The sequence below is a fragment of the Odontesthes bonariensis genome, chromosome 8 (genome assembly GCF_027942865.1).
Source record: "Odontesthes bonariensis isolate fOdoBon6 chromosome 8, fOdoBon6.hap1, whole genome shotgun sequence".
In the NCBI taxonomy this organism is placed as follows: Eukaryota; Metazoa; Chordata; class Actinopteri; order Atheriniformes; family Atherinopsidae; genus Odontesthes; species Odontesthes bonariensis.
The window spans coordinates 12,488,382-13,421,938 of NC_134513.1; the positions used below are offsets into that span (position 1 = coordinate 12,488,382).

At 40.1% G+C, this 933,557-nt stretch overlaps 18 protein-coding genes and 2 long non-coding RNA genes across 65 annotated transcripts; 10 read left to right on the top strand and 10 right to left on the bottom strand.

Moving 5' to 3' along the window:
- Window positions 1–24,811: 24,811 nt before the first annotated feature.
- Window positions 24,812–240,285, top strand: plxna4 (plexin A4). Its single transcript, XM_075471754.1, has 32 exons — window positions 24,812–25,274; window positions 46,507–47,855; window positions 59,255–59,437; window positions 147,581–147,709; window positions 160,886–160,986; window positions 176,642–176,765; window positions 180,191–180,344; window positions 183,030–183,129; window positions 183,486–183,600; window positions 191,320–191,520; window positions 192,289–192,385; window positions 193,880–194,070; window positions 197,738–197,889; window positions 198,984–199,107; window positions 201,312–201,448; window positions 201,717–201,884; window positions 202,172–202,265; window positions 203,778–204,017; window positions 204,169–204,315; window positions 205,004–205,238; window positions 205,417–205,559; window positions 207,738–208,006; window positions 213,569–213,635; window positions 214,300–214,446; window positions 216,778–216,937; window positions 220,529–220,632; window positions 223,256–223,355; window positions 225,711–225,901; window positions 229,311–229,480; window positions 232,913–233,125; window positions 234,872–235,022; window positions 236,763–240,285. Exons 2-32 carry the CDS (start codon window positions 46,611–46,613, stop codon window positions 236,856–236,858), a joined length of 5,748 nt encoding a protein of 1,915 aa, XP_075327869.1. The 5' UTR covers window positions 24,812–25,274; window positions 46,507–46,610; the 3' UTR covers window positions 236,859–240,285.
- Window positions 240,286–365,074: 124,789 nt separating this feature from the next.
- On the top strand, window positions 365,075–379,760 carry nrf1 (nuclear respiratory factor 1). 3 transcript variants are annotated; one of them, XM_075471755.1, is made up of 12 exons: window positions 365,075–365,164; window positions 367,156–367,264; window positions 367,481–367,625; window positions 368,116–368,230; window positions 368,364–368,490; window positions 369,172–369,312; window positions 371,625–371,783; window positions 372,080–372,295; window positions 372,373–372,471; window positions 372,679–372,836; window positions 374,467–374,588; window positions 377,814–379,760. In XM_075471755.1, exons 2-12 carry the CDS (start codon window positions 367,190–367,192, stop codon window positions 377,972–377,974), a joined length of 1,518 nt encoding a protein of 505 aa, XP_075327870.1. In that variant the 5' UTR covers window positions 365,075–365,164; window positions 367,156–367,189; the 3' UTR covers window positions 377,975–379,760. The 3 variants fall into 3 exon arrangements, with proteins under 3 accessions (XP_075327870.1, XP_075327872.1, XP_075327871.1); XM_075471757.1 differs by having other exon boundaries at window positions 372,373–372,456; XM_075471756.1 differs by having other exon boundaries at window positions 365,085–365,164; window positions 367,153–367,264.
- A 19,488-nt stretch (window positions 379,761–399,248) lies between these two features.
- ube2h (ubiquitin-conjugating enzyme E2H (UBC8 homolog, yeast)) lies at window positions 399,249–415,241 on the bottom strand. Its single transcript, XM_075472513.1, has 7 exons — window positions 414,965–415,241; window positions 403,927–404,003; window positions 402,827–402,901; window positions 402,668–402,707; window positions 401,046–401,098; window positions 399,996–400,124; window positions 399,249–399,897 (listed from the first exon to the last, which is right to left on the bottom strand). The coding sequence occupies exons 1-7, from the start codon at window positions 415,015–415,017 to the stop codon at window positions 399,773–399,775; spliced, it is 552 nt and encodes a 183-aa protein (XP_075328628.1). The 5' UTR covers window positions 415,018–415,241; the 3' UTR covers window positions 399,249–399,772.
- Window positions 415,242–416,318: 1,077 nt separating this feature from the next.
- Window positions 416,319–420,976, bottom strand: zc3hc1 (zinc finger, C3HC-type containing 1). 2 transcript variants are annotated; one of them, XM_075472515.1, is made up of 10 exons: window positions 420,820–420,976; window positions 420,226–420,328; window positions 419,873–420,023; window positions 419,672–419,755; window positions 419,433–419,560; window positions 419,109–419,248; window positions 418,727–418,997; window positions 417,968–418,168; window positions 417,285–417,497; window positions 416,319–417,201 (listed from the first exon to the last, which is right to left on the bottom strand). In XM_075472515.1, exons 1-10 carry the CDS (start codon window positions 420,951–420,953, stop codon window positions 417,127–417,129), a joined length of 1,500 nt encoding a protein of 499 aa, XP_075328630.1. In that variant the 5' UTR covers window positions 420,954–420,976; the 3' UTR covers window positions 416,319–417,126. The 2 variants fall into 2 exon arrangements, with proteins under 2 accessions (XP_075328630.1, XP_075328629.1); XM_075472514.1 differs by having other exon boundaries at window positions 420,799–420,976.
- Window positions 420,977–422,822: 1,846 nt separating this feature from the next.
- On the top strand, window positions 422,823–429,675 carry klhdc10 (kelch domain containing 10). Its single transcript, XM_075471758.1, has 9 exons — window positions 422,823–423,056; window positions 424,503–424,724; window positions 424,867–425,021; window positions 425,223–425,371; window positions 425,479–425,563; window positions 425,904–425,970; window positions 426,051–426,098; window positions 426,223–426,362; window positions 428,282–429,675. Exons 1-9 carry the CDS (start codon window positions 422,966–422,968, stop codon window positions 428,489–428,491), a joined length of 1,167 nt encoding a protein of 388 aa, XP_075327873.1. The 5' UTR covers window positions 422,823–422,965; the 3' UTR covers window positions 428,492–429,675.
- A 945-nt stretch (window positions 429,676–430,620) lies between these two features.
- Window positions 430,621–437,353, bottom strand: cax1 (cation/H+ exchanger protein 1). The gene is made up of 20 exons (XM_075472606.1): window positions 437,290–437,353; window positions 436,188–436,364; window positions 435,899–436,029; window positions 435,331–435,439; window positions 435,081–435,197; window positions 434,929–434,990; window positions 434,637–434,816; window positions 434,371–434,556; window positions 434,090–434,189; window positions 433,861–434,002; window positions 433,562–433,745; window positions 433,372–433,471; window positions 433,150–433,268; window positions 432,835–432,872; window positions 432,480–432,730; window positions 431,843–431,976; window positions 431,647–431,741; window positions 431,380–431,458; window positions 430,944–431,052; window positions 430,621–430,770 (listed from the first exon to the last, which is right to left on the bottom strand). Exons 1-20 carry the CDS (start codon window positions 437,351–437,353, stop codon window positions 430,697–430,699), a joined length of 2,451 nt encoding a protein of 816 aa, XP_075328721.1. The 3' UTR covers window positions 430,621–430,696.
- Window positions 437,354–437,743: 390 nt separating this feature from the next.
- smo (smoothened, frizzled class receptor) lies at window positions 437,744–447,354 on the bottom strand. The gene is made up of 12 exons (XM_075471759.1): window positions 446,541–447,354; window positions 444,611–444,810; window positions 444,106–444,315; window positions 443,643–443,815; window positions 443,326–443,545; window positions 443,086–443,209; window positions 442,842–442,934; window positions 442,322–442,430; window positions 441,642–441,827; window positions 441,219–441,367; window positions 440,539–440,673; window positions 437,744–440,229 (listed from the first exon to the last, which is right to left on the bottom strand). The coding sequence occupies exons 1-12, from the start codon at window positions 446,800–446,802 to the stop codon at window positions 439,607–439,609; spliced, it is 2,484 nt and encodes an 827-aa protein (XP_075327874.1). The 5' UTR covers window positions 446,803–447,354; the 3' UTR covers window positions 437,744–439,606.
- Window positions 447,355–448,399: 1,045 nt separating this feature from the next.
- Window positions 448,400–455,077, bottom strand: tspan33a (tetraspanin 33a). Of its 2 annotated transcripts, XM_075472516.1 has the most exons (9): window positions 455,004–455,072; window positions 454,761–454,881; window positions 453,024–453,081; window positions 452,341–452,468; window positions 452,000–452,074; window positions 451,078–451,173; window positions 450,828–450,956; window positions 450,574–450,735; window positions 448,400–450,453 (listed from the first exon to the last, which is right to left on the bottom strand). In XM_075472516.1, exons 2-9 carry the CDS (start codon window positions 454,860–454,862, stop codon window positions 450,352–450,354), a joined length of 852 nt encoding a protein of 283 aa, XP_075328631.1. In that variant the 5' UTR covers window positions 454,863–454,881; window positions 455,004–455,072; the 3' UTR covers window positions 448,400–450,351. The 2 variants fall into 2 exon arrangements, with proteins under 2 accessions (XP_075328631.1, XP_075328632.1); XM_075472517.1 differs by having other exon boundaries at window positions 452,000–452,038; window positions 454,761–455,077.
- Window positions 455,078–455,856: 779 nt separating this feature from the next.
- LOC142385801 (uncharacterized) lies at window positions 455,857–462,004 on the top strand. Its single transcript, XM_075472518.1, has 8 exons — window positions 455,857–455,937; window positions 456,168–456,370; window positions 456,935–457,045; window positions 457,212–457,307; window positions 457,600–457,710; window positions 459,211–459,328; window positions 459,445–459,657; window positions 460,673–462,004. The coding sequence occupies exons 1-8, from the start codon at window positions 455,910–455,912 to the stop codon at window positions 461,695–461,697; spliced, it is 1,905 nt and encodes a 634-aa protein (XP_075328633.1). The 5' UTR covers window positions 455,857–455,909; the 3' UTR covers window positions 461,698–462,004.
- Window positions 462,005–466,333: 4,329 nt separating this feature from the next.
- Window positions 466,334–668,916, bottom strand: cacna1c (calcium channel, voltage-dependent, L type, alpha 1C subunit). 24 transcript variants are annotated; one of them, XM_075471764.1, is made up of 55 exons: window positions 667,636–667,723; window positions 656,152–656,521; window positions 601,969–602,398; window positions 596,377–596,482; window positions 543,339–543,478; window positions 536,775–536,914; window positions 535,480–535,632; window positions 533,325–533,524; window positions 531,762–531,865; window positions 526,294–526,381; window positions 525,642–525,726; window positions 517,440–517,530; window positions 513,848–513,874; window positions 511,945–512,105; window positions 511,738–511,811; window positions 510,747–510,898; window positions 510,349–510,550; window positions 510,016–510,136; window positions 509,769–509,883; window positions 508,951–509,068; window positions 508,756–508,825; window positions 508,403–508,535; window positions 508,110–508,239; window positions 506,553–506,612; window positions 506,025–506,131; window positions 504,716–504,748; window positions 503,223–503,310; window positions 503,017–503,124; window positions 502,876–502,928; window positions 502,646–502,792; window positions 502,298–502,499; window positions 501,664–501,822; window positions 501,410–501,520; window positions 498,713–498,796; window positions 497,762–497,845; window positions 490,618–490,809; window positions 488,238–488,375; window positions 485,730–485,795; window positions 485,283–485,374; window positions 483,750–483,912; window positions 483,382–483,509; window positions 483,196–483,292; window positions 482,653–482,755; window positions 482,343–482,444; window positions 482,061–482,188; window positions 481,730–481,870; window positions 480,511–480,875; window positions 480,246–480,269; window positions 478,222–478,350; window positions 477,995–478,122; window positions 477,792–477,889; window positions 477,603–477,702; window positions 477,309–477,417; window positions 477,038–477,194; window positions 466,334–476,893 (listed from the first exon to the last, which is right to left on the bottom strand). In XM_075471764.1, the coding sequence occupies exons 2-55, from the start codon at window positions 656,207–656,209 to the stop codon at window positions 476,399–476,401; spliced, it is 7,089 nt and encodes a 2,362-aa protein (XP_075327879.1). In that variant the 5' UTR covers window positions 656,210–656,521; window positions 667,636–667,723; the 3' UTR covers window positions 466,334–476,398. The 24 variants fall into 24 exon arrangements, with proteins under 24 accessions (XP_075327879.1, XP_075327885.1, XP_075327884.1 ...); XM_075471770.1 differs by lacking the exon at window positions 656,152–656,521 and having other exon boundaries at window positions 490,726–490,809; window positions 667,636–668,916; XM_075471769.1 differs by lacking the exon at window positions 656,152–656,521 and having other exon boundaries at window positions 490,714–490,809; window positions 667,636–668,916.
- On the top strand, window positions 662,977–677,255 carry dcp1b (decapping mRNA 1B). The gene is made up of 11 exons (XM_075471786.1): window positions 662,977–663,378; window positions 664,253–664,293; window positions 664,682–664,809; window positions 671,505–671,571; window positions 671,904–672,078; window positions 672,337–672,435; window positions 672,731–673,511; window positions 673,607–673,657; window positions 674,778–675,007; window positions 675,094–675,306; window positions 675,497–677,255. Exons 1-11 carry the CDS (start codon window positions 663,226–663,228, stop codon window positions 675,572–675,574), a joined length of 2,016 nt encoding a protein of 671 aa, XP_075327901.1. The 5' UTR covers window positions 662,977–663,225; the 3' UTR covers window positions 675,575–677,255.
- Window positions 677,256–678,333: 1,078 nt separating this feature from the next.
- On the top strand, window positions 678,334–766,031 carry cacna2d4a (calcium channel, voltage-dependent, alpha 2/delta subunit 4a). Of its 2 annotated transcripts, XM_075471787.1 has the most exons (40): window positions 678,334–678,841; window positions 682,428–682,624; window positions 687,649–687,730; window positions 691,220–691,336; window positions 691,441–691,500; window positions 691,595–691,757; window positions 691,848–691,979; window positions 692,397–692,457; window positions 694,262–694,412; window positions 695,143–695,217; window positions 697,914–698,003; window positions 698,174–698,287; window positions 698,421–698,499; window positions 699,406–699,539; window positions 700,858–700,935; window positions 701,121–701,201; window positions 701,912–701,986; window positions 702,096–702,182; window positions 702,297–702,368; window positions 702,466–702,527; window positions 702,787–702,854; window positions 702,939–702,984; window positions 703,108–703,205; window positions 703,311–703,404; window positions 703,564–703,656; window positions 704,599–704,726; window positions 707,127–707,195; window positions 753,085–753,146; window positions 757,906–757,920; window positions 758,436–758,480; window positions 758,761–758,823; window positions 759,878–759,948; window positions 760,796–760,871; window positions 760,999–761,051; window positions 761,844–761,899; window positions 762,400–762,420; window positions 762,887–763,007; window positions 763,522–763,642; window positions 764,005–764,082; window positions 764,247–766,031. In XM_075471787.1, the coding sequence occupies exons 2-40, from the start codon at window positions 682,449–682,451 to the stop codon at window positions 764,337–764,339; spliced, it is 3,360 nt and encodes a 1,119-aa protein (XP_075327902.1). In that variant the 5' UTR covers window positions 678,334–678,841; window positions 682,428–682,448; the 3' UTR covers window positions 764,340–766,031. The 2 variants fall into 2 exon arrangements, with proteins under 2 accessions (XP_075327902.1, XP_075327903.1); XM_075471788.1 differs by lacking the exon at window positions 762,400–762,420 and having other exon boundaries at window positions 678,335–678,841; window positions 764,247–766,030.
- Window positions 712,549–738,040, bottom strand: lrtm2a (leucine rich repeat transmembrane protein 2a). The gene is made up of 7 exons (XM_075471789.1): window positions 737,126–738,040; window positions 730,943–731,122; window positions 719,534–719,763; window positions 719,088–719,213; window positions 718,557–718,645; window positions 717,881–718,038; window positions 712,549–716,721 (listed from the first exon to the last, which is right to left on the bottom strand). Exons 2-7 carry the CDS (start codon window positions 731,016–731,018, stop codon window positions 716,171–716,173), a joined length of 1,230 nt encoding a protein of 409 aa, XP_075327904.1. The 5' UTR covers window positions 731,019–731,122; window positions 737,126–738,040; the 3' UTR covers window positions 712,549–716,170.
- Window positions 766,032–767,838: 1,807 nt separating the features above from the next.
- On the top strand, window positions 767,839–783,853 carry cpsf6 (cleavage and polyadenylation specific factor 6). 4 transcript variants are annotated; one of them, XM_075471790.1, is made up of 11 exons: window positions 767,839–767,927; window positions 771,713–771,922; window positions 772,031–772,134; window positions 772,434–772,585; window positions 772,761–772,934; window positions 773,820–773,927; window positions 774,816–775,314; window positions 775,426–775,541; window positions 775,645–775,798; window positions 775,949–776,147; window positions 781,242–783,853. In XM_075471790.1, the coding sequence occupies exons 1-10, from the start codon at window positions 767,868–767,870 to the stop codon at window positions 776,133–776,135; spliced, it is 1,764 nt and encodes a 587-aa protein (XP_075327905.1). In that variant the 5' UTR covers window positions 767,839–767,867; the 3' UTR covers window positions 776,136–776,147; window positions 781,242–783,853. The 4 variants fall into 4 exon arrangements, with proteins under 4 accessions (XP_075327905.1, XP_075327906.1, XP_075327907.1 ...); XM_075471791.1 differs by having other exon boundaries at window positions 772,434–772,579; XM_075471792.1 differs by lacking the exon at window positions 773,820–773,927.
- Window positions 783,854–786,551: 2,698 nt separating this feature from the next.
- yeats4 (YEATS domain containing 4) lies at window positions 786,552–790,043 on the top strand. The gene is made up of 7 exons (XM_075471794.1): window positions 786,552–786,919; window positions 787,119–787,238; window positions 788,202–788,268; window positions 788,400–788,494; window positions 788,772–788,861; window positions 789,090–789,177; window positions 789,325–790,043. The coding sequence occupies exons 1-7, from the start codon at window positions 786,869–786,871 to the stop codon at window positions 789,492–789,494; spliced, it is 681 nt and encodes a 226-aa protein (XP_075327909.1). The 5' UTR covers window positions 786,552–786,868; the 3' UTR covers window positions 789,495–790,043.
- Window positions 790,044–797,164: 7,121 nt separating this feature from the next.
- napepld (N-acyl phosphatidylethanolamine phospholipase D) lies at window positions 797,165–808,488 on the top strand. Of its 2 annotated transcripts, none has more exons than XM_075471795.1 (10): window positions 797,165–797,384; window positions 799,624–799,705; window positions 801,063–801,167; window positions 803,120–803,260; window positions 803,796–804,020; window positions 804,115–804,218; window positions 804,291–804,456; window positions 804,582–804,730; window positions 806,152–806,266; window positions 808,103–808,488. In XM_075471795.1, exons 1-10 carry the CDS (start codon window positions 797,281–797,283, stop codon window positions 808,232–808,234), a joined length of 1,323 nt encoding a protein of 440 aa, XP_075327910.1. In that variant the 5' UTR covers window positions 797,165–797,280; the 3' UTR covers window positions 808,235–808,488. The 2 variants fall into 2 exon arrangements, with proteins under 2 accessions (XP_075327910.1, XP_075327911.1); XM_075471796.1 differs by lacking the exon at window positions 797,165–797,384 and adding an exon at window positions 797,492–797,943.
- Window positions 804,514–809,016, bottom strand: LOC142385343 (uncharacterized). The gene is made up of 6 exons (XR_012770161.1): window positions 808,652–809,016; window positions 808,083–808,270; window positions 807,173–807,223; window positions 806,599–806,725; window positions 806,128–806,273; window positions 804,514–804,708 (listed from the first exon to the last, which is right to left on the bottom strand). It is a non-coding gene; the product is annotated as an uncharacterized LOC142385343 (long non-coding RNA).
- A 3,258-nt stretch (window positions 809,017–812,274) lies between these two features.
- On the bottom strand, window positions 812,275–832,433 carry LOC142385344 (proline-rich protein 5-like). 5 transcript variants are annotated; one of them, XM_075471802.1, is made up of 10 exons: window positions 832,191–832,433; window positions 825,770–825,852; window positions 823,414–823,596; window positions 821,504–821,584; window positions 820,743–820,849; window positions 818,425–818,516; window positions 818,190–818,330; window positions 814,519–814,663; window positions 814,086–814,382; window positions 812,275–813,916 (listed from the first exon to the last, which is right to left on the bottom strand). In XM_075471802.1, the coding sequence occupies exons 2-10, from the start codon at window positions 825,793–825,795 to the stop codon at window positions 813,609–813,611; spliced, it is 1,380 nt and encodes a 459-aa protein (XP_075327917.1). In that variant the 5' UTR covers window positions 825,796–825,852; window positions 832,191–832,433; the 3' UTR covers window positions 812,275–813,608. The 5 variants fall into 5 exon arrangements, with proteins under 5 accessions (XP_075327917.1, XP_075327915.1, XP_075327913.1 ...); XM_075471800.1 differs by lacking the exon at window positions 832,191–832,433 and adding an exon at window positions 831,243–831,390; XM_075471798.1 differs by lacking the exon at window positions 832,191–832,433 and adding an exon at window positions 828,811–829,067.
- Window positions 828,907–833,294, top strand: LOC142385345 (uncharacterized). Of its 3 annotated transcripts, none has more exons than XR_012770164.1 (3): window positions 828,907–829,135; window positions 832,212–832,310; window positions 832,902–833,294. It is a non-coding gene; the product is annotated as an uncharacterized LOC142385345 (long non-coding RNA). The 3 variants fall into 3 exon arrangements; XR_012770162.1 differs by having other exon boundaries at window positions 828,910–829,109; XR_012770163.1 differs by having other exon boundaries at window positions 828,910–829,097.
- A 4,489-nt stretch (window positions 833,295–837,783) lies between these two features.
- Window positions 837,784–922,502, bottom strand: wnk1b (WNK lysine deficient protein kinase 1b). Of its 8 annotated transcripts, XM_075471803.1 has the most exons (38): window positions 921,887–922,502; window positions 917,534–919,205; window positions 883,939–884,111; window positions 879,393–879,613; window positions 878,313–878,470; window positions 874,029–874,117; window positions 873,088–873,227; window positions 872,872–872,951; window positions 872,525–872,734; window positions 872,089–872,158; window positions 871,444–871,637; window positions 863,937–864,017; window positions 863,599–863,673; window positions 862,843–862,920; window positions 860,719–860,985; window positions 859,738–859,808; window positions 859,459–859,615; window positions 859,215–859,331; window positions 857,412–857,522; window positions 857,182–857,233; window positions 856,906–857,046; window positions 855,301–856,195; window positions 854,604–854,932; window positions 854,445–854,506; window positions 854,024–854,080; window positions 852,888–852,971; window positions 852,741–852,777; window positions 852,571–852,653; window positions 852,202–852,486; window positions 851,814–852,085; window positions 851,442–851,517; window positions 851,224–851,350; window positions 850,475–850,672; window positions 849,977–850,048; window positions 846,332–846,373; window positions 844,215–844,387; window positions 843,148–843,210; window positions 837,784–842,689 (listed from the first exon to the last, which is right to left on the bottom strand). In XM_075471803.1, exons 2-38 carry the CDS (start codon window positions 918,509–918,511, stop codon window positions 842,264–842,266), a joined length of 6,744 nt encoding a protein of 2,247 aa, XP_075327918.1. In that variant the 5' UTR covers window positions 918,512–919,205; window positions 921,887–922,502; the 3' UTR covers window positions 837,784–842,263. The 8 variants fall into 8 exon arrangements, with proteins under 8 accessions (XP_075327918.1, XP_075327921.1, XP_075327920.1 ...); XM_075471806.1 differs by lacking the exon at window positions 862,843–862,920; XM_075471805.1 differs by lacking the exon at window positions 846,332–846,373.
- Window positions 922,503–933,557: the final 11,055 nt, after the last annotated feature.

The following is a 933,557-nucleotide window of genomic DNA, read 5'->3' on the forward strand; positions in this document are numbered from 1 at the left end:
TGATGGCTCAACAGACATTCAAGCAAATATTAAGCTGTGGGTCAACATTTATGAGCCAATCATTTTCATTTTTGACCCCTCAAAAAACCCAAATAGATCGGTTTGTGCACCTCATTCTCTTTTTAAAAATATCCAGTTCAGAGATATAACCAAAACATAAATATTGACACTCATGTCAGAACTGAAAATAGCACACCAGTTGAGGTACACCTTTTCTGTCATGTTTATACATTTTAAGCTTGTCATGTACAATTATTACTCACTACTACATGATAATTAGGATCAAATTAGCACACAATTTGTCATGGTCCTATAATGTTACTTTTTAAACAAAGAAACTACTTAAATACACCACTGTACAATACGTTGTTCACCAATGGGCTTAATCAAGATGTCTTGAAGCAATACTTACATATGAAGGTTGGATAACTCCCCACATGTCAAAGAATGACAGAAGTAAGTGGCTATTAAACCTGTTACATGGCCCTGCATAAGCCTATCCCTCCATGACCTGTGCGAAGCCAGTTTAGACTAATCCCCACAACTGTATGAAAATGTTTTCTTACCCCTTCAGAGGAGGATTTAAATTACTTTATGCTTACAACTTGTGCTGTAGCTTGTCTGCGATGTGGTGTGCAGCTGGTGCCTGGAGCATTCATTTTATCCTCAAGCCCTAATCACTTGGTTGACTGGGGCCCATTAATAAATAGCATGCACACATCGTCCCCTCTGATGAGAGATACACATGCGTTCACTGAAATGTACTTTCTAGTTGCCTTCCCATCATCATGTGAGATGCTTCACAACATAAACTCATGAGGTGGAGGTTAAACGCACACACCTGTTTGTTTGTGCGAAAACAAGCGCAGACTGAGAGGGACTACTGGGACACACAAAGTTATTTATTATTTACAACGTGGCTAAAGCTCTTGCACATGCACACATTCACATAACAAACAGAGGGCTGGAGGGTAAATACAAATATTACACATCAAAAACATACACACACACACACACACGCACACACCGAAGCATGCTTTACGCTTTACACCTCATTGTCCCATTAGTGTAACATGCCTCAAGGCACTCACAGTACAGACACACTGTCTGACATGATTATCTCCATCTGATGCCTGTGACTGGGTTATATTGGGATGGGTGGCGTCACCACTAACCTAAACACACAAACATCTGTACAACCCAAGGGACACTAATACATAGTCAACTCTGATATTGCAGTTTGGCATCGAACCTATGTGTTGTATTGATTTATGTGTGCATGCATACATGTGTGCCCATTAGCAGTGGCGGCATACGTTTTCAGCATTGCTTCTCATCTCCTCTGTTGAACTGCCGTCGTCAGAAGATGCACTGGGCCATGACTTATTTTCTCTCATGTTTGATGAACACTGACATTATCAGTGCCAAACTACCCAGTGCTCACACTATAGTCCAACCCAGATATTAATATAATTAAACTTTGCAACAGCATATTCACGCTGCTATGTAAAAGCAGCTACATGCACTGTAGTTTAGAAACTTGGTAAGATTTTGGCAGAGGAATTATACTAAGTAAGAGAGGGCAGAGTCAGAGACTGATCAGGTAAATTTCATCATTTTGGTTTACTCCATTAGTGCACCATTAGTTTCAGAATTATTAAGAAAAATGCCTACTATTTTACCCCCCCCCCCCCCCCACACACACACACACACACACACACACACACACACATTGTTTCCCCAACAGCTGTCCACTCTGAGTTGCTCTTCAGTGAAGAGATGAGTCCTGAGTGTCGACTAATCAAAGACCCTTTCATAGTCAGAGACTGATGGCTTCATTAGGACTGCTAATGTTAATCATACTTAAATATTCATAAGAAGAAATTCTTTTGTTTAGCCTTGACCTTTCTCTGGAGCTCATTAACATGGTTGTTGTTGCTGCTGGTGTTGCGATGTTTCTCTTAAACATGGCTGCAATGCTCGCCCCAGGGCCAGTATTGATTTTGATGGAGCAGACATAGTTCTGTGTTAACGCTTTGTTTGAAAGACATTGGTTCATCATGGTGAATTTAACCCCTGATGGGTGGGTGTGTTTGTGTGTGTGTCCTAGCAGCCTGGGGGAAATGAATGATGGGCAATATCATCATTGAGGGGAGCTTATTGTGTTTAAGTCTTATTGAACATTATGAAGCCAGATTAAAAAAAAGATGTTTCTCAGCTGAGGTCAGCTCAGCACCTTCAATTGAGTAAACCGAATTGTTATTTCCAATACACACACAAAGGTCTGGCCATCATGTTGTGAACTAAATTGTGCCCAACTCTTACTCACACATAGCCAGAGGCAAAAGGTTTTGGTAGCTACTGGATGACATAGTACTTGTAGCACTGGTGGGTTAATTGTGGAGGCACATAGGATAATAGCCTCTCCTTTTGTCCAGAGGCACAACAGTACTGTCTGCGGCATCGGGAGCAGCACACATGCAGCTCTTGTTACTTGTGTTCAGCAACATCAAATGAATTAAGCAGTGCAAGACACCATAAAGTTAAACTAATGACATGTGCTTTGGGGTAATAAACATCTTCTGGTCTTGGGGAAATTATTGTGGTGTGGTGTTTTAATGAAAACCATTAATCATTCATTGTTATTCTCTCAGTTGAGAATTTTGGAAGAGTGAGTCCCTACACAAACTTCCTGTATTCCACTTAAATTACCATATATTCTCTCCAACCCCAAGTTTTACAGCATCAGTACAAAGCCCAAGGCACTTTACTATTTTCACCAGATTTGATTATTATTATCATTTAGAAAAACAACCTCTTATCCACGTCATATAATATATATGTGGATGCAATAACAAAAAAAAAGTAGGTTTACAGAACTTTGGTGGATAATGGAGCAGTATTTTTTCTGCCATTTGTGTTAACTTTAACTAAGAATTTAAAAAAAATAACCAACATTTATCACATATGGGGAAAATGATGACGAGAAGGCAGACTCAAAAATGAGGCAGAAGGTTGAGGGAAAACTGAACTTGATTTACTTACAAACTGTAACAAAAAGCACTGATAAGCCAGAATACCGAAAACCTGAACCGGTAAAACAGGGTATCAGGGTAAAATAACAGGGTAAACAAGATTAAGTAACAGCGAGGATCTGACAAGGACTGAGGAAATACCCAAGAGGAAATATACTGAAGGAAACTAATGAGGAAGTGACTGCAACTGTGATTGATTGAATGGAAGACAGGTGTGGAAATGGAGTTGAGAACCAAATGGGGACACTGACGATACCAAGAGTAATGACCAGATCTTAACACAGGACTGAATCCATTGATAAAGTAAGCAAACTAAGCACATAGAACCAAAAAACTAAAATGATTAAACCTTGAAAAGACCAGAAACTCAAAGGACAGGAAAAACAGAACGTGACAATATTAACTAGTTTCAATTCTTTGTGTTTGTTCATTTTAGAGCTTTTAAAGTTTTGAACACTTTAAAGAACACTTTAACCTGTTGCGGACTCGTCTTAAAAACAAACTCACATTTCCCATAAATCTCCTTACAGTACCTCACAAACAATTAGATTGATTTGAATGACTCAAAAAAGCCATTTAGGAAAGCACACACCTTTCACTACCGTACAGTTAAGGGTGAATGTCAGACAAAAAAGCTTGATATTATGTTTTAGAATAATCCATAAATCTATGAGGCAGGAGTGTGCCAAGACGCAGGTCTGACAAAGGCCACAAGAACATTTATGCTTCATTTGATGTGTTCGAAAGAACAAATAGTAGTCGTTTGGAACCAACAGCAATTTTCTCCAAAGATTTGATTATCCTAACAAACTAAGTCATTATAGATGAAAAGAAATGCTCAGACAGGTCACCCAAAGCCCAGTAGTTACTATGAATGAGATCTAGACTAAACATGCAGACGTATGAGAATCTTAGTAAAAAATGTGTGAAGCACTCCGCCAATCAGGCTTTCATAGAGTTGTCAAACAGAAGCTCTTCCTCACTAAAAGCACTTGACAGTCTGCTGGCAGTTTGCCAAAAGGTGCCTGAACGACTCTCAGGCCATGAGGAGTAAAATCCTCTGATTGAAACATCCATATTAATTCAAAGTGATGTATTTTACAGAAAGCAGGCACAGAACATGACCTCATTAAAAGGTATATTACAGTCAAACATGGTAATGGGAGCATCATTCTGTAGGGGAAGTTTTCTGTGACTGGGTGTCTAGACCAGTCGGGGTAAAGAAAAAAATGGATGCAGGAATTCTGATAGAAAGGGTTCTCCAGTGGGTCACATTAAATCAAGAAGACCACTTTGATCATAACTCCAAAAAAAAGCCAGCAGTGGCTTCAGGGAAACCCAGCTGGAGTCTGGACCTGGAGTATCTCCAGAGAGACCTGGAAAGGGCTGTTTGCTCATGCTCCCCATCTGATCTGGGGAACATTTCCGCCAGGTAGAACGAGATAAACTTATCTGCAGCTGTAGGTTGGGGGGAGCACAGTCGTATGCCAGGTGGAGCTTTGATGGTTCATTTCCTGGCTTGACCACATGTCAAAGTGTCCTTGGATAAAGCTCTGCACCGCATGTGTCCATCCGTGTATGAATATGCGTTGTAGAGAAAAAGCTCTGCATAGTCTGTAACGCTGTGTTGACTAGTAAGAGTCGTATGAGTGTGTGTGTGTGTGTGTGTGTGTGTGTGTGCGTGTGTGTGTGTGTGTGTGTGTGTGTGTGTCTGAATGGGTGAATGTGGCTAGTTGTATTAAAGTGCTTTTAATGGTCAGAGAGACTAGAAAGGCGCCATATATTTAGAGTCCATTTACCATTTACAAATAGACCGAATCAGATTTAAGATGATTCTGAAACAAAATATGGATAACCTGAAAGGGACTGACAACCTGCTTACACATTCAGATGAAATCGTTATGACAACACCTTTCTGCATTGTATGTAACATATCACACGCTCAAGAAAATAATGAATAGCACTGCTTGAATACAAATGTGTATTTTTTTTTTATTATACTTGGTAAAGATGAGTTGTTTTGAGATCTCAACATTCTTATAAGGGCTGTTGATAAGTCCTGGTAAATGTGTAAATCTTTGTGCACATTTGTCTCTTCATTGAATGTGCTTGGGAGAGTTTATTACAAAGGGAATGAGGGAAGAAATTCATTTTATTCATGTGAGTACTCTCCTCAAAAAAACAAGCAGTGGATATGAGAAAATCTTAATTGTTCAGTATGCATGTTACTAGTTTCTTTGTGAAATTGAAAAAAGAGAATTATTGATTAACCATGCTTCCATATTGAAAGCAGTCATAGTCTTGCAGCTCTTTAATCGCTAAATTCTGGTTGGGAAGTGAACGTAAGCATTTAACCACCTACGTGTTTCACAATCAGACGGATGAATAAAATATTTGAATTTCAAGTGCATAGATTTGGAATTTAAATTAAGTGGAGATGTGGGAGGGCAAAACAAAGCCAAAAAGCACCAGGGATGGCTCATGGCAACGCTTACTGCCCATCCTCATGCTTAATTCCACCGAGGAAGGTGGAATGAAAATTTGCTCAGTGTATTGAGGTGTGTCCATCTTCAAGAGGATGAGCATGTGCAAACATTTTGTCAATTTCAACTTGTCATTTTGATGTCTAAGTCAATGCTTCAGAAGTATGTGAGGGACCGTTTTTCTACACAATTCAGCACGAGTTCCATCTGTAAAGGCCTGAACCCACATCCAGTCTTTGATCACATCAGACCACAGCTCTATTCTGTGTTTCCCACAGAGAAAAAAAAGACATGAAGCACTTTTGCAATCTAAAGCAATGCAAATATACTTCATAAGCTATTTAACATTGCCATTGATAAAAGAAGTGAGCTGACAACTGTACACTTTAAAAGATGCTGATAAGCAATGCTAGCAGAGGATAAAAATATTATAGCTCTGACTCTGATCTACATTTCTGCCCTTAAAATCATCGGATATAAAAAAAAACATGAAAGAGAAAGACTGCAATGAGGCCAGCAAGGAAAAAAAGAGGAGCTAACTGAACTCCAACTTTATTTCAAGGTGAGCAAAATTTATGTATTGTTGTAATGTTATCTGTAACATTATTAATAACAAATACAAGAGGTATCATCACTTACTCGAGCGGAATGTGGGAGAGGTCCTATATGCTGCAGTATCTGCATTACTTAACAGTGAGACCACGACAAGTAACAGTGTTTTTTCCTGAAGATTTATAGCTGACAGGTGACCTTTTCTTGAAACAGACTTAGTAAAATATGGAAACAAAACAGCTGAAGAAGTAAGTGAAGAAACCAAATTTGCAAAGTATAATAATTCAAATCATAAATTTATCTGGGACAGGAGTCGTGGTGGAAATATTTCTGAGTGAAGCTTTAAATGCTTCGAGCACTGGGAAGTGACTATGGCAGGTGAATATTTACACACATATATACACACACACACACACACAAGTGATTTGTTAGGTCTTTAATAAGGGGCATAGCCCAGTGGGAGCCCTCCTTGCTTTTACACCACCAATAAACCAGCTCACATCCAAACGCAAATTAATTATGGGCATGCATTTTGATAATTTTACTATCAGGGGATATGGCATCATACTTTACCCTCTCTCTTAAATTTGCTTACTGCATGCATATCTTCTTGCACCAAGTACTGCAGGATATAGAAATGTCCTGGTTTACATAGTATTATCTTCTCATTTATCCCTTTTGCACCAGCAGGTAAACAGGTGTTGAGTAGGACACCTCTTCATCCACTATGATATGACACATATGTGGTCAAACTCCTCTCTTTGAATAGTAGCCCATATTTTACCATATGAAATGCAGGGTGTGTAGGGTAGTACCACAGAAATTAAGACAAGCTTGATCACAGGTGAGCTTTGGTCCTCATGATTGCAAAAGCAGGTGTTTGAAAAACCATTTCATCTCTGGGAAGCCCAGTCCCTCCTTACTTGTCTCTGTTTTTATGTCTTTTCCCTTTTTTCTTCAAACCAAACTCTCACATTTTTCTTCCATCTTTTATCATGTCCATACGGGCAAGATTAACATTTCCTAAAGCAGCCACTTGTGAAGGTACATGAAGGTAAAGGAGAGGTAGATTTATTGCTTCTACAATTGAGCGGCAGACCTTGAAGCTCCTCATATAGGCTGTAGGTGTGTGTGGCTGCGGTTTTCTATGTGGTGAAGCATCGAAGAGACAGTTTCTGCCTCACTGACTCTCTGTAGCCAGAATTGGCTCTATACAGATGTTTCAGGCCACAGGATTATTGTGAGTTCAGGAGAGTGCATCTCTTCTCTGTCAGAATAGGCTAACTTTTTGCAACTTCTTTTGTTTTTTTTGTGTGTGGTTGAGGGTAGATGCTATGCTCTTAACGCTTTATTTTCCAAGAAAATGATAATTGCAGAGCTGTCACGAGAAAAATAAGGAAAGTTTCTCTCCTGAAAAGAACCCTCTTCAATGACACCGATTGATGGCAGTGGATCTCAGAAGTCCAGTGTACACGAATCCTTTGAATACCCGGCTGGGATTCAACTGTCTGGCTACTGTATAAACTATGAATTTATCTTTAAACTTCCAGCTGTGGTGTTTTTTATGGGCTGTCCATGTAGAAATTCATGCAGGCTATTAAAACTATATCATACTGAAAATATCAATACGATACATTCCATTTATATTTTTGATTTATGCTCAATTATAAAATTCCTCTTTAAAACCCTCAAAAAACCTGTTGATAGGAGGCAGCAAATAACTGTAACCATTCCAGATCTTTTTGTTTCAATCTAATGATTTAAATTATCTTTCTGTCGCACAATTCTTTACTTAAAAAAGCTGGTTAGCCCACCTTGGTACAGACTGCAATAAGGGAAAATTGTTTGCCTGTCTTTGAGCATCTTCAGTGCTCATTAATTTGCATGTTATATTTTGCTAGTTTGATTGGTACAAAACTGTAGGGTGAAAACAGCATGGGAATTTATGTATAGGATTAACTGATGTCAGGAAGCCTGGCAACATCACTGCAGCAGCATGACTCCGGGCAGGTTCTGTGCCAAGCCAAGATACAGTCTGGCTTTTGAAATCATAGCATGTTCTTTTTGCATGTTTTCACACTTCTCTCGTTCTTTGAAATTAAACAGAATATATCACAAGTGGGGAAATGACGGTCAAAAAACATTTTCCTATGAAAAGCTATATGAACTGCTGATAAACCAGCCTAATATTAGATATGATACATTCTTTTTCTAAATATTTTAAGCAAGATAAGTACACAGTTTTTGCTTTGTACAAGTTCAAATTGGGGAAAAAATGAGACCCATATAAAAGTGTAAGGGCTATGACTTGTTTACAGTCCATACAAGGACAAAATTCAAATCTAAAAGCTTTACAAAGGCTTTTGTTTATGAAGAGTCCTCAAACCTCATACCTACAATCAGCAGTTCCTGGCTCTATCAAAGAAGCAGTCTTACAGTCTGAGAATCAGAATAAATGATACCCACAACGCAGCATAGAATTTTTGAGAAGTTTCTCTCTTACTTCATGATGTTATAAGAAATGGAAAAAGAAAGAGAGAAGAGTAAACTGACATGTCCAGAAGACAAAGATAACTGCTCACAGGATTGCTAGAAAGGGAAATGAAAACCCTTTGGCTGGAAAAATTGCCTCTGGAGTAGTAGTGCATTATACTACTGGAAAGCCTAATCTGCACAAGTATGACCCCCCACTTAGGAATCCTCACCCTAAAAGTCAACAGCAGAGGTTACAAATAAGCGTTTAAACAAGCTTGAGGCATTTTGAATACAAGTGCTGTGGACTGGTGAGATAAAAAAAAGAGGAAAAGTACTGCAATGAGCAAAGGCATGTTCAGAGTGATAAGGATTCTCTCTTGTAATGAAAAGAACACCTCTCCAATGATTAAGTATGGGGGGTAGGTCGATCGTGCTTTGGGGTTGTTCTGGAGTCAGGAGTACTGGAAATATCTTACCTGCAGAGGGAAGAATAGATTCATTCCAAACCACCAAGAACCAAAAATGCTTGCTTTTCGATGGCCTTACTGAGGGGTGTTACTTAGTAGTATCCAGAATGGGTGTAAATCCTGACCTCATCAAGTCATCATCGATTCTGAAAACCTGATGTATGAAGATCAGGGTTTAAAAGAAAGCTTTGAGGTACAGATGTAACTCAGCAGGCTGAATGGCCGTCTTTCAGTCGGAAGGTTGCTGTTTCAAACGCCAACTTTCCCATCTTAAATGCTGAAGTATCCTTTGAACCTCACTTTGACCCCCAACATGTTCACCACCTGTACTCCGCTTTGTATAAAAGCATCTGATGAATTAATGAAACAAGCATTTGTGTTAATGCTGTCTTAAACTGCATTTGTGTGGCTTTGCAGGGTCCTTTCGGAAAGTTTAGTATCTTGGTTGGTGACGGATGGAAAGCTTGAAAAGAAAAGCAAGGGATGGAGAGAGTGAAAGGTGAGACAGATGAGAAAGATTAGGGATTGATTGTCAATTGCTGTGGAGTTGGGAAAGATGGAGGAACACAGTCTATTTTGCTGGTTTTTTTCTCTCACTGTGGCTCATCGACTGAGGAGATTGGTAGAGAAGGAGAGCTGCACAATGCCATCTCTCCTTCATTTACCCTCTCTCTATCGCTGTCACTAGTGTGTTAGGATTTCATTTAACTTCTGTTTAGCAACGCTTAATTAAGAATGAAAGTTAGATCAAACAAAACAACCGAAGGCCAGAAGGAGGATGAAAGTACAGAGGGAAGGAAAGAATAAATCAGAGAAAATAGGGAAATCACACTCATGCGTTTACTTTATCGACGCAGAACAAATCTGCATGAGGAAAAGATCTTGCAGTTTCCTATTCCCAAATCAAACAAGCATTCATTAAAACTTCGCTTTTGCTCGTCATCTCACAAATAACTTCCACAAATTAATTTCATGGAAACGCACATTTCACCCCAAGACAGTAGCCAAACATAATCTTATGGTTCATTTCCATTCAAATAACACAAATCTTATCAGTGATCACAACAAATTTATTCCACAGTTTTTTCCGTCCATCAGTATTTGTCAGTCTGAGCGTGCGCGTGTGTGTGTGTGTGTGTTTAACATGTGTGCACATGTCAATAAAAGTCTAGACTCAATTATTCCATTAAGGAGACAGTGCACAGCAGTATGCAGTGACTAAAACAGCGGCCTCTCACATACAGGTCTTCTTTAAGCACTGCGCAGTCAATAAGCCATTTCCTGGTAAGAAGGAGAGTGTGTTCCTATGTGTGAGTACACGGTTGTGTGTACAGCTGTGTCTTTCTGAACAATGGGTGTTCCTATTCTTCGGTTGAATCTGTGCCTTTTCCCAAGGCTTGTCATCTTTAACTGTGGAGAACATAAATCCATGTCAGCCTTTGTAAGTTTTGTGTGTGGGTCTTTGTGTGGAAGTCAGTGTGACTGTGTGTGGTTTGAAGTGTATGAGAGAATGTGAGTGAGAGGCAAAAAGAAAAAAAAAAAACCCAACACAGACTTGTTTTTCGTAACTGTGAGTTGGACGTGTATGTTTCTCCAGACACACTCCCTCACAAACACATGCACACGTCCCAGTGTGTGACTGGCATGCTGAGTGCAGACTGCAGCACAGTGTCCAGCTCTCCTTGTTCTTGTATTGGAGGACTACACACGTAATGAGTTGTCCTGGGACTTCAGACTGTTTAACAAACGCACGCACACAGAAATGCACATACACATGCATTTTTGTAACTCTATTCTTGTGAGGACTCCCAATGACATTCTGTTCTGTAGAAACATATTCAATTCTTGTCTAATCTTATGTCAATTAACCTTTACCCCACCACGACCTACACATAATCAAACAAGAACACTAAATTCAAGTGTTAACAGCTGTACTTTTGTAGTATTTTAGTTTAGAATTCACCTGTAATTCAAGATCATTTTAATGATTAAAAGTTAATCTGACTTCCATAAATAAGAACAAAAAGAGTCAAATTTCATCACGATAAATGATGATATCTGATTTGTTTATGAGTTGCAGCTGTCCCTCATGCGTGATATCAAGTTAAGCTGTAGAGAAGTACATTTTTTACTCTCTTCAGCTAAAAGACGATGCCCTAAACATTTCAAGTCATCAATTTCCAGTCGATGGGACCAAATTAACCAAACATCAAGTGCTTCTGCTCTCCACTCACCCCAACTGGTGGAGGCAGATGGCTGCCCACCCTGAGCCTCATTCTGCCGGCTGTCCCCAATAGCTTGCTCAATGGGAAATTGTTGGGTTTCCCAACTACATAAGATGTTTCTCCGTGAGGTGCCTGGAGAATAATTAATTTGTTGTCATTTTGTGTTATGTATTACTAAAACTTGAAAATTCATAATGTAAGCTAGATAGTTCCGCCTCATTAGGGAGGGATGTTGAATACCACAAGACGTACGGCAACTTTGAATAGGTGCACACATTTATTAAAGATAACATTTCCCAACCTTTATGATTTAGGAATCAGTTAAAGGAGCAATATTTACAATATGTGAACTTGTGCCCTAATTGCCACTTTGTGGAACAGCTACTCAGACCTTGGCTGATAGATGTTGCTCTGAGCAAATGCACTCATACACTCACATAAAAACACACAGAGAGCACTGCTTAGGGTTAACACATCATGTTTTAAAAGCTAAATGGAAGCACGAAAGAGCACAAAAAGCCGCAGCTCTTGTGTGTTTTTCCTTATCGTGCAAACACACACAGGCACACACGTTTTGAATGTTCAAATCCAAATGACATCAGTATTTCCTTGAACTTCTCAAAACTGAGAACACACCTACTCACTTCCTATAAAAGAGCTGCTGTTGAGGCGGGCTTCCTTCTTAAACAGAAGCACAAGGTGGCCCCCACGAGGGACATACTCTGAAAGATGATGTTTTTCTGATCAAACAAAAGTACTATCCACACCTTGCAAAGCCAACAACTGATGTTGATATTGTAAATTAAAGTAAAAAACAAAAAATAATAATCTGTGAGTGTTCTTAAAGGCGGGGTAGGGGATCTTTTTCTGGAACATTTTTTTAACATATTGCTTGAAATACTCTTCACACCCCCATTGCAACCAATTAATTAAAAGTTTTGACACAAATATGAAATTTTTTAGTGGCCTCTAGAACGTACAATCTAGGAAAAACAGTATCCAATCATTGGGAACGGACCGTTCCCAATGATTGGATACTGATGCCGTCTATCAAACTGCAATCTGCTCCTCCCTCCCCCTCCTTCCCCCTGTGCGCGTACCCTGCTCCGTGAACGAATTACGCGTCCAGAAGCTTGGCAGGAAGCTAAACTAGAGCAGGCTTGGCTAGCACCTAGCATTATTAAACGTATAGTTAGCATATACTAAATACTAAATACTAAATACTAAATACGGCAACGATCGATGCTTTCTGTCAGAACAGCGCTCGTGCACCTTCGTGCGCGTTCATGTACTCTAGAGGCGTGCCTTCGGGGGGAAAGTGAAGAAAAGGGTTGGGACTTTTTACCTGTGTATTTTCAAAATGCAGCTTCGCTGGACTCAAAATCCAGGATCTCCCACCCTACCTTTAATATCCACCTTTCTACACAAATGTTAAAGGTTGTTAAAGAGGAAGCGAGTGCTTTCTGTCATTTGCAACCACTGCAGTTTGTGTGAAAGGAACACGATCGTCAGTCACATTTTCTTGAATTTAAGAGCCTTAATAAACTCATACATATGTTACATAAAAAATGTTTTAAATGCTGATATGTTTAGAAAGATTCACCAGCCGCGACACTAATAAGTCAATACACCAAAAATCATATAAAAAAATAGCAATGTTTTATACACTTGATGAGGATAACTCATAGGGGAAGTTACAAAAGGGGGTTTGCACGTATCATCTCCCACAAAAATGTAATCCGGTGACATAGTTTGTTTTTGCACCGGCTATGCACACAGGTTGGTTAAGCTTCATCTGCAAGTTAACAGGGTGCGGACAGACTTCAGTGTCGCAGACATTACTTCAAATAAGCATGGCAGAGGGGGATATTATGTCAAAGCACAAGTTTTATAAGAAAGGTGAGCATTTGCTAATGACGACTTTAGAATATAGCTCATTTCAGTCACGCTCTGGCACTCTAAACTGAACTGCATGTTAAGCTGCTGTCAGGTAACTTTGTATACTCTTAACAAAAGTATGACAAATTGGGTAAAACACACTTCATGCATACTTCAGACCATGCATAATGTTTCAGAGCAAGTCATGTCTGAAAGGGGTAAATGAAAAATAAGGCGAGACAGACCTTAATAGGAAAAAAAACAGCCAGTTTCACAGAGTATTTCTTACCAGCTTTGTTGTTTACACACAGGCATGCACCTGCATTAATATGAATGATTCACCATTTGCAAACTGCATTGAAAGATAAGGTGAGGGTGTCAGCGTGTGCTGCCATGGCTTGTAGATACAGTACAGAAGAGAGAGAGGTCACCATTGTCCAATATCACTTCAATATCAAATTCTGAAAATTGTGTACAAGCTGTGCCATTAAAAATTGAAAGCCAAAAATGCTTTTGATGACAGTCCTCCTTGGAATGGAAGATACCGGTGCACAAATTTCTGACGTGTTGTTCCATCATTCTTCAGACATGAGACATGACATGACAATTGATTTTAGTTGGTATTTGCTCAAGGAGTTGTTTTACTTTAAAACACCCAAAGGGTGTTCTGTTGGATTCAAATCAGGTAACAAACTTCATCTGGTTCTGAAGACTGGAAGCGTCTTTTAGCCAGTGTTTTGGTATAGCCTCAGACACAGTTGCACTCTACAAATGTAATCTCTGCAGCATATGCTTAACACGTGTAGCCCTAGATCGTCACACTGCGTCACTGACTGTCCTAGCCAAGTTAATGCTAAACATTCTTAACCCATCATGACTGAAACTCATGAATGCCCTCCCAATAATCATTCGAATGCCTTTCACGGTTTTGAAGTTTTGAGAAGTTTTGATCTCACAGATTTGTGCCAAAGAGCCACTTGTGACCTTTTTTTCAATCTTGCATATCCATTATAGATGATCACATTATGCGATGCCATTTGAGCTATCTTAGAACAAAACCTCATCTATCCATTGATGAATCCTCTGTCAATTCTGATGCAGTTGTCCATTTTTTGGCACCACATTTTCAAGGCAATTTTAGGAGAGAAGACAACTGCAGCTCGGATTTCTGATAGCTTGGCTCATTCTAGTATACCTCCTGATTACTGCTGCAGCTGTGTATCCTTTTTGATTTTTGGGAAGTCTCATCATTTGTTTTTACAGTTCCTCTATGACCCTTTTCCACGTGGAGCCATAATACAGAACTGTAGATAGTCAAAAGATTCAAAACAGCGGATGTTCCGGTGTTTACAGGTCATTTTATAACCATATTAATGCAACTAAGTAAAAGTGTTGAGAGGAAACATTCCTCTAGTCAACTTAGAAATAATGCGCTTGTTGAGAGGTGATACATTTAAATCTTTTGACATGTAAGTGCTACTACACAGAGGTGTACTCAATTTGCAGACAGTAAATAAAGAAATATCTGACCTGTGTAGAGGGATTAATCACTCTTTCTAAAGTGTACATGCAAATTATTTATGGCTCTGTTAGATTTTTTAATTCATTCTCTTGCTGTCATGTAAAATGTCATGTGGCTGCATGTAAAACACTTAGCAACTTGTACACAGGAATGTATGGATCCCAGCTTTGCAGAAAGTAAATATGTGTACAATATAAAGGAGGAAGACAGAAAGTGGGAGAGAACGCTCACACCATTTCTCCACTTTCAATCAATAACCTAGTGATTCTAATAGACATTGATTGCATCTGAATCCCCGATCCCAAGTCGCAAATGTGATTATAAAATGGCCAGTCTTGACACTTTATTGAAAACAATGAGCCTGGAAGGAGAAACGGGAGGAGGGAGGGAATGGGAGTGACTGGCTTGGAAAGATGGATTAATCTTCTGCTTGTCAACTTGCTGAAGCCTCCTCCTTTATCCACTTTGTCCTTTGTGTGTTTTGTGTGCGTACTAGTGTTTATGTGCAAGCAAGTCTGCACATTGTTTGCAAGATATCAAGAATGGTGTGTGCTCTTTGGGGTGCTGAACTATTGAAAGAGCACCAGTATTGAACAGTTACCATGATTTCAACAACAGCTTGGTTGTGTTATGAACTCCTTGCTTTCTCATCACTTGCTTGTGATGAACCAGCATTTTTTGACGCCATCTTCAAAACTAAGGTTTCACAGGTTGTTTACAAAATTAGTTTGGATAACAACAGTAACAATACAGATGGGTCCATCAGTGTTTTGATTGTGACAGACCTTCCATGATTGTTCCTCTGTTCATCACCACAATGAGGTTTAGATAAAGCAATTAAGACGTTTTAGAAGAGCAGACTTTAATTCATGGGGTTTGACCATGTAGGAATTGACATAATGTTTTCATTTTCACAGATTCAAAGTCAATTAGACAATTGAATGATAAGCAGCTACATGGCAAAGTGTGGCTTGTTTCCTTGCTTATTAACTACATTTTATGGAGAGTACAGGTCAGAAGTTGTCGGAGGTCCTATTCTGAAGAGTTTGGTGTGAAAATCTGCTATTCTTGTAATTCTACTGCTGTCGTAACAGATGCAAATACACCTTTCATAGCATAAAAAAACCCAACTGTAGTTAAAATATAGCTTTTATGCGCTGTCAACCCCCCTATTAAAATATCCGTCAATCATTTTCAGAGTGATCATTTGTGCCATGGAATCAGCTCCAGCAGATGTTATGAGAATGGGTGAGTGGATAACATGAGTGGGAGGTGAGCTGATGGCTGCTCTGTGATGACTGCATACGGTGGCGAACAAAAAGAACACTCCTCACATTTGCAAAAAGAAACCTTGAGGTTAGCCAGTTTGCACTAACAGGTATTACACGTGCATACATGCTCAGGAAACAGTGTTTTAGCATTATGTTGGATTTTAGCTGTGCTTGCATGCAACCAGGCCTCATTACTGACTTTCCCTGTCGCAGAAGATATCTGCTGTATATGCAACTGTTCTCCATTGTGAACCCACAGCATTTCCATTGGGAAAATTCAGTTTGTGTGTGTTTTGGCTGTGTGTACTTATATGTGTGCCTTTTTTTCTTTTCTTTTTTTTAATAGAAAGACAGTATAATCAGATGCCCATGATTTAAATGCGGTGTGTTTTTCATAGTCGTAGCAGGTTTTTCATCTTAGTTTACATAATTTCTTCTGCATTGAATTGGTGATGAAACTGGCGATGACATGTCTCTAGACTGAAACGTTAGTTCTACCTTTTTCTGCTGCTTCTGTTCTCTATTTGCAACTTAATTTATTTTCTTTAAAAAAAGGGTTCTTTGAGCCCCAGCTTTTATTGATAGAAAATTCAATTGCTTTATTGCTATTCACCAATGGTTTAGGCACTGTTTGAGCAGTTTGTTCCCACAACAATGTCATTGTGGAATGATCAGAATAGATCTTTCTCCTGACTTTAATACGGTCATAAAATATTGTTGTACATATAGTAGACTGTTATTGGTTTGTAAGCTACATGCTTTTCTTGCCTTTATCTACTTATATTTTCTGGAAACATCATAGGCAAAGCAGTATGGGATTATAAAGTATTACTACATCTACTGTATGAAGGATTATCAAAGGCAGGGTGGGCCCAGGACAAACATATTAACAAGGATTTCTTCAGTGACTGTGACTGCATGTGTAAACAACAAACGTTCCATCTTGAGTATCCACTGAAAGTTTTAAATGAAAAGGATGTCATAAATACTGTCTAACAAACAGGCCTGCTTATGTTTTCCATTGCATTTTTCAATGTGCACTCGTTCAGCTATTATAAATCACAGCGCTGCGATGTGCTTTGTCTGCATAGCACATCTGTGCTCTTATTATTCAGTGCTGACAGAATCTAGAAATATGATGCTCTGGTCTTCTTCATTCATATATGTGTGGCTTAGGTGCAAAATATTGTCAAATGCTGTAAATGTAATGCTTTTGTTTACATGCCAGCAGTCTGTTCTGTCTTTTAATGTGGAGCAGCGCCTTTGTTAAAACCTCCATGAAAAATGAACATTATCATGTCTGTCACTCATTGCTTTTGGTAACACATACAGCACTTTCTTGCAGAGTGGAATAACACAAGGAGTTTATGGCACAGAGTCACACAGGCATAATTACGCCGTTTAATGCTCTTCATACTGATTTGGAAGATAATGATCAATTTAAAATGTAAATGTACTTCCCCCTGTTCACTTAATTAACACTGAAAATAACATTTGTATGTAATGTATTGTTTTGTCTTCCCATTCCTCCCCCCTCTTTTTGTTAATGGATTTCTTCCCGTTTTGTCATCTAAAGACTCAATCACGAATAAATGCCAAGGACATAATGTATAGAATTGTAGGAATATGTATTTCCAATTTTGTTTAGTGCGGGTCTGCTCAATGTACATTACGGTGCAACAAAGTTAACAGTATTAGGTGTATATATTTTTATTCATCAGGGTGTGCCATGGATGAGGTATCCTTTCACACCCAAATTCATTTTGAATTTGAATTATCCTCAGCAAGAACAGTGGGAAATTACAACAGAAGCCCCCCCACAGAGCCCTGATGTCGACATGATCAAGTCATCCAGCATTATATGAAGAGACAGTAGGTATTGAGACAGAACAATGATGAGAGTTCCAGGATGCTCAAAACAAGCTATCCTCCAATTATATTAAAAAACTGTTTGTAAGTACACCTTTGAGAATAGGTTGTGTTTTAAAGGGAAATAAGGGTCATGCCAAACTAATAAAAAGATTTAAGCATGACAATTTTTTAAAAGTATTCTCACTTTGCTTTGATTGCCCAAAACGGCACAATGACCAAAAAAACAAAAAAGTGTGGTTCAAGACCTTTTGAGGCACACAACAAAGTATGGTGGACGCTCAGGCTTACAGAAACTGAGAAATGGATAGGTTGGTTATTCTGTCTTTGAAAATTAAACATACTGTTTTCATACTGGGGAAGATTAACACTTGTCTATGTATGGAAAATTGATTTCACTTTGAACGCCAAAATGGCTTTTTGAAGATGGTTTGGCTGCAGGTCACGGGGCCCCAGATTATTAATTTACAAGCATGTACGCATCCTTAAAACAGTTTGCCAAGGATATCAGAACAAACAACCATTCAAGACTAGATGTGATGATTTTGACCTAGAAAAAGTCCCTTTTGACAGGGGATGTGCACATAAGCAAAGAAACAAAAACAAATACATTTTGCCAGTGGGTTCAATCCAAGGGGAAGAACAGTCTAGGTTTGTGGTAATGTGTAAAATGGAACAGTGCCAGATGATACTGGTCTGAAAGCTCCTGGTCAACATCCTAGAAGATAGAGCCAACGAATTATCCACAAACCACAGCAATGGATTCCCAGAATTGTTATGTGTTTGTGTGTGTGCTTGCTTCTGTGTTACAGTGATGATAGAAGATTGAAATACAATTACTTTCTCACACTGGACAGTCTGGATTGGTCTTTTTTTATGTACCATGCTTTGTTAAAGACATATAAACATTCATCCTTTCAATGGCTGCAAAAGGGAATTGGAGCCATGACCCATCAAGCCAACAGTATCCTATGCGGTGGCTTTGGGTCTCCGTAGCTTAGTATTGCCTGTAGCTGAAGCGGTTTGTCCAACACAGAGGCTGCCTGGCCCTTTGAGCATGCTGAATCTGCATTGGAGGCCTGTCAACAAAAGGATTTCAAACATTTTGTCTTTTTTTTTGCAAGGTTCTCAAAGGTCTGCAAGGTTTCCAAAGAACAAGGCAAAGTAATGTAAACTGACAGGGCTGGATTGGATCCATTACCACACATCTTTTAAATTACAGCAGGATTTTTAACAAGTGAAAACAATAATAATTTAGTCATTTTGTCCAACCGGAGTGATATCTTGGTTTGTGTAGCCAGCAGTAACTCAGACTAATTCCCTGTCTGTGTTAAAATGTGTCCCCAGTTCTGTTTATTACCTTTATGGACAGAATGTCTTGCTGTGCCAAGGGGCCGAGGGTTTTCAGCTTCAGAGTACATATTTGTTTTTGGCAGCTAATGCAATCATTTTGGCTTCACTAGGCAGGTACTGGGCAGTTGGCATCCAGAATAAGAGGTAGCACCACCTAGTCTGCGGTCATGGTCCTCAGACAGATACGGTTGAGTTTCCAACTCCGGGTTACGAGTGATTCACTGCCTCAAGTGGAGGAAGTTATTTACTACTAGACATATGTTCCAACCCCCAGCTGTTGTCATGAGCTGTGGGTAATGACCGAAATCACAAATACATGTTCAAGCAAAAGAAATTAGCGTACTCTGATGACAGGTTGATTTCTCCTTTAAGGATAGAGTGAGGAGCTCAGTTATCTGGGAACGGATTAGAGTAGAGACATTGCTCTTCCGCATCAAAAGGAGTCAGTTGAGGTATTGTTGGTTGAGAGTGGCTTCCGGACATCTGCCAGGGGAGGTGTTTCGGGCATTGCTCTCCAGGAGGAGACCTCAGGGCAAACTAACAAGCTGCTTTGGAGGCTATACCTCTTTCCTGGCTTTACTGGCTTGTCAGAAGAAGAGTTAGAGGGAAATGGTTGGAGAGAGGAAGGTCTAGGGATCTTTGCTCAGATTGCTGTTCCTGTAATCCTATCCTGGATAAATAGTTGATGATTATGGAATGGATGCATAGATGAATGACTGCTTTGAAAACAAGTCTTATTTAGATGTACAATCATGTGAAAATTGGTTTTAGAATGCTGAGAGTTTTTTCCTCTGCTTTCTGCAGTTGCAGAGTATATCTATATAAAAATACCAGCAACCTTGCATGAGATTAGAACGTCCATATAACTTCCACAAGTTTATTTTGGCAAACAACTTTCTGTATAATTTGCAGTGGTGTAAAAGGCTATTTGGTGATTAGTGTTAGCAGAAAAAGCAAGAGGTCCCTGTGAGCCGTACCCCATTTCATTGCTTTATCCATGCTTGCTGGGGTGTTTTGCCCTTAGTCTCCAACTCCCTGACCATCTGCAGGCTCTATCCCAATAGAAGAGTTTAATTCAGGGGGGACAGGCAGCGGCACGGTCAGGGTGGCTTTGTTTGGATCTCCATGGACATGAGAAATAGCTGGCAAAACATTGATTCACCTGGCCTTGGCCTTGAGTGTGAACAGACAAATGCACACAGACACACAGACACATGGCTATATGGACAAACAGACAGGCAGCTGCTAACTTGATGGGGAGGCTGATAATACATGGATGAATAAACATTGAAACGACATCATTGAATAAAAACTGCAACACAGAAGTGCACACATTTACACAGAAAGCAGTAAGCCATCAATATGCAAACTAACTAATTATATGACTGAGTGACATATACAACACACCCGTCCATCCCCTCCTACGCACTTGCTCATACGCACACACTCACACACATACTAGACATACAGAAATGTCAGCTTCAATATAATTTACTATCCAGTAACTCATAACGCAGACAGAAAATTGAAAACCTATTTACAATCCTAATCAATGGGATATGAGTGTCATTCACTGCATCCATACAGCACATAAAACTTCATTAGCTCAGCGGCACACTAATAGATTTTCTACAAAATTGAGATATTGTTGGTGAGTGTTTTGGTGTGATTTGAACCAGAAAGAGAGAAAGTGTCTGACAAAGTACAAAGAAGGGACAGACCCACTTATGAAGATTGACACGATGAGTGTGGCATCACCATTGGCAGCTCATAAATATAATAATCCCTGGCATACCAATGAAAATTTAGCACATACATTTGTAGGGTTATACTGAAACTGATGAATCACTGTTTTGTTGGTGAGACAGAGTGTAAGTGTAGAGGAGGGGAAAGGGGGATACCCACGGGAACAGTGTACCACTGTGGGGTGATCGCTGTATCCCCACCGGCCACATACAGCTGAGTTTAAAGGGGCTCAATGAGTTGATTCAAAGAACACAGGGATGCAATACAGACCTATATGTAGGCACATACATGCACAGATTCACAGTTCTAAGCAAGATAAGGAGAGCCACTGAAATAACACAGTGCCAGCTGGCAACAGGAGACACACGTAAACACACACTCGCACCTCTCTCCAACCCTTTTGACTGCATTAAAAAGGGTTCATCAAATCTACCCATGTTGCCTCCATAACTCTTCATCTCATTTGGAAGACAAATGGGAAGTCAGATTGGTCAGTGGATTTTAATAAAGAGCCACGCAATAAACTAGCGTAGCCCTCTCCTCATCTGAACTTGCAGATGCAGGCTACAAAATCTAACCTTTACATGTGAGGCAAAGGTTAGATTTTAGGATCATTGTTGAAAACGATTTGCAAAGGAAAGAAACACTGTTTCGACAACTAATCTTTAAGTTGGCTACTGTCACACAAATCTGCTGCTTAAGATTTACTGGCACCAATCTCATTTTTTCACATTTAGAATGCACAATTGTCAATGACATATGTTTCTTTAACTTGTATGTTCTGTTCAGTCAATCTGTCTGGCGTATGTTGACGTAAATACACTATCACGTTATAAAAAAACACTATAAGCTTTCAGGACAAATCTTTTTGTCCTTGGAATTGGTTAATATATGTTCATGCAGAACAAAGATAGGACGTTACTCTTGTAATGGAAAATAATCATAGAGTTCAATTATAATTTAATCTAAGCATGTTTGATGTAAACATAGACCAACAGCCTTAGGTCATGCATTCTTGACCCTTCATGGAATGACTATTGTCATTGTAGATTGCAGCACCATTGATTTGCTGTGCTTTGAAAGTTATCTGATTAAAGAGAAGCGCAGACTGTTGATTTAACTCCATGCTTTTATTGAATGATTAAATGAACACAATAGTGTGGTTGTTATCTATGCATTTCATCCTTTAGATGACTTCTGATGCCCTCAAAATCTGACACAAAGACCAGAGTGTAATAAATGAACATAGAGTTGACACATATTTAAATCAATGACTGGTCAAAGAGCACAACAGCTATAGTTGATTTATTGTGTCAACTGATTAAAAAAGGGGTCAGTTTTTCTTGGAGGGGACACTGGATGGTCTCCTGGACTCAATACCCTAAATGCTCACTTTCATGCATTTGTATACCAAAAGCAAGTTTAATCCTGTACTTGGACTGATTTCCAAATAGGTACAATGCTTTACTTAAAAATCAAGAGAACATTAAAAACCTCCAGTATATTTCTGGTTACCAAGGATCTCGGTTACAAATATTTTACTCTGGCTACAACCCCACAGGACTTGATCTTAAGCTTGAAATACAAGAGACCCCAAATTTCTGACAAATACGTATTCTGTACCAGGCTTCATATGGAGTATGTCTGAAGTCATCGCAGCTTCGATAAAAGCCTCGTGAGCACAAGTGATACTTTTAAATGATAGCGATTTGAAGATAAAATATTCCAGTTATCCCAGTTTAGCCTGTTTGTTTGGACAAAACGTTCTCCGCTGAATCGGTGACCTTTGTGTAAGCACACGTTATATTTTTATGTGTGCGTTACTTCCGAGAGTGGTGAGCCACGAGCTCGACGCGCGCAGGTGGGCGAGGTCATTAATTAGGACGCTACCTGTATGTTTACAAGCATTAAGTCGCTAAAACCATGACTTTTATTTTGCATTACCGTCTTAATTAGTATTTACATCAGCGCTATAATGTATTCGAACGACAGAGTTGGTGTATATAAAAGAAAGTTGAGGAAGATATTCGAGGTAAGTGAGTTTTTCGTGCGAATGAGGGTTTTCAGAAGCTCTGCATATTGCCTTTCACATTAAGCAAAACCAGCGACATTTTATTCACAGCTTGCTGATTCAAAATACATAAACCACGTTGGATTTGGAGCGTTTCCTTTTTTTCCCCTTTGGTGGAGATTCCACGTAGCATTTGAAAGAAATGTTTGAAGTTGAGCGTTTTGATTCGTATCCGTAGCTGCTGGACCGTGACCTTGTAATAGTGCCAGACCAGGCGCCCTGTTCAGTTTAATTTGGACTTTGCAGGTCATGTTGCGGTTGTGTTCTCGCAGATTTAATACTACTACACGAATAACCTACTTTCCGAGGCAGTGCATCATTGTCTGGTTGGACTTTGCTGTGGGATTTGTGTTGTATTGGTGGCATGTCATGGTTCAGATAGCTGTCTTATTTAAAGAAAACAAAATCAAACAGCTCTGCAGAGAAAGTGCAGCACACTGCCTTTTTTTTTTTTTTTTTTAGCATGCGTGGAATAGTCGGTGGATGTTTGTTTGGCCTGTAGGTGGGGCTCTGATGCAGTGTTTCAAAGAGACAGGCCCCTCTGGAAGTGAGAGCAGGGAGGGGGGTGTTAAGGAGGCGAGGATATTGCAGCAGGCACGACACTTTTCTAAAAGACCACAAAACGCATACTACATGAATATTGATTAAACAGTCAGAGGGTGGTTACTGGAGTCCATGTACTCATTCATTTCTTCTGTTAACTGTCTTCAATGAGACCCTTATCAAAACCTCTACTCTCACTTTAATTCACTGACCACATTTAAAATACTTACAGACAGACATTGCTCGTTTTGGAGGAACATGGAATAAAGGAACATCAAAATGTCTCAGCAGGGTTATTGTGCCGTATTTATTAGTCAGCGTCGGCGGATTAGATGTGAATTGTCTTAACATGGACATAATAAAGCTATTTTATAACAATATGCTAATGAATATTCCTGAACCCCCACACAGCTAATTTTGTTAAAGGAATTATTACATAATTAGGCTTTTAGAATATTAATTCCTGAAAATACAGGGGGGTTTACACTCCTAAGGCATTTTAAAATATCATCAGTGAAAATAAGCAGTGAAATATCCGGTTTTAATCTCCTGCAGCTATGCAAGGGTCGTAATTATGTTTCCGTATTGCCTAATCTCTATCTTTAAGTGATCCTGCGATTAGGTATTTAAATCCGATGATCTGATCATTTCACCCCGGTATTGTATTGCATTTGTATAAATTCCCCTTTTGGCATTGCCAAATCCCGTCCTCAACGGAATGAATGCATTACATAAACCTTCTCTTGGCTGCAGGACCCATACCTCACTGCATGAACCTTCAATTAACTAGGCTTAAGCTTTAATCCCATATTCTATTGCATTCTTTTTTCCTTGGGTGAAAAATACATTTTTTTAAATCGAATAACTCAAACTTCTGAAGTGTTGTTGTCGATCTGCAAAGTTGCTCAAAGGTGCTTGACACTGAAAGGTCACCAGTAGAATTATTTCACTTCAGACTGCACCTTGTCGCTGGCCTTAAAGGAAATGATAGGCCTATGCCATAAACACGACCATGGTAGTCTTATAAATACAGATTTGAGATGGACTGTTCATTAATGCCCCCTAAGCTTCTTTAACGTAGTTGCCAGGGACTTAAAAATAGCCCAAACGAAATCCCCCACCCCCCGCGATCCGAGATGTTGCTGAGGGCGAGTCAGAAACGGTGAAAACAATCGTTTTTGTTTGCTTTTTTCCAACGGGTGAAGCTCCATCTTCTCAGTCCCTCCTGGCCCGAAGATCCACTGTGAAGCTGCAAACTCCAAGGCTGCCTTCCTCTCCACCTCCCTGAGTCCCTCCTGCGCTCCCTCCCTCTCTTTCGCACTACGCTGCAGCAGCCTCAGCACCTCAGTTGAGTAGGAGCACCGCACAGAGTCACATCTAGACACACACGCTGTCTACACGCACGCACACACACACACACAGGCGCAGCCTCCTGCAGTATCCCATACGGCGCAGCGGCTTTTCCAGCGGCATACCAAGTGCGTCCTCGCCGGGAGATGGGCGGTGCGACTCCCGGTTCTCAGTGCACTCAGAGCGGCTTAGTAGAGTCTTACTGATCGGGGATGCTGCTGGAAGTCTCCTGCTATTTCATTTTCCGGTGCAGGAATCGCCTTTTGCCTGCATCTCTACCGGGGATTTAAAGTGGACAAAACGCTTGATCAGGATATATTATTATTCTGAACATTTCTCATTTTGGGGGGAGTGAAAGGAGTTGGGATTGCTTTGGACGTGCCTCGTATCCGCAGTGTCGATGCGGCTGTGAGTGATATCTGCATAGATTACAGGTAAGGAAACAGGTTTGTCTCCGCGTTAGTTACCACAGCCAGGGTTGCTTTTCAGTATATGTTTGTGCCATTATAGTCGGGTTTGGGGTGTGAGGTTGCCACTGCACCAGCCAGGTGACAAGAGGCGTGTTGCACCTGTTCTAGCTGCGCCATGACCGCTCTGCTCAGGCGATCGGGCGGGTCTTATTCCGAACCGATCCATTTGGATCTTAATCTTTAAGATTTACAGAAAGCCTCAATCATCTGTCATTTCGCCCAGGACAGGACCATAGGCTGACTGGATCCCCTTAGTTTCCCGCGGTGTATGCCCTTCAACCCCATGTGAGCCAGAGGGCTGCCAGCCCAGATTGTGCTCGTTTTTCTTGCAGCATTAAACTCTTAGAGTGAAAAACCCTAAACGATTTGTGAGGTCTGATATACGCGGTGTCAAAAACTGGTGCACAGGCTTCTCATTTAGTCGCGTGTAGACTCTCTGACTTTAGTTTGGATTTCGAGGTTTTGCTCTAAGTTCAGGAAATGGACAAATCGTCTGACATCCACGTTTTTTGTTCAGGGTTGCCAGTTTGAACTGGGCTGCGACATATTACGATTACAAGGTTTATGAAGACATCACAGTGGTGAATACTTTGCAGTTCTTTATAAAAGTTCTTCCACCAGTGCCATTTTGCAACATTTTCTGCATAATGAACCATGGTGGTCACAATTTATACAACTTGCAACTATTCATGCGTGACAGTGCGAACTTTCTGAACAGTTTTTTTTTTCCCAGTGGAATAAACCATAGGCTTGATGTATGTTTTTTTTTCCTCGATTTTCTGCTGTCTGGCTGCAAAATATCTTGCTTTTGTCGAGCTTCAATACAGTTTTAGAATTCAAAATGTAGCCGTGCATGGACCAAAATTTGATAGTAGCTGTGTCAGCTTACCAGTAAAAGTCCTGCTCTTTGATGCAATATGAACCTTGGAACATTTCTCCCTGTGCGGGTCCCTGATCGCCGGGGTAGTCTTGTTTGAAGCTTTTGAACTAGACCGATGTGGCTTACACTGGGCTCCTCAGGCAACGCGTCACATCAGAGATGGTCTATTCAGGTGACAAAACTCCTGAAATATCGTTTCACGATCCGTGTTGTCTACCAAGTTTGTCAGTTTATCTTGATTTCAGGACAAAACCGACATTTTAAAGATAATATCTTAAGAGATAGATTTACAACATGTTTTCATAGAGGCAGATTATAACTTACTATAAAACTAATATTTAAATTTTGGTTTCAGAATGTTTATTGACCTTGATGAAAATAGATTTAAACACTGCTCTCAAGATTTCATGCTTCCGAAATGCAATTGATGGGTTTATTTATTGAGGCAGCTTAGAAGCATGTGATTGACAAAATCCTTTTAGATCACATTTCCTTTTTGAGTTGTGCCACATAGAATATGTCAAGTGAGGGGATGATGATTTTTTTCAATACTTGAAAGTCTGAAAAGCTCCCTTAAAATGCTGAATTTCATTTTGTGATTCTGTCAGTATCTACTTTTGTCTGTATTATACTTAAACACAAGGTTGACAATTCTGAGTGTAGCTTGGGGTCATTTTCTGGCAAGTGTCAACTGTACTTAAATGGTAAGGTTTGTCGGAGCTTTGCTGTTTAGACACACTGCATATCCAGCCATGTACCCCTATAATCTGATGTATGTCTTTGACTCCAAATGTGGCTTTTACAACCCCACCCCTCCAAATCTTGCTCTTGCTCGGCCCATCTCTGTTCCCTCCCACCCTTGTTTGCACCTCATGCACAGAAAGCAGCTGCTACAGCCAATGCAAAATGCAGATCCCCACTACAGCAGTGGCACAGAGCACTCTGAGCCCCTCTACCGGCTTCTCATCCCTCTATCCACCTGCACTTCACATTCAATGCATCAATTCAGTGTTGCCATTCCAGTACCTGTTTTATTTAATCAATTACATCACTTAAAGGATGCTTCTTTTTTTTTTTTTTTTAGAATTCACTGATATTTTATAAGATCAAAAATATATATCACAAGTTGGCATTTTAATGATTCACCAGGACGCAAATCAACAGTTTTAATACAGCCTCTGCGAGGCATGGATGGAGGGATAAGGCTATTTTCTGGGAAATCCATAAGGGGCAGTGTGGTTCACAGACTTGTGCAGTGGATAGTTTGATCCCATGTGATAGGTATTATTGACACAGTAAATTATTGAATTATTCTATTAAAATTTTTTGACTACACTGTGTGGTCTGGGAACGATGCGACTAGATTTTAAGCATTTTACAAAAAGAGAAACTGCATTGGTACCCATAACATTTTTTTAATGAGCAACTGATAGAAATTTAACAACAAATAGTGGTCAAGAATTTGCAGTTGAACAGCAAAAACCACACCACAAAACTTAATTAATGATCCAGTATTTGCTGTTTAACTGCTTGTGATAGTTGACCCTGTCTTGGCTCGGATCTGTACATTAGTGTCACTGTACCTGTGCGATTGTGGCTGGCCGACAAGCTCTTTCTTTTGTATTATATTAAGGTATTTCAACTAATTTCTGAGTGTTCCAATTGGGCATCAAACTGTGTGTGTTCGGCTGTTGCCAAGATCTCAAGGGGAAAAATATTTAGTCCCTGTCTGTGTCGACTGATAATCCTATCTCATCTATGTTTTGCCTCCTCGTCTTTTCACCACATTCCAGCTCAGTTCTAAACTCTTGAAGGCTGTAAGAGCACTTGGCACGACTTATTTTCCCTCCCTCCCTCCCCTGGGCTGTCCATCAAGTCCTGTCTATAGGAATTAGAACAGCAGCCTTTATCGGCCTGTAAGCACCTCACATTGACATACAACCCCCGGTCTGTCGGCCAATGTTACGGCTACAAGGCTGGAGTTTGGACCCGCAGTGCACGGCCTTGTCAATATTATGACTTGCTAATGGATAAACTCTCACACCAACCTTGGCAGCGAAGACATTCATTGCATTTTAGGGGTGGTGCCCCTGCAAGAATAAGCACCACAGAAAATCTTTGCAATGTGTTCATGTCAAGGGGGGAAACTGTTAATGAATATGAATGGGAAGTCTTACACAGATTCTCCAGTGATATAAATGCCTAGTGGTCGTGTAGGCAAGACCCAGCGGAAGTGTGTTGTGTGTGTGGGTGTGAATGATGCATCTGTGAATGGCTGGTGAGGCCCTGTATGAATACTCTGGTCACAGAGACGTATCGTCATGTCAGACTGAATGATGTGTCTGTGATTTAGACCTGAATGGAGCTCTCTGTTTGTTCTCATTCTTTCTGTTACTCCCCCTCACTCATTCACTTGCACACACTTGCACCCCTCTGGGCTGTGACAGGACTACCAGACACAGGCCAGCGTCCAGTGAGGTACCCTCCTCTCTCACGCCACCATATATTGTAGCAGAGACTGCAAATGTATTTCTGTATCCCTAAGTGGTCTTCTTTAACATATTTTGAAAAGAAAGAGACAGAATGAGCACAGAGATATCAGACTGGAGGTGGAACTTATGGGGTGCAGATAATTTTTCTGTTCGAGCTGCAACAATTGATTGACAGCCGAAATGTTAAGATTGTGTACGTTAGGAGAGTGATGCTTTTTTGTTTACGTTAAAGGAAGTTAATTCTGATAAAACATTTAAATAATCCTATTGACTTTAGAGTCTGCATACATAGAAGCGAGAATATATTTTAGTTACTGGTTAAAGATAGGATATTTCTGACTGACGACTTGATGGTTTTTATCAAAATTCAAATCTTAGGTGGAGAATTTCATGCTGTATCAGGGATTAATTGCTTACAAGTATGTAATTAACCCTTTTGTAATGCACCACAGAGTTTCATATTGATGCTATGACAGCAGGGATCTGATGTGAGGATCTCCAAACAATAGGTGTTGTGAATTCTGTGAAGAGAAATCAATACACGTCACAGCGCCCGATTTAATGAGAACCTTTGTTCTTCTATGAATGGTTAAGTCGGCATATGTTTTAAATTTACAGGTAAAATATATATCAGTGTATATACAGTATGTGTGCACATATATTCTGATTTTCAGAACTTTTGTTTTCACCCTGGCTGCAGTCCAATTAAGCTGTCACATGACTCTACGAGGGATACATGTACATGCAGCTATATCACAGTCATACCACTTTTATTTTCTCACTTCTCTCATGCTTTCTCTCATCTCATTACTTAGTCCTTCTCTCTTACAGTTTCTGCCTCCAGCGCTCTCTTCTCATATCGTTCTGCCTCACTCTAAGCTGCCAAGCATATAACTTTATCAGTGTGTTTGTGTATGGTTCCAGTCAAAAAGGAAAAAAGAAAAACCCATCTTGTTGTGACATTGGAATGACCTACAAGGAAGGATTTAAAGGAAGAAGGCAATGTTGTAGATGGGAAGCAGGGAGATGTGGGAAGTCACCAGCATATCTGTGTGTTTGTCTGACTGCTCTTTTTGATAAGACGATATTTAAGTGTTTCTCCCAGGTCTCTTATGATTCATAGGGAGATGTGAGTCTGATATATAAACAGCTCTCTTTGATGCAGCGGCATATGACATGCTGTGGCATATTGGGTCTTGTGTTTGTGTGTGCCAAGCCAAGCATGACAAGCAGTAAATTAGTTTTGTTTCAGATGCATGAAATGATTAGAAAATTGCAGTCTTTGGGCTTTGCACTGAGTCCACACGAGGATAAGGAACCTAATTCTGTTTTCATCCTGCCTCCAGCAAAGAGGCATTGACATGCTCGCTTTAACACATGCATTTGTACTTGCGGGTTCTTTTGGTTCGACAAAACCTCAGTGCTCTCAGTTTTATCATGTAATTCACAACCATCATAAAAACTGTTGTCACACACTTCATCTTACAGGGACTGTTTAAAGTAATACTATGTAACATTTCTACCTTAAAATAACAGCTTGAAAAAATTTGTGCAGCTAGAATGAGTTTTAATATGACGATTGGCCTGTCTCCTATGCCCTTCGGGGGTCTGAGTTGGAATAACTGCGCTATGTAACTTTGCTGGAGCGGCCCGGGAGCTGAGCGGAAGTACTTCGACTTGCTTTCTGGCACACCTACCGCAAAAACAAATGGACCCCTCTCACGCTCCCAGGTACATTTGATTACTCTTACCTTCTCAGTTGACATAGCTTGCACCTTCTGACTCCTCGCCGGTTCGTCAACAAACGTGAAAGCGAAAGGGTGTTGTATTTACGACAGTGTAACCGTACATTACCTCCAAGCCTGTACGGGGAGCTCCATAATGGGCTTTTTGAGAAGTTACATTGTATTGCTTTAAGGATAACCTTCTTTTAATCCTAAGACTTTTTTTTTTTTCAATACACCATTGTTTCACTAAGATTTCTCTCTTTAAGTGAGCAGGCAGGGTCATACTTCATGTTGAATGCTGCTTTAGTATGCAGCTCTTGTTAAGTTTGAGAATCCACAGGTTGACCACTTGAGCAACAGACCTTGTAGTGCTCTGAACGTACTGGCAAAAGTTGTTGGTAGTGTTTGCTCTCAACACTCATCGGCCCTTCCATCTCTTCTGGAACATGGCTTGTTTTAGCTGGGGATTGACCTTAATAGTTGCCATTCCTCAGAAAAGTTGAACTTGCATCAGCTTGAAAAGAGAATCGCAGCTTGTGATTCTAGGTGCTAAAAGAGGCCAGTTACTTCTTTTCGGTTGTTAGCTTTCAAATTGTTGTTTCTGAGTAGCTTATATGAAAACAAAACTTGCATTGCTCTTATGTTTTTGGTCAGCGCAAGGAAAGAACTGCAAGTTTTGTAATGAAAACTTGACTTATCAATACCCAAATAGTCATGCAGAAGAAAGGACATTATTTCAGTCTACATCTTAATGAATTGTAGTGTTGCTATGATTGACAGTTTTTTATTTGACATATACTGAGGATTTTATTACCATGGTATATTTGTACTTAAAGTTGTTTCTTAGCAAGAGGGGTCCTCTTTTGGATCACTAGAGGATTTAAAGTTATGTCTCATCATTTTCTTCTCTCCTCTACAGACTCTCTCTTGTACCCTCTCACCTCCTTTCTGCTCCAAGTGTCAGTGAGTCAGTGAGCATCAGTATGCAGTTTTACCGCAGTAATTGTGAAACAGCGGGTTTGGGGAGACTCCCTCCTGCTCTCTAGCCAGAAGATATTGGGGTGAGGGGAGAATCTGCTTTACTTTGCTACTCTCACTCTCACTCTCCTGTCTCCTCCCTCTCTTCAGGACATATCATAGTCCAGTAGGATAATGTTGGGGATGTTACAGAGAGAATTAACTAGGCTTACACGGGGTGTTTGTGTTATACTTCTCTCTCTGTGAAACTCCCTTTTGAGTTTGAGTTTGAGGGATTTTGCCTTTCTTAAGTGTATTTTTTGTCTTCGTCTGTTGATGGGATTTGAAATGGCAAATGCAGTGATTGACTCTTTGCCAAACTCAAACTCTGGCTAACTGCTGCAGAAAAAAATTCTGCTCTCTTTTACTAAAACCTTGAATGTCTTATTCAGTTTAGTTTCTGACTTTAATTGGATTGATTCCTGGCTTAAACTTTGTGTGAGAGTAGTGTCCATCCCTGAACCTGAGAGTTTTGTCTCATATCAGAGTGAAAACCAAACCGGAACTCTGTGACTCATCTGACTCGCTGATCTGTAAAGCTCTGCATTGTTGCTGTGTTGATGGGCAGGACTGATCATTTTAACTGTACACTGAAAACTTACTGCGTGCTGCTTCTCAAACTTGCAGACGTTTGAATACACCAGTGTAGGGACTTCCTATTCAATCTTTCTACTATAACGCCACATTTTTATCCTTGCCTATACTGACACATCTGAGTTCCATGATTTGTCAACTCAGGATTTCCACTTTCACTGTTGTTGCTGCTGTGCTTCCTATGGAAGATAGTAGGAGGCACTAAAGAAGTGTGAATGGATGAGACTGTATTGAACAGCAACAGGGAATTTAACATTCACCATCAACATCTTCATCTGAAGAAGGGGGATGCTTATTTAAAACTAGAAAGTGATACTAGAAAGTGTTTATGGATCGCCCTTTTCACACCATTGTAAGCTGCCGTATTTCAGCTTTCCAAGGAAGAATGCTCAATTTCTTTCAGAAATGGGAAAGTTAAGAGGCAGGGAATTGTTTTAAGCACACATTGACATGATTTTGTGTATTTCTGTCACTTTTTAGAACTTTGTTTCACAACTTCTTTTGTTTTCTTCATTGCTTCAATCTTCTGATGTTAGAATAGAAAAGGACAGGTTAATTACTTTGTATTTCATCAAGCCCCTCTCATTTTGTCCCCCGTTGACTCACCCAAAAGCCTTTTTTTTTTTTTTTTTTTTTTTTTTTTGGTCTGATCCTACAAACACAACTGTGGAGAATGTGCAGGGTTTTCATCCTTCCTTCCAACACTTGCATTCTTTTTGTCCATCCATTTTGCATTGTCATGGCAGTCCATCCAGCTGAGCTTTGACTGAGTTTTTCTGGGCCCACCGGCAAATCTGGCAACCAAATAGTTATGCAGTGTGTGTCTGTGACCATGTATAAGTCGGTGTGTAAAAGGTTTTTCTACATGTTTCTTCAAGTATGAAAATGGCCATGACTCAAAGTGGAGAGACGAAAGCAAGGCAGGAAGACAGAGAGACGGGGATAAAATACTGGTTGATAATTTGAATCCTCTTGCTTTTCACTTTGAATGATAGCTTGCTAGAATTATTATCTGATGTGTTTATGCCACAGGCTTAGTTTGGAGTTAAAAGGAGAGGGGAGGTTTGTGGGGAGGTAAGTGCTGGGGAAGCAGATGCTGTAGAAAGGCATGTAATAGAGTGTAAACCTGCCTGAACTCAGTTTACCCATCACACAGTTGGTGACCTGTCTCTCACACATGACTCAGCTGAATAATGTTTTGCTTTTTATTTAAAGTGCACATTGTTTTACTTAATGTGAAGTGTGTGATCGGATTATTAAACAATTTAGATATTCTTTTATCCATCCTTTGAAGTCGTAGTGAAAACATTCAATAATGAGCTTCTATGACATTATTACTGCTATTATTATGAAAATGGATTATTGTAGAGCATAGATTTTATATTCACTCTTAAGTGCTTGAAGTTTTATAAATTGATCTTTGCGGCTGTATTTTTGCTTGTGTAACTGAACAGGCCAGCCAAGGTATACCCACCTCCGTGTAGTTCACATTTACTTTCAAACAAAAGCAACAAATTATGATCGATATTATCAAATGACCATCCTGGGGGAATTTAAAGACCCATACTGACATCAATAAGTGTGTTTAACAGTCAAATAAGTCTGTACTCGACGAGTCAATGTTTCTGCCTCGTTAAACTCCACCAACATCAAATTTCAGTTGTTTACTTTAAAAAAAATAAATAAAAATATTTAGATGGAAAAGCAAGCTGAAATACTACTAAATAGAAAGGTTGGCAACGCAATTGTTCCTGAAGTGGGAACCTAATTTATAGTTGGCAGCTTTTATTTATTTATTTTTTCCCAATAACTCAGATTAAATAACCTGGAAACGAGTGCGTAAGTTGCATTTCTGCGCTGGGCCAACATTCATGGAGATGGTTAAAGTGCAACTCTCATTGAAGAGGACTCGCACGACCTAAATGTGTTTAGTTGTTTTTTAATATAATTATTTTTCAAAAGAAAAACACGACCCTTCAAAATAAAAAATGTTTTAGTACAGCAGAGACAATATATTATACATAATCTTGCAGACTACTTTTTCTTTTTTTTTTTTAAGCCATATCTTAAACAGACTTATGAACTCGTAATAATCCACTTTCTGGAATTTTAATTTTAATTTTTTTAGGAACATTATGCGTTATGTTTGCAGATCATGCTGCTCTAATTTTTTTTACTGTATAAGGGCATAGCCTATGTTGACCTTCTACCTTACGCTCTTTAATTAGCAGTATTTGAGCTTTAACTGACCTCTTAGACTTGAACCGTTGCAGAGTGGGAGAAATATATAGTTACAGTCTGGTTGTGTTCAACATTTAAAACTTTATTTTCATATGTTCCTGCAACACTGAAAGTTTGTGTGTTTAGTTTGAATTCATCTCAATGAACACGCTAATGCTGCATAAATTACTCCAACACTGTGGCATTTAACCTGTTAATTAAATATGAACATTGTCAACATTTTCCTAGCCAGCCCAGAGGAGGCTGTGTGGTATAATTATTGGCAATTACTGACAATTATTACCTATTGTGCCTTCATGCCAACATTACCGTAGTTTAAGTATTTAGATGCATGTTTTCATTATCTTCATTACAATGTCAAAGAATGACACAAAAAGATGATGAATGTGTTTGCTTGTGTGCACAGTTTCATTTTTAGAAATGATTTGAATAACAGGTGAACATTTTGAGTTTGTTGAGCACCGTAAATATCAAGTTATTTAATCATCGTCATTTCTTAGGATAATGCATTTCTCATTTTGAGCTTGACCTTTTAGGGAAATTGCACATCCACTTCTCTACTTCTGCTCATTTATCAGCCCTGTCCAGTTGAAGCTCGACAGCACCCTTTGCAGAATGTGTTTAGAACTAGAATATCTCAAAAGCTGGAAGAACAGTTTTGACACATTTCGTCAAACTGCAAATTTTATCAGACCATTACAGAAGGGCTTGCAAGTCTCTTCAGGTGTAGATGTTCTGTCTTCACAAGTAAGTCCCACATTCTCCACCTCTTCCACATGGCATGTACTCATGTAATTTGACCTGGATAGGCATGACAGCGAGATGAAAAAAGTACGACATGCTTTTTTTTCCCACAGAATGGAATTGGAAATTGGCAATGTCTTTTCTTTTCTCATAGTGACAAACGCAAAGTCAAGATCAAAACAGCATGAAAGGTACATTTGATATAACCATATGCTTGTACATATGCATCTGCCTTCCTTACTTGACTTTAGGTCTTCTCCATCTATGAGATGTGACGCTGTTAAAGTATGCTCCAAACTACAGGCTGTAGTTTGTGTTTCTTTTGTTTTGGAAAGAATTACTCTTGGTCGCTGTCTTTTTTATGTACTGAGAGCAGATTAACAGAAATGTACGATTAGTTAAGCTTGATTTCAGGTTTTTTTTTGGTTTGTTTTTTATCAATGAAAAGCACAATTGGGATTTTTTTTTTTTTTTTTCTCTTGGTTGAGTGGACTAATGGAGTGAGATGTGACTTCCAGAAATGTTTGGGGAAGAGGTATCCCCATAAAACCAATACGATTCACCTCAGGTCAGACAGCAGACCTTGTTCCAGCTCTGCAAAGTAAATCAGCGAGCTGAGATCTTAAAGATTTGTCTTCTGTGGATTATAAGGGAGAGCGGTAATCCACTCACTTCAAGCGAACCAAATATACTGCCCTGACGAGGCTCACAGATGTGTATGGTGATCCACGTCTGTGTGTGTGTGTGTGGGTGTTGGGCTGAGTGTGTGATGGAATGATTAAAATGACTGTTTTTGTCCACCAGCTCATTCCTTGTCCTTACTTACCTCGGCACAGCACTCATGCACCGATTGGATTTCACTTACACACTTGATTTCTGAAAACCTGAAAGAAGAATTAAAAAAAAAAAACAATTGTGCAATGGTAGAAACCGATTATGGAATCAGAGACGAATTAAAGCAGCAGTTTATCGTTTTATAATCACCAAAAGCCTTCCAAGTTATCAAGCTTTCACGTCTAAGCGGTTAATCTTGGAGATCAAGACTGTTTTAAATCTGTTCTTCAATAGACAGTAAGAAGGGAAAACCAGCAGCCAGATTGTTTAACCCATTAAAGGAGAACTGCGGTATTTTCAACATTAAGCCTCTTTTATGAGTCGTCAGCAATGTTTTAGAACCCCCCCTCACCGCTTTTTTGATGTTTACTGCTGTCTCCGGTAGTTGCCTAATTTTGATTCATCTCAACCTGCTTCAGAACGGCAAGTCATGCGCATGTCCAAAAAGGTCCGTAAAAGCACCATAAACGTCCGTTTTCAAAATCCATCAACTCACCGGAGTGGTTACTGGTGTGCACTGGTAATCCATATCAAATTTCGTTGCGAAAAGTTGCTTCTGTCGTGTTTTATTTGACATTTTGTACTGGATGTTTGTTGATATTACTCCGCCACAGCTAAGAAAATAGTGCGAGCATGAACGAGCTGCCAAATAAAACACAACAAATGAAGTATCTCAGCGCTGGACTCGGTATGACAGAACTCTCGCAGGAAATCCATCAGACAGAAATATTTTAATATTTGAAGATCACAATAATCTTCCAATTTAGAACTACAATAAAATAAAAAAAGAACACAAATAAAATACACTTCAATTGGATACTTTTTAAATTTATTTTCCCAAGCCATGCGGAGCTGCAGCATAAGGATGAAAGAGCCGCATGCGGCTCCGAAGCTGCGGCTTGCCGACCCCTGATGTAGCAGAAAGGTGTGATTCTTACAAACTCAGTGTACCGAGTATATAACGTAAACTCACATTGAAGTAGTGCAGCAGGTCTCTGCAGGTGAGTTTTACTCCTCCAATTTCTTTTCCCACCAGATTTTCAGGTGACAGAAGTGCTGGGATGAGGTTAACCAGCACTTTCTTGAACTCCACATCAATATCTTGGACAACGCACATATCAAAAAATGTCACCGCTTAAACAAGGTTTTTAATGCTTCAACAAATGCTGCTGGAAGCCTGTTTGAAATCAGCATTAGGCTGATATGCCAGGTTTCTTAGTGACAGCAGTTTGCAAGTGTTTTGGGCAGATTATGTGGAATAACAGCCATGTTTTCTACATTCAGGAAAAAAGACGTGTACGCTTACCCGGCTTTAAAGGTAGAATAACGCAACAATGCCCCCGGCTTTAAAGGTAGAAATGCGGCAATGCTTTCCCAGCTTAAATGGGTTAAAACAAGAGAGGGACATCAGACAACCTGAAATATGGATTGATGTTTGAAATAAATGAAAAACTGTCATGATGACACATTGGAGCCTGAGCAGGTCTGATCCTGTACAGCAATTTAGTCAGAAAAAGTGATTTAGCCTGTGGTTTGCTTAAGGAGTTACTTTGGCATGTCATTATGCTTTTTAATCTCCTGGTGCCTCACAAGTTGTTGCCTGTTTTTGCAGTGTTTTGATATTTGACAGTAAAGTGATTTCTTTTATTTTTGCAAACGTTAGTGTAAATTCAGTAAGATTCAGGCGATGGACATGTAACATTTCATATACATATGCTCTTTAGTATTGTGAAAGAAAGTTGGTTAAACAATAGAAACATCTGTTGTGCAAGACCATGACCCTAGTGCTGTGGCTTTAGTCATTTCTGCCTGCTTTGTTCTTCCTGTGTGAACACATTTAAGTCTTACCAGACAGATTTGTTTTTCTTGTCTCCCTTTTCATTATGCTGATGTATTCAAATCATATGTTGACAGTTTGTGTGCACTTTCCCTTTAGGCTCCAGTTGTCCCTAGACTTGTCTCAACCTGGATCACAACTCCTCCGCACTATCTCCCCTTCAGGGTTTGTCCACGTGTTGAGACTTTTTCACAGCTGACTTTTTAGCATGCTTTAACAGGAAATATGGAGGTGTGTTATCCATATTGCCTTCACCTAAATCGTGTGTCCCATTCTCATGACCTTTCCAATATTCAGGCTCAAGCACAGAAAAAAAGCTTGCTCAAACACAAACTGCACAGTTATCAAAAGAGTCACAGTTCTGGCTGCTTTTTGTGGCTTATCATCAGCAATATTATGTTGATTCTTAATTTATTACCTGTGCCACTGGCATACTTAGGTTATTCCTAAGTGAGAAAGACAGGGAAAGGGATAATGGAAGAGTGAGAACTTGCTATTTTGAAAGGCTTGAAGATGTTACCTTACTTGGAGGTCAAGTCCTCTAAAGACTCGGTACGATTTGACCAAAGATGATTAAAATCGCAGAGGTGACGCCATGCCAATGTACGTGCATAGGTGAAACAAAACTTTGGCTTTTTTCTCACTGCAGATCATTATTGTCAAATCTGCAACAGATTCTGAATGAATTTAGGCAGCACAGAGATCCTGTCTTCAAAGTAATGGCAAAGCTGTGCCAATCTATTTAACTAAAACAGACACGCAGCTCACAACACTGAAGTGTCTTGTAACAGTGTACACTTGCACTACAGGAAAAAGATCTATTCTTTCAAGCAAACTACCACCAATAATTAATTAGTTTGTCTAGAGGAAAAGAGGATAATGAAAACCAGAGATGAGAGGGAGAGGGAGAGGGAGACAAAGGACAACTAAAGAGAGAGTGGGACAGAAATTTCACTTATGAAATAACAGAGCAGAAATGGTACTGGGAGGAACAGATGGGTAGAGAAAGGGGAATAAGAACATGCAGAGAGTCAAGGTAGTGCCAGTGAGCAGCCAATAGGAGCGGGAGCTTGTCTACATGGCCCTACATTCCTGTGTTCTCAGTAGCGTAGGGAATAAGGGATTTTTTTTGGGAGAGGGGAATTGTGAGCAAAATGGAAAAAGACAGAAACAGCTAGAGGCTCTGTTCTTTGAAAGTGTCTCTCTGACAATGCCAAGCAACACCATTTAAGAAGAATTCTCAGCTGCATTGATTGAAATTACAGCAAAATATATCCATTTGATTCTCCACAAGCTTTATATGGCACAACATGGCTATAGCTAGGGAATAGTTTGAACGATAATCAAAAAGATTTCCAACTCAAAATATGCCATGCTGATTTTTTTTTTTTTTTGTTAGATAATGGGAGATATATCAATGCTCTGTGTAACTTCTTACCTCCTGATTTGAATTTTTAAGCTTTGCAAAACACTCTGAAATTGGTTACAAATTGCTTTTCAAAATATGTTAAAAATTGAAGCAGCGTGTTGCTGTAATAATCATCTACAATTGTTTAACCTTTTGGATACAAATCTTTCATTCTATACAAATGAGGGTCTTGAGTCATAATTTTCTCAACATGATTTTTCTGATTACATTTGGTTATCCTCACTGATTGCCTCTTGCATCTTAGTAGGGACTTTGGCATCCTAATTCAATTCAGAGATTCATTGAGTTCATCCTATAAATGGCCCTCTGGTCACTGCTCTGTGTCAAATCGAGAGAGCTCTTCCATTCAGGTGGTCAACCACAGTCTAACCCAATCTGAGCGAGGTGCTGATGGCAATCCTTCAGCAGTCCTAATGACTTTAGAGCCTCGTGATCTGCAGTGATGATAACGCATCACCAATCGCTGGCTGCATCAGCACCCACTGCACAATGTCCTCCCCCGAATGACTGGGAGTGTACTTTATCAGTATTTGTATTTGAGTGACCTTATTTTGGAACGAAAGACTCTTTGAGTGCAATGCTAATAGTGACATTGGAACTAAAGTCAGCCAGAAATATTGATATGGTGGAAACATTATTTAGGACCCTGTGTGTTTATGTGTGTATTAAGAAGAATTAGTGTTTCAATTCTTTACTGCTGAGAAGAATTTGTAAGTCTCAGATATGACAGAGGAAAAGGGAACAAGAGGGAAAAAATGAAAGAGATTGAGTAAGAGGAGTTGGGCAGATGTCAATTTATTTTTTTTTTTTCCTAGAATCCTGAGTGATTCCTCAGTTGGATTTTTGCCTGGACCTTATATTTGAAATGCTCTTACTCACTCTAGGAGAGTGAGAATGAGACAGGCAGCCATCTAGCAAGATTGCAAGAAAGTTTGTGACACAAATTGTGTACTTGACACAGTTACACTGGATCAGTGATTGACTTTGCTTGGCTTAATTTCCCATGGCTTTTTTTCTATTATCCAATAACTTCGACAAATTTGTGGATGCTTTTTTTTTTTTTTTTACTTAAAGGCGGGGTAGGGGATCTTTTTCTGGAACATTTTTTTACATATTGCTTGAAATACTCTTCACACCCCCATTGCAACCAATTAATTAAAAGTTTTGACACAAATATGAAAAGTTTTAGTGGCCTCTAGAACGTACAATCTAGGAAAAACAGTATCCAATCATTGTGAACGGACCGTTCACAATGATTGGATACTGATGCCGTCTATCAAACTGCAATCTGCTCCTCCCTCCCCCTCCTTCTCCCTGTGCGCGTACCCTGCTCCGTGAATGAACAGAAGCTTGGCAGGAAGCTAAACTAGAGCCAACTTGGCTAGCACCTAGCATTATTAAACGTATAGTTAGCATATACTAAATACGGCAACGATCGATGCTTGCTGTCAGAACAGCGCTCGTGCACCTTTGTGCTCGTGCGCGTTCATGTACTCTAGAGGCGTGCCTTCGGGGGAAAAGTGAAGAAAAGGGTTGGGACTTTTTACCGGTGTATTTTCAAAATGCAGCTTCGCTGGACTCAAAATCCAGGATCTCCTACCCTACCTTTAAGATATACATAAAGTCAATAGCCATAACTTTTGTCTAAGGTGATAGCCTTCCTACTGCTAAACCCTGCCGCTTGTGTCTGGCAGGGCACCAGGCCAAGCTAAAGGCACTGCTTTTGAACCTGGTACCAAAGCACTCTTTTTCAGAAAAGAATGAAAATTATGTACAATTCACATGCCTTTGCAGTCACCTTTGTATTTAGTTTTTTTTTCTAAATAACAAAAATTATTTTTCTTACTTTCTCACACACACAAAAGAAAGAAAACATTTTAACACTGCTGCATTGCAGGTGCTATGATTGACCACCCTTACAAAATATCATCTCTTGGTTTTTAACAGTGTTGAAAATGCTGCGTAATCATTTAATCTGAATACATGGTTTTATTGGGAAGCTATTTTTTTTCAACTGTAATTAGAAATATTGGTCTTGAAGCATTTTCTTTGGTCTAACCAAGTTTTGTATGTGAAGTCCAGTCTTGGTTGGCTCATGCCGACAGGCATGACTTTTCCCTAATTCTTCATTTAATTTGTTGTGCAGCTGTCTTGAACTGCAAAATCTGTCTGGTGTAAACTCGTAAACAGACTGAACGATGGGAGATGATTACCCTTGAAAATTGCTTTGGAAAAAAAGAAAGAAAATCTTGTTTTAGCAATTTATTGAAAATGATTTTCTGTGCCTTGGTGTACTTGGAAACACTGTTGATTGCTACATGTGTAGTAAGAATATGAGTCTCTCAGTTAGTGTTCTTGCATTCAGATGGCATGTACCCAGTTGACAGTACAATCTGAAGACTTTTGCTGAATTATCAGCTCTGCAGTGGATTAGACCTCCTAACCCTGATCTTGACAGGGTATCTGATGACAGTAATCCATGCTGCTAATCCATGTCTTGATGTAAACACCAAAACACCCTGCCTTCTATCCTCTGTGTCCCCCACTGCTGCCTTCCTAAGAGAAATGGGGATGCCATCTGTTTTGTCAATCAGCAGGGGTCAGCTTAGTGTGATGGGCACATTGGACTTGCTCACTCCTTTATCATTACTTTGTTTTTTTTTATTATGTGTAAATGAAAAGGCTGCAGAACCATTAATTATTATACATTGTAATTAAATCTTGATGTGATTAATAACATTGATGTGTTTTGCTAATGATTATCGTTTCTCTGAACAGGGCTTTAGTAACCCAACAAATGCAAAAGTAAAATGATATGTTAAAGGGCAGATGTGCTGTAACAAAACCTTGTTTCCTGAAACTTAAACAACTGTCTGCTTGATGGGAAAATAATTGCTGGATTCATGTTGGATGTAGATGCTCATATTTACCTTTTTTTAAATTTAATTAAAAAATGTTTTATCTCTTTTTATCTCGTGTACATTCATGCTTGTGGTAGAAAAATATAGGGTCTCTGTTCTCCTGCTGTTCTATGTGTCTGCAATGCAGAGTGGTGCTTATTTCTCTGCTCGCTCAGCATGGATGCGGGATGGGCTGAGTTTTTTTGGGTGGGAGGGACATGGGAGCTCCACTCCAATCAATACATCCCCTAAGCTAGGACATACATTTCTGATTTCAAATTTTTTTTCCCTTCTTAGACTTTGAGTCACTTTCTCAAATGTTGGATGGGTTATTACTACCTCTGCAACAACTGGCAGTGGCATCTCTTCCACCAACACTACCACTGCTTCCACTCATTTTGCCATATGTCCACACTGAAGCACAGAGAGTCTTATAATGAAAACCAGGGATGCTTCTGCCACAGCATCACCAGTTGGCTGACAAACAGTGGGTCAGATGTAATTGAGATAACAAGAAAATGGCAGCTGTATAGTTGACTAGTAGCCTGAGGCAATGCTCATATGGGTCTTGAACAACAACAGCAGTCCAATATCTTTAACCCTTGCCAGTTAAAGTTTCATCAGCCAGAAAGATGCACACCAATAATACACAGCATGAATGAGCACAACAGGCCAGGGCAGTGGTTGACAATTCCCAGTTGCGCTAAAGCTGCAAAATGGTGGAAAGGACTGTGCATCTCTTAAGAAAATAAATAATAAAGCAAGCAAACATTTATAGAACATCAGGCGCACCTTTAGTGCGATTTTGTTAGCTGAATTGAACAGATTTTTTTTTTTTTTTTATCACAAACCAAATTGGCAACGAGTTCTCCTGCTGAATGGATTGTGTAGGTTGTTTGCTCATACTATATATGGGAGGAGACTCACTCACCTCCTTTGAATTTATGAAAGATTACCCCCAAAATAAGCTTTTTTTTCTTTCTTTTGATAATTAAGAATTATGTGTAACTACTCCGCTTCCTCCGTTTTTTAAATTTTTTTTTTTTTTTTTTTTTTGAGACATTTTTTTGACATTTTTGTACTGTAAGAAGTTAAGCTGTTTAAGTCTGTGGGGGCTTCTCAGTTTCCAAGTAATTTATTCAATATAAATGCCTCCCTTGTATACGACGATGAGGAGGAGATTACTTTGTTGTTTCTTATTCTGTCTCGTCTAAACTCTCCAATAGTTTTGCTGTGTCAAAATGCTTTCTCTGATGCGAGGAATCATTTGAAAAATGAACAAAAAACTTTTTTTGGGGGGGTTGTGGGGGCACACGTTCCTGTCTATTTCAGCCATGACTGTGCCTAACACATGATGGACACTCTTCAGGAAACTAAACAGTCTCTTCTCCTCCTGCTCTGGTCTCCTTGGTAAACTCCCTCCCATGAAAACAAGATAACAAAATTAATTTGTGAAGTCACTCATACATGAATTTAAATGATGATTAAATCTTCCATTTAGCTTGTTTAACGCTCATCACGTGATTCCCTTGGCTGGCTACTGACATATTTTAAGTACACAAAAACAAACTGGGAAAGATGACAAATCTCAATTATTTTACAAAGACTCAGTTCAAATTCAATTTTGAGTGCCACAGATGAAGATAATGCACACAAATGCATGCAGACAATCTCTCTTGTTCTTCCCCACAGCTTTTGTACTGGAAGTGTGCGATGGGGTATGGTGCTAATCATAATTCATTAATTCTGTTTAACGTCCTTGGGGCTGAAAATATGTGATGTCAGTATGTGTGCTACTTTCCCGATATCTTAAGCGTAGTGTGTGTAGCAGCCAGCTCCGAGTGACCAGCTGCCCACTTGAGTCACATTACATCATTCTCTTCTTTTGCACACAGTTTGCTATACTTACAAGCAAGAACAGTTGATTATTTTTAGTTATTCAGAGTCATTCTATTGTTCTCAAATTATTGGACTATAATTGGATAATATGCACTTCCTTTTAAACATGAGAACTTTGTTTTATATCTTTATTACCAGAGTGTTGCACCTGATTTTGATATGCATGTTGAGAAGGCGATTGAAAATTCAGACAGTATTGGCTCATAATATTACAGATGAACTATGTGTTAAAATACAAGTCCCACTTAATATATATGTGTGTCTGTGTATCCTCAGAACTAGAGACAACATTAATTCACAGAGCTTGATTATCAGGCAAAGAAAAAACAGCAGCTAAATGAGCTTGTCCTCCCGTAAGTGAGTATAATTGCATTTCAGCAACAAATTCATATGGTAAACACACTGCCATTGCAAGGCATCGCTGATGAAGATGCTTTATTTTTTATTTTCTTTCCCTTTTTGGGCATTTGTGGTTTGTGTTTTTGCCACAGTAAAGTTCTGATTTATTTCTCAAGAGAATCCACTGTGAGGTTTTCTCCCCCTTTTTTAATATTATTATTGTTTTGTTTAGTTTTTGAATGTCAGCTCAGTTTTAATGTGGTTGCATTCATACTCATGAGGATTGGTGGGTACGAAGGTGAAATAACAGCCTCTCCTTATATTTCTCACTTTGTGTTGCGCTTTATTCCCTCCAAGTCTTCTTTTGACTTCTCGCCTTCCTCTCTGTCTCTTTTCATATTTATAACTGATGAATAAAGTTGTCTGGGAATTGTAGAGAAACACTTTGTTATGGCTGCCACCCTCAGGTAAATTACAAGTCTGAGCTGCAGTGCTCTCCCCAGTGTGAAATTAAGATTTAGCTTTAGCCCTTTTTACTTTTGTTAGAACATTATGGGCTCACTGCAACTGTCATCGCACCTCAAGTAGCAACAGCCTCAACAAGCTCCTCTTTCTAAACCTCTCTCACTCTGTCTTGTAGTCTCTTTTACACTTACTTTTTATCAGTGGGTAATCACAATATTAGAAACTGTTCAGTGGCTTTATCCTGCATTAAAACACCAATTTGATCAGTCTGCTCATGTTAATTTTATGATGTATATATTTTTATGTTGTTGTTTTAAACACTGCACTTTTGTTTTTCATTTTACATCTCATATGCGTTTCCTACTTCCTGCAGGGTTATTTCATGATACCCTGCAGCCTTAGGCATTTGTCATCGCTATGCTAATGATGGCTGCAGACATATCTGAACACATAGTCAACTATTTCTGCATCAGTTTCTATCACTCTCATCTGCTTTGGACCTCTTATCATGTGTTGAGTGGCTGCCTCGTCTGTTCTTCTCTGTGTGCCTACCAGATGATGGAGGGTAAATCGGGAAGATTGCTGTGAGGTTTTGTTTCACACTACCATACATTGTGATTGCTTAAAAGTGATGATGGGATCTTTGGCTAGATAATGTAAGGTTGCACCATCATTCATGTGTTAAAGCGTCCCTAGTGATCATAGAGTTAAGACATTTTTAGAGAAACTAATTCATTTTAGAGATGGTGGAATTATGGTTGGAATGTCATGCTAAAATTGATTAAGTAAAAATGGTGTGGGAGTCTGTCCTCTGTCAGTGAAGACTGGATTTAGCAATGAACATAACTAAATTATTGTTCAGTAGAACTGAGTGAGAGTGAAGATTTCTGTCTTCACTCTTTAAATAATTTCACTAAAATCTATATGCACAGTATGGTTAGTTTGTATCACAATGATACTTTGCAGCAAATGTTGATATATTTCATTTGTAGCCCTTTCATGTTGTAGTCATATGTTATCCATAACTGTATATATAATGCTGAGACTGTCCAAAGGACCACAGAAGAGCTTATTTTTTGCAACCACTAGCAGTTCCTCCCTAATTGTTCCTCTTCGGCTCATAAGCGTCCTTCTTTTGGTGTATGGATATGTGGGTGTGTACTTATTTTAAAGAGAGAAAGATGGTCTCTTTCTTTCTGCAAGCAGTGTCAGCAGGTGAGCCACCCTATTGGGAGTGAAAAGAGGAATCGCTAAAGCATGCAAATTGCTATACTGAGGGGAGAATCAATTAGGTGCATAGAGGCTGGAGCAGAAAGGCAAAGAGATGGAGGGGGGCAGGGGTCCATGCAAAGAGGTGGTGCAGAGCCATGCTGATTGAGACAATGCAGCACTCCTCCTTCCCCGGTCCTGTTTCTCAATAACTGATCTTACTACTTCTTTTCAAAGTGCTGCTGTCCCTCAACCTAATTTCTTTTTATTCTTATTATTCATTAAAAATGTTTAGTTTTTTTTTTTTATTTAGCCCATTTCTTCTCCAAATATAGATTGCTCTGTAGTCTCTAATGTGTGGCCTCTTCACCTGTATAACTCATTAAGTTGTTATAATATGTGCTAGATAAAATTACAACACGAATCGCATATTTTTTTATTTTATCCATAGCGTGTGTATTTTTCATATACATATGTACATACATTGTCAGGAGTACCCAGTTAAACTTGCACTGAAAGCAGTATTTTGTTGGTTATATTTGGATTCATGTTGCTGTTCTGATTTATTTATTTTTTCTTCTCTCCATAGGTACATGATGTCCTCCATCTCGAGAGAGGCGTAAACTTACCAGGCCAGCAGTACTGGACTGTGCCTCTGTCCCTCTCCTCACCAGTCCAACCATCAGCACAGCCATGACATCCATCACAAGGATACGGACCTATGTTTTTGTATGCTGCTTCCTGTCTAGTTTGGTGCTTCCTGTGACATCACAAACAGTGGTGCAAACCCCACAGGCTCAAAGTGCTGACTCCCAAGTGATCACAGCGTTGCTCCAGGAGGAGGAGTATGAATCATTTCATGCTGAGAACCCTGAGTGGACATTTAACCACCTAGCTGTGGATTATCGCAATGGCAATGTTTATTTGGGAGCTGTAAATCGCATATACAAACTATCTCCTGCCTTGGAGGTCCATAAGTTCCATGAGACTGGTCCAGATGATGACAACCGCAAGTGCTACCCACCGCGTATTGTCCAGCCTTGCAGTGAGCCACTGACACTCACCAACAATGTCAATAAGATGCTTTTGATGGACTATAAGGAAAACCGGTTGCTGGCTTGCGGCAGCCTCTACCAGGGTATCTGTAAACTCCTTCGTCTAGATGACCTCTTCAAACTAGGAGAGCCCTTCCACAAGAAAGAGCACTACCTCTCTGGTGTAAATGAGAGTGGCTCTGTGTTTGGTGTCATTGTTTCTTATGGCAATGCTTCCCCAGACATGCTATTTGTAGCCACAGCAGTTGATGGCAAACCAGAATACTTCCCTACCATCTCAAGCCGAAAGCTGGCCAGAAACTCTGAGGAGGACGGGATGTTTGCCTATGTCTTCCATGACGAGTTTGTGGCCTCTATGATTAAGATCCCCTCGGATACCTTCACTGTCATCCCAGACTTTGACATATACTATATTTATGGGTTTGCCAGTGGGAACTTTGTCTACTTTCTGACATTACAGCCAGAAATGGGAGGGGGACCGACCACTGGATCCTCTTCTGCTGGTCGGGAACAGGTGTACACTTCCAAAATAGTCCGCCTCTGCAAGGCAGATACTGCATTCAACTCTTATGTTGAGGTGCCTATTGGTTGCATTAGTGGCAATGTGGAGTACCGATTACTGGAGGCAGCCTACTTGTCAAAAGCTGGTGCTATTTTGGCTCGCTCGCTAGACGTGGCACCTGATGATGATGTGCTGTTTGCCGTCTTCTCAAAAGGCCAGAAAAGACGTCCACGACAGGCCTCCCAGGACTCTGCACTGTGCGTTTTCTCTCTGCGAAAGATCAATGAGAAAATCAAGGACAGGCTGCAGTCCTGCTACAAGGGAGAGGGCACATTGGACCTGGCCTGGCTGAAAGTGAAAGACATTCCCTGCAGCAGTGCGGTGAGTGCTTCTACAGCACACAATATTTCTAACTTTGTCTGCTGCACCAGTTTTAATGACACTATTAGGACAGTGCAAAAACAGTAAAGATTTTTGAGAAAATCAAAGATTACAGATGATACAGTAATGTAGGATGTTACATAGTTGTTTTGGCGTTCTTAATTCTTTCACATATTCTGTGACAGCACAAGAGCAAACTATGTACTGCATCATACACCAAGACATCCATGGCTGTAGTTACACATAAAACTGCAGCTTTGGACATTTCTGCCAAATGTAGAATTGACAAGACTGTATTAAGAAAAAAGAATTACTTGTGATTTATTTCTCAATAATTTCTAATTGGTTATTACAGGTGTGTAATTCTGGAGGAAATTAGTTTTGACTCTCTCTTATGTTACTGTAATGAGCTTGAGTGCACTGCAGGGGAGATTCACCAACTGTGTTCTAGGGTGGGTTCATGCACCACTCCATCATGCTGAGATGTTAACCATCCACTGCCTCTTTTACTCCGCTCATCCTTTAAACAATGCCGCTAAACACACAGCCAAATTACCATAATTCTATTCTCCATAATAGCATTACAAATTCAGTGATTCAATACATTTGATTTCTCAGTTTTTGCGCATAAAAAACAAGGTTAAATTGGATGTTATGTGTTTAGGCAGCATTTCCAAGCAACACAAACTATGTTTTTATTTTTTATTTTTTTATTTTTGTCTCTTCATTTAATTTACATCATGAATAAAAGCTGCAAAGTTTAGGTAAAAAAAAAGTACTTTGATCACAATGCATTTGTTAGTTATCATATTTATCTTCTGGACAAGCATGGCTCAAAATACACTCAATGAAATTGAGGTTAAAGGCTGAAGGTCAATAAAAATTGGGTTATTGCAACTGCAGGGTTTAATATTTTTGCTTTTTTGGGAGATAACTACATAACTTGCTGATAGCATAAATGAGTACACAAACTTAAAATATATATAAAAATGGTTAATAAAAAAAAAAATATATGATTATTATAACAGTGGTACTTTGTGTTCCCTCTTGACCTCTCATCCTTAATATCAGAATCTAAACAAAATAACTAATACATCTAGCCTGCAAATAAATCCAACAAGAAAGGGATGACTTCAATATATTTCTGGTACATAGATAGTATCCTATTGCTGCTCAGACCATGTTGTTCTGAACTTTGTCAAGCACTATGTGGAGACATTGTGAAGTTGACCCTGCTTGTGTTTGGTTGTGGAATCACTGTGTTTATCTATTATTCTGCCAGCACACGTGCCAGGATGCCATTGTCTGCTGCTTGAGGGCTTGATAAATCATGCCTGGGGTGGAACTGTCGTTGGGGAAAGGAAGTGTGAGGGAGCACGCAGGGGTTAGCACTGAGGAATGATGCCGTTTCAGCATGCGCCACTGCCGCGCATAAATTAGACCCTGCTGAACAAGTGACGCTAGACCCTGCAGGAGATAAATGAGTACTGACACACATACGCACAGATGTGTCACCACACTTGTATGGCTACTGCAGAAGTGGACATCATACAAGTGGCAATACGGAAGATGTTTCATAATTTAATTTAGTAGTTTACTCGAACCTATATCTGATGGCTTTGACGATCATAAATAGCCATATCTAAAGGCATTTGCTGAACATACAGATAAATCATATTTACAATGTGTTCTGTGTTAAACTAAAGAGTTGTTAGCAAAAATAACTCTCCTTTCATATTCTTGTGATTGATAGTATAATTCGCAAGTATCATATTACATGTATTTTCTGAGCTTGCAGCTCTCGCAAAAGAAAAATGAATGACTGAATGCATAAAAAGAAGGCACAGTAACTAAAGGCCCAATCTTCCTCAAGCTGGTGTAAAAAGTGAGGGGGAAAAAAAAGACCATTAATGTAACCCCCCCGATAGTGGGCTGCATGTGACAGTATTGTTTGTTAATTCCAGAAGGAGCTAAGATGAGAAGGAAACTTGTTTTAAAGACATACCTCTTTATCTTACCCTCTTCACTGCTCTGTATACTTTTCTCTCTCACCATGTTCCCAATTCCTCACTTTGTCTTGCACCTTTTTTTTTTCTCAGCCTTATAGACAACGACATATTTCAAACATGTTTTTCATCTAATTAGGAAGAGATGAACAGCCCCCCCATTATACATTTTTTGTATAAATTAAACACATTCAGACTCTATGGTAATAGTGTGTTATGGTTCCAGCTGTTGTGCATCTTTTCTTGGAGTGAAAATGGTTGTCTCCCACTACAGTACACTTAGCAACCTTGTAGGTTGGGTTAATTGGTTGGAATTATCTACTTGTCAATTCAACAAATGATGTCAATGTATTTGCAGTGCATCTTGCTGCTTTATTGCCTCCAAATGAATACACAAGTGGGAATAACACATGCTTAAGAGCTGCTTACCTGTACAATCACACATTGAGCGCGAGACTCTCACAATTGACATTTTTCACAAACTTCAATTTTCAGTTCAATATTAATTCACAGTGTCATACTCTGTGCATGGACAGAGAAACTATGGGGGCTGGCATGGTACTGCCACTCACCCATTACAATTTTTAAAAAATTCCTAGTCACACATGATTTAAATGGCACCCTTCATATGTATCATGTACCCAGATCAATTCTCAAGGAACCCAACAAAAAAAACAGCCAAGAATGGATTCTACTGATAGTCATCTATTGGCTTAACCCTGAGACCTTTTTGTAAAATTTTGAATAATTTCAAAATATAATGGAATATATGATGATTTTCCTTTTCTGTTGAGTTTAGTTTTGTGATACATATCATGAATTTAAAACTGCTTTGTAAATTATACTGTTGTTGGTCTGTATCATATGACTTGCCATTTGACTTCAAAACCAAAACTTTTTAAATGGAACATTTATTTTACGAGATGCCAGCAGTCTCAAGATATAAATAATGGAATTATCTACGTAAGTGTTTGCAAGGACACAAGGACACAGGTTTTGTTTGGACCGTATAAAAACACTTGCTCCCGCCAGACCTTTGATGCCTTACACCATCTTTAAGAGGCTTTCAGTCGTAGTGGGACAAGGAGGGGGAAAAAAGAAGGGATGTACAGCAGAAAGGATGAGAGGGTAGATGAAAGGAAAGAGTGCGTGAAAAAGGGGAGGGGGGCTCGTTCCCCCAAATGGCCATGCTTGGTTGAGCCACATAATGCGTGCTCAACAGTATAAGTCTGCAAAGGGCCTGCATCCATAGATCATTGTGAAGTGGCATGTGACCTATAAAAAAAGAAAAAAAAAAACGCTGCCTGTTTCTTCCATGTTTACTGTGTCAGCAGAAAAAAAAACCAACAGAAGAACAAAACAGCAGTTTTGCAATAAATTTACTCACTTCTGTCCTCTTATCCTTGATTCACTGCTTACATCATATGGCACTCTCTCCGTCTTTCTCTTAACAATCGTATAAAATGCTTGCTGCCACCCTCACTTCTTCTCACTCTCTTTCACCAATCCCCTTTATACCGCCTGTAAGCACAGAGTAACCCCCCCCCCCCCCCCCCCCCCCCCCAACACGCACACACACAAAAGAGAGACAAGAAAATTACAAGGTCGCTTGCAAGTCTCTGACAGGCTGCGACCATCCCCTCATTCCCTCTGCTAATGATCATTAATTACATGTCATTAACTGACATGCCACGGGCTATTCTTTCACATTTTTTATGTGCTATCGACTTCACATTCTGAATTCACTTCAATTAATTAGATTATTCTACTCGGCCGATGCCGTTTCTTTCATTCTTTTTCTTGATTGCTCTTGCAGTCCCAGCACACGTGCTCATCCCTCCCTTGTTTCCATCCCTCCCTTGTTTCTTTCCACACTTGAAAGGAACTCTTCCACTAACACATTCTGTGTTCTCCCTTTGCTCACTTTTCATGTTATCGACTTGTTCTTTTTTTTTCAGTTTTGTGCTGTGTTTGACGAACCTTTCAATAATTTTTACCTGTGCTGGTCATCTCTATCCCATCTTTCCCTGATTGTGAGGCCTAATCAGTGACTTGTTGTGGCTGCTGCTGCTGATGATGAGTCAGTCTAGGCCACATCCTCAGGAAGGGAAAGGCTAGCGGATTCATTAAGAGCCTCCAGACTATCCCCCTCTCCACCCTCCCCACTGCACCCCACTCCATCCACATATCCGCTACCGTGCTTGCTCGCTGGCACGCTAATTAAATCTCCATACATGATACCACTTGCTAAAGGTCAGAATCCATCACAATATCATTATTCTGTGATTAAACAAGTGTCTCCTGCTTCTTTCATCATATTCCATACTGCTTGGTCTCTGAAGTCTTCACATTCAGTCAGTTATTTTCCCTGTTGATTTTATTTATTAACTTGTTATGTGTCACAATTTGGTATTGTTTCGCGGTCATGGTTTGTTATGTTTTCTGTACAGCAGAACAAAGCAAAGCCCACTTGACTTTTCTTTAAAATGATGGAAAAATATAATTGGTTATAAATCTGTCAGTGAGAAGACTCTGAGCTATTTACTGTCAAGCGTGAAATAGAGTAAATGGAATTTTAAAAAAGTTGAGCAGACCAGTCCACATATTTATAGGTTGATGTATAATTAAATCGAGCGGTGCAATTTCAGCTTTAAAAATGCACAATGTAAATTTACCTTTTTTTTCTGTTAGTCACCATTCAACATTCACAGCCATTGTGAAAAAAGATGATTCATTGAAATAGCTGCCGAACAAAGCAGCACGTACGCTCCGCTTGGAATCCATTTGGCAGTCTCTCAGTTGCCCCACACAATTTAAGCGGCAAATTTTGCACGCATAGAATTTAAACTTAAAAAGGAAACTAAATAATAAATATTACACATTTCTAGAGCGTGTTAAAGGTTTTGGACAACAGATGATAAACTACTAAAATGTGAGTGGGAAACTTAGCTTGTGCTCTATTTTGAATGAATTTATCAATGAAAATGTTACACTGAACCTTGCTGACTGAGCAGCTTGAGTTAAATGCATGCTCTGTTACATATTATCTAGTTTTTAAAAAGTGGACTGTTAGCTGGAAAAGGAGTAATTTTGCAAAATAGACCATTTACTGGTTAAAATTACCAGGCTTTATCAAATCCAGCAACCCACTGTACAACTTCTAGTTGAATCTTCCATTGAGAATGCTCCATCTAACTTCAGTATGTCCTGACAAATCATATTTCAGCTCTTACTTTGACTTCCCTTTTTCTCCACCGCTTGAACTTCCCTCTTGGCTCTGGCATATTTCAGTCTCCTCTGACTCTGCTGTAGTTCTGTTTCAGTTTCCCTCAAACGTTATCATGCTGTTTTGTTAGTTCATGATTTGAATGATTTTTCTTTCCTCTCCCCCAACAAATATTTATTATCTGTTGTATCTGCTCAGCTAATCGCTGGCAGGTGGAAGCATTCACAAACATGAATTTACAAAATATCATCAAAGCCTGCTTCATCATATTGAAACCTGCCAACAGAACATGCAAGCATAAGTAAATCAACTTTGTTTAACACCCTAAAAAGTGTGTTCAGCCTAATTAACATCTATCCACACCAATGCATGTACACATTTGTAACATGTTCAAGCTGTGTGTAAATATTAGTCTGCACAAACTCTCACTGTCATTTCCAATTTTGCATTCAATATCTGTACCCATCTGCCAAGAGTGATGCCAAATCTTCCATTAGATGACTTCACTGTCGGGCACAGAGACGTTTGTGTACCCATTTCTATAGATACATTTTCTTATCTCAGTCATAATCATTGTGACTGGTTTTCAGAACAGTCCCCAGGGCAGCATACATTGGAGATCTCATACAGATATCTTGTACTCCACATTGACACTTTTACATTTAGACTGAATTTTGAGCATGATTCGGTTGATAATGAAAACTAAATCTTTTGTTTTCAGAGCTGGAAGGAGCACAGAATCTCAGCCATCAGAAACTGATTCACATAATTCCATCTTTTATATTGTAAATTTGATTTTGAGAAGAAAAATTGAATTTTTAACTTTAGCCTATTATTTTTTTTTTTTTCCAAAACAAGCTGTGTTTCTCTAGGAATGCCCTGTTTATGCTCCTGTCTCATCAAATTAAAGTTCGGTGGATCGTTGTAGTGTGCTGTTAGATCTGGTGAGGTGTTACGGTGTAGGCTGTAAGGCATAACTGTTGGTTAAATGTTCTCTCTTTGTCATCTCTTTTAATCTATTATAAGACTACACTTATATTTAAACTGATATATATCAAATGTTGATACATTCTTTTTTTTCTTAGCTGAGTTTGTCAGCGAATAACAAAAGAATTAAAAAGTGAAACAAGTCATCAAGGGCAATCACAGATTACCATTGATCATCAGCAAACTTAAGCAGTAATTCTGTGACTTTTACTGTCAGAAGGTGTATACAAAAGTTTTACACTGCAAATTTAAGGCTGTTTATATGTTCACTGAAGTATCCTTTGACTTTGCTCTCAGCCTCTGTGGGTGGCTGTGTTTTTCAACAAATGGACAGTTGTCTAAAAAGCTAGACATGATGCTCCATGCTCCAGAGATGATGCTTAGTATTGATCCAATGCTGATTGGTTTAAAATTTGCTTGAGCTGGCTAGAGCTTGGACAGGATGCCAACAAACGATTTCATTAACTTAACACTTAGTTCCACTCCATGACAAAAATCTTTGTCCACTTCCTCCTTTTCCACAGCAGAGCTAAACTAATGAAACGGCTAATAACAGCCACAATGCAACAAAGACCAGTACATGTAGACCTTTGTTTATAGGCCCCAACGGAGAACATATAGGGATCTATGTTCAGCTCTTCAGAATGACTTTGTTTTGAAATACTAATTGATCAGGTTGATGCTGATGTTGGATGACATTTTACAAAATCTTACAGGCCTACAGTGACAGCTCATGCTTTAAAACACCAGTTCAGTAAAAGTGGATCAAAAAACATGAGGACATCTCCACATTTTACGTGAATTCTTCAGTCATTGTTGAGGTTCCTCTATTGTAATTAAAGTCTCGATTAAAAACTAAAGCAATAGTCTGTACTACAAATGGTTCCTTTAAAAGCTAAGTGCTAACTTATTAGAGTTACTCAGCTTACAGTCATTGTCGACTAAATACTGTTTTGGTAATCTTGACATGTTGCCAGTTATGAATAGAAAGTAATAAATACTGTTTGTGTTACTTCACAATGACATTCACAAGGCAAAATTTAATGTTGACATGAATTCTTAAAATGGATATGGCAAACCCTCTTAGTCATGACAGAATTCTCCAGTGCCTCCAATCATCCTGGCAGGTTAGTCATTTTGCTCAGCAGGACAAGACTAAATACTGGATTTCCCAAGTGGCTAACTGCACAAAGAGCTTATATGCTAATACACTTTTAGGATTGGAATCCACTCTCTCTTTGTAGTAGGTTTCCCACATAATCATAAGTAAATATACACTATAGTGACCTGATATCTAATCAACAAATAATGAATAATGAATTGTCATAATAAAGATCTAATGTGCTGTGTTGGCATCATGAAAGGGATTGGTAAAGCAAGCCATTGAAGGTACCGCAGGGAGTATATTTAATGGAATAAACAGGGGTTGTTATATATTTTTGGAGACACACTTCACTTCATGTCATTGCTCAACTGCTTGTGTCTGTGGTCTAACGTGCCCTTAAGTTTGTGAATTTGGAGCCAATGGAAGGGACCTTTACTGCACAAGTCCAGATTAGGCCATACATCAGAGAACGTTAGGGAGCAGATCTCTTTCAGTCCCCCACTAATCGCATTGAGCAACTCTAGCTTTAGTTTGCCCAGTGCCCCCTCTCTTTTTCCTTAGTCTGTATCTGCTGATCCCTCTGCACGGTCCAGAAGAGAGCTTTCTTTGTGCTGGTGCTGGCAGGCAGACACAAGCAGAGAGATGGATACAGCTGAGAGTGACCTGATTCTGCCTCAGTGTCTGGCCTCTGCCCAGATACAGAGATTCTTCTCTCTTGTCTCTCTTTAGGGTGGAGCCCTCCACATATCTCCTGTGTTCTACACTATAGAGCACTAACCTGTTAGACTTGAACAAATGAAAACTATCAAACAAACTCTGAATTTAAGAAAAATGGTTGAGAGAAAAAGCAAAGCAAATGTTCATCTTCAAAGTTTGAAAAATGCATTAATCATGGGGTCTGGGGGATGGAAAAGGGACAGAAAAAGCATGCTAAAAAACCACGGAGGCAGAAAGAGCACCTACGTATTCTGAGATGTAGAGATCTAGAGATGTCTTTGGCATCTCAACAATAAATGTCATGTTTTGATGGTTGCATAATGAAAAATATGCCTGCTTCCTGAAAAGTACATTTCATTAGATTGCAGAGCAGACTACAGGGATGATTGTGATTGGCAACCGGTAGAAATAATATTTCATTTGTCAGTGAAAAGAGACTAGAAAAAGCACAAACACCTTTTCACAAATAAAACTTCATTCTTCACTTAAATAGATGCAAAAAAATTGAACTGGAAAAAAAAACACTTGTTTTTTTGGAAACACCATTAATCTTTGGAGAAATGGCTGTGTCTTTACTATCTTTTAAGGAAACATTCAATCATTTAAGATCCAAATACTGCAAAGTACTTAATTTTGCTTCTGATAGACCCTGTTAACCTTTGAACCCAAGCATGATGAGTATTCTCAGTAACTGATGGTGACATGAAGAGGGTGTTTTCCTTCTGTCACATAAACAAGGGACAATATTGAATAGATGGTACTGGTTGCTGTAGTCGTCCGTGGTTGAGGGAGCAACCTTAGATCTCATCGGCGAGCCATTAATCTAGCAGCGGACTTTCCACATGACTTGGAGGACAGAGAGCATGTTCCTGACAGTAGCTCATTCTGAAAAGGTTATTGGGGAAAGGGAAGTCTGGAACTGAAGGACTAGTCGCACTTTACTATTTTTGTGGTCCTCGGATGGTAATCTGTGTTTGCTGTCTTCTCAGGATCTCAGTCAATATTGGTTTTGATCTTTTTTCTCCTTTCCATTAACCATTCAACCATTTGACATGATCATGACCCAAATTTAAGTAGCCTCTATCGATCATTCGCGCCACTCCACATGACCTCACGCTGTAGCCTCAAGCTCATGTCCTAGCCATGCTCCATTTGTGTAATGAAAGCAGACCACATATTTCCTCTTTGTCCTGGTCTGAGGGCTCTGATGATGATGGCTCTTTGTGATGGGTTGAGTAGAGACTATACACTTGCATGATTTATCAAGAGCATGAAGGGTACACTTCCTGGAAGAAAAATGGAAAACAAGACGTATACAAAAAGGGATGTTCTGTCCTTCCCAGAATATTCCATTTCTGATATTTTGAAACAACAAGCCAGATGTAGATCTGAAATGTTTTTTCATTTAAGCTATTTTTAGTGCATCTTCCTTTTATTTACCCATCATATTCTTGTTGTTGTGAATAATTATCTTCGTGGCAGATTACTTTGTTTTGTTTTATTTAATTGCTGTGATTAAAGGGATAATCCGGAGTAAAATGCACTTTAGATCAATTTACGGGATGTTGGGAGTACATACGTTGAGTTGACATCAAAATCATGTCATTCGGATGTGTTTTGAGAATTTCGATTTGACCGTTTTTAGCCAAAAGTCGTTAGCCTGGAGGTGAGAGGGGCATATGATGTCACCGCTACAAAACGCTATTTTTATACCTCTTCTACAGCTCCAAACAACATAACACTTACGTGGTAGTGAGTAGAGGGTCCCTAAAGCCGAAGTGTCACGAGGTCTTCATGTGGTCGGATATTGAGTCCAGAATGAATTAATCAAGCCAGTACCTTTCCGGAAATGTGTCTGCTGCAGCTGAAGACCGTGGTGAAGTTGGTTTGATATTGAATATTCGACAGATATTCACAATAAGGAAATAAGGTGTCTTTTTTTTCCAATACCTCCCAAGCCTTGTGACCTAGTGACTTGGGTGGTATTGGAAAAAAAAGACACCTTATTTCCTTATTGTGAATATCTGTCGAATATCCACTATCAAACCAACTTCACCACGGTCTTCAGCGGCAGCTGCAGCAGCAACATTTCCGGAAAGGTACTGGCTTGATTAAATTCATTCTGGACTCTATATCCGATCACATGAAGACCTCGGGACACTTCGGTTTGGCTTTAGGGACCCTCTACTCACTACCACGTAAGTGTTATGTTGTTTGGAGCTGTAGAAGAGGTTTAAAAATAGCGTTTTGTAGCGGTGACTTTAACCTGCACCTGTCCAGTTAGAAGTATTTGGCAGCTGAAGTGCTTTGTAGAGACCTTATTTGAACATTCCAATCAATCCTTTTGGGAATTTCTTTCAATCACAACCAGACAGTATGGTGTGGATTTCATAACTTATTGCCTTCATTGCAAAAATTTGTGATGGTTTCAAATGCTTTTTAAAGAATGTGAAGGTATTGCCATCTGACAGGACATTTCTCCTCGCAGCAACCCACTAGATTCGTACGCTATAAATCAAGCTGTACCTGCTTCAGTCCTAAACTGTTTCAAATCCACGTGCTGAATAATGACCAATCCCCAGCACCATTATTCTCATATCAAAACCCATAAGTCATTCTTCCCACTCTCACCGGTGAAAATGTACCCTCTGACAAGATTAAGCAAATTCATGCAAACTCAAAATTTTGTGATCAAAAGCATGAAGCACAACTATCCGTATATAATTATGAAATAATGGCACCATGTCACACTGAAAGCATAACACATAATACAGCATATGACAGCATAATTCCGTTGATGGTGTAATTCCATTTAGAGATGTCTTTCTCGCTGCTGTCATTCAGTTTTTATGTGCATTTAAAATGCTTTGTGGTGATTTGCCCTACAGCCCTGTAATAATGCAGCACTTCTTTTTTTTTTTATTTCCCTGAATTCACTTTGAATCATATTGAATATTTTGCTGCACAAGCATTTCTGCACTTTCTGTTTCATTGGGTGGAAGGTGAGGAATTGTGCCTGGCAGAGCAGCCTATCGCGTTATTAAAGGACTAGTGCCTGACTGCAGTCTTCTTCCATCTTCATTTCTTTTTGACTTGTTCTATCTTGCATAAGGAACCTTCACATTAACTTTCAGTCAAATTTTATCTATTGAGTTATACTGATTCAGTTTGATCTCACTCTTTGCTTTTTTGATGTCTGATGTAGATTTACCAGGAAAAACATGCAGGACACTTTACCACTCCCAGCTTTTCTACCAAAACAGTGGCCATAACCTTAAATATTTTCAGCCTTCTATGCATGATGTAAACTGATTCTCACTGAGTCTGTGTTTTTTGTCTTTCTTTTTCTCCACCAAAGCTCCTGACCATCGATGATGACTTTTGTGGTCTCGACATGAATGCACCATTGGGTGTTTCTGAGATGGTGCATGGCAAACCTCTCTTTTCCGATGCTGTTGACAAAATGACCTCCGTCATTGCCTATGTCTACAAGAATCACTCATTGGTCTTCGTGGGTACAAAAAGTGGACGCGTCAAGAAGGTAAGGCGGAGAAATGTTGGGTGTAATGGATCAGGGATAGTTGAATTGATGGAAACAGAGATTTGGTTTCTCTCTGTTAGTGTGGAGTAAGGGCGGGGAATTGGGACTGCTGAATTGCTGGATGGATAGTAGTAAGGCAGATTGACTTTCACGCAAATCGGCTGAGTTTGCAGTATTTTCAGCAGGAAGGTGCATGCGTGTGTGCATGACAGAGAGGAAGACTGAATGGTGGAAGTGTGTATCCTTTACTATGGAGAGAAATTGTGTATGTGTTTTGGGGAGAGGGGATTAAGAGAGCCCCTTAGGAGGTTTTATTCCTACAGCCGAGCCTATCTGATATCTTCCAACATCCTCCACATCCACTCCTCATATATCATACATGTACTCGTGTAGACCCAGTATCAGGAGCATCCTCTGTACTTTTCCTTCATTTTGGACTTGAATAAAATCCAGAGCCCAGGGGGCAGATTATAGCTCACATCAGCATGTTGCAGAACTTGCTAGACCGCACAGATCAGCATGTTGCAGAATCGATTAGACAAAGTTTCTCATCTCTTTGTTGAGGCAACTTAGGAGATCAGAATAAGAGGTCATTTATTAAGTAATTTATGTAACTGCATAATGTCTCTGCCTAACTACAATAAACTACATGAGTCACATTTTTCACATTTGTGTGGTAGTTTGAAAATATGTTCAATGATCTTGGGAAACAAGAAAGATTGCTTTGAGGTCCCTGCAAACAAAATATTTTTTCAGCCGGGTTGAGTTACCCATTGCATTTTTGAACACCTTTGACCAAACTATCGCTCCGTTGAAACACATCACACTCTGTGCTAGCAGAGCCCCTGGCTAAGCAAGACTTGTCCCCTCAGATTTATGCAGTACTGGATAAGCTGGGTTTTGGAGTGTAGTAGCTTTCCCCTTAGACTTCCTTCATGCCCCTGTGCCCTTGTGCGTGGCAGCCCTTTTCAGAGCTAATGGGATGATGCACTGCTGCTAGGTGTGATGGAATGTGGCAGCCCCTGTACTTTTACCTTGCTTTCTCGCAGATATTTGCGCACACATACTGTTGGGCCATGACTGAGACTAATTCAGGGTGCGGCTTGGCCAGAGAGCTTCACAGGCACAGAAAACACAAACTAATACAGCATATAGAATAGAAGGGATGAGGCGAAGTAACTGAGGGAAGGAGAGTAAGCCCCTGGGGGGGTCTGCTGCAGAGATATGGCAGGTATTGTTAGAAATAAGAAAAACCGAGTCTAGAAATTGTAATTGAGGCCAGAACAAGCAGCTGCATTCACAGGCACTCAGAAGTGTTGCTTTTTACTTTATTATTGGCCCCATTACTTTGTTTGTTTATGTTGTTTTTGTTTCACGCAGGAAAAAGAAATGGTTGAGGCTGCAATTTTCCCAGTGGTAACAAACATTTAGGCAGATGTTTCAGAGGGGAGTCATGCAGTCATGTATAATACCTACTGTCACCTGTAATGATGAGTGAGTTATCATTTGGAAATTCAGTGAATTTTAGAATTGAAAATAAAAGGACATTTCTGGAAATGGTTTCAGCTGTTAACCAGGACACTTTTCTTTTTTTTTTTTTAGTTATCTTTGTGCTTCTTTGCTGCCCTTTGGCTTTTCTACCTTGAAAAACATTGACTTGCTGAATATAACTAGCTTTTTTATTTTTGAAATGTGAGTTAAATAATTTTCATCCGTTTATTTTCTTACTATCCAGTGTTGACTTGATGTAATGATTGAGGACAGGTATGAAAACATCAATTTCATCATCAGAAATGGGATGTGTTTTTCTTGGTTTTCTTTTTGTCAGTTTGGAGGCTTTGTTCTTTATTAACATGATGGCCTTCAGCTGCCGCTAGCAGAGACATTTTATATTGTGTGCACAAAAACAGCATGTGAAACTGATTCCAGTTAATTTACTGCTGACTTCTGATATTGTTTTCATTCTCATGTAAGAATTCTGCCATAAACCATGTTTATGTATGTTAAAGACAAAAAGGTTACATCATATTTGTTGATGTCATTCTGTAAAATGGACATTATCTGAAAACCTGTACCCCAGTTTTCTATAATGCCAGTTTTATTTCTTTAAAACTTGTCTATAAGTTTTGAGTAGTCTTAAAAGTAATTCTTGGATTTTTACGTTTGATTAACTAGACATTTAGAAAACATTAATCTACAATGAATCAATGGGAAAAAATTAATTGGATGATTTACATTGGCCGGTGCCAGCGTCCTGCTTGTTGGGTTTTCTATTGTTCTCATTCAAACTCGAGAGAAATGAAAATCAGATATATATTCAGGCAAAAAACCCTTACAGACACTTACACAAAGGCGATCAATATTATGTGTCAACACAGGCGTGCACACACACGGTACCATTACAATCCCATCCTACCCTCCCATGTACATACTTCCCCTCCCCTGTCATTAAGTGTATACCATTAGATGACATCACAGGCAATAAAAGACAACAACAAGACAATAAAAAGTCTGAGCTGAAGTCCACCTCCTTCATCTGTGACTTTATAACCCCTCGGCTAATGGATGTTGATTTATACACATTCCTCCACCTTTGTTGTTCCATCTCTCAATCCCCTCCTTTTTCCGTCTCTCAGATCTTCCCTCACGCAGTTCGTTTTTCAGTGTTATTTATGATCTTGTGACAAACATATCACCCTGAATAAATATAAGCATAACAGTAAAAGAGAGTGGATGGCGTTTAATGGAGTCCTGTTTGGGTGAGCTAAATGTTAGTATTTACAGGCTCACGTTTATGACATCAGGAAGTTGTGCTGGTCAGGAAGCTGAGTGAATTAAATTCAATTTGCTTGTAAAACTGTGCAATATAATGGGGGTTAGAGTAAAATTTCTCAATTGCATTGTGAAGCCTGTGGAGCAGGGAACATATATGGCTGTACCACATCTAAACTAATAGCATATTGTATTTTAAAACTCTTTAAGCCATCTGTAAATATCACAATGCATATTAAAACTCGACCCTTTCCTTAACTTTATTTTGTTCTGGACATCAGTTGTAGATATACTGGTCATTTTATGCCATTTCCATTGAATATCAGTGCGTAATGTGTGCCCATGAAAGGGGATAAATGGAGATGGTGTAGAAGTAGTGGAATGATTATCCTGCAAACATCTGAGAAGAGAGTATAAGGAAACTTGAACTAGAGAGATGGAAAAAATTTAACCAATCTGTAACTTTATTCCTTTTACAGTTGTTTTGATAAGTGAAAACCAGCCAAAATATCTAATTTTGCTCTGATGGTGTTCCAGTTTTAAGTTCATCCTCACAAATATAATCGCGCATGACTCAAAACTCCTTAAACGACATTCGCAGAAATCCACACTTTCCTTACATCTATCATGATTCTGAGATGATCTTCCAAATATTCTCCTGTTGGCATCAAACAGGCAGTATTCTTAAATCAGTTGGATTCTGTAAATGCTGATATCTACAGCCATGCTTGGTCTTTCCTGCCTCATACCATGAATAAACTAGAACTATCGCATCTAGCTCTGTTGACTTAAAATAACATCTTGTTGTTGTACTCTTTTACACCTTCCCATCTCTTCTTTTTATTTTTTTGCCTGCCTTTCTCCACCTCTGTTTGCCCTCTCCTCATAATATTCCTCTTCCATTTCCCTTCATCTCACTCCCCTCCCTCTGTCTCTCTGTCCATGGCTGAGTGGAGTTGCTGTGAGAGCTCTTTGATGGCTACCTCCTGCCTCTGGAAGTGAATGGACCATATGGCTTCTGTCAGCCTGTCTGTCGGTCAGTTTTTGTGTTCGTTGATCTGTGATGAAGATGTGAGGGGATGAAGATGTGATGAAGATAAAAGGCTGTGGCAGGGTAAGGTTTAAACCCATTTATTGCAGGTCAATAAACAGCAGCAGGTCAAGGGGAAATACTTAACCCGTGTAGGCTTTGTTTTAGTTTATGGTCATCTGGTCATACAACACATGTGCATAAGAGATAGATGTTGATGTGTCGACAAATGCACGATACTCATTCACTGCAAACAGTTGCATGTATTATGAGATAAGTGCACATATATGCCCCAATAAACACTTAGACCTTTACTGCAGTCTGTAAACATACTACTGGATGGAGGCCTGCCAGTTATCTGCATGGGGTTGTGGCTTGAAAGGTAGACTGGGGGACAAGAGGTAGGTGTGGAAGGAAGAAGTGGAGAGAAAAAAAGAGAAAAGATGAGATTGAGAACCGCCTGCTGAGGTGCTAATGCATCTCCCCTCTGTCCATCCCAATGGGGGAGCATTGGCGCTCAATACAATGAGCATCTAACCTTGAACTTGACATCAACAGTTGCACATAAAAGGTAGGACAAGTCAGGACATGCAAAGCTAGAGAGGTTGGAAAAGCTAAGTGTGTTTGTGTCCTAGGTACCACCAATTTACACTTTAGAATGTAGAAAATTTAGACATGTGCATGGTTGTTGGAGTAATGGTGTTGAGGGGGTAAAAAGATTAAAAAAATGTCCTTTTCCATGAAGGATTTGTCAGTATTTGGCCAAAAGCAAAGAGCATGGTGTTTGGTAATTTGTTCACCTTTTAACCACTACTGCAGAAGCTGTCCCAGTCAAAGTGAGGAGGGAAGAAAAGGAGGCAAACATACAAAGTGGGAAAACAAGTTGAAGGAAAAATGAAAGAAAATGAAAACAGATCGTAGAATATTATGGAGGGAAGGCAAGTAAATAGTTTATAAAGCTATAGCTTGCTGAAGAATGAGATGTGTTACGTGGAGACAAATGGAGCTCGGTCATTTAAGGCTGTCAGGAGAGATGGGATGAGTGAGAAATGGGTCAATTCTAACACTGAACTGTTAATGTTTGTTCCTGACAATGGAAAGGTCAAATTCTCACTTCTAACTCAACCCCTGTCAATTTCTGTTTCATTCTCTGTACAGCTTACATTGACTTGACTATCTCATTAGCCCTCTCTCCAGCTATACCAATCACTTTTCCCTTCACCATCCATCTGTGGCATCCCCTGTTTATTGAATGAGCAGGTTGTCTTTTTACCGGCTTCTCTGTCAGCACAATGGATTATGTATAGATGGATGTTTGCAGATGTGAGAGCTTTTGCTTGAGGTAGTTATTGCTTTGGACCTGTCCCATATGTTTTGTGAGCTTTTGTCCTTGTTTTTGGTGTGTGTGTGTGTGTGTGTGTGTGTGTGTGTGTGTGTGTGTGTGTGCTCATCTGTATGTGTGTACGATGGGTTGGTTAACCCCAGATGCATATTATTGAAATGGGCTGAGCTGAGTCGTAGTCAGTGGAGCAGAGGATTAACTGCTTAAAGCTAATGATGAAATATGCTTTAGGATGAGCAGGAATCGTGCGCATGTGTGTGGACAGTGGTTTATGATTTTAGTTTGCCTCCCACTCTTATTATGCCATAAACGCAATGCTGCTCAAGTGAGGTGCACACAGTTGTGCTTTCACACTGCTATTATCACCCTGGCCAGTAGCCATTACAACTCGACCCAGTTGTCCATTCATTCCTTGCCAGTGGTCTAAAAACCATTGCAGTATTGCACCACTATTCCCAGAATGTCAATGTTCCCCTACTGTTCAGTATTTGTCAGCAGTCTTGCTAGTTGCCTTGGCATTTTGTGTGTGTTGCTGCTCCCACACCAGTTAGTGCAGCTTGAGTTGCCATGGTAGCACAGGCGGCTCCACATGCACTGGGAAGAATGTATAGGGAAGACCCACACATGCAAATATCTGAGTATATTATGATACATTCAGTTCCAGCTCTGCAGAGATGGTGCAGATATTATGTGGATACAATGAACTGAGTGAATATTTGGATCTAATGAAAGTGGGCTTGAACTCAGTGACAGGTGCTGTCCACCTCGCAGCTATAAGCCTGAATGAACACATAATATTAGTGTGGGTGTTTTTGTCTTGCTGCATTAACTGCTGTCTGTAACCACAGCTTTGCTCTGCTGTTTGTTGTAGAGATAGAAAGGGATGTCAAGGAGAATCGGTCTACATCAGTCTATGTGAACCCCACAGCAGCCCCTACCACCCTAGTTCACCTTGTGCTTCTTTTGCTTCTTTTCTCAGCCCTGCTGTTGCAACATTGTTCCCAGCCAATTGTTTCTCCATGCATCACACTCTGCTGGAAAGTGCTTGAAGCAGAAAGTTTGCTAAGGCCTCCTGCCAAGTTGCCATTTCTTCCCTTGATTGAGAAACTTAGTTGATGGTCAATTCTGTGTTGAAAACCATCAGGGCTAATGAGAAGTGAAGGCCATTAGTTGTCTGGGAAGAAGATCAGAAGGTTGTGATTGCCTTGCGTGCCACAACAGATAACCTCATTCAATTGACTTGCGTGACCATTCTCCCTGCTGCTAAATAGGCAAGAGGCAGAGATGCTTTTGTATTCACTTAGGCAGTCTAAGCCTCCATTTGGGAGGGATATTGGGTAGAGTTGGAAAGAGGAAGGGTAACAATCAAATTATTCACCAGATTCTCCCAAATTTTGGTGGTTTGAGGCTGAAACTGAGATGAAGAGATATGAAATGAATGGTTAAACGGAACTGAAAGAGTTGAGGGCAGGGGCACAGTGGAGAACTGAAAGTTTAGCATGTGGTAATGGAGTATAGGGAAGGATGCGTGCACAGAGAAAATGTAGCCATAATCGACCAGTAGGGGGCAAGAAATGAAAGAGTAAAGGGACATAAAAAAAGACTTGGGCAGAAACAGAAAGCAAGTAGCCACTCTGGGTTGATGGAGCATGTCCTCTCGACCATCAGAGAATTTCCCTTTGCTCATGCACAAGTGAGCCAGGTGTTAAGTTTATAAAACATGAGGAAAGGAACCTCACCTCTGATTCAAACAGAGTATCCCATGGTGCTCAGAATAGTCAAGAGCAGACAGTCAGCCTGACTCAAGAGATTCAGTGTCCTCATATAGTGGATGACATTGTTTGTGCTTTCAGCATGCTTGGCTGTCAACCTTCACAGCCAAGTATTTAATAGTATGCAGAAATAGCTCTTCAAGTGTAAAGGCCAATCTAGTGTGTATTTATAGATGGCATTGCTGTAACATGGCCTTATCCCGTTTCCAAACTTTCTTTTTAATTTGCGAGTTGTTAAGGGCTGAGCGGGGTTTAGCACACCTGCTTATGCTGACATACTTATACATAAACATACAAATGCACACCAACCACAGTGACTGACTGCTTCGCTGAGGTTGATACTCGCCAAGTTTGCACAAACATACATATGCACGCTAACTCAGAACCAATCAAAGGCTTTATGCGCCTGCATCGCTTCTGTGCTTGTGAACATTAAGCTAGAAGTGGTCCATGTGGTGTTCAAGAGTGTTTATTTTTTATCAGACTCGATGATTAATCAGAACAGCTTTTAACTAGCTTGAAATGTTAGCTGAATGTTTCACTTGGACGATATTTGAACCTTCATCTGAAACGGAATTAATTCCGAAACGCACTCTTGTAGAAATTTGTTATCTTTTTTTTATCTACAAAGATTTTTTCCTTTGACAGGAAGCCAGAAGATAGTGGGTGGAGAGTTACAAATAAGAAGGCTAAGAAGTGAAAAATAGAGAAACAAGAATAAAAAATGAAAGCTGAAAAGAAAGAAAATATCAAGGAAAAGGTAAAGGTGATGAAATAGTTAGATGTTCATTTCACTCTCATGAGTCTGTGCCAACTGAGAAGAGTACCAGTATGTGGCAGTATCTTGAGCTGTGAGTGATTTGAGTGGCTATTTGCCACAGTGTGTATGTGGATTTAAGAGGCTTTAGCCAGCTGAGAAGTTGAGGAGTCAAAATGGCAAACTTCATTCTAATCTTTGTGTTTTCTGTCAGTTTGAACTTTAGCTGACTTTTTGTGCGGCGGACTCAGGGTTAAGATGAGGTTAGCTGCTGAGAAAGAATCTTTGCTAAAAGTCTAAGCTTTGATTGCTTGTATGATTTGGCCCTGTTGTTCTTTTCAGTAGATTGCTCACCGTGTATTTGAGCAGAAAATATTAAACTCTGTAGACCCTGGACAATGACTTCAAATTATCACTATGAATTGTTTTTGTTTATTGGTATGTGTGGGTTTGTCACTATTGAAATATGACATAAGCATAACTTTAAAGCTCCTATGCTGTCCTTTCAAATTATCTTGTAAACTACTGATAAGCTGATAATGGTACATTTTGGGTGCTGATGAATTGATTGCTAAGCCATTTCAGTCTCTATACATTGATTGTACCATTAATGTGAGCAAATTCCTGCTAAACATTCAATCTAAACCACAGTGAGCCAAGTTTAAAATTGTGAATTGGCTTTGAGAAGTTGTTGAATGACTCATTTCTCAGTTTATCTTTTGGATAACCATGCAGCTTCATCTTATGAATCTCTGTGAGGAATGCCAGGACAATTGTTTCAGTGCCAAACTTTGAGAGAATGCCAATTAAACTAAGTCTGTCAAAGAAAGATTGGAAGGAATTGGCATATTTGTCCCTCTACAATGCAGAATATCATAGAAAGATTGAAGGAATCTGGAGGAATTTCAATGCATAAAGGGCAAAGGCGTGAGCTGGAAATCTGGGATCCCCTGAGAATCTCTGATTCCTGAGACTACAAAAAAAAACTGTCATTCATCTGCGGCCGATAAAGCCAGATGGGCAAGGGATTACTGTGGGAAACCTTTGTCAGGCACTACTGTAGACAAATGCCTTGTGTAAAAAGAACACTTTTGTCAGTCCTGTCCAGTGGCTGTGTTGACTTCTCTGGGCTTTGAAGCATTTGGGATGGACCATCACTCCAAATGAGTGTCATGATCAGATGGATCAGAGTTCATGTTCTTTTTTTATAGAGAGAGACGCTGTGTGCTCCGGAACAATTGAGAAAGGAACCATTGAGACTGTTTTCAGCAACTAGTCCAAAAGCCAGGATCTGTCATGGTATTGGGTTGTATCTGAACCCATGGTAAAACTATTATTTAATGTATAATTATTTAATATATTTTTATGTTTTCCACATGGTCCCAGCTTTTTCTGATTTTGCCGTTGGAGTATCAAAACTGTCTCTGAGCTCCATTCTCTTTTGCTCATGTATTCCGAATTGGTAACCGCAGAGAAACACTCAAACTTAGCTGTGTCTGATAGGCATACAGACACACCTACGCAAGTCAATAATGGCTGAATAGAAATTCCATCCGTTGCTGGTCCTGAAGGAAGAAACAACTGATTTTTCGTGGCAATGCAAGAATGACTTGATTTAGCATTAAAAAAATAAATGAATAAATAAAAACATTTGTATAGCAGATTGTGAAGCAATATGGTCTTTGATTACTAAATGGCAATCCCTAAGAATGGTTTGTATTGATATAAGCAGTATTGAGAACGTACAGTGGCGGCACTGCAACCAAATTAATTTAACTAATAATTGTTGTTTTGTGTTTTTGTATTTGCGTGCTAAATCACTGCATAGTGATGGTTAATTTATCCTCCAGCAGTAGGAAATCAATATCGTGTCTAGCCACTAGTTACATAGTTGGTTTCTCTATAGCCTAGTGGATGGATGGATGAATGGATGGATAGCAATAATCCTGCTGGGGCTTGAGTGTACTTTCCTACCTGCACCTCGCTTAAGAGAAATTTTAGATTGTTGGGGACAATATAGGCATTTAAACCATACCAAAGAATACGGTCAAAAAAAAATGATTGCACTGAGCTCCCCCTATGTTTTGTATTTTGATATAAGAGAGCTATGCTCTTTTCATCAAACTGGGATTTTTCCTTTTTTTTCCCAAACCCATTTTAACACAGCCTGGCAACATTTTAGTATATAATGAACTGTCTGAAACTCATGGATAAATGACTAGTTTAAACACATCAATTTTCTTTCCATTTCATGTCAGTGATATTTTATTATGGGAAGCACTCATATTTCTAAAGTAACACTTTAGATATTCACAGAAGCTGAAAGTCCTCTCAGTCTTTACCTCTGTTTGCCTGAAACCTCCATCTGTTTATTGTGACATCCCTCCCTCTGAGTGATTTATGTCTGAGTCTCTGCAGCTATAGAGGACACACCACTGCAGGTGAGCCCTCTTCTGCCTCTCCTTCTCCCTCTGCTTCCTTTCCTGTATGCCAGCAACCAATCAGTACACACCATTGGTCTCCTGGGATCACCAGTGCCCCCATGCACCTTTCCTATTCCTCTACCTATCCTCACTCTTTCTTTCCTTGTGTCTATCTCTTTCTGTCTTTCTCTGTGGGGAATAGTTCATCTCACAACTGGGTCATTCTCTTTCCTCCCTGCAGTAAATGCCGGCAGCCAGTCAGGAAGGCAGGGCTCGGTTAGGCTGCTCTTCATAGCTTAGCTTAACTGCAAGGGAGACTTTTGAGACTGCAGATAGAAAAATGCACAGTTGAGGGTGTTATGTGTTTGATTGTGTGGGTGTATTCTGTTGAGATTCAGGTAGACAGAGGTCCAAGAGGTTTGTGTAAAACTAGATCCATGCATGATGGAACATTTCTTTCTGATGGCTTTGTGTAAATGCTGGTTTATTTTGTGTTTGAGAGCTTCCATTCATCACTGCATATGTTAAGTCACATGCCAACATCAGCCTCCTCTCACAGCACCTGCTTGTTTGTTTTGGTTTGTTTGCACATTAGTTTTTCTCAGCTTCTTCTCCTCCTACTTGTCTCACAGGCGCGCGCACACATACACCCAATAATGTAGCTGCAGTGGTGTTGATGAGTTGTAATTTAGATTATGTCTCAACTATTAAGCAGATGCCATTGTAAATGTTCTTAAAATGATCCCTAGATATGTCTGTTTGACATCAAGGCATTGAAGTGCACCTCAAGTACCAAAGCTGCTTCATGTTGAAATAAATGATTGAGAGTAACTGAATGAGATGGACTGGTGGGAGAAATGTGAAAAAAGATGGCAAAAGTACAGAAAGACAAATTAATGAGTAATCCCTATCCTCAGTTTTCCATTTTTTTTTCTCTTACCTTATCTCCCTGTGCTTTCTTTCCTCATCCTCAAAACAGACCCGAACAAGGCGATTTTTCTTATTTTTAATTTCTTTAATTTTTTTCCATCTACACCAGCCCTCCCACAACTTATGGGCATTTTTTTCATGGGCTACCTGCTGAAAGAACTAGTATTTAATGTATGCATTTTAGCTGTTCACACCTTGTTATGTTGACTGTAAAAGAATAAACTGCTATTTTGCAAACGAGTCTACATTCAAAAACTCACAATGATAAGATGATAACATCTTTTGAGAAATTTTAATAAGACTAAAAAAGTCAGATATTGAAATCTCTTTCATGCAAGTGTTCCTAACACTTTGTGAAAGTCCTTGGCAGCAGTTATTGCTTTGAGTTTTATTTGGCAAGTCTGTACATGCTTTGCAATGCTGGATTTTGGGCAGGTTAGCCCATTCCTCTTGACAGATCCCATCAAGTTGTGTCAGATTGGATAAGAAGTGTCTGTGGACTGCCTTCTTGAGATTTCTCCTCTTATGTTGATGACTGAGGTTTAGGAAAGCCAGTAGTCAATAGAAAATGCTGTTGGATTTTCAGAATTTTTAATCACTAAAGAAATAATAAATCAAATGAATGAATTTGCAAATGTTCCAAATTTTATTTCCAAATTAACTGTAAAAGCTGAATTAATTAATAAAAACATATTAAACACACAATGTCAACCTTTGTGACTGTTGTGTGAGGAGAATTTCTGCAACAGCTGCAGATATCTCATTTCATAAATGGAAACAACTGCATTTTATCCCCTCCTATGAGAGAAGGCTCTCATCTATTTTGCCCAAATTCATTCATTCTTGTAATGCAAGAGATCCTTGCACACTATTCTACTTCGCTATCAGCCACAGTAGGTTATGTTTAGGAATTTGCGTTTGCATATTTCAAAAAGTAGTTGGGCATAAAACATACATGGCTACAAATGGAAAAGAAATATGTAGCTATGGTTCAAGTCATGTGACCACATCGATGAAACAGAGCAATCTCTCTCTTTTTCAGCCTTTATTGGGACACTGCTGTTTTTCTGTCGACAGATGTCGGCGTAAGGTTTTCAGGAATACTTTGTGTTCCTCCTCACATACCAGGCCAGTGGATGATGGGTGTATGCGTACAGGCATGCTTTAATGTGTCATTGGGTCGATAGTACCTGCCTAAATCCTCCAAAAAAAAAAAGTCAGTTCCAAGGATATTTTTATCCTTTTCTCCTTGTCCTTGATTCCTGACACTTGAACACCCTGGGAAATTTGACTTCCAAGGACACTGTGATGTACACATCACCTCAACGCTTATTTCCTTTTTTTTCACTCCGTTTTCATTGTTGACTAAAACCCAATGCAGCATTTCATCTACTACACTTCTCTCTGGAGATGGAGACTGAGTCTTTGCTCCCCGTATGTAATCAACCTCTCCCATTTCATTAAAGTTAAGCCCTTAGCACAGAGACGAGGGAAAAAAAATCTTAGTCCACAAATGTGCTGAATATCAATTAGAGAAAGTGTTTGGGTATAAGGAGAATATGCAGCAAGGGTGAGAAGAGTAAACGGGCACACAGGAGAAAAAGATGTCAAGATTGTAGCGAAAACTCACTTAAAAAATTATCTAACAAAATAGGGAGAAGGGACAAAATGAAGATGTTGAGACAACATCATTAAATCTTATTTTTACATCCCACCCATCATTTTAGCTTTATTTTTTAGTGAATATGTGTCCTTGTTTGGCTAACAAAGCGGTGAGAGATCCAAGCAGGCACGTGGCTGTGTCTGTTCCATCTGGTTTGGCTCACCAGTTCTCTTCGTTAGACCATTATTGCCATTTAGTCTCAGCTGCCTGCTCCTACAACTGGCAAACTGACCAAACCACTGTCCTTCTGCTACCACCATCATAGTTTGACCCTCATCTGTAGTAGCAGTGTAACCGTCAGCTCCAAGTTCAGTCCTATAAGCTTTGCAGCCACATAAAAGTGCTTTCACAGTCATTTATATCTTTTTAAATTTAGCATCTTTCATTATATTGCATCATTAGCAACTGTTACATGAGCTTTTAAAGGTGGATGCTTGTTTGGCTCTATTTATGCTCACAAGTACCTTGTGTTGTGATGCAGTGCCCTACAGTTGAGGTTTTAATTCCCAGCCGGTTTAGCACACTACAGATGTAACTGTGTGCGTAAGAATGTGTTGGCAGGCACCCCGTTTCACACGGCGTGGGCTACAGACTTGGCCGACGAAGACACACCAAGGGAGACGCGTGCCGAAATAAAAACGTCAGCAACGCTCACTTGGATTCAGAGAGATGCAGAAACAGGACAACAGGGAGGCAGCGATGGATGCCAAGTACAGAGAATGAGCTCCTCCTCCTCTTTTTATCTCGCAGTTTTGATTATGATTGGCTACTGTGTCTCACAACCATCAAATGCTCAAGAGTAAGCGCCAACGGCACAGTTCTTTGCTTTCCCTCCCTGTGTTATAGCTAATTGTTCTGGAAGGTTTACGATTCTTTGCTCCAACTTTGCTTTAGCTCATCAGTCTAGTTTGCAGTTGCTGGACAAGGTAATGAATTCTGATTGGCTAACATTGAAAGTCAAAAAATGCATTTGTTTCCAGTTTAGGAACAATGTAATTTTTTTGCTGTGGAGGGATGGTTGATCTGTGTCTTTTGGGCGATATATAAAAATTAACAAACTAAACAAATTAGAGGGGATGAAGGGGGGCTTCTAATCTCCTGGGAAATTGTAATTTCTGCGTTATTAGTCCTTGAAGTCTGTGATGGACTGGCAACCTGTCCAGGGTGTATCCTGAAACTCTGAATTAGATTAGGGGGGTGTAGAAAATGGATGAATGGATAGTCCCTGAAGTATTAAAAAAAACAAATGCTAAAACACCCCAGAGCTCTGACTTACAAAATTATCCTTTTGTGCTTAGGAATATAATAGATCATTTATTTTCTCCTTTGTACTATGCTTTAGTTCCTTAATTGAATCTTGATGGCAATGATTTCCTTTACTTTCCTTCTTCAGAAACAAAGTAAATGCACATTGTGTTTGTCCTGTGATTGCCTAGGGTTTATGTTTATATTTTTTTAAGAACTTTTACACATAAAAAGTGAATATTTTAATGCGTCTTACAATACATTTGTCATCATTGAAACATGTAAAGATGCTGAATGATCTTGCTAAAATGTTGTAAGCTATGAGAAGATTTGTGTAAGAGCGGTTCTGGTTTTAGTTTTAGTTGCATTATCATGATAAAGTCTGGTAACCATTACCTAGAAATGTACAGATCTTCAGTAAATCACAACTTACTCCTGCATAAACACTTGGGGTGTGTTCTTGTGCACATACTCGCCACACTCAAACACTTAACTTCTTTGTGTTAAATGACCACTAATTCTCTGTATCGGGGGATTATGCATAATTGATTTATGGATGAATAGTGAAATTGCTCATCGGTAGAAAGAAAAGGCATTTTGTCTTCAGGCTGGAGTGTGCTGCAGCATTCACTGTTTATAGAGGAGATACTTCTGCTGATGGCTATGTGTGCAGTCTGGCCTAATGCAGTCTAATTCAGTAAGTATACAGTATGTGCAAAACTCTGATAAATGGCAGTATCAGTTAGATTATTTTTTTTTTTTTTTTTTTTTTTTTTTTTTTTAGACAATGGGATGTTTCACTGTTAGAAGCTGTTGTGTCCTCCTCGTTGTTGGCAAGCAGGCTCATGGCTAAGCAAAGAGAATACAATAACCAGCCTCAACATGAACACCACCTGACTAATATCGTGAGCTTAAGTTTCTTCTTTTGCCAGTGAAACAGCTGACATGTTCGGGCATCAGTAAGACTTCTTAAAGTGTCTTACTGTATGAAGAACCAAGATCCTTTGAATCCTAAAAGTAGTAGGTTTTGGAGAACAAGTTGATGTCTTGAACTCAGCAGCGCGATGTTTGCAGCGCGTTTTTTTCTTGCATGTGTTTTGAAGTTTGCAGCGTTTCTCTCTTGCATGTGTTTTGGGGTTTGCGGCGCGTGTGCTCCGGTCGTTTTTGTGATTGCCGCATTTTTCTCTTGCAGCGTTTTACCTTTGGATTTGTTTCGCCGTTTGCAGCGCGTTTGCACGTGTCGGCCACCGTACTCTATTGCATATTTTCATTTGTAACTGTGTGTGTGTGTGTGTGTGTGTGTATGTGTGTGTGTTGTCATCAGAAATGTAAGCCACCTCTGGACACTCACTCATTGATAGTGATTCACTGTGGTTGGGTAGAGTAGTACAAGCATCTGTATCTACATTACAACTGATACAGCATATCCATTTCACAAGAGTTTGATGGTTTCCCTTGGCCCCCTGTTAATAAACGGCTGCTTTCTAAAAGTGGAGGCATTCCTCCTCTCATGTTTCCTGAACAGTGATAGCATATCTAGACCACTCCTGTTATGACGCTGTGTTGCTAGGCAACTATTTAGCTACTATTATGGGATTTGATGTGAACATGGACAATTTGGCCTTCTGTTTAGGACACCATATGCATATTAAATACATAAAATGTATTTTCATGTTTCAAATGAGAGGATTCTTCTGCTGTGGAGATAAACAACAAATGTATGTCAGTCACAGCACATTTCAGTTTCAGCATATGCAGAAATCTACACCACTGCTACTGTATGTATCCAGTATCTTTCACTTTCCTATCAATACACATACAGATACAAACACACTTAATATCTGTGTTTTTCTCAGTCTCGTTCAGCTGGTTCTCGGGTCAGTCTTTAACCTTCTCAGCCTATCAATTAAAAGTAGCTCTATTCAAGCTAATCTAACACACTTTTCTGCACTACATGCACATAGATGCCATAAATGCACACACACCAACATTTTACCATCAAGGTGGGTACACTACATGTCAATGTCAGCAGTGTGGGTTCAGCATTGGACTAGAAAAATAGACGATTGATGCCAGTTGGTGGCAAATTTGCATGCCAATAGGACTGTGAATAGGCACTGATGTCGTGATGGGATAATTTCTCCCTGCTGTGGGGTAAAAACTGTACAAGATTTTCCTCATGGCCTCCGCGTTTTTACATTCTCTGCTAGATCAGTTGCATGACTAAGTGTTTAACAGGCATTTGTTCATTAGAAAAGAGAAGTTGGATAGTTGTTGGCCAGTGACTGAAGTTGTATTGTTTTGATAAATCAGTGAAATTTATTTTACAATATATGCATTTTTTTTAAACTGCTCTAAACAACTTCCAACTGAATAAATTCCAAACTAGAAAACCGCAGTTCCCAAAAGTGTTGGCTGAGGCTGCACATTTTCTTCGACTACAAGCGTAAACTAGTTGCAGTGAAAGCTGTAAGCCATTAATCATATGCTGTCATGCAAAACGGACTTATTTCATATGACATGGATATGTCTATGGGTGTGTGTAAACGAGCGTGTGCTTGCTTGTGAATAGGGGGAATCAAATACAGTAAGGGAAGTGCTTTTACAGAAAGTGAACACTCATAAAGACGATGGAAGAGCCTTTGTAGATGGATATTTTTTTATGTAAATAAGAGTATTTGTGCATGTTGTAAGGGCTTGTGTCTAGTTGATGAATGATCCCACTGGCTTAAAGGAAAATGTCTAAAAAACAAAACAAAAAACTAAAAGAAAAAAAAACCCAGGTAACCCTCAACCAAGTCCTTTCTCACAAATCTCTTCTTTGTTTGGGCTGTTTTAGGTCAAATGTTTGTTGGCAAACATATAAATGACTTCAGTTTCCTTTGGTTTGGAATAGTTAAAAAGAGAGTAACCTTTAGGTGATGCAAAGAACATAGTTAGTTAGTTAGTCAGTCAGTTAGTCAGTTAATCCTTTGTCAGGGGTCTTTCTGGTTGGGTCAGTCTGTATAAGAATGCAAAAGGGAGAGAACAACCCTTCAAGTGAGAGGACTGTGCAAATGATATTCAAATTATTTTTATATAAACATGAGTAAAGAGTGACATTTTAGGTATGTAAAATAATTTGTATTTAGGTTGGGGAAAAAACTTTCAAAATTCTCTTCTTGGTACAAGAGGTGAATAAATTTGTGTTAATTTGGGTTGAAGAGAAAAAGAAAGATGAATCTAAAAAAAAAACAACTGAAATTTATGCCTCGTGGAAACCTGATAATACTTAGGTCATAGGATAGGTCATATCACATTTACATTTTAGAGTCAGCTTTGAGCGAATTTTGCAGTTATGGAGCAATATCTCATTTCTGTGGGCAATAACAAAGCATTTAGAGTTTACCACAGCTCTGGCTGTTTCTTGTGACTTCTACTTCATGGGAGTGTAGGCTAATCTCTAGTCTTTTGCAAAACTAATGGAAAAACGGTGACGCATTAAGAGTCGATGTGAAATCATAAAGCCACAGCCAGGTTAAAGACCATTTAGTGTTGAATTGTAGAGAAATGCTGGGAATTTTCAAAAACTCTCCATTTTAATTATTCCAGTGAGAAATGCTTGTAAAATATGTTGCTCCATATATTTGGCAACCCTGTGATGTATGGTTCTGTTCTGTAGTACCTGCTAGTTTTCACTATTGTAGATATTTTTCTTTTACCCTCAGATCTCAGCCAGCGACCCACACATACATTACACAGACACTACACTAACACCTCCCAGCTCCCGTTCTTTGTATCATGGCGTCTCACCCCTGTTTTTGCCAGTTACCTCACACTGTGCCAACTAACAACCTCCCTCTGTACACACAGACTAACTCACATGAAGCAGGCAACTGTGTCCCCCTTAAACCAGCTGAGATAAAAAGGCGCTGGATCACACAACTGCTAAACTTTGATCAATCTGGCAACAAGTGTAAATAGTATCATTAATAGGGATTTAGCAGGGGGCTGCTGTCTGCGATTAGACATATGCAAACATGCAGATATGCTTCTTTCAGTTCCTAGCTTTTTAAACGCTGCTTCTTTTGTGCATGTGAACACAGACCGTTCATTTTTCTGTTTCCGGAGATGAGCTGCAGCATGCGGCCAGTGTACCAATGGGGCTTTTAATTGGGGTGTAATCTGAAAAGTGTAATTTGCCTGGAGTGGATAGAGAGAGATCTGACAGCAAGCGTAGAGGGAAGGTAACAAGAAGAGGATTACTGTGAGGAAAAGTGGGATGGAGGAAGAAATCTAGTGGGTGAGCAAAAGAAATAAGATGAGAGCATGACGGCAGAACCAGGAAAGAAAAAGAAAAATATTACAAAATTTGCATTGAGTGACAGAAATTATTATGGGAAAATGAGAATGAGAGACAGACAAAAAAGGTTAAAAAAAACTGTGAGCTTCATATATTTTTGGGTATTTGGTCATGTGTTTTTCTTGCTCAGATTAAACCCCTTTGCTACATTAGATCTGGTTCTAAATGAGTCTCAGCTCAATTCAAATCCACAAATGAGTGTCTTTCTCTCCCTAAACTCCTTAGATTTCTATTGCCAAAACCTGATTACATCGCTTTTATAACCCACAAAACCCACTGGTGCTGTAGCTTTCCAGTTGCAAGCCTCTTATCTATCAAACAGACTAATGACTTTGAAGCTGACCACCACCAAAGCCAAGGTAGTGAGAGAGAGAGGGTTCTGCCTATATTGCACTGGCTGGTTGACATCTCTTCAGAAATAAGAGTGATCAGGGAGATAAAATAGAGTAACTGTGATTTTCCACCAGGAGTGAGGTCTGTCATTTAAAAAAATCTTTTCTGCCAATTCCTTTGCCCTTTGCCCTGTCACTAATGCTGTTTTGTGACCACCATATTTTTTGTTCTTGTTTAATTGAATTTCAGGGCCTATTGTTTACTTTTCTATTGAAGCACTTAGATTGTGATAGCATTAAGTTATTTGTGGTTTTGAGTTATTCAGTCATCAATTTGCCTGGCACTAGCTATAGATCATACTGGGAAACATAAAAAGGCAAAGATCAGCGACTCACTCCACTCTTCTTTAATAACATTATCTTTATTCATTTGGCTTATTCTCTGTGTTAAGATCAATTATAATGAGCATGTGTTTATCCAGCCAAGGTCATGTAGTATCGGTCTATTGTTGAGCTTTTCAAAAATGGTTCTGACCTCAACCCTCACCCTAACCTTCCGAACCTGACCCCTGACCTGTGACCCTGTGTTTGGATACATCATTGTGTGTGTCAAAAGAACATTACAAGAAGACTGATCAGTGGAGTGCAGCTGTTGATGCTTTTTTTTATTGCTTATTTAGGCTATTTTTTCTACTCCTCTCTTTACACCACCTTTGGCTCCCTCTTTTCATAAAATCAAATAAGTCTTGAGTTGGGATTTTGCTTTTTGGATAGCTGGATCCTCCTCCACTTTCAATTATTTATGCTGAACTCCATGCTCCTCGCAGCTGTGGAAGCTAGAATACACACACACACACACACACACACACACACACACACACACAGAGATTCCTGCAAGCAGCTCTGTAAATACATGTGCCATGTGCTGGCAGTGATATTTTTGGGGCTTTGTTTTGGGAGGGGAAGCTGGCAGCTTCAGTATAGACAGTTCAATACATCAGTGAAAGGCTATTATTAGAGATGAAGGAAAAGGGACTTCCACTTCTCCTTCCTTTCCTTGCTTTTATAACAGTTGTGATATAATTTCCTAGACTTAATCCTGCTCTCATATCTTCACAATTCCTATTCCCCCCTCTGTTTGAAGCTCTACTGTATATGTATGTATGCCTCACTTTTGTTTTCTTTCCATATCTCATCAAGGAAAACACCTCCTTTGTTCCATGCTATCCACAATTTTTACTCATTTGTTTTTCCTGCACAACCTATTCATCTCCACACTCTTTACAGCTCGCATTGTACAACTTGATGTCTTGCTTTGTGCAGCTTGATTGTCCCTCCCATCCATTTTGACATCATACATGTTTTCACTCAGTGCTTTTGCAAAATTTGAAATTCAGGCATCAGCTCACCAACTTTTACTGATAAGGAATGTGAAGCAAAACACTCTAGTGCATGTAGATTTAGCCGCCTTAAAGAAATTCAGCATCATATGCTATTTTATGACTTGTCAACAACTGATAATTTCATGCATCTGCATTTGTTCCACTTCTGTCAGTTCAGTGCTTATTTTCAAATCCTGCCAATGGGCTGGCATATGCGTTGTTTAGGCGTTAAGGTACAAAATACTAAGAGCTCTTTTGTCACCTTAGAAGTGGAAGATAGTGGGAAGAAAAGCATGTGTAAGGAGTTGAGATGAGCAAATAAGACAGAGGGAGGACAACAGGAAGAGAATGGAGAGGAAAAACTGCCCGAAAAGATTGAAGGAAGTGATGAGAATGGAGTGGATAAAGGATGCATGATAGTGTGATAGAAATCTTCAGAGGACTTCTGATGTGAGTCATCCAGCCGGTGAGTGATGGGTCACCATGGACACGGCCACTGACCCTGCACAGATGCCCAGTCGATTGATCTCATTAAAGCGAAACCTCCGTTTCTTTTACTTTCTTTGTAGTTGCTTTCCTGTCTGACTGTATTAATCTTGATGAGATCAACAGCTTTGAATCTCTCTTTGGCCCTCTCTTTTGTATGTGCCGTCTGTCTGTAAGCACCAATTTTGGTCTAGCTGCATGGCTCTCTGCCCTTCCGTTTTAGCTTTTTTTTTTTTTTTTTTTTGTCCTTTTAATGGCTGGCTGTTTGTGGTTTGTAGTTAAGTGCCACAAATGGCAAGCAAGCAAACCCTGATTAGATGCATTATGAGAACATAATACGATGGGATAATTTAATACAAATGTGACTGAAAAACCTCTTTCCCTCTGTTCAAAACCATGACAGTCAGACTGTTTTCATGTCCAATGTCTTGTTGCCTTTTTTTGTCAGGTTTTTCCAAACACTTTCCCTTTATTTTCTCATTTCTTTTCTACATCTTACTCAGTACATTTGTTGTATTTGTTTCTTGTTAGATTAAGGTTATCAACAAATGTATTCAGGTTTAGATGTATATGTGCTTGTCCACAGAAGAGAAGTGCTGTCTGATTACTCAGCAGCGAGATAATTTGCAATTAGCCTCCTTTGTGCTAATACAAAAGGTTATCAGCCATGTGCAAAAACACGCACACACTTTTACTCACGCATATACACGAGCGTCCTCTTTTAAAGTCATTTAAGTTATTTCTGTGTAAAGTGTCCTCATTGGCAGAGCCTTGCCATTCTATGCTGAGACTTGATTAGAGGTGGATTCAATGCTCTGAACTGCTGTTTTCCAATTAGCATGATGGATGTGGACCATTTTGAATGTACAACCCTCCTCTTGTCACCCCCCCCCCCCCCCCCCCCCCCCAACTCTACCCACCTAATATATTTTTCTCTCTCAAACAGTTTTTTTGGATGACACTAGTAAAAGCAAAACAACATATTTTGACAGGCGTCTTTCCATTGGAGAGCATTTTAACTGTGGCTGTTGCTGGCCAGTGGGACTTATTAATTGGATGCATGCCTCTTTCAGGATTATGCTTACCTCAGTTTCATGTAACCTAGTGTGATGATTTTGAGTTCTTAGTTTCTGGTGTCACTATTAACAATTAAAAATTATTTAAGTTATTGTTCATTCTTATGTATTTATTTGATCATTTGACCTGAAGTTCCTAATGTAATGTAATATCTAAATGTGTATTAATGTGTACATTTTACCCTTAATTTTATGTGGAAATATTTTTGAATGGGTTAAATTCAATTAATCTGATCTGATAATGTATACCTGCATTCCTTCTCAAATGTGCAGCAGACATGTAGTTACACATGTAGTTGTTTGCTTCTAAAGATTTATAGACTTGAATGATTTCACCTCTGTAATCTGTATCAAAGTCTAGTATTGCCCCCCCCGGAACCCCAAACTATCAGTCCAGCTCACATTCAGATCTACACATCCCATCATTTAAAATCAGAGTTACTCAGAGCTCTATGTACAAGCAATTTCATACATTTTTGATCTGCAGCTTCAACAAGCTCCTTCTCTCTCCATGCTGGCTTGCAATAAATTCAGATGATTTCCCGTGTCATTAAATGCTGAATTTGACTTGCAAATGGCCTCCTTTTGCTATCTTTGAAGGAAAGATGAATGCACTGTAGACACACACACATTCGTATATCCAGAAGTACAGAGGCAGACAGACAGCGCTTGGCTCATGTTTAATTAAACGATTTGTCTGTGTGTGAGAGTAATGGGCTCAGTACAGTGTAATCGCGACATGGAGTTTTGTCAGTAAACTTTTTCTTTCACTACTTCATATCCTGTGGCCCTATAGGGGGCAGTACACATTAGTGGCATCTTTTGTCCTATGCCAGCATGACCAAGGTAAACATCCTCTTGGATTATCTCTTTCATTCTTGATCTCACTTTCTTCATCCTTTCACCCCCTCTCTCATCTTCTTTCAGACTCAATCCATCTTGATTCTGTCTCTTTCTTCCATCTCAGAGATGAAAGCCTCCCCATGGCTCCTTTCACTCCTACTGAAGCGGCCCAAATGAGGTAGCTTATCTGATGACTCCCTCTCCTTCTTTCGAGAGACACGATACACACACACAAACACACATCCATACGATACACTCACTTGTATGGCCAACTATTTCTGCACATGTACATGTGCACTATAAAAACATATGCAAAAATGCATAATAAGCAACCGCCTCAAAGACGCATACGGTGTGCCTGGAGGCATAGCAGGCCTGATGGGAGATCTGGGGCTCTGGCATTCTGTTATGCAGTGCCTGGTGTCGGGTCCCCAAGGGTGATGGGTTGACTGTGATGTTAGGTTATTGGGCTCTGCACAGCAATGTCTTTTGGTCTGCTCTGTTGGGGGGCATGAGGGAGGGCATGCATATGACGTTTTTTATTAAACCGTAATCCCAGCAGCTGTTGTTCAGCCAAGCACCACCCCCCACCCCACCCCAATTCCAATTCTTTTTTTTTTTTTTTTTTTTCTTTTCTTTCTTTTATAAGGCATTAAGTCTGTTTTCAGTATCTGAGTGCAGTTCACAGCAACCATATCCACTGGAGACCCCTTTTCAAGTACTCCTGCTAACATTAGATTCCGATGCAACGCATTTACATTAGCAAATTTGTTTACGAGGAAATGTAATGCTCTCAGGAACAGGATTTTATTCAGCATTCAAGAATTGGTAAATACATGCCTGCTGAGTGTAAACTGCTACCACAAAATATTTATCAGAACAAATCTCCAAAAAAATAATTGTATTTAATTTATTCCTATTCCTAGAAACTATACTATGTTAAAAAGAGACGCGGAAAGCTCGATTAAGATTAAGAAAGGGAGCTCATGGTTATCTACTTACACACATATGACACTGGATGTGTTTGCTATTCAAACAGGAAAAAAAATAAAAAATAAAACCAAGTGGAGTCAGTTAGGGATGAAACTTAATCCACAAAAATATTTTAAGTAATATCATGCTTTAAATCTATAAAATTTCCTCTTGTGTGCTGAGTGAAGCTAAATTTCCACAAGCAGCTGTTTAGATTTTTCACCGTTGCTATTCAGATATTGTGATTTTAATAGCTGACAGACACAGTGAGTTCTGATGATTGAGGCAGCCATACTGTGGTAGAGTTGGAGATCAGTGTGGATTAAAGCAACTGTGTGCGTCTGTGGTGCTGAGGCATCACACACATTTTAATTTCAAGGTGGATTGGTTTTCAAAGCATGTTGGGTAGGATGCAACCCACTGACCTTGATGTACAGTGTTTGAGAAAAAAATTCCACAAAGTAATTCAGATGTTGACCATTATCTTCCCAAATATTTAGCAACAAAAGCAGTAAGATTAAATATACATAATAGAACAAAATGAGTTGATCTGTTTCTTTGAGGCTTCCAAGGAAGAAGGGGTTGAGTTAGTAACTCGTAAAAGTCACCTTGGCAACGGTTTTAATTCAAGCCTTCATGAGTAAATCTCTGCAGGCCTTGCACGCCTGGATTTGGGCATTTCATCCCTTTTTTCCCTGGCATGTATGGACAGGTTTTGCCATTGTTTGCAAATGGCCATCTTCAGTGCTTTTTATGCTTTGGGTTACTGTTGTACTTAGTTGAGCTGTTTTTCCCAATCTCAGGTTGTTACACTTTGCAGCAGGTAGAATATCACTGTATTTGGCTGCAGATTAGCACATCCATAGCTTGATTGCTTCCACCACTTTTTACTTTGGGATCAGTTTTAGTCGGATAATAAGTAGCACATGTGCCTTTTACTCAGAGTGGCTTATCTCTAGTTTCTCTTCAATAAAAGCTCATAGAGTGCTACTAAGATGGCAGTCCTTTTGGCAAGTTCCACACATCTGCAGATGACTTCTAAAGCTCCACTGGGCCCCTTCTTGTGCTTTTACTCAATCTGGTCAGACTGCAAACTCCAGCAGAGTCTGTGGTTTTAAAAGTCTTCCATTCTTCAATTAATGAGTTAAGTGTGTCTATGAGAGCACTCAAAGCTTCAGGATTTTTTTTAACCTTGATTTATTTCCTACCACATCTTTATTGTGCAGGTCTACTCAGTATCCTTAGTACTAAATGGCTTGGTTGGTCTTTACATGCAACGTGAGTTATGGCGTATACAGGTGTATACATTTTTACCAGTCTGTTCAATTTGCCACAGGTAGACTCCAGTTACGTTCTAGAACCTTTTTTGTAGGATTATTAAACAGGAAGCATCAAAACTAAATTTGGAGTCTTACTCCAGATTTAATACAGTTTGCAAAACAGTGCAGGGACTTGAATCCTTACTTTAGCATCTGCATGTCAGGACTCGCTACTCTCAGATAGTACATGACAGCCTAGGGGCAGCAATTATTCAATAGAGACATTATGTCTATGCTGTATATGTGTTACAGATCCCTTTAATGTTCCATAAGACTAATGAGTCAGAGTGCAAAGGATAAAAGTGCAGCTGTACTCTGGCACCTGCACTCCTCTCACACTTGCAAGCACACACGACCCCTCTACCTGCATCTGGCTACTGATTGAGCTGTTCCCCACCCAGGAGACCCACTCAATGAGGGACACGTGCGTCTGCCTCCCTAATTACCCCCACCCCTACCTACACCAGCTTGCCAAGTGTTCACCCCCTTCTCCTTTTCTGCTCTCTAACAAGAAGGGGATACTGTAGTTTCATCTGCCTCCATAAATCAACCCATACTCTTACGTCCCTATGTTATCCTCCCTCCCTTCCTGGTCTCTGTCTGTCACCCAGGACATGCTGTCCCATCCCAACTTTCTCCCCCAGGCCTCTACCCTCTCCCCTGGGTATCATGGGGAGGAAGGGCCCTGGCTTTGTCTTCCTGTCTAGACCCTGACATCAACCACAAGGGAAGAGAACTTAATGATGGGTTCAGCAAATCTGCTTACTTTGCTCTAACCCACATGGGTGCACATATGACAGTACACACACAATCACACATACACATGTCCTTACCCATCATTATTTCTCTACTTTCCTTTCATCTTTCTGTCTCATTTCTTTTAGTGGCAGCAATGACAAAAGTGGAGTCTGTTCACCAGTTGTCATACATTTAAGTCTAATACTCAAACCAATAAACTACACTGTTCACTCTTTATCATCATCTGTCATTTTAATATATCAAAGGTTTAATTTTTTTTCCAAAAAAAGATTACAATTTTCATGCATCGTGAAAAAAAGTGAGCCTAAACTTTTAATTACAGTCTTTGTTGGGTGTGATGGCTTATTTTATTGCTGCTTACATCATTTGAAACTATTCATTACATTTTAACTCTATTCACAGCAAAAATTGTTGTAGTTTTCTCCTTAGTGGAGAAAGGAAAACACAGAAACTTGAATTAACACAGGAATAATAAAAGCAAACAATTTAAAATTCATTGCAGTACACTACTCTAATCCTCCTGCATGTTTGTGGTGTTTAAGACGACTGAGCTTAGAAGAAAAATAACAAACTTGTAATTAAAACAATATTGACTCGATGTTTCTCTTGCATGCAAAATTAAATCCTTAAGTCACTGACATAATGACCTTAATTGGAAGTATGTACAAGATTTAAACTCCAAACTTTAAGTAAATTAACACTTCACTTGGGGTAATTTCACCTCAACATGACCTACAACAGTTTACTCAGATGCTGAACAACTTTTCTGCTTGATTTGTACGTCCCATTACTGCAAATGACTGTGCACCAGTCTAGTTCTTTGCATTTTGTCCAGCACTCAAATGGATTGAAAAGCGTTAGAGAACAGAAAATTTCACTAGTATCAATGTAAATGTAAATCAATCCTTTTAAGCCATATGTCTATTGAGATGAAATGTCCAACTTATATCAAAATGCACAAGTTTGCTTTTTGTTGGAAAATGGCTTTCTCAAACGGAGTTTTTATTGTAAGCATCAGTGAGAAATCAGCCATACTTGCTGAATACTTTATTCATGATGGTCCAGACAAGAGATGGACATTGGCCTTTTCTCCAGCTTGTTTGTTTGGCTTTACATTTGTATGAGCAGTCAGTCCAATGATGGGGTTGGTGGTGGTTAATGATAAACTGAAAATGACTGACTTTGTGTATATACGGGGTCTGAATGTCTTGTAAGATTTGTAGTTGACAGAAGGTTCAGATCGCCTGTCAGATTTAACATACTTCTTCATGTCGGAAGCTACATTTTCACATTTGGGTTTTCAGGTCTTTGGTCTTCAGGTATTCTTCAGTCCTTCAATATTCTTGATCACATTGTTGACTGTAGTCACTTTTTTATTTTATTTTATTTTTTTTAAAGTTTATTAATTGGTTTAAGTGGTTAGTTTATTAATTGTATTAATGTGTGTGTCTAATTCTCTCCCCGGCTATTGTTCTTTCAATTGGAAGTCTAATCAGCACTGACTCCTAACACAAATATTACTGTGACTGCTCAGTTGATAGGGCTTAGCCAGGATCTCTATCTCTTCGACCTAATGAGCAATGCAATGCTGGACAACCAATGACAGTCAAATCTCTGTTTCTGTTTACACTGGAAGTTGTAAGTTATTGCCTACTCTACAGTAAACTCTCTACAGTCGGAGTGCAGCTTTACCCTATTTGCGTCAGCATGGCTGAAGAGAAATCTATCTTTGGGCTTTGTTGTGACATATTGACATAATAAGGTACTTGAATCCAAAAAAGGCGTGGTGGAGTGGTCCAGCATTATGAAAACAACTGTTGTTTTGTGAGTTTGTTGAATGATATAAGGCAGGGCTAGTTGCCTGAATATAATTAAATACAGATTCTTAGGAAATTGGGGAACATTTACTGGAAGTGCATTGTGTGTTGAATTTGCTGGGGTAAGTGTTTTATAGTTGAATTCCTCTATGTTTTGCAATGTCATGACAACTGTTTCAAAGTGGTCCGTGGTTTGTTTATGTCCTGTCTTCAGAAACGTGTTTGTGTGTATTTAGAGGACAAGCCAGATTTTGACTGAAAGTAATCATTTCTTATGCTGTTAGTGAGCTTATTGAGTATTAGGAGGCAGCTTCGGTTTTAGACTGTCCTGAAAAAGCTACGTTTAATGAGGCTGTTTAGATTAGTTATTTGGCTTTTAGTTTAATAGTCTTCTCTTTACCTCAACACAATGTGTTGCATAAATATAAAAAAAGATCCATTTTCAGTAATTATAGAGAAATCATTTCAAGTATATTTCTTGTGCTTGAACGAGGTTCAATACAAAGATGCAATGCAGAGAAAATGAAATGAAAAGATGGCTCTAGTTATGTGTATCTGTGTGTGAATTAGATTAATTTCAACAGTCTGGTCTTTGTCTAGTTTCAGATGTAGCATCTGGATTTTGAAACACACATTTCTAATGGATAAACAATTCCTCTTTTATTTATGCTGACAATAACAAATCCAATTGTAGAACATTGTGTTCCAGTAAATGTCTCTCTGCACTATAATTCATATCTGTTTTAAGATTTGATTTCATTTAGCCTACAATGTAGATTTCTCTGGATGCAGCTTTTTACAACCTTTATTTATAGCATACTGTACACCACAGTATGCAGTGAATATGTTTATTCATGTAAATTGCAGATTATTAATGACTACTAACTGTAAACCAAAGCTGAGTTGACCTTTTACCAATAATTCTGTCTGTAACGATCGTATCAGCAATCTGGATGGACCATAAAACTACACAACTATACGCATCTAGCCATGAAGTTGAGACTTTTATTTATCATTACAGCAAATTCATCATCCCTATCTCACTCTTTGTGTAGTTCTTAGTGGACATATATGTTCTAAGATGACCAACATAAACAATTAAACATCACATTAGATTCATATCCAGTTTGGATTCTTTGATGATTTGTGATTTCTTGGTTTTCTGTGCATCAATCACTGCGTACTCTGAGTGTTTGCATGTATGTTCTTATATGAATACAGTATACCAACCATAATGACAGTTTTAATCATTTGGCACACAGACACATGTGCACTTCCTTCCACGCTTCAGGGAGCATGTCACTTGGTTTGACCTGTGGAGTTTTGGCACCAGATGTCTCCAGCTGGCGCTACCGGAGACATATGCTACATTTCTGTCCTTGTGTGTGTGCGTGTGTATACCTTGGTGCTTTTGATGAGCACCAGTGTTTGCTTTTGCTTTATTGCTTTGTCTTTTTCATTTCCAGTCTTGGTTGCTTTCCCTCCCTCTTTTTTTCCATTACAGTGTTGTCTGTCATACTGTCTCCAACATATCTGCAGGTATTTTTGTAAATAAGCAATGCCTCTCTGCATTTATGTATCACGACCAGTGCTATTGTTGTGTTAAGAAAATTATTTGGCCCAACTCCCAGCAGCTTTGTGCTGTAACTCATACCTAAGGGAAATATAAAAAGCTTTGTATATTATCCACTTATATGAACGTTTGTGTGCACCTTGCTGTTTTTATCATACATAGTGAAAGATCCACATAAATACTTGAAAACACATGGGCATAAGAACAGTGTCACACAGGGAGATGGATTGAAACTGCTTACACTATAGTAGATCTTTTTAGTTTGTCGTCCTCTCCTTCATCATTTATGAGGCCATTTATTCTTCAGCATGCACAAGGATGTTCCTTTATTTTGTTGTTCTGAATAATTCAGGAGCTTGTTGTGATGGATGTCCATGATGATAGGGGATAGTAGCACATGTGTGTGAGCTTGTACATGCATACACATAAACATGCTGGCGAGAATCCCTGTTGTGATCTTAGGGGATTCTTCTTCCATTGTTTATCGCTGTGCATATGTCCCACGGTAGAGGATGAGTCATAAACTTGTCTGATCATGTACTGTTTTGGAGCAGCAACCCTCCCCAACAATCTCAACATCCAGTATTCCATGCTGGCAACTGAGGAGTTTGTGTACATCCTCATGCTATATGTGCTTGTGCAGTAGTTGTTGGCGAGGCTGTGGACCCCCCCATGTGCCAGAACTACCACAACTGCTGTTACAGTTACTACAGCTGCTTTAAAAACTGCAGCCCGTGACCTGGCCTGTTGGTTGCCCATGTTACTGAGTCGATGTCTTTCATGAAGCACGTTTGAGGAATTTTGCTCAATGGAAACATGCATCATGCAACATGAAACATGATCATCTTGAAAAATAGCATAACCAAATCTTTTGATTGACAAAATGAAAAAAGCATTTTCATTGTGCCCATGTGCATTTACTGTAGGGGTAATAACTGCTGTCTAGCCTGCTTTACCTGACATCAACTATAGATCATCAATGACTGTGGAAATGTGCCTGTTTTCTTCAGGCAGTCATCTTAATGTTTCATTGCACCTGCACTAAACAAAATTTCCAGCATCACCTCCTTGTCCAATGCAGATTGATGATTTATCACTGAATTATCTCTTATATCCAATCCTCCAGAGCCATGATTGCTTCCCTTTAGCCCAATGTTACCTCGTTATCTTTCAGTTTAGGTGTTAGTGACGGTTCACGTTTGGCTCCTCTGGATGTAAATCCCTTTTCCCTCAGCCAGTTTTTCACAGTTTAGTTTTACAATGACTCGTATTTCTGGCCATTTGTTTTTAATTTATTTAGTTAAGCATATTATTTTGAGTTTTCTGTCCTGAAGCAGAGATGTCTTCCTCGGTTAAACTGAGTTTTCCTTTGACGATTTTCACATTTTGTTTGTACTTGCTCCAAATTTCAGATACAGTTGACAGGGAACAACTAACATAATTTGCCATATATTTTAATTTACATTCTTGAAGGAGTTTTATAATCCTTCCCATTGTTTTCACCGACAGCTCTCTTGCTGAGGCCATGTTTCCTACTGATCAGATGCAACAGTTTAAATTAGAGTTATAGTAGTTTCAACACAACTACTACAATCACTACTAAGTACAATTACTAATACTACAATAACGAATAACAGTGCCGCACGAACAACTACTACCACTAGTATACCAACTACTGCTACTGCACTAATTTTTACAACTTTAGCTACCATTACAAGTTCTACTATGATTGCTGCTCCCCTCCATGAATAAATCAACCTATCTTGGTCCAAGAAATCAAGGTGCCTTGTCACATGAATTGTGAAACATTGCAGATAGACTCACAAACAAAAATAAATACTCATGAATCCTTTCGTCTTCTGAATATACATTCAAGAATGGCCAAATGTAAATGCACTCTTAAGCTTTATTTAAAGGACTTTAGCAAAACCAGATAAATTGGTTTTATAACCCACTCCTGCATTTTGAATGCAGGTATGACTGTGGCTTTTCTCCATCTCCTTCCCTCAAACACATTTTCATCTGATGGAAAGTTTTACCCTCTCCTGTGGTCTCAACCGCCATCTCCTATCTGACAAACAGAGATTTTTTTTTTTCTTTTTTTCCCCCACTGTGTTGCAGTTTGTGACATCATGCTGCCTTTTGCCGCTTTCCCCTGCCATTAGAACTGATTTGTTTGTTTTTGTGGCATTGCTGGAGATGAAACCTCAGAAAGTAGAGAAACAGCAGGCATGTGCATATTTGTGTGTTCATATGTTTATCTCTTTGCAAGCCAAAAAGCATGAGCTGCAAAAAAGAAAAAAGGAAAATGAGATGTATGATGTGTGGTGTCGCCTTTCTAATTTTTGACTGCAAGTAATGGTAGCTGGCTGATATTTGAACTCGCAGGCATTATCTTGCACCGGTACACATTTGAGGTACGCGAGCCCACATATAAATGCTAAAACTCAAATCTCATATCACACATGCCCATAAACATCTAATCTACATTTATTGAGGTTTGTGTTCACCCTTTTACAAAATTTCATTCTCCTCTAGCTTATATATGACTAAATTTAAAAGATGTTTTAGTGTAGTATCATTAATAATGTAACACATTCATGGACATACAAGGAGTAGAAAAGCACTGATGATCACCTCCCAGTCCTTATGTATCATTAATAAGTGGAGAGACATCTGAATTTTAAAGTCAGTCTTTGACCAAAATAGTCACTATTGCAATGGTGTCTCGTTTGTTGTTGCAACAAATTTTAGAACTTGTTAAATTATGATAGAAGAGGTTATACTTATTCAGGCATGTGTGGACATTGTATTAACGGAGAAAGAAGTTTTGATTTTCCTTAAAATATACTAATATAATGAACCTTCTTAAGTCCACAGTTATCACAAGAACTGTGTATCCTTTGACAACAAAAACTTGGATCCAAAAATGTGATAATGACTTAATTATACATTGCAGGCTGACTTTGAGACATAATTGAGATTTTTTTTAGACCTAGTCCTCACTAGCAACTCGTTACCCGTGGTGCTCTGTTCCATTCTCAGTTAAAGGTTGTGGTACAGTCTTCTCTATTTTTGAATAGTTTAAACAGCTAGGCTCCCTGGAGATCAATTAGTACTTTATAGAAAAGAGAAGAGAACAGGGAATTTGCCTGTCTTAGTGGTTCATGTTCAGATGTACCACTGCCAACATTTCCTTAATTAAGCCAAAAATATCTTGAAAAATTTCACAACTAAAAACATTTTTGTTTGGGTTTTTGTTGGTTCAAAAGTTAGTTCTGAATGTTTATGTAACACTGTAAGAGAGTAAATGAGTTTCTGTATTCAGCTATGTTGTAGTAAATCAATTCAGTGAATGAGCAAGGCTCCACAAGTGTAAAAATAAACTATTTGGTTGGGCTTTGGTGCACATTGCAACAGGAGCTGAAAACAGCTTGGTTTGACTGACTGAGTTCGTATTTCATCGTAGTTGAAATACTGTGCTATATCCACTTGCTGTATTTGGTCACAGTAAAATGCTGAAAACTAAGGGTTACGTGTCGAATTGTAGTAGCTTATTTAGCTCCTTTTTTTTCTTGCCAATACATTAATTTTCTTAAATCTAAAAAAAAAAAGTTTCTTAAAATTTTAAGGAAATGACTAAGTGTATGCTTTATTTCAATGCATAAATTCACACTGCAATCACACTCTATTGAGTAGAATTTGGTTCTCTCTGTTATAACAAAATATAGTGTGCATAGGCCATTTGTAAGTATTTCACAAGAAGGTTGTTTGTAATGACAGAAGAAGCTGTAAATATCCCCTCAGCTAGTTCAGCACCATGGACAGAGGCCAGGAAAGCCCCTGTCAAACTGGCACCAACAGTACCATGGCCAGTGGTTTTGACTCTTGTCGCATGAGATGGGGTCACATTATGTGCATATTGAACAAATTTACTTCATGGAAATACTCATACCAGCTGTGGCTTTTTCTTTTTTCTTGTGCTCATCTAATGATCCAGCTGCAAGTCTTGTTTAGTCTGTCGAAATAAATAAAATGCTCACAGTCCCCATAGCTCTGAAAACTTAATTGAATTTGCCAGAGTTATTGCCCAAAAGGTTTAATTTTTATTGCAGCAGTGACTGTTTACTCTTGTTACATTCCTCATGGGCTACTATAAGCTCTTTAATGCCTTGAATTTATTGCAGAAAGTGCTCTGCTAGTGCTGCAACAGTTCTATCAAGGATCACTGAATGCTGTAGCACTGCATTGGTAATGGCTGCTGTAGAATGGACACCACATCACATGGATATAAACACATAACCCATGATAGTTTAGCTTCATGTGGTCTTCAAATGGATGAGATGAAGGGAGAGAAACAACAAATTTTGTGAGGAAAATGAGTTAAAAGAATAATTGTCACAGCAAGTCACCAAATTCCTAAATATGGCAAAGTAAAGCTTTACGTCTGTCCTGGTCTCTTATGCATTGCCTTCTTATTGGTAACCCTTGCTGCCCCCTAACCTTGTGTATGTACAACAACACGTAAATCTTTGTATTGGAGCCTGTTCAACAGATTAGTCCTAAGAACTGATTTCATATGCCTTTACTTTGTAACTTATTGCATTTTAACTATTCAAACTGAGGGGATTTCGTGCCCCCCACTTACTCTACAATGCTATATATATATATATATATATATATATATATATATATATATATATATATTACACGGTGCTTTAGTATTTTGAGACAGTCAGCTGTGACTATTCATCATTCACATATTTTCACTGGTACTCACTTCTAGTGGAAAAAAAAACTTTGCCTATTTGTAAAGTGTGTGATTTAATGTGCAAAAATGCTAATTTTAATTACCTGTCATTTGGAATAGCACTGTGCAAGCATGCATATCATATTTACCGAATTAACTGTATCTGTGACAACTGCACACAGAATATCTCTAGAGAGGCAGCATACACCTGCTTTTTTCCCTCATTAACTCCATGCTGAACGCTATTTTTCATCACTGCTGTTTTGGCTTAGCAAGCCACATGTGTCCAGAGATGGACCAGGAGGTAAATTCTGATCCCAGCAGGTTCGTTGACCCTGCTTCCACAGACACGAGTACATTGCTCACCCACTGCTTCACCTCTGACACAAACACCTGGGAAAAAGATGGTGAACATGTGAACCTTGGAAAGCTTGGGAACCATGGCTTCTTAATTTTCATGTATGTATGAGAACAATATCATTTCTGTTTTCTACTATCAGTATTTTGACATACCCTACAATTCACCCTGCTCTTTCTCTTCCAAGCTCTGTATTTTCCATGGAGTAAACACACTGGTGTTTTCAAAGATGGTATACCCAAATACGAGTCTGAAATGAGTCCTCGAGTTTGAGTTCATCAGAAGATATGCAATTCATTTCCCTGTCTCAAGCTTGATGGGAAATTATTTGTGTTCACTGAACAAGTACACTGGCTAGAAAGATCAGATATGCATTTTCATTGTACTTAAAAGGAATGTAATATTCCTTTCATAAAGGAGTGGTATTATTAAAACATGAAGAGATTGAGTAACCTTGAGACTCTGACTCCAACACTTCATGCTCTCTTCACCGTTGCCATGGCAATGCTGCAGCAGCTCCTTGCAGCGTATGACTGTTTTTTCAGAAGCTCGGCACAGTTTCATTCCAGTGGGTTTTGTTTTTTTCCTCAAACTTTCCACCTGTACGGAGATGATCCAACCGTTTGTGCAGCCAGTACAGAGAGATGCAGAACTATAAACATTTGTTCACATGGATACCATAAGGCTGTCTGTTGTTGGTGTAACTGTGAAGCAACCCCTCTCACTTAGTTAGCAGTGAGCCACGTAGTCATTGTTGTAATTGGGAACATCATTTTAAGTTTTAGTGACACATATGTCATCTATTACTGCATTCCATTGGATATTTTGTGCATTAGTGGCTTAAGAGTCCAACTCTGTTCTCACAGTATGTTTTTAATCCAGCCTCCAGAGGTTGGACAAAAAAAACTACTGATCTTTATATTGTGCCAAAAGTGCTGGGTCCTCGGCAATGAAAATATAAACAATTGAAGAGGAACTATGTCTGTGTAGAAACACTAAAACAAGATCTCACAAAGCTCAGGACCAAAGGTGAAAGTGACGTGGACTATTGAAACACGATGTGTTGAGAAATTAGCTACAGCTACTGAATGGACTGCAGAGCTAAACTACACATTTTGCCAAACCAGTATCTAAAAAATCAAAAAGTTAATTGAAAGCCGAATGCAGCTGGATCCCATGGAGGGGGTGGCATTGCCAGACCTTTTCTTTCCCTCACCACTGTTGAAAAACACATAAATGGGATAAAGGTTGCAAGAAGTAGAGAACGGACCAGTTGTAGGAATCATCCTTCATTTGTTTTATGCAAATTTATTTATGGAGGATTCCCATAGAAGCCTTTAAATCCACTTGCCTAACCCCAACTGTTAAACAATGGAGGATGATCTGCAATGGTTTGGACTGCTATCTCATGTAATCCTCTTGGTCCTGTAATGACACTGCACACAGGGGTTACTTTTAGGGGTATTTGTCAATTTTGGGTGAGTAGCTATTTCCGAATAGTTTTTTCTATAAGACAATGTGGCGATTCACATCACAAAAATGATGTGGATCACTTGGATTGTCCCCAGGTGTGCTACAATCTGGCAAAGGTTCTGCTTGAGGAATTCATTAAATATCCCTTTAACTGCTGTCCAAAACATGTATGACCCTGACCCATGACCAACTGAAGTAGATATTTGTCAAATTAAGTCTATCCAACATAACTCGGAGAACTTAATTTAAGTCATTTAATTCCTGATGCTATATTGACTGCAATACATTTTTACCAGTGTCTTCTAAATAGCCATTTCTTCCTCTTAGGCTCTCTATATGACATGACGTGTGTTGTGGCTATTAGTCTGCCTTCACATCTGACCTACTCCATGTTAGCAATATTCAGGAGGAATGACAACACCTGTCAGTGAGCAGAGGAAAGGAGGCACCATTTGACTTTAGAACAGCTGTGCCATTCTTGACTATGTACACACTCTCCAAAAACATTGTGAATACATTTTTTTATAGGCTAATATATGGTATGGGTCTGTAATGGAGAGGGGGGGAGGGGGGGAAAGCTCTCGTGATTATTTATACAATAGTATAAACTCACCAACCTTAGTTTTCACTCTCACTTCTCTCACATTTTGTTATTGGCAAACCTCAGGAGATTGTATGTTCTTGGGTTCAGCAACTTAGGCTAGTGTCTAACCACTCTCTACATGAAGCCAGCAGCTCTCACTGTGTTTCTCTGCTGCAGTTATAGCTAAGCCTCAACCCTGGGGAGCCTCTTCCTGAGCTACCTGAAAAACAACAGCGAAGGAAACATTTGGACACAACATAAGCAGCAGCCACTATGGATTTATATTTCCCTTACTCTCTTCTCTGCTACTGCTAATTCCCAGTTCTGCTGTTCCACCTCTTTTTTTTTTTTTTTTCATTATTCATGTGAAATTCCTATTTCTGAGCTTAGCATGTTACCTGTTTTACTTGCTTTCTAATCCTTTCTTCACTCCATCCTTTTCTATATATCTGCCCTTCCATTTCCCCCCTCCCCCTTACCTCTGCTTACACCCCCTCTTATCCCCCCACCCTTCTGTTTCCTGCTGTACACCAGCCAAGCTCTCACTCTCCACTACATATCTTTACCCAGGCAGCGCTGCCAACAATTAGAACACATTACTGCCAAATAGTGCCACCTGCGGCCCCCTGAACGGCTGAGGAAGAGGAGAGGAGGGGACGGCACAGTGCCAGTGGAGGTGGGGTGGGTGTGTGGGTGTTTACGTGGCGGGGAGGTGGAGTGCTTTACAGCTTTCTGGATACCGCCACAAAGCACAGTGTTTAATTACCAATAAGTACCGGTTTAATCAGGGACCTGAATACTGCCGGATGGACAGACTGCAACTGTCGTTTTCTTTATGGGGGGTTTGGGCATAGAGGAATGGTAACTGTGTGCGTTTATGTGTAAGAGCAGAGCTTTAGTTTAAGTTGTTTTGTTGTGGAAGAATGAATTGCAAGCTTGAATAGATTATGTATTATTACATTATACATTAGGAGGTTCATTATTTTCTTTTATCATTATTTGATGGTTGTGGTAAAGAAAAGGTGTGTGTGTGTGCACACACGTCTTGACACCTGCATTTTCTCCAAGCACTGGCTCAAGCAATGATGAATTGAATGTGGTGTGTGTGGCTTGAATGAAAGCAGTTTTTTTTTTTTTTTTCTGGTCTTGTGGAGAAAACGAGGAGGTGTCTGTGAAGAGATTTAGCCCAGAGCCAAAACCAATTCACAACCACTCCACACTGGAGAGGGGCTTTATCCCCCTAACCTGCCCTCGAGATGACAGGCTTGAGTCTCCTGCACTCACAAATATACACAAACACCTATGATAGACACACATAGCAGAGACAGAGTTGTATGCTGCGTCTTGTTGTTCTTGTATGAAATATAAAAAGCTCAGACAGAGGCATGCTATGTGCCAAGTTAGTGTTGGAGTTGTAGTGTTTTTCTGCGCAGGCTGAAGCCAGCGGCCAGATGAGAATGTAATCCTCCATTGTGTTTTAAATGGATCAACGTGAGAGCTTAGTGAAGGCTGGGGACATGGCAAGGATATGCATACGCATTTTTTGTACAGTATTTGCTCTTAGGCCTGTCTTTCTTGTATATGTCGTCTGTTTCACCTTTGCTTTGTGTGTATTATCTTGTGGTAAGATGACACACTTGATTTTCCTCCCTGAAGTGCTGTGTGTGTGTTTGTGTTGGGACCATGTGCATCCCAGCTGTAACGCACACATTGCCCTCCCCAATGAATAAATGATGTTGTGTCATACTGCTGTGACCCACCTCCCCTTGCAAACGCACTCCCCTTAACCCTACACATACACAGCACTGCACACATGCTGCACAGATGAGACACACACACACACTATAGTGTAGAACTTTGACCCTGGTCATTGAAGAACAGATGCTTTGAGGTGCTCTGCTGCAGTCGGTGACAGGCAGTTTTCATTCACCCTCACTTACATTTAACTATACTCTTTCCATTCTCCTGGTCCTCTCTCTCCTTAGCCATTCCCTCCCTTCTCACTTAAAGGCTTCTCTTGAGTCTCAATGAGTAATTGCTCAGGGCTTCAGAGAGAAGAAGGGATGGAAAAAAAGAGGGTGTATGAGAACATGAGAAACAGAGCAGGAGTGAAGGGAGGATGGAAGGAGTAGAATTGAATGTACACGTGTCCTAATTTTTGTGTGCGTGTGTGAGTTTGTGCACCTTAGAGGGTATTTGTGCATATGGGTGGGTGTGAGGAGGGAGATTGTGTGTGTGAAGCACAAGGGGATCATTGATTTGCTGAAAGTGCAGTGTGTGTGCTGAATTAGAGGAGCAGGCACAGGGCTTTGAGCTTGTAAAACACTCCTGCAGTTATAGCTTTTAGCGCTCTGTGTCTGTCTCTCACTCACACAAGCACATAAAGACGCACACTTATACACACAAATCTATATTTGGGTGTTACTTACACTATCCAGACTGAGTGAAAGTGCATTTATTTATGCCTTCTCTGTGAACTGAAAACTGTCAGCAAGTTTATCTGGACTAAGCAAACCTGGCTGAGGAAAATGGATGCAGGATGGTATTATTACTCTTTCTATATAAAACTAATTAATCAGAAAATGACTGATGCTTTTGCGTTGCACATTTTTTGTTGCACATCTACTAACACAGTAAGAGTTTGATGAATTAGTTATCAGCTTTCTTAAGTTTTTGTTTTTCTTGTAAAAGCTACAAAGCTAAAAACATTCAGCATGAAAACATGGCAGTTTTCAAAAAGATGTTTTTGAAATTTAAAAGCTAACTCTGCAAATCATCATGGAAGAAATTATAAATAGTCTAGACATTACAATTCACTGTTTCATGATTCATGACTGACTGATTGAATAAATTAACTTCCTCCTTCATCATTGAGCCCTCAGACCAGGCATATTACCAGTGGGAGAATGAACAGAGCAATGTAACACCTAATGGGCACAATCTGTCCAACATGCATGTGCAATCAATATTGATTCTCTTATCTGAGGCCAAAACTCCATCCAGTTGCTCAGCCATTCAGTCATTTCACCTGCTTCAGCCTGATTGCAAGTTTGACATGCAAGATTAAAGTGGGGACAAGATATAGAAAAGCAGTCTGAGCTTATCTGTGGTTGTAGCATAGTTCAGGCCTTTGACAGCAAAAGCAGGAATTATGAGGATAAAAGTGTTGATTTTCAAAAATGATTTTGTTGGACTTTCTTGTGCAAAAATGTCAGTGACAACAATCAAAACCACATAATGATGCATATAACAACTGAAAACCTAATGTCAAAAATTCTTCCATGAACTTTTTCAAATGTTAAGAGTTCAGGTCCTAATGTTGCAACTAAATAGTTGTGCAAGTTACCAGCTGAGACTGAAATGCACAGAAAATAAGTTTGTCTTTGTGCCTTCCCTTTGGGTTGAATTGTCGAGTTGAGTATGCTGCACTTAATGTGATAATCCACTTAAACAAAATAAAACCCATATCGCCATAAATCAAGAAACGATTTTATCCTTGTTAATATTCTATAATTAGAGAATCAAATGAGTTGACCACTTTGTATAAAGTGGTTTCTTGTGATGAATATTAAAATACAATTGCTAACAGTTGTTAGATTATCGCAACACTAATAGAATTTAAAAAAAAACTTAAACGGAAAAAAAACACTATACTGACCACAATAAATGTGTGGGGAATAAAAAAAAAAAAGAAAGAATACTGGAAACGGGAATGAGGCTTTTATATTCCACACCAACCCATCTGCTGTTGACCATTAACATAATGAACTAGTGCCCATCTCCATACAAATTACTGCTTAAAGCCTTAAGAGCGCCTGGCAGTCCTAATGTAGTGTCTCCAAACTTTCCACAGATGACGTATTGATTGTGCCAATCAATGGACCTAAAAAGCCATAAGTGCATCTGGTAACCATAATGGCGGCACTTAAGAGAAGAATGCACGAGTGTGATATTCACTAAGCGTTATTGTCTGATCAGTGATGGAGGAGGGTGAGGTGGACAGAGGAATGCAGTTCAGGAGAAGATAAAGCAGCAAAAAACGGAATCAGAAGGGTTTGTCACTCAGAAAAATTAGTGAAGGACACATGGGTGGAAGTCACTATTGAAACGAAAATACAAGACAACCAGGAGATGACATTTTGAAAAAATAAATTACAAATATGTTGAAAACTAGTGATTTGAAATCCCTCTGACTTCCTCTTCTACTCATTTGGCACTGCACACATTGCTGATCATGAACTGCATTTTAAGTGCAGTGGTTTCAGCTGTTCCTGCCTTTTATTTCAGCTTTTTTGTATGCCAGTGATTAATGTGCTGGTAAGCAGGGGGTCCTCTCTTCCATCAGCTGTGACTGTCCACCCTCTCTCTGTCCATCCATCTATCCCACCCTCTGCCCATTCTTTGCTCCACATTTGCCGTTAGATGGTGATTTGTATCAGCTATGCTCTGATACAGAGACCCAGTTTTGAATATGAAGAATTGCGGATACTGCACATTAAGGGTGAAAAGCATTGATCCTTTCCTTTTTCTTGGAGTGGAGGAGAAATTAATAAGGAAGTAGGAAGTAAGCTCAAAAATCTATAAAGTGAATTTGGATGCAAAACAGAAGAGATTTACCAAAAATTGTTGGGGGAAATTAAATTTTACATCCTGCTGGCAAACTTCCCCAAAGTATATCTATCTTTTGTCTGCTCTACATCCAATCTTCGCTCAGTTTGTTCAGCTACACTTTCCATTCCTGTAACACCCCACCTGCTCCTCAGCAGCTGGTCACACAACAGACCATCTGGGGTCATCAAACATTCATCCACCCAATATCAACTTCTTTATTTTCCTTCTACCTTCCCAACCCCTTATTTCCCCCAATTTTCATTTCAAATAGCCTTCCCAAATGACCAAATATTTGTATGTAAGAAACCTTATAACAAATAAATGGGACAAAGATGTAACATCAAAGGTATTTCCTTGGCATGCATTTTCTTTTTCAGTGTATGGTAGGTAAGTGCAGCTCCTGATGGAGTGACTAAAATATAGGCTTTGTACGATTGTCATGGGATTTTAACTCACAATACCAAACAGGTTGGATCTGCAGATACATCTTTCCAAAGGGTTTAGACTTTAGGACTGATTTATTTGTATGGAAGCATATGTCTGTCTGTGAAGAAGCTAAATAAAAGGGGTAAAGAAGATGAAAGCAGAAACGGTAAAAGAGTATTAAAGGAGAGGTAGAAAGCCCTCAGACATAATCCTGCAAAGATGGTCTCACTTTGCTTTTAGATATCTACCACCTTGGAAAGCCCGGAGGGCCTTCTGTGGCACATTCCCAGCCCATATACTCATGCATGTTTTAGAGGGGCTCACCTCGAGGGAGGGGGTTGGGGTATTGACCGGTCGAGGGTACACAACAACTCCAATGAAGTGCAGGATGGAATAAGAGCCTCAGAGAGTATCCCAAAGGAAAACTGCCTAACTAGCACCCGTCATACTTCATTCTCCCTATTCCCATCTCTTCACATACAAACTCTCAAGACTCCAGTACTTGAGGAAGAGGGGCTTAGTGTGGCAAACTGCTTGCCCTTTGAAAGTAGCTGTGTTAGAACTAGTCAGCCCTTTTGACATATTAATAGAAATAATAAAACTTTAAAAGGAATAATGTGAAATGGCAAACATTTTTTCTTTTTTGACTTGCATGATTCTTGATCTGTACACAGTTAGGACAATTGGCACACTGCCCCAATTGTGTGACATGCAGAGACTCATGGACTTAAGTGCATTTTGACTGATGATTCCAACTAATAACTAGACTAGCATATGTCTAAGAATGGGGCGCTATTGATTCCCAAAGCCACCTACCCTCCCCTTGCACACACTTAAGCTTGTGTTGAGACAATATGGATGACCTAAACACAAGAGGGAGATGACAAGAGATCGGGTAACACATTTTAGAAGCCCTTCTGTCAGAATTCATTACATTATGTGCATTGCAGTCTTCCAACACATAATCCATCAGGAAAATGAAAGTATACTGCAGTTCTGTTGCAACTTGTCTTTTTTTTTTTTTTTTTTTTAATCGAATCATGAAAGCATAATATTTTTTTCTGTTTTGCCTATATTTGTCATTTTGATAAATATTTTTGGTCTTTTCCACCTTGTTAGCAGCCAGTATTTAAACATCCACCTTTTTTGCAACATGTATGAGATCAATTTCTTATCATTTACTTCAAGTTATCTCTTTACCCACTAAGCAACACAAGTTGTTTAAGAAATTCCTCGGAATCAATTTGGCTTCAAGCTGATAAGCTTGGAATGATTTAGTTTATCCCTGAGCCTACTGTTAAACAATATCCACAAATTGACACAAACGTCCTATAAACATTCTCCTCTTTCAGTGTCCAAAAATCGCCCCAATTTTGCTGCTTTCATTATTAAGTTCTTGTCAATGATGTCCTGAGGCCAAGTTTTTTTCTCCTGACCCCAGTGATAGCTAAGTGGTCTAGACACATTCAGCTGGATGACACTGTATCGCTCTGACAGGTCAGGGGTTAAAGACTATGCAGAAGAGAGGATAATTGCCCCGAGTGTCACCCCTGAGGCTAAGTCTTACATGCATATGGCCTAACACCCACACACACATGCATAGACCCTTGCTTTATATATATGCATGACTTGTCGCTACCATTATCCAAACAATGGAGTATGCCAGCTGAATAATTGAGTGATTGCACTGGTCTAGGGTATATCATGGTCATGTATGCTTCCATGGACGTCAGCTGTTATATTATACAGATGTCTTCATTACCTTCAAACAAGCTTCAACCTTGGTGATGGGATGGTCGAGACCTGTTTTGATTAATGTAAATGGTAGATCTATTTGTTTGTTTTATTACATTGCTGTTTGATACGGTGGGTTGATATGGTGATAACGCAGTATTATAGTACAGCAGTTAACTGTGTGAGTCTCTTGATGAAAGCAGTGCCAGTAAATATTTAAGAGGGTCAAGAGCTGCTGTCGCCCCTGGCAGAATGGTCTGGGGAATATGGTGTGTCTTCTCATGTGGTATTTGTGCTTGTTTGTGTTATATATGGTAACCCAAGCTTACAGTTTTGACATCCCTTCTTGTGTGCATGTTGGCAAAATCATACACACACTGGTGACATCTGACCTCAATTTAGCACCAGAGGTTGCCTGAGGGAAGGTGGTGAGCTGAACAGGGGCAGACAGACTTGAATAGTACTAACTGGACATTGGTCGCTATTGATGGCAAACAAAGAGCTCCGTCTCTTTTTTGCATCTTTTATCTTGCTCATCATCAACTTAACCAAAGTGTCTGCTTGTCATCAAAGTTTTTTTTTTTTCCTTCCTCAGTCAGTTCTAGAAGTAATTAATACTCTGACTTTCTGTCTTCTTTACTCTGTCCTCTTTATGCATTCTTTTACACTCTGACTGAGATGGTGATAATAAGAGAATGGCTCCACTTTGGTACAAATGTAAGGTCAAGCACACTGCGTGCTATATATTTGATGGTGTTGCACTGGAAGTAAACAGTCAGGTGGAATTTTACCTAACTACACTTTGGCAGGGCTATTCCAGAGATGATTATCAAAAGTTATTGGCGAAGGCCATTAGAAGTCAAAACTTTGTATATCATACAATGAGGTATGCACACAAAGAAACCCATTGCTCACACCAACACATCAAACACAACAGACACATAATAAGGAAGACAGAACCAAGAGCAGATGTGCAAGCATTTAATTAGGACGGACTGCAGCTGTTACTGTTTATTACCTCGACATTGTGTAGATATAAATGTCTCAAATACACAAACACAGGTCACCTATTTGTTTGAGGTGACTTCCCAAGGGAACAGTCTTGGTGTGTATTTGTTTTGTGCTTATGTGTAAGTGTCTTGCCAAACACTACCATCTTCGGCTCTGTGCAGGGTCTACCACCTCTTTATAAAACCACTTTCCTCAATTTACCAGCAGAAGCTTCGTTCCCTCATCTTCCTTGTGCACAATTTTTTGTTCACTGTTTAATTTCTGCAGCTTTGTGTTGCCATCTCTCATTTGCTTTTCTCCATTTTATTTAATTTCTATTCTGCAATACATTTTCTGTATTCCTGGTTCTCATCTCTTTGTCTTTAGGTGACAGCATCCTTATTTGCTATTAATGCCACTGTGTTCTGTCTGCTCTCTGTTGGAGTCACACTCACAATTGCCCAACTGGGATGCTACCTAGCTTTTCGCAAATTCAAGTAGCCTAACACTTGCAATGATTTAACATTACTAGCATGTTGAACTATCAGACTATGCACTCATAAGCATTACACCACAACCAAAATGGTACCTTTTGACTATCAAAAGCATAAGAGTATTACCTTCTACAGCTCACCATGAAAGTAACAATAGAAAATTGGCAAATTGTTTGCTATTTGGCTCCTCCCACAGTTGTGGAATGTAACTGCCATAAATACAAATCTCCTTGTGAGCCCAGCACATATAAAGCCATGCACAGGAAGGAGTTGACATGGATAAGAGGCCATCAAAGGCATGTGGTGCTAGAAAACAAAGTCCTAAACTACAGTATCTCAGCCCAGTTCTATGGTAGTTTCTGGCCAGGGAATGTTAAAAACAAAGGTTAATGTACATTAAAAAAAAGTCAGTAGGACGTAGTTTTAAGGTTCACAAACTTGCTTTAGCATCTTCGTTTTTCATTATGTACTCAATATACATGCATTTTAACATTGAAATATGTTTCTTGTTGTTAATCTGGACATTGCACTTGTTTGGGGTCACTGGTAATTAGAACAAGACACACTTCCCTTTTGCCTTTATATGCTCTATTCTTTCTTCTATACAGCCACACAGATATATGAACCTCCCCAGTCCACCATAATATCCTCCTCCCCATTTACACTTTGTATTAGGAACTAGGCTAGCATGATTAATGTTCATGAGATGATCCATTGCTATTCTCCATTCTAGTGGGTTCCATAGGGAATCCTCTGCTCTCTGTCTCACATAGGTCGACTAGCTACCTAACAGCCTTCTACATACTGAGTGGTTACTGTGATGAATGATTAACATGCAGCCTTGCTAAATGATTGTCAATAGATCATTTATTCCATAACTAGAGGGGGAGAGCTATCAGAAGCCACTGTGGGTAGAGAAAGAAAGTGTCCTGCTGCCATATCTGTTCCTGTTTCTCCCAGTCTCATTCCCTGCAGTGGTTCTTCTTTCTTACCCTCCCAAAGTCCAGTGATTGACTGTCCAGCTGATATAGCTCTATTTTATTCCCTTTTGTGTTTTTGTTAATTCATCTAAGCTCCTACAGATCTCCTCATTAGCCTATGTGTGTTCAGTCTGTCTTCTCAGTGCTCACAGTTAGATTGTTGTCAATTCTACTGGCTAATGCATCCTCTCGGTTGTGGTTCTGTATGCAGTCAACCTTAGATCCCCTTTGTTCATTATCCAAACTCTTCTGTATTCCCTGTTCAGCATATCTAAGCGTTTCCTGGCATCTCGGTCATGTTGCAATGTCGGTTACTGAGGCAGTACTTTGGCCTTGGCAAGACAGACATATAAGCCCCACATCAAACAGCTCTCTCATTGGGAACTTTCCATTGGTCATCAACTGTCGTTTCTGCATCTCTCAGCACCTTTTGCATTTCCTCCTCATCTCTCTACTTCTACCTTTCTATTTTTCCTTTCCCCGTAGAGATGGCCATAAAAGACGATCTCATTTCCCCAGCTATTTCCCAGAGAAACCTAAATGAAAAGATACTACCAACCTTTCTCTCTGCTGCCACACCACTCACCATAAATGCTGACGGGAGACTCCAGTAGCATCTCTGACCTTTTACACAGCTCTCACAATGCACTCACACTCCTCATTGCTATTACTGGCTGTGCCTTTGAATCAGCAGAGTCTGGGATGGTGTGGAGGAATTTAATGACACATGGTGTCGCTTCAATTTTAGCGCTCCCTGGCTAGGCTGCCAGGTGCACCATTTGTCCTTTATTCGAAGGAGAAAGTGGGGCTTAAGTATCCCTTAAACCAGTCTGACTGCAAGACAGTGAGGAAAGATTTTTTTTCTTGTCTTACTGATAAATTAACCCCATATCCACCAAATCCCACCCTTAAAATCCACTGTAAAGCCACTTATATAGCCCCCATGACCCTCCTGTCTCCTTTTATGCCATTCTCATAAGCTGTCCGTATTTCATGAAGACTGGGTTGTCCTTTAATCATGTCCCATGACCCTACTGTATGTATTCCATAGATGGCTGTTAGGGATCTGAGAGACAGTGGCCTTAAATATCCTTTATGGAAATACTGCTCAGCCTCCTCTCAGACCTTATACACAGATTCTTCTTAGGCCCCTCCCTTAATGATCAATAAATAATGAAGTGAGATGGAGAGAGTGTGCAGCTACATGCAAAGAGAGCCTGTGGGATCTGTCAATGGCTGGAGACATAAGAGGCCGAAAAAGAAATCCGCATTGGCTGAGAGATATAACATCAGAATGATTTCGATAAGTAAAGTGAATTACCACAATAACTATGCACCTATAAATGAGTCACTTACCATATTTGGACAATAACACTGTAGAAGAGGCTGTCTGATGCAAGATAGTCCTATAAAACTGGGACATGTCAAAATATCCGCTAATTAGTCCTCTGACGTTCAAAGATTGGCAAAGACCATCAGAAAGAGGCTGTGGTGTTCATTTGTTCACTCACCCACTATTTTGCTTTTGTAACATAAATGACACACTAGGAGACAGGGGCAGCCAGCTGCTGATGGATTTAGGACATGACTTGAAACCACCAGTGCTGCATCATTTTGTACCAAATGTTCAGTTACCTGTCGCACACGTGTACCAGTAGGATAGGTACACTTAGCAACTTTCTGCTGTACATTAACTCAGATTCTATTTTTGGTTGAAAACATGTTATAACTGACTGACTGACTTAAACCCACATCTTTTTTTTTTGGTTGTGCTGTATCAATCTAAACAATCAAGGTGAGCAGCTGTAACTATATAGTAGTAATAGTTTGATTTAACGTGTATAAATATTTTCTGTCTTCCAGTAGAAAACTGGATGTTATGGCTTCTAATTTGCCTACAACACCCTTTTACTCAGGCATGCTGCTGTTTCTGTCAATTATAACCAATTGACAGGTAATTACAGGCATATTAAGAGCAGTCATTAGTTGCTGTGAAATAATGTTGTGATTTCTGCAGGTAATTAGTTTGAGCCACAGTCAAGTGTGTGAAAGCAGTGAGCAGACAAAAACAAGAAGTGCTTAAGCCCCCTCTTTTGATCCCTGACGTATGTGACATACAGGACTGGTACACTTAGAGGCTTTTTCAGGCATGTTCGCACTCATATGCATAAACACAAACAATAGTATTTTTAAAAAATCAGGGACATTCTGGATCTATTTCTTTGCTGTCCTTCATTTTTTTTTAATGTACTGTGGAAGGATGATGACATAAGTTCCTCCCAGCAGAATGGACCTGCTCCTATTGTGAGCAGGGTCTTGACCTACTGTGCTACTATCACTATGGATGTAGGTCATGCATAGAAGGGTGATGTTCCTCTTCCTCAGTTGTATTACACTCTCTTTAAAACAGGTCTTATCTGGAGTAACTGTTAGTTCTCACTAATCAGTTGATATCATGGAACACCCTTTGGTGCCTGAGAGAACAGGCAATTGATGTGTTGTTTTAGCAGGAGAAGTCTGCCCTTTTTCTGGTCACAGCCACAGGACAATCAATAATATCCTTGTATTTGTGATCACCTCAGCACTGGAAAAATCAGATTATTTATAGTTAAATGTTATGGATGTTGTTTGTGTGGATTTATCCATATTTGATATTTATAATTCCACTCTGCAACTTTTCCTAAAAATCTAAAAACAAAAAAGAAAACTCTGTCCTCAGGCTGATTGGATCTAAATATAAGTCAGCAGCCCCACAAATTACATTTAGCACACAAACTTGGCTACAAACAGGGAGACTTACTGCTTCCTGTCAGCCACAGACAAAGGGCTATTTAGACAGGCTGACTGTTATTTACATTTCACCTCTGTTCAGCTTTTCTGTTCTTTAAACACCATGCCAAACACACTAGCAGCCAGTTACTGGATGCAGAAGACAGACAAACTCAGTCTCAGAGAGCTTAAAAAGTTGTTCCTAGTAACTCAGCTTCAACCTGTAGAGGGAACTATTGCTATTTATCAGCTCTCCCCGATACTAAGACTGTTTACTATAAGTTGATATGAGAAACACACTGCTTCGAGCTGTGTTTTGGCTTCAGACATGGCTTTTTATCCCTAATCCCTTCAAAGCTCTTTGCTTAAAATTTCTGTCTTAGGACTCCATGGGGCAGACTGCATTGTAACTTGTTATGCACTTAGCAAGAGCTTGGGAACCTAAGGACATTTAATGGCATGTTAGTTTTTAGAGACCAACACTCATCCTCTGTGTATTGATAGGAAGCACCATGTCAACGGAGTGGTTCAGCTTGCATGGCACTGCATTGACTGATTTCTCAAAGAAACTATCTAAGCAAAAATAGCTCTTTTTTTTTTTTTTTATCAAAGTCACAACATCACAGAAACAAACATCCCTTAAAGGTAGTCTCACCCTTACATAATAAAATGTTGTGCCTGTATAATGTCACACAGAACACTGCACACAGCAATTCCTGACCACTTAAGGCCCTATTATGGCTGACAGTGATTAATAAAACCACTGTTGGTACATAAATGAAAATGGTAGGTGAATGTAAACCAAAGACCAAAGAGACCAAGAGAGCAGGAGAAATCTGGAGCTTCTAGATAAAAAATCCCAGTCTACCTTCCACTAATTATCCTCGTAGTCAGTCCCCAAACCATTCCATCACAGATAAGCCTCAGGAGACAAAGCTCCAGCAAAAAGTATGAATATTTATATTGGTGTGTGTGTGTGTGTGTGTGTGTGTGTGTTGTTTAATTACGAGTGAGATGCATACTTGTGTGTCTATACATATGGTGTATGTGTACAGCGGACTATTGTGCTGTTTGTCCAGTGGCTTGTCAGCAGGGAGTGAAGGAGAATGGAAAGAAAGGCTGTGCCAGCAGGCAGCGTTATTCCCTGCAGGGAATTCTGATTAATGAATCACATCTTTCTAACCTAAGACTGATACTGTGCTGCTGCACTTTCACAGCGCTGCAGAGCGCCAGTCCACCTTGTGCCAGCCTGTTTCAGTGGCACAACATGGGCACAAGATGTGGTTGCTGTCCCTGCTAACAGGGCTTGAGAGTTAGCGCAGTTTAGATTTGTGTTATAGACCAAAACTGCTTGACGAATTCAATAATTTAGTTTCAAAACAAAGAACCGGTTGTTCAATTTTTTTTACATTATTGATTATTATGAGGTATAACTTGGCAGTTAATTTTTTTTTAATTGATTTGTTTAGCCAATTTGATCAATTATGCCTAAAATAAGTTCTTATTCATTGTTACTTTAGGCTCAAATGATGTTTCATTAATGTTTTGTTTTTTTCTTTTTTCTCCTTGCATATTTTCCTGATGCCTCTCCTCTGTGCATCTTTGAAATGGCATAATGTTAACCGATCAAAACACCCATACAATGTCACTATATCTGGACAGACATTTACATGGTGTCACAAATCTTAATCAAACACATTTTATATGACAACAGATGATCAGGACAGTCTGGTTGTTTTCATTTTTTTAAGAGGTGTGATATGTAAACATATTTAAAACTGCATGACCATCTTTGGGCCATTGCCCCTGGCCAGAGATTCTTAATCAATTTGTAGCAGGCACCACACTGCTAGCTTGGCATCCATTGTGAGTTACACAGAACAAGCATAAAACATCTTTATTCAATGCTTGTCATGTCAGTCCCTTATTTATTTAGTTTTTCTCACTCACATGCTGCGTATTATGCAGTTACTCTGGGTTCTGCTTTTTGACTAATTAGTTTTTCATTAGCTCAATAAAACTACTGGGCAAACACAAACCTGAATCTTGGTAAACAGTCCAGAAACTGTGTGTTTGGTCTGGGATGATGTTAGATTGTCCCCCAGAGGGACTGGTCCCCAATGATAACACTAAGTCAACCTGTACTTCATGCATGTACTTTACACAGTCTCACCTTGATAGAAGTATAGCTTGAGGCATATATTGCCGTGCATTGTCAGCAGTATTTACTACCACTCATTAGGTCCACTGAGGCTCCTGTAATGGCTGAGGCTTTCAGTGGTAGCATTACTTTATCTTTGTGAATGCATGTACGCAAGGCAGGACTTAATCTTTTATATTTCTAGATTTTGTCCTGAGAAAATCTACCGATATATCATGTTGATCTTTGTGCAGTAAATTAGTAGATGCGTGATGGTTTAAGATAGTCAGCATTTGTGTGAGCAGAATGGTATTTGATGCACAAAGAACTCTAAAAAAGAAAGTCCACTGCACAACTCATCTCCTCATCTTGCTTTCCTCTCTAAGGCAAAGAGACATTGTTTTACACAAGACAGTAAAACTACATCTCTCACATCAGAAAGCCATCTTGAAGCTTCATTCATATTGAATAACTCAGTACTGATGGCTGTTGTTTGATTTACAAAGTTGATTTAACCTATCAGTCTTTTGTTGACACTTTCCTCCTAAATATCACACAGTCTCACATGCCAGTCCATGATGCTGTCTGCTCAGTATATATGCAAGAAAAACAGAAGAAAGCACTTTTGAAGAGGGCACTTTTGTGGTGCTTTGCAACTTGAACGTGCTCACAGTTTATGTCATCCTTTGAATATTTTGATATTTTTTTAGTAGTGCCTCACTATCCAATAATGTTAGTCGCAACTGTTGCCTGTGGTCAACTGTCTTTACAGTTGTTCTGCAAGAATAACTTTACTGAAAATGCAATGATACCCTCTTATTTTAATTGGGTATTTTTTTAGCTTTCCTGTCTGTAGAGTTGATATGACTTAGCTCGTCAATATGCATACCAGTAACCTCCAGTAAAGCTTTCTTATGTTCCCTTCTCAAAGTAGAGGTGGCTTTCAATCAGAAAGGGATGTCCAGTTAGATAAGACAATGTTGTACCTCAAGGTTGAAGTTTTTCTTGTTTTATTTTTTCTTTTCCTTTTGTTTCCTACTCTTAGGATATTTTCTCATTGTGAGAAAAGTTAAGATCACAGAACCTTCCGGTTGCTTGGAAGTTAGCTTGTAGCCTTTACCTTTATCATGCTCAGCAGATGTAGCCTTTCTACTCTGACAGTTTGGACTCATTGTGTTCAGCAGTAATGAAGGACAAGAGGAAAAAGTCTATTAATACTTTTAAATGTATGATTTACTCCTTAATCTACTCCTTTAATCTATTTACATTTCCAATGCCACTAAATTTGCAGATATGTGCAGATATGCTCTGATAAAAGAGCCTCCAATGAAAATCTTTTGGAAAAAATAGAGCACAACATTTGTTTTGTTGCTTCTCATGGCATACATCAGTAAAATAGACTACAATTATCCAATATTCATGGCATTCATTTGAGAAAAAAATGTATAAATTGTTGGTAGACATATCATGTTACCATCAAGCATACTTATGAATAATAATGGAAAACTTCCTTTTGTGCTTATTTGAAGTAATATATTTAAAATATTTTGTATCTGCTGTTGGTATGTAACCAGTACGCCTACTTATTTTACTGGACATGCTGTAAATTGTCTTTCTGTGTTTATGTACACTAGAACGGTTTTATTTTTTATTTTTTTTACCTCCACAATGTTGATTTTTTTGATGCAGATATAGGCAGAGAGCTATGTCCATCACTTCAGGTATTAACATGCCATCCTCAGCTGTCCTTGCTGTTATCAAGATTTTAAGTGGAAGCTTTTTGACCTTTATAGCCAGTGATTTTCCTCCCCCATCACAAAGGAGGCTGTTAAGCTCTTAACAGGACTTCTTACCTTGATTTTTCAATGGCTGTCTCTGGGTGAGAAACTCTACCACAAGATGAAAAGCATTTATTTCATCAGGTGATGTCAGAGGCCTGTGATGGTGTAGAGTGTCTGTCTACTCACTATACTCTTACATTTTTTTTTAATTTTTTGTTGACATATTACTGGCTGGCATATATTTTTTCACGAGTTCCACATACTCAGTCATGTGTATCTATAAAATCCTCCATCCTGACTACTTTTTCTGTCCGACTCGAGCTCTCTAGTGTAGCTCTCTAGTTCATGCTGAGCTCTCTTTAACTAGTGGCAACACCTGTCTCACCCTCACCCCAACTGAAGAAACTCTGTCACTCCATGTCCCATCTAGTGTACGCTGTCATCCTCCCACTCAGTTTAATTGCTCATATGATAGTGTAATGCATGCTAATTTAGGCAGACGAGATGTGTGGCGGAGGAAAGGCCACATGTCCCAGCATGGTGTCATGTGCTGGTGTGATCACTCCTTACTTGGTGGAGAGGCAGTGGAACAGCAGGCTGGACAGCTGAATGGGGGGGTGAAAAGGAAGATTGGTGATTATAGGAAGGGATGAAATAAGGAGCAGAAAGATCCATGAAATTGGAAGTACTCTCTAGTAGTTCTTTGAAAATTTAATGGAAAAAAATTGGCTAAACTTCTGGTATTTTAAAAATACTTCTTTATTTAGTTACAGAAAAGACACCTGGTTTAATTAGAAGTAGAAGTTAACGTGTAGATTTTAGATATTTGTTTTTATGATGATCATGATTTATCTTGTCAATAAACCAGTCAGAGGATAAAGAATAGAACATATTACACAAATATGTGTCCAGTAACACCACACAGTCACAATTATTAGATATGCTGTTGAGAAGTTTTGACAGATTTATTCTGTCAGCTTCTCCGTATTGTCTGGATTTGCTGTGTAGCAGTCATATTGTAAACACCCAGCTGGATGTTTCTCATGACACAGCAGCAGCCCATCTGGCCGATTGTAATTCATTGAGGATGCTCGTGACTCGCTACTTATCTTTCTTTACTGTAACATTATCCTGACTTACAAGATATGACAACTTGAGGTCATACACTTAGATGTACACACATGCCTGTGCACGCTGTCTCCATAAAGTAAATCTACCTGGAAAGAGAAGACGGGTTTATTGATTTTTAGGTCATTAGCAGCTTTACAACAATCACTTTTCACTTAAAATGATAAATCAAGCTTGTACAGTTACTGAAGTTGACTTGCTCGTATGGCGTTTATGTAACTGTGACTTTGGTTCATTTCTAAACTGTTAAGTTTGTGATCATCGGTGGTAACCATCTCAGTTTAGGAGAGGACGACCAAGCTGAGGTGGAAATAAATTGATTGAACAGATTCCACTACAGTGTTCTGCCCCAGCCATGTGGATTTTGACTGCAAAGCCATTATTATTACTGTCATTATCATTGAAACCATGGTGAGCTGCCGGTCTTGCAGCTACCTTAGTAATACATTAAAATGCAAATCTCATCAAGTATTCAGCAGCCCACCCTTCTTTTTTCCATATTTCTTTTCTGTTTTCATTCATTTCTCTGTCGGTCTTTCTCATTTCTTGCTTTCTTCCCACTTGCTTCAATAAGGGAACAACCTTTGCTTATTGGGGGAAAACAGGAGTACATAAATCATGTATAATCTTTCTCTGCAAATTTTTTTTTTTCTCTGGTTCTCCTTGCTTTTGAAATAGTCTTTGCCAATCTTTGTGTCTTGAGTATTTTCTCCTGTTTTCCCTCCTCTTCTTTAACATTAGTTACTTTTAAAATCTTTACTTTGCTTGTCTTCACACTTTATGCCAGTTTGAACCTTCTCTGAACTCCCACAATATCCTAATCTACCAGGATTTCTGTGCAACATCTTTAATGGTGCATCTCCCAGTCCATTTAGCCTCTTGCCTTTTAAAATATGTATGGCTGCCATTGCTCCCACTAGATTTCAGTGGACAAAGCTAATCTAAATGTGGCTTAAATTATGTACAGTGAAAACCAGCATACTTCTTGCTTGCAAACCAGATTTTGGATATTATTTCCATGGCAATTTGCTTCCAGTTGAGGAAATTTGCCTCTTTCTATTATTGTCTGATACCATTTGGGTGTGATACTGTGCTTGCCTGCAAAGTAAGTGTTTGCCCTTTGGCAACATGGCTCTAACATTTTCAAACCATCTTCAGCAGTGAAAGGCTTGAAAGAAGATGTGCATGACAGAAAAACCCACCCTGAACACAGTGTAAAAGCTCTAATCTGCTTTTATTGCCCCCTGTTTAGAAATTAGACATTAATAGTGGATAAATGTCCACTATAAATGCCTAAAAGACATTTGTAGTGGTTCATTTTTGTGATGCTTTTTATTTGGAAATAAAATTTGTCAAGCTCATTTGTTTAAAACTTGGATTATTGCCAGATGCTGTGATCCCCACTGTTTTCAATATATCGGTATTGCTACTTATTCAAATCTTTGCTTTTACAGAAATTATTTTCCACTGCTATTACTGATGGCTGCAGCTAAGAACACAAACCCAAGTTGTAATTAATCTGAATCACATTTCAAATTTACATATTCATTTACATTTTACTTCACTTTAATGTGTACCATAATTGTCCATGTTTTACCTTTTTTTTAATAAGTGATTGCTGAGACATTTTTGGGTGCACTCACTTTTATTTTCTGTCCAAATAGTGTTTAAACAGAGTAAATGGCTTTGTAATCTTATATCCTATAAATGTGGCCATGTGTCCAAATCACAGCAGTTCTTCTTATTGGTAAAATATTACCATCACTGATAAAATTATGACCAAGAACTACAAGAAAAGTCACAAGTTGGAATAAGCCAGGATTTCCCCGTGGTTCCTTTTTACCAACATGCTTGATTTTTTTTTTTTTTCATACTCCTTGAAAAAAAATCTGGTGAAACCAATCTGAGCTGTGTTTGCACACTGAGCTAATTTTTTCCCTCTTTTCTAGCCCACTGAACTCTTCTTGTTCACCCAATTAAAATGATGATGATTAAAATGCACAGCAGCTGCCACAGGAATCTATAATTCGTTTGAAAGACCACTTTTAAAAACCCTTCTTTGAACTACTCCGCTATATAAACTGGAAAGTTGCAATGCTCTAAGCTTTTATAAAACTTGATCGAACAGGAATTAGTGGAGCAATCTCCTTCTTTCCCTTCTGTTCCTTGTATTTGATTTGTTAAGACTTACTCTGCTTCTCATGAATATTCAGTATTGCCGTTGGTCTCCTTTTGTTTTCAAGCCCTGTCTTTATTTAGTTGTCCTTCTCTAAGCAATAGCCATTTTTCCACCCACACAAAGAAACAGATATACAGAAACATGCTTTCCACACACACAGGCGCTGTCCCGCTCTCTCACTCAATAGTGGTTGGAAAGCCAACCTGCTACTCGCTTCATTCATGAATATTCATCCACACCTGCTTCCGGCAAGAAAGTTTTAAACTGGTTTTATTACTGCTTAGACAGAAGTTAGAATCCAGGCTCTTTTGTGTCTGTGTAAATGCATGTGTGTGTCTGTGCTTTTTTTTTTTTTTTTTTGTTATCTAATTAGGACCTTTTAAAGTCACTGACTGTTGGATCCAGTGGTCCTTAACGGGCCAAAGTTTGGTTCCCTGTCTTCCTTTGTTCATATATCAAATTCTTCTTGTGCACTGAAGTGCTTTCTTTTACCACATCTTAATGTACTAACAATTTTCTTTGATATTTTGACTTTGTGTTAAAATCATGCATTTATTATCTTGGTGGGAGCTCACATAACACATTGCCAAAAATTTACCAAATGCTTAACATACCAATTTTTACCTGCTAACAGCAGAGCCATTATTCAAATCAGACATTTCTTGCCAGCTTTGGGCTGTAAGAAGCATTGGTGGTATATGTGATGCCTTGTGTACAACACTCACTGATCTGTACCTCAAGGACAGTCTGTGATGACATCTTACAGACGGCAGCAGTGATGCAACATCAGTGGAGGGTTTGGAAATCACTGTAGCCTAGAGAGAGGAAGGTTGAGGGGATTACAGACTGGTAGGAAGGATTTTACAGATTGACAGTGTTGCCTCAGGCTGTTGGGGTATGTGTACATGTACATGGATGCTGGCATTTATGCTAGAGTCTGCTAGAGATTGTTGTGCCACAACATACACAGATTAAGTTTACAGCGTATTTGAGGGTGTTTGGCTTAGTTCCACTTGTTTCTCTTGATTTTTTTTCAGTTCATTCTCTTCCCATAGCTTTTCTAGCTTTAGTTTTCATTTTTCTTCATCCTTCCCTTCACTCTTATCACAGCTTTACCTAATACCTCTCTGTCTGTCCTTTATATCAGTTGTAGTACTTCCTCTCTCCATTCCTCAGAAGACTATCAGTCCTGACTGGCTTTGCTGGGAGAGTTTAGAGAATAAGGGAACACAACACTCACTTATTAATGATGGGAGTTATTGGCCTGCTCCAGTCACACAAAAACAATATCTCCATCTTTTCTATCCCTTCCTCCTCTTCACACGTAAACAGTCACACAAACTATCTACTATACTACTAAGCTGTGTATTGGGGAGTGAGCAGAGGGGAACATACATGCTCATTAAAGAGAGAAGTCATTGCCCCCGTCCACTCGCACAAAGAAAATGCTGAGAACTTCTCTCGACTGAGTTCCAGAACTGGAGAGGAAAAAGAAAGAGAAACGAGTGAGGAAAGAGTGATAGAGCTGCATGAGCAGAAGATCATACGAGTTGATCTTGTTTAGCTCTTTGGATGACAGTACTGTCGGCTTTTCCTGCTTCCCAGTCATCTGTAGAAAGGTGGGTGTATGGTGTTGTGTGTATGCATTAGTCCAGTGTGAGGATGGGAAGATAAAAGATACACAGGAGCCTTTGATGCCTTTTCTAAAAGACCATTTCAGTTAAAGACCAAACCAAATAGCACTTTTTAACAATGCTTATTTACACATCAGAGCATCATAACATATACTGACTTCAAACATGGCAGCCTGCTTGGACAAGTAGATGATTGAATATCCTGTCTATTATTTTGCTGTATGAAGAGTTCTTTTTACAAAATTGGATCAAATGGAAGACTTTCTTTTTTTAATAAATCCTGCAAATATATAAATAAGTGGAATGGAATCAAGAAAGTCTGTTGCTGGATGAATCCTGAATTAGACATTAAAGCAACAAGCCAGCATGTAATTAAATAATGTTGTACTGAAAATACTGAAAAAAAAAAAAAAACTGAAAATAACATTTTACTTTGATTAATTTAACTACCTTGAAAGTACAAAAACACTCAATATGACTGATATTCAATTCACTAGTCTAAAATGTTAATATTTTAGCCTGCGCCTGTACTATAGTACTTACACTTATTATATTTTACTATAGTACACTTGGCTTTTATGTAAATATCCCCATCCCTCTGGGTGTTCCAATGTGTGGTTCATCTTAAATCACTGAGCAGTTATGATCTCATTTTGACTCGTCAGCAATGATCTCATTATTGAGCACTCATGAAAATAAATCGATAAACTTATAAATTGAGGCAGAGCTGTAGCAGTGTCACTGGGTTCTGAAGGAATGTTGATTGATAGCGTGATAAGTGTTGCTCACTTATTTACTCAATCTAAGATCATCGGCTGATATTTCCTCCCATGCTAAAAACATTTAAATGCACAAGTTGCAAACATTTAGTGGGAAAAAGGCTAAACATGTATTGTTTGACTATTGTACTGTTTCTTTATCCCTTTTCTTCTGTGATCCTCTTCCTCCATTTATATTACACTTTGATTGTGGCCATTGGGATATAGTTGATACAAGTCCTGAGATATCTTGACTTTTCTCATGCTCTCATTCTTACACTAGAAAACCAACATGGCGGCCAATTACATTGCAAGACAATGTTCGCCATAAATCATCCATTGCACTGTCAGACACATAGGGACTGATACTAGCTTCTATTTCTCCTGCTTTCCCTCTCTTTTGTTCTGTCCTTTTTTCTATTTATGAACTCGGAGAATCATATCTTGCATTGCAGTCATGCTTAGCCAAATTCAATCTGTATATCTATCTATGTTTCTTTTTTTTTTCTTTTCTCCATTTGTCTTTTAGATTACTTGGACTTAATTTTAATTTGATTTGTTTTCTTACTTTTTCTGCTTGCTTTCTTTACATCAAGGTTGTCATTTGTTTTTATCTTTCACTTTGTTAGAAAATGTTTTTGATGAATCTCTATGAAAAGCCAATCATTTGATTCATTCTTTTCAACACTGTAGGTTTTGATGTATTTTAATTTTATCAGATGTTGTTTGTACGTTAATAGATTTCTGTCCTTCTGACAGCATTTGTTCTGTCCTCTTCTTTTTTCCCTTTTCTATTGTTTCTCTTACCACTTTGATGGTGGAGGAGCTCCCTCTCTGGAATTGTCTTTCTATTTTCTTTTTCCTTGCTCTCTTTATATTTGGCTGGTTTTCTCTCCTCCTGTTTGCACGTCTGGGAGCAGAGCAGAGAGTGGTCGTCAGGGAGGAAAGGTTTTGATGGGGAGAATGTGAGAAAGATGAGAGTGGCAGTGTTGGGTCAGAGGCAAACTTTAAAGTGGAAAAAATAGATTAATTGATATGGGATTTTGTTCTGTGCCACATAACTCTATAAAGCATCTGTTTTAAGTGTTATAAGTCTACCTTTTTTAGATTTTAATGTGGTGTATTGTGCCTATACTACGTCATGTGTCTTTGTGTGTGACTATTACAGATTTGAATGGAGACTCTTGCTGTGAATATGAGAGCCTTGAGTATTAATGACTGAAAGTTGGAATTAACCACAAAAAGACAAGGAGTTGCTTGTAAATATTCTTTTGTCTGCTCATTTGTGGATTTAACTGTCTGTATGCTTGGAGATATTGATGTGTACTTAGGCCCAATATGAGTGGTGTGGTATGTGTGTGTCACAAGAGTGCCACAGGTCAGTATTCATGATCAGAGTTGTAGTTGTGCCCCATGTGGTTTTGAGTGACTGTATTTATTTTATATTTCTCACATGGTAGATGCTCATTGGACCACATCAAAATGATAATGCACTGATGGGTGTCATTGCATTAGCATGTGAAAATTAATTTCCTTTTCAAAGGTGTGGATACACACAGATCTTATCTCCTATTCCTACACACTGCTTTGCTCAAGGATGTTTCGGGCACCAGTGGCAACACTTGGTCTACCGGCAGACATACACACAAGTAACCACTATATTCAAAGATAATTTGTCCATGCCCAAACCATTTTGTATTTTCAAGTTGAATTTTTAAAAAAAAAAAGTTGCAGCCACATACTGTGGCATGTGTCAGAGTCACATCCTTTGGAAGTTAAAAGAATTACACACAGAGATTTTCACATTATTTACCACCTACTCATATTAAATTTGTTTTTACAGATTCTCTCATCAGCTCATCTCCACATGACGTGCAGGAGTGTCAGGATTTTTATTTCAGTTTAATTTATTACTGGCGCATCTCAGTAGCAACAAGTATTGTTGGCCTTGAGCAATGTTGCAGGAACACTGACGGAGAGTTTTGGTGTATTGCAGTGGTATCAGTGAAGCCTCCCTCTGGCTGGGTGTTAATTAAAGTAACACATGGCAACCTTGAGAGAGGCCTGATAACATTCAGCAATGCCATTTTTATGACTTTTCTAAGCCTCTGGAACTCACATTGCAGTGGGCGCATGTTAATCTTTATATAAACACTTTCCAGACATGTAAACCCACATGTGCTGATTCAACTCACTACATCGTAATTAGTCTTCCCTGTTTGTTTTATTTCCACTGTTCATTTACGCACTAATGGATTCTGTTAATGAATGGTTCTTGCTCCACAACAGCCCTCCATCTCTCCACCTCTGCTTCCATATCTCCATCCAAGCTCTTTATTATGTTTACACAGAGATGGTCATAAAAAGCTTTTCCAATGCATTTATTCTGATCAGCTTGTTCATTATTAAATTTCACAACACTGTAAAATCAACACTGAAGAGGACAAATGTGGGATTTCAGTAGTTTTGTGTGTTCATTAAGGAGTTTTGCTGTGTGATAAACATGATTTAAAAAATCAATCTTTATGTCTGCACCTTTTCCCTCACTGTTTTTTGTATTTTTCCCTACAAGTTTGGATTAACTCTGGGTAAGACAAACCAGATTTGGACATGTAAAGTTCCTCAGTATTGTCCTGGTCATTAACACCTTTTTGGAGTTGAAGAGGGTTATAAAAGAAAATGTAATCAAATGTAAAAACTGTTTGTAATCCACAGCCACTGTAATTGACTCAATGCTAGTTTGACTTCTTGATAAATTTAATTCCCTTGATGAATAAAGGTGTGAGAAAATAGGCATGTGAAGAACAATGACACTTTAGAAGTGACAGTTCAAACTAAAATTCAGTGAGACTAAAGATGGTGCAAATGAATCCAGGCTTAAAGGAATTGAGGGAAATGTGTTCCGTTACTCATTATAGCTCTAAACTTTAAGGTGGCAGTTGGGAAAATGACTTTTTAAGACTCCTTAAATTCAGCCAAGACACTAGATGAAAACCTACTGGAGAATACTTTATGGAGTACGTTCAAGAGTTCAAACTTTTCTTGTCTTTGGGATGTTTATATGAATTACTTCCACATCAGTTTTTTTTTTTCCATTGTTCGATTACAAGCATTGATCTATGATAAAGACCATATAGATGAGATATGGTTTATTCACCCTTTAATTCATCCAAATTGTAAAAGACTTATACCAAGTGGGACTTTTATTTGACTGAATGTGTAAATCTTCCATCTCATCCAATGTATCTCTAATAATAACGCTGGTGTTAACTTAATCTTCTATGTTTAATTAAGTGACAGCAAATGCTACTGTAGAGAGAGCGTCTATTGGGTCTATTGAAATTTCAATTTCCATATCACAATAATAGTAGTGATAGTACTATAGGCTGATTCCCAGATACGTTTCAACCTAAAAAGTCTGTGATGGATGGAATATGGAATGTTTTTATTAAACACACTATCAGACAGTCAACTTACCTTTAAAGCCATAGGGATAAAGAGCCAAGATAGGTTTTTGGCAAGGATATAAACATGTGACCTTCAGGAAGATGAATCCCAGTGTAATAATACCTATCTGAACCATCATGATATTGTCTTTGTCAAAAACAGGATGCTGGTAATTGGGTTATGTTGTCTTTCAAAGAGAATGTGAGCCTCAGTAATGATGGGGGGAGCAGGCTGCCTGTGTTGTCAGAATGTGATTGGGTGTGTGTTGATGCAAGGCATTTGAGGATGTCCCTGAATCTGATCACATCTGGAGTTTCTGTGATTTCTGTTTGCCATCCAATACTTTAAATCTGATCCAGCATCAGCTGGTTAGATCACTCGGCTCACAATCATTGGGCAGCGTAAATAGTGAAGATGAAAGCATTGGAACGTTCTTTGTCTGTCGGTATCTGTACACAGTTGCAAAACGTGCATGGATGTTGCATCTATATGTGCCTGATAAGAATCTATATACTCTGACAACCAATATAAATCCTTTTATGAGCATCTTTATCAGTCTGATGGGAGTCTTGGCACTCTGGCCCTGCATGGGCCAGATTGTTTCATCAGTGTGACAGCTCTGCCTTTTCTTTTGACACCAACAGTGAGATTTAGATAGACTATATTACTCTTCACTGCATTTGAAGTCACACAAGCTTCTCGTATCATAAGAGTAAGTTGGGGGTTATAATAACCAGTTTATATGTTGTGTCTGTAACAAAACTCCATGTAGCAAATATAGTTTAAAAATATAAGCAACTTTATAGTGTGATGCCAATGATCATGTTTTTATATCCTTGATTAATAAGGAAATAGCTTCTGTGTGTTTCTGGCCTGATGTCACTCTTAGTGAGTCACTCGACTGTATCAGTGCAAGCAAAAGATCTTGTTAAACCCACTGATTAATAGGGGAAAGAAAAAAAAAAAAAAAACTGGTATGCTGGTAATTTGTTTCCGTTGTTAGGCATTGAGATATCCTACTGTCATCATCTTTTTTTGAGGAGAAGTGAGTGGTTAATTTTCAGTTCGCACGCCATTCTAAATACCACATGCTCTAAATGAAACTTGCTTGGGGGGATGAACATGAGAGATCCAACAATCATTGTTATGTCTGGTGCATATTTCTTTCAGACGTGTGAGATTTATACATGTATAAAGTGAACTCCAACTTTGAACCATGGAATGAAAGCTTGCGTCTTTTTTGTAAGCTTTCTACTTCTGATTGATGTGACCCTGTTAAAAAAAAAATAAATGAAGCAGAGTCAGTTCTTTCTTTTATATTTCCAGCAAAGTGCAGATGTCGCTGACAGAAATGCTTCATTCTTTTGGAGTAACCTGAAGTGACATTTTAATAATTACAATTCTCTTTCTTCACTGTAGACGAAATCACTGTTATTACCAATTCATTAGAGAAGAAGGGAGGGTGTGTGAGGAATTGAAGACAGGAGGATTAGAATGATGAGGACCAAGGTGAAAAGAAGAGAAAGCGAAAGAAAGATTGGAAGGACAAACGTTGAATGTAAAAGGGGCTCAAAAGAAAGAAAGCAGGAGATGACATGATAATGAAGCGTGAAGAATGGAGATGAAAAAAGAGTACAAGAAGGACACCGCAGTGTTTATGCTTAAGGACAAATATGCTTAAAGAAAGGAAGTTAGGGTTAACTCTCGTCTAAATGTCTCCTACTAAATTCCCTTGTGTTTTTTTGCTGTTCATATTGGACCGCAGGTGGACTCTTCCCTCCCCCTCTTCTTCTTTTTTTTTTCCTCTCCAGTCCTCACCATGTCGCACCAGTCCTTGTTGCCATAGTAACATAGGGTGGAACTAAAAGAGAGAGAAAAGGAAAGGGGGTCCAGAGGGATCTGCTCTTCCGTTTCTGTAATCTACAGGGAAGGAGGTGTCCCCCTCAGGTCCACCTCAGTGGAAAAATAGATTCAATAGATAAGTTTTCTTTCAGCAAGCACATACTTTGGACGCACATGTTGCCATTTATCTGCTTGGCTTGGGTTTTTGCATTTTCATCCTGCATTTGATAGGCACAATTGTACTTGCTTCACGGTGAAGGTTAGCATGCATGCATCAGAGGAATCAGGAGTGCACATGTATAGACCAACAGAAATGTCAGGGTCAGCATTAAAGTTATTGCTTTTGACTGCAATCAGTTATGTATTTCTAAGCTTCCAACATGGTAGTATGTGCAGTCTGTGTTGGTGTGATGCATTGGACTGTTGGCTGCTATTTGGTTGTGCTGTCAGTAATATGCAGCAAAGCCTGAAATATGGGCAGCTCTTGTTAGGCTGTTATTGGTCCTTTAGCTTTACTCTGCCACAATTATGACATAAGTAATTGTGGACAAAGAACTTAACTTAAATGTAAAAAATTTTGGAAATTGTCCATTGGAACCATTGATTATACGTCTTTCATCTTCAGTTTCTATGCCTCCTCCTTCATGGTGAACTCTTCTGTAGTTGTTACTTTACTTGTTCAGGCCAACCTTTGCACCACACATACTGTAGAAAAACTGACTGTAGCCATCACTTGTTAGATGGGAGACTTATTCATTCATGCCTTTAAGTGTGATACCTCTGACTGCCACAAAAGACATTGTTGGCTCCAATATACTCCCATTCAAAAAGCAAGTCAGTCAATTTTTCTATTCATTGCAGTCATTGGTAGTAGTTAAACTCTTGATCAGTGTGCTGGTGGTTCTTCTGAAATTAATTCCATTATCTTTTAGATATTCTTCCTCAAAGATACTTTTGTCCAATAATAAGGATAATTCTACAGCCCCACCTTGTCACATTGGCTCCATCCATCATGTGTCTACAGTCTATTCTGTACACCAAACACTGCACTGCACCAATTGCTATTGGCTTGTCTCCAGTGCCTTAGTGCTGGTTGAACTCCCATAGTCATTTTTTCCATGTAGGCTGTGTGCTACAAAAACTAACAAGAATGTAGAGCCATAATTGGGAACAATAATTATGTAGTAGGTATGTTTCTATCACTGTTTTGGTAATAGACATTGAATAATATACACTATACGGTAAAACTTCACCTTTGTGGTCGCAGATGGTCTATCTTATCTTTAGTTTAACACCTGACATTTTAGCACATGTATTTTGTGTTTCAGAGCCAGTTTGTTGCATGGGTATCTGTATATACCTCTTTACTGCCCAGTGCCCATAAAACTTTACTCTTCAAACCTCAAGAGCTTTCAAAGTTACTCTTATTGTATCACTAATATATGTCTTTACCTACAAGCTTTCAGAAGATAAGTTTTTTTTAATGATACCAAGCAACAAAGGAAACTGTATTTTAGACACAGTTTGAAGAGGTGTGTATGCACACCTGCTAGTGGAAACATAATATGGAAACTTTATATGGATATGCACACACACAACAGCCAAATTCAGTCTACTAAACATCTCATTACGAACTCCCCTGCTTACAAAAAGCAAGCAAAGTGACAGCCTACTTTGCTTATTCAGCAGCAGAGCCTGACTTCTGAGACTAACATTAGAGTATGATTAAAACACTTTATTGAACTGTTTTGAATAGCTGCCTGGCCTTGTTTATGAACAGATACTCATTCCGTTGAGCAGTCTAAGGAGACTTCCTTGGATCAAGGTAAAATAGGAAATATGAGAAGTGTATGTTCCTCACCTGGTGCAACACATCCCTTAGCCTTACTTTTATTTGTAGTTTTTATAAAGATTTTTTTTTTTTTAATTAGCTTTTGACATTAAATGTGTTTAGCTTCTCAGAAAACACTAAGTGCTGGAATTATGACCATGATATGACATTATGTCAGTTATGTAGTGTATTTTGCTTGTGGGAAAGTTGCATATGATAGCTGTTATTTATTTTACAAACATACCATAGATGTGTGAGCTGTAACAAAGCAAACAAAGCTTTTGTTTGAGCTCATGGATGTTGGAACTCATTAGTGAGTCCTCTGTCCAAAAGCAAATTTTCAAATATGTCATCACATTCTTGCCCAAGCTAATGCTTCTCTGTGATCAGGCTCATGGTAAATAACACACTAATTACAGCACAGAAGTATATGTCTGTGTAAATGTCGAAGGAAGGCAGACAAATGTATATGAATCTACACACACACACACACAGATTGAATGAGAATTAACCCTGTGAAGTGAGGGGATAATTCCATGGTAATTAGTGTTCCGTATAATCAGTTTTTATTTTCCTGTGTTGTTGTTAGGTGCAACAGACAAAACAAAAGAAGGCTTGCGTGCATTTTTCCCTCACTCGCCCTCTAATTACAAACATATCCAATTAATTACACACAAGTCCCACTTTCATCGGTGTACACGAAGTGAGAGGACAAGATGAGAATGGGGAGCAGTCGGGCAGGAGCAATGACACACTAATACACAAAGAAAAAATAATAATTAGTCACTCACTGGCATATGTATGTGTATGCACATCTGAGCCATAAAGCGTCTGCTTTTGACAAACAAGTTGGCCATTTGTGATTCGGCTGATAATTTGGGCACTGACTGAAAGTTGTGTGGGGATTTGTTCTTGTATGTCATGTTGTGCACGTCCCTCTGTGCATTCTGTGGAAGAAAGGTGAATGTTTATTTGATTTTGGGTGTGTGTTGAGAGACCCATTGCTTGTGTCCTATTCGTAGGGGGATTAATGCACACCTACTGTTTTGAAATCAAACAACTTGGCGGGAGTATCTGTCAAGCAGACTTGTTAACATTTTATTTCACATTGCCCTTCTACCTGGAGTTATTTGTTTTATAAATGGAAGGATATACATTAAGCTGTAAAGATGAATCTCAAGGAGGAACATAATTTACATTTAAGCAATGATGTACGTCTGGAATATATTAATGTTAACAAATGGTTTTAGCTGTTAGAGTATTGGATGTGATACAAATGGGCAAGTGAAAAGGCCAAGGGGTCTGGCATACTGGCAAAAAAATATGACATTTTCAGTACATTATAGTTAACTATATCCTGAGCAGGTCTTTAAGATTATGAGCAAATCTTTCCTCCTGTTGTTTTTATTTTTTCACTTACTGCCATCTGCTCTCTTAAAAATAGTACTCCGTTATGTGCATACAGTTCCTGGTTCTCAAGTATATGTTGGCTTCGGTTCTTCATCGTTCAGTTAAATCTCTTCATTCTTCTGCATTGCACTCTGTGACTCTGTGTCCCTCCCCATCTCTCTCTCTCTCCCTCTCTCTCCTTATCAGGCATTAGCCCTATTTCTTTACTGGAAAAAGTAAAGGCCTTTTGGCTTTGTGTTTATACACAATGCAGACAGAAGAGTGCAGGGGAGGAGGTACACTGAGAGAAATGTAAGAGAATGCTAGCTATTTTCTTGTCTGCCAGTGTCCCATTGGGGAGGCAGTCCAGGTAAAGCAGAGGCATTTGTTTTTATTTAGTGCCTGTAGCTGACTGTGATGTTGCCTGACCTGAAACTATTAGGTCTGAGCACAGAGGAACAGTCTTGCTGAGAAGAGAAGAAGGGAATAAAGGTGAGCAGAATAAAGGTGAAGGTCTGACAGAGGACAGCTGACAAAGGTTGACACAATGTGAAAGAAGGTTCCTTGGATGCTGACTGGAAATTAGAGTAGTGCATTCAGCATGGTATATGTCTACGGAGAGGCTTGGTTCACTGGCATGGGTGCTTTCTGTCAACCAAGGTCATTCATTTTATGCGTGAGAAAGAGAGAGACAAATAGACAAAGCCCAAGTCAAGCTCCAGTGACAGTAATGATTGTGTTCTCTCCTATAACCTCCAGGTCATAGGACCGAGCTGAGCTCCACTCCAAAGGCATTTCTGCCCTCAGGGCCGAGTGTCTTTAGCCATGAAATGGTTCTCAGTCTCATCCTCTCAATGCCAAACCACCGTGAAGCGAAATTCATGAACTTCCTGTATCAATGACTCCTCTTCATGGACTTCTCCATTATAACTCATTCAATAGCATGGCTGCGTGCATTCACATCAGAAGCATTCTTTTGCTTTTTTTTTTATTTTTTATGAAACCGTGGATCTGACACACACAAATCATCAGTTCTGTGTTATTTGTGTTTTTCCCCAAGGTTGATTAGCCATGCATTCCATCAGACTGTGTGCATGCATGCACATCAGTGTGGAAACCCAAAGAGCCATTGTAGTCTTATTTGAGTTCTGACCACCCTTCTGACCCCCTGTGATGATTGTCAGGTTCTTTGTCCAGTTGAGAGGGCTCACGCAGATGCCCTGCTGAGACAGCCGTTTTGTTTTGCTGGGGGTTTTGTGTATTCTTATTTTTCTTTCTTTTTTTTTTTTTCCATCCCCAAGTCTGTTTTCAAAATTTTGTTGATCTTATTGAATGAGAGCTCAGACAATCACACGTTCACACTTGAGACATAGACACTAACATACCTTTGATCTTTACATACTGCACTTGAGTCCTCAGCCCGTTTGCTGTCCCCTCTGTCCATTCCTGTCAAGCCCTGTGGCAGCGCTGTAGTATTTTCCATTCTCTTACTTCAGTGACAGCAGCTTTGTCTTAGTTTAAAGCCTCCAAAAGACGTCTGCGTTGTGTAACCCCCGGTGGCTTTCCAAGTGCATATCAGAGCCAGCTCAGTATTAAATACAGTGGTGCACACATATTCTGCTGATTTCCATTTCTTTCGTAAACTTTTTTGTGGAAGTTGGGTGACTGGATCCACTACACAATGCAACAATAACTTAGAAATATCATGGAAGAATTTGTGTTTATATTTTCAAGACAGTCCGCTGCTTCTAATCTTCGTACATGTGAACATCGCTGAATTCACTGCACAAACATTAACTTACTTAAACATTGTTCTTGTAAGATGATGCTGCTGTTATGAAAACAGGATATTATTAGAGCAGAGCGACAATCTGGAAATTTTTTAATCAACTGCGAGTTGACACTTCCTCTTTGTGGACCGATTTTCAATCACAGTTTCTGATGTGTTTAGCCATCTGACAAAAGTAACACAAAAATATGTAAATGAGACCAGGTTTACTGGGAATTTGGCCGTATTGATAAGCAATAATAATATTTTTTTTAGTGACATGTATGTGCTTAACCTGATCTTGGTCATTATTGTAGATAATCCTGGGAATTAAAATTGAAGCATTACCACTTTTTTTCTCCTTTGCTTAGCTGACCTTTATCCATTTCTGGATTCATTGAATGGGAAATTGTGCAGTTTTTGCCTGGTGGTAGTAATAATATTCATATTGGCAGGTAATTACTGTTCCTTCAATTGAGAGTTAATCCACATATGCCCTCTATGTGTTATCAGGGTGCATACCAGAGGGGCTTTGGAGGTAGGTCCATAGAAAGACCTAAATTGCTCTTTTATTCTGGGAAAAGACACACTTGGAGCTTTGTGTGTACACGCTCCTATACGACACCCACATATTCCTGTTTCTGTCTGTTTCTCTCTCATTCACCTTTTCTCATTCCCCACTCATCAGTGCCATATCTCACTCAATTTCTCCATACAATGGCCATGCTGTATCACAACTGTCCCTGAACCCCTGCAGCCATAGTCTGTCCCAAGGCCCAGACTATGACACAGTTGGCCGGGGCAGAAGAAAGACCCTGTACCCCTGCCTCATTAAAATGGTAAAGAGCTGGAGCAGGACAGGGAAGTTAATCCCTCTTCCAGTCCCTTCCTAGAGCCCTCATCCCCTGGTTTAAGAACCATGGGCACATAGACATGTTTAATATTACTAGAAACTAAGTGGTTTGGACTGGGCTTGCTAAGATACACAGCTCATGTGAGATTGGAATGATAGGGCTCAAATGGGACAGTTTAAGGGGTGGCAGTTAAGAAAAGAATTTGGACAGGCTGAGTGTGCATACGGTTGGATGGGGGATGTGGGATTCAAGTTTTTTCAAGTATAGATACTTAAGCAATGTATTATTGTAAAATGAAGAGTGATTGTAGATTTATGTATGTATACACAAATAAATATGCTAAATATTAAATAAATATAATATTCCATGGCTGTATTTAAAGTGTCTGCTTTACAAGTGCATACACTGTACAGTTGTACATACAGTCACCATGCTAACTTGAATATGAAATGGCTAGTTTGATATTACTTACTGAACCATATTAATTTATATGGTTGTCACCATTTAGAAAATTGTATTCCAAACATTTTGATCTTATCAGTGGATGATTAAAACCCGCTCTGTCTACAAATAAGTGTAACACGGCTCTGCCACTGCTGCCCTGTATCATTGTCGCAGAACATTTCCCTTGCAGTGCTTGCAAAACAGGCTGAAAACAGGGAAATGCTAATTTCCCTAAAGACTGATTTTACGCAGGCTTGTTGAGTGAGGTGACAATAATCCCTTTTCACTATAACCACACAATGACTGCTTGCAAAAAAAAAAGCTATACCATAGTGTATTTTTTGGTCTTAATTGCATTTATTGATTGTGCTTCAAACACTACAATGTCAGCAACTTGTAATGCAACTGATTAAATACACAATCGGTGCTACATGTATTGTAGGAGCTTTACCATTTAAGCAGAGTTAGTTCAGTAACTCTAACACACCCATTAAAAACAAAAAAAGGAGTTGAATAAAAAAAACGTGGTTGAAGTTGGTTAGTGTGCTTACTCAGCTAGTCTGCCTGAAGACCTCTGCAGCAGATAATATTCTGCGTCCACCTCAGAAAGAAAAGAGAAGAAAGAGGAAGGAGGAAAGGTTGAGTTGACATATCTGTCTGTGTCCAAAGTTAAAGCCTTGAGGCAACACTTCCCTCTAGACTGCAATTAACCCATTCTGGAGTTTGGAAGGAAGGAGGGGAACATTCGGCTGATTTTCTTAGGAGACCATGACAACGGTATTTTGTATTATGTTAATGTGTTGCAGTAAAGTAACATTTCATGCACATGTAGTATTGCTCAAGCATTTGTGTTGAACCCCTCTGAATAAAAATGCTTTCAGTGGTCTATATTGATACCCTGAGACTCCTCGTAAGTCATTCTGCTCAGGACAGTTCTTTGCTCTTTAATACTTAATTCTAGATGACACTTTCTGAAAATTTACATAGCCCTGCCTTCCCAATTTGCACAATATTGTGGATTTCTTGCCATAATTACTTACTCGGCTGATCACAGCAGCTTCACATCAACTCTTTGTGAACAATGAGCTTTCCACAGAGCCAGACGAATTAGCTGTTTTGTGGAAAACTTTGGTGATAAACAGGGTAAGGCTCGGTTCTTGTTTTTCTGTTTTGTTTATGAAAGTGCATGCAGGATTCTGTTGTTGTAAAGGGCCATTTGCTAGACTGTTGATGAATTGATTAACTTAGTTTTGTTTTTTATATCTGCCTTAGGTGATCTCTATCTTCACACAATGGGTGTGGATCGAGAAAATGATAACTAATTCAGGGCAATAAGAACTGCACACCGTTGGCTTTAATTAGAAGAATTATTATGACATACATATTAATGTTTTCCTTAGATACAATATCCATTTTCTGTGGGATTGATAGGGTCTGCCAAACACTAAGGAGGCAAAATATTTTTATTTTTCATAAATGACTACTTAAATTTCCTTGCCAAATTATTTGTTTCCCCGTTTATATGGGGATTGTAGTGGAAAGAAGTGATTTATTTTTTCCTCTTGGTCTGCATATGAAAACATTTATAGTTTGGAGGTGGAAGGGATGTGAGTTTTTATTGTTGCTTTCTTTATTGAGGACTTTTATGAAGGACTTTTTTTTTTTTTTCTTCCTGTCACTTCTGTCCCACGTTTGACTGACATAAAGCACTCTTCTGTACCATAGAGTGGTGTTGTATTTTAAATGCCTCACATTCACGCTCTCAAGTGCACCTATACACACACACACACACACACACACACAGCTTTTTGTCAGCTGGCAGTTAGCCAAAGCCACAGACATACGGCTGTGACAGTCGATGACGGCAGTAAGATTAAAGGGTGCGGGAGTTGTGAGTGGGGCCAGAAGACTGTCGGGTCCATAAATATCACATGCAGGGATGCCCCTAATAGTTTAGAGTACTGTATCATCACTCTGTCCCATCGTAGGCGATAGACACAGTACAATGAGATTTCTAGTGACAATGTGATATTGTGTCTGAAGGAGACTGCAGAGTTATGCTGAAGGAAAAGGAGTTAAAAAATCTCACACGTACTGCATAATACAAAAGTCCTTTTACAAAACTGCCCAAGAGGAACGGAGTGGATGAATATATTATTTTCATTCTTACTGTGTAAAAGACACATACAGTGGTGTAAATGTAGTCGTCTTGGCAACCAAACCTCGCACATGTTGGTCTTGACTATGAAGGGGCTCATGGAGCTAGAGTTTGATACTCACCCACTGACACAGTCCCTCCCCATTCCCTCAGCAACACACTCAAACATGCATGTACAAAAACGCGTACAGTAAATGCACAAATATACACACAGAGAAGCAGAGCAGTAAACAGCTAGAGGGCCTTCTGTAATTAAACCTTTACCTCTGTTTGTAAGCTGTCAGTGCATCTATGTGGGCAGAAGCACACACACATGCACATACCCACACTAGGGCACATTTTTGTTGGATTTGCAACATTGTGCAACTAATGTGTTCTTTCTCTCAAGGCTGAGTAGATTTCAGAGTGTTTTGTTGAAATCAGTGTTGCCGGTCTTGACTTAGTTACACCATAAATACATAACCAGGTTTATTATGCTGTAAGAGCTGTTGAGCATTCTGAGCCAGAGCAAGGAATGAATCGTGGATTTGTTGGTCTCCTTGGTGGAGAAGAGTGAGCGCTTCAGTGTAAAAAGTTTTTGTTTCTTGTCATGTCCTCCTCGCTTTTGTCTTTGACCCTTTTGAGAAGCCTTTTGATATTTTTTTTAAATCTAGTGCTGAGCATTTCTTCATGGTTTTCTTGTACTGTGTTGTATGATTGCAATTTTGTATGCATCGTTTTCTGTGTGTATCTTGAGTGTATAATTCTTGCATGTTTCTTGAGCCAGTGTGTGTCCATGCAAACATATTTATGTGTCCCCAGTGAGGTGTGCTCTCAGTTCTGAGTGGGCGTTTCACAGACAGCCAAGAGACCAACAGGGAAATTTCCCATCAGCCCATTGCAGTGCAGGTTAACCACTAAAGGCTGTGAAATCCATAGCCGCAACACAGAAAAGCCCTCTGTCTGTGTCTCTCTGTCCCTGTTTCTACTAGCATCCTCTACAATTCTCTATTTTTCTATCACCCTCAACCTCTCTTCTATTCTCTCTCTGTCTCCCCAGATGAATCAGAGCAGAGATGAAAAGCTTTCAGGAATGCTGGCAGACAGACAGTGCTTTACAGTAATCTAACCTGTGGAAGATGAAAGCCAGCTGGGATGCTGGGAATAGAGGAAGGGGAGGGGAAAGGTGAGGGAACAGAATGACAGGATAGAGTTTTGGGGAAGAAAAGAGAAGGTATAGACGAGCATTAAAAAAGCAAAACAGAGATGGATATTGGGTTTTTGGAAGGAGTTGGCCCAGAGATATCAAGATTCTTATTTTGTTGGATGGCAAAATGGTAAATTGTTTTGTATTGTCGGAGGATTAGAGGCTCAAAAGTGGTGTAGATTAAACCTGCCTAGAAGTGGAGCAAACTACTTAGGGAAAAATGAAGCAATGGGATTACAAGTGTTGCATTAATCTTGGTGTGTATATATTTTCTTATTGCCAGACAGCCCTGAAAATATATTTGGCTTCACCTTGAAGGATTAATTCTCATTTTGACAGTTTGGTTTGACAATTTTTGTTGCCAGTCCTAACAACTGTGTTGCCATTGTACATAACATGTTTATTTCCAATAATACTTTTGCAACTTTAAATTTTTTCCTGAACTCTTGGTAATTATTGCAACATTTAACTTTTTGTGATTTTCGACTTTGAAGAATCTGGATCTTCATTTTAGCAAGACTTGGAAGAATAAAGTTTTATCAAAGCCAAAAGAAATAATGTGCTAAACTTGAACTGATGTTCCAATGACACCAGAATCTGTTATCTTGGGTCTCCATTGTTTTTTAGTAAGAATAGCTTGAGACACATTTTGATGAAGTATTCTTTACTGAGTAGATAAACAACTTTTTACTTCTACCAAAGAGGTCCTGTGATAAGCATGGTTTGCATGATGTTCGTAAGATTAGTCAAAAAGTTATGGATGGATTTGCAGGGAAGTTTTGACATGTGGAGAGAAACATGTCCTAAATCAGGAGTGATTAACTTTGGATGTCAGTCAACATCTGCATCATGTTTTCCAATTCAGACCTGCTGTGGGCTCTGGTTCGATTTTAATACTTTGGATAAATAGAAACATATTTCAAATCACAAAGATATTTTTTCCAAGTGTTTGCATAAACAGTTACTGTCCCATTATATTGATATTCACATTGATTCAGTGCCAGTTCTTTATCCCGGTTCATCACACTCCACCATGTAATGTCTGTTTTTATCAAACTACAAGTTAAACTTTGTAAATGTCTTTTAAGCCTTTTTCTAACTCTTATCTGGTCATTTTGCTGTCTACACACAATTGGCTTTGTCGACTGTACCAAAACAGTTTTTGTGCCTGGTCCAGGGGCGGGCCGACCGGGCAGGCGCCCGGGGCGGCATCGCGGGGGGGGGGGGGCGGCATCGCGGGAGGGTGAGGAGAGAAAAAGAGAAAAAAAAAAAAAGAAAAAAAAGAAAATTGTCCAAAAAAAAAAAAACGAGGGTGGGGTGGGGGGTATTTGTGGTTACGTTTCGGCTACAGAGGTGGGGGGTACAAAAAAAAAAAAATAAATAAAATGAGGGTGAGGGCGGGGGGGCGCCAGCACCAGGTTTCGCCCGGGGCGTAAATCAGTGTCGGACCGCCACTGGCCTGATCGAACATCAAGTTGCACAAAACAAAATAAAGTCTCACAGGACACAGAAGTGGAGGAACTAAGTTTAAAAACTATCTTAGACAGGAACCAACTCATGGTCTCAAAAAAGACCCATAGCTTATTCCACTGCCTCGCTCATTTGAGGCTTTGATGGTCCTTCCTATTAAACATTTATTCTCAGCATTAAACTATTTGTTGTTAAAATACTCGAACTTCATGCTCTGTTAAAAACAAACAAATCAGACTTTAGTGAATGGAATCTGAGTTCTAATGACAGTTGTTTTATCTAATTCTGTTATTACACTAGTTACATCACACTATAACTAAACAGAGGAGCTTTTGATTCAATTTTACTTCTTAATTTGCAATGCTGCTGTTTGTATTTTAACAAAACACATTTTTTTCAACTTAGAACATGTTTTGTTTCTCCTGTCTGTGTGTATGGCTTTCAGAGGAACGGTGACAGACAATGTAAAATGAAATGAAAACAGACCATGAAAATTGGATGTTACAATGGAATTGTAATTACTGTAAGTCATTGTCATTTTGGAGAGGTTGACACATGGTGTAATTGTAGGTGTCATACAGATGACAGAAGCCCAACACAAAACTGTGGAGTTAAAATTTCAGATCTTCCTCAGTGGAACAAACTCAATTGTAACACTGCTCACTGAACACTGAAGTAGTATCAAGTGTAGCACTGTTGTCCCTTGGAATTGTTTTGGCATTTCGAAGGGGCAGCTCCTCTTGCGTGTGTGTGTGTGTGTGTTCTTTGAATCATAATGTACGTGTGGGAGACCTGTCTCTGCTGTGACAATTCCTGCCTCATGCACCTTGTACTTCCTGTGCAGCATGAGAGAAGCGCACCACACCGAATCGCTTCTCCACCTAATTGAAATTTTGAGGTATAAGAGGATTTCTGTGCAATGCAAGCTGACAGGCCCCATTCACCAAATATCCTCTTACATTCCTCTCTCACGCAGTCTCTTCCTGAGGAAGAATTAACTTTTATCTGTCGCCAAGTTTTAGTGCAGCTTACACCCTTCTTTATCTGACATTCTTCAAGTGATGTGTCTCAGTTCTTCTCAGTCTATTCTTTTTATTTTATTATCTGTTATTCAGGCTTGCACTGCTGACACGGCATGCAGTTTTATCTGTTTTCTCATACATTGGTATACATCGTAAAAGGGCACAAAAAGGAGATGGGGAAGTTGATTTGGAAAACAGTGGAAGGTGGAGACTGAAGAGAAAGATGCAAAGTAAAACCTAATGAGTGCAGACCAGACAAGGAAAAATAAAGGAACTAAGCCAAAGAGTGGCTGTGGTTGTTGGAAGCATTCATGATGACTGTAATATCAGCCAAGCCAAATTATCCACAAACTATAAATCTGCCTTCTGAAATTGTGAAACTTTACTCTGACAGATTGTTTTTTTTATATTGGAGAGATTGTTTCCTGGAATTACTTTCCTGATTATATATTCGACCAGCTTTGGATTTCACAGATATTTTTATCAAATTCACATAGATTAAATCCAAAGTACAGATTTTTCCTAATCTACCAAATTACTTCTATTGTGTTAACCTACCCACAAGGAGCACTGCAGACTGTGATTTGGTGTGGTCCACTGCAAATGTTTGCGTTCATTATGTTTCACATTACACTAGCTAATGTGTTTTTCTGTTGTGTTTGTCTCTGTAATTACCCTTAGACTCACACATACACATGCTTACAAGTGCAAACATAGTTGTAAAGGTATAATTTTAATTTAAAAATGCTTGCTTGCTCTTTTATCTGTTCCCTTGTCTTTGTGATTAGATAACCAACCATCCTGAAACAATACACTCATTTATTTATTGGGGGAAGTTATTTGACTCCCACTGTGAAGCCTCTATTATTATGCTGAATACACTGCTTTTTTGTTATCACATAATGTATGGGCGTGAAACGCTAATGTGCTCCCCTGATAAATCAGATCTAATTTTAGAAAAACACCAGCAGAGCTAGAGTAAGAGAGTTATAAAGCTGGGATGTTTTCATTTTCACGAGAGAGGGAACATGTTGGAAAATAATTATGAAAATAAGGTTTTTTGATTGAGTGCATGACCATGTCAACAATCATTTTCTTTTACTTTGTGATTCCTTGACAGCAAAATATATGTAATATATTGTTTAGGTTATATTAGAAAACTCAAACCAATTTCCGTTCGGCTGAATAATATGCGCCACTTGCAGTTACACATCTTGTGTTCTTCTGATAAGCCCCAAAAACCTTTTTCCTATATTAAAGTTAAAGCAGGGTTGTAGCTCCATGATATATTTCTGCTTTGTCGCATATAATTCAGGGTGAGGTATTGTGCCACACATGGGGAGACATAGAAATGAAATTGTGTTATGTGTTCTGATAAATGTGTTAGCCTCTGGTGGATGTTTGGAGTGAAAATGAGATGGGGAGAGGAGAAAAATAAAACAAGTGACTTAAGGGAACTGGTCTGTTTCTTTTAGTACATACAGTGCTTATGATCTTCCCTCTGACCCATCTCTTTTGTGTACCCTCTTGTATGGCACACATATACTCCAGTGATTATCAATCTGAATAATGAGAACTTTCATGCTGGGTTGTTTGCATTTTCAAGCTTGCAACAAATTTATTGAAAATGATAAAAAAATTGCTACCTTCTAGCGTCCTTTACTCTGGTGCCAAAATGACTGTTTAAGAGCAGATATTTTAGTCTGACTTGCAGACACTTGGGTTGTGTTTGGTTTTAGATGGATTAACATTTGTTTTGAGGCTCTTATTGTGCTTTCAGTAATGTCATGAGCTGATCTCAACTTGTGTAGTCAAGTCACCTGTATTCATATAGCACATTTAATGTAGATGTGTAGATGAATGTTTTCTTCACCTCGTACACTGTTCCAGTTGCAACAGTTTTCTTCACCTCATCGGCCTTCCCTCTGCTGTGCTGGTGTGGTTCTGTTGGAAGGTATACCACCCCTGGTGGTAAGGTCTTAATGATTAAATAACCGGGAACAAAATAAAATGTATTGGCTATTTTAAATTTGCAAAATTGCGATGATGTAGGTAGGCTCACTTACTGCCCATGGTGGATACGGAAAACAAGACATCAACCACTCGAGCTTCAAGAAGTGCATCCAAGCCATCTTCAGTGGTCTTTAGTGTTCTTGCTTTCTCATTCTGACCATCCTTCCTCCCCTGTTTCCATTATTATTGCAGTTGGTGAATCAACACATGCCTCAAGGGTTTAGTGCAGTGTTTTTCCTTGCTTCCCCAGTTCTCCTTGTTTTTCATTTTCTCGCTCTATGCCTCTCTGTCCCCCTCTCTCTGCTTGACCAGCAACGCAATTTTTCACTTCACTGGGAAAACAGGTATACTGGAGGGAGTGTGCCGGCCTGTTTAATAAAGGAATAAAGGCATAGAGGAGAGATGAGAAAGAAAAAAGGAAGCGCCCTTGGGGCTGAAAACAAGGGAACATGCACACTGACAAATGCACACATACACACAAACTCAGTTGTGCAGACAATAAGGAGGGAACACAGAAATTTGCACCTGCTTATCTCTGAGGAATTGGTTCTGATGTCCTTCCCTATTTAATTAGAAACTTTGGTAGGAACCTCATAAATCACCAACATAAAAGTGAAGGGTAGGCAATGAATGTTTCCTATACAAGTGCCAGTGCACAAATACACATACACACGCAAAGCTGCGCAGGTCTGAATCATAAGCCCATTGATAATTTATGAATTCATGAATATGTGTGGTCTACAGCAGCAGTCAGTGATCCAAAGATTTAAAATATGCCTATGTACTACTCTGATTCTTGTCAGTGATCACAGCACCTATAATTTCTCTGAGGGAAAAGAATATGTTCACATTTTTCAAGACGATTTAAAATTCCTGTCCAAGATCCTATTACTTGACTCAGTGATTACACCTGACCCAAAACAGAGAATGTGTTGTGTTTAGAAATGGAACACCAAAGTGCGGAAAGGTCATGGTGCATTTGTCATTGTGTGTGTGCATGGGACTGTTCACATATTTAGTGTCTTAAACTTGGGTGTGTGTGTGTGCATGTGTGTAAGAGTATGTCTGTGTCTCCAGAGTTATTCTGATGGCAGTGTTTGGTAACGGGATACAGGGGGATGTCTGCTCTCAGACAGAGTCTGGCTCTCAGCTCCCCATCTATTATTCACACACCTGCACCGACTCTCAGATACACACACACACACTTGCTGCTTCTGTCACATCTTTACTACGATTTATTTTCCACATTTGTCAGTCTATTAAAATTACAGGATTTTTTTAGTTTTAGTTTTTTTTAATTATTATTATTTTATTCAGTATTTTGCTTGAAGTAGTGTAAATACATGTTTTTACCTTGTTTTCATCTTCATTTCCCAGGAAACTTCTGTCTTGAAGTCGATAAACTGTTTGCTTGGTAGACAAGCTGAAATGATGACACAATGACCAAAGAAAAGATGAACAATAAAAAGAAAGAGATAACTGCTGAAACAAAGCATAGTTTGGTAAAAGAACAAGAAGAATTCTCAGTCATCCCATTACCACAGTTAAAGTTGATCAGAGCCTGTCATTAGGCTGTTATCAGGCCCAGACATCATTTAGAGGACATTGCCCCTCTCCACCACCCAGTCAATGCTGCTGATTGACTTTTATGGAAGCAGAGTATGGTCCAATCAAACTGCCTTGCATAGAGATGGATAAAGGTCACATATAGGGTATTTGTTGGTGATCCCATGAATGCTGATCAAAGTCTTTCATCGGACCATATCTGAAGAGCTCATATTCATCTGAGGTCCCTGTAGAGAACTACATACTTGTCATATATAAGGTTGATCTAAAGTTTTTCCAGCAAACAGATCCTCAACTTTTCCTCAATGGTTAGATAAATTGGTGATTGACATTTATAAAGATATTTATGGTGGTTTTGCTAGTGTGTAAAAAAATAATAAATAAATTAATAAAAACATTTATTTAAAGCAGTAAAGACCCTACTGACTTTAACAAGACCCCCAAACACTACAACAATATAGCTGGAACAAAACAGTTGTCAGTGGTTGATATCTTCAGACAGTGGTGACTGTGGGAAATGATGTGGACTGGAACATGTCTGACCTGTGCAGACTTCACTTTGAAATTGAGGACGAATAAGATCTGCTGCTAACGTCTTCAGATGCTCTGTAGAGTTCATGCCTCTGTAGGTTGAAGCTGTTTTAGCACAGCAGTATATAAGCCAGCTTGGTCATAAAATTTTGGCTCATCAGTTTGTGTTGTTGTAAAACAATCAAGTGAAATCTTTAGCCTTGTAGAATAGACAATCAAGTATAAGTCTTTCAAATTTGTTTCCTCAACCTCCTCTTTCTCTGTGCTGCTGTGACTTAAAAGCTATCTGCTTCCTGCACTGCCCTATGTCCAACGTCCTGGGTCGTGCAGTTCTTAAAGGGGTGGAAGATGCACCCAAAATACAGGCCCTGCATTTCTGGAAAAAGCTGGCACATTGTGTCAAATGAAAATGCAAACAGAATTAGGTGACTTTCGACTTACCTCGTTTACATGTCCTTCCTTGATATAGCATTTCATCATTTATATTCTTAAGACATTTGCTAGAATCAAATTCAAGTGTTTCTCTATCCAACACTTAACTATTGCAAGATTGACATGAACTGACTCCTCAGCTCTGACATAGTGCCCTGCTTTGTCACCTAAAAAACTTGATTTGATAGTCTGATTTGGTGCCCTCATTGCTCTGGAGAGCATGTGGACTTTATTAATATTGTAGCTCCCAAGACCTTTTTGCTCTCACATAGTGGCCTCTGGTCACAAAATATAATGGGTTGTACTGTCACTAGGTTGCACCACTAATAGAGACACAGGTGCTAATATCCCCTTCAAATTATCCTGTAGCCTCTGTCGGGTCCTTAAGGCCCAGCCAGTGGCTGCAACAACGGCTAAAGAAACAGCAGTTTTTTATCAATTCAGAATGTGAGGTAACAAAGGAAAAACAGTAGAGAAAATAATTGGATAGATTAATGTGTGTGTAGATTTTTCTCAGTAAACCAAGGTATTTTTCTGCACTACCTAGTCTGTCAGGAAATCTCTCCCCGTTTCCTCAAATGCTGTCCTGTAACTCTAATGAGTAACAGTAACAGAAGAATGGACCAACACATTTTAGGAAAATGGCAAAACTAAAAAAATCAATGGACTAAAATAGGAAGCAAGACAAAAAGAAAAGGGAGAAATGGAACACATCTGATTAAGCATTTTTGTGACATTTGCACAGAGGAAGCTAATTATTTTGCCTCTCATACCCACTTCCACAAAGGGAGCACAAGAGCATTTTCTATATATTCAGAAAAAAAAATGGGCAATATTGGTATACTACTGGCTTTTACAAGGACAAATGAGAAGCAGAAAAAACTCTATGAAGCTGCTAAAGTCTTTTTGCATCTGACCACAACGAGTATGAAGCATTTTTAGTCTTCAAATGTGGAGACTGAAAACTTGTCAAAAGGTTCAGGCTCAACATACAAAATACACTGTTCAAGTTGCAACAGAAGAGTCTGCAGCCAACATAACAAGAGGGAGCAAGGGAAATTTCAGAACAGAAGAAAAACGGTGTAAATAAGAGAAGTTGAGTGGGTTGTTACCGGTCAAGAGGTCGCAAATGTTCTCCAGACTGAACTGGCCACAGGCCTGCAGCTATTTTTAGACAACTCTAAAAAGGAGACGGAGAAAGTGAGATGGAGAAGGTGAGAAAGGGAAAAAGAGCGGAGGCCCTATTTGAGGAGGGAAATGAGTAACAAAAGCTGAGCTGTGAGCCCCCTGCTTGGTCACAGTTCTCTAAGGCAGCTCAGCAGTGAAGGCAATGATAACAGGGAGACCTGTCACTCACCCTTGGAAGCTATAGGGGAGATTGAAGGAGGAGAGGGGAGCGGGAGGAGAAATGAGCAAGGAAGCCTCCAGACACTTGTCCCCTTTCATGCTCAACACCATCATCCCTCACAATAACATTCTTGTCCTTCTCTTCTTGCTTTTTTTTTGCTTATCTCTCAGCAGGGGGATAAGATTTGATTAGTAGGCTACTTGGACCTGCAGGCTAACAGGTACCACACCTTTAATGCCACAACGGCCAGCCACTGAGTCGAGAGTCCTCCTGCAGCTCTGTCTGCCATAGTGTATAACTCTGCTCCTTGGTTCCTTTATATAGCTTATGCTATTAAGAAAATGGATCTTAAAAGTCTCATTGGAATGATCAGATACCAAGTTTCTGCAAGTTGATGCAATTGGATCAGTAGGGCCTAATTAAGATGTAAACAATCCGGAATAAAAGTTTGGAGTAATGTAATTCAGTCAATTAATCTGCTTTTTACTATTATACAACTTTTCTCACAGCAGTGAATCATTTCACTCCCCTATTCCTGAACCAAGTTGCCAAAAAATACAGAAGATTAACCTCATAAAACTAAACCTAACAGGCGGCCCATTGTGGTCATAGCTTCAACGCTGACAATGCAAATCTCTGTCGTAACTTACCTGCTAACAATGACATTTGCTTGATTTGCACCAACAAAGCACCTTCCCTCATAGTGTGCGCATCAGGAGAAAGACGTTAATTAAAACCCTGCTGTGTTGCAGATATGCCTAATTGCAAACATAAAGCACAGAATAGTAAATTAAAGCATAGAATGAGTTCAGTTCCACTCTGTGGGTTTTTTTTGCATACTCATCCCTCCTGTAGAGAGATGAGTTGAGTCAAAAGGAAATAAGGAAGGAAAGAAGAGGGATCTTAAAAGTGTCTTTAATGAGCAGAATGAATATTTTACTTCCATGAAGGAAAGCATTAAAGCACTGACTCAGTGTTGTTTCTTTTGAATAACTGCAAGATGTCTCCATTAGAGCTTGTCGTTAAATGTAAAATACTATGCCAAAAGACATTGGAGGTGGCGACATACCATGGAACTGGTCATTCATGTGTCTCGTATAGTACTTGTTTTAGAAATTGTGCAAATTAAGTGCCTTCTTCATGGCAAGTTCTCTATGTCCCAGAATAAAATCTAAAAGTCTTTTGATTATGTGGTTGGCAATAAATAGCAGATCATATGCGATTGGTTATTCCAATAATGCAAGAAGACCAGTCTGGCATCCAACAATTATGTGCCACATCCTCGTTAATACCTTCGGATTAATGTCAAATCATCCACACTCCTACGCTAGTCTTGCACCAGTCCGTCTTGCCTAAAGCTATATATTGAGGCTCTGATTGTGGAGGTGGAGGGTTTATTCTGGCTTTAATTGACACTGGGAGATGAAGCTTTTTTTGCTTTCTAGACCCTTTCTCTTCTCTGTCTGCCATATGTTCTAGTGAGCTGGAAAGATTTGGGCCATCAGACAGCCACCATTGTATCGCTGTCTATACAATGTGTGGAGAGACAAATTACCATTATTTAGTTATGATACGTTGTTTCTTTTCTACCTTACAGCAAATGTTCCTCTGTGTTGTCTCTGTTTGGTTGGCTGTGTCTCTTTCTTGGGTTATAACGAATGTCTTGCTTTGCCTGGTTGAATAGCTAGTACTCGGCTGTGGCTCAAAGAGGGTGGAAACCTGAGCAGAGTGTGGCAGATTGGGTTACAATGTCTTTGGCATGCCGCTATGAATTTCCCTGTCTAAAATGTTTGATATCTTTAACAAGATTAAAGAACACCTCAAGACACCTTAATGAGCAGGCTTTGCTTTGACTTTCTTATGGTCTTGATTTTGATCAAGTTAAAGTTTTTGAACCAACACTTGACATTTATCATTTTGCATCATCATGATCAGAGATGCTTGTCTCTAAAAACTTTACATTGGCAACAAGTTCAAAGTAAAGTCAAATGATTGTTGTATAAAAAGTTATTCTCACTGATTTTTTTTTTTTTGGCATAATTTCAGTTGTCTAATATACCTTGCTGAAATGAAATGCCCCCCATTTAAATAAATGCAGCCAAATTGTCTGAAATTTACTTTCACTGTTTTGTAAATCAGGATTTTGCGCAGCAGGAATGGTTAGTTATAGTTGAACTGAAAGTTATTTCAGTTCCTGATCTTACCAGTAAAGTTGATTGTTAATGCCTTATTTTCTATCACTGGCTTGTCCAACAGAAAGAGGCTCATGGCTCTTCTTAGCTACAGCCACTTGTTGGCACAAATATTGAATTTGCCTGTGAGCTAATTTGAGAGGATTAGTGGAATTTCTCCCGCAAATATTGTGAAAATTTACGTTTCCCAGCATGCTCCATGGCTTTGGATGACATTCTGCTCCAGCCCACTCACCTCACTGTGGTTTCATGGCCCATGTCACACCATAGCGATGCTTTAGTCAGCATCTTATTTTGGCTTCCCCAACCCGCATTTTGGTCATGGCGTGTGTTCCAGCTACAGTGCATTAGTGTGTGTGCCATGCTTAACAGACTGCAACTCTGTGTGACAAGCTTTCCTTGCTGCTTCAAAATCCATGCCATGGCAGGCAAGGACAGAGTTCTGCAATGTCTTTCACCATCCTCACTCATTGACCCAAAGGTTTCTCCCCCTCTGTTAGTTTATCAGAATGTTCAATATAGGTTTTCAACAGGTTTGTTGGCTCCCTCCCACAATCAAGACATGTATTTCATGTTAACTGATGAGTCTACTTTCCCCATAGATGTGAGTGTGGGTGTTTCTGTTTCTCTCTTTCAACCATGTTATCAATTGGCTCAGGGCCCCACTCCCTATTGACTCTCTAAGTGGGTATATCCGTTTATTCAGAGGGTTTAGTTCTTGCTCTGTACATTTTCTACTGAGCAGTGATCATTTGTACTGACACTACTACAGCAGTACTTTTGTCTCATGAGGACCTCCTCAACTTATCCTTAAAATGGATACGATCCGATTCACCAGTTGATTTTAAGTAGTTTCTACATAATGGCTCTCTAGTTCACAGAGCTTATCCTAAATCAATACTAGTTCTCCACTGTGTACGCAGGCACTGAATATCAAAAGGTATTTTTTAAAAGAAGAGGGTTCCAGTGGGGCAACAGTAAGGCGTGTGTTGATTCAACAGATTCAACTTGACAAAACAAGTAACCTTTGTGTTAATATAGTATTAAATCATTTACTTTAAAATTAGGATATTCTTTCTTCTGTGTGCAACTGATTTTGTTGTACAAGTTAAAGCAAACAGTTTAAGCACAGTTATTAGTTTTTCTGGGTTTTTTTTGTTTGTTTTGTTTTTTTGCAGCCTCATATGTATGATGACATGTTTGACTACTACTACAGTTTTACATCCAGCAAAGTGGATTGCATGTGGAATCAAAGGAAGTGCAATGCATTTCATTAGATTTTGTGGTGTATAGTGCCAATTTGAACAAACTAAGTGAGGATAGTCCTGTGGTTTTCACACCGGAATAGTCTGTATCACACCTTCTGCGAGCCGTTAGCCCCATGGAGAGAGGAAGGGTCACTCTGGGAACAATATTTTTCATTGATATATTCCCATGAACCCCATATGCATGGTGTTTGTTCATTTCTGTATTCTAATTCTGTATTTAAATTTATAATTGTATCTGCAGGCACTAGATACATGAAATATTTCTGTTCCATCAGCACTGCACTGAGATTGTCTTTTATATTAAGTTCCAAGAAACGTAGTTATTCACTGATATTTGAAAGCCTGAATAGTTTTAAAAACATTAAGAAACAGATTAGATGATATTTTCACAAAATGAATCATAATTGCAGGTTAAAATCACTGAGAAATATGCTTTTACTGTTTTTTTTTTTTTTATCTTATTGTAGAACCCATTGTTTTTGGCCTCTGTATTTAGAAGCAACACTTGTAGTTACCCATATTTACCACTGGGGGGATGCAGTTCATGGCCAAATCAGTCATTTTGGGGAGGGCATTGCTCAGTATGAACTGTGATGTTGTGTGAATTTCCTGTATTGATACATTTGAATACAGATTTGAATCAAGGAAATATTTGTTGAACTGTGTTCTGAGTCAAAGATGTCCATGCCATTAACTAACTCATTACCATAGGAGTATGTCCAGAAAGGCTGGCTGTGTGTGTGAGTTTGTGTGTGCATTTGTGAAAGAGACAATGACTTGCCAGTGATTCTATAAGAGCGAATGCACGTGTGAACACACTTTTTTTTTTTTTTTGTTCATTTAAATGTGGGCTCTGTGCATGTCTCACCTACTCTCTACTCTGAGGCTAAATTAAGTCTGTCTGGCACTGAATGTCTATTGTGTAGTGCTAATGTGATACCACAGATTAGCATTGTAATCCATTTAGCATAGAGCAGCTAATCCACTTTATTACTGTTGAAAATGAATCAGATAATATAAGCTAGCACCAGTGTAGTTGCCTTAATGATTTTAGGCTGATGAAAAATTACTTTAAGACATTGATAAATGCAGTCTGATGACAAGTCTAGGATTAGTATTAATTTTTGCATCACGGTGAGACTAAAAGTGTCACTTGAGTCCAGCCTTTGGTGAGAAGTTTTTATTATTCTGCTTTTGTAGTAATGTAAATTTCACAAATTTTGCTTTTGCTTTAGACTATTTTTTCAGGGTGGCAGGGGTATACATATATATAGCGGAAAATTGATATTAACCTAATGTTTACCATTTTTTCGCAAATAAGGCCAGCTGTTCTCTCTTGTGTGTTCCCCTCCAGTCCCAGTGTGATTTTGACCAGCCAGCATTGCATGCTTGTGGACATGGTGTGTGCTCCCTGGTGGCTCATTTGTTGTGTTGGTGGTCAGATCGAGGGATAATATAGAGGAGCTTCTCCTTGAAGCCTGTCTGCTCCCTGGTGACTGTGGATCTGTCCCAACACAATAAAACTCTATAATCAGCCACTGTTATTTAGACTGTCAGCTCTTAAACTGTTCTCTGCAATTGACTCCACACCTTGTATCATCTTACCCCCAGTGCATATGAGACACATTTTTCCATGAATGTACATACACCCATGCAGTGTAGTGTTTGACATATGAAGTACACTCAGCACCTAACATGAACCCACTCAATAGGGCAGATTAGATAACTTCACCTGCTGAATCTGGCCCCGGATCGTGTGAAAGTTTCTTTCTTCTTACCTCCTTCTCTTCTTTCTCTTTCCTATTTCCCTTCTGTTCTTTTATTTGCAACTGACCCCAGATCATACAATAGCTCCCAGTGGAAGTGTGTCTGACTTTGATAAAAGAGAACTCAGGGTTCTTTGAGATCAAGGTCACTACACAAGCCAAGCAGGAGGCAGAGCAAGAGAAAGAATGACTGAGAAAGAGACAAGGAGGGAAACTAGGGTGAAATAAGGGTGAAAGACTGTGCCTGTTTAAAGAAATGTGATGTTGTGAAACTGAATATCAGAGGGAACAGCAGGGAAGAGCATTATCCAAACTGCTCCCTGTATAGTTGGGTTTCCTCTGTTTGCTATATAATGGTTGATTGTCCAAGCAAAGACAAAGAAAAGGGCCTCTGTGACAGTGTGACAGTTTTTTTTGTAGGATACAGTAAAGGTGGAATCAAAAGACCTTTTATCTTAATATAGATAGAATGTATATTATGTTTCAGAGAGTGAACATTTATCATTATAGTTTGAAGATGTAAAAAAAAAAGAGCTTTAAACAATATAGAGTATTAAATCATCACCCACATGCATACAATAGCTAACTATTCTGCACTGATTTGACCATTTTAATTTGACCATTCATTCTGACTGAAATAAATGTAATTTCCCTCAGTTATTTTTCATCCATTCCCCTAAAAGAGACAAACTGCTCTGTTATCAGCCCTTCTTTTCCCAACTCAGGTTTGTGACCTCAAAGACACTTTGGTTTACAGAGCACCAACAGGTTTTTTTTTTAAATGATTAATATTTTTATGAAATGCTGTCAGAGGGAACACAGAGTCCGTTGTCTTAAGTTTACTATAATTAATCATGAAATGACTCACCTGTCTGCTCTACCATCTGCTCCATGTCCAATTATCTCCTGCTTGTGCCTGTTACCTGTGAATACTTAAGTGCTGATGAGCGCAAAGAACTACCAAGAGTCATCGCAACTTTAACAAGAATTGCTTCACACCTGTCTACAAATCCACAAAGATGTGTGTGTGAACATTCATTCTACTGAGTTTTCAAAGTTGCCAGGTTGGGAATGTGTCAGAATTACACTTCTGGGAAATTAGAGCCTCAGGACCAGATTTAGTAAGGAACATATCCCGAGTGTATGTGTGCGTGTGTTTGTGTATGTGAGAGACCATATAAGCAGATGTTCTGGTAAAACACAAACCCCTTCCATCACATCACCAAGTTTGCATTGGGCCAATTCTATGCACTTTCTACTGAGTAAACTCACTTAGGGACCCATAGACCACACTTCTTGCTTTAATCACTCCAGAATGGCTCAAACATTGATGAGAAATATGTGCTTCACAGGAGCAGCATGTACTGGGCTAATAACGTACAGAGGTACTTTTGAGTGATTCCTAAGTTCTGATTTTCACACACTGTTGTCACCCATGCCACCCATTTCTGTCTACCCTCAACAGGTTCATTTTTAAGGAAGCAATAGTTTTTCCCCCTCACTTTTCATCTCTTTGGCTTTTCTTTGTTCCATTGCTGAAATAATGTCTGAAGTGCGTTTTGCAGTAACTTGTAACTGAGTGACAAATATATCTTCATCTCAGTCCCACTGAAAGCAAACTGTGTTAGTGTCATTGGCTGTGTTTTCTGTGTTTTCTTAGTGACCTCAAGGGAATTGAGATAATCATATGATCTTCGTTGATTTTGAAAACCCGAAAAGATGCAAAAAAAATGACTTAACCTCTCAATAGATGTAAATTGTCTGATGTTGATTATTATAGTGGCATTTTCACTTGCTGTCTTTGCTAAATCCCTAAATTTTAATTAAGTTGTGAACCATTTGTACTATTTGATGATTCAGTTTACCAAACAGAGCCTTCATTAATGTACTTCATTTAAGGATGAGATTTTTATTATTGTTTTACTTGTTCAGCAGTGTTGGCACAAAAGTGATTACAAATCATCATCTTTTTTTGTATGTGCTTGCTTTCTAGATTCGGGTAGACGGCTCTTCACGTGCTCTTCCGTATGAGACTGTCCAAGCTGTGGAGAATGGACCCATCTTGAGAGACATGGCTTTCTCATCTGACCACCACTACCTCTATGTCATGTCTGAGACCCAGGTCAGACACTCATGCAAACACATCTAATGGCCTCTCCGCTGACTCAATACCATACCAACTGGCATTTATCAATTTCTTATGTCACAAAGTACAATAACCTTTGGTGTAGCATTGTGGATTTCATTGCAGCTCAGCTTATAGAAACAGACTGAGGCTAGAGCTGGAGTGAATAGATGTGTTGAATTATAGGGAGAGAAAATGGTGGTCTTTGTCGACTGATGTGTGCACGCAAGTGTGTATATATGTGCAGATTTACACTATCTCCTTCATACCTGTGATGACATGGAATGTGGAGCAAAATAGCAGCACCCTGTGTAATGGACATAGACATAGTCTGGGAACACTGCCATTAGAGGCAAAACCTCTGCAAAATGGCACCACAGAAAGTCACATGAATACACGCTCCGGTAAATTACTGTTAGATTTTCACTTTCCCCTTTATATTCCACATAAAGACACTGAGCCACAAGCACAGCTTCATATACACATGTGCAGAAGCTGGTAATTTATGTGGGCGAATGATGAATTATATGTTGAGCCAAACATGTTTTGTCATTTTCAGACTATGACAGTGTTTCAAATACTCTGACCACTGAACATTAATCATGGGAAGTTGTGGACATCGAGGAATGACAGTTTAGTCCTTTTTGCATTGAAACTTTCAAATAATTCCCTGCCAAAACTATTCCAGAGGAAAATCTGTCCTAAAAATTAAGTCATCATCACAGAAATAGAAAACGAGTTAGAAGATTAAACGGTACAAGAAGTGGTCTGACACTCAGCTAAAAGAGCCAGTTCTACTTTATAAAACTATTGATTTCAAATAAGACTTTCGAAGTTAAAATCCGTTTCAAGTTATTACACAAGTATTAATTTACTTAAAGAATTATTTCAAACTGCAGAGTTTTTCCCCTGTCTTGTGCATTCTGATGCAGCACTAGGCAGGTTGTATCTTTAGAAGGCGGTGCTAGTTTTAATTACTTTATAGTAGGAATACACAATGTGAAATTAGATGAGCTATTGGGTTTTTTTTAACCTTTGAGGATTTATATGAAAGAATTTGTGAGGTTCAATTGAAAAATATCTTGGGAGGAAATACCATTCTAACAATTAAGTACTCAAGTGCAAGTACTTCAGAATTGTACTTGAGTGCACTAGTACTTCAGGTATATCTCAGCTCTGTAGCATCAGAGTGTAAGAAGTCAAATCATGTCTGCCAAAATGCTACAGGGAATCTCTGTGTTTACTGATAGTTATTAATGATGCTGTTTAGACAGTCTGAGTATAGATGGTATGCTTTTTTTTTTTTGTAGGTGTGTGTGTGTGTGTGCCTATTTTTTCCATCAAGTCTTTATTTCCTTCCACCCGTAATCACAAAGGGTCACTGCTGTTTTGCTGACAACATCAGCTTAGTTACCTGTGTACATTGTCTGCAGCTTCCTGAGAATTATAGACCTTTCTGGCACCAGAAAAGTGTCACTATTTCCTAATGTACCGTGTTCCCTTAGGTTGGTTGTGAGTAATAGTGTGTGCATTTTAAGTCCCCAGATTGTTGTCATAACACTTAGCACACTTAGCATTAACACTTATAACTCATTAAATATCAAACAGTGAGTTGAGGATGGCCTTTCAGATGCAGCTCTCATTGAGTCCGCTGAGGTCTCGGTCAGTTTGCAGGCTGAGTGGGAAAGAATAAGAATATTTAAGATGCTGTTTGTCAAGGCATCCAATTACTAAACTTCTGAGCAAATCTTTTTAAACCGTAATGGGAGAATTTTCTCTTTTCTCCCTCTGTTTTGGATTGTTGCGACTATAATTGGGCGGATAAAAGATGTTAAAGAATAACAAATTAATTGTTGGGAATACTTTACCCTACGTTAGATTTCTGTATTTGTCGCCATTATTGCCAAACATACAAATTTAGCATTTTTTAATTTGCATGGCAATCACGTTGCATATATTCTAATAAAAGAACCAAGTTAACTTTTTTTGTGTGTGAGCATGTGTGAGACCTTTAATAGTAATTAGTCTATTAGCCCAGTTACAACAATGACCTACACTAACTGTTGAGGGGAAACACTTAGGAATTGCCATAAACACAAATATAGAAAACAGTTAATGAATCCCCAAAACACACAACAATTAAAGTCTGTGCACACACAGTTTTAATCAGTATCAAGGGGTTTATAGAGCAAGATGAGAGTGAATGAGTAAAACTAGTGTCTTTCTTTCACTTATTCACTAAAATGTTTTGGGTTTGATGTTTCAAAGTTTCTCTTGGGATGAATAAGTTAACTGTCTATCTATCTGTCAATCTGAACAAAACTTTCTTGCTAGTTCTGTCAGGATGTGTGGGTGAGTAGGATCCAAAAGCGACAGGAAACTCCTCGTTGTGGAAAAGGAATGTATTTTATTGATAATAATCCAAGGGAAAGGAAGCAAACACACACCGAACTGAAGCACAGACATACAATAATCCGACCGGGAACAAGGGACAGAACTGAACTTAAATACACACGAGGGTAATCAAGGGAACTCAAAACACCTGGGGCAAATTAACCAGGGAAAACCAAAAACACAGGAGAGAAGAAGGTGACCAAAACACAGATCATGACAGTACCCCCCCCTTTAAGGGCGGATCCCAGACGCCCTTTAGTCCATAAAACACAAAAACAAACCGACCCAACCTGGGTGGGCGGTGGGGGCCTCGGAGGGAGGGCAAGCAACAACACAAAAGTCCAAAACAGAGTCCAAGAGACAAAACCCCAACCCACAGAAGGTGGGTGGAAACTAGAAGGCCGACAAAAGCTCTGGAGGGCGGCCGGGAGGCCGACGGAACCCACGAAGGCGGCCGGGACGAAACTCTGGAGGGCGGCCGGGAGGCCGACGGAACCCACGAAGGCGGCCGGGACGAAACTCTGGAGGGCGGCCGGGAGGCCGACGGAACCCACGAAGGCGGCCGGGACGAAACTCTGGAGGGCGGCCGGGAGGCCGACGGAACCCACGAAGGCGGCCGGGACGAAACTCTGGAAGGCGGCCGGGAGGCCGACGGAACCCACGAAGGCGGCCGGGACGAAACTCTGGAAGGCGGCCGGGAGGCCGACGGAACCCACGAAGGCGGCCGGGAGGCCGAAGGAACCCACGAAGGCGGCCGGGAGGCCGAAGGAACCCACGAAGGCGGCCGGGAGGCCGAAGGAACCCACGAAGGCGGCCGGGAGGCCGAAGGAACCCACGAAGACGACCGGGACGAAACTCTGGAAGGCGGCCGGGAGGCCGACAGAACCCACGAAGCTGTGGCGACGGCATGGAAGCCCTGGAGCGAGGCGAAGCCAGCGGCGTGGAAGCCCTGGAGCGAGGCGAAGCCAGCGGCGTGGAAGCCCTGGAGCGAGGCGAAGCCAGCGGCGTGGAAGCCCTGGAGCGAGGCGAAGCCAGCGGCGTGGAAGCCCTGGAGCGAGGCGAAGCCAGCGGCGTGGAAGCCCTGGAGCGAGGCGAAGCCAGCGGCGTGGAAGCGCTGGGAACCGGCTGGACCAGCGGCGTGGAAGCGCTGGGAACCTGGACCAGCGGCGTGGAAGCGCTGGGAACCGGCTGGGCCAGCGGCGTGGAAGCGCTGGGAACAGGCGGAAGCTCTGGAGACTGAGGCTCCTCCAGGAGCTGCAGGAGGAACCCCAGCAGGAAGGCAGACAGGCCGAGCAGTTCCTGCGGCTTCCCTGAGCTCACCTCGAGCTCAGGTGCAGCCTGATAACGAGGAGCTGGAGCCGGTGCAGTCAGGCGGGGCTCTGGTGCTCGGGGCTGACGAGGAGCGGGCTCTGGTGCTCGGGGCTGACGAGGAGCGGGCTCTGGTGCTCGGGGCTGACGAGGAGCGGGCTCAGGTGCTCGGAGCTGACGAGGAGCGGGCTCAGGTGCTCGGAGCTGACGAGGAGCGGGCTCAGGTGCTCGGAGCTGACGAGGAGCGGGCTCAGGTGCTCGGAGCTGACGAGGAGCGGGCTCAGGGGTCTTCAGACGGCGCGGAGCGGGCTCTGGGGTCTTCAGACGGCGCGGGGCTGTGGCGGCGGTGGCATGGACCCCCTGGCGAGGAGCACGGGAACCTCCCCGGGAACAGTGGGGAGCGCTCACCCGAGGACTCACATGATGACCTTCCCGGAGACTGTGGGAGGCGTCACCCCGCCGGGGGTATGCCGGGGCCTGGACGTGGTGACCCTCCCGGGGAAACTGGGAGGCGGCACCCACGGTAGATGCCCCTGATGAGCACCCACGAGACCGGCGTCCTCCTCGTCCCGAGGACGGCCGGTTCTGAGGAGGTGGACAGTCCCAATATCGCCGGGGGCCGCACCCGGGAGGTGCGATCGCCAGTCGGGTGCCCCAGAAAGGTGAGCGCTGCGCTGCCTCCTTCTCCATGCGACGCTCGTACCTCATAGCCTCCCGACGAAAGTACTCAAAAAGAGTAATGTGTCCTGGTCCTGCTGCTGGATCCATCTTTTGGTCGGATTATTCTGTCAGGATGTGTGGGTGAGTAGGATCCAAAAGCGACAGGAAACTCCTCGTTGTGGAAAAGGAATGTATTTTATTGATAATAATCCAAGGGAAAGGAAGCAAACACACACCGAACTGAAGCACAGACATACAATAATCCGACCGGGAACAAGGGACAGAACTGAACTTAAATACACACGAGGGTAATCAAGGGAACTCAAAACACCTGGGGCAAATTAACCAGGGAAAACCAAAAACACAGGAGAGAAGAAGGTGACCAAAACACAGATCATGACAAGTTCTTTATAAGAGTTAAACATTAGATATATTTAACTAATTAAGATTTGGTCTTTTCGACTCACATGTTTGATTCATTGCTTTACATTAGTGTGTCTTGGAGTCAGTGAGATTAGTCTGTTATTTATAATTCTTCTTTATTCAAACAGTTAAAACATGCTGCCGTACCATCAATTATCACATGCATTTGTCTGTCAAATGGAACTTCGTCTTTTTTAAGTGTCTAATCACTGCAGGAGCTTTTTAATTATTTCATCTGGAATGTAGACACGTAGCAACAGTGTTCTGAAACTTCTTTTTTATAGGTTTCTTGCAGAAAGTTGGCTCCGCTTTAAACTTGGATGATAAATTGTTCCCTGTCATACTGTTGCCTCAAGTTAAAATAAGTTTTATTAAAGATCTGAGATTGATCTAGAAATGCAAAGAAAGAATAAATATGTACTAATATAGAAAAAGACATTGCTATTATTCCAACTCAGAAACAACCTGCTGTGGCTACAATAATTGCAGTTTAATAAACAAAGAAATGACCCACATAAAATTTTCCCTTTATGCCTTTTATAATTTATTTTGTTCTGATACAGCTCTGCTTCTAATCAGTATCTTATGAATGCCATCTTGAATTTCCTGTACTCGCTTTTTGTTAAGTGATTGCGGAGTTCAAAGGGTATGTGGTAGTCATCTTAGCAAGCAGTTGTAATGAGTGGAGCACTGCTTGCCGGATCATTGCCCTAGTTCAGAATGACTTCCAGCACACACATGCACATTCCCAATTCCCAGCAGCGGAGAATGCTATTAAAGCAGCCTGAGTTGGTCGATAGCAAAAGGCCACTTGCTGTTTCTGAGGCCTGAGACCCAGACACTCACAGAGAGAGTGTGATATTTGGAACGAGGGAGAAATACAGATGGGGTCAGAAAGAGGGAATCAAGGGTGGCCACAACAGGAGGCTAAGAACACAGTTGTTCAATACAGCTCCTCAGATGCTGCTCTTAGCCTTGAAATACTCCCCTTGAGCTTGGCAATACTGGATCCTTGCTGGTGTGTCTATTACTAAACAGTGAAGTTTAGCCATTGATGTTGAAGCAGAGAAGATTGCTCTTCATGGGTGCTGATGTATGATTTAGTACTGCATGTTGTCATCCATTCATTTATTTTCTTTCCTCGCTTTATCCTGTTCTGAGTTAGGAGTTGAGGGTTGCTGGAGCCCATGCCACCGAGTGAGAGGCAGGGTATCGCATATAAAGGTTGCAGGCTGTGAGGTTCTGCTAGAGATGAAGCTGAACTGAGTGAAGTCGAAAGAAGCCTTCTAGATTTAGAAATCAGTCTCTTGCAACATACCTGCAGTAAATGTTAAAGCTGGTCAAATCTGAGGAACAACTTCTCTTGGGCATCATAATTCTGTCACAAAATTCTGCCTTTTTGATAGCTATGATTATACTCGTAGTCATCAAGTTCACATTTTAAAGTCTGAATTGCAAAAAAGGAAGTAAGTACATATGATCATTTAGACTGTGTCAGGTGTCACATTTGTGTTATTTGTATACTCTGCTAAATAAAAAAGATAAATAAAATAAAGTGTGGAAGGACCAATGGAACACTTTAGCTGAGTAGTTTAAACACTGTAAAGCTTCAGGGATACTGTGTGACGGCCACATACACTGCTTGTGTGTGTCAGATTACACACTCTTCAGAGAAGAAAGCAAATCAAACATTAACACAAACACACATTCCCTTGTTGTATTGACTGTAAAAATAAATTTCCATCACATTCACTATCTTTTGTTGCTTCATTATTACTTCCACCTTGCTTGTCCTCCTTTCTCCTTTCTTTCTTCCATCCCACGAGTGCCATCTTTTTGTGTGGTTTATTTTTCTTGAAGTTGAGTTTCAACCCCTTTTTCTACTCTAAGAGGATTTGTGAAGCAAATCATGATACATCCTTTTGTGTTTTCTTCGTTTTCTTCATCTCCTTGCTCTCTATCTTTACTCCATTTCTAACCCTTTCTGAATATCCTTTGTCATCTTCTACAATATGCCATCCCCCAATGCTCCCTTCTTTCTTTTTTTTCCCCATGTTCCTCTACATAGTGATCTGTCATTCCTGCCTTCTCATTAATCCAGTGATTGGCTGTTCTCTAATGAGATATTTCTCTACTTCTCTGATTCATGCACACACACAGAGGTCATCCTATTAGTGGATTAATATGAGCTAGTACGGTTGTCCACCACTGTGTTACTGTTCTGTTAACACAGGCTCTTCTGTCAACAGCATTTGGAAAGAAGGTTTGAGTTGTGTCAGTGGATGTTGGGAATCATTTCATCATCTGTAAAAGCAGTAAGGATAAAAATCACATAACGGCATTTTAGTAGATTCATCACCTTCAAGAAGATTTGAATAGTTAGATTTGTAGTTTGAATTACAAATGGAACCGTTTTAATGATTCATTGGTCATCCATTTTCCAAGATTTTCCAAGAATATAAAACGCATCGACATCAAACAGCTATAAGGCTACAGTATTAGCACCTTTAACACAGCCTTGACACATTTTTCAATGATTATTTGAAGCGCTTAAGAGGTTAAAGCGTAGAGCTCAATGAAAATGTTACTAGACACTGAGCTATATAGTTTTATTGGCCTTGCAAGCTGTCCAATACTAGGTGTTGGAACACATTTTACACAGCTATTTGAGTAGCATTTTGACAGAAGGAAAAAAAACAGCATCTGTTTGAACTCAATCAGGCGAAAGCAATTTAATATGATTTTCACTGGTGAGCGTATTCCTTAGAAGCTGAATGTGAAGCTTGACATGTGTTTTCAAGATATTTTGGAACTGTGCCCCAATCCATCTTTTAGTGTTCACAAAGCCCCACCATTGCCCTTGAGCAACCCAGCAAGCCCATGAACTTAAACTGTCAGCCCCTATTCAGCCAGTCAATGGTTAGATTTTATCCAGCATGTTTCAACATTGCTTCAATACTAAGGTAATTGTTTTGATTCATATCAAGACTTTACATTCAGCACATAAACTGTCGTTGCAAAGTGCTGCGACTGGCATATTCATTGTGCTAAATTATTTATATTCATTGTAGCAAATGCAGATCTGTAAGTGTAACTTTGAAAATGTGTACTACAGAGGTGTGAGATAACCCCCCCCCCCACACACACACACACACACAAACCAAGATCACTGGTATCGTATAATTTCAGGAATCCTTTTGCCACATCCTTCAGTCTGGCTTCCTCACCCTCTAGTGTGGCTGTGAGTTATGAAGGTGTCCGATGTGCACATTATGTTGTGTAGCAGATTAGCTGCAGGCTTGTCTAACCAGGTCTGATATGCTACATAAGTGGAGCAAGATGAGTTTGGTGTTGGCTTTATACAAAGTTGATTTGGAAGCTTTACATTTCTTTCCCTCTTCCCCCCTTACTCTTGTTGTCTTTTAGTATACATATTTGTCAGTCTGTTTTCTCAGTCTTATGTTACCACCTTACCTGTAAGCCCATTATTCTTTGCAGCAAATACATGGTGTATAATATGCCATTCTTGTCAATCAACTCTCAGCATCTTTTGGCAATATCGGGCTACTAGTCCAAGCGGTGCTCCCACTCTGTGTGATACAGGCCTTATTTTTACCAAACTGTGCCCCTGAGCAAGATGATGCAGGCTGTGCAGAATTAGACACTGTGTGTCCACACTTTGTGTGCCAGCAGGAGATCTTCAAAATCATGTGCTCAGCATGGCTCTTGCACTGAGGACTGACATTATAATAGGACTAAATTAGCATGATGCTAGGGCAAGTTCTAATATACAATGAGTGGCAGGCTTCAGCTTTTGGTTGCTTTTTTTGGTAAGCACAGACATATCAATCACATTATAAAAAATATAACAGGGGACGCTTTAAATTTATATCTGTGAGCTGTCCCAAGCATGTTTACCTGTATTTTTTTGTATTTTGGTATGCAAGGCTTACTCTTATTGGAATGAAACGATAAGTGAAAATTATTGATTATTTCCAAGTCATTTGTCTTGCACTGACAATTCTGACAGTGGAATGGATGGCTCCGTCATTTAACCTCTAAAACGTCAAATGAAAACGATATTGCACTTGCAGCCTCTGGCCCGCTCTGTTAACCAAGTTTATGCTGTAATACTGTCAGTTGGTGGTTGACTGATTGAGCGGTGCGTCAGCTGTGACGAAGCATTGAGTGGTTGATGTGTCCCTCGCTTCATTTGACTTCCACGTCAATCTCTCCTCCATCAAAGTGGAGAGCAGAGAGGTGGGACACCGGACAAAAAAGAAGGAGAGAGGCATTCACTTGATTAAAGAATAAAATGACAGAATGAATTGATGTTCTGGTTTAGAATGAGACAAGAATTTGAGAGGTGATGCTGAAAAGAAACAGGCTGTTGTTTATCACTTATAATAGATAAACATTGACAGTAACCTGGTGAGGGAAACTGCGTTTACTCGTACTCGAGTACTGAAAAGCAGAATGTTTAAGCATTGTAAAAATGAAGGTTACTAGAGACTTGCTAATGATTGTGGCTGATTTATTTATTTATTTTTTCGCAGTTGTAACTCAATGAGCTAATGCTATTACATGTACAGCATATTTAACTTCCCATAGGTTTGTTAAAAAGGGGCCGTGTAGCTCTATATTACTTACATTTATCCAACTTTTTTTCTCACTAATTCTTGCTTCCTGGCCAATAGTTAAGCTAGATTGCCAACATTGTGCTGAACTAATGAACAAACTCACACCAGGGAAGGAGAGAAAAGAAGAAGTTAGCCTTGGGGTAGAAGAGAAAAGATAAGAAGAGTTCAGTCTGCCCCACAGGCTATAAATCAGGATTGGACTATCGCTATAATTCCCCACTCTCTGCATTTGGAGTGGTTACGTTTGGCTGCAGGTGGGATCTCTGTTTAATTACAAGCGGAGGGAGGCAGGAGAAGAGTAGGATAAAGAGAGGAATAGAGATGAGGTAGAGGAATTAGTTGATAATAAGTCTGTGCCGATTTAATAAATGATCACTTTCCCTATGTAGGTTAACTTGAATGCCCCAGGCATTATGTGAGGATAGGAAAGACGGATAGACGAGGACAGAGAAAAGGAAACAAAGTCGGTCTTTATCATATCCTTTGATAAAGTTCTGAAATGGATATTTCAATACGCTAACTCTTCCTCCATTCATCTGCCATGCACACATATATGCTAATGGTATATGTAATTTTATTCCATTGTGTTGCCACAGCAAATGATCGAGCGTGTCTTCATCTTTCTTCCCACACATTAAGGCATCAAGTACCTCTGTGATTTCTGCTTCTTTTAAAAGCACGATTATATTCAGCAGCCTACATCTCTACCTATTGTGAAAGGTGGGAAAGTGCTGGGTGTAATGGCTGTCATTTACTCACCTGAAACAGGGGGGAATTATAAATGTCATGCACCCCATCCTTTGTATTTATCCCTGCTGATATGATAGTGCAGTCATATTGAAGAGACAGTGAACCGTAATGGTCTCCTTGCTGGCAAAGCCAAAGAAGAAGATAGCATGAAATGAATTTGATATCGAGATGACGGGGACAAGAGGTGCATCGGGTCGTTTAGCCACCAAATCCCTCAATTTTGTGATAAAAGAGGAGACAAAAGTGTTGCCTGCTAAAGTGTGTGTGTGTGTGTGTGTGTGTGTGTGCTGGATAAAACCAAACCACTAGAGAGATGATGAATGTATGATCTTACACACCTCAGAGCATCTGAGTGACAGAGACAGACGGACAGAAACACAGGCCAAATGAATGATATCGGGATCTGTCCTCTGGAAGAGATGACTCCTATTGGCACTCTGCCGGGCCCTGAATGTGGTGTGTTTGTCTTTGCTTGTGTGTGTTTTATCTGTTGGAACAACTGTCTCCATCCTTCCATCTACAATGTAATTCTGTGTTTGTGTATATGTGTACATTTATAAGTTGTGAATAGTGGTTGTGTCAGTACGTTTGTCATTGAAGTGTTGAATTATAAAGCATACAGATATGGCGGCATCATTTGTTACAGTTATGTCTGGGTTCTTAGCTTTTATGGCAAATGAGGTGACGAACCACTCGAAACGGTAACATGACTGTAGATGACATATAGGCACACAAGCACATATATAGTGAAATTATAGTTTTATACACTCATGATAAGGCTTGGGAAGCTGAAATCCCTCCATAGGCCATCATAATAGCCTTTTTCTTTCTGTGCCTAAGAGGTTAATTAGCTGGCAGTGGTGGATGTTAGGAGGAGGAACAGGCCCGAGGGAAACTGACAGAAAGCAAGGAAATCTTTCTTGTGAGATTTGTTGTGCAATGTGGATCAGTGTTGAGTTTGATCATGTGCACACAGCATTGCTCCACAATCTCCCTGATTCCATCTCAAACTCATTCCCTTTATCTACCTAATGCAAATATGCCTCTACACAGTACGGAGGGCAAAACATACTAGCTATTTTTTCCCAACGCACACACAAAAGCTTAACACACAGATGCACCTGCATTGTCTCTAATCTGTAATAGAATGCACGATTCCTCTCGACTTTGACAAGCAGATACGCCTCCTCTAAATTCATTCAGCTGTGTGTGAATCTGTCGTGTGTGTGTGTGTGTGTGTGTGTGTGTGTGTACACGAGGATGCTATTTATAGTGCCTGCTGAGGTACACAGAAGATGCAGGGATCTCACCAGTTAAGAGGAGGACTGATGTTGTGGTGTGTTTTCAATGTTCCTACAATACATGAAATATGTATGTCTGTGTTTCAGGTACGCATACGTGCTCTTGTGTTGAAATATAACTTCTGCCATGAGAATGTGCAAAACTGACTTAATGTGTTGTTATTTGAAAGAGACGCTATCAGGCAGAAATGTGCTGTGCGAGTCCAACAGAGAGAACCGCTGTTGGTGCCAGGCTGGGCTTTAGAGATACCAGCAGGCAATGGCATATGTGATCTATTGTTATGTTCTGTCATGCCCTACACCGCATGTCTTAATTATGGTCTTTTATATGCTCAAATATGGAATTTAGTGATTGAAATGTGCTGTAAAAACATGTATTACTGCTTAACATTTATCAAAAGAATACAAAATTATTAGATCCTTAAAACCTATTGTAGTTGGTGCACTGACACCAAGAAATGATATGCTGAATTATATCAGTGCCCTTTGGACAGACAGTGGCCGTAGCAGGGCACTAAATCCATGTTTTCTGGGAAGTCCTGTATTAATCTTTTTGCTTTGCTGTACAGTACTAGGTTTTGTTTTCTTGTACAGGTATTATGTGCATGTTATGCACTGTGCCATGCACATTTATAAAGACAATGATAAAAATATTGTTTCACATATCCTCATCTATAGCTAAATTTACTAAATCCAAGTTTCCAGTATGAAGCATGCAGAAAGAAAACCCCTTATTTTTGTCTTACCCTGATCATATCAACCTCACTCCGATGATGTCATCTCTCTATGCTGGCTGTCAGCGAGTAACATGAGTGACAGCGGTCATTCACCAATGACGGCTCATTAATCAAAAGTGCCAGCAGCACTTATTATTGTGCCATGCTGTTACCATGGTGACGGGTAGAGGGACAGCTGAGATCCACCTCACTTTCGCCCCTTGCGCTTGGTCATTTAAGGCCCACACCAATCAATGCCAGTCAATGCCAGTTTGAATTGGCAGGGCTATATATCATCATAGATGGACTGTTTGTCCCTGGTGGCCAAGTTCCCTCTGGAAGCATCTGGATTGGAGAAAGATAAAAAACTTTTGAGCAGTAACATTTTCATAAAAACCTGCCATGATACGAATTGATTTGCATATAATTGTAGTCGGGTTGGTCTGTTTTTGCATGTAATGTGGAAATGGCTTTAATTAGTGTTTAAAACCAAAACATTACATTTTTGTTGCAGAAGTTGTGTACTGGTGTTTGTCAACTGTTATCCAAAGATTCTCACTTTCATCACAGATTTATTTCAGAAATTGATACACTTGGCTGAACATTATGCTTGCACACTTTTAAATTGTGGAAAGTTTTGGAAACGATCGTATGACTGAACCAGTGCATTGTGAAGCCATCTCATTTATTTTAGTTAATCCTTTTTCTGTCACAGTTTTTACTTTTAAAATAGCACACACACCTGAATTAAGCAGGCTATTGGTACACTGCATGAAGATTTCTGCCAAGACATATGAGCACTATATTCCTTTCATATTTTGGGGCTTTGTTTCTAAAATTTCTTAAATTGTGCTTTCTCTCTGTGTCTGGGCTTTTTTAAAGATAATATTTTCTCATCTTCACACCATCCATAAACCTGCTAAAAGTAAACTATAAATTACTCTCCACTGTGATTTAACCTTATTTTATATATGTCTGCAGCTGTCAAGGGTGCCAGTGGAGGCCTGTGGACAGTACTCAACATGCAGTGAATGTCTTGGGTCAGGAGATCCTCACTGTGGCTGGTGTGTCCTGCATAACATGTAAGTACTACTACAGCTGTCTATACTTTTGATGGATATGGATACTATATTTTCTCCAGTCTTCTCATTTATTAACCAACTCTTTGTAACATGCATACATTTTAGGGCGTGTTGTGTTTGAGTTTTTAGCCTCCCCTACCTCTATGACACTTGGGCACATGCCCAGCACACCATCCCCTGCAGCTTTTAAGCATTCAGGGACACCTCTATTGCCAACCAAGGCCAAATCTCGGATTGCTTTCCCGGGGCTTGGCCTTGTGCCAGCATCCCCCCAAAATCCATTGCCAAACCAAATCAATGACATTGTTTACCAACTCTAAAACAACAGCCCAGTGAGAGTGCGGACAATGGTGGGCACTGCCAAGGTTCTGATGGACACTTCTCCAGCTATCAGGAACTGAAAAGGGGAGAGTGATAGCTTCTGATCTCAATCACAATAGACTCACTTGGCCCCACTAACCTGTTTTTGTTCCTATTTTTTTCCTTGTTGCTATATTTTTCGGGTCTGTATCGCTCTGTCATTTTCTCCTTGAAATGCACAAGCACGCACACCTAGATGCTTGTAAATTTACAATCACCCAAGATGCTGTCAAACCCATCTCCTTTAAGATTGGAGAGGGAGACTTTCCTTGCTGGGGACAGGGAGTTTTCCCACTTCACTGTAAATTGAAAATTGGTTTCTTGTGTTGGTGCAAGCTCTAGGATGGTTTGTGTGTGTTACTTCGTTCATTTAGCACCTTTGTCCCTGCTGACACAGGAAGGAAATGGTTAGGGCAGAGAAGCAGTGTGAGGGTGACAGGAACATACTGAAAGCCAGAGACGAAGTAGGATGGACAAGGAAAAAGACAGTGAAAGATGGAAAGAATTATAGATGAATTGGACAATGACATGGGGAAAGAGTTAGGGAGTAGACTACAATAGAATAAATGGTAGTGAAAATATATCAGGATGTATGTATTCAGGGATGTGGGAGAAAGAAAGAGCAAAAGAGACTCAAAAGGACAGACGACTGAAAAGGACCACAGTGAAGAAAAATGGCAAGAATGGAAAAAAAGATTAACGTGTAGGGGATGAATGTGGTAGAAACTATGATGGTTTATAGGTCACTAGTTTGAGGTTACAAGTAATGTCCAACAAAAACACTCGTGCACAAATGCATATTTTATTACTCCAGAAGTTTCATCACAACTTCTTGAATCAACTCCCTCTGCAAACAGTTGACTGGACCAGAGATTATTAAGCAATATAGTTCTAGCAGATTATAAACTGAGCAGCAATTTAAACTGAGAATATTTCTTGTGTAGTTGAATATCAAACAATAAAGGAACTCCCATCAACGAGTAGCCTTTTTGTTGAAATTTGGACTTTGCTGCACTCGAAATGTAAAGCAGATCTTAAACTTGTGCCACTATATATGATTATGATATAAATGTGGGTGCGTGTGTTTTCTTCATGTGTGTCTGTGTGTGTAAACCTATTATCGCTCTCGACATCCTCACAGTCAGGGCAAATGGGTGGCCACAGATTGGCCTGTCACACTTAGCCTGATGGGACTGGCTCCCCACCGCTCCCCTCTGTCTAACACACACATACTCACAAGGGCAACTCCCACACAAGCCCTCTTTGCTGTAGAGTTAGTGACAAGTCACCAAAACAAGAACAGAGCCCTGAGAGATGGGGAGAAAATAGCCAAAATGCCACTTTAGTCGATCTCAGTTGTCGAGATGTTTGACCATCTCAAGGGCAGGAAAAACGATTCCAAGTGTGCAAGTGAGGTTGTGAATGATATGCATGTGTGTGTGAACCTGCACATCAGTAATCACACATCCTGGCAGTTGGATACCCTTCTAGCATAGGGACACACAAGCATATGTAAAATACACAACCAGGAGAGGTTGATCGACCCTCGGTTTACTTCTCTATTAGTCCCTCCTCCTTAGTGCTTTCAAACCTCCAGCTTGTGAATTCTTAAGAGGGTGTTGGTGTAACTGAAAACTCCCTGAGCTCCACCACAGGGCAGACAGAACTCGGTGCCCCTGCTAAAATCACTTCTGTTTACCAGCTCACTGTCACACTTAGGGCGTATTCAAACCTACCTCGTTTGGTCCGGACCAAACGGACCAGATTTTCGTTGGTTCGGACCTTTTGGGATGGTCTGAATACAAACCACCGAACTCTGGTCCGGACCAAACAAGCGGACTGAGAAACGAGCTGAAAGGTCGGACTCGGTCCGGATCAAACGAACCCTGGTGCGGATCTTTTGGAGGTGTGAAAGCAGACCGGACCTAATCCCAGACTTTTTGCTTTTTTGTACCTCGGGAGCATCCGTCGTTTGTCTGCTGCTAGGTAACAGAGCGTCGTTCTTCTAATTACTAGACCGGCTGTGGTAAAGCGAACGAAAGACCGAATCAGCGTTCTCCTCCGTAGCCGCCTTGCCCTTTGTCCTCGTTGTTGATAAATTACTTGTACAGCAGCATAGTAATTACACAGTTGTGAAAATAGCAAAACGTTGAAAAAACATATAGTTTTGATTATATTACAAGCAATAACGGCACGGAAAGCGCCCATGAATACATTCACTTTTGAACTTAGCACTTTGTGTTGCGCGTGTCGATTCTGACCAATAGCCGAACGACTTCAGGGCGCGTGGCTTTGTTGACATATTTTGGTCCGTTTACTGAAATTTACAGTCTGAAAGCAAACCGCACCAAAATGAAAAAAAAAGGTTCGGACCAAAGCAAGTGAACTATCGGACTTTCCTGGTGTGAATACGCCCTTAGTTCTACTACTCAGTTATTCTTTGGTGTCTCTGACATTCATATTATTTACTTGATTTTTAATACAATAATGATTCACAAACTACAGGTAAAGCACAAAATTCTTTCTTGCTTCCCTCTGGATCCATGATTGTCCAGGAGTCTTGCACAGTCATAGCTTAAATTGATTATGTTGACATTTTAATATAGAGCCAAAGTAAAAACCAATGAATGAGCTCCCCAATTGAATTAGAGCAATATGATGCTGTAACTCTACGGGGGCAGTCAGTAGTGTTGTGGAATAAAGAAACAACCTACAATTATATTGTCAATTATAATGGAAGTGTTTTTGTGCATTCAAAGCTATCTTGTGGAATGCTTTTCCTGGCCGAGCTAATGCCAAAAGCTTTAACAATCCATCTTTAATAACATACAGCGAAATAACAAAAACACTAATAACTCACATTTTACCACGCATGCTCACTTTGTGCTGGAAGGGAGAGCAGTGTGAGGAAGGACAGCAAGCAGTTCCTCTACAAAAGTGTTCCTCCAGATAGTTTGTTGTTCCAATCAACCTTGAAATCACCTCACTGCTCTGAGAAAAAAACAGAATTGCATGTCCTCTCTCTCTCTCTCTCTCACACACACACACACACACACACACACACACTCCCTCCTTTCTCTATCAGCATTGCCTTTATTTACTCTATAGATCGGTGAGAGGAGCTGTTAGAGAGAACACCAAGGGAAGAGGAGAAAGGCAATCAATATTACAGGAGAGGAAATCAACAGGAGTGGATGGTGCACCTGTTTGTGCGTTTATGTGTGTCTCTGTTTCTCTAATGGCAGTCACATTGTCCTTGACAAACACTGACCATTTATTTCAAGGCTTTCGATGTCTTTGGTTATCACACACGTGAGTTTGAATGTGTGGATGGCATTTTGTGAAGGCATATGCTTGCATTTATCCTATCAACTATAAATCCTCTGTGTATATTTCTGAACTGTCTTGGAGGAAATGCACCAGATTTTCTGCTCCTGCAGTGAGCCCTGACACCATTTATGTAAACCTGGAGGCTTAGCCGTCATCTAAACTGTCTTGGCCTGCTCGTGCTGTCATCTGCTGAGATGCACAATTTATGCTAATGTCTATCTTCCTTGGCAGGTGAAAAGGAAACTTTTGACTCATATCAGCTCTTCCCTTTTTATCATTCCCTTTCTTTTCACTCTTTTACCACTGTCATTGGATGCCACACTCTGTCAATTGCAGGAAAGCCACAAAGACTTTTACTAAAGATTACCTAAATACCAAAGAAATTTGTTGTTGGTATTTGCATGAGTATGTGTATCGTTGTGATCATAGATGCATACATATTTTCTCATGCATATATCTTCTGTATTCTGGTATGATGTCCTTGCTGTGTTATAAATCACTGAAATGAATGAAAATAGTTTGGTGGTCAAAGAATATTTTATTAAGTCACTCTTATATGAATGTTAAAATCTCATCCAATGAAACCCCAGGGTTAGGTTTATGTTTACAGTATGAGGTTGGTCTGATATGGCGCGTTACTTTTTCCGTGACTTCACCCCCTCCAAGTAAGGCAGAGGCACTCCTGCAGAGAGCCAATATACCAGAAATGCTCCAGCCATGTTGTGGATATGTTACCTCCCGTAATGCCAGTCTGTCAGCTGTCATTTTTGCAAGTGGTTAACTAGGCTGTCATAACGCCTGTAGTGCATGACAACCAGACAGATTGAAGACCATATTTGGAGAAGTACTTTTTTTCTCAAAATGATTGTCATCAAATTTGGCATGGATGTTGAGAATATCTCACATTAGTCTGTGATATCTGTGTCAGTTTGGAACAAGTGGTGCTAATGTTTCCTATCTTCACATTCACAATTGGTTTGACATATCTCAATCTCTGCTTCTGGCTGGAGTAGTTACACTTTCTCACTTTTTGTCCCTTTTTCATTTTTATTATTTTGTCTTACCATTTCCCTTCTTTACTATCAGTCAAATCACACTGCATCTCCAGCAGGCTTATTATACACCATTATATTTTACACAATTTTTTTGTTTGTTCACATATGTCTGCATTATCTATGCATCCAATAGTTCAGCCTTCATTTTCATTTATACTTAGGTTTATATCAGTTTAAGTGCCTAGTTTGGTGCACTTTATACTAATTTACATTTTTGATTCTGCATTTGTATCCTAAGTGGACATAACTAGTATATTTGGTATTCAGAGACTCATCTGCCCATAAACAGTAACACTCTTCCACTCCTTCTAACTCCTTTTCTCTCTCCTCCAAACACTCATAAGTATCGATCCTTCCTCCCTAAAGTAGAATAGGAACAGTAAAGTCATCTGTGCCACTGGCTTCTGGGAAATACCTTCTCTTACTTCCCTGGTTAAAGTGTCGATGCGATCAATAGCCCTATAGTTAAACTGTGCTCAGTGGGGACATTCTAATGAATCATTGGACATACGTGATGTCCTAGACTTTTTTTCTTTATCATTCAGATGGAGCATAAAAGATGCAGAGCAGAACACAATTAGTTGTAGAATATACTTCATTATGTAAAGTATACAAAATTATATAGTTAAAATGGCTGAAATGATGACCATCATCTTAGAAGTCTCACATGTTTGAATCTGTATTTTAGTTGTTACATTTCACAAGTCAACTACTTGCAAATTCGTTTGGAGTACTAATGCGTTTCATAGGAATAAACATAAGTCTAAATGCCTTCATGAAATTGTTTGCAATTGTATGCTTGTTGCATACCTTATCATGCCTTAGGAATTCTTTTTAAACTTATGTACAAGCTTGTTATGATAATAAAAATAGTCCCAGAAGTCAGGAAAACACACAAAATGGCTGAAACATGCAAGTCATGCTGCAAGCTTCTTGTCCTCTTAAGCCTTTGTATTCTCCAGACATCTGAATTGCTGTCAAACAAATAACCTTTTCAGAGGGAAAAGCTAATTGGCAGATCCGTTCCTCCATCCTACCTCCCTCCCTCTCACATTAATTCTGCACCACTGCTACCTGTCGCTGTGTTCACAGCCAACCATTCCCTCAGTATGCTCATTACTGTGGTACGCTGAGCTGATGCTAATTAAACTGCAGTGCCATAATTAGTGTGCAGCTAAGAACTTGTTGTATTTGCTTGCAGTGAGCAATAGTCTCCCCTTGGAAACAGCCTTAAATGCTTTGATATAATGTTGTCGGGGAAAGATGTTGTGTTCACAAAAAAAAAAAAAAAAAAAAATTCCCGAGATTAGGAGGCATCAGTTCTAACGGATCAGGCACCTTTAAGTAAAAGGTGGACAGCTACGCTTCGTCCTGTTTAGCTTTCTAAGTCTAAATATACACTCACCATTTTTTTTTTTTTTTTTTTTTTTTACATTTTATCAATTACTGGCAGCTTACTGAGGGAAAGGTTATTTCTATAAAATTATCTTCTGAACAGCTTGACGACATTAGCATATCCAGTCATTAAAAGGGTCCCAATGAAGAGATTGAGCTGGCAAGTCAAAGGCTTTTTATTGTTTTTGCATCTTAATTTCACGTCTGTATCAACTCTAATAAGTGCACTTCAACCCCTCTTGAGACGCATTTTACAGATAAAATGCTCATCCCTTTTTTGGAAGAGTCAAAGACATGGCTTTCCACATTATTCCTGACCAATGCAATTTTAGAGCAACCACAACCGCAAATCACGACCACTTTATAGTCCGCAAAAGCAGCATAGAAATTGTTGCAACCTGGTTCACACCCTTCTCAGCGCAATTTTGAATATTCCTAAAAGTGGCCAAACCAGAGTTCAATTTATTCAAACTTGTTGCTTTGATCTTGAGATTCTTGGATCCATGACACTGCTCTGATGTCCATGCCCAGGGGAGGATGGCCGTCCCCTGTGTACAGGTGACTGGTTTCACCCCTTACCATCACCCTCCACCTCCTGGTGGGTCCTAGGGAAGGTTGAAGGAAGGGAACAAGGCCAAGAAGTGACAGGGGCATCAGGACGGAACAGAGGGCTGTGCATCCTAGTCCTCTCTCGGCTGTCACCATCATAGTGTGAAAAGAGACACACACACACCAATATACCGCACCCCAATACACATCCACAAGCATATACACAACAGATGCACAGCCACTTTTAAGTCAGAACCATTGCTCACTGTCACCTGTTGTCACTCCAGCACATAAGAAGGCACAGGCACTGGATAATGGAGGCGCATGCACACACACACGCAGGGAGGCAGTTGTCTTGCTTTTGTCCAGCAGAGTGTGAAACGGACTGAGAGGAGACAGACGATGAATGAGAGATGTAGTGACAGTCAAAGAAGGTGAAGAAATATAGGGATGTATTTCAAATGAAAGAGGTGAGCGTGAGCAGAGAGAAAGAGAGGCTATATAATTCACAGCAAAAGAGATGGGGAGGATTAGAAATCCTCTGCTGAAGAGCATGAATTAATCTCCTGGAGATACTCCAGTTGAGGATGGGAGAGTAAAGACTTGCACTCACACATATATGGCTCATCTCGACTTTGACAGAGAGCTTCTCTGTGAAAAGGTAATCATGCAAGTTGCCTTGCATGTGCCATTACATAGATGTTGCTATGGCAACAGTGACATAGTAGCTACATAATGATCATATTGTATAATCCAACACTAATCCCTATTGATGTTTCAGTGTTAATTTCTGATAGTATTGTCATTGAGATTACTGTCATTTGGCAAGCGGCATCAGTGTGGTAATATTATCTTATCAAAAGCTTGAGAGTTGACATAAAACTGTATTTAGATATGTAATGAGTTAATTTCAAAACTGTTCTTTAGTCTTTAGCTTGCCCTGGACTTAAGCATCAGTATGACAGCTGAACAGGGTGGAGTCTTAAAGAATGTTTATTTTATTGAAATTCTTTTCCAAAACATTTATCCTGTCAACTCCACAGTGTCCCTCAACCAAATTGTACTTTGCTATTTTCACACTTTCATTATAGCAATAGAAAAAGATTATTTGGCAATACAGACAATGTACCCTGTATTCACCCAAACACATATACCGCAGAGATCTCTATGTGTCCCTTTTTTCAGACCCAGAAAATGATTAAGTAGTTTCAATGTGTCTCCTCTCTGAGTTAGAAGCTACCTCGTGGCTGTGAATAAACATACCTTAAATGGATATTGACTGTCTGGATCAATACTATCATATGATGCTGTCTACATTGTACACATGCGGGATCATAACACAATATAAAGAGGAGTGCACTTTTGAAAGCCGATTAGGAAAACATCCCTGTGCTCTCACTTTCAGGTTCCATTCTGAAATTAGCAAATACTTCATTTGCTAACACTCAACCTGTACTCATCTCAGGGTGTCAAATATGCTGCTTTGTCAGGAACCATTGCTGTTTCAGAGAGGTGCACATTTCTTTTGAAGTTTACAGCAATATTATACATTGAGAGCAAACATGGTGACTGACATAATTTGAGTGTTTACTGAGGGACAGATGACAAACTCTCATTTCACAGACTACAAATAGAAGTTTTAGTTGAGCAAAAGATGGTGGTTTGGTTTAAAATATGCTGCTTTACAACAAATAGCATATGAAGTACATATTCACCTGGTGCCTTGACTACCGATATTTAAATTTTCCACATCCTGTTTGTTTTAAAATTGTTCCGTAACACTTCAAAGAATTCATAAAAGTTCATGTCTTTTCATCAACCCCCCCTCCACACATACGCACACACACTAACCAAATATACTTTTATGCCAGACAGATAAAGCAGTTTAATATAGAAAATGACATTTTCAGGAGCAGCAGTGGCACCATACTTTCTAGATAAACAGCCTAATAAGCCCACCACACTGTGCCACCATTGGATACTTTTGCCAAGGGACTTTTTTGTGTTGGTGTGTGAGTGTCTGAGAGCTAGAAGTAAATGAAATGATGGCCAGGATTTTGAGGGCTGCTAAAATTGTATGGTACTAAACGTCATACTGGAGAAAAACAGCTTCAACCTGACGCCCAGAGGCCCATGCTGATGTTAACAATCACCAACTAGCTCTACTGAAACACAATTGTGTGTATGCAGGAGTAAAATATAAAGGATTTGTGTTGAAAATGGTAAATCTTATAGACTTCATTTTAATCAAAGAGTTATGTAACATCTATAAAATCAGGCTCTCTGTCTGCCTCGTTTTTCTGTGTATAATGAGAACCAGTTTTATCGCCGATTACTTTGCAAACCAGCAACAGTAGTGTTGCTGTATGTTTTTGTTTTTTTTGCTCAGTAGGTGTTCTTGCATTGGTGATATGCAAAGGAGGATACATTAGCTCAGAGATTTCTAGACTTGGGGGCAGCCATTCTGCAATTTCTGCGCCTTCAGGTGTGGCCTTAAGAGAGACAGATTTTCTGTGTGTGAGGGTTCCTTTACGTGTGTTTGTGTGTGTCCACACAAAGTGGAGTAACAGGGTCATGGCCAGTGGGCCAGGTAATGACTCTCCCACCAGTTCCTTCATGCAAATTTCTGCACTGCAGACCACCACTTTTAATGATAGCATGAGGCACACTAACGCCTGTGTGTGTTTGGTTTTTTTTGTGTGTTGGACTGCATTAATGTGTGTTTGATCGTGTGCATGGGTGAGAGATGTGGCCAGCCTGAATGCCTATATGTTATATGACTGAAGCTGTGTGACAGCTCCTACTTCACAGTAACTACAGGCTAAGGCCATTAGTATGTATAGGATTCCATGCAGTGTGTGATGATGCATGGGCTATGGTAATTGGGTTTCAGCAGGACCAGAGAGTGCCTATTTATTGTGCATTGATTTACTACAAATGCTGTAAAAATACAAACCCCATGTGTAATATGCAACTGATACTTTAAAAGGTCATATACTTTCATGGAGGGGATTTGATTTTGTTCCCCATGTATTTGTGTCATTGTTGTGTTTATTGTTTAGACACAAATATTCCCATTGGCTACTTGTAGACTGTCTGATTCTGTCAAATGTATGTGTTAATGTACATGTGTGAATGCATTTTGCTTACATTAGTATTTGATCGAGCTGAGGATGGCTGGACCGCAGCTTTGCAACAATTTAATAGCTTCCATTTCCCAGCCGGTTTGACCTGCCAAGCCTTACATTAGATATGCATTACACCTGAAGTCTCACATGGCCACATACAGCTCAACCCTCTGTTTCGTGTAATCTTTTCCTCTGCTCCCCTGAAACCTGCAACATGTGCCCCATGTATACTCCATTATATTTGAGGAACAACAGTGGAGTTTGTCCCCTCATCCCTCCTAAATATCAAATAATAATATGCATTTGATTCTGATATCGGTTATTATGGAGTGGAGAACTTCATAGCTTTCATGTTTGTTTCCTTTGTTATTCTTGTGTCTCTGTCTGTCTGACTAAACAAAGCATAAAATTACAATCCATGACCTATTATGCAGTTCACATCTCAAGCCCAAACTATGAATTAAATTGTCAGTAATGTTCTTGGTTAAAGTTAAAGGTACCTTTTGTAATCATATATATAAAGATGGACCTCAAAGTAAATTAGACCTTTTTCAATTCATCACGCAATGGATATTTAGATATTTGGATATTTTATTGGTCTCTGCACATACTGCACTGATTGGGTCATTTTGTCAATTCAATGATAAAAAAGAGCTTAATGATAAATATTTTGATCAAAATGTACTATTCACACAACCCTGTCGTTTTGAGTGGCCATGACAACCTCATCAGCAAAAACTGCCAAGACTAGAAATCCTTTTCTGCCGTCTCTTTATTCCTCTCTAATTGTGTCACCTTATCAAAGACTGGGAGAAACAAGAGTGCAGATTAGTTTTCATTCAAAGCCCATCTAATCCTTTCAGCTCACTCTCTCACAATGTGTCATTGCCAGTCAGTCAATCAGCTCTGCACAACAGCACTGTTTACCAACAAAACAAAGAATTGGTGGATGTCAAATTCTGTGAGGAAGAAAAAAGAGCCAGAGTAATCTTTTTTTTATGTCTCGTATTTGCAGTGTAGATTGTTTTGATCTGCGGGTTTTGCTAAACACTCTAATAGCATTACAAATAATGCATCTTCTCACCCTTAAGGCGAGTGTGGATAGTAATTGAAAACAATTATCCAGTGCTTTGCCCTGAAAAAATGCCCACCTCTTACATCTCTTTAAACCTTGTTTTTCCATATCTTCAACATCATTTCACCATCGCTCCAAGTCTGCTATAGCAGCTTCATAGTGGCATAAACACAAACTAGATCAATATGTGCAGCTGTCCTACACAATGATTAGAGATTCAATCAGGATGCAACACCACTACTTCAAGAAAAGTGCAGACATGGCATCTCAGAAGGGTTTGCTGATGTCCTTGAATAAAAAGAATGCAATTAAACTATGAAGGACATTTGTATGGACTTTATGCTAGATTATGTATGTGAAAGGGGGCAAAAACTTCCAGATAGGAGTCAACCTTTTCATAAATTTGAACTGGAACTTCAAATGGCATCAGTCATCTCCCCTCTCAATTTTAAAGAGTGTGTGTTGTTGGGTGTCATTGCATTGTTCTGTGAATGGCGTGTTTCTTCCTCTTTACTCTGTTTCATTGCAGGGGTCTCGCTTAAATGAATAATAAAACCCTAAACAGCAATGCCATTCCTCATCCAGATAGGATAATGTAGAGATGAAGAGAAGATTCGCTCCTCTGCTGAGTCACAGTCTCTGTATAGTTTAAAAGGTTTATCATTTTACTTTTTGCCTTTTCATCCTGCGCAGTGAGTTTTTGACCTTCTGCCTCTGTGAAGGAGATGAAAGCTACTGCACTTGCAGGAAAAGCTGAAGTAGAAATACAACTACCTGTGGTGTTCCACAACTAAGAAAGCCTATTTCACTGATTTGGAAGGGAGGCCTACTGCTAATAGGTTTTCATGAGTTGATTTACAAGCTGTATTTTTATTTCTCTTAAACTATACATTGATGCAGCACTTTTTAACACTTTTTAAGACCCCTCCTATCAAGCCCAGTTTATTGTGATGAGTCAGCTGATCAATGCAAAATGGCAGAGTGCAAGGCATTTCCTCATTCTTAATTCTAAGAGTGCCAAAGTGTCCATTGGATAGGTCTTACAAAAATGTGTTTCACATTCAGTGAAAGAAAAAAGTCTGGACTCAAAACAAGGCATTTTAGTCAGCTCAGGTTACTTAAAAAACCTTGAGCAATGTAACTTTGCAGACCTTTTACATGCCCAAAAACATATGGAACATAAAGTAGGAAAGGAAAACCCTCAAAGCATACAATGTCTTGTTTGATAATCGCTTTCAAAAAAGGACAAAGAGGATGAATAAGTTGAGTCACCTTATTCAGCTCAGATTTATCTCGAATAGCAGCACCACAGTCCGGGTGAAACACAGTTTTGCTCTGTTCACCCATGTTTAACCTTTGTGAAAAATAAAAATGTAAATTTGTTACAGAAACTTTTGCCGTGGACGACTGTTAATATGGCAAGTAAAGCTCAAGAACTATCTTCATTTCTTGCAGAGGTGCTAATGGTTCGTACAAATTAACTGAAGAAAGTGGAGCAGAGCTTATACCAGATGTGATACCATTAACTTTGGCTCACAATGGGACGTCTCTCAAGAGATCTCCATCATCAACAAAGCTCACTCATGTATTGGCAATAAAACTTGTATGACATTTTGCAGTTGGTAAAATATAACAAAAAGTTTTAAGAAATAAAAAAAAAACTCATTCATTCATTTGCCACTGGGAATCTTGGATATTTTGGAAAATTAGAATTAGACACTCAGTGGAACATAAGAACTTCTGTCTGTTCCTTTAGCAAATGATCTCCTTTGTTGTATTTAAGTTAGGATGTTTATTTTTCAAGAAAATGGTCATGTTTACTGCACATCTGGATACGAAAAAAAACTATTTTCAAAGCAGAGTGATTCAAGGATTTATTAAGCACTCTGTCATTGAGTCGTCAAACACAGGATATATTAAGAAACTTCCCCCATTCCACTAATACTGCCTCAATATGTCTTGTTGTCTTGTAGCTGTTTTAAGATGCTTTACTAGAAATGTCTACAGATGATAAAACTTATGGCCTGCAAATCTTGGCAAAAATAATTATCTCATAAATACAGTACAATGTAAATCACACACATGAAACCTGCTTTAGGAAAATTATTTGCTGCTGTATTGACATTAACAAGTCTTTGCAGCTTACATTAAACAGTTGTGCTCTGGCATCATTCTTCTGTTCCTTGTTATTTACAGTTACAAGTATCTCACAAAGATGATGTCATAAACCTGGTTCATATGCAGCTCAGCAAGACACAACAGGCATTTATCAGCCCTGAGCACATTCCTCATGAATCAAAATACTGTGTGGGAAATCTGTAGGTTTTCCCAGTCACACTTGCTGATGTGGAAGCTTGAGACACAAGCCATTGTATAAGAAACAATTTTTAAATCACAATTATATATAAGCTTCAATAATACTGTAGCATTGATGCGGCACGAGCATGATACCTTTAGAGAAAGGTATAATTTTGATGTAGCTAAGTAGCGCTGAAAATCACACAAGCAGCAAAATACAGTACAAAACTGGAACATGGAAAACAACCAGTGAAATGGAATACACATATCAATTCCTTGGGGTCAACAAAGACCTTTGTGTTTAGGGAAATTTGTTATTAAATGAATGAGGACTTTTCCTTGAAATGTCTCTGCCTTTGCACATTTTTATGTCTCATGTGACAGGGCAGCTGCATGTCTTAATCCTTTATTATGGCTCGGTTATTCATTTGCTGTTATCAGTGTCTATTATTCTGCTCCTTGTATTTTCATTTATTTATTTATTTGTGTTCATTTGTCTTGATACCCACTCTTATCACCTCAACATTTCAACATTCCTCAGAAAGCATTTAACACCATTGCATATTTACTGTGTGGATTAGTTATTAGCCTCCGTACAGATATGTATATATATATATATATTTTTTTTTATTATTATTTATGAATAGTAATGAATTAAGCTATTCGGTGATAATTCACTGAGACAGTGCCAATTCACACTTTCAATACAGTTTGTCATTTTGTTGTAAGATTTTAGTCTTTTTCATTCAACACTGACCAAATGCCAGTTTCACAGTGAATTAGCTCAAGTTATGGTACTAGTCGCTACCAATCCTTTTAACCAAATTTTGAGCATCTCCATTGTAATTAATTGTTCCATCACCAGTTGGCATTCTACCTCCTCTACCACTTTCTACTTAATAGATTCTTAACAGCTTTATTTTTTTCTCAAAATGCTCAGAAAAGAATGAAAATAGTTCCGTGTTATTGTGTCTGAGAATCTCAAACACACTCAGTCTTCAATATGTGTAAACATCAGACCTGTGAGTGTTGAAGGAGTCAAAATTGTTCATTATAGGCACATAATGAGTGGAAGAAAGTGTGTATTTGTGGATCTTCTATGTGGATTGTTTGCCCAGGGGCTATGTAAATGATGTGGTCTTATTAGATCAATGCGAGAAAAGAAGGCAGAGACACCAGTGATAGAAAGCACAAAAGAACCTGAAGCGATTAAAGCCTACTCAAAACGGCTTAGCAGGGAAAGCTTCACAAAAAGCCAACAATGGCTGCGTTTCTTTAAGTCTTGCCTCTCTTTTGCTTTTTTTTTTCTACTTTCTCTCCTGCGCTCTTTACTCTTCTTCCTGTTCTCTCGAAGAGATTATTTATTTTAGTTTTCTTTATGCCTGTCTTCTTTGTGGCATGTTAGGCTGCTTAACTTGACAATACTCACAATACTCACGTCAGGTCACTCTCCCCCGGTCCCTGAGTCTCTCTAATTCAGGAGAAAAAGCTTCTTTCTGCTAAAGGTATTACAGTATCTCAGACGTCAACTCATTCAATCTGACCTCTTCCTTTCTTTTCAATATTTTATTTCTCTAAAGGAGTTTTAGGGCACTCTGTAGATTTGCCAGGTTATTAATTGCTCTGCAAGTTTTTCACTAAACCAATAGGGGATTATAGTTGAATAAGTTTATGAAGGGATTGGATGTGAACAGGATGGTGTGCTTGCATGTGTGTGAGAAGAAGACATTTTTGAGTTTATATCACAAATCAGGCTGATTTAGTTCTCACTAAACATACATATTTCAACAGTATAAAACTACATCAGCCTATCCTCCTGGAATATTTGATGCAGACATTTACAACTAGGAGAGTTTGGATGGGAATGAATGGCAGCTCCCATAATTCCATTCTGAAACACTTTCAGATATGGGGACCTGCAGTCTGTCAAGGGATAGCATTTGGAACAGGAGTCACTAAATTTCTCCTACAGCACAATGGCTTGGACTCTTCTACTCCCCACGCCACTGTAATAGACTGGATTAGACCACCTGGGCTGGTATTAAGAGAGGGAGTAATCTACCCCCCACCCCCAATGCCAGCATCCACATTTCCACCTGCTTTTGGCATAACCTGTGAATGCCAGTCATTAAGATGGCTGCACAAAGACTAGGCCTCCCCCTTTTCCCAGTGGGTTGGCTTCACTTCCACAAATAAAGCAACCATTGTTTTAAATGCAACTGCTCCCACTCCTGTTGTGACTGGGGCTCTATTCATTGACCACTGTAGCTGATACACTGCCAGAAAAGAAATATGATAAATGGCTCTAATGCCACCTGTTTGAGAAGGTTGGGACATTCTCTTTTTTCCCCTGAGGCAACAGGTGGAAAGAAGTAAGCCCTTATCAGCTTACGATATGAATGCACTCGTGTATATTTGTCATCCACGAGTAATACCTTCTCAAATGTTGTTTTTTTTTCTTTCAGGTGTGCCAGAAAAGAGAAATGTGAGCGCTCATCAGAACCCAGGCGCTTCGCTTCAGACATCAAGCAGTGTGTGCGACTGAGTGTCCACCCAAACAACATATCAGTGTCACAGTTCAGTGTCACGGTGAGTGGATAAAAACAAATATATTATACAGACTGAAAGAAAAACTAGATCAAAGGCACAGTGTTTGCTCTGTAATGAATTTCCCATGACATGATTAGATGTTCACTCAATTTTTTTGCGCTGCTTCTCCTTTCCAATATTTTTGAACAAATGCCGTTTGTCATTAAGTGATGATGTTTCCTTCTTGCACCACTTGAAATATAAAATGTCGTTAAACTTTAATTGGCAGTACTTTGTTGTATTTTTCTTTCAAGTGGAGACCCTACTAGAAAGCAAGCAAGAATTTGTTTGCCACATTTCAGTCAATAGTGAGGGTAGCTGAAGATGTTGCAAGTGAGAAAATCTTGTCTGGCAGTTTGACAATATCACACTCTCAAGCATAATTTGTAATACGATGTAATTATGCTCTAAGTACTAAAAAATAGATTGTGTTAACTCTCTAATCCTGCTTTGTATAATTTTACTGCCTGCCAACATGCATCCTTCAAATCCTGACCTTACAACTTCCAATGTAGACTTGTGAAATACTCTCCAAACAAATGTCAGCAATCATTAACAGCAAACTGTTTTGCTATGCTGTGCTTATTTCAAGCGTTGGCAGCTAAATTCAGCACTTTCGCCCCTTGGACATTTAACTCTGAAACAGCTGCTAGATGTAGAGGGTCTGAATTTTTATTTTTATTTTTTTGAGCGTATTGATTCGTGCACAAGAAGCTGTGATCTTTTGAAAAAAAGCGTTTCTGCAGGAACAGGTAACTAAGTATCTTAGTATACATTCAGATGCACGATAAACATGTGTCACCCCTCTCAAGATTTTAATTAAATACGTTTTCCATTAGAACAATCGGCCTCAGTCGTTTCTGATTAGCAGTTTGTGTCCGAGCTTTCTATTAACTCTCTGACTGGAAAAGATTTTGAATCTCATAGACTTCAAAAGGTGCATGAATGTCTTAGGCAGCATAACAATTCTCCTCCTTTTTTTTTCTCAGAGGGTCACACACAAGCTGCTGAATATCAGAGATGTACCTGTGTATCATTCTAATGATATTCATGGGTGTATATGTGTGATGTTGCTTAGTGTTTAACCTTTCGGCACACATTTGCCATCCGGCTGAATGCTGGGAGTTCAGTCAGATAGGCAGGAGCCACCCCTTGACCTTTGTGTTATTAAATATTTGTTTAGAAAGATATGCCACAGAGATTTAAAGAAAAACAAGGACACGTCACGACTGAAGTTTGTGAAAATCTATTATTGTTTTTAACATAATTAGCTACATAAGCTCTGAATGAAAACAAAATTGGATTATAATTGGTCATCTGAGATGTTTTTTAATTTATTTTTATATACGTGGAAATACAATATTTCAGTGTAAAGAAGAAAGACATTATGAGTAATGCTATTTATTGGCTTTTTTTCTTTCTTTCGTTTCCTGCAATTTTTTCACCATGGCGACATTAACAGCATTGCATATTGTCAGTAACAGACATGGTGTTTTACAAACAACGGGCGTATGTTTGTGTGGTGGATGTTTTTATTATTTTGTGGCGAGGCTTTTATCCATGACTACTCTAAATCTAATTGGGAAAACTCTTGATCTGGCTGCATTTCCTCCTTAAAAAGGAAACTACATAAAAGCAAGAGATGAAGGTGAGAGGTAGACTGTATGAAATGGAGCCAAGGCATCCACTATCCATTTGATGGGGGATGTTGTGTAGCTGTTCACTCCGCCGCCTCTTTCATTTCATTAAATAGCAATATAAAAACCGTGCAGGTCAGCCTTTCTCCGCCGCTGAGGCAGCTTTTAGCGTCACATCACAAGTGTAGCACTGACTACACCTCAAATCAATGCTTAGACCAAGGCCCCTTTTCAGACACCATTTTCCATCAATATGCTTATTTTGGTCTTGACCCTACTCCACCTTCCTCCACAACCCCTCTTCATTTATTCAAGGACAGTTTCTTTAACTCTTACTTCACCTGATGTGCTGGGAGAGCTTACATAGCATTTTTTATTTAGAAATTTATTTCCATAAAAAGTTTTGTATACCTGCACCATTGTTTTCAATACTTACGTAACTTAAGTAACACTTAAGGCTGCAGAGAGGAGTGTTGAAATGCACTTCTAAACTTTTGGAAGTTTCTCAGACAGAAATGAGAACTTCTGATCATCACCTACAGAAAATGCTTTGTAATGCTGTTCATAATCTTCAGAAATATGAATCAAATACATTTTTACTGTGAACAGTAGCAATAATGATTTTCCAAAGTGCTCCCACATGTCTTCATTCTTAGTGTAGATATTAGACCTCCTCCAAAAGTTCTGCTTTGAAATGAGGTTGGGGACCAATATCTTTACATTTTCACAAATCCATGTCCACGTTTGCATTACTGACGCTATCCATCTGAGCCGCGTGGAACTTATATTTGTAGGTGTGCAGAGTTTCCTCCATTTCGAAAAGAAATGAGCAACGTATTGAGGGGAAAGTTGTTGAACCTGGACTGATGCAGATTCAGTTTTGGAAGGTTTTATAATGCACTTTCCCTGAAGTGTAGTTTGTTTCAAACGGCACTCAATGTGGCAGACCCTCTGCAGGTATAGAACAGAGTGGAAGGTAGTATGGGTCAGTTTGGAATTGGCCTTTACTCCCTGCAATTGATATTAATTTTTCTTGCTCCACCTCCATTAACAATCATCCATCCATTCTACTTTGAGTTTTGTGCTTGTGTGATTTCTTTGCTTTTTATCCCAAATGCCTTAATTTCCTTACAGGGCTTTAAAACATTAAGAAGGAATCTGAAATCTGTATAGATGCCACAAGGCATTATGGGAGGTAGCTTGTGGCAATACCATGGCCTTTTAAGATGGCACTGTAAACAACTTAAGGTCAGCCTTACCCTTTATCCAGTAGAGTGTGCTGATGTACGATAGATGGACAAGATTTTCGTCCAAAATCCCTCAGTGGCTGCCCTGTCCACTGACCACTATACAAATGGCTTTTTACTTTGCATGGAACTTGCAACTGTTCCTTGAAAATGTCTTACAGTCATATTTAGGAACATACTGGCTCTAAAAGTCATCTGAGGAGTGACTGAAATGTGTGTCGGTACTACCACAACCAGATCCTTAACCATATCTAACTTGTTTATCTCAACTCTGGGGAGGGTATGCTTGCACTTCAAACTTCATAAAAGTTTAATCATTAGTATTTTGATCTTTTTTATTTTTATCTTTGAAGATATCCATGTGAAGCCTTTGAAACTTTAATGAACCCCCCTATAAATTGATCTATAGATCACTTACATTAGCTCAATTGTTTATGTTTTACGATGTTGCTTGCATCAGTTGGTGTTAAGTGGATAATATCACGCATTTTGATGAAGGGTTGTCACACAATTCTCCTTCTTTTTGTTTTCCTTTTTACAGTTGGTGTTGGAAGCGCATAATGTCCCAGAACTTTCAGCAGGTGTCAACTGTACCTTTGAGGACCTGACTGAGATGAACGGTTTGGTGGATGGAAACCGGATCAAGTGCTCCTCCCCAGCTGAGAAGGAAATGCCCCGCATTATTGTTGACAAAGGTAGTTACCTTAAAAGCAATTAACTGGTGTCCGCCTCCCAACTTTGTCAATTGATTTCACTCTTGCATCATGAACATGTTTATGAATAAAAGCTTGTGATAAGGAGTAAATGTACAAACACCTAAAATGGCAATTCCATTATCAGCTAGTCCTTAGCAACAGAGAACTTGTTGAATACAAACACATTTGTCAGCAAGCACACATTAATCTTGATTATTTTTTTTCCTCCTTCATTCAGATGCTTGCTAGTCTTTGGATAAGAAGTGTTCCTTGAGTTCTTGTTTTGTCGTTGCCATCAGCAATTCAACAGGGCTTGGAGCAATGCCTAAGGACATGTTTAGTAATTGAATGAACATTACTTCTTAAGGCTGAGTTATACTTCTTTTAACTGCCCTTGCGCTTGCGTCTTGCGCGTATGTTAATGGCTCGAGACGTTTATACTTCATTTTGCTTTGTCGGCGCTTGCGTGTGCTGCGTGGCGATTCACCGCCAGGACAGTAGGTGGAGTAGCGGGTTTTTTCAATGACAAGCCTACTATGATGAAAGGAAATTCACCGCCAGGACCTCTTCGAGTGGATTCATGCTTCTTCTTCTTGTAAATAGCCGGTATTTTGTCAGATTTTCAACACCTTGGGGGTCTAAACGACTACTTTCTCGCCTGAAAATGTTTCAAATGTTGCTAAAGTTATATATTTACAGAGTTTATAGCTTAAGGGAAATCAGCTTTTCAGGCTGGCTGATTTGGGCTCGGACAGGAGTGAAGTGCACTGTGTGTAAACGCTCTGCATACTGTCAGATCGATGAGTATGCCGTTTTCAAGTAGTAGGCGGTTTCGACCACAGCCAGTGGCTTGGGCTTGCATCTTGCGTAAAGTTTAGAAAATTGAGGTGACACACGCAAGCACGCAAGGGGGGGCTTGCAACCGCGCAAGGGCTTGCGTTGCGTCTTGCGTTACCGACTATAAACCAGGCTTTAGTCTGCTTTGGGATTTATTTTCCTTCCACCCCCAAATGGATGTGATCCAAAGGGAGTTATAGGACCCCAGTTAACCACAGTACAAAAGGGAGAATCTAGCTGTACAACATCATTTTTAGAACAGCATTTCAATTAATACTAACCCCAGAGATCAGAAACCTCACAGACGGTGTCACCATTCTGACTATGCTCATATATGTGATAAGAAAAGTAGAAAAGAAAATCTTGGAGTTGGCTTTGCTGGACTAATTGAACAAAGCTGCCATCTCGCAATATCTTTCCATGGACCCCTAAACCATATGTGTGCTCATGCTGAGATAATTAAAATGTCTTCTTTCAATTGCATAAGAATAAAACAATGGGAAATCTATTTACTCAAAGTTTACATGCAGCAGAATGCTCAGTGATGGGTTCCTAAATTACAACAGATGTTAAAAAAATGTTACGTAAACATTGTTTGAATAATGATTTTAAAAACAAAGGAAGTATGAAAATACCTACCTTTATTACCTTTAGTGCTGGTTAGACCTTTCAAGTCTCAATTGTACACAGATATTCCCATTTTCCTTCATGCAGTGTACCCATAAGAACAGCAAACTGAACTACAGCAAACTAACCCATCACCATTACTATATGAGGTAATTCACAGACAAGGCAGTGCTAATGTACAGATGTATATCTGACAGGGAGACTGAGTGCGCTTTGGCTAATTATAAACATTTGTTCAATGTTTGCCATGTCAGCCACATGTACAGCTGGTAATGCCTCAGTTATGCAAACATACATGTGTAAATATGTTCACCGAAACACACATGAGGCTTAAAGCCTTTCTACCAACCTTTTGCTTTCCCCACCCACAAAAAATGTTTCACATATTTTTAACCTTTCATCTTCCATGTTTTCTAGCGCTCATTTGTCCAAGCTCGGTTGAAAGAGAGGAAAGGGGGAGCAGCAGATGGAGGGAAGAGTAAGGGAGGGATGGATAGTGTTAGCAGGCTTCAAGGTAACATTTAGGTGGCCTAATTAGAACAGATCCGTTGTCAGCGGTGCTTTACTGTGATTGATGAATGATTCCTTCTTTGTTTGTGAGATGGAGAGAGGCACAGGGGAGAAGGAGTCATAGTATGGAAGGAAGTGAAGAGACTTGTGTTCAGAGATAGTGTGAATGAGAGGGAGAGGTACAGAGGTAGTGTACAGAGAGAGCAGTTAGATGTGTGGATGTGCTGTTGAATTAAACATGAACTCGTTCATTAGTGCCAGACAAAGGGACACACCAAATACAGATGAGCCACAAGCTCATACACATAAAAACCCACGTGGTTTATGTTTCATCCTCTTCTCCTTTTACCTTGTCATGGATACTCTCAAAGACATTTCAGGGGGGATATTATCCATCCCAAGGGAAATCTGTGTGCACCAATTTTTGTTTCTTGTATGACCGGAATAAGAACTTAACCCAACAAAATCCTTTCTATAGTCCTCTACCCTCCCTTTTAAGATTCTGCCTTTACCAGTGCAACAAGCTGATCACTTGTGGCTTTATGATGGTTTTTTTCTTTATTGGAAAATCTAATGTTTGTAGAACATCTTAAAGGATGTCTGAGCAAATGATTAAAAGGCTAAAAGAAATGTATTCATCGACAAAAGTTGAATCTTGCGTACCTTTTAGCATTAAAGTATGAACTTTGGCTACATTTTCTTTTTCTCCAGGTGACCACCAGATCGTGCAGCTCTATCTCAAGTCCAAGGAGACAGGCCTGGCATTTGCAAATACCAGTTTTGTTTTCTACAACTGTAGCGTGCATAAGTCGTGAGTCCATATCTACTAATAGTTTTCAAATATACTTCAAGTATACAGCAATGTTTCATTTATTTTTTTATTTGCCAGTTTCTAAGAGCCAGAAGAAAAAAATCTCCACATAGGTCAATGCATGCAACATTTATAGTCAGGTTGTCTCTCTCTGTCTTATTTAAAATTGGAACTCGCCTACAGAAACCTTGTTATAATTCCAAACCCTTCAAATTGATGAAAGAGCTGACATTGAATCTTAAGATGATGAAATTGTATTGTATACATAAGTAAGTGGACATACTGAGCCTTGGTCTTGTTTTGCATGTGCCGCAGTTTAATAGTAATTCAAACGCCTGTCTTCCCTTGACTTTTAGGTGTCTGTCATGTGTGAGTAGCCCCTACCAGTGCCACTGGTGTAAATACAGACATGACTGTACCCATGACCCTCGCACATGTTCCTTCCAGGAGGGGAGAGTAAAGAAACCGGAGGTGAGTCACAAACAAGGGATTGGGTTACAATCATTTTTTGGTTTGTTAGTTGTGTTTTAAACTTCTGCAGACATCAATTCCCATTGCAGACCAGGGTGGCACTAAGAAGTCATGCCAGAGTGAAACAAGTTCCTAGAACATGGCAGGATTTGTTGAATTGTTTTGTACCTGAATTGATGTTGATCTGTTGTCAAGAGGCTCAAATTTTTACGCAGCATCTCTCAAACTCTACCCCATTAGGGCGATGTTCACAAATCCTCATAGTTTTTAGTGCAGTCCAACTCCAGCCAGTCTATTTTTGTTTTGAGCCAACCAAGTTATGATACATAGTAAAATAAATTGAGGGGAAATGTTTGGTTATGTAGGGCTAATAGCTTTCATTGGAGATTTCATATGCAAAAAGAGTTATTAAAAGGATTGAGACACCTTTCAGCAGTTGTGCTTCCATCTGGCTTGAGTCTCTTGGCGTGTCTCGCTCTTGACTGCACATCAAAGGGCAATGGAAGCTCATAAAACTGAGTCATTTCCACATGCCCATCCCTATTCCCTGCGACAGCTTAGTCTTTGTGAATTATCAATAATATTGGCAGCCACTTCTATTCCCGTCGAAGCAGAGCCCACTGTAATTGGTCTGCTCTGCTGCAGAGGACAGACACTTGCTGGACGGGATACATTCAGTGAATGGCCTCCAACCCAACCACTCCCCAACATATGAGAAGGTTTCACTGATTAAGTCACTGCAGTAGCCTTCAGGGAAAAGCAAGGAAGTCAAAGAAGGTAGGGGTATGTGCCTGTGATTTGGGCCTGTGGAAACGATAGGACTGATTATCTGCAATTCTACCATGTATTTTTGCATATGTACAGTATGTGTCTCTGTGGTTATCTGCAGTATTTGCCTGTACGCTGTCATTTCAGTGCGGCTTTCAGGGGGAGGGTTTTACAGGGAGTTTGTGGCCTGTTAATCCTAGCCTGAGGTGAGCTATGATGAAGATCACTAGTGCTTATGTCTGGGTTGGCAGACGCCGCACAACGGGAAGGGACAAGCTTAGCCAGATTGCTTCCTTTGATGAGCAGTCTGCTCCCAATTGTGTTATTCCACCCATTTTCCCCCCAAGCCATTCAACCTGCACAGACAATATTATTTTCTTTTTTCGCCATTTCCATTATCCTTTTAAACCGTCTCCTTAGTTTGGCCCAAACATGAGTCTTTGCAGGTTTACTTTTCCAATTAGCCCATGAGCTGGTGGTCAATATTGACTCAGTGTAATAATGTGTGAATTCTCTCCTATTGTGTTGCTTACTAAAAGAAAACCATAAATAAAGCAAGTGGGATTTAGTATTAGCACATTAATGATGTTCCTTTTTTTGACATGTTGTTTCAGAAAAAGCAGGTGCTACGCAGGCTTAATGACTTGTAATTTGCTTTTAATTAACCCCTTAAATCCCAGGTCATGTATTTGCTGCCAGATTTTGGGATGCTGTTTTGAATTAATAGTTGAGACCCACAAATGCAAGCTTAAGAACGAATGCACACACCATCCAGAGAATCATTCCCAAATTTCACAAAAGGTGAATTTTGTGTACTATTACAATTAAGGGATTTCAGGCAGTGATCTCAATAATCCTTTAACTCTGTTAATTATTGAGGCCAGCAAAATCTCCCAACTGGTTGAGCTCATAGTTAGTATGCATTGCAGGGTGCAGTTAAAGTCAGGCCTAGGCATACAGTTTATGCCTTTTTATCCATGCCAGCAATGATATGGGCACAAGGATCAGACATTTGCCTGTTGGCACATTAATCAAGGCCATGTCCCTGTTTGACCTCCATACATCTCAAGGATTTAGATTTTCTGTCTCACGAACAAAGATGGTGCACACAGCAGCATCTATTTAGTTATGCTGAAGAGAGAGCAAATAGTTATTCTTCACCACTGACATTTTTTGTGATTTGAATTTGTTGTGCTGGTTTATGCGATGGACAGTGCTTGTTTTCCTGCATATTAAACTGTTTTTCAGACTTTATTCCCCTCTTTAAAGCAAGCACTATCATCTAACCATAAGAAAAGGATGAAACTGGGGACACTTCCTGCTCTCTTTGTCTGATGAAAACCACAGGAGAATATTTTCCTTTCTTCTTCTCCTGTCTGCAACACAGCATGTTCATATCCTGAGCTGCTGCCAAACCTTTCCCTCATATATTCAGCTGGTAGGGAGATACAAACATAGAAATATTAATGTCAACTGCAATACTATCACGATCTTATCGCTCATACTGCATTTTTGTATCCTTGTATTATTTATTCGACTGCACTATGGTGATCAATCTTGAGGAGTTTATTTACCAGGAATTTATTGACCAAGTGATCAGGATAATTTTATTAAAGAAGTAAAATGCCAGCAGTAATGGCTGTTAACTGCCAATATTGGACAGGAATGGTGGAGAGAGGTGCTCTGGTTCCATTCATAGACAAATCGATGTCATGCATTGGCACTAAATGTTGAGGAGTCAAGTGCATTTCTATTTCAGAATAGAAGATAAGTTAAATTAAACTAAGTTGGTAGGAAATTGCCAACACTTTCAATTGCTCAAATCTGAAAAACAAACAGTGATTTAAAAGGGTTGACGGAGCAAGAAGTAAAGAGATACGTGACATGCAGGCAAAGTCAAATTTATTTAGAAACGGCAAACAGGGAAGTTATCCACACTCCTAACTTCAAAGGTTATGAACTAACTCCTGCTCTTACTATAGTTGTTCTTTCACTTGTTTCTGTTTCTGCCTAAACAGTTCACATTTCAACTGATTATTAAAGACTTTTCACCGTTGCACCAGTGCTGAGCTCTAAATCCTAGCACTTGATTCATAAAATAGTATTGTAACAAAATTGTAATGTTCCCTTAAGAGCAAAGCAAAGCTGCAGCAGGAAATTTGAGGTGAGGAATTAATAGTAGGGGGAAAAAAAACAGGGAGGAGAAGCAGCAGGGAGAGTGAATGGGTGAAAAGAAAACAGGAGTGTCTTTGCCCTAAGCTCTGTTGGATGTGACAGAACAGAGACTGGGAAGCTTTAGGTAAGCACAGGGTGTGTGAGGGTTTGAGGGTATAAAAAACTTAAGATTCTCTTCATCTTCACACCTTACAGTGCTATAATTATGGGTCTTTCTCTCTCACCATCACCCTCCCTCTTTTGCTTCAAACTATGCCAAGGGCTTTTACATTCACAGTTCCCATTTAGCTTCCTACTCTCTGTCACTTTTCCCATCTCCACCCTTCACACCTCCCACCAGCCTCTAATTATCAGATCTAAGTAGGTCCCCAAGAAGAAAAGGAGTCATGAAAGAGAGGAGAGGAGACGGAATCAGTGAGAGGGTTGACGAGAGAAATGAGAAGGGTCAGTGAACTACGTGGATGGGACGAACCACTCAAACTTCTTTTGGGGAGACGTAAATGAAGAGAAAAACAACAGGCAGAGAACAAGGATGAAGGATAATTATAGAGAAAAAAAGAATGGTGCCAACTTTCTTTTTCAAAAGTCATGGCTTGTACTGTGGTTAAGGGTCATGCTATTTACAGGTACTTTTCTCTTTCTAGCCTGTCAGTGGTAAGTCCTTGATTACAACACTGTCACTGAGGCTCACAGCTATACATTCACAAAGTAGATGAACAGTTTAAGTATGTTTCCCTAACGTCAAGGTAGTAGTCTTTGATCAGCATAGGTACAAGGAGAGAAGATACTGATCTCCTGTATACCATTTTTTTTATATCTGCTTAATCCAATTCAGGGTTGCAGTGTAAGTTAACGTCTGAAAATATTAAATAATACTCTTCTTGGATCCTGAAGTTCAAGCAAAGTTTTTCAATCCAGGATTTATATTTTTGCCATCTCAAGACAGAATTAGGAGAGATTTACCCTTCCGGGAGGCTAACATCTACTATGTTTTCTCCTAATCCTACTGAATATGTTCCTTTAATGGACAATTACTGTTTTCTGAGCAAACAAATCAAAATGCATCAGGATTTTTCGTATCTCCAACTTTAAGTAGGTTCTTTCTTAGCCTGATGGCTAGCATGTCTGGTTGCAAGCAGATAACCAATTCAGTTCCTTAGTACCCTTTAGACTTTAATTCCACTTTGCTTTAGCATTGCTGTTAGCCTAACCATTAAATTATATTGAATTTCTCAGTCTGGAACAAGTTTCAATTATTAGACCTTAACTATCACCAAATTTATTAAATAAATTAATAAATAAATAATAAATAAATAGAATTGTACAATTTTAATCTGGAACAACTTTCAGCTGTTCAATTTTCGACTGAAATGACGCTGACTTTCACCAAACTGTTATCGGTGAGTTGATGAACGTATTTTATGGCAGAAATACGGTCCAGGTTTAAAAAAAATAAATACATACAAAAATAAATAAATTCTCATTTTAAAACTCTCTTAAAAGGCTTCATGGTCATTAATGCAACACCCATGATACAATTTTGAGGGACTTTTTTCGATGGCTTTCCTCCTGCGCCACACCTAATCACCAGTTTTCTTGGACTGAAGTAGTTGCCCATGGATGCAAAATACACTCATGTGGGAGTGCCTCTCCAACTGCTACACAGCCCTGTCTGATGGATTTCTGGTCCAATCTGCTGGTACTACTGCAGTTCCCTCCCATTCTGCATCAGACCCTTTTCAGAAAAGTGTGAAGGCGGACGCTGCTATTTCTCCTGCAGTGGTGACTACCCCTGCCTGGGTGGCTCAGTCTTGCCTCAAAATTTGATCAATAGACTGAGGATCATCCATTAGGATAAGGTTGCTGAATGAGAAGCAAAGAGGATATGCTCAGATGCTCTGGCTGTCTTTGTGTGGAATCACTAGATAATCTCTCTCTGAGGTTTGACACTGGATTTGCAAAGAGGTTTGGCCAATGGGACAATCACATCCTTGGCTTGCAAAATTAGCAAACACTGCAGTCACAGACAGTTCTTTAGGATTGTCTGTTTTTTTTTTTTTTTCCCAATACCACCACCCACCTATTTCATTCTCTGGTTACTCTGGCTAGGCTTCCAAGACTGCTTAGCTCACTCCCATCATCCGTTAATACATGGGGACTAATGACTCAAGCCACCAGGAATGGGAGCTGTTAAAGGAAGACTTCAAGAACCTTAGCAACTTTGTATAAACCTGTGGCAATTCTAGTTTTCGTCTCTGGTTCAATTACCATGCATTCTTTTCACCTTAGCCTATGTTAGTGTGTTGTTATTTGTGCAACATAAGCGCCTTTTATTGGTCCTCTGTTGGCTCATAGGCTTCTAATAGGCAAGGAAAGTGTGCTTGCTGTGCATCCATTGGTAAATGTGTGTATGTGTGTTGTAGGTATTCTGTGTGTTGTCGGTAGCTGTTAAAATTTGCCTTTTGATGTTTTCCATCACTGGACATGTGTCGGCAGGACAGATGATGCAACAGGTGCTGTCTGGTTATGATTTTCACTTTCAACTCTAATGGAATTCCAAGGTTTTAGTTTGTTTTTTGTATGTGTGTGTGTGTGTGTGTGTGTGTGGGTGTGTGACTGCAGAAGAGTAACCTGCAGTGTCTGGGATTTGTTTCCTTCTTTTTTTTTTTGTTTGAATTGCAACAAATTGCACAAGCTTATATGGTAGAGTGAACAGTAAAATATTGCAAAGCAAAGTAACTGATCACTTAATTTGTGAAACTAAGCGCTATGTTACTTAAAAATGTAATCTGAGTATTCTAAAGCATTACTTTGAAACACCTGTCACCTGAGCTTTGTGCCCTGTGGTTTGTGTCACCGTGTTAAGTTGTACTCCATTGCTTTCCATGCGTTCATTTCCACAAACCAGATCAGATTTATTTTCCTTATTGTTAACGTGTATTAAGAGATAGAGAGATGCGATTAAAAATGGATTGCATCTCTCTTTGCTCTCCCACACATTTTCATTCTCCAAATATGACCCGTCGTTCTTCGGAAAATGAGATTTGGAAAAGCAAACGCACATGCACCACCACCTTCCTCTCCACCACCATAGAACTCACTCTGTCTGTGTGTCATTTATCTATAATGACTTTCTGAATAGTGTCACAGTGCGTTCCCCTCTCGCTCACCTCGTAACTATCCAGTCAGTCACTCATTCAGCCTAACCCAATCAAGTGGCTTTTAATGAACTTCAAACAAGTGTTATCACCCAGTACAACGCATGCAGTGCTTCACTAGCCCCCCACCACCACTTCACACACACACACAGCTCCATCTGTGAGGGGGCTCACCTTATCTGCTCTCCTTCTTTTCACCCTCATTCCTCCTCTCTCTTTGACATGCTAAAGCGTCTCCTGTCACATATGCTTAATTTTGTTTCTGCCTCCCTCATTTGCTCTGTTCTTTGGTTCTTCCTCTCTCTCTCATTTAGTCTATTTTGCTGTCTCTCTTTATATAAAACTCTTTGGCAAAAACATGAGAAATTTTGCCAAGAGCTCAGGGAAGTGCAGTTTTCTGTTTACTATCTTTACCTGCTTTACACTCCAACTTCCCTTCCCTTCCCTCCCCTCCCTTCCCCTCCCCTCACCGTTCACATATGCTGTCAGTCAATATCCTTTTTCTCTTCCCATAGCTTTTCGTGTCACTTGTCCTCTCTGGTCACTTCTCTTTGTTTGTTGTTTTATCTCTTCTGTCCATCTCTTCCCCTCTCCTCACTTGTTCTTCTCTTTCTTCTCATCATCTTTCAGACAAGTCATAGGTGCTCTATATTTAACCAGCTCACATCTGAACTGATTGGCTGTTAATTTTAGACCATCAATTGCTCAGTGATTTCAGGCTCCCTCTTACTCCCCCTCTTCCGTTCATTCTGAATCACACATTTACCACACAGGCGGAAAAAAATATATTTTGGGACAGCAAGGCATAATTTCTACCTAGGCATCTTAAATTTCGGCATACAATACCTTGTGTCTATAAACCCTCAATTTGATTAATGACCCCACTTCTCTATATAAATATATTTTTCTTTTAAAGTTAAAGATGATATATTATCGCAGTGCAAGTTTTTAGGTTCATTATATAATTCTCACTTCCTGAGAATGACAGAAGGATACCTTTTAAGCTGGCCTTTCACTCATTGAATCTGAACAGGTCCTGGGACTGTAACCAAGATGTACAGCTCAACAGAAGTCAACAGGAAATGGCATGAATTTAAGCACCAAATGCTGAAAATGGTGCAAAGTGATGTGGCAACTTCACTCAATTTGATTCATTTTGTGAAGTACTGTTGACTTAGTCTGTTAACTGATGAGGTCAATTATCAGAGAGTTGACATCTGTGTGATTTATATTGTGCGACTGTCAGGTTTTATTGATTTCACTCTTGCAAGGATCAATCATGCAACATGTCTTGAAAGAGATGCAGCTAAATTTGCTTTATCACTTTAGTTGGCAACAACTTGCATTGTTTCAAAATGATGTTGTCAATCATGAGGCTTTTTTAACTGGAGCCTGAATTGTCTTTCTGTGTTCTTCACATTTTAAATTGAACATCGATTTTATCTTTGGAACATAAGGCCTATCTAAATTAGATAACTAATATAGTTGATGTCCTGAGTCTGTACTTTAAGTAACCATTAACCTTCAAATAACACTGATGTGAAGAATAGATTTAGTAACATTAATCTATGAGTTATGCATTTGAAACGCTGACCCACCTTTCTTGTGTATATTTCAGGGGTGCCCCCAGTTGCTGCCTGCAGAAAGGATACTGGTGCCAGTCAATGTAGTGAAGCCTATCACCCTGCGGGCCAAGAACCTCCCCCAGCCCCAGTCTGGACAGCGGGGATATGAGTGTCTGCTAACTATCCAAGGAAATGAGCACAGAGTTCCTGCCCTGCGCTTCAACAGCTCTTCAGTGCAGTGTCAAAACACATCGGTGAGAAGTGTGTCTTTAAAAATGTCAGCTGTTGTTATGCATCATCATCGCTCAACACCCACCTACACAAACACAGTATCTATAAAGATGCCCCATTTCTATAAACTGTCTGATAAAAGTGATTGCAGATTACCCTCTCATGTACATACAGCAACATGCACACACACTGATTCAAGCTCAGGGACTTTTGGTCTTCCAGCTGTACAGGAGGTAGATGAGATAAGAACCTTACTTTGTCTCTACTACACAGACATCCCTCCGATGATGCTCCATTCACTGACTGAATAATACGTTGACAGCAAGCATAAAAAAGGCTTTATGCTGGTCTTGATGCTAATCATCTGTTGATAGAATAACATCCCATCTCCCTGTCTATCTTCATCAAACTAAATATGTGTGTTTGTATCTACTTGTCAAGATGTCTTTGGCATTTGTGTTTGCGTGTAATCACAGTACATTCCAAATATTGTACTTTGATTGAGCTGTGAAGGAGGGAAACTGTAATTTAGTGGAAAATTATGATTTTAGCACCAACCCTCCATGCTGCTAGTGTTACAGAACTAAATTGAAAATAATCTAATCTTTTAACACTCTCTGGTGTGTATAGTGTGTGTGTTTTATTTTCTGTGGGTTTTCAGTGGGTAAAGTCACCTGTTGATAAGCACTGTGATACCAGAGGCTTTTGGATGTGGAGATAACAGACAGACTTTCCTTCTCTCCTATTCTCTGCCCTGTCCCTCTTTCCTTATCCGGTTGCCATGGTGATAGTATTTCTATGATGGGATGGAGATGAGCAGTCTTCCCGTCGAGCTGACCGTCATCTGGAATGGAGATTTCAGCATCGATAACCCCGCCCACAACAAAGGTGAGCATTTGAACAGGCAAAAGCATTTGTATACTCAGGTGTATAGTCACACACACATAATTATACACATCTGTGAATCCATTCACCCACACTTTTTCCATGTTGTCTCTTACAAACTCTTAAACACACAGCAAAGCTACTTCCTCCCCATTGTTGCCCTTGGAGCCTGTCTCCATGGCAACAGTGGGTGGTGTGCTGAGGTGAAGTATCCATTCCCTGATGTTGCCATGTAGAGCAATTAACTTTAACACATCCTCTCTTTGCTTTTTTGGGTGTCTCTGTTTTTCATCTGTCTGTCCTGTATCACAGTTCCAACTTCTCTTTTCCAAATTTTCTTTCCATCTCTAGAATATCATTTCCTTTCCTTTTTGTCTCTTAATTTTTCTGTCAACATCTCACTGGGAGTTTGGCAATTGATCTGTCTTTTCTTTCTTTCTTTTGCTTTATTTATTTGCTCTACTGGCATACATTTCATAAAATAAAGATTGGCAAAGATAAATAACATGGTGTATTGATAAATAACCAATGTAAAATTTAGTCTTTTAAATAAAGATGAGTCTGGGCTAGCCATATTACAACATTATCCCTGTCTATATTTTGGAAAACAAAGAGGTAGACTATAAATTGCATTTCTCTGCCTGCATTTGTTTTCCTTTTTTTATATTCACATCATGATTTACTAATAGTATCTGTGGAATGACAGTTCAGCCCTGAAATGTTAAGCATTCAACTGCTGAGATTGATTTAGTTTGGCCAGTGGTGATGGACCACAGTAATTTATACCAGAAAAGGAAAAACAGCCGCATGCTGGGAGTTCTAGTTTTCTGACAGTAAACCAACTCATTTTCACCAAAGGCAGTGGAGTCGGGCTTATGAAACATATTGTTCAAATGTGGAATAAATGCCAAAATGGCACTGTGTTGAAAGGCAAAGTTTGTGAAGTGTTTGAGGTTGTTTACACGAGTGTCTGATTCAAACACTGTCTACAAAACATATCCTTAAGCATAAGTGTAGAATCAAAGAAGCAACAAAAGTAACACAGGGAACGAGATGCTTGAAGTAGAGAACATTCCTCAAACCTCCTCCTACCTTTGTTTGCCTGCGGAAGAAGCAGCTCCTTGGGTATTTTTTGATGGACAGATCACACATGCATCTAATGGCAATTAAAAAGAAAATGGCTGGTCTGTTACCATGGAGATGATGTGAAATGTGCGGTGGATGAGAAAGGTGGGAGGCAGCATAGTAGGAATCTCACTAAGCTAGAATGGAAGGGAGCAAGAGACTATGGAGATGATAGATGTAGTGATAATGAAATTTTTGTTAGTGGTTAGTTTATACAACATTCAGTTGTTGAGCCAAATTTTTCCAAAAGATTTCTGCATTTGCCATTCTGCCAGAAATTATCAAAAGGTTGTGCCCTTTTCCCATCTTTCCTCCCTTCCCACTCATTTTCTTGACCTTCTTCTCACTGCTTCTTTCCTCCTTCCTGCACAGTCCATCTTTACAAGTGCGACGCTCAGCGTGGAAGCTGCGGTTTGTGTCTGAAGGCAGATCCACTGTTTGGGTGTGTTTGGTGCAAAGGGGAGAACCGCTGCACCCTCAAGCAACACTGCCCCCACCCTGAGAACCAGTGGCTAGAGCACAATGGTATCAACAGCAAGTGCACCCACCCACGGATCACACAGGTGAGGGACACAAACACACCAGGGGTTACATGCATCAGTACCACATGTGTCCACACATATAATACACATGGACCAAGCGATTCCAGTAACAATGGATGTGCTTTTTTTCCCTCAAAGCCAACACTTACACACTATAATTATAGAGCACTGATGGGAGCATACTTATCTGTGAGACAGTGCGGCAGCTGATGATTTTAACATAATGGCAGAGGATGTGAGTCACCATCACCTATTCACTCCGTTGAATAAATTCTAATTTTTTACACCTTTTTATCGTGCAGCAACATAAAATGATAACAGCATAGATTTATTTCACTCTTACTTTAAATGTGAACACGCAAGACTCATAGAGTCATAACATATGTAAGACCAAGAGAGAGACACATTATTCTTACACTTGCAAGTTATCAATCAACTGCACAGATGCTCATAAAAACCCCCACTTAACCTAGCGTGCTCCTGAAAACACCACGTGGGGTAAATGGACTTGACCTGTTCAAGACATATAAAAAGGGCAATAGCGGATGTGATAGGGGTCAGTGAGATGAAAGATACAAGGACCCAAAGGAAAAATGGATGGAAAGCCCAGATGACAGGAGAGGAGGATGGGCTGGGCTTACATATAGGACGGATGGTGATGGATGGGTGGACTGAGCCCGCAAGCAGACACACAGACCCCTCTTAACCCTCTTTTCATTTTTTCTTACAGTGATGGAGATAAGGTCCAATCAGCATTTTTTTTTTAGATTTAATCTATCTATTGTTCTGATCCATCTATTCTACCTATCTAATCTGCCTGCATCTAGAGCAAATGGTGACTGATTTGGGATGAACACATCAAGCTTTGGATAAACAAAATAAATGAATCAGTAGAGGGAATTTCCTTCGCTGCCCTCAAATGACAGGCATGAACTGCAAACCTTACATTGTCCACCAAGAAAGTTTTATTTTGTCTCATCTGTGCACAAAAGATTTGTCCAAAAGCCTTTTGGGCAAGAATATTCTTATTAGAGAGCAATGGCTTTCTTCTTGCAGCTATATCACACACAACATTGTTGTTCATCGTTGTCCTGATGGTGGACTCATTGATATTACTCATAAAGTCAGAGAGACCTTCAGCCCTTAAGAGGTTACCCCAGGATCCCTTGTGAACTTGCAGAATATTACATACATTGCTCTTGGAGGGATCTTTGCTGTTCAGCTACTTATGTTAACAGTAAAAAATGGCATTGAATTTCCTCCATATGTACACAGATTGATTGTGAATTGGTGGAATCAAAACACTTCAGAGATTATTCTGTAATCTTGCTAAAATTTATGAGCAGCAACGACTCTTTCTAAGATCCTCATAAACCTCTTTGTACGACCATATAGTTCCACAAATATGTGTTATAAGAATGAGCCTTGACAGATCCACTTTCTTTCAATAAAACAGGGTACCCACTGATTTTCATCATATTGTTTCTAATCACTAGACTTTAATTTTATCGTTAAATCAACCGTTCATCTTTGAAGTTCTACTTTGGCTTCTCACAGATGGGTATATTGGATTATATTTTCTCTATAGATCATTCACCAGTGAAGTATATTTTTTTCCTAATTCATTTAGTTAGGATTGCAAGGTTAGGTACTTTTTTGAAAATCTCATTTTCTATGTAAGATTTATGGCACAATTCGGAAGGGCTCACTAACCTTTTAGCACCACTGTAGACATCTCCAAATCAGGATAGTTAATTACTTGATCTTCTCCTCTTTGCTGATAAATCACTAGTTATTCTTATTCAGGCAAAATTTATTAAACTCTTAAGGAAGATGAGGAAAAGATGGGAATACTTTGTCCATCTTTTTACTCAATAAAAAGTATGGGTCACTCAGTTGCGGTTCATCATTCCTCCTCTTTAGTGGATTTATTCTGGGAGATGGGTCTGTATTTCTTCTTACATCCCTGAGGCTGCAGTCGGAACATATTGCAGCCTTCTCACGTCCCCCATAAAAACTGTCAGTGGTGAGGAGTTAGGACTTTCCCAAGACAACCCGGACTCTAATGCATTCTAATACGCTTCATTATAATGACATCTCCCATCAACAATATGAGCAAGAGAGACTTGCATAGAAAGATGAAAAGAGAAAGGGAGAAATGGGGAAGAAGTGATTAAGTGTTTGCCTCTACCCGACGATCAATTATCTTGTCAAAAAGTCACAAATCTAATCAACGCCTCATTTTGTCCCTCCCTCTCTTTAACGTCCTTTTGCTGCTTTTTTCTCCATCACTATTTCTTTTAAGTCATTCCTCCTCGTGAAATACCGTATTTTCTAATAAATGGAGAGCCAAGAGGCATTGTGTGCAATCTTTTATAATTGCATGTATTATGGCCCTTTTCCCAAAAGGCTCTTTTTTTCATTAAGATATCAGCAGGGAGCCTTATTAATCAGAGACACTGAACCATATGATAACGATATCTCCCACATGGCAGTCTTAGGACTTGTGTTGTGCATGACCTGACTTGAGCTTGCTTCTTTGATTTGATTTGTCGTATTTTTTTATTTTTATTTCAAGCTAAGCTATTTCAATTTGTTTAATTCCAACCCTCTGGGGAAAAAAATGAAATTGTCAAATTAAAATCCTTTGATGTTCTTGTGGCAGTAATGTATGGAATCTCTTCCTACAATATACAACAGCTCTAAAGCATAAGATAAAGCCACACTCAGTCACTCAGCTACTCTACCTGTCAGGCAAAAACCATGGGGGTTCACACTGTCATCTATACAATAAGCTGAGAACCAATGAGAGTTGCCATTAAAGCTGGCTCTTGCCTGCACCCTGGAGGACTACTACTTGGCAAAGACAAATAAGGACAGACTATTGTGTCTGCTTGTAACATCAATCTATTTGGACAGGCCTGATGATGTATACGTACACAAACTCATTGGCCTAGAGGTAACTCTGTGACAAAAGTGTTGATGGATGTTGCAGCCACCTTATCAGCAATGAGAGATGCTACTGATAAATCAGAAAGACACTGATTATTGCAAAGATGTCACCCAATGTCAGGATTTAAGTTGATCTTATTTAATAGATTTTGTAGATTTTGTTGAAGACAAACTGCGAAATGACAGACCACTGACCCTGAGTCTTGTCACTGGAGCTGTTACTTTGTTGTCTATCTGAAGTGGACAACCACAAACATATATCCCCAGGAAGCTTGACAAAACATAAACCTAATTAATAGGTGTTATTCTTCACCTTCTTGCTCACTTCAGGTATCCATACCATATTTCTTTTGAATTGGGCCTTTTATTAAAGAGTGACTCCATGAACCAGAGCGGTAAGGTTTTAGTTTGACTACTAACACACTATTTCCATTTGAAAAGTTCTTACTTTGTCTAGATACGCTTCAGTATAAGTATACTCGCTTTATTCATTACTAATTTGCCCTTACTTAAAAAAAAGTCTTGATCTGAATGAAAGAGATACCAAACATAAGAGATATGTTATGATAATTAATTGAGAGACCTCTAATTGCAGTCATAAACTTTGACTGTGTAGTGCTGTCAGCAGTATAAAACTTTACTTCTATGCTTGCCCTTAAAAAAAAAAAAAACAACATCACAATTTAAAAAAAAATCATCTTTTTGAAATCATCAGTCAAAATTTGCATCTCAACAGATCACCCCTCTCCGGGGCCCCAGGGAGGGCGGCACACTTGTGACTATTCGTGGTGAGAACCTGGGATTGGACTTCAGAGAGATTCAGGGTAATGTCAAAGTGGCTGAAGTGGACTGCACCCCCATACGTGAGGGCTACATTCCTGCTGAACAGTAAGTCACATTTTACATTATTGATTGATTGATTTATAGAGCATTGGCAACAAAAGAAATGACATTCTCATGCAGTCATACCTTCCTGCCGAGTATTTTGTAATGCTGTATATATACCAATAACTACAGGTGTCAACAATCTCTGGTGCAGAATAAATTACAATTTTGTCAACAAAATGTATACCTTATATTGCAAAGTACCCTTTTAAGTTGTACTATAAAAAGAGAGATCCAACAGCACAAATAACAAAGCTGGCTTATGAATCCAACACAGCTTTTGTCATAATCACACTTACAGAACTATACCACAGCTGAACATTGCCAGGGATCAAAACATAGATGCATCACTCTTTTACATGCTACTAACTTAAAAGTACCATGAAAATTCAGTCTTAAAGCTGATCATGTGTGTTTATAGGTGTGTATGTGTGTGTAAGACAGCAAGAACTAATTTCAACTTGGCCTAATCTTTAGACGAGATGAAATTTGAATGAAAACTGAAGTGGCAGCAGTACACATAAAGTACATGAGACTTGTCCAGTAGATGTGCTGTGGTGTGTAGTTTATGCCTTTATATTTATTAGTGGCATATACACAAGGAGCTGCACACCCACCAGTAATCATTTTAGAAAGTTCTGGAGGTTAGATTTAGTTGACATTTGAGTTTAATCCAGAGGTTGGGCTTCTTACAGGTACCGTCTGTCAAATTAGTTTAAAGTTGGCTTATCAACTCACCCAGTGCCTCTGCTCAGAAAGAAAGTTGTGTGCCAGCACTTTCTAAGCAAATGCTGACCCAGCAGAAGCAGTAGCTGCATTTGAGGTCATATGTAAAAGGATAGACTTTCCTTCTTCTCCTAGAAGTTGGCTGTGTGTTGTAGGTGAATCTACTTCCAAATAATGCATTTTTTTACTTGAGTTTTAATGTAGATTTAGGTCATTTAGTGGCAGACTGGTTTTTGATAATTTTTTGTAGTTTGCGTGACATATCTAGCACATGATTGTGTCTGTGCATCCATTTGCATGTTGCGTTTTTCTTTCTTATATATTTTATTCAATTATGCCAATGTTTTTTTTTTTTTGCTTTTATTCTCCAGAATTGTGTGTGAAATGGGTAGAGCAGAGATGAGCCAATACACTGGGAATGTCCAGGTCTGTGTAGGGGTTGGACCATGCAGACCTGAATTTATGGCAAAATCATCTAAGCTCTACTACTTTGTGGTAAGTGTCTATTTTTAGTTCCTCGTTTTTATAATCATAAAGTGTTTTTGAACTTTAGAAAAATGTGTTTGAATGTGTAAAACACTTTAAATATTGAATTATTGCAAATAGCATTTTGCCTCCTTGAGCAGAGAGGCAAGCAGCTTGCATATGTCGTTTACTTCATTTTAGCACCTAACTGGTAGCTGGTCTGTATTCTCCCTTACTGTGTTGATATGTCTTTTATTTGGTCTTGTTCCCGCTTGGCAGCATTTCTCCCACGTGCATGTGAATGCTGAGACATGACTGGCAGTCACTAATGAGCACGGGCTGAGAAACAAACACTGATGGTTAAAAAACGTTTTCTGACATGAACTAATAAAAACATTACACACTTGCTGTGTTTTTGCAACACTCACTCATATAATCCACTCACACTTTAGTACACAAAAATAGATTTTCAGTTGTTTGCCTATATGTGCTAATTTTATTATGTGGTATAATTCTTACTGTTATCCATTATTGGATGCTGACTAAAATATATTTCTAAGTGGGATCCCAGCACAGAACTATGTGATATTTCGTTTAGATATCAACCACAGCAGGTTGGAGATGAAATTATCGGAAATTACTTAAAGTGATACTCCGGAGTAGATTCAACCTGGGGTCATTTGAACCGTGATATCCAGCCAAGTAGCCCACCCGCAGTTTTTTCGATATTGGCTGAACATCAGCTGAGTTACTGAGTTATCCCGAATAGCTTCGTACAAGGGTTAATGGATCCTGGTCCGTATCTCCAAAATTACCACACTAAAATCACATGCCATGACACCAAACTTCGACAGTAGTACAAATATGGTCTGTACTCACCAAACGATGCATTTGGAAGTTTGAAAATAGTCCAGGAGTTTATTATTGTCAACACAAGCCTAATAGCTTCTCTGCAGCTAAAGCTGCGTCGACGTCACTTCAGGGAGCTGGGAGCTTCAAAATAAGATGAGGGTTGATCTACTACTGTAGACAACAAAGCAAGGCTGCTCAATTTCTTCATTGATAAAATAACTTCACAACTCTACAACATAAAAATTCATAAAAAAAAAACATGTAGAATATAGCATATACTTTGTTGTCTACAGTAGTAGATCAACCCTCATCTTACTTTGAAGCTCCCAGCTCCCTGAAGTGACGTCGACGCAGCTTTAGCTATTAGGCTTGTGTTGATAATAATAAACTCCTGGACTATTTTCAAACTTCCAAATGCATCGTTTTGTGAGTACAGACCATATTTGTACTACTGTCGAAGTTTGGTGTCATGGCATGTAATTTTAGTGTGGTAATTTTGGAGATACGGACCAGGATCCATTAACCCTTGTACGAAGCTATTCGGGATAACTCAGTAACTCAGCTGATGTTCAGCCAAGATCGAAAAAACTGCGGGTGGGCTACTTGGCTGGATATCACAGTTCAAATGACCCCAGGTTGAATCTACTCCGGAGTATCACTTTAAAGCAGCTGTGTCTCTTTAATTTGAAATTTTCCACCCTAGTATAGAGTATTTCATATAGGAGAAGAATCAGTTCATATCAGTTGGAATAGATTTATTCAACATTGTTTATTATGACACGAAGTACTTGTTCTAGTGGCAAGAATAAATTACTACGGTGTAGTTGCAAATTTAACATTTATGTGATCCGTTTCTGCTTAGATAAATTATAACAGATTAATGAGGTTTTTCTGTGACAGCTTTTTGCTAATTCCCAGCCGCCTTTTTTTCTCGAGTTTTATCTCAGCAATTTTTCCCAAAAACTGTGAATATGGCATAACTGTGATTCTCAGTTATTGATAAACCTTTACACTGGAAAAATGCCCCTCCAAAAATAAGTAAAAAAAACAACATATACAAGATGTTTTGCTTGAAATAAGACGACTTAACAAGCTTTTCAAGATGTATTGTCTTAAAACAAGTCCCTATATCTTGCCGGAATGGCACTTGTTAGGCAATTGTGTCTTATATTAAGTGTAATGAGATATTTTGACAAGAAATGAGACAATGATACTTGGTGTAAGATTTAGATTTTTTACAGTGTACCCTGCACATTTAAGTCAGCACATAGTCTCTTGATAATTTATTATCATTTATTTTTAGCTATAAAATTTCCCCTTTATGCACCTGATCGCACCTTTTGATTGATTTTTAACACACAACTCTCCACCTTTTTCCCCAGATCCCACGGATTACGAGCCTCAAACCAAGCCGAGGGCCAGTCTCTGGGGGAACCATTGTCAACATCACCGGCAGCCACTTTGATGCTGGGAGCAACGTGTCAGTCATGTTTAAGGACCAGCCATGCACTTATCTGAGGTTAGTGTGAACAAGCCAGGGCTGACACTGCCGATCACACTTAAAGAGTCAATTAAAAGCTCCATCAAATTCGGTGTGTGTCAAACTACAGGCAGTTTACCTCTAACAGCTCCCACGTAAACAGTGATGATATGTATTTGTGCTATTCTTAAGATCTAACTTATTTACTGTACAATATCTGTCCTTTGTCTGTTTGGGGTGTGTGGGAGAAAGCCAATCTGACATTGCAGTTTCATGTAAGTAATGCTCCATCCTATCATGACTTTAGGAGGGGTGGCCTGTGGCTAACTTGTCGAACCCATACTTCCCTGCATGGCTATGGAAACGTGTCTGTGTCTGTGAGCATAGATAAGGCCCAGCTACAGAAAGACCTGCAGTTTGAATATGTGGAGGATCCCACCATCACCAAGATAGAGCCAGAGTGGAGCATATACAGGTATGTCAGAGGCTGCATTCTCTAATTTGGCAAAATATTTGATTTCCCAGGTAATATATTAATTATCTGAATGAAAACATCTCAGCAAAATAGGTTTTCAGGGAAGAATAAACATGTGTAAAATTAATTGGTCGCCAAAATTTGAAATGTAACCATTTCTCCAACTCAGTGTCATATAAAACATATTAAATCTCTGCTACATTTACATGAGTAATTCTGTTTACCACATCTGACAAACAATATGAACTATCCTTTTCCCTTTGATATAAGTTGTGTTTTTCTTTCAGTGGACATACTCCAGTGATAGTGACAGGAACTAACTTGGACATCATTCAGACCCCGCTCGTCAGAGCAAAATACAACAGCCACGAAACACTCAATGTAAGAGACTGCACAGCACAAATAATGTGGTTATTAAACCAGCTGCCCTTTCATTGATCTTGGTATATTTGAGTTCAGATTTATTTAGATGGGGTTGGACTTTTTTTTAAAACACACTGCATATAAGTGGGCAGCATGCTGGTACACCGGTTAACATGGTTGCCTTACAGCAAGAAAGGCCCTAGTTTAATTATGTAATGAACTGGCAAAAAGAAGGTGGATGTGTATACGATTCCAAGGAAATTTCTTCTTTTATACTTTTTTTAATATCGTGTTATTTTTGAGTAAGATTATCATAATGAACTATCTGCACATAAACTGCTTAGTCTCAAACCTCTCTTGGCAACTAGACTTCCCATAGTGTAAATGTTAAAGATGTTCTTTTTCTGAATGGAAATCCACTGCAGGGGAGAGTAGAGCAAATGTCATCATGGTCCGTTTGAACATGAACCTTCGGCCCGTCTAGCATCTGTGCTCACATGTGCCAGTGCTGTGCATTATGTCTCAAACGATATAGGATGTACAACTTTTCACTCTCTCACTCTGCCACAGCTCAGATCTAAATGAGCAGAAATCAGAAACTGAAAGACATTCAAAATATTTTAAATGGCGTTTGTCCACAGACAGGAGTTTTTCTTTCTCTTTTTTCCAGTAACCTTCCTGTACCTGACAAGTACCATTTCATGATACATGTCAGCAATGTACCGAAGACCATGCAGGATTTGTCAAGTCTGATGTTCAAGGAGCCAATTAGAGTGACAGGCAGTAGTTTGAATGACTGCATGGCAGAGGTTACTGTGGAAATGCGAGATGTCTGTGAGGAAGACCTGTGCTTCTGGTTGATTTGTCAGTGTCCTGACAGGCGAGGAGGAATGGAGATGTTTGGCGGATATTGGGGGCTATGGGACATTACAGTGATGGATCAATTTGTCATTGCTTATAAAACTAACTTTAAGTTAGCACAAAAATAAATAAATAATATGAATTGCATCGCATGTCGAATGAGAGACCACACCAAAGATGAATGAAGAGATATGAGACATTGTAATTGAGTTTGAGAAGTGGTACAAAGATGAGTGAGAGAATGAGAATGTGATGGAAGATAAGATCACAGGGAGGAATAACTGGATGGGATAAAGAAGTGAGAAGAGGCTGAGGGGGTCTTTGTGGAGGGTAATGGAGGAAGGGTAAGACCCAATTATCACTCCTGAACCTCCACACATGAAAGCCTGATTGCAGTGAGACTGTACATGCTCTCTAACTGCACCTTATTTCATGCCCCTCTTTGAGGAAGAAGATCCAAAAAAATCTTCTTAACACCTTTTGGAATCAAGTTTGAATTGTCTTTCAAGTGGGATTTAGAGAAATGCACATCTGCAACTTATAAGACTGACACTGATAACTGATAATACGATCCCTGAAAAGATATGATCAATGTGTAATTATATAAATTTGAATCTTTTGCATATAAACAAACCTAACTACTTCTTTCTCTGTTTTTGTGTCCTCAAGCTGTGTGAGGTGCTAAGCCCCACATCCATGCTGTGCCAGGCCCCAGAACTGGCCATCAGCTTGGCCAGGCAGCAAGAAGTACCTGAAAGACCGGATGAGTTTGGCTTTAAATTGGATGATGTGCAATCTCTGATGGCACTCAACAATACCAACTTTATCTACTACCCCAACCCTGAATTTGAACCACTCAGTGCCTCTGGGGTCCTGGAGCTTAAGCCTGGATCCCCCATTATACTGAAAGTAGGCAGATTTATTATTATTATTATTGTTATTATATTACATTATTTAAAAATGTAAGACCTTTGCCTTTTACATGTTTATAGGGAAATCTTTAAATGTAATTTACCTTTTTTTTTTTTAATTAACAATTGCTGATTATGTGCTTTTGCAGGGGAGAAACTTCCTTCCTCCAACTAATAGTGGGAATGGAAAGCTGAACTACACAGTCCTGATTGGTGACAAGCCTTGCATGTTAACGGTGTCAGAGACGCAGCTTCTCTGTGAATCACCTAACCTAACTGGTCGACACAAGGTCCTGGTGAGTGACACAGCAAAAACACAAAGAGAGATAAACAGTTGAGTGAACAGATGTAGGCTGTAGAGGAGAAAGAAGAAACCAACAAATCAATTGACAGTTTGAGGGATGGACATTCCTCATGTTGCCTTCCATCCATCCCTTTGTCCACTCTCATACATACTGCGGTTCTAATCCAATCAGCCCTGTGGTTCCTCTTAGTGCCCACAAGCAGACAAAAGACAAACAAATAACCCTTCAATAAAAAGAATTACAGGCCAAGCAAACTCAATAAAGATTCCATTTGTGGTTTTAAGGAGTACTTTGAACAAAATGTTTCCTGATGTAACCACCTGAACCCAGCATCACAGAAAGATAGGAACGTGTTACAGTCAAACATTTAGTATATGCACAAACAAAAGCAAATCAATATGTCTGTCTGTGTTTAGCTTGATGATACAGACAGAAATGCTCTACAGAACCAAAAGTGATTCAAAGAGGAAATGTTTCACCTTACACACCAAACTTGAATATGAGTTTGATTATTTCTCCATCTTAACGGGTCAAATATTGAAAGTGTAACTCTTCTCTGCTCAAACTCTTTTATGTTTTTCTTTTTTTTTTTACCAAACATGCAACCCTAATTTGTGTATTTATGAACACCACCCACATAGTTATTATACTCTGCCTGTGTGTCTGTCTTTGTCACAAGGCTCGTGTTGGCGGTATCGAGTTTTCCCCAGGTGTGGTCCACATCACATCTGACAGCCCGCTCAGCAGCACCGCAATCATTGGCATTGCTGCAGCTGGCGCCTTGCTCATCCTTTTCATTGTGGTGGTGCTCATTGCCTATAAGCGCAAGTCTCGTGAGAGTGACCTGACTCTGAAGAGACTGCAGATGCAGATGGATAACCTTGAGTCACGTGTGGCCCTGGAGTGCAAAGAGGGTAAGCAGTATGAAGGAGTGTATTAATTAATTTTAAAACATAAAATGTATTGACTTAGTTTTAAGCAAACAAAGCAATTAGGGAGATCTTGTATTTATTCACAATTGAATGTTAGATTTTTCAGAATAACTTGAGAGTAAGGGCAGGCATAAACACACAAATGTTTGTGGATTTTCAGCTTTTGCAGAGCTGCAGACAGACATCCATGAGCTGACCAGTGATCTGGATGGTGCAGGCATACCATTTCTGGATTACAGAACCTACACTATGAGGGTCCTCTTTCCAGGCATTGAGGAACATCCTGTTCTGAGAGATCTTGAGGTATGGCTGTGCATTGCGCAGACATTCAAAGACAATATTACTAAGAACGTAGTCTATTTAGTAAGTTTCTTACGGTTGTTTAACATAAAATTAACTTTAAACTTATGAAAACAGACTATATGATATATCAATTATACCAGTGACAGGTTTTCCTCATCCTTTCATCATCTGAAAATTGTATGTGGCAACGTAGAGTCCACTTAAATTCTTTAAAAAGTGCTGCCCTAACAGGTTCTTGCCAATTTTCCTTTCAATTAAGTGTCCCACACATAACTCACAAATGTGTGTGACTATTTTTCAGTCCCCATCAAATACCAGTTGCAGTGCAATTAGCCTTCTTGGAAATGAAAGCAAAATGAGAAAGCAAATTAACAATGTGGTGGGTCGCAGTAGGTGAAATTGACGCCAATGTTGTTTGTTGTTGCTGTCTGGTAAACAAAAGCCCTCTGACAGCTGACAACAACACTTTTTCAAAAACTAACTAGGCAGACCTTAAATCAGGAGTGACCTCTCATTAATAATTCTTAATGATATGAGACGCTATGTCGTTTTCTCACTCCACCTCAAAAACAAATTAGGAGTCAATCACAGGGAGAAAAGCAAAAGGATAAAAAAAAAATCAAGTCATTTATCCCCAGTGGTGACATTGATAGACAACCATAATTGAGCAGGTCATCTTGTTCCATTAAAAGAATGATGGACCTTCATTTCACTGCCTTCAGGGTTAGACTCTACATCCCTGATGAGAATTTCCCAGTAATAAGCGATATTAATTATGTTTTAATTGGTATAAATATCAAACTATATGAAGAGTATGATGTGGAAAAGGAGCCTAATAGGAAAAGCAGTAGACCTGTCTTAGGCTGTTGATGGCTGCTTAATTGTTATTGATGTGTTGGGTAATTTAAAGTCAAAGCCTTGATGGTATGCTGGAGATAGAAATGGCGCAGGTGGTAGGAAGCATATCTAGCATTAACTAAGTTTTCTCAGGACTAAAAAATTTAAAAACACTTCCAGTGCTCAGATAAAATATAAAATACATGTAGAAGTTTTTATCAAGCTGGATTCTTGACATTTAATGTGTTCCTTGTAATTGCTAAGGTTTATTCATAGCAGTCTAACAGTTTCACTTAACACCCACATCCCACTTTTTTTTTTGCTTTTGAATTTTTTGAATTTTTTTTTTCCAACTACATTGCATGCTACACTCTTGATCTTTCTGGAATTAATTTGGTCTCAGCAGTTTAGTCATTATTTACTGTTCCACTTGTCAACACAAATATTGCAGTGTTACCATGGAGATGATGTAAAGGTCATTAAATGTTGCTTTTTATGTATTTTCTCTTTGAAACTCTGAGATGTGTTAAATGTTTGTTAGATTCTGTTAAAAGTATTCGGTTGGCCTATGATCATAAAATGGTCACAGCACATTAGGGCTAATTCAAAAGAAGGCTGATGCAATGAAATTCCACACAGTACACAGTTTTCATGTATACCTGCACTCACACTGCAATGAATACTGTGTGTGCCCAAAAAGTTCTAGCCCTCAGAAATATGGGAACGCACAAACACGTTTTGTCAAGCAGTATGAAATTAGACTTGCAACTGAACAATAGCTCCCGGCAGATTACAACTACCTCAAGGAACGGTAAAAAGATAGAGCATATGTGGGCTGACAGCTGCATTGGGTGCAAAGAGATGCTGTCTTACCGCTAGTGCTCTTGACAGATAAAAAAAAATAATCTCCTTAGGTGCTATTTAGAAAGAAACTGAGAAGACAAGCATGTGCAGTCAGTTACAAGTATAAATAGTGCAGGGATGATATGGGCTCAGCTGAAGAGAATTCACAGCTCTGCTCTCCCTTTCAAGTTGCATTGATATGGAACACATTGCCATTGAAATAATAAACATTCTCTAAAGAGGCCTGGTGTTTTCTAGGCTTTACTCTCAACTTTCAGAGAAACCTGACAAAAGCAGGGAAATATTAAACTTCTCTTTTCCCCAGATTGTTCTATTTGTTTTATTCTTTTTATTTTATTGTATCTAATATCGCATTCAAATGAATTGGTAACCAATTAAGTCTTATGTATCTTCACCTTGAATATGCCACTTGGAATCAGTACTTTTTGCTTTTGCCTCGTTATTTCTAATGTTTCATTTCTCTTTTTCTCCTCACAGGTGCCAGGCTACCGCCAGGAGCAAGTGGAAAAAGGGTTGAAGCTCTTTGGTCAGCTCATTAACAACAAAATCTTCCTGCTGTGTTTTATTCGCACTCTGGAGGCCCAGCGTGGCTTCTCCATGAGGGACCGTGGCAATGTGGCCTCACTGATCATGACAGTACTGCAGAGCAAATTGGAGTATGCCACTGATGTCCTGAAGCACCTGCTGTCTGACCTCATAGACCGCAATCTTGAGAGCAAAAACCACCCCAAACTGCTGCTTCGCAGGTAATTAACAGACTGACAAAAGGTTTAACTTTACTCGCAACATTGCTTAACAGGTGGCCCTAAGTACCATAGCCGACAGCAGCCATTTTCTACATTGTTCCTTAGCTTTTTGTGTCGACCGCTGCACACATTCAGTGACTGTAAACTTAGTTTTGAACTCTTTCCGGTAAGGTATGTAGATAAAAGGTTTCTACTGGTTATACTCCATCCATCCATCCATCCATCCATCCATCCATCCATTATCTTCCGCTGGTCCGGGGATTGGGTCGCGAGGGTAGCAGCTTGAGCAAAGAGACCCAGACGTCCCTGTCCCCGGCCACTTCCTCCAGCTCTTCTGGGGGGACCCCGAGGCGTTCCCAGGCCAGCCGAGAAACATAGTCTCTCCAACGTGTCCTGGGTCTTCCCCGGGGCCTCCTCCCAGTGGGACGGGCCCGGAACACCTCACCAGGGAGGCGTCCAGGAGGCATCCTAACCAGATGCCCGAGCCACCTCATCTGACTCCTCTCGATGCGGAGGAGCAGCGGTTCTACTCCGAGCCCCTCCCGGATGACCGAGCTTCTTACCCTATCTCTAAGAGAGAGCCCAGACACTCTGCGGAGGAAACTCATTTCGGCCGCTTGTATTCGCGATCTCGTTCTTTCGGTCACTACCCACAGCTCGTGACCATAGGTGAGGGTAGGAACATAGATTGACCGGTAAATCGAGAGCTTCGCCTTCTGGCTCAGCTCCTTCTTCACCACGACGGGCCGGTGCAGAGCCCGCATCACTGCAGACGCCGCACCGATCCGTCTATCAATCTCCTGCTCCATTCGTCCCTCACTCGTGAACAAGACCCCGAGATACTTGAACTCCTCCACTTGGGGAAGGATCTCATTCCCGACCCGGAGAGGGCATTCCACCCTTTTCCGGCTGAGGACCATGGTCTCAGATTTGGAGGTGCTGATTCTCATCCCAGCCGCTTTACACTCAGCTGCGAACCGCTCCAGTAAGAGCTGAAGGTCACGGCCCGACGACGCCAACAGAACCACATCGTCCGCAAAAAGCAGAGACCCGATTCTGAGGTCGCCAAACCGGACCCCCTCAACGCCCTGGCTGCGCCTAGAAATTATACTCTCTCAACTATAAACGGTTGCATATGCTTGTCATTGTTCCCTTTCTGTGACATGCTTGGATTAACTCCTGTGACCTTGAATTGCAGACTCTGTCGCAGAAACACCAGAGCTCATTGCCATGCACATCATTAGCAAAATAATTATGATTAATTAGCAGTGAATCAAATTTCAAATAGCTCAAGAGGAAAGAAATACTCATTTATGAAAAAGGGGAGAAAGAGACTGTGATAAGGTTGCTCTCTGGCACAATCACAATCCTCTCTGGATTTTTGTATTCAAAGCTTGAATGGCATGCACTTGAACACAGCACTGTTTGTGATTATGCTTCCTGCCTGCGGTGTTTGGTAAATGTGATGATTATGGTTACTTGAGTAAACTAGCGTCTTCACAGCTCTTGTGTGCATGCATACTTATATACACATAGTATTAAATGTTTTTGTGCTTGGGGGTTGTCAGTCAAGTCTTGACACCCCCAGATCAGATGATTTGACAGGCGTGTGATAAATTAAGTTGTCCATCTTATTTCAATTCAAATTCTGACTCTCCCTCTGGCTAAAAACACTCTTGCTGTCTGCCAGTAAAGACTAACACATAAACACAACAGGGGTATGCAGACAGGGATTAAATTAATGCTGTTCATTGTACCGTCCAGAAGACAGTGGGCATATTCTTTTTATGAAAGCCTATTTAGACTCTGCTTGTTGATGCAGAGAGATATTATTGCTGTCTGGGCAGGAGGCTTGATTAATTGCAGTCAGAGCTCACAGAGTATGGTGTAGCCACTAAACAACGGAGTAACTGCGGATTTTGGCAGTAGATACAACACAAGAAATGGCACATACGGGGAGAGGTGGTCAAGGACAATGGAGACACTTAAAGCTGTGTCATCCAGTGAGGAAAGCAGACTGCTGAGGCATGGAGGCAAGTTGTGAGATCAGCTCTTTAATCACTTTGTTTCCGAGTCACAAGAGCCTTGTACCGTCTGTGCTATTCCTGCAGATCTAGTTAATTAATCTCATATCCTGATTTAATTTGAGTTATGACTGACCAGTTACATGCAATTACTAAAGAACACCCTTACTCTTTGTTAACAAGAGAGCAAAAAAGGAAAACCTGTGGAAAATGCCAGTACATGCAGGCAGCACTGGAGGAGGAGCACATGTTTACAACACGTCCAGACCCAGTTTGATTTCCCATTTGTCATACACATGACTGGGATGGCCACTGATCAGACTGTCCTCATCTCATTTTTCCTCTACAGATTTGCTTGTTAGTTCTTCAACAACCCAGCATGCATTTCAGATGTGATGTGGCAAGCTGTGCCACCCTGCAATGTGGGCTGACTGGTGTGTCCTTGGTTAGCAGCTGAAAGTAGTCCAAATGCATAGGCACAAAGCTTGGAAGATAAATCTAGGAAGAAGAAACCTCTTGTCTTTTTTCCATCTTTTTAATATGTTCCATTTCTTTCCTCGTCTTTTTTTTTTAGTTTGCTCATTTTGCATGTTTTTCTCCCTCACTGTCTGCCTCTGACTGCTTGTTCTACACTGCTCTATCATTCTCTCAAAAGCTTGTCGCTTTTGTAACGTCACTATCTTTATCTCTCTCTTCCTATCCTATACTCACTCCCCCAATCTATATACCCTGCTCTTCTTCCCCCTCCCCTGTTTCTTGATTGCTAAATCAATGTTTAAAGTGCGTGAGCAGGTTGTCTCTGGCACAGCATCTGAGCACGGCTACCCACTGCCTCCTCTTCCAAGAAATCTGTGTGTGTACTTGTGTGGTTATTTCCTCTCCACACACAAACACACATCCTTCCATCTGTCCCATCTCAACCTGTGCTGAAGTACAACCACCAGGCAAGCTAACTAACGAGAGCCTTCCACAACCATCTGTCGCATTCCTTGCTGCATACTTCTTCTTGAACTCCTCTCTTTGCTTCATCCTCCATCTCTCAATTGCCTCCCCACGCCACCATACCTCATCATACAGACTAAAACAGCCTCCCTGTGGCCCTAAGTTTTGTTTTGCAGCAGTTTACACATCAAAATAATAGTTGATTCAGGTCAAAAGATGAGCTTGAAAAAAAAACTTTGGCAACATTGCTTTGGCTCCAGCACAGAGACCCTATCAGCACACAGGTGGACATGACCCCTTGTACAACTGTAAGGATAATCGCTATTGAAAGAAATTACTTTTTTCGTGTGTTAGGAAAAAATAGATGTCTGTGCATGTGCATCAACAAGTCAGTGACAGCAGCAAGCCGTCACTGTGAGACAATATGACATATATGGTGATCTATCTCCCTCAGCTGCAGAGTGGCAAATGGAAATAGTTGGATTTCAAGCTGAGCTCGTTTGACATGTTACTGAAACCAGACAAGATTCTCCTGAAACGTCTTGCCAGAAAGGGATCTTTAACTCTTTATTTTTTATATTTTTGAGAATATGTTAGAACTTTTCATAATTTGCATTTATAAATGTATCTGCTAAATATCAATTAAAGGCTGTTAGATTTGTTTAAGTTTTGCAGAAGAGAACTTTGATGGCTTTATTGCTTAGATAGTGATCATTAAAATTCACAGTTGACATTTCTTAGATATAGAGAAAAATATAGTTGATCCTAGCAGGTACAAATACTTTGGATTTGGATTACCATCCCTCTTACTTTGCCTCAGTAAAGGGGAACTAAATACTCCCAGAGTCCCACTGCTCTAGATCATTCCCAGCACCCACAGCCCTTCTGACTGACTGCCAAGTGGGCAAGTTTGACCATGCCAACAAGCCACGGCACATTTCATATGATTAACACAAACTTAGGTGTTTTCAATATCAGCTGCAGAGAGCTTTGGAGAAGATTGTTTGAATGTTAGAGCAGCTCCGTCACGCCGTCGATTTTATCAATGTTCTCTACAGAGTGTGCCATGAGTGAGAATGGGCATAAGCAAAATTGTAGTACTGTGCCAAGGCTTTTAGTACTACAGGGTTGGCACCCGTTATCAGGCGGATGTCCGCACGTGAGCGCACACACACAATAAACACAAGTCAGCACACATGATAATTTCTGAATACATACGCAGTGGGATTAATTTGTGCTTTTTTCATGCTAGCCTTAAAACAACCTTACACACACAAAAAAACACTATCTATTGGAAGTGAGTATCAAAGGAAGTTGGAGAAGAAGAAAGGGAAAGACTGGACTCAGCCAAACCATTTATACTTTGTTCTTTTCTTTTCTCTTTTCACTGCTCCCTAACTTCCTTCCTTCCCAATGCACCTCCTTCTTTTCACTGTTCCTTTTATCCCTTTGATAGATGGACTGTATTTGGGAGAAAAAGAGAGGATTTGGAAGGGTGTGTGTGATTACAGGATTCAGAATAGGGCAGCCAAAGGAAGGGAGGGAGGAAGACAGCAAGGACACATGAAAGAAAAGATGAAAAGTGACCTTGTTGACCCTTGGATCTGTGGACGGAGGAAGGGCAGGGAAGGCGGCAAAATAAAAGCACGGGCACAGCGAGGGGCAGGAAGTTAATCCCCTCCAGGTGTTGTGCCAATGCTGACAGGGGGTACCAGACTAGCCCACTGGCACATCATGCTCTCCCGCATGCCTCAGTGTGGAGCCTCTTTAAGAGGCTGTCTGAATAGTGGGGGGAGGGAGGGCTGCAGGTGGCAGCCGAAACACCAGGGACAAAATCTACACACACATAAGTGAGTACAATGGCCACTAATCCTGAAATATTTATGTCTACGGTAGATTCTCATTGAAAAGAGAGGCAGGGATGTGTGTTTATAATTACTCGCACACCCCTGCTGCCGGCCAAGAAGGTTGCTGTCAAAGGATATCCGATCCTAGGCTCTCCCTCAAGTCCCTCGCCACCACGACTGTTATTATGTATGCATATTAGTCATTCACACGGGATCACTCACACTGTTGGCCCAGGTCAACACATACACACACATACAGAAACACACCATTTTGCCACACCAGTGGAGCATGGATGCCAGGCGGAGAAGGAGAGGGAGATGTATTCATTCACTTTCTATTGTGGACAGATCGAGTGTTAGTCCAGTGAATAGGCGAGGGAGGGCTTCATAATGAGGCTAGTGTTATTACAGAGCTGCTCCAGCCCCTAACGACATCAATCCACTGGGATCAAATAAAGGCTTTTAATTGCTTAGCCTCATATTAAAATCCCCGCCGCGGTAGACAAACTGCCCTTGGCGTGCCTGAGCATAAAACCTAGCTGAAAGATTGTCTGAAAGGCCATCATGTAGCATGTGCAAAGGCTCTCTCAGTTCATGTCTTTGCCGTAATGTTTGTGTAGCAAAGGCCTATTCATTAGAAGCTGCCATCTTTTTTAACAGAATATTTGACAACGATGTTGAATAGTTATGATGGAAATAAGAGCACGGGGATCAAATGTTCATTATGTGCTTTGTATCTCTGTTTGCAGGACTGAGTCTGTAGCAGAGAAAATGCTGACCAACTGGTTTACATTCCTCCTCTACAAGTTTCTGAAGGTACTGTAACTTTTTTTGCGCTCAACTGTTTTTTTTGGGGGGTGGGGGCGACCACAAGTACCTTAACCTTAAACCTTACAGAAACCTGTCCACAGTTTTTTCACTGACAGCTATCAATATCTTTCTTTTTTTTTTTTTGTTAAATGTTGCAATTTGGGATAGAATACCATGTTTTGCACTGTAAAAGGATGATTGTCAGCCAAGAGCATTGATAAGGAACAGTACATTAGAAGTATAAGCCACTGAGTTACGAAAATATCACAACGGTTCAGTTTTTTTCCTCCATCCTTTTACTACGGTTGATAGAATAACATTCAAACTATGATAAAAGGTCTATTGTTTCTGAAAGATGAACAGCAGTCTTTTATTATGGAAGATTGTGTGCCTTCAAAAGTCTCTCTTTTAAATAATTTATCAGTGTATATCCATAAAGCCCAAAACTCCACCTTTATAGGTACAAAGTTACAACAATGTTCCTTAATTTAAAGAAACGGTACTCTTTTGAACTTGTTTCAGTTTTACTCAGCAACATTGGAAGCAGAAAAAAAAGGAAAAAAAAACAACTGCAGTATTTTTTTATATTTTCCTCAGACATGTAAACTTTGTGGCCTAAAAGTTATACTTTCGCCTTTCCAAACTTTTTTCTCTCCAAACCTCTTTGCAGGAGTGTGCAGGCGAGCCCCTCTTCTCCCTCTTCTGTGCCATAAAGCAGCAGATGGAGAAAGGCCCCATTGACTCCATCACAGGAGAGGCTCGCTACTCGCTCAGTGAGGATAAGCTCATCAGACAACAGATTGACTACAAGACCCTGGTAAGGGGCTCATCTGCCCTAGGGTACCAAGGCTAAAGGGAGAAGCTTAGTATGCTTTAAGAGGATGGACAAGAGGAGAAAACGGGGTGGTCATGGGTGGTTGGTTATGAGATGTTCAGAGGCACAGAAAGTTGTTGTTGTCACGCTTGACATGCAGGGGGGCACAGAAGTCGTGACCTGACTTCTTATTGAGACTGAAGCTGTCAGGTAAAAAGTAGGGCTTTTATGCATCTCAGTGTCTGCATTTACAGAAATTATAAAGTTCTCTCCTTCTGCAGCATCTTACTCGGTGCCTAAATCTTTCTTGGCAGGGGACTTTCAGATAACATTTGGCATTACTCTCTGTCTTTACTTGTGTCAGATCAGTTTTTAATCAACATTTTGGAAGTACAGATTTACATATTCTCAAGATCCATAGTGAATTGCTATAAAGGTTTGAAATTACCCTGGAAATTAGCTTCATATTGCTTTATAAGAGTTATCAATCATCTTTTTAATACCCCATGTTACATGGTTTCAAAATTGTGTTGAACTGTTTGTGAAGAAGAAGAAAATTCAAGACTTTTTGTATAATCTTCACATACATTTTTAAGACCTTTTCTTTTTTCTAAAGCACATGTAGTTCAGGTATTTCCACCAACAACCAATGGCAGTACTGATAAGCAGATTGATATGTTGACAATATTATATATTTGCTTCTTAATTGTTCATTTCTTTAGATAGCACAGTAAGCCTCTTTAAAGCGCCATTTCCAAAATGAATGATCTCTTCTTTTGCAGTAATTATCTGATCCTTTGGCAAGCTCAAAATTATTGGCAATCTAATGAGTACCAATCCACAATGCAGTCAACATTAAAATGCACAGACTTGTTGTCCACTTAAACATGCATTACATTACATTACATTACATTACGGTCATTTTGCAGACGCTTTTAACCAAAGCGACTTACAATAAGTGCGTTCAACATCGGTAGGCAAAAGGACTTCAGGTCACAAGAAATCATAAGTGCATTTCGTTCCAAAACCAAACAGCTAAGTGCAAAACTAGTGCTAGAGTAAGTGCGATAAGTTAGGTACCTCAGCCTCTCACCAACTGCACACCAGTCACAGTGGGGTGGGGATGCAAACCCTGGTTCGGGTAGGGGAAGAAATAAAAGAGGTAAGAAAAGCAGGAATGGGATTCAAACCCTGGTTCGGGTAGGGGGTAATGAAAATATAGAGGGTGCCAGTGGTGGAGGAAACAATAAGTGCGTAAGGAACTAGGTGATGTCCTAAGAGGGCGGATCAGGGTAGTGTTTCCTGAAGAGATGGGTTTTCAGCCTGCGGCGAAAAAAGTTGCAGTAGTCCAGGCGGGAGATGACAAGAGCCTGGATGAGCACCTGTGCTGCCTTGTCGGTGAGGAAGGGGCGAATCCTCCGGATGTTGTAGAGGAGGAATCGGCAGGAACGGGTCACTGATGCGATGTTTGGCGAGAACGACAGTTGGTCGTCCAGGGTCACACCCAGATTCCTCGCGGTCCGGGTTGATGTCACCACGGAGTCATCCATGGTGATGGCCAGATCTCGGAATGGGCAGCCCTTCCCCGGGAGAAACACCAGCTCAGTCTTGTCCAGGTTGAGCTTAAGGTGGTGCATCGACATCCATCCCGAGATGTCTGCCAGGCATGCAGCAATGCGTGCTTCCACTTGGGTGTCAGAAGGGGGAAAAGACAGAATCAGCTGGGTGTCGTCTGCATAGCAGTGGTAGGAAAAGTTATGGGAGTGGATGACAGAACCAAGAGAGGATGTGTAGAGGGAGAAAAGAAGAGGACCCAGGACCGAACCTTGGGGAACCCCAGTGGTGAGCCTACGTGGCTTCGAGACAGACCCTCTCAGTGTGACCTGGTAGGAGCGATCTGTCAGGTAGGATGAGAACATGGAGAGTGCAGAGCCAGAAACCCCCATTCCCTCCAGGGTAGAGAGAAGGATGTCGTGGTTCACTGTGTCAAATGCTGCAGACAGGTCCAGGAGAATCAGGACAGAGGAGAGAGAGTTGGCTCGAGCAGTTTGGAGTGACTCAGTTACTGCTAGGAGGGCCGTCTCAGTTGAGTGGCCCACCTTGAACCCGTACTGGTAGGGATCCAAGAGGTTGTTCTGGTGGAGGTAAGAGGACAGTTGTTTAAAGATGCATTATATGGCCTACCTTCCATCGTTTGCAAAAGGTTAGCTCAGCCAAATGGTTACATAATTTTTTTTGTCATATCTATATCTTATAATAAAAAGTCAGTCCTTTGGATCAAGTTTGACTGCCTGCTCTTTTCCTGCCTCACTTCTCTGCATCTTTCTGCTGTAGGTGGTGAACTGCATACATCCAGAGAATGAGAAAAGCCCAGAGATCCAGGTTAAGGTGTTGAACTGTGATACAATCAGCCAAGTGAAGGAGAAGATATTGGATGCCATCTACAAGAACGTCCCACATTCACATCGCCTAAAAGCTTCTGATATGGACTTAGGTAAGAATCTCTGTTTTAATATGTAAAAATAATTGGCTGTTGGGGGCTTTTACCACTGTTAGTATATTCCTGGTTGTAACAAGATAAAATATGGAAAATATGTCAATTCAGGGTTGCAGTTCAGGCGTCTAGTTTCCACATGTTCATGTATTCACTGTGTACAGCTTGTTAAGCCTTCTCTATCCGTGCAGAGTTATATCCTAGAGGGACTTGACAAAAAAAAAAACTTTGATTTTTAGAAAGGCAACCCCATTCCACCAGCCCATTTAAAAAAATTACAAATCTTTTTAGATATGTAGAACTCTTTCTTTTCAACCTCAAGAGACTTGACTTCCTGGCTCTGTCGGCTCAGATGTCTGAGATTGGTCTCTGGCCTGCCCAAACGTTTCATCGATCAATTCTTTTGTTGACTGGTGTCTGAGCCAGATGATTGATCAGCTAATCAATTGAGACACTCAATGATCTTTTCCTACAAAATTGTCCATTCTTTTCTTTCTTCCCTCCCTACATTGCGCAAAAAAATTCTTAATAATCTAATGTAGTTATTACTTTAACTGGCTACTGTCACGAAAAAGGTGTTCAAAGACAATCTCAACAAGACATCCACTGAGCAGTTTTGGTCCATCTTGTGTAGTTATACAGTACATGTGGACATAATATTATTATCCCCGACTGTTGGCCTGACAATACCTACAGGCTGTCTCCTCGCTGTGCTTTTTATGGTTTAATATTGCCACATGGATTTTTTTTTCCAGCCCCCCTGTTGTGTGTTCGTAATAGCATATTTACATCCAACCCCAGATCTAAGATGGGCTGAGTGCATACCATGGGGATTCTGTCTATGAGATAGCTAAGTGAAAAGATTGGTTTAGCCTTTTGACGACACTCCTGGATGAAATTGTTTTATGGCCCCCTTTGGGCAGCATGTGTTGTTCTGTTATTGTTTTATTCCTAAAGGGAATTGGAAATTGAAGCTACCTAGCCACCCTCTCTGAGCGTGATTGTTGCTATTAGAGACAGAATGAGTTAAAACAAGCTCTTAAGAGAACATGTGTTTGGATTGTTTATTTGCAGTATGTATCCAGCTTGCTTCACAGATTAGTGGAAAGTTCTCTCAATCATGAGTCCATTAATACTGGGAATACACTCTTGTAGATTTATTTCTTTACTTTTTGGCTAATCTTTACTTTACTTTGTCTTGTGCTCTTTGATGGTGGTAACTATTTTGTGGAAATTGGCTATTCATTTGACTGTTGACTTGTTAAAGTAGTACCAGTGGCTCTCTTGATTTCTGACACACACCCACACACAGATACAGACTGATTGCAGTGGCTGATAAAAATAATGGGATTGTGACAGGCCTGGCCTGAGACAAATTGGACAGGAGTGTTGCTATCATGGGTATAGTTTTTAATTTCACTATGTGGCAAATCAGTCTTCCTCTGGGTACTAGTGAAGATGGGGCCTAAGAACAGTGAAGCAAGGTTCTTTGTTCGTCTTTGTGTCATCGTGCTATGCATCTCTGTGGAGTACAACAGTCACCTTCAGCCTTTAGCATAAGCTTCAATTCAGTCGTACACAGCTCTTATTTCCTTGGCTGCATTTGAGTCCATAGAGTCATTTCAGACTAACAGTCTTTTCCTCTGCTCAGTCTGATAATAAACCATCATATTTGGGAACTGGGGGGGATCTCTTGCTTTGGTTTCACCCAAAGTTTATGCTTTGATCTCGTAATTTCTTTCTTACGTTTTTCTCTGCATCTTTTCGTTTGTTTACCGAGGATGGACTGGTGCTCATTTGCATCTTTATGGGAAGATGTAGTATATGGACAAAAACAACAGGAGAATCTTTATTTCCTGCCGAGTTTCAGATGCGAACACAATTCTGATGGATCCTCCAAAGACAGGCCTCATCATGCACCACAGTGATAGCTGCTTTGTTTTCCTGTTTGTGATCAGAATGATGACAGAAGCCAAACCATTGGGAAGCTTGGCAAGGAGTACAGACACAATAACATAGTCATAAAACCTATGATTTATGAAAATGAATAGAGGAATCATGTGAATGTTTGTTTCCAAGATGGCTTTCCGTTTTTCACTTAAAATAATTTTGCAGGGTATATTTTGAGATATTTCTATCAAAGCTGTTGCTTTGTTTCATGCTGAGCCAGCACAGACATGGAAGGCCAGTTGTATATATAATGTTATTGTAAATCTTATCTTTCTGTTTTAATGAAAGACATGTGCATTGAAAATTACTTGAACTAATTGTTGAAAGCCATGGTAATTAGGTGACCCACACACCAATGCTAAATTTCTATCCAATTTTTTAAATATTATAGTTTATTTGAATACTACTTATTCTTTTACAAAAAAAATGAATATATAAATAAATCCCAGTCAATGGTAAGAGCAGTGATACAAAGGGCTTAAAGCTGTAAATGTAGGTTGGAAAGTCAAGAGCAAGGACCAATAGTGCCTTCAGAGAGAAGAACATATAGGCTGGGGCTCCAGATGAAAAAGAAGATTTACAAACCATAGGCATGCTACTATTATCACAACTATTGAATACACTGTTTAGAAATGGAAAAAAGGAAAGCTTCATTCTAAAATGAGTAGTGTGTGACGAATTCAATTCAATTGTTAGTCCTAAATCTGTTGGTGTCCTTCTCTGTACTCTTTTTGATTCTGATTGTTCTGAAGAAAGCAAAAAAAAAAAAAAAACTCAAAAGGATGAAGATGGAATAAGGCAAGGCAAGTTTATTTGTAGAGCACAATTCATACACAAGGCAATTCAAACTGCTTTTGAATGACTTGAAAAGAAAAAAAGAAACACTTCTGAGTTTTTGAAAGTCTTCATGTTGTCTGGTGAGAGATATAAATTAAAGTTTTTATATTTCAAAATTAATCCCTAAAAAAAACTTGATTTCTGCATGTACAGCCAATGTCTATTATGTAACAAGGCCTATGTTCAATCTAAAGGCGATTCAGAATTGTTTCTCATATCGTTCCAACATGACATTCCTTCCAGCTTTGACTGTACTGAATACTCTCAGGAAAGGGTCAGCAAACAGTTAATTTGGGCCTCTATCGAAGGACAGTTTTTCTCCTCTAACAGCAGCAAAATTCAGCTCGGTACTCACTCGTGTTTAAAGTAACACAAAAGACCCTTTGAAGTCCATTTTTAAGCAGCCAGAGCATCCATGTTGACTTTCATTTGTAAAAATCAATATCTTAATTTCATTTCAAACCACCTGACGTGGTTTAGACATTCAGACTCCAAATATCAGATACATTTTTACCAACAACTAGTTTGTTGTTTCTCCCAGTAATGCAACATTTAAGAAATTTCCAAAACCGGTCAGGTCTGACATCAGGACAGCTACCAAAATCCTCTCCTTCTTGTCCCAAAGGAATGATACAACTCCAAATATTATGGGAGGATTTGAAGATATCTTGACAGATGCATTAAGAGGGGATTAAAGCCAAATCTCCCCAGCAGACAAAACAAACAACACAAATGCAAAACTGTGAGTGAAGGGATGCTGCATGAATACGGTTGATTAATTAATTTTTAACCTTTTAATTGCAGAGTGGCGGCAGGGTCGAGGACAGCGCATGATCCTGCAGGATGAGGATGTTACCACAAAGATTGAAGGTGACTGGAAGAGGCTTAACATGCTGGCCCACTATCAGGTAACGATTAATGATGTTTCAATGGGGCCATTTGCACAGCACAGTCTGTGCTGTGCATGTTGTAGACTATTAACTAAAACTGACATTTCTGAAGTTGTCAAAACACAAAGGGTAGTGATGCTTTGACAGATCTCATATTTTAAGAAAGGTATAAAATGTAAATAAGGAAAACGTAGTTAAGGAAAACTGTGCTAAAAAGCTTTTCTGATAAGACTTTGATACCAAGCACAACTGCCTGGTATTTGGCATTGTAATGTATTCATCTTATTTATATAAATCTGTACCTTCTTTACAACCTAATATGTAGTCTATGAAGGATTCATATTTCCTCTTAGACATATTTCATAATGGACATTCCTCTAGATGTATTGTGACTTAACGTTTTGCAGACAATGACGTAATTCTCACAGATCACCACAAGTCAGCCAGAGGGAAATGATACGGTGTGAGGTTGGGAAGTAACACTTTAAAGGGAGTGGACTCAAAGTAAAATCTAATGTGTTGCCTAAATGTCTTCTTCTTTCGGAAACTAATTAGTCTTGGCATTGACACGCATTAGTGATCAAACGTATATGAGGTTACATTTATAAGCATATATGTAGATTTGTTAGCACAAATAAAACAAATGACATATCACTTATAAGAAAAAAAAAAGCACAAAATACCCAGATATTTTACTCATGGAACCAATATGTTTGTGCAGGTGTTTTGTGCCACATAAGGAATGACTGTCCATGCAGTCTAAAAAAAAAAAAAAAACCTGTTCCCACAATCTGGTGTTAATAATTGCAGCAACTTAGCAAGTAGTGACTGTCCCTTCCAAATCAGGGTGAATGGTGCCTAAATTCAGGCTACGGCTACACGAAAACGAAACGAGTTTTTTTTTGAAAACGGGTACGAAAATTCTTGCGACCACACAGCAACGCGCTGCTGTAAAGACTCAGGTCCAGACGAAAACGGATGAAAACGGATGAAAACGATGAAACGATGCAGTACACACGCCACACTGTGAGACAATAGAGAAGTGTTAAAATTGGCTCACAGCGTCAACGTTTTAGCTGTAACAATGGAAACGAAACGAGGCCGTTTTCAAACTTTCCCACTCTGGAACCCGTTCTCAAAAACTATCGTTTTGGGGTAGTGGGAACGCCGGCTCCGTGTGGCCGCGACAGCGAAACGATAAGAAAAAGTATCGTTTACAGTGAAAAACGTTTTCGTGTAGCCGCAGCCTAAATGTCAGCAACACAGAGTGTCAACAGCCTGCGAGTATAAGGAGTGGGTGGAATAGATTGGGAGCTGATTTGAATCAGAGATAAGATAATGAAGACAGAGGGTAATTCATTTTTTCCAGGCAGGGGGAAAAGGCCACCTCATCTTTGATGGACAAAAAAACACTCCTATCCACTCAGAAATTGTCAGGTGGATAAGCAAGGAGTAGCAAAGGGAGAGGGCACGACAAACTCATTTAAGTTTCATCCAAGGGTATCTGTTGTTCCACACTATTAGTATTCATGACTATCCTCTGAAATGTTACAGTGAAAGGGTTAAAGCTCTAAACATTCACAAATTAAACTAGTCCACTGATTGATATAACAACATAACCACAATCAAAAAAAAGAAAAGAAAAAACACATTTTCCATGTCTGATCTTTGCAGTCCTATTGTTATAGCACATTTTTATCCTCCTCTTTTTTTTCTGGAAATGGTGGTCTGTTTTCTGTCTTTATTTTTCAAATATTGTTTCCTGAAATGCCACTCCTCCTTTTCACATTTCATTATGTCCCACTGCTTCGTTTTCTATCGATTCAGTATGTAAGAGCAGGGATCAGGGAGAATACTTAAGGGTTTTCGAGAGTTGTTTTGCTCCCCACAAAGGAATAACAAGATCTGCCCTGTGGGCCTCCTGTTTACAATGATATAAGCATATTATGCATAAGGAGCAGATTGAGAGATGGGGTGAAATAATGACACAATCTTAATAATGCCTCAGCTCACAAATGCACACATAAATGCAGACTTAAGCCTGCTGGTCCCTTCCACCCACACAACTGATAAAGATCACTTCAATTAACCCTCCAGTAAAACCTGATTATGCAAAAACGAGGTACCCTATGTGTGTGTGTGACTGGAAAAGACTCCATCCCAGCTGCATTAATTGAATCCAGTTTGGCAGACTGGGAAGGTGGCGTGCACGACTGACTCATTCATTTATTTACACATAGACTAACACAGACCCACATGCTCCTTGCTACTTCACATCTTCATACACACACCCTCAAACTCACAACCTGAGAGGAAAGAGGTTATTAAATATAGACTGTGGGACGTCACAATTTTTTTTGTTTGTGAGGGGACGTTCGTACAAAGCTCTGCTTTCACACTGCCCGTCATTCATCGTATGTGTTGTATGTGGGCTGAAGAGAGCGCATAGGTAATGACACATTCGTTGTTTATTCACACAAAACCAGAATCAGTGGAAGGAGGTATAGAAAATTACACCCATACAATGATAGATTTTTTTCATATTGTGCTGTGCTACAGATCTGCAAAAATGAAAAAAAAAAAAAAAAAGTAACTGCATTCTGAAGAGTCATTTCACAGTATCTTTGTGTCTGTTTTTCAGGTACCTGATAATGCAGTGATGGCCCTGGTTCCCAAGCAAGTTACAGCCTACAATTCAGTAAACAATTCGACCGTATCTCGAACTTCTGCAAGTAAATATGGTAAGCAGTCATGTTTTTGCACATCTTTATATTTCATGGGTATCTGTGTCAGAGAGCCACTGAGCACGTTTACATAAAAACAACCAAATTACAGTGTTTGTCAGACCAAAACCAGACAAGCAAAATACTTTTAAACATGTTAGCCTGACCAAAATCATATGAAAATGAAGCTCTAAAAGTCAGACAAACCCACGCCCAGATAATTCAGTTTAGAGTCTAATTATTCTCGTGTACATGCTCAACTTTACCAAAATAGGTTTGGAAGCTCTGCACACGCTCCACAGTTCCCACGCCGAGCCTTTGACATGGAAATAAAAGATTACACAAACACTGAAAAAGAAACTGTCTGAGGACATTGTAACTGTTTGTGACATTAAACCTTTCTGAAGTCCGTTTAGAATCTCAATCAATAAGAAAGAAGCAGAACATTTCAACATTAAATTTGGACCTGTGTGACATTTGAGTCAGTAGTGTTCGCCCTTTTATTACTCTGGCTTTAGTCATCCAGCTAATAGGTCATGCTCATATGACTCAAAATGATAATTATAAGCAGAAATAAACTTAAGAAATCATCTGTGTCAGTCAGACAAAGATAAATGTCAAATGTATGCACCTAAAATCTTATCTTGTAATAGACAAACAGAACACAAATCTAGCAGCAATGGAAGCTTGCTTTTGGACCCTGCGTGTCAACAACATCAGACCTGAAAATACAAGGTACAAATTAGAGTAGTTGAAAGGATTTTTAAAATATAAAGAGACCAAACAGATTCTTCTCTCAGTTGTTAAGGCCTCTTGAAACTCACATAAGTCTCTTCTCATCCTTTCCATGTGCCAGTGTTGTTTTCTTCCTGTTGGTCTGCTCTGTGTCTCCTTGAACCTGCAAAACCATCAAGTTAGATCCTGATCAAAGGGCTAGCCTCAATGGTCACAAACACTTCAGACACTTCAAATGAGGTACCAAATTATTAGCATTGCCTCATCTCCATATGGTCTCGCCTCATCTCTAAGGCACCAAATTAGACCAGATAGGACAAGGTGAGTGGTGCAACATAGGAAGGAGGGAGGGAGGAGGCCAATAATATGTCCCTCCAGTATATTTTTATGGGACTGACTTCAGTTATAAATGTAATGCCCTTCACGACTTGAGTGGTACTTGAGTGACTTTGAACCCCACCCCACCCCCGGGTACAATAGCCAGATTGAGACAAGGCTGATTCTGATACATCTGGGAGGGGTGAAGCTGAAGATAAAGTTGTGGAAAAAGTTTGGTTTCAAACAAACCCTGTGTAACACGTTGAGACGGAAAAATGAAAATCTTTGCATTTGATGTAGAATGTAATGTTTCATCAGAAATCGCAAGAAAAAAAAAAAGTGTTTGTGGGGCTGGCTCAAAATAGAATCCAAGCAAAAATCTCTCCTGTGTCTCCTGAGCTCTGCATCACCCTCAGCTGCATGAGTTCCTGAATAAATAACACAAAATGAACACACTTTTATGCATTTACAAGGGCTAACCAAACATACCATTACAACCACTATCACACTTTGTTCTGTGTCCCCACAAAGAGGGGCTACCAAATTTACCAGGTAAAGTTTAGGTGGCTAGTTGTTCTCATAACAAAGCAACAGTTAAATAATGCTCACTGGAGTGCTCCATAGGAGAGACCAACATTTTCATTTGATCATACTGTGATCACATTTGAGCAGTCGATACACACCCACACTCCCTCTGTATCTCATGTCTCCAGCTGTCTTTTTTTTTTTTTCCTCTCTCCTCTCTCCTCTTCCCGACCTCAGTACACTCTTCCCACTTTTCTCTCTGGACAGATTGATTTCTGTCACCATGAAAATCACTTTTTTTTCCCACTCCTCTCCTCAAACCGCACCCACTGATCAATTTTTTCACACTGTGTAAACATTCATTGAGCCGTGTGTTTGGAAATGTCATCACTACTCCGGCCACTGGGTGGGCCATACATATTTCATCTCGTCTGACACCTGTTCGATTTTGTGTCAGCTGGCAATATCTTGTCGTGTCAGTTGGAGAAGAACCAATGAAAAATTAACCATGCAGACTTTCTGAAAGTTTCATGTACAATCTTCCAGATCTGTTCATTTGAAGCCTTGAGCTAAGAGAACAATTTTGTTCTTGACATGCAGGTTAAGGTGGCCTCGTTGGTTGTGCCTTTTTGCATTGTGTGTGATTGTCAAAATGCAAGGAAAATCACTATTTGTACAGTGCATAGCATCTACAAAAGTATAAATACAAATTTAAAAAAAGAGGGTGAACTAATTCTTAAAGAAAGCAACAATTACATCAGCACTATGTAAAGTAAAGCATGTTGTTCTTCACAGAGAATATGATAAAGTACACTGGAAGCCCAGACAGCCTACGCTCCCGCACTCCGATGATCACTCCTGACTTGGAGAGCGGTGTGAAGGTCTGGCACTTGGTTAAGAACCATGAACACGGAGACCAAAAGGAAGGTGACCGAGGCAGCAAGATGGTCTCTGAGATCTACCTGACACGACTTCTGGCTACCAAGGTGAGCAATCTAATTTTTTTTAAATATTTTTGTACCTATTCATCACCCAGACAGTTTCTTATTCTAAATATAGATTTGTGATATTGTGCCAAGCATAATATTTTTCAGAAAAAAACAGCAGATTTAGCTCCAGTATGTCTTGAAGCAGTTCAGCAGGTGAAAGGGTCACTGTGACCTTCATCCTGTGTTATGAGTCAGAAAATGCCCCGTTTATTTAAATATTCATGATTACTTTGGATGAGTCATCTCGGTGGAAAAGATTATTCAAATGTATTCCTTTATCCCCTTAGGTGAGAAAGGGAAAATAGATATTTCTGTTTGTTTTCTTTTTTCATTACTGTTTCATTGATGCAGCAGCATATCAAAAAGCCTAAAGAAGAAAAGAGCCATGAAGCTAGTGAAGGTTATGAAAGAAAAAAAAATATGGCAAAAATGAAACTGGCAATAAAATGAGACTCTTTGAATGTGCCCTGCGACAATGGTCTAATACATGGGGAAAAATGCGTGTTAATTTGGTTCGGTGGGAAATGGGACTTTGATCCAAAAGCTGAATGTAAATTCACAATCCTCTCCTAAAGTACCTTGTCCCCTGTTTTTTTTTCTTCATTAAGACTGACAGTTTTGCTTTTGACCCATTCTCTCCCTTTGTTTATCAGCTCTGTAGTTTATATGCAGGTGGAAAAATTGAATGCATTGTGCTGACAAGGAGACCACATGAAACTTGTTTAACACAAACAACTTTAATCAGTGATAAATGCATTTGTAAGTGAGTTTCCTTCTTCTAAATATAATAGACTATGTACACCCATGCAGGTGTTGCTGAACAAATTTTTCTTAAATTACAGCCAAATATCAATCTATTCAAACTAAAAACACACAATAACATCTTATTTTTATCATCCATACTGAATAATTTTAAAAGTTTATATAAAAAACTTCAATAGAATTTTAAGTCGTTTATTTTTGAGAAGTATTTTTAAGTGTTGCATATTAAAGCGCCTGGGAAGGCATTAGATAGAATGTGAGGTGAGGTTTAAAGCAAATTTTAAAAAAAAGGAACTAAAAGATTTCTGCTCATGATCTATCATACACAAATCATAGTGAATGGTTTAATCTACAAAAGGAAGCTGCAACAGCAGCCCATCGTTCATCGTCAATAGCTTGTAGCATTCCAACAGTGAAGCTCAGTGTATGGGGAGGAGCAGTCTAAAATTCCTCCTAAATGTTGTGCAGGTCTGACCTACAGCTAACAGGAATGGTTGTTTGAGGTTTGGCCAGTTATTGAATCCTAGACTCATCTTAGTTTTTACCAGAAATGTGAATTGATTAATAACTGTGTAAATTAAACTTTTTTTTTCTCAAGGATTATAATTGTTGGTGTGTTTAGCTTCAGTGCATTAAGTTCTAAAGAAGTCCAGAACCCAAACCATATTATAGTAAAAATGTGCTTGTTTGTGTTATTCATAAACATGCAAGCAGCATTTAAACGCTGTAGCTGACCAAGGTGGTGCCGTTTTCATTCATTTCAAATATTTTCAGGTGGGTTATATTATCATTGTGTTATCAAACCTGCACTGAAGTAACTATAGCTCTAGATAAATGCAGTGCAGTACATTACACAATATTTACCATTGAAATATAGCAGAATCAAAGTAGAAAGTAACATAAAATTCAGATATTAAGTTTATGTATAATACTTGTGTAAAGTAACTTTAAACCACTTCCTGCCTGGGGTAAATTTAACGACAGTGCAGATCAGCTGTCTGAATTGGCAAAATCAATTAACAGGCTAGGAGAGAGGTGTAACAGTGACTGTTACACGAGACATAATAAGTAGCATATGACAGAAACTAAAACAAACTGGTGATTGCAAAATAGAAGGAACAGAGGGAGAATGGAACAGCTGTCACCATGACACATAGTCCTCCACACACCTTCACACATGCAGTCATATCGCCTCGCAGGCTCCATGAGTCACTCTGTCCCGCGCCACAGTACAGGAAGGTGGCGTTTGACTGCTGACAGATCATCGTCTTCCCAAATGGATTGTTTCTGTAAAATAACCAGTTTATCTTGGCTGGCCATCTCTCTTGGTGAGAAATGATTAGGCAGACAGGCAGTGTAATTGACTGCATTTGGCTTTCACCTTGCCAATAAGTACCTATTTGTAGCAGTGTAGCTTACGGTTCTCATATTTAGCTCCATGAATGACGCTTTGAGTGTGGGTACAGGGTGTGTTTGGATGTGTGACGTGATGCAGAGAAGGCTTGCATTTTCTTCCTTGACTTTTACACTTACACTACAGAGTTTGTGTGTCTCTACTACCCTCCCAAAGATCAGATTTCTTGCTTCCTTTGTATTTCATAGTGATGCAGACAACATCCAGATGACACATTGTGTTGAGTGTCGTCTAATGATGGGGTGGCTGGTTGTGGGGGGGTTGTGTTGGCAGTTTTTCGCTTCACCAGGGAACAAGAGAACCCAGTGATGACTGTTGATAGTGGTGCACCCCTTGAGATAGAGGATGTCGTAAAATGCCACAGGCTCAGACCACGCATTAGGTATTCCCTTGCCAGCTAATGCACACCGTCAATCGGAAGCACGATGCCTTGATAAAGATATATGATCACATATTCACAGAAAAATGATAAGTTGTCGGGATTGCAGGTAACATTAAAATTATAGCTGTGGTTGTCAGACTAACAGGATTCCCTCCTACCTCTCTCTTCTACCTCTCTGGACTCTGTGATTCGGTCACCTGCTCCACCCAAATTGGATTTTTATTCGCCAGTGCCTGTACACACCTCATCTGCCACACTCAATGGCCTCTTTTTCTGATAGGAAACCTCTCTCGTTTCATTTCCACCCCTCGCTCTCGCTTTCTCCCGTGCATCCCATCAACTCGTTCTTTACAAGAGGATTAGATTATTTCACTCTGTGTCTCTCCTCTCTCTTCTCCTCCTCCTCCTTAAAGTCACCAACATTAAATCAAATTAGGGTCAATGGTGCAGTGTGGGAGCTAATCCGGCAGCACAAAGAGGCTTAGGAGATGCGCCTCCTGTTCCCAGATATTATTAAAAGTCAGCTGTGAAATAACAATTTCCTCCATCAAAGCTGCAAGCAGATTTAGGGGCCAGGACTGTGAGATAGGCATTAGACACATAAACATCGAAGCGAGGGGACGAAATGAAATAGACTGCACAACTCATAAAATCACACAGAAAAAAATATTCCATTTTTATGGCAATCTTTCTGTCATAGTCATGTGTCACAAAATGTATCAGACACTGGAAATCTCTTTCACTCGCACTGTGTCGTGATCAATATCGATATGGTACCAATTTAACATGCTGAAACTGTGGATGAGCCAGACTTCAGCTTTTATACCCATCTTCTTTTTGCTCAACAGGGTACATTACAGAAGTTTGTGGACGACCTGTTTGAGACCATCTTCAGCACAGCCCATCGAGGCAGCGCTCTACCACTAGCCATCAAATACATGTTCGACTTCCTGGACGAGCAGGCCGACAAACACAACATCCACGATCCACATGTGCGACACACATGGAAGAGCAACTGGTGAGTTTAAATGCAGTAGAATTGAGCGCACTCATTTATGACGGTCATGAATACTGCAGACAGTCACTCTGATATTTATGATTACTTATTTGTACCCCAGTGTGGCTGCTTTCATCAATTCCAACACAACCATTACATATTGGCACATTTAACATGGCATTGCCCTGTCTTGCCAAGTTTCACCACACACCTCCTCCCTTCCTAATATCCATTAACCACAGGGGTGTGTAATCTTCATTAAAGCCAACCACAAGGGGCTAATCCAATTGGCTGCCAAGACTCTCCATTTATTATCACGAGTAACTGGGCCAAAAAAAAAAGCCTGTCACTGTGGAAATCTCCATAGTGACAAATGTGCACTCCCAGGTGCACAAGTACACTTCTAAATTAATATCCCCAATTTAGATCGTATTGACCTGTGTGAGCGCACCTTATCAAGCTAGTTGAGGTTAAATAACCAACAGTGAACTAGAATGGGGAGAAAAGACAAATGAAAAGGTGGAGAAGAGGAAGTGAACACCATGGGAGTTAAATGCACGTTAATGTCTCGTTAGCCTTCTAGCCTCTGCCAAGATCCCAGTATGCATCAGTCAGTACCAGACTCAAGAGAACCAAAGAAACGGTGGGAAAATTGTGTATTTAAGGATGAATAGAGATGGAGAAAGAAATATTTGCTTTATGTTGTAATTTTGGTAGTTCTTATTTTTGCATTATGTTAAGTGTTTTCTGACAGCAAAACAGGTTGTGGTTACATTACTGTTTAATGGGCTATCACTATAGAGCTGCAAATGAAAATCAATTTATCATAACATACCCTGACAAAAAGCCACTTAGATTGGACACAGTTTGCACTAATGCCACAACAGCTATCCTCTCAGTGTGGGATGGGCATCAGCCTGCATCTTTTGCACTTCTCACTGTGCGTGCATATGCATAACCTTAAGTCATTTGAAAAGACTGCAATCTTGGCAGCAACAAAATCCCTCATTTTGTCTTAAGGTGGAGAATAATAACACCAGTGGCCCTTCCAAGTTGAGCCCCTATTCCATTAAGCTCACTAGTCCCATTATCACCATACACACCATGAACTATCAAAAGCAGTGAGAGCCCCCTCTCCCCTGAGGTCCCCTTCCATCAGTATCTGATATAAGCCTCACGTTAGATTATCCATCCGCTGTAGTTTACTACTTATAATTTACTTTTGAAAAGAAGTTTTGAATACCATCATTTAAAGTGAACCTTCTGTGCATCCAAAAATTCTAAAATCTAAACTCGACAAAAAAATGTTATGAACTTGTTCATAATACGAAAGAAATTTTTCATCGACATATATAAATATATATATAGGCAAAAGACTAAATTTGTTTTTGCTACATTGAAATCAGTTTTTAATTGCCAGTTGTTTCTGCATTGTGTACATACATGAGTCGCTGGCTCTCTGTGCATCTCCAGATGGTCTCCTTTGGATTAATGGCAGCATGTCTGCGCCTGCTCTCATCCTGCTCTTCTGTGTTTGCGTGTCTGTCAGCATGATGTGTGTTGGGATGGGAAAATTTTAATTACTGTGTAAAACTGGCAGATGCATGCAGATCATCACCTATCCTCAAGCCTACTGCAGTCCTACCCTCCTCAGACCATAAACTACCCCATTAGGACAGACACACAGTTTACTGTGTGTACTAGTAAATTACTTTAATGTGCCGTTCACATGAATTATTGCATTTTTGCTTACCGAGGGTCCCTGCTGAAATAAAAATCCCACCAAGGCATGTTTAGAAACTAGAGCATTCAAACCTTTGGTCATTGTATGAGTTGCAATGCCTCCAAACGCTATAAATCATAACATCTGCAGCCCACTTGCTGCCAGTTAATCGATACAATATCCATCTGTGTCTATGCATTTTATTTATATATATATATATATTTTTTTTATTTTTTTATTTATCCATTTTTTCTTTTAGTGCGGCTTTTAAACAAACAGTATTTAGAAAACAGAGCTGCTTAAATGTTGCTTATATTTACAAATGGTTTATTTTAGCAGTGGGTATATTTTCAGCTTTTATACCTATATCACTCACTTTCTTTTATTAGTTTAAATTGGCTGCACTTTGTAGTTATGAATGAATGAGTCTTTTAAAACAAGTTTCTTTTTTATTTCTCGGCCAGCATATCTAGAATAAGATGGATGCCCTTGATCTCAGTATCTGATACTTAACCTAATCCTTGATCAAAAGGCCTAATCTCAGCAATCATTCATATTCTTAAAACTACTCAGCATGAAATAACAGCTGCATCTTTATGCTTCGCCTAATTTTCAAAACAATTTTAAAAATTGTAAGGGAAACCGGCATCTTTAACCCCACTGAAAAAGTAGATAGCCAACAATCAAGGCAGCACAGCAGTGGTGTTAATATCCCTTTGATCCCTGCACCTAATCCGACTAGATTCCTGGCTTGGATTAATATTGAAGTAATAATGCAGTTTTTCTTTCTCAAGTCCAAATCCTCTTTTGTTAGATTGTACATTGAAATTGCTTTGTGGGTGGTTGTGTTAGAATGAATGTGTGGTGGGGAAGCACCGTTGGCATTTTAAATTACTGCATTTAGTTTTTTTCCCCCTCATTCTTTGATATTGTGTCATACACTAAAACAGTTGTCGGCGAGAATGCAGTGTCTTTTCTGATTGATTTTTGCCACATCAGCCAAGCATATGGTCCAGAGAACAGTAAAGATGCATTGATCCAAGTAAAATTCAGCTCTTTCTTAATACCACCTGAGCCCCTTTCACTGCAGCACACAGATAAAACTGGCCCTATATCTATTCATTTTGGCAGAAACAAGCCCAGCAAATAAACAGACTTGTATATTTTTATTATTCTGGACAGGCACAAAATAGGGCCCACTTGCACAAACAAGACAATATGAACTGTGTCACTGTGCAGCCCCCCGCGAGATCCACTGGACACTGTTCGAAAAAAATGAGCCAGCCACCACCTGGTTTTAAAGATAAAGGCTTTATTGAATTGAGCACACAACAGCAGCAGCAAGGCCGATGTACTAGCTTTCCAACGTGAATGAATCCTTGTCCCCCTATTGCAAATAATATGCTCATGCCTATTGACTGTAGCAAATTTGAAAATGCCATTTAGAGACTTAATCTCAGTTCAACTGGACACATAGTATTGTTTTCCTTCACACTCTTTAATCCTGTGTTTGAATGTTTAGCTGAGCAATAATCGGTGATTAACAGGTCTCGTAGACAACATAATTTCCAAGTTGCACTAAAAGTTCAGTTATGGTAAGAAGAGGAGCATCAGACATTACTTTAAAATTCAGGAAAGCTATGCGACTATAGATTGGCTGCAACATACTGAATAACTTGTGAATGGTTCAACACTAAACTATTTTGTTCTCCTTTTCCCACTTTCTGTAGCCTACCTCTGCGTTTCTGGGTGAATGTGATCAAGAATCCCCAATTTGTGTTTGATATCCACAAGAGCAGCATCACGGATGCTTGTTTGTCTGTGGTGGCCCAGACCTTTATGGACTCCTGCTCCACCTCAGAACATCGCCTTGGGAAAGATTCACCCTCCAACAAGCTGCTTTACGCCAAGGACATCCCTAGCTACAAGAGCTGGGTGGAGAGGTGAGATGTTTATGGACACCTGTGTATACATGCCAATTACTAAATGGGTGAAGAGGGAGAGAACCACATTAGCTGTCTCAGGCCAACGAATGCCATATGACTGACTGTAGCACTGAGAAACCCCATCCAAATTACAACACAGTGGGGATGGATAGCATGAGAACATTTGCTAGAATACAAGTTGTTGTATTTTTTCCTGTCAGAAAGGGAATCAAAAAGGTCCTGAATAAAAGATGGGGGTACTGTGACGTGGTTCACAGTATATGTTTGTAGTTTCATCATGAGAATGTAGAAGTATGTGCAGAACCAAGTGAGAAGCTTTAGATTTCCCATAAACACAATTAGTTGGTAGGGTCCACTGCTGATTAATATATGGATATGATTGTATGCTAAGCACAAAAATTATACAGAACATAAATATGCCTTTTTTCCACCGTTTTTTTAGGTTATGCATATCACCTCCTCATTTACGCATGTGGAGGGTCGCAGGATGCTACAGTTAATCAAGACACTGCGACCTAACATATTCAGGAGGCTAATTGAGATCCGCATCTTGTTCAGTGGTAATTTGTAACGGACGAAACAGTTTTCATTTCACTGCATCTCAAATAAGTTAAGAACTATGTACAGAGTGTATATTCAGTTCATTTAATGAGAACTGTGCAGTTGGGCAAAGGTTGCAATATGCCATAGAGCTGTGAGGGGAAACTGACTATTAAGCTACTGACATCTCAAATTTGATGTGGAAGGCTGAATGTCTCCAGTCAAAAACAAATTTATTTACAGAAAACCCTCTTGGGGACTTTTCAGGGAGTGAGGGAAAGACTGTTAAGTAGATGTATAAAGTACATTGGGCCTACTATCGCAAAGTTTAAAAAACTTGATTATTCTCCCGTGTATGTATACCATGCTGAGTTTTTGTGGTGTGAAAATTAGGCCCTATTCTGACTAGATGTTAACTCCCCTGATTCTCCCAACTCAGAGTGCTCTGACAACTGTTTACTGCAAGAAGAACACAGACTATATTTTACACGACAAAAACTAAATATCCCTTTTATGTTAATCTTCTGGAAAGCCAACTAGAACATGCATCATTGGCTGTAGGTTATACCATTTAACTTCTTCAAAAAATGTAAAGAAAATATATTTGCAGGAGACAAATCTGTTTAAAAAAAATAGCTACAACAAGCACATCTGGTCTTTACACTAACAATCTCCTGCAAGGGAGCTCCCCATTACTTCCTCCTAGCACAGAGCAGGTGTTGATGTGGGAATGACCTCTGTGAGCAACACCCACCTGCTTTTTCCTTTGCTCTGAACAGTTGTTTTCTGGCAAATGCTTTCTCTCTCAAACACACTCCAGACCTATCCTCAAGTGGCTGCAGGAATTTAATGTTAATAAGCAGCTTAAATTAACATAGTTGATATGGGAAACACAGCTGTTGCTGACAGTGACTGATTGCTTTTACCTAAATACAGCATGTCTGCTGTGATGTTCCAAGTTGAATTCAAAGGCCTCTCTGAATCTATGATGACTCCATTTCAGTCACTTTACCGTGAAATTTGTGGATTCTGTGCTGCATAAGTTAAATATCATCAAAGAGCTCCAGGCTCCATTTACTATACACTAAAGCACAGCACTGGGAGTATTTGATTTACCCAACAGTCCAACAATATTTCTTGCAGTACACACATTTCAAACAAGTGGGTTTTTTCTAATGCATTCCTCCTCTTGTCTGTCAACAGGTACTACTCAGACATAAATAAGATGCCAGCAATCAGTGACCAGGACATGAATGCCTACTTGGCAGAACAGTCACGGATGCACATGAATGAGTTCAACACCATGAGCTCTCTGAGTGAAATTTACTCCTATGTAGGAAAATACACTGAGGAGGTATGTAAAACTTTTATATACATTACTAAACAGAGTTATCGCTGATCAACATTCTTCAATTTGAATAAAAACAGAATGCAATAATTTGCAAATGTCAAACCATTGCATTTGATTTTCCCTTACATAGTGTCACAAATTAATATAACATTTTAAGTGGAATTTTGGAATATCTAATTTTGTTCCCTGTGAGGGCAAAAAGCATTTTAGGAATGCCATCAATAGAAATTGCATATAAAATAATCACTGATGTACGGTGGCCCTGAAGTGCAAAACACAACAACATTAACCAAAACGGAAAAGGTAGGTACCCTCGGGCGAAATAAATCGTCGCTGATTGGACTGGTGGTGGTCTGAGCTTTAAACCGGAAAGACTATGGTTTACATGTTTTCAAAATAAAAGCGCTGCTAGTGACAACGTACACGCTGCGTTTTTGATTTGCCGTTGTGTTTTCTCTTTTGGGCCACCGTACTGATGGCATTAAAGGTTTTAAAACTTTGTAGCTTGCTCCACATTCATCAATCCAGTATCTTCAGCTTATCTGAGGTCAGGTCGCAGAGGGATATACCCTAAAAGTCTCCACAGGGAAGTGACCAGGATGCATCAGTTGACTCTTTTGATGCAGAGGCGCCGCAGCTCTACTTCGAGCTCCCTTCCTTATCTCTAAAGGAAACTCATTATAGCCACTTGTTTTCGTGACCGTAAGTGAAATTTAGAACAAAGATGGACCAGTAAATCATAAGCTTTGCCGCTCAGCTCTCGCTACTGCTGATGAAGCCCCAATCTGTCTGTCCATCGCTCGTGAATGAGATCCTGAGACTCATCCTCGACCCAGGGTGAAGATCTGTTCTACAACCTGGGCAAAAATCACACTGCTCCTCCTGAATCTAAGACTGCTTTCCAACAAGCTGGAATAAACTTAACTAGGGAGTTTGAATAGCATGCTTAAAAAATGGAACTACCACCACGGTCTGCTACTCTACAGGTGTTGTCCCAGACCTCCATGCAACACTGAGGAGCCGTGACAGTCCCACGTTATCCAAACCTTACTGTAAGGAAGCTTTTTAACTACCTCAGCAATCTCTGCCTCCTCAATGGAGGACATGCTGGGTAGATTAAAGAGATTCTAAACCTGTTCTTTCCACCACTCAAGTATATTCTCAGTTTGGGTCAGCAGTTCCCTACTCAGGCCAAGGGAAACGCTTTAGCTTACCAAGTCTGGCTGGCACATCTCACCACCAGATGTTGATCAGTTGACAGCTCTGCCTCTCTCTTCACCAAAATATAAGGCCACAGGTCTGGTTATACAACTACAAAATTGGTCATTGATCTTTGGCCTTAGGTGGTCTGGTACCAAGTACATTTATGTACCACCTTATGCTCTGACATTTCTCTATTCCAGGGCAAGGTGACTTTAGTTGTCTGGGGCCATTCCTTCAAAATCTTTGCTGCTCTACAAACAATCCCAGCTCGTGTTGTGTATTTGTTTGCAGTGGAGAAACAAGTATGAAAGGAGTTAATTTTGAAAGATGAGAGGTTTTCATAGCCTTTCAGTCTTACTCGAAGGGGGGTTTTGGTGCTCAAAAGATAACTGGAATATTTAACTGTTTAAGTAAATATGCAATAAAAATATCTTATGGTCTTTGATTGGTAATCATCCTACACCTACAAGATTTGAAAATACTGAATGCTTTCAGTAATGGGGCTGTGCATCTGTATTTACCTCTCTTTCCTGCTGGCAGATTGTGTGTTCACTGGAGCAGGACGATGCAGCGAGAAAACAGAGGCTGGCTTTCAAGCTGGAGCAGGTGGTGGCCTTCATGAGTCTGGAGAGCTGAGGACCGCACTTCCCAGGGTGCACTGGGAAGAGACCCTGTCAGAAACCGAGCCGTGCCTGAGCGAAGACCTGTCCCCATATTTTTCATCATGCAACTTCCTCCCTCCGCTTTTCAGAGATGACTTATTCCTCAACCTTTTTTCTGCTTCCTCCCCAAGAGATATTTTGTGTTCCTCATCCACTCTGCTGCATAGACTAGTTTACCTGAATATTTGTGAGGGGTGGTCAGCAGCTGAGGTCAGTGTCTCCCACAGTGCAATGTGGGGCATCCTTCAGCTTCACCACAGGGGGAACACCAAGGGGTGATTGCTTGAAAGCTAGCCATATTGGCATACTTAAGTCCCCCTGCTGGAAGAAAAGGGGGGAAAAAAAAACCTTTTTATGTTGCCTTCAGAATTTACAATGATTCTTTGAAAACCACAATGTTGGTTCCATTTGTCGAACTTTTCAAAATAGGATAGTTAAGATAAAAACATCTCCAGAGTTGAGTTTGTCATAGTTCTATATTCGGCATACAAGATCAAGTGGAAACATCAAAAGTGATGACTGCAAGCCAAATGAACATCTCTGGAGAAATTAATGCAAGGATGGTTTGCCAAGTTTACACTGTACCTTCAAGCAAAGTATACATATCCGTGAAATCTGGGTGGAGTCCAGGCAAACCTAGAATGTTCTTGTACTCTTTCAATGTAGCTGGAGATGTATTTAAGACTGATGGGGGTAGGGAAGGATTATTGCTCCTCTGAACTTTTCCTTATGAAACATGACAGACAATAAAACTTTACAAAGCAGAGCATCCTCAGCATTTAGCCTGCTGCAACCTTCACAATTTTACCTACCCAGCGCACATTCAAGAAAATGCTCATGATTTCTGCTTCCATTTGGCTTATACGACTACTGCAAAATTAAACTATTAGATTAAACCCTGGAGCCTCACCAAAGTAGGGTCCTCTGTTTAAGAATTTAAAAAAAAAAAAAAGCACACAACCTACTCTGGAAGACAGCCTTTAGACTGCAAACCCAAACATCAGGGGCAGTTTAACCCAATCTTGTGTCGCCACTGCGACGGTCTATCAAAGCACACACATGCACAGATATCTGCGCCAACCCAGGAGGAGGTAAAGGGAGAAGCTGACTGAGACGCACTGGGTAAGAAACTGCTGTATCAGTAAAAAATAAGAATGATTCAATACAGTGCAGCCAGATATGGCTGACTGCTACCTAAAGGGGCTCCATTGTCGGTGAAAGTAGCACCTCTTCCCAGGATCATCATATTTAAAGACTTTTGTGTGGATAAATCAAATGAGATGGACTTAGTTGGTCAGCCAAAAACCAAAGGAGCTTGAAATTTTCAAAAACGGTCAAAATGTATTTATAAAGTGCCACTGAGGAACTGACATAAAGAAAAAAGAAAAAAAAAAGGACTACGTATAAAACAACCACTGCTAATACAAAAAATATTGTGACTGGAACTTTAAGAAGCTTGTGTGATTTTTTTCTGACCTCAGTGTGTCGAGGTGAGAGGCTCTGTGGGGCGACGTGATCTGATCCTTCTTTCTCTTTTCATCGTCCCGGGTCTCTCTGGCTCTCGGCACACCATCCACCCTTTTGTCCGGCTCCTTACTTACCAGTTTCTTATCTGTTTTGCACAAGCGTTGGAGATGGTAGCTAGTTGCATACGGCAAAACCCCAACTCTTGAGTGTGTAACTGTGGAGGCGCTCTTGTCTGTATTAGTGTAGTTGTCCTCAGTGGCGGCCTTCTCCAAGCCTCAAAGAAAAAAAAAAAACAAAGCAGAGCAACAAGTGAGCATCATGGATGTTAACATTGGTCAAGACTTGTTGGATGTGAACCCTAACCATGGGAGAAAGCGACTGAAAGAGATAATGGAGACGCCCTCCGTTCCTTTTGACCTCTGCCCTTTCTTTTGCCTTGACAACGTGCCCCATGTGGTGATGTGAATGTGTGAAGACCGCCCTAGGTCCACCTTGGGTCCTTTATTGGCTTTTTAAGCGCATGTAAAACGTAAACAATTTAAGAAACTTAATAAAAAAAAAAAAAGTGAAAAACAAGAAAATTAAGCCTTGCAATGATGATGTGGATGTGTTCTTTTATCTTTTTTTGCTTGGAAGAATTAAGGAAAAAGTGGATCGTTCAAGTAAGAAAAACTATAGCTTTCGTTTAAGGTGGAACCTTTATCCAGTTGAGCCCCTGCAAAATCTCATTCACACAGTTTTGTGAAGTGGTAGATGCTAAATAAAACAGTTATTATATACCTTTGCATGTTGACCTATTTGGATAGTATGAAATGGAACTGCCTTGCTCAAAGATATTTATATAGTTCTACAATTACTAGGAACTTCTACTTCATTTACAGAACCATGTCCTCCATAACAGGCCATCAGTGTTTGGTAGCAGCCGTGCCTCCCCTGTGGTTTTAGTTTTGGGAGACAACTCAAGTCTCATTGTTTTTGCTGCTATTACATCTTGTTTTGAGAGTTGAGAAGACCGCTTCTCCCGTCTATCAGCTAAGCCCATGATGAATGTCTTGAAATAAAGGATGGGTATTAGTTAATACCAGATGCTGGTTTCATCTCTGGAAAAGTATCAACATTGTGTGTCAAAAAATATCTGCCCTTTTAACTGTCAAACAAGTATGTACACCTGTAAGCAACTACATGTTCATTCAATTTATCCAGATAAACTAACAGGAGAGGCATATTAGACTTGTGTTTATAGATAATTTCGCCAAGGGAGATTTTCTTAGCCCTTGTATCAAATGTGTGTGAGATATCCGAGTCATTATTCATCAATTACCTTTTCCTCCTAAAGAGGACTCATGTCTGTTGTTGCAACTTGGAGGAGCACATTTACAAAGTGTCTTCAACATTTTATGTGATAAATCTATTTCTGGAAAATGACAATATTGGGTATTTTTTAAATTAAAGAACAGAACTAAAACAACTTGTCAACAAAGCCTCTGCCCTTCATGTAGCCAGCATATACTGTGTAAAGATACCCGATGTTAAGAAATGTCACAAGCTGAGAGTACTCAGCAGTCATTGTGAATCTGTTCCCCGATGCAACATCCTGTCTTTCATTTCTCCCTGGCCCGGCCCGTCCCCTGCAACAGAGGTTGTCTGCTTGTAGCAACCTACTGTTGTAATGAGTACAGATAAAGTTTCCACCTTCAAACGTTTTGTAGGAACTTAAAATGTCCTCCTAGCTCAGTGTTATAGCAGGTGTTACGCAAACACGCTAGAAAAGACTTTTACTATATCATATTTGAAAGATAAAGAATATGCTATCGAGGGATAAAAACAAAACCTGGGGGATATAAGGCGAGCTTCTCTAACTTTGTTATAATTAATTGTATACCTGTGTATGTAAATATAATGCATTCCTATTTTGCAGTCAAGAACAAAATACTATTTGTAATATAGAATAAACTTTATTATGAAACCAGTTTGTATGATTGACTTTGATCTTTGTGTCAGTTTGTTGAAGGTTAATTGACCAGAGCTGTATATGAATTATACATATCTGACTATCAAAATTTAATTGCAATCTGAAATACTCCGGTACTCTGGGATACTTGTGGTAATTAATATTTAAGGATGCAGTCAACCTACAGGACCCCCATTACAAGCAAGCTCACAATTTATGGAAATCATCAAAATCAATACTTAGGGTGGTAGTTGTTCCTAAACAGCTGCTACAAAACTGAGACTTGTCAAGCAGTCCCAAGTCAGCCACAGTCACAACATCAGTGTAGATTTGTCCTGCATTACAAAGGCTCTAAATTGCATGGCATCTATGCCAACTTATACATGATATAAACAACATCACAAAATGAAGCAATACCCATTCTTTACATACAAACTTTGTTTCCTCTCCATCCTTATGACACATACTTCATCAACCGGACTCAGGTTTCTCAGAGTCTGGTGCCAGATATGGCAACAAAGAATTCTTTGTACGCTTGGATTTCTCATTATCGTTGTTGTTGTTGCTGATGATTGCAAGGGTGCCAGGATACACCGTGTATAGGACCCGACTGTGTGCAGTAGCAGGACAAAACGTATGCAAAGAAGTAACTGATCTTTAGAAAGGAGATCATTTTTAGACTTGGTAAACTTCCACATTACTATGCTTTTATACAGTTCACTTGACAGCCTAATTTTCCACAGTAAAACTTTAGAAGATAAAGAAACCAAGGTTTGGAAGTAGTTATTGTGCCCTAATGCAGACACCAATTAGCTCAGATGGTAATCTCCAAAAAAACATAAATTAGCATCCAGAAATCTTTGAGTAATCCAGCATTCTTAAGAGCAGAGATCTAGCTCAAAGCAATGATATAAAGTTCAGTCAAAACCATTACCATCATAGTGGTTGACAGTAGTCTACCAACCCAATCACAAAGCTATCTTACACTGGGAGGATAAAAGCAAACACTAGCCCACTATAAACTGAAAGAACAAAAGTGGGCCCACAGATTACCTTCAATCGAACAATCGTCAGTTTGTGAGCATATAGTAGCAGCAGATTTGAGACCATTTATAATCAGCCAGGTGTTCACACAAGTAGTTGTGCCAATCTACCTCTACCTTATAAGCAGAAAGAAACTAACCGAATTCAGCAGACCTGACAGTGCATCAAACATTTTCATCTACTCCTATCCATGTTCCAAGTTGAGTAAGGCAGGCTCACCAGGTCTGGATCTCTCATTGTGCTCAGCCTATAACTACTGCAAGGGATGCATATTCTGTTTAGCCATTAATCTGAAATGAAGCTCCATGGGCTACAACCATTGTCAATTGCTCTTTTAATGAGGTGTTTCTTGGCATGATGGAACCCAGGTCATTATCATTATCAGACAAAATAATTGGGAAACTACTGCACTGGTAACGATTAGCTTAACTTGTGAGATTCTTCTGCTTGAGGCCATTCAGGAAATCCTTGCCACTAAATCCACATTGGTCTACAGAGCTTAGCTGTAAACTGCTCTGAACACAACTGGTTTTCCTCTCAAATCTGCATTATTCAATGTCATACATCAAAGGCAGTTAAAATACACACTTTGATGTACTAATTTTCATTTGGCTCACCAGCTTTATCTCACAAAACACAACCCCACAAACAAGTCTTCACAACCTTTTTTGCATGATAAGCATACACAATCATTTCCTTGGTACAACAAGCATATCTTGAAAACACCTTCCTGTAGACACACAGGACAGAAAAAAAGTCAGAGCTAAACCACAAAGAAAAGAAGAGTGACAAATGAGGAAATGGAAAGTTTTGTGTAGCACAGGAGGGCAGGGGAGGTGTGAGGTGCAGAAAACAGAGTGACAACTTGGTGGATGGGTATATATAGACAGGAGACTGCGGCACTTCAGTAGACTGAGTGGCTTGAAGGAAACGAGAGATTGAATTGCCCCAGTGTCACCCTCCATATACCAACCAGTGAACTGGGAGTAATGGGTGAGAAATAGGAGGAAAGGTGGAGGGACACAGAAAGAGAGAGATCGGGAGAGGATGGGGGCCTGCCGAGTGTTACCCTAATTTTCTGACTAGTGAGCTGGGAATAATGGAGGGAGGTGAGAGGCACGTCTGAGGGGTGATGGGTTGAGAGAGGTTGGATGGAGGTAGTGGAGGGGGCAGGATGATCGAGAGCCGGCTATGATTGCTTTGCACCAGGGATGGCTTTCCACACTCCCATGATCACTGCAGCCCTTTAACCCCAAATCCCCACCATACCATCAAATCCAGACACTGCTGTGATGTGGCCATGGAGAGAAGAATAAAGATTTGAAGGTTTGTCCACATGGAGTTGGACAGATGGAGAAAAGGGGGGGAGGGGCAGTTTAGTGTTGTTGAGGCAATCAGTATTAGAAGGACATGTGGGGTTATGGAACCAGATGATCAATAACGCTGAACCTGGTGCTTTGGGGACATGAACCCATATTCATCTGCCTGCCATCACCTCAGCTTAAAAGACTTATCTTAAAGACAAGAAACTATTACATTTAATGTCAACACAGCAATTCAGAAGATAAATATCACTCTGCTAGCTGCTATGTCAAAGTTCTCTTACAAAGAAAAACACACCCAAGAAAAAAAAAAATAATAATGTGAAAACGAGAGCCAAACAAATTTCAAGAGCCACACTGTAAACATTATGGCATGCAGACATATGGGCACCGCAAAAGAAAATTCCATGTCCATCATTTACAATGATTGCACTTATCGTTATCTTGGGGTTTAAAAACACATCATGCTTATTAATGGCATGGCTTGGTTAATGGCACCAGCCTGTCAGAGGCTTGTGATGAATCTTTGCTTTTGCTTTTCAAAAGGGGAGGAGGGGATTTATCTGACACTCAGAGGTGTCAAACTGTTAAAAGGTGCAAAGAGCTTCAATCTTTTTTTATAATCTCACTCTCGTTTGCTCTTTTCATTTTCCTAAAGGTTACAAACCCTTAAAAGTTCACTCATCTAACACAGTTTTTCTAAAGACTTTGTAACTGACAGTGAGCTGCTCAACTGAAAAGGAAAAACATGACATATAGGTCAACATATACAGACCCATATCTACCATTTTTGCGGTGTTTTAATCATATCAAAGCTCAGGTATGTTTTACAAAACACATTTTTTAAGAATTAGCTGCTGTAGGCTGTTTCTCAAAGATGTTGAACCGTAACCCCGCATGTTGATAGTGGGTTAGTTGCTATTCTGTGCCCACAAGAGGACGATTTTTGCAAAATAACAATTAAAAAAAAAATGACTTGAGGAGAAGCTTTCTGGCAACAACAGCAAGAGCGGATTATGCCATAATAGATCCTTCCCTGCCAAAAGACTGTATTAAAACATCTTTGTTTTCGTTTTTTTAAATTTTGGAATAACTTTCCTCATGTGGCTCCTGTCCGCTGACTACCATACTGGCAGGATGGATGGATTGATGGCAGGGATTGCAGCCTGGACACTCGTTGACGGGTCTAATTTCAGCAGTGGACTCTGATATTGACAACTGCAGACAAGCAGATGGGAGCAATTTCCGATATTAGTGCATTTTCCTCCGTCTGCTCTATCTTTATAAACATTTGTGCTGCTGGTGGCAGGAGGGATAGAGCAGGAATTAAATCAGACGGACTATATAATGTCCAGAAAAACACCAAAACGCTCCAGATGGAGAACGAAGATACAAATCTGTCAAATGATTCAGAACTTAAAACTGAAACTTAAAGTAATCTGGTAAGTCATATTAGATGAAACACTGAGCATGCTTTGTAGTTATTATTCAGGACATGGGAATGATTCCCCTGTTAACTGCATGGCAAGTTACATGGTCACACTGCTTATAATAATAATGAGTCATATTGACATAGAATTTGGTTTAAAATGTTGATTGTTGCTACACCAACAGACTAGCTCCTGGATATATCAGCAGCACAGTTAAGGCTGCGGCTACACGAAAACGTTTTTCACTGTAAACGATACTTTTTCTTATCGTTTCGCTGTCGCGGCCACACGGAGCCGGCGTTCCCACTACCCCAAAACGATAGTTTTTGAGAACGGGTTCCAGAGTGAGAAGATTTGAAAACGAGGTCATTTCGTTTCCATTGTTACAGCAAAAACGTTTTTGCGTCAGTCAAACGTTGACGCTGTGAGACTTTTCTATTGTCTCACAGCGTGGCGTGACACAGTGGCGTGTGTACTTCATCGTTTTCATCAGTTTTCATCCGTTTTCGTCTGGACCTGAGTCTTTACAGCAGCGTTGCCATGTGGTCGCAAGAATTTTCGTACCCGTTCAAAAAAAAAAAAAACTCGTTTCGTTTTCGTGTAGCCGTAGAGTCAAGATACATCCACTTATGCTAAACGTCGCTACCAATGTCAAACAACTGCGCCTCTTCTCACACACAACACAAAAACACACACACACATACATTAAGTCTCTCCTTTATGGTCTCCACAAATCTGTTCTCCCATTTCAGCTCCTGATCAATAACAACCATGCAGTTCCTTCTAAACTGCACATTTGCTCCCCAGGCTCCAGTGCCATACGCTCCCACCGAAACAGGAATTACCAAAGCTGCATGAGCCTACACAACACAGTAAATTGATTATCTGGTTGAGCAGAACATTTAATTCATTTTTACTTTATTGTCCGCTTACATGTCCGAAATGTTCCTTGTGTTGATAATGGATTATAGGTGTGCAACAGATGGGTACAATTCCAAGAATCCCTCTGCTGCATTAAGATAGAAATATGTATCAGCTGCAACACAGACAGGCACTCATATGCTCTTCCTCATGTTTCATATCCAAACCACTACAAAACATTCGTTAGCCATGAACTACATAGCTACATTCAAGACAATATCGCCAAAAAAAAATATTTTAAGAGCATTTGTGGACAATAATTACTTTCAGAAAGTGTACATTTTACAGCAGGTATTAAGTGAAACTGAAATCAGTACACTTTTTATTTTCTGTAGTTCTTTTGTCCATGATAACAGACTTAGACCTCAGTGAGGCGCATTCAGTTTTACACTTATTTCTGGTGAGTGATTGTAGTTGATCTTTGCTGGAGGGGTTGTGTTACTACAATTCAGTTTAAAATACTTCTATGATGTACTATTGGATTCAATTCAGGACATGTACATGACCATCTTTTGCAGATTGACAACATTTATACAAGGCATTCACCGTACCATCCACAAATGTCACATTTTGTACTCATGCAGCCACATATCATCACTCTACCACATATGTGCTTTACTGGCAGGACTGTGGAGGCCCAGGCCAGGTTTATACATAATGTAATGGACCAATCTGAGCTAAACAAATTCGTCTTTGGCAGAGTTCAGAATGTCCACTCGTTCCTTCGCTCACTATACAGTGCTGACTACATAGAGGACTCAATAGTGGATAGGGCTAGACAGCTGCTGATGGATTATGAACATTACTTGAATTCAGTGCCGCTTCCAAATTATGTGCCGTTTATTCAGTTACATGTCACAGAAACAAACACCAGCAGCACAAAAACACATTACACCAGATCCAATAGACAGCACAAGGTGTTGTTTTGGAGAAACAACGTGTTACAATTCCCATCTCCCTACAAATCACTGACGTAAAACTGTATGACACCAACAAACTATACACTTCTGGGATTTCTTAATTGCACTGTATTAACCCAAGCACTGACAAAATAATAGTAATAATTATTATTATCACCATTATTATTATTATTTATATTAGTATGATAATTACTACCTTTATTTAAGAAGTAATATGTCTCATTGAGATTATTGGCCTCTTTTACAAGAGCATTCTGGCCAAGACAGTAGCATCAGCACAGTTACAACATGCATACAGACATTTGACAAAAACAGAAGAATGATATCAAGTTTACATAAAATTAAGAGTATGATGAGAGTGCCCTAAAATAAAAAATAATAAAATCACGGAATGAAAAAATATCAAATATGACACCTAAACATGTTTTACCAATAATTTGGCAGGTTTTGCTTGTACAGCAGCTGTACACTGCTTTTGGTGTACCACGTGACAAGTTTGCAGTGCACATTTTTTTCAATGAAAAGTTTCAGTTGAAATTTCAAACAGCACAACAAGGTAGGACCGCATAGTGAGCTGGTGGACAATTCGAACAGCATTGGTCTCGAGTGACAACAAAATCTGCAGTGGCTTTATGAAGTTTCAGGCAAAGACGATCTTGATTCTAATACCTGTTTATTCATGTGTAGCCAAACTGAATTCTGGATTTATTTCTTCAATTTGCCAGCTACATTGGCTGCATAGCCAACTGAAAATCAAAGCGTTCTTGATTCTATTTCCAGAATCACACTTTGAGTTAGTTCTGTATCAGTGATCGTGACTATATTCACTTTTGGGTCTTTTGTTTGTTTTTTCTTTTTTTGTCATGGAGTGAAAAGTTTTGATTGTTCCTAAAGGAAAAACTCTTGTTTTGAACTTTCATGATATTTCATAACATTCCAAATAGTCTCCAGGTAATATTACTCTGTACTCTGTATTAGACTTTAATGCAGTGTACAGTCCAAAGAAACAAAAAGATGAGCACACCGTGTGCTGGAATACTTGTAAGACAGAATAGTAGAAATAAACAAGAAGTAAATAAATTGACTGTACAGTAATACCAAGTCAAACATTTTCATGATCATATGTAAAACAAATAATCCTTTATTGTGAAAATAATTATTGTTTCCTGGCGGGGCAGCAGACAAAGGACAACCCTCTATCATAGTCAGCCACCTGTGGGCTGTTATTCTCGTCTGGAGTCACATTGCCACCATGTTTAGCCCGTCTACAATGGACAGGAGCCCATCAGTTGGACTCCTGTGAAAGGCCTGCTCTCTATGAGCCGAATGCTGCATGATACACAAAGAGGAATCCCACCAGGCACACTCACAGAAGATTAACACAAACACTCCCCTCCAAAATGACACACCATAAGTGAACAAAGCCGCACACGTTTTCACAGCTACCGCAGCAACAACATTATGAATATGAATAACCCTCTGGCCCAGATTTCATCAGGCTTTGCCATTTTATGCCACGCTCAAGCCCTCAAGATGTCAACATTGACACAGAAGGGCAAACTGAGAAAAAAATCTAACAATACAATGTGGGCCAGCAATTGGCTATTGGCACTTGTCCTATCACTGCCCCGATGCACTTCATTCCATACTGTCAGGAAAGTCAAGAAATAGTAATATGACCTGCACTAGTTGTATATGTGGTGAACTAAATGTTCCATCTGATGAAAAGCAGTGGTGCTTTAAACATCACATCCTTGGTACAATAAGTGAAAATTGGAGCCCTACAGTGTGTTTTTTTTTTTTTTTACCGTTTTCTCATTATCAGCCCTGCACCTGCCCTTTCCTGGCTTGTTTGTGTGTCCACAATCTCAGCTTGTCCTCAAAGTTTGCTATTCATCTGGTTGAGTTGTGTAAAGACTTGTGACGACAGCTTGGTGAGAGTGTGCAGATTGTGGAGGGGTGGAAATGATGGCAGGAAGATCGTCCTCTAATCCAATTCAGCGGCAACCATTTGAATAATTGATGAGGGGACATAAATTGGTCCATTCCAGATGTCCCCTGCTCCTTTAATCAATACTGATTCCCTTAATCAATGGTTGGCTGCCCAGCCCATGGCTTAGGCTGTTCTTCCCCCTACAGTGCCATGCTGCTGCCAGAGCTTCCCACAGACCAAGTCACAGGTGGTTGGCTGTAAAGTGGCTGTTTGCAGTGATAGACTCTAGGTAATTGAGGCTCTAACACAGTGGGGCTGGGGTGGTGAGAGCAGCAGTGGGGACTGCAGAATGGCCTTTGCACGTGGCTTCCTTTGGGAAATGACAGCAGACTAATTCAGTAATATTAATTTTGTAGAGAATTACTTGATTAGAAGACGGAAGAACGTGGAAAAACAGTAGGTTGGTCGCTAGCTAGAGAGAAAGTCTTTGAGATGTGGAGAAGGGCATGAAAAGACTCGTGTTTGTTTACCCGAACCTTCTCATTTACATACTAATACTCTGCAAGCATTAAGTCAGACAAATACTGAGGGCACACTCTCAGGCAGGTAATGGAGGGCAGAAGGAACTGTGTGCCAGGATGCCAGGACAGATTGGAGGCATAGCATTGTGTGACAGCTGGGTGGCACAGCTGGGGCAGGCAGATAACCCTCTGTCTGTATGAACTGACAAAACATCCCTCCTCAGAAGACTGAATACAACTTCACCTGAATCTGCTCATTTTTTTTCTTCGTCCCGCTGCACCCGTTGCTCTTTTTGTTCCTCTAAACACCTCCCTCTTTTCAAGCCACTTCTCATTTCATCCTTTCATTATCCATGTCCCTGTTACATCCCTCATCCTTTCAATATCTTCTTCACACATGTCTTTCATCCAAATGCAGCCTGCGGCTGACAGGACAGCATCAGCATGCACCTGGCCAGAGTCCTGCAGCTGTCAGCAGGACGTTATGGCGATCTTTCAATGTGTAATCACTTTTGGGCCAAAACAACTCAGTGGGCTGAAAGTACAAGAGGTGAATTTGTATGTACGAGAGCCATGACATGCTTGGAAAATATTTCAGCATGCTTTTTGAGATATCATTACTGTGGCTTTCACAAATAAAGTCCCATCATACTCGAATTCAGTCTGTGCAGCAGCTGTTGAAGTGTGGTAAACATTGTCTTGACTAATTCCTTTCCTCTGGCTTTATGTGAAATGAATGCACATTTGATTGTATGCATGACGGTTTGAGACAGAAGATGGATGACAGTGTGCACATGTGTAGCATACAGCATATGTAGAGAAAATAGTAATAGTTACTAATAAACTTTCTAGAAGTTCCCTGGCAGCATCCTCTGAAGGAGGTGCTGCTATAATCGATTTACACAGCAATCACAAATCTGCACACAGCAACCTTCAACAAGTCCTTGAGCACAATTCTCTCTCTGTTGATCACAAGCCATCAGCAGAGAGCAATTAATGAACTGAATGTTTGTGTGTGCAATCAAAGTCACATCAACAGCAATAGTTTTGCGGCAGCAGATAAGGTTACATTTGTGTTTGACAGACTGAAAAACAGCTGCATTGTCTCAATGTCATTACCACCAAACTTTCTAATATTCAAAAAGCTGGAACTTAGTTTATAAAAGGAAGGCGAAGCAATGAAAACTGTATGAACCACCAACTGCAAAAAACTCACAGCAAACCCCATTATTTGTGACTGCCATGGAAAATCTGTCAACTTCGTGCTGGTATTTCCCTCCATTTTTCTGTGCAACAAACATCTCTTTAATTCTGGCATTTATTTTTCTGGCTACCCAGAAGAAACAAAAACTCAACTGGATGAAGGTTTCACTGTATTCTGTCAGGGAGGAGTTGTTGCAGAGAAATCCACTTGTTGAGAGGTGTTAGCTCACTGTCAATATCCATCCGTTTACCTTGCTGCCAAAATGGTGGTGGTGTTCTCCCCAAAATCCTTTAAAAACTAATGTAAGGAATAAATGGTTCACACTGGGCACTCTGGCTATTTTATACTCTATGACTAAAGGTTACCGCTTTCATGAAAAAAAAAAAAAAAAAAAAAAAACAGAAAACACACAACATCTATTCATAACAAAATAATGCTTATTGACCATTTCTTTCACAATTTTAATCAGTACACAGAAGGGAGAGTTGGTGGAAGGATGCGGTTTTGGGACTATCTGCTAATCCAGTCATGTTTCTCAATTCTGGTCCTCAAGTACCACTGCCCTGCATGTTTTCGATGTTTCCCTCCTCCAGCACACCTGATTCAAATGATCAACTCAGTGCAGTGGCCTGATCAGGAGCCATTCATTTGAATCAGCTGTGCTGGAGGAGGGAAACATCGAAAACATGCAGGGCAGTGGTACTTGAGGACCGGAATTGAGAAACACTGTGCTAATCGATCTTCTTGACGCAGGTGCTGACAACCTGTCATTGAGTGGTCGCAGTTAAAAATCCAACAGCTCATCACAGGGCTGTATGTGACAGATGTGGTGTTGGTTTTGACTTGTAATGGGCCCTTGGGTCACACAGCAGCCAGCAGAGTGTCATTTAGGCACCCAGAGGTCACAATCTAGTCAACCAAACACACACAACCTTGGTGGTAACCAGGGACATCATTGTCAGTGGGCAAGGAAGAGGTGTGTAGGATGTGTGTGCACACTATGGCAGTGTGCAGATGCAGGGGGCCGTTTTTAAGAAAAGAATAGATTGACAGAGCAGTGTGGGAAATGCACTTTTCAAATGTGTGGGTGTGAAATCGAGCATCTAGAAAATATTTTTTTTTTAATTTCATGATACATAAAAAGTATTCTCTGAAATGGCATGGTTTTAAGCTACAAACTCCCCAAAAAGTTAATAACACCCAGTTGTGATTAATTCTCATCTCAGAATCATCAAATTAAATATACAATACAATGTACACATAATAAGAATAATGCATGTGTATTATGTACACTGATGAGAGGAAGCCATCAAACAACAAGACTTCTGAGAGTAAGATTTGTATTTGCACACCTACAGATGGCAGATAACTGATTTCGTAGCATTTGACTATGTGTCATTACAGTCAAACACTATCAGAGGAACAGATGTCTTTCATATAGATTTTCCCTTCTCAACCTGTTCAACATCAAGCGCACTGGGAAACCTTATAGAGGTCATTGCCACCCAAGCATTTTGCTTCAATCAAACCAATCAAATCAAATACATGTAAATGCACAACAAGCCATTACCAAATATTATATAAACGAGGATTAAATAATCAAGGCCACAATGGGTTTACTGAGATTCTCCCCTGCCATACATTGACATCTCTCTTAAGGTTTATAGTAAACTGACAGCCGAAGAATCTGACAATGGTAGGCCAGTGACTTGAAATGCTCATTTAACTCACAGCACTGCCACAGTAATTGGAAGGGCTCTTGTCTAAAAATCAAACATGCAACCATTCAAATTAAACGGGGTAACTGTGTAACCTCTGCAAAGATTTGGAATTGTCCAAAATGAAATAATGCAATGTTCAATGATTACACACAAATGGCAAGGGAAGTTTCATCGCTGCTGACCTAAAAGTACGTATGAATAGAACCATTTTAATGTCTGAACAGTCCGAATTGATTTGCAGAAGCGCAAAGGATAACCATTTCATCATCAAATATCAACACAAAACATGTAAATTCTAATGTATCTAAAAGAGAAGAGGGGTTGTAAAAAGGATAAAGATAACTGACAGAGGATTGCATCTGACCTTCAAGGTAAAGCTGAACAGCTCAAAGTAAAGTGGTGCACAGTGATTGACAGCATCTGAATGTCACATCTGTGGACAACAGAAGCGCTGATACAGTAAAGAGCAACACATCACTTGCACAAAACCTTGTATTAAATGTGTACTGGAAAATTTCAAACTGCACTATACAACAACAGGTTCTTTTTCTATTTTCTGCTACAAGTACAGACTGAAAAGCAGGATTTCACCCACAATCAAGCAACACGATCAGGCACCAAATCTGAATTCTGTCAAGCAATTTGAATCAAATGAATAATGTCTAAAAAAAAACTTAACTTTATTAAAGAGAAAAACAACTCACAGTGACAACCATTATGAGAACTACACTGGTGAAGAACACTAGCAAGTTTTCAATAAATGACTGATAACTGCTATCAGAATTGTATGATAGTGGCTTAAACAATGTGGTAGTGCACTCTCTGTTTCACTGGGAACATCCGGCTGCTTAAGTAGATCCAGACAGACTGTTGCAGACTATATCACTGATCCCAACTGAGTGCCACAAAGTGATATGTGATCTATCCGCTCTATGCCAGAAAGCAAGTTTGACACCTTCTCCCTCTGCACTTCAAAAACACATCAATCAAGTCAGTCAAAAATGCCAGAGACCTTCTTCTTGTCATCGTGGGCTACTTTGCAATGATTGATGGTCTGATGGTTGTCTCCCCCCATCCCTACCCACTGTCCCCTGCCCCTCCCTTACCAATGCATCAATTTTAAAACCATGTGAAAAATAACCAATTATAATTAAATATATTTAAAAAAAATTATTCACAATATCCTCCAGTAATTTAGATAAACAATTTTGTCTCACTAAAAGGATGGAGCAAAGCAGAAACAGAGGACAACAGAGAGGGGGAGAGGGAGATGTGCCAGCATTGCTTTTTATATAAACATTTACAGCTTTGAGGCTGTGAGAAATTTGTATGAGGGTGTGTTTTTGTGGTGAGCTGAAGATATTTTGCATATGCATGTAGAAGGCTGCAGTGGCCTCTATAGGTAGTCTGCATATACAAAAGACATATTAAACTACATTCTCTTGGAAAAGCAGTTATAGGGGAAGATTCAGGTTGCCAGATTGAATATACATACATACATCTGTATAGAAACACCAAAACTGGCTGTAATACTGAGACCCGTGAGGATTCTCTTTGCTCGCCCTTTTTTTATTATCCCTCATTTATTTGTCTTTCACAAACTCTATTCAACTCTCATCCTCCATCTGCCACATCACTTGTTTCCTCCCATCTTTTTTTCTTTCCTCCTCTTCATGTCTCCTGCTAACATGATTTGTCAGTTTCGCTCAGTATTCAAATGTATCCTCTCTCCAGTTTCTTTTTTTTTTGTTACACAGTGTTCCCCTCCATGCATCGCTCCTTAATGCTCCTCTGCTCCTTCCCTCCCTCCTTCATTCCCTCGCTCCGAAGTGTCAAACAGCTTCAAGAAATGAGCTGTGGAGATGATAAGAGAGATTGTAATCCTAATGGTGTGACATGAAGCATTGTCTCAGCCCCGTTTGATAAATGAATTTCATCAAGCACTTACTCAGTGGTGAACCATGCTAATTAGGCTCGGCAACAAAAACAAAGATGTCTACCACTAATTGAGGTGAGGTCAGAGGGATTTAGGGGAGTGTGGACATGACTATGTTGGCATATGTCAGAGAGGGAAAGCTCCAACTCATCCGTCTGTGGGATGCTTGGGTGTGTGTGTGTGTGTGTGTGTTTACATTAGTGCACAGTGGGAATTGACTTGATACTCCCATTGGGGAGCTGGTAATGGCGGCCTTTCCTTTGAGCAGTGACTTTGCAGCTGGAGACAGAATGTAAATGGATGACCTTGTTTCCCATGTGCAATGAGATTTGTCCCCTCCACTGCAGTACTGTTACCATTCCATTTTTGCCATTATAATTCTAGTGGGGATCTGTGTGAGGTCAACGTGAAAATTGAAAAAGCAAGGGCAAGGCACTCACTTCATACTCAAATTACATAAACTCCCCAACACATTGATTTAATCTACAATTGAAATGGATCTGTGGAGAAACAGAGGGCTGTACAGTTCAGTTTCTTAAATAAACATTATTGACATGTTTAGAACCAATCCAAGCGACCCCTGCAGTTTAGCCTCCCATCATTGATATTTTTGGCGTGTTTACAACAACTGAATAGCGGTGCATCTGTCATTCCCAGGATATCCATATGTTCAGAATTGATTTGCAAATAAGAGAAATGCCTTTAGACAGCTAAATGTTCTCAGGTCATGAGGGATATTAGGGAAAGAAGTAGAAAGAGTGTTAGAGTAATAAAGGGAGAGTAATGGGGAAAAGGCTTTTCAACTGAAATCATTATACATTAAAGATATTCTGAAGCACAGGAAATGTTATGACAAGCATTTAAAATAATAACTTGCTTCTTCTAGTCAGAAAAAAGGCTTTTAATTCACTGCAGAAGCACTTTTTTGTTATATTCAACACAGTCCCAACAAAAAATGGGACAATCTTGAATTCAAAACATGAATCCCTCATGAGAATAAAAACAGGACAACAATTAACAGGCATCTTGTAGACTAACAAGCATATTTTTTATCTGATACTGGTTTATACAGTGTTTATTCATGGAATGGTTTATGCTGGAATTTTTTAGAAATTTCTTGAGTTAGTCTCTTAATGGTTCTATGGTTGCATGTATGCTGGCAAACCACTGGGTTTCTTTTAAATAAAGGAAATCATTAAGGATACAGTATAACAAAAAATTAGTGCCAATCTGACTTGTAACCATACAGCTTCCTGTGTGCATTTCCAGCCATTATAGTAGATATTTATAGACTTTACACAGGTACACATTTCATTACAAGTTAAATACTGAATAAAGATTTGTTCATCTAGTTACAGCTCTCACAAACATTTACTAATAATTCAAAAACAAATAGATCTCACAAATTTTCATTTGAATTAAAACTGCTATTGAACTGAATAAGGTTGCTACTCACCACAGCATGATATGATTAACTGAAATCAACTGCTGACGGTAGATGAGTCCAGGGCTCTAAATTAACTTTTTTGATCACCAGCCAATGTGGCTACTGGCTAGTAAGTTTCTGAAGTTACCAGCCAATCAGAATTTCCACTAGCCACATATTTTTCCGTGCAAAAAAGACAGATGAGAGCCACTGAATTCATTTGATCAATTTATTAACTAAAGCTTTAAATTCATTTTACAGTGAAATTGGGAATGTATATCCAATTAAAATAATTACAATAATTAAACTTATGAACATACAAAACTTATTCTAACATTTCATTACTCCTCAACCCTCACATACTACTCAGGGTCACATTTTTTGTACATAAAAAAATAACTTTAAAACTGATTTATATTCATGTGAACCCTGAATCTACAAAAATGAAAATATTTAACAACTTTCTAACCATGTTTTAGTGCAGATAATGCACAAAATTAAACACAAAACTATGTGCAGAGACTAATTATGAGGGGGATACTGTGAAATGCTTAAACATCGTCCGAGCTCTCTGAACTGTCTTCGGACCCATCTAAATCAGTTCCATTTTTCCCTGTTCTCACAAAGTGTGGCCGGCGTGTTTCGCGAGGTTCAATATCATCCCCTCCTTTGGCAGGCATATCTGGCCGGCTTACCCAACCATCGCCACATTTTGTTAGTGTTTGCGTCTGTATTTGTATCGGCGTCTATCGTGTTTCCAAACCAAGAGTGACCCACGCCCACTCCCCTAGTACTGCAGCCTCGGCTGATGCGTTCCCATAGAAACTGCGCTCGCGCGTCCCGCGCATAGACTGTATATAATAATTTCACGTCCCGCGAAATAGATGGTAAAGTTCCTCATTTATTATCGGCCAAGCCGGCTAGTGAGTTTTTTTTAATACACGCCAAAAATAACTTTCACCCGCATTTGGCGGGTTGGCGGGTGTTAATTTAGAGCCCTGGATGAGTCATATTTAAAAAAAAAAAAAAACATTATTATTTTACAGGTTGAATGATCAGATTGTTTCATCAGTTTTCTCACACCAATTTTTATATAGCCCATATCACTGGCAGAGGACCAGTCACTGTAGGTAACGTCAAGCATTCTATTCAATTCTCTCCAATTTAAAAAGAAAAACATTTAAAAACACTTAATCTTTTGAAAGTCAGTCTTTAGCCCTATTCGGACGGGACTAGTTTAATGGGGGGACCTGGGGTAAAGTAATAATAACCGGGAAATCTAGTCCCGTCCGAACACGCCATGTCAGTAAAGATAGCGGAGTATGTCGGTAAACTTTGCCGAGAATTCTACCTCCTGTGAAACGGTCCGGAGTATCTACCATAGGTAATACTAATCCCGTGCGAATGCGACCTTCGGTAATAAGTACGGAATATGTCGTCACATCCTTTTAAAGAGAGAAACAATTAGGTGTGTCTGTTTGCAAACATGGAGGTTCTGGATGAAGCGCTGCTTGCAAGCACGCATGGTCGGCGCCATGTCTGTTTACAGATGGGGTTTACGGAAGTGAAATGAAGACGTGCATAGCATCCAGGATGTGACGGTTGTGCGTAACCAACAACTCCTCCCATGTTAGATGAATATTACAGGGATTTCTTGTCCCGTCCGAATTGGTCATTTCTTCTCCCTGGCGTCGTCTGGTTAAAGCTGCCGTCGGCAGGTTTTCAAAATTCCGAGTCTAAAGTCGGAAAATTCGAACTGATACAACTTTCAGGTCCCTCCCCCAACCTCTAATAAGCTCCGAATCGCCCCCCAAACCCCTCCCCCTCTGTGGACGAGGTTGTGCACGTGAGTTCACACCAGTGTGAGTGCACACAAGCTGGGGCAGACTCACGCTCAGCAGCGTGTGCACAAGCGGTGATTGACAGGTAGGATTCCTCCACCCTAACTTGATTGGTTAAAAACAGCCGGGAGCGCTGCTTTTTGTAAGCATGATTACAGGCTTCAGAGGGAGCTACAGATTTCGTTATTTTTCCTAAACAGCCTATTTAATATTCTACTTCCAGAATCCCATGACAGTTCAAGCTAATATGACTAAAAAAAAGTTGCCGACCGCAGCTTTAACCAACATTACCATACGTCCCCCCATTGAACTAGTCCCGTCCGAATAGGGCTTTACTTCCCCACAAACAACTTCGCCACAGCAGACCTTCTGCTTCAATTTCTCCCTAAACCTTGCACCCACTTCAGTCACACCAACCATCTTCATGTCCTCTTTCACAACATTCATGAATCTTTTCTGTGGTCTTCATCTTTTCCTCCTGCCTGACAGATCCACCTTCAACATCCTTTGTCAAAATATATGCACTATCCCTCCTCTGCATATGTCCAAACCATCTTAGCCTTGCCTCTCTTACTTTGTTCGACCTCAGCTTTTCCACAGACATAATCATTTCTAATCCTGTCCATTCTGGTCACTAAATAAAAATCTTAGCATCTTCAGCTCTGCTCCTCTAGCTCTTTTTCCTGTCTTTTAGTTGGTGCCACCTTACCATTGTCTTGTAAACCCTCCCTTTCGCTTTTGTTGCTATCCATCTGTCACAGGTCACATCTTAGACTCATCTCCACCTACTCCACCCTGCCTGCACTCTTTTTTTTTTTTTTTACCTTATTTGCACACTGTATATTGCTTTGGATGGCTGATCTTAGTTTTAACTCATTCACTCTCCCTACTTCTACTCATTGCATCTCTACCTTACCACCGGCCTCACTCTCATTTACACACATGTATTCTTTATTTCTTGCCTTTATAGACTTTCAATGCTATTTTATCCAGTGCACACCTCCACCTCTCCAGGCTCTCTTCCACTTGCCTCCTACTCTCTCTACATATCACAATATCATCTGCGAACAACATAGTCCATGGAGCCTCCGGTCTGACCATATCCGTCTATCACCATCGCAAACAAAAGGGAGCCCAGAGCCAATTCCTGATGTAATCCCACCCCCACCTTGAACCCATCTGTCAATCTAACAGCACATCTCACTGTCGCACATGTCCTGCACCAACATACTTCTTTGCCACTCCTGACTTCCTCATACAATACCACACTTCCTCTCTTGGTAACCAATTGTATGCTTTCTACAAATACAGAATTTCTTCTCATAGCAAACATCACATCTGCAGTACTCTTTCTGGGCACAAAACCAAACTGTTGCTTACTGATTGTCAACTCTCTTCTTAATCTAGCTTCAACCATTCACCCCCATATCTTCAGCACCAGTACACTTGTCATTATGAAAGGTGTCGAAAAAGGTTTGCCAACGGCAGCCAAGGCAGAGTTTTGACATATATATCTTTCTTTATGCTCTGTCTCATAAAACCCTGAGTCAAGTGTTGGTTTGATAACTCATTTTTACCGGGGCAAAGGTGTAAATTTATGTAAGTGGAGGAAGTAATGGTCATTAAAACTCAACTGGGAGTGCTCATGCATATCTAAGTGCGTTAGATTAATGGTTGGTCAGCAGAGAGTTAAGTGTGTCAATGACTGAACCTTCTTTTGTGACCTTATTAACCCTCTAATTAGCTAATAGGTGGTAAGGTTTTTCTATGACTTAATGTCACTGTATAAATGTTTGCAATGCGTGCACACAATGATTCAGTAGTGACCTGTAAAATTTATGGACGTTTGACAAAGAAAAAAGAGAATGTGTTTGGTTTGCTGATGCAGTAATACACCAGCTATCATATGACAAAGATTAAACTGAAGCACTGATGTGGTTTCTTTTTTCTTTTCATAAATGTTATTCTATTTTAAGCTGTTCATAAAATTATTGTATTTTTCATCAAGACAGGTTTTAAGGAAAATACTAATCTGATCTGGCGGACTAGTACTACCATCAATAATGACTATTAAGAAAATCTTGCATTAACTCTAGCTTCTCATGTTTTTATAAAATTCATTGGTTCTACCATCAGTAACACTCATATCCACAAAGAGGGCATTTAACTCTGATTTATCTGCCACAGTAATAATATTAAAATGATCCTGATATAAATTTATTCCAAGCAAGTGAGAGCAAACACTTTCAGGTCTCAAATTTTGAGCTTAATGAGTTACAGTTACAGTAGACATTACTTAACTATACACCTTAAATAATTTAACCCATGCATGACAGTTTTTGAAATATTAACCCATTCCCACGATAAGGCTTTGGTTATGACTTTTTCTCAACCAAACAGCCACAGGCTCGTCTCAAAAAGACAGTGCTATATCCTAGTAGTCCCACTCGGACATACTTTTCTTTGTACTTCCATGACAATTTTGTTAATTTACCATAAAATGTGACTTAATTTTGGCAAATTTCTGGTAACCTTTCCCACAGCAGTACAGTGAGAGCCAAAGAGAAAGCAAAGATAAATCTAGTTTTAATACACGGGCTTGGTGAGGAGAGTATGCAGTCCATGGGAGCACTGGACACACCTTTCCATATGTCAAGACATCCAAGACCGTCTGTTCATGTGACTGGCTGGCTGGCTTCTGTGTTGCAACATGTCTATAAAGGCAACCAGGCCAGCTCTTTCTTTCTATTCGCCAAAGTAAATTACCAGGCTTAGAGTTTGCGTGTTGTAGATTGAGCTGGAGAGGACAAGATTGGTCTGTCTGTGTGCATGAGCATCCAAGTACAATATCTCTCACATCTCAAATCTCCTCCTAATCTTGTTATAATTGGCTGGTGAGCCTTTCTGCTCTCGTCCAGCGTAATACCTCTTCTACCAGCTGACCTGGCTATTTTACATTCACCTCCACAACAATGAAAAATTTCACAATTATCAGAACAGATAGAACCTTGCACTTTCTGTACAAGTAACCGAGCTTGTGTAATCCTTAGAAAGAGGATAGAAAGACCATTGATTTCTGGGAGGACATAAAGCAGTTAAATTCAATAACAGCGTAGATCCTAAATTAACAAATAGGATATATAGAATATAAAACATGTTAAGAGTGTTAATCATCAGATTTGTGTTAAAATTCTACAAAAAACACAAATGTGTCTTATGTTATACATTATATATGGTTGTTACTAGCCTGGGAATTCCCATGCTACTTTGCGCTATTTCATTCACACTGCAAAGGCAGCCTGGAAACCACCAATACTGGGGGGGGGGGGGGGGGGGGGGGGGGGTTGTAGCGAGACGATGACGACATCTATGCGCGACACCGAAGCTTGTAGAGTGTTAATCCAGCATGGTAGCGGAGACAAAACGTTACCGTTCGATGCAGCCTTAGAAAGTGTTTTAAGTAGCTTAGAACGCAAGTTTACTTTTAAAAAAGAGCAACGTTTGGCGTTGAAAGATTTCATTGCCTTCTTCCTTGTCGAATTTCTGTCGCTCTACATACGTCATCTGGTATAAGTGATACAATTGGCTATGAATCGCGCGCAAATCAGCATGGGTAGAACCAGACGCCATTTGATAGACATTGCCCAATAAACGGCTCTAGGCATTCGTAAACCACGCCTCAAATACGAGAAAATGCACACCTAGTTCCCAGACCACCATCTCATCGAGATGTGGATGCGTCAGCCAGGCTAGGTTGTTACCAGAATTAAATCCAAATTTGCTGAGAAGCTTTCAGTGTCTGTGGTCCAGATCTCTGGAACAAACTACCTGTGGATATGAGGTCCATAACAACTGTCTCTACTCTGAAAGCTAAACTCAATACATTCCTCGTCTCAAAAGCCAAAAATTAATATCAGTGTGCGATTGTGTTGATATGAACTTGTACTGTATTTTCCTAAATAATTTTGTTATGTGTCATTCACTTGTTGGTTCCAGTATTTGTGTGGTTCTCTCATACTTTGCACATTGAGTTTACAGGTCATTAAATGTGCTCTATAAATGAAATTCCCATTTTTTTTTTTTTTAAAGAAACGTCTGGACATCAAATAGTTGTAATTTCTTCAATTTGGATATAAAAACACTAATTACAAGTTTTTGCTTCTGGTAAATGGCATAACAGTGTCAATGTTCAAATCTTCTTGATAGTGTGTGAAAACTCGGTTTGTGTGCATTTCACTGTGAGTTTTTGAGGGAAAAAACTTAATAAAAATGTTTGGGGACAGGGAGGAGGCACCTGACAGCCTGTAGAATAGAGATAATTGGGTATTGAGATTATTACAAGCTGCTTTTGTTGCTATGATGACAGACTTCATGTAAACATTAAATAATCCAGATTTCTTATAGAAAAAGTAGCAGACTGTAAAGACAAAAAGACAGAAATCCACCATTCAAACTAACAATACATGCAAAGTGAAAACAATTACATTCACACATTGCTTCCTGTGACCAGGTAGAGACTCTAAACTTGCGGAGACTGTGTTATTCCAAAGAGATTATAAAGTACATGGATGGCGCAGGTCCTGCCAGGACCCATGGCATCTAAATTCAGTGAAGTCTGGAGCATCTGTGCAATGCTCAGCAGGGCCTCAAGATGTGTGTATCATGAAAATAATGTAAAAATGGGAAACAATGAAACGGAGCAGATTATGCTCTTTCACCAGACTCATCAAAATTCTGCTCCCACTGGACACGTGCAGGCATTGGTGAAGGTGCTACTTTTAAATGGTAACCTTGTTTTAGGGTGCCAGAAAACATTTAATTCAAACACCACTAGGATAAACCGTATTCTTTTCAGGAAAATACTACTGTGTTTTTAACACCAAAATGAAAGTCATTCCCCCTGCAGTCTGTTAGAACACAAAAATCTCAACCCCTATTTAACCAAAGAAGGGAGAGGCTTATTCTATATGATCTCCAAAAATCTTGGATTTTTCTAAAGTTTAATGTATCAACGCTATCATTGTGATGTTTTCTAAATAATTGTCTTCTCAAATGTTGTAAAGTTTGTCAACCAAGTGGCATGTAAAAGTTTACGTACACCAACTAAAAATGACCTTTTCTGTCATTTCTAGATTTAGATTTATTTGCACAAATATAACAAACAAACAGCTAAAATACAGCAAACCAGATGTGCAGGTGAGATTAAAAAACCCCAGAGAGGTTTATAAGTATATCTCACCTCATAGAAACAAAGAATTACAAGCCACAACAATAAACAAGACAAAACAAGCTATCTTAAAAGGCATAAAATCAAGAAAAAAAATACAATATAGAACAGAGCTAAATTTAAAAGTGAGTATATGTTAGTGTGATGCATGCTTATGTGTACGTGTGTGTGTGCATGTGTGTGCATGCATACGTGCGTGTGCATGAAGGTGTCTAGCAAACATGAAAATATGCAACTGTAGGCTACACGCATTCCAAGGCATACTTCAGTTCAGTCAAGTCCTTATAGTGAAGGGAGAATAGAACGTTTTTAGTCAGGTAAGAGTTCTTTTCATCAGATAGGACCGAAGCCTTTGTTTGAAATTCTGTAAAGAGCTGGACTGGAATGCAATTTGAATATGACTGTTCCAAAGCTGGGCTCCTTTATATTGAATAGACAACTGACAAAGCCTGGTATGAAACATTGGAAGGTGTAAATCTTTGGCCCGTCTAGTATTAAGCCCTATGCGGACGGGACTAGTTCAATGGGGGGACGTATGGTAATGTTGGTTAACCAGACGACGCCAGGGAGAAGAAATGATTAATTCGGACGGGACAAGAAATCCCTGTAATATTCATCTAACATGGGAGGAGTTTTCTTGAATATAAAGCATTCTGCTCCAAAATTATTGTATACAAACGCAGAAGACTTTTTTGTTTGTTTACCTGAATGATAAGTATTATTAAAACGTATTGTACAGTATAACAGAAGATTTATTCATTTTTGACCTTAATGTAAAGTACTGTTCGCCAAAAGATTTGCTCAGGATACTTATTTTACCTGAATGTAAAGTATAGTTTAAAAAAAGGATTGCACAACGAAACTTAAGTGTCATTTTCTATTTTACACCTAATTGTTTCTCTCTTTAAAAGGATGTGACGATATATTCCGTACTTATTACTGAAGGTCGCATTTGCACGGGATTAGTATTACCTATGGTAGATACTCCGGACCGTTTCACAGGAGGTAGAATTCTCGGCAAAGTTTACCGACATACTCCGCTATCTTTACTGACATGGCGCGTTCGGACAGGACTAGATTTCCCGGTTATTATTACTTTACCCCAGGTCCCCCCATTAAAATAGTCCCGTCCGAATAGGGCTTTATATTTATGAACATCACTATTAATAAAAAAAAAATCTTTACAAGGCATGTAAAATGATACAGGCATATAAATAATTTTATAGATAAAAATACAAGTTTGATATATATCTATTTTAAAAATTGATAAAACATTGAGCTGATTAAAGAGAGGGGCAGAGGGTTCTGTTTGGTTGCTATTGGTAGCAATTCTACAGAATTTGTTTTGCAAGATATAGAGCTTATGTAGGCGCGTGGGATAGGTAGCTCCCCAGATGACATTACAATATATGAGGTAAGGATAAATTAGGCATTAATAAAGGGTTCGTAGGCACTTCTGATGAACCAAACTTTTAATGATACCAATAGATCTTGACATTTTAATTACAGACAGACTGGATGTGAGTCTTCCAACTTAAGGTTTCATCGATTAGAATTCCAAGGAAATGTGTAGATGAGACCTGAGAGATGGGATTATTTCCAATGGAGAGACAGGAGTTGGATTTGCAGTATTTTTTGTTCTTTGAAGAAAATACAATGAAATTAGATTTTTTGAAGTTTAGAGATAATTTGTTTGATTGAAACCCTTTGAAAATTTTTTTCTAAGTCAGACTTTGCTTTGGCCATCAGTACAGAAAAATCAGAATGTAAAAAAACTAAACTGGTATCATCAGCAAAAAGTATAGGGAATATGGAGGATAACGCTGCGGTCAGGTCGTTGATGTAAATAAGGAATAAGAGTGGTCCTAAAATAGATCCCTGAGGGACCCCACATGTTATAGTCGTCCTGTCAGATGTCGATCCATTAATATTAACAAATTGTTGTCGATTACGAATATAATTGTAAAACCGTTTGTAGCCATAGTGTAACAATTTTGATAATAAAATATTATGATTAACAGTGTCAAAGGCCTTGGATAAATCAAGAAAAACTCCCAAAGCATATTCGTTGTTATCTAACGCAGTGTGGATTTTGTCAACTCGTTGGAGCACAGCCATTTCTGTTGAATAATTTTTCCTGAATCCATACTGATGTTCATAAGACACTGTACTGATCTCCAAAATAGCATTAAAAAACAAACAAAAAAAATCAACAACATTCTTTTCAACCATTTAAGCAAGATTAGTTGTACATGTAAAATTTTAGGCAAGACAAGGAATTTGAACTCAGATCATTTTACCAAAGACTCAGACTAGGGCTGCACGATTATGGAAAAAAATCATAATCACGATTATTTGGATCATAATTGAAATCACGATTATTAATCACGATTATGGAACAATGATAAACAACTGAATTTTATTGCACTTCTTTCCAAAAAAAATAAATAAATAAATTTCAGTGCAGAATGTAATTTAAAATCGACATTGTTTGTACAGCGCAGGTAATGCCACCTTGGAGAAGTAATTTCTGGACGGGATCTCGTATCTTTTGTCCAGCGTTTTGATCATTTGTTTGAATGCCACATTGTCAACGGTGTCTATTGGAGCCATGGCTTTGGCTAAATAAATTGCGATTTCTTTTGTTATTTCCACGTGTCTTTGTGATGTTGGCGCATATGGTGTTGCACGGTGCCATTTATGGTTGTCTGCATCTGGGCAGTGGCATGGGGACGGGGCATTTGTGAAACTTTGCTTTTCATGCATTCGTTGTATTTTTCAACATGGTTCTTCTTTAAATGGTTATACAGATTAGTTGTGTTGCCTTGCGGTGCCGACACAACTTTTCCACCGTCTTTGCACAACACCTGCTTTTGTTGGACATCGCTAGCCCTGAATCCGAAGTAGCTCCACACAGCCGAAATTGAGGCTCTTCGAGGGACGAGCTCGTCCTTCTCACCAGAGAGACCGGCTGTGGGCTTACCTTCTGCCGCAGCTTCAGCTTGACTCTCGGTCATTTGAATCATCCTCACCACCAGTTTTGTCTTCCTTTATATCACTACTACTCTGCTCTCACCACTTGAACTTGACACTACTGCTGGCTGCACTAGTGAGGAGCTGCGCGCTTAACTTGCTTGTGGATCAGTAAGGCGGCGTAACGAATAGGTCCCTGGTTGTTGGCGGACTACTGGTTAAATGCTTGCATGCTAGAGTATAATGCAACTGAACCCGCATTAAGAAAATAAATGTAAAAAAAAACGCGATTTTCATAATCGCCGAGGCCAAAATCGCGATTTTGATTAAAATTCGATTAATTGTGCAGCCCTAACTCAGACCTTCATCAGCTTGTTATGGCTAAGGTTTGTTCACCAACATTGTTAGGAAAGGCGAGGTGATGCAGACTTCAAAGCTAAACAAAGGCCACGACAACTCAGAAGTCCAAAGTGCTGTTTTCTTGATTCTTGAAGACATTTCGCATCTCATCGGAAAGGCTTCTTCAGTTAGCCTGGCGACGCCATCCTACGTACTTCCGCCCAAAGATTTTGGCTCAGCACATAGTCTGGCCAAATCCCCCTACCTCGGTTCGCTCAGTGTTTTGCCAATCAGCAAACAGTTGCGAGTGGTGACGCAGAACTCACGCGCGGAATCCATTGTAGTCCATATGATTGTAGTTCAACTGCAGCGGAAATAAACATGGCGACGGAAGAACGCTAGAAGCTATCCATGAAGTTGTCTCAACTCTGGAGAGCATTACACAATTAAAACAAGAGCAAGAGGAATGCCTCGTCAATTTTGTTAGTGGCAAGGATGTCGTAGCTCTCCTTCCAACTGGCTTTGGGAAAAGTTTGATTTATCAAATGGTACCGGTATAATGAAAGCGGATGTGGGAAGCGTGATTCGCGAGCTAGAGCCTCGCGAGAGTAAGCATGAACCTCGGCGCATAACCTACGTCCTTTCTAAACATTACTGATTGGTTAAGGGAACTCCAATGAATTTAAGTTGCTGAGTAAGGTCCCACCCTCCATGGAAACGGATTCCTCTTGGGTTTTCCCAGACTGTTTGACGGAGTCAACAGTCGGCTTTCGCCCAGGCTATTCTTCAGTTGTTGGGACATTCAAACTGGGAGTCATTTCTCTTGTCCAAACAACAGCCTGTCAGTCTGAAACTTCCATCAGTCAGAACTGAAAAGCTTTGTGGATGAGAGGTGTAACATCTTCAAGGACCAGAGCAAAAGGCCAATTGCCCTGATATGGGGGTGAATTATCATCTTTAATTAAAAATTTATTTTTCCATATATATTTTCACAAAGGCAGGGACTATATGAGTGTGAGGGCAGAGTTTTTAGAGAGAGCAGTACAATATCTTAGCATGAAAACAAACGATCCTGTTCTCAAAATAAACTCGACAAAATAAACTCTTGAATAAAGGCAGTAAAACATCCCCATACACTTGAACCGGTCATCTGAGAATCTATGACAGGAACACAAAAAGATATGGAAAAAGCCGTTTGCTCAGCTCATAAATCAGCATTTTAACACAACGATGGAGACCAAGAAAGCTTTACCACAATCGTGATTTTATGATAATTCAGAGGAAAATAAAAATTCTTGTTTGACTGTGGCAATCCTTTTCAGACAGCAATGTCAAAGATGTATTTAGAGAATAAAGAGCAGAATTTCATGAAAATCCAACCTTTTCAACACTTTATCACAGAATTTGTGTTGCAGCCACTGCCATTTCACTGGTACAAGGATTGAAGTATTCAATCAAATAAAATCAAATTCTCAAAGAAAACTTTAAACCACAAGAAAAATAAATATATCAAAAAACAAGAGCTCGTTTTCCACAATAGGCAACTATCTTAAACATACTTAAGTGGCGGTATGTTGCTAAGTACTGGCTATTCCATTTCAAAACTGTGAAAGATGGAAATAAATAGAATTTTTTTTTCAAAATTAAAAATGGGCTAAATATTATTCATTCATTCTCCAAACCCACCTCACCCTATTCATTTTTACAAGGGGCTGCACTGTCCAAATGTACTGACCAGTATCCAGGTAAAGTATGAGGTAAAAGTTCATATATTAAGTGACTTTACATAAAATGAGGTTGTATGTTGTTGTTTATAATTGCCCATGTTTAAAGTCCCAACTCAGTTTTATTTAAGAACTAAGCCTTTGGCACTATTCAGAAAGACAGCAGATGGCAGAGTAGCAATTCATTTTCCTTGAGTGGTGACTGTTTGTTTCAAGAAAACTACATTTTATATCCATTCTTTTCACAATGCATTTCTGCATGGCTCTCACATATCTTACTCAAATGTATGCATCCATGTTTCTTTATAGCCTATTAAATGGCACTGTATATACACAATACTTTATAGACGTCCCTTTCTAAGCCTGTGCATGTGGGTAATGGCATGCAGAATCATTCTCCATGTGTACCCTCCATCTGTTACCTGCTGAATCCCAGAGACTGGAGGCTGGGATCCACGCTTTCCATGCCTTCTGTGGGATTGGTGGGAGAAGTGATGAGTGCTGGGTCAAAAACCATGTCACGCTAATGGACATGGAACCCATGACTGGGGTTCTGTGTCATTTTTTTTCATGTATGGATGGATGAATGAACGCATTCATAAATTGAGGCACTGTTATTGTCAGCATGTTTCTCAAAATAGCCTCCAGAATTTTACTGACAGACAGATGGACTAAGTGACACAGACTGACGCTTTCCTCAACCGAAGCAGAGGTCATTTACTGGGACTGTGATCCACAACAGCAGTCATTACTGCAGGAACTGTGATTCCTAATTCTGACATGCCATAATGTCCAGGCTGTGTCAATAAGACAGAATGACCCGTTTCAGTGGTCATTACATGGAAGCAATCGGGTCAGTGGCTTTGGGAACAAATGGAGGTAAACTGAGGGACTCTGAGGGACAGATGGCATCAGGCATATTGTTAAAGTCAGTAATTAGAGGACAGTGTCCATTCCATCAAGCAGTTTGCCAATTGAAAAATGCGTATATCTGCACATTGTCCTGTACTTTTGTATTGCTTTGTGTGACTGACAATATTCATAGCTTTAGCTGCCAATTACATTGAGTTATAACAAAAGATAGATGGGGTCAGCCACCAGCTGTGGAAAGCAGCTGAGTGCTTTTACTAAAGTACTCTACTCAATTACAGCTCTTTTATTTTATTTTTTTACATATATTTGACAGTGATTCACATTTAGCAACTCCAGATTTAAACTATAATAAGCATTACTAAGCAGCAGCGTGTGAAATAAAATCAACAAAATTTACAGGCTAATTTGTCAGTATGATTTTTTTTTTTGTCCCATTTTTTCTTTTTCCTTTTTTTGGTCAACCACTAACATGTAAATTAACACCTTAAATGAAAGGCATGTTGCTGTGGGGAAAAAAGCCATGCTTTATCCTTTCTTTTCCCCCCACTTGACGAAGGCTTATATCTAACCGCTCAGAGTTAAGGTTATTAAAAAGCACAACTGCAGTCACTGAGTCAGTGATTCATTAAAAATTTAGCATCATATGACAAAAGCAACAAAATTTGAGAAGATAACATTTTCAAAGTATGGCATAAATAGAACAAAGGCTTGTTAATGATGGTATGTAGTTCATGGTAAGGTGGTTAGATTCCCAGCTTCTCCAGTTCACATGGCAAATTGGCCTTGCCCAAAATACTGAATCCCACATTGCTCCCGATATCCCGCATGGTGAAAACTGACACAAAGGTCTCTTGACAAAATGTGTGAAGAGCTGGGAATGACAATGTGTTGGTTCATATACGTACGAGTGTGTGAATGATGAGAATGAGAGAAACTCAACATGTATAGACTAAGAAGTCTGAAAGTGTGCAAATAACTCAATGTGACTTGTACTGTAAAGCACTTTGAGTGGTTGCCAAGACTAGATACAATCTTTTTACAATTGAATTTTTCATTTCACCTGTTAGCAGTGGTAAGAGCTTTGAACCATTCCTGTGCTTTCCATTCTTTAAGAGTAAAAGAGTGGCAGCCAGCTCGTTTTCTCTCGATGCTTTCGTCATCTCAGGAAATTACTTTTGTGTAATTTTGTTGAAACTTGCATAAACATGTTTTGTTACAAAGAATGAAGGTAACAATACGCAATATTTCTGCTATTTGTTATTTTAAGGCTCGAACCGTCTACAACTTTAAAATTCTGCTTACATTCTAATGCATCATTAAAAATATGAGAACAAATTCAAAAGATGGTGGTTGCTCTGCCTGTCTGCTTACTTTATTCCCATATCCTGTTGAATATGCTGCACAGGACAATTACTCATACAGGTAGATGAGTTCAAGTTAAGACTTTTACTTGTAATTGTACTGTAATAGCATTTCTCTTTGGTAGTATTTCTACTTTAGAATAAGAATATTATTTCCAACTTCGCAGACTATTCAACATTCATAGCAACTTCTAAAGGGACTAATCCCATAAAATAGAACTGGGGTGCCTGAAGTCTGGTTCATACAAAGAAACACTCCGTCAGAGCTGCATGACTCTCCATCTGTTCCTCAGATCCTTTGCTCAATTGTGTCAGTGGTGCTAAGAATTTGATTGGAACCTTTTAGCATCCTGGTTTTTCCATGTTTATTCCAGCTGTTCAAATCTGAAATGCATCTGGCCTTTGTATGTTTAAACAAGGAGTGTCTACGTATACAAGTGTCAATGACAACTTGTGTGCATACGTCCTCCTCTGTGGGTGTGTGTATACTGCAGGACGGAGAACTGACTGAGACTAGGTGCAGTGAGCAGAGAAAAGCGAGCCGAGTAGTGGAGCACATAGCTGAATGTACTTAAGATAGTAGTTAAGAAATGGACTGAGAAATAACTCATTATCACCCATCAAGATTTTTTTTTAATTCTGAAAAAAGGTAACATTGGGGCCAGAGCAGTATGCAAGTTAAAAACAAACTCTGCAGATAGTAAAAATGATGCTGGAGATGCTTGAAGGTGAGCTCATGGAGAGAATAAAGCACCACGGAAGGAATGCTGAAGCACTAACACTGTAAAAGTTCAAAAGCTGAGTAATAGCATTAAATGGTTTGATTGCAACAATCAATGGAAGGAAACACTTGACAGTCCATTAAAAACAAGCACACTTGTTGCAGTCTTTTTATGCCGCATTTGTAAAAGTGTAGATGCACCACTGAAGTTGGTTATAAGTACAGTTTGCATAAACATGAGCAAAAAGAATGGTGATTATGCAGAGACTGCAGTGGCTTAGGCCTCTACTATTGTTCAGTTTTTCTGGGCTTTTTCCCAGTACAGTATATTGATGTCAAGTGTATTCTTATATTCTGATTTACTCAGCATGGGCTGATGATCTATATTACAACTTTGCAACTTTCCATAATACTTATCAACATTTCATTAACCTACAGAGTACATATTGCAGCTTAAAGTTACTGATCAATGTAACTGGCAAATCCATGCCTATTTGCCAGAATAACCTTACATTTTTTCTCATATGCCAAATAGGCTTTATCAGGTCATGAAACCCAATTAAAATAACACATTCAAATCAACACGTCTCCAGGGAAAAGCCAGGCAAGTTCATCAACAAATTATTCAACCAAAATAACTTTTTTTTTTTTCCCCCCAATTTCACCAGCATATTCTATTAACAGATAGAATTTTAAATTTCCCCCATGGTCTGTCTTGATATTTCATGACAATACATCATGTGGTTTTATAGCAGCCTCCAATACTGAATTAAATTCTCATTTATGATAGCTCACCATATCATCATTCTCAAGAGAAATGTACCACTTTCTCTTACTTTTCAAGATCACAAACATATAATTAATTCCATTATCCTGTTAGGCTCTTGTTCTTCTCTTTAATTAATGACATATCTCAGGCTCCATGAAAACAGAGGCTTCTTCTGATGTCAAGTAACCCTCACAGTTACGACAAGCCCGGCAGACACACTAACAGCAAAACCTCACCGGATGAAATTACACGATAACATAATTGACAACTGATTTCACTTTGCATGCCTATAATTTAATTGTTTCTGGATGGTGGTTTGCTTTGGTTCCATCTCGTCTAATGAGATGTACACAAAGAGCGATTAGAATCGCCTGCTGTACAACCTCCACAGCTTATGAATTCAAAACATCTCATCTAATTGCTCACATTGAGTTGAGCTGAAACTTCTGATGCCAGTCTTTAATGCAACACAGGGCCCGCTGAAAAGACTAGCATGTTTCTTGACCTTCAGTCCTGCATTGAGTGTTTAACCCTTGCCTGCTTCGTCTCCAGTGCAAAAATATCACTACCTAAAACTTAACATTGCGTCTCAAACACAATCTCAAAACATTTCATAAAGAAATAAAAATCCTAAAAGTCACTGCACTCAAAGACAAGTAGCCCCCTTACACATTGATATATTCATTAACACTGGCCTTCTTCTACTAAAGATGGTAATTAAAGGCTCTTAGAGGAGTGGTTCAGGGTAATCTGGGGCCATTTAAAAGCCTTAATGTCCAGCACTGTGGGCTTTAATTGGTACTGTGCCATTTATATGATTAACAGCCTACCAGGGTCTGCCACCTAAACACACTCTTTACTCTTGGTACTTCATCAGTATAGAGTTTACTATAACTATAATGAAAAGACAATGTGTTGCTACAATAGCCTCATTAATTTCCAGAAACCATCATTGCGCTGATCCTTTTCACTTATTATCAATCAATTTCATTGCCATCTCACCTTAAAGGCATGGAAGTAATGTACTGTTTTATGGTGATGTGTGTTTGTTTACAATCCTGTCGGTGGACAGAAGGAATCACTTGGGACTGCCATTAGGCTTATAAAGCGATGTGGAACGGTGTTTTGAGGGAAATTAAAGAGACGGCGTCCAATAGAAAATGTTAATGGGTGTCATAAGAGGGGCAAACACGGTTTCATCCTTTGTCTCACTATAATGGGTGTAAAGAGTATATCAACCAGAATGACTGTTCACCATAAGCTATTCTTATTGATATCATTCAAATGAAACAAATATTATAAATTAGTTAAGAAACTGAGTAATTAACCAACTGTGAGTGAAAGAAAGACGTACAGTAAGCGAAACATGAAATTCTGTCATCATGAAGGGTCAATGATAAAACGTTTTTCCAGAGATATTGATGTTATTGCTTGGCCATTTAATGGCTGCAGATTGTGAAGTTGTTCAGGTACCCAACTTAGTCATGTTAAACAGAATATGAACACTCTTTCAATTCTAAGTCTGTTTTAAAAAAAAAAAAATTCCAAGACAGAAAAGGACATTAGCTAGTCTTAAAATGAGGTAAAAACAATATCTACGGGTGACATATTACATTGTGTCATCATATATTTAACAAGAACTAAGCAGCAGCAGTGTAAGAAACATAGTAAACGCTTGCTGTTTTCATACAAATTAATAGGGTTAGTAGCAGCCCAATGCTGCAAATCAAACAAACTTGATTTACTAATCATCAGAGCATGAGCACCTCTATAAGAGCAGAAATGTTGTTAGTTTTATGCTCTGGAGCATTCAGGTATGTGCCAACACATTACCAAGGACATGTATGTATTATGTTCGGGCTCTAATAAAATAATCCAATGTGAATCCAACCCTGTAGGATCCCCTCACGTCCCAACCAACTGCAGGAAAAAAGAAAAAAGAAACAGATGAACAGACTGACAAGACGACTTCCAACCAACAGCCAGGATGCACAATCTGCACCTGCACAAAAAGACATAACTTGCCAGTGCAGAAAGGAACGAAGTGCAAAGTCAAACAGACCCGGTCCTTCTTGATTCAGGATTATCAATTTGTATACAGTTTACCTTCTCCATTTGGACGTAAACGCATTGCTCGTTTTGGAGAAGTGACAACTGTTTCCAAACTATTTGGAATCTATCATTATCATAACCCTAAACCAAGGTAAACGGTGATCTAAAGGTATCTCTAAACCCAGCAACACAGCTTAGAATGTTCCTGCAGTGCTCTGGTTTGTTCAGACAGACAAAATCAATGTGGCAATTTTTGCCAATAATGCACAGCTCCATATTTGGCAAAAACCAAACACACCTCATACCAAATGTTAAGCACGGTGGAGAACTTGGGCTTGTTTAGCAGCTACAGCACCTTTGCAATCACTGAGTTACCCACAAACTCTTCTGCATACTAGAGTATTCTAGAGTGAAACGTGAGGCCATCTCTCCGACGGCTAAAGCTTGGCCAAAAATGTGTCATGCAATAGGACAGAGGTCTTCAACAGGGGGTCCGCGACCCCCAGGGGGTCTGCGGAGGTACTGCAGGGGGGGTCGCGAAATCTTTGGTTGATTAGACGATTTAAAAAAAAAAAAAAAAAAACCATTTAATTTTTTATTTTATTTTTTTTTTTCTCCAAACAGTTTTTTCTCACAAATTGTGTGCAAACATGTGCCATCCACAGATGGTTTGAGGATTCATTGTCCCATCTACATGCAAACACTCTGGAGTCTAAATCCCGCCAGCGGGATTGTTTTTACACATCTCCAAAGACACATCTGTAACTCTGTGAGTTTTTGTCATTGAAACATATAAGTGACACCATTAAAAACCTTGAAACTTCTAGTTTTCAAATATATATATATATATTAAAATAAATTATATAGGTGGCCCTTTTTAAAGAGAGTGAACAGAAATCTTTGGATTTTCTGTAGTCTCAGACTGCAGAAGCTTCCTCGGCCACACCTATCGCTATTCACATGTAAAGTACCAGGTGATTGAGTGGCTATTCACAGGTGAGAACACGCCCCATTCAGCCAGCATGTGGGGGACGGCAGCAATGTCCTGCCAGTGACAGACAATTATCACATGGAGAGTGACAGGGGGGTGGGGGGGAATCAGGGGTGTTACACGCCCATCTAATTTGTATTCAACTCTCAGAGACACTGCCTGGAGTCAGAATTACTTTTTTACAGTTTGTGTGAAAACAAAAAAACATTTCTGACTGCACTTTTTACTTTTATGCAGCCAACACTTTTGTTTACAAGGTTCAACCTTCAAAAGTCTTGGCTAGATATATTTATAGTGTGTTTTCTTGCACTGTTTGAAGACCTCTAAAACTTGTTTTTTTGTACAGTTGTGTTTACCCTCAATTTAAATAAAACTTGTTTGTATTACATTCACTTCACTCTCATATTGTTTTTTGTTAGGCTTTTCAGAATACAACCATATGTGTCACTTTTGCATAGATGTTTACAGTTAGTTGAAATACTTGAAAATGTCAAGGTGGTGACAACTGCCTCAAAGTCTCTGAAAAGGCCTTAGACTCCAGGGGGTTAAAGTTAAAATCTGTGTATTATTTGAATAGCTCAGTGTTGTATGCAAGATGTTTGTTTATAAAAGGCAGTGGCACGGCCACCCTGTACCTTGCACATGTTTAAAATAAAAACATGAATATATTAACCTGTGTATTATTTGAATAGCTTAGTATTGAATGTACAATAACAGAGGACCTATGTTTATACACGGCACTAGGCCCCGTTAAATATAAAACACAATTGTATGCCATATAAATAGTAGGGGGTCCCTGCTCCAACTCTCCATCAGTTTGGGGGTCCCTGGCCTGTAAAACGTTGAAGACCCCTGCAATAGGACAATGATCCCCAAGTACAGACATATACCCAATTTAAATGCTGTGGCATGACCTTAACAGAGATGTGAATAAACAAATGTCCACAAACCTCAATGAATTGAAGCAAAATTATTAAGAGGAGTGGAACAAAATTCCTCCACAATAATGTGAAAAATAATGTAATACAGAATATGATTTATGTGATTGCTGATGTGATGTGATAAAGACCAAATGGTTACTTATTACGTGCTGCTACATAATAACTTTATTGCAGGACACATACTTTCTTTATTATCTGCACATTATAATACAGAATAATCATAGTTCTGAAGTCTTTATGAACTGTATCCAGCAGTGGATGGTGGGGTTCTCAGCCCATCCATGTCCGCTTACTCGACCATCTTTGGGTGTTTCTCCATTATGCCCCAATGCAAAGCTCTACAGAAGGAAATCAACTTCAATCAGTCACACTTTACTGCTGCCCTGAGGCAGAGAGTCTACACTTCTCAGTTTTGATGAGCAACGACACAGCTTCGTGATTTTGGAGTAAAAAAGCCAAGTTCTGGGGCCTTGTAATGTGCCATGCTGTCACATTTCCATCAAACATGAACAAGTTCATCCTCATTCATAAAGGAATATACTGATCAAATTGTTTTTTTTTTTTCTTTGAATCATAAATTAGCTGATTTTTCAGGCTGTTGCCCTCACAATATTTCTTAAGCTCAGTTGCTATTTTTTATATAGTGAATCTTTTTCATGTATACGTCATTGTACACGAGGTTTGTGTGAGTTTAAGATGTAGAAAATGTTACATTCTATTTGCTGCAACTACAGCTGAGGCCTTGTTTATCAAACCTTTCCTTATCCCATTATGTTAACACACATGAACAGTCAACAACCACCAGATCTTAATGAATTCACCCACATAATTTACTGGGTTTAATGATCTGGAACTGAAGCGCCTACACGAGCAACCTGGACCGTCCCACTTAGAAAAGCAATTACAAAGAGTTGGATGTACCTCATTTTCTATATCCTCCTTTCTTTAAACATCACCATGGATGGATGAAGTCTACCATACTGACAGGCTACACAAGAAATAAGCATCCAGACAGAACAATGCCGTGCGACAACTTGCAGGAACAGAGACAGTTTAACTGTTCACAGTGGAGCTGTGAACACCCTTTCATGTGACCACTCTACCATGAAGCCATGCTTGATAGAACTGTGCACCAATGATTTTCCTTTTCCCCATCACCACAAATGAAGTCTCAATCTTGCTCATAGTGATCACTGTCTTGTCCGTTACTTGTCTGGTCATGGTACTCCATCCCGGATTACAGAGTTTGGCTTCGATGCCAGATCCAGGAAGACTTTCCTAGGTTTATTGTGTCCAATCAATTAAATTAGGCAAAATGTGCAAGTTGCAGGAGCATTTCAAGAACACTGAGGAAAACTAGCATGTGCCACAGTGAGTGCCACAACAGAGGGTGTGAATTTGATAATGTCCAACAACTTGCTTTTGTATAGTCATGGTAGCATATTTTGTGCAAAATGATTGAATTCATTTCAGATTATTCATAAACAAAACAAGATGTTAAAACTTTAAAGGGTTATGAAATCTTTCTGTCTACACTGTACACTATGTGCTTCCTTGAGGCCAGTTGAAAGCTTGTAAAATATTTCCAAAGCAAGTTTTACTTTACTTTCATGGTGTATTACTGCATTTCTTTGGAGTTTTACCTCAAACAACATTGGCAAGAATGAGTATCATACTATCTATGTACACATGGGATTAACAAAAAAAGTTTGGAACGTTTGTTAAACTGCTTAAAATAGTCCAAAACTACACCACAAATGGAGAATTATTAGATCTTTTTTTCCCCAAAGTTAACTGAGCATAAGTAGTTGTTTCTGCGGGGTATTGTTCGTTATGGTAAGGTGCAAGATTATCTTATTGTAAATTGGAAGTCAATCCTCAAAAAGGTAGCATAACACACACTGACAATTCCATATACAGAACTGTCTTCTAGATGTTGATATTGTAGTGAATATGACAGAAGAAATGTCTGGATGTGATCAGTTGAGGTAACAGTAGCAGCACAGGATAAAGAAAAAACAGACAAAAATAGGCAAGAATAGCTATGAAACAGGTAAGAAAAAAATATGAGACTTCACTGGGGGAAGAAATAGAGGAGTTAGCAGGTGAAGAAAACGAGCAGAGACAGAAGATGAGAAGAAAAAGAAGAAGCATAAAGTGAGGAGGGAAGCCGCAGGGATGTGCGGGAAAAAACAAGAAATGGGGAGAAGGGAGCTGCTCATAATGGATTGATTCGCACATTTCTTTTAGGGCTTGTTCTTCTTGTCTTCTTCCAGATGAATGGTAATTGCCTCGACGCCTTTAATCATGTGTTGAATTGGCAAAAAAAAGGAGGAAAGCGCTTCTACAGCGATTGAGAATCGATCGCTCTGGGAGTCAACCTATTGCTACTTAGTTTTATCCCCCATCTAACAAGTGCACACTCTCAGCGGCCAACACACACATTTTGTTTGAGTATCTCATTTGTAACAAAAACATGTACCGAGTAATGTGTGCACATCCATGTCAGGGCAAATGACAGAAATAATAATTACAGTGATGGCTGGGTGAAGAAGAGGACAAAGAAATAGGTAAAGAGGGGAGGACTGAAGAAAAATGTAGGTGGCGAGTGTTGATCGCAGGCTCCCATTTTGGCCTCAGTGTCAGCTGTGGCAGCAGACTGAGAGAAGGGATGATTGTTTCATCAAACGTGTGATTACCAATGCCTCCCTTCCTTCCCATGAACAAAGTATATGAACCTTTTACCACCTGTCATTCATTTAACTTAGTTAGAAGTCTGACTGACTACATCCCAAACTTTTATCCTGCTTGTGAATACACATAAGAAAGCGTGTGGAAGAAAAACAAACAATCCCAGAGAATTTATGGGGGGCAGTCAAACCCCTACAGTGTTTGCAGACCTCACTGTGTTCTTTTCTTGAGATGCAGCAAAAATGCCAAATGATCACTTAAATGTCAAGTAGGACTGCAGCTAACAATGTTTGGGGGATTTTTAATTTTTTTTCCCCGTTTAGCTGATTAAAAACTGCTTAATTTACTAACAAATTATTCCCATGTCTTCCAGGAATCCCAGAACCTCTACTGGGCCTACTCGATTATCGCTAAAAATCATAACGGTAACTATTGGTCAATAATATGTTCCACAAGTTTCTTGTGTTTACCTTAAATGTTTATTTAACACGATTAATTTCAGAACAACAATAACTTGTTTTTTAAACTAATTTGGTCTTTTTTACTTTTAAAAGGAAAAAACTCAACAGTAAAGAACCAACAAAAACTGTTTAAAAAAAAAAAAAAAGATGGTGGGCAACACAGCTGTTTTCAGGAGTTCTATAAACAGACTATGGAGTGTTTGTGATCATAAAGCCTGTTTTTCAAACTTGTTGTGCAGACGGGAGGCCTGGACTGAAGCTATGGGGAAATACCCTTTGCGATCCTGGGACCAAGGGTACACTTTTATGTAAGTTTCCATAACTTATGACTGTTATTTCCTATAAACAGCTTGCTGACAAACTCTCTCTGTCCATCATGTTGACTCGAGCTGAACTAAACACCCAAACAACTGAGCAAAGTTAGTTTGGGATTTAGTAGCATAAAGTGTGCCACTGCCAGAGAAAAAAAACAGGAGTGTTGTTGTGAGATGGAATGCAGCACAATAATTGTTTTATACAGAATATCTTGTCTTTATTATCATTAAAGGCACTAAATTGTAAGTGAAAATTCAAATTCAATTAACCGCCGAGACCCATGCATAATCAAGCTGTCTACAACTTCTAAATGTGATCAAAAGCGGAAGCTTTGCTATGTAATCCATTTGCATTTGCTTGCCTATATGAGTCTTACTTAACTTAACACAGCGTCCGTCTTAAGATGATGACAAAATTATGACATCCAGGCAAGGTTCCAACCAACTATCGGACATAACTCACTGTAATAAATACAAACACCCAAGTCTCCTAATTCTAAGGTTGGAGAGCCCTAAGATTTTATTAATCAATTCAGTTTATTTATATTAGATGTTCATGCATGACAGTTGTGCTGCTGCAGTAGACCACCAAAAAGAAAGAGCAGTGTAAAAGCAAAACACGGGGTAAGAATAAAAATCCGATTGAATTTTACTGCTGCAGTGAGCTCAGAGAAAAAAAACTACTGAACTGGTAGGTAATAACTAATTAACTCTATTGTTTAGTCATGTTGCTTTAGTTGGCAAAGTTATTGATGTGTCGGTAAAGTTATTGATGTGTCGGGCTATTCTCATGAAAATAATACAATCATTTCTTCCTTGACTCTGCGTAGGTTGTAAGTAGGAGGGGGTTAAAGCAATGGTTAATTCCTATAATAAAACTAATCAAGCTGCTTTATATTTCCCCACACATTTACACAAGTGCTCTGTAACATGGAAAACCACAACATTACAACAGCATATCCTTCATCAGAGGTTCATATGCAAGTTATGTCCTCATCATTATCGTCTCTGCCTCATAGATGAAGCCTCAGTCACCTCAGTCCTATTTTAGACTTTTATGCAAATAAGTTCTCACATAAAAATGTTTGGTCAGCTTTTGCAAGTTTCAAACAAAAGTTTTGTAAGTTTATAGCCTTTCAAAAGGTTATCCGGTATCTTTAATACATGACATTGTAATGCATACAACGGCAATTACGCTGGGTAGACCCCTCAGCTAAATTAGTCTCTCCAAATGTTTAAACCAAGTCTACACTTATGTATAAAGCAAATGCCTTGTATTTCTAAAACTGTACAAGTTTAATCACAGCAAAATAATTGAGACAGTTTATTGCTTTGTTGATAGTTTGTCTGCACAGGTTCAGTTTGCCAAATTGTACATGGGGAGAAAATATACTTCATGGCCACTGATTGACTGCGTTGCTGGCAGCCTGAATGTAAATCTTTTCTGGTGAAGTTAAAAAAAGAAAAGCAGCATAAAGTCAATGTGTGAACCTCTCATACTCTGGCCTTTAAAGGTCACTTCCAGAGTGATGGAAGGGTTTTCTTATTAGAGCGATGCGCAAACATCATGATGCGCAAACATCCCAGTGCTTTGATTTTCATCTGTTGGGATATTTCCTACAAGTGCATTGTGCTTTATTGATAAAGCCTGACTTTAGCTTGCATTTTAATTTGCTGAGAATCATTCTGCTTTTGTTTACCATGTGGCCTTTAAGGAAATGCAAGAAAGAGGTTTTCGCACTGCAGCTTAAAAGTCTGTCATATGTCTGCGATTTACGACAGTACCTCAGAATCATAGAAATGTCAATTGAATTTTGTTACTTTCATTAAAAGGAGAAATAAAGGCTTGGGTCACCAGATACCACAATACCTACTGAACAGGCTAAGAGAATAAGACTTGCATAAAAAATGTTTATGGTCTGGTAGTATTCTATGACCATCATCAGTTTGTCATTCACAATGATGGACTAGCAAACTTTTGGAAACCAACTTGTCTTTTGAATGTATTGTAGATTTTTCTTCTTTTTATTTAAAAACAGAGTCTTTTTAATTTTGCTTGGAAAAATATAAATAAAACTGTAAAATGCAGATTGCTTGACAATTAGCACTTAACTATAAGTTTCTCTAAATAATTTCACATTTTGCAGTAAAATAACTATACTATATATTTACTAGAAGGTAGCCATGGCAAGCATCATGCTCTCCAAGCAGACATTAATCTCTTCCTATCTGCTGAGGATATTGGAGCACTTTGATATTTCCACCCATTTTCTAAACCTGTTGACTTTAATTAGCCTTTGCAATTAGGTGCCCCTCCACAGCTGCAGCCCCTTACAGTGGAGGTTGAGTGGTTAGATGATGGGATTGAAGGGGAATGGCTTCTCAGCTGGGGGTTGGGGGCGGTTGATGTGGTAGGTCAGTTCATTCATTTAAACCACATTAGTCTCTGCTGTTGATTTGGGGTGTCAGCACCTCTGCCACACTATCACCATGTTGTTACCCGCACTAAAGAAGGGATCTAAAAGGGGGGGAGGGGGTCCATGTATGACCAAATAGAGACTGATGGACAAGGTGTGACACTGAGGCCCAGCCACTTAACAGGCTCTAATGGTTATACCAGATTACCTGTCGACGCCAGCCAATTGCCATCCAAATCACAATTTCAAATTGATAGCACCAGCAGTGCCACAGAAAAATAGCTCAGATCAGACCGCTTTCAACCTCAAATCTGATGATCTCCCTCCTCCATTAGAAATGCCATTTTCCCACCTGTGCATTTCAAATTGGGTTTGGGCATGCTTTATATTCCACTGCTCTGATACCTATGGGCTGAGTGTGGGTGCTGTGTCACATTATTCACCATTAAGTATAGAATATTAGAATCTGTCTCTCGTCCCAACTTCATTTTGCCACACGGAAAGACAGCAGGTCATAAATCTCGATGCAGGGCATCATTAATTTATCACATCTCAGAGACAAAACAAGAGCGAGACGCCTGCATTCTGCACAAAGTTGGAAAGAAAGCAGCACCTCAGAACTGGAAGATGGGATGTTTTTTCAAGCTGGGAGATAAGTGCATTTACCCAACCGTTTCCACTGTCAGCTAGTTGTGCTGTGACGCAATATAACAACTGTGAAATCAACTTTCAGACTATATGAGCCTTGAAGCATTTTTTAGGTCCCCCTTTCTTCAGATACCACACCTAAAATTGTTTTTTTTCATTTAATTTTTCTCCAACACTTCACAAATCATTTCCTGAAAGGTAATCGCTTGTCTAAAATGCTTTAGGTTGTTATCAGCGTGGGTTGAATGACAAAAAAGTTCAACCTGAATAACAAGGTTTCTTAAAGTTATGGGTATTTTCCTTTAATAATTGCTCTGAACTGCTAACAAGTACACAAGTCTGATTTGGCTCAACACTTCAAAGTTAAAAGGAAGGAAATCAACAGGTGCTCAACAGCGTGTCATAAAAGCCACTTAAGGACAACATAATTGAACATAAAATAGTGGTTCAGAGCTCATTCGTGCAGAGATGAGTTTTATAAGAAGTATGATAAGACTAAATTGTTGACTAACTTTGCTTTAGTCAAGCTCAGTGTCCAGTTGTTCCAAGTAACAAAAGCACTGGGTTTTAAATTATGGTTTGGAACCTAGCCAGGGACACACTGTGCAAAATGATGATTATTAACAACGCAGCATCAGGTGTTACCTGCAGCTCAGTCTAAAAACAGAGGGAATACAATTAAATCTCTGTTACCACAGAAAAACAAAAGCAGAGGGAACTTTGAACCACACAAAACCATTTCTGTTTTTCCATCAATTCAAATATTGTATAACATTGAGCACAAATTTTTATTACCGTTAAGTGTATGACGCTATGAACACCTGTTCATAGTTGATACTATGAACAGGTGGGACTTAGTAAGATGGCATGATTTCCAAAATCAGTAAGGTAATAATCTGATAATTTTAAAGCCACATATAAGGAGAAAAATGGAAAATCTGAAGGGTCAGATTTAGTAATGTCTCAGCATGTTAATACTTTTTTACAGCCAGCTAAAGTCGATCAGATATTGTTTTGGGGATTTTTGCCAGTTTTGACTCAAAGTCAGGGGAATACAAAATAAAATATATTTATATATGATTTACAGCATATGTCTGGGTATCTGAAGTCAAAATCGCCTCTGTACTCTGAAAGTACTCAGCCAATCAAATATGCAGGAGAACAGTATGCGAAAACTCCCAGATCTGAATAGAAATATCCAGCTTCCTCTTCTCCACGCATTTTCAAATCACTCTGCTCCCACTGTAGCTCAGAAATGGGAAGTTCAAATTCTTGCCGTTGCTTGCGTTTAACAGTTCAATCTAATCTAAAGCCAATAGATCACTTACATTATTAAAGAAATTAGCTAATATTGCTCTATCTTGTTTGATGTTTTATATCCAGACTAGGAAATTTGACTTCGAAATTCTTCGAAGTTCTTTAATTTTCTTCTCAGTTAGAAGCTGAAAACTCTGACTTGCAATCTGTCACTGAATGCTCCGCCCTTCACCATCAGCACAACAGGCCTGTTAAAGCCTTATAAAGGCTTAATAGCTGCTAAAACTAAAAAAAGAAAGAAATGTTTTTGAAAAAAAGATTTTTTTAAAATCTAAAAACAAGGGAACTGACTGACAGTTTAGCCCCAGGACTTATAGACTGTATTTGACAGAGGCATTCGGATAGCCATAATAGCCGCATTCGGGACAGAGCAGTTCTAAGAACGGTCCACCTCAAATTTCGTTCTAATAGCTGCCCTTCCCCAGTGGAACTGTTTCAGTTTGCATTCGCATTCGTTTCTTTACTTTTCTTCTTTTTTTTACACAGCAACAGCAAAAAAGTTGATCAAAGCAAAAACACTATTACAATTGAAAAAAAGAAGTTTGGCCTTCAAGAGAAATATGTGGTTGAGCATTGTGTAATTCAAGAGGTAAAGTCTTTAGCCACCCCTAACTAATAACAACTAAAATCACAAACACATGAAACATAATGCTATGCTCAGCGCAACAGCAGGGTGCCTGCTTGCATGTCATTGCTAGCTCTGGTGAGAGCTTTAATTAAACTTCACCAGTTCAGACAGTTTGCAGCATGAAGCCTAATAAACTGGAGTGTCAATCTCAAACTCATTTACGGGCGAGATGCTGAATCTGTGATCACGTTAATCAATGGTACCGAGCCTGGATAGAAACATGACACTGTGATGGGTTCTCTCTCCAATCTGATGAAGTTAGACGTGTTTGTTATGGAGTAAATGGGATCAGGTAAAGAGTGATTAGTACAGTACTTTGCTCTCTGTGATGGATTGGCGATCCGTCCAGGGTGTACCCTTCCTCTCGCCCAATGGAACCTGGGATAGACCACAGCCCCAACGCAACCCTGAAATGGATTAAGTGGGTAAAGAAAATAGATGGGTGGATGGATAGATAGATAGTACTTTCCTCAACCTATAATCAAGGTTTGGACTTGAGCAAGCCATTGAAAAACCGCTCCAATAGAAAAATTAAAACCAAATGAAACACTTACAACTTGAATAATCTCATTGCATTTACAATGTTATAATTTTATGAAGCTTTTTAAAAGTATAAATTTATTTCATGATGCTGTATAACAATTTTTATACAGTTTTAAAAGTGTTGACACCACAGATCTTACATTTATCTTTCATGATTATTGATCAAAGTGACAAGAATGTTCAAAAGAACAAGTCTTTTCTGCAGAAAAATGTCTATTAAACACCAATATGTTGACCTTGTGGTGCATATCTCCTCCTAGGACAGGTGTGTGAACCGTGATTAAAAAGAATTAGCGTCATGTCATCATTTTATAAACCAGTACATTTATTTTCTTCTTTTTTTAAAATATTAGTTAACATAATGGAGAAGTCAGCCATTCATAATAAAAGCTGGAAGTTTAAACTCTGTTTTATGTTTCTTTTTTTCCATAGGCTGAGAAATAAAAGGGTTAAGATGCAAATGTTAGCTTCAGACAGTTAAGAAACTGTTGGTTGTCAAAGGTTTTGGGAGTATAAAGGATCTTGGTGATTGCTTTGTTAACAATTTGGAGTAGCAAGAAATTTAGCAGGAAGTACAGCCAGTTTCGTCTTCACTGCAGGTACGTGTTTCAACGTGCTTTGGCTTCTACAATGTTCCAGCAAGGGAGCCAAAAATGGTTTGTTCAAAATGAGAGGTTAGCAAAATAAAACTCAAGTACTTTGAGTACACCACAAATGTCTTGACTCGCATCCTCAGCCAGCATCCAGGGTTGAAAGAAGTAACTAAGATGTCCAGCTACAGAGGAATTCCGTACCGAATTATCCCACACAGCAGAAAGGCAGAAAAAAATTACATCCATCGCCTCTTTGTTTTCAAGATTGAACCTGTAGAATGGAGTTGACAACTAAAGCTTAGATTTTCAATACAGCCAAATTGAGCCAACGTTTGTAATACTGTTTTAACAGAGAAAGCTTATCTCAACTGTATAAATGTACAAACGCTGAAGGAAGCCTTGGTTTGAAGTGTTGATTTTATTGCAAAAGAAGAAAACCTGGACATCCATGATGCTGCCTTGTAGTTTTTAAGAAGTGTTTAAGTGCACGCTTGACCTGTTTTTTTTATACACCTTACATAATAATATAGTTTTAGAAATTACATTTTAAGGCAATGAGCCTCGTTTATAAATGATTTGGGTTTTTTCTTCTGTAGTAAGAGGAGTGTGGCAGCACTGATGTTAAATGGATATTTAACATATTTCTCAATCAATTTCACAAGTTTTTTTCTTTTCAGAATGGAATAATCTCATTGCAGTTTTCCAACAGCGTTTGTATTGTAATTAGTTAACTTTTTTCAACCTTCTTTTAGCTTCAACTTAACATAAAACCACATATTACACTTTTGTCATTTCTACTTTAATTCCACAACACGGACTTTTTAACTAATTGTACTGCAATTAAAAACTCTTAAAAACTCAACTGAGAATCAAATTTGCATCAAAAGCATGTCACGTGTTCACATTCACAACTGCAAGGAAAATCCATACGCTTTAGTCGTCTTTTTAAAATAAACCCATTAGTCTAAAAAGCTTTTATCCAACTGTAAGCAAAGATTGTTAATAGGTATCTAGCTTTTCAATAATTATGAACAGAACATCTTTTAATGAGGATGAAATCCATGATTACTGTCCATCAAATATTTCCATTCAATCAACCTTTACATGTATTTGCAACATCTATAAATTATAGAACTTTAGAGAATTACTGTGTGGCACAGTAGCTGCAGTGCTGCATGTAGCTCTGCTATGCTTAGTTTATGTAGTTGGTATCAGGGTAATTAAAAGTCATGAATCTGGGTGAAAATTGCATCCGAGTTAGAGTTAGAGTTAATTTATTTACCATCTTGGAAATGATGAACTTTAGAACTTACCTTTTATACACTTGTCTTCTTAATCATCTTCACAGGGTCAACACCTCACTTCTCTCACTAACTCAGCGAGGAGACGTACAGAGCGCTTTTTCTACTTAAATGGCACAAGTTCTACGATACCATTTTATTGAGAATTCATATACAATATGAACAACCGGTTTCAAATATTTCATGATGGTATGTTAGAGGAATCGTCTGTGCCGTCTTTTCATTCTTTAAGATATTGTCAGTGTAGTGTGAAGATATAAAGCATTATAAATTCTAAAGTTATAAACTATTCTGTCGACTACTTTTAAACCCTGTTATACAATGTCATGAATGAGTGATATAAAATCTATGTGTTTTATATCTTAATAAATACCTTATGTCATGGCTTTGCTTATTATGAATTATAGAAGTGACTTTCATAGTTGTTTTCATGAATTTTGAATTTATTAAATCCAGTCATTGTTGCCTTATTCAAAATTGAACTAACATGCATTATTCCCTCTAACTGTAATAGTGTGCCCTGCACAGTAAAGCCTTAAAATTTGTACCATGACTACATTTTCCAAACTAATGTTCCTTTGTCTTCCTTTTGTTGTCACCACTTGATGTTCACCTGCAGATATTGCTACATGACAATATAAAAATGTTACACACTAAACTTCTAAGTAGGTGGAGGTATGATGAGTAAGCATTAATCTACTTACTCTCGAGCAAGAAAGCACAGGGATCGAGACCCATCTGGTGCAACAGTCCACAACACACAGTTCTTTCCAATTCTCCACTCATCATTTTTCACTTTCCTACATTTGTCACTTGCAAGAGCCTACATTCAGAAAATGTTAGGTACAGATATTATAAATCATATGGTTAGGGTTGCCAAAATATACAGTATACGGTTAGTGCTGACTTGTTTCATATTCATAGACTGCAATTACACTCATATCACATGGATGCTCCCTACAAAAAAACTACAGCCTGCAAATGCGTTGCCAGGTCATGATTTTCAGTGACACTATATATGGATAAAGGTGGCAATTCCACTTTTTCTTGTGAGACTGAGCTGAGTCACAGATGCAATTTGGGGAAAAGTGATTTAGAGAATAATGCTCTCCCCCTGCTTATCATCTTGAAGAGCACTTCAATAACACAACGAGTCATGACTCTAAATGTTTTGAGAAGCAAAAAGCAGAAGAGATCTCACAGAGAGAGCAGCAGAAGAATCAGACTACAGAGAAGTATTGGTCCTGGCAACAGCATAATTCTGAAAGCTGGGCAAATTTGCAAAGAATAAATAAATAAATAAGCAGTTTGTAAAATTGAAAATTATAACGGATAAAAAAAAAATAATAATTAAGATTTCAACTGAAAATGTCCACGAAGCTTCTTGAGTTGTTGTGCAGATAGAAATAGTGCAGGTTGTGTATGAAAGGCTTGCTGAATTATTGGCTTGTATGCAGGTGTGAATTGGTGAATTTCGATCAGCACGCCATTATCCTACACTTCACTGTCAATCATGCGTTTCCTTTTCTCTCCATTTTCCTTCCATTATCTTTACTTTCTACTCCATAATCCAGAATTAATTCTGTCTAGGACTTTGACTGTTCTCATATTTGTGTTTCTACCTTTTTACTAAAAGCCTGTCACTAGGGATGGGTGACAGATTGATGAGTAGTTCCAATTAAATGCTCTTCTAATGAATTTATGTATTTATTTCTACCACAGTCTTGAAATTTCATGTTGGCACACTATAGACTTCAAGTGTTGGCACACTTGAAGTCATGTATTTTCTATAATTGGCTGGCTCTCACATTGCCACATCTGCCATAAAGAGACAGTGCAACTTAACAGACTGTAGGTGTGGGAGTGCCGCTTCCCACACACACTCGTCCCGCTTTAGGGTTCAAGCCAGTACCAGTTAAACATCAGCTGCCCAAGCCTTCACTGCGGCCATAGCAGCCCGCTGTAAACCAGGCCAGATGGCATCATCCACGAGGGAACACATGGCACCTCATGACAGGGCCCTCCAAACGTCACCATTCTCTCTGAACTATGGAGTCACGTGAAATATGGAGAGCTCTCCTTTCAAATTAACACTTCACTGTTCTTAATGAGATAGAACGTCTGTGGAGGCTGTGGTCGTCAATGCCACTGACATTCTGAGATGTCATTGTTGCATATTTTTTGCCATCTCTATTGCATTTTGAAGCTTTATCAGTGACACGCAGGCTTCGTCTGTGCTGTGAGGGCACATTGTGATGCTATCAAAGGGCGTGTTAACTGCTGTGTTAAGCCTTAATGAAGAATAGATTATGACTTTAGAATGCAAAGCACATCCCATCCCCAGGCTGAGGGGAGGCCCGTAATAGGCCGATAAGGGCTTTTTTTGCTGATCTCATATAAACATGGTTAGTCCTTAGGGGGTTATTTTGGCCTGGTTCAATGTTTATAATGTCATTCATCACTGAGACAAGTTCAGTTGCTGACTGGGTGTCACAAGCAATTATACGCATTTAAGCAGGTGTGCGTGCACATACAGTACATTTGTGCACAAATGATAAATTCCCTTGTTCGAAACTGATGCATCTTGACCTTTGATCCTTCAGTCTTGGGTCTACTCATTCTTAAGATAAGCATGCTTGCATTCAAGTCTTCCCTTTGTCCCCTAATTGACTCTCCAAAGTCCCCCTGACCTAGATTTTACACTTGACACCTTTCAACATGCTCTTCCAACAAATTAAAGCAGCAGCCTGTTTAGACAGTCTCACATCCCAAGAGAAACAATTTTTTAAACCTGTACTCAAACATCATTGATTTTTAAATCAGAGCTTTAGGCCTCCAGAATTAAAACAATAACCAAACAGGCACTTATTCCTAATGTATAAATGGGGCACGAATAGATCCATCCTCCTCAGTTCTGGCATCATAATTGGTCATTTCATCTCTTCGGGCTTTGACTTACAAATACTATCAATATCACTTCAAAGTACTTCAAACAAACTTGCAACACCATTTCTTTTCCACCACTTTCTTCTTTGGCAATAAAGACCAAACAAAAATAAAGCCCATCCAAAAGTTATTTCCTCTCATCAGGGCCCATCATCATTCCAGCCAGTGTTTTCAGCTTTGAAACACAGAAATTTACTCTGCACCTTGACAGAGGTCCTCCAATTTGACAGGGACTGTGTGCTTCAGTCCAGAAACATACACACATTCTGCTTGTGAATGATGACATAGATCAAAAGCTGTCCATCACTCACTAATGATCATGATGGAGCATTAGTTGGAAGGTATGCCATCTTATGGGGAGAGATAAAATAGAGACAGAGTGGGAGAGATAGTCAGAGACTTAGTGAGTGTGTAAAGAGAACATGATATATGAGATGGCGTGGAGTGTTGCACCTTTCATCATCTCCTCCATAAAGTCTAGCCAGTCATGAAATGAGGATGTTAAAATCCTACAGCAAACACAACCATCAAACTGTACAGCTAGCTGCCAGACAGCTGGGGGTGACTGCAATTCTGTTTGGTCGTCAACTCATACAAGTTACAAATTCAAATATGTATTAAAGGTGGGGTAGGGGATCTTTTTCAGGAACATTTTTTTACATATTGCTTGAAATACTCTTCACACCCCCATTGCAACCAATTAATTAAAAGTTTTGACACAAATATGAAAAGTTTTAGTGCCCTCTAGAACGTACAATCTAGGAAAAACAGTATCCAATCATTGTGAACGGACCGTTCACAATGATTGGATTCTGATGCGTCTATCAAACTGCAATCTGCTCCTCCCTCCCCCTCCTTCCCCCTGTGCGCGTACCCTGCTCCGTAAACGAATTACGCCTCCAGAAGCTTGGCAGGAAGCTAAACTAGAGCCAGCTTGGCTAGCACCTAGCATTATTAAACATAAAGTTATCATATACCAAATACTAAATACGGCAACGATCGATCCTTGCTGTCAGAACAGCGCTCGTGCACCTTCGTGCTCGTGCACGTTCATGTACTCTAGAGGCGTGCCTTCGGGGGGAAAGTGAAGAAAAGGGTTGGGACTTTTTACCTGTGTATTTTCAAAATGCAGCTTCGCTGGACTCAAAATCCAGGATCTCCTACCCTACCTTTAGAGGACGACAACGAAAAGGTTATTAGAAAAAAAGAGGGGGCATCAGAAAAGAATGATTACCCAGTCCAATTTAGGTTGTATTTGCAATCCTTTTTTTTTTTGGAGGTATCTGCAACAAAATGTTGTCTTTTCAAAAATGTAAATTTATTTTAAGGACAAACCAATCCATATCTTTTCTTATTTAAAGTATTTATCCTTTCTTCATCATGGAGGAAGTGGTGCCATAAGTACAACGTAAGTAGCACATATATTCAAAAAGCCAAAGTAAACACAAAAAGAAGGGATACTCCTTAAAAAAAAAAAAAAAAAAAAGGGGTTGATTCAAGCAATTCTGTGGGTACGCACAACCCAAATGTGTCTCAAATTGAATGAGTAACCTGAATGAGCAATCTTGTTTCTGACACTCCAAATGTGATTTATCTTTGCAATTTTGACGTTTAAAGAAAGTTGAAAGCAAAAGGTCAGTATTGTGATATGTGACTATGGTGCATCTGCATATGATCGTAGGTTCAGAGGGATTTATGAAGACTGTAAACCCACAGATGCTTGCCGATGCCTCTGCCACAACTCCACACACACACACACACACACACACACACACACACACACGCACGCACACACAAACACTCCCTGCTACTCTGCCTCCCTTAGTTTACTGCATTGCGCCAGCAGTGTCTAGCACACAGGCAGTAAGAGACAAAGGAAAGACAGCGAAAAAAGGAATATCATCAAATCTACAAGGGGAGACAGCACATTAGAGAGCAAAACATTCGCTCGTAGTCCATGGCTATGGACTTTCTCCTTCCTCTACATTGATTCTACAGATACATTTTTTTAATACAGCCTCATCAATAGCACTGGTGGTCTGACAAATGCATTTTTCAAACACTTGGCAGTCAATAGTCATTTAGTCTGTATTTTTGTCCCTTGAGTAAAGGGCCTCGATCAATTGAGGTGATGAAAATTCAAATAAATCAGAAAACAGGAATGAAGCAGAGCTCTCTGCTGTATCCAGCATAACTCAGTGCAAGCTGCTGTGTGGAAAACCAATATGTACTCCCATCTTTTTCAATGTGAGCTCAGTTAGAGCTGTGTGTGGAGGAGCAACAACTTGCTAGCTATGACACTGTTGACTCTCCAATGCTATAACAGACTATTACTGACACACAGTTTTCTTTGTTAAGAACATGACAATGTGACCAAATGTGGTGCTAAGATGATGGCGAGACTACTATGGAGCTGCTGAGCAACTGACAGGTGCAAACTGATAAAAAGTGCAAAAGCTCATCTTTTTACCATGGCACACAGTCGGAAAACATATAAAACAGAATATCTGTAAAGTTTTAACAGAGGCAGTAATGTCACTTCCTGTCATTACAACGAGGAAAAAAAAAATTGAGCCTGGTGCGATTTTTTTTTTTTTCAACACTGTTGCTTTGAAGGCACAGTAATAAATGGGGGGTGACTGAATAAATACATTTCTCCGTGCATTTTATCCATGTTCAGTTAATCGATTAATCATTTAATCTATGAACTCATTCTAAGGGACGACAGTTTATTAAAACCTTATTACACACACACACACACACACACACACACACAGAGAGAGAGAAAAGAAAAATAATTCTGTCCAAAAAGCTGTCAGCCTTGAAGAAACGCTATCATCTAAAACAGACTTAAATGGATCTGGATCTTAAATTGCCGCTTTTTGACCATCTTTTTAGTGATGTGTTGGTGTTGAGAAGAGGTGGCTCAACTTGCAAAGCTTCAGAGAATAAGTTTGTTTCCACGGGCCAGAGAGAAACTACCTCAACTCGTGGGAATAACAGTTTTATTCATTTAGCAACAGTTCAAAGTAAAAACTGATACTCAGGGCATGTAGAAAAAACCCAAAGTTCTCTAGAAACAAGCACTTTTCACTGGTGGACCACACCACAGGACCAATTTATTAAGTCAATGCATGCAACCAAGCCAACGCAGTGCTTTGTTTTGCTTGAACTACCCTGCCTCTAGTCTATTCTAAACTTCTGGCAGGGACCACAGTGCAAGGAGAAAGTTATTCTGTCCGTATTTGCTAACGGCCTTTGCACACTAAACTGGCATTTTTAAAAGGCGAGTACAAATGGGGTACATAAAAGCGATATGTTTAAGCCTTTCTGCTGATATCAGAACAATGAATTGCATTTAGAAACCAATTTTCAAATGTTCTGATATGACCTCAATTATGAGTGGAACTTTGAGGTTCCAGCTCTAAAAATTCTGCATTGGAACTGCCTTAGAGCACATCCTCGTCCACCATACTGCCACCATTTAAACTCAAACTGCAGGACGATTAGAACCCAAGGAGACCTAATTACAGCCAGGACCAAGACTTCAGCTTTTTCTAATGGAGCAGCAGAGCACATCCCCAGGGCAAAATCTTCTTGCCAGTTAATTATGCCATTATTCTATTATTCTTCAGTGACAGAAGGGGCTTGAAGCTAACTTGACCTCAAGGAACTCAGGGAGTGAAAAGGAGAGATACTCTGTAGAACTATGCAGCCCTGGGTGACTCCAACCCAGGCTCTTACCAATAAACAGTGAGGAAATTGATTAATGAGATGCCAACCCTGGTCCAAATTAAGCAAGTATGCCGTCTACTGTAATCTACCCTCCTTGCTCTTGCCTAATAATTTTAGTTGCTTGCAGATGACAGCAGATGCTGATTGTGAATATATGAATGGAGCTGGGAAGATTGTTGAAAGGGTTAGGAAAGGTTTTTTAGGTAAGCTAAGTGCGGCTCTGTAGTGGAGCTGTACAATAAGTCTGACACGTCATCATTAATCATGAACAGATTAAGATTTTATTCATGAAAAGGAGTGATCAACTGCTTGTCTACTGGATGTATTCAGAGTTTACCAATTTAAATACAATCTCAAAACACCCATGACCAAGACATTATGGAATAAAATAAAATAAATAAAAATCACTACACCAAAGACACCAATGACAATTTAGGATGAATCGCACATCGTCTCCCATCTTCCTACTCCCAGAGAGAGTGGTGTCAATCAAAGGCTATAATGGACTTCTAATGAACTCCATATCCCGTGCCAGTACATTTAGACTGCATTATTGCTTCCTGACCTATGACCTCCCTGTGGAGTAGAGCTGAAAGTGCTTCTGTCTGCGGAGATCAGTTATTATATAGATTCACAAAGATTCCCCAGCATGGCGCCGGAGAAGTGGATAGTATGTACATCATGGACTGTGTGTGAATGACCAATACATCCTCCAAACCCTGCCTTTGACTTCTGGGCTTACCCTCAAAAGTGACTTAGCAGCCTCTATAAGGACCTCATTCATAGCTGAATGAAACATTTTTGATATGCTGCCAGAGTTTAGTGGAAAGTGGTAATAGATGTGCCCCCGGGCCTTGGAATAGCAGGGGAGAAGGGAAAGGATATGTCAAATAAGAGAGCAAACGTCAGGGAGTGGATACTCACTGCTTTTCTCACACCGTCTATATCCATTTCTTTCTTCCTTTTTCTCACTTCCAAAATACTCCAGAGAGGAACCAACTCTCCCTCTTAAATTCTGGTGTTAAAGCATGGCGAACTGCCTTGACAAATTTCCTCATCAAACCTCTAGAAACACTCCATCAAAGGAAATCCTGTCTCCACATTACTCACTATTAACAAATGATGTGTCTGGGATTGCACCATGACCAGAGAAAAATTGTAAAGGAGGGGTGAGGATTGGAAGGCAGAGTTCAACTAATTACCTGATGATGGAATTTTAGTGTCTCCTTCATTATAAAGCAGCTTCTAAGTGTTATTGATCTTAGGAGGAGTGTCTCAGAGCTTTGTGGCATTAGAGGGCCCAACTGCTCTGAGGCCATGTATTATTCAGCAGGCATTCTGAGACGAAGCCTCGCCAGGGCCTGCCAATTCCTCTCAGGTGGCCTGGGAGTTGCTGTAACTCTCCACACACCCTGCTCTGCCTCATCATACACACAATCATATAAATTCCTCTTGTGAGAGTATTAATATTAACATGTGTATGAGTGTGTGTGCACACACAAACAGAAAAAGAAAAAAGTCGACTATTTTCACCTAGATAACAGGCAACTGATTTTTGTATTGCTCTCTGATTGATCTTATACTCCACAGAGGGGTTAATCCATAATGAACTGATTGATACCCTTGTCTCCTTTTATTCCCAACAAGTCATTTATGTACATCACCATTTCCTTGAAAAGACACTGAAGACACAATCTGAGAGTAGAGATCTTTAAGGGATGCATATGGAAAGGAGAAATAAAGTAAGACACAAAGATGAGGGAAAAAAAGTGCTCCTCATTGAAAAAAAAAAATCATCTTTGAGCCTAAAGAAACTGAACAACAAAAGTTATTTAGTTTTTCTACATAGTGCTTGCATTTGGCATTTTACATATATGACGACTGAAATGTTTACTTCCCTTTTCCTTTAATTAGTGTGTAGTCTGAGAGACTCGTCAGCACGTCCTTTTGGGTGAAAGCTTGAACATTTGTGTTCAATCTAAATCATTCCCTGGTGAACACACGACTAGCAGATGAGTATATAACAGAAGAAGATCGCATCCATATGTTCATTTATCATCATTAGCGTTGGCTTCTGGTAAGGTGGGCTTAGTCTCATATAATGTATCTTTGTTTTCACTGATTGCAATTATCAAGGAGATCAATGGATGTTATCAATACCTTACAGCAATTAACATTTAATATCCTTCCACAGCCACTTGCTCCATTAATGGTTGATTGATTATGCAAGGCCTGGGAGCCCTGCGGCTGGGTATGGCATGGATCTATTCTGTCTGTCTGTCTGTCAAAGTAAAGGCTGGCTGCTCTGTTGTAGAACCTCTGACTCCAACTAATACCTTATCGATATGAGGTTAACCCAACTAGAGCAAGAAAGATCTCGAGAATCAGGAAATTATTTTGTTTGCGAGTTGTTGGTTGTTCTCAGGTCACTGTTGTTACTTATTCTCTCCTGTGCCCATTTGAATGTTTGCACAGAATGTTTTGCTTGCATTTCACCCTCATATCTGCTACCACTGCAAACACCCTCCCATCCAACCCTGCAATTCTTCATAATCTAATCAGCAATGATGTATTTTCAGAGCAAGAAGGCACTGCTTTCCATTTCAATCAAATTCAGTCCTTTCAAAAGAACCCATAATGCAATTGCTCCCTACAAAATTTAGGCCCAATTTAAGCCCTACAGACTGGAGATGACTGATAAACACTCCACGTCACTCTCTTCCTTGTGGCTTTACTTCACTGCAGTGCATCATCATAAATAAGCTCTCTTTCTGGGTGAAGAAGAGGCAAACTTTAAATTGGCTGACGGTACGGGTTCAGAAAGAGGAACCCTGACAGGTAGAACATTTAAAGAAATGTAATTGGAAGATACAACAAGTCTCAGTTGGGTGGACAGGTCTCAGGCACAGCCTCTCCATTACCAAGTAAGGAGGATAGTGAAGCAGAGAGGGATCGGGTAGGGGGAGTGGGAGACTAGGAAGGTTTCGCTTAATAAACACTTTGTTTTCTGCTGACGATCAGAGGGGCAGGGTGAGGGATACTTGAGGGATCGATAGACTGATTTGTTCTGGGCTCTCCATGTTCATCAGACCCATACTTCTCCCTTTAGCAGAGGATAGAGGGACTAAAAGAAAGAGGGTGAGAAGAACATCCAAAAAGTCCAAACATCAGACAGACAAATAATGATGGGATGGAGTGGGGAGGGAAAGCAACTTCCAAAAAAGAAACAGGAAAGGATATTGATAGGCTAAGGGTTAAATACAAAGATTAAAGACAGGAGAGATGATCTCTAGATGAGCTCTTGAATCACTAGCTCAAGAACCAAACCAAATACATTTCTCTATCCACTGCAGACTAAACAGAAACACACACCTCACCCATGCATACTTCTGTCAACGTTTTTCCATAAAAACAACAGTTTTGTCTAGAAATTCTTTTTTTGTTTTCTTAAAAAAGCCATATTTTCCACTCCTTGCTTATCTCACTCTCAGGGCAACTTTATTCAAGAAGAGATGATGAGCAGAGGAGGGAAATGGTTCGATAATAGCATAGCAATTTTGTGTCTTCTCCACAAAAGCCTAAGTGGCCCGGGTGCATAATGGCAGCAAGCAATTGTATCTACAAAGATTTCTATTGCCATTATAGCATTGTTCACCGATGTACGATTTGTGTCAGTCAAAAAGCTATAGCACCGCAAATTACTGTCTGTGCTTTCGAGGTTCTCTTGGCAACATCTCTTGGCAACAGAAGAGAAGGATTATTGCTTTACAGTACATGTAGATCCTATTTAATCAATGACTGCACTACTCATAATTTTTCATCTCTTGCCAATTAGATTTCTTGAGAGAGATCATTTCAAAGGTTGTGATCCAACAGGAAATTGCACCCATCTTTTTTCTGTGCGATTATAATTCATGGAAAAAACGGACAATAATGACCCTTGGCTCTGATAGGAGCTTTATACAAGATAGGAGAAAAAGATGGCATGAAACTGGTGTTGAATCATGCCTCATAATGAGGATCCAAATCAACTTAACATCACCATAAAGCTTGTAAAAATCATCAAGGAAACAGTCAAGGGGTATAGTACTTATTGTGCTTTTTCATATAACCAATGCGTTTCCTGCCAAACACAATAATGAAGATGATGACTGAGCTGAACTATATTAACTATAACCAAAATTAACAATATCTAATCCTTGCAGGGGATGTCAATATCAGGGGCTATGGCACAATACATGTACGAAGAAAAAAAGCAGAAGGAAGTCTTTCAAAAGTTTGTTATTAAAGCAGTCACTTTTTCTTTTCCACCTGCATGTTTCATTAATTCCCTGGAGCTTTTCTCCACAACGTGAGCAGCAAAAAATAAATATGATAATAGTAAAAGTACACAAAAGGCAAATCTACCCACATAAATGAGGAACACAGCCAGGGGTAAGTAGATAAGAAGCAGCAAATAAATGAAAAGTGTGAAGGTGTAAATGGTCCACAGACTGCAGGTATAAATATGTATTATGAACCCTGCTCCGCTGGTGCATTGCTGTGGGCTTCTATTCTTCCTCAGCCATGAATGCTGTGTTTTAACCAATCAAATTTGCCCGTGGGCAGGTCGTTTTTGATGCAGGGGAGCACAGTAATCTAAGCCAATCCGTTTCTGTGACTGCTGGGGCTTCTGGGTCAGTGATGAGGCGAGTAGTATGAGGAGCATTGTGCTAGGCAACTGCAGTCATAGCCTGTGGCTACAAATATGCAGTAAATCCCCCAAAACTCCGGTTTCTGTTTACTTCAAAGTTTTACCTGATAATAACACAACAAATCTTTTCAAAACATCTCATAGTAAATGATTCTGAACTTTTGTTTAAATTTTCATTTTATGCCATCCGACATTTGGGAATTAATTAAGAGCAACAGGAACAGCAAAAAGTAATGCATATCTTAACTATCATGTCTGCAGATGTGAAGTAGGGTTTTCACAGAGGAAACTTGTATTTTCTTGTACTTGCATTCATTCCCTTTAACCAGGTTTTCACTACAGCATTTTAAGCCCAATTTTAGCTTTATACAGTTTATAACAGTGAAATGTGAAGTGGGGGTTGTGGCAAAGGGCAGGGTACCAAAACAACCTAAAACAAATGTCATTAACAAGACTCTGAATGAGTTATTTTATCAAAGAAATTATTTACCAAATATCAAGTGATACTTGGGGCTCTGTCAGCAGTAATGAGGGTGCTGTGCCAGTCGGATGTTGAGCTGAGAGGCAAAGTTTTCAACGTCCATCTTTGCTCCAATTCAACGGTGGTCATGAGACTGGGGTAGTGATCAAAAGAATGAGATCTACATTTTATTGATATTTACATTTTATAATTTACCATTCTTATAATTTACCAACCAATGCCAGTCACATTATAGAACAGTTCTGAGATTTATCTCCAAAGTTTAAAACTATATAATGGTGTTCATAATATACATATAACACAGACATCTTTAACAATCTACTGCCTTTTGAAAGGATGGTGACAGTGTTAAATAAGTTTATATTCTAGTTGGGTGGCACTGAAAATGCCATGTCACAACCAAACTTGGTCAAATTTATGTGGCGGCATTCCTGTATTTAGGAGATGTGTCCACAGAAGCCACTGTAATCACGAACGTCACAATCTCACATTTCCTCCAAAAGTCTAAGAAAATCAAAACAACTGTGTACTATTTTGTGTACTTTTTTTCTATGTAGTTTTTTTAGACAATTTGCATATAATTAGCCAACTTAAAACACCATTTATTTCTCCAACATGCCCTGCATTTCCTTCTCTATTAATTCATCAAGGATGCCTGTGTTGAAGTTGTTCTAATTATTCTATAATTAGCACTTGATCAAATAATATAACCTGTACTAAAAGCTCCTTAACACAAACCTATCATAGCATTACTGGCAGTGTTTTAACACTGTATAACTCAAGTACAGATTCAAAAGCAGCCAAAGGCTATAAATGGATCTTGTTTGAGGCAGACATTCTATGCTAGTAGTAGAATAAAACCTGACATCTTTCACCTTCACTCATCTATCATCCAACACCTGAATGTATGAATGGATCACTGTAGGGCTGTCAATTGTCAATGTCAAGAAAACAAACCCAGCAAATATGGGATTTCTTCCAAACTTAGTTTTTGAAGGGTACACCAACAGTATGATTTACTTTAAATCATCTAATATTAAAAAGTATTTTACATTTTTTATACCGAGTCATGATAAACTAGGTAACTTTCTTTAGTTTTCTGGCAGGTGTTGGATATATCTGGCTGTACTCAAACAACTCGCAGTGATGGTCCAAACTGAGTAAGCTGACTCACCAGTTTTATTCTAATAGAGTTTTCAGATTTAAATGCTGTAATGACTTGGCAGTGTTTCATGCTACAGCTGTTATGGGGCCTTAATCTAGTTGTGCAACTTCATTTAACAGTGAACATATGGAATCAGAGGGGGCTAACAGTTGTTTTTCACAGGACAAATGCAAACTTTTAATGAAATGTTACTTGCTGCCATTATAAACATTCTCAACTTCTATCTACAAACAAAATGTTGTGCGATGTGAAACAGACCAACACTGTACTATCAAATCAAGACAAATTTGCTACAAATGAAGCAATAGATAAAGAAATGTCTAGATTAACTACTCTTCCTTTAACAGGAAAAACTAGCCATTGTCCTTAAATAGAATCACAGGGTATGAAATATAAATGTATTTGGCCTGACATGACCATTTGTATCTGTGTCTCAAGTAGAAGAGCAGTTAAAAAAAAAACCTCCACAGGGAAGTACGATATCTAACACAATCTTCATGTCTAACAAAAGGAAAAGGGGGCTTAATCTTGTCAAACATGGCACAAAGCAATCAGAATGGCTGATCTTCGATGAGGGAGATGGATTATAATCAAATATAAGCTCACAGTCTGGCTATCATCCTGTGGAATTAGATGTGGCATATCCACAGACCGCAGGAGTGTAATGAAGGAAAAGCACTGATATGAAAAGGGTTTTGGTGGATTTTTCTTCTCTTTTTATGACTGCTTTTGTGTGTTATTCCCTAATTCTCTTCACCGAAGGAATTAGAGAACATCTGGGGATTCCAAGTTCCAGTGATATTAATCTGACTCACACAAACACACACTAATGTAGTCTACCAATAATGAGAGTTCAGTGAAATGCTTTAGCCACACTTAGGATAAATGTGCAGCAGTAGATCAGTCAATAGTCACACAGCAGGTAGTTTGAGTTCAACAACTTGATAAGGTGTGTTGCATTATTTATGGGCATCTGTAGAAGCCATTCATTAACACCTTCCAATAACCCGACACAAACTGATGGATAGTTATCTTGTTAGGGAAGAAAAAAATTCAATGGGCACATTACACAATTTTAATGGATGGTTAGATAATGCTGAGCACTTGACTTGCAAGCTAGAATCTCCCTAATTAACATCAATACATGTCTGATGTGGACTCAGACAAGGGAAATGTTTGGGGTGGTGCACTCTGGGAGGATGGAGGGGTGGGATTTTATGTAAGAATCAATACCAAACAAAAATATTAAAGACTGTAATCACTGCATAAAATAATGAAAGTGTTTGACTTGAAAAAAAAAAAAAAGAAATCAACAACAACAACTTAATTTTGAGTTAAATGATGAATCAGTAATAGCAGCAGTCATTGCTTAGGATTTCTATAACTGTGTGAACCACCTACATGTACAATTTGTGCCCTTATGTATATAGGCTGAGCACATACACTGGGCTTCATTTGTGCCCTTGCAGATATCCTTTGCATCCTCTCTTTGAGGCCAGAAGCAATTGTCACCAATGTTAAGATGAAAAAAATGTCAGAGAGACAAAGGACCATGCCCAAGCAGGACACAGAGGACAAAAGCTCAGTCAGACACTGCCTCTTGGGACTATGTAAGCTATAAGACTTTTCACACTAGTTTTTAAAGGGCAGGTCTCATGGGCAGAGGCAGCAGTACTCATCCAGCAAGCTCAATTTTTTAAAAAGCATATTGCTAACATGTGGCAGGAGTTGTTAGAAGGTCCATTGTAAGACAAGTCATTGTTTTCCTCACCAAATAGCAGTGGTTTATTGGTTCTCTCTCTCTCTCTCTCTCTCTCATATATATATATATATATATATATATATATATATATATATATATATATATATATATATATATATATATTTGTATCCCATTCATAATGCAGATGCAGTTTCAAGGGCCAAATGCCTTGGAAAGTGTCAACTCGATTCGCCATTCGACCCGCGTCAGACCCTAGTCTTTTTGCCAAGCCGAATTTGATGTGAAAGCAATTGACGATGGACGTGGGCGTGGCATGAGGAGTTTAAAAGTCAGAATGGACAGCTGATTCAGAACAACAGCGACAGGTGAGGACAAGTTTCACTTCAAGTTTTACTCTGCAAGTTCGAGACATTTTGCAAGATGGCCAACTGGGGAGACAAGGAGGTCCGCGAGCTCCTCAGCCTCCTTGCAGAGGACGTTATTTACCGCCACATGTCGGGGACGGTGAAAGATGGACCTCTGCTGGAAGGTGCCTACGTCATTGTACACGCCCAGCATTTTATGTGTTTCGTGTGACGCTCTGCCACTAGGCAACGCCCCCGGAACTCAGCTTCAGGCGGCACGGATCACCTAAAGGCTCTAGCATGGTTGCCATGTCTGCTAGCACGAGCGGTGTTGATGACGTCACGATTTCGTGCCCGCAGTATATAGTGGTGCAAATCGATGCGCCAGTCGTTGCAATTTTCTCCGTCACAGAGGTGGCGCTGCTACGTGAAGGTTACCGCTACTCTACAACCACGAAAGTGGAGAAGAAAACAATGAAGAGCAGGAATACTGTCATTAATGATACTGCTGCAGTATTCGGATAATTTTAATTTTTTAATTCAGTAAAAGAGGTGAATGTCTGAAGCCCCTGGCATCACCACTTTTTGAGTCTCTGCCCTCTTCTTTGCCTTCACGTATCTGTCCCGTAGCTTCTTCCACATATTCTTACAGAACTCTCCCTCTTTCCCCAAAGTTCTGCCATTCTCAATCTCAAAGTTTTGGGAGTTTACGTTGGTCCCTGTAGTGTTTCACTGCAGTTTCGTACAAGTGCTGTAAAAACGCACCTCCTGACTGTCTGGTCTCACATTTGTCCATCCGGTTTGTCATTCTCGGCGCAGCCAAGTTACAAAAATCAACTGGGGCACGACAACGCGATGCGCCGTCTTTTCAAGGCAAGCGCCATGCCTGATACGTCATTTTGACGTCATGGTCCGCCACCGCCGTGACAGACGCGTCAACTGTAAATCCAGCTTAATACGCCAAGCTTTCACATTGCTCGATGCGGGATGAAGTGGCAATTTGGACCCGCGATGGTAGCGGATCTCAGTGTGAAAACAGCTTTAGAAATTGTCTGACTACTGAAAGTAGGCGCAATAGTTTGATACACTACATATATTGCAAGACATTTTTGCATTGGTTTTCACAATTATAGCTCTAAAATACTTGATAAAACAGTGAATCTCCACAATGAAAAGGGGGGTGAAAAAAAAAAAAAACAGACTTTTGGGGGGGCACTCCTTTTTCCCACATTTTATACACATACAGTACACACACATCCCAGCAGCACTGGTGAACAATCAAGCACACCCTATACACAAATCTTAAGCTATATACACTCTTTCTCCCTTCAATGCACACACCTATGAGCAAATAGGAGATGGAGGACGTGTTTGTGAAATTGGCTTTGAGCTGTGAGCCCCTAAATAAGTCAAGGGTTGAGCCAAGGAATTTGGGTTTGTGGCAGCAAAGATGCTTGAAAGAAAAAAAAAATTAAAAAAAGAAATACATGCTCAGTGCTTTCCTTTTAGGGTTCATTACTCTGCCGATCCAGAGTGAGCCAGAGTTGAGAAGAAGACTTCATTCCTACCAAGGGTGAGAGGGAAAAAAACATTAACTGAGACCTATACATCTTCTCAGTGCTGACACCTTCATTTAAATCTCTTATTTTTAAATTATGCAGTGGCAGAATCTTCTTCACTATGAATCAGCACGCGTACAGGAGGAGAGTAAAAGGGCATGATGCCTTCTGGAGTAAAAATCTGTCATAATATTTTCAATTTAAAAAGAGTTATAATATTTCCTGCCCTTTTGAAAAATTAAAATGTTATTTCTATGGATTCATTTTGGACATATGAGGATATACTCACTATGCTAATGCAGGTTTCTGTGTTTTCATTTGCTCTAGGGAGTGAAATTGTGAAACTGTGATTTGGGGGTGGGGCTCTATTAATCTATCCAAGGCCCATATTTTCTAACATAGGGCACATTAAAATTACACGCAACATTTAATCAACAAGATGTCTATATGACCTTTAAGGCAAAGTATATGTAATGATGAAAAATTGCATTTAATAGTTGCCAAATCTCAAGTATGAGGTCAATCTGCTTATGGAATCTTTTCTAACAAAGTTCTCATCTCTCAATCATTTCAGTGGCCCCCTCCCCCCCTCATTAATCATTACCTAAATCTCCCACTACCTTGCTATTATATATTCCAAGCAGTTTTGTCACTGGGTCCCTGGCTGACTGTTGTAATACGCAACCTTAGAAAGGGATCTGCTAGCTTTAATCAAATCAGCCCCAGGTGTCACAAGCTCCCCAATGAGGCCAGCTTTTTACCAGGTCTGCCAATGTTATGCCCCATTAAGAAAAAATGGCAGGACACACACACACACACACAGATTGGTGCTGATGAGAGAAAACATTAAGAGCTTGGAAGTATTATTATAACAAAGGCAAAATGATTGACGTTATTAGACACACACTATGTCACATTAATCACATTTAACTGAAATAGAATCCATAGAGGTTTTATGAAAAAAAATTCAAACTCTACAGAATAAAGAGTAGTTTAACAAATCTTTAGAACTGTAGAAACACTACTACTACACATGTAGCAAAAGATTAAGAATATTTAGCTCAAGTCATTTTTTTCTGTTCAAAACATTAGAGACCCTTTTACAGGGGTATTACAGTATCATCTAACAGGATTGAGTCTGAAGTCGCACAATGGTTCACATCATTGGTACAGCAGCATGGACATATCACAGCAGCACACACTTATATGTTTTCAGTGCAGAATTTTTTCATTGCGATTGTCAAAAACAAAGCTCACAATTTGCTCCAAAATTGCAATAAGAGACAAACCTGTGATTTTGGTGAAGAGCCAACATACATATTCCAATACGGCAGATAAATATTGTGAATGGGACATTGTTAAAGCGTCGATGACAGGTCTTTATATTTTGGAGTAGACTACAACAAGCCCATTTGAATAGAAATTGGTAACTTACCTGCAGGACAAAAAAAGATTAGACCCAATGTGCAGCCACTTTGGGGAAGACCACTCAGAGACCTTCTACAAAGTGCAAACATCACACATTTAACCAGCAGGTTAAAAGTGTTAAACACAATGGAACAGAACAAAACGGTAATGCTCTTAACATATTTTCATTTGGAGTTAATACATACAAAACAAATTTCTCCTGTAACCCAGAGCACTTTGTGTAGTTGATTCATGCGTAGTTATAGTGGTCTTATTATGAGCAGAATTTTGTCAAAATCAGAATTTGAGGGACAGACTTTTAAGAAATCTGTTTATTTCCTCCTCTGAGCACTGTTCAATTATTCTAAGGTCTCCTGACGCACAATACTGTGACCAGGTGAGCCGCATGACACAAGGCAGCCTTGATTTTCAATAAGTACGTGCCACGCACAAATCTGAGACCATGGTCTTCGGCCGGAAAAGGGTGGAATGCTCTCTCCGGGTCGGGAATGAGATCCTTCCCCAAGTGGAGGAGTTCAAGTATCTCGGGGTCTTGTTCACGAGTGAGGGACGAATGGAACAGGAGATTGACAGGCGGATCGGTGCGGCGTCTGCAGTGATGCGGGCTCTGCACCGGCCCGTCGTGGTGAAGAAGGAGCTGAGCCAGAAGGCGAAGCTCTCGATTTACCGGTCAATCTATGTTCCTACCCTCACCTATGGTCACGAGCTGTGGGTAGTGACCGAAAGAACGAGATCGCGAATACAAGCGGCCGAAATGAGTTTCCTCCGCAGGGTGTCTGGGCTCTCCCTTAGAGATAGGGTGAGAAGCTCGGTCATCCGGGAGGGGCTCGGAGCAGAGGAGTCAGATGAGGTGGCTCGGGCATCTAGTGAGAATGCCTCCTGGACGCCTCCCCGGTGAGGTGTTCCGGGCCCGTCCCACTGGGAGGAGGCCCCGGGGAAGACCCAGGACACGTTGGAGAGACTATGTCTCTCGGCTGGCCTGGGAACGCCTCGGGGTCCCCCCAGAAGAGCTGGAGGAAGTGGCCGGGGACAGGGACGTCTGGGTCTCTTTGCTCAAGCTGCTGCCCCCGCGACCCGATCCCCGGACCAGCGGAAGATAATGGATGGATGGATGGACGTGCCACACAAAGACTCAAGTTAAGGGACTCAAAGTGGGGCTAAACTTTACACAATAGGATGATTCTACATGTAATTTTATTGTTCAAGTTTATAATACTTTTTTGGAATGTTGTTGATATGTTTGATGCGTTTTCTTTGAGTCTATAGTAGAGTAACACTCTCTCAAAGCATCATCTCTACAGGAAATTCTAAAGTAAATACTGAGTAACAAGTTTATACAGAGGACACAACATGAACCATGAAGGAGCAAAACTCAAAATCTCACCCATATATAGCACAACCTAAACAAAAATCTCATGTGAATGCACACACTCCCACTGGATCTAACCTTCAGGGGAGCAGGACCTCCCTTAACAAAGTGGAAAATAATTTCCAATACATATTAATGAAGCAGAGTTGAATCGATGCCCTTGGAACTTTATGAGAGTGCGTGCCAATGCAATGCTGTGACAGCAGCAGAGTGTAGATGTGGCTCGGATTCTCGGAGGTTGCAGACAGTATAAGCTTGGTTCAAATTTAAGAGCCCTAATCTATCATGCTGAACTTAGTATGATGGGGCCGGAAAGGTCCTATGGGAAAGACCCCGACTATGAAAAGCCCATCAAGTCTCGATAAAGAGATTAACAGTAACTGAGCTCCTCACTAATGTGTGTGTAAGCTAAGTTAAAATGTGGGCTTTTGATTCAAAATTAAACTCACTAACTTTCTATGTTTTTATATGGATAGGTTGTGTTAACTACTAAAATATCTAGATACTTGCACATACAGTACTTTACTTTACTTACACAAACTATAAAATCTTGCTTTTGCAGCCAATAGCTGCCCCGGACAGAGAGCGAGTATTGAGCAGAGTGGACTTTACAACCCCTGCAGCCCTCGTGGATGACATAGCCGTTAACAGCTTGAGCAACAGGCCATTTCCAATCTATGATTCACAAATTTAAACTTATTAATGACTATGCCACAGGCTGCTGTCCATGAACCAAGGGAGTACAAAAATAAACAGAAAATTAAAAAAAAACAAAACAGGAAATCGGTGAGCACATGGGAAATCAAGAGTGTTCAAATTTAAAAAATTGCACCTACAGCCAAAAAGTTAAGCAATTGAAGGATTTTCAGTAATTAATAACTGTTACACTGTTTTTGACACACTGATGTTTACATGTGAGCAGGGTGTTTTGAATCAGTTTGCTGGGTCTCACAGGCTTGAAATATGCAGGTCAAAGTCAATTTACCTAAAAAGAGAAGACTCGGTAATTAAAAAGTATTTCACAGCAGTAACACCAAACACGTGCATGTTCTCTCTCACACATGCACACACACAATCAAATGCAGCTGGGTTAAGCTTGTTATTCCTGCACTGTGTTGCCACTGCGTGATCATGCCTATACCCTGAGGCAATCTCTTATGGACATCTGAGGCGCAACAAAGGTCAGAAGCAAGACAAAGTAAGAGCAAGCCAATCATAGCCACAACTGATTCAGCACCACTTTCAAAGACATCACCTGCTGAGGGTGGGAAATAAAAGACGACAAGTATGTGCAGGAAAAGGATATAAAATAGAGCGATGGTGTGGGAAACTGATGGCAAGTAGAGGTTGCTAGGCTGTTATCAGGTGGTCAACATTACATATTAAAGTTATGTGGTAAAAGTGTTTTTAAACAAGTACTTAATATAGACATCTTGAGTTCTTCCTACAGGTGTTCCTGATAGTTCTCCACCTGGTTTTCCAATAGAGGCCTGTTTTCTATGAAATCTCCACAAATGGAGCAACTGGTTGTCTAGCTTTGTCTTGTTTTTCTTATACATTTATTGTTGTTGTTGTTTTCTTCTTTTGTATCTCTGTCTCCTTTCTCTTCTCTTTTCTCTTTTTTTTTTGTTCCCCCTGCCAGGTTCAGCATTAAAATATAATTCCAACATATTAAGTGTGTAAGCTTCAAAGGCAGCTTTATATTCATATAGCTTTCCTTGGCAAAGCAAACGTGTTTGGCACAACACGGCATGATTCTGCTTGCCGTGATGTTGGATAGAACAGGGTTTAAAAATAAAAACAAACCATCTTAAATTAAAACTAGCCTCGTCTTTCAGAGGATCAAGGATTACACCAACAACAAGCCAATAAATATTAGAAAACTAACAAGACAACACAAGCTCTCAGACTTCATCTGAGCGCATTCACCTTTAATATATTAAAAGAGACAATTAATTCTCATTCTTTAATATTATACACATAAAAGGTTATTTGAGAGGTTAGACCTTCAGCTTTGATTGTAATGGTATTGTATGTGTTCATTATGATCTAAAAAAGAAAAAAAGCATTTGCGTGTCGTCTCCACCGCCTGGCTTGGTGCGCATATGTCATCAGCAGGTGGCTGTTACACATGGCCGCTGCTAACAGAATCTCAGAAACAATACTTGGAAGAGAATGACACAAACAAAACTGATGAGAGAAAAATGGAGAGAGGTCTGCAGGAATTCTTTTCAACTGAGTATATTGTGCTAATTTATCAGCAAGTTTTGACCGTGAATATTTTCTAGAAGCAGAAACAGCTGTTTGTTCACATGACCAGTCATGAGCAACATGAGCAACAATTGCCTTCTATTCAGGCACTTCAGATCACCATGACCTGGACTACTAAGGCGTCACAGGGGTTCAGACTGTAGAACAAAACAAATCTTCCAAAGAGATGAGGAAACAATTTTAGTGTCAAAATAAACATGTTGGTACATTGAGAGTAACATAAATAAGCTCAGGCATCCATGGTAGACACCTCTGGTGGATGATCACATGATCTTCTCCATGGCAAACAAAAACCTCACAACATACAGCCAAGTGAGGTATCTAAATCTATTATAAAGAGAAGAAAATAAATATAGAGAATTCATCCCAAAGTGCACACCATTCATGAGCATCAACAATTGGTGGGATATATTTGCCATTAAACATTTCAAAATGCAAAAGTTGTTAAAGCATTATTTGAATAGGTAAAAGCTGTGATTCCTAAAGCCTTTTACTAGTTTAGATGTGAACATCCTTAAAGCGGTGACTCTACACTTAAAGCGTATGCTTTTTATATAACTATAATAATAATAATAATAATAATAATATATGAACGTAAAGAGTAAAATGTCTGATCCTAGCTATAACTAGTGAAAAATAAAAATCCAGAAGTAAATTTTCCTCATGGATTTCTATTCATTGGTTCATTCAAAGCAATTACCTGTAAAGGCCAAACATATCTCAAAAACAATCAGATGGTATTTCACACTCAATTTACAAACACAAGTCATCAGACAGATATTGAGCCAGAGAAGATTCTGCATGATCCATATCTTAATTATCTGAAAGCTTCAAAATGCTTCAATTAATAGGCTGTTTTATGTGACAATTACAACTGGTTACTCTCAGACGACTGCATTACTGGTGAACTTCCAAGTGACAGATTTTTCTTTCACCGTGTCTACTCAGCCACTCTAGGTGCTTAGACTCAAAAAATAGAAAGATATTTCTACCTGCACCAGGGTATGAAGGATTACAAGATCTTTGGCCCCTTAACCATTCTAATTAACACACACAGCAGTGTCACAACCCCCACAGCTACAACGCCAAGGGTCAGCCAAAGCATATCCAGTTTCCCCAAACAGGATTGAACTTGCCTACCTTTTTGTAAACTCAATACTTCCAGACCACTGAGAGGTACGGGAAAGTACAGGAGAATGCTAAAACATTCTACAAATATAGCTGCAAGCAGCAATGTGGGGGTCCTAGCAGAATGGCACAATAGGGAAGGCTTGGGCTGCTCAGGAAGGCGTCGTGAGTCCATGCACCAAGTTTGGCATCGATACATCAATGCATCGCAGAGATACGGCCAAATGTCCCATTTGCGCGTCGGCATGGAGTTTGATTGGCTGCCGCGGTTACACGGAAGTTAAATAAAAAAATCCACATGATAACTTATGTGCGGCATGGTCTGAAGATTCTATTTGCCAAGTTCCGTCGAGATTGGACACTCTCAGAGGCCTGAAATGCTTTTTGAAGGTTTTCGAGTAAATTCAAAATGGCGGACATTCCAAGATGGCGCTGATGACGTCATGATGTGCATTGACCTCGGCTTCATCCAGGGATTCTACTGGTACCTCATTTGTGAAATGTGGACCAAGAGGTCCAAAGATATGAGCAAAAATGCATTTTTGCTACATATAGCGCCACCTATAGGCCGAACGTCACCAAACTTCTTGGGCCTCTTACCTTAGCAGTCTTGAGTCTGTGTTATAAGTTTGACGTCATGATATCAAATGGTTGCCAAGATATGACCTCACTTCCGGTTTGGGGGCGTCAACCTTGAGTTTGATTGGCTTTTATGGAAAAATGGAAGCCTAATTAAAAATTCCACACGATAACTTTTGTGCGGCTTGGTCTTAAGAGTCTATGTGCCAAGTTTTGTGATAATTGGACATTCTCTGTGACCTGAAATGCTTTTTTAAGCTTTTTGATAAAATTCAAAATGGCGGAAAATCTACGTATACGCAAATTGACGTCATAGGGTGCGTTGGACTCGTCATGATCCAAGGATTCCAACGATGCCTCATTTGTGAAATTTGGACCAAGTGGTCCAAAGTTATTAGGCTGAATGCACTTTGAATTTTGGCGTGTTGGTGGCGCTAGAGAGTAAGCTCTTGGGGCATGAAAATTCTTGGTATTGGCTTTGGCACTTGGCTGATTACGTGTGCCAAATTTCACAACTTTTTATCATAGCGTTAATGGGGCTGCCATAGACTTCAATTGCAGCGGAAAGTAGAAGAATAATAAATATAGCTGCAAGCAGCGATGTGGGGGTCCTAGCAGAATGGCACAATAGGGAAGGCTTGGGCTGCTCAGGAAGGCGTCGTGAGTTCATGCACCAAGTTTGGCATCGATACATCAATGCATCACAGAGATACGGCCAAATGTCCCATTTGCGCGTCGGCATGGAGTTTGATTGGCTGCCGCGGTTACACGGAAGTGAAATAAAAAAATCCACATGATAACTTATGTGCAGCTTGGTCTGAAGATTCTATTTGCCAAGTTCCGTCGAGATAGGACACTCTCAGAGGCCTGAAATGCTTTTTGAAGGTTTTCGATTAAATTCAAAATGGCGGACATTCCAAGATGGCGCTGATGACGTCATTATGTGAATTGACCTCGGCTTTATCAAGGGATTCCATTGGTACCTCATTTGTGACATTTGGACCAAGTGGTCCAAAGATATGGGCAAAAATGCATTTTGGCTACATATAGCGCCACCTATTGGCCGAACATCATCAAACTTCTTGATCCTCTTACTTTTGCAGTCTTGAGTCTGTGTTATAAGTTTGACGTCATAACATCAAATGGTTGCCAAGATATGACCTCACTTCCTGTTTGGGGGCGTCAACCTCGAGTTTGATTGGCTTTTATGGAAAAATAGAAGCCTAATTAAAAATTCCACACGATAACTTTTGTGCGGCTTGGTCTTAAGAGTCTATGTGCCAAGTTTCGTGAAAATTGGACAATCTCTGTGACCTGAAATGCTTTTTTAAGCTTTTTGATAAAATTCAAAATGGCGGAAAATCTAAGTATACGCAAATTGACGTCATAGGGTGCGTTGGACTCGTCATGATCCAAGGATTCCAATGATGTCTTGTTTGTGAAATTTGGACCAAGTAGTCAAAAGTTATTAGGCTGATTGCACTTTGAACTTTGGCGTGTTGGTGGCGCTAGAGAGTAGACTCTTGGGCCATGAAAATTCTTGAGTTTGTGATTGGCACTTGGCTAATTACGTGTGCCAAATTTCACAACTTTTTACCATAGCGTTCATGGGGCTGCCATAGACTTACATTGCAGCAGAAATTGAAGAATAATAATAAATATAGCTGCAAGCAGCGATGTGGGGGTCCTAGCAGAATGGCACAATAGGCAAGGCTTGGGCTGCTCAGGAAGGCGTCGTGAGTCCATGCACCAAGTTTGGCATCGATACATCAATGCATCGCAGAGATACGGCTTAATGTCCCATTTGCTCGTCAGCATGGAGTTTGATTGGCTGCCGCGGTTACACGGAAGTTAAATAAAAAAATCCACATAATAACTTATGTGCGGCTTGGTCTGAAGATTCTATGTGCCAAGTCTCGTGGAGATTGGACAATCTTAGTGGCCTGAAATGCGTTTCGAAGGTTTTTGATTAAATTCAAAATGGCGGACAATCCAAGATGGCGCAAATGACGTCATTAAGTGTGTTGACCTCGTCCTTATCCAGGGATTCTACTGGTACCTCATTTGTGAAATGTTGACCAAGGGGTCCAAAGATATGAGCAAAAATGCATTTTTGCTACATATAGCGCCACCTATAGGCCGAACGTCACCAAACTTCTTGGGCCTCTTACCTTAGCAGTCTTGAGTCTGTGTTATAAGTTTGACGTCATGATATCAAATGGTTGCCAAGATATGACCTCACTTCCGGTTTGGGGGCGTCAACCTCGAGTTTGATTGGCTTTTATGGAAAAATGGAAGCCTAATTAAAAATTCCACACGATAACTTTTGTGCGGCTTGGTCTTAAGAGTCTATGTGCCAAGTTTCGTGATAATTGGACAATCTCTGTGACCTGAAATGCTTTTTTAAGCTTTTTGATAAAATTCAAAATGGCGGAAAATCTAAGTATACGCAAATTGACGTCATAGGGTGCGTTGGGCTCGTCATGATCCAAAGATTCCAACGATGCCTCATTTGTGAAATTTGGACCAACTAGTCCAATGTTATTAGGCTGAATGCACTTTGAACTTTGGTGTGTTGGTGGCGCTAGAGAGTAAGATCTTGGGGGCATGAAAATTCTTGATATTGGCTTTGGCACTTAGCTGATTACGTGTGCCAAATTTCACAACTTTTTACCATAGCATTCATGGGGCTGCCATAGACTTCAATTGCAGCAGAAACGGATTAATAATAATAGGAAAAGCTACTAACTCAATGGGTTCCTGCAGCTTCGCTGCTAGGACCCCCAATAAATATAGCTGCAAGCAGCGATGTGGGGGTCCTAGCAGAATGGCACAATAGGGAAGGCTTGGGCCGCTCAGGAAGGCTTCGTGAGTCCATGCACCAAGTTTGGCATCGATACATCAATGCATCGCAGAGATACGGCCAAATGTCCCATTTGCGCTTCGGCATGGAGTTTGATTGGCTGCCGCGGTTACACGGAAGTGAAATAAAAAAATCCACATGATACCTTATGTGCGGCTTGGTCTGAAAATTCTATTTGCCAAGTTCCGTCGAGATTGGACAATCTCAGTGGCCTGAAATGCGTTTTGAAGGTTTTTGATTAAATTCAAAATGGCGGACATTCCAAGATGGCGCTGATGACGTCATGATGTGCATTGACCGCGGCTTCATCCAGGGATTCCATTGGTACCTCATTTGTGACATTTAGACCAAGTGGTCCAAAGATATGGGCAAAAATGCATTTTGGCTACATATAGCGCCACCTATAGGCCAAACGTCACCAAACTTCTTGGGCCTCTTACCTTTGCAGTCGTGAGTCTGTGTTATAAGTTTGACGTCATAACATTAAATGGTTGCCAAGATATGACCTCACTTCCGGTTTGGGGGCATCAACCTCGAGTTTGATTGGCTTTTATGGAAAAATGGAAGCCTAATTAAAAATTCCACACGATAACTTTTGTGCGGCTTGGTCTTAAGAGTCTATGTGCCAAGTTTCGTGATAATTGGACAATCTCTGTGACCTGAAATGCTTTTTTAAGCTTTTTGATAAAATTCAAAATGGCGGAAAATCTAGGTATACGCAAATTGACGTCATAGGGTGCGTTGGACTCGTCATGATCCAAGGATTCCAATGATGTCTTGTTTGTGAAATTTGGGCCAAGTATTCAAAAGTTATTAGGCTGAATGCACTTTGAACTTTGGCGTGTTGGTGGCGCTAGAGAGTAAGCTCTTGGGCCATGAAAATTCTTGAGTTTGTGATTGGCACTTGGCTAATTACGTGTGCCAAATTTCACAACTTTTTACCATAGCGTTCATGGGGCTGCCATAGACTTCAATTGCAGCAGAAAGTAGATCAATAATAATAATAATAATAATAGGAAAAGCTACTAACTCAATGGGTTCCTGCAGCTTCGCTGCTAGGACCCCCAATAAATATAGCTGCAAGCAGCAATGTGGGGGCCTAGCAGAATGGCACAATAGGGAAGGCTTGGGCTGCTCAGGAATGCGTCTTGAGTCCATGCAGCAAGTTTGGCATCGATACATCAATGGATCGCAGAGATTTGGCCAAATGTCACGTTTTCGCGTTGGCGTAGATTTTGATTGGCTCTCACGGGCAAACGGAAGAGAAATGAGAAAATCCACATGATGATTTATGTGTGGCTTGGTCTGAAGATTCTATGTGCCAAGTCCCGTCGAGATTGGACAATAGGCGTGGCCTTAAATGTGTTTTGAAGGTTTTCGATTAAATTCAAAATGGCGGAAAATCCAACATGGCGCAGATGACGTCATGAGATGCATTATCCCCGACTCTATCCAGTGATTCCATTGGTACCTCATGTGTGACATTTGGACCAAAGAGTCCAAAGATATAAGCAAAAAGACATTTTGGCTACATATAGCGCCACCTATTGGCCAAACGTCACCAAACTTCTTGGACGTCTTACCGTAGTGGTTTTGAGTCAGTATTAGTAGTTTGACGTCATAACATCAAATGGTTGCCACGATATGACCTCACTTCCGGTTTGGCGGCGTCAACCTCGATTTTGATTGGCTTTTATGGAAAAATGGAAGCCTAATTAAAAATTCCACACGATAACTTTTGTGCGGCTTGGTCTTAAGAGTCTATGTGCCAAGTTTCGTGAAAATTGGACAATCTCTGTGACCTTAAATGCTTTTTTAAGCTTTTTGATAAAATTCAAAATGGCGGAAAATCTAAGTATACGCAAACTGACGTCATAGGGTGCGTTGGACTCGTCATGATCCAAGGATTCCAATGATGCATTGTTTGTGAAATTTGGACCAAGTAGTCAAAAGTTATTAGGCTGAATGCACGTTGAATTTTGACATGTTGGTGGCGCTAGAGAGTAAGATCTTGGGGTATGAAAATTCTTGAGCTTGACCATGGGACTGTCCTTAGTAATTGTGCCAAATTTCACAACTTTTTACCATAGCGTTCATGGGGCTGCCATAGACTTCAATTGCAGCAGAAAGTAGAATAATAATAATAATAATAATAATAATAAGAAAAGCTACTAACACAATGGGTGCCTTCGCAGCTTCGCTGCTAGGCCCCCAATAAGAAAAGCTACTAACACAATGGGTTCCTGCAGCTTCGCTGCTAGGACCCCCAAATATAGCTGCAAGCAGCGATGTGGGGGTCCTAGCAGAATGGCACAATAGGCAAGGCTTGGGCTGCTCAGGAAGGCGTCGTGAGTCCATACACCAAGTTTGGCATCGATACATCAATGCATCGCAGAGATACGGCCAAATGTCCCATTTGCGCGTCGGCATGGAGTTTGATTGGCTGCTGCGGTTACACGGAAGTTAAATAAAAAAATCCACATAATAACTTATGTGCGGCTTGGTCTGAAGATTCTATGTGCCAAGTCTCGTGGAGATTGGACAATCTTAGTGGCCTGAAATGCGTTTTGAAGGTTTTTGATTAAATTCAAAATGGCGGACAATCCAAGATGGCGCAAATGACGTCATTAAGTGTGTTGACCTCGTCCTTATCCAGGGATTCTACTGGTACCTCATTTGTGAAATGTGGACCAAGGGGTCCAAAGTTATCAGCAAAAATGCATTTTGGCTACTTATAGCGCCACCTACAGGCCGAACGTCACCAAACTTCTTGGGCCTCTTACCTTTGCAGTCTTGAGTCTGTGTTATAAGTTTGACGTCATGATATCATATGGTTGCCAAGATATGACCTCACTTCCGGTTTGGGGGCGTCAACCTCGAGTTTGATTGGCTTTTATGGAAAAATGGAAGCCTAATTAAAAATTCCCTTGGATAACTTTTGTGCGGCTTGGTCTTAAGACTCTATGTGCCAAGTTTCGTGAAAATTGGACAATCTCTGTGACCTGAAATGCTTTTTTAAGCTTTTTGATAAAATTCAAAATGGCGGAAAATCTAAGCATACGCAAATTGACGTCATAGGGTGCGTTGGACTCGTCATGATCCAAGGATTCCAACGATACCTCATTTTTGAAATTTGAACCAAGTAGTCCAAAGTTATTAGGCTTAATGTACTTTGAACTTTGACGTGTTGGTGGCGCTAGAGAGTAAGCTCTTGGGGCATGAAATTTCTTGACTTTGGTTTTGGCACTTGGCTGATTACGTGTGCCAAATTTCACAACTTTTTACCATAGCGTTCATGGGGCTGCCATAGACTTCAATTGCAGAAGAAAGTAGATCAATAAATATAGCTGCAAGCAGCGATGTGGGGGTCCTAGCAGAATGGCACAATAGGCAAGGCTTGGGCTGCTCAGGAAGGCGACGTGAGTTCATGCACCAAGTTTGGCATCGATACATCAATGCATCGCAGAGATACGGCCAAATGTCCCATTTGCGCGTCGGCGTGGAGTTTGATTGGCTGCCGCGGTTACACGGAAGTGAAATAAAAAAATCCACATGATAACTTATGTGCGGCTTGGTCTGAAGATTCTATTTGCCAAGTTCCGTCGAGATTGGACACTCTCAGAGGCCTGAAATGCTTTTTGGAGGTTTTCGATTAAATTCAAAATGGCGGACATTCCAAGATGGCGCTGATGACGTCATGATATGCATTGACCTTGGCTTCATCCAGGGATTCCATTGGTACCTCATTTGTGACATTTAGACCAAGTGGTCCAAAGATATGGGCAAAAATGCATTTTTGCTACATATAGCGCCACCTATAGGCCGAACGTCACCAAACTTCTTGGACATCTTATCTTCGCAGTCTTGAGTCTGTCTTATAAGTTTGACGTCATGATATCAAATGGTTGCCAAGATATGACCTCACTTCCGGTTTGGGGGCGTCAACCTCAAGTTTGATTGGCTTTTATGGAAAAATTGAAGCCTAATTAAAAATTCCACACGATAACTTTTGTGCGGCTTGGTCTTAAGAGTCTATGTGCCAAGTTTCGTGATAATTGGACAATCTCTGTGACCTGAAATGCTTTTTTAAGCTTTTTGATAAAATTCAAAATGGCGGAAAATCTAAGTATACGCAAATTGACGTCATAGGGTGCGTTGGACTCGTCATGATCCAAGGATTCCAACGATGCCTCACTTGTGAAATTTGGACCAAGTAGTCCAAAGTTATTAGGCTGAATGCACTTTGAACTTTGACGTGTTGGTGGCGCTAGAGAGTAAGGTCTTGGGGCATGAAATTTCTTGACTTTGGCTTTGGCACTTGGTTGATTACGTGTGCCAAATTTCACAACTTTTTACCATAGCTTTAATGGGGCTGCCATAGACTTCAATTGCAGCGGAAAGTAGAAGAAATATAGCTGCAAGCAGCGATGTGGGGGTCCTAGCAGAATGGCACAATAGGGAAGGCTTTGGCCCCTCAGGAAGGCTTTGTGAGTCCATGCACCAAGTTTGGCATCGATACAGCAATGCATCACAGAGATACGTCCAAATGTCCCATTTGCGTGTCGGCATGGAGTTTGATTGGCTGCCGCGGTTACACGGAAGTTAAATAAAAAAAATCCACATAATAACTTATGTGCGGCTTGGTCTGAAGATTCTATGTGCCAAGTCCCGTGGAGATTGGACAATCTTAGTGGCCTGAAATGCGTTTTGAAGGTTTTTGATTAAATTCAAAATGGCGGACAATCCAAGATGGCGCAGATGACGTCATTAAGTGTGTTGACCTCGTCCTTATCCAGGGATTCTACAGGTACCTCATTTGTGAAATGTGGACCAAGGGGTCCAAAGATATGAGCAAAAATGCATTTTTGCTACATATAGCGCCACCTATAGGCTGAACGTCACCAAACTTCTTGGGCCTCTTACCTTAGCAGTCTTGAGTCTGTGTCATAAGTTTGACGTCATGATATCAAATGGTTGCCAAGATATGACCTCACTTCCGGTTTGGGGGCGTCAACCTCGAGTTTGATTGGCTTTTATGGAAAAATTGAAGCCTAATTAAAAATTCCACACGATAACTTTTGTGCGGCTTGGTCTTAAGAGTCTATGTGCCAAGTTTCGTGAAAATTGCACAATCTCTGTGACCTGAAATGCTTTTTTAAGCTTTTTGATAAAATTCAAAATGGCGGAAAATCTAAGTATACGCAAATTGACGTCATAGGGTGCGTTGGACTCGTCATGATCCAAGGATTCCAATGATGTCTTGTTTGTGAAATTTGGGCCAAGTATTCAAAAGTTATAAGGCTGAATGCACTTTGAACTTTGACGTGTTGGTGGCGCTAGAGAGTAAGGTCTTGGGCCATGAAAATTCTTGAGTTTGCTTTTGGCACTTGGCTGATTAAGTGTGCCAAATTTCACAACTTTTTACCATAGCGTTCATGGGGCTGCCATAGACTTCAATTGCAGCAGAAAGTAGAGGAAATATAGCTGCAAGCAGCAATGTGGGGGTCCTAGCAGAATGGCACAATAGGGAAGGCTTGGGCTGCTCAGGAAGGCGTCGTGAGTCCATGCACCAAGTTTGGCATCGATACATCAATGCATCGCAGAGATACGGCCAAATGTCCCATTTGCGCGTCAGCATGGAGTTTGATTGGCTGCCGCGGTTACACGGAAGTGAAATAAAAAAATCCACATAATAACTTATGTGCGGCTTGGTCTGAAGATTCTATGTGCCAAGTCTTGTGGAGATTGGACAATCTTAGTGGCCTGAAATGCGTTTTGAAGGTTTTTAATTAAATTCAAAATGGCGGACAATCCAAGATGGCGCAAATGACGTCATTAAGTGTGTTGACCTCGACCTTATCCAAGGATTCTATTGATACCTTATTTATGAAATTTGGACCAAGGGGTCCAAAAATATGAGCAAAAATGCATTTTTGCTACTTATAGCGCCACCTATAGGCCGAACGTCACCAAACTTCTTGGGCCTCTTACCTTAACAGTGTAGTGTTGGTGTCATAAGTTTGACGTCATTACATCAAATGGTTGCCAAGATATGGCGTCACTTCCGGTTTGGGGGCGTCAACCTCGAGTTTGATTGGGTTTTAAGGAAAATCGGAAGCCTAATTAAAAATTCCCTTGGATAACTTTTGTGCGACTTGGTCTTAAGAGTCTATGTGCCAAGTTTCGTGAAAATTGGACAATCTCTGTGACCTGAAATGCTTTTTTAAGCTTTTTGATAAAATTCAAAATGGCGGAAAATCTAAGTATACGCAAATTGACGTCATAGGGTGCGTTGGACTCGTCATGATCCAAGGATTCCAATGATGTCTTGTTTGTGAAATTTGGGCCAAGTATTCAAAAGTTATTAGGCAGAATGCACTTTGAAATTTGACGTGTTGGTGGCGCTAGAGAGTAAGGTCTTGGGCCATGAAATTTCTTGAGTTTGCTTTTGGCACTTGGCTGATTAAGTGTGCCAAATTTCACAACTTTTTACCATAGCGTTCATGGGGCTGCCATAGACTTCAATTGCAGCAGAAAGTAGAGGAATAATAATAATAATAGGAAAAGCTACTAACACAATGGGTTCCTGCAGCTTCGCTGCTAGGACCCCCAATAAATATAGCTGCAAGCAGCGATGTGGGGGTCCTAGCAGAATGGCACAATAGGCAAGGCTTGGGCTGCTCAGGAAGGCGTCGTGAGTTCATGCACCAAGTTTGGCATCGATAACATCAATGCATCGCAGAGATACGGCCAAATGTCCCATTTGCGTGTCGGCGTGGAGTTTGAATTGCTGCCGCGGTTACACGGAAGTGAAATAAAAAAATCCACATGATAACTTATGTGCGGCTTGGTCTGAAAATTCTATTTGCCAAGTTCCGTCGAGATTGGACACTCTCAGAGGCCTGAAATGCTTTTTGAAGGTTTTCGATTAAATTCAAAATGGCGGACATTCCAAGATGGCGCTGATGACGTCATTATGTGCATTGACCTCGGCTTCATCCAGGGATTCTACTGGTACCTCATTTGTGACATTTGGACCAAGGGGTCCAAAGATATGGGTAAAAATGCATTTTGGCTACATATAGCGCCACCTATAGGCCGAACGTCACCAAACTTCTTGGGCCTCTTACCTTTGCAGTCTTGAGTCTGTGTTATAAGTTTGACGTCATAACATCAAATGGTTGCCAAGATATGACCTCATTTCCGGTTTGGGGGCGTCAACCTCGAGTTTGATTGGCTTTTATGGAAAAATGGAAGCCTAATTAAAAATTCCACACAATAACTTTTGTGCGGCTTGGTCTTAAGAGTCTATGTGCCAAGTTTCGTGAAGATTTGACAATCTGTGTGACCTGAAATGCTTTTTTAAGCTTTTTCATAAAATTCAAAATGGCGGAAAATCTAGGCATACGCAAATTGACGTCATAGGGTGCGTTGGACTCGTCATGATCCAAGCATTCCAATGATGTCTTGTTTATGAAATTTGGGCGAAGTATTCAAAAGTTATTAGGCAGAATGCACTTTGAACTTTGGCGTGTTGGTGGCGCTAGAGAGTAAGCTTTTGGGGCATGAAAATTCTTGACATTGGCTTTGGCACTTGGCTGATTAAGTGTGCCAAATTTCACAACTTTTTACCATAGCGTTCATGGGGCTGCCATAGACTTCAATTGCAGCAGAAAGTAGAGGAAATATAGCTGCAAGCAGCGATGTGGGGGTCCTAGCAGAATGGCACAATAGGGAAGGCTTGGGCTGCTCAGGAAGGCGTCGTGAGTTCATGCACCAAGTTTGGCATCGATACATCCATGCATCGCAGAGATACGGCCAAATGTCCCATTTGCGCGTCGGGATGGAGTTTGATTGGCTGCCGCGGTTACACGGAAGTGAAATAAAAAAATCCACATGATAACTTATGTGCGGCTTGGTCTGAAGATTCTATTTGCCAAGTTCCGTCGAGATTGGACACTCTCAGAGGCCTGAAATGCTTTTTGAAGGTTTTCGATTAAATTCAAAATGGCGGACATTCCAAGATGGAGCTGATGACGTCATGATGTGCATTGACCTCGGCTGCATCCAGGGATTCCATTGGTACCTCATTTGTGACATTTGGACCAAGTGGTCCAAAGATATGGGCAAAAATGCATTTTGGCTACATATAGCGCCACCTATAGGCCGAACGTCACCAAACTTCTTGGGCCTCTTACCTTTGCAGTCTTGAGTCTGTGTTATAAGTTTGACGTCATAACATCAAATGGTTGCCAAGATATGACCTCACTTCCGGTTTGGGGGCGTCAACCTCGAGTTTGATTGGCTTTTATGGAAAAATGGAAGCCTAATTAAAAATTCCACATGATAACTTTTGTGCGGCTTGTTCTTAAGAGTCTATGTGCCAAGTTTCGTGAAGATTTGACAATCTGTGTGACCTGAAATGCTTTTTTAAGCTTTTTAATAAAATTCAAAATGGCGGAAAATCTAGGCATACGCAAATTGACGTCATAGGGTGCGTTGGACTCGTCATAATCCAAGGATTCCAATGATGTCTTGTTTATGAAATTTGGGCCAAGTATTCAAAAGTTATTAGGCTGAATGCACTTTGAACTTTGGCGTGTTGGTGGCGCTAGAGAGTAAGCTCTTGGGCCATGAAAATTCTTGAGTTTCATTTTGGCCCTTGGCTGATTAAGTGTGCCAAATTTCACAACTTTTTACCATAGCGTTCATGGGGCTGCCATAGACTTCAATTGCAGCAGAAACGGATTAATAAATATAGCTGCAAGCAGCGATATGGGGGCCTAGCAGAATGGCACAATAGGGAAGGCTTGGGCTGCTCAGGAAGGCTTCGTGAGTCCATGCACCAAGTTTGGCATCGATACATCAATGCATTGCAGAGATATGGCCAAATGTCACGTTTGCGTGTCGGCGTAGAGTTTGATTGGCTGCCGCGGGTACACGGAAGTTAAATAAAAAAATCCACATAATTACTTATGTGCGGCTTGGTCTGAAGATTCTATGTGCCAAGTCTCGTGGAGATTGGACAATCTTAGTGGCCTGAAATGCGTTTTGAAGGTTTTTGATTGAATTCAAAATGGCGGACAATCCAAGATGGCGCAAATGACGTCATTAAGTGTGTTGACCTCGACCTTATCCAGGGATTCTATTGATACCTCATTTGTGAAATTTGGACCAAGGGGTCCAAAGATATGAGCAAAAATGCATTTCTGCTACATATAGCGCCACCTATAGGCCGAACGTCACCAAACTTCTTGGGCCTCTTACCTTAGCAGTCTTGAGTCTTTGTGATAAGTTTGACGTCATGATATCAAATGGTTGCCAAGATATGACCTCACTTCCGGTTTGGGGGCGTCAACCTCAAGTTTGATTGGCTTTTAAGGAAAAATGGAAGCCTAATTAAAAATTCCACACGATAACTTTTGTGCGGCTTGGTCTTAAGAGTCTATGTGCCAAGTTTCGTGATACTTGGACAATCTGTGTGACCTGAAATGCTTTTTTAAGCTTTTTGATAAAATGTAAAATGGCGGAAAATCTAAGTATACGCAAATTGACGTCATAGGGTGCGTTGGACTCGACATGATCCAAGGATTCCAATGATGCCTTGTTTGTGAAATTTGGACAACGTAGTCAAAAGTTATTAGGCTGAATGTACTTTGAACTTTGGCGTGTTGGTGGCGCTAGAGAGTAAGCTCTTGGGGCATGAAAATTCTTGAGTTTGGCTTTGGCACTTGGCTAATTATGTGTGCCAAATTTCACAACTTTTTACCATAGCGTTCATGGGGCTGCCATAGACTTCAATTGCAGAAGAAAGTAGATCAATAATAAATATAGCTGCAAGCAGCAATGTGGGGGTCCTAGCAGAATGGCACAATAGGGAAGGCTTGGAACGCTCAGGAAGGCGTCGTGAGTCCATGCACCAAGTTTGGCATCGATACATCAATGCATCGCAGAGATACGGCCAAATGTCCCATTTGCTCGTCGGCATGGAGTTTGATTGGCTGCCGCGGTTACACGGAAGTGAAATTAAAAAATCCACATAATAACTTATGTGCGGCTTGGTCTGAAGATTCTATGTGCCAAGTCTCGTGGAGATTGGACAATCTTAGTGGCCTGAAATGCGTTTTGAAGGTTTTTGATTAAATTCAAAATGGCGGACAATCCAAGATGGCGCAAATGACGTCATTAAGTGTGTTGACCTCGACCTTATCCAGGGATTCTATTGGTACCTTATTTGTGAAATGTGGACCAAGGGGTCCAAAGATATGAGCAAAAATGCATTTTTGCTACATATAGCGCCACCTATAGACCGAACGTCACCAAACTTCTTGGGCCTCTTACCTTAGCAGTCTTGAGTCTGTGTTATAAGTTTGACGTCATGATATCAAATGGTTGCCAAGATATGACCTCACTTCCGGTTTGGGGGCGTCAACCTCGTGTTTGATTGGCTTTTATGGAAAAATGGAAGCCTAATTAAAAATTCCACATGATAACTTTTGTGCGGCTTGGTCTTAAGAGTCTATGTGCCAAGTTTCGTGATAATTGGACAATCTCTGTGACCTGAAATGCTTTTTTAAGCTTTTTGATAAAATTCAAAATGGCGGAAAATCTAAGTATACGCAAATTGACGTCATAGGGTGCGTTGGACTCGTCATGATCCAAGGATTCCAACGATACCTCATTTGTGAAATTTGGACCAAGTAGTCCAAAGTTATTAGGCTGAATGCACTTTGAATTTTGGCGTGTTGGTGGCGCTAGAGAGTAAGCTCTTGGGGCATGAAAATTCTTGGTATTGGCTTTGGCACTTGGCTGATTACGTGTGCCAAATTTCACAACTTTTTACCATAGCGTTAATGGGGCTGCCATAGACTTCAATTGCAGCGGAAAGTAGAAGAATAAATATAGCTGCAAGCAGCGATGTGGGGGTCCTAGCAGAATGGCACAATAGGCAAGGCTTGGGCTGCTCAGGAAGGCGTCGTGAGTCCATGCACCAAGTTTGGCATCGATACATCAATGCATCGCAGAGATACGGCCAAATGTCCCATTTGCGCGTCGGCATGGATTTTGATTGGCTGCCGCGGTCACACGGAAGTGAAATAAAAAAATCCACATGATAACTTATGTGCGGCTTGGTCTGAAGATTCTATTTGCCAAGTTCCGTCGAGATTGGACACTCTCAGAGGCCTGAAATGCTTTTTGAAGGTTTTTGATTAAATTCAAAATGGCGGACATTCCAAGATGGCGCTGATAACGTCATGATATGCATTGACCTCGGCTTTATCCAGGGATTCCATTGGTACCTCATTTGTGACATTTAGACCAAGTGGTCCAAAGATATGGGCAAAAATGCATTTTGGCTACATATAGCGCCACCTATAGGCCGAACGTCACCAAACTTCTTGGTCCTCTTACCTTTGCAGTCTTGAGTCTGTGTTATAAGTTTGACGTCATAACATCAAATGGTTGCCAAGATATGGCCTCACTTCCGGTTTGGGGGCGTCAACCTCGAGTTTGATTGGCTTTTATGGAAAAATGGAAGCCTAATTCAAAATTCCACACAATAACTTTTGTGCGGCTTGGTCTTAAGAGTCTATGTGCCAAGTTTCGTGATAATTGGACAATCTCTGTGACCTGAAATGCTTTTTTAAGCTTTTTGATAAAATTCAAAATGGCGGAAAATCTAAGTATACGCAAATTGACGTCATAGGGTGCGTTGGACTCGTCATGATCCAAGGATTCCAATGATGTCTTGTTTGTGAAATTTGGACCAAGTAGTCAAAAGTTATTAGGCTGAATGCACTTCGAACTTTGACGTGTTGGTGGCGCTAGAGAGTAGACTCTTGGGCCATGAAAATTCTTGAGTTTGTAATTGGCACTTGGCTAATTACGTGTGCCAAATTTCACAACTTTTTACCATAGCGTTCATGGGGCTGCCATAGACTTACATTGCAGCAGAAATTGAAGAATAATAATAATAATAATAGGAAAAGCTACTAACTCAATGGGTTCCTGCAGCTTCGCTGCTAGGACCCCCAAATATAGCTGCAAGCAGCGATGTGGGGGTCCTAGCAGAATGGCACAATAGGCAAGGCTTGGGCTGCTCAGGAAGGCGTCGTGAGTCCATGCACCAAGTTTGGCATCGATACATCAATGCATCGCAGAGATACGGCCAAATGTCCCATTTGCGCGTCGGCATGGAGTTTGATTGGCTGCCGCGGTTACACGGAAGTTAAATAAAAAAATCCACCTAATAACTTATGTGCGGCTTGGTCTGAAGATTCTATTTGCCAAGTCTCGTGGAGATTGGACAATCTTAGTGGCCTGAAATGCGTTTTGAAGGTTTTTGATTAAATTCAAAATGGCGGACAATCCAAGATGGCGCAAATGACGTCATTAAGTGTGTTGACCTCGTCCTTATTCAGGGATTCTACTGGTACCTCATTTGTGAAATGTGGACCAAGAGGTCCAAAGATATGAGCAAAAATGCATTTTTGCTACATATAGCGCCACCTGTAGGCCGAACGTCACCAAACTTCTTGGGCCTCTTACGTTAGCAGTCTTGAGTCTGTGTTATAAGTTTGACGTCATGATATCAAATGGTTGCTAAGATATGACCTCACTTCCGGTTTGGGGGCGTCAACCTCGAGTTTGATTGGCTTTTATGGAAAAATGGAAGCCTAATTAAAAATTCCACACGATAACTTTTGTGCGGCTTGGTCTTAAGAGTCTATGTGCCAAGTTTCGTGAAAATTGGACAATCTCTGTGACCTGAAATGTTTTTTTAAGCTTTTTGATAAAATTCAAAATGGCGGAAAATCTAAGTATACGCAAATTGACGTCATAGGGTGCGTTGGACTCGTCATGATCCAAGGATTCCAATGATGTCTTGTTTGTGAAATTTGGGCCAAGTATTCAAAAGTTATTAGGCTGAATGCACTTTGAACTTTGACGTGTTGGTGGCGCTAGAGAGTAAGGTCTTGGGCCATGAAAATTCTTGTGATTGCTTTTGGCACTTGGCTGATTAAGTGTGCCAAATTTCACAACTTTTTACCATAGCGTTCATGGGGCTGCCATAGACTTCAATTGCAGCGGAAACGGATGAATAATAATAATAAATATAGCTGCAAGCAGCAATGTGGGGGTCCTAGCAGAATGGCCCAATAGGCAAGGCTTGGGCTGCTCAGGAAGGCGTCTTGAGTCCATGCAACAAGTTTGGCATCGATACATCAATGCATCGCAGAGATACGGCCAAATGTCCCGTTTACGCATCGGCGTAGAGTTTGATTGGCTGTCGCGGTTACACGGAAGTGAAGTAAAAAAATCCACATGATAACTTATGTGCGGCTTGGTCTGAAGATTGTATTTGCCAAGTTCCGTCGAGATTGGACAATCTCAGTGGCCTGAAATGCTTTTTGAAGGTTTTCGATTAAATTCAAAATGGCGGACAATCCAAGATGGCGCTCATGACGTCATGACGTGCATTGACCTCGGCTGCATCCAGGGATTCCATTGGTACCTCATTTGTGACATTTGGACCAAGGGGTCCAAAGTTATGAGCAAAAATGCATTTTGGCTACATATAGCGCCACCTATAGGCCGAACGTCACCAAACTTCTTGGGCCTCTTACCATCTTGGTCGTAAGTCTGTGTTATAAGTTTGACATCATAACATCAAATGGTTACCAAGATATGGCCTCACTTCCGGTTTGGGGGCGTCAACGTCGAATTTGATTGGCTTTTATGGAAAAATGGAAGCCTAATTAAAAATTCCCTTGGATAACTTTTGTGCGGCTTGGTCTTAAGAGTCTATGTGCCAAGTTTCGTGTAAATTGGACAATCTCTGTGACCTGAAATGCTTTTTTAAGCTTTTTGATAAAATTCAAAATGGCGGAAAATCTAGGCATACGCAAATTGACGTCGTAGGGTGCGTTGGACTCGTCATGATCCAAGGATTCCAACGATGCCTCATTTGTGAAATTTGGACCAAGTAGTCCAAAGTTATTAGGCTTAATGCACTTTGAACTTTGACGTGTTGGTGGCGCTAGAGAGTAAGCTCTTGGGGCATGAAAATTCTTGACTTTGGTTTTGGCACTTGGCTGATTAGGTGTGCCAAATTTCACAACTTTTTACCATAGCGTTCATGGGGCTGCCATAGACTTCAATTGCAGCGGAAACGGATTAATAATAATAATAATAATAATAATAATAGGAAAAGCTACTAACTCAATGGGTTCCTGCAGCTTCGCTGCTAGGACCCCCAATAAGAAAAGCTACTAACTCAATGGGTTCCTGCAGCTTCGCTGCTAGGACCCCCAATAATAAATATAGCTGCAAGCAGCGATGTGGGGGTCCTAGCAGAATGGCACAATAGGCAAGGCTTGGGCTGCTCAGGAAGGCGTCGTGAGTTCATGCACCAAGTTTGGCATCGATACATCAATGCATCGCAGAGATACGGCCAAATGTCCCATTTGTGCGTCGGCGTGGAGTTTGATTGGCTGCCGCGGTTACACTGAAGTGAAATAAAAAAATCCACATGATAACTTATGTGCGGCCTGGTCTGAAGATTCTATTTGCCAAGTTCCGTCGAGATTGGACACTCTCAGAGGCCTGAAATGCGTTTTGAAGGTTTTTGATTAAATTCAAAATTGCGGACAATCCAAGATGGCGCTGATGACGTCATGATATGCATTGACCTCGGCTTCATCCAGGGATTCCATTGGTACCTCATTTGTGACATTTAGACCAAGTGGTCTAAATATATTGGCAAAAATGCATTTTGGCTACATATAGCGCCACCTATAGGCCGAACGTCACCAAACTTCTTGGGCCTCTTACCTTTGCAGTCTTGAGTCTGTGTTATAAGTTTGACGTCATAACATCAAATGGTTGCCAAGATATGACCTCACTTCCGGTTTGGGGGCGTCAACCTCGAGTTTGATTGGCTTTTATGGAAAAATGGAAGCCTAATTAAAAATTCCACACGATAACTTTTGTGCGGCTTGGTCTTAAGAGTCTATGTGCCAAGTTTCGTGATAATTGGACAATCTCTGTGACCTGAAATGCTTTTTTAAGCTTTTTGATAAAATTCAAAATGGCGGAAAATCTAAGTATACGCAAATTGACGTCATAGGGTCCGTTGGACTCGTCATGATCCAAGGATTCCAATGATGTCTTGTTTGTGAAATTTGGGCCAAGTATTCAAAAGTTATTAGGCTGAATGCACTTTGAACTTTGGCGTGTTGGTGGCGCTAGAGAGTGAGCTCTTGGGCCATGAAAATTCTTGAGTTTGTGACTGGCACTTGGCTAATTACGTGTGCCAAATTTCACAACTTTTTACCATAGCGTTCATGGGGCTGCCATAGACTTCAATTGCAGCAGAAAGTAGATCAATAATAAATATAGCTGCAAGCAGCAATGTGGGGGTCCTAGCAGAATGGCACAATAGGGAAGGCTTAGGCTGCTCAGGAAGGCGTCGTGAGTCCATGCACCAAGTTTGGCATCGATACATCAATGCATCGCAGAGATCCGGCCAAATGTCCCATTTGCGCGTCGGCATGGAGTTTGATTGGCTGCCGCGGTTACACGGAAGTGAAATAAAAAAATCCACATAATAACTTATGTGCGGCTTGGTCTGAAGATTCTATGTGCCAAGTCTCGTGGAGATTGGACAATCTTAGTGGCCTGAAATGCGTTTTGAAGGTTTTTGATTAAATTCAAAATGGCGGACAATCCAAGATGGCGCAAATGACGTCATTAAGTGTGTTGACCTCGTCCTTATCCAGGGATTCTACTGGTACCTCATTTGTGAAATGTGGACCAAGAGGTCCAAAGATATAAGCAAAAATGCATTTTTGCTACATATAGCGCCACCTATAGGCCGAACGTCACCAAACTTCTTGGGCCTCTTACGTTACCAGTCTTGAGTCGGTGTTATAAGTTTGACGTCATGATATCAAATGGTTGCCAAGATATGACCTCACTTCCGGTTTGGGGGCGTCAACCTCGAGTTTGATTGGCTTTTATGGAAAAATGGAAGCCTAATTAAAAATTCCACACGATAACTTTTGTGCGGCTTGGTCTGAAGAGTCTATGTGCCAAGTTTCGTGAAAATTGGACAATCTCTGTGACCTGAAATGCTTTTTTAAGCTTTTTGATAAAATTCAAAATGGCGGAAAATCTAAGTATACGCAAATTGACGTCATAGGGTGCGTTGGACTCGTCATGATCCAAGGATTCCAATGATGTCTTGTTTGTGAAATTTGGGCCAAGTATTCAAAAGTTATTAGGCTGAATGCACTTTAAACTTTGACGTGTTGGTGGCGCTAGAGAGTAAGCTCTTGGGCCATGAAAATTCTTGAGTTTGTGATTGGCACTTGGCTGATTAAGTGTGCCAAATTTCACAACTTTTTACCATAGCGTTCATGGGGCTGCCATAGACTTCAATTGCAGCAGAAAGTAGAGGAATAATAATAATAATAATAGGAAAAGCTACTAACACAATGGGTTCCTGCAGCTTCGCTGCTAGGACCCCCAAATATAGCTGCAAGCAGCGATGTGGGGGTCCTAGCAGAATGGCCCAATAGGGAAGGCTTGGGCTGCTCAGGAAGGCGTCGTGATTCCATGCACCAAGTTTCGCATTGATACATCAATGCATCGCAGAGATACGGCCAAATGTCCTGTTTGCGTGTCGGCGTAGAGTTTGATTAGCTGCCGCGGTTAAATGGAAGTAAAATAAAAAAATCCACATGATAACTTATGTGCGGCTTGGTCTGAAGATTCTATGTGCCAAGTCCCGTCGAGATTGGACAATCTCAGTGGCCTGAAATGCTTTTTGAAGGTTTTCGATTCAATTCCAAATGGCGGACAATCCAAGATGGCGCTCATGACGTCAAGATGTGCGTTGACCTCGGCTGCATCCAGGGATTCCATTGGTATCTCATTTGTGAAATTTGGCCCAAGGGATCCAAAGATATGAGCAAAAATGCATTTTTGCTACATATAGCGCCACCTATTGGCCAAACGTCACCAAACTTCGTTGGCCTCTTTTCGTCCTGGTCTTGAGTCTGTGTTAGAACTTTGACGTCATAACATCTAATGGTTGCCAAGATATGGCCTCACTTCCGGTTTGACGGCGTCAACCTCGAGTTTGATTGGCTTCTATGGAAAATCGGAAGCCTAATTAAAAATTCCACACAATAACTTTTGTGCGGCTTGGTCTTAATAGTCTATGTGCCAAGTTTCGTGAAAATTAGACAATCTCTGTGGCCTGAAATGCTTTTTTAAGCTTTTTGATTAAATTCAAAATGGCGGAAAATCTAAGTATATGCAAATTGACGTCATAGGGTGCGTTGGACTCGTCATGATCCAAGGATTCCAACAATGCCTCATTTTTAAATTTGGACCAAGCAGTCCAAAGTTATTAGGCTGAATGCACTTTGAACTTTGACGTGTTGGTGGCGCTAGAGAGTAAGCTCTTGGGGCATGAAACTTCTTGAGTTTTAATTTGGCACTTGGCTGATTATGTGTGCCAAATTTCACAACTTTTTACCATAGCGTTCATGGGGCTGCCATAGACTTCAATTGCAGAAGAAAGTAGCCAAACAAGCAGCAATGTGGGGGTCCTAGCAGAATGGCACAATAGGGAAGGCTTGGGCTGCTCAGGAAGGCGTCGTGAGTCCATGCACCAAGTTTGGCATCGATACATCAATGCATCGCAGAGATACGGCCAAATGTCCCATTTGCGTGTCGGCATGGAGTTTGAGTGGCTGCCGCGGTTACACGGAAGTTAAATAAAAAAATCCACATAATAACTTATGTGCGGCTTGGTCTGAAGATTCTATGTGCCAAGTCTCGTGGAGATTGGACAATCTTAGTGGCCTGAAATACGCTTTGAAGGTTTTTGATTAAATTCAAAATGGCGGACAATCCAAGATGGCGCAAATGACGTCATTAAGTGTGTTGACCTCGTCCTTATCCAGGGATTCTACTGGTACCTCATTTGTGAAATGTGGACCAAGGGGTCCAAAGTTATCAGCAAAAATGCATTTTTGATACATATAGCGCCACCTATAGGCCGAACGTCACCAAACTTCTTGGGCCTCTTACCTTTGCAGTCTTGAGTCTGTGTTATAAGTTTGACGTCATGATATCAAATGGTTGCCAAGATATGACCTCACTTCCGGTTTGGGGGCGTCAACCTCAAGTTTGATTGGCTTTTATGGTAAAATGGAAGCCTAATTAAAAATTCCACACAATAACTTTTGTGCGGCTTGGTCTTAAGAGTCTATGTGCCAAGTTTCGTGAAAATTGGACAATCTCTGTGACCTGAAATGCTTTTTTAAGCTTTTTGATAAAATTCAAAATGGCGGAAAATCTAGGTATACGCAAATTGACGTCATAGGGTGCGTTGGACTCGTCATGATCCAAGGATTCCAATGATGTCTTGTTTGTGAAATTTGGACCAAGTAGTCAAAAGTTATTAGGCTGAATGCACTTTGAACTTTGGCGTGTTGGTGGCGCTAGAGAGTAAGCTCTTGGGCCATGAAAATTCTTGAGTTTGTGATTGGCACTTGGCTAATTAAGTGTGCCAAATTTCACAACTTTTTACCATAGCGTTCATGGGGCTGCCATAGACTTCAATTGCAGCAGAAACGGATTAATAATAATAATAGGAAAAGCTACTAACTCAATGGGTTCCTGCAGCTTCGCTGCTAGGACCCCCAAATATAGCTGCAAGCAGCGATGTGGGGGTCCTAGCAGAATGGCACATTAGGGAAGGCTTGGGCCGCTCAGGAAGGCGTCGTGAGTCCATGCACCAAGTTTGGCATCGATACATCAATGCATCGCAGAGATACGGCCAAATGTCCCATTTGCTCGTCGGCATGGAGTTTGATTGGCTGCCGCGGTTACACGGAAGTGAAATAAAAAAATCCACATGATAACTTATGTGCGGCTTGGTCTGAAGATTCTATGTGCCAAGTCTCGTGGAGATTGGACAATCTTAGTGGCCTGAAATGCGTTTTGAAGGTTTTTGATTAAATTCAAAATGGCGGACAATCCAAGATGGCGCAAATGACGTCATTAAGTGTGTTGACCTCGTCCTTATCCAGGGATTCTATTGGTACCTCATTTGTGAAATGTGGACCAAGGGGTCCAAAGATATGAGCAAAAATGCATTTGTGCTACATATAGCGCCACCTATAGGCCGAACGTCACCAAACTTCTTGGGCCTCTTACCTTAGCAGTTTTGAGTCTGTGTTATAAGATTGACGTCATGATATCAAATGGTTGCCAAGATATGACCTCACTTCCGGTTTGGGGGCGTCAACCTCGAGTTTGATTGGCTTTTATGGAAAAATGGAAGCCTAATTAAAAATTCCACACGATAACTTTTGTGCGGCTTGGTAATAAGAGTCTATGTGCCAAGTTTCGTGATAATTGGACAATCTCTGTGACCCGAAATGTTTTTTTAAGCTTTTTGATAAAATTCAAAATGGCGGAAAATCTAAGTATACGCAAATTGACGTCATAGTGTGCGTTGGACTCGTCATGATCCAAGGATTCCAAGGATGCCTCATTTGTGAAATTTGGACCAAGTAGTCCAAAGTTATTAGGCTGAATGCACTTTGAACTTTGGCGTGTTGGTGGCGCTAGAGAGTAAGCTCTTGGGGCATGAAATTTCTTGACTTTGGCTTTGGCACTTGGCTGATTACGTGTGCCAAATTTCACAACTTTTTACCATAGCGTTCATGGGGCTGCCATAGACTTCAATTGCAGAAGAAAGTAGATCAATAATAAGAAAAGCTACTAACACAATGGGTGCCTTCGCAGCTTCGCTGCTAGGCCCCCAATAATAAATATAGCTGCAAGCAGCGATGTGGGGGTCCTAGCAGAATGGCACAATAGGGAAGGCTTGGGCTGCTCAGGAAGGTGTCGTGAGTCCATGCACCAAGTTTGGCATCGATACATCAATGCATCGCAGAGATACGGCCAAATGTCCCATTTGCGCGTCGGCATGGAGTTTGATTGACTACCGCGGTTACACGGAAGTTAAATAAAAATATCCACATAATAACTTATGTGCGGCTTGGTCTGAAGATTCTATGTGCCAAGTCTCGTGGAGATTGGACAATCTTAGTGGCCTGAAATGCGTTTTGAAGGTTTTTGATTAAATTCAAAATGGCGGACAATCCAAGATGGCTCAAATGACGTCATTAAGTTTGTTCACCTCGTCCTTATCCAGGGATTCTACTGGTACCTCATTTGTGAAATGTGGACCAAGGGGTCCAAAGTTATCAGCAAAAATGCATTTTGGCTACTTATAGCGCCACCTACACGCCGAACGTCACCAAACTTCTTGGGCCTCTTACCTTTGCAGTCTTGAGTCTGTGTTATAAGTTTGACGTCATGATATCATATGGTTGCCAAGATATGACCTCACTTCCGGTTTGGGGGCGTCAACCTCGAGTTTGATTGGCTTTTATGGAAAAATGGAAGCCTAATTAAAAATTCCCTTGGATAACTTTTGTGCGGCTTGGTCTTAAGACTCTATGTGCCAAGTTTCGTGAAAATTGGACAATCTCTGTGACCTGAAATGCTTTTTTAAGCTTTTTGATAAAATTCAAAATGGCGGAAAATCTAGGCATACGCAAATTGACGTCATAGGGTGCGTTGGACTCGTCATGATCCAAGGATTCCAACGATACCTCATTTTTGAAATTTGAACCAAGTAGTCCAAAGTTATTAGGCTTAATGTACTTTGAACTTTGACGTGTTGGTGGCGCTAGAGAGTAAGCTCTTGGGGCATGAAATTTCTTGACTTTGGTTTTGGCACTTGGCTGATTACGTGTGCCAAATTTCACAACTTTTTACCATAGCGTTCATGGGGCTGCCATAGACTTCAATTGCAGAAGAAAGTAGATCAATAAATATAGCTGCAAGCAGCGATGTGGGGGTCCTAGCAGAATGGCACAATAGGCAAGGCTTGGGCTTCTTAGGAAGGCGTCGTGAGTCCATGCACCAAGTTTGGCATCGATACATCAATGCATCGCAGAGATACGGCCAAATGTCCCATTTGCGCGTCGGCGCGGTGTCTGATTGGCTGCCGCGGTTACACGGAAGTTAAATAAAAAAATCCACATGATAACTTATGTGCGGCTTGGTCTGAAGATTCTATTTGCCAAGTTCCGTCGAGATTGGACACTCTCAGAGGCCTGAAATGCTTTTTGAAGGTTTTTAATTAAATTCAAAATGGCGGACAATCCAAGATGGCGCTAATGACGTCATGATATGCATTGACCTCGGCTTCATCCAGGGATTCCATTGGTACCTCATTTGTGACATTTAGACCAAGTGGTCCAAAGATATGGGCAAAAATGCATTTTGGCTACATATAGCGCCACCTATAGGCCGAACGTCACCAAACTTCTTGGGCCTCTTACCGTCTTGGTCGTAAGTCTGTGTTATAAGTTTGACATCATAACATCAAATGGTTACCAAGATATGGCCTCACTTCCGGTTTGGGGGCGTCAACGTCGAATTTGATTGGCTTTTATGGAAAAATGGAAGCCTAATTAAAAATTCCCTTGGATAACTTTTGTGCGGCTTGGTCTTAAGAGTCTATGTGCCAAGTTTCGTGTAAATTGGACAATCTCTGTGACCTGAAATGCTTTTTTAAGCTTTTTGATAAAATTCAAAATGGCGGAAAATCTAGGCATACGCAAATTGACGTCGTAGGGTGCGTTGGACTCGTCATGATCCAAGGATTCCAACGATGCCTCATTTGTGAAATTTGGACCAAGTAGTCCAAAGTTATTAGGCTTAATGCACTTTGAACTTTGACGTGTTGGTGGCGCTAGAGAGTAAGCTCTTGGGCCATGAAAATTCTTGACTTTGGTTTTGGCACTTGGCTGATTAGGTGTGCCAAATTTCACAACTTTTTACCATAGCGTTCATGGGGCTGCCATAGACTTCAATTGCAGCGGAAACGGATTAATAATAATAATAATAATAATAAATATAGCTGCAAGCAGCAATGTGGGGGTCCTAGCAGAATGGCACAATAGGGAAGGCTTGGGCTGCTCAGGAAGGCGTCGTGAGTCCATGCATCAAGTTTGGCATCGATACATCAATGCATCGCAGAGATACGGCCAAATGTCCCATTTGCGCATCGGCATGGAGTTTGATTGGCTGCCGCGGTTACACGGAAGTTAAATAAAAAAATCCACATAATAACTTATGTGCGGCCTGGTCTGAAGATTCTATGTGCCAAGTCTCGTGGAGATTGGACAATCTTAGGGGCCTGAAATGCGTTTTGAAGGTTTTTGATTAAATTCAAAATGGCGGACAATCCAAGATGGCGCAAATGACGTAATTAAGTGTGTTGACCTCGTCTGTATCCAGGGATTCTATTGATACCTCATTTGTGAAATTTGGACCAAGGGGTCCAAAGATATGAGCAAAAATGCATTTTTGCTACTTATAGCGCCACCTATAGGCCGAACGTCACCAAACTTGTTGGGCCTCTTACCGTAGCAGTCTTGAGTCTGTGTTATAAGTTTGACGTCATAACATCAAATGGTTGCCAAGATATGACCTCACTTCCGGTTTGGGGGCGTCAACCTCGAGTTTGATTGGCTTTTATGGAAAAATGGAAGCCTAATTAAAAATTCCACATGATAACTTTTGTGCGGCTTGTTCTTAAGAGTCTATGTGCCAAGTTTCGTGAAGATTTGACAATCTGTGTGACCTGAAATGCTTTTTTAAGCTTTTTAATAAAATTCAAAATGGCGGAAAATCTAGGCATACGCAAATTGACGTCATAGGGTGCGTTGGACTCGTCATAATCCAAGGATTCCAATGATGTCTTGTTTATGAAATTTGGGCCAAGTATTCAAAAGTTATTAGGCTGAATGCACTTTGAACTTTGGCGTGTTGGTGGCGCTAGAGAGTAAGCTCTTGGGCCATGAAAATTCTTGAGTTTCATTTTGGCCCTTGGCTGATTAAGTGTGCCAAATTTCACAACTTTTTACCATAGCGTTCATGGGGCTGCCATAGACTTCAATTGCAGCAGAAACGGATTAATAATAATAATAGGAAAAGCTACTAACTCAATGGGTTCCTGCAGCTTCGCTGCTAGGACCCCCAATAATAGGAAAAGCTACTAACTCAATGGGTTCCTGCAGCTTCGCTGCTAGGACCCCCAATAATAATAAGAAAAGCTACTAACACAATGGGTTCCTGCAGCTTCGCTGCTAGGACCCCCAATAATAAATATAGCTGCAAGCAGCAATGTGGGGGTCCTAGCAGAATGGCACAATAGGGAAGGCTTGGGCTGCTCAGGAAGGCGTCGTGAGTCCATGCACCAAGTTTGGCATCGATACATCAATGCATCGCAGAGATACGGCCAAATGTCCCATTTGCGCGTCGGCATGGAGTTTGATTGGCTGTCGCGGTTACACGGAAGTTAAATAAAAAAATCCACATAATAACTTTTGTGCGGCTTGGTCTGAAGATTCTATGTGCCAAGTCTCGTGGAGATTGGACAATCTTAGTGGCCTGAAATGCGTTTTGAAGGTTTTTGATTAAATTCAAAATGGCGGACAATCCAAGATGGCGCAAATGACGTCATTAAGTGTGTTGACCTCGTCCTTATCCAGGGATTCTACTGGTACCTCATTTGTGAAATGTGGACCAAGGGGTCCAAAGATATGAGCAAAAATGCATTTTTGCTACATATAGCGCCACCTATAGGCCGAACGTCACCAAACTTCTTGGGCCTCTTACCTTAGCAGTCTTGAGTCTGTGTTATAAGTTTGACGTCATGATATCAAATGGTTGCCAAGATATGACCTCACTTCCGGTTTGGGGGCATCAACCTCGAGTTTGATTGGCTTTTAAGGAAAAATGGAAGCCTAATTAAAAATTCCACACGATAACTTTTGTGCGGCTTGGTCTTAAGAGTCTATGTGCCAAGTTTCGTGATAATTGGACAATCTCTGTGACCTGAAATGCTTTTTTAAGCTTTTTGATAAAATTCAAAATGGCGGAAAATCTAAGTATACGCAAATTGACGTCATAGGATGCGTTGGACTCGTCATGATCCAAGGATTCCAACGATGCCTCATTTGTGAAATTTGGACCAAGTAGTCCAAAGTTATTAGGCTGAATGCACTTTGAACTTTGGCGTGTTGGTGGCGCTAGAGAGTAAGCTCTTGGGGCATGAAAATTCTTGATATTGGCTTTGGCACTTAGCTGATTACGTGTGCCAAATTTCACAACTTTTTACCATAGCGTTCATGGGGCTGCCACAGACTTCAATTGCAGCAGAAACGGATTAATAATAATAGGAAAAGCTACTAACTCAATGGGTTCCTGCAGCTTCGCTGCTAGGACCCCCAATAATAATAATAGGAAAAGCTACTAACTCAATGGGTTCCTGCAGCTTCGCTGCTAGGACCCCCAAATATAGCTGCAAGCAGCGATGTGGGGGTCCTAGCAGAATGGCAAAATAGGCAAGGCTTGGGCTGCTCAGGAAGGCGTCGTGAGTCCATGCACCAAGTTTGGCATCGATACATCAATGCATCGCAGAGATACGGCCAAATGTCCCATTTGCGCATCGGCTTAGAGTTTGGTTGGCTGTCGCTGTTAAACGGAAGTGAATAAAAAAAATCCAAATGATAACTTAAGTGCGGCTTGGTCTGAAGATCCTATTTGCCAAGTTCCGTTGAGATTGGACAATCTCAGTGGCCTTAAATGCGTTTTGAAGGTTTTTGATGAAATTCAAAATGGCGGACAATTCAAGATGGCGCTCATGACGTCATGATGTGCATTGATCTCGGCTTCATCCAGGGATTCCATTGGTACCTCATTTGTGACATTTGGACCAAGTGGTCCAAAGATATGGGCAAAAATGCATTTTTACTACATAGAGCGCCACCTATAGGCCGAACGTCACCAAACTTCTTGGGCCTCTTACCATAGCAGTCTAGAGTCTGTGTCATAAGTTTGACGTCATGATATCAAATGGTTGCCAAGATATGACCTCACTTCCGGTTTGGGGGCGTCAACCTCAAGTTTGATTGGCTTTTATGGAAAATTGGAAGCCTAATTAAAAATTCCACATGATAACTTTTGTGCGGCTTGATCTTAAGAGTCTATGTGCCAAGTTTCGTGAAAATTGGACAATCTCTGTGACCTGAAATGCTTTTTTAAGCTTTTTGATAAAATTCAAAATGGCGGAAAATCTAGGTATACGCAAATTGACGTCATAGGGTGCGTTGGACTCGTCATGATCCAAGGATTCCAATGATGTATTGTTTGTGAAATTTGGACCAAGTAGTCAAAAGTTATTAGGCTGAATGCACTTTGAACTTTGACGTGTTGGTGGCGCTAGAGAGTAGACTCTTGGGCCATGAAAATTCTTGAGTTTGTAATTGGCACTTGGCTAATTACGTGTGCCAAATTTCACAACTTTTTACCATAGCGTTCATGGGGCTGCCATAGACTTACATTGCAGCAGAAATTGAAGAATAATAATAATAAATATAGCTGCAAGCAGCGATGTGGGGGTCCTAGCAGAATGGCACAATAGGCAAGGCTTGGGCTGCTCAGGAAGGCGTCGTGAGTTCATGCACCAAGTTTGGCATCGATACATCCATGCATCGCAGAGATACGGCCAAATGTCCCATTTGCGCGTCGGGATGGAGTTTGATTGGCTGCCGCGGTTACACGGAAGTGAAATAAAAAAATCCACATGATAACTTATGTGCGGCTTGGTCTGAAGATTCTATTTGCCAAGTTCCGTCGAGATTGGACACTCTCAGAGGCCTGAAATGCTTTTTGAAGGTTTTCGATTAAATTCAAAATGGCGGACATTCCAAGATGGAGCTGATGACGTCATGATGTGCATTGACCTCGGCTGCATCCAGGGATTCCATTGGTACCTCATTTGTGACATTTGGACCAAGTGGTCCAAAGATATGGGCAAAAATGCATTTTGGCTACATATAGCGCCACCTATAGGCCGAACGTCACCAAACTTCTTGGGCCTCTTACCTTAGCAGTCTTGAGTCTGTGTTATAAGTTTGACATCATAACATCAAATGGTTGCTAAGATATGACCTCACTTCCGGTTTGGGGGCGTCAACCTCGAGTTTGATTGGCTTTTATGGAAAAATGGAAGCCTAATTAAAAATTCCACATGATAACTTTTGTGCGGCTTGTTCTTAAGAGTCTATGTGCCAAGTTTCGTGAAGATTTGACAATCTGTGTGACCTGAAATGCTTTTTTAAGCTTTTTAATAAAATTCAAAATGGCGGAAAATCTAGGCATACGCAAATTGACGTCATAGGGTGCGTTGGACTCGTCATAATCCAAGGATTCCAATGATGTCTTGTTTATGAAATTTGGGCCAAGTATTCAAAAGTTATTAGGCTGAATGCACTTTGAACTTTGGCGTGTTGGTGGCGCTAGAGAGTAAGCTCTTGGGCCATGAAAATTCTTGAGGTTCATTTTGGCCCTTGGCTGATTAAGTGTGCCAAATTTCACAACTTTTTACCATAGCGTTCATGGGGCTGCCATAGACTTCAATTGCAGCAGAAACGGATTAATAATAATAATAGGAAAAGCTACTAACTCAATGGGTTCCTGCAGCTTCGCTGCTAGGACCCCCAATAAATATAGCTGCAAGCAGCGATGTGGGGGTCCTAGCAGAATGGCACAATAGGCAAGGCTTGGGCTGCTCAGGAAGGCGTCGTGAGTCCATGCACCAAGTTTGGCATCGATACATCAATGCATCGCAGAGATACGGCCAAATGTCCCATTTGCGCGTCGGCGTGGAGTTTGATTGGCTGCCGCGGTTACGCGGAAGTGAAATAAAAAAATCCACATGATAACTTATGTGCGGCTTGGTCTGAAGATTCTATGTGCCAAGTTCCGTTGAGATTGGACAATCTCAGTGGCCTGAAATGCTTTTTGGAGGTTTTTGATTAAATTCAAAATGGCGGACAATTCAAGATGGCGCATATGACATTATTTGTTGCGTTGACCTCGTCTGCATTCAGGGATTCCAACGGTACCTCATTTGTGAAATTTGGCACAAGGGGTCCAAAGATATGAGCAAATATGCATTTTTGCTACATATTGCGCCACCTATTGGCCAAACGTCACCAAACTTCTTCTGCCTCTTACCTTTGCAGTCTTGAGTCTGTGTTAGACGTTTGACGTCATAACATCAAATGGTTTCCAAGATATGGCCTCACTTCCGGTTTGGGGGCGTCAACCTTGAGTTTGATTGGCTTTTATGGAAAAATTGAAGCCTAATTAAAAATTCCCTTGGATAACTTTTGTGCGGCTTGGTCTTAAGAGTCTATGTGCCAAGTTTCGTGAAGATTTGACAATCTGTGTGACCTGAAATGCTTTTTTAAGCTTTTTGATCAAATTCAAAATGGCGGAAAATCTAAGTATACGCAAATTGACGTCATAGGGTGCGTTGGACTCGTCATGATCCAAGGATTCCAACGATGCCTCATTTGTGAAATTTGGACCATGTAGTCCAAAGTTATTAGGCTGAATGCACTTTGAACTTTGGCGTGTTGGTGGCGCTACAGAGTAAGCTCTTGGGCCATGAAAATTCTTGAGTTTGTGATTGGCACTTGGCTAATTACGTGTGCCAAATTTCACAACTTTTTACCATAGCGTTCATGGGGCTGCCATAGACTTACATTGCAGCAGAAACTGAACAATAATAATAATAATAGGAATAGCTACTAACTCAATGGGTTCCTGCAGCTTCGCTGCTAGGACCCCCAATAATAGGAAAAGCTACTAACTCAATGGGTTCCTGCAGCTTCGCTGCTAGGACCCCCAAATATAGCTGCAAGCAGCAATGTGGGGGTCCTAGCAGAATGGCATAATAGGGAAGGCTTGGGCAGCTCAGGAAGGCGTCGTGAGTCCATGCACTAAGTTTGGCATCGATACATCAATGCATCACAGAGATACGGCCAAATGTCCCATTTGCGCTTCGGCATGGAGTTTGATTGTCTGCCGCGGTTACACGGAAGTGAAATAAAAAAATCCACCTAATATCTTATGTGCGGCTTGGTCTGAAGATTCTATATGCCAAGTCTCGTGGAGATTGGACAATCTTAGTGGCCTGAAATAAGTTTTGAAGGTTTTTGATTAAATTCAAAATGGCGGACAATCCAAGATGGCGCAGATGACGTCATTAAGTGTGTTGACCTCGTCCTCATCCAGGGATTCCACCGGTACCTCATTTGTGAAATGTGGACCAAGGGGTTCAAAGATATGAGCAAAAATGCATTTTTGCTACATATAGCGCCACCTATAGGCCGAACGTCACCAAACTTCTTGGACCTCTTACGTTAGCAGTCTTGAGTCTGTGTTATAAGTTTGACGTCATGATATCAAATGGTTGCCAAGATATGACCTCACTTCCGGTTTGGGGGCGTCAACCTTGAGTTTGATTGGCTTTTATGGAAAAATGGAAGCCTAATTAAAAATTCCCTTGGATAACTTTTGTGCGGCTTGGTCTTAAGAGTCTATGTGCCAAGTTTCGTGAGAATTGGACAATCTCTGTGACCTGAAATGCTTTTTTAAGCTTTTTAATTAAATTCAAAATGGCGGAAAATCTAGGCATACGCAAATTGACGTCATAGGGTGCATTGGACTCGTCATGATCCAAGGATTCCATAGATGCCTCATTTGTGAAATTTGGACCATGGAGTCCAAAGTTATTAGGCTTAATAGACTTTGAACTTTGACGTGTTGGTGGCGCTAGAGAGTAAGCTCTTGGGGCATGAAAATTCTTGACTTTGGATTTGGCACTTGGCTGATTACGTGTGCCAAATTTCACAACTTTTTACCATAGCGTTCATGGGGCTGCCATAGACTTACATTGCAGCAGAAATTGAAGAATAATAATAATAGGAAAAGCTACTAACTCAATGGGTTCCTGCAGCTTCGCTGCTAGGACCCCCAAATATAGCTGCAAGCAGCGATGTGGGGGTCCTAGCAGAATGGCACAATAGGGAAGGCTTGGGCTGCTCAGGAAGGCGTCGTGAGTCCATGCACCAAGTTTGGCATCGATACATCAATGCATCGCAGAGATACGGCCAAATGTCCCATTTGCGCGTCGGCTTAGAGTTTGGTTGGCTGTCGCTGTTAAACAGAAGTGAATAAAAAAAATCCACATGATAACTTATGTGCGGCTTGGTCTGAAGATCCTATTTGCCAAGTTCCGTTGAGATTGGACAATCTCAGTGGCCTGAAATGCTTTTTGGAGGTTTTTGATTAAATTCAAAATGGCGGACAATTCAAGATGGCGCTCATGACGTCATAATGTGCATTGACCTCGGCTGCATCCAGGGATTCTATTGGTACCTCATTTGTGACATTTGGACCAAGTGGTCCAAAGATATGGGCAAAAATGCATTTTTGCTACATATAGCGCCACCTATAGGCCGAACGTAACCAAACTTCTTGGGCCTCTTACCTTAGCAGTCTTGAGTCTGTGTCATAAGTTTGACGTCATGATATCAAATGGTTGCCAAGATATGGCCTCACTTCCGGTTTGGGGGCGTCAACCTCGAGTTTGATTGGCTTTTATGGAAAATTGGAAGCCTAATTAAAAATTCCACACGATAACTTTTGTGCGGCTTGGTCTTAAGAGTCTATGTGCCAAGTTTCGTGAAAATTGGACAATCTCTGTGACCTGAAATGCTTTTTTAAGCTTTTTGATAAAATTCAAAATGGCGGAAAATCTAGGTATACGCAAATTGACGTCATAGGGTGCGTTGGACTCGTCATGATCCAAGGATTCCAATGATGTCTTGTTTGTGAAATTTGGACCAAGTAGTCAAAAGTTATTAGGCTGAATGCACTTTGAACTTTGACGTGTTGGTGGCGCTAGAGAGTAGACTCTTGGGCCATGAAAATTCTTGAGTTTGTGATTGGCACTTGGCTAATTACGTGTGCCAAATTTCACAACTTTTTACCATAGCGTTCATGGGGCTGCCATAGACTTACATTGCAGCAGAAATTGAAGAATGATAATAATAGGAAAAGCTACTAACTCAATGGGTTCCTGCAGCTTCGCTGCTAGGACCCCCAAATATAGCTGCAAGCAGCGATGTGGGGGTCCTAGCAGAATGGCACAATAGGGAAGGCTTGGGCTGCTCAGTATGGCGTCGTGAGTTCATGCACCAAGTTTGGCATCGATACATCAATGCATCGCAGAGATACGGCCAAATGTCCCATTTGCGCGTCGGCGTGGAGTTTGATTGGCTGCCGCGGTTACACGGAAGTTAAATAAAAAAATCCACATAATAACTTATGTGCGGCTTGGTCTGAAGATTCTATTTGCCAAGTTCCGTCGAGATTGGACACTCTCAGAGGCCTGAAATGCTTTTTGAAGGTTTTCAATTAAATTCAAAATGGCGGACATTCCAAGATGGCGCTGATGACGTCATGATATGCATTGACCTCGGCTTCATCCAGGGATTCCATTGGTACCTCATTTGTGACATTTAGACCAAGTGGTCTAAAGATATTGGCAAAAATGCATTTTGGCTACATATAGCGCCACCTATAGGCCGAACGTCACCAAACTTCTTGGGCCTCTTACCTTTGCAGTCTTGAGTCTGTGTTATAAGTTTGACGTCATAACATCAAATGGTTGCCAAGATATGACCTCACTTCCGGTTTGGGGGCGTCAACCTCGAGTTTGATTGGCTTTTATGGAAAAATGGAAGCCTAATTAAAAATTCCACATGATAACTTTTGTGCGGCTTGGTCTTAAGAGTCTATGTGCCAAGTTTCGTGATAATTGGACAATCTCTGTGACCTGAAATGCTTTTTTAAGCTTTTTGATAAAATTCAAAATGGCGGAAAATCTAAGTATACGCAAATTGACGTCATAGGGTGCGTTGGACTCGTCATGATCCAAGGATTCCAATGATGTCTTGTTTTTGAAATTTGGACCAAGTAGTAAAAAGTTATTAGGCTGATTGCACTTTGAAATTTGGCGTGTTGGTGGCGCTAGAGAGTAGACTCTTGGGCCATGAAAATTCTTGAGTTTGTGATTGGCACTTGGCTAATTACGTGTGCCAAATTTCACAACTTTCTCGCATTGCTTTCATGGGGCTGCCATAGACTTCAATTGCAGCGGAAACGGATGAATAATAATAATAATAAGAAGAAAAGCTACTAACTCAATGGGTTCCTGCAGCTTCGCTGCTAGGACCCCCAATGACAATGTGTTCACTAAAGGGCAATCACAGTCAAAGATATAAGCCAACTGTAGCTCTTCAGTGCCGGGGCGGGACAGAGCAAAAGCTGTTCAGAGTTTCAAAAGATTGTTTTAAGTACAGAAAGACCGACAAAAAGCAAGTCAAGAAAGCATCCACGGGAGAGAGGGAGCAGGAAGAGCGAGTATTTAGGTCTCTTTAGTACTGAGTTTCAGCCACGTCTTGATTGGGTGCTTTAGGAGGAAATGGAAAAGCTCTCCAGCCAGGTGCTTATCTGTGACCAGAGCTTACAGAGTTAACTGACCGCCAAACTGCTTTACCCTGACAGCCAGACACTGTCAGAGTAGGTTCCAATCAGCCGGTAGAGAGCAGGTCCAGAATGGACATTTTAACCAACCCAGTGTATTTTTCACAAGTAAATATGTACTTTCTAAACTTCTATGAGACTTAAGAATTAAGAATACTGCTATTCATGTGTGAAGCACCAGGAGCTTCTCTTTCAACTACTTCTTAGTACCAATGGAGCTAGGAGGCAGAAAGATGAAACAAAGGTTTTCAGTCATCACAGCTGGGGGATTGGATAAATGTAGCTCCAAGAAAAGCCTCTGAAGGGACACGGGATCTTCATTTCATCAATAATACTGCAATCTTCAGTGGTAGAGCAAACAGGGAGTAGTGGCACAGTCCAGTTTTCTGCTCTATGCGCTGACCTGCTGAAAATGTATTCCTGTGATCACTGCAAGGACTTGAAATGCCATAAAGCAAATGGGACAGCACTTTAAGAATCCCATCTTCACTGAGCAAAGACATTTTCTGTGTCAAGTATATTGCCAGTCTCATATTCTAGGCATTTGCCCCCCCCCCCAAAACAACATTTTCTTCAGTCAGATTAAAAGAGATCAATAATGATGACAAGAAACGCTTTTGGCTGAATCTAAACTTTTAGTTGTCAAGCCTGTAAAAACATCTGAAACTTTCAATTTCCCATGTCTTTTTTTTTTTTTTTTTTTTTGTTTCAAACCAACTTTTGAATGGTATTTTATCTCATGAATATACCCGAGGAAGTTTTTGTAGCCTGTCCACACATACAAACCAGACTTTTCTATTGAATAAATAAGCTGGACAGACCAATGCTCTTCAATTATTATACAAGTACACAATAGCATGCTTTTGTATGAGACAATCATGTCTCCTTTGAAATTTTCTATGAAACATGACTTGTGACTTAAATTCAAACAACAATGCTGAGCTTTAAATGCAGTAGTTTGTCGCTGTCAGCTTCTTCTATATCTGTTAATACCTTTGGTAAGACTTTGGCACTATTCAATTCCATTATCCCTGCATGCATGAGATGTGTTGACAGTCCCAGAGAGGGGTGAAAGAGCTGGCGGGTAGGTAGGTGGATTGAGGTAGGGGGCTGCTGATAGTGAGGAAGAAAAGGATAGGGTCCTGGGAGAGCAGTGGAAGAGAAAGGCAGATAGAGTCAGATATAGAAGTGTGCTGTGTGGGGCTACAGGCCTCTCTGTCCTGCAGGGGATTACAGATGGCCCTCAGAATTAAATCAAAACTCTGCTGACTGCCAAGGAATGGGCTCTGCGACACATCGGGTGCCACATGAGAGAGGGGGTAAGACTAGTGAAGAGGGAGGAGGCTGAAGGCAAGGGCCGCAGCCATAGAGTGAAAACTGCTTTCAAATGAGTTTTTGAAATATCTAAAAATAAATTGCCTTTGAAAAAGCTCAATGCACAGCTGATATGTGGGATGGATGAAGGCCAAGTGGAAAGTTGCCCCTTCCCTCTATTTCTCCTCATCTTAGCTTGTTCTGTAAGTTGGAATCATTTGTTTTCTCCTGACTCATTATCATCCCAACACTCTCGGCATGGAGTTACTCTCCTAAATTATGGGCTTTAAAATAAAGTTAAGCCTTTCACTTGGTTTGGTTACCAGTTTATAACTCATCAGTAAAAATTAAATTACATAGGGATTGATTCCAAAGGGACAACAGATGGTACGGTCTATTCTAAGTTAAACATTGAATGACATGTAGTTTGCTTGGTATACGCTATGCATAATTTCCTTTGCACATGCTGCATATCTATTTGTGTAAAAAGCATACCTGACACATAAGATGTGTTTTCCTAGATAAGTCTAAAATGTTCAATCTTTGCACTCGCCTCACTCACAAAGCAAAACCTACATCATGCAATTTTTGAAACAATGCCTTCATTTTATTCCAACCTTGGAAGAATAACTTTTAAGTCAAATTTATAAATGGAAATATGACATCTATAAAATGCAAATTATCAGTTTGTCAGTTTTGTCAGACTTTTGAAAAACTGCAGCTCAATGACATACAAGTATATATATCAGCTACAATAATAATCTAAACAGGTAAAGACTTTCAGCTCATATCTGCAATAAAGAGTCTTCCTTAAATGTTTGGTGGAATGCAACATTTATACATTCAATTATTTGAAACAAACCATTTTTTTCTCAAATCAGAGAAAACCATTCTGGTACATGAATTCCCCTAAAAACATTTTTTTTTTAAACTAGACCATAGACTTATCTAACAACATGAACATGGAAAGGTAAAACTGATTCAAACGAAAATATGCGAACATTTGGTTATGCACACTTCCCTTTGTTTTTTCATAGATGCTGTAAATACAGAACAAACCAGATGCAACCAGGCCAAAACCAAAACATTCTGTATATAGTACAGCGATATAGTATTATCAAAGAACACAAAATGCATAAATGGTCCACTCTTGTAAAGCACCTTTAACTTTGTTTAACGAAGATGTTGCACTTTACAGCGTTTATAATTCTCACTCATACAGCAGTCTTACTCACTACACATGCAGGGCTTTTTCTCTACAGTCACACACCCATGAGCACCTCAGATTCAATGTCAGGTTCAGTATCTTGCCCGTGGACACTGAAAAGTGGAGGGTTTGGTGTAAAGCCGGCGACCTTTGGAGGAAAACCAATGTACCTACTGAAACACAGCTGACCCACATAAAAGAGAAAAACTTTTACATTTCTAATCTAGTCTTGAAAACAACATGGTAATGAATTAAACACAGTGGCAAAACCATACAACAGATATGGAACAATCCCAAAGATGAGTCTTCTTTGTACATAGAAGAATGATTCTTTCCACATGTTGACAGTATCACTTCCTCTGTGTTCTCTCAGACATGAATGTAAGTGGGGAGGTCAACAACCACAGATTAGAACATCTCCAGGAGAGTGGATACTTTTCCAAGTCCTGTGCCCTATTTCACACGTTAAAAGAAAGCTATCCAAATGTGCACCCACATTAACTGGGTTCCTCCTTTGTCCATGCGCCACCTTTCCACCAAGTTTAATTAAACTCGTTTTTTTTGTGTTATCCTACTGACAGACAAACAGTGCAGATCGTATACTTTTGTGTAGCTCTCATCTAGTCTAGAAAGGTAAATAAACTGGCCACTCTAACCTTTAAAGCCCCCGATTTTTTGAAAAATAGGACGTGTCTTTGTATATCTATAAAGCAAGCCTAAGTGTTATATAGATACTGTGAATGAGTGAAAAATAATCTCCACAAAGACATGCATACTTGTTATTGGAAATTGTACATATGTAAATGCACAATCAGACTTTCTAATTTTTGTGATGCCAAGTATGCAGTCAACTCCATCATGCCCCAACTAAACCCTCTTAGACCCACTGTTCAACCTTGAACAGCTGCCTCGCAGTCAGTGCTTAATATAACCTCAATTGAGCCACATCTGCCAAAATGTCTTAGCTTCTTGCAACATTTTCTCTTGTTGAGAGCAAGGGCAAACACAAGAGTCTTCATCCACTCGCAGAATCAATGGAACTGAGGATCCATTACTTTTGTATTTTCTTCTGGCAATGTTCTCACAATCTTCCATCACTCCCAAGCAATTGCCAAGCTGCTCTGCACTGCTAAAATGGATTTTGCAAAAATGATCATGTCTGACAAAATCACTTTACACACAAATTAAAGACAAAAGCTTGACAGTGATTTTGGCTCTCCTATGTAAAATGACTGCTCAAAGAGGAGAAAGAAAGTTTTTCTTCTTCTAATACTCAATAATTCACTTATGTCATGTTTTGCATGGTATATTGAATGAGTTGCCATATTGGTTCTCTTGTATTGATTTAGTTAGAGTATGCACAGTAAAAACAGGAAAGGCACAAACTACCTTCAGAAAGAGGAGTGGGAAGCAGCAGCTTAGTTGGTTTTAAAGGTTCAGACAAACAGCCCCTTTTGCAACAACCCGATAACATGCTTATTATAGGCATGGCAGAATTAACCATCTGGTGGGTATTTAGACTTGAAACTTGAAAGACATTTTAGGCACACGATAGACTGACCTTTCCTGGATTTAACATAAGACATTTAACAGTCACAGCCTTTGTGAAAATCATGCAGTTTGATTCATATTCATGCAGAAAATAAATAAATAGATCATATCAAATCGGACAAATAACATCCAAGGAAACAACATGCCATATGTGCACCTGTCAATTACTTGCCATTCATGAGCAGATTACCTTCTCTGATGATAATATCAAATGATTAACTTGCAAACCAAATCAGTACACACTTAGTGTTTTATTACTGATTTAATATTCAATATCATTTTGTACTGGGCAGCTTTTCAAAAGTGTAACCCAAGGGGACCAGTTTGCAGTGTGCAACAAATAAATTATATGGGTATGGAGTCCATCATAGCATTTTGTATTTCTGAATTTCATTTCTTGTCAGTGTTTATCATTTTTTTTAATCAAATATTGCAATGCATTCACTCCTCAAATGCTTTCAATACATTTGTAGGATGCTTCAATGGCCCTGTCCATGGTACTATGTTGCTTTATTGGCCGCAGTGGAAGCCTTTCCCATCCCATGTTTATTTCAAATTAAAACTATGCATCTTCCCCTGACACAACCGTGTCCCTGCGTTTCCCAGCTCTAAGTGGAGATAAAAATCCTATATCATTTGTTTATACTATCGTAGCAGTTCTAAACAGACTGAAGACAAACTTTTTAGGACAAAAAGGGAATAGGATTATTTCAATCCACATTCCCTTGAAGGCAGTGAATGATCAAGTATGTTGGCATAAAGAGGTACTGTATTTTTAGCAAAAGCCCCAGAAAGGTTGTTGTTCCAATATTTATCTACTGGCTGTCATTTCACAGGTAGAAATATTAAATCTACAAAATATTCATATTGAGAACAATTCTAATCTATTGCAGTTTAGCAATGTTTGAGGGCAACTTCCATCAACTTACCAGTAGTTAATTTGTCACCTCACAGCTCTTTTGATGAAACCACGACTCACTGCTGATGACCAACAACCCCATAATCAATGCTAATGCTGCAAACTGAGGCTGAAATCTGTTGGCTGTCTGGGATGATGATGACAGTCAGCGTAGCATGATTCTAACAGTTTATGAGCCACTTTAATACGGTGGCCGACATGTGCAAACGCGCTGCAAACGGCGAAACAAATCCAACAATAAAATGCTGCAAGAGAAAAATGCGGCAATCACAAACACGACCGGAGCGCACGCGCTGCAAACATCAAAACACATGCAAGACAGAAACGCTGCAAACATCAAAACACATGCAAAACATAAACGCTGCAAACATCAAAACACATGCAAGACAGAAACGCACTGCAAACATCAAAACACATGCAAAACATAAACGCTGCAAACATCAAAACACATGCCAGAAAAAAATGCGCTGCAAACTTCATAACACATGCAAGACAGAAACGAAAGAGAGGAAAGTCAAAAGGTACGTTGTCATTTATGTCTTTTTTAAACACTTGGCCGTAATCTTTTACCTTATAATAGCGACATTACTCCGCTGCTCTTCTATAATAAAGTAAAAGATTACGGCCAAGTGTTTAAAAAAGACATAAATGACAACGTACCTTTTGACTTTCTTCTCTTTCATTAATATGTTAGATCTCCCATAGTCGATCCCCTATCCCACAGGTCGAGACCCCCTACTGGCCTGGCGAACTTCCGTTGTGTTTTGAAGTTTGCAGCGTTTCTCTCTTGCATGTGTTTTGATGTATGCAGCGTTTCTGTCTTGCATGTGTTTTGATGTATGCAGCGTTTCTGTCTTGCATGTGTTTTGATGTTTACAGCGCGTGTGCTCCGGTCGTTTTTGTTATTGCCGCATTTTTCTGTTGCAGCATTTTATTGTTGGATTTGTTTCGCTGTTTGCAGCGCGTTTGCACGTGTCGGCCACCGTACTTTAAGCTGTCTCTTAATATTCCCCACTTCAATGCTACTTCCAAGTAGAATAGCCTATTAAAGCTGGTAGTGAAGACATGTCCGCCATTAAGATGTCTCTTTTGTGGTATTTGCCTATGAGGGAGTTTTCTCTCATCATTAAAATGACAACAACGATTCACCTTATGCATATGCAAATAGGCAAATCTAGATAAAAATGCAGCAAAAATCTCAGTACTTGCATATTGTGTCTGTAAGGCACAGACCTGCAGTTCACTTTACAAAAGATAGGATTTGAGACAGTTGCCTTTGCTTCCTTTCATTTAAAGAGTCCAGATGTCCTTTAGAACTAAAACCGAGATTTTAGACTTATCTAGGACAAGGCCTCCTTTTGGGGATTAATTCTTGTAATAGTTAAGAAGATGACAGATGCCTTGGCACAGATAGACACCAGGACAACAATAACCTTAAAATGAGACAGTAATCAATTGTATTCAATTGTATTCCAACTCCAACTTTACTCTGAAAATAATCATATATATATATATATATATATATATATATATATATATATATATATATATATATATATATACATACACACACATATATATATATACATACATACACACACATTACAGCCCCATAAATGGGGGCTTGTACACAATTACACCAAATCTATTTGAACAATTTTGCTCTACAAATTACCATAAAGAGAAAAGAAAGGAAAGGCTAAAAGCTTTCTCACATATTGCTTGCAAGTTATCAGCGAAATAAAGACATCCTCATTTACTCACTGCTGTTCCACATTTGTAATTCACACATGCCAGACAGAAAGAAGCTCAGTGACATATCAGTGTGCTTACACACATCAAGCTTGAGTCGCAGAATAGCCAACAGTGTTTTTGGTTAAAGTGGCAAACTCCGCAATGCTGGCTTGTATTACACGTGTAGCCCATTTTTATCATTGTTTCTTCCTACAATGCTGGCTCAACAGGCATATCAGCCGTGGATCAACTTCCAAGTCCCGTGTTGCCTCTGTATTTTCATACATGACACTGATCCGCAACAAAGATGTAACAGTCCCGACTTGAAAGGCATATGGGAAAAGGCCTTAAGGCACGCATTTATTCAAGTACATGTCATCTAGAACTGCCCAACAACCAAGATTATCCTTTTGAATTTATACACAAAACGAATTGGTGTGTAAAATACTTGCTGTAACTCAGGCAAAGCCACAGTGAGAACAGCTTAAAAACAAACATGGTTTAAAATAGTTTTGATAACACACCTCTTAGAAAGTGGCAAGATGGCGATGTGTCACATGTTACCGCCTATTCCAATTAAAACTCCATTGTACAATCACTGAAGCACAGGAGGTTAAAAAAAAATTCCTAAAATACAAAAAGAACAGAATGACAAAATCCCACGGTGATGATCAATCAAACATGACCCTAGGCCTTGTCATAACATTGTCACAGTATTAGAGCATAGGGGCCACTGTCTATGAGTTCCTTAAATCACACGCTCACACACACCACCTCTGGCAAGGCAGCAGCAACATTAATACCACATTACAACTGCATTTTGGCAACATTATGAATAAGCAGTGATTCACAGCAGCTGCATCCATTACACAAACGTGATTAAAGTGGCGGACCCCTCGGGCGTCCAGGGGTCTAATGATCCCACTATGCCTTTTGTTATTCACGTCAGCTGAGGGCATGCCACTGAGCAGCAGCCCTGGGTGTCTCCTTGCATCAAATGAGGCCTCATTAACAACAGGCCATTCACGAACCTTGCGCTCATTCTCGGCACCCAGCCGTGGTAAATGAAAGAGATGGAGCCCCCCAGATGCCCAGGTCTACCCCTGCCGCAGATGGGTCTACCATCTCTGCTGCATGATGATGTTGATGTCCACTTGTGTGTGTGACAAGCTGACATATGTTACAGGGCATTCATCACTGGCTGTTAAATTGCCCTCTTCTGATGCTCTATTCAGCCCAATCGGCCCACTCTCCCTCTAGAGACTGCCAATACACATATTTACATAATGCTCTGATATAATCAAACAAATGAATACAGTCCTGTCTGTGTGCTGGGAAGGGGGCTAAGTCACAGAAAATAGATAGGCCTTATTTGTACATTGTAGTTGCATTTTGAATACTTGAATAAACACTACATAATGCAAACATTATTGGTTCTGAATCTGTGAAGCATCACACAAAGCTTAACTCTTCAACTTCTGTTTCTGTGTTTTTACATACTCTTCTTACAAGAGGGAATCCTATAAAAAGGACCTATAAGTGTTGTACATCTATAACATCTGAGTCCCATTGCTGTCTACAAACTAATGCATTATTTAGCCAAACAGCTGCATTTCCTCATAAATTTCCATGAAAAATATGGCCAATACAGTAGAAACAGCCCTTGTACATATAAATCCTGTTATTTTTAGGTCATCACTTTAAAGGTATAAGAATAGAACGATCATAGCTCTGCATCCATAGATAAAGGAAAATTACCACCTCCTTCTGTTAGGCTCCATCAACCACTCAAGTTGCACTTTACATTCAGTTCTGTCCAAATGTGACCTGTGACCTTTTTGATATAAAAGTGTCAACTTCATCATTCATAATTTTTTCCTATTAGACATTTGTGTAAAATCTGGTCCTAATTAGAGTATGAGTTATAGCCAAAATATGTTTCTGAGAGCTCAAAGTGACCTTTGACCAACAAAATCTAATTAGTTCCTCCAGGCATTCCTGTTGTATTGCATTCACAAGAGTAAGACGCACTTGGAGGTCAATGACCTTGACTTTTGACCAACTCATTTTAATCAGTTCATCCTTGAATTTGTTCCAAATTTGAAGAAATCCCCTGAGGATCTTAAAGAGATATCGTTTTCATGAAAACAACCTAAGATGTCGCCATCACAGAATGTTCAAAACATCTGATTGATCAGTCATGTCTTCAGCCAAGGTATCTCAACATTAGGTTGTTAAAAACCAGAATGTGGTCAAACTCCAGAAGACACCATTTGCATATACATTTTAACTGCTTAATTCACAACCCTTAAGACATTAGTAACAGGCATTGTTAGACAAAACAAAAAGTATCATGCACTGGCAATTCAATAAACTGACATCTGGTATATGGCATAATGACATTACTGCTAAACGTTTTGCTACATGTTAGGTCTAAAAACACTATCAACTCTACCCATAGGAGACAAGAGTGGGGCAATAAGCAGTTCCAGGACAATTAAATTTTCCTGAGTTGGAAATAACCCTTGTGCTTCTCCTTCTCATCAGTTGGATTCTGAATCACCCCTGCTGCTGACCATGCACTAAATTATTCACTTGAAAATAAGTCCACATTAAAAATGCATTGACTCTCAAGAATAAGACACCATAGAACAAACTGCACTACTAAACATGTAAGAAAGGGATCAATGCAGATGAGTTTTCTGTCATTTGCATTGCTAATTTGGATCAAGTGCTTTCAGAACACAGGTGACATTAATATTAACAGTGCATAATTTATTACACACTATGAATCTGAATTACCATGAATGACTAAAGGTGTTAAACCACACAATATTTGTGTGATAAATGTAAGTTTAAGGTACTGCTCCACAAATACAAGCATGTTTAGAAAGGCCACATCATGTAGGTCAGTCTGCAGATGAGATAAGAGACATCTACAAACAGCAGCTAAAGAAAATGTGATGCATCTAGAATAGTCTATGCAGCATACAATAGGAAAGGGCTCTTATGGATATGAAAAAACACAGGTTCTTTTTTTTAAGCCATAGAGTTTATGCCACTTATTTCAACATGAAACATTGTCATACAGATAAATAACATACTTGTCACCAAAGAAAACACTTTTAAAGTATTCACCAAAGCAATTTTGAAACCTCCACATTCCTGTCTGAATAAAACAGGTTAAACTGGGACATAAAACATTCTCCTCATCCCACATCTATTAAAAACATTTCTCAGTTTAATAACGGTTTTGAGGGTTTGCATTGGATATTACAAGGCTGGTTTGAATGGTTAAGCCATTAAGCTGGCACACACTATGATCTCACTGACATGGACAAGAAAAGAATTAACTAACAAAGTAAAAAGAATAGTAAAGCACTATATCAAAAGCAGCTGCAACCAAAATAACTAACAAACTACCTAATTTGCTAATGCTTAAAGGAAATATGCATGATCTAAAGGAAGTATGCAAAAAAGTTTCATCTTAAGTGTGACTGTATTAAAGTGATAAGCATGTATCAGCAAGTATCACTAATGATGAAGACAAAGGCGCCACAGAGGCACATTGTTCAAACCATCTCTAAAGGTTGCTGACAGGACCAGATTCAGACTTTGCTGACTCTTAAACGTTGAGGTCTCATATGGACCTGTGGGGGTGATCAGAAAGGGGGCTCAGCAGCTTATTAAGCCAACTTTAATGGCCTTGACCCTGGCCCACAACCTCACAGCAGAGTCCTGCAGAAAGAAAGGTCAAAGATCGTATAAAATTAAAGAACAAGAGAAACTCAGAGATATCTTGGCAGAACTCCATCTTTGCATCGACTATGAAATAGGCAGAAATCTGTTAACAGAGACTTCCAAAGGTCCTTCTTTGAAAATATGCTTGAGCTTGCATTTGGAGCCAGCCAAGTTTGAAAGCACCATATTCAGAGATGTAGGCCCACAGCTAAAAGGCAGCCATAATTGTTTTTAAAGGTTTTTGAGTTTATAAGGTACAAAGGAGAAGAGAGCATAGGGTGTGACAAACGGTTCTTGGCCAAACCAATTCCAGACCTTCAAGTTATACTGGATGCACTTCAGAATATTTACACCCATCTTTCTGCACAATCATACATCTTAAATGAGAACACAATGTGCTCCACTTTGACAAATCATTATCACCGAATGAGATTCAAGAAATCTGAGAAAATTAACATTTTAATAACCGCTAACTCTGGGACATTTTCTGCATGCTTCTTTTATCATTGGAAATTGGAAAAATTAATTTGTGCTGCTATCAATTGATTGAATCGTGCGCTGTATCAAGTAGGTCCCCATAGCAGGATTTGGTCTTTATAATGACACATTTAATTCTTAATATAAATTATTTTCATAGACTCAATGAATGATATTTGTCATCCATCTGACCAAACAAACTAATCTTCCTCATCATCCCCACTGCATGTGGGGTCACATACAGCCCCCCCCACACTTCAATCTAGGACTTTTATTCCGCTATTCTCGCTGGCTCTGCAATCACAGTTCTTAACGTTGCCTTCTCTTCCCTTTCTGAACTGTTACAGTCGGCTGGAACAGAGGTTACAAGCAAAGCTATAAGGCCTGTAGCGAAATGGCCGCAGGATCAATGGGGGCTTTACGGAGGCAGGACACGTAGCCACAGCTGGTCAATTAGAGCAAGGACAGCACAAGTACACACATATATACAAACAGCTAGAGTGGTTGGCCTTTAAAAACAGAGTTACTTTTTAACCTTCGTCAGCACTTTTTCTCCAGCTTCAAGTGAATCAGCAGCAGGGAATCTTGGCTGAGATAATGCCATTGGTTTTGGTATGAAGCAGACTTGACTGTACAAAGTAATGGCTGTGAAGATGTGACATGCACAAGATAGACTAGCTTAATAGCAAAAGTTGCTCTGTCAGGTAAAAGAACACTACAATGCTGAATTGCACTGTGACAAATCTACAAATGTATGACAAGATAACCAGCGTTTTACTATCAACCACATACCTTCATATAGACTTAGATATAATGTTATTTCTACTTATTCCATAAGTATTCAGCTGTCAATGTAACTAAATAATCATTAAGGGGAGGGGGGGGGGGACTCATTCAGTCAGCCGGAGCCTAATGAAACTCATTAAGGCAAAGAAAGAAAAAAAAAAACTGTGCCATTAAGTACGACAATGAGTCATGTGCATCATGAAATTCTCCCCAGCATTAAACCATGGACTATATTTTAGATAAAACAGGAAATTACAATCAAGAATCTGTGTTGTAGAGTTAGCAGACAGTTTGTATATAACATAATTTTGTCACATAAGTATCTATCCATCCATCCATTATCTATACCGCTGAATCCGTCGGTCGGATCGCAGGGGGGGCTGGAGCCTATCCCAGCAGTCAATGGGCGAGAGGCGGGGTACACCCTGGACAGGCCGCCAGTCCACATAAGTATTGTTTATATCAAATTCCTATTGGATTTATCAATGCAGGAAATTGATCATCTATAAAACATGTAATAGTTGCATTGATCCGCAGGGCAAAATATACTTGTTTGACGATTAAAGGTATATATGTATATGAAATTACCCCTTTAACATTCATTGTTAGCAGAGGGTTTTACCCAGTCCAACGACACATTGGTGAGAACATCAAAGCAAATGTGGCCTAAAAAAAATAAAATAAAACTAAAAAAAGAAGGCATCTGTCTTTTTTCACAAAACCTGTGCCTTTGTGCGGTGAACCAACATTAATATAACACACTGTAATGTGAGATGGCGTCAATAATACCAAATCAAATTGTTATTTCATGTGTCTACTTTCTTCAGAGGCAGAGAAATGAAAGGGTTTCATTAGTTAAAAGTTTTCCAGAAAAACGGGTTTTCAGGAAAAGCCTTTGGTCTCGGTGGGTTAACTGAGTCAACATTGACTGTGACGATGTAGATGCAATGCCAGGAAAAACAAATATAGATATTACAAAACACTCATTTCCAAAACTTGAGGAGGATGAGGAGGTAGAGGTTTCTGTACCTCTTCCTAGAGGCTTTGGCCAGTAAAAGTTTAAGCACCACTGGAGTCAGAGTAATAATGATAAAACGTCACCAAGATGATAAGTTCAGCACAGGAGACGGCGGGCAGGCGCAATATTTTTTTTCATAAAGATATCCTTTCTTGTTCTTGACCAAGTTCACTTTTTTTAAAATGTAGGTAATTGACAGGTGTTCTGCCATTTTTTGTCTAACATTATCATCCCAAAAGTTTAGTTTTCCTTATACAGCTCTGCTATTTCATCATCACTAAAATGTGGCGATGTGTAGCAATTTGTCCCTACCAAAGGTTGGTAGTTAAGTGACAGCCACTCAACATGCCAAAGGGCACTTGGCAACATACTGAACTCCACAATGCTTCCAAAGGAGGGTGAGCACTATGCATGTCAGCTACTAGTTATTCGTGCAAGTATATGTATGGTGTTAGTAATTTAGTCCCTTTGTGTCATGGAAGTCAGCTAAGGCTAGAATTTCTGTAATCAAATCAAATCAAATTTATTTGTATAGCACATTTCATGTACAAACAGTTCAAAGTGCTTCACATAAAATAAAAGCATTGCAGCAGGGAGTGGAAGAAGCATTAAAAATACATAAAATAATATAAAGAGAAACAAATAAAATCATTTAAAGGAATTTAAAATCAGGCAACAGTCTAGATAAGTTAAAAGATATTTCATGCATAGACACATGAGAAAAGAAATGTTTTTTAACCTGGATTTAAAAATGTCTACATTTGGTGAAAGTTTAGCTCCACTGGCAGTTTGTTCCACTTGTTTGCAGCATAACAGCTAAATGCTGCTTCTCCATGTTTAGTCTGGACTCTGGACTGGACCAGCTGACCTGAGTCCTTGGATCTAAGAGCTCTGCTGGGTTTATATTCTCTGAACATATCACAGATGTATTTTGGGCCTAAACCATTCTTGGATTTCTGGGACTCCAGAAAGTCCAACCCAGTTTTCCAGCCTGTGCAACAGGATTCTGTGATCTACAGTATCAAATGCAGCGCTGAGGTCCAACAGAACCAGGACTGAAACATTACCAGAATCAGTATTCAACCTAATGTCGTTTAACACTTTGACCAGAGCTGTTTCAGTGCTGTGATGACGTCTGAAGCCTGATTGAAACTTATCAAGACTTCCACTTTCATTCAGAAAGTCGTTGAGCTGGTTAAATACAACTTTCTCAATAATCTTGGATATAAAAGAGAGATTAGAGACAGGTCTGTAGTTGTTCTTCATAGAGGCATCTAGAGTTCTCTTCTTTAGGAGTGGCTTAATGGCAGCTGTCTTTAGTGACTTGGGAAAAATGCCCGATGCCAGTGAGCTGTTAACTATTCGTAGGAGATCACTTTCTACTGAGGTAAAAACAGTTTTTAAAAAGTCGGATGGTATTATGTCCAGAGAACAAGTTGTTGATTTCAGCTGCCCAACTGTTTCCTCTAGGATTTTTAAATTTACAATATTAAATTGTGACATAACGTAGCAATATACTCATACATATTTATGTCAGAATATGCAGAATGGTCACAAATATATTTCCTGAGACAAAAATGAACTATCTTTATGTATTCATCCTTTTTCATTTTAATCTCCTCCCTAGCGATTTTGTCCAGGATGTCAGCAAAATACCTTTTGCCAGTGCTAAATATTGAAATGAGTCTCTGTACAGGTTCATCGTCACATTACATGTCCACTAAGGCAGAGAGACACATTGGGAAGGAAATAAGAAACAGGCAAAACAAATCAGTGAAATAAGCGTCACCATCGTGTTTCCATTTTCTCCTTTTTTTTCACCTGTTTTTGTTGCTCTTTAGTCTAATCCTCTCCTGTTTTTACAGACAACAGGCTGCGATTGGAAAATAAAAGGTACACTCTTGGTTTAATCATTGTTCTTAATACACCATTTTCATTCCTCTCTTCTAAAGTTATATGTAGCTAGCTACAGCCTAGCTCTTTTTCAAAGTCTTGCTTTAAGTCCGTTTTAAATTACAATGGCTCGTACTTACCATAACGTTGCCTTCAATAGGGAAATTATAGATAACAGAAGAAAAAGGTGATACAGGGAGCAGAGGGACAGAATAAGACGGAAACATAAAGAAGGGAAGCACAGACTATCTGAGCCAAAAAAATGTAATCAATACCAAGTGTCTCATGGGCTTCAATGTACGTAAGATACTCTAAATGTTCTCCATCTGTTCACATTCTTAACATTGTTGTTGTTGTAGAAATCAATCATCTCAAATTAACCACTAAAATTGATCCATTGAGTTGAGTAGTTTTCTTTGAACTCAGCCCGGTTACATGTACAGTTGAGTCAAGCTACAGTTAAAGTTCAACTTGGGCATTTAACTGGACCACCATCCTTGTCCCAGAAAGGGAATCAAGTTATTTACCCAAGTATGTCTGACATCGCCAATGCTGTGGACAAATGTTCAAGAAGTTCTGCCATTTTTAACTAGCTCTGTAGGAACTCATTCTACATGTACATGGGTGCAGAGAAATCACCGTGGAAACACTGTATTTAAGTTCCTTGAATGGAGATTTTGTTTGATAATGCTGAAATGACTAAATCAGGATTATATTGGGGCAGAGAAATGCTTTAAGTGACCGCAAATGGACACAGTGGCCCTCATTTATCAAGCCGTCGTAGAAAGCATCGTAGATACGAGCGGAGAACTCGTCGTACGCAGAGGCTCAAGTGAGATTTACAGAACATGCGTACCACACCAATCCCATCGTAAGACCGAGCGGCTGTTGATAAATCCGGTGGCTGAAATCCATTGTAATGATCCTAACCACGCCTTCTACAAAAGGCCGCACCTCTAGAATTTGCGACATGGATAGACGAAAGGCGGATCCAGGTTTGGATTTGAGTGCCTTGGAGGAGAGGGTGGCTGGCGTGATCGGAGCTACGTCCTCATCAGGCGTGCCAGGGAAACTTGACACTGATGCGCCCATGCTAGAGCTCGAGAATGGTAAGAATGACTGCACACCCAAGACGTTTAAATAAAACAGTTGCTTTAATTTTCAACACAAATGAGGTTCCTAATCAAACTAATATTTTTCATTCACAGATGAATCCGAAGTGGCATCCGGGCAACCTGACCCGCGCAACGAATACGCGGCCCCGTCAACATCCGAAGCGTCTGCCTCTGCCCCCCGGTCTGCAGCGTCACACCGGCCAGCCGTGTTAACCACAGAGGTCCTAGAAAGACAAACAGAGATCGTGAAGTGGATGATGGCTTTAACACACACCATGCAATCTATCGACAGTACATTGAAAGACATAAATGAAACACTGAAGTCACAGAATAAATGCTGAAAGAAATCGTTGTTCTCCTTTCTTTTTTCCTTGAATAACAGAATGCTTACCAAAAGTTAGAATAGCTGAATAAGTTCCTCTCTCCTCCTGAGCGCTCTTGGCTGTGCAGGCTGGTGGAAGGGATCTCTGGGTATGGGGTCCTCTGGATGTACATCTGGAAATGGCACTTCATTTTTTGGGCAATGTTATGGAGATCCCCGCATGCAATAATAATATTGCATACCTTTTCGGGCGGATAGGGTTCCCCCCGCAGCCGAGAGACAGATCCAGCTTTAGGAGCCCTATACAGCTCTCCACAGTGGCCTCTCTTGTTCGGTGTGAGGGTGCACGGTTGAATAATGAGCCATCACTCTTCCAATTACGGAGTTGTACTTGTTTAATTTATTTAATTTGCGTTTATTTTTATATTTATGTTAAAGTCAAATAAAACATGGGCCTTCTTTAAAGTGATAAGTCTGTAATTTTAACCTAGGGATTTGTTGCGACTCCTGAGCACGCAATAGTGACGCTGCTGTATTGCAGTCACCGCAAGTCAAAATGGAAAAGTGCGTACACGGCCTCAGACCTGTCGTGGCGATTTCATCTTTCCTGCGCTCACGATGGATTTGATAAATGCCAACCTTTGCGCAGAAAAGAACGTACACACGACCTACGCACGTTTTTCGTCTTACGCAAGTTTGATAAATGAGGGCCATTGTCTAAATGGACTGATTTTCAGTCACAATTTTTTACTTGTCAAGCTGTCGGACAAATGAAACAGAAAAATATGTTAATGAGAGTAGCTTTGTAGGGAATTTGGCAGTAATAATTTATACTTTAACATAAAAATATGGAACTTTGAAGCATGCAAAAAGCCCCCAGGCCTGTTGAGTGTATACATACAGAGTGATTGAATTCTTGACTGCATTTTCTGGGTGGTGTGACAAAGTGAGTGAGAGTTCATCTGTTCACCATTTGTCCCTTATACATCTACCTTATCCATTAATCCTTATTCTACATTTGTTCATTTTGCTTTAGTTTCCCATTGTAACATTTCTAAACTTGCTATCCCGGGTTTGTTTGTACTGGCATTGTGTTACAGTTGTCATTAGGTATTTCCATGAGATTAAAGCGAATGCATTGTCATGAGTTAAGTGAGTTACTTTTATTGGGTTGCAGGTTTGTGTTGGATGTTTCGTTTTTGTTCACATTTAACATTACTTATCCTTTGTTTGGACCTGCCTTTCAGGAGTGGTGTTTGGGAGTAGCCAGACCAGCACTTTTTTTTCAATTTCAGGTGATGGGGACATCATAGATTACAACCATGGGCAAAAATAAATAATCTTTATTTTGCATTTTTGGTTAGTATGTGAGTTTTTGATTTAGTTTATCAAAGTTGTTGGATTTGTTTGAAATTAGGTTAGTGGGTAAACTGACCTTTTGGGAATGGAATAGTCTAAAGCAGAACAGGTGTGCATACAATTGTATATGGGAAGTTAGATTCTGGGCTCCGGAGCCTTAAGATGTGCTGTATGAGTGTGTGAGTGAATGGCTGAATGTGGCATGTACTGTTAAAGCAATGTGAGTGATGTGGACTAGACTAGAAAAGCGTACAAGTACATTCCATTTACAACTTTGGTCAGACAAACATGTTTATATGCATTTAGAAGTCAGCTTTTGTTGAGACCGATGCAATAACTTGTTGTTGTTGTGTCATGTAAACATGCTTCTCAAAACATGCTCTTTATGGGATATTACATATCACATGACTAAAACCTCAACTAAAAATAAGCTAGCAGTACATCGAGGTACAAATACTATCAGCAACTATAAACTGATCCATGTTCCTACTTAAATACAATACCCTATATATAAAATCTACCCTTTAGTAAAACTAGTTTACTTGACAACCTTGTGATACACAGATACTTACAGTAACTAAACAACAGTTTACTGCGCATAGTAGCTTGTGCAGCACATTTTCTTTATGCAGTTCAACACTAGTGAGTTCAAAACAAAAATGATGTGAACAAATATGAATTTTACTGCTCAACTGTAAAATGTTTTACCTCCACAACAACACTGGTAATTAATCTCAGCTCATAAGTGGAGAGTTTTTATAAAGCACCAATACTAAAAACGAAGAGAATCTTCTCCTCTTTAGTCAAATATCATCATTTAACCTGCATTTAAGTAAGAAAAACTGCAGAACAAAATCTACAGCTAAATTAGATATAATCTAATAAGAGAACACAGTAGATCTTGGATCTGCAAATGTAATGAAGTAAACTGAAAATGTTTTTAGAGTGAAATATGAATGAATGTGTTCAGAATTCTGCTGTGCACCACCAATAGTAGAGTTTTAAGGTTAATTCATGGTACTCTAGTACCCCCTGGTGGCCATAGAAAGCGCTTCAATATTAATATGCAGCCAAGACAGAGGCAGGCACTGGTACACTGTAGTCTCGGTCTTCTTTCAAATGCACTCAGAAAATTGATTTCAGGCAAATAAACATTCCAGAAGGAATGCTGAGCATGCCAGTTACCACTGACCTCTACAAATATATTTATGTTTAAGATGTTACATCCCGGTAGCTTTCGATCTTAACAGTTGCCTGATTCAACACTGCTAGGTGGAACAATTAAAGATATTTATTCCCTACACATACAAACTCACACACACACACACAAGTGCTGAGGCACCCTTACTCAAGGCAGGTATCCAACCCCTTAACTAAGGAAACTGCTTGGCAGTCAGCAGTACAGAAAGAGAACCAGCAGGCATAAATGAAGTGTCCAGATAATTTCCTACCAAGCAAAAGCTCTTTAAAAAGTGACTTACAGTGATAAGAAAAATATTGAGGAGTTGACAGGAGATTAACTAGGAAACCACAAGGGCCTCGTCCCAATGGAACTGCAAACCACAAATGTATTTTAAAATATCTGCAGCTCCAAATATTGGCAACTAGTTTAGTGCTTTTCCCCTTAAACACTCAACCACTTTCCGAGAAAACATACGAGAACCGTAAACAGCATGTTTGTACAAGTGGTGCTAAAAAAAGCTCCAGGGAAGGCAAACACTGCAGCTCCATACATGCCTAATATCTTCATGGGATCAATTGAAAGAAGACTTAATTGATAAAGCTGCATTTTGTGATCTAGATTGATTAATCCTTGTATAGTATCCAATGATGTCTACTCAAAATACCGTCCAGTTTTGCCTTTAAAACACAGCAGGTTAGAGGTTGTAACTATGTCATGGTGTATACATTAGTGTATCCAATTCGATCTCCTCCTACTTCTTTTTCGTTGTCTTGACCTCCCTCCAACGCTTGTGACAGTCCACACAATTACCTACAATTATCCTCACTTCCACCTCACCCATTACATCCATTATTTATTCCAGACCCCCAGGCTGCAAGTCTTATCTATACCCAGCCATAGCCCATGGAACTGAAAGCAGAATAGGATCAAATAATAGGAGCTCGGTTCATTTACACTCTCCAGCTTTTCACTCCATCTATGTCACACCATCGCGGACTAAACCGAAACTGCTTCACACTGCAGTGCCCTTGAGAAACAAGTGAATGAATGAAAGAACAGGAGCTGTTACGGCTCTCCTGATCTATAGGACAGAGTGTGATCTATTTACCAACCAATTATAACCCCTAAACAATAGCCTCCAGGGTCAGAAAGCTGATCAAAATGCTACACTGAATATATACAAAAAGATTTCTTTTTTTTTGATAAAAAAAAAAAAAATACAACAAATTCATTTTAACCGGTCAACACAGTTCTGTAGCAACAATGTAAAGTGGTTATATCTCCACCTGACTGTCGTAGGCAAGGCAATTACAACAGTTCCACCTGTCTGTTCATGTAGATCACAAGACAGACGGATGGCAGTGAGACGGAGTGGAAGGAAGGTCAGTTACGCAGTTTGGAAACTGTTAAATGTGTAATCACACTTCTCAACCCTCTCCTGCCACATTTTTGAATATGATACTTGGTGACATTTAGTGAGACTCAAACATAAGCTGCTGTCATCACACACTAATGTAAAACATCCATCATCTTGAATACATGCCAGGGCACCTGCAGTGAGCCACATTAGTGTTGCCCTACCGCCACCTCCTGTCATAACCAACTTGTAGAACCAAGCTCCAAATATGATTTATAATGCAACGCTGCCCCCTTGAGGATTTAAAGTAAAGCTAATGGAATGGGAGAGATACATTACGCTTTTTTTTTTCTTTGAAAGATATATAAAAGCAGACACTTACCTCATTATTCCTTCAGTCCACTTTTCCACCAAGCTTGTGGCTTATCAGATCAGCTAAAGTTGCACAGCCCATATGTTCTTCAGACCTGGTAAGGGTAACATCTGGGTCAGGCTTACAGCATTAAGACAGTTCATTTATTCTGAAATATATTGATAGTCAGGTGACTTGGGCCAAATAAGGACAAATGTTGGCCCACACAGTCTAATTTGGAAAATTGGACTTGGGACAGTTTTGAAATTGAAAAATAGTGCAATTAACACCATTTGGTCCAAAAATGGACTGTGAGTGATGACCAGAATTGGAGCCAGACAATGGTTCAGTGTCAACAATTTAGGCTGGATGCCGCCAGATCATTGCCACCCACCAATATTAACAGAAACTGTCTGGGCAAATATAAGAAAGTCGTGAAATGCATGCAATAAGCATACATTTAATTTAAACAATGTGATACTTTTTTAAATTCCCCATGCTCATATCTTCGTTCTAAAGAATTGTCCTCAAGTGTGAAGAAATGTCGGGAAAGTTTTAGTTTCTTTTCATTTCACAGGCTTCGTTTGGTTACTTCCACGTCCTGTTCCATCTTATTGCCACAGCAAAACACAGACCTATAGCCTTAAAAGTCTAGTCTTCCCATATAAGCAAAGCAGTCCTTAAACGCTGCCGTAATATTATGGCAACATTCAAAAAGAAAAAAAGAAATACTAATAGAAGAAGGGGTTTACTAACCTGTAAAAGCATCAACACGTTCGTGTGGAAAGATGCCCTGTTTGCTTGAATAGCACAGCTGTTGCTTATTGGAGTACTTGAAAAACTTTTTCGGACAAGAGTAAGTTGTTTTGTTTTTTTCTTTCTTTCTTTCTTTGTATCCTCACCTCACGTTGTCATGATAACATTTTATTGACATTTTGGAAAATAATTCAACGACTATTTGGCTGTAAAACAATACAGACAGCGTTACACGCCTGCAGAAGTTGAATCCCCAGCATAGGCAGAAAGGGGCGTGGTTTCTAAGGTCTTAATGTGGCATTCACTTGCTATAGGTAATATGGTTTGTTATTTACGGCCCATAACTTATCAGACTGAATTATTTCAAAAAGGCAAATAAACCATGAATAAATCCTTAAAATCTTAACACCCATTTTCAACTTAATGAATTTAGGTCTCCAATAACAAAATTTAAATGATGATCAGCAAATTGTAAACAGTCGTGTACATTCAGTTGTATACATTCTAACACATCGGCACTGACAATTTTCACACAATCAGTTGTTACTTTTTTAAAGGAATAGGAACGAAACAATATCCATCGGGTACTTTTGTTGCCGGTTTACGCTTGTAGGTCGGGACTTTTATGGCTTTGGCAGATAAATTATAGTGACCCTTGGATTTAGAACTCGGGAGAAGCACCTGAAGGCATCACTAGTGCAGATCAGTGTTGTGTGCGCTCGCGCGTTGTGTTAGTGCTGGCTCCCCTCTGTCCTCCATTAAAGCTCGGATCCATCCCCGCTGTACGGCGCAGGCCCGAAGTAGCGCAGCCGCTCTGAGGTTAGTGCCCTACCGCGCATTCTCCATCTATTTCAACCCCGGCGCAGCCGCATCATCGAACCCGGCAGCGTTTGGGCGAAAGATGCAGTTTGTTTAGATGTTGACTGGAGCGCCTTTATTCCACACATGTAGTTTTTTTGTGGGAAATCATGTTGTTGGCGCCTATCGATAATAAGCTCAGAGAGTGGAATAGCTGTGGATGAGCTGCAGGCCCCTCGGCCTGCCGTAGTGTTCTGTTTTGTTTCATATTGCGCGGGTTTTATGCTAGCTGCCGTGTTACACTGGTTTACCTTGTACAGCGCACATAAATCATATGTTTGTTATCAGAAGCTGAGAAATGGCTCTTCTTTTCAAACACAGTTACTACCCATTTACATGATCGACTATACACGAAGAAATGGTTAGCTAGTAAGCTAATTAGCCGAATGTAGGGCATTGCTAGCCTAGCTCTGTTGAAGAGTCGTTGATATCTAGCCGGCAGGTCGGCTAACATTACACCACTGTAACGATTGAGAAATAACGTTGCCTGTTTAACATGAGCATAATTTCTTTCTCAATTCTCAAAACTGAGCCATTGTTGCAGACCATGTAAATAATAATAATGATGATCCAACGTGTACATTATCCTGTGATGCCTCATCGTGCATCTTCTCATTAATACTGGACATAATAATGGGAATCCCATGACCACAAGCCTGTCTGCAACTGATAACAAATTTCCATCTTAATATTATTTTTTTTTTTAATCCCTGTAAAAGAGCTAGAACTATAAAGAACCGTTTAAACAGAATTAGTTTAATAAGCCATCTTTCCAACGTGTTAACTGACATTCTCATTAAATTGCCAAATTAATTTTATCTTTAAAGGCTGCAGAAGCTAGACATTGGCTGAAAATTGGGATAAGTAAATAAAATCATATTTGTGTGGGCTTTGAATGTTTCATGGACTGTGTGGTATCGATATCTTTTGTTTTGCTTATTTTTTTAGGTCCCTCTCAGACGAAATTAAATATAAACCTCTAATTCACACATACCAAATTCACTACTTAAAATGACACGTATTATCCCCTACTATCGCAGTAATAACACATCAAAGAGGAAGGAGGGGGTGGGGAATCAAGTTAGACTTGAAACTTTATACGACTAATATTACTTTGACACTTCGCTGTGTGTGGAATGCTAATGATACAAGTTTATACATGTTAACTGTAGACTTTGACACGAGGGTGCCCTCTACAGGCAGAGCGCAGCGGTGCAATCACTTCACAAAGACATGCACATGTTGAGCATGATGAAAAAGGGAGAAAAATGCATTCAGACCATTTACATTCTAAATGAAAGTCCCTAGTGATTAAGTGAAAGCAGGTGAGCATCAGTGCTTAAGGTCTACTAAGACTGTGGGCCCTGATTTTGTCCCTTCTTGTCTTCTCCATCCTCCTGTCTGTGAACTCGGAATGAATCTCGTACTGCTTTTTGATCAATATTTGTGACACTTTTAGCCGTCTGACAAAAGAAAAGGAGAAATATGCGATTAAGAACAGCATTATTGGGGAATTTGGCTGTATTAAGATACACGTACGCTTCACTGTTTTAATAGAAAGATGTTCAAAAGACGAACCTATGTCGAAGTGGGATTTTTATGTATCCAAATGCGTAAACATTTGTAAATAAATGGGTTCTTTATGTGGTAACAACTCAGACTTTAAGTTGTCCCTCTCGCTGGAGCATAAAACCCAGGATTTTGGGAGTTTCCAATAAAACCTGCTGTCTGAAACGGATCCAAAAGCTGCAATGGTGACTCCAGCATCTTTACTGTAGCTTCAGCCAGAGATGCTACATTTTATATACACAGCAGTGTTTTTGCTTCTGTTGAGCTGCATATCACGCCGTTACTTTAGTATGTGTTCATTGCCGTTTTGATGATTAGAAAGAATTCAGGACGTGTCCCCATTATGTATAGATTATGTCATGCTGTTTCACTTTGCTCAGCAGTTGAACCGTGGACCTAGCTGTTTAGACCAGGTGGATGATGATGGATGAGCACACCATTCACCAGACGGAGCACATGACCACTATTGAGGCCAGCGCCGTCAGCCAACAGGTACAGCAGGTGCACTTATGAGCGTCGTGATTAAATTTAGGAAGTTATGAGTTATGAACAGACCGTATTACTTCCTTGTGTCAGTAACCCTGTGTTTCACCAGCTGTTTAGATGATTAGACCAGAGTGGCAACCTAACTCCTCACTAAAATGCTTTAAGTCGATATTTAGTTTAGAAATTTCAACTTATTTTACGTGATTGATTCTTTGTGTACAGGTACACGTGACCACTTTTACAGAGACATCCATGATGAGTGCTGAGGAAGACTCGACGTCTTCGCCAGATGATGACCCTTATGATGACACGGACATCCTCAACTCAGCTGGCACTGATGAGGTCACTGCTCACCTGGCAGCTGCAGGTGACATGAAACTTGTCTTGCACTGCGGTGCATGAGAAAACTTGACATTTGCTGGTTTTCTGGGGGCAGCAGTGTGATGTATTTGATAAGCTGCGTTCAAGAACACCTGCAGGGTTTTCCAAACAACCTTTTGGGGACAAGAGAGAAAAAACAAGGTTCTTTATAGATCTAATGTTACTTCTCTGACTAATCGTACTTAATCCGTTAAAGCATCCACATCACTTGAAATCCGCAATGCACTCAAGTGGACAGCAGGTGATGCCAGTGGGCTTTATATTGGGGCAGTAAAGCTCCCATGTGTTGCCTCCTGGCTGGCTTCAGATATATCCTCTGTACAATAAAAATGGAGCCAGTGAACAAGTACAGTGAACTAATGGTGACGTGTCCTGTATATTCAGCTTATAAAAAGGACAAATCAGGAGGGGAGAAACGGACAGATACTTTCTTTTTCTATCATTTGTAACCTGCTCTTTTTTTCTTTTTTTCTCAGGGCCAGTAGGCATGGCGGCAGCGGCTGCCGTAGCAACTGGCAAGAAAAGAAAAAGGCCTCACATTTTTGAATCTAATCCCTCCATCCGCAAGCGACAGCAGACCCGTCTGCTCAGGTGAGTTTTTCAGAAAATTTTCCCCATGTTTCTCCTTCTGGGTCCAAAGAAAATGCTGTTTTTCACCACATGAGACGACGGCTTTGCAGCAATTTATCCGAAAGGGGGAGTAAATGATGACATGTGTTTACAGGAAACTGCGGGCAACGCTGGATGAATATACCACCAGAGTAGGCCAGCAGGCCATAGTTCTGTGTATCTCGCCCTCCAAACCGAACCCCGTGTTTAAAGTGTTTGGTGCTGCTCCACTGGAAAACGTGGTGAGTGTTTTTGTTAGAACTGGTTGTACTCATTTTCCTTTTTTCTTCACAGTGCGACCTCCCCTTCTACCTAGCTACCTCCTGATTACGGCAATATTTCCTTCAATTCATTCCAAATGCTTTGAATAAAAATATTTAACCTTTACTCGCAAAAAACAGCTGTCCCCCTGATCATTGTCTTGGGGGGAGTGGATTCATTAGTTCATGTTATCTTATAATTTTACAGAATTAGCAGTTTTCTTTCCTTTCTTGTCTCATTATTACAGCAACTTTTTTTTTTATATGAACAACCCGTTCCCCTTTACTGAATTAAGTGTCAGGCAATTGATGCATTTTGTGTATACAGAGCATCAAATGATGCTTCAAACAACCATTTTTATGTTGACGCTCACAGAGCCTGAACACAACAGCCTGCCTTAACAAATGAAGTTGGTAACCACTCATGATGGCCATTATCTGTGATTCATGTTTCAGGTTTTGTTGAACAGCTGACTTCTTAAAGATAGCTTGGTTTCATAGTAGAACCCTCAATTTTTAAAAAAAAAAAAAATTTCCCTTCGTATACTTGATTTTATCAAATGTTTGTATGTTCACGGGACATAAATGATCGGCAAAAAGAGGAGTCTGTTTTCTTTTCCAGCTTAAAAGCTCAGTGTTTGATGTTTCTCTCCTGGTGACCAGGTTAGGAAATATAAGAGCATGATGCTGGAGGACGTGGAGAACGCCCTGGCTGAGCATGCCCCTCCTGGTGGAGACCTGGCCTCAGAGCTACCTCCTCTCACAATCGATGGCATCCCTGTCTCTGTGGACAAGATGACCCAGGTGAGACTTTTTTTTTTTTTTTTTTTTTTTTTTTTCTTAATTAAGGACTTCACGACTGGATAGCAAACACAGAAAACACAAAAGTGATGCTCCCAGCAGAGGGCACCAGCTGCCAACAAACAAGAAAAATTTAAATCGTTTTAATAACCCGTATGAGCAACAGCTTAGCCAACTATATGTATCAAGGTCAAATTCAGTATCTATATGTCCTCCTGTATCTCATAATTAATTTAATTCATCTGTATAGAATCGGGTAATGTTCCTAAATATATTGTCGTGCTAAAGAATAGTTAACATTTCTCCCTGATATAAAGGTGCTAATTGCACTTTGAAACAAGCTACATAGTGAGAGGGGAGTAGACTGCTCTTAGCTGGCATTTCACTGAAGCATTAGCACCACTGGCGGCCTGAGTCCTCTGTTCACCCAAGGGAACCTGGCTTGTTTACTCTGCCGTCCCTGTGCTGCTGACGCACTCTGTGGATCATCGTCAGAGAAGCCAGCATGACAGTGGCCCTCAGAGACGGGTCCACAACCCAGGGAGCACGATAGCCAATCCCAGGGCCAGATAAATCCTTGGAGGGCAGGTGTTAGTTGATGCTTGTTTTTCTGGAGGTTGTAGGCTGAGATTATCATGAGTAACCTGTTGCCTCACTCGGCAAGGCAAAGCCAGATGGAACAGTGTGGCTGTTTTTAGAGATACGTGTGTGCGCCATGTGTTGCAAACATGATGTCGTCTCATCCTTTTTGGAAAGACTGATGTACCCTGGAAATGGAACACATGTATATGATATGCAAGGGAGCTAATTCAAACTTGGTTCTCCTGATTGATATCAGGATGGACTTAACGTCCCTCCTAAGACATCTGCAGCAGGTTTTGCACACACAGACAGAAACTCCTGCCTGTCAGATATTTGGAGCATCTGTAGCAGGTGATCCCCAGTCTAGCCTGAGCCCATAATTATCCTCTACCTTTGTTAGATTCAGGGACCCAGCAACATAGCTGACTCTCTAAACTCTGATTGGACCACTGCTTTGAGGATTAGGACTGGGGGTGGGGTGGTCCGCATGAGGGCAACATGCCACTTAACTAACTAGCCATTAGGCCATCTGGGCTTGCATACATATATCCACATCACCCACAGGTGGAAATGCAAGAATCCCCTTGTACTAGGTCCTTTTCCTTGAGTAAGCCAAATTGCCATCCTGCTATTTGCAGAGGTGGAGCTCCACTTCTGTAACCACCAGATGCAGCTTCTGTTTTTCAAAAGCCATTGTAATTATGCCTTGACCCTCCATTTTCTAGCAAGATCCATTTTATCACATCGCTTTGTGATGCGCTGAGAACCTGCGCATAGGTGGCTTGTGACTGTGAATAGAAAAGGGGTCTAATGGGGAGGAGGAAGGGATTTATTTCTCCCCGAACCAAATTTAGCCCATGATGTCAAGGTAGGCAGACGCTGCAGTGCTTCATAGTGCAATATAATCCCCTGGCGATGCTTGCATATTACCAGGACACTGAGGACATTGGCACTAAAACCCACTACAGCATGTTAGCGATTGTGAGTGTATGCCTGTTCTGGAAACGCTGATGTAATGATGAGGTGGATATATGTGAAGATGATTTGGAGATTATCTGCAGAAGATGATTTACTGTTATGACAGGGAAAAAAAGATGATACCAAACCAGTTACATGTCCATCTCTTAACTCAAGTATAAAGCAAGCATCCTTCAATTACAGTTAATTGCTTAGTTTTAACTGCTTATTTACCTTCCTTTGTCTAAATGGTACGCTCAAATGTTGTGGACAAACATCCAGTGTTGCACTCAGTCCACTGTATCTGCTCAAGTCCATATAATGCTGGACATCACAAGTCATCAAAATGAATCTTTTAACAATAATTTAACAGTTTTAACAGTACGACCCGCTTGCCCATAGGATGCCCATGCTGAGTATACTTGAGCCTTTGCTGGGACAGACTGACTGCTGGGCTCACCCCTGAGGTTCTTATGGTGGCAGTCTGGCACATCAGGCTGGAGCCACAGCCATAGATTGGCCTCTTTACAAACATGTACTCCTTTTAGAAAGCTTGTTTCTATTTGCAGGTCTTGACCAACTCAGCACCCAGCAGAAGACGCCGAATCAATACTAGTCTGCAGCTGCCTGCTCAAGGGCGTGTGTGCTCACGTGTGTCAGACACAGCAGCTCCCCACTTAAAAGATCTGATTTCTGTAACATCTTTTTTTCTTCTTCTTCTTCTTCTTCTTCTTCTTCTTCTTCTTCTTCTTCCTTGCATCCATGTTTGGCTTTAGGCCCAACTGCGGGCGTTCATCCCAGAGATGTTGAAGTACTCCACGGGCAGAGGGAAGCCTGGCTGGGGAAAGGAGAGCTGCAAGCCGGTGTGGTGGCCTGAGGACATCCCCTGGGCCAACGTCCGCAGTGATGTCCGCACAGAGGAGCAGAAACAGAGAGTAAGGGAGATACTGGCTTGATGATATTTGTAGATTGGATATGCTGCAGATTTTGCCAGGTTCAGGAACAAAAAGCAAATGATATTCATTCATGTATGTTGTATGTGTTTATTTTTATCCAACCGTTCTTGGTATTTATCCTCTCATCTAGCGTTAGTGGGAAAAATTCAGTATTAACCTCTTGAATAAAACTTTTACCATCCTATTTTTCCATCCTTCATACTTGTGAAGGGCCTTTAATGCCTCGGGTAGATAATTAGCAGAATTAAAACAACTTGTGTCTGTTGGTTCCTCAGGTGTCTTGGACACAGGCGTTGCGGACAATTGTGAAGAACTGCTATAAGCAGCATGGCCGTGAAGATTTGTTGTATGCTTTTGAGGACCAGCAGGTAACCACGGCAACCACCACCCAGCACCACCTGACCGCCGCGCAGAGCATAGCTCACCTTGTTCCCTCACAGACTGTCGTACAAACCATCAACAACCCCGATGGAACCGTCTCGCTCATCCAGGTGGGTTTCATCTGTCACACACTTAAGTGGGTACGTTTTATCGAGCACAGCACACTCATCTTTCACAATTCTTTCAGGTTGGCACGGGACACACAGTTGCAACTCTAGCTGATGCGTCGGAGCTTCCCGGTGTGACAGTGGCACAGGTCAACTATTCAACGGTAACTGATGGAGAGGTAGCGGTTTCATGCTTTTAAATAAGCACGTACATAACTTGTACCACAAGCAACACAGATTATTTCATATATACAGTAGCTGCATTGGTGGATTTGATGGGAGCCATCTTTTCAGTGACACATAATCTGTACACACACCTGAGGAACAGCAATAGTTGCCAAAATACTTTCTGTTCTAAAACTATTTACTTCTTTTTTTTTTGTCAGGTGGATCAGAACTGGGCCACCCTCCAGGGCGGAGAGATGACAATCCAAACAACTCAAGCATCGGAGGCCACACAGGCAGTCGCATCCCTGGCTGAAGCGGCAGTCGCTGCCAGCCATGAGATCCAGGCCGGAACCACCGTCACTATGGCTTTAAACAGGTGAATCTCATAGAATTTGGTATGCTGTTGTGCGCTTTATTGAGTTAACTGCGCCTCTAAATTCACAAGAAAACCGCATGTTAAAGAAGATATTTTGTGCTTTAAATTTCATATTGACACTTTCACATCAGAAGAGACGACTTGATAGTTCTAGGCTAATAAAATTAGATGAGAAAAGCATGTTTTCTTTCATCGGGAAGTTATTCTTTCAACAACCACTTGTCGTTTAGATCTTACTTGTACTTATTGCAAGTATCTTGAGTTTAATAAAGTAAGTTCTCAAAGCTAAACAGCAAACTTAACCCTATGCTTTGAAAAGAGGGTTCCAAAATATTTGGGCGTTGAGCTATCAAACACATTAGAGAGCATTAGAAAATCTCCAACGTGTAACTGTGGCAGCTCTAACAACTGTAAAGAGGGGGAGAAAAGGGACAACTGTTCTGGGTGGTCAGCGACATCCCGCAGTGATGAGTCAGCTACATCTCAATCCACTACAACAGCCAATTAATTAGCTTATAGGCTTCACAGCTGCTAGGTGCAAAACAGTTAGACTGTTTGCATATTTGATGTGTTAATGACTCAGTGACGTGATAACCGTATGATTATTATCAGTGTGACAAAGTCAGCAAATGTCTGAAATGCAATCAGCAAAATAACCTACAATTAGAATTTTGTGTAGACTCAGAATGCAGCACATGTTGTGCATTCAAACTCCAGGGAGGGCCGGTTGTCTTCGGGATTTGTGATTAAACCGCATAAATAAAGCAGATTGAAAATCATGCGCTGCGACCGATAGATATATTTCGGAGGTGCTCACATTTGGTAAGCCACTTGCTGATCGACATGTTTGTTTTCTTGTTTTTTTTCTTTTAACCTTGTCAGGTATTCCTTGAGGGTATTTAAACTGCTGAACTCATCAGCTAGACTCATCAAGGCACAAAGATGTTTGCTGGCTTTTCACTGCAATACTGTCATGGCAATCATACCATATGTGTATGGGTATGTCCCATCGGGGCTTGTTACCTGCACCCACCTGAGTCTGGCTTCCTCTTCCCTCCCCTGCTGCTGTTTACTTCTGCTGAGCTACTGTCCCCCTCTGGCTCTGGAACATTTAGTATTTTTTTCCAGCTTCAGAGGGGACTACTGCCTCTCACTATCACTTCTGCTGTAATAATGTGACACCTTACCATGTCAGCCTTTCACACTAACTCAGAAATGAATCGGAAAAATCTTGCAGTTCCCTCTGTCCATCTGTAGTTCCATCTCAGATGTGATTATCAACCAATCTGTGAACACCTCCATGAGTTCATAATGAAGCTGCAGTGGTAATAAGCTCGCGGTAATTCCACTGGGTAGATCTGGTTGATAAAACTGCTTTGTTAGATCCATAGCACCTGGTCTTTGGAGAGATGTGACAGATTCTCTATAAGTCCAGACAAGAAAAGCTTCTTACAGCTCATACACTCCTACCTCTTCACCCCACATCTCTCTAATAACCCTTGCCTTGGTGAACAGACTGTTTATGTGTGAGAGAGCTTTTGGGCTTTGTGCCAGAAAATTGTATCTGGAGGCCTACTATCTCTGTCCAACGTTTTTGCATGTACTTTAATTCAAAAACGCTGTGTTGCAGTGAGGCGGCCGCTCATGCTGTAGCAACGTTGGCCGAGGCCACTCTTCAAGGAGGGGGGCAGATTGTCCTGGCAGAGACGGCAGCTGCTGTTGGGGCTCTTGCAGGGGTTCAAGATGCCACAGGTACCTATTAATGCCACATTTATACTGTATGCATGTTTTCATCGCAAACACCAAGGCAATGTGTAAGTGCACATTAATAGCATAATTTACATAAAAATATATGATATAGTAAGAACTGAAAGGAGATCATCTTTCAGTATTATTGCTGAATAAATTAAAACCTAGTTTATCATAGAACTTTACATGTCTTTGCTTGTTTGCCATCATATCCAAGCTAATTGGTTTTTGTGTTTTTCAGCCAATGGCACTTCCAATTAGCCTAACTAAGTGTAAGCTTCCTTACCAGTAACAGTGTGGTGAGGCTTCTGAGCCCCTCCTGTGTAATCTACTCTGTGCATTTGTGACAGATGGATTGCTTTTGTCGGTGTGTTCTTTGTAGCCACACTCCCTTCTTTTGATAATAAGTTTTTAAAGGTTGATCCTCCTTAAATGCATACTACATGTACTGCTACAGGGGTGAGTCTTCTGGGGCAGCTTGATGAATTGCTTTAAAAAGCACACGTTCAGTTTGTATCCTCATAATCGAAGCTGCTGCTTGTTCATGAAAAACACCAAAAGAACTATGTCAATGGAAATTATAACGTCGTTTAGCTATTACAACAAATATACAGGTGATACTGCGTATGAAATACACAATACTGAGTCGTTTTTGTTGATGGTTCTTGATGGCGAAATCGGTCACTAATAAACACAACAGGATACCACGTATAGACCCCTCTACAGACTTATCTTCCAAGCTGTCAATCTTTTCCTAATTTGCAGTGTCAACTAATCAGTACTATACGTGAAGTACACTAGTCCAGGGGCATAGGCAGGTCCCTCGGGGGCCCTCCTAAACAGCTTGATCCACTCCATTATCAGTCCATAGTCTAATTACCGGGCCAGCTGTCAACACACAATACACACCCAAGTTTTCTTGTCTGTCAATGTACAGTGTATGCAGACACACATCGTCACTCTTCACATGAATATCTGCCCCTTTAAATTCGGACAATATGTCCATCTCTGCCCTGTGATGGATTAGCAGCATGTCTGGGATGTAACCAGGCTCCTGGGATAAACTTCCGCCCCCTCCCCACAACCCTGAACAGGATAAAACGGGTATAGAAAATGGATGGAGGTGCATCTCTGTGTCCCGGTTTCCTCCGCTTCCTCTTGTTTATTTTTGCTATTGTTATTTAGTTTGTTATTTAGCATTGCACGCACAGGTAAAGGAATTGATATAAGCTTCATTTTTTTTTACCCTAAAGATATAAATGTTTTTGGTTTTATTGCTTTCTTTTAAGGGAGCAACTTGAACTAAAGGAAACACATTGGTCATATTTGCCCATCTTTTAGGTTCTTTTAGGGTCTAAATGATTAATGTTTGGAATTGTTTCCTTATAAAAACATATGTTGAAAAGCTCTGAAATGAAATCTTAGAAGCAAATTTTTTGAAGAAAAGGGAAATTGCTTGTTCTTGCAGTTAGGCGCCCATGCCCTTTGAGCACACTGAGGCAAGGTCAAAAAAACAACCACAGCTAATAAGATTACCTCCACTCTGTCAGCAGCAGGTCTCTCCACTCTCTGAGCAGCATTTTTCTTCAGGAAAAGGTGCTACGATGTAGAATTTCTTGCCTAGTTTAATGGCAGCTGTCACTGTTCACAGACTGGAGAGACAGACAAAGCAAGGAGGTGCTGCATAAAGCAAGAGGATAAAACCACCAAACTATCAATAATATAAAAGCCAGGACGCCACATTTTGAATTAGCTGAAGCCTGTGAATGTTATCCTTACTGTTCTGTACTCCTGGGATAATAAGGATGGCACACATGATGGATTGTCTGAACCAGGCTTCAAGTGGCTAATGTTTTAGAGCTGGAGGGAGTGCTTTGGAGTTGTTGACACAAAGAACATTTTATGAACATCCAGCATTTACTGTCATCCAAGCAACACGGTATGACTGACTTATCACTATAACTGGGCTTTTGTGGAACATAATCAGCCACAACGACTGTGCGTACTCCTGAGTTACCTTGTGAAAAGGTTCCTACAAAATCTCATTTCTCCCAAGATTTCAGAGCACAACTTTAAATCAAGCAAGACTCGCTTTGGAAATCACATCCATAACATTACCAGACAACTATTTCAGCCTCTCAGTGGCCAAATAAAGTAAAACAATTTGTTTATATAACATGCTAAATTGATGTGCAAATGCAAAATATGTACCAGTTTGTATGTGCATATTTCTCCACCAATTTAAATGAAAGTTAATCACATTCATCATCTGCAGCCTTAGACATTTTGCTTGTTTAGGGACCGCTTGGCTGCAGTAGCTCTCTTTAACAACTTCTGGAGCTGCTAAAGCCAGTCTTTCCAACTATTGACCTCAGCTAATCACTCTAGAGCCATATAGGAGAGAAGAGAACCATTTGAAGTGCACTGAACCAGACACGCTGCTGATTGGCTTGTCCGGACACTTAACCGACGAAGACACGCAAAGCGGCACACATACACAAACGTGACCTTTAATGTCATAGTGTCTCGAGTTAGCTACTACTGCGGTATCTGTACGTCACTGCGTCAGGCCAAAGCCCCGCTCCCTAAGCCTTCCTCCGTAATCACTTCCAGACAAATTACCTTCAATAGCACAAGTTAACAGTGTCACAAAATCACTTGCAAGTGGGCCCAGCAGGAGCTCACAAAGAAGGCTAAGAATTACAAGCTAAATTTACAACTGAGATCTGAGAAGATGCGTGATTCACAGTCTTCAAGTAGCCTCGAATATCTCCGTGATCTCAGCTTTGAGTTTGAAATTATTCATGTGTAATGTGAACTTTTTGCGTTTAATGTCTGGCATCTGAGCTCACAGTAACAGGAGCCATATCCTACACTGACCTTCTTGCCTGCCTGTGACACAGTGACAGCTTGCAGGGTGGGGCAGAGGCCCACGTGACTGCAGTAGTAATCCCCACAGGCAAAGACTCTCTCTCACACACACACACACACACAGCTGGGAATGGGGGAAGCGAGCTGAGGACCTTCAATCGGGCCATTGTTCAGAAATGCCTTTCCTGTAACATGGCTGCCTCCTGCCTTGCAACTACAAAACTTTCCAGCCTCCTGAGAACCGTGTAAAACACAAACCGCTTTGGCGCTGCTGTGAACTCCAATTACTGAATGATAAAATGGAGAGAAACCACGGAAGTTCAGTTTGATGATACTGATGCTGTGTCTTTTTACCAGGTCTGGTCCAGATCCCAGTCAGCATGTACCAGACTGTAGTGACCAGCCTCGCCCAGGGGAACCGGCCCGTCCAGGTTGCCATGGCACCTGTCGCCACACGAATAGACAACACAGTCACACTGGACGGCCAGGCGGTGGAGGTTGTGACCCTGGAGCAATGACGCTATGGACCTTGGAAAGAGTAGAAAACACTGAATAGCCACATTGGAGATTTGTTTCTCTCTGTTTTCCAAGACATCACATTGTGTAAATTGTCGAATATATTTTTAAATGTGCATCTGTAGGGGGAGTAAAAGTGAGTGATCAATGCATTGTGTTTACCATGTAAAGATATTGTTTTTGTTGGTGTCACACCCCATCCCACCCCACAATTTAGCTTCAAGTTTTTTTAAGCTCTGTGACTATTTAGTATTTATTTCTTTACATCTAGCCCTCGCTAAAAACAAAGATTAACCAAAAAATCAGGGGGGGGAGGGGGGACCACCGCTGCATCTCTGAAATACAGTGCCATAGTAAGAAATCATTCTGTTTTCAATAGCCTCTATCAAGATTCTAAAAGTCACTTTCTCTCTCTGTACGGAGCAGCGCCTGTGCTGTCGACACTCCCAGACATTTTTCTCACGTTCGTTGAGGAAACATTATGTTGGAATAGCATCTTGTCATGTGCTTTTCTCTTTTCTACTGTAGTCCATGCACATGCCAAAATTTGCAAAGACTCAGGATATACATCAATGTGTTGTTTACTGTTGGATTGCAGATTGGAGTTCTTTTTGTCTACCACATTTCTTTATTTATAGTGCATGGATTGGAGGAGTGCCCTGCAGTATGTTCTTTTTTTAACAGGAACTCCTTTGTATGTCACTTAGGACTTGGTGTTTCACATCCCTTTGTACGTCACAGGAAGTCAAACGTGGACAGGGGTAGCAATATTTGTGATGCTACCGAGCGTTTCCAGCAGAAGACTGCTTGATGAGATCATCTTAGATTGATGCAGCTGTAACAGTCAGATTAAATCTCAGCAGACTTGTGTAATTGAAAAAATAAAGTCAAGTGAAATGGCTGCTGTTTGCCATTCAACCAGAGCATCTGTTTTAGCGCACTATTTTGCTGAAGCGATTGATTTAATGTTCATATGAAATATGAATATCATATGTCTGCATATGATGAGGCAGCTCTATAAAAACCTGGTTTCTTTGAGGTAAAAACTTATTTTTTGGTGTTGCTGTCTTCTTTATGTTCACTATGGTTCAGCCTTAAAAATACATTGAGAAACTGCAAATGAGACAAATATATACTTTATATAATTTAAGAAAATATAATATTTAATCAGATCTGATGTGACTCCTTTGGGCAGTAATACTTGCAACTGAAGGTTTTCATTAACGTGATCAGCCCTGCACATTAGTTTGGATGACTTTTAGTGAGTTTTTCCGAGCAGCTTCAACTCTGGGATGTTTGTGGGCTTCCTGGGATGAACTGCTCATTTCAGGTCCGACCACAACATTTCTATTGGATTAAGTCAACAACTTTGTCTGTTCGAAAAGATTATTCAGAATTCACTGGTACAGTACAGAATTTGTTGTTCAGTCAATGATCACAAGTTGTCATTGCCCAGATTTAGCAAAAAACAAGACCAAACCATGATAATACCACTTCCGTGTTTGGCAGATGTAATGAGCTATTTAGTTCATTAGAGGTTTACCAGTCACTTTTCTGGCAGACTCCACACCTTGCTCTTAAGGTGATCTGTGTTGGTAGAGTATTCCTGGAGAGGGTAAAGATGATCTTGAATTGCAACGGTCCGATTGTGGATCGATGGCGTCCAAATTTAAAGAGGGTGTTGTAACCTTTCACAACCTGACGAGCATCAGCGACTTTGTTCGCCGAGGTCTGAGGCTCACACGCTGATTCATCCATTTTCTTTCAATAAAACGATCACACACACGATTCTCATCTCATTGGTTGAAAACACCTGACTCTAATTTTAGCTTCAAAACAATTCCTAATCCTTTAGGTTCATTATATAATGAAGGATAAATTAAAGTTAAAAGTATATTTACGCTATTTGTGCAGATTTTTTTTTCAACTTCTGTGTAAATCTGACGATGTCAATATTTATTTATTTTTTCACAATTTCTTTATCAATTTTACATTTTAATGAACATAACGGCAACAATGTAACAAAAATACAGAGACCCTTCTAACTCACCCTCCTCCCACCCACAAGATCTACGGTAAAAAAGGTTTTGATAATAGTATCAAAATGTGCATTACATATTCAGCCTGCATATATTCCAGTGAACATCAATATGCACAAAACATTTATTCAAAACAACATAGGTCATGTCAATATTAATGATTGAGTTGATTACGCTAATACTAGTAGAAATATAGATGGCTATATATAGACCTTCCACATTAGATACATATTACACTACACTGGCTGCAGCATTATCTATAGTACCTCCTTAAAGGCCAAGAATACAATATCAGCTTTGTTGTTTCTGTTCGAAAGTGGACATAAATGCAGCTTTATGGGTCTCTGTTGCCAGAACTTACATCTTCTGTCAGCACCACATTCTGAATCCTACTGGTTAAAGCCATGTTAAAGGCCTCTTTTTCCAACTCCACCTCACATGCTGCCTCTTCCTTACCCGCCTAATGGTTTCATGGCATGGTAATTTACTTAATATGTTGGTTCCACCTCTGCAAGACTATGCTCAAGCTTTATTGACGATCATTTGATATTCAAATCTGACAAAGTTTTATTCTGCTTTTCCAGCCACGTTCTCACACGCATTCTCTATTTTACCCATAATGGTATACTTGCCACAACACCTAATAACCTCCACACTCAGCTCCACTCCACCCCCACCTTTCCTGCAGCGACAGACAGGGCCTTGATTACATCATAAGCTGCCTGAACCTCCTCTGCTTTAAAGCCTGGGATTTGCTAGCAGGGCCCTTCTGTTGCGGAGCAGAACAGAGAGGGAAGCGTTCAGACCTTAATCTATCAGGCGTCATAGTGTATATCCCGCTCTTCCTCCAGATTAAAGCTGAACCAGACTGCATTCAAACAGATGAAAAGAACCTTTTTCCCTTGTTTGTTTTATACGCTCTTATCGTTTTAGATTGGAATTGTTGGACAGATCAAGTTCATATGGTTCTGAATAACCTGTACTTGCTGCCTGTCTGTATAGAGTCTAAGTCCTTGTAAGTGTGCAGCACACATGCAAACTGCCTCTGCAGATTACAGGCCTTATTAGCATGCTCTCTTGGAAAAATACCTTTAATTCATACTATCCGAGTTTCTCCCCGATTCCCCTCTGCACCATCGAACCACTCCGTTACACATTTCAACTGGAAGATAGAAACTGACACCTTTAGTTATGAAATGATAAAATAATGTTGGTTTCATCCATTTCCATGTTTGTCAGTTGAATTAGTGCATTTAAAATATTCCAACAGCCCTGCTTTATCAAGAGCCAGTGCACTGTTACAGATTACATTAAAGTGCACCACACGGCAGAGCACACATTCAATCACCCTATTACTCAACTGACTTTGAATCTATTTGGATGTCAAGAAAAGCTCCCAATCTAGGTAATATGTTTGGAACAAGAAAATATCTGGGAAGAGAAAGAGGGAAGGCAGCCCCATTGATCCTCCCCAGCCGACGGAGGAGGCTGCAGCCACGGCTTCAGTGGCGCAGCTCCACAGGGGGAACTGCAGAGTGAGAAGGGAGGGGCTGGTCATTCTTGTTGCCCGGAGTCGTGCAAGCACACTCTAAGGGCAGAGCTTTAATCTCCACTAATCGTTTCTTAATACGTGCATCCCAGGCCCTCCATCCCTGCACGCATGCTCACCCACACACTCTACACATATGGGCAAAGTGCTTGTAGTCCAAGCCCCGCTTGCTCTGACAAGACATAATCTCCTACCCCTCCTTTGAGCATAGGGTTGGGCCACAAGCTGAGAAAGCATCCCTCTTGGACAAGGAGATGAACTCTGTAACCTGAAAATCTTTAGGTCCTCTTGCATTTTTAGATACGTTTGCCTCACCTGCACGAGATAGAAACCGTTTAATGATCTGTAGAAACGCTATGGAAATAATGCAATAACTCACAGATGCGCTGCTGATTACACATTTCCGCCTTTCAGCGCCTTCTTATAGTCTAATAATGGCCTCTTCACCTTCCCAACTTGCACCTCTGTCCACCTCCGACCCAGACGCTGCGTAAGAACGATGATAATCTCATTTCACTAATGCTCTGTAGCCTGCATTAGAACACAGGCGAAGCACTGTCTCAGCTCAACTCTACCCATCCAGGAAACTGTGCGAGTGAGTGAGAGACCAAGGGAGAAAGGGGCCGGTTAGGTGGTGGTGGGGGTCTGTAGGATGGAGGGTGCACTCAAAAATGCAGTGTAACCTGAGCTGCTTGGCCCATCTGGAGAAGGCCTCGCATTGACAAGGGTTATCCCACAATGCACTTTGCTGCAGAGAAGATCGTTAGAGGGAGTCTGACACAATAGAGGTTTTATTTTTGAAAGTGTTTATTTGCATCACAGACAAGAGACTGTGTTAAAAAAAAAAAAAAAAAATTATTTCAGAGATGAGTCAGCAGGTGCACACACAAAAACATGTTACATTCATGAGGCATTGTCAGACCACTGACTATGTGGGTATATACACTCTAGACATGTCCCGAGTGTTTAATATCCTCTGTATCATAAGCAGTTAAGTTAAATAAGTCATCCAATCCGTAACATCGACATCTTTTAGATAAACTACAATATGCATCAGCAAAATCTTAGCATTTACCCACTTTTGTCTAGTTTAATGGCTGACATGCACAAAACTATAAAAGACTTTGCAAAAGTCCAATGATGACGTTCACAGAGGTCAAGTATAGCTAGTATGCAGGCAAACAGTTGACAATACAAATCATATTAGCTAAAGCTGAAGTGTAGGCCATAAAGCAGGATTTATGCAAAGGCAGATAAAGAGGTTTTAATCCACAGATCCCCCTGTCACCTACATTAGCAGACCCTGACCCAGATATAAGAAGCTCAGAGAGGAGCAGCTTTTTGAGCCAAACTGTCGATTCACCGTTTAAAGCAAACCAATATCTGAGAGACTCCATTGCTCTCCACCCTTTCTTCATTTGCGTTTCGGAGGGAAAAAAAAAAAAAAAAAAAAAAAAAAGGCTGCACTGAAAGAGAAGGGTAAGATGACACCACACGATTTGCCAATTATGCCACGGAGCTAAGAGAGGAGCCCTGTGATGGCTGGCTGCTGGCGGAATAGCTGGACATCTGTGCATGAAGTCCACCACAGCATCCCTTGTACTGCAGAGCTGAAATCACTTGATCTAACTCTGCTTGTCAGACCCGAAGGCAAGACTGACTGATGAGCAGAGGAACCCATTACTGTTACCGTATTATCAGCACGGAGAAAGCCATCAGTTTCTTCCATTAAACAAGGATGCAGTGAATGATGGTCTTCGTTATTGAAAACTCTGATGCCCCCCTCCCCTCCTAATAATACATTAGTTTTTCTAGTCCACATCAGGAAAAATTTGATTGTGCTTTCTATAGCAGGGGTTAATGTGCTGGATACAGTAATATGGTGTTAAACTGAAAAACAGTAACAAATAATCACAGCAAACTACTCAACAAGCAATATTCTGTTGAATCTGGGTCCAATTCAATCAGAGTAGTTTATTCCATTAAAAGCTCTCACAGTGACACATAATGACGTCTTGGTTTGAAGCAGGATTGGCAGTCTCGTCTGAAGAGGTTGACAGGTTCTTTTGATGTGCCGATAGATGATTTTCATTGATTTTACTGAAATATCTTCTTTCAAGAAGCACTTAGATTGATTTTTGACTCTGGGTCTTATTGTCCTTCTGCTTTTTTGGAGCCATTATCCATGCTCTATAGTCTGTGTGTACAATTGATTTCCAAATGTCCTATATACAATGGTGCAATAAATACAAGATTTATACTGAATAACTTAAACATTATGGATTTTGCAGTCGTGTAATCTTCATTTTAGTTTCAAAGCTTAGAGAGTTATTTGTCTCCATGCGAGTCACCTCATATTAACTCCTGCATGTCTTCTAATTTAAATTATACAAACAACTCTTTTTTTTTTTCCACTTAAGTTAATCAGGATTGTTCCTTGAATGTTAAAACAGTGTTTGACCCATATGTAGAATATACAGGCTACCCTTTAAAGAGTCACTGGAGCTCTGAAGCTAGGGTGTGCAGGGGAGGAAAAGAGTTTCACCCCACCCTTCACCACCATCAGCCACTCACTCACGGACTTAAAATGTTCTTGCAGCCGGGACCGAAGTGTCCATTTTGTTTCCGAGCCACTTTCAGCTGGTGGACGCTCTCAGGCAGTAGTTGGCAAGTCTAGAACCACCGGATCCATCTACCTCACCAGTGTGAGTTCTACCATTGCCAAACACCACCAGAGAGCAGCTGGGCCTCTGTAGGCCCACATAAAACCACAAAAAAAAAAAAAAAAAAAAAAAAAAAAGCACGGCATGTATACATCTGAAATGCTCAGCGAGAGAAGTTACTTTAATTTAATAGGTCTGTTGTGCCAGTAGCTTCCTCATGTACTGTAATGTGTTAAACCATGGGTCCTAAAAATAAGTGTCCATATCCACTGAGAAGTATCATAAAAAAATAAAATGCAAAATTACATGAAAACAATGGGACAGTCAGAAGTCAACGTTCAATCAAGTGAACATTTAAATAAGAGATGCCACAGCGTACCGTACCAAATTATTATAATCCACAACTGAGCAAAACGACGGAAGTCTGTCTTGTCCTATATTGGCACTACACATAATTGCTCAAAGTATTTATACAGAAGCAAAAATGTGCTAGTGCCAAAATGGGCAAAGAAGAGGACTGGCTCACGTATCCAAATGCAAGAAGCTGATGTCATAGAGACACAAGGATGAAGAGATGTTGAAGCACCCAGCAAGATGTCGCAGCACAGCCCACGCAACAATGCCAGAGTCGTTATATCACATTCACCCCACCCACAAGCACAAGAGAGGACAGTGACAGAAAGTAAGCTGCAACGGACGGGCATCATCATCAAGTGGTTCTTTCTCTGCTCTGTTTATGGCCCTATGGTAATTCACTGATAGCAAGCTCTCACAGTGAATTCTACCAGTGCCATACACAGAACAGGAGTCATTATCACCCCAACACCTAGGCCAGCCAGTCAGCCCAGCGAAGCAAAACTATGCAAACTAGACCACCGACCCACATGAGCAGAGACGAGACAACTGCCTGGAGAGAGAGAAGAGAGAGGACAGAGAGGGTAAAGAGAGCAAGTGAAGAAATGATGTCAAACAGGAAGAGGAATATCCACAGCTAACGTAGCCACAATGTCGCAGTGACACAGCTTAACTCAGGATGCGCTGCACTGCAGTGGATTGATCCACACATTGAGTAACAGGTCAGAGACGACTGGTTGTCGACTAAATATAAGTCCTGTCAATCCTGAGAGTGAGAAAAACATCATCGACTAACTCGTCACTGCTAATCACCCGTTTTGCCATCTTTATATTTCTTAGAAAGAGTTAATTTGACAGCTAGTGTGCCTGTAAAGCAGACTATTCTTATAGCTTCATGTAAATAAGCAGGAAGCTGCAGTGAATTTTACGACATTACTATGCAATGTGAACCCTGAATCCCCAAATTCTGACTGTAACAATGGTCAATTTTGCCAACTTTTAATGCCATTTTCCTCTTTGCGTCGCTGTTTGGGACTTTAAGCCCAGCAACGGTCATAAAGACACAAATTAATAACATTCTTCATTCTTCATTAACCCTCAACTCTAACTGGATACCACTTGGCTACACAGAATGCAGCAAATACGCGTAGACAAATCTACTTTAAATACAACTATTGAAACAAGAATTGCTAAACTTCCACACTAATTTATCGTGCCGACATGTTAGACGGGAGGCTAGCACAAAGACGGCCCTTTAGGTAATCTCTTAACATCCTGGCTCCGACTTCCCACTACACCCACACCGTATCCAAGGACTGTCACCTTTAACGTGACCTCTTCATTCACTCAACAGATTAGTGTTGTAACATGTGCCCACCGACGCTCCTCCGCAAACCACTTTTAAGTATATTTGAAATATAAAGGAGACAGGAGCATCCCAATTTAATCTTTAAGGTCAGAGATGAAGAAAAGTGGAACGTGTGGGAAAAAAAAATAAAAATAAATTAGCAGACAGGTTTTGTTGCACTCACAACAGAATTGACTATTACAGACATCCATTTAATGGTAATGCCTTCTCATCTACGTAAGCCCCAAAAGGCAGACATCCATTATAGTCAGAGCCTGATGCAGACTTAATCTGAGCATGCTATAAAATAAAATTGCCACGTTTAGGTCAAAAACAATATTCAAAGGAGAGTAGTCAAGTGGTAACCTTAAATCCGTTTCCTGACCTTGATTGTGTTGTCAAAAGCAGCTCTGCACTGCAGATAATCCAAATCAGAGTTGTTAACTGTCCTCAGTTCTGTCCTGCCGGAGCCCGACGCCCCACCCTCGGATCAGCCATTAGCATCCTCACCGTGGACCCTGCAGTACACGGAGCTCCCATTGATTTCAGCGATCAAGCCATGGACTAAGTGATTCCTCAGACGCCCCAAATGGCTCCCTGAGCAAGACTCTCATTGCCATTTCCTGGCGAAATCAATACCACTAAAAAGCCAAGCCAAGAAAAATAAAAAAGTTTTTAAAAAAAATAAAAATAAAACAAAAAAAACATGCATCCCTTAATGTACTGCCCGTCTCTTGCTTGTATGAATTAGATCTTTGCAATTAGTTATTTCTTAGGACCCTTTATTACTTGGGATATTAGAGTGGCGTGGGGAAAAAAAAATAAAAAATAAAAAGGAGGACATTTCTGGAAGAAAACAGAAGAAAGATCTGTAGATTTACTGATTTTAGTTATCAATGACTGAACAGACTATACAAGTATCATTATTTAAGTCTGGGCATGTATATATTGTATAAATACTTTTTTTGTTTTGAATATGTATGTGCTCAGGGCATACACGACCATCCTGCTCTGACAAATCATCAAGACCAACAGTCAAAATTCAAAATAAACTGGACAGGGTTTTGTTTTCGATGTGAAAAACTGTTTTCCACGAAAACAGTTCCTCATTTCCTAAACCTGTAAGGCTGAGATGCATTTTGTGGACACCCGTTCCTGCACGCTGAGCACACATCAGAATACTCCCTTGAAATTAAAGAACATTTTGAATTGAACATTGTGACTTTGGTAAACGCATCCCAAAACACCAAAAATAGATGCGTTTAGAAAGCCCTGCGACTTTACCAAGAGGACTTCTAACCCTGAAATGTTTCCTTTTGTCCCAGGCCGCCGTGAACTGACCTCAGAGCTGCGCGCTCCAAAGCCCCTGTGGTTAATCGCATTTGTCACAATAGAGATTCTACGAGTCCTCAACTTCACGGTTATTTCAGGAGGATTTATCACGTTCACCACCAGCCACGCAACCTGGAGTATTTAGCCGCACGTCCTGTTCAAAAAGAAAGAGGCCTCAATAGATCAACACAACATGGAATACAACACACAAACGGAAGGTTCTAAAAAAAAAAAAAGAAGAAGAAGACGTGCACATTTATATTCACACTTCAATCCTCTACTATGTAAAGTTTATGGCACTTAGAAATTATTATCTTTTAAGAGCCCACAGACGATTTAAAAAAAAAACTAAAAACTAAAAAAAAAAAGCGCATTTTTAATTTTTAGATCCTGAACAAGCTCCCTTGGCGTGGGTATAAATGAACAAGAAACCAAATTGAGAATTAATCCACAGGATTACGTTGCTAAAACCTTGGGACTTGGACTGGTCCTATATTCCCTCGGCATTAAACGCACATAAAAACAGGTGCAACGTGATTAAGAACACATGTGCGCGCACCACCAACCGCGAGCATCATTACGCCGAATAAAACACACGAAAACTAACTGTATTATGTCATCAAAATAAAAAAAAAATAAAAAAAAAAAAAAAAAAACGTGGGTTGACCAGTGAAATTCGTACTTCTGAAATTTTTTTCGTTTTTAATTCGACCTCATTTGATGTGTTCGGTATATTTTAGAGCTACGACAGATGACGTAGATTTATTTTTTAAATAAATAGCCCCACCTTCAAATACATTCCATTAACGGTTTTTAAGAAAGTTTGTAAAAAAATATATATATTTTCGTCGCACGGCTTCACGCGTTTTGACGCGTAGACTTAACTTTTTCTCTTTTTCAGTAGCCTAAGTGGCCGTTAAAAAGTCAAGGGCCTGTCTACCTTAAATCAGCGTCCAACTGTTGATAAAGGGTCAATTAAAAAAAACAAAAAACTGTCCTTCATACCTTTCTTTGAGTCCGTCGCTGTGCGTGGCATCTGAGACCGCAATCTGCTCTGAAGTCGGACCCCAACACTCATTTTAGTCCGTAACCTATTATTACCATTTAAAGTTTTTTTTTTTCTCTTTATAATGTTGTGTAGCAGTGGCACAAGCCTCTGGTCCGCGTTGCCCGCAGCAGCGCTGCAGAAATACAATGAAACAAAAGAAATCCAAGCGTAGTCCTGAACTTCCTGAGTATCAAATGTCAATTTCAGCCCTGCTCTCCTCTCCTCTATTCTCCTCTCTCCTCTGATGCCGCTTCCCTCTCCCTCCACCACAGCCTCCTCCCTTTTTACCTGCGCGTCCTGCACACTCACAGAAAGAGAGGTTCCCGGTGCACCTTTTTAAAGGCGCAGGCACAGGAAGAAGCAATGCGCTGCAACCAAAGCGTAAATACCGTTCACTTTTGTGACATTTTAAATTGCTGTCTGCGTGTGCGTATGTGCGTGTAAGTGAAGCGATAGACATGTACCGCGTTAGCAGCCTTTAAATGCTCTGCTGTAAGTGGAAAACGGGATAAACTTTAAAACCTTAAGGGTGTGAAATGCATCACTGTACCCGAATTCATAACATTGGAGTAGTTAAAAGCTTCCATCCTGTCTCCCTCCGCCTGCTGGACTTCAGGGATTTACTCGCCCGGTGTAGAAGAAAAAAAGGACCAATTTTGAAGCATCTCTCCCCAAGATCCTCCTTCCCTGTTATACATGTTTGTAGCTCCAAGTAGGCCTCTTTAAGGTGGATCTCTCGGCAGCAAGGAGACCTTAAAAGTGGTGCCGGTTTTCAACCCGGGAACTGACGCAGCCTGAGCGGATGAGGATTGGTTTTGTTTTACCGGATTAAATCGCTTTCCCGACAAATAATTTGGAACAACCCCCTCCTCTGATCCACCCAGAACGAGAAAGGACAGACATTTTTTTCTCTCCAACTGATCAATCAAGATCAGGGTATTTTTATTCCAGCATTTATTTTCATTTTAAATTTTTAACCAAGAAACCGCAGCATGCATGTGTTTAAAAAATTAAAGTACATCAATCCAATCATTACTTAAAGGGGGAAAAAGGAGGAGGAGGGGGGGGGGGGGGGATTAATTCCAATAGATTTGGACCAGCCTGTTATTCCTACAATTATTACAATTCAGATATCACTGGATTTAATTTAGTTCTGTTGTGCTTTTCCAAATCTACACAGCAATGTTACTCTTATTCTATGTCTGATAATTAGCATATTCTGGCATGAATCACTCACAGGCCTGATGGCTGATGCGAGGCCCATCGGCCTGTGCTTCATGTAGTGTACTGAGCAGCTCAGCTTTTTTTCTATGCGGACAAATACAGTCTGTTGAAGAGGAATTGCTCTGTTTTTTTCCTCCTCAGTTCTTTTCTCTTAAAAATCAAGACAACAAACAAGACTGCGCCACTCAGCAGACTTCTGTATGTTTGCTGTGAGAAGAAGGGAAGAAAAGGCAAACAGATCCAAATAGCTCATCTATAATCAGCACAGCATGGTCTGCACTGACACTGGCATTTTCAGACAACAAACCAAGCGTGGATCAGATAGAAAATGGTACCTCGTCCCAGCCCCCTCCCCTCATCCAAGCAGGATTAGTTTGGTCGAATGATGCTGTTGAGGCTGCAGTTCTTTGGTCGAGATGCTGCAAGATCAAATGACCATGTCCAGATGGCTCATGATTATCAAGCACTGCATTTGAAGCCTGCACTAGCAGTTACTCTCTGCAGATTGCGTAACATTTCCTGTCTAAGGTCTGCGACAAAAAAAAAAAAAATGCCTTTGCTGTAACACGTGGGGAATTTTTGGTCAGATGTCACATAACAGTTTTTGTCATTTGGTTATCACATATAAACAGATTAAGATGAATAACCTGTCACCCGAACCCTCGTAGACTATGAAAAAGTATACAACCTGCCGTGGACCTGATGGAAGCCTGGTGTCCTGACAGGAGGAAACGGCAGCTCTGGGCCTTCGGGTTTGGGCCTCTGCTCTTCATCCTCTTCCTTGGTTTTACGCATAGCGGCGCGCCACCAAAGGGGGCCTCGAAGAAGTGTGCCCGAATCATGCCCCTATTCGCTTTTGGATGCTTAATATATGCGAGCGAGTTCTGCCCACGCTTCTCTGCAATGGCCTGTCAGAGTCCATTCACCTGCTGTTGATGATTACGCAGATAACTAGGTGGACAAAACTCGTCTAATATTTAGAGGTGATGGAGCTGGCTTTTGTTACAGTCCATTCAGAGTGAATAGCGACGGTGAAATTAATCCTCGTCGCTGCTGCTCAGCTCTGGAGAGTAGGAGCCCGGAGCCCCCCAAAAAAGCCTTGACGTGTTTTCCACCTGCTGAAACAAGAGCCGCGGATCGTCTGTGCGAGAGACGGGCGTGTATGGGAGATGAGTAGCCCTCGATGAATATTTAAAAAAACTCATTTGGTCCTGTTGTGTCGTAGCCAGATGAGACAGGTGCCAGCAGATGGATCAGATGTGCGTTGCGCGTCTGTGTTGCCTTCACCGACGGGACTCAGGCCTTGGGATGCTGGATGAAATAATAATGCGGCAGGGTTTAGTGTTATGCTAGAGAATGATATCTAAAAATGAACCGACGATGTGCTTCAGACAAAAATGAAAGGGCAGACCATAGATCCACTAAAGATAATCAAAAGATCACACATGCTACAGAAGATCAGGTGCAATACAGATCTCCGAATTCATTCATGTGATCGCACAACCTGGAATCAATGAGCCCATTTGGTTTTTTTGAAACATTTTTTGAAACAGTGTCCCAAAATGACGTTTTATTCGCGTTTAATCAAACAAGATAACAGTAATGATGTCTGGTTTCTATGGAGGAAGATGCGAAATCGTAACCCCAGCAGCAAAAAGGGATTATTTAGCCTAAATGATTGTTTAGCCCCGCAACATTTGGCATAATGCAAAAGATAGAATAGAATGTATCTTAAATGTTTTCTGAGTTGTCCTGTGAGTGTTCCTGTGCTTTTGGTTTTGTTGTCGTGTTTTCTTGCATCCCATTCAATTTCCAGTGTAGTGTTTGTCTGAAGTCTTATCGGTGTGAATTATTCTGTGGGACTGTGCCATGAACATTGGGGCCACTGTACTTCAGCAGATGACGCTTCACCACAATGTGGCTCCGAAAAACAACATGAACATGGCAGCAAAATTTAGAGGAATGGTGAAATTAATTCATCAAACAAAAAAAATTAACTGACAGCATCTTTGTGGAAACATTGACAGCGTTACCAAAAAAAAAAATGTTTTTTTAGTCTTTTTCTTTTAAAATCAATTGAAAGAACCTCTGTAGAGTCTGCCACTCTCTCTGCTTATCCTTTCCAACTGCCCCCCTGTTGCAGCAGGTAATGGTTGGAGGTGGTGGCAGGCAGGGGCATGTTAATCAGTGGTTCATCTATTAGTAAAGACCTAGGGATCATTGTAGCTTACTTCTGTTGCACAACCCCAAACCACCTCCCCAAACTCATGCACCCCCGACAGTGCATCTGAAACAGAGCTTGTAACCTGAGAGAGCCCATAGCCTGCCACCCAAAGCCTAAGGAACCCAACACTTATCCTGAATGTTGGTGATGGTTAACCCTGACTGGGTGATGGGCACTCAGCTTCCCAGGAACCAGGTATTTGAGTGGAATATTTCTGATTATATATTCAACCCATTTAAACTCATTTCACATAGATAAGCAATCAGAATTTTATTTAAAAATGACTGTGACTTTATGAAGCCGTACACTGGATCTGTGGAGAACTCTTTAATGAACGTTGATGTTGAGGATGTAACATTAGCTAATAAAGAAAATCCACACAAGGCACATTTACTGCTAAAAGCATTGCTCTGGGAAACTCACCAGTGATTGATCATACCTCACTGCAGACAGCTCATGAGCCTAATGTGGAGCCTCAGGGCTTCATAATGCCTTAAAAGGCCTCAGCGGCACAGGACACCTGACCACCCTGCTCAGCGTAGACCAATCACACAGCTGCTGTATGGCTTTGGCATTACATCATGGAGAGCCGCAGTTTGTCTCGACCAACGCACTGCGGATAAAACAGAAGCTTTAAATATTTCATTGAGGATCTCAGGTTGCTGGACTGCTGGAGGTCAGGACTGTGAAGAGATAGCCTCATCGTCTCCTCCCCGCATCCACCTCTCCTGATGCAGGAGAAAGGGAAAAAACGAAGGGCTGGGCTATGGAAACAATTGGGTATGAACAACAGTTTTCCACAAAGATGACTGAAATTAAGTTTGTTGGGAGCGACAATTGCATATTCCTAATCGCTGCCCTGATTTGTGTCTCCAGAGATGATAAAAAAACAAAAATGTCAGGCATAACAGGGAGCATTTTACCCCTTCATATCACAGCTATGGAGCTCAACTAATTTTGCACATACAGATGAGCTCACCCATCACAGACGCAGCTGAGTTACAGAGTGGAAACTTTATGATCAGTGAAGATGGACTCATACTACCAGCTATAAATCAGGATATCTTCCTTCGCTGTTATGATTTGTGCCCAAATGAGCCACACTTAATTTCTTTAAGTAGTCTTCACGAATAGTTCTCCAGGCTTATTAAGAGACATTTCATAGCTCTTCTTTTGATGTTGGGTGCCTTTTGTTCCATTCCCTGTCAAGATGATCTCAGACTGCTTCAGTAATGTTGAGATCCGCACCTTAGAGAAGATTCATCCCTCCATAAGACCTGTTGTCACTGATTTTCACTCCAGTTCTTTTGTCATTTGGCACACCTCATCCTTTTTGTCTCCGTTTCCCTTCTTTAAGAATAACTTCTTGACAGCCCCCCTACCATGGAGACCATTTCTGATGAAACTTTAACTCTGATGGGTAGACACGACACTGCTTCGCCCCTTGAGTTAGGTGCTTTTTTTACGCATAAATGATCCATAAGTTGGTGTTAAGTTGCTTGGCACACAAAAAGACATTCCTCTGAAAATGGTCAGGTACAAGGACTATACACACAATTTTCTGAAAAAGTAGTAAAGGTCCAGAGGAAAACGTTGAAAGACCTTCAAAGCCCGTAGAATTATGTCTCAAGACCACTTTAAAAGCTTACAAGAAAGACAGGCTCCATGGAAGCAGCTGAAGAAACGAGGTGTGGCTCAAGACATTTGCACAGTGCTGTGCAATGATTCTATAAGAAGATTCCAGTCGCTCTGATCATGTCTCCTGTAAACATTTTTTTTTTTTTGTCTTTGCATAGCATCGGTTAGCACAGATTTGTCGATCACCTGAATGGCATTCCTGGTTGCGATGAAGACCCTGAAGGGCCCTGCGATGGACAGGCAGGGGCTTGTGTCCTGGCACAGAATATACAGTGCAGGGAAACATTGCACAAAAAAATAGAAACAGCAGACTACCTTATAATATACCAAGAGGTAAATCAATGCTGCTCCACAACAGGGGCTCAAAAACGACCATATATTTGAAAATTATCCCTTGATTTCAGTTTCAGTTTTACATGGAAAAATAAATCTTTATAATTCCACAAAACAAATATGAACAGACACGAATGGTGACCATTTGACAAACATCCAGTGGGAGTGTAATTTCATGTCACAGCACTGCAGCAGCGATGAAGAGAAACAGGAAGAGGGAGCAGATTGCTGCGTGACAGAATACATTTTTCAGAGGAGAGGGGATTAAGCAGCCTTATGTCACAGCATTTATTTTCCCCTGCTGTGATTATACAGAGTGGGGTTTCAGCTGAGGACAGAGAATAGAGGAGGTGGCTCCCTCTTCTGGTCCATTGGTTAGACAGCATCGAGCTTTGGATGAGAATAGTACCCTCATGGTAAGGTTAATCCCAAACAGCCTTATATCCACTTTACAATGAAACTCCAGTCTCCCCCATAGATTGTGAGCAGATTGTGTACAGGTCTACTGTATAAAAAGGCATTAACAAAGCTGTACAGCCCATATCCAAGCAGAAATTTTAGAAGGATTAATTTTAGCATTAGATAGACAGCCTAACCATAACTAGAATATAATTCTTAATCCCTTTTTGCTTTGGAGGAAACTCAGTAGATGTGTATTTAGATGGTCATTAATCGCCTCCATTTCAGGTTGGAAGACTCGGGTACTAATGTGGTTCTCAAGTATCACAGTACTCACATCACACAATGGCCCATATTGTTGCCTACAGGCTTCTGAGATGGAAAGAGTAGTACCACACTGACACCTTGTGGAATATGGCTGGTAGCTGTTTTTTCCCTTTAAAGTATGGCTACAACAGAGAATATGAGTCAAAAGACTCAACTCATTTGGAGCAATGATTTAACACCAACTACTCAGTGCAACACATACTAAACATAAGGCAAATGTATTCTTTGGAATTATTTAATAAGTCCTCCAATGGCACTAAGAATAAACTGCTTCGAGATGAAGAAATCTGAGCTTTACATGTCCATGGATCATGGCACAAACAAAGGAGATTTCTGAGAAGTTTAGAAAAACAGCGATTGCAGACTATCAGGCTGAAAGAGCTTACCAAACTATCTTTCAAGAGTTTGGAGCCCCTTAATCCCCAGTAAGACAGACTCCTGCTCAATACATTTGCTGCTGTTCTGCAGAGAAGGTGGCTCCTGCATCAAGACAACTCTAAACAGATGAGTTGGCTTTTTTTTTTGCCAAAGAATGGTTTATAAAGATTAATAAAGTGAGCGTTTATGGAACAGTCAATTAAAAAAATACTGAGTTTAACAACACATATTAAATATTAAAGGTGTGCTAAGATTCTAAGATGCTAAGGCTGCTTCATTATTTCAGGTAAAATGATAGAATTGAGGGATGTGGGATTTACAGTGAGGGAAGCACTGCATTTTGGAACCAAACACAGGTTTCATGTTCTAAAACCTTCTATGAAACTTTCTATTTGCACAACAATAAACCTATGTGTAAGAGAATTGGGTAAAACAAAGTCTGCTTACAGAACAACCATACAGGAATAATCATATCACACAAATACCATGTATGCACATTGAATATTTTATTAAAAAAAGAAGTTATAACAGTTTATTTTTTATACACAACTATTTATGAGATTATAAGCCTATTAATAGAGAGCATTTGTCTTTTTGACAAGCATGCCCACTTCACAATGGAAAGAAAAGAAAAGAAAAAAAGGAAGGAAGGGTGATAAAAATAAAACCAAGAATGGACTTTTAAACACAAAAATAAACTTTAGATTTTTTTTCTTAAAACCATCAAACAAAATTAAAAAAAAAAAAAAAAAAGTCACACATTAGGTACCAAATACATAATTTCTTTGAAAAACTGCCGTGTTTCACACCGTGTGTTGCTTGCTAAATGCCCTGGCAGCAGCCTGCGAACAAAGGGCAGCAAAATCCACACAAGCAAGAGACAGAATGGGAGGTGTGCACTGAGCGAGTGTCTACTCCAAACCAGAAGCATGCAACTGCCCGAGGAGACACAGTCAACACATGGGGGAAGGTGGATTTTTTTCAGGGTGCCGACTCTCACCTGTGCAGATATAAACAGAGAATGGGCTTTGAGCGTCTCATCCATATATGATTAATGATAGTCCAGACATTTCATTTAGCTCAAGCCCTTCATCCTTCATCCAGCAGCCTGTGCAGGGGAGTGCGTCCTTACGTCTGTATGCGTATGGCTCTGTGCTGGGCTTTATCTGCCGTCAGAGCAATGAGGCACAGAGAAATGCAGTTGTTTGCACTCAAACTGTCATTATCTGCAAGTCAGTGATCTTAAAGCAGACAAGGTGGAGGGGAGAGAGATAAAAAGAAAATTAAAAAGAAAAGTTTTAAAAAAAATAAAAAAAAACACTATTCCTTTTATTTGCATAATTTATAAAATAAGTCGGAATAGGCAGAACAGTCAAACTAATTTGAGGACATCTTTCGTTCTCGAGTTGAACATAAACCGAATCGCGAGAGGCAGTAATGAGCTTTTCTGATGCTAAAGAAGCAAAAGCAAGAGAGACTTAAACTATCTTTTTCCTTTTTTTATTCCAACCAGAGCAACACCAGGCCAAAGCTTAGAATCATCAATTTATTGCTCGGTCGATGCAACAAAATCTTTTTTTATTTATTTTTTTTAAAAAAAAGGCAAAAACAAAAAACAATGACTATGCTCAGAAACAAGAGTCCTTTTTCTTTCTTTTTGGGATAAAAACACAAAAACATCATCAGCTACCAGCTGCACCATGGATGTACGATATTTTCAGCATTAAGGTACAATACTGCACAACTCTAAAGTGAAGGGGGGGTGGAAAAAAATGAAAAAGTGTGAAAATAGAGTTCACACGCCGGTGTGAACACTTTATATGAACAATCGGTTATGACTGGGTTGCTTTACAACCAGGATTAAAACCAAAAAAGAAAAAAGGGGGGAGGGGCTGCTTCTTTTACGTCACATTTTTATGGGCAGCCAGGAGTGAAAAGAAAACACGAGCAAGTTGTGAGGATGTGGGAGGTTTGCAATATTCAAGACAGGAAAAAAAAAAAAAAAAAAAAAAAAAAAGAATTTACTATCTAGCATCTTAAGAGAGTCAAATACTTCAATTATTGAAATATTGGAAATTAAAAACAAACAAAGGAAGATTCTCCGGGCTCAAATGTGATGATATTTATGACCACAGACCTGTTATGAATCATGCCTTTGGAGAATCCAATCTTATGAAAAGGGCTGAGCCAAAGATTGACTTCTGTACAGTTAGATCCATCAGGCTCACTACAGATCAAGCATCATTCCCAGTTTGAAATCATTCACACTCATCTGTACAGGTTCTGAAAGAGGACAAGCAGGCATGCCTATGGGGTATCTTACATAACCACAAAACAGACTAAAAGTCAGATGAGCACTGAATGCTTTATCATCATGAAGGTATACCAAAACTACGGAACTCTATCTGTAATACAGCCATATAGCACATGTTTAGTTGAAGTCACCACCCAGCAAAACTATCCTGACATGTCAAAAAACACAGCTCACAAATGTTAGCATGATTTCCCACCTTATTAATACCTTCGAGGTGAAAATGTTAACTGCTATGCAAGATACAAGCATTTCAAACCTGAGCCATAAAAAGTCTAACAATCCTACAGTAGCTCAAATAAACCTAATCCCACACAGCCCGAGGACAGCTCCCCCGATTCTTCAACAGAGTGGAAATTCTGATGTCGAAAAATCACAAATTGTACAGGATCAAATTGCAGGAGGAGAAAGGGTAAAAGAAGGAAAAGGGTTAAATAATAATGTGCTTCTCTACTCGATAGAAGTTGTCTTTAACCTCCATGGCTCCTTAGAAACATGGTTTAGTGGAATCCTTGAAGGATCATGCTCCTTCTGGTGATGAGGCACAGAACATGGAGATAAGATGGGAGGTACGAGGTACCCTCCCAAGTATGCATGTTCCACTTGGGATCTACAATCTGTCACAAAACACCCAGTGATTCTTACTGCAAAGTATGAAGTGAATACATCTCAAGGTTTGTCTTTGTTTTTTAGGTAGTTTCACTGCCACTTTCTCATTGATGCAAGTCAGCGCTTTGGCTTCAACACTGATTTTTCACGAGGCTACAGAGTGGTGTCGTGTCAATGTACAAAGTAAATGCTGTACACAAAATGAATGAAAGTAAATTCAAATGTCTTGACCCCCACCCGCCCTCCTTGTTGGGAGTACAGGAAATAATAAAAAGCCAAAAAAACCCGAAGTGTCTTTCCATTTTCATCTTCACTTGCCACACTGAACCAACATTTGGTAACGCTGGAGGTTTTCATTTAGTTCACGGGTCTAATTTGAACACGAGATATCAAATCCAATGGGGGACAAAAAAAAAAAAAGGAAGGCGACAAGCCCAAATGTCACACGACGGGGACTTATTTTCGCGGTGTGGGCAAGCAGACAGCATGGGAGTCCACAGTCTGCTTACACACCACAGGTCAAACCAATAGAAGCAGCATGCACTGGAGCAACTTCCTAATTGCAGTGGAATGTCAGGAGGACCAACGCGACAAATATCAATCACTCTGACCCCCTTAATAACCATACGACCAGATTGGTTGCTCTGCACCGAGATAAAAAAAAATAATTTTGATGCTTGGTTCCTACAAACACAAGAAAAAGTAATTAACTTCTTCTTTTTTTCATTTTTTATTTTTACATATAATGCTTATGCAAATTTGTTTAAAAACAGGGCAACAGGTGACTATTAATACGCTGGCAATGTGCACAGTGAGAGCGTTTAGTTGTTCCTGTCGTAAACTGTGAATTTCACATGGTCAAATGGTTAACGGGAGCTTTGTTTCTCAGTTCCCAGAATACCAAATGAGTCTGACCAAAAACCTTCGGAGAGAGAGCCCGTCTTCACAGACCACTGACGAAGAGCCACGTAACAGCCAATGGTAGCACCGAACGGACGGAAAAAAAAAAAACGAGTATCTATTGTCACTGGGATTTACCTCAGGTCAGCCAAGACCGCTCGTGGGAAATTGTGGGGGTTTCAAACAAAACGTGGTAACCTGCATAAAAACAACTTGCACGTTATTAGATGGCAATGCCACTGTGCGCTGGCAGTACTACACGAGACAGACAAGTTGTGAAAAAATAAATAAATAAATAAAGTGATCCCCCCCCGGCTTCTTGTGGTGCTTCTAATGGAATCTGCAAAAAAATCCACTATGTCCAAGTGAAAATCACCAGTTTCTAACCAGTGTAATTTTTTTTTTTTACAGTAGCAATACATGCTGACAGCCTCCTCTGCAGGGAGGAGCTTTGGGGAGGAAGCTGAAGCACAGCAGAGAGAGAGCAGGATATAGTGGGATCTGGATGGTGTATTTGTTCCGATTTACAAGCAAATGCCTTCTTTATTCCACCTCCACCCCCCCACCCCCCCCCCCCCCCCCCCCCCCCCCCCCCCCCCCCCCCAAGATTACAAAGTCCTGCTTCACAAACACCGTCTTGACGAGAGGACAGCGCTGTGGTGATTTAGATGAGGGCACAAGACCTAAGCAGCTGTGGCGGAGCAACTACCAAAAATGTTGGTCAGAGTCAATTAGCACTGAGAAAAAAGAAAGGAAATAATGACTCATGTCATACTGCGGAGTTCCATTTAACAAAATGAAGTCTGAGGCAAGAAATGAGATGCTTTTGGATATTGCAGACATCAAACAGACGCAGGGATGGCAGGCAGAAAATGTGAACACTGTTGCTACGACATCTGTTTGGGAATAAACAGCTACAGAGCAGGAGGGGTGTCTGTCAAACACACCAAAGGCTATATATCCATAAAAATCCTTGTTTAGTAGTAATAATAATAATAATAAAAAAAAAAAAATCAACTTGTTTAAATATGAATATTATAAGTCTGCTTTCTCATGGTTAGGAAATCAAATATAGTCTCTGTGGGGGTTAAAGTAGGGATCAGGATGGGGGAGCCCTCCTATTACTACAACTCCATGTCCTGGGCCTCGTCTTCTGAGAAATCAGACATGGAGCTTTCAGATGAAGAGTCGCCTGCCCCCTCTTCCTGCTCCTTCAGGGCCTCCTCTGTTGCATATTTCTGAATGTACTCTGTGAATAAAAACACAGAACAAAGGGTTTTAAAAAAAACGATAAAAAAAACCCTTTTTCTTAGGGTTTACACCAAATGTATTTCCACGAGGGCGAACCTTTGATTTTCTGCTTGTACTCCTCTGGCCGATGAAGGTACATAGCAGCTGCATCTCCATTGAGGGGATCAATGGGGTTTGGGTAAGCCAGTAGTTGGGGCAGGAACGACTCAAAGATGTTGGTCAGATCTGGGCAAGAAAGCAACACATTCTAAATTTATCAGCTGAGAGAATGAAGTTATCAGACATTGACGTGAGCGGTGAATGAAAGTCACTTTCAGGCTTCTCCAAAAATACTGATACAGGTGAAAGAATTGGACAGAGAAGAAGAGAAAATGATACCAGTCAGTGATCTTACAAAAAGATCTGTGCTGCATATACTAGTTAGCAGATCACGCTTTACACTTTTAAAATCCTAAACATGATGGTATCGGGGCTTGACCCACACATTTCTCTTGACTTCTCTTATCGCTGAGGCCACAGTGGAAAACCTGCAATTCCTCTCTCATCTCCTGGGTGTCACTGTTGGGTCTGATTAAGCGGAAAGGCAAACGTTTCCATTGTCTATTGTGTAGGATTATGTCGTTTTGAAGGTTAAATACGTTCAATCTTGCTTTTGCTCTTTTAGCCTTTGCAGAGAATCATTACGCACAATGCCCCGTTGATTGGCCTGTTCTTTCCACTTTCAGCCAATCAGCCAAAGCCAGGGGGCATCTTACACGGCTATCACCAAAACGAAAGAAGACGAAGGAAAAGCACGTGTATCGTCTTCAACTCTGAAACATGAAGACCCAGAAACACGGAGTTCATCTTAAAAATCACATTACATCTTGCTTGACATGCTGAGACATCTGCTGAGTATATTACTGTAAAACTGTGGCGGAGAGAGATGGTGATAGAGGGAAACAACATAATTGCTACTTAGCGTGTGAGCGTGTCTCACACAGCTGAGACGGTAAATCATTCCCGTCCAGGATGATTTGACCTTGGTCGTTGAGACTATTACCTTGTTAGTGTTTACCTTTCCCCTCAGTAAGAAGATTAAGACCAACAGTGCACCACTGTCTAATGTGCCCACACTTGCACACGGTGAGCAGCGCGGCTACTCACCGTAAAGGGCCGTCCACGTCTGGTTGATGACATCTAAACACACTGTCCCTGACCTGGGAAGAGAAGAAAAACAGAGTTAGCAGGTCAGAGCGAGTCTGCGCGTCACTGCACACCCAAAAGCACAGTTTTCTAAACTGAATCAACAGCTCAACAAGGGGTTGTCCCGAAAATAAAGAAATAAATGAAAATAAGAGGGAGAGGAATTCGAAACCACAGGCACGATGTGCAGACATCTTTGCTGTTGGAATAAATTGTGGGCAGCCAGCTATTAAATTCTTGTCAACTTGGAAAGTACATGGTCATGTGACCAGATTGGTCTGTCAATGACAAATGTATGACTTTAAAGTAGGCCACTGAATAAGCTCATGGCAAGCTTGAGCTATTTAAGCCTGACATGAACTCTTTGAGTTTGTTATTGTTCACTTTTTGTTACATTTTTTGCAGTTTAACTGCTTCAGATCCTCCACTACTGGGGATAGTGCAGCTGTTTACTGTTGGTGTCCCCTGATGATTTATGGAAATCTTTCTGATAAGAACTGCCAAAATGGACAGTGTTTTTTTGACCTTGTTGCGGCGTGTCAGATGTTTGATGATTTTGTGAGGAACAACTTTGTTCTTCAGAAGATCTGAAGGCCTCATTTATAATAACAGCACACAAAAGCCAAACAAGGGAAATCAGATTTTTGAAACGGTACACCTGCACATCCTTTTTCCAAATCCCAAGTCACCCGGATGTGTGTGCATGTGGATTAGGCTCATCCCACCTTCTACATACCAAATGATTAATACAAGAAGGTTGCATATAAATGAGACAGCAGATTAGTGGCTCTTTACAGTGAAACATAGTGAGAAATTAGAGTAAACCCCCCCCTTAAAAAGCACATTTAGTGACACAGAAATTAGCTGCTTATAGGCCAGGAAATGTTTGAAGTCCCTTGTGTGAAAATGGGATCTTGATGGTTGAAAAAAAAAAAAAAAAAAAAAAAAAATCATAATAATAAATTTACAGAAGGATTACCACAACTAAAGTTATGGTAAGCTAAAGTTTAGCCTCAAATTGCAATTTGAAGGTGGAGAATGTAATGGTGAGGCAGGACTGGGAAGTTTTCAGTAGATTTTGATATTTGAATTTGTCTACATCTTGTACAATTGAGAAGTACTTATGGAATAGCCATGGACTGCTTTGAACCTTTATCATTAGGTGGAGGTAGAAGTAATGTGATATGACGGCATTAAATATGTGAGATAAGGCTTTTCATATTTAATTTCCACAGTCTGGCTTCAGTTAAGACTCTATCCATGTCACCAATGTGCCCTGCCTCCAAAATGTACATACACGTGGGTCAAAGTTTCCTACGGCTGCGCACAATCTCCTGCCAAGTTTGCTAAGACATAAGAAAGCAAAAAAGATGACTTTAACTAATGTTTGTAATACACAATATGGAGGCATATCAACATGCAATTAATCTTTGAAGAGCTTCAAAGCACAGTCTTCATATAAGTGCTAATAACCAATTATAATATTAGTCAAATAAAATGCAGTTATAGTCCATAAGTGGATGACACTCATCAAAAACATTGATACTGCAAAAAATAGATGACTGAAATCAACTTAAACTTACGCTTCATCAATGTTGGGATGAAAAATCTTGTTCATGAATCCTGAAAAAGCAAAGTAAAAATGAGCACAGTGTACATGAAAAGCAAAAGAAACAACAAAACTAAACAAACAAAAAAAAAAACACCCCAAACCATAGAACACGTGACGACGGGACTCCTACCTATTGATGGCGATTTGAAAGGGTATTTATCAGGAAGATCTACTCGTACTTTCCACACACCTCCCTCGTACGGCGCTGCACAAAGGGAGTGGACAAGAAATATTAAAAGAAACTCCACTGAGCACAGCGGATAGACATTTATTCCACGGGACATCATATTCCATCCTTCATGCACTCCGGTGGATTTAAGGACTGCAGTCATGTCAATTTTCTCCACTACGTTTGAAGCTTGCACGTGACTTCTCTGTCATTGTATGTGGTAATGCATTTGAAACCCAGATCACTCTTTATCTTTAAATCCCTTCTAATAATTTACCGACATCAAAGAGGAAGAGACTGAAGTTCTGAGTGAGTGCTGCTCTCCCAGAATAGCTGTGTGTAACAGGAGCCACATGCACTGAAAGTGAGCGGCACACAGATGCGAGCGCGTACGTTAACACACACGTACGCACAACAGTAACTTTTCTTTTCGACACAGTTTGGAGGCATCGTGAAAAACCTTCAGACGCCCGTTTCCTCTCTTTACCGATTGTCAGTGGTTTTAGTGTGAAAGACGTTGCAAACAGCATACGAGAAAAGTATTTCCTGCTGATGAGGCCATTTATCCAAACTGTGCGAGCAGGGCTCCACTGTTTTACACTTTGTGGCTTCAGACCGAGTTTCAGTCGTTTTTCCATTCCAGTTCTACTGTGGGAACCTCTCTTTATGTTCCAAACAACAGAATGACTCATATTCCTGCAATGGTTGCCTTAAGGGCAGCCCTGACTAACACTTCATGACCCCATTTGACGTTAAGTTAATCTAAAATAATTTAAGACATAATATCTATCACCTCATTACAGCAAATTGGGTCTGCTTTTCTTTTTAAAACTAGTTTGATGAACTCTTAACCGGAAAGGGGAAAAAAAAAAAAGGTTTAATGGGACCAAACTCACAATTCTTTGTTGAAGAACATGTGAAAAGGAAAAAAAACAAATACATAATTTGCCTTATTTTCCTTTAAACCTGGTTGAAAACAAACTAAATACTTCAGCTACCATATAGAAAAAGTGATTTAGCAGCAAATACTCTTCATTAAATCAGAGAATAGAAATACTTACTTCCTTGTGGTCCAAAAAACTTCACTACAAATTCATTGAGTCCACTGAGGATGGTGACCTCGTGTTTGCTCTCAATGCTGAAAGACCGTTGAGGAAAATGGTTTCATGACTGCACACACAAACAAAAACAAATCCAATAATACTAGATTTATTTTGCAAAATATTGAGTTACTGATAATTAGGCTTCTCAATAAAATGCTAATCAGCTATGATTGCTTCCAGTGTATTATCACATGCTTTGCGGCAAGGAGATTAAAAGAAAACACAACAAGAGTCTGACCTTTTTTACCCCCTCTCTCTTCTCAGCATCCCTTCATATCATGTACGATGTTGTGAAGACAACATAAGGAACACAGGAACAGCAAAGGAAATCTGTAGGAATATTCCATGATGATTCTGTGTGGATCTACAGACTTTGAGACTCACTTTAGTCATTGAAAATCGTCTCCCGCAAGTCTGTTCTAGATAGCTTTCAATGGTGGAGAGCAACTCTCTATTCATGTTCGATACCCTCTGCAGTATCAGCATTGTGACAGTCATCCATAAGTTCAAACTGTCGTGCAATATTCAGCAGTTTTGTGATGCATTAAAAATGACGTTGATTTCATATGTGGCTTTGTGTTTGGTGCTGTCAGTTTCTCAGAATTATCTGAATCTAAACCTATATTTACTCAAATCGTCTCCCACAGGAGAAGATAATGTCAGTGGAGGAAATCTAACAGCCATTAAAGTGCCATTAACAGCAGCACACACGCCAAAGGGTTAAATACAACTGGAGGTTATTTTAAGGTCTGGTTGTGCTGGCTAAGAGCAGACTGAATTTCTGGCTTCAGCAAGGACATGCATCATAAAAAAAATAAGAGGAACTTTTTCTGCTCTGACTTGTTTTGGTGTCAAGGAGACAAAAGAGGAATAAATGATCATTGACACAGGAATACACTACAAAAACAGGCATCCCTTGTATACAGACCTTCCTACATCACACTGCATGCATAGTATTTATACTCTGTAGTTCACCCACTTCTGCTCTGTTTGCAAGCACATGAACAAATTTAATAAATTGTAAAATGGGTGGTGTGTGAAGCAAATGAAAGGGCAGCAGGGCTGCAGGTGAACTGACGCTGACCAAACGGACCAAAGTTGGGACAAAAAGTTGGGACAGAGCAAGTTTGCAAGACACCTCGGATTATACTCCCTCAATTTATACTCTCACAAACAGAGTCACCATCAACCCTGCTATTTCCAGAGCATATAATATCCATTGTTCGACCAGTAGTCTTCACTGACTTCCCAGGTTGAAAACAACAGCAGAAACTGCAGCATGGGTGACTAAATACTCTCACTTCACCCTCTCATTTGTGTCTCAAGTATGAAAACCCCCAGAACTATGAATTTCATGTTGATAACAATACCTTTCTTCCACGTCCCATGGCATAATAGTCTAACTGACTGGCCTTTTCTCTCAGGCTCAGTGGCCTGAGGAACCGAGAATTCCTTCCTCCCAACAGGTCGTTGTCAACAAAAATGCCCTCACATTACAAAAAGGAATTCAGCGGGTCTGTTAGAAGAAAATGAAGTTCCTTGTGGAACTTGTGAGCTGCTGGTAGAGCTGCTTAAAGAGGGGGGGTGGATACAGAGAGCGCCTGACTGCCATTCATAAAGCCAGAGATGGGTCCTTAAAAAAAGAAAAACTGTACAGGTGGGACATGCAATAAGCCTCACTTCTCCTTTCTTTGCAAGGTGTCCTGTTGCCTTTGTTTAAAACCACAAATGTACAAACTGATTTTCCCTTGTGGTTGAATTGATTCTAAAATGGGACTTCAAACGTTCAAAACACTGGCTCAGTGACACACATCTCACAACATTTAAAGGGAAACCACAGCGTTTTAATGAAGGTTATACCATTTCAAGTCCCTCGTTATTAGTAAAATGACTATCTGTCCAACCCCCCACCTTGGATTAGTATAGATAAGTCATAATCTGTCGACAGCACTGGGTCAGTATCCTTTTGCATGCATCACACACACTCATTATCTGATACACAGAGCCCAATCAATCCTGCAGAACATACACATCTTTGACAACACAGAAAGACCTGAACTGTAACATAATGACTTAAAAACACTTGGAGAAGACTGTATAGAAAGAGAAAGGTCTAAAAGAGCTAATTTCCGACTACTAATTATCCTCCAAGTTTAGTGCGGGACTAAGGTTAATGCTATGCTGATTTTTTTTTTTTTAACTTCTGAAGCATGTCATATGCCAAAGTGCAGAAATATGCAGTAAACAGCATTTACAGTTGCGGTCTAGACATGTCTTGTTTTCGTTCTGGTCCAGTCAGGCCACTATCCCTATGTGACCCAGGATCAAAATATCTCATCCTGACTGCCCCTTTTCCAAGTATGGAAAACAAACATGATGGAGAATAATGAACTGCTCTGTGTCAAACAATACGGTGTCAAATACATGCAAACGTTTCCCTCACGGAGACGGCGTTTGTTGATCTGGAGAAAGAAAAGCGTTGGCGGGTTTCAAAGCACTTTCCTGACTTTCTCAGCTTTATTTGTGAGAAACAGGAGGCCCGGAAAACCCCACGCCTTAGTCTTTCACTCATGACAAAACAGCATGATATAATGCATTAAGAAAAAATTGATTTTTTTTTAAGTGTTTTTATGTCAAATGTCTGGAAAAACGATCAAACAGTGTCGACTCAGGCTGCGGCTACACGGAAACGTTTTTCACTGTAAACGATACTTTTTCTTATCGTTTCGCTGTCGCGGCCACACGGAGCCGGCGTTCCCACTACCCCAAAACGATAGTTTTTGAAAACGGGTTCCAGAGTGGGAAAGTTTGAAAACGGCCTCGTTTCGTTTCCATTGTTACAGCTAAAACGTTTTTGCGTCAGTCACACGTTGACGCTGGGAGCCAATTTTAACACTTCTCTATTGTCTCACAGCGTGGCGTGACACAGTGGCGTGTGTACTGCCTCGTTTCATCGTTGTCGTCTGGACAGCAGCGCGTTTCCGTGTGGTCGCAAGAATTTTCGAACCCGTTTTAAAAAAAAACCTCGTTTCGTTTTCGTGTAGCCGTAGCCTCAGTTTCAGATAGAATCTGGTTAAAAGAATCACTTCAAACACACAAAACCGACCACCTGCTGACACCCCCAGCTTTGAGTAATCCTGTTAAGACATGGGGAGAGCACTGGGTTACAGAGTAACGGAGGGCACACCATGAGGCATTTCCGTTTATTAACGTCACTGACCAGCAAGACAAAAAAAAAAAAAAAAGTAAAGCGGAGAAGTTCGTTTTCGTGTAGCCGTAGCAGCACCAATGTCCCAAAACCCCCAAAAACCAGCTGGGAAGTCAAACATAAAAAGATTAAGGCCACTCAACAGAGCAGAGGGCTGAAACAGGGCACAAAGGAGCATGAGAAGACAATCAAGAGACGTGTCGAAAAGTGAAAGAAACCTAAGACAGCCTGGATGCCAAATTAAATCCCCCCCAAAAATAGCGATGCAGTGAAAGTGAGAGTTCATTTGTTTATTTTGTCAGATGGCTAAATGCACCAGAAACTGCCTGCAAAGCAGCCCATCAAAACTGTGCGTCAGCTCGCGTTTGCTGAAAGCATTTCTAGACTGCTGCTCTGCTCTAGTAAAATCCTGATTCTATAGTCATTGGACCAAAAAAATAAAAAATAAATCATCATTCAAGTAACTTATAACGACATGATTTCAGCTCTACTTACACGTACAATGATCCCCCACACAGGAAGTTAAGAGGCAACAGAATGTCTTGAGTGTTTTCTCAAAACAGTCCACAGACTCTTACTAAGACTTTTAAGAGCACTAAAAGAATCAAAGACAGGTTGTATACCCTCAAACTTGAGGGAATTTGATTGACTTACTTTGTCTTATTATCTTTATTTTTTCAAGAAGGAAGAAGAAACAACCCAACATCCTCAGAGAGGACACATTTTCGTATTGAGATGAGGAGCCTCTGTTTCACTCTCCCCACCTCACCCTTGAATTGTAGCAAGAATGTATGAAAGGCCTTGCAGATGAAAGGCAGGAAATACAGCAGCTGTCCTCAGGGTGTAAGCTACTGGAAGGCTTCCTCCACCAAAAGCAGAACTGCACAAGCTTATATGCACCTACAAAGGATAAAACAGAAGGCCCTTTTTTCTAAAACTATGAACAACATTTTACAGAAGGAAAATGAAGAAGAAACGTGAAGCTGAATAACAGTGAAGGAACAGACATCTAAGTCAACAACACACCAATAATAAAGCTATTCTTTCTCTTAATGTGGACTAGAGTTATATGACCTTACACTGGAAGACAGCCAGAGGAAAATTAATTATGCATGTTTAATTGTGAGACTGAGCTGAAGTGAATTTATTTGTTTGAAATCCCTGCCAGCTTCTCCAATTGCGCACCGTTCCTTCTAAAGTCCAATCCTGTATTTAAATGTGGCCGTTTGTGCATTCAACTTTGTATGCATTTGTGTGCCACACTGAGCCAAGCGGGATTACTGCTTGACCTCCACAATGCACATGCTGCTTGAAAACAGAGGCTGTCAGTGCAGCACAGCAACCGTCCTGCCACAGCAGGCAGAGCCAGCGATAGGTCGGGTGTTGCTGCGAGAGTGTGATTTAATCAGCTCGACGCCAAATAAACAAACACCGTTACCCCTGCAGTCGTCGACAGCACAACATCGCTGACCTACTCTTCTATTCTTACACTCATAGCTTATCGTTTCACTCATCTAACTTTCACTCATCTCTCAGTGGGGGAACTCGTATTGATGGTAATGCAGAGCCAGACTCAAGCATTTCTACTTTCAAAGAAACCCCCCCCCCCCCCCCCAACAGTAAGATGTTGGCTTAAAAACTATGGCATCTTCCACCACACAGGTAACATTATCAGCTAAAACAGCTAAAATTCCCTTTTGGGAATTCTTGTAGCCACAGTCATAAAGCCTGGGGTAATACTAAGAACCTGATTTGCATCGAAACTCATCCTGATGTCAGTTATGCCTAAACAAACAGGTCATAAAAGTCTGTGCTGTGGGGAAAAGAGCTGGGTAACTGTCTGGTTACCAGCCACACCCCTAGTATGTGTATTTTTCATATCTTTTTAAAGGTTATGGTACCACTTACACACAACATAAGAAACTATAAACAATAAAAGTTTAAATAAAGTTTGCCCCTTGCTTCCATTTATCCCCATATCTGGTGCATTCCCAACAACCCCAAATAGTTTTAAAGTCTGAAAAGCAGAAAATTGCTTTTGAGCTGAAAGTCAACAGGTTGTACATTCTGCAACCATTCTGCTCTAGCACACAGAAAAGCAGCTAATGCTGAATAGAACTGCTGAATCTAAATTTACTGTCCTTTTAACATCTCAACTGTGGTGTTACTGAGCAAAATCGGCCTTAAGCTGTCTGCCCCGACAGCATTCCAGCAAATTCTGACACTTTCAGAGTCTGCATACTGATGGAGACCAGCGTGTGCGGGCTGCACAGAAGAAAACCTCACAAGAGGTTTTACATATCAATGGACATATGGCTCCAAAGGCCTGACTCTCTAAAATCCACATGCAAATAAATGTCTGGTAGCTGTAAAGAGCTGCACTTGATTGGAGATGGAAGGGAAGTTAATAACTTGGATCATTTCTGCTTCTGGAAGTAATAAAAATATGTGGTCTAGATTGTTCAAAAGCAAAGTCTCCTTGCTGTCATTCACAAGTGTTAATAAGAACATGTTATTAAGCTCCATCCCTGAGGGAACAACGTCATGGGATAACATATCTGGCAAATATTTCAGAAACACTACAAAAATCCACCAAAACAGTCTGCTCAGTACTCAATACTTAACCCAACATTTCACTTTGCAATGCAGATTTGGTTTCCATTAGATGAAAGCCTCAATATATTGCTGGCTACCTCCCAGTGTGAGAGCTGAAGCAGCACAGAAATGAACAGGCCAACTTCTTTGTCTTCGCTGGTGAGAGATGAGAGCCCACCCACTGCAATCAAATGTGAATCCTTCAGCTGCTCCTCCTCCCAGCCCTTCACTAAATCAACAGTCTATTTACAGCAACGGAACAGGGCCTGGGTGTGTATGCGTGTGCGGTTGAGTCGCGTGCGCGTACACACAAATGATATAATCATTAATGAACACAAAACTAAGCCAGGACAGAAGACACAATGGACTAAATCTGAGGCAAGTGCCTAATGAGCAGACATTACAGACAAGATCTGCTCTCTGTTGTATGGACAACAACAGCAAAAAAGAATGCTAAATAGAACTGCTAATCTGAAATTCTGTGTAGTCCGAGAACACCACATGGCTAATATTATCAACATAACGCAGACAAGAAATGCACAGCGACAGATTAGCAGATGGAGTCAATTACAGGGTGGGGATAGAGTGAGTTGTACTTTTTGATAAGCCCCTTTTACTATACACATAGCATATGTTAGCAACCACAACATATCAACGTATTTACACAAAGGGATTCAGTTTAAAAAAAAAAAAAAAACGTAGTTCCTGATGGTAACTCCTTTGATTCTGAAAGCATACATTAGCGGAAAAGGCAGCCTGAGGTCCCCTGTGCCAGAAAGAAAAAAATAATCTGAAACAATGAGAGGAACTTGAGTCCATCTGTTTTTCAACGGGAGCTCAGCCTTGCGTGCTGGAAGCTTCAGCGTTTGTACGGTGGGATTAGGGCTGAGGGCCTCAGATCTCCTACTGTCAGATATGCCTTGCTCCTGGACCCCTAAAATAGGACTGTCAATCAAGGGGGGGGGGGGTCCTCTGACCATAACCTCACCCACAATTTACTAAGTTTACATCAAGATACAGAAAAGATCGCAAGAGAGTCAAAGTGTAGGCCCATCTTTACTTTTTCTGTAGAATATAAGCTGGTTGGAGAAGAAAAATGTTTTCATTTTCATCTCAGAAGATCTTCACATCCCAAAATCCACAACATATATTTCTTAACACATGCACTATGCTGAATTTGACTCAACACAATGTCAGCTGCATGCTGATGGTATGTTTTCAGCTCTCTCTGGTCTTTACCTTTTCCACACAACAACCAGCCGCGTTTCAGCTTCTTCATCCAGATTAAACATTAACCTCGAGCCATATGAACTAGAAATGATAACTGAGCTTTAGGGTTGTGCTCAATGCCTGAGGCGGGGGGAGAAAACATGGCAAAAATTAACTTTCATAGCCAAATGCCAAACATACCATTATATCTCTTAACTTTTGTTTTCTATGTAGGATTGCGGCGTTATCGCACTGTAAATAACAAAGGTTGCTTATGCAAGTTCATCACCAGACCAGAGTTTTCCCCATTTGAGTCATCAGACTAATATATCTATCTAATTAATCTCACAGTCAGGAAAGGGCAGAAAACTGCTGGCTCCTTCCTCACAGTAAACTGCATCAAGTTTGTTCCGTCCCACAATAACGACGCTGAGAGCAGATTGGATGCCCATGGCTGTGTGACATGTTCTGACACAGCAGCGGGAGGCGGAGGTCACGGGGGCTCCAGCAAACGCCAAACACAAAAGACTCCACTGCTGATGCTGTCCGGATGTCATGTTACAAGGGCACAATGGGGCCGAAGCGCTAAGCGGAGAGCAGATAAATCTGAGGATTGGTATTCAACTTAGGGAGGGCGGGGGACAGTAAAAAAAAAAAAAAAAAAAAAAAAAAGGCAGGGAGGAGGTGAACCCTGCACCTATAAGCCCGCCCACTGATACTAGACAAATGAATAACTGAGAAATGCTAAAAGCCAAGTGTAACCTTGATGCGACGCTAAGATTAAAATGTGTACGCAAAGTCATAGTGAAAATTGAAATATGAAGCACAAGCATGAAAATCCTTACAGTACAAGTATACAGTCTTTGTTAGTGTTAATATGATCGATGCTGGAATAGATTAAGCATGCAATCCCCCTCCCGGCAACTCCCAACAGTCTTGAATATAAATTACCAGTAGCCATGCTTCATGGAACTCTTATCCAATCACTGTCAAACCTTCCAGCCGCAACTACAAGGAGGAAACGAACAGCTGAGAGGCAATTTGAGTAACATCAAATGTCCCAGTCTCACCTCTGGTGCAATGAGATTTCATAAATGAACATATACGCACACCTAATCTCTTCATGCTCATATGATTACAAAGCAAAACCTCAGGAAAATAGTGAGGCTGAGGAGAAGTTTCACAAAGAAGAAGAAGAAGAAGATTCACAATGAAAGCAAATGCATGCAATAAAAACAAAACGCGGAATATCTTTAAAGAAATGCCATGCGAAGTAGATTAGACAAAGGGATTCAGAGGGGCCCTTTCAAAATGGCCACAGGAATATTCACTTGTTGCATTCAAGGGGATAACCCATAAAATTACAATGAATGCAAATTTGCTTTTCGCCTACTACATGTCTTACCAGTCAGACCGAGTGCTTAGTAATAGCCTTGTTGAAACAACTTTCTATGCAGTATGTGCAGTCAACCCCACATAACAAGCTGAAGGTAAAGTGCTTTGAACTGGTACACTTTGCAAGGATCGTTTTTCAAGAACACCGTGTTCCAAAGCGGTCCAAAATCAAGACCAAACGTCTAAAAAGTTAGGTGGATCAAATAATGTTAGCTTAAAGTTTAGGAATTCAGTCTGCCCATGTCTTGCAGCTCTGGGCTCTGTGAAACAGGGAAGGTGACAAAAAACATTTGAACTTCATGCTAAAGACTGTGCTAAAAGCATGTTTCAATATGTCAGCTGGTTTAGGACAAAGCTTAAAACCAGCGATGCCACATGTTGAGGTAATTTTGTCGCTCATTTTTATAAATTCCCTCATGGCCTCCGCTCTAGATTCTCAACTCTCTGGTGGCCACAGCAAACTAAAACGTGAGGCCTCGCTCAAGCTGCTCCTGTCTAAAAGGTGGTGTGACTTTCGGGTTTTGGTTACAGCTGGAGCGGACTCATAGATAGGGAGAACAGTTGGGTTTCACGGCAAGGTTTCTCTGAAAACCCAAACAGGGGGAGGGAGACCACCTCACATCAGCTGCAAAACACATAAAAAGAGAAATAAATTAAACAACCTGGTCAGCAGTGAACTTGTGTGCCATGAAACCCAACACTGCAGAGCCACATTTAAAAACACAAATAGCTGTCTTCTTTAACACTTGCTGATCAGTAGTCCTGAATGGTATGTTAAAACACACGGTTCATTGTGCAATACTGAGCAGGTGGCATACAGTAAATCTGCTCTTGCCTGTCAGTCAAGCAGCTAAAGATCGAGAGTGGATGTACTACTACTACAAGGCTTTGTGTGGGTTTTTGTGTGTGCTGCAATCCCCAAACACTCCTGTTTTGTTTCACTACTGTCATAGCCAGTGTCGAGTGGGGGAAGCATAAACTTGCTCTAACAAGCTACCTAGCAAACTGCTTCTGGCCGTGGGCCAAAACAACAAGAGAAATGTAGCTTGAAAAGAAATTTGTAGATATTGTGGAGCAACGTGCTGATTAAAAGGTAGTAATGAAGAATTAATGTCGTACCATAATGTGACGCTATAGGACAGGATGTATTATGAAAGGCAGAATCGGTATTGCACAAGACTACAAGAAAGACCTAAAAAGTCTGCATCAGCAGAGCAAACTGAGAACACAGTATTGTTCGGTTTAATTTAAAACTTGACCAATTAAAAGTAACAACCAAATTTATACTCTTTTCAACAAATGTGTTGAACCTGTTTGGGCAGCTTCCTCTTGTTTATGGTTTAATTTGACCAGCCCACCTATAATCCCATATTTGACTAAGCTTTGCTGCCATACCATCAGCTGTTCTAAGTCCCTCCTTCTTGCAGTTTCCGGCTGGTAACAGACTACCCAATCATTAAGCTGGTTTCCACTGTACTGGAACAAAAACAAAACTACTTCTTCATGAACATGTATGGTTTGAAAATTCGCTGTTATAGTCCAGTTTCACAACTCACTCTGCCAGCCCGAAGTGAAACACACAATCAAATCAGCAGCACAAAAGCAAACAAGGTAACAACGACTTGAAAAACAGAACACACTGGATGCTGCCCAGCAGTTCAGGCATTGCACAGTGAAATTGAATGCAGCCACATGACACCTGCGGTAATACTTAAAACAACGGTTGCAACACTGGCCTCCAGGTCCAGTATGTTCAAACTACAAATCAACACCACTGCAAAAATCACACAAGTTGGCCTTTCCTATTTTTTTTTTGCCAGCAGACACTGAAGTACAGTGAGAAACACAGATCAGGTGGCCATTTTGATGTTGAAATTAACCAAGCTAGCTCAGCAGCGTTTCAAAGAAATATTTCTAGGGGTAGATACAAAAAGGCAATGACAAAAAAAAAAATCTCAGATTGGTGACAAAGCAACGCTCTGAGATCTAGAATGTCGTCCATGCTGCCACAACGCCAACGTTTTTCTGAGTGGAACAAAAGAAAGCAGCTTTTTCAGTTAGCCTGACGTTATGTAAACAAGCTCTTGTGTAAATGTGTGAGGGGGCAGTTTGACTTAACTCCCCCCAAAAACAGCAAGGTGGACAAAGAAACCAAACTGCCACAAGGTGATTCCTATAGTCTACATCCACTTTTGGTGTAACAAGATGAAAGACACTGCTATTAAAGGAAAATAACGTCAGCGTCTGTTTTCGAATATAGACAACAAACAACACAGCTAACGTTTGTTACATATTGTGCTGGGAAAAAAATGCTAAAGGGAACTATTCACGAGTTGATTGGCTGATACGGTTGTCCCGATAAGCGACAGAAGGTTCGCTGGACAGAAATAGCTAACAGTTGGCTTTGCTAGCAAAAAAAGGTTGTTTACACAAAACACCAGTAATTCACAGTGAACGCGATTATGGTTTTGGGTTACAAAGACACACAAGCAGCATCATTAAATAGCTCGTACAATATGTCCACCTACATCAGGACATATCAGACGAAACAGCGGCTGATAGACTGTTGTTTATGTTCAGAAAGGATACAGTTTCACCACATCGGTATCCATTCGCCTTTTACCCGGACTTGGAGACGACATTTTTGCTATTTCCACCGGAGAACACCAGCAAGTACGCTGAAAGCCAACCCCCCAAAACGCTAGACAGTCTAGCAAACGGTACTATCCAAAAGTTAACATTGGCTTTCAGATGTGTCCACCGCAGAGCGTCTTCGCAGTTCAACGTGTGAGTATCCTAATGAGTGACTGAGCTAAACGTTAGATCTCTCCTGTTCACTGCCTCTCTGCGTTTTCATCATGGTTCTGACAAGCAAGGATCACTCCGCGAATTACGACATATATGTGCGCCGAAACGTCACCATAAATGGCCATGTTTGTAGTTTCAAATGAAACACTTTTGCCTCAGTTAAAACGTTAATTAGCCAACTGGTTAAATGGACATTTGGGCATTTTAAACGTTACCGAGCTGTCCCATGTGGCCCCGAGGATTCAAGGGGCTCTGGGTTCAGAGTTTTTGCAGAGAGAAAGTCAAACTGACTTAAGCAAACACAGACACAAAACAACTGAAAATAGATCATCACTTACTACTATGTAATGACGACATAAGTCCAAAAAGACAAAGAGAAAACGGTCTAGTCAATCAATAAGGTACAAACTTCAAATGACTTAGCAAATCACACAAAACGAGAAACATAAATAACAGAAATAAAACACAAATGCAAATTGACAAGTAAAAACAAAAATGACTGACATAAGACTGAGAGTGAATACAAATAGATAAAGATTCAAAATGACCACAGAAGCACACAACCTCGCCTGTCTTTGTCTCCCTTCTACATAGATGTGGTAACCTTTTTTCCTTCTGTATAGTCCCTCCATGAAGTTTTGAGCACCTCCGTTGTTGCTTTATTTCTAAACTATTTGAAGACAAATTACTACAAACACTTTTGTCAGGATTGCAGAATTCCATTCCGTCATTACTGTGGCTCTGAATCCATCCCGTCCATCTTCCGAGTTCTTGATAAGACGGGCATTACCCCCACATGTTAGTTGTCATGATACATGCCTCAGCATATATCCAGCACATTTAAACTTCAAACCTGTCTTACCTGTAATCAAGTGAATGTGGTGAAGAGTATAGTCATGGCTGAGCACCTCATGTTCTCACAAGTTGTCTTCAGGTCACTTTTCAATAAACATATTGTGCTTGTGTATATAAAACAGATTAAGATGCTGCGTTTTGTCATTTTCCTCCTTGTATGCCAGTCTGTTTAAAGGTAGAAAATGGCAGTGATGCTGTGTATCAAACAAAAATTTTTTTTCTTCTTTTGTGGTTAAAATGTCATAGGAATGACGTGCAAAGTAAAACAAACATCCAGAAGAGCATTTTATCAAACCATTTCCGGAAAGTTTATTAAGATAAAAGCACATGCAAGATAGCGAGAACTTCATTATCAATCAAATGTCAAAGAAAAGCAAAAAGCCTAAAACAAGTCTCAAATTTGTGGCACACGGTTCTACCAGCCTGCAACAATAAGGACAAATGAGAAAAAACAGGAACTCATCCATCTTGCTTTTAAGCAAAATGTTACACACATATAAAGGATTTCTCACAGTTTTTTATTTTTTTTTTTGCTCATCTGAAGTTAATGTTTACCACTGCTGCATACGAGTGAACACACAGTGAAAGTAAACATTGTGTTTCCAGTGTTGAGCCATTTGGCCCTTTCTCACAATCAGAGATTCCTTGTCTCCTGTTTTCCACAAAAAAACGCAGACCATCACGATGTCATTAATGATAGCTGTCACTGTCTTCATGTGAAGTTGATAGAACATTCCTTTCTGGCGTTCTAGTTATATACAGAGATGAGTTCCTTTACCTGCCGACTGCTTATGCATACACACGATGCAAGGCCTCTGTAGGCCCCAGCAGCTGGCGTTCACAATTTCCAAGTAGCAGAATTCAAATGTTTTAAAAGCCCACAGGGGTTCTTAACATTTGACTGTTCACAGAGAAGACACTCGTCAATTTTCCTCAAGAAACACTTTGACAGTAAACACAACTTCAAGGGATGGCATATATAAATGAGATATGACATTCCTGTTATTGGTAGATGGATTCTGTACCAGATAGAGAGGGCAGGTCAGTTCATCAGTTCAGTGTGGCAATGCTGCTCGTAACTAAACAGTCTACTGAGATGGAGAGGAGGATACCTGCCACTGACGGAATATAGCAAACACCCTTTTAGACTTGTCACGAGGGCCCTATGAAAAGAGAAATTATGAAGAAATCAGATTTATGTTTTCTGACTTTTTATGACACATTAAGATCAGAAATGTTGACTTACCTGAGCTGGACTGCCTCCCTGTGCACTGGAGTTCTTCTTTGTGGGCATTAGGAGGTCAAGCGCAGCTTTCCAGCCCTGCTGATTAAGTGGTGTGTCTCCATCTGAGGAGGGGATGGCCCCTGGATCCTCATTCTCCTTGCCCACAGAGATCCAGGGACACCAATCCCTGTGCTGAGCGAGAGGGTCAAATGCATTCTTGTGCAGAGGACCATCCTGAAATAGTAAAGAAGCAGCTGTTTTAGCCCCAAAATCAAAACAGGTAATGCACTACTCTCTTTCAAATTTGACCACTTTTAGGATCTAGGTCATACAGCTTTGTTGTCAATAGGGGAATAAGGAACATATAAAATAAATATATGCTATATATAAAATTGTTTCAAAACTCACATTGTATTATTCTATGATACAAAAAAAATCTCCATTTTGTTTCAGTCATGACAATGTGTCAAATTTTGAAATGCATGACAGGTTTTACACAAAAGGTATGAACCGAAAATGTGACTTTAACATTACGGATGGGGAAGCCCCATCTTAAACACAAGTAATAAATAAAAATGATGCTAAAAGCACCGCCTTAATGACCATGCAGCACAATATTCTAATATTGTGGACTTGAGCAAAAAGAGTCCTGAGGTATAATGAAAACAACAAGTTATGAATTCAGGAGTAATGTTATTTCTTACAGGACCACTAAATGATGACAGGCACAATCGTTTGGGAGGGTGCAGGCTGGCAGCGCCATCAGTCCCGGAGCCGTCTCCCTGTCCTCGACTTCGAGTTGCAGGCCTCTTACCCCGAGTCAAAAGACTCGACAGCTCTTCGCTGGGGCTGGGTGAGTCTCTGCTTCGAGCACGCATGGCCACGGGAGAGGAGGTGCCCTCGGCCTATGGCATACACCAAAACATACTGAAGTAGCAGTCTGGAGATTGTAATTAAAATTACGAAGTGCATGAAAGGTTATGCAGCTTTTTCATTGCATGGTACAGTTTGACTTGGCACAGCCATATAAGCATAATTTATTGTGGGTACCAATTGCAAAACACAAGTCAGGGATATCTCATCTTTGAAAATAGATAACAAATTCTGTGCAGGACTAATGAGTCCCAGACCACGTTCACATGGAGGTACGCTCTGTAGTTCAGTCCTTTTGATCACTCCCTAAAGATGCAGTTCAAATCGTTCTGTACTAAGCCTGTCGCAAACTCAGTGCAGAAACCAGTCTACACATACACATAAACAAAGTCAAGTTGCGTTTTTTTGTTGTTGCTTTGTCATAACAGTTTCACTTGCACTGCAGTGATATCCAGGCAATCCCACCCATGTCTCGGGGAGAGTTTCCAAAGGAAAATGAAGAAGGAAAGAGCCCCATTGAGTTGAACCGTGCCCAGTTGACCTGCACCATGCAAAGGAAAAACGCCATTAGCCAGTCAAGCTGGTCTTACCTGGTCAGAGCGGGTGGAGTCCTGGCTCCTCAACTTCATGCGACATGGAGTTGTTGGAGGAGTGGGTGAGGCAGACGTGGAAGGGTCTCCCTGGCCATCACTGGTGGTTGCTGATGCTGGTACGGCCACATGAGCAGAGGGTCCTGTAGTATTTGGTGAGGTCTCTACATCACCTGCAACCACTTCCATCTGGTGGAAGTTCCACAAGCCCACCTTACGCATACAGTAGGAGCAGGTGAGGATAGGGAGGTTCATAGCTTGCAGAGCTGGGCTAAGATGGAGGAAAAAAGATGGGTGGTTTGTTTGTACTTGTGTAGCTATAAACAGTCTCTTTTGTCTTCTCAATACACATTTTTGTGCAGTAAAAAGGGCTTCATCTCACCTTGCTGCCCAGCCACAGAGAGAAACAATGCATGCAGCCACCTGGACAGCCAAGGGTTCAGAGCATAGAGTATCTCCCTTTCTTTTTTGTTCTTCCTCAATCAGCTGCAGTAGAACACTGATAACATCCTCTGTCAAAGACTACAAGAAAACAGTGGACATTAAAACCACGCAAACTAATAAAAATGCTATTCGATTACTTAAAAAACAACAACTAAACAATCTGATCATAAAGTTCACAACATGTTTTCCATAACATCAGTCATATACTCTTCTAAATCCATTAAACAATGGCACTGGTAATTGATTTATAAAAATGACTTACCATGGATTTCAGCTGCTCAGGCTTCAAAGCTGGCAGCTGCTGTGAGAGGAGACAGGCGCTCTGGAAGCGCTCCAAAAAAGCAGAAAGAAGCGTTGATGGTTCAGAGGCTGGAACTAGCCAGAACCTATCTGGAAAAAGTAATCTTTGGTTATAACCTCTATATAAATTACCAAAATTTCAACTGCATTGGCATGGTTGTGTTTTGCTGTGTCCATCATTTGAAAAATGGTTCCTCCTACCTGGGCATGGAAAGTAAGGCCAGGGACAAAACTTCTCATGCTGTGTCTTAAGCTGCTTTGATATCTCTGCAATGCGGGTTTCATCTATTCACAAGAAGAGAACGGCTTGAGCTACTTTATTTTTTGGCAGGACTGCAACATCACCCTTACCTTACCCAGCTCTGACACAAGCTTTTTCTTATTGCTTAAGGATTTACTTACATTTTTCAAAGTCTAAAGTTGGTTGTAGTGATGCACAAAGGAAAGCCTGGCAGCTTGAGCACTTGAGCATATCACAGCCAACATTGATCCAACCATATCTGGCACACTTCAGAGGGGACAGTGTGCGGGGTTTGCCTGCCCATTTCAAACAGTAGTATGCTAAGGAAAATTGCACATAGACACACAAGTGACCTTGAACAAAGTACATATTTAAGCATTATCGGCATGCGTGAAATACAGAATGTCCAATCAAATGATGGATCTTAAAGTAGTGGATTTATTGCTGGTCTGATGGTTGTAATATGAAATTAAAAACAGATGGCTTATTTTGGAATGAAACGAGAAAAGGATATTGAATACGATTCCACTCTCGAGAAAAAAGCCTCTTTGTTCGTTGCCTCACAAGGAGCTTGAGTGTTGCTTTTTACTCCCAGAACATTCAAGTCTCCTTGCCCACTGAAATAAACATAAAGAAAAAAAACACACATCATCACTTGCTGTATATTTGGCAGGCGTTTAATCAAACAAACAAAACAAAAACATGAAGTGAGAGCAGTTCTTTATAAAGTATATGTAACATACGTTTAAACCGCGTGACAAAAAAAAAATGCTTGGTCCAAGCCTGCTAAATTTAGTAACACACTTTAAACTGCAAACTTCAAGTCCCCACTCTCTTTATCTGAAGTAACACAGTAGCGGCAGTATAGCGGCTACCGTGACACGACTGTTCTGTAGATAAAAACGTATTATAAGCACAATATGACAATGGTATGCTTGCGCATACTCGCAGTCCTGTCTTTCCAGCTCAGATCACTAGACTTGACCCTCCTCCAGCAAAGCTAAGTGAAATGAAGGCGGCTAATGCTGCTAGGCTAAGTGGCTAAGCCAACCAGCTAACACCATCTTAAATTAAATAGAAAACGCACGCGTTTCTTCCAAAAAAGCACCTGTTAGAACCGGTGTCTGGTGATGATACGCCCTCATTCAGAAGCTCACGAACTTTCTCTGGAGAAACAAGAGAAGACTTATGTTGATTAGAATTGCCAAGACGATGCCCAGGAGTACCGCCGAGAGTCGCCATGGTCGGCGCTGTGGTCCCCCGGAAAATGCACCCTGAAAAAGTTGTTCCGCTTTGCAAAGACCACGAAAACGCACCAGCACAAGACCCATCGAAATTATTGAATGTATGATAAAATTTCAACTTTAATAGTCAGACTAAAGACTTGTGACAAAAAAATGCCAAAATAAAAACAGTTGAAGCTCAATTTTAAATCACGTTTTCAAGAATGACATAATCATTGCACCTTTATGTTTCCTGTCAGGAAAATGAGATGTGAAATTCCCCAGGACACTTAGGAGGTCATCAATTATCTACAATTAAACTACAATTATTATTGTCATCAATTGGCAGCTTTCAGTTTTCGAAGGTAAAAGACAACATTATGCAAAAAAAAAAAAAAAAAAAACTACCATGGCACTGATTTAGCCTTTTTTTTTTTTTTTGAGCAAGTTTTCAATGTAAGACTTTCAGTGTAAATAAATACGTATGGTGTTTAAGAGTCTGGCTAACTGAAGTTGATCCAGCATAATCAATTGTCTGTGCAGAGTAGTTTAATATCAAATAACTCCATATTTTATAATGTGACCATATAAGAATGTAATTTTCAAATGTTTGTAAAGGAGACAAAAGAAAACTATTTCCGGCTGAATGCACTAAAACCCACATTTAATGTAGAATGCCTCTGGTTAGAAATGATTTTTTACAAATATTTATTGGATTATGTATCCATTTGTAATTGATAATTAATCTGTGACGATTTAGTTAAACTCCATTATCTAGGTGCTGTGTATTAGTAAAAATAAGCTTAAAGTATCTATGGCTAGGATTGAGTAATTATGCAAGCATCCATTATAGTGTGATTAGTGGGGCAAGCAACCTAAATGCCACGTTGTATTTCAGTCACCTGACCAGCCGAGGTCCAAGAGAGGAAAGAATCTTTCAAGCTGTGATGCCTTCATGACACAACAGCTGGCATCCTGGGGGCAGTCCCATGGTAACAATCAAACTGAAGCACCCTGCAACCAACTGTTTAACCACTCAAACGCAAGAAGTTGAGTAAAACATGTTTTATATAACAGTAAAAAAAAAAAGAAGTACAAATGAAATAAAGTCTGAGGGATAAATAAAAGCATTTTCTCTAAGACTTTCAACACATAGGAGATATGGGTTACTAATATGTTGTAATGGGTTACAATCTTTCAGATCAAGTAAACAAATGTAATGCTCTAAGGCAGATGATCAAAATCAAAAGCAATTCTTGGGAAAAACCCAAACTAAGAGTAGTCTTTTAAATCAAGATTCAGGTATTCTAAACAATGCAAAAGTTGCAACAGATGTGCTCTTAAATCTGTTGTTTTTGCAACAAAATTTCAGTGAATAGGGGGAGACAATGGTCAGCAGGGATTGTCCGGACCCTCCGTTTGATCTCTCTTTGTAATTTAAAGAGCTCTTAAAAAGTAGTTTCTATTATTTTTTCCTGCACATTTGAACGATATCAATGTCCGTTTACATTTTAGATGATTTAATTCAATTTCCTTTATTTCAGACACATTTATGCCAAAGCAAGCATTGCCAGTCATCAGTCAAATTATCCAAAACTGAGAGCATATCAGTCATAAAGAAAGAAAAAAATAGTAGAAATGTTCCTGAAAAGTACACATGTCCTTAATTCATTCTGTTAATTCATTTTTGAGAATTTTAACACAGCCCATAGAGCGGTTCACAATTATTCTGGTCCTGGGAGGTCCCAATACAGTTGAACTAGGGTAAAAATGACTAAATAAATGAATACATACAAACAAACAAACTTATGTTATGAAGACAAACTTACACACTGTGTTCCGCCCAACTGTGATGACGCAACGTCCCATTGGGAATTCTTGTGATTGGTCAAATGTGTTTCCGGGGGGGGGGGTACAATTTGTGAATGGCTTCAAACCTGCCTGAAATGTGAAATGGTTAATCGGCGCTTTAACAGTCGTTGTTTTCTTTCGACGTGACACCAATAGGACTGGATAGTAAAGTGGGAAAAGATGTCGGACGCGGACGGTGTTCACAGTTTAGACCAGCTGAATAGATTCGAGAGACTGACAGGCAGGCCGCCGCACGGAGTGACGTTAGCAGGTTGGTCAACAACATTAGCAAGTCAAGCTAGCGACGCTCTGTTTTAACTTTATCAGTTACTACGTTCAGATATCCTTGTTTTTTTTCACACCAGCTGCTTCACTCGGGATGTCGCTTTTGCATGTTTGGAGTTTAAACGTTTTTACGCTGCTTTACATTCAGGCTAGCAAACAACCCGTAGCTCTCCTTCGTTATCTGTTGACATTTTGTTAACAATAATTTATGCTAACATGTTATGAGCTCGAGATGGCAAACGCCGGTTATACTCCCGTTTTTTTTTTATTTTTTAGCTGTGCAGCTGTACAACTAAATGAGCTGACATCCCATTGGATACCAAGCTGACAAGAGAAACATACTTCATACTAGTCTACATTTTGTAAATGTGTCAATGTTAATGTCTATTGCTGATCTGGACTGTTGCTCGTCTCTGAAGTCTTGCATCCTGGTTAAATGAAGACTGAATAGTGACAAAATCATTCTTTCATATTAGTCCTTCCATCATGTAATGTATGGCTTTGATAGGTTCAAGATCAAATCCACAAATACGGCTCTTTACTTGTTCATGTGTGCTCTTTGTGCTTGAGGTTGTGCTGCTTTTCTAATATCAAACTACTTTAAGTGTGGTCGCTTAAAGTGCGCAAGCACTGCTTGCATAGTTCTCAAGAAAAGGTAGGCCTGCTTGCTAGTTCTACACAACTTAGATGTCTTAGATGATTGTGTTGTGGTGAATCATTAGGTCAGACCCTAGGTCTTTTTTGGTGTGTCACAGATATGGGCTTACAGAAGGCAAGGTCAGTCATCGCATGTAACCAAGTAGCCTATAGAACACAGTCCAACTCTGCTCTGTCTGGCTGACGTTGACACACTGCAACAAAAATATGACCTAAATCGCTGACAGTCATCTTATATATTTACAGAACATATTTTTTTTAACTCAGCAGGTACCACAATCTTATCTATGGAAGATGCATTTATTCTTGCTTGCCACTGGTCTGATAATCTGATTTGTCTCAATTTGTTTTAATACAAATTCATGTCTCACTTGTGTGAAGAGTAGTAATTTTGAGAAGTATGATATAAGCTTTTGATGTAAATAGTATAATTTAATTCAATGTGCATCACATTGACGATACTGCGTACAGTATAATTTAGGGGTTCAACTTACTATAGCATCTTTTTAGCTTATTGTCTTGAACCAGGTGCATTATGTTAAGATGGGTGTGACGCATTACGAGCTACAACCATGACAGGATTTTAGCAAGATATATGATTAATTATATTATGTTTTGCTGGTCTTAAATAGAATTCTTGCTTACTTGTATTAGTCTTTTATGCTTGCCAAATGGTTTTTGTCCATCTCATCAGTCCTAATTTTAATATCTGCGTCGTATATCTGTCAGCATGTCATTCTCTCCTCCTTCTCAAGCTTTGTTCCTGCCTTTCCAGGTCATCGATTTCCCCCCGCCCGCAGTGGACATCGCTGTGTCGCTGACAACACTAACCTTTATGTGTTTGGAGGTTACAACCCTGACTATGATGAGTCAGGAGGCTCAGAGAATGAAGACTATCCACTGTTCAGGGAGCTTTGGAGGTACCACTTTGCCACAGGCTGCTGGCAGCAGATCCAAACAGAAGGGTACATGCCAACGGAGCTGGCATCTATGTCAGGTTAGGACAGTATATATTGAAAGCTTTAATACTTATTCCTGCACTTCATTTGTATTTCATGCTAAAAAAAAAAAAAAAAATTTTTTTTTTGTTAAAATGAATGCCTGGAATTTGAGTTTGGTATGTTTTGGGTTTTTTTCAGCTGTTTTGCACGGAAACAACCTCCTGGTGTTTGGTGGCACTGGGATCCCTTTCGGTGAAAATAACGGCAACGATGTTCACGTTTGTAATGTGAAGTACAAGCGATGGTCACTGCTCAACTGTCGTGGGAAGAAGCCCAACAGAATCTATGGCCAGGTATCCATGGAAATCCATCCTTGGGACTTCTTTGCATTAAAAAAAAAAAGAAAAAGAAAAATCTAGTAAATGTCGGTTGTCTGATTTCATATACCTTTTCTGATCCCTGTTGTAATGAAAGATGTAATATTGGCATTCACATTCACTGCAACAAACTTTTATTTAATAGAGGTTCAACCTATCCTGTCTTTCCTCTTCCAGGCGATGGTCATTATAAACGGCTTCCTGTATGTTTTTGGAGGGACAACAGGTTACATTTACAGCACAGACTTGCACAGGCTGGACCTGACCTCCAGGGAATGGATTCACCTCAAGCCCAACAACCCCCCTGATGACCTTCCTGAGGAAAGGTACAGTATTGCAACTCACAAATGGGAAACAAGTAGCTAGATATGCTGGGTGTCTTTTCTGTTTCTTAACTCTCCTTGACTTGGCTTGCTTTTCATGTGTGTCACAGATATAGGCATGAAATAGCACATGACGGACAGAGGATCTACATTCTGGGAGGAGGAACATCTTGGACTTCTTATCCTCTGGATAAGGTACTTTACCTCTATTGAGTCTGGTTTGTTTTTCCTACATACTACGGGAGCTTAACATTTCAATGGGAACAAAGCAGTTCTACACTGCTGACAATCCATATACAGCAAATATTCTCTCTACCCAAGTGGCTGGAATTAAATACGTCTATTCTGTAGTTCTACACATGAAGAGCTTGACTACTGTGTCGTCAATGCTAAAGTTAAAAGCTTATGTGTAAGAATTGTTGCACAGTGTTTTAATCATGCTTTTTCAAAAGCAAATGTTTCTTGACAAGCCAAAAAACATCTTAATCAACATTAAAAGCTGCTATTTTGACACTTTTTAATAATCTCTTAATAGATACACGCCTACAATCTGGAAACCAATTCTTGGGAGGAGATTACAACAAAACCTCATGAAAAAATAGGTCTGTATCCTCTGCGTTATCATCATGTAAACCTGCTTCGACCTCTTTGCACGCTATTCTAACATTGCTGCTTTCGACAGGGTATCCTGCTCCTCGACGGTGCCATAGCTGTGTGCAAATACATAACGGTGAGAGAATACTGCTACGTGCTCATTATCACGACATGGAAATGTGTTCCATGTTTTTTCTTTTATCTTTCTAATTCGGTCTCACATATATCTAGGCCCTGAACTTGATTTTTCTATGTTTTAGATGTATTTATCTGCGGAGGCTACAACGGCGAACTGATATTGGCGGATTTGTGGAAGATCAACCTGCACACTTTCCAGTGGAGCAGACTACCAGCAGTGATGCCTGAGCCAGCCTACTTTCACTGTGCTGCTGTTACCCCAGTAAGGACAAAACACTTTTCCAGAGCTGCTGATGTTAAGTGTAAAATAGCAACATGAATACGGGCACAAGTTGCCTGTGAGGTGTAAACATATGTTTAAGATTTGTACACAGTTGGCCCCACTGGCCAGAATTCAGAAGCACATAAAGTAGCGGCGAAATTGCCGGCACGACAAAATTAGGTCATTCTGTATTCTGACAATGCTGAGGAAAGGCGCTTCAGTGCTTCTTGTATTATCTCCTTTAGCATAGGTAACACAATGGAGGGGAGATAATATGATCTCACAATATTCAAAGTGATGCTCCATTATTTGCATAGTCTCACAAATTTGGATTTAGGAAGGTAAAAAATGAGGCCAGGAGGGGTAATGTGAGGGACTAGAGGCAAGAATATGACCTCAATGGCTTTTTCTTTCTTCTTTATGTTTTTAAACTTTAAACGATCCCTGGGTTGTCCACATTTGTGTGACCTGCATGAAACAACATGGTAAGAGCGCACAGGGCGATGTGTTTAATGCGCTTTTTGTAGTCCATCGTTGTAGCTTCACCACTGCAAAACCCATATCTCAGCCTAGTTGGAGTGTGGTCTGATTATCATTGTAGTGAAACTGTGTTTTCCCCACGTCCTTATGAATTCCTCTTGCCATCTTTCCTTGACCTCATTCCTTTCCATCAAAGATTAAAGCAATACAATGTAACTTCTCAAAAAGCCCATTATGGAGCTCCCCCTACAGGCTTGGAGGTAATGTATGGTTACACTGTCGTAAATACAACACCCTTTCGCTGTCACGTTTCACGTTTGTTGACGAACCGGCAATGAGGCAGAAGGTGCAAGCTATGTTGACCGAGAAGGTAAGAGTAATCAAATGTACCTGGGAGCTGAGAGGGGTCTATTTGTTTTTGCGGTAGGTGTGCCAGAAAGCAAGTCGAAGTACTTCCACTCAGCTCCCGGGCCGCTCCAGCAAAGTTACATAGCGCAGTTATTCCAACTCAGACCCCCGAAGGGCATAGGAGACAGGCCAATCGTCATATTAAAACTCATTCTAGCTGCACAAATTTTTTTCAAGCTGTTATTTTAAGGTAGAAATGTTACATAGTATTGCTTTAAGGTACAGTCTTTCGAAATAGACATAGTGGGCCAAATATACCCCAGTGCTCTCCTTAACAGCTCAATAGATATCAGTTAGTTTAATCTGGTTTTGTGACTGATCATTTAACTTTTTGCCCTATTTTTTTTTTTAGACACAACTTCCCCACACTAAATGAACTGCGCTCGTTGTTGTGCATTTACGTAAAGATGATCAACAGTAGGTTGGACAAATGACCGTTTTGAATAACTTTCACAACATGTGTTCATCAGTGCTGCTGTTATGCTAAGTGGTTCATTTAAGTGAGAGAGATGACTAAAATTAACAGCATATGCTGAGCAATTTCCTTCATTTAAGCCAACATAATGTGTTCAACGGGAAGCCTGCAACCTCATGTTTTATCAACTATGAAGAAAAAGGGCTGTCTTCAGCCAGGGAAAGTCCTCCTCTGTCACAACTCTACATTATCAAAGTTATTGAAAGAAAAAGCAGGAATTATTTCCAATAAAGATCATGATAAATAAATAACTAATCCCAGTAATTGGTCAAAAGGTGTGACTGGCAGGTTGTATTCTTGTTGAAAAAGAGTTCCAATGATAAGGTTGAAATTTTTAACAAATATTTTCTGCTATATTGGCGTCAACGTCTGCAAAATTTCAATGCTTTGATCTAATCTGCGCCATGCTTGTATCACACTGAATATATGTATAAATCAGTCCTTACCAGCAACCAGTGATGATGACTGTGGTGAAGCTCAGGCTTTGTTAGTGTTTGCCGGAACTTTAAGCAGTATTGGAACTGAGCGTCTTCCTTTTCTTTCACATTGTCTCCAGGCTGGCTGCATGTACATCCACGGTGGAGTTGTGAACATTCATGAGAACAAGAGAACTGGTTCACTGTTCAAGATTTGGCTTATTGTGCCCAGCCTGTTGGAGCTATGCTGGGAGAAGCTCCTCAAGGCCTTTCCGCACCTGACTTCTCTCCCCAACATGCAGCTGCTAAACATGGGGCTCACGCAGGAGCTCATTGAACGACTGAAATAAGCACAGGCAGCACGGACGGAAGGGCTGGGCCGGACAGCGAGGAGATGAGGTCAAACACGGCACAGAATGAAATTCACGGCAGGTTTAGGGATAAAAATCCATCCCTCCCCCTGCTTGACGTAGCCCCGCCTTAAAACCAAAAACAATGGGATGCCTTTTTTTATGTTCTGTGAAAATTATTTTGTAGCCACGGTGATTACGATGAATACACCTGGAATGTTTTATGGATTTTACTTGACCCCGCAGCGTTCGGATTTCTGGCAGTCTTCTTCAAACTGACAGCTGGGAAGAGCTTATTCTGCCATGTCAAGAAGTCTTACATGGTCTCTTTTTTTTCTTTTTTCTTTTCTTTTGGTAAATCTGCATCCTCTGGTAATTTTATGAATTCAGTGCGAAGGGAGAATGCATGTATATTTATTTAAAGGACTGAATCTCTCTTTCTGAAGGGATGTTCTCATGAACTGATATTGCTGTTTGCACATTTTGTGTCCCATGTATGTAGGCATTTACATGTTAATAGATTCTACACGCAGGAGTGACCACAGCAATTATTTTCCTGTCTAAAAAGGGTGCCAATGTTTTTTTTCCCCCACATTTTAATCGATTCATCACAGTCGTACCGACACTGTCATTTTTTTTTTTTGCTCTCCAGAAGACACTTTCCGTGCAGCTTCCTCGGAATGGTATGAAAATCAACACTAGAGACTTGAAAGATGTGCAAATTAAGTAGTTAGTCACAGTGATGGTCATGTGTGGGATTCCCATTCTGGAAATTATTCTTGTAATCAAACACAGATGCTGTCTCTGCATGGATTGGGAAAAATGTAAAAAGCTTCAACTAAAATGCAAGCTTTAAAAATAGCGTGTTGTGTAATTTGTGTTAAATTGGCTAAAACATACAGTGTTCCCTTCACTCAAACATCCTTTATTGCCATGAAAATGCTGGTTTTAGCTACTAAATGTCTGGATCCTGCCATTGTCTTTTTTTTTTTTTTTTTAACAGGTTAGTCTGGAGAATCATCAGCATAAAAGATAGATTTCAACACAACTATTTATTTCCTTATTGTGTACGCTTACAGCCTTCATTTCTAAACCAAGCCACGCTACACATCACTGTGATTCTGGTGCTCTTCAACTTTCTCTTTAAATGCTTTTTATTTGAATAAAGACCTCTTTTACTCCTTCTGTTGATGATGGTGGTTTTATGCCGGAAGTTGCTTCAGTAGCATGCTCATCCTAACATTTGTTTGTACTGCAGTGCCTTTTTCAAACTTGTAAAAGAGATTCGGCCAGGATAAGCAGCATAAGATCTTTGCATGTACAGACAAATTTCTTAGTTTGACATGAAATGAAATATTTTAATGACTGAAAGAAAATAAAAAAAGAATCAGTAATTTCAAATGATTGCTAAATGTGGTGTTTAAGGCGTTGTGTTCTCTTCCAATTGATAACCAGGTGAGTAATTTGTAAAATTGGGTCTTGAAAGCACTCTGTTTGCATTCTTAATCTTTAATTGATGCCAAATAATTTTGCAACTTGTGAGTATGATTGAGGAATAAAAGTTGAGATTTTTGGTAAGGTTGTGTAGTTTCCAGATGGAATGCCAAATGCATAAATGACCCCAAACCTCTTTACTTCTCCCCTTTGCAATCAAAATCACTTGGTGCATGATGTCGTAACCTGATTTATTTTTTTTGTTTTTAAGGCAACATCTTTTCTTTGGGACATGATTTTACAGGTAACCTCTGAAATGCTGTACAGTAGGCTTGTATAAAATGTGTTGAGTTCTGTCAATAAAAGTGTTGAATAAATAGCCACGTCCCTAATTTCCTTTGCTTGATTAATCAGTATTATGAGTGAAAGAATCAAAACCCAGTTTGTCTTGATGTGGCATTTCATTTAAGCTATTCTACATGAGAACGCGCATAAGATCCGTGTAGCAACCTGCACATATTGTTCCTGTCGTGCTAAACGTTCCAAAATGACAATAAAAAGGCTGTTTTATGAATTTATACATTTATTCTTCATATCAATAACATATTACAATTAACAAAACCACAAATCACTTTTTTTAAATTTTTTTTTTTAAATTCGACTAAATAATTTGCCATACAAAACACTACACAGCATCTAACACCAACAACTTCAAGTATACAGTAGGTGGTGGAAAAATTTAGGAAATTCTGCCTTTTCTCGGCAAATGGATTAACATGAGCGTGGAGAGGGAGCAAAGAAATAAACAGCCAAAAGTATAAGGTAAACCACCACGAGGGCTGTGCCTGCAGAGAAAACAGAATGGATTATAATCTAGATTATATTTCAACATCATTCATTGAAACAGAGTGTCAGCCAGAAAATTTAAATTCTACTCGATTCTTTGGGAGCACAAATATGGTCTTCATGGACACTGCGGCAAAGTGAGCGTGTCTATTTCTAATTTGAAGAAACGTACCCTGAAAGTAGTCACATTTTCCATCCATGAAGATGTAGTTGACCAGAATGACACTAAAGATGCTGGCCCAGAGATGAATATCACTGAACACAAGTACAAAACCAACATCCTGAAAATATAAAAAGATTGTTAAGTCACCGTGGAAAACATGGGCCATTTATTCATTTGCCAGGGACCATGCAGAAAAACCACCTCATACAAAAGGAGATGCTCTGTATCAGACTGAGCTTCAAACTCAAGTCTCAGGGCAGGTGTACACAGCTCAAGACACTGTAAATACACATATCCAAGCTACTAAATATGAATATATGATCCCACAAACAAGTGGAAATCTTTTTCACTCAAACTCCCCCATTTATTTAGAAGACTATCCCATCAGCATAGAAATGCATTCTACCATTGCAACACTAATAAAAACTGACCAAAACTGACTTACATAGAATGCATTGAAGAGGATGAGCAGAGGAATCTGAATCATGCAGACCTGCACAGCAATGCAGCTGCCCACTTCAAGGCTGAAACAGGACATTTATACAAGTTAAAAACAACAGGCCACACTTCTTTAACATGGCCCAGTCAGACTTTGGTGAAAGACCTTTCCTATTCTGTTTAAATACAGTGCATTTTTGTCCTTTCTTCTACTATTCAGCATAACGAAAAGGGTTCTGTAATGTTAAGCAACACTAATGAAAAGCAGTCAAACCTCAGGCTGATATTATTTTGCAGTGCAAACTGGATCCCATTAACAATCTCAGGAAGCTCTGGCACCATGGCCAACACTGTGACACCTATGAAGTACTGCAAGACATTTCAACAAAAACACAATGGTTTTAATCATTTTGTGAACCAATCTTTCATTCAACTTAGAATCAGACGTTAAATTCATGCATTTCGAGTACCTGAGAAATGGAGGAATGGGTCAGTATGGGCTCGATGTTCTCAGTGCAAAGGTCAGCACAGCACGCCATCAGCACTGTGGCAACAATCAGCACTGCAAGAGCCCTCCAGCGGGACCAGTGTACAACATGATGACCTGTTGGTTAGACATCCTGTGAGCTCAAGTTAGTTAAATATTTAGGACCCATTTCCCCATGAAGGGCAGAAAAAGCTTATGCATTCTTGAAAAATAATGTTGCGTAAGCTCCTTTCTTTTATCAACTAAAACATTCATATGGGCAGTTTAATTTTTTTTCTAGTTAAAATGTAGTGTAACGATGCCTTGACTTTAAAAAACAAAGCTCATTTTTAATATACTGTATATTTGCAGCACAGTTTATATGTACTTCTTTTAAAAGAAAGAATAATCACGGTTCGTGTTTTTCCTCAGTTGCCGAAGCTTATTAAACAAAACTCTGTCCATTTAGAGTCAAAATGCAAATTTTCTCTGGCACTCAAGTCCTTCACACTCGCTTCTTTTACAGTTTTGACATGCACAGCTGCAACTTTACCGCACTTGCGTTAGTCACATGCACATAGTTGTTAATGTGGCATGCTCCTCTACCCAAAAGACTGAAGAACTGCATGCACACCACACACCTGCTGCAACGTGGCTTTGGGCAATAATGCTGGCATTAATACACACGTTGGTGCGTGGTAGACGGTCAGTGGTGACCTCACCAGTGGGGTTGCAGGTGCTGGTACCTTCATGTGTGTACTGCCCGTGCACATGGCCTCTGTGGCAATCACTGATATGGATATCATAGATGTGGGAATGGGTCTTCAGGGTGAAGATGAGGCCGATCAGGTACGAAGCAGGCAGCAGGACAGAAATAGTGTACACTAAAGGCCTAGAAAACATTTTAAATTCATAATTAATCAAAACACTGATGAGTTGACAATTTGGAAAATGAAGAGCAGAATTCAAATATATATTTGTAGCATCTCGACTTACTCAATACGAGACAGAATCAGATGTGGGTCAGTTTGAGTCTGTTGGGAAGAAAAGATGGGTGATGCCTCATGTTGAAAAACAAAAACCAATACACATGATGAAAGCATGTCAAATAAGACTGAAAACAATACATGTTCCTATATAAAATATTAGGAACTTCCATTAAATGTATGGAAGCAGCAAATGAAATGTGTTTCCATCAAAGCAATGACGCACAAAGAATGTACAATGGAGCCACATTGCTACAACGCCCCAACTGAAACTAGAAAAAGGGTAATTAGATTTGTAGCTTATCGGTTAGATAAAGACACCCACCGTGTCGTAGTGACAGTCCCTGCAGATGAAGGGCACACTACCATTGCCGGGAATATTAGAGCAGCTTTCACACACCAGATTACCAAACGTCTTTGAGAAGAGAGTGGGTGCAAACACGCCTAAGGACAAGATGCACCACTGGGGTCATTTTTAGAATTGATAAAATTAAACCTGTTGTAAGATTACGATTGAAAAATGTTTATGTGCAGGTGCCATCATTACCTCCAACAGAGATGAAAAGCAAAGACGAGCTCACTCCGGCTGAGCGACTGTTAAAATGCTGCTCGCTGTGTTTAATACCCCCAATTGTCATACAAATACCCTGGGCAGTAGACAAACAAAACACAAAGAGGTTTTTGAAGAGGATTGGACATCTGTAAAATTTTAAAATCGGCTCCTCTGTTAAACTCACAGGTATGAACAGTATACACCCCAGCAGGGTCCCAGTAAGAGCAGATTTGACAATCTCTTCATAACATTTGGTGTCAGCGCGATGCCCCCGCAGCAACGCCGTGATGTAGAATGTCATCTCTGTGATGGAGCCAAAGGTCGCATTCACCACCGCACCCACTGCAAAGTTGCTCTGTGCTGAAATACTGTAGGGAGGATGTGCAATATTGAGGAAGGTTTCGGAAACAAACTTTCAGTGCAGTGCTTAGGAATCGTGTGCATTGAGTATGCTTTAAAACTGACAAAATGCAAACACTTTACCTGGCTATTCCCATGCCAATGTAGTAGGACAGGGGAATAATGGAGGTGAGCGCAATGGCAAACATGCTCTCTGCACTGAAGTGATTATGCTCACGGTCAGTATAGCCTATAATTAAAGTGACAAATACCAAGGGTAGCAGGTCTGCAGGGAACAGACTTAAGGAAAACAAAAAGACAGAAAAGTTAAAAGGAATTTCATCCTTCACTTAAAACAACCTCAAAAGGATACTGAGAGCAAAGATGTTGATTCCTTGGACAGTGAATTTGTAGTAATACACATTGAAAGCTTGGTAACAGCACAAGATGACTCTGGTGTCACACACTTGAGTCTGCAAAAGAGAGCATGCGGTGAACTAAAGTTTTTAAGATTTAGCAAACACCCAGGTAAAAAAATATCAAGCCAATACCGATAGTTTGATATTGGTGAAAGTTATTTAGTTGATGGTGCTAAAGAAAGAAAAAACATTGACAACCCCCCCCCCCCAAAAAAAACAAAAACTTCTTCATTACTTTTTCCACTTTGTGGATCTGAACGTTCTCTGGTGCCATGAGGAGGACAGTAGTGAGGATGCGACTGTTCATTTTTGCCACCGGGATGGTGAAGACTGGCAGCCATGAGAGCACGCATGCAAGGGAGTGGACCACAGCCAGGACAGGAAAACCCAGTACCAGCCAAATGTAAGTGCTAAATCGACACTGCAGACACACACCAGGAATCATGAATACGTTTCAATCAGTTGTTCACCAAGTGATTAAAATCACTTCAGATTTCTTACCCAGTGATTTGAGTTTTTTCTGGGTGGTAGAGTTGGGACAGGTAACTCAGTGGGGAGAGTGGAAGACAACAGGAGGGGTGCACAGTCCTTATCCCCGACAGGATCCTCACTGTCCCTCTCTTGAGGTATGATGTCACAGTTTGTCGGCTTCACAGCGGATCTACTGATGACATCACGAGCCTGAAAATTTTGAATGATCATAAAATATGTTACTCTTTATGACAGTTTCCCATGAAGATGACTAACAATTCCTCATCATAACTGTAAAGACTGGACCCTTGCATCATATTACCTTCCCTATTGACTTCCCAAATGGCCAGATAAAGTACCAAGCCAGCTTTAAACAAATCTTTCCTATAAGACACAACAACAAATTAGCATGATGTTCAACATGTTCGGGAAAATAAAATCATCTGAAAGGTGCAGCTAGTTGTTCATACATACCATAAGGGGCCCCGAAAATGGTTAGAAACATCAAAGGACAAATAATGATGTAGATCAATGAGATCCACCATCCAAATAATAATACATAAACTATGTTCCCGATGGTGATAACTGAACCTGGAGGAATGGAGACATAATCAAAACAAGTTACTGCTTCATGCAATAACGCAATATTTACATATGAGAATCAAGGTCCTATCAAGCAGAATTAAAGAGGAGAAAAGGGGGGAAAAAAATGGGTAAAAAGGACCTTCTTGAGGCTTAACAACACTAAGGTCAGTGTACAGTTCTTTTATGATCTCTGATCTGTCTTCAATTGGTCTCTCGGTTACGTTGCCCTTCCACTTCCTGAAGCCAAACTGGAAAATAAAAGTGCGACATTAGGATTTTACACATCTTTACCACGACAACAATAGATATGTATAGTAAGTAGTCAACATCCAGGGAGAGTCAGATGAGGGTGAAAAGCAGATAGACTTCAGTGTCCTCCATTTCAGCCACATATAAATTAAATCTTTAGATTTCCGTTGCTGAGACGTCTCTTTTCAGTCAAATCCAAATGAGCAGATCTTTTCTGGTTGCCTACATTAAAAGGGCAGCTGACTTAACACTTTTTCCCTTCCAGTCATTCAGTTACCTTCCATGCGGAGCAAGTACGCTCCCAGAAGGGAGAGCATCGCATTTTGACAAACATCAAGTTTATAAAGAAGGGTGCTACTTTTTACAGCTGCCTCATAGGCCTTTTTTTCTCTAATTAAGCTGGAAAAAGTGGAGACTGACTGGCTGCAGAAGAGTATTTGGGAGTTAAATTGGCACACCTTGTAGTTGTTGGCCTCCCTGTGTGCTTCCACCTCGTTCTCAACTCTGATTGTGGTCTTTGAGGTGCCCTCATGCCATCCCTCCTCTCCACACCTTGATGAAGTGGACCGGGATGAAGAGCCATGTGCTCCTGCGCAGATCACAGGTGTGAGAAAAATTATTCCAGGAAAGACTATTTTCAGTTCACTTCTGTCTGCATTTCAGAGTCTTAAACACTTGTTCATTTATAGACATGCCAGGTCAGACCAAAACTTTAAAATCAAGATAGGCTTATATAGCTTTCATCACCTCTGTGGACAGCAAGGAAACATTTTGGGGTGTAGTGGCAGAAATGGTGTGCAGAGGCATCCGAGGACGGTGGCGTCACTGCGCCTAGCTCTGGATGCTGGGGCCCGACACACAGCCTTTCAGACTGGCTCTGTAGCCTTGGAAACTGGTGATGCTGCTCAGGATCAAAACAGTTCTCTGAATGAGGAAATACGAAGAGCAGAGTTGAGGGTTCAAAGGAAGAGAAGTACATTTGGTATGTGGAGGGTGACTGACACCCAGGACTAATGCCCTCCTGTGGAAATGTGTGTGACTAACAAAACCCTCATGAGAGTCATGCAGTGTCCCCTGCATGCTGTCAACTACGGTCTGCCAAAACCGATCACATTATCAATGCATTGCAACACAGAGATAACAATTCTATACACTGGTCTGAAATTAAAAACAGAAGCATGCTGGTTATACTGAATATGGTCATGAACTTTTTTTATATTCATGCTTGAGATGTCCAGTCAAAGCTGATGATATAGTAAAGTATGTGCATTTGGAAATAAGCGTATGGAAATAAGTCAGACATTAATTCTAAACAGAAAACACATGATTATAGTTGCCAGATAGCCCTTAACTATTGTTAGAAATATTGTTTATATCCTACAAATGAATGGCTCACAACCGTGTGTTGCTATCAGATGAAAAAATACAATTCAAATTAAATTAAAATAAGGAACTAATACAGTCCATTACTTGAGTCAAACCTTCCTCTGTCAGCACCCAAGTAGCATTAAGTGAGAAAAAAAAATGGATAAACACATATTAAACAGGCGCCATTTAAATATATGAACAGTGCTAATCTGTGCGAACATGAACAAAAACAGCGCTTTAAAATTGCTCTTCTGTGATTTAAAAGACTTCTGGTGATCTTAGAAATCAGGCTGAAAGCCCCGCGGGTGTCTTAACCCCAGAAAAGTTTACATTTTAGCTCTGAGAGGATAAAACCATGGAAGCGCAGGTGGTATTAATGAGCACGCTGAAGACAAAACAAGAAAAAAAATGCAAAAGTAAAAGACACATTTCCAGAGTCGGTCCTTACTGAATGAGATAAAACTCGGTAACTTAGTCTCACCAGAATCAACCACTGATCTTTTGCGCAAACTCTCTGCATCTCCCGCTGCCAGTGTATGGGACATTTTCTGGTTTCCCCCCACAGGCGCTGCTCCTACAGCATCATGAGCTCGCCGAGGCTTCTCCTCCGTCTTTATTTGTCTCACGAGAGAAAGCCAACTGAGAGGGGTGGAGTAGCGAGGGCTGGAGGTTAAATTAATTCAATTCAACTTCTTTACGTGTGTAATCCTTTTGTTTTAAAGTTTATTTCATATAATTGAATCAATATGTTGTGTAAAAAACAATGTTTTGTTTGCTTTATGAATACATTTGCTTTTTTTATTTGATAAAACATTAACAGTTTGGAAAACGGTAGCTTTAGCGCCCCTAGTGGGTAAATAGCGACACGGCAATACAATCCAACAGGAAGTGTTGCCGCAATCGTGCGACAATCTGGCAAAACAACAACACAAAAATGTGTGATTACTTTTATTTACATGAAAGGAAAATCAAACAAAAAAACACAGCTGCACAGTAAAAGTGACAGTATTTTTTTTTTCCACAGTTGGGAGACAAGCAACATGGTAGATCTTTTGACAGCACACAAGAAAAGAGAATTACTTTTTTAAGGCATAAAAAGTCATCTTCATTTAATATCTTAATAGTCCTTAAACATATGGTTTTACGGTGGACATAAGCTATGCAATATTTTTGACCAAACTTTCCAGAGTGTGGAAGCGAATAACATAAATAATTATCTCGTACACAAATCTGACACAAATTAGCTAGACTTATTTGACAAGAAAGCAATATAACACGGTTTACTTCAGTCTTATTTCTCTGCAGTGAGTGTAAATTGATATGACAACATAATGACATCAGGATTACAGCACAAATACAGTGACAGATTTATTTGAACAAAGCAGTTGACTCTTCCCTTTTTATTTACCAACTCTGCAAAGAAATGTCACAATTTGTTCATTTCTAAAAAAAAAAAAACATTGTTAAATTTTTATACAGTTACAGTTAAACAATCTATATACAGCACTCACTTTAAGACAAGAAAAGTGAAAGATTTGGGGGTAAGTATGACTTCTAAGCCTACTGTGATACAGAAAAATACACAATCCAAAAGCTTCTCTTTTTTTTTTTAACTGGACTGAAGAAGACAGACACACATGAAGCCCAGTTTAGTCTGAGTATTTACAACAAGATCAGAGATAGGACATCTAAAGAAATAGCCCCTTTTTTTAAGCATGTAAAAGAAGGAAAAGAAGAAAAATTCAGTTTGATGCAACATTACTGCTAAGCAAAAAATAAAGAGCTGATTTATTGCACCAGGCAGCAGAGAGAATAGAAATGGCTAGCATGTATGTATACTTTAGCACAATAACTTCTAAAGTATACAGGAGCAGATCAGTCAAATTGAGTTAGTATTTATTTGTACTTCAGTTTAAAACTGAAGTAAATAAACCCAGTGTGGAGATGTGGAACTAAAATTATGTTATACAAACTTAACTATACTTTCTCGCAACTGTCAGTCCAACTACTTTGTGATTATTTCTGTGATTTTAATACTAAAAGGTACTTATGATTAGTACCTAAACTTAACTGTTGATAAACACAAGTAATTAGTGACACATTTTGGGACAGGAGAAAGATAAAGTTTTAAAATAATTATATTATAATGCAAGAGAAGCCTCTGGCTGGCAGTGACTCTTTCTTTCTGCACAGTAATTTGTTAAGAGACTGCTTTCTCTTTGGAAAGTTGAAATACAAATGCTAATGTCAAGAATATGACTGATTATAAAATTGCTTTCTAAAAGGACCAAAATCCCCATATGTCCTCTCTGTAAACATCAGGAGCCAGTTGATTGGGTTCAAAAGCACAGGGTCAAGACAGAGCCCGCTGTGTCACTGTGCTGTGAGCAGCAGGTTTCAGCTGACGCCACTTGTTAAATGTGTTGAGCTTCCAGGATAAAGATATCTGTGTTGTTTCAAGCCATGCACAGTTTAGCTGCCTCATCTGTTTTTGTCATCATGGAGTTGCCTTTGAAATTTTACTGGATACACAATTGTGGTAAAAGTACAACATAGAGGTATAAAAAAATATTTTTTCATTAACTTATTCACAACATATCTTTTTTTTTCATTTCATCCCTTACATTTTTCTTAAAAATAAAAAACAATGAAAATGACAAGAAGTGAAAAACTGACCAGCTTCATCTCATCTTGACGCCATCGGGAATTCGGTGCACTTTAGTAAAAATCCGTGAAAGTATCCAGCACTTCGACTAGCTTACTGCGTGCACCATAAACAGTATGTTGGAGTAATTGTTTTAGAAGTCTGAATCTGCATCCATAAGCTCCGCCTCCATTAAATTGGTCCTGGAGTGGATGGGTCCATAGCCGGTCCTTCGTCCTGCTGGTACCCGAGCCACGTGAGCCATTCTCTCTGACAGCCCGTCAGTGAGAGCCATCTCTCCAGGGTAGAGTGAAGACCCAGGGGGCTGCCAGCTGGAGGCTGAGGGGCGGCAGCGTGGCCCGAGACCCAGATCCACTGGGTGATCGACACGGGTTAGGGGGTTGGAGTGCAGGCTGTTGCTATACCTGTTCTGGCTGCTATTGCAATGCATGTAGGGACACCTCTCTTCGCAGGACAGACGGCGTGAGGGTGGGAAGTCTGGGTAAGACCCTGGCAGGACTTCTTCCTCAATATTTTGAGGCTGCCTGTGCTGTTCACGCAGATTAGCAACCAGGCTTGGGTTGCAAGGAAGTTTGGGTAGCCGGGGGACTGAACTGCGGCCAAACTCACGCTGGCGATACATCTGGTGATCCACCACCTCCTCGACTGGACGCACCTCCTTTCTCCTCTTCTTCTTCTTCTTTTTCCTCTTTATCATCTCAGGTGAAATTTCAGCCTCCACCATCCACAGCCTGTTTCTCTCCTCTGGAGGTGGCACTGTTAAGAAATACCATTAAAAAATTAACCAGAACAGTGAAAAGATAAAATCTGAAATAAAGACGTGAAATGAGCTAAAATGACATGAAGGAAATGAGTGATGACAGAACAGGTGACTTTAAATGTTCTGCACAATCATTGCAGCGAGTTAGTCAGAGTCATGACTTTTTCATTTCATCTCAAGGCACACAAGAGCGTGACATTACACTGTCTTTAATTGGTTTATTGTACACGAATGGAGGCAAGCAAAAGCAGCTTTTTAAACATGACTTCTATGTAAATAGGGCTCATACGGCCACAAAATCTCACCTGGTGTACCAGTGGGAGTGACAGAAATGTCCTGAGGCAGGATGGCGCCTCGCCTGGCCACCATCTTGGTCACATGCTGAGCCCATGCGGATGACATGTCATTAGATGGCTCGATTAGGTCAAAATTGATTCCGGCTATAACAAAGAGAAGACAGTTCACAGTTTCAATTTAGTGTTGAATACTTTTGACTGCTCTCTCTGAGGGCCTCAATGATACTAAGACACAATAGCCTAAATAAGCATGGTAGCCACAGCAGCCTCACAGGTTACATGAATACTCTGAAAGACTAAACTGAATAAATCTCAGTCAGAACAGCTTTGTATCAAAGTCACTGCTTCCTCTAACAAAACAAAAAAAAAAACTATTAAAATACATAAAACAAAGTATGTTTCTATGTCTATGGGGCTGAATAGGTACCTTCATAAAGCTAATATGTATACAGTTATCATATTAACATGAGTGATCACCACTAAACAAACATTCCAAAAAGACATTTACAGTTGCACTCATTTGCCACAAGATGGAGGTGTCCAAACCAGAAATGGCTATCACTGTTCCATGTCAGCGATCAGTGTAACATTCAAGCTAACTTTCTTACCTCATGATACATTATGAGTTCAACCCCACTTAGAAGTAGTGATCACAATTATTTCTGGTGATTTTTCTTCTACATACTCACCCACTGGTCCATCATGGGATACAGTGTGCATGCTAAAGGACAGCTCCTTCTCCGGATCCTTATGGAGCTCCTTCCTCAGCGCAAATGCCTTTGCAATCATCTTGCTCTTCTTTATCCTCTTGGGTTCATTGTCACTGCGGCCAATGATCCTGGGGAAAGGAACAAAGGGCTCTCACCACTGCTAACAGCTGCAGATATGCTGAATGTTCAGGGATACGAGAGTTTTTCTGCCAGCATTTTATGATGGTGATCAGCACCCATCCACCAATAACAAGGCTAGGTTAAATTACCCTATGCAAAATCACACATTTACTTCCAGCAGCTAGACTTTTAAACTAAAATGTACAAGCAGGAGTCCCACAAAGCAAAGAACTGTACATTTTACTTTGAACAATGTATCAGTTTTACTTGATGCCTGCTTACTTGCACCATGTGCGTTTCCAGATGAGAATGGTGGCCTTAGTCCAGACCCAGGTGCTCATCGCGATTCCAGTCCCAAACATGGAGAAAAGGTTAATCTTCTCCACCATCAGGCTGGGACGGTTCTTAATGGTGCATTCTGGGATGGGCTTGTTGGTCTGGGAGGCAATTGTAACGTTGGCTTCACACCTGTTGGAAATATCGCAGAGATGATCAGTCCATAATTTAAACAGGCTGCACGTGCCACATGACTGAGAGGCATTCAACTACTTGGCCTGTAGTATAAGAAAGCCATTTAGGCGTTAGGGTGGGAGAAGGTGGTTTACATTTTTGAGGTTCAATTAATTCCAGTCCAGCCAGAGTCAACACTGTGGAGAAACAGGGCCTCATTCACTTGATGTACGCTGAGCTGTTAGGCAGCGGTTTGGTGTCTCAGCAGCATCAGTTTGAAAATTTCTTGTGTGATTGGATGAAAGTGGTGAACCTGAAGAGCACTGAATTCTAAAGTTGTTTTGGAGTAAGCAGGTGTAAATCACCTTACTCTGCTTTGTAGCAGCAAAAATAAACAGACTAATAGTCAGAAGAGTGGGCTTGAGATAAAATTGTTCTAATGGCTTGTTTTTCTGTACACAAACATTAAGACTAAATCTATCTGAGGCTCAGATAAGATCATGGAAACTTACAGCACATATTCTCTGAAGCTCCTCTCCCACTCGGCCTGGTTAAAGAAGTCATAAAAGTGGCAGCCAAAGGTGATGAAAACAAAGCCAAAGGCGAGGAATCCGAATATACCTAATATCAGGAGGCAAAACAACACATTGCATTTGAGAAATTAGACGCTTCCTCCAAAATTATTGCAGGACTGTGAAAGATTACAGTAGTAAAAGAGTAAAGGTGTTGTAATAAATATTATATTATTTTTCTTCCTAATTTTCCTCTTTTCAAAGAAATAACCAAGATATATGAACTCAAGGAGACAAAACACATTCTGTGCATTTGCCTCAGTAAACAGGAAACTCAAGGGTGGTCATATCATATGGTGCCATTAGTGGTGTTTACATTCTTTGTTCATTTTGCCAACTGCTACAGGCAAAACATTTGATTTAAATGACAAACAGTCGAGCCCATGTTTCGACTCTGATGTCAGAAAAGACACGGGCACATAGCGAGAAAAGGAACTGGAAAACAGGTGACAGAACTTACCAAGTCTCAGCATTGTCTCGTTGATCTTGCTGGCTGCTTTTTCACTTAACAGTCCTGGGTGGTTACTCTTGATGGAAAATAACGTCATAACACCTTGAAAAAAAAAGAAATGTACTAAGTTCAGTGCACACTTTGACAGGAAACTTCTCTGATATTATATTAAATAAGCTATATTTTGATACAAGTCTAAATTTGTGCAATTTGAGTTCAGTGAACTGTGTTGCTGATAGAAGTGTGAACTTACCCCGAATGAGGAAGTAGCCACCTACAACCAGCACCACTCCAATGGGTGCCAGCACAAACCCAGCGCGGTACCTGTAGTTCTTGTAGCCGACAAAACAAATGCCACTTACTGAGTCCCCATCCACCTTTGGAGCACCAGATATAAGAGACATCACAGAAGAGGCAAAGTGATCAGTGTCAGTGGGTGAGGCATCTTTTTTAAATCTCAAAGTATGGGATATTTCAACAGCTTCATTCACACCTCAGCAATAGCTAAGATGGCCACAGTAAGGACAAAGGGGATGGACCAGGTAACCATGTGGAAGTAGGAGGTTCGACCGGACAGAGGTTGGTGAGTTGTACCCAGGGCTTTGAAGGACGTGTGCCAGGCATAAGTCAGCATGACAAACCAAATCACACCTGACATCAGAGAGTAGTAGACGATAATGAAGATCGTGACACATGACAGCGTTTCTGAGGACCTGCAGAGAACAAAGCAACAAAAGAGGCGACCGGTTATGATTTCATGCTCTCTCTCTGTTGATGTTACCAAACACAAGACTGAGGCTCAACGCTTACGAAGGCTCCCCGAGTCGCATAGTGTTGTCACTCTTGCACACAATCTCTTTGCGTGCTCCGTCCAGAAACTGTGCCAGCCAGCCGATACTGCCCACAAAGAAGCAGGCATTGATATAGAAGAGAATGACGGCCGGGTACCGGTTGGAGTTTTTCCAGTCAGCAAGAAACGTGGCCTTAAAAAAATTGACATGTGGATAATGTTAATACTGTGCATGAGCATGATCATATCAGTCAAGAAAAGGGCAAATTGTCTGTAAAGACCAACGCCCTTTCACTTCTTTTTAACTGACACCTATCAGTACTACATTTTCATTCCAGTGCCTATGCTTTATGTACCAATCAAGTTTTAGAAAGACTGTCTCAGTAGTTTTTGCTTAGTATGAATGACAAACGAGACCAATCACACAGTTTGTCCTTGGCTCTTATATTAGTGGCGGTATTTTGGGTGTTCTGTATATCTCACCAGGGTGAAGAAGGTGCAGAGGAGGGTAATGGTGCCAAAGTAAGCGATGTAGGCGTGCATGTCACTGTGCTCCTCTTCAGTGAATAAAGGGTTGTCACACTGGATACCACAACCCTCCACGTCTTTGTACCAACTGGACTGAATGTCCGTCTTCACCAGAGGTGCTTCACATTGGCCCGACGTGTTGAACTTCAACTTCTGCACCTCATTCTGCACACAGAAGACACAAAGTAAGTGAATTCTAAGCTTGTGGACAGTAACGCATCATTTATATAAAAAATGTTTTGAAAGCCCACCTTGCTGAAAGTTACTAAAGGAGGCAATTTCAGTTTTAAACTAGAACCAGCAAGTTTTTTGGTGTTTGAAAGAAATTTTACTTTGAGGGAGAAGGACATTATCTAAAATTCATTCAACCTAACGGGCTAAGATTTGTCCAAGATCTTGGTGGAAACAGACAAAGTAAAGACAAGATTCTCCTCAGACGTAAACAAACAGTGAAGCATACCGAACAGCCCACAGGGAATTTTTCACATTTGAGGAAGTTGGGCCAGCCTCTCTCCTGATCGACGATGCTACATGGCCGACGTGTCGCCTGACACAAGCTCTGGCCGGGCAGCTCAACTCGGCCATTCTCACATTTGGGCATGTAGATGGCGCAGAGCAACGGCTGGATGACAGACCAACAGCGAGGAGCATTCCGCAAACCTAAGACATAAAAACAGTATTAAAACACACGTTGACATAATGGCTTTAACCTTACAGACACTAGATAAATGTATAACAAGAATAATCAAAATATTTTTTACCAGGTAGAAGTATCAATTTTAAAAAACCTAGAGGGCGCAAACACACAAATACATAAAAACGGAAAATATGTAAGACAAGAAAATGGATCCGCTGGTTTAATAATAAATGAGCTAGTTGCTTCATCGTAACTGATGTTCTTCAAAAGCGATCTGCATATTAACTGATGATAAGAACAACGTTTAGTGACCTCCATATTTCTGGACAGCTGCCATTTTCTTTTTTAAGATCATTTAAAGAAGAGTTTTATCCATTTAGCTTAATTTTTTTGTGGATTCATAAAGATCCCTGTTGTGATACATCAGGATCTGATTCAGTCGAAGGCCGACCACAGTGATGGAGAAACTTTTCACATCCTTCATTAACGTTAAAGTACACAATAAGATTACATTATTAGAAGTTCTGCATTGAGGAAGTAATTTGTCTGTACTTTAAAAAGTATGAAGAATGGTCATGGAACTTAAAAGTACAAGATACAGAAAACAATCCCATTATATACCAATTCATTACATTATAATTAGCCATGAATGAAAGTAAAAGCAGGCCTTTCCACTTACAGGCTGGGGTGGGCTCATTTAGAACTATTCTGTATCCACGTGAAACCAATAACTTTGTCATTAAATCAATTGATTAATTATGACTTTAAATGACTGACTTTTTATGGTTTGGAAAAACAGTGACAAATGCAGGAATGAGTGTCATAAACAATGAAGACAGTGAACAGAAATCCATCAGCTGGCTAAAAGATCCATCATCTAATCACATGGATGTAGGAGGATTTTAGTGAAGGTTTAAATTCATATCCAAATTTGTTGTGTTTTGTGGCCTAAAATCTTCATTTAGAAGCAACCAAGGACTAATATACCCCCCACTTAGTGAAACATGAGAAAGTGACATAAGAGAAAAACAGAAATTTAAAAAAATCTAATTCAAGAGTGGTTATTTTCCCCTCTTAGATGTTGATCACTCCAAATAAATTAAATTAGACTCCTGTGAGCATCTGTGAAGCTGTAACCTGCGTCTGGCAGGTTAATAATGAGGTCTAACCAATGTGAGAGTCTTCTTGCAGAATATCTAAAAACCTTATATCAACGGAGACCTGTATTGTTTCCTCTCTTGCACCTTTAAATGATCCCTTTTGTTGCATTTATTGGCTTTTAACCCTTCACTTCCTGAGGCTCTCTTCGAATATCTGCTCCCCTTAGTACTTGAGATCACATCACAGGCCATTAGCACACCAATTATCCCCTTGTTACACTAGAACGGTGCACAATTAAACACCATAATATGTAAATTTGATTAATCTGTTCATATAGTTTTCTTTATTTGGTGAACAGATTGAACCTTTTTGCATTTTATATTGTAAAAATATCATTTTTTTCTTATACCAGTTCTGTAGTGCGATAATTCTAAGAAATAAAGAAATATGTATATATTACTATCTTATTATCTTCTTTAACCTGCATGTAAATCGTGATCATGTTAATAATAATTAAGTTGGGGGGTTACAGGACAGGGCCTTGCTTCTGTTGTAGGGATTTGGTCATCATAACCCCTTCTTTCCAAGAGTTAGAGGCTATAAAATGTGACACAGCATCCTCAGATCTTTTCCTTATCCCATCAAATCTTACCAGACCACATGGCAAGCTTCTCAAAAGCCTCTTCTTGGGTGCTGGAGTCTTCGGCCAGTATCAGAGAAGTGTGTGTATACGGCAACGGCGATCCCAAACATGTGTTGTATTTAAGTGCTTCACAAGTTGTGGTTTTCTTGCAGTTATCATCAAAGATCGTCCCGTTTGGAGGAAACATCGCCCCGCTGTCCGAGAGCCAAGCAGCCCAGACGCAAAGCATCCCGTAAAATCCAACAATGGGGCTCCAACCCTCGGAAGACATCTTGAGGGGGAGATTCAGCTGTGTAAAAGAAAATTACTGTGTTCTTAAAGCCTCAGTGATTAAATTTCTCACGAATCCAGGAATGGATGTTTTCTTCATTGGATTCAGAATAAGTTTCCAAGCGCGGCATGTTTAGGTAAAGTTGGAGGACGCTTAGAAGTTTTCTCGCAGTGCTCCCAAACTTATTTTCATTCTACACTTCACGACCGATCCCTGCATGATCGTTCTGAAATCCCTCATTATCCACACAGCAACCGCCTCGAAAAGTGTCCTCAGGTAGAGAAAAGGCGGATGACAAACGTAAAACCATATAAAGTACTCATTTGAAGAGTTTAGGCAGGGAGAAAGTTGCAGCTCGCTTCGCCCTCCCCCCACTTCCAAAAAAACTTGAAAAAGTCTGGATCTCTGTAATAGGATCTCTGGCTCACATGCACCACCCCTTCTTCACATTTTTTTTTATACAAGCAGGAAAATAAGATGAGCGACGATCCTCTATCTGTGTACATGTCCCATGTAGTGATTTTCCTCCTGGTGAATGGTCGCTGAATGTTTTTGTGTTCATGTGAGTTGCTGCTGGATGTCTGATTGTTTTTTGTCTTTGGTATGCACATGGTGGGGGAGAGCCAGAGCAACAAAACCTCCCTTCCCATCCCCCCTCTGCAAGTGGAAGAATGTGCCTTATGGCAGAGCTTCTCAAAGTTTCTCATCTCAAGACCCCCTAAAAACAACACAGAGTCATTTTTAATATCTAGTTCACACTGAATGGTGCACCTGAATGATCTTGCTCTGCAGTAGAAGAATGTTAAGATTAAATGTTTGCATCTGTATGCACCCATAAGAAACTCAGGTGGCCCTGAGAAGCAATTCCCAGAGGGGTCTATAAAAGGCATATAAATAGCATGACCACATCTAGGCCCTAAACTTGTGCCTAAAATGAAGATGTAGCTGTGCTGCAACCTTCATTTAGTCAATTGAAGGTTTTTCATAATATGTAAGTAAAGATTTTAAATGAAAAAAAATAATGGCTATATGGGCTATATATAAACCAAAAATTAAAACATTGTATACCACTCAGTATAGTGAACAATTTGTGAGAAATTCTTAAGTGGATTTGCTAATGTCCAGACAATTTTTATCCTGTTGAGGGGGCCACCTCTAATTGAACCTCATCTTTCGTTTACATGGCTCGATATTGGTCAAGATGGCTTTTATAAGATTCAGAATTCATAGCTGAATCAGTAGCTGCCCAGTCCTTGAAGCAGTGACACCACCCTCAACGACAACATCTAAAACATGCCTCTCCTGAAAAGGCACGTGGTTGAATTCACAAAAGACCACAATGTAGCCAATCAACATTAGAATTCTGTGCGCAATGTTCAGGTGGCCTCATCTACGCTGATGGTGTTTATAAGTATGCGGTGGAGGATAAACCCACTTTACCTCCTCTCTGCACAGGAATGTACCCATCTGTTTGGCATTACATAAGACTTTATAGTGAGCAAACTACATCAGAAATACGGTCAAACAAATGTGGATGCAAAATCCATTTTTCAGAAATTTTGTATTGTCGGTCCTTTGGTGAGGATAAAGACTGCCATTATTAATGAGCCTATTTATTTTTTTATTTAGAGTGAGTGAGAAAATGGCAGTACATTGCATGAGAGTCTGTGTGAGAAACGAGGGGTGAGGGTTACAGTTAATAACTCAAAACCACATAAAATTAGTTTCCTTTGGGACCCTCATAATAGCCTGAGTTTCCTCTCTCCTGGTTAAGGTGGCTGCACAAATCTACAGCGAAGATAAAAGGCAACATGTCAACAAACAAAAGTGACTGAACTCAATTCAGTTTCTTTGACATTAAATAAACATGGATGACCAGTAAAAACACAGTTCTTACAGGACAAATTTCCACTGTGATGTTGCTGTCGCTGCCTGTTTTCGAGGGTGCGCTCATAGTTTCTGTGCTCCTGCTGAGTCTTTGTTTCTTGCCTGGTGTTCCGAGAGTAAAACTAGGATAAATCTGCTCTGACCTGTTAGAGTGCGAGTGTGTCTGGGCCTCCTTAAGACTCACAGCAACATGGCTGCCTGAGTGAGTCAGAAGCTAAAAAAAAACAGGGACCACACACAGAGGACTAGAGCCCAGACCCACACACACACACACACACAAACTCCCTAGAAACATGTTAAATCTTATTCACCACAATGGAAGACTCCCACAGAGACGCATTCTGCCACTCTTTCATGACTTTCTCTTTTTAAATGACATCATACCACTTGTTTGTCCCATCATACTGGTAATCCAGTAGATTCTGGTTTGTGCTTGTTCTGGTGCAGTGCGGAGGAGGAGTAGCACTACAGCTGTAAACTAGCACACAAATGTCATGTTTAGATTGAGGACTTGCGTCACAAATACAGGACCCAAAGATTACAAGCATCAGGTTTCAGGCCGAGAGGCTTTTCGCTCGCCAGGCAGAGAAATGGAGTGGCGATGAGAAGCTGTGTTACTTCGGTTAGGGTTGAACTTCTTCACAGTTACAGAGATTTGGTCAAAGCGTCCACGAGTAATAAGTCAAATGATAACTCTTCCAGTTAAATAAAAAACTTAGATTCTGACACCTCCAGCTGTATATGAGGTATGTGACTAGTCTTTTTTCCCGCCGATACAGAGAACTCAGCCGCTCAGCTACATCAGCAAGTCTATTCTGCAACACTAGACATTCACACAACTGTTTTCGTGTGTTACACAAGAAAAAAAAAAGAAGAGTGTAAGAGGTAAAAGCAGTGTGGATTTAAATGACGCAACAAGATGACTATTATGTTGCTCCTGACAAACGTATGTACAGAATAGTGTGTGTGACCTCAGTGGTCTGGCAAACATTTATTTGAAATGGCAGCATATTAAAACACACACCCCACAAAATCCAGCGGTGCTGCAGCAGTGTAGGGGGTAATGACTTCATGTGCAGTGGGAGGTCGTGGCAGGACATGTCACGAAATGCCACTGAGTTTTCTGTCATTTTGTTATATTTCCTTAAGCGTTGATGTTTGTATTTTGTCCAATAGTGTTGTTTGTTTAGCACCCCAGGGTCAACAAAGTTGATCATACTGCATAATGTTAAATTCATTTTGTAACAGAGATAAAGGCAGAGTTGGGGCCCAGAGGAAACACCAGCTTAAGAAAGTGCTGAAACATGACTTACGAGTTTTAAAAAGTGCTTTCATGAGATAGACGTTTAAACAAAATGTATGTTCAAAATACAATTCCCTTTTCAGTTAGTTACAATTCATTATAAAATACAGTGTATTATTTATTTGTGGCATCTATGACTGCAAATTAATGATTTAAAAAAAGTACATGGGTGTGAAAAAAGGAAAACAGTGAATACATGCAAACAGGATAATTGTCCAGAAGGTGGCAGCAGACTTTTATATCCCCATCAGAACACTTTGTCTGTTCTGTCCATGTGCCTTCACCAACAGTCTTAATACCAAATGCATTGAAGTCTGTTGAAATCCTGCTGGCGCTGTTCATCAGAATCTGGTCTTGGATCATTTCCACGGGTCAGTGCGGTGCTTAAGGTTGTAGTTCTGCAGCTCAATCTGGTCTTTGATCTGATTGATCAAAATCTGGGATAAAAGCATACCAACCAGCTGCAAAAGAGAAAAACAAAAGAGGGATGAACATCGGGCTGCAGCAGTTGGCCTCTTTTCTCACCAAATATGGCATAATATGAGTTTAAGTCATAATGCTTGGTTTGCACCATGTGCTACCTGAGGTATTGCCAGTGCCAGTGCAATGCCACCCAGTATGAACAGATTGCTGTGGATCCAGTTAACCAGTTTGTCTATGCAGCCATTGGTGTGGATATGGTTTGCAGCTTCGAGGTCCTCTAATTCTTGCATGCCATGACCACACATGGTGTTGATTACCTTCTGCACACAAAAAACAGTGAAAGTAAAACACACTGATAAACAGCATAAACAAATCACAACTTTATCAGTCATCAGTTAGGCAGGAAGTCGACCTGGTCTTTGGAAATGAGGCAACAGGAGAAGGGAACAGCGCAGCGTTCTCTGCTGGGGTTGGTCGTGCTGCAGTTGAAGTATATGTTCTGGGACCAGTCGGTGTACGTCAAAGCACCACAGCAGTCAAACTAAGAAGATTAAAATACATGTGTATGATAAAAACATGTTGTTAATGCGACTATCATTCAGGCACTTTGGAATAAAATGATGATCTGCACGGAATGAAATCTGCATTTGGATGAAACTTACGTCTTTCTGGCCAAAGTCAATAAGGTTCTGCAGATCAATATCATCTCTGTAGTGGACGATGGCATCATTGATGATCTCAGTTACTTTATGTCTTGCCTTTAAAGAGGATAAACAATAACAATGATACTAATATTTCTAAATTGACAAATTCAAAATCTTTTAAACAAAAGGTTTTTTGTTTTATAAAAGATTTGTTTAAGAGATGGTTCCCAAGCTCTCACAAGAAAGGAATTTAATCATCTTTGTGGCTCAGCAATTGTTTATTTCTCACTTGAATGTTCTGGACAGCCATGGAATTCAATACACAATCTGCAAGTAAACAGCTGTCACTGACTGCCACAGATTGTGCAAAACGTGGCCTCAAATTGAAAAAGTTTTCATAAGTATTTTGACTGAAAGTTTTTCCCAGAACGAGTACTTTAAATTCCTTGAAATGTATGCAGTATAACTTACTGCCAATTTATTACTGAAAGATAATTTATTAGTTCTGTAAGTTAGTACCCCTCATGTTTGTGAACATCTTTGGGGTATCGTGGACGTTCAGTGCAAATTTTAACCCAAAGAACTTAGAAGGACTCTTTTACATTGATTCACCTCAAGAAAATCCATATGATGAACTGGGAAGGATTGAAAGAGTCCATGAGGACAAATCCAGCTAAAGTTACCCAGAGAAAGAATCAAAGGCCAACTTTAGTAATCTATTTCAAATCTTATTAATATAATTTTAAAGCCAAAGATTAAATTGATAATTAAAAAAAACAATAAAACCAAGTTAATAATGCAAAAAAATAAGAATGGAAACCAGCAGAAGAAAGCAAAATCACATCACTACCACTGTTTAATAATCTATAAAAACACCTTTTAAACCAGTTCTGACACATAAATTCATGCTTACAATATGCTGATTATATTGTTTGATTACCTTATCTGAAAATACGAAGCCCAGGATACCAGCAGCAAGCTGCAGTATGAAGATCAATGTCAGACAGATACAAAACTGGGCAGGGAGGAGAGAAGGTTCAATGTAGCAGCATCATTCGCCTGTTTTACAGAGCAAAGGCTATACTGGTGCTAATTAGCTCAATCACTGAAGAAAACCAAAGAACATGGCAAAGCTCTACAATGGAGAGATAACACATAACACAGTCTAAGCACTGTTTCCATAATCTTGTACTTCAGAGGGTAAATATGAACACTATCTCCACCGTTGAAGGAGAAGACTAATTATAATACTTTAGTTTTGATGTAGAAAATAAAACTTACTGTCTGAAGGAGGCAGATGTTCTCTCGTAGGGAACCTACGCAGCCACAGAAGGTTATGATGAACATGAGGACCCCCACGACCATCAGCATGATGGCAGGGTCCACTGACAGACATGCCAGAGCCGTCTCTGAAGCAGTGAAGAAAGAACATGTTCAAATACCGGCGTGGAAAGACTCGTCTGTTTTATTCCTCGCAAACAGAGACAGGACAACAACGTCCTTTCACATGTCCTTCCAGTGGCAGCTACTGAAAAAAGGTCAATTGATTGGTAGCTAGATAACTGTCAACTACCCTGTTAATCAACTCACACCAAGATTTTCCTTTAGCTTCATAAATCATACACTGTGTGCCTGATTGAGTCATGAATAAAACTATTTTGGTTATCAACCAAATACATGTAAATCAGTTTAGCTTCAAATATCTTTTGACACAAAGAGATAAATAAACAAAGAAGGGAACTAAATCTAATTTTAAAAAAAAATTCAGAAGAATTTATTTACAGTTTTAACAGGTCTTGAAGTCAATCTTCACACCTTACAATTTGTAATTTATCAAGTATGATAATTACAATAAACAGCACAGGACAGCCCTTTGCTTTTTAATGTGTTTGGTAAGACAGCACGAGTAATGAATCCTTACAAAAGCAATCAGACTCCCTGCGTCTTTTAGAAAAATCATTTACCTGCATGCTTCGTGATGCGGGCGTACACTCCGATTGATACAAACACCAGGGAGATTATCTGAGCAGAACAGGGGGGAAAATTACTTCATGAATGTTGCAAATGAGACAAATGAAGTGGGTATGATGCACTTCAGAGGAGCTGAGCTTTTTTTTTTTTTAATGTTCCCACTTGTCTAGGGAGTGGCATTATTCACCAAAACACTTCATCATGATAACAAGAGAGATGAGCACAAAGGACTCCTGAGTCATAGGTTCTTCTTTACAGACAGAAAAGGGTAAAATATTGTGAAAAGGCACCCTGCGTCCAGTGTCAAACTACAGGACCACAAGATTCACTGTCATGAAGAAGTTGTTGAATGAGGTCTTTTGTGTGCTCTGCTTCGATTCAACTACATTAACCTGAATGCAATCTGTACCTTTCCCTTTAAAAATAAAGACTCTTTCATTCGGCTCTCCTCTCCCAGAGTCTCAATAGAATAATAGGGAGGCCACAGAAACACACTTGCCATCCTGGATGAAGTGGATCCAGTTACCAGAGACCTCGTGATTTGGAAGGGAAAAGCTATATTTGTCTGCCTTCTTTTGTGAAGGTTTAGTTTTACAGTAAATAAACCAGACGTGACACCTGAAGCAAACAGGTGGTTTTCATTTATCAGTATTTTTTTTTACAGGAGTTGAAATGTCTCATGAAATGTAACAGTCTTATGAAATGTTATGTTAAAGCCTAAACTGAGTGGTTAATAAACACCAGAACTTAGTCACCAGGATTATAATGAAACAATGAGCAATTTTAACTAGAAAAGAAATCCAGAGCTGCCGTGATCAACATTAGTGATATACACAGGCCATTGTTGCCAGAGGCAGTAGAAATGACAACAACACATTCCACACTGCAGAGCTTCAAGTTTTTACACAGCCTTATCCTGTTTGTACATGGCCGCAAGTCACAAATACAGGTATGCTTCCAGACACTACTAGACAAAAATTCGGAATTCTACAAACAGAATTTCTCCGACACACACCTAAAAATGAAAATCCTCGTTTGATCTTGTTTTCTGTAGTTTTACAATATTCAAGGAGCATTTTTTGCACAACTAGACCCATAAAATAGTTAAATCTCAGCATGTTTAATCTGCAACAACAAATCAGCTCTGAGAATGCTGGAAGAAATCTCCTTTTGTTGGTCACCCGACCCTGAAACCCACTTATTAGAACTTTGCTCTGTTGTCAGCTCACTGCTGAGACTTTCTCTTACTTTCAGCTGATTTATTTATTTTTTTGGCATTTCAATTTAAAGAATGATTAACGAGTTATGGGGAGCGATCAATGGTAATGGTGAGGCTGGGTAACACTGCAATTATTTGTTTGAGCTTAAACGTATCAGTTATAATGAAATCTGCCACATTGTTTTTCTGAACAAATGCAGACCTTTCCCTCTCCTGTTTCATTGACCTCTGACAACACCAACGTTAAAGAACAACTAAAACAAACAGAGAAGTGGGTACTGCCTGCTGTAAATAGTCACAATAAGAGGAAGGTAATGCCTGACATGGTTGGAATAACTCAAACTGAGGAACGCTTATTTTAACTTTTTGAAACTATTGTGAAAGTGCACTTTAAATAAGGTGACTCCCTCCGCCATGAAACATTTGATTCACCTACACACAGAGAAAAGAAAAGAAAACGTGTAGATTCACATCAGTTGTTGAATTTAGCAGCTCAAGACCAGTCACTTACCCAGAATAAAAAATTAAAAATGAACAGCAGGTACTTCACAGCTGGGCTAACAAACGTGAAATCCGGGTCATATCCAGGTGCGCGTCCCCGTCTTCCTCCCATGGCGACAAAGACCTAGTGCCTATCGAAGTTTACGCACAAATGAACCGAAAGCTGAAAATACGTGTTCCCACAAGTCAAACCAAAGACTCATCAGCATCATGACGATGAGAAGCCGCTATACTTTATTAGCCAAGACATTACCTGCTGCCACAGTGAACACCGAATGGGTGTGTAAAGATAAAAAGAAAGGTGTTAGCTTTTTCTCCGGTCCTCACAGATGATCATATGATACAACAGCAGGGGCCCCTCATTCCAACACGGTCTCAAGATTTACTAACCGTTTGTGCTCCAACAGTTTTCTGCTTCATTTTGTCAGAAATCTGTATGTTTGTCAAAGATCCTAATATATTTAAAGTAAGCCTTAATTTTTAGTGTTACAGTCCTTCCACAAGAGGTGGTTCTTGTTCTCATTATTTTGGTCGAAAGATGTAAAGAAGAATTTCACTTCATTTTTAACCCGAGTAAAAAGCAAATATGTGTTTGCCAAATAATAAATCTGAGAAATCAGCAAAGAAAATCAACAAATTAAAATAATAGATAATACATACATAACAAATATACATATACATTACGTACATTTCTTTAAACATGTATATGCCCAGACACTCACAGCAGTCAGGTTATACCATCAATAAAAATAAATAAGTACCAAATTACAGAAGCTGTTTAGAAAATGACCAAAGGCACGTTTATGCACTATCTGGTTCCAAATATGCAATAGGTACAAATTAATTGGTTTAGGGTAAAAATCCCGGAATAAAATGCGGCAAAAAGAGTGACACATGTTTGTAATTATCTGAACTTCCAGAAATGCCTATTTTCCAGTATCCACAAAACTATTTACGTGTGGATACTTCGTTTTCCTTTCTCCTTTTCTCGTTCGATTAACATCTTGTCAGACCTGAAATTAAAATTTCCAACTTTATTTTGAAGGAACGCGCAAGTGGCGCGGCTCTTTAATAACATCCGGATTTACCGGAAGTACCTTTCGGGCTCGATGAGAAACTGTAAAATTGGGGAATTAGTTCCTTGTGTGTAGTCCTTCTAATGACAAATATGGCGTGGAGTAGCAAAGGTTTGTGCGATTGCTTATTTTATATAATCAACAGTTGGCTTTTTTTTTTAAATTCATGAACAATAACAACTCTTGAAAACAAATTAAGTTAAATGCTCACGTTAGCTAAAATCTTCTGTGCTGACTGGGGAACTGGGCTTGTTAACAGGTCGCCTGCACATTGTTGTCTGCAGTAATACATCTGCCACATTCCTTTACAGTAAAATACTTGTCTCTCGTGTCGTCTGCAGGCTCCCTCCTTCCTCCAGCCTCTTTACAACTGCTTGTCCCTCCAGTGAGGCTCATGTCTGCCTTCATGTGGCAAGTGGTGCAGCGGCACAGTGTGAAGCAGTATGACAAACTGCTGGACTTCGTCAGTTTGGTAACGGAGATCGTTCCTGAGCTTCTCAGCCCCAGTCATAAGGCTCAGCTCATGCTGGGTCTGAGAGCAAGGGTGAGGAGGAGTAACACACACCTGTGGATTACCATGACCTGGAAGACAGAGAAACTACACTCACAGACAGTATTGACACTCCTAAAAAAAACACACAAAAAATCCGATGTAGTCTAACAATATTAAGAGCTTGGAAAGAGTGATACATCATGTTCCCTCAGAGCTGTAAGTTCAGTTTCCCACATTGTTTCCCTTCAACCGGGGAATTGGAATTGAACTCTTAAACATCACTATAGTCTTCGATAACAATCTTTCCAGAAGGGCCACTTTGTAGCTTTTTATTGAATGAGTTCTGGGTGAAGTTTTGTTCACATATTTTATGCCAGCATTGATGGGAATCTTTAAAATTCCCCCCAAAAAACAAAAGATTATCTGGAAGATTTACATTAGTGTCAATGTCATAATTTCCTTGGAGAAGCATGAGTACATTTGTTCCTTATTTCTCTTCTCACTTTCTTTGCGCAGGTGACTTAATGGCAGTTATTTTGTTCATTTTGTTCCGTCTCTACTGTTCTCTGTTGTGTTTTGTGTTCTTTTGACTCACCCATTTTTGCTGTTTCGCAGCTGATTCTGGAGCTGTGTCGTGGCGATGGTATCTCAAACCTGAAGACCATCCAGAGCCACCTGGATAAATTCCACACCAGCAGCGCTGAACTAAGTGCCAGTGACCAGATGGTGGGATATTAAAGAAAACTCAGAGAGGGCTTCTTAACAGAGCAACTACAGCAAAAAAAAAAACACAACATAACTGATATTAATCAGTACAGAACCATTTGTAATCTATAAAACTGAAATGCAAAATACTTAAAGCTCCTAAACTGCTGTGTCGATTGTTTGACAGGAAAGTACTGATACACTGAAGGCCTCTTACGTCAACTTTGCCAACCTGGTGCAGAACATTCTGAATATTCCTTTTGAGAAGGAGATCTTCTTCCAAGTGAGTCTTCTTTGCTGAAATGTCATATGTCTTATAGACCAGTAAATAAATGTCTTCATAGCAAAAAAAGAAAAGATAAAGATTCAGTTTACTTCATGAAGAAAGTAGAAGGGTAGAGTACACATCGTCTGGCCACCAGCATTTATAAAATTGGGTTGTGGTTTTCGCCTGCTCTTCCTTGATAAAGGAATTTAGGTGTTGTCTGGGCAGAGTGGTTGATAATTCTAACGGTTTACCAACCTTGTAATGGTAAACTTCACAGTATGATGACAACCCTTTTTGATGTCTTTAGGAAGTTTTCCCTGAGAACTACGGCTCTGCCTACAATCAACGGATCCAGCAGCTTGTGTCTCTGTTCCTGTCCAGACTGGAACAGCTGCTGCCTGTACCGGACCTGCAACAGGTAATCCAGATGGTCACACATATGAGAACTTAATTGCGTGGTAAGAACCAGTACTGTTCTCCACATGTGCTGTTATGTGTACAGAATTACACAGAAGTTGCTGTTGAACAAATAAAGTCCCCCTGTGCTAAAGGCAAACTTTTTATCCTCATTAGTGTGTTTCTAAGATGTTTTGTATGCGTTTCATAATGTATCACAAACAAAATGAGCCATTAACACTGTGGGTTAGGATTTCTGCTCTGTCTCTGCAGAGCTGCGCACTGAGCCTCAAAAAGGCAAGGTCAGATAGCCCGAATATTACACGATTATTTGGAGGAACCTGCGCCAACCTATCCTCACTGCAAGCTGGACGGGGCTCTAGCAAGTTATAGGAGAAGTTAAGGGTGCGCTTTTCTCTGTGTGCAAAGATGGCAGGTATGACATGTTCTGGGCAGGAAATCAGATCCTTTACGTCTTATCCAAAGATGTTAAACTCCAGCAGAAATGGTTTCAGCTTACTTTGAGACATTGCCCCATCAAAAATACCCGATAGGACATGGATCTGCAGTCTTCATTTTTCAGAAAGCCGTTAAAAAATGAGTCCCAACAACAGCTTGATTTTGCAACTAAACTTTTTATAAAGTGTGACGCTGTTCCGTTTACCCGAGAGACATTGCAAGTATTCGCAGGCATGTCAGATAAGTCCATCACTTTTCATGTGTTTTTTTTTTTCTAAAGACGCTGAGGGAGAGAGCCCTCTGCTGGCTGACATCCGCCACTGTGGCCGTCAGTTCTGGTTGACCGGGGCAAAGTTAGCCAGAGCAGTGTCTTCCCCTGGGTGAGACAACGGTAGCACAGACAGAGGCTCCTCAATCTGTTGCTCTCGAATTTGATCTAAAAAAAACCTGCTGGGTTTGAACCTACTAAAAAGACGAACGCTATACCAATCATTCATCTGGGAGACGCCACAAGTATGAAAGCGCATATTTAGAAGTTTTATTTTTCCTCATTTCTTTTTCTTTTTCTGTATCCACTTTTTGCTCACAACTCATGCCACTGGGGAAATAGCCATGAGCACTTGCTGCCGTCTGCCGTGCCACAAACCGGCTGTATTTTCAGGCTGTGTCTGCGTTTTTCCTCAGGAAAACACACTGTGTCTGTGGTACATGGTTCAGAAAGCCTACAGGGAAGCAGAGCCTGGGTCTCTCTTCACCGGGAAGAAAGTTAGTGATCCCACAGCTGTACTGATGTGTCTCTTTAAAAAGGAGCTAAGTGCAAGCGGTTACTGCATCTGATGTGAAAAGCCCATCATTCTGGTGCTCAGTGAGTGAGAGTTGGCTGCCAGGATCATTAGTTCATTGCTGTTTGTTCTTTACAATACGAGCGTAGCAGAGTGAGTCGGTTGTTTTCCATGATGAACTAAGGGGCTGCTTCCCTTTTTTCTGCTGTTTAATGTGAGACATCAGAGGGCAGTACTGGATGACCAGCCTGCATGCTCATGGTCTGTTCTCTGTGCCTCAGACGACAGCTTGGCTTACTGAAACATCTGCGTCAGAAGAGTTTGAACAAAACCTGTCAAACCCATTCGCCCTGAAGACTCTACTGCATCATCATAAAGAGTTAAAGACTCTCAGCTCAGGTTGGTACGGGGATCCACTCTCTCTTTTCTCACTAAGAGGACAGAGGACCATTGTTTTGTATATGCCACAAACTTACTACAGTGGGCAAAATATTAAAGACTTTCCTCTTTTACAGCTCAGTCAAGCAACAAGGAGGACATCATTTTGTCCACACTGGCCCTCCCTACTCGAACTGGAGCGGAGAGATACACCGAGCTCTTCTCTGATACTGATGATGATGAAGAATTTGACCCAGATGAAGGGAAACTGTCACCGGAGGACATGGAAGAAGATTCAAGTCAGAGCTTAGATGATACCTCGGATGACTGGGTGCCGAAAAAGAAATCAGGTCAGTTGCAGACAAGGGGCTTCACGTATAAGCCGTACGCCCACGCAAAACAGATATGTCAGTTTGGAATGTATGAAATTGAATGATGCGTGCAAATTACGAAGCCCTTTCCCTGAACAGAAATCGTCAAAATAATGTTTTTAACTCGGGTTGCTTTCAATCGCAAAAGGAAAAAAAAAGAAAACCTGCTGAATGTAATTTCCCACAGCTGACATGTCTTCCCACTTTTTCACAAGCCCAACCGCCTGTAAAGTGGACAGTCTTCTGTGTTCATGTGACATGGACATATTATGTCGGGCACTGCACATACGCAGCGTTACCGATGTCAGCAGGCGCACCGATCCATCTGTCCGTGGTGGACAACCCACTGACAGATGCATCTGCTGTCCTTGTTCGGATATGATACAAATCATACAGTGATGATGATCAGGAAGAAGTGGTAGAACTTGCCATGTATTTTTAACCACTTACTTCCCTGATCAGCCTATGTCTCCCAAGTCTATTATTTCTGAAAGTACAATTTTGTTCTGTAACTCCAGCTTTTGTGAGGACCCGACCAGCGTTGCAGTCCTTTACAGACAGGGCTTTGGTCACATCGGGTTCCCGTGGCTGCGCAGTCAGCTGCTGTGCACACTGTCCCCCTGTCTGCTTTTCTCAGAATCTATTTGACTCAGATGGACTTGTGGTGGCATCTCCCTGATACTAGACGTTCTAGTTTCTGCCTCATAATCTATGACAAAAATTGACATGCTACTGCATCCACTCTGCTTATTGTCTAAATTAGATTTTTTACTGGTAAAATAGCAGCCACCTTCTCCTTATGTGCCACTTTTCTACACCTGTACTTTCCTAGATGTCAACCTGTGTCAGCCACACTGTACACTATCACTATTCATTGGGATTTATAAAGGAAATGTGCGCTGGATCAGCAGTGCAGTATTTTATACATGAGGCCCAAAAATTTGACTTAAAACTGTAAGTCTTACCTCACTTATTTACTTTATGCTGTTTTCAGGTCCTCTGGCTCACTTATTCGTCTGTCCTCAGTGTTCATTCACACATCGTCTAAAGACAAAGGTCCGAGAACACATCCAGACTGAGCACCGCATGAGAGCTCCCATTCAGAAAAGGAAATCTGTGGTAAAGGCGAAAAGGAAGACTCAGCAAAAAAGTCAAGACTTGAAGGTTGAAAAAATTAAACACAAATTCAACTCGGAGAAGCCGAAGAGAGGCAAACCGAAGGATGGCGCTGAAAAAAAGTTGGACTGTAGGCAGAAGGACAAGTTGGAAAAGAAGAAACCACGGAGACGTAAAGAGCCATCGGGAGAAGACAAACGGTTTCTGACCACACGACCTGTGACCAAAAACGAAGAAGAAGAAACAAAATGCCCGACTTGTGAGAAGGTCTTTGAACATCCTAATCAGCTGAAGACCCACATTAAGCTCCACAGCCTTCCATACAGCTGCAGCCAGTGTGAGAAGGGATTCACCAGCCAGTCAGGATATTATCAGCACCTGAGAATTCACAAAAGAGGACGAAGGTTCATCTGCAAACGGTGCAACAAAGGATTCCTTTGCAATTATTCGCTCAAGCAGCACGAACGCTTGCACGACGGCCCTACCAACTTGTGCAACATATGTGGGAAAAACTTCAGCAAGAATGGCATTATAAGACACATGCAGATGCACAGAGGCGAGAGGAATTACCTGTGCACCACCTGCGGGAAGTCGTTTTTATCCTCGGGGGAGCTGCTGCTGCACAATAGGTCTCACACGGGCGAGATGCCGTACACCTGCGGCCACTGCGGGAAGGGTTTCTCCAGCAAGGGTCACCTGAACGTGCACACGCGCTCTCACACAGGAGAGCGGCCTTATCTCTGCTCAGAATGCCCCAAACGCTTCCTCACTCTGAACTGTCTGAAGAGGCACACGCTCAGCCACAACGGAGTGAAACCTTTTAAGTGTCCGGACTGTGAGAGAGAATTTTCCCAGCAGGGGAATCTGAAAAGACATATGGCAATTCATAAACCCAACACATAACGTGCTCTTTTCATCGCTGGGAATCTTTGGAGAAAGTTGATTTAAAGTGTTGATTGAAGTCTTTGTAAACTTTCTCCATGCAGAGTGGAGGTAGTGATTGTGTCGCTTGGGTTTCTTTATTTTAGCCTCTCTTGTACAACTTAGCAGTATTTAACACAGTCTTTTGTTTTAATCTGTTGTTTTATGTCTTTTCATTGTACTTCCTAAAATGATGCATTTTAAATCTGTGTGATAATCCTAACTGCAGCCCCACCATCTTACCTTGTCTGGTGGGGACTTGGAAATAAAGCTGGCTCAGAGAAAACGATTTAGATCTTTCATCTGTAGATGGTGGGGGTGGGGGTCTGCAGAGGGACTGAGTTCAAATCTTTACCAGGTTCCGTTTTAAAGGCCAAAACTTAAAAAAAAAAAAAAAGAGATAAAAGCTTCAAGAAAGACCAACAGAAGGATGGAACCAGCTCAGAAAGGAGGCTGAAGCTGTGGTTTGGTGGTTCAGGCAGATACAGAGCAGCTTCTGGGAGCAGAGGGAGGGGGTTCAACTCCTGTGGATGCTGCTGGCTTTTAGAAAAGGAAGGGCAGGTTGTTCAGCTCAGAGAAGGCTGAGGTTTTTTAAGCCAAAATAAAAGAGAAATTTAGGATTCAACCTTTCAGTGTGTAGTTGAACAGCTCAGGCTGTTGGGTGAAAACTTTGAGCCTCAGAGAATTTGGAAACTGATCAGAGGACTTTTAAAGTTCAACAAAGTTGCTCAGGATGATGGGATGCTGCCTGGGGTTGGAATTATCATGTGTTCAATTCCCTCAAATGCTCTGTGTACTTCCAGGTTTTATTCTTTAAGGAATCTAATCATCATTTCTTTCAGGGATAAAGACCAACAATCAAAGTAAGGTTTGTGAGAAAGTGTTACAGGGCAGATATAACGGATATAACAGTCAAAACGACTCTGCCTTTCCTTTCCTAAAATATCTGCAACTTGTGAAGATTTGAACCCGGAAACTCTGCAACACCAAGCTTCTTTCTAGCATCCTGAACTATCTGGTCTGGGAGACTTTTGCTCTTTACTTTAAGAGTTAAGCATGAAAATATTTCAGTCACGAGCTTTGTCAGCTGACAGCTCCAACAGCCTGAACAAACACTCTTTCCTAAATCCTGTGTCTGTGTCTGCCGTTGAACTTCAGTTTAATGACACTTATGTGTTGCAAACATCAGAGAACAAAACAGAAACAACAGAGAGTTTAATACGAGTGCAACATTTGTAGAGTTAATGAGCACAGACAGGTCTGCAGAGCAAATGTACAAAAACATGAAACCTCAGCAGCTCCTCTTGAGATGGACCAAACTCATCAATCGTGAATCCGTCATAGCTCAGATCCGGAAGGACAGCTCGCCTTCTCTGAAGACATTTTTTAATCTGACAGTTCAGTTCATGGACAACATCTGAGCAGTATTTATTTACATTCAGTCACTCATAAATAAAACAAGTCTACGCTGTTATCAGATCAAATAGCTTTTTATTACTATTAGTCTATTTAGTCTATTAATAACATTTGACTTTGAAAGGTACCACCGGAAGTGTTAGTCATTCATAATATCTCTAGCTTCACCTTTTCTGTAGATACTGTTTGTGGCCACTAGAGGGCAGAAACGCCCTGCTCACAGCATAAAGACTGAATCTGTGGACTGCAGCTGGTTGCCTTCATCATTCTGATCTATCTATCTATCTATCTATCTATCTATCTATCTATCTATCTATCTATCTTCACTGAGTAATGATAAGAAATGTAAGCTGTGGTAAAACTCCAGCATTCAGAATCTTAACTAAATGTGACAGTGTTGTTAAAATATTAATATGACAGCTCATAAAACCTCATTTGATAAAGATTTCCCACATTTCAATGTTCATACTGACTTTCAGGATGTAGTTACAGCGTATGGCCACCAGAGAAAAGTATAGAGACAGACGCAAAGAGGTTGTCAAGCTAGCAGATACGTAATTTGATATCATTTCCGGTAAGGACGTAAAAAGAAAAGCCTCCTAAATAATTGTAAGCGCTTTCCCCCCCCTTATATTTATGTATATAATAACGTACTTTTCTCAAGAAATTTGCTACTTTTTGTATATAAGATATTCCCAGTTCACATAGTTGATGTTGGCTGTTTGTTTTTACTTGGAGTTTTCATTTGGAAGACATGAATCCTGAATCTAGTTTCCCTTTTTCTGGCTCAGCTCATGTCCCACACTCCAGATACGCTCAGATCCACAAGGACAGCTCGCCTTCTCCGAAGACATTTTTTTAAATCTGACAGTTCAGTTCATGGACAACATCTAAGCAGTTACTGTTGGGTCTCTGAGAGAAACGTGATGCTGAGGCGCACTCAGCCACCCCAGCAGCAGAACATCTGTCTGTCATGAAGATGGCGTCACTAAACTGAAGAAATGGATAACAAAACAAACAAACAAACAAACAAACAAACAAACAAACAGGGAAAAGTAGTTAAAACGTGGCCTTGTTTCTGTATAAGAGGAGATCAAACAGGCTTTAAACAGAGACAGTGGAAATCATTTGGGTGACCACACACAAATGACCACAACTTCTGTATCTCCATTTAAAAAGGGCAAGTTGTCCCTGGAAAAACCGCAGGGAAGGGTGCTGGCCTTCCCTCTCAGCCCAGTCTGAGTTCCTTCTTTTGGCCCCATCTTTCTGATCTGCGTAACAGGTAAGTTGCACCTTTTAGTTTAGGAATCAAAGAGCAGTGGGCATCACTGTACGCAGCATCTGTAACAGCCATTTAAACAAAAAACATTTTAAACACCAGTTAAATGTAAACAGCTCATAATCTTAGCTTTGAAAAATGTAACAAAACACAGAGAAACGGACCAACAGTGCCTTCTTACCCATGGTCTACACGCTTTAAATTTAAAGAAAACATGTGAAAATAACTCATCTTGTTGCTATAATATGGTTTTAGGGATGTGTACTTTCTTTTTACAATGAAATAAATGTGCCCAAACACCATAACAAACCTTAGAGATTCAGTCCCAGTCTAAAAATGTAGACTTCCACCAACAAAGTGGCCTTGAGTTGGTCCTCACCTTCCTCTGCTTCCACCTCATTATTCACTCCTTCGTGAGTTCACCAAGCCGTCAGTTTTCATTTCATCACGTCAGTTGCTGAAGGTGATATTTTCCACCCACACACTGGACCAGAGTCCAGACTAAACATGGAGAAGCAGCATTTAGCTGTTATGCTGCAAACAAGTGGAACAAACTGCCAGTGGAGATTAAACTTTCACCAAATGTAGACATTTTTAAATCCAGGTTAAAGACATTTCTGTTCTCATGTGTCTATGCATGAAATATCTTTTAACTTATCTAGACTGTAGCTTGTTTTTAAATTCATTTAAATTATTTTATTTGTTTCTCTTTATATTCTTTTATGTATTTTTAATGCTTCTTACACTCCCTGCTGCAATGCTTTTATTTTATGTAAAGCACTTTGAATTGTTTGTACATGAAATGTGCTATATAAATAAATTTGATTTGATTTGATTTTGATTTGACCATCCATCCATCCATTTATAGATTGTCAGCAGGTATCCCTGGCCTGGTGCCCCCTTTCCTGTCCTCTCGGCCCCCAGCTGCCCTGCGCTCAGGATGGAGGATCGGACTGAAGAGAAGTTTCTGTGCAATTTGTTGGTTTCCTCAGTTAGGAAATAGTTTTTGAATTAGCTCTGTGTGAATGATTTCAACGAATTGAAGTATATTATTTATGTGTGTTGAGATGACATTGGTGCTGTGTAAATAAGACTGAATTGTTTCAAGAGGGAAACAGTGTAGCTGTAAGTTAGCAGCAGATGCTGGCAAACAATGCTTTCTCATCCACAGGAACAGACCGAGCCGGAGACGTGCACAGCGTATCTCATAGTAATGCACGTGAACTTTTACCATTTAAATATATTGTTTTTGCTTTCCTTGTTTGAAATGTTTAGGTTTAATAGTTTGTCTGTGCTTTGGAAACTTCATTATTCTGCTGTGACACTCAGGAATGTGAGTGAAGGATTTGGAGTCTGAAGATGAACTGCCAATCAGCTTGTTTTGGATCTTAATTGTGTTTAAGTCCATAAAGCCTTTCAGATTGTTAGTTTTGTGATTTGTGTTTTTAATAAGCTAAAAGAAGCTATGTCAGGGTGGTCCGTGGCGTAGTGGGTTGAGCAGGTGCCCCATGTACAAGAGGCTATAGTCCTCGCTGCAGCTGGCCCCGGTTCGAGTCATGCATCGGTTGGCCCTGTGCTGCGTGTCGTTCCCCCTCTCTCTGCCCCCTGCCTCTCTGGACTTTCCTATCCATTAAAGGCAAAAAAAAACAAAAACATGTCAGCTTATCACATTTTGTGGTTTAGAAAGAGATTAATTTCATTATGTGAAATGGTTTTCTATTGTTGTATTTCTCTCAGCTGCATCTTTCACAATTCACTTTCACTTTGCACTTTCACAATTCAACTTGTGGAAAGCTCTAATACTAATATCCCAACAATAACCTGGCAGTACATCTTCCGACCAGCAGGTGTCAGTAGGGGTGTGGGAAGCTACACTGGGAAGACTTTGGTCTAATACTTGGGGAAAGCAAAGAAAAACACAGCTTTAGGAAATGCAATTTATTTGCAATTTTTTAATAACATTCCTCAGATAAAAATGCAATGTTACAGGAATATACATCAGATATTAATTTAAAACTTGCTTTCAAGGGACCATACAGTCTAAATATACTTTTTCCTTTTTTATTTACTGGTAGCGTGCGTTATAAGCAAGACAGACTCTGTCACCAATGACAGACTGACAAGTTACAGATACAAACTGTACATGACTTATTTACAAATCAACTTTTTGTTTGGTTTTTTTCGTTTCACTTTTTATTGAAAATAGGAGTAGAAAAAGTGATTGAATTAATATTCTGATTTATTTAATTCGTATTCTTTCCCTTTCTAAAATCTAAAATGAAATGAATGAACAAATAAGAAAAATCAATAATTCTCCTTTAGAAAAAAGAAACAGAAGAAGAAAATAAGTGTGCGTCAACTGTGAGGCCATGCAGTTCTCACCAAGGAGACAAATGACAACTGAGGTAACCAAATGATTTTGAGCCAGTGTCACTTAGCAACCTCACTACCAATGAAATTCCTCCTGCATTGGAGGGGGAGTGGCTTATGTTTAAGAACTCAGTTACAAAATGGCCACCTGTCTCCAAAGCAACCGCAAGCACAATAACACACTAATTCATTATTTTGACCATAAATAGTGCTGTTATTAAATACTACATTTAACGGTAGTGCCACTACTAATAATACAACAAATTGGTCTCTGTGTGAACACCTCCCTACAAAAAACAGGATAAATAACGCACTTCTCCCCGACGCGGAAGAACTAAAACAAACTGCTCAGTCCTGCCAAAGGCCCTTGAACACTTTGAATGAGTTGGGACTGAGGACGAAAAACGATATGATAAGACGAATGGAGAACAGAGCCACACAGCTCTGGCCTTTTTCCTCCTGAAATGAAGGAACTGAGACGCTTTCGTCAAACGCTTCTGTTTATGGAGCTGTGGATGTCCTGCTGCTGAAGTTACAAGATGTAACTCACGAAAGAAAACACTGATAATGCTCTTTTTTTTTCTTTAAAGCTGCATTTGCTCCCACAGACACAAAAGACTGACATTTCCAACCCTGTGCTCTGAAAAGGACAAACCAAATCTTGGATCAGTCATGGCAAAGATAAATTGACAGTTAAGAGTTCAATCCTGTGGTGTCTATGGTGAACAAGATGACTACACAAATTTCCAAATATAAACCCAATTCTAAACTTTTTCAGACATCAGTACAAGCATCACTGCGACCTACATTCAAGGGACGACTTTATGGAAATAGCTATCATACTTGGTGCAATGTGAAAAACAGAGAGAAGAGGCAGATGCAGGCAAAGACATTCAAGGTTCTAGTGAGGACGAGCTGCTTCAAGACCAGAACCATCGCCGCATCATCATAAAGCTGCTGCCAAACCTTCAAAGCCATTTGATGAATTACAATCCCAAAGAAAGTAACTGTTAGAAACCCTAGATAGTTGTGATGAGCAGTTATAAAAAGAGGCCGTGGGTGTGGCTTTCCTCTCCCAAAAAGCAAGTTTGGTACCAGCCTTGTGGGTTTTCTGATTTAGGGTTGATTATAATGTTTGCATACCGATAAAGAATGAGGGATGAACACAAGGCTTTCAAGGACCTATCAAAACAGTCGTTCTAAGTATTCACATAAAGGTGCTGCTGTGTGTGCTGCTACACAATGAGAACATTATATATAGCTATTCTATACATTAGTTCTAAGCCTATTGGGCAAGCAAATCTCATCTATTAGCCCCAGACAACATGAAGAGGGCTGCTCCGCCAACCTCTGATCAGTTCAATCAAGACCTAACATGCTGCTAGGAGAGTCAGTTTCCCCATTAAAACTAAAGAAGAAAACGCAGCTGTCCGAGTCACAGTATACTGATTGAATAAATAATTGAATCCAATTTCTAGGTTTTAAATATAAATGTGAGTATTATGTGGTAATGCCAACACTGATTACTCTCACAAATACGTCAAACATCTCGACAGTCTGGTTCCCGCTCCCTTCATCATGATGAATCCTTTCAACGCAACGCTGTCACCATCATCATGCTCTGTACATCTATTGGATTTATGTGTTTTCTTAAAATGACACCTTTGCACATGCAGCAATCAGCAAAGGCAAATCTTTAGACAAAGGAAACTTATCAATTATCAGCTAAACATCATGGAAGCCTCTTTTTTTTAAACTAGTAACATATCTGTACTCTTGGTCAAATATGGAAAATGCCAGCCTGCGTCGAGTTTCATAAAACTGAGCATGGCACCTGAAAAACTGATCTGGGCATGTCTTTTTTATTTGAATAACAAAGGGTTCCTACAATCCTCCTACAGACTGCAATATCCTGCACCAAACTGTCATTCAGCATCTTATTTAGATATATATCTATTATTCAATACCTAAAATAGAATATACTTGCATAATAAACTTGTATATAATAATATATTCAGCCTTTTACTTTCTGTCTTCTTACCAAAAGCTTTCATCAGTATCGACGTCAAAATAACATCTGTACAACAGAAAAACAAAGAGGTGATTCTCTTGTTTCTCCGGAAAAAGAGAATCAATGCTTTAATTGGATTTCTTCAACAGGCTATCCTAATTTTACCTAGAAAAAATAATAAAATCTATATTCAAAATAGTCATCTTAAAATATTTTGTCATGATCAACAAACACTTTGAATTCCAAGAAAATATAATGCGCTTTTTTTTTTAAACAATGATAGATTCACATGAGGAGATCTGAGGAAAAATGCTCTCCAGCCTCAAGCTCTGTAAAAGGGCACAGTAACATAAATCTGTGTTTTCTTTAGGATAAACGCACAACCCTATTATTTTCAAATGGTATGAGTGTATTCTACACTGAGCAGTTCAAATCATAATAATGTACAGCAGCTCAAAAGAATCATATAAGATTTTGTTGCTCCTCACTGCCAGTATATGATACAAAATGAGATCATTTTAAAGTCAACTTTGCTGCAAGGAATGTTGCTAAAAGTTTATTTCCAGGCTAAATCCTAAATTTGGCATGTTTTTTGCATAAACATGAAAAACACAGGTCCCCTGTTAACACTCTCAAAATAAACAGCCACTTTGCTGCCTGTAGCCTACATGTGAAGCTTTTAGTGTAGAAAACAATCAACATCAGATCTCAGTGACGCTCAGATCAAAAAGCCAGATGCTCGACTATTTATTTACTTCCTGTTCTGCATGAAATGCAGATGAATTCTTTTCTCTACACAGATGTAGTTTAAGTCTTCCAAATTCTATTTTGGAAGAAAAATTAGAAGCTACACAATTTCAATGACCAAAAGCAAAAAGAAATCTAGTCCTTTACGGGTGGAATTTTTGGTTTGTTGCTAAGATAATATGTGTATTCAAAAGTGTACAGTGTGTTTTGCTGATGTCGGACTAGTTCTAGAGAGACGTGTCTCCCAGTGCTACAGTAGGAGTATAACCAGACTCTGACCTGTGCTGACAGGTTGCTGGTAGGTTGACATGTTTCAGACCTCTTCGTATAACATAAACAAACACAAGCAAAAGCATGTTGGACTTCAGATCTTACTGCTGCATCATCTTTAAAATCTAAACAAAGACTGTCTTATCTCTGGTCTTCATCTCTGGTGGCAGAGCACTGGCGAGGGACTGATTTCCTGCAGTCTCGCTTATGATTGTTAAATATAACTTGATATGAAATGTCCTTAAAGCGAATCGTGTATGTTTGATGTGCTAAGAAAGTCTGTTTTTTCTTTCTTTCAGTACAGTTACATGAATCCAACTGGGTCCTTTGGGTTAAAAATACAGTCAATAAAGTGGGACTTCATACTAACCATCTATCGACAGGCCTAAATAAAACAAGTCTGATAATTCACTAAAGACATTCCCATATAAGTTTCAAGCCTGTTCCTTCCCCTAACATTCTGGTGATTAAATATTATATATTCAGATATATCTTGCTATATAGTATATAAAAATATACAATCATTAGCTAGTGGTGAGACAAAAGATATCAGTTACATAGGACCAATATTTTACATCTCTAAGAGAAACCCATGCACAAGAAACATTACTTGAATATAATTCACCCTGTCAGAACTTAAACCACCCTGCAATCAATGATGAAGTAAAACCATCTAAAATCCTCTCAAACACTCATCATCCAACTGTCTTACTCAACCAAAAGCCCAATCTTCCTCTTGTCATCAACTGCCACATAGATTGTCATTCGTCGGTCAAAACAAAAGCCTTTTGCCTATTGATTTTTTGCCCTCCATTTCAAGAAATTAACTTTGATCAGCACTCTTTGGTGCAGAGGGGGTGTTTTAGTTTAATTAGCTGTAGGAGAAGATGCAGAGAGGCAGCAAACACAGCTGCAGCTTATCAGCCCGATACAGTGGCTACTCCACAGGCACGCACAGACATACAGTAGTGACTTGTAGAACACAGGTGCGAGTAATATATTAATAATGTAACAGCTCCACAGCCTCAGTTTGGTGCATGCTGGTTAACCGGCACACTAAAAGTAAAAGTAAGTGACTCAAGATTTAAGTTGTTAATAACACCTGTGGTTATCTTGCTAGTTGGTTCAGATATCTGTTCAGATTAACTATAACTGGCAGGATGGACAAAACAAATACTGTGTTTCATGAATAAAATAGTAGGTATTTGGTCCTTTTCATAGAAACAATTCCAACTGGTTAATTTCTCACTTGACAGCAGAGGAAAGCATGAAGAAAAAGTGAGGAGAGACTACACGGCAACACACAGGCGTGTTTTAGTGACACCTGTCTGAACTTAGGAGTAAACGTATTTTAGCTTACAATGTGTCTGATGATTTGATAATTATATCTCTGTACTTCCAAGGGTTAGGAATCAAAAAATAAATAAGAGCCCAGAAGACACAAGATATGCAAAATCATCTTCCAAATACCCCTCTGCTGCTGTAAAGTTAATTATTCATCAAAAGAAGAAATACTGACTTTAACCACTATATGTACACTAAATAGAAAAAGCTACTCTGTACTTATGTGATATGATACTTAACCTGATCAGAAAACCTGGAGAGCTCAATCAACATGTGAACCTCATGCAATACTGATGGGACACCCACAAAACTCAACCCAAAAACTATATCTGGAAAAAACCAAAAAAAACAAGATAAAAGGAGGCAGTCAAAAGCATTGAGACAGGAAGAAGAAGATAGTTTGTTTTGCTGCTGATTAAATAAAAAATAAATAAGATTTTCTCACTGTGCCTCCACAGCCTGCAAGGTTATCAACAAGCAAAACGCTGGCTTCAGATCACTGTCTTAATAAACATGTTTGACCAACACCCTGGCACAAGTAAGATAAATAAATACATCTTTACTATACTGCACTGTTATGTACCTGATTTCAAGTATTTTAGGTTTTTCTGGTGTGGAAAACCACTGAGTTTACTTAAAAATGCGACTAACAGAAAATAATACATCTTAATGATGCTGATTTTATTTAAATTTTTTTTTTTTTTTTTCACTCTCACAAGTATTTTTACTTCAGGAACCTACACAGTCATAGTTATTGCATTGTTTTTGCATATCTTGTGGGTTGCAGGATTACACCCACTCATATCATTACACTGCAACAAAACAGCTCATCGCTCATGCTGACCCACAAATCACATAAAATCTGCAATGCTGCTCCACTTCACACGGGGGCACCACAGGTTTCTGAATCTCTCACCAGTGAAAGAATGAAGAGCCTTGAGAGACACGCATCAAGTCTGGTGTGGCCCCTCTGACACTTTAGTGTATGTCTGTCATATGTAAATGAATTTCAGGATGAAAGAAGTGAAGAATTCAAACTGAATGAAGTTTGAGAGGGGCTGTGGTTAGGAGGGAGTGTGAGCGTGTGTGTGGTTGTTTGTCTCGTTTGTCTCTGTGTGGCCCTGTGATGGACTGGCGGCCTGTCCAGGGTGTACCCTGCCTCTTGCCCGATCACCGCTGGGATAAACTCCAGTCCCCCCCCGACCCGAACGACGGAATCAGCGGGTAAAGAAAATGGATGGATGGATGAAGTTTGAGAGATTATACTAGAAAGTGGTGACTTGTGGGGACTTTACAATTCTAATTGAATCAAATCTGAAAGTGGTTCTGTGCAGGTAACTACTGTCAATCAATTCATGGTTTTCTAATCTGCTTTGAGAGATTAACATTCACTGTTGTTGATAAACTTGCAAATAATATGAAACAGTTTTGGATATAAAAACTAAAGTTCAAATGTCTGCTGTATCTATAAATGAAAATTTCCACTAATAGTTTTCTAAAAATAAATCAGCATAAATAAGTCTGAGAAGAAATCCTATTGTCTTAAATGTGGAGACAAAAACAAAAGCACAAAGATAGACTGTGCTACTTTTAACAAAAGCCGGATCCGGCCCTGCACAAAAACTGACAACATCCAAATCAGCCTCTCTAACTTTTACATTTTTGGCTAAAGTGTCCTGGAACATAGACTACGTGGGCTACCTACCATGAAAAGCCCTGAGAGCTTATATTACCAATTTGTTTTCATGGGGAATAGGTGCTTTTAAAATAACTGAAAGAAACGCTAATCAATTTATGGATATGTATGGGAGGGTGACATCACAGACTTCCTCAGAGTTGCAGTATGATCATAACCACAAAATAACAACAGCACCGCCACAAAACATACTCAACATTCACATTTAGATTGCATATTAATGACAGAAGTCTATCACTGGCACAGGATGCAGTGTATGGCAGTGTGTTTATGCATACTCTTCCTTGCCACAAACCTGCTCTGCTGTGTATGTAGGAATTAGAGCTCAACAGTAATTGGTAAATCAAATAAAAAGTGTTTCTTTTAACATAAGTTTGTTTCTTCATAAAACGTGTCTTCAAAACCTGTTTCTTTAAATTACAAACGGCTCTTGCAAGAACTTTGATTTTTCTGAGAGCCTATAAGAGAGAACCAAAGAAATATTACTGCACTAACCAAAATATGATGATTTTATTATCACTTCTGCTGTTCTAAACAAATAAATTGAGATGTTCTTTCATATTTCCTCTAGTTGTCTTTGCAGTGGGATTGTGATTGTTAGAGCATCTATAACATTTCAAATTTTCTGTTTAGGAAGCTGAGCGGAATATTTGAGTTTTAAATAATGTAAAGTTTTGGACATAATAATACAAAAAAGTGTCTATGTGTGCAAGTGCTATTTTGGAGATACCAGGAACGCTTCTTGGAGAAATTATAAAATTTTAAAGCAAGACCTGTGCTGTGTGTGATGTACTGAGGCTTGGACACCATACCTGGCTATGATCTTAGATCCACACAAGATTTAAGGAACAAATCTCAGTCATAAAAGAGAAAAAAGATCTCAGAATGCTACCTATAATTCATTAGAAAAAACAACACAACTAACTATTTTTTAATCTTTATCAAATCCAATTTTCCCCACTTTAAACAATTACCATAATCAATCAGTGATTGGTAACCAGGTGGATAAATCGCACAAATGAAATCAGTTTTTCTCCAGCTGGAAATAAATAATGTCATTTTTAATAAAATGTTTTTTGATATAGCCTCAGATAAAGTGATGTGATGAGAAGTCTTGCAGCATCTCTAGACCAGCCCTAATAATTAATTTTGAGGTTAAACTTTCATTAAAAGATGACACTACGTGGTATGGATGTGTTAAAGCAAAGTGATCAGAGTGCCACCCCCCAGTTTTTCCACAAGGTGTCACTATGGCAGTATGAATTTTAGTGCTTCTGTCATTTAGAGCAACCGTCCACCATGAATCAGAAAAGCAGCAGCTGACTTCTCACTTTCTGGCCAAACTGCAAAATGCTGGAACTCCTCCTCAATGCAAATGTGCCCCTGACTCTGACCTCACTGGAGACCTCACACCTAACTACGTCTCAACAGGATGATGAAAAAAAGTTTTGCAGTGGCTAGTGTTCAGAACAGAGCGACTTCTCACACTGCAGCTTGGCTGAAAATTAAAAACCGCAAAGCTTTGGAAGCATGCCTGTCCATGGTAACCCTGTGTTAAGGAGGCCCATTATTACACACACACACACACACATTCACACCCTTGTTCACTCACACACCACACATAACGCCATACTTGTAATGCTACCTTAATTTACTGTCTAGGCTTAAAATCAGCTTTTTAGAATACACAAGAAAACCACTTGAACACACACACACATACAGATTCTCTCACATTTTTTTCTCTTCTGGGAAAAATAAATAAATAAATAGATACAATCTGTAAAAGGTGCATACTGATAGAGAGAAAGACCCCCCCCCTCCCCTTAGATACACACACTATTTCACACATTTGTACACTCATACATCCTGTACTAAAACGCAGACACGCATCCGAACGCACAAATATAGTTATACACTCGCACACAGACACTACGCCCTGCTTCAATACTTAAAACCTCTTAAAATTCTTCTATAATAAACGGAGCAAAAATACATTTATAAGACCAGCACCCCGATTGTGCAAACAAATCAAGGATAAATTAAACCAATAACGTCATGGATATAAAACAAAATAGTCATGGCTAGCCAGTTTTGCACAATATTGAACCGTTAAATACATAGTGGGCGTGGTCTGTAGAAAGAGTATGTGGCAGCAAATCCAACAGGATTCCAAGCTGTGAGGAAGAGGAGGGTCGTGGAGAAGGAAGTGAGGTTGACTGACGGCAGACCCAGTGTGGACCTGTTCCCGGAGTCTGTTTTCTTTCCAATCATCACTCCCATTTTCTCCTCCGCCTTCCATCTAAGTCGCCCTGCAGGACAAACACACACCTCCCCGAGGGCTGAAAAATCAGAAACACTCCGCAATGAAGAGAGAGTGGGATGGCAAAATAGCCAAATAGAAGGGAGGAAGGATAGAAGAAGGAGTGTAGAACAGTGAGGTATGAGGCAGAGAATGAGGCTCGCTGTCTCTAAGCCACCAAATGCTTTTCTTATTTCCTGTTTGGGGCAGCAAGTTGGTGTGGCCAAACAAGGAAAAGAGGTGGTGGAGGTGAAGCCAGATCAAGGTGACAGACAAGGTGAGTTTGTCTCTTGCTGGAGTTTCACTGACCAACTGGAAAAAAAGCTGGCTAGCATCCTGCTGGCGAGAGAGTGTCTATCTGCCTGTGGCCCCCCTGCAGCAATGTGGCTGTTGGACCATCTCTCAAATCCTTCCCCCCTTGGCCAGGGGTGGTGTGTTACCTTAATCCCACCTCCGGACTAGCAGGGCTGTGCTCCAAGGTTCCGTAGCTTTGGAAGAGGAGGAGAAATAAGATTTCAAACAGGTTTTTCTCACCCCCGTTTTACTCAATACAGCGCTTCATCATCACTAAACCAAGAAGGAGGAGTTGACCTGTGACCTCGAGTGGACGTGGTCAGATTGTAATCCTTAACTGACCCCTCCACAAGCTGGTCTGCTGTCCCCTATCTGGCATCATGGCGGCCAGACAAACAACAATAACACACCACCACAGTAGGCATTGGACATGAAAACATTAACATATTATGTAATTTGCAGCAAATCCATCAAGGGACTTCCTGCCTTTGTTGTTTCCCGTCTACCTTTCCTTCATTCTGTAATTTTTTTTGTTTTTATTTTTATTTTTGCTTGTCTCTACTTTTCTGCTCTTCACAATTTGAGGACATGATAAAACTGTGAGGCACTTTAGAGCCACACTCAGACACGTGTGGAGAACACCCACATACAAGTAGAAATAGAGAAAATCATATAGAAAAACACACGCACGCACACACTCAGATAGTATATAGTCTGGTATACTTTACTACAAACATTCACACACATACTAACTTACATAAACCCACAAAGTCATAACCATGTGTTGAAGGTTGCATCACTGGCCGCCATTGTCCAGAGCGACAGTGTGTGTAAGTGAGTGTGTGTGAACTGTGGGGACAGACAGAGCCAGCCACGGCGCTGTTAACCAGCACTGACAAACGTCAGTCTCTGATGTTGGGGGGGCCAGTTCGTTGATTGAACCAGTTGAGGCGACATCTACAAGCTCGTCACACATTCCATATCCTCATCATCCAAAAGCCTGCTGTTCCTCTGTCGCGCTCCTGCAATCACGACTGAACTTCTGTGGTGCTCCTCTTCCCTCCCTGCTGCCTCTTCTTCCTCCTCTTCTTCCCTCCCTCTTCCACTGGCAAGCAGCTCCTGCCGCTCCTCTATAGAGGATGGGCCGTGGATGGAGCCACGGCTCCCTCCAGCCTCTGCCCCACTTTCGCCTGGACTCAAGCCGACAACTCGGTCCCTATGTGTTGCTGCTGCAGCCGTGTGGAAGGGCAGGAGGTTGCCGTTAGGGCTGTGCTGAGAGGTGGAAGAGGTGTTGGATGTGGTGTTTGTGGGGGTGTTGCCATTGAGAATGTTGTTGGCGGCCTGCTCCATCTCCTCAATGGTCATGTCACAGGCATCCGCCAACTCGGCTTTGGTCGCCTCAATGAACGATGGGTCCTGTGCGAAACGACCCAAACCTTCCGATATAAGGACCTTAAGAGAGGTTCGTGGGAAAAAGAGGAATGGAGGAGTTGGAAAGAAGAGCTTTAATGTTAATCTTTTAATGTTTTTCTGGCTGCTGTTGTTGAGAACAGGTTGAATATTAAGTCAAGGATAATCTCCACAGTAAAGACTCACCGCTTCCACCAGACTGCCTGCACTGCCATGAGACAGTGAGCTAGGGTCTTTCCCCAAAAGTGAGGGCACTGTGAGTGATACCGGTCGTGGTGCTCTTTGACTGGACACTCTCATGCTAGGGCTGGGCGCCCGGCTGTTCCCATTACTGTCGTTGTACCTGGGAGGAACGCATTTGTTAAATAAAAAGCATTGTTGTTCTAGAAACTATCATTCAAACTGTAACTTTGACTTAAATGTAACGGCTACATATTTTCAATGTATTTAGCCTCACCAAGGCCCACAGTTGACAGAGGGCAAGCTGGTATTAAGCTTTTCATGGGAGTTGGAGCCCTCTAACCTCAGAGAGGGAACTTGCTGATAGGAGGCATCACTGCAATGGGCTAGAAAGGCAAAGAAAGGATAACAAACCTATCTCAGCAAGAACAATAACAAAACTTTTACACTACATGCTTCAAATTCCCTGTTCTGGTTTCAGTGGTATGTTTTGTCCCTCATTAGATGTAGGTGTAATTGTGTGTGCTGACAAGATGTGTTGCCTTTGATATATGCAAAGGACAAATTCTACCTGTGGGACTGGCAGGAGGTGTGGAGCACAGCCGGCTAAAGAGCGTAGGTGAGTGGCTTCTTCCCAGCAGAGAAGGACTCAACCCTGCCACTGCCAGAGCCTGAGAAGGAGACAGGGTTACCTTATACCTGCTTAAGAAAAGCTCAGACTTTAACCAAATGTGTAGTATCTAGAATGCATATTTACTACCTGGTGATGTACAAGATGTAAGGGTACAGTCGTCTTCTGGGAGACGTCGGGCCTTGACTGTCTCCGGAGACACTCCAAATGGAAGGACGATCTCCGAACTAACATACACAACACAAAAAGTACAAATTTGTTTATTACGAACACTGTATGAACAAGGACGACGGCAAGGAAATAATTCCATCTGTGCCTTTGTGTGTACTCACCCAGAGAGGTTGGGCAGAGGAAAACTCTTCGTGGAGACTGCCAACCTCCACCTCCTCTTGTGTCCTCGACTTCTACTGCTTCCTCCATGGGAGTCAGCTGCTTACATGTGTCATCCTGATACACCAACCTAATAAGCACACAAACGCACAGAGAAAAGTCAGACCGACCACTTGAACAAGTAAAACTTTGAGATGAAGACTAAACTGTGAGAATTTTTCAGCAGTACATGTCAGAGGAAAGCGAGTGGTCATCTTCGTGGTACTCCCTGTCGTCACCATAACTCTCATCGTATGTCTCCTCTGTTGACCCCTCCCCTCTTCGGATGATTGGCAGATGACTGTCACTCGAATCCGAGCTACAGATAAGCAGGCAAGCAAACGAACATACGAGCAAACAAACAAAAACACAAAATTAACATAAACACACACCACAGATGGAGAAACATGTAGACAAATAGTCAAACAGATGTAAACACAGAAAAAAAGCAGCTGATTAGCAAAAAAGTCAGTGAGGAGCTTAAGAGGAGGAGATTGAGAAACCCATGGAGGCGTCACTATTGCATGTAGGAAACAGAGGGAATAGAAGAAGAAAGAGTCTGAGGAGAAGCAGGTGGGGATTGCAGCTGTTTTGTTGAAGCAAAAATGATGAATAGCTTTAAAGGCAACAACTGGAATATGACAAATGATAACAAGACTGAAGTTCAGACATCTTTAGAAAACAAAGAAGAGGACACAATACTGACATTGTTTGTACCAATGTTGCTAGCTAACCCTCAGAAAGCAGTAACCTTACAGGTAAAAATTAATAGGTACTTTAACTTCTACTGGTGGCTGACAAAGTCAAGGAATGAGAGGCTTTTTTCACAACAGAAAAGCCAAGAAAACTCTTACACTTTGCATCTCAAAGATGTCCTCTCAGCAGTCACATCTGTCTCATACTCCAGACTTAAGCCGTAAGGAAGCGTTCCGACATTTGAATTTTAATCCTTTCCTTCTTCACCAGATTGATTAAAAGCAACAATTTCCCCGAAACAGGTTTTAAATTAAAAAAAATAATTGTGTAGTCTGCAGAAGATGACATTTTTAAAGGCAAATTTCAAATACATGAATTATTTTTTAATCCATTTTAGGACAGCAAAATATAAATGATTCCTGAGAACAGCCTGGTGAGGAGAAAACAGATAAAATATCAAAATGTCACGATGTCCCTTTAATCAGCTTTTTAGGGGCTCCATAAGAAACTCTGGGTTAGAGCAGTATTCAGTTAATATTGACAAGGACTGTTTTTGATGACTTATCGTATCTGCGTGCAAGTTAACCTGCTGCTTAATCCATCAATGCAAAGAAGATCAGAAAGCTTATACTTTGATTTGCATGTCATGAAACACTTAATTCTTGATTATGTATTGTCTTTAATTAGGGAAAATTAATGGGAAAAAAGTCTACTTAACTACAATCAAGGCATCATGGACACATATTACAAGCTAGCAAACTACTATCTAAAGTTTAAAGCTTGGTTGAGACCCAAAGAGGGTGTAATATTTATCAAACCCTGCAACAGAAAAAAAGGACGCAGAAGGAATGAGTAAATGTATCAACGACTTTGCTATTCTTAAATTTCTTTGTGCTTTAAAGTTTGTCATTTACTGTAGATCATCATGAGACTCTTTCATGCAATCATATATAAAGGACAAATTTGAAAACACACAAGCAAGTTTTGCAGAAACTAAGACTGTAGGTAACGAGATGTTGCTCTGGACCAAGTATTAGACAAACCATATTATAGACAGACCAGTTTTAGGTCCTTGCATCTTAACATGACAACACATTAGTTACTGTAAGTTTTGTATCTGAATTTTCCAGTTACACAACAAAGGAACTGTGCTATGTGAACTGCAGAAAAGTATGAGCTTTCAGATGTTTGCACAGGCTGAAATTTCTGTGCAGATCAGGGACAAGTGTCTAACCCAGACCTGCAAGAACATACAATAAAAAAGCAGCAACAGAAGCCCTTGATAAGAGAGGTTTGGCCACTCTGCACCAAACAGTCTATCTATGGCTTTGATAGCTGATTTTATAGTAGCAGCATGAAGCCTGACTTTTGCTATAGTAACCAAAGCAATATGTGCTAAGCAACAAGTGCCACAGTTGCACCTTGACAGCTATGCAATTTTATACAGCATCATGATATATTTTTGCACACGTTGGTCAGCACACACACACATTCTCTCTCTGACCCCTGACAACATACCGCATGAGGGTGTCATAAAACATCCTGCTTGCCACCAGAAACAAGAGACAAGGAGAGAAAGCAGGTAATAAAAAGAAAGGGAAGGAAACAGTGTAGTCATTTATGTCCATAAGGAATTGTGAAGTTGTTAATTATGGCAACTTTTTTCTCATGAAGGAAGGACAAGACAATCCTGCCGTTCCAGTACTTAAAGTAAGAAAGAAATAAAAGACCATAAAGTAAAAAAACTGCCCAATATGAAAACGGCCCTCCAGCCTGTACTCACCTTTTTGGAGGGAAGCACCATGCAGACCTTGGCAGTAGTATGGGCGTGAGAGGCTGCCCTGTGTGCCCGTCCACAGTGCTAATAGATGGGCTCGGGAATCGACTGATACCCTGGGTTGTCACCCCAGTCATGCCAGTGTTGTTGGCATTGTTGATGTTGGCATTGGAGCCTGATGAGGAGTAAGAGGAAGGGGTAAAGGTGGTCGAGTCCATGAGCTTCTCATGAGACGGGCTCTCGCCTTCGCAGGGGGAGCTTTTCTGGCTGATATGCAGTGGACGCTGGGTGGTGAAGGATTGTGGAAATGAACCACGGCCATCGCTCTGGTTGTAGTAGCTAACATGGTTGCCGAACAAGCCACCAGTACGCTGTGGGTTGAAAAGAGCAAGAGAAGAGATGGAAAAAGACAGAAAGATGGAGAGGCAGAAATTTGCGATGAGAAGAGGAAAGCAGTAGAGCAACACAGGAAGTTGAAATTATTTTTAAATGATCTCTTTATAGTGTCAAAAACATCATAATTACACCAGTCACATTAATGGCTTTCAACAATGCAACCTTATTCAGCCATAAGAATGCAAAACAAAGACTTTTAAACACTAACAAAGCCTGGGTATTAACAGAAGAAATCTCTGATAAGGAAGCAGAATGCTCAGATATAATGAACCAGGTGCTTAATCCTGATATCAGGAAGCTATTAGAAGGTGACAAATTTCCTATCCAGTTAGCCACTGTTGCAAAAGGATTTATAGAAGCAGTTGCTCTTGTCTGTGTTAAGTACTCAAAGTCAATGGGAAAAAGTACTGCAGCAAGTGAAAATGAGCATATGAAAATTGCAATGATAGTGAAAATGGAAGGCTGATCAACTCACCCTGTTGTTAATATTGGGGAAGAAGCTTTGTGTGTTTTCATATGTACAAAAGACTTGCAGAGCCCATTTAATTGATGCAAAGTCACTGTGAGTTCTATTCTTTTGAATATACATCTGTATTTTGTCATTACTGATGCGATGTAAAAACCCAAATGGTAAAATTGTTGCTCAGTATCTGCAGTATTATGTAGCCAAGCTTTGTAGTGGAACATGCGGCTCGGTCAAATAAATGTCTTCTAGATCCTGAGCACATGCAGGCATGTTCATGTAGTGGCATGGAGCGTCAAGCTGGTGCTGATCTGGCATCTCTCTTTTTCTCTCTTTGGAGAGTGACTGAGGGTGTGTGTATCCGACCTTTACCCTGAAGATATCATCCTCAGATGCAGCTGACTGGGACTCCTTCAGGCCTTTATCTAGCTCCTCCTCCACGTTCAGGTCTCCAGAAATCGCCCTCCTAATCTCTGGACCGATGTCGTGTAACGTCCGCAGGCCCGCCTACACACAGACCAAACACCGTAAAACGGCTGCTTGTTTTCTATTTATAGTTATTTATAAAAGAAAAAGCATACTATATCAACGCAAGCCATAATTACATAAAATCACCGTTGTTTATTTTTAATTCCTGACACTAAAGATAATATGGCACAACTTTTTAATTAAGTGTAAACAAAACTTCTGCATGTACCTGCAGAGAGAGGGCTGTTTTGGGAGCCACTTTGCCCACAAGCCCTTGTTCTTTCCTCTTCTTAAACTTGCGGAAATATTCCTGGATGAGGAAGGTGGCGTAGAACTTCCCGACTGTTACCTCATCATCTGGTAAAAATAAAGTTATCATATCAAAATACATGAAAAATGTATCACAAGATATAAATTTTTAAAAAAAAGTTAATGCAGTCTGCTGTAAAGGGTTTGGTCACTCAAAGAGGTTTGCAAGTTTGTTTAATTTGAAGCTGTCGTGCATACATACCACCAGCAGGGGGCACTACTTGATCCAAGAGTTTCATACTAGTTCGCTTCCAGATCTTTTTCACAATTGCCCTCAGTTCCTCATTAGCCTGCTCCAAGTTGCCTGCAGATGCAACGCAAAGTGTACATAAAGTAGATAATGCAAAATTTGGTTCCCTTCGCTCCCACTATCAAAATGCTCACAAACCCTAATTATTTCACTTACTAATCAAACCTGTTTTGTTCATATGATGATGAGCTACTACTGTGTATATTTTTCCCCTGTGCTTGTACAGCCGTATCAAATGTTTGTCGGTGTGTGTGTGTGTTACCATCTGTCTTGATCCTGAGTGCAGTTCTGACCAAGGCGAACAGTGTAGCGTTGAACATCACCGTTCCATCGCTGTTCAGAGGCATGTTCATCGACACCAGACGCTAAATGAGATGAAACACACAGAATCATTCTGGATCACAAAAATGTATAAATGTATTCATCTCAACAAGGCCATCTTCCTACAGATGCCAGAGTAGACTGGCAGAGTTTATTGAAAAAAAGCAGACAGTAGCTGGACACGCATCCCTTAGGAGAGGTTTCAAGAGATTTTTTCTTTACATGTAAGAAATGCAGAAATGCATGTATGTATTGTGCCATTTGAGTCACAGTAGAGGGTTTTATCAGCTGTTCATACAGCTCAACACCGTCATTTATTTATTTTTTTTTTTCCAATTTAACATTTAAAAAAAGGTTTTAATTCTGGCTATGAGAAATAACAGGAAATTATAGTCTGAAATTCCTCTTGAGATGTACATTTTCTACAGCTCTGCAGCCAGGGTACCAAGTTAAGGAATTTGTGGTACTGTATATTTATGTCTACCTTGCACGCAACCCTATGTGGACAGAGCTTCCCGAAACCAAGAGGAGGCTGAATTCTCCGGAGCAGAGTGACCACATCAAGATGTTTTATCCTCCCCCTGAAAACAGCAAAGAGGTCACATTGTGGAAACTCAGTATCAGGATGGTCATTCGGATGAAATGTCTTGTCTGTACTCTGTAAACTCACTTAGCTTCTGGGTCATATTCAGCCCATATTCTCTTAAATTCGTCGAGATGATGCGGTCCCAGGATTGACCAGTCACGTGTCAGGTAATCAAAGTTGTCCATGATAACAGCCACAAACAGGTTGATGATCTGGGCAGCAGTAGGAATCAGTCAGTCACTGTATTTTAAATCTGCTGTTGATAATAGTTGTCACCTCCTACATAGTTCCTCTTAAACTTATTGATGTACAATTTAAAGTAAACTGCCATTTTAAATACTATTTATCAAAGGAAAACTGTGATTAGGAAATTAGTGAACACTATAATCAAATTAAATTGTTTAATTTCCAGTTAAAATGTAAACCTTGCTTGATTTGTCTTCTGTACTCACCAGAAAGGCACAAAGCATGTAGAAGCTGACAAAATAAATGATAGCAAACTGGCTGCCACAGTCCTCATAAGGCGAGCTGTTTTCATTGGTCGACCCTTTCTCACATGGTCGATTGGGTGAACACGCCAGCATGATCTCCTGCCAGGCCTCGCCTGTTGCACATCTGATACAAAAAGCAAGCATGCATCCCAACGCACATCGAGGCAGATGCATGCAGATACAATTACATAAAAGAAACACATACATAAGAAAATAAAAAGAAACACTCATATGTGTGTATGTATGCGTAAAAGCATACATGTATGCAGTGACACACATATAGTTACAAAGATGAAAAGAGGGAGAGACAAACACATGTAAAGAAAAGTGGGAACAGTTACAGTTGCAATAAAACACACATATGCTCATACATTGAATTTAGAAAGCAACAATAAAAATTCAAAACTTTGTGTTTTATGTCACAGTAAAATGAGAATTTGCTGAAGCTATATCTGTCCTCTGTTCTGAATACTTCACTGCTTTTTAACTTTTCTTGGGGTTTGCAATTATTTCTCAGTAAAGTTTGTACTGTTTGTTACTATCTCACAAACTACAAACTAAACGTGAGGGATTGAAAGGTGAATTTCTTACTTAAGAGTACATACTAAGTATGATGTCTTTCTGAATGAAAGCCCAATGCTGAAATATATTCCATGCAGGTGTCTGTCTAGAACGTGAACGGACTTGAGGAATCTCTCTGCCATGGCTTATCATAAAAAAAAAACTTGGATCAACAGCATAAACGTATCACCTGAGTTGGACCATGCCCCGCCACTAATTAGATTTTCAACTTTTTTGGGAATCCTGCTATAAATAAATCAAAGCAAGCCAACAAACCACTTAACAAGTCAAGGACTAACAGCCCTATAATTTCAAAATGCGCACTACTGAATATATTTAATCCATCTTTTTTTTTGTATCCCATTTATTTTCTTGTTTTCTTTTGTCCCCTGCATGGAATCTTATCATCAAAGCATGCACATAGGACAGAAAATATTCTGGGCGTGGATCCGGGCAGTGAAATATAGTATCAACAGTCTCCCCAGAAAGCTATGCAGAAGGTGTCATCCTCAAACCGTGACATTTTGGAGATCAGTGGTTAGAATTTACAGCTTTAACTTTTTTAATCAGTGGCAGTAACATGGTCTATGAAAGCTGCTAAAACATCAGCTCCTTTGCAGAGTCAAGTCATAGAGTCAAATAAATTTACAGTGTGACATTTACAGGTATCCTGGCATTTAGTTAAGCCACTGCTGTCATAAACTGTCAGTGATGATGAAAATATACTCAAATTTTCATTGCAAATAGAAATAAAAAAAGGGAAAAAAAGAGAAATTGTATGTGGAATTACAGATGTCAGATTGTTAAAGAGAGACAACTGTGATGTTGAAGATCAGAAGGTATCAGGTGAAAAGGGAATTTAGAAAATATGTAGAAAAAGAGGGGCAGAAGTGTGAACTAATCATGTTTAATGAGTGTAGTAATCTTCCTCACCTGAAGAGTAGCAGCACTGCCTGAGGGAATGTCTGGAAATTGTTGTTCCTGTTGATTTGCGTATGGTCCCGCAGAGCTATCTTACCAAACATCTGCACAGTAGGGTGGGGGAAGTAGTCACAGCACACAGCACATGATGTCAGCAATGGCAAGAGGAGGTCAATCAGAATTACAGGCAAGCTGGCCCCGGCAAATCAAATCAAAGCATTTCCTACTCATCATCAGTGAAAAAAACATACAAGAGTTTGTAGAAGAGAAAAGAGAAAGACACTGAGGCAAAGTCAAACAATACCAGAAAACAACAGTTAGGAGGAAGAGAGAATGACAACGGGACCAAACAGGAACTCTGGATGACAAAACTCCAAGGAGACAGACACGGGACGAAGGCTTGCTATAGGAGAGAGAAGGAGACAGAGAGTGAAATAAGGGCACATGACACAAGCTTACCTGCATGCCGATGACAGCGTATATGAAGAATAGCATCACTATAAGTAGTGCCACGTAGGGCAGAGCCTGAAGAAAAGAGAGACACGTCAGTGACAAGTCATCTGGAGTATTTTTCAGCTCAAAGCCTGAAGTCCATTCACTTTCAGTTACATCCAATTGGACTACAAATGGTTTCTTGTTAAATGAGCAATCAATCTCACACGTGGAGAATTTGTCTTTCTTTCAACAACGCAGATGCTGATTTGAATAATCGGTGCTTCTGGCAGTGAAGGTGAATGGATCTGCAGCCCTGTGTGGCACAACACCAAAAACAACCCAGCACAAATCATCTGACTTTAGAGTGAAAAGCTTCAGTGAAATACAACCCCCATTTAAAAAATGTTGGCACGCTGTGTTAAAATGTAAATTAGAAATGATTGCAGTGGTTTGCTAATCTCATGAACCATTTAACTCATAATAACACAGAAGTATATTAAATGTTGCAAGTGAGCCTTGGGAGAGGAAGGTTGCCTCATTTTATTCTGATATAGGATTCAAGCTGCTTAACAGTCCTAGGTCTTCTTTGTCCTATTTTACGTTTCATTTTGCAAAATATGTTTCCAAGTGGGGAACAATCAGGAGTGCAAGCAGGGCAGTTCAGCACCAAGACTCTTCAACTATGAATCAATGCTTTTGTTATAGATGCAGTGTGCAGTTTAGCAATTTCTTGCTGAGATATGCAAGGTCTTCCATGAAATAGATAACATCTGGTTTGGAGCAAACACTGCTCTGAATCTTGTATATACCTTTCAGCATTTCAGCATACATTTACCAGGTCCATTTTGAATTAGCTTTGATCCAGAGAAAATAGCAGTGTGTTGGGCTCAGGTTCACATATGGCTTCTTCTTTGCATGCAAGTGCTTTAACCTGCCGTTGTGGACCGCACGGTGAACTGTGTTCACATACAATGATTTCTGGAAGTGTTCTTGAGCCCATGCAGTGATAGAATGATGCCTGTTTTTAATGCAATGCTGCATAAGAGTATAAAGTTTACAGGGATCCAATACTAATTTTTGGCCTCGTTCCTTGTGCACAGATATGTCTCCAGATTCTCTAAATCATTTGATTCACATTTTATATGAAAACGCATTAATCTGAAACTGCACAATTTCTAGATGCACTTTTGCAGATCGTTTTACCGCTGGCAGTCTTTCTTTATGAGACACTCTGCTTCTCTAAGTTGCTCTTTTGATCCTCAATCATGTACTGGCCTGTTGGCAATTATTCTAAAAAGTTGCAACATGTTACTCCAGCTGTTTCTTTTAAGTACAATTTACTTTTCCAGACTTTTTTCTCCCAAGGTAAAAATGGTAAAAATGTCTCACTTTCAGCAGTTGATATGCTTTCTATGTTGTACTGTGAATAAAATGCTGGTTTCTGAGATTTGTAAATCTTTGCATTCTGATTCTATTTTCATTTTACACAGCGTCCTGCCTTTTTTTTTTTTGGAAAAGGAGTTGTACTAATCGTTCTCTTATTTTAGCCAGGAGACCAGTCCCAAATTGGGCTGCTGTGTAGAGCTGAGCTTCTGGCTAATATCACCCCTGTGCCTGAGAGAGTAGAGCCAAATCATGGTATACATATGACATTTTAAAAGTCTGGTTATAAAGACAGTGTAAACACAATAATATATTCATGACCCCTGGTTATTGAAAAATGACCACAAGTCTGATTTAAGCTGAATTACTTAATTTAAATGACTGTACTGTAATGTAAAGTGGCCCATCTCAGCGAACACAGGAGAGAGAACAGATCATTTTAATATCCCCACAACTCTCCATCAAATGATTTAATTTTTTTGGTGGAGTGCTTTGTATCTACTGCTTAACTTGCCTACAGGGAATGGTGAGCTCTAAGGGTTAGTGGTAGGGTGTGTGAGAGTTAAAAGAATAGGGGGAGAAGAAATGAGAGTGAAAAGAAGGGGAGAGGAAGAAAGAGTGAAGCTATTTTAGTTTCTCCTTGTCTTATGTCCCTACTTTCCTCCCGAACTCTGCAGTGAGACTCTTAAACCTCCTCTTAGTTAACTCACACCATTTCTCTCTCTGGCCCTCCTTCCCCCTCTCCCTAACTTTCTGTGCAAGATGGATGTGGCTCATGTCCACATCCATCTAAGGAGGGACGTGGAAAAGAAAGGAAAGGTGGATTCACACCAGAATAGGGACATCTTAGCCTTATGTGTCTCACACCCTAAAGAAAAAGCTGAAATAATAAGCATTAAATTAGGTTATTTTTAAATTATTAAATTAAATTATTTATTGGGTTAAATACTTATACTAGTAAAACTAATTCTAAAATATATTTTTCAAATCCAAGTCAGATCGTCTTTTAAAAAAAATAGAACTATGGCTTCTAAGGAGAAAGAAATCTCGGTAATTTTAGAGCTAAATCTGCACTTTTGCTTTGCCACTTCTGTCCAGTGTAAACCCAACCCCTCTACTCTAGCATGTAGTGTCCGGTTCTCCCCTCACTTGGAAGGATTTGATGAAGGTCCACAGCAGGGTCCGAATCCCTTCCCCGCGAGACAGCAGCTTCACCAGCCTCATCACGCGGAACAGCCGGAAGAAGGTGATGGAGATCCTGGCGTTCTCTTCAGAGTTCTGCAGTCCCTTTTGGTGGGGTTTGGTGTTTTTTTTTTTTTTGAAAAAAAAAAACACAGGACGCATGGGAACACATGCAAACAGGTAAGGGAGGGAAGCATACACACAGAGCACACACACGCACACACAGGTACAGATGATGACCATACACACATGCATATGCACGAAAAGACATATGCAGAAATAAGATGTGCAAGTAATTTGTATGCATATTCCCATTCATATATAGATATGGATATGAATATGCAGAACACACATGCGCACACACAAACATACCCACGCACACCAACACACACACATACACACACACACACACATACTGAGTTAATAAATGGAAAATCAGCGTCCTACAAAATCCCATCAAAATCAACTGATAAAAGAGATCTGGGAGAGAATCGGGCAGTCATGCTCATTTTTGTGACTTCATGGAAAAAAACTTGGCAACAATAAATTCAGCAACCTATCCACCAGCTTCCTTTTTACACCTTACTCATTGAACCATACAAATATCTCAGTTTAACTCCACAAATGCAACATTAAAGGCCTTTTACTGTTTTGTCTTTAACGACATTATGGTCCTTAAAATCACAGCCCTCTGCGGTTAGCTAATCTTCATGATTCTCATCTGATAATATTTCAAAAACTGAAGCAGTCTTTTTAATTCCAGACAAATCAATATTGTGCAATAATTTGCCTTTAAGCAATAACCGATTTAAAACTTCTGCTTTACACCAAAAATACATTTGCAAATTGCAAAGCTCTTAAGTGCTAGGCTGAGGGAACACTGCCTTCTAACTTCCTATTGCCAGCAGTCACAGACAGGGAGTAACTTCACAATGAAATATTCAGCTGAGTGCTATACTAATACAGATTTACTTATTTATGCTCCTCCTACTTACTCTCAGCGACAGAAAAAGGTGAAATAACAAAGAAAACATCAGTTGTGTACAACACGATGTTGTTAATACAGCAGAAAAGCAGCAGCTTGGAATAATATTCAAAATTCATATCAAAAGTGGCATTTACTGTATATCCAGTAAAGAGCATCAAACAATAAAAATCTATCTACAAAGTTCCTCACAATGGACACAGAATAAACACTTTTAATACTATCATTTCAGCAAAGTACCCAGATCTGAACTACCTTAAATATCTTTTCACTGTAATAATTACATGTGACTGAAGAAATACATTATTAGCCTGCCTGACCTCTGAGTCTGTTCAGCCATTTGTGTTTTTCCAAGAAGCCATCAATTCTTTAAGATTATCCCACAAAGAACACACAGTGTGCTCTTACAGAGAACGTGTCATTCTCCACACATCTTAATGCAGTTTGGGATAACAGATATCATACATTTAAATACAACACTGATCTAAATGATATCTAAAACAACTCCAGGTTGGGAAAAGTCCCAAAAACAATTCTAATATTCTATAATGATGAGATGGTAAGAAAAAAAAGGTTCTTTCAAATGGTAGAGTTCATACTTTTTCCTTAAATAACAGACATGAGTTGTCCCAAACTCCACTGGCAGATATGCTAAAAATGGCATGTCCTTCTGAGGAATGGAGTACAGTTCTGTACTGCAAGAAATACCACAACTCGACCACAGTGGGCACCACTGTACCAGTAAGAGAGTGGGTGCAGTGAGCAGGAGTAGAGTGACAGATAGTTTAACGGGGAGAGGAAGAAAGCGAGAGAGACAGGCTGAAGATGAGGAGTTGTTTGAAATGATCAGACATTAAATACACCGATTTATAACAGACACATGGACAGATAGATAAAAAGAAAGAAAAACAAAAGAAAGAAAGAACGAAAGAAAGAAAGAAAGAAAGAAAGAAAGAAAGAAAGAAAGAAAGAAAGAAAGAAAGAAAGAAAGAAGGACAGAAAGAAGGCGGCCAGTGGAATGAAAGAAACGAGAGTTGGCGTGATAGCTTGTACCAATGTCAAAGCACGAAAGATATCACATCTGTAAGGAAAGGGGGCAAGCCATGGGGGGTTGGGGGGCAGCGGGCGCCATGGCAACAACAATAGATGCTAAAAGAAAGTACTAATTTACATACTCTGCCTACAAAGTGCAGTGTCACTCACTATACAGACACACACTTATATACATATATATAGAGTTTCTGTACATTATAAACATGTAAATGTACAAAAGACAGCAACATAAATGTAACTCTGGGCATGCTGCAGAAGATCACAGCAGGATGACAAGTTGAATGAAAAGCCAAAAGTTTCGGATCATACCGTGGATGGCATAGCAGAAGGAGGGATGAAAGGATGGAGGGATGGAAGGATGTTGGAGGAGGTAGGGAGGCGGACGAGGTTACCGTCGAGGCGTACCATTGGCCTTACCACAGGGGGGTGAGAGGAGGAAGAGGAGGAAGAGGAGGACGAAGAGGAGGAGGACGAGGACGAGGACGAGGAGGAGTCAGCTGGCTTTAAGGAAAGGCAACAAAGATCAGCACCAGAGTAGCGCCTTTTTGTGTGTGTTTGAGTCACTATGCAGGTATAGCATGTGCGTTTGTGCGTGAAAGTTCAGGCTGATGTGTGTGATGTTATTGCCCCCCATCCTCTGTGAGGGCCACCTTAAGGTGATGGAAGACTAATATATGTTGAACCCGTGTGGTAAATATCTGTCCAACACCTTGAAGTTCAAAATACTGAGTGATGGAAAGAACTGTCTGTGTCTTTGTGGGTGAATTTTAAGAGAGCACATGGGTCTTCGTAAATAATGGGGCGCCTCTGCAGCTATCTGGTTTTTTTTCTGCCAGTTGAAACTATGATACATAGACACAGGCTCCGTTTATCAAATGCATCTTATATTACTCAAGGGATTCTTGACCTGAGAACAGTTCAATTCAAAGTGTAATAGGAATGACCTGAACCCTCTTAAACAAAATAAGTACAGTTTTGTTTAAGTTGTTCTTGTGTCAACAGTTGTGGCCATACCTTTACATCTATTTTCAGGTCAAAGTAGCGTCAGAACACCACAATAGGATATAAGCCTGACAGAGTATTGTTTATAAAAACAATAAAAAAAGATGCTTTTAGAAACTGGAGCCAACATATGTTTACGAAAGAAGCACATAAACCATCTTCTGTAAGAAGGCACCCACTGGTCATCACTGGCATTGCAGTCCTATAAAATGCTGAGCGATAGATGAACTGGAAATTCAATCTATGATTTAGGAGGTGCTCACTCTGCATTGGCCTTGTTGAAATACCTTACCACATAGTAAATGCATTATTGCTCCCTGTCTTCTCCTGGAGTGAAAAAGAGCATGAGCAGTTTAGATTAACTTTGAAGGACAGAAAAAAAAATGGGGAATAAGGGTAGAAAAGGGAATGCAAAAGAGGGAATGAAGGATAAGAAACATTGAAAAAAGAAGGAGGTAAATGAAAAATAGAAGCAAAGAGGGAAGGAATAATGCATTTAAAGGGATTTTAACAGGGCCATATGCATACCTGATCATGCTGGTACAAAACATCTAAACTACAATTTTTTACTAAATAGTCAGCAACCAGAAAACTAAAAAAACAACGTTATGTGACAAGAGAGCCTGAATGGACAATATGGTGTGTTTGTAGGCATGTGAAGGGACGTGTACTGTATGTACTGATAAGTAAAACTGTTCATAATGGTGAAGGGAAGGAAAGTTGGAAGACAGGAAGGAAGGAAGGGAAGGAAGGGAAGGAGGGAAGAGTGGTGGATACGGGGAAGGAAGGATGTGCAAGGATTCCCTGAATTACAGTGTGCGTGGTCCATGTAGCAACTTTAAGATACGTGAATGTGTGTCTGACTGAATGTGATGATTAAGATTCAACTGGTTCAATATAAGCATGATTTTGCTCTGAATTTGTTTAATTTGAACTAAAATCCAAATATGTGTGCAACACTGTATAATTTTAAAGTCAATTATTTTATCAATATGGTCTGTATCAAAAAGTGACAAAAACACCAGTGACAGAGACTACAATTAAAATGTGTCCCTGGAGGATTTAAACATGAGGTGTAATTTTAACAAAAACAAAAAAAAAAGGAAAAACTATTCAATCAAATATACAGTAGTCCTTTCAGGCTGAACCAAAGTGCAGATGTGAGACACTATTTTGCCGCTCATTGAGCTGTTCTCTCACATTGCACGCCATTTTTTCAAGCAAAAATTTGAACAGTTCAGTCAGTTTGATGGGTAACAGGAGCGTCATGACAACATTCATGCCCTATATTTCAGGACCTTTGTTTTACTCATTTTTGATCTGTATGTTGTAAGTTGTTTACTGTGAAATGGTAAAAACTACAACATTTCTAATATGCAACAATTTAAACCACAAAACTATGAAAGACTATATAAGAATATATAGAGGGTAGTTGTTGGTCGTCTAAGGGTAAATGAAAAGCATGAGAGATCCGTGTTACCCAGCTTGCATTTCAGGTGAGCAAGCAGCACCGCAAACCAACGAGAAAAGAGACAGAGAAAGAGAGAGATAAACATCCATAAAAGAAGAGTAAAGCAAACTGAAAAAGTCCAGAAAAAGAAGGAGAAGAGGAGAAGAGGAGAAGAGGAGGAGGCATTCCAAACAGAGGAAGAGAAATAGATGCAATCCATACTGGCATCCTCTGCAAGACACCGCTCAGAGCAAACCACTACCAATCTGTTCACACTAGATCTACTCAAACCAAACTAAAATGTAAAAGAAACCATACAAGGTTTAAGAAGCACCCGCAAGTTGCTGGGACAAATGGAGACCCAGAATTTCCCTTTCTGTAACCACAAAAAGATTATTCAGCTTTTTTTCAGTCAACATGCACCCATCAGAGCAGTAAAGTGGGTGCATTCAGGTGGGATATGTCGGCCATTTAACGTTTACTGAAGAGTGAGTCATAACATTTTAAAAGCTAGCTTGTCATTGCACTTCATTGCACAAAAATCAATAAACGAGAGGGTGTGCACAATCTGCTCTTAATTCTATTGCTTAGCAGTTACAAACATTTATCTGGACCTGTATGACAAATGAAATGCAATGATAGGCTAAAATCTAAAATGTCTACATCACAGGGTCCCAGTATAAAAACAGTCAAGAGTTCTTTCGGGATTGAAGTGCGGAGGGTTTCTTAAAAAAGAACAAAAAAGAATTTAAAAAAAAACAAGAAAAAGAAAAAGGTAGCTTAGGAATCTCATCACCCAAATCATTAAAAACTACAAGAGGAGAAAAAGAAGAGGAAAAAAGGACTTTGGGCATGCCTTTAGGTTAGAGGTGATAAAGGTAAAATAAGGAATCATTCAATTAACTAAATCAATCAATCTCTGAATTGACCAAATCAATCAAATCAAAAGCAAACTCAAAAGTGTGCAGTGCAACATCGGTGAATCGTATAGATGACAAAGGTGTATATCACTGGCCCAAAGAGCCTCATTATAAAGGGGGCTAATCAATCATCGGCAATTTTAACTGTTTATGGATACATTCATACATGTTTTTTCTTATTTTCATTTATTCATTTGTTTAATTTGCCAAGAGAGGCATGACAAAAGAGCGCTTTCACACCAGAATGGGAGGGGGGATTTGGTTTGATTGGGCGGGGAATGCCGAAAAATATCACACCTTCATTTGGTTTGGTTCACTTTCACCCTGACCAAACTGCCTGGACAAACTGCCTGGACAAGGTCACACAGTTACAACAGCTGCTCGTTTGGGGCGGTGACCAGGAAGGGAAAAAGTATGAGGAAGAAGAAAACCTGGCTCATTGATTGGCCAGGACAAAGACAAACAATGGAGCAACACCAAATGTGTGCAGGATTGGGATTTCTGTTTTTACATTGGTGTCCAAACCTAATTGCTTTTTCAGAAGAGGCTGCCAGTATGAGAAGCAGGTGAGGCAGCGAGCTATTGAATAGTCCGTTTTCATTTTCCACTGTAACCGAACCGCACCAGGGTTCACCTGCAAGCAAACTGAGACCCACGTTTTAAGGCGGATCAGGGTTCGCTTGTCTGTTCCAGAGTTCGGATGAGCTTTCACACCTGCCCTAACAAAGTGGACTATCCGAGCAAACAAACCCAGTTCCGTTTAAAGCTGACAAACAACGCCCTAAATGACAGTTTACATCGTTCCGTGGCAACATTATTTCTGTAATAAGTGCTTAGAAAAACTGAATAAAACATTTAATATCTGGGTACAGTTTAGAAATGACCCAATGTCTTTTAGAAGAAGCTTTGTCAGCCTCTCATGGGCACAAATGGATTCCCTTTCTAAAGGCGTGAGAACAAGTGCCAAGCTCAAACACCCCCTGGGATACATCAGCCTTATTTGTATGCCTGACCAGTGTTGACTGAGGTGAAACATACTGCATTCCACCATAGGGGAATATGTCACATTTTCCTCTACTACTCCTCATGTTCTAAAAACAGCGTGAGAGTTTGGGAAGATTTTCATCAAGCATCATGTATGCATCCCCAGCCAGTCTGCAATAAAATGTTTACTTTTATTTGAAAATTTTTAAAGGAAAATGTAATTTCCTTGATGATGGTGCTTTTTAACCTTAACCAAGGTGTTTTGATTTCTACCAATAAGTGATGTGTGCCATTAAGCTGTCATATATAAAAAGTATCAGGATCAAAATGAAAAAAGCTGTCAAGCAATCACTTTAGTTACAGTGAATCCCTTAAGGACTTTTCATTGATTGTTTGCTACTAGAGAGACAATGGCCCTCATTTATCAAGCCGTCGTAGAAAGCATCGTTGATATGAGCGGAGAACTCGTCGTACGCAGAGGCTCAAGTGAGATTTACAGAACATGCGTACCACACCAATCCCATCGTAAGACCGAGCGGCTGTTGATAAATCCGGCGGCTGAAATCCATCGTAATGATCCTAACCACGCCTTCTACAAAAGGCCGCACCTCTAGAATTTGCGACATGGATAGACGAAAGGCGGCAAAGAAACGCTGTCAACGCTGTTGACAGCTGGGACGGCTGTCAACAGCGTTGGCGATGTAAGTCGCAGACCGGACGACGTATGTATTTTCCCCTACTGTGATGGTCAATAAAATGTGATAAACTCCAGATTAAATGAAATCTAAAATTGAACGATGTTTTACTTTTTCTCCAATAAGATCAGGAAGAAGTGGTCCGATATGAAATTTGCCACCAAAGAAGGTCGCAGAGCTCTCCGATGCAGCATGTCACAAACGGGGGGGGGGGGGGGGGGTAGGGGGTGGTGATCCGATCCAGGTTTGGATTTGAGTGCCTTGGAGGAGAGGGTGGCTGGCCTGATCGGAGCTACGTCTTTTTTCCTTGAATAAGAGAATGCTTACCAAAAGTCAGAATCGCTGAATAAGTTCCTCTCTCCTCCTGAGCGCTCTTGGCTGTGCAGGCTGGTGGTAGGGATCTCTGGGTGCGGGGTCCTCTGGATGTACATCTGGAAATGGCACTCTGCATGCAATAATAATATTGCATACCTTATCGGGCGTATATAGAAGGGTTCCCCCCGCAGCCGAGAGACAAATCCACCTGCCCTTTAGGAGCCCTGTACACCTTTCCACAGTGGCAAGCGTACTATGCGCAGTGTTAAAGCGCCTCTCCTGTACGGCTCATAAGCCACTCATCATTTTTCCGAAAGAAATCCTGCCGGTCCCGGAACACTCTCTCGCGCCTGATGCGCGCGTTCAGGTCCTCTAACAAAGCCAGATCTGCCATCGTTTCGCCATTACCGCGCCGCTAGAATCACCTCTTAAATAGGCGGTTGAATAATGAGCCATCACTCTTCCAATTACGGAGTTGTACTTGTTTAATTTTTTTATTTATTTAATTTGCGTTTATGTTTATATTTATGTTGAAGTCAAATAAAACATGGGCCTTCTTTGAAGTGATAAGTCTGTAATTTTAACCTAGGGATTTGTTGCGACTCATGAGGCACGCACTAGTGACGCTGCTGTTTATGTATGCTATTGCAGTCACCGCAAGTCAAAATGGAAAAGTGCGTAGGCTACACGGCTTCAGACCTGTCGTGGCGATTTCATCTTTCCTGCGCTCACGATGGATTTGATAAATGCCAACCTTTGCGCAGAAAAGAACGTACACACGACCTACGCATGTTTTCCGTCTTACGCAAGTTTGATAAATGAGGGCCAATGTTTTTAAGAAAGGAGCCAATCCATCAAACAGAAGATAATTATAGTCTTCACTAGAAAAACTAAAATTTCATTCACAGACAGCAGACAGACTGCTATAACGTGCATCAATTTGAGTAGTCTGGTCAAAGTACAAAAATTATATTTCTCTAAGGCCTCATGAACCGGACTTCTATCCATGACACCTCGTCATTTTGCCTGGTTCTCAAACTATTCCCATGCCAAAGAGCACTTTCAATGCCACATGAATAAAACAACCAATTGTCCCCAAAGTGTAAATACAAAAGACACTCAACATTTGACTTGTGTTTGGGATATTCATTCTTATTCAGGCCCACAGCTGACCACAGGGCGTCCATGTCGATATTAAATGAATTCATACATATATTTACATAAATTTCACGGGTACTGAGTAAATCCATTTATGCATCCAATTGTTCCCAATGTATGCACATTGTGATAAAAGCATCTTGTATTATTCTTATTGGAACTTAAAAGTTTTCCTGAGTGTTTTTGACCCTTGGGTTTAAACACTATTGTTCAAAAATTTGAATCTGCACCAGAAAATCACCCATTAACATATGTGTTGATCTTTTCAGAAAACGTTTGTTATAGTAAAAGGGCCTGGATATACCACCTTTGTATCTGCCATGCTATACAGTGTCCATCATGCCAGAGGAACGTTTTGTATTCCCTGCGACACTGATGAAAGATCAAATAATGTGTAACCAAACCAGGTGCTGAGTAGATGCAATAGGTTCTATTGACAAATGCAGTAGTTTCTGATGCTACTGATGCTCAGCAGACCGAGGCATGTATACCTATCTGAAGCAGCTTCAAATATCTAGACATTCAAATAAACAGTATAAGTAAAAAAGGTTTGATTTATGGTGTTGTGTGAAAACTGAGAAAGAAAGTGCAGACATGAGAAAGGGCGAATATTGGGAAACAATTGTTTGAGGAATAAGTTATATTGAAATCTCTGTTGTCATAATAATTGAAAAAATAACAAGTTATGGCAACTCTCCATGACAGAAGTTACTCAATTGTTGGGAGGGAAACTATCTTACACATGTGAAATTACACAAAACTTTCAGAGGGAACTGTTTTCTGGTTTGATCGTGCTACATCTGGTTGTCTTATCAATCATTTGAAAGCATGCGAGATGGGTATCAACGCTCGGTCTGTTTGTGTGTGTGGGAATGGCAAATCAGACAGGCAGGAAGGGAGGGAGGGAGGGAGGGAGTTGGACTACTTACGTTAACCTCAGTGATCGCTATGTCAACAATGCTACCCACAACTATCAAGGCATCAAATGTGTTCCATGCATCAACAAAATAATGCTGCGTAGGGATGGAAAGAAAAGAAAAACAACAGAAAAAAAAGAAAAGGACAGAACATAAGACATTTAAACAATGGAAACAACAGAAATAAAAGGAGAGAGGAGAAAAATAAGATAAAAACATTACATACATGAGCACTGGAGTTTTTAGTAGGAGGAAAGAGGGAAATAATCAACAAAATTAAATGGCAAAAAAAGAAAGGAAGGGGCAGTCTAAAAGAGATGGACAGCAGAGGAGGAGCAGCAGCGACCGGTCATGCTTGTCCATGAGAGGAAATGTCAACAATAACAACAGTAAAGAACAAATTGCAACAAAATCACAACAACAACAAAAAAGTGCCCATTGCTGGAGTTAAAAAGCTGTGTAAGGCTGTTTGTGATTGGTCAGTAAGTTAGTTCAGTTAGTTAGGGGATTGAATCTATGTCACAGTGCGGCCACAAAATTAAATAAAATGAAATAAATCAAGAATCCAACAACATTTCAGATACTGTAAAGAGCAAGAAAGAAGGATGCAACATAGAAACCCTTCAAAGCTAAACCCTGCCTGTGTAGTCTCCACTTTTTGTGAAACCAAGTCAGTAGCGCAATCTTGTTCAGGAACCCTTGAGGAAGGGGACAGGCGAGGTAGGGGTATCCCCCTGAGTGGCAGTGGCCGTCTTGGATTAAAGGATGAAGGAAAAGGAGAAGGAGGATAGAGAAGAAAGAGGAAGCTGACAAAGAAGACAGAAAGATGAGGAGAAACAACAGCACAACACAGAGGTGCCAAAAAGGGAAGGAAAGTGAAGAGAAGATATTGAAGCGAGAGGAAACACAAGACAGAGACAGAGAGGAAGAGACAAGGAGAGCGAAAGGGGGCATCGTACTTACGTTGATTTCACTGAGAATGACGTCTATTATGCTGCCAATTACGATGAGGAAATCAAACACATTCCAGGGATCACTAAAGTACCCCTACACAGGATGAGGTGAGCAAGGGGAGGAGGAGGGTGAGAAAGGTAGGTTAGAAGGAAAACAACATCTGCTGCCACTTCGCAGCCCCCATTACGGTGGTATGAGATTGTACAGTGCACTGAGGAAACTTAAAAAAAAATCAGCTATACTTGATGAGCCGACACATGAAAGGATAAGAAGTTTCCACTGTGATATCTGTTCATCAAGTGCAGTTGAATTTCTGCCTTTGTTTAGGATGTTTGTGTTTGACTGCTTTCCACTTGCATTGAGGGCTTTTCTGCAGTCCTGTGGCAGTGAGTATTTATACAAAACAAACCAGTTTTTTCAGGCAAGAATAGTATTATTTGAGCTGGGAAAATTTTATTGTATTATTACTGTAAATACAGAGAACTGCATCCTTGTAATTTAGCATGAAGCTGTCATTCTATTGTCTGCTTCACAGACACAGCTCAAGTGATTGCCAAGGTTTTAAACACTGGCCCCAGACTGAGTCTTTCCAAAACAATTCCAAAACCTCACTATGATGTTAAAGAAAATGAAGATAGCTCCAATGCTTTGAAACAACATCAAAGAAACATCTTAGCTCTTGTACACCTTGTATATTAGGTTGTTTGCTGGAGCAGGGAAGTCAGATTGATAATTGTTTAGTTATATATGAGGTTTCTGACTTTTTCTCGGTCTGTGCAGTTGCCATCTACTATAATGAACCTGCATTACAGCTGTATAACTTTTAAAAAACAGAAAGTATTATTATTTACACAACAAATCTGAATAATTTGTATAGATCTACTTGTAAATTGTGCAGTCTCAGAGGAGATCAATTGTGCCGATCTATTTTAAGCTGCATCATGTGTCAGTAGCAGCTAACGTATCATCAGGAGAATGACAAACTGCTCTTGCCATAATCCATCAACATAATGACAGGTTGCAAATATTTCAAGTCATCCTTGGGCACTGTGATTTCATTAAAGTTGATTTTAGTCTCAGGAATATTGATGTAATTTCAGAGTTAAAAATTAGTGAAAGAGAGCTTTGCATTAGTATCCAAATGCTTATGTGTGGATCGATTATATCTGACAAAGTAAACATACCATAGGCACACATGACTTTGAAAACAGTGAGGAGAAACGTAAGTATTGGGCATCACGAAAGAAAACAAACAAAAAATCATTGCAAATGTACTCTAATGTTCAGAGCTGTACAACCCCTAAAAGGAACAAACAGTAAAAACAGTAAGACATCCCTGTAATTGCTCCGTTGCAACCTGTTAGAAATAATCAAATAGATTATAGAGCAACTGATACTGCAGGCAATCCCAGGAGTGTCTATGATACCTGTAAATAAAAGTGTTACAAAGCGCTTTGTGCCACGACTGTTTAAGACAAAAGTTAAGTTCATCAAGGTAAGTGAAGTCATACAAAACAAAGAACATCTTAACAATTGTTTAGGAAGGCTTGGGAATGGGTTCTCATGCTGCACTATAGACCGTAGAAAGAAAAAAGTTTGCCTGTTTGTTCATAGCTCATAAATATTCAATACTATATATACTTTACTGGAGAGTCCTTGACACCCTCACCTTTCAGTTATGAGAAAAAATGCCTTCAACCGACTTGAGGTAAGCATTACACATCACTGCATATGCAATAAAGTGCAGCATGATGCACACGCCCCAGTCTTCAAAGTTATTCACTCTAACCGTGAACACTGGTGTCTAATAAACAGGGAGGAGCTTGAATTATGCTACTCAGACTAAAGGGTCAAATCAATAATTTAAAAAAAATATTACAATAAAAATCACACATACTATAGAAAATTATTCGGATCTTGGAGTTAATCTGAAAAAAAAGATTAGGTCTTCATGAATCGTTGGATACATTTTTATTTTAAAAATCCTTCAAATGCTAAAAGTAATGGTATTTCTAAAACCTGAAGTAAGTTGAATTGAAAGCTTAGAATTGGATTATACTGCATTAATCACACGTCTAACCATGACACTGGTGCTGTTGCTATGGATCCTGCAGGGAAGGCTATAAAAGAGAAAGATTACCCTTACCAGGCAGTTTGATTTCCGCTTCATATTTCTCCTACTCACTTGAGTATATTAAAGAAGTCACTCAGTGAGCGGAAGTTTAGACTTTATGTGTAATTTATCAATGCAAGACCACCAATAACTGGTAAATGTTCTTACACGTACCTCAAGATTTTTACAACCTGAGCTGTGCAACAACAGAGGTAAGAGTAGAATACTATATGAAGCTATATTTATGCTACTGACTCACACTGCTGTAATAAATGGAAAAAGTGAAACGTTCCCATCTGTTACTGTTTGAATAGCTGACACACCAGGATGTTACAGTATAAGATTAGACCAATAAACCCCATCCAACTACATGGCAATAACAGCAGGGTAACAGAGAGACAGTAGGATTAAAAACCACAAGATACAGTGCACTAATCGTGTTCTATTATCATGGAAGAAATTAAAACACAACAATACATCAGCAATTAGTCACCGTAATTAGAGCACTTTAATGCCTAAACTGTCTCATTTGATTTGATATCATATCCAAATCTGTAATGTTTCTACAGTCTACATTGATATACTGTACCTACCCTGGGTTTGAAGGCGATCAGTTTAAGGATCATCTCTACAGTGAACAGTCCAGTGAAGAGCATGTTGAGGATGTTCATTGCATCATTGAAATTTTTGGTCTGCCCATGATGCTGCAAAAACACACAAACAAGTCAATAATTCCGACAAAGAGCTCTAGTTTTGTGGGCTGTTGTTGTTTGTGGAATATTCCCTCTTTTCAAGTCTGTGTTTAGCACCTGCATTAGTTATGAATGCAAGCTCATGTTGAACTCACCTGCATGGCCAGACAGATGGTGTTGAGAAGGATGAGTGTGAACATCAGGTACTCAAAGTAGGTGGAGTTGACCACATACCACACCTTGTACTGGTAAGGGTTCTTGGGGATGTAGCGACGTAGAGGGCGAGCCTTCAGGGCATACTCCACACATTGACGCTGTGATACACCCAGACAAGTGAGCATGCACAAACACTGGCTTTTGCCTTTCACATTTGTCTGCTAATCTCTAAACTCCATTTTTCTGTCCCTGTGTACATACACTGTCATGTCTGGAAAGCTAAAGTAATGTCGAACAGTCTTTTCACAACTAAAAAAGTAGGGGTGCAGGGACCAGTTCCTTCTCAAGCTTTAGTCTCATCCTCTGTCTCTGTCCTTCCTGAGCTCCTAAAATAGCTCTGGCCCTAAAACTCATGTTTATCCTCTCTAGAATTATCCATGTCTCACCCCCAAAGCATGATCTCCATCAACCCCTTGTGCATCCTGAATGAAAATAATAAACTTTCCAATTCGTCCAGAAAAGCAGAGTAACTCTCATTTAACAACTGTAATCTGGAGAGTGATCTTCGTGCCTACGGTGCTGCTAAAAGGGCTTATAGAAGGCATGTAGAATTTAAAAACACTTCAACACTACCTGATTCTTGTCCAGCTCACAGTTTTTATATTCTTGCTCTCCTTGCTCCTGAAACGTGACGATGACGAAACCGACAAAGATATTCATCATGAAGAAGGCAATAATGATGATATAGATGATAAAGAAGATGGAGATGACCACGCGGTAGTTGTAGATCGGCCCAACATCCTCAGTGTGAGAGTCTATAGCTCGGTACAGTAACCTGGGAGCAGGGTAATCGGGATAGTAAGAGAGGGACTTTTATTTTGTTTTTTTAATGTTGTCAAAGATGGAAGGATAGAAGCCCAAAAGTGTACAACACATAGTAAAACACATCTGCGTGTTCATTGTATTTGTATGTACACTTACTCTGGCCAGCCCTCAAAGGTGGACACCGCAAACAGAGCCATCATTCCTTGCAGCACATCGTCAAAATTGAAGTCACTGTTCTCCCACACTCTCAGAGCTCTTTCAGGCTTCCCCACATCACCATCCTTATACATAATGTAGGAACCCCTTTAAATACAAAAGCAAACACAAACGTTCATATCACAAGTAAGAGAAAAAATAACAAGTGGTGTGCAGGAGGGATTTCTTACCTGCACTCTGCGTGAGTCTGTTTAGAGCTGTCAGTACAGTAGAAGAACTTGCCCTGATAAACAGACATGAAACATCTCTAATGAGATTTCCCAGAGCCTGCAGAGAGCTGTCAAAAAGACCCAACTTCTGTGTCTTTTTACCTTAAAGAGCTGAACTCCAATACAGGCGAACATGAACTGGAGCAACGTGGTGACGATGACAATGTTGCCGATGGTTCTGATGGCCACAAACACGCACTGTACTACATGCTGAAAAACACATGAAAAATAATAGTGAGAGTATGAGTGTGTCTCTTTGTCAAAAGGAGTTGAGTTCATGTTTTTATTATACATGTGAGTGTTCGTACCTTAAGTCCCTTGGCTCTGTTGATGGCTCTCAGTGGTCTAAGCACTCTCAGAACTCTCAGGATCTTTACTACATTAATCGCACTGGACCTGAAAAACACCAGAGAATGAACTACTGACCAGTCAAACTGACTGAACACATCTTACTTTAGAAGATGACTTTAACATTTGGAACAATACACTTCATAGATTGTTGTTAGTAGCATCTGTGCTTCTACTTCAAACTGAAGATTGAGACAACAAAACACAAAAGGAAAGGAAATTAAAATGATGATACGAACAAAATGGATGACTGAACTTGTCAAAATTAGGACTTACAAATGATAAAAAACCAAAAACATTCAAGAAAGAACTTAAGATGTTACATGATGTTGTCCAGACTAAGTGTTTACTGATTGTAGTTAAAACATTAATTATACTTTGTGCTACTTTTACTATTTTGAATAGTTTCTTTCAGATTTAAATGGGGAGATTTAGATTTAGACTTAATGCTGTCAACCATAGAAACAGCAACTGAAATAATCATCAATCCATACGTTTATCAAAAAGTATAATATGAGACTCATATGCAAACCCTTTGTTAATGTTAAGAAAAAGAAATTCTGACTAAAAACGTACATCGTCATGGGCCATTTTCTAAATTCGAGTTAACATGGTTTAAAGCAGTTTTTAGTGGCGATGCATATGTAACATAGTAGAACACACAACACACACACAAATACATACAATACATGGACGAATACACATAAATAAAACAGAGACAGACCAAAATGAAGACACGAATAGACATCTACAGGCAAACAGAGAATTTCTATGCTGTAAGAGAGTGTCAGTACAAGCCAACGGTTAAACAGTGGGGCCCTTGAAAGGAAGTGGTTCAAAAAGAATGCTTTTTACATACTTACAAAAACAATCAGGTTAATACGTTGACATTCTGAATCATACAATAACTGATTGGAAAAAGGTGTAACATCTGTTCTTCTCTTATCTGAACTAGGCCTCGGAGCGTGACTATTACATCTCAAAGTCAACACATGCTAAAAATCCTGGTCACCATTACTGATCTTTAATATTAAGGTGGAAACGTAATGTGCCCATTGCTCAGATAAGTGCTCAGACAAGAACGAGTACAAAAACGTTTTCTCATTGTGTGAAAAAAGTCAGAGGAAAACAAGTCTATTCAAAATGTCAACGTATGTTTTTTTAGGGGGTGACGTTTTAGGTGGTTAAAGGAGTGATTTAAAGGGAAACATTTTGAGAGAGAAAAAAGAGAAAACATCCTTTGTGCAACTTTTTACAGAAGAAGGAAAAAAAGTTTGTTAAAGGTAGTTCTCGTGAAATGGGATGTTATCAGCCACATATCACAGTCAAACCAGCTGTGAGGATATGTTCTGGGTATAATACAATCCATACAAAAGTCAAATGCATTTTAATCATAACGTTTTAAATGGTGCCTCAGTTGAGTGGGCTGACAGGGACAAAGAGCACTATTTACCAACCACCTGATGACAAGAAGTACTCTATCCATCTATAAGAAAGCAAAAATAGATACGAGGTCATAAGATATTGATTCTTATATTGGCCAAGTTGCTATTGGTCTTTCATGTCTGGTGATATTAACCATTTTTCATGCTGTCACCCTACAAGACTTTTCAAAGAGACAAATCAAAAGGGCAATTTGTCTTCTACATGTAGAGTTTTCTACATTTTCAAAAAAACATGTTTTATTCTTTGTCAGCTTTTCAACATGTGATTTGCTCTCAACAGTTTTACTACATCATGACAAAAGATGAGTGGAGATATATTTACTTAAAATGTGCAATTATCAGGTATCCATAAAAAAACAAATTTAAAAAGTACCTCACAGGAAAAGTGTGCCACAGTATATTAATAAAGTACAGGCACAATTAAACGCAGCAACACCATCACAATCAATTTAACTGTGATACATTCAAGAAAAATCCCACACACTCACACGCTACCTTTAACAGGCAAAAAACTGCAGCGTTTTAGCATTCACGTGTCATTTCTACAGCCCAGGAGAGTTTTGTTTACAAAGAAATATGAGAAATTAATTGGACCAATTAACTGGAAATGAAAGGTAATTGGAGAACTGCAGGTCCATTTATCAAAGACATAAGATCCTTTTCCCAATGAAATACGTTCGGTCGTATTTCATCTTAATACAGTAATATTTTTCCTGTTGACACATTACAGATTTGGTTTTCTTTAATCTTGTTCTGGTTGAGGCTTCAACAAAACTCTCCAAGACCATAGAAATATCAAATCAAAACAGTGACAGCTTTATACGGTCAAGGTGAAAGTTTGTTAAAGGGATTATTAATATGGACCAATATAAACTTACGTTGAGAAGTCTAGGCTATTAAGCATTAGAAACAGAGAGCGTAGTATAGCGGGTTAAACATCACAAACATCACAGCAGCTCAAGGAGTTATTTGCCACAAAAAGCCAAAAACATTTCAATTAAACATCACAGAGAGGGGAAGGCTTTGCTGTAATGTGATTTGAAGTTGTTCAGAGTACAGAGAAGGGTGAAGCACAGGACTGTTTCCAAACAGAAACATTTTTCAAACTGTTAGAACTAGTGTGTACGTGAATTTCAGCTCATGCTGTAGCCTCTATCTGGATAAATCATTTGGTGCTTTAAATATAACACAAGCATGTGTTTAATGATATTTGGATTAATGCTGTTAGTATCTGCACATAAAATTCTAATAAAAATGCTCATAGAGTGAATCACAAGACTGTGAAACATGCACCAGGAAACACGGCATTGCACTCACTGTATTCCAGAGGAGATGAGGGATACACTGACCACCACTAAGTCCAGAATGTTGAAATAGTTTCTACAGAAAGAACCTTTATGGAGGAAAGCTCCATAGGCTGTCATCTGCAAATAAACACACCACTTAGTACTGTACATGCAGATGATATAAGATGAACCCTTTAGACAAAAGTGATGCTTACCATCTTACCTTACCTAGTTCGATCAAATAGTTCTTTGTTTTAAATATTGTCTAAATGGATCAAAAAATATGTTTTTACTTATGAATATATTTGTAATAATTAAAATTTCCAATTTACTATTTTCATCTGTACATCTATCTGCAACCTCTTATCCTTTGAAGGGTCTAACAAGGTCGACCTTTTGCAAGAGACGTGGTTACATTATATTACTATAGACAGCATATATACTGTCAGAAGCATTGACATGAGTCAGTCTCTTATGTGTCCTAGAAAAAAAATTATACAATCGTGAATACAGATAATATAACCTCAAATTTGTTTACATCACATTCCTTAAGGACTACCTTGAGAATGATCTCTATGGTGAAGAGTCCAGTAAAGACATGATCTGCGTAGCCCAGGATCTAAAAATGCAACACGGAACATTATTGGTTTTAGTTGAGAGATACCACTGTCATGACATCATTGACCAAATGTACAAGCACACTGCAATTCCTGGTATTTCTAAACATGGGCAGTGACTTTCTGAATGAACAGAAAACAGACACGTTACTGTTTATTATAAGCTCTGACACCATCTAGGACTAAATTTAAATTGAACTGTTTACACAGATGAAATAAAGAGAAAGAAACATGGATGTGATCAAAGTTTATACGTAGAATAGTCCCAACTTCCACATCAAACTAAATTAACGCTGAGATTGAGATGAAAGAATAATGAAATCAAAATACACTAAATACACTTTGAAATCCAACCAAAATCTCAGAAACAGGAGGATTTATTTCATTAAGGTTTCAGTCTAAGGTTAGCTGGTCAGGCTAATATATACTATCTCATACTAAAGTGTGGCAATACAATAAAAACAAATCTTCATTGGCCCCAGTTGACGTGTCTAACTAAATAAGAGAGCAAACAATACCCATATCGTGCTTAGTCTTTCCATTATACTACCGTTCAATTAGAGCTATAAACACGAAATGAATAATATATGAACAGTATGGTGCCCCATTAGTGTGTACATCTGTAGATATATCCTTCATGAGTACAAACAGTAAATCAATAAATCAGTAAATAGAGCTTGTGCTTGAGGCAGAGTCTCTCTGCTGCTGTCTCATACAAATACTTATTTCTTGGTTAAATGTAGGTTAGCAAAAAGAGAGAAGCATTTTTATGTGTCCGCTACAAATACGAAAGTATTTTTGTCTGAGTTAGAAAAGCAAAAGAGTTAACAAGACACAAAAGCATAACATTATGCTTAACATGATAATAATATGAAGTTAATAATAGTTGCTGGAAGAAATCATATTAACTGTAACGGGTCAGTCACAATTAGCCGTGGTTCCTCTAAATGCTGCTGTCAGCTATAATCCACTTAGTTAAGAATAAATGCCGGTGGGCAGCTAATGATGGACACACAGTCTTCATTCTGCCCTTTAATATGCCTATCTGGCTTAGCATGTACGGTGGAAGTGTGCTCCAGACAGCAAAACTGAAATTTCAAGAACAAAACTAAAGAAAATGGATGAATAAATAAACAAGTCAAATAAATAAAATATGGCATTGTAAAAAAAAAAAAAAAAAAAATCAAAAATCAAAAAACCAAAAGATACCCAAAACAAAACTAAAACAAAAAAGAAACAAAACTAAAACAAAACAGAGCAACATAGGATCATGTTAGAAAACACCAACTACAAAACAGAGAGTGCAATAAAATCCTGAAAGACACCACAATTCACAAAGCAACCTGAAAATGTTATGATGTTTTAGCTTTGCTACTGTTTCCTGAAATATCTTATATTTTCCTTTTTTGTTGTGTTCTGAACGCCAATGTAAATTTCAATTGTAAATGTCCATTTGTACTGTGTTTATACTAAAACACATGCTTAATTGTGTGTGTTACCTGGTTTCTGAAGGAGTCATTCTTGACCGGGTCCTCTGCTGCCAGACTGATGCTGCTGAGCAGGATGAAGAAGAGGATGAGGTTTGTAAAGACGTTGTGGTTGACGATCTTATGGCACAGAACCCTGAATCTATAATACAAGAGAAAGAGTTAGAGAAGCAAGTGTAAATCTCTTGAAATACGGGAAATCTCAAACGGTCACAATGTTATGGTGCATACAATGGAAAAATGCAGGCAGAAAAAGGGGTGGCGGATGGAGGAAGGGATGAGAAGCAGAACTATAGTGTATTTACTGGTTGGTGTGACTGAAGATGAAGAAGGCGCGGGCCTCAGGCATGGGAATGGCCTTTTCCTTTAGCTGAATGTCAGAGAGAGGCCGCGGCCTCGGGCCCACTGGCATCTCTGGCTCATCCTCATCCTCATCTCCTGATGGGGAAAATTAAGAAGTGAATGAGAACAAAGAGAGAAAGAGGGAAGGAGAGTAATGAGAAACACTTGGAAAAACACTTAAACTCTCTGAAACACAGGTGATGACCATCTTTAGACATACAACTGTGTAAAAGATCATTATGTGTGTTGCATAGGTACTGACAAGTTCTCATTTTTACATTAATACACCCCTTCATGAGTCTGTGCTTTGTGTTACCTATGTAATCATTTGCAGGATACGGATTCTTCTCTTCATTCTCATCACCACAGCAGTCATCCATGGTGATCTGCGAAGATATATTCATTCATTAATCAGCTATCTCCATTTAAAACACAAACACACTGTAGTCTCTAACTCATGTGCTAATTCAGACCTGTGTATGTAGTCTTACTCTTTGATGTCTATTAGTACCTTAGTAGCAGTGTTGGTCTCTCCATCAGAAGTAATAGACTTCAGCTCTATCTTCTCGCTTTTCTTTTCCTCTATGGATGGCTTCTCGTTGTCATGACGCTTTTGTGGACTGGCAAGCCTGATGAGAGAGAGAAAGGTCTTACTCTTAAGCACCTTTCCCCTTCTCTTAACTCTTGCACTATTAGCCCCCTGTTAAACCACTGATACGCACTGACTAGCACATAAACTGACATCAAAGGGCTAAAATAAAGATGTACAATGAAGGGGTGGATTTCAGTAACAAGGGGAAGCTGTGCTGATATGATCAAACCCAAAGGATAGCGGACAGGGAAATTAATGTTTCCCATTAAACTATGTCCTCAAATCAATACAAGAGGGAAACATAATGATTTGTTCCACTGATGGGAACACTATCTTCCCCAGCTGCACTAAAATCTCAAATAATTATTGCCGACAGATCACTTCTATACACTCTAAAAATACCCATTAAATTTGTTTTAGAGAAAAATCAAAGCTGAAAAATGTCTTCCTATCTTAAGAAACATAAAGAGCATTCTTAGAATTTATGAGCACTTTTAAGGGTTTGATTTCAAGGTACTATCATCAACTACCATAAATTCCCTATAGGCAGTACCGATAACTAGGATGCGAGAAGCTTGAGCTCCACTTTGGTGGTTTTGAGATTGGCCAAGCTTGTAGAGGGAGAGATGGAGCTCTCTGAAACCACTTTTTTTGTTGGCAAGACACAAAAATGTTTTCTCCTCTCTTGCTTTTTTTAACCTCAGTCTGCCTCCCTCAGTTTCTTTTTTCTACTTTACCTGGCAAGTTTTTTCCTTTCCTTTGCCTCCTCTTCTTCTTTCTGGGCAGATGTTAGACTCTCTGCATCTGCCAGATTGTCTACAGCGATAGCCAAGAAGACATTCAGTAGGATATCTGTTCAGAGAGGTGAGGTTAAGGACGTTGCTGACCCACCAGATCATACCCTACACCACGTCATCAGGCTGAGATGCACATTACACAAGCGGCTGTAGCTATTTTACATAGCCTTTTGCTGTGGTAGGATACAATTTCCGCAGATGAAGAGGATGATAAAGTAGATGCAGACCAGCATGCCTGGAAAAGATGGACCACCATATGCCATGATACCATCATACATCACAGAATTCCAGTCCTCTCCTGTTAGAATCTGTGGAAAATGAAAAAAAGAACAAGCATAACTTCATCTTAAGGAAGAAAAAGAGGTTTGTGTGGGCAGTAAATCTAACCTTCATGCCACAGATTTCATCATAAGACACAAGAATTGAGCAAGGCCACAAATATTAAGATTGTTGGACACAAGCTGAGAATGGAAGACAAGAGGGACATAAACATGAGCAGATGCTGTTGCAGTGGCTTCACCTGGAACACAGTGAGCAGAGACTGGGGAAAGTTGTCAAAGGTGCTGCGTCTGGTCTCGTCAAAGTTGAATTTCCCCCCAAAGAGCTGCATGCCCAGCAGGGAGAAGATAATGATGAAGAGGAAGAGCAGGAGCAGCAGGGATGCGATGGAACGAACAGAGTTGAGCAGAGAGGCCACCAGGTTGGACAGAGAGTTCCAATATCTATGACAGGGAAATCAAGTTGAAATCTTGCACGGCAACATGTGTAAATGTTCTACAACAAAATCACAAATGGATACATTTGGGTTTTCAAGATATACATTCAAGTTGACTATGTTTGTCACTGAAAATGATTATTGACCTCTCATAGAGTGTTATTACATATCGATGCTGAAAATCATGTAAAATCAATAACAACCTGGTTATTTTGAAGATTCTGAGCAAGCGTACACAACGTAACACAGAGATGCCAAGAGGAGACATGATCTTTGTTTCGACCAGAATTGTTTCAAGAATTCCTCCACACACAACGAAGCTGTCAAACCGATTGAAGAGGGATACAAAGTATGCCTGTGGAGAGCAAAGAGCAGTTAAAGCGCGACATTACCCGGAAAATGGGAAACAGATGCTGTGATTTATTGAAATGTCTGCAATCTTAAATGGAAAACAGTATAAGAGGAAAAACAAATCATTTGTACAATTCTAATGAGCTTGAAAGTCAATATTTGGTATGATCATATTCATTCTTCAACCATTTCTAATGAGGCTTCATTGAACAGCAGATGGATCAATTGAAGGTCCAGACGAATCTGTCAGGTCCTGTGTCAGATCTTTGCCGATTTTTTAAGAACATCACTTTCAGATACTGTTCATCTGCTGTATATACTTTTTATACCACTTGTCCAGTTCCCTCACATATTTTTAAGAACACACTGCACACTATGCTGAGGTATGCCAAGATCTCAGCTAATTCCTATTTTTAGTCCAAAAATACGATATAAATTCTGTAAAAGCTTACAGTTACCTTTGGTATACTTTGGAGATGTAGCTAATGAAATGGAAACAAATTGTGCCTGCATGACAGCCTGCTATACTCTTCGAAATTGGCTTTCTGCTAAATTGTCATTTCTTTGTAGACACAACTATGGTTCATCCTTTGACTTGGGTACTTTAAGAAAAATCAATAAGTTGCTTAGAAATATATATATATTGATTGGAAATCAACGGATTATTCAATATTTCTAAATTAATTTTTGATCAAGAAAACTCTAAAATGTTTTTTTTTTAAAGTCTGGCTTTTAAAAGTAAAATTTTACACATTACTGTATTTCTTCTAATAATCAAAGAATTTACAAACTGCCCAATGCATTGGAATTTTGAGATATAACACAAACTTTTCAGCCTCCCACCTGCAGACCAAGACTGTACATCTTCAGCAGCATCTCACCAGTGAAAAGAGCTAGTAAAACTTTGTTGGCTATATCTGGGGAGAAGGAAAGAAGCAATATAAACAAATGATCAATAAAGACAAAGATAAACAAATTACACTGTGAATAGTTTAGCCCAGATCAGGCATATGTCACTGCCTGTATGTGCATGCTTTTTGTGAGATATACCTTGTACATCAGTAAGCCACTGAGGCTGCCGATGATGTTCAGAGGCGATGGTCAGAGTGTTGAGGAAAACCAGGAAGATAACCAGCCAGTAGAAAACCTGGGATTTGACTGCTGCACGACACTTCCTTCTAAATAGCCTGTTCCACCTCCGAGAGTAGCGACTGAGAACAAAGAAGGACACATTGAGATTAACGGATAATAGATTGAGAGGTGAAGAAAGAAAGTAGAGAGAGGGTAAAGAAGAAAAAAAACCACACAGGGGGTTCGGAATGGAAAGATAGAAAGAGAGAGAAGAAAAAGGTAAAGAGTGAAACATGGAGCTGGATGAGGGAGAAAAATGGTTGGAGGAGGAAGAGTGAGCACCGACAAAAAAAAAAGATCCAATAAAGAAATTATCAACTGAAGATATCAACAAAGGCCAACGATTGACGAAGAAGAAGAAAATGAAAAAGAAGTGTAAAGAGTCAATTAGTTGACAGAATTGTGATGACACCACTCTTTAGTCCTTGTTTGTTCATTTAGAGCAGAGTTAGTCATCCTCAAAGTCATTTAACACCATGGAGATGCAAACATGAAGCGAATCGTTGCAGAGTATCATTTGAAAAAAAATCTAAGAAAAAACTAACGCTTGAAAAAAAAAATGAAGGCAGAAATTTAAAGTGAATGTGTGTTATATATGATCCCAACTTCTTTTTTCACACATGAAAAGTAAATCTGGTTCATCTATAGGTGACAAACTGGATGATTGACATTAGGTAGAATTCAATATATAGTTCCATGTTGTGCTATGAAACTCCTCAACACTCCTCTTGCCCTTTATCGTTGAAATTCAAATGACTGTTTTTGTTAACTGTCAGCTTCACACCTCACATTTACATCTATGTGAAACTCCCCACTCAAAGGGTCATTGTAGACCGTTTCAGGAAGCCGATGCTCCTGATAAAAGTTTCCATGGGTAAACGCGTTGCTCTTAAACATCCCAGCTATAAGTGTGACTTAAACATGGAGACAAAATTATTGGAAAAAAATCTAAGAAATTTAAAAATGTCGAAAAGTTAAAGAAGAGGACATTTTTAATAGTAATGGACTGCATTGATAAAAAAAAAAAGACAAGAACAGTGGATAACCCTGACTGTGCATTCTCTAATTTCTGAGTTAACACTGCATCACACTATGTATCACTCTGTACTTATGGAAATGTGCATTCCTTATATGTACTTAATCCTCTGTCCAACAGATCAGTCAGGCAAAGGGGTTCCTCATCCACTTTATCTGCCAATACAAAATTCCCTTCATCTTCCGTTTGAATGTGTGAGAGCGGTTTACAGTGGCACACATGGCACACAGCGGCTTCTGTTACACAAGTCACAACTCACAACAGAAAAAATCCCCACGCTCTAGGAAATTACATTATCTAATATCTGTGATTAGAATTTGGGAAAACGTTTTTGTCATCTTTCCTAATAAAAAAAAAACATGCAATATTTGTCTTTGTTAATAGAGATAATATATATATATCTGTGGTATATGTGGTTATATAGCTACATCCATACATTACGTTAAGCTAAATGACTTGACAGAGGGGGAAACAACTAGCTTAGCTCAAAAGGTGTATGAACGCTAACTTCTGAGATAATTTCCGTAAGAGACTCCATGATATATGGCATATCATCCGCACTACAACCACATGTCATTTTTCCAAATGATGTGAAAGGTCATTGGTTAGGATAATTGGTTAGCTTTAGAAGAGTAGTTAGATTCTGTTAGTTTCATAAGGGCAATCCGTCTGAATTTCTTATATACACTTGTACACAAACAGATACACAGCAACCATATACATATACCACTGGATTAGAGGCATTAGAGCAGGTGAATCGAAAGACTGTGGTAGACATGTACTAACCTGAACTTGGATTTGGAGATCCTAATTCTGGAACACAGAAAACAAAATGGATTATACATAAACACATAACACACATACAGACAGGTACACATGACAGGAGTGATTTGAATGTGATAACTTCCCTCATTATCACAAATGCATGGGCAAATATGTTTCTTTACCAGCCTGTGTTTGACTTTTTATGTACTTTTCAGGTACAGTTTGTTTTCCTGCTTCAGAATTTTAGGTGAAAAAACCCAAAGGTTATTGCTCCCAAAACTGCAGGTAATCAAAGAATGTGTTTGTCCGTTTTTATGCACCAACTGATATTAGTTTTGGGTACAAAATAACAAAATTAACATTATTATTGTCACCCACTTTTCTTGTGAACAAATCACCCCTTCATACACATAGACAGTGGCATCCAGTCAAAAGAAAACACGCTTAGCTTGGTTTTCTCCAATCAATACAGGTGTGAAAAACACAATTTATTACTGAAAAAAATGTCTTTTGATTGTTCACCACTGTAACAGCAAAAGGTACAACACAGAGAACTGAGGACAAGGGATTATGGAAGACATTTTGAGAGAAAAGCAAAGAGAAGAGAAGAGAAGTTTCCTTGGTGGAAATTTGAATCCACAAAATTTCAACAAAAGAATCTGTTGTATAAAAATAGATTGATTTGACATTTAGCTTGAAGCCTGACTTAAATGATTAATTCAACTTAACAAACAACCACTGGCAGGGAGGTTTAGAAGTTGAACTGCCAAGATTTACTTGACTGGAAGCAAATAAAGAAAAATGTTATTGTTCTATAACACAGTCTTGCGAAAGATATGAGGGCTCACTGAATCTTTTTTGATTTTATAGTAGCCATCTGTGCTCCCATTTTGCAAGTAATAGCAGATATACTGACTGACCACCGCACTGACTGGCTAACTGAACAACTGACTGAAGCAATGAAATGTCTCACTGACGGCCTGAACTAAAGAAAAAAAATAACTGACTGGCTTGATATCGGTCCTGACAGTGCATACATGTCTTCTCCTCACGTGTCCATCTCAGTTAAGGGAACAGAAGGTGTTGAAGTAGCTGGGATCCTGGGGTGTGCCTCCACAGTGATGTAAAGAAGAACTGACACACACTGAAAGTCTTAATTCTCCAACAGAGGGTGAAAACGTTTGCAGGGAGATCAAACAATGATCTCCCTATCCTGGAAAGATTTACTGTTAGTTAGGTCCTGGACATCTTTAGAGAGTTTCAGATGAAGGCAGAATGAATGTTAATAATGTGAAAAAAATTACTTCTGTCACAAAAAGATAGTTAGTGAACATTTTATACAGTGTAGGACCACGAAGTGACAGAACTTTTACAACCTGTTTGCTTTGCCAAATATAACATGTAACACACTCAGTGATTAGGCAAGCAAAATCTACCCGTTGCATCATGATGGATATCAGACACAATTAAAAACTTGTTCTACTTTCTGTCATTGCCGTCAACCATTTTCCGTAGTGATGGGTAGTCAACATTCCCTAACCAATCACAAAAGGACGGCACACTTCTAGACAGTGCTTGAATATATTCTAACAGGCATGCCGCATGGTTTGTCAAAAAGAACCAGGTTAGCAAAGTAAAGTCAGTAAACAGAAACCAGCCATGCTGACTTGACACATCTAAAATCTGCCTGCAGCTGCAGGTACTGGATGTGGATTGTAACAAGATACTTGAGTATAATGTATAATAAAGGAATATGTTTACTATTTTTGAATGATAATAATAACAATGATGCATTGGCTGGTTATATCCTCAACAGATTTTAGTGTTTCACACAAGCAGTGGATGAAAATATTAGAAAATCAAGTAAGATAACTTTTTAAAAACGAAAACAATACAACAACACAGCGATATAATATGAAAATATCATAAAATAGAAGCGCGGTTTTCTAATCAACCAACAAAAATTTAAATAAAAAAGTCAGTTATAACCAGGAATATGTTTTGAAAGGAGATTTTAAAGAGGCCACCAACTGCTGACTAGATTGGTTTCACAGATTAGGGGTTTTGACTAGAGGCGCTCCGTCACCCCTGGTCTTCAGCAAAGCCTCCAGAACAAATCAGTCCACAGACAGAGGATCTTTCAAGCTAATATGGTACTAAAAGGTCAGATAAATGAGTAGGTGAGAAGCCAAGAAGGATCTTAAGAGTCAAGAATAAAATCAATTCTAAAACATACTGTCAGCCAGGAGGCTAAAAACAAGTGTGATGTGCTCGCTTCTTTTGGTTCTTTTTAAAAGTCTGGCATCTTAATTCTGTCCAGTCTGGAGCAGATTAATAGAATTCTTTTGTTGGATTGATTGAGAAGGCTGCTGCAATTGTTGAGGAGTTGTATGTATGTAAAATAGCGTCTTTATATCATATTTTGAAATATTTCCCAGCTGACAAAAACACAACTGCACGAGTATTGAGATGTGCTCAAAGTGTACTGTTAAATTAGTGATATCTAGCATTCGGTTGAATCTGTGGCGCTGCTCTAAGTCTAAATTGTGACATATGCTTTGTATTAAGCTGTTTTAGTTTGACAGCGTACAAATCAATACAAACAACATAACAAAGACAAACTAACAGATGGACAGCAAGAGTACAGATAAACAACAGTGTGCCATCCATGTGTTCCTCCTGGCTTTACAGTCCCTCTGGTCAAGAGTGTTTCAGATACAGTTTGAATTAGAAACTGTAACTTTCCACTGCTCTGTTACGCTCAGAGTGATGAACAGTTTTGTATGTGGGCGTGTTTGCTTGTGTGTACTGAAGTAGAGGCCCGTTGGGGTCACGACTCCTTTGAGGCCTTGTGTCTAAGAAAGAAAGCAACTCACTTGTTTGAATAATGTAAAAAATGAAAGCAGAAGGGAGAGCAGGAGCGAGTGAGTCAGCTGTTGTGTGCTCCCACAGGGGGAGGAAGAAAGCATTTTACCAGCTAACACACAGAGGGGAGAGAAAGAGAGACGGAAAGCAGAATCACAGGGAGAGAAATGAAAATGGAAGAAAGATGGATGCAGTTCTGTTAGATAGAGATCTTCCATAATAAGCTCCCAAATATAGATTTTGAATCAAAGATTAACAATTAATTACAAACTAATGGGTGATGTTTCAACAGTGTTTCCCAACCATGGTCCTCAAGGTACACTCCCCTTCATGTTTTCCATGTTTCCCTGCTATAGCACACCTGATTAAAATGAATAGGTCTTCATTAGCCTTCTGCAGAGCTTAAAGAACAAATTTCATTTGCTTTGGAAAAGAAAAGAACCACCTCTGGGAACAATATATCTGCTCAGTTGTCCTTTCAGATCCATCCAAGTTTACGTTAATTTTATCAGCGTGGAGTATATTGTCAACATTCTGTTACTCCATTCCGACTGCTGTTATTCCATGAATGCCTACAAACCTTGGTGAGTCTGTTGAGATGGTGACTGCATTAGTTATATCAATGAAGAATAGAGGCAAGCTGAGCCACTTGTTTTAACAGAAGAAGAAAATGCATGACAATGACAATGAGAGAGGATGACTGAAGGTGCCGAATCGTTGTGCTAGTGAGATTGGGTGAGGTACTCACGCTAGCCGGGTACAGCAGGTCTCCCCCTCCACGTCCCCACCGGGTGCGTTGTCTGTGTTAACAGATTCATTCTCACTGGCTGGCATACTCACTGAGGAGACATGTGTAGAGATAATAAGAGAAAAAAAAAAGAGGAAGATTAATTAGTAAAAAAAAAGGGAAAAACGGTTTTCCTTTATGCAATTACTCTTTACCTGGAAATTCCAAGTGTGCTATTGAAAATAACTTGAAAGCTACAACGTGTATCAAGTCCCTTTGCAGGTATACTGAGGCGCTGCACTGAACACTAGGCCAAACACACCTGAAAACTGTTTTCTTGCCACATATTAAAAATGTTGTTAATGTACAGGGACTAAACAGTCAGCATTGACCAACCCAATTAATCCACACATTGATACACGCCTTGAGTCAATAAAGCCATTTCCCTAATATTGCACTGATTGCTTAAACTTATAACACATTAGGAGCATTTATCTGTTCCGGATCCAGAGACACAACCTCTTTAACAGCTTTTTGGAAGGGGTTCAACTTCTAAGCAGAGAGATTTCTCAGGAATTGTTTAACAAAAGTCATTTGTAATGTTACAGCCCGTAGAGACTGAAAGAAAAAAAAAAAACATGATCCAAACATGAAAACATGATTAGTCTTTGGACTACTACTATTGGATGTTCATTGCAGGCACGGGTTTCTTTTTGCAGATCTGCGGCGGAGAATTTTCTCGCTTCAATTTTTCTCAGATTCTAAAACCACAAATAGAGTGCCAATGTGTCACCTGAAGACGTGTGAATGTTGACGTGCAAAGATAGAAGGAAGGATGAACACTGAGAGGACAGAAGAAGAAATTGTAATATCAGTAATATGAATTGCTTGGTAAATGGGGAAAATGGAAGGCAGACTGGAAAATAGAGAAGTAGGATTGGCGTAGAAAATAATGTCAGCACTGAGGGAGGCATAGATAGGGGGAGATAGGGAGGAAGGACAGAATGTGGGGATGACGAGTTGGATGACTGATATAAAATGATCCATAGCTTTTTATTGCTTCTGTCAGTCTTTACTTGCTGGCGGGAATGAGCTGCATTCCTCTTACTGTCACCTCAGACACTTATTGTAACACCATCTGGGTACCAGAACCAGACATGGCACATAAATATTACTGCATTATGTGTTAAAATAATAGACATCCCCAAAACATGAAATTAGAAACACTGCTCTATTTTATCACAGCGACTGCTTTTTATGTGCTGTGTTTTTTTCTGCTAACATTCTTCTTCCTCCATACATGTTTTATACTATGTGATGACTTTTAAGTGTTTGGCCACCATAATATCTTAAAGGAAGCTACAGTGGGTTAACAGTGTATTAGACTAGTGTACTTTGACACATGGATTGGTCCTGAGTGACTTCATTGTTATAAAGTTCAGGAAAGTCTCTCAGAACATTGAAGCCTCAGCTGTGAACATGTTGCATGTTTCCCCACCTCAACACGTGCCACCTGCTGCTATGTTACTTAGATAAAAGCACTCTAGGCCCTCCAGCCTCTCCTGAGGCTAAAGCCTTTCAAATATTGTATAAAAGCAGCCTGGTGCCTTCCTCTCAATGGAGCTCTGAACTAGTTTAATACCTATTGTTAGAGTAAACCCCAAAGACCTGAGACACAGAGACAAGGCATAGGATGAAGACGGAAAAGAAACACAGAGTATGGGAGGAAGAGAAATGACTGGATAGAATGAAAATGACATGATGGAAACAATGGTACATTTTTTCAACTGAAAAAGAGATTCAGTATTGGTGCATGTCAGGAAGCTGACATTTAACAATAGTGCGGTCTCTGAAAATTAGCTAGTCACACTATTATGTACAACTCTTGTTAAAAAATACTAACAGTTTTGTGTTGAAAGTTTACAAATAAGTGCAAATGAACCAATTTTGTTAACAGAAAATGTTTGCAGACAAATGCAAATACAAACTCGAATCAAATAATTGTCAGCTTTTTCTAAAACTGAATTGCAGAACATTCAGCAGCAATGACAGCCTCTGGATGTTTTCACAGATTTAGATAAGGACTCATTCCTGGACAATGATCAATGATTTCCGTTTGTCTGTTTGATGTGCACATCAGATTGTTTTCTGCAAACCCAAGATGTTTCCCTGAAGCCTTCCTTTCTGACAGTGAGTGACACCGTTGCTCTTTAATGCCACAACAATCATGTAATTTATTAATTCCTTTGATAAATGAAATGTTCCCAGTACCAGAGGAAGCAAAGCAGCCCTACAGGATGATAGTACCTCCACTGTGTTAAACAGTGAGCAGGGAGTTCAGTGGCTTATGGGTTAACTTTCATCCCCTGTATACAAACTTATGCACTGCATTCTCAAACAACTTACTTTGCTTTAATTTGTACATAGAATGCAAAGGAAAGATTAGCTGTGAAAGTTATTGCAAACATTAGTCTTGCATTTTTGTGGTATGGGCTGAAACCAACACTCCAGATTGCTCCAGGTCAGCCCACAACTTTTTACATGCCACGTTTTGTTCCCAGTTTCTTTTTCACTGTTCTCACCAACCTACAAAGACTTCTGTTTTTGAGCAGCTTCTTATAGCACTACTCACAGGAAATGTGTAAACAGACTGACTGTGAAAAACTTAATAAACTTTCTAACCAAGAATTTGGGATTTTTAATAAGTAATATCAGCATTTTAGATGCTTTCTAACAACTTTCTTGTCTTCACTGCAGGACTCCTGCAACTCTTTGCAATTAGATTCTAAGACTTAGTTGTCAGTTTGATCTATAACTATCACTGTAACCGTTGCAATGTTTTATTCATCTGAAATTTTTTCTTATCAAACTTTATCCTTTGATCCTACAAAAATTGGTTCATTGGTGCTTATTTTTGTGAATATTTCAAATGATGTGCTAATTATCACACAAATGTATGATAAAACAATTAACTGAATCATTATTTTTTATATTTCTGCCAGTGTGCAGATTTTTATGTTTGTGTGAACTCACCAAAAAAAATTGATGGATTGACAATATTCTAATCTCTGAGCTTTTTTTCATTCATCTCAACAATAACGTAACAGTTCAAGACAAATTCCATCCAAAACTTAAAACCGACCAAAAAAGACCACAACGTATACTTTGCATCCACGATGCATGATATGTCTCTTTAGCAGCATTAAACTCTTATTAAAATGACCCAGGAACAGTTTATTAGCTATCAAAAAAATTACACTGACTGCCCAGCACATGCTACCCAAGCAGAGATTTATACCTTACACTCTACAATGTGGCAAGCACCTGTATAGAGTTGTTAACAGACTAAAATTCCCATTTTAGGCTTATTTCTCCAATATATTTCATCATTAGAACTAGCAACGATGCAGGGGTATTCTAGGGAAAGGAATCTGAAGCAACAAGAAGAAGGCCGTGTCATCACAAATACAAATAATGTCTTTTCTGGTAGTGTGCAGTAAGTGAGCATTTCACTTCTTTTCTGTGATGACATTACCTTCTTGTTATTTTTTCAGACAAGTCAGGCAGTTGCAATTGTTTTCCTTTCCTAAAAAAAATATTTTCATCTCAACATGGTAATGTTGTTTCCTCTCTTTGTCCACTTATTCCATTTCCTGGACATTTCCAATTTTTCCAAACATGGTTAAAAGTTAAAGATCATTAAGTATTCCAGATGTTTTAATGTAATGAAGACATATAACTTTGCCAGCAGCAGGGGTAGTAATTGGGGGCAAAATTCCACATGGCCACTGTGAGAGAATATTATCATACATGGCTTTGAGATTATCATTTAATGTCCAGTTATCATTTAATAGTAGGTATTCAAAAGATGTCAGAAGCCAAAGAGAACAAACAACTTTACAGTGTTGAGAGGCCGTTGACCCACTAAGGGATTGAAGCTCAAGAAGGTGCAGAAAAAGGTACTCGCTCCATTGGAGGGAGAGTGGATAGAGAGGAGAGGATTCTGAAATAAAAGTATAAGCATAGAAAGGAGCAGAGAGGTTGCAGTCTGCTTGCAATTCTAGAATCCAGGAAATCTTGAACTAGTACTGGATCATGCAGACAGACGCACACGCCTTACGAAGGAAAGCCGCATTTTTCTTCACGGCTCCACGCAGAGACAGAAAATGATGGCTTTTACCTGTGGACAGAGAGGGCTGCTCAGCAAGACAAACAAATACACACACTTTTTATGTAGGAGGGGATATTAAGGAAACTCTGATCACAAAACAACAATAGATAAAGATAGAGAAATGCACACACGAATAATTGATATTACAGTGTTCATACTGGCTTAAACCTGCAGAAAAGAAACAAGAAATTCACAGCAAAAAATGACCATGCAGTCACACATCACTTTATCACTTGAACTACAACTGTAATTTAAAACGTATAACAGGTCTTACTGGCATGACAACATTACTGTCTGTTTCTTTACCATTTAGTCTCTTCATCTGTTTTTGATGTGCTGGTTTAGAAATGTAAACCTCTGAAATCTGATTAAGAACTTCTGTGTTGGGTAGAAAGAGCTATTGACTTTGAATGTTTAAGGGTGTGTTGTTTTTAGTAAAAGCTACGCACTATTTTTTCCGATTGTCCACTTCTCTCCATTTTCTTTCACTCTTTGTATCACTTGCTGCTCCATACTAGAGTCATTGTATTGTTTTATTTTACTGATTTTTTCAAATGCAAGTGTCAAAAAGGAATTGTATATTATATATAATATATTATATATAATTACATATAATACTGCAGATTGGTAAGAATCATTTCTTTACATGCTCCTTTTTGGAGTTACAGAGATCAATTACATATGAAACAGCTGAAAGATGAAGTCGAGCAAACATTTAAGTATTTAAACATATGTGCAACAACAGACATGGACTCAAAAGAATTAATGAGACACATGTTGTGTACCCAGAATATACACGGTATGTGCACATACATAACTCTTATAAACAGGCTTTCACATTCTTTGCGAAGAACAGGTCGCAGGAGAATTGACAGGAAATGAACGAGTATGATTTTTCTTTTAATAACCACCATTATCACTTAACTGACTCCAGCCACGAGATGCAGCTCTTGTAAATCGTCAAACTGCTAATAGAACACTTTTGTTTTATTACCCTCCACAAAAGTGCAGCTGAAAACGATGGTCGCTAAAGAAGTGGAAGATTGCATCTCCAGAAATGTGTGCAAATCTTGCATCTTACATTCTGAAGAGGATTGAGTCTTTCAGACTAAAAATAAACATGGACATATGAAATAGTGAGAGTAAATAAATCAAAGAGATGACATGAACTGACTTGCTGCATCACGTTCCTACTCTGGGTCCTGTTTCTTCTGTAAAGTAAATCAGCACTGAGTCTTTTGCATGTCCACTGAGTTTTAAGGTACAGCGTAGATAAGGTAAATTAAGTTCAAGTTCATTAAAGTGTGTTGCTCCCCCCCGACAGGCCTGGCAGGAGTGTTGGAGCTGTCCCAAAACAGCTGACAAAGCGGTCAAACCAGACGTGCATTTCATCCTTATCAACACAAAATATGTCAATGTTACACTTATCTACGGGTTGAGCGTGTTTTAAATTGTACCTATGTAGGTAACATGCTCAAAATGATCCTTTCTTGTTCCAATCAGAGTTCTCTCCGCTCCAGAGGAGACACACATGACACACACTTATAAACGCAAACCCCACTTCTGGGTCATTTCAGTACCATCGAGTACCAAGTACCATCACCCTACCAGGGGAGTGTGTGGGGGAGATTTTTCTCCTCCACAAATCTACTTAGTCCCTGGTTCTACCAGTGGAAATGTAGGGGGCTGAAAAATTCATTAGCAAAACTTATGTAGTACACTGTATGTAATGCTGCCACCAACTGAGTAAGGTATAAAGATCTTCAACATAGAGTAAGAAGGGGTTGTCACAGAAATCTCTGAATCATTTAGTCTTTGAATGTAACAAAGTCATTAAGTTGACAACAATGACGGGAAGTTGCGAGCAGGAGTATGCAGCAAGGTTTGCTTGCAGGACAGTAAAGGCTGGGCAGCTTGTTTCCTCAGATGAAAGATGAGATTGGGCATGTCTGTACAGTTGGTGAACGCCTGCCTCTCTTGTATTTTTGGTGAGCGCTCATTATCAGACATCCTTTTTTGGACAATTAAACTTGTGGCGTTCCATCTGTCGGGGAGCGACATTCTGTTCAATGAGTGCATGAGGAATTATACGGAAGTCATAACAGAAAGCTAACAGCAAACTTAACATGTCACACACGATCTCTTCTCAATTGTCACTTTTCCAAAACAAGCAACACTTTCACAACCACGTGGCCTTGCAGAGTGAAGATAATGAAGACCAACTGATAATCATGACTCAAGAGAGACCAACTCTGACATTACTGACAAACACAGAGCACATATTGCCATACGTTTGTGCTTCCCTTACTGTAAAACATACATTATACCATCCCCTTCTGCACTGGCAAGCTATGTCTTCTTGTAAAGGCGTAGATTGTGCATCCTGGGCGACATTAGGAAGTTGTCCTTTTCACTCTGCTAATTGCTATTTTATTTGTTCAGATGCTGGTTCTTCACGTCAGCCCTTATATTTCTATCCTTTTGTTTTAGTTTCTTCCATATCTCTGCCATGTTTTCTTCTATTCTCAGAGTCTCCTATTGCTTCCAAGGACAGGTGGTCTGTGCATGCAAGAGCCTATGCAAAATGTCCCAGACAGCAGGCACAAACTGCTCTCATTCATTATCCCACCAGAGGATCCATCCATTGAGGAGAGAGAGGCAGGACAATTGAAAGAGCGAGTGACTTGAATTTTCACCTTCACAAACAGAGAAATGATTGATCTATCTCAGGGAGAACTCTCAATCAAATGTAGTCATCATTTTGTTACATAATGTACACTTAGAGTATTTTTCTATTATATCTATGGCAGAATTATTGTATTTTTAAAAGAAAAACATATGTGCTTTAATATTTTCTGTTTTGTTTCCACTTGCACATAAGTGTGGTTTATCTGAACACCACATATATCCCTGAAGCTGAATTTGTAAAACTGGAAGGAAAAACATCTCAACATCATAATGTGACAATTCTTAATTATTCACATACTGTATTTGTTTGTTTGTGCCTAGATCGTCAACGTTTTTTTCAGGCAAAGGAACACAATAGAAACAGGTGAAGACAAGCAGATTTGTTATAGTTTTGTGCTGCGCTTTATTTTCATGTAAACTGGCTCATTTCCCATTTGACCATGTTAATTCATTGCAAATCTGTGAAAGTTAAGATCATTGTTTTCTCTGTCCATTGGAGGTCATCAGTGTTGAAGGAACCACCAAAGTGAAAGAACCACTACTGCTTTGTAGGAAGTGAGCAGACTGATGCACACAATATATGCATAAAGCCTGTTTTCTCTGCATATTTAGTCTGCATAACTCATTCAGCCATTGCAGTAGTACAGACACAATTATTCACTGTCTCTCAAGGTGTATTTGGCATTTTGATATCACACTTCATATCTAGAGATGCTCTACCTGTCCCCAGGCCATACACCTCAGTCCTGGGGAGACAGGCTCCTTGTGCAGCTGCCTCCCACTAGAGGTGTTGTGGAGAGGACAGGGTGTTAATTTGTGTGTGTATGTTTCTGTCAAAACACAAGTACACAAATTCCTAAGGGTGTATAGCTACAGTGTGTATGTGCATATTTGCATAGGTGCAGGATTGTGTGTGAGTGTCTACCCAGAGGCTATTAGCTGTAGTCTGACACATTCCACTAATAACTAAACAGGTTTTAAACCTCCCGACCGACAGATTCAGCGGGTATAGAAAAGATGGATGGATAGGTTTTAATCCTCAGGAGGATGCTCAACTAAAGTGTGCAGATAGTATTGATATTTTCTCTGTCTGTCGGTCGTTCTGACCATACCCACAAACTTGCACAGCTATCCTTGCAAATATTGACTCTTAGCACAATGTATTTTCACATGCAACCATTCAAACCAGCGTTTTCAAAAATCGTATCATCACCAAAACAATTTCCTTACCGATGCCAATATCACCACCAACAAATCAGAAATCGCACACACACACATATGCACCAAACTGTGGTGAACATCTAGATCATAACGGGTGTTCTTTTATAGTTAAAAACAAACACGCAATGTCCTGTAGTACTCACGGTTTCTAGGTTTGTCATCGTCTAAGCCCTCCTCTTCATTCTCTGGGTCAATGTCTTCAGCCTGTGTGATCCAGTCTAAATAGCCCTATATTAGTACATATATGAACACACAGACAGGGGGTTACACTGATTGGTTAACGCTGATGAAAGCTGTCAGACTTCTCATGAATAAAAGAACAGCCAAACTACATCCATGTTTAAAATGCTTGTGCACTTTTTTTTGTCACAGGTAACTGCTGAAAGACTAGCAGTGCTTTACTATCATGGATTAAAAATCATTTAAAATACTATTTAATTAGATTAGTAAAACTTTATTCTCTTGCTTGTTCAACTGGAAAATATTGTAATCTTAAAAATGACTTTGTTCACTGTCTCCCTGAATCTATTTAGCTTAAAAATCTTCAATATCATCTTAAATAACTCTGCCCATCTTGAACTTATATACTTAAACAGTGACACATTATTCTAAGAATAATGAATACCACATAAAGCCACTGAGGACTGTTACTTTAAAATCTTAATCTCCCTTTTGAAGTCTTGTTTATGATATACAGCGGACTTAAGTGTTGGTAAAGACTGTTACATCCTCGTTTAGAAGAGACCTCAAATACATAAATACATGCACACACACGCATGTAGTACAGTAACATACCTTGAGGTCTTCCTCCAGTTGCTGTTTTTCTCTGAGTTTCTGAAAGTCACCACGTGCCTTGGCTTTCTCTCTCTCCTTAGAAAACTCTCTGGGAGCGGAGAGTAGAGTACAAGGATGGCGGTAGAGAGTCGGACATAAAGAGAGAACAAAAGAGAGACAAGAAACAAGAAAGAGAATCTGAAAATCTATACAGAGGATTGTGACAAATGTCCCGTTATTGTGATAATAAACATTACACACAAGAAAGAAGGAAAACCTGCTAATGCAAAAAAAAAGTAAGAAAAGAAAAGTTTTGCCAAGGAGAAAAGATGTTAGTGGGCAAACGCAGATGAAAACCTGGAGCTTTTAGTTCCCCAAAATGTCAGGCTTCAAGCAGAACACTGAGAAGAAGGAGGACTTTGCTTGAATATTGTAACTATTACAATGTTCATCTCCCACCATCTCTGCTTCAGCTCTGCCCCCAAGATCACTCCCTGTAGAGAAGGCTGTCATGCATTCACATACTGGTAACCAGAACAACTGTAGAAGTGGCAGTGATTGACAACAGTTAAAGACTCAGGCTGTGATTGGCTTTCATTTTGGCACGGTGGCCTCTTGGAAATCACATCAGAAACAAAAGAAGGAGTCAGAGAATCCTGACACTTTTCATAGATTTTCTGTCTCACATACTGCTGTCAGGGCACAGTGACAGAGATAAGAGATAAAGAGATAAGACAAAACGTATTTAATTCAAGTTTTACTTTATGCTTTATAGTTTTTTTTTACTTCATATTGGTGAGTATTGGTAAGATCTCACCCACTCAAATAATAAAAACAAATACCATTATCTTTAAAAAACGCAGGAAAATATTGTAAATGATCTTTTTTCAGCAGACATTAATTGATGGCAGTTATTAGGTTCATCATTTTGTCTGGTTGACCTTTTGCATACAGTTATAAACCTATTGTTACATACTTTATTTCTGCTTTATTAAATTCAAAGTTTGAATGCAAGTCATTTTCCTACAGACACTGCAGTGATATTGTTACTGAGAATTTGTCCAGAAAAATCTTGTAGAGGAAATCTATATTGATTAAAGCTTCAAGAGAAGGTCGCTTAATTGTAAAAGCTCCCAAAGTGTGCAACAACACACACAATACTATTGTTCCTGTAGTTTTTAAATTAGTTTATCAGTCTCTGTATAGGCAGGGGCGCCACAATTGCTCTTATGCTTGCTGGGAGGATGAAGGTGTGTTCTGGTTATAGCATAGGCTTGTTCTTCACAAACCTGCGATGTGGCTTGACACCAAGGTCATCCTTCATCACTGAGCTCCTAGTCTTTTGTCTCTAGCTCAGTCTTTCTGTCATGATCTTCGTTACAAGTTGAACGATAGCAGGTCTTTTCTTTTAGGTAACAGATACGATTCTTCATGTAAAAATGCTTTTGTTCAGGCTGGTGTCATAAAACCTAACAAAACGTCACAAAACAGAAAACTTTCAATATCAAAGAAATGTATTCCAGAAGGATGACTTATTCCTGTGTTAGCGTTTAGCCAAGCTGCCAGGACTTTTAGGCAGTATTCCAGGAAACGGTTAATTTGATGTAATATATTATTAATAGTTTTTAATGTGCAACCTTAATCAGTTAGTTTGTAATGTGTAAAATGATGAAAGAGTTACTGAAAGTGAAATGAAACGGCCAGTGTCCTGTAATTAAATGTCTAGGTAAAGATAACCCTCACTGTCCTACAGACTTCAAATGAAATTTTCACGAAAGTTCCCTGCTAGACAGCTTTTCAGCTCCGAGTCATCTTGGATTCAACCATTCACATAGAACTCTCTAAAGCTATAGAAGTCGAAAAAAATTCTGTGCATAGGTTTAAGGCTGGTCTGAATATTCTTAATCAGATATTACACAATCCAGCAAAATTCTAATAAAGCCCAAACGGGAGATGTAACATCATGAAATTAATTTTTGTTTGTGTGTATGTTGGAACCGAATTTAAGTGTGTGTGAAATTTTCAGGCTGCACACCCAAGACAGATCAATGAGCATTAGGACAAACTGCTATTGTCTCGCTTGTCAGAACATTATCAGGAGACCTTAGTCCTATTGATCTGTGGCTGTGTACTTCAGTGTGCCTATACAATGCATGTGTGTGTGAGTGCAGCTGTGAGTGCCAACCTGAGGCTTCGCTTTCATTTTCTCATTCTCAGAGCCTCACCTTTATGTTCTAAATCATCTCATTCCGTCTCTTCTATCTCTCTGCAAGCCTGCTCCTCTCTATTCTTTCTATTTACATATTACATCAAGTTCTGACAAAGAGAGTCACACCCTGTGTTTGTGTCCCCACATCCATAGCTCTCCCTGTTCCTGTTTGAGCCATTAGTTATTATGCCAATCTGAGACGCACACACACACCGTGGAGAAACCAGTTGGTAAAAGGTCAGGCTGTGTAGTGTGCTGACAGCATCATTAGTCAGAAGTCAGACAAAGAGCCAGTCAGCCAAACCCCCCCAAGCTGTTTGGATCAGATAGACCTCTATTACTTTCTCCCACAATGATACTGACACATCTTCAAGTGTATCAAGTCAGATTTGGGTCAGTCAGTCAGGGATGAGATATTTCTCTGACCTATACCTGTGCCCTGTAAAGGACATTATAGCATGGGATGGAACCATAAGAGCAAGAAGAAGATACACTGAACCGAAAGAAACATTTGTTGTGCTTTTTCACTGAAATTTATACAAAAAAAAAACAACAAATCATAATTGCAAAACTAACAATTCCTGTACTGTTTAAATTAAGGACATTTCTTCATATGTTTTAATAATTTGTCAGAGTCCTTTTCAGCAGTCTGCAAGCAGATTTGAGTTGTTTCCTTATTTTCTAAATGTACAATTCCTTTGAATTAAGTTGAATGACAAGAGTTGTGTGCCATGATATCATCACTATAATCAGAGCTTCAAGTTCATGGTGCTATTCTCCAGAAGCAACAGTGTAGATTTGTAGCTAGACAGAGCCCCAAATGCCCCAAATGTCTCAATGGTCTTGGACCCAGATGCTCTAGTGATTCCACTACAGTCAGCTAAAATCTATGTGAAGTTTACATTGCTCACTTGGAAGAGCTCCAAGATGTGAGACAAAAAAGATATCACCAAATGGTTCTGTACAGTAAGACATCTTTTTTTTTTACATGCTTTGTACTTTCTTTCAGCAGCACAAGCAAGAAAGAGGAAAGAAAAGGAAACCAGGAGCATGACCCTCCAAGAACAATAGCAAGGCAAGGAAGAAAAATTAGTTTGAAATTATTTTTGACCCTGCCCTTACCCGCTCAACACCCCCAGAACCAAGTTAAGCACAAAGAAGGATCCGATGATGATTAAGGTGACAAAATACACCCAGGGCCAACTGTAACCTACTGCATCATTTACCTATGAGATGGAGGAATAGAAGAGAGGGACCATGGGAGGAAAAAAGAAAGGATAAAAGATGGTAAAGATCATGGAAAAAAGGGGCAGCAAGTAGAGATGGTAAAAGTGAGGATGGAGTAAATAGTAAATGAAGGAGAAATGGGAGGGAGGAAGGGAGCGATGGAGTTAGATCCTCTGTGAATATTCCAAAAAGATGGCTTCATATGTCTTCATGTAGTCCCTTCATAGTATGTGACACAGAAGAACTCAAAATAGATATGAAAGATAAGAAAAATATGTATTGGTTGATTTAGATGACAAGCTTTAATTCTAAAAATCTGATAAGAATAGGAAAGGCCCACATGATATTCAACACAACCCTTCTGAGAGTTTATCATTAAGGTTGCAAAACTGAGCAAATGTGTCTCTGTAAAAAGAGAGCGTTACAAGTTTAAAAGCACTGTGATCCCCTTTACTGGCAGTCAAATAATCATTTTTCAGGATTAAGCACTGTGGGGGAAAAAAAGCATTTTAGTTATACACATGAACAGACCGTGCAGCAAGACTCCCAAGGACTGGAAATAATTAGAGCCCTCATGACAAAAAGTTATCTCTCCATGACTTTATGCTTTCATAGTAATTTAATTTAGGGATAAAAACGAATGCCTTAGTTTATATGTAATCAAATTAGTGTCAATGTCATAGTTAATTTGATTGAAGAATTTTAATCTTAGACAAATATTTTTGTAACTTATTATCATATTATTATTAGCATTATCATCTTAGTTGTTATGATTGTCATGCTATTTTTAACGATGAAGACTATTTTTATTTTTATGTGGGACACCTGGAAACTCTTAATGGTTTTATGGATAAAAATAAATAAATGCAGTGCCAAACTTAGTACAGTCTTTCATCCCATAATTTCCATTTCTTTAATGCCACGTTTCCTCCAGACTCCACTCTGGTCTCAGAGGAATTTTTTTTATTTTTTTTTTTACTTACTTTGTTTTCCCTGTTGTGCAAGATTTTTAGCGTTCCACCTCAACGGCTGGCCTGAGGGGGGAATTATTTATACCCCTGTGTGTACCTACAGACTGGGAGGTGCATGTACTAAAACAGTGTGACTTGGCTGAGCAGGATAAAAAAGGACCCATCTGGCCTGATGGAGCAGCACTTACTGAAACAAAAAACCCTAAAACACACAGACTGTAAGCCTTAACACTAACATACACAAACATCAATGAGTGAATTTGAACTATTAAGAGATAAAAAAAAAGTAGGCAAAACAGACACACACACAGTAATGACCCCTGCATTCAGTTTGGTGTTTGGTGAAGAAAGCTGTTACTTAAAACTGAGCTCATAAAAAAAACTCACTGTGTTTGTAATTAAACTTCCTGGAAAGAAGAGAATCAAGCAAGCCTTGGGGACATGTGTGTGTCCACAAGTCCATCACATACAGGTTGTGACAGGATGTGGCCCCATGTGGCAACCTGACATGAAAATAACAGATAGACACAGGGTCTATCATTGTTATTTCTGGGTGTGTGAGTGTAAAGGTGATTGTGAGTGCTTGTGTGCGTCTCCAGGCTTGTGACAAAGGACTGATTGAGGGAAAGAGAAAGGAGAGAGACTGGGATTTTTGTTCAGTCCAGTGATTGTCAGTTTGTCTTTCCTGAGAGGACTATGGACGGGTATGGTTGGTAAGGTTGGCCTGGCTGAATCTTGATAGTAAACTGTGGTTGAACTTCCTTTGACCATCATTTGACACTGAGTATTAGTTATGTTCAGGAAAAGATTTTAATGCATTATATCAATGGATTTGCATCAAATTTAAACAAAAACAAGAGGAAGAACAACAATGACAACAACAATAATGATAATAATAATAATAAAAATAAAACATCATCATCACAATCATCGTAATCATTTCTATAATTTGCACTTTGTTGTTGTTCAAGGGAGTCTTGATACACAGTCACTTATCACATCACACAATCACACAAACAGTAAGTACAGCCCCATCACACACAACACACATATGTACACATGACAACAGCATTAGCTCTTACCCGCTCAACACTCCCAGAACGAGGTTGAGAACGAAAAAAGAGCCGAAGATGACAAGAGACACAAAATAGACCCATGGCAGCTCATAGCCCATAGCATCCTGCATCTGAGAGAGAGAAGAGGCAGAGGAAAGATGGGACGGAGAAAATTAGGGGATTAACAGGCCAGGTAAAGGGTAAGGTGGTGGAAATGCAGAAGAAATTAGATACAAATGTTAAAATAAAGATAGAGGGGGATAGAAGTGAGAAGGGAAAAAGGAAGATGAAAGACAGAAAATAAGAAAAGAGTGTGCATGTTAAGAAAAGCAGGTAAACCTGGCATAGCAAGAATGGCAGCACTGTTTGGATTAACTATGTGAGTAACTCCTTTTATCTGACTCTGTGGAACAGGCCCTCTACAGTTAAAACACTGCTAATTTGCTGCTGAGTTTCCTGTTTAAGTTTAGCTCTTTCTTCTGTGTTTAAAAAGGCCTACAGTACCTCAAAGAAGACTTCTCTTGAAAAGGTTCACGGACATTTACAGGAAAACACTTTCAGACAGATTTGATTTCTTAATGGACATTTCCTTGCAGTTAAAACCTCTTCACATGTCTTTAGATACATTATTGATACTGACTTATTAGGAACAGATCATGGGGCTGATTAAATTAAAGCAGGACCCGGGATTTATTCATAACAGAAATGCTCTATTATTAGCCTCTATGTAAATTCAAATGTTAAATCTTTAAAGAAACAACAAAGAATGAGCCTAAAGTAGAACATTGTCAGTTCTGCCAGTTAAAGGAAAAGGGGTGTTATCTTACACTGAAATAGCAAAGCAAGACATAATGTTGTCCTTTGCTACATTTGAATGTTGGATATTTGTCTTTAGATCCTGAAAATTTCTGACAACAAAAACAATGGAAACGCACGTCTCAAACTTCTGAGATACATTATGTCCTATTAACACTGAAGAGTGTTTGTGTGTGTGTAACTGAGATTAAAGATGACAGAAAAGCAGCAGAAGGGGTGTAGAGCTAGCAAGCTATCTGCTCCATGTGTATACATGTGCACAGACACAAATACCACACACTCATACATTCACATACTGTGCGATATGAACATTTTAATGTTAATAAATATCACATAAAAGAAACAAAAATATACCTAAAGGCAAGAGCACTTATTTGTACCATATGAGTGCTTCCAAATGGTGATGGTCTATCCGGCAGCCTCCTGTGACTGTTATAATTTGTAACAGTCATGCCAAAGACTGGCTGAGTTATAGCAAGCCACATGCAGCCACATAGAGCCAACTTTTTTACATTCAGAATTCAGCTTTTATGTGTGTGTATGCAAGTGTTTGTTTAAATTTCTAAATCATCTCTGTGTACATCCCTTCCTTTCTGCGAGAGGTGTTCTGTATTATTGCTTTATTGCACCTTTTCTAAAAATAACTTACTGTTACTGTTACAGATACAGTAGAGTGGAATATAAAGCTGTCCTGCAGTCACACACACACACACGCACACACACACACACACTCAGGAAAAACAAAAAAAACCACAGTTGTGGTGTCCGACTCACCCAGTACAGCACGTCTGTCCAGCCCTCCATGGTTATGCACTGGAACACCGTTAACATGGCAAAGGCAAAGTTGTCAAAGTTGGTGATGCCGTCATTTGGGCCCACCCATCCCATCTGACACAGTGTTCCGTTCGGTGTACAGTGTCGACCATAAGCACCATCAGGTGCACACGGTGCTGGTTTTTCCTCTGCATTGTGGCCTGGGACAAAACGGATATACACATCGTGTTGTTCATCAACGTAGAAATATGAAAGTGGCCTTTGTCTGTGCTTGAACTTTTTTCAGTTTTCTGACAACTTCTTGAATTTTTTTGTTGTGGTTAAACTAAACTAAAATTTTTAAACATTTGAGCCATTGCTGTGACAGAGAATAAGGGAGCGTTAAGAGGCATCTATTGACCCATCCCACGTGACGTCACAACAAAAGCGTCAGCCATTTTGGACGTGAAAACAAGTAGTCTACCACAGCCAACAACGGAGGAGCGAGGAACATTCAAAGGAAAATATCGATTAGATCAGTAAGGTTTACATCATGCCGGCATATTGTTGCGCGCCTGGGTGTACCAACAGTCAGCAGACGAGGAAAGATTTGTCTTTTTACCGGATCCCCACTGATCTTGAGCGACGGAGAAGATGAGTCGCGGCGATCAATAGGAAAGACTGGCAACCTTCAGTATACCAGCGGTTGTGTAGTGACCACTTTGTTGGAGGTAAGTGTCGAATAAAGATATATAAGATATACATATACATGCAAAATAAAGATAAAGCCTGAGAGGGATTTTCCACGGTACACCAGATGATCTCTCACGGCACACTAGTGTTCCCCCGTGCCATTTCAGGGTTGCCTTTCTACTAGATAAAACATAACACAGCGCCTTTAGTAAAGCACTACGACTTGGTCATTGCAATTCTCGTAATAGCAAGATTATAACACAGTGTCAACGGGTTTACATGTCGTTTATCCTGGTGAACAACGTTAAATGAAAAATGTAAACAAACCTTAGCTGTAAAAAGATGGCGCCCACCGGCTCCAGGGACGATCCACTGGTAAAAGGCAGGTCACATAGTCCGACACAAAATATTTGTAGGCATCCAAACTCTTGTATGCCTTTAGATCCTTTCCCGTGTATGGCAATGGGTTTTTTACAACATAAATATAAAGGTCGTGGGGGCCGAAGTCGGGTAAAGACGAGGCGGTGGCATGCTGTCGGACGTCTGTAAACAGCCCTGGTGGAAGCAAGTACACGTCGTTTTCTAAACCTCCAATTTTCAGCTTCTCCAAATACCTCTCCCTCTGCTGGCCCACTAAATGCCCGACCTCGCTGGATAGTGGAGTTTTTTTCTGCATCTTGTTCTTTCTTCTTTTATTCAATTTTCAGTCTGTCTGTATCGTTACTGTTACTATCGTTACTCGCAAATCGTTGTCTTCTATACGTCCAAAATGGCGGTTGCTTTACAAAAGTCACGTGACTGGGAAGGGTCAATATGAAAGACAAAAACTATCTCTGGTCCAGGTTAAATGGAAACACGGAATGTACTTTAAACAGAGCAGCTATAAAGAAATCTGGGTGAAAAAGTGTTAAACTAATTATACAAAATAAGCTCTCCAGGGTGATGTATGGGAGATTATTCTACCACCACTTGGGCTCTGCACAGCTAATGCCTCTCATGGGACCAATAACACCAACATAATAACACTCAAGTCCATTTGTACCTGATGGCCCTTCCTGAAAACTCTTTTAATTATTCAATCATTTATGGCAGCTGCTGTTTCCATAATTGTTAAAATCGCTTATACGAACAACACATTATAATTAATAAGGTGATCATTTATCTATTTAAAGTTTACAGTATCCATTTTCTTCCTGCCTTGTTTTTCTGATGGATGAGGTCTTACTGCAGATTTAGAATTCATGCATAACTCAAAAACACAGTAAGTGGCAGTACAGCGATGCTCACCTTCATAGTCGAACTGAAAATGTTGTAATATTCTCTTTGTCTATTTGTAGACTTGATGCTTCTGCTTAATGAAGCCTGCTTTTTGAGCACTGAAATGAAGTATGCCAGTGTATGTGTCTGGTCATGCATTTAAGTTTTTAAATCCGTGCATCGATGGAAAATGCCTTTCCTGCTCTCTTTCAAGGCGTGTACGTACGTGTATGGTTGTAAACACAGGTCTTGTGCATCTTGCCCATGAAGAGTTCCAGTCCGATGATGGCATAGATGATGATGACGAAGAGGACCAGCAGGGCAATATGGAGGAGTGGAACCATGGCTTTGATTATAGAGTTCAACACAACCTGTAAACCTGCAGCACACATAAAATTAAAATAAGATTATAACGAGGTCACATACTTACAGACACGTGAAAAGACAGTAATCACCCTTTAAATTCTAAGGTTTTGCATATCAGGACATAAAAAGATAAACTGGTCTTCAGCAGGTTTTAAATAAGGTTAAATGCAACATTAGATGAACAACAGCTCATGACATCATATACTGTCTAATTAATAATAGAACAAGAAGACAAAATGTAGAAGCAGAGTGTGAAGAACAAAGACATCATCCTTTTGTTGAATGCTTTTTATGCAGCTGTAACAAATATACTGTATATGTAATATGTATGTAATGCTATTTGTCCTGTGTTTGACCATTGTACCGTTAAATATAATGAAGTAACACATAATGTCTAGATTAAGTTAAGTTATTTTGATCTGTATTTGGGTGTAAGCGGAGACTATTGTTGTATTATTTACACATAATCTGATTAAATAAACTTTTAACAACTGTAGGTGGCATCAACGATGGAGGACACTTGGATTCTAAGGACCTGTTGATTTATTTCTTTGACACTTTACTTGTTTTTCATGTTAGTTGTGAAAAGATTCATTCATTTTTTCATACTGCATACCTCGACGAAAAAGGTTCATTGCAGAGTTTTTATACAAACGATTATTTTTATTAGTCATTCATAAGCATCAGTAGCTCTGAAAGCAGTCAGCAAGCACGCTACTGATGAGCTGCCATGACACAAACCGAATACACAGCCACGGGATGTTGAAGAGGACGCAGTTGTGTACTGCAGTTCTGCTTGTGCACATACACACAACACGCAGCACACACATAAACACAGATGGACACTTGCACCTCTTTCATCCACAATAACCGTTCCCTTTGTGTCATCTGGCAGTTTGGATTATTGATTTCTGTGGTCACGGACCGACAGACTGACAGACAGCTCATCCACTGCTCAGACTGTCTGAATTTTGAAAACAAGACACGAGGACTGAGTGGGTGTATAATTTGTGTCACAGAGCATGGTGTTTGGCATCAAGCCCTAATATCAGCTCCAATATGTGGTTGATTTCCTTTCCCACCACACCCAATAACCATTCGCACCTGATCCCCAGAGCATCCTTTATGTTTTTTTCAACACCTCGCTGTACTTACTTGGTACTCCAGAGACCAGTCTTAGGGGTCTGAGTACTCTGAATGCCCTCAGAGCCTTGACATCGAAGCCCGCCGCCTTACCTCCGATAGGAGTGGCCCCGTCTCCCTTTGTGGCCTGCTCCAAAATCGCACTGAATAACCTGTCAGACAGAAAGAGCTCACCTCAATAAGCATCACTGTCACAATGACCTTTCATTTCCACATGCAAGAGAAAATGATTTTTTTGTCAGCATTAAACTGAACCTTTTGCATTATTTTCATCACAATCTTTAAAACACAACCATGTTGTGGATTTGTTTCGAGACCAAAGTTTTAAAAGGGAATGTTGAAGACATCTGCCCTGTTTCAAAATGAGGTTGTTGAAGAGAACTGAAAAGTAAAAAATAAAGCAGTTTAATTTGTTAGTCCTGCAACACAGTGCTTTATATGTCCACTCTATCTTTCATCGATAAAGACACACATCTGGCTTTAATGATTTGACAAATAGCTAACCAGAAGACTACAGTGTCTGTAGAGACCTGAACTCTCTGAAATCATTTTTTTTTAACTTGTTTGTGTAAGTGTATGTCTGTGTGTGTGCTAACAACAGATTCAATTTAACAAACATCTTATTTGATGTAAAGTCTTATGAAATAGTCTGTTTCTGCTGTATGATTTCTGGTACATTTAGAATGTAGAAATATAGCAGATAATACAAATAATAATGCCGTATTGAAAGTGCAGTTTTGAACTGTTGTTAGTTATATCCTCTTTAGAATTACGTACACCCATCTATACGAGTAAAAACTATTCATAAACTTCCAATTAATGGACATATAAAGCCTATGCCCATGTACACTGATGTAGATTGAGTCAGAACAGTTTTTAATGCATTGGGTTAAAGACCCTTATAGTTTAATGAAGGGAAATCTGAAATGAATAATTATTGTTGCAATTGCAATGATATTGTAGATCATCGGTCACCAACTTTTGGGCAGGAGACTTTGGAGTCTGGCAGTATCAGTCAAATAGATTTTAAATAATAGATTGTATAAAGAAAGAAAAACAAATCAGGGTTGGGAATGACTGTTTTGGAAGACAGTGTGTTCTGAAGTCTGTTAAACGGAAGAGCTGTTAAAGGGGAATGCCCTTTCCGTGTCAGCATGAAAGTGCCCACAAGCTTAAAGGGAGGTCTATAATATTTTCTCAGTTAGATGTTAAAAAATGGCATCCTTCAGAGCACTCGCTATGAGTCAGGCATCAGTGATGGCCGTCTAAATGGGAGTACATTTCATTCACAAAGCACTAAGATCTTGTGGAAACTGGTTGTGGAAAATGGCTACAGTAAAATCTTGTAGTTCTTAAAATCAGAAATATGTACATCTTCCAGCAGTTGGGTGAAACTTACTGATTATTATGCCATTTTCAATAACAGACTAACGTTTCGACACAACTGTGTCTTCATCAAGGCTTTTATTCACATTCTTTTTTATGTTTCTCTTAAAGCTGCCGTCGGCAGGTTTTCAAAATTCCGAGTCTAAAGTCGGAAAATTCGAACTGATACAACTTTCAGGTCCCTCCCCCTCTGTGGACGAGGTTGTGCACGTGAGTTCACACCAGTGTGCGTGCACACAAGCTGGGGGCAGACTCACGCTCAGCATGGAAGACGTGGTTGGTGACTGTTCTGCTCAGATAATAGATAAAATAATAAACCTAACGTGATTGGTTAAAAACAGCCGGGAGCGCTCGATTTTTGCAAGCACGATTACAGGCTTTAGAGGGAGCTACAGAATTCGGGATTTTTCCTAAACAGCCTATTTAATATTCTACTTCCAGAATCCCATGACAGTTCAAGCTAATATGACTAAAAAAAAGTTGCCGACGGCAGCTTTAAAGGAATGAGTAGTTTGCTGTAGGTGAGTATTGTGGGGTTCAGATTAGATTGTTAAAAACATTATTTCTTTTTAAAATACAGTGGAGCCCTTTGGCATCAATGGCTAATTTAATTTGTCATGTCTTATGTCTTATGTCTTATGTCCAACATGTCTTATGTTGTTGACCTTCCATTATTAATTAGCATTTTTAGTAATATATGGCATGGTCAGTCATGTCTTCATGAAGTACCCCATTTTGGGATGCTTGTATCTTTTTTAAAAATTTGTCTTTGTCTCTGATGGCACTGAAAGTATGTTATGTGGATACATGTTATGCAAATCCCCATGGCTGTGCAATAGGCTTGTAATGAGGTTCAACTCTTTGTGAAATGACTTATGCACACCTCTGTGAGATTGACTATAATTGCCTTCATTCTGTGCGCACTTTGACACCAATGAAAACACAGTATTGTTGAAATCTTAGTCTGTTTGTGCCATCAAAATTGCATTAGAATTAGTGAGCTCTAGCCTTCTATAGTTCTTGAGCTTATAGTTTTCTAATTTACGCTGATTAAAATCTTAAAAGATAATAAAAAATAATCAGAATTCTGAACAATTGGTTTGTTGTTTCTGAGAAATGTGAATATGAAAAAAATTGCATGCATTTGAAACGTGCATAAAAGCTCAACTTTCGAAACATTTTCACAATATCTGCTTCAGCTTTGGAAAAAAAACAACTTCTTGACAACTTCTAAGTATTCTTTAATTAATAGAGTTTGTACTGACAGTTGCTAAAATCTAGTAGCATTGTTTAAATAAAATCCATTTTTTATGGGTTCAGTATTGTAAAGTTTTGACTTTTCCGAGTACACTTTTACTTTTCTCTAAATAATCAGTCACAACAACATACACTTGTCAAAAACTGTCAGTCTTGTATAGCATCATTAGCTTCAACAAAAATACCAGACAAAAAAGATATTTGCATTTAAGGAAATTGAGCAGGACTACAGCAACACTGCAGCTCAAGTAATGAAAAGAAATATTTTCTTTTTTTACTGAGACAGAAATTAAAGGCAGGAATTAAATACTTTGAGGAGACTTACTACTTTTACAGCCATGCAGTGCAGTTCTAAAATCTCACACAAATGTGGCAGTTGTACAAACACTTTAGAGAGGCCTGTCTCTAAAATATGTGGCAGTGTTATTCAAGAAAAGCAATATAATGACCATGTATATAGAAATCAGATCATCAACAAATACATTTGTAATCTTCATGTGTCCACACAGATTGATCTATAAGGGCAGTTACAAAATAAGCTGAAATACATAAAAAAGGTGATATCATTTGAAATAAAATGTCGCCCCTTATATAAGTTGCCTTTTGCCAGCTATCTTCCCCTTTGTTATTATTTACATCTCTTTGGAGCAAGTGGCTGACAAGCTAGAATTAATCCAGCTGAGCTTATCACCCTGTCCTTCTTCTTTCTGGCTCCTTTAGAAATCACCAGCTAGCGTGGCTCAAAGGCCAGTCAGTGGCGCATTAGTCATGGAGAATTATCAATTAGCACAGATGAAATGGCCACTTGAAAAGGCCTCTCAAAACATATCGCCGTTTCTCCCTCTCAGTCTCTCTCAGCCTCTCCATTTCGCACTACCTCCCTCTCGATTTGATTAACTCTCTGTGTCTGGGTGGGAATCACGCCTTTATATGTATGACGAGCACGTCAAGGAGCTGCAATTCTGCACCATCAGCATTTTATTTAAGTGATAATTAGAGCCTTTGTGTAGCACCACGTAGTGGTCTGTGTACATCCACAGCTAAAGATAGTACTAATTGTTCACATTCAAAAAGAAAAGAGAGGCTGTGAGGTGCTATAGTACTCAAAATGTCAACACCACGATGCTTGTGAAAAAGTTTGTCATTGAATTATTAGAAACTGACAATACCGTAGCAACTGTTGTTCACTATAAATCATACTTTTGATTCTATTAAACATCAATGTTGTTCTGTTGAATCTGTCCATTCTAAGTTACCAACATGGCAAATTTGAAATCCAATTTCTGCTTTTTACAAAAAGAAAAAAAAAGTTAAATATGTGATGATTGAATAAACCAAGCATGGCAGATCAATTGACATTTTACATTGTCTATATGACTAAACAAATTCTTCAACGCTTTGGGGCCTTTACTCTAAAGTTCTTGTTTGTGTAAAGGCATAAACATTTGCACGATTAATCAAGAAGTATATACTGAATATACAGCAAGATTATGGCCTGTACTATGTGTATGTGTACCTGTGTGATCACATGTGTTTGAGATTGCGTGTGTCCCTGAGGCTGCTCAGCACCGGGTACAAGGTCTTTCACCCATATGGTGAATATTCCCGACGGAGCGAACTCTTGTCACTTCTCATCTAGACGTGCATACACACACACACACAGGAGCACTGGTAGTGTGACGCACGCGTAAACAAAAGATAAGCACACATGCACAAACAGAGAAGAAAATGCTGTCACTGAAGAACATTTCCTCTGAGTGTGATATTTGGAAGCAGTGTCTGTGAGTTTGGGTTTTATAACTTTAGCAATGACTTCTTATTCTAACTCTGTCAGTTTTCACTTCTGAGAACATTTAAGTGACAAAAAGCTCAAAGGGGCAAATTTCTTGTATTTACTGTTTCTAATCTGTTACCTCTTAAGTTATGTAAGGATGAGTTGAGGCAGGACAAGTAAAAATTCTAAGAGACGTGAGGAAAAACATTGAGATAAATGTCTTCTTTGTGATCCCTTTTTATGTTGGTGAAGCATGAATGATTATATTTGGGCCTTTGTTTTATATGTTTGACAAACATTTTTAAAAAATCCTGGAGAAGTTCAGGGAAGCCACTGGTTCAATTGCCCAAACCCAGGAAGCAGCAACCCCTCCCAACCATCCCTGAACAAGACAAGTGCACCTGCCGAAATCTTGAGCTCAGCATTTATCTGACCTGAAAGACCACCATTCGGCAGGGTTGCGAGGAAAAGACAATTCTTCTCAGCGATCAAAAAGAGAATACTGCACATTAAATCATGCTGCATCCAAATAAAAGGGACAATTTAAATACAGAGAGATACAGACAGAAATAGAGAAAGAATGAGAGGGTAGATAGCAGGAGTGGTAAAGGTTGTGTTTATGCCAGGGGCACTGGCACCATGTTGTCAGCCCGTGATGTGTGTTTGTGTGTGTTTTTATGGGGTGAATCCAAATATGCTCAGTTAGTGATGGCTAATGTGAGTGAACACTTGACTGGCAATGAACAAGCCTCTCACAGAGTTTGTGTGTGTGTGTGTGTGTGTGTGTGTTTGTGTGCTGGTGGAGCCTTCCTTCAGGCTGATGGCTGCTTTCTTGCTGTCTCTCTCTTACAAACATGCACACGCACACACACGGTCAATTAGACCATTTTTATGGCATTAATGTAACTGTCAGGTCCACTGGCTGTAGAGCTATTACCCGAACACAACACTGTACATAAAGCACAGCTGGCAGACATGAAGGCACACACACATCTAAAGGCAGAGAGGGTTTAGCAGATGGGCCATGTTGCTGAGTTGCAGATAAAGACAAACAGTGGAGGGCTTTGTCATGAGCATCTTACAAACTAATCAGTTTAAGCTTTACCCATACTCTAAAGGCCAAAGTGTACTGAGGGTTTAAAAGGTATTTTGTTTTTCTAGAAGCCGGGTCGTGCGATGTACCTGTGAACAGTCACAGTGTCTTACCTGCAGCAGACAGCAGTCGGAGCACTTTCTGTCTGGAGAATCATGAAGGAATTCTAATGGGGGAGCTAGAGAGGGGCCACATCTCAAACTACTAAGACCTAAGAATTTCTCAGTGGTTCAATCAAATGTTCTAAAGTTGTTGATGTTACACTTTATCACATTTGCATCAGAAAGTTATCTATTGGTCACAATTTTTCACAACAGAAGAATGCCCATGTGGATCTGCCTCACTGCATGCATGGTGGCTTCCCAACATATTCTCCAGCTTATTCTTTAAACTACTGTAAGCAAGATGCTGACAACTAATAAGTGCTTCACACAAGCCCACCCCCAAAAAAAGAATTTAACACTGATTAACAAATAACTAAAGGACGCTTGGTTTATGAATGAATTCCTTTAAATATCACATTCTATAGATGTATAGAAGCATTTTTTCTCTGAAAATGATTGACGTTGTGAATAAGTAATGTCATAGTTTTGCATGACTGTAAGGTCACATACAGTAAATGAAATGTAAATGTATTCACATCATTTCTTAGACAAAACTCGAGTGAAAAATATCCTCAAAACAAAACACAACAGCTAGCCTGCCTTTGCTCCACAAAATATAGGAGTCCATGTGAAATGAGATCCAACTGTAATTTTCTATGAAATACGACTACCTTTCGGTATTAGACACAGGCTCCCAGGAGCCTTCCTTCCCAGTTATCTTGGCAGTGCTTTCATTTGTTGACAGCTATAAGACCACGTCACTATAAATAATTTGCTCCATGATGTGTTGATGTTTAAAAGTGTGTCAGGTCACACTTGAAATCAGACTGAGAAATACAGTTAGGCAGGACTTGCCATTTTTTTGTTTAAGCTAAACCGATTCTACTAGAATAACATAGCATCATCAAATAACATTTCACGTTTCAAACTGTCATTCCTCATGTGTGTTTCTGTTAACTCACCCCACAACTACAATGATGAAGTCAAGCAGATTCCAGCCATTCCTCAGGTAGGCGTTGGGATGGAAGAGCAGGCCATAAGCTATTACCTTCAGAAACGCCTCCACCGTGAAAATGATGAGGAACAGATACTCCACACGCTCCTGCAGAGAAACAAAAATGACACGTCAGTGTAGTCTTCAGAGCAGAAAGATTGCAGAACAGTATGAAGGGAAAAAAAACAACATTAGAGAAAGATAAAAATCAAAGTAAATCAAAAAGGGAGATTATTGTTGCTGCTAAGTATTAGAACAAAGTGTCACATGTGCGGACAAACTATTAAACCTATTCAGAGTTTCAAAATTTGAAAAAAGGTTCCCTCTTTAGAGGAAGGTTAAATAAACACTCTAAGACAGTATTATATACACAAATTCTTTCTCAATCACAAAGTTCTTAAATACATGGCTTGTGAGCACCAGCATTGTGGCTGCTTGCTGCTCTTTAGCTGAGTTTAGCAGTCTGAACAAGATAATCTGTTACTGTTTCTGAAGCTTTGCTTTGTGTGTGAATATGTGTGTGTGTCTAATTATTTCTGTGTGAACATGTATTTGTCTAATTGCAATCATGTACACAATCAAAGCAATGTTTATCAGAGCAGCTCTCTTCCTGTCCAACAAGGCAACTGTCTGATGCACGTATGAGCACATACAAACATACACAGGCCGCATTTCTATAACAGATTTCCTTAGAGATTGTTGTTATAGTGACAACCTACTGCAAAGGGTCCTGGGAAATGTCCTGAAATGGCTTTGAAAGAGCAGGATCATATGACATTGTGGCTATTTGGTGAAGTTGTAAACAATGAATCATCCACCGAATCATGTCATCTGCTTTTTTACTGTGAGTTTAGAACTAAATAGAGATCAAGGAAATGTGCTGAATGTTTATGTTGTATTGCTTCGTACACATTATTCTCTATATTCAGAAGCATTTCATCCCGTTAAAAGCATAAATATACTGTATTTAGCTGCATCTATCAATCTGTCCATCCATCTCAGTCCCTGATCCTTCTCTTGTTCCCTCTGTTTTCCCATGGATACACATGTATAAAAGGCCAGAGGTTTGAGACAAAAGGCCAGCCAGGTCTCTCTAGGCTCCGGTCTCCTCCCCTGGGAAGAATTAGCTGAACCTGAAACTTATGGGACACAGTCTCCGTATGTGTCCATGTTTACCAAAATAGCTGCACGAGCTGATAGAGATGGCAAAAAGGTCACAGGAGATGAAATTTAGGTAGCATGTCAAAATGCCTTAAAAGAAGCATAAAATATAGAGTACAGTACGTATAGGGTACAAAAGAATTTTTGTATTTAAAAAAACGAATTTAGGCGATGCGTCATTTATCCTCTTAGGCAAATAGGAGAGTACATACATAAGATGGATCTATATGGATATAGGCGGATCTCGAGTAATCTAAATATCTTCTGAAGGACGCCGACTTTTACCAAACTGTTATCAGTGAGTAGATGGACGTATTTTATGCCAGAAATAAGGTCCAGGTTTAAAAAACATTTTATGATACAGATCAAGACAAATTACACCTGCCTTTATTTTATATCTGTGTGTGTTTACCATGTTTTCTTTTTCATGAAAATCTGTAGAATTTATTTTGTTCTTTTTAATGTTCATCATTTGCTTCACAGACCATCCACCACACCTTGTGTATTAGTCGTCTATGCGGAAGTAATTAATTTCACAAACGCTCACACACATGCATGTCCTCCCTCTCACAAAAGCTCTCAATCACTCTCTCGCTCAAACAAACAAAGACACACATACCCAAACTGTGTATCTGCCGGTGACAGGCAGACAGTGCGGCGCTCAGAAGAATAAAACAAAGAAAAACATCTGGTAGGAACAGCTTAGCCTGACACACACAAACACACACTTCCCTTCCTCTTTTCATTCCATTCATACAGACCCATAAAGGGCAAAATCCATAAGGGGCACAACTAATTTGGTTAGTGATGGGAATGAAATGAGAGATAAAAGATGAGAGACTGCGAGAGGAGAGGAGTGAGTGCGAGGAAGAGAGACAGACTAAAGAGGCAGAGAGGGAAAAGAAGGCAGACAGAATGACCCAAAGGTGAGTATGTGGGAGCAATAATTCAGTTAACTGTGATAGGTCAACTAAACCACCTATCCATCAACTAGGCCAATCAGATTATAGTATCGACATTCTACCATACAGCGGGCAATGTTTCCGTCTGCGATGACCTTCTGTGTTTGTGTGTGTGCTGCAAGACAGGATTAGCCATTAAGCTGCTTTTGAAAGATCCTACAGACACATCATAGTCTGTGTGTGTTGTGTGTAACTTCCATGTACCTTGAACACACTGTACCAGCTACTCAATCATGAAAACACGAAGCAGCAGGAGCACATCAAAAACAAAAATTTTCATTTCAGAACTAGCTTTTCTAACGGTCCACAGCACATCCATGTACAGGCTAGAGCAGGTACAGCAGAACTATCTAACATCACAGCAAATCCATCAAATTCATGTAGATGGTAAATTAGAACTAATCTTGTGTGTGCAGTAACATCCAAACCAATAACAACAATTATTACTAAAGGATGAGACCATAATGAATGGGAATTATCCTTTAAAACAGATGGGGTCTGTATGTCGGTTGGACTGGGTGTTTTTAAGATGCCAGCTGCGTATTGATCCAGTACTTTTACTCGATCCACATTGGTGAACATGTATTATAATCATTATGGTAATATATTGGTAAGGGGTTTATATTTTTATTAGAACAAAAGTTGTTAAAAGGGTCTGAAAATTGTTTAAATTTAGCTAAAAAATGTTCTCTTGGCAACGTTGTAACGTATTGAGCCTTACTCCCATGCATGATCATATACAACGTATGTTACTATTTTGGATAGTAAATTTCAAAGTTATACTGTCTGACATTGGATTACCAAAGACACTGTTAATATTTGGGTGGGCTGCCCAAGTAGAGTGGCAAAAATATAATTTATGTTTACTTTATGTCTACTCATCTTCATCTTGTATATCAGTTTCCTTACTTCCTGTTTTATTTTGTTGAGCTTTCCCCCTTCTTCCTCATGATCCGTGACACTTCCCACGCTCAAAGCACAGAAACTGTCATTTTCTGAATGACAGTACACATGATACATGATTTTGGAGTCAATTTTCTGAATGCATCCACTGCTAAGAAAAAATCAATTGGAAAAGAGGTGGTTTTAATCATTAAGTGAGGTCTGTATAACTGTTAATTCCATGGGCATGCTCTATTCTGTTTCCATACATTATAAACCTGGGGCAACAAGAGATGAACTACAAGCTGAACAGTCTCGATGAGTACTGGCTGATAATGATTGGTGCCTGATCGATAAAAACACCCTCATTTCCACATTGGTTTGTGTTGAACTTTTGCCACATCTTTCAACAAACTGCTTGAGCGTCCGCCCTGGTATGTAAAACACTTGTTACATTTTTGGCAACGAGTACTGTCTATCAGCATTAATTCTGTTGTAGTCTAAGGTGACTTCTGAACATGTAACTGTCTCTGCCATGACTGCCGTATGAACTGTCCCTGTTTGCGTATTGTACAGGGCTGCAGTATATGAGAGCTACCCCCACCTCTTACACACAGTGTCCAAATGGGAGATTTTTTTTCTGTATTGGCAAACACCTGTAGCATAAATGCACCATAGACTGATGTCTTACATTATAAAATGAGAAACATTTTCTAGTTATAATATAAATTGAGTACTTTAATCCCAGGGGTTAAACTTAGTCGAGTACTGCTCATTATTCGTTAAGTTACATGCTTCCACAGACTCTGGGATCTGAAAAAGCAACCAACTCTTATTGAGATGTAACCAGCCACCAGCTCATTTTACCTTTTAAACTGCTTTGTGCTTTTGAGTGTTGTGCCAGATTGTAGCCTGACCCGGTTGGCAATGAGTGAGAGGTGGGCTACTCACTGGACAGGTCATCATTCCACAGGTTAACACTAAGAGGCAGAAACCCACTCATGAATTCAAGACCGCCGGTTAAATCAACATGCATATCTTTGGAAAGTTGGATGACCCCACTGCACTCACTGAAAATGAAAACAAAGAAAACATGCTAACCGAACACAGAAAGGCTTCAATCAACAAGCAGGTTTGAAACCAGCAGGTTTAAAACCTTCCTCCTTTGCTCGCCAGGGGAAAAAACTGAAGATAGAGACAGATTTTTTAAATTCACAGTCAACTCTCTTGACAGTTACTAAAGTTATGTGCAGAATCCTGATGCTTTGTCGTCTTCTTCCTCTGATTACTCCTGGTCTCCCAGTTATTTTCCCTCTCATCCCTCTTTTCAGTCTTCGCCTTCTCTCACTTTCTTATTCTCATATGTCTTTCTCTCAATCTTTGAGGGTGCCAACCAGAAGTTACCATAGAGACCAGGATGGGTTCTGACGTTACCATGGAAACTGTGCGGTAAAGCAGCAGCGGCAGCAGCAGACTTTTTTCCTCACACACAGATGACACTGATCAGTACTGTACCAAGAATATCCACAGCACACGGTTCTAATTACTACTCTTCTGTCAGCATCTAGACTTCCAATTGTATATATAAGTGTCCATATGTGTATATACAAATAACAATGGGCTCTTGGACATGTTTGAAATTGTGTATATGTGCCTGCTTCAGTGATCCTAATCACACATTGGCTTCCCACTTGCCACCAGTTGATTCTATTAAGTTAAGCCTAGAACACACTTCAGTCTACTGCTACTGTGATAAATTGCTTGAGAAGTTAGCTGAATACATCAAAGGTAGTATCCTAAACAACTTGGATCCTCACAAGGGGTAACAGATCCACTGAGGATTTCATCTTCACTGTTCTCCACTCTGTCAGTTTGGGGACTTCTGCTAAGCACTGAATGCATCTATCACATGAAAAACACAGGTAAACTGAGCTCTCTGGTCTTGAGTACCACACCCAGCAACTGGACCTTTCACTGGATTCTACTTTCTCACAAAAAGGACCTTAGACAGTTTATGTAGGCAGTCCCATCTTCTCAACTCCAGTGTATCAGAGAACTTCATTGCTGTATGCTTAGTCTCAATTTTTCATTATGTACATCTTGCATTCTGTTTCAGTCTAGAAACATCCCAGACAAGTACGGGATGCTCATGGCCCAAGATGGGACAGCTCTGTTGCAGGTGATTCAAACCACAGAGAAAATTCCTTCACCCAAAAATCACAAGTCTTAGTGAAGTGTATTGTGAAGTCTTGTGAATTTTTTTCTGTAATGGTGCTGCTGGAATCTTAATTTCCCTGAGGGAACCTCCCAAAGGGATCAATAAAGGTCTATCTAATCTATCTCATCTAATCTAATCTAATCTAATCTATGTGCAGGACCCAAAGGGTACCAAAGAACCTAATCAGCCACAGCCTGAGAGAAAGACTGTTTCTTGAAATATGTTTTACAGCTTCTAGTTGAATGATGACAACTAAATGAATCTCCGAGCACTCCAGCTTCCTCCCATCATCGAAAAACATGCATGTTAGGTCAATTGGTGTCTCTAAATTGACCCCTGGAGTGAGTGTGGGTGTGCAGCTTGTTTGTCTCGTTTTTCTCTGTGTGACCCTGTGATGGACTGGTGACCTGTGCAGGGTGTACTTCGCTTCTCCTCCAATGACACCTGAGATAGGCTCCAGCCCCCCTACCACCACCACCACCATCCTTATTTGGATTAAGAGGGTATAGAAAATAGATGGATGGATAGTCTACAATGAAGCTTTCAGATATGTAGATTAAAATGACATCTTACTCATGCTATACCACCATGTTTATCTCCCCATATCGACCTAACAATCAAAGAATGAAAGGTGTGTTTGGTTTAACAGCTTTCCTAAGATGTACAGTATGAAAAAGGGGTTTGATTTGAACATTTTTGTATTATTTTTTTCTATTATCTTTGAATATCAGAACATCAGAATATAAAAGCAGCAAATTACATCTTATCGTCTGTGACAGTCTCAGCACTTAAAAGTCCTCTTGAGAATTCACCACAGCTTATAGCCATAAAGAAGAAAACTCAATTCTCCATTATTTGCCCTTCACTAAGGACATTGAGCTATCAGCTGTTCAAAGTCACTCAAGAGGAGGACACTCTTCTCTATATAAAACCCGCTACTGAGGGTGTGTTGAGAAAGGCTCTTAAAGTAATGCTTCATTCTGATTGCACCTTGGGTTGTAAAGTTGGATATATTGGCAGTCTGTGTCGTTAGCTGCTCTTCTCTGTGGGCAGGAAAAGCAAAAGTGTTTCTTTCTCTCTATTCGCTCTCAGTGCCTGGTAAAACAGTTCTAAAAACGTAAGTGAAGCATAAATAAACGTGCAGAAAAATTGTTTTTTTTAAGGGAAAACAACATCTCTTCCTAATTTATGCCAGGAAGTTAAAACCCGAGGGTTCTACCATAAGTTCAACATCACTTTGCAAAACTACCTAGTTTAATGTAAGGCTGAAATAGAGCATGAATGTTCATTTAACATTTCCTACATCAATAAAGAATGACACAAGGGAAGAAGCAAAACATGACATACATAGGTCTGCATACGTAACTATTCAGTACATAACAAGCTACATTGTGTGCTCAGGTAGAAAACAATATAGTTTAATTTGATTTTTCCTGGTGTCTTGCTTTTCTTCTGGATTGTTACATCATTTGTGAGTGTTTCTGAAAAATGTTGTTGAAAGGCCACATACATGAACACAACAGACTTCAATTCCAATCTGTGAGCCTTTGACATGTGTTTTGTGGTTATTACCAGAGACACTAAAGTAAGATGACCTTAAACAGAAATGCATACATAGAAACATGTACAAACCACTCACAAATTAATGGATAATACTGTAGCAACCAACAAATCTGCAACCATCTCCAACGGCTTCCAGCAATGCAGCAAATTTACTTTAGTCAAAAATGCAATTGGAAAAAACAACTTAAGACTGAAATACTGTTATACACAAACAATCTGCACTGATGTGGATTCATGTTGAATTAATTTTATTTGCTGTTTATATTCTCTTGTAGCTCTCTCTGAATATCAAAGTTTACAGAGAGGCAAAAACTCTAGTTTCCAGGCAACTGGCACTGCAACTCTGTAACAAGATGAAGGAAGGTAGGAAGAAAAACAAACTACAGTATTTGTGTGCATGTGATAAAACACAATTGTCGACTAATATGAGTCCAGTGTGTTGTGTGAAAACATAACATGAATACATATTCCCATTTGCATTTCCATAACAATTCTGTGTCCTCTAATGCTGGTCCATGAACTTTCAGTTTGATTAACCTGACTCAACAAATTTCAAGACTGATACCTATATGTAGAAGAATGATTTCTTTCTGTTTGTCTCTCACATTCAAAGGAGGTAAACTTACGAAGCAAAGTCAACCAAACTTTTCTTTGTCAGTCATAAAGAAAATTATTTAGTCACTCAGCTGATTCTCCGGCTCTGGGTCATTAGGTTTGAAGCATATCCTGACATGCACTAGGGATAAGACTGGAGAATGCCTTGAGCAGATAACCATTGTAAAACAACATACATTAAAGTCATACTGACTTTAAAAAAAAGTCAAAAACATGAAACTATGTTTAGAGGAAAGTGGAATAGAGAGAAAAAAGAAGTAAACTAAGAACAAAAGAATATATAGAAAATTGGGATACAGAGGGATTGGTCTCAAAATAAAAGTACAAAGGAGCATAAATCATCTATTATAGACAGCCAGCATGTGTAAGCATACATGTGAGCATATTCTTAAATGTCTGAGGGCAGGGAACTGGTACCCTGGAGAGAAGAAAAGGAGGAAAAGAAAGCAGAGTGAAAGAAAATGTTTACAAGAAGAGGGACAATGACAAAGTCACAATAAAAGAATAGAAAAACACCCATTTCCTCCTCTTCTTTGAGTCATTCGTCATTTCAGCTAACATACTCCGTTTCCTCTTTTCAATCATAACACACAGCCTCTGCAGCTCTCCAATCTGCTGTGTGTGTTGTCTGACTTATCACGACTTTCCTGCCTATCCACGCAGGGAGACAGATGTCACACACACAACTTCACAAACTTGAATAAATAATTCATCTGTATTCACACACCCTCAAACAAACATATATACATACAGGGGACACACTCGCAAGGGTACAAATGAAGAAAAAGTGGAGTGGCAGGGGAACACACAAATCACTCTAGAGCATCAAGATCACAGTGCTGATAGCTAGACTGACAGGACTAGATAGATTACTGTACTCTGTATGCTATTGCATGACTCGTGGTGCATGTATTTGTGTGTGTACGTGTGTGTGTGACATCTAATATGCCTCTTATGCTGATCATGCAGTTGTGACTAAAAAGACAGAGACTGAAAGATGCCATAGAAAGAAAATATGATTGTAAGAATTATCATTAAAAAAATGGTATTCATCAGTTGTTTACAAATACTATAGCAGCAATGTGACTGTGTCAGTTTTGTTTGGTAAACTTCTGGAATATCGTCCAGACATCATTGACAAAATGAACCACTGGTTTTTAGTTTTTCCATTAAACTAATCGGAATGTGTAAAATAAATCTCCAAACATTCCTACACCTGTTATGAGATGAGTAAAGCTATGCACTTCTCCTTAACTTACAGTTAATCCCCTTTTCTATTACATCTATCTCCGTCCTTGCTCTCTTTCTCTTTCTTGTGTCCCTTTTTGTACAATTATTTTTCAGCTCATATTTCTTCATATCTCTCTGTGGGCTCCAAATCAGTTGCCCCTGTCTGTGTAGCAGGGAGATGATACTGGTACTGATGATACTGATGAAAAAAATACTTAAACAAACAAGTAAGGGGAGCTTTAGTGATGTCAGTGTGAATCATCCAATTACAGAAGAACTATCCAACTAGAGAGTACAAAAGTTCAGTTATAGCATTTGTAAGACTTGCTGCTCTCACTTTAAACCAAACGTAGTAACTAACCTGCTTTATAAGCAATAGTTTCACTGTCTGCTCATGCAGCAACTGTCTCAAATTAAGAAGAAATCCAATAAAAACATCATGAGTACAATCAACACACAATAAACGGACAAAACTTCTGTTTTATAACTCCATAGGCCTCGTCTAAAAAGGTTATATTAAATGACAGGGTGTTTGCTACACATGGTGGTTGTTATTTCTACATTAGTCTACACATACATGTCCAATTAACACTGATAAACATGTACTGTAAGACCAATCTCTAAGATAAGCAATGAAAAAAAAATGTAGTCAGGCTACTTGACCAACCTCTATACTGTAAAAGTGACTTCTATACTGTAAAAGCTTTACAATTTATCAGTTTTATAATTTCACTTCAAGTATTTCATTACTTATTTTTCATTGTTTGTTTTTTTTAATTTTTCCATTTCAGTTTTTGTTTAATAATCATGAATTTTAACCACTATGGGTACCTACAAACCTCACACACTATTTTACAGTAACAAGGTGTGATAGGTGCTGCTTGTGAGGGAGGACTGGATTTTACCCTAAAATCAAAAGGAGTCTAAAGTTAACATGAGTCTATCACAGATGCAGGAAAAGCAAAAAAAAAAAAAACTAAACAAACGTGGGAAGAGTAGTTTAAGGAATGGATTCTACATGAATGATTATCAATGTAGAGTACATTGTCCTTTTTTTATATAAAAAAAGAATATATACTGACACTGAAAGTGAGAAAAAATTTGTTGTTTACACATTGCAAGACAAACAATAAATCCATCATCATATTTTGTGCTTTTCTTTGACCAGGGGCTCATACAACCACCTGGAAAACATACAGAACATGAAGTCAATGTCAAATATGTGTGTTAGTTTAGTTTGTAGCTTATGTGGCTTAAATGCATGTTGTGTGAAAAAGTAAAGCAAGTAGGAATATTTAGTTAAGGAAGAAGGGTAGAAACGGGTGATGGGAGGTAGATTTCAAGTGAAGCAATGTCATTACTTACTTCAATACAAAAGAAAATAGAGTGTGGCGAGTCAGCGAATCCAATTGAAAATTAGACCAGTACCTGATATCAACCAAACCATGGTTAAACCATAAGAAATACAGCAGCACTGATTTGCTTGAACCACCATGAAGTAATGGTTCCCAACTTGTGAAACAGAATTACTTGCACGTTCTGCTTGTTGAAAGCAAGTTTCTGCTCGACAGCAAATCAAAGAAACCCTCAGCCTCTCTTTCTTGTGTATGTCTGTCTTGCTCTCTGTCTATGTTCCTTTCAGAGCCAAACACACAATTCTATTTCCCCATAAAATGCTGAAAAAACCAAGTTGCTGAGTGAAGGTTTGTTAAGAATTGTCCCTTCATCTTCCCTCAGGTTAATGTCTACTGGAGCGAGACCGGAGGCAAGTAGTGAAAATGTAGAAAAAGTAATACAATCGGAAAATGCTGATGTGTGTGTGTGTGTGTGTGTGTGTCAGTGAAAAATGAAATAAGATTAAACAGAAGTGTAAATGTAGTGACATTTCTTACTTAAAGACCCTTGTAAATAATATGTAAACCCTTTAAGACATAAGATACACAACAATAATGCCTACATCAATCTTTTAAAGAGATGGCATTCAGTCATTCTCACACTTCATACAGACATGCCAGTAAATATTATGTAGGAATTCATGAAAAAACTGAAAAGACAATATATATACAAATACAGTACATAAGGAGAATTACAGTATGAAAGTCATGATGAGCCTTTTTTTTCTCACAACATGTCATATTGTTGTAACAGTTCACAGTAGCTCACTAAGAGGTTCAGCAACCACAGCAGCAACAGATGAAAGCAACAGAACTTTTCTACTTGTTTAACCCTTGTGCAGTCTTAACATTCTGTTTACTCCCCTTGTCCTATGGGTCAAAAATGACCCGCCCTACCAAAGCCCCAAAATAAAGCAACTTAATTGAATTTTAAATCCAAAATCTATTTTGTAAGATGAAACCATCTGTTATTTATCTATTCAACTCAATTCAATACATTTTTTATCATGTATTTTTTGTTACACAATACAAAAAGACAATCACCAGTTTTCAGGATTACACTTTTTTTTTTAAACACAAACCAACTGTCAGTTGGACCAACAGTTTTCTTGTTTTCTCAGTTTTCTTTTACATAATAAAGGTTTATTATTGATATTTTATAAATGTGAAGTAATTACTTCTGAATTAATTATATTGAAAGGGAAAAAAACAGTGAACTTTTTTTTTGGTGTTTAAATGTTTTTATAATTCACGGGTCAAAAATGACCCATGAGACAATCTCTGTACCCTAGTGGTGTACAGCCCACATGGAAACATAAACAAAAATAAAGTATGACTTTTTCTAATGATGGGGTCCCTTTAGGAAAAGTCATAAAATTTCAAGTTGGAAAAAGATAGTTTAAGGTAAACTTTTCTACAGCTAAACATGGTAGTGGGTCACTTTTGACCCGCAAGACAACAGGAGGGTTAAGCTCACTGAACAGTCAGGGCCATAGTAGCACATTTACATAACAGCATGCACTAACAGCATAGCTGATATCAACTTGAGAAAGACATGACCGTTTGTCAAAGCTCAAGTTGCACAAGAACACAGAACTCCTTCTGAAGTTACATTTTATCATAACAATTGAAATCAAACTAATAAACACGTAATATTGGTTAAACCAGTTGAAAATACTGCGACGTAGTCAGATTGAGATAAGCTTTAGCTGCAGTACAGATGCATTTAATCAAAGTTTTCTCATGTTCATTTAGTTCAGGTGCTACAACTAGTTTGGCTGTTATTCATTTACTTAATAACACTCTGAACAGCTGATCGTACTTCAAATCAAGCCTACTTGTGTATGTCCTTCTGATAATGTGACTGCAGCAGTTCACACTTGTGCAGTATTAAAAAGTTATACTTAAGCGTTACTACCTCTGACCTAGTCAGATTGCTGCTGCAAAATGTTACGGAAAAGCTCCAAGAGGGTACTTCACACGTGACAGTGACATATTCATTTGCCACTAGATTAATGGAAAGCAGTACATGTTTGAAAGAGGCTTGATTCATATCTAATGGTAGATGTAATCAGCAACTGTCCTCCCAGTATACAACATGTAGCTTCATCAAGAAAAGGTCATTATGTGAACTTAAATGTGCATTTTAAAACAGGTCACATGACTGAAATGCTCCAAGTCCATTAAATAACCATTATCACTTAATATCACAGAGGTAATGCTTTTCTCCACCTACAGGGAGGCTTAATAGTCTGTTATCACTCTGTTACAACTCCTGAGTATAGAAATAAATAAATACAGAAATCCACATTACATGGTGAAGAACCCCTTTTCGACCTAAGCAAACTACAAGACCAAGTTCAATCTCAAGTGGCTTCAGTAACACAAGTAGTTTGTAAGGTTTAGAAAACAATACCACTTGGTTAGGGTTTGAAAAATAATCTGATTTGGGTTAAGACTGAACCTTTCACATGATGACAACAGCATGACATTTTGTGTGCACTTATTCAGGACCCCCCTGCATATCTGGATGATGACACTGTACAGTAGAAGTATACAGTAGATCGAAAAGGGCAGCTCCTAGCCATAGCAATGGGAAAGGTAACAGGTAATGAAATCCACTTAAGGGAGTTAAGTTAAAAGATATGTCTGTATTTCTTTAAAACAATCAATTAATTTACCAATTCATAAAAGAAAATTAATCTTACATGCATGCATGTTTCGGGACAAACTATTTTGTCTACTGACCATGCTGACCACTGTCCAGATTATGCCAAAATTGAGCAAAAAATAAGTTCACTCTCATTTTAGCTCCATTTTGTCTTCATTGCTCCAATGCTGATGACTAGGACTGATGTGGAAACCAAAACAGTAAGTTACAGTGTTTAAAACCCAGGCAGGGATGTGAAAGGTGCTTGAAAGCCTGCTTCAGGTATTGTTTTTAACAGAATTAAACCAAATTCATATCATTTCAATCGAAATAGTTATACTATGGATAAAATACAGAAACATTGTATGCATGTAGCCACTTGAATGACATCTAAAGAAACACTGTCTTCACTGATGTTGGTGTTGAAATGCTACAGATAGATCTAAAATAGTTTTTAAAGATTAAGTAGGAAAAGGGATAAACTGACAGCCATATGGCTTTAAATATATATATATATATATATATATATATATATATATATATATATATATATATATATATGTTTAAAAGCCCATATTTTACTGGTCAAACTGGCAAACTCTGTGTACAGTAATATGGAACTACTACAACTTCAAGTGAAATCCAATTTATCAGGAAACCCAGCATCTTACTCCCTGACCTACCAAATTCTTACTGATGAAATATGATAAAAGGGAAGGAAGCTTGTGTAACTCTTCTGCTGGGTACCATAGCAATATCACCATGACACCCAAACAGGATTAGATGCTAACACCCACTCCCCTGCTGTTACCATAGTAGCACTGTTGGAACTGCGACCCACAAGCTATAAAAAGACAAACTAAACTTCAAGATAGAGAAAAGTGAAGTAAAAAACGAATGTAATCAAGATAAAGGAGGGGTCATTATCAACTCATCTTCTGTTAGTATTTAACATATTTAATCTGAATAAAGTACATTTTAGCTGATAGGTAAAAAATTATACAGAGCTGGACTCCCGGAAAAAGTTGAGGAAGACTACTGAGAAAGATTAATCAGGATGGATGATAACAAACTTTTTTTTTCTCTATCTTCTTTAAGTCTTGAAGCCTCAGCAGATCTTTTCTCACCCCGCATTCTTTCATACAGGCAAATTCAACTTCCATCCCTTTTTTTTTTTTTTTATTCACACTGGGAGGAAAACCTGGGTTTGGGTGCTGCTTCTGTTTCAGCTTCCACTTTCTCTGTCGTCCACCACCCCTTTGTCTCTAGATTTTGATAATTCGTTGTTATACACTCTATTGTGTGACTTCAGGTCTGCAACTAATAGTTTTCATTTTTGATAAATAGTTTTCTCTTTTTAAAAACATGCAAAATCTGCAGAAGACTGAAATATGCCTGATTTCTGGTGAAAGGACAGTATAACCAACAGTAAGACTTTACACAAAAGCTTGAAACTCATTTTAACTGACTAAGCAGATGTCCCAATTCATGGTTGGAACAAAATGAGGGAAAGGACACAGGACTGACGGGAGACTAAAGACAAGTATTTATAAAAATAAAAAAATTAAAAAAACTGAAAAGAACTAAACTGAAAACTAACAATGGAAAAAGAACTGTAAGAAAGAAAAGAAGGACTGATCGACTGACTTTGATGGAGAGGTAGCGCTATGATGACGATCTTGCACTGAACAAAGAAAAACATGGAGAATATATACCGCAGGAGGTGGTGTTCAACCAAGTTGCAGGTAAAGCAGTGAAAGCAGTTTGGATATTTGCAGGAAAGTGGACATTTAATTAAACTGACAGTAAAGTCGGAAGAGGAAAGGTGGCTGGTAGCTTGGGGATCTGAGAGTTGCTGCTCGAAGATGTAAGAGTGAGAGAGACACTGACAGTGAGTCAAGGGCATGCCTTCAATAATATGCTTGTTTTATCCAAAATAGAATTAAAACCCTCCTGTATGTAAAATACAATATACAACTATACATAATAACTGTGAAATAAAAAAATGAAATATTAATATTGGTTGACAAGACACATGTGATATCATTATTTGAAATCAGCTAAGATAGATAGGAGTTTTTGTACTAATATCAGGATACTATTGATATGATTTTGGCCACAATAATTGTGCAGTGAACTATTGAATATTTACATCCAATATCAAAATTGCTGTCCATTACCTTTCTGTTTTTCTTCTAATCAATTGATCAGCTGCCTGCATGATATGATTTGAGTTAGGAAAGGTCCACAGATATTCTTTCTTATGTTATCACTTTCTCAACCATAAAAAGGGCAAATCTTTTCTTCATGCATCTTTTAAGATGAGGTCATTTTATCCCCATAAGTGAGGAATTCAGTGTCAAAAACAAAGTAAGGGCTGTGGCAAAATTGTCTGAGACATACTGTTGCTGGAGAGTGCGGTAGAGTTTTGTGATATGACAACAAGATGTGGAGAGATGTCAGAGGAAATTGTGAAAGGAGAACACGAGCGAACCTGCAGCACAACACAGTAGTTTATAAGCTCTGAAGCTGCATGCACCCTCAGCTGATCAGTTTAAGCTGACTCACATTGCTTGTTATTTGTGACAATGCTTCAGCATCATCCTGTTGTGATTTTATACTACACTTAGATGGTGATAGTGTTCCTTGCCATGTGCACTCTGTATATATTATTTTTAATGATACTGTATGAGTTTGCTGGCTTTGCTCTGTGCATGGTGTTTCTTTTATTCTTTGCAGAATGTTCAGCAAGTTCCATCTTCAAGAGCTTTTCCTTAAGGGATAAAATGTAACCAAAAAACTAAATTATTACTTTTCTCCATCCTATACAACCACCATACTAGCTGTGTCATCCTGTCATCCTTCCTCAATACATTATAGAAAGGCATGAACTGCTGACAGCAAACAAAGATGGAGAATATGTTCTGTTCTGAGGTGTTTGTGTGTGCTGCGTTCTTTTCTCAGCCCAAAGACAAAACGAAGCATACACACACCACCTACACTTTTCCTTTCGGCTCAGTGGGGAACATTATGGATGTGGCTTGTGGCTGAGTACAGACATGGTCATAATAAGCAACATCAAATATAGGCATACACATGGACATCACATATGTCCCAGTCTCAAGCCCCACAGAGATGAATTCACCACATTCTACAGTCAAAGCAGAATAGTTAGGGGATACATCAGTTCATGTGTGTGCATGTGAGTGTGAAATTCCGGCATGCCTGTGTGGAAATGGAAAAGAAGTGAGAAAGCGGAAAGAAGAAGCATAAATCATTTATGGTTTTGTTTTCATCAACTGGAGGATGTTTGAACCGTAACTACACTTGCACTGACCTAAAAGTTCATTCTGTTGAAACGGTAAAAACAGAAAGACGTGGTGCACTGTTGTCCTTTGGTGACACAGCTTGGATGTGATTTTTTTGTTGTTGACTGTATTGTAGTTGAGAGCAAAGTTTCGTGCTGACTCAGGTGTTTAGAGGAAAAAGTTAAGCTGGTCTGTGCTTTTAGGGATTCAGCTCGTGCAACACCAGAAGAGAGTGACCATTCTTTTATGAGTTGTGTGGGCACATTTTTAAGTGCCTTGGACTGACTTTGCAACAGAGGTGCATGTCAGTACACATTAGGAAGAATTCCAACCTTACTTAGTCCACATGTTGTTTACAAAAGGAAATAAAAAAATAACTAAAGTTTGGGAGAAAAGAAGCAAAAAAAACCCCCATGGCAGATGCAGCCAAGGAACCCAAGACAATTCTATCAGAGGAAGTATGAAAAAACAGATAAAGACATTGGACAAGAATATACATCACATTGGATTTTACTGCTCACGAGGTAAGAGAAAAAACACAATGACTAATAAATGCTGAATTTGTTGTTGTAGCTGTCTATACGTAATAACTGACAAGCTGTCTTGTTTAGTGCTGTGTTGTTTGATTTGCTTGGTTCTGTCTGTATAAGTCTGTATAAGTGTGCATTCATAATCATGAACAGAATACAATCATTAAAATTTCTTCCTTTGCTCTGATTGTAAATTAGAGGGAATTGGAGCAGTGATTTATAGATGTAATAAAACAAATGAAATGTGCTTTTTAATTCTCCGCATATTTAATTCAGTGCTCTCTCATGGCCAAATACACATTACAACAGCAGCAACTTCATCTCTGTTTTGCTATATATCAGAGATATAAACATAAGATATTACCCTAACGTTATTGTTTTTGCCTCACAGATGAAATTTCAGTTCGCAACCTAAGTTCAGACTTGCTTGCTAATTGGTTCAGTCGCTTTTTTGAAATTTCCTGCAAAAATGTTGGGAGTTTGCAGGCTTTCAAAATGTTCTCATCTCATCTATGCCAATACATGACATTGTCATGTATTCAATGTGACTTTCTTCTGTGTATGAATTGATTTCATAAATACACCACGTGCATATCTAAAAAAAAATGTGAATCAGAAAAGAAAAAAAGAAAAGAAAAAAAACAGTCTTACAAACCGTTTGGTCTTTTTGAGCCTGTAACATTTCCGTATTTTGACGCTTGACGTTTTTGGTGTCTGTCAGCATTTGGCAACAAATTCATGTGTATGGCTGTGCATGTACAGAGCACAGTGCGATTTTTTTTAAGACTTACAGTGTAATATCCAGCAACTCTAGAGGGAGCTAAAGGGCAAACAAAGTTGACAGATTCACTGGTGATCCTTTAAATTACATTAGCAATTAAATTACATCTATTTGGAAAGCATTTTTTGGTACATCCATAAAATATATATATTCATATCTAAACCATTGGTTCATACAAACGAAAGACAGACAGAATACAGCTAGAAAGCAAAGAAAGCAAAACTGATATGAAAAACTAATGAAACTAACTAAGGAAATGGAAATGGAGCTAAAAGGAGGAAATAAAATCATTCAGTTTCACTTGTTGACTCAGTCTCGCTGCTGACAATTTACCTTCGCGCTCACTTATTGCATATTATGTCCTCCCTGTATGTTTGTACTACAGTATACACATTAGTATATGAGTCAGTGGCAGGAAGGAATGAGCTATGAATAATGCTGAAAAAAAATGCTGAAAACACACAGGGACAACGGTATAACACAGATCCAGTCTAGATACAATCAGAAACATACTGTTACTGACAGTCTGTCTGTTTTTCCTATGTTGCTTATTTCTGATCACATGGATGTACAACCTCTGCCTGTCTAACTTACAGATGCTATTCTTTCTTTGGTTTAGCAGTATCCATTAAAACTTTACATAATCTTTAGAAACTTTTAATACGTTTAGTTTTGTGCATCACTGTTAGAATGTGTGTGTGTGTGTGTGTGTGTGCAGAGTTGGCCTCTCATTAACCATCCACACCAGCTTTGTGATGTAAAACACCTGCTGAGTCTGGCATGTTGACCAGATCTCACATTCCATCTTTCTGTCATTATCAGACTTTGTATCACCTGCCTAACTTTTCTCAGCTGCTAGTTTCCTGTTTGAGGGGTGGCTTCCAAATGAAAAGATAAACTATCTTCCATTTGCCTTCACCAAAAAAATATTCAAGATCATTTAGCTTAACTCTCATGTTTTAGTTTATTTAACATCTAATTAGTATTCAAAACATCTTGGAACTGAAAAGATGATAATGATCCTTATTGGAGGAAACAATAAATGAGCATGACACTGAAACAATGTACAATACCCGTTACCAGAGATTCCACAAGAGGGGCTCACCAGCAAACTAAAAACTTACAGATCTGCAGAATGTAAACAATGAAGCTGGAAACAGTGAAGTTGGTTAGTATTTAGTTGAGGTTAAGATCATGACAGAAAAAAAATCAGCAGCTGCACAGTTGTAGATGGTATTCAAGGCCATTAAAAAATGGGTTTTGGATATCCGGTCAGATTTGCACCTACACTGCCTCAGCACACTTATCGATGAGAGGGTTCAGCAGTGTGAAGGTAGGTAAGTCCTAATTTAACCTGCAACTGTGTGTCTGCCACACAGTGGATAAATGTCACTAACAATAAACAGATAAGAACTTAGCATCAACATAAACTCCGATATCTGACATATCTGCATGTAGCCTTGCGGCCGCAGCTGGGTTAACTTTGTAGGGCAAATATAAAAAAGAAGGCATTTCACACCAAGACTATATGTACTAATTTAGAAAAAACTGGATTCCTATTAATGTGTGTGCAAGAATGTATTCCAACTATATAATATGCTGAGACGGTTGTATTAAAGTATCAGAGGTCACAGATGCTCTTTGTATTCTTTAAACTAAACTATTTTCCATTCTGAGAATGAAATTACACCATTAATGAAAATGAAATCAATTAGCAAAAATCCTGCTTTACTACTTATGATTAGGCTATTGGTGTGTATGTAAGCCTTGACAATTAATTGGCTTGCCAGCTACCCACGTAACACTTTATAGTTCTGCTAGTCACCATAGCAACCTGAACCTTCTTTCTCCAAAGGAAGAACATCTGTAGGACAGTGTCTTAATGGTTTGCTAGAGGATGATGTCACAAGGTTGTCCAGACACGGAGACACTCCTCCCGCAAGAGGACACGATGTACCCGTCTGGACACAATGACATACAGATATACAGATGCTAGGTCGTACAAACACACTGCTGTAGGCTGCTGTGGACATGCCCCAACATGGACACATGTTGAGCAAATTGTAAAGCTGACAAACACACCTGCCCTTCAGTCCATTATAGACAAACCAATGACAGAACACTGGAGCGAAGGAAATAAACAATAAAAGGAATAGATAGCTTAAAATGAAAACAGGATGTATGAAATGAGACAAGAAAAGAAAGGAAACAACCAGGGAGGACAGAGCCAAAAGCTGAGAGGGTCTATGACAAACTTTAACTGTTACATTGTCTGACTTCTTATAGTATAACATTTGCAGTAGACATTAACCTTAGCTTAAATATTTGGCATCTATCTGAATTTAGCATGAGCAAATCAGCAAGCTGTCAGAGTCATTAGCATTCAAAGTAGTGTTTTTAATAATCACCTCTGCTGTTTCTCACTGTCCCCCTATCTGTCCTTCAATGTAACACCTCTTCATCATGAATCTTGTTTTCATCCTTCTACATGCCCTTGTAATGTATCCCATGTGACAGTTTTTTTGCCGAGCACACTGACAACCTTTCTTGTTCATTCCATTAACAACTTGCCTCTTTAAATTTTCCTTTTAAAGGCCTCTATATATTTTCCCAGTTTGTCTGTGTTTCTTTCAGTTTATCTGCCAAACATATTCACCTATATAATCGCCCACTTCTCCACTCCTCTTTTACTCCAGAGCATGCCCATTAGTTCTGCTTGCTTGGTGCTCGATGGAGCCTATCCGCCACGCCGGCCCCCTCAGAGACGCTACTGAAGCTGCCATGGAACCTCTGATTCATCAATCTCCCAGCTGCTGGCAGGAATAACTGACCCAAAGGGCAAGGTCTCTGCTGGCCACCTGGAGCCATTATGACTGTCAGGGCAGGAGAGACAAGGAGAGGACAGGCAGGCGGCAGATAAGGGTGTTAACAATTAAAAAGAAAATTATTTATGCAAAGAGCTGCAGAATTGAAGAGCAGGTGCTTGTGAAACTGTACGAGGGGATCTCTGTGTAGTACTAAGCCTTAAATGCAATGGAGAGCACCTGTTTTTTCCTTCACTTATTCTCAACTCAAACAGTGCAGCAGTGCTATTTTATCATAGGGCCATCTCTCTGGTGTGTTTGTATATGGGTCAGAGAAAGTATGAAGCAAGCATGAAGCTAGAAAGAGATTTCATGGTACTGCTGATACAATGAAAGCACAGCATAGGGCACCAAGGTTAACAAGAATTCAACAAATTGATTTACTGGGCTTCATGTAATCCCCCAACATACCAATAAACACACACAACAACCATGCACACAATCACATGCGCACACAGTCACCACTAAAAAAACACTCAAATGTCAGCAACATAAGGAATTAGAAAGGCAATAAGGAAAATATCAGGAAGACAAAAGAGGAAGAGGTGTTACTACATATATATATATATATATAGTTAGAAGCAGACATCCCCAACAACAACCACAACGCGTCAAGTCAAGAATGCTTCCTTGGAAGGATCCATCCTTTTACAGCCTTCTTAGGCTTCTTAGCACTTTATAATGGTCAGCATGCATTACCACAGCTCATACAATTGCTAAAATGCACATACGGGATTTTTTGTCTTACAATTTTGTAAGGTTGAGTTGTGTGCCACTGCATTGATAAGTCACTGAAGCACAGAAACACAAAATATTGTTTAATCTTCTACCCCCTGTTGTAAATGTGTGAGTTATTTGGGATTTGTGTATGTGAATAATCATTTGAGTCATCTCCTAAAAAGACAAACAAAATGCACATAAGCATGCACAGCCACATACACATGGATATACATGAGTTCACAGTTACAACACACATAGATACAAGAGAGAAATGAAACTGGGGTCTGTTTCAAACCAGTGGATTGGGCTAACAATGGGCTAACAATGGGCAGCCAGACCTGAGGGTCACACAGTTGCACGCACAAAAATAGACTCTCTGGCTTTCTCTTTCCCCCTGTGGGTCGGGACTCAAAGTACATTCTGGGCTCTTGTTCAAAGCTTAGCAGGATTAGCAGCATGATCTTGCCACTTTTTAAAATATATATTTGAGCAGGTTTGGGATTTTGGAGCAGGAGATCAGCACTAGAAATAAGCCAAACAGAGATTTAATCTCTTGGGAAGCTTTGAGGGTCCTACCACAATGCGCTAGGTCCGACTTTATACTACAAAGCAAAAAGCAGTGGATGAGCTAGAACAAACTTTTGTGTACCTCTACTTTTACATTAATTCAATTAAACTTGATTACGGACTGCTTGCCAGGTCTTAAAACCACCTGAACTCATTAATACACAGTGAACACAAGTTAGAGAAGACCGTTATAATAGCATACAACTGCCATTTAGGTTTGAATATATGCTGATAGATGCTGAGTATCTAATTTTTTTGCTGAGAAATACATCATAAGAACATGTTGCTTGTGTAATAGTCCTGTAACTGCACTGAGCTCACTCTAGCTCATTTTAAATGGTCTCCTTAGAGAAAGTTAACTTTGTCTTTTAAAACCAGTGCTGGTGATTTGTGACTCTCTTGTGGATTGTTAGGGCTTGGTTTCAGTCAAGCAAGCAGTAGCAAGATGTCTCTGCCTCGTTTTATTTCACATTTTGTACACTTTGTGTCATCCTCCCTTTCTATAATCTCCTTTTAGTCTCACTCTCTTCTACATCTTGAAGCTATCAGTATATTGGCTGCGAGACAACAGAGGCAACACAGCGCGTGGAGAGAGCATACCCACAATTCCACTGCTGCATCCAACGCACACACTAACACACAATGACACACACACGCACACACACGTGTCTATAATTCCATTGTGTTAACTAGTTGGCAGAAAGCCTACTTTGGTGTTTCCAAGGCAACAAGTTTGTAAATTTAGTAATAATGTTGTGCACGTTGTGAGTGTGCAAGTGTGAGAGTGTCAATTTTCTGAAAACAATGTTGGAAATGTAAAAGACCCAAATACGTTTGCTCTCTCCTCACAGTTCAGCAGCTGAGGGAAACTATAACTTCTATAGCTTTCACAAACAATTGGTCACCGTTCTGTAAACAAGAATTCATCTATATATGATTCATGTGTGGTTGAAGTAGTATTTTTGAGCATCATCTCTTAGAGATAACTTTAAGCTCAATGTCTATGTCCAGCTTGAGGCCTTAAATACAAACATTTACTGTTTGGTAATGAATTTCAGCTGAAGGTTTTCATCATTGAAACATCAGGTGATATGACTTAACACAACCAATCTCAGCCAAGGCAAGAGACCCCCCCCCAAAAAAAACAAACATTGAATTGTGTTGATTATCTATTGTTAAACAAATAATTGCCACTAATAATTCAAATTATGTTTTTTTTATATTTTTATATGATTACTTTTAGTAGTGCAATTGTGCCTTTGACTATCAATCCTTTCATGCAAATAAAACAAGTTGGTTCCTCTAAGTAACTTAGCTCTCCTTTTATATTTGGCTAAAAACCAAAATTTGTCCACAAGGATGTTGTGTTGTTCAGCTTTGCAACTAAACCCAATGTCAACAGAAACTCTTGGGAATACAGTCGTACAGTCAGAAAATAGGCTCCACAAGATAAACTGTTGATGCCATTAAACCATAGCAGAAGAGGGAATTGCAAATGTTGAAATAGTCATGGAAACAAGACATTTTTGTTTCTATGATACAATTATCAAACATGATCATGGTTAGCTCAAAAAACTGCATTCAAGCAATTATGTAATCATGTGATAGTTCTACTCAAAAAACAAATCTCTTAAAAAATGTGTCACATTTAGCGCACTGAAAAGGTGTAGATCACTGATATGTTTTAAGGAGGACAACAATGAATGTCTGCTTCAGAGCAATAACCTACCATGTTGTAGATATATTTAGCAGTAAGTTTGTTTGTTTGCAAGAAATTAAGTTAGATCCAATTTAACTTGATACAAATCCATCTTTCCTGGTCAGCGAGGTTGTGTGTGCAAACTGTATAAAGGGTCAGATTGTGTTTATAAGATTAGAGATGAGCCAAGTTTACAGTATGATCAGCCAAGAGAGGCACAGTCTACATCAGTATGTGTTTATGTGTGTGTGTGTGTGTTTAAAGTGCGGTGTGGTTTAAACCTTGAAATGTCTTTGTTTCGCCAAGTGATAAGTAATGGAACAGTCTCATTTGGCAAGTTTGGACACCAATACTCAAAGCGGGAATCTCTCTTTCTGTCTCTTCCTCTTGTGTCTGCTATCTTTCTCTCTCACACAGAGTGATGCATAAACACACACAGCTGGAACAAAACTTGACTTATCTGGTCCTGGAGAGGCTCTGACACATACAGATGCTGTAGACTCTTGTGCTGAATACTAAGTCAAAAAGCAAACACTTCACAATGTGCATAGTGCATGTAAGAATCATTCTGACACGCGCACACAGAGCACGCACACTTGTCTACAGATTCATTTACACTAAATATGAATGGGGTGTGAAATTATTGCATAAAAAGCAAAACGTCTTCCCCTGTAGAAACCTCTGTGTTGGAAATAGAACTGGAGGTTCTCTCTATCAATCTTCCAGAAATCCAAGAGACAACCTCTTTCTGCACACTTGGGTGAGTCTGCAAGTGAGTGCACAAGTATGTTAGAGTGTGTACACATGTCCTGCCCTGCCCAGCTGCCTACCGTCTGATTACATTTGCATGTACAGGCTACAAGAAAACCATGTTTGTACTCAAAGCAAAGTCTGTTGCTATAAGTCATTTTTTTTCTCCCATCACACCAAGTGGTAAAAAAGATGGGAAAAGGAGAGAATGACAAAAGAAAGAGAGGAAAGCATCACTGATGTTTCCTGCTAAAATATTCTGATTACTGCCGCATGATGCGTCACCCTGTCCCACACATACACTTACGCACTCTCACATGTACACACAGAGCCAAGAGCAATTCCTTGCTCCTTTAACATGGAGTTCCCCACAGAGGAACAGGCAGGAGCCGGTAGCCATATTTAACCATTCTGAACTTCCTGTTCATTCACTTTGCTGACTCATGATCGGTTAATAATTTAGGAAAAGGAATGAGAAAGAAGATTCAGTGAGTACAGCAGAGGGGGCACATTCAGCACTGTTGAGGAGACAGTGTGTGACAATGGATCAGCTCTACACCAATATTCCGTCTCAGAGAGCAAAACATTGTTCAAAGACTTTTTACAAGGTCAGTGAAGGAGGAAAGAAAATCTAAAAAAGTAACAGAAAATTTTCAGATTCAAGAGCAACACATATTTAGCCAGACACTGGCAGAATCTACTGTAAGCAGAAATGCCCACATAACATAGCAGCAAAGAGAAAAGGTTGTAACAACTCAATATTGTGTTTGTTAGCTCAAGTCCACGGGTCAAGCAGAGAGAAGGAAGACAGCGGAAAAGAGAGGAGGGAATCATCAGTCAGTCACCATCTGACTGATAAAGCCTTGACAGGAACATGTGTAATTTGGTGAGTACGATGCTCAGATGTGCTCTGTGTGCTCAGTTCGAACAACAACCCATGGCTGAATATGCTAATATAGTGCCTCCTCATGCATTTTCTTAAATGCAACAAGACGATGGCTTAAAAAAGTCCGATTGAAATTAAATTTTTTTCCCAGGATCTTGTCACAACAGGGAAAATTGGATCATAAACTATTGTGTCTTTTGGCAATCATGATTGGTATAATTTGTTTAAGGATATATATGAAAACTAAAACACAAGAATGTTTATTTCATCCAATGGAAACCATTACAACTATCACATTTGTCACACCTCAGCTCGACCAGCAAATGGCTGAAAGCAACATGTCAAATTGAAAATGTTCACCATCCTCATTTAGAAATTTATGACTGATACATGAGGTGCACATTAAAAAAAAGTCTGATTCAACAGTGTCCACAAGCTGAATCTATGACAAGTACAGTACAAATTTACGAAAAAATATTATCTATAGCTAACTTACTCCACTTCACACTCTTTTATAATTTTGCCTTATCACAAACAAGCAAACTAATCACTACAGCTGTTACATGTCCACGCACACATTTGTCCAGGTTTAGGCATAAGCCCAGTAACCAAAGCTTTTCGAAGATTTTGATTGGACATTGCGAACTGTCAGGGTCTAAATTTCTGTTGAACATCTAGTAGCTTGCTCTTGTTATGCTAGTTGTCCATAGTACAGGTCAGCTAAACTTGAGTCAAATATGGGTTACTTACTTGCAAAACTCAAATCATGCTCAGTAATATTCCATGATTCCACGGCCATGCCATCTGTGGAATATCTGTGCCAACAGATATGAAAACAATGTAGTTCTTCTAAGACAAAAAACAAGGTGCCAGTGTGTTTAAAAGTTCAGGACAGCTGCAGAAATATTGTTGATTTACCAAGGGGTAGCAGTTCTCTTACCAATCAATGGTCTGCAATGATTCTGTGTTAGATTCAAATATTAGCAAAGCTTGCTTGTAACTTTGATTGAGTTGATACTAAAGAAAGTACATTATATGGAAAACTGTCACATCCACAGCTGCTACTCCAGGGCCTGCTCAATGTTTCTTTTCTTTTCCTGTTTTTTTGTTCTACCAGCAGGAGGAGGGGATGCCATGCTGTCCTGACATAGTTTTCTATTGTTTCTTAATTATCTTCCATCTATAAATACTTGGTTTGCTTCTCCCTTTTCTTTGCCAGATTGTTAGCATTAACAGTGGTTATTCTGGTCTTCATGGTTGAACTTCTTGTTTTATGTTTTTTGGATTGTCTTGGATTGCGTCTTGCCTTTTGGATGTATCCTTGAGTTTGTTTGGATTACCTGTGCCCTGTGCCTGAGCGCACCTATGAGTTTGCTGCCAACCAACTTCAGTCCATTTCACAGGTGATGTTTGTGAGTGCAACTCCTCAATAAAAAGATACTTTTTGGAATTCCATCAACTTCACCCGTTTCTGTGTCTCCGCTCCGGGGTCCACGCTTTTCATCAGATCGTGACAGAAAACCATTAAAAAAAAAACATGAGCCTTAACGTGCACTGGAAAACTACATATTTTGGAAAAATGTTTTCCACTACATTCAAAACTGGCCACTCCCATCTACCTACGTTCTTGCCCGAAATAAAAAACACCTGACCTAACTCCCCCCTTTTAACCTGCATTTCACTTTCCTGATTAGCCCGTTCAGTTTATTTACTGAGTACTCTGTGTTCACCAGTCAAGCCATGCCAGATTGTGATTGCATTTGCTCCCAGCTTTAGCTTTCCAGCGGTCTGGTTTGCCTGCAGTTCACACTGCTGTCTTTTTCTTATTTTACACCTTATAAGTCTCGGCCCAGTAAAGCTTCTACTTTTACCCGAGTTGTTTCACCTGTGTACTCAAGTGTGTCATGCTTTCATCTTGTCAGAAGTCTTTCACCCACAAATTTTGTGATGACTGAAAATTGCTGTGGTGCAGTATTGATTTTCATTGAAGAGACATGAAATACAAATACTCACACACACTTACAAACACCAGTTGACAGAAGGACAGCATGAAACAATATCACAACAGGAACAATCACATACGCACACACACGCACACACACACACACACACACACACACAAACAAATACACAAATAGCTTTAAGACTGTAATGATTTACACTATAGGAAATGCACTTATGATACAATTAAAATTGTATTTAGGGTGTAATTTGGGTTGAAAAGTATATCAAATATTAATATATCAATATATATCAATTGTATATCAATCTGTAAACAAACATAAACGTGTGTACATAGTGCACAACACACACACACACACACACACACACACACACACACACACACAGTCCACTGCAGTGGTGACAGTGTCCCTCTAGAGACAAAGTGTGTCCAATCCTCTCTGTCTATCTAGGTCAGCCTCATATAAAACCCTGTATACCTCCCTCTCCATCTCTTTTTCTTTTCTTCTCTCTCTGTGTCTCAACTTCTGGCTTCATTCTTTCCTACTTCTACTTCTTCCAATTCCCTCTTTTTCCTATCTGTGTTTTTGTGTGCCGATGAATGTGTGTCTGAGAAAGGCAGCCAAAAGTTTGAACAGTTCCATTTATCCTCTTGCTCAAGGATAAGGTTGCACTTTTAGGGAAGGAAAAATAACGTAGTAGAAAGAAGGCAAATTTTTTTTCCTGATCTCAATATTCCATATAAGAGGAAATCACATGAAAAGGGTAAAAAGTCTTGTTTACTGACGAATGAGCTTTAGATTTCTGCTCTAAGAGGACTTCTGTTTCAAAATAAAATCAATAGATGTTCAAATGTATGAAAATTAACTTAATTGTAGGTTACTGGTTGGCTTACGAGTCATCCTCTATGCTTCTACAAAGTTTCACTGACATAAAATGTCTATACAACAAAGGCAAAAAAAAACGAGACTATTTTATCAAAAAGTTATTGGAGGCTACTTTCATGTGACAAGACATGACGTAAAGTCAGCTGAAAAAGTTTTTTTTATTCCCTGTGGACAAAACAGAGTGCAGTCAGGGCGAGTGACCGTGAATCAGAGCTGATAGAACAACTTGTTCCACACAGGGTCACTGTTCACACAGGTCGATGCACATAAAAGACTCAGAGACACGCACACACAGACACATTTAAATGCAACACCTAAAGGATGCCTAAATTAATTTCTTTAAGAACTTGTCGATGTGATGTGGGATGTGCATTGATATGTAAGCATGTGTCTGTCTGTGCTTGTGTAGTTTCTGGTGGCCTGCATCTTTGTGTATATTTTCAGGATGTGCGACTTCTCTTAGCTGTTTCCTATGAAGTGATGTACATCTGTGTATACTTATAAACAGATGTGTTTGTATGTTTTTTGTAATAGTTGCAGGTTCGTGGGAAATTCACGTGTTTCCTCTCAAACACCACACACTCCCTGAGAGTTTTCTGCAAGTACTAACAAGCCACTGTTTAATTTAAAAAGTAAATTTTCAGTCTGTACAGTTCAACAACTGCATAGGTGCTGGATTTTTTTTCATTGAATACAACATTTTTACAGTTGCATTTGAACGAAAGAAATAAGCATTTAGAATAGATTTCTTTTTAGAAATTTTTGGCAAACATATCAGCATTTGTGATTGTGAGAATGATGGCACACTTTGTTTTATGTATAACAAAATATAAAGCAATACAAGGACTCATTTTAATCACTAACATAAATCACAGACTTAACCCCACACAACACACACTATTACAGTATGTTGGCTTCCACAATTTGAGACCAATGGCAGTAAAAATGAGAAAAAGAAAAGAAAAGAGGAAGAAGAAAGCTGATCATGTATCTCTTTAGAAAACCATGTAAGAGTAACACTTGCACAAAATTTCTACACACACTAACTCATAAATAGCATGAACTATTGTGTCCCCATGTGTCCTGTGAATAAGATAACCCAAATTGTTAAGGAATTAAGCTGTAAAACCATAATTCATAGATAAAATCTGATTTTGGAAACACTGTGAATAAAGACAAAGTGAGTGTTTTTATCATTTGGCTCAGAGAATGGGGTAAAACTTGGGGAAAAAATATTGTACATTTACTTGCCATAGCTGCAGTTCATAAGATAACTGTTTATCCTTTTTGTCCTCTTATAAAAATCCTTCTGGGTATAATGAACATATCCCAGTTCAGGAGTGAATGTGGAAGTGGCCACACTTCCATTCCACATTCAACAACCATCATGATGAAATCACCACAGAGCGCCCAGAGAGGTCTATTTGGCTAGCAGCCGAGACAGATGGATGACAACACCAAGCTAGGACAACAACAGGCATTCAGGACCATTCAGGCGAAGCACAGACATATACCACATACGCAGAACACAAACCACAGGAAGATGGCCAATCATACCAGCATCTCTGCCAAGGTCAGTGACCAGTTGAGATAGAGAGAGACACAGGCTTTGTGTAGCTGTGTGTGTTTTTTTATGTGTGTACTTATGTTTTGCTGGATTTCTTTGATTTAACTGTGTTTCATTGTACTGTAAAGCTCAAAATCAATACAGAATTGCATGCTTTAGCTAGATCATCTTATCACATGAAAGTATTAAAGTCCTTTTTTCTATAGTTATCACGAAAAAAATGTTTCCTTTTTAAACCTATATTTCTGTCCAGATGTTTTCTACTAGCTGCTGTATTCTGTTGTTTTGTTTTTCTTTGGAGCTACAGTATTAACACAAACCTCATTTGTTTAAGAAGCAGGTAAATCAGAACAAGTAATTGAGATTTGATGAGAGTTTGACTCATTACAGTGTTAGGAGGGCCCTCTGTGTCCCTCACTAGCATGTCATTAAGCGTTGTTGAGGTAATTCCTCTCCGATTAGTCTCTCTGATATGAGGACCAGTTAAATAGCAAACAGTAGAACACTAGACCACTCAGAGCTGGAGCCATGATGCACGCATATCTCAGCTGATCCCTAAGCAGTTCAAAGCATTGCTGTCCTTACATACTACAGAACACTACAAAAACTACAGTAATGTTTCTCTTAGAGATTCACACAAATAGGCATCTAATTCATCTATACTCACTTAATGACACTTAATGACAATTACAAATCGATGACTTTGGACTTAATACAGGTACACGTAAAAGCAAATTGAGGTTGTGAACTTTTAAGAAGACAGTCTCCTCCATCTCTCTTGGCTTGTTTTTTTGACTCATCACAAACCTAACACTGAAGAGACTCTCCCTTTCTTGCCCTCCCTCTGTCTTTATGACATTCGTACGCCTTCCTTCTCCAAACATGGTAAACAGAACAGAACTGCACTGCAACAGTTGAGAATCTATACGTGTGCATCTGTGTGTGTGTGTCCGTGTGTGTGTGAAACTGCTGAGCGGTAGATAAACATCTCTGTCTCCCTCGAACACACTGCAACTAAACATCATCTTCATAGCCCACCTGTCTCCCCTTTGGGACTGCAACCTAAAACAATCTGGTGACAGGTCAAAAATAAATATCCAATTATCGACCAATCTGTATACTTCTAGTCGTTTCCATGGTTGTTGAGAGATGGGTAGCAAATATTATAAATGAACATTTAAATAATAGTCCCTTTAGTTTACATGCAATGCAATTTGGTTTTAGAGCAAATCACTCCACTGAATCAGCAAACAGCTTCTTTATAGAAAAGGTGAAAAGTAAATTGGATATATATCCCTGTGTTGGTGCAGTGTTCCTTGACCTTAAAAAGGCTTTCGACACTGTTAACCATGAAATTCTCCTCACAAAATTAACAGACTTCAATTTTGCAGTTCAGTGGCTTAAATCATACTTATCCTCAAGAAAAAAATGTGTACAAATTGACAGTGTAAAATCATCGGTCTTGGATGTCTCTGTCGGTGTGCCGCAAGGATCAATACTAGGTCCTCTGTTATTCTCCCTGTACATAAATGATCTTCCCAAAACATGTAATAATGTGAATTTCCAAATGTATGCAGATGATGCTGTAATTTATACTCATGCAAGGAGCGTTAAAGAGGCAGCTTCTATTCTGACCTCAGCCATGGAGCAAGTACATGACTGGCTTTTCAAATCATGTTTGCTTCTCAATTCCAAAAATACTGTCTGTTTGATGTTCTCAAAGCAATCAAAAGAAATAAAAAATTCCGGAGTATTCTTGAGAGGAGAAGAATTACAACTTGTCACAGAATTCAAGTACCTCGGCGTGATACTTGATTACACTTTGACCTTCAAAAATCATATTAAAAAACTGGCCAATACTGTCAAATTTAACCTTAAAATTTTTAAACAAATCAGGTCTTTTTTTAACACTTGGTGCTGCCAGAATGTTTCTCCATTCAATGATTTTATCTCACATTGAATACTGCATCACAAGTTGGTCTCTCACCACAGCTAGCAATCTGAAATTAATTGAATCACTGTACGAAAAAGTTTTTGACCGAAAACCCAATTCTTTTCATGTATGTAATGTTTTAAACAAGTATAATCTTTTAAATTTTGAAAATTTTATTAATTTTAAGTATGTATGCTTCATTTATAAAGCGCTACATGGACTAGCCCCACCTCCAGTGTTTACCTTGTTCAAACCTAGGAATTCAAGTGGCCTGAGAACAAGGGCCTCCTCCAGAGGAGACTATGAGGTCCCCCACCGAAAAACAACTTTTGGACAGAACACTCTCTCTGTGAGGGCCACAAACATCTGGAACAGTCTTCCTCTGCACATACGGGAGAGCCCCACACTGATCAGCTTTAGAGCTCAGCTCAAACTATGGCTGAAAGCAAACCAGTCATGTGACCATTAGACTCTAAACATTCCTTGTGATGCTTCTATTGTATATTATATATATATAAATATATATATATATATATTAGTGGTGGGCATAGATTAATTTTTTTAATCTAGATTAATCTCACTGAAATCTTGAAATTAATCTAGATTAATCTAGATTAAAATGGCTCATTCAGGGGTCCGACAATCCGCGGGGTTCGCGGAAACAGACGTGTAAACTTTAGTTCCTATCCAAACAATAGTCGTTTAATCCTGAGACTGTTGCAATTGCCGTGTCGAGTGCTTCAATACAATAGTGTAGTAACCCCACGCATACCTTTCTCACTGCAATTAAGTGTTATTTCGGATTTATTTCGGATTTTATTTCGAATTTAGTTTCTTTTTCACAGCTGCCTCTGCTATTCCTGCTCTTCTCAGATGTACCTAATGTAGTTTTACATCATTTGTAACGTGATGTATATCTTGTATAACAAATTGTAAATAACAAAACGTTTATTCGTGACTCTCTTGCACTTTCCTCATGTTTTTTTCCGCAGGGGGTGCTGCACAGCCGCGGGGCCTTTAAGGCCCAATCCCAATTCTATTTTCCTACCCCTTCGCCTACCCCTCACCCCTACCCCTCGCCCCTTCGAACGTAGGGGTAAGCGGAGGGCTTTAAAACATACCCCTTCGAATTGGGACAGCACTTCACACTCACGAACGTAATAAGTCCGCGCCGTCAGTTGTTACGTAACCAAAAGCGACAGCTTTAGCCAGAAGTAAACAAACATGACCGGTGCTGTGGTGTTCGCGCTGTCCTGGGCTATTCGGATATTTTTAGAAATATCTGCGTCGAATCGACGGAGTACCATCAGGTGAAGGCGTCTTCGACATCTGGGAGCATTGCTGGATCTTGTTACGGTATGTACAATTATTTGCGAAATGCAAATAACGCGTGTGAGTGAGCAGCTGGTAGCTTCCAGAGCCGGCGTGTGCATATGATAATGTATTTGTGTGTGTAGGCTATATGAAAGTGCTTCTAACCGTACATTTGTGATATCGTGTAATATAGAAACAATTTGCTTGTCTCGTGAGATTTGCTGATTTATTGACTGGAGTAGTATCATAACCTGGCTAACCTAGCTGAAAGCATAAGCTAACGTTTAGCCTTTTGTTACTCGCCTCGTTCCGTTATTTTATTAGGCTCACATTACAGACTGGTAAGGCAGCTTATTTTCAGAAATAACAGCTTAAAGTGTCTGCTGTAAAGTGTGTGGTGCAAATATGGACAATAAACAGTATGAATATAAACAATATGAACATAAACGGGCAACAGTATAATCATCGAGAACGAGATGACCGGAGCAGGAACAGCGAAGGTGCATGGCACATCGGAGGTGCTGGGCTCAGTGATGTTCTGGGGGAACAAGACACGACATGACATTATAGCATGCACTTTCATCCATTGTAAAAAATTTAAAAAAGGTGTTTCAGAATGCGGTAGTGGTGGCTGTGTGTACAATAGGTGCATGGCGCATCCACTCACCGTAAAGTTTGTCTATCATGCGCTCAAACAGAGCTAAAAAGCGCTCCGTTTTCTGCTCGTGGCACTTCTGCTCCTTCAGGCTCTCCTGTATCAGGTAATCCATTATGGGATTGGACTTCCTACTTCTTTTTGGGGATGGGGATGACTTTAGAAACCGATCTTCGTTTTCGGCGCTAAACCTGATCAGGCTCTTTGTTTGTGCTTGAGTCCCTGTGAATCAGTCACATATATGAATAGGCCTACTTGTGATAATAGGTAGCGAAATGACGCTCATGTCACTCAAAAGGAACTTCTCTATGGTTAACCAACTACATTGCTTGTAAATACTCGTGTTACAATTTAAAAAACGACAACTCTTTCGCAGCACCTTCACATGCATTGACCGATTACTCCATGTAAAATAGCGACTTTTCCCATGTGCGTTTATAGCAGAAAACAACTACACATTGCCACCATGTTAAACTCACACAATACACCAGTTATCACAACCTAAAATGATTAAAACAGTTAAATTATGGCAAAAAAAAATAGAAGAACTTACATTTGTGTGGTGCTCTTGCCTCTGCCATTTTTAAAAAGACTCGCGATCTCCCGGTAGTCGCGTTGTACTCCGGGAAATATATCATACCCCTTCAAACGGAGTCTGCCTGGCCGAAGCCCTCCGTTTCAAGGGCTACACCGGAGGGGTAGGGCTAAGGGGAAGGGCTTTGGAAGAGTATTGGGACAACACTACCCCTTCACGTGAACGCACAAAACGGAGGGGAAGGGGTAAGGGGTAGGGCCAAGGGGTGAATTGGGATTGGGCCTAAGAATAGAACATTCTAAATGTGACGTCACGAGCTACCAAAGCAAATTCTCAAGCGAAGCTTCTCCAGCGAGGTCGCTCTTGGTGAACACGCAGCATTAGGGCAGACCAGCTTATTCACATGCATGGCTCCAGCAGTTTCTCTAGCTTCGCCAACTTCTCATATTCAGCACTTGTTGGGAGGGCCAGGTGGTGCTGCTGTTGAGATAGCGTTGTGTGCAGTGCGTCTCTGTTGCGCCACACGCGCAGTATCCTCCCTGCGGCCACCATATTAGGAGCGCTGTCTGTTCCAACAGAGCAGATTTTGTCAACTATCCCCCACAGATTAGCGACCTCCATAAACTGCCTAGCACAGGCTTCTGCAAAGTGGCGTTCTTCTGTTTTAATCACACCTAACGGCAGACAAAGTACATCAGCCCACACCCGAGCTAAAATATCAAGGTAAAAGTCATCACAGTTTGCTTAGGCTACCTATTTTGACCCAGTTCCCAACCCAACTTTGAGAATAGATTAACGGCGATTATTTTTTATATCGCCCGATAAGACTCTCAAATTATCGCAGCACGTTAACGCCGATAACGGCCCACCACTAATATATATATATTTTTTTTAATGTATTTTCTTTCATTGTATTTGCCTGGCTAGGGACTACGGATGAAAACTAGCTTTGTAGCTATAATCCGGCATATTTACATTTGTTTTTATACTGATGTTCATTAATGTGCATTGTCCCTATTCAAATAAATAAATTAAATTAAATTAAATTAGTGTGTAAGACACACAGGGAAAGAATTTGTATCAGACGCTGACCACGAATTTTTAAAAGATTTCACAAATTGACCTTATTCTTAAGGAAAACTTGGAGCAAAATCTGAAAACAGAAGAAGAAAAAAGTAGAACAACTACAACAACAATTAGAAAATTAAGAGCAGTCCTTATTTGTATGAGGACTGTACATATATATATAAATATATATATATATTTCATTCTATTGAATATTGTTAATCTTTTTGAAACAGAAAAAAATGGGGCAGGCGCAAAAAAAAAACCAGAATACCAGGTGGAACAGTTCACATGTAATTAAGCTAAAAGTCAAAAGGCGAGTAATATAATGGGTGTAAAAAGAGTCTCAAAGAGGCTAAATCTTAACATTTTAGGCTTATCGTTTCGCAATGTAAAATAGCAAATTTGGGGATTTCACATATGAAATAGAAAAGGGCTGAGAATGAGTATTAAATGGCCGTCATCATTCTGTGTTAGAAATGACAGCATGGGCTCTGAAACACATCTTTAAACTAATATTAGTGTCACTGCTTCCCCTCTGCACGGGCAAACGTGCACTATGTGTGTCATGACTTGGTGCTAATAAAAGTGAACTGAGTTGAATATCAGGAGATATCCATGCAGATTGATAAGGCTGTGATGTGATATGGTTGAGCTTGGGGCCATCAGATCAATTGGGAGAATCAATACTTTAAGCAAAGGACAATGTCGGGGAAATTGAAAGTGTTTTTTCTCAAATTGTTGCAAAAAGGTTAAACTACTTCCTTAAATATGATTACGTATCGAAACATTTCAAGTTGTCTTGGGTCAATCTCATAATCATGATTTTAGAAAAAAAGAGATGGGTCCAGAGACTTTTGGCCACATAGTGTACTGTTTTCATCTTAACAATTTAAAAAAGCCTCTTTTTAACTTGATTTTCAATTGTCTATATTCTATCAATACTGGTGACGCATTCTCTAACATATTCAATTAAAGCACTGTTGCAAGTTTTTTGCTGTATACATGTATGAGTATCAGCTGTCACATACACAATCTCATGTCTGCAAATGTAAGCTACTAAGCTCCATCACCAAGGAAACCAGCTTGTTGCCAGGTAGCAACACAGAGACAGAGGAGAGAAGGAACAAAAAAAATTAGAGAGACATAAAAGACTAAATTAGACAGTAGTGGAAGACAGTGTGTCAGAACATGAAGAATATCTGCTTTATTCATAGAAACATTTCAACTTGGAACATTCTGTTTTAATATGCTTTTCTTCCTTATTTTAGATTTTTGACACATTTTGGGAAAGTTTCTCTGTATTGGCTTCGAAACTTTGCATATTGTCTGGGTCTTGGGTACACGGTGGAGTTCACGGTTTACAAAAAAAGCGAGTATCCTGCTTGCAGAAAGCAGGTTTTACTGAGGAAACCATATGAGCAACTCTATGAAATGACCTACCAGCAACTTGAGCTGTGGCCACAGGTTGTGAGGTCTTGTCCAATATGTTCCTGTGTGTTGCTGTGGGTAGTGTACATTTTCAATATATCCATGTGTAATTGTTTAAGTTGATAATTAATTCTGACTTCAAGGTCGTGAAGTATTAGAATTAGATTAGAGTTTAACACTCATTCAACAATGCACTCAAGGCAGACAAGGTTACATCACTGGTCTTGACCAGTAGAAATGGTGCTTCACATTGTCAGTCTGTCAGCTTTCATTAGGACCTGATGCGATATCAGCAGAGGAACACAGTGACAACGCAACCACGACTCTGTGTGTGTGTGTGTGTGTGTGTGTGTGTGTGTGTGTGTGTGTGAATTATTCTTACAGCATCCTTTTGAACTTAGTTGAGCTTTCAACTCTTATGTGTGCATGTTTACTTAACTGGCATTTCAATTGAGCAGCACAGACTAGGGTGGAAAAAAATGATCGGAGGAGAAAAAGAAAGTTAAATAAAAACACCAGACCAATGGATTGGAGTGGAATCTACATTTGTTTCTGAAATAATAATACACACTATAATTAACTTTTAATCGCAATTTAATCAATACCTGCACCTTATATATCTATGTCATTTCAAAGGTGGCAATAATGTCCCATCTAACAAAGCCCAAGAATCTGCCAAACATGGTGGATCAGCCATTGAGCTTCCAAATCATGGCACAGCGGATTCAGACTTTTAATATGACACAGCATGTTTACAATGCAGCTGAGCACAGAGTGAAGAAGGGAGGGGGCTCACCAGTGAATTGAAGATGGTATTTTAATTAGATCAGGGAGCAGACGCAGAAAGAAGCAAGGAGATAAGAAGCAAAGAGAGGAAAAGACAGAAGCAGGAGGAGAGAGACGAGAAGGAGCATGCTTTTCAAGTTCATGTTACCCTGTTAGCCTTTGGCTATATAATCAGTGGGGAAATTATCTCCTTTCAGAGCTGTGCAATTACCAGTTGTAATACTGTATTGAACCAAACAGGTTGCCTACTTTACATTACAGCATGGCTCGTGGTAAAGCTTAAACCTTCAAATTGGTCAAAATTTAGGCTTACTGGGCTGAGACATGTGCATAAAGGATACCTTTAAAAATTCAAAGGAAATTATGTTTCAATTGATCTCTAGGAGCAACCATGGAAAAACTAAACATAATTTTCAAGATGGTGAGAGAAGAAATACAACTCTTTAAATTGTCAAATTCAACAAAACCTTTGTCAGGGGTGGATGTTTGTTTCTTTAAACCAAATAACATTGCTCCATTTAATCTTTGTGTTACGTTAGACTTCATGGCAAGTCCATCTGCCATCATTTAAAAAGGTGACATTATTCAAAAACGAAAGTAAACATAATTTCATGATCAACAGAAAACACCTGACAATAGTTAAAGATAAGACAACATCTAAGTGTGTTAACAAAGAACGAGCCACATTGACAGGAAGTCTTGAACAAAGACAAAAACAGAAATGTCCATATACAGTCCTCGGTGTAGCTCACGTTGCCTGGCAACATACAAGTTTGGCCTGACTCTCACTGTTAAGTCATTATTGCTGTGAAACTAACTGTAGTCTTTTATAACTACAGTGGAGTCAGAAGAAGGATGAAGATTTACCACAAAGCAACTCCACACGGTAAAAGACCCAGACAGCTTCAAGGACAGGAAGCAGCAGCTCATTAAAACAACCACAGTACAGAACATGGAGACTTTGGACAGTGTCTGCATGCCAGACAACATTTGCACTGTGCATACATAGCGTGGCACCACTGTACCTTCACTTTTTGTGACGGACTATTCTAAAAAGTTTTGAATAGCTGCAAAATAATCTTTATGATAGATTCAAACAGAGTTTGACTGATTGACTGATTATTCAGCCAGTGATGAGGGTCATACAGTTTTTATGACATGGCAGGTGCCTGGCAATATAGCTTTGATATAAGTGATGGTCAGATTTATTCATGAGCCGCATAATGGAGAACATCATATACATGGTGACACAGATACACACTTATATGTATTCATCCTGGAAACAAGTTGCAATTTGCTCTGGCGCTTCACCTCTGAGATAAACCAGCATAACAGAACAGACTTTCTCTCTGGAGCATGGAGTGCACTGCACCTCCTTCAGGGTATTTCCAGATTCAAACTCCCCAGAAACGGAACGCTTGAGCAAAAACTTTAAGATTTGTTTGAGCCAGAAAAAGTCTTGTAGCCTGCTGCAGTTTCAGGGAATTATTATTTAGTCATCATAGGTCAAAGTTGAATTAAGAATATACAATGTTTATGTTCATTTACAATTACAGTTCTCATACTTAAAGGAAATAAGAACTGGGAAAATGCGAATAAAAATATATGTAAACTGTAGTCAGACAAGAAAGATGCAGTTGGTGCATAGCTAAATTCAATTGTTTTCAAGTTAAGCACATATGAGCCTTCAGATTATGTTTTCACAATCTTGTTGGTAAAGATAGGCACCGTTTTCATTGTCTCAGAAGTTCACACGCAAGTTCTGATCCAGCTTCTCATGAAATAATCACAGATAACTGTTTCAAGTCACATCACAAAGAAGAATTTATGAACTTTTTGAAGCGTGCTTGATAACATATAGAAGTCTAAAGTGATTAACCCCAGCCCTTGAATTCCCCCTTTTTGTCATCCCTTTCTTCTACCCGCAGTATTCAGCTACACACTGTCTGCATCTCATTCTTTAACTCCCCCACACACATCAAAGTCGTTGGCAGGCAGAGTTGGTGATATTACGGCTAATAGCTAACACGTGGAGCCATGTGCTGTTTAACCTTCTGTACGATGGGCTGTGAATGTGTTTGTAAATGCTACAGTGTGTAGAATAAGCTTGTCTATGCTTCAGATGTTTCTGCCATCTTTATCAAAACCACAGTAACTTATAATAAGGGTTTTACATCCTATGTCAGACAACATAATTCTGAGGGCCTTGGATTATTATTCATGTGACAAACAGCTGAACAAATAAATGACCAGACAGAATATAAAAGAGTGGTTTAGGTACAGCCTTAAATCTTCCTTAGTGGACATAAAGTAGGCAATCGTTTTCTGCTATGACAAAAATTGCTTTATTTAAGTGTGAAAGTGAAAAGTGACTGATGACAATTCCTTCAATCTATGGCTGCTGGGGCCTGTGTGAAACAGAACTGCATTGCGGACTTTAAACAATTCTTAACTTTCTTGTAAACTTGAATCTCTGAGTGACACTCACTCTCTGAGTGGCCTCTTTTGCTTTACCGAGGTCTTAGTTTAGAATAAGGTCACCGTGGACTTACAGCTGGCTCCTCATGCAGTTAACACAATAAAAAATTTACAACAGGAAAACTGGGAGACTGGACATATTTTAAGCCCCCCAACATCTATACGGGAGTATGGCTGCTTGCATAGAGCAGTTCTTTTTTGTTCCTGAGCAAATGCATGCATGCCAAAGCTACATCCATCTTTGAAGTGTATTTGTACACACTGTTGTGTAAACTAAGAGCAAGCACAAGGACTGAAAGCTCTAACAGAGAGGTAATAGTCAGCCATCTCTTCATGCCCCTGTCTGTATGTTTGTCTACTCCAAATTAAAACTGTGTGTATTTGTGTTTGTCTCTGTGTGTGTGAAAATGCTATTAAACAGGTGCCTGCTGCACTGAGCAGTAAGTGAGAGTAAACAATGTACATAAATGCTCACAAAAGCAAATACACACATTTGACTCAGTGGTTGTTTTTTCTTATCTAGCCTATATGCAAAAAAGACAAAGAAAAAAAAGTTTAAATACATTTTTTATTCACCATGCAGCCAGACTTACATGTGACTACCTGGAATTGGTGGGTGAAATGACTCTGAAACAGCATTTGAGGAGTACAGATTTCTGGCACAAGTTCATCCACTTCAAAAGAGGTCAGAACTCCCAGTGCTTGATGAAGGCCACATGGTGAGACACTTTGGTCGAACAGCAAAGTTGTTCTATATTCTGCAAAAGGCTGCAAGAGCTTTACAGCAGTTCAGCATTTTCTTGAAAAAACTTTATTTTATATATATATATATATATATGTGCGCCCACTGCAGGCAAAAGTGTCCCAAATCCGACTTTTTTTGTCCGTTTGTGACCAATATCTGAATGTTTTTATGACCGTCTGAACACCACAAATCCAACTTTTTTCAAATCTAACCCAGGACACTTTTTTGTATGTGGTCATAAATCAGATACGTATCTGATGTCTTTCAAAGCAACCTCAGTCTGAACGGTCATGCCGTATTTCATTCGACTTTTACATCATTGAAGTGAGACAGACGTCACAATTCTAAGCCGTAATACATAATAATATTGTTTAATCAAAGGAGTCCACTCTGACAACTTACTCATCACATAGTTGCACACTCCTCACAGTTTGTCTGGAATGTGCAGTGTTGTGAAATACTGTATTTCAAGACAAATTATCTTTTCCTACTCCTAACCAAGCTACTGCCTAAACCCTCTGTGGCTAAATGAAAACTAAACAATCATTTCACACCTGCCCTGATAGCCTCTTATAGAAATTCTATAAATTCTTTCACTTCTCTCTGATTAGTTCTAATCTGAGTTTTTTTCTTTACCTCGTCCAACAGTACACTTTGGTAATTGCTCAACTTTTTACTTGCTTCTTCTGCTCTCACATCTCCTTCACTCCTCCATTTCTCTGACTACAAACTCCATACTTTTCTAATATCCCAGCTATTTTTTTTTTATTATTACCTCGGGCCCTTTCTTAGTCTCGCCCCTCACCCTCTGTATAATACTCTGTCACTCTTTCTATCCATTATTCATGGCACCGTCACAGTCGGCATTAAAGGACCTTGCAATATTGCTACGGCAACAACGCAGCAGAAGCAGCCGCATTGGATCATGGGAAACTGGGTCACCTCCCAAGAGCGGGAGGGTGCAGGGGGTGCAGCAGAGGGAGGTTGCTGTCACACACTCATGCATATACACACATGTTTGCCTAAACACACATGGACACACCTTATAGTTGTCCTACAGAGCAGGAATATTGAGGAGGAGAAAATCTAGGGTCTGATCAATGATCCAATCACAGTAACCAGTTAAAAACAAACAATGTGTATGAGCTTCATGGCTGTCTGTTAGTCATGTAATGTTAACTTACTTTGGCTGTCCAACATTTAACTTGAGACTGGAGACAAGAAAGCATTATTTTAAAGTTTTTTGTTTTTTAAGTTGCTTGTTCCAAAGTATCTGTAATTTTTTATCAAATACTATACAAGTCAAACTCATAATGTTTCATAACACTCTCCTAAAGATCAGTTAAGTTTAACTGTAGAATTTACAACAGTATAGTCTAAATGTATACAGTAGTAATGTATAGAGGATAAGGATAATAATAATAAAATCCACAGTTTTCATCAAACTATTCAGACGTCTTCCACTGCGTGAACATGCTGGGCATCATAGGGGGATCTAGATGTTTGTGTGTGTCAAAAGCGCAGATCGGCCACTGTACAACATTTTTAGGGTCCATTTTTTAAGGGCAGGGAATTACTCTGTTGTAGGTGATTCTGCGTAACCCACGAAAGACTGCTGAGCATGGAGAAATGTGAAAAAGTCCCCAAGAACAAGATAGAAATATATATATATAAAAACTTTTTTTTTTCTAAGAAAACAATGTAGCAGTCACAGGATGAACAACATGTAGAACAAAAGAAGGAAAGAGAAAGGAAAAGAAGGGGGAGAAGCTACAAAACAACCACCCGAATTCCCATGATTCATTTTAAAATTATTATGACACAATGTGTATCTGATGGATTCAATGCAATGAAAGCAAAAAGTGGGGTTGTTTCAGTAAACTGTTGCAGCACCTGTCCATAGCTCCCACAGTGGAAAAGGGCCTAAAGCTGCTAATAAAAGGTTTTAATGTAATTAATCAGAAACGCTTCAGTGCGTAAGAAGACAGTATGTGTCTTCAATGTGCATTGAAGTTACAATTTACAGTATTGATCATGACCAATCGGCCTCCCACTAGCCTCTAAACAATGAATTATACAAACCTGAAGGCAAAACCTAACCTCTTTTGATGTGAATGCACTAATAAACTAAAGGTGAGTCATCATAAAAATTAAAAAACGGAAAAGCCCCTTTTTCACAACAACCATTCATTTTATCTCAAAGCTTCTAAGTCATTGATGTACTTGACTTGAGGAACATCTCATTTAAAGTTATTGTAGATTTAATGCCGCTGATCAGTAAGCGATAGGGGCATTTGCCTTCACTTGCATCATTGTTTTTGTTCAAAAGCATGTGTCCCTGCATTAACACCTCTTGTGTATTTCACATACACACAAATATACACACAGTAAAAAAGTCAGTTACATGTTGCCACCAAGGAGGAAAATGGAAACATCTGTTTCTATGGGAACCCAGTTCTTTGATGATGCAGGAAAAAAAACAACATGTAACCCACACTCGTAATTGAGCAGATACACACATAGACACACACACATCAGTGTTCTGCATCCTGATTCGCCTTACCAACAGTTTCAACCAAGGTGGACACATCTATGTACATCATTACCTTTGTGTCTGTGTATCTTAAAATGCAAGGAGAAAGAGAGGGAGGGAGAAATAGTGTATGGCTGGCAGATCCAAGACCAGATGGCTAAATGTCAGTGAATACCACACCAACATGACGGCTAGCTCTCCCTGTACTCAGAGCAACACAGCATCACCTATTAATTCAGTGAGCAAGTGAGCTTAAGCATCTGCACTAAATGTGAATTCAGCTATCGTGCTTATCATCTTTGATCAAAAGGCATCCAAAGTAGGAGCTTGACTGCAGGCCCTTAAAGCTGCAGTCTGCAAGATTTGTTGTTGTCATACGTAAAGTCCTACTTTTTGGCATTTTAAGAGTTTACATGATCTATCAGAACGCTTGAAGTTGAAAACGGTGACCTCCGTAGTCGCAAAATGCAAGAAATGCTTATTTTTGAACCGAAAAATAAAAAGTTATTCAACTTCCTGTCCCGCCCCTTCAAAACACATGAGAACTCGTGCACGTAGACGTGCACGCCAGATGCGCCTACACGACTCCTCATTCATCAACTCACCTGTCATTTGCGATCATGGAAGACACAGTAAGTAGACTAGCCCGTAATGAAGTTCAATAGTCCAGATAAATAAGCGTGGGGACGAGCCTACCTTGTATCGCGCGTGCACAATCGGTGATTGACAGGCAACAGAGCCCAGCTCGTAAACCTGATTGGTTACCTTTTACCGGTCCGGTCTGCAATTTTGTAAACAAACCTGCTGGCTTTGGAGGGACCTAGCGGGACATATAGGGGACCTAGAGAACTCGTTTTTTTTTGTATTGGGGTATTTAATGTACTACTTTCAGAATCCCCGGACAGTTCCAGGCATTATGCTTGAAAAAGAGTTGCAGACTGCAGCTTTAAAGGATCACTACTTTAAAAGTGTACATCATTAATACGTTTGGTGGTATTAGGGCTTGTGGGGTCTTATAAAGTAAGGGTTGGTGTTTTATTTTTGCACAAATAGTTTTTTAGTTTAAATTCTTTCTCATCTTTTAGCTGAAAGAAGTTGGTGTGAAGTTTGCACTACTACTTTGGTGATGTCAATCCATGCTTTCACAACAGATCAAATATTAGTTTGCAATAAACACACACACACACTGCATATTACACCTGTTTGCTATTCTAAATTGCCCAGAAATCCATTGTGCATTGCCATTACCCTTTTTGCCATGACTAATGTTTGCTGTTGTAATCTACAGATGTATATAACACTGGGATGCCGGAGATTGCTTGAGGTAAGCACGATCTTGTTGCCAAGAGAAGATGAAAGGAAAGGAAGGTAATGATCAGGTAATTGGCATGCTGAAATTACAGTCAGTGTTGGTTATGGAGAGCGAGACAATTTAGCTTGACAATTTTAACTTGAATTGTGCACTCAAAACACCTGTGCACGAGCAAAGAGGAGAGCTGTCAACGTGATGGTTTTACATGACAGATAATGGACTTGTAATGATAGAAATAGGATATAACAAAGACTGAGCAGATGACACAACAATAGAATAAGATAAAACAAACTGGGGTAATATTAAATAAGGAAGAACTAGGATCTTTTGCCCCATTCTGCTTTGAGACTAAAGAAATCCATGAAAAGAATAATGTTTTTGCTTCTGTTCCACTCAACAAAATTATGGTCCTCTGTAATATTTCAAACACATCCAGAGTGAAATTATCTGTTGCTATAACTGCTATTGTGCTCCGTTTAAGACCTCAGCTTAGTTAAAAAAAGAAGAAAAAAAAGCCAATTGAGAAAACAAAAGCATTGATTCCCTGACTCTTAAATTCTTGCATATCATGAGCTGGTCTACCTGACATCTTGAAGATATTTTAAGACATTATAAGTCCACTGTATTTGTCATTAAAGGACATATTCACAAGAATGTCCCTGACAGAAATGGTGACATTAAGACAGACATCACTCCCCGTGGTAGGTTTACATAGAGAATCATGAGTTTCAGTGATGGACAGTGACATTACACTCTAATTTCCCTGTGTGCTCTGTGTGAACTGTAATGTGGGTCGATGTGAGACAGAGGTGGACACTTTTAGATCAGTAAAAATATCCTGCTCTGATTCTCTTCCTTCTTTCCTTACCGCTAGGACATCTGGAGCCTCAAACTATCAAAAATGCATCTCCTCACCACTTGCTTCTATCAGACTGTCATCTAACAGGACATCTACCTGGGACATTGTCCTCCTCATCATACTATCAAAACTTAAAAACATTGATACTGGTTTCATTTGTATGCTTCAGGTTTGAGAGGAATTTACACATACAGTCGTGCTCAGAATTATTTGCACTCCTGAACTCTAAGTACAGAAATACAGGCAAATCAACAAGCATCCATTATTTATACTCATATCATAATGTAAAGAGACAAGAGGCCGGAGTTCACATCAGCCAGCTGATATGAACCTAGAAGGGTTTCTAGCTTCTTCATATCATGATGCTGCTTTGCTGCCTCTAGTGTTGCAGAAATTATGACATCAGATGATTACCATGGCATTTCAGAGGGAGAGGTGTCACCCAGTGTCAGAAACAAAGCCTGAGGTGAAGGGCTCAGCTCTTTCATGAGAACAACAACCTGAAGCATACAGGCCAAAGTACAGAAGCAATATTAACACAGAAAGCATGAATCTTAAACAGTCCAAGGTATTTAGGCTACAGAAGGAATAGCTAAACCCTGCTGTGGTAAAAAAAAAAAAAAAAAAAAAAGTCTTAGACTATGAGCAAACAGCTGGAAGAAGCTGATGAACAGTTAAATTAAATCTCTAGAGGATGGGGTACATTTTGTGTTTTGTTTACTTCTACTTGCCTGTTTGTAATTATGTGTCCAGTTTAAAGATATGACTAAAGACTGCCACTGCAAAACTCTGAAATGAACACAAACAAAGTCATTCAAATTTAGAGCAATTAAAAGGGAGCTTTTTAGTATGTTTCCTTTAATATTCCAACTACAGTCCATAAACTCTTTTATGTTGCTATAAAGTATGGTTCATAGATCATCAAGTAGAAAACTGCAAATGGCTTTTTTACTTGCAGATGAAAGCAGAAACTCCATAAACTCTGCTGCTTTTTTAGACAAAAAATGCAACAAAGCCATGAGTTGTTAAATGTTTTAAAGTTCCTTTAAAGTTCTCCAACATCATGGAAAGAAAATGTAAAAAAACAAACAAATCCACAACAGAAACCAAGCAAAAAGTATTATGAAGATGTAAATTTCGGAACCGCTCATGTCATGAATGCAAATGGCAGATGGGATATCCTTTGTTTCTTGTGGGACCAAATTATGGAATAGCAATTATGCAATTCCAAATCATGACTCACCGAGCCACAACATAGTATCAACTTGTTGTAAAGTATCAAATTTGACAGAAATGATTTAGTACTGAGAACCCACTGATGATACATATTTAACAATCACATACTGTCCCTCTCGGTCAGCCTATTTGGGACGGACACTAATGAATATATAGCTGTTCACACACCCACATACACCACCAGACATACAACTATTCACATATATCTGCATCCTTATCCAGATGTAGTGAGTCTTTCAATTCAACCACGACCTTTGAGATTCATCCATCACCAAAAGGAACTACAGAATGCAGTTGTTTAGATAAGTGACCATACAGATCGTGTCTCTCATCTATAAATAGATATTCCTTGCAAGCAGCAGAGCAGCACCCATGGGAACAGCATGTTAACTTGATCCTCCATGGCAGAAATGAAGAGACAATAGTTTCCGGAGCTCAACAGACAATGTTTGAAGAAGAAATGGCGAGTGGAGATGTTACAAGCAAACCTAAAAAGCAAACTCAAAGTTATTTAATCAGATTAAGCTAATTCGATATAAATGATCTAAAAGGAGGCAAAAGGTAACATGAAATACAAAGAAGACAAACAAGCTTCTTTTGTAACAATGATTCAATTTATCTCCTCAAAAAAATACACAGCCGCTACAAAGCATCACAATTCTTTGAAGTTCACATGTCTTACTCTCTATTTTTACAATACTGAATCAATTTTAAACTGATGAAATAGTTCACTTCAAAGTGAACACAGATCTCAAGAAAGTTTTAGTTAACTCAAAATTTAAGTTATTTAGAAAGGTTATTGTTGTAGTTAAGCTATTTTAAAAATGACATTATATCAACGCATACAATGCTGTATCACTTGTTGAGTGAAGGGTGTCAGTTGACTGTACTCAAGTATGGAGGTGGCCAATCTGATAGCCATCCATCCCTGCTGCAACGTATACATATACAGTATACGTTGTACATTGTATATACATACACACACACATATAATCACACACATTCACACACTATTATATACTCAAATATACTCATTTATAAAAGGTTGCATTTAAGAAAAATACAAATAGGTTATTTACAGTAGGCCTCTGAGCAAGTGACCAATATATTTGAAAGACAAACCTAAGAATGAGACACAGGGAGTGAGCGGCTAGGTGTTTGCTTGCATTGTGGTAGGGTCCATTACTCTATAAGTGGTGATGTATTGATGTAAAGGTGTTGTTTCACATGTCTTCTGCAGAGCCAGAAGCCAATTCATCTATCACCAAAACACTCCTCCTGCTGGTGCACACACGTACACATGCAAGTCATGAATGTGAAAAACCATGAGCTCAGATTAATATTTTTTCATGAATGATGTGCAAGCAGATACTGCAAAAACGTGTGCACACAATACAGAAATCAAATGCACCTGACTGCACACACATTGTCACACTAGCATTACGCCAGACTTTCACCGCTATGGGAAATTTGTGTTTGTGTGTAAACGTGTGTTCATACCTTTCCTCTTCATCAGTCAGTGTCTAATCAGGCGTATCGATTAGCTAATGGCTTGGTTATGGTATCATTATTCTGTCAATTTGAAAGTATCCACATTGATCTCATGAAGATGGAGTGATGAAGAAGGAACAAGTGGGAGAAAGGGATCAAATATAAAAAAGGGGGAAAAGGAAAAAGAGAAGCAGTGGGAAAAGAAGCATCACATTATAGTTCAAGACAATTTTAAAACTAAAATCTTTAAAGTGAACTGAGAGAGGAGAATCTCACACTTTGGTTCCTATCTGCCTTTTGTCTGTAACCGAGAACAGATGAGGAGCATCACTACGGTTACCATATCCATGACAACCTCTCTTGCTGCTATTATTGGGCATGTCGTCAAGGAGACAGAGCAGCCCATTATGGGATGCAGACAGAAATAGCAAACATGTACAGGAAGCGATTCAACAGATCTCCGGTATTACGTAAGAAGCTTGTGCAAATCTAACAAAGGGTGCCATATTTTTTCTAAAACTGTCACAGATAGAGCAGGGTCAGAAGTAAACACAATAATCTATAGCCCACTGAACTTTTTTTTGTCTGATCCTTGACAAAAACTAAAAGAAAAAAAAAAAAACATGCAAGTGACGAGTGAGTTCTGATGATAGGAGAATTCACCAGCCACCAGTAGCTCAGAGTTACGTTGCGTGTAATTCGAGGCTTGCCTCATAATGTATGCCCTGAGATGCAAAAGTGACAAAGTGAGAAAAGCTATAGTCGACTGTAAGGGAAACAATCTGAATGTGGAGACTCCTGCTGTAAAACAATAAGGTCATAGGTCTTTTCTTCTAAATGTGCCTTAAGAATAATTTGGTCTGTTAGGATGTCCTTAAGCAGAGATGTTACAAGAGGCAGCTCTGGATAAACCCATCATGTAAACAACAGAGACGTTAACATATTGAGGAGAAGTAAAAGATCTACGCAGGTCTAAAATGCAATAAAAGCTCAAGATTGTACCATTGACTGTTTACAAGAGTGCTTTCCTTACTTAACGTCTGTCTTCGTCATTCCATCTATGTGTTCCTACCTCATGATACACTTCGCATGTCTAGCTAGAGTTTAAAAGGCCGCAAATGCTCATAAGGAGCGAGAGTCGGTGGTGGAGGGGGCTAATCCGTGAGCCATCAATATGAAAATGCTGGTTTGGAACTCATTCTGAAAAATGTTTTCTTCTTCCCTCCCTCTTGTAAACTCCAACTTTTCTATTGGGTTTTCACCTGCAAATTGTTAGTGTTGAGAGTACATGGTTAGAATTTGTGTGCTTGGCTGGGTTTAGATGTTTAAAATTCATAGTCTCCCGTCATGTCAAATGGACGATTTCCAATAGAAAACAACAGCATAGCCATCGAATCATTTGCAGTAATGGATTGTAGCGCTACTAAGTTTTGGACATGTATGAAAACCCATCTTCTCGTGAGACTGGTTTGAAATGGGAATTACTGTCATGCAAAGGCAATAAAAGACCTTAACATGCTCTACTACAAAAATAATGGAAATACACGTAAAATAATACTATGTCAAGCATGTTTTTAAATTTGATGTTTTTATATGCTGAATCATATAAACGTACAGCATTTATATGCTGTACTTTTTTAATCCTGAATCATGTGAGTAATATATTGTCGGTATTAGGCATAAACCATGCAGCAAAAAATCTTAGGGACCAAATCCATTTAGAAATGTTGGAGTGGATAAATGAAGCACAATGCAAGAGTTATGACCTGTAAAAAACTAAATGTTTATTTATGGACAACACTGTGCAGGGGCATTATTAAATGCACACCTTTTTTTGCACCATGCCAATATTTTGTCTTCTTTTATTGTGAGTAAAATCCCTTTTAGCTACTGTGTTTCACCAAAGTTAGCTTGTACAAATGCTTTAAAAAAGCTGCTGATCTTGACAGTCATGCAATGACTTTTTGCTTAAACTCGTCCACGTCACTTATCCAAACCCAGATATATAGTTCAACTATATGTTTAAGACACTGGTTCATCTGCACACTGCTTCCTGTCTGTCAGAAGGTAATAAAACTAATTGACCGCAGCTGTGGTGCTGGTGAGTAACTTGTGTGTGGTGTGAATGTGTGTGCTGTATCTGTTCATTAACTTGGCTTGTTGGGAAGAAGCCATTTATAGGGTCCAGAATAACTGAGAAAGATTATAAAACATGAACATAGGTTTGGAGAAGTAAGAAGTGTTTAAGAAGGCTGAACAAATGAACAGCATGGTCATTTCTAAATTTCCTATATGTGTCAAAGGCTGCATAATGGGAGGGAAATATTGTCAAATACATTGAACAAATAAAACAACTGTAAATTCACTGAAATAAATAGCTATAATGTAAAGCTATTGCTTCTAAGTAATGTAAGAAATATATATGCATGCCTTTTACAGGATTCTGAGATAGATAAAGATATGCAGAGAGAGTGAGTGATTGAGAGGATAAAAACAGCTGTCCTTCCTCAGTTGTATTTACTCTTCTACTGACTCGTACCTGCTTTCACACTGTGTCATTATCAGACAAACCAGGGACTAGACACACAGTAAAACAAATGAAAATAAATGTTATTATTTATCCATTCATAAGCTTGCCTTAAGCCCAACAAAACTGTGTGGATAGTAAAGATGAAAAATAGCTATGTGTTAAGCTCGAGCTCTGGCTGTCTGAGTCTTTTTGATGATTTCCTATCCAGGACATGCAACAGTAAAACTGTCATACCAGTCATTTCTCTAAAGCAGTCATAGAGCATTCATGGGCATGTTGACATGTGAATAGCGTCACACACACTGCAGTGCAGCATGAGCTCTGAAGAATAAGTGTGGCAAAATAATCCTTAGAAAGACGGAAAGAAAGAAAATGTCAGACAGAGTGACAGATGTTACTTGGTCTCATATGGATTACTGTTCGCTTCTTAATAATATCCTCTGGTGTACGTCACCGTGCTGACACACACTCACATACACATTAATCACACAGTGGGGTCCAAAAGTTTGAGTTGACATATTTCTTTGTAAAAAAAATAACACAAGTCTAAGAAACCTTTAAAAAACAAACATTTTGACACGTTAAATAATCAATATTCAGCATCTCTAGGACAGAATATGATTTTTTTTTACATGAAGGTACTTCACTTCTGATGAAGAAGTAATGATTTGATCGACTCATTAAATGTTTGTTCGATTAAATCAACTTCCCGCCTTTGCTCACTTTACAATCATCAGAGCCAAGCCTCTGTGTCAGAAGGCTTTCTCCGACTGAGGGTCACATCAGGAGCAGTGCATAACAATATAAAATACTTGTGATAAGTGGTTCAGTTGTTTCCACAGCATGAAAAGGAAGGCAAAAAGTAACCACATTCTCATAGGATCAATGCATCAAGATTTTTTTACCGAAAGATAGACAAGTGACTTCATCACAGTAACAGAATTTGCTAAACAAATACTGCAATCAGCTAAATCCTGTCAAAGGAAGGCTGTCAACCATTGGTCTTAGTGAAGGACAAACAGTCTATATGCAGTGGAAGAAGCTGATTGAAGTACACTCCTATCGACTGATGCACATGAGACAGATGGCAGTAAGAGAAGTTTACATTCAAAGAGTTAAAGTGTAGGGAAAATAATTAAAATGAAACTCAGAATGGGGACAATCCAGTCTTGGAGTCCCACATCACTCTTCATGCTACAGTAGATATGCTAGACCTTCTGGTTTAATTCATTATGGATAGGAGCAGAATAAAGACCCAAACACACCTCAAAGCTTTGCAGAAACGAGTGCAGAGTGTGAGAGCTTTTCACAAAGTGGCCACCTGGTCTCAAACATTAAGCCTTTGAAATGTGTCTTTTACAAAAGTAAAGACATAAGCCAGAATGCCTGAACAGTCAAATTCTAAACATTAGAGTTAACTCAATTAACACTGAGAAATAGGAAACATAAACCAGCAAACTAAACAAATTTCTGACTGATTACTCACTAGTAACAACTCACAGGCAAGTGCACAATCCTTACAGCCCCCATCTGATACATTAAACTGCAACTCCCAACAGCCATGTGTCAGGTTTAAAATGACAATTTGTAGAGAGCCAGTAACATTTGGCCATGAGTGAAATCATTTATTACAGATGTCACAAAAATGTGATGCTGGAACTATAGTCTGTCACAACTGCTTTGATTTCAGTGAGTCAGATTGTTTAATCTAAAGATGAGTTGGAGAGACCACCAAATGAAATCTGGTTGTCAAAGAAATTTAAGAAATAAAACTGATCAACTCAAAGAAGATGTGGACCACCTACAACAGATAAGATGACAAGCCTTATCTGCAGACAAGTAAAAATTCCACTTAAAGAATTCATTCTCAACCACCAACATGTGAATAATAAGTCTGACTAAAAGCAAAGAGCACAACCTTCATTTTAAAATCCCAGCTGGTAACAGTAGCTAGCCATTAGGAAATGGACAGTGTAAGTTGTTTGAGTGCGTTTATGGCTCTGAATTATGTGCTGGCTCCCATAAAAGACACTCTGTCATCAAAACTTTGTGTATTCCTACCATACACACCAGAAGATTATATGGAGAAGTAGAGGAGGCCAAAAAGACCACAAAGCTGATAAAGCAGTTCGGTGGACGTGAATTTGTAGCAGTATAAAAGGTGTGAAACAGTTATGAAACAACAGTTATTAGTGTTTTTTCTCAGATGTATACAGCACATTTGTAATTTAGCCCATTGGACTAACATTGACATTTTGGGAACTGAAAATCACCCAATGAAAATACGTCAAATCATTCCACAACAAGCTCCCGGTTGGCCGCACATTATTTTGCTCACAAAGAATAATGCTTTACCTTTGCTCAAATGAACTCACTCAAGAGTTCTTGATGAATATATACCCCACAATTCAAGCATTCACAGTTAAATGTTAAAATCAAAAGCTCATTCACACGAGCATCAGGAATAAACAATACTAAAAGAAAAAAGTCAATCTTATTTTAAATTCCTCACTTCTACTTTCATGTTATTTTCCTCCACGATCTTTGTCTTGAATTCTTTTCACATGACATCTGTATTTTACCTTCCTGCATAAGCCTCATATGGATAGATGCAGCAAACCCCACAGAGAGCTGGCAATGTGCAAATTACATGGAACAAACGCTAAGATGAGCAGACACATGCTGCTAATGTCATGCTTCATAAAACCCCTTAATCACTTTCTTTCCCAACTTGAAAGTCATCTAGAACGTAAACTGCTGTGATGAGCACAGTGCAAAAAGAAACCTTCTTTCTAGGACTGCAAAAACATAATGTTGCCTCTAAATCAAGCAGCCATTTAAATCAGCAACTATTATACCAGATAGGGGTTCAGCAGAAAAACTGTTAAAATAATGGGCACTACTCACCAGGTTGGAGTTGGTGGCATTTGAGTCATCCTCAGGAAAAGGGATGTAGACAGCTAAGGCCACACAGTTGGCGAAGATGGTCATCAGGATGATGATCTCAAATGGTCTGAGTGGAGGGTTAAGGAAGAGTATAGAACAAATAAACAGAGGCTTTCAAAACATACATTACATAAAGTAGATAATTTCCTCACCTGACATTTCTCAAAACAATATTTAGTCAAACCGAACTGAATGTATCCTTTTATTACAGGTGGTTTGTCACTTTTAAAATATCATCCGATACAAATCCGGTTTTAGAAGACAAATACAAACGTCTAAAAATATACAATGAAATAGACTCTGGCTTCTGAAAATCTTAAATAGATATAGTTTAAATCAGGCAAGTTATTTGAACAAGGACATATTTTTAGACAAGCTAATACATCCTTTCATAAACAGAGGTATGTACACACACAGTTAAGTGCACAAGCAGTGTACACATGGAGAGAGATCAAAGCTCTTGAATTTGCCTAAACAATAAGACACAATGAGTAACTTAGGATCCTCTTAGTGTTCAGGGGGGTAGAGAGACAGCACATCTCCTAATATGGGCGTGTTAAGGAGCAGGCCTGTCGCGTGGAAGACTGGATGTGGACAGAGAAAGAGAGAAAGCAAGATGGAATGAGACGAGAGACACAGAGGGGTTTTATTTGGAACGATCCTTGAGAGGGGACTGACCTCATTATTTTGGGCCTTTGAGAGAAAAGGCAAAGGAAGGGAGAGCAAGAAAGCAGGAGAGACAGAGGAGGTCTGGTTTTCATCAACACAATTACAAACTGCCACTGCTGTCACCTCCCTCCTTCTCTTTTTACCCTCCCTCTGCACTCCTTTTCGTTTCTTCCTTCCGTACTTTTCTCCCTCCTGTCTTATTTCTCTCATTTCGCTCCTCATCAAATAAGTTTAGATGCCAGACCTCAAGGTATTATGTAAACAGCAATGTAAAGATGAGTTATGATGTCAGAGCCTAAGAGGAAAAACCATAAGGAAACTCTGACTTGAAATTAAAAAACATATATATATACATATGGTTTGGTTATATACATAACTTGTTTTTTTTTCATTTTCAAGAACATTGTTAAATTATTTGGTGAACTCACTCTGACTATCCTGTACTGTTCTGCTGTGCTTTGCCTAACAACAAGGTTTTTTTTTTTTTACTTATAGAAGTCCACAAAAAAAAACCAGTATATTTCAAAAATTTATTTTTCCTAACCCTGAAAATAAAAGCAAATGTAGAAAGCAGTTTTATAATTTGCATTTGGTAGCTTCTATGCTGTGCTGTTCTGTGTTCTCTACCTAATTTATGTTTACTCATGTCCTTTCAGCTTGGTTTAGGAATTACTTTAATTAATCAGATGAATCAATTTAAAAAAAAATAAAATCTTAATATTTCTTCATTTTAATTTTTAATTTAATTTGTTATTAATTTGAAAGTAACTAATAATGGTGTGCTTATAGGTTTGAGGGGGCAAAAGAGAGATTAAAACATTTTGAAAAAAAAAACAAATTTCAAAATATAAAAAGTGAACTATTTGTACTACTGTGCCTTGCTGCGTGGGGTCTCACTTAAAAAAAAGACCTGCTATCAAGTTTAGAACCCTCACTATTGTTTTAGTAGTAGCTCTGCAGTTAGAGAGAGAGCAAGACGGAGAAAAAAAATCTTTTAATATGTTGTTTATGTTTAGATTAAGTACTGACCCTTAAACAGTGTCAGCCACAAGATCACATTCAGCCCGGGACCAAAGCGCATCAAAATTAATCACTCACCCTTGTACCAAGGGCTCATTAAACTCACTTAAGACATGTGGAGACCCACTGAAACACAGGCCTGTGACTCATTCTGGGTTCCCGACCCATAATTTAAAAAAACCCTTGAGGTCTGCTTCCATCACCATGATAATAAATCTTCCGTCTGCTGCTGCTGAGAGCTAAACAACAATTGGGGGTCTGAGAAAGGAATCAAATCAAGCACCAAGTCTATTAATAATGAACAATAATTGGCATAACAACAACAGCAATATCCCCATTTAAGAGCACTGGAGAAAAGAAATGTCAGGCTGAATTAAGGATTAGTCAGGGTTTTGCTAAACTGGTAGGGTTAATTATAGCACTTCCACAAAACAAAATTGATTCAACTAAATTAGCATCCAGGTGGGCTACGATTTATTCGGGAATCTATCATTCAAACAACATAACGATATATTCTTAGGACTTATTGCCATGCTGAGATTGTATCCACGCACTAGGAAGCAATTATTTTCTGAGATACAGCAAGTGGCTCACATAAACACAACATGCTGCTCACGATAGCACAGATAATCGGTAATCTTGACAAAGCCAGAAACTTTGAGTTGTCTGATATCAGTATCTGGGAGAGCAAAGTCAGCACTCTGCTGAGAATATTAGTCGATTTCCTAGAATGAGTTAATTATTGAGTTATGTATGAATAAATACAAAGTATAAACTGTTAGGAAGTAAAAGTGTGGTTTTTATATGCAGTCAAGGGTACCTTAACTAAACTACCACTTAGTGTGATTGCTTATTAGATGATATGGTTGGTAGGCTTAAATGTGGCCCTGCTCCTTCACACTGGCCTTGCAGAGGTCACAAAATGCTTAAATGCTATAATTACACAACATGAGTCTCACTGCTTTATCATCTGCATGTAAGTATGTTTGTGTTCTTCAAGAGTGTCAACGTGCATCCTCTGAGTGTGTGTTTCTGCATGTGCATATGCTTAGACAGGCCCCATCGACCTGTTGAGAGCAGTACCTGTTGTCATGGTAACAGAAGAGAAAAAGAGGAAGATTTTGGATCTGCTTTCTTTAGAGAGAGGATCTCTCCAAACCCAGGACATACAAATATGCTAATACTAACTAGTAGCCTTTAAATACAGTAAAAAGACATAACAAGAAGGCATATTGATACAACAAATAAATGCATACATATGCATAGGTAAGTATTTATTCCACCACAGACTAGTGTTCAAACATATGCCCACCCTATAATTATAGAGGACATTCCATCATGTTCCAGCTGATGGTGAGTGGTGTTAATTTCAATTTACTTTTATCATCTTTCTTTCTGGCTCAGTCTACTTTAATCTTCAGACCATGTTTATGTTTTTCTCTCTTACTCTTATGTCTTATCTATTTTCATCACTTTCCCTGTCTCTTTCTTGCCTGCCTCCCTTTGGATCTGTTCGAATAAATGATTCTGGGAATTGTGGGTAATGAGCTGAAAACTCATCAGTCATTGGGAGTGTCGTTCATAGGGACGCTTAGGGTGTATTCCTGCTTCTTCCTATTAATTCTTTACTTTTTTTCCAACTTCAGCACAACTGCAAAATAAAAGTTAAGGTGACCATTGACTACTGATAATAATAGATACACATGGCCAACACAACCCAAATATATTCGCTGTTTTAGAGTGCTCATCGAGATTATGCTCTTACGTTTAGTGTGCTGATCCTATGGGAAAAACTCTATTTAGATAAACATTTCAAAATAGTGTATCCCATCTTTAACCAATACTTATTATGTTTAATCTGTGATATAATAAAAACCATGGTGTGGATCCAACAGAGAAAATTTCTAATATAAAGCAAAACCATACAAACAAATGGAGCACTGAATTGGATCAAAAATATTTTTTGCAGTACCGGTACTTTTGCAGTTTTTAAAGATTTCAAGAATAATCATACAATCTTTTATCGCTGGATGCTCAAAACAAATTTCTTGTTACAGATGATTTATCGCTGCTCAAAGGTGTCACCTGGCTCTGGGAACAAATAGTAAAGTCAAACAGTAGCTGTCCTATCAAATGCTGAAAATGTAACTTTTGATTTAGGAAAAGGTAAAAAGTCCCATTCTATAATTAAAAATACATAGGGATAAGGAAGATTAGTCATGGAGCTTAAAGTATTTTTCCATTGTACTGTTGTCTATTTGTTTATTAAAAAATTCAAATTTCATGAAGACTGATTTATTGTGGTCAAAGATTTCCTGAATTCACACACTCAAGTCTCTCCTCACCAGTTCACTCAGCTCTCCCCTTTACGTCCTTCATCCATCTTGATCCCTCTATTCTCTCCCACCTACACCACTACTCAGTCCCTCTCTCTCATTATTTGCCCTCCAGCTGCCATGTAATTTTTCATGTTTATCTTCCCCATCTTCCCCTCAATCCTTCACTCTCGTCCTCCCTCCCTGCAGTCGACATCCATGTCCTGCCCACAACGCTGCCCTTCTCATTTCCCTGACGCCTCCTGTTCATCTCTTTTTGTACCTCTAAGGATGAGGTTTGACTGCACTCTTCAAGAGGTGATGTTGATGGTGACATGCAACTGGTATTGATCACTTTGATGGCGACACTGACCATTTCTGACTTTCATCACGTATCCTGTTCTTTAGAGGAGAAAAAGGGTCGTTACAAAGAAAAGACAGAAGGACAACAAGGATGGAGGATATGGATGGAGAGAAAGAAATGGATTGTAAATGTTGTGTGAGACTCCAAGGTGGAGTGTGGGAGGAGCAATGGAGGAATGGGTGCATAGATGGACCTGGAAGAGAGAGAGATCAATGCCATCACAAAGTGCTGGGGGACAAAGCTATATTGAGAAGGGGGTGAAGTAAATATGAAAATGACACAATTTGTTTTATCCTCTCATGCGAAAACAGAAAAAATAACTGTAAATTAAGACAGATGGAAGATGTAGAGAGGGGATTAAGACAACTGAGTGAAGAAAATCACACTTACTGACAGCTAAAGGACAGAAGGGAGACTGATTGAAATCCATTACAGATGGGCTTCACATTACTGGGAAAGGTGAGAAGAGAAATATTCCCTGTGCTTTCTGACAACTTAAGTCCTCACTGTAACCCAAAATAACAGCACATTTACTAAAAAGAACAATTAATCTACTTCAGAGTCATATTTTGTTAGAATTGTTTTTGATAATCATATTTGTTGATATGTTTATTAAGTGTTATTGACGTCTGTGCATCTGTTTGAACTACTAATAGCTAAATTGATATTCTTTTTTTATAATTTTAGCTTTTTCTTCAATATTCTATCTTAACTTGACAGATTAACAATGCTGACTCAGTTCATCTAGTCTGTTAAAAACAAAAATCCACACATAATCTGATTCCAGCCTTACAACATACTGTTTTCTGTTTTTTCAATTCAAAGACTTTTGAGTTTGAAACGTTGATGCGGTAGCCTAAACAAATTATATAAGACTCATTGTTGACCAGATTAGAGAAGGAAATTGTGTCGGGAATGTTTTTGTTGTTAAAATTGTTTGCAGCTTTACAGAGCGGGGAAAAAAGTTGATTTTGAAAAATCTTAAGCAAGTTTTAAAACACTAATATGGGGAGAGCAGATTCTTTTGAACTGGTTCTCCTCAAGCTATTCAGCTCGACAAAATTAGTCATGGACCATTCCAATAAGACTTAAGGGCACCTTCTTTACTTTAAAAAAGGTTGTGAAAGAGCAATAGACAGAAAACAGTACAAAACAAGCCTTCGTTCATGGTTGTTTAAAGGATACTTCCACTCAACGATGCTGATACAGGCCCTGCGAATGGGGTTCTTGAGTGTGAGGCAGAGTAGGGCCCTTGGCGGCCTTGTGGCTGTCGTTGTGGTCTGTTTCTTGGGTTTAGAGCTATAGTGCTGTCTCTTTCTTTGCGTTGAGCTGGCCGTAGAGATGGGCCCGCCCCCTCCTGACCCAAGTCCAGCCCCTCCACCTGACCCAGCATTGCCCATAATCTTCGCCTGTCGTGCTGCATCTATGGCCGCCTGCCAGCTCAGGGCTGCCCCCGGTGTGGGAATATGCTCCGGAGCCAGGCCAACCACTCCCACACCGTGGTTAACCCCACCCCCTCCACCGCTGTGGTCGCCATGGCCATCGCCACTACTGTGCTCATTCGTCAGGCCAGGGGGAGGAGGACGAGGAAGAGACGGGGGAGAGTATTCGGAGCCTGGAGAGGAGACAAATGGGGAGGGAAAGAAGAGGGAGGAAACAGAAAGTTAGCAAACCAAACACATTAATTATCAGTCAAATCAATTTATCATTTCCCTCAGTGGGCAAGTGATTCAATTGTTGATTAAATACATTACGCCTGGTTCCTTGAAGTAAACACGATTTTAATTATCTTTGGTAGCTTAATTTGGAGACTGATGAAATAACAGTTACCGAGATCTGCAAATATTTGTAAAATACTTCCTTGCAGTATAAGCCAATCCCTAATATGCTCCTATTGTATCTTTTATCATTTTTAGCTCTGAAAATTCAGTCTTCCTCTGTGTTTTCAACAAGCTAGACATTTAACTTTGCTGCAGTTGATATAACATATCTTTCAGGCCCACAAATTCTTGCAATGGTGCCTCCATGTGAGACTCGGTATCAGTACTGTGAAACTTCATTCTGCTGCACTGGAGTCGGGAGTGTAGACAACTTTTTCAGAAGAACGAATTATAAGAAAATCTCGCTTTAAAATTTTTTTTTTTTTCTGTATTGGAAGAAATGCAGCGGGCTCATGTCTGACAAAACAATACAAGACTACAAAAACTAAATGTTAAAAAGAACGTTAGAGAGCAATGAGAGGCAGAATTACAGTAATCTCTGGGAGATTATATAGTTTCACCCTTACAAATAAAAGAAATAAGACTGAGTAAGAGTCAGCGAGAGCGGATTATCCATACTGTACGCTTTGCCAGATTAAAGACACTTATATCCTTTCAGCCCCCCTTCTTTCTGACATCTTTACATGGATTCTGCAAATGTTCACACCCTGTAATAGATTACTCACAAATCATGTCATTTTCAGGATTACAACTGTGTCAATTTTTGTTACAATCATTACTAACACAAAGGCTAATCGTGCAAGCTCTTGTGAAATTTTCCTATGGAAGGAAAAGGATAGTTTTGGTTTAATGAAACAACTGTATTTTCTAAAACAAGAACCCTCCAATTATATCAATTTCAATTTCAACAAAACCAATGGAGCACTTTTCAGCAATAACCAAATAAATTAAAAATCTTTGCAAAAACTTGATAAGACAGTGAGTCAATATTTCCAGCTCAAGTCGATGAAAATAAAACATTTATTGACGGCAGTGATGCTTATGAGCTTTATAAACAATCAGACCTAGATATCACTATGCTGATTTTAAACAAAATCAAACTGGGCCACAAGCTATGATAACTATTCTTTTTGGCTTCATCTTTTAAACTGTCTTTTTTACTACGAAATGTGTTCAATATAATGCAGACATCCGCAAGAAGGTATATTGAATCCTCTCAAACGAATTGTAAATGGTCCGCACTTATGTAACACCATTTTAACCTTTGTAACGTGAACTCAGCTATAAGGGTCATTAAATCAGTCCGTCTCTTGTAAAAACTATGACCTTCATGTCATCATTTATATTAATCCAGTTGTCATCAAGTTGGGAATACATCTACGCACAAACCGCATGTTGACTACAATTTTCTTGAGAGTAAAAGTAAATGACAGAAATGCTTCCTGTAAATTTTACACCTTATAACGAAGAAGCACAAACCCAAGATTATCAACCTGCACGCCACAGTAGTTTTTAAAAAGAAGACCCATAGAAATGGCTATACACACCTCCTAGGTGGTCTGTCATCTTCTATTTTGTGAAATCAAATTTTAAAATGGCAACTAATGAGAACAAGGCTTCTAAATAGTTGTTTACATCTAAATAAACATATATATAAAGATAGAAGTCCCATGCTCTTAAGTCTATTTTGCCCATTACTTTTCCTGATATATTTAGTATTACATGTGATATTGCTTCAATATTGGAATCAAATATTCAAATAAGTTATGGAGAATAAAATTGTGGTATTCTGGCAACAGTATTACTGAAGGGTTTTGACTATATTAATTACGAGAACCATTTATCTTGATGCAGGAGACTATAGTTTAAATCATTTCAAAAGTAATGTATCAAAGTCAAATGCAATTTAAGCCAGAAACACACTAGCAACTAAGTGGTGCATGATTTGCAGCATCATTTCTCAATGCCAAGGTTTTATCTATTCACTGCTTATAATACTGACCAAAGGCAGCAGCAGTCTTAAAAATGTGCTGGTAAATTTGGATAGAATAGGGAAATGGAATAAATTACCCCTTGCTTATTACTTTTTCAATCATTTATCCATCGACAAATTACACTGAGATCAAAACTATTTAGCATACACATTTTTGTAACTTAAAAGAACAGTTCAGATTACTTATATGGAACAATACTGTGCTATCCACTACTTCATGGCCACTGCTGAAAATAAGGTGTCACAAGAGCTGCTAAAAAACAATGCATTTAAAAGTGTGGGGATGCTCCTCCCAAACAAGAAGTTGACTTTTAGGATGAGTCCAGGTGTTTCTAATAACTTTAACGATGCTGTTAAAATGTGACAGAGGGCCAGCATGCAAACAACTTTTGGTGAAACCAAATGCCAACTGAGACTCAGTTAATTTCATTATTTACACCTGTGCGAGTTTTCTGTAAGATGTAGCTACACATTATCACTAAGTAACATTTCAACAGTCAGGACTAAAACTACCAGTCTTGTATAGTAACGAAGTAAAAATACTTAACTACTGTACTTAAGTATATTTTGGAATACTTTGTACTTTCCTCGAGTTTAAAATTTTTTGACAACTTTCACTTTTACTTCACTATATTTCCGAACTTAATTGCATACTTTTACTCCAATACATTTTCATTGTTCGGTTTAGTTACTCGTTACAAAAAAAAGAGAGAGAGAGAAAAAAGACGCAACAGTGTTTTGACCCCATGCATGTTATGCCTGCCCAAAGACGTGGAAATTCTATCTTACAGAAACTCCCCTTTTTTAGGTTTTAAGGTAGTTTTACAAAAAAGGTCTTCCTCTATACTGGTTCCATATGAGGGCTGAAATGTCTCTCCCTTAGCCCCTGGTTCCTGTAGTTTAAAATGAGGTGACAGAGGAAGGAACCCCCAAAAAGATCCTGTAGCCAGGTCAACGAGTCTCATTCCTGGTTAAATAAGGGTAATTTATAATAACAATAAGGAAGAAATTCATTAGCGCTACTGTCAATACAGTAGAGTGAATAAATGCTGCATTATTTCTAAGCAGCTTGTATCATACCATTTTATGTCAGTGTTATTAAAATTGCAATTGCAATTGCAGCATGTTTTTCATAAAAATCAGCACGTTTTTGCAGTCAGTGTATGTATACATCTGCTGTTTGTTTATTCAATTTAACTGTGACTATGGTGATGGTTTAAGTTGTGACCGACATGCACTGGCCTTATTTAGTCCTTGCCACTATCGAGTCAAAAATATGGTGGAAGCATAAAATGACTGATTTGACTGAAGAATTCTTTAATCGAATGTGGGGAAACTCGAATGTGACGTCATTCGAACGTCTACACCTGACTGCCGAAGCCAACGGAACGCAGCCTTTTTTTTTCTTGGTTACCCTTCATTTAACACAAATATTTGCAAATAAACATTACATATAAACTACGTTTGATAAATCAATCAATTTCAAATGAATCCAGTACCATGTGGATGCATGACGAACAAGCAAACAAGATGGAACGCAGCTGAAACCACGAGCAGCGCAAATCCGTTACGTCACAGGCGAACGCGGCCGCGAGAACTCATGTGAAGTGATTTAATCCACAATAAAATATTTTTAATAAACTTTAAAATATTTATAATATACGTACTGGCGTTATTTTACCTGCCTTTTCTGTTTTATTTATGTTTAAGTTGTGTAGAGTGCGTATTCACCAATTTAATATTTTCTGCCGATGCTGTCACCGTGAGTGTGATGGGTATGGCGGCATCGATACACCCCCTAATATATATAGTAATTTTTCAGAGAGTGCACTCTACCACGCTTCCTCGAGGAGCAAGGGTCTCCACGTGACATGTGCTCCCCAGACAGGTTGGGTAGAACTAGGGTGGTGATATTTGATCTGCCTCTGTCACCATTGGAGAAACCCCTCCTCGAGGTAGCGGGGTGACTGTTGACCACCATGTCTTGCCACGGTTCATCGTTGAGCGAGGGTCTACCCTACGTGACATGTGCTCTCCAGGCACTGGTTGAGCTCTGTCGCCATACCCCTCTTCGATGGACCGTGGTAATTGGTGACAACCTCCTCATCGCTTGAGGGTAACTCCTCATCCGATGGGGAAGGCGGAGGTCAGCAGCAGCTGCACAAAATATTTACAAAAACAAAATGTCGCATCTGGCGCTCTTGCCTTCGCATGACACTTTAGCTCGCGGACCTCTGCTATCTGCTCTGCAATGCATCGATCACCCGCAAGCAACAGTCACTTAATTAATAACACCAGTCTTATTATCCTTTGGAAACACTTCACTTAGCCTGTCATTTCAGCCATTTAAAAGGCTCATTCAACGCCAAAGGCTCCTCCGTGTTTACAGCAACAACGGCCCAGCTTCACGAACATGACCCCCGTGGAGCTAAGCAGCAGCCATTATTACACTTGTTTGAAAAATTAGAGTATTTCGGTTACGAAGTCACAAAGTCCTCATATATGAAGGAGGTGGGTGGATGCAGTACACATCTGTCAGCCAACTGCCTTTGTGTCAAGTCAGACACTGACACAAAATTCGTGTAGAACATATAAACACTTTTCTTTGACACCTTTTTTTCACTTCATACTTGGATTTAAACAACAACATCAGCTGGTTAGAGTCACAAAAAAATCATGGTAGTAAGCTCTAAAACGCGTGTTTAAATAATGCGACTCTTTCACCGCATGGACGCCATCCAACGAAACGTTGTCACTTTCCGGTTGGCTTTAGAAAATGACTCCCCTTGGTTAGGATAAGTTATGAAATAAACATTAGTGTTAGAAAACAAGCGCGGTTAAGGCTCCTTAAAAAAAAGTGGAATAAATCGAAACATGGACGCCATGTTTTCCCTTCGCATGCAGTTACTCTTAACAACCACTAGAGGCCTATTTACATTTTTTTCCAACCAAAGTATAGGCTGTATCAGCGTCTATGGCTATCATGATCACCCCATAGATACATTATGTAGAGAAGCAAAGTGTCTCCAAAGCGATGCTTGTTTATATAGATCCAGTCATAATAACTATGATTTGTGTGGATAAATGCGAGGACAGAAAGGTGAGCTTGAGCAGCCTGCTACAACACTTGTACCCTTTTCTTTCATTTTAAATGACTAACCTTGATAATAAAGCAATATTTTACGTAGTATTATACCCATATGATATATGGCAGTGTTGTATAGTAACAAAGTAAAAATACTTCACTACTGTACCTAAGTATATTTTGGAATACTTTGTACTTTCCTCGAGTTTGAAATTTTTTGACAACTTTCACTTTTACTTCACTATATTTCCGAACTTGATTGCATACTTTTACTCCAATACATTTTCATTGTTCGGTTTAGTTACTCGTTACAAAAAAAAAAAGAGAGAGAGAGAAAAAAAAACGCAGCAGTGTTTTGACCCCATGCATGTTATGCCTGCCCAAAGACGTGGAAATTCTATCTTACAGAAACTCCCCTTTTTTAGGTTTTAAGGTAGTTTTACAAAAAAGGTCTTCCTCTTCAGATGCCAGATAAGCTGCAGTTCCCTCCCAATTCTTTTTTTCTTTTGTATCATTGGTTGTGTGTGCACCTCCTACAGCTTGTGAAGTACAGTAATCGTAACAGCTTTTTTTCTTGGTGATGTTGGCCGCATTTTCTGTACTCTGAGTTATTTTATTTATTTTTTAGAAAGGTTTACAAAAGGGGTTTCAAACTGGACTCCCTCTTCAGATGCCAGATAAGCTTCAGTTTTCTCCTATTTTTTTCTTTAAATTTTGTTTATAATGATGGCAATAACAGTAGCAGCCTCTTTTGTTTCATTTTTTTCTTAATGGTGTAATGTACGCCTCATTTTCAGCACTGACCTTACTTGAAGAAGAAAAACTTAAAGGTTCACAAAGTTTGTATTTTCTGTCTAAACCTGGTCTAAATTTTGCCTGCACTAGTTTGTGTGTAGATTTTAAGTGTATTTGACCTTCAAAGTTGACCAAAATATAAAAAATGTCATTCAAACTGCATTTGCCTTGTTTACTTTTTACTTATACTTTTCATTACATTACTTAAGTACATCTATTTTTACAGTAATTCTCATACTTAAGTACAAGACGTTTCGGATAATTTAAGACTTTAACTCAAGTAACATTTCAGTCAGTGACTTGGACTTTTACCAAAGTCATATTTTGGAGGGGTACCTATACTTTTTAGCCTAGAAATCTAGACGTCCCTAGCGGCCGCAAATGGAATTTGCTCCGGGGCTAGTCTAGTCACTTGTGGTCGTTTTGCGAGGTTCCAAATCAAAACTTAATCGAGCCAATCAAATCTTGAGGAGCGGGGTCAGAGGCCGGGCTACCTAGTGACGACAGAGGTGTGACGTTTCAGTGTGTAGTTCCAGAGAGATTTCTGGGGGCTAATAAGGTGGGCTGACGGACTCCAGCTTTAAACTGTGCACCAGAAACAACCAAATCAGCTCACTGTCATTTGCTGGGATTGGTGATTTCAGTAAATATATTGCAACCTTTTGCACCGTTTTCTTTTTTTTCTTAAGAAAATGACTATATTTTACTCATAATACTGAGGGATTTGAAGGTCCTTCATGGCTTGGCTTGTGCCTAACTGAGCTATCAGCCTAGAGTGTACTGATTACTTAAGGGAACAACAACCTACCCACATTGGTTGATTGATTTATTGATTGATTGATTGATTGATTGATTCGTTCATTTATTAATTTGCCTACCCACCATTTTAAAAAGTTAGGCTACAACGTTTTATTCTGGGGTTTTTCTTTTGATCATCTATTTCTTTTCTCACTTTTATTGCTTTGTTTACATCAAGTCTGATGTAATACGTGTTTAGATAAGTGCTAAATAAATACTTTTTATTGTTTCGATTACAATGACTGCAATGCCCTAAAGGTATCTTAAAGTAAGTGTACTACAACATAAAAAGTGCTTAAGAATATGGAGAAGCACTGTGCTTTGAAAAGAGCAGTAATGCAAGTGTTTTCACATTCACCAGCCATGAAGTCGCTTGGTATCCGATGCAGCTGTGCCTTATAGCTGTGGTTTTAATTTCAGTACAAATCTTTCTCTTTTTCTGGGCAAAAAGTATGCTTTCTTGGCTTACTTAATTCCCAAGGTGTCTGTGAATGGCTAAAGCAGAAAACCTAGATGCTGATAGCAAAGTTTATTTTGTCCACGTGACAGGAAAACATATATTTAGGTCTAAATTTTTAGTCATTTGCCTCAGATTATTAAATGTTGCATCTTACTTCTCTCTAACCTCTATTAAAGTTCGCATGAATGTCTGCTTCCCGGCTGATGCCGCACATCATTGTTTCTCTTCTGCTTACTATTTCCAATAAACACAAACATAAAGTACACAAACCCACACAGTCACATAATCACTTTCAGCATACTGTACTTCTGTGTGATCAGTTTATCTCACCCTGCCTGCCCCTCTCGCAGTGAGCACCCCACTGAGAGAGTGTGCATCTCCATACAAGTGTATGTGTGTGTGTGTGAGCGAGTGTGAGAGGATTAGAGGACAGTAAAACTTTAATAATACAGAGCTCACTAATCTGTCGGACCGCATGTCTCTGTGTGTTTCTGTGGTTTCACATACGTAAGCACAGTCATGTTGCGTGTTCTTATTTGTGTGTTGCACCACAGATTGAGTACTCATGTGACTGACAATAATTCCATTAACAGCTCTCTATTATGTAGGGAGACATACAGCCTTCCATTGATATGTGATTCTGACTTGAGAAGGAGAAGCTGAAAGGATGGAGGATGAGAAGGGCAGAGGATGAAGTCTGAAGCAGCAGTGAGGGAGGTGGAGTGGAATGGATCCACAAGGGGGGAGCAGGATAAATGAATGTGGTAACAAATGCAGATTAAGGACGTGAAAATGGGTCAAAAAGAATGACATTAGGAATAACTGTAAATATGGAATTAGAGAGATGAAAGTGTCTTGAGGGCATGAGTGCCTAACTAGGAGTGACAGAACTTGATCTAATGCTTCGTCCATCCCTCAAATGGCCTCACAGTCAAACAGTAAGTAGAACATTACCAAAAGCATGACACCTTCTTGGTCTACATGTCTTCTTCCCACCGTCCATCATGTTACAAAATTTTCCTCAAGTAAACACATGTGACTGTCATTTCACAGAATGTAAAAGAAAACATAATGCATCAGACCACCCCACCTACTTCCAGTTCAGGGGTCAGACAGGGATTTTCAACATCTAAGGTTGGAGTGGCTCCTCAGCGGAATCAGACCAAACGGGCTGACTCTAACTCTCCATATGCTTCAGGGAGTTTTGAGCACTAGTGAGCCATCACCGGTCTACCAGTTATTATTCCACTTTTGGTAGGTGCTGTACCAAGCACTGCATACTTGGAACATCCCACAATTCCTCCTGTTTTGTGATGCTCTGACCCAGTCACCTTGCCTTAGCAATTTTGGTCCTCAGGTCAAAGACACTCAGATCCGTTATGCTTGTTTCCTCCGGGAATTTAAAAGGTGTCAATGAGAAAATCATTGTCATTCACTTCAACTGGTGAGCTTTTGATGTTGCATTTGCTGTATGATAACCAACTATATTGGATGTGTACAGGCTACAGCTGGTGTTCGCATTATTACAAAACAGGATTCACCAAGCCCAGGTCCATAGCAAGATGTTTCATCAGACTTCATGCATCAGTCTGTGCACTCACTGTGCAGTCAGCAATCACTGTAACTGAACTAGAAGTGAAGACTACTGAACCAAACTTCAGTGAGAGCTGAACTGCAGATTGCAATGAGCTGAGATACGAGCTAAAGTCAGTGGAGCTGTTATCTATTAAATGATAAAGACCAGAGAGAGATACGATCACTGCAACGCAAAGCACCCTGCCTCAAAAAGTCATTGCCTGCTATGCATATACACAACAGTGTTCAACAGATTGTTCAGTCTAATGTTGGTCACCAGTACAAGTGCGGCTCCACTTCAAATGACAGCATTCGTGGTACAAAAAGGTTTAAAAAGTCATACGTTGCTCTGCTCCTTTAATTGCCTGAACCAGATATGTACAAAGAGGAGGACCAGTAATAAGTCTCTCGCGTCAACTCCTCTGTGTGCCCTTCGTTATTTACTTATTCTCCCCATTCATGTGTGGATGAAGGACACTCTGCTTCCATCTGCATTTCTTTCCATTACATTTTCTTCCCCAAAAAATAATCTATTTGGTTGGACGGTGAAGATGTAATTAGTTGTCAAAAAAGTGATGAGGACACCTGATCAGACAATAATTAATGGGACACACACACACACGCAGATACAAATTAATATACTTCATAGCAGCTCTGATAATGAAAATGAAGAGGGCTCACTGAGGCCCAGAAAACTGGGCCTGACCAATGGTCTTTTTTACAGTTCAGTAAAGTCAGCTGCCAGCCCAGCTGAAAAGTCATTACTTATAAAAGATGACCTCCTTTAGCTACTGTACCTCTTTCTTCTCCTCCTCCTCCACTCTACTTCACCACCTTCTTTTTCTGCCGCTTTCACTTTTTTTACTAGCCATCATTGCCAAAAAATTCATTCTCCCCTCTTAATTTACATCTGTTAATCTTGTGCCCTTCTCCATGTTTTACCAATTTATCCATCTTCCTTAACAGTTTCTCCTCTCCTCCTTCTTCACCCTCTTTTCTCCAAAGAGGGGTTTTTCCTCTACATCTATACAGCTGTCACACCCTCCACTGATCCTCCACCAGCAGACAAGTACATTTTCTGTTATGGACCTTTCCTCCATTAATCCACCCCCTCTCATCTCTTCATTTTCCTCTCTATCTACTTCTCACTCTTTCTCACATCACTTCATTCGATGTCATTTTCAAATAGGTGGCAACAACTCCTTCTCCCTAGCTCTCATCCATTTTTATAGCTGAAAGAGCAGCTAGTGTATCAGTATTCAGACTCTTTCTTCTTTACTGCCACTTTGAAATTCAGATTCACAATCAAACATTAACTACAGGATGTACAAGAGGTGAAGTGTTTTATTTTTCTTATAAAGACAGTGTTTCCATCCTTTCAGGGCTTGTATGACATATTATCTTCCCCCACCCCTTCCCTCTGATTATCAGTTAATTATCAGTTGTAGTCTTAACACTATTTTTATCCAATTAATGTGTCATCCATCCATTCTGACACACCCATGCTAAGAATATAGACCCAAAAGCAAAGTGTGTCTGTTTCAGTTTTGCTCACATTCATGAATTTGCATGATACATCGGCCCTATGTGTGCGTCTACATATGTGCATGTGACTCTCATTTGCTTTGTCCATATGTGCCCAAGCAGTCATAGAGCTGACACATTTCACACCTGTCACTGACAAAACAGTCGAAGAGATCATCTGCAGTCTGAGTTCATCGACATGCTGCCTTGATGAGTTGCCCACTAGATTTCTAGAGCAGTTTGTTACCACAACTCTCTTATTTAAAGTTAACATTTCACTCCAGACTGGAACATTTCCAAAGGCCTTAAAAACCGCTGTCATTAAGCTTTTTCGAAAGAAGAGCAATCTTGATGCCACAGTACTGAACAACTACCGGCCCATATCAAACCTGCCATTCTTATGCAAAATCCTAGAAAAAGTTGTTTACCAACAGCTTACTGACTTTCTCCTCTCTAACAATGCTTTTGAAACTTTCAAATCAGGCCTTAAGCCCCACCACAGCACTGAGACAGCTCTGATCAAGGTGGCAAACGATATCCGCCTGAACACAGACGCAGGCAAAGTCTCAGTCTTAGTTCTGTTGGACCTGAGTGCTGCCTTTGACACAGTTGACCATGCAATCTTATTACAGAGGTTAGAAGACTGGGTGGGAATATCTGGTCGTGCTTTAAACTGGTTCAAGTCCTATCTGGAGGACAGGAAATATTTTGTTGAAATTGGTCACTGTATCTCAGACCAAATGGCTATGACCTGTGGGGTTCCCTAGGGGTCAATCCTGGGACCCCTATTGTTCAATCTGTACATGCTTCCATTAGGCCAGCTAATACGCAACGCAACTATAATGTGTCCTAACACAACTATGCAGATGACGCTCAGATCTACGTGTCACTGACGGCAGGAGAACACGGGCCTGTAGATACATTGTATCACGGCATCGAACAGATCTGTGTGTGGATGCAAAAGAATTTTCTCCGGCTAAACTCAGACAAAACTGAAATCATTGTCTGTGGCCCACAGAAACAAAGAGAAAGTGTTATCAGTCACATTGAGACTCACTCTCTAAAACCTAATAATCAAGTTGGAAATCTAGGGGTAATATTGGACTCAGACCTGAACTTTAACAGCCACATTAAATCAATAACATCAGCAGCTTTTTACCATCTAAAAAACATTGCCAGAATCAAAGGAATAGTGTCTAAACCAGACTTAGAGAGACTGATCCACGCGTTTGTCTCCAGCAGGTTAGACTACTGTAACGGCCTGCTCACTGGGCTCTCTAAACGGGCTATAAGACAGCTGCAGTACATCCAGAACGCTGCTGCTCGAGTCCTGACTAGAACCAGGAAATACGACCATATTAGTCCAGTGCTCAGGTCTCTGCACTGGCTTCCTGTCGCTCAGAGAATAGACTTTAAAACAGCTCTGCTTGTGTACAAGTCTCTTCATGGTCTAGCGCCAAAGTACATCTCTGACATGTTAGAGCCATATGAACCAACTCGGACTCTGAGAACCTCAGGGAGGGGTCTCCTGCTGGTGCCCAGAGTCAGGACTAAACAAGGTGAGGCTGCGTTTCAGTTTTATGCTCCTAACATCTGGAACAGTCTGACAATGTTTAAATCCAAGCTGAAAACGGTTCTATTTAGCTGTGCATATGACAACTGAAAGTATTTTATCTGCAATCTTCGCTTTTAATTCAATTAATCAATGATTATTTTTTATGTTTTTTGGAATGATTTTATTGCCTTCTTGTGATTTTATGTAGCTGCAAAGCACTTTGAATTGCCTTGTGTACAAATTGTGCTCTACAAATAAAGTTGCCTTGCCTTATCTGACCAAGTAAGCACATTACACACACACACCTGCTCCCCTTGAAAGACACCTGCTTTTCGTTAATCTATGCCCCCTCCCCCTAACAGAAGATCACAGTATATGCTGACCCACGCAGTATGAGCAAGACGTACATGTAGTTTTACAAGGCAAAAATAGGAAGATACATATTTCATGCTTTTGATCAGACTAAAGGGACTACAGACTAAAGAGGCTTGAAAGAGACAATAAAGAAGTAGTCGCTTATAGTGCACAAAGGGTAACTTGCTCATTCACTGTACTGTATACTATGGAGCTGTAAACACAGATTTGTTTGTTGTAACTGATGTGGTTTATCCCTTCAAGGACTGTCAAAAAAAAATCACATTTTGTGAGACCACCCACTTGTCCTTTTGCCCTTTTTCTTGCAGTGAAGACAGGCTATAAACACCTTATATATAAACTTATTAATTGAACTGTAGCATAATATCTGGCCTTAAAAGTGAAGCTATGAGAAATTAGGAATTCTGTGTGCTTGTACACTCTCCACATATGATATACATTTGACAATAAAATGCCACGGGGGTATGCATGGATGAAATATGCACCCATGCTCCATATTCGACAACACATCGTTCACTGTCTGTATTTTTTTAGTTTATTTCTGCAGTCTTCAAACTGTCAGTCATGCGTTTGAAACACCAATTGGTTCTTGTCTTTGTGCTCCTAAGAGGTCAGCAACTGCATGCATGTTTGAAGCACTGGGTAACAATGGGTCTCAAAACTATAAATTTTTAGTCAAGAAAATGAAGATAGTGAGTGAAATTTAATTTTTTTCCCTTAATATAGGATTTCCATCCATCCAGCCATTCTCTACACCCTATTCATCAGTTCAAGGTGCACTGAAGCCTACCTCTGCTGACACTGGGCAAGACGGGGTGCACTCTGGACACGTCTGGTTAGGACAAAATTCTGCCTACAAGCATCTGTAATAGTACAAAAACTGTTTAACAGTTTAATGTGTATAAATAATATAAATATGACAGGGTTACTTCTTCAAATCTGAAGGAAATTGTGACTGTATGTCTGGTTCTGATTGGCCAGATTTAACTGCTAACAGCCATGGGAAGAACCCATGAAAGTAAAATGAATGCAACAGTTTAGTAGTCAAACTCCAAATCTGACCAATTTTGAGACTCACATTTAAGTCTTAAAGGTCTTAAAGGTTTAAGACTAAAGCAAATTTCAGTATGCGCCATAGTGGGCGCATAAAAATGACAGAGGCATGATACAATGTCTTCTTTAAAAAAATTCAAATGAGGGAAATGTAATTTAATCGCAGACAAATGGTGGAAAATTAAGTCACCCTTCTTTGATCTATGACAAGACAAGTGCCAGCATCAGCATCCCTGAAACTGAAGGTGCTGTGATTGCCTTGAAGGATGATTATGGGGTGAAGGACATGAGAGAGACTGATGGAGAGGAGGACAAGAAAGCAAAGAAAGAGGAAGTCAAAGTGAGGAAAAGGAGGAGGAAAGGAGAGGAAAAAGAGATAGGGAAGAGGAGAAGGAAGAGTAGGAAGGCTTGTTTGCGCTGCGCCTCCATGCCCACCTCACATACACATATATTCGCGCACACAGTGCAGGCAGCAGATATTAATAACTCCTTATTAATATTCATCTGCAGTGGAGAGATGTGAGGCTGGAGTAACCCAGATACGAACTGTCTCTCTGCAGGAGTCTATCTGTACTTTGCTACTTAAATTCAATGTTCATTGCCTTATCATTAATGTACATATTAACCATTTAGGTGACACTTTAATCCATTTCGATGTGGCAAACAGGATTTAAACAGCTTTTTCTTTCTTTGTACCTTAAGGACCTCGTGACATCCACACCTGATGTGCAGACTGTGATTGGGACGTCATTTAATTAAGTTAACATGTAAAGTTTCTTACCCCTGGCTTGTATATGTTAATCCAGTTGTAATTGTGTATTGTTTCATTCTGTTTCCTTTGTCCATCTTTTCATCCTATGTTGCTCACTCTCAGCACATATGCCAAATATATTATTAAAGGTATAGATAGGCTCTCATGTGTAGCATTTGCCATTTAGACCATGCACTCATCAAAAGTGGTTTGCCATGAAGTAATTGCATATTGTAGTCCCACTGACTGGTGTTCTGCACTTTGGCAAGGTCATATGATGCAAAAGCAACAGAGGCACACATGACCAGCTGTGCGGTGTGGAATCAAGCCCTGCCTGGAACACTTAACATTTTGCTGTCAACAAGCATTGTGAGATGAGTAGCGATCACAACTATTTGGTTCAGTTATAGGATGAGCCAGTGCAGTAGTAAAACAGCAAAAACAGTATTGCACATTTATTGTACAATGCTGTACAGTCATTAAAATGTATAGTAGATTAAAACCTTTGGGCACTACCAGTATGTGTTCATTTGAAGAATACAGCATAAAATTGTTTATTATTCCCAACCCAGCATTTTCTTTCTCTCTTTAGAATAAATAGTTCAACTCAATGGAATAAAAACATATTTGCACACATGAAGAGATTTTACTGTCAACAAGCAATCCAAAACGCACAAAGAAAACTATTAAACCAAGCAATTTCTATTTGGCTTGATCTTTGCATTTGTTATATTAATTTCTACAGCCTGACTTTGACAGTATCAACAGAATCCAGAGAATGATGGTTGCCTGCTAAGGCTGTTGACATTTGGCCGCAAATCAAAATCTTTATTTGCCTGCTTAATCGTTCACTTCACTGAGTCATCTTGTAAACATACACACTTCTACGGTAGCATATCCAAAAGCTGCTTACATATTCCTGTTGAAATGGACATACATGGAAAACGTCAGTTTACTTTAAAAAGCAGATTTGTTGGTTGCATTTTGGACAAATGCTGTACATACATATTTTGTGGAAATGTATGTTTGAAAAGTTAATGAATGGTCATGTAATGAAAAAAGGCAACTGTATGTGGAGCTATTTTAGACAAACGTTGTTCCTGGCATACTGACAGCTTGTTTGGTTCCCAAGTGGAAGGGACCAACTTTGATGGATACCCTGGTTCTGGTACCAAGATGCGATTTATGTTAGGCAATATGTGTATGTTTAGTAACCTATTAGATTATCCTGAGAATTGGGTAGTTTTTTATAGGGTATTAATACTCTAGTAGGAAACGCTGCACATCCACTGGATCTCCTAACAACAACAAAAAAATAAAAAATTCTCTGTGCTGATGGCTGTGCTGGGCAGCATCCATGTGGCATAAAAGAGTAAAAAGAGTCTTAACCATGTACATTTTTCTTACTTTAACCATGTATTTTTAACTTCTGACAATAACGTTTCGTGAATGGGAGCAAAACTTCAGGTATAATGCAGAATGTCTCTTGCCACAGGTGAAAGGCCAGTGGAAATTTTTTTCTCTGAGACAGCTGTAATTGTTAGTGTAGCGCATATACAGACATTTTTTTTATTCAAATCCCTATGTTAGCTATATATTCCTTCATGTCAAACCATTTGGGTTCTAACATGCATGTTGCTCTGTAAATAAAGAATCAGCATAGCCACCAGTGAGTTGTTTAGAAAAAAAGGTTACTCGTCTAAGGTCCATATAAGCAACTGGAAAAGCACTCAGAGTGTGTCTTCTGTGCTAAGGCTATTGCCCTGTCTCACAGTTTTACACAATGAGTCCTGCTGACAGACAGAAAAACAAACAGCATTGAAAACATACCTCTGCCTCTGCTCTAGTCTTGATGGAGGAACAATTCTAACGGCCGACATCTTGAAAAACTGTTTGTTCTGAATACGCAATGTCTTGGGTAAAATTTGTCCTTTAAAGAACCAATTATATTAAAAGCATTCGTTTGACGAAACAAATTACCTAAAATATAAGTATGACTTCAAGCATCAAACCCCTCTACATCAGGCTCAACATCGTGACCTTACCTTTCATTTGTTGGACTTTTGTACAGTATGTACTATCTATCTGTGAGACCCTATTTCCTAGCCTGTCAAGCAGGCAGCTTGCAATTTTCTTTGTGTCAAACGAAACAAGAAAAATGCACGATGTCTGTTTACATCAGCACCAGCATCAAAACCCCACTTTTACAGTTGTACTTCTTTTTTTTATTCTTCCCTGCTCTGTTGGCTGCAAGTCTATACCAGGTGTGCCAGCAGGACTCACCAGACTCACTCTTTCAAGAAATGTGCAGCTGCGAACAAAGCGTGTTGCTACCAACTGTTACAGATGCTACAAGTTCAACAGGCAGTTGAAGTGGAGCCCAAAGAACAGGACTTGGAACAATTTTGAATGCTATAGTTAAAGACTAGGAAAACCACTGGAAACAGCTTTGGACTAACACTCTCCTTATGCCCTTGAGCAAGGAATGTAACCCTTATTTGCTCCAGCAGCCAGCAGTAGGAGACTGTGGTTTCACTGGGCAACTGCCAGAAGGTAGTGTGCAGAGCTGTATTAATGTGAACCAGAGCATTGATGGAAATGTAGTCAACATTCTCCAAACCCCTGCTACAAGTTAACCAAAAGATGTCAAAGTTTCATAGTGAGAGGTCTCCATACGTTAAGAGAGTGAAACATTCTCAAAATAACGACTGTAAGTTAATTAGGCCTGAACAAAGTGTTTTGTGATACTTATCATGGTGAAATGAATGAACATGATGCAGCTACAGGTGAGAAGCACACTGGACTGAATGGTTTGTGTGGTTTTCCTTCATATTGATTCTGGACTCTAAATTTCTTGTAACATATCTTGTTTTTTGTCCACAGATGGCAAAATCTAAGTGCTCATAATAGTGTTTTACAGAAGCAAATAAATATTTCAAAGATTTTGCTGTTTGTTATGTTCTAGAGTTTATTCTGATATATACATTTGCACATCGTGTGTGCTTGACTTCACTGAGCCAGTCTGGATTTATTCTCAAGGGGTCAAAGTCCCTTTGACAGCTGGCGCCTGAGCCTTAACAGGTACAGCTGGATGAGTCTATGTTTTGCATAACACTGTCACTTCCTTAACATAGCACCATTCATGCGTTATTATTATTATTTAGAAAAACCTTACAGTCTAGTTATTTTGTGTTTGTCTTTTAAATGAGTCAGTACGCTCTGCTAACACAACCAAGCTGCACACAGCTGCTCTCCACACCTTTCCAACTGGTACAACAGATGCAGTCACACACAAGTTATGGATGCTACAACAAACATTCATTCATGCAATTTAGAACCGTGTTTTAAACAGTTAGCATCATGAAAGCCAAAGGTAAAAAAGTTGCAGGAAGAGTTTTTTATTATTAGGCCAGAAGATTTTACTTTCCTTTGAATAAATTGCATCTCTCTGTCAAGGCCCAAAACAGCACAGCACACTCACACAACCCCATCTAACAGGAGTCATCATTAATACGGTGCTCACCAAAACCTTCATTCAGGTCATCGAGATCATTAATTAAACCAGCACTTTGAAGTAAATATCTAGAAAATAGAAATGAACAAACTCCTTGTATTATATTCTCCTTGCAGTTTTCAAGCTCCAGTTTAGATACTCATCTTCGTGATGCCTTTTATTCATGCCTGAATTGACGAGAAAGTCAGCAGTCAAGTTGGATCACATGATTGCAGCTGTTAGCTCCTGGCTGTTCTCTCTTAACATCACGCAAATGAGTTTGCTATCTGTGATGTTTTCATGAAAACCTCTTGTCATAATCGAGCACAAACTATGATATTGTGTGGAGCCTCAAGAGCATGTTCCATAACGCTCAGTGTTTGTAGGTGGTTGTTGCAACATCTCAGTACAACAATCGCAGCCATTCTGCCAGATGAATTTGATTGAAAGTGTCACATGGACTGAAAGTTACAATACGACCTTCTGTTTGCTCTGCCTCACTCACTCTTCTGTAAACAGTTTTGTAAGTGAAATTTTCTAGCTACGGTGATTCGTTTCAGTTTGTCAGAAAGTCTTCTTTAAAGCTTCTATTCGGTGCCTGTTTTCCAAATTATCTTTCTAAATCTGCCTTGCTCTCATGAAAGCACGAATATCTATCCTCGAAGTACATTTTATTCTTGTTAACCAATTCATTCAGCTCCTTTTTTCCCCCATCAAAGTAGGGCTTATCTGTTACAGACACTTTACTCTGAGGTGAGGGGCAAAATGTGTTAATTTGCTTCCAGCATTTCTCAGGTTTTAAAATAAATGGTTATGATTAATGATACAAAAAATGAGAAAGATGTTTGTTAAATATACTTGAGAAATTTGAAATGTGAAATTCACAAAGGAAAAAAAGATAAAGGCAGGATATTGCAGATCAAAATGGTCATAAAACGGTCATTACGAACGTGTCGTAAAAATCCTCCGCACTTAGTGTTATAAGCCGATGTGCTGCAAACACAAATGGCCATGAAACTATAAATCAGATTATGATTAACAAAACCTTTCGAGGTGAGGCCATTTTACTGTTAAGCCAATAAGTGTTCTCACAAGAGGATACATGGTATGGATACATTTTGTGAGTGCGTGCATGTTTGCATGTAAGTATGTGAGTATGTGTGCTCTCAAGGGGAGCAGATATAAGGACCCAGAGAGAAACTGTGGGCTCCGGTCCAGTACAACACACCAGGGAGCCATCAAGTGAAGTGCATGTGTTATGATGTCTTTGTGTGTATCTGCGTTCAGAACCAAAAAAGGCATGTGTGCTTGTATCAGTGCACGCTTGTCATTAACTGACGCGCCTACAAAGCAATAAAACGCTAATGAATGTGTGCTCATAGTTTAGCTTCGACAGTCTGGCATCGACACAGTCTCAGAGGGAGTGTTAAGTTTATGACTCAGGCTCTACCCATCCTGCACATGAGATGTGAGGCCATGGGAACAGAGGTATGAGCAGAGCACCTTTCTAATTCAAGTTATGCAACGGTCATATCTGTCCTGAAAAAGAACAGAATGCTCACAGATTATTAGTGTATACCATCTAAAGTTTCCCTCGTTTCCTTCCTTAATAGTTCTTTTTTTGTACATTTTTTGCCATTACTAGACAAGTCACCAAAGACATAAGAAACAATGAAAGAATAAATGGTCTAATACTGAGACCGAACAAGGAGAGCCATATAAAAATGCCCTCCTGCAGAACTTTAATCATAACTCATACATTTCTGTACTACAGGAACTTCATGAACTGACCCCACCCATTATTTTTCTGACCACTTTATTCTCCAGACATTTTTTTACATGGATCAGCAACATCCGCACCCCAATACTTCTGCAAAAATGCAACATATGCAGCATACAAGATAATAAATTCCTGGACTTCAAATCTCATTTTAATGGGTCTACTTTAGAATAGGGTTATATCTGTTAATGTTGGGCCATAAATATACTTTCTTTCTAACCATACATTAACATAGGTATCTAGCTCCGTCATGGTCATAATTGCTCACATGTGCCCGTATACTACAATTTTGCAGGATGTAAACAATAAAGATGGCAGTAATTGTGGAGGTTGTTATTTGGTTGACATAAATAAACGACAACAGCCTTATTGTGGCTGGAATGTTTGACTTCAACACCAAGCTCGACATTACAATTTGTTGCAGTGCAGCCACAATGACAGGTCCTAAAAATGTATATTTCTGTCCTTAAAAAATAAAAGAAGCAAAAATAACTTATTTCTACTGATGTACATTGCTAGTGTGCCTTTAGTTAATTTCTCTCTCACCATTTGTTCGAGGCATGCCAGAAGCATTATGTAAACGTGTTATGGGATGATGTCATTGAGTAAGTATAGTCTGCACTCCCAATAAGCCATTTTGGAAAGCTTAATTGCAGTGTTTTCCGTGGAACTGAACAAAACCGATATAAATGGAAATAAAACTGAAGAAAAAGGGAAATGAAAAGTAAGAGTATTATTAGTCTTAATATCATCTGTCAGTTTGAGTGTCTTGAAATCAATATGCTGCATACATCATCATTTTTTTTCTCTGGTATGTTTCTATTAACAGGGAGAAAAGACTATCAGATGCCAAAATGACAAATTTGTACATTATTTCACAATATTCCCCATGTGTCACAATGCTTCATTATGTGACCAGCAGGTACAGTTGCACAGATGCCAGTTCACTTCTTCAGGCAAAACGCAAAACAATATAACCAATGAGTAGTTACTTTACATTCTTAGAAAAATTTAATACTTTTTGATGACAATGAAAAAATAGTAAAGCACTGGCACGATAAATCTCATGTTCAATTAATCAACAAAGATTCGCAAAATGACAACTACAAAGCCTCTAATAGTTTTTATTTTCTTCCCAGATTTATAGTTCTGAAGCTTAGTGGATGCTGGGCTTAAGGCTCAGCCCCTCCCTGCTCTTTACCCCCAGCCTACTGAGACATGTGGGGCCTGGGCATCAGAAGTAGAAATCAAACATCTCTTTGATGAGAGTTTGGCTGCTGCCTGAAAAAGGCACAGAGCGTGTGTGATTTTACGGATATAAATACATCAGAAAGCTGAAGTGGAGCACAAAGGACACTTTTTGTAACAGTAGAAAAAGAAAAGAAAACCACACGTACCACCCACATTTCTACTCACACAGAAAAATGACACACCAAAATGTATATGAAGATTATGGAGGGATTAGGAATGAAGAGAGGAATGGAGGAAAGAGAGGAGAGGAGGACATATGTTGAGTGGGTGGACAAGCAGAGAAGGCTGGGAAGGGGGTATGCCTGGCAAAAATCATACACACATGCAAGTCTCTGCCATCTGCAGGACTCTACCCTGCCAGTTGTCCTCTCCAACCCAAAATCACTGCTTCTCCCCTTTCACTTGTTTCCCATTTCTTTCACTGTCTTTCTGCCCCATACTCTTTTACTCTCCTAATTTGCTCTGTGAACCGCTTCTTGTCTTTTCTGTTGAAATGGTAGAAAAACTTTTGTGCATGAATCCATGTGCGTTTACGTTCATGGCCGAGTGTATATGTGTGTGTGTGTGTGTGTGTGTGTGTGTGTCTCCTTTGTGTGCAGAGAACTCTCACGGCTACCATGAGCTAATGAGCTCCATTTAAATCCAGATCCTCTGATCCTACCTCTCGCCCAGTTTCTCTGCCCTAGGGGCCATTCCCTGCTCTGCCCTGGAAACTCTGGTGGGGCAGCGGCCATTTTGGCTCATTAGAAACAAGCTGCTGAACTAACGCGCACGTCTTACTTAATCAGTATCAGACTAATGGATGACTGGTGTACATTGGTGTGCCTATGAATGTGTGTTTGCGAATGTGACCATGCGTGTAACTAAATATTTGTGTGCCACGTGTGAGAGAGTCTGAGGATTCACGATTATGTGTGTAATCCGTGTACTTATGTGAGCGTGTGTGTCTTTGAGGCATCACTTGCTTACAGATGAGTCATCCTCAAGTGCTCCAGGAGCATCATCTCTCCCTTTGCACATGCAACTTTCTCTGCTTCTTGCTCTCTTTCACTCTCCCTCTCTTCACTACCTTCCTCTCCTTCGTGACACACTCAGTTTTCAGTTTTAACACCGTTACACCAGTAACACCAAAGTGGCCGCTCCCATTGTGTGAAAAGTGTTTGGTTGAGATCAAGTGTTTGCTGGTGTCTCTTTTGTTTTTGCAATTTATGTGACACTAACCTTCTTTTTAAATACACATGAGAAGAGATAGAAATAGCCATGAATGAAATTGTACTTATTTTTCATTCTAACTGAGGCGCTTGAGAAGATAGATAACAATCTCAGTTTAGTACGGAGAAAATGCAGCTGGCCTTGCTCTGTTAGAGAGAAAAATTTCAGCCTGCTGGTTTAGCACTGTCCAACAAAAAAATTGCACCATGGATAATTTGCTTAAGCAGATATTACAACCTATATTTAACATAGAAAATATGCAATAGGTTTAAAGTGTTTAAGCCCAAACTATAATCTTTTCCTTAAAGAAAAAAGAAGAAAAAATTGAACTTGTGCTAAGGACATAAATTGTGGACCCCGGGAATATGGGACCCTGGAAGCTTGGAACCCTGAGAATATAATCCTTGGAACATAAAGTGGGAGGCCAAGGCAATGGGAACCTGACAACTGAACTCCCAAAGGGGGCCGAGGACCCTGGTAAATCTGGAACCTTGGAAAGTAGGACCTCGGGTATATACAGTGGAACCTTTGGAGGAAGATACCTAGAACATAGCACTCTGCTGATGCTGGGAAGATGTTGACATTATTCTCTTGTTTCCTGTCTTTATTTTAGACTAACTTTCTATCTGATGTATAAATTATTTTTGTTATACAAAGATGACACTGGTATGTGTGTGCATGTGTCCAACTTTTCTTTTTGTTTGTACCAGAATTCTTCTTGTAAAATGATTGAAAAGAAAATAAATATACAAAATGAAAGAAAATAAAAGGTTGCAGTGAATACATTAATTGATCAATTAATTGTGTATAGATAGATAGGAGTTTGTGGTGTTTTCCTGCTCCTTTTTGCAATGGGTGTTAGAAATATTGTATTAAGATCTAAACATGAAAGACCAAAAGAGTAAGAAAAAGGTCTGAAATTTCAGATTCACATAAGCCATCACTTACATTAATATTAATATTCTGAGGATCTGTGTTGATTATAACTTCTATCAACCTAGACCTAACGTCTACCTAAGCCTTTACCCAAGATCTTACCCAGCTTTGGTAATAAAATGTATTGATTTACATTGTGGGTACTTGAGGGCAGGTAGCTTCAATAAGACTGTGCAAACACCCACATCGTCTCTTGTACACATAAAGTTCTGTGCCTGAGTCATGTGCCTGTTCCTTGTCCATTAGACTTGTGCAATCACATATCACAATACAGAGTGAGCTGATCATCTTGGTATGAAAAGAGCCTATTTGGATCACATTCATCACACAGTGAGTCGTGGGCTCAGGCACACTACCCCCTGCCAGAGGACATGTGTGTTCGCATTTTCATGGTATTCTGGGACAAGAGAAGAAAACCACAATGTGTCAGTATGAGTTGTGTATGTGGCTTAGTGGTAAGGAGTTTTGATGTTTTAAATAAACAAGTGACCTCTCATTTACCGCTCATGTAAAAAGCCTTGGCTGGAACACTCACATACACACAGAGCCATTGGGCCTCATGGCTGCCAGCGCATCTGAGTCATAAAGCTATTAGGTAGCTAGCCACGAACAGACCTCTTTCACTGCCACATTCCTCCTTTCATAACCATCAAGCAACATTGTAAACATTTACACTGAAGTGCCATCAGATCCACCATCTCACACAGGAAGGTCTATGAATGTGTGTAACGTTTATACCATTCTTTACTTTTGCATTCTTTCTACCTTTCAAGTTGTCATGCGTTTGTACTGTTGAAGCAAGGGGATAAATGATGAAACACATACACAGACACACACACACACACACTGAAAAGTTCCCTGAGGCAGTCCTCGGCTATAGAGCAGTAATGGTATGACAAAGCTTGGATTCCACTTGAATTTGAGTCTTCCAGGCGAAACAATCAGGAATTCTGGGAAGCAATGTGGCAGTTTGAACTGGAAGTCTTCCCAGAGTGAGAAGTGTGGGTGGAGGAGAATGGCGAAATCAAGGAAAATTGTAGACTACCACAGATACAAAAGAATAGAGAGGAAAAGGATAGGTAACAACTTAAGTTACTTCAAGACACGATCTGCCCAAAAGAACCTATTAACATTAAGGAGAGTATAAAGGTTGTTCTTGCTATGTCCTCCAGCCTAAGCTGAGAGGTGACATACAATAAGTCAGTTTTATGACTAAATTGCCTTTCTTGGTCTTTTTTTGTGTTTTTATTGAAGAAAATAGATTTGTAGCAGTTTGGCCTCTGTGTGTGTAAAACATTTATCTGTTCTGTCGTCCCTTGTGAAAAGGCTTAAGTACATCATGTGGGTTATAGCGGACATAAGCTTGGACAGCCCAGTCTGAACAGCAGCATTAAGCAGTGGATGCTGGACACACGGAGGACTAACTTTGTCCAGTCTGACACAGCGCAAAAGTGACCTCATTCATCATACAGCATATATGTTTGATTCCTATAATTATGCAACAACAAACATCACTAACCCACAAATCCTAGTGTGGCCTCTTTCCTCTAAACCTCATCTTTTATTCTCATTAATGCTGATGTCTTGACTATGACTCATTGGAAAAGCGTGCCACACACTCAGTCAATTGTAAGCATTTTCACTGGTTTTGTTTATCGCTAATCAACACCCACAAGAGAAATATTTTTTTAATCTAAGAGGATTCAAATGTCAAAACATAATTACCATGAATTGATGAGCTGGGTCTTCTGGAAGAATGTTATTCATATAAAGATCTCCTAGAAAATTGCTCTATCATCTTCACATCTTTTAACCTTAACATTCACTCTTCACTATATGTAAGTTCCTTTCGAAAAACCCTTTCAATCAAACAAGATCACAAACACACAAAACTTTTTGCAGGTAAACAAAATTACTATTAATATATCGTGCTCATTATGAAAAACCTGGTTTGCTGTTGTGAGCTATCAGTACTTTTTTGTTTCTTTTTGGGGTGACTCGCTGGCTTGACTGTAGCAACAAACAAACACAGAGTGATAGAGGAGCAGGAGACAGACAAAAGTAAGAAAAAAATCGGATGACAGACCATAGGAAACGACTCAAGCAGACAATTTGGATGAAGAACAAGCAGAGGAGTGACAGACAGACAGAAAGACTAAAAAGAGAGACTAAGTTTAGCTCTCCCCTGAGGACTCTTCTCAGGTTCCTCCTCTTCTCTCTTTCTTCCTGGCCTCCTCCCTTCGACAATCCATCACAAAATAATTAACTTTCTATGAGTGAAATTAATTCCCCTAATTGGTTTTTAAAGGTATTTTTGGAAAGTAAAAAGGATGAGGTGAGAAAAAGTGGGAGTGTGTATGCGTATGGGATGTGGTGGGGGAGGATGGCACCTGTTCGCCCATGTCAGGCGGGGAGGATATGACCTTGCTGGGCTGGAAGTGAACTTAAGGTATTTACACAGAGGAAATACTGAAAAGTAGGATAGCAGGATGCTGACAAAAAAAATCATAGAGTAAAAGTTTCTCTTATTTACAGTAAATCCATTTCTACAATGTCTGATTCTTTTTTTTTATTTGCCTTTCAGTCCTTCTTACTTGTGCTAGATGGTATTTTTATCTGTACAGCGCACTGAAATGTCATGGATTTGTCTTAAAGTGAATATCTTTGAGTTTCCTTGATCTGATATTAGATAAAGGACTTCAGATTTTAGATGACTTTTGAGTGAATAAGGAAGAGAAAATGACAGATAAGGCTTTTTAAGAAGCTTCAAAGAGAAGGTGAAATGTGAACTCACTGAAATAGCATCCTAAGATGTCCAAATAGATATTTTTATCCTGTTTAGCTTTCATATTCGACATGTTATTGATGCATAAAGGACACAAAATGGGAACACAAGTGCAGCAGATCATCCATGCAGTCCAATCAAAAAGCATGAAAATAATCTTAGTGAACGATGGAGGTATGAACATTCTGCTATGAACACAAATAAAATGTATTTTTACCGTCACACCTTTTCTGTGGTTATTCAATTTTTTAGCATTTCACCATTGGCCATATCTACACTAACAGTATATAAAGAAGGAAGTTAAAAGACAGCTAATACATATAAAGAAAGATTGAGAGACAATTTGACATGCTTTACACAAGTCATGCCACTTCACTAAGATGTACACTGTGAGCTCAACTAACTGAGCCAACTTCACCTGAAGTAAATACATGGTATATGTGCATCACTGCCTCCAAATTGTCTGAGCTTTGGCAAGCTCAAAATGAGCCTGATCTAGATCTGTTGGTCTTATGTGTCCACATGTGCTCTGCAGGCCAGTGCAGTCAACATTATTTGATATGATAATACAAATAACTGCTTTATAACTGCTTTAAGGCATGGCCCAGACTTTTATTAACACTCAATGCTGAAATGTACAATATTTGGATTTAGTGGCATCTAGTGAGGAAGTTTCATATTGCAACTAATTAGATTGAACTGAATAGTATTTCTTTTTTTAATTTGTTACTCCATTTAACTCCATTAGATTGCATTGTGTTGAATTAAATTATGTGGAATCACACTGGTGGCAATCTGCGTGACTCATACTGCACTGCAATTACAGTTTTGTATGTGTTGTTAACGTATGACATAATTGGCAGGGGACTGAGATGTGTATTGCATTTACGTCAATGTTGGAGTTGAACACCTCCACTCTCAATGTATTCTGCAATAGTCCAAACACAGTTTACAGGCTGACTTGTTAAAATTCTCCCATCGTGCTTATCCTCTACCTTGACACTGAAGATATGAGGGGGGTGAACTGAGGGAATTCTCTTGCCGTGCAAATACTCACTGAAAACTTTGCCTGCATGCTTTCACCTGCTCTGCTCACACATCACACTACGCTACACAGCAACAGGGTCACTCTCCATTCTTGTCAGTCATTTTATTAATCTCCTTTCTGTCAAACCTTTCTTTCTGACCAGTCTGTCATTTTCACTTTTTTCCCCCCTTTTATTAAAAACACTGTCTTTCTCTCTCTGCCTGTCTCATTCACTGTAATGCATGCAGCTACTTCCCTCACATACAGAGGCTAATTATGGGAGGTGGAGAAAGGAGGAAGAAAAATAACAGAGCAACTCAGGGTGAGAGAAAGGGCAAGGAAAGAGAAGAGAAGAGAAAGAGAAAGGAGGAGAGAGAGGGAAGAGGTCCTTGGGGTGAATTATTCATCTTACACCATGACACCTGAGGGCAATCTACCTCTCTGTGAGTCACCACGTTAAAGAGATTGAGAGTAGACCGTGTGAGTCAGAGCTGCCCAAGAGGATATTAACACCTATGTGTGTGCGTCTGTGTGTGTCCTGAAGCGTATTGTCCCCTAAGCCGATCATGTGCCGCCTACATACGGAGACCATCTAAAGTGTAACCGGTGGCTGTCACTCACACACGCACACACGCAAATTCACAGAATCAGTAATAAGCTCGGTCAGCGCAGCACACAGCGTAAGTCTTACTCACGCTGAGCCACAGCCGTAAGCAGAGCTAGCATTAACCAGCAGGGGAACAAACACACACAACAAGCACACACAAAAATTTCACTCAGGTTCTCAAACATTGTACATGCCATCTTTCCATTAGCTGTTTTTAAATCAATAACTGCCATCATCCTCTTTGCCTGTAATGCGGTATAATCTGCCGTCTCCAGCTCTCAGACCTCTCTGGATCATCGACATTCAGCGACAACAGGGCGCGCTGCTAGCTGAAATATTAAGCACACGCATTTCTCACATCCCCATAGTGTGGAACAACTAAGCAAAAAAAAGGGGGTGGGGGGACTGCTGATGTTCATTTAAGGCCTTAAAAAGATTACAGGGGTTTAGTGCGGTTTCTCAAAGACACTTCGCAAAGCAGCAAAGGGAAAGAGCAACAGATTGTAAAGTGAGGCTGTTAGTTTCCACAGGATAAATACAACGGGCTATTTTGTTGATGCTTTACTCATTCACATAATGCAGGCCCTTATTTTGAACTGACTTCAAATTTCAAGAATCAAAATATCCCCTAAATACATATAAAACCATGATTATATGTGATAAAGAGGTCATTTAAGGTACTGTTGCTCAAAAAGAGAGAAATATTCATGGAATATTCAGGGGTAAGTTTTCAACTGTGTATGCTTTATTTAACACTCTGGAGTCTAAAACCCACCGGCGGGATTTTTGACACATCTCCAAAAACACATCTGTAACTCTGTGAGTTTTTGTCATTCAAACATATAAGTGACACCATTAAAAACCTTGAAACTTCTAGGTTTCAAATATATATATTTTAAAATAAATTATATAGCTGGCCCTTTTTAAAGAGAGTGAACAGAAATCTTTGGATTTTCTGTACTCTCAGACTGCAGCAGCTTCCTAGGCCACACCTATCGCTATTCACATGTAAAGTACCAGGTGATTGAGTGGCTATTCACAGGTGAGAACACACCCCATTCAGCCAGCATGTGGGGGGAGGCAGCAATGTCCTGCCAGTGACAGACAATTATCACATGGAGAGTGACAGGGGGTGGGGGCAATCAGGGGTGTTACACACCCATCTAATTAGTATTCAACTAACAGAGACACTGCCTGGAGTTACAATTACTTTTTTACAGTTTGTGTGAAAACAAAAAAACATTTCTGACTGCACTTTTTACTTTTATGCAGCCAACACTTTTGTTTACAAGGTTCAACCTTCAAAAGTCTTGGCTAGATATATTTATAGTGTGTTTTCTTGCACTGTTTGAAGACCTCTAAAACTTGTTTTTTTGTACAGTTGTGTTTCCCCTCAATTTAAATAAAACTTGTTTGTATTACATTCACTTCACTCTCATATTGTTTTTTGTCAGGCTTTTCAGAATCCAACCATATATGTCACTTTTGCATAGATGTTTACAGTTAGTTGAAATACTTGAAAATGTCAAGGTGGTGACAACTGCCTCAAAGTCTCTGAAAAGGCCTTAGACTCCAGGGGGTTAATCATTTAAAAAAAAAAGGCACACATTCATGCACAGTCACACAGTTATTGGAGACAAAGCTTCCCTGCAGTGTCTTGCTGAGGTGCTGAAAAAAGATGAGAAGCTTTTTGATGTCTCTGTTTGTCATTTGGCTTTTTTTATACGCGCTCCACTTTCCCTGGCACAGAGCTTGACTTCCTACTGAAATTAACCAGGCAGACCAAAAATAATCCATCGCTAGAGAGACAGAAACAGCGGATGGACAAGAGCTAGAGAGAGGGAAGTGAGAGAAAACAGGCTGGTAAAAAAAAAAGAGAGATGAAGAGGAGACAAGTGTAAAGCGAAATGTGAAATGATGGATGGAGAAATAAAATGGAAGAAAGGAATGATGCACATTTGCAGAAAGAAGCAGAACATAGAAAGAAAGGTAAAAATATGCAGCAGATGCCGAGTCTGTACTAAGTGTAAATTTATTGGCATTCCTGTTTCCAGTTGCCTCACCTTTGAGTCCGACGACTAATACATCTTTAACAATGCACACTCAGACAAGACACAGTCAAATACTTTTTCCAAATTAGGTATTCCCTCTTTTAGAGATACTCCCCAGCAGTGTGTAGCCGTTGATGTTGGTTGGGTTAGCGTGACCAAGTCAGATACTGTAGTACTTGGCTGGAAAATAGTGGCAAGAAGTCTTTTCTCACTATGTGGTCCACATTCAAACCCCTGTCTTTGATCATGACTTCAAGGTACCTCTTACTTAATCTGTGATGGTAATCTGATACAAGCAGTTGAATTTGGTTTTCTTCTTCAGACAATCCGTCTGATCCCCATTCTTCAAAACTCTCTTGTACTGTCTTTTACCTTCCAGCAACCCTCCTTCTCCTGATCTCCACCAATTCTTGATACCATAGGAGCCTAATCAGAATCATAATCTTCTTCCTCTATTTGCTCATCCCTCACCAGTGTCCAGACTCTGGAGTCCTCCTTTCTTATCTTCTTCTTTGGTTCGAGTCACCACTCCACCAAGATGATGCATTTGAGTTTAATTGGCAAACAAAAAAGTTAAAACTTTTATGTATCAATTGATTTTCTTACACGTTTTCAATAGATTTCTCCTTATTAAAATGTTTTACAAGAGCTGCAGATAGAATATTTAGTTCATATGCCCGTTCTACAGATCACCCCCCTCGACAAAACTGTAAAGTTTGTCCACAGGAGCATCAGCCTACTTTCTCACAAACACTTGAAGCGTTTTGTTTACTTTCGCCTCAGCTATGCTGTTCTTCGCTCAACTCTGCCAGAGCCGGTGTTGTCAGATCTTGTGACAGTAATAACGCAAAGACAAGGTCAAAATGATCAACGATGTTCTTAGAAAAGAAGACAAAAGTCCCTTTTTATTAGCAGACTTGGCAGCTGTGGAGACAAGGACATAGGGCAGCATTGTGTGTTGCCAGATATCTGAAAACTCTGGTAGGATGCAATATTGTGATCAAGGTCTATACATGTCAACATAGTGCAAGAAAATCTGGCATACTCCACGTTACGTAATTCACTTCTCGCTTACTCCAAATATGACCTTATTCAGGTTAAGGTAGTCAGAGAAAGCTGTTTACATGGCTAATATGTCTTTTCAAAGTAAAGTCTTAATTGGTCTAATATCAGAATGTTTCTGTGTGTAGAAATATTGCCACAGTTTACTTTTTTTTAATTTGTTTGGTTAAGTTAAGATGTTGCAATTAGTTGGTCATGCTTAAGAACTAAAATCACTCGGTTAGCATTGGGAAAAGACAATGTTTCGGCTTAAAATACTCTACCTCAGAGCATTACACATGGGATACTGAGGCAAAAATACCCAGTCTGATGACATTTGTCCAGCATGTTGATATGTGACACCAAAAAGGTCTAGTTATAAAAAGTGCCAGAAGGGCTACATAAAAAGGTGGAATGTGAGGTCTCCAGGGAAAACTTGAATATAAGTTTCCAACAGCCAGATGAGATTATATGGATATATGATGCCTCTGGATGCTACTTTTTGGAGGTTTTCAGACCAGAGCACACAAAGAAAGACACCGTAGGGTGGACCAAGATCATACTTCAATAATTGCATATCTTAGTTAGCCTGGTAAGGCCTCAGGACCCCTCCAGGAATAGCTGGAGGACATGGCTGTTGAGAAGCATGTGAAGACATTGTTGCTCCTGCTGTTGCTACCCACTTACTGCAAGTAACAGAAATGTGAAAGAGGTTTTTAATATTCTGATTCAACTGATTACAATGAATTTGGATCCTGCACTCTTAGGCAAAAGGTAATATGGACCACTGAAAACTTGCAAAAGGAGATGGTGACATTTACCCGACTAACTTCCAGAAATTGCTAACAAAATATGGGAAAGAATCAAGGATCCATCAAAATTGGAGATACATCCATGAAACGCAAACAAATTGTGGTAAGATTCTTAGAAAAAAAAAAAATGGCAACTATATCTTGTCTAATTCTATATCAAGATTATGACTTGGCCAAAAACCAGAAACCTGAAACCTAATCAGGTATTGCTACTCTCAACAATTCCTCTTACATTTTAAGAGAAAATACAAAATGTCATTCCAAGTAAGCTCCAATAAACAGCCCTCACTATTTGTGGCGCCGCAGGTTTTTTCTCATTTGAAGGTAACCTCAAAGACAAAGTAGAAACAGCAGTAACACATCATCACACCCACCTTTTCAGGTGTGGCCGAATGTCACCTTGAAGAATGAACAAGCCCGCTATGCTGATTTACAATGCATCTATGGGTCTGCCCACATCACCACTTTGTATTAGCATGCCAGATATTACATCCACACATTAGCTTAATAATGTATTCTGTACACGCGGCTCTATGTAACTGAACACAGAGACACATAAGAAAAGCCAGTGTTCTCACATTCGCACAAACATCCACACACATTTACACAGACACACTGATATTATAACGTGACAATCATCCACAGTTTTCTTATAATTATTGGATTAATCAAGGAGTAATGAATGTGGAGTGGCTCCACATGGTGCTGATTAACAAAGATGATGGAGGGAGACGGGGAAAATGCTGCATCTATCTTTTGTTAATACCATACTGACAGCAAAAAATGAGACCTCCATGTATTTTTTCCTACAGTACAAGTAAGTTATCCACAGTGTTTGAATATGTGTGTTTTAAAACTGTGTTGTCACACAGAAAGAGGATGTACGTTTTTCTCTCAGGCTTATTTTTTCTTTTAATCAAGTGACACTGCTTCTCTGTGTGTTCGTGCGTGTGTGTAATTACTTTCTCTTCCCAATTATGGCTTTAATCCATCAACTGGTTGTTGCTATGGTGTTTCTCCTTCCACCCAATCAAAGCCATCCTGGTGAGCACGCTCAGGGACAGGAAGCACAGAACAGCTGCAACAGGTCTTCGATACAATGAACAAAAATATGATGGAAGCGGCAATTAAATAAATCTGACAACTAATCTAACAAAAAGGAAAATAGTTCAATTTTGGTTATCACTGGAGCACCAGAACTATTCTGGAACCTAAGAACCAGACATCCTTGTTACCTGTTGTTACCTTTAAAAGTAAACTTTTCCACTTTTGGTTAAATTCTAAAGCCATCAGATGCTCGATCCAGGAATCAGGTTCCTTTTAGCACAGGGATTTTTTTTTTTTCTAATCAGGTGACTGGATCTTAGCAATTTCTCTGTTGGTTGAAAAAGCTCCATTATAAATGCAATAAGACATAAATAGCAAATTTAACACTTTCAATTTATATAAATGGAATCCGTGATACTTTGTGTGTGTTATTGAAATCGAGTGCTTTAATTTCTCAAAGAAACTATTACCAAGAACTAAGAATTAATCCAGTTATTACTTCACCTTTTAAAACAATATATTAATTATCCTGTCCTAATTGCATTGAACACTTAATGCTCTGCTGTGGTTGTGCTTTTTTTTTACTCTCTTTTTTTTTTTTTCGTTTTTTGATTACTTAAGGAGGCAGGTCAATTAAGAGAAAATTCAGAAACTTCATTGCTCCCACAGCTGCTCATAATGATCCCAGGAATGAGAAGGAAAAGACATTGAACAATTAGCGGTGGGACCAGTCTTTCTTACCTGTTTCATGCACTCTGTACCTATTTGGAGTCTTCCCGACATTGACTTTCTCTCTGTTTATTTATGACATAACATAAGCTTTTAAAACTAAATGCAAATCCAACTCTCAAACTGACATCTGTATATTCAACGAGAAAATGATACTGCTGCCCCCACCTTTAAGTAAGTACCAAAGCTAATTATATTGATGATGCTAAGGTGACTTTGGAAAAGAACAACTTTCATTCAGAGTAAACCTTTCATTTACTTTGGAGAATATCAGTATTTTAAGCATAGCTGAAATACATTTATCATACAATTGATTTTTAATGGTTCTTTTTATTTTATTTTAGCTCAAGAATTGTCAGTCTATGGAGGAAGACATAATTCTAGTGTTTATCTCAAATAGCAAATAGCTTAATCTGGAAACACATGCTTGTTACTGAACAGTGATGCCATTGACAACGCTGAGGTTAATGCAATAAAGAATTTAGAGTTTTTACTGGTCACATATATGTAAACACACACCAGAGAGCGAGATAACATCTGTGGTAATCAACCGGTAAAAGCTTATATTCTAACCCTATTAGATGAACGTGGAGGAATCATTAGAGTCAAATGACATTTTGGCCTCACTTTTTAAGCTCAGAATACAACTTTGTGTGTGACATGATAAGCGGGCTCACACTCTGCTTTTAAGGTGCTTTTATGTGCACCTTCATGAAACTGGCTTGTTTTCAAACTGGGCCGGATCTGGACACATGCAGACAGTTTATATTGGCCATATAACTGAAAAAACACATGACATCGCTCATCCTGTAGCCGTTAAACTTGGTGGCATCCAAACCCTTCACTGTAAAGCTCAAAATGAGAGGAGGAAAAACAGGACAGTGAGAAGGCTCAAGAAGAAAGCAATGAGAGAAGATTGCCATGGGGAAACTCAGAGAGTGAGAAAGAGGAATGAACAAATAAAAAGTGTACCAGGTGGTCTAAACTTCTCCATTTGACAGTACGCAGTTCAGGTAGAATAAAGCTGTCTTACTGAGGGTGACAACTCCACTGCATAAAGGAGCATGCCACAGTTTGGCATCGCTCAGTCTGGACAAACTCACACTAGAGTTAATGGTGTGAGTTATGTAATCAATAATGACAGAGTCACTCAAAGTTATCCATGACATCCACAAAGTGAAAGCAAAAAAAAAAGTGTTTTGTTATAGTGCATTCAGCACAGCATTCTGCTGGAAAGCATCTAACCTCAAAATGCAGATTATTTTATAGCTGGGCTCAGAAACTACCGAAGGCGGCGGAGTGTCAGTGAACAAAAAAGAGAACAGCTGTCTGTCTTGCTCTCCCTGTCTTACATTCACAAGTGGATTTATCATTTCCAGGCCCTGACCTGTCCTCCCCAACAGAACGGCTCAGCCCTGCAAATTACTGCTAACCCTAACCATGAAAAGTCTTTGTCCAAATCACAGAGCCTGTGATATTATAGTATAGTTCTAAAGCTGCTAAACTCAACAGTGCATAGTTATTTCTATGTCTGGTTTTGGAACCACAATGCAAACAGACAACTGATAATTATGTTTATTTTGACAGATTGTTTCCTTCTTTTCAAAAGGACATTCATTCATATGAAGTGGAACACTGACTCACTCGTGAGCTACCTTAGTTGTCTGTTTCTGTGAGAAAGATTTTGACAAAAAAAGGCAGCATTCTGTTATACTTTGGTCAATGTTTGAAATACAGCATTGCCAATGATGGAGAATGCTTTGTCCTTATAGCCATGTGGTTTTCAAATGTTTTCCACTCTGACTCATTCACCCACTTCTAGCACACAATCACAAGCACTGCTTTTGCTTTAAGAGCATTTCACACCTCTTTTGCATCGATTTAAGTGGTAGACCTGCGTTATTATCAAGTCCCTCCATTCTTTAAAGCTCAAATGTGTCATAGCCTATTTCACACCACTTTTCCACCACTGCTCCAGCTTTGTTCTCTTTGTTCTCTCATTCTTGCCCTTCTACTGCCCTCCGTGTCTTCATCTTGTCACTTTGCCCATTTTTACTCTGTCCAAGTTTCTTTTTAACACTCTGTAACGTACCGTCATGTTCCAATAACTGCTGTGTGTGTCTTAGTATGTATTCGTGGGGATTGAGCTTGTGTGACACTGGCAGTCATAGGAAGCTTGGGTAATTAGCTCTGATAGCCACCAGATGCCTGACATGAGGTGGAGCCACACACACTTTGAAATCACACACAAACTTGAACATAAAAGACAGACAGCCGTGACGCACATGGACTTAGTGTGTGACAAGGCCTGAATTAAAGGAAAAGAGATAGAAAATAAAAGCGAGTGACACATAAAGAGGTTACGGAGTGAAGAGAGAAGAAAATAGGTCCAAAAGTGTGTACACTATGAATTTGGTACACAGTTTGCAGTGAGCGATAACTTTGTTCCTTCTGAGCTTGTTTTTTTGGAGAACAAACAACACATGAGTGAAGGCAGATGACTGTCACATTTCTTCAAAATGGCTGGGATGTGACCTCTGATCAAAGCGTTGATTGGCCAAATGCTGCAGATGTTGTTTGCTCCATGGTATTTGTGTGTGTGTGTGTGTGTGTGTGTGTGTGTGTGTGTGTGTGTGTATGTGTGTGTGTGTGTGAGGAGGGGGCTTGAGGGCATGGTGGTGGGGTTCTGCTGATGCCGATGTTTGTTTTACTGGTCTGAGTGCACTGATTATCTGACTTTATATCTGCATGTGCGTGTGCTCTCATGGGCATGTGGATACATGTGTTCATTTCTACCTCACTATCAGTCAAGCCTATCAGAATAGGCAGCCAGAGAGCAGCTGGCTTTGACTGTGAGACTGGCTGGTGGAGCTTCTCTGAACATTAAAACCTTGGGTTCATGTACAGCAGTAAAAGCTCTTGAAAAGAAAATGCCTATATATTCCTTTTTTTTACTACATTATCATATCCTGCAGAGAATGCATGTAATGACGGTCACAATACAGTCTGAAAAACACATTCATATATTCAAATAATAGTGTAATATATTCAGTTAAAGGGCTGGATTATTTTAGAGAAATGGCTGCTTGTTGGATGTCATTTGATCCCTGGCTGAATGTTGAAATGCATTCCATCAGAATTGGCTCCATACTGACAAAGCAAAATCAGGGTGTTTTGTAAATTCACTGGAAATTAACAACAGGAATTTAATATGAACATGAGAATTTGGACTCTTCCGCAAGTGATTATTTTAAGTACTTCTAGCAGCAAAGGCAGCCTCAATAGTTCCTGGGAATGATCATTTAAGCTGGGAAAACTTTTCCTTTGGCACAAATGTTCCCGCTGCCATTTCTATTTTTTCTTCCTTGATTTACTTATTGTTGTAAACCATCACCCCTGTCTGTGATTCTAACCTTATATTTCTACATCCTTCTTTTCTTCGACTGTTCACCATTGACTGTGAAACTTCGTAGACAGGTGTTTACATTCTTAATCTTGTCTAATTAAATGAATTAGACTCATTTGTTGGACCCTTACAAGGACCAACAGAAGTGGGATGCATCAGACATTAGTTGTAAGGGGGACTGTCTCTTAATGTAAATTCAAAGAAAAGCTTTTGCTCCGTCATTGTACAGTATTGTGTTAAGACAAGAAAAACATAAACTGAATCCATCAGTGTGCACTTTATGTCTCAGCTAAAATTATCAAACTGCATCTCTCAGACTTCTGCTGATTGAGAAATTGTCCGCAGCTACTCCACATGCACCAGTCAGGCATTTTCTAATTCAGGCTTTCCCATACACAGGCAGATCTTTATTTAAACTGTTCCCCAATTGTTACCCGATTGTCAGGAAAAAATCTGTCTGATCTAAATCAACTTTTATTCATAAGGCAGACCCCTACGTTGAGATCCAACCATATTTAGGAACACCCTTTTTTTAAATTTCCAGAATGAAGATGCTTCAAAAGCAATTAACGTAATGCCTCGAATACAGAAATGTATAGAATATATTTTTCTCTTTCAGGTTCCAACCCACCAGAGCAAAGCACCTTTCAAACTATTCTACAAAGTTCCTTGACATATGTGCTCAACATCTGTTACTTCCAGCACCATTAACACTTGGCAACCTCCAGTGTCGTCACATTGAGTTGGTGGTTAAGGCAGAGAAATTAGCATCAGTGTAAATTAAATGTGGGAATACTGTATTGCACGCTGCACAGCTTTTGTGAGCATGGGGAAATAATTGAATATAAGAAAATTCTAAGACAGCTGAAAGCAGATCAACGGTGGGTACAATGCTATTGATCAGGAACATGCACATATGAGCTATTTAAAAAGGTATAGTGTAAGTGTATGTTTATTTGAAGTATGGCTTCATTGAACTTACAAATGACTGACAGCAAACAATGTTGCAAACAACTGAGGAGTCTTGTCTTAAGCTGTCTTTTTCTCTATTCAATTTGGGAAGTTTGGAAGAGAAAACACTCATGTTAGTCATGTGATTGACAGAAGCAGGTAAAAGTGTTGGATGCCTTTGTTAGAGGGCAACATGTTGCTTACTGTTCTGTTAACAGGTACTGTCTGGAAATCTAATTTTACAACAGGAACGGCACAGGAAGGCTTCCAACACCTCCAACAACTCAAGGAATGATAATGAGAAAAACAGAGCCCATAACACCACTATAAGTAAAACGGAACAAACTTCATGCTTTGTGATCCTTTCATATCCAAAGCTCGCCCTATAGAAAAACACTAGGCAAACCCACAGCCAACTGCAGCTAACTAGAGCTGATTCTGCCTAATCAGCGGGTCACGTGACTGGATGTTGTTACGTTCTCTTGAGACTCTTTCTGCAGAAACACATTTTCACATATAAATTCCCAGATCCATCGTCTAATCACAAAGTAGAAACTCGCTGAGGAGACATTGTATGCAAAACATACAAATTAATGTGTATTGGTGTGTATAAGAGACATTGTGTACTCATGTGCTTCTTGTTGTTCATATTAACTTATTACTGAGAGCACATATGTGTGTGAGGACTGAGCAGAGTGACGTGGTTCCTTGTGTCAGGGTTTATAACCCTACCCTTGTAACTGGATATTGATAGAGAGGAAAATGTCCCCAAAGCAGATATCTGCTTCATTAGTGAAGTCTAAAGAGATTGAAACAGAAGAGCTATTGGCAGTTAGAGGAGGGACATAAGAGGGAAAAAGGATGACAGGTGGGTGGCGATGGTGGTTCAGAGAGAGATAGAAGAAGTTGTCACATATAGACTCCTGGTCAGGAAAAAGACATCATAAATAAACACTGTGAGCCTGTAGCCAAATGTTGTGTGCTGGTGTTAAAGTCCAGTAAAGACAAATTCTTGCTACTGGGATGCCATTTTAGAAATGACCCAGAGTAGCTACTGTATATCAAGTTAACAAAACCAGGCTTCTATCTAAATGAATAGAGAGCTTATTTATAGGAAAACGTTTGGTGATATTGCCCTAAAACAAGGTGGAAAAAAACTTTTTTCACCACAATTATGGACTGTACTTGTACTAAGGTTCACAACATGACGAATGTTTTTTGGGGTAGGAAGGGCAGTACACATATAACCACATACAACCAGTTGAGGTAAAGCTCATTGCAAAAGGAACAGCTGTGCCTTAAAAAACTACCACGTTGTCAAATTATAATGTCTTCCTACAACAAAACAAGTCATTTTGATGCTTATATACAACTAACAGGTCACTAAAAACAAATCATATTGAGAAGAAAGTAAAAAAGTAACAATAAATGTTAAAAAAAATTCTTGTCTTTTGCCTTAAAGCCTTGTGTTTTATTCCTCCATCACTTCAACCCTGACGATAGACTGTAAGTTTTATCCTCAAGATACTGTGAATCATTACCCTGTATGCTGAAAAACAATATTATTGAAGTACAGTGGGCTGTGTGACACCAATGGCTTTAAATCAACTATTATGGGACCAGTTATAGTGTGCTGGAAGAAAAGTGAATCAAAAGTAAAAGGAAAGAAAGTGTATGCGAAACAAAGATGAAGAAAAAGGAAGAACAAGGTGGTCGGAAGGATGTGTAATGGATAAAGATTAGAGGAAATCGTTTCAGATCATTTGTGGATTCTAAGAGCTTTCAAAAACCAAAAGATATTGAATCACTCAGAGCATAACTGACCATGAAAATGTTCCTGTAACTAATAGAAAAACAGTTATGTCATCCTTTCCTCACATAGTGGTAATTCGTGGGATAAGGTGACCCTTTTCAGGCTGAGCAATATGCCCACCTTCTCTGCTGTAAAAACAATCCGTGATGAAGAAACATCTTGCTGCTCTACTCTCTTTTCCGTCCTTTCTCATCTCATCTGTGTCCCGGCTTTACCCTCTCCCCTTGCTTCTTTCCTTCTCTCTGTTGGAACAGAGCGTTTGTTTAATGTGGTGTCACTATGGTTACCTGTCTGCCACATTGAAGTAATGTCGTTAATCATCAACTTTATCACGCTGCGACCTGGACGCATACACTCGGAGAACCAACCGTGACATTTTGCACAACTGAAAACAGTAAAGGGAGGTACACTTAGAGACATTCAATATTTGCAGAAAAAAAAGTCTTTGGAGTGGATTTATCATTAAGTGAGCTGTGTTGCAACATAGAGACATATCAGTCTATGTCCCGTAAGTGCTCTCCTTATTCCTCCGTTTATCCTTCTATCTCTCTCTCTCTTTATGAGCTTGCTGAATCTCTTTTGGTTGACATGACAACAGACAGGCTATGTCGCGCCTCCTGTTCAGGTGACATCACTACAGGCGCCAAGCCAATCCCCAAAAAACCTTTTTATCATCTCCTCTCTCCCTCCCTCTTTCTCTTCTTCAGGACATATTGATCTGGAATACAAATCACAGATGCAATAATGAGACATGCTGGTGAAGGAGGTGGAGAGGGGTGGTGAAAAATAAATTGTAGAGCTGAAGAGGAGAGGAAAGAAATGCTGGGGAAAAGATATCTGATCTACTGCCACACCCACTATCACCCCTCAGCTGTCTGAAATGGAGTGTGTGTCCACTTGTATTTCCCTACTCGGGGATTTTGGTATAAACCACAGCTGTACCCGTGCATAATTAATTTTGGGCAAGGTGAAAGGCTCATCTGAAACTATTCTGCATTGGCGAATGTGTTCATTGGTGTATTGGGAAATTATTTTCTAATGTGTGACACAAAAACAACAGCATCAAAAACATTTATGTAATTGTGGAGCAGCGCCATACATATACAAAAAACTCAAAATAAGAGCGTATGTCTTGTACTCAAGCACATGTCACCACAGAGAAGAGCAGTGTTGCGTTGGCTACAAAAATATTTAACACGCACAAGAAATACATATCAGCAACAATGCCTGCAATGCAAGGTGGTGGAGATGGAGGTGGGGGTTATGGAGCATTTGCCCTGGAAACCTCTTTTAACTCCCCGTTAACGCACAGATACAACCAGTATGCAGCTCTGCAAATGGAAACACACACACACTCACTGTAAAAGGAATCCTGTAACAAGCCTGTTTTAGCCATTATAGCTTCAGAGTGTGAAAGTGAGTCTGGTCTTTTGGGAAGTGGACTGCTCTTTGCAGACATACTCACTCTCTCTCTCTCTCTTTCACACACACACACACACACACACACACACACACACACACACACACACACATATACAGTGTGGTCTGTGGGGATGTGGTCCATGGAGCACACGCATCAAGACTGGCCTAGATAGACAGGATGGCAGGGGACACACACACATACCAGCATCTTCTCCTTTACGCACATAGACGGTCAAGGACACTCTCATGTCCTATATAGTTGGGTCATTGCATACCAGAGCACCTTACTCTTGTCTAATATTAAAAGGGGGTGAGAACGAGAGTAAGGCAGTAAAAGAAGGAGTAGAAACAGGAAACTTACATGCAACTGGAACATTTGAAGAAAGGGGGAGCCGGAAATTAAACCATAAAGAGAAAAATACAATGCAAAAGTACAAAAGTTCCATTGTTCATCTTCTCAAGTTTGAATCATCAAATGTATATCAGAAGCTGACATATCTAGTCAACCACTTGTTTCTGAAATACCATTTTGAAGCATTTGGCCATCAACATTGTCCTTTTCTGGAGCCAAAATGGGCCATATTTTAAAGAAACGGTGGGCCCCTTTAAAGCTTAATATCTACTTAATTACTAAGCAATTAGGAAAAGGAACCACACTGCACACTAAGAGATGGAGAAAGTACATAGTGCTGTGGTGGCTCGCACTGTTGTCTCCCAGCAAAGAAGGTTCCTGGTTTGAATCTTGGAATTCCTGTGTTGAGTGTGTGTGTTCTCCCTGTGCATGAGCAGATTTTCCCCTTACTACCTCAGACCAAAAACATGCATTTTAGGGTAATGGGTGAAAAATAGGTGAAAATAGACTGTAGGGAGCGAGTGTGAGTGTACAAGGTTGTTTGTTTTGTTTGTCTCTGTGTTGGCCCCGCTATAGACTGTCCAGGCTGTATCTTGCCTCTTCCCCAGTGGCAGCTGGAAGAGAAGTCAATGCTTTTTAAATGGGAGTTTGCTGGAGCTTAAGTTGTTTTGAAGCTAGCACCTAGAGACTTTCAGTGGTATTACATTTCAAGGCACATATCCCAGAGGTGGTGGCTACCGCCATCTATAACATCTCCAGTTTTTCCTCTGAAAAAGACTGATGATGAAGCATAGACCAGACAGGAAAAACAGGATAAAATCATCTGAAACAAAGATGTAAAACAACATAGATTATACTGTAAACATCCTGTCTTCTTGTGCAATAGTTTACTTGACAAGGGCTTATTATCATAGATACAACTCAACACAGTAACCAGTGCATTATCCAATTAATACAGGTCATATCTGTGTTGCTACGTTTAATTTAATGGTAAAGGTCATTCCATCAATTTAACACGTGAAGATCACAGCTCAAAAGTTATACTATCATCCTGTGAGACCAGTTCTAATTGATTTTTCCTCTAGATGGAATTTCTTAAAAATTGTTGGTATTCTAAACTGTTTCTTGGGAGATGATGGTGTAATACTAATGAGCTACTCTCTAGGAACCATAAGAATGTGTGTTAGTGAGGAATATAAATGAATATTCCAGAGCATCTGCTGCTTTAATTGGTAAATTTGTCTTTTAATCTTTCTCTCGGTACTCCCTTCTTAACCATGCAATAATGAATCATTGACCTAATATTTTTGCCACACCCACAAGTCAATTAGTGGAAAAAATGGGATATTGAGACTTGAGTTTGTTACAGTGACCAGTCAGATGAATGGATCAGTCAACATCAAACGAAAAGACACATTATGGACTATCCTTGGTTATATTTACCTCGTTCACCATGTGTAACACAACAGCATAGCTGACAGGGCAGATGCAGGTATTGTATGTTGTTACTTAACCTTTTCAGTCTGTCTGTGCAGCTGCATAATGGGAAAAGCAACAGACAGTGCCTCATGCCTTAGGCTAAACAACAGGCTTTTGTAACCCATGATTCTTAGCTGCAAGAGGTGATCTGACAGCTTTCGGCCCAAGATACACACAGAAGAAAATGCCCCCACAATATACACGTCTACACACACCCAGAGGCAGCAAAACACAAAATCACTCCGCTCTTCGTTTAATCTGTCTTGCCTGGGTGCTGTCACCCAGCAAGGTGACGTTCACAGCGTGGAGTGTATGTGATTATGTGTGTGTTTATCTGTGTACATCTGCTTTTCTGTAGTGCAACTTTTCATCCAAGACAAGCCCACCACAGGCCTGACTAACGAGACTGCCGGAACTGAAAACCTGCGAAAAGCACAAGTCTAAGTCCTCTGTGCTTTAAGCCTCACTTCCTGAGAGACTTCTGTGCCATGAAAAACAAAAGAAAAAAGCAAGCTTCCGCAAGACACATACACTAGTGAGCAAGGAGACCTTCATGTCACGGCTTGTTAAGGGAGTTCTAAGTGATGTTCTCACCCACAGCGAAAGAACATTTCACATCAATACAAGCTGCTAATCTTATACCAGAAATTTCAAACCACTTTGTACAATCAGCAGGGGCTTCTTGGGAGTAACAGACCTAAGTTCATACCGTCAACTTAACAAAACCTTTTATTCAATGTTGGGAACAACCAGGTCAGTGTTAGACACAGAAGTACAATTATGTGTGCATAGAAAGGTATGCATCTGCCAGTCTTTGAAAAGTCGGTATCATCCCTGCAGAGAGCCGGAGGGTGACTAATGTTCCTCCCCCTCTTTACATTTGTTCCCTCTGTCCATCCTCGGAAATTTGCCTCATGAAAAATAAATTACGATGAGATGGTATGTCTCATGGCTGGTGAATTTAGAGTGTGTGTCTGCAGAAGAATGTGTTTGGACCATGTAGGTGCATGTAATCTGCTGTATGTGAGCAGTGTGTATGTGAAAGTGTGGGATTAAAACAAGTAATGAGAGCAGGGGTTTCATCGTCCCGGCAGATCTGTAGCCCAAGACGCCTGAATAGAAAACTGGAACGAAGGGCACGGCTGCTCTTTGTACTGCAGATTTACTCAGGCATGCTTTCTCTGTATGTGAACTGTGGTTTCTTCATGCCTTTTTGCTCTAAGGTAACACACAGACAGATGGCATATTACCAAAAAGCTGAATTTAAAACTCTTGGGTAAGGTGTTGGACCACCATATGCAGTCAACTCCTTAAGGAGGATGGTCGGTACGAGGGTGTCGGTGATGTTAAACCCCTGCCCTTCAGACATGAGATTTCCTTTTTCTGCTTCTGCAATTACTCACTTTTTAACTTCCCTACCAGCTGCTAATGCTTGTAGTTAGCAGTTAAAAGTAGACGGTTAGAATTAATGTACGGGGTTAAGTTTAGATTTTTAAAAATACATGGTTAGGGTTAGAAAATTACACATTGTCACAGATTACACAGCTTAATGCTCATTTGTCACTGTTCCTGTCCTTGATTGTGAAACTACTACATCTTGGCCGCTCTTTTCTCTACACAATTACATCTTAAGTTTCATTTTGCCCGCATATCAACATCTTACGTCTCCATATGTATCTCTATATAAAATGTCCACTTTTCTAGCTGCAAAAGGATATTTACTTGTGTTTAGCAGGCCTTAAAGACTTGTCGGGATGTTGGAGGGGATCGTAAAAGGTGATAATTGATGGACCTTTGTGGACTTTGTACTTTTCGACTTCCCTTCCACTTGCAATTTCTTATTTTTCATTTGTCCTTTCACCCATGAATGTGTTAGGAGTGCATGGTTAGAGTTAGCATTAATGCACATAGTTAGGTCTGCTATTACATATTGATCATTTTAATCATGAACATGGTTAGACTGTTACAAATATCGGTATGGTTATGGTTCACACATTTTGTTCATGCCTCGTGAATCTTTTCTATATTTTGACATGAACGCTGCCTTATTGAAAAACAACACCCTTGATAGGTTAGCATTGCAAAATTTGCCATGGATTGTGACAGTATAGGATTTGAACAAGCACACATATGTACACATAACACAATTTATGAAGATAATGGGATAAAAAGGAATGACTTACAGTACAATAACAGTGACTGCAGAAATGTCACACCACTTTATAAACCATCCGACAATAAAGTCACAAGCCTTACCATCAAAACCATATGCATGGTTCTCACATTACTGGCATGGGGACGTTACAAAACAACTTTATAAACAGCATGTTACTTACCTCTTGTCGGTAGGCGCGCGCATGTGAAAGCCCAAAAGAGTCAATGGACGATACTCCCAAATACAAAACAATTATCTTCTCTAGAAAAACTGCGTTCAAGTATTTAAAACATTACAACAATACATGCCCAGTAATATTGTTGCAATGTTTTAAAAACTTGAACGCAGTTTTTCTAGAGAAGATAATTGCTTTGTATATGGGAGTATCGTCCATTGACTCTTTTGGGCTTTCACATGCGCGAGCATACCAACAACCAGTAAGTGACATGCTGTTTATAAAGTTGTTTTGTAACGTCCCCATGCCAGTAATGTGAGAACCATGCATATGGTTTTGATGGTAAGGCTTGTGACTTTATTGTCGGATGGTTTATAAAGTGGTGTGACGTTTCTGCAGTGTGCAAGTTGTTGTTTTACGTGGAAGGTTTAGCACTTGCCCTTTGGCCACCACGTATTTGGCTAGCATGACAGGCTGCGCAAACAGCGCAATCGCTGCACAGGGAGCGCCGATTTGCACCAGTCTGTGTCCTTCTGTCAGTATTTGACAACCTCTAGCAATGGGATTGCGCTTCAAATGCCCCGGAGTTCCCCTTTAAAGACAAGTTTTTAGGGGTTTTTAGGCCAACCATTTTGCAAATCATGCTGTTGTGTTTCAAACCTCAATGCTGGACTTAAATCACAGTTCAGTTGCTGAGAGACCAGTAAGGCGCTCAGTTCTCGCAGTTTTGCACTTAAGGAGAACATACTTGAAAAACTGTACCGAGTCCTCAACTGACAAGAAAAACCAAAAAATATCATCTTTACTTCAAAGTGTTGCCATTTTCGGTTATAAAACACAGATCGGGTTAGAGTGATTCTGTGAAGAGAGTACTTCTGTTTGATGAATGGAGGGTATCCTTTGGACAAATCGAGCTTGTTGAGTGCCACCGGCACTAAATGGATGAATCTCAGGCAGAAAGTGGAAGTGTATGGTGCTGCAGGTTTAAATCATCTCCATCATCTCTGTTGAACAAAGTCCTCTCTGTTTTTCCAGTATGGATATGTATTTGATTCTTTTTTTTTTTAAAGCTGAAATTTCTTGTTGCGTAACTGATGTCAAAGAGCCAAACTTTCTGTGAGACCGAACCCTCCTCTCACACACACTCACACACACTCACACACACACCCGAGACCACAGGGAACAGGATAAGCTGAGAAAAGATCCAAAACCTTTTATCACCCTCCAGATGTGATCAACCTCCTGGACAGTGGTACAACAGTACTTTCTACTTATTACTACATTTATAACAACATATAATGGGAAAGTTTTACATTTAGACTGCACACAATTCATTTGAGAAAGTAAATACTAAGGATCCTCAAATGCACATCCGTTTGGATGAATAGTGTTCTTTGTTTGATATCTGTCTGATCTTTGGATTTGTCTTTCCTAATGTGACCCCCACATTCAGCATGGGGTCAAAGTTTAATGTACATCCTTTGCTTGTATATTAGCAGTTTAACAAGAGACAGTCAATTATGATCATTTACCAGCATTAAAATGTATTTCTGTCAGACATTAAGGAATTCCTCTCCCACACACACACTCACACAGTACATCCACATGACTTTAGAAATAAATTTAATTAATGTGTTAGACCAAATAAAATTGTGCTTTTATAATACAATTAAACACATTAGTCTGGCTGAAATTGTACATAATCAGATTTCTAAAAGTCAGACTAACACACCCAGACAGGAAGGGTATATTTACGCCTGCTGCACGTGTAGGTTCAATTGGACCCAAACTCCAAGCTCCAAGCTTTGACCCAAAAATAACAGAAGAAGCTGGAGAATGATCAAAAGGAATAATGTGCATTCATTTGTGAAAGGGTGAAATGTGCAGCATGTGTGAAATATGCTTGACAATTGTGTGACGTCAAGAAGCCCAATTCGAAGACGCTAAAAGGAAGCAAATTGCCATCTGCCGTTGCAGAGTTGGACATACATTTGTATTGGGGCAAAGACAGTAATAAAAGATAAAAAATGCCCAGTCGAACTGCAACCATAGCTGGCTTAATGGTGCATGCAAATATATTAAGTGCCATCAGGAGTGCTGAGAGTTGATGGATTGATTATGATCATCATATCAACACATCAACACATACATTGTAAATATAAAGTAACATTTACAGTTATCCTACCATCATCTACTGTAATACTTTGGGGTTGTTTTTTGTGTCAGTTAAATCCTTCATGTTTTCTATTTGAATTCTTCTCATATAAGATCATAAAGAAGCTTGTTTTATTCATGTAAACCCAATTTAACCTGACATAACTATATTGTATTTAATTCATGATATAGCTTGTAATCTGTTGTTGCCAACTTGTGAATTAGAAATGGTGCTTTTCTAACAGCGGCTCAGGAGTTGGTAAAAACATTAGCTAAAAACTTTAGAGCATGTTCATTTCAGTTTGTACAGTGTCGACTAGAACAACAAGCAATTTGTTGTTTTGGACTTGTGGTTTTTCCACTTTGTGTTGTACAGTGTTTTATCTGTTCAATTTATAGTCCAAATTCCCCATTGGGACAATAAATAGTGTTTTGTATCTAGCACTTCTGTGGTTAGACCTACTGCAAATGCTGAAGACTATTACAGTAAAAGTGGACAGATGTATTGATTTATTCTTGAAGGAAAGGAAATGTATGAACGATCACTAAATGGATGGTTAGAAATATAGAAGGTAATTTGGAGATAACAAAGAAAATTGTGGGCATAAATGATGGATATAAAAGAGGGCAGGTGAGAAAGTGGAGAAATGCATGGTGGGCATGAATAATATAAAATCCTTTCTACTCTTGTCTCTCTTCATCCCTCAGCCTGTCCTTTAGCTCAGAATAAGCATGCACGTGCTTAAACACATTTGCACACAGTTCTTTAGCTGTGTAGTCATGCTTTTAATGAATGTATCTATAAAAGACATGATGCAGTTTGCATCAAATATGTATATTTTTCTCTTTGAGTTTGTGCTGATTAGATACAGATAGAGCTTAAACCCATTTTTTTAGTGTGAGGATGCTCAGAAAAAAGGGGTTGTTTTGTAAAATAGGTGGGACGAATAGGCTCAGTACCTGTCGTTAGTTCTTTAAGGTGCAAAAAAACTTTAAAAAACAGGTGACAAAAGCTGCATGGCACTGCTACATTTTATTATTTTTGAGTGCTCGGTTATGTTTTGGAACAGCTTGTCTATTTTGCAAATGCTCCAGCTGTGCCACATGTGGAAAAGAATCCAAAAATATCGAAGTGCATAATCAGCTAAGTGACACTGAAATGCATTGAGAGCAGAGACTATAAACTGAGCTGTAAGTAACATGCAAACCCCAAACTTGTGCCAGAAATCAGGTGCTTGGAGCTGTAGCCCATTTTGTGAGGTCATAGGGGCAATCTGCAACAGGGAGAGTCCAATTTTAGCATCTTTAAACAATTTTCATGATATGATTTTTGGACGTTAGGATGATAAATGAGAAAAACTGTATGGAATAAATCAAATGTAATGCAACAAAGTGGTTGTGCCCTTGTGCATATGTTGATCAACCTAACCTCAGCACTATTTTTTAAGCTATAATCTTCAAAGGCCACTTTAGCAATGGGAGTATAGGAGAGGATTCTACAGGTCTACAGCCATTACTTCCACTGGTGGCTTCAGGAAGATCAATAGAAAAGGAGGCCGTGTGTGTGTGTGTGTGTTTTAGAGATAGGACACATATCCAAACACACACTTATGTGCATACACAGAATGAGGCAGCCAGGCAGCGACAATGCATGTAGGCAGGCAGCCAACTGCAACTCTCTGCAACTCTCTCTGATTTCAAGACAACATTCACACTCACGTACATCCACACATACACACACAGTGCTGCCTCTGTTGGCTCATCATCCCACCTGAAATGAAGACTGAGGCCCGATAGCACTAACAGCAGAGGACAGCCTCTGGATAGATTTCCAATACCCAGCCAGAATCTTAAGCAAAAAAAGAGTCGGGAACAATCCTCCCTCTTTCTTCTCCTCTTCTTGCGCTCTGTTGCTCCCCTTTTCTTTCCTGTCCCATCTCACCTGCAGTTCCCCTTTTTCTCTCAACTGCTTGCCCATATTTCCCACCACCCATTCCTCTCTTTCTACCAGGCTGCATTTTTGCTCCCTAGGTCTTCTCCAACTCTTCTCTTGCCCTTCCCCTCTTTCCCCTTCACCCATGTGTTTTTTGGGCTCTCAGATAATGTAACTCTAACACACTTTGAGGCGTTGTTATTTTATGCTGATTGGCCTTTAATCTCTAATTATATCCTTTACTACAGCTGCTATAACCCTACTTTCACTCACACATCCTTACAGACACATAATGTAACTACTGTAAGCTGAAGCTACAACCCAAAAGGTTGGGATGTTGTGTGCAATGATAAAAAAAAAAAACAGAGCAAAATTATTTCCAAAGAGGGAAAGACATTGTGATGCCTAAATAGAAAAACAATATCTACTTTGATTGGATGCATGACTTATGTTAGGTTCAACCTAAGAGTTATATCTCCTGCACAGATTGTTCTTTTTAAGTATTTTTATAGGTAAAAAAAAGGATCAAACCATGGAGAATTTCCTGAGAAAAAGCACCAAGATCAGTGAAAATTGAAAACAGTTGTGGAATATTTATTTAAAAAGTTAGTTTTTCACTATTTTGTATTGTGATCAGTATCCTACGTTCTCCAAGTTTCCTATCACTGACACTCAGAAGTGGTAGTCAGGAGGTTAAGGGGTTCTAAGGTGCAGTACAACATTGAGGAGACTTATCACATGAAGCTAAAGTTTGACAGAGCCTACAAGAACAGCTAGATAATGTTTCTGAAGTCTAAAGCATGTGAAACACAACAGCAACAATGTCAGAGAATTATTTTTGCCTTTGCTTGGATTCCATAAATGTGTGTCTCAAAGCCAGCATAACAAATTCAGGGCAAAGAGTTCCCAGATAAATTTGAAAAAAAAAAAATGCTGCACTTCTTTCTCCAAAACACACAATGAATTAACAACTATTAATCCCAACCTCCTCAGGCACGACAGTAAAGTAACGTTGACAGCTAACCCTTGTGGGCCAAGTAAAGGTTCAAACACAACAAGGATCCTACTTAAGCTTCAATGTTTCAGTGCTGAATTATTAAAGGTGAGAACATCTTCTGTAAAACATGAACAATGGCTGGAAATAGACCTTCTATCTCTAGGTCTTCCTCTTAATCCAATGTGAACAAACCAACAGAACCGCATAGACAAAAATCCACCTAAGTCTTGAGCGAAAAGATGTTAATTTGATTTTTTTTTTAGTTTGGAAGACAATGGGCACAGAGAAAGGAGTATGTTCTCAAAATGGATCAAACATAAAATGTGCATCTCTTCCTTGTTAGATATAAAAAGTCTACAGGATACAAAAAAAAAATGTTAATGAATCTGGAAAAGGTCCTTAAGACTGTCTCTTTAAGGAGTTTCTGTCCATTTCACCATGCGAAGACCTAAATTCAAGCTGATGTACAACTGGAACAACTGGATTGATCAACAGTAGATTGTTGCTTAATTGGCCAGATTTCAATTCACATCAAGCATGCTAATGGATCTCCTGGCATGCTTCATGAAGAGTCTAATTAATTACATCTTATTCAATTTAGGCAACTATTTGCCACCTAAAATTGATCCAAATTTTAGTTATAGTTGCTCCAACTAATTCTACTTGATTATTTAAACTGCCAGTGATAGTAGGCTATGTAACAAAACAAAAAGTAAACTTTATTTTAGAGATTTTTCTTCAGACCTTGAAAAATGTCTCGCACTAAAAAGTAAACATATAAATGGTTGTTGCTATATAACTTTTAAGTTGTCTTCAATGCAGCAATGGTGCATTTGAGTGAGGTGAACTGGCAGGTGTTCAACACCCCAGGTGACCATCAGAAATCAATTACCATACCTAACAGAGGTATTATCATGCCTGTGGCACAGTGCCCATGAAAATCACTCACTGATTGCACTGCTGCTGGAAAATGTGTGTGTGTTTGTGCTTATGCACATGTGTGATTATTCCTGCTCTGAGTACAATGACATGCGATTCCACAGGTGCGTGTATTTGTTCTAAAATCCAATCATGTGCAGCAAATAATAGCAAGTTTACATGTGTCTGTTTGTTGGGCTGTGTTACCACTCATGCATGCTTGACAGACTCACAAGAACTCTGAAAAAGGGATTGTGCAGATGTGGGACAGCTGGTTTATTCAGAGAGCATGAGCATTCAGTTCAGTTGTGTGGATCATAAACTCTGATTGAATTACAGAGCAGATGTAAGGATACGATCTAATTGATAAAGGAGAGAATGTGGAGAGTGGTTAGCTTTCAGGAAGAGTCCCACAAAGCTTCAGGATATGCGATATCTTGTGCTTCCTGTACACTATAAAAAGATTTAGTCATCTTTTATTTGCAGGAAACTCTTTACGTTCCTCTGACAATATATACCCACGTTCATCCACTTACCTATAACCTTAAACATCAGACAATACACATGCACATAAATAACAAATATAAATGGGTATGGTTGTTATGAGTCTATTCCATAAATGCTCTCCCTTTGCACTGGTTAGATGACTGAAATGTAAGAAATAAACAATGACAGGAGAAAAGCACAGTAATAAACAATATCTTAGAGCCAATGTTAGTCTTCACAAGCATCAGCAGTTGTCACACAGCTGTCAATAGACCAATAAAGACTGAACTGTCCTTGGTGCTGAAACCACCACCCAAACATGCAGCTTATCTGAGAAATTTGTTAAAAGCTCCCAGTGACTGGATCTAATTTTTTAAAATAAAACTACAAGCTGAAGGCTTACTAGAATTTTTGATATATATATAGATATATATATATATCTATATATATATATAGATATATATATATATATTTGTTTTAGAGTAAGCATCTGGGTAAAGCCTTGAATTTATTACTTACTTTCCTTTGTGACCTTTGTACTCATTTGAAGGGTTTTTAAAACGGTATCAAGCGCAGTGATATAAAAGGCAGTAATAAGTTCAGAGTAGCATCGATCATCTCATGCTGAGCTAAGAAACCCTCTAATCTTGAAAAGGAAATTTTACTCTAGAGACACATTTCAAAATCAACCTGATTTCCATCGAGATCTGGGTGTGTCTCCTTACTTCAAGCAATATTTTTGATCTGGTTACTTTTGCTCACATGTTATGTAGAAATAGTAACAGTAGATAATGATGATGACATCCATTTGTAGATTACCGAATGGCACTATAGCAGGCTTATGCATAAGGCCCTAAAGGGTCAGAGGTCCCCCTCAAAAATATGCTTACTGACTACAAAGAAACATAAAGCCACAACACATTAGGTAAACCAGCCACAATGAATACAAACAGACAAATTAACTTAAGAGAGAAAAAAGTGATGTTAAACAGATGGTGGACCACAATATACAAATGTAGACAAATTTCTGTAAAATGTCTTCAAAGTGTCGAGAAAAAGTAACAAAAAAAATAATAAAATGACTGCAAATACAAAATAGACAACAAAAAAACAACTGACAACAAATAGAAAATATGAGCAAAGGAACTAAACCATGGCAAAAAGACACAAATTGACCAAGAAGTTACAAAGAAACTAGAAACTAGAAACTAGAAAAAAAACATAAAACAACCATCTTGACTGCTCTTCTGTAGGGCCCTGTGCATGCCTGTACCTGGGGGTGCTGTTTAACAATCCCTGCCTGAAGACATTCATAACTCTAAAAGAACAAAGAAAAAGAAAAAAAAGAATCTTCTCTGCTAACAGTGATAAGTATCTAAAGCATCATTAGTCTAAGGCCACACATGATGAAGTAACTCTCTTTAAGCTGCATTTTATAGCTTGATTAAAAGCCAGCTGCTTCTGCAGGTAATATCCAAAGCATCCAACAGCTGTGGTGAGTTGCTCTTCGGTACAAACTGTTGGTAAAGGTGCCACGCTGCGACACAGATGCACGAACATACACGCACACCCACACACACATACACCGCCATCCCTCTCCTATCCCCTGTTGCTATGGAACCTGTCGCCAAGGCAGAGGTCTGTGGTTGTGATGGAGGTGGTTGATGAGGACGACGATACCGACGATGATGATGTTTATGAGGGTGATGATACTGACTGAGCGAATAACCCCTTTCTGAACTGAATGGCTGGACTGGACGTACACGAATGCGTTGCTGGGCTTTGCTCTCTGCAACGTGGGTGGAAGGAGCAACGCGTAATACTGCGCAATGCAAACAGATCCTTTCCACACTGTAAAACATACCACAGCGCTGAATTTCGATTCACCCTTTGTTGGTGTTGCTTTCTAAACACTTCGAAAGTCGTAATGCTGAAGTTGGGTCGTATCTTGTGCGGAACAACCTGCTGTCCTCACTGCCATCCCAAAAATAGCTCATCATCAACCCAATTCTCAGCAGACAAATAAGTCCTGCAGGCCCCCCTACTGCCACTTGTCATCTATGCAGGAGCCCTGCGGATATAAAAAATCCTTGGCAACCATTATGTGTTCATTTGCTCAACACAAACAATATCACAACTGCTTTTTAGTTTATTCTCAAATCGAAAATCTTAAGGGATCCAAGATCTGTCAAAATAATTTGTGCGCACGCCACATGCGGTCGTTTCCCACTGGAAATGTGTCTCTAATAATAATGATCCCGCCTACGACTGCCTGTTGGCTAAACATGACCACTGCCCACCCGTTATGCCACAGTTCTCCGATGGACAGGCCTGTCAAACCCACAAGTGTGGACTGAACCAAGCAATAACAAGGCCTCATCCGATGTGGACGCGGCTACCTGCAGCCTTGTCACGGCACAAGTTCACTTGCTGACAACAAACGGCAAACAGAGGAAAAGTGAGAACTCCATGTGTCCATCTGTTGAAATGAGGAAAGAGCTAACACCCCTCTGCTTTTCCCCTCTCACTCCCCCCTCCTCTTTCCCCATCCCATCTCCATTTCGAGACCATCATATTCCTCTCCCTCCCTCCCTCCCACCCTGGCTTCTCTTCTTCTTGCACACTTAGATGTTTGTTAGTTATTTAAGAGGGGAAAAAAGACACCACATACCTTGATGGTTCTCAAGGGTGTCCTCCGGGATGTACATGTTTTTGCTTTCATTTACCATATATGTAGTCTGGCGTTATCCCTATAGGTGAATGGAAAGAGAGGCAAAAGCTGGAGAGGAGGAGGGAAATAACTAGAGGAAAAAAAGCTCCCCAAAAATAAAGAAATCAAAGAAAGGGGGGGAAGAGGACAGAGCTGTCTGACACGGACAGTTTTTGGGTATTCCGTTATTTCTGTTTATGGGGAGGGTCTCTTCTGATGGAGTGAATATTACCTAATCCCCATGATGGAGGTGAAGGCGAGAAAAAAGAGGGAGCTTTCGGCGGAACCGGTTGGGAAAACGCACCGGTGCATCCCTCGGTACATCCGGGCCCTAGGAGAGAAACATGAGACCAGCACCGCGTTCAATTCAATTCACACCTTTCGCCTTTTCTCTTTCTTCCTCCTCACTCCCTTGACGTTGGAAAGGAAGTAAAAAAAGGTTTCAAAATGTTACGAGCACGGGCGCTGTCAGTAGCGGTCTCAATGGAAGTGCGCAAAAGACGCATTCGTGCGCATCTTCAGCAGCGTGTCAAAATGTGAGAGGATGAAGAAGAAGAGGAGGTGGAGGTGATGGAGGAAGAAAAGGAGGAGGAAGAGAAGAGGAGAAACATTAGGAAACGAGAAGAGTGTAGATATTCCATCACGGGTAGCACGGGGTTAAATCTCCCAAAAGGTTGTCGGTTATTCCACGTATCTAAGGCAGACTCCCCCTAAATAACAGAAGCCAGCCCGTCCTGTCTCATCCGGAGATTGGTTTCTCTGCCCTGATCCGGTCCATGATGGTCCGGCTGTGTGTGTCTGTGAGTCAGTCTGTCTGTCTGTCTGCCAGTCTGTCTTACTGATCGGGAGTTGGAGCTCTCTCTTCTCTCTGCCTCTGCTGCTCCTGCAGCTCAGCTCTGCAGTGATACCGAGAGAGAGAACGAGAGCGAGAGGTAGCCCCCCTCCCAGTGCATGTAGACGCTTTGACTGTTTCCAGATGTGTGTGTGTGCGCGCTGTGTGCCAGAGAGAAAGAAGGGAGGGAAGAAGGGAAACTGTGAAGGCAATAGTGGGGAACCGGCGGCTGGGATCCAGATGAGGACGATGACGGTGATGATGAGGATGATGATATTATGAAGTGTGTGGTCAGAAGAAAGGGGGCCCACGAAATGATAACATTTTTTTTCTTTTAACAGAGCTTCATAAAAGGTGTTACACGGAAATTGTTGAAACCTATGAGTGTGTGCAACACAGACAAGGAGGGAAAGTGTGTGTGTGTGTGTGTGTGTGAGGGAAATAAAGTGGGATAATGATCCATAGCAGCCTCAAACCCTGCAAAGACTCTAATTTGCACAGGAACAAACAGATCGGAGACCTGTGCATCTCATTGGTCCATAGTCCCTTCACATCTGGACTCTTTCAGCTTCATTCTTTTCCTTGGCCCAGTCTGTGTTTACACGGTCACCAAATAACTGGTTTGTCAACTCTTTCATGACTCAAGCTCTTATCATTTCATGGCTCCCTCAAACAGGAAGAAACCGCAAGGATGCTGATTATGTACTCTATAGGCGGGCTCAAAGCTCACAGAGAAGACTGCCTCAGGAAGGTCAGTGCTCAAAGGCTGCATGTGACCCCTTTTATCTACAGTACAACAACAACAAAAAAAAGATTATCAGAATTTGATTATGGTTTTTCTCTCTCCTTTTGCCTCTCAGGAGAGTGAAGTATATTTCGACATTGCTCTCCATAATCAGAAACAAATCTTTCTTGGCCCTTGAGGCAAGCTAGGTCATTTTCTGGAGACATGGGCACTTTTCTTAGGTAAGACAACAATGAACTGAAACTCATTTTGGAGTAAAATGTCAAACAAAGTCAACAACATCAGCTCTTAACTAAATAGCTTTCCACCAGGCTTTGATGACATTGAGTCGGCTTGGCTCCGTCTTTCACAGGGGCTTTCGGATAGAGCTGCTTGCTAAAACTGAGCTGCAAGCAGTTCTCAGACTGAGCTGTTTCCTATCACCTGTCTGTTTGATACAATAAAGAAAATAGTCCACTCTAAGGACCTTTTCCATTTAGATTTAAAGTCCAATCTTCTGATGCATATACTTTGAAAACACAAGTTTTGCTTTAATATCTTATATACAATGTAAAATGTGTAAAAAAAAATGCATAGCAAGGCTTAACTTAACAGAATAAATGGGCTCAGTAATGCACCATGATGTACTATGGACAGTAACAGCATTTCCAGTTTCTAATCATGGCACTGGCCTTCCCATATAATTGTCTTTGACACTGAAAACGAAGTTCACAATGTGCAGGCCTCATGTCAATCTCACTGCAGGCTATAATCAGGAGGTGAATCAGATGACTCAACCCAGCCTGTATTCATTTATTCAGTGCCGTAGTGCAAAATCACCACCCACCATTCAGTAATAGTTTAAAGCTTTTTGTCCAAATGTGTCACCGTAGACATAGTAAAGACAGGGAGGCAACACAGAAATGATTCTATTGAAGACCTCTGACAATTGAATTGCCTTTTTCAAAAGTATCTTTAGTGTTTTGTGATGCAGATGTTATATTAATATATTGTATTTGAAGGGGAAAGGATTGTTACTGGCACTGATGAATGAATGGAAACACTCCCAGAGTATTATATTGCATGCTGCTTAATGTCAAGACTGGGAACAATGGACCGTTTAGGAAACAGAAAAAACTGAATCAATTTTGAGCAGCTTTAATATTAAAATTCTACTTATGCACTGATGTATCAGAACTAACAGTCTAATGATACAGTGATACATCAAAGAAGTAACAGTTTCTTTAAAGCAAACCCTTAGGCACTGCTGAAATACTGTTTGTTCCAACAGTTATTTTTACAAAATATTATTGTGTTATAATTAGGATATATAGTTAAGTTTTGCCTCTCAAGGCGACAGTAGCTAATTGTTAAGGAAAGACAACCATTCAGTTGCGTGTAAGTACTTCATCTACAGAAACAACGATTCCTTTGACTGCCATATTACTGTATCATGCATACATAATTCTGATACATCAGTGCATAAGTATAATTTTATTATTAAAGCTGATCAAGGTGGAGCCAGTTGTATCTGTCCTATCTAATGTTCCCGATATGAAGACAAGGTCTCCAAACAGTCACAAGATAAACTCTCAGGGAGTCACAAGATAAATCTGTGACTGTAATCTCTATCAATTTAACTAATTAACTAATTTGACAGTTTGGGGGCCTCAGGCAGTTGCGTATACAAAATCAGTTGGTAAAATGGGAAAGTTCATAACTCGTGCATTTGATAAATGTGACAAATGTAAAATGTAACAGATTCTGTTAGATTAATCATACTGGAGTAAAATGTCTTCAAATTTGTACTTTACTCCTCAACTTATTTCTAATGCTGCAGATCATTGTCATCACCAGTGTGGTAGTCATGAGACACATAGGCAATGAGAGACTGAATCTCCCCAGACTAGCCTCTGTTTGGTTATGCTAGCCAGTGAATGGGAGATAGACGGACAGGAAAGACTGAGAGAAGGAAGAATGGACAGAGGGCAGGTCGTGGGAACAGATACTTCTGCCCAGGGGACACACAAACACGCAGACACACATGCACAAATGTCCTCTGTAATCCCGCCTGCACATGGAGTATCAGTTCTATTTCGGTCTCATCTATATTTGCAGTTCCAAACCCCTTTGTATGTGTGTGAGTGTGTGTGACTCTAAAGCCCAGTTGGTCTCTGGGAATCAGACAAACATTCAAATGCTGGAGTCCCATGTGGGAAACCAGCAACCTGATGGTCGGCCCAAAGAGAATTTCCACACGGAAGTAGACAGCTTCTTTATTCAGCTGCGTAAATTTGTATTTTAGACGTTTGTCAGTTCATTGCCAATTCCGTTTGATATATTGATCTGACTTAAAATGTCAGTATGCTCACTTTTTACCTTGTTGAGAATGCATGAAAAAATATGTATATTGTATTTTAGGTAAATAATTAGGTACAACTAGACCAGCACGATACATGTTTTAGGTTGTATTTTTCTTTCAATATGTCATTTTTAGGCTACCTTACTAATGACTACTGCATCCCAATGAGAAATATGTATAAATTACTTCACAACTTTTTGTAACCACCTATAACTGATATGAAGATTTTACACTATGGATAATGTCGCAACAAATTGTTGAAGATTTCATTTGTGACTTCCTTCCATCTTGGTTTCTGGCTTCTGGCAAAAATGAGTGCACACACAGAGTTACATTTAAGATATCTAAGAGATTCAAGTGCTACTGCTTGTTCTAGCGTTGCATGATTGGAATCATCTTCCATTTCTAACACCTGCGCCGTCAGATTTCCCACAAAACATTATCTAAAAGAAGTGAGATGATCCATTTTCTCTGTCTTTGTCACCCATTTGAACATTTTTCCTTTTCTTGCCTTTCATGGTGGTAATATTCTCATTTTCCTGTTTAGGGGCACAAGGAGTTTTACTTTTTTACTTTTAATTGACTTTTTTTTTACTGAATAATCCGAATACTTCTTCCACTATTGACTGTGTTATTATATTTATTACATACTATAAAGTAACATATTAATTATATTTGATTGAATGCATTATAGAGTATATGTGAAGTTCCTGGATTCAAAATCAGATGGGACTTATTGTTTCCATCGTCTGGAGCTCTGCCTGGCGTTAAAAACTCAGATGGAGCACCTCAGGCAAGCTATCTATCCATATCTTCCAGTTATAGAATGATGTATTTCCCCTAAGCCACCCATAACATAATCAAGAAAAATATATAGCTTCTCTACTTACAACACATGTATTGTAAAAGTGAGTTTTTTTTTTATGTGTAAACTGAAATGACAGCATATTACTGTCAAGAGCAATGCCTACTCTTCCTTTGTTAAATTACAAAAAGCTGCCCACAGGCTAAATTCTGTCTTTGAGCCTGTGAGGCCGATAAAAAACACTCAATCTTCACTGAATGCTTATTGACAGTATTGATCTGCTGATGGGTAACTCATTAGTTCCGTTATTTACAAGCTCACACCCTCCCCCAAACAAACACATAAAAACCACGCTGACAAATAGACAGATAAACCCCGAAATACAGAGACACACACAGGCTCACCCCTGACATAGTAATAAATAAACAAACAGGCTGATATTGAATCATAAAAAAGTATTTTTCATGTTGATGAAGGGGCAGACATGCTGGATTTTTTTTGCAGAACTACTTTGATGGAACGACTTATGAACCGCTTTTCCTTAAGATGTACAACTTCCACTCTGTTTCACAGGTGTGATACAGTATTTATTACTTTCGCTTAATTCCCACGTAAGACAAAATAGTTTAATTTGGGTTTGATTTGTTCACAAAACATTTATTCAGCAGACATCTGGCTTCTGATCTTGAACAAACTGCAGATGATGAAATGTCATGTTTTTGTTCAAAATTCACTGTTGGTGAGCTTGAGATGTAGCAGTCTGACCGTAGAGTGGTGCAGTCCAATCTCCTAAAGTTGGCCTTGTAACCTTTCCCAACCTTCATTCTTCATCTGTTCTCGTGTTCCTGAAGTCATCAGAATCATCTGTAATCCAGAAGATCTGACTCAAATCTGAGTTAACTACTAATCCAAGTGGATCTCCTGCTTTTGCTACTAGAAGTGATGCATCATTGGATCCTTTTTCTCTATAAATAAATGACTGAGTACAATATTTTCATCTGACAAACTTCGCAAACTTTCAAGCACCAATTAGTAAACTGTCCTTCCCACAGAGCAAAATATGTTGGACTAGTATGACGACTTATCGTCAGGTGCCCCATTTGCTATTGTCTGATATGGATATTGCTGGCACTGATTTCCGTCCTGTACCTGTAAAGACTACTGCTTTGTCCTTGAGAATTAATTTCAGGAAGGATGCATCACATTTCCAAAGCCTACAGCGTCAGCTTTGCGTACTGTAGATGATGTTGACGCAAAGCTGTCTGAATCAGGACCAACAGAGCAAAACTTATTTAAACAAATTTAGAATAATTTAATATACCTGCATAATATTTCTAACCGTCATTGGCAATCACTATTATTCTGTAGAGGTCAACTTGTTTAGCTGTTAGTTTAAAATGCACCCTTATGTAGTCTTGCTATGCATTTAGATCACCTCTGGCTCATGAAGTGAATTCAAGCAAGAGAGATGAGGAGTGTTTTATTAATTCTTTTAATGCCCCCCAGTGGATTGAATGAGAACTGTGACTGTGGAGTTGAACCCGTCAGTCAGCATCAGAGCCTGGCAAGTCATACTGTTTTTCCACAGACAACAGAAAACAGATGCATCAGGTGCTTTGGCGACACGACAAGAAAACAAAAGTTTGAAAAAAATAAAATAGTCATTTTTAAATTAAAATATAGAAAACAGTGAAATGTTCTTACAAGCTAAATATAGTCATCGCCAGCATCAGATTAGGGTTACAAAAACAGCGGTACAAAAGTAAATTTGGTGTGTTTTGCTGATTGAAAAAAAAAGGTCGAAAAAGAAAAACTTAATAATATAAATATCGATGACGAATGCAGGCATACTCACACAAATACGTAAATACATAAACTTCAGACAAGAATGTCCATGTATATTATATATTATACTGTATTGTTTCATGTTTTTGATTTTGTTGCCGAAATAATAATAATAATAATGATAACCAAAAAATTCCAGGCTTGTCAACAGGAACTTTCTATCGATTTTTCTATGTACCGAGAATATCTCTGAGCTCGTAGTGCGACTACTCAGGTCTAAGTTGTTTACAATCTCCCCGGCTAAACATGGCCGTTTTTAAACTCACTCATGGAAGTTAGCGTTCCATAACTGTTGAAATTCTTACATTTGCAAATCCTTAACTACCAAACGGGCTACTGTCCATCTACCGATATATGTGTCTCTACCCCATCGCCGGTGGTTTTAGTTTGTTCATAAATCTTCCTGTGAGTTTCTTGACGCAGAAGCTAGTTGTGCTAGCTAGCTAGCTCAGTTCTCAGTGTTAACAATGTCAGCGACTTCTGTAGGTAGCTGCCTTACCGCTAAAGGACTGGACATAAGTTTGGCTGCCCTGCAAAGACAGGACCCTTACATAAATACGATTGTGGACGTGGCCAGCCAAGTCGCACTGTACACTTATAACAACAGGGCAAATGAATGGGTGAGTCTGAAGTTTGGTGAAAGATGCCGTGTGCTATCTTAGCTTAGCTTCGTCTTTCACTCTGATGGGCGCGCTTTGTCACCGCAGATTTACCTAAGTCTTATCAGAATACTGAACACTGTTGTAATTGGGGATTTGAGAACGTATTTTTTTTTATAAGAAATTAGGTGTTCAAAATATTTTATTTTAATTCGCTGTAGTATAGCGCCACACAATGACAGAGATAACCGCTGTCTCCTTAAAAAAGTTTGGCTCATTTTATTTACTCAGCTGGTAACGTTGTGCAGTTCAGGAAGAACCTTCTTGTCGAAGAAATGTTGTGGGCAGTTTTAATATTGGCTTTTGGGTTCACTTTAAACTTCTCTTATTTGTTTTGAAGTCTTTTAATGGACCTGCCCCATTTTATCTGCTCGAATTGCTGCATCCATATGTCCCGTCTCGCCTTCTCAGGTGAGCACACCAGAGGCTTTTACTTGTTCCCAAAAACGCGTTACAAACTCGGAGGTGATGGAGGTTTTGCAGCTGTTGCTCCAAAAACTGCGGGACGATTTGCCAGTGCACGTTAGGCAGGCTTCTTCTCGTTTAAAAGCACACTTTTACTCCCTGGCCTTAGCTCACTGTGTGAGATGTTGACTGTGACCTTATTTGATACTAAAGTTCTCGTGTATTTCTGTATCTTTTACCTTTGGGCTGTGTGTCTTTGGGTCAAGAAGTCTTCACTTGGGTCGGTCTTGCTGCTGTTTTTAAAGTGCTTTACTGATAAAGTGATATCTTATATTATGGTTTTATAAACGCGGTGCAGCTCAAATACACAAGAGGGATGGGTTTGGTACACCTGATTTTTGACGTGGTTGGTTTTTCGTCTGTTTTTCAGGAGAAGACAGAAGTTGAAGGCACCCTTTTTATCTACACAAGGTAATGCAATTTTTGGATGAGCTTAATATTCCACATATCACATTCTCACAGAGAAGTCACCCCTAATGGTTACATTGCCATCCATATTCACTGTTGGAGACACTTGTTGTCAGAATCATTAGTTTTTCCACAATTATTCTTTTGTCCCATTTGGATTTGTTTTTGTTTTGCATTATTTTGTATTTGGGAATCTTGATTTTTGTAAAACAAGACTTTTTTTAGGTATTGACACCACCATCCACAACTGGTAGGCTATTTAATACAATTTAAAAACTGAGTGTAATGGCCACTATAGCAGTTCAAGTGAGTTTTTTTTTCTCAGTCTTCTTATGGATTCTCAATTTTCTTTTCTTTTTTTTCAATGTGCTGAACCCTCTTTGAATTTCAGGCAGGCATCTCCCAGGCATGGATTCACAATTATGAACCGACTCAACATGGAGAATCTGACCGAGCCGATCACAAAGGACCTGGACTTTCAGCTCCAGGACCCCTTCCTGCTGTACCGCAATGCACGACGTAAGGCAAACAGCAACACAGATACCAACACGCCCGCAAACTTAGTATGTTTGCCTGCTACTAATGTAATTTGTTCTCAACACTGTAATCGCTTATTTATTGTACTTTTAGAATGTTTCTGTTAGATATTCTGTGAACTACTGAGTCGCAGATATCAGCACCTAAATCCCACATCATAGTTTAAAGGATAAGACCGGTTTTTTGACATTGGGCCCTTGATTTCACATTATAGCATGATGTTCTACTCACCCCTGCTTGTTGTTTGTCATTTGGAGCTGTTCCGAAGATATTCGCGAGGCGTCTGGCTGCTCTCTTGAGATATTCGGCCATGAAACGGTTTCCTATGGGCAAGCTTATACAGGTACAAACTATGCTGTTTATAATTTATTAATTACTCTACACTAGCACTGATAACGTGGAGGTGCGTCGCTTACTTAAAAAAATCCGGGTTATTGTAATTTTGATTTTTTTGTCGTAAAGTGGGTGTTACTGACGTCATCGTCGTGCTACTGCCACAGGCAGCCCACAGACCTGCTGCCTATTTATTCATTCGGCTAAAATTCAAAATTAGTAACCCGGATTTTTTTAAGTAAGCGACGCACCTCCACGTTATCAGTGCTGGTGTAGAGTAATTAATAAATTATAAACAGCATAGTTTGTACCTGTATAAGCTTGCCCATAGGAAACCGTTTCATGGCCGAATATCTCAAGAGAGCAGCCGGACGCCTCGCGAATATCTTCGGAACAGCTCCAAATGACCAACAACAAGCAGGGGTGAGTAGAACATCATGTTATAATGTGAAATCAAGGGCCCAATGTCAAAAAACCGGTCTTATCCTTTAAATTTAAACTGCTGCTCTCCAGCTTCATTATTTTCTATAACACAACAATAAAAGCATCCAAGCAATTTCGATATTAGTCCCAAATGGCTTTGATCTGATTGAAAAGTGTTTTTTTTTTTTCCTGGTTGTTACTTTTGGCTACTCCGCTGGCTCTTTAGAAGCTAAATAAGATAATGTTCTTGTGACTCTGAATTGTGATCACGTCTAAAAAAACAGGTTCAGGGAGGAAGTTAGATAAAAGATTATGAAAGGGCAATATGTAGATCATTTTGAGTGGGGACCAGTAGTTCCATTTATGGAGCTAAGCAAAAGGTATTTTAGTGAATTTTATCAGCCCAGACTCTCTCTGAGACCTACATATGGTTCTCTCGCACACAATCACATTGCTAAGTGTGCCTGTGGGACGAGAGTCTGACAGCACTACAAAAGCAGCCTGTGCAGATTAGATACACCACAACAGTCACTGATAACCTAAACACACACTTACTCAGAAGCCGCTGACACACATAGACTCCCTCCACCCGCCTCTCTATATTGGACTCTCCATCAAGCTGAGTAAAAGCCACGTGGGATCAATGGATTCCTTATGCCTGCTTTGATGCTTGCGCTATTTTTCTTTAATGACACATAGTCATTAATAAACATCCTTGAGTCTCAGCGGAATAACGTGTATGGCAGACGTTCCTCAGAGTCCTCTTCAGACCTTTTGCACCTGCTTTGAAGGTGCAAATGGCTCATTAAAGATGATATGTGATAGTGCTTGCCTCTGGTCAGAGCATCCGTAATGGGTAATGAATTTTATATGTGAGGCTGACTCATTTTTTCGTGGAAAGGAAAGAAACCTTAAAGTACACAAAACCAGTAATCACAACACAGTTGATGACTATTTCCTCTGTTAAAACTGAAGTATGAGCATGGGTTATCTGAGTTAAAGAGGGGGTGGATACATAGCAAACCTAATGGTCAAACCTAATGGTAGCTCCAACTGAATGCTCTGATTAAAGAAGGATAATAAAACACCCAAAAAAGGAAATATGAATAATGGTTGTAATTAGAGTGATTTTTATCGCCATACTTGCTTTGATTTAGTTGGATTGCTGTGCCTGAAATTTAATTCTAAGCATGCACATCTGTGACAAGGTTGAGCCTTTTGGATTATAAAATAAGGCACAGAGTCATGCGCATGAACAGAAAAACATCACCTCAGATTATCTAAGCTGTATCCAAAGCACACATACACCCCAACCAACCCACCCACCAATCAGAGCACCAGTAAACTAACATTTACTGAGCATTTACAGGATGATGTGCACAGGGAGGCATTATAGGTCACAGAAAATGTGTTTTCATTGGCTAACATCAGATTTGTAAGTTGTTAGCATGGCTGCCAATCTCAGTGCATTATGACCTCTTGGTGGAGGGGTCGTGGAGTCTTATCATTACACAAACATGTAGCCCTCTGTGCTGCTGTAACTTCCTGGAATGGCAGTTGGCACAAAGTGGCACGCTGGGCTAAAAATAAATGGTGGAGATATACCACAGAACAGGGCAAGATTCAGGGAAGAGAAGTTTAGTCTGAGCAAGACGTGATATCCCTGTCCGCGGGAGCCTGAAGGAGGCTTTTGACATTCCTGTCTTTGAGCGATTACAGTTCTGTATCAGTTTCCCCTACCTCAGTAGAACTGCCTTGATTTGTGTCTGTTGCTGAAGGATATTTATGAACACCTTAAATCCTGCACAGTCTGGATTTATCTTGAGCCTATGGTAAACACAATTTGGTTTGCAATCTATATGCAGTATAGCTGGCTTTCTGTGCCATTTATCCCTTTCAGATGTTCAGCATGATCAGCCCTTACATCAACACTTGTGATGATTTAAGCTTAACTGATATTTGCAGCTCACTTCTTAGATAATCTTGATGTAGTTAACAGTAGGTCTCTGCTTAACTTTAATCTTCTAGCTATCAATGTAGAGACTGTCTTACCTCCTGGTTGGACATATGTATATCCCAGGTCTTTCTCTGACACCAACAAGCCCTTAAATCTGACTTCAGGTTCCTCCTCCAGCCTCTCATGTTTAGGTTTCCGGTGAAACAGACTTCTCAGCATGGCTTCACAGTCTGGAGCTGTTCGCCCCTTTCAGTCTATCCACAACTTGCTTAGATTGATCTTTAATCGCAGCTCCAGTTATTTAAAAAAGATGCCAAATCAAAGATGATGCGACAATCTGTCCGATAAGTTGTTTCTTCCTTGAAGATGAATGTGCACGGATGGCACCGTAAAAATGTCCTTTGAGTTGACTCAAATGGTGCACACACAGCTTTCACAGGCGTTGTGGTGCTGCCTCTTCAGATCTGGGCCTCAGTGGCAAAAGATACCTGTAGTTAAGGCTCAGGCAGGAGTTGGGAAGTTGTTACAATAACGTCTTCTTTGCTGAATGTTTCATAAGGCTGTAAATCTCAGAATTTACTCCTCCTCCAATGTCACGAATTCCATTCCTACAAACAAAGTAATTGAAGGCTCTTCTCTTACGACAGTAATTCCAAGCAAGGATGTGTTTTACTGCAAGAGCACTCACTCCTGATAAACTTCCAGAAACTGCGTACAGGATAAAAGAGTCACAAAGCTGGTTGTCATGACAGATGCTGTGAGTTTTCTTCACAAATGTGATCTCATACAGAAGGAAAACTTCTCATAATCCATCTTGGCCAGCACTGCTGTATAAAAAAATGTCTGCATTTCTAACTAAATGACAAAATTTGAAAAGTAGTCAGAGTAGTCTCTGTGGTACAGTTTGGCTAACGGCACAGCACAGGTACGGTTTTGTCAAAGCACATTAAAACGTCAGTATTTTAAATGTAGCAAAATGTTCTACATCAGCTGTAAATCTTGTTAAACAGACTGTTTCCTATGATGGATGGTTAGAAAGTAATTGTTCAGCAATCGTCCTACGTGCTCACTCTTTTGCCTGGTCTGTCCTTGTCCCAGAATGTTTAAGTCACTTGCAGATGTCACTGGGTAGGTTATTACAGGGTTTTCCGTTATGGCTTGTGTAAACTAGATAGAAAAGCCTCTGTTTTGGGAGTCTTCTGTGGTTTTGAAGTCATCCGTCGTCTTTGTAGTCGTCCTGAACTTAAATTCTGATGATCCGGATGAAGTTATCTTCCCACATGACCAATTAGTTGAGTTCCCAGTCGTGATGATTTGGATCTTGGCTTGAGGCATACATTTCAAATGTCCCTCTGTCTCCCTGCCCCTCTCCTTCAATGACCAGTGGCCACACTGGAGCTCCTCCTCTCTTCTCTTCGGTGCTGTTTTTGGTGTTGCTACTGGTTGTAGTCCGCCCCCCCGCCTTCCCTCTATCAGTCTCACTCTTTCTGTCCCCTACTGTCTGGATGAAAAGGAGACTCTAGATTTCCTACAGGTCAGGATAACTGACACGTGATTGTTTGCTGGTGGAACTGTGGGGATCTATTAGACGCACCTTACCCACCTTTTGTCTCGACTTTCATCTTCTGTATTTCTCTTTGTGTGTGGCTGAGATGGAGCAGGTCTGGGAATTTGTCTAAAATGTCACAGATTCTTATCTAGCTGTCTTTTTGCTTTTCAGCTCAGCATTTTTTTTCAAGCTCAAGAGCTCTTAGAACAACATGTTCCTGTTTTGATGGATTTTAAAATCTCCTCTCCGACACACCTCACTTCTTAATATCTCTTTTCCTCAATTTTCCCGCTGTCTGGCTTGAACTGTGTTTGTGTCGCTCTGTTTCTGTCAAACAGTGTCATCTCATCTGAGCGCTAAGTGGCTCTGGCTCCACCAGTCAGTCTCCCACTGTAGTTACTTATTTGGTACAGGGCAGATTTTCCCAGGCTCAACTTAACTCTGTGTCTCTGCCTCCCCCTCCCTGTCTGTTCCCCTCATCCACATTGACCTCCGTGGTCTGTCCATCTGTGTGGGAATGTTTGTTGTATGTGTGGTCACGATACCCACCACTTAAGTGTAGTCCTCACTTAGATTTGTGTTCATTAATAAGTCTTTTTACATATATATATATATCTATATATAGATATATATATGTATATATCTCCTGTCTTCAACGCCTTTCCTTTTTATTTTATTTGGGATTCACCTCATCCTTTCAAATGATCAGCTGCTGTCTTGTTGAGGTCTGAGTGTCAACATTGGATTTCAGTAATTCTTTAGTGCTGCTCAAAATGAATGCTCGCTCATATCTGCACTATTTTCATCTAATACTTTTAGTCTCTAATTTCTATTTTTTCCCTCGGTGTTTATATTTTACTCAAGGCTCACATGCTTATATTTAGACCGGTATTAAAGGGGACACATTAAAAATAAAGAGCACATTTTTAAAGCAAATATACTAGCTCAAAATCTTGCATAAAACACAACACACACTTTGTTTAGGTCTCCCTTGGTTAAAAAATATCAGCTCAGAGTAAAATTATCCAGCCTTCCGCTTCAAATCAGGCTGCATTCATTTGCTATACCTTGGAAATGGGGAGTTGGAATTATTTCGCTCTTGTTGCTTTGCTATAACATTCTTATCAGTAGTCTTATAAAGTACCTGAATGAGGAAAGAAATGACCTGATAATGCTCTACCAGTACTAAATCTATTGAAGCTTTTTTCCTGACTTCATGTTGGTGTACTTCTTCTTGTTTTTTTTTTTGTTTTGTTTTGTTTTTTTTTTTTTTTTGTTTGTTTTTTTTTTTTTTTTTTAGCCAATTGAAAGTTGTTTGTCTCGGACACAGCACTGTACAGTGAGTAGCCAATACTAAAACAAACGTGTTATTTTAGTAAGAAATTGTCCAAAAAAGAAAATATTTTAATGTTGGTCTCTAAGAACTGAAAGCACAAAGGAATGGAGCGTGATTTAAGCTCTGAGCTTCTGTAGCCCGTATGCAATGGAGAAGTCTCTATGTGGTTTTTAATTAGCATATTTTAACTGGCTGGCTTGCTGTTAGCTTACTCTGTCTTTGGTTTGGCCAGTTTGATGACTGACTCTTTTACCAGTGTTAGCTCCCTGACTATTTACCATACACTGAATAGGCCACTCTAAGCCCTAACATATGATGATCTGAATAAATTTGTGTTTAAAAAAGGAATTGATGTACTAAAGCATGTCACTGACATTTCATGAAAATCTCAGGAAACGGTGTCACTTTGTGATTAAAAGGGGCATGATGTGTCTCCTTTAATATTTTATTAGTTTATCATGTGGATATGTAATTTATCGCATCTCTCCCCACTTACTGGAATTATTTAATTGTGCGGCGATGCTCTCTCCGCATGCAGATGATAAAAAGCATACAGGAAATAAGTCAAACTCGCTTTTAATGTAGTGGAACCCACTCACAAACTGCTGTGTAACACTGTGACTGAACCATTTAAGTGTCTTTTTCCTCTCTTTCTAATAATATTTCTGCAGTTCAGCAGACTCCTGGGGCCCATGTTTCATTGCATAATGTTCCTGGCTTCTGTTCCCAATGGCTCGGTTGGGAAATGACTCATTTTAAACCCTTGGTTTTGACCCAGCAAGGCTAATAATTACATATCAGTTGTCTGCTCTGATGTCATAGCAGCAAAATTGAGCTACTGCATGTCTGTGCATTTATTTGATTGTGAGCGTATGGTCGGTCAGTATCCTCATTTTGTTGTCTGGTGACCTTACCGGGGAGCACATCTCAGACCCGAACACGCAGATTCAATAACTTGATTTATTAATTCTTTTTTCTACAAGATCACTGCACACCACAACATTACGTTGTTTTTTTTATTATTACGTAATGTGTTCAAAAGTTCAGTGCCTTAAGTCTTCTCTGTCTTCCTCTTCCAGTGGTTATCCATGGGATTTGGTTCTATGATAAACAGGACTGTCAACGCATCGCCCAGAGGATGAGGACGTAAGTAAATATATAATGGAAGGATAATATTTTCAATGAAAGAAATTGAAATTTGAAATGAAGAACATTACGCCTCACTGTTGACATAAATTTATCTTAATGTGGCAAAATATACTGTAGATGAAAAGGCCCGAAGGAAATTCTACACAGACTATTTGATTATTTTAGTTGTTTACCAAGTTACATATATAAAGATTGACTTTGAGCTATTATTTCTGATTCATCAACCAATTTAGATGTGGATTCATTCAATTCAAGCTCAGTCACATAGTCCATATCCCTTTATATATCTGTGATCTGAATGTGTTACTGTTTTGTTTTTTTTTGCGCAGTCTGACACAGCAGGAGCAGATCTTTGCTCAGTCCCAGGGTGGCTGGTTGTCCCCAGGGAGAGGAGGAGTAGAAGCTGGTGGAGAAGGAGGAGGAGGAAGAGGACGAGGAAATAGTGAGGCAAAGGGGGTGGACATTCTCCAGATGTTGACCAAAGCGCGTACAGAGTATGACAAGGTATAGGAACACTAAAGAGTCCTGTTTAGTGAAAATGAAACCATGAAATCCAAGATTTTCGATTGATGTGTCTTCAGTCTGAGTAGTAAGATACCCAGAATTACCTTAGATCTTCTATAAGTCTTCTATAAGTTATGTATAATGTTGTATTTTCTCTGGGTTTTTTTTGTCTGGGATGTTTCCAAAAATCTCTTATTTTGTAATTATGTCTCTGTATATGCGTCTCATTTTTGTCTTCTTCCTTTATGTCTCTCTCAGGAAAAGTCTACCTCGGAGCCAAAGGAGATTGGTGGCAGCAGTGTTTTATGTGGAAACCCAAACCTGATCAAACCAATACCAGTGAAACCAAACTCTCAGGTATAACATCTATCTCCGATGTCAGTCCTCGGTAGGATAGAGCACAAGTCTAAATTAAACATTGCGTTTTATTTATTTACAGGTGTTTTATATATGTTTTTTTAAGATACACCTGTCTTATATTGGGTATATAAGACAAGGTGATTAAAGATCAATAAAAAATGATTGCCATTTCAGTGCCATTTCTTAACTTTAATGTTTTATTATTGTGTGAAAACATTTTGACCAAAGTTCTTTTAGTTTTCATCTCATGGCTGCCCCTTTGTTTGTGCTGGTTTTCTTTTGTCTCATCCAGGATAGTGAGGCCACAGAGCCCAAGCCTCTCTCCTTGGCCTCCCTGTTTGGTTCTCAGCACCAGCATCACCACCCCTCTAAATTTGACCCGGTCCCTCCTGTGACTGCTCCCACATCAACAGGGAAAGTCGCTCGCCCTCCCGTCGCCCGCACACTGACCTACGACGATGCCGTAAACTCTGGCAGAAGTGTCCCCTCCACTGGTGGGAACGTGGCTCTCACTGGGAGTTCAGATAGAGGTGTCAGACCTGCAGGGGAGGAGGGCAAAAATGTTGTGGCCGTACTGCAGAGTCCCAACCCTGCCCATCAGGAAGTGCCCGGCCAACCGCAGCACTGCCCGGCCATCGCAAAGCTCATGCAGGGACAGAAGGGCGTAGGCGGAACTCTTCACACAGTGTCAGAGTCCCCTGAGAACCGGCTGTGTGACAACGGGCTGCCACTTGATCATCACCACCACCACCATCATCTGTACCATCAGCAGCATCAGCAGCAGCACCACCTTCATCACCAGCAGCAGCAGCTTCAACCTGACCCAATAAAGAGACTTTTGCAAATCCATGCACCTCCTCCACTCGCCACGTCCTTCTCTGCTCCACCCTGTTGCTCCAACCCTGCTCCTCTGCAGCAGAGCCCTCACTTCCCCTCCAAGTCTGTAATGGCAGATTCCATGTCATGTTCCCACCTTCAAGCACAGCAAAACCAGCAGCTGCTCTTCAGCCTTTTTAAGTCTCAGGCAGGATCTCTGCACAACAGCCTGACAGCTTCAACTGCACTGGGAACAGGTGTGATATGTATTTTGGTTTCAATATTCTCAAATAAGCAAAATAACCAAATATTTAATAATTGAATTTTTATGATATTTTCAATGCTTTATCAGGTTTTCTGCCATCTCAGCTGGCTCAGGACCAAGGCATTCTGCCTTTACATGGTATGTTAGAAGTCAGTTTCCATTTTCCATTACACAAATTTTAGTTACACAGCTTCCATTTTGCAACAATTAAACATGAATGGATCTGAGAGAACCTCTGGACATTTCTCAAGATAATTCACATTTTTCTTTAATGCTGCCATGTCTCTTTGTAAAATACACCATAAAACACAATGCCTCTTATTGCAATAGTGAACTAAGACAAAACTGTGACTCTTTTTTTGCCTGATTTTGGAATCTGCTCTTCCTCCAAAAAAACACTTTGGCGCAGTGAAAGGGACATAGTTTGAGGTCATTGCCATGCTGAGGCCAGCTGCTGACCTGTCCGATGACCAGCCTGTGCTGGTGACTGAGTGGCCGGTGGTGGCAAATGAGAACTACTCATTTGACCTGGGTGGTAACTCATCCAACACAGCTTCTCCTTCTTCTCCTTCTAAAATATCAACTGCTTTGATTACTAACATGCCAAAGCAAGCTAGAATAGTCGCTGATTGATTTGGCTCATCTTCAATGCTGCTGTTACCAACATGTAACTTGGCTGTTACAGTAGTTTCTGGCTTCTATCAGATACTTAATTGACAGCTACAAGGTCTCACTTGCTAAAGACCTATTTGGTTCAATGGGACCTCCAGTCACAATGAATTAACAAGCACAGAAGAACTAAATTCATTGACTTTTTGCCTGGATCTTGTCTTTTGTAAAAGCCAAAAGCAGAAAAAAACGGGTACAAGAGAAACCCATTTTTCTTCTTTAATTCCGACCGATCAGCATATGAAACGTTTGTGTTTTGATCATGATAAATTGTAGGCTACTCAGCATTTCATGCAGTGCAAACCCCAGGAAAATATACAGCTACATTTAAGCTCCAACTGCAGTTTCTGCTGACTGCTCAATTGTCTGAATTTTGTTATTTTTGCTGCACTCAAAAATGTCAGATTGCATCTGTGGGTCAACGATTAATTCAGTACTCTTACAGGTATTTGACGTAAGCGTGTATCTCTTTCTCCCTATTTCTTTCTGTAAATCCTCATTTTTCTCGAGAAAGATTCCTTTTTTGGGTTTTTTGTGTGCTCTATAAATGAATCTAATAATTTGATCCTTTCCTCTCTCTTGTCTCCAGGTCTTTCTCCCCAGATGCAAGGGGTGGTGTCGCCTCACGAGCTGCTACAAAAGCTTCAGCTGGTCCAGCAGGAACAAAGCCTGACTTGTCACCAGCCACCTAGACCTCATCCAGGTCTAGCACCTCGATTCCTGGGGCCCACCCAAAATCAGGATGCAAGCATATCTCTCGGCACAGTCTCAACCCTGACCACAACCACCGCAGGTCAAAAAGCTGCACTTCAATTTCAGGTAAAGCATTAACTTTAGCAGTCGGCACCAGTGGATCTAGATATAGCCACTGATAACAGTTCTGATAACTTTCCCTATCTGTGCAGGTCATCTCCCCCCAGCGGATACCAGCTACCGTGGCCCCCACTCTGCTCCTTTCTCCAAACGTGTTCATACAGACGAAGCCTAGTTGTGGCTTGCCAGCGGTTGCTCAGGACAGCTGTCCTGCCCCGTCAACCCTGTCCCGACCATCGCTGCAGCAGGAGGTCGGAGTCCTTTCTAGAAGCCATCTTCAAGCCACGCTTCTGCATCTGATCCAGGTAAAACTGCTGAATTTGTCTAGTACATTTTTGGTCTATCACCTCACACTTGACATTTGTTGTTTTTTTACATTGTGATCTAATGAGGGCTTCAGTTTTCAGTTACGGGAAAAGTACACTGGATGTGATGATCCACAAAGATGTGTGAACAAAAGCATCCAGTTCTAAGTTGCTTACTTGTGTATTTCAGACTGACAACTCATTCCTGGACTCTATCTATGATGCGTACGTCAGCCGCTTTGCTAAAGACTCCAACAGCAAGTACTGATGACTGTTTCTGCACACTCTGTCCAAAGGCATATTCCGACAACTAATATGGATGAAATTCTTCCTCCTCCAAAATGAACCTCACTGTATCTCCTGTGTACCGTCAACCTAAACTTCACTCTTAATCAAGTTTGTAGATGCCAAAAAAAAACAAAAAACAAAAGGGAGGATAAAAGCAAATTTCTCAGTATATTTTTTCCCAACTTTTTTTTAAATTTTTTATTCCTGCTTTTCATCCTGGCTCAAATCGAATGTTGCGTAAATGTTGCCCTAATGTGGTTTAGAAATGTAGCCCATCTATTTTCAGAGAAGACAAAACATGCTTCACCGTCAGTTTTTCCAAGATGTTTGTGATGGTAACCGGCAAAATTGTAATGGTAACCGGCGCCGTTTTCGTTTCAGTTTAAGTGCAGCAACCTTTTGTTTTATCATATTTTATTTCTACTCCCTTTCCTGCCGACAGCCAGCGTTCTGGCCCTTAAAAAAAGTCTGAAACCTCTGCAAAGGACATGCTCAAACTTGGTTTTAAGCCTTTTAAGTTCTTGCCCACCATGCTTTAAAGTGATCATTTGAATCATACCTTGTCTTATATGTGATTTCTCTGTTGCTTTTTATTGTACAACAATTTTTCAAGAGACATAATGTCATTTATGAGTGCAGATGGTGCATGTTATTTAAGAGGATGAGTGAGGCTGCAGCAAGATATTATCCTCTTATGTTTTTAATGTGTACTTTACAGTTGTATAGGAGAGGACTTGGCTGACTTTTACTGCACTTTGTAACATAACCATCGCTTTGTTGGTTTTACTCATTCAGTTTTGACGAAGAAAGGAAATAACTTGGGATCGGTCCAGCTTGATAATATGGGAAAAATGTCGACCAGCACTACTACCTCACAGCTGATTTGGTTTTTTTTCGGTTAGTCTAAAAGGGATTTTTGTTTCAGCTTCTCCAAAAGGGTTTTCATTGTTTCCAGCATACGGAAAAATCTGGTAAATTAACGGTCGTCAAAAGGACAACAACCGACAAGGTATTTCACGTATCCTGTAATAACTGGTTAGAGTTCTCAGGCTCGTTTAAAAAAATAAATAAAAAATAAAAAAATAGAAAGAAAACTTTATTAATGTGAGGCAGACCTTTTTAAATGAAAAGCATTTTCAGGGCAATGTTAAACAACTCTAACTCCATTGTATGAAATGTAATGTACTCTTTCAGTGTCAGTTTGTTAGTTTAAAAGAAAGCAGATGATTTGTTTTGGTACGAACATCTCGTTTAGTCCGTGTTCGGATGTGTGGTTTGCCTTTAGCCGGTGCACTTAAACCTGGTCAGCATCAGCAACAAAGACAGAGAATATGTTGAATGAAAAAATAAAAAAGAGGTATTTTTTTCCTATTTTTGTACTCCAAAAAAAAGAACAATGTTTTTGCGCTAATAATACAAATAACCAGCTTGTTACGAATAAAGACACATCCACAGTTTAAGCAAATGTCATCATTTTTAAGTTATTTGTCAAATCGTTTTTTATTTAGTTTCAGAAAATTCCATCGAAACATTTGTCTGTCAACATTCGAGATCTTATGAAACTCTGTGATGTTCCAAGAAGCCTTTCCACCCGCGTTTTCTTTTGTTTCCTTTTGTCTGGAAGATATATTTTAATTGGCTATTAAATATTGTAAAACCACCGCTGTTGTTGCTGACTGTCTTCAAATGAGTGATGTCATGATTATTATTTTTCAGGTTTGATGAAACCACAGGCTCCACTAATGCGCTGTCATTATTGCTTTAATGTCACTTTATTGCCTTCTGTTGCTGCCATCAATAGTGAAACATGATGTCCACAGGAATTAATCGGCACTCTTTACAAACCCGGCAGAACTAAATGCCTCGGACAATTAATTCCTAACGCGTTGTTAGCTTTTCCTGCATGAAATTGCTCTCTTTGTTTTTCACGGTCAGCACACAGTACAAGTCTAAATGAGAAGCTTGTTGACATAAAAGTATTTATTTGAGTTGTTGTGTGACCTGCGATGATATCACAGGACTTTTTACTAATTTAATTCCCTTGATAACTGTTTAAAGAGCCCAAGATCGATGGTTCACACATCAGAAAAGTTTGAAGCCTAAGTTTTCACCCTTATTTTGTCAACGAGATGGTTTGTCGTCGCTCAGCCTGAGGTGAGCAACGCAGCGCCACTCTGTTTCTGAGGCACGCCAAAAACAAGCTGCTGAGTAGCTGTTATGCAAAGAGCTCAGGAGCAGTGTCTCCTGTGCAAGAGAAGTCTTTTCTTTAGTGTGGACCATGTAATTCCCCCATGAAGGACAAAAAAGAAAAAAAGAAAATGGGGCTCTTAAAGTGCAAAAACAGCAACAACATTGTTTTCTATGCATGTCCAGTTCAGGCCTTCTATGTGCCTCTCCCTCCCATATTATCTAACATTAATCTTTTTACACTAAAATTCAGTTATATTACTACTAATTTTCATTATTTGTGTTGGCTGCTGTCTTTATGTCAAAAGTCCTTATATAACTCCATTAGTACCAATTATCAGGGCTCTTAATGGGCGCTTAAAGCAGCTCCGAACCCAAACACACAGGAAACCCATGACAGGCGATCCAGTCCTTTTGCTTTGTTACTTTTTCAACACTTTGGGGGAACTGGGCTGCCTCTCTTTCTCTCCCTTCCTTCCTGCTTCCTCTCCTCAACAGCACCACGGTATCACACACTGTGATTAACATTAACGGTGGCAACAACCGGAGCGAGTTCAAAACCTGAGCAGATTAATTCTTCAGCCCAAAAACGGTGGAGAACATTAAGGATAGAGTGCTCCTGTGCCAGCGCTAAAGCTCATGTCTAATATTGCAAAGACCTTCTAAATCTTTTGTGTTTTTGGGACCTACACACACACACACAGACACACACACGCAAGCATTCTTTGCTCTGAGACTAGGAGGTTCCAGATCATTGGTTTAGCTGATGGAGCTAAAACTAAAGGCTGCCTATTAGCTCCGGCTTAGAGTAATCAATGACCTCTGTTTTTTGTGTGTGTGTGTGTGTGTGTCCATGACCAAATAGGCGGGCTCCAACCCACATTTGCTACTACTGTATTCTCAGATGGAAGATGACGTGCAGTCGTCCACATGAACCGCTTTTATATATCCATCACAGCTTTTAAGAAATGAGTTTAACCTTCGGATCGGTATCAGGCAGCCGAGCTTCCCATGTCCATCAGAAGTTGGAAATATAAATAAGCTCTGCAGGGACACACAGGTGAGTAATACTGCACACTCATTTCCTCTGTAGATTTTTTTTTGTTGTTTTACGGTAGTTGGCGTGGGTCACTGTTTTCTAGAAAAATACTAGAAAACAGAAAAGCATCACCTGACCCATATAATTAAAACTAAGTGGCAACTTGTACCTCGATGATCTTTTACTAACCAGAGTATTCTATTCAAAGCTGCCTGCATTAGAAGCCTTGTATGTTGAATTACTCACTCACCATGCTTGGTTCAGTTTGTCTGAAGGGTTAGAAATCTTCCTTTTTTTTTCTTTTTTTTTTTATAAATAAGTTTTTATATCTAATGAGAGCATTTCAACTTTCACCATTCCTTTGGATTTGAAACAAAAGTCTCTTATCAAATTAAGCAAAAGTTTTACCACGTTGGTGATAGAGGGGCAAAGACCTCAGCCGTGTCTCCGGTGATATGGGTCAGTGGGCGAGCTCCACTGTTAGTGTCTCAACGTGGATTTATATTTCTTGTATTCTTGCCTGTTCGTGTCCATCTGTGTGTGGCTGCATGTCACCGTCAGGATCTCAACTGTGTCATAAAACTGATCCCTCTGTGCATTCACTGCAGCGTTATTGCTCTATGTGGATTGCCAGATTGTTTCATTGCATTTTCATTTCCGTAACAGCATGAGCAGATGTTTTTCTCTGCATGTGTGTCTATGTGTGCTTGCATAACCCAGAGACATAGCAACTTGCATTTCAACCTTTTAGCTGTATTCATCTCTCAGTGTGCTGTTTGTGTGTCTGACTGTGTTTTCCCTGACATTTAGTCCAATGTGGCTTTTATTACTACTATTACTATAATTACTTTATGTGGCCACGAGGGACCAAATCGCATCAAAACTTTAAGAAAACATGACAAGAGAGAAAACAACAAAACCAGACTAATACAGAAATAAATCATTGCCAGCATATATCACAATCGGAACATGTGAACACTGAAACTGTCTAGCTGTGAGAAAGCATACGCCTGAATGTGCAGGTGTGTGCAAAATTCAGAGTCATTTGACCTGATAAATTAAATGAAATGAAACCCAACATTAAAGAGGCTGCCGTCTGTGTTGGTAAGTGACGCCAGCGGGTCCTGGCAAAACTGCAGAATGTGACGCAATCGGAGTGAACACATGCATTAGTCTTCTAAACAGTTATTCTTTGCTACGATATTGCTTAATTATCTCTCAAAGCTGACAAAGCCAAAAGATCAAAAGTAAAACAAAAAATTTAAAGACGAATGCACCATGTTTACAGCCCATTGTCAAACATTATCATACATTATTCATTCTTCTGGGTTTTTTTTTTTACCCTCATTCTGTGATGCAGTGAAATAAACTTGTAGAATATTGCACACAACTTTGTATAAAATAAAACCGGATCACAAGATGATGTGAGACAGCAGATGACCTCAATCGGCAGCACAGATGAGGATTGAAAAATAAAAAAAAACTAAGAGCAATTTTTTAGATCATTGCAAAAAACCTGCACGCAGCGCTTTGCATGTGAGTGTGTCCATTTATGCGGGTGTGTGTGTGTCACTGAGAGTCCACTAGGTGTCTCAGTATGTCAAGCAATCCATAACTCCCTACAAATGCGACAACCATGCCACAAGACTCTCATTCTCACTCTTTTTTTTGTTCTCTGTACCTCCTTCCTTTTCTCTTCCAAAACGTGGTGCCAATCCATCAACACCACTGCCACTTATCCAGTTTTTGTTCATCGCAAAAAGCAACAGAGGGAAATTGGGCAAATTAAAGAGATGGAAGTGTTTTTTTTGTGTGTGAGAAGAATGGCAAAACACCAGGTGAAAATCTGATGAGAGAGATTAACAGACAACAAAAACGGGTTGAGAAACACGACTATGGAAGAAAAGCAAGGGGTGAAAGGCAATGGGTCAAAGAGTGATAGAGAGAAGATAAAGGCAAGGGAGAGAGGCTGTGTCAATGTGTGTAGAGTACGAGAGGGAGATGGAGGGAGGAGGGGTTTAATCCCGGCTGGATTATGGTATAAACTGGTGCTGGAGAGAAGCAAGAGATACTCTGGAGAGAAAGGAAGTCCCACTATCCGTCCACCCCTCCTTCCGCCAGTCCGTCCATCTTACTCCCTGCATATTCACCTCCTTGTGCTGTGGGATTCTGCCTTTGGACCTGGGAAGACGTGAGGTCGGCAGAAGGAACAGAGGAAAAACCTGAAAGATTGCATTCAGTGTGTTTTAAGGTCTGCGAACATGCCTGAGAAGGACTGAATTTGTGTGAGGACTGAAGTTTACCGGGACGCCCCGAGTCTTTGGCCACTTTTCTTCCTGGTTCCAAGAGAGGAGGCGCAGAAGGCAGAAGTGGATTATGGGAGCAATAGAAATCAGGTTAAGAGTCTTGCAGAGGGAGGCGTAGGAGGATGGCGAGACTCCGCTGTGGCCTCTTGAGCACAGAAATGACCTTTGACACCGGAGATAGAAGCTTTCTTGACTCTTTTGTTTGCCGGGATCACCAGCTCAGCTGACATCAAGTCACTCCGTCAGATATTTTTACTCTGCATTTGTTGAATTTGAACATTTGTACTAGTCCGACATGCCTCTTTAAAGCTTCGACAACATGATAATGTGAGTACTGTCCTGCGCTGTTCTGTTGGGAATTATAAAGCACTTAAATAATCCTGCATCTTTTAATATGTCGGGTTGTTTTACTCTTTGTTCCACAGGGAAGAAATCCCTTAAGTACTTCCACTGACTGCATCTACTCAGTATCATTCTTGAAGTCCAATTACAGCCTTAATTCAGTGACCTGTTTTTAGCTGACATCTGTTGTTACTTGCTTCTTGCAGCTTTCAGGATCTTTTGTTATCCCCCAGCAGCGTTTAGACAGTCACAGATTCTCTTTATCTCACTGTCGCTCCTTGAAGAGTTTAGCTGATTCAGGGATAAGAACACTATGGATTTGACCTTTTTTTGCAACATTTACTCTTCCAGGCAAGTTGCCACAATGTCTTGTTCTTTTTCTCATTAGGTTTTCGGTAAGTCCAGTATTTGCAGGTGTGGTAGCTTTACCTAGTAATCAATACTGATGACACATGCTTAGCCAGAATGTTGCAACTGTTTTTCAAGCTCTAAAAGCTCACAGTACACTGGACCAATCAGAAGACAGTCAAAGTTAGCAGCTCGCTGGTGAACATACAGAAGCGTTTAACAGCCAAAGGATGTTTCCCTTTTGTTGGTTGTGGAGATGTAAAATAGAAAAATGCTCATGCCTCTGTCTACCTGCTGTTTGAGTAAGTAGAAAGTTTTTGCAAAGTTTAGCTACTGCAAGGAAGCCGAGATGTAAAGAATATAACTGTTTTTCCACATTAAAATTGAAGGAATACGTTAAAAAGATTGTTTGCAAGTGAGAGCTGCCATGAACAATCTTGTGACCACTGTCATGAATAAAAACGGTTGCTCCTGGCTTGTGCCTTTGGACCCATTGGTTGCCATTCGTGACATTTCTTGTGCTGAGGTCCCTCTGTCAACTTGTGACCTTGAGACTCTGCGACCTGACAACTTCTAATTTCCACTTCACTTTCATTTTCTCTTGATGCCAGTTTGCAGCAATTGATGGACTGATGCAGATCGCAGCAGCTGCAGGGATGAGCCGCTGGGGTGCGGGAATCGTCGGGAATGCCATTAAATCAGAAAGAAGTGGGCCACACAGAAGGAGGCAGATGATGCTGATGTGGATTATCCTCTCCAGCTCGCTATGCCTGATTGTCGATGCTCAGATGAAGATATCACCAGAAACGTGAGTAAAGCTGCAGTGGGAAACCTTTACTTTTTGGAACAGATAGTGAAAGATCAGGATCTAATGTCACTGTAAAGGTTTATGTAGCCTTGATAGAAAATAATTTTATTTTCCCTGGGAGCCACAAGACTTGTCTGAACTTTTTTAAAAGTTCACATAAACCTTGATTTGTTCATACTTGGACTTTAACCACTAAAATCCACTGTATCTCATGAGCTTTTACCTCCATTCACTTGATAAGGTCTATATAGCATGACCGTCTTCTCCCATTGAGACTCATTGTGCTGCCATGTAGCAGCAAATAAAGACACATGATAACCACCGACCTATTGCTTCATCACAATTACAGTCTTATTAGGTCATTTATATTCGTGCACCCCTGTAAGCTTACAAGCTGTTTGATCCTTCTTTAAGCCATACATCAGATGGTTGACTCAATATGAGTGAATGTTCTTTCTAATTTGGCTGATTACTCAAGATACATATGGGCCATCTGGTCACCTGTGGGGTCCAGACGGCTGCCAAACGATCATTTCTGCTGCTTCGGACGAGCACAGATAGGTAGCTGACATGTGAAATAGGAACGTGTACTTGCTCACTTCAAGTATTTTTTTTTCAAAGACCATAGTAATAAGTCAACTGGGAATTTGAATGACAGTACTGGCCAGTGAGCCTTTTAACAACCTTTGTACATATAAAGTCAGAAAATGAATCCAAGCAATTCAGTGTGTTGCTTTGTACAGACTGTCACGATTCTTGGACAATGAGGTCTACTGATTTGAGTGATTCCTCCTCTACAAGGTTAATATGCGCGGTCACAGATGGAAGCGGAAATGAAATCGGGAACAGATATTCTTGTTTCCCTTCTGTTTGGTCACAGAAAGTCTGCAAACACTTTTGGATGCTGAAACATAAACCCTCGAATTGAAAAAAAGACAAAGACAGCATATGAAATTGAGAATTTTCTTTTAGTATCACTGATGTCGGTTATATCGATCCAAAAAATGGGGGCAGCAAAACAACAACAAAAATATAATAGATCTACTGTCTAATTGGTGATATTACTGGTTATGAAGAAGAGAAGACATTGGATAGTCATTCAACAGTTCAATAATGACATTAATGCATGTGAAAATGCAAATAATTTAGGGATTTTGTCATCTGGGATGAATTATCTCATTAAAAGATTCAGACAATTCTGGCAAGTTGCTTAACTGGCGGGACGAGGCCGAAAACCAGTGACGGAATGACCTTGATCTTCTAGCCCTCATGTAAAACAGTCAGGGCTTCAGAAACACTTCCGAAAAACAGCTGCCAGTGAAGTGCAGGTTAGAACTACATATGAAAATTTACATATAAACAAGATGCAAAAATGCTGTCGCCTTCTCCTTTCGAGGAAAGTCTTGCTTACTTCAGCCACATATAACAGTTCAATCAACACTAGTTTTGCCTCGACCATATGCATATAAAAGGCTGGCTCTCAGAGGAGGCTCGATAACTCATGCTGTATTGGCGGCGCTGTAGTGCTTCCGTCTAAGATAAGTGTTCAGTTTTTCTGACATTGACTTGTTGTGGGAATGAGAAGCTGTTTGTTTGCACTCCGAGAGCCAGAGGAAGCTCTTACGCTTGAACGACGTTCGAATGTCCTGCTGCCAAAAAACACCAACATATCAATACAATGCAGTCAACAGTCAACAAGAGCCTATCAACACATTTGTGAGTGTGTGTGTGTGTTATAGAGGGACAGAGAGACAGAGAATTAATGTCACATAGACATACAGAAATAGATTAGTCAGCCCGATCTGAGTCCACGTTTTAGTTTTTCTTTTTTTTTTTTTTTTAGCAGAGTGCAAGCTTTGCAAAGTTATGGAGTCTTAGGTTCATAAACTTTCAAGCAGCACTATATGAAGCTCGAAGAGTGCGTGTGTGTGCGCTGTCAGTTGGCTGAGGTGACTGACACACCAAAGTTAAGCAGGCCAACATGGATCACTGAGCACAACGTGCATTACTCTGCCTGTGGAAGATTTTGCAGCACTGTGGCCTTGGAAGTTAACAATGGCATGACTGGAAGATTTCAGTTCAGGAAGGTCAACTCTTTAGTCTCTGTGGCAACGTCATATGCTGCCTTGAGAAAAACGGATCAGTGATAATCCACACTTGGCACAGTGGTGTGGAGGTTAGCTCCGTCACCTTATAGCAAGATGCTTTCCGGTCCGCTTCTCAGCTGCGTTATCTCTGTCTTGACTTTGCCTGTTCTTCCTGAGCCCAAATGGGTTTTCCCTACGTACTCAAGCTTCCTCCCTGTCATGCCAAATGCTTTGAGCATTTACTGTAGGCACAGCGATGGCACCTTTTTTATTATTTTTTTTTGGACTACTAATTTCCATCATCTCCATTTTATTTTCAACTGAATGCTTACAGAGAGGGACAAATCTGAAAAAACGACTCTGGAAACCGCACTCATCCATGAAATAGTCACTTGTCAATCAAAAGAGGGCTTGTTCTGATGTAAACCCTGCTTGTTATTTGTTTAACGGTAAACTCGTCAATTTAAAATCCTGCTTTGAGACAGATGTGAAAATAGAGAGAGTCATTAGAACAATATTTCTGAGGTAACAATTCAAATACAAAATAGGGTCCTGTCTGATGCACTTCTATGCATGTGGACTGAAAGCAGTTTGCTTCCTGCTGTTTTCCAAAGTTTTCCTCCCTGTGCTGTCCTTTGTTGGCCGATTGCTGCGAAATAGTCCAGTAGAATGTTCGGTTTTGATCACGATGAAATATCCCTTCCTGTTTGGCAGCTTCAGCACAATTTTTGAGTGGTGATGACGGATGAATGCCCTTAAAAAACATGGCCTGTGAAATATTGCAAAAACATTTACATAAAAACTGGTTAGAGTAGAAATGGATGTTATGAAGTGTTTTGAACTCACTCCCATCATCGCAGCAAGGAATTGCCATTTTAGACTACTATTAAGCACATTTATCACCGGTATCACCTCAACATTTCTAAACCAAGAGTCCAGCGTCACCTCCATGTTGTTACACTTTGTGAGGAGCAGGCTTTCGAATGTGAAAAAGTGAACAAACTATGGGCTCGTGCCACAGTCGATCCCTGATATGCTGTAGACATATTTGACTCATGTGTATCAATCTTGAAAATTCCACATTATTCTTTTAAATGACATGCATGAGAGCACTTACAGCTTTGACCAGTTGGCAACATCCCAGTGCTCTAGGTGTGGACACCAGAATTTAATGGCCTCATGCCACATCTCCACACCAGCACTGGAGTAGCTCAGCTTTGCAGTTTTTGTGTAATCTCTCTAAGAGACTGACAAGAAAATTGTCCACTTGTAAGACTAAGTTCACTTTTGTACCAAAAAGTCTTATTTTAATCGTCTCCTCGACTTCATTTGTTAACTCCATCATTGTGGTGAAAGTCATTATTCCTCTGCCAGCATGGTTGACAGTTGTTATCAGGTTTTGGTGCTGATAAGCTGTTTTTGTTTTTTCTCCAAATGGGACCAGGCGAAGTATCTCTACTTTGGTTTCATCTGACCAATGGATACTTTTTCCAGAAGTCTTGTGGTTTGTTGAGATGCAACTCTCTAAACCTAAGCTGTGCTGTCATGTTCTTTGTAGAGAGAAGAATCTTTCTAATGGTAACCTTTCTGTACAATTAATTTCTTTCTTTTTTTCTTTTTTGCAGATTGTTAACAGTCTTGAATGTTTTCCACTTGTTAATAATCTTTCTCGCTGTGGAATGATGGGCTCAAAATGGTTAGAAATGGCTTTTTTAACGCTTCAGGCATCATGGGCAACAGCACTTGTTTCTCTAAGATCCTTTCTGATGTCCTTGAGATTGTGTTAACACACTCCTGAATGCTCCAGATCAGCAAACTGCCAAAATGTCCACTTTTACAGAGGTGCTTACACTTGTCAGGTAAACTTGCACAATTGATCAGCAGCACTCTGGCTGCTACTTCCTCTTTTTAATTCCTATGCAAGCAATGAGGGTGGACATAGATTTTTTTTCATAGTTGAATGAGGCTTTACTTTGTTTTCACATGACTGTCAGTGGTTATTTGTGTTCATTTTATTGAATGGCTTAGATAAAAGAAAATTATCGATACCGTCTTAAAACACTGAAAAGTGATTGGCCAAGGGTCTTCATGACATTAAGCAAGTTCACATTAAGGCCAAGATCTCTGTCATTAAATTTACGCTATCAGCACTCACATTTTGGAAAGAACGCACCAATATTTTGCAATGAATATATCAACAAGTCAACAAATGACCAGCCTATCCTGCCCAGAGAACTGAGGCTGGCAGGCTGGCTGCTATCTAACAGTAAGCTGACTCCCCATAGGTTAAGCCATCTGTCACATCCTGTACCCTATTATCTTACCTCAACTGTATTCACATGAAGGATTTGTAGAATTACTGCATGTTACTGAGTAGAGTAACCCTTTGACCTGGCAGACAGTCTGCTTCCACTGTCACCTTCAAAGTAATCTGTTTTAATCTGTTATTGTTGAATGCAGAGGGACCTCTTATCATGATTGACTGTGTACGTTCGTAGTCTCCTTCGATACATGGGCATGTGTATTTTTAGTTTGTGGTGAAAATCTTGAGGTTAGAGCATGATTTGTTGACTTTTGTTAAAAAATCAGCAGCTCTTAATTGTAAGTAATGGGAGTTTGGTCCTTTCCTGTGTTTTTCTTGTGTCAGTGAAAAAGATTTATTTGGTTTGAGATTATTTCAGTTTAAAACTTGAATTGAAAATGAATGAATGTTAACAGAGAATCTTTTTAGATCCATCCCCAGACATATTCATCAAGTTTATTCCAGTGTTATAAAGCTTTTTGGATTTGGAACAAAGAAACTGTACTAGACACTGAAAGGTAGCACCAAAACTATACCATTTGTTAAGGGTGGTTGTCCTGTAGCCTTTTGCCATTTCTTTCATACAACATCAATAGATTTGAGCGAGTCACTAATGAGGTTTTCTCTTTGTCCAGTGTGCAGCAGTGGGCCATCTCCTTTGGAAAAGAGTTAGCTGCTCTGTCCGCCAGATACTCTGGAGCTAAACTTCTACAGAAGGTAAGGCACCAAACACATTCATGTAGTAAGGCATTCTAGGGATTCAGATTTCCAGAAGTTCTATTTCAGACAGAATGTGCAAAATAGGAGTGGATGATGGTTGTGATGGAGACTGACATGCTTTTGAAATGATAAGTAACATTTACTGCATATAAACACAGAGGTAGAGAAGAGGATAATCAGAGTTCTGCTCCCAGTCTGCATCCTCCACTCACCATTTTGCTTGCTGTGTAAGTTTTTAAAATCGCCAACTTCACCAGTGTACAACCTGGCTGCTGGCAATCGCATGCGGGCGGACACATCTACCTTACAATCCCAGTTGGCTTTAGAACATATGACTTTGTAATGTCAAACTGAAATGCTCTGAATCTGGATTTTTTTTCCCCTCCTCCACTTTGTTCCATTAACCAATAGTAATACTGCTGACTGGCATACATTTTCTGTACAACATCTGTACGAAGCCCAGAGCCCAATCTGGTGAAACACTAAACCCAAATACCATTCAGATATGTCTTTTAGTAATTAGTACGTGCAATCTTTCTCTGCATGCCACCCTGCGGAATCCCTAGCAGGCCCACCATCTGCCACACTCAATCTGGGTCTTCACAGACACATATCAACTTTTTCTGTTGTACTACAGAATATTAACTAAACTGGCTTTACAAAGGTCTGACCGCTATGTGATTTGCACGATATAAGGAAGAAATATACTTATTAAATACAGATAATACTAATGTAAAATACTGTAGTTTTTCTGTAAGTGGTTTTAGTTTCCTGAACAGCACAGTAAACGGCGTCCAGTTCATGTTTAATCCTTATGACAGAAAGCCATTAATCACCCACCTCTGTCTAATCAATGCTCTCATAGTTATCTATGGAGCATTTTGTGACTCTGTTGTCTTGCCTGAGCAGTCCGGGTACGATATTTGGTGTTTGATTTCCTGTTTGAAGATCATAAAAAAAAATATTACTGCTTTGCCTTTGCTGCAAATGGGGCTTTATTGTTATTTGCTGTAGGCTACAAAGAGCTCTTTATAATCCTGTCCCTCATTTATATCTGTTGACTCCTGTTTGAGCCTGTCTTAGCTTAAAAGCACGGGAGGAAGGAGCAAAATGAAAAACATCATCTGTGAAAGTGATCATGGGAAATCTTTCAGTTATTTTTGACAGATTTGCTTTAATTATTTTTCACTATCAGACAGGCCCAGAAAAAATGCAGTTAAATATATATAGGGGCTTTCTGGCTAAACCCATGAATGCACACTACTCCAGTTGCCAGCTAGGAAGCTACAACAACACAAACAAGAAAAACTGTTGAGAAACACACTACATTGGATTCAACTATAAGTGTTCAAGCCAGAATGTCAGCATGACAAACCGTCACAATGAAGATTTAAGCAGGATGTCTGTGCCTGGTAAATGTGCTCAGTATCCACAGCTTTGCATTTGCTTGTGTGAGTAACTGAGTGGTTTTAGAAGCAACAAAAAGATACATTAAGTCGTCTCTTATATAAATTTATTATCACATAGTACCGTTAGTCCCCTCTGTGGCCTTTTTACTTATTTTAACCTTAATGTTTGTTCTAAAATCAGTTTGTATGCCAGAAACCAGTTTCATGCTCTGCAGTGGCTCTGGTTTGTGTCCTTTTAAAGCTGGAGCCACCTTGACTTTTAGCTTAAGTCTCCCTGCAAAGCCAGCGTTTACTGGTTCTTCTTCTTAAAGCTGTCATCCATGATGAGGAGGGAATAAATCCGAACTTTTTTCCGACTGTGTTGCTGGTCAGGAAGGAGAACAAACTGCATCCACTGATGCAAGATTGCCGGGCTTTAGGGAGGTTGAAAAAGGGTCAACTTGAACTCGCAACCAAAAACAGATTTTCTTGAAGCTATCTCTGAAGCAATAACAGAGTACAAGTGGATAACTTCTTCCTTCAGCCTTTGAACTTAAGATGCTCATGGGGGATAACATTCACACTTTAGCTCCCATGGGAACACACTCTTTCGTTCGTTGTCATATTTTAGTAAAAAAGGTTGTGGAAAAAAAATTTTTTGAGGGAAAAAAACTTCTCCTTCTGCATAAAAACACTAAAACATGGATTGTTTGGTTTGTTTTTTCTAGCCTTGGGTGACATTTAAGGTGATGATACATTGTTTTAACACTGCTCATAAGCCAGAAAACATGGAAAAGAACGCCCTGGGACCCCAGGTCATTTTGTTGGTCATTTTAGCATGTGCAAAACCCTGTTCAGGTCACAGTTATAGAGAACAGTTTAGAGAACAGGAAGTACTTTGTGTCAATAGGTAACTTTACATCTGAGTAGACAAGAATCACATGTGGAGTTCCCCAAGGTTCCATCCTGGGACCTCTTCTGTTTAACATCTACATGCTCCCACTGGCACAGATTATAAAAAAAAAAAAAAAAAAAACTACAATAGCTATGCAGATGACACACAGATATACATTACAATGTCACCAGGAGACCGAGGCCCTGTACAGGCTCTTGGTAAATGCATTGAGGAGATTAATGACTGGATGTGCAACAACTTTCTCCAGCTAAACAAAAACAAAACTAATTGTCTTTGGAGCCAAAGAGAGACGATTACAGGTCACCACAGAGCTTCAATCTATACACCTAGAAACTACCAACCAGGCCAGAAGTCTGATGGACTCAGACCTAAATTTGGAAAAACACATTAAGGCAATAACAAAGTCAGTCTACTATCACCTTAAGAATATATCAAGGTTAAAAGATCTGATGTGTCAGCAGGACCTGGAAAAACTAGTCCATGCATTCATCTTCAGTAGGCTTGATTACTGTAACAGCATCTTTACAGGTCTACCTAATATGTCAGTTCGACAACTGCAGCTTATTCAGAACTCTGCTGCTCGAGTCCTCACTAAGACCAAAAAAGTGGACCACATCAGTCCAGCTCTGAGGTCTTTACACTGGCTGCCTGTCCATCAGAGGATAGACTTTAAAGTTCTGATGCTGGTCTATAAAGCTCTGAATGGTCCAGGACCAGAATACATCGGTGACCTCCTGACCCAGTATGAACCTTCCAGACCCCTCAAGTCATCTAGATCCGGTCTTTTATCAGTTCCCAGAGTCAAAACCAGACATGGAGAAGCTGCATTCAGCTTCTATGCTCCACATGTCTGGAACAAACTCCCAGAAAGCCTCAGATCAGCTGAAACACTCAGTGTATTTAAGTCCAGGTTGAAGACACACCTATTTTCAGCTGCATTTGAATACATCTCTGAATCTTAAGCTTGAGTTTCAAAACTTAATCATATTTTAACTACTGATTTTATCTATTGTTCTTATGTCTTTCTTTTTTTGTTTAAGATTTAAATCGTGCTTTTTATTTCTACTGTTTTAATGTCTCTGTAAAGAGACAAAAACAAACGATTTGATATGACAAATCCAAAACCATGACAGGTAAGTTTTGGTGAAAAGCAGCTAATGAAAGAAAATCTGTCTCTGTTAGAAATACAAAGATGTTGAGGGTGCGGTGAAGATGGAGGAGGTGGACGGTGAAGAGCTGGTGAAGAAGTTTGCTGAGGAAATGGAGGAAATGCTTGGGAGGAAAATGAAATCTGTGAAGGTAATGCTGCCACATTCTGGAAGAGCAAACACCAGTTCGCTGCATTGGCTTTGCAGCAAGTTGAAGCAACAGCCAGGTCTTTGACACAGTGTGTTTTGTCACAGAGGTTAGCAGAAGTAGCAGAGGATGCTGATCTTCACCACGAATACAATGAAACACTTGAGGTATGTGCTTTTTGCCTGTATTGCACAGTTCTATGCTAGATATTCTTCTTTTGTGGTATTCAGTGGTATTCGGTTCTTTCATTTTTCTTTCTAGTTTGACTACTTTAACTCCCTGTTGATCAACACGGTGGATGTAGATGGTGATCCAATACCACTCGGCGGGGAATTTGCCTTGGAGGAAAATGAACATTTCAATAAACTGCCAGTCAACACGCAGCTGAGTAACATACAAGTTCCTACAAATGTCTACAATCGAGGTAACAAATAAAATGCCTGAATATAGGCACATATAATGTACTTGCACAAGAGTATCATAAGAGTTCTCTTCCTTTTTTCTGTTTTTGCAGATCAAGATATTCTGAATGGAGTCTACATGTCTGAGGCTCTGAACGATATTTTCATCGATAACTTCCAGAAAGATCCAACTCTCACCTGGCAGTACTTCGGCAGCGCCACAGGCTTCTTCAGGCTGTACCCAGGTACACTTAATCGCTTATGCTTGAAACAGTTTGTGCACGTCACACAGTTTTAACCTACTTCAGCAGAACGTATCTTCAACTGTACTGTAATTCAACATAAGCAGCGGTGCAGATAAACAGTCAGCTGCACAAGTCAAACAGTATACCTACACAGCAACTGACGATGCAAGAAGCTGTCTTTCCAATGTGATGATTCAGTCTGAGTGAGAATGTCGGTGCAGGTTTATCCTTGTGTGTGTGTGTGTGTGTGTGTGTGTGTGCGTGTGTGTGTGTGCGCATGTAAGAGTGCAGAGTAATTAGCAGAGTTTTTTTCGGCACAACTTGTTTGCTGACTTGCTGCCCATCTAGCACAACCTCATTTTAGTCCAAACAGTCCAAACACCTCTTAAAATGACTTCCCTTTTTCACCTCTGACAGGGATCCAGTGGATTCCAGATGAAAATGGCGTGGTCACCTTTGACAGCAGAAACCGAAACTGGTAAGGCTACACTCCTGCCAACATCAGTTCTACTTTCTTATTGACGTTTGATTAATTGTAGCTCTCTAAAGAGTTTGTAAATGTAAGATGGTGCTTCCAAGAATCCCATCATCAAGATGTTCCGCACTCATAAGTGAAATGTGCCAGCTCAACTTGTTAGCCTTGAATCCCAGCTGTGCTCCCCTTACACTCCATGTCAGCAGTCACAAAACACCACTGAGTTGCTATGGATGAAGACATTCTTTTTCAGCTCATCTCATTTTGTCAAGTAAACACCAGTCTGCCCTAATTAGCGATCGTTTGACAAATTGATTATGTTGAATCAGCAGCAGAGCATTCAGGGAGGGAAAGTCTCTGACTAGCGGTTCATGTCCTGAATCAGACTGTTTAATTGCCTATACACGCAATTCTTACCAGAAATCGTGTGACACAACATGGCATTGATCAGTCCGAACTTGCAGGCATCAGTTAATGTCAATTTGGCCAGAAAACTCGCCGTTAATTGACCATTTAAAAGAAGAACAGTCGTACCAGAATAAAAGCTCCACAACTGTAAGGCCAAACCAATTAGCCATGGGCTCTATTGGTAGAGACACTTGAAAGGATTATGAAAAACAGTAATAACTATCCTTCTACACCTCCACCTCTCCTACATGATTTGTCCTTCTCTCAGGCCGCACATACATATGTTTTCAGAGCAATAGAACCCTGAAATAGTGAAGTGGAAATGAAACAAAAGACAACTCACTCAACTTAGCATAAAACAGAATAATTTTACTGAAATAGTACAACAGTGAATTTTGGGGGTTATTCTGGTTTTATGGCATAAGTCTGGCTCATGTGCTGCTACAGGTTTCCAAAGGAAACAGCCAACATACTACAAACTGTTTTCCATCTGCACATTTGTGTCTCCATACTCGTCATCTCCACACAAGTCTGCGTGACTCAATGGGCTACGTGTTCATCCATCGTTCTGATGTTGTCTTTATGCGAGCTGATGCACATTTTCTCTCGTTTGTCATCCAAACATTTCATTTTTAATCCCTGCAGGTTCCTTTGCTTTGACTTTACAGCCCTTATTATGTCTGTTACCGTTTTTTTTTCCATCCAACAAATTTTTGTTTCGTTCACGACTCCAAAACTGAAACACCAAAAAATGTATGTAGTATTCTGCACTTCACTGATGAGTGTCTCAGTTTCACAGTCAATAAAACTGTGCTACTCTAATGTTGCTTTAATGAGGCCATCATGCCTATTTAGTTTTGCTGTAAATGATTTTTTACGTGCAAATGAATAATTAGAGGAGTGTCCGCATCCATCTGTGACTAAAAATGGGAGTGAAATTCAGGTCTCTGCACACATGTATAGTTTTATGATGATTGAGATGTGTGAGAGAAGAATGAATACTGTATATTAATTCATGCCTTCATGCATAGACGCTGTTTAAGCTGTGAAACCACAGAGATTTATGTCATTCACTGTACTATAAAAGGTCTATCAGGAGAGCAAGAGATTTTAGTGCCAATTAGGTTAAAGAAAGTCTGATGTTTGGACTGCTGTCTTGGAGAGCAGAAATCAAGGAGCCTTTCAGCATAGGACAGAAAAGCTTCCATTCAAAGCTGCTGTCGGGGAAAGCTCATTTATGTTAATTGGCTTGGAAATCAGGGGACGATGATAAGGAGATGATGAGGAGCTCGAACGGAAGAAGAGAGGAACAAATAAAGGGATAAAGCTTGAAGTCTGTCTGCTTTACCTTTACCTTGACAACTAGTGAATAACACCATGTTCATCTTTGTCCTTTTAGGTATATCCAAGCGGCCACTTCTCCTAAAGACGTGATAATTGTTGTGGATGTCAGTGGCAGTATGAAGGGACTCAGACTGACAATAGCCAAACATACAATTAATACCATCCTGGACACACTGGGAGAAAATGACTTTGTTAACATCATAGCTGTAAGTATAAACACAATTACATAAAACACAGAGGCACATGAACATTCTGAGACTCTGTGTATAAAAGTCCTGATGAATGTGACTTGGAGATTAACACCCTAACACACAAACAGTCTTGAACTGACATACATGCACAGAACATAGACTAACACGTATGCTTAAATGGAACGTTTTGATCACATCACTGATATTCAGTAATATCAAAGCTTTAACGCGTCAATTTGTGTTACGATTTTGGCTGGTTGTAGCTCTGCTACAAATGAATCTATGTAATTAGCATGCTCTATCCTGGTATTACCGTACGTGTAATCATATGCTTCCTGCAAATCCTCTGCCCTTAAGCTGTCTTTACAGCTACCCTCCTTTTGGCACAGTGTCCATGCAGAAAAGAAATATTCCAGCTTTCTCTAAGAATATGGTCTAAATGTCCTCCTTGAACACTGAAATGTTCAAAATAACATCCACTGGTAACATGTGCTGTACTTGTGATATTGATTTTAATAACTTTAGATCAGATCATTACATGTAACTACTTTGTGCTGCAGAATTAGACACTTGCTGGAGTGAATTAGCAATTTAATTAAATGTGTGATATTCCAGGTCATCGATTGCCGAGAGTAAAACTTCAATAGCAATTATTTGTAACCTCTTAATCCTGTTGACTCTTTATTATGCCGATCATGTGCTAAATTGGCTCACATGCTTTGTTTTTGTTTTTTTTTCACCACAGTACAGTGACTATGTTCGTTACGTGGAGCCCTGCTTCAAGGGGATTCTGGTACAGGCTGATCTTGATAACCGAGAGGTAACGTGCACACATGAAATGCAGACGCAAATGGGCTCACTGCTAATTGATACAATTACTCTCTGCTGATCCATTCTTCCTAATCCCCTAACCGCAAAGACTTGCGTCAGAATTAAAACATCCCAATGAGAGTGTGCTGTCACGGTCTCTGGTTATAGTTGGGCACCAGTTTAAAGGGCTGATAATTAAATAACACCACGATTTACTCATGCAAAGACCAGGTTAGAGCAGAGTATTTTTCCGGGGAATGGCACACTGACATTTATGTAATTGCACACTGATAAGCAATACTATTTATTGTTTAATATCATGCCACTAAATTATCTGTGTCATTTTCAGAATATGGTCAAAAATGGTCATGTGAAAGGTGGGAGACTTTAGAATTGGTAATTACCATTAAAATGTAGAAACTCATCCTCTTTTGTGTTCCAAAAATAAAAAGAATGATGCGTTTGTTCTCTCTTGTGTTTCTGTGCAATTTAAAATTGAGTATATGCGTCTTAAAGCATACACCGATTAGCGCAGATTACCTCTTCTGTTTAAAGGCATACACTAACCGATCATTTTTAAATTTTATCCTAAGTTGAATAGGCTGGATAATTTGGTAAAGGTGGTATTTTATTATTGGAATAAAAAAAACTTTTATTACACAGTGTCTTAGAATTGTACATTACTAGAAAGCAACTAAGCTATTTTGACATTTTGCAATAAGTATGTTTGTTTTCCCCTGTAACCCTTACAGGTGTTTGCATCTGAGTCATAGTGTGCTTATGGATGTCACACTAATGAAACTTTTGTAAACCAACGGTTTGGAAATTCAACGTTCATTTAGTCAGAGAAACAATATATTAGATTAAGAATATGTAAATGTTAATGTCCCTACAAGTGTCAGGGTACAGATAAACAAATAATTTCTATGAGTATTTATTTCATGCTTGGATTTCAATATTAGTGAAATTTCCCTTTGAAATGTAACAGAAACAAGTCATTTAGCTTTTAGCCCTGATACCCTGATATAAGTGTTTTCAGGTAAGAAGTCAGAAACTGATCAGTTGAATTGTAATTATTTGTCCGCAATATGTAACATTGGGAACACACAGGATGATGAATTACAGCAATAATGTGCTGAGATTATCAATTTAGATTTTATGGTAAATTATCCATTTTAAACTCCAAGAATTTTTGTTATTTTAGAGATCGGCAGATGTTAGCCAAAATATTATCAATCCACATAACCTGAACGTTTTCTACTTACTGTCCCATTTCCATATTGCTCCCAAATTGCTGGTACTGTTCCAAAATCGTTTTGTCCTCTAACTATTCATCATTACCCTTTTCACTAGGCCCCTATTTACACCATTCCGTTCATTTTTATCTAATACTTTCAAGATATGTCCTGTGTTAATACGAGGCTGTCATCTAATTTTACGTTATATCATCCTATAATTACCAGTATTTAATGTAAAGCACTACCATAGTCTGACCTTTTTGTTGAAATGATTAATCATATAGAACTTCAAAACATTTGCAGTAAACGTAGCTTATTGTGTTCTGCTGCAACTAGTGTTTGAACATGTATCCAAATATTTTCTATCTTTTTATCACTCCTCCACTTCTCTGCATCTAATCTGTCCGTGAATCTATATTCTTTCTCCTCTTTTCATCTCTCTCAGCATCTTGCTATTTTTGATTATATCTAATTGCTTCATTGCTGCTTTCTTTTTTTTTTTTTTTTTTTCCCCTCCTCATCTGTTCTCCTGTTTTTCCTTTCCCAACACCTGCTCAGTCTGCTCAGTCTTAGCATGTCTGTGTGTGTGTGCGTGTGTGTGTGTGTGTGTGTGTGTGTGTGTGTGTGTGTGTGTGTGTGTTTGTGTGTTGGATGTATGCCCTACTTTCCGTATTCATTGCAGATCAGGTAAGGTCGCCAACCGCCGACAATTTTAAGCACATCATGTGACCTGTAAACGCGGTATTTGATTAGTTGAATGCATAGAGGGGCAGGCTGTGAGAGAACGGGCTTACAGATGTTGGCTGGCTCACTTGCATAAACTCAAGCAGCAACACACACAGTAATAAGGGCCAGTCAGTGTAGTCAGAACGAGTTTGCACAAGCTCTGACTGATACCAATGTGTGTATTGTGTGTGTGTGTGTGTGTTTCTCAGCTATTTCAGTTCAGTTTGGACAGATTCTGTGTAGGATAGTTCTTGACCAGGGTTGCAAATGTCACAATGTAGTGAAGAATAACCGCGTCAGCAGAAAATCTGACTCTTGGTCACTCCATAATTATTACATAATACCTTACTGTGCAAAAACCAACAAATATTTTAAATAAAATGACAGTTCAAAGATGCTTTGCACATTTTTTACATTTTTTTTATTAAAGTAAGAGCCCCATGAAGACAAGGTTAGACTCCTTCCTACACAGTGGTAGAACATACAACATAGTAGCCGTTCCTCATTGTGTGTCTGTGTGTGCGTGGGAGTCTTTGTGCATGTGTTAATTAATCCCGATTACCTCCTGGCGTTGTAGTAACTTTGCTATTATTGGTTAGTGTGCCAGGGGACCAGGGATAATCCTTCCACTACATTCTCTCCATTACGCATCCAACCCCCTCCTTTTCTGCTGACCGATTCCCCTTCATCTGACCAAATAGACGAAAGATGTTGACTCATTTTTGTTTGTGTTTCTTCTTAGCATTTCAAGCTTTTGGTGGACGGGCTTCATGTAAAAGGAGAAGGCAAAGTAAAAAATGCAATGAAGGAATCCTTCAAGATCCTTAATGAGGTGTGTTCTTCATTAGTGTACAGTAGTTCTTAACATGTCTCGCATTTCAATGAAATGGGTTTCCTTGATAGGAAATTCAATATCTGCAATTCACAGATCTCCATCAGTTGATTTCTTCAGTACCAATTGTCAAAACTAAATAAATTGTATTTGCCTATGTGTGTGTTCAGGCTGCTGCCCTGGGGCAGGGCAGCCTGTGTAACCAGGCCATCATGCTGATCACAGACGGCGCCATGGAGGACTTCCAGGATGTTTTTGAAGAGTTTAACTGGCCTGAACGACGGGTATAACACACAGAAACACAAACATGGAATAATACAGACGCCAATAACTTGTATTTTCATCAATGTGTTTGGAGTAATTATTGTGTGTGGTTCTTAACACATCATCATGAACAAAACCTGCTTGTCTCTCCAGGTTCGAGTGTTCACTTACCTAATTGGACGTGAAATGACGTTTGCAGATAATGTCAAATGGATTGCCTGCAACAACAAGGGTAAAAACCAGATGGTGTTCATTTTGGATGCTTTGAAAAGAGGCAAATCTGTATTCTTTAAATCTTTAATCTATTGAGAAGGTTTGAGTCATTTGGGCAATTTTATGGATGTAAGAAGCACAGCAACAACTGTCTGATATTCATGATGCTCAAAGTGAGATGAGGTGTGCTATGAAATGATGCTGTATTGAACTGGGTATCAGTTGCTGCCCTCTTGTGAATTACATGGTGTCATGCAGCCACTCGAACCAGAAAATAATGTCTTTCTGCTGCTCTACGCGCATTAAAGCCCATGACTACATAACCGATTATCAGCACAGCCACATTGTAAATTCATCCCTCGCCAAAAAAAAAAGCCATATCTGTGTGTGGCAGCGTGTGCTATGGGTAACAGGTGCACTCCCTTCCGTTGTATACACAGTTGAAAGTATCAAAATGCCTGTGTAAAGCAGAAATTATTGCTTTGGTATTTGCCCTAACCCCAGTTGATTTCTTGCAAAAGCCTTCGTTTTGTTGATAAGGGTCTACCTAATGATTAAGCTCTGACACTCTTTGTAAATGTTACAAAGGAAGAAACGTTGCACACTTTCCTATTTTCATATCTGGCAGGGCTTCAGTAGCCTGTTGTTATTGAGCAGCTTCACTGCAGGCAGCTTATTGACGTCACTGTTTCCCACTTGTAGGAATGACATAAACCTTAGCCTAAGCCAAGCATTAAAGAATGTCAAAATATATTTGCATCAATGAGAGAGTCAGGCTGTCGTTATCATTTTTAATGAACGATAATCTGGTCTATATATATATATATATATATATATATATATATTTATTTATTTATTTAATTTTTTTTGGTTCTTTATGCATTTTAAAGGGTCCTATACTTTAAATCATATGTGTCTCCTGCAGGCTACTACACGCATATATCCACACTGGCTGATGTCCAGGAAAATGTTATGGAATACCTCCATGTTCTCAGCCGACCAATGGTTATCAACCACGACCATGACATAATATGGACTGAGGCCTATATGGACAGTGTGGTTAGTGTACTTCTCTTACTTTTAGCCTGCATGTTAGGCCACACATGTTGCCTTCTTGCTTCAGTATTATCTGGAATGCCTCATCACAGTGTCCCTCATCATGAAAACATTAAAAAAAAATACATAATTTCTTTTCCTCTCTTCACAATTTTAAAGTATTAAAAATATTCACAGCCTTTCCTCCAAGTAATGCAACAGTAGTTGGTAAAGAAAAGCTGCAACCTCCATTTATAAATAAATAAATAAATAAAAGGAGATAGGCAACCTCCCACTTGCAAGTTTACTTAGCCCCAGCCGGCAGAGAGGGACATTGTTCCGCATCAAGCATTTAATCTCACACAGATTTGAGGTCAACAGTCAATTTCATTCGTTTGCATTTGGGTTTGGTAAGGATTAAACAACAAAGGTTCATGAAAATGAAAAGGACATTACAATAGCTGCTGCTTCTAGTCTTATATCAGGGTCCAGCCATTTTTACAGCTGACATCCCAATGGGTGTGTTACTGTGCATCCTTTTAACACGTGAAAATTCATCACCAGATTTATTATTGTAACAAAATGTTATACACTTCCAGTTCCTTTAGACAACGTGGGCTGGTAAATGAGTGAATTTACATGCATGTCAGTTACTCATGTATTTGCTCCCTATCATTGAAACAAAGCAATTTACATTAATTACCACTAATTTATCCCAATATCATTAGCAGTGCTTTGGAAAAAACATCGACTAGAACACCAGCAAGAAGTCTCAATCTCTATCTCTGTATCCAGTTACAGCTTCATCTTTATCTGCCGTTTCTTCCTCTTTAATTTATTATCCATTATCATCCTTTCCATTTGTTGCATATCGTTTCATGCTCATGTTTTTCCTCTCCTCCACCTCCACCTTCAGCTCCCCAATAAAGACGAGGTAATCATATGAAAAAAATGAAACTTTAGCTTACTTTGCATATGTTAGCCATGTACTGTCAAATTCACTGTAAAGTAGCTGCAGTGTCTTGCTTGGTATTTAGTTTGCATAGAACAACAGCCAATGTTTGGTTGTCTGCTGTAGTTTCTCATTAGTCTAATGCTAAAGTTAGCATAGTCCTTAGATAGCTATATAGAGATAGTTAAGCATAGTCTTAGTTTTTATCTTAAAACCAGATGTTTTATTTTATGTTTTGAAACTATTATTCATTTTTATTTATTTACTTAAATATGTTAGCTTGTTTTAGTTGCCTCCACTTCACCTCCTTTTTAGTCTGGTAAAACACATGCTACTTAAAGTTATAGGAGTGAGAAATGAAAGTGTATTTTGTGTGTCCGTATGTTACAGCTATTCAACACTCAGGCACAAAGCCTGCTCATGATGACTTCTGTAGCCATGCCTGTTTTCAGCAAGAAGGAGGAAACTGTAAGTTTAAATTTTTTTTATCACTGCCCGAACTTGTGTGTTTGTGTCCTAAATAGTACATGAGTTGTTTATATCCTCCAGGAATGCATGAGTAAGCACCTTTTAAAACAAACAAACAAAGAAAATCGTTGGAGAGTGATTCATATTGTCCATTGCTTTGAACTTTTTTTTTTTTTTGTCACTAGTTATCACATGGAATTTTGCTGGGAGTTGTAGGAACTGATGTGGCCTTGAGAGAACTGATGAGATTAGCGCCAAGATACAAGGTAAAAGCAACATACAGCAACATACAGCGATCAGCCATGACATTAAATTACCCGTCTAATATTATGTAACTCAAAAAGAGCTTTAGCTTGTCGGGGCATAGACCTCTGGACTCTGGGGGTGTCCTGATATATCTGCCTCTGGGATGATAGAGGATTGTCTGGGTGATGTGGGGTGGGGCCATGCACGGGTTTCTGCTCAGGCACATCTGTGTTTGCTTGATTGGATTGGGATCTGGAGAGTTCAGAGGCTGGGTGACTACTCGAGGCTCTTGATTGTGTTTCTCAAGCTGTTTCTGAGCTGGTTTTCCAGTGTGACGGTGGGGTAACACATTGTCCTGACTTGCTACGGGGAATGTGTGTTGTGTTTGCAGTGGGTTTTAAAGCTGTAGTTTAAGTTTATTAAGGATCCCTATTAGCTGGTACCCTGGTAACCAACTAATCTTCCTGGAGTCCACAAGGAACAATAACAAAAAAATACTAAAGAAAAAATACTAAATGCCCAATCACATATTTACAGTACATCATACATTTACAAATACAATAGTAGTATGTTGTACTATTTATAAAAAAAATAAATTAAAAAAAAAGGCTGGAAAAACATTGTGGTATACCACAAATACTTCCTTTCATTTTCCCATAATGAAATGGAACTATACAGATGTTAAGAGTTTTTTAGCTCACTGCACTGTCTGTACTTTGTGTCCCTCTAGCTGGGTATCCAAGGTTATGCCTTCCTCATCACCAATAATGGGTACATCCTGTCTCATCCTGAACTCCGACCTCTGGTAAAGACCTATTTTTGTTGCTTATATCAAACAGTTAGCGAGTGCAGCTGAGAGACCGTGCAGATTTTTTTATAAGCCAGCTGTTTGTGTTTTTCTTTGTGCGCGACAGTATAAGGAGGGGAAAAAACTGAAGCCCAAACCTAACTACAACAGTGTTGATCTGTCAGAGGTAGAATGGGAAGACACTGAGGAAAAAGTAAGCAACACACACGCATGCATTTTTGTCATTTTTGCTGTGCGTCTTATGATGTTAAGGATCCAGATTGTAAAGAAACCCCATACGGTGAACATATTTTGTCTGTATTTATAGCTGAGGACAGCCATGGTCAAAGGGGAAACTGGAACAATGTCTTTAGATGTGAGAAGTTCAGTGGACAAAGGAGTAAGTCCTTTTATTTTCACAAATATGCGCAATTAAATCGGTGATTTGTGTCCCCTGTCATTTTTACAAACTCTGTCCGTCTTTCTTTCTCTTGCAGAGGAGAGTAATGTTCCTAAAGAATGATTACTTCTACACTGTCATCAATGAGACACCATTCAGGTTTGTCTGATTGCTTCTGCCAAGTTTCACTATATTCATAAAAGAAACATCTCAACTTGAATTGAATAATTAATGTAAAAAGCATCACAATTATGTGAGCAATATCTGTTTAATCATTCCGAATGAGTATCATTGGAAATCTTTATGTGGCCTTAAACTCTTTGTATGAGCTTGATTCACTCTATCACTAACAAAAAAGATGCAGTATCATTTTTCCTTGTAAATGGAAGGAGAATAATGTTTTTTCTCTATATTACAGCCTGGGTATAGTGTTGAGTAGAGGATATGGAGAGTATATCTTCATGGGAAATGTCTCTGTCGAGGACGGTAAGTTTGTCTTTTTCTTATGTGTTTTATCTTCTCGTACTCTTCCGTGCTCACACTTTGCTCACGTTCTCCTTTTTTCTCCAGGTCTACATGACTTAATGACTCCAGATCTGATCATTGCAAATGAGTGGTGAGTTTATCTTACAGACTATGAACTGCAGATGTGTCAGAGTAACAGTTTTAGGCTCTACAAATATGTTAGTAGTGGCTGTAGTTATTCTGTCTATTGATCTACATGTGTATGTGCTTATAGGACCTACTGTGAGACAGACATTGACCCTGCTCATCGCAAACTGACCCAACTGCAGGCTGTGACACAATACCTGACTGGCAAAGAACCAGATCTGGAGTGTAAGCTAAGATTGAATATCACATTGTCTATAAAACATGGATATTACCGTAAAATTCGTCATTCATGCAAACTAGAAAATCTTTTTTTCTGGCTTCTCTCATCAGGTGATGCCCAGTTGTTGCAGCAAACTCTATTCGACGCCGTGGTTACGGCGCCGATGGAAGCTTACTGGACCGCCCTTATGCTCAACACATCTGGGTGAATAAGAACTCATGTGCCTATGCACATCCTCTTCCTTCAATTCAGTGTTTGGCTTTTCACTTGATCAGCCATTTCATCTTAATTGTTGTTGTGCTTTGTCTGCTCCACCTCACTTTTTCTATTTCTTGACTTTTGAATATTTCCATGCTCTTTCAGTGTGGATGAGGGGATTGAAACGGCTTTCTTGGGGACCCGTTCAGGCTTGTTGAGATTCCAGAGGTACACTGGTATTGAGAAAAGAATTGGCAAGTGAGTAAGAAAAGAAAAATTCATATTGAATATTGTTACATGGATTTAGTTAAGGTAAAGAGGTAAAAAGAATGGTGGGAAAAAAATGCATTGAGTGGTGGCATTTTGAGAACTCCCTAGAAGAAGAGATGGCATCCTCTTGTGGTCAAAAAGAGCCTAGTTGAAGTTTAATTTATTTCTTTACATTACAAAATATTAAAAAGAGAATCATTTAAATATATTATTGATTCTGACTCTCATTGATTCATAGTTTGTATTCCAAAATGGAAAAAAAGTCTAATGTTCAGAAAACTAAAATGTCTTTATTCTGAACATTCAAGCTCAAAATGATACAAAAAGCAATCATGCAAGCAGGTCCAAAGTAATTCTGTACATCGTCCTAATGAAAATGCATTCTTTATTTTCAAAATATTGAGTTGGGATAGTATTCCTATTTGGAATTGAGTTTTGATTCCCAATGCTAATGGTAACAAGTTTCGGTATCAGACATTTGTGTCAGGAGCAGTTTTTTTTTTTAAAAGAACACCAGTAAGAGTGGATTTACTTCTGGAGGTCAATGCAGAAACTTTGGATAATTATCAGCCATCTCCAAAGGTTTGGTCAGCCGTAAGAATTCTGGCTGTTGAGATATACCCAAAGCTGCCACAGTGCTGATGCTTTAACTTTCATCAATATGCCAATTTTAGTATAATCTTAGCAATATTTGCACACATTTCCCACATGGAACACTGTATAAAAGAAAACCTTTTTTTTGATATAGGATTTGTCTGCCTTTTTGTTTTCAAGTCAAACTTTCATTTTTTAGAAATTGCTTATAGAGCTTGAACCTTCTTCATTTCACTTCTGCAGGTCTTCTTCATACAGCCCATCTTCCTCTTCTATCTTTCCTCTCATCTTTTAAAGAGAAGGTACTTCTTAATGGCTATTTTCGTCTCTCCCCAGGTCTTTCCTGACCTCCACAGACAAGGAGAATATGTTCACACTGGACCATTTCCCAGTGTGGTACCGCAGAGCAGCTGAGAACCCAGCTGGACAGTTTCTGTACTACATGCCCAGACAGGACACTAGAGGTAGAGGACATACCCTTACTTAGAAAACACACAGACACTAAACGCACACACGGCGCTACATTGTGCTTTTTTGTGAGCAGGTGGAGCCAAGATTCTTTCAGAGACGGACACAATTATTTGCAGTTAGCATGCTAAAACTGCTCCTCTCTGCTCACCTCACAAAATCGTTATGTGATATCATTCAGTAAGAGAATGAAAGTTCTTGTTAATACTCTATGGACGTTTTTTCCTCTACATTGGTCATATATTGATTCTGTTTTGAAGGAAAATCATCTGTATTGAGACACTTTAGAGCCACTGTCATCGTATTTGTCATCACATCATACTAACTCCATTTTTATTGTATTCGAGAAACAGAAGAAATAAAAGGTGGGACTTTTTAGCACATGGGTTTCATCTTATTTTTGCCCCAGAGTTCTTTAGACTGCTTCAAATGATATAATATTCACAGATAGTTAGAGTTGAATGTAATTACTGTTATTATGTTGAAAACGGTCTAATTGTTGAATATCAGGCCAGGAAGACTTCTCTTTCCTAGTCCAAAATACACAGTTTGTGGATATACATCTTCTTCCTTACATACATTGCAACAAAGTCTCTCACCTGCATGTGTGAGAGTTATCTTGACCCACATGGTCATGTGTTGCCGTTTCAAACAAAAGCCTCAACAGTTTTAGAATAATTATACTTTCTAGGCTACAAAATTGTTGAATTCCTGCATCCGCCTATCAAAATTGTTTTGTCACTACATTTTACATGAAATTAAACTTTTTCATAAGGTCAAATATTAGAAATTTACTACATTTTCAAGGCTCCAAAAACCCGACATGTCTATGTTTTCCTTTGCAAGCTGTAACATGTCTCTGTCTCTTGCATTACCTGAAACTGACACCAATACGATATTGCATATGTATTACATGCATACATACATACATCACAAACAGAGCCAAATTCAAGCCCCACCTGACCCAGTATTGTCGAACAACTATCCGCATCTCCATTTAGCTGTGAGGTGGTCCGGGGTTGGGCATTTTTGTACCTTTGTTGTGACTCTACAAAATTTTCAACATGTTGAGAAAGGTGCGTGTTTCCTTGTGAGACTGGGCTATACTTTGAGATGCAAAGTACTCAAGTTTGTTTGAGTTCCACCAGCAGAGAATACATTTCAGGGTTGTTATTATCTCTGATAAACTTTTGAGAAGCTGTAATATTTCTCACATGTTGATTTTAAATGCTGAAAATGACACGTACAAAATGTCAAGAGTTGAATTGTACTTCAAGACTGCGATCGACGTTTCATGTCGATTCAAAAGTTTTGACATGGTACACCACCATCGTCTTAACTTTCGACTTTTTTACGGAAAACAGTCTTCTGTTGGTCATATGGTGAAATGCAGTGTGTCATTTTCAGATATATTCAGGGACTATGAGACTGACTATAGTGCCACCCTCAGTGTGGAAGAGGTGGAGCAACAAGCAGAGGAGGGAGGGAGAAAACGGAGGGAAACAGAGGTGGAGAATGTGGAGGAGGGTAGAGAACTGATACTGATACTTGGCATGCCTCATCTTTTTAAATGATCCGTACGATCTTTCCTCCCCTTGATTTTAAGATGATAAGCGCTGCGGTCCCTGCTCTCTCGTGGTTTATGTTTTGCCTTTTACGAACTCGGCTGTGGCTTTCTTATTTTTCATCTTTCACTTTCTCTCTGGGGTTGAAAGAGCATGCATTTAAAATGTGATGTAGAGGCAGTCAGAGAAATATCTGGAGCAATCCGACCCATTTTAGTTTCGTAGCATGTTTGCAATATTTTTTTTCCCCATGTCATTACACCACTATACATCTACCACATCATGCTGCAATATCATATCATTTTCTTTAAGTGCATGATTGTCTTTTAAGCATTGTCTTTTGTCTTTTTCTGGAGGAGTAAATAACAGAAATTAAAGCATGGGGCCCATGGATGCACTAAATACACTCACAGATAGCCATTCTGTTAGGAACGTATTATTTGATTAGCTCACATAATCTGTGTTATGTAATGCTTAAAATGTTAATCTGGCTGGATCCTGTGGCTTGATGACAGTTGGCATCTGCTGGCAGGAAGGCTGTGAATAGATGCAAAGAAGAGGAATTAATGAATGTTTTAAACATGAAGTCCAACCACATATTTTCAAACATATCATATCTGTATGAGTACTTTGGCTGTCAGTATCACCGGGATTTTCCAGAGACTGAAAAAAATGTATTAAGAAAATACATGTGAGAAAATACAAATTTTTCTCATAGTCTGCATCTATATACAGCACTCGTGCATGTTTGGAGAAAATGCATGTATTTACAAGTTTATTTATGCATCTGTTCATTCGGTGTGGTAAAGTCTGTGTGTGCTGTTCTTCCAGCAGGAAGAATATTGATCTCCACCACCGCTGTCACTGTGACTGTGGGCAAGAAAACTGCCATAGCTGGAGGTAGGACGAGTTTTTGGTTAAGTGCTCACTCACTCTCGTTCAAACACATGTTTATTCTTTTATTCCCTCTTTATCTTCTCTTATCCTCTCACACACTTGCAATGTTCTCTCAACCTCTTGAAGTTCCCTTTCTCATGCAGTGTGCCCGGTCCCTGCACACTGAAAGCACCTTTTGCTACCTTATTCTGTTTTATTCCTTCTGGGTTTTTTTCTTTTAGTCCTTTATCTTTTATGTATTGCGGTTATTTACTGGCAGAATTACTATTCTGATGACTTGTTGGTGACATTTGAATAGGTGATTGAATGTTAAAGGCAGACTATGAAGACAACACGCCAACATGTAGATTTTTACCAAAATAATCCCTCTGTGTCATGTCATAAGGACCCTAGAAGTGAGTGTTCATCTAGTTTTCAGCCTTGTGTTGGCAATTTCCTTGTCTCTTCTAATTAGTTTTTTTGTCTTTGGGACATTTCTGGGCTATAGCATGTGTTAGAGGATGTATTGACACCAGCCAATGGCACCACAGTTGTTTGAGGTACTAAAAGATCAGAGATCAGTTCTAGTTGCTGTCATACATACAGACACAAGCTCTGTCTGTAAATGGTGAACCTGCAAAAAAAGAACCCCTGGCAAACTTGCTTCCCACTGGGATGTGTGGAGATGTGAATGTTTATTTGGGTTTTAGAACATAACCACTGTAAACCAATCAATGGTAATGCAGCTGCAAAAAATTGGATTTCCTCATTGGTAACTCTTGGAGTTTTCTCCGACAGGCAGCTTACATGGTAAACAAAATAGCTCTTCAGTTTATTTCAGTCATGAGGTAAATAAATCATGTGATTTTTGAGCTCCAACATTACACTTTTATGACTCAGCAGTATAGGGGAGGAAGGATTCATTTTGAAAGGCTACAGTAAGCACAAAGTACATCTTTCATGTGCTGTTGCTTGGCCGTGAGCCAATGAGTATGAGCTTTGATCACTTATACAGCAGCAAAAAAGCAATTTGCTGGCTTAAGATATAGTGGAATAATGACATCATTTGCAGTGAATTACACCTCTGAGCAGGAGGAGTTGGGACTTTCCATCCCTGAAACGGATCCTTCGGTGCTCCATGTTTGGCTCTGCTATGCTAGATTAAACAGTTTGGTTTAACAGAGTTTTTAGACTCTAGACTCTAAAAAAAAAAAAAAAGTCAAAGTCATGAATAAGGGATGGTACCCAGGACTCACAGGATAGACCAAAGGCACGACGTGGTGCTAACAGCTGTTGTCATTGCTGTTGATGTTGGAGCAAAAACAAAAAAAATGTCCAAGTAGATACCCTGTGCCTTGCTAAGGAGCGTGTCCGTTATATACCGTAGAAGCATTGGCATTTACCCAGTAAAAAGCATGTGGCCATGCATCTCGAACCATCTTAAAATGTTTTCTCAGCCGTCAGATCTAAATGTGCCTTGAGTGTGTTCACGCCTGCACTTACGGCTGTTGTCAGATCCCCAAAGATGGTTGTTTACTCCTGGTTGTGATTGAGTTCTAAAAGAGCTCACCCATATGCTTTGTAAAAATGACAGAGTACAGCGGGTAAAATTTCCTCCCCTGAAGAAACCGCATTCTGCACTCAGAAAGACAAAGAGAGACATGAGAAGCATAAGCCCACAGTCAACATTATTCTGGCTCCCCCGAGATGGAGAGCCATACAAGATGCTGAAGGACTTTAAATTGGCTCTGGTTCTGCTTCCATTTTTATTTTTTCTGCATTTATTTTGGTACGATGTGCTGATTCCCTGGTGTAACATCCAGTGTTCATGAATATGGTACACAGTGCTTTTAAGGAGGATTAAGATGAATAGATAAGAAAAAACATTTAGGGAGCTGTACTTGTGTGTGTGTATTTTACTCACAAACATTTTGTCTCGTAGTTTATAGTTCCTTGCTTTGCTTCACTGCTGCTTAACTGTGGATTGTTGTTAGGGTGTGTGCGTGAGAGTGAGTGTGTCCCAGTCGCCCCATCTGTGAGCGACACACTTATCAGTCATAATTATCTGAGCCAGACAAAGACTCTCGAGAGCTGCTTCTTGAGAGTGCGTGTGTTTCTGAATGTGTATGTGGGTCTACCTTTATGCATTCGGTCTCCCATCAGGCCCACAGACAGACTGAAAAACACACTTATCTGTATTTCACAGCTTTCGTTGGAAATTGACTCAAGTGTGAAAATCATGTTATGTTTGGAGGTGGAAAACAGGAGTAAGAAGTGAGACCGTTTAAAATAGATGTGTTTCAGCATCTCTCTTTCTCATTGCCTTTTTTCATGCTATTTCTCTTTGCTTGATATTTTTCCTCTCTCTGCTTGTGCAGTATGTTAAACTTACACATGTGATGAGACTAAAATAAGGGCTTATATTCATCTTTTATCCAGTGTGAGTTTTGTATTAAAGAGACGTATGAAAGATGTAAAAAAAAAAAAAAAAAGAAAAGTTGAGGTCATTGATGTAACAGGGTTTTTGAGATAATCTTTGTGCATGTTGGTGGTAGATTGTCATATGGTGACCACCGGCTGGAGGCCAAAGGTAACTGCTTATCAAAGTTCATCTCTGAATGTCAAGTGGGGCAGCTTTTCTACCAGCTTAAGTAGTCAATGCTTCATGGACTTGCTCTCTTACACGCACACTCTTTGACAATCCTCTTTGCCCTGTTAAACCTACACTTACATCTCTCATTTCTTTCCTCTCCCCCACAAAGCTGTCAGAGCTGTCTTTACTTCCCCAAATTTTTCCCCTCTCTGCCTGTCTCTTCCTCCCGTTACTCTCTTTTCCCTGACATGTCACGCTCTACCTTCTTCTCTGCCCCTTGGTTCTTACTGCTGGAAGCAAGGGAGGCTTTCTTGTCGAGAGTGACGTTCTCCTCCAGAACATAAAGCTATCAAATATTCAAAAGCTGCCTGATTAAGAGACATGCATACATATGCACAAAAAGCTGTACTCTCTCCACATTTGGCATGACTCTGCAGTGTGTCCTAAGCATGAACTACAGTATGTGTGTACTGAAAAATCTGAATACACTGTTAAAAAAACAATTCAGCAGGTTACTCAGCTTACTGAAGACGCATTCACATATACAGTATGGTTAAACATTGCCATAAGTTGCATTTCCCCTCATAACATTTGATATTCACGAGGTTATAGCTGCTTCAAATGATTGTAATTCTTTTTATGAACACCGAGTGTCAGTGTTTAGCTGAACACATTAGGGTCAATTCCCCAGCATAGACTCAGCATTGTGGATGTTGAATCTTCATGCTATTTTGGTGGCAGATTTAATTTCCCCTCCTTTCATCAAGGCCATGGATTTCATATGTCAGAGACTGATCCAAAATCAGTCGACAACTAATGTAAAAACCACTGTGTGTGTGTGTGTGTGTGTGTATATAGTTCTGGGGCTCTGCTATGGATTAGTATATCTCTATATAACAAATAACAGACTGTATGTGAATAAATCCAACACGCTCCAGACAGGGAAGCAGATGGAAAGAAATGGTAAAAAATAGCAATAACTGGGTAAATGAAAAGACATAGAGAAGGAGTGAAGGATAGAGAGAGGACATGTCACACTGGGGAGGAGGAGAAAAGGAAGTAGTGAATTGAAATAAGGATGAGGGGAGGTGAAAAAAGAGCAGAGGATGAAGAGGGCAGGGGAGAGAGAAAAGCTCGAAAAGTTGAAAGAAATCACAGAAGAGGAGCTGACAGGAAGATTAATTGAGACAAGATAAGTGAGAGTGGAAGAGACGCAGAGAGAAGATGAAAAATAAGGAGCGGTGAGAGAGGAGATGGAGACCAAGAGACAGGAAAAAGGGAGCTTTTATCAGGACTGATTTATGCTGTCATTTGACTCTGGGTATTTATTCCCCCTTCTACTTGTATATCCTGCAGGTCCCTCCTTCTGACCTCCTTCTACTCACCAAACTTTTAGAATTGGCGGTCATTTCCTTTTTCCCGGTTTGAAATAGACCAACACGTCTTCCAACATTGTGCCGCTTGAAGCAGGTGCCTTTCAGCTAAAGGACAATCAATCTTCAAAGGATAAAAATTTGTGTGAAAAACAAATTGCCTGCTGCTTCAGTTGTAAGGTTTTATCTATTCGGAGGTGATGTTAATGAAAAAATGTATTCGGTCCTTACCAGGTCTTGAAATGAGGTAAATAAAAACTCCAATGAACAATAACGCATGACGTAAAACACCTTATTATTAATTTAACAAAAACTAGGCTAAAATGCAGAAGCAGTATGTGGGGAAAAATAAGTACACTCAATGATTCAGTAGCTTGTGGAACCACTTTGAAGGAATTTTTTGTGTATGACGTTATTAGTCTTTAGAATTTTGTCATCAAACTTTACAACATTGCTTCAGTTTTTTTAGGTTTGCTGTCATTTGTGTATGCACAGCTCTTTTAAGGCCCCATCACAGCATTTCAATTTGTTTTAACGTCTGCACTTTAACTGGACCCTTTCCAACACCTAGTTCATTTTCTTTTTTTGAGGCATTATTTTGTAGATTTGCTGCTGTGTTTGGGATCATTTTCCTGTTTCCATGACCCAGTTTCAGCCAAGCTTTAGCTGTCAGACAGGTGGCCTCACATTTGACTTTAGAATACTTTGGTATGGGGCTGCAAAACAAGCCCAAATCATCAGCCCTGCTTCACAGTTGGTATGAGGTGTTTGTGCTGACATGCTTGTTGTGCATTATGACCAAACATCTTCACTTTGTTCTCATCTGTTCAAATAAGATTGTAGTGGAAGTCTTCAAACTTTTTAAGTTGTACTGCCATGTTCTTTTCAGAAAGAACCCTTCCAAACATACCACACATTTTCTTGTTTTCTGTACTGTCATGACCTTCAACAATCTCAGACTCTACAAGCATCAGTTAGCATGTTAGATGTTTAAGTTTCTATGAGCATTACGCGGACAGATTGACAGCTGTCTCAAATGTTTTCTACTCAGGAATAATCATTCTCACTGTTGAATGATGGACAAATTGTTTGCAAATGGCCTTATAACCCTCCCCAGATTGATTGACAGCAACAATTGCTTCTCTAAGATCATTGCTTGTGTCTTCCCTTCTTAGCATTTTGTGAACACACACCTGAATACTCTAAATTTTCCACCTGCTCTTAATGATGAATCAGATGCATTTTCAAATCTTGTGAAAACCGTAAGGGTGTAGGTAGTTTTTCCCACACTACTTCTGCACTTTTGCTTCGATTTTTGTGGAAATGAAATAACTACAACAGTGTAATATGTCACATGTCACTCATTACATTGTTCCGCATTATACTTTTTAAAGTGTTGTCATTGGACTGGTTTTAAGTTGACACAGGTGTGATGTGTTTTTATTCAAATCAATGCATATTGACCAGAAAAATGCTTCATCACCAATAGCATCATATCATCACCATCGTTACTGTCATAATCACAATCAGCAGAAGAACACAACATACCACAGATTCCTGTGCTGTGCAGTCATAAAGGTCCCCAGTCATCATGGCTGCTGCTGCAGTTTTTACGTAACAAACTATAGTTTATTTTCCTTTACACACACAGGCTATATGAAGAGGATTTAGCTAGCTAAGATACTTAGCTACAGAAATCACAAGACCTGCAGACCAGAGAGTGAAAGGACAATGGTTGTAGATTCATAGACAGAGTTTAGTTGTTTAGTTGTTTCGTTCAGGCGATGCCTCTGAGCCTATGAAGTTAAAAACTGTGTAATACCTGTTATTTGAATTAAAGATATGTTCAAGAATCCCTTGAAAGACATGAAAATGACTTTTTACTTGCTTCTACGTCTCTTTACGTTTGTAAGCTACACGGCTGTGTAAGTGTGGCTCAGCTTCACGTGTTACGATGGAGGCCTGAGCAGATCTGAATTGGAGGATAAGATGCCCTTCTGAGCCAATATGCAACATTTGTGAAACAGGATTTTTAATATGAATCCTTTCAGCCTGCTCTCCACATGTTGCAGTTATAGTCTAGGCAATCTCTGCTAATGCAGAAAGTACGCTGATGAAACTAAATATAAATGTCTTAAGGCCAAAGCGATGAATAGAACTTTATCTTCAGGTATTAGTTTTGACTCTTTGTTTTTCTTTTCTTTTTTTTTTAACCATGACCTATGCCTATTCTCTCTTGCTCAATATATCATATCTTAAAGAGGAACTTGCTAACTTAAATAAATTGATTTTTTTTTTTTTTTTTTACTATATTTTCTAAATATTTGTTCTGTTGGAGATGAAGAAACTGCTATCAATCGCTGACACTTTTACAGTTCCCATGCTCAGTGAGACTGTTCGGGTAAGGGATTTTATAAGCAAAGCTAAAGCACAGCAGAGAGGGAGGGACTTGCAACTTATATATATATTGTCTATTCTAAAAATTATAGATAAGAAAATGTAGAAGCCTTTAGAATCTTTTATGTAGAAGTTCTGGCTAACATAACAACAGAGGCTGCGGGTGTCTCCATATTAATACTGTTTTTCATATTAAATAAGGTGAATTATGAAAAATAATTCAAAGAAGATTTTAATATGATCTGTGAATAAATCGCACATCACTTCAGGCTCCTTTTTGCAAGTAATTTCTACCCATATATATCTTTACTCATCATTTAGTGACAGACTAATAAAAAAGGGTTGTTTCATGGAAGCAGGCCAGGAGATTTCGACAGGGCTATTAGATTCACGTTAGAGATAATGCAAATTTTAGAGATGGGGTGGTACAGGGCCCGATGACACTAGCTAAACTCTGTCTATGCTTCTTACATAAATGTAACCAACGATTGAACACAAATAAATAGACACAACAGATAAACATTACAAGATAATAAAGCCAAAAACAAAACAATAGAAGCCATTAACAAAACAAAAGACATACATTATGAATTCATACAGGAAACCATAAACAGTTACATCATAAACATTTTGGGATTGCTGGGCCAACACAACATCGTAGACTAGCATCATCACATTTATCTGCATCGTACGTGGGTATAAGATAACACGCAATTGATATAAGTTTATTTCAAGCCAATCAAAAATTGAGGAAAGTTGTGGGAACAGTAATTTTGTTCCAGGGAGCAATATGCAATGAATGCTACTTGAGTCACTTTAAGAGACAACTGTCCATTTCCGAACACCAAAAAATGTTAAAGTTTAAATTAATATTTCTTGATGTGAATCGAAATGCTAATGAAAACATAAAGGAAAGCATCTGTGCAACTGTGTTCCTCACATAAAAACAAGGGCTACTTTCTTTTTTTGAACAGAAGAACACATTTCCATGTCATGGTTGCGGAACTTCCATTGCATATTGCAGAAACAGTTTTGGAGGAAGGATGGCTCAAAGGAAAAGGTGGAGGCGGAAATCTTTAAGGAGTGGGAAAAACTCCAATAAATAGCACTGGATGTGAAAGATGGATTGAGGGATAAAAGGATGAGGGAAAAATAGCAGCTTTTTAAAAAATCGAATCCCTCTTTGTAAACCCTCTGGGCAATTCGTCCATCTTAGAAAGAAAGAGAAGGAGGAGAGTAGGGGGAAAGAAGGGATCTTATTGAGGGAAATAAAGTGCAGGAGTCTGACATACTGTATGTAGTTCTTTGAATAATTGTTGTGGTCCTTGCCAAGAGAGAGAGTTCTCTGAGATTGTTTTTTTTCATGCCACAATAACCACATCAATCTTAACCCCCAGAGGTGATTAACATTTACCTCTGGTGGGGGAAATCAGTCAGATAATGACTTTCGAACGAAGAATATCTGCTTTCAATTAAAGTTCATGGTCCTTTCATTCCAAATAACTGTGTCAAAGCAGCTTCTGATCCGGAAGCATCAACCGAGTAACATCAGGAAAATTAGTTGAAGAATGCTTCTTATCTGTCCAGACATTGATCATAACCATTTAACAAGAGGACAAATACAACAAAGGGAAATAGCAGTTAAATGCTATTTTTCCCACTGTTCTGGCTGATGGCAATCTTTTTTCGTCCGCAGAAGATTCAGAGAATAAGTGAGATCTGGTCCAAATACAGGAGTATGCCCTCCTACATCGCCTGCCGATCAAAGAATGATCACTCCGTCAATCTAAATGGTTTCCTATGAGACTTTAGTGTTTGATTTTCCCATCAACGTTTGATCTATCCTTGGAATTGTCTCTGTGACAAAGCAGCAGCGAGGCTTTGACTGTATGAATGGCATCTCTTTTTGATGTTCCATCAAAATTGTTTCCCCTATTTGCAACACATTTATCAGTCATTTCCCGGGGTCTTGGAGGTTCAAGAGAAAAATCAGCAGAGGATTCGGCCAGAAGAGGGTGAAAAGTTCGGGGCTGGGGTCCTTGATTTTTGGTGGAACCACTGGCTTTGTAAAGGCGTGAAAACGGTGAGAGAGAGCACTATTTTTACCCAATAATGTTAACATTTGTCCAATCAACACCATACATGCTACGGATCCCTGAATTTTAAGTCCAGTTTACTGACTGGCCACACACCATGAGTGTTCTGTAGCAGCTTTAATGATATGTTTCATATTAGAAAGTACCAAATAATTTTCCTTTCTCCCAACCAATATAATGATAAATTCAGTAGCAGTAGGTGGTTAGTAGGCGACTTAGAGGGATGACTGGTAACAAATACGGCAAAGAGAACGGGTCCAAATTGAAGAGAAAATCAGGGAGCAGGTAAGATATGCGTGTGTGGGAGTATTTGTGAGGGAAAGTCGGAGGAAGAAGGTTAAAAATAGAAAAAGAATGAAGAAAGGAAGATAAAAAGTGCGAGAGAGGTGTCAGTTTGAGAGTCAGAGGGACAGATACTATAACTGTCTGTGAGTATAACAGAAGCTCTTCCTTCTCTCTCCTCTTTGAGCCCTTTTTAATTTTCACCCCTTTTTACCTTCACCCTTCGACATGCCAACCCTCTCCTGTCCCAATCCTCCTTTAGGCCACTGAAGAGATTTGTTTCTCCTCCCTATCCTCCCCATCAGCCTCTCCGTCCCCCATCAACGGCTGCCTCTTCTTCAGCTCTCTCTGGTATTTGGCCATCAGGGAGGCATAGATGCAGCCGTATGCAGCGGCAGCAACCATCATAATGCAAACAATGCCGCACACCACGCCAGCAATCACCACCGTGCCAATAGCACGGCGCACGCTCACAGGTCGGTAGCGGGCTCGAACGCAATCCGGCGGGGCCTCCCCGCCTCCGCCTCCTCCTCCTCCTCCTCCTCCTCCTCCTCCTCCATTGTTTGAAGAGGAGTCGGCACCAGTGTTGCCACTGTTGTCAGAAACTGGTGTTGCCCCACTCGGATTAAGAGCACTCCTGCTGCATGGAGGACCAACTCCTTGTCCAGAACGAGCGCCCTCACCCCCTCCTCCTCCATTCTCATCTTCAAGTTGGAGGCAGTAGTTGAACATTTCCACTGGAACGCCACGGATGTCTCTCCCACGCAGATCTTTCGGTAGCGTGCACTCCACAGCATCCACCTTCCCCCCTAAAGGAGAGAGAGAGTTAATTTATAAAGTGTCTTGTGCCTGTAAAGCACCACCAATTAACTGAAAGAGAGGAAAAGACAGAGAGGGAGGTGGTTGTGCCAACAGTAGCATGAGTCATACATCACTTAACACACACGAACACACACACACATGCTATTTGCTGTGCTCTCTAGTTGAAGATAGCCTCGACTAAGCCCTTCTATAATACATGACATCACATGGCAAGCTTCAGTGTATATGAAAAAGAGGTATATCTGAGTCACAAATTCCCTCACGAGGCCGGGGGCTTTGTTTTCCTCACGTGCTGCATGTGCCTCCAATCATAGTGTCCATCTCAAGGTTTAATGCTAAAAAAACTATTGATCTGCACTCTCAGATAGGTTCTGAGAGAAAATCTGCAATAAAGCTGGAGGGTAACAGAGAGATACAAATTGACAAGTGGTATTTAGCCTGGAGATGCTCTTATCTTGAAAAAAAAAAACCCTGCAAACACAGATTTCCTTCCGAATATCTCCTCTTATTATAAGCAGTGTTTGCTTGGAATACTTTGAACCAGATAGTCAATGCAGATTGCTGTCGGAGTTTTTCCACACTTGCTTTGTCCCTCTTTCTGCTACACATCTCATGCATAATCTGCCCTTTTGAAAAGCTACCGCCAAGCTCCTGTTCAAGTATGGAGAGCCTCCTTGTAATTTTCTTTACTACTCCGATCATTATTATATTATCACGTCTACCATGTGTCAGTCTCCGTCAAAAGAGAACTGAACTGAGCGGAAGTAAAGCTCAGCAAGGCAGAAGAGCGCAGAATGGAGCCGAAAAGAGAGGAGACGCTTCATTAGCGGGACAGCTGAGGCTCCCGGCGGCAAAGGTGAATGTAGATTTTTACACATGGGGAAAGGGTGGAGAGCAGCTGTGGTTATCTGATGTACTGACAGCCTGCAGAGACACGTGGATCCATCAGGCAGAAAAACAACAATAAGGGCAATAATGTGCGTTCACACAATGGCTCAGTCGCATTATTTGGCTAGAGGAACAGGCATGAACCACACCTGGCCGCATCTATATCTCGTATTCTCTAGTTTTCGCCTCCTCCTTAACCACTCTGCCCCTTTAATTCAAATTGAGCCGAAAGTCCTTGTAACATGAATCAACATCCACCTCGGTACAGCAGCCACTCCATCCAGTGTTTGAAATCACGGAGATTGCAGTCACATTCCCAGGGGTTGTGTCCCAGTTCCAGATGTTGTAGGTTGGCCAGCGGCTCAAATGCTGCCCTCTCCAAACCATGAAGCCTGTTACCTGCTAGTGATAGCCACCTTAGAAGAATAAGAAGGATAATCGGGAGAATTGTTTTAGGAAGGTTAGAGACTTGTCACACTCTTTCCACTTTATAAACTGATACACAAACTATATTTTCCGATATACTAAACACAACTAGTTAAATTAAGAGCTTTGTTTGATGTGTGAAGAGTTTTATCAGATGGAGTACTGAAAGATATCAACCCATCACTAATGTAACCCAGTGTATTTCTACGTACTTGTCTGGACGGGAAAAAAGTATTATTTATCAGCTTTAAGTATTTTGATGTCAGCCATTTGGTTTGTACAGACACCTGTTGCAATGAAGCTCCTTCTAATGATACTAATTGTTGTAGAAATTAGTCATTTTAATCATTCTGTAGTCGATATCATAGTTTCGTAGTTTAATTTTCTTCATACTTTGAGGCTTTTATTGTGGGGGTTTTTTTGTGCTACATCGCTGTAGGAGTCTGTGTAAGAGCACTAGATAAAACATGTCATGACAGAGTGTATTCTGAAAGAAAGTGTAGTCTACCTGAGCCTCTGCAGCTCATCCAGTAGTCCGAGAGGAACTGTGGACAGACCATTCAGTGACAGGTCCAGACTCTGAAGACTGTCCAAACCCTGTAGAAACATCAACATCTGTCTTTATTTCCATGAAACTGAACAACTTCCATAAAGTTCAGTGGTTTTTCTCTCTGTTTCCATTAGGGACAGCTACTATAGCACTATTTCAGGGGCTGATCTTGTCTGATGAGTGAATCTATGACACAAGATAATCGTACTGTCTGTGTTGATTGTGGTAGAAGTGGATATAAGTGTTGATCAAATGTTTATCACAAATTTATCTATGGATTCTTTACTTACTCACATAATGTTTAGTGGGCTGGCCGATCTGACATGCATCTTACACGGGACAAGGCAGACAACAAGTTGAGTGGAATATTTTAGAAACTGCCCAGTGAAACTAAGCCCAGTATCCTGTGTGACCCATACCTGAATTTAGGCCTTTTTTTCTTTTGTTATGGAGCAACGTTTTAGGCTGGATATGATCTGCAGTGCCTACCTGGAAGAGCTGTCTGTCCATTACTGTGAGGGAGTTGTTGTGTAGAGTCAGCCTTGTCAAATTGGACATGTCTCTGAATAATCCAGCTGGTAAATTATTCAGGTAGTTATTAGAGAGGTCCAGCTCCTGAAACACACAACTTTAAAGGTTCAGCTCTTACATGTCCCCAAATGATCATCATTACAGAACTATTACTTTATGTGTATCTGTAGTTTTTAGGTTTGCTAAGTCGAACCTAAAAATGTGTTTTTCTAATGCTTCAAATAGCACCTGGACTGCAAATGGTGGTTCTGCCTCTGAAACTCGATGATGTAAACTTTTTGAGCTGAGAGCAGAGGAGTGTGTGAGGCAGACAAAAAACTGCCCATGCAATGATGAACAGCAACAACATGGCACCAAACCACAACATGTTTTTCTCTGACAGCGATAGAAAATAGGATGCAGACCTCCAGCGAGGATAGGTTTGCAAAGGCAGAGGCTCCCAGTGAGGCAAGCTTGTTGTTGGCTAGCTGTAGGGAACGGGTCCCTTGAGGCAGAAGGTGCATGGGAGGCAGCGAGGAGAGACCACGGCCCCCGCAGTCCACCACAAGGTTGTCTGAGGAGCAGAGACAGGGAGGAGGGCAGGGGGAGGCTGGCGGAGGCAGCGCAGCCAGGAGGCAGAAGACACACAGGAAGACTGGAGGAGGACAGAGGGAGACAGAAAAGATGGTTATTTGGTTCTTCATGTGAAATATTATCTCAACAAAGTTTACAACGGAGAGACTGGGGAAATTACATTGTGAAATTAAAAACAAAGTAAGTGTAACTGCCTGTGAAATAGTCTCCCAATCTACCAATTTATCTCAGCTATCCAAGTTGGAAGAGATGATGTCTGTCTCTGTCTCCTCATCACAATTTTCTCTCTCTCTTTATCTCTCCTATTTCTTGTCACTCCATGTCTCTCAGCACTGCTCTGTATTCCCTCAGTGTCTTGTTACACTGGCTGACTTTGTTTCCAGCCAATGGCTTATTGGTTCGGCTTAAGCTTTATCTTTTTGGGTACGTGTGTTTGTGGGCATGTGCTTGTGCGACTGCTTGTGCATGTTAAGCGACAACGAAGCGTGATATTAAGATAACCGCTCAGTCTAAACTCCAGACACACTGACAAAAGTTTTAACTTCCCGAAGAGGCTCTTGTCCTCACCGGCAGATTTCATCACTTGCATCAGCTGCATATTATTAGCATCTATTTCTTAATGTGCAAACTCCTTATGTCACGCTGTCTCACGTGCTCCCTGGTTGTTGTATTGCTCCCTCTGTTAGTCCATCTGTTTCTCTTTACTTTTGCTCTCTTTTTCATTTTCTCTCTCTCACAACTGAGACCTTCTTTCCTCTCGGCGCACCAAAACGGCCATCAGGCTCTGAGGTGATGAAACTCCGTGAAATAGCCATCGACTGGCCACTCGACAGATCATAAGAAATGACTGATGGCTTAATGAAAGTGATCTCATTCTTTTAAAGTGACTGGACTTTCATCAGGGCTTCGGTATCTCGTCGTTACTGATAAAATATGAACTTTAATGAAAAAACCACAGCAGTAACCAAGTGTAAAAAAATCTTCCATTTGAAACCGCAGTTTATCAAGTTTTTTGTAAAAATGGAATATTATGAGCTTTCTAAAAAAAAAACGAACCTCATGTAATCTTTATGTGATACGACTTACTTTCCTTTTTATTAAGTCTATAAATTGCCTGTATATCTAAGGGTTTTTTTTGTACTGCCCTGTCTTGAGTAGATTGCTTGAAAAATGACCTTTTTGATCATATTTAAAGGTCTTAATGGTACTCAAAAAGCCTTGTCAAGTAAAATACTGTTTCAGCAGCCAGTTTGAATTGGTTTAAGCGACGTGCTCATATTTTATTCTTTGCCTGAAAGCATAACAGCTTTACCACCAGATAGATGGTATACGCACACTTAATTTATCATGAAAAATGAATAATTACAAGTATATTGTTTACTGGCGTACCTAGATTTGACATGAAAAAGACATGTGTGCACTAGTCTTTTTCAGTGTACACATGCCCTATATGGTCTTTCATCCGTGCTTTTATGGCAGTTCTGTCTCGTATCAAATGTATTGGTGAAGTTTCCATATAATTATAGTAATGGTAATTAATAGTAATAGCAAAGTAACAGTATGAATGGCAAATATAGTTAATATGAGGGTTGTTCTGCCTCTGTCAAAACCGATAAATATATATATATTGATAGTCATAACAGCCAGTGATTTGTGTTGTCAGATGCGAGCTGCATCCCGTCAAATAAACCGATGCTGGAGACTCTTGCTCATGCCCACTTGAGATTCAGCTTTGAAAAAAAAAAAAACAAGCAAACCTCTTCGGAGCCTTCTTTTAATTAGCTAAAAGGAAATGTTTTCTGCATTTTGTTGCTGAGTTAACTTCCTGCTGGCCACAGCTTCACAGTTAGCACAGAGGGAGAAAGTGGTACGTAGCCTCTCATCTAAAAATACACGACAAACCAAATGAGTTTAGTTCCCAAATTGCTGCATTTAACTTGGTTAATAAGGTGGAAATACAGCCGTAGCCACTCACAACTGAAAGAGAAGTGACATCATGCGGTCTTAATTGTTCAGGATTTAAATTTCAACGTAGTTTTAACAGATTTTCACAAGTGTCTCAACCATTGGATTAGTTTTTTTATTTTCCTTTCTTTTACCAGCATCTGTATATTTGCAAAAACTGGGTGATGACATTAGTAATGTCTATCTTCTGTCTATTTTTTGCTTGAGAATTTGATTCTTTTATTACTTACTGGTGTTGAAAACTCTGATCATCGTGTAATTCCTGAGATATATTATGGATGTAGTCTAGAAATAGCTTCTTTTCTCAGACAGTTTCCTGCCAGACAGATCATGACCTCCCCCAACCAGGACACTGCCCCATTTTACATTCTGATCCAAAAGGTGAAAGTGAAGGTTTTAGCCTCGTAAGAAATGTCAAAGTGTGATTTCTCTCCTGTTTCCTATTTCTATCCTCTCTGCTCCATCCCCCAGAATAATCCTAATCTCTGGGGAAATTGAACTCCACTTCATTAATAGGTGAAAGGAGAGATTTGAAAGTATCCTAAAGTATCCTGTGCTTGTCTTGCTTTCACTGCTGCAACTAAGAAGACTCTGGATGAGTTTCGCTGCGCAGTGGCTGTGAAACTGTTTGAAAAAGTCCACCGGTAAAGGGGATTTGGGGAGGACAATGTAGCCACAAGGAAGAAATACTGTAAAACAACTAAAAGAGAGAGGTGCAGAAACTTTTTACCAATTTTCCTCCCATATAAATTTCAAAATCCAGTCACCTTGCTCACCATTCATCTCTCAGGCATAATCTGGGATTTATTTAGCAATGATTTCCGTCTTCTCCCGTCTCTCTTCCTTTCGTCACTCCTAACAACTAGCCTTCTCGTCTCCTCCTCACCCATCCTCACCACGCAGCCACATCATGATGTCTTTTCCTGACTATGGCAGAATTGAGTCCAAATAAGTTTAAGCGGTTATGTAAAGTTTTATTTAGTCGAAACAGACTTCTGCCTGAATCTTTTATAAGAATTCCCAAACACATAGCGTAAAAGTGCTGACATTGTGTCTTAGTTTGGTTCCCATTGCTGAGAATCTGCAGAGTTAAAACACGATAAGATGTTTCTGTTTGATTGAAGCAAGACCTCTCAGAGCAGTGGTGTTCATACGCTCCTCAGCACTTCATCTTGATGTCAGAACTGACTGTCGTGAAAACCGTTCAGTCGAAGCAGCTCAAGCTTGAGCAATCATTACTTAGCTTAGACTTACATTTACAAGAGATATTATCTTTTCATACTATTTAGAAATATAAATAAATGGCTTTTTTGTATTATTGAGAGTTTAATCAAAAGCTCAAGAGATCTAAAGAGCTACTCTAAAAAAAAAAATAAGAGATAAATATTGTTCAACCTGTATTCCTACTTTCTAATCACACCGTAATGAGCTGATGTTACGTTGCTCTTTGTTACAGGAGCAGTTTAGGACATGGAGGACCTCTCTAAACTTTGAACAGCCCAGATTTATTTTAACTAGCATGCTAAGTGGACCAGTCATTTGTTGTGCAAATGACACATTAGTTATACAGTGTGTCATTTTTGACTGTCATAGTGTGTCTGAATTATTCATCCGTCTGTGTGTGTGTCAGTGCGCAGTCACTTGGCTGTTTTATGCAGTACAAATTGCACATTTAGTTTCCAAGTCCATAATAAAGGAATGCAGTATTAGAGCGTCATAAATAAACACACATTAATACTCTTATTTTAAACTTATATCATATCATTATATTATGTTTACACCATTACACTTATCCGCTAAATTGTGTTATTCTTGCTAAAACCTAACCAAAATAGAACCAGTTACCACTTGGATGATGTTTGACAGTGTCTCCGAGGCAATGCCTTTTGACACCTTCAGGGCCTCATCTGTCTGTAAGTTTATACCCAGAGGCCCCTTGGTGACATTGGACCCAGCCATGATGTCATCACCATAGGCGCTTCTATTACTGAGCCCAGTCGCATGTTACCAGGGCCCAAGCTGTTTTCCGTGCGAGGGACAGATTCGCTGCTATCTTGTTACAAGGACAACCAGCTGTCCTCCAAAAGACTGTTTCTTCCCTCTTCAATATTTTACATTGTGCTCTGAGTGCAACCCAAATCTCGCCTGAGTTTGAGCTGAACCTTGTGACTGCGAGGGACGTTACCCGATGCTTTATGTTGCAGGCTTATAAATTGATTCGAAATGATTGGTTGATTTACCAAACAGACGGTCGCTGGTTCTGGTTTTGTTTTGCTTTGGATTTTGTGAATTGCTTTTTTTAATATCAAGCACTCTGACCCTGGACGACTATTTTAAAACGGAAAAACCTAAAACTATGATGAGGAAAAATTCCATTTGTGTCATCTCAACACACACCGCATCACCTGTTTTTCTACAACAACAGTGACTGTGTCATTTGTTTTTAATCCCCACTCTAACTCAAGACCTTATTTACTTAGCATACAGAAAATAGCCAGCCAGTGTGTGTTTTATGCGTGCGTGTGTGTGTGTGTGTGTGTGTGTGTGTGTGTGTGTGTGTGTGTGCGCGTGTGCGCGTCATGACTGAAATATCTATGCATTCTGTCACACTAAATATCTTTCCATCTCATTATAAAGGATTTAAAAGAGAACATAACATACTGTTAAGTGTCAAGGTCTCATCAGCACCACCTCATTATGTCAATGCTGACATAATGTTACCATAGCAACCATTATACTAGATGGAGAAGAGGCATAAGTTAGTGGTCAAATCCTGTCATTTAACCCACATTAGTCTAACTCTTTTCTGCCACAGACCGAACCTTTCCCCCTGACTTTCAAAGTACAAACGTGTATAATAGCTGTAACCCACACACTGAAGGTCACATACACACACAAACACACGCTGACAAATGTGCAGAACTTAGCGATAGGCAGGGACAGGGTTTAGGCTGTACTCCTGCTGACAGCATGATGAGGAGAGGAGAGACTTTCTCTAAAAGCCTGATTTTTCTATCGTTTCTTTCTCCTCACCCAACAAGATTACGTCCAATTAGGTGTTTCTGTTTCCCCCTCTTTCTTCTTCTCCACTCTCAATTTTCCCCTGTCCTTCTTTCATTCTCCTTTTTATCCTCGCCTCTGTAATCCTCTCAGTCTATCCTGTCCATTACCCCTGTGATGAATCCTGCATCTGCGAGACAGTATCATTATTTTGACTCGAAGCGGTGAGTGGGCAACATGTAGGCTCATATCTCTCTCTAATTCATTCTATTTGTATCAATTCATTGTGACACGCACACTTGGTCACTCAACAGTATGGCTGTTGGGAGTGAGTGACATGCCATGACTAAGTTTTTTTTCTGACTCTGACTTTTAATTTTCAAGAGTGACAGTTAAAGGAATGCAAAGGTGAGACACAAATTATCAGTCAATTCATGATTTTAAGTCAGTTTCAGCACCTCCAGCAGGACTGCGTTTCACTGTCACGCCATTTCTTTGATGGATCCTGCAGTGCTTTGTACTGACTTCACCACAGAGCCTCAGTCCAAGCCAAGGCTAAACATAGTCAGTATTTGGAAAGAAAATGGAGGACTATTGGCATTTAATGACATGTCCGCTTCTGTGCGACTAGAATAGAATAAATTTTTCTTCGATTTGGGATCGGTGAACGCATGCCCACTCACTCCTCAAACGAAAAGGCTAGGCCAATTTTATTGAGCCAAAGTGTTCACAAACACATTTATCATGATGTGGTTTTAATGCCAGCGCTTTCTGGGTTTTTAGTTGGTTCTTTTGTTGTAGAGCGTACTGCTTTTGGAAGACTAAGTCAGGATGGATGAATGGATGACAGGTGGATGATGAATAGATGCTGCAGAGCAATGGAGAGATGGGTGAATAGATAGAAGCTGTAAGACAATGAATGGATGGAAAATGGGGTGGAATAAATGGATAGATTCATTTAGACATGCATAGATGGATCGATAGATGGGCACTTGTACCAGCAAATATGTGTTATTACATAGTGGGTCAAATACTATTTTCTCTGATATGATATAGCTTATCAGCCCAGTGCTCGATCTTTCCTGTACTTGCTGTGAGTGTAATGCATACGTATCGGCATCACTCGGCAAGAGCTGAACTGGAGCGGTGCTGTTTGTGGTGTTGGGGATAATCCAGATTTAACCCTGCCAATGTCCTCTGAAAGTGGGCCAGTGCCATGCATTTATGTGTTTCATCGGGCACATCCTTGCTGTACCTGCTCCAACTATGTAATAAAAAGAAAAGGGAAAGCAAACGTTTAGTGTGCTTGCAGACATTAGACATGCATTTAGGTTTTTCCATGGACCCCACTCCCTAGTTTAAGGTCACCTCTCAATAAAACCACCACAACAAACAAACTATATTACATTTAGCTGACAACCAAGGCCCCAGGGCCCCATCAGCATATAGTCATATATCATATGACAGAATTGTTCTGGGTATTATAAAATAAAGTCTCTAGAGTTTGTGCAGAATTGAGAAGAGTGAAGAGAGAAAAAAAATATAGAGAAATAAATGACTAATTTCAATTTTTCTTGGTCTCTGAATGGGAAACTTAGTCTGTTTATTCTTTCTGATCCCTGTCTCTTGAAATAAGTATCAGTTGCATTAAAATAGCCATTGATTGCATGCTTGACTTTGCCAGATGCTTTGGCTAGTTTGCCAACAAGCTGTCATTTCTGTTCAGGCCACGTCTCATATAACACTATGAGAAGGGATCAGGCTCCACTCCACACCTAATGATGCACACAGATAGCCTCAAACCACTGTGAACTAATGCCAAACCCAACATCCCAGCAGAGTTGAAAATGCCACCAACTACTAACAATGTGGTTTGTTATTCCACCTTCAGAGCTGACCACCAACACAAAAAAGAATTACAATAAAGCATTTCTTAAATATGTCTTTCAGCCTTTTAATGATTTAACTGGAAATGAGGATAAATAGAGCAGAGGAATGGTGGCTGCAGCAAAGGTCCAGTTGGTTATAAGCTGAACCGGAAACTCAGTCATGGGCATGCAAGCCCCACGTGATAAGCATGCTAAACGCTTCTCCTTTGGGCTGCCACAAAATCAAACTTCCTTGTCAACAACCTGATAGCTGCTGCAGAACGACAATGAATCATTCTTCATTGCTGCCAGCATAAAGCCACACTCATACTCGGTGAGCTGTGTCATAGCAGTACTGCAAGCATAATGCTAAGTCACTATGTGGCTCTACTCCAAACCAAATGATGAAACCCCAGACTGTGTTATATCCTTGTTAAAAGCCAAGCTAAGCCTGTCACTTTCTGAATCATCCTTTTTGTTAGAAGCTTTGCTCTTCTAAGTTACTGGGTTTTGTGTGGGCCTGCAACAAGATGAACAAACACACACACACACACACACACACACATTTCTACTTCATGCATGTTTAAGAATGTAAATGGGAATTAGATAATACCTCCTTGTGTTAAAAAACGTATGTATATAGGTTTGACTCAGATCATGAAGGCCTGAGGGTACCATATGGTTGCTGTTTATAGACTCCTCTGTTCTCCTCTGACATCTTCTTCCTAGCGGTCTTCACTGTCCTCTCTCTTAAACTAAACCTCCTTGATCCTACATCTCACCTCCTTTTCTTCCCACCATTTCCTCTTTCTTTCCTCCTCAGTTTCATTCTGTCGGTCACTCACACTTTCTGCTCTCCATAGTTTGCACTCCTCGGTTTCTTGATCCTTTGACATCACTTTGCAGTAACTTGATTGTTAACTAAAAACAATTCAAATGAAGTACATTGGTATTGTTAGACTACAAAAAAATAGATGAATCTTGGTTAGTGTTTGCCTTTTAAAATACTTTTAATCCCATTGTATCATTCAGAGGGGACCTTTCAATAAAAATTAATCTTAGTTTGATTGGTAACAAGAGAACAACCAAAATTGTTCTTATAAATGGTCAAAGCTAAACTATAAGGTATTGATAAAGGCTTTTTAAAGACCCATATTATCAACTTAAACTATTTTAAAGGGATTCGTTGCACTTTATGCTCAGATAAGTGCCTTCAATTAGTCTCTTCCTGGTTTATTGATTAAAATCAAAGTGAAAAATGTTCTTTGACAAATCTGAATATTTCCAAAACCATTGGTGATAAAGAACTTACCCATTGAATAAAAGTGCATTTATTGATCATTCAGTACATCAGAATTTACATAATCATATGGAAACTGTCACATGGGTTGTGGTGGTGAAGGAGAACCCGGATGCAGATATCCAAAATAAAACTTGATTTATTTAAAAAAAAAAAAACACAAAGTGCGGCCGAGCCGGAACACAAAAACCTAAACTATGAAAAACACTTAGCAAAACAAAACCTGACTGTGACTATGAAAACCTGAAGCAGCTTGACGTGGACAAACCTTACTAGACATGGCATCAGTGACGGTGAGGATCTGACAATGGGCTTGAGAAAACCTGGAAACTAAATACTGAGGAGGTTGATTGGTGAGTGAAGGTAGCTGAGGGGGGAAACACGGGTGATGTGGGTGAAGCTGATGGCAGGGCAGAAGAAACTGCGGAAAACATGGCAAAAACTAAAGACTAACCAGGAACTTAAAACATAACAAAACTACAGACATGACAGAATCACCACCATTACTAAAGATCTCCTGTCACTCTCTGCCCACACATCTTTTTCATCCTTTTTTTCTAAGTTAACTCCATCAGCAGCAGGATGAAGCTGTTCCAGTTATCTGACTTATGTGACGGGATGCCTACCCCTTTAATTTAGCTACCTTTCAGTAACTCAGCATGTTCATTAGTCAAAGTGTGCTTGACAGCAGGTGTGGAATAATAACAACACTTGTCAATATTTGTATCAACAGTCTGTGTCATTTACATAGATTTGAACTAAGACTGAGACTGATTTGGCATCAGCATATTGTGCTATATTCAATACAATGTATTCACCAGGGTGAGACACTGAGACTGAGGGAAGTGTTTTTAATGACTTGGATGAATTGCTATTTCTGAGAGACTTCAGCAGTCTTCACATAAGAAATATGGTAGAGTTGATGCAGATAATGGAATTAACTTGAATTTAATGCAGAGATGGAGAGAGAGTTGGGCAAATTGGGCAGGTGAAAAAAGAAAGGACCGGGCTGAGATCTAGATGGAGGAAGGCAGAGCAGCCCACCGGGAGGTATATCTATCGACTTGGAGGTTCTGATAAGTAGTGCTGCCCTGTTCTTAACTGTCCCTGGTGTTACACTATAGTTTGTGGGGGTGTCTTTTTTTTTTTTTTTTTTTTTTTTACCAAACACCTCTGGAACAATAATACCTCTTCAACCGGAAGATGCCTGATTTATTTTTTTTTTTCTCGGGTAAAGACGATCATTTCAAGCAGAGAGCGCAGCATGAGTCTATATAGTATGTGCTTCTGTCACATAGTGTCTTATTAGATGTAAAACAAATTAGAAAATGAATGTTTTCCTTGTAACCGAAGACTCATCTGCAATCCCTCAAAGAGCAGAATTGATCCACTTTAGTGTCTAATCCAGAACACACACACGCACACGCATAAAGCTGTTCTGTCTGTTGCTATGCCAAGCGACTTCTGATGGATCTTTGTTTGGAATTTGAGTACCAGCGGAATTAGATGGAAAAAGAGAGATAGACAGTGAGCTGAAAGAGAAACCGGGGGGGGGGAACGTTCTAACATGAAAGATAGAGGCACAGATGGGATGATCTAAAGAAGAAAAGCTGTAAAGGTTAAATGAAGTTCAACAGCTAAGGGCGTAACCTTTAACATTTACACATGGGGAGGTTCATTTGAAAGCCATGACAGGGAAACGTTTGTTGTTTCGTCACCGATAGCTTAATTCAAGTTAAGGACAGAGGAGGGAAAGGAAAGAAGAAAAGGTATAGATAGAAAGTATAAAACTCCTGGAACATTCAGATGCTGTGTGAAATGTATGCAATTTCTTTCAAATCTCACAAACCAATATTTTGTTCACAGCAGAACATGAAAACAAAACACACGTCACAATAAATGACTAGAAAAGTAAGTGGTGCTCAGAGCTGGAGGAACACGTCACAACTAATTTGGTTAATTGGCAACAGGTCAGTAACATGATTGGGCATAAAAAGAGCACCTTTGAGAGGCAGAGCAATTTCAGAATACTGCTTTTAACTTAAAATGCCAAAGACTTTGAATTTTACATTGTCTACAGAACAAGATATCATTAAAGGATTCAAAAGATCTGGAGACATCTTTGTGCGCAAGAGACATGGCCAAAAATCAGATGTGCATTATCATCGGGGCGCTCAAGCAGAGCTGCAAGAAAAAAAAGTACGATTTGGTCATGGAGATCACTGCATGGGCTCACTTACAGAAAGCACAGTGACACCCACAAATGCAGGTTGAAGCTCTGTCATGAAAAGAAGAAGCCTTCCTGTCTGGGCCACAGCTCATTTGAAATGGACTGAGGCAAAGTGGAAAATTAGAGAAAGACCATCCACCAGCTTGATATCAGCACTTGGTTCAAAAGCCTGCATCTCTGATGATATGGGGGTGCAGTAGTGCCTATGGAACTACAGACTTTCACATCTGGAAAGATACTGGCTGTTGTTTAAAGAAGAGGGGTGCTAGACAGTTGCAAACATGGCCCTGTCCCAACTTTTTGTGTGACATTTTGCGGCTATCGAACTCATGATGAGGTAATATTTTTCATTAGATAGAAAAAAAAATATCTCCCTTTCTACATTTGTTATGTTTTCTATATCCTATTGTGAAAAATATATTATCTTTTCAGAATTGTAAAAGTTACACAACACCCTAACTTTTTTGGAATTGGGGTTGTAAAAAGAGTTCAGTTAAGTGTTACGTTCAGATAGATCTGTCCCTTTGTGTTCCGTTTCCACAGCTGGCTGTGTTAATGCATACAGTAATGTGGGATTTCATGAGAAGACATGGCACATTAGTGTTCTTGTTTTTTGTGTTTTTCTGTGTGTGTGTGTGTGTGTGTGTGTGTGTGTGTGTGTGTGTGTGTGTGTGTGTGTGTGTGTGTGTGTGTGTGTGTGTGTGCGTGTGTGTGTGTGTGTGTATTCAATCATGCCTGGCATGCTAACATTAGCAGCTGTCAAAACAGACAGTGTTCCTCCTCTCATGCATAGTTGGGACCACAACAGAGTCGAGTATAGTTGGAAAAGACGAATGTATTTTCTCCTCCTCTTTTTTTTCTCCTTTTGTCCACTCACCGGGTCTGACCAAGGAGATGGTTGTCCTGACCGGGGGCAGGCCCATGCCCCCTGGGGGGTGAGTGTGAGGGGGCATTTTCTGCAGCCTTCCTCTGTCTGAGGGGCGGAGCTAAGATGGTGTCAGGCCGCCATGCCTGTAGCTTCCACTTGGGTGGCAACTGAAAAACTACAGCAAATCACCTGAACAGAGAGAGAAAAGTCAAGTGAGCCAAACATGTCCCGATCCAAACCTAAATCCTTATTCTGTAACCATATCACCCTCTGTTTTTATCGCTCAAGGTTGCACACACTTCTAAGCTCGCTGCCATTTATGCCAGCAACACTGAAGGCTAAAACAGCAGGACTGCGTGTGTGCGTGCGTGCATGTGTGTAAACACTCATCCGAAAACGCTCGCTTGCATTTATTAAAAGGGTATTTCCATTTGCATGTGTGCCTGTACCCTTCCTCGCTTGTATGCATGTGGATGTGTGTGCAAGCATCACAAACAGCACCCTTCGGTATTTCGCAGGCATGAATAATATATGCGTGTGTCTTTGGTCGTTCACACAATCAGTTTGCCTTTAACACAGACAGACCCCCTACTGCTGCTGTCTGGCAGGCACAGACTGATGGAGGAAAGGGAGAGCAGAGGGAGAGGAGAAGGAGTACGATGGAGAGAAAAGGCAAAGAAAGAAAAATAAACAGAAGATACAGCCAGGTATAGAGGGAGAAAAGAAAATGGATTAGAGGGAGGAATTTTAAAGCACACACAAGTGCTTGTGTAACTACTCTTGAGCAGAGCAAGAACATTTTGAGGAGGGCTCCTCACTCCTGCTGTAACAGTGATATATAGTGGATATCCCCACAAGAGTCCATGAATTTAATTGACTATTTAATTCCCAAAAAATATGGTTTAGATATGCGGGAATGAAAAAACAAATAACATTTACTCTTTTTTTACAGAGTGAAGTCAAAATGTTTGTACAGTAACTTTCCTATCAAATACCCAGTGCTGGTGAAAAAATAAACAGTCTCATCTAAATGCAAACTAATACGACATAATCTCAGTGACGTTCTTCTGAGGATGAACACGAAGGCAGGAAAAGTCTCGTCCACAGGGACCAAAACTCTATCGACTACATAAAAGCAGCCCCCTTGTTGTCCAGTGTTGGCTTTGTTTACCAGTGAATAATCTACTATTCATCAAAGCATATGCAGGAAAGCTAATTTAAGTGTTGTCACTGAATTTCATGTTTAGTTTAGAAGGTCATGATTAGTTTTGCAGATATTGAACCATCATTTTTATTTGTGTACTATATTAATGTAAGTATCACTATAACAAAATCTTTACCGCCACAGCTGGAGTTTTCCAGTTTCACACAATAACTCTATATGCCACAAACCTAGAGGGGATAGATACACTGAAAAGTCTCAGATGAAGGTGCCTTTTGGCATGTGTTTGTGTTCATTTGTTGATGCATGTGCAGTGATTATGTAAATCTGCACCTGTACCATTTTAAACGGGCACGAAAGTGGGAAAACGTGCAGAATGGAAAGAAATGCGAATGCGCAGTTGGATGATAGAAGAGGGCAAACAGGAGGTTGGCACACGCTCAACTTTCAATGCAAGCTGTCGAGCGTACATGCAGACAGTAACTGCAGTCACTTCAGAAGTAACACTCTCCAATCTGTTGGGAGTGTCAGCAGGTTATTTACAGCTGGTTAAATATGGAAATCGGGGGAGAGGGCAGGGCAGGAAAGAAGAGAGGAGGATAAGAGGGTGTAAATGAGCTAAGACAAGTGACCAAGGTGCAAAAAAAGAGATGGTGATGACAGGATGAGAAGGAAATTACAAACAAGGTGGGAAATCCACACGCAGAGGGGAAGTAAAAATAATTGCAATGGATAAACAAGGCAGACATTGATATTCTTCTCCAGAAACTCTTAAGTGTTTTGGCTCGGGTGTTTGTGTGCCTTTTTGGTGATATTTATGCTAACATTACTCTTATTACTATCTGCCAGACACTGAACAAAATATAAAACACTTATCTAATATCTTGGCTTCTTTATTAATTTTCTCTCCACTCATTACGCTTTATCGATCCATTCCCTCCTTTCCAACATTCATTCGTCTGTCCTTCCACCTTTTCCTACTTTGTTCCCACTATTCAGCAGTCTTGTTCTTCTCATCTCCTGCATTCATTCACTTTCTCTCCTCGACAAATACAGAAGCGTGGATCAAGGATATTCTGCAGATGGATTTCCTGCCTGTGATTAAAGTCGCATTAGACAGGCTCCACTAGAACATTTTAATGGGTCTTTTTAAACGAGTACATGAGTTAATATGAAAAAAAAATTGAAAAAAATCTCAGAAGTGCTGATGAGAAATGGAAGGAACTGGTGGAATTCCACAGCTGCAAATCTGAAGCCGAACATGTCTCCTTAAGTTTGCATAGTGGTGTGGTTCAATTTCAAGCCTGATATGGTAACGCTGTGCTTAACAAGACAGCACAGTTGCAGTAAGTGACCTCTAGAAACGTTTTTGTTTTTTTGTTCCCGTTGGGCCTTATCATGGTAATCTAATTTGCACAACCTAATAGAAAAAGCCACAGAGGATGATAATTCAGTCAGGCTTTGGTTTGTTACTCTTAGCGATTCCAACTGAAAAACGTGAAACTACCACTAAGAAACTAGTAGATTTGGGGCTTGTGGGATCATTGCTGGTCTGGGCTCCTTTACGGTTGTCCTAATTGTGATTCATCCCTGACATTGTTGAACTGTTTTTAATTATTTGTACACTATGCACATATTATGTGAAAGGAACTCTTCACTTTTCAAAATGGTTGTATTAATATAAAAAGGAAAGTCTAATAAACACTGATTGTTATTTTATGGCCTCTGCAAAAAGATGATCTCAATTTTTGTGTTTCCATGGCGATGTGTATCTCGACTGTGGCAGTTGGCTAATTGTTGCAGATATTGAGGAACTTCTGTTAAAGGCTGTTGGACTTTCCTGCAAGTTGACAAATGACGCATAAAGGGGTTTCTTCTTGCACATTGAGAAGTGACGCCAGGCGGTCTTCACCAACTCTCCATATGCGACAAGTTGAATGTGAGAACAGGTTGTGTGTAAGGTCACCCCTGCAGCCACGTGGTCCTGCTCCCATCAGCTCCCGTTATGTTAAATGACTGACGTGTTGTCGAGCCTGCCTGTCAGGCTATTCCCAGAAAGCTTTTTTTACCAATTTGACCTGGACATGGGGGCAGCCAAAATCTACACATGGGCCCATTTGTGTACACACGCGAGTAAATACTTGGGTGCCAGAGTGGCTCAGCGTGTTGAAGAATCAAGTTACACCCTCTTGTCAGCTCCTCCTCTTCTTTACATTTAGTTTTCATTCTATTTATTTCCCTTTCTGGTAATGATGCAGCTATATTTTCCTCAGGTTGCTACAGAGACTTTGTGCATAACATCCAAATTCATTTACTGAGAGATAAAGAAATAGAGAAAACCAGATATGATTGATCAGCTTTGATTCTTATTATTAGTGAATCTAAGCTTCTCTTTTTCATTCATGCTTGAGAAATTAAAATTTTGTGGTTTAGTTTACCAATTTCCAGAATCTGCATACTTGCCATGATCCAAACTATCGAATGGAGACCAAATGTACGCTAACATAATGTCACAGTTGTTTTATTGATTTAATTCTTGTCATTTTGAGTTCAAACTGTCTTCTCCCCATTACAGTTTCACTGAGTTTCAGTATCACAAATACTGTATTGCATACAAAAGACGCACAACAGACTCTGTACAGCACAGTCTTGTAGTACTGTGCTGGTGCAACAACAGTCAATCAATAATAAATCTGTTCTGCTACAGAACAGCCAAACACCTCAACTAAAAGGCTAAAATTATTTTGCAGAGAATGTGTTTGTGTGCTTATTTGTTCATGTGTTTGCTCATCTAAGCCCATTTTTTCACAACATTTTATCTTCTGACAAGCCAACATGGTTAGACTGAAGGTTCTCCATCATTATGGCTGGAATTCTACACAATATAACTCCAAATTGAAATCTACCTCAATAAAAGAGGATGACTATCCATGTGTGAAAGCAGGTGTGTGTGTGAGCATGTTTAATGTGGGTCCCTTGGATGAGTGACATCCCAGAGGAGAGCACCAAATCGTTCGCTCTGAGCTCTGCCCACATCTTCATTTTGAAACACACCTTAAAAACACATATGGAAAGAAAAAGAATATACAAAAACAAATTCATCATATGTGAGATGGTTCAGGGCGTTCAGGGTGTTTGTTTTTGTGAAACCGTGTCAGTTGCTAACAAAGGCAGGGATATGCAGCCAAGCTCCCAAAATCAATTTTTAATGTCTTTCCTACACGGAAGAGAAGAAAAACTGTGTTTGTGTGAGACCTGAGCACATGCCAGTTGCTTGACAAATTGAGCCACACGTGTGTTGACAGGCAAATGCTGCAATAATGTCTATACATATATTACTACCAGCTGTGATTGGGCATCTGGTAGGTGTGCCCATCATATACTAACATATTAGAACTGGTTTTAGCAAAATTTCTTTTGATTTTAAAGAAGTATTGTTAACTATAAGGTATAAGGTAAAATGCAAGTCAGACTAGTGTCATTCAGTCCTGGTTAGACAGAGTATGCTAAAGATAAAGATAGTAAAATAAAGATGGTACTTTGTGTCATTAGAGACGATTTGATTTGGCAGCTAGCAGCTATTTTAAATGAACTATGTTGTCTTGTTATTTTAATCGTACATAATGCTGTGATTCTCATCCAAGGCTATTTTAATTATTATCACTAATATTAGTGTTTATCTTGTGTACTTTTTTGAACGTCAGACAAACAAAAATGCGGTAGACCGGAGCACATTTGACATTGTCACTCAAAATGATGAAATCAGCTCCAACTGGAATGTTTGTAATTATTTAATGGGCGGTTTCACTAAAGCTGTCAGGCTGGCCTGGGGTGGCAGCCATGTTTCTTATTCGACATGCCAAATTTCTGCTCCAACCATATAATCAGTTAGTGATCATAATTGTTTTCTCTGGAATGATGTCAGAATGTATCGACTTGATGCACTGTCAGACAATATAGAGAGGCAGAAAAGCCTCGGGGACGATAGGCTGACGAGGCCGCACGCTCACTGCATCACCATGTAATCACGCTGCAGCTCGAGCAAGTTAATCACTCTTACATCACACGTTCTAAAACAGTATTGCAGTCGACAAAAGTGTCATCCAGCAGGTAGCTCTGGTCTGGGGTTTCAGATGGATATGATAAAAAAAAAGTAGAAGTAAGTTTTGTTTTTTTTTAAATGAAGGAGAAGTCAGATTGCAGAAGGTTATACTGTAAACTGTTGAGTTGGAGCTGTATTAGCCAATTACAGATCACCTCTGAGTTCACATTTACTGCACTGGCGCTGGCCTTGCTTACACTGGATACTGTGTGTTGGTGTTTTTTATGCACCAGTTGCACTATAATGTTGCACTGTGACGTGCTGAAATTATCATGCAAGTTTTCTTTTCAGTCCTCCGACACTGCAGGAAACTGTTTCCAGGTAGAATTCACAGACACCTTTTTTGGGATTGGCACTTGATAAGTTTTACAGTGATAGCTGGGCTGAAGAAGAACTGATTTTAGTAGCTCAGAGATATTCACATTTGCCATAGGTACAGTCCCTACTGTGTATCAACCATAACTGGGCTCGATGCTTCAGGACTCTGCATCAGTGTTCTTTTAACTTTTTAGTTAACAAGTTTCTTGTTGAAAGAAGAAAAAATTTGCACTGCCCACACTGCTGCACAATATAATGTCGGAGGTTTAGACTAGATAGTCAAGTCTTATGCTTCTCCCTCTGTCTACCGCTGAAAGCTTTGCCCCAAAACCACCGCCCAAACATTACCGACAACGTGCATTTTGTGTATGCTGTGAATGTCCAGGAAATAGCCAAAGGCTGATATTTTTCACACCTATCTCCTCACGGTGCACATCTTTGACCACATCAAAAATCACAATTTATGTGTAGAAAAACAAGTCAGTTTTGGCTGTCTGGAGCCCACTTTATGTGATCTGTAGATTCCTGTCAGAAACTAAGATAGCAGCTGGTGAAATTATACGTATGTGCAGGTGAAGAGGAAAAAAACTAACACATTCAACAGACTTACCTTTTTGACCAAATATTTCAGTCAGCAACCGGTCATACAGCTTTGTGCCATCAGCCATCCATAAGGAAAGAAGTGTTCAGGACACAAAAGATAAAAGACAAAAATCTCTTACAGGACAAAACAGTGAAGAAAAACTGTCACCCTTCAGTTAAAGAAATCCATGCATTCAGGATCCTAGTCGAAGGAATAATGTGAGAATAATCCTTCTTTCTGTTTAGAGACAATCCCCCTCAGCTTCCCTTCAGCCCACCAATGAATTGTGAAAAAGAAGGGATTGTGTTAAAAAAAAGAGGGATTGTAGAAAAAAACGAGGTGAAGTGAGGCTTAGAGACACGCGCAGGGAAGAGAGGATAAGATCCTTAGAGGGATGGGGATAGTTAATCCGTTTCTTCTGATCTTTTCCCTATATTAATGATATGTCCAGCGCTGTCCTGCTCTCTGGCTTGTGCGCTGCCGTATGTCTGAGAGGGGTGTGTGTGTGTGGGGAAAAGAGGAGTGTATCTGTGAGGGAGAGAGGGCGACAAACAGCGTTAGGTTGCTGGCGTCATACACTAACCTGCTCTGTGTGTCGCTATGTTTGTGATTCCAGCACTCAGCACGCGTCGGAGCATTTGTGTGCGCATTTCCAGTGTGTCTTTAAGTGTCGGTGCCCCCTCCTCCCCTACTTCTTTTCCGTATGTGTGTTCAGTCGTGCATGTGGCAGGAGAATATGTGTCCGTGTGAGCCTTGTCAAATATAGTAACATTAGTGTATGCTGCCTCTGTCCGCCTGCAGCTCTGCTACGGTGACAGAGAGAGGACGAGGGAGGTGGAATACGGAGCGAGAGATAACACCAAAGAGTGAAAGCTGAGAGAGGGATGAGGGAGAAGCAGAGAGGGTGGAGAAGAGTGGGAAGGAGCAAGAGTAATGGAGAATAGGTTGGTCGAAAATGAAAGAGGCAGGAGGGAGAAGAGGAAGGCAAAGGAAAGGGTGGTAGGAGGTTGATGGAAGGGTGGCAGAAAGAGATGGAAGGAGGAAGGAAGGGAGGGAGGGATCAGCTGATTTCAGTGAAGATGAGAATCTCCCTCTGCCACATGGGCTATTCTCCTCCCTCGATTTATTTTTCCTTTTTTTTCTCTCCTCACGTCTCCCTTTCATTTTCATTTAATCCCTGTGGCATCTCTCGTAGCGGCTGGCTTTGTGCGTCTTTGTGTGTGTGTGTAGAATGCGAGTGCACATGAATGTATATCCACGCAGCTTTCAGAGTGCGTCTGCTTGTATCATTCTCATTGTGTGGACAGAAATGTGATACTCGAGAGATGAAAACAATGCAGGTTTTTTTCTGAATAATGGGATTATAGGTTAAGATTAGGGTAAATCCTCCAAAACAAAAAATGGATGTCAGCCAGTTCAGTGTGGTTCACCTTAATGTTGATGATCTTGTTCTTTGGAAGACAGAAGTATCAATTTTCATATCACATAGATGGGAAGTGAGTTGTAAAGGGGTGTGTGTGGGGAGGTATAAACTGGTGGAGGGATTCTGTGTTTGTTTGCACACAGCATATAATTACTTGGCTGCTTCCTTACATGGAGTGAATCATAGTTGATATGCACACACACACACATTGTGCTGTTAATGAGCATGTGAATCATTTGGCACAGTTTGCAGTGTTTCCATAGGGAAATCAACCAGCCAAGCACTGTATTGTGAAGAGAAGCCATTCCGATCCAGGTGTTTACTTTAGCTTACAAGCCGCTGCTACTCGTGTAAAAACTGTCTCACTTTCATTGTGATACTTTTCCTTAAATAATTGGAAAAGAGGCTGTCTATCAACCAGACCACCTACATTCAATGCCTTTAATTGACCGTAACCTCTGATCTTTCTGGTAAAAGTGGAATGAAAGGAGAATCGATGGGAGGTAACATTAAAGCTGTGACTGTGAATTCTCAATTAGAGTGAAGTTTCCCTTCTAGAAGCCATAGATGTGTACAAATCTATGTGTTTGAATCTTAAAAGATTTATGGCCGGTGCCACTCCCATATAGTTAACTCTACCTCTTAATTTTGAGAGTCCTCTTGGATTTTGAAGCGGAGTCAGGGGTTAGTGGTCAGAAGCCAACACATCTTCAGTTGTTCCCGATTTGTTTTAATATAACAGACGGAAAGGAAACGTGCTATTGTGGCATCTTAGACTGCATCGTACTGTCTTGTTGTCTTTTTCTTGTTTTCTTTCATTGTCTTTTTGTTACAGCGATCTAGAACTACAACCCCTATAGCTTCAGCGGTAGGGGCAAAGGGGGACAATCTTGAGCACTGTCCATGGCCCTGAACCATGAAATTTATTTAACTGAAGACTGAAGTCTTTGACCTATGTGAAAGTTTAGTCAGTCCTAAGACCAAACAGCCCTTCTTTAGGCAAGCCTTATTAGAATTTGTAAAATAAGAAATGTTTGTCCAATAAGTAGTCTTTTTAGGCAGTTGTTGTTCTTTTTGTGCCAGTTAGTGTCACATCACTTGCAGTTCATAACTATGTAAAACTATATTCTAACCCTAGCCATGTAAACCTAACCATGTGTACATTTACTCTAATCCCCCAAAATGTACTTTTTTAACCCAAAGTGGGTTTTGCATAAGAAGAAAAGCAAATGCGTCAAAGGATCCCTCATTTGAACAACTCCGAGCTAATGATTTACTGCTTTTCATACACTGCTTTGATAGTTATTAGAATGAGCTACTTGCATCTGACCTCTTAGATCAGAGCAAAGCTTGTAGATCACCTGCCCAGCTGGCCACACCTGTCTCTGCTTTTTCTGGATTGTGACCTCATGCTAATATGTCCAGCTAAGTTGTTCTGGGCCCCAATCAAAGGTGAACAAGATGATTGTTTTCGGTTTACTTTAATAAGGTGGCCAGAGATGTGAATGCAAATGAGCGTATGTGCTGGGAGTGTAAATAAGCCAATGTTTGTAAGCTAAAGTTTGCCATGAATACATGAATAGTAAAGCCAATAGACAATCTTTTTATTGCAGGAAAACTGATAATAGTGAAAAAACGGTGATATCTGTTTGAATCTTTGACTTTAAATATCTGACTGAAAAATCAACCACACAAAGAATGTAATGCAATAATGTGTTTTAAAACACTGATTGGAATTTCACCCCAGCTAGCCCTTCTTCTTCTCACTAGTCAGTTACTTCTAACAGTCCACTTTCCTTAGTTGGCACACACCACTGAAGAATTTCCATAGGCCAGTTAAAACGCTAGACTGGTCACACACACATACACACAACCTAAATATGAGTTATCTGGTTTCCTGTCCAAGTACAGGAACTGTGGAGGCATAATATCATGAATATAGCTCTTGGCATACAGAAATCTGTTTTTTGCTGCCAGTAGCTCTTGCCAGTACCGGCGATAGGACACACTCTTCAGTGAAAGCTGTGGAAGACGATTGGTTGGAATGACTGGAACACAGTGTTGGTTCGAAATCCTTTTTATTTAAAGGATGTTTTAAAATAAATAAAGAATAAAAATAAAGAGTGAAATAAATCAAGAATATCTGCCTATGAATCACCATTGACTATGGCTCTCCACATACATGCATTTGTTTATTTCTGTATATGTATGTATATTGATTCCAAAAGGGTAATTAGTCCTCTAATTAGTCCTGCTTCTTCCCTCTAAGGAGTAAGGGTCAGTGACGAGGGTTAGCAGTTTGGAACTGCAAAGTATTTAGTGCCAGACTCTAAGACACTCTGCCATATTGGACATTTTATGCAAATCAAGGGATGCATGTGTATTAAACAGCAGGTAATTACTTCAGACACCATGAAGGAATCATTAGGTATATAATCTTCTTAAAACAGAAAACACCCTTACATGCATGGGAACTTATACTGCAAACATGCATGTATTTTGCAGGCAGCAGTCATGTTTCAGCTTTTATTGTGTTTTCCAGTAACCTTCTGGTTTGCAGTAGATGTAGTGACAGCTGTCTGTGATGTAATCTAAAAGCAATCCAGGATGAATGAAAAGAACGAGAACAAAAAGAAAATCTTTCATGCGCTGAGCCCATCTTGATCACCAAGCTCTTACTTCCTCTCCTAAGAAGCATAATGGCCTCTGCTTTTATTTGACAAACTGAATTATGTAAATCACTCACATCTTCGCTAAATCTGTCTGGAATCTGGAATTACAGTGCATGCACAAAAATATTCAAACAGGAGGTAATAAATGATGCACTCATTGATTAAAGTGAGTTTGCTGTTTACTTTATCTAATTTATTAACAATACTCTTGAAACTTGGACTGGCATCCTTTCAGACCGAGATGATATAGCAAGGTGAATTTGATGTATTTGGTCCTTTTAGCAATAATGCTGCTTTTTCTTTTTTCTGCCCCCCTTCTTTAAAAAAATTTCATGGCATTTGGCAAAGACGGCTACTGGCGTGGGCATCAACAGGAAGCGCCAGCTCTCCCTGCCAAGGTGGCTTTTATGGCCTGGTCCATTCCATCAATGATGCAGGAAATACGTGCTATGAAAAATGATTAGTTGCAATGCTTTAACCCAGCAACATTTTATTTTTAACTTTTCTTGTAAGATCTGATGGTGTTACCCAGCATTTCACTGTCGGATATATTCATTACACAGCTACAGGAATATTGGTTTATTTATTGTCTTGGAGGCATGATTAAATCCCTGCAGTTTTTCCTGTCTGTTGCCTCCAGTGCTGATGATGTATGAATTTAAACCCAGTCTGCTGCATTCATTATTAGTTGCCATATATGGATGACTACCCCCCCCCCCACCCGCTTCTCTTTTTCTCTTTCACCACATCCTTCTCCTCTCTCGTCTCTTCCTTTCTCTGTCGCTTTGAACTCAACCCCACTGCCTCCCTTGCTTTGTAATTTACTGTTCTATTGGGTGAGTGTCAGTGAAGATGAATTGACCCAAGGCTTTGTATTTAATACCAGGTCTGGCCAGGCACATTTGGCCATACTACCACTAGTTCCTGCATAGGGCGAGTGACTTCAAGGCACTATCTATCTTTTTATACACACCCAGAGGAATTGTACACGTTTCACCAAATGAGTCTGTGGTACTTCTCCTCCTATTCGTCCGTTTTTTCTGTCACCCGTGAATCAGCTTCCTATTGATCGGACAGTTTTATGACTCTGTAGTCCAAATGGTTATTGAGGATTCCTCCATTAACAATCAGTCCTGTATTAATTCAAGGTTTCAGCTACATTTTTTCAGACAAGCTTTTATTCCAAAAGCTTTTCTATATTATTACATGTATTTATTCCTATTTTTTATTACTCCACCTGCCTCACAAGAAGGCTACACGGTGGTGCGGTGGTTAGCACTGTCGCCTTACAGCAAGAAGAATCCTGGTTTCAATCCAGGCTTGCGACCTCTGTTTGATTCTCTTTGGGTACTCCCACTGTTGAAAAAACATCTATGTTAGGTTATATTGTAATTCTAAGATGACCATGCTAACATGCATGCTGTGAGCATGCATGTTAGGGTGCTCCACCCACGATCCTGCAGGTATATAAAATGAATGGATAGATGCCTCACAAGATTCCTCCTCTCCAAAACATGCCCCTGTGGTGTATGTTCATTCAGGCACACATGGCTAATAATTGCATTCAAAGAATATGTGATCTCTAATGAGTACAACTGCAAGTGAAGGGTAAAAATGGTGTTTGTTCAACGGCACGTCCCATTTATAGTTTTGATGTCTAACCAGAGGCGGACAGAGTACACAGCTTCCTTACTTGAGTAAAAGTACAGATACCCCTTGATAAATTTTACTCAAGTACAAGTAAAAGTACTACAGTCAGATGTCTACTTAAGTAAAAGTACTGAAGTACTTGTTTTTAAAAGTACTTGAGTATCAAGAGTACAAGTGTACATTTTCTAAATATTGCATTACTACTGCCACAGTGCTTACATTTATGTATAGAAACGTCCTACATGGAGTTATGAAAAATGTTAATGTTAATACCTTGGAGAATGTAAAAGGAATTGAAAGTAAAATCAAGTCATTTTCATCTTTTTACCATGTTGATTTATTTAACATTTCTCACTTGCAAGGCAATAGCACAATGGCAACACTGATAAACCTCTGCTAGAGTTTTAATGGATTTTTGCATCCACATTTGAACCTGACTGTTAAACACACAGTATACTCAAGAACATAAAAACAAATGCTCAGCTTACATAAATATGTAATATCAGAAAAGAAAATTCAGCTAACAATTGTATGTACGTGTTTTTTCATCAAGCAAATCAATGGACCTAAACCAGCAAAGAAGGCAATATAGCAGTGTTCTGGGTTGACACACCTCTGAACCTGACCGTGTTATACACGCAGCATAGCAACCCACTCGCGTTGTTTTCTGTCAGTGAGTTCAGATTGGCAGGCAGCTAGCCACCATAACACCGTAACTCCAGCGCAGTAAACAGAACTCGCACCCTATCTTAACATTGGTGCATGGTAAAACAAAGGCAGAGTGCCGTAACCATGGCCGTAACTCCGCTGTAACTTAATTCCAGCGTTCTAAAGTGCAGCGGAACAAAGCTAAAATACCTTAACTGATGTTACGGGCTTCTGTCTTGCAGCAGGTGTTACACGATTAGCTTATCTCGGTTTTTTGCTCACTATTGTCAGGCGAAAGTTAGCCATCTGAATGGCTAGCTACAGGTGGCAAATTGGCGGGTGCATGTCATGTGGCTTTGACTACTCAAACGTAACCGAGAATGTAAAAAGCTGCATTATCGTGGATAGCCAATCATTTAGTGCACTTTTCTGTAGCTAGAATCTAGCTTAGAAATGTAAGGAAGTTTATTTCAATGTACGTACCTTGACATGCTTCCGCAAGTTGGAGGATGAATTTTTGTAGGCAGTGATGAAGTTCTCTTTTGGTAAACAGAGCAAACACTTGAAGCGAAAACTATCATTAACTCTCATCTAATCTGACCATGGAGTTGACTTTGGCAGAAAGCTGAAGGTGATTGCTGATAGGCTGTCCCAATCAGTGGTGTCTGCACACCACTGATTGGGACAGTAAAGAGTACAATATTTGCCTCTCAAATGTACTTGAGTAAAGTCATGAGTACTCCCCAAAAATGATACTCGAGTAAAGTACAGATCCCTCAAAATTGTACTTAAGTACTGTACTCAAGTAAATGTACTCCGTTACTGTCCGGCTCTGTGTCTAACCCTAACATAGTGATGCTATTTTCTCCAGAAAGTGAGAACAGTGGAGTGTGCTTTGTGTTTACATGTAAACAAGGCAACCAGCAAAATGGCGTCCATAAGGGGAATGTCGCATTGTAAAAATAATGTGTTTTAGACTTGTCAACCATAGTCATGGAATTGTTTTATACTCTGCTCTCTGATAAATGTTTGTAGACTCCCTTGTAGCATCACAGAGCTTCATGGAGACCCACAGAAAATATTAAACAGCTCTTTTCTCACCTTTTGACTAGTTATCCAAACTTAATAAGAAAAATCTGTGGAGGGCTCCAATAACCCACAAAAGTAATAATGAAATAATGAATCATCACCAGCCTCTAGTCATGGAGATCAAATACTTGATATTTCAGGTTTAACTATATTTACAGGCCGAAAGGCATCTTTTACTGAATTTGAATGTCAAATACAGAATGTAGACTGTGTTTTCATTTTCAAATTGATACTGTATGACACTTACACTTTATTTTACAAATATTGTCTGGAATATGTGGATGAACATAAACAAACTGCTTTACTTACATTAAAAATCTGCCACGAAGAAGAGGTCCATCTGAGATCCTGAACTCTATACTTCAGAAACGCAATGTGTGAAAGCAGCCTTGTTTTTTTTTTTTTATTTCCCTGTAACATGCAATCTGTCTCCTTCATGATAAACTTAGTGATTCTGTCGACGGATTGTGGAGCATTTTAGATTCACACTTGCTCACAAACTTACTTAAAGTTTATCCCCTTAGAGAGTCTCATTAATTTTGCCAAGTTGATTTGTTTTGAAAGACGCCAAATTCATCACAGCCAGACAGATGGTAGAGAGGGATTTCCTAGTGGGGAGGAGGAGAAAGAGAAACCAGTGCTCGGCAGACAAAGGATGAGCGTGAGATGTAGAAAAACGAGGAGAAAGTGGGCGGAAGAGAAAAGGTGAAATGGAGAGATGAAAGAGAGAGGAGGGACGAGCAACAACAGAGGACAACAACTCCTAAAAGCGACTGATGATCAAAGTGCGTTTCCCTTCTGAGGTGGTCTGATTGAGAATTTTGCTAACAGCCCCTTAACGAATGCTTAATGCCTATCTTGCTCCTTTCGTATTATTAAGAAAAATAGAGTAGATCAGCAAAGTTCACACCAAATTTGCACCTTAAAATATCATGTCATACATTCCTTTTGGCTGCGTGGCAAAATGGTCTTGTTACTAGCACAAACTAAAGCAACTGGAACTAAACACTTAGAGCAGAAGAACACAGCAGTTTGCATTCACATTTTCTTTTTCTTTCTCACAGACACAGGAACATGTTTTTCCATGTCTCTCCACTATGAATGATTTAGTGTGTGCCTCCGACAGGGCCGCTCAAGAGAGCTCAGAAACTAGGTTAACTTAAGGTAGGCTCCACTGACTTAAAAGGTCTACACATTTGGCCAATGTCAGCAGCATTTATTCCCATTTTAAGAAGCAAGACTTGTATTTAATCTCTATCACCTCTGTTCTGTACCTTCGAGATGGCTACATTATGATTTTTAGATAATCTGTCAGTCCTCAATGTGTGTAACTGGGTTTTACAATTAAAATGAATGACTGAAATGTCTGAAATTCCTTTTTTATATTCATAATTCAGTTTGTTTCTCTCACTAGAGTGCACAGTCCCTGTTTCTCAGATGATTTAGCTGATATTCCCTGCTTTATTCGCTTGTATGTGTGGTCTGCGTGTATAATTCGGACCCAGTTAGTCCATGTCAACACGTGCCACCTCTCAACACTTTTAATTGAAAGATATCATGTGCCTCTGCATATGCACGTGCCTCCGTTTGCATCCTTGACGTTCAAAAAGTTGCGCATGACACCGTGAGAGACACTTCTTTTCAGAGAAGTGAGATTATGGCGAAACAGAGGAGCACAAGGAGGGGAGGTTGAGTCATCTTCCTTTTGTCCAATCCCCACACTCTGCCTGTTGCTTTGGAAACGTGATGTCAGTGCTGCATTTGTCAACTCCTCTGCGGTTAGCGAACCTTAGCACAGAGGTGTGTGTGTGTCGTGACGTGCAACCCTCTTGAAGTTGCCAAACAACTGGAGCATAACTTTAGAGTAGGATGTCAGGTTTGATCGTTTAATATGTTAAATAGTTACACTGTACATCCATGTGTGTCTTCAGCATGTGTGCACTATGGATATATGTGCACTGGTGTTACTTTGAATTCAAACTACCAGTGCATGTTTCCGTGGTTCAGTGAGTGCATCTATTTAACTGTTTCTGTATTTCTTGGCTCTGTGTGTGCTTGTGTCTGTTCAGACGTCAAGGATTTTCTTTCTTTTCTTTTCTTTTTTTTTTCTGAGCGCCCAGAATTGACAAAACTCTCTTGAATGGCATGAAGAAAGTTTGTTGCTTAGCAACATTAGTTTTATCGAATACGCGTCATAGTTTCTGCGAAAGCCTTGGTGAATTCTGCTGCTTTTGGGAAACACCGGCAGTTGTTACTGTATTTGAGTTCAAAAGCTTATTCAGTTCATTGTTTGAGGAGCTTCTTTTTTGAGGCTTCTTTGTGTTCTAGCTGGAAAAACGCAACTATTCCCAGTAAAATCATTAAATAAATAAAACAGTACTGGTATTTCAAAGCTCTGATTATCTGATTTTAAACTTAATCAGTTTATTTATCATATACCATTTGCTCCAACCCATTACCTCCTTTTGTGTTGCACTAATTTCAGTTAAAGTGACCATGTTCTACCCATAGAACTCAATTCATTTTACCTGCAAAGACTTTTTTCCAGCCTCGCAGCGCTCCCATTTTCAAGTTTACAGAACTCATTTATGGTAATTGCATAGCTGTCATGTTTGTGTTTTTGATCTATGTACCCTTCCCTTTGTAGTGCTGAGCTTTGTGGCTGTTCTATTACTTTTCTCTTTTCCTGTTAACGGCAGTAATCTGTGGAATTAGACTACGTGTAGTGATGTGCTCTAGTCATAAATACAGAGATGACCTTTTGAACCTTTGAAGAAGATACAATGAAAGAGTGAAGACATTTGATAGAAAAGCAGAAGGAAAAAAAGAAAAAAAACTCTTCTGGGCTGCACGTTCTTTTCCGTCTTACTGATAAATGTTTGACATTTGTGGCTTCATGCTGCAATTATGAGTTTGAGCTTTTGTGAGGCAGGCAGAGGGAAACAAAAAACAAATGCCATTTCTAACGCAGAGAGCTATAATCACTGGGCATGTTTGTGTTGATCTGACTGTCTCTTTGACAGTGTTGATGCGCATGTTTCTGTGTGCACAACACTGAGTGTATCTGTGCAAATAAACAGAGGAGAGTGAGCGATTAAAGAAAAAGACATTTTGTCAGATAAAAAGTAATCTTGTTGTCCTCAGTCATGCTCCCTTTAAAGACTTCAAACAAGGTCATTTTTCCATCAAATGATCAGAAATCAGCCAAATAATTTTTTTTAATTATAAAACATACCTTCAACGGTTTAGAAAAAGTCTCAGAGGTGTGAAATGCAACACGTTTGCATCAAGTATTCATTCATTCGGCTTGAAGAAGGAGATGAAAAAGACCGAGGCACTGCTGGATCTGCTTACAGCGCAGACACCTGTCAGTGCTGTCGGATGGTCGGAGGTCATGCTTTACAAAACAGACTTATCTGGTTTATCGCACATCACCCCAGGACCTCCTTGTCCTCGTCACCGTATGGGACGTTCTTGTTTTCACTTTCCACCCACAAACACACACCTGTCGCAGAATGAAAGACACTCACATTCTCACGTGGACACTCAAGCGCAGCTATTTGATCTCAATAAAGCTTTGTTATTAATAGCCACGCTTTGCTCAAATAAAGAGTTTCCAGCTCATAACATTTTTAAAAAATTAATTCGTCCTCTTTTATCTGCTCTGCCTTTTGTCTCATCCTGTCCTCCCTTTTTGTCTCCCTTCATCCCTCCATCATTATCTCTCCACCTGTGCCTCCTGACTCCATTACATCCATGAATCTGTTGAGGTGATAGCAGTGTCTGTGCTGTGTTGACAACCTTTATGTGTCCTCCCTGCACCCCACTCCTCTTGCTTCCTTTGTATGTTAGGCTTGTGTGTGTTTGCTTTTGTGCATTATCTTCACCCCTTCTGGTTTCTTTCTGTCTTATTTACTTGTTTTTCCACCACTTTGTATATTATGTTTACTTTAAACATCTCTTGCAAAGAGCATACTACTAACAGAAAAGAATTACCTCCCACTGGTGGCCTCATTTTCAGTGTCCCCTCTGTGCTTTGAGACTCAGTCACTGTGTCAGTTTAATTTATTGACTCTTTTTGTGTGTGTTCGTATACATTTTGTCCTTACTCCAGGGTTTAACCATAAACAAAGGCTTGACTCACTGGTTATTTAATCCAAGCAGACCTCCTGTGCAACCTCTGTACAAGACACACAGAAACACACACATATATACACATAGACATGTTAAATTAAGGATAAGGTGAAGGTGGTTAACATGTCTAAGGATAAGATGAAAAGACTTCGATGGATTTCGAAGGATTTCGATGTGGCGGATTAATGTAAGCAACAAGGAAAGCTGCAACCTGCGTGGTGTAAAAGGGGAATAGAGTGGAGAAGAGAAGATGGACTAATCACAATTTAATGTGCAAGCTACAAACAACTTAAGATGCTTTCTTTCAAATCCCAATCAGACGTTTAACAGGCAAATTGGTGGTATCAGAGACCAAAATGTAAGCAAGTAAAATTGCAGTAAATACCAGTCTGGAGCATTACAACACTACCACTTGCTTCACTCACACCCTCCACATGCCAAGCATGAAACAGATTCCACTTGCAGCTGCTAAAAATACATTATCAGTGTTTGCAGCCTGTGAGGAAGATGCTTATCTCATTATGTTGACATATATATATATATATATATATATATATATATATATATATATATATATGTGTGTGTGTGTATGACTTATCATATGCAGGGGGCAAATACTTTTATTTATGTATTTTTGTACAGTTACACAACCTCAAAGTTTAATGTCCCTTCGTCATGATTATAGATTTAAACAAAAAATCTGGTTAGGCAAAGGTGAAATGGTAGGGTTTAGTCTAAGAGACTGGTGGAAACACCATATTTATAGTCCAAGTAGTAGTCATAGAAGTGTCCTCAGTGGAACTAGATAGTGGTATTAGAGGCAAATAATAATTATACTTTTGCCTTGTTGTCACCTCGAGCTACAGTTCTCATAGTTTTGACATTATGGACCAGCAGATACTAACTAAAAGAACTGGGAGTACTGACCAAATAAGGCTTTGCCCAAGGAACTACTGCAAAGTTGAATTCAGTTTGAATGTAGAGCTGTCAACAGGGTGAACAGGGTGATTGTTACACCTAGGAGTAAGCTGTTTTTACACGAGTATAATTGTACTCATAATATCGTTTTATGACTTATTCTGGTCATCAATAGACGTTCAAATAATGTCCTAGAAAAATGGACACGATATAAACCATTTCTATACATCCGTGGACATTGTTTGCTCAGTGGGTGGTTTTTCTTGCCCCAAGCAAACAATAAACAGCTACCTTGAACTTAATTTTCACCAATCAACTGACTGATCCGAGCTTGTCCTTTTGGTTATCAAGCAATTGATCACATTAGTGTATGAAAAGGCTATTTTTTACATGCCATTCTTGTTCACAGCTAGATGGCAAACTGCACTAATCCAGTTGAGCATAGAGCGCTGATGAGCCAACGCTGCACTTACAGCTGTTAATCATGATTGGCATATGGCGACGCTGAGTTGAGTCAGTGCTGGAAAAGAGACAAACAGTGGAAGTAAAGCAGATTCAAAAATTTTAAGAGAAGAGATATTTTAAGAGGAACCGCAGAGTCACCATGAGATGACTGAGACAGATGGTCTGAAATAAAACGCTGCAAGCACAATCAATCAGAAAGGTACTGGCAGTCCTATCTGAAAATTTCCTGAACATTCAGAAAGCATAGCCTTCGGAACAGGGACAATTTTAGGTGTTAAAATCCCTGTAACTGAAATTAGGCTTTGGATCGGTTTAGTGCCCTCAAAGGTTCCAAGTCCCAGGGGAGTGAAAGCTCCTTTTTGGCCTTCTTGGCACTCTGTCTATTAATGTTCAACTGTTATTTTTCTTTGTCATCCCATTTGTCCATTTTCATCTCTGTCTCTGTCAATGCTTGCACAGTGCAAGTATGCACGTTATATAGGGCAAAATCCTACTGCAGAACAATACATTGAGACTCAGAGTCTGAAATGTGTTTACCCTTGGTTAAGGCCCCAGTTTCGTTATTTCAGTCTTTTAAGCCAGTATTCACATTTCACCTCCTTCCATCTCTTATTCCTCTGTCTCCAGTGTAATAACCAATTAACTCCAACTCGTGCTTTCTCACATTTTTTTATCCCTTTCTTCATTTGTTAATTTCCCGTTGAAAGTAAACTCGGCTGCGATTGGCAGCTCAAGCTAATTCCACCTCAGATTTGTCAATATACAAGATCTGCTGTCTCGCGAGCACAACACATGCACACAAGCTCATGGACACACACCTTTCAGCTGGCATCTGTGCAAGGTCATCATGCATGTCTTTGCGTATGAAACTGAATGCAAACTGAATGTCCGTTAAGTGCTAAATGCTTTCGAGCCAGGCTCACGCATTATAAAAAACACATCTAGCAGAGACACATACGCACACATATATGGAGGGATCAGTGTGTGGTAGTTTTAATTAGATTTAGCCTATCAGCCTCCAAGTCAGAGGCAGAATGAAGGCAAACTAAAGCCGCTCTCTGTAATGGCCTTCTTACACTTAATCTGAGATTATTATTATTATTACAGTAGATAATATTTTGTACAAAATCGTCTGTAAATAGTAGTCTGCAGATTTTAACACATATGACGTTTTTGAACAAGCTTCCTGGAGCTGTATGAAGAGATAAACATCTCCCCAATCAGCAAAACACCTTTTCCTGTGTGTGTGACTGATTACTGGCTGATTACAGCCAGGACTGAGCATCAGAACTGATTTGCAAGAGATTGGACAAAACGAAGGCACACAAGGGAGGACCCAAGCACATTCACACCTTAACACAGAGCATGTTGCTATTTTATCCTTGAAATAAGCAGTTCCCCTTAAGGAACTACAGTGCTTGGTTTATTCGTAACAACCATGACCCATGATTTATTACCTAATTGCATTTTATAAGCATAATTGAGAGGAATGGTCAGGCCCTCAGAGCCTTTGGAAAGAAATAATCTATTTTACCCTCTTTTACGTACAGCAACTTGGACAGAGACGAACCCATTCATTATGTTAAATGTGACTGATTACACCACTCAGGCAAATTTCGTCCGAATAAAGTGACAGACAGAAATGACTGGAAACAACCACTGAAACAAAAAAGCTCTTGGAATACTAAGATACCGACTCTGCATGTTTTAGACATTCATATAAGGCTAATTTGTGATTCTAAATCGGCCGTAAGTGTGAGCGTGCACAGTCTGCTTATTACACATTACATTACATTTGTTTTTGAGCCTAAAAATTGATGAATGAATGGATAGATAAATCATGTGCTGCATGCAATACATGTCCTTACTGTAAATGGGTATAAGCTTGTGTTTGTTTATGTGCATTCTGTTTAAAGGGAGCACTGCTAAGGCTTTCCCTGAATGGTTGCACAAGGCAGGTCGGGAGAAAAAACGTTGAGTTCTTGATGCTAATATGAAGTGTCATATCTTCCTTCACAGTGTGTGTGTGTGTGTGTGGGTGCATACAGTATGTTTGCACTGAGAACTTATGCAATTAAGGCTCCTTTTTATACATTACCATCTTGACTAAAATGCTGACAGAAATCCAATCCTAAGCTGACTCAAGCAGTCACTCTGTCACGGCGTGTTGTGGGTACATGCGCCCGTGAGACATGTACAAACGCACACTAATTCCAGGCATAATGTTTTGTGCCTAAGAGTGCCGTGTTGTGAAGAGCTTGGATAAACACATGCACACACACACACTGTCTATGAATAGACAGTTCACACAGAGCTGCCGAGACCAGAAGGCCAGTTACTGTAAAAGGATTTTCATAACTTGACTTCTGAAGGCAGAGCTGATCTGTCCAGGAGGTCTTCTTCTACTCCCATAGCCCCAGAGCCAAGAGATAAAGTCTCACTCTGGGGCATTAATCATCCTATTAGTGTTCTTTTTTTTCTGAAGTGCGAGAATTGAAGTTTCTCTTTGCTTTTACTACTGGCAGAGAAATCCATACGTATTTTAAAATTGTTATTATAACTGCTGTTCCTTATACATTTGATCTATTTACAGCAAGTATTTGCAGCAAGTTGTGCTATTTGTATTTTATTCCCACAGCAAACTCCAAACGGCTTTCACACATTTTACGAACCTGATCTCACTCACACTCAGGCATCACATGCCACCGTATTATCAAAACTCTTAGATTTCACAAATCAACACAGATTGTGAAGATCAGTTTTTAATGCATCACAATAGATTTTTTTTATCTGTGTATGTTTGCATCAATAAGCAATGCACAGGTTCATTTTTTGAGGCTTTAAATTCTAAGCCAAATACCACACATCCCATACTTGACCAAATAGTTTTTTTTTATTCTGAGGTTCCACGGGCTTTGATAAAACTGTAATATCTGTAATAACTGAACTGATGTTGCTCTCCTGTTCTTATTTCTTCCTCTCTATAGCCATTGGGGTCCAGATGACTCAGGAAGCGTTTGCATCCAAATTTTGGGCCATTACAGCTCAGGTAAGCGTGTCGACATGATGTATTGCTGGAATTACGCATAGTAGTTTATTGTAAATTTGTGTGGAAGTGCTTATCAAAGTCAAGTTCTGCTGCATGGCCTGTGTGAATTTTGTGGTCCTTAAAAGTTTGCAGCCAATCGCATGCAGCCCAAATATTCGTTAACATGTTCATTGAGCGTGTCTGCTACACACATGCTTGGATCAATCTCTATTTTAAAAAAGAACAAACATGGCAGACCAAGAAGATGAGGAGCAGAGGAACAACATAACTTTGCAGTTATTGCTGTTACAATCCACTGTAGTCTGATTACCTTTCTGGGTGGAGTTTGCACGTTGCATGTATGTGTGGGTTTTCTCCGGGTACTCCAGCTTCCTTCCACTGTCCAAAAATATGTTTGTTTGGTTGATCGGTGATTCTAAATTGATCCTAGGAGTGAGTTTGAGTGCTTTGTCTCTGTGTTGGCCCTGTGATGGACTGGCGACTGTACCAGGGTGTACCCTCGCCCAAAGACTGTGGGGGTGAGCTCCAGCTCCCCGTGCCTCTGAATTAAATTAAGCTGGTATAGAAAATAAATGGTGGATATGGAACTTGGCAAACATCATGTCTTACTATCCTATAGAAAGTCCTAAAGCTGTTAAACACATACACATCCTCGAGCATCTGATTTTGGCTCAGATGGGTCTTCAAAACTTTGACTTTTCTCTTACTGCTAAAAAGAGATTATTTGATATTTTCAGAACAGTGTTCATCATGAAATGCTACCATTTGTAGTCTAAAACATTTTCTAAATTGGAAATGTCAGGAGCCACTGCGTATTGTTGCGTTATTACTTTCCATGTTAGATTTATATTGTTTTGCCCCACATAAAAGATTAAACTTGGGGTTCAATGTATCGGCACTAATGAGAAATGCTTGATGTATTGATAACTGCAACAGTGCAGAATGCTTGTGGAACACAAACAACACCAAAATCAATTCAACCCAAAATAATAGCCAATTCTTTATTTCTTGTGTGTCTAAAATAGTTTGAATCTTTGTGTTGTTGTTGTTGTTTTGGTATGAAGCTTTGATTTCAGGGTTTTTTCCAGTTTGACCTCACATTCTAATCTTTAACTAATTAACAAAACTCCAGAGACAAGGCAGAAATGATTATGGGCTATTTTTTTTCTGCTCCACTTGCTGATTATTGCAGCGTGTAGACTTTACTTAATTCAAACCTAATGCAATGTCTTCCATATCACTGCTCCTGCCATTAAAGGAGTGCTTACTGCACCCAAAACATTATATTGAATGATTAAATGTCGCCATTTGTTGTCTTCGGTGTGTACTTTGCATGTTGTGCACAGAAATTCAGAACCACCACTGGAAGACGGATGGTGGTAACCTTTCACAGCAACAGCGAGAACTTGCTTAATTTGGCGTAACACTTTTTCTCTAGCAGGTGTTTGTTGGTGTGGTCCCTCTCCTCCTCTGCTTCCACGGCTGTAAATGACAGCAGTTAAAAGGCCATTTAAGGCTGCTGGCTATCCATTAGGTGATGGATAGCTACCTCAGCTAGGCTCAGCAGCCCCCAAGTGTGAGTGTGAGTGTGTGTTTGTGTGTGAGTGCCTGCATATGTCTTTATGTATGTATTTTATTTTTGTGGAATTCTGAAGAAGGGAGCGTTTTATTTGTATCTGTTCGTGTTAACATGTGGCTTGACGGAGACCATCTGTGCCTATGTGTGCTGTCCAAATTCATCAACTAAGAGCTCATTAGAATAATTTGAGGTTGACTTATTATCCATTGGATTTCTGCAACACAGAAAGCCTTTCCCATTCTTGTTTTGCATGTCCACTTTATCTCTTCCTCCTCAATTTTTTTCAACTTCATTTCTTTTCATCTTCCTTACTTCGGTCCCCTCCTTGTCTTCTACATTCTCTCCTCCTGTCCTTCTCTCCTGTGGTAGCTTACATAATCATCTTGTCTCCCCGTCGTGTACTTGATCTTTATTTCATGGGGTTTGTGTGTGCATGCACTCACCATGTATGCTTGTTTATACTTAGGATGTACATGTGTGTCCATCCACGCATATGTTTGCACACAAAATCCTCTCTGTAGTCTATTTTAAGTGTCTGGCTCCCCCGGGAGAAAAGTTATCACTCCAACTGTAAATTCTAAATGGAAGATCATCAGGAGGAGGTACAAGACAGACAAAACCTACAGCATCTACTTTAAAAGATTTGAAAAAAAAATGGTTGTTCCCTCATTTCCTTGTGAAAGAATTCCAATTAGATTAGAAGCTGATGCTTTATGCCTCCACCTTGGATAAGAAAACATCATGTTTAAATATGCAGAGTGAATCCTACGGTATAAGGCCTGGTACATCTCTCACAGTGCTATGCTGCTTTTTTTTTGTGTGTCTGACAGTGAGTGTAGACGCAGTAAGGAGTTCTGGGGTGATAGTGATCGGAATCAAAAGATGATGAGTTTTATGCCATCCACACTCTGGCATGCTGTTTATCACACAGAGGGCACTCAGGGATTTTTTTTTTCCTCTGTGTTAAGCCATTTCTTTTCCGTCTCTGCTGCGTTTGTGATTGCACTGCGCATCACCCGGTGTGATTTGACATGAAAGTTTATCGGTGCAATTACATTAATAGAAATAGGCAAAAATCTTTATTTCTTTATCGTCATCATTTTTGTTTTCTTACAAGACCAAGGAATGACACGATGTGAGAAGTAGATAAAAACCACATTGTTTCGTGGATGATTCAAACCCTATGTTTTGGTGAATGTAGCACTAAGACAACATATCAAATGTTTAACCTAATGTACAAATGTCTTCTCAATGCACTTAAAAATACAGTCATATTCAAGACATTGATAATCAAATTAATTGTACTACAAAAATCCAATGAAGTGAAGTTAATCAAAATCCAAACTTGTCCTTTTCATATAATGTTAATTGAAAAATAAAAAAGTTGCCTCGCAAAGGAAACCGACAGATCGCATCAAGAGGAAGGGAAAACTCCCTTTTAACACGAAGAAATCTCCAGGCAGCCATCTGCCTCAACCAGCTGGGGGTTGAGAGGACAGAAACAAGGGGTCAACAAGCACCATAACACCAGGCCAGGGATACCTGCTGAGAAAGATAAACACAAGTTAATGACAACAATAATGTGATATGTTCATGTAGAGTAAAGAAAGCAGAGTGAGGAGAGGTGCATCATGGGCAGTTCCCCCACAGTGTACAGCTTATAGCAGCATAACGATGGGATGTTTCAGGGTCACCTGAGCCAGTCATGACTATAAATTTTATCAAAAGAGAGAGTCTCTGTTTCCAAACGCATTCTGGCATCTGGTCCCACTTGAGAAGAGTCTGATAACTGCAGGCTCTGCTTCCCGTTCTACTTTTAGATACTCTAAAAACCACAAGTAAACCCTGCAGTCTGTGAGCGAAATGCAACAAAATATGATGGCGGCTGGTCATTAAGAGCTTTATATATGTAAGGGGAAGAATTTTATATTATATTCTGAGTTTAACGGGGAGCCAATGAAGAGAAGCTAGAAATAAAGAAACGTGATCTTTTGTGTTACTTCTCATCAGAACTCTGGCTGCTGCATTTTGGATCAGTTGGAGGGTTTTCAGAGAATTTTTGGGACTGCCCAATAATAAAGAATGGATGCTTCAACCAAAATCCTGTGTCTGTCATGCCCACAAATCGCATTAATCTAATCGGCAGTTTTACAGCAGATTAATGCTTTCAAGACAATATTCAATTAATGATTTCATTGACAGCACGCTTTTAGTGTCTATAATGTATCATTAGGACCGGATTAGGATTTTTTTTTGCCAAGTTTTTGGTAAAATTACAAAAATGATCAGTGTTATTTTATACATTTTAAGAATATTGAGACTTAATTCATTGAATAAAAAGGCTTTCGGCCCTCATGATCCCATTTAATTAATTGATTGAGACAGTCTAATCTTTGTCCCTTGGCAAGCCTTGCTTTTTCTCTGTGGAATGCAAAGGAATTATCATCATCTCCATCAGTCCGCTGAATTGTAGTAAATTCCAGGAGGCAGCGATGGGAAGCCGCGAGAAAGACTGACACTTTGCTGTAATAGGATTGAAAAGAATGATAGATGGTCCCATTCACACTTCGACATGCTCTGTTTAGCTTGCCCATGATTCCTATGGTGCATTGTCCATAGACACCAATCCAAATACTAGTGGAACAAAAAAAGATGTGACCATAAAGTCATCAGGTAAATTTGGACTTATGACCAGCTCAGAGATGAACGAACTGAACCAACTGTTAAAGAAATTGACAGTCTGCACTTCAAGAAAGAAATGGTTTATATTGTGAAAAATATGGATGGATTTTGTTCCTCATAAACCACTTTTGAGTTTGTGTGCACCTGCATAGTTATATATGGCAATGGTATACACTATAGTACTAATAGTTGATATTCTGTAGGTTTAGTAGCATAATTAGCAAACACTTGTAGTTTTGTTATCCCACGCCAACATTTCAGGTACCTTTCACATGTCATTTAAACGCACTTTTATTCAATTATTGTTTGTTTGAATGCAGGTTAAAATGTTTTGAAGAATGTTGTCCATGAGAGAATAAAGGGTTTTAGAAATGTATGGTTTTAGTTGTCAGTAGCAAACAGCAGCAAAGAGTCTATAACACATCATTAATTGAAGTAATGCTCCTATTTTTTTAACACTATTTTTCTCTCTTCATTGCATCCTTTGTGTCTTCCCAGCCAAATGACACAGATGTAAGTATGCACAATTTTGCCCTATCCTCATTTTCCGCAGCATTAGCCTACTGTTTCTACAGAAGCAGAGTTAACATCCTCAGCTCCCGCTGAGCTCTGTGAAGTCGGCTTCACACCCCAGATAAACAGATTACACACACATCCACACAATCAAAGGCGCGCTGAAACAAAACAGGCACAAACTTGCAAACAAGACACCGAGGAGCCGATCGAAGATAAACACATCGCATTTCACACAAATTGACAAATCCTCACCAACACCGACAGCTTTTTTTTTTCCCTTACATATGCTCAGATGCTTGTCGACACTGACACACGTTTGAGGCCTTCACAGATAAACACAGAAGGAGCACGTGCTCCGATTATACTCTCACAACTCCTCAACACTTCCATTCTCAGATACATGCACTGATCGCATTCCCAATCAGCCCCAACCCCGACTTTTGTTCATGAACATTTGTCCTTTGTGTGAAGTAAACTAAAACATTTCTCTGTTCCATCACTCTATTCTTTAGTGTTCCAATGTTGATGGGGTGTGTCCTCTTCGCTGTGATAGATTTGTGAGTATATATTGCTATCTGCCTGGCAATTTTACCATAGAGCCCTTGTTTTTATAGAGCACTAAAAAGCTCCAAAGTTCTTGTTTTCTTGTGTACTTCCTGTGTAGAGCACAATAACAGGAAATCGACTTGTTTTGCTGTCATTTATGAGTCACTTCATAATGCCCGGTTTGACTCATACTAATTATTGATGCATCTCTGTTATTTTTGTCAGTGGTGTTTGAGAGAGATCTTTCCTTACATAACTAATTGGTTTCTCTGTTTCGTTCTCTTGTATCAGGATCTTGAGTGCTACGTGATTGACAATAATGGCTTTGTTCTAGTTTCTAAACAGCGCAGTGATGTAAGCTCACACACACACACACACTCACACACATGCCCATACTCACACAGAGATAATTTAGCTGGAGTGCTTTTTAGTCTTTGACTTGATTGTTTGAGAGCCCTTCCACATGTCAGTATTTGTCACTTTACATGAGAGAAAACACACTCTGGATAAAAAAGTCCCAACAATTGCATGCCTATTATTTAGAAATGTATTCATATTATGCATCTCAGTCACTTATAATTTTCTTCCTGGTAAGAGTTCCTTCCTTTCTTTCAGTGAACCACTGTTAACAGGCAGATCAGCCTATAAAAAGAAACACCTATAAGAGATACTTCATGCATTTTGGGCCCATTCAGAAGTTTAAGACATTATTGGAAACACTTTCCCAGCAAAAGGCACACCATGAAGTAACTGAAACATTTTCGCATTTACATATCCCATATTTTCCCATTTCTCCTCGGTGATATTAAGTGTCAGCTTCCAGCATTTTTTTTAAAGCTCTGGAGCTGGAAAAGTCTGACAAAGACACCTCTTTCAGGATTTGAACATTTAAAAGTTGATAGACAAACCATTTTTTCTGTTATTATTGTAAACTTTTTGATTCAAACTTTCTCAATACACCCATGTGTGCTTTGTGGCTTGAGTGAAAGACATTTTTACTTACTTACTTACTTTTACTCACATACAAAGAATCCCGCTCGTTGTTTCGTAAGCTCAGTGATAGCATCACTTCACTAAGTATGTGCTCATTCAAAAACCCAGTAGTAATGTGTTAGTAAGTGAGTTTCAAAGATGCTAGCACAAGGATTTTGTTATCTTTAGACAGAGGCAGGCTAAGCTATTCTCAGTTTCAATGCCACAAAATCATGCGTGATAACAAAACCAGCCCACAATATAACATGGATGAACAGTAGATCATACAGTTCACACTGAGGTGGAAATTTTGAGGCTGAACATCACAGAAGGGAATTGATATTCCATCACAGATTATCAAAATAAGAATGTGACATGTTGAGCCAAACTGATTATCTTACACGGGGTTTCTTTTTCTTTCCTTCCTTCCTTCCAGATGGGAAGGTTCTTTGGTGAGACTGACGGTTCAGTGATGACCACTTTGATCAGAATGGGCATGTTCAAAAGGTACAGCCTGGCCATTGTCACCTGACTGTTTCTGTTTTCTTTTTGTGTCTGTCTGTCTTGAAAAGATGGGGGGGGGGGCATGATCCTGACAGGCACTCCACTGCTCTCGCTCTGTGATGTGCCTTTTTATGTGTTCTGGTGTCACAATACTCCATATTTAGTTCATCTAGCTCATGAAGATAATTTTGTCACCCACATGCTGTGTTACAATCAGCCATGTCTGCTCCCAATCAGGGGATGAACTTTGATCCCTTTGTTTTAGGTTTTTCATGCACATAAACCATGTGGGTGATGAAATCCACACGTCCCTGTCCTGTTTTCTTTATTTTGTTCAAAGTAGTTCATTCACCCACCCTGATGTACACAGTAGCCGCTCCTTTTTGCTCCCCTCTGAGCTTGATGGCTCTGGATTTTTGTCCCCTCTCAGCTTTTTTCCATGTTTCTGCTTCAAATCTTATCAGTGATGTGTTATTTTTACGCAGCTAAAAGATTTCTTCACGCTTCATTTGACACAGATTATTACGTAACTGTTTCTCAAAATTGCTTGAACTTCACTAACAATGTTGTACATTTGCATAAACAGCAGCTGTTATTTGTGCAATTATTTCTCTGTCTTTTTGCTCCTGCATAGAGACGTATAGAAAAGAAAACCTGAGTCAATCCAGTGTCTGAAAAATACTTTTTACCACACTGATCATTGATCAGTCATAGCTATCCAGATCTTTAAAAATGTTTAGCTTAGCCATACAGCGCTGAATTGTATCGAGAGCAGGTCGAGCAATCAATAGAAGTCAGTGACCTACTGCCAGAAGACCAACACCATGTGCTTTTGTGTGTGTTTCCTTAGGGTGTCCCTGTTCGATTACCAGGCCATGTGTAAGATGAGCTTACACTCTGTCAGCAGTGCCCGTCCACTTCTCAGTGTATGTTCAGTGAGCTCCCTCACTGATATATAGATGTATATCTATATATCTATCTATATATAATAATATTGCCACAAAACTCTGAACAGATGTGCAATAAATGACATGTATCTCTCTGTCTCTTCAGCCTTTCTATGGTTTGGCTTCAACCCTCAAGTGGTTCCTCTCTAACTTCCTACTGTAAGTGTTGCCAGGGGCAACCAGAATTGGCTGTTCTGTATCTACAAAGCAATATAAAGCTAGTTTATTGGTTTGCAACAACAACAATATACACAGAGCCAATCTCAAGCTCTTAGCTACATAATTTCCTGATTTAAGCTCAATCTATATAATGCAGATATCCCAAGTAAAAGAGCTATGAAGAAATCATTTATCAATTTATCGCGTTGCAGCTGCTTTTACAGATAAATTATTCAGCATGTTTTGGGGTTAAAAAAAAGCACTTTTAGAAACGTTGTTGTCCTATCATCATGTGGACTGTCTCCAGTCAAATTTGACACATTTTATCTGGATTTTGCTTCAATTAACTAAGTATTTGCTCCTCTGTCATATTTCAACATAACTTTGACCTTCTTCAGTTGGTTATTTTCATTTAACAGTGTTTTACATTGAATCCAGCGTATTTTGCCGAGTCAATTTAGTCACAAATGTAACATATTCAAGAAAAATGGGACAACTAATGTATAATCCAAAGAACATTTGTTAAGGCAGATAATTCTTTCTCTAAAAATATACTGTGTATACCAAAAAGGTGGAAGTTTTAAGAAAATTATTTAATTGAGGCAGAATAACCCAGCCTCCAAAGCTGCCAATTAATTCTGAATAAATTGAGGACTGTGACACAACTATGAGTCCTGGCCCAGTTATTTTTTATGCTGCACGCAATCTATTAGCAATCTGCTTTGGTTCGGGATGATGGCTGCCTATCTGAATCCCTCTCTGTGTGCTCTCCTCTTTTCTCTCCTACATAAGGTTCCTGCTGGAGTTTAATTTCTGCGGCTTCTGGCACACAGAGCATTTAGCTGATGGTAAGCTCACACAGAAAAATGATTATGTTTCTATGCATCCTGATGTATCACATTTTTTTAGAACATCCCCTAACATTAGAAGAGACTTAAAGGGTTACAAAAATACCTTTATGATAACCAATTTCCATTCAAAAGAAACCACATACTTTTTAAGGGATCCTGATTTGCATTTAAACAATAAAAGAAATATAAGAAGTATTTCACACAAAATACCCATTTTTTTTCTACATCATAACACCGTGCTACCATAGACAAACATTAAAGTACAAAAAAACAAGAAGAATTGTGTAAAAATGGGTTGAGATTAATTATCAGACTGGAAGTCATCATAGAATCACAACACTGTGTCGTGTGATCTTCTCACCTCTCATCTGCCTCTTTGGGTCCACGAATCCCACTTTCATCCTCCTCATTACTACACCTTTCCGTCCACTTCACATCATCATCATCATCATCATCATCATCATCATCATCATCCCTATCATCATCCCTCCATTCAGCCAAGCCATCCTACAGTGGGTGTGAGTATCTGTCTTGTAGTGTTTTGGGAGAAATACAGTTTTCTGTTAAACTACCCTTTTGTATTTAGCGTTTTAATGTGCCGTGTAGTGTTGACAGTAAGCATCAAACTGAATCAAATTGAGTGTGTCAGATTACACGAGGCTTTCAGTGGGAACAGACACAGCTGCTAAATCATTCCAAACGACACCCAAGCTCAGACATTACATTGAAGCTATTGGAATTCTAATCTATTGGAAATCGGTTCAACAAAAAAAACTGAATGCACACTCAGGCAGGTGAATTTTCGATAAGCCATTATGAGTCATCGTTTTATTTCCCTGTTCCGTTTAGAGCATGTTGTGGTCTAAAGTGTGAACAGTTAGACAATAGCCCTCATCCTCCCGTCACAAACTGTTAGAATGTCCCACATACACTTGTGTAATATCTCAACCTGAAGACGTGACCCCATGTATCCATCTCTTTTAGCCTTCACTCATAAGAAAAAAGTGGACATCCTGCAGCCGTGTGACACTGAGTACCCCAGCTTTGTTTACGAGCCATCAGTCAAAGAGACCAACAGCATTATTAAGTGTGGGCGATGCCAGAAGTAAGCACACACTCATGCGCACGCTCACGCACACTTATGCACGTGCAGGTAGGAGCGAAGTCCTATCTAAGCCCTAGACCAGTCATATTAATTTGTCCCTGCAAAATCCATTTTCTATAGCTTTGCTCTGCTCTGCTCACTGAGAGCAGCGTGCACTTATACCAGAGTGTCAGGAAGAGGGACTTAAGCGGAGAGGAACTGAATTAGACCGGGATGCAGTAAGAGTAATAAATGAAAAAAAAGAGAATGACAGAAACAAAGGTGGGAGGAAGGGGAAGAGGAGAAAGAGATGCAGAAGCATCATGGAAAATCTCTAATGATAGGTTGAGTGTGGGCACCCTCGTGAGGACAAAGTTGGTAAAACACAGCACACTCACTGCTTAGAACCTCTTCACTCATAGGGTTAATTCAGTCAAATGAAGATATATTTTTCATTGTATAATACACTGTGTATACGTCCTGAAGTTCTCTTGGTGTTGTATTGGTTTGTAAGCACACTTTCCATTTTTGTCAGGATGTTTGTGGTGCAACAGATACCTGAGAGCAACCTGTTGATGCTGGTGGTACAGGCAGACTGCGACTGCTCCAGACAGCACCCGCCGATAACTCTGGAGCCCAAGGAAGTCATATATATCCTCTGACTTTTATGTTCATGGAATAAAAGGGTTCAACTCAAGAAAGCATTAGAAGTACATTAACGTCATGTGTCCCAGAAGACCAAAATATGTTTAAAACATGCATTGTTTTCTACTCTTTTTGTCTTTCTCCCTGTTGCTGGGCACTCCCAGTCCTGTTCTGTAGTAGTTATTATGTTTGCTCGTCTGACTTTTTTATTTTTTTATTGTTTTAATAGATTTTAGTAAATATGCATTTATCTCAGATTGACACCTTTGTACTACGGTGACTCATTCCTAAGAGTGTAACTAAGAGTAGAAATGTGTACGTTCTATTCTTAGACTCTGATCTGTTATTCCTCCTTGACCACACTGTACATAACGCATCAGTGAAGTGTGACCGAATGAGGTCCCAGAAGATTCGCAGACGCCCAGAGTCTTGCCACGCCTATCACGCACATGTCAGCTTCTTGTTTACTCTACTCTACTCATTTACAATCATATACACATGCTAACATTCTCTTAACAATTCACATGTTGTGTACTGTTTGAGTACATCATATTGGAATGAATGGTCAGATATTAGAAACTCAAAGTGAAGTAATTGTCTGCTTTGTCCCTGTAGGAAAATGCTAACGACTGTGGAGGAGCATCGTTTATATCTCTTTCAGCCTTTCTCCTCCTCGTCTGTCTTTCTTTTGCTGCACTTGTTTCCTGATGATGGACAGCTTCCCTGTTTCACCATATATCTCATATGAAGGAGGAGGTCAGAAATAGATTCAAGAGGCAGGTTTGCCTACTCTTCACCTTCAGTGGATTTTTAAACAACAGTATCTGCACGTATTGCTCGTGATGGCTGCAAACCAAGTCTCTCCTGAAAGACCTTCGGTGTGGAATATTGGACGTTTCTTGATTAACTCCTGGGACTTAATACGTTTGAACTGAAAGAGAATAAAGCAAGTTAATGGGACGTTGTTGCCATGGATACTTGTCACTTTGCTATTTTCTTATTCACTGCTTTGCATCTCATAATGAAAATGGACTAAAGAGATAGAGTTGGTAGCGTGAATTAATAAAAGGAGTTATGAGCCGCAAGTTGCAACATTACAAATTCCAAGGGGGGCAGAAATGTGTCTCCTGTTCCTTATACCCAACTGAGCTGAATATTGCAGACACACATGCATATTATATATGCAGTTGCAAGCATGCACACCTCCAGTAAACAAATACATGCAGAGCTTCATGATCAAATATGATTTACTGACAGGCTTTTCCTTTTTTGAATAACAGCCAATGAGAGGAGAGCAGTACGAGAGGGAAACACTGTTGTGCTCGTGGTTCATTTGAACTGATAATGTTTGGACTGATAATGGATAACATTACAGCGACAGTGGATAATGGCTCAGTGCCTAGATAATAGTCACATTTAGGCTATAATGATGAACACCTCTGCAAAACACAAATGTTTTTATGCAATCAAGTTAAGCAGAACTGCGTATTAGCTGCCTCTCTGTCTTTTTTTTTAGTTTATTCTTCAGATTAAATCTCCAAAACGTTTCTTCCTGTGACAGTTTATTTTTCTTTTCGAATGTCTATTTGCCTTTTTGTCTTTCAGCTGTGTCTTTCTGTGTGTTTGAACATGCTGTATGTAAACATATTTGTCAGTTTTTTTTGGTGCTGGAGGTTTTCCGCAAGATGCAATCTGACAAACGCTATTCACCTCTGAAAGAAATGGAAAGTGCATAAACATGCAATTTGTCTGAATTTGCCATTAAAACGTTTGCTTGCACTTATGCAAAAAAATTCCAAATGTTCTGGGAATTAAAACAAAAGAAGTTTTATTGGCTTAAGGATTTCAGATTTTCTTTTCTTAATTGGCCTTCAGTTGCTGAATTTGTTATTTATGATTGTGTGTGAATAAAAATATGAATTAAAAATGTCACAATTACAAACAACAACACAACCAGGAAAGTAATTACCCTTAGATACGTGGAAGAAACCTGGTCTGTCTTTTATCAATACTAATGTAAATTAACAGTGTAAATCAAACTACAAAGGGTATTTTTGTATGCATTTGCTTGTTTTATATTTTGAAGTTTTTTTCTCATCATTTCATCGCGTTTTGGCCTGTGAGTATAAATGTAGGTTTTTATATCACATTTTCAGTCACCTTAAATTTTGCCTGCTTATGTCGTTTACCAAGATACATATTGTGTGTGTGTGTGTGGGGGGGTTATGAAACTCATGTGTTTGTGTTTGCACTTTCCACTATATAACATTCTGTAAATTGTATTGATATCACTGACTGAAGCCAGGCTTTGTACAATATCAAGTAAATTAAATGGTCCATATGTTTTTTGTACTTTATTTGCTTTCAGTTTGGTTTTGTTTAGCTTTCTCGCTGATACATCTCAGTGCACATATTAGGATTCAATATATACTGTAATACTAATTTAAAGAAAAGATTGTTGATATTCAGTGACAATTACATCATAAGCAAAAAATAATAGTTTTTTAGTGTCTTCCATGAGGTATAAATAGATGCCTGAATTGAGTTTCAGTCACTTGTGTCTATCAATATTCTCATCAATTCGAAAGAAATACTCAAATTTTTACGCTCTTTGTTAAAATGTACACAAAGTTTTGTCCCGTTAAGTTTCTGTTATGGAAAAATATAAATTGCTGTTTCATAAAATGAATAGTTACACTGCAAAATATGAAATCTTCATAGAAATATCTAAAATTTAATTTGGAATATTGTGATGAATGAATGTGATACTCCCAATCACCCAAGGGTTTTTTTTCCAAACAGGTTTCATACTGTAACACTTAAGATATTAAAGGCTTGCTAATTTGATTCTTTCTCATGAAATAATAAACAGTGTCTGACTTTTTTAATCTAATTATCATGCACTTCAGGAGAATATGTATAAATTGCTCCTTTATTGAATTATCCAAGCAAATTTTATTGTATAATCATCATAAAGCACTTTTTAAAAAAAAAATCATTTTAAAAGAAGAAGTCAAGAATGATGAACATCGAAATTAGAGACGGTTAGTAAAAACTGCGTAAATTCTAGTTTATAAATTAGGAACAGTTTTTCTGTTAATCTTTATGAACACTTTGCCTTATGGGTGTCATTGTGTTGCTTATAAACCAATAGATGCACTGCATTCGCAAACAGCTTTACAGCTCGGTACAGAACATTTTTAAAGAAATGCTATCCAGCTATTGAATTTAAAAATCTTGCCTTATTGTGCCCCTTTTCACCCAAGGGGCTCTACTTGAACCACAAAAGACTGAGTTTCTTCTGGAAGCATCTTAAAAGTTTAATGAACTTTTTGATAATATCACAAGCTGTTAAAATAGGGATTCAATGAATTTTGAATTTTGAAAGTGTAGCCAGTGGCGTAGACATGCTGTACTTCAACATGTGGGTATACTTTTGATTTCTAACCAGTTTTTATTTGTTTCCCATCCAGCAAAGTAATAAATGCCCTGTGTTGTAAACAGCAATATATGCTGAATGCTTTGCTATACTTAGCTGACCCAAAAATGTGCCAATGGTAGGTTCATTGACGCTTATTTTCTGTTGCTCAGCATTAGAAAGTAAGCATCTGTGTGAAATTTAAACCCTTAATCTCATACATGAACTTAAAATAACTGTCCAATTAAGGAAACTACTACTCGCCAGTGAGAGGCACACATGAGCAGGTAATGTCTTTGCCATCCCTGGAAACTTGAAATGGACTTTCAGCACACTAGTGAATGTGATGCACACAATAAGATGATATAAATAAATGGGTATACTTTATGATGACAGAAAAATGTCCGCATTCTAAATATTACAACATGAAAAAATCTTGGATTTCCATAACTGTGGTCATTTTAATAAAACTGTGAGATTATATACACAATTTTTTTTTTCAGCATGTATTCCCATTGGAGCGATATGTGTCCAGCAATTCTTCCAATGACTGTAGAAATCCCCATTTTATTTTTCCTGCTCAAAACCATGACAGTCAAATGGAAACACCTCTTTTTACCCTTTTAATTTTGCGAACTATGCATCAATTTGCTATTGTGATTGAGAGAACCGAGTTCTCTACTGTACAGTCTACAACTGAAGTGTTGTAATGACTGCAAACGGCCAGCAGGGGCTCTTGTATTCGCTCCCTGGCTCATTGTTTGGGGTTTGCTGGAGCTCTGCACTGCCGGGCCGACGGAGCTGCGGACCAGAGGAAAATGGCGGACGGTGTGGATCACATCGACATCTACGCCGACGTCGAGGAGGAATTCACCCAGGTATATTTTTTATACCCCTAATAACCAACGTGCTCTGTATAATGCTGTGTTTTTTCTGTAACATTTTTATGATATTATGATTCGAATGATAATGGCGTGTTATGGCGGTCAGATGAGCTTATTTCGCATATAGGCCTTTTTCACCATGCTGCAAGCCTGCAGCTAAGCTATCACCAGGCAATGATGCATTTGTGGTATTAACAGCATCGAGGAGGCCGTGTTCTATGTGTGGTAATTGGTGCACAAATTATACACATATTTATGTACATGTGTATGTATCTTTCCTTGTAGATACTACTAGCTGCCGCCTGTACCGTCAGCACACCCACAGGCCTCAGCATAGTGTCCGTGGCGGGCTAGCAAACTAAACAAACGCAGTTTCTTAGCTAACCTCGTAGTATTTAGGCTGATGTTGTTCAGTAAATAAATTGTTTTGTAAATTTATACGTGCAAGCCTTAGGTGAAAGCAAAATGAAAATTGTGCCAGATATATATAGTTCCTGGGCTAAAAAGTGTATCAAGGAGAGACTCATTTCAATGACAATGGCTAGCAGCTTGAAATTAGCTTGGTTTAGCATGAAGTGTGTTCGCGGTAGATGTTTTTACTTGTACACACGCCCCTTTTGTTATGACTTTTGTGCTAGTATAACTCCATTAGGTCTTTACTTGGGCCACAAAGTATTTGCAGATAAGGCTTATCCACTTGCAGCGTTGTCTCCTCCGAAATGTCAACAAAATATTTTCAATACGTGTTTCGTGCTGACTTAAATTAAAGCATGAACATTTGACAGGAAGGAAAGTCGCACCTAATGAATCCAGTGCTTACCAAAGTTTATGCTTGAGCAACTAATGGAGACATGTTTTGAAATTTGATATCATGGCATAACTTCGACCGTTCTAGTTCGCCTCGCTCTCTTTGTGTGTAGTCTGAAGTGAGCTTGGGGAGCAGCGCTAACTCCTACACACTAATTTGAAAAGAGGAACACCTTAAGACGGTGGTTAAAATGGCTCTCGTGAGGACGGGAAACCCTTATCTGATAAGGTTAGTCACAAACCAGACAAAAGACTTTTGAAATCGATACTTATTCGAAGTAATTCCACATTAAACTTTGCTTTCTGTAAATGTGGATTGTCCAAAGTTATCTCTTGAATGAGTTGTAGTTGAATTATAGTTTAACTTTCTGATGAACGGTCCCCCATCAGTGATTTCCCACCTCAAGATATTTCTTTTAAACCACATTTCTTGGTCAGGGTGATTTACCGCTATCTTTGCAGGTTTCAATAATGCATAGAACAGTTCTTAAAGGGACACTGTGTAATATATTAAGTCATTTATTAGCTCAAATCAACATATTCATTCATAAATTAGTCCTCATTGGTGTAAAATGATCTCTGTCAACAATCTCACTTATCCTCCTGAGCGAAGAATCACTTGTCTGTATCTACATTGAGCGGGCAAGCTCTATGGAGGCTGCCATGTCCTTCCGGTCTATGAAAAACGACGAAGTGCCGAGAAGGACATAAAGCACTTCGAATTGCGTTTTCCCCAATGCCAGGCCTGCAAGCGGAAATTATGTCATTTTGACGTCACGTTTGCACGTAGGTATAAACAGAGCCAGTCTATGCCATTAGACATTCTCTGGTATAAACCAGCCTGAACGGCCTGCACTTTTGTTCGCAATGGAAGACCATAGTAATGCCATGCCAAAAAAGCGAAAAAGAGAATCTTGACACATACCGCCTGCCGTAGTTCAACAAGTTGCAAGCACATTTGAAAACGCGAGGCGCTAGAGAGCATATTCATTTGACTTTGCAAAATAAAAATGCGCCACTAGATGGGGGAAGAAATTACACAGTGTCCCTTTAAAGGAGAGCCGTTAAATTCAAAATACAAGTGTTTTTATTTTTTTCATGACACTTTTATTTTGTAATACCTATTTAATATATTTCAGGGAACTCTTATTTTGGTACGCGATTTTATTTTCATGGCCCTTTTTATTTCAGTTTTTTAAATTCACATGAAGGGCCTGGCCATTATTTAATCATTTCCTGCGTGAGCAGTGAGCTTCCCTTTAAATTCCCAAAACTTTTTCTTAAAAAGTAGTTGTGTGTCAACTGATTGACGTCATTATATCGAAGGAAAAAGGTGAACATAATGCGCCCATGGAATGCAGTATGTCCTGATTGCTCAAGACTATGGCTGTGCAATATTACGATATATATCGTAGTGTGATATAAAAATTTCTACCGTACGATATAGTCCTCTATCGTTTATTTATTTTTTGTTTGTTTTAATTTTTTTTTTAATAAAAATTGCACGTTGTATGAACAATGAATAAAGGCTAAATGTGACTAAATCGCTACTACTTTGCGGAAGCATTTTATGTCACCTGCAAAGACTCATTTACGGCAGTGCTAGCGGAGCATGCATGGATATGAACAGCAACATGGCAAAGGCGGAGAGCTTGGTGGAGAGTACGATCATGGAAAACACAATGGAAACAGAACCCATGGAGGAATTGGTGTCGAAAAGAGGGAACCGGAATTCCATAGTGTGGTTTAGGTTTGGATTTAAAAAGTTTAATTTGCAAAACATGCCGCCAACAAGTCGTGACTAGTGATTCGAACACGTCTAATCTGTTTTATCACTTAAAGACATGACTAGAAGAACAGTACAGAGACAGCGTGAAGATGCGACAAACTACCTCAAAACCACAAACAAAGGGGGGAAAAAACACCAAACGTACCTGAAAGAATCGTTGACCAAAGGCATCCCCTATGACAAGCAGTCCCGCAGACACTGCAAAATCATAGACACCATTGCCATTCAAAAATTCAGAAATTGTCATTAATTTTAAGAAAAAAATACTATATCGGGATATAAAATTTTGTCTATATCACACTACTCAAGACTTGGGCTGCAATGATTTGTTGACATAAATTGATAATAGAAATAGTCGACAGTGAATTCCATTGTCGCCAGACGTGTTTTTCCAACAGAGTGAGGCATCTCACTTAATTACAATCTCTGCCGAGAGTCGCACATGCACAATAGCGTCTCTGTCGAGCGGTAACATACACAGAAATGTCCAACACATTAGCTACGCGTAACAAAACTTCCAAAGTTTGGAAGCATTTTAGCCTGGATACGGCGAATAAAAAGATTACTTGCAAAGTTTGCAAAGCAGACCTTGCGTAATCACGGCAGCATCTCTGTGATGCACGAACATTTAAAGAGAAAGCACGTCGGGCAGTTGAACGAAACGGAGTCTGACTCGCCTCAGTAAGATTCAAGTAACATTCAAGCCAATACCTTTTGTTTTTTGATGCACATTGTACATTTGATAATGGACAGAGGTTTATTTATTTATGGATTTATGTCTATACTGACCGAGCACTGTGCCTAATTGGTTTAGATAGGACATTTTTAATTTTTTTATATGAATCAGCATCAAAGTTGAATAAAAGATGCATTTTTCATTGATGTACCCATCTTCCCTGTGTTTATTATAATTTGCCACATAATTAAAGAAACTTCATGCTAAATTTAAGAAAAAAAATGAATAATTATCCGATTAGTCGACTAATTGTTTCAATAGTCGGTGACTAGTCAACTATTAAAATAGTCTTTAGTTGCAGCCCTACTCAAGACCGTGTACACATTTGATTTCTGAATGTTGCACATTTTTTCCTCTGATCTACTCTCACAGATGACACCGGTGTTATTGAAAGTGCTCACAATCCTGTAAGTGTTTGATAAAATGGCTGCTGTCTTTTCATGATAGGAAGCGGAGTACCCAGTTCACGACCAGATCGACTTGTATGATGATGTGATATCCCCATCAGCCAATAATGGAGATGCTCCAGAAGACAGAGACTACCTGGATACACTGCCTCCACCAGGTGGTTCAGATGGAGGGAAAAGTGCCCCGCCCAACGTGGTATACACTTACACTGGCAAAAGGATTGCCTTGTACATAGGAAACCTTACATGGGTGGGTATAAGTGAACAGTCATAATAATTTTTTTGATTGAAAGTTGTAAATTTTCATTCAATTCAGCAAATTGGTTGCGATACACTGAATTTGTGTTGTCTTTTACAGTGGACAACGGACGAAGACCTGACAGAAGCCATCCGTTCAATAGGTATCACAGATGTGCTCGAGATAAAGTTCTTTGAAAACAGAGCCAATGGCCAGTCAAAAGGGTGAGTTCATGTTATTTGTATATGATGCGACTGAATAAAGTCAGAGATTATATCAGTTAGTCCTTGTTGAATATTGAGTGTGCAGTACTGGGTCACTTCTATGCATCTATGGAAGCACTTGGCTTTAGCGTAGATTAAATATATTTATTTTACTCCAGAAAGTAATCCTTTTACTAGAGGTCCTTTATCTGTTGAGTGCTGTGTAGTGGCGCAAGTTTTGAGTGGTCACATTGAGGTTGATTTTTTTTTTTTGTTTGTTTTTGTTTGTTTGTTCGTTCCCTCCTGTTTGTGTTCCCCAGGTTTGCACTTGTGTGTGTCGGCTCAGAGGCATCATCGAGAAAGTTAATGGAACTCTTGTCGAAGAGGGAGCTCCATGGTCAAAATCCTATCGTGACACCGTGCAATAAGCAGTCCCTCAGCCAGTTTGAGATGCAGTCACGTAAAAGTAAGTGTAAGTTTTCACGGTTATTTTTTAATCTCATCAATAGAAATAATACTTTACTACACATACCATACATTAACTTAGCTCAAAATCATTAGTTAGGGATCCATGACTTGTGCCTCACTGCACAGGTTTTCTATATAAATAGAAGCTTGAGTTGTTTTCTGGGTCTTTCTTTTCACAGGTACCCAGTCGGGCCAGATGTCTGGGGAAGGTAAAGCTGGTCCTCCCGGTGCAGGCCCCCGTGGCGGTTTCCCCATGGGTCGAGGCAGAGGCAGGTTCCCTGGACCACCCGGTCCTGGAGGAGATCGCTTCCCCGGTCCTGTAGGGCCTGGAGGCCCACCACCACACTTCCCTGGTTAGTTTGGTAGTAGCTTTTGTACTCATTGGCGATCAGGAGGGATTGGCTCCCCTTCTTGTTGTTAGATGAAAGCTAGTATTTTATAATAAAAAAATATATATATATTTTTCAAGTTGTAAGCGCACTAAAATGCAAACTGTATGTAGATGTATAGAGCAGTGGGCAATGTGTTTTGTGATATACATATATATCACACACGTGTGTGTGTGTGTGTGTGTGTGTGTGTGTGTGTGTGTGTGTGTGTGTGTGTGTGTGTGTGTGTGTGCGCGCGTGTGTAAACAACAGTTCATCAGTGGAATTTGCAAAAGTTAAACGTAACTCATTTTGACATGTGCCTTGAAAACTGAGCTTCATTAAGATTGTGCTTTTTGTCTGGTAGTCTTCCTCAGTTAGCACTTCAGGCATTGCTGCTACTTATACTTGCACAGAACCAAGGCTGGTCTGCTGTAGTACACGTTTCTTGGGAAGTACTTAAATCTTTCCTGGCAGACCTTTGTCTTTGCATGCTCCTTTCTTATTTGGTTGGTTCTTTCTCTGTCTTACTTCACCTCTAGTTGAACAAACTATCCTTCCCTGGCTGCAGTCTTTTGCTTGCTGACATTTATCCAACACCATTCCCTGACGAGCAGTTTGCTCAAAACTTAATGTGGCAAGCCACCAACTCCTTACAGATTTCGGTTTGACCACCTAACACAAAGTTTAGGAGCAAATGAAGTTGCCAGCTTTTTTTCCCAGATTGCGTTTGTTGCTCTCTATCTCCCGCTTCTCACGTCTCTTCTTTTGCTTAATGGCTGGCGACCCACCTCACTGGGCTGCATCAGGAACTTCAGTTAGGAGCTATGGAGGGAGGAGTTGTGATTGGTTTGCTTTCTTCTCCAATAGGCCCGGGGATGAGACCAGATCTGGTTGGGCATCAAGATGGCCCTGTGATGGATATGAATTTCAATCCCTTCCCGCCAGGGGGCAGGGACGGGAGCTGGCATAGCAGAGGTGAAACACCTCAACTGATTTGATCAGTTATCTTTTTATCTTAAGCCTCAGATGTTCAGAGAAGGAGTTGTGTTACTGTCTCTGTTTCAGTTCATTAACCAACTCAACAGACATGATATCTATCAAATATTGTCGTCCCCCCACAAATTCAGATTTTAAGAGAAATACACCATTAAAGATGCACTTTAAAGTTGTTTAAAATCCACGGATATAAAATCAAACATGGATATGGTCATGGACTGAAAACTCAAGAAAATTCTTCCTTTAAAATTCAGTTCCTTCTTTCAGTTCCATGAGAGACTTTAAAAAATGTATTTAATGACAAAATCTTTTAGTCCCCATGGTAATGAAATCATGTCCATTTAAGGCGGTTTTGATAAGGATTAAATGCATTGGCAAACTACATTTTTGACAATTTTGAGTTCTGTCTGGGGGTTCTTTGTGTTGTTAAGCACTGGACCATTGTCATTAAGTGTTGAGAGTCCAGTATAAAGCACAGAGCCTCTTGGTATAAATGGGGGGAGGAAATGATGCCAGAAACTGTTGCTCCAACTGTATTTCCTCATCTGGTCTGTTGCCCTGTGATTTAATTTTCAGCATTATTTTGTAGGCTCTTTTCTTAATTCTTTATGGCATTGGCTTGCTCTCATCTGTCTTGTCAGTGTCTCCTCTTTGGGCTCTCACAATCAGCACCTTAATGATTGATGGATGAATGGAAAATACAGACCACCAGGGATGTGTATCTGACAGTTATGTCTTGAGGATTTTTATCAGCAAGCTCATTTCTCAGTCTTGAAATTCTGGTTGGAGTTCTATGGTTTCACAATAGACAAAAGTTACCAAGATTTAAGTGTGTTCTTGCGTTTCTGTCTTGCTCCTTGATCTTAGGTGGAATGCAGGGTCCTCCACGTCCTCCCCCTGGTCCACCTGGTCCCCCTGGCCCTCCAGGACCCCCACCTCCTGGCCAGGGCCTCCCCCCTCCTCTACCAGGCCCTCCAAATCGCGGTGACAGACCTCCTCCCCCGGTTCTCTTCCCTGGTCAGTTTGGCCAGCCACCAATGGGGCCTCTTCCTCCAGGCCCACCTCCTCCAGGTTATGGTCCTCCCCCTGGTCCCCCACCTCCTCAACAGGGCCCACCTCCTCCAGGACCCTTCCCTCCTCGCCCTCCAGGCCCTATTGGACCCCCAATGGCTTTGGCTCCTCCTCCACATTTGCCAGGTCCCCCACCAGGTGGCCCACCACCAGCCCCTCATGTGAACCCTGCCTTCTTTCCCCCACCTGGCGGCAACAACTTGCCACCTAACGACAGCCGAGGCCCCCCAGGACCAAATGACCCATATGGACGCCCGCCACCATATGAAAGAGGAGACTATGGTCCTGGAGGCCGGTAAGAATATTTTTTTCAAAGGAGAAAGAAAACCTACTTGTATAAAGATGCTTTGTCAAGACAGTTTTAGCTAGTTTGAATCGCTTTTTAAAGTCTTTTGTGACTTTGTAGGGAGATGGAGTCATCAAGGACCCCTTTGAGTGAGGCAGAGTTTGAGGAGATTATGAACAGGAACAGAGCCATCTCCTCCAGCGCCATATCTCGGGCTGTATCTGACGCCAGTGCAGGTAACGCAAATGCCCGCGATAACACAAGTATCACAAACATTAAGACTTTGGATAAATGAGACTTTAATGCCACCTCGCTCTTTCTTTTTTTTTTTTTTTTTAGCTGACTATGGCAGCGCTATAGAGACTTTGGTCACCGCTATTAGTCTGATAAAGCAGTCCAAAGTCTCAGCAGATGACCGCTGTAAAGTCCTCATCAGTTCCCTGCAGGACTGTCTTCATGGTATTGAGTCCAAGAGCTATGGCTCTGCTTCGAGGTAACTCCATTAGATAGGCCACCCAACACAAAGTTTAGGAGCAAATTAATTCCAAGGTGTTCACAAGCTAGAGTGGGAAGGATTGTAAGATTTGAATACTCTCTGAAAGTTTGTGTTGAAAACTTAATTATCTTATTTTGTGTCCACAAGGCGAGAGCGCTCCAGGGAACGTGACCATAGCCGGTCTAGAGAAAAGAGCCGGCGACACAAGTCTCGTAGTCGTGACAGGCACGAAGATTATTACAGGGAGCGGAGCCGTGAGCGGGATCGCCATCGTGAGCGTGATCGGGACAGAGACCGGGAAAGAGAGAGGGAAAGGGAGTATCGCCACCGCTAGCTTAGAATGGAGGTGGGTGCAACGTTTGTTTTTTCCTTTTTTTTTTATTGTTCCATTTGTGTTAGAACTGGACTGAACCAAACAGCCTGATGAACATGGCAGAAGAGGAAAATGCAGATGAGATTTTGAAGTCTTGTCTGAGTCCCCTTTGCCTCTCTTCTTAATTGGATATTGCATCCGTTAAGCCCACAACCCCAAAACTGAATCCTTCATGTGTCCATGACATATGTCACCTTCTTATAGTCGATGATATTATCATCAAACCCAGAAATCACTGGATGAAGAGAAGCAGGGGTAAGCCGAGAAAAGACTTTGAAAACTCAGTCCTGTGGTTTCAGGTAGGTGTGAGGTAAGTCATGCTTTCTTTTACATTGCATAATGAACCATTACAGGTGTTGTTGTGACTGTACCTAAAATACTATGTATCCCTATGCTGCCTATAGCTTCTGGCTACACTGTAATTGAAATTAAGTAAATATTGATAGTGACTTGAAATTACTTTTGTGGATGTTTTTGTCACAATTTGGTCAACATGCAAGCTTCAAAGGCTGGTAAATTACAAAGTTCACTGTTCATATTCTTTTCTTTTCTACCATGTATATTTCTTAATAAAAAATATATTATTGCACATATGCATAGTAATAAAGTAGTGCAACACTAGCGTTTCCACACATGTCTATTGGGTTGACAATATGTACTATATCTGCCAAACTGAGAGTTAAGATCTCTGTGTCTATTCAATATATTCATTTTGCTCTAAAATGTAGGAAACTATAAGAATTTTGTGTTTTACCAGTAGCTCTGACCAATAACCAAATGTTGATCATTTTTCTGGCTTTAAGATTCAGATTGACTGGTTAATTGCCATTTCCTTAGATGTGAATATATAAACCTTTGTGTCATTGTTGGTTTTTGGTGTCCTTGATCTGATACTGGAGTGTGATGTCAAAATACTGCCCAAATAGTGTTTAGGAGGGATTCAGCTTTTATATTCAAAAACACGAGTGAATGTTAATTTTGTCGACCGTAGACGAATCAACATTTTGTAACTGTCCCATCTGCAGTGATGCTGTAAACATGATCATTTAAAGTCATTAGCTGAATTGAAAACATGGTTGTAATTATGAGGGAAGATCTTAAAAGTTTGTTAATATCTGAACATTTTTCAGATGCAAAAAATTTTCCCAATATGACTGTGCAATATGTTTGCTTGTGATTCATGTTGCTTGACATTTAAATTGTGTCATATTGAATGTTTTTATAAAGCGGCAGCGCTCACTTCTGCACCTCATTGTAAACCTTTGAGGTTGAATGAAAGCATGAGATATATTTACACGTGTCTGCTTTTTAAATATTGTGACATTTTTGTAAGTATAATGCCCAAGTTGTGGTGCTCACAGTGCTACATGCATCATGTTACATCCATACAGGAATAAATTATCTATGGGCCTGAAAGACATTTACATTTTGGGATCAAGAGAATTAGTTTTCAAGTTAAAGTGAACATTTAAGGCTGCTGTATTGAGTTTAGTATGATAAATAAATCCAGGTTGCTCAGAGATCATCCCAGTGATTAATATTGTCGGCAATCAGTGTTTTTTGTTGGGCATTTGATGTGTCATAATGGATCTTTAGATGAGTTCATACAATACTACTTGTTACCAGCTTGTACATCAGTTTTATTCCTAGCGCATCGATGGTGTGACGTATGTCAAATTTCTTAGAAATAATTTGAGGGTCATTTTGAGTGCTGGTGCTTGTTTGGGATTCTTAGGTTTCTGTGAATGATTCTTTTCAATCTTTGTGGGAAGATGCTGTCTTCCACTGCGTCTCTTGCACGTTGAAAAACATGCTAACTTCAGGGCATTCTTGGAGCTGCAGTTGAGATGATGTTTGAATTGTGTAAATGGGTTTTTACTGCCAAAGAATTCAGATGTCTGTGGTGATGTGTGTGTAAAGAAGTCTTTATAAAGCAGAGTCCATTGGGTCTTTATAGAGCATTCAGCATCTCTGTACAGTTTTGCCAATCCCCAAATTTTTCTCGTGATTTGAGACGAGCTTCCTGGTGTAAAACAAATTTGACGTGGATTTGCAGGCACAGAGCATAAATTATGCTTCACATATTGGACGCGCAAGGGAATATTTGACTTTATTATCAGTATACCCGGTTTCCATGCACAGGAAAATATGAACTGGGGTGGTTGAACTTGTGGAGTTGCTGACCTCTGAAAACAGGCAAAACCTAAAATGATGTAACTTGGTAACTATTTCAGAAATGTTCTGTTTTGTGAATAGTGTAGAGTTGTGTTGATTTTTAGCTCTCAGTGCTCGTAGAGTTGATTTGTTCTCCCTTGTCCTTTTTGAATTTACACTTTCCTGCTCAATGAGACTTTGTGTCCACTGGGAACCTCTTTGAAATATATTTGAGCGAAATATTAAGTATTTCATCACGTTTCCTCTGGCGTTTAGCGCAGCATTTTTACAGTTTCACTGACATCAATAGGAAAGCCTTTTTCAAGATGCGAACAGCAGTCATAGCGGTTTCCTAGCAGGTACCTGTTGTTCCTACACAAGAGATCCCCAGTGGGCACAAGGCCTGATGACCTTTGGTAATGCCAAAATCCACCTGTTGGGTAATTTTAAAAAAACATGTCTTATGCAGTATAAATGGAATGACTGAGTGGAAGTGGGCAAAAATTTACATGTCCAAATATGTCCATTTTCCATTGATCCATGCCTTTGAATTTAATATGCCAGAGCTTGTTCATGTGGAAAACAGCTGAAAGTTGAGTGTCTTATGGTGTTGCAGTTATTCCTGTTGTAGTGTGGCCATTTGTTGTGTCCAGGTATGCTTCACATTGTTTTGTGTGTTCATATTACCATGGAGAATTCAGTGTTCGTCATGAGCTCGGATTGCTATTATGCTGTCTATATTTTTTACAGGTGTGTGTGTTTGCAGGGCATAACCTACTCAGTTATACTTTAGGAAGAAAAAAAGCGAGGGAGAAATACAAGCCATTTGTTAATGTCAAACCAGGGTTAAACGGTTTCACTTACAGGTTGGCAACAAGCATCCATGTCAGTTTTCAACAAATCTGTTATTAGTCCACGCTCATGTTTCTATAAAATCTAAACTTGGACATGGTAAGTATCGCATATCAGGCTGATTTGTGGGAGGAGAATTTAGACTTGTTATTACTACAAGGACTGTCTGACCCTGGTTTGGCTCTGACGCGTTTCATTTTCATGCTGTAATAACTGACATTGGCACATCTGATGTTTTCTATAATAACTTGCAATGAACTGAATTTCATTGATATGGCAGATGATTTATTAATCTTATATTTTACATGAAATTTGACAATTGATTAAAGGTTTAGTTGCACTTTTTGAGTGTTTTGTAAAATTTGCTAAGCTGTGTTTTTCTGTAGCTATCTGACATGTAAACAGTTGCAATCCTTATATATATATATATATATATATATGAAATTATAATTATACTATAGATTACAATCTTTAAACTATGTAATGTCTTTTTTTGAGGTAGAGACCAACTATTTGGCATCTTTGTGCCATCTGAAGGAGAACTTATTTTTAATGGGACTTAATCTTTAAATTCAAATCAAGAAATTAATGTACAAAAAGGAAAACTGAAAAAAAGCCTAACTTCTGTTGCAGTTCATCAGATTGTGTAGGAATATTATCTGGATAGTGGACCATTGCTGACTTGTTAATTTGCTCCTGATATATTTCTTGTACTTGGTAGCCGCCTTAGTTTTCTGTATTTTGCATGCTGAACTTTCTGACTCAGGTATGAGCACAGAATATTCCATCTTCTTGAATTGCACATGAAATCACAGTGACTTAACTTTTTTCCTGTGTTCCTATGTGTAGAAAAAACCAACACATATTTTGGTACTGCTTTTGATAATCAGTTCCCTGAGCTCCATGTGTCAGATTCCAATAAGTGCTTCACTCTTTGAATTCCTATGAATTGAATCCTAATCTCTTGGGGGGGAAACAATTGAAAATATTAGCACACTGTTTAGTTGGCTGAAAGAGAAAATAAACAACAGAATGGGTTTGTGAAAATAAACCTAGTGAAAAATACTCGCTTTTGGCTGAGGTATTGAGTAAAAATTGCTAATGGCGTAAAGTAAATGAATTAAGACATTTTGGGCTAACATTTTATAAACATCACAGACCCAGTGAATATTAGAAGATGGATCTTAGAAAACTGCACACTAACAATCGTTACGTCATAGATTTGTCGTTTGCTTATGTTAATGGGGGTACAGCACATAGTGTATTTGTTCCATTAATAATTTAGCCTTATTCACCATTGGAAGTTGTTAGCAGCGGAGCCAGTTGTTCGATGCAATTGATACAATCTAAATAGCAAAGCTATGCTTGGTTGAACAACATTTAGCTGTGTATTCATCTCTGAATTTCAAATTCTCTGAACACTGTCAACAATCCTTTTACAAATCGGCTAAAAGTCATTGTCCCACGTCTTAGAATAGATGTCTAAGGAAATTAAATCAAATAAGATGAAATGAAAAAAGACTCCATTCATCCAAAAGGGAAATTATATCAACATATGGACATCAGTTTTTGTATTTCATGAGTCCTACATGTGACACGATATCTATCTGTACATGAATTGACTTTGCATGCACATAGTTAAAATCTATGTTTAAACAACAGTGATTTTTTTAAAAAAAAAAAAAAGAGAGAGAGAAGTTTAAGGCATACGCAAGATATTAATGCTTTTTCTTGAATGTGTGTACATGCTGATGGATTTTGGATATTTCCTGTAGAAATGTGCATGTTTCTGTGTCTGTGCTAGGGTTGGGGCCAATACACAATCAGCCGAGCAAATAAGAGCTTTTTTTCTTAAACTTGTTATTTTCACACACACTTTCCTGGCTACAAGTCCACAGACTTGCTAAATGGTAGATTCTTACAGCTCACAGTGATGGTGAATTGAACCCAACCTTGTTGTACACTTTGTTTAGTGTAGAGATTGAGTGGTGAGTGGGGGGGAGTATTCACTTTTGGGCTGGCTCGAAACCAAACTCCACCCTTCATTTTGACACATTTCAGCTAACAAGGATCAAGGATGGAAGGAAGGAAAAGGAGGAACGCTTTCAGTGCACCACTCCCTGCTCACCCTGCATGACCAGACAGGACTACAGCCACCATCTCTTCCTCCAACCCCTTCCATTTCTCCTCTCCTTCTCCACCCATCCTTCTCTCTATCTGTTGTCTGCCTGAGCAGTGGATGGAAGACCCTGACCTGTGTAAGGCTTTGTTATCCAAACTTCTATACTCATGGTAACTAAAGATGAAAGAAAAGAAACTTTCCAAACAGCTTTTTTATTTTGTTTTATTTGAACAAAGAGTATGTATGACGCTTTTCTGCAAGGAACCATTAAAATGGCAGTGTGATCCCCCAATAGAAAACACAAACATCACATCCTACTTTTTTTTTTTTTTTTTGTCTCGTCTCTCCCCTTTGGCTAGCTGTACTGTGTACATTCAGTTTTTATAGGGTAAATGTTTGCTGTTTTCTCTCCCACCCTCCCCCTCCGATATTTGTTTCATGGTTAGTATGGTTGTAAATGTCTGCTTTTTGATTAAAAACTAGATGGTGTTGTAATAAAAAATGTTTACTGAGGTACACTTTGCATTTGGTGAATTCCTCTACATGTTTTGTTCATTTATATTAAATGTATATTTTGGACTGCGAAATGTTTTTCACGTTGAATTTCCATACTTTAGTTTATAGGTTTTCAGCTGTATGAGCACATGGCTGTAGTCCTTTTTTTGTTGGATTTTCTTTTTTTTTTTTTCTTTCCTAGAATGGATACATTTTTTTAGGTTATGAATGTGCCCTGATGGATAGATATATGGGGGGTGACAGGTAGATCATGACTTAGCTGAAATGTCTATTCAAGAACATTTTTGGCAGCTTTTGGTAACTCAAAACCTCACGCTGCTGTTCACAAAGTGGCTTCTCAGGGCTGACTCGTGTGTAACGACACTGAATAATCTCAAAAATTGGGACAAAGCTGTATTTGCGGTATGTTTTGCTACTGTGAAAAAAATATATATTGTTAGGTTTAAAATCCCATGTCTCAAGCAGAGCATCAGTGTTGGTAAAACATTAAGTTTTCTCTTCTGTGATATGAACGCTAACAACAGTATAATTAGTGATTTGTAAAAAAAAATGGGAAATGCGCTATAATATTTATAGTCAGGCAGTGCAAGAGCTCTTTTATTCTGCCATCCAACATGTTAAAGAGATTGTTTTGGGTTTTTTGAAGTGGGGGTTATGTGATGTAGTTTGGATCTGACCAGCAAAAGGCTGCAGTCGGAGTTCTCTCTGTTTGGAAGAGGGCAAGCTAACAGCTAAACATCTGTTAGCATCTGAAACAACTCAAACCTGTAAATGTTTTATTGTGGTTCAGAAAACGCTACATTGTACTTTTTAAAAAGAGAAAAAAAAAAAAGTTTTTTAACAACTCATCACTATTGCATCAGACGGCTGTTTTCCAGCTTCGCTGCATCCACTACGGCTACCTAACGAATCCTACCGAACCCGCCAAAAGTTGTATCAGACTTGTTGGATATCCTCCTCCTGGGCAATTTCTTGGTCTACCTCAATTCCGTCTCTCTTGTCAGTAGTTCTTCAGCTGGCTAATGCAGAAATCCTCCCCAGAAGAAGCCAGGTCTTTGTCTTTGCTTTGGTATTTTCACTTTTTCTTTCTCCAAGTTGTGAGAAAGTAAACGGCGGTCTGATGCTATAGTGTTGCGAAAGTGCGGTAAAATTTTTTAGGTTTGACTTGTTTTGTCCCTGGGCATTAGCCGTTAGCAAACGGAGAGTGCTCTGACCACCTCCCACTGCGGGTAAGGTACGAACTACTCTTCCCAAAACCCCACCTCCAGAACCCGAGGCATCCCTTTAATGTCCTGCATGTTTGTCAAACAGAGTGATTGTCAGTTCTTTGTAACGCAAAGTTGTTGCCTATGAGGTAATGTTTGGACAATGACGACAACTTCAATGTTTTTACTGTGTGAGACCAAATCTTTTAAATACTATTTATATCTGGTTAATCTGCTTCAATACGGGTTACTATGAAATTGTAATACCTGCCAGGTTTTTTTTTTTTTTTTTTTTTTTTTAATTTGAGTAAATAAAAATGGAAAAATTCTAACAAAAATGTCGAGAATTAGTGATGCAACTTGTGTCATCAGATATTCATCTTAAGTTCTTCCATTTGATTCTAAATCATGCTGACTTTAAAAAAAAAAAAAAGATTCCTTTGAGTTGAAAAGAAAATGTGAATTAATGATTAACTTTTACAAAGCTTTGCTCTTGTGTTTAACTGACTGGCTGGATGTTGGTTGCAATCGTCATGGTTTTTGTTCAATCATCTTGTAGGTTCCAAATTCAAGCTCATTCAGAAGTATCGTCCCATTGAAAATGTGAAATGGTGAATGTAAAAACAAAGCTGTTTGTCAGACTTTTCAAATTGACCTTAAAAAAAAAGACATTTTGTTTTCCCCCAATGTTAATTGATTTGTTGCCATAAACCCAGTTGAGCAGTGAAACGGTTTGTAAATTGGGTTTCTCAGATTTAAAGCTATCACGGGTGGAACACATGTTACTTTTCTTGTTCAATTCCTTTAAAAACGTATGTTAAATGTTTAAAGATGGAGCTATTGATTTATTTTTTTTAAAAATCGAAATCGACTACCTCTCAAGACGGTGAATGTGTGCAGCGAATGCTTTGTAGACCTGTGTTTTGTCCCAGCCCTCTTTAATTGTGCAGAACTCCTTGAACAGAAGGGTGTACAGCTGGAATAAGAACAGCTGTTTGCAGGGTTTTCGCTTGTGTCGGTTGTTTTCGCTTGCTTGTCTCTACAGTGCTGAAGGTAAGTGTTTTCAGGTCAATATCCAATGCAAACCAATGCACGAGAAGTCCGGATAATTCTGCAGGATCAAGCACGACCCTTTACCCTGCTCATACAGTCTAAAAGGTATTTATTTCTCTAATGTTTCCAAACATCTAAACATTTTTCCTAGTTTAAGAGACTGGAGTTGTCTCAAACTTACTGTGAGGTGTGACTTAATGAAGCTGAGGTTTTTCTTCATTAAAATGAATGTGCCAAGGCTTCCCAGCGTTGCCCAGTGACGAGCAGGACTTCCTCTCAGGGCTGCATGACTTTAAAAAGCATTGTACAAAGCTTTTTCTTACTTCTCAATGATGTAACTCGGGGCTTTAGATAATTGGGCTGTTGCCTAGTTTCTATCTATCAGAAATTGGACATGGACCGTGCACATTGTCAGTTTTAAATAAAACTTGTAAATTAAGATTGGTTTTCTTTTGTTTCATTTGTATATAGCGTACTCAAGATTTCAGGCACCCCCCCTTCATGCTAAGTTCTGACGTTAGAAGATAATGAAGTTTAACATTTGAATAGTATAAATGTTTTGATAAACGATGTATTTTAAACATCTGAAATGTATGGCTCGTCAGACCAGAGCCCTCTCCTGTGGGTTCTCTCCGGGTACTCCGGCTTCCTCCCACCACCCAAAAACATGCATCTTAGGTTAAGTGGTGTCTCTAAAATTGTCCTTAGGAGTGAGTGTGAGTGGTTGTTTGTCTCTGTGTGGCCCTGTGATGGCCTGGCAACCTGTCCAGGGTGTACCCTGCCTCTCGCCCGATCACCGCTGGGATAGGCTCCGACCCGACCCACGGATTAAGCGGGTATAGACGATGGATGGATGGGTTTATTTTGGGTGTTTTTGCACATACATTTTTATATACCTTGTCCAACCTCTCATTGTGGCCGAAGTTTAAGATGGAGCTGAAAGTTAAACTACTCAACACTCCTTTATGTCCTTTATAACAGATGTATTTCTTATTTCAAGCTTTAGAAAAGATGAAGCTGGCTTCAAGTACACATCTTACCTGATTGTTTTTTGTGAATATATCTCGTCTTCCCAACAAAAGAATATAAAGAAGAGGGAAGATAAGCATATATGCTCCCTAATGGAATATTGCCCAGAGATGCCATGAAGATGGTGAAAAGAAAATTAAACATTTTTATTTTTCAGTTTACTTTAACCTGTTTGATTAGCTTGTTTTTTTATCGCTCTGACCGGGTGCTTGGCCTTTGACAAATTCTGGCAGCATCTGGTCGTACACGGAGTCTTTATTTAACAGCTTTTGTGCGTGTGTAAATGAAATGATCAATAACAGGCACGTGACTGATTAGGCGCCCCACCGCCACACACAGTAGTGGCGCTCGGCTCCAGCGCGTGCGCCAGCGTTTTCATTTGAATCTTGCTGTCATCTGAAGACAGGGTGCAAAAGATGGAGAAACAGAAGAGGAAGAAGGAGAAAGAGTTTGAAGGGATGAAATAAAAGTTTTCGAAGTAGTTCAAAGACAGCAGGTCAGTTAAAGCTACTAAATGTACCCTTTTTACGCAAAATGAGCTTTGCAAGCGCTGATTGTTGAGGATCTGAACAAGGGATGCTCCAAACAAAGAGGCAGTCGGGATAAACACGTGTATCAATGATCAAAAGCAAGGATATTTCGGTTTGTTTAATTTTGAGACCCCTGGGAGGGGGGCTCAAAACTGAGTCAATGATAAAGAGAGGAGGATGGATTTAGTCTTAAAAAAATAATCAGGAACTCTTGTGAGTATTATATATTTTATTTACATATAAACACATAAATTTAAATGATGAGTTGCTCTTAATACGCAAAACGCCTCTCATAATTCATTATTAGTAGGCTAATTGATGAGTAAACATCCTGCCGCTGAATGTGTTAACAAAAAAAAAAAAGAAATTAGAAGGAATTCCTGCGTCCTTGCCCCACAGACTAAAAAGCATTGTTCAAAAGTTTTAAATAATCTGTCAGTGGTGTAACGTATGGTTGTTGGGAAACTGTATGAAGAAATGTTCTGATTAACTTTAAGCTTGCAGGTAAATAGACATGTTCTTTTAGACATTTGTTCTTTTATTTCATATTTACATCGTGCATCCAAGTACTTTAAAACAGACTGAAGGTATTTGACAAGCTGTAGCTTTTTGCGTTTTTTTTTCTTTAAGTGGAGCTTGTGAAAATGAAGAAATTGTGCTCGTGCCAATGACGAGAGAAAGCTTCATAAATGACTAACCAATGTTCGTTTGTTAAAATGGCAACCTCATAAAGGTTCAATATCCATTTCCACAAATGATCAAGTATTTACTTGCTACATTGTTGTTCTTAAACATGCATGTTGAGTCGTTTTTATGAAAAATAATTTATTTGAAAATTACAACTTGAATAATTGCAACCATGGTTGAAATAAGAGATTTAACTTAGCCCTTGCTTACCGTGTTTAATCAAATTTGAACTTGGTTTCGAAGTCAAGATATTAACGTCAGGAAAAAAGGGGTCAAGAATTCAGCAGATTTAATTCACTGAAACTGAACATGATTGGAAAACGAACGGGGCGGAACCTTTGACTACCCCAGCCTCTTTCTTACCGGACAAATCAACACGCTGCACTCATGACTTCCGGCGCTTGTTTGGCAGAATTTGAGGCGAGCACTGTGAAATATTTTAAATGCCTAAATGGCAGGTCTACTCGAGGTTAATAAACACAGTGGAACAAGTCGAGTGTCGTAGAGTACACAACTGGTTTGTATGCAACGTTTCTTTGGTGTACTATGTTCAAAAAGATGACTGAATTTGGTCCAGATTCCGGGGGGCGCGTCAAGGTAAAGTAACGTCGGACCGGAGTATTTATTTGTAAAATATTGGGATAAAACAGTTTGTTGACATATAGTTATTTTTTGTGGGCGCAGGTATGGGCTCAATAGAGTTGCCCTTTGTCGTTCTTATATATCAATGGTGATATGGAGGCTTACTGACTATACGCTTCTTTTTTTTTTTAAAACGTGTCTTGTTTTGCTTTAGGGAGTAACTATAGTGAAGCCTATTGTGTTTGGAAATGTTGCCCGTTACTTTGGGAAGAAGAGAGAAGAGGATGGACACACTCACCAGTGGTCTGTTTATGTGAAGCCTTACAGAAATGAGGTAAGACACAGCTTTTTTTATTGGATGAAGAATAAAACCTACCCATAAAGCCCGGGTGTTATTTTATTGAACCTCCTTTTGCTTGGACTTAATGAATGAAAAACAATATTCTTGATCAGACAGGTTTCAACTTTCTTGTTAGATCAGCCTTGTCATGGAGCATTTTTTTTTAAATTTATTTTCTTGGTTCTTCCAAATTCCCACCATAAATTTTGAACGGTCAGAACTGTTCGTTATCGTGTTATTGAGCTGATGCCTCACCCTTTGCTTCATAGCAAGATGTATTGTAATCCTGAATAATGACCAGAACGTCACCAAACCGTTTGATTAATGTGATTTTTTAAAAAGGGTGTTCAAATGTCAATGTTCACCCTTGCATTTACTGTAGAGGCATCAACTACCATTTCCTCTTGTCATGTAACCTCGTTTTCTTCAGTTTATGTGCCAGTGATGGATTACATTTGTGTTTTCTGGATATAACCCCCCCCCCCCCTCCCCTTTTTTTTTTTTTGCCAGGTTCATACAGTTCTATCACAAACATTGACTCCTGTTTTTATTGCTCTTTTTGTGTGGGCACATTGCCATGAGTCAAAATGTGTGTTTCTCTGTTCACAACCTCCACATTTTGTTTGTACTCGCTCTGGATTTTAAACACAGCAGACTGGGAACAGTCGATAACGTTTGCAACACTCTGAGTTGCATTACCTTCTTGAAGGAGTTTTAAAGCTCTCTCTATTGTTTCTACTGGCCAGGCCACCTGTCCATTAGCAACAGCTTGTGAAGCTCTGTAACCCCTTTTTTCTTGTGTTTTTATTTATTTATTTAAAAACGAATTAACTGCATAAGTGTTGTGACTCCCCAATCTTGGCCAGGTGTTGCAGATGTTGCCACTTTTTGTGTCTGACGACCTTAATTCTGAGGTATTTTTCTGTTATGTTTAAACACATTCAATTGTTTTGCCAGGATATGTCTGCCTATGTGAAGAAGATCCAGTTCAAGCTACATGAGAGCTACGGAAACCCCCTTAGAGGTGAGTTAATCTCTGTGTTGTAAGGGTGGTGTTTGGAAGGAGTGATTTATTTTTTTTAAGCTGTTTAAAATGATCTGACAAATGAAACAAAGACATTCATCAGTCTGTCCACGTATTTTTCTCTTTTGCAGTGGTCACTAAGCCTCCATATGAGATTACAGAGACAGGCTGGGGGGAGTTTGAGATCATCGTCAAGATCTTCTTCATTGATCCCAATGAGAGGCCTGTAAGACCCGCGTCAAGTAGCCGCTTCAGACGGAAGTTTTCCAAAAAGTGCTGTGTGCTGGTCTTTGTAGTCAATGTTTTTAACACATGGAATAATGGTAGAAATATAAAAAAAAAAAGGAAGCGGTGTGACTCATTTGAGCTTTCTTTGCATGATAGTTTTCACATTATCAAAACTAAATCGTGTTTGTAGTTAAAAAAAAAAAAAAAAAAGGAATTGGGGTCTTGGAGCTGAACCTCCCCATTCGTACTGATCTGTGCTTGTGTGTGTTTCTAAGGTCACTCTTTACCATCTGTTGAAGCTGTTCCAGTCAGATTCCAGTGCCATGCCGAAAAAGACCGTTGTCTCTGAATTCTACGATGAAATGGTACAGGTTCTTTAATGCTCTTGTGTGTGACTGCAGTTATTACTGCATCAGTTTGCGGGGTCCTTCATTTATATGCGAATGATAAAGGGCGGTTACTCGTAGAGTTGCTTTTCTCAAAATGATCAAACTTATGGATCATATACGATCATGTTGTGTCTGTATGTTGACAATTTTTGTGAGGATAAGAGTAAGAACCTCCTTTTTTTTTTTTTTTTCTTTGTTTTTCAGATCTTTCAGGATCCGACAGCTATGATGCAGCAGTTGCTCACCACATCGAGACAGCTCACTCTGGGAGCATACAAGCATGAGACAGAGTGTAAGTACTACTATAAATTAATTTATTACAGTTTTATTCAACCACATGTACCCACATAAAGTAAAACTCTACTTTTTGCCACCATAAAACAGCTTTCACACAATTTTAGGATTTCTCTTCATAGTGTGTTCTGGGTTGTGTCTGCAGTCGGTGAGCTGGAGCAGAGGACAAAGGAGAAAATGGAATCCGCAAAGAAGAGAACGAGTCAAGAGATCATGGAGCTGAAAGACAAACTGAAAGCCAGCAGAGAAAACATCAACCACCTAAAGGCAGAGATCAGGAAACTGGAGGAGGATGGAGACCACAAGGAGCACTGAAAGATACAAAAACACGCATAGAAATGTGGATGTCTTACCTGTAACTGCGTCAAGGATTTTTTTTTGTTCTTGTTATCCAGTCCAAGCATTGCTGGATCTACGAAAAAACACAGAATGGGCTGTTTTTGCATCCTTTCCCCCGACAGTGATATTGTTGGAGCCAAGTGTTAATAAACAGTCTTCTGTTTGGTCTGCACTGGAAATACCATGTCTCTAAGGGAAAGAATGTTTATCATCTATGGGAAAATGCCATGTTGCTCCATCTTAAATTACTGATTTTTTCATTGTGAATTGCTTCTTGTTTTTATTTGTTGTTTTTCTTTTTTTCTATATGACCATTTTTGTACAAAGTAAACATGTTAACAACATTGCTCATGTCGGTTTCTTATGTTGAAGCACCGACACATGATAAGACATTTTTAAGCGCTTGAACTACTCATCCATCCACTTGTACCACTCATGGGTTACCTGGTGTAACACAAATGAAGAAAATCGTGTTAGGCTTTAGTTTTATTTAGAAAATAATTAAAGTAATGTTACTTTCTTTTATATTCTCTGAAAAGAAAAGATTCTTGTTTCTGCCCTGATTGGGTACATCTTTGATCACATTAGAAAAAAAGATATAGTTGTTTTCTTACCAATTATGATTACTGTTTGGCAGGGGTGGTTTGTCCATAAAGGCGATCGGTCAGGTTGAAAATCTCCCCCAACTGCTCCCATTGACTCTAATGTAAAATAATTTTTTTTCAAATTTCGGGCGTTACAATCTATGGCGGGGATGTCCACATCCGGTCCTCGAGGGCCGCTGTCCTGCAGGTTTTAGATGTTTCCCTGCTTCAACACACCTGATTTAGATCAATGCATCATTAGCAGGCTTGTGCAGAACTTAATCTTTTGAAGAGATCCATTTCATCTGAATCTGAATACTTTTACTATTTCAGGGACACATGATAAAATTCCAGGTTGACTAGTTTTCATTCACATTTAGCTGCCCAAGTGTTTATTTAAAACGTAATAAGTTACAATTTCTTCAGTCATTTGAGACTTGACTTGTTATTGGTCCTCAAAGACTTGAGAGTTGACTTGGAAAAAATGTCTGCGGCTGTCCCACAATCCTATGCAGAGCTGAACAGTTGGAGCTCAGTTTGGGAAGTCTGAGGGACCGAGTTCAAGTCTTTACCAGGTTCCGTTTTGAAGGCCAAAACTAAAAAAAAAGAGACGAGGTTCAAGAAAAGCAAACTGTTGTCAGGAAGAACAGCTCTGTCTGTTAGAGATCAGCTTGAGAAGGCAGATGGACTGAGTTCAATCCCTCTCCAGGTTCCAATCAATTTTTCTCAGTCTTCAAATTTTGAATCCAACAAGTCAGAGACTTTATTTGGATACAGAGCATGAGACAGAACAGTCCCAACCCAACACGAAGAAACTGAACAAATCAAAGACAGTTGATGAGCAAAGCTGCTTCACAGGAAACATGTTGGAAATCTAAAAGATTGTGTCTGTGGTCACCAGTCTCAGGTAAAAAGCACCAAGAAAGCAGCAGAGCCATAGCTCAGAGGGTCAAGAAACTGCTCTGGAACTTAGAGATCATATGTTCAAGTCCTGTGAGAGCTGCTTAAAGAGTTTAAATGTCTTCAGGTTTTAGTGGCCAAAGTAAAGAGAGAAAAGCTTTGAGTTGGGAAAGTTTCATTCTCTCATTTAATGGCTCAAACTGTGACTGAGCAGCTTTTAGTTTAGTTTGTCTTAAAGAAATAAACTCTGCAGTTCAGCATCCAAACAGAAGAATGTAAGCAGCTCAGAAAGGAGGCTGAAGCTGTGATTTGGTGGTTCAGGCAGATACAGAGCAGCTTGTGGAAGCAGAGGGAGGGGGTTCAATTCCTGTGGATGCTGATGGCTTTTAGAAAAGGAAGGGCAGGTTGTTCAGCTCAGAGAAGGCTGAGGTTTATGAAGCCAAAATTAAAAGAGAAACTTTAGGATTCAACCTTTCAGTGTGTAGTTGAACAGCTCAGGCTGTTGGGTAAAAACTTTCAGTCTCCAAGAACGTGGAAACTATGATCATGGGACTTTTAAAATTCAGCACAGTTCTTTAGAAAGAGTAGCTCAGGATGATGGAATGCTGCCTGCGGTTGGAATCATCATGGATTCAATTCCCTCAAATGCTCTCTGGACTTCTAGGTTTTCTTCTTTAAGCAATCTAATCATCATTTCTTTCAGGGACAGAGATCAACAATCAAAGTAAGGTTTGTGAGAAAGTGTTACAGGGCAGATAGCTCAGACGGTTAAAACAGTGAGGTGGTGTTTGGGAGAGTGGGGGATCAAAGCCCACACCTGCTCAGGTGCTATTAGGTAAATAATTTCAACTCTTAGCCTGAATAAATTTTACAGTCCTACCCCGAGAATGAAGACTTAAATGCGCTCCCAGAACATCTCCAGGTCCCGGGAGGACTGGTGGCATGATGGAGCTGTCGGAGACCGTGAGCTTCCCGTGGAGAAAACCCTGGTTCGGGCCCTGATGTCAGCACCTGGAGCAACACGGCTGTCGGAGACCATGATGGAGCTGTCGGGGACCGTGAGCTGCCTGTGGAGAAGACCCTGGTTCAAGCCCTGATGTCAGCACTTGGAGCAGCGTAGCAAATAGAATAGAATAGGAAAGAAGTGAAGCTTCAGGTTTTAGAAGAACAGGAGAGGCTAAAATAAAATAGGCAGATATAGAATAGGCCAGACTAGAGATAGAATAGGCAGAGATAGATATAGAATAGAATAGGCGGAGATAGATATAGAATAGTCCAGGCTAAAGATAGAATAGGCGGACATAGATATAGAATAGGCCAGGCTGGAGATAGATATAGAATAGGAGAAGATAGGGAGGGATAGAATTGGCCAAGAAAGGGATAGAATATGTGAAGATAGAGATAAGATAGGTAGCTATTATTATTTATTTTTTTTGTTACATTGATTATTATAATTATAATAGTAGAAATATTATAGCAATAATATCTGCTCCATAACCCCTACTTTCACCTGTGGTGGTCTCCATAACCCTCTGCTTTTACCTTTTGGAATCTCTGGGGCCCCTCGGCCCCCTTTCCTTCTCCTCTCTCTATGCTACTCTATTCTCTGCTCTTCTTCTCCTCTATGCTACACTACTATACTATCTGCCCTTCTATGCTAGACTACTATGCCACTTCTATTCTACACTATCTTCCTCTACTATGCTATTTGCCCTTCTATTCTACACTTTATTCCTCTTCTATGCTATCTGCCTTTCTATTCTACTTTATGCTAATTTTTTATGCTTTGCCTATACTGTCTGCCCTTCTATGCTATGCACCCTTTACAGCTTTTAACAGCTGTGGGATTTGATCCCCCACTCTCCCAAACATCACCTCACTGTTTTATCAGTCTGAGCTATCTGCCCTGTAACACTTTCACACAAACCTTACTTTGATTGTTGGTCTCTGTCCCTGAAAGAAATGATGATTAGATTGCTTAAAGGATAAAACCTGGATGTCCACAGAGCATTTGAGGGAATTGAACACATGATGATTTTAATCCCAGGCAGCATCCCATCATCCTGAGCTACTCTTTCTGAGCACCTTTGTTGAACTTTAAAAGTCCTGTGATCAGTTTCCACGTTCTCGGAGGCTCAAAGATTTCACCCAACAGCCTGAGCTGTTCAACTACACACTGAAAGGTTGAATCCTAAAGTTTATATTTTCATTTTGGCTTGAAAAATCTCAGCCGAAAATCTCTGAGCTGAACAACCTGCCCTTCCTTTTCTAAAATCCATCAGCATCCACAGGAGTTGAACCCCCTCCCTCTGCTCCCAGAAGCTGCTCTTTATCTGCCTGAACCACCAAATCACAGCTTCAGCCTCCTTTCTGAGCTGCTTACATTTTTCTGTTTGATGCTGAACTGCAGAGTTTATTTCTTTAAGAGCTTTGATCCCTCATCTTGACAAACTAAAAAATGCTCAGTAACAGTTTAAGCCATTAAATGAGAGAATGAATCTTTCCAATTTAAAGATTTTCACTCTTTACTTTGGCCTCTAAAATCTGGAAAAAACTCTTTAAGCAGCACTCACAGGACTTGAACATATGATCTTCAAGTTCCAACGCAGTTTCTTGAGCCTCTGAGCATTTGTGCTGCTTTCTTGGCACTTTTTACCTGAGACTGACGACTACAGACTATCTTTTAGTCTTCCAACATGTTTCCTGTGAAGCAGCTTTGCTCATCAACTGTCTTTGGTTTGTTCAAGTTATTTGTGTTGGGCTGGGACTGTTCTGTCTCATGCTCTGTATTGTCACAATTTTGGGGGCCAAATTGTGACAATACTACGTTTTCCCTTGTGGACCAACGTAGCTATTACACGTTTTGCTGTGAGACTGGGTTGAATATGAATTATATACACGCAGGGGCGCAACTACCCACTCTCCGAGGGGTATGCAGACGAGTGTATAATGAATATATGTGATGAATGGCAGTGGTCCCAGCATTGAGCCCTTAGATAGTCCTACACTAAATAACTTTTAACATTGTAGGATTCACTGTGTCACAAGCTTCATGTAAACCTAGAAAAAGGGCAGCAAAGTGTTGCTTGTTGTCCAAGGATTATATTCATTCATTCTTACACCAGAAATATACTTGCTTTTGATTATGGATACACGTGTTTATCCCGGCTGCCTCTTTGTTTGGAGCATCCCTTGTGCACATCCTCAACAATTCGCACAACACGTGGAACCTTGAAGAAAATGGGCTACAGCAGCAGAAGACCACATTTTGAGACCCCTGGGAGGGGGTATACCCACTGCGTACGTACGAGCACATAATAACCCCAATGCGGAGGGGTTTTTGAAAATTTCTAGGGGGTGCCACTGAGCCATTTTGCTATGCCCCCACACAATACCCTTTACATACGTTTGAGGTCGAAAGGGTGGACGTGTGTGCCAAGTTTCATGACTTTGCGATGATGATAAGGCTTTCAAATCACAAACGCCATCACAAGATTTTCACCGCCTGGCCACGCCCACACCGTTCAGAGTTTGGAAAGGTTTCTCCGTGATTTTTTTCCCCCATGTCTTAAGAATAACCTGGCCAAGTTTGAAGCTTGTAGCATTAAATATGTAAGAGGAGTTCGATCATATGCAAGGTGTGGAATCGGGCAAAAACTGGCACCAAAATGCACTTTCCATCCAAAATGGCCGCCTTCCTGTGGACGTGGGACCATGGCAGCAAGAAACTTTTTTGTGCTTCTGGGCATGATAAATGAGTGTACCAAATGTTGTCGTCCAACGCGAAACTAAGCCCAATGCGGGGACTATTTTTAAGCATTGTTGTACAGAGTCAATGAGCGACTCCCAAAAATATAAAGTTTAGATTCTTTCATGTCGTCGACTGGCACGTGGCGCTCGCAAAATTTCATGAGTTTTCGAGTACCTTTTGCAAAGAATAAGAAAGAAAGAAAGAAAGAACGAGATGTGTGCACGTTTGGGGCATGCGCTGGACGTCGTAGTCGCGCAGCTCTGCCCACACCCATGATACCCTCTGCGTACGTACGAGCGCATAATAACCCCAATGCGGAGGGGGGTTTGAAAATTGGCTACTGAGCCATTTTGCTCCGCCCACACACGATACCCTTTACATACTACGAGGTCGAAAGGGTGGACGTGTGTGCCAAGTTTCATGACCTTGCGATGATGATAAGGCTTTCAAATCACAAACGCCATCACACGATTTTCATCGCTTGGCCACGCCCACACCGTTCAGAGTTTGGAAAGGTTTCTCCATGGTTTTTCCCCCCATGTCTTAAGAGTAACCTGACCAAGTTTGGAGCTGTTACCATTAAATCTGTAGGAGGAGTTCGATCAAATGCGAGGTGTGGAAAAAAAAAAGACGTTTCCAACCACCAGCAGGTGGCGCTATAGGTGGATGTCATATGTCTTAAGAGTAACCTGGCCAAGTTTGAAGTCTGTAGCATTAAATCTGTAGGACAAGTTTGATCATATGCAAGGGGTGGAATCGGTCAAAAATGGCACAAAAACTCACTTTCCATCCAAAATGGCGGCCTTCCTGTGGACGTGGGACCATGCCAAGAGACTTTTTTGTTCGTCTGAGCATGATGAATGTACGGAAGAGTATTAGGGCCAGACATAAGAAAAAATATTTATATTTTGCTTGTCGAGAATAAAATCGAAATGTCGAGAATAAAGTCGACATGTCGAGAATAAAGTCGACATGTTGAGAATAAAGTCGACATGTCGAGAATAAAGTCGACATTTTGAGAATAAAGTAATTAGATGATGGACCAGAGGAGTTGACTTTTTTCTCGAAAATTCAACTTTATTCTCGACAGGCAAAATATTATTATTTTTTCTTATGCCTGGCCCTAATACTCTTCCGTATAAATGAAACTAAGCCCAATGCAGGGACCATTTTTAAGCATCGTAGGGGCGCTACAGAGTCAATGAGCGACTCCCAAAAATATAAATTTAAAGGATAAGACCGGTTTTTTGACATTGGGCCCTTGATTTCACATTATAACATGATGTTCTACTCACCCCTGCTTGTTGTTGAAGATTTGGAGCTGTTCCGAAGATATTCGCGAGGCGTCTGGCTGCTCTCTTGAGATATTCGGCCATGAAACGGTTTCCTATGGGCAAGTTTATACAGGCACAAACTATGCTGTTTATAATTTATTAATTACTCTACACTAGCACTGATAACGTGGAGGTGCGTCGCTTACTTAAAAAAATCCGGGTTATTGTAATTTTGATTTTTTTGTCGTAAAGTGGGTGTTACTGACGTCATCGTGGTGCTACTGCCACAGACAGCCCACAGACCTGCTGCCTATTTATTCATTCGGCTAAAATTCAAAATTAGTAACCCGGATTTTTTTAAGTAAGCGACGCACCTCCACGTTATCAGTGCTAGTGTAGAGTAATTAATAAATTATAAACAGCATAGTTTGTGCCTGTATGAGCTTGCCCATAGGAAACCGTTTCATGGCCGAATATCTCAAGAGAGCAGCCGGACGCCTCGCGAATATCTTCGGAACAGCTCCAAATGTTCAACAACAAGCAGGGGTGAGTAGAACATCATGTTATAATGTGAAATCAAGGGCCCAATGTCAAAAAACCGGTCTTATCCTTTAAGATTCTTTCATGTCGTCGACTGGCAGGTGGTGCTCGCAAAATTTCAAGAGTTTTCGAGAACCTTTTGCAAAGAATAAGAAAAAAGAAGAAGAATCCTTACAGATGCAATAGGGTCCTTGCAGTTTCACTGCTCGGTCCCTAATTAACGTGGACACAGTCAGGACAAACCGACTTGAAGCACCTCTCCGAACGCATCAAGATCTTATATGGAAAACTGCGTGAAGCCAGCTGTGCTCGGAAACATGAGCATAGCGGCGCAGCTGGATGATGGTGAGCTGACCAGATAAAAAAAAAACAAATAGTGACGGATGACTTGCTACTTATTAATTTACTTGATTAAGCAAACTGTTGGGCTTATGATCGTATTTGGCTCTTCGTTGGTTTGTCTTTATAGGCATTTTCACCAGAAAACATGCTTTTAAAAAAAAATAAAGATAGTTCTTTAGTAGTTTAGTATAGTTCTTAAAACAATAAAATCACGAAGTTGCCAGATACTCCCGAGTCCATGAACGCATCTCACAGGAAGCTCAAGCAGCATTTGGTGTCCGGACTTTGTAACTGTTGTACAATTTTGTAACTTTTGTCCATATGCCTCATTAAAACTGAGAGGAAAGTATGGTCAAATATAAGAAACTAAAATGGAAACTGCGCTGTTCAAGCCTGTTCGGTTGTTAGTTGTTTGTCGGTGTAAGTTTAATCAGGGCAGCCTCCAGCTGTCCTTCATAAGGTGGAGGAACTCGAGGTGAGTTACTTTTTATTTTTGCATAAAGACACTCTGGTCAAACGCCAACAGATGTGTGTTACATCGCACAATCACCATTGGATAGTGTTTTTCTATAAAACTATAAGTAGTGCTAGAAATTATAAGAGTCTTTTTATTTGGATTTATTCATTTCTGTGTTTCACCACACCAACTCATCGGTTTGTAGCTGCTTCTGAAAGCGCCCGCAGTCAATAACCAGAGGTTGCTGGGTGGTCACGTGATCAAAGCTTTAACGCCGACGTCAGAGAAATTGAGCTGGTACCGAGTCGCGAACCTCGCGCTCCTGCCGCTGCACGATCAAAACTCCCTGAGATAACATCCTGCCAACTGCTTTTACCGCCTCCACCTTCAACTCTTCTGTCGCCTGTCAGTGCACGACGAGCTGCAGCGATGCAGACTGCATTGGAAATGCTGCGGGAGCCGCGTAGCTCCTGATGAAGACACCTAGCTCGCATTTAAACAGTGTAAAGCTAATACGGCCAAACATGTCTCCTCGTTAAGGAAACAACTGGCGTTGCGGTTGAGTTCAACTTTTCAGGTAGGTTACTGAACAAAGGTGACGGTTTGTGGCCTGTGACGAGGCCCTGTGGTGAAAGGTGGCATTTTAGTCCGTGTGTTGTGCTTCCACCAGCATTAGGTCTGCTTCAAATGTTTGAAAAGGTGACGACACAACCCGTGTTTCAGCTAGTCCGTCTGTGTTGTTGTTGTCTGAGTGTCTCTTAGGCGGTTCTGGACACTAATTTGGTCACTACAGTGATATAATTAGTTTGTTCTCTCACATGAATACAGCACTGTTCTGGGTAAATGTCCTTCCCCCCCCCCTCTTTAAACCTCATAAGAACTCACTTGTCTTGTAGATTCAGTTTTGAAACTAGACTTGAAACATGAGAGAAAGTCTGATTTTATGTTTGTTGTTTATATGGCCACATTGGTTATGCTGTTTGTTACATCTTTGCCCGCCACAGAGCTCCATTGTGATCCCAGTGTCTGTGTGTTAAGTCCATTCATGAAGCTGAGTGCATCATCAGCATGCTATAACTTTTATGTATGGAGTCCCCCAATACGGGCAAGTGCATTGTTAGGCGTTTGTTGCATTTGCTCCATCAATGTTTGTGTCTCTCTGAAGAACAATAAGATCCATCTGATGGTCTGTTGTCTTGAAGGAATTGCATTAGTCTCTTTAAAATCAATAGGAGATTGGCAAGACAGTCCTCTTCAGAGGTGTCTCCTCATAACCTCTGGAGGGTGGAGGAAATATTTTGTGACTGGATAGTTTGTGAGGGTGTGTGCTTCAATGTGGGTAATAACAGGATAAGGAAGGGCAGTGATTAGGTTTGCAGGAGTGTGTATTTGGGGCATTTGTAAGTGTTGGTTAATTCAGCTTATCATATACTGCATTTTTTTTTCAGCTTACGTCGGATGAATAATTGATAGTTTCACAACGAGACACAATTGTTTTTCACATGCACTGTTTGAAAAGCCACAGGGTTATGATACACCAGCTCTTGATTTTCTGTTTTTTATTGGGGATAAAGACTAGTGAGGGGGTTGCGAATCTGAATGGCTCATTGAATGAGACGTTTTCAGACCTCAGTGGCCCTAAACACAGGACTATATAAGTTTTGCTGGTGTTTTTTTTTAATCATAGTTTTTAAACCGGAAGCCTCTTCAGACACCCAGATGTACGCTTTCAAGCAGAGAATGTTGTGTCCTCTCTGAAGGGTTCTTTCTTTTTGGAGTATCTTTGTGTCATTTATGCTTCTGCACAGTCACTGTTTTGCAAACTGTATTACACAAGAATAACTGTGTCAAATCCATTAGGCAACTCATTGCTTAATCTTTGTTCTGCCATGTAGTTAAGATGAAGTTTGTGTTTAGAACTGAAATGCGTATTGGCCGGCTTATGGAGTCTTGGAAAAGGTTCTGCCACTGGATTTAGTGCACCGTCTGTGATGGCACTAAAATGTCAAATTTGATAGCTGCTTGATTTGAATACAATGACATTAATCTGATTATCATCTTTCTTGCTTGGATGCAAATCGTTACGGTTTAACCGTCACCTGTTATCATTACAGAAGAGGTGGATTGACTTGTTAGCATGAATGTGGCACTGTTCTCATCCTCAGCAGCTTCTGCCAGGCCTGTTACCAAGGCAGTCCTACATGTGCCGAGTGTGAAGCAGCTCACAGAAACAGCTCTGTGTGTGTACCCATGCTAGGTGTGATCGTGCCGGTGAATCCATGGAGAAGCAGTCCCCTTCAGACGGAGCGGCACTCGAGGAGAGAAAAGGCCTGGTGAAGGTAATGCACTCGACTCAAGTCATCATGGAGAGTTCTTTTTGTTTAGCTTTGCAAATGTGCTGCAAAAAACTGTTTATGTGTAAATATGTCGTGGAAAATGCATCGCACGAGTCAGAGGAGTGAGACTTTTGTGTTTTAAATGAGGCAAACCAAATAAGGGAGCTTTTCCGACACCATCATGGCTTGAGAATGAGAAAACGCTTAAGAAAGATAAACATTTGTTTTTACCGCCCAAGGATGCGGTCCCTGTTGAATTGAGTCATATTTTATTAATCCAAAAGTAAAGAAGCATTTTAATAAACACATTTTTTTTTTTTGATTATGTTATGCAGAAGGTGTGCAGTCTATTATGTTGAGCAGCTTTTGTCTTTGCATAATCGACTCCAGTGGGCTCCAGAGCAGTCCACAGCCCAGAGACGGCCATTTTTTTTCCCACTTTGTTTGAATCACTGGCTCTGATGCTGCTGCTCTAACAGATGGCTGCAAAGCAGGTTGCACTCTCCACCAGCAGCTTCTAGTAAATATGCAACATCTCGCTGCAAACATTGAAGAGCTGAAGCCTCCTCAAGAGGTAGTCTGCTCTGTGTCCTCTTGTAAACAGTCTCAGTGTTGTATTTCGAGCACAGTCTGATGTCCATGTGAACACCCGGGTATCTGTAGTTCTCCACCTCTGGTCCCTGGATAGAAATGGTGTTTGGCTTGTCCTCATGAATTATCACAATCGTCTTCTTTGTCCTGTTTATATTCAGTAGGAGGTGTTTGAAAAAAACGTGTCCATCATCTGATCTCCCTTCTCCTTGAAGCCAAATAATGTTTTTCATCCCCAACCCACACACACCTCTCACATTGTTCTGCTGGAGTTTGTTTTCCAGCTTGGCACAACACGGTTACCATAGCTTCAGACACTATAGAAGCAAAATGAGACGTGAGCTGGATCCAATATTTTTGTTGGGGGACGAAAGCAAGACTAAGATTGGCAACCTCAGCGGAGTAAAGAGAACAAACAGTCGGCCTAAACCTCTACTCCTTTCCTGTTCCACATAATGACTTCAAGGAATATGTCCCTAAATTCTTAACCACCCAAACACTAAGGAATGCAGTGCAGCTCTGCTTACCTGTCACTGACTTTAATGCTATGGCTACATTGTGTTTAATGTGAACATTTGTCAGGGAAGATTACTTTAATTTCTTGACAAATTGTTTGAAGAAAAAAAAAAAATGTTGACGTAGCCAATTCAAACTGTTTTAGATCCGAACAACAAACCGAACCTATGCGTAGTTTTGCAGCGTATTGTTATTCATTTATAAACTCTGTGAAATGACTGTGTCACACTTTGTATTTTCATCTGATCTCCAGGATGATGGAATGCCTCAAGGTGCAGAGGGTGGAGAGATGGATTCTCAGGCCCAGAGGAAGAGAAGCTCCTCTCGAAAGAGCTTCCGTCTGGACTACAGACTAGAGGTGAAAGCGTTATTCCATCCTACTCGAGTTCACTAACACCTTGTTTACTTGAAGTCCTTTTGGCATTTGGTATTGTCATTGTTAGTTGCTTTTACAAAGAATCGGCTTAAAAGCTCTTTCCAAATCACCCGAGTCCCATTTATTGCAGAATTATTTACAAATATTTTAATAAGTTCAGTTATGTAACAAATGCAAGAGAAGAGAAGTGAAAGATTCTTATGATTTAATTGGTGCAAAGTGTTTTTACGATATGGTGACCACAGCAGGAACAGTCGTTCCAACAACAATAAAAGCAAATATTACACTATAGAGGCAACTCGCCTCTAAAGCTTCCTGGTAATCAACTCAATATTTTCCTTCTTTTTTTCCCCCATTTACAAAGGCCTGACAAACCCGTTCTGTAAAACTTTTAGCCCTCAAAAATAAGTCATTTTATTTATTCATGCATGCTGCTGTTGCATCATTTCACCCATTGACTGCAGCTATGCCTAATCTTGAATCTAGAGCATATTTTTTTTTTTTTTTTTAAACCAGAAAATTTCCTGGTGGAAACTCCACGGCATGCAAGACGTTATGTTTGCCAGTAGGTGTCCATTCAGTGTGGCGCAGGAAACCTATTTTTCAAACTGCTAAAGAGACCACCTCTGAATGTTTCCACAGTCTGTCCTGGGTGCGTTCACACCGGAGTTTAGATTTACCAACCAGAGCTAGGGCTGTCGCGATAACCGCAAAATGCAATCACCGCGGTGCTGAGAGGACCTCCGCGGTGCGTGTCCAGGCCACCGCCCACCGCACGCCCCCTTGCACGCGCAGAACAACTCGAGAAACTAAAAGAGTTTTTAAGACTGCACGGTAGATACAAAGCGACTGAAAGAACTGATACTTTTTTTAAGCCAGCACAGTAATAATTATACATTGTATATTCCCCGCAAGGCAGGACAAACACATTAACACAGCGAGGTGGCGCGTTTCTGTCGTCATCTTTGCATATAGGCACCGCACACGCACACACGTCTGCATGCTACTCGTTGTGGTCTCATTCTCCCTCAGCAGCTGATATTACAAGAATATGCCTACTCAGTGTCGTAGCAATAGAAGTTAAAATAAAATGCAGTGGCCTACCTTTATCTCGGCTTTGCTCCTCTGCCTAGTCCGGACACTTTATGGCTTTGAATCTTCCCTTATTATCTATGTTTAACGTTGTAAATGCGACCGTCTAATATCAACAATAAACTAGCTTCCACAGCTTGGTGTGCACATTTGCTGTTGGTCTGTAGGCCTATTTTAAAAAAAAAAAAAAAAAAAAAAATTAAAAAATGTGCCGTGCCAGAAATAAACTCTAACAACTTCGCGGAAACAGTTAAAGTTCAGCTTGGGTTGGTGGGTCGGCGGCAGTCTGTTTAAAACAAAAACTGTATCCCGGACACGTGAGCTCAACTGCTGCACTGATCTGCTTCGTTTTTCTCCGTCATTACTAAACGAAACGTGCGCAGGTCTGCAACAATGTTGATATGTGCCATGTGGCACTGGCAACAATGTTGCACAACTGGGATATGCTGAGCGAGTAAATGACAGGCAAAGCAAAGTGAAATGTCAGAATCGCTGGGAAAAAAAGACGGATTATGCGCTCGATTTTCATCTAACATTACATGTCGTGGAAAGTAGCCTAATGAACAAAAATGCGATATCACCGCATACCGCGCTGTTGAGCGGCTATGAGTCACCGCGGTGGGAATTCCCTCACCGCGACAGCCCTAACCAGAGCTCATTTTAATACCAAATGTGGAAACATCTGTACTTGCTCGCCTACATTTCAGACCTCTTCAGATTCATTGACTCTCCACAGCTCTCTTGTGTTTTCTGTTATTCTTCAATATTTAAAGAAATCGCTTTTCCTTAACAAGTGCCATCAGAAGCAGTGGCTGAAACGTGTTTGCTTACTTTGATTGCAGGAGGAAGTGACAAAGTCTTGTCGAGACAAACAAGGTCGATGGACTAATCCCTGGCCAACATGGCGGTTTCCTTCATACTCGACGCTGCTCAGGTTTCTGCTGTTGGATAAAAATCACAGTAATGTGCCAACAACTGAAGAGGTAAGAAATGATTACTATCAAATACACCTGACCTGTGTCGTCGTAAGGACGAGCAACAGAAGTCTCAGTGGTGATTCATTAAATGATCAGATCAATTTAATAGTTGATAAAGACCTTTTGTGGAGGAGCTCAGAACCCTCAGTCATCTGACTGACAGTTATGTGCTATAATTGTAGCTCTGTTGGAAACATTGCCTTTTGTCAGTTCTCACTGTATTTATAGTCCCTTTTAACAATACTGTGCTTAGCTCATTGAGGGTAAACAGGCTTTCACAAGGGACTACAAGAACATTTAACCCTTTATTTACACAAATTGCTGTAGTAACACAGGAGCAAAGCCATGGCTAAGGTGGGCCTACAAACCAAACTTCTTGTCACACAAATGTGTTGTTCAATGTGTTAGAGGCTAAATATGCCCATGCAGCAGGCAGTGAACTGGATCCGACAAACCCATCCCGATACTCATTATCGTGTGCGACAGGTTTCCTTTTACTGTTGCTTCTGCCTCATTTTACATCCTCCTCCCCTTTCCACAGGCCCTGGCCGACGCGCTCCCAGTGATGGAGCCGTACTTTGTCCAGAATCCAGACCTCTCCAATTCTCATCAGGGTATGAGAGTCACCTGGCTCGGCCATGCTACAGTTTTGGTTGAAATGGATGGGGTAAATATTCTTACAGACCCCATCTTCAGCCAAAGAGCTTCACCGTTCCAATTCATGGGGCCTAAAAGGTACAGAGGGCCCCCCTGCACCGTGGAACAGGTTGAGTGCCTTTTTTGGTTTATTTTTAATCTTTATTTTGGAATATAACAGATCAGATCAATATCACGGTCTTCCTTTCCCCTCATCACAACAGCTGCCGAGGATCGACGCGGTCGTCATCAGTCACTCTCATTACGATCATCTGGATGCTGGATCTGTGGCCAGCCTCAACGCACGCTTTGGAGGGGAGCTACGCTGGTATGTGTGGGGCACCTAGTCCACAATCTTTTTTTTTTTTTTTTATATTTCATGCTAATAATTGTTCCACAGGTTCGTGCCCCTGGGTTTGATGGACTGGCTGGCGAAGACGGGCTGTGAGAATGTGATGGAGCTGGACTGGTGGGAGGAGAACTGCGTCCCTGGTCATGACGATGTCACATTTGTCTGCACCCCTTCTCAGCACTGGAGCAAACGCACGGCTTGGGACGACAACAAGGTATTTAATATTTGATCCTACAAACAAATTAGATCAGCCATGGCAGTCATACTTAGATTATCAGTATTAGATTTGAGTTTTATTCAGCTTCAGTCGTGGAATCTGGACCCTTTTTCCTTTTTCAGACTTTATGGAGCAGCTGGTCCGTTTTGGGTCCAGGCCATCGATTCTTCTTTGCTGGCGACACCGGCTACTGTTCATCCTTCCAGGAGATAGGACGGCGCTTTGGACCGTTTGACCTTGCAGCCATCCCTATTGGAGCATACACACCCAGGTACTTTAGACCACACAATAGTTCACATTCAAATTATCGTAGCTGGTGTCCTACTGCATGCAGTAATCTGGGGTCACTGATGGATCAGATTTGTGCCACTAAAACAAAACAGAAATTGTAATTTAGGCATTGGTTGAGGTTTTTAAGTGACATGGTCACAGTGGTGACTATCTGTACTTTGATGGTTTGAACTTAATAAAGTAAATCTTAGACATAAAATGCAAGTTAGCTTTTAGCAGCTAACTTGATATCTGTATCGATTCCTAGCCAAGTTAATGTACAGGGAGTGCTTCGCTGTAATGGCCAATCTTCTTTTTTTTCTGGTTAAATATTGAAAGAGCACAAACCTAAAATAAATGCAGTCCCAGGTTGGGAAGCTAGCAAGTTATCTCATGTTGACTGAAAAGGTTGGCTTTACTCAAAATCAAACTGTCAAAGTACAGATAGATTGAACCATCAATATTAAACTTATCAGTCTAATCCTCCCACCTAAGAAATCTATGACAGCGCAGTGTTCTGATCAGTGAGAGTGAAACAAAGATCTGATAACACAAAGGATAGAGTGACGTAAATTTACAAATCACTTTCCTTAAAAGGGAAGCTTTGTTTTTTGTAAAAAAAAAGCTGGACCTCGTTTCTGGCATAAAATACCTTCATCTACTCACCGATAACAGTTTGGTGGAAGTCTGCGTCCTTTGGAAGATATTCAGATCACTCGAGATCCGTGTATATCTTTATAACGGGAGGGAACGGGGCATAGACAATACAGCTCTAAATAAGGTATTATCGGCCTTTATTTCACCTATACTTTAATACGAATGAATGAACGCACGCGTACTACTGCACTGTTAGCTCAGAGCTGCTGTGTTGTTGTTATTGGGGGCTATCGGGGACTTTCTACACATGCGTCGACTGGGATGCCACCACAGCAGCATCTATATGGAATTTGCTACTGCTGCTGGTAACATGGTTCGTTATTGCGCATTTCCAAGTTGCACAAAACTAGCAGTAGCAAACTCTGTGTCAAGATAGCCGCCGTCACAGAGCACAGAGGGAATGAGCTGTGCTTCAGCGGCGGCGACATCCCAGTAGATGCCTGTGTAGAAAGCCCCCGATAGCAACAACATCGCAGCTCTGAAGTAACAGTGCAGTAGTACGCGTTCATTCATTTATTCGTCTTAAAGAATTGGTGAAATAAAGACAGATAATGCTTTATTTAGAGGCTGTATTGTCTTTGCCCTGTTCTCTCCAGTTATGTGGATATACGCGGATCTCTGAAGAGCAGATGCTTTTGTTTGGTCATATTAGCAGAAAACTGATTCCGCAGCCTGTCGGTGATTCTTCTGAATCTCTGTTATAAGCTGCTGACTATTGATAAGTACTACAAACAACCCCACCTCAAAATGTGCTCTTCTCCTCAGGGATATGATGCAAGGACAGCATGTAGATCCAGAGGAGGCTGTTCAAATTCACCAGGACCTTCAGGCCAAACAGTCTGTCGCCATACACTGGGGGACCTTCGCCCTCGCCTATGAGGTGAGATCTGCAGCACAGTTAGAACACTTAACATCTCTTTTACTGGTTTTACACATGTAGCCCGTTTAAACTCCTGGTCGAAGCGTTGCAAATCAGTGAGAGCAAGTTATTTTTGTTACTTTGACATTTAAAGAAAAATCCTTATTTGTAAGTTCCAACCTGTGTGACTTATTGATCTTTTTCACAGTAATTAAAGACATTAACATTGGTTAAAGATATTTACTGGGGTTCAGGTGAAGTACATATGAGTAATCAGAAGATACGATGCGTTCTTTGTAGTGTTAACTCGCCAATAGGAAAGCAAATAGTTTTTCAAAGTAAGAGCATAAGACCTTGATGATGAATGAGGATCCACAGCAGGATATTCCCAAGTGGAATACAGCCAACCTACAGCGGTCTTTTGGAAGCAGGGTTGTGTGTGGAGTACCTATCAGTCGTCAGTCCACTGAAAGTAAGACGCTGCCAATTTAAAGAATAAGGGAGGAACTGATGAGTAAGCCAAGCTGAAAGCTACTGAGAGGGGGTGGAATGAGAAGAGCTCATTCTTTTTGTCATCTAAAATAACTCAAATGTCAAATTTGATTGTGGTCTGACGGATAGCATATTGCAAATATTTACACTACGTCACTTCTGCATAAAATGGAGTTCACTACATTTTCTCAGCCATTCTGAAATTTGATGTTGGAGTCGTTTTAAATGATAAAAGATTAGCTCTTCTCATGACCCACTTTTGATTTTCCAAGCTGGGAATGCTCTAACTGCAGGTAAGACACTGAGAAGTATTTCACCTAAATATATATATACATATATCCACTATGACAGCCAAAATGTCTACTGTGAAAAAGGATTTCTGAAGGTGGAGAAATGCCACCCTGACTTTATTCTAATAAAGCAAAATCTACCTACCAATCCCTGAAGAGTCCCGTTTCTGCCATAGCACTGCCAGGTAGAGACACCCTGAAACCCAAATAGACTTTTATTTTATTTTTAAACCAAACCAACAAATAGTTTGTTAATAATGAAAAGTATCGGTAGGTAGCTGTTGGACATGGCTTGGGTAGCAGTCAATGTACTCCTAAGAACAGTAAAGCTTAGAGAGAACAGAAGTCATGATGTCATACAGATGTTAATGTGAAACAAAGTGCATTTTTGGGAAGTTACTTTCCACATAAATGACCTGACGGTTTAGAGGAGGAAACTAAAAGAAACGTGTTTTCATACTGTATCTTGGAAGGTTAACAGTCAAACGTCTGTCAGTGACTCCTGGATAGTGATTCACTGAATAGGAATGTTATTTTTAACTGATGTCATGCGTTAACAAACAGTGGCTCATATATTGATGGATACACAGACGATGATCGAACCATACCATTACCCAAGTATGTTTTTAATAGAGCTCTTCAGTTGAACTGTGTTCCACTGACAGCTTTTTTCCAGCTAATTCCTAACAAAAAGCACAGCATTCCTCAACCTGGTGGTTTCTTTGTGTTAATCACCACACTGTTGCACTAGTGTGTGATTTGATATACATTATTTTCTACAACAAGAGACCTTTTTTTATTAAGGTTTTACCTCTTTCAGAGTCCATGTCAGTTGCACAGGGAAGCATTTTATGCCAAGTTCACAGAGGATGAAGACACTGTTGATCTAATTTTATCCACTGTTACACTGAAGCATCTCTTGTTGCTAATAAATGATTTTTGAGGTATTTTTCAACCTGAAACATGTTGTAGCAACACAGTACAACAAAGGTGTCATTGTTAAGCTGCTGGACCCCATCTGAAAATCAACAATATTGTTTGGAAGAGATACTCACTTTGTCCTTCCCTCATGTAGTACTACTTGGAGCCACCAGTTCTTCTCAGAGAGGCTCTGGAAAAGAAAGGACTGAAAGCAGACTCTTTCTTCACTTTGCATCACGGGGAGTCTCGCCTTATCGCTGCACACGGGGGAGACGTCTTCGACTGAAGTTTCTGCAGCATTCTGCAGGCTGTGGGTTTGCATCTGTAAACAAAGTGCACCAGATTGTTTATATCATTTATTGACAGACTGATAAGTTTGTAACGCGTTCTATACGAGTGCAGCTCATCCCAAATGGAAATAAAATGTGCTGCTGGACTTGTTGCACACCGTTTCCTCTGCCATCACATGGTGTCTTAGTGATGCTGCCAGTGGGCGCTGAGACTGATGGAGAATTGGATTGGTTTGAGTTACGGGGGGGGGGGAAGATAAAAGCGTTTGTTTTAATTAGAATGTGAGGACTGTGAGATACACCATTTAACTGAAAAGCCTTTAGATTAGAATTCAGATGATGATAGTAACTGTGGTGCCACCTTGAAAAATACAGATAAACATTTTCTGCAGCATCAAGAGAAGACGACTTACATTTTGGTGTGCGGCCATTTCAGTTGGACTTTTGGTGTCTGCACACTGCTTCAGACATCTCTCACCACTGGGGGGGGGGGACACACGAGTAAATATAGTTTTACAGAGAAGAACAGTAATTTTGGTTCATTAGTTCAGTGCTCTTATAGGGATGTGGCTGTAGTGAGTGTAATTGTTCTGAAGGTGAGCAGGAGACTGCAGAAAGCTCACATCTTTTTTTTCTTCCTCAAAGATTGGTGCTGTCATAGTACAAAGAATATGTCTGAAGTGCTATGGCCAATTCAAAACTACAAAAGACAAATACTTACTCTATTTATATTGTCTGCCATGTTAACTCCATACCACTGTGTGCCAATAGAGAAGAAGAAAAAAAAAAGGCAGCTGCAGTGTTGTGAGAAACATGCTGAAGTTGAGCTGGGTTCAACTGAAAACACAATTTGGTGCAGCTTCAGACATTTGATTGTGAATGTAAAACCATTACAGCACAATGTTGAGCTCATTTACTGCAGTAATCTGTATAAAGCTAAGCTGCCATGTTGTGGTTTATGCTTCATCGTTACAAGTGAATATCTCATTAAATATACCTTGAAATTCAAGTGTCTGTTTCCTTGTGTCAGTAGTAAATAAGAGCAGATCTTCAGCCCATTATGCACCTTAGTGTTCACGATTCACAAAGTACAATAAAATATGACCGTGCTGCTGAATGGCTCAACCTCCATCTGTACATTAAATATCCTAAATATCCTGGTCTATATAGGGAGTATAGGGAATTATTCACTGAGTCTGGTCCATATATTTTTTTTCCTTTAGCACCAGTTTCTTGTGTTTACCATGAATAACTCAATATTTAGAGTTAAACACATTAAACTGTACCTTCCTTTTGAAATAAAAAAAATTCAAAATGACAACTGCAGCAACTGAGGCTGAAAAATTCAGATGGAAAAATCTGCTGCAAAGAAGACCACACATTTACACCTTGACATAGTGTTCAGTTATGGATTTATCCCAACAGTTAAGCTAGGTTAGGTTCTCTGAAAGCAGAAGTTAGCTTTGATTAAACGTCCCCGACCTTTCTTTTCAGGTTCTCCATAACTAAGCTGTTTCATTTCAGACAACAGGGTCATTTGCCTTGTCCCAACTCAATGCAGAGATTAAGAAAATCATCATTTCGTGATCTTTAAATAGCAGCGAGAGAACAATTCATTGAAGGTACTGCTGTTCTGAGCTTCGATAAACACTTATGGGGAACAAAAACAACAAACCGTAAACATTTGGGACACTAAAATATTAACCGACTGCAACAATCTCATAAACCACAATGTTACCACAAGAGAACATAGAAAACATCCACTTTTGGTGAAACATTTAAAACTATTTCATGACTAAAGTCGGGACAGAGGCCACAGAAGACTGGAATGGTGGTCCAAAAAGAAACAGACGAAGGAACACGTTGCATTATTTTGTTATGAGATTTGCAGAGTCTCAGCCTGTTTTTATGTACATTTCACACAGCTTCAGTACTTTTTTGAAATTCAGTTGTACGCCAGAACACAAGTTACCTCCACAAATTAAAATCCATCTTCAGTGGGAAGTTCCCATGTTTAAGCAGCTGATCAATTCCGTGCTATAAATATTTATTTCTGTTTAAAAAGTTGGAGTAAAATCATGTAGCATGACGGAATACATCAACCCCACAAAGACATGTTTCTAATAAAAGATTCACAACTGAGATTGGCAGGCTTTTGTTTTCTAACTCAGTTGATGATACATTACTTCTCTTTATTATTTGAAAACATCTCAGTTTATTTATTCTAATAGATTTTTTTCAATATGAGAAAACAAATCTAACTATTTATTTTGTATTCAGATTGTACTACGCTTCAGGGGTAAGCCCACATGGACCAGCCTTCACCTGTGCATTGTTATCCCTCATTCTACATAAAATATTAGGTTTAGTAAATAATTACTTTAAAGCACAGCCCAGTACTTTGCTTAGTGTGATCTAACAATTGAAATGATAATTATGACATTTGGGGAAGAAAAAAAGCTACACATCCAAGGGGTTTAAGTTGATTTTAAGATGAATGAACTGCGATGAGTGGCGATTTGTTCAAATTTTCATATATGTAGCGAATCAAAAATATCCTTGTTTGGACAACTCCAATAAGTATGGCTTGCATTTAAAAAAAATCTGACATGTTGAACTCTTCACAGACCCAGAGACTATATCCGATATTCTAGTAGGATTGAATATTAGTAAAAAGCCTAAATGTTAAACCTGTAACAGAATTCCCAAACTTATGCATCTTTCCTTCCATTTTATATGTCAGTTACCCCTCCCCAAAAAACAGCTTTAGCATAAAAGTAATTAGTAATCAACCTACACCAACCAGAATCAAAGACCTATGAGAAGATTGATGACTTGAGACTTTTTGACCCTGAAAAACTTTGATGGTTTAAAAGCTAAATTAAAGCAGGACTAAAAGAGCAAACCAAATATGAAACCAAACCTGCTGCGGTGATCGGAGCTCTGCCAGCAGCACAGGGTTGCTCAGGAAGTCCACCAGGTTCTTAGAAAAACACAGTCACATGTCCTTGTAATCGCTTGTCTGTTTTTCAGAGATAAGTGTTTCAGCATTGCAAAAATAGATCGCAAAATATGTATAGAAGAGGAAATATCCAATATCTCCTGCACTGTTTCTCCTCCCTGCTTCTGCATGCCATCCCCATCCCCCTTCTCACAGGTGTATCTAATTGTCATCCTCCCTGTCCCCGCCCGCATAAAGGTATAAAGGACTATTCTGCATTTTCCCTGGCCTTCCTATCCGTTCTGTTGCACCTCATCATCACATTGTCAAGAAAAATACCAGATGTACCTTGTACATTAAATAGAATGACACTGGGTGGCAGTGTCTGCAGTCTTTTCTCACCTTGCAGCTCAAGACAAACACCAAAATACAGTCCCATATCGTCCGTTTCGAGTATGGAGGTTTTTTTTTTAAATAAAAAAACGCAACTATAGTTATGGGGGAAAATGAAGAGTCCCAAACATTCGCTGGAGATGGACTGATTTGGATTGCAGTTATACACCGTCTGTGTCGAGAGGGAATTATTTAAAAAACTGTAAGAATATTTTAACAATGAAACAACACATCTGTTTATCTACTAAACCATGTTGACCCAATTGCTCGGAAACATGAACTTGGGTCCATGAGAATTCTGTAAAGGCTGCATTCGTACAGACACAGGAAGTGTTTTATGCCCGAGTGGTATATCTCCTGTATACATACACACACATATACATACATATATATATATATATACATATATATAAATACATATATATATGTGCATATGTATACATATGTGTGTGAGAACAGAAAAAGCTCACCTTAGAAGTTATTTGTTGCTGCTTTATGTCTGAATCTCTGCTACGATAATAAAAACACATGAAGAAGACACTGGAAGAAGAGCTGGGATAAACCCTGGTTAAATGTAAGGCAGCTGCGGTCTGGAGCAGTGGAAGCAGCCCTGTATGCTCCTGTTCTCATGCTGTCTTTGATTACAGTCCAAGAATATTTTTAGGATATTATGAGTTTCATAATAATCAAATAGAAACTGTCTTCCTGTTGTCACACAGACTCAAAACAAGTAGTTTAATAGGACTTTCAGACAAAAATACATTGTCTTATGAGAAAGCTGAGTCAATTATCGACCCAAGTATATCTGGACAAAGCGGCAGCACTGTAAGCCGTGTGAGAAAATGTTCAAAATCATCCAAATTTACATCATCGTACCCGTGAATATAGCTGAATTCAGTGCACAGACGTCGTCTTTCTGTTGCTTGAATTTTGGCTTTGTCAGATGACGCCGTGCTTATAAAACCAGACTTTCTTTAGAGCAGAGCGACAGTCTGGAAATGAACTCGGCAACCACTAGTTAACACGTGGTCTGAAAGGGCTGATTTTCAATCACAGTTTCTGAAATGTTAAAGATGTGAGTGAGAGCAGCTTTGCTGGGCATTCAGCTGTAATTAACATACACTTATACGTCGCTGTTTTTTTTTTTTTAAAAGATGCAAAAAATATTTTACTTTGGAGAGTGTAAAGACCACCGAGACCCATTTGAGTCCAGTTGAGTGTATCCATGCAGGAGTAATTCATTCCCCAGCCTCATTATCTGGGTGTTTGTATTGGCGGAGAGGCTCAGTTCTGTACAATTTTGGTGAGACTACAAAAATAATTATTTTTTGACCAGGGTTGTGTAAATGATCACACATAAGGTTAATGTGTTAGCTACAAATAAAGGATTGTCAGTTTCCAAACCAATCAAACAAGAAAATAACTGAAACTGCAGCTGTATACCAATATACCAATAGTAATATTAACCTTTATCTTAGGACATTTCACTAAAACATATAGTACACGTTTGATTTTACTGATGACTGAATCAGAATGGTAAGCAGCTATTACAATGATGCAAAAAGGGCTTTGCTGAAAAGTACTTAATCAGGTATCTTTTGCAGATTAGGCCTAAAAGCCGCACCGCCTTTCCCACAGAACTGTTCCATGAACACAGCGATAGGTCCTTCACTCTTTCATGAAGATGATGAGAATCTGTAGAAACCAGATTTACACTTCACTTCATTTGGAGCAAATCACAAAATTATATTTAATATTTCGATGATTAATAAAATATGTTGAGCCTTTCTTTGATATGTTTATGATTAGAAGTTTGAACTTGACCCAAGATTAAAAAGTTATCCGACTGGCTCAGGTTTTCTCAGCTTCCATGACTCATAAGAGACAACAGGTTGAAATCCCTTGACTTGTTTATAGTGAGACAACGTTGTTTGAAAAATAATCCAGTTTGAAAGAGTCCCTGATGCGACATGAGGTGTCACATGGTGTGAGGAATGTCCGTCGTGGCTTGGCAGTGTTTCCACCTTAAATAAGGGTCAGGCCACGCTCTGCCTGCTGCTGTCTCGACTGTTCGTGGAGTCTCCGGAGCAGTGCCGTGTGAAGTCCAGAAAGATGCCGTCGTGCTCCTGCTTGGAGTCCAAAGACTCTGTGATGTGGTCCATCATGATATCTGGGCTGGACGCCAGACTGGAGTCGAACTCCAGCGAGCAGGCACAATGAGCGTCCTCGCCTGGGAAAGTCTCGGGGAGGATGCAGGGGGAGTGGTGCTGTGGCTGGAGAGGGTGGGGTGCGGCAGGACTGTCTGCATCTCTTGATCTGGGGTCCCGTCTGGAGATTAAAGTGTCTGCACAAAAGAATAGTTTCAGTGTTTGAGCTTACTCACACAATCAGGACTTTTTGTGAATCTCTTTGATTAACTGATCGAGGGAGGTTTTGTGGCATTAGTGCATTGTGTATCTGGGCTAAAAGGATAGTCTCTTGCAGTTGTTTTGTTACTTTTCTTGATAATCTACCTGAAAGTGCAGAAGAGGTGGTGGAAGCTGGGGACTGGTTGGCCAGGCTTGACGTGCTGGAGTTAACCATTGGCCTGGACACAGATTTAGCCATAGGGCTGCTCTCCTCCACGCAAGACGGCATCTCACACACGGAGTGACGTCTGATGTTTGTGCCACCTCCTGAGGAGGAGTCTATGTCATACTCTACTACGGGGGTTAGCATATGAACGTTGTAGCTCTTCGAACGGACCACTGGGTTCTTGACAGTGGGAGAGCTGCCTGGTTTGGCGACCAAGGGGCGCTGCAGCCGCTTTTCTATCATTTAAAACATGTAAGGAAACAACACAGAAGACCTGAAGTGCAAGGAACTGCAAAACCATCAGCATAGAACGTGGAAAATTTAGAAACATTTTGATAAGATATTTGAGCACACGCAAACACCCACACATACCTAACAGGCAAGAGGAGCAGTGCAAGTTGGAGGATCCGTCTCTGGAGTACAAACCGTGAGTCCCGAGGTAAGGCGACACCACTTTCTGGATGAGAGACTCCAGACGAAGGTAATCATCTGTTACACCTTTAGACTCGTGCACGCCCTGGATCGAGTACAAACACATACACAGAAACACAGGTTTGAGTGGGCTGCTAATTGCTGCGTGCTGGCTCGTAGTAATGGAAACTTTAAAAGCCGTGAAAGCATTTCTGGGTAAACGGAATTTGACTTTCTGAGATTTTTATCAAGAACTCTACTGTGAAAAGAATGACAGATCTCTGGTGAGCTTGTTGAATTTAGTTTAAAACATAACAGGGTGTAGACACGTTCTATTTGCACCTTGGAGAAGAACACATTGGTAAAGTGTTGAGTGATTTTAGTTACAATATTAGGCTTGTTTAAAGAAACATAACCATGTTCAGATAAGAAAATTGTCAACAACTTGGCTCCATTTAGATAGAGAGACAAAAAGGGGACATTGGTTTATATAGCAACAGAAGTTGGTAAATGTACACAAGGAATAGCAACCAATGATATCAACACAACAACCCACAGCAGATGCTATAGATTCATACCAGTGTACACTGCACTTTGTGTGGTACAGAATGATGACATCAGCAATGATCTCAGATCTTAGACTGGCTGACCTTACGAAAAATAGCTTGTTTGAAAGGGTCGCAGGGGAAGGACTTCTCTCTAAAAAAGAACATGGCAGCACAGCTTAGGTTTACAAAGTTGAATCTGAACAAACCACAATACGTCCAAAACAATGTCCTTTGGACAGACCAGACCAGAGTGGATATGTTTGGTCATAATGCACAGCAGCACGTTTGGAGAAAACCAAACACAGCATATCAGCACAAACACTTCTTACCAACCGTCAAGCACGGTGGTGGACGGGTGATGATTTGGGCTTGTTTTGCAGCTATATGATCTCCTTTTGATTGCCGACTCAAGGAAGTCTGCTGTTTTGGTTCTTTTAGGTAAGAAGGTTTGCCTGTTAATTTACGGGATTGTTCATCTTGCGCTGCCCTTCCCATTTGTGGACGACCCCAAGAGTGCATCTTGGGTCTGATGCTTTTTTCTCTGTATACGTTTCCTTTGGGATCTATGTTCAAGAAACTAAATTCTGCTGTCTCACTGACGTCTATTTCCCTAACCACTGCAAGCGTAACCTGCATAACAACGGTCTTACTGATCTTAAAACCTGGATGAAGTTGAACTTTCTCAATCTTAAAGAACACCAGACATTTCTGCTTTTGGTTTTGCCTCTACCAACTTCTGAAGGAAATATCTGGTCTTGTTCTTCAGCCACTAAATGCTCCAGTAGGCACAGCAGTAAGTCATTAACTGTAACTGTGTCTGTCTGCCATTTGCTTGCCATACAAGCAGATTTGAGCAAGCAGCAGAATGAAAAGGGCTTTGATCTCCAACATTGACGAGGGTGTAGATTCATCAGCACAAGCAACACCTCTCGTGTCATTCATTGTTGATGCAATCTTAAAAGAGGAAAAAAAAAAACCTGTAAATTCAGGCTTTCTGTTTAGTAAAAGTTGAATCAAGCTCAAATTTGCTACATAAATGTTCACACTAAGAGGTGACGCACAGACTTGACTGCAGCGTCTTGAAAAAAAACAAAAAAAGAGATCAACCAAGTTGCAGCACTGTGAAACATCAAGCCCATGCAGAAAAACCACAGCACGGAAACCAAACCACATAAAAAGAACAGACTTCAGTGAGCTGGCGTCACACTGTCCTAAACAAATAAAAGGGAAATTACGAACAGATGAAAATGAGCAGAAAATAATTGTATCTTTTTTTACACTCTTAGCTGCCCTACTTTAAGATGTCCTTTCACACTGGTGACTCTACAAATTCTCCATTTCTCCTTCCATGTATATAGTTTTCTTTATAGGCAAACATTGCACTTTCTTCTTCCTCGTCTTTTTTTTTTTTTTTTTTTTTTAAAAGAGTACCTCACTCTGTCTTGTTGCCTTTTTCCGCCTCTGTCTGAATGTGGAAGGAGCAGATTTAGGTCAATGAGTCACCACAAACTTTCACAGACTCTCAGAATGTACAAGCAGACACACTTGAGGGCACATCTAAGATTCGCTCATTCCCAACCAGACCGACATAGTACCTCTGTCCAATAAACAACTACTTTTACAGAAACTGTAATGTTTAGTCTTTGATTTGTTAGTCTTAAGTGGAATTTCTCAGAAGCCAAAGGTCTCCAAAACTATCCAAAGAGTTTATCATCACTGATGGATATGTTCTGAGGTATTAAAAGGAAGCCAATTTTCCATGTTTGGCTTTGTTTTAATGGATAAAAAGAAAATTCTTGTTGGATCCGTTTTCTTCATCTTTTGTGTTCCACAAATTCCAAGAAAGTGGTTCACATGTGAGCATTTATTACTTCAGTATGACACTAAGTATGTTCACCTAAACATGATGAGCTCACTCCAGGAATGACGCTGTTGTAGACCTTTAATCTTGTCTTCTCGCGTCTCAGAAACGAGACTTTCTGCCAGCTTCTGAGATTTAGAGCACTGATCTCTTAATGCAGCTGTTCCAAATCTTTTAACAAGCCACACAAGTCGGATGTGTGCAAGTTAATGACCAGTTAAATCAAGGAGGGATTTCCCCTTTAAGACTGTGTCCTTTCAGTGACTTTTTTTTTTAAAGATTTTAAAACCACACCAGTGTGAAAGCCAAGGATTAGACAGAAAAATCGTCTTGGCAGTATTCTGATTACGTAATGCAGGAAAGATTACATAGTTGCCTAAGTTGCCTTGATCTTAATGCTATAAATGTGCAAACTATTTGCCAAGCTAACCAGGGAGGCCAGAAGATTTCATTTGCACTTGACTGAAAAACGCCACATGCTGTACGAAAGAAGTGCAGCAACTACCGAATACTGATCAATCTCCAGTTGAGGAACTTGACCTCAACTGTAAAACACCAAACTAGTATGCACACAGCAAGACTGCATGCAAATGCCAGTGTAAGATTAAGTTACAGATACTTATATGTGAGACAGTCCAGTAGAAATATGAAGCATTCCATACAAACTGTAACCCAAAAACCTATGGATACATTTTATCGTAGAGATGGCAGAAATACTGGCAGGAAATTGTGATTTTTTTTTTCCTAATCTGCATTCAAGCGTCAGCTCTCTATACCCTCCCTCATCTGTAAGTCTACACATGAAGCTAATAAGCTGATGGTTGAAACTGGCTCGCTAAGTTTTTCTTGTCTTGTGATGTCGTGTTTGCTTCAACTGCCAGTGTAAACAAGAATAATTCACACAGACAAACTGAGAAGCAGGCAGGGTGCAGAGAGCACTGAATGGTCATGGGAAGACAACTGTGCTTTGTGTTCACACTGATATTACTTCCTGTGGGATTTGTATTCAAGAAAAATCTCAACCTCGGTTTCTACTCTCTGCTCCACCTCCCCACAAGGATGAGGAGCATTCATGCTCCTCCTGCGGCCCACAACCGTCATGGATATTTGTGCAAGGCTTTAGTTAAAGGCTGGGTGAGGACAACACCATCAGAGACAGCATCAGAGCTAAGAGGGCGCAGAAGAGAAAAAGATACGAAGGCATACTATCTGTGTGTGTGTACCTGCAGTATAAGCAGCATTTGTATGATAGAAGGAGGAACTCTGGCTCGGGGTCGAGACAGCGCCTCGTCCAGTTTCAGGTTAAGGGTGATGATGTTCCTAAAGTGGAGGAGAGCCAACTGACGCACTGACGGCTCCTTTCCCTGAAGATGTACACGCACACACACACACACACATGTGTGTCAACATAAAAAAAAACGGTTATTAGCAGGGGAATGGGAACACGGGCGGACGTACCTGTACAGGATAGAAGATGGCCTGCAGCATGGACAGAACATCACAGAAGAAGAAGTCCCACGTCTCGGCCAGAGAGTCCAACAACCTCTGACCTATGATGCAACCAGGAAGATAATGAACTGTGAGAATTGTTTACTGATTTAGGCCATATAATGGTCCACTATGTTGGTTATTAGGGACATCTTTTCCTGTAGTAAGAATTCCAGCTTCATTTGCATTTAGGATGCAAATTGAAAGAATCTGATAGGGAGCATAAAATCAATAAACACACCCCGATACAAACCTCTTGCACCTACTGTACATAAACACATTTTTGGACACTTTGTGAAAAGTCAAAACAATAGTTCGACGAGTTTCTGTGGCCTCTCTTATTTTACATATCTTACTGTCTAGATATGAAACTTGATGTAAAAGATCACTTCCTGTCTGGTTGCTTTGACAACAGCACTGAGAACCTGTCGCAGTCAGTGAGTGTGCATGTGCCAGCGTTTTGTCATGACAAAGGTCACACATTTACCACAACAGAGAGAACAGAATCATTTCCCCTCTTTACGCCCTGTTTTCACCTCTTTAGAATCTCCATCACGCTCTGTATGTGTGTGTGTGTGTGTGTGTGTGTATATGTGTCAGAAATGTCCTTCACTGGAGGTCACAGTGGAGATAAAGCCTTGTTCTCACAGTTAAAACTAATGGTTAACTCGTGGGGTTATCTCTGCATCTGATATTTTAGTTACTTATTATTTTTCTCTGCTGGACTGTATCTGAAAAAAATTACAAAAAACAAGACATGGAGTTCCCCTGACATTTATCAGTGCCACTAAGAACACTCCTAATCAAAGGCAGGAGCCACTGATAGCTCATAATGGAGAAAAAAAAATCCCCAAGTCAGAGCTTAACATGTGACTTTGATACAATGGTGTTACATACACAGAAAATTAGGCAAATAACACCAATTTAAGAATGTTTTTCCATTAAATACTTTTTTTTTTTACTACTTCTTCTTAAAGCTTCAGCTGATGGCTTGAGATGCCAAACAAGTGCTTCAAACAACTTAAAACTTCTTGTTTCCAGCTAATATATATGGATTCTTCCCTAAAGGAAATAGCAAAACATTATTTAAAGATTAATTCTGGCCTATTGTCTCGCTGCCAAGATATACTACCCATGGATCTTGAGACAACAGTGAGGTTTTTGCTCTTTGCCATTTCTTTACTATCATTTCTGACCTTGTAAATAAACCCTTTTAACATGAGACAGGGACGTTTTACAGGTAAATTAAATCTTTGAGAGTTTTTATTCTCTAGGTCTTCAAAGAAAAACTGGGATGCTTACTAAAACAAGCCAAAACATTCCTTTCCTACTGCCCGTTTAGTCTCAGCACTCTCATTGCTACAACGTATTCAGAAATAAATACGTCCAGAAACCACCCGCACCTTCCAGAGGAGAAGGTAGATAGGCTGTGTTGGCACAAAGTTTATGATAAGCAAAACTTTCTGAGATAATTAGTCCAGTTCATTGGTCTTATCTCTTTTTGTCCCCAAGTTGTTGCTATCAGTTTCAGAGCCTCCATTTAAGACATTATGGTTGGTAGTCTAGAAAAATTGCAGTGAGTCCACTCTGGCAGCCCTACGTGCAGCACCCTGACTGAAAGTTAGCAAGTACTCAGGAGTTGTGTTCCCATCAGAGCCAATCAGAGCAAGAAAGGACAATTAATATCTGCACTCACTGCAGTCATTCAACCTGCGACTGAATGTCAATTAAACACTTACGCATTGAACTCAAAAGCCAGGCGTCAGCGGGTGTTTGCAGTACGTAAAAGGGACTTTATCTACTGAAGGTCACTCTATCCTGATTGTCGTCTCCTCTCTGCTAATATAATGTCAGCAGCTTTTCTTCTGTAAACTCTGGTGAGTTGAGGCATTTGAATTTGATGGCCATTCATTACACACTTTAGCCAAACAATCCAGCCCTAACATGTGGGAATGAATCAATGCTAGCTGTTCCTCTGTGTTTGAAGCTACCACTAAAATAAATGGTCAGGTTTGACAGGGGTTGGTGTGACTTCTCCATCTGTAAATATCACAGAAAACTACCAAAAAAAAAAAAAACAGGCACTGAAAGAGACGATACCACTGACAATAAAGGAAGTCACACTAACAAATGTATTTCTCTGTAGGTATCATTTCCACGATGCTGTCAGACTGAACATGTCACTTGAAAATACAACCATATTATTTAAAAAAAACAGTCTGCATACCCATCCCCTGACTAAATATGCATGTGGCTTCTTCTTTTTTTTTTTCATATTGATTGTGTACCTTCATGGTAGCGAATCTTGTCTCTCAGTATGACCATGCCTTTGGTGAGCAGCTGGTTCTGAAGGTACTCAGAAAAGAAGGAGCCCAGCTCAGTCTTCAGCAGCTGCCTACAAAAACACACAAGTGTTAAAGATACACACACACACATCAGTGGTGACACTTCATAAAAAAAATGAACCAGAAGAGATTGCGCGTGCAAACTGCCGTGTTTAAACAGCAGCCGACTCAGGAAATTAGTAAATGTGTTGTACACACTGGTCTGCCAGATTAATGGCCACTTCTGCATCTTTACATAATGTGAAGCTTTTGTTGTTTTAAAGTCAGGAGCGCAACACATTCACAACCTCCAGCCATGTTAGGCTGGTCTCCTCTAAAAAGAACAGCTGTTGCCCCAAATAATGTGTGTAGATGTAGGTCTTTGCTGTTGGAGCGCGCATGTATGCGTGCTGTAATATTTACACAATACAGTTTTGGCAGCCCTGTCTAAGCTGCCCTCAGCTGCACTGAAAGTAAACACAAAACGCACGGCGGTGACCCCTTTCCAACCTCAACCCGTCATTTCCCCTTTGATCAAATAATCATAAAGCGCAATGAGTTACCAGGCATGTGCTAATATTTGGGCTTGAGAAAAGACTAATTTTAGAAGAGAAAATGTCCGAAGAGAACAATGTTAACTAATGACTAAAATCATTAGTCAAATGTGTCTTCGACATTAACAGGCCCAAACAGACAGTTCGGCAGACTCATGATAGAGCACTAACCTGACACCTTCATTCAGAGAATAGAGTTCATTTTCTCCTAATTCCTTCCTCTGGAATACTGAAATCACTGCATTGTGGATGCTGGAAAAAAAAAAATTAGAAAAGCATTTAGGCACAGAAAAACAACAAATCTGAGACTTAACTCTCCATCTGGAGACAGTGAGACAAGTCATATGCTACGAGGACGTAAATGTAACTATTTCCCAGTTTGGCAGGTCGTCTTACAGCTTTGTGAGGAAAAACAAGTACCGTAAATTCCGGACTATATTTTCCCAGGTTTTGAGCACCGCGGCTTATAATACGGTGCGGATAATATATGTTTTTTTCTTCTTTTTTCATGCCGCCAAAAACATTTTGCCTTGTAACAATAGACCAATAAAATTAACGAAGAGTTCACGGTGGTCTAGTCCTGAGGCTGTTCAATTCGGACACTGAAAAAGATGACTTTGATGGTTTTAGTGCGCAGGAGGAAGATGAAGAAGGCGATCCATGACTTTTTCTGGTAGGCTACTGTCTTTTTTTTTATACCAGGCCTGTTACAGGCATTGTTCGACAAAAAAGCATAAATGCTTTATTGAAAACTTTTCATAAACGCACAAATACGTGGCGTAAATTTACGCCACGTATTTGTGCGTTACCGATAGGTATTTAAGTTTAAACCATGTTACAGGCACTGATCGGGGGAAAAAAAGCATTTGCAGTATGTATTTGTTAATGTTACCATACACATTTTATTAAAAGTTTACAAATCCTCTAACATCTTTCTGTGTAAATATCTCATATTACAATGTGGACATCTGCGGTTTATAATCCGGTGCGGCCTATACAAGTACAAAATGGATTTTCTTTTTAAAATGAGAGGGTGCGGCTTATATTCAGGTGCGCTCTATAGTCCGGAATTTACGGTACACTCTCATTTAATTCTGACGTTTCATGTATCAGGACAAAACAAAAGCATCCGATCTCATGAGTCTTAAAAACAGGTTAATAGAACATCGGATGAACATGTTACACGGTATCATCTGAACATACTGTAAAACTTACCACAAGACAAGTGGAGATGTTTGGTCATAAAGCACAGCGACAGCTTTTTTGACAAAAAAACAAACACAGCGTATCGGCGCAAAGCACCTCATACTGGACGTGGACACGTTGCAATCACTGAGTCAACCATGAGCTCCTCTGTATAAAAAAAAAGTGTTCTCAAGTAAAATACGAGGCCACCTGTCCGACAACTAAAACTGGGCTGAAATTGGGTCACGAAGCAGGACAATGATCTAAAGTGCACCAGGCAATATACATTATAGAAATATATAAAAAGAATAGCAGATCCAATGCTGTGATGGGAATAAAGCTTAAGAGAATAAACTGAAGTAATGTTTTAAAGAGGAGTGAGGCAAGTTATTGCCACTAAAGGTAGTTCCACAAGCTACTAAATCATGGGGTGTACTTGGTTTTTCACGCATTGTTTCTGAATTCTGGCTTAATTCTTGATAAAAAATTTTTAAAAAAGCATTAGATGTCACTTGCAGCACATGGAAGCACCAACATCTAATATCCAAAAAACATCTTGACCCCTGGTTCTAACTCAAAATTGACCAAAGGTTCTCCTTGTAGAGAGGAAGGTTGAGATGAAAGTAAGACAGAAATCTGTGAGGCAGAATGATATGAGAAGAAGGAGGGATCGATGAAGATAAAGAGTTGCCATGGACCCTGAAGGAGGAAAGAGTTTATGAGCATATATGTTTGCAGAGTGTTAGACGAGGCTTCTATTCACTGTGTACATAAAAGCACCAACTTAGCCCGCTGCTCACAGTACTCAAAAAAACTGCACACAAGCATTTGTGTATTAAAAATGAACATTTCTCGCTCACATTGAGCGTGATTGAGAAAATCTGGACTGCACTGACCTGTTCCAGGTGGCGTTGGCACCGGCCCTCCTCTGCTGTGTCCCTTTGTCCCTGCTGCAATCGTCTGGCAGCCCCCCAGCTGTTCCTCCCTTCTCCCCTCCTCCAGCAGAGGTTTTTGCCTGTGAGAGGTCAGTCAGGCTGGAGGACGAGCCGATACCCAGCCGCAGTTTGCTTTGGAGGCTCCTTCCAACAGGAAGAAAGAGAAAAGAACATGAAAAGCCATGTGCAGAAAACTGCGCTTGAATGAACTTCAGTGAGAACCTGAAACATAAACTAATCTGCTACACTGTGGGCAGGATGCAAGCAGACTTGGTTTCCACAAGCGTTTTCCACAGTAACTTCACATGTGCAAAACTCTGGTACTTTCTATCTTTTTAAAAGCTCGCGATTGTTGGAGATTTTTACAATAAAGTTCAGAAAAATCTGTCTGCTGGTTTCTGCAAATTTTGGTAAAAGTGTTCTTGTAGGATTTGAACAAAACTTTGTAAAGTTGAAAAAAAGCTTTGCATACAGACGAAGTTACGGTCAAACAGAAACTTTTAGATATTAGCTTTTAGGGGTTTCGTCAATGACCAGAAAAAAGTTTTAACAGCTTATTTTCAGCTTCAAATAATCTTCACTTTTCAAGAAAATGCAGAAAAAGGGGTATTTTTAGGCATTTATTCAATAAATGGAAAGAATTCAAGAAACGTTGAATACAGAAAGATTGAGAGAAGAAGTGAGAGATGTGAGGAAGCTACAGTCTGAAGTGACTAAAAAAGAGAAAGGACGATGGCATTTAACACGCCAACTTAGATCCAGAGAAATAAAGAGCCGACTGTGCGACAGAGAGGGAAAGAGGCACAAGAAAGATGAATAAATGAGAAGGGAGAGGGATGGATAAAGTGGGACAGGAAGAGGAAGAGAAGCCTCAAATATTCCAGACTGCAGGTCAGTGCAAAAATGCCTCTTTGGATTTTAATCATATGGAGACGAGTAAACTAAATAATATTGAACCTGCTCAGAGCGCACAGCACCACTCAGAGTGCCCTTCATTAATCACTCGACCAGCACCGCACTTGGGGTACTTATAAAGACAATGGCCCAGAAAAAAAAAAAAAAAAAAAAAAAAAAAAAACAGACGCAGGGGCTGCTTTGCATGTCATTAAGGTGCAGAGCAGTAAGTAAACCTCATGTGCATTCTGGGAAACTGTCATTTTGATCATTTCTATTTCACACTAGCACATTTATTCTCTCCTCACACACACACATGAACAACATTTACTCACTCAAGTATGTGAAAGGGTACCACATATCCCCACTCCATGACCGTGCGGCTCTTGTTTGCTTCCGTCCACTTTTAAATTCTCCCAACTTTACTCCTCTCAATCCAATTTACTTCTCTGTTTCTTTTCCCCCCTTCCCATTCTGTGCCAGTTGGTGACCATGTGACTGAGCTTTTGTGCCAGGCAAACAAAGGGACCCTTTGAGGTACAAGGACTGCCAGGCGGGAGGGGAAGGATTTAAAGGTGGCACGCATTTTACTTCATCTTCCTCTCTGTGTGGGGCCCAGAAGAGACTGAAGCTGTTATCACATGTTTGCCCAGTTGACTGATCCCTGTTCAGTTTGTAATGCTGGACAATGATAGTGTGACACTAAATTATTCAATGTTAAATTAATGTGGAAACAAGAAACGGAGGAGAAAAAAAAAGGTCCAATAGGGAAATAAGAATGGGTGAAAAATCAAAAGCATGGTACGTAATATGATGGGGAAGAGGAGTGAGGGTTTGTGTGTTGCTCGTCTGTCAACCTGGATCTTAGTTCAGCACCACTAAAATAGGTCAGTGTGAGAAACAGGAGCCCTGGGCACACACACACACAGTTCATGTCCCAGTGAGTTTCCAAATTCTGCCAGAAAAGAAGGTTCAGATTGTCATTTTAGAGCTGAAGCCACACACTCTTCGGTCAAAAGGCTCCTCCTGAAGAATGGATGATGTGGAGCATAAAAAAAAGACTCAGGACCTCCAGAGACACGGCGCAGCCAGCAGAATTGAGACAAGAATCCTCTGCTGATGGATAAAAGTTTTCCATTTTCACATTTTTTAATAGCTACGAGTTCTGTTGCAACCAGGAAGCGAAACACTTCTTGTTTCTGGAACTGAATAAACAGGGAAGCTGCAGCCTAATTACTGAACAAAGGAGGATGAGTGAAAGCATGAATGAGGTCATTCAGGAATGCATGTGGGTGAGTGTGTGAAGTTTTCAATTTGATTCACCTTTGTTTGTGCCAGAGGACTGACGCAACACAAGACTGCAGTGAAACTGTGAACTGAACTCGACCGGTTGTCTGAGGAGTTTGAATGCGTGTGGTCTTACCTCCTAAATGAGCCCTCTCGTTCCATATCAGCCTTGACAGATGGCTAATAACCACCCTGCAACTGCCATCAATGACGCAGCATCTGAAACGAAAGGAGCAAAGAGAAACTCAGGTGACTTAAAAAATTTATCTCCAGAATTGACGGTACTTCCGTGCCTTGATGTCACAGCAGGGAAAGACACATTTTCCACATTTTCTACATCTCGATTCTGACTAAACATAAAACGCTGCAGACAACTAGATGCAGTCACAGGAAAAAGCAAACAAAACTGTTCACCCATTAAAGATGCTTTAAATGCACAAACAAGACTGAACGGCCATAGTTGAATTTATGATGATTACAAAAATAAAGACATCAGAGGATACAAGGCCCACTGTAACTGCTGCAGCAACATACAGGAACCCCGAGGCATAAAGTTAAGTTACTGACCCTCACAGAGACTCACGTCTCGCTAACAAGACACAGCGTTCTAATCAAATTACAGTAAAGTGGTTGAGACGGATATTTGATCCTACCGCAAACTCAGATGCCCCCCGCTCGTTCACTCCAACACACACACACAGACGAGCAGATAGAATGACACGCATATCAGGCAAATGAAACGAGGTAAAGCTGAGGCTTTGTCATGACCTATATTAGTGTAAATCAACAGTTTTGCTCTTTTATCTCGAGGCCTCACATTGACAGTGGCTGTAGCTTTAAAGCAAATTGGTTGCAAAGCATGCATGCTTGCAAATTTCCATTATTCAAAAACGTTAAGACAAGTGTATTGTGGTTTTGATCAGGTTGTGTGTTTAGAGTGTTTAAGCGAGAACTGTTGCTCGTTTGTCCGTTTGGCAGCAATGACAACCCACGATGCGATACGGACCGTGACCTGCAGCTCGCTCCGGTCAGCATAAACAAGTTCTCCACATAAGTCTACTTGAGTTGACGATACAAATATAACTTCTATCTGAAAGCAAATCCCTTTGCAGAGAAAGAAGCCGTGGTCATCTCAGTTAGAGAAGCTGGTTTGGGGCCAGCGAGGCTGTTGCTTCGATGTCAGATCCATTTGTGTGCCATTACAAAAAAAGTGAAAATTACAACCAGAACTTTGTCTCCGTCTCATAGTGGGCATGGTAAACGTACCCCAAATGAATGCCATGCACGCACCCTGGTTTAATCCTGTGCTCCAAGTTCTGCCGCCTCTTTGTATCTCTTTCTAAAGTCCCAAAACAGAGGGGTTTACTGGCTTGCTCAAGAGCACAAGGACTGTGGTTGCTAATCTCATTTTAAGAAAAGTTGGACAGAAATTAAATGAGATGTTTAATCGGACTCTATTTCTCATTATGTTGCACACATTTTCAACAGGAGACAGGTCTGGATTGCAGGCAGGTCAGTCAAACACACACATCGTGTTGGTGAAGGCTTCCTTACTATAAGTTGTGCAGAATGAGGTCTGGCACAGTCCTGCTGAAATAATCATTTACCTCCCAGGAAAGGAGGTAAATAAGCCTTAATGGTTAAATATGTCTCGGTAGTCCGAAAGTCAAACTTTTCTGAGGGAAATGTTTCCAGGGTCTCTTAGGGTGTCCATTCCTTGGGGTCTAAAAAGAGTTCTGGGGTGGGAATTTCAGCACTAAGAGCAGCTCTGCTAGGGGAGCTAGTATTTTTAAGGCTACTCTGAACATTTGGGGTGGGGCTTATAGAGTTTATAATGTGAACATGAGGGTATAGCCACCTCTACACCGGACACGGTTATAATCATGTGGTTCAGGGCAATAAAACATCCATCTCCAATGTTTTCTACAGCAGTAATGCTCTCAGGCACAAATAAAACACCTCGAGTTATTACAGTTTACTGGTTTTACTGTAGGCTAAGCATGGAATTGCTAAACGGGGTGGAGCGACACCCTGAACCATAGACTTCAATGGATCCAAGGCTGAAGCAATCTTTTAGCCCTGGGCAGTTTAAGTTCTGGGTGCACCTCAACATAAACTTCTTCTTTGGTCAGAAAGCGGTGAGCCACGACCTATCCCAACATTGAAAGGGGAAACCTTTGGCAGATGCTCCTTTTATACCCAATCCTGACACCCTCACCTTTCACCAGTTAATCTGCTGATTGTACAATCTTCCAGAACACCATTACTTTTGTGCTCCATAAACATTTCACTTTCACTTTTTATTGAGTTGGCATCAAATTCAAGATTTGTTTACATTTCCTCAACACAATAAAGTTGGTCAATAAGCTCAAACTAATGGGAAATGACAGTTTCAAGCTTTTGTTGCATTTTAAAACAAGCTTCCCAACTTTTCTGGAAGGGGAGTTCATACATGGATTGTAGTTATAGGAGCCTGAGAGCATTCCTCTTCCCACATCTTGCCAGATTTTCTTGTTTACTCCAGGGAATAAAACCAGGGATCTTCTTTGCATTTGAAACCAGACTTCCCTCTGTGCAAAGCCTCCTCATCCTCCTCCTCTTCTTCCCGACTCCCTCTCAGACACCCCAGCAGACGGTTTATGTTGTAAATAGATATCCGTGACTGCGCTGCTGACAATTTACACCCTGAATCTGCTTGAACTGGAAAACACTAGCGCACACTCACACACATCATTCTGCATGCTGGCAACGCAAGATGGAAATTACAACCCTGCACCAGACATGTGCTGAAATAAAATGTCTGTTTCTTGCTGCAGGTTCGTCTGCTGCACCAGCAGAAACCACAAGCTGGAGGTCCCGTCTCTTAAAAAACATCCATGTGTGTGTGTGTGTCTCTGTGCGAGTGATTTTTGAAGAACTTTCCAGCTTTGACAAACACTCTTTAAGACTGGCAGCTCGTGCGCTATACAGCAGTCTTATCTGGACTATGATGTATAAAAATGAGCGAAATCAGTAACTCTTAGTGTGTGAGGAAACATTTCCCCCGAGATTCAAATACCTACACAGGATATAAACTCAAGAAGACTCTCACGCGGGAACAACTTATTTTGCCATTTCTTGCTGTTTTATAACACTAACATCTCTCCTCAAGTTAAGGTTGAGTATTTTTATACTCACTTATCAGGCGTCTACCCTGCTTCCTTTCTGAGCAAGTGTTCTCCAAAGTTAAAATCGCGCAAGAAAGCCAAAAATAACTCCGGGATCCCAGTGAGGGCTGGGGGCCACCGCATCTGCCCCTTGGCGCAGATAAGAGCGCGCGAAAGCCGCACACGTTCGCCTGAAAAAGCCCAGACTTGTGGATGCCCGCGTGAGCCTGCGAGCTGTCACTGCAGAGACTGTCCACGAGCGAGGGAGAGAGGGAGGAAGTGAGGAACGTGAAACTGAGAGGCGGCGTGTGAATGTCGGTGCGTGCGTTGGTGAGGCTTTGTGTGCGCATGGGCCGGTGGGTGGCATAATATGTAACCTGTGGAAAATGTTTGATTTTGTGTGTAGCAGTGGATTGAGCTCCAAAGAGCATGTCGTAACGAATGAAACAGTCTTTAGTAGCCTTTATAGTGAAAAAGAATAGTGTACTTAGATAAAAGTATAAGTCAGTAAGAGATGGCAGGCGTGATAACATCAGTGGGGGTCAACCTGAGGTACGGAATATAAGTTTCTACGAGGTTGCAGAACTAAATTAAAACAACAGTAGACGGTAATGATTAACTATTATTTTAGTCACTGTAATGAATGTGAACAAAGTGCAATATCCCATATTGAGCAGCTAAATTTGGATTTGATTTCTCTCGAATCTCGCCCGGACGTAATCTAACTCTTGTTAGATCTCTAACCCAGTACAGCCCGTCCTCATCTTCCTTTAGTTCTTCAAAATTACAACACTTTTTATCTTAGAAAAGCCAAGAATGCCTGTCAAATGTGACAGCAATCCTTTCAATAGTTGAAACATTTTGGTCAGAGGTAAAAACCTGCTGGTGGCACCATCCCTGCCCGCCTGACCTGTATGCGACTTTTTATTGCAGATTAGAGGCAGCTTTGTCAGCAACGACATGAAATGATTCCCCCGTCAAACCAATATAACAGCACACTAAAGCACAGGACATTACACTGAGTGCTTTTAACTGCCATTAGAGAAGGCTACTCAGCGTCTACAGTGGCGTCTGTGTGAGTTGGTCTGTGCGCATTTGTGCGTTGTTACTTTAGAGCCACCTTGCAAGGAACAAGTGATCAGCTCTGCCTGCGCCCATTAGCAGAGGAGAGCACACTATCTGATGTTCTGATCGCTGCATTAACCACAGAGCTCAGTGTCACCTCCCTAACCTGAGCCCTCCCTCCCTTCTGCTGAATGCAATAAGGAACTGGTTTACAATAGGAAAGTCTACCAGTTAAGGCCAGATTTGGAGCATAAGGCAGCCACTTCCTCACTGAGATTGAAGCACTTGGAAAACACAGTTTGCACAGAGTTCCCACAACATTTAGGATTATACACCCAAAAAAGTCAGACGTGCACATGGCATCGAGGCACAGATGCATCAGAAAAGCTCACACAAACTGCTGCCACTTCGATTCTCAGTTTTTGATTGACCAATGTCAGTTTCTTTTGCAGTTAGGGAGTGTTTAACGATATTCTCCCACCAGCCGTGTCTCATAAGGGAAAAAAGTAGTGCAAACATGTTTTTGGATCATTTGCATCTGTACATGGAAGCATGCATTTTGATTCCAGGAAATGTAGAATGGATGTCTGTGCCTGAAAAAAACCTTTTTTATTAAACTGATTATTGCGACTGAACTATCTGGATAAGCAAAGTCAGAGAGAACAAAGTAAATGTTAAACCCAAAGGTCAAAGAGACTGCCTCACTTACACTCTGATCTTCATTTAATCCTTCACTCCGGGGGCAGTAACACTGCAGTCCTGTTTATCACAATCTCCGTCTGATATGGTTTATGGCTGTCGTTCCACAGTTTTATAGCGCACCTTGAGGTTGATTTGAATAAGAACAGTTTGTTGAACACTTTATTTCCCACGATCAGGTCTTAGATCAAAAGAATCCAATCAAAATGTTAAATGAGACGCGAATAACTGGGATCCTGGTGGGTTTCCTCACATTTCAGGTTCTTCCACAACATTTCTTTTGGAATACGATCAGAACTTTGACTTGGTCATTCTGAATCAATTCTAGCAGAACATGGACAAACCATGATACTATCACCACTGTGTTTATTAAGTCGCTGAGATGCAGTATTAAATTTCTCATTTTTCCAACAGCCTTCTCGCTTGTCCAGATGATCTTACGTAAACTGTAGATGGGCTGAAATGTTCTTCTCAGAAAGCAGTGGCTTTCTTCCTCTTTCTCTGCAGCTTCCGTATAAACTTTTATTCAGTGTTCTCCTGATGATGGTGATGGCGTAGCCAGTGTGAGTATAACATTTTTTTTAAAAAAGGGCACCCGATGAGACCTGATTGACATTTCACTGCAGAAAACGCTTTCCTCTATTTTCACTTTGAAGATTAACTGCAAATTCTAGAGGTTTGCGTACTTTTAACACTCACCGATAAGCATTACTGTTTTTCCAACTCTTGCATACTTTCTCATAGTTGTGAAACCTGTGAGTTCCAGGAGGGGCTGCCCTCAGGCTCCCCCTCCCCATTTCCTCTGCCACACACACCTCACTGAAAGAGAAAAAAGTCTCAGGTGACTTTGCACTCTAAGAGCTTCCCCTTCCTGCTTGTAGATAGAAAATCATCCTTTTTTGTTTGACATCTTCATTTAAGTGCCCGCTTTTACTTTTGTTCAACTATCTTGTCTAGAAGCTTTATAAAAGGTGAACTGAGAACATGAATAGAATTTCATGCAGTTTCATGCAAACATGACAACACAGAAGGTATGTATGATTCTGCCTCTGAAGTCAGTCATCTACTGTTTGTGGTCAGCTACACTCCATCTCTTCTAGTCTATTCATACACACACAAACTTTGAGCGACACAAAGAGGACTCACGTACTGTACACACATTAAGAAAAGCCAGAGCAGACATGCACTTTGCCCAGAAACGCACTAAACTATGCATGCAGACTAACTGGTGCATCATTTAAAACTGTGCCATGTTGATGTGGGCTGTGTGCACAAATGAGGAGAGGAAAGCTGCTCTCAGGCCAAAGGAAACAGCAGCAGGAGCTTGTAGTGACTCCACTCATGAGCCCACATCACCCAGTTCAGTTCTGCAGCCTCTGCTTACATGGCCACATGGTTACACTAAACAAAGAAAGGCTGCCAACACAGAGAGAAAGCTTGTTCTGTTTAAGTCAAAGACTTTTTTTTTTTCACAGTAAAATACACTAAGCCCTCAAATATAAAACCTTTTCCTGATATTCAACTCGATCTAAGTTGCTTCAAAAAAATAAAATACAAAAAAAATCCTACATTTTTTTAAAACAATTTAACAGGAAAAGAGCACGTCTTCCACCTGCATCCAGCACCTCAGGGTAAGTCAGCACTTACCTGTTTTTTCCCTGATTGCAGGTCAGCGAGAGCGTTCCACCTCAGCAGTATCCCGGCCTATGCTCGTCACATTCAAGCTGGAGTTTGGAGGTTAACTTCTTCATCCAAGGGCGGCTGAAGGTAACTTGGAAGCAACTCGTAAAAAGTAAAGAGTGGGTAAAGCAGGAAAAACTTACTCTAGATGCCCCATTTTTTTTTACTGAGTTATCCAAAACTAAATAAATTTTCCACATATGTGTGTATATAACCATATGTATCACAATGAGTCCCCTATCCTCACAGCTGATCTTTAGGTAAACTTTGGTACAAAATGGCTTCAAACAGCCAAGTAAAGCTCTCTGCTAAACAAGAGTGAGCATCCCCAAACTGGATTCAACAGTTTGGGGATGCTCACTCTTGTTGACACAGGGGTTAGGATTATAATTGGGGGGGAGGGTTGCTTATTCCTGCCAGCTTTCATTTAGAAATGTCCCATCATTTTCTGCTGAACCTTTTCTCTCAACATTGACACAAAAAAACTGAAGCTTGTAATTACCTTACAATGAGGTTGTACAACAGGCTTGTATGTTTGCTTGACAAGACAAGGTGACTTTTCTTGAATAGATTATGCATCAGTTGTTTTAAGACAAAAAAAAAATAATAATAATAATAATAATTCTCTGACATTTTTAGGTTAAACCTAATGGATTTCTTTTCACACTCTACAAATAGATTTCCTTACTGGCAGTTTTGACGGTGCAGAGTGCCGTCTAACATGTCGACCCCAAGCACGCCGAAGACGGAGCAAGATCCCTTCATTGTGAGGGAGAAGTGCCGAGTATTTGTCCCTCAGCTGTTGTTTGCAGCCACAGATATTAAGCTAAAAGAAACACACTTAGATAACACATAAGAGCACGTCTGCAGGGATTACAAATAATATGGGCATGACCACTGTTTGGTAAACAAACACAGACGGACACCACAAACAGTAAACTGAAGAAGTTGTGCAATGGGCATTCATCTTCAGAGGTGGTTGGCCCTGCCTCAGCAATCACAACCAGTTTACACTCACAGTACGATTCAAGTATAAGAACTGTCCCCCTGTTATGATAATAAAACTTTCATTTGGTCTCTTGTCTCTGTTTGGCCGATAATTCAGCTCACGAATACGCAGCAGAGCACTATTTGACCTCTTAAATACTTTCGTGTTGTATTGGTAGACAATATTTAACACAGACATGTTGATATATACAGAAAACCTCACCTCATATATTTCTTATCTCATACCTCTCAGCCTCTAAGTGTTGCATTTGATTCTACGTGTGACTTTTTGAGAAAGTGTAATGTCTCTGGTTGAAGCTGGAGAAGCAGTGAGCGTTTCCTGTTTGTCTGACCTGGTTGCACAGTGTAGCGAGTTGCTATCTGTGGTCTCCGCAGGTCACCTGTGGTTGAATTAGGTTGCAAGTCAGATGATCTTTTAGATATAATACGGATACCTTAAACACTGAAAGGATTGCCTTAACATTTGTTGTACAGCTTGATTTTATAGATTTTTCTTAATCTTATATAACTACAGTTTTCTACAGACCCCCTACATCTCTTTGCCCCCAACCATGTCTCTCCGACTGTGTTTTTCATTTAATTTTAACATCATCTTACCATAGAAAGTCCAGTCTAAGTAAAAATGAAGTCTAATTGGACACAACAAAGATGAAGAGACGAGGGGACGCATGTTTGTCCCCAAGTGTTGCTTCCATATTCAAACTCCTCTTTAAGAAACTGAACATTTTTCCAGTCACTCACTCAACTGTGTGGGACTGTGCTGCATCTGAAAGGGATCATTTCCTGTATTTACATGTAATTATGTCGTACAAGTAGACTGTTTACTTGTAACTGTTTTAAGTGCTTGTTACAGTACCACTCTTTGGCTTAGATTCAGCCAAATTTGCAACACGTTGTGTGCATATTTTCCCTTTAATTCATCTCGTTATTTATTTTGGCTTAAATGTGAAAAGGATATTCTGATGTTGGCCTTGAACCTCCTTCCTTTCGTGGTGCCATCTTTGATAAAAATGATCCTCATCACCTTTTGAACTTTTGTTTTTGCAGTCAGGAAATCGCACCGTCCAGGTGTCGTAGCCATGTTTGACTCGGTGTTACTCCCCGTTTTTATCTTTTTGAGTTTGACACTACATTTTACTCTTGGTTTGGGGGCATCTCTGTGGAAAAGCAATGTAGTAATGCAGGTTCCAAATGATTTTTTTAGAATTCCTGTGCATTTCTGTTCCCATCAGTCGATTGACTTACAAACCAGTGCATAAGTAGGGCTTTCTATGTTCAAAATGCCTAGATTAAACCAGTAGGAGAATTAATTGACATCTTTCACTGCGTTAGTTTTATTTTGGTCAGTTGTGTCATTAGTCGTTTAAAGTTGACACCGTCTGAGATGTTTGCTGTGAACTTTTAAACCTGCAAATACATGACATAAATCATCCAAAGTCATCCACTGTCAGGGTGCGGTTTAGGGAAGGACACGGATGCGGACTTCAGAAAGGTTGGCAAAAATAACAATGGAACAAATAAATACTTATCTCAGGACTGAACAGGTTGTGGCATGGCATGCAGGGCCGGTGACAAAACATACAAAGATCCGACAAAAAGACAGGGGAGACAAGAGACTAAATAGAGGGCTGGGAGTGATTGGAGAGTGAGTACAGCTGGTGACAATGACTAACGGGTGCAGTGAATGAACCAATGACCAGAGTGACCAAGACTGAAACTCAAAACCTGGACATGAACTGAACACCTAAATCATAAAACTTAACACATGAGTCCATGGACGTGACATCCACGGTCGGCTTTGCCATTGGCTGTAAAAGAAAAACACTCAACTTTGGAAGAGGTGATGTAGCGTCTGAATTGACTGCAGAAGACAGAGGTGCAGCAGAAATACGCGGGACATTCCTGGCAGCTGCAGAGCCCTTCGACATCCTATTTCTGATTAGTTTTCCAGCCCCCTTACTCACTGTCATGTTATTTGATTTAAATGGTTTCTGTCTGAGGGATGACTTCTTTAATTCCATTATTGCGTAATGACAAATATGTTGAATCTTGAAAATGTCACTGGGTGTAATTACGCCGACAATTTCTTTCATATTTTTGTCGTGAATGTTTCTTTTGACCTCACGATCACGAAAAGATTTCAAACATATTCACAAAAGGAGCAGAAAATTGAAGGTAGCGTTTTTTTCCTTTGGAAGAAAGGGACATTTTTCCAAATATTCTCAAACAGAAGGCTCCTCGATGACAAACAACATGACGATGTATTTTAGTTATTTGCTACATTAACGTCACCTTCATAATGAAAACACACACTGTGCGCCTGATGAACAAACACAATTCAAACTTTATCACACCAAAGCGCAAACCCTTTTCCACAGTGTATGTCCAAGCCAACAACGAGGTCTGCTATGTTATGACGGGAGGTTGTCAGTTAATGCCAAGCTGTCCTAACCGAGACTAATTTTATGAGCATCGAATCTGACTGACTAAACCTTGATGAATCGCACCCCTTCCAATCAAGCATTACGAGTTATATTCTGTGTATTTCAGTTTTTAACTTAACCACGAAGGCTGATTGCTCGTCTTCAATGCTTCATGATCACTCTGCGTATTGAATTAATGTTGGCATTTACCTGCGTTGCAGGTGGAAGTCATTTTGGTCCTCGGGCCACAGTTGAACCAAATGTTTTTCCACCAAGTATCAGAGGGTTCCTGCCACACTTAAAGAAAAAAGAAAAATCAATATCCACTCCAGAATTAAAATTTAGATTTGGCTCAGTTCCATCTGGTCATACAGTAGAAACCATTCAGATGTATTAGCATGTGAAGGGTGATATCCTCCTACACTTTTTATTGGCAGGACAGGTAAGACTTTCACTGCCTAAAATGAAAAATAGAAATGATTTTTGCAAGTTTGAAAGGGCTAAATGCAGAGTAAAGAGTCCCATTTTATGCTGTGCAGTTTCATATCATAGCAGGAAAACTGTTCGATGGATATTTATTGTTATAATGTAACCGCAAGTCTCATTTTCCTTCCTCCCTTCCTTCCTTGGGCCTCCGTTTCTCTGGGCTGGCCAAGTTCTTTTCATTGTATCCATGGTGACAGATGATAAGCACAGATTCACACCTCAAAACGCGCCGTTTCCTGATTACATTTGAAGCAAGAAGCTGTTTTATGGCCTGGATAACAGGAAGCAGGTCTGCTGTAAATCCTGCGGGTTGTACAGTAAATGAAGTGAAGTGGTGTCGCCATGTGGAGAGGACGAGCACTGCAGGAACACAGAGACTCAGGCAGAAGGCTTACCTGTCTGGCTGACTTTGGCTTCGCAGAAACACTGCAACAAAGTCTTAAAAATGAAAAAGCTTGGTGCTGAAAAAAAAAAAAAAATTGATTTTTTGCAATTGCATGTTTGGGGCTGAACTTCTCACAAGCAATCAACATTATTGCAAACAGATGTGTCAAGTGCTTACCTGTAATGAGAGGTCTTTGGCTTCGTCTGTTACACCAACACAGTTCCAATACGATCTAATTCAAATCATCATCATCACATTTTTTTCTACAGATCATTCAGCAGTCAAAGATTAATCAAATTTATCATGAAAATATACAAACTGTTCTTGGCTTTCTAAACTCTCCATGACCTTTGTCCTGCCTATTTATTAGGTATGCTTTGACCTGTTTAACCCTCAAGGCCTTCTAGAGGAGACCTTTTAAAAACCCAAAGTTGGAACTAAAACCTGCGTGCCCTATTCTCTCATGACGGCGTGTGGAAAAGCCTTCCCAAGGGCTCCAGAGAGTGTCATTATTTTTTTAAAGCAAACCCAAGAGCTGCCTTTTTATCAAAAGTGTGTTTGTTTATCCATAAATCTTTGATTTTTTTTTTACTTTGTTGTATAAGCATTTATTTCTATCGTACTCTGAGTCTGACTCTTAATTGGCTTTTTGCCTGCAGTACTTTTAATTTTGGTTTTTGCATTTGCACTCTGTAAAGCTTTTTAAACATTAAATTTGGATGAAAAGTGCCCTACAAATGAAGTCGGACTGATTGGATTTGAATGTTTATAGCAAAAAAAATGAAAAATGACTTTAAAATACAACGCAAGTATTAAACATGCACCTTTGAGCACCAAAAGTTGTTGTGTCTGCGCACTAATCTCCATATTTGTGTTTGAAGTTGACAAAATGAATCATCTGCCACATTCTGAGTGCTTTTCTGGGCTTTTGACTTTGAGTTTAAAGCAGTTTAAACTGGCTGTCCACTTACATTCCGTCTTTAAAAATATCAGTTTATGATATTAAACTGATATGATATATAGATCAAAACTAAAATAGGTCACTTTTAGCTACAAACCACTCAGCATCCTAACAACTTGGGTTATTCACAGAGTATTAAGTTCCTTTGCTGCTCCACAATGACCCACAAAACTGTTAAAAACTGACACTTACCTCTACACGAAGACACCTAAAAACAGCAGAGAAACCTGATTCCTTCAGCTTCTACCTGAATATTTCTCTCAGCAACCCAAAGCCAGAATAAGACTCGTCTCTCGGTTTCATTTAAACAACTTTTATTTATTAAGTTTTACAAATAAAGTAACAAATTTCATTGTATTGTAGCGCTAAGCGCAACTTTTTTTTTTGTTTGTTTTTTAATATGAAGCTTGAACACTCTATACTTAGTGCAAAACATACAGTTAAAGGCTGCCGATGACTCCCTACGTGTATTTTCATGTGTTGGCTCTCATTCATTCAACCACTTTTGTACAAAGTTCAACACGATACAGAAAAAGAAAAACAAATGAATTAAATTAGGTGCTGTTAGAGACTTCAAAACGACACATAAAACAAGTGAGACTAAAAAAAAAGAAAAAAAAAGGAGCAAATAATAATAATAAAACATGTGAGCAGAAATCTTATCGCGTCGGAAAGAAGAAGGTTTTTAGTAACAGAGCAACCTGCTGCGCTCAGTCGTTTCACAGAAGAACGTTACAGAAAACAGGAAGGAGATGTATGACCGCGTGTGTTGGCAAGCTGAAAGGCTTCTTTTTTTTTCTTCTAATCATGTGGGCACTTTTACAGCAAAAAGCATGAAGGGTAAGTGAGCCTTGAAAGTGTAAAACAGATGCAGAAATCGAGGCGAATGCATGCGAGTTATTGCAACTAATTTCTAATTCTCCGGGAAACTTCACAAAAAGCCTTTCACAGTAAAGAGTCCTCGACTGCAACTCCAAAACTCCACCAGAACGGCTCCCACTGACGTCTGTAAGGAAAGGGTTCTCCAGCTGAGGCTTAAACATGTAAAGCACCTGTCACCGCAGAGCCTGACAGTTTACTTTAATATTACTGCATTGCAGCCATTGCACAGGAAATACTTCTTTCGCTGTTTTTTTTTTTTTTTTTTTTTTTTTTTTTTAAATTGTAGAGACACAGCAAAAAAACAACGAAAAAAAAAAACGATCAAACTTCAACCATGGAAATCATTTGAGGCTCCGAGCAGTCGCAGTGAAAATCCACAATGTTGCCTGGCAACCAGAGCAGCTCCAGTGAGTAAAAGCAGGTAAATATCTTTATTGGACGTTTTCCCACAGACAAAAAGACTAATGGCACTGTGTCGTGGCATCATTAAAGGTCTGAGGGAACGCTGACGCGCAGAACTGAAGCAAAGTGGCTCAATGATTATTCACAGCTTCAACCAAACTTGCCAAGTAGTAAAAGTGTTACTTTGTGATTCGCGGGAGATGGAAAAAAAGATAAAAATACCACAAAAGCAAACGTTTCGTCATATTTCTATGTAAATTCAGGGCATCCATTCCCAGCGGAAAGCAACAAACCGATGCAAAGCTTCTGGGTGAAGTTTGTACCACATATTGTTCAGACTAAAAAAAAAAAAAAAAAGGAAACAAGGAGAGGGCGTCAAAGGCCTTGGATCGAAACCAGCAAAACCATCCTAACCTCCGTTGTGCTTTCACTAATTTCCACCACCAACACCACCATGCTCTCACTCACACGTCTGTTAACGCTTAAGTTCTGAGTGACGGGTCAGCTCACTATTTCATGCCAGAGTTGGAGTTATTTTATGTGACGACTGTTTCAGATGGGTAGGATTCAAGCTAGCTGAATGAGTGTAAACTTAAATTGATAACTCAAAGCATCAGCCTCTCATCCTTTTCCACAGGCTCGTTGGATCTCAGTCGCTACCTGGAAGCCAGCTCGCACCGTGATTATGGACGATGGGAGTCTTGAAGTCTGAATTTCTGACAAAGAAAACTAAAATTAGTCCATTGAGTTACTCGAAGTCCTAAACTAATTAGAGTGAAGTTTTGATGCGCAACCTGGGTCACATTTTCGAACTAAAGGGACTGTAAGCTGCACCTGGGTCGGTGCCTCTTAAGTACAGAGTGGTCCAAGCTTCAAATACAATCTTCAATAACTCCCTCCTTAAAATTGAAAAAAAACCACGCAGCGATACAAACAACACTGATGACAAACGGTGGCCTTTGGGGTGGATTTATCTTCCTATCAGTTCAGTTATTCTATGGTTAATCTGTTTTTCCTCCAACACAAGGAGGAGCATTCGAATGCTTTGCTTTTTGCAGAAAACACACTCATCAGAATTAACCACAAACCACCCACGCACACACACACACACACCCTCCACTAACCACATCCAACCATCACCACTAACTTCAAAGCGATACAACCCTCCCCCCTCTCTCCCTAAAATATTCTCCAACTTCAACCCAAGTCTTCAACCCTCAAGGGAGAAGCAACAGGAAGGATGAAAGGCACTATAAGTACCTCCGGTTTCCACCGGAGTCTCTAAAAGAGGGTCGGGAGAAGCGAGGACAGTGAAAATAAAAGTTGTTTTTTTCTTTTGTTTTTTTTCAAGTACATTAAAATGGACACCATTGGTTTATACATTCACATTCTTCTAACAAAAACCAAGGGAGCAAGGGAACAGGAGGGCTTTTTAAAGTGTCTGATATATAAGTACTGTATTAAGAAAAAATAGCTAGCTTTACTTTATTATCTAAATATCAACTATCCTGCCGTTCACTCGGGTTTGTCTTTGAATTCAGGCTTGGGGGTCGGGTCCCACTTTCAGTTCAACCAGTCATGGAGATGAGCCGAGACGTGGGTTGATCGGTTGTTGGTAAGGCATTGGTTACAAAGTGTGTCCTCTGTAAATGGATGGCAGGACGCTAACTGAAAGGGAGAGATACCAGTTTTCACATTTTGATGAAAATCCATTGAAGTGAAAGTGAAAGGACCCCAAGCTGCTCTCTGAATGCATTGCTTCTTCTTCTTCTTCTTTTTTTTGTGACATGTCACCCTAAAACTAATGTTGTCCAACAACATTTGCTAATAATTAACAACAGTAATCACAGTGTCTCCACATCGTACAGCGATGTGCACGTAGAACAGGTCCATCGACGGAACACGTTTGTTTGTTTTTCGTTTCTTTTTAAATAGAATAATAATCATCAACAACAATTATGATAGTAATGTACATTGCAATTATTTCAACCCCAACGCTGACACCGGCCCAGTCATGACACAGAAAACTGAGGCAGAGTTAAGTCTGTTAAACTGCCGCTACACCTCCAATGACGTGCGAGTGCATTCAAACGTCTGTGCGGGACTCCGTGTGTGTGCATTTATATGACCGTCTCATGCGTGTGTGTGTGTGTCAGATTGCAGGCTGTTGGGGGGGGGGGGGGGGCCCGCAAGCAAAACAAAAGCAAAAGTAAACAACAAAATGGAATCATCATAGCTGACACTACACAAACTGTACAGGGACTCATATTGTTCTGATAAACAAGGCCACGTTTTCACACAGAGTTCTCTCTCGCATTTGGGCTTTTTTTTGTTGTTCCCCCCCTCCCCCCCATCCTCCAAAAGGTTACTTCTGTTATTGCTTCAAATGGCAACAAAGAGGCGAAGAGAGGGACGGTCGAAGAGGAGTCCGGTGCACCGAAGCATCTGTTCGGCACTTTTAACGTAAAAGTGAGCAGAGAAACGGTAAACAGACGGAGTTTTAAATCCAACACAAAACGCAACCTTGCTCCTCTTCGTCTGATTTCCATCTGCGCCTCTATCGGTCTTTCTGAGCAGTTTATTAAAAGAAGGGGAAACGCCACCCCGCAGAGAGCTGGGCTACATGTTCTCGATATGCATTTGTTTGAGTTGATCTTGGTGTACTTTGTGCTTTTAACGTTTAAGTTACTAAACTCAGACACTTTTTTTCAGCTTTTACCTGACATCAAACCTTTCAGTTGCAGCAAATTAAGAGTTTTCCTGTCATCGTTAGGTTTTGGGACTTCTGTCAAAGAAAAAAACAAAACAAAAACAAAACACACACACAGCCTCTGTTTAAGGAAACAGAACACTAATAAGCAGCTGCGACCAGAGCCGTGCTGTCATCCCCAGCCTCCACGAGCTTCTTTGTTAATGTTAATGAGGATCTGCATTGTTCAATCTGTCCATCTTCCTGGAAAACTTGAGATTTTTTTCTTAAGTCTAAGGGTGAGAGTCTTACTTCTCTTCCGCAGCCCAATGTAACACTTACCCACCGACATCCAGCAGGGACACATACTGCCTGGTCGTGTGCAGACCTGTCAAAAGTCATTTCCAACATGACCCCAGAACAAGTGCGACCCAGCAGTAAGAGCCCGAACACACACCAAAAGTTGTTGACACCAGCCCCACACCCTGTCCGAACCTCTTTGGCCTTTTAACATTGCACACAAGTCTTTTCCTTTATGTTGATCGTTTGGCTGGCTGTCACACGCCCACAGCAGAGAGGAAGATTGTGTGGCTGCATGTGTGCCTGTGACAGCTTTTCACACATACCAATGGAAGGGGGGTGGAAATGGCCTGCTTTTTCATTCCACCTCTTGAACATATCAGCTCCCAACCTTTTGACATCCCTTCTCTGCACACCCCTTCACTTCCCTCTGTTCTCTCCAGTCCCAAAACGTTCCAACCTGTCCAGCTGGGCTGAGATCCAAACCAGCCCTCACCCCATGTCCTATGTGGTCCTCAAGTTGGGCCCTCCTGGGTTGCTGATTGACTTTTGCAGAGTGTTGGTCAGATGGAAAGCCTGCAGCGGGCCCTGCCCTGGAATCTGGCCCTGTGGGGCGGGGTACGGGCCCAGGGGCTGAGAGGTGCTGACCAGCAGAGGCTGTGTTGGTGTCTGGTGTGGGTTTGGCAGACTGTGAGCCGGACCAGACCATTGTGCACTAAAGGCGGCAGTAGGAGGGTAGTGGATGAACTGCGGCGGCTGCAGTTGGGGGGGAGTGGAGGAGGCAGGCGGGTGGCACAAGGAGCCCTTGCGGGCGGCCAAAGAGGTAGCGGTGGCGGGGTTTGCAGGAAGGTGGACGGAACCTCCGATGCTGCTGGGACATAACTGGCTGGGAGCGGAGAACTTCCTGCCCACACTGGCTGACTGGATAATCTGCAGGGGTGGAAGGCATTTTACATTCAAAGAGAGGAAAGTTGAGTCATGTCAACAGTCAAGTCTAATGAATTTTATCACACAAGAACATTTTTCTACACCCCTGTTTGTTTCCAGTGCTGTTGAGTTCAGTTGGTTTCTGTGCTTAACTGGCAGTTTGTTCAGTTGTATGCAACTTCAGTGTCTCACAGCAGATCAGATGGGTTGTAATTAACACGCTTTCTTGTGAACTCAGTCTTGTAAATGTAAAAAGTTACAATATACTTTTATGGCACATGATCAAAATCCACTTTTGTTAACAAAAACTGAGAAAAACAAACAAACCTGAGGGTCAGTGGATACTATATCTTTATGAATGCACTGCAAAATTTGTGGCATAAAGTAATTGTACCATAAAATCAATCTATTTTTTCCTGTTATTCCAGAGGTGGTGTGATGGGGCGTGTGTTTCCACCAACCTCATAGCTGTGTCCCTGTGCTGGGGTCTGCTGCTGCTGTTGTTGTTTGGCACTCCTCTTACCCTAACAAAAATAAAAAGTTAAATATTAGGTTCATTACACAAACCTTTCATACAGAATAGTTCTATCATAACAAAATGAATTATTTCAATGTCTGAGATTCACTGCTTAAAGGAAAACTGCGGACACAGAAAATGAATTCTAGAGCACAGAAAGGGATGGTAGATAATAATCAAGATGTAAACCAAACTGTATTTGCATAAACTCAATAAAAAGGCTTCTTTTTTTTTTTTTTAAAGTGAGGTGGTTGTTAGCGGTTAAAGCGTTCTCATTTTGGAGAATCATGGAGGAACTCTGACAGGGAGCTACACTCAGAGCTACTCATGCGACTTTAACTTGAACTACCGTGGAATTTTTCAGGTTGGACTCGTTTTAGGTGGAAAAAATATTGTTTTGTCTATGGTTTTGTTCTTAGCTTAGTTTCCTGTCAGAATTCCTTCCCGATTGACCAAACCGAGAGCGCTCGGGCCGCTGTCTACGGCAGATAGCAGCCGACTGTTAACTCGGTGTGTCACAGAAAATAAAACACCTGAACTACAAACTAGGCATTTCTGGAGATGTATCTTCTGTGGGGGGAAAAAAACTTTGTGTGCCTTTTACACGCACACAAAGTTCAATGATAAAACGATAAACTGTTTTAAATAGCTTGCTCAACTGCTTCTGTAAAGCAAAAAAACTAAAACAAAGAGAAACAGCAGCAGCCACTACTGTATTTTCCAGACAGCAAACAAACAGGGATCAATGATCCTTCAGACACAATTACTCCACATAACAAATGGACAAATGTTTTTAATCCTAAATCAAGAGGGTCTCGGCTGCGGTTTGTTTACCCGACCAATCACGTGCGCTTTTACCAAACTAGGTTTTAAAGTTGAGATTCTTTCCCCCGTTTGTCCTTATTTCTGGGAAAGTAATTACAGGAGCTCGTGACTCATTGTTGAAACAAGATCGCTTGTGTCCTAATATCTGCTGCCAGAGAGTGATGAATGATAAAACTGTAGTAAAACCTGTGAGAGGTTCATGGCGTCTCGGGCCCAGTTGTCCACCAGTTTATGGAGGTCGTCGGTGAAAGTTCCTTTCCTCTGGTTGGGGGCTGACATGTTGGGGGCCAGACACTGAGAGCCCCCCTGGCTTTGACCCAAACCACCTGAACCGCTCACTGCATTGGTGCTATTAGTCCCTGTGGAGAGGTCGATACAAAGAGGCGGGGAGGGGAGGGGAGAAGAGCAAAGGATGTGAGACAGAGTTTGACTCCTGAGCTGAAAAAGATGTTATCTGAATGAGGGTGAATGCGGGTTCTGTCTTGACCACGAAAAGAACAAACAGAGTTGGTCAAGTTGGAGTTTTAGAGCAGGTCAGCATGTAGACATGATCAAAGGATTTAACTGTTTAGCTTTAATGATGGAAATAATGATGATTAACAGCAACAAGAGGTCATTTCTGATTTTAGAGCAAAGGTGAGAAAACAACTACACTAAACGCAGAACTTGCTCCAGTTTTTTTAATCATGTGCACGTCGTATACAGTCTCATGTAAAAGAAAGTACAACCTTTTTCTAGTTCTAAGGTTTTATTGGGGGGGGGGGGGGCATGTGGTTCTTACCAGGTCTGAAGATGAGGTCCAAGCTTTGGCTGTCAGACAGATGGACTAAACTTTGACTTTAGAATACTTTTTTTAGAATACATTCTTTACATTTTCACACACTGCTTCTGCATTTTGGCTTGGTCTTCAGCAAAAAAATAATGACATGGTGTCATGTGTCATGCGCTGTCCTTCACCTGAGGTTCTTTAACTCCCTTCAGGACCTGGTAAGGACCAGAGGTTCTTTTCTGATGTCTTGACAAGTAAAACCTAAGAGTTAAAAAAAGAGTGTACTTTTTTTTTTTTTAATCTCAATATAGAACCTAATAACCTGATCAGTAATACTCTCGGCAATCATTTTCTTTCGGTGGGCTCAGAAGTCGACTACAGTTGCCATGTGTACCACTTATCCCTTCCAGTGGGGGGCACTCAGGCTCTATAACATCAGCTGCTGAGCTTTTTGCAAACCCTCTGCCTCCAAGTTATCCCAGCAAACTCAGCACAAAAATACAAAAATACAAAAATTGCAAACTGGCCCGGCTTCCTACGGATCTATAAAGGCTCATAGATATGATGTTACACAATGCAAGTGTCTTCACCTCACCGAGATATAGGAGCACTAATCCATACTTGTGAGAGCCGAGAAGTAACAAAGTCACTACACAATGACATGTGAAAGGAGGAGGACTATCCCCCAGCTTTTTTTTTAGCTTAGGGATTTTCAGTGTTAAAGGCTTCAGTCAGATAATGTTCCCCAATTCTGCAGGTGAGGCCCTGAGAAAAGTGCCTCAGTATAAAAAGAATATAGATTCTTCTTCATTTTTTCCCTGCCAGTAAAGTAGCTCAAAAACAGATAAGACGAGGAGCTGATGCCTCATCATTTAAGATAAAGGAACCCAGAGCCATGCGGACAGAACGAGCAACATTTGCATGATCTGTTTATATCGAGCATGACATGAGAAAAGAAACCATGTGCAAGGGTTATCCAGGGAGAGAAAAATCATACAGTTGGTCTGAAAAAAACAGTCCATTCATGCTAAACAAAATGGAGGCAATAAAGAATGAGACGCTGAGTCATGACTGACTGCAGCAGCGTGGCATTCTGGTCAATGTAGTCCAGACCACAAGATGTAATGGAAGAGGGGGAGAGAAGGAGGGAGGCAACATGGTAAACAGCTGTTCAGGTGTGTGACCAGGAATTCAGATGTGTGTATTAACAGATGGAGAGCTGCATGTGCATGCAGTGTCAGCTGGAATGTGAGATGGAGGGTCATTTCAGTCATTTCAGTTCTCAAACTAACTTGGTCCTTGAAAAACAACAAAAAACAAAAAACAAAAAAAAAAAAAAAAAAAAAACACCCAAAAAACACCCCCATCAATGTCAAACGAAAACTTCACAGTACCTCTAGGACTCTGAAAATAACTGAACTGATCCCAAATCTGGCGTAGGGTCAAATGTAACTGCACAGGGCAGCAGGAAGCGTGGGAGAGCAAGCGAGGGGGGGGGATGAAGGGAGGAAAGACCAAAAAGAGTGATAGTTACTACAGAGCTGGTTGCAGGGGCAGACTTTTTTCACCATCTTCCCTGTGTGGCCGGAAGACAACAGTTGGAGGATTGGGAGAGAGTCAGAGTTAAACCCCGCCCACATCACCCGACAAACCAAACACAGTGCATCTGAGTGTGATTATTAGAACTGGAAGTAGTCAATAAAGACAGTTTTGCGAGTTGGGCTGACCAATAACATCTTAAAACCTGTCACATGGTGCAACGTGAACCTCGAACCAGGGATAAATAGCTGAACATGACCTGCTTTGTTTCAATATTTAACGTACAAAAACATATTCTGACTTCCAATTTCATATATCTGATTTGTCAGCTGCACGTTGCACCGAGAGAAACACTGACGAAGAAGTCCCAAAAACATTCCATCTTTATTCAAATAACTGATTGACTGAGGTCGAGTATAGATTTGTTTTAACTAGATACACGAGCAGCTTTTGAGGAAGTGTAAAACTTGGCTGACAGCAAAAAAAAGTTCAGATAGCCTAAGAACATATTTTCAACATAAGTCTTGCTTTTGTCTGTGGCTTTAAGATGCTTTTGAACCAACAACAATAGGTTCTGATGTGATTCTGAGTCCTCTTTACAGCTCATCGTGCCGTACCAGAACTGGGTCCAACATAGCCTGCGTATATGTCAAAGTACTCTTATTTCAAACCATTGAATAGCTGCCACTATCTCAGATATTCTCAATGATTTAGACAAAACAAAATGGCTATTCGATCAAGCATTTCATGCCAATTTCATGGGATTTTCTCTAGAAGCTAACTAGTAAGGAGCAGTGACTAGTTACATAGACCCAGGTCTGTCTCTCTCCCCTCCTGGCGGTGCAGTGATGGGGTCATGGGTGGGAGGGAGGGATCAGGGGGTGAGGACAAAGAGTGACGAAGGGATAGAAGGAAGGGAGAGAAAGGGTTTGAGCTGCAGAGGCTTCAGAAGCATTCAGAAACATACCTTCATCAAGCACAAAACATTTCAACACTACAGATTATGATTAAAAGAGGCTTTAAAAAAAAAATACTCTATCGACTATGGTAACATTTTAATCAAAATAACTAGGACTCATTAATTGCTAAAAACCAAACAATACATTTGATACTAAAGGAAAAAATGTGTGACAGAAAATTCAAGTCATGAGGTCTCAACTTCCTGCTCGTTTCGGACAAAAAGGTTAGAAATTTCAGTTCGACAAACTATTATCATTAAGGCCAAAGGCGAAGTGGACCCTATGGAGTATCTCTGTAATGCTGCAGGCTTCTCACAACCCTAGTCTGCTGATGCTAATCTTATTCGGCTGTTTCAGGTGTTCGGTAGCATTGGTGAAATGGCTAAACTGAGGCCGGGTCAGTTTTTAATTTAAGCCAAAAATGATAGAGCTTCTGGAATGCATAATCAGAAAGAGCAGCGGCGGCGGCAGAGAGGTTTTAGATGAATGGCTGCACAAGCTTCCAGTCCTCCACCATCCTTCCATTGTGTGGAAAACTGACGCTGCACACAGCACGAGCGCAGCTTCAAATCAGATCATGGTTGCTAATGGCATGATGGAAAAAAACTGGCCGACTTTATTACAACAGCATGACTTTGTTTAGTTCCACAGTCAACAGATACACCAGCTGCTCTTCTGTTTATCTTCTAACGAAGCAGCTGCTCTGGCGTTGGTTTCTACAGTATTAAACTGCCTGCAATCATGTTTGGACACCAGATCAACCATAACTGCTGTCATAAGGATTATAAGAAACTTTAAACAGTAATGACACCCGCTGCTCTCTCACTTCTTTTGCTTGTTTATACACTAGATCTTTTAGGTGAAAGAATTCCAGCTGCTTATTGGTGATTAGGCACATGGCCACCAAAAGGGGAATAAGAAAAGCTTTTCCAATTTTTTCCAGCGTTGCATCTCTTTGAACCGTCATCTTGCAGGCTTTGACAATCTAACTTGAAGTAGAACACAACTATCTACACTCCTATTAACTCTCACGCTATTTGTTTATCCAGGACAATTGCTATAGTGACGCCTGCAGCCAAAAGTGGACAATGTTAAATTTGTTGTTAAGACAAAATTAGAAAGAAAGAAAGAAAGAAAATGGATTGAGGATGGGAAGCTCTGAGATGTAAGAACTATTACTATCACGCCTTAACACTTAATGCCCTGTAGACAGCTCCAGGGGCAAATTTATTAAGAGGTCAAGACGAGCACAAACCACGTTTTTGTATTATTTACTAATGAGGTACTGCGCACTTCACTATCGAATGCAGCATTATTCTATGGCCACAGGTAAGCACAATCCTTCATTCTGAGCCTGATGCGGCTGTGATAATCGCTGTGAAGAGGAGGCACAGGGGTTGGACAACACGTATGCAACTCTTATGGTAATTTGCATGGAATGCAAGAGAAAGACGATAGAAGAAGAAATATGCTGCCGATCCATGTTGTTCTAAATCTACTGGAGGAACCTTAAAGACTACCCGGAACGTCCACCTAGAAGGAGTGATGCGATACCCATCTTTAACCTAAAACATTTTGTAGCTCTTAATGTTTTTATCTCAGTTACATTCTTTCTTTTTCTGTTTTGTTGGACACGCTATGACTTGTGCTAGCTGGAATGTCATCGCTCGCATTGTCACCAGCGTTGTCACCGAGTGCTGAAGAAAAGAATATAAGCAATGGGACATGACCAACAGACGGTGACACACGGCAGATTTATGTCCACATGTCTTCACAAATATCCCAGTGATGGACCGTAGCCTGCAGTAATAGATGGCTGTATGTAAGTCCAAAATGTTTTCCTTAATCTTGTTATTACATATTTGGCTTTAATGACTCTTCCTACTCATATCTGACGTCTGATCCTGAACCACAAAAAAACAAAAAAAGACTTTTGAATGCAGTAAAACTGAAGAATGAAGTCTTATGACACTCACGTGAAGTTTATTCATCAAAGCAGACCCAAGAGCCGTTTTTTTTTTTTGATCCGAGCTAAAAAGTACATTTTCAATAAACTATTTGAACTAAAAAGGCAAGCAGGTTCATTATTTCATTATTATAGGTCCTAATTTGTAGCTGCAAGAGACGAGCTGTGGCTTTGTCGCTGGTAAATTACCGGCTCCTGATTTTCAGCAGATCTGCTCGTTTGCGAGTCTGAGCCACCCGGAGCTGCTCTTGCTCAATATGAAAGAAGCTGGTAGTGCAGACACTCCTATTGGCACCTTTTCTTATTTGCAAAGTAAATGTACCTTCTACTAACTAATTTCCCCTTTTCCTCAGAAACAAAAAGCTGTTATTTCTTGTGTATGTTTCTGCAACACACACAACGAGAAGGATTTCATTTTAAGAGATTATACAGCATAAAGCAGCTAATGCAATTCCACCCTTCTCTGGTGGTTTCTCTAGGACAACAAAAATATTTTCTGAAAGTCAAAAAGGACGTCTGCGGGACACATGTGATATGAGCAGCTAAAGGGCCTTCTGCTTTAAAAAAAAAAAGAAAACCCACAGGAAGAAAGAATGACCGTGACTTGACCGTAATACATAGAAGTTGGAGAAATTATGGAACTAAGGGTAAGTAAGGATAAAAGAGAAGAGCAAAGAAATAAAGCGTTACACACAAAGAGCCAAGCAGGGCGTACTCAGAAAGCGTGTCCTCCTGCCGCCAGGCTTGAAGGCCAAACGCTCCGAACCCCAGCTGAACTTTATACAGCCTGAAGAGATGGAGGAGGGAAGGGGAAAGGGAGAGAGAGGAGATGAGGAGAGAAAAGTGTAGATAGGTGCAGAAAAATGGGAAGAACATAAAAGAGAAAATAAGGAGAGAAACAGAGAGATGAAATAAAAAAAAGAAATGAAGTGAAGTGAAACCATGATAAGAAGACAAAAGGAATAGATGAGAGGTAGGGAAAAGAGGCACAGTTGAAGAATACACAGAAAGGATGTTAACAGTGAGTAAGCCATCACACTGTTTTACACTCTGAAGAAAACAGATCAAGGAAGATTGAAGTTCTTCTTGTGAAGAAATGAAGAAGAACCTGCATGCACTTGTATGTGTCTGCATGCAAAGCATACAACGAGCTATGTGTGTCATTTATGCAAAGGGGCCTGCTGCAGCCTGGAGCTGGCAGTGGCATGTTTACCTGGGGTCGGAGCACACAGGCTGGGCACAGAGAGGGCTGCCTCGCTGGTGTAGGCCGAACACAGGTTGTCGCTGGAGGGAGAGGGTTTGAGAGGCTGGAGCACCGTGCTGCTGCCTGAATCGGCTAATCCTCCGGGGGCTAACAGAGCCAGCTGGCCGGGGTACATGGTCGGGACACTCTGGGCGGATAAAGTGCTGCCTGAAGTTCGCAGAAGCCATCGGCAGGAGAGCAGAAGGCAGGGAAAGACGGAAAGCACACGCACAAGAGATCCACCACCAGAGACATTTACACAGACAAGCACACAGAAAACAGACAGAAAAAGCAGTCAGAAATTTTCAAGCTCCGAGCCTGATCCAGCATACACCCACATGCACGTATGACCAAACAAATGAACACACACACACATACAAGTGCACATAAATGCATGAACACAGAGAAGGTGTAGCAATAAAGTAAATCTTTGTGATAGTTGTGGTCATACTTGAGTTACAGCTGCCAAATTCACATATTAATCTTACACACGAAGTTTCTGTTCAGAGATGCAGGATTAAAGGTTTATTTCAAGCACACTTTTTAAAAAAAAAAACATATTTCTTCCTAAAACGTTTAGTTTAGTCTGTCATAGTGATCTTTAATGATGTGAATGAACCCTGGACAAATGTCTGAGTGATTTGATACTATTAGAAGCATGTGAGAAATAAATCTGAATGAACTGAGCTTTCACCACAAACGTTGAAACGCAAGCCCACCTGGCTGTAACGGGCTCTTACTGCCGTGCGTGGAGCTGGTTCTGGATGATTTTGAAGACTTGCTTTTAGTGAGTCGACGCCGTCTGCCAGTCAAGGCAGTAACTGGAGGGATCACTGCTGGAGGAACCTAAACCAAAACCGAAGAAGAAAGGTAGTGTTGAGCTGCGTGTGATACCGTTGGAATATCAGCATTTGTTTTCATAATTTGGATGAGTTACCTTTCCCAGCCTGGTGAACAGACGGTCTATTTCCTCCTTCTGGCGCAAGTGGAGGGCCTGAATTTCACGCATGTGCCTGGTGGAAGGAAGGGGGAATAAAACATATACTTTATAGAATACTTAATGACAAAAAAAAAAGAGTTCAGTGATGAGAAGAAAGTGTGGAAAAAGGGCTATGGCAACTGAATGGCAACTGAAAGAATTGTAAAGGATAATAGGTGTTTAACCTCATTCTTGAAAAGGAAGAGAAGAAAAGGAAAAAGTAGGAGTATAGTTCTTTAGAACTAGAAATTAACTGGATTAAAGAATATGATGGGCATAAAAAAAAAAGGCAGAGAGGGTTTTGAAAACACAAGTCAAGGGATAACTCACTTTTCTCTGAGGCGGTTCACTTCCCGTTTGAAGTCTTCATCCTCAAATTCTGAGTCGTTGTCACTGCTGATGTAGGAGTTATTGAAGGAGTTGCTGTTTAGACTCGGCAAGGAGGCTTTATGAGTGGAGTCTGGGGTCAAAACTTGGCCAGGATCACTGGTTCCATTAGCAGCCTGGGCAGCAGGTGGGGGACTCTGCCTGGACTCGGGGCTCCGTTCCTGGGCACGGCTGACCGAGAACCTACCGACGCGGGCCTCAGTGTTGGTAGTAACCTGAAGTGAAAGATAAAAACATAGAATGAAAAATAAATAAATAAATAACAATCAATGGAGGGTGGGACAAACAAAGTAGGCCAGACGAGAGAATGAGAAACTGAGCGGGTAAATACCTGGAAGCGTCCGATAGTAGTGGTGGGCTTGGGGGAGGGGCAGGGGGAAGTAAAAGGAGAGGTGTGTTGGGATCCTGTAGGAGTCCTTTGACGGAGTCCATCCACAACATCCCCGCCTCGTCCTCCTCCTCCTCTCAGAGGAGATAAGGAGTCTTTGTGCAAAGTGTTCTCTGGGCTGGAGAGGCTGGAGGATGACGAGGAGGAGGAAGAAGTAGACGAGGTGGTGGAGGAAGATTCAGTGCATGCTGGGCGTTGGACGGCGGGCTCTTCTGCAGCCAATGACACCTGAGCAGGCAGATGAAACAGATAGCGTCAGCCTTAGAAGAATGCAGCATTAATGTATGGTCTGTTCTGTTGAAGAGCTTTCACCTGAAATCTTCCCAATTTAATTCCATACGCAGGAGCAAGAGGAGCAGAAGAAGACACTTTTTCTTCCTCCAGAAAGAAGGGAACTGAAGGATCCATCATAGATATGTTAGACAACAGCTAAAAGACTCAGACAGACGGTTTAAAATGTTTACTAAATATATTGTTCATACTTGGTTGTCCTGCTGAAGGCACATTACTGTGAGAGGCCTGAGGTTTACATAGAAAGAGGAGAATACAGCTCGAGTAGTCTGATCAATTTAAAATACACAATTCAACACCAAGCTACTATGATAAAATGCCAACAAATGTGTGTTCACCTGTGTGTGTAAGCTCACAGGAACAGTCTCTGGGCTCAGAGCTCTCCTCAACTGGGCATCCAGATCCTCCAGAGGCTGCTGGGACTGAAAGTATTGGCAAATACACTGTTAGACACACACACACACACACACACACACACACACACACACAAACAAGCAGTGCAAAAACACACGAGAAAGCCACAGCAATTAGATGAACAAATAGTTACTACTCAGCAACATAGGCACAAATGAGCTCAAAGCATCGATGCATTTAATGAGCAAAGAGCCCTAAAGCCATATTTTAGCCTGGTTATCACCCTGTTTTAAAGTCAACTGTAAGATACTTGAGAGTGTAAAGGATCCCAGCTCAAGTTATAGATCCCTCTCCTTCATGCATGGACACATCAGTAGAAGAATGGAAATATAGAGGGCATGCAAAGCCTTTCATTCTCTGGAGCAATTTAACCACGATTAAAAAATACATCATCAAAATCAGATCCCTTGCCAACTTCAACAACAGCAGGATTATTTTAATCAAATTTGGCAAGTCTCGCCTGGGAGAGCTCCAGAAGGGGTGGGAAGCGAATGTTATGACACGGCAGGTCAGATTCTTCAGAAAAGAGCTGCGAGTCATGTCTCGCTATTCAGTGTGCTGTTCTGGTGGAGAGGACAGTCTATTTTTAGGTGGCAGCATCCACAGCCACGACGGCACAGTCTGGAAATTAAAGTCACTCCTCTGTCTCTCTGCCATGAATCATTGGTCTACAGTCCATCTCACAGCTGCCTCTGTCTCTTCTGTCAGTTTTAATCTCTTTGTCCGTTTTTATTTATCTGCATCATATAGACAGTATATCTGCACGACATTCTGTTATTCTCCATCATCATTACCCTGTTGGAAATTAAATTTAATATCTCTGTTGTCACATAGGGGGTTATGCCCATTGTGCAAGCATTAAATTATTCGGAGAGAACACAGTAAATCAGACTGGGAGGAATGAAGCTGAAGCGGTACTCACACAAAAGATTCCCAAATGAGCTCAACCAGATAAAGCTAAAAGCCGACGTAAAAATTCAAAGCCTTTAATAGTAAGCATGAACACAGTACTGCATTGCAGCGGAGACAGCAGCCTTAAAAAAATAAGGGAAACAAACACCTGTATTAGACAAGGTCCTGGGAAGGATGTCATGAGTTCTGAAGGAGGAGAAGTAGCCTGATCCCAGAGAAAGATATAATGATAAGGTAGAGGAGAGAAAGAGAGACAATAGAAAAGATTGTAGAGGAAATTACAAGAGTAGTGCACATCGTGGAGGATGTCAAAGGGAATTTTCATGCTAAATGAGTTGCAAGAATAGTGGTAGAAACATGGTGGAGCACACGTATAGCTCCTGAACACCAATAAGTGGGGAGTTATTAACTTTTAAGTGTAGCAGTGTAAATTAGCTTGGAAGTTTCATCCAAAAACATGCACATGCTCTTTAACCACATACTCAAATAAATAATTCTGTCAACTTTGGTTTGACTGGGTCTAAACCTCTCCAAACATTTCTGTGTTATGACAAACCGTAGAAACTTACCGGTACCCTGGATAAGGGGGTTTTGGATGGAGTGGTCTGGCTTAAGGAAGAGGCAGGGATAACTATGGGAAATTAAATTTAGAAAGTCAGAAAGCAATGCTTTAAAAACACAGATTAACTACTTGTAGCACAGGTGCAAAAATCCATCCGTGCACCTACCCGTCTGTGCAGGGGTGGCGACAGGTGTTCCAGGGCCCTGTACTGGGGCAGATGACCCGAGCGAGCCCAGTGCCAGGCTGGAGGGGGGCTGAGGAGGATTGGCTGACTGGCTGGAGCCAGGTGCTGTGATAGCTGTGGTGGAGGCAGAGCCAGGGCCCACCGGAGACGAGGTACCTGCCACAGTGGCTCCAGAGGCCGCGTCAACCGCCAAGATGTCTCCCTGAGCGGATGCCACCCCTCCGCCGAGGTCCATGAAGAGACACCGCAGCTTCTTGTCCAGAGTTTGGATATCGTCTGGTTTGCCTTGGGACTCAGAGGAGGCATCACTCCTGAGAATCAAGACAAGACTAATGACTTTGACAATTTCAGATTTTAAGCAGAGTTTCTCAAAAACATTTGACATTTGTGACTCACAGGGCGAGAAATAATAAAATTGCACTGAGAAAACCACCTTACGTAAACTCAAAATGCGTTTACCTGTGGTCATAAACTCAATTTATCCGCCTCCTCAGGACTTCAGGATGTAAACAGAGCAACAAACATCTATTCAAAAAAAGAGTGGCAGGGGCTTCTAAAAAAAGTGTGATTACTCTCCACTTGCCAAATTATATTTTAACTGAACAATCAGTTGATACCAACTTTTGCCCGTTTGCATAATTTAAGTATTGTGATTTGATGCGCATCAACCACTCCTCACCTTGTATCACATTCCCCAGAGTGTGTGTGCGTCTGCCCTGGCAGGGCTGCTGTCTGTGGCTGGGAGTCGACCAAAGTTGGCTGCACTATAGGAACATTTGTGGTCACTGGCTGGAGTCCTATAGAGGAGGAGGAGGGAGAGGACTGCGCAGGTTGGGAGGGGGCAGAGGGAGCAAGCTGGGGACCTGGGATGGCAGGGGTGGGGATGACAGACGAGGAGAGGGAAGAAGTGAGGGAGGTTGTGGGAGAGACTGATGGATGATCAGATGAGACTACACTAGCTGTAGGAGTGGAAGAGGGTGGTGTAGATACAAAGGGAAGAGTCTGACTGGAAGGAGGGGAGGTGAGCCGTGCTGGGGGAATGCTGGACATGCTGGCTGTTGGTAAAGTACAAGGTACTGAAGCAGCAACGACAGCAGAAACTGTCTGGGACTGAATGAAAGCCTGGGGCTGAATTTGTGCTTGACCCTGGGTTTGTGGTTGGGACACACTCTGAGAATGTGGCTGTGACTGAAGGATGGACTGATTTACCAAAGTAGGAGGAGGTGAGGAACAAGGGGGACTGAGACGGAGGGGGGGCACAGAGGAGGGAGTGGAGGATGAGGGGAGAGGAGGTAGAAAGGGATCGAGGACCTGCTCCTTTAAATTAGAAGGGACAAGCCCGGCATTAGAGTCCACAGTGGGAGTGACGGTGCCACTTTGTGAGGAGACTGAAGCTGCAGCAGGGTGCAGAGGAGGATGGGTGGAGTGGATGGAGGCCGGGGCTGTGCTGGGTCCCGGATCAAACTGATTTAGGTTCTGTCTGAGTTCAGAAAAGGCTTGTTGTAAGCTGATTACTCCAGCGGACTGGGACAACCCCAAACCTTGGCCCGGCATCTGAGATGGAGCTGGAGGAACTGGAAAGGAAGAGGAACACCATTCTCACAACTCGTGAAATCACCAATATGATCATACCCAGCACAACTCAACATGCTTACACCCATTTAACTCATTGGCTGCCAGCCATTTTCAGTTCAGAGACACCCATACTGCCAAATGTTTTTCAGTATTTTGACTGATTTTCCAAGACCCACAGAAAAGTGTTTCTTATGACTATGTACACACCGAAATTACCAAAAGAAAGAGTAGACTCTCTTCTTTGATCAGGAAAAAGAAGTTTGTTTCTACCATTTTCAGTCTTTTAGTAATAAACAGTAGAACATAGGTTGGTTTCACCAAAATCAGCTGTTTGATCCAAAAAATGGAGAAAACGAGCTCTTTTTTTTGGTGTGTGCAAAGTGGCACTGCTGCCACCTAGCGGGTAATTTTGCCAGTATAATTCTCTGTTTAGTGTTTACAAGCCTAAGATTTAGTGACGAACTCCGCTAGATTGTCCCCCAGCCCGCTCCGTTAAAAAAAGCAATTGACGTCTATAGACGTCTTTGGCAGTGAACGTTTTTTTTTAAATTGACGTCTATAGACGTCAATGGCACCGAAAGAGTGATAACCCATTACGATACGCATCGAGTCGAATCGACTCGGGATATTATTGAACACCCAAGTGTACTTTAAAAAAGAGAACTAAGTTGACCGATACAGATGAGCTTTACAGACTCAGAGTCCTTACCCGTTTCAACAGAAAGTGCAGGGGCAGCAGAAGGAGAGTAGGGATATGTTGGTTCCTTCAGCCTGGCTTCAGGTACGGGGCTGACGATGAATTTCCGACCTGCTGAATGGACCACTTGTGCTGTTGCACTTGACGGGATGTCTAAGGGCAAAAAACAAACGATTCATGGCCTCATTATCTGTTGGTCTGAGTGAAAAACAATTCTTGGGCATAAAATGTGTAGTCTTCCCACGGTGCCAAACGTTACTGCGAGGCTTTTTATTTTGTCGTTGTTACCTGGCATAGGAGTAGATATCACAGGAGTCTGCTCCTGTTTGTCACCCACCATCTGTAGATCAACAACGGAACATGTTAACTGAGAGGGATCAGCTGGGAAAAACTATAAAATGATCTATTTTGATGATTATGCTATTTGAAGTATGCATAGCTCCAAGTGTACTCCCAAATCCACAAAAGGAACATAGACAAAAAAACTGAATGATATAAAGACTCAGTGTTGCATTTACCTGGCTGTTCGTGTCTCTCTCCAGACCCTTCTCATCAGCATTCTCAATGACGTCTCTGACCTGCTCAATGAATGACTCCCGCTCACTCTCCAGGATGAACTCACTTTGGACCTGGACGAAGGAAAATATATTGTATTCTTATGGCAGAAGACAGAAATGTGTCTTGTAATGGAGTCTGATGAAGACACTCTCCATTAAAGCACAGGCATTACATGTATGTCGGTGGTTTTGGAGCACAAGGAGTAGATAGCATGTGTACTGGCATGGAAAACATGGTCCAGCTTTAGTACAGAAGTATCGAGCAGGATTTAAGGTCTGTCTGATTCTGGATGTCAAGATCAGACAACTTTCCAGCCTCAGACACAGACACGCTGCCAATAACAAAGACAAGCTGCCAGACATTGTACTTCTCAATCCTCACTAGCAGGGCAGATGTAAAAAGGACATTCATGCTTTTGTGTCATTTCCCCTTCAGATAGAAGATAACAAGAGTTGCTGCTGCAGCAACACACAGTACCGGAAAAACAACTCTGTAAACATGTTCCGGTGGGTGGCTAAAAGAAAATCATCAACCTGTAAAGCTTAAAGCTGCAGTCTGCAAGATTTGTTGTTGTCATACGTAAAGTCCTACTTTTTGGCATTTTAAGAGTTTACATGATCTATCAGAACGCTTGAAGTTGAAAACGGTGACCTCCGTAGTCGCAAAATGCAAGAAATGCGTATTTTTTAACCGAAAAATAAAAAGTTATTCAACTTCCTGTCCCGCCCCGTCAAAACACATGAGAACTCGTGCACATCTACGTGCACACCAGATGCGCCCACACGACTCCTCATTCATCAACTCACCTGTCATTTGCGATCATGGAAGACACAGTAAGTAGACAAGCCCGTAATGAAGTTCAATAGTCTAGATAAATCAGCGTGGGGACGAGCCTACCTTGTATCGCGCGTGCACAATCGGTGATTGACAGGCAGCAGAGCCCAGCTCGTAAACCTGATTGGTTACCTTTTACCGGTCCGGTCTGCAATTTTGTAAACAAACCTGCTGGCTTTGGAGGGACCTAGCGGGACATATAGGGGACCTAGAGAACTCTTTTTTTTTTTGTATTGGGGTATTTAATGTACAACTTTCAGAATCCCCGGACAGTTCCAGGCATTATGCTTGAAAAAGAGTTGCAGACTGCAGCTTTAAGGAGAGTTCTTCAACAAATAATGTGGCATTCAGACATCTGGCTTGTATTCATGGGCTGAGGATTTAATGAGGTTAAGTTAGTCACTCTTTTTCTATTTGTACTGTCCTACTTTTTCATTTCAGAGTTTCCCATTGGCCTTAAATATGGCTCAGCTTCATTAAATGTGCTGCTAATGCATCCAAAGTGCGACCAATGTGATAGGAGGTTAGCATTTGAACCATAAAGCAATGTATGTCAGTCCAGAGTCATAATGCCTCATCTTCTCAAAATAGTAAAGTACTGTTTATCTGTCTTTAAACAAATGTTGATTTAAATGAAACACAGAAGCTACCCACGGGTTCATTCTTGTTCTCTTTTTAAACATTTTTCACACAAATATCTCAGCCACTTTTCATTCGTACGACTCATCTACTTTCAATTCCCTGAAGAGAATTTAAACAATGTTGCATCTCCTCATTTTCTATGATATAAGATTTGGACCAAAGTGTTTCACAGCAATTTAAGGAAAGCCTTAGGAAACCGTTTCACCTGAAAAAAGACTGTACGCCTTTAATATATTTAGCGAAAGAGTCATTTAAAAGTGCAAACAGCAGTGTGACTGTGCGAGTACCATGATCTGGGCAATCTCCTCAGGGTTGTCTCCATCCAGGTCGAACCTAAAAGTCACCATCTTCCTGTTGTGGGTCTCCAGCTGACACTCGGCTACCCTGTCTCCTCGGTTGGAGATCTACATGCGATCACGCACACACCAAACAAACAAGTACAGCACACAAAGTTATTATGAAGAGCGAACGTGCGTAACAGGACTTATTGCTCATATATGGCATGAGAGGGATGATTGGATGGGTTATTACATTGAGAACGTTGAGTTTCGCCTTAGAAAGCTTGTCATTGCGCGATCGACTTCGTACAGAACGTCTCTGATGTCGCTTGGTGGAGCGGCCTTCGTGCCGACCGCCCCCTCCTCCTCCTTCATTGCCGTCACTCAGGCCTGAGGTCTCCGAGTGGCCGCTAATGTACGAGAGACAGACACAGGTGAGCACAGATTCAAAGAGCGTACCAAAAGTATCGAAAATGAGATTTTAATTCAAGGAGTGTGGTATTTTGTAAGTGCTTGTGCATGCATATATCACCTCTCTATCAATGAGAAAACTTGAGGTGGCTGTAGTTGGGACTGTAACAGTTCTGAAGACTGGGAGGCTGACTGAAACACACACACACATCATACAGGAGGACATGAAAATGCACATGAACAGTAAAGCGACCATCGCCACAAACACATTGTGAGGAAGGAAAATGCAGCATGGGATCTTGGAAAAAAAAAATAAAAATTTGATTAAAAGCAAAGTTTTCATGATTTTTGAGAAATAAGATCTCAGTAAATTCAGCCCCCCCCCAAAAAAAAAGCATGTAGAATAAAACAGACACTGCAAACTACTCCATCCTGTCATAACAGTCTACAAATGATGACTTGGAAATAAAAGCTAAAAATGGAACTAAATAACTACAGTTCAACAAATCCCAGGACAGTTATTAACTGGTCCTATTAGACACCGGTTTTTTTTCAGACCAATTAAGTCTCTGAAGTTTTACATTTTCTCCAGTTCCACCGAGAACCCGAGAGATTTCTCCAGCGACCACTGCTTTCATTTGCATTCTTACACCAAGACACACAAGATACTCAAACACCAATAAATGCTGCGCATTCACAAACAAACCATGAACAGTACTCCAGCAATCTGAGATGCTCATGTCATGAATCTCAACCTTAACAGAAACAAAGCGGCTAAAGACTTTCAAATAACTAAGATGGGTTGGTTGCTGTCAGGTAAAGCAGCATTTGTGTGTGTGTGTGTGTGTGTGTGTGTGTGTGTGTGTGTGTTTAATAATGCTACATTACAGGCGGCTAAAAGTCTCGGTAGTGTTTAAGATGGAGCAAAGTTCACGAATAAATATGAATATTTTATTAGACAAGCAACTACTACAGATAAGTTTGAGTAAGTTAATACTTTGGGAATGACCTCCATTGAATGCGATTTCATACAGCATTTTATTGTGACAGATACTGAACAGGGACATGACATTCACTTGGTCCTTTTCAGCAGAACCAGTACCTTAGGAGGGGCCTCCATGGGAGTGTCAGGAGGGGCGGCGACTACACTGATGATTGGCACCACGGTGGCCATAGGCTGAGGCACAGGTGTGGGGACAGGAGGAAGAGGAGGAGGAGGGGAAACAATTGTAGGTACCACCCCAACGGGGATTGGCAGAGGAGAGGGAGGGGCGGTCACGACTGCTGTCGGTATGGCAACGGGAATAGACAGCAACGGAGAGGAGAGGGTCGGCAAGGGAACGGCGGAGGTGGGCAAAGTTGGACTGGGCTGAGAGGGAAAGTCCAAGAATAGGAGGAGAAGGGAAGAGAAAAGAAAGAGGGGGGGTAGATAAGGCAGACGATGAGTGAGATGAGAAAACGCGAAAAAGACGGAAGAGACGTCACAGGGTGGATGAGGAAGTAGATAAACCTAGCAAGTGATCAGAAGTGACAAGTGTGGACAGACTGAGAAAGCTCCATTTAGTTGCCTCAGCAGTGAACAGTGAACCAAAGCGCATCTTTACATCATATATAAGTGGGGAAAAAATGGTTTCCCTGATATATGATGCGAAAGAACTGCAGAAAAAGCCCCAGAGAAAAACTCTCGGAGCAAGACAGCTGTTATATACTGCACATCAAGTCTATTAGTGATAGCATCCCAAGCTCTGACACCAAACTACATATTTGGTGGCAACGAGCTGTGTGACACACACTTTACTCTTCCATGCAACCACAAAACAAAACTCTTAAGACAACGTGCAGTAGGGATTTCAAGACATTGGAGGACCGAGCAAATTCATTTCAGAATGTAGATGGGCAACACTCTTCCAAACGGAGACTAAGGGCTTCCCAAAAGCATCTCTGACTAAGAGACTCCGTTTCCTGAGAAGCCAAGATTTGGAAAAATAAAGAGAAAAAAAGGCTTTTAATTCATTTAAGTTTGCTGGCAAAGTATTGCTCAATTTTTATTTTTGTTTTATCCTGACCCATAGAACCGTAGATAATCAATACTTTTGGTGCTTTGTTGAGTGAATAATAAGGGTCTTTAAACTTAGAAATGGTAAAAATGATAAAAAAAAATCTTTTCGCCGGGTTTTCTTTAGCATCAATTGATAGACATGAACAAAGTCCATTTGTGTTCTATCCTCTTGTCTCATTTCCCAGTTTGCACATAGTTTTTTCCTTCATTCGACTCCTTGTGGCACGCGCAGCTGTATTAAATATGACATGTAATACAGCTGCAACAATTATTCTGTCGCAGCACACAGATGTATTTAATTGTTGCTGTCAGATGAGCATTAGATTTGTTAGTGGCTTTAAAAGCCATTTGTAAAGTGCTTTCGTAAGAATGCTGAAAATAAAAAAAAATAAAAACCCTGTACCATGTACTATCACTCGATTATGCCTCCTCCAGTAGACATTCTTCAAAAATATTTAGCTGTGAACAATTACAATTACAATCATGGGAAGGAGAATAGAGGCTAGAGGTGGAACGGAGGCTGAGAAGTAGTCAAATGTGATGAGCCTCATGAGAAAATGACCTCCTTCATAATTGATCTGTGACCTCAGTGAGCATTTTCCTATTGAGTTTAATGTCTACATCCCTAGTTTTAAGCCCTCTTTATTACAGCATCATTTCACTTATTGAATTATGGTCCCAGACAGAGTCAAATAAATGATAAAGAAGAGTATGCTTGAGGACACAACTGCCATGTGATTGAGCAGCTGCTGTCCAACAATAGTCCATAGTTTCTATGGTCCTCAGACAGGTCCACCACTTTCTCATAAAAACTCTGCACTTCTAAACTAAGGCTTTTGTCACGTTGACTACGTTGGTCTATCTTACACACCCATCTACATTTCCCTGAAATTTTCTAGGGTATTTCTTATCCATGCTTTTAATCAAGGGGTTAGTAGGAGTGTTTTAGGTAAACAAAAGGAAAATTCTTATGAACAACACATGACACAACTAGTATTTTCAAATGGTACAAATTCTGCCTGCATTCTGTTCAATGTCAAACACCAACAAATCACACTGAAGCACGATTACTTTTGAAGATGCAGACATTCACAAACCCTAATACATAAGGATGGATAGACACAAAGGCGCCTAATTATCAACACACAGGGCAAAACACAATGGTACCTGGAGCAGAGCTAGTTGGGCTGCTTGGTACAAAAAGTAAAGGTGCTCTATACTGGGAGATGGACTTAGATCACACAACTACACACACACACATCAAAAAAGTGAAAAACACAAAGAAACAAACCCAGTGGTAAACACACGCAGCATGCCCACGAGCAAGGCAGAGAATGGAAAGAAGAACAGAAGAAACAAACTGAGCTGATGATGAGTTTAAGGTGGAACAGAGCAGAACATGCTATAAAAACACAGAACAAAAACATCAAAGTGCATGAAATGTAAGAGTGACAGTTATGTTACTGCTGTTCGAGTCGCCAGTTCAGCGGTTCTTTTACACGTTCCATGCGTGTCTGTTTATCAGTTCATGTCCGTCAGCCGTCTATCAAAACATGTTCACTAGCTTCCAGACACTTGATGTGAGCACTTCCATAACATAAATATGACCAGATTTACTGAACGTGTGCGCAATAGTTATATGTATCTATTCTATGTATAAGTGCAAACAAATATACTAGTGGAGCACCATAAAAACACATTTGACGAGGATAAAAAAATGCATTAGCTGAGCAAAAGATTCATTCATGGCATATCTGTTGTATTGGATTGTTTTAGATTACGCTGGTAATTCAAGTAATGTGCTTAAAGGGTGTATACAAAAGCAATGAACTCAATCCAGAACCTCTCTGCAGAGAACTAGTGCCAACTGGGGTGGATTGAGAGAGTGTTTCCCTCCACATATTCAAACTAAACCTCCAGTACCTGTGCAGGTGCTTGTTGCAGAGTTGAGTGTGTCGGGCTCTGAAGAGATGTACTGCTCTGACTAGTTGACACGACCTGGAGGAGAGTGTGGGAGGGGACATGGTTAGTGAAGAAATGAGTGAAAAATTAGTGCAAACATGAAGGTTTTGAAGGATGTGACTACCGTTAACTATTAACTGAAATACATTCCAGCTAAATCAAACAAGAAACATTTGATGCATTATTAAATCCCTTGGACATTAAGCATTTAACGAGCACAATAACTCTATTAATAATTGAAGAATAATTGTATTCTCTTTAAATAAAAGTGAGACGTGAATGGATGTGTGGTGGCTTACTTGTTGGGATGTCCCAGGAGGAGCCGTCTGGGTGGGAGCAGGGACCAGAGGAGGTCCTGAACTCGGCTGAGGGGTTGGCTGCTGCTCAGAAACAGATTTATAGAAAGACGGACAGAAAAAAAACCAGACAACAGACAGAGGAAGCGGTCCGATGTTGTAGGACATATAACCATGGAGAATGGAAGTGAAAAGTTGAGAGATTGAGAACAAGGAGAGAGAAAAAAAAAAAAAAGGCAACAATCAGAACATGTTTGTAGCATCCGGAGCAAAAACATGCATGAGTGCAAACACAAGGTATTTGTGCTCTCTACTGATCGGCATTTAACGTGGACTGTCTTCTTGTGTATGCACCCATGCACAAAGACAATATGTATACACACTAATCCATCCAGCGACATATATATGCACATTAACATCTACTGTATGCATATACAGCAACAGTACAGGCACGGTACTGGGGTTAAGCAGGGTGTAAGTAGGGTTTTTCTTATTACATTGCATGCAGGTAAGACCCTTAGTGATTGGCAGTGATAATAAGTGGATGTTACATACTGTAGTCAACAAAGCTCAGAGTAGAGGCTGGAGTATTGAGACTCAAAAATAGTCAACAAAAGTAGAAGAATTTAAAGCAGTCCCTCCTACATGGCCTGACTTATTTTCCAAAGATACCCTTAAAAAAAAGTCTGAAATATGACATTTTCTCTTTATATTCCCAGTCAAGTTAAACTTTGCATTTAACTTCATGTTTGATTCTTAATCCATGAACGTCTCTGATGATGACTGCAGAGAACAAGGAAGTCCCTTCCCTTCCTGAAGCGTTCAAACAATCGAACATACGGCAGTAAGCGGACAATTAGGACCAACCAATAAGTGACTGAACCCTTAGAAGGCTGTGTGCAACTCAGTTTTTGCCATGAGGCTCATCCTCACAAAGTGTGAAGAAAGCCAATGCAGGCACAGCATGTTGCACCAGACAGACTACCACCTACCTTTAACTAACAGAGGCTGTAATACAAACACAGCAAAGAACCTCGCAGAACACAGATTTTAGGAATAAAATTGAAAGAAACGTTAAGAAATGAAGATAAATGACTTGTAACAAAAGTAGAGTTAATGACAGATAAAGACTGAAGGAATTAAAAGAAAATCCGGGGACAGTAAGTGGCTGAAAGTATGGATGACATCAGCGTTCTAAGGGTTTAATATAATTTCAGCTGTGATCTTTGAACTCGGTGTAGGAGGTTGATCTTCAGACTGGGCAGGAAATGACAACGAATAATGCTAAAAATATAGAACTGGCTCGAAGACAAGCTCTTTAGCATGTACAACGAAAAAAACAACAGCAATAACCTATAGAGCATACACATGAGTGGCTCCCTGGACGGTTACACTGCTTGGTTCGTCTAAGCCCTCTCAGTTTTGTTGTATGTTTCTGTGTGTTTGTCCACACAAATCCACAAAGTCTCACAGCTTTCATGCTTCAAAGATTCAATTTTAAGCCTATACTTAGGTTGCCATTTAATGTATTGCATTTAAAAATTGAATATTATATAGTAACTTATTTGAAGAGCACATCGAGATGATTTTAAGGATCACTTTGACTTTGGATTTGTATGAGCAAAACCAAAGTATACCATAGAAAGAGTATACCCATACAAACACACATTTCTCATATACATTCATATATGAACATACAGACAAAATATTACTTACTCATACTGACAAAATAAATGAAGTTCACAACATAAGCACATAAAGGAGGGGGCTTAGACTGTTTGCTTGAAAAGCCTGTGCACTAGAGAGCGTCTCAAAGACCACCGCCAGTATTTTACTTCAACAATAATAACTCTCACGTTGTAATTGAATTAAATGTTCTGGGTTTTTTCCCCCAGACGTGATCTGTTTCGTACTCATCTCTATTAGGTCTCAACCGAAATAGCAGGGGCTAAAGTCATGCTCTTTATTAACATTGTTCTACGTGTGATTCCTCTGTTCGGAAACCCTGTGAGAGACTGGATAATGCGAGGCATTCTGACGGCAGACTGTGAGACCTTCTCAGTGCTGCTGATATGACTGGAGGGGGTTAAAATCACAACGAGACTACGAGATGACAAATAACTATCAGCTGGGGGACCTGGGTCAGCAGGGTATAAAAACAACAGGGATTGGTATCACTGCCTCTGGATCAGATTACTAATATAATTTGATTCAAATATTTTTGGAATGATTAAAGTTACTTGATGGATGATCATGTTTCCATGTCTCTCTGATAAACTGCTAGCTAATCGTCTTACTGGACAGGGAGAAATTCATAATTCTACCGTCTTTACAATTTTAGAAATCCAAAGCAGTGCTTTTTAAATCTTCAATCTATTAGATATTAACAGTTTGAAGAGCTCAAAATAGCACCAACATCCATCAATAAACAGCAGTCTGTGGATCCTAAGTTGCAAACAAAAGCAACTTTAGTAACTGAGCCAGAGGTCTGAGGGTATGTCTAAGGTCTAAACTTTGTACCATAGGGGGGTTAGCTGGCTGCATGGCCAGCATTGACTCATGGTATGTCATATCCGGCTGGGCTGGTACCACCCCTCCATGCCGGGCCCAGGCACTCTGCATCAGAGATTCCAGCTGAGTTGATGGAGCTCCCCCAAGTGGGAGCTCAGATGACGGGGTTGGGGGAAAAAAGTTCTGCACAGAAGGATGTCCTTGGGGGTCCACATGAGGCACTCCCCCAGATGAATCATAGTGTGCAGATGAGGAGGAGCGAGGGATAAACTGAGCCGTTGAGGAGTCGAAGGGAGGAAGGAGAGGTGGGGGAGGTGGTGACTGGAACTCTCCTGCGTCAGAAGAAGCCAGAGAGTCACTGGACGGATCTGGGCTTCTGTCCTTGGCGTTTACACCGATGTGGTGAAGTAGAAGGCTTCCGGGAGGTAAGGGAAGCTCTGGACTGATGTATGCATAGAGCTCCTCTGTCACAGGCTGGAGACGGTTGTATGTTCCTGAGCTCCCGGATCCCGTTCCAGAACTGTCCTCTAAAGGGAGGTCCATGGAGCTCCTTCTGGTTCTGTAAAGTCTGGATGCCAGGAGGCTCGGGTCCCCAGCGGCAGCTGCTGCAGCGGCAGCTGCCGCTAAATGAAACTCAAAAACACTTCCAGCGGGTGAAGGAGCATCAGCCATGATGGCAGGCGCAGAAATGGGGAAGGAGGACGAGGATGCATGTTGTGGAGGAAAGCATCCCTCTGATGATGTAGAGGAGACGGAGCCACCAGCCGAAGCACTCATGGGGGGTAAGGGTTGGGGTATTGGACTGTGGGCACTCATTCTTTGCATGATGTGCGGGTGCAAGAACCCTGGTTGAGATGGAGGACCAGGATCAAAACCCAAACTCGCAGCTGCAGCTGCTGCCTGCCTCTGATGATGGAAACTCAAGTGGCCAAGCTGATGTGCAGTCATTGGGTATCCTCCATATGCCATTGCTTCATAATGGTCCAACAGGGCAGCTTGATTCAGACTTAATCTCCTCACTGTTTCCTCGTGTTCTGCTCTCATGTCTTTAAAGCCATACACACTCGGGTCGGACTGTCCTGGGAGATGCAGGGGTTCCCCCACACCAAGTCTCTGAGCAGCTGCTGCAAAACCAGGATTGACCATAAACATAGGAGGAGGCTCAACACCTTCCATCCCAGAAAAGGGGTGGAGGCTGCTCCCGTAGCGAGTGTAGGCAGGTTGGAAGTGTCGGGTATGCGCCTCAAGAATGGAGGTGCTCTTGCGTCTCTGGTTGTTATAACCTTTTGGAGACCCAGTGGGAGGAGGTGAGAAGGAAATAGGGCGCTCAGGGATGGAGGGGAAGAAAATGCTTGGGGGGTCTGGGAGAGTTGGCAGAGGGATGTTCCCTCCAGGGCCTCCTCCGCCTGAGCTTGTTCCTCCACTGAAAGGATGTGGCATTGAAAGCTGCTGCGACAATGAGATATAATGGATTTAAGAATGAGACTCAAGAGAATGACAGAGAAAACCACAGCAAAGGCCCACATGAAATGAAGCAAAACATAAATCAAGTGAGTCGAAATTCAAAACCAAAAGAAAAGGGGATGTATATCCATCCTCCATACTAAAAGCAGATTGCAGTTAGGAACTTAAAAGCTGTAAAACAAAGTGATGGAACAACTAAAGTAAAGAGGAAATATAAAGCTGGTTACAACAGATGGATCAAGTGACACACTGGTACAGCTGCAGGGCAAAGACAGGAAGACCAAACAAAGACCAGGTAGAAAAAGAGAGATACAAAAGCTCACAGGTGGATCAAAATGGAAAGAGGAAACGCCAAAGCTGGGCAATATCAAGATACATCTTCGATCAGGAAAAAGTGTCCTTTATTACAGCAAAATGCTGACTTTCTAACTGAGTAGTTAAGGCCTGGAACTTTAAATTAAGATGTAAAGAATATTAGAAAATGGAGGAAGAGATCCAATTTAATGAATCTAGGCCACCTCGTAGAGTGTAACTGACTCTTAGATGGGGAACCGTTGTCCCGTGGATTTCTATTCCAAACTTCTGTATTGGTTTGATCAAATGTGGACTGAAGTCAAAACTGCATTCCTTGAGCAGATACTTCTTTCCATGTGAAAAACTAGCATTTTTCCTGATAGCAGATGCATGTTATATTAGATTTTGGTACCACTGGGCACGGTTATGGCTCACGACACTCTGTATTTTTTTTATGAACACATTACGGCCGACTAGAGGTAGAGAGAGTTAAAGAGAGATGATGTGTCCAAACATTTAGAACTAAGACTCCCACTTTTCCGGTCCTGGTTCTGGGGGCTTCCTGCCTTGCATGTTTTGGATGTTTCTTTCTCTTAACAAACCTGATTCAATTAAGTTGATCATTAATCAAGCTTCTGCACAGCTTCATGCCAAGTAGACCAACTCATTTGTAGGAGGTTTGAACATGCGGGGCAGCAGGTCCCAGCACCAGAAATGAAAGACACTGGAGTAAATAATGATGTAAAATCCACTGAACAGGGCAAAGGTACCACATGAAATGCACTGAGATGGGCAAAGAGATTTTTCTGCAAACCAAATATGAAATCTTCATCTTACTTGTCAAAATCCTTTATCATTATCTAAGCTGTAAATGTTCTGTACAGGAAGCTTGAAACTTTTTTTAGTTGTATTGTTTGCAGAGAGCATCTCATCTTGCACTTTTGATTTTAAGTAGCATGTAAGAGCTCATTTCTGATTCAATTGAACTTTTCGGCATTACGGCATATTTTTCATTTGTTTTCTTTATTCATCTTCTATAAAGCAGTCTTATTATCTTAAGTTTAAATCTCCAGTGTGGCTAATGTTGCTCATCTTTTTCTCTCTCTTCCATCTATGGTTCACACCACCACGGGGGATTATGTTTGTGAACCTACAGGGGTTGAAAACAGGGCAGGTAGGCTGGCCCTCCGCTGCCTGGCCCTGGGCTGAGAAGAGGCTGAGTGAAGGGGTAGGACTGTCTCCAGGGCCTTGGAGAGGCGCCCAGCAAAAGTGTCCCTCTCAGCTGCGAGAGGTATGCAGGGTGAGATGGTGGTGGTGGAGGTGGAGGTGTAGGAGGACAGGTCTGGAGGAGGTGTGGCGGGCTTTTTTGGAGGAACGGCCAGGTGCGTAGGAGCATTACAAAAGGAATAGGAGGAAGGGGGGACGCAAATAGACATGCTACGACTTCGACGGCCGTGTGATACAGGCTGCAGGCCAGGGAGAGGAGGTGGAGGAGGGTGGGACCAACATGAAAAACAAAGAAGTTAAAAACAACAAAAAGTACTAAAATAGAGAACATAACAGTAACATGGGGCAGGAAGAAACTCTAACAGAAGAAAAATCAATTGCATGAGAAAACAGTTTAATCTGGTACATGAACAGAAAAAAAAAGAAAGTAAACCATCATCACAATCTGCCGCCGAATCAGTTCAATTCAGAGACAGATTGCACCAGCAACTGTTTTGTTTTTCCAGCAGCAAATTTCTCATTAGAGTAAACTGTTTACATGTTCTGCATCATCTTCTTAAAAATGTATATTTTTACAAATAACATTTAAAAAAAAAAAAAAAAAAGCACATAAATTAACATAGGATCTAAAGGAAAATAAAAAAACAACCTGGAAAAAAAGAGATTTGACAAAAGAAACTGAAAGAATATCCAAAAAAGAACAGAAGATAAACACATTATATAAGAATGAATAACAATTCTCCAAAATGATTCCTTTGGGAAGTGATCTAATGAGATAAACCAAGTCAATTCATTTAGTACTCCAACTCCATGAATAGCCTTTTGATGGTGAAATAAGCCTGAGAAATTCTGTGTTACTTCAAAAACAGACCCAAAAAAAGCCAAACCCGTGATTGAGTTATTCTATCAATCTGCCCTCAAACTGAGCGACCATCTGCTTTTACAACCGTATCATTGTGGGTGCTGCTGTTCTGAAAGTCAGGCAAGAACCAAAGAAAGTCAGGCGGCCACGTCTAATGTGGCTGACCTGCCAATTAGCAACTACTTTTAAGGTGGCCTTATGAAAATAATTAGACACTTATGCTTCAGCATTGCTGTTCAGAGATCAACAAATTAAAATTAAGGCTAAAACAGCAGGTATGAAGTGGAAAAAAACCCTGAGTATTTAAGTGAGGCTACATAAAGACAAATGGACATTTACATGTAAATTATACCGCACATGTAATGTATTTTGAATTATTCATGGCATCTGTGGCACATGAGTATCAAGTGTCACTTGACTTTGCTGAATATGATTCAAGGAATCATAAACAAGGAAATGAAAAAAACAAAAACAAGTTTAATGAAATCAAGTATGTGAATTAAGAAATAATGCGACAACTGGAAGAGAAGATGATGGGAGAATTCCAAAAATATATGGATCTTGGTCTTAATATAAAGAAATGTTGTGGGACAGAAAAGAAAAAAGTAAGTACTTGATAAGACAGCAGGACTGTGGGGAAGAGGGATGCGTAAAACCTTGGAGGGTGAAAAAAGGGTGAGTGCTTCAACAGAAAGTGAACAGCTACAGAAGTTGGCAAACGAAACCGGTCTGCTGGATAACCAAGTTGGCTGACTAACAGCGGAAACATCTGACGGGGTATTACATGGCTGTTGGAAATAATGCCTGGAACTTAGCTGTGTCTGCTAAATTAGCTTAAATGTTGTTCACCGCAGGCCTTCTTTTGTAAGAAGGAAGCTTGCTACTTTCTGCTACTTCAGTTTTTGAGATCAAATGTTATTTGCGCCAAATCAAAAAAGTACATTCTGCATTCTCTTGAGTACTATGTCTAACAAATTTGAGCACTTACAATTCCAAGGCTTCCGCTAAACACTGCAAACATCATTCCAACTCACTTCAACACACAACACGGTGCTCACTTCAAACTGACGAGTCATTTCTGCCACATCTGTGAGGGTGCTAATTCTCACACACGTGATTATCACGAGCAAATTCAATGCAGTCCGCACTTACCATCTGCTGCGGAGGCTGGGCGTAGCCTGGGTGTTGCTGTGGGGCAGCGGAAGGGGTTGAGGGGTATGGGGTCTGGGGCTGGGAAGGGGGCTGGGAAGAGGGGGGGCAGCTGTATGACATGGTAAGCTGACCCAGGTGGGGGGAGTCTGAGGAGAAAACTGAGGAGCCCTGCCCGCTGTCCAAAGCACCTTCAGCTGGGAGAGACACAGAGGTAACATTTTGTTATGTCTCCTCTCAATCCTTAAAGTAATGACTTCAACAGAAGCTCACAGACCACTGTGGCATACAATTAAAGGAAGGAATAGAGTTGGCTCCAAGGCATTTTCTGGTTACAATGGGATGACACGAAATTGTGCGTACACTTGCATAGTTAAGTCAACAATGGCTCGCCCTGGTTCACAGGAAAACACTGACAATTGCCAGCAAATACTTTGCTCAATGTACATTATGCTTTATGCTTCATGTTTTTTAGACCTGGAACTAAACTAAGATCATTATACCCCAACATAATCTAAATTCACACTTTACAGATTAGTATCTCAATATAGCTCTGAAGCAAGGGCTGAGTTTTGATTAATCAAAATGACTCCACCTGAGATAAGATACAAATACTGTGTAGAAACAATTCTGACAATTTTGTCTTACATATGTGCAAGATGCCGCTCTGCTGATAGTGAAGCTGGTGTTGCTCCACTTCAGTCTCCTCCGTCTCCGCCTGCAGACACACACACACTAATGCTAAAGCTAATGCAAACCTCAAACTTCTCGGTAAGAGTTGCCACCGTCTATTGAATCCGCGTGGTTTGGATTTAAAATGCAAAAAATTCCACAACTGGAATATGGGCCACGTGGTCTCGGAATGCCGGATAAAGACAGCCAGAACTACTTTAGCAGAATCGGATTCCATGAATCAAAAAACTTTTGCTGTGATTCATGTGTAGAGTCAAATCATGTGCAATGAAAATTAAAAAAAATAAATAAAAAATCCTATTTAGACCTAATTTAATACTGTAGCCCAATAAACCAATGCTTCATTTTTCAACATAAAACCATGTAATCCAATTGCAGCAGTCCAACAAACCTGTGTGCGTGAAGCTTTGAAGGACTCTTGTTGTTGCTGCTGCTGTTGTTGTTGCTGTTGTTGTTTTTGTTCTGCCTCCACTTTCCTCTTCTCCTGTTCTTCTCGTACGAGCTGCCTCTGTTCTCTCTTCTTTCGAATCAGAGACACACGGTCCTTGATAGCCTTGGCCATGGTCTTATGGTCAGCCTCCGCAACATAGCCAGACTCAACCTGGGGAGTTAAGAAAAAGCAAAGCAGACAACGATAGCAAACAGTTTCATTTTCTGCATATGCCTTCTGCCATTTCACTCTCGTTTGAAACCATTAGGCAACGTCTAATGGTCCCCCCCCCCCAAAAAAAAACATACCATTTCCTGCGCCACATCTTCAGGAACATCCCTATTCAGGTCAAAGGAGAACTCAATAGCTTCGTTGTCTTTGTATTTGCCTGAAAAAAAAAATGCTGGTCAGTCTATTTTGTTGTGTGGATCAAATGTTTGCCTAGTTGTCCTTTGGTTTTTCACCGTTAATCATTTTGGAGCCACTATGAAATGGAGACAATCAGTGGGTTACTGATTCCTTGCCTTTGAGCTTCTTGACGTCTTCTATCCTGAGCCACAGTTTGATAGCAATCATTTCTCCATCATCCTCCTCTGCAAGTTCAACCCTGACCCCTGTCTCCTCCTGAAAGAACGCATGGTTCAGCAGGGTCTTTATGGCATACCTGGAGAGAAAGAAGTAAGCAGCCAGATTTAGAATGGCGCAGTTTTTCTGGCAGAGATTGCACAGGAGTGTACAAGATTTTAAAAATAAGTAAATAATTTGAATAAAAATACTGGCGATGCGGAGACCTGGGATGACTTCTTGACACTGTTTGAGTCCAATCTGTTTACAACAATCAGCGCTTTGTGAGCTAATCTCCAACTCAGAAGTTAACAGAACAGACATGGCCTGCCATTAATGTGCTGAGAATCACAACATGTTGATAACACGCTGTCCAACTGCAGTTAGTGTTGCCGGCTGCAAAAAGTACAATCTACAAAATTTAAGAAAGTTGAACAGTATGCTGGGGACCAAATTGGGAGAAAGAGAAAAGGAGAGAAGTGCTCAAACGGGGGATAAAAGCTGCTTTAGTTAAGTTTGTAAAGCTGCAGACATGAGGCCATGATGGATGTGTTGGCAGCACCAAAGCACGGGCAGGAGGAACAGAACACTTCTTATTTCTAACCACAGAAGCTGTGAGTTGGATCGGAATTTCGAGAAGGGAGGATTTACCAGCTCAGTGTCTAAAGCCATGCAGAAAGGTATTTAACACAGAGTAACTGTCACGCATAACTGGGTCTGGTGGTTATTTCATGATCCATTTGATCAGCATCAGCATTAGACATTAACATTAGAGAGAACATTAGAGAGAACAGTGAACACACAATGAAAGAACCACTTAAAAAATCCAAATCCCCTGGAGTCATATACCAACGAAACAAAGTCCCATTTAGGGTTGCTGTCTATTGTTTTTGGGACTCACCTCTCATCCTTGTTTGTTCTGATACAGCCCTCTATAATTTCCTTCACCTCAGGAATGGCTACCTTGTCAAAGCTGCCAGGCTTCACTCCCTGCACAAGCAAAATAAGACAAGCAGTGAAGGCAAAGAAGCTTTCAGAGACACATTAAGAAAAGGTAGATGAAGACAAAACTCACTTATGCAAAGGTTAGACTTACTGTGACTTGCAACTAGTTCATGCACATATACACATGTGGTCTGAGTTACAGCACATAATTAAGTTTCACCAAACCGATGTTCAGTTATTCCACTTGTTCTTCTCTGTACAAAATGTTCTTTCTGGTGGATGCCATGAATATTAGTGTTTCTTTTGTTGAAGGCAAACAGAAAGAACAAAAACGCCCAAAACAGACACAAGCTGAAAAGTGTTGATTGTGATCAATTGTTGCAGGATAAACCAACTTAAACTGAATTAAGCAATCGGACTAAGCATTCAACCATCAGAGGACCGGAGGTGTCAAAGAATGTTCAGTAATAGTTTGACCCGGGGTTGAATTCCACATAAACCCTGTTGAAGGAGTAAATTATGAAGCACAGCCTTTCAGAGCCAATTAACAACACAAGAGCACATTTTGAGGGATAACGCTAATAGAATTAATCAGCAGGAACCCCGCTGAGAAGCTTGGCACTGACTGCAGCTTCTGAAGCCAAATGATAATAAACACTGGAAATGTCCTGCTGAAAGTAGCGGCTGAAAAGGAAAACCGGGCAAGAGGGAAAATATACAATACTTACAGATATGTCCGCAAAAACATGTGAAGAGTATGAAGCACCATGGTTCATAATGATAATAACGGGAAATAGTCGTAGATTACTCGAAGTTTCAAGCAACTAAGAAGGACAAGGCTCATCTTAAATCAACTGAAAGGTGAAAGCCAAACAGCCAAGACAAGGGGGCCGATGCTAAGTCTTAAAGAAAAGGAAATGACTGAGCAGAGCCCACCTGACATTCAGTGATTAAAAACATAGGACTGGCTGATGAACTAATAAACGAGCAACTAAAGTAGGCGACACTTCATCTGGAAAAACGTGCATCTGTCAGGACAAATCCCACAAAGTCACACACTAATTCACTAAGATGAAGTGATGACAAAGCAATGACACTCAAACACTTCAAAATTTAGACTGTTTAAATTAGAAATTGACAGTTTTTCCCATATTTGTTAAATAAGTGACTTACCTAAAGAGTACTCATGGAACTCGGACAGCAGAAAATGCCTCTAAAAAAAAGGTTTTGGTCTAAACTGGTTGACTGACTGACTGACTGACTGACTGATATCAACTTGCAAAGCTAACAAACGACCATTTCCCTCCGCTCGTCCTTTCCCTCGTCCTTTTCTTCCAGGGCATGTTTCTCTCCTGCCGCCTCACCAGTTCACCGTTATAAAACAACCCCCGTCTCTCAGTGGCATACACACAGATTCCAGGGCCAAACAAGGTTAAGAGTGATGCAGGGTGTAATGGCATTAAGTCTGACAGGAGAAGGGAGGGATGGAGAGAAAGCTAGATTTTAGCTAAATGAGGCTAATTGGGGGTAAGGAATGTTCCAGATGGAGGAGCATGAATCGCGTCAACAACTCTGTTTTGTTGAAGGTATCAGAAGATAACACGAAGCAACAAAGAAGTCACAACACATTCCCTGGTCTCTCAGTCAAAACCTTTCTTTAATTTGATCACTTATCAAGAGTCTTCAAGGTGAATTCATCCAGAAAAATGAAAAAAGAAAGAGGTTTGCAACACTGATCATGGAAAGTTTTTACATGAGCTCCTATATGACAAGTCCCACTTATATCTGTGGTCCTTGTGACGTTCTTAAAACTCGACTTCTTGAGTCGTTTTACACTTTTTTGGGGGGGAAAAAAGTTTGGTTTTGAAGCCATTGCTCTGTGAAAGGAACAGGGCAGCCTGCTGGGACTGTGCCAATAGGGATGTAAATGACTCCCAGACCATGACAGGTGAAATCCTCTGTTCGGATGGAAAAAAGAATGAGCGACTGGTCAGAAATCCCAAACAGCATACGAGGAGGAAACAAGGCCCTGAGCACAGTCTCAATAATATCATGTCGGCAGTCAAACACGGTAATGGCGGTATCATTCTGTGTTGAAGTTGGAAGACTGTTCAGGACAGAGAGGAAGATGAACGTAATGAATATAAAGCAGTTCAGAGAGAAAACGCCATCCCGAGTGCTCAGGATCTCAGTCTGGGGGAGAAGGTTTTCAAATCAATGAGACGACCGAAACGCATACCATCGAGAAACACAGGCGTGGCTCCAGGAAAAGTGAAAGTCTGTTCACCAACGCTCCCATCCAAGCTGGATGAAACTGAATATTTCTGCCATGGCGGACACTAGAAACTAACTGCCCGGGGTACTTCTTGCAAACAAGCTGTTGCAATTAGCCTGCTTAATTTAAGGGTAGGCGACCAAAATGGAAGGAAAATATCCGAAAATACAAGTGACACATCAGACGAGAAAAACGTTCATTTAAAACCAAACTTCCTTAAATGACACATTTTACGGGCAAATTTACTTGATTACCTCTGAGAATAAATGTTAACGGTCACGATTAGTAGAAAAATCCCTAAACTGTTGGAGAAATTAAAGGGGAAACCTGGTTGCATGGAAGCACATGACAAGCTCTCCCTGGGTTAGACAAGGTTCTGTCTGCGACCGACGATCAAAAACACGGAAAACTAAAGTCGGTCGTTGGACCGCATGTTTTGCAAAAGGCTCTGCTGATTCCAGTGCATGAGATCACTTTGCTAATAAGTTATAACACAAAGACATGCGCACAAACAGCACAGTGAACCCAAGAGCTGGGGCCACACCAATAATCTAATATGCTCTGATCAAAACTCAGGATGTGATTTCAGTTTTCGTGTGAGTGAGATGAGGGAACAGAAAGATGGAGGGAGACGGGTTGAAATACATCGTCTGAATGTATGGCATTCGTGGAGCATCTTAAATTGAATTGAGCAATTCTGAGGACTGATGCCTTTCTGTGAAAAGGCCGGTTAGAGGCAGGGAGAGAATCATAATCCAGATCCTTTCAATTTCAAAGTGCCAGTCAGATAGTATAGATTGACATTGCACATACTAATTCAATCACTTGACTAAAATGAAATTGTAGACTGACTCTGAATAGATTTAAGCAAAGGAAAGCAATCACGTATGTGTTTATAACGCGAGAGCAAAACCTGTAAAAGTGACAATCTGCTCTATCCAAGCTGAACCTCCACTTTTATTTCAATGTGTAAAATAAATGGATGAAAAAAATCCAACACTTCCATCACGAGTCTAAAGCAACTGTTAAACTGTAATAGCAGACCAAAGATGAAAAAAACACTTACTTGTTTTTTTTAAGTCTCAGCTCGCTTGAAACAAATCAAATGGAGCATTGTCTTTTTTTTTTTTTTTTTCGAACTGATGCTTTGGCAGCATAAGAATAGTTTAATATTTCAGTGAAAGCAATACAGAGAATTGGCATAAAAGACGTGATAAGGGAGCAAGAAGCAAAGATGACTGTGGGATAATAGAGGGACCAGAGGAGGATAAAGAGACCAAATGAAAAAAGGGGATTTCTAGTAAATTCCTCTGGTCCATTAAACTGACGGCCTCCGCAGAGCTGGACTCAGTCTGAAATGAAATAAGAGAAGCAGCTCCCATCTGTCTGCATGTGGATGTATATTTGATGGCTTCAGCAGCACTCAGAGGCTCAAAGCCCTGATCGAAGTCTGATTGAATCCGTTCCCGCCCGCCTGTTTTCCCATGTCTATCTCGTGCTTTTTTCGCCTCATCGGGGTGAGATTAAACGGTCGTCGACACTTGACACAACTGGAAATGTTATAAATTTAAAACCGTTGTTGTTTAAACCCGCCACCACGATCAGGCGTTCTCCATAATGCTCTCTGCAGCTGAAGGAAGAAATTCCGCCAGCACAAGTCATCTCGGAGTGGTCTGGTTTTCTCGTTTATCTTGTTTTGCAAGACGGATCGAAACAAAGTCTGAGAGGCAGCAAGTGGACACAAGTGGAAGACAAAACAAAAAAAAACACACCCGCATCATATGACTGACACTCCTGCAGCTCATGCCAAACTTATTAACACAGTCAGTAAACAACTGTGTGGGGGGGTGGATTTTCAGAAAGTGGATGGAGGTCAGAGAGAAAAACACAAACTAGGCCGTTAGCTGCGACCCGTGAATGTTACAAAACTCTCAGTGGAGACTCTCAGAGGAAACAGACACTTACACTGGTGACCCGTCTGTAGATCTGAGCAGCATTTTGACATTCAGAGTAGGGATACTCCGAGGTAGCCATCTCCAGCATACACATCCCAAAGGCATAGACGTCTACAGACTCATCGTACTTCTCTTCATACATCTCTGGAGCCATAAACTCTGGGGTACCTTTAAGAAACAAAAAAAAAAAAAAAGGAGAAATCGCTGGCTTTCACACTTGAGAAAGAAACTTCAAATAAAAACCCATCATCTCTTGCAAGTCATCAGCATACTTGTTCAGTCTTTCTGCAGTTCTTACAAACAGTTTGCTACACTAATACATTACTTTATAGCATATCATGCAAAACACACATTGAAGTTCATGCACTGTGCGCGCCGTAAAAAAAAAATACTTGTAGTGAAAATACTTTCATGTAAAAGGTGGACTCGATCCTAGAAAAAACGCCCACACATATTTGGAACTGTTAAACCGCAAACTGGTGCCACATATCTGTTCTGTGCGAGGATTCCTGCATGAGCCCAAATAATTGAGGTCTCCCTAATTACTGCGAAGCAGCTGAGAAGACCAACTGAGCGTATTGTTCTGTCCTCAGGGGAGTGAAAAGTATGTGCATTCATGTACTTTGCGTGTGAAAATATGTGGTAGTAAAAAAAGAAGATAAAAAAAAATAGTTGTGGCCAGTAACTGCAACTGAAATTATGCCGAGATAATAAGTGCAACAAATCAGTCTCTTAATAGGGAGGGAATGTGTGTGTCTCTGTTATGGAGCCATTTCATCTCTAGACGGTATAATCCAAGGAGGAGGTTGTCTCACCTTTCAAATATCTGTGGTCAACTTTAACAAGCAGACATGTTAGAAGCGGTAAAAGTAACGCGCAGCAGGCGTGCACGCTGATCACAGAACATGTTTGCGTTCTGCAAGTATGGACGTGTGTGCACGTAAACTGGTTACAGCTTCAGCAAATTAAGATGAATCATGCCGGCTGTTTCACCGTCTCCACCTTGACAACTTCTACGTGCACATAGGTCAGCCTGGATGCAAGGCTTTCTGTCTCCGGTGGCTGCTGCGTGTGCGTGCATTTTTTCTACCTATGACACTCTTGGCAAACGAGGCCCTCTTCAGCGTGGCCAACCCGAGGTCGCCTATCTTCACCGAGCCCGTGGGGCCCGTGATGAATATGTTGTCGCATTTCAAGTCTCTGTGAATGATGGGTGGAGCTCTGGTGTGCAGGAAGTGAAGTCCTTTGAGGATCTGTCGGCACCACGAACGAAGAACCTTGATTTTCATCACCTTGAAGCGCTTCAGGTAACTGCAGGACAAAGAAAGCACACACACAAAAAAAAGTTAATTATGTGCTGAATTATTTGCAAATAAGTGCATTCTGTCTTTAAATGGCCTTTTTTCCTTTTACAGTAGCTGCCAATAATATGGCCTTTCTGGGCAGCTCTCCATCAAAACAAAGCCATTCAGAGGTAAGGGTGACTCGGATGAACACTTTGAAATCTTTTGGACAAATTTTCATGCACAAGACTCCGGGACACAACCCCTCGTGTCAGTTGTCTGACAGTAATGCACAATGATTAGACAAGCTCAAAAACATCATCATGAATACTGCCAAAGACCTCATTGTGCACACAAATATATAAAATTAGAGACACATTGTGGCGCCAGCGAAGGTTAGAGACCGTCTCATTTTTAATTATGTCAAAGGAAAATTAAAATTATTGCTATGTTTGAAAGAGCTTCATTTAAGAGCAGCAGTAAACAGAAAACACTCATATGCTCAGTGTTTCTTCAGCACAACGTGAATAGAAGGCGGTAGCATTTATTGTAGTTCCACTCGCAACTCTTAAAATGAAAAAAAAAAAAAAAAAGAAAAGAAATTCCCAATGAAAAATTGAAAGCACACAGAAAGACATCTGATCAGGTGCTTTAATGTGGTGCAGATGGCCAGCAATCTTACAGTAAACATTGTATCAAGCAGCCCCGCCATTCCCACGCAATTTATTTGAAACACTTCTTTTGCTCGGATTGAGAGCAACAAGGCATCATTCAATTGTGCAGTTGTTCCATTTTTAATCTTAAAGTAATTTAGAACAGCTGTCTATTGTCTCTTCCCACTCATTCCTGTTCAGAGTTATGAGAGTCTGGAGTCCTTCCCATTATATGCTGCGCGGAGAGCAGGAAAACCCCCTCTGACAGCCCATCTTAAAGCCAGCATAGATCCACACCTGTGTGTGATCACGAGCGAGTCCACCTGGTTTGCACGACTCTGGAATGTGGGAAGAAACACCGCGGCAACAACGGCAGCGCAGAACAGAGACGTCAGTGTGAGAGACGCTGATCTTATTTAGCAGAATAACAAGACGCTGCTGGGACTCCGAACTGAACACTGCCATTACTGTCAGTCAAATACAGTTGCTTGAAATAAACATTTTTTTGTTTGTTTTTATAATATTAGGTGCAAGTGTTTGACAGCAACATCCAAAGTTTTTGTTTAAGAGATCTGCAAACTCACTTGTTATATAGAGTTTCTCTAATCTCACGACTCATCACATTTACGATTCACTTTTATGTCACAGCATCAAAGCATGCAGAGTAGATTTACACAGATTTTATTTGTTAAAAAAGATTTAAACCAATCTTTTCCAAGATCTATTTTGTGCATTTAATTCGATATCCAAGCTCAGGCTAAATCTGCCCTTCGGCACCTGACCGAACCATGACTGACCGGTGATTCACCCTCGCTGCCTCTGTCCCCGAGTCCAGCATCATGGAGTCTGGCTTCAGCATGACCGGCAGCTTCAGACTCTCACCGGCTGCTTTAATAATCCAGCAAAGGCAAATCTGTTTTAAGAGAGAGCATCATGGACCAGTCTGCTCCAACCCCCCTGAGCCCTGAGCTTGCACAGTCGAATTGAGCTACGGTACCAGTTTGCCCCGACCATTACAATGCACCACTGTCCTCGTCCCCGTGTCCATTCTCTCGGTGAAGTCCATCTTATTTCTCCTTTTCCTTTCTACATCTCTCACAACGAAAGCGTGCCAGGTGACACAACTAACAGGAGAGCAGTCCGTACAATCCCGTCCCATCATGTAACACAGCATGACATACCGTCGCATTCTCTTTGCAGAGAAATATGTTGGCCGATTTCAAATCATGAAAGCAGAGTCTTCTTAGCTCTCTCTGAATGTTTTTCTACAGCATGTCATTTAAAAAAGAAAAAAGAAAAAAGGGGCTCGTTAACGGATGGGAAATAATCTTTTGGGAACCTTTAAAGTGAACATGCCACAAAGTGCACATCTGCATAAACTACGTTTAAAACATTTTCCCCCTCTTTCTGACTTGCATATCTCCCAAAGAGCAGCGCACCTCATCTCCTCTTCATCTTCCCTCCCCACCCTCCTCTCCCTGGCCCGTCTCCTCTGCTTTCTTTGTCTCCCTTTATGAAGTCAGAACGGTGCTGACAGACAAGTTAAACCCCGGTGGCATGCAGTGCTGGAGTGGCACTGCTCAAAGCGTCCCTCAAACCCACTCGACAGTGCTCTCGTTTACGCACACAAACCTGAGCACACAGATATGTGTGCGCAGTCAAAGAGGCGTGCACGTGCGCATCGTGTCAGTACAGTCTGTAAGAAAACAGTAAATGCACCTCATGTTGCATGAACTGGCAGGAAAGCATTACTAAACGCAAGAGATGAATTTATTTATACAGACACAACAAGCCCAGCAGCTCAAACAAGTCTTTTTCTCTCGTTCACACACACACACACACACACACAGATAAGGGCTCCTTCATACACTGAACCCCTGCTCGTCAGTGTTTCCATCTGCACCATCAGTGTCTCCCCCCCCCCCCCGGTCATCCCTTTCTTTTTCCACCGCCTCAGCGCTCAGTGTACAGCAGCACCTCTCCTTTCTGGGTATTCACCTGGATGCCAGCCAACATCCTGTCCATAATCGCACTTACATGCACTGTATGTATTTTCATAACAGGCTTGTGCATATGAAGTATGAATTTCCTGCATATGAAAGTCATAAAAAGGGAAATTGGTGATCTTAATCAGAAAGCGATCTCAAAGCAAAAATGCAAAAAAAAAAAAAAAAAAAAAAAGAAGAAGACTTTTAAAGGTCAGCTTTTCGCTGGTTTTCTTCTGCGAAACCCAACTGGATATTTTTGTATTCCAGACGGTTATTCAAAATCGGCAGGTAATAGACACACTGCAAATGAAAAATATAACCAAACACAGCCACACTGTCACACTCGTCTAAGCATCACGGCTCGGTTTCCCATTAGATTCTCACGAATAAGGTCAAAATAAACTTCCTTAAAAGGTGGAGTCTCTCCTTTCTTCTTCAGTTACTCAATAGGTAGCGGTGTTGGAAAACAACTTTATAGTTGTGTGTGCAGACTACTGCGCAGACGCAGCCTCTGCAGTGGTTTGGAAATACAATCTATGAAGCTTTTTTTTAAGTCTTCCAGTAGAGGGCGTTGTGTCCTTAATTGTACTCTGCTATAAAATGATTTCACCCCCTGTGGTTACAGGTGGGCCAGTGCTTTGCCACAACACCTTGCTACTTTTAAATGATATATTTTGTTTATTAAGCTGACAATTCATCTCTCAGCCTCAGGTCTTTTCTCTTGCTCTGTCGCTTTGACCTCAGATTACCACTTTGGGTCATCCGTCTGTCTCCCGCTACACAAATCACAAAGGAACGATGTCAGGAATGAGAGGAATCCGCAGCAGAAGCAGCAGCTGGCAGGTGGGCCCACGTTGTCCCATGATGCACTGCTTGGCGGAGGCTGCGGGACTCGCTCACCCCACGTTCAGCCTTTTATTGTAACAGGAGCTCAACATTCACACTGACATTCACAGACGCGCATCTATTCTAAACAGCAGAGCCTCTGGCATTGATTCGAGGCGTGTTCAGAGACGCATCAATTCCCCCCAGTAAATTTTGGGGAGGGGCAGGCAGAGACTGAGGTGCGGGGCTGACAGATGCCGTGGGACTGTCATCCAAATAATCTTTGTAATTTCGTCAAGGTCTCCTCGTGACTCGTGGGTTTATTTATTGGATCAATGTCTAAAACTGGATAAGAATCGGTTTAACACATCCTATGTTAGAAGCAGTTTAATGCTGTTGCAGTGCAGTCTGATTGAGCATCATATCATTGTTTAAGGTCATGTGAGTACTGTACCTCAAAGACAGGCAGTCAGTCATAAATACTGTGCAGTGAACAGGCCTGCGACACATACTCTGCATGTAATGAGTCACACACACGCGCCCTCGCTGCCCCCTAACAGCTGTAATTTGCACTTACATCCTGCTGGGATGAGAGAACAATACAGAGAAAGGCCATTTGAGAATTTTAAAACAAAGAAATAGATCCCAACTGGTTTGACAGGATACTATATGACAGGCGTGAGTTTCATTTCTATATTCTAATACAAAACAAGAGCTAAGTTGTCTTGACATTGTCAACACGGGTTCTTTTTTTTGTGTGTGTTCTTTTTCCTCATACATCTGATTCTGGTGTCCAAATAATGAGGAGAAGCTCAAGTAGTCGTGGTGTAGAACACAAATAAAAACCATCAATTATAAATGAATTTCATTATATCTCATGTACTCACGTTTTCAACGTGCCCGATGTCATGAGCTCAGTGACCAGAACAATACATTTCTTCCCTTTGCAGGGACCCTCCCAGGAGTCATAGAAGCGAACAATGTTGGGATGCTGGAGACCCTTTAACATCCCAGCCTCCTCTTTGAATCGCTGGCGCTCCGACTTGGACAGCTTACGATCCTGCACACAGGACAGACAGGAACAATTAGTCCAAAATAACCAACACAATGTATTTGAAACCTGGAGAGCTGTAACATTTCCCCCCCAAAATCAGAAGCAAAACATTATGATAGCAACCGCAATTACAATCAAATCAAGAGGCAAGAGGTTTTGAGGAGCAGTCAGAGGAGCTAATCAGCAGAAAATAGAGGTTTGGAAGATAAGAAAACACATGTTTGGGAAATAATAATAATAATAATATATAAGTTTTATATATATGTTGTAGGTGGTTTTGAACAGGTAAACCATTGATATGATACAAAAGTTTTCCATGGATGCATCCATGCATCTGAAGGCAGTGCAGAAAGAAAAGTCTGAAACCATATTCAGCTACAACTTTTTGTTGAGATGCCTTGTGAAAAATGATTTATGCAGTGATTATAGATTAAAAGGATTTAAATTCACATGTGAAGCTAAAGTGGATGGGCCTCTATGGTATTATTTCTGTGTTCTCAGTGAAAAACTTGTTTTCGGTAGCAATCTCTCATTTACAAAATCATTTGTCGGAGTGCTCGCTGTGGATGAAACATGAGGGTATAGGACTGTAATTCATACATTTGCAGAAAATAAGGGGAAGATAATCTTTCTCTTATGGTTTGGGAGCTCCACTGAGTCTTTATCTCTCGTGGTCGTAGCCACCCAGGGAGAGGTTGACCAAAACAAGCTAAGAAAGGAAAGTTATGGTCCAACTATACCAATGCACACACACACACAGAGAGTCAAACCTTAATAAACAGACACATTGGGTAGTGAGGACGGGTCAGCTCTCATTTCACATGAAGAAAAGCCAAAAGATTTTTCTAAAATATCAATCAAAATGTGCGACTTTAAGGAACAAATATCAAAATAATTCAGGAAAATGTGTGTAAGCCGAGTCTGTGAGTTTATTTGCTCTTATCCGAGTGCGTTTGAACGGTTTCCGCTTCTGGTTTCTTAGTCTAATTGCAGATGACACATTCGGCTCATCACTGCCCCAAAAATAAACAAAAGCGTTGCTGGCAGACAATGATAGAACAAGGTGACGAATCCTCAATCCTTAGAGGCTTTCAAGACCAAATATAGTGCGCCAGATGTAGAAAAGGGAAAAAGTCTTTTAAATCTCTCTTAAAAGTCTCTTAAAATACAAGAACGTGCTGGAATCAACCTGGAACAATTTGGGCCATTTGGGAGGAAATCACGACACATATCCATAAGGTTTCATAACGTCTGGGACCTTTTTAAAGGCTAAAACTGCAGGAGAGTGAGCAGACAGAAGGCAGGTGTGCAGATGAGGGCAAGAGGAAGAGCAGCGGGACCGACTGAGGCCGAGATGACAGAATACACGGTGGGAGCACACAAGAAACGGCAGCGTTTTATATTTAACTTGATTTCAAAGAAGCACCAGCATTTTCGAGATGACGCTACGTCTGATGTTGGAGTTCGTGCGCCTACCCTCAGCTACATTATAAGGATTATCTCCATGGCAACCATTTTCCTTCTTTTTAAGAAAGAGGTCCAATGAGGACATTACGACTCCAGCCCAACCGTTCTGTTGTTTCGTTCAGAAACATCTGCAATATTTTGACCTCTTTCAGAAAATACTGAGCATCTGTGCCTTTTTACAGCCTCGTGTTATTTTAGTTTGGCTCTTGATTCGAATGTGAATTCAACCCTGACGTCTCAAAGGTTAGTGCAAATCATCAGAGACGAAGAGGATGCTTATCATCATCAATAATTCAAACGGTTCAAAGCCACAATTCATACCCAGATTTTATAACAGAGCTGCAGAATCCCAAACTCTCATAGATGAAATAGCCACCAACAGTCCTTAACATTTCAGGCTTTGATAAACACTCACTCAAACAGCCAATCACGCAAGTCTTCTGAGACGTTATAAAGCTATTAGCAAACCTTGTGAGCTGCTTCAGAGATTAGGCGAATCTCTAAGGTGATGAGCTCATATTTTCATATTGTATAACCCAGGACCTCATCTATATCATATGACTTCTGCACACACTCAGTCGCCGCACACACAATGAGGCACTTCAAATACACATAGAAGCTTTCAGAAATGACGTGCATGCGTGTGCATGTGATGGTCGACAACAGCTTATCCCCTCCATCCTGCAGCAACCACTTCCCTGATGATAGCCCATTAGCAACTGACCCACAAATCATACATGTGTGCACTCACCAAGGCGTACACCAATCCTCCTCCTCCTCGAGATCACATGATCTCATCGTCACATGACAATAGTCGCAAGTCACCTGACTGACAGAAAGCCAGAATTCCATTTTCCTGGCAGCACTAAGGAAAGACCCTGACCACCCACAACACTGCTAAAACACCTCCCTCAGGACACTAAATTGGCTCTCCTTCTCCGCTTGAATTACTCAAACATAAATATGTTAACACCGATACTTATGGGGACACCACTTCATTTTGGGGACCCAAAATGAAGCTGCTTTTGGTTAGGTTTGAGATCAGGGAAGTGGCACCTTTGATTATGGTTCAAGCAAGTCCCTAAATGTCCTCTAAAGTGGTGCAAACATCGCCACGTATGTGCATGTGCTTGTTCGCATGCATGACTTGATTAGATACAGCAGACAGTAAGTCTAAAGGGGCTTACTAATCCATTATTAATGTTTCCTTCCTCACTCTAGAATATAAACGGGCACAAGTAAGATAGAGGCTCGAACAGACAGCGCAGTGGATGCATATCTAAAAAGAAGAGCACAATAAGCAAAATTTATGTCAGCATGTGAGTATTTAAAGAATTAATTTGATCCACGGCACATAAGTCCTCTTGTTGAAAGTGCTCGTCCTCTCTGACTCTTTCCCTCACTCTCGCCATCCTTTCTTCTTCCTTCCGAGCTTCAAAACATCATGAGACTTGAATTTTGTCAGACTCAAAAATATCCTCAGTTCCATGCAAGTACCTTTGTTTGACGCTCTCATACTCCTGTCCATCCCCTCCCCACACACACACACACACCTAAGCAAGACACGTCTACACGCTCAAATCTGCAGTCTCTTATCCGACACTCACACACACACTTCTTTTTGACATAAGGACTTCACACTTTCTAATCCCCGCATTGCATTCTCACCGTTTTCCCTGAGCCTATCTGAGGGCTTGAAAGAAGCCTCGTATGCATCTCTGCGTAAGTGACAGCTCTAATTCTGTCTGTTCCGTAACAGCCGACCGAGGACAAAACACTCATACACAGACACATGCGTACGCCCACAAACAAGTAATCAGCTGGCAGAGGGACAGTCTGCAGTGATACAATATGATGCCGTTTCCTGCAGAAGGGCTGAAAGCTGGAGCTCTCTGATCAGCTCATGTCGGTCTGGACATCCTGCTGAGTTTTAACGGCCTGCGATCATCTGCTCTGGCGCTGTCTGGTTTGTTGCATCCCAACCAGTATGCATCAATCACAGCAACAGATGGAATGAAACCACAACCGGTGGCTATATCAACAGCGCCAAAAGAAAAAAAAATTAAAAATCTCTCATTGTGAACTAGTATTTAAACATGCTCTAACAAATGGCAACACTGTTGTTATCCCAAGTTCATGGGTAGCAAACATGAATCCCTCCCGGGGAGGAGGCTAAATATAGTATAAATAATTGCGTTTGATTGTCCGTGTCCAAAGAATTGTCCATTTCTCAGGCTTTTCGTAATACAACCGCAATTATCTTTGGTTTACAGAAAGGACAAAAAATACCCTTAGAGAAAGAAAGAGAAGAAACTGTCACAATCTTTTATAAGTGGAGTACCGTTAGTGGTGACCGGTGACTGACATTTGGGTGCATCCCAGGTGTCAGCTTCTAGTTCCTGGAGAAGAGTGCTATTAGTTAAAGCACAGGAGTCCACCCAAGACGATTGGTGCGCACGTGCAGCATACTGCTTCTGTCTAAGGTTATGTAACTACTGTGTGAGATGGAAAGTTTTAATACGCAGTATAAATACACTGTTATTGTCCACACAATTGCATAATGAGCCAAAGCGTATCTAAGGATTAACATGACTCTCTAAAGCCTTGCACATCAAAGAGGAAATCCTTTAGATGGTCAGTGGCTGAAGATCCTCCCCTGGCTACTCCTATCATCTATGTATAGTTTTTAATGCGTCTGTGTGTGAGCAAAGGGCGCCATCACTGCTTTCACTTTTAAGGCCCTCCCCAGTGAAGTACAGAATTGTAATAGCTTGATAACTAGCTTGATGACTGGCGACCTGGTGAAGCCTGCCACTCGCTCAATGGCAGCTGGGATAGGCTCCAGGCTCCCCAGCAACCCTCAACAGGAGATAGTGGGTATGGAAAATTATTGAATGAATGAACAATACTCAACGCATGAGTTGAAGCGAATCAATCAACCAACTAAAATATCAGTATGACATTTTTGAAAGTTCCATTTGTTTTTAATTGGCTCTCTTCTGTGACGCATCTTTCAGTGACGTCTCGATCTCACGGTGCAGATATTACACAAGACGGGATATAAAACAGACATAAAAACAGGATCATTAAAGATCAACTATCAATTAGAATTGGGAAGTTTGGAAATTGGAAAGTTCTTACGTCGTTCATAAACTGTAGCTCGTTTTTTCTGAATACCTTGGAATAGATTTCAAACACTGAACATACCCACCAATAATCAGAACTAAAAAACCAGATCGTATAAAAGCAACTTCTGTAGCATCATGAAACCCTTTCTGGGAAGCCTAAATGAACTATACACTTTTTGTCCAACTTCTCCGGAACGGCTGTTGACCCAATTTGATTTTCCTCTGACCCAAATTTCCCTGAAAGTGACTCAAGAAGAAGAAGAAAAATCTGGAGCTGTAAATCTTAATTACATCTTGGTGACATGAATGAGCTGGTTTGTTTCTATATACTTTAAAGGCCTCATGGAGGGATGCTGAGTGTATGCACGTCTGCTGTGCGGGAAAAAGGCCCAGTGCGTTTCCCTTAGTGTATAGCTGCAGTGCCTCTTCGAACCCCACACTCTCTCTAGCAAAGAACCACAAACCCCCCTACTGCACACACACCTACACACCTACAAACCTACTAAACATGCTCACAAAAGACCCACATATTGCTCGCCTTGCGCACAAACCAAGACCTTCACCACAGCTTGTTATGGTTACCCAGCCAGAGAGAGAATAAACTGAGAAAGAGCATCTGTTGTGAATAAGAACTACTGAACAGAGCAGGAATAAGTTCAAGTAGAAGTCAGGAGGGAGAGAGAGAGAGAAAGAGAGTGATAGAGACTGGTGTCATAATTTGAAAACATTTTTGCAACATCTGCCAAACTAGGAAGAGCTCACTGAGATTAGGGTTCTTCTGTCACACGATCCTCCCTATATCCCCCATGTTTGATTTCTTATTTTCTTCTTTCATTCTTGCTCGTCTTTGTGAGCGCCTCACTCCCCCTTTGTTTCCCTGTCGCGCCCCTCCTTTCCACCCTCCTTCATTCCTCCTATTTAGATGGTTTTTGGTTTCCCATCAATCACCACTCAACATATTGCAGTAACCAAGGCCATGTGTCAGAGTGCATGTGTGTGTACTGAAATCTGACCTAGATGTAGCTGAAAAAGCGCAGTTTCTGCAGCAAATGAGGTGTGACATATACCCAATGGCTCTAATAATGTTTGTTATTTGAATGTATAGTAACCAAGGCTGTGTTGTTTAAATGCTTCGTGAAGTGTTTTCTTAACTTTTGAAAAGAAAGTTTTTTAGTTTTTTTTGTGGGGCGTTTTGCAGCAGGCACAACAAACCGGGCCATTCAATTAGGACAGATCCATAACAAGGCCTATGAGAGGTTGCGCACATGCTGTTAGCTTGTCTGTAAACAATAGCTGCCATCTCAGCCTGTCACTGACTGCACTCGATTGTCTAAGCTTTCTGTGCCTGGCTGCACAATGCACACCAACGCACATGCACATCCACCATGTGCTTGTGCAGTCACTGCCCTCTGATCGGCTGATTACGCTTCATCTCTCCCACCATCCCTCTCATCCCCAATGCTATTCTCACCTCTTTTCCACTCCTCTCCCATCATACTTTATCTTTCGGATAGATTTCAAGCGTGACCTCTCTTCCATGTCACACTCCACGATTTGGCCGCTTCATCCGGGCATCTTGCTCCAGTTGTAATAAGAGGAAATCGCAGGATAATGAGAGGAACTTCAGGAGTAAAGTGTTAATCCTTAACAGCATGCCGTGCACAAAGGATCTGATTATACCTGGAATAATCCCAGTTCTAGGAGCTAATGACTAAAACGCTGACATGCCAGGTGTCCAAAGTTCAAGAGGATGAAACAGGCTTTTAATACTGATTTTCTACATTTAAGTTGCCCTTTATTTCAGTGCTGTGGTTCAAGATGCCACAGACCTGGTGACCCTCAAGTTACAGGGCGGAAACCATCCCACGCTGGAGCCATCTAAAACAAAATAAAACCGCAGGAAATCCTACATCAGCTCAGCAAATCTATTCAAATATTCAGCGTTCTGATAAAGCTCCATTCACTGATTTAAGTTTTTATTGGAATGATTAACAACCAACAATTGCGTCCTTTGTCACTAGAACAGGAAGTGCAGGTCTGATAAAAGTCACATGACAAAAACAGGGATCCAAAGTTTAACAGGGAAAATGTTACAACAGCCCACATTAAAAGGATTTTTCCCCCCCCTTCCAATTATTTGGAAGAGCTTTATCACCACATTAGGAATCCGGGATGATTATCAGGACTAATCTTAAACAAAAGTTTTACAGAAGAATTAGAAATGAAACTTTCAGGGAATTAAGCCAATTAAATAAACTACTAATTCTAAAAAGGAATTTGGAACGCCTAACCTGAAAGAAACCTCTGGTTGGTGTTTATTTACATCTAATTCAGATGGGTTCGGCTTCACGCCGCACTTTATGCGAGCACACCAGGCAACTTTATGTGACATATTTACGTCCTGGTGCCATGACCTACGCGGTCAGCATGTCTCCAAACTTGACATTTATTGGTTTAGAAATTATTGTGTGTCTCTTTCAGCATGTTGGTGAGAAGTTTGCTGTCATTTCAGAGAATGGAAAAGAAAATGAATGAACGGGTTCCTTTTGTTGCTGCTGCAATTATCATTATTATGGCATCACAGCGAGCAACAGCAACTTAAAGTGCAGCACTCAAGGCTAATTTGAATTTGGGAAATGAATGTCGTCATAAGAAAACTGCCATTTGTTCTACTGTAAATCCCATGAAGATGTGTTAGAGTCCAAAATGAAAGGTGAAATAAATGAAATAATATTATGTTCCATACAGCGAGGCAGAGAGGGAGACAAACTGTAGAATTCATATTCAAACAAACGACATATCTGTTCATTTTCGTCTTTTCTGAAGTGAGATATTGAAAATAAAAATTTTGTGGACACTTTTCAAGACTTCCGTTTGATTGAGTTGGCGGTAAAATTGTCTCCTCCCTACAACAATGACTCATCGGAAACCTGAGAAGTATAACGGTAAAGGCAATGCAATGGTTGTCACATTTCAGCATTCCTGTCTGCCTTGAGGGGACCAAAGAGTCTTTGAACTTTTAAGGACTCGTCCCTATTTGCAGTGAAAGAGTGCAGACCAAGTGCCCATAAAGTGGTTGTGTTCCATTCTAAGGATCCATACACGTTTTTTTTCTTTCCTTGTGTTGCTTATGTATGAGTATTTCGGTGTGCAAAAGGTTGCAGTCTGAATATAGTGCACATCCACCTGCCTCTCTGTTAACACGTCGTAAACAAACAGATGAGGGAGGCTGATACGCTGATGGACACCCATTCCAAAAGTGTCTAATGCTCAGACCTTTTAAATCATATTTACATCTTTACTACCGCTTCAACTGGATGAATTACAAGTCCAGTGTCAGGGGGGACAAAAAGGGAGATATCCAAGTCTTTATGGCTTTTAAACAAGAAGAAATATCCCACAGATTGCCGATGGATCACGGATAAAATCCCTCCTAAAGCCTGTGAACAGATGCTAACAGCAGGAGTACATTACAACGAAACCTTATTTGGTGCGTGTTCTTGTGTGTTTACGTGCATGCCTGTATTCCACAGGGTGTCAATGATTTCTCATACTGAGCTCCTCACACTTTTAGAGTAACCGATGATCTAACTGATGTGGGATGGGGTTGGGGGGTGGAGGGGGTAAGACTTTGTTTGTTTGTTTTTTTTGTTTTTTTTAGAGAAAGCGTGAGGGCTGTCCCAGATAGCAACTATTACATAATCTGGGCAGACTATCTTTTTACATTCCATTAAATCTAGGCTTTGAACACCAAAGCTGAACCTCAGCATTTCTCAGGTTTCACTTCAAAGAGCATAAGCAGCCATCGCTGTCCTATCGTGCAGCAGCACTTTGGGCATATAATATATTGCAGTGAACAATAAGGGCGCTCCGACATAGCTGTCAGCTGGTTTCAGCTTAAAGAAGAAAGGTGTGGGGGGAGAACACACAGTAGGCAGTGCACTCACCTTGGTTTTTGTTATTTTTATGTAAAAAATGAGACGGTGCTCTAATTCATAAACAGGGTCCAATGGGATGGATCGAACTATTCACTGCTATTTGATTGATTTGTCTCAGTTTTGGCTTTAAAAACTGAAAAAAAGAACATAGGAAAAGAGGCACTATTATTATTATTATTTGTAGAATTTTAAACTGGCTACTATAAAATGACCAGACAAATAAATAAGTGCTTAAAAGAAACGCTGTGAAGTTATAAAGTGGGTTCCCCATTCACAAATCGCATTTCTGCTGTTGCTGTCGAAGTTTTCGTCTCTTTGCGGCTAAATTTCTCATCCCTGATGACTGAAACTGGGGTAAACAGTTATGTAACTCACTAATTTGGATCGATTGATGGAATTACGGTACGCCAAATTAAAGGCGCTGCTGCTCTGCGTGACATTAAGTGCTGTGGTCACCACACAGTGGACGCGGCACTGCATAGTCTGGTTCCAAGTTAGATCCATCCCCCGTGTGCAAGCTCAACAAAAAAACAGGACGGCAACGGTAATCTGGAGGATTCAAAATGGCAATCCAGGAACCATCACGTCACCATCCATCTTTCACAAACCATTCATTCAAAATGTCACAGAAAAAGAAGAAGACGGCTAACTAGCAAAGATAAATGCAAACATTTCAGGTTCCAAAACAACATTTTTTCAAGAAAATTTCCTTAGAAAAAATTTATCGGGCATCAAGGACACGCAGCACTTAACTTGGGGGATGGAATAGTGGAGTCACGGTTTACATGGCAACTTGCACTACATTACATTATATTATATTACATTACATTACGGTCATTTTGCAGACGCTTTTAACCAAAGCGACTTACAATAAGTGCGTTCAACATCGGTAGGCAAAAGAACTTCAGGTCACAAGAAATCATAAGTGCATTTCCTTCCAATACCAAACAGCTAAGAGCAAAACTAGTGCTAGAGTAAGTGCGATAACCAACCAGCCTCTCACCAACTGCACACCAGTCACAGCGGGGTGGGGATGCAAACCCTGGTTCAGGTAGGGGAAGACATAAAAGAGGTAAGAAAAGCAGGAATGGGATGCAAACCCTGGTTCGGGTAGGGGGTAATGAAAATATAGAGGGTGCCAGTGGTGGAGGAGACAATAAGTGCGTAAGGAACTAGGACGGCGCAGGTGCTGTCATAAGAGGGCAGATCAGGGTAGTTTTTCTTGAAGAGGTGGGTTTTCAGCCTACGGCGAAAGATGGGCAGCGACTCAGCTGTCCTGATATCAGTCGGGAGATCGTTCCCGGTGAAAAGACAGACACTACTTCAAATTAAGGTTGCTCATCTAGTCATTTCCCCACTCGGTTACTTCAGAACTCTCTTTCGGACTCTGTTCCTTAAAGTTTCCCATTTTGCTGTTTTTATATCGATAGTCATAAAGACTGACTAGAAAGGTCTCCAAACAAGATCAAACTGAGGCCAATGCTATAATACTGAATGTTCTGTACATCACTAGACCAGTGGGATGTTCCAGTCTCTTCCATTGTTTCCATTTTGCTCACTTCCACTTGAACACGGAGGAAAGAAAAGCTCCAATTCTGGGTCACATGCAGTCAAGACATCAACAGCAAGCAATAAAAAGCCCTCAGTATTTATGTTTTGCCCGTCTAACCGCCACTTTAGTGAGAGTAACCAACTGTGTGTTAACATCAACATAGTGTTGTTCTGGCAGAAACGCACGCCGGCTTCAATACAGTAAACTCTGTCAATGCTGCAAAATTGCCAGCAGAAACGCTGAGGGGATACACAAGAGTACTAAACCACATTCATGTGTGCAAAGGCAGACTAACACACACCACTCCATAAATCCCATCCATACAACAAACATAAAAGGAGGATTAGCTCATGTCAACACAGAGCGAGAGGGAGGACAGAGATGAGAGGAAACGATGAAAAAAAAGTCATCAAAACATAAGAGTTGAATGTAATCAATCATTTTCCCTGCTTTTCCCCCTCCACATCTCTCAGCTCCCTTCTGTCTTTCCGTCAGTCTCCCTGCCCTTTTCCTCCCTTCGCAGTGGCCTATATTTCCTCTGCAGCTGGTCAGTTGAAACAAGGTGATGGTGGTGGAGGTGGTGGGGGGGACTGATTTAGGCTCCGGCTCTGACAGGGTAACCAGAGAAGTTAAACAGATACAAGCTACTGATAGAGTCATGCGAGAGAAACTCAAGTAATTTTCAAGAGACAACTGGACCAGCTCCAGTGTGACTAGCCGCCAAACGTGTGTGTGTGTGTGTGTGTGTGTGTGTGTGTGTGTGTGTGTGTGTGTGTGTGTGTGTGTGTGTGTGTGTGTGTGCGTGTGTGTGTGTGTGTGTGTGTGCGTGTGTGCGTGTGTGCGTGTGTGCATGCTTGGTAGGAGCCTGCTGTTTGTGTGTGTTTCACTGTGGGTCTGTCTGATGAGTGACTGTGGTTATGTTACATGCAGGTTTTGGGGTTAATTCGTTCCAGATGAGAGTCCATTACTGCCAGAGTGCACACTGTTACAAGAAATTAGCCTTGATTTCTTGTCCTTTTGCTCCATGTTGCTCTCTAGGACACACTGAATCTGAGGAAGAAACAAAATAGGCACCTATAGTACCAAAAAACAAGTTTCAAAAAGAATGGGCGAGGCTTGTAAATCTTGTGATTGTGACCGCATATTTCTTAACATTCTCTTTCCTGACGTTTGCTGACAATCAGTGTGGCCTTTTCCCAACGTTAACACAGACACAATGAATGTAAAAAACCTTTTGTTCTGCTCTCAGATGTCTCTCAGATGTTCACGTCTGAACAACAAAACAGAGAGCGAGGAGGAGGAAGCCTGAGAGCAGCATTGACGACGGAAGTGAGGTTACAAGACGAGGAAATAGGCATAATTGTCCTCTGAAGTTTTTTCCTGTCAGGAAATACAACGCAAAAGTATTCCATAGACTACCTGCTCTCTCCGCTCATCAGCATACATGCAGAAATAAGCAATGTCCAGACCTTACAAGTAACAAACCCTCCCAGAAAATAACAAGACGACGCAGGCCAAAGAGCCTGGTTTCAATAACAATAACCGTTTCCTTGACAGTTCGGTGTGGCCAACTGTGAAATTACCGAAGAGCTGAGAACAAAAGGAGGGGAGAAAAGACAAGAAAGGAGGCGAGTGGAAAAGACTAGCAAAGCGAAAATGGAGGTTAGGTTATATGACACAATGATGCAATAACTGTGAGAACCTCGCATGCAGACACACATCCACACACTCAGCGTATAGGGTTGCTCCAGAGGTGCCCGCCTGTCTCAGCAAAGCCTCTCTAAGAGCAGAGATGTCAATGTCACAAGGATTCAGTCGGCCTAATGGTTACATCAACTACCAACACAAACTGCCTTTGTAAAGAAAAATCAAGACTGATGCAGCTGATGGGCAAGTACCCAGTCACCTCAGTCTTGGTTTATCAAAAAATAGGAGACAAGCGAGTTGTGGGAAGGAGTTTTTTTTAAAAACTGAAGTTGAGGAGAAAAGTAACATCTGACAGCAGCACAATAAAATGATGAGGAAAAAAGGGAATGTTTATAAAGGACAGAAAAAGAGGAGGCAATAAAAGGAGGAGGGCTGATGAGTAGAAGAGGAGGCGAGGACGAGGATGGGGGGGGGGGCTTGACAGGAGGGAGAAAGCGAGCTGAAGTATGGCGGCAGGCGAGGACGCTTTTGGGAGATTGGGTTCGAGAAGGCGAGGGCTGAAAGAGGGGAGAGACGGGAGGAGGTGGAAGGGAAGACAGCGCAGATAATGAGCTGTCAATTGAGACAAAAGCCGAATTGTATAACTTCATAATGAGTCTCATTCTCAGGAAAGATAAGTGTAATAACGACAACAAGACCTCACTAATGAGACGACTAAACCGATTCACACACAATGCTAGGAACTTTTCCCACTATGGCACCAAGATAACGGATTCAAATTTCTAACAAAGAAACTCCTCTGAAGACTAAATGGAAAAGGTTTATTCAGAAAGTGACAGCCATAATCGGTTCAGTCTGAAGCCCGGATAACACTGCAAAAGTAAGTATGAACTACCCTTTTTTTTTTTTTTAAGGGTTTAGTATTCTTCCACCAGCCTCCCAAACCGATTAATTAGTCCATCTTTAAAAAACACATTGAAGAGTTCCCCTAACATGTAAAATTAATAACCAGATCCACAGCCAGTAGTGAACATGTGTCGTACCCTACATAGTTTAAATTTAGCTCAACAAAAACACCGCTAGTTACTTTCATAATTTCAGGTCCCAATAGACTCCCAACTTGTGAATAACTTTGGGTCTGAACCCAAAGATTAGGAGAGAGGTGGGCTTATTATTTCAGCTGGCTCTTTGTTGGTTTAATGGCTGGCAGACTTTGTTATGTGAAGAGAAGCTGGGATAATTACAATAATGTACAGCTCTGTCGCCTCTGAAAGAAAACACTGTAATTAAACACAAAGTACACCTGGCTACAATTAGCTTGTACAATAGCAGAGTCCTTATCTGCACCAGAGGAAAGAGCGCCGCCACCTATAACCTACTTAACACCCGAAAATTGTGCCGTTTGAAACATGACCGACTTTCTTTTTCTGTGGAATAACGATAACAATGGGTTATGACAAGGGGCATTTTAAGCTTGCACAGTTGCTGCTTAAAATAACCATAATGTGATAACGGAACGGCCAAAGAAGACAAAGAAACTGAAGAAGACACGACACAGCTCTTTCCTATTGATTTCAAGTGTTATATTAAGCCCAAATAGCCCAAAGCTAAAATGACAGATTGCGGTTGGATGTTGCTCGTATGACTCTCTAGAACAGTGGTCTCAAACTGAGCCGTGAAAGGGCCAATGTGGCTGCAGGTTCTTGTTCCAACCCTGCAGCAGCACAGCTGACTTGTTTCATTCAATCAACTGAACTGGTTACAAGTCAGCTGTGCTGCTGCAGGGTTGGAACAAGAACCTGCAGCCACACCGGCCCTTTCACGGCTCAGTTTGAGACCACAGCTTTAAAAGATGAGATGAGATGATCAGTTTGATTTGTTGTGGTATGCAGAGGAGTGTTAAAAATATCAAAACATTGCAAACAATCCTACAAAAAAAAAAAAGGATAGCAAAGGAGGCAGGGGATATGACAAAAGCTGAAAATTCTGGAAAACTCAAGTTGTCGGTATTTGCGGGGAGGGCGTAAACAGAAAAAGAGGGGGCAATGTCAACAGAAATGCCTCTGCCACACTGGCTGAGATCAAGTGCAGGCACGCACACACACCCAGGTTACATCAGCTGCTGGTGGTTTGACAAAAGGTCAGAAAAACAGGGTTGAAGTCAATATGAAGAAGAAAAAGGTAGGTAGGAAAGTTCTAGAGTTGGTCAAAAACAGAGCCAGTGGTGAACGGCTCAACTCGCACGGAAGAATTCATTTGGTTTTTGATAAGACAGCATGACAATAACTCGCTGTCTGTTCACACGGCTTCTCGAGGCCCATAACACTTGATTTGATTACTGGCAGTGGTTCATATTCATTCCGGTGCAAATCCCTGGAGGGATGAGAGAGGTGAGAATACTACGATATGATCCATCAGAACACCAGCTTCAAAAGGCTTCCAACACCTGCTCATACTGTGCTGTTCCAACACACACAGCAGCGCCGGTGTGTATGAAATGTTGTGGCTGGAAGTCTGAGGTAAATCATTAATCCGTCTGATAAAACCTGCAAAACACACACACACACACACACACACTCCTGTTATGTTCCACATGTTTGTACACAATGACCGTCTGAAACACTTTGCTGGCAGTTATGAAAATATATCAGTGGAGATAGGTTCAACATTTCAGCTCGTAACTGGGCGTCTCTTCAAAACGGACTTATCGCGGTATTGGTGAAGGGAATTAAAATTCTAACTAAGCCAACACTGCTGTCTGAACCCCCACCCTCTGAAAACATTACGGCCATTTGATTTGGAAGTCCGAGCTCGGAGACAGAGTTAACCACGTTCCAGCCGCAAGTCAGAAAAACACCGTTAGATTTGCTCACTTACCAGGAAAGCTATGAATAGCAATACACCCGATAAAGCACTCACCACTGATCATAGGAAAACATGAGACAAATATTCTCACACGCCAGGGCTGGGACTTGCTAACAGATAGTCAGGTGTGTTCCTTAATTTCATGAATCTTTCACCATGCACCAGTCAAACTGCCACTACTGTGTGATGACAGTTTACTGACAGGCGTCACCTCAACTTTGTATAGTACATTATTATCTTGATTTACATCAACAGAAAATACTGTCAAACATGTTGCTTCAAGTATTTCAAAACAGCCGAATGTGAGGTGTGACGACAAGTGTCTGATTGTAAGGGAGGAGTACGTTTACCTACTGAATACCTGATCGTTAGGAAGAAAGCGCCAATCAAATGGGGGAATGTACCTTTAAAAGGAGTATCAAACACTTACAAACAGGCTCTAGTTGGTTTTATTTTTGTGAGTGTAAAGTATGAAATCCCTGTGCAGGAAGAGGAGAGAGAGAGAGACAGCTATTTGAATGGATACCTAGACCTAGATAACGGTGGATTAACTCATGATGGAAGCTGGATTAATTCAGAGCAAAAATAAAACTTCATTTACCAATGCTTTTATATCATCTTCCTGAAAACCAAAGCGTTTGCCTCATCAGTACCCGCCGGGGTCAGATGGTGATAAAAAGTGTGAGGAGGGATTGAATCCCTGAATAACCTCAGGCTCACACTCAATGAGGCTCTCAATGCTTCTCCATGACTAAGTGCACGTGTGTGTGTTTCCAAGCATGTCAGCATACTCTGGATATATTTTTCAATGGCATAGTTGAGCGTATCTAAGCAAATGTTTGCGCCAAAGTTGGCGGGAACGTGTTTGTGTTTCTCCTTTTTCGTATTTGCAGTTACTCAGAAAGCTGCAGAAAGGTGAACAACTGAGTCAGACGGCGGAAAGGAAAACCAGCTGGAGTAAACTGAAATGACCGCTAAATCAACAGCAAGGAAGTACATAAATTATCTCTGTGTTAGTTAATTATAATTATCACAGCGCAGAGTTACCAGCTGGGGAAGCATGAGACCCAACTGCAACCATTGTCCTCACAACAGTGTCACTCGTAGTCTTTGGTTTACATATCTAAAACTTCGCCTTTCAAACACAGCTGCTCTTCAAAACAGAACAGCTGCCCGTGTCGTCACTCCGGCATCAAGAGAGCTGCTCTTCCTCCCTCTTTTCCGACGTCATTTCTCATGCTGTTCGGGCTATTCGACGTTCTTGTTTTCTTACTTTAAAAACCGCGTCCTTTACGCGAATGCTTGAAACCAACAGCCACACAGTACATTTGCCAAGTTTGTCAAGCAGAACTGAACTACTAACTGATCGATTAAACCAGTAATATTCTTACAAGCTAAGATTCGCAGAGAATGACTCCCTTATATGTTCTACACATTCAGAAATCTAGCTTTCCTACACAGCCGAATGCTTCCATTTTTAACCACAAAGCAAGGTACACAGTTGTTTCAGAGCAGCTGGAGTTCAAAAGGGAGACTGCTTGATGAATGGAATTCAGAATTGTTCATTGCCTCTATTCAGAAAAAAACACTTAAAGACAGAGTTTATTAGGGTGAAAGTAATTTGAATATGATCCAGACTCCTTGACGAGAAGAGAAGTGAAGAGAAGAGACCAATAAAAGGTAAATACAAAGACAGCTAAAAAAAAAAAATGAATCATCCTTTTCCATTGCTGCTGTGAACACCTCCAACCCACCAAGTCTCTATTTATAGACAGAGAGACGGAAAGAGGGAGAGAGGTGGAGAGCAAAAAGATAGCAATGAGGAAGACAAGTACAGAGACAACCAGTAAAACACTGAGGGCAGACATCTGGGAGAGGAGTGAGAGACTGAGGGCAAAAACAAAGACAAAAAAGGACAGAAGGAGGGAGAAAGGGAGATGTGTTGAGGTGGTAAGAGAGGTGGCAGATGGAGGGAAAGGAGCTTGACCGAAAAAAAACAGTGAAATGGATGAATGATGGGACACCACACTGAGGAAATACCAGGGTCAAACTGTGGTCCTTTTGAGTTATGGAATGACAAACCAAATGGGGAAAAAAAGAAGAAAAAAAAAAACTGGAGTGCATAAGAAGGACAAGCAATGACAGAATACCGTTCCTGTGAATTGCATACAACTACCACTTATACAGCAGTACCTGACCCAAGATGGAGTCTGGAAACGTTAGTCTGCCAGCGCAGAAAAACGACAAGAGATTTGTGTCGAAGCCGTCAAAATATCCGCCTGTGTTTCAAAGGGCGTGGAAATGATAAAAGGCCCTCATCTTAATGTAGGTTTAGGCTTATGATTTTTACGTTTTTTTTTTTATTGCAAGCGTGTGCTGGTGCTTCTATTTAAGCACATAAAAAAATATTCAAATAACTCTGATGTATCAATAATGAAACTTTGAGTGAGGCAATTCGAACGTAATGAACATCCTTACGTAATTAGTTAACGAGTTAGATAAGTTGATTTATTCATTATAGTTATTGAGTTAAAAGTACAATGGGCCTCATGAAACAACCGTTCGTACGCCCAGATTTGTTCTTAAGTCGTGCGTACGAGTGATTTAAGAGAATTTGCGCATTTCACCAATCTTTTCGTATTTACGAGTGATCCAGAGCTGTCGGAGTTTCATAAAATAGTCCGCTGTTATGGGAAGCATAACCAGCGGCTGACTTGCTACTTTTGGATGCCTTAGCGCGTCAGGCTCTTGGAAGAAACCGTGTAGATACCCATGTGGAGACAGACGAATGGCTGACATTGTAATTTAGATTGCCAAGGACTGTGCTGCTGCAAATATGCAGCTAGAGCCACAACTCCAGAGAGAAACACGCCGATCAAACCCAATTCCACCACACGTCCAGGTCATCACCACCCTTGGACTTTTGGCCACGGGAACCTTTCAGAGGGAGATTGGAGACAGATCGGGGGTGTCCCAGTCCTCTGTGAGTCGTGCGCTCCCCTTGGTCATCAAAACTCTCATCAGTTTATCACCCATGGTACATCAAATTCCCATACGTCGCTGTCCAACAAGTACAAATTAAGAGGGACTTTCATGCCGTGGCTGGACTGCCGATCATAATTGGAGCACGAGACACATATACGCATCAAAGCACCCGTGCTGTCGTGGAGCGCACTGAGCTGAAGGCCAGGTGGGTGTGTCTCGATACAGCGGGGGGGCAAACTGCTATAGCCCAGAGAAGACATGCCAGATTATTCTGGCATGCTGCGTTTTGCACAATATTGCCATGAACGAGGGTCTCCCACTACCTGAACCAGCCCAGGCAGACCAGAAGGTGTGGTGCCAGAAGACCCCCCTCATGGACCGCCCCATCAAAGTGCCATCATGATGAGGCAACAACTGATTGCACGGCTTTAGTTGCAGTCATCGAGCGCCTGGCCATGGCGAGACTTTTTCATATCAAACCATTTCTTCTTTATTTCGGTGACATTACGAACTACAGGTGACAGAATTAACAGCACTCTACTCGTAATTGCTTCCCATTTCTTCGCTTTAGCGATCAATCTCAGAGCCCCTAAAGTTGTACTTTATGCGCCTTGATGCCATTCTCATGACTCAAACACTTCCTGGCACAGGAGAGAGGAAGCGTAGTCTTAGATGGTATTATTTTGGGTGTGGAGTATGCAAATCTACTATCCTCGTGCACCTGCACTTAAATACGCACGGGTGGCATTCATCATTTACGCAGGTCATTTACACACTTTTTCCGAAGTTAAGAGCATTTGTTGAATCCGACGTGACGTGTTTCGTACGAGACCTTCGTACGAAAAGAGTAAGAGAAATTTAGAATAAAAATACGAAAATGTTCTCGCATGAGGCCCAATGTCTATTAGCAGAAATGAAACATAATATACATCTCCAACACAGCAGAATCCCATGGAAATATGAACAATTATTCAGGCCATTGTATTTCAACACTGCAAAGGTTGCACAGCTAGATGGCACTTATTTCTGCTTCTTTTCATCAGCTATAAAAAAAATAAAAAAAAAAGATGAGAAAAAACAGTATGAGATGAGCCCAATGGGTTCATTTATTTAACATGCACCCTCAAAAGGTATTTTCACACAACCAATCATAAGTGCAGGTATCTGTCTTTTTAAGGAGCCACGTAATTTACAGTTGGCTCCCTAATGGCAAACAAACAGCTTGCTAAACCCCATTAAGAAAAGCAGGTGTGTTTGGATTCTGTTTATTCGTCTCATATAAAAGATGGCTTTAAAGAACCAGCAGCTACTGCACGTTGTTTTGTTAGCGCAAGAGAAAAAAAATTGCTGGGAGGACTTTGAAAAATTGAAAAAGAATCCCTTGATGACAAAAGATCTCTCTGATCGGGACAAGAGGGAGATTAGCTCCAAATATCAAACGAGAGATGAGATTATGCAGGAGAAGCCCGCGGAAAGTAAACCTAAACCCTTTGCCCAAATACCAAGGAAGACTATCAACAAAATCGAGAAACAGAAACTGGCTTGCCTTAAATTTCAAATAACCAGAGACATGTTGGGACAGCTTGGGTGACAACATCCTTTACTGCTGTACCCGTTTACCTCGGATGGTAGTCATTCCCATGTTTCACTGGGATGCGGTCATTCCTGCTGACTGACACACACACATAAACCAAACATTTGGTTTATTGCTTAAATTGGTGGTGAAACTTGGTGGGTGACGTGCAACTAATCACACAAAGGCAAAACTGTGTTCAGGACACATTAGCAGGTGCTAGCTTTAATCCAGAAGGTATAAAGAAGCAGTTCAATGTAGTTTTTTGCAGCTTTCTAGATTTTCTCCCCTCTGCCTTCCACACACTCCTGCTGCCCCACCCCCTTTTGTCTTTTCTTTTCTTTCTTTTTATACTGTATGCAAGTGTGTTGACAAAGAGCTCATGTTTGGGCTAGGTGAGCAGATTTCCCACCACTGTATCATAGCTGGGGCAGATCTGCTGTTTCAACACAAGGAAGAATTCTAAAGAGCTCACAGTAAAATGCTCCTGTGCTTAAAGATGGTTCCTGAAAATCAGCTGATCTTTATCTTCTCTGCACACAAAACAAAGCCCTGCTCTGTTGCACGGACAGTATAAAACCTTTCAGACCGAGTTTGAATCACACAAGCAAATAATATTACTTATTAGAAGCGAGCGATTTTTCTGATCAGCGTTGTGAGGCACCACTAATCAAATTGATCGGGTTGAATATCGGCTCATAACAGGCAATGGAAGCCCGGTACCCATCAACTCTGTCACCAAAAAGCAGCATAAGTGTGTGGCTAAACTACACGGAGGGGAATCACAGGTAACGAATAGCTGGTGGCTGACTACAGTTTGAAATATGCTTGTTTTTTTTTAGACAGACAGAAATAGCACAGTGCAAAAATGTCTGTGTGCAAATCAGCCACCACAAGCTGCGGATGTTCTGTAGACCGTGGTGAGGTTTTAGTGCCACCTGCAACTTAAGTTTGCATCATCTGAGCGCCAACAGTGTTTTTTTTGTAGTATGCGTGCGCGTTCTCCAGCTTTGTCATGTGAAGAAAGCATTCAATAGCAAACACTGTCAAGGCCTTGTGATACAGAGCTGCTCCCTCTTCTGAAAATGTCAACGTCTTCTTCCAGTTAAACTGGTGGGGGAAAAAAGGAAAGAAAGAAGAAAAAAAGACGTTGTGAAGCTGTAATTTTCGGGATGTCGTATTAAAAAGTGGAAGCTATTCTTGGTCAGCATCAAAAAAATACATCGACACCTCAACCCGCTCTTCTCCAAACAAAGCCACATAGCTGTGCATGAATGCATGGCCACCACACGTCAATTACACACCGAAACCAAGTGAGGCTTTATCAATATGAAGCACAGGCAGAATACATGAGAAACGCTTTAGGGATAAGATGAGTAAACACTGAATATTGCTCAACGTGCTCTTCTCGTGAAAGTAAGCTGGCTAACTCCAGCAAACAACTTTGGCCCAACATGTCAAATAACTCTTCTCCAAGCAGAAACGGAACAGCAGCGCCATCTTTGGCGGTTGTGAAAGCTGCTCTTTTCTCTCGCAAAAGCCCCAGGGTAAGGGAGCATCTGGATATTGAATTTACAATGGAGCAGACAATGCTTGAAGTACACAGGTTCAATGGGACTGCTGTCAGTTCACAAGGGAACTACAGTCCATTACCTTCTAAAGCTGCCCCTTAACTTTCTGTCCCACTCTCCCAGTCTGTGTCATCCTCATGAAGCTCTCGCACTCCAACTTTGTCTGCATCCCTCTTCATCATCTATTTATCTCGGCAAATATCACACACTCATTCCGCTTTGTTTATCATAAGCCTTTACAGTCTCTCTGTCTGGCTCTTTCTGCCCTCATCTCTGCCTTCAGCTCTCTCCTGTGTATAGCTTTCTCGTGACTCATCTCTCGGGCAAATCTAAAATCTGTTGCTCTCTGTACAGCGAGTCGTCCGCATTGTCTGTCAGATATTTCACAATTTATGCCCCTTCCTCTGCCTTCCAGAGATAAATCGTTGAAAAGAAAGAGCGTTTAGTCACGTCGCACCAAGCACATCTAACATGACACAAGAAAAAAAACCCTATCTGTGCAAACAGTTACGTGTAAAGTGGTTGATGGAACGGCCCAGTCCAGCTGGAATTGTAGCTGAGTGACAGCCACCATCATATACCATGTACATTAACGTGCATGATGTTTTCATAACGCGTGCATTTGCTAACATCAAGCTGCAAACATGTATGCGCACATGCAAAGTCAGCAGTGGGGCAAGGGATATTCTAAATCAAATATTAATGTAGGTGGACTGGACAGAGGCTCTCAGATGAGCCCGGGAAATGTGCGCACACACAAACCCACGCACTGAAAATCCATTACACAAGCAAGCAATCAATCAAACAAACAAACAAAATCTCTCGCCACCACCCTTTAGAAAAAAGAGCAGCCTCTCCCTCTCTATATACACCCGTCACTCTTCTCCCCCTTTTTTTTTTTGTTTGCGTCTTCTCTTTATTTGCTTAATCCGTGTCCCTGTTGCTTGCTCAGCGCCGCCCTCTATGCAATGTAATTAGGCCCGAGTCAACAACGGTGTGCGAGAGGTGAGCTGTTTATCACCATAACACAATGAATAGACAGTGCAACACAACCCAAACGCATTCACGAGCACAAAAGGAAGGATAGTAAACAAACAGTCCTGACCTCTCACTCAACCCTGCTTTGTTAGAACTCGTGCATGCGTGCGCCCTTCCACACACGAGCAGTGGGACAGGTAGGCCGGTTAGTTTGAATGGACGCAGCTTGGGAGAGAGGTTTCACGTGGACATGATGCGTTCACGCTCAACTGGGGCTGAGGCTAACGTGAGTCAGGGGATTTGATTGGCTGGCGCTTATGCTGCTGCTTGGAGAAGTTGAACTATTCTCGCAAAGCAAAGCAACAGACCCAGAATTCAATTCGGCGACGTATGACGTCACCCAACTCAAAGCGAATGAAACGGGAAGCCATTGGCGCCTAAAACTCGTATACGGGAATCCAGCCAAACTGCGTTATTCAACGAGCCTTCCATGCGTCCATGTGTGCGTATAAAGAGGGAGGCGATATATGTATGTTTGAGGGATGCAGCCAATGAGCTGCACACAGCTCTACGGTTAACTGAAATCTTACAATTTTCAGATTAGATGATCACAAAATAAATATGGATCTGACATATTTCTTACAGTCATTTATCATCTTTTAATGGCATTAAGCTTTGCTGAGTGTAATGACATTCATTGTGTAGCTAGACTGGACACAGCAGTTTGTCCGAGTGTGTTTCCTGGATGTTAAACAAAGCTCTCCTTGGCTCAGCGTTTCTCAGCAGGCAGCAAAATCCAATATTTTCCATGACAAATAGTGATTTAAAGATCAGAAAGATTAAACAGAGAACCTTATCTGTATTTAGCCTTGGTGTAGTCTGCTAAAGTTTATCATTTCTCTGGAAAGCATCAGGGAGTGTCTGCTCCGCAGAGTTTTCTCCTTGGCTGTTAAAAACTCAACTTCCTCCACTCCTTTAATGGCGTCTGTATTCAAGCCCGATACCAACGTTAGATCAGATCAGTTCCAACTATACCATATACCCATGCTCTGAAAGGGTTCCAATGCGTTTCCATCTGCAGGGAATATTGCACATATTAAAATAAATCCTAAAAAAAAAAAAAAAAAAAAAAAAAAAAAAAAAAAAAAATCACCTGAACACGTTGCTTTGGGGGTTCCTGCTTCCCTATCAAATCCCTGAAAAACCTTGGAGGAATCTGGACTTAGTGGTTCTCCACACCTGCTCCTCATCAGTCCATAATAACTGCAGAAAAGAATGGGTGACATGGCTTTTGTTCAAAGATTCAGCATTTTTACATGGAGGGAACAACAGGAGTTACTAAAACACCAACAATGGCTTCATTCTATTCAGACTGAGTCACCAATCCCAATGCCCTCTCACTAAAGCAGCTAAATGCAGCCGATACATGACAGAATGAAATTAAATAAGTCGTAATTTTATTAAAATAGGCGATTTTCCTAATGCAACACCTTGAAATGACTTCCATGTGTGTACATATTATTTCAGTTTGACTTAATTCTTATTCCCTTGTGAGATTCTTCTATTCCATCACAGTCAAAGACGTGCCTTGTTAAAAAGTAAATGTAATTGTGTCTTAATTAACCATGATATCTTTGATCTTTATTCCAGTGCAGTGGTTTATGCTGTAAAAACCTGGATCAGCTGAATCAGGCAAAACTCGCTTCTTCCGGAACTTCATTATCTTAGTAAACTTGTTGACTTCAGCCTCGAATTATCAGCCGTGCTGTTAACTAATCTGGAGAGAAACCTTGTGATTGACCCACATCAGCAACAGGGATGTTCCAAACTAAAACATCCTTATCACCAAGACTCAAAATGTGTCAGCGATTTTCACAGCGCGTGGGAGCTGAAACTCAGAATTTAACCGTGGGTAGTGTTTCTGAGCACACCGTCTCCCCGTGTCACGGATCCAATGATTTGTGTGGCCGAGGACAATTACAAACCATGCAGCTGTTCAACCTTGCAGCCGACCTCGGCATCAAAAGGACAGAAGGGGCTTTCCCAATGACTTCCAATGGCAATGAGCTCTGCATACCATCAGTGTGATATAGCTCTTGATTGCATCATGAACTGTGGCTTATGAGGGATTGACTCCTAATCTGGCGGGGACAACTTCCTGCCTCACTGACCACAACGTCTCTGATTTTGAGAGTGTTTTAAATACATCTCCCAGTGACTCAGTGTTTGGCAGAGATTCTTCCACAGAGCGACAATGGAAGTGACAGTTAAGATAAGAAACTAATTCATCTGTCATTGGAATAGCGCTAATTTGTGGTCATAATGGCATGCAAAACATGCAGGACGGTGCGCATTTATCTGCCATAAAGTACAGATCAAACCAAGGTTCCTTATGAAACCTTTTAATCAAAATACCCACCTTTATTAACAATGACATAATTATCTGACAAATCACTCCAGTTATAAACTGCCTAACCTACTGGTTACATCAGTTAGTTGATTAACAGACCGTTTCCATCTTCTTCAAGCGTTGTGAACATGGTTAACATTGGAAAGGTTTTCCTTGATCTTACCGCTTTAGCTTTAACCGAAGACCAACTGAACATGAAACTAATACCAAAGTTGAACATGGATCGGTTCTGACAAGACTGGAACTATGGCCTCCTAGGTGAAAATCACATTTTAAAGCCTATTGCTCCTCTTTAGCCACCAAAGTCGGACTCAGTCAACAGTTAAATATTCTCACATTGCAGAGGCCGACGTACATCACTGCCCCTCACAGTTCAAAGAAGTAGTGAGATTCAATATACTGCAAATACATACTGTATTTTACCCCTAAAAGACATGATCAGAGCTTATGAAAACCACTTCACAGGAAGACTTCAACTTAAACTGGAATTACAGCCTGATCAAACAGATCTAGATATTTATCTTCCCTTTCTTTCACCTTCTCTGCGGGGTTTTTCCCAATAAGGAAAATGTAGAAAGTAGACTCTACATACTTGGATACAGCAGACTCTGGCACACATACGTCCTCTGACACATGTAGCCACAAACAGTCCACACTCACTCTGCTCTCGTTATGGCTCAGCAGATGACACTCCGCTGCTATTTATAGAACAGAAAAAAAAAAGAGGGGGGGGGGTGACAGGGAAAAATCCCACCTCTTCTCTCCTTTTGTGTCTCCGTCTCTTCCCAACAGGCTTTAGCTGAGGTCACAGAGGATGTCAAAAACAGAGAGACTAACAAAATGAGAGAGAGAGAGAGAGAGAGAGAGAGAGAGAGAGAGAGACGACGACAGAAAAAAAATCATGCAGATGCACTCACACTGTATCTGTATCTCTCTTGTGGTTCTTCAGTTCTATTTCCAGGAATAAGATAAACTTGTTCACCCAAAAAACATTTCTGTTCAACAGACTTCTCCCCAGCATCACTAAATTTCACTTGACCTTTCACATCATTCACTTTATACAACAAAGCCAAGTGAGGATAAATATAATCGGCCCACCTGCCTGTTCGTCTGTCTTCTAGACTGTGAGTTAATGGGGCGTATCCTCACCACCATCCACTCTCAATGATTTCTGGCAAATGCAATACTCACAATATGGCTGATTCTAGTGCGTCCAGACAAACACACTTAAAGAATGCACAAATCATCATCATTTATAAAGAAATAAAAATTCAGGGAGAGAATGATTCATGACAGAGTTTTCCCAACACACAGACTTAAGGGCACAACCCTGTAAATACTCATGCATAATGGGGGTATGGGGTGGGTGACACACACTGAGGAATGACATCTTATCAGTGGAATGTGGGGAATCTGGGAGGGATACAATGAAAACAGGGAGCTGCCCCCTCCTCAAATACACACACACACACAAAATAAGAGGTGAAGACAAAGACAGAAACAGGAGTTCATTTGTATGTGTACACACACACACACACACACACACACACACTCTATAGACAGACTGAGCACACACAGCAGAATGGTCTGTGCACAGACAAAAGCAAAAGCAGACTAAACACAAATAAAAGGACATGACACACACAAACTGTCGCTCACACCTTCACACAGGCATATTGTTGGAGAGCAAGCAGCCTGGATGTGCAGCCCGGGTCGCTTTACGCTGATGCAGACAACGGGCAGTGGAGAGGCGTGATCTATTTTAGACTGAGGTCACACACCACCTATACCCCTCTCCTGAGACACACAGGTCTATCAAACAAGCACTCAGCCCTGCCATCACGAGCCGATCCGCAATCAGACAGCGGTCTGCAACGGCACACATTTTCTGCTTTGCTCCCTTCTAATCAGGGGAGTCAGTTTAAATGTAATTACCGTCTAATCAAATTCCCTAACTGCAAAATGTGACCTGAGTTTAACCAGGCGGAGGGCGGGTTTGTGAAGCTCGATGCTAGAATGTTGTTGATGAGCCACCATCCATTTCAGGTGCGAGCGATGTAGCCCCGAAGGTTCCTCCGTCAGCACCCAACAGAATTTTCAGAGGATTCATAATCTGATCCCAGATTTGTCACTTCAGGCTCAAAACAACATGACCCAATCCCCTGCCTCTGATCTGCAGCTGTCAGCCAATCGTGGCTTTGGATTTCCAGGAAGTGATTACTCTCACAATGTCGGTATTGTTTAGCAGCTTCCTGGCAATAAATAGAAAAAGGGAGAAATACAAAACCCCTATTTTCACTAATGAGGCACACACTTGCATGTAGTCATGTAAATCCTTTCTTCTTTCGGGCTAGCACTAACTAAAAATATATTAAATCATTGGTGTGGTGGTATTCTGGGGTCAAATGCAGATTTTGTACTTTTTTCTACTTCTAGTGTTGTACAAAAAGTGGATATCTGGGCAAAAGTAGGCAAAAGTCTGTGAAATCTAAGAAGCGGAAAAGTGGGAGTAAGATGGTGAAAGAAACACATGACAAAAGGGAAATAATGAGAGAAACAGACTGATGGATGTTGAGAGACAGAAGTGAATTTAATCCTAAAATGCAAAGCTGGGATGGGAAGGAAAAAAGGAGAACGTGAGAAGAGAATAAAAAAAATTTTCCTCAAAAAACATGGCAAATATCTCACTGACCAAGTCATCTACCATCTGTCCGATGCAGTCATTGTCCCCAACTAACCCCGTCATACATACACACAGAACCTTCATCGAGTGTGACCACACACTGCGTTTGCTGTGAGTAAACGTAACGCACACATACACACTCCCCGTTTCCAATTAAAGCAAGCTTTAATCGCAAGAAAGCATTTTGTTACCCTGCGAGTGACGCAACCCCAGAAACACGCTCGTTCGACAGCATCTTTCATTTGCTGCGTGACTTTATTATGACGAAGGTGCCGAAACATCTTCGCCACTCAGATCTGCATGAACGCACGCTAACTCACACCTCCGCGCTCAAACCGGGCTGAGGAATAGGTTTGATTCTCGTTTTTCTAAACAAACACAGAGAGGGAGGGAAAAAGGTCAGTCGCTTTTTTTTTTTTCCCACTCTAAAGCACACACACACACACACACACACACACACACACACACACACAACGTTCCTAGCTATGAAGCTTGATTTATATGCGTGTGATGAAAGGCTTCACTCCCATGGGTGGAAGGTCTAGCCTATATGCAGTATTTTTAACCATGTTTGAGTGACTTTGTACTAACACGATTATACTTTAACTCTTCACGAATAACACGACATGCCCTGAAGCTTGGGCCATGTGACACTTCAACTGTCCACTGAAACCGATACTAATGAAATCTGAAAGGCAGGATGGCCTGACCTAACAGTTCAACATTAGGGGAAACCCTGGTGGTACACACACACACACACACACACACACACACACACAACCAGAGAGTAATGCGAGTGAACGGAAACAGGGATGGTTTACATATGAGGAAGTGCCAGCTTTTCCGTCTCTCTTCCTTTGCAGCTCGCAGCTGCTTTCAGGACAGAGAAGGAAAGAGTGCAGCCTCATGTCAGTAAAAGCAGAGGTGCGTGTATTACAAATGACTATTGCCTTAGATTTGAGGCTGCTGGTCTCAGCTGGGACCTTTGCGCTCTTCCAATGAAGCTGTGGACCACAGACTCCATCATCTGGACAGAAATCGGGTTTCCTGATCTTTGCACGCACCTCATTTCTACGCCGGAGAAATTCATAAAAGGAAAGCCTGAAAGCATATAAAAGTCTGGATGCTGGCATTCAAAAAGGGGTTCGGTAGTTCAATTAAGCAGTGAGCATGGGTTAAATTATAGTGTAGAATTCACTTTGCAGCAGCCATTGTTATATCTGAGCAGACTTGCGAGTCGTGACACAGTTAAATATTTTCTGCTGCTTTACCATGATCTTTCATAAGCTCTCTCCCATTAACCCTTCATTTGTAACATTTGCAACACATTTGACCTGAAAACCAGGCCATCAGGATCACAAAGGCAGGACACATTTGCAATGGAACACTCTTATCAAAACTAATACACGTAATTCAAACTTATCTGGAGCGAACTTTCAACATGAAGGCCCTTTCTGTACAGATTATTTAGTGACCTTATTTTTCCTCAAACGTCATTATGACTGGCTCTAACCTTCATCCCAAAACAAGCACTGTTACACATTTTTCTCCATCAAATGCAATAACTTTGATGCAGTTTCATGGACTATAAATGGGAGAAACTCTATAACACTTCAACGGTTTGTCAAAACATTGTACAATAAAAGTCTGTACTCGAACAAAACGAAAACAAAGTATTCATGGCAAATCCACTTTTACAAGCCTGGATTTGAGTTTTCTCTGTGAACGGCAGGGATCCATTTGGCCCTTTTCTCTTTACTTTTCAGACTTTTGTAAAAAAAAATATACATATATATAAATCTGCTGGTACATGTGATTGTTCAACGGCTTTCTTCACTTTGGAGGCGTTTCTGTGTTTTCCAACCGGTCAAACAGTCTGCAGTAATTCTACTAGTCATCTTCTTTGCCACTCAAAGTGTGCATAGCACTATTGCAGTCACATGTCTGATGACATCACGTGCATTCCCTCAAATGAAACAGAGATTTCCTCTGCATCCCCCTCTTATCCTCTGTCATCTCCAGATTATCCAACATCAGAGCAGCACAGTGAGTGACTGTAGTCCACGGCATCCTCTTGTTTCATCACTTATAAATCCAACTGGCTGAGGTCCGTGACCCTATCGGAATAAAACATCTTACCATGGGGGGGTTTTAATGCTCAATCGCGTTTCAAAGTTTGTTGCCGCGCGTGTACATTGTCGAGCTGTTACAGGTTGCTGCACTCTCGCTTTGACGTCGGGTCCCGAAAGTCTCAACGATGCCCTTCATTCCTGCAGTTCATGAGGCAGCAGACTTGTTTGGCGAGTTGAAGCACAACATTCACTTGTTTTACAGCTGGATTTATTACAAAAGAACAGTATTGTTCACGTCAGGTCTCGACCTTGTTGTGCAAACTGCCCGAATTAAACACATATTGTATCTTTTTTTTCCGCCAAGTAAATCAAATGTAATTGAATGACCATGATCATTAGTCTATTCGGACCAACAAGCATTTTACCAACAACTGTGCTGTAGCTGCTGGTGATTTTCCACCCCGACTGCTGCAGAGAAAGTGCTCATTCCAGCTATAAATTCTGTTTCCAGGTGGTTCATAAATGACTTTTTTTCTGCACAGAACGTATCACATTGAAAACACGGGACATATCCAGCAAGTTTCCACTCTAATCTTTTTTGTGATTAAACACTTGAGCTCATCTGCAGTGAAGCCCAGCCAAACAAATAACTTAACAATCCCCAAAAGCTCCAGCTGCCGTATGTGTACGCACAACTACAGCCACTACACGCACACACACACACACACACAAACCTCCCTTTACATGCACATACATGGTGCTTCTCTAATTGCTAATAAAGGAAAAGGAACTAAGTAAATTATTTGTAGCTGGCATTTAAAACATTTACAAGAAAGCTTTTAAAGTGCAAACACGGTTTCCATTCCTTTATGACGCATGTCTGTGTGTTTTGGGGGTGGCCAGTAGTGCTTTAAAGCAACTTCAGAATCACTTAGCAGGGAGAAGAAGCCTTCGTCCGAGGACTTGACACTACTGCAGTTTGCTGTTTTGTCAGGGAAATCGGATCCGCTGGAAAATCTTTTACACCTCAGCTCTGCAAGCCCTGTAGTAATCCAAGGTCATTTACCTTTCAGTAAAATACTTCTACTCTTCTATACCAGTGTCCTCGGATACATCACATCCAGGTTCCCTAACCCAGCATTGTTTGACCTTTGGACGCGGGTGATTTAAGCTCGAAAAACATCACTTTCGGACAAGCGTTTTCCCTTCGCTTTAAATCAAAAAAAGAATGCTTGTTAAGGCAAAGTCTTGCAATCAGCACAAAGATAAAGATAAAGCGCCACAGAGAATTCTTTGTTCGGTTAAAGTGACTCTGGGGCTAAAAGGCTTTTTAAAAGTCTGATTAACAACCCTGACAAGCCTCTCAGTATACTCCTTTCTTTTCTGCCTCCTGTCTCTTTACCAACACGTGGAAAGCTTTTAAGGCCAGTATCGGCTTAAAATGGGTCATCACCAGCAACAATGTTCAGCAATGCTAATTCTGGACACCGCGAGCCATTTTTCTCAGCATTTTTAGATGCGTTGCTTTCCTGCCAGTGTCGCAGTGCTTATGACTGAAATTCTTTGGTATGAATTTGGAACACAAGATCCATTTTACACATATCAATAAAGAAATTAAAAAAAAAAAACTGCATTACTGCAATAACTACATACAGTATGTCAACAAAGCTGTTTAAGTTTCCCACCTCACAGACTTTAGAGTGTGTGTGTGTGCTTGAGTGAGGTGGGGGCTAATCCCCCCCGTGTATGCATCTTTCCAAGCATCCTCTCACTTCAGTTCCTTTGCGCTTCTCACACTTTTCTTTCCTTTTCTCATTTGCTCCCTGAACATTCACCCTACCCGTCCTCTACTTCTCGCTTGAGATTTTCCCCTATTCCCTTTATCTTCAAAAACCACCCGTGTTCCAAAGTTTTATTTTATTTCATTCGATGTAAACCCGCTTGGGTCCTCTACCCCCCTCGGCTGAAGCCATAGGTGGCCGATTTCCGGGCAGACTCCAACTGATCTCTGCTGAAAAAGAAAAGCTGAACTCTGACCCTCTACCCCTCCTCCGTCCAGCTAAAGTCTCTGCCCTCTTATTGACTAACTTCTCTCATTACCTCTTAGATTCTAATGCATAAAGATACTTATATGCTCCATGACTGCAATTGTTTTTTAATGACAAACAGTACAAAAACTCAACGTGATCTTGTCCACCCAATACACGCTGTGCTTCCCCCACCAAGAAATCCTGTAGCTGACAAAAGTCCCAAACTAAAACAAAATAAATAAAGATCTGTATCCAGGATATAATCATTTCCAGAATTCCTTTCATTCCTTTCAGTCACTGCCATCCGTCATCCCCCATCCAGTCTGACGAGGCATCTTAAGATAAGCTACTGGGTGACCCTCCTCCTACTCACCACTCCCAACTATCTATTCATCATTATAGTTTGCTCAAAGCTTAAGCAAACTTATCAGCTCCATCTCCCCTCCGCTCTCCTGCTTTGTTTTCATTCATCTGAAAACCTCCCCGGAGACAGAAGTTAACCTGTTGTGAATCAGATGCCGTGAAATGTAAAGACTCAACCACCCAAATCCATGTCCCACACAATCACACACAGAGACGGGAGGACCGGAGCGACTGCTGCTCTCTTACATTTGCATCCTGCAGTGACTCAAAGGGCTGGAAACACCAAAATGCGCATATTCCTACATTCAGAAAGCCAATAAGTTTCAAATGATCCTGACTCCCACAGATCTCCAGTTGCCATGCCCACCCAGCAAGTGAATGTGATTGGTTGTAGTGTGCGTGTGTGTGTCTGTGTGTGTGTGTGTGTGTGTGTGTGTGTGTGTGTGTGTGTGTGTCCCTGCACGCATGAATGTAACTTTACCCCCAGCATTCTGCCACATGTCAGCAGTTGCTCCGTCATCTTTGATGAACACATTGACAAAACAGCCAGGCTGTGTGGAAGAGTATTTGTCTCTGCATACATTTAGATGCTCATCAGGTGTTCAATTCTTAGAGGACACATACAAAGCGTTATTTAGTCAAGCTATTATTTCTGCATCTGCTTAACATAGCGCTGTCGAGCGTCACCACAGTCAAAGAGCCGGACAGATATGGGAGCGTAAATGAGAGACGTGTGACAGAAAAGCTCAGCCGAGGCCGAACGTTTGTTTCCTGATATACAAACTGCCGTCTCCTGGACGCGGAGCGTTGGGCAAAGCCGGTTTTAGCCCCTGGGACTCAGGAAGACTCGAGGAGCACCTTGTGATGGAGATGACAGGAAGGTAACCACACGCTGCCACGGGAAGTATTCACAAAGGAAGAAAACACCACACATCTGCAGATGTCTGACCTCATCCAACTGTTTCTGATCTTAATTAAGCCCCAACTGCATAAAGAAAATGAAAATGTCTGATCAACTTGGCCAAGTATGTCAACCTATATCATACTTCCTAATATACCCTCGAAATCAGCCGTTTGCGTCTCTGGCACAGTATTTCATCATTGCAGGCAGTTCCACGTGAGTCCATGTCAGTGTTTTCTCCCTCTGCTAAAACCTCAGCTCAGTCAGAGCCCTGAATGTCATATGACCGGCTGAGACTGTTTTTCTACATCTCCAACCGCTGAACGCAACTCTGGCTTTGAGCCCACTTTTCAACAAGATCTTTCCCTTCTGACTTCCTCACCTTTGCCACCAATTTACACTGACCCCGCACTCCCTCTCATGCCTGTTCTTTAATCTTGACGCCCCACTTTCCCTTCAACAAGAACACGGCTGATGGCAGAGGTTGCATCAGTGCACAGCGCTGAGGCAACGGCCTCGCGCCTTGAAGAGAGGGATTTCTGTTGACCTTCCCACGTCAACAGTGACGACGAGAGCAGCACAGACACTTGTGTCTTCACCTTGCATTCTGCAGATGTCACGCAGGCATGTTCAGGATGTTTGATTACCTGCACAGCAAACACAGTCATCAGGAAATCAAACCTACTTACATTTAAGCCTCAGTCACTTAGCTTCCTCTTCCTCTTTCAATAGGTATTCATGCAATGCAACTTGTGGTGGTGGTAATCTGATGCACCTAAGCATCCGTTCACACACATTGAAAAACCAACCGTTAGCACCAGAGACTCAGAGAGCGCATCCGCAGTGACAACACGAAACAATGAGTCAGAGAAAAAGAGTGTCTAGGTGGCCAGTATTGGTGCTCTGAAGAGAGAAAAAAATCTGAATGAAACGCTATACCTGCTGCCTGTCAGCAGGGTCTCTCTCTCTCGATCTACCATGCCTGATATAATGGGCTGCCAAAATCCAAGCATAAATGCGTGCAGCTTTAGCAAAGATGTAATCTGTAACACTATCTCAGTCTCTATAAGACTGGTCTTGGTTTGTATTTATAGAGAAAGATTTGGGTGGGCAAGACGTTCTCTTGACCTGTACGAGTGAATCAAACTAAACAAAGACAGACAAGAGAAGAGGTGACTTTTCACACTGGTTAGTGACAGTAACAGACTCAGTCGGATAGACGGGAAGAGACGGCACAGGCACCAGTCTTCTGAGTCTGGGCTTACCTGGAGCTCACACCACGCCACTTCCACTGTAGTTTCCGTATCCAGTCCCTTGTACACAGTCTTAAAAGACCCTCTGCCAATCTCAATGTCAAATTTCAGGAAGCGTCCGTCTGGCGAAGTCCCCACGGCTTTCGTCTCAGCCTCCTCTATATCTTCTTGCACTCGTTTCTCGGCTTCTCTCTGCTCTGCCCGTGCTTTTGCGAGCCCCCTCTCCTCCTCCGTCTCCCTGTCTTTCTCCTCTGTCGGACTACCGACGCTCCCCTCGTCCACGCGTTCGATCACTTTACCCCCTTTAGCCACCTGCTGCGAGTCCTGAAGCCCTCTGGGATGCAACGTAACTTCAGGCTGTTTGCCGGTCGTTTTATCTCTAACATCCAATACTGTCGGGATGGGCTCTTTTACTGCCCCGTCTACACTTTGGTCAACAGCGCTACTGCTAGGAACAGCAACTGATGCAACGCTCACACCTGAATCTCCCTCAGCGATTTGTATGTGCCCCGGGGCCACTGCCCCACCAAGCTCAGGGTAAGGCTTAAGACTGGTGCTTTGCAGATAGGAACCTCTCGTGTCCTCCTTGCCTTCAGAGCGTTGATCTCCGGTACCGGGCCCTGAAAGCTGTGGAGACAAGAAGGTGGGAGTCCCTTCACAGTCTGGAGGTGAGGTGAGGATCACAGCTGCTTTGCTGGGGAGGTCCAGAGCTGTGGCATTTGAGTCACAAATGACGCTCCGACGGAAGAAACGGTGCTCGGCTGTTTTGGAGTCTCTATCCATTGTGTGGCGCCGGCGCTGCACCTCGGGCTGTCCAACGATCTTCTCCACGACGTGCGAGTCTGAACTAGCAGAGCCGTTCACATTCTTGTGGGGAGTTTGAGGTGAGGGACAGAGGGAGGCTGAGGATGCAGGGGGGAGTGGAGCAATGAATTTCACTGCTTTGTTGCTGCTGTTTTCAGACATTCTTTCACAAGGCTCAGACCACATAAGAAGAAATGGTACTAGTATAAATAAGGATTTCTTTTTACGCGAGTAATTGGACAATACTGTTTGTGTAAACTGTCAATTTGGACGTAGACCTGTAATCTTTTTTTCTTTCTTTTTTTGTCTCACTCAAACTTGTGATCAAACCTCCAGTGAAACAAAGGTGATTGGTTGGGATTGATGGGAATAAACGAGCTAAATCCCGCAAACCTCTCTGTGATTTGCAGTTTTTTTTTTTTTTTGTGGACTTATCAACTCTGCTTCCTCTTGAAAAAGTCTATCGTTTTAAGAAAACCACCTGCAGTTCCTATAAGGCCCTTCCATACAGGGCTCAGGGAGGCCCCAGGTGAGAGGAAGGGGCTTAAAGATTGGGGAAGGAAGAGACGACGGGCAGTCAAAGGAGGAGGGTTGCAAGCACTGCAATGAGGTGTCAACGGTCGAATCAACACCCAAATCCATCCTGCTGCCAACATCCAGACAGGGACGACCACGACATGGAAGGATAGCAAGCTGATCAGACCGGTGTGGCCTCCGAGATAGAAAGTAAGAAGTTTGAAGTTTCGGTAAGACGAGGATGAGTCCTCCTCAGCCTGTTGAGTGCAGGACTCTCTGGAGAAGTAGCTGGCCTGTCTGGTTAGGCCAGGCAAAGGCTAGGTGGGCCTAGCCAGGCCCGCTTGGTCTGCTCAAGTCCTTGTCCCTGGAAACAAGAAAAAAAAAACAGAGATGGAAAACTGTAAGATTGTCTTGTTTTCTTTACACACACGCCCATACATTCCAAAATGTACCATCCGCTTCCTCTTGACCTCATAACTGATCCAACTACCTTCAAGGAGACCTCAAGATACTTGAGTATTAGCCAAAGGGAATGCTAGAACATACTGTACAAGCTGTGAGATACTCAAACAGCTTACTGGAATTTGCCCACTGCTGTGATTGACACAAACAGGGCTGGGGGGGTGAACACTGGCCAAATGCTGCAACAGTACTGGTTGCATTGATAAATCTGTCATCATCCGAGACCACTAATCTAACATCAGTCTCCCTTTCGGACGTCGGCGAGTGAAAAAAAAAAAAAAAAAAAAGCTGGGTTTTTGCACCAGAAAGCAATTCGTCATTCACCTCAGAATTACCTGAACTACCTTTGTGTCGTTAATGCAGTGGACTAATGAGGGGAGTGTGCGCCTAATTGCTCCACGCTGACCTCGAGGTTAGGCTACCCTGTGGCAATCCAGCAGCTCAACATGAGAGAGGAGACACACTCAGAGCGACACAAATAGAACGACTGCACAGATACTGAATGTATAACTGAGGACGACGCTCAATATATTACTCAGCATATTAAATTACAGGCAACACGGCCAGCAAGAAATATGCTTACTGAATTTGCAAGTAGCCTTACATAACAACCTGCAGATAACTTTGAGCCGGTCATCATCACTGGCACAGATGAGCAGCAGCTGCTTTGGTATGTGTGACGCTCGGAATCATTCACAATAAACGCCATTTATCTTTAAAACAGCCCGCGGGTTTTCACGCACGTCTTGTCGACACCGACGCACGCACAAGGAAGAATGCTGAGCAATTACGACCTCTTCATTTAGTCACCTATGGAGTCTCTTCGATCAGTTCAGTCGAGTTTTAATCGGAGTTTACATCTACAGCAACGCGTGCAACGGAGTGCGGGTCAGTGAATTTACAGCGTCACAAAACGATCAAGCCATTCGGTGCAAAGCCAGTTTATATGGAAGCATGTAGCACAGAGAGTGTCGGAAAGCATATTTATTAAATTTCTAATCCAATTGCTTTTTGTAAGTTTCTTCATATCATCTCAATTAAGGGAAACGGGTCAAAGACCAAAGCCGAAGAGGCCACGGTAGGTGTGTACCTGAAGGCCACTAAGCGCCGTCTGACAGCTTCCTTGTGCCTTGTTTTGTAAGTGAAAAATCTTTCCTGTTCATTACATGTGTAATGGAACAGCACACATGCAATGAACAGGTTTCAGAATTAGCAAGAAACACAGCCACTGTTTTCACATTCACTGGCTGCCCTTGAGGTTAAGAGAGCTAATTTATTCAGATGTCTCAAGTGTCAGGCGTACGCTGTACTGCAGTGACCGGCTCAATATTGATCAGTGAGGTAATCCATTAAGACTCTGAATAAGATGACACCGACTGGTGACTTAATAATGAGCGAGCTATTCTCAATGAAGCGCACACTACTGTTGAGTTTCATCCAAGTCATGAAAAAGAAAAAAAAAAAAAAAAAAAACACTTCAATCTAGCCCTCTCAAGAGGACAGCTGCTTTCCCAGCCTGATTCATCTGTGCGTCGGGGCCCAGACAGCAGGGCACGGATGCAGCTCACTGTGGAATTTGGACCAACGTTAAACCTGAATCATTCACGGGAAGCGCTGAAAAACATGGCTTCATCTGAAGACGATGACATGCAGCCACAAAAGATGAGGGCCATGATATTTTACAGTGATTTCACAAGAGCTGGGGAGTGCTGTAAGGTGAAATGAGGAGCAGAGGCTTATGTGTTTACGAGCGGAAATAAAAAAAATAAAACTTTTCCAAGTGTTAAAGGCAGACAGTAAAATCCTCAGACACTGTAAACACATTACACTTGTATATATCTCATATCAAATCAATAACAATTGATTCAAATTAGAATATTGTTTCACAAGTGTTACATTTGTATCATGATTGCTGTCCTGCTAAGAAACAATATGGAGACATCACTTTAATAACCAGCAATCAGCCTTACTGGCAGTAGATGTATTTCATAGTCATATACATTACAACAGTGATGTCTAAATATTGACGTTTTGCAGGAAATTGAGCAGGAAAGTAAAAGTATCTTGTCCTAATTTGAAATGTTGTTAAAACATGGATTTTTATTTTATTTTAATTTAATTTTTTTTTGCAGCATGAAGACATAACCAGTCCAAACCAAAAGTGGAGTTAATAACTTTGCTAAGGTGCTGCCCTTTATAAATATGATGGGGTTGTTTTTTTTGTTTTGTTTTTTTTTTTAAAAAGGAGCTCAGTAAGCAAACCCAAAGTTGTAGAGTGGTTGGCATCAATTTCGGGGTGTTGCGCCTCAATTTCTGACCCCATGCATTTTAAGTCGTCTGGCAAAATATCTCTTAAGTCGGAGTAGTTGCCAACTGGTCTGCGAAGGATGCTAAATGATGATAATGTCCCTGAAACGGCAGAGTAGCAAACCATGCAGTGCGGGGTTCACTGCTGCCTGTTGAGGAACTCACAAAAACGAGGCTACGCTGCTAACTTTGCTCACAGGCTAAAACGAGACGTGAGAAACCGCCGGTCAAAATTCCGACAAAAGCTTCGTGACACAACAAAAATGAAACAGTTACCTCTCACATCGGTGTGGGCCGTGTCAATACAGTTGAAATATGAAAGAAAGAAAGAAAAAAGAAAAAAAAAACTTGATAAACGAGCCTTTAACTCCTCTGCAGTGGGGGTCCTCTCCAACACTCAGCACAAATGTCACTATGGTGCGTCACGTTAAAGCCACAGCTGGTTTCCGAAAAAAAAAAAAAAAAAACTACTGGAAAAAAATATATATGTTACAATTTACAGACAGCAGAGCTGAGCTCCAACCCCTTTAAACACGGGCCTGGAAGCGACGCGGCGAACTGTACGCGCAACAAGCCGACAGACAGACACCTCCCACAGCCCAGAGATGCCAAGTTCGCTCGCTGGTGTTGCGGCGGCTCTGGTACTACTTTCTGTCTGTCTCTGTGTTGTCTGTGTCCGGGTCCGCAACCAAAAGGCAACAGCCTCACTCAAAGATGCAAAATCATAATCCGCATCGGCATTCGGTCCGCCTTTCCCACCACCGCTTTATTCCGTAAGGCTTGTGCAATGCAATAAATCCACTGTGATCAACTGTTATTCCCCATCAGACAGCGGCTCCGTCCGTTCTGGGGGTCTTCTCTGGCGATGACTCGTCAAGGCAACGGCTGGGCTTTCACAGCAGTGCCGCATCAACCGCCCACCGTTAACCCGGATGATGGCGGAAATGGGGCGGCCTTTCAAAATAAAACGAAAATGGTTGAGAACTCAAAATCACCTCAGCTCACCGAGGTGACATCAACCAGTTGAAGGCAGCTTGCCAGATGTATAAACCATTTTGGCAGGTGATTTGTAAACTGTTTTGAAAGTCTCAAAGTCTCAGTTTTGAATGTATTTACTCATACCCCGCCTTACCTGTACTACTCAAAATAGGGTCTAATAAGATGGACTGATCGCTCTCTGTCATTTATGTATAGTTTAAATCATTTTGTGTGTTTCTGTGTTTACTTTTAATCCTTTTTGACACATTTTAACTGTGTTAAATTGTGTGTATTCAAGTTTCTCTCTGTTTGCATCCATTTTGCACACTATGGTGTGTCTTTTTCTTAAGATTTAAGATAGGTATTTGAGTTTTGAGTTTGGGACAACAGAGTTTATCCACTCACTAACTTCTCAGCTCAAAAGGGATCCTCGTTCCAATAGAGTTTCTAAAAGAGAGGACGGCAGTCTGTATCTGTTTGAAGACAGAGATCCAGCTGTGCTTGGTAACAGCTGGGAGCTTTCAAGCTCTCAAGGAAGGCAAGTTATTTTTGGCTTCTATTTCAAACGCTAGGGTTAAATAAAGAGTGCCATGGGACAAAAAGTAAATAAAAGTGGTCTCTTTTTTTATTATAAATATGAAAATATATAGGGTTAGTCAGTGAATGGGTCCACATCAGAACTGATGATAACTGAGAGCCTGTCATTTGTGTAAAGTCACCAGATTTTCTATCGTTGATTTAAATTAAAATAAAAAGTTTTGCATTATCCTGAATTGGACTGAATTGAAGGCCACTTCTGGTTTTAAGATAGATTAAGATGGACTCTATTGAGCCTTGAACAACAGCAAAAAAAAAAGATTAATAATATATTAGTTTCGTTCTAATCCATTAATTCTTCCATTAAAAAAACATTGACATTGATAAGAGGAATTGCAACTTGCTACACTTGAAGATGAATACCTCTACAGCTATGAATAAATCGGGTCTTACGTAAATAGACTGGGAGCCCAACAGGATTGAAATTAGGAGTGGATCTTATTTTGACAGGTCAAACCGGAAATGGTTTAATTTATCACGAGTTAAATGATGGTGAGCTACTGAACAGCTGCAATTTGGACCAACACATGTCATGTATCGTGCTTTTATGTTTTGAGTTCATCCACTGCCAGATCTATCTTTTTCATTACTTTTATATCTTTTGACTGACTGATACTCACTCACTCCGTTTCACACATATTCACGATGACGATGTCTTACATTGACTTTGATTTTTGTCTGAAGGGGTTTAATAGGTGTCTTTGTTCTAATGTGCCTGTCAAGACAGCGCATCAGAATGTAACCGCAGTTAAGAATCTAACATTTTTCTCTCTCTATCAGATCCATAAACCTGTCACTGTACTTCTGTGCCTCTGGCATGTACAATCAAAACACCATAAAAGTTTAACCAGGCTACTTAGTGAAAAAGGGGGGGGGGGGGGGGGATTTCTTGTGATCTGTTGGCCAACACATGCTGTGTGCATGTGTATGCTGTGTCTTTTTGAGTGGATTTGACAAGATCATTTTTTTTTATTTGTCCAAATGTTAGTTAAGAAGTGTTCTGTAAAAAATGTTTGCTATTTCCTTCTTATAGTCATCCACATGTTGTTGTTATTTTAAATAACCCATCATGATAATGCCACAAAAAAGAAAAACAAAAATCAACAAAATACATCAGCGCTTCTCTATAAGCTATCAAATGTGGCCCAGTTATACAGTCATTACTATACCTTATCAAAAATGGCTGTCATCTCCTCTTCCACTGTTAATAGGAGGAGGATTTGCACAGTATTGCCGTGACACAAACAGAAATGCTCCCGAACTGATAAAGAGTTGCCAAGGATGTTTTTACATCTGCGACTGCACTGCAGTGGAAGGTGAACAAGCAGAGACGCTGTCTGGTTGGTAAACTTGTTGTTTTTGGTCCTCACATGACCACTAGGGGTTTAATATTCCAGCTCAGCATGAATGAGTCAGTGTGACTCAGTACAGACCCAATTATTCAATTGGCTCTTAGTTCCTGCCTTAAAAAAACTCGAGTGTGCTGTGCACACACTGTTGAGATGGCAGCTTCTTGATGTTCCCTGTCGGGGGGCACACACACACACACACACACACACACACACACACACACACGCTGTACAAACTACACTTGTATTCAGGTTGCACAAAAATACAAGGTTGGACTGAAACAAACTGTAAACTAGAAAGTAAACAAAGACATCATTGAATCCAGGGGATGCACATACAATATGCAATATGTGCAAAGAAACTTATACTTATACGTGCGAGTGAGAAACTTCAACGTCTTGACATACTGGCCTCAGCATTCCTTCAGCGCACAGATACTCAACACACCTCTGCGTGCTTATTTCAGTACACTGCAATGGTGTGGCTGTCTGAAAATGGCTCTTTTGGAATGAATGATTTATTCTGCTCTGTTTCTCTCTCTTGCTCTGACCTGAACCTGTAGGCAACACTTGTCTGCATACTACAGCAACTCATCACATCCCTCAAAGTACCCTGAATTAGACGCTGAAGAGGAACACACAACAGTTCCACCCTATGGCTATTAGCATCATTGTACTGACGCTGCGTTCTTATATAGAATAGCACTCATACTGAAACCAAAAATAGACAGCGGCGAGATACCATCTTCACATGAAAACTAGAAACAGGGAATAAACATTCAATCTGTTTTTTATCCAAACCACAAAAATTGCGTCATATAACTGGTTTGTTCAATTAATTTGACAAAAAGTCCTGTTTTTATGCTTTTTTCATGACCTGCTCCTCACTGTAGTCAATTTTGAATAAAATTTTGGACGCATGAAAAACTTAGCATGCTTTTTCTTTAAGAAATTAAAAAAAAAAAAAAAAAAACTGTCACTGGTGAGAAGACGTTCTGAATTGGTCCAAAAACAACTTTAACGCTGCAAAAAAAAAAACAATGGCCAAGAAGGGATGGTGCCTGCAAAAACCTTGGTTGCAACCTTTGTCCTATCTATTATGCTGACTGGTGAATGCATATTCAAACTTGACACCACAGGTAGTTCATGTAATATTGCTGATATTTTAAAGTCAAGGGACACATTATACCTCCACAGTAGTCAAAGTCATAACCCTGAAGTACTTGCACGCGCAGGCTACAACTGCAAATGCAATTCATTTTCCATTTATATGTATACCTTCTCAGATTACTGTCTCCTAGACGGGGTCTATCTTTTGGCAGCACACTGCTTGCAACGATTTTAGGGCTTTTTTCTGAAATGTGTTTATCCTCACAAATACAAGGGCTCATTTGATGATTGATGATAATGAGTGAGACTGACATTTAGCTTGTTGAAAAGAGAGCAAAAAAACCAAAGGTCTTACACACGATGATCCAGTATTATGCAACTTTTAATAAGAAATTAATGTCAATTTGCCAGTTAGTGCTCCCTGACTAATGACGCATAAATGGGTGTGAGGAAGTGCAATTTCATGCAAGGCTGTGTCTGCATGACAGTGGGCTTCAGTTTCAGGGAAAACCTCCCATCACGAGGGATTTCTTAAACACATACAGAGAGGAAAGGAAAAAGGAAAACGACAGGAGGGACATAAACAGGCATGTATTAAGAAGAACATATCCCTGGGCTGAAAGACAGTGTTTTGTTCAGTCCAAATTTCTGACATGAGATTTCCTGTTAATCTGAGAATCCAACAAGCCCCTCTCTGCCTGAATCAATGCATTCCGAGGTGAACATTCGTGTTTCTCATTGTGATGGTTAAAACACGTTCTTAACCTCAGGTCAGGCACAACTTTGAGACTGTCTTGTAGTGTCTGGCATCAAGAAACTGGCAGCAGATCCTTTGGGTCCTGTGGGTTGAAGGTTGGGGAATCTGTGGATCGGGCTTGTTCGGGCACATCTCACAGCTTCTCATCGAACTGGGATCTGGGGATATTTTGGGCTGTTTGTTATGCTCCATGAGCTGGTCCTAAGCAGTTTTGGTGTTGAGCCCTGCTACGGGAGGCCGCTGCCATCCGGGAGTACTGTTCCGACAGGGTCGTGCACTTGGGCTGGTCATGCACGCACACTGCAGGATGTCTGGAGACAGACCCAACCAGCAACGTCCAGACTTTCTCCACCTTTAATGTTTGCACCTTGTCTTAAACGGTCAGATTCTCTGCTGCAGATGCATTAAAGAGGAAATACTCCCGAGTGCCATCTAGGTAGAGCACACTGGGAGCGAGATATGTTGCCAATAAAACTTGTTTTACTGCCGAGAACGTGCAGAGGATGGAGGATCCCTGCCTATCCACAAAGTGTCGACTTCCACAATATCAATGACTGAGTGGAAAATAACATGAAAGTCAGCAGAAAATTGCTCGCCATGAGTGCTCGACAAGATTGAGCATTTACGGTTAGCTGCATTCAGACACCAGTCTCCTCTGGGATTTTCCAGGAGAGGCTGGATGATCTTCTTAAGAGATGTTGTGCACACGTGTGTTGCTGTGTGCAAAATGTTGTGTGAAAACTGGTAATATTTAGGTGAGAAGTTGATTTTAGAGCATTGCATTGTGACAACAGTGCTGTTAAACTGACTTGTAGCTGGTTTTATTGCTATGTATCGGTGTATTTGACAAACCCACAAGACAGTCTTATGCAAGCGTGTCCTTTTACCTATAGATATCTCTAGGTCCTTGTTCCAGGACTGCTGTTTTTGCCCTATGAAAGGTCCCTTTATGCAAAACAGGGCAGAACTCACAGAGTCAATCATACAGCGGCTGTTAAAAAACTCTGTGGACTCAGTGGTACCCTATCGATGTCCTACGCTGTATTTTTGCGCAACCTTGAAACTTATCCAAGAGCTGCACAGTAAGGTTGTAAGGCTGTAATGCTTGAAATCCAAACAATGCGTAAAACAATGAGACTGCTCATCACTCATGCAGTCACAGGATGCGTACGTCCAAGCAGGTCGTGTTTACTTTACTGACAGCTCTCATAGCTGTAAATCATAAGAGATCCTCAGAAGACACACTTCCCTGGCTCGGAAAGCTTTCTGCAATAAACTATCTCTCATCAAACACGCCGCTATCTAAACTTCAATCATTTTTTGCCTCGTACAACTTGTTCTCCCATCTTCAGAGGAATTCTGTGAAAGATCGAATATATATTCTTGTCCAATGACTTGGCAGGAACTAGAGATTTTTATCTCGAAAGAGGATGGCCCCTTGCTTGTTGAGTAGAGGAGTTTGAATACCTACTGGGCTTCTGTTCAGTGATAACTTAAGTCATGCCAAAATTAGATTTAGATTTAGATTTGGTTTCTGTTCTCGATACATTTTACTCATTTGCATTTCTAAAGACGCTGTTCAACATGTTGCCGCAAAGTGCATCACCACTTCTTGTTCACAGCCTTCCTAAGAGCTCATCATAAGATAAGTGTGTGTGTGTTTGTGTGTGTGTTTGTGTGTGTGTGTGTGTGTGGGGGGGGGGGGGGGGGGGTATTTAAAGTGCAAGTTGAGGAAATGCTCATCTTGTTCTGGCTCTGCAACTCACTTACAAACACCACACGCGAGCAAGCAAAAGAGGAAGCTTATGAGTGAAGCCAAACCATGAACATATCAAGGGGAAATATGCAAAGAAAGGCTGCTGACATTGCAGGAAACGTATGAGCATGTTTGTATGTATGAAGGCAAGTTGGTGTGTGCTCCTCTGCATCTAATATAAAGCACAGACATCATGCAAATTATTCTTCTGCCCCTCAGTTCACGTTGGCTTCATTTGTGTGAAAGAGAACCAAAGATTTTTGGAGATCTGTGAGTCTCTTCATCATTAGATTTGGCATTTTGCTAAAGGTCCTGGTATGATCCTAATGTCCCTCAGTCTGTCTGTTAAAAACTGTCAGTGGATGTCAAAACATTCCTATTTGGCCCCTCCATACTTGCAGATGAACTGGTGAGTATTTGTGTGACGTCAGTGCGAGTTACAACAGGTCGGAGAACTTGTCAAAACTCAGCTCAGATGTTCAAATTTAGCTGCTAAGTGCATGCGTGTGTTTCTGTGTAGGCACATGCGTACGTGTGAGTGTGCATCTTTCTCTAAAATGTGCACAGTGACACTTCTTTTTGTGTGCTTCAGTGTCACCTTTTTTTTCTTCAGCCTCCTTTCTCACTTTTATTGTCATTGTCGGGCAGTAACTGACGTAGTCTGATGTATTTTAACCTGAAAGCTGTTTTCAGTTTGTCTTGCGTCAACTTAATGAGTGAGGTGGATTTACTTCTTCAACTAAAATCTAACATTGTGACAGCTGTGTCCAATCAGACGCTGGATATGGGTGTGAGAGAATTATCCTGTTTCCATTCTTTAAAAACAGAAGAAGTAACTTAAGATTCAGACTCCTGCGGCGGGCACTGAATAAACACTTCCCCGCACCTGTTAAGAAACTGAGACTTATTCCTGGCCATTCTCCCTCAGCTTTGTACACATGTATAAACTCGATAAAGAGCTTCCTCACACAACTCACCCCAGCCACTGACTCAGCCGGTAGAATGCACCCATTAAGGGCAATGTGCAGAATTTAGAAAGGAAGTGAAAAGCATGATTGAGGGTTCTCTTTTCAGGTAGTTTCGGGTTTTTTTGCGATTCCACTGAACCCTCTCGAATTATGACTCTCATGACAGTAACTCACTGTGGTCATAGATGTGAGTGTGAGTGTGTGTTTGCCTCAGTTAAAAGAGCTCATGTTGCAACAGTGAACCTGTCACTTCCCTTCTCCGCTCCCCTGCTCTCTGCAGCTCTGAAATTTCACATTTTGTGTTGGTATGTTGGGCGAAAGCATTCCAGGAACATCATATCCTGAATTCTGTCCCCCTGTTTGAGTCTACTGTGCGCTGCAAGTGAAAGAGCCCTCACAATAATTATTGCGTACAGTGGCATGCTCCTCAGTCACATGAAGATCAGCATAAGGTCACTGTGCAGTACAATCTCCCACCAGACAGTGACACTAAAGAGTCCAGTCTTTCATTTCCCATTAAAGTCTAGTTTGACAGATTGCACCTGCTATTACTTGATATTACAAGAAATATTCATTCTCTAAATCCCCCTCCTCTCTGTGGTTCCTTATGTGTGTTTCTTTCATAGACCAGTTAGAGGCCCGTTATTCCGTTCCGGCCATACAAAAGTTATTTACACATGTGCTCACTCACCGTTCAAACGGTCCAAATTAGAGGCAATTAACGCAAATGGGTTCTCACTCCCAGCAGGCCGAGGAGTAGATTGAATACGACCCGCGGTTTGGTCTGAACTATAATTGAGTAAGAAAGAAAAGGAATGTCAGACAGGGGTGGCGAAAGGAGCGAAGATTAGAAACTGAGTGATTCCATGTATGCAAAAAAAAGATAATTACATCCTTTGAACTCATCCGTTTAGCAGTGGCTTTGTTTGGCCATGTTTCCAAAATGTTTTAATGCACTTGATATAATTGCTTGCCTTTGTGATTAAAAAAAATAACCACTCGTAATAACTGAGTCTGTTTTTACCTCTTGTGTATTCCTCGTGGGCATGTTTGTATAAGGACAGCTGAAGTTAGTAGTATATAAACTTATAATTAAATCACGTCGGATTTAAGGCTGAGAGCTTTAAATCCCATAATTTACAGAGATAATCTAACAAAATCCAATACAAACTTCTGCTGCAGGAACCCAGCAGTCTCATTTGCCTGTGCGTGTGTGTGTGTGTGTGTGTGTGTGTGTGTGTGTGTGTGTGTGTGCTCATCGAACACTTTTCATTAGAACTTACGTACCGCCCGCAAATGTGGTGGGAAAAACTTCATTTGTGTTTGCTGCTCTTATTAAACCGGCTGCTTACAGTGAATCTGTGTTACTAAACCCTTGAGATAAATGTGTGATAATGGCACAGAATCGACTTTCACCTGTAATGCGTGAATGTGTGTGCCTGTATCTTTTCAAAAATAGGTCAGTTTTTATTAAAAATTGAAAGACAGGTAATTTTGAATACATGCAAAATGATTTTTATCCCGCAAACAATTGGAATATCAAAGGCTTTGTCCAGCATTGCGCGTACATGTGTGATAGTGTGAGCAAGTGGGTGTTTTGTTAGCCTGGCCTATCAAAGCCCCCCTGCTGTGAGTGAATCACTCGCATTTGCTTCAGAGCACCTTTGGAAATGTTCACTCTCCATAAATTGGAGTGGCTACAGTCGTCATCTGAAACGGAAGCAGCCAGGAATCAGCCAGAGGCACATACACTGTTACATTGTTGACCCATTTCGGAGGGTGTCCTGATTTTTCAAGGTGTTTCAGGACCTGTTCAGTGCTTTGAAGTTTTTCTTTAAAAGAAATCTGAAGTTTTGAGGGCCAAAATAAACCGAAGAAGACAAATAAATCTTATACCGAGCCCCTGCAAAATTGCTATTCAAATAAAGAGCGAAAGTAACTCTTTTATCAGCCTTTTAGGCATAGCCTGGCATCTAAAAGCAGTTCGCCTGTCTGCTGTTTTGTCTGGTTCTGTCATCCGTGTTGCTAGTTACTGGCTCTTCTTATCACAGACATTACATTTGTTTCCCCTTGTCAAAAGTACTCAAGTAATGTACAGAAACATCAGTTATATTATCAATTAAGAAGGAATTCCATCAGTGCTTCCAAGCTCTGAACCATTTATTGGAAACAGTATTGCCAGCTGCTTTCGGTTTCCAGTCTCCTTGAAAAGAGCTGAATGTTATTAGATGACACCATGTGCTAATTAGCATATTCACCCACACATTCATTCTGCCAAGTGTCAGCTATTTAGTGTATGTAAAACATCAACCATTTTGTAGCCTTGAGTCTGTTTAACTGTCACCAGCTTGGGCTTTTTGGAGGTACACGTGACCATTGTTGGATGAGAGGGAGTTGCTCATTATCAGCTGACACTAGTGCTGGCTTCTTTAGTAATGCTTGCTTTCATGCCGATTATAATATGAGCTGGGATTGTATTCGTTTCACATATTAGATGTAGGGAACACATTCTACTTGATGCTTGAATTACCTGTAAAAAATGTAAGAAATTGAATATTTACATATCACAATTCTCTGAAAGTCTAATACTCCACTTAACAAAAGAACAAAACTGTAATTACAGTGAACCAATAACTAATTGAAACAATCTAACAAAGAAAAGCTGTCTGTTGAAAACGTATTGCCAAGACCATAATTATAGTTGGCTAATTAAAGGTGTAGCATTATTGGCTATTAGCAGAGTAATACTCACAACAATGTTTCCATTAGTCTTAAAGTGCACAAAAGTAAGACACAAGAAATTCTATTTCCATTACGTCCGGACAACCCTTTATGAATGCGGATAGCATGGGCCCTTCTCCTTATGGTTTCAGTAGTAGCCCAGAGGGGACAAATCAGACAAGGAGGAGCAGAGTGGGGAGCGTTCTGTTTGCTGCAATCAACAGCTTCAACACCAGATGTCACTGTATCCTTTACATCAGATCTTTTAAGTACAACAGCTGTGCTACAAAACATTTGAACTCCCATCCATATCTGTTCTCACTGCAAAACTGAGCGGGCTTTTTGCACTTATTAAACGGAGCTCATGCAGTAGGAAAGCAAAACTTTTTGTTTACCAGGAAGTACTGACAGTTCTTAAAAGGTTGCTAAAGATTGTCAGAAATTATCACAAGAACTGTGTTTTTTATTTGTCTGTTTTAAAACGACTTTAAGTTTAGTTTAATTTGTCATGTTCAAAATTGAAATGATTGTTTTGACCTTTGTAATATACATGCGTGGCATGTTTGTGAAGTCTCCTTTGTGTTGCCTAAAGCCACAATTTGACTCTAGCAGGGGTATTTCAGTATTGTAGGGTTATCCATAAGAAAGGGAACATAATGTCCTTAACTTAACACTACTTTTTGGCAACAGAATATGTTATAGTTAGGGCTGGGCAACAATTAAAATATTTAATCTCATTAATCACATGATTTCCCTGATTAATCAGGATTAATCGCATTCGTACGCAAAATCCAAAAATGAATTCAAAAGTAGTGTATAGCTTTTAGCATTTAGTTTTATTTTAAATGTGCTGCCATATGAATGAAAGGGCCATAACATTTGATGTGCAAACACACTTTTAACATCAGCATTTTTATGTAGTTTTTATGTAGAAGCCTCGCTCCACTGTCTGTTTCCTTGAATGACTTGCTGCTATCAGTTGTGTGTTTTGCCTTTAAGTGATATTTTAGACTGGAACTACTACGCTGAGAAGACAATTCAAGTTGGCTGTGTTTACAGATGACTTTGGTTCTGTCGACTCCGCCATCTGGAAGAACTTTAAAATGAAAATGGCCAAGTAAAAGTTCCGTACCCTTTTCCATGTTTGGTGGATCCGCCAATTACTTTCTTTTCCGGTTCCGCAGCAGAAAAGCAACAGACTTTTACAAAATAAAAGCCTGTGAGCAACATACTTTTACAATGATAAAATAAATAATAAAACAGGGGTGGTCAGTGGCGTAGTGGGTTGAGCAGGCGCCCCATGTACAAGAGGCTAGTCCTCGCTGCAGCTGGCCCCGGTTGGAGTCCCGCATAGGATGGCATTGTGCTGCGTGTGGTTCCCCCTCTCTCTGCCCCCTGCCTCCTGTCTCTCTGAACTTTCCTATCCATTAAAGGCACAAAAGCCCCCCCCCAAAAAAACCTACATTAATGCACGATAAATTATTTATCGGTTAAATAATGAATGCGTTAACGCGATAATAACGAGTTAACTCGCCCAGCCCTAGTTATAGTAAATGTTCGGTGTTCTTGGGGAAAACTAAAGAAGTAACAGCCACACACGCTCTGAGCAGGTAGAACACGAAAGCAAGTGCGCACCTGTTCATCTGTCACTGACACAATTATCGCTTTGATCTGCTATGCATTCATCCCAAGGTACACTGCTGCGTGTCTG

Coding starts and splice junctions, on each gene's coding strand:
- plxna4 (XM_075471754.1), top strand. CDS start 46,611: ATGACATCCATCACAAGGATACGGACCTATGTTTTTGTATGCTGCTTC. Junction 147,710..160,885: donor ATGTCATGTCTGAGACCCAG/GTCAGACACTCA, acceptor ATATGTCTGCAG/CTGTCAAGGGTGCCAGTGGA. Junction 199,108..201,311: donor CTAAGCTCTACTACTTTGTG/GTAAGTGTCTAT, acceptor CTTTTTCCCCAG/ATCCCACGGATTACGAGCCT.
- nrf1 (XM_075471755.1), top strand. CDS start 367,190: ATGATGATGGATGAGCACACCATTCACCAGACGGAGCACATGACCACT. Junction 368,231..368,363: donor CAGCAGACCCGTCTGCTCAG/GTGAGTTTTTCA, acceptor ATGTGTTTACAG/GAAACTGCGGGCAACGCTGG. Junction 369,313..371,624: donor CTGTGGACAAGATGACCCAG/GTGAGACTTTTT, acceptor GTTTGGCTTTAG/GCCCAACTGCGGGCGTTCAT.
- ube2h (XM_075472513.1), bottom strand. CDS start 415,017: ATGTCGTCTCCAAGTCCGGGTAAAAGGCGAATGGATACCGATGTGGTG. Junction 402,708..402,826: donor TTTCAAATCGCCATCAATAG/GTAGGAGTCCCG, acceptor TTGCTTTTTCAG/GATTCATGAACAAGATTTTT. Junction 400,125..401,045: donor GACGTGGACGGCCCTTTACG/GTGAGTAGCCGC, acceptor TTTCTTGCCCAG/ATCTGACCAACATCTTTGAG.
- zc3hc1 (XM_075472514.1), bottom strand. CDS start 420,953: ATGGCGACTCTCGGCGGTACTCCTGGGCATCGTCTTGGCAATTCTAAT. Junction 420,329..420,798: donor TGCTTTTTTGGAAGAAACGC/GTGCGTTTTCTA, acceptor TGTTTATTTCAG/TGGGCAAGGAGACTTGAATG. Junction 419,249..419,432: donor CTGAGCAGCTGAAATCCATG/GTAAGTCATTTT, acceptor GTTTTCTTGTAG/TCTTTGACAGAGGATGTTAT.
- klhdc10 (XM_075471758.1), top strand. CDS start 422,966: ATGTCGGACGCGGACGGTGTTCACAGTTTAGACCAGCTGAATAGATTC. Junction 425,564..425,903: donor CTTCTTATCCTCTGGATAAG/GTACTTTACCTC, acceptor ATCTCTTAATAG/ATACACGCCTACAATCTGGA. Junction 425,971..426,050: donor AAAACCTCATGAAAAAATAG/GTCTGTATCCTC, acceptor TGCTTTCGACAG/GGTATCCTGCTCCTCGACGG.
- cax1 (XM_075472606.1), bottom strand. CDS start 437,353: ATGTCCCATACACTGGCAGCGGGAGATGCAGAGAGTTTGCGCAAAAGA. Junction 436,365..437,289: donor AAGATCAGTGGTTGATTCTG/GTGAGACTAAGT, acceptor TTCCTCATTCAG/AGAACTGTTTTGATCCTGAG. Junction 434,190..434,370: donor AGATCCACAAAGTGGAAAAA/GTAATGAAGAAG, acceptor TCTCTTTTGCAG/ACTCAAGTGTGTGACACCAG.
- smo (XM_075471759.1), bottom strand. CDS start 446,802: ATGTCTTCCGAGGGTTGGAGCCCCATTGTTGGATTTTACGGGATGCTT. Junction 443,210..443,325: donor CCATCTTAGCTATTGCTGAG/GTGTGAATGAAG, acceptor GGTGCTCCAAAG/GTGGATGGGGACTCAGTAAG. Junction 441,368..441,641: donor TGGAAACGCACATGGTGCAA/GTAAGCAGGCAT, acceptor TCCTTTCCCCAG/GATCATTGGCCGCAGTGACA.
- tspan33a (XM_075472516.1), bottom strand. CDS start 454,862: ATGGGAGGAAGACGGGGACGCGCACCTGGATATGACCCGGATTTCACG. Junction 452,075..452,340: donor ACATCTGCCTCCTTCAGACA/GTAAGTTTTATT, acceptor CTCCCTGCCCAG/TTTTGTATCTGTCTGACATT. Junction 451,174..451,999: donor GCTTCGTATTTTCAGATAAG/GTAATCAAACAA, acceptor TCCTCTTTAAAG/GCAAGACATAAAGTAACTGA.
- LOC142385801 (XM_075472518.1), top strand. CDS start 455,910: ATGACAAATATGGCGTGGAGTAGCAAAG. Junction 457,308..457,599: donor AGAAGGAGATCTTCTTCCAA/GTGAGTCTTCTT, acceptor TGATGTCTTTAG/GAAGTTTTCCCTGAGAACTA. Junction 459,329..459,444: donor GTTAAAGACTCTCAGCTCAG/GTTGGTACGGGG, acceptor CCTCTTTTACAG/CTCAGTCAAGCAACAAGGAG.
- dcp1b (XM_075471786.1), top strand. CDS start 663,226: ATGTCAGCGACTTCTGTAGGTAGCTGCCTTACCGCTAAAGGACTGGAC. Junction 673,512..673,606: donor TTCAACTGCACTGGGAACAG/GTGTGATATGTA, acceptor ATGCTTTATCAG/GTTTTCTGCCATCTCAGCTG. Junction 673,658..674,777: donor AGGCATTCTGCCTTTACATG/GTATGTTAGAAG, acceptor TCTTGTCTCCAG/GTCTTTCTCCCCAGATGCAA.
- cacna1c (XM_075471760.1), bottom strand. CDS start 667,759: ATGCTGAGAAGTCTGTTTCACCGGAAACCTAAACATGAGAGGCTGGAG. Junction 536,915..543,338: donor TTCATCATTGTAGTTGTGGG/GTGAGTTAACAG, acceptor TCTGTCTGACAG/GTTATTCAGTGCGATTTTGG. Junction 513,875..517,439: donor ACCTGCTGTACCCGGCTAGC/GTGAGTACCTCA, acceptor TCTGTGTTCCAG/AATTAGGATCTCCAAATCCA.
- cacna2d4a (XM_075471787.1), top strand. CDS start 682,449: ATGCAGATCGCAGCAGCTGCAGGGATGAGCCGCTGGGGTGCGGGAATC. Junction 699,540..700,857: donor AGGCCTATATGGACAGTGTG/GTTAGTGTACTT, acceptor CGTATGTTACAG/CTATTCAACACTCAGGCACA. Junction 702,528..702,786: donor ATCAATGAGACACCATTCAG/GTTTGTCTGATT, acceptor TCTATATTACAG/CCTGGGTATAGTGTTGAGTA.
- lrtm2a (XM_075471789.1), bottom strand. CDS start 731,018: ATGCCCCCTCACACTCACCCCCCAGGGGGCATGGGCCTGCCCCCGGTC. Junction 719,214..719,533: donor CAAACCTATCCTCGCTGGAG/GTCTGCATCCTA, acceptor TGTGTGTTTCAG/GAGCTGGACCTCTCTAATAA. Junction 718,646..719,087: donor TGGACAGACAGCTCTTCCAG/GTAGGCACTGCA, acceptor ATGTTTCTACAG/GGTTTGGACAGTCTTCAGAG.
- cpsf6 (XM_075471790.1), top strand. CDS start 767,868: ATGGCGGACGGTGTGGATCACATCGACATCTACGCCGACGTCGAGGAG. Junction 773,928..774,815: donor CGGGAGCTGGCATAGCAGAG/GTGAAACACCTC, acceptor CCTTGATCTTAG/GTGGAATGCAGGGTCCTCCA. Junction 775,799..775,948: donor AGCTATGGCTCTGCTTCGAG/GTAACTCCATTA, acceptor TGTGTCCACAAG/GCGAGAGCGCTCCAGGGAAC.
- yeats4 (XM_075471794.1), top strand. CDS start 786,869: ATGTTCAAAAAGATGACTGAATTTGGTCCAGATTCCGGGGGGCGCGTC. Junction 786,920..787,118: donor ATTCCGGGGGGCGCGTCAAG/GTAAAGTAACGT, acceptor GTTTTGCTTTAG/GGAGTAACTATAGTGAAGCC. Junction 787,239..788,201: donor TGAAGCCTTACAGAAATGAG/GTAAGACACAGC, acceptor TTGTTTTGCCAG/GATATGTCTGCCTATGTGAA.
- napepld (XM_075471795.1), top strand. CDS start 797,281: ATGGAAACTGCGCTGTTCAAGCCTGTTCGGTTGTTAGTTGTTTGTCGG. Junction 804,219..804,290: donor TTTGGAGGGGAGCTACGCTG/GTATGTGTGGGG, acceptor ATTGTTCCACAG/GTTCGTGCCCCTGGGTTTGA. Junction 806,267..808,102: donor CCTTCGCCCTCGCCTATGAG/GTGAGATCTGCA, acceptor TCCCTCATGTAG/TACTACTTGGAGCCACCAGT.
- LOC142385344 (XM_075471797.1), bottom strand. CDS start 824,719: ATGGAGTGGGGATATGTGGTACCCTTTCACATACTTGA. Junction 820,850..821,503: donor TCTCTGAATGAAGGTGTCAG/GTTAGTGCTCTA, acceptor GTGTTTTTGTAG/GCAGCTGCTGAAGACTGAGC. Junction 813,917..814,085: donor CACCTCTTCTGCACTTTCAG/GTAGATTATCAA, acceptor TCTTTTGTGCAG/ACACTTTAATCTCCAGACGG.
- wnk1b (XM_075471803.1), bottom strand. CDS start 918,511: ATGTGGTCTGAGCCTTGTGAAAGAATGTCTGAAAACAGCAGCAACAAA. Junction 864,018..871,443: donor CCCAGCCTCCGCAGCAGATG/GTAAGTGCGGAC, acceptor GTTTCTGAGCAG/CAGCCAACCCCTCAGCCGAG. Junction 857,047..857,181: donor GATATCTACTCCTATGCCAG/GTAACAACGACA, acceptor TTTTGCCCTTAG/ACATCCCGTCAAGTGCAACA.